The 1090883-nt window shown below is 41.0% G+C and overlaps 3 protein-coding genes, 1 long non-coding RNA gene and 1 other non-coding gene across 15 annotated transcripts; 2 read left to right on the plus strand and 3 right to left on the minus strand.

Annotated features, from left to right (window-relative positions):
• Positions 1–202882: 202882 nt before the first annotated feature.
• DLGAP1 (DLG associated protein 1) lies at positions 202883–963859 on the plus strand. Of its 11 annotated transcripts, none has more exons than XM_070452694.1 (14): positions 202883–202970; positions 311360–311501; positions 456154–456265; positions 670613–671641; positions 744529–744743; positions 815091–815268; positions 822791–823031; positions 873155–873184; positions 908051–908424; positions 914371–914462; positions 939385–939806; positions 953512–953603; positions 957584–957736; positions 960675–963859. In XM_070452694.1, exons 4-14 carry the CDS (start codon positions 670685–670687, stop codon positions 960882–960884), a joined length of 2964 nt encoding a protein of 987 aa, XP_070308795.1. In that variant the 5' UTR covers positions 202883–202970; positions 311360–311501; positions 456154–456265; positions 670613–670684; the 3' UTR covers positions 960885–963859. The 11 variants fall into 11 exon arrangements, with proteins under 11 accessions (XP_070308795.1, XP_070308797.1, XP_070308796.1 ...); XM_070452696.1 differs by having other exon boundaries at positions 908135–908424; XM_070452695.1 differs by lacking the exon at positions 873155–873184.
• Positions 790216–790345, minus strand: LOC139030503 (small nucleolar RNA SNORA70). Its single transcript, XR_011482867.1, has one exon. It is a non-coding gene; the product is annotated as a small nucleolar RNA SNORA70 (small nucleolar RNA).
• A 35574-nt stretch (positions 963860–999433) lies between the features above and the next one.
• On the minus strand, positions 999434–1007183 carry TGIF1 (TGFB induced factor homeobox 1). The gene is made up of 3 exons (XM_020888586.2): positions 1006811–1007183; positions 1001435–1001661; positions 999434–1000448 (listed from the first exon to the last, which is right to left on the minus strand). Exons 1-3 carry the CDS (start codon positions 1006824–1006826, stop codon positions 999873–999875), a joined length of 819 nt encoding a protein of 272 aa, XP_020744245.1. The 5' UTR covers positions 1006827–1007183; the 3' UTR covers positions 999434–999872.
• A 936-nt stretch (positions 1007184–1008119) lies between these two features.
• LOC139030415 (uncharacterized) lies at positions 1008120–1029046 on the minus strand. Its single transcript, XM_070453024.1, has 3 exons — positions 1028995–1029046; positions 1008724–1009513; positions 1008120–1008450 (listed from the first exon to the last, which is right to left on the minus strand). The coding sequence occupies exons 1-3, from the start codon at positions 1029044–1029046 to the stop codon at positions 1008375–1008377; spliced, it is 918 nt and encodes a 305-aa protein (XP_070309125.1). The 3' UTR covers positions 1008120–1008374.
• Positions 1029047–1030011: 965 nt separating this feature from the next.
• On the plus strand, positions 1030012–1060468 carry LOC110134226 (uncharacterized). The gene is made up of 2 exons (XR_002312987.2): positions 1030012–1030355; positions 1045206–1060468. It is a non-coding gene; the product is annotated as an uncharacterized lncRNA (long non-coding RNA).
• The last annotated feature ends 30415 nt before the right edge of the window (positions 1060469–1090883 follow it).

A 1090883-nucleotide genomic window follows, 5' to 3' on the forward strand; every position in this document is an offset into this window, starting at 1 on the left:
CCAGATAGTAATGTAAATATACACTACCATGCATAAAATAGACTGCGAGTGGGAAGCTGCGGTATCGCCTAGGGAGCTCAGCTTGGCACTCGGTGGTGACCTACAGGGGTGGGATGGAGGAGTGGGAGGGAGATGGAAAAGGAGGGGATATATGTATACATATGGCTGACTCACTTTGTCATACAGCAGAAGCCAACACAACATTGTAAAGCAATTATAGTCCAATAAAAAATATATGTTTGATTAAAAAGTCAGTAATAATACTGTTATCATTTACTGAGCCATTATCATGTATCTTGCTCTATGCTATATCTTTGCATGTGATCTCATTTAGTATCCTCAACTTTATAAAACACGTTTTAGTAACTTTATGTCACAGATGAACAAACCAAGGCTCAGAGAGTTCAGGATAAAGGGAGTTCAGTACCTGCCTGATGCCTCAAGCAGGTTTGAACCTGACTCCAAAGTCTAACCTCTTAAGCACTCTTTTAATTTGTCTACATCATGTTTGTACCCTAATTCTTTCCTCCCTATTCCTATTAAATAACTTATTAAAGTAGCTGGGCTTATGTTCATTCAAGAAAATAAAAGCTTCCACCTCCTTTTACTGAATTAAATGTGTGATCTAAAGGATATTTATGTTAATCCAGTCAGGAGAATGTAATGCAAGATCCACCACTAACCCATTCATCTCCTTGGCCTTGAGGTGAGGTATAGGCTATAGAGTCTTTAAGGTCTCTGTAGATGTGTTACTTTATTTTTCTGTTAACCTAAGGGTGAAAAGAGGAGGAATTCTGTCATTTTTGTCAACACAGGCGAAAATTGGAAAGAATGTCATTTCAAATCATGTATTAGACAAGAACCCATGAAACATTTCCATGCCCAAAATGAAACATCCGCATTCCACAAGTTTTCTGTTTTCAGCACCAGTGCTGCCCAGGTTTTAACATGCACCCAGATCACCCAAGGATCTTGCGAGACTGCAGGTTCTGATTCAGAAGTTCTGGGTCATGGGCTAAAAGTCCGCCTTCCCACAGAGCTCCAGATCAGGATCACTCCAGCAGTAATAATCACAGCACCATCTGTTGGGCACTTACTAGGTGCTAAGCATATTCTCTCTAATCTTCACGAGAATCTCATGAAATTATTATTATTATTCCAAGTCTTCAGATAAGGAAGCTTGAGACTGGGAACAAGTTCAGTAACTTACTGGTGGCCTTAAGGTAGTAAGTGGAAGGACTGAAATTCAAAGCCTTGTCTTCTGACTCCACATCCTTTTGGTGTTTACTCATTAACAGTGTATTACAACCCGCCATGGAGAAGGGAATGGCAACCCACTCCAGTATTCTTGCCTGGAGAATGCCACGGACAGAGGAGCCTGTTGAGCTATAGTCCATGGGGTTGCAAAGAATCGGACACGACTGAGCAAATAACACACACAACCAGCAAAGTTGTTAAAAGTAGGACATGAGGTGTGTGTCAGCAAGATCAGTACCTTAAGGTGTCAGAGTGGTGACTTTTATTAAATGCTTCGATACTTGGAAGTTAATCTGTTTTGGAGCGATTTGTGGAACATATTATTTAAATTTTGAACTCTTGCTTATACCTCGTCTACAAATATCACAACCATTTCAGAAGAGTTATGTAGTTCAGGTATTATAATTGAGCAGTTCATTAGAACAAAAACTGGGATGGAGATAAGGGGGTTATATATTTCTCTGTCAAACTTAAAAAAAAAGAAATGCAGTAGGGAATTGAATGTGAGCATTAGCTTGCAGTGCTAACTAAAGCGTAAATCCACATTAGCACCAGTGACTTTAAACAGCTTCATCATTCATGGGCGCACAGATTGAAGCCAGATTAAGGGCAAAAAAATTATTTTACCAGCAGCCCCCAAAGATTTCACCTATAGATGTAGATAATGAGCATTACCATGGATACAGGATAATTATATCACCTGAATAGAATCTAAGGGAATTGGAAAAACAAGAGACAAAGAAATAAGCTTAATTATTCATTTTTTGGAAAAATCTCTGCAGACAATTTAACAGTAAAGTGGGGTGACTAAGGAACACATACATTTCATGCCCATATGTCACAGTAATATCTAATTAGGCATAATGTGCCAGTGGTAGTTATAGAATGATCGTTGAAAGAAGGAAGGCTGAATAGAGAGTAGCTGGCATCTTGGTGGTCCTCTTGCTATGTTGAGTGTGCTGAATGTTGCAATGCACTGATTGGTTGTTTTCTTTTTCCTTTTTTTTTTTCATTTATTTTTATTAGTTGGAGGCTAATTACTTTACAATATTGTAGTGGTTTTTGCCATACATTGACATGAATCAGCCATGGAAAATTAGATTGTAATTGACTTAATTTTTTCCCCCAATAACTCCCTGGTTATAAATGAGGATGCTGAGGCCAGTGCAGCAGGTTAAGCCCTTAAAGACGGAAGAAAAGAGGAAAAATAACCTGACTTGGTAACTCTGACTCAGGGTGACTGATCCTCTGTATTTTCTTAGCTCAAGTGTAAGAACCCACATTCCCAGAAGTAAGGAGTGGTGTAAACAGTGGGGTCAATGGATACTCATAGCTTGAACATAAGCTCTACTCATCAACACACCTAACTTCAAATCTCTCCAAAAAATCAGGAAGATCCTCTGGAGATGGAAATGGCAAATCTCTCTACAAGGTTGCCTGAAATTCCTCCAGGAAATCATGTTAGCTTAATGAGAAAAACCTTGTCCTTGAAAAACAAGGTTATCAGAAGAAGCTGTAGTATTCTCACTATTGTTCTGGGTGGAATTAAATTGTAGTCTCTAACCTGGCTGAAAGAAATGAAACTCTTGCAAGAGTGAAGGGAGTGTGGAGGTAGAATTCTGATATGGTCTCCAAGATTCCCTGATCCCATGGTGTACATGCCCCGCTTAGTCTCCAGGACTATGAATACAGTGGATTTTACTCGTGGGATTAGGTTCCACTCCACGACACAGTGGATCTTAAGGAGATCATTCAGGAAGGTCTGACCTTATCTCAGAAGTCCCTTAAATCTGGGTTCAGAGGTCAGAGGTAGAAGAAATCACAGATGGAATGCCCAAGAAGGCTTTGATGGATCCTCGTTGGCCTGAAGGAGGAGGGGCCATGTGTCGAGGATGCAGTTCATCTCCAGGAGCTGAGAATGGCTGCTGAATGATAGGCACCCAGGCAGTGGTGACCTCAGTCCTCTAACCACAAGGATCTGAATTCTCCCAATGATAAGGGTACGCTTGGAAGTGGAGTCTTCCCGAGAACCTTCAGACGAGCAGTCAGCCAGGCTGACACCTTCATTTTGGCCTCATGATCCCTGAGCAGGGAACCCAGCCATGTTGCGCTGGACTTCTTTATTTTTTAAATTATTTCTAACATGATTTATTGAATCATTTTCCATTTTAATACATTCTTGTAATGACTTTAGCTTTCTTTTTTTTTCTGTGACAGTTATACATGTGGCAGCAATTATTTTCAGTTTATTATATATATGTAGTAAGGTATGTTGGATAGAGAAATGCTACAGCATTTACAAAGTTTAGTATACTCAGTTCTTTGTATTTTTTAGGCGATAGTTACTGTTACAATTACCATTTTTAAAATTTGTTTATGTCTAATTGTAGGGTAACTGCTTTACAATATTGTGTTAGTTTCTGCTATACATCAACATGAATCAGCCTTACGTATACATATGTCCCCTTGTGCTGGACTTCTGACCAACAGAACTGTGAACCAAAAAATCCGGTATTGTTCTAAGGCACCCAGTGTGTGGTAAATTGTTACACAGCATATACAAGAGTATGAAAGAGGGAGGGGCCGTAGGGACCTTTGAGCTGCAGACTGGGAGAGGACAGGTGGTTGAGCTGGTGAGCAGGGGAGGATGGAGAAGAGATGTGCAGGTCTGGTGGTGGAGGCAAGGGTCCCCAGGTAGGCAGTAAGTCCAGGAAGGTAGGTGCATACTAAGTCACTTCAGTCGTGTCCAACTCTTTGCAATCCCATGGATTGTAGCCTGCCAGGCTCCTCTGTCCATGGGATTCTCCAGGCAAGAATACTGGAGTGGGTTGCCATGTCCTCCTCCAGGAAATCTGGACCCAGGGATTGAACCTGGGTCCTAATATCTCCTGTATTGTCAGGCAAGTTCTTTACCATTAGGTCTATCTGGGAAGCCCAGGAAGGTGGGTGGAGGGCTCAAAATTTACAAGTTCCTTTGGATCTCTCACTTTTTGGAATTAGAGCCATAAATTGGGTTTTAGTTTGGATCTACCATTATTCATTCAGTGAGCCTAAAGCATCTGTCTAGTCCTCAGGTTTTTAATTTGTAAAATAAACAGATGAACTAATAAGGAACTCTTAAGTTCTTTTTAGCAGAAACATGCTTTAGTCAGAGACTACCATCATTGCCCTAAAGCTGACCTTCCTGCCTCTAATCTCTTTCAATTTATCCTACAGAGCTGATCACATCACCCTCTTATTGAAAAGCTTAAAGGTTTAAACTCTTTAGGATACCATCCAGAATCCTTTGTGAAGTGATATCCAGTGCAATCTTAGTATCACAGACCACTACTCAACCTCTAAGCACTCCAGGTTCTACACCATCTGAACATTTCCCTTGTCTCAAATGTGATTCCAGGCTTCCTTCTTTCCTGCTTCACTCATAGTTCTTTTGGGATGAAATATTTCTTTGTCTGAGTGTGATAATCAAGCTCAGCTAATTCATTAAGATGCAGATTAGGTTATATTTTGTGCTACTATTTTAGAGATTCCCCAGTTATCTTAATTCACAGGAATTTTATTTGGATTAATGTCAACTTTCAATTGTGGGTTTCCCAGGTGGCACAGTGGTAAAGAATTCTCCTGCCAATGCAGGAGACATGGGTTCAGTCCCTGGGTGGGGAAGATCCCCGGGAGTAGGAAATGGCAACCTGCTCCAGTATTCTTGCCTGGACAATTCCATGGACAGAGGAGCCTGGCAGGCTGCATTCTATGGGGCTTCAAAAGAGTCAGCCATGACTGAGCAACTGAGCAAGCATGCAGTTTCAGCTGTATGCAAAATCTTCCTATACTTTTTATCAGATTTTAAAATTAAAGTTTTGCTGATATTAGGGAATTCCCTGGAAGGGTCCAGTGGTTAGGACTCTGTGCTTTCATTGCCAAGGGCACAGGTGCAATTCCTAGTTGGGGAACTAAGATCCCCCTGCAGCATGGCCAAAAATAATAAAAGATGCAGTTTAAATGATACCTTTTCCAAGAAGCAGTTTCTCATCTCTCAAACTGGAAATAATTGCCAACTTCTCTGAATCATAGATGTAATGATGTAATAGATGTATGTAACCATAGATATAATGATGTAATAGATGTATGTAACAATAGATGTAATGATTCTCCAAATCATCTGACTTGGTTCATAACCTTTTTGTGTAGCATTCACCTTCTATATGTATTTACTAGTAAGTACATGTATGTGTTTATATATAATGCATGGTGGTTTAGTCACTAAGAGTGCCCGATTCTTGCGACCCCATGGACTATAGCCTGCCAGGTTCCTTTGTCCATGGGATTCTCCAGGCGAGAATACTGGAGTGGGTTGCTGTTTTCTTCTCCAGGGGATCTTCCCGACCCAGGAGTTGAACCTGGATATCCTGCATTGCAGGCAGATTCTTTAACAACTGAGCTACAAGACACGCCCACTATATATATTGCATAGGCATATATTTATATCTGATCATCTCTATTGTTTATAAATTACTCAAGGACTGGAAACTTGTTTACCTGATTATCTTTTCGGAAAGTGAGGAGGAACTAAAGAGACTCTTGATGAAAGTGAAAGAGGAGAGTGAAAAAGCTGGCTTAAAACTCAACACTGAAAAATCTAAGATCATGGCATCCAGTCCCATCACTCCATGGCAAATAGATGGAGAAACAATGGAAACAGTGACAGACTTTATTTTCTTGGGCTCCAAAATCACTGCAGATGGTGACTGCAGCCATGAAATTAAAAGACACTTGCTCCTTGGAAGTAAAGCTATGACCAACCTAGACATCCTGTGCTGTCTAGGCACAGGCAACAGGCCTGTTGCCTCTGGTCTGATATTCTGCCCGTTATAGTGAACTTGAAGGGCCTTTTGTGAAAGAACTTTTCCCCAAATGGCTTGGGTTTCTCTTCTCTAAAAAATAAATAAATAAAATCACATATATGTATACATGTATATATGTATACATATATATTAATATGGGCTTTGCAGGTGGCTCAGACCAGGGAAGAATCTGCCGGCAATGCAGGAGACCTAGTTTTGATCCCTGGTCTGGAAGATCCCCTGGAGAAGGGAATGGCTCCACACTCCAGTATTCTTGCCTGGAGAATTCCATAGACAGAGGAGCCTGGTGGGCTACAATCCTTTGGGTCACGAAGAATCACACATAACTGAGTGACTAACACTTTCACCTCACTTTCATATATTAATATATATGTATTATTTGGAATTAATTTTCTAGATTTTTTAAAAGATATTTTAGATGACAGAAATGTTAGCCTTATTACTATTATTCAAAGACAGACTATTTATTCTACATTTATCCATCCTTCTCTCCCACCTTAATTAGCAGGGCCCAGAATCCCAGAACCATTCTATCACATAGATCATTGTAATGGACATTTTAGTTGTCTCTCTGTCTCCACCACTGCACAGTCTTATTTTTAATTTTTAAAAGATTTTGGCCATGTCATCTGGCATGTGGGATCTTAGTTCCCTGATCAGGGACCAAACTTGTACCCCTTGTATTGGGAGTGTGGAGTCTTAGCCACTGGACCCCAGAAAAGTCCCTCCACCACTGCACACTTGCATGCAGACTTTCTCATTCTGCTCACAGGGTGAGGCTTCTTCCCACTTGACCATTTCTTTTTGCTTTTTCTATTTTTTTTCTAGTTCCATTTATAGCTTTCCTGAGAGTTAACACTGGTGTAATTTTTTTTTTTTACAGTGTAACTTGTTTAGTGAGAGACTTTATTTTTTGGGGCTCCCAAATCACTGCAGATGGTGACTGCAGCCATGAAATTAAAAGATGCTTGCTCCTTGGAAGAAAAGCTATGACAAACCTAGACAGCATATTGAAAAGCAGAGACATTACTTTTCTGACAAAGGTCCATCTAGTCAAAGCTATGGTTTTTCTGGTAATCATGTGTAATTGTGAGAGCTGGATTCTAAAGAAAGCTGAGCACTGAAGAATTGATGCTTTTGAACTGTGGTGTTGGAGAAGACTCTTGCAAGTCTCTTGGACTGCAAGGAGATCCAACCAGTCCATCCTAAAGGAAATCAGTCCTGAATATTCATTGGAAGGACTGATGCTGAAGCTGAAACTCCAATAATTTGGGCACCTGATGTGAAGAACTGACTCCTTGGAAAAGACCCTGATGCTGGGCAAGACTGAAGGCAGGAGGAGAAGGGGATGACAGAGGATGAAATGGTTGGGATGGCATCAACAATTCAATGGACATGAGCTTGAGCAAGCTCTGGGAGTTGGTGATGGACAGGGAAGCCTGGTGTGCTGCAGTACATGGGATCGCAAAGAGTTGGACATGACTGAGCGACTGAAATGAACTGAACTGAACTTGTTCACAATTATAAGTCTACCTTGTTGCCAGGGGCAAGCTGGAGTCATTCAGTAAGTGCTTGTTGGACATTCTGTAAGAATGACAAGACATTGAGAAAACACTTCAGAGAGAAATAAAAATGCCCAATTTTCAGGAGATCCAGTCCATGCGTCCATAACTTCTCTGTGTGGTACACCAATAAACAGCTTGAAAGCTGGCAACACAGCTGGCTGGAGTGGGTGCCAAGGAAACAGATGGTGATGATGCAGGAAGAATGCTCTCCATCGCTTGGCATTAGACTCTTTTGATATGTACCCAAAATGGAGATAGAATTGACAGGCACCAGGGTGACTAAAGCAGGCTGTATTGCCACCACTTGTCAGCTGGAATATTTTAAACACACATCGGTGATGAACTCTTTGGACTTACTTGACTTTCTCCCACATTCTCAAATGACTTTTCTAGAAAAATACTGCCCTAGTGATGGATGGAAAAACTGAGGTCTCAAAGTCAGTATTACTGAGGATGACTTCACTGGTAGCTCAGACAGTAAAGAATCTGCCTGCAATGTGGGAGACCTGGGTTCAATCCCTCAGTTGGGAAGATCCCCTGGGGAAGGGAACTGGCTATCCACTCCAGCATTCTTGCCTGAAGAATCCCATGGACAGAGGAGCCTGGTGGGCTACAGTCCGTGGGGTCACAAAGAGTCAGACATGACTGAGTGACTGACAGACGCACATATACATACATATAGCTTAAATATTGAATCATTTCTAAGATCAGGCCTCTAGCAGTTGAGGTTTCGGTGTCCTTCCTTTTTAAAACTTTCTTGAAGACAGTCACATCAGCAGGTTGTTGCAATAATGTGGTATATTCCCTCTGTATTTGGTATCAATTCTGTTTTTTCCTTTTAAGAGAGAAACTATACAGAAGGGTAAAGAGTAGACCTAACAGATGAGAGAGAGGCTTGTTGTTTAGGGTTTAAAAGCCTGCCAAACTATTTCAATGCATCTGAGCCAATCAGCTATCTCCTCAACTGGCTGAGTTGCAGAGGAAGCAGGTGATATACAAGAAGGAGAGTCCATAGTGAAATACCTGCTCGCAGCACTTGAGTTTTCTGCACCTCAGTACACCTCCTATGTGGGATGTCATGTGTGTATAAAATTGATCTTTGAGCCTTATGACTGGAGAACTGAGGGCAAAATGCACTTTCATTTTGATTGCTTTTGTATCTTATGGTTCATAATCTGTCATCACTCTATAATGATAATGAAAATAGCAGGGCTAAATTATTCCCAGTAATTCTGAAACAGTTTTAAGGAAGGAAGGAAGATTAGTGGGTGTGCTTATTTTTAATTTTTAATGTAATTTTTAAAAGCTACTTTCCATTTACAGTTATTGCAAAGTATTGGCTATGCTCTTCATGTTGTACAGTACATCCTTGAGCCCATCTTACACCTAATAGTTTGTACCTCGTACTCCCCACCCCTACATTGCCCCACCGCTCACTGGTGACCACTAGTTTGTTCTCTAGATCTGTGAGTCTGCTGCTGCTTTTTTTTCTTTTTTTAATATTCACTGGTTTGTTGTATTTTTTAGATTTCACATATAAGTGGTATAATAGAGGATTTGTCTTTCTCTGACTTATTTCACTTAGCATAATGCCCTCCAAGTCCATCCATGTTGCTACAGATGGCAAAATTTCATTATTTTTCATGGCCAAATAGTATTCCATTGTGTACACATATACCACAGCTTCTTTATCCATTCACCCATTGATGAACACATAGGTTGTTTTCATGGCTGGCAATTGTAAATAATGCTACTATGGACTTGGGGTGCACATATGTTTTCAAGTTACTGTTTTTGATTTTTGTCAGATATCTATCTATCTATCTATCTATCTATCTATCTATCTATCTATATACCCAGGAGTGGAATTGCTGGGTCACATGAGTTTGAGTAAACTCTGGAAGTTTGTGATGGATAGGGAGGCCTGGCGTGCCGTGATTCATGGGGTCACAAAGAGTCGGACATGACTGAGCGACTGAACTGAACTGAACTTAACTGAGGGTAGTTCTGTTTTCAGTTTTTTGAGAACCTCTGCTCTGTTTCCATGGAGGCTGAACCAATTTACATTCCTATCCAAGGTATTCAAGGATTCCCTCTTCTCTACTCCCTTTCCGACATTTACTGTAGAATGGGTGTGCTTGTTTACGCTGTTACCTCTTTTCACTGTTGTCATCTTCTCTTCTGTGTGATGCTGAGGTCGGACCTCTGCAAACTCTGTTTCCCAGACTTGCTTGCTGGTTGACTCAGATCTTGGCCAACAGAGGGGAAATTTGGAAGGTGGCAGGAATGGAGAATGGGTTTCCTTCCTGGTTTTTCTGGTGCCTTTTGGCATCACTCCAACAGTACCAGTTGACTCTGGCAGCCATTTGGTTTTGACACCACCAGAAACAGCTTCACTCATTCCCCTGAGAGGTGCTGGTACAACTTCTGACAGTCTCGTCTATGGTAAGCATGGAGCCTCTTCTCTGGGCTCCCGGGTTCATGAAACCTCACTTGCTGCTTATTATTCCAGCCCTCTTTAACATCATGGAACCAGTTGTTCAGTCGCTAAGTCATGTCTGACTCTCTAATCCCATAGACTGTACCATGCCAGGCTTCCCTGTCCTTCACCATCTCCTGGATTTTTCTCAAACTCATGTCCATTGACTCGATGATGCCATCCAATCATTTCATCCTCTGTCACCCCCTTTTCCTCCTGCCTTCAGCCTTTCCCAGCATCAGGGTCTTTTCCAATGAGCTGGCTCTTCATATCAGGTGGCCAGAGTATTGGAACTTCAGCATTAGTCTTTCCAATGAGTATTCAGTGTTGATTTCCTTTAGGATAGACTGGTTTCTCCTCTTTGAAGTCCAAGGAACTCTCAGGAGTCTTCTCCAACAGCACAATTCAAAAGCATCAATTCTACAGTGCTCAGCCTTCTTCATAGTCCTTCCCTCATATCCGCACATGACTACTGGAAAACTATAGCTTTGACTATATGAAGATTTGTCGGCAAAATGATGTCTCTGCTTTTTGTCTAGATTTATCATAACTTCCCTTCCAAGGAGCAAATGTTTTTTAATTTCATGGGTGCAGTCACCGTCCACAGTGATTTTGGAGCCCGAGAAGATAAAATCTGTCACTGCTTCCATTTTTTCCCCTTCCATTTGCCATGGACCCAACACTGTTAATGAAAGAGCCACATCCCTGCAGGAATCCTGACTCTGAGAGTGGCCAAAGGACAAGGTGATTTAGAGTGGAATTTCACAGGGATGTCTGTCAGGCTGATTTTGGCTCACTACAAGCGGGGCTTGACTTTCCAGCTGTGGGACTTGTCCCTTAATGGGTGGAAAGAGCTCTCTGTGGCTGGAGGCATCAGCAAGAACTAGATGACTTCTGTCAGAAGTGCTGTAGCAAAAACAGTTAGAGATGCTTTGCCTGTGAGACTGGCAAAGCCTTAAAATATTGGTAATTGCCACAGTGCAGAGATTCACACACACCCACTGCTGGGGTTTACATGGTGGAGCCTTCTTGAAGGGGAATCCAGCAAACTATGTTCAATCCCCATCTTATTTTATAAAAGGGGACAGGAAATAAACATGATATGAATACATTGTATGTCAGGGATATTAGTGACAAGAACTCATAAGAAAGTCAAGTGTGGATGGACCTAGAGACTGTCATACGAAATGAAGTCAGAAAGAGAAAAATATTGTATGTTAACATATGTATATTGAATCTAGAAAAATGGTTTAGATGATCTTATTTGCAAAGCATCTTTGACTCAATGGACATGAGTTTGAGAAAACTCCGTGAAACAGGCAAGACTTTGCAGGCAAGTCTATGAGGTCGAAAAGAGTCAGACACAAGTGAGCAACTGAACAACACCAAATTTGCAAATTTGAAATAGAGACAGACGTAGAGAACAAAGGTGGGTTAACAAGGGGGAAAGTGGGGAGTGGGATGAATTAGGAGATTTGGGATTGGCGTGTATACATTATTGATAGTATGTGTAAAATAGATAACTAATGAGAACCTACTGTTTAACACAGGGATCTTTATTCAGTGCTCTGTTGTGACCTAAAACAAAGAAAGTCAAAGTGAAGTCACTCAGTCATGTCCAACTCTTTGGGACCCCATGGGCTGTAGCCTACCAGGCTTCTCCATCCATTGGATTTTCCAGGGAACAGTACCAGAGTGGGTTGCCATTGCCTTCTCCAGGGGATCTTCCCAACCCAGGGATCGAACCCTCTCCCGCATTGCAGGCAGACGCTTTACCCTCCGAGCCACCAGGCAATACGCAGGAAATGTGACAAAGGGAGGGTATGTGTGTGCATATACTGGTTCACTTTGCTGTAGAGCAGAAACTACCAACATCGTAAAGCAACTATACTCCCACGAAATTAATTTCTGAAAAGTGTGGAGATGGCCCTGCAGCGTGGAGGTTGCCGTTTTAGGTGGGGTGGGCGAGCACGGCCGTTCTGGAGCAGCTGCTTTTGAGCGGAGGTGAATAGCCAGCCAGGCGGGATTCTGAGGGAAGAATTTTCCAAGGAGAGAAGAGGGCAGGAGTTCTGGGGAGGAAAGGGAGGACCTTCCTAAAGGAAGTTCAGGAAGTGAGGGAGAACAGGAGGAGGTGACGTCACAGAGGTGTCAGCGGCCAGGTGGTGTGGGGAATCATTGACAAGGATGAGAAAATTCTACTTTTTCTGAGTGATGTCGGCAGACACTGGACCATTATTTTTTTTTTTTTTAGCAGAGAAGAGCCATGATCTCACATAGGTTTCCTATTAAAGTCTTAAAGATACATTCAGCCTTTGACCTAAAAACTTCACTTTCAAGCATTTGCTTTAAAAAAATTATCAGAAAAAAATGTCTAAGGATGTATGTATCTACATGACTGTTCACTAAGAGCTGCTCACCTTTTAGAGCCCTTACTGGATACCAGACATTATTCCAAGCACTTTACATATATGAATTCATTTTGCCAGCATAGCTTTTCCATGAGAGAGATATGGTCTCTCTTTTATAGGTGGGGAAACTGAGGCACAGAGCAATGAAGTGTCTTGCCCAAGACACTGAATAGCAGAGACTGGGTTTTAATCCAGGAAGCCTGGCTCCAGAGTCCACACTTTGAATCATTTGGCTGTAAATGAAAATGGTTTCCCTAGTGGCTCACTGGTAAAGAACCTACCTGCCAATGCAGGTAGACCTAAGAGACGCAGGTTTGATCCCTGGGTTTCGAAGACCCCTGGAGAAGGAAATGGAAACCCACTTCAGTATTCTTGCCTGGGAAACCCCATGGACAGAGGAGCCTGGTGGGATACAGTCCACAGGTTTGCAGAAGAGTTGGATATGACTGAGCATGCACGCTTCTTATAAATGAAAATAGGTTCACATTGTAACACCCAGTGAAAAAAGTCAGGTTCTCCAACTGTGTGTAATACTTTTGTTTTATATATATATATATATATGGACATCTTTAGAATTACATACACTTGTAACAAAATGAGGATTCTGAGTATTTCTTCTTTTATTCCCCAAGATTCCCTTTTCCACTTGGGAACATACCCTGGGCTTCCCACCCCCGACTTTACCTTGCATCTCTAAGCGGGGCGGTGGGTAGGCACTGCAAACAGAACACCCCACTGGCACTCTTGATCCACCAACCCAGTGGTGGGTCTGTGACTCTGACCCTGCCCTTGTCCTCCAGGACTTTTTATCACTCTGCCTTCCCAGCCTGAGCTGATTCACCCAGGGAAGAGCATCTGGCTGTACCTGGCTGATCAAACTGTCTCTCCCCAAAACTGAAAGCCAGCCCGCAGCCCGGCAGTCACTGGAATTGAGTCACATTCACAGGGGCCCCTGGAGATTTTGAGTTCTCTGACTGCCAGGTCTTCTGTGTGGATTCCCGCTTCCCTGAAGCCTGGCAACTCAGCATTTCCTTTGATTCTCTGAGTGATCCCAGCACCCATCTATTAGGTCTGGGGTTTTGTTTATATCAGCAAGGATTGTGGCTGCTGCTACAAACAGAAGACCTTTATCTGATATTGTCTAGAGGGAAGCATGGCAAAATGCTAACAGCAGGTGAGAGAATTTTGCATGACTTTGCCTTTACAAATGACAAATACTCAAATGTGAGGTTAAAAATGCTTCAGTTGATTTTACTGCCTATTCATTCAAAGTGTGACATAAAGTTTCCTGAGGTTCACTCATAGCCGATAGCACCTAGAGCACCCATGGCCCAGGCCTAAGTACAGAGACTAGGGTAGATGGCATGAAAAGATATTGACGATGATGACATACAAGTCACAGAGACGTCTGACAGTGAGAGGAAAACTTGGGAAGTTTCAGACCAGAAGGTAGAACAGACAGTGGAGGCTGGAGGTGGGTGTAGGAAGGGGACTCATGACAAACCATATTTCAAAATCCCGGTGTTCTCATTTGCTGCTATGACTGCTGTAATAAGCTCTGAGGGAACTTTGTGATTTTCTCACCTAAAACGCGTTATTAAAACCAATTAGCTTTCATGATTTCTGTTGTTGGTAACACAGTGTACGTTACCCATGTTGGAACAACATTTTTCTCCAGGACGTCCAGATTCTAAAGGGTTTGCCTATCAACAAAACAGACAGACCTCTAATGTAAATGGGTTACGAATAAAAGAAATGCTAGCTTATGGAAATCAATGAGCAAAAAAATGTATTTCAGTCATTCCTAAGCAATGGCCTATCACAGTTAACTGCTTATTTAGTTAGGCCTTCAGCAATATCCTAAAATCTATTCATCGCCTTCATTCCTGCTAAGTTTCCCCAGCTTTCATGAATCAGTTCTGCAGTGTCTGAATGCTCACTCAATGTCAGGTGTGGCCCCAGGGAGAGGGAACGCAGACTGTGAATCACTTGGTTTCCACCCCAGAGGCAGCCCAATGGGGCAGGAAGGACATGGCCGGAAAACTTCAATGCATGCCTTAAATTTTTAAAAAACAATTATTTATCTGTTTTTGGCTGTGTGGGGTCTTTGTTGCTGCACAGGCTTTTCTCTAGTTGCAGCGAGTGGGGGTGACTCTCTAGTTGCAATGTGTGGGCTTCTCACTGTGGTGGCTTCTCGTTGCAAAGCACAGGCTCTAGGGTGAGTGGGTTTCAGTAGTTGCGGCTCCTGGGCTCTAGAGCACAGGTTCAGTAGTTGTGGTGCTCTGGTTTAGTTGCCCTGTGGTATGTGGGATCTTCCCGGATCAGGGATGGAACCCATGTCTTCTGCGTTGGCAGGCAGATTCTTCATCCCTGAGCCACCAGGGAAGCCCATGCCTTAAAATTTGAACACCCAAACATAGGACACTGTAGCAGTCATAAGTATATCTATTGATTTTTAAAATTTTTATTAAAATATAGTTGATTTACAATGTTGTGTTAGTTTCAGGTGTACAACAAAGTGAATCAGTTATATATATATATACACACACTTTTTTTCATTCTCTTCCATTACAGGTTATTACAAGATACTGAGTATAGTTCCCTGTGCTATACAATAGGTCCTTGTTGGTTATCTATTTTGCATATAGTAGAGTGTATATCTCAATCTCAAACCCCTAATTTATCCCTCTTCCTGTTTTGTATGACACTGGGACCCTGTACCTAATACTCCACACATTCACAATGATCTTTTGTAGTGATGCTGCTATTGCCTTCCTCATTTTACTGATAAGGAAATTGGGCCCAGAGAGTTAAGTAACTTGCCCAAGATTATAACATTCAGACATGGTGGACTCAGCCTTATACACGTGCACAGTGGAACTCTAGAACTGTGGCTTTAACCACTGCCTGTAATTCTTCCCAATGTACAGCTTGTTAAGAGGACATGAAGTCTGACTGAAGGTGTGGGAAGTCAGGATCTTCTATGGGCTGAGTATTTGTGTGCCCCACAAATTCCTGTGTTGAAGTTCTAACCCCTAGTGGGGTGGTGTTTGGAGATGAGAGCTTTGGGAGGCAGTTAGGTTGAGGTGACATCATGAAGGTGTGGCCATCATGATGGAGTCATGTCCTTTTAGGAGAACCATCAGACGGCTTACTGTGTCTACATGGTGGTTTAGTCGCTAAGTTGTGTCCAACTCTTTGAGACCCCATGGACTGTAGCCTGCCAGGCTCCTCTGTCCATGGGATTCTCCAGGCAAGAATACTGGAGTGGGTTGCCATTTCCTTCTCTGGGGATCTTTCCCAGCCAGGAAGGACACAATAAGAAAGTGGCCCACTGGCAAGCTTCTCACCAGAACCTGACTATTCTGGCTTCTTGGTTGAGGACTTCTAGCCCCTGGAACCTTGTTCAATCACCCAGTCTCAGTATTTTGTTATGGCAGCCTGAGCAGAGTAAAGTAGGATCACTTCCTGGGCAGAGATGCTAGAGCACAGATGTTCCCTCCTGGGCCTGGAGCCCTGGGCAGTTCTGGAGAACTGCCCACTCTCAAGGATGCATAGGCTTTATTGGGGGGGGGGGCGGTGTCCTTGCCATCATTATGGATAGGGGAGGCCAGGAAGCAGGACTAGGCAGAGGAAGAAAGCTAGGCTAAGATGTGGTTGCACCAAAGCTGTCAGTTGATCCTCTGCAGAGCTGCTGATGAGGTGAGGGAGGGAGGGGTTCTTTACACCCTGGAATAGGCCAATCCTTGGCAACTGCCCATGGGAAGGGCCATGATCTTGATGGAGGTAGCTCCTGTGGGCCAGTCCTGGAGGGATATCATCTTAAGTGCTACATATGTCCCAATATCAGTCCTAGAGCAGGTTTCAGATGCTTGTTTATCAAGATGGCCAGAAGCTGGAGGAATAAGGCTTGTATCTTAGAGGAGGATCTGGGTGGGATTTTCCCGTGATTTCAGATCCAAATATAACCTCAAGTGGTTATCTGTGTGTACTTTCATGAGTGATAGGAACACTCGAGTTTTAGAGTAAAATCCAAAGTAATCTCACTGAGTGTTTAAACCCTCACAGACACTAGTGCTGATTTTAATTTCATATTTTTACCATTGCTGCTTCAACTTCAACTTTCAGGAGGAAAAAGAAGATTGGATTCTCTGCACAGTCTTACATTGGCAGCCTACCACTATCATAGTAAGAACAATCTGTTACTTCCAAAATTCTGGTGAGCCTGATCCCTATAAACTCAAGGCAGAATTTTGGGACTTTATCTAATAAGTGGTGAATAAGTGGTGCTAATGTTCATTCATTTTCTACTACTGTACAAGCTACATCGCTGCCTTTTTGCTTTGTGATACTGTGATATGTCTTCCTGACATTTTGCATGGGAGAAACCTCCTGTGGCCAACTTTTCTGACATCATTGGAATTCATGCTGTTGATACTCGGAGAGAGGTTTTACAATCTCCTCCTCTGTTTTTTTTTGGACCAGAGTCATTCAAAAAACATCCATTCCTAGCACTGAGAAATGTGACATGCTTATTTTAGGTGCGGGATTAGAATTTAAATTCTGGAGCCTACTCTCAAAAGAAATGCACTTAAAAAAAAAACCACTGAAGAAAAAAATGAAAATCAAAGTTCAATAAGCTGTTTGATCACCTCATAGCAAGGCTGAAGTTTGAAGCAGTGGCAATACAGAGATAGACATCAGAATACCCAGGGAGTTCCTTCCAAAGGGATGCACCCATGTGGGGTTAGCATGTGGTCAGAGGAGGCACAGTCTATGCACATTATTTGACTGAGCTGTCAGGAAGTGGCCTAGAACTCACCTAAACTGAGTATCAGGGCTTCCCTGGTGCCTCAGTGGTAAAGAATCTGCCTGCAATGCAGCAGATGGAAGAGATGTGGGTTCCATCCTGGGGTTGAGAAGATCCCTTGAAGGAAGAAATGGCAACCCACTCTAGTATGCTTGCCTGAGAAATCCCATGGACAGAGGAGCCTGGCAGGCTACAGTCTATGGGGTTGCAAGAGTCAGACAGGACTTAGCGACTAAACCACTACTACATTGCATATCAATATACGTCTCCTGTTAAGACTTTATTGGGTCTTCTCTTGCTAGGGGCATTAGAGTTCAAGTTCACTTGTGAGTGTCTTGGTCATCATGGTTCAGAATCTGAAAATGGGAACATTCAGGTTTGTTTCTGATACAACTGGCCAGACTCACTCTATCAAAACATACAGAGTCTGGAATAGAAAGAAGCACCTCAATCTAATGAATTTAAAATGAGAAACAGTACTGCCAGGTACATTAGAAAGTATGCTTGACTCTTCCCTGCATGCTTCTCATTACAGGAGAATAGACCACTATAAACTAACATTGTTCTCAGCTGTGGGCTGATGTTAGAATCCAGTGTCATGGCCATCACCTTCTTAGGTTTAAACTTAACAAAGAGACTTGAAATCAAGATCATGTCAGCCATCAGTGTTGCTGGTGTCAAAGCACAAAGACTGGGTCTTGCTATTTGACTCATTTTGTTTAGTCTCCATTCAAAACACCCTTCTTTTTTCTAAATATTTTGCAAAATAGAAAGCACTTAATATAGCTATTGCCTCTTTTTGCTTTCTGAACTGTTGTTCTAAAACTGTGCCAAAAACCAAACAACACAAAAAGAGTCATCAAGAAATGCATTCAATCTATAGCATAATGGGTTATGTTTAACTATTGCTTTTTTGCCAGGAGAATAATAAGCGATGTGACTTTGGTACATTAGCTGTAGGAAGAAGTTTATTTGTTTGACATCTCTGTATCATTTAAAATAAAATGATAGCAAAAGAGTCCAAAATGGGCATTTGTGAATTTCTAAACCATAAAAGAAATGATAGCATAGCATCCTTATACAATAATTCTACAGTGATAATCATGGTAATTAGTAGAAAGTGATCTTAAAACAAGATAGGTAATGCTCTGTGTGTGTGTGTGTGTGTTAGTTGCTCAGTTGTGTCCAACTCTTTGTGACTCCGTGGACTGTAGCCCACAAGGCTCCCCTGTCCATGGAATTCTCCGGGCCAGAATACTGGAGCAGGTTTGCCATGCCCTCCTCCAGGAGATCTTCCTGATCCAGTGGTCAAACCTAGGTCTCTTGCATGGCGGGCAAATTCTTTACCACCTGAGCTACCAGGGAAGCCTTATAGGTAATGCTAGCATATAGTTATAGGAATGCTCATGGGGTGATTTTATGTGTTGTTTGACACATAATACTTGGCTATGTGCTAGGCTCAGATGCGGTGCTCACTAAATGTCCTAATGGACTAAGGGAATAAATTAGGAGACTATTGCTCAAGGCCACACATCGGTCCTACTGGGATTTTCAGTCCAGGATGGGAATGCCTTGGCTCACATCGTCCTCTTGGGGTCTGAGGATTTTCTTGGATTTTCATCTTTTCCTGCATCCAGGACTGTGTCAGGGGCTTGGAGTATCTGGGAAGGTAGACACAGTGAACTGCCCTTGGGATGAGGCATCTGACTAACATGCTGATCTGCCACATAGCTTCCGCCCAAGTGATGCTAGAAATATCTCAAGAACAGAAGGGCAAGTTCTGCCTGTTGCCAAGTTTATTTTGTATTTTCTGCATGTTAAAAAGGAAAACCCACGCAACCAAGAGCGCTCATTCTTTTGACAGGAAGTGATTAGGAAGGAAGGGGTTTGTGTCTGGGAATAAAGTTTAAGTCCTAAGGAGGGCCAAGATGGCTGCACATTTTAGCGTCATCCTCAGGCCTGGCACAAGAGGCACCTGCTTTGAACTCTAGCTATAGTGGACCCTGCTCTGGCTCATCATCAGGTACAACCCTCCTCATGGGGCAAGGAGTCCACAGGGTCAAGGCCTGCTTCTACCAATAGTCTTCACTCCCTCCCTTCTATACCACACTGTGGGTACCAGAAACCTTGTGTTTCCTGCTTGAACGGTCCCAAGCTCACTTCCCAGGTCTGAATAATATCTCCCTGGGATCCATCCTCTTCAGGAATTTTGCTCTGTTCTAGTGAGGTAGGAGATAGTGGGCCTCTGGGCTGGACACCTGGTATTTGTCAAGTGGAATAAAATTCAAGCTTTGTTCTCACCCAGATACTCCAAGGACAAAGCTAGTGGTAAAAGCAGAGCTCTGCTAGAGCAAAGAGATAAGGTGTCCACCCCTGAGGTCAAGGAAGATTTCTCTGTCTGCATGTGCTCAGGAAGGCCCCTTGGGAGTCAAAAAGGGGCCCCACCCCAGAGTAAGTATGGACATGCACCCATAGTCCTCTGGGGTGGGATCCATCTTAGAAAACTTTACGCACGCATCTTGGGGAGAGTCCGTGGACCAGTCAGGTGTGAAGAAAGAAACAAGATAATTGGCAAGCAGAACTGTCCTATACAGGTGATTTAGATCACTTCTCTACTGTGCTCCTCCTCATTCAGGACAGCCGCACTCCTCTCCAGGAGTATGTCTCTGCCGAGTTTCTGCCTGTTCTCCTCACTCAGGATGCCCATACCCTTTCTCTCTGGGTTTGGGGTGTGTAGTTCTGCCTTACTTCTGTCATAAATAAACTTTTTCTGTGTACTCTCCCATACATTGTGCTGTGTCTATAGTAATCAGCTCTGTACCCGTTTTTGCCTCCTGGACCCCTCTTGCTTTCAAAAAGGGGAGAGAACCAGTGCCACTTTGCTTCTATCTTCTAGCCCCCGGTGGTCTAGTGACTAAGACTCTTGGTTTTCATTCAGGTTCAGTCAGTCAGTTCAGTCTCTCAGTCTCATTCAGGTTTCCCAGGTTCAATTCCTCAGCAAGGAACTTAAGATCTCTCTTCAGGACTGCTCGCTGATCTCCCTCTATGGTCAATAGTAAGGACAGCAATCTCAGACAGGGAATGTGTCCTGTGAGCCTCTGGCAATTCTACCCACCCATCCAGGCCCATTTCAAACACTGCATAAGTCTTCCCCGAGGTACACTTGATTGTTCTCTCTCCCTCTCTAAATATCTGCAAGTATTTGCTTATCATTTCCCTTTTATTATTGAGTCCAAGCTCACATTGGTCACTGCACAACAGGTCAATAAATCAAGAGTTGAGGTTTGGGGCAAGCGATACCAATGTTTCTGGATGTAAGTCCATGTGCTGGACACACAGTGAAGGCAAACATTACCAAAACATCAGAGTTTGGAGCAGAGAAAGGTTATTGCAGAGCCATGCAAAGAGACAGGTGGCTTATGCCCAAGAAAAACTCCCAACTCCCTGAAGGCTTTCAGCAAAGCATTTTTCAAGGTAAGATGAGGGAAGAGCTGGTTAGTTGTTGCAAACTTCTTGGTGATGTATTCTTTGTTCTAGCAGCTGTCCATGTAGGTCAGGTCACAATGTTCCTGTAAACCTCCACAGAACAAATGTTATTCTCTGTTCTGCACCTTGTTATCTTCTTATGAATGGAAAAGTATTATACCTTTAAAGGTGAGAGCCTTGAGAATGGGCTATCCTAGATATTTCAGGCCATAGGCAACATTCTTTTACAAAAGGTGCAGACCCCAGGCTAGGTGAGGTCAGGCTGGGATCACAGGAATGGGCAGAGTCAGCATGACTGAGCACAGACAAAAAAGCACAAAGGTTAAAGGAAAAAGGAAAAGATCTAACATGGAGTCAGATTTGTTCTTTCCTACTATAGCAATGTTATTCAGAAAGCCAGGCTTCCGATAGCTCAGTTGGTAAAGAATCCACCTGCAATGCAGGAGACCCCGGTTCGATTCCTGGGTCAGGAAGATCCGCTGGAGAAGGGAAAGGCTACCCACTCCAGTATTCTGGCCTGGAGAATTCCAGGGACTGTATAGTCCATGGGGTCACAAAGAGTTGGACATGACTGAGCAACTTTCACTTCATTCATTCACTCATTCAGAAAGCCAGCAGGCCGAGAAGATGAGACTAGTGTCCCAGAGAGCCATATTACCAGAGTTAAAATCCAGGCTTCTTTTCTACTCAAAGGGGAGGAGTTGTGGCTGTTTATTACAGTCTTCTTGGTGCAGGAATCCTTTGTTCTTGCCGGGTTCCAGTATGTCCACAGGCCATGATGTGCCTTTAAACCTCAAACAAAGCATTATTCTCTGCTCTGCAGTTCTTATCTCTGTATAAATGGGAAAGTGTTGTACCATTAAAGATCGGAAACTTGAAGAATGGGATACTTTATATACTTCAGGCTATAGGTAACATTCTTGCTGCTGCTGCTGCTAAGTCACTTCAGTCGTGTCCGACTCTGTGCAGCCCCACAGATGGCAGCCCACCAGGCTCCCCCGTCCCTGGGATTCTCCAGGCAAGAACACTGGAGTGGGTTGCCATTTCCTTCTCCAATGCATGAACGTGAAAAGTGAAAGTGAAGTTGCTCAGTTGTGTCTGACTCTTGGCAACCCCATAGACTGCAGCCCACCAGGCTCCTCCGTCCATGGGATTTTCCAGGCATGAGTACTGGAGTGGGGTGCCATTGCCTTCTCCGAGGTAACATTCATAACTTTTAGCAAAAGCAATAGAGTGCAAAGGTTAAAGTAAAAGAAACATATCCAATATGGAGTCAGATTTTTTCTTCCCTAATATACTTTCCACATCCTGCCTTGGGTTTTAACAAACTTTGTTACTTTTATTTGATCACTTCTTAGGTCATAAGGGTTTTGTTGTCACAATTCATGTCTAATTCTTTTTAATTTCCTCAAAAGAACCTTGACCAAGAACATAGTTGGCTCAAAATGAAAACAAAAACAAAAACTCCTCTATTTGTTGCAAAAGAGAAGTAACAGATGAAGAAATAATGAGTTTTGCTCTGGGCTCTTTGTCAAAAGGACAGGTATTTGCACTAATCTGGGCTGAAATGAGAAATCATTTCAGTTTCATCACTTTTATATCTATGTTCCAAGGGCTGCTTAGCCTATTTTAGAAGGAATAAAAGAAGAGAAAACCACGAAGAGCATTGTCATTTCAGTGAAAATAGACTTGTGGCTTTCTCACGTCCACAGAACCACCAGGAGTGTTTATAAGGCGACGACAGTTTCTTGATAAATCTCAGGAAAGGAGAATTGCTGGGAAAGTATATTTTCACTGTTGTAAACTTAAAGCAGAGAACTGGGCTTACTTTTCCCTAAGCACTCAAAGAGTTTCTGACCTATTTTGAAAACAGTTAGGTGTAAATGCAAAAATTTTATAGATTGGGAAGCTAAATCACCAGGAGACAAAATACATAATTACGGAGCTATTTCCAAATCCAGGAATCAAATTCAGGCTCCCCATCTTCCCATGCAATTCACAGACTACAGTGAATAACATGATACAAATATTGCCTTAAAATTTTTGTTAGTTACAGCTCAACAGAGCCTAATACCTAATGTAGCCAAAATTTAATGTTTTATATCTATGCTTACACCATAATATAGTCTTTTGTCTAGTGGGAAGCCTTTTAAATCAAAAGACTTTAATTATTACTCCCCATGAAATAGTGTATCAGTCTCAGAGGTAAGTCTCTGCTGGTACTTGCTAAAACTTTGGTCTTGTGATGTGAAGAGCCAGCTCACTCGAAAAGACCCTGGTGCTGGGAAAGATGGAGGTGAAGAGGAGGAAGGGACAACAAGAGGAGATGGTTGGATGGCATCACCAACTCAATGGACATGAATTTGAGCAAACTCTGGGAGATAGTGAAGGACAGGGAAGCCTGGTGTGCTGCGGTTCATGGGGTCATAATGAGTTGGACACGACTTAGCAACTGAACAGCAACAACTTCATGTTAGTCTGAAAGCTGGATGTGTGGGTTTTTGGATGGAGGATCAAGCATGAATATTGAACTGGCAATTAAATGGATTTTTAAAAAAAATTCTTAGAGGTTCATCATTTGGATTCATTTGTCTTTAAAGTGGCATCTATTTCTGAAATATAATTTAAATTAACAGGAAAATATATTTTAAAATATATTCTAAAGTCAAATAGAAATGACTTTTCCCCTCTGAGAGCACAGATTTATTATTTCTGCTGATATTGGGGTTGGGTAGGAGATTTTTCAGGTACTGTATGATCTAGGATGGCCTAAGTCACATGTCCAGGGATTCAGAGATGGCGGGGAGGGAAAGGGGGACCAGAGTCTGGCCATGTGGTCTTTCATGCAGCGAGCCAGCACACGAGATCCCACCCATGACAAGGTCATGAGGAGAAGACCTGACAAGCAAGGCAGATCAGGACCTCAGGGATTTCAAAAAGCTGCCCCGGTGCTCACCTTAAAGATGATCTCTGTCTTTCTGATGCTTGCTATATTAGACTACTCCCTAATTCCTGTGACACGGGTAGAAGGCATTCCCGATCTCTTTCCAAACAGAATCAACTTAGAACTTTAATCAATATGTCCCCTGGACGGTGGTATCCTATAAGATTATCCAGGATGAAAGGAGTGCTTCAATTTAAACTCTTTTGCTGGCATTTTAGTTTGTTTGGCAAATGCGTTTATGCCCTCGGTACTAATATGCATGACTGCTCATAATACCCTAATCATAGAACAGCATTTATCACATAAAGGCCCTAATAGGCACAGAGTCCTTTGGGGGGTGAGGAAGCCCTATTAGAGAACATAAAAATATTATTCTAAAAGCAATTATAGTTAAAGATTTAGAAAAATAAGTGTTTAGAATTGTTAATTTTAACCAGGAATGCTAAACAGGGGCTGCCTCACCAGAGCTGTAGAGTCTTTGTGTGGTAAACCTTTTAGATAAATTTAACTGATAACTTCTGCAAAAGGACTGACCTTTGTGTTCATTAGAGAATAGATTATGGAAAACAGCTTTGCATTCACCTAGGTCATAAAATGTCAATAGGCCCCCTGGCCAGAAGATAATGTACAAGACTCTCACAAAGAAGTATGCAGAAAACACCCTGGTTTCATGAAGGATAAGCTGATGTAATATTAAACTATCTTCCCCTTAAAAATGTACTAACTTAGAATATAAAAGCTACGGTAAAAAAAATAAAGATTTGCCAGACTCTGCTGCACACCCCCAGTCTGGTCTCTCTCTGTCTCTGTCTCTGTCTCTGTCTCTCTCTCTCTTTCACTCTCCCTTTCTCGCTGACGCCGTTCATCCTGAGACTTGGCCCTATCAAGGCTGGTCTCACGTGTCTTCTCTCGCCGACACCATTCATCCTGAGGACACCCCCTGGGTCCTGCCGAGGCTGGACCCCGGCACTTTCATCCTCCAGGAATCTGTCTTGGGTTTCTTTCCATGTGGAATAAGGGATTCCAGTGACAAGAAAGGGAAAGCTCCAACATGCCGGTAATGTTTAGTTCTCTGCTATTGAGAGATATGGATCCTTAGAGGCAAGTGACATTTGGGGATATTAGGAGAGTTTGGGAGAAAGAATAGGGGGCCTGGACAAGAAGAATAATAAAGAGGAGGTGTAGGAGGAGAGAAATCAGAAGGATGCATGGGAGGAGACACACCCAGGTCTTGGAAGGCAACTGGAAGACAAGAAGGCAGGAGGGATATTCAATCGGAAAATGAGTTTAGCTTATTCTTTGAGTTTGTCAGCGGGCTCATTCACTTTGGCCAAACAAATCTTTTAGTGAAATAGGATTTCAGTGAGAATTACCTTTGGAGTCCTCTGCATGATATCAAGCTCACTCACTCACCGCATGAGAGGCCAGTGAATCTGAGAGATGAGGTGTTGAGGCAAGGAATACGACTATTCAGAAAGATAGCTGACTGAGAAGATGGCAGACTAACATCTCAAAATAACCATCTTGTCAATCTGGATGCCAGGTTCACTTATGGATCAGAGATGGGGGGAGGTGAGGAAACACAGTAAAAAGACCATTTAATTTTTGCAAATATCTCCTAGAATGGCAAGCCTCAGGGAGTGTATTAGTTTCATCTTTCTTATAGTCATTCACAGGTGGGCAGGGTCAGATTATCTCTCTGTGAGCTAAACAAAGATAATTTAGTTTAAAGTTTTGGGGGTTAGGGGGCAGGATTCTCTGAGACAAGTCATTATGTATGATTATAATAATAAAAGTGGCAAAATACACCAAGGGTAAAAGTAAAAGAAAGAGATCTAGCATACAAGAGTCATAACAGACTCTTCCCTGTTACATGCATACCTCTCAAAGTACCATTTGGTTTTCACATACCATTTGGCTTGTGAAATCTTAGGCATTTCTATCCTGTGGCACCTCTTAAATGAACAATTTTGTTCAAATCAAATCTTCCCAAGCTGATCATTGAAGACCCCCAATCAAAAGGAAGGTCCAGGTGTGCTCTCATCATGTAAGAGAGAACAACAAACCTCACTCCATGTTGGATCTATTCCTTTGGCTCTAACCTCTGTGCTCTGTTGCTTGAATTTAGTCATGGTAGTTCTGCACCTTTGGTAAAATAACATATTTCTCAAGATATTTTCCCATTCTCAAGTCTCTGACCTTTAAACATATAACACTTTCCCATTCATATAGAGATAAAAAGTTGCAGAACAGTGAATAACATTTGTTTGTTGGAGGTTTATAGGACATTATGACCAGACCTATATGTACAGCTGCAAAAACAAGGGATCCTGGCACCAAGAAGTTTGTGACAACCACCCACACCATCTCCTCTTTTAGAATAAAATAAGCCTGACTTCTAAATCAGGTAAGATGGTTCTTTGAGACATTACTCTACCATCTTGTCAATCTACTGTCTTTCTGAATAAAGTTTTGTCCAAATAACTCATCTCTCAATTTAGTGGCCTATTGTCCAGCAGCAGTGTGAACTTGGACTCAGTAACAATTGGAGGTTTTTGGTTGGGAAAGCTGTGCGTGTGCTCATTTGTATCTAGCTCTTTGCAGTTCCATAGACTGCAGTTTGCCAGACTCCTCTGTCCATGGAATTCTCCAGGCAAGAATACAAGAGTGGGTTTCCATTTCCTTCTTCCTTCCTGACCCAGGAATCGAGCCCACAGCTCCCGTGTCTCCTTCATTGGCAGGCAGATTGTTTACCACTAGCACCACCTGGGAAGCCCATGTGAGCTGAGGGTGCGCTAACTAGAAATGGGCCTCTTCTGAGATTGGTTTGAAGTGTGTAGTTGCCTCTTTCTGGTTTGTTCTGAGTTGGAAGCAGGGGCATAAAATAGGGAAGCTGTCAGTCTTTGATAAAGTCCTGATTGTCTGGGCTTGTTGCTACAGGTTGTGGGTCTGAGTTCTGTTGTCACGTGTGGTACAGTCACTGTCCATTTGTGTATTTAGTCTCTTACAGTTATGTACAGAATTCTGAATATCATTTTACTTTTCTCCTTATGCTGTTGAGGTACATTTTCAGGGTCATGATTAAAATGATGAATGCAATGATAAACTTATTTGCTTCACATAGATAACAAAGTATGTAAAACATTTCAGCTAAAAGTTTGCTCATTTAAAAAAATTAATACAACAAAACCTCACCCTGGTCAGAATGGCCATTATTAAAAAGTCCGCAAATATTAATAATAAATGCTGGAGAGGATATGGAGAGAAAAGAACCCCTCTACATTGCTGATGGGACTATAGATTGGTGAAGCCACTATGGAGAACAGTATGGAGGTTCCTCAAAAAACTAAAAATAGTGTTGTCATATGACCCAATGATTCTACTTCTGGGCATATATCCAGAAAAGACAGAAATTCTAACTCAAAAAGATACATGCCCCCCAATGTTCATAGCGGTACTATTTACAATAGCCAAGACATGGAAGCATTCTAAATGTCTGAAGAAAATCAGAGAAAGCCAAATATCATATGATGTCACTTATATGTAGAATCTTAAAAAATTATATAAATGAGCTTGTTTGCAAAACAGACTCAGACATTGAAAATGAATTTATGGTTACCAAAGGGAAAAATTACTGCAGATGGAGATTGCAGCCATGAAATTAAAAGATGCTTACTGTTTGGAAGGAAAGTTATGACCAATCTAGATAGCATATTAAAAAGCAGAGACCAAAAAAAAAAAAATCAGAGACATTACTTTGCCAACAAATGTCCATCTGGTCAAGGCTATGGTTTTTCCAGTGGTCATGTATGGATGTGAGTGTTGGATTGTGAAGAAAGCTGAGCACCAAAAAATTGATGCTTTTGAACTGTGGTGTTGGAGAAGACTCTTGAGAGCCCCTTAGACTGCAAGGAGATCCAACCAGTCCATCCTAAAGGAGATCAGTCCCGGGTGTTCATTGGAAGGACTGATGCTGAAGTTGAAGCTCCAATACTTTGGCCACCTGATGCGAAGAGTTGGCTCATTGGAAAAGACTCTAATGCTGGGAGGGATTGGGGGCAGGAGGAGAAGGGGACAACAGAGAATGAGATGGCTGGATGGCATCACTGACTCGATGGACATGAGTTTGAGTAAACTCCGGGAGTTGATGATAGGGAGGTCTGGCGTGCTGCAATTCATGGGGTCGCAGAGTCGGACACGACTGAGCGACTGAACTGAACTGAACTGAACTGAACCAAAAGGGGAAAAGGGGAGAGATAAATTAGAAGTATGGGGTTAACAGATACACACTATATAAAATAGATAAACAACAAGGTCATATTATATCGCAAAGTAAAGTAAAGTCAGTCGTGTCTGACTCTTTGTGACCCCATGGCCTGTAGCCCACCAGGCTCCTCTGTCCATGGGATTTTCCAGGCAAGAGTACTGGAGTGGGTTGCCATTTCCTTCTCCAAGGGATCTTACTGGCCCAGGGATTGAACCTGGGTCTCCAGCATTGCAGACAGATGCTTTACCATCTGAGCCACCAGGGAAACCTTATATTGCAATGGGAACTAATTATTCAATATCTTGTAATAACATATCATGGAAAGAAATCTGAAAAAGAAAGTATATATACATATACACATAACTGAATTACTTTGCTGTACATTTAAATTAACAGCATTGTACATCAATTCTATCTCAATCATTTTTTTTTAATTAAGGGAAAAAAATAATGCAATAAAAGAAACCCAAGGGACTTCACTGGCAGTCCAGTGATAGGACTCAGTGCTTCTACTGCATGGGGCCCGGGGTTCAATCCCTGGTCAGGGAACTAAAATCCTGTGTGCCACATGGTGCTTCCAAAAAGTAAAAAAAAAGAAAGAAAGAAAGAAAGAAAAGAAACCAAAACAAATATTTAGCCAAAAAATAATGATCTCAAAGAAGTTCTTAAAGGAAAACCCATTTTTATCTCTCTATTATATCCTAGGACATCTTCTCTTCAATGTCACGGCCATTTCTCCTTGAGGCTCTTTTAAAATAAGTAAGTAGTTTTTACCAGGTGTGACTACCTCTTCACAGAGAGGAGGGTGACCTATTTTAGACGTCTACACCCCTGACAAATGTTGTACTATGTGACTAAGAAGCGAGGAAACCTAGAAGGCTCAAAGTGGAAGAAACCTCTGAAACAGTCACTGCTTTCCTGTGGCCAGTAAATGGAATTTTTAAACTGCGTGAGATCTTAGCATCATCAATATTGTGGCTGACAGCGTGTGGCCTCTTCAGCTTATCCCCAGAAAAGCCTGCCTACTGAAGTGAGAACGCAAAGAGGAAGTCGCTGCACCACTTTAGCTGTTACCTTAGCGATCTCTGCCCTCCTTCCCCCACCTAGTGCCAAAGTCTTTCATACACACCTCCTCTAACACCTCCATTTTCATTTAAATTTCTCGAGGATAATGCAAATCAAGCTTTTTTTTCCTCCCCTGAGTTTGACATAGAAAAAGATCCTGCACCTTATCTGGTTCAGAGCCTACAATGACTTGACTACTAGATTTAGATTTAGGTTTCAAAGCCTTTGAATTATTCAGAACCCTTTGCATCATAAAAAAAAAAAAAAAGACTTCTCCCGTGAAAGTGCATTTTGAGCCCTAAGCAAGCACAAGGAATGATTAATTTTGGAATCACTTGAATTTTTTATTTGACTTGGAAAGATGCTTCTTACCAAAGAAATATGGGAGTTTGAAACCCAGGGAGAGCAATGTTGTCTTCATATCATTTTCACAGATGATTATACACCTTCAAAAATCCCTAACCACATGTAACTGGAAATATACTTGCCTCTTTACCAAAGAGAGGCCCCTCAGTTATTGCGCTCAGCTGCAGGTTTTAGGGCCTCTGTGTCTTAGGCTGAAGGCATGTAGCTTCTAATGTGGTTGCATGTGTACAATAAAAAGCTTATCACTGCAGGCAATTCAATATAATGGTAGACAGAGAAAGAAGAGCAGGAAGATCCCCTGGAGGAGACCATGGCAACCCACTCCAATAATCTCGCCTGGAGAATCCCATGGACAGAGGAGCCTGGCAGGCTATAGTCCATGGGTTCACAAAGAGTCTGACACGACTGAGCAACACACAGATGCAGTAGAAAAAGTTAGAAACTCCCACTTAATTTTTGCATGATGTAGTATGATCACCAGTATTGGCTTTAAAACGCTGCAGTGAAGAAAATGGGAGATCAGAGATAGGAAAAGATCGTCACAATGTTGGTTATTGTTGAGTAATTAACTATTCATTCATATGATTTCTTCTATTTTTGTATGTGTTTAAAATTTTCACAATGAAGATTAAAACAAATCCTCTCACACTGGTAAGGGAGAGTGTGGAAACAATACACTAACAACACATTGGACAAAGTTAGAAAGGACTTCTGGCCTTAAAGAAGGATGGAGACTTCATCTTTTGACTAGGCTCTTCTCGGTGTTGAAGTTGGGAGAATCTGTCTTGTCTATTACCCTCTATGATCACCTGAGATGAATGAGCTAGAAGATGACCTTTTTGGGAGCAGTATTTGAAGTGACTCACTTTGTGTTGACATGAGTTCAGAGTCTAGATATTGCTTTAGGGTGACAGGGAGCAAGACACGTGACACCAGAAGTTGTCACTTTGGCTTATGGATTATTTTGAGCAAAGTCAAAGTCCTATAGACTCAAGAAGTGGTTTTCACCTCCTTCTTACCTGCCTTTAAAATAATTTAGATGAAGGGCCTGTACCAGCAGAGAGCATACACCAAATTAACTTTTTATAACAGAAATTTCTCTGCACTGCCTGGCAAACATGCATCTACCAAACACTGGCTCTTATCTTTCCAGGTTTTAGCTTCCTTCCATTTGAGACCCCAGACCTGTAGCCCTTTCTCCTTTGCTCAGTTGAAGCTCATGGTGTATAAGCTTCAATTACCTGGCCACCAGGAGACTTTTGTGTGTTTCTGGGAATTTGGTGTGTATGAAATTAAATTTGTTTTTCTCCTATTAATCTTTTTTTTAAATTAATTTTTATTGGAGTGTAGCTGCTTTACAAAGTTGTATTACTTTTGCTGTACATCAAAGTGAATCAGTCACAAGTGTACACATCTTCCCTCTTTGTCACCACAGAGCACTGACTAGAGTTCTCTGAGCTGTACAGTTGTCATTGTTGTTAAGTTACTAAGTTGTGTCAGACTCTTTGCAACCCCATGGACTGCAGCACACCAGGCTTGCCTGTCCTTCACTGTCTCCAATAGTTTGCCCAAACTCATGTCCATTGAATCATTGATGCCATCCAACCATCTCATCCTCTATCACCTCCTTCTCCTCCTACCCTCAATCTTTCCCAGCATCAGGGTCTTTTCCAATGAGTCAGATCTCATCAGGTGGCCAATTTTGTTGGAGCTTCGGCATTAGTCCTTCCAATGCATATTTAGAGTTGATTTCCTTTATGATTAACTGGTTTGATCTCCTTGCAGTCCAAGGGATTTCCAAGAGTCTTCTCTAGCACCATAGTTCAAAAGCATTCATTCTTTGGCACTCAGCCTTCTTTATGGTCCAACTTTCACATCCCTACATGACTTCTGGAAAAAATCATAGGTTCTCATTAGTTATCTATTTTATACGTAGTATCAATAATGTGTATGTGTCAATCCCGATATACCAATTCATCTCACCCTATCCTTTCCCCCCTTGCTGGCCATACCTTTGTTCTCTGTGTCTGTCTTATGTCGATTTAATTATTAGATCCACCGAAGAACCTAGAAGAGAGGGAAGGAAAACTTTTTTTCCTCTACAAGAGATTTAGAAAACACATAGGATTGATGGCCAGGCTTGGGATCTCTTGGGCAGTATGCTTCCATTAAAAAATGAAGTATGTTTTAATCTGCTTCTGCTGTTGCACTCCACAAGCTGGTAATAAGGTACAATATCTTGTTAGGTGGCTCTTTGTCTCTGAGTCTGCAGTCCAGCCCAGGAAGAGTTCACTGGCTTCTCTTTCAAACTCTGCCTCAGGAAGTTCATCCAAAAAAATGGCCTGAAGTGAGAAGGCACATTTAAGCTGCTTCTTGTCATATTTCCCCATTTGTCCCCAGATGTCTCACATGTCCTCTCCTCAATGTGAAGGGAGAAGTTTTCTGTGATAATCCAGTATTGCTATGAAAGTGAGGTCATCTGAACCTACAGCAGGTGTAGGAGGTGACCTGGTTGATTTAGATTCTTATGCACACTCCCAGTCTTTTTTTTTTTTTCCATTTATTTTTATTAGTTGGAGGCTAATTTCTTTACAATATTGTAGTGGTTTTTGTCACACATTGACATGAATTAGCTATGGATTTACATGTATTCCCCATCCCGATCCCCCCTCCCACCTCCCTCTCTACTCGATCCCTCTGGGTCTTCCCAGTGCCCCAGGCCCGAACACTTGTCTCAAGCATCCAACCTGGGCTGGTGATCTGTTTCACCCTAGATAATATACATGTTTCAATGCTGTTCTCTTGAAACATCCCACCCTCGCCTTCTCCCACAGAGTCCAAAAGTCTGTTCTGTACATCTTTGTCTCTTTTTCTGTTTTGCATATAGGGTTATCATTAGCATCTTTCTAAATTCCATATATATGTGTTAGTATACTGTCTTTATCTTTCTGGCCTTCTTCACTCTGTATAATGGGCTCCAGTTTCATCCGTCTCATTAGAACTGATTCAAATGAATTCTTTTTAATGGCTGAGTAATATTCCATGGTGTATATGTACCACAGCTTCCTCATCCATTCATCTGCTGATGGGCATCTAGGTTGCTTCCATGTCCTGGCTATTATAAACAGTGCTGCGATGAACATTGGGGTGCACGTGTCTCTTTTAGATCTGGTTTCTTCGGTGTGTATGCCCAGAAGTGGGATTGCTGGGTCATATGGCAGTTCTGTTTCCAGCTTTTTAAGGAATCTCCACACTGTTCTCCATAGCGGCTGTACTAGTTTGCATTCCCACCAACAGTGTAAGAGGGTTCCCTTTTCTCCACACCCTCTCCAGCATTTATTGCTTGTAGACTTTTGGATAGCAGCCATCCTGACTGGCGTGTAATGGTACCTCATTGTGGTTTTGATTTGCATTTCTCTGATGATGAGTGATGTTGAGCATCTTTTCATGTGTTTTTTAGCCATCTGTATGTCTTTTTGGAGAAATGTCGCACACTCCCAGTCCTGTGGTCTGGTAACAAACAGGACCCCAGCGGCCTGTGGCCCACACTCTAGGGAACTCTGCTGTAGTGTGTCCCTTCACTTGCGGTGGAATGCTCCTCCTCCTCCTCATTGGCAGGCAGGTTCTTAACCAATAGCACCACCCGGGGAAGCCTTGCTCCTCACTCTGATTTTGGCTAATTGTTTCCACTTAGTGTCTTTTAACTTCTTTCTTTAGTATTTCCCATAACCTAGAAGTTGAGTGTGAGGCAGCATTCTCCAATAGAAATGTAACAAGAGCCTCAAGGGAGAACCACAGTTATGATTTTAAATTTCCTAGTTGCTGCACCAAGGTACAAAGTTAATTTTAATAATATGTTTTAGTTAACTGAATAGACCCCAAGTAGAATCACTTAAACATGCAATTGGTATAATAATTATTGATGAGCCATTTTACTTTTTATTTTTATGCTCTACTTGAACTCCGGTGTGTATTTTTTTAAGTGGGGTATAGTTGTTTACAATTTTGTCATAGTTTCTGCTGTACAGTGAAGTGAATCAGCTGTCTGTATGCACATATCTTCTCCCTCTTGGACCTCCCTCCTCACACCTACGCCTCCCACCCCACCTCTAGGTCACCACCGAGCACCTAGCTGGGCCCCCTGTTCTATGCAGCAGCTTCCTACTAGCTATCTATTTCACACGTGGTGGTGTATATTTGTCAATGCTACTCCCCCTATTCTCTCCCCCTTGCCCTCACCACCATGTCCACATGTCTCTTCTCATGTCTGCATCTCTGTTCCTGCCCTGCAAATAGGTTCCTCTGTACCATTTTTCTGAATTCCGTGTATTTTATGCTCATGCATCTCACTCTGGATGGGTCACACCTGAGAGCTCAGTGGATATGTGTAGCTGAAAGCTGCCTTCCTGGGCAGTGCGGGACTAAGGTCTCATTGCCTTCAGAGTCAACATTTTCAGAAACAACCATCCAGAGCTAGTTCTGGACATCTCACATCACATCAGATGGTGCAGAACATCAGCTTCATCACTGTCTAAATTAATAGAAAATAACATTTTCTTTACTTGTGAGAGAACTGCTTCCTTTCTAACTAACCTTTTAGATAAGACAGAATCATATGTGCCAACCAGAAATACACGGTTAGGAAAATAATTGTTTCCAACAGTCCAGTGGGGAAAGAGCAGAAATCCAAGAGGACTGTCTTAGATGATGCAGATTGCTCTCCAGGCATTAGTAAGTTTGAGGAACTTTAAAGTATGATGACTCAAGATAGAGGAATTCAAACACTCATGTCCCGTGATAGTCTCATTATAGGTGTCTGTTGTATACACTTGATGTAGAATAATGGGCTTCTATGTAGCAGGCAATCGTGTCCAGCCTAACAGTGTTACCAAGGTACAAAGTTCCAGTCGGAACAGATGCTAATTCTGTTCAATTTATATTGTAAAGACTGTAGCAGTTTCCTCGTGATCTGTATAAGAGAAAACACAAAACTTGTAATCTAATAGCTTGAAAGATTCTTCCAATAAAAGTAATGGATAAATTGCATATTACCTGTTTAAAATTTAAAAAAAAACAATTATTTTTGGCTTGCTGAGTCTTCGCTGCTGTGGGGGCTATTCTCCAGTGTGGTGCTTGGGCCTCTTATTGCGGTGGCTTTTCCGGCTGAGGAGCATGGGCTCTGGGGGACTCAGGCTTCCATAGTTGCGACACATTGGCTCAGTAGTTGCGTCTCGTGGGCTCCAGAGCACAGGCTCAGTAGTTGTGGCTCAAGGGCTTAGTTGCTTTGTGGCATGTGGGATCTTTCTATATCAGGGATTGAACCTGTGTCTTCTGCATTGGTAGGCAGATTCTTTACCCCTGAGCCCCGAGGGAGCCCTGCATATTGCCTTTTAAAATACATTTGACTCTTTTTTTTTTTTTCAATGTATACATTCATCATTTAATGGTATAATAAGCAGTTTCATAGCAGTTTTATTGGTGAATTCTGTATTAGACATTTATCATGGGGCCAGACCAGAGGTAATTGAGTTCCTGCATAGTACTGCTTCCCAGTAGATCTGATAAGGGGCTGAATGGAATGGAGCCCTTCCCGTTTCTTGAGCCTGTTCTGACCTGGGTTGGCTTATTGGGCTCCATCAGGGCTGCCTTTCTTCTGGGTGTCCATGCCCCTGGGTGGGATGTACAGAACATCTTCAGGGCCTCTGACTGGCTATTCCTCTGCAAAACTAGGAAGGAAGGTGAAGAAGCAGCACTGGGAAAAGGAGGTATTAGGGCTTCCCTGATAGCTCAGTTGGTAAAGAATCCGCCTGCAATGCAGAAGACCCCGGTTCAATTCCTGGGTGAGGAAGATCCCTTGGAGAAGGGATAGGCTACCCACTCCAGTATTCTGGCCTGGAGAATTCCGTGAACTGTATAGTCCATGCAGTCGCAAAGAGTAGGACACGACTGAACAAGTTTCACTTCAACACAACTTCAGTGCTCAGGTAGGCACCAGCTTGCTATATCATTTCTCCTGAACCTCTAGGGATCAGGCCATATTTGGGGGCTCTGAAAAAGATATTCATACATTCTCTTCACAAAATCAATGCATTTATTGGATTCACGTATGTCCCCTCTCTCAAACAGTCCAGCCATCAACATGCATCAGTTCTGGGCTTCCCTGATGGCGCAGATGGTAAAGGATCTGTGCCTGCAGTGTGGGAGACCAGGAGGTTTGATCCCTGGGTCAGGAGATCCCCTGGAGGAGGAAATGCCACCCCACTCCAGTCTTCTTCCCTGGGAAGTCCCGTGGATGGAGTAGCCTGGTGGGTCACGGTCCATGGAGTCGCAAGGAGCCAGACACTGACTGAGCACACAGCATACACTGTCTTTTCAGCTAGCTGAGCTCTCTGGGGGCAGCTGAGAAGTTTACCCAGAGCCTCAGAACCCAAAGGCAAGGAGCTGTCTGTCTTTGTTGAGTTCCCTATTTATAAAGTGGGAATTGAAACGGCCTTGTTAAAACATTTCACATTCCTCAGCTGCAATCACATACCTGATCATAAAATATGATCCAGTGTTTTTGAGAGTAGCTTCAGTCCAAGGGCGTAAATCACCACGGATGGGGTGAGGGAGTGAAGGCTGGGCTTGGATGAGTGTGTGACTTGGGTTTACGTCTTTTGCCGTAAAGCCTTACAAGGCTGTCTCTGCAGATCATTTTTCTTCTTCCCAGCATAGGGCAGCTGCTGCTAAGGCAATTGAAAATCAGTTGGAACCAAAAAGAAAAATGTAGTTGGGGTTTTCATTGTCCTATATCGTAAACGAGCTTATGACCGTATGAACATTGCTCTGAGCAATCGGGGAGGCCATTTATCTGTCCTTTAAATTAGCAGAATGCTTTTCCTAGAGGGGCTAAAATGCCTTGCATGTACAACCTGGCTTTATGTTACAGAACAGAGGGAGCAGAATTGCCCTCGGATGGGAACAGAACAGGCATGTCCCCTCTTTTTTCTGTTGAGGTTAGTGGCGTGAAGCACACACAGAGGCAGTGGGTTGCAGTGGAGGAGCGAAGACTTGGTCCAAAAGGCCCAGCTGACCCTCCACCCAGTCTGTGTAGTTGGGTGACAGGGTGTGCATAACCCTCAATGAATAATAGTTCCATCCTCTGTAAAACTGAGGTTTAAGAGAGCTTTTTCTGTATTATTAATATTTTGTAATAAAAATGTGAGGAGGAGTCAATGAAACAAGGTACTACTTCATCTCTCTCTACTCAACACCCTTTCAATGCACCTGCTCATCAATGCCTGGTTTGAGGTCAGTCCAAAAATCTGATCTCTCACTGCCTCCACCTCACTGAGGAGACCCCCTAGAGAAAACTTTGAAAGCTCATATTTTGGTGCCTCTCTCAGTTCATGCGTTCATGTGCTTCTACCAAAGCTGGGACTTTTGATCTTCCTGGCAAACCTTCTGTTTTTCTAATCCATTGTCTCCTTTATCTGTTCATGCTACTTTTTAATCTAATTTTTTTCAAGCCCACTCTGCTATGACTGAATCTCAACGCTCAGCAAATGGTTTTGACTCTTTATTGAGGGCTCTGTATTGAGGGCTTCCCTGGGGGCTCAGATGGAAAAGAATCCACCTGCAATGTGGGAGACCTGGGTTTGATCCCTGGGTTGGGATGATCCCTTGGAGGAGAGTATGGCAATCCACCAGTGTTCTTGCCTGGAGAATCCCCATGGACAGAGGAGCCTGGTGGGCTATAGTCCATGGGGTAGCAAAGAGCCAGACATGAGAGAGCCAGACATGACTGAAGCAACTTAGCACAAATATTGAGGAAGGAGAGAAAAAGGGAAGGGAACAGTACAATGTGGATTTTTAATAGCCGTCTGCTTAAGCTTGAGCTTCCCTTGTGGCTCAGCCTGCAATGTGGGAGACCTGGGTTCAATCCCTGGGTTGAGAAGATCCCCTGGAGAAGAAGGCTACCCATTCCAGTATTCTGGCCTGGAGAATTCCATGACCTACAGTCCATGGGATCATAAAGAGTCGGACACGACTGAGCGACTTTCCCTAAGCTTAAATTTATCAGCATTTCCATACATCCTTCCGCCTTTGTTTTCACTGTGAGATAATGACTCCCCACAACCCCTTCAAGCTTAATCCTCCTTTTTTTTGTTCTGAATCCCATCCACTTTCATGTCCTTAGTACTTGGACGTGGTACTTTAATGGTCCTTTAGTGGTCCATTAATAACCTATTCTCTACATTCTATATTATCATTTCACTTTTTATGGCATCTTTGTTGTGACATTTCCCCTTGGTATGATATTTCCCTCATAACAAAGCAACCCTACCTAGATCAGTGTTCTAGTGGACGTGACTGGCAGGCCATGTTCTTCCCTTCCCTTCACCATCAAGCTTATTAGAGGAATTCTGTTTCTTGCTTTACTTAAATTAACTCTTCAACCCACTGTCATCTGATAGCTGATCTACAGTCTTTATGGAAGCAATTTAAGATCATCTAAGATCTAAATTCAGTGGTCACTTCCAAGTATTTACTTTGTTAAACTTCTTTGAAACATATGTCTTCATAAGCAGTCCCTCCAATTTAAAGCACTGTCTCCCTCAGTGTTCAAGATTTCATATCCTCTTTGATGTCCCCCCCAACCCCATTTAAAGTTTTTAAATTATTCTGCATTACTTTATTGATCTATTCAAGGCACTTCATAATCTTGCCTCTGCTTCATTTTCTGGGTTAAAAAGTTTTTATTCCCTTATCCTAAAATTCTGTGATTCAGACAAACTGAGTGATGGAAAACCCTGTAAATGCATCAGACTGACTGGCACATACTTTAGTATTTACATCTTTCTTCCAGGAGCATCTTTCCCTTTTCCCTCTTAAGTTCATCTCACTAACTTTTACTCACTCACCAGATGTCAATTTCTATCGGAACTCTTCTAAGAAGTCTTCACTGACCCCTTCTCTCTCATCCCCACTGACTAGCTGTCCCCCGCGTGGCCTCTTAATAGTGTCTGTTATAAAATTGGTGTTCTATAATGGCTCAGTGGGTAAAGAATCTGCCTGCAATGCAGAAGACATAGGAGATGTAGTTTCCATTCCTACAGGAAGATCTGGAGAAGGGAATGGCTACCCCCCTCCAGTATTCTTGCCTAGAGAATCCTATGGAGGAGAGGAGCCTGGCAGGCTACACTCCATTATGTTGCGAACAGACACGACTGAAGCGACCGAGCACAATGGCTCTTATTATTATTATTGCTGATATTGTTATTATTACTATTATCATCATACCTAGACCTGCAACTTAAGGCTTTTGAATTTCAAGTCCAGTATTATTTTCATAACAGACTATATCATTGCTATGCTTACTTGTCCTCTTCTCATGAAAAGCCTAAGTTGATATGAATGATAATTATCAGCCTTATGAGGTCCCCGATTATGTAGATTTTTGAAATCCTCCAGGTCCTGAGCACTGATTTTAGTTCTGCAGGGAGAGCATGAAGACACTGCCTTTGCAATATGAACACTGACCAGAATGAGTTAATATCCACCTTAATGGTTGCTCCTTGGAGACTGAAGATGTGTGTTCTGCTGGTCCTAACAGTAGCATTGGTGTCATAATCTAGGGAGACCCCATGAGTGGAGGAAACTCCTCTTTAATGACTGCAAGGAATGCTATTTGAAGGGAAAGAGGGAAGCAAAACCTAAGTTAGAGACCACCCAAATAGAGCCTGCAAACTATTGGCATTGCTCTGGCTTCTTCTAAGACTTAATATTCATAAAAAATAAAGGATTCAACAAATTTGTGCTGTGAGTTGGCTCCCATATTCAGGTGTCCTTGATTTCTATGGAATTATTTTTTCTGTTTTTAAGGTCAAATGCTTGTGGATTCTAATTTTTACCTAAAAAGTGTATCCTTTGCTTGTGAGAAGAATGGAAAACTCTTCCTTTGATTAATGCTACATAATATTCTTTCCAAGTTGGCAGAACTGTAAATATTCAAATGAGAGAAGTCATTGTGCCTTAGTACCATGTACACCCTTTGTTCTGAATAATGAGCACAAATATAAAAGCCTAATTATCACTGCTATTTTACACTCTGTAAGAGTGTTGACAGTGTGTAAGACACCTTATAGACTGTAGGAAAAACACAGTCTCTGACCTGAATAGAGATGTATAGTCCACAAAAAGAATTGATTTTTAATTGATCACCGGTACATCCTTATATTTGCTAAACTTATCTTAAGTAATAATTCTTGGCATTATTTTTACTATTATTAGTAACGAAATAAATAGAATAGCTTGTATGATGTCAGATTAGTTGTAAATGTTAAAATATTTAAAAACATAGGTGCTATTTGTAAAGCATATTTTAATCATTTATTTTATACATAGATCTTGGTGACTGATTTGATGTTGGGAAATATGGTGTTTTCAACTGCTGCCGAAGTAGTGTTCCATCTGTCTCTATAAGATGCACTGGCGTGTCTGATCCTTTACTAGGATCTAGTGTTGCAGAAATAACTGTGGGTTGGTTTCTGTCCACCTCCTATCATAAGGTATGCAAGATATTCAGGTATAATAACAGAAGCATGGCGGAGGTCAGAAGAAGCTCTGACTTTGGGTGAGCAGCTTTCAGAGAATAGGTAGTCATAGTGAAACAAGTGATTTAGGATGAAAAGCTATCCACTAGTCAGACAGCCAAAAAGTGGGTGGAGACTAGATCATGAAGAACATCCTTAAGTTGCCTAATCATGTATTGTTCAAAGAGGGGAACTTTTGATATTGAAAGAGAGTTATTTAATAATGGTGCTGGGGCACTTCCCTGGTGGTCCAGTGGATAAGAATCCACCTGCAAGTGCAGGGAACATAGGTTTGATCCCTGGTCCAGGAAGATCCCACATGCCAGGAGGCAGCTAAGCCTGTGTGCCACAACCGTTGAGCCTGTGCTGTAAAAAGCTACCACTTCTGAGCCCATGAGTGGCAACTACTGAAGCTCACTGCTGTAGAGCCCATGCTCTGAAATAAGAGAAGCCACTGCAATGAGAGCCTGAGCATCGCAACGACAGAGTAGCCCCCACTTGCTGCAACTAGAGAAAGCCCACAGCAATGAAGACCCAGCACAGCCAAAACTAAGTAAATAAATAACGGATGTTGGAACAGGGGTCAACACCACACTGAACAAACAGGGTGAGATGGTCACCCTGCTTCTATACCAGGCTCATCGGATGGAGAATTGCTGAATGATTTTAAGATTGGACAGTGATATATACATACTTTCATTTTTAAAGGTCATTTTTGGTGTCAGTGTGGCAGATAATGAGGAAGGCAGAGAGATCCCTCAATTGACTAAAGCAGTCAGTTCCCCAGATGAGAGTTGCTAAGGACCTCATCTGAGGCAGGAACTACAAGAAAACAGAAGAAGCAATAAATTTGAAAACTGCTTAGAATTCAGAATCTTATGGACTGGTGACTAGTTTTGAGTATCAAGAGGAGAAAAGAGTTTAACTACAGAGTTTCTGGATTGGGTGACTGGTTAATGGTGACCAAATGAAAGAAAGATCATGGGAATATCTGTAAGTGCTGGTGGAGGGAAAGCAAAAGATCAGTGCTGGCCATGTGGGATAAAGCGTGATAGAAATGTCTCATGTCTGATGGGGAAGATGGACAGTTGTCCAAAGTCACCGGCTCTAGAGGAACACACGGAGCTATTGTAATTACAAAATGACTTGGCTTCAGTGGGATGTTTCTTGCTGTCTGTACTTGCTGGAATTCCTGGAAGGGCCTCTTTGGCTTTTCAAGATTAATTCTTTTAATGTTAATGTGTCTTCTAGAAATACAACTCTAATAATGCTTTCTATTGCATTCTTGTTTTGTAGCAAATATTTTCTCTATCTCTTTGGAGAGTATATCTTTGGCTGTTTTCGCATTTCTTTGGTTGTTTTCTATTTCAAAACATTTTGCACAAGTTGTTTCCCAAATATTCACCTATGAATTTGTGGGATGGTGGCAGCCAGACATTGAATAATGCCAGTTAGCAACAGGGTACCCTGCTGCCCACATCCCACAATCCGTCCTATTGTTTCATCTGTCATTGTCACTGAGGTGCATTTAGGAATATTATAATGAAACGATCCAGCTAGAAACACTATGATAAGTTCAAACAGATACTCATTCATCTACTGTTCAAGAAGTTATTAAGACCCTACTATATCCTAGGTGCTTTTAAAGGTGGGAAGTTTCAATAAGCAGATGGTCCCTCAAGCCTAAGTGTAACTGCAGTCACTGTATTCATTTTGATTGGGCTGATGTGAGGTTGTCCTGTATGACTCCAAGATTCTACCTCTGACTTCATTATGAACCCATTTTTCCATTTTTTCCTGGGTCACAGCCCTCCCCACTGTGAGTAGTATAAAGGTTGATTAGTGGGCAAAATCTTTAAGTATTAAATAATTTAATTATGTCTCCTTTTAGAACAAATTTTCTATCTCACTTTCCTATCCAGATTGAATATTTGGGAATAAAAGCAGTTGATACAGAAATCTGAAGCTGTTATAATGAGAACTTAGTCCATTTGCGTTTTCATACTCAAATATACCAACTTATGATTCCAAATCTATTTTTTCAAAGTTCCTAACATTCCAGAGCTTGTACCAGTCATTTTCCCATAAAGCTGGTAGCAGGATATGTCAGTTTTATTTTTAAAAATTATGTACTATAACTTTTATTGATTGTTTTATAGTTTTCAGAGTTAGAAATATACTTAGGGAAAATGTTTTAGTTAGATAATTCTACTTTTATGTGTCTTTAGTAGTGTACTATAATATAAAAGCAAAATATAAAGCATTATTAAATATTTATAATAGTTTTTAATTTTACCTACATTATAAATTTAAAGTGTGAGTTGGATATTTTTTAATTGAGTTGTTTAATAAGTGTAAGCATCTTGGAACATAATATTGATTTTTGAGCTATTTAAACTCAAACCGAGTATGATTTGAAAATAAATTGTGAAAAAATAGTTTAAAAAAAGAATTTATTTTGTAAAAAGTTTGTTTATGACATTATCCCACTTAGATTTTTTCAGTGACTCCCAGTGCCTTTAGGATAAAATCTAACATCTTCTGTGTGTCATATAGGGTCATTCACAATGTGTCGTGGACTCGTCTCTCCAACTTGATCATTCTCTTACACATCCTTCTGCCTGGTCACATGCCTGTCTTTACATGCATTATCCACAAATGATCCTTTTATCTCTCATTCCATGTTACACTTTTATTCTTTGTGCCTTCTTCCTAGTTCCCTTTTACCTGCTCCTTCCCTAGGTAATTCTTACTTGTCCTTCAAGATTCCTCCTAAGTATCACTTCCTCTGAGAAACATTCTTTGTTTCCCAAACAGAGTTAAGGGACCCTCCTCCATGCCCTGATAGCTGTCTGTGTATTTCTACTCCAGCACCTCCCATGCTCTATACTAAATATGTGGAATGAATCTGTCTCCTTACAGCAGAAACTTCCTTGAGGCTAGAGTCCATATTTTCATCTTTCTATTCCCAGCAGCTCACTTGACCCCTGGCACATGGTAATTGTTCAGGCAGTGTTTGTCGAGTGAATAGGTGAGTGGATGGGTGAAGGGATGCACAAGCTCCCTGTGACATCCTGTTTCCCAGCATTCCCCTGCTCCATCCTTCCCCGAGCTTTCTTCCCAAGGCCATGAACACTCACTCCCTCTGTCCTCTTAAAGCCACACACTTACTCAAGGGCAGAGCAGCTATGGGCTCCTATGACCATTTTTTCCATGCACTTGTCTTTGGACTATAAAATATTCTCTTAGGATTTCACTCTCCAGGGTTAGCCACACACAAGGAATCTCCCTGAGTAATATTTTCACACTTCCAGAGTTATGTATTTTCAATCAGTCAACCCAGAAACTGAAAAATGCACCTTGTTCATGTCTCAACTCTGCCAGGTTCCCCTATATAGTCCTGGAAAAACAGACATGTCCCTGTCACATGTGGATGGTATTCCACTTTTTTTTTTTTTTTACATAGGATCCACATTATTTCATTTTACTTTAGTTTTTCCTCACAGCACTCCCATTAAGTAGATTGGGCAAATTCCAGTGTTCCATATGTTAAAGATGGAAACAACAAGGCGGCAGGCAGGAAGGAACATAAAATGACGGCTGATAAAAAGCGGCTGACCCATAAACCCATGCCTTTGACTCTAGATTCGTTGACTCATCATTAAACCAGACTGACGGACGTCTTCCATATCCCAGTGTGGCCCAGTCATCCACACAGGGCAAAGTTTAAGAGATGCTTGTGAGCTTTGGCATTCGCCTCCCACCAGCTCACCTTTCTCTAAGTCCTTTGTAGAAGAAAATTCTTTATTTCATCACCATGTTCCAAACCAAGAAGAAAAAAGGGAGTTTCAGTTCTGATATGAATTTCTGCATTGTTTTCAGGTAATAGTAGAGTTAGACAACCTCCATCACCAGACATCTGCTAAAGCTTTCTCAGTCATAGATGACTTTGTCACTGGCCTAGCTTGCTGACAGTCACGTCTCCCAACAGATGAAGGAGACAACTAAGACATGATGACTTGGGGCATACTTTTGATCCCAAAAAGGAACTGGCTTGAGAAGGAGAAAGATAAGATGGAAACTAGCGGACTTCCCTGGTCGTCCAGTGGTTAAGAATCTGCCTGCCAGTTGAGGGGACATAGGTTAGATCCCTGATCTGGGCAGATCCCACATGCAACAAGGCCATTAAGCCCATGTACCACAACTACTGAAGCCTGTGCTCCATAACAAGAGAAGTCACTGCAATGAGAAGCCCATGCACTACAGTGAAGAGTAGCCTCCACTCTCCGCTACTAGAGAAAAAGACCAGCACAAGCAATAATAATAATAAATAAATTTCTTAAAAAGATGAAAACCTGAGGAAACATAGCCATTATCTTAGAGCAGTGAGGCTCCATCTTCAGGAGGTGAGAAGAGGCAATTTTGCAGAATGCACACTGCTGATTTACACCTCCCAGGGATCCCTGGGGTCTGAAGTGATGTCTCAGATTCTGCAACATGAAGCTCATGAGGCTGATGATTAGAAGGGTCCACTTTGACTTTGAGTATGTAAAATAAGGTGGCTTAGTGGTAAAGAATCCACCTGCAATGCATGAGACCCAAGAGACTCAGGTTAGATCCCCGGGTTGAGAAGATCCCCTGGAGAAGGAAATGGCAACCCACTCCGGTATTCTTGCCTGGAAAATTCCATGGACAGAGGAGGAGCCTGGTGGGCTACTGTCCATGGGGTTGCAAAAGAATTGGACATGACTGAGCGACTGAGCACATGTAGTATAAGAATCACTTGCTAGAGTCTGGAAGGGAGTGCAAAGAAGATGATATTTGGGGTTGGCTCTCTTGGGCTCATCAACCTCAGTTACTAGCTGCTGTTCTTTAGTTGCTAAACTGTGCTGCCTTGGAAATCATCCTTAACCCATAAGGGTTCTATTTCTTCATCTATAAATCAAAGACTTCTTCAGAAACATCCCCAGGATACTTAATCTTCCCACCTCATGGGATCATTTAGAGGCTCTAATTCTATTTTCAAAGGAGCTTTATAAAATGTGAAACTCAGCAAAGTGATCGCAGGCATTCTGATGCTCTATATTTTGGTTTGCCTTCACAACAACCCTATGTGATAGGTTTTTCAAAGTTTCAAAGGCTCCTTGAATTTATGCCACAAAATTCCCAAGGGAGAAGAGAGCTGAAGAGTCATCTTTCAGAAATGAAATTCTGCTTGTGTCACTGTTTTTGACTTCAACAAGGAAGAAAGCCCCAGGTCCTAAAGAATCTACCTGGCCTGGTGAAGCCAGGCAGTTCCCCAAGGAACACGATTTTTAAAATCATATGTATAATAGGAAAAAGGAAGCAAAATAACCCAAGACAGAACTTTCAAAAATTATGTCAGAAAGAATCTGTAGTAAAACAGTTAAGGTTTGCAAAGAAGTCCAGCTGAACTCAACACAAGTTGAGTTCAGCTCAGTTCAGTTGCTCAGTTGTGTCTGACTCTCTGCGATCCCATGAATCACAGCACTCCAGGCCTCCCTGTCTATCACCAACTCCCAGAGTTTACTCAAACTCATGCCCGTCAAGTCGGTGATGCCATCCAGCCATCTCATCCTCTGTCGCCCCCTTCTCCTCCTGCCCCCAACCCCTCCCAGCATCAGGGTCTTTTCCAATGAGTCAACTCTTCACATGAGATGGCCAAAGTACTGGAGTTTCAGCTTCAGCATCAGTCCTTCCAATGAACACCCAGGACTGATCTCCTTCAGGATGCACTGGTTGGATCTCCTTGCAGTCCAAGGGACTCTCAAGAGTCTTCTCCAACACCACAGTTCAAAAGCATCAATTTTTTGGTGCTCAGCTTTCTTCACAGTCCAACTCTCACATCCATACATGACCACTGGAAAAACCATAGCCTTGACTAGATGGACCTTTGTTGGCAAAGTAATGTCTCTGCTTTTTAATATGCTATCTAGGTTGATCATCACTTTCCTTCCAAGGAGTAAGCGTCTTTTAATTTCATGGCTGCTATCACCATCTGCAGTGATTTTGGAGCCGATAAAAATAAACTCTGCCACTATTTCCACTGTTTCTCCATCTATTTGCCATGAAGTGATGGGACCAGATGCCATGATCTTAGTTTTCTGAATGTTGAGTTTTAAGCCAACTTTTTCACTCTCCTCTTTCACTTTCATCAAGAGGCTTTTTAGTTCCTCTTCACTCTCTGCCATAAGGGTGGTGTCATCTGCATATCTGAGGTTATTGATATTTCTCCCAGGAATCTTGATTCCAGCTTGTGCTTCTTCCAGCCCAGCGTTTCTCATGACGTATTCTGCATATAAGTTAAATAAGCAGGGTGACAATATATAGCCTTGACATATTCCTTTTCCTATTTGGAACCAGTCTGTTGTTCCATGTCCAGTTCTAACTGTTGCTTCCTGACCTGTATACGGGTTTCTCAAGAGGCAGGTCAGGTGGTCTGGTATTCCCACCTCTTTCAGAATTTTCCACAGTTTATTGTGATCCACACAGTCAAAGGCTTTGGCGTAGTCAATAAAGCAGAAATAGATGTTTTTCTGGAACTCTCTTGCTTTTTTGATGATCCAGTGGATATTGGCAATTTGATCTCTGGTTCTTCTGCCTTTTCTAAAACAAGCTTGAACATCTGGAAGTTCTCGGTTCACATATTGCTGAAGCCTGACTTGGAGAATTTTGAGCATTACTTTCTAGCGTGTGAGATGAGTGCAATTGTGCGGTAGTTTTGAGCATTCTTTGGGACCGCCTTTCTTAGGGATTGGAATGAAAATGGACCTTTCCCAGTCCCATGGCCACTGCTGAGTTTTCCAAATTTGCTGGCATATTGAGTGCAGCACTTTCACAGCATCATTTTCAGGATTTGAAATACCTCAACTGGAATTCCATCACATCCACTAGCTTGTTCATAGTGATGCTTTCTTTTTTTTTTTTTTACACAACAGAAATTTATTTATTTATTTATTTTTTCCATTTATTTTTATTAGTTGGAGGCTAATTACTTTACAACATTGCAGTGGTTTTTGTCATACATTGAAATGAATTAGCCATGGATTTACATGTATTCCCCATCCCGGTCCCCCCTCCCACCTCCCTCTCCACCCGATCCCTCTGGGTCTTCCTAGTGCACCAGGCCCGAGCACTTGTCTCATGCATCCAACCTGGGCTGGTGATCTGTTTCACCCTAGATAATATACATGTTTCGATGCTGTTCTCTTGAAACATCCCACCCTCGCCTTCTCCCACAGAGTCCACAAGTCTGTTCTATATATCTGAGTCTCTTTTTCTGTTTTGCATATAGGGTTATCATTACCATCTTTCTAAATTCCATATATATATGTTAGTATACTGTAATGATCTTTATCTTTCTGGCTTACTTCGCTCTGTATAATGGGCTCCAGTTTCATCCATCTCATTAGAACTGATTCAAGTGAATTCTTTTTAATGGCTGGGTAATATTCCATGGTGTATATGTACCACAGCTTCCTCATCCATTCGTCTGCTGATGGGCATCTAGGTTGCTTCCATGTTCTGGCTATTATAAACAGTGCTGCGATGAACACTGGGGTGCACATGTCTCTTTCAGATCTGGTTTCCTCGGTGTGTATGCCCAGAAGTGGGATTGCTGGGTCATATGGCAGTTCTATTTCCAGTTTTTTAAGAAATCTCCACACTGTTCTCCATAGTGGCTGTACTAGTTTGCATTCCCACCAACAGTGTAAGAGGGTTCCCTTTTCTCCACACCCTCTCCAGCATTTATTGCTTGTGGACTTTTGGATAGCAGCCATCCTGACTGGCGTGTAATGGTACCTCATTGTGGTTTTGATTTGCATTTCTCTGATAATGAGTGATGTTGAGCATCTTTTCATGTGTTTTTGTGCCATCTGTATGTCTTCTTTGGAGAAATGTCTGTTTAGTTCTTTGGCCCATTTTTTGATTGGGTCATTTATTTTTCTGGAGTTGAGCTGGAGGAGTTGCTTGTATATTTTTGAGATTAATCCTTTGTCTGTTGCTTCATTTGCTATTATCTTCTCTCAATCTGAGGGCTGTCTTTTCACCTTGCTTATAGTTTCCTTTGTTGTGCAAAAGCTTTTAAGTTTCATTAGGTCCCATTTGTTTATTTTTGCTTTTGTTTCTAATATTCTGGGATGTGGGTCAAAGAGGATCCTGCTGTGATTTATGTCTGAGAGTGTTTTGCCTATGTTCTCCTCTAGGAGTTTTATAGTTTCTGGTCTTACATTTAGATCTTGAATCCATTTTGAGTTTATTTTTGTGTATGGTGTTAGAAAGTGTTCTAGTTTCATTCTTTTAGAAGTGCTTGACCAGTTTTCCCAGCACCACTTGTTAAAGAGGTTGTCTTTTTTCCATTGTATATCCTTGCCTCCTTTGTCGAAGATAAGGTGACCATAGGTTCGTGGATTTATCTCTGGGCTTTCTCTTCTGTTCCATTGATCTATATTTCTGTCTTTGTGCCAGTACCATACTGTCTTGATGACTGTGGCTTTGTAGTATAGTCTGAAGTCAGGCAGGTTAATTCCTCCAGTTCCAATCTTCTTTCTCAAGGTTACTTTGGCTACTCGAGGTTTTTTGTATTTCCATACAAATTGTGAAATTATTTGTTCTAGTTCTGTGAAAAATACCGTTGGTAGTTTGATAGGGATTGCATTGACTCTATAGATTGCTTTGGGTAGTATAGCCATTTTGACAATATTGATTCTTCCAATCCATGAACACGGTATATTTCTCCATCTGTTTGTGTCCTCTTTGATTTCTTTCATCAGTGTTTTATAGTTTTCTATGTATAGGTCTTTTGTTTCTTTAGGTAGATACACTCCTAAGTATTTTATTCTTTTTGTTGCAATGGTGAATGGTATTGTTTCCTTAATTTCTCTTTCTGTTTTCTCATTGTTAGTGTATAGGAATGCAAGAGATTTCTGTGTGTTAATTTTATATCCTGCAACTTGACTGTATTCGTTGATTAGCTCTAGTAATTTTCTGGTAGAGTCTTTAGGGTTTTCTATGTAGAGGATCATGTCATCTGCAAACAGAGAGAGTTTCACTTCTTCTTTTCCTATCTGGATTCCTTTTACTTCTTTTTCTGCTCTGATTGCTGTGGCCAACACTTCCAAAACTATGTTGAATAGTAGTGGTGAGAGTGGGCACCCTTGTCTTGTTCCTGATTTCAGGGGAAATGCTTTCAATTTTTCACCATTGAGGGTGATGCTTGCTGTGGATTTGTCATATATAGCTTTTATTATGTTAAGCTATGTTCCTTCTATTCCTGCTTTCTGGAGAGTTTTAATCATAAATGGATGTTGAATTTTGTCAAAGGCTTTCTCTGCATCTATTGAGATAATCATATGGTTTTTATCTTTGAATTTGTTAATGTGGTGTATAACATTGATTGATTTGTGGCTATTAAAGAATCCTTGCATTCCTGGGATAAAGCCTACTTGGTCATGGTGTATGATTTTTTAATATGTTGTTGGATTCTGTTTGCTAGAATTTTGTTAAGGATTTTTGCATCTATGTTCATCAGTGATATTGGCCTGTAGTTTTCCTTTTTTTGTGGCATCTTTGTCTGGTTTTGGAATTAGGGTGATGGTGGCCTCATAGAATGAGTTTGGAAGTTTACCTTCTTCTGCAATTTTCTGGAAGAGTTTGAGTAAGATAGGTGTTAGCTCTTCTCTAAATTTTTGGTAGAATTCAGCTGTGAAGCCATCTGGTCCTGGGCTTTTGTTTGCTGGAAGATTTCTGATTACAGTTTCGATTTCCTTGCTTGTGATGGGTTTGTTAAGATCTTCTATTTCTTCCTGGTTCAGTTTTGGAAAGTTATACTTCTCTAAGAACTTGTCCATTTCTTCCAAGTTGTCCTTTTTATTGGCATAGAGCTGCTGGTAGTAGTCTCTTATGATCCTTTTTATTTCAGTGTTGTCTGTTGTGATCTCTGCAATTTCGTTTCTAATTTTGCTAATTTGGTTCTTCTCCCTTTGTTTCTTAATGAGTCTTGCTAATGGTTTGTCAATTTTGTTTATTTTTTCAAAAAACCAGCTTTTAGCTTTGTTGATTTTTGCTATGGTCTCTTTAGTTTCTTTTGCATTTATTTCTGCCCTAATTTTAAAGATTTCTTTCCTTCTACGAACCCTGGGCTTCTTCATTTCTTCTTTCTCTAGTTTCTTTAGGTGTAGAGTTAGGTTATTTATTTGACTTTTTTCTTGTTTCTTGAGGTAGGTCTGTAATGCTATGAATCTTCCCCTTAGCACTGCTTTTACAGTGTCCGATAGGTTTTGGGTTGTTGTGTTTTCATTTTCATTCATTTCTATGCATATTTTGATTTCTTTTTTGATTTCTTCTATGATTTGTTGGTTATTCAGAAGCGTGTTGTTTAGCCTCCATATGTTTGAATTTTTAATAATTTTTTTCCTGTAATTGAGATCTAATCTTAGTGCACTGTGGTCAGAAAAGATGACTGGAATGATTTCAATTTTTTTGAATTTACCAAGACTAGATTTATGGCTCAGGATGTGATCTATTCTGGAGAAGGTTCCGTGTGCACTTGAGAAAAAGGTGAAGTTGATTGTTTTGGGGTGAAATGTCCTATAGATGTCAATTAGGTCTAGCTGGTCCATTGTGTCCTTAAAGTTTGTGTTTCCTTGTTCATTTTCTGTTTAGTGGATCTATCCATAGTTGTGAGTGGGGTATTAAAGTCTCCTACTATTATTGTGTTACTATTAATTTCCTTCAAGAGGCTTTTTAGTTCCTCTTCACTCTCTGCCATAAGGGTGGTGTCATCTGCATATCTGAGGTTATTGATATTTCTCCAGCAATCTTGATTCCAGCTTGTGCTTCTTCCAGCCCAGCGTTTCTCATGACGTACCCTGCATATAAGTTAAATAAGCAGGGTGACAATATACAGCCTTGACATACTCCTTTTCCTATTTGGAACCAGACTGCTGTTTCATGTCCAGTTCTAACTGTTGCTTCCTGACCTGTATACAGGTTTCTTAAGAGGCAGGTCAGGTGGTCTGGTATTCCCACCTCTTTCAGAATTTTCCACAGTTTATTGTGATCCACACAGTCAAAGGCTTTGGCGTAGTCAATAAAGCAGAAATAGATGTTTTTCTGGAACTCTCTTGCTTTTTTGATGATCCAGTGAATATTGGCAATTTGATCTCTGGTTCTTCTGCCTTTTCTAAAACAAGCTTGAACATCTGGAAGTTCTCGGTTCACATATTGCTGAAGCCTGGCTTGGGGAATTTTGAGCATTGCTTTACTAGCGTGTGAGATGAGTGCAATTGTGCGGTGTTTTGAGCATTCTTTGGGACTGCCTTTCTTAGGGATTGGAATGAAAATGGACCTTTTCCAGTCCCGTGGCCACTGCTGAGTTTTCCAAATTTGCTGGCATATTGAGTGCAGCACTTTCACAGCATCATCTTTCAGGATTTGAAATAGCTCAACTGGAATTCCATCACATCCACTAGCTTGTTCATAGTGATGCTTTCTAAGGCCCACTTGACTTTACATTCCAAGATGTCTGGCTCTAGGTGAGTGATCACACCATTGTGATTATCTGGGTCATGAAGATCTTTTTTGTACAGTTCTTCTGTGTATTCTTGCCACCTCTTCTTAATATCTTCTGCTTTTGTTAGGTCCATAGCATTTCTGTCCTTTATTGAACCCATTTTGCATGAAATGTTCCCTTGGTATCTCTAATTTTCTTGAAGAGATCTCTAGTCTTTCCCATTCTGTTGTTTTCCTCTATTTCTTTGCATTGATCCCTGAGGAAGGCTTTCTTATCTCTCCTGGCTATTCTCTGGAACTCTGCATTCAAAAGGGAATATCTTTCCTTTTTTCCTTTGCTTTTTGCTGCTCTTCTTTTCATAGCTATTTGTAAGGCCTCCTTAGACAACCATTTTGCCTTTTCACATTTATTTTCCATGGGGATGGTCTTGATCCCTGTCTCCTGTACAATGTCACGAACCTCCATCCATAGTTCATCAGGCTCTCTATCAGATCTAGTCCCTTAAATCTATTTCTCACTTCCACTGTATAGTCACAAGGGATTTGATTTAGGTCATACCTGAATGGTCTAGTGGTTTTCCCTACTTTCTTCAGTTTAAGTCTGAATTTGGCAATAAGGAGTTCATTATCTGAGCCACAGTCAGCTCCCGTATTCTTGTTTTTGCTGACTGTATAGAGCTTCTCCATCTTTGGCTGCAAAGAATATAATTAGTCTGATTTTGGTGTTGACCATCTGGTGATATCCATGTGTAGAGTCTTCTCTTGTGTTTTTGGAAGAGGGTGTTTGCTATGACCTGTGCATTCTCTTGGCAAAATTCTATTAACCTTTGCCTTGCTTCATTCCGTACTCCAAGGCCAAATTTGCCTGTTACTCCAGATGTTTCTTACCACAAAGGGCAATTTTGTGTTCATTGTACTTGTTTTCTACAATTACATAAAAATGTACTTCAAACCCTCATTTATTATCTCACAGTTTCCATGGGTTAGGGTCTTGGCATAGCCTAGCTGGGTCCTCCACTCAGTCTCACAAAGCTGAAATCAACATGTTGTCTGGGTTGTGATCTCATGTGAGGTTGGGGTTCTCTTTGAAACTCATGTGGTTGTTGGCAGAGTCTACTTCCTTGCAGCTGTGGACCCCATGATGACTTGTTTGTTCAGGGCCAGAGAAAAAGGGAGATAGAGGAAGGGAAGAGAGAGAGAGTCTGCTGTTTGAATGTCTGAGCTTAAGGAAGACCCTCTTATAAACCTTCTCATAAAGGACTCCATGGATTAGGTCACACCCTTCCTGAGTAATCTGTCTTTTGATTAACTCGAAGTCAACTGATTAGGGACCTTAATTACATCTGAAAAGTCCCTTATGTTTTGCCACAGGAGGTAACACATCACATGAGCAACACCCCATCATTTCTGCCATATTCTATTGGTTAGAAGTGGGTCACAGTTTCCACTGACTCTCAGGAGATGGGATTCCACAAGGATGTGACGTATTGGGGGGTCACCTGGGATGTGTTTGCCGTGGGGAGACAGAGACCTGGTTCTGTTTAGAGAGCATTTACCAAGCACTCAGGATGCTCCAGGTACAGTGTAGGACTCTCAGACGGGAAGGTCACTTTCCCTGTCCACGTCTAGGTGGCTTGCAGACTAGTGCCAGGGCTAGGCCAGAGGTTTGGAGCCAATGAAGAGAAACAGAAATCTCTCTCATTTTGTTTCTCTCCTTATGGAGACACTGTGAAGGGCAAAGATCTTCAAACTGCAATGGGGCAGACGTGGAGGGGGCAGTGGAGAACCCAGGTGGGTGAAGAAACAGCAGCTCTCACTTAACTATTCTGAACGCATCCATGACTATTTGCCTGACTAATATCATTGATGGTAGGAGAAAACTAATAAATAAGGATGCTGAAGTGATGTCAGAAATCTCTGAGCAATCAAGGAGAGAAGGGCTAGAACATGACATGGGAAAATATTCTAATGAAAGTGGGAGCAGTACTTAATGTTTGGAAGGACTCTATGTACAGACATTAGGCACACAGCTCTCTGATTTTCTTGGGGGCCCGGAAAAACCTGGGGCTTCCGTCTCAGACCAGCTTTGCAGACCTGGACAGCTGTGTAAGGGTTGATCCCATTGTCTCTCAGATGCCAGGGAGATGCAAACAGCACACAGAAGCAGAGGATTCTACTCTTTGCTGTTCAAAGCACAGAGCGTAATCCAGAATGAAGTTAGGCTCCAAAAAATCCGACTCCCTTAGTTCTAATAAAGTGGATGAACCTAGAGCCTGTTATAGAGAATGAACTAAGTCAGAAAGAGGAAAACAAATATCGTATATTAACACATATATATGGATAGAAAAGGAATGCTGATGAACCCTTGCAGGGAGGGAATGGAGGCTCAGATATAGAGATGGACTTGTGAATACAGTGGGATCAGGAGGGAATGGGACTAATGGAGAAAGTAGCATTGACATACATACACTACTATGTTTGAAACAGATAGCTGGAGAGAAATTGCTATATAGCACAGGGAGCCAGCCTGGTGCTCTGTGACGACCCAGAGGAGTGGGAAGCGTGGAGAGGAGGGAGACATGCTTAATCACTTAGTTGTGTCCAACGCTTTGCAATCCTGTGGACTGTAGCCCACCAGACTCCTCTGTCCATGGGCTTCTCCAGGCAAGAACACTGGAGTGTTTGTCATTCCCTTCTACAGGGGATCTTCCCAACCCAGGGATCAAACCTGAGTCTCCTGCATTGCAGGCAGATTCCTTCCCATCAGAGCTAATGGGGAAGCCCCTCAAGAGGGAGGGGATATGTATAATTACAGCTAATTTACATTGTTGTATGGCAGAAACCAACACAACATTGTAAAGAATTTTCCCACACTTCAAAATAATTTTTAAAAAATCCGACTCACTTTATTGAAGCTTATCATAATATGGAATGCACTTTTCTTCTTTCTCACCTCTTCCTTCCCCCTAGTTTTGATGCTAAGAAAGAAAAAGGTAGGGGAGGGGAGGAGAAGGAGAAAGAGAGACCTAAAAAGCCAAGGAGCTACTGTGCAGAACCAGTCTTTGGACTCCATCTGCCCCACCCCCACCCCCTTCCCGTCCTTATGAGTGAGGGTCGTATTCCGCTCCTAGGATGCAAACTTAGCTGTCCCCAAGAATAACCTAGCAGAGCACAGGATAATTCCTCAAAGGCCAAGGGCCTAAAATATCCACCGCGTGTTCTTCTGTCTCTGTTCCCCAAGCAATCAGGGATCATTCTCGGCGTCAGGAAGAGCGTTGGCTCTGTCACTGCTTTGTTGGCAATACAAGTGTTCACAGCTGTGTCCGTCCTCACGCGGCCTCGGCAAGGATGCTTCAAACTTCCTGCCTGGCAGACGGCTCCGCCCCACTGCTCTAGAGTCTGTTCCAGGGGGTGAAGTCTGAAGCAACGTGTCTCTTGAGTGTCCTTGTCCGGGATGATTTTTCTCCTCATATAGTCTTGCTGAGTCAAGTCTCTTTGGCCTTGAAACAGAAGATGCTTCCCTTAGAAGTGGGGGCCAGCAGGGAAGCTGTGTTAAGCCAGGTGTTGACCTCATGGGATTCAGAATATCCAGGTTCCATCCCAAGCTGTGCACCCCCTTCCCCATCAAAATCCATCATTTCAAGTAAAAAACAAACAAACAAAAAAATGGAAAAAGATCATGTTGCAGATTCCTCTTCCTCTGGATGGGTGCTGTTCCTTAGAAGGCAGAGGAGAACTCAGATAAAGTCTGAACTCTTTAACACAGCACACAGGACCCTGAGGGTTAAATCCTATTCTCTCTCAGCCTCATCTTCCGTTACCTCCTCCAACGGAGCTGGAGCTGCTTTGGACTCTCTGTCGACTCCAACAGATTCTGTGCTTTTAGGTTGGTGGAGCAGTTCTGGTTTTCTCAGGGGGGACCAGGTTTCCCAGACGATGTTAGTAGTAAAGAACCTACCTGCCAATGCAGGAGATGCAGGTTCCATCCCTGGGTTGGGAAGATCTCCTGGAGTAGCAAATGGCAACCCACTCCAGTATTCTTGCCTGGAAAATTCCATGGACAGAGAAGCCCAGCGGGGTACAGTCCATGGTGTCGCAAAGAGTTGGACACTACTTGAGCACAGGGGGACCATTTTTCTCCATCTGCTGTTTCTGTGCTTCTATTCTTATCCCCAAACTGACTTGGCCTTTTCCATGATTGGTGACCCCTTCCCTCCTCTTCTCAACTCCTCTGGACCTTGTTATACTCCAGCATTTATGTTGCATTGTAAGAACTTGCTTTCCTGTGTGTCTTTTCCACTCTATCTAAACAGAATGAGAAATGGAATCGTACTATTTTTAGACCCCAGTCTTGCAGCATGGTGCCTTTATAGAACAATAAATATTTATTATTTGATGAATGATGTTGACCCCGTTTAAAAAGACACAGTGGGGATGGGGATATGGGAGATGGCAAGTCCACAATCTTAGCACAAGATATTGTCTTTTATATTATAGCTACAATAAAGTGAGGGCTTCCCGCGTAGCTCAGCAGTAAAGAATCTGCCTGCCAATGCGGGAGATGTGGGCTCGATTCCTGGATCAAGAAGATCACCTGGAGAAGAAATGGCAACCTGCGCCAGTATTCTTGGCTGGGAAATCACATGAACAGAGGAGCCTGGTGGACTATAATCCATGGGGTCGAAAAGAGTCAGTCACAACTAAAGTTCAGTTCAGTTGCTTAGTCGTGTCTGACTCTTTGTGACCCCATGAACCACAGCACTCACTCCAGGCCTCCCTGTCCATCACCAACTCCCGGAGGTTACCCAGACTCATGTCCATTGAGTGACTAAATAACAACAACCTGTCTGTGGATGAATGAATGAATGAACAAAAGATGAAAGGGTGGAGGATCAAGTGGAGGAGGAAATGGTGAAAAATGATGCCAGTTTTGTTGCTCTTGGAGCTAATTTCTCTCTCCCATTTATAATAACACTGTACACTTGCATCTGTCATTCACATCTTTTCACAGCTACTCCATGGTAAATGAGATTTTCTTAGAGGCCATAAAGCAGTTCTAATCTGCAGTTTCATTAGGCATTCAACTTCCGCCATAAAACTTAATGACAACGCAGATGAACGTGGAGATGATTTTGTAAGAAGAAAGCACATTGGCCCATATATCGTAATTGCAAGGCTACTGTACAGCACAAGCAATTCAGACAAGCCAGCTGCTCCCAAAGAAACAAGGCTGCCTTCCTGGCAGGCTTCATCAGCGGAATTATGCTCAGAATTCTCTTTCAATGTGTACTTGATTTTGATTGGGATATTCTGAATATACCATGTGGTAAAATCACATGCCCTGAGTACCCTATCTTTGTAAAACCACTGTGCTTCTTGATTAGACCAATTATATATCTCCCCTTCCAACCACAAACTTGTCCCCATTTCACAGATGGAGAAACTGAGGCAAAGTTAGATTAAGTCATTTGACAAGTTGGCACCATAATTAGGATTATATCTAAGTAGCTCAGTTGCTCAGTCATGTCCAACTCTTTGAGACCCCATGGACTCTGCCTGCCAGGCTCCTCTGTCCATGGAATTCTCCAGGCAAGAATGCTGGAGTGAGTTGCCATTCTCTTCTCCAGGGGATCTTCCTGACCCAGGGATTGAACCTGGGTCTCCTGCATGGCAGGCAGATTCTTTACCATCTGAGTCACCAGGGAAGCCCATAACTAGGATTAAGTCTGGTAAAAAAAGTGTGTGTTTATATTAAGCTGCTAATTAAATTTATACACAGAGGTAATAGTTCTTGTAGCAGGTAATCACATAAACTGGCAGAAGGATGAATAGGTACAATCTTTCTGAAAAGTCCCTTGTCAACATCTATTGAGAGCAATGAAAGTGTTCTATACACTGACAGTGTAATTAGGCTCTATAGGAATTCATAGCAAGGTAAGAATATGGAATGTGCTGAAAGATTCAGGCACAAAGGCAGAGTTAATAGCAATGTTGGCTGGATGGTAAGTTCTCTACACTGTTCTATATAGCCTATGGTCCTCCCACATGAGAGAGGTCAGGTTCTCCCCATCATACAGATAAAGCTTCTGAGGCTTAAGAAGAGATGAAGTAATAAAAGTAAGAAGATGAGTAAATCCTTGGCCACCTGGCTCATAGAGAGAATTGAAGTCCAATATTATTTATTGTAGAAAATTTAGAAACTGTATAAATTCCCCAATTAAGAATAGACATGAGAATGCTAGACAGAAAAATTACACATTAAATGATTTTAGTGGTGTTTATTTGTGATTTATATCTAAAACAAAAGACCAATCATTGGATGGGCATTTTCAGATTCATATGTGAGTCTGGAGCTTAGGCACGAGTTCAGAATTAAAGATCAAATACATAGGAGCCATCAAAATGGTATATACATCCTGAGGCATTGAATACAGTGAAGTAGAGAGTGAGAAGGTTAAAGAAGAGGTTCAAAGCTGACCCCTGGGAACTTCAGTGTAAGGAAGCCAGGGTGATGATAGAAACCAGAAAGAGTCAGGGAAGTTGCAGCTGTGGAGGTGAGAGGTCAGAGTGGAGTCCAGGAAGTCAGGCGAAGAAAATATTTCAAGGAGGAGTGTGTGACCAACTGGTCAAATGTTGTTGAGAAGTTCAGTAAAATATGGATTAAGTCTTGAACTTGGTGATATGGAGGTCACTGTTGACCTTATAACTGAACTGATTCACTGAGAATGTTGATTACAAAACCTGCTTGGAGTGGTTTGGGGAAGTGAGACAGGCTGAAAAATTGGAGAAAACAAATTTAAATGACTCTCTGAGTTTCATTATAAGGGAGCACTGGGTGGAAGGTAATGATAAGTCAAATATGAGTTTTTGTCCATTTGTTAAAAAAAAAAAAAGACATTGTGGTACGTTCATTAATGGGATTGCTGTAGGGAGGCATTGATATTTTTAGAAAGAGAAGTTAATTGCAATAGTGATGTCCTTGAGTAGGTGAGAGGAGATGGGCATAGCCTAGGGGTTGACCTTAGATTGGGTCCTGGACAGTTAACCTATTATAACAGAAGGAAAGGTGCCCATATGCTTGGTAAATTTTATTATGGAAAAAGGGCATCTATTTCCTGTGATTGTTTCTCTTTCCTTCTGAGAAAAATAAGAAATGAGGTTGTCAAGCTTAGTGTCTGGAGAGGGAATTGGTGCTGTAGATTTGGGAAGAGGTGTTAAATAGGCATTTTGGAGAGTAGCAATGTACAGTGGCTTTCCTTGTGTTTGAAATGCAGGAGACCTGGGTTCTATCCCTGGGTTGGGAAGATTCCCTGGAGAAGGGAAATGCTACCCACTCCAGTTTTCTGGCCTGGAGAATTCCATGAACTGTATAGTCCATGGGTGCAAAGAGTTGGACATGACTGAGCGACTTTCACTTTCACTTTCAATGTACATTGACAGTTGAAGGACAGATGCAATGGCCAGGCACCATGCCGTTGTTGTTCAGATGCTCAGTCGTGTCCGACTATTTGTGACCCCATGGACTGCAGCACACCAGGCTTCCCTGTCCATCGCTATGTCCTGGAGTTTGCTCAAATTTATGTCCATTGAGTTGATGATGCAATCGAATTATCTCATTCTCTGTTGCCCCCTTCTCCTGCCCTCAATCTTTCCCAGACTATCAGGGTCTTTTCCAATGAGTTGGCTGGTTTGCATCAGGTAGCCAAAGTATTGGAGCTTCAACTTCAACATCAGTCCTTCCAATGAATATTCAGAGTTGAGTTCCTTTAGAATTGACTAGTTTGATCTTGCTATCCAAGGAACTCTCCAGAGTCTTCTCCAGAACCACAGTTTGAAAGCATCATTTTTTTTTTTTTTTTCTGCACCCAGCCTTCTTTATAGCACAGTTGGTGAAGAGTCCACCTGCAATGCAGGAGACCCTAGTTTGATTCTTGGGTCAGGAATATCTGCTAGAGAAGGGATAGGCTACCTACTCCAGTATTCTTGGACTTGCCTTGTGGCTCAGCCGGTAAAGAATCCTCCTGCAGTGTGGGAGACCTGGGTTCGATCCCTGGGTTGGGAAGTTCCCCTGGAGAAGGGAAAGGTTACCTACTCCAGGATTCTGGCCTGGAGAATTCCATGGACTGTACAGTCCATGGGGTCGCAAAGAGTTGGACATGACTGAGCAAATTTCACTTCACTTCACCTCTTCTTTATGACAGTATGTGGGGTCTCCTTGGTCAGTACGGAGGGGTGGAGGGCTAGGACTTATTGACCCAAGCCTCCAAGGAGATGGTATTTTCTTTTCAGAGAACAAAGAGGGGGAAATGGTCTAGATGTGACTATGAACCCAAACCCTGGGAACCCAGTACCATGTGGGATAGGGCAGGAAAAAAAGATAGCCCTGGTTTGAAAATGATGCCAGAAAAGTCAAGTCTTCAGATGTGAATGTAGGCTGAGTTAAAGCAGAAGATTTGGAGAATATCCAGAGAAGAGGAGTAGGAGGTGGAAAGATTTGGTGATATTAGACTATGAGTTCCAGAAGTGACTGGGAAGAGTTTCATGTTGGCTGGGAAAGTGTCCAGAAGTGAGGACTGGTCATCCTGCCTCCCAAGGGGCACAGGGCATGTGCTGGGATGCCCTGAGGCTTTCTCATAGAAAGGTACTATTCTATTTGTAGTCCGTTTCCTGGGCTGGATTGGTTTTAGTGAGTTGGAGAGTGTATATGGGGATTGGAGTCGTAATTTCACTAGAATTGTATGAGGCACTTAGAACACCTCCTTTCCATCCCTTTTACCAGTGTCTAGATGAAGAAAGTGTGGTTCATGGATAAAGGAAATACTTAGGAGATCATTAGTGATTCTTTTAATTCAATAGTAAATACAATAGCAGAAATAAAAATTGAATAAGAATGAATCATGTAAAATGCAAATAAGAACAGTTTCTTTTAGATGTGATATTGTGCTAATAATGCATGGTTTTTATTATTTTTTTCTGCAAAGAGTATGGATGTATTTAGAATATGTAAAATCATTCTCAATTTTCTGTGTATAATTGTACACCCATTTATTGTTCTTCTGATTATGGACTCATATACAAGCCTGTAAAAAAAGCAATGTAGACAAAAACAAAGCAGAATGAAAGGGAATAGACTGAGTATCATAAAAAGGAATAAAGGGTTAAAAATATCCCATTGTGTGGGTATGCAGTGCTTTGTTTATTCATTTCCTGAAAGACATTTGGATTGTTTCCAGTTTGGGGCTATTATAAATGAAACTGAGTAGTCATTTTCCAATCCTTGTGTGGACATATGTTTTTGTTACTCTGGCTAAGTATCTAAGAGTAGACTATCTGGGTCATTCGGTAGGAGTATGTTTAACTTTTTAGAAAACTGCCAAAGTCTTGAAAAATAGTTGTAACAATATACATCACAAATGGCAGAGTGTGATTCTGTTAGTTCAGTTCAGTTCAGTTCATTCGCTCAGTCGTGTCCGACTCTTTGCGACCCGATGAACCGCAGCACACCAGGCCTTCCTGTCCATCACCAGCTCCCGGAGTCCACCCAAACTCATGTCCATTGAGTCAGTGATGCCATCTAACTATCTCATCCTCTGTCGTCCCCTTCTCCTCCTGCCTTCAATCTTTCCCAGCATCAGGGTCTTTTCAAGTGAGTCAGCTCTTCGCATCAGGTGGCCAAAATATTGTTACTTCACTGTCTCACAAAACACTTGGTGTTTGGCTTTAGGCTTTTGACTGGATGTGTAGTGGTATCATATTATGGTTTTCATTTGCATTTCCCTAATGACTGCTGAGGTTGAATTTATATTTATGTGCCTATTGGCTATCTGTATCTCTTTTTTGATAAAGTGTTCTCATCTTTTGGCCGTTCTTGAGTTGTTTCTTATTATTGAGCTATGTTTTTTTTTACATATTCTAGACACAGTTCTTTGTTGAATGTTTTGTAAATACCTTCCTCCATCTGTGGTTTGCCTTTTCATTTCCTTAACAGTGCTTTTTTTTACACTCAATGAGATATAATTTACAGATTTTTTTTTCCTTTAGAGTTTATGTTTGTTGTATCTTATCTAAGAAATTTTGCTAAACCTAAGGTCACTAAGATGTTTTTCTATGTTTTCTTCTAATAGTTTTATAGTTTTATCCCTTACCTTCCTATCTATGATGTATTTTGATTTATTATTTGTATGTAGTGTTAGATGAGAGTCAAGGGGTTTCCTTGGTAGCTCAGACAGTAAAGAGACTGCCTGCAATGCACGAGACTGGGGTTTGATCCCTGGGATGGGAAGATCCCCTGGAGAAGGAAATGGCAACCCACTTCAGTATTCTTTAGTGAAGGACAGTGAAGCCTGTCATGCTATAGTTCATGGGGTCACAAAGAATTGGATGTGACTGAGCGACTGACACACACAAGGTTCACTTTTATCTTTATATGACCATCCAGTTGTTCCAGCACCATTTATTGAAAGATGATAATCTTTTTCTATTCAATTTCATTTACATCTTTGTCAAAATTCCAGTTGACTATGTCTGTGTTGGTCTGTTTCTAAACTGTTTTGTCCCATTGTCTTGATTACAATAGCTTTAGAGTAAGTCTTATAATAATATAGTATAAATCGTCTAACTTTATTCTTACATATCAATTTTTAGAACTAGATTGTCAATTTCTACCAAAAAATGACTGCTGGGATTATGTTTCCCTTAGGGTTTTAATATATCTATAGATCATGTGAGGGAGAAGTGACATCTTAAAAATACTATCTTCATCCATAAAGAGATATATGAGTATCTCTCTCTCCATTTATTTGGGTCTTCTTTCATTTCTCCCAGTAGTGTTTAACAGTTTTCAGTGTGTTAGAGTATTAGATTTGTCTCTAAGCATTTTGTATTTTTGATACTACTATAATTGACATTGTTTTAAAATATCCTCAGCCTTGTGGAAGTTCTGGAGTTTGTTCTCTCTAATCCTTTTGGGTGGATCCTTCCTTGATGTCGGGTGGTTTCCACACATGCTGCGATGATCAATGCTCAGTTGATGACTTCTGGAGACTCCGTAGGTCTCTGAGTTCTCTCTGTGTAGCTCTCTGCTTTCTGATAATCTTCTCTGTGATGTACGGTAGCCCTGGCTTCTCCATTTCCATCTCTTTTTCTTCCACTATGGAAGATTTCGACTTCTCCTTGAGCTACAACCTAGAATCTCTCTCAAAGGCACAAAGCTGAAGCAGTCTAAAGTTCATGCCATCTCCTTGCTCTGAGATCACTGCCCTGTGATGTCTGATATTCAGTGCCTGAAAGCAACATATTTTGTCTTTTGTTGTTGCTATTACCAAAAGGCTAAATTCAGTCTCTCCATCATGTTCAGAAGCAGAACTCCTTTTTATCCATTTTTCAGTACCTCAGTTGAGCATCATGCCTGTCTATGAAGCATACTTTGATAACCATTGCTGTAGGCAAAAGTAATGTCCCCCAACGATGACCATGCCCCACTTCTCAGAACCTGTAAATATGTTATTTTACATAGGAAAAGGGACTATGCCAATGTGACTAAGGTGAGGAATCTTGAAAAGAGGAGATTATTCTGGATACCTCGGGTGAGCTCAACCAAATCTTAAAAGTGAAGGACTTTCCTAGTGCAAAAATGAAAGAGATGGCTAAGTAAGAAGGAGTTGATCTTTAGTTTTTGGTTCTGGCTTTGTAAGTGAAAGAGGGGTGTTACCCATCAGAGAATCCATGTGGCCACTAGAAAAAAACACGGATATCAGTTCTCTTCTAGAAATACCAGAAATGAACCAGCCCGTGAGCCTAAGAGAACTGTAAGATGTCAAGCTTCTGTTGTGTTAAGGCTCTACATCTGGGCTCACGTGTCAGCAGCAATAGAGAAAGAACATAGCTGGAGAAAAATTTAAATTTTTAAATGGCTAAACTTTAAAATATATATATAATAAACAAGTTACATCTTTCTTTGTAATCTGTAGCTTGTACTGCCACAATTTCAGTATCCATTTTCTAACATATTCTCCAAAATATTTTTCCAATGGAGGCTTCATGAACTCTAGTTTCATGGTTGATGTTTTGTAGATAGTGTTCTAGTCTTATTAGCTTCTCAGCTATCTGTCATTTATTTGCTAGTCACTAGTCATCCTTTCCTCTGGGTGACAACTTCAGTATTTGATCTCACTCTATGCCTTCTACTTTATCTCATGATAATAGTTTTCATTTAGCGGGATAGCTTGTGTCAAGAAGATTGAGATGGATTTAAGAATCAGAATGTGAAGAGTACAGTCCAGGTTTTGTTCCTGTATCACTTTGGGCAGTTTCACTCTGTTAAATAGAATTCATGTTGACGTGTCTTAGGGGCAACTGCCTTTACTGTTGCACCGCAGCCCCATGGGAGGTGGAAGGAAGAAGAGAAAGGATTCAAAATCCTTTTGTGGTTGAATTTTATTTTCATTTGGAAAATGAAAAATTAATAGAGAGGATTGTACTCAGAGACTTAGAATTTTAATGTAAGTCAGCATACAAAGAAAGAATATGTGTACAAAGAATACTTTTTAAAAATTGAGGGAAATTTTATAAATAATGAAATGCCAGATTTCAATGTACATTGTTTTGAGTTTTATGGACATATGTGTAACTACCACTTGAATCAAGAAATAGGCCTGTTGTGAGCTGTGTCTATTTGGCCTGGATTTGTGTAGCTTGACTCCCCCCCCACACAAGTTCTACCAAGTGACCAATGCGTTTGCTTCCGAAGCCTGACTGTGATGGAGGCCTTGTTTCCTTTTGCTTGACTTTATATATGTGAATAAACATTGAAGAACTTCTCATAGACTGGCACTCAATCATCATTACTCCTTCTAATATGACAAAACTGTCTCATCATTTTTGTATAACAGCTTCTGTTCTTTGTCAAAATATGTTCACATTTTATATAAATAGTGCATATGTAATATTTGTTTGCTGATTTTTTAATTCACAATGTTACATACATTTTTCTTAAATACTGTATCAGCTTTACAGTGATCATTTTATACAACTACACAGTTAGTATTTCCAAAATACTTCTTTGGAGGGAGTATATTGTGCCAAGTACCATGGAAGCACCAGAGAAGCAAAGATTCATACAATTCATATGAAAATAAAATTGAACAAAGAGCGAGGGATAGAAATAGGAGAGGAAATAGGATCTATAGGAGTTATTTAAATTTTATTTTTTAATTCCAAGGAAAAAATACATTTGTTTGCTGATGAGAATGATGTAGTAGAAACAGGAACATGAGTGATGAGAGTGATGTCGGAGATAGATTTGCTGGAAGACGTCCCGGGGTAAACGAGATATAGAATTTAGTGTAGAGTGTATGGGACAGACTGGGAAGGTGAGAAGCTGTGGTGGTGAGAGAGTTGGGGAGACTTCCTCTGACTGCTTCAGTATGCTTAATAACTGTAAAAAAGTAAAAGGCAAGTGATCAGCAAAGAGTGGGGATGTTGCAGAAGGTGCTGAAGTTTTGAGAAAAGAGAAATACAAGATGGTGGCCCAGGCCAGTTGAGAGTTCAGATATTGATTGCTAGGAGGATGAAAGTCAAATGAGGGGTTTGTGGCCATTCCATGAAAAGTGATGCCAGTCAGTGTGGGTGTGGCCAACAAGGGAAGGAATGAAAGAATTCAGATTTATTTCTAGGATGTGTTGTATATCCCAAAATAGTTGTGAGTAGAGCAGAAAACTCTCTGCAGAGTGAAACTGTCAGTTTCTTTTAAACAGTAAATAATTAATTTGTCCTTAAGTTACTAAACATGTACACTAGAATTCTTTATCTTTAAATTAGTTAAACTTTCTATGCAGCTGGGTTCCTTTGACAAGTAAACCCCTAAGGAAATGATACTCCAAGGTTCCTTGAAATTTGGGGGCTTTAGAGCCTTCTTTGAGTTGGGTAAAATGGTGTTAAAAGAAAATATTTTGCAGCTTAAAAATGAAAAACTCCCAACTTAAACAGCACGTAGGCATTATTGGAGGGATTTCAAAAATATCTTGAGGTAGATTCCATTGGACTTGCTTATTAACAACAGCTGTGTGGTTAAAAAATGAAGAGTTGATGATCATTGGGTGATTCCTTAGAAGTGATTGCATTAACCAGGGTAGCTACCACTCCAAAAGGAGGAGATTCTCATTAACTCATACATCGTGTATGAGGTTCCTCCAGGCAAGGATCTGCCTAAGAGGTGATTAGAGACTGGGCTCTGGGGCTCAGGTGTAAGTTCAGATATAAGTAACGGAGTCATAAGCTAATTAAGGAGCTTCTCACGTGGTGCCGGTGGTAAGGAATCTGCCTGCCACGCAGGAGATATGAGAGACTCGGGTTCGATACCTGGGTGGGGAAGCTACCCCAGAGAAGGAAATAGCAGCCCACTCCACTATTCTTGCCTGTGAAATCCCATGGACAGAGGAGCCTGGCAGGCTGTGGTCCATGGGAACACAGAGTCGGATATGACTAGAGCAATTTAGCATATAAGCAAGGAGCATAAGTGTTGGATGGGCTTTGAGGCCAAGAAGGTAGATGAGGTCGTTGCATGGAAAGCAGAGACCAGAAAAACTGTGGTACAAACTGAAGGCCTTGAGTATTACCTGCATGAATTCTTCTGTCTTTCCAGTGTTTTATGATGGGTTTTTAAATTTAGTGTCAAATTTTATGACTTATTATTTCTGACCTCTCTGGGTAAATTACAGAGTCTGATGATACTGGACTACCATTCCCTCCGGGCCACCACAGCCCCGGGATGGTGCTGAGTGGCGCCCCCTGCAGACGGGCATGTGCAGTGCAGGCGAGCCCCTCCCATACCTCCAGGCTGAGCCCACTGTTCAGAGTTGGTTCTATACCTCCAGGCAGCTGAGTCTTCAGCCCCTGAGGGAGAAGGACATTAACAGTGGGGCCCCAGGACCCTGGCATTTATTGTGAAGTAAGAGCTAGCAAATGGGCTTGCTGGTGTTTGGATTTTTTTTTTTTTTTTACTTTATGTATTAATTAATTTTAAGTTATGAGCCCAACAGATCAACTAAAGTTACAAGTTAGAGAAGACAGTAGGGGTTCCTCAGCCTAATAAACCTGAATTAGAATGACTGTTTCTAAACCTTACTACCACCATCATAGAAAATGTAATATTGCATAATATAGTATGATATCATAAATTCTTAATACAGGGGTATAATATGACATATTATGATAAGTGTGCATGCATATGGGCACAGTTATGTCCAACTCTGCGACCCCGTGGACTGTAGCAGCCAGGTTCCTCCGTCCATGGGATTTCCCAGACAAGAATACTAGAGCTGGAGTGGGTTGCCTTTTCCTACTCCAGGGGCTCTTCCTGACTCAGAGATTGAACCCGCGTCTCTTACATCTCTTGCATTGGCAGGCAGATTCTTTACTACTGTATCACCTGGGAAGCCTATGTTATGGTATAACCTAGCCTCATCTAATTAAATGTATGTTCGATTTGGAGTCTGGTGGGCTGCAGTCCACGGGGTCGCGAAGAGTTGGACATGACTGAGAGACTTCACTTTCACTTTTCACTTTCATGCACTGGAGAGGGAAATGGCAACCCACTCCAGTGTTCTTGCCTGGAGAATCCCAGGGACGGGGGAGCCTGGTGGGCTGCCGTCTGGGGGGTCACACAGAGTCGGACACGACTGAAGCGACTTAGCAGCAGCAGCAGCAGATCAAGTTTAAAGTCAAGGTCAAGATTAAGGATATGGACTCTGAGGTCAGGCAGTCTGGGTTCAAATGGTCACTCTGCTGGTTACCACCTGTATGATCTTTCCATAACTGAATGTCCTCATCTGTAAAAGACAGTTGTGAAGATGAAATGTACCACCACAAGGAAGGCTCTTAAGACATCTTTGGTGCATCCTGAATAATTGGTAAAGGTCAACTGTTGCTGTGATTTTATCCAAAGTGGGTCATCCTTTCTCATCCACAGAGCAGGTAAATCTACTGAGGCTTTATAAATCCATAGCTAAGAGAGAGGAAACTAATGAGAAGTCAGTAGCTAACATGTAAACATGATCTATTGTTATCAAAGTCATCAATCTTCAGTCTCTATCGGAAATGGCTGGACACCTTGAGGGTTAAATGTCTGTTGTTCTGATCAGATAGACATTGACATATGTTTCTATTTTCTGAGATGAAGGGTTTTTTATTTCTGTTCAAGAGCTGGTAATGCATTCTCTAAAGAACTCATTCTTCTGAAAATTTGTAATTTTGTGTGATTAACTAAGGATGCAGCAATGCATCAGAATTTAAATGTCCAACTCCATCAAGATTTATAGTCAGAAAATCACATGGCACTTACAGGAAAAGGAATATTTGTAGAAAGGGTTTTCTCCTCCTTACAGAGTGCTAAGTGATTCCATTACACACTCCTGTAGATTTTTCCTTAGAAGCTGAATTGCTGTCCAGCTTTTTAAAAAATCAACCTCAAAATCCCAGAGTATAATTTTGGGGTCCAAACCTCATGCATATTTATCTTTAGGAAATTGATAGGGATGTTAGAAATTTGCAATGAGATAAATAATTGAGTTGAAAGGAGGCTTGGGATTAAAAATTTAAAGAGCTTGCTTAAAACCATTTGACCAGAGAGTCCTTGAACTTCTGAGAGCCTGAGTTTTGTTGAGATGAAATGAACCGAATCTGGGAGGCCTTTTGGGTCAAGTCTCTGCTCCAGATGGATGCTCGTAATTGAAGTCTCGCGGAGAACACATGAAATCTTGTTTCCCTGGTTTTCAATCTTTAATCACAAAAGTTTCTGTCTGAGCAATCCTCAAATTAGAATCATAGGCTTTTAGAGCTGGAAGGGGGCATCAAAATGATTTAGAGCAAGGCTTCATTATATGGAAACTGAGGCATGACATTTTGGTTAATGTAAGGCCAATCATTTTTTAAAATTTATTTATTTTTGGCAGCACTGGCCTTTGCTGCTGCGCTGGCTCTAGTTACGGTGCATGGGCTTCTCATTGCTGTGGCTTCTGTTGTTGCGGGACACGGACCCCAGAGTGCTTGGGCTTCAGGAGTTGTGGCTCGTGGACTCTAGAGCACAGACTCAGTAGTTGTGACACACAAGCTTAGTTGCTCTGCAGCATGTGGAATCTTCCTGGACCAGGGATCGAACCTGTGCCCTCTACATTGGCAGGCAGATTCCTATCCACCTGTACCACCAGGAAAGTCCAGGACAGTAGTTTGTATGTCATCAGTCATACATTTTATTTGACATTAGCTTCTCAAACAAAGCAAAGCATAGTATAGTATAGTTAGAATCTGCTAGAAAGACATACTTTGTATTGACCAGTTCTGTACAAATTGGCTATTCATTCAGATATTGGCCCTAAATCTTCAAACTGTTTGGCATGAAGGGGAAAGCTTTTAAGTAATAACACAATTTTTATATTCATTAAACAACCTGACGTCAATTTCATTGACCTAAACGGAGCTGGGCTGGGATGCTTGCATAGTGATGTGTGGGTGTGTCTATCCCCTCTTCCTTAACCAAAGGCATTCAGTAAAAATGCAAATAAGGAAAGAACACTTACATATCAGAAACATGAAAAATTATAACTAGAGAAATACAAGGTGGGGGGAAAACAAAGACTGGAAATAAGAGAAAGAACAGACAGTACCTCCATCCAACAGATGAGGACTTCAAATTACAAGGATACCGAGCAATTTGTCAGCCAGTAAGTGGTGGAGTCAGAAACCTAAGCCAATTTTCCAGATGCTTAGCCTGGGCACTGAGCTATGCCAGGCGTCTCAAACTTAAATGTGTCCATGTGTCTCAAGGCCCTTGTTAAAATGAAGGTTCTGATTCCATAGGTGTGAGGTAGGGCGGGGGATTCTCATTTCTGACAGCTGTGAAGGATGAGTGATGCTGTTGATGTGGGTCTTTTAGCCACAAGGCATCTATTTTAAATTCTTCTTGGGATCAAAACCAAAAATCAGAACAACATGTCTAGCAATTGATTTTGTTCTTTAGAATGCTCACCTGTGGCTCTCAGGAAAAGACAAGACCCCAATTTAGACAGTGTTCTGAGACAGGACAGGTTTAACCTCAGCGTCTTAAACTTCACTTTGTGTTTTGATTGACTTAAGGCTCTGCATGACACTGAGGGAGCCACTTCTGGGTTTGCTTTTTCTCTGCTAAGACCAAAGTCTTAGGAAAAATCAGAAATTATTTCATACTCACGAATGAATGCCGAAAGCCAACTGTGAATACTTTTCTTGGGCTATTTGAGTGTCATCAATACTCAAATTCCCTGGTTCTAGCACATTGTTTCTCAGTCAATCCAAGAGCCATGTCCATTCTGGATGCTGAGGGATGCTCTCTATCCACAGGTGACCTTGAAGTCCTATCACAGTGGGAGTATTTTACATGTTTAGCTTCCATGAGTTTCCTCCTGAGCATCATCACCCTCAACATCCATTTCCACTGAATTGCGGCTACATGCAATTTGTGGCTGCAGTCCTTGCAAGAGAGAATCTCTTTCCTGCTTTATCAGGCTCCATGTATTCCCAGTTGAGTGATGCCAGGATTTAACTCTAGTTATCAGCCTGCTTTCCTGGTGGCTCAGATGGTAGAGAATCTGCCTGCAACACGGGATACCTGGGTTTGATCCCTGGGTTGGGAAGATTGAGCGACTAAAACTTTCATCAACCTGGTACCTAGGAGAGGAAGTGGGAGCATCTCTTGAAGGAGGTAGGTACCTTTTTGGGGAGAGGACTCAGCAACACCTCCCAGCATGGAGGAAGTGCTGGCTTTGTAGCCAGCAAAGGTGGTCACATCCTGGAGTTCTAGGGGTCCAGGTCTACAGAGCCAAACTCCACTGGAACATCCATTCAGCTGTCCTATCTCATGCTTCAAGGTCTAATTTCCTCATCCAGGACTCCAGACTGTCCTGGCTGACTTCGGTTCCTCTGGAGCTCTGTGTTTCTTGTGAGTAAGTCTGTTCCTCTGCTGAGTCAGATCTCTGATGACAGGCAAGAGGGCCATTTTGAAAGCAACCAAAAAGCCTTCTGGTTCTTACTGTTATCTTTTTGCTGCTGTTGTTGTTCTGTTGCCAAGTTGTGTCCAACTCTTCGCAACCCCATGGACTGCAGCACACCAGGCTCCCCTGTCCTTCACTATGTCCTGGAGTTTGCCCAAATTCACGTCCATTGAGTGGCTGATGCCATCCAATCATCTCATCCTCCGTTGGCCCTCTTCTCCTTCTGCCTTCAGCCTTCCCAGCATCAGGTTTTTAACTACCATTGGATTTTTATTTACGTATTTTATTGAAGTATAGTTGATTTACAATGTTATGTAAGTTTCAGGTGATTCAGTTATACATATACATATTATTCTTCAGATTCTTTTCCCTTATGTGTGTGCGTGCTAAGTTGCTTCAGTTGTGTCTGACTCTATGAGACCCTATGGACCATAGCCCGCTAGGCTCCTCTGTTCATGGGATTTTCCAAGCAAGAATACTGGAGTGGGTTACCATGCCCTCTTCCAGGGGATCTTCCCAACCCAGAGATCAAACCCATCTCCAGCGTCTCATTGGCAGGCAGATTCTTACCACTGAGCTACCTGGGAAGCCTCTTTTCCCTTATAGGTTATTACAAAATATTGAATATAGTTCCCTGTGCTACCTCTAATTGTTTGTTCATGGCCCTCGGTTTCTCATTATGCTTCTGAGGCGTCTCAATGCAATTTAGCAATATCCAGCCAACTCTACTGTCCTTGCGGCAATTACTCCCTCCTATCTTTCCAGCGCCTGGATTGCTGCCCTTGGAGGGGCTTCCCCTATGCCAGGATGTCTTTCTAGGTCACCAGCAAAGAACTCTGCAGCAACTGGGTTACTGCTTACATCTGAGTCTAAGTGTGGCAGACACTGCTGAGGATGGTGTCCTCCTTGGCACCTGGGTGGTCAGTGAGGCAGCCTGGCCCTTGCTATTCTTCAGCCCGTCTCATTGAACCAAGCTTCTGCCATCTGTGTTAGTTGGAATCCTTCGGACAGAAAACACCAGGAAGGGATCAGACATGCGGGGCAGTGATGAAAAGAGTGCCCAGGGAGGATCACAGGAAGAATCATGAAAGACAGCGCGACGCTTGGCCTGGGATGTGTGGTGAAAGGAGACGGAAGCAGGGCTGGTAGAGGATGGAGCAGAAAGAGAATCAAACCTCAGAGCAGTGCTAGTGCCTGGAGCAGAATCCTGGTGGCAAAGTGGACTGAGAGAAAGTCCCCAGTCTAGAGGCATGGCCATGCCCCCCCCCCCCCAACTGCCCAGTCATTGGCTGGAAGCAGTCCCAGGGGAACTTGAGCCTTGGTATTCACATGGTGGGGTCCAAGGGGGCGGGGACTAGTCGTGGAGGTCAACTCTGCTTCCCATTGCCACCATCAAGGATTATAATTGTTTCCTCACTAATAGTGAACATTTCTTGAACATTTGTTATAAGCCAGGCAGAAAATTTTCAATTTATCATTCCCTTTCATCTTCTCAACAAGTACAAAGATTGTTCCCTGGTTTCAAAATTGAACTGAGACTTGTTCAGTTGCTCAGTTGTGTCTGACTTTGCAACCCCATGAACTGCAGCATGCCAGGCTTCCCTGTCCTTCACCATCTCCTGGAGCTTGCTCAGACTCTTCTTCATTGAGTTGGTGATGCCATCCATCTATCTCATCCTCTGTTGACCCCTCCTCCTCCTGCCTTCTATTTTTCCCAGCATCAGGGTCTTTTCCAAGGAGTTGGCTCTTCACTTCAGATGGTCAAATTGGAGCTTCATCATCAGTCCTTCCAATGAATATTCAGCGTTGATTTCCTTTAGGATTGATTGATTTGATCTCCTTGCAGTCCAAGGGACTCTCAGGAGACTTGTCCAACACCACACAGTTCAAAAGCATCAATTCTTTGGTGCTTAGCCTTCTTTATGGACCAACTCTCACATTCATACATGACTACTGGAAAAACCATAGCTTTGACTATAATGGAACTTTATCAACAAAATAATGTCTCTGCTTTTTAACATGCTGTCTAGGTGTGTCATAGCTTTTCTTCCAAGGAGAAAGCATCTTTTAATTTCATGGCTGAAGTCACCAACCACAGTGATTTTGGAGCCCAAGACAATAAAGTCTTTCACTGTGTCCATTGCTTCCCCATTTATATGCCATGAAGTGATGGGACCGGATGCCATTATCTTTGTTTTTCTTTTACATATCAAGAGAGACGTTAAAGTTCTTCCAAATCTTGCTCCATTGCAAACATACTTGCTGGTATTGTCCATAGTCACATTTGAACAGAGCCCTGGCCCTCCGTGGACATCCACTTCTCTCCCATGGCTGCAGCTGCAAAGCCTTCAGGCGGGGCCACCCAGCCAGGGGGCTGCCCTGCACCACTGAGACGAGTGCAGGCAATCAGTGGGAGCTTGATAGCTACCACTTTGACTGCAAGAAGCCCTGTTTGCCCCAGTGAACTAAAGAGACGTGATTAGTTACTATGTTCGCCCTCCTGGAAACTGTAGGGAACGTGACCCAACTCCCATTTTCTTCATAAGCTTCCCCTGGGAATTCTAGTTCATAGTGATGTACAATTTGACGATTAGTACTCCCATCATTTAATTTAGTAGTCTTTCAGCAGATTTTGTTGAAAGCCTACTATGTGCTGGGTGCTCTGAAGGAGTGAGGGAAAGACAAAGTCCTCACTTTATATTCCAGCAGTGATATATGTACTGTACCCATGAAATGAAATTCCTGTTGGCTTTGTTGCCTTTATGATAGTATAATCTTTTCTTTGAGAGTAGAGAATCTCTTTGTCAACAACCTCTTTGCATAATCCCTGACACCATCCTGAATACAGTTTAGATCATTTAGTCAAATGAATGTGTTGTCTCTCTCAGGGATATTTGCATTTGAAGTCTTAATTTTATATATAGGAAGAAAGATCTGGGAACAGCCATTGAAGAATTTTTAATGAAGGAGTGGGTGTAGATTTACTTGTTCCAAATAAGTGAGAAAGGGTAATTCTTTCTCCATACTTCTGAAATGAAAACTCAGTGAGTTTCAGCTCTGCCTTCTTTGAAGGAGAGTTCTAGATCTATTGCAAGTTTCCATCTATTCTTGTAACTTGGAAGAACGTTAAACATTTCACTGATTGCAGTAGGTAAAGCTGGCAGCTGTAAATTAAATGTCAGAGATTCAGTAGCTGTGTATAAGTTTATTTCTTACTGATGTCCAGTCCAGTACATGCTTGGTGGGTGGTCTATGTCATGGTCATTCCAGGACCAAGTTTTTAGGCTCTTTCCATTGAGTTGGCAGAGAAGAAGAGGTTCTAGAGCAAAGACACATCCCCTTCCTCACAACTTCCATCTGCAATTGATGTGTATCTTTCTACTCCCGTCCTATTGGTTAGAACTCAGTCACATGACCCCATGTGATACAAATACAGCTTTGCTCTGTGCCCACAAGGAAAAGGAAACAGGTTTCATCGAACATATAGCCATCTCAGCCTCAGAATTTGTACCCTGTTGTTCCAGAATAGCTCAGTAACCTTGGATATTTCTGACAAATGCTTATGAATAATTCACTTTGACACAGCTGAGCAATACCATATGCTGGTTCTATTTGTGCTTCCTTAAATTTTTTCATCCAGGCTACTTGTGTTGTTATAGTAAAAATAATAACAATTCACATTGATTCACATGACATGAAATAAAAATTTAATTTTACAGGTAATTAGTATGATCTTATGAAAAGTGAAAGTGTTGGTCACTCAGTGCTGTCAGACTCTTTGTGACCCCATGGACTGTAGCCTGCCAGGCTCCTCTATCCGAGGGATTCTCCAGGCAAGAATCCTGGAATGGGTTGCAATTCCTTCTCCAGGGGATCTTCCTGATCCAGGGATCAAACCCTGGTTTCCTGCACTACATTCCTACCATTTGAGACACCAGGGAAGCCCCAGTTATTTTGTAAAATGGGATTGTATGTACAAAGACAGTCTGGAGGGAAAATTATAAAAATGTTAATAGTTATCATAAGGTTTTCTCTTTGGAAAAAAGAAACATTTTCCACTCTCTTTTATGTACTCCTGTATTTTCTGGAAAATTTTGGAATAAGCATATGTAATTTTAAAGTTGGAAATATTAAACCATTCTATTTAAAATAATAGGGATCATATGGCATAGGTAATAGTATCAGTACTTCCGTGTGCTTTATTTTATGGTTCTTGGGGTCAGGAAGGCAGGTGTTAGAGTACGATGCCCATTTTGCAGATGAAGAAACTTAAACACAGGTTATGCAAGCAGTTTACCCAGGACACACAGCTAGAAGTAGCCAGTCTGGGACTTGAACACAGATCATGTCTTTTTAAATTCTGTGTTTTTCCCATAATGTCAAGAGCCTGGAAGTGGTTTCAGGGATCCAGAAGTGAAATATTGTGCTATTGAATGTTCAGGTTCTTAGTTATTAAAGAAGAAAAACACATAGAAATGTGTTTGAGGGATTCTTCCAGAGCAACTCTTAGAGAGAAGCCAGAGAATTTTCATTGTGACTTTCCCAATAACATGATGCAGAACTAGAAGGGAAGTGCCCAGTGCTTTTAGGTGTTTTTAGGGGAGGGCTTTTTGACAGGGAAATTAAAATGACCTGTCGCCTTTGTCACCTCCATCCACTTGGACAGAGTTTGTTATCTTGGCCCTGGGCAGCTCTTTTTATAACAGGGAACGGAAAAGTTTCCAGGCTATCTCATTTGTGCCACATCTGATCCAGATGGCTTTGCACACTCCAATTTTAGTTCCTATTTTGTTTTCACCTCTCAGGGTAAAAAAGAACAGCCTGTAACATTGCTGTGGAGAAATTTCTGGAGCACAAAGTGCCTGGTGAGTGCACAGGAAAGGCGATATTGCCGCTGCCGCTGCTCTGATGTGCTAATTGGCCTCTTATTATCACAGCCATCATAGTCCTCAGCCTGTGAGGGGAGAGGGGCGTCGTTTGGTCAGTGGTCTATTTTAGGGGCATCTGACGGGATCCAGAGAAGATGATTGGCATGCAGACATCTTAAAGATGCTCTATGAGGCTGGAAGTCTCGTTAAGAAAGCTTGTTCAAGACTCACAGACCTAGAGAACAGACTTGCCTTGCCGGGGGGAGGAGGAATGGGAGAGAGGATTGGAAGTTTGGGAGGAATAGATGCAAAACTATTATATATGGAATGGATAAAAAATAAGGTCTTACTGTATAGCATGGGGAACTATATTCAATACCCTGTGATAAACTATAATGGAAAAGAATATGAAATATATATACATTTTTAACTGTCACTTTTCTATACAGCAGAAATTAACACACAATGTTGCAAATCAATTATACTTCAATAAAATCAGTATTTAAAAAATAAAAGAAAGCTTGTTGATAGCTGAAGGGCAGAGAGAGAGAACCACTTCCTAGGAACCAGCATTTGGACTGGGCTAGAAACAGTCATCATGTGACCCAAAGGGCATGGTCCAGTGGAAGCTAATGACAAGTAAGGTTAGAGCTGAATCAGTCAGTCAGTCAGTCAGTCAGTTCAGTCCCTCAGTCATGTCCGACTCTTTGTGACCCCATGAATCGCAGCATGCAAGGCCTCCCTGTCCATCACCAGCTCCCGAAGTTTACTCAAACTCATGCCCATCGAGTCGGTGATGCCATCCAGCCATCTCATCCTCTGTCGTCCCCTTCTCCTCCTGCCCCCAATCCTTCCCAGCATCAGGGTCTTTTCCAATGAGTCAACTCTTCGCATGAGGTGGCCAAAGTACTGGAGTTTCAGCTTCAGCATCAGTCCTTCCAATGAACACCCAGGACTGATCTCCTTTAGGATGGACTGGTTGGATCTCCTTGCAGTCCAAGGGACTCTCAAGAGTCTTCTCCAACACCACAGTTCAAAAGCATCAATAAGTTAGTCCAAAGACATTCAGCTTTTATGTCACTTGCCCCAAACTCCCAGCGCCTCCCATTCTCTGCCTTTAACCATCCTCTTATCACTACTGCATAGGCTATGCTCTCCTCAGTCTTTCCAACAGTAAGGTTTTTTCCTGGTTGTGTTCCAATTATTCTTTATTTACTCCAATAAGCTTAAATCTAGATTAAGCCTCTCCTGGTCATAATTTGAGGATACTGGTCTAGAAGAAAAGCACTTGTGCAATTATTTGATTTGCAAGCTGAACTAAAAAAATTTTTTTCTTCCATGAAACACCATCATTACTTGAAAGAGTAACTGACAAACTATGATTATTCAGATTTGAATATTTGGCAGATATTTCCTCAAGAATGAACAAAACAAGCCTGTCATTCTGAGAAAATAAACTGGCCATCTTTGTTGCCAATGCTAACGTTAGAATTTTGTAGAATATGTATTCTACCCTATAAGCTGGATCACTTCCCAACACTTAAAAGACTTTGTTGATAAGACTGATGGTGATATTAATAAATGTGATTTTTTAATATTTTCTATAAAATGTGTCATTGTTAGGAAAATGTGCTGAACTTGATGTATCAATATTTTCCACATGACTTAAGTATGATATTACAAAAATGTGCATGGGCAGAAGTTCTATTCAAAGACAGGCCAATGAAGCAGGAAAGCTTCACTGATATGTTTTCAAACTCTACATTCCAACAGAGGAAATTTTAAATAACCATGGTGGTTGTGGTGGTGTCATGTTATTTTAGATGGTAGAATCATTTTGGCCATGAGAAGATTTTATCTACTATTTTGGAAGAGCCTCCTGAGAGCCAGGGCATAATGTACCCAAACTGAGGAAATCATACCTTGACTTTCATCTGCTCAAATGCCGTGGCCAAGTGGAGTCAAGGGGTAAATTCTCTGGTCATGGGGTGAGTTTCTGAGTATCACAAGGGGCAAGGAGGGTACATGTCAACTTCTCCAGATAAAATCTAGTATTTCTGACCCTATTCCTGAAACTTAGCTTGAAAACTGAGGACACTCCAAAAAACGTCTCCTGGCCAATCGATTGTCAAAAACTTGCAAGAATCATGATAGCGATGATTCTCCAAAGAGGCATGAAATGAAGCATACACATAAGTCAAGAATGTTTCAAGCTCTGTCACACTGGCCACTTGTCGTGGGAATTAATTTGGTTCTGTCATTTGTAGATCCATCGGGAAGCCAGAATTAAAGGGAGAGAGAAGCCGTGATGGGCTCTAATTTCTAGAAGAGAAATTTCAGGCAGATGTGTGTGCCAGATGTTACAGAACAGTGGCAGTTTCCAAGCATGTTTTTGTGAGACTTGAAGCTTTATTTTTACAAATCCTCTGTTTATGGAGTGAAGATGATGTGACCTGAGTGTGAGGGGAAAAAGTACATGTCAGGGAGAATTTGTGCTGGTGTGAGGAGGGAGGCAAGGCTTGACTGTGAGGAAATGGGAAGGAAAGAGTGTCCTTGATCCTGTTTCTGTGGGGGCATAGAGAAAATCTGAATTTTCCTAATCCAGTCCCACCCCTGGCAGTTAGTCAACATTTGTTAGAAGAGGGCACCCTGGTATGAATCAAATTTGTCAACTGGACATGGCAAGAAAGGGTAACACAGGAGCATAGAGAGTCCTTGGAAGACCAAGGGGGCTGTGTCTGCACAGCTGACGCATCCTGGACAGGCGTTCAGATGCCTGTGAGGTCTGCTTCCATAGCCTGAGGGCTGTGTGGCTCTGGGTTATCCTGCCCAGGCTCCATCTCTATGTTGCTGTTGTTTAGTCGCTCGGTTGTGTCTGACTCTTTGCGACCCCATGCACTGTGACTGTCAGGCTCCTCTGTCCTTGGGATTCTTCAGGCAAGAATACTGGAGTGGTTATTCTCCAGGCGATCTTCCTGACGTGGGGATCGAACCCGCGTCTCCTGCTTTGGCAGGGGGTTTCTTTACCACTGAGCCACTTGGGAAGCTTCTCCATCTCTGTACACTATGCAATGCACGTAGGGTAATGAAGCCTTATATGTTGTTATTAAATCTGAACTCCATACACATTAAATGCAACTTCCTAATTCAGGAAATAGTCAGTTATACTAAAAATACAGAGAAATCCCGTTAGAAACCTTCTAGATTTCTCCCGAGAAAGTACGGCATTCCCACATCTGTGAAAACAACTGCCACTTGGATAATAATTATACTATATTTAAGATAGATAACCAACAAGGACCTACTGTAGAGCACAAGAAACTCTACTGAATATTCTGGAACTACCTAAATGGGAAAAGAATTTGAAAATGAATAGATACATGTATACATATAACTGAATCATTTTGATGTACACCTGAAACTAACACATTGTTAATTAATGTTAGGTGAATTGTTAATCAACTCTTCGCCAATATAAAGCACAAATTAAAAAAAAAACAAAGAGTACTTATTTTGTAGAACTACTGTTAGGATATGAAATAGAACTATTAAAGTTTGCTTTATAAAATATACTGAAGACAAACAAAGAAACAAGGAAACAGAGCAAGTCAGAAATTCCAAGGAGATGGGTTACTAACACATACTCCCTGAAGAAGCATAGTTAGATACCAAAATGCTCGGGCTTGCCTTTGTTTGGCCTTATCACAGAGGGGCCCATGTGGCCTTACTTGAGAGCCTGTCAGTCTCACTCAACAGGACCTCATTTTATTTTTTTATGCTGATTTTCATGTTGTATAAATTGTCATCATTCAAGGTCATGCCCAAGCACTAGCACACATGTTTAACCTATAAGGTTAAATGCATGTGGCCTCTTAGGTACTCAGTCATCTGCTACTGCCCTCCAGTTATCCAGCTGCGATCCTGGGAGGGGAGCCAGGGAAAAGAAACCCCACAGAATTTTCCTGGGTGTCAGCAGGGTGCTCTGCAGAGAAGTAAACCAGCATGAAGACCTTGCAGATTGAAGAGAAGAGGAAAGAGGCAAACTGAGAAGGAAAGGGTCAGGGGAACTGTGGATTGAGAGGGAAAATTCAATGTATTTATTGAGTTAGCCAAAAAGCTCATTCAAACTGTTCCGTAAGATGTTATGGAAAAATCTGAATGAAATTTTGGCCCAATCCAACATTTCCCAGGAGCCTAGAGCTGTAGTAATCCATTAAGTTAATCTCTTTTTATTTATTCCAGTTCTCAAATAATTAGTGTTTTCTAATCATGCCTTAAGCTCTCCAGGCTGGCTTTGGTTTTTTTTTGACCTTGAATTGACCTCACCAATTTCCATGTACAACTTCTGTCTCACTCACGCTTGCCTTCAGAGAATTCACAGACACCCATTGGCCCTTGACTAACTCCTTATTACACTTTCACCTTCGCAATAACCTTCTTTTCAGATTGCCACGTCTTTTGTTTGTTTCCTCAGAAATCATTTACTATCTGGATGTAACTGAGATTACCACTATTTGTGTATCAGTTGGGAATATCATTAGCACTTGAAGATGTGCAAAGCTTCTCGGATTGAGAACCTTGGCTTTTTTGCCATGTCTAGACTGTTTCCTCCACTTTATTCTTTTCCTCAGTTTGGGAGAATTTACTGTAGGTCTTGAGATCCTCTTAAAGATTTCACTAATTTCTCCTGTACTTTAAGGCTTTCTTTGCTTCTCTCTGCTTCAGTTTAATTCTGCTGAAAGGGCTTTCCTTACAGAACTCTCTCCTGAGGCAGCAGGCAGAGCTGGGTAGCTTCTAGAAGGGACTCTTTCTGCTGCCTTAGAAAGCTGAATCAACCACCTACCCACCTTCCTCTGCCCCCATCTCCAGGCTCACCTACGAGGCTCTTCCCTCCCACTAAATTGTGTATTTAGTGTTCACCATGTGTCTGACACCGTTCTCAGTATTTTACATGAATTAAAGCCAGAAGACAACCTTGTGAAGTAGGTATAATTACAGGTACTACTTCCATTTTACAGATGAGGAAACTGAGGACCCAAAAGACATAATTAACTCCCCAGGGTCATAGAGCTCAGAGGTAGAAGAGTTGGGATAGGAACGCAAATGATGTGGTTCTTCTATCAGAACTTTTCACTGCTGCATTTTTAGGTCAATACATTTAAGTCTTCTGATTTTTTCTGTTGTCTGCAGAGTTGATCTCAGTTTGCATTTCAGGTTGATCTGGTCCTGCTACTTCATGAAAGCTTACTTTGACTCACTACAGAAACAAAATATTTTCCTAAGAGGAGAATACAGACAGGGGAAACACTGGGAAAATGAAACTAAAGAGCTACTTATTTTATGGGAGGCTTGACCTCTTGGAGGACAAACTTGACCTGTATAAAAAAGAGATGGTCTTGATTGTAATTGCTTGTAAAAGTACTAGAAAAACAGGTGATAAGAGTATTAGCAGATCAGTGACCAAAGTGCAAAGAAATCTAAGAGAGGAATATAGGCCCACTCATCTGAATTAGACTCCACTAGATTATTCACAAATTCTCTGCGCCAGGGGGAAACCAGACTAGGGAAAAGCAGTGAGCAAAATGAGCCCAAATCCCTGTCTTTAGTGAATTTACCTGCTCATGGGAATACAGATAAGATAAATAAGGTGAGTCAGTATAGCATGTAGTATGTCCGATGGCGATACATGTCATGGACGTGAAAGAGATAGGGAATGATGACGGGGTTGTGACTTAAAGATGGGGCGAAAGAGGCAGCCCTGGGAAGGTGACATTGAGGGAAGACCTAGAGGATGTGAGACACATGAGTAACCAGTGGAAGATTGTCTCGGGCAGGTGGACTCTGAAGTTCAAAAGCCTTGCGCGAGAAAAATGCCATCATGTTTGATGAATTACGAGGAGCCTGTGTGGCTGAAGCAGAGAGAGCAACGGGCGAATAATGAGATCTGGACATTATAAAATCTTCAGCCCATGATTAGGAGTTTGATGGAAAACAACTCTCCCAGAAGCATGGCAGATAATGAAAATTTATTGAGAGGTCCCTCCTTAAAGATGCAGAGAGTATATAATAAAAGCCTTTGTGGGAACTATCTTGTAAAAAATGGGATAGCTATGGACAGATGGGGAAAATCGGAACAGAGCACTTCAACCCTTATTAGGTGAGCAGCTTCCTTCATGTCAGAGTTGATTTTATCAGCTTGAACTAGAAAATAACAACTGTAAAATCCAAATAAAATATAAAAAGCAACTATCTGAGGCAATGAAGAATGGTCAGAAGAAGAAGAAATTGGAGGGGAATCCACCATTACAAGAAGGTCATTACACTGATTCTTATTTTATGCATCCCTGCCCCATGGGGCATTTCCCAGTTCTTGGGGGGCAATGCAGATCGAGTTCAAGTAGAAAACTGGGTCCTATTGGCCTGAGGAGTCAGAAGATGGGGACTGAGACTGCCAGAGTTACTGGAAGCTGATTGAGAAGAGGAGAGGAGTGATTCTAGGAAGCAGAACCATGGGAGAAGCTTCCAAATTTGTATGTTACCCCCCTTAAATCTTTGCTGACTCTTGGTCTGGATAAGGTTAAGATTACAAGGATCCAAGGGGAGGAAATAGCTGGAGAGTTAAAACAACTGAACGGGTATTTCAGCAACTGCCATCACAGGGTGTAGAGGCCTTTGAATCTTAGGAAGATAGAGAGACGTAGACAGTACCCTGGGTTCTTGTTCGGTCGCTCAGTCGTGTCTAACTTTATGACCCCATGGACTGCAGCATGCCAGGCTTCCCTGTCCTTCACCATCTCCCAGAGTTCACTCAGACTCATGTCCATTGAGTTGATGATGCCATCCAACCATCAAAACCCCAAAGGACTAGGCCATGGGAGTAAAGACCATATCTTTGGGTTAAAAAATTAATCCTAGGACAAGATGGAAACAGGGCTAACAAATTGCCAAGCCACAGCATTAAAACAGGAGGGAGCTTGGATTTTGAAGGACATGCTGGTGTGATTTGTAGAGTGAGTGGGTTGCAGAATGTCAGAAAATGAGCTCAGACAGAAGTGAAAGGACCAGATCATGTGGAGCCTCATAGGTATGGTGAAGATTCTGGATTTTATTACGATGTGATCACAGCTATGGGATGTCCTGAGGAAGGCAATGACATAGGCATATTTGGTAAAATCATCACTTAGCCTCCTCTGTGGAGACTGGGCTATAGGAGTGAAAGTGAAAGCTAGTTGTGATGCTAATTATGACTAGGATAGTGGAGAGGAGAGGTGGTGTTTGGTTCAAGCGTTGAAGATTGACAGAACATTTTAGGAGGGTTGGATATGGATGAGAGAGAGAGAGAGATCAAAGAGGATTACTTTCTTTAAAATTTTATTTATTTATTTATTTTGGCTGTGCTGGGTCTGTTGCTGCACGGGCTTTTCTCTAGCTGTGGCGTGCGGAGGCTGCTCTCTAGTTGCGGCACGTGGGCTTCTCACTGTGGTGCCTTCTCTTGTTGAGGAGCAAGGACTTTAGGGCGCTTGGGCTTCAGTAGTTGCAGCACATGGGCTCACTAGTTGTGACTCCTGGGCTCTTGAGCGCTGGTTCAATGGTTGTGGCGCAAGGGTTTAGCTGCCCTGGAGCATGTGGGATCTTCCTGGATCAGGGATCCACCCATGTGTCTTATACTGGCAGGCAGATTCTTTCCCACTGAGCCAGCAGGGAAGCCCTCTAGGATCATTCTTTACACGCCCGGGCTTGGAAATGTTTATGCCATCAGCTTAAGGGAGATGACAACAGGTAGGTGCACACAATCCATACTTCCCTAAGATGGAGACAGCACTGGAGGGTGGTTACATAAAACACAAACCTCCCCCACATTCTACGCTTCATCTTATGTTACAGCTGACCCTGCTGTTCAGTCAAATGCACATGAGAACTGTACCTTCTACACAAGGTGGGAGTGATCTCAATTGTTACTGATAACTATAACTAACAGCCAAATATAAATATTATCATGAAGAAAATAGAAACACTTGGTAGCATCTTTGTCAGAATGCTGGTTAAATAGCACCTTTAGGGCCAAGGCAACGTTTAAACCTAACAGGCAGCCAGGTGAAATGTTCCAAGAAGAAGTGAATAGTGGCATTAAAAATTTTATATCCTGGGAGCAGGAAGGTGGGGTTTGCTTTCCCAGCTCCCAGATTCTTCTTTTGGAGACTAGCATCTAAAGCATTCCTATAGGAAGTTTTAGAAATGCGTTTCACAGGCACCTCTAGCTCCTGTGACTGTCACCTACAGCCCAATGTGGCTTTTGGAATTTTACCTGTAAATGCTTGTTATTTCACTTAATATCTCACATTAGGACCAGTGCATCTAGTACTTCTGAGTTGAGTGAAAGGTGAGTGTTATCCAGAAGCTTGGCAAACAGATAACTTTCCTAATAAAATTCATTCTTTTACACTTTGGTTCTTTACTCTTGCATTGGGCACAGCCCAAGCATCCTTCTGTTTCCCGTCTTCCATACAAGCGACCTCACCCCGCTCCGTCTGTGGTTAGTACTGCTTCAGCTCAAGGTCAGTTCCTTGGGGAACCATTGCATCTTGTGTTTTCCCCCAAAACTTTGGCTTCTGCGTGACTTGGGCTTTGGAAATACATACTTTTCTGATAATGACATAAACAACCTGTTTGTCACTTCTATTTCCTAAAATAAAATGCTACCCATGGAGAGTCAACATAGAAGCAAGAACAAGACAGAAGGTAATTCTGGGGCATTAGGCAGTGTGCTGTTGCCTAACACAGAGCACCACCAAGCTAAGGGCTCACTTTCCTTGACCTGCCCATTGAGAAGTGAGTTTGAACTAGATAGGGAGAAGAACCTCCCCGGCTACCAGGAGATACAGTACTAATCCTGCTCCCTGGTGAGAGATGCATCCAGCTACTCACTGGTGCTCTTACCACAGAGCCCAACATGGTCCCAGAATGAACCCTCTGGAAAGTAATCAAGGCATTCTTCCAGGTCAAGAGCTTTGTTCTCCTCATAGTAGGCTTTTCCCGGGAGAAATAAGTGCCCATGAATGAGCAATATGAAAACAAATCCATCAGCAGCATTTTACTCAGAAGCCTAAGTGCTCCTGTTTTGATATGCTTGTCTTGAAATTGCTGTCCAGTCTTGCGGACTCCACTTTACCCAGGAGGGAGTCAGAGAACAACATAGGAGAAAGGACAACTCTACCAAAAGTAACAAAAAGAGACTTAAACCTGACAATCAAAATCCTAGTGGATTTGTTTTTTAGTTCTCCTTCACTCGAAATGAGAAATGTTAGCATGTGAATAAGTGTGATTCTAAGATAATCTTCTTTTCCATGAACTTCATTCACGTGTTCGTTTATACACTCAACAGTTGTAAGTCATTGCCGATGGGTCACTGGTAAAGGCTTTACCCCTGTACTCACGCGGCTTGTAATCCACTGCAGCAAATGTGCAAATGCCCTCTACCTGTTGAAGATGGTGAAGTAAGGCATCAGTAAGAAGAAACATAGGACCTTCTGGATGGTCTGCTTCCCTTGTGGCTCAGCTGGTAAAGAATCCACCTGCAATGCAGGAGACCTCGGTTCAATCTTTGGATTGGGAAGATCCCATGGAGAAGAGAAAGTCTACGCACTCCAGTGTTCTGGCCTGGAGAATTCCACTGGGGTCGCAAAGAGTCAGACATGACTGAGCGACTTTTACTTCACTTCCCTGGTGGTATAGTTGTTAAGAATCCGCCTTTCAGTGCAGGCAATGTGGGTTCAATCCCTGGCTGGAGAACTAAGATCCCACATGCCACAGGGCAGCTATTAACATAAGCCCTCAGGCTGCAACTACTGAGCCAACACTCTAGAGGCCATGCAACGCAACTAGAGAAGCCACGAGCCACAATAAAGACCCAGCCAGCCAGAGGAAGAGGATGATATAAGTATGAAGTGGCTGCTTAAGCACATCTATTTCCGTTCCAACACAGCCCTTATAGAAGGAAAATGGAAGAGAAGAAGGAAAGAGAGAATATGGGGGAAAAAAGCAGTATGAGTATAATGGAGGCAGGTGACTGCTAAGGGAGGCACCATTGGAAAGAGGCAGTTTCTTGTGGGATGAGGCCATGTCCTCTTTCACAATTCAGAGTTGCCTAATGTCTGCAGGGTGCTGAAAAGATATTCACTGTCTAGAATTGTAAGCTGTTGAATGCAGGACTCTTCTGTCTTCAGTGACCATTATAACCCTCAAGACAATGAACGTAGTATCTGTACAGTGTCATCCACGCGATAAGGTGTGAAGATTCACCATATATTTTGATTCCATTGGCTTCAAACAATAATGCTTTACTATAATTTAGGGCAATATTGGTAAGGGCAGCCCATTTTTACTGTTACAAAATTTCCATTAAAAGACATTATTTTTCAATTCTCTGGATTCTATTTTGGCCACCCTATGTTGTCAAAGACATTTTTTTAATTAGAACTAATACCCAATTTGTTTTCTGGAAACCTTTCTACCTTCTAGACTGCAGGTAATTGATGTTTTCCCATCCAGTGGAATTCTCTGTAGGTGGTTGTGAGTATGAGTTAGTTGATAGTTGTGTTCGTATAATCCCTAAAATTGGTTATCAATTATGGTAAGTGATAAGGAATTTTCCCTGTTTCTATAGCAACATAAACCCTGGAGATGTTTTCAGCAAGTCTATCTCCTAAATGATTCCCTGTTTGTGACTTAGGAAGCTAAAGAAGATCCATTGGTTCAATTAGTTTACTAAGAAGCTGTTTAGTGCACTGATGAAAAAAGATAACTGAAACACTGATACAGCATTCCCATGGCTAGAATTTAACAACAGTTTATTGAACAAATGGTATGTGAGAAATGCCGAACTAAACTCTTCGAGAAATGCAGATGAATTACATAAGAGACCTGTTCTTCTCAAGGAAACTACAGTTCAGTGGGAAATGCTGGAAGGAAATGAATGGAGGAAGGAGGAAACAGAAAGAAAATTTCAGGGAAAAAAAAGAAAAGATAAGTACATTCTGACACATAAATACCTAATGAACCTTTAGCAGAGAGAAGTAGTAATTTTTATTAACTTTAGAATCTTAAAAGTAATTTAAAAACAATTGACCTAGAATTCTATGCAGCAAAATATTCTTCAGCATAAGGGAAAATTTAGACATTCTCAGATGAAGGAAAACAAAGAGCATTTGTCACTGGGAGATCTATCCTAAAATAATGGCTAAAAGAAATTCGCTAAATAGGAAAGAAATGAACGTCACCAAAAAGAAGGAACAATGGAAAGAGCAAACGTAAGGCTAGAGTTTATTTTCTTTTCTTATTTTCTAAATTATGTTTGATTGTTGAAGCAAAAATTATAACACTGCCTGGTGTGGTTTTCAATGTTTGTAGCGAAAATATTTAAGACAATTATAAATTTCGTTGGAAGGACTGATGTTGAAGCTGAAACTCCAATACTTTGGCCACCTGATGAGAAGAGCTGACTCGTTTGAAAAGACCCTGATGCTGGGAAAGATTGAGGGCAGGAGAAGGGGACAACAGAGGATGAGATGGTCGGATGGCATCACTGACTCAATGGACATGGGTTTGGGTGAACTCCGGAGTTGGTGATGGACAGGGAGGCCTGGTGTGCTACGGTTCATGGAGTCACAAAGAGTCGGATACGACTGAGTGACTAAACTGAACTGAACTGAAGGTAAAAGGACATAAATGGAAGAAGTTCACTACACTTCATCAAACAAGTTATTGTGTTTTTTATTTCAAATTCCAGTTGTTCATTGCTGTATGTAGGAAAGCAATTGACTTGTGTATGTTAACCTTATGTTCTGCAATAATGCTATAATCACTTATTAGTTCCATGAGTTTTTGGTTGATTCTTCCAGAATTTCTGCATAAGTAATCATGTCATCAGTGAACAAAGACAATTTTATGCCTTACTTCCCAATATGTATACTTTTATTTCCTTTTCTTGTCACTTTTGCATTAGCTAGGAGTTACACTAGAATGCTGAAAAAATGGTGAGAGGGAACATCCTTGCCTTGTTTCTGGTATTAACAGGAAAGATTCTATTTTCTTCCCATTAAGTGTAGGTTTTTTGTAGATATTCTTTACCAAGTTGAGAAACCTTTTTTTTTTCCTTTTTTCCAATTTTAACGTGATTTATTACTACCACAAAACTACATATGAATTTATATACGTTTGATTTTGTTGTTGTTCAGTCTCTAAGTTATGTCTGACTCTTGAGGACCCTGTGGACTGCAGCACGCCAAGCTTTTCTGTCCCTCATCGTCTCCCCAAGATTGCTCAAACTCAGGTCCGTTGAATCGGTGATGCCATCCAAACATCTCAGCCTCTGTTGCCCTTTTCTCCTTCTGCCTTCAATCTTTCCCCAACATCAGGGTCTTTTCCAATGAGTCAACACTTCACATCAGGTGACCAAAGTATTCGAGCTTCAACTTCAGCATCAGTCCTTCCAATGAGTTTTCAGGGTTGATTTCCTTTAAGGCTGACTAGTTTGATCTTCTTGCTATCCAATATGTTTAATTATACCATTAATATTAATAAGTATAACACATTTCTTTTTAAAGTTTTGCATGTCATTGAAGTCATCACAGTGCAAATTTACTTAATATATTCATGATAATTTATATAATTCTGAATATCTATAACATTTTCTTTCTACCAATCTTTTCTTCTTGCCCAAAATATCACATATTTTAAATTTAAATTAATGTTCCTGCTTTTATTGTTTTAAGATATTTTCCCTGATAGTAGCCTTTCCTATTCCCATGGCTCCTTTATGAGACTTTTTTTTTTTAACTTCTTAAAATGCTCAGGTTCACAAATAATTTTAAGAGCCATGTTCATAGAGAATGGTATTAAAGGGTCATCATTTGTTTTTCATCTGTGCTTGGCACATAGGAAAAATAAAATCTAAGAAACATCATAATAATGGTTTTGACTTTTTGACAAGAGGAGCACTGAAATAATTTGTTTTATGTTTAAAAGTTATTTTTGAATGCTGCTTTAAGAGGGGGTGGATTTTTCCTCTGAAAATTTTCAATAGTCTTTCAAATTAACTGATGCTAACCAGCTATTTAAACCAAATAAAGAACCTCAAGAGGAGAGTTATTGAGGTTTTTAAAACATCTGTTTTTCATTATTTCATAAATAAGCAAGGCTTGGTATTTGTTAGAAAGAACTGACATTTTAGAGAGAGAGAGGTTAGAGAGAGCTATGTCTTCTTAGTAGTTTAAATGCATAAACACTTTAAGCAGTAATAATGAGCAATTAAGTAATTGCCTTACAGTGCCTAGACTCTAGTCTTTTTGTATAAGCTCCAGCAAAAATCTGGCTACAGGGGAAATGGCTTGGTGATCATTGTTCTCAGCCTAAACTCAGGTTCAAATCCCCTCAACAATCAGGGAGTGAGTTATGAGGAAATACATTCCTGGGTCTCTGGGAATGAGCCTAGACAGTGAGAGTTGATTATTGTTTCTCCTCCCAGATGTGAATTTGTTGGTGGTTAAAATGCATCAAGGCTTTCCTAGTAGCTCAGACAGTAAAGCATTCGCCTGCAATGTAGGAGACCTAGATTCAATCCCTGGGTTGGGAAGATTCCCTGGAGAAGGAAACGGCAACCCACTCTAGTATTCTTGCCTGGAGAATTTCATGGACAGAGGAGCCTGATGGGCTACAGTCCATGGGGTCACAAAGAATTGGACACAACTAAGCAACTAACACACACAAATTGCATCAAGAACCATTACAACCACACATACGTGTAACCCCCTTAAAAGAAAAAGCATATATTAGGAGTGTTTTGTCTTTCAGGATGGAAATGCAAAGCCTAGGCATAAATGTTCTGTTATGTGACCAGAGTTTGGTGATTTCCTGGTTCTGGCAGGTCTTCTCTTGTACTGAGAATGTTCCCTGCAATTTGTCCCGTTAGGGCAGAGGCATACTACTTGCATTCCTTCGTAGTCGTTCAGTCACGTCTGACTGTTTGTGACCCTTTGGGCTGCAGACCACCAGGCTCCTCTGTCCATGGGATATTTCAGGCAAGAATACTGAAGTGGGTTGCCATTTTCCTCCCCCAGGTGATCTTTCAGACCCAGGGATGAAACCCATGTCTTCTGTGTCTCCTGCATTGGCAGGAGGATTCTTTACCTGCTGAACCATCAGGGAAGCCCAAGCCATACTGAGACATATTAAATTAGCTCCTGTACTAAGGAAATAGCAACCCACTCCAGTCCCCTTGCCTGGAAAATCCCATGGACAGAGGAGCCTCCTGACTCCATGGACAGAGGCTGCAGTCCATGGGGTCACAAAGGGTCGGACATTACTGAGCGACTTCACTTAACTTCACTAGTACTAAGTAGTCCTATCTTTAAAATTCTGTAAGCTTGGCTAAATAAACCTGACAGTTTATAGAGAGATACTGTAAGTAACCTACCTGAAACCCAGCAGAAGCCAAAGTTCAAAATGGGATCCCCTGTCTCTATCGCCTTCCCATCTCTTCAGGCTGTTACTCAACAAGTGCATCATAACTGGAGACAGAAGTCAAAGTTGTAGCTGGTATACAGTTGTCCCAATCCCTCACATCTTATGCATGAGGAGTGCATTCCAAGACCTTTGGTGGATGCCAGAAACTGCAGATATAACTGGGTCCTATATGCACTATGATTTTTCCTATACATACATACCTATGATAAAGCTATAAATTAGGCACAGTAACAGTATCTGAATTGTCAGCATCACTACTCTTGAACTTTGGGGTCATTGTTAAGTAAAATAAGGGTCATTTGAACCCAAGCACCACCATACAGAGACAGTCTGTCTGATACCTAAAGAGTGGGTACCAAGCGACTAATGGGAAAGATGCTCTGGACAAATGAATGATTCATGCTCCTGGCCAGATGGAGCAGGGCAAGCAAAGATTTCATCAGGCTACTCAGAAGGGAATGCATTTTAAGCCTTATGAATTGTTTAATTCTGACATTTTTCATTTAATATTTACAGACTGTGGTTGACCACGAATAACAAACCGTGGACAGCGAAAACACAGTTGCAGGGGAAGGCTACTGTATTCCTAAACTGGTCACATGATCACATCCCTTCACTATGGTCTCCTGGGGTCATTATAATGGGACTGAAATGATTTGGCGTGATAGTATGTTCCATTTTGGAAATATATTTCTTCTTCAATCAAGAGAACTTGGCTGTAATGGATTTCATATCTATGAGGTAGGAAGCTATTTACAATGTAAGTTGCTGTTAATATATACAACTCTCTGTGGTTTCTAGGGGTTGAAGTTTTGCAATGGAAATTCTCAATGGTCTATTTGCATCAGAGTTTACAGCTATGTGTATTATAGTCTAAAGCCCAACATTTAATGAATAAAGAATATTAGAAAGGCTTCACCATGAGGGCTTTGATGGTTTCACAGATTCTTAGGCTTGAAGATATCTGGAGAAGTCAGTAGGGTGGAAAATGCCAGTGTGGACAGGCAGCAAAATGCCTCTGAGGAGCAGGAACTAGAGAGAACAGACACCTGAAAATGGCAAAAATCTAATCTGTGTGCATGACTGATGAGACAGGCTTTCCCCAAATGGATTCCTGCCAAAACACTGCAAATAAAATTCATTAACTAGTCAATGTATATAATATTAAGGTAAGCGCTCAGCTGAAGCAGCAAGAGGATTTTGAATAAAAAGTCAGGTATCTCAACATTTGTAATTGATCACTAAATGAACGCCATGAATGTCCAACTTTTTATCCATCTTTTTTGGGGAGGGATGTTAACTTTCACAGTTGTTATCATTTGGTTCTCGAAAGTGGGTTGTTGACTGTTAGATCAATCTCTTTATTAGACTTGTCCTTTTAAATAGGGTTGTAAATTGGATATTTTGCTAAACACAAGAAAATAGGACCATGTTAAAAAAAAAAACCTGTTTTCATAGAGGACTCAAAACACAGCAGTATCATAAAAGAAGCATGAAATATCCTTGAGGTATCCCAAAGTGTAAATTTTGTTTTGATATGCTTCTCTGTGTTATTGACACTTTCCCTGTATTTTATGGAATAAAACTGAGGAAAAATCGTCTAAAACCTGAGCCACTGAGGGAAACACCCATTAATGTGAATATGTGGTGAATGAAAATTATATAAGCTAAACTGTCTTGAAAAACTGGATTATATTTCAGTGACCGAAAAAGAATTCTCTTAACATGGTTCGCATCACTTACAATGTATTTCAAGGCATTAATTAGATGAGAATCTTTCTCCTTTACACAAATTTTAAGTATGATTTTATCATTCATCACAACAGAGTCTCTTAAGATAGAGAAAAGGAGAAGCCACCTTATTAATTTGTTAATGGAGGTTTATCATTCATTTCTTTTTAAAAAATATTTATTTATTTATTTTGGCTGTGCTGGGTCTTCATTGCTGCACGTGCTTTTCTCTAGTTGCAGCGAGTAGGGGCTACTCTCTAATGGTGTGTGGGCTTCTCATTGCGGTCGCTTCTCTCGTTTCAGAGCACAGGCTCTAGGTGCTTGGGTTTCAGGAGTTGCAGCCTGTGGGCTCAATAGTTGTGGCTCTTGGGCTGAGTTGCTCTGAGGCATATGGGATTTTCCCTTTTTCCCATTTTGATCAGGGATCAAACCCACGTCTCCTGCATTGGCAGGCGGATTCTTCGCCACTGAGCCACTAGTGTAGCCCTATCGTCACTTTCATGTTTTACCTTTGCTTAATGAGTTTTGGTGGCATCGTTTGTCTTGCATTCTTGTGATATTAAGGGTATCGAATGGAAGTAAAGTTCAGGGGGAGGGGGAGGCTGCATTCTGTGTCATGCACATCAAGTAACACAAGCTATTGTCATAATTAGTCAGGCCTTTTCTGCGTTGTCTTATTGGGGACCCAGCTCAAGCCTTACTACATCTAGAGACCCTTAGTGGAATTTATAATTATTCTTCTATTCCTATGGTGGTTACCCTCAAGTTTTTAAATTAAACATTTGGGAAGGAGAAATAATTCCAAATTTGTAAAGGTTACAAAAAGTAACACAGAAAACACCCACATATACTGTACTAGGTTTACCTGCTGTCTATTTACCTGTTTCCTTTATCATTTCTCATATGTTCTGTTCTCTTTCTGTTTTATTTTTTGGGGGAAGATTGTTGTTGTTTCTTCCCTACTCTCTCTCTCTACTTATGTCCATATATCTACCTATTTTATATATATATATATATGCATATATATTATATATACATATATATGTATATACATACTAGCATGATTATCTTCCTGAGAAATTTGAAAGTAAATTATGCACATTAAGATCTTTTACTCCTAAATGCTTCATTGAGTGGCGATATTCACTTACATAACCCAGTCCAATTCTCAACTTCATAAATTCATGTTGATAGGATATTTTTATCTGATCTTCTGTCCGGATTCCAGTCTTGTTGTTCACCTAACAAAGTCTCTTAGAGCCCAATGGTTCCCTCCGCAACAGAACCCAGTGTGGAGTCAGGTGCTGTTTTTTGCTATCATGATTTCTTAGTATGCTTTATTCAGAGACACCTCCACAGCCTTTTTTTTTTTTTCCTTTTGTAACATTGACATTTGGAAGAATACACTCCCAAATCTACCTTTTTATTAATAGAACATCCAGCAGTTTATTTTTATGATATTTCCTCATAACTAGGATGAGATTATACATTCTTGGCTAGAAAACTGCAGAAGTGATGCTGTGTCCTTCTCAAGGTATCACTTCTGAAGGTGAGCAATGTTCGTCTATGCCTCATGGGTGCTATAAGTTGGTGAAGGACTGGCCTGATTTCTCCACTGTATAAAAACAGTTTGCTTTTCTCTGTTACAATTAATAAGTGGTCTATGGAGAGACATTTTTCGATCACACAAATAACCTGCTCACCAGCACAATTTCCTCCTAGCTTTAACTTCTATGGATGGTCCTGAGCTGACCCCCTTCCTGTGATAGTTGCAAAGTGATCATTTTCCAACCCAGCAGCCCCTCTACAAGCTCTTAGCCTTATACTATAAACAAGAGCTTTTCTTTATTTGTTCATTATTGATATTGACTTAGAAAATTGATAACTCACTGTATATTTTAATACTATCAAAGAAAAGGGGTTTGAATATGTACTATTCTTAATTCTTTTTTCATCCACCACCAGCTGTTCCAATCTTTACCATTCATTTCAGTTCTCCATCCCTCCTCTCACCCCAGGGTTATCTGGTTTCCCACTTACTCAAGGAACTTGGGAACATCAGCCTTGGATGACTCCACCTCCCTTCTCTCACTTTGCGTATACAAATGTTTTCGCATACAAATCTCTTCTCATCCACTTTGGTCAAGTTACAGTAGGTGAAGCAGCCTTCCATATGATTAAAGGCAAATGCTTTATCTCTGGTTAATTTTCCTCTTCTTTTCTCTTTTATCTTATTAAAAGTGTGCTCTATAGAATTAATCAAATTCTTGGGTTGATGAAATACTCCGTGAATTGGTCCATGCCTGGTTTCTTTTTATCTTATCCTTTTGTCTGTATTATCTCTCTATGTCTTTTTCTTCTTCTCTTCCTTCCTTCCTTCCTTCCCTCCCTATTATCTATCTGTCTATTTTAATTAGTTATGTGCTCCTGTGAATTGATGACCTCTTATTATAAGATGGTGAGGGACAGGGAGGTGTGATGTGCTGCAGTCCATGGGGTTGCAAAGCGTGGGACATGACTGGGCAACTGAACAACAGCAACAACGACAACATTATAAGATGACCAACCATATTGAATTAGGGCCCCCACAGCGTCCTTGTGCATGCATGCTAAGTCATTTCAGTCATCTCAAGACTCTTCGAGATCCTATGGACCATAGCCTTCGAGGCTCCTTTGTCCATGGAATTCTCTAGGCAAGAATACTGGAGAAGGTCATTCCCTCCTCCAGGGATCTTCCCACTCCAGGGATCCAACCCTCATCCCTTTTGTCTCCTGCACTGGGAGGCAGATTCTTTACCACTAGTGCCAGCTGGGAAGCCCTCATTAAACCTTAATTCCCTCTTTAAACACCCTGTCTTCAAATCCTGTCACATCCCAAGGCGTTAGGAGCTAAGACTTCAACACATGAGCTTTGGGGTACAGAATTCTCATTCTCCTTAGTATCTCATATGAGCCTTTCAGCTGGTCTTTCTGTTGACAGTCCCAGAAGTCCACCAGCACCCTCAATGTTATCCAAATAAACAGACGAGGAACATTTGTATATCTTAAGTAGTCACCACTTTCTTCTCTTCCCACCTGATCAGCAGTATCACCGGGATTAGAACCGTCATCTTGGGAGAGCAAGAAAGTGCTATCAGAAGTGATGTCATCTGCACACATGTTGTGTGCCAAATCCCTTTTCAACTTTATAGTTGACTACTTTCTATTTTGATATGTGTTTGCTTTTGAGTCTTCTACTGATCACAGTACAGGGTCAACCTCAACCCAGCCTATAGATTACTTTTAATTTTTTTTTCTCATTCATGGATTAGTATGAGGGTATCTCACTGCACCAATATATGGTATATTCACATATCCTACACAGCTATATGAAAGTCCATGGAGTACTTGCAATATTCTTAACATCTGGCATTCAAAGATGAATAAGACATGGTTCCTGTCCTCTAGAAGTTAAAGTCTACATGTAATGCATATATGTGAGGAAATAACAGTTTGGTATGATGGAAGAAGACAATGGATTTTTCAGCTACTTTTCTGGTAAAGCAGATCGTTTAAAGAAAGACCTGGCATGTCTAATTATAAGATTTTTCCTTCACTATCTCCTTTTGAAACTGTCTTTACTTAAAACCTCTCCCATGTTACCAGTCATTTGTCATTTGTTTATTCTACTGTAAAACTTTCGGAAAAGCACCAAAGGACTGTGTCTTTTTGCTAAAAATTCCTGTACAAAAGGAGCAAGCATTTCTTTCATTTTTAAAAGATACTTCTTTCTTTTTTTTTTAATTAATTAATTTATTTCATCTGCAATAGTTGCAGCATGTGGGATCTATTTCCTTGACCAGTTATCAAACCTGGGCCCCCTGCACTGGGAGCATAGAGTCTTAGCCACTGGACCACCACAGAGGTCCCTGCTCACATTTCAGTATTGATGCTTTATGTTAGATTATGTGTCTTCTAGGCTTACCAGATGGAGCTAGTGGTAAAGAATCCACCTGCCGATGCTTGAGGCTCAGGAGATGCAAGTTCGATCCTCAGGTTGGGAAGATCTCCTGGAGGGGGAAATGGCAACCCACTCCAGTATTCTTGTCTGGATAATCCCACAGACAGAGAAGCCTTGTGGGCCACAGTCCATAGGATCACAAATAGGAACACAAAAAATGTGTTTTCTTGGTCTTGTCTTTGATATTTCATCTTTGACCTGTACCATTTTTTTCTTTATTTTTCCTTTAAAATAGTTCCAAAAATACATTTTAAAGTTAACCATTCTTTCTTTTGGAGTACTATCTTTTCTTTTTTAATTTATAATGCTTTCATTAATTTTCATGTGATTTTTAATCTTTTAAAAATTTCTTCACCTTTACTGTGTTGATGCCAAATTTTCTTTCTTCTGAGAAAGCAGGTCCACTTTTGAACAGTTTGATCACTTTTTTTTCACACTTTTATTAGCTCTTATAAATAAATCTTGACTGATATATGGGATCATTTTCTTATTCTCTTCTTAATATAATTTTTAGGCTGCAGTTTAACTAAGAATACTTTGAAATTTCTATTTAAATGTTTGTGTCTTAGTCACTCAGTTGTGTCTGATTTTTTGTGACCCTAGGGACTGTAGCCCACCAGCCTCTTCTGTCCATGGGATTCTCCAGGTAAGAATACTGGATTGGGTTGCCATTCCCTTCTCCAGGGGTTTAATTTCTTTAAATCGAGATTACTAATATTTATTCCCTCCAAGTTACAATGTACTGTACACATTCTGAGAATTTTATCTTTCAGATGCCCACTTTTTGGAGTGATAAACATAAAAATATATCCTTTTGTAGGGGACTTTTCCTTTGCTGACTAGTGTGGAAGTTCAATCATTGTATTTATCAACATTGTGTTTTTATATTATTTAGAAATAAATTTAGTCTGTCTTCACTTAAAAATATGCAGTTTTAAAAGTTGCAGTTTACAGTATAGCTTCCTGTTTTATATTGTGTCTCTTGCAACACATTTGTGTATTTTCATGGCATGTTCCCCAACGTGCTCTTTCCTCCAGTGACTTTTCTCATTACATTTGCCCTGTTCGGTTCCTGTGGTTATGGAGCACAATTTCTTCTGGGACTAGAGATTCTGTTCTCTTATGAATTCTCTGAACTCTTTCCCCACAATATTTGCTTTCTTTTCCTCTATGAATTTCAAGCAAAACTGACTCTTGTAAAGTTACTTTTACCCACAAGCTTTTCTTGTATAAGAACAATGTTCTCCCCAGTGATTTCTGGATCAGATTTAGCTTTGAGGGCTTCATTTTTTTCTTTTCCCTGCTTTCTCTCATCTTGTCAACTGTTGGATAAGAGACATCATATTTCTCTTTCCTGAAGATTTTGCCTGCTGTCATTGTCTTGTAGAATCAGGAGATTTATCTTCATCTAATTGATCAGATGCAGTCTGTAGAAGAAATAAAAACCTAGAATTTGGCAAGAGGCAGAACTAAACTTGAGACCCATATCCCCTGCTACATTGTGCTCAGTTGCTCAGTTGTGTCCAACTCTTTGTGACGCCATGGACTGTAACCTGTCAGATGCCTCTGCCCATGGAATTTTCCAGGCAAGAATACTGGAGTAGGGTTCCATTTCCGACTCCAGGGGACCTTCTCAACCCAGGGATCAAACCTGTGTCTCTTGCATTGGCAGGCAGATTCTTTACAACTAGTGGTCGCTGCATAAACCTGACAAAATTATAAAACCTCCCTAAGCCACAAATTCCTCATCTAGATAATGAGTACATGATGGTAGCACCAGTCCTTGTAAGAATTTTTAAAATGATAAGTAATAGAGTAAGACTTAGCATAATTCTTGGCAAATAATAAGCATTAAATACAGAGTAATATTGTTTTGTGATCACTTACCTAGAGCCAGACATCCTGGAATGTGAAGTCAAGTGGGCCTTAGGAAGCATCACTATGAACAAAGCTAGTGGATGTGATGAAATTCCAGTTGAGCTATTTCAAATCCTGAAAGATGATGCTGTGAAAGTGCTGCACTCAATATGCCAGCAAATTTGGAAAACTCAGCACTAGGCCACAGGACTGGAAAAGGTCCGTTTTCATTCTAATCCCTAAGAAAGGCAATCCCAAAGAATGCTCAAACTACCACACAATTGCACTCATCTCACATGCTAGTAAAGTAATGCTCAAAATTCTCCAAGCCAGGCTTCAGCAATACGTGAACCGTGAACTTCCAGATGTTCAAGCTGGTTTTAGAAAAGGCATAGGACCCAGAGATCAAATTGCCAATATATGGTGGATGATCAAAAAAGCAAGAGAGTTCCAGAAAATATCTATTTCTGCTTTATTGACTACGCCAAAGCCTTCGACTGTGTGGATCACAATAAACTGTAGGAAATTCTGAAAGAGATGGGAATATCAGGCCACCTGACCTGCCTCTTGAGAAACCTGTATGCAGGTCAGAGAGCAACAGTTAGACCTGGACATGGAACAACAGACTGGTTCCAAATAGGAAAAGGAGTATGTCAAGGCTGTATATTGTCACTGTGCTTATTTAACTTATATGCAGAGGACATCATGAAAAATACTGGGCTGGATGAAGCACAAGATTACTGGGAGAAATATCAATAACCTCAGATATGCAGATGACACCACCCTTATGGCAGAGAGTAAAGAGGAACTAAAAAGCCTCTTGATGAAAGTGAAAGAGGAGAGTGAAAAAAGTTGGCTTAAAACTCAACATTCAGAAAACTAAGATCATGGCATCTGGTCCCATCACCTCATGGGAAATAGATGGGGAAACAGTGGAAGCAGTGTCAGACTTTATTTTTTGGGGCTCCCAAATCACTGCAGATGGTGACTGCAGCCATGAAATTAAAAGACGCTTACTCCTTGGAAGGAAAGTGATGACAACCTAGATAGCATATTAAAAAGCAGAGACATTACTTTGCCAACAAAGGTCTGTCTGGTCAAGGCTATGGTTTTTCCAGTGGTCATGTATGGATGTGAGAGTTGGACTCTGAAGAAAGCTAAGTGCCGAAAAATTGATGTTTTTGAACTGTGTTGTTGGACAAGACTCTTGAGAGTCCCTTGGACTGCAAGGAGACCCAACCAGTGCATCCTGAAGGAGATCAGTCCTGGGTGTTCATTGGAAGGACTGATGCTGAAGCTGAAACTCCAATACTTTGGCCACCTCATGCGAAGAGTTGACTCATTGGAAAAGACCCTTATGCTGGGAGGGATTGGGGGCAGGAGGAGAAGGGGACGACAGAGGATGAGATGGCTGGATGGCATCACCGACTCGATGGGCATGAGTTTGTGTAAACTCTAGGAGCTGGTGATGGACAGGGTGGCCTGGCGTGCTGTGATTCATGGGGTCGCAAAGAGTCGGACATGACTGAGTGACTGAACTGAATTGAACTGAATATTATTTTAATTTCATATTCATTATCTTCCTTTTTTTTTATTCTGCACTTTCAAGACGTCTTTGCTGTACCCAGTAATGCTGTAATTTGCATTCTTACATGTTTGTGATGTTTAAAATGACAGTTTCTTTTTAAAATAGAGTGTCCATTTTCTCCACACTAATGTGCTTTTCATGTCTGGATCTTAACCAGAAGTGATTTCTTGAGCCATGTCTATAGTAGGTTTTTGACTGCTTGGTGAATTGCCATCTTTCTTTCAGCCTAGCTGAAGATGATTAGTATGTGGCAAAAAGCCAATACGTCCAGGGCTCTGGTTCTATTTAAACTTCTAGTAATCTGTCCAAACATCAAATCTATGTGCTAAATTTACTGGAACTGATAATCTGTCATGATGGAATTTATAGGAGGACACAGTGTTGCCTAAGGGCATCCCTGGCGGCTCAGGTGGTAAAGAATTTGCCTGCCAATGCTGGAGACCCGGGTTCAATCCCTGTGTCAGAAAGATACCCTGTAGTAGGGAATGGCAACCCACTCCAGTATTCTTGCCTGGAAAATCCCATGGAGAGAGGAGCCTGGTGGGCTACAGTCTATGGGGTCACAAAGAGTCGGACATGACTTAGCAACTAGCACTTTCACTTTTGATAGTATTGCCTACAGCCACTAGCTCAGTTTGCAGGCAACTTGGCAGCCCACTCCATTGTTCTTGCCTGGAGAATCCCAGGGACGGGGGAGCCTGATGGGCTGCCGTCTATGGGGTCGCACAGAGTCGGACACGACTGAAGTGATGCAGCAGCAGCAGCAGCAGCAGCAGCAGACAGAGTCTTTAATATTGGTCTATACTTGAAGTCAACACTGACATCTTCTAGTGGTCCTTTTTTACTTTTGGCAGAGAGCTTAATGTTCACTTAGTAAATAAATATTTCAGGCGTATATAATGTTGCTTCCAGAAATTACAGAATTCACAAAAGAAGTACCATAGAGGCTTCTCAAAGTATGCTCAGGGAAAAAATATTGAATTATGCCATCTCTCTCCCTTTAGCCTAGGGAAGCCTGGTGGGCTGTTGTCTATGGGGTCACATAGAGTCGAACAAGACTGAAGTGACTTAGCAGCAGCAGCAGCAGGCTACTTATATCAGGAATATGAAACAGTTCAAATTTTTCAAAAACATCACACAAATATCCCCTGAACTTGCCTGCAGACCTTAAATGCAATATATCCACAAAGTCGTCTAGTCTAATAACTATTCTCAAACTTGAATGGAACTTTCAAAGAGTCAGTGATAGTTCAGTTTTAAAGACCATAGTTAGTAGCAATGAGATGCCATTTTTTGTTGTTATTTGAAGCTTTGTGTTAAGATAGTCAGTCTTCAAATTTCCATGTGTATATAATGAATCGTTGACCCCCTTGACAACTGTTTTGCATCCTCTACAGTTGTTTTTGCAAGGTTGTTTTTTTTTCCTTCAAATTTTAAAATATATATTTTTTAGTTTAAAAATTCACCAGGAAATAGTTACAAGTCATTACAATATACAATATAACCAACCTATATATATATATATATATATATATATATATATATATAAATTTATTTATTTTAATTGGAGGCTAATTACTTTACAATATTTTGGTGGTTTTGCCATACATTGACATGAATCAGCCCCAGGTGTACATGTGTCCCTTCAGATTATCTACCTTATTCTAGAAAGAAAAATGACTAGAGAAAAATGAATGATGTTGAAAAAATAACACCGACAATATTATTGAAAAATATTAACAGTCACTAGATTTCATTGAAAAGGACTTCTGGATACTTGTGTATATATTTGATCTTACTTTCTTCAATCCCAAGTTATAACAATTTTTGATAGTTTTATACTGATATTTTAGTATTACCTAAAGAAAAATTAAAATCTACTTCTGTTACAGTAAATATTTTTGTTTTTATTTTGAAGTATTTTTAAGGAGTTTGAGAAGAAATAGATAAATCATTTGAGAACAAGACCTATGTTATCTTCACCCTTGAGATTTTTTTTTCAGTAAATATAAATTGTATAAAATACTTAGGAGTATATCTACCTCAAGAAACAAAAGACCTATACATAGAAAACTATAAAACACTGATGAAAGAAATCAAAGAGGACACAAACAGATGGAGAAATATACCTTGCTCATGGATTGGAAGAATCAACATTGTCAAAATGGCTATACTACCCAAAGCAATCTATAGATTCAATGAAATCCCTATCAAGCTACCAATGGTATTTTTCACAGAACTAGAACAAATAATTTCACAATTTGTATGGAAATACAAAAAACCTCAAATAGCCAAAGTAATCTTGAGAAAGAAGAATGGAACTGGAGGAATCAACCTGCCTGACTTCAGACTATACTACAAAGCCACAGTCATCAAGACAGTATGGTACTGGCACAAAGACAGAAATATAGATCAATGGAACAGAAGAGAAAGCCCAGAGATAAATCCACGAACCTATGGTCACCTTATCTTTGACAAAGGAGGCAAGGATATACAATGGAAAAAAGACAACCTCTTTAACAAGTGGTGCTGGGAAAACTGGTCAACCACCTGTAAAAGAATGAAACTAGAACGCTTTCTAACACCATACACAAAAATAAACTCAAAATGGATTAAAGATCTAAATGTAAGACCAGAAACTATAAAACTCCTAGAGGAGAACATAGGCAAAACACTCTCCGACATAAATCACAGCAGGATCCTCTATGACCCACATCCCAGAATATTGGAAATACAAGCAAAAAATAAACAAATGGGACCTAATGAAACGTAAAAGCTTTTGCACAACAAAGGAAACTATAAGCAAGGTGAAAAGACAGCCCTCAGATTGGGAGAAAATAATAGCAAACGAAGCAACAGACAAAGGATTAATCTCAAAAATATACAAGCAACTCCTGCAGTTCAATTCCAGAAAAATAAATGACCCAATCCAAAAATGGGCCAAAGAACTAATTATTTTTATTTTGATTACACTGGATCTTCATTGCTGCACGGGCCTTCTCTAGTTGCAGACAGCAGGGGCTACTCTTCATTGCAGTGTGCGGGCTTCTCATTGCCGTGGCTTCTCTTGTTGCAGAGCACAGACTGTAGAGTATAGGCTCAATAGTTGTGGTGCATGGGCTTAACTGCTGTGTGGCACGTGGAATCTTCCTGGACCAGGGATTGAACCTGTGTCCCCACATTGGCAGGCAGATTCCTATCCACTGTACCACCAGGGAAGTCTGAAAACACATTTTTAAATGACTGTAACCTTTAGAAAGCCTTTCTAAATGGTTCTGTGCATGGTGCCATATCCCCATTTATACAGAATCAAATAAAGTCATGGGAAGATATTAACAGAGCGAATCAGGGCAGAGGCTGGTGGAGGCCAAAAGACTCATATCTTCTGGGCAATAGAACAATTTTTCTTCTTAGGAGAGTGGAGGTAAAAATAGATGACCTCACCATCCTGAGATTTAATTGAATCAAACCAATCCCTTCCTACTTTCAACCTTTCTCCTCTAAGAGAAATTCTAATTGTATCTCAAAATAGTTTCTCTCTGTGTCATCTCTGTCCTTTCACTGCCATCTCCTTTACAAACTGATGCTCTCTCTCTCCCTGGTATACATGCCAACTAGAGAATCTCCAGACCAGACATTTGCAGTTGATAACAGAGAGGCTATTTGCAAATAGAGTTTATATCATTCATTCATTCTTTATTTGATTAACACTTCCTTAACGTCTACTATGTACCAGGGGCTATTTGGCAGATACACACGTGAACATGAAAGTTTCTGCTTTCACATATAAAATGCAGTATAAACAGGTACAGAAACATACAGGGGGGAGGAGAGACTGGATGAAGGAAAGGCAGCAGATACATACTCCACTGACCCAGCAATATCTACATGGAGATGTTCTGAGGGTCTAGGAACATGGTATGTGGTTCTGTATGGGGAGGGAGCGATTTATGAATTAAGAGCTATTTGCCATTTCTTTGGGATAGGCTATGTATTTTGCAATTGGTGTAAGAAAGGCACAGGTCCCCCTGGCCCAGGTAGGTACCAGAATAACAGCATGGCGCATGGCAAAGGCAGCAAGGAATTGATTTGGGATGTTCAGGTGGAGAAACAGAGTGATTGATACCTCTGCTTCTGCACTAAAAAGGAGACAAAGACCTGTCTTATGGGTAAAAGATTGTGAGCTTATTTCCTTGTTTATATTTGTAGAACTGCCATTTGTATGTTTAGATGTTAGAGGCAGAATTTACCTTGCATCTCAGTTTAAATGATCAACAAATAAGTGGTAAACCTGCTTCAAACTTGACAGTGTCCCCCTAGTCCCCCGTGCAGGCATACTCAGTCATGTCTGACTATTTGCAACCCTTTGGACCATGAGGCTCTTCTCTCCATGGGCTTCTCCAGGCAAGAATACTGGAGTGGGTTGACATTTCCTCCTCCAGCGGATCTTCCCAGCCTAGGGATCGAAACTGCATCTGCTGCAGGTTCTTTGCAGGTGAATTCTTTACCATCTGAGCCACCTGGGAAGCCCCCCTTAGTCCTCCAACTGTAATGAAACTTCCTGGGGTTTTAGTGGCCAGTGTGGGTCAGGTGATTAAAAAGTCTTTCAACCTGCAAGAGGAAGAGGTTGGATGGTCTCAGAGGAAAGGATGTAAGTGTTCTTAGAAGAGGCCACTGAATTCCTGCAGGAGCGGCCAGCTTTGAGGAAGAGCTATAAAAGCTGTAGTTGGAAGTCTGCAGGGACTAGAAAACAAGTGTTTGAAATGGTGAACTTCAGAATTTTAGTTCAAAACCAAATGTCCAGAGAAAAACAGGAATTATTTCACTTGTGGTTTCCTAGAGACTGTTATAGGGATCATCCAGTAAGATGTAGGGCAGTTTGGCTCATTGAATCAGTAATACCTGATTCCAGTTCAGTTCAGTTCAGTCACTCAATCATGTCCGACTCTATGTGACCCCATGGACTGTAGTACGCTAGGCTTCTCTGTCCATCACCAACTCCCGAAGCTTACTCAAACTCATGTCCATTGCGTCAATGATGCCATCCAACTATCTCATCCTCTGGCATTCCTTTCTCCTCACGCCTTCAATGATTCCCAGCATCAGGGTCTTTTCAAATGAGTCAGTTCTTCACGTCAGGTGGCCAAAGTATTAGAGTTTCAGCTTCATCATCAGTCCTTTCAATGAACATTTAGGGCTGATTTCCTTTAGGATGGACTTGGATCTCTTTGCTGTCCAAGGGATTCTCAAGAGTCTTCTCCAACACCACAGTTCAAAAGCATCAATTCTTCAGCACTCAGCTTTCTTTATAGTCCAACTCTCACATCCATACATGACAACTGGAAAAACCAAAGCTTTGACTAGACGGACCTTTGTTGGCAAAGTAGTGTCTCTGCTTTTTAATATGCTGTCTGCTGCTGCTGCTGCTGCTGCTGCTAAGTCGCTTTAGTTGTGTCCAACTCTGTGCGACCCCATAGACAGCAGCCCATCAGGCTCCTCCATCCATGGGATTTTCCAGGCAAGAGTAGTGGAGTAGGGTGCCATTGCCTTCTCTGAATATGCTGTCTAGGTTGGTCATAACTTCTCTTCCAAGGAGCAAGTGTCTTTTAATTTCATGGCTGCAGTCACCATCTGCAGTGATTTTGGAGCCCCCCCAAAAATAAAGTCTGTCACTGTTTCCATTGTTTCCCCATCTATTTGCCATGAAGTGATGAGACCAGATGCCATGATCTTAGTTTTCTGAAAGTTGAGTTTTAAGCCAACTTTTTCACTCTCCTCTTTCACTTTCATCAAGAGCCTCTGTAGTTCTTCTTCACTCTCTGCCATAAGGGTGGTACCATCTGCATATCTGAGGTTATCGATATTTCTCCTGACAATCTTGTGCTTCAACCAGCCCAGCGTTTCTCATGATGTCCTCTGCATGTATGTTAAATAAGCAGGGTGACAGTATACAGCCTTGACATACTCCTCTCCCAATTTGGAACCAGTCTGTTGTTCCATGTCCAGTTCTAACTGAATCTAGTTAGTGTTGAGCAGTTGATCATCAAGGGCTTCCCAGGTGACTCAGTGATATAGAGTCCGCCTGCCAGTGCAGGAGACCCAGGAGACTGTGGTTCAATCCCTGAGTTGGGAAGATCCCCTGGTGGAGAAAATGGCAACTCACTTCCCACTTGCCTGGGAAATCCCATGGACAGAGGAACCTGGTGGGCTACAGTCCATGATGTCACCAGGAGTTGAACATGACTGAGCATGGAAGCACAGGTGATAATCAAGCATTATTGAACAAATTTGAGTTCCACTATGAACTCCAGAGTGTTGAGCTTCTTGCTGGGGCAAGTGGAGCTACGGGAGTAAAGAAGAGAGTTGCAACCTTGGGGCAAACCAGAACTCAGAGAACAAGACTCAGAGTCAGGTCTTCCTTGAACCCTGGTGATCCAAGTGATTAGGACTCAGCTGTGGGGGCATGGGTTTGCTCCATGGTCTAAGAACTAAGATCCTGGGAGCTGCATGTCCTGGCCAACAGAAAACCCAAAAAGACTCAAAATTTCAGAAGGAACGTGAAGGGCTGGAAATGAGGAAAGTGGTCTTGACTTTCTGATGTCAGACATGAGTCAGCCTTGAAGCCAGTAAGAGGTGAGTGAAAACAGCCTTCATCAGCAAGCATAGCTTGACAATTTTTACCTGGAACTTGCATTATCTTTTCTTTGTGTGTTCTTTCATTTCTCATATATTTAGGCAAAGAGTTTCTTTGCTCATCCAAAGATCAGTTAAATATTATATATATATATGTATGTATGTATTTCAGTTAAATATGTATATTTCCAATTTTTCTTTTTTTGCATTTAACTCTTCATGTTAGAGTATAAGGGAGGTCTGGATTTGATGATTATTCTCCCCAAGGATCAGTTTCCCCCAAAACTCTTTTTAAATAGTGTAACACCAATGTTTTGTGATCGTCCTTTTTTTTTTTACATCCTATTATTGTCTGTAACATCCCACTACTAGGCTATGCTTCAGGATATTTATCCTGTCTCACCCTTGTGCAATATTTTAAACAAATTCCACACTATTTTATTTATAGTAATTTTATATGTTTTATGTTCCAAGCATAGTTGCTGTTACTATCCTAACATTTTTGTTTGAGACTTTTAAAGACTATTATTATACTTATTCTTCCCAATAAACTTTAGACTAATTTTGTCAAGTTCTCAGAAAAAAAAGCACAATAGAATTAAATCATTATATTAATTTGGGAAATGTTGACTTTTCAATACTATTTAACACTTCTGGGTTTAAAAAAATGTGTATCTTAATATATCTGATCTCTATTTGTATCTTCCAAATAAGTTATATAGCTTTTTTCCTTAGGAATTGCAAATGTGCTAATTCTAGATATTTCTTTTTTCTTTTTTCTTTGCTTTTGTGAATGAAAAATATTCCTTTTATTTTATCTTCTAATTTTTGACTCTTGATTTAGGAGATGCTAGTGACTACTTCATTATATATGACAACTTACTAGTTAGTTTTTAAAGTTTTAAAATAGTAAATTAAATTGCATTAAACTTTGGGCTGCATGTATCTTTTCAAATTAGCGTTTTCATTTTCCTTGAGTATATATCCAGGAATGGAATTGATGCGTCATATGGTATTTCAATTTTGAGAAAACTCCATACTGTTTTCCATGGTGGCTGCACCAATTTACATTCCTACCAACAACTATTCTCTTCTCCACATTCTTATAAACATTTGTAGATTCTAATGAGAACCATTCTTACAGGTGTGAGGTGTTAGCTAACTGTGGTTTTGATTTGCATTTCTCAGTTCTTCAAGAGGTGGGAATACCAGACCACCTGACCTGCCTCCTGAGAAATCTGTATGCAGGTCAAGAAGCAGCAGTTAGAACTGGACATGGAACAATAGACTTGTTCCAAATCAGGAAAGGAGTACGTCAAGGCTGTATACTGTCACCCTGCTTATTTAACTTATATGCAGAGGACATCATGAAAAATACTGGGCTGGATGAAGCACAAGATTGCCGGGAGAAATATCAATAACCTCAGATATGCAGATGACACCACCCTTACAGCAGAAAGTGAAGAGGAACTGAAAAGCCTTTTGATGAAAGTGAAAGAGGAGAGTGAAAAATTTGGCTTAAAACTCAGCATTCAGAAAACTAAGATCATGGCATCTGGTCCCATCACTTCATGGCAAATAGATGGGGAAACAATGGAAACAGTGACAGACTATTTTTTTTGACTCCAAAATCACCGCAGATGGTGACTGCAGCCATGAAATTAAAAGACACTTGCTCCTTGGAAGAGAAGTTATGACCAATCTAGATAGCATATTAAAAAGCAGAGACACTACTTTACCAACAAAGGTCCGTCTAGTCAAAACTTTAGTTTTTCCAGTAGTTATGTATGGATGTGAGTGCTGGACTATAAAGAAAGCTGAGCACCAAAGAATTGATGCTTTTGAACTGTGGTGTTGGAGAAGACTCTTGAGAATCCCTTGGGCAGCAAGGAGATCCAACAAGTCCATCCTAAAGGAAATCAGCCCTAAATGTTCGTTGGAAGGACTGATGCTGAAGCTGAAACTCCAATACTTTGGCCACCTGATGTGAAGAACTGACTCATTTGAAAAGACCCTGATGCTGGGAATGATTGAAGGCGGGAGGAGAAGGGGACGCCAGAGGATGAGAGGGTTGGATGGCATCACTGACTCAACGGTCATGAGTTTGAGTAAGCCTCTGAGAATTGGTGATGGACAGGGAAGCCTGACCTACAGCAGCGCATGGGGTCACAAAGAGTCGGACAGGGCTGAGTAACTGAACTGGACTGAACCGAGTGATTAGTAATGTCGAATGTTTTTCATGTACCTGTTGGCCACTGTATTTTTTTTAAATGCCTATTCAAATCTTTTGCCCATTTGTAATTGGATTTTTATGTTGATTTGTATGAGCTTTTTGTATAATTTAAATATTAATCTCACCAGTCATACCATTTGCAAAGATTTTCTCTCTTTCAGTAGGGTGTCCGTTTTATCGATGGTTTCTTTTGGTGTGGAAAAGCTTGTAAGTTTAATTAGGTCCCATTTGTTTATTTTTGCTTTCATTTCTTTTGCCTTAGGAGACAGATCCAATAAAACATTGCTGTGATTTATGTCAGAGTGTTCTGCTTATGTTTTCCTCTAGGAGTTTTACGAATTCAGGTCTTACATTTAGGCCTGTAATTCATTTTGAGTTTATTTCTTGTGATGTGAGGAAATGTTCTAATTTTTAAAATTTTAATGATACATAACCATATATTAAAAAATAGCTATCATTTATCTCCATATAATTAGTGAGAATTTTTGCATATTCTGGCATATTTAGCCAGTTTGCATTTTTAGTGTCCTGTGTTATGGCTAGAGTTTTATTACTGAAACTTACAGCTAGAAAGAAAATCATAAAACTGACAAACTAACAGACTATATTAGGTAGAAAATTTAAATACTAGTTGTATTTAGTTAGGCTTACTCTTTTAAAACCTGAATTTTGTTTCTTTTTCTTAATAGTATATTTTGGTGTCACTGGCACTCAGGATTTCTGTCCAAGAACCGATAAACACAATGGCTGTGATTTTTAGTGAATTTTTACCCATTATGATCAATAAAATTTCATTCAAATGAATCACTGAAAATTTTGCAAAGGAGATTTATAAAGGATAAATGGGTTTCCCTGGCGGATCAGTGGTAAAGAACTTCCCTGCCAATGCAGAAAACAATGCAGTTTTGACCCCTGTATTGAGAAGATCCACTGGAGAAGGAAATGGCAACCCACTCCAGTATTCTTGCCTGGAAAGTCCCATGGACAAAAGCCTTGGTGGGCTACAGTCCATGGGGTCACAAAGAGTTGGAGATAACTTAGTGACCAAGCAACAACAACTGTAGTAATAGTTCAGCTTGCAGCATAAGAAGTCAAAGCTGAAGGAAAATTTCAAGATGACTTTTAATTCTGAGTATTTAAGATGGGGCATTGCAGGATGAAGTCCTGGTTTTTAAAGGGTATTCCAAAAGTGGGTTCAGGCTTTGGTACAGATTAATGAAGAGGTCAGCCAGTCAATCATCAAACTTATAATAAGTGGCTATTCTGGGTTTAGAATCATCCTATATTCTGAGGAAATTACAGAAAATATTCTCCCCTTGTGCTCAGCCTATGGTGCTAAGGACTTCCACACTCCTGTGAAAGTTGTTTCCTTTGGTCATCTTTTAAGCATCAATTTTTCTACCAGTTTCTCTCTATAGGCAATACGTCCTATTGTTTCTGCTTCTCTTGAAAACCCTAATATAGGCTCTAATAATTACTTTCTTTTTTAAAAAAATTGATGTATTTGGTTGCACCTGGTCTTAGTTTTGGCATGTTGGATCTTTCATTTCATTGCAGCATACAGGGTCTTTAGTTGAGGCATGTGGGATGTAGTTCCCTGACCAGTGATCAAACCCCAGCCCCCTGCGTTGGGAGCACTGCGTCTGAGCTACTGGTCACCAGGGATGCTCCAGACCCTATAATTACTTTCATTTTCCTAAAGAAAGGACACGTGGAAGGTCTTCATCTAGATGAGACTTTAGTGGCTACACTTTGGCACTCCCCCCAAAAGAGAAAAGATAACAAGAGTGATAGAAAGTGCTTTGTTTCACATAGAGACACTATTCCCAAGAAATATCTTATTTTCTGTAATACTCGATGCCTTTATTTGATTTTATAACTTTTCTGAAAATGATACATTCTTTTAAAAAATAGCACTTATTCAGATGACTGGGTTTTACACTGTTGTATGGAGAAACTGTAGATTTCATGTTTCCGTCTTTGTGCTCATGCACTCACCGTTACAAAGATGTACCTCCTATTTCAGCTACAGTTTAAGTGTTTAAGAAAGCTGAATGGTGGGTGATGTGTCTCTTTTGCATCACAACTGGTGTAGGTAGCCCTTTACTGCTTTAATCATCACCAGTTGTGCATTCTAGATGCACTGCCTAAGATAAATATAGAATTTAAGGAACAACCCTATGGGTTTGCTCTTGGACTTCTTTAAAGAAAAAAAAAAAAACTCTATAAACTCTCATAAAGCCTTTGACTTCCTCTCCAGCTCATTCTTTTTAGGAGGTTCCAGCAGTGTTGCCTTTGATTAACTGTCTCTAACCACATTCTTTTAAAAACCATCCTCCACTTATGAAGTTACATTTCATTTTAGTTCTAGTTGTCATATTACAGTGGTTGCATAGCAACAGCATTGGCAAAAACATTATCTTTTTTTCCCTACACACAAACTGAGTTTCACAGTGCTGATCAAAACTCTTCCTTTGCTTCAAGACTGTAAAAAACGTTCATGAGTTCATTGGGTGAATTGAGCCTGGTAGAAGCTGCAGTTTTCAGCAACTGAGGCACCAAAGCCAATTGTATAAGAAGTAAATTGGTCAAAAGAAGAGGCAAAACTGTAAAACCATGCAGAAACTTGACAGGTATAAGGACAATTTAAACATTGGAATGTTATCATCAAAATTGTGTGAGCGAGATTATTTCTCTGGGCTTTGTGGGGTGATGGGATTGAAAGTCAGATCACAATATTGGTGGTGAGCAGGGCAACTTGGAACACCATTGCATGGTAAATTTATATTTAACTTTTGAAGAAATTTCCAAACTGTTTCCAAAGTAGCTGAATCATTTTACATTTCCACCACTGTTGTATCAAGGTTCCTGTTTCTCCACATCCTCATCCACCAATGTTATTGTCTATACTTTTTATAGCCTTTCTAGTCATTCTAATTTGCTTTTTCCTATTGATTAGTTATGTTGAGCATCTTTTCATGTTTATTAACCATTCATATATATTTGTTGGTAAAATGCCTATTCAAATATCTTGCCTATGTTTTGAGTTGTTTCTCATCTTATTGAAGCATATGATTTTGTATATTTTGGACACTGCTGCTGCTGCTAAGTCACTTCAGTCGTGTCTGACTCTGTGTGACCCCGTAGACGGCAGCCCACCAGGCTCCTCCACCCACAGGACTCTCCAGGCAAGAACACTGGAGTGGGTTGCCATTACCTTCTCCAATATTTTGGACACAGTCTTGTATAAATATGTTTTGCAAATATTTCTTTCTAGTCTGACTTATGTTTTCATTTTCTTATTGGTGTCTTCTAAATGGCAGAAGTTTTTATCTGTATGAGGCCTAATTTATCAATTTCACATCTTATAGATCATGCTTTTTGTATCATATAAAAAATTTGCCTAACCCAAGTTGTCAGATTTCTATCCTATATTATCTTCTAAAATTCTCAATTTTAAATTCTTACATTCAAATCTATAATCTATTTTGAGTTAGTTTTTGTGTTTGGTGTGAGACAATGTCATAAGTTCATTATCTTGCATGTCAATATTCAATTGTTCAACCACTATTTGTTAAAAAGGCTACCTGTTACTCATGAATTAAATAAATTATCACCTTTGTCAGAAATCAGTGACCATAAATATAAGGATTTATTTGTAGACTCTCAGTTCTATTTCATTGCCATATTCATCTGATTTTATGCCAGTGGAACATGTTGTCTTCATAATTGTACTTTAGAATAAATTTTGATTTGGGAGGTGAAAGTTTCCCAACTTTGCTCTTTCTAAAAATAGTTTCGGCTATTCTTAGTCTTCTGCAATTTCATGTAAATTTATGGCTCATTTTGTAAATTTCTTCAAGACGTCTGCAGAAATTTTGATAGGGATTGAATTGAATCTATAGCCAGATTTGAAGGAATTTTCATCTTCACAATGTGAACATTCAAGAACATGGGTTGTCTCTATTTAGCTGAATTAAAAAATTTTTTTTCTCATCAATATTTTAACTTTTCTAAATCTGATACTTCTTGTGTTAAATTGACAAGTATACACACAGTTCGGTTCAGTTCAGTTTAGTGGCTCAGTCATGTCTGAGGCTTTGCAACCCCATGGACTGCAGTACGCCAGGCCTCCCTGTCCATCACCAACTCCCGGAGTTTACTCAAACTCATGTCCATTGAGTCGGTGACATATACACACACAAACATATTAATATAAAATTGAAGTACACAAATTTGCCTGAGGGGGGGAATCAATATATTTTGGTTAGAAAATTATTTACATTATTCTAGCTGTTTTTATTTGAAGAGAAAAAAGTATATTTTTTCCAGTTGCTTGCATATAATGTTTTTCACAGCAGAGGAATTTTTGTACAGACTTTCACTTAAGAATTCAAACTTGGTAATTAATAATGATCAACAGAAGACTTTTGGCTTAAAAATTACTAGGAAATTATTTAACTTCTTTTTCTTTCCACCTCAAACCCTCCTAGTTGTATGGTATTTTTTATATTAAGTCCAATCCCATTCACTTTCGTGAAAAGAAATTTCTTTCCATCCAAATTGCCAAAACTATAGACCACAAACAAAATACATGACATACTTGATTATCTGAAATTTTAGCAGACTATATTATACACAGAGTTTTAAAGAAGGAAGATGAGGTAGTTAAGACCGCAGAGCATGGAGCTGGTGAGAAGCAGAGTCAGACATAGCTGTGCCCTGTGATCTTGTGTACATTACTCATTGGCGCTGAGGTCTTGTGCCATCAGTTTGCAGCTCTAAAACTCAGTTACCTCATCTATTAAGTTGGAGAGTCATACCTCACAGAGTAGTTGTTGATAAGTCAGAAAAAGGATTAAAATACTTGGGAAATTCATCGCACATACAACCTGAAAAACAGGTGCTATAGTAGCTTTGCCCTTGGATGCAGTTTCTAGGCTCTTAAAAATAAATGTGAGATCCATAAAGAAGGCTGATGATTTTTGAATTGATGCTTTTGAATTTTGATGCTGGAGAAGACTCTTGAGAGTCCCTTGAACTGCAAGGAGATCAAACCAATCACTCCTAAAGGAAATCAACCCTAAAAATTCATTGCATGAGTTGATGCTGAAGCTGAAGCTCTAATACTTGAGCACCTGATGCAAAGATCCAACTCGTTGGAAAAGACCCTGATGCTGGGAAAGATTGAGGGCAGGAGGAGAAGGGGGCAACAAGAGGATAAGATGATTGGATGGCATCACCGGCCCGATGGACATGAGTTTGAGCTAACTCTGGGAGATAGTGAAGGGCAGAGAATCCTGGAGTGCTGCAGTCCATGGGACTACAGAGTTGGACATGACTTAGCAACTGAAAAACAACAAAGAAAATGAACAGTTGTGGCCTGTGAGCTTTCCATACCAGCAGTCAGGAGAGGGTTGAAAGTAATAAGAAGTATAATCTGACAGGAGAAAGATTTGACTGCATTGTACCTGAAACCACATAGTTTAAGAACAAGTAGACTTTGTCCTCTCATTTTTTCATGATGATATCTTTTTATTAGCAAATAGCAGAGAATTATTTTTAGTGATGCCATTGGAAATAAAGTTTGAAATCTACAATCTCTCCTCATGAAGAACATATACTTCTTGAAGTTGGATATTTCTTCCATATCTCCAAAGTATCAATATATAGCAAGCACTCAAATAATATTTATTGAAGTGTCACTAAGTTATATGTTTTGAAAAATGATAATTAAAATTAGAGTGCAACTGAAAAACAGCCAAGACCCAGTAATGCTAGAAGTTTACATAGCAAGTCTCACTAGGAAAATAAAAGCTTTAGTTCCATTTTTTAAAAATTGTCCTGGCTCCAACTTATTTTAGCAGTGGGACCAAAACAACTCATTACTGTGATAAGTGTCAGAGGTTCATGCAAAACTGTACTGCATATGATGTAAAATACTTAAAAAAAAATAAAAGCATTATTAAACATGTCCCCCAGAAGTTAGAATCATAGTAAAAGATTACTCTGTGCAGAAAAGTGGATTTCAAATGTGTGCACCCCAAACCTCTATTACTTTTAATGTAATATTTTTCCCCAGTGTCTCATAACCACTCTTACACTGACTACTCTAAATTCACTGGGCAGCAACAATGAATAAGTTACAATCCCTGGCATTAAGTTCAATGGAATCTTTACCAAGAGGACCTATTGTGTTTTTTTTATGACATACCAGATGATTATTAATGACAATACTAATAATCTAAGTGATTAGTGAATTTTCTTTTCAGAAGCAAGTTTAAAAGTAGGTCTGAAAAATCATACTGTGAGGACATAATAACCTTTACTCATTAGAGGGACATTGAATATCCATTCCATTTATTTTGTAAAGAAAGCAGCTAAACAAAGGAGAGTCTGTGAGTGAAGACCATTCTTGGGACAAGCAGGAACTTGAACTGATAGTAATTATGGTGCCTTCTCTCTGCATATCTAGGTGTTTTTTCAAGCATTTTTCCTCTCTCCATGGAGGAGCTTTTTGAAAAGCCATTGAAAGTGTGATGAAAGTAAAGTACAGGAACTGACACTTTTCTATTCTCCACTTTTCAGTGCAGATATTTCAGAAAGCATCAAAACCCAACTTTCAAGAACTATGAAAGAAACTATCAGCTTTCCAATCACAGATGCTACAGAGGGGAACCCTAGGAGTGGTTTCAGGAAAAGCAGCCACACGTGGAAAGAAATGGCACTTAGGCTACTTAACTCCAGAAGAAATTTACAATGTATGTGGCAAAAATGTCTCATGAGTATACGCATGAATGTGCATATGAGTGTGTACATATGTGTAGATACATGCTGCTGCTGCTAAGTCGCTTCAGTCGTGTCTGACTCTGTGCAACCACATAGACAGAAGCCCACCAGGCTCCTCTGTCCCTGGGATTCTCCCAGCAAGAATACTGGAGTGGGTTGCCATTTCCTTCTCCATGTAGATACATAGATATGTTCAATCTCATCTGAACAGTGGAAATCCTTCTAACTATGCAAATCAGTCAGTCTGCTAAGAGGTATGGGAACTCTGTGAGAATATTACACCTTCTTCCCTGGAAATCAGACCCCAAAGAGATATTTAGTTTAGGAAGCAAACCAGCTACTGTGTTTCAGTCTCTGTTAATTTCCTGGCTCTAAATTGTTAACTTGCTGCTAAGCTTGACCTGAGTACAGCCTGCTCTCCACCTTAACTAGATTGTCTGCCTGTTTTATAAGCAGCTTTTGCCTTGTCTTGTCTTACCCATATGTGGCCTGATTTTCCTTGCCCGTTTGGTTTGCTTTTCCTTAGGCTTTGTCCCTGTGCATTTGGGCTCTGGCATTTTTACTGTAACAGAGGAACAATTTTGTATCTCTTTATGCCTTGATTACCATTTGTCAGTGAATAGATTCTTTGAATGATCTAGGTCATACTCATTAAGGTGAAAAGGCTGTAAGATTGAACTCTCCTGTGGAAATATATATATGTATATAGGTTTTATATAACATATATAATAAAATATATATTTATGTTTTTATAATTACATATATTATATTTTCTGTATAAGAAAATATTAAAGACAGAACAAGACTAGATACCATGTATTGAAATTCTACTATGTACAAAGTACTTTGTATGCTTTATTCCTTTCATCTTTACAGAACCACATCAGTTAGCTCTTCATTTTCATGTGATTTATAAGAAACCAAGGGTCACACAGAGTTTATAGCTAGTTAGTAATAGGGAAGAAATTCCAACTCATTTCCTTTTTACCTAGAGGTACTCTCTATAAAATTATGGGTCTAGAAAATGGCTACATACTGTGATATTTCAGTGGAGGACAACCCTTGTCAGTATAGGTAAAATGGAAAGTGAAAACCTCCATTTTTCAGGCCAAAAGTAGTCTTTTGTGAACATGGTTAGAAAAATGACTCTTCATAGTTAACTGTACTGTTTTATTTCCTAATGATCAGTCTAAGATTAACAGTCTGTGAAATCCATAAGTATTAAAGGAAGCAATTTCAGCTTTGTCTCTTGCTTCTTCTGTATCATCTACACTCTGGTGTGTATGTCCTCTTTTGACCACTTGATAAACTCCACTTGCCCTTGAAAGCAATTCCTCTTGATCGCCTTCATCTACACACACACACACACACAGAGGCGCAATTAGGTCCTCCACACTGTGGTCCTTTTGCATTGATTCCCTAATTCTATCATACTTACTGCATATAATTCCCCCTATTATTTGGTGACCTTGGAAGCAAGTGTATTCTTTTCATGTCTCCATCTCCAGTGCCTATGCTATAGCAGTAACCAGGCATAATGAATGAATGTAAGCATTGAAGTAAAGTAACACATCAGTTAATTGTCAAACTCAATGAAGTAATGGAAACCATTCAGATGAGATGAATTAACTTTTCCCTAAGTTCTAAACTTTAAAGCATGATTTCCACTCTTCCATCCCCAACTTCAGAAGGATTCACAGATAAAATTTGTAACACCAATATAATTTTAACAGCTTCTGGACTGTAGCCTGTGAGGTTCCAGTGAAATTCTCCATGGAATTCTCCAGGTAAGAATACTGGAATGGGTAGCCATTCCCTTCTCCAGGGGATCTTCCTGACCCAGGGATTGAACCCAGGTCTCCCGCATTGGAGAGAGATTCTTTACTATCTGAGCCACCAGAGAAGCTCTCTTTAACTGCTTTATTGAGACTTAATTCATAGACCATACCATTTCCTCATTTATATTAAAAACAGTTCATTGTTTTTAATATATTGACAGTTGTGCACCCATGAACACAGTCCAATTTTAGAACATGTTCATCACCAAAAAAACCAACAGTTACTGTCCATCACCTCCCCTCCACCCTGGCCTTAGACAATCATTAATATACCCTCTCTATACATAAATTTGACAATTCTGGGAATCAACTATAAATGTAATCATATAATATGTGGTCTTTTGTGACTGGCTTTTTTTACTGAGCATAATGTTTTCCAGGTTCAACCGTGTTCTGGCATGCATCAGTAATTCATTCCTTTTATTGGCTGAATAATATTCCATTGTATGGATGTACCACTGATTGTTTTCTTTTTTTGGCTGCTGTGAATAATGCTGCTGTAAACATCCACGTGTACACTTTTGTGTGGACGTGTGTTTTCGTTTCTCCTGGGTACACACCTAAGGGTGGAACTGGTTCGTCATATGGTGACTCTGTGTGTAACCCATTGGTGCATGGGTGCGTGCTCAGGAGCTTCAATCGTGTCCAACTCTCTGCAGCTCTATGGATTGTAGCCTCTGTCCATGGAATTTTCCAGGCAGGAAAACTGGAGTGGGTTGTCATGCCTCCTCCTTAACTCATTGGCGGAACCACTAAACTTTTCCTTGATGACTATGCTGTGTTACATTTTCACCAGCAATGTATGAGAATTCTACCTTCACATCCTTGCTAACACTTGACTGTATATGACATTTTGATTCTAGTCATCATAGTGGGTATAAATTTGTATTTCAGAATGTTTTTTGATTTGTTTTTGCATTTCCCTAATGGCTACTTATATTGAATACCTTTTCATGCACTTATTGGAAATTTGCATATCTTTTTGGAGCAATATCTACTCAGATTCTTTGCCATTTTAAAATTGGGTTATTTGCCTTTCTATTATGTAAGAGAATATGTTCTGAATACAAGTCACTTCTCAGATGTATGATTGGCAAATATTTTCCCTCATTTTGTGTTTTGTATTTTCACTTTCTTGATGGTGTCCTTTGAAGCACAAAAGTTTTTAATTTTGATGGAGTCCAACTTACTTGCTGATTTTTTTATTGGTCACTGTGTTTTGGTATTATTTCTCTGAGTATGTTTAGATTCCCTCATAGCTCGGTCAGTAAAGAATCTGTCTGCAATGCAGGAGACTTGGGTTTGATTCCTGGGTTTGAAAGATTCCCTGGAGAAGGAAATGGCAACCACTCCAGTACTCTTGCGTGAGAAATCCCATGGGCAGAGGAGCCTGGCGAGGTACAGCCCGTGGGGTCACAAGAGTCAGATACAATTGAGCGACTAAACCACCAATGTCAATATGGACTCATGGATATTTATTTTAATCTGTGGGTTTACAATGCAATAATATTATTGTTTATTTTATTGTTCAAATTGCTCCAGCTTTGGCTCTTAGAAGCTCCTTCAGGGTAATTTCTGTATCAGTTCTGCATGATCCATCAGTTGGTATTATTTCTAAGAAGATTTTGGCTAATTGAAGATCATGAAGATTTACTCTAAGAGTAAGATTGCTTTCTGTATTGATTCATTTGGAGTCAGTTTTGTTGATAGTACTAGGTATTGATTCAACTTCATTCTTTCACATGTGGATATCCAGCTGTTCTGGCACTTTTTTGTTGAAAAGAACTAAATTTCATTTCAATTGAATTGTCTTGGCACCTTAGCACCAATATGGTTTTAATAAAAGCAGAATATGTTCATTGAAGCCTGCAAGCAGTGACAACATCAAGCCCCTAAACCTTCTCCTTTTTCTGTCTTTGCCTCTATGAAACCAGAATGTGAGTTGGCTTACATTTTTGGAATAAAGCTATAAAGAACCAAAAACTTCACTGGCTTTTAAAATTTTCTCTGCTCTCAAATCCAAAATGTAACCGTCTCTCATTTAGCAGTTCAGTAGTCTGATGCATTAGCACTTAAGTGTTTGTATAATATTTCTGTAATTCAGTTCCATTATGTCCACATCAACTGAACACAGAATGAATGTAATAAATGGCTTCCCAGATATTCTGCTTTAACAAATGGAACTCCTTTCTCAACACCAGTCAATCTATAGTGACTTGATACAGTTCATATATTGTGTTCCATTTGTGACACCTGTACAACATCTATTTGCAAAGAGATTTACCCATAACTATGAGAAGCATCATGAACTATGGTAGATCAGTGTATCAGATTATTTTCTTCTAGCTCTTTTGGTCATCTTATATATAACTCTTCCCCTAATAAATGTATTTGTTGCTTTTGAAATTACTGTTGAGCTGAGTGAGTATCCTTCTCGGCATCACTAATGAAAGTAAGTGTTAGAGTAAGAATGAAAACTATACTGAGAATTTTTAATTCTTTGGATCAATAGGTAAAAGAAAACAATCTTTAAAAGCAAGCCAATTAAAAAATAGCTCAACTCTTGGAAGCAAACATAGGGTAAAAGTCTCATGACATTGGATATGCAACGATGTCTTGGAATATGACACCAATAACATGGGTAACAAAAGAAAAAAATAAATAAATTAGACTTTATCAAAAGTAAACACTTTTGTGCACCTAACAACACTATCGACAGATGCCATAGTCAAACATTTATTTACCTAAGAGTTTGTATTACATAGTAGTATGAAATAATTGTTCCTGATTTAATCTTTGGGTATTATTAAATGAAGCAGAATAAATGAGTTCATTAATCCCAGCCTTTGTGGAAGAGCAACACATATTTTTAAATTTTCAAATAATATGTGGACTCCTTAAACCCACCTTTGGCACAAAGGTTATGAGATGCTTTGGTCTGCTTTCACATTGATTTGCTGCTTAGAGACTAAGTAATATCCATTGTCTTTTAAATTTTCCACAAAATATGGATATAAAATATCCTTCTCTATTTCACTACCTTGTGAGTGGAAATGATTTCTGGTTTTGACAAGATTCAGATAGTTCTCTCTGGGAGCTAGAGCATTTTAGAGGGGCTACCGTCTAGTTCCACATGTGTCTCCAAGCTCGGAATATGTCAGTTACATCTGAGTGATGGGCACCTGGGTGAACAGAAGATATTTTCCTACTTTGCAATTTTATTTGTGTATGTGTGTGTATGTATGTGCCTAGCAAAAATCCTCTAGAACTATCGTTTATTCAGAACACTAAAAATATTTTCAAGGAGACTGAGTGAAAATTGTCACTGAGGAAACATTCCAGGTAGAAGATACCCAGAACTAATAATCTTGGGTAAAAATAAGATGCTAATTGAATTAGTCAAATCATCCTCATTTTATACCAAAGAAGAGAACCAGCCCCTGCTATGCTAAAATACTGAACCAGTTTATGAAATATTTTAATTATTGAACATCTCATCAAAATTTTTCTTTCTGGGCATAGTTATTGAGAATCAGTGAGTTTTCTCATCTTTTCCATCTAATAAAATGCCATTGCCATGACAGTTTGTGCTTTTCCACATACTGTGCTGACACTTAAAAGGCATCAACTACTCTTGAGTTTTACTGCATCCAACCATTAAAGCAGAGACTGCAGACCGGTGCTCGCAGCAGCATGTTCCGCGATCTGGTCAACATCACTGTCAACTATTCTTGTTAAGATGAACAAATAAGTTCTTTCATTTATAGAGTAATCTCTAGACGCCCTCGCAAATGAAGGGAAGCAAGAGAAAGAATAATTCAAAGGGCATCCTGAAGCTTTTGAAAAATGCCATAGTCATGGTTTCCGGAGGCAGGAATTCAACAGGAATAAGTGCAGGGACCTAGAAGAATAGTACTAAGGGAATTGGGAGGTATATGGAAAAATTTTTATTCTCAGCATGTACGCTTATTTTTTCCTGAACTTTAACCTATCTGAGAGGCGAAAGGTACTAATGATATTTTGTTTAAACCACTTCTTTGACCTCTTCTCCCACCTCTGATTTTTTTTTTAGCTGGGTAATTCTACCCACTATTTAAGTTATCTAATTGGAGGGGCTTCCTGATTTACAGAATCCTGTGTTATAATTCCTGTGTTATAATCCCCTAAATTAAGCCTCCTCATTTACAGTAATGACTTGCATAGTAATTCCTTTGAAGAAAGTCCATCTTCCCATCTGGATATGAAGTTCCATCACAACAAGGGGAGCAGTCACTGTGTGCTCAGCAGCATCCCAGGGCTGACACATAGTAGGTGATAGGGCCTATGTAGGGGCTCACTGCTAAAATGTCTCCTCATATTGACCTTGCAAACAAAGAATAAAATCACAGTGAGCCTTGAGACTGACCAAATTGCCCAAATTCTGTTTTCCCACTGGCGCCTACCTTCTCAAGGATATGAGATCGCCGGATTCCAGACCTCTGGCTATGTGACCATAGGACTCAGCTATGGGCTAAAAATTAACCACCCCTTCAGAGAATTTTTCATTGGTGGGATATAAGAAAGACTCCATCAGAAAGGGAGGATGCTGGTTCTCCTTAAGAGCTAGTCACCCTCTTGTTTCCCTCTGATAAATTTCCTTTTCTTTGCCTGACTGCCCAGCTAACTTTTTCTCTGCACTCACCTTACCATAGGTAGTTAACAAATACTCATTTAATGAATGAAAAAGTTATAATATCCCTGGGAAGCAAAACAACCTCTTGTTGTGAAACACTGCTTTAAGTCTGTATGATCCATATTTATGATTGACTCCTAGAGAACATAATTCTAAAATTAATACTTAAAGGAGCATTATTTTCTGGATCAAATTCATCATTGTTTCCCACAACTGAATATACAATAATTTTATAGATTTAGTATCAAAACATTTTCCTGGAACTACCCCTGGTTTTTGTTATATTTTACTTAAAACATTTTCCCAATTCCCAATACTTAAGGACTATCTTTTTCAGAAGCCAACGTCCTATTCTTATTGTGAATACACTGCATCCTGGGTAGTTTTTCATGGCTTCCTCAGAAATCTGTAAGAATTACCAAAGTTATTTTTAGTCCAAATAACTCTTAAAGGCATCCTTCATCTGTCTCAGTCATTCGAATTTGCCTTTATTTCAGAGTTCCCTTTTCATTAGTTCCACTCTGCTAGAATTTAGATGGACAAGGGCAAAGTTGCCTGGGCAGAGGTGAGGAAAAGTTAAAAGGATTGTCATTTAAATTGCTTTCCTTTACCTACTGTTTGAAGAAAAGTCCTTTTTCTTTGAGTACATTGCTATTATATACCATTTACATTTTAGTCAGGGACTGAAATAACCCAAATAGACATCCCAGAATAGCATGAGCCTATCTTGTCAAGTACCTTGGAGTGATTTTCATGTACCCTAGAAGGTGGTTTGCAGATATATTTGAAGTCTGAGATGACAGGAATCAGATAGAGATGGTTGCCTTTTAGATGTTGCAAAATCGATTTCTTTGCCTAGGGGAATGCCTGAGATGGTATCATTTTGATAGTAACCTTAGCGGGGTGCAGGGTTACCTGACCTCGGATATCCTGGTGAACTTGACTCTTCCTACAAAGACACTCTGCCAGCATCAGCTCAGCAGAACCAGAGATTCAGAGCATCCCAATGTGAAGTGGTGGTTTCTGTTGGTCATTCAGTTCTAGGACAGGGTGACAAGCACAGAACAAGCTGTATTTATTGCTGTTGGACCTAGTCCAAATCTCCAGGGCTAACTTATGTCTGTTCTAACATTCCTTACCAGGGGTCAGCAGCTGCAGAAGCAGAAGGTCAATTTGCTAGCCCTTGTTTTTCTATCACGATGGTGTAGATAAATGCCATGGGGTCTAAAATGAGCAGTGTGGAACTGCTCTTCTCAGAGCATATGCCAGTTGTCTTCATTTGACAAAGAAGCAGCTCTAGAAAAGATTATGTAGATGATACCACTCTAATGGCAGAAAGCAAAGAGGAACTAAAAAAAACCTCTTGATTAAGGTACAGGAGGAGAGTGGGAAAACTGGCTTAAAAATTCAACATTCAAAAAACTAAGATCATGGCATCTGGTCCCATCATTCCATGGCAAATGAATGGCGATAAAATGGAAACAATGAGAGGCTTAATTTTCTTGGGCTCCAAAATAACTGGATGGTGACTGCAGCCATGAAAATAAAAACACACTTGCTCCTTGGCAGGAAAGCTATGACAAACCTTGACACCGTATTAAAAAGCAGAGACATCACTTTGCCAAAAAAGTCCATCTACTCAAAGTTATAATTTTTCCAGTAGTCATGTTATGGATGTGACAGTTGGATCATAAGGAAGGCTGAGCTCCAAAGAACTGATGCTTTAGAATTGTGATCCTGGAGAAGACTCTTGAGAGTCCCTAGGACAGCAAGGAGATCAAACCCGTAAATCTTAAAGGAAATCAACCCCGAATATTCTTTGGAAGGACTGATGTTGAACCTGAAGCTCCAATTCTTTGGCAACCTGATGCCGAGAGCTGATTCATTGGAAAAGACCCTGATGCTGGGAAAGATTGAAGGTGAAAGGAGAAGGGGGCGGCAGAAGATGAGATGGTTAGATAGCATCACCAACTCAATGGGCATGAATTTGAGCAAGCTCCAGGAGATAGTAAAGGACAGGGAAGCCTGGCGTGCTACAGTCCATGGTGTCACAAAGGGTCAGACATCTGGGATGTTGAACAATCCCATCAGGGTGCTCCACCCTCATGATCTCGCCTAAACCTGACTACTTCCTAAAGGCTCCACTCCAGTTACTGTCACATTGCCAGTTAGGTATTCAGCATTTGAATATGGGAGGGAGGGGAAAGCTGTGGAGCATGGTCCTCTTTGGAAATGGACAGACCTGAGAAGAAGGCTCTTTGGATTCTTAAAAAGTGGCTTGAAATTGCTATTTAGGTCAGAGATTGCCAAGAGGTGGCAAAAAAGCCAAAGCAGCTTGAGCACATGTAGGCAGAATTCACAAGTTTATTTTGGACCTACTAGAAATCATTGCAACAATTAATAGGCAACATCATGCCATATGAGTTGTTAATGTTTATGCAGATGCTTGTCTTGACCATAACTTCTGAGCTGCATTTGAAGAGCAACTCTCTCCATCCTGCTAGGTCTTTCCATATTGTTTGAAGTGAAGTGTTAGTCACTCAGTCGTGCCCGACTCTTTGTGACCCCATGGACTACAGCCCACCAGGTTCCTCTGTCCATGGAATTTTCCAGGCAAGTGTACTGGAGTGGGTTGCCATTTCCTTCTCCAGGGGATCTTCCCAACCCAGGGATCAACCTGGGTCACCTGCACTGCAGGCAGATTCTTTACTGACTGAGCTATGAGGGAAGCCTTCCCATATTGTTTAGTGCTAATTAAATACTTTCTCTCTCTTACTTAATGACAACATCTCCATCTTATTTTGGTCACCTTTCTTTCAATTCAATACATATATGTACATATATATGGGATGCTTGCTTCTAGAGCTGTACAGAACTGGTACCCTCTGCTTTGGGAGAAGTTATACCAGCTAGAAAGGAACTCAGCAAGGCCGCTGGTGGCTACAGTACAATTAGCATCAGCTACATGTTCTTCTGGGGCTCCTCTCTGCCCTTTAATCCTTTTCTAGCTCTTGCCAGCAGCTTTTTGAAGTACGTCTTTGTTCTCTTTCCGTCCTAGTTCTTTTCTTTTTTTAAAGATTTTTTTTTTTATGTGGACCATTATAAAAGTCTTTTTTGAATTTGTTAAAATATTGCTTCTGTTTTATGTTTTGGTTCTTTGGCCACAAGGCATATGAGATCTTGGCTCCCCAACCAACAATTGAAACTGCACCCCCTGCATTAGAAGGCAAAGTCTTAACCACTGGACCCCCAGGGAAGACCCTGTCCTGGGTCCTTTCTTATACACTGTGGTAGATATAAGTACTGTCTTATATCTAGTATTTGATGCTGTCCCAAACCTTCAACTCTGGATTTGCAGTGGTGTTTGGGAGAAATATGGGCTTCCTTGATGGCTCAGAAAGTAAAGATCTGCCTGCAATGCAGGAAATCTGGGTTTGATCCCTGGGTCAGGAAGATCCCCTGGAGAAGGGAATGGCAGCCCACTCCATTATTTTTGCCTGGAGAATCCTATAAACAGAGGAGCCTGGAGGTCTACAGTCCATGGGTTGCAAAGAGTTGGACACAACTGAATGACTTTCAATTTGGGAGAAATACAATGATTTCAATACTCTTGTTTGTCCGATGTATATGTCGGGAACTTTTTAAAGATTATTTGCTACTCAATATACTTGTAGTTACTTGTAGGAAATATCACTGGTAGCACACTCTAAACTTGTGTGCTTTTGTGGTTTTTTGTAGCCTGTCTGTTATCATTTATAATTCAGTTAGGTAAGGTAGCAGGCTATTCTGTTAGCTCAAAATAGTTAAGAAAAAAAAATTGTCATCGGTTTTAAGTTGTCTTGACTAATTCCATATACTTTACTATAAACACTGGCTTACCAATTTGTTCTTTTTGTGTCAAGTCCTGTTCACTGACTCACCAGGAAATCCCCTCAAAATAGTTCAATGTGTGTTTCTTTTATGTTTCCTTTTTTAGTTAAATAACCGCCTAGGTCATTGCAAGTCTCTACTAATTATACTCAGGAGCATCTGTTCTTCAATCAGTCAAGGCTCTTCCCAATTTGGCAATTGACTGCTCTTCTGTCAGGCCACTGCTTTTGCGTAGAAAAAGTCAGTATATTCAAGGCATCATTACTGTTCCAACAGATAAGAATTGTCTGTGGTTGAACTCTTACTTGTGGGGTCCAAATAAATTGCTGAAATGAGAATAAACAGTCAATCAGGGAAGAACTAAGATAAAACTTGGGATTGGAAACCAAGTAAGATTCTGCCTGGAAAATGATCAGTGGAGACTCTACAGAATAGCAGACTGGTGTTCCATAAAAAGAAAATATTGTTAAGGTATACTTTTAAAGTAATACTGGCTATAGACATGGCAACATTTATTCATTTGATCAGTATTCCCTGAGTGGCCATTGTATGCCAGACACAGGGCTAGTCACTGGGATAGGCGCTGGGAGTAAAACTGAATAAACTAAAAAGAATCCCCCAAATAGCATATGAGATGTATCACTTGTAATGTTTGTGCTGAGTTTTCAGTATTTTTTCTATTCTTGAACTATAATTGCTTTACAGTGTTGTGTTAGCTTCTGCCGTATTGCTGTTGTTGTTTAGTCGCTTTGTCATGTCTGACTCTTTGCGACCTCATGGACTGTAGCCTGCCAGTCTCCTCCGTCCATGAGGTTTCCCAGGCAAGGATGCTGGAGTGGGCTGCCATTTCCTTCTCTGATGGTCTTCCTGACCCAGGGATCGAACCCATGTCTCCTGCGTTGGCAGGCAGATTCTTTACCACTAAGCCACCTGGAAAGCCCCAGTTTCTGCCATACACATACATATATCCCATCTCTCTAGAGCCTCCCTCCCACCCCTCGAGGTCGTCACGGAACATTGAGCTCCCTGTGCTACACGGCAGCTTCCCACTAGCTCGCTATTTTACACGTGGTAGTTTGTATATACTACCATGTTGGGGATGGACAGGGAGGCCTGGCGAGCTGCAGTCCACGAGGTCACCAAGAGTCGGATATGACTGAGCGACTGAACTGAACTGAAGTGAGTGTATATATGTCAATGCTACTCTCTCAGTTTGTCCTACCCACCTTTCCTCCCTCCCATAGCCTCATGTCTGTTTTCTAAGTTTGTGTCTCCATTCCTGTCCTGCAAATAGGTCCATTTTTCTAGATTCCATGTATATGTTTTCAGTGTTAATATGGTATTTGTGTTGGGATAGAGTCTAGGAAACTCAAAGGCAAAGTCGCAAGCATAGAGAAGCATAGGCTGCTTGATTTCAAGCTGCCTAGCACAGAGAGCTCAGCCCAGTGTAAAGAAATGATTTTTAGACAAAGCTATACAAAGTGTCTCAAGCAAAGAAGAGAAAAGTTCATTGTTGAGTTGGTGCTTTACAAATTATATATTTTTTAAAATATTTATTTATTTGGCTGCATCAGGTCTTAGCTGCGACATGTGGGATCTAGTTCCCTGACCATGGATTGAACCTGGGCACCCTGCATTGGGAGTGTGGTGTCTTAGCTACTGTACCACCAGGGAAGTCCTTATATTCTTTTCTGTTTTACCTTTGACTTTGGAACATAACTTGTTAAATTCAACTTAAGGTCATTTGTATCCACTTTTTCATAGCATCATGATGTATTTCTCAAATCATATGCATAGGAATTTCTGTAGTCACAGCAGTGTGTACAAACCAGTTGGTTCTAATGTACGGGTTTTGTGAGCTGGCAGCCTTGAAACTATCCACTTTTTTTTTCTAATTAAAACATTATTTACTAACAGATCTAGGTAGGACATTAAAGGAATCCATTAAACCTAGTCATTGAATCTTCATCTACTCCTGTGTTCACAGAAGAAAGGGTTTCTTCTTTCTTCGTAGCTGGGGAAATTAAGACACAGAAAAGTGAATTTTCTGTGAAATGAACCAGGAAAAGCAAAAATAAACCCATGAGAACTGTCTTCTCCATGTGCTAACTGTGCAGCCTCTTACAAGTCGCCCCTACATTCTGCTTTTGGCAGAAAACATGCAAAATTCATGGGTGAACATTTCTAAGAAAAAAGGATTATGTCTCTCTGTTTTGGAGACAAAGAAAATTAGTATAATGTAGTTCAGTTAGCATGTGGAACTCCAGCTTTTTTAGGTTGTAGTGTGATGATAGAGCTGATATTATGTCAGGTACACAGTGAGTGCCAGCAAACTGTCATTAAATTCAAGTGAATAAGGCATGCTACTGAATTTAAAAGATGAACAAAAAACATTTTTACTTCATTAAGAAGTAGTGAATAGCAAAGCAAGCTGTTCTGAGAGTCATGAGATTTTTTTAAACTCATTTAGGGATAGATATCTGGTGCACACACATACACACACAAATGGAAGAATATGCTGAGTCATAGCCACACATCTGTATAAAACAAAACCTTCCTAAATATTAAAGTGTGAGAATTCCGATAAGGAAAAATGAAAAGAAGTGGATGGATTAAATAGATTCTTCACTACTCGTCACTTCACAAGGCGTGGAAACATAAACACCAAAAACAAAAACAACAAAATCCCTAAGATGATGTATAGTCACTGTGACTACTGGTGTTTTGGCTGTCTTGCGTACGTTTCCTTTTCAACTCATCCTGTGTTTGCCTTGGGGAATCATCCTTCCCCACGTCATGTGTAGTTTTGAAGGGAGGCTCACTCCAGGTGCCCACTCCCCATAGTAGAGATGAGAGTACCACCAGGGTTGTCATATGACATCAGCTTAGCCAATCAGATTCTCTCTCCTGGGATGCTCAATCTGCAGTAGCCACTGTGTCATTAGTGGCTTGTTGTGTCTGCTGGCTTGTCATCCTTGTCTTTCCTGCTTCCTGGTACTTCTTGACCATTTATCCCTCTGCAACTTTAATTGCTGCCAGCTTTCTTCATTTTATTAACATCCATAGTACACATATTTTAAGTAGGCGCTGTACTGTGCTTAGTCGCTCAGCTGCGTCCAGCTCTTTGTGATCCCATGGACTGTAGCCCGCCCAGCTCCTCTATCGATGGAATTCTCCAGCAAGAACATTGGAGTGGGTTGCCATGCCCTCTTCCAGGGGGTTTTCCCAACCCAGGTATCAAACCCAGGTCTCCCACATTGCAGGCAGATTCTTTACCATCTGAGCCACCAGGGAAGCCCATTTTAAGTATACATTTTGGTACGCTTTAACATTTATAGACACACATGAAATCATCATCACAATCTGTATCCATCTTCCTCAAAGCTTCCTGTGCCCCTTGGTCATCCCTTCCTCCTTCTCCTCAGTACCCCCTGTTCCTCAGGCAACCACTGATCTTCTGCCACTTTTGATTAGCTTCATATCCTGACATTTTATATGGATAGAATCATTTCAAATGAGTATGTTTTTGGCTTCTTTCACTAAGCCTATTTGAGGTTCACCCATGTAGTAGCAAATATCAATAGTTTGTTCCTCTTTTATTGCTGAGTAGTATACCATTGTATAAGAGTTGGTTTATTCATCTGTTGATGGAAATTCGAATTACTTCAAGTTTCAAGGTATTAGAAGTGAAGTTGCTATGATTATTCATGGACTTTATTTTGTACAGACATATGCTTTCATTACTCTTGGATAAATACCTATGAATGGAATGCTTCCATCATGTGGGAAGTTTGTATTTTAAAAATAAAGAAATTCCAAGATGGTTATGCCATTTTATATTCTCATCAGAAGTGTAGGAGAGTTACAGGTTCTTCACTAACACTTGGTATGGTCAATCTTAGAAATTTTAGCTAGTTTACAAAATGTGTAGTGCCATTTCATAGGGGTTATAATTTGAATTTCCCTGATGACTAAAAATAATGAGTATTTCTCATGTACTTATTTTCAATACATATATCATCCACCATGAAATATCTGTTCAAATAATTTTTCCATGTACTTATTAGGTTATATTTTTATTACTGAGTTTTGGGAGTCGTGTATTTATTCTGGATATAAGCTGTTTGCTTTTTCATCAAGAGCACAGTATACAAACAATTTCTCACAGTCTGTGACTGTCTTTTTATTTTCTTAAGTGTTTTTCTAAAGCACAAATTTTTACTTTTGATGAATTCTTTTGGTATCATACCTAAAAAATTTTTTTGACAAAGCTTTGGGTTAGGAAAAGTTTCTTGATGAATTAACACCTCTGTAATTCTGGAATAGCTTGCTTTATCCATTGTAATATTCTTTGCTCTGAACTCTACTTTGTTTGACATTTATATAGCCACTTCAACTTTCTTTGAACTACTATTGGCATGTTATAGTTTTTCACCTTACTTTAAATCTTTATGTGTCTTTAAACTTAAATCACTTTATCTCTTTTATTCAGACTTGAAATCTCTTTTTTCTCTGTAAAGAACCAAAAAGTACATATTTTAGATTTTATGGACTATACATGATCTCTGTTGAGTATTCTTCATACTCTGTTTTCTTAAGACTCTTGACTAATGTTGAAAAAAATTTTAAACATTACTAACCAGCAGTCCACAAAAAATAGGTTATGAGCTGGCTTTGGTTCACAGGCCATAGTTTGTTGACACCTGCTTTTCAGTCCTACTTTTTTGAGTTGTTCAGCAAAACTGGAGCAGAACTTGGGCCAAAGCTTACTGTTCTTCAGCATTGAGGCAAAACCCTTCTATAGATCCTTCTCATAACATTTCAGTCAGAATTGGCACTGGTATTGTTATCTGTAACCATTTTTTCTTAAAAAGTTTTGGAGTGTAGTTGCTTTACAGTGTTGTGTTACTTTCTGCTTTATGGCAAAATGACTCAGCAGTATGCATATACAAAAGTGAAAATGTTGGCCACTCAGTTATATCTGACTCTTTGCAACCCCATGGAGAAGAACACATCAAGAAGTGTTAATTCATCAAGAAACTTTGCCCAACCCAAAGTTTTGTCAAAAAAATTTTAAGATAATTTTTGCAGCCCACCAGGCTACAATAAAGAAAAGAAAGAGGGGATATATGTACACGCATGTGCATATCATCTGTTTTGAATTTCCTTCCTGTTTAGATTGCGACCAAGTATTGAGTAGAGTTCCCTATGCTATACAACAGGTTCTCATTAGTTTTCTATTTTATACATAGAAATGAATATATGTCAGTCCTGATTTGATGGCCCTTTCCCCAGCCTTGGGTCATCTCTTCACAAGCATGATCTCACCAGTTTTTAGCTGAATGCTCAGAAGAACTCTCAGCAGATGTATGGGGTTCTCTCTCTGAGCAGTTCTCTGTTCTTTGGCACTTTCTTGCATGAACTCTAGTTACCTGTTCTCCCTGGAGTCTGAGCTCTGTCTCCTGAATCTGGGGAGTCTGCCTTGATGCTTCCCATTTGTGGCATCCTGGAAACATCTCCAGGTTGTGAGCTGGGACCCTCACAGGATTCACTTCATTTGTTTTCTCTCAGGAATCCCTGTCCTTATTCATCTAATATCCAGGGTCTTGAAAATCGTAGTTCCATTTGTATTTACCGTGTTGTGAGTATTTCTGGTGGGAGGGTAAATCTGGTCTCTATTCCATCTCGTTCAGAGGCAGAAATCTTTCTGGTTCTGCCATTCCTCTACCAATTCTGCAAGGCTGTGTGATTCCTTCAATAGATCTCCTTCTGCTAAACTGAATAGAGTGGTTTCTGTAGCTTGTAAACAAGACCTAAGCAGATACAATATATCAGCAGTATCTGATTAAGATAATTCTGTTGTACTCTACAGGGAAGAGAAAAATTGCCTTGGTCTCCTTTACTGCCCTGCAGATATTTGGGGTTTTGTTTTGGTTTGGGATTTCTTTTTCTTTTTTCTTTTTGCTTGTGAGAATACAAATTGTGCTTTTTAAATATCATTATATTAAGTTTTAATAAATTAAACATTGAAATTTACACAAATTTTATGCAAATTTATGTATATGAAAACACATAACTATCTCTAAATAGGCACCAAATATCATCTCTTGTCAATGAAGTGATAAAAATGTGCTAGCAGTTTTGTTGGTTCTCCTTGTGATGACTTAAAGAAAAAAAATCACAGAACTTCAAGGGTTGCAAAAACCTGAAGGACATGATTTCTGCACTGTCAAGGGCCACAGTCATTTAAGGAACCAAACTCTCAGCTCTGTAACAGACTAATCATTTTTTTTAAAGAGATAGCAACTGGAACCTGTTGTTTTTCATTATATTCACATATGCGAAATCAAACCAGTTGAAGTAAAAGCTTTAAGTTAGGATTTTTAAAAGGGGAATAGAAATTGTAATGCCCTTCTACTGTTGAAGACATCTGGCAGACGATGACAATAAGTGTCTGAAGTTAGAGAATTTAACAGACAAGGTCAAGTCTATAATTGTGCTTGTTAGTCACTCAGCCGTGTCTGACTCTTAGCAACCCCATGAACTGTAACCCGCCAGGTTCCTCTGTCCAGGGGATTTCTCAGGAAAGAATACTGGGCTGGGTTGCCATACCCTTCTCCAGGGGATTCAATATATACATAGGTAGCCACCTGTACCAGTATCTACTGGCAGTACCAGACTGTTTCCAGATGCCACATTAACCCTTTGTGGCTCTGTACTCTCTCGAGCCTGCTCCTGGGCAGCCTGTTGCTTCAAGGGCAGCAACATTCTTGGAGCATATGTTATTCAAGGTTGGAGCCAATGGAGGACCTGCTGGTGCAGCTCAGAGTGTCCTGTTGACTGCTTTCTGCTGTTACCAGGGGGCTTTGGGATGCTCAGAACTTCTGGTTCAGTTGCTGCTGGTTTTGCGTGACTTCTGCTTCATGAACAGGGCTCTGGAAGGGAGCTTCCATACCCCAAAATTTCACTTCTCAGACCCTGTGGTCACCTGCTGGCTTTGTGGATAACATGCATCATAGCATTTAGTTGCTGTGCTGCCTGCTCCTGTCTACGAGACAGTGTCTAACCCTAAGTGTGTAGCCAGGACCACTAGGGAAAAAACCTTCAAGTGCAGCCAAAGGTGTCTAGGAGGGAAGGATTGTGCCTCTTTGCACATGCAGCTGTCAGACCAGGGACATAGTGAGACTCAGACCCTGCTCTGCCTGCAGATTCTTGGCAGACAGCACTGGAGTCATGTGTTTATTGCCTATCTGACAGTTTCTCCTGCTTTCCTTTCAAATGATACTCTTCCTGTTGAGATGTGTCCATGTGTGCCCACCACCAACCCTCATCTCTTGGAGCAATAAAGCTTCCCTTATTCTTACCATAGAAAAATTAGAAAAGATTTTGTCAGGAAATAAACAAAAATTCCTGATAATTCCACCATTCGAAGGGAATAATTTTTAATAATTCTAACTTTGTACTCTGCCTTTTCCATATATATAGTCTATATGTATGCACTTAAATATCTATATATCTGTACGTATATACTTCTATATACACACACATACATATATACTATATATATATAGTATATATATGTGTACATAGAGATATATATCTATATATCTGTGTATGTATCTATATCTGTCCCATTTTTACAAATAAAATTAACTTTTTTCTAATTTTTGTGGTAAAATATGTATAACATAAAAATACCACCTTAACCATTTAAAATGTACAGTTCAATGGGATAAGTGCATTCATAATGTTGTACAACTACCCATTTCCCTAATTCTATCTTGCAGAACAGAAAATACCTATTAAATAATAGTTCCCACTTCCCCAAGCCCCTGATAACCACTTTACTCTCTGTTGTTATGATTTTGACTATCCTAAGTACTTCACTGAAGTGGAATTATGCAGCATTTGTGTTTTTCATTTAACATAATATAATCAAGGTTTATCCATGTTGCAGCATATGTCAGAATTGCCTTTCTTTGTGAGACTGAATAATAATCCATTGCAGTGTATGCCACACTTTGCTTATCCATCCATACAACCAGGGACACTTGGGTTGCTTCCATATTTTAGCTATTATGCATAATGCTGCTATGAACAAACACTGATGTATATAAGTATCTCAATAGTATCTTTTTGAGACCCTGTTTCCAATTCTTTTGGATGCATACCCCAAAGTGGAATTGTTGGATCCCATAGTAATTCTAGTTTTAATTTTTTGAGAAGCTTTGCCACAGCAGTTACTATATGCAGTTGCTTTTCAGTGTCTAGTCTTTGATGCCTAATTCCAAAAGGAGAAAAAGAGAAAAATAAATGGGAGGGGGAAGAGTGCTGGCCCTTTAGTTATGCTGAAAGCCATTTCGGGGCTTGTAAAAATGGGGAAAGACACAGCAATTGTGGCTACCTGCCTTTCAGCACCTCTGTGATCAGAGGCAGAATTCAGTGATCGCAATACAGATCCGTGATATTTGGGAGACACTATCCAGTCCATTTTGCCCATCCTGGCTCCTGCAAGTGGTGGGCAGGTTAATTTGGAATGTGTGCACAGCTGCCTGCCACATAGCTGGGGGTGGGGGATTGGGAGCCACTACTGCACTAAAAACTGAAATTGACTAAAATTAGCTGCATTAATTCACTGTCCAAGCTAACCTGGAAGTTACAAACCTTCAGTAGATGCTAGAGTTCCAAAAGACAGGTTCTGCTGTTGCAATTGTTATCTAGATGGAGAGAGAATACTGGGGATTCCTACTGGGCTTCTTCCCAGAATCCTTTTACTTGCTTTTAAAGCTTGATGTCAGTTCATCTGACATGTGTATGTCTTTACTGTCATGTCTGATCACTATATAGTACTCAATGTTCTAGATGTGGGGTTGGCAAATTTCTTCTGTAAAGGGTCAGGTAGCAAATATTTCAGGCTTTGTAGATCACTCGCTGTTCAGTTGCTAAGTTGTGTCTGACTGTTTGTGACCCTATGGACTACAGCATGTCAGGTTCTTTTGTCCTCCACTTTCTCCCAGAGTTTGCTCAAACCTATGTCCTTTGAGTCGGTGATGCCATTCAACCATCTCATCCTCTGTTGCCCCCTTCTCCTCCAACATTCAATCTTTCCCAGCATCAGGGACTTTTCCAATGAGTCAGCTGTTCATATCAGGTGGCCAAAGTTTTGGAGCTTCAGCCTCAGCATCAGTCCTTCCAATGAATATTCAGGGTTGATTACCTTGAAGATTCACTGGTTTGATCTCCTTGCTGACCACACATGGTCTCTATTGGTGGTGCTCTCACTGCTGCTGCATTTTCTTCCTTCCTTCCTTTTCTTATAAGACATAAGAAATGTAAAAGCTCTTAGCTCAAGGCCCATCATCTCCATACACTATAAATTATAGGCTGAATAACAAGATTTTCCCTCTTATTTGCTGCCATAAACATCACTATAATATGAAAGTAAAATAGGTAATAGCTAGAGAATATAAAAATTTATTTCGTCTTCTGCTGCCAGCCTTTATGTCATTTTACTGTTGATTAGAATTGCCTCACTAAGGCAGGAGGCTTGTTTTTCCGCTCAGTCTAAATTTTATTCACTTGATGCCAAAAAAAGTTACAGTGAACTCCTTTAGTTTTTAATTCAAGACACATTTACTTAGAGCCCATTCAATATACTACAATGTACTAATAATCAGGTTGATCAGTGGTTTCAGTAGTGTAAGCTCTCAATTCACAACAGAGGTTATTAGTAGCATCATTTAAGCTATCCTTTGTACTGCATTTTGTAGAACAATTTTTAAGTTGGGGTGGATCCTAGGATTTTGGCACTATAAACTTTTTGAGGAAATGTCCAAATGTTAGGAAATTTGAGGAAATTTAACATGTTGATTTCCTTAATAACTTGTGTGCCTTAAAGAAACTCCAGGCTACTTTCTGCTGTGAAAATTTCTCCATTTCTTCCTTCTACATTCATCTTAAATGGAATTTCTGTAGCACTTGGTTCACAGGATGAATTTTCAACAACAGTTCCATGCTGTTGAAAGAAAATGTTAAGTTAGACTTGCTGAATGGTTTTGGATATGGAAAAATTTATTTCATAAATATATTTTTAAGTATGTATATGCTGACTAAGCAGAGAAGGCAGTGGCTACCCACTCCAGTACTCTTGCCTGGAAAATCCCTTGGACGGAGGAGCCTGGTAGGCTGCAGTCCATGGGGTTGCTAAGAGTCGGGCACGACTGAGCAACTTCACTTTCACTTTTCACTTTCATGCATTGGAGAAGGAAATGGCAACACACTCCAGTGTTCTTGCCTGGAGAATCCCAGGGACAGAGGAGCCTGGTGGGCTGCCATCTCTGGGGTCACACAGAGTTGGACACGACTGAAGCAACCTAGCAGCAATAGCGGCATGCTGACCAAAAAGGGCCAAAGCTGATGAAATCCAAATATAATGACATTAGCAACATATAGTAAGAGGTAAAAACAATTGAAAATGGCAATAGAATGTTTATTTTCCATTTGACTAATGGATTATGTCTTACAGGATAACTTGATGGTGGAAGATGGACATGCAGGGTGCTTAATGTCTAGTATCTTCATCAGAGAATTGGCTAAGAGACAGTCTATCCACAAAGCCAATGCCACAGACAGAGGCTGTACACTGGAGTTTTGTGCTTCTAAAGGCATGTTTCATTGAACCGTTTTTTCATCGAACTTTTATATGCAAGTTAGGGTTTGTCTATCTCCGTTTTGTCATTAAAAAAAAAACCCAAGAAGTTATTTTTTTAAAGTTAGCAGGTCCCTCAGAAACAAAACTCTAAGAAAAATTGTGAAAATTGAGAATATAATAGCTTGTTTTCCTATGTCCTTAATTAATACCCATAGATCTAAAATATCTGGAAACTATTTAAGTGATCGATGTCAGGCACTGTTCTGGGTGCTGAGGATATCATAATGGACAAAAATGGGCAATACTGCCTGCTATTATAGACTTAAATTATAGTGGAGAAAAGCTACAAATTAAAAAAAATGAGTATTTAAATAGAACAGTGATAAGGTCTGTGTATGCTAAGTCACTTCAGTTGTGTCTGACCCTTTGTGACCCTATGGACTGTAGCCCACCAGGTTCCTCTGTCCTTGGGATTCTCCAGGCAAGAATACTGGAGTGGGTTGCCATTTCCTCCTCCAGGTGATCTTTCAAGCAGGGATAAAACCTGCATCTCTTACGTCTCCTGCATTGGCAAGGAGGTTCAAGTGGTTTCTTTACCACTAGCACCACTTGGGAAGACTGATAAGGTCTAAATGCCCCCCAAAAGTGAGAACATACATGGCTAAGTATCACTGCCAGAATCTTTGGCTTTACTCTTCAAGTAATATTTGTGCTTAGACCTAAAGGAAACATAGGAACTGAACCATTCAGATCCTAGGTGTGAGGGAGACTTTGAGGCCAAGGTCCAATCTGAGGGTTTGAGGATCAGCTTGGAGGAGGCTGGTGGCTAGAACATCATGAGTGAAGGAAAAAGATGAGTTGAGATTAGCATGTATCAGGCCCAACTTGGGAGTCTTGTGCGCTATGGAAGGGATGGGAATCACTGATGGGAACAAGAAGAACACGTGTCATCTGGTGGTTATATGGAGAAGAAGGAAAGAGTGGGATCAGTAGAAGCACTTAGCAGCCTTTGAAGGTAATGATGATTTGGTCCCTGATACTGTGCTTCCCTGGTGGGCTCAGATGGTAAAGAATTTGCCTGTAATGTAGGAGACCCAGGTTTGATCCCTCGGTCAGGAAGATCCCCTGGAGAAGGGAATGGCTATCCACTCCAGTATTCTTGCCTGGAGAATCCTATGGACAGAGGAGCCTGGCGGGCTACAGTCCATAGGATCACAAAGAGTCAGACACAATTGAAGTGACTTAGCATGCACATATAGACCTTATCACTACATTTTATTTATATACGTATAGACTGAGCCACTAATACTTTCAGTGTTTTCACTTTTACTTGTACCTGGAGATGGTAAGAGGCGCTGGAGGATAGGAATAGAGGGTATAAGAAATTGACCAGAGTCATGGGTAACTTTCTTATTGAATCATTTTTGCTGACTTTTTCACTGTATCCACAGAAAGTTTAAGGTAAGAATCTTGGCAGAAGACATAAAATATTTTCCCTTGAGGCTGATTTAAAAAAAGATGCCTCCCTTGTCCATTTCTGTACAGCATTATACTGGGGGGGTCTTGGCTAAGGCAGTAAGATAGGATAGAGTAATAAAGTTTCAAGTATTGAAAGAAGAAGTGAAAATATGTTCCTGTGCTTGTATATACCTAGGACAAAGAAAAGTGGCAAGCTGCAGTAAGAAACAGTGTAATTTTGTTTTTCAAAAACAGAGGATTTGATTCTTTTTTTTTTTTTAGGAACAACAATATGGTAACCACAGATGACACAGGTATAATGATACAGTCTCACTTTAGAGATGTGTGAAGTGCAGTGATCCTTGAGTAAATCACAAGATAATTTCCTTGCTTCACTGACAAATGTGTAAGAAAAAGAAGGAATGAAAAGACCGTATTAGCTCTACAGGGTATACTGTACCTATAACCATAAAGCATTAAGTGGAGACTTTCTCTTGAAAGACTAGAAGACTTCCGTGGTTACAGGAAATAATTTGTTATAAGAAAGTAGAAACAGTATTCAGTGAGGCTTTGTTTTCTGCATACTTCTACATCTAAGAAGGTGTGTCTACACAGAAAACAGCCTATTGATGGGAAGTAAAGTCAAGGAAATAGATCTAAAATCCAAGAAGTGATGGGGCATGGACACAACATTTATTGTTGTTGCTGTTGTTTTTGCTGCCTCAAGGAATAGCGCATGGCCCCTGCTTTTGACTGCCATATGCAGTAGCACAAGGATGCATAATGGCTGTGGGAATAAGTGGCACATTCAGGTACAACATCCTTCCTGGGGTGATTTTACAGTGATCAGAAATCTCTAGTCTCCTGTCAGGATTCTGTATCAATCATTCTGTCAAAGAGGATAGCCAATGACTTTGATGAAAATAGAGCTACATATCAAAATCATAGTTTATGCCAGGTTAGAAACAGTAGTAAATCAATTAAGTAGGGGATCAATATACAGAGTGAAGTTGACAGTCTAGAATTATGATCTGAAATTAATAATAAATTTTGTCAGGAATAAAAATTAAATGCCTTCACTAAAGTTGTGCAAATTAATGGCACAAAAGAGGGTTGGAAAGCCTGGTTTAGCTACAGTTTTAGAAGGGAAATGCCTTTTGTCTTGCCTCTTACTTCTATATGGAGAGACTTCGAATAGGGTGACATATCTGTTCTCTTATCCCATGACTTACCTTACTAGGAGGTCGCTATCATTAATTCTTGATTGGTGGTGGAGCTGACCTTCTATAGATGAGTCAATACGAAAAGGCATTCTTAGCTCTCCATCGCAGGGCATCAGAAAACAATGATTAAGGGCAAGTGCATCTACTCTGCAAAACCAGGTTCTTGATGATTACACTGTGCTAGCCCCCATGTTCACAGGAGCCAGGTATAAGTGGTAGTAAACTCATTCTGGGCTTCCCAGGTGGCTCATGGGTAAAGAAACACTGAGTCCCTAGGGTCACAAAGAGTCAGACCCTACTGAGCACTTCTCAGTTCAAGTATAGGAATGGGAAATAGAACAATGTTCCAGGCAGAAGAAACAGCTTGTTGCGAAGTCCAGAGAGGAGTAAAGATGTAAGGCCCTAGGACTTCATCCTAAGGATCATGAGAAATAGCTGAAAGCAGAAATATGCCAAAATTTTAAATTTAAAAATATTACCTTGCCCTGTAAAGCACAGAGGTCAACACAAGAAGTGGGATGATACAGATGGAGTTGGGGATGGGGATACAGAGAGACTGAGGGATATACTGAGCTTATGGGATGAGTGACATGTGAGGTGGTCAGCTCTTGTCACGTGAAAAGGTTGAGAAGATGCTGAACACCCATGCAATTATCGGAGGTATCCTATATAAGCTTCATTTTTTGACCAAGCATACAGTAACCTCCAAGGGCACTGCTGCCTGCAGACTCCTAGTGGAATGGAACTGGATGAAGGTCATTACTTACTGAAATTGGAGGTGTTCGCACATGTTCAGCCCAATGAAGCATCAACAGCTGTGTTTTCTCCATCTAACCACCCAAATACACAGTGATTTTCTGGTGTGGAGGTGGTGAGGTCTAAGCTCAGTGTGAGGGGGTGAATTTTTTGACATACCTCTTTTCAAAAAGACATCATTACTTGGAATTTAACATTCCCTAGTGAACATTTAGAGACTGGATTGGTGTTATCAGGGGCCATTAGAAATAAGTGTAAGCAATCTGCCTAAATTATGGCTGCTGGTTGATTTATAATCATATATATATATACACATATATATATATATTTGTTCTTTATATTTTAAACTCTTATCAAAGTAATATATACATATATTTTAACAAATCAGTTTAAACCAAAATATTAACCATGAAAAGCAGCTGTCTTTTTCTCAGCCTCCCCAAACCTCACACACTATTCCCTAAGGGCATTCACTTTTAACTTTTAAACCTATTTCTTCTGGCACTAACTTTTTCTATTATTTACCCTATTTCTTTACTTATCTCTTTTAGAAATTATCTGTTGACTTCAGTTACAATAGGTACACATTTAAACTCATTTTCTTCTTTCCAGCTTTAATTTCTTCTTCTGTAAAATATGAGACAACAGTAAGCATTCAACCACTAGATTGCTGTGTGCCTCAAAGTGGATCTCAGAGCTCGGTCACTGCCCTGAGTGAATGGAACCTCCCTTTGATCCACGGGAACGCCCTCCGTCCTCCACTCTTGTTATAGAAACTCGCTGCATCTTACCAGGAAACATGCCTGCCCAGGTTTCATTGCATCTGGGAGTGGCTGTGTGGCCGTTTCCACCCATGGAATATTAATAGGAATAATGAGAACCATTTCCTTACAAGGAATTGTCACTGTTCCCAGTCTTCTCTCCCATCCTTCCAATATGCTGGAAGGCAAATATTCAAGGTGTAAAATAACTTTGACTCCAAAACCAAAACTCCTTAAAATACAAGCAGCAAGATACAAGGACCCTTAGTCGCTGGATGAGTTCAGGAAGCGGAATGGTCCCCCACACCCTACATCAGCAGTTTGCCACCAATTTGGGTAGCTAATAGAGATGACACACCTTTATTATCCTGTGTTCCTATGTTGTTTAGTTACTAAGTCCTGTCTGATTCTTTTGTGAACCCATGGACTGTAGTTCACCAGGCTCCTCTGTCCATGGGATTTTCCAGGCAAGAATACCGGATTGGTTAGATATTTCCTTCCCCAGGGTATCTTCCCGACCCAGGGATCGAACCCACTTCCCCTCCATTGGCAAGCAGATTCTTTATCACTGAGCCATTGTATAAAAGAGAAATGTTTACCTCCCTTATTTGAACTGCTAGAATTTGAAGTATCTTTGTTGCGACACTTCTGCCTGTTAACTATTGCAAACATTTTGTAAACTATCAAGTTCTTATTCATGTTCAGTTGTTATAACTCAGCTCCTCTCTAAGAGTCATTGACAATAACTCTGCTCATTCACTCTGCCCTAGCAAGTTCCCATCCCTACTAAAAATTAGATCAAGTCAGCCATGTAAATTAGCACAAAACTAGCAGTTTACTAAATAGATCCCTGGTGGTTTTAAAGAGTTAATACAGCCTCTAAAATTAGCTTACCCAGCCTGCTCAAAGCTGAAGCCTCGGAAAGACCTGGCTCATTACAAATTGGTAGGTACTTCCAAGTTTTAAGGTTTTGATAGTAGTTTTATGACGTTAAGCTATTTGGGTGTGAACAACTGAGGTATTCAAAGACATTGGTTGTTCGATTTGGCATACATTAAATGACAACCCATTCCAGTATTCTTGCCTGGAGAATCCCATGGACAGAAGAGTCTGGAAGGCTACAGTCCATAGGGTCGCAAGAGTCAGACATGATTTAGTGACTAAACCACCACAATTGAATAACCAACATTTATATGGCACTGACTTGGTAGACTTCTCCTGCCTGGATGTGGAGGTGGTTATTTCCTGGGACTCGATTAGGAAATGACTTTTTGGCAACAGCTGGCAGCCAGAAGAAAAGAATGAAATAATGCCATTTACAGCAACATGGATGGACCTAGAGATTATCATATTAAGTGAAGTAAGTCAGACAGACAAAGACAAATATCATACGATTTCATTTATATGTAGAATCTAAAAAATGATACAAATGAACTCATTTACAAAACAGACTCATGGAGGAAAAAACAAATTTATGATTACCAAAGGGGAAGTGGTAGAGGGGGGATTTGGGATTATATATACACTGCTATATATAAAACAGGATCTACTGTATAGCACAGGGAATAATATTTGATATAGCATATAATGGAAAAGAACCTTAAAAGAATATGTATAATTGAATCATGTACATTTGAAACTACTGTGATATTGTAAATTAACCATATTTCAATTTTAAAATCATTGAAATTTTAAATGGATATAATATACCTGGGAGGTTTTGTGGAATACAGAGAATTATGGTACTTAAATCCACTGATGGCTCAGACAGGAAAGAATCCATCTACAATGCAAGAGACGGGGTTTCCATGCCTGGGTCAGGAAGATCCCCTGGAGGAGGAAATGGAAACCTATTCCAGTATTCTTGCCTGGAGAATCCCATGGACAGAGGAGCCTGGCAGGCTATGGTCCATGGGGTTGCAGAGTCAGACATGACTGAGCAACTAACACTTTCACTTTTGACGGCATTCAGACAGGTGTCTGGAATCATACTCTCTGATCACATCTTGAACCAAAGGGAATACTTAGGGGGAGACCTCCAGAGACCAGCTAGTGGGATTCCACTTTGGAGGAAGCCTTGTTTTGTCCTGCATAGCGATGGTAATTCAGTGCTGTAGAAGTAACAGCCCAGCATATGGTTTGTTTTTGTCCTTATGGCAGAGACCTCTAGTATACTTGATTGAACTTCTCAAAGAAATCTCAAAAATAACTGATTTGTGTTACTTTATTCATTTAATTCAATAATTTTGTGTCTATTTTAAAGCTAAGTTAGTGACCATTTGCATTTCTAGTTTCAGGCATTTCCTGTACACAAATAGAGCAATCATATTTTACAAGTGAAAAATCTGGACATGCTGCCTGATGGGTATCAGTATATGGGGGTAGTGAAATAAGTAATTTGAAATTGAGAAAAGCCCCCCAAAATCTGAATGTTTAGAGTGAAGACTAAGCACGCACACTCAGTGTCTGACTTGTGCTGATATCAAGCTGCTCATGCTCCGTTGCTTCAGCCATGTCCAACTCTTTGCAACCCATGGACTGCAGCCTACCTGGCTTCTCTGTCCATGGGATTCTCCAGGCAAGAATACTGAAGTGGGTTGCCATTTCCTCCTCCAGGGGATCTTCCTGACCCAGGGATCAAACCTGAGTTTCCTGCATCTCCTGCATTGCAGGCAGATTCTTTACCCACTGAGTCACCTGGGAAGGACTACTCTCTGCCCAAAACCTAAGTAAAAATAAGTTGTTCTGAAATTAGAATGAATAGATGGTTGTTTATCACCTTATTTTTAAATCTGGAGTTCAACCCCAAGGATATTTTGTAAAATCATATTTTATAAATGTAAGTGAAATAAAGTGTTAGTTGCTCAGTTGTGTCTGACTCTTTGCAACCCCATGGGCTGTAGCCCGCCAGGCTCCTCCATCTATGGGGTTTTCCAGACAAGAATACTGGAGTGGGTTGCCATTTCCTTCACCAGGGGATCTTCCTGATCCAGGGATTGAACTCAGGTCTCCCACATGGCAGGCAGATTCTTTACCATCTGAGCTACCAGGGAACATAAGTAGTTAAGTGCTTTAACAAGGGCTATCTTTTCTGCGAAACAGTATACAAGAAATGAAACAGTCTTTTAAATACTAGTATAACCCACATACTGTTTGACCTCCAGCTTCTGAGAAGGATATTTATTGTTGTGACAGAGGCACTGTATATTTCAGAAAAGCAAATTCTGCTGTACCTCAAAGTATTTACCTCTTTAAGGTGTTACAATAATATGATTTGAGTATCATTCTGCACCAGACCCTTATGGTTTTTGAATTCATAATAAAATCTGTACTAAACATAATCAGAGGTGGCAACCAGTTAAATGGGTAATAATTTACCTTCTCAAGGTTTTTTTTTTTTTAAAAAAAAGTGTTTAGAAATAACTCACCTACCCCATACAACTTATCCATTTAAAGCATACAATTCAGTGGACTTTAGTATATTCATGGATATGTACAATCATCACTACCATCATTTTTAGACCATTTTATCACCTCTAAAATAAACTCTGTACCTTTAGCTGTTTTTGTTCAGTCACGTTTGACTCTTTGTGACCCCAGGGACTGCAGCATACCAGGCTTCCCTGTCCATCACCAACTCCTGGACTTTGCTCAAACTCATGTCCATTGAGTTAGTGATTCTATCTAACCATCTCATCTTCTGCTGCCCTCTTCTCCTTTTGCCTTAAATCTTTCCCAGTCTCCGGGTCTTTTCCAATGAGTTGACTCTTCCCATCGGGGGCCGAAGTATTGGAGCTTCAGCTTCAGCATCAGTCTTCTCAGTGAGTATTCAGGACTAATTTCCTTTAGGATTGACTGGTTTGATCTCCTTGCTGTCCAAGGGACTGTTGGAGAAGACTGGAGAAGACTCTCCAGCACCACAGTTTAAAAGCTTTAATTCTTTGACGCTCAGATTTTTTTATGGTCCAACTCTCACATCTGTACATGACTACTGGAAAAAACCACAGCTTTCACTGCACAGACCTTTGTCGGCAAAATGTTGTACCTTTAGCTAGCACCCACCTAAATCCCCATCCTCTCTAGCACTGAGCAGTCACTAATCTTCATCCTGTTTTTATAGATTTCCCTAGTCAGGATATTTTATATAAATGGAATCATATAATATGCAGCTTTTGTGACTGTTTTTTTTCCAGTTAACCTAAAGTTTTCAAGATTCTTCTATGATTGTAGCATATGTCAGAACCTCATTTCTTATGGTGAAATACTATTCGATTATATGGATATACCACATTTTGTTTATCCATTGATCAGTTGATGTACCTTTGAGTTGTTTCCAGTTTTTGACTGTCATGAATAATGCTACTGTGAACATTGATGTTCAAGATGAGGTGTTGACATATGTTTTCATTTATCTTGTGTGTATACATAGGAGTGGAATTTTTGGTTCATAAGGTATTATGTTTCATCCTTTGAGCTACTACCAGAGTTTATTGAGTAACTATTAGAGAAGTTACACCATTTTACCTCCCCTCCAGCAGTGTATGAGGGTTCCAATTTTTCTATGTTCTTGCCAACACTTGCTGTTACCCATCATTTAATCTTGGCCATTCTAATGTGGTATGAAGTGGCACCTCATCCTTGTTCTGATTTGTATTTCCCTGGTGGCTAACAGTGTTTAAAATCTCTTCCTGTGCTTACTAGCTATTCAGATCTATTCATTTGAGAAATTTCTGTTCAGCTCCTTTGTCAGTTTTTAAATTGGGTTATGTTTCTTTTTATTCCCATAAGAATTCTTTAATTCCATCTGATTACATATTCCATGAATAGATATCATCTCATTCTCTTCACTAAATGTGTTGAGCTATTTCATTTTTCCAATGGCTAAAGACTTTTTATAACATTGGTTTCTGTGTGGTAAGCTTCTGCTTTTCTGGAGAGTATCAGAGATTTTTACTGCCTTCCTTAAGTCTTCATGACATGACTAAATAAACCAAACACTATTCTTTTCTGCACTAGTAGTTAGAGTTTTCCAACCAGAATAGCTTTTATTGATCCATAGGGTACCAGCTAACAGAGAATGACAGTGAGTTGGAGAGCTAGGTAAGCTTCTAAAGTGATTACAAAATTTTAGTATTTTCCTTTTACATGCTTCTAATTCCAGTGAGTTTTGCATGATGACTTTCAAATTTTGCTTTGTATATTGTAGGCCCAGACAAAAAGCAATTTATTCCTGAACCTTACAAAATTAATTTAATCATGGTTAAGCATTCATTCTGTTGTGATTTGTGTGCATTTGGCATTGTAATAAGAATTCTTCTTTGCAATATAGATATTTTTCATGAAAGACTTTATGTGGCAAATAAATTATATCAATATATATGAGGAAACAACAGTTCATTTGTATAATTCCCTGGTGACTCCATGGTAAAGAACCTGCCTGTTAAAGCAGGAGACTTGGGTTTGATCCCTGAAAGGGGAAGATCTGCTGGAGGAGGAACTGGAAACCCACCTGGGAAATCCCATGGACAGAGGAGCCTGATGGGCTACAGTCCATGGAGTTGCAAAGAGTTGGACATGACTGAGCATGCCCAGGCATGCCATGCAAGACAGAAAGCACACAGAAGCCACTGTGGCGGTTCCTAAGTCTCTCCTAGGTCAGGCGGACATTTCAGATAAATGGGTAGAAAAGGAAGACGAGAACCCGCCCCAACAAAGCTCTAACAACATCAAGCCATGAGCAGAATGCACCTCTCTTGTCCTGGGTGCTGACATCACAGTTTCTCACCCTGGGGGAGGGTGAGAGTACATTGTTGAAAGTGTTAGAGAAAATAATTGAAAAATCCATTCCCTTGTGTCAACATTATTCCCTTTTCTGAGATGACTGACACCTTTCTGTGTTTTTGAAATAAATTATAAGAACAGCCTCAGTAAACAAAACCAAACCAGAAAATCACAACAAGTAGAAAAGAGAAGGTTGTAAGTTATTTCTCTCAAATAACTTCTAAAGAGGCCTGGACCCTGTCAGATAGGGTAGGGCATGTGGTCTCTATCTCCGGGAGGCCGTGCACCCAGCTACCATGTGTGGTTCTGTTACAGGAAGCGAAGGGGAAGTGGACGCTGGAGGAAGCAACTATACCCTTTGCCTTACAAGGTGATCTTGAAATCCACAAGAACATGTGGCCTCTTATAATTGTACTCCTGCGCCCTCTTTGAGATTGATTTGGAAGGGTGAGTTGAGTAGGCATTATCGATGTACTTCCCAAGCATACGGGTGGTTTTTCACTAGCTCCTTTATTTTTTATAAATGTATTTGTTTTTAATTGGACGATAATTGCTTTACCATGTTGTTTTGGTCATACATCAAAATGAATCAGCCATAGGTATACATATGTCCCCTTCCTCCCACCTCCCATCCCACCCCACCCCGCTAGGTTGTCACAGAGGACTGGTTTGAGCTCCCTGGGTCATATAGCAAATTTCCACTGGCTATCTATTTTACATGTGGTAGAGTACATGTTTTTACTTTACTCTTTATTCGTCCCACCATCTCCTTCCCCCACTGTGTCCACAAGTCTGTTCTCTATGTCTGGGTCTCTGTTGCTGTCCTGCAGTTAGACTTTGCCAACTTAGCCACTTTTGTCACCTTTCCTTTATAATCATCTCAAGCTATTCTACCTAAAACTACAGACTTAGCTTTGAAATCCTTACAGTGGAAAGGGTTTCATGATCTAGGAGCAAGCTCTTGGGATCAGCATCAGATCAAATCACTTCTAGCAACTGGGTTTTTCTGTCTTGTCTCCAAGAGCAGTTCTCATTCTATATCCAGATTTAGTCAGTGAATTCATCTGTGTGTGTGTGTCTGTGTTTTTATGTTTCTCTCTCAATACAGCTTAAAGTCTGTGTTATAGAAGATGGTGGAGAGGACTGGTCTTGCCTTGTTTTGACCTTAGGGTTTAATGTTGCTTCTGATGATTCTGAAATTAATAAAAAAAATTTTTTTGCCAGCTTTAATTTTTAAAATTATTTAGAAGCCTGAATTGTATAGTATTTGCCTTCTTCCTTACTCTTCAGCTACTCAGGGTAAAATTTCCCTCTTTAAATATTGACATAAAATTATTACTGTTGGGTTCAATAAAGAAGGGTTAGATGCAAATCTAAGAATTGGGCTGTGTGGTGAGCAGCAGTGTTTTGAAGAGGACCGTAATTTCCTTTTACATTTTCAAACCTGCAAAGAAGGTGGAGGTAGAGAACAATATCCATTTCTATTTGTGAAAAGAAACGCCTCATTTGTTCATTACTGATGTCTTTGATTAATCTTGAAATGCGTTGACGGCGCAGTGATGAGGTTGAATACCTTTTGCTTATTGCAGTAATTTGTAATCATTTACAAGGTTGCTGAGTAATAATTTTATTATTGTTGTGAGTGGATGAGTCAATTAGGAAACAGCAATTGCCAACTGTTTATCCCTTATAGAATCATGTAAAGAAAATTATGATACCAAGGACAGTTTTCCTTCAAATGTCGGTCTTTAATCGGCAATAGCAGAGAACACTAACAGCTAGTGGAGGACTGCTTAAAGCTACATTTTTTCCCCCTGGATGGTCATAAAGGGACTGCTGTCTTCCTATAGCCGAAGTAGAATTCATTTTGTATTCTCTATGATTTTAAACATTTTTGTTTCCTCTTTGTGTTTTGCTTACTCCTTTTCCTGCATCACCTTTGGGAAAAAAAGCTATCAAACTGTCATATATTTAATTTTGCTAACTATATGTCAGCAAATCATACATGTTGATCACCTTTTGGGTTTGATGTTAAGACACTATTTCTCCCTTCATTTAAAAAGTAGATGAATAGTTTTAGCTTAGAAACATAAAGAACTGGAAAAAGATCAACACAACCACCCCCTACAGTAAGGAAAAAGCTGGATAAAGTGTAAATCAATGACTTTTCTTAAATCCATCAGAGAACTGAGGTTAACAGAGCTGAAGCCCAAATAATATATATTATATGATGCCATTTACATGACATACTGGAGAAAGCAAAGCCACAGAGATAAAGGACAGATCAGTGGTTGCCAAGGAGGTTTGGAGATGGGGTTGACTATGAAGGGACTGCAGGAGAGAAGTTTTAGGATGATAGAAGGGTGAGCAACTACTTGACTTAGTTTATGCATGTTCTGAATTTCTTAGTTTATGAATGTTCTGAATTTAAATTACACAACCTGCATGCCAGTTCCTCTTACTTCCAGGCAAACCAAGGTTGTTGGTGATCCTAGATGAAGTACCCTAAATGATACTAGCTTGATAGATACATGACTCTACCCCTGTCACAACCCACAGAATTGGACATTGCAACAGGTGAATTTTACTGTATGAAAAAAAAAAGTTTTAAGCTCAACTAATACGTCATGGATCCCAGGACATAAAGTAGGCTATGACAAATGAATCTTACTATGTTAGAAATTAAGAGAAGTTGACAAGGAATTAGAATCATGTGAGTAAAGATAAAGAGCAGATATGTGGAGTTTTTAGGTTCACATAATATTTTTAGGAATCTGCAAATATTCAAAGCATTATCATGAAAAAAAATGTGTTAAACCAGGAGCATGATGTAACTGATACCCTTAGGTTTGTGTAGAGCACACTCTGAACAACTGTGCTCTTTAGCCCTGTATAATTAGACTTAATCATTAAATATCCTGAGGTCTTATTTTCCTTATTCGCAAAATGGGAATGTTACAATGATGATGCCTTTTGCATTTATTTATTGAGCTATGGGCTCTGGAATTGATCATATCTGCATTCCAATACTGCTTCCAGAATTTTCTACTTCTGACTTTGGTTAAGGCATTCAACCTAACTGTGCTTTGGTTTTTCTTTCTTAAAACAGACATTATAATGGAACCTACCTCCATTGCTGGGATAAAGGGAAAATGAGATCGTATATATAACATAGCACAACGTCTGGCACATGGTAAAAATGGACACCATATATTCTCTATTCCAAGATGGCTAGCTTTCTCATTTGACATTTCTAGTTTTGGGATTTATGTAATACAGAAGAATATAAAAACTAAAATGCCAAAATAGACTTTTTTTTCCTGTTTTGAAAAAAAATAAAGTTGCAATTCTTGTAAATTTAACTTTGTCACCTACATACAAGAATGGAGTTGACAAGAACATAGAAGGGTGTTACAGGCAAGAAATAGTTACATAACAAAAAAAACAGGTACCAAGTACCTGAGCAGTTTGTATTTGTCTGACCTTGGGTTGGGCCCTTTTTACCACAGAGCTTAGACATGTCTCCTGTATTAAACATATGGCAGAATTAAGGCTTGGAGCACTTTATTCTAATCTACTGCTACAGATCTATAGGAGTCTACCACAGTTGTGCAATTAGTGACCTGTTAAAACAGTAAGCAGGGACTTCCAGTTTCCAGTTCCACATGTAAGGAGCTTAGAGATTGTTACTCCATCCTAACAATAAATAAAAGGCTACATATTCTGAAAAATCAACAATGATTCTTAGATCCATAAGAGGGGAGAGAATGCAATGATAAACCACTGCCCTCAAGATTAGAGAGACAGACAGGTGAATACAGGTCATCCAGACTTATCAGAGCAGACTCTCAAGCAAAGACCTTCGCAGGAACCAGTGTCAGGGTAGGAAAACCTGAAATGTATTGATGAGTTGCTAGAGGCTCAATGGAGACGATGCTCAGAGTTAAAAACTCCAGGGGAATTCAGCCATAGGAAGGACCCCACGAGGTTGTGAGGTTTACCTCCAGGAATTCTACCAGGTTCCCATAGTAAACACTGGGGAAAATCCCCTTGTGCTTCCAGCAGAGAGGAGGAAAAAGGAAATTCTGAAATATGCCAGAGTGCTCTGTTTACAAGGTCTACCATCAGGGGAAGGTACTGAACCAGAGCCTAACATGATAGGGCATTGTCAGAGTCTGTCTGACCTGGTGAAGGGAAATATCCAACTCAGGCCCACTCTGACCATCATGTCCCACCTGAGGTGGGAGAATGAAAACCTGAGAAATACTTGGGAAGTTCACAGTCCAGAGACAGAGGCTCATTAAAGGACTGAGTCCTAATCTTAGGACTATAGCATGCTTTTCCAACTCCACACATCACCACTACACTACTAAAGGTCTATTTACAGCTGTCCCTTTTACCTGATAGATCATATATCTATCACATATGTATGTGTGTGTGTGTGTGTGTGTGTGGGTGTGTATATTTGTACACTTATGTATGCTTATAAAGTGAAACATCCAACAAAGGCAGATTACACATTCTTCTCAAAACAGTCAACAGGAAAGGCCAGTCCTGTTGGCTTATTGCCAGTCATTGTCCATATATATATATGGACAATATATATATATATATTGCACTAAGTGGGGGCCATGCACAGTACTAGTTGTTATTTTAACAAGCCGTATCATTGAAGAGTTCCCAATTCAGCTGGAGAGAATGACAAGTGAATACATACTTAAGTGATAATAGAAGAATCCAAAGAGTCTCTTAGAGCAAAATGAAAAGACGATACACTTAAGATATTATGCACATATGTGTTTACTCTCACAACATTTTGTGATTGAGTTTGTGAACTCAGAAGCACCTGCATACTGAACTTACCCCAAATAAAATTATATATTTCAAACTGAAATATAGGATAAAACATCTTCTCTTTCTTCATAAAAATTGAAGAAAAACCCTGCATAAGCATGAAATCACACCATGAAGAGTTTTTATGTAAATGCATACAAACTGTGACCAACTTAGACAGCACGAAAAGCAGAGACATTACTTTGCCAACAAAGGTCCATCTAGTCAGAGCTACAAAGCTATGGTTTTTCCAGTAGTCATGTATGGATGTGAGAGTTGGACTATAAAGAAAGCTGAGCACCGAAGATTTGATGCTTTTGAACTGTGTGTTGGAGAAGACTTTTGAGAGTCCCTTGGACTACAAAGAGATCCAACCAGTCCATCCTAAAGGAAATCAGTCCTGAATATTCATTGGAAGGACTGATGCTGAAGCTGAAGCTCCAATACTTTGGCCATCTGATGTGAAGAACTGACTCATTTGAAAAGACCCTGATGCTGGGAAAGATTGAAGGCAGGAGGAGAAGGGGACAACAGAGGATGAGATGGTTGGATGGCATCACCGACTTGATGGATATGAGTTTGAGTAAGCTCTGGGGGTTGGCGATAGACAGAGAAGCCTGGCGTGCTACAGTCCATGGAGCCGCAAGGAGTCGGAACATGACTGAGTGACTGAACTGAACTGATACAGTGTACCTATGTTTTTACATGTTCACAATATAATTATACTATATTTTAATATGGTATATATTTTACACATGTATTTTAATTTATTAGTATGTATCAATATATTTGATATTTTGCTATATATGTATATATATTTCACATACCTATAAATTTAGTGAATGTGCATATTTATATAGGGGTACAAAATATTAATATTTTATATATAGTATATATATAAATATATATTTAAAAATAATATTATAAATATTGTTATAAAATTTTAATATTATCAATATTGTATAATATATTAATATATTATTGTGTTAATTCTATTAATATATAATATATTAATTATATTAATATTATAAATTATATTAATTTATAATATTATAAATTGTATTAATTTATAAATTTGTAAATAAATAATATTATAAATTATATTAATTATATTAATATTAATATTAAATATTATCAGAGCATACAATTATATATATATGATATAATATACACGTGGAAAAATATAGAAAATGAACCAGAAAATCTCTTGATATAAAATTGCCAAAGCACAATCAGGGAATATTAGAATTATAAGGAGACCTTAGTAGCCTCTAGTTCAAGTCTGTTTCAGAAATAGAAGTCCCATTTACTGTATGTCTGTTAGTTGATGACCCAATTATGCTTGAATATCTTCTTTATGAGAAACTCATTCCTTTATCAGGCTGCCTGTCCTAACACTGGCTGGCTATAATCTCTTGGAAAATTTATTCAAATTTTCTATCTTTGCAATGGCTCCAGGGTAACTTAGGTTTGCCTTTTGGAGCAGCAGAGAATAGGCCCATTCCATGATAAAATCTTACATATGTATCATTCTTTAATACCTTTCAAGATGTTTCGTATATATTACCTATTTCATTCTTACAGCTCCTGAAAGGCCTGCAGAAATATAATTTTCTGTTTTATGAATAAACAGCAGAGGCCTCTGTGATTAGGCTTCACAAGGGAAAAAAATGAATCCCAGGGAAGTGGAGAAATTGTATTTGTTTATGTTTGTTTTACAAAATGTTAGATAGCTCTCAGGGTCTTTGGCAACTCTGTAAGGACAGAGTTCACGTTACACAACCCCCAGAATCCCTGACGGCTCAGATGGTGAAGTATCTGCCTGAAATGCAGGAGGCCCCTGAGCCCTGGGCTGGAGGGGGGTGTGGCAACCCACCAGTGTTCTTGCCTGGAGGATCCCCGTAGACAGAGGAGCCTGGTGGGCTGCAGTTCATGGGATCCCAAAGAGTCAGATTAACACTTTCATTTTCCAAAATCACAGCTCAGAGCTGTCTGAGCCCAGATGGTGTGGCCTCCCCACTGGCACCCCCAAATCAATGCCTCCCCATCAGACAGCTCCAATCTGACCTGACTTACATGAGTGTATCCCAGGAGTGGAATATAAGTCACATGTCTGCACTTTAGTGACAAGGAAAACTAGGCAATATGGTTTTTGCTGAATTTTATATGAAGAAGGTAAGATGCACAATGTAAGAAAATAGCAACATGTAGAGAGCATGATTCAATTATTTTGAGCTGTCAGAAACACTGTGATGTCCTAATTTCATTTTTCTGATCCTGGGTTACCATCTAAACTTTTCTCTCTTGTTTCTATACCTATTTAAACCTGCACATGGGGTAAAGCTTTCAGTCACTGTTCCTTCCCATAATCTTGAGATACAGGTGTGAGTGAGATCCAGGTTGAGACAATCAGAACTATTTTCTCTTTTTATTTATTTATTTGGCTGTACAGGATCTTAGTTGCAGCACGTGGGATCTAGTTCCCTGACTGGGGATTGAACCTGAGCTCCCTGCCTTGGGAGCATGGAGTCAGCCACTGGACCACCCAGAATCACTTTCTGGAATTTATATGTGAATAGCCTGTCCTATGCTTAGAGCTGGATGCAGAATGAAGCTGCCACATGACAAGCAGAGCCGAGAGTTCCCGGTAACAGGAGAGCCTTGATGGAATCTTTGAGTGTTGGGTCCTGCTGTATATAAAGCCCAGACAGCCTTAGGCTTCTCTGTCTTTTAATCTGATAAATCCCATTTTTGTTTAATGTAGTTCGCGTTCCACTTGTGTCACTCACAACAGAAGGGACACTGAAAGGACACTAAAAATATTCTATCGTCAGTCTGACTTTTAGGCGTTTTCATGATTTTTTTTCCTCTTTTATCTTCAAAAGTATGTATAGGAAACACAAAGAGGTTTTGCCAGGGGCTCTTCCATTCTCTGTTTATAGAGAGGAATTAATCACATAATGGATGAGGTTAATAACAGCATGTTCAAGGTATAGGAGGAATATCAAGGAAAAATGATTAAATGCAACAAATCCACAAAACCCATCCCATGCCTTCCAGCCACCTCATCACCACCTTCCTCCCACGCCGGTGCCTTCGGCTTGATACTGTTTTTGTGTCAAACCCTTGATCAGTGCCCGAATCAAATCAACTTCAGTCTCCCTATTGACAGTATTCTAGGATCACTGACAAATTTATTGCTCTTCTCTTTATTTTTAGAATTTTTTAAATGTAGAGTACTTTTTTAGGTAGTTTTTATGTTGCCTTTTATGTAGTACTAGCCATCAAGGTTAACCTACAAGTTTATGTTCATTTCGTAAGTTGGCGATATATTTTTATGATCTTCACTTGATTTCCCTTTTGGATAGTTTTTTCTCCTCCATTGGTATTGGATTCGTAGATGTCACTGGATGGTTCATTTACCTTGGAATACTCAGAGGAAGCAAGGTGGGTAGAATTTAACCTTTGATGTAATGATTAGAAAACAGCTACTTGGTTTGGAAAACATCTTGACAGCATCAGCCCATTGGTTAATTGGCTCAAAGTCATACATTTTTGACCTTTAGAAAATGGCAGTGTTTCCTTCTGAGTCATCAGCCCGATTACTCTTTTGCTTTAAAAAAAACAGAGGTTTCTGTGTTTTACTCAACTTAGAGGAATTACACATGCAGAATTTAACACTCTCTGCTCTGACCTACCATTCTTGCCAATGGCTAAAATCTTCTAACATTTAGTAGAAGTTGCATTAAAAGACCGGCTCATGAGGTAATGACATTGATGAACTGATCTATTTGAAGATAATAGTTTAATTTGCTGTCCACAATTTATGACATGCAATGGGATCACCACTGTATCTTAGTGATAGTTTATCTCTCAAGTAACCAGCACAGTTTCTGGCGCATAATAAGAGCTAAATAAACAAACATCTTTAAATAAAATTTTATAGCTGTGTAAATAAGTGAATGGACAAATATACAATTGAAGACGAGTATACTGAGTAGTTTTCTACAAACTATGTGATGTGCTCTATGGCTTAAAGAAATTGTTATGTTGGGTAATTTTTTAGGTGAATCAGAATAAAAACTATTTCTAGAACCAATAGATCTTTTTTATTTTGTGTATAGTTCTCTTTTGCAATAGATGTTTTCAAATATATTAAATATACTTAGCCTTATTGCTGAAGTACCATTTTGCTGTGTTTCTGTTGATTCCAAATACAATAGCTGAAATATTGACACATCATTTCCTACAGTCTTAATAGGAAAAATGTTAAAGGCTATCGATATAATTATTAAAATTACTATAAGGCATTATGTGAAGTTGCTTTGCTATCTTAGAGAACAGAAAGATAAAGACATTCAAAGAAAGATAAAAGTACAACTCAATTCATAGAGCATCTTCAGAGAATTTGTCTTCTTGTGTGTAATTAAGATGGTATGAATCTTTCTCATCCCTTTTTTTAGAGAAGGAAATGGCAACCTGTTCCAGTATTCTTGTCTGGAGAACCCCATGGACAGAGGAACCTGGTAGACTATAGTCTATGGGGTTGCAAAGAGTTGGACACAACTGAACACACACACACACACACACAACACACACACACACACACACACACACACACACACGGGAGACCTGGGTTCGATCCCTGAGTTGGGAAGATCCCCTGGAGAAGGGAAAGGCTACCCACTCCAGTATGCTGGCCTGGAGAATTCCATGGTCTGTATGGTGCACGGGGTCGCAAAGAGTCAGACACGACTGAGCGGCTTTCACTTTGTCCCTTTTTAAAATCTACGTGAAGAATGAGAGTTATGTCATAACAGGACCTAGTAGGTGGTAGGCCAAGAAAAGATTCTTGTAAATGTGAGAAATAAAAATGTGTGTATATTTACGTACTTTGAAAAATTCCATCAGTTCACTCAAAATAGTGTTAATCATTTTGTAAAGTGATTGTATTTATTATTGTTCTTAAAACCTCTTTTGCATTCACTTTCATTTTAGAATGAAACTGTCCGCCTGTATGGGAAGCTCACAGCTTACAGCTGAGTCACATTGAGGTGCAAGTGTCTTTTTGAATTATAGTCTTGTCTGTATGCCCAGGAGTGGGATTTTTGGATCATATGGCAACTCTATCTTTAGGTTTTTAGGAACCTCCATACTGTTTTCTATAGCGGCAGCACCAATTTACATTCCCACCAACGGCGTAGGAGGGTTCCCTTTGAGCGATTATATTTAAAGTGCTTAGCATACTATCTGACACAGTGTAGGATTCATTATAAGAATAATATTTATTATTAACATGGTACATAGATAAAATCTTATAGGCTGTGAAATAGTGATAATATCTGTTTTCTGAGAATTTTTGCAAATAATTTGAATTAGTAATTTATGTTAACAAAATAAAAGACTTAATCCCATTTTCCCCAACTATTTTGAAAAATTTCACACACGCAGAAAACTTTCCAGAATATTACATTGACCACCATATATTTACAACAATTTGCCAATTGTTCACTTTTTTGACATTAACTGCATCTCTCCTTCTTCATATTTAAGTATATTTGCATAAATCTCCTACAAACAAGGGCATTCTGCCTCATGCCCTCAGTGTTAGGCTCACATTCAAGATGCCTGATGTTGATCTGTTACTATTATGTAACATACAGTTGATGTTCAAATTTTCCCAATTGCCAAAATAAAGTTCTTTACAGCTGGTTCATTTTTATTTTCGCCTTCATTTTATTTTGGTTTTAGTAATGTTCTTTATAACTTCTATTTTATTTCAATCTTTATAACTGTTTTCTTTTTATTTGTTGTTTTTTTTTTCTTTTGGCACTAATCAGGCATCATTGTTTGCATTTTATTGTCATGTTTCTTTTGTCTTTCTTATTCTAAAAATTCTCGGCATTTTTTTTCTCTTCTTTCATGATAGCTGATTTGAGGTCTATAGATCAGTTGTATCACAGATCATCCTTCAAGTTGACGGTCTGATTGTTTCTTGGGCCCCAGATTCAGGTTCTAATTCTTGGCTGGATGGTCTGAGTGTCGCATAACTGATGCTGCTTCCTTCTCAGTGCCTCAGGCAGGAGGTATACAATGTCTCACCCCTTGTGAGGTTCAGTTTGATGTCTGGGAGTATCCACTAGATTTCATCACCTAGGTTCCCCTGTCTCCCTCCTAATTAATGAGCAATCTCTGAAGGGACACTGAGAATTTGTATGTCCTTTTATCTGTCAACTGGTCACATTGTGGTTTTTTTTTTTTTACTACCAAATTGTGATTTTAGCCTGCATAATTTATTACAATAATGGTTGCAAAGTGGTGACTTTTCTGAGTGTACAATTCCTTTTGCTTTCATTAGTTGCCATTCTTCCATAAAGAAAAGCCCTGTCCCTCATTTTAGAATCACCGTGGATCCACAGATTTTCTAAATTGTGATTAAATGAGTTAAGAGTGCAATTAAAATGTATAATACAAGTGTGCCAAATATTTTTTAGGTCTAGAATATTAGAAGTGCGCATGGTCCCTGCTGTGGACCATCCTCAATTTCAAAGCTACAGTGACAACAACGAGCAGGTGTGTATTAGATTCTTCATAAGGATTTTTAAACTTGGTGTGATTTTTGAAGACAAAAATATGCATTGTTGTTGATAAACTGTTGGGATATTTGCAGTGCTACTACTCTTCATGTCAATAGTGCCCAAGTTAATTAGCATTTAACTATAAATCTCTATCAAATATAATATTGTTTAGGATGGAAAGCTATTTCTCTTATTTATGACAATGTAAAACATGAAGGCAAGAGACTAGTACCAGAGCTCAGAGGTTTCTGTTTCTTCATCCTAAACATAAAAAATGACCAAAAAATAACTTAAATAAAAAGTTATTATATGCTTCAGAATTCTGCCATGGAATGGTTATTTGTTCTGGTTAGGAAAAAAATAGGTTTTTGACCCAAGGGTAGAGATCTGTATTGAGTTTCTCTTTGCAGAACTCATGTTTTGATTTACTGTCCTAGAAAAACTCCCAGTTCTACTGGTTTCCCCAGCCTCATATTTTAGCATGAAGGGTTATTATTAAGTTTACTGTGTAACAAATCACTTTTTCTTTGTAACCAACCTGTTTCTTCCTATCCGATTACTTTTAAGATTTTCTGTTTGTTTTACTTTTCTAAAATTTTAGTACAGTATATCCAGTTATAAAATTATTTTACTTAACCTTGTATTTGAATATTGATTCTTTTCCTTCATCTATTCTTCTTCTGAAATTCTTTACATGGGATCATTCTATTTTATCCATGCATATGCATGATGAATAATGATGTTAAACACCTTTGATGTGCTTTTTGTCATTTATGTGTCTACCTTAGAAAAATGTCTGCTCAAATATTTTGCCCATTTTTAATTGGGTTGTTCATAATTTTTATTGGGATATAGAGTTCTTCATGTATTTTTTTTCCATTTGAATAAGAAAGGGATTAATTTTATTTTAAGGTCCGTGTTTGCATATTCAGACCATTTGGAACTCTCAAGAGTCTTCTCTAGCACCATAATTCAAAAGAATTGTGAATAGAAGACTCTTGAGAGTTCCTTGAATGGCATGGAGATCAAATCAGTCAATCCTAAAGGAATTCAACCCTGAATATTCACTGGAAGGACTAATCCTGAAGCTCCACTACTTTGGCCACCTGATAGGAAGAGTCAACCCTTTGGAAAAGACTCTGATGCAGGAGGAGAAGGGGACAACAGAGGATGAGACAGTTGGATGGCATCAGCAACTCCATGGACATAAATTTGAGCAAACTCTGGGAGATAGTAAAGGACAGAGAAGTCTGGTGCTGAAGTCCATGGGGTCACAAAGAGTTGGATATGACTTAGCGACTGAACAACAACAAAAGCTTCCTCTGGCAGAGCTGTTTTGGAAATTAGGGAAAAAAAGATGGAGATACATTAAGCATTGTGCTCAGAATACGGTGGGAATTCAACAAGATCTACCATATTTCCAGCTATTTAGATAGGTAAGAAATTCATATGTGACCACATGCATTCTTTTTAACTACTAACCAGAAACGATCAAAGCAGCTTGCGTTCCTTAAAATACACAACAATATATATTTATTGTCTTCCCCCAGTGAAATGTCTTTCCTCAGTGATTTGTGCTTTTTGTCCTGATACAGACTGAAGGGAACCAGGTTTTCTGGATGTTTTGCAGAACATCACATTTGTTCACTGTGTCAGTTGACCTGAGAGTAATAGAGGCGCCTGTAAATAAGACCATAAAATGTACATAAAAATGATATTGATTCATTTTAAAACATTAAAAATAAAAGACAAACAAATGACTGTGATTTTATTATCACAATTGTTTGATTTCAGAGAATAAGAGAGGAGAGATATGCCAAATCCTTAAAAGATTGGTTTGGTTCTGTTTCTTAAGTAGGATGGCTAGTATTTGGGTTTTTATATTATCATTATTTAAATTGTGTGATTGTATATTAAACTCATTTTATATATGATGTATTGCTCAAAAATATTTTATGAGCTGGAAGAGTTCTGATGAATGAAGATAAAACTAAATAATTACAAACATGAATAATGAATCAAAAACAATAAAAAGGATATTGACATCATTGGAAACAGAGATCTGAAGGATAGGTTTTAGATATTTAAGCAAAATGGAATAGAAAAGAACATAATGTTTAAAGAGATAAGTGGGAAAAAAAAGTGGCGCAATTGCCAAAATATAATCAATATCTGCTGTTATAAACACAATAGGACAAATGGAAAAATAAACATATTTTAAACACATAAAGGAAAACTTCCTTAATATAGAGAAAGAGAGAAAAAAAGATTCAAAGATACAGAATAGTAAGCACCAGTAGATAAATTAGTAAAATTACTGAACTTCAAGGATAAAGAAATAATCATATTGGGCTCTGGACAAAATATTTTATTGGTCTTCACTGCCATATTCAATGATGAGATAATAACTAAATGCAAAAAATTCTAATGAAAGACATTTTTACACAGAAAGTTGCCATTTAAGAAACCAAGAGACACAAATTCTCAAACATTAAATAATTAAGGACTTATAGCCTCTATGAATCTACTTCTTGAAAAATATTTGTTGAGAATAAACGCCAATCAACAAACAAGTTGACTGGCAAAGCTATGATTAAGAGTTAAGTTATTAGCATTTAATAATTTTCATATGAAACAAAGGCTAACAACTGTGAAACTATGATTAAAGATTAATATAATGATACAAATCTTTAATAATTTATATATATTATAAATATACTATAATAATGATTATAATATAACTTACTATGAGCCTGTACAGGATAGAAAAATGAGGGATATGTCATCATGTTTATTTTTTAATGGAATAATGTTCATATCTATGAGAACAGGTAAATGAAGATTAAAAATTTAGCCAGGGGTGGCTAGTCTTACATTTTACCAGGTGGGAAATAGTTTAGTCACACATTCTATATTTTATAAACATTCTTCAGTCAAGTATTCTGTTTTTCAGCCTGAATAAATTGGCATGTACATAGCTACTAATTATTTGTTATCCAAACTTTTTATTGAAATATATATAACCTACAGAAAAGACCAACTCATACAAGTTGATGAATTATAACAAAGTGAAAATATCAGTGAGACCATCAAGAAATACAGCAATACCAGAATCCTAGAAGTCTCTTTTTGTCCCCTTCCAACCACATCCACCAACCTCCTTCCCAACTGTAGCAGCTAAGCTGACTTCCAATATCACAAAGTTCTGGAAATTTATGTAAAAATAAAAATACGGCTTTATGGCTAGCTTCTTTTGCCCAAGGATGTGCTGGTGTTGTCAGTCATTTCCACTTACCTATTGTGGCTCAAATTATCAATTCCCTGATGATGCATGAAGTTTCTCAATTCTTTATGTCCATTGGCTGTTTGGATATCTTCTTTTGTGAATGACTATCCATGTCTTTTCCCATTTTTGATCATCTCTTTGTTATATAAAGAATTCTTTATATTTTCACGATACCAGTCTTTTGTGAATGTTACATATATTGACTATCTTCTCCCACTCAGTGTCTTGCCTTGTCATTTTCATGATGTTCTCTTTTGATGACACCTAATTTTAGAAATTTGAAAAATGCTGGACTGGATGAAGCACAAGCTGGAATCAAGATTGCCGGGAGAAATATCAATAACCTCAGATATGCAGATCACACTACACGTATGGCAGAAAGTGAAGAACTAAAGAGCCTCTTGATGAAAGTGAAAGAGGGGAGTGAAAAAGTTGGCTTAAAACTCAACATTCAGAAAACTAAGATCATGGCATCCAGTCCCATCATTTCATGGCAAATAGATGGGGAAACAGTGGAAACAGTGACAGACTTTATTTTGGGGGGCTCCAAAATCACTGCAGATGGTGATTTCAGCCATGAAATTAAAAGATGCTTGCTCCTTGGAAGAAAAGTTATGATTAACCCAGACAGCATATTAAAAAGCAGAGACACTACTTTGCCAACAACGGTCCATCTAGTCAAAGCTATGGTTTTTCCAGTAGTCATGTATGGATATAAGAGTTGGACTGTAAAGAAAGCTGAGCACTGAAGAATTGATGCTTTTGAACTATGGTGTTGGAGAAGACTCTTGAGGGTCCCTTGGACTGCAAGGAGATCCTACCAGTCCATCCTAAAGGAAATCAGTCCTGAATATTCATTGGAAGGACTGATGCTGAAGCTCCAACACTTTGGCCATCTGATGTGAAGAACTGACTCATTGGAAAAGACCCTGATGCTGGGAAAGATTGAAGGCAGGAGGAAAAGGCTATGACAGAGGATGAGATGGTTAGATGGCATCACCAACTCAATGGACATGAGTTTGAGTACGCTCCGGGAGTTGGTGATGGAGAGGGAAGCCTGGCGTGCTGCAGTCCATGGAGTCACAAGGAGTCAGACACGACTGAACAACTGAACTGAACTGAATTTTAGATCAGTGCTTTTATCATCCTCTACTCTTACAATCAGTGATTTTTGTGTCCTTTTGAAGAAAACTTTGACTATTCCATGATTGTAAAGATACTCTCCTATTTTCAAGAAGTTTTATTCTTTTGTCTTTCAGATACTCTAGTCACCTAGTTTGAATGAAGATTTGGGAAAGAGGTACTGAAGTAGGAGTTTGAAGGGGTAGCAACTGATTTTTTTCAAGAGTGTTATTGAGATATGAGCTGTATACAAAAACACACACACATATTTAAAGGAGCAATGTAATTAATTTGAACATATCAATATACTCATAATTCTATCAGCACAATCAAGGGAATAAATTCATCCATCGCCTCTACAAGCATGGGCTCTAGAGCACAGGCTCATTAGTTGTGGTGCACGGGCTGGGTTGCTTTGTGGCATGTGGAATCTTCCCAGCTCAGGGATCGAACCTGTGTCTCCTGCATTGCAGGCAAATTGTGGGGTTTTTTGTTTTTGTTTTTTTTAACAATGAGTCACCAGGGAAGCCCCAGTACTATGTTTTATAACGAATCCCTAGTACTTATCCATCTTGCTTAAATGAAATTTTATACCCATTGAAAGTTTCCCCATTTCCTCCTATCCCCATCCCCTGGAAGTCATCATTCTTTTCTCTGCTTATATGAATTGAACTATTTCAAATACCTCATGTAAATGGAGTCATACTGTGCTTTTCCTTCTAAGACTGGTTTGTTTTACTTCACATAACGTCTTCCAGGTTCACCCATGTTGTCACAAATGGGATTTCCTTCCTTTATAAAGCTGTATAATCCATTTTGTGTATAGGACACATTTTTCTTACCCGTTCTTCTGTCACTGGCCATTTGGTTTGTTTTTGTATCTTGGCTATTGTGAATACTGCTGCAATGAACCTGAATGTGCAGATCTCTCTTCAAGATACTATTTTAATTTCTTTGGATATATACCCAGAAGTGGGATTGCTTGATCACATGGTAATTCTATTTTACTTTCTTGAGGAACTTTCGTACTGTTTTCCATAATAGTGGCACCATTTTACATGTCCACCAATAATGTACAAGTGTTCTAATTTCTCCATGTTCTTGCCAACATTTGTTATCTTTTGCTTTTCTTTATCCACATATTTACTCTTTCCATTGCTCTTTCTTCCTCCTAACATCTCCATACTTTAATTGGGATAATTTTCCTTCTGCCTTAAAAAAAATTCCTCTATTATTCCCTTACAGTGGGTCTTCTGACTCACAATTTCAGTTTTCCTTTATGTCAAAATGTCTTTATTTTTTCTTCACTTTAAATGGTGATTTTACGGGTTGAATTTTAGGTTGGTAGGTTTTTTCATTCCTCTCAGCATTTGAAGATGCAGTTCAATTGTTTTCTGTTCTCATTGCTTTGTAGTTGATAATTCATTTAGGTATTGGTCTTATTTATGCTGCTTTGAAAGTAAGATTTTTTAATCTCTTGTTGCTTTTAAGACTTTTCTTTGTCTTAGATTTTCAACAATGTAACTATGTACCTAGCTGTAATTGTCATATTTTTATTATTCTTGAGATACATTTTAACTTTTAATACATGATTTGTTGCCTTTTATCAGTTTTGGAAAATGCTCATTAATTATTTGTTCAAAAACTGCTTTTATTCCACTCTTTCTGTATTCTTATGTGAAATCCAATTGCATGTATAATAGGACTCTTCACTGTGTTTCATATGTCTCATAAATACTATTTATATTTTCCTCTATAAACTCTGTCTGGATATGTTTTTCTAGCCTGTTTTCCATTCTACTAGTTCTTTCTTCAACTGTGTCTAATATGCTACTGAACGCACAAGTAGAATTTTTAAGTCCAGTTTTGTATTTTGAGTTTTAGAACTACCATTTGGTTCTTTTTTATAGTCTCTTAAATCTCCATCCTGTCTTCAAATTTCTAAGCATATTAATCATACTTTTTATACTTAACAGTCTATCTCTGCTAACTATGGAGAAGGAAATGGCAACCCACTCCAGTATTCTTGCCTGGAAAATCCCATGGACAGAGGAGCCTGGAGGGCTACGATCCATGGGGTCACAAAGAGTTGGACACGACTGAGTGACTAACACCCACTGTGCTAACTATAAGGTCTATTTCCCCCACTCTGCTGGTCATTTGATTTTATTTCTTAATATATCTGATAATATCTAAATGAATGCCACTCATTGAATACAAATAATTGTAGAGATAATTTTAGTTTTTGTTCAATGTTACCTTTGGATATGGGAATGGCACCCACTCCAGCATTCTTGCCTGGAGAATTCCATGGACAGAGGAGCCTGGCAGGCTACAGTCCATGGGATCGCAAAGGGTTAAACTTGATTAAGCAACTAACACAAACACACCCAGTGTTACCTTCTTCCAGAATGGATTTGCTATTACAGGCATACCTTGGGTATGTTATCAGCTCAGATCTAGACCACCAAAATAAAGCAAATATCACAGTAAAATGAGTCACATGAATTTTTTTGTTTTTCAGTATGTATAAAAATTGTTTACACTGTTCTTTAATCTATTAAGTGTGCAATAGCATTATATGTTAAAAAAAAAAAACCTGATGCACATACCTTAATTAAAAAGAAAATTCTTGCTAAAAGATACTGACCATAATCTGAAGCTTCAGCAAGCCATGATCTTTTTGCAGTAGTAACATCAAAGATAACGCACATCACCATAACAGAAATAATAATAATGAAAAGTTCAAAATATCGTGAAAATTACCAAAGTGTGACATAGAAACACAAAATGAGCAAATACTGATGGGAAAATGATGTTGATAGATTTGCCTGATGTAAAGTTGTCATAAACCTTCAATTTATGAAAAAAAAAGAAAATCAATATCTGCAAAACATGATTAAGGGAAACTCAACTGAAGGAGGCATGCCTTTATTTCTGGAAGGCAATTGTGCAGGGGCAGAGATTGAGTTAACTTTATGTATGCTTTAGGCTTTGTGGAAGTTGGACTTAGCTGTAATTCACTCCTGTTTCTGGAGTGTAGCCAACTTTCCAGTAATGTAATGAAAAACTTCCTTCTCTTCAACTTTTGAATGTCAAACTATTACGATTTTGAAATCAGGGTTTCCTTAGGAATTTGCAAATGGCTAGGTTAAAAGGTATGTCAAATGTAGGTTCATTCCTTCTCTCTGGGACCTTTACACATTAAGCACTTGCCTTTTGTTAGCTTTTTGATGGTAACACTTATGCTTTTCATTTCCAGCAATTAGGGTTCATCTCAGTGGGAGAATTTTTCAGCAGGAAGCTAGTCTGCCTTTTTTGGAAATGTAAACACTTCTAATTATATCTTAAAGACTATGTTTTTTAATACAAGGAAACATTTTTTCAGCAATTAGGAGTTTGGAGAGGGTCCTCTTACTCTTTGTTAATTGCAAAACCAGTACATTTTTTGTCCAAGTTGTTGAAGAAGGCACTTGGGCCGAAAGGGGGAAAAAGCAGTTGGTAGAGCTCTTAATCTTATATTTGTTTTGTTTTGACTTTATCTTGCTATCATGTCCCATGAATTGTCTCAGGCTTTAGTGTAGATTTATGCAGTCAAAGAAACATAAAATATTTGAGTTGAACTTAGGCTTCATTCTTAATATTTTATCTTATTAAATCATCTACTTCTACTTTTTCATTATATCCTATCATATTATCCTTTCCAGTGTTTTTAAAGTTTACTCTCTACTATCTTTATTTCCATCATCAACATCTTTATCATGTCAGGTATGAAACACACTTTATAACCCTGTATTTCCAAAGGAAGTAGTTTAAATTTTCTAGCTTTGTGTCTTGGAGAAGGAAACGGTGACCCACTCCAGTATTCTTGCCTGGAGAATCCCAGGGACAGAGGAGCCTGGTGGGCTGCCGTCTGTGGGGTCACACAGAGTCGGACACGACTGAAACGACTTAGCAGCAACCGTAGCTTTGTGTCTCAAGTAAAGAAGGAAATCAGAATTGTTACTTCATAGATATTTTCAAGAATAACACTAACCCACTCAAGACCAGGGTGTTGGTAAAAGACCAGGTGAAATATCTCAAGGAAACAATGAATCACAGATTACAGAGGCTGAAGACACAATTTATACCTGCTGTTCCCTATGTAAGAAATTTCTATTTATTTTCAGGGAGTTTAATGTAATTGAGGAAACTCATTTCCTTATAGTCTATACTTGAATTATTTTCCAGCTGATCTCACTTTTTTGAAATTCATCCTTTTGTTCCCTACTGAGCATAATATGAGCCTATTCATATATTATTGTATTAATGTCATATTGTATTTTAATATATTATCTGTTAATCTTCTTCTTCAAACTTTTCGATGTGTCCTTTTCACTTAAATGGCAAGTTCAGGTTCCTTGGGCTTTTTATGGTATGTCTCCTTCCTCCACCTCCCGTCTATCTAAATCTAAATCTTTCCACCTAACATGTGTATTTAGGCATTTTGGCTATAATACAGGTATTCATCAAATCTGTGTGATTACATGCATGTGATTACATTATATAGAGATTCAACACCCATCTTCTGAGGAGACACTTTCTCTTGCTGGCTTGATAAAGTAAGTGGCCCGGTTGGGGGATTTCATATAGTTAAGAACTGGGTAGATCCTTCAAAAGGGGAAGCCCACCTCCAGCACCTGGTGAATTCAGTGCTGAAGCAACAGATGGATGAATTCTGCCAACAACTGGCATGAGTTTGGAAGTGGATCTTTCCATAGTCAGGCTTCTAGGATGAATCTGCAGTGCTTGCTGACAGCTGGATTGCAAGGTGGAGACTCTGGAGCTAAGAACACAGGTTGACCATCCCCAGACTCCTATCCCACCCAAACCATGAGCTAATGAATACATGAGGTTTTACGGGGCTCAGTGTGTGATGATCCTTTTGTCCAGAGGTAGAATACTAGTTCTCTCCTCATGTTGCTTCTCACCTTCATATTTTGCACTTACAGTACCCTACCCATCTTTGTTCGGCCAACACATTACTATTTGTCACTGAGGACACAATTCATCACTTCGACAAAGCCTGTGAATTCTTGTCTAATTCTGCCTTTTGTGGAATACAGTCATTCATCTTGCTCCTTAACCTAATTAGTTTTCAACTTTGATTTTTGCACATTTCATGCTGTATTAGGTGGGATTATTTTCCATAGGCTAAACTTGAGGACAAAGACCATGTCATATTTATCCTTGTATCCACAGCATCTACCACTGTGCCGGCTGATAGGCCTCCAAACATTTCATGTTCCACCCTTTTCAAACCTATGACTTTTGCTCTGACTTTGCTCTTGTTAATCCCTTTCCTAGAATGCTGTTTCCTCCCCTTTATGTAAGTAGAAATCATTATTCAAGATCAACTGCAATCTTATCACCTCTTAACATCTTTGAATATGTATGCCTCACAGTCTAAAAATTCATAACAAAGACTAAATGTAGGTTTGATTGCCGAAGACAGGGAAGTTGCCTGCCTCACTGCTCAGAGCTACTTCCTATTCTCCATTCCATGCTAGATAGAAACTGCCTCTTACAATGAAACCAAAATAAATAACTGAAAATGTTAGTCGCTCAATCGTGTCTGACTCTTTGCAACCCCATAGCCTGTGTACCAATTAAAAATGAACTGATTTTGTGTCCTTAGGGTACTTTGGTCTAAAACTTTCTGTGTTTAATCATTCATATTTTTGAGAGGCATCAAAAATATGATTGTTTTAGTTTAATAGGATTTTGGGTGGGAAAGCTTGCAACAAGTGAGAAATAATTTATAGCAATACTCTTAAAAAAGTCCATACTTTGATAAGAAAATTTCAGAAATACTAATGAACAAAGTATGTAGTGAATTTACAGGAAAAATATTTTTGGCTCCTAATTATCATGCATTCTCTTTGTCTTGGTATAATATGAAAGTGTTTTATATACAGACACTATCTCATTGAAGCCTTTCAGCTGTCCTGTGGGGCAGCGTGGTACAAGGGCTAGCAACATAAATCATGATATAACAGGAATGCTGTTTTTGTATGGAGTTATGAAGATTACCTGAACTGATATAAAAGTGTTCTTAGAATAGTGCCTGACATTTCCTAAATGTTAGCTACTATTATTATATTGGAAAAAACAGGCTTAAAGAGGTTAAGTTACTAATCAGAGGGATACTATGAGTAGGGGAGCTCCTGAAGTTTAAACCCAATGTGTCTGACTCCAAATCTCATGATGTTAACCACTCGACTATACTATACAATGATGATTTTTAAAAGTGTAGTCTAGACAAAGAAGTATAAGTCAAAGCAATGCTATTTCACGTTCAAATTAGCAAAGATTAAAACAAATCGTGGAGGCCCATCTCAAAGTTACCAAGTAAAAGGAAAACCATTGAAATGATCAGTCTCATATACTGGTGGCAGGAATTTAATGGTTAGAGATTAAAAATGAACTCTTTAGTATTACTATTTAATAATCTATTCTTGTACTACTTCATAAAATAATATTTAATAATTCTCATAATTCCATCATTCTATGGCTCTATCCTAAGTGGGGAAAGCCAAACAAATAATTAGCTGCCAAGATCTTAATAAATGAATTATTTAGAGTACTCTTGACTGGCCAAGAATAGTACAATGGTTAAATAAATTATAATTTTATATTATTGACTATTTTATTTTTGTACATTAATAATTGAATATCAGATTTGAATTTTTAAATAATGCTATTATATTGTTCAGTTGCTAAGTCACTAGGTAAAATTATATTTTAAAATAGAATTATTTTTATCCATTTTTAACATATTTGCCTAAAAAAGAAATCTTATATAGTAAATAAAGTCTAAAGGGAAATAAATCATAAATGAAAATAGCTCTCATATATGAGTAGAATACATGAGTGACATTTTAATTTTCTGCTTGAACAGTTATTTACTATGTATACCTCTATAATGAACATGTGTCACATTTAAAATCAGGAAAAGAACAATAAGTTTGATTTTAAAACAAACTAACAGCCTACTTCTCTTTTATGGGTTATGGGAGAAATAAAAATAAAGGACTGTGAATAGGTTCAAAATTATTAAGTATTTGTAAATTCACAAAATCAGTATTTACCCTAGGTAACATACCAACTGATATAGTAATACTATGCTTTGCTGCCCATTTATGATTCTTTCCATCACAGAGGTATTTTAATTTGAAATGAACCTCCTACATATCCATTCATGTCATGATTCTGTGAACTGCCAGCCCAGAGGAAGAAAAGCACCCAGCCCCATCCACATCCCATACTCATGCCAGTTTCTTTCCATATTCTCATGGTGATGGACAGTAATCAGACATGGCCAAACGTATCCTTTTATAATTAGTCCAAGAGCCTCATAGCTGGTAAGCTCCTATCAGCAGGAAACCCCATTTATATTGTCTATGTTTAACATATCTCATAGTTGAGTCTTTTAATTTTAGCAGTGATGTTCCTCAGGAGAAAAGGAGATGCAGAATATTCCCGTCTTACCAAAATGTCAGTTATCAGCATGTACATATTGCATCTCCCTGATGACTTGGTTTAGTCAATGAGCAGAAAACACCGCCTGGTAACTGAAATAAGAAAACTATGAATCAAAGCTTGACCTTTTGTTCCCTCCACGGGAAGCCTGGCTGTGTGCCTCCTTTATGACAGCATTTAAACATATGTAAGTATCTCTAATTGTTAAGAAGAGGCTTTCTAGAACCAACATCCCCCTCAATTTCTCCTCCCCCTCACTGTCAAACTTCTTGAACCATTGTACTCTCCACTTTTCCATTTTTTCTTATCAGAGAAAAAAACAACTGAAGCTGGCTTCGATCCTTAACACTCTACTAAAAGACTATCTTCATTGTTATCAATAATCTTCATATTACTGTATCCCGTGGTTGACTTAAAGTTTCTATTTAACATGATCTTTTTTTCCAGTTTTATTATGAAGTAATTGACACACATCAGTATGTAAGTTTAAGATATATGGCATGATGATTTGATACATACAGGTTTTTTTAAAAATATATAGTTGATTTACAGTGTTGTGTTAGATTCTTGTGTACAGCAATAGTATATATGTTCTTTTTCAGATTATTTCCATTATAGGTTATTAAAAGATACTGAATATAGTTCCCTAAGCTATACAATAGGTCCTTTTTTATTTTCTATTTTGTATATAGTAGTGTGTATCTGTTAATCCCAAACTCCTAATTTATCCTCCCTGCCCCCCACCCTGCTTTCCCCTTTGGTAACCACAGGTATGATTTTTGGCTGTGAGTCTGTTTTGTAAATAAATTAATTTGTACCAATTTTTATATTCCATATATAAGTGATAGCATATGATATTTGTCTTTCTTTGTCTGGCTTACTTCACTAAGTATAATAATCTCTAGGTCCATTCATGTTGCTGCAAATGGCATTATTTCATTCTTTTATATGGCTGAGTAATATTCCATTGTATGTATATACCATATCTTCTTTATCCATTCATCTGTTGATGAACATTTAGGTTGCTTCCATGTCTTGGCTATTGTAAGTAGTGCTGCCATGAACATTGGGATGCAGATTTACATATGTCTTCAAATGACTGCCATAATAGGTTTAGTTAACATCCAACATCTCCTATGATTACAGTGAAAACAAAAGAAAAAATTCTCCTTGTGATGAGAACTCTTAGGATCTCCTCTCTAGACAACTTTCCTATACATCATGCTGCAGTGTTAACTATAGGCATTTGACACTGAAAACTTCCTTTTAAACTTCCTCTAAAAAAAATTTAAAAAAAATTTTTTTTTCTATTTTCCTGGCTTCTATGCCACACTGCTATTTCTTCTTTAATTCCTATTTATGGTTGTCTTTTCTGTCTTCTCTATGCTTTCTCTCTGTGTCTTTAGTCTCTGTGCATTTTCTTTTTATTTATTTATTTATAAAAAGATTCATCTTTTTTGATTGAAGTAGAGTTGACTTTCAGTGGTTCATTCATCTCTGCTCTACAGCGAAGTCTTTTTAATGGTTTCTTTTTAAAATTACTGATATGGAGTTGCTGTGAGCTGAACCCAGGGCCTCATGCATGCTGAGCATGTGTACTATCTCTGGGCTATACTGCTTCCCACATTTGTTACACTTGATTTGGGCCTTTTAGTGAAATTTTGCCTATTCCACCATGCTTTGCCATTCAGAATACATTTCTAAAATGTACCCTTTCAGTTGGTGAGGACTGCTGTTTCCAGACTGTGTCACATTTTCTTGCTGCCTATCATTTTTGTACACTATTTTCTTGCTTAGAATATTCTTTGCTATTCTTAAAGTCTTTTCTTTAAATTCTACCCTCCCTTCGTGTCATATGGCCTTCAGCAAGGCTCTGAAGTGCTCACTCTTGGCCTGGTTCCTCTCCTGTGTCCTGTCCCGCAGTTGCCCTTCTCACCCTGACACGCAATCACCTCATTCTTGCATGTGTCCTCATTAAGTTGTCAATCCTGTAAGGTGAGGGACCTTGACTGATAAACCACCATATGCCCAGAAGTTAGCAGAGTGCCTGCCTCTTCGGATGTATTTGGAATCACACATTTACTATTTTTAAATGTGCAAGTCAAGAATCAGTGATAAAAAAATCCTCTGCTTTCTTATGGAATGATTTTTTACTGTTGCCTATTTTCAGCAATTTTCTCTAGCCAATGCTAGTAAATGCTGTATTTGAAAATTGTTTCTAATGACATCTCTTTCAGTCATGCGCTTAGTGCACTCAGGAGGCTGTCAGCAAGGTCTTCCCTCACAACTAAAGGTCCTTTTTCTCATATGGGACCACTCTTATTATTTTGATATTGCTTTCTTTATTCAGTAATTTTTTTCCTCTTCCTAATTTCCTTTTAATTTTATTTCTTTATCATCTTGTCATCACTGAGGCATCTATTTTCCTAGTGCTGTTGTTTTCGGAGCAAAGAGAATGACCTTCTCATTATGACTTCTCTGATGCCCGACAGTAGAGTCACTGCTCCTAGTGGTTATGCTGATAGCCCTGGGTCAGTCATTATCAAATATGAAGATGATGAACTTTTAGGTGCAAGACTATGACAGTAGTTTATCACTTGAAAAACTGATGAATGTTTTTAGGCAATTAAAATGTCTGTTAGATCACCAGCCCAGGTTGGATGCATGAGACAAGTGCTCAGGCCTGGTGCACTGGGAAGACCCAGAGGGATCGGGTGGAGAGGGAGGTGGGAGGGGGGACCGGGATGGGGAATACATGTAAATCCATGGCTAATTCATTTCAATGTATGACAAAAACCACTGCAATGTTGTAAAGTAATTAGCCTCCAACTAATAAAAATAAATGAAAAAAAAAAGAAAAAAAATAATCTAATTTAACAACAATTAAAAAAAAAAAATAAAATGTTAATTTTCTGGAATCTTCTTGACATTTTTATAGTCATAATTATTTATCCAAAAGTTACTGCCATATAAAAGCATTTTATCATAATTTACAAAATCATCTTAAAATTCAATTTTATTCTCTGTTTTTACAAAGAAAAAATAATAAAATAGCTATAGAATCGTAAAAGTGTAAGAGGAAATACTAATCGACAAAAAGAAAAGATCAAACTAAGGTAGAATGAAATAGCTGTTAATATTACTTGTATCGATATCATTTTTTCTTCTTTTGCTTCTGCTTGAAGGAACTTTGACATTTAAAAAGATCAGAGAATGAAACAAAAAGAAGTCAGTAAGAAAGCCACAAGTAAGTAATTATCTTTCAGAAATGCATACTTTATGTAAAGATACTATTCTTGGTTCTCATCACTTTTTTTCTCCCACTCATGGTTTTCTGTTCTGTGGTGGTGTCCATTGTAAAATCCATAGTTAACGAGTGGATTTCCACTAATGTGCTGCAATTCATGGGGTTGCAAAGAGTCAGACATAACAGAGCGACTGAACTGAACTGAAAGTCCTATCACTGCCAACATCTATTTTCTTAAAGTCAATGCAAATTCTCTCTAATTTCAGTGGTTTTATTCATTCCATTTCTCCCTGGTAAACAGGAGTTGAATCTGTACCAGGAATGCATGACATCAACACATTATTATCTGCTGCCTTATCTGTTTTACTGCCTTGAAGAGCTTTAGCAAAATGATAACATGTACTCATAAACACTTGGACAGATTGAAACCCTCCCTGTTCTCCTTACATGACAAATATGAAAATAATAGATGAACATATGTTGAATTATTCATGGAAGACCCTGAGCCTTATAAACCATATTGACAATTGTAACTCAATATTTTTCTATTGAAAGACTGTTTATAATATTAAGAGCAACAGATAAGAATAAAACATAATTTAAGAGACTGCAGCCATGTTCATTTCCAGTGAAGTATGGACTCATTTTGGCCCCGTGGTAACAGTGTGAGAAAGGCAGGGAGGGCTAGAGTGGTGTTTTTCACACACATTACTTTCCGGATTGATTTATGAAATCAGTTTGGTTGGTCGTGGTCATCCCTCTTTTGTGACATCAAAGAAAGTGGAATGGAATAGAGTAAAAAGGACAGAAAAGGACAGAATACACAAGTCAGATTGTATAATGTATGGTAGAAGTTAATATTTTGTGAAATTTAATTTAAAATTAAATGTAAAGTATATTTCTCACCACTCTCATTGTCCCTTAAAAGAAAAATATCAAACTTTCTCTTGATTCTATGAGATTTTAAATTGAACTTTATAACTTGAGATTATAATCTGGGTACCAACTGGGTATTCATATGGTAGGCTTTGCTCTAATGGCCTCTATATTGAAATCTGTTTTTCTGAAGAGTTCTGATTTCATCATCATCATCAAACTCCCTGTATTAATTTCCTGAAAATGTTTTCTTTAACTATGTACATTCCTTTCTAAAAATGTATCTTCATCATCACTGAAACTGTGTTTTGAATGCTCTAACATGATTATTGTTTGAGATTCAGATTTTGGACCCACATACAGCAGTAAAACTGAAAATTTGACTGAACACAAACAGCCATTTGCAGAACACTATACCAGGTGCTTTCTTTCTGTAATTCTCATGAGGATGTAGATTTGCAGTCTTCACAGATAACTGTTTAGTCTATTGTTCCTTGAAGTGATATATGAACAGATTACTTATAATAACATTCAATACTCAAAACCATGATATAAACCAGGAATAATTAGCAAATTTGCATAAATTTTTTTTTTACCCACTTTTGTTTCTATCTGTTGACTTCTCTAAGCAGCCAAAGAGACTACTGATGATTTGGGTAGTATCTTTTTTAACCATCAACTTTCAAAATAATGAGAGAGTGTTCTCTAGTATGGAAGACTGTGCATGAGTGAAGGCTGATTAGGACTCAAATATAAAATGGTTATACTTTTTCTGAAATAAAATATATTTCATACTCAGACATAAGTTTTTACCAACTAAACTTTTCCAGTAAAGACTAGGCTTCGTCACTTACAAACTGTCCTGAGGATTCAAATACTCCAGTACCTAGAATTGTGGCTGGGTGATAGTGTGTTAAGGAGATGCTGACTCATTGAAAAAGACTCTGATGCTGGGAAAGATGGAGGGCAGGAAGAGAAGGGGGACGACAGAGGATGAGATGGTTAAATAGCATCACCAACTCAAAGGTCATGAGTTTGAACAAACTCTGGGAAATAGTGAAGGACAGGGAAGCCCAGCGTGCTGTCGTACATGGGGTTGTAAAGAGTTGGATTTATGACTGAACAACAACAGCAAATGCTCGTGAATGATGAAATAGAATTTGCATTATTTAAGCATGAGTGTAGATGAGGGTTGTGTGCTGCTGAATACTTGGGGAATTATCTGTTGAGTATGTCATTTTTTCTGATACTTGGTTAGTAAGTGTCTTATTTTAATAAATTAAGTATATATGAAGAGAATTTTCTGACAAGAAATAGGAAAACGTTTAACCAAGTTACAATTACTACAGACTATGACCATCAGTAACTTTGGTGTTAGTACTACAAGATACAAATTAGGTTCTAAAATGCTTTACTTCCTTGGGCATGAAAGGCATCCCAAAAGGAATTTTTGCCATTTAAGAGAAAAGGACTTTGTAAAATAGTTAAATTAAAAGTACTTAAACATTCAAATTATACAAAATTTTAAATAGTTACATAGGGAGTCATATGATGAATAATTTGATTTTAAGGAACAAAAACACTTGATAAAGTTAATAATTATATGTATCGTGTACCTTGAAATGTTGTTGCCAATATTGTCAATAATAAATCAACACAGGCATTATATTTTGCAACAGTAATAGCTTACTTGGCACCTCTATTTACAAAAAAAAAAGTTACTTTTGGTGAAAATTATGTGTTTTGAAGACATATTACAAATATTCCCTTTCAGCTACCTGACATATTTGTTGTCTTGTATAAAGCTTATTTTAAAATGGTGTTTTACTTCAAACAGCAGAATAAATGGGCTTCAGGCAATTTCATACCTATTTTGTAAAGCTGTATAAATAAGCATACTATGTTTTTATAAGTAAATTATTATCATACGTACTTTCTGCTGTTCTTAACCAATAGGTCTCACCAGCTTCTCTCTTCAGATTATTAAGTGTCTCCAAACTCTCTTAAAGAAGGCTTTGACAGTCTGTCTAAACCATTTTTAAAAATCACATTGCTTGAGGAAACTACTCTATTTTGACTAGAATATGAAGTGTCTGTTCCCATTAAGAAAAAAGGGAAAAGGCAGTTCATTAATAACTGTGAAATCTTTGAAAAAGATAGTTAAATAATTTCATGCTACATTGTATTATTTAAATTGCTCTAAAATGTTTATCATTGGTGTTGATGATTCTAGATAAATCTAGGACACAGAGTTAACACAGATAAACCAATGTTTCCCAAAAAGTAAATTGCCTGCCACTGGTGAAACAAAATATCATTTTAGGTAACACAGACACCAACATTGTCTAATTGTAACACATTTATAGTAACATGTATAATATGTATAATAGCCCATATAGTAACATGTATAATAGCCCATCCACAAAAACAGTCCCCAATGAACCACTAGTTTCTGTTTTCAAGCAAATTTTAGTTACCTGCCCTGTTGAATCTTGGTGAGTTGCTCTAACCCACAGGATGTGGCAGAAATGATGCTGTGCCACTTTCAGACCCAATCTTTAAGAAGACCTCACCCTTTTGACTTGTGATTTAGGAAGGTCTGAGCCACCAATTAAGAAGTCTGGTTTCTCTGCTAGAGAGACTGTGTGACAAGACCATGTAGAAAAGCCACGTGGAGGGGAGAAGACCTGGAATCACATGCAGAAAGAGAGAGAAGTCCAGCCGCCCCAGTGTCCCAGCTGAGCCCAGAGTTCCTTCTGTCTCCGGTAAGACACAGTCACATGACTGAAGACATCCTGGAGGCGTCAGGCTCAGCACCATCTGCATCGAACTGCAGCAGGGAAACAGACCCAGACCACGACTACTAAAGAACCACTCAGCTGAATTTTAGTCAGCTCTTGAATCATGCTGCTGCTGCTGCTGCTAAGTTGCCTCAATCGTGTCCGACTCTGTGTGACCCCCACAGATGGCAGCCCACCAGTCTCCCCCGTCCCTGGGATTCTCCAGGCAAGAATACTGGAGTGGGTTGCCATTCTTGAATCATGAGAAGTAGTAAAAATTTTTTTTTTAAGGGATACTAAGTTTTGGGGTGGTTTACTACACTGCAGCAGACAATCAAAATGGAAATTGATGTCAGAAGTAGGTACTGCCATAACCAAAAAATGTGGCATTGGTTTCGTTATTACATAGAAGGTAGAGAATGGAAGGGCCTGTCCTTGGTATTTTTGTTGGTTTTTGTTTCATACTTTATTGTTCGTTATCCCATTGTGGGCAAATAATTTAAAAGAAAAAATTTAAAACATAAAAACAAAGCGAGTAATAGAAATGTAATATTACTGGTAGCAAACAATATATGTCAACAAAGAGTTATGAAGAGTAAATAAGTAACTTAGTGTTTCAAAAATATAACCTATAAAAAAAACCTCTAAAATGTCATTAAATTGCATAAAATGTTGACTATGCCAAACTAAAAAACTTTTACACAGCAAGGGAAATCATTAGTAAAACGAAATGGCAACATATTAAATGGGAGAAAATATTTGCAAATCGTATACCCGATGAGGGGTTAATATCCAAAATATACATAGAATTTATATAACTCAATAGCAAAGAAAAAAAAATCTAATTAAAAATGGACAGAGGAAAAAAATGGACAGAGGAAAAAAGTGGACAGAGGATCTGAAGAAGACATACAAATGACTTGTAAGTACATGAAAAGATACTCAGCATCACTAATCATCAGGGAAATGCAAATCAAAAGCAAAGAGGTTTTACCTTATACCTGTTAGAATGGCTTTTATCAAAAAGACAAGAAATAACAAGTCTTAATGAGAAAGTAGAGAAAAAGAAACTCTTGCGCATTGTTGGTGGGAGTATAAATGGGCTCAGCCACTGTGGAAAACAGTTCAGGGATTCTTCAAAAAATTAAAAACTACCCTATGATCCAGCATTTCCACTTTGATATTTACCTGAAGAAAACAGAACTACTAATTTGAGAAGCTATATGCACATAGAAACAACCTACTGCTGCTGCTAAGTCGCTTCAGTTGTGTCCAACTCTGTGCGACCCCATAGACGGCAGCCCACCAGGCTCCCCCATTCCTGGGATTCTTCAGGCAAGAACACTGGAGTGGGTTGCCATTTCCTTCTCCAATGCATGAAAGTGAAAAGTGAAAGTGAAGTCGCTCAGTCCTGTCCAACTCTTAGCGACACCATGGACTGCAGCCTACCAGGCTCCTCCGTCCATGGGATTTTCCACGCAAGAGTATGGAGTGGGTTTAGAAACAACCTAAATGTCCATCAATAGATGAATGGATAAGAAGATGTGGCATATATATACAATGGAATACTATTTAGCCATAAAATTTTGTATTTGCCATTTGTGACAACATGGATGGAACTTGAGAGCATTATGCTAAGTGAAATAAGTCAGACAGAGACAAATACTATATGATCTCATTTATATTTAGAATTTAGAAGGCAAACAAAACAAGTCATAAATACTGATAGAAGAATGGTGGTTACCAGAAGCAGGGGGTAGAAGGTGGGTAAAATGGGTGAAGGGAGTCAAAATGTCCAGCCCTCAGTGAGAAAGTCAGTCTTAGAGATGTAATTTGCAGCATGGTGATTATAGTTAATAATATTGTATTGCATATCTGAGAGTTACTAAGAGAGTAGATTTGAAAAGACCTTGCCACAAAGAAAATATTTTTTTTATTTTATAACTACATGTAGTGACAGATGTTAACTAGTCTAATTGTGGTGATCACTTCACCATATATAGACATATTGAGTCATTATGTTGTACACTTGAAACTAATATAATGGTATATGTCAATTTTATCTCAGTAAATTTTTTTGTATAAAATGTATAGAAATAATTTTTTTTATGAACTAGCAGTAAAATTTATTCCATTCTGTATCATACATTTAGAGAACAAAATTAAACTAATCAAATTCAGCATAATTTTGAAGTACCCCCAAGATAGCAAGGGGAAATCTATCAAAATATTCAAAATTAAGTGTAAAGATATTCAAGTGGGTCGCAAAAATTAATGTCTATTGTGACAGGGGACAAGTGCAAAAGCTTTGGAATATTTGTATTCAGTGTTACATTTAAACACAAGAGTTGGAGATACTGAAGTTTTGGCAAGTTCTTTAGGAAATTTGCCATTAAGAAATGATGAAAATCATGTTTGGTTTTCATCCAACCAAATACAATATTGATAAAGTGCTTTCAGCAAAAAATAAAGTTTATATTAATATTGTAGATATGGAGGAGACCAAAGAAATGATTACTTTCTTTAAGTGTGGCCATGTACAATTCATTAACAACTGTTTTGCAAATATGAGTGAATAAAGAATTCCATAAGGACTTTTTTTCATTCAACCATTGAAAATAGTTTTGAAATGATTAGAGATTTATAAATAATTTGACAACCCCATCTCAACTAGAAACTTAGACTAAACGTGATATATTGAGTTAAGCACTGACACTAAAGATAGTGGCCTCCAGGGACGGGGGAGCCTGGTGGGCTGCAGTCTATGGGACTGCGAGTCTATGGACTCGCACAGAGTAGGACACGACTGAGGCGACTTAGCAGCAGTAGCGGTAGGCTAAGAAAACCTGTTTCAGGTATTTAAGTTGCTGCAACAGAAGCAAATTGTATTCTTTATTGAACACGTAAGGAATTTTTTGCTCTATTATTTATGCACAGGGCTTCCCAAGTGGCTCAGTGGTAAAGAATCTGCCTGCCAATGCAGGAGAGCGGGGTTCAATCCCTGGGTTGGGAAGAGTCCCTGAAGGAGGAAAATGGCCACCCACTCCAGTATTCTTGCCTGGTAAATTCCATCAGGATTTCCTGCTGAGCTGCTGAGGAAGCCTTGAAGAGATAGGAAATGTTTACAAGTGACTACTCTTTCAGACAGTAGGCGCTAGAGTGGCTCCATTAACCCCACCGTAGAGCCGCCAGAACTTACACAGGACTGGGGAAACAGACTCTTGGAGGGCACAAACAGAACCTTTGTGTCCACCAGAATCCAGGAGAAAGGAGCAGTGACTCCACAAAAGACTGACCCAGACTTGCCTATGAGTGTCCAGGAGTCTCCAGCAGAGGTGTGGGTTGGTTGGGGCCTGCTGCAGGGCTGGGGGCACTGAGTGAAGATGGGCATGCATGGGACCTTTTGAAGGAGGTCACCGTTATCTTCATTACCTCCACCTTGGTTTCAGTTCAGTTCAGTTCAGTCGCTCAGTCATGTCCGACTCTGTGACCCCATGGACTGTGGCATGCTAGGCCTCCCTGTCCATCACCAACTTTCGGAATTTACTCAAACTCACGTCCATCGAGTCAGTGATGCCATCCAACCATCTCATCCTCTGTTGTCCCCTTCTCCTCCCGCCTTCCATCTTTCCCAGCATCAGGGTCTTTTCCAATGAGTTGGTTCTTATTAGGTGGCCAAAGTATTGGAGTTTCAGCTTCAGCACCAGTCCTTCCAATGAATATTCAGGATTTATTTCTTTAGTTGGATCTCCTTGCAGTTCAGGGGATGGTTGGATGGAATCACCAACTCAATGGACATGAGTTTGAGTAAACCCCGGGAGTTGGTGATGGACAGGGAGGCCTGGCGTGATGCAGTCCACGGGGTCTCAAAGAGTCAGACAAAACTGAGCAACTGAACTGAACTGACTTTTTCAGACTGAGTCATTCACTCTTTTCAGTAGATGGAAACTCAGCTGGAAAGTGCAGATACAAGATAAACTACAGGAATATTAAGAGGGCGGATGGAGAAGGAACCACAGAGGAGACATGCATGACCTTCCTTGTGTGTAAGAGGAGACTGCCCAAGAGACAGACAACAGGAAAAAGCACGAATGAAGAACTCTTGGAAGCAATCCAAGTGACAAACTAGACCAGAAGAAAGAGGGCATCAATGCCTCTGGACAGAACAAGGAGCAGTAGGTAAGCGCTTGAAGTCAACCAGTGCTTCCAGGCTGGATTAGGAAAATCAAGTGTTATAAAAAGGTCCAGGAACTGAGTAGGCATGAGAGAGAAGTTAAGCAGAAATGCATAATATAAATGCTAAAGAGTGAAGCACATTACAATTAAGTATTGAGAAACATATTTGATTAATATTTAAAGTTTTTGGGGTTTTTTTGTTTTTGATTGGGACACATAAAGCTATTTATAGATAAAAAGTAGAAAATACAGCTATTGGTGCTTTTAAATTAATAAAGACACTTTTATGAAATCAAAAACAACTAATAAAATCATTGGCCATGCAAGATAAATCACAAACCAGCTGCAGGAAACAGCACTTACTTTAATGGTTCCATCAATTACATGAGGTGATCCTAACACACAGTTTGGCTAGTCAAGCTGTTAGAAAATAAAATTCAGCTGAATAAATTTGAAGATCCAACTGGCTTTATTGAATGATTCACAAATCCTGCAGCGTCTTTCCAGTCAATACAAGGGTGCTCCAAGGGACTGTATAAAATGGAAGACTTTTATAGGCAGAAGGACAGTGGTGCATGGAAGCTATTGGTAAAAGAAAGGATTGTTTTAAGCCAGCTCACCTTCTTTGAAGGGAAGGGTGAGTCTCTATAACCACACAGATGTCTCTGCTTCCTTTGAGGCTGATGGAGACAATCCATGTGACAGATCACCTCATTTGTACTGAGCAGAATATTCCACGCTGGCCAATTAAGATTACATTTCTGTGAAAGGTTGAAACTACAAAGAGGTAAGGTATTAAATCTAAGTTCAGTCTCATAGGCTTTAGCACAAGTGATGCCTTCTTAGGCCTGTGGTTTTCTTCTTAATCAGTCTTAAATAAACTTTGATAAATACTTCCATATAGGCACTGTGTGGCTCAAGGGCTTACCAAACAAAGAGAAAATAGCATATCTAAATTAAGAATTTAAGGTTTGGAGGTAATTGCAGTTTCCAAAATAATGATTAACAACAGTATACTCCCTGGCAATAACTGTTGCTAAGAAAACCCTGTATTGTTGCTGGTGGTCACAGTTTGAGTGGTCACTTAAAGGGGAGGAAGGACAAAGTGGAGGGAATCACTCTTTTAATAGTTTCCTTTCTTCTATTAATGAAGTAAAATTTAATAGCTGTTAGGGGGTGCTAGTGGTAAAGAACCCACCTGCCAATGCAGGAGGCATAAGAGATTCAGGGTTCAATTCCTGCATCTGGAAGATACCCTGGAAGAGAGAATAGCAACACACTCTGTTATTCTTGCTTGGAGAATTCCATGGACAGAGGAGACTGGCGGGCTATAGTCCATGGGGTCGAGACTGAGTGACTAACACTTTCACTATCATTGTAAACTTTGACTCACTTTGAAGTGTCCCAAACAAAGGAAATAATGTTTGAGGCATCACAAAAGAGTACATCTCAATTCAAGACAAGAAGTAAAATACCATTAGTATGTGAGTTCTATACGTGTGAAAAAGACCTCTTGGTCTTAGAGGAATGTAATCACTCTTGTATATACCTTTGTATTAACACAACACATTTAATCTTTCCATGAGCAATTACTGACAACTTCATTAGGAACTGAAAATACAAGATGAAGAAATTCTCTATTTTCAGGGCTAACTAGTTGCTGTGTTTTCAAATCTTTCTTATGTAGTATTCTAGTTTCTAGTAGGATTCTAGTTTCTACATCATCTGCTTGTCCTGCTCTGGTCATGTTCCATTTTTCTCATCAGTCAACTTGAAATATAGCCAGCAGATTGAAATTTTAACCTTTCAGCCATTGACTGAGATAAATTGTAAACACTAACAGGCTCCGTTCCCCAGGTCAAAGAACAATTATGTCTGCTAACGAAATTATATTGTACATTAAATTTTGAGGTTGACATACCTACTTTGGTTTCACACTGAGCTGCTTTTGAGCTTGTCATTTTAAAAAATAGTCAGTAAAATTTCCCCTCCTGCTTAATCAAGTGATCTTTTAAAATTTTAAGAAAAAAAAAAACATTCTAACAAGAGGCCTTAATATTTATGCTTCTTAAGTTTCATGCTGTTGTAAGTCATTGTCTGAGCACGCCAGGATTTTATGAGTAGTTCATTGGTCCTCTGATGTGGGGCCTATAGCCAGCTGAAGCACTGGAGAGTTAACCAGCTTGGCTTATTTATTCAATTCAGTGACAAAATCCAGTTGTAAAAAGGACATGGGAACACACTGTTTTATGCAGTTCTTGATTGTTCTGCCTGGAATCCTCAGTGACTAACACATTGCCTTCACCAGCACTTTCTGGGATAATACTGTTTAGTTAAATATGATTTCAACTAATTGGACTATAATACAATCCACAGTTCCACAGTCTGTGAGTGATATATAGAAGGGGAGCAGACTCTGCCACCCCAAAATAAGCCGTTTGGCATGCTGATTTTTTAAAAAGATTTCTTATTTATTTTTGGCTGCACTGGGTCTTCACTGCTGCACAGAGGCTTTCTCTAGTTGCAGGAGGGGCCACTCTCTGTTGCAGTCCGCAGGTTTCTCATTGCACTGGCTTCTCTCACTGCAGAGCACACGCCCTAGGGTGCACGGGCTTCGGTCGTTGTGGCATGCAAGCTCAGTAGTTGCGGCTATTGCCGCTATTTTCAATTTTTATTTTTAAAAATGTTATTGGATTATAGTTGATTAACTTTTAGGTGTACAGCTAAGTGATTAAGTTATACATATACTCATTCTTTTTCAGATTCTTTTCTCATGTAGGTTATTTCAGAACACTGAGTTCCTTGTGCTATACAGTAGGTCCTTGTTAGTTACCTATCTTATATATAATGGTATATATATGTTCATCCTAAGCTCCTGATTTATTCCTCCCACCACCATGTTTCCCCTTTGGTACCATAAGTTTGCTTTTCATATCTGTAGGTCTGTTTCTGTTTTATGAATAAGTCCATTTGTATCTTTTTTTAAAAATTAGATTCCACGTGTAAGTGAAATCATATGATATTTATCTTTCTCTGTGTGACTTACTTCACTTAGTATGATAATCTCTAGGTCCATCTATGTTGCTGCAAACGGTATTATTTAGCTTTTTTTTATTGCTGATTAGTATTCCATTGATTAATTTTATTTTTTTATTGAAGTATAGTTGATTTACAATGTTGTGCCAATCTCTGCTGTATAGCAAAGTGACTGTTATACACATATAGACATTTTTTTTTGAAAACATAGTACTTCTTTATATTTTCAGAACTGAATTAGAAGTTTCAAGCCTCATTCAATATTTTTTAAAAAATCACTAATAAGCTTCCTAGTCTTTTAGCAGTAATATTAGGTGCCAAAATACATGGAACTATATCAAAGTTCCATTGATTATTTTAAATTGAAGGTACTTAAGAAACAATCAGTGCAAGATAGACACTCTAACTTCATTTGACCTGGAGGCAGGAAATGAATCTCCCACATGAAAGATCTCCTCCTGGTACCATGAGGTAAAAAGCATCCTTCTCGCCAGAGAATTTAGGGCCAAGGAAGTTGTATAAAAACAGCTTGTTACTTCTTCACTAAGTTGCTACTCCAAGCCCAAACCCATTTTACTTGTCAATTCCTCACAGCTTTATTATTTCCTTGTCTAAAAGATATAAAAGCTGCATGCTTGTATAATACTGAGGCCATCTGTGGTCTTATTCCAATTTTTCTGTTTCCTTTATACTAAAATCATAATGATGGAGTCTCGATCATGCTTTCATAGATAGTCAGTTATGTGTTTCTCTCTTTCTTTTTTTTAAGATTTTTATTTAAATATAATTGATTTCTATATTGGTTTCAGGTATATGGCAAAGTGACTCAGTTGTGTGTCTATATGTATTCTTTCTTATATTCTTTTCCATTATAAGTTATTACAAGACACTGAGGATAGTATGGGCTTCCCAGGTAGCCCTAGTGGTAAAGAACCCACTTATCAGTGCAGGAGACATAAGAGATGTGGGTTTGATCCCTGGGTCAGGAAGATCCCCTTGAGAAGGCAGTGGCAGTCCACTCAAGTATTCTTGCCTGCAAAATCCCATGGACAGAGGAGCCTAGCGGGCTATAGTCCATATGGTTGCAAAGAGATGGACACGCTCACATACGAGGATAATATAGCTCCCTGTGCTAAGCAGTAGATACTCATTTTTTATCTGTTTTATATATAGTAGTCTGTGTATTTTAATCCCCAACTCCTAATTTACCCTTCCTCCCTTTTCCCTTCTGGTAACCCTAAGTTTGTTTTCTACGTCTGTGAGTGTCTTCACAATATTTAAAGTTATAATTTTCAAAATCTGAGCTCAACAGAATACCCCATTTGAAATTGATTTTGTTTTTTTTCCGAAGTTTTTCTCTGTCCGTTCAGAATAATTTGTGATTGTATTAATGTTAGAATGTTTCACTCCCATTGAGTGTTAATTTGTGAAGACCTCCTCATTATTAAAGCATATGTATTTTGGAAATGGAGTTATATTTGATTACAACTGTATTTCCTATCGTTATAATTACTCCTTCTGTCATTTTACTTCTAATTCATTCAAAAATTTCCTTGTTTTATATTTACAAAACTAACTCATTCACATGGTAAAGAAAAATAGCATTACATATTTTATATAGCATTTCATCTCATTCCCCAGCATTTCCAATTCTGCTACTGTCAAGCAAACATTTTTTGAAGTTCTTTCTTCTGGTGGTTACACCTCTATTAATATAAAAACATTTCTTAAAAAATTTATTGACTTATTAAACAAAATTTTGATTCTCCTACAAATGACTAAGAATTAGTTAATTTCAAATACCCCATCTAGATGACTCTTAATACTCTCAATTTTGTCAATTACATTATTGCAGGTATACCTCGTTTTATTGGGCTTTGCTTTGTTGCACTTCACATATACTGTGTTTTTTACAAATTGATGGTTGTGGAAGCACTCCTTGAGCAAGTCTACTGGTAGCATTTTTCCATCTGTATTTACCCACTTTGTGTCTATGTCACATTTTGGTAGTTTTCACAATATTTCAAATATTTGCATTGTTATATTTGTTGCAGTGAACTGTAATAATCAGTGACCTTTGATGTTACTATTACAAAGCTTATGACTCACTGAAGTCTCAGGTGCTGGTTAGCATTTTTAGCAATAAAGTATTTTTTAAGTAAGTTATATGCATTGATTTTTAGACATAGTGCTAATACACATAGACTACAGTATATTATAAACAAAACTTTTATATGCACTCAAAAAATTCATGTGACTCTCTTTATTGTGATATTTGCTTAATTGTTGTAGTTAATTTGAAATTGAACTACCTTATGTCCAAGATTTGCCTGTATTTTTGTTTGGTCATTACTTAATTTTGTAATCTTCATCTATTACTTTCTGACAGTCTCTCCTCCTGTTGAAGATACCAGCTCTTCAATTATACTTCTCATCTTCCTTACTTCCGCCTTCTAAATTCTGTCATGTATAGCTTTATCTTTACAATGGCAATACCAATGATATACATAATTATCTATTGTGTAAGTTGATTGTTTGAAACTCAATAAATAGCACTTACATAATGACAACTGTGTGACTACTGCCCAAGAAAGAACACTCTGATCTAGGATACCATTTTAATCTCTTCAAGTCCAATGTCACATACTCAGGAACATTTGAGAAGAATGTTTCTCAAATCCGCCCCCCCAAATGGACTTTTTATATACTTCTTAAGTTGCCTGAAATCCTGCCTTATTTAATTTTGTTTCATGAATTCACCATGAATTCTTAGCATAACCTTTTTTTTTTAAGAATTTTTCATTTTCCCTACTTTTTTTTGTGGCTGAGAGAATAAATACTTCTGGGGGCAAGAGGAGAAGGGGACAGCTGAGGATGAGATGGTTGGATGGCATCACTGACTCAGTGGACATGAGTGTGAGCAAACTCCAAGAGACAGTGAAGGACAGGGAAACATGGTCTGCTGCAAATCATGAGGTCGCAAAGAGTCAGACATGACTTAGTGACTGAACAGGAACAACAGTTCTTCAACATAACACGAGAATCTCCAGTTTCCTATTATTTCATTTATTGTTTGGAATGTAACCCTTTCTTTTAAAAGATATTCTTCTTGAAGGTCATTGTCTTAAGGACTTAATTTGATCAATTACTTTCTAGGATTATTAAAAGAAAGTCATTGCAATGTTTGTTTCACTGCATTCCCAACACAATTTCAGCGTTCCACTTCCTTGATTTTTACCCTTGTTTTACCTAAGGAGGAGAACCTCAGGAAATTTCCTCAGAATGAGGACATCAAAAATAAACAGAATGAAGATTCCTTAAAAAACTAGAGTCAACATATGATCCCAGAATTCCACCCCTGGGCATATAACGGAAGAAAACTATAATTTGAAAAGATACATGCCCCCCAGTGTTCATAGCAACACTATTTACAATAGCCAGGGCATGGAAACAAACTGTGTCCCTTGGCAGATGAATGCATAAAGAAGATGTGGTATGTATACATAGCAGAATATTATTCAGCCATAAAAGAGAATGAAATAATGCCATTTACAGCAACATGGATGGGCCTAGAGACTGCCATCCTGAGTGAAGTAGGTCAGACAGAGAAAGACATATACCATATGATATTGCTTGTATATGGAGTTTTATAAAAGGATACAAATGAGTTTATTTAGAAAACAAAAACAGATTCACACACATAGAAAACAAACTTATGGTTGTGAAGCGTGGAGGAGGGATAAATTAGGAGTTTGGGCCTAACAGATACCACATTATTATATATAAAATAAACAGTAAGGGCCTGCTATATATCACAAGGAAATATACTCAATATCTTATAATAGCATAATGGAAGAGAATTTAAAGAGAACATATATATATATATATATATATATATATATATATATATATATGAAAGTAAATCAGCTATGTTTCAATACAGTTCTTTTAAGCTGTCATTATGGCTTATGGGCTTCTCCTGTGGCTTAGTGGTAAAGAATCCACGTGCATTGCAGGAGACACGGGAGACATGAGTTCAATTTCTGGCTTGGAAGGAGGGTATGACAACCCACTCTAGTATTCTTGCCTGGAGAATCCTATGGACAGAGGAGTCTGGTGGGCTACAGTCCATGGGGTCGCAAAGAGTCACATTACAGCTGAGGCAACTGAGCATGCACATACACACATTATGGCATACTGTCTTTATTTTATACTCATGACAGATTGATCAGTAGAGAATTATATATTTTATAAATCTTCCATGAGTGGGATCCTAATGGCTTTTAAGTTTTATATTCTCTCTCTCTCTCTCTGTCTCTCTTAGACTTAAGTTTGTTTATTCTTAGTGTTATGAGAATGTACAGGAATGTATGTAGGTGTGGATTTCTTATGACCTATCTTTTTATGAATTCTATGGATCCTTAATATTTTATTTGTATTTTTTAACCAAATCCAATAGCTTATGTGTTTCTTGTCTTTCTCCTCACTGTTTTTGGTGTTATCATTTTAATTCTCACACAATATAATTGAATTTGGTGTACAGTTCTTTGAGTTTTGACAAAAACATAAACAAGGCAATTAAGATGCGAAATGGTTCTGATGGACTGAGTCAGTGCAGCAGTAGGGACCAACCATGCTTAGTGATCTTCAGCATCTTCAGAGACGGTGCAGCGTGACTGTGTGTCCATCTCTAGACTCATACATCTGCCCAGTGTGGGTACACAGTAGGAGGAAGGTGGAAGATTTGCCCAGTGTCATTACGTATATTAACTTATGACGTCTCACAGTCATCCATTGCCACCTTCTACTTAGATCTCATCACAAGACTTTCACTCTAATTCTTACCCAATCTTGAATTTAGGATTTCCCCAAAGCCAGTGATTTTCAAGCACAAAGACCTAGAACTCTCCGGAAATGAATAGCTCTCTCATTTGTTCATGCCTTTGGAACCCTTATCCCTCATCATGAAGCCCCTTCTAAAGAGAAAGGAAAAGTATACTGTAAGTAACCACTGCCTCCGAGGAGAGGATACTGACTAGACATTTGTTGGACCAGCCAATGGAAAACTCTTCAAAACCGTGTCTCCAGCCATGTTTGAAACACACCAGCAATGATACAGAGGAGCAAGGTCCTAGAGGAAGCCAGTTCCATTCCCATCCTGTCAAGGTACTAAGGTTGACAGACTGATTATTTGAGGAGGGACAAGGGGAAGCCTATGGCTCAAAGACAAGTGACCTTAGATAATTTAGTGGTGCCTGATTGTCATTAGAGGAATACTAAAAGCAGAAATAGCTGAGATGCTAGATGGTGTCCCAGGTTACATGGCCTCCTCTGTGCACTGGGGTGGACCAGTTGACCTATAATATATAGATGGCTAAACCCTTGACACTTGATTCTCTTTCTCAGCTTCTCTAATAAGACAATGGGCTGGAGCTGGTTTGCTAAATATTTGTCATTGGTCTGTGGGGAGATGAATACCAAAAATAAGAGTGAACATTCACAAAGTCTTCTAGAAATGTAACATTGCTGTGACCTTCAAGCACTTTTTATAAATGTATTGGCTCTTGAAAGAATAGAATTTTAAAAATTAAATCTGGTCTTTGTGAAGTTCTCCTCAGTGAAACATTATTTGTTTAAAAAATAGCACATTTCTCAGGCACATTGTAAAGGCGAAATCAGAAATCTTATATTCCCACTTTTACCTCCCCTCCCAAAAAAAGGCCAAAAAAAATTCTACCAAAATAACTTAAACTCATTAAAATGATCAAATCTGTTCCATTTTTCATTAGGCTAAGGTATGACTGTCAGAAATGGGCTTCCCTCTGATTGTCATGCTTCATGATCCTACCAAGATCATGTTAGGAACCAAAAGGTCATCAAAACACCCCCTTCTCTTCAGTTTATTCTTCCAGCTCTTCATTTTCTATTTCCCTGCATTTTCCTGTTACTGATTTCAAGAGCACGCAGGATGAATATTTTCCACGACTTTATTTGAGCACCAGCTCCATCACAGCTCACTACATCTCGCTCACGGAGGCTGAGTTGGTGGCCTTCCTTGCGCTGCACTGACTGTGTGTGAGTGTATAACAGAGCCAGCCAACACTTTCACAGCTTCAAAACTTGACCCTTTTGTTTCTCAAGGGTGTTGAAGAGTTGAGTACTGCCCTGCAAGCGAAGAGTCAAAGGTGTTATGCTGTAAAATAAAACCCGAAGAGCTGAGCTTTGAAACAGAAGATATTCACATTTCTACCTAAAATCTCTGTCTGAATGCCTGTGCAGTATCAGGAAGGCTAAGATGAGAACTGTGCTGAAGTCTAAATTCTCTGAGGTTCTTTTTCTGGCCACCTTGTTATTCTTCTGTTGGTGGTGGTGTAGTCGCTAAGTCATGTTCTACTCTTGCAACCCCATCGGCTGTAGCCCACCAGACTCCTCTGTCCATGGGATTTTCCAGGTAAGAATACTGGAGTGGGTTGCCATTAACTCCTACAGGGGATCTTCCCAACCCAGGGATAGAACCTGAGTCTCCTGCATTGGCAGGTGGATTCTTTACCACTGGCCAGACACTTTGGATTTTTGCATTCCTTTATTCATTGTACTGAGGCTTCCCAGGTGATGCTGGTGGTAAAGAACCCCCCTGCTGATGCAGAAGACAGATGTAGGTTTGATCTCTGGATCAGAAAGATCCCATGAAGAAGGGTATGGCAATCCACTTCAATATTCTTGCCTGGAGAATCTCATGGACAGAGGAGCCTGGCAGGCTACAGTCCATAGGGTCGCAAAGAGTCAGACATGACTGAAGTGATTTAGCATGCACACATTCATTGTATTGGATGCATTAACCCTAACTCTATAGCTGTTAAAGCCCCCAAATCTCAATAGCTAAGTGAAATGGAAATTTACTTATTGTTCATGTAATGTCCCATTGGTAGCAGAGAGTAGGTGGATCAGGGTAGCTTTTTGGGGTCTTTGACATACAGTAAAAGACACACCACAAGCATCGATATTCAGCTGAAAGTGAAAAGTGAAAGCTGCTCAGTTGTATCTGACTCTTTATGACCCCATGGACTCTACAGTCTATGGAATTATCCAGGCCAGAATACTGGAGTGAATAGCTGTTCCCTTCTCGAGGGGATCTTCCCAACCCAGGGATCAAACTCAGGTCTCCCGCATTGCAGGTGGATTCTTTATCAGCTGAGCTACCAGGGAAGCCCAAGAATACTGGAGTGGGTAGCCTATCCCTTCTCCAGCGGATCTTCCCAACCCAAGAAACAAACTGGGGTCTCCTGCACTGCAGGCAGATTGTTTATATGCAGAAAGAGTAAGTGCAAGATATTTTGATAGGTTTCTGTGGGCCAGGTTTTGAAGTAGCATATATCATTCACCAGGACACAGTCTTATGGCCATAGCCTAGAAAGAAGTGGAAACCAAATTTTGGTGAATAGCTAGCATGTTTCTGCCATATTCCCTGTGCATATCAATAATGAAAGTCTGAGAAATATTCAAACGAGCTCTAGGATATAGTCTTAGTAATACCCATTTGTTTTATAGAGCTTAGGTCAGGGTTATAGTTCAGAGTTAAGGTTACTGATATGTGAATTCTTCAGTGATTCATTATGACTCTAAATACTAATGCTTACAAAATTGTAATAGTCATCATCCCTGAGGATGTCATCAGCTGTAGCTGATGACAATTTCTTGAATACCAACTTTCCAACAAGCATCAAACTCTGCATTTTATCAATATTACTTCATTCATTTCTGTTTTAGGCTGAAGCATTCTTAAGGATGGGCTTCCCTGGTGGCTCAGTGGTAAGGAACTCACTTGCCAATGCAGGAGATGGGGATTCGATCCCTGGGTTGGGAAAATCCCTTGGAGAAGGAAATGGCAATCTGTTCCAGTATTCATGCTTGGAAAATCCCAAGAACAGAGGAGCCTGGCCATGGGATCACAAAAGAGGTGGACATGACTTAGGAACTCAAACAACAGATTCTTAAGGACAGAGGCCTACCTTTTTTTTTTTCCTTCAAGTATTCTGAAGTTGAGTATAGTAAAAACAGACTATGACTGATATTTTTTTGAAGGAATTAATATTAGACACAGACCCCTAGAGAAGGAAATGGCAGCCTACTTCAGTATTCTTGTTTGGAGAATCCCTTGGACAGAGGAGCCTGGCAGTCTACAGTCCATGGGGTCACAAAGAATTTGACACGACTGAGCGACTAACACTCCACACAGAAGCTTAACATCTAGGAAATCTACTTCAATTTTTGTAGCTTCCCAGAGATGAATGTATGCTCACCATATTTTAAAATGTGTCTTAAGATATTTTAAAATGGACATATCAATATTAATAATGACTGTCTGGGAGCTATGCTTCTGAAGATTCAGTAAATTTTATCCTATGACAAATTTGTATCTACAGAAACTGATTCTCGAGAGAATATGGCTTATTTACAGAATTTTTTGCGTGTAATTTATTCAGCTATCCACATGATCAGTAGGAATTTATTGCTGACTTTCCTTAAATTACACATTCTTTCACTAAAAACGGAAGATGTTTTGCTTTTGAACACAGCAATAAAAGCAAAACAATTCTGCAAAAGTGTGTATGCTCATTGCTGGTTTACATGCTGGTTATGCTAATTTGAGGTCATTTCAACTTTATAAATCATTCTTTAATCTAGATTCTCTGAAACAGAGATAATGTTTAAAATGACATTTTCCCTCCAGACATATCAAGTTCATATCTATCTTTATGTGAAAATTTTAAGTAAGAAATGGAGTTGAAAAAAAGCAGTCAAATTAAGTGTAATGCAAAAAAGAATTATTGAGACTGATAATGTAATGATGTATTCTTTCTGTTGACTGGATATTTTGCATGTAAAATTAAAGGTCAAATTCTGATCCTATTATTTGTTTTTAAACAATTTTACTTAATGTAGTATGTCAAGAGCATTTATGTCTCTGGAGAAATTAGAAGATACATAATTATAAGCAATATCTCGAAAGGGTAAACAGTCTTGTTCAATTAAAATACTTAAGGGAGAACTATTTTTTCAGCTTTATTGAGGTATAATTGGCAAATAAATGGTAAGATATTCAAAGTACACATCATGAGGACTTGACACAAATGTACATTGTGAAAGGATCCCTCACATTGGATTAATTAACACATCCATCACCTCACATATTATTCATTTTATTTATTTATTTGGTGAGAATATTTCAGTTCTACTTTCAGCAAATTTCAGTTATTATGCATAATAGTATCAACTAATGTGTGTCACCACAAAACATTGGGTTGGCCCTAAGGTTCATTTCGGTTATTTGTGATATCTTATGGAAAAACCCAAACAAATTTTTGGCCAATCCAATGCATTATCCTCAGATCTTATTCATTGTATAGATGAAAGTTTGTTCCCTTTTATCAGCTTCTCTCGATTTTTCCCACCTCACAGCTCCTGACAATCACTCTTCTACTCTGTTTCTATGAGTTTGACTTTTTTTTAAAGTGATTCCACATATAAGTGATACCATGAAATATTTTTTCATTCTCTCTCTGGCTTATTTCACTTAGTGCAAGCCCTGCAGTTTCATCCTTGGTGTGGCAAATGGCAGGATCTCCTTTTTAAAGGCTGCATGATGTTCCATGGTATATCTGTACCACACTTTATCCACCCTTCTGTGGATGACATTCAATTTGCTTCTATACCTCAGATATCGCTAACAGGGCTTCTATCAGCCTGGCACAATCCCAGAGCTGTCTCTCAAACTCTGGTGATTTCCAAGCCTCCTCCTTTGTTCTCAGTGGCCCCCAGTTGTCGGGGCTGTGCCAGGATCTATCTCTGTCCTAAAGGGGAGGCTGGCAGTCTGCACTCGATGCAGGTTGACTGGAAGCTGGACCCTTCGGCAGCAGCTGGGAAGACGGTAGTGTAAGTCCCTTCCAGGGAGAGACTGGGATGGGCCTTTTTGCCTGCTTCCTCTTTGCTGGGCTGAGGTCTAGAGCCGCGTGTGGGGAAGCTCTCAGGCTCATTAGGAACTGCTTCTTTGTTTGCTAGAACCCTAGGGGACCCGTGAATACAAGCCCCGTTGACTGTCAGGGCCAGGAAATCCAGGCCACCCCCTCGGGTGACAGCCACGAAAGCTGGAGTCACAGATACGTATCCTAACTCCTTCCTTGGAGACCCTGGCACCTTGCCAGTGTAACTGGAGCAGGTTGGAGGGAAGAAGCACAAGGGCTGTTCACTGGCTTCCCTGGCCTGCGAGGACCACAGCCAGCCCTTAGTAACTGCTGAATTAGAAGCCTGACCTCAGGCAGCAGTTTTTAAAGAGTGTAGATAACCTTCAAAGAGAAAGACTGGGAAATGGGTGATTCTCCTGCTTCCTCAGTGCTGAGCCCTCAGGGTGATAGGCCGGGTGCCTGTCAGGAATTTTCTTTGCTATCTTCTTGTGGGTCCCTGGACACAAGCCTGTTGGCTTTCAGAGCTAGGTGTTTTAGAGGCCTTCTTTCCCAGTGGTTGTCTTAAATGTTGGAGTGATATATACGTACATGTATAACTGAATCACTCTGTTGTACACCTGAAACTCACACAATATTCTAAATCACCTACACCCTAATATAAAATAAAAATTAAAAGTATACCTATGTATGTATAATTGGATCACTTCCCTGTACATTTGTAGAAATGAACACAACACTGTAAACCAACTATACATCAATCAAATAAATTTTTTTTTAAATGTTGGATTGATAGATGTGGGGTCCAAACCCTTTACTCCTCAAGATTGCTTTGGCTATTCAGGGGTTTTTGTGATTCCATATAAATTTTAGGGTTGGTTTTTCTATTTCTTTTTTTTAAATTTAATTTTTAGTTTCAGTACATTCAATTTATTCATAAAAACATTCTAAAAATGTACAATTTTTTCTTTTCAGCAAAGTATAATAAAACATAAAACCCCCTAAACAGAATACTTGACACTTACAATTCAAAATCAAATTAGCAGACTATTAAATACTTTAAAAACTGTATCTTTTAAAAATATTTATAAAGTTACAAGCAATTTTGTATAACTGACATAGAAGAATGGCTCAAAAATGGGAGAAATGCTGGAAATTCTCATTTCTGGAAAAAATGCTGTTGGAATTTTGATAGGGATTACATTGGATCAGTAGATTGTTTGGGCAGTGTGGACATTTTATTAACTTTTCCAATCTATGAACGTAGAAACTCTTTCCATTTATTGTGTTTTCTTCAATTTCTTTTCTCAATGTCTTAAAGTTTTCAGTGTAAGGTCTTTCATCTCTTTGGTTAAATTTTAGAGACTGGGATTGTTTTAAAGGGAACTCTTAAATATAGCATTTCTAAACAACAACAAAAAACTGTAGTGTCTTTTCTCAAAATGTATACCATAATATAGTAATTTTTTTGTTATCAAGATATTCTGATTCTTTCTCCTCCTTTTATTATATGATGATATGTAGTTTGCCTAGGGGCATCTTCTCTCTCTCTCTCTCTCTCTCTATATATATATATATACATATATACATATATATATACATATATATATATATATACACACACAGACATATTAGCAGTCTCTTGTATATATGGGTGAACCTATGTTCTTTTTTGCATTTATTGTTCTTGAATTCACTCATTTTCATTCTTAACTATAAATCTTAATTTCCAAACTGATCAAAATTTATTTTAATAAAGTTTTTAATCCAAAATGTGAAGAGCCACCCCACTCAAATCAATCAACTTGATAATTTAATGAAGAAAGAATCAGACTGTGAAGGTCTGACAAGGAGGATGTACTGAATAATTTCAAGCAATAGAGTAAGATGACTTACTGTTTTAGGAATTTGATAAATCTTGGTGACTAATTAGAGTCAGTCGATAAGCTGGGAGAAGGGGTATCTAAATGACTTCTAAATTTCTGGCTTTGGTATTTGTGTTTATGTAGAGGGGACCATCAGTGGGAAGACTGTGTGGGAAAAAGTTAATTCCGGATGGAAGATGGACTGTTTGGTTTGTATCTATCGAACTTGTGATGTCTGTATATTTCTTGCAGGTGGAGGTATTACATGTATAGATGTGCTGGTTTGAAATTTAGCACCAAAACCTATCTGCAAAGTGTTCTCCTTCTTTGATCTCTGTGGAACTGCCCATCTCATGGCACTGCTCTCCTGAGTCTCTTCCCACCTCTAATGTCGGGCTCTTCCTCCTTCACCAGTGGGCATGGCCACGACTCCCTGGGGTTCCAGCCAAGGTCCTTTGTCTTCAGTGATCTCACTCCCACCTGTGGCCTCAGCCACCATCTTGGGGGCACAATAATTACAGCTTGGGAGAGGTGGTAGGAAGATTTGGGAGCAGAGAACTAGAAGGAAAATCAGGAGATAGTAAAATAATGATCATTTCTAGCGGAAATTTTGAAAAATCAGGTAGCCACTGCATAAAATTCTAAGCAGCAGATCAAGAAAATGGGGAGCAACGACGGGTCTTCTTGTTGGGAAAACTGTATCGCCTTTACAGAACAAAGTCAGCTTGCAGTACACAGGGCTGACACCACATTGCAATGGGTGTGGGAGTAAAAGAGGGCGTTGGGGAGGCGACTGGAAGGGACCCAGTGTGTGTAGATTGATGTGTAAATCAGAACATGTACATGTGTGCTCAGTCGTGTCCAGCTCTTTGCTACTGCGTGGACTGTAGGTAGCCTGCTGAGCTCCCCTGTCCATGGGGTCTCCCAGGCAAGAATACTGCAGAGGGTTGCCATTTCCTTCTCCAGGTAAACAAGAATGATAAGGTACAAAAAGAAGACTTGGGACAGAAGCTAAATTAGTTGTTTTCCAGCTTGTATATCTTTAATAAAAAAAATATTGAATAAAACATAAATTAAGGCTTCCCAGATGACTCAGTGGTAGAGAACCCACCTGCCAACACAAAGGACACAGGTTCGATCCCTGGGTTGGGAAGATTCCATATAGCGTAGGGCAGCTAAGCCTACACTGAGCCCAGGTACCACACCTACTGAATCTTGGGCACCCTAGAACCTGCGCTCCGCAGCAAGAGAAGCCACCGCCATGAGAAGCCTTCATTCACCGCAACTGGAGAAGGTCTGCGCACAGCAACAAAAACCCAGCGCAGCCAAATATAAAGAAATAAATAAAGCAAAAATGTTCACTGAAAACCATTTGAGGATAACAAGGCCATTTCCCTTCACCAGTGAATGGCCTTTAAAATGAAAAACTAGACACAGTGTCTTCATACGTGTTTGCTCAATTTTTGTTTTTGGCATCCGTTTAGCAGGAAAATGAAAGCTTTCCATTTATTAAACCTGACAAGTGATGGGTTTTAAAATTTGGCTACAGGTTATTATTACATCACACATGGGCTCCTCTACCCTATATTAATATATATATATATATATATATATATATATATATATATATATATGGACATCACAAAATATTCTCAAAGCCGTTCAGGTTAATTCAGTCCCACAAATATACATTAACTTTCTATTGAGAGGCAATTGCTATGCTAGGTTGGGGATCCATATAGAAATAGCTCAGTCTCAAAATACAACCCAGATAACCTGAAAAACTTAATATAAAGTCATACAAACCAAGATGATAGTAGGTTCAATGAGCATGGGCAAGACTTAATCCAACCTGATGATTCAGGCATGAGGTCCCCTGAAGAAAGCCTTGAAGGAGAAATAAATACTAGCCAGTAAAAACAGACAGAGGGCATTCAAGACAGAAAGATTAGTATGAGAAAGCTACAGAAATATTCCAGAGCATGTTACATGAATGGCATTATAAGCTGCAATCTGGTTTACTGAAGCATAATGTATAAATCATAAGAGTGAAGGCCAAAGACAGAGATAAAAGCAAGTTTATAGAGAGCCCTGTATATCATTCCAAGGAACTGAACTTTATAGATTTATAAGGCACTAAACCATAGGTGTAACGTTGTCTGAGTTGTATTTTTATAAGATCATTTTGCTGAGATGAAAAGGAGGCAAGACTTGGAGAAAGGAGTTCAGTTCAGTTCAGTCGCTCAGTTGTGTGGGACTCTTTGTGATCCCATGGACTGCAGAGCACCAGGCCTTCCTGTCCATCACCAACTCCTGGAGTTTACTCAACTCATGTCCATTGAGTCGGTGATGCCATCCAACTATCTCATCCTCTGTCATCCCCTTCTCCTCCCCCTTCAATCTTTCCCAGCATCAGGGTCTTTTCAAATGAGTCAGTTTTTCGCATCAGGTGGCCAAAGTATTGGAGTTGCAGCTTTAACATCAATCCTTCCAATGAATATTCAGGACTGATTTTCTTTAGGATGGATTGGTTGGATCTCCTTGCAGTCCAAGGGACTCTCAAGAGTCTTCTCCACCACCACAGTTCAAAAGCATCAATTCTTCAGTGCTCAGCTTTCTTTATAGTCCAACTGTCACATCCATATATGACTACTGGAAAAACCAAAGCTTTCACTAAATGGACCTTTGTTGGCAAAGTAATGTCTCTGCTTATGCTGTCTAGCTTGGTCATAGACAACCTAGAGTAAGCATCTTTTAATTTCATGGCTCTAGTCACCATCTGCAGTGATTTTGGAGCTCAAAAAAATAAAGTCTGCCAGTGTTTCCACTGTTTCCCCATCTATTTGCCATGGGACCAGATGCCATGATCTATGTTTTCTGAATGTTGAGCATTAAGCCAACTTTTTCACTCTCCTCTTTCACTTTCATCAAGAGGCTCTTTAGTTCTTCACTTTCTGCCATAAGGGTGGTGTCATCTGCATAGGAGAGAAGAGGATAAAACCCAGGGTGAGATGACCAAGTCTTATAGAGATATATGATATACAAAGGGAGTATATAATAGAAGTGGAAATTTAGGAGGGATTCCAAGATGAGTTCAAATGATGGACTTCCCTGGTGGTTCAGTGGTTAAGAATCTACCTTGCAATGCAGGCGATGCGGACTTAATCTCTGATCAGGGAACTAAGATTCCATGTGCCGCAAGGCAAGCAAGGCCTGTGTACCACAGTTTACTGAGCCTGAGCACTCTGGAGCCTGAATGATGCAACAAAGATCATCTCTGCATGTTGCAACTAAGACCCAACATGAGCTAAGTTGTATCAGTCATGTCTGACTCTGCAGCCCTATGGACTGTAGCCCACCAGGCTCCTTCATCTGTGGGATTCTCCAGGCAAGAATACTGGAGTGGGTTGCCAGTTCTTCCTCCAGGGGATCTTCTCCACTCAGGGATTAAGCCTGAGTCTCTTGTGTCTTTTGCATTGGCAGATGTGATCTTTACCATGAGTGTCACCTGGGAAGCCTAACACAGTCAAATAAAAACTTTTTAAGAGACAGACATTTTTTTAAAAATAGAGATCAGTTCAGATGGTAGGAGAAGTTAATAGTGTTGGGTGATGAATTAGGTGATCGGTGCATGTGTAAGTTTACATTAACTCACAGATTTCTGGTGTTGATGACTTGGTATCAGATGCCATGAGTCCATAGAGTATAACAGGAAAAGGAATAAAAGTCTGGATAGAAAGAGCAGAGAGTGATGAGATTAATTTGGAACTGGGTGCCAGTGAAAGTTGCAAATGGATGTGTGTAGCAGGTCTTTGGATGGCCAAATATGAAACCCAGCTGAGAGGTCAAGGCTGAAGATACAGATATGGAATCACCATTTAAATATTACTTAAAATCATGAGAGCCAGAGAGAATGCTTTGTTACTGTAGAAGAAAACTTTACTATCTGAGCCACCAGGAAAGCCCTGTTAGTGTAGAAGAAAACTTGTATGTGTTTCACACTTACTGTTCATGTTGTCCTTTGAGTTTTTCTTCTTTTACTTTAATGGGATTTTACCTGTTTGACCATGTGGTGGTCTAGGGGGAGTGCCACCATATTGAGTTAACCATAGAAACGGAAGCTCCTGAATAGAAGCCTGTCTGTCTGTGGTTTCTCATCTCTTGCTTTTGCCAGCTTATTGCTGACTTGGCCTCCTTTGAGCTATCTTCTTCAGGAGTAGCTATACCTTTCTGGGTTTCTTCTACAGTAAATGCTCTCATGCCACCTGCTAACAACATCTGCTCTGGGAAGGATGTTCCCTGGGGTTGGATTAGTTGTTTCCTCCAGCTGCTGTTACAGAAACTTGATGGCTTAAAGCAACATGAATTTATTATCTTTCAGTCCTGGAAATCGGAAATCGATTTAGGATAAAATCAACATGTTAGCAGCCTGGCATGAGTTCTGGAGCCTCTAGGAGAGAATCTTTAACTTTTTTAGCTTCTGTATCCCTTTGCACATGACCTCCTTACTCTGTCTTCAAAACGCATTTCTCCAACCTCTGCTTCCATCATTCCACCTGTTTCTTCTGCCTTTGACTTTCTTGTTTTCCTCTTGTAAGAGCTTTTTTTGATTGTATTGTGCCCACTGAGGTAGTCTGGGATAAACTTCCCATCTCAAAACCCTTTACTTAATCACATCTGCAAATTTCCATGTAAGATAACATTCATTGGCTCCAGGGATTAGGACATGGACATCTTTCCAGGGCCACTATAATACAGCTACTATACTATCCTTGACAAGAAATGAACATAGCTGCTCACCATGGCTTCCAGTAGTAGTTCTTATAATAGGTACTATGCTTCAGACATTAAGGAATCTGCCTGCAATGGTTCGATCCCTGGGTGGAGAAGATTTCCTGAAGGAGGAAATGGCAATCCACTCCAGTATTCTTGCCTGGGAAATCCCATGGATGCAGAGCCTGGTGGGCTACAGTCCATGAGGTTGCAAAGAGTCAGACTTGCCTGGCAACGAAAACAACAACAACAATGAATGCTTATATTAAAAAGGTAACTGGCCATACATGAAATATTAAATAGCATTCTTTAACTGAAACAAACTTTCAGTTTTACTTGTATAGCATCATTGCTCATATCCAAATAACTAAGCATTACAGGGTAAACTTCACAGCCAGACAATGTAACAGACATTGATTTTTTTCAACCTCAGCATCAAATTCTCCTTCTTAAAAGTTCCCATAAATTGTTTTGAGGAATTACTACCTCCAATCATATGTAGTTTTGGAAACACAAAAAATCCAGGTACCTGCCTTTCATTCTGGAAATCAAAGAACCAAATGTTTCCTACCCCTCATTTGGACCAGTCAAGGAGTTGGTGCCTGATCAAAGTTTGACTAGTCAAATGCTCTGCTCTGTGACTTGAGTCTTGCTCCAGTAATGTGAGGTTCAAAATAGTAGTTGCATTTACTGACTGTAAACTGTAAATTTCATTGACTGCAACACTAAACAAAACTGCTCTTTCTAACTTCCTAGAGCTACAGTATTGCCTCAAACTCTGCCTGTTTCAAGACTGCAAAGTTTTCAATATCTTTCCGATAAATACTTTTCAGTTTGCCAAGTTAGGTTTCTGTCACTAACAATTAGTAAGCCCTAACAATAGCAGGGTTATATAAATATTGTTGTTGCCTGGTTGAATCTACCATAAGAATTTTGTAGGAAAATTGATTTTCTGCTCAAGCAAATTTATTCACTAAAGTCACCTAATTTGATTTAGGGCCTGACAGTTATAATGGTCTTCTTATTTATGTGACCACTTTAAAAATTCTGTGGATTAAATATACTTACAAATCTGGGAATGCAAGGTAGTTTGCTCTCTCTAGATTATGAAGGCTACTTTTCCTATGTCAGTATTTGGCCTTTTCATGCGTCTTGGTGATGGATAGGGAGGCCTGATGTGCTGGGTCCACGGGGTCGCAGAGAGTCGGACACGACTGAGCGACTGAACTGAACTGAACTGAATGGAGTCTTATTTGAAAAATAAATGCTCCTACATAGTGACTCTGGAATTGGCTGCCAATATCCTTTGGAGCTTTGTTAAAGCATTATAGTCATGGTACTATTATTCTGAGGATTTACCTCCATTTCTTTGAGTGTTAAGTGGTTTAAAGATTTTTTTCCCCCTCTTTAATGGAAAATCACTCAGTGAAATTGCGGAAAAGTGATTATTTATCTGAGTCATGTTTTTATGGAAGCTGTTTTTCACTTCTCTGCATTTTTAGAAGTGTTTTCTTTAAAAAGGATATTCTATTAATATTTATAATTAGATATCACACAAAGCAGATGCTAAATATTATGCTATAAGTTTATGGGTACAATTACATAAAGAAGATTATATACTCTCCGGCATAATGTTCTCTCTGGAAGCCGTAGAACAAAGGACAGACCTTCTCTGTGAAGTTGCCCATTCTTTATTGAGTAGAGGGAAAACGGAAGACGGTGATTAACCACTATTTTTTAACTTTTATCATCCAGAACCTAGTACTTAAGTGGGTTGAGCAGGAGCTCAATAAACACTTTATTGATTGACTCCGTTCTCTCTTTGACCCAAATCTCACCTATTCACAGAATATTTATTTCTGTTCTTACTTACAAGCCTTACGGATGTTTTTTACTTTCAGAGCTCATGGCCTTGTGCCTCAGCCTGTGCGAATGGGCGTGGCTCCCAAATGCAGTTGAGATGGAGAGCTGACCGTTTAGTGAGGTCAGAAGACAGGAAGAAAAGGGATTCATTTCCTTAATTACTTTTGGTTTTCTCTAAATACCTAGAGAAATCGGTGGAATATATATTGTGTAATCTAATCCACAATCCCCCCTCCCGCCCCCAAGAGCCTTCGTTGTACAGATGGGGAAACTGAGGCTCTGAGGAATAACTGTTTGGAAGTAAGGGCACGGGGTGTGAGCCGTCGGTCCTGGTGAGTCTAGACTAGGTCCACAACCCGGGCTCCTCCCTGGCGATTGCGTTTTCAAAAATTCTATTAGGGACCCCGAGGATGGAGAGAAAAGGGCAAACCCTTTACACGCCTACGTGATCTCCTGTGATAGAAAGTGTGGAGCGCTCCTGATAAGATTAGGGGACCAGAGCTGGCAGGTGAGGCGGGGCAGGTTCCATTCTCCGCGGATGCAGCGCCGGGGAACGCACGGGGCACGCCCACCAACGCGCGGCCGCCTCCCGGTTCCTTCGCGGGGATGCGGGGCTGGCCTCTGCGTCCCGTGTGAGCGCACTTGCCGCCCGGAGGCGGAGCGGGCATCACCCGCAGGACGCCGGGGCGCCTCCCCGCGGCCCGGGCGCACGTGCCGGGCCGGGGCCAGGGCTGGTGGCCGCACCGTAGTAGCCGGGGCGGGTGGGAGCGCGGGCTCCGGGCCTCGGCCGTCACTCGCCCGCCGGCTCCGGCGGTTGGGCGGAGGAAGCGCGGGACTCCTCCTCCCCACCGTATTAACATGCACCCAGGGGCGGGTGACCAGCCCAGCCTCGCCGCCCCAGCCCGCCGCGTCCCGCCACTGAGCCTCCGCGCCAGAGGCGAGCGCTGCGCTCCGGGAGCCGCAATCCCGAGGACCCGGCCTCTCCAACACCTCCGGCCCCGGGGAATCGGCGGCATCCGCAGCGGGAGCGGTCGCAGCCGCCTCGGCTCCTCTCTCGAGTCCTTCGCCTCGCGTCGCTGAGAGCCTGTCCCAGCCACGGGGACATATCTTTCGTCCTGCCTCCGAAGCTCGCGGGAACCGACGGGCGGCCGCGGCGAGCGAGGGCCGGACTGCGGGCAGCGGCAAGGTAACGCCGGGCTGCGCCGGGGGCTGGGGCGTGCGCTCGCGGCCGGGGCCACCGGAGCCCGGGCCGCCGCCACCGCCGAGTTCCCGGTGGCTTTTCCCCGCTGCGCGGTCGCCGCTGCTTTTGCCGGTGGAGGGACTCCGGCTGGGCTCCCCGGACCGCTAGCCGGCTTCTCCTTCCCCTTCCGCCGCCTGGGGCGCACTTCTGCGACCCCTGGAGAGCCGGGGGCCGGCGCGCCCCTCTCCGGGTGTGCGGTCCTCGCGGCGACTAACCGCCCCCCGCACCCCACCCCCGGGCCGGGGAGCGGACGGATTTCTAATTGCGATGGGGTCCCGGGGGCGGGGGGGGCGAACGGCAGTCCCCGGCACGTCCACCGGCAGCTTTCCCGCCCCCCGCCCCCCGCCCCCAACCCCGTGCACCTTGCCGGGGAGGAGGGGGCTGTTCGCTGCAGGGCCTTTCTCCACCGGCTCCGGAGTCGTGGGCGAAGCAAGTTGTTGCACTTGTTTTCTGGGTGACATTTTGGCTTTGGGAGTGGAGACAGCCCCCTCCCCTGTGTGAATGTGTGTGTCTGTGTGCGCGCGCGCGCAAGCAAGCAAGAAAGAGAGAGAAAGCCAGAGAAGCAGAGACACAAAGAGAGACAGAGGCACACAGGGAGACACAGAGATTCAAATAGACACGCGGAGAAACGCGGTCCTAGGGAGCGATCGCTGGAGAGTCGCCCCCTGCCCGCGGCCGAGGCCGAGGCCAATTCCTGGCCAGTCGCGGCGTGGCGGGTGTTCAGGGAACTGAACGAGCCTGGATGAGCCGGGACCAGGCAGGGACCCCTCCTCTGGGCCCGGAGGGATAATAATTGCGCTTTCCTGGAGGGGCCGCCGCAGCTGCGAGGGTTGGACCTCGGGGCTGGGGGGCGCGAAAATGGAAATTCAGCCCGCAGGGCTGAGAGGCTGCGCGCCTCGCCTGGTGCGGTGGCCACGGGAGGCGGTGGGAAGGGGCGGCTCAGGTGCCCAAGGCAGTGTCTGTGCCGGCGCTATTCCCGCCCCGCGCTGCCGGGCTCGCCTCCCCTCCTGGTCGGGAGGCTGCGGAATTTTCTGTCGGATAGGGGAGGGGGTTTGAGGCAGGGAGAAGGCCGGGACAGCCCCCCACCCACCCCCGCCCCTCGCCACCGAGAGTGAGAGGTTATCTCCTTTCTGGACTCTGGCGAGACTGTCCCCTCCTGACACGGTGAGCTGGTTCTGTTCTTGAGAGATCGCTGTTCTCTGTCTCCCCCCCCCCGCCCCCCTCCCCCAGCATAACGCGTGAAGTTATGGAATTACAGTGATGAAAGGTGTATAATAAAAGTAACAATTGAAGACAGAGCTTTAGCTTTTATAGTCTTCGCAGATGGCTTTGTAAAGTGATGATGGATCAGTCTGGTTTGTAGTCAGACCCTGGGATGAGGAATGTTCAGAGCCAGGAAAGCAATGTTAGGACCAAATGCAAACATTTTGCAAATTGTTATCTTTAAAAAAAACAAAAAAAAAAAAACAGGAAGGAGCTAACTGCCTTTTGTCTGTTATTTATAGCCGAATTTCGGCTTCAAGGAGCAACTTTCTATTGGCCTATGTAATTTTGCATGTATAGCGGCAATCTTTATCCCAACTTGAACGGAAATGACAGGAAGGCAAGAGATGTTACAAGTATCCTGATTTATCTAATGTCAAAGGATAAAGTTTTGCTTACCTTTGAAAAAAGGAAACCCAAAGTCGTAAAGAAATATCGAATATCTTGCAAAGCATATGAAGTTTAAACGATTAGTTGACAAAAGCTACCCTTGGTTCAGAAAATGCATATTCCAGCATGAAACAGGAAAATTCATACAAGTCTAGTATCAATGGCCTTGTTAATAATTTCCTTGGATGTATTAGTTCAGTTTAAAGTTGCTACTGTAAAGTCACTGCCTTGAAATATTCCTAGTTCTAGATCTAAAATTCCATGACTGTTAAATGACTCACTTAAGAGAAACTATTAGCTACTTTATATGAGAAGAGACTTGAGTGCCTTCAAATACAGGCTATTTCGAAAATTACATCTGTCTGTTTCCCTGTATATTTCTATCTAAGGCTAGTTTGCCAAATAAAATATTTGGTCTCAGAAATTATAGATGATATAAATACTGGCAAAATGAACTGGTAAACAGATTCTTTAAAAAATTATGGAGTCATTTTCTGACAACTCTTCAAATTACACACTAGCAATTGTGCTTTGAGGGGAATAATACTTGAGTATTCCTTGTGGGGAATTTTCTTGGTTTAGCATCTGTAATATTTCCTTCAGTATAAACTTTGTTCCGCCAGGACTAAAACCTTGATATGAGTGATTATTGAATTCAAGACCACCTTCTCAAAATATCATGTGGCCAATACAGAGACATAGACTGAACTGTAAGTTGTTCTACTTTCTAAATCTGTCTAAGCTTAAGTATTTTATTGAATCAGATTCGGAAATACAAATTGCATGCTCTTTGATGTAATTCTGTTAGGTATGTATGCCTTTGTTCCACATAGCCATCTAGATTGATTAATTTTTAAGTATAAATTCAAAATTGTGAAGGGAAATGGAGTTTTTCTAAGTACTCCTTTAGAGATTTGTAGCCTAGTAATAGTTCCTGCTACAACTCAATTGAGACAAGTGACATATTCTTTGAATAGCAAATTCTGAAAACAGGGTTCAATGTTCTGACTTTGATTTCATGTACTATTTCAGATTCAGAAAGAATAATAAAATGCCATCTAAATGTGTGTTTTCATAGTGAGTTTTCTATGACGGAGTCAAATTCACATGATGGTGTCTTCTGGATCATTCCCACAAATTGTTCTACCTTTAATCAGAGCAACTCTGCTCCATGCAGAAGAATCTGTCTCTTTTTAGGAGGCATTCCATTGGAAGAGTGTCATGAAGATTTCATCTCTATAGAAACCACGCTTGCCTCTCCTGGGTTAATTTAAGGAAATGATGGTAGTTGTAAGTTCTTTTGTTTCTTTTTCTCCTTTACCCAGTTAAAGGAGCATCATTAAAGGACTTTGGAAAAATCAAAACCCTTGTCTCCAATCCTTGACTCCCACACTTACAGTCTATGCCTTATGTCTATGAGATGCTGTTTTCTTTGTACATTTTTATCTTATAGAAACAATCACAAGAAGACCATTTTCTAGAATTTTAAAAATTTTGTGTTGCTGATATACTTGGAGGTTCAAAAGCACCCCATCATGTTTTGTGTTGTCTCTTATTTCCAGAAGATTCTTGGGGCTTGTAATTCTTCATTTTCAAAGAAAGGAATAATGTCTTCTTTGACCCTCTTCCTTTTTTTTTTTTTTAATCACAGGGCATGTGTAGCCTGCTTCCTGTTACTGCCCAATGAAGGTGACTTTCACTGTGTGGTCTCTCTGGAATTGTCAAAGATGGGGTTTCTAGGAAGGTCTAAACTGTTCTTCTAGCACAGGGGAGGATTTAGAACTGTCAGTCTTCCTCTTTATTAAACACCCACTGATAACTCATTGTTTGAGATACCAGCTGCCAGTTCCTTTTCTTCTAACACATACCTCTTTGGCTTAGGCAAAATGCATATTTGCTATATATAATATACCATTGATGCATAAAGCATATGTATGTGTGTGTGTGTGTGTGTGTACAGTCAGTTGCTTCAGTCATGTCCAACTCTTTGTGACCCTATGGACCATAGCCTGCCAGGCTCTTCTTTTCATGGAATGCTCCAGGCAAGAATACTGGAGTGGGTTGCCACTCCCTTCTCCAGGAGATCTTCCTAATCCAGGGATCAAACCCGTGTCTCTTGTGTCTCCTGCATTGGCAGGCAGACTCCTCACCACTGCACCACCTGGGAAGCCCTGATATATATATGTATGTCCAACTCTTGGCGACCCCATGGACTGCAGCAGACCAGGTTTCCCTGTCCTTTACTACCTCCCGGAGTTTGCTCAAACTCATGTCACATTGAGTTGGTGATGCCACCCAGCCATCTCGTCCTCTGTTGCCCCTTTCTCCTCCTGCCCTATATAATTGGCTAGTTCTTTTTTTCTTTTGGTAACCCTGAAAAAGAAAACATGTGGTGGAGGACAGAAAAAAATGGATTTTGGTTATAAGGTGGTTAAACATGGAGAGTGGCTTTTCTTTGAGGGCTTTTCTTCCCCTCTGTGATTGTGCAGAGATTGGTGTTGCATATGAAATACGCTGACCCAGAAATGTTACATCTTTCACTCTGGACTGTGGTAGGGCCAGACAGCTGGTGTACCAGTGAAAAGCTGGAGGTATTCTCTGCTTCTGTTGACCTAAGGTTTTTCCTGGATGGTGTTTATTGTTTTCTCCTTCTGTGGGAGGTAGTGATTACTGGGTAACGAGTGACAGCCCACGTGGGGGCCCAGCTCGCACCCAGGAAGCAGCAAGCCCTCTGGATTATGTAGCCACAGATTTTTGGCTCAGATTCTTGGGCCTTTTTCCCTCTTGGGTAGGTGAGCACTGTGTAGTGGGATCATCATTGTCCTGTTTGGGGTTTCTGTGAACTAGGTGTCGCTGCCCTGGATCTCCTGTGAAGATGCACACCATCCCTTCTCCTGGGATTTGCCCGAGACTGAGCTGTTCATTTTCACATTCACATATCATAGTTTGCTCCTCTGTCATCATGGACAATTTCTGTATCTTCTCCCAACGTTTCTTGTCGAATTTGTAGGCAGCAGCCTAAAAAGCAAGTGTGAAGAGTGTGGTTTGGCAGTGTATGAGCTGCGCGATCCTGAGTGGATATCCTAGCACTCAGCAGAGCAGTGGTCTCATTGGAGCCGTGGATGAGCAACTAGGAGAGAAGGATCCGTGCTGGGACCTATCTCTCCGCTCCCGCACCCCCATCTGCGCCGGGAGAGCTCGGAGTATTTCAGCGGCTCCATCAGGCAGCTTGTGGGAAGGTCTCTCCCTCTCCAGGCACATTTCCAGCTCTGCCGCTTCATTTTACTCCCTGACACGGTTTTGGCTAATTTGAAAACATCTGCTAGAGTAACTTCCCTTTTAATTCTACTACTGGAGAATGTTTATGCACATCTGATAGGAGGACTGGCATTAACCCTCACTGTAACCTGCAGATTACAACCCCTGCCTTGGGCATCCTTGCTTTTTGGGTTTCAATTTCAGTGGAAACTCAGTGTGATGTCTATTTCTGGACTAGAAATTTCCCTGGTAGATATCGCAGAGATTTCCTTGCAAAACACATGCTGCCATTGGAGGGGAAAATGGCATTTTGATCTTGTCTCAGACTTTACAAACAGCTCTTCTTTGATATGATTCATCAGACTACTCTAGCACGAAGGCAGGGCACAGTTACTCTGCTTGAAGCTCTTTTCGCAGATGTTGAGGCAGAAGCCAAGTCACCTTTTCAGTGTTCCAGACTAGGATGAGCTTTCCCATTTGGAGCTGGGAAGCCGCTGTAGTGGAACCTTGAAGCACTGATGCATTTAGAAGTGTTCTGTGTGAACTCCCAGGAATGTGTTTCTTCTTATTATCTCCTTTCTCTAGACTTCAGCTGAGAAGTCATTGACTCAATGAAGCCCTCCAGTTGCAGGCAATTTCAGTGCTTGATACTTTTTATCATGGTCCTTTTATTGTAAATATTGATGCCTTGTCTTTTGTGATTGTCTGATCGACTATCTTCCTCACTGAGCTGTGTATTTCATGAGAGCCAAGACAAGAATTGCTCATTCATGAAATATCACTGATGCCTGGCCCAGCACCTTGGAACTTAGTAAGTGGTCCGTAGACATTGGTTGAGTGAATAAATGAATGAATAAAGAGTGCATGTAAGTCTGTATTCCAATGGTGTAAGGACCGTAGCTCCAAGCGTAGTATTGCATGACTTTTGCGTGGCCCTGCTTGCAATCTCAAACTCTGCATTCTTTGGTCCTAAGTTTACTGTGATTATACCTGGTGTTCTGGTCACCAGAGGGAGTTTCCAAAATGAGATAAGGGTTAGAAAGACAAAGCAATACAAAACAACTCCTGCTCCGCACCCCATCCCACCGCCCAAAAAAACCCCTCCTCTCCTCCTCCTCTCTCCTCCTCCTTACTCGAAACAAAACATTTGAATAGCTTAACCACCCCAGTGCCTTTATTGAATTCCACCCCTGCCCTTTGATTCTAAGCACAAGGTCTTTTCCCTCCCCTTAGCCCACGGGATCAAACATTCCTTCTCTGTCTCCACTAAGTCAGATGCATATTTATGTTCCATTTTTCAGTTGATGTGCTTGTCAATCTCTGTGAGACCTTAAGATCAAGGGATAACAGGGCTAGCAGAGGGCTTGCCAGTGGAAAGGATGCAAATGTTCATTGAGGATTGATAAGTTGAATCAGATCACAGGGATGAGAGGTAGGAAGTGGGAAGGGGGCAGAAGTGGTTACAACTGACTTTCATGCTGATATCTGTGGAGGGACTGACTTAGTACCTGTGGGAGGAGGGTTCTTGATCACAGTGGATGTTGGAATCTACCTTTTTAAATTGTATGGGTTCACAGCCTTCTCGGTATTTTCATGACTTATACTAGTTTCTGGCCAGGCATGTAGTATATTTGATCTACACTTTAAGGTATTGGAATGATGGAGGGTGTGGATCAACAGCACAGATATGCTAACCTGCTCTTGGTACCCTGCTTTAGATGTTACACCACTGTTCAGCCTTAAAGATCTGTGAAGACATGTAAGACTCAGTAGGGACATGACCCATGGTTTTATAATATGCATCATCATTTTTCTAGATTTGCATTTACTTGATCGATAATTTAAAATATTCTTGATGGCAGATGTAGGATGTAGCCTTTCTAAGAACAGGCAAACGAGCAAATGAAATTCTATGATCTTCCATGTATTCATGAGGGTGGAGACTGTCAAAGTGCAAAATTTAGTTCAAATCCTTGGGCAGCTAAAAATCGATCCTAAAGGAGTAGGATTGTTTTAGAATGTTTCCTAAAGAGGAAAGTCTTAAGCTGGACGTTCCTAGATGGTAGGAGTTAAGTAGGAGGAAGGGATGAGGCAAAACTGTGACAAAGACGTGGAGATGCAAGCCAGCTTGGCAGATCCCTGGCTCAGGGAGATGGTCTGCTACGCCAGCTTCTCTAGTGTCTTTTACTGAGACCTCCAGGTGAATTTGATTGAAAAGAATAGAGATGCACTCTGTAGGGTGTTACTGACTATACAGGAATGTTTAGAGTTGATAGGAGCACTGAAGGATTCTGTATAGACAGTGACATGAAGAAGTGGCCTCTGGGATGGATGGAAATAGATCAGTTTGCCATCAGATTGGGACAGAGGGATGTGTTAGGGGGCTGTTGTGTTAATTCAGGCATAAATGACAAGCCCCAGGGAAGTCAGAAAGGAAGAAAAGAAGGCGTGAAAAATTGGAAAGTTTTCAAGTGATATTTGACTCTCTTCTTTATACCTGTGCCTCAAACTACTGTTCAGTTCTTTATTATTAGTTGACAATTATTGTGAAATATTTCAGCAACAACAGAATATTAAATATTACTATAAAGACTGATATCCCCAATCACTGTGGACACTGCTGATACTCTGAGTCTCTCCAAGCCTGTCTCCCCTCACTGGTACCCTGTACACTGAATTCTGTGTTTATCATTGCCACGCATTTCCTCATGCTTTGCTAGGTATGTGTGTACTTACAAGTACAGTCTTGTTTTGCTGTTTTATAACTCTGTCTGCAAAGAAACACCATGCTCCTGTGGCTTTGTGGTCTTTACTCAGCTTTAATTGATTAGTATTTTGTTGATATGTGTGCATAGCTGCATGTTAAGTTGCTTCAGTGAATGCCAACTCTTTGCAACCCTATGGGTGGTAGACCACCGGCCTCCTCTGTCCATGGGATTTCCCAGGCAAGAATACTGGAGTGGATTGCCATGCCCTCCTCCAGGGGATCTTCTCGACCCAGGGATCTAACCCATGTCTCTTGTGTCTCCTGCATGGGCAGATGGATTCTTTACTACTATGGCCACCTCGGAAGCCTACTGATATGAGTAGGTATTACTTACTCATTTTTTTTTTTTTTTTACCACCCTGTGGTGTTTCATTATGTAAAAAATAGTGAATAACATATCAGTCTTCTGTTGATGGACATTTTGGATATTTTCCAACAAGGCCACTATGCAGGATCATACACACATCTCCCTGTGCTAACACAGGAGCCTTTTCTTAGGGTATCTTCTTAGGAAAATTGCCAGAGAGTGGATTTGTACCATCCCATTTAGAAGATGATGCCAAATTACCAAAAAGGGTTTTGCCTGTTGAAAAACCCTATTAAAAAGGTTTTTATCCTCCCACCCAGCCGTCTATAAGGAGCTCCTTTTTTTTTTCCTATATCATTGTCAACACTTAATAATGTATGTTATTTTTGCCAGCCTTTAGGATGTGAAATTGTACCTCCTTGTAGTTTTAATGTGCAGTTACTGACTGTTTAATGACTGACTGCTAATAATGTTGACCATTTTTTCCGTGTCTTAACATTCAGATTTCTTTGCAATGCATAGGCATACATATTGTTCACTCTCCCACTGTTAAAAAAAATTCATAGACTTCTGGGAGTTAGTCACGTATTCTGGATACCAGTTTTTTTTTTTTTTTCTGTAATTTCATTCTAGAAATGAAAGGAAACTCGTTTCAATGGGCTTCTCTCAACTAGTGGCTTGTCTTTTCATTTTTAGAATGTGTTTGAGTGAAAAGATTCTTTTAAAAACTTAAACAATATGTGTTGATTGAAGATTGATTCTTCTCTTTATTTTATAGATACCTTGTTTAAGAAATCTTTTTGCCAATTCTAGGTGCTAAAGGTGTCACCCTTCTGTATCTCGTAGACTATTAAAGTTTTATTTTCACATTTAATTTTCAGGACTTTATTATCAAAGATTATTTTATAAAGGCCTTAATCACTTTCCAATTTGGGCACAGCATGTAACGTCTCTTGGTCTGAATTTCTCCCTCATGAAGTTAGGCTTTGAAGCACTGTGTGTGACTTCTGTCTGATTTCTGCTCCTGGTCCTCTGCTTCAAGACTTCCTGATGTTCTGTTGGGAGTGCTCAGAAGTCTCCTAATGGAACTTCTTGCCTAAGGGATCTCCTTCTTCTGATTCAACTTGCATATAGATTTACTTTTCTAAAGACCTATCGGAGTCATTGGAGGCTCCTCCAATTCTGACCTTGATTGAGACCTTGAGAGCAGCAACCATGACCTGCATCAGAGCACAGACCTGGATCATGGTTGGTTGGTCCTCAGATACGTGAGTGGGACAAATTCATGAAAGCACAGCTGGCTCCCTTCATGGCTCAGCTCCATTTCTTTTTCTTAATATTTTTATTGAAATGTAGTTGATTTTTTTTTATTAGAATATGTGTGCTCAGTCATGTCCAACTGTTTGCCACTCTGGGAACTGTAACCTGCCGGGCTCTTCTGTCCATGGAATTTCCCAGGCAAGAATCCTGGAGTGGGTTGCTATTTCTTATGCCAGGGGATCTTCCTGGCCCAGGGATCGAACCCATGTCTCTTGCATCTCCTGCATTGGTAGTTGGGTTCTTTACCACTGAACCACCTGGGAAGCCCAAGGTTGATTTAGAGTGTGTTAATTTCAGGCGTACAGCAAAGTGATTCAGTTCTATATGTGTGTGTATATATATACATATTATTTTTTAGATTCTTTTCTATTATAGGTTATTATAAGATATTGAGTATAGTTCCCTGTCCTGTACAGTAGGTCCTTGTTTATATGCTTTATATATAGTAGTGTGTATATGTTAATTCCTAACTCCTAATTTACAACCCCACCCTAACATTTTTAAGTTAGTCCCTTACATCAAACCTCTCCTCTACCATGACCACCGCTGCTTGTCAGGACTGTGCTATTTTGACCCCTCTCTCCTCTTCCTTTGTTTCTTTTTCCTTCCTGTATTTAATTTCTGTCGAGTTGACAGAATCAGCCTCAGCCTATTCTCCTAGAGCTGGGACAAGGGGACTCTGGGACCATCTCTTTGCTTCGTGTTCTGTACAGTTTGAGGGTTCTACCATGCGCAAGACTTTCTTGTAAAACCATGATTTCAAAGTTTCCTCTATCCTTCAAGGCCCAGGCTAATCTTACCTCTCTCGTGAAGTGTTTTATGACTACTCCAGCCCAGGGTAAACTCTCCTCTGAGTTCCAGTTGCATTTTTCTGGATCATTTACTTTATGATTAACATGTTAAACATTTTATGTGAATACTCCTAGATTTGCAGCTCCTTCAAGTAGTGAATTGGCTTCTGAGCTTTTGTCTCTCTCTCGGGCCTAAACCCAGGAGCCAGCAGAGTGTTGTTGATTTCGTTTTTTTGGTTTTTTTTAAGGGTAGCAGCTGCTTTCTTGATGATTGTAATTAGTTATTGGAGATGTCCTGGGCTGAGTGGAGATTTGCAGTTTAAAGACATTGAAAATAGTGATATAACTGGAATATGTAAGGATTGGGGATAGGGAGCTAAATTATAGTGACACAGATTTGAGCTCTGTTTTGATTATGTTGATTTTTCAGATGACATGACCCATCAGCAACTTGGAGAACATTAAAGCTGAGTTTTATGTAATGTAAAGATTTGAGGTGTTGATTAGGGTGTTCTCTGCTGGAAGGAGATTATTAGATTCAGGATAGGGGCAGCTGTGTCTATGTTCCAGGTGGGAATCTTACCCTCACCCCCCTAATCCTGATTCCACTGTTCTGATATTTAACTAAGTAGATGACTTTGGGCAAGTTAATTAATTTCTCGGAGTTCAGCTTCCTCATCTGAATAAGGAGGATACTTAAACTTACATATCAGAGTTTTCGAAAGGATTCAGTGAGCCAACCTTTGTAAAGTATCTAGTTCAATGGTGGGTTTATGGTGGGCAATGAATAAATGCTGTTATTGTTATTGCTTAGTCACTAAGTCATGGTCAACTCTTTTTTTTTACCCTGTGGACTTTAGCCCCATAGGCTGGATTTACAGGGAAAGAGGCCCACAACCCCTACAACTTAGCTCTGTCTGACATGGCACCATAGGATGTGAAGAGATGACAACAGAAATCAAAGGCATGTCTTTCTCCCCAATGAAGATTTAATTGTGAAACTAAGTATTTAAAGCAACATTCAAAGTGTACATTTTAATTTACTCTGGCCAGAATGCATATTTGTGAAGGCAAGATGGGATATGGAAGAAATTAAGAGACAGTTATGCTTGATTCTTACGGAGGAGCATCTCCTAATGGACACAGTGAAACCTTGTTCATTGTAGTTTGGCAGGTGGGGCACTCAGTTGCTGATCACATCCACCTTCTTCTCCTGTGTGGGGCTTATCTTCTGCTTCCGAGTCGTGTGTCTTCTTTCTCAGCTCACAGCTTCTCTCTGAGAAGGGGCTCAACAGATGAGAAACCAATACTAAATAGAATGAGAAGTTTACTGATTGATTAGATGGGGAAATTTTATTGTTTTCTCATTAAGGGAAATGTTTCTTGGCAGTTACAACTAGATTATTTGGGTTTTGTAGAATTTTTATGTTATAGCAGTATAATATTTCTTACCTTTGTGATTTAGGTTTAAAACCCCATAGTTGTTGCTGTTGTTTAGTCGCTAAGTCATGTCTGACTCTTTGTGACTCCGTGGACTGGAACCTGCCAGGCTTGTCTGTCCAAGGGATTTCCCAGGCAAGAATACTCAAGTGGGTTGCCATTTCCTTGACCAAGAGATCTTCCTAACTCAGGGATCGCTCTGCATTGCAGGCAGATTCCTTACCACTGAACCACCAGGGAAGCCCAAAGCCTCATAGACCCAAATGCAAAGTTGTTTTTCTCATGTCCTTAATTCTTTCACGGACTCCTCTTCAGTAGAAATGCTGACACACATAAACTGGCTTGATATGTTTCAAAGGGAGATGATAAACTCACGTTAAATGCAATTAAAATATTGGCAATACTATTATAGTTTACCAAGAGGTTATATTCTATAGGTATGCTTATAAACTGACTATTTTTGGACACCCAAAAGAATTTCCTGTAGAAATTGTGTATCAGATAGTAGCTGAAGTTAAAGTTACAGAGTCTTTTTTCATCCATTTTCTACAAGCAAACTAGTATTACTATAATGAAAACCATAGCTATCTAAAATTCAGGACCCTATATCTATGGGGGAAAAAAAGAATTCTAAGTTAGGACCATTCCACTCTTTTAGCCACAGATTTAGGAACACTTTGGCTCTGCCAAGGGTCAGCTACTGGACCATACCCAGCCAGCCACTGCTGCCAACACAGTGGTATGGTTTCCTCTTGATCCAGGATCAGATTTAGTGAGGGGATGAGGGAACTAAGAGTCTTACTGATGGGCACTAATAATTAAATAGCTTTATTTATATAAACAACTGCTCTTTATTTGAATACTTGAATGAAAGAAGAAAAGTCTTGTATAACTCAGTTACCTATACCATGTTCTTCACTGAGAACCAAGATGTGTGTAGATGATTTGTAAGTCAGATGTCAGTAAGTTAGGAGTGATAGGTGGAAATATATTCCTTTGTACCTAAGTCATCGTCCCCCAATTTTTTCCCTATGCAGAAGGGAAACATTTTTTTCCCTTTCAGATCCTGAAGATTCCCACGGTTGAATGATGGGAATTACTGATTCATTCATTTATTCAACTAAAAACAGTTTTTTATGTAAAGCCGGATTTTTCACTGCTCTGACAATGTTTTTAAAAATATTTGCTTATTTATTCATTTTTGCCTGTATCATGTCTTAGTTGTGACACTCACTGAGGTGCACAGGCTTCTCCAGTTGTGGCACATGGGCTCCAGAGCGCGTGTGCTCATGGTTGTAGCGAGGGGGCTTAGTTGCTCTGAGGCATGTGGGATCTTAGTTCCCTGACCAGGGCTCCAACCTGCATCCTCTGCATTGAAAGGTGAATTCTTAACCACTGGGCCACCAGCAAAGTCCCCTCAACTAACAACAATTTATCAAATAACTCGAACACGCCAGGCACAATTCTGGGTACTTTGAATTCCATCTCAAGCAACAGCCAGAACAGAAGACGAAAGGCGTGCCCTGTGAAGATTACATTAGAGTGCAAAGAAACAGCAAACAATAAACAGACTTCTTTTAGAAGGAATAACAGTTATGAAAAAAAAAAAAAAAAAGAACCAGATGAGCAGGATTCTTGAAGTACTGTTCTTTGATAGATTTCCAGTATAGAAAGAAATAAGCTTTTTTTTTTCTTTTAACACATTAAAAAAATTCAGACCTTCTCTTGGAAGGTTCTAGCTTTGGGATTTGACAAGGCTCTTGGAGAGGTGTGCAGTGATGTTCACCACTGTGTCCTTCTTTTATCCTTTCTGCCTGAATAACAGTCTGTGTACTTTTCAGCTAGAGTATCTACCATATTGCATTGTAGTTGCTTGTGGTTTTTAATCTCCTGCTAGATCATGAACTATAACAACATAAGGCGTGCTCCTTAAAAAATATGCCTGTAACAATATTGCTAGTAATAATCATAGTTATTATATATCTTGCTGAATGCTTATTATATGCTAAGCATATTATGCCACCCCTATGCAGAAAGTGATACCATGCTTTAGAGAATATATACTTATACCACAGAAGTATCATGGGTAGAGCTGACACTGAATCAAGTTCTGTTAGCACCAGGTTCTGTAGCCCTCCCTGGTGCCTAATGCAGTGCCTGGCATTTGGTTACCATTGAAGAAATACAGAGTGAAATCAAATAAGTGACAGTATTGTGAAACTGACAAATGTGCCTCAGAAATGTGTCTCCAGCTGCCTGCAAAATCTATTCCCTCTTGTTTTAAATTGTATTACTTGATGTCCTAGCTGGCCCAGCAGGTGGTTATTTGGAAATTCTTTTTTTTTTTTTAACCTTTAATTTTTTTTATTTTTTTTATAGAACAAATGAATTTTTTTTTCCATTTATTTTTATTAGTTGGAGGCTAATTACTTTACATTATTGTAGTGGTTTTTGCCATACATTGACATGAATCAGCCATGGATTTACATGTGTTCCCCATCCCAATCCCCCCTCCCACCTCCCTCTCCACCCGATCCCTCTTGGTCTTCCCAGTGAAGCAGCCCCGAGCACTTGTCTCATGCATCCAACCTGGGCTGGTGATCTGTTTCACCCTTGATAATATACATGTTTCGATGCTGTTCTCTTAAAACAGCCCACCCCCGCCTTCTCCCACAGAGTCCAAAAGTCTGTTCTATACATCTGTGTCTCTTTTTCTGTTTTGCATATAGGGTTATCGTTACCATCTTTCTAAATTCCATATATATGCATTAGTATACTGTATTGGTCTTTATCTTTCTGGCTTACTGCACTCTGTATGATGGGCTTCAGTTTCATCCATCTCATTAGAACTGATTCAAATGAGTTCTTTTTAATGGCTGGGTAATATTCCATGGTGTATATGTACCACAGCTTCCTTATCCATTCGTCTGCTGATGGGCATCTAGGTTGCTTCCATGTCCTGGCTATTATAAACAGTGCTGTGATGAACATTGGGGTGCACGTGTCTCTTTCAGATCTGGTTTCCTCAGTGTGTATGCCCAGAAGTGGGATTGCTGGGTCATATGGCAGTTCTATTTCCAGCTTTTTAAGAAATCTCCACACTGTTCTCCATAGCGGCTGTACTAGTTTGCATTCCCACCAACAGTGTAAGAGGGTTCCCTTTTCTCCACACCCTCTCCAGCATTTATTGCTTGTAGACTTTTGGATAGCAGCCATCCTGACTGGTGTGTAATGGTACCTCATTGTGGTTTTGATTTGCATTTCTCTGATAATGAGTGATGTTGAGCATCTTTTCATGTGTTTGTTAGCCATCTGTATGTCTTCTTTGGAGAAATGTCTGTTTAGTTCTTTGGCCCATTTTTTGATTGGGTCATTTATTTTTCTGGAATTGAGCAGCAGGAGTTGCTTGTAAATTTTTGAGATTAATCCTTTGTCCCTTGCTTCATTTGCTATTACTTTCTCCCAATCTGAGGGCTGTCTTTTCACCTTGCTTATAGTTTCCTTTGTTGTGCAAAAGCTTTTAAGTTTCATTAGGTCCCATTTGTTTATTTTTGCTTTTATTTCCAATATTCTGGGAGGTGGGTCATAGAGGATCCTGCTGTGATTTATGTCGGAGAGTGTTTTGCCTATGTTCTCCTCTAGGAGTTTTATAATTTCTGGTCTTAACATTTAGATCTTTAATCCATTTTGAGTTTATTTTTGTGTATGGTGTTAGAAAGTGTTCTAGTTTCATTCTTTTACAGGTGGTCGACCAGTCTTCCCAGCACCACTTGTTAAAGAGGTTGTCTTTTTTCCGTTGTATATTCTTGCCTCCTTTGTCGAAGATAAGGTGTCCATAGGTTCGTGGATTTATCTCTGGGCTTTCTCTTCTGTTCCATTGATCTATATTTCTGTCTTTGTGCCAGTACCATACTGTCTTGATGACTGTGGCTTTGTAGTATAGTCTGAAGTCAGGCAGGTTGATTCCTCCAAGAACAAATGATTTTTATTTTTTTAATATTTTTTTCCATTTATTTTTATTAGTTGGAGGCTAATTACTTTACAATACTGTAGTGGTTTTTGCCATACATTGACATGAATCAGCCGTGGATTTACATGTATTCCCCATCCTGATCCCCCCTCCCACCTCCCTCCCCACCCCATGGAGGATAATTGCTTTACAATGTTGTATTGGTTTCTATCGAACAACAACACGAATCAGTCATAAGTATACATAATATCCCCTCCCTCTTGAGACTTCCCTTCTACCCTTCACCCCATCCAACCCCCCCAGGTCATCACAGAGCACCCAGCTGGGCTTCCTGTGCTATACAGAAGCTGCCCACTAGCTGTCTGTTTTATACATGATACTGTATATGTGTCAGTGCTACTTTCTCAATTTATCACACCCCCTCCTTGCCCCACTGCATCCACATGTCCGTTCTCTACGTCTGCATCTCCATTTCTTGCCTGCAGGTGGGTTTATCAGTACCATTTTTCTAGACTCCATACATGTCTGTTGATACACGATAGTTGTTTTTCTGTTTCTGACTTACTTCACTCCATATAACAGGCTTCATGAAGTGCCTCTTGTTTTATATTTCTTGAATTCCTTCCTCTTGTTTCCACTCATCTCATTTGCAGAGAATGTAATAGGAATAGAATTACTTCTGCTAAAATCCTAACCCTCTAGTCTGAAGGTGAGGCTTTTTGTTCTGCAGTGTCTGTTATATGACGGTATCTCCATGGATTCTTTTTCTGAGTTTTGCCTCAATGGTGACTGGTGCCTGCTTGATGGGCTCTTCCAGGGTGCAGACATTTCAATGGCACCAGAAACCAAGGGCATCAATACATTGTGTTTGGCTCACTTTCCACTTTGGCTCACCACCTGCCTTTTCCTCATCAGGGAAATTTGTGTGACAGAGGTGAGTCTCTGTGGAGTCTTCCAAGGGTGGGACCATCTGTGCTTGCTCGGAAGAAAATCAGTCTTTTCTTTCCAGGAAGGGATCTGTCAGCAGCAGGAGAGACTTGAGCTTCTGCTTCCCATTGAGTAATCTATTTGGAAAGGACATTTAGAATATCCCTCCAAAAGGAAGCAGCACACACACGGGTGATGCCGGCAGGCAGCACAGAATTTAGGGAACACAGTGAATGAACCTGACACACCTATGGCAAGGTTCAGATAAGGACTTTAATGGAAAATCGGGGGGAAAAAAGATGTTAGCTTACCCTCCTATGAAGTCCCAGCAGGATAGAACTCATTGCCTCTTGGGATTCTTTGTGGTTGAGCCTGATAGAATTAAACACTTAAATCTATTCAAACAGACATTGATAAATCAACACCATTGTATCCTCAACTCAAGAGCAAGGTAATTCAAGTGGCATACAAACTACTACAAGCCTGCTATAGTTTCTTTTTTACTTTAATTTTTTAAGGAAAAGACAAGCTGACTATATAAGCACCTCTATCTCAAATAAATACTGGTATGGGATGTTTGGCTCATGTAAATCATCAGAAGTTGAAAAGAAGATGGATACATGTCAAAATAGAAGAGTGAGCACCCTTTATAAAGCTGCTGCTGGCATAATGTCAAAGAAAACAAATGCATTTTATAGGTGCAATGTCTTTGCCCTTTCTTCCCATGTTTCTATGTAGATTATTTCTAATGCTTTTGTTTGGAATTGCTTTACAGTCCTTATTACATGAAATACATTTGAGTGTTGAATTGACTAGGGTGTAAACTTAGTGGAAGTTCTAGACAGGCATTAGTAAAGGTAATGTATGAATAGTAATGCATTAAGTTTTTGAAGACAGGAAATAAATGGCCAAAGGCTTAACAATTTTTCAATCTACAAGGAGATTCAAATTCATTTTTTCAATATTAGACATGGTCTTAAAATTAACTTGTATACACATGTATGGAGTATGCATGAGTCAAAACATTTTATTAGAGATTGTATCATTGAAATTGAGTCACCCCATCACACAGTCATATGTTTAGGTATAATAATGGAAGGATAATTAATATTTTCTAAGATATTTTGTTCAATCTGCCTGGAATTTTTCTCCCTCCATCCTCCCACCTCATTTTCAGCTGACTTTTTGTTTTGTTCTCATTAATGCCACTCTTTTCCACCATTTGCCCAGGAGTTCAACCTGTCACCATATTCTCTTCTCAGAAGCCTGGTTGGCATAGAGGTTCTTAATAAATATTTGTCAAAGTTTGCTTCTTAATAAATCTTTATCCAAAGAATGAATGAGAATGACGTTCTCAATGAATTAAAACTTTTTTGTAATAACAAGACGTCTTTGAACCATTATTATTTTTTAAAGTAATTATTTACTTTTATTTATTTGTCTGCACCAGGTCTTAGGTGTGGCATGTGGGATCTAGTTTCCTAACCAGGTATTGAACCCAGGCCCCCTGCATTGGGAGCATGGAGTCTCAGTCACTGGGCCACCAGGAAGGTCCCATTATTTACTTCACATACCCCCTGAATAGAAATTAATAAACAAAATCAAGATCATACAGCATGATTTATTCCCATGCATGTGTGCATGCTGAGTCGCTTCAGTCATGTCTGACTCTGTGACCCTATAATGTAGTAGTCCAGGCTCCTCTGTCCATGGGACTCTCCAGGCAGGAATACTGGAGTGAGTTGCCATGCCTTCCTCCAAGGGATCTTCTCAACCCAGGGATCAAGCCCACGTCTTTTATGTCTCCTGCATTGGCAGGTGGGTTCTTTACCACTGGAACCACTTGGGAAGCCCAAAGTTCCATGAGGGCTGTTATATTTACAGTGGCTAGAACAACTTCTAGTATACTTTCAAAACTCAGATTAACAAACGGATTTGAGAATTTGTGTATGTTACTCCATCAGTCTGTGTACCCATTTCCTTTTAACCTCTTCAAAAACAAAGTGTTCCTGGTGGAACTTAATTTTAGAAGTTTGGGTTTGGTTCCTGAATTTTTTAAGCTATTTGAACACTTTTTTTGGTTAACAGTTGATTTGAATTGGGTAGAAAAGTTGTTCCCAAGAGGAAATCTAAATTAGGTATAATCAAACTCTGCTAGAATGGAAACTGTTTCTAGAGAGCTTTAATCCATTTCTGGTGCTTTATTACAGATGAATAGATTGAGGTCTAGAGAAGTTAAATGGTGTAACCACTGTACATGTAAACCAGTCATGGTAAATGTTGAAACCAAAATTAGGAGATGGCTTCTAATACACGGTCAGTGTTACGTCCATTGTACAAGGCTGCATGCCACTTTAATTTTCGAATCAGATCTTAGCTGAAACTGTAGGAGAAAAAAAACATCTCCATCTAGCTCTGTTAAATCCCCAGAGAGAAATTTAAATCCTCAGATGACAGAACTCAGGAGTTGCAGAGAAAGTTGACACTGTGTCTAGTTAAATAAGTTAGTGTTTAGAAAAGACACGTGTGGACATTGATTAAGTGCTTGTGAGCTTGCTTTTAGGAAACAAATTCAGGTAGACTGGACATTGCCTAAGGTAGAAGGTTTGAAGATTTATACAGTTATAAGAATGTTCTCTAGAAAATCCCCAAGAGATGATTACCTAAGGCATGTATTTTCAGATTGAAAGAAGAAGATCCTCAGAGTTTAAGTGACATGTGCAAGGTCACAAAACAGTGAGTGATTCCTTCAGAAGCAGAAAACCAGAACTCTTAATTTGAGAGAAGTGAATATTGGTTTTCAGTTGTAAAATGCATCACCTTGAAGGAAATCCTTGGGCTTAAGGTGATGCATTTTTTAAAAATTAATTTATTTTAATTGGAGGTTAATTACTTCACAATATTGTGGTGATTTTTGCCATACATTGACATGAATCAACCACTTTAGACATATTTTAGTTGTTAAATGTTTATTTATGATATGAAACTTAGCTCAACATATCCCATAAACATGACGTCCACTTCCAGGTAGAACCTCATCAGTTCAGTTCAGTTCAGTCGCTCAGTCATGTCCGACTCTGAGACCCCATGGACTGTAGCACGCCAGGCCTCCCTGTCCATCGCCAACTCCTGGAGCTTACTCAAGCTCATGTCCATTTTGGAGAAGGCGATGGCACCCCACTCCAGTACTCTTGCCTGGAAAATCCCATGGACGGAGGAGCCTGGTAGGCTGCAGTCCATGGGGTCGCTAAGAGTCAGACATGGCTGAGAAACTTCACTTTCACTTTACACTTTCATGCATTGGAGAAGGAATTGGCAACCCACTCCAGTTTCTTGCCTGGAGAATCCTGCAGATGAGGGAGCCTGGTGGACTGCCGTCTATAGGGTCGCACAGAGTCAGACACAAATGAAGCGACTTAGCAGCAGCAGCAGCATGTCCATTGAGTCGGTGATGCCATCCAGCCATCTCATCCTCTGTCGTCCTCTTCTCCTCCTGGCCTCAATCTTTCCCTGCATCAGGGTCTTTTCAAATGAGACAGTTTTTCACATCAGGTGGCCAAAGTATTGGAGTTTCTGCTTCAGTATCAGTCCTTCCAATGAATATTCAGGACTGATTTCCTTTAGGATAGACTGGTTGGATCTCCTTGCAGTCCAAGTGACTCTCAAGAGTCTTCTCCAACACCACAGTTCAAAAGCATCAAATCTTCGGCAGTCCGCTTTCTTTATAGTCCAACTCTCACATCCATACATGATTATTGGAAAAACCATAGCTTTGACTAGATGGACCTTTGTTGGCAAAGTAATGTCTCTGCTTTTTAATATGCTGTCTAGTTTGGTCATAACTTTTCTTCCAAGGAGCAAGCGTCTTTTAATTTCATGGCTGCAATCATCATCTGCAGTGATTTTGGACCTCATCACCAGCCACAAAATGCTTCCGGTGCTCAGTCCCCATCATCCATCCTCTACAGTGAGCTACTCTCTGGAGCTTTCCTTTCTGTCATTCTCTCTGTGTTCTTTAATCTTTGACCGTTATATACATTATTCCTAAAAATCTATTTTTAAAAAATTTTGCTTGCTTTTATACTTGAAAATGACAGCAAAATGTTTGTGTTCTTCTGTACCTTGGTTGTTTCATTGAATGGTATGCTTTTGTTTTGTTAATTCAGATTTTATTAGGTTCATTCCTTGTGTATATATTTTGTTTTGGTTTGTTGGCAGAATGACTGGTGTATTAAATAAGCAGAACTCAGGGCATAATCTAAAATGTATAATAATTATTATTTTGTCTCTCATTATTCCTTTAATATTTAATTACAGAAGCAATCTGCTTCCTCCCTTATATATACTCCAACAAATCCAACAGGTATGCTTTGAAGATCCATTCATGCTGATGGACATGGTCAGTCTGTTTTCAGTGTTGTGTGAACTCCATTTACTCATGGTTCATTCATCCATTCTCTCATCTTTGTGTATTTGGTTTGTTTGATGGTTACTTTTGTTTGTTTTTGCTCTTACCATCCAGGCTGCTACAGACGTTCTTAGGCATGTCTGGTGATAAATGTATGGAAGCAGCTGGGCTAGGCAGTGTCCCAACATTTCAAGATAATATGCAGCTGTTTTGCAAAGTGGCTGTGCCAATTTGAACTCCCACCAGTGGCATCTGAGAGTCCTTGATGTTCTAAATCATTGCCAACACTTAGTGTCACCAGCCTTCTTAATTTTAGCCAATCTAGTGTGTGGATATTAGCCTTCAAAGGTGATTTTTATTGTGATTCAGGATCTAATGTATTTGTGCAAGAAATATATGGGCCATATTACAAGGGGATGCCAAAATAAGGCAGAAAGTGAAGAAGAACTAACTAAAGAGCCTCTTGATGAAAGTGAAAGAGGAGAGTGAAAAAGTTGGCTTAAAGCTCAACATTCAGAAAACTAAGATTATGGCATCCAGTCCCATCACTTCATGGCAAATAGATGGGGAAACAGTGAAAACAGTGGCTGACTTTATTTTTTGGGGCTCCAAAATTGCTGCAAATGGTGATTGCAGCCATGAAATTAAAAGATGCTGACTTCTTGGAAGGAAAGTTATGACCAACCTTGATAGCACATTAAAAAGCAGAGGCATTACTTTGCCAACAAAGGTCCGTCTAGTCAAGGCTATGGTTTTTCCAGTGATCATGTATGGATGTGAGAATTGGACTGCAAAGAAAGCTGAGCACTGAAGAATTTATGCTTTTGAACTGTGGTGTTGGAGAAGACTCTTGAGAGTCCCTTGGACTGCAAGGAGATCCAACCAGTACATCCTAAAGGAGATCAGTCCTGGGTGTTCATCGGAATGACTGATGTTAAAACTGAAACTCCAGTACTTTGGCCACCTGACGAGAAGAGCTGGCTCATTTGAAAAGATGCTGATGCTGGGGAACACTGAGGGCAGGAGGAGAAGGGGACGCCAGAGGATGAGATGGTTGGATGGCATCACCGACTCAATGGACATGAGTTTGAGTAAACTCCGGGAGTTGGCAGTAGACAGGGAGGCCTGGAGTGTTGCGGTTCCTGAAGTCACAAAGAGTCAGACATGACTGAGTGAGTAAACTGAACTGATAAATATTCACTTTAGGCAAAATGATTAAGGAAAACATACAGCACAGTCACATGAAGAAAGTCTAAAATGTTAGAGGAGAGGTGGTTTTTCACGCAGTTAGAGTGATGGCTGTTGATACATTCAGCAATCATACTTTCATGTTCACTAATATTTAATGACAATCTTGAATTAATTAATGAAGTTCAATTATTCATAGTTATTCATTTTATACTAGGTTTTTAAGCTCATCTTGAAAGAGAATATAGTAAAGATGGGATTTATATTTACATATATGTGTATACATTACATTTGTAAATCCGTGGCTAATTCATGTCAATGTATGGCAAAAACCACTACATTTGTATATATGTGAGTCGTATATGTGAATGACTCGGGGTGAAATCTTATACTGACCTAAATAGGTTACATTGCAAGGTTTACAGAAGGATTAACACTAACTCTTTGGGCTGTTTTGAGATTTTCACAGTTTCGGTTTTTTAACCCTCCTGCATCCTTGGTTGAGAAGTCCCCTGCCTATGCTTATGTGACATCTAATGACCCCAGTGATGTGACACAGGGTCAGGTTACAGGTTGTTTTCTGCCCCAGGGGGGTCTGATGGGGCAGTGCGCATGCTCAGCCCTGTCTGACTCTATGCTCCCCGGTGGACTCTAGCCAGTCAGATTCCTCTGTCCATGGCGTTTCTCAGCAAGAGTGCTGGAGTGGGTTGCCATTTCCTCCTTCAGGGAACTTTCCTGACCCAAGGATGGAACCTGAGTCTCCTGTGTCTCCTGCATTGCAGGTGATTTCTTTACTGCTGAGCCATTGGGTAAGCCCAGTGGGGTAACACTCACTTCCTTTTTTAATGGAGTTGTAAAGTTTTGGAATCCTTGTTACCCACTGCCACCCTCTAGTGATCAAGTAAGAGCGATTTTGCTCTAATAACTTGTGACCGAAGATAGATGCTCAAACCCAGAGAAGTGGAACATCTTTTGGTGAAGATCCAGTAAATGCCTGAAGTTAAATGAGATTGAATACATGTCTCCATCTGTGATCACAGATCTGCACAGTGTATATTCAGCTTTGACAGAAAAGATGGTCTTTGTGTTGTAAAGTATTCACTAATGAGACACTGACTGTGGACACAGTGGGTCACTTCAGGTGTTACAGTTGCCTTAACAACTTGGGATGGTCACCCAGCAAGAATCAGAACGGACAGAGTTAGGAGACCAGATTTATTTTAGGACCCACTGGGAGCTCAGCGTTTAACCTGTGACCATCCCAGAGTTTCTAAAGCAGTTGGACTCTAGCAGCAGGTGGTTTTGCTGTCTGAAGTTAAATTGAACAGGTCTAGGCACTCATGGGAAATAGATGGGGAGACAGTGGAAACAGTGTCAGACTTCATTTTTTGGGGCTCCAAAATCACTGCGGATGGTGACTGTAGCCATGAAATTAAAAGATGCTGACTCCTTGGAAGGAAAGTTATGACCAACCTTGATAGCATATTAAAAAGCAGAGACATTACTTTGCCCACAAAGGTCCATCTGGTCAAGGCTATGGTTTTTCCAATAGTCATGTATGGATGTGAGAGTTGAAATGTGAAGAAAGCTGAGCACCAAAAACCTGATGCTTTTGAACTGTGGTGTTGGAGAAGACTCTTGAGAGTCCCTTGGACTGCAAGGAGATCCAACCAGTCCATCCTAAAGGAGATCAGTCCTGGGTGTTCATTGGAAGGACTGATGCTGAAGCTGAAACCCCAGTACTTTGGCCACCTCATGCAAAGAATTGACTCATTGGAAAAGACCCTGATGCTGGGAGGGATTGGGGGCAGGAGGAGAAGGGGATGACAGAGGATGAGATGGCTGGATGGCATCACTGCCTCGATGGGCATGAGTTTGAGTAAACTCCGGGAGTTGGTGATGGACAGGGAGGCCTGGCATGCTGCGATTCATGGGGTAGCAAAGAGTTGGACATGACTGAGCGACTGAACTGGCTAACTGAGGCACTCTAGATTCCCACCCACCCCTCCTACTTTCTCTGGGTGGGTCTCACCTGTTGATGGCAGCCGAGGACACAATCTTAATTTTGAGATGTGGAAATTGCCAGAAGCCATACAGCTGATGAAAGCCTCCAAAAGAATAAGTTCTCTGGATCCTCGATGCCTTTGTGGCATCATGAGGTTCCACAGAAAAGTGAGGGGGATGTGGATTCCCAAACACATGTTTTACCTATGGAACCAACTTCCAGAAGTTTTGGAGTTGACAATTGGAGGACAGCCAAGGGTGTCCCTTGGGGCTCTGTCCTTCATCAATTGCATAACTCCTTCCTAACTCCACAGCCAACCTTCACCCAAGGTGGACCTAACCCATCTGTTTGTTGTTCTGTCTTTGCTTCCTCTGCGTGTGACTTTGCTCCATATGGTATTGCGAGCCTGGGAAAGCCATCTCTCTGCTCCATTTGGTTAATTAGTCTCCGACTGTGTCTGTGGCTCACCTTGTTCTTACATTTACAAGATTATACAAACTAAAACTTTCCCTTCCTACTTTTCTTGCACTTCAGGTATAACACCAAATGAACTACAGTTTTCCAAATCCACTACATTAAGGCATTCTATTTCCACCAACTCAAAATCTACAATGATAGTTCTATAATCTACAGTAATGTTAATCAAGAGGCTTTTTGAAAAAGTTGGCTTAAAGCTCAACATTCAGAAAACCAAGATCATGGCATCTGGTCCCATCACTTCATGGCAAATAGATGGGGAAACAGTGAAAACAGTGGCTGACTTTATTTTTGCGGGCTCCAAAACCACTGCAAATGGTGATTGCAGCCATGAAATTAAAAGGTGCTTACTCCTTGGAAGGAAAGTTATGACCAACCTAGATAACATATTAAAAAGCAGAGGCATTACTTTGCCAACAAAGGTCCGTCTAGTCAAGGCTATGGTTTTTCCAGTGATCATGTATAGATGTGAGAGTTGGACTGTGAAGAAAGCTGAGCACCAAAGAATTTATGCTTTTGAACTGTGGTGTTGGAGAAGACTCTTGAGAGTCACTTGGACTGCAAGGAGATCCAACCAGTCCATCCTAAAGATCAGTCCTGGGTGTTCACTGGAAGGACTGATGCTGAAGCTGAAACTCCAATACTTTGGCCACCTAATGAGAAGAGTTGACTCATTGGAAAAGACCCTGATGCTGGGAGGGATTGGGGGCCGGAGAAGAAGGGGACAACGGAGGGTGAGCTGGCTGGATGGCATCACCGACTTGATGGACATGAATTTGAGTAAACTCCGGGAACTGGTGATGGACAGGGAGGACTGTCGTGCTGCGATTCATGGGGTCACAAAGAATCGGACACGACTGAGTGACTGAACTGAACTAGCTGAATGTTAATCATCTCATAATCATTTCTCAACAAATGATCTTCATAACCAAATACATTTTGTATACTTTTCATTGAACTTAGTATCTTTCCTTTTTCATTATAATACATTTCCCTTCTGATTGCTGCTACTTGATGTTCTGGAAAGTACCCAATCATATTTTATTGGTTTTACATGATTTCAGCTCTAATTGAAGAGATAATGCATGCAAAAGGGGAAAACATTGCAATTATAAAACACCTAGAAAATTCATTGAAATCTTATTTTGTCTGAGGGAGATGATAGTTTGCTGTGTGTGTGATGTGTATTTTTATTTAATTCTTACAGTTAATCATTGATGTAGTAATGTTCTTATCCTCATTTTATAGATAAGGAAACTGAGGTATGGATTTGTCCATGGTCACACAGGGAGTAACTCATGGAACCAGTGGAGTGAGGATGCAAATATGAGATGTCTGACCCTGTTCCAACATTCTTTATCTCTGGTCTCAACTTCTTTATCAATATGATATATATTTTATCATCTTTAAATCTTTTCTGAGCAAGACAGTTCTTTTAAATTTTAAAAAACTCTTAAAATCGAGCTATAGTTGATTTACAGTATTCTATTAGTGTCAGATGTACAGCAGAGTGGTTCAGTTTTATATATGTGTGTGTGCATGGATATTCTTTTTCACATCCTTTTCCATTAGAGGTTATTACAAGACATTGAGGAGTTCCTTAGGCCCGACAGTAGGTCTTTGTTGCCTCTCTGTTGTTTATATAGTAGTGTGTACCTGCTAATCTCATGCCCTAATATATCTCTCTCCCACTTTCCCCCTAAAGACAGGTCTTTTAAATAAATAAATCTGTTACTTGGTCTGAGAGAATGGGAAGAAATAGTATAAGAATTCAAAAGCATAAGCAATCACAGCCAGTATTTATACTTTAAAAGGGACTTTCTGGGCTCTTAATGCAAAGGCATGAGCAGGACAGGACATCTACATGCCTTTCTGAGACTGCTGGGGAAGATACATTGAAGGAGAGGATAGTAGAGTGTAGTCTTTCTCCTACAGTGGCCTCAGATCCAGCCATACTGATGTCCTACCTGTACTGGGGATGTGGAGCTGGGAGTGAGGGTAGTTGGGGGGACCAGAGAGGATCAGTGCGTTGTATGCACATAGAGTGTCAGTTGTGTGGTCACCTGGCCAACACAACCAGTATACAATCACCCTGCTCTATTGAGAACCTGGACCTTACCTGTGCTTCACTGGATTCTGAGTGCTCTTATTTCCTTTTGCTTTCACGTTTTCCTGGAAGCAAAATGATCTTATCCATTTTGCAGGGAAAGTGCTGGGTCAAGATGGACCGTTGGGCAATTGGGTGTTAGAGGAAGTCATACAAATTTCTATGAGGTCTGATTTCTGGCTGAAGGAGTTTACTATCATGTTAGAGAGAAAAGATCAAATTCACTAGAGAAAACCCCCCAAACAAACTTAACAGCTCTCAGTGTTAGCCGCTCAGTCATGTCTGACTCTTTGCTACTCCATGGACTGTAACCTGCCAGGCACCTCTGTCCATGGGATTTCCCAGGCAAGAATATTGGAGTGGGTTGCCGTTCCCTTCTCCAGGGGATCTTCCTGATCCAGGGTCAAACCCAGGTCTCCTGCATTGCAGGTGGATTCTTTACCGTCTGAGCCACCAGATAGTTATTGGGAAGCCCAATAACCTTCAAGCCATTATGAAATAATGGTTTTATGGCAGTAACTCTCCAACCATTGTAATATGGAGGTGTTAGGGGATTTGCAGATGGAGAGACATAAGGAGTAGCATGTCCCTTTTGTGTGCCCTGTTGTTTATATTCCAAGAAGGCAGTGTTCATGTCTGTCCTGGTCCCTGCAATGTCATCAGCGCCTGTCATAGTGCCTAGCCTGGAAAGAAGTTCATTAAATGTTTGAATGTATGAGTGAAAAGACATTCAGAGCTGAAAAATATAGGCAAATAGTTTTCTATATACCTGAAAGTCACATCCAGAGAACTAACTTTGTGTCTTTTTGCTGGCAGGTAATCATCCTTGGCTCAGGTTCAATTCTGTCCGCAGGTTGTGTTAGGTGTGTCCTGTCACAGAGGCTGGACCACTGAGCTGGTCCCTGGAAATCAGAACTGATGCCTTCCTTCATCTTAACCTCAGCAGTGGGACCATAAGAGCCTGAGCTCAAATCAGGCCGAAATAAGAGCGCGAGTGTGGTGGCGCAGTGGCCACCTTCGGTACTGGTGGCCAAATAGTAAAGTCAGTTTTACAACTGGATTCCAGGAATGATGTACAGTATATTATTTTGCTCAAATACAAATGAACTATTTTGTTAACTCTCTTGAGATTTGTGGAGCTATTTTTTAAAATTAATACTTTTGCTAGTTTTGCAATTGTTTTGAGATTAAAAAAAACAGCAGCGACAAAGAAAATGAACATCAATTTTTAGCCCACTGAAGAATATGTAGCTCTGTTTGATTCCCATGGATGCTTGCAAAGGATTTGGTGTTTACTAGGCATTACATACATGTTGGGATGAATGAGTAGATAGGCCTAACTGTACTTTAGGTTTAACAGAAGTTTCTTCCAGTAGAATAAACAATGGCAGTAAGTGTCAGATTCGTGCTGCTAACGCAGGCTTCCCTGATGGTAAAGAATCTGCCTGCAATGTGCGAGACCTGGGTTCAATGCCTCGGTTGGGAAGATGCCCCGGAGGAGCAATGGCAATCCACTCAGGGATTCTTACCTGGAAATCTCTATGGACAGAGAAGCCTGGCAGGCTTCAGTCCGTAGGGTCACAAAGAGTAGGACAAGGCTGAGCGACCAAGCACAGCAAGAAAATCTACCAGTGCATTGATTTTGGAAAGGTAAATGGAGAATGGGGTGCAGATTTAGTCATTAACGTCACCATCTCTTGTATTCACACTTTTCTTCCCCAAAGAGGAGAAAAAGATAAAAGCCATCTAAGAAATAAATACTTAAGCCGAGCTACTGCTTCTTTTTCTTTTTTCCGATTTGTGATGAATAACTCTGCACTTTCAGATATGCCATGAATTAAATCAGATTCCCACAGAGAACAGTATGCTCAATATTTGGTCACAGTTTGAAGGCATTCCCAGATGGTTTTAAAGAAAAACTAATTTTACAGGAATGCAGGATAAATGACTAATTTTATCCTTGAAATTACAAAGGTCCCTCTATCTTAATGGCTGTGATAACTTTGTATTATCCTAATATCAAGTGTGCATGAATTTAAATTTATATTTTAAAAATTGATAATGCTGAAACTGGGAAGATGGCATAACCACCAGAAACAGAAGAGCTGAATTCTAGCAAGTGTGTGTTAATTGTTTATGCTTCCTCTCAACTGGAGAGAGGAGCCTGGGGTCTTGAGATACAGAATACAGCATGTTATCAGCTCACTTTTATTTATCTGGAGTCATGGAAAACTATGGATTGGCTAACCTGATGGAGAGGAGGACAGGTTTGCCTAGGTTCGCTCTCCATCTACAAGGATCCTACTGTGTATTTTTAGGACTCCTTTCGTCTTCACGGAGAGCCTAGTAAATTCAAGTGGCATAAAATTCACTGCCCTCTATTCCCCCAGGCGGTAATAAGATCTTTTTTTCTTTCCATTTATTTTTATTAGTTGGAGGCTAATTACTTTACAATATTGTTGTGGTTTTTGCCATACAAGACATGAATCAGCCATAGATTTACATGTATTCCCCATCCCGATCCCCCCTCCCACTTCCCTCTCCACCCGATCCCTCTGGGTCTTCCCAGTGCACCAGCCCCGAGCACTTGTCTCATACATCCAACCTGGGCTGGTGATCTGTTTCACCCTTGATAATATACATGTTTCGATGCTGTTCTGACCACCTCCCAGTGACCTGTTGTCTCTTGCAGTCTGTCACCTTCCCAGGATATCTATAAATGTTGCTCTGGAATTTGTTGTTCAGTTGAGAAGTTGTGTCTGACTTTCTGCAACCCCATGGATTGCAGTATGCCAGATTCCTCTGTCCTCCACTTTCTCCCAGAATTTGCTGTAATTCATGTCTGTTGAGTTGGTGTTACTGTCTAATCATCTCATCCTCTGTTGCCCCCTTCTCCTTTTGCCTTCAGCCTTCCCCAGCATTAGGGTCTTTTCTAATGAGTCAGCTCTTTGCATCATGTGGCCAAAGTATTGGCGCTTCAGCTTCAGCTTCAGTCCTTCCAATGAATATTCAGGATTGATTTCCTTTAGGAATGACTGGTTTGATCTTGCAGTCCAAGGGATTCTCAGGAGTCTTCTCCAACACCACCTTTTAAGCATCTTTTGAATTTACAGAATTGAGGCAGCTTTTCCGTAATGAGTTTCCATATTAGAGGCTCATGTAGAAAGCCCTGAGTTCTCACCAAGAAAGACAGAGGTGTGGATGAACACATCTGCCATGTTTTCTAGCAAATTCTGTTGATAAAATATGAATTTGGAAGATTTTCTCATAGATTATTTGTGATGTGAACAAAGTTGAGTCATTTTACTACAATTTGTTGTCCAAGACTTAATGTTTCAACCTACAGTAACAATCTAGGAAAACCATTTCCATAGCTTGATGTGCAAGGCCTTGCACTTAGTAGGCAAACAGATAGTCACAGTGAGTTTAGAAAAAAAAATCAACTGCCTAATCACTGTCATAGTTAAATGAATTGTGAACTACTTCTCACCTTAATATTAATGCAGATGTTCTGCCAGTGAACAGGGCATAATTTTCATTATTCATTTTATGAAGAGCTACATAAAGTTCTCCATAAAAGCTCTAAGACATTTTTTGATTAATCCTTTTTCCAGATGAGGAAGCAAATAACCATAGAAGTGAATATTTATTGGTTTTAGAAGAATTGATGGGTCACATTTAATGATAGCAAAAGAGCAATTTCGTGATTTTTTTTTAAGTTTGAGCTATAAAGTATATTCTGTCCTAGTAATAAAAGAGATCATTCTTTTATGATTTAGTGATCAATCAAAATAAATCTCAAAAGATGCATTTTGTAGGCAGTGGCATCACTAATCATGATGCTTAATAAAATTAGAACCTCTTCCAGAAATAATTAAATTTTATAATTTATAAGTTTATAGATATAATTCATTCACAGTCTCATTTACCAAGCATGCATACACATTACTGGCTTTTAAAAATGGCTTGTAGAGTATATTTACAGCTATAGGCTATTTTTTAAAATAGTGAATGTTTATTACACTTATGATAAATGTTTTACTTTCATTTATCATGTAAATAGGTAATGCTATTATTATTTTTACTTATGTGCTCAAATATCTTTGATATTTGGACTTTGTTATATTCAGAAAACAGATACTTGTCTTTTTTCCCAAAATTCATTTGTATATATTTCTTTGTAGTTTTATTTTTTGTCTACTAAAAGATACCAAAGGATAGTTTATGGCTAAATTACAGTGAAATACCTGAAAATTGATGGAGGGTTATAACTATATTTTAAAGAAAAGTTAATATGTGTCTGATATATTAATTCACTTTTCAGTTATTTAAGAATATTTTAAGTAAACTCACTGAAGAAAAATTCAAAATTATAAGTAAAATTAATCAATAAAATCCTAGTGGTCCAGTTAATATTTGTATGATCAACTCATCGAGATTATTTTGGATGTACCTTTTTATTTACTAAAATATTATTATACATGTCATCTTATAAACTTTTTAAGGATATTGTGAATCCTTTTACATGTTATAAATGTGGAATTATGTTACCAATTTTTATGGCTTTTTACATATCATTGAATTCAATATATGTACATATACCCACAGATGAGTTCAATCCTGTTTAAGCCCCTAGTATTAAGCATTTTAGGCTATATCCAGGTTTTTTTTCAAATATTAAAAAGACTGTGGTGGGACTTCCCTGGCAGTCCAGTGGTTAGTATTTCACACTTCCAATGCGAGGGGTGCAGGTTCAATCCCTAGTCAAGGAGTAAAGATCCCACATGCCTTTTCATCTGCCCTGATTTTTTTGCTGTTGAAACCTGGATACCTCGTACAGTTCAACAGAGACTGAAGTAAACAGTTTTTATGCTTAGAAATGGGCATGACTTTCCTTTTTTCTAGTCCCTTAGTACAGGAGTTTGAGTAAATGTAGTTAGGACATGGATTAGGCTTCAAGTCTGTTGTTTGTATCATGAACCTCAGTGAACCATTGATTTAAGATTCCTCTAGTGGTTTCTTGTGTTCGGGATCGGGTTGGGTTGTCAGAAGCGTTTTGTTTTCCCTCATTGTCTTCTCCATTCTCAGCTTGAGGTTTCCTCTTTGCTTCACCTCAGATCAGGTCTCCTTCCACACTTCTATTCCTCACTGAGCCGTGTTTTCTATCACTTGTTATTTGAGCTCTGGCTTCTTAGATGTGGTAAAGAACCTGCCTGCCAATGCCCAAGACATAAGAGATGGAGGTTCAACCCCTGGGTTGGCAAGATCCCCTGGAGGAGGGCATGGCAACCCACTCCAGTATTCTTGCCTGGGAAATCCCATGGACATAGGATCCTGGTGGGCTACAGTCCATAGGGTTGCAATGAGTCAGACATGATGGAAGAGACTCAGCATGTGCAGAGGGAGTTTAGCATCCCTAAGAGCAGAGACTGTAACCCTGGGTGTTCAAGGTGTGGTCTCCTGAGATCTCTTGCCTCTTCCCCATCTGTGATTCTGAGCTCCTCCCTCAGGAGTAGGTCACTGGTGGTTCCCTTTTCATCTGCTTTCTTCCCTTGGCTGCAGTGGGTTTTCTCCAACACTCAAGGTTGCTGGGGTTTCTCTTCCTCTGGAAGATGAGTGCTTTAGTTCTGCAGGAGAGAGAGAGGGAAACCTTCCAGGTAGAGTTCTGTGCTCCTCCCGTGGAACTGGCTTTTCCCTTTCCCCAGGTATGCATTATAAGGCATGCTCTGCTTAGACGTTTTCTAAGCTTTTCTGTGAGCACTGGGTAGGGATTTGTGGAGAAATCATCCCGAAGATGGTTGGACTCCTTTAATTTCTGTGACTGCCAGGGACTTCTCAGTCTCTTGCCACTTCACCCCTAGCCCCCACCCCGACCGAAGTCTGCTTCTTGGCATCCAGGTGTATCTCTCATAAATAAACACATTATTTATGTGTTTACATTTTCTGTTCACATTCTCTCTCCAGGGACCTCCCTTCCAGAGTGAAGGGAGCATGGGTTTGATTCCTGGTCGGGGGGCCAAGATCCCACATGCCATGTGGAACAGCCAAGAAAATAAATAAATACAAAACAAAATAAAATGAGAATAGATTATCTCTCCCTGCAGTCAGCTCTCTCTCCTCAGATGTGGGGCCTGTTGTTTGCCTCACAACCTCAGCTCTCCTGTGGGTACAAAACAGTCATGGATTTTCTCTGTGTCCAGATTTTCATTGTAAGTGTGGGAGCAATCTTTTTCTTCCTTTCCATATCCCTGAGAGGCAATTGAAAGTCCCCAGAGCTCTTGTTTTCTTAATAAATCATTACACTAAGGCATCATTTACCATATCTTTTGGTCTCAGGACCTTGTTACATAAAATTTATTGAAAATCATACAGATCTTTTGTCTCTGTAGGTTATATAAGTAGATATTTCCTGTATTAGAAATTAAAGCTGATACTATTATTGTTATTCAGTTGCTAAACCATGTCTGATTCTTTGCAACCCATTGGACTGTTGCCCCTGACCTCCTTTATCTCCCGGAGTTTGCCCCACTTCATATCCATTGAGTTGGTGATGCTATCTGATCATCTCATCCTCTGCCACCCCTTCTTCTTTGACCTTCAATCTTTCTCAACTGATATATGTTTAAATAATTTATTAACTAGTTTAAAAATAAGAATAATAAACCCATAATATATTAACATAATTCTTTGGAAAATTAAACACATTTATAAAACAAAATATATTTAGTGATAAATATTTTACTGATTGTTTTTATAATGTCTCAAACCTCTTTGTTGTTTGTTTTAAGAGACAGTGCGGTTGGAGTCTTATCTTTCTTTTCTGCGTTCAGTGGGTTACTGTGTGGCATCATATAACCTCTGGATAATTCCACTGTTAACTCATGAGGAAATGAGAGTGAAAAGTAGGAATGGAGTTTTAGTATTATTATGAAAATAGGTTTGACTTTGCAGACCCTCTAAACAAAATGGATTGACCTCCTCCAACGGGAGGAAATGAAACTATACTCTTATCTTCTCACCCTCATTCTAAGGAATATTTATCAAGTCCCAGTGTATTAGAAAGTTTAGTTTTCTTGTAATATGCTACACTTTTGAGATCTTAGGAAAGGGAAAAATATAAAGGCAGACATGGATCTAGTAAGGGACTGAAGTCATGTTTGAGCCTAGGTTGACCCATCTCTAAGCCTAGGCTTTCTCTGGTGCCCTTCTGTCCTGGGTGGATTGGAAAACAGACATACCTAAGTGCACCCCACCATTGGCTCCTCTTTCCTATGGCATTTCTCACCTTGTATAGCTATCAATAATATTTGAAGATTGTTGAATCTTGTATAAAGCTAAGTCATGAGTATTACCTTTGGATATTTAGAATTATATTCACAATAAACTGTGGAAAATTCTGAAAGAGATGGGAATACCAGACCACCTGACCTGCCTCTTGAGAAACCTATATACAGGTCTGGAAGCAACAGTTAGAACTGGACATGGAACAACAGACTGGTTCCAAGTAGGAAAAGGAGTACATCAAGGCTGTATGTTGTCACCCTGCTTATTTAACTTATATGCAGAGTACATCATGAGAAGCGCTGGGCTGGAAGAAGCACAAGCTGGAATCAAAATTGCCGGGAGAAATATCAAGAACCTCAGATATGCAGATGATACCACCCTTATGGCAGAAAGTGAAGAGGAACTAAAAAGCCTCTTGATGAAAGTAAAAGAGGAGAGTGAAAAAGTTGGCTTAAAGCTCAACATTCAGAAAACCAAGATCATGGCATCTGGTCCCATCACTTCATGGCAAATAGATGGGGAAACAGTGGAAACAGTGTCAGACTTTATTTTTGGGGGCTCCAAAATCACTGCAGATGGAGATTGAAGCCATGAAATTAAAAGACGCTTACTCATTGGAAGGAGAGTTATGACCAACCTAGATAGCATATTAAAAAGCAGAGACATTACTTTGCCAACAAAGCTCCGTCTGGTCAAGGCTATGGTTTTTCCAGTAGTCATGTATGGATGTGAGAGTTGGAATGCGAAGAAAGCTGAGCACCAAAAAACTGATGCTTTTGAACTGTGGTGTTGGAGAAGACTCTTGAGAGTCCCTTGGACTGCAAGGAGATTCAGCCAGTCCATCCTAAAGGAGATCAGTCCTGGGTGTTCATTGGAAGGACTGATGCTGAAGCTGAAACCCCAGTACTTTGGCCACCTCATGCGAAGAGTTGACTCATTGGAAAAGACCCTGATGCTGGGAGGGATTGGGGGCAGGAGAAGAAGGGGACAACAGAGGATGAGCTGCCTGGATGGCATCACCGACTTGATGAACATGAGTTTGAGTAAACTCTGGGAGTTGGTGATGGACAGGGAGGCCTGGCGTGCTGCGATTCATGGGGTCGCAAAGAATCGGACACGACTGAGCGACTGAACTGAACTGAACTGAACTGATATGTGTCCAGGGGCTTCCCCAGTGGCTCAGAGGGTAAGGAATCTGCCTGCAATGCAGGAGACCCAGGTTCAATCCCTGGATTGGAAAGATCCCCTGGAGAAGGAAATGGCAACCCACTCCAGTATTGTTGCCTGGAGAATTCCATGGACAGGGAAGCCTGTTGGGGCTACAGTCTATGGTGTTGCAAACAGTTGGACATGACTTAGCAGCTGAACAATAACAACGTGTGTATACAGGCAATTTGTAGATTTCTTACTATTTCAGATATTAACCAAGCATGTTTAATACTTTTCAAAAGTTAACATTGTATGTTGTTCTACAAATAGGCTATGGTAAGATTTGTACTTGAACTGGAAAATGATTGTTTTCAACATATGACTCATTTTTTATGAGTAAAAGGAAGTTGAAGTATAGAATTTGTTATTAATAAAATATACCTATTTTGATATTCTCTTCTAATGTAGCATAACTCAGATTAGCTGCTGGTTAGCAGTCTAACCTCGGAACAGCTCATGTTGGAATTCGGAGTTATTGTAAATTATCCATGAAGCTTGCAGGTGTCAGGACCCCTGATGATAAATAGTGAGAGGATAGACATGATGGAGTCTGTGTATATGATGGAGTGTGTGTAAACATATGCTTTGTTCTTTCTTCAAGTCCACTGCATCTTTGTTGAATTTCATGATGTATTAATATGTCACTACACATTTAGGTCCTGAAGCATAAAATATATTCTAGCCAGAATGCTTGCCAAGATACTAGTGCCAGAATTGGAATGCTGGAATGTGTTTATTGAACAGCATAAACATAATGAATAGGGTTGCAGGTTTGTATTTTACTGCAAAACCTCAAAGTGATGAAAAGAGAAGGAAAGAGGGAAAGAGATCTGACAAGTTCTGTAAAAACTAAATCAATTCTGAGGCACACACCAATATCATTCATAATGCAAATGCCCATGATATGAATAGCCTGCTTTATGGAACTCATTATGTTAGACTCTTTCCTGAGATTGTTTCTGTGTTTCACAATTACCCTTGAGAGGGGGTTAATACTCCCATTTTACAGATGGAAAAACTGAGGTTCAGAGATGTAGGAGACTTAGCCCCAAACTCAAAGCTCATATTTGAGCCTGTATCAACCAAAATGCAAGATCTATATATGTCACTCATATTCCACCAAGCTTACTTTTGCAACAGTTGAGAAAAGGTAAGCCAAATTTATAGTTGAAATATTAATTCTTGTGCTTAGAAATTTGAGTTGTCAATTCTTTGTTAAAAGGCAATTCAGTATGCGGAATTATATCCTAAGGTTTGACAAATCAGTAACCTGACTTATTGCATACAAGTCTGATTAAAAAGTTTTAATTTACTAAGGTTTTTCAGGGAGTATCAGGGCATTTGATTTAAGAGCTCTTTGAAAATTATTCATTGACTAAGTATTGTTCCTCTAATATTAATAGCCATTATGTAAACACCATGTTCTTGGCCATCAGGAGGAGGAGGGGTAGGAGATTGTATTTCAGTGGACCTAGTGTTCAGTGTTGATTTATATAATATCACAAAATCCTGTAGAATGAGCACCATCTTTCCTTTAGAGATGAAGAACTATAGATTCAGAAGAGAACCAACTTGTACATATTGTGCAACTTGTAAATGGAAAAGTCAATATTTATATGAAAATATGAGTTGGCAAAATCATATTCATATGAAAGCATCACACATTCATTTGACAATATGAAGATGTTAGTGACCCTCACTGTGCTGAGAGAGACTATAGTCTCTATGTTACTTGTTACAGTCTTCGTAACAGAGTAAGCGTTTGTTGTAGTAACATTGATAACATATTTAGCATCATGTAAACATAACTCTTCCATGGACTCCAAATCAAAATAATTAGATAACATTATGTACTTTTTGGGCTTCCCAGGTGACGTCAGTGGTAAAGAATTCACCTGAGAATGTGGGAGACTTAAGAGATGCAGGTTTGATCCCTGGGTTGTTAAGATCCCCTGGAGCAAGAAATGGCAACCCACTCCAATATTCTTGTCTGGAGAATCCCATGGACAGAGGAGTCTGGCAGGCTACAGTCCATGGGGTCACAAAGAGTTGGACATGACTGAAGTGTCTTAGCACACAAGCATGTACTTTTTATGAGTCACACAAAAAGTTCAAAAGGCCATTCCATCCTCTCTTGGGCTAGTAGCTTTTTGGGGGGGTGACTTGTGATGGGACCAGTGGATCCTCATGGTTATGTGTCTACTTCCATCCGCTCTTTGGTGTAGGTGAACCTCGGGTCCAATGTGATGCTACCCAGCATTCTTTGCCTGCGGACTAAATACTCTGCAAGCCTGCGGACTGTGGTGCTGGCTGAGATCCTCTGGAATTAAAGCACGCTCATGCTTGGAGTAGGTATCAGTTCAGATTAGGATGAATCACTGCCTTTTCCAGAGTGTCAGGTTTCCAGGCTATTTCAGCTAGCCGGTGTGGTCCTCCCAGGGGGTTAGTGGCCTGTGAGGGTATCAGTGTTCGTTTCTGCCGCTGGTAGATTTGACAAGTGGCTGGGGCAGTCAGTGGCTCAGCATCCATGCGCACTACTGTGGCTTCCCCATTCATGCACCCATTGTGCTACGCCTTGGGTGGTCAAGGGGGTGCTGGCTGACGTCATTTGACCACGTCATCTATCTGGCCCTTGTATCTGCCTCTTTCGTGTTGGCTTCTCCCTGGAGGGCTCCAGCATAGGTTAACAAGTCCTTCTAGCTCTTCATACTTTGTGCTCACTCTCATGGCCCTTTAAAGACCCTCTCCCCAGACCTTTTTCCTCCCAATCTTTTTTTTTTTCTTTTAATTAATTTTTTTATTGAAAGATAATTGCTTTACAGAATTTTGTTGTTTTCTGTCAAACCTCAGCACCTCCCAATCTTTTTAAAAATTTTTATTGCTTTACAATGTTGTGTTAATTTCTGCTGTATAACAAAGTGACTCAGTTATATATTTAATCTATTATTATTCATATTCTTTCCCCTAATGGTTTATCATAGGAGGTTGAATATATGGTTCCTGGTGCTTTACCCTAGGACCTTGCTTCCTCCCAGCCTTCCGGTCATTCTCCTTCAGACCTCTGACCAGCCAGGCAAGTCATGCAGCAGCGCCTGGAATCTTGCTTCGTGGGTCCAACAGTCCTTGGCACCTCTGAGTACTCCCCTTTCCTAGTCTTTGAATACCTGAGCAAGTGACTGTAGACCCCTTTGCAGAAGGAAGTACCGGATGAATCATTAACGTACATACTTGCCATGGTTTCCGAGTCCTTCTTAGGAGCCCAGTTTTTCTGTTAGTTAATGGGCTTGGTGTCTAAAAACTGGCTCAGGTCCAGACATTAGGCAAAGGATCATGAATTTTATTGAGGCAGCCCTTCTCAACTTCCTGCTCATCCACCTTTGATTTGTTTTGATCATGTTATTGGACACTATCCTTGCTGCTGTCCGTCTATCTTTCCATAAAAATTGCTGAGTTTTATTAACCATCCCTGTTACCCTGAATAGGTCAACAGTTCCTGGCTGCTATTTCAGCTGCCGTTCTTGATGATAATTGTGCTCAGCCTTGCTGTCAGGAACATTGCTCTGTAATAGCATCTCCTATGATCAGCCCTGGGCTTGAAGGACAGCACCACCAACAATGACAGTGTTGTCTGTACCTATGTAACTGGTACATTTCTTCTTGCTTTGGTAAACTGTGTGTCTTCTGGGACCTCCTACAGCATGTGGTCACCTGGGAGGTTTTCTGGCCTTCGTATGTCCTAGAAAACATATGCTACCATATGTCTTTATCTTTTCATCCTTTCTTCTGTTGTCTGCTGTGGTGTGGACTGTTGCTTTCTCCAAATTTTAAAGAGTCCCCTTGGCAGTGTGTCCATACTGTCTTCTAGGTTCAGTTTTAGGGAGTTCCATCTTATATGGCGGATGACAGTTACTTCTGTATCAGTGACCTGTCCTTTATTAAATTGTACATTCCTCCCCACTAGGTCCGGGACTCTCAGCATCCCACCTGAACCCATTCTGTCAGCTCTGACCATGTGTGTAGATCTGTTCCCACAGCTCCTTCATTATCTAGACCTTCTCCTCCCCCAGCAGACCCAGCACGGGCACAGCCACGTTGTGACTTGACCTAGTAATTTTTCTGGAAGCTTACAGGGGAAGTGGACTGTATTGTGATGGTAATACTTCTTTTCTTGCCAGGCAGAGGCTTCAGCATCTTTGTACGTGGATTGGTGAAGCCTTAGAGAGGGGAGTGGGCCACTTGGTTAGGCCAACAAGTTGATGGAAGTTTTGTGAGGCAGTCTTTTCCAGTGTCTTGACTGAGATGCTCTTATCTGGAATCTCAGGGTCCCTCTCCTTCGCAGAAAGGCCATGACCTTGGCACAGCAGACTTGCTCAGGCTGGCTGAGAAGCCAAGTTTCCTCTTATATTTGAGCCTGAGGCCTCTTCATCAGCTTTTTCTTCTCTCTGACTGCAGGAGCTGGGAGTCTCCGTATATATTCCATGGAGGCTGTGTGGTTAGTTTCATGAGTTGAGAATACCCCTCCACCCATGCTGATTCTCCCCGCATGAGTGTGTGTAAGTGTGTCCCATCAAGAAATGGCGCTTATTTCTATTCTGCTTGAATCTGGGCTGAGGTTGTGACTTGCTATGACCAAACAGCATGGGGCTGAAGTGATGGTTGTATTGCTGAACTTCTGAGCCCATAGGAGGCCTGGCAGCTTTCTTATTCTGTTGGAACCCAGCCACCATGCAATGAGGAGCCCAAGCTCCATGGAGAGGTCAACACGAAGGACAATTGAGGTGCTCCAGTTGAAACGCTAAGCTGATGTCTTAGAGCCAGAGTCCAGTGCCAGCCATAGGAGTGAGCCATATTTCATGAGATGACTGCAGGGAACACCATGTGGAGGAGCAAAGCTGCCCAGTTGAGTGCAGTCAGCTCACAGATCACAGGAGAGAATAAAATGAGCATTATATTAAGCCACTAAGATTGTCAGTGCAGATCAGAGAGAGTCCCCTTAAACTTCACACTGTGCTGAACATTGGTGGCCTCTGTTCTGTTGTCTTTCTCTAGTGTATCCTCAGCAAGGAGCTGATCCTGATGCTGGGAAAGATTGAGGGTAGGAGGAACGGGCGGCAGAAGATAAGATAGTGGGATGGCATCACCGACTCAATGGACATGAGTTTGAGCAAACTCAGGGAGACAGTGAAGGACAGGGAAGCCTGGTGTGCTGCAGTCCATGGGATCGCAGAGTTGGATGTGACTTAGCAACTGAACAACAGCAGCTGCAAGAGCAAGCTGACCCCACTGCCCTTGTAATGATTACTTCACCCAGACCTTTCAGAGAGCATGATATTGTACAGCGTATTCCTATCCACTGGTGAAAGTTTTTATCACCACACCCTTATCAGATCCCAGGGGCTGTCAGTTCTCTGCTGGTGGTGGGTCCTCCTTGTTGCGTGATGGCTGTTTTTGCTGTATTTCTGGTACCAGCTTTCTTGAGTCCACCAGAAAACACTGAAACTCAAGAGGTTTGCATGAAGAAAGTTTACCTGAGCCCCTTTGGCAACAACATCTATAAGGGAATGAGAGAAGCAGTTTAGGCAGGGGGAGAATTGGAACTAAGATATGAAATATTGGAGTGGATAGCCATTCCCTTCTCCAGGGGATCATCCCGACCCAGGGATAGAACCTGGGTCTCCTGCATTGCAGGCAGATTCTTTATCACCTGAGCCACCAGGGAAGCCCACATGTATGTTTCTGTATTTGAGAGGATTATATACCTGGGAGCAAAATTTCTGGATCACAGTGTATATGTCTTTCCAGCTTTAGCAAATACAGTTTTCTAAGATGTTTTAACCAACTCATACTATCATCAGGAATGTATGAGAGTTTCATTATATATAGTTTCATATTTCCTTTTAATTGTTGGAAATGTGATACTTCATATAACATACATGTATGAGTATTTCTGATTATTCTCAATTAAATGATACATTATTTAGAAATCTTTGGAATTCACTAACATTTAAAAAGGTCAAAGTTAGCTTTATTTTGTTGTTTTAATATATGATATTAAACATTTATTGAATTTTTCTACCAGTTTAATTTTTATCTGCTTAAGTCTTTAGCGTATGTAATTGAAGGATTGGTTTTCCTTTCAACAATGTTAATTTTATGTCTCTGGATCCCTTTAAAAGGAGATAAATCTGTAGTTATTATGTTTTCTAGATTTGTGTATTCTTTGATAGAGGCTGAAGACCAAAATGGTACTATTGGGTTGGCCAAAAGTATCATTTGGATTTTTCCTTAAGATGTTACATAAAGAAACTGAATGAAGCTTTTAGCCAACCAATATTTCCCCACATGTTGTGTATCTATGATGGGGTCCAAGTTCATGGATACCTTGTTGTGGTTGACTGCCTTCAACACATGGGCTTTCCTGAAAATTTTAACCACCTTAGGAGGAAACAAAAAATTTAACCTTAGTCTAAGGTGTCATCTTTTTTCAGCATCATTTCTTTTAATGAACACTGTCAATATGCCAAAATCAGGTGCTTTTTCTCACCTAACATTTTGTTATGGTTATCCTCCTTGTCAAAAAAGAAAAAAAAAATCTGCATCATCATTTAATATATTCCATAGTTTAGATATACCAGAATTTATTTAAATAAATTACTGCCAAACATTTAGATTTATTTCTTGGGCCTTCTAAATAGTGCTAATTTTATATATCTATAAAATATTGCTTTTTGTGTTAGTGTGATTAATTAAGCTTAAATTCTGAAAGGCCTATTATATTGGGTTGAAGAATTTTTCTAGATATTGTCAAATTACCTCCAGAATCTTATTTGGTAGTGTCTTACCTTTGCTGTTGGGTATACATTTTCCTGCACTTTTATTGACACATTATTTGCAGTGTATCACTTTTGCCAGTCTTATACTATGAATAATATATGTTATTGCTTTAAATTTTATTCCTTGTTTCATAGTGAGGCTGAATATATTAGCAAATTTTCATTGGACATTTTGTTATTTCTCTTGCAAATTATCTTTCATCTGTTTTTAATTGGTTTATGCATCTTTTATCAATTACTACCAGCTGTAAACCCTTTGCTTTTCCATATGCCAATATGGCTCATGTCCCATAGTCTACATGTCAATGTCAAGTTTGTATCTTTCCTTTGTTTTTCAATTCTTACTGTAATTTTGACGAATTCATTTTTTGTTTATTGTTTATGAGTTATGATTTAGCCTTATGCTTTTAAGACCTTTCAAACCCCAAGGTTTTCCTCTAATTTAGATCTCAAATGAGTGTGTCAGCCAGAGTGAACTGCTTACTGTTCTAGTTCTGTGCTTTTTCATGGTATTTTCTATGCCTGGCAAAAGCATTCCACCTCCACACATACAAATACATATATATCACCATAATCACTACCAAGAATAAGCACCTGGTAAATATCAGCCCTTTTGTCAAGACTTCGATCAAAGATGACCTTCTCTTTGAGCCTTTGCTAAGCCTGTTTTCTTCCTCTTCTTGGTAGAGTTGACTGTTCTTTTCTGCTTGTTCCCTCTACCACCCCCAAAGAAGCTATTAGAACACCTCCAACACTTCAAGCCTGTAAATTGATTACAGGCTTGCATGCTCCTACTGAACTGTAAATTTTTTGGACAAAATTTGTATTATGTCCCTCTCCACCTACCCCTCCCCTCCCCCCAAGCCGAATGTAGGATAGTTGCACAACAGATGTCTGTTGAGTACTTGCAGATACACAATTGATGGAGATAATTTGCCCAGGCTTAGAGGGCTGCTGAGAAGCCTAGCCTATTTCCAAGACTGTGTTCTTTAAAAAATATATTTTATTGAAGTATATTATTGTGTAAATTTTAGGTATACAGCACAATGATTAGTTTTATATATAAGTGTGTGTTGCTCAGTCATATATGTATGTTACAGAAAGAAACCAAATGAACCTTTTGGCCAGCCAAGTGTTAGTTGCTCAGTCATGTCTGACTCTGAGACCCCATGGACTGTCGCCTGCCAGGCTCCTCTGTCCATGGAATTCTCCAGGCATTCTTGCTGGAGTGTTCTTACTGGAGTGAGTAGCCATTCCCTTCTTCAGAGGTTCTTCTCAACCCAGGGATCGAACCCACATCTCCCACATTGCAGGCAGACTCTTCAGACTCTGAGCCACCAGGGAAGACCGCCCCCTCCAACCCCAACACACACACATATATTTTTTTGGATTCTGTTTCCTTTACAGGTTATTATATAACATTGAGTATAGTTCCTTGCTGTGTAGTAGGTCCTTGTTGATTATTTTATACATAGTAGTGTGTGTATGTTAATCCCAGATTCCTAAGTTATCCTGCCCTCACCCCTTTCTCTTTTGGTAACCATAAGTTTGTTTTCCATGTCTGTGAGTCTCTTGTTTTGGAAATAAGATCATGTGTGTGTGTGTGTGTGTGTGTGTGTGTGTGTGTGTGTATCCCATTGCTGCTGTTTTGCTTGAGGTTGCAAGGACCAGGAATGGTTATTTTCTGCACAGATATTCAATTCAGAAAATTCACATCCAAATCCTCTCTTTTTCTTATCTAGCTTTCAGCCAGCTGGAACTCTCATGTACTTGTGTAAAGATGAGATCTCTTTCTCCTTAAAGGGAAAAACTGGAATAGCCAAATAATACTTTTAGGTGGTTTTATGGAAGACTTGTCTATTTTGTTTAGACCCAAAAGTCCTCCCACTCCCAGTTCTCTTGTTTCTTACTGAAAATGCTACTTTTTTCCTTTTAACTAAATTGTGTTTTGCCCATTATTTTTTCTGGTTGGTAAAATTTGTATTGCTAAAGTGGGATTAAGCTTAATGGTTATTGTTTTGTGGCTAGAATTGCATGGAATAAGCCACCTTCTTCCATAAAGTAAATGGATTGCATGGTTCAGCAACTAACACAAAACTCATTTAATGAGACAGGAGAGCATGGTTTTAAAAGTTAATATCCAAAAAAAAAAAAAGTTAATATCCAGGTGATCATAAAGTCATTGACTTCTTTTGAATTGGAAGTGACCATAGAAATTACTGTCTCTTCATATCACCAAAGTCAACATTGTAGAAATGTGTTTATTTAGCTTTTGACTAAATTGCCTCCACTTGTATCTTCTCATATCACCACTAATTTTATATAGTTCTAATTATTGTAAGGTTTCTTCCTATAACAAGTTCTATTGCTCCTCTATCTCTCCACTGAATGCCTGTTTGTTGGGAACCTACTAACCTAATGTACTCAGTTATATACTTGGACCATTGCAGTATTCTTAACTGGCCTCTTTTTCTTACCCAGTTCACTCTGTCCCACACCTTCTCCCAAGCCGTATCCATGTAGTTCTAATGAGCTTGGGATTGCAGAGCATCGGCTTACCACTGCCTCTCTTCCTACCTGGTGAAAGGACACCTGCCACTTCCTGCCAGTGTGACCTTGGACATTCACTGAACCTCTGCTGTTGTTAATCACTCGGTCATGTCTGATTCTTTGTGACTCAATGGACAATAGCCCACCAGGCTCCTCTGTCCATGGAATTCTCCAGGCAAGAATCCTGGAGTGGGTAGCCATTCCCTCCTCCAGGGGACCTTCCCGACCCAAGGATTGAACCCAGTTCTCCTGCATTGCAGGCAGATTCTTTACCATCTGAGCCACCAGGGAAGCCCTCTGTTACTCCTGATATTCTCAGCTATAAGGGATGATAGTATGTCTCCCACCTCACTAAGTGGTTTTACAGGTTAAATGGTGTGCACGGCAGCCCCTATAAGGACCTCACCAGAAAGACCTTGCGATCAGTGGGACAGTGTCCCAGAGCTGTATGTCTGTCCCATGGACCATTAGGGGGAAGGTCTAATCCCGTGTCAGCAAGCCTCCTGGATGCCAAGCCCCCACTGGATTGGCTGAGTTCTCTCCCTCATCAGCTCTCTCTTGGAGCAAAACACTTGCAACCTGTCCTTTGCGCCTGTTCATGTGCTGGTTATTGAAACTCTTATCTGTTCTTATTTCTTGTCTCTGAGACAAGGTGCATTTTGTTTGAGTTTCTCTTCTGTCCAGCTCCAGGAATGTGCCCTTCGTCGGGAAACTCAGGATGTGTGTGATGTCATTTACTCAACACACTGGCACCTTCCTTGGAGGCCAGTCAATCCCTTAAGCTGGTTTTGGTTCCCTGGGAGGGACACCATTGACCCTGGTGCTGACAGGAAGCCCCTGGACCCTGTCTGTCCAGACGAAAAGTCTTCTAAACATAAGCCGGTTAGATGAGACATGGTGAAAAAGCCATTTTGCATTAGATGTAAGAATGGAAGAGGTCAAAGGAGAGACTGCTGCTGCTCCTGCTAAGTCGCTTCAGTCGTGTCCGACTCTGTGTGACCCCATAGACGGCAGCCCACCAGGCTCCCCTGTCCCTGGGGTTCTCCAGGCAAGAACATTGGAGTGGGTTGCCATTTCTTTCTCCAATGCAGGAAAGTGAAAAGTGAAAGTGAAGTCGCTCAGTCATGCCCGACTCTTGACGACCCCATGGACTGCAGCCCACCAGGCTCCTTCGTCCATGGGATTTTCCAGGCAAGAGTACTGGAGTGGAGTGCCATTGCCTTCTCCGAAGGGAGAGACTAGGAAGCTGTTATAGCCCATCCCCACCATCCGTGCCTGTGGTTATAGTTTTTAAATTATTAGACAAAAACACATTTTTCTGAGACAAAGCTGGCACTTTGGTTTTTTTTTTTTCCATTTATTTTTATTAGTTGGAAGCTAATTACTTTACAACATTGCAGTGGTTTTTGTCATACATTGAAATGAATTTGAAAAATATTTATTTTCTTGTTTTTTGAGTGGTGCCTGGGGCAGTGCTGGCCTGAGAAAATATCGGACTCTTCCTCCTGTCTCTTCTCAATTAATGGCAGACCTTTCTATGTTGTGTTCAGATTACAGGAGGGACCCAGAGGAAACAAGGTAAATCCACTGTTCGTGTTGACCACCTTGGGAGATAGGCCAGGTGCTGTCCTGTGACTTGGGTCCCATCAGAGAATACCCGTGGCGTTGACATTCCTGCTTGACTGCAGGTTTTTGGGTAATGATGCAAATTCAGTTTCAAGTTGTATTATCCTTAATAATTGTGTAGAAAAACTCCCCTTCCTTTTTCACCCACTAACTGCACCAAACACTGAAATTCCACTTACGGACGTGAATGTTTTTCCAACTGTGTGGAACTGAGTGTATTTCATGTTAAGTAGATCTCTGTTATTCCTATTCTGTTTCTGGAGAGAGAAGGTACCTTTCTCCATCAGGGTTTTTCTCTATCTCAGCAATTTGCTCAAAGAACTGGGAGGATATTGTTGTTCCTATTTTTAGCTTTTATTTCAAGACCATAGGTAGGCATGGGGAGAAGATTTTTTTTGTTTTGTTTTTAAGTTGCTTACTTTCAAATTGTGGTCCTGGAGAAGACTTTTCAGAGTGCCTTGGATGACAAGGAGATCAAACCAGTCAATCCTAAATGAAACCAACCCTGAATATTCATTGGAAGGACTGATGCTGAAGCTTCAATTATTTATTACCTATGGTGTATATGTGTATATATATATACACATACATATATATACACACACACCCACATATATTTATTTATTTTATAAGCTTTTTTCTCATCTCTTCCTTCTACCTGCCACATTTTCTTACTATCTCACAGAGCAGTTGGCATGTGCTCACTAAATGCAAACTCATTTATATAATTAATAGGAAGGAAAACTGTCTTCATAGGAAAAAAATAAAAATGTATTTCAAACTAAACAGGAACTGACTTCTGTGTTACCTAATGCTATTACATGAGATTTCATTTGCTCACACTGATTGCTGCATATCATTAAGCTTTGCCTAGTCTTTCCTAGTAGAATGTCCTGGGACACTGGATAGACTGGTAGAAATAAAAAGTCATTGGTTGAAAAACATTTTCATCACCATCCCAGATGTCTGCCCCTTTCCTCCTCACAGAGTCCTATGACTCTGGTGTCTGTCAGGAAGCCTTCCTCGCTCCACACTGGCCATATCAGGTGTCTTTAGAGCCCCGAACCTGAGAGCCATGTAGCAGAGGAGCTTTTTGCTTTTTAATTAATTTATCTTTGGCCGTGCTGGGTCTTTGTTTCTGTATGCGGGCTTTCTCTAGTTGCTGTGAGTGGGGGCTACTCTCTAGCTGCAGTGCGCGGGTTTCTCATTGTGGTGGCTTCTCTTGTGATGCACAGGCTCTCGGGCGCTCAGGCTTCAGCAGCGCGTGGTTTCAGTGGCTGCAGCTCCCAGGCTCAGCAGTGTGGTGCACAAGCTTAGTTGCTCCTTGGCACGTGGGATCTTCCCAGAAGGGAAGGGATCGAAGCCGTGTGTCCTGCATTGGCAGACGGATTCTTTACCACTGGACCACCAGGGAAGCCCCCAGCGGAGGAGTTTTGACTGGAGCTGGGATGCTTAGAGGTTGATGACCAGATAGGTTGGGAAGATGTAGCCTGGACCGAGCAAGTGGAAAAAGGTTCTGCAGAAGAGAACTGAGAGAAGAAAGGAACATGAGATTCAGTTCTCTGTAATATTGTTGGACTTAATATATATGTATACACACACAAAAAATGTAATATATACATACATACAGAATTTTCTTTTTTTTTCATTTTTTTAACACCAAAAACATTTTGTATTGGGGTATAGCTGTTTAACAGTGTTGTGATAGTTTCAGGTGACCAGTGAAGGGACTCAGCCATCCATATACGTGTATCCATTCTCCCCCAAAGCCCCCTCCTACCCAGGCTCCCACATAACACTGAGCAGGGTTCCCTGAGCTGTAAGGTAGATCTTGGTTGGTGATCCATTACATGCAACATTTTCTTTGAGAATATCAAATTGACCCTACAAATCAGCCATGGACTCTCAACTAGAGTTCGGCAAAAAAGGAGGAAAGAAAGGCTATGTCCATTCTAAGAGATCACCTCAGCCTTTCTTCTCATTTTTTTCCCTTTAATTTTCATGAACATGAGAACAAGTTTCCTTATTTTAAAATGTAACAAAACATCGATTTGCATAATTGAAACATTTCTGAAAGTGTAATTTAGAATTTGGCAGGACGTAGACTTCACCAGGGCGAGTGGGGGGGGGTGCAACTTTATCATTGGAATTTTTATATCTTAAAGGCCGCATGGTGAAGTGTTGCCTGTCATTTTCAAAAACTGTTTTCTTAAGGAGAATTTTTAGCTAAAGACATTGCTTTTTTTTTTTCTTTTTTTTAAGACATGGGTAGCATTAAACATCATTATTTTATTACTGAATTTGAAAGATAAAAGAATTAAATAATTAGAACTGCCATTATCATAGTCAAATTATATTTTCTGAAGTTTAAAAATTCAACCTGTATGTTCTTGGTATATTCTAGTTGATCATAAGTGGGTGGCGTTTTTGGCAGAACTTCAGTACTTCATTTGTAGAACTTCTGTGCTTCGTTTATAGGTAAACATCACATTCTATTAATCTCCACCAGTGACTAACTCCTCACATCTGACAATGGAGACTTCTAAACAGCCATAGGGCTTGTATTATAAATTATCAGGTAAATTAAGTTATTTTGAAATTTGCTGATGTTTCCAAAGCAGGAGTGCTAATGCCTCATATCAAGTTTGTTTAGGAAATAAGCCTTCAGTTTGCACTATTATTCAGAAAAAAGAAAAATGGTAAGAATACTTTTTAATCTGATATTAGCCAGGGCTAGAGTTCTACCCTTGGAGAAGGCTATGCCATCCCACTCCAGTACTCTTGCCTGGAAAATCCCATGGATGGAGGAGCCTGGTAGGCTGCAGTCCATGGGATCGCTAAGAGTCGGACACGACTGAGCGACTTCACTTTCACTTTTCATTTTCATGCGTTGGAGAAGGAAATGGCAACCCACTCCAGTGTTCTTGCCTGGAGAATCCCACGGACCGGGGGGCCTGATGGGCTGCTGTCTGTGGGGTCACACAGAGTCGGACACGACTGAAGTGACTTAGCAGCCACAGTAGAGTTCTACCCTAACTGATAGATTGATTCATTATCTTTATTATCATTATTTTTCATGATACTAAGCAAGGATTCCAAAATATGCAATATTGTTGGGAGATAAAATATCTGTAAATCTGTATGTACTCTGCATGTTTGGAGAAGGAAATGGCAACTCATTCCAGTGTTCTTGCCTGAAGAATCCCAGGAATGGGGGAGCCTGGTGGGCTGCCATCTATGGGGTCGCATAGAGTGGCACGTGACTGACGCGACTTACCAGTAGCAGCAGCAGCAGCATTCCGACTCTTTGCCGCCTCATGGACTGTAGCCCGCCAGGCTTCTCTGTCTGTGGAATTTCCCTGGCAAGAATACTGGAGTGGGTGCCATTCCCTTCTCCAAGGGAGCTTCCCGACTCAGGGATCCAACTCACGTCTCCTGCATCTCCTGCATAGGCAGGTAGATTCTTTACCTCTGATCTACCTGGGGAGTAAATCTGTATAGTCTCCATCAAAGCTGGCCTGTAAGCATTCTCAATGATTACTTTGGGAGAGAAACAAATTTTGGTGGGAGTTGTGGGGAGAACAGTGGGCCAGACCCCACATTTGCTGGCTACAGGCTTCGTTATGGCCACCTACAGGTCTTTTGACTTTCTCTAATGTTGCCTGTGGAATTTTTCCCATGGTTTGCCTATGGAAAACCTCTTTGAAACTGAAATACTGACTAGAAAATGTGAGTAGGAGTAAAGTGAAAACAGTATAATTTACAGCATAAAAAAGTCCCACCTAAAAGGTATGCAAAATGGCAACATTGAATAGGAACTTCAAGTATTTGGGCATAAATCTTCCCTGTGCTGTGTGCTAAGTTGCTTCAGTTGGGTCTGAGTCTTTGTGATGCCATGGTCTATAGCCCGCCAGGCTCTTCTGTCCATGGAATTCTCTAGGCAAGCATACTGGAGTGGGTTGCCATGTGCTCTTCCACGCGGTGCTCCTGACCCAAGGATTGAACCCGAGTCTCTCATGTCTCCTGCATTGACAGGTTCTTTTTTTTTGTTTGTTTTTTTTTGTTTTGTTTCCATTTATTTTTATTAGTTGGAGGCTAATTACTTTACAACATTGCAGTGGTTTTTGTCATACATTGAAATGAATTAGCCATGGATTTACATGTATTCCCCATCCCGGTCCCCGTGACAGGTTCTTTACCACTAGCATTACCTGGGAAGCTCAGATGTTCCCTAGGCAAGTAGATAATTGAAAATAATCATAATTATTTTATTTGTTTTAGGTAGATTTATCCTTTTACAAAGAAACTTAAAAAAAAAAAAAAACCTATTTAGTGCTTTTTAGTAATAATGACAAAGCCATACTCTATAGTGGTAAAGTCTTAAAGTCAGAAAACATGGCTTTGCAATCTGATATTCATGGGCCAGGTGACTTTGGAAATGTAACTTTGATCCATCCACATCTTTCTTTCCTATAAAATAGAGTTAGCCATGCTTGCCCTGCCTGCCTCACCTAGTTTTCTTGAAAAGCAGATCAGGTAATAAATATCGTTATTTTGTTTTTGTTTTATATTGGTATAAATTTTATATAGTTGACATAGAACATTAAATTAGCTTCAGGTGTATATAGCATAATGATTCAGTATTTGTCTTTACTGCAAAATGATCACCACGATAAGCTTGGTTATCCATCATCATGCTATTTGCTATTTTGAAACAGCGGCTTTAAATGAGATTATTATGATTTTAGTTCCTAACATTCATAATATAAATGGAAGGATCTGTTTCTGATTAACCTCCTTCATTCATCAATATAAAATTAATTTCCTCACATTTAGTGGATTTAATAAAACATTTTAATAATATAGTTTATGAGTTCAGTTTTGACCCCTCATACATCTTAATGTCCTGAAGGAATTATAAACTTAATATTTGTTTTCACAGTTGGGTAATATAAAGTTATTGATTGCTGTTTAGGTACTTACTGGCCATTGAGTAGCTGATCTCAGCAATTGCTGTGTGTTAGTCTCTCAGTTGAGTCTGACTCTTTGTGACCCCTTGGGCAGTAGCCCACCAGGCTCCTCTGTCCATGAGATTTCCCAGGCAAGATTACTGGAGTGGGTAACCATTCCCTTCTCCAGGGGATTTTCCTGACCCAGGGATTGAACCCCGGTCTCCTGCATTGCAGGCAGATTCTTTACCTTCTGAACCACCAGTGGCTACCTGGCGTAATAAATTTTCCTGCTCTGGAAAACTACAATCAGTTGTCCCCTCTGTTGGGCTAAGTCCTGTCTTTTAGGGACCCTTGGATGCATTACTTTGTGCTTCTGTGATATTTAAGTCACACTTGTGAAAATACAGATTCTTGGCCATTTTGCCTATGTGACCTTGGGATTGTACTTGTCTAATAAGATCACCAGGTGCTACGATATATACTGATGATGTATACTAATGATTTCACATTACTATTTCTTGGCTGCTAAATTCTTAGTGTCTGACAAATAAGTGAGAATAATGAATTCTTCTATATTTTATATAAGGAAAACTCAAGGGAGTTGGACAGCAAGGAGATCAAGCCAGTCAATCCTAAAGGAAATCAATCCTGAATATTCATTGGAAGGACTGATGCTGAAGCTCCAATACTTTGGTTACCTGATGCCAACTCATTGGAAAAGACTTCAATGATGGGAAAGATTGAGAGCAGGAAGAGAATGGGGCAACAGAGGATGAGATGGTTGGATGGCATAACTGATTCAATGGACATGAGTTTGAGCAAACTCTGGAGACAGTGAAGGGCAGGGAAGCCTGGTGTGCTGCAGTCCATGGGTTTGGAAAGAGTCAGACACAACTTAGTGATTGAACAGCAAGAGGGGGGGAAACCTTTATCATGCCTAAGATAATGAGACGCACTTTCATTTTACATTTTATTTTTTTTGCCAACAGCTGTGACTAGCTTTTTGTTGTTGTTCTGTCTGGTAGGCAACATTGTTTTTGTGAAAAAAATTAATAAAACCTGGAGATGCAAAGATGAGTTTTAAAGATTTCAACTTCTTTCCTACCTTTCTTCCAACCAAGGCCTGTGAATGTCAGCTAAGAAATTTTAGTATCTGAGTGGCACAAGAGTGTTGTGTGGCCAACCGTAATGGACATTGGTTGGGCTCAACCTCTAGCTGAAAGAAATGGTTGAAATTTTTCATCCGACCATTGACCATTTGGGAGTGCTTTCACTGACATTAGTGACACTGTGTAACTTGATTTCCTGCTTTTTTACATGATTTATCCAACCTGTTAGTCTAGAGATCCTGATAATGTCTAGACTTCAGAGGAATTTGGAAGATTTGCTTTTTTTTTTTTCTTTTAGCTATCCAAAAGAAGAGTTAATGTATGATAGAATATTGGGGGAAAAGGACATCTATTGTTCTCAGAAATGACAACCTTTGGTAGGTACATGAGATCAAGGAAAGAAAATCTTCAAACCTTTGAAGCCAGAGTAGATTGTTCTACAGCTGTGTTTTTAATGTGTTTTCCAGCAGGATCAGGACACAGGGAGCTTATCAAAAATGCAGATTTTCAGGCCCCACCCCAGATGGACTGAATCAGAAACCCAGACGCACGTGGGTCCAGCAGTTTGTGCATTAACAGGCCCTCCAGATGGTTCGTATGGGTGCCAGAGATTGAGAACCACTGCTCTGAAGCATTGTTTGTGAGCCCCATCATGCAGGCCAAGTACGCATTCTTTCAACATTCCTAATGTAAAACCTGATGGTTTATTTCCATTGATCTAGATCAGTGCCTCTGGCCCAGCCTTTTTCAGTGCTTCCATTCGCCACCAGCAGATGCTGAAGCAGCAGGCTAGACAGCTGTGCCTGTCCTTTCTCTGTTCAGAACAGCAGCAAGAGAACTGTCCTTTATGATACACGTAGGGAAACTGGAATATTTTTATAGAATAATCCTGGTCAGCTTGTCTCTAGCTAAAATTCACCAGATCAACTACCTCTTAATATCTGTTAGAATCTTTAGTGGTTTCCTTAGAGCTAGGTAAGTGGTTCAGATGGTAAAGAATCTGCCTGCAATGCAGGAGACCTGGATTCGATCCCTAGGTTGGGAAGATCTCCTGGAAAAGGGAATGGGTTCTTGCCCTAGTATTCTTGCCTGGACAGATGAGCCTGGTAGGTTATAGTCCATGGGGATGCAAAGAGTCGGACACCACTGAGCAATTAACTTTCTCCTTTCTGCTCCTAATTGCCATACCTGCACTGTTCGTAGCTGCCTATGTATATGGGGCAGATCCTGGGTTTGCTGGCATTCCAGGGCCTTCTGTAGACAGGGCTGACTTTGACAGTGATGTTCTCAGAGCCATTCGGAGACTTGACTTAGAGCTTTTAGCTCACATCAAATTGCTACTTAGAATTGGTAATAACTAGGCTGTACTTACACACACAATTATGCACAGGAGAACAGACAGGTTTTGGGAAATCCAGGATGCTTACAGAATAGGAGCTGTGGCTCCACACACCTTCAAGGTTTCTTTACTTTAAAAAAAAAAAATTCCTCCAATAGCTGACTCTCTCTATGCTGACCTGCTTCTCCACCTGTTTCTCTTAACAGACCCCCCCCACACACCTGTAATTTGAAAAGTTAAGCTTCTCAGATTTTGGAGCTAATTATGCTGCCAGAGTGTTGGCTTTACTTTCAGCAGCCTCAACAAAGGATTTCAAGATGAGGAAAAAACTTCTCTAAACATCCTAGCATTTAGGGGAGAAAAAAAAAAAAAACCTCAAAACACTTAGCATCATTTCCCATGTTTACATTTTTGTTCCTCTACTCCTTAGGTGTTTCAGCTTGGCTCAATAGCTTTCTGACCCTTAGTTTCATCACCTTAAAGTGGGATCATAATACCTATTTTATGGGGTTATTTTATGTGCTAGATGTAATTAAACAGAATGTACATAAGTCAGTGTTTAAAAGATGGTAACTATCTTTTGTTATTCATTTTTTTTTAGACTTCATGTTGGGAGCAATGTATAAATGCTCAGAAAGTGGTTTTTAAAAATAGAAATATATCCTTTTAACAGTTTGACATTGAAGTGAATTATCAAAAAGATGTTTTGAAATCATCTTCCCTAAAGGTCTTTAAAATAGGTCACATTGGAGGCAGAAGAGGTCGGCTTGTCTTAGATGACTCAACTCTAAGAATTCTTCCCCATTTTGAAATTTAGTGACTTTATCCCTGGCCTGATGGGCACATAGAAAATTGATTTAAGTGACACAAATGAAAGCAAAGAGATAACAGTTGTTCTCCATTGACTGATTTCTAAGTGTTTGTGAAGAGGTTTCTGTAGTTTTCTTTTAGGAGCAGCAGTAATGCTTTTAACTTCCACTCCCATCATCATCTTCCATCAGTTTCAAAACATTTTCTGTAGTAGCTATTAAGTTAATAGACATTGCAGCCTGCTAGACTTCGAGTTGGTAAACAATTTGTCCAGAAGAGAGGGGACCAGGCCTGTGTAATTTCAAGTTAGTATATCCACTAAATGCACATGCAGTTTCCACTTTCACTGTGTTTGACTTCAACTTGTAATTGGGAAAATTGAAAAGTCATATTTCTAGTAATGAAAAAAATCGCTTTATTGAAATCTTTTTTTTCTCCTTTATTCCTGCAGAAAAGCAGAGGGAACTGTGATAATATATATTTGGAATTGGACTCCTTTACGATACTGAACTCCCCAAATCCTAAGAATTTCCTAAATGCAGAGAGCAACAAGGATGCCCTTTGTTAGGTTAATGAGGTGACTTTTGGAAAGCACCTGGGGATGTGCCAGGGGGGCCAACCACGTGATTAGAGGGTGGGACCTTCTAGTCCCACCCCCTGACTTCTGGGAGGAGACAGGGGCTGGAGATTGAGTTCAATTGCCAGTGGCCAATGGTATGTCAATCATTCCTCCCTGAGGAATCCTCCATAGAAACCCACTCGGGCAGTCTCCAGAGAACTTCCGGGATGGTGAGCCCCGGGAGGTGCTAGAAGAGTGATGCTGTCAGAGAGAGGGGGAAGCTTCTTGTCTTTTCCCCGTGTGCCTGGCCTTGAGCATCTCTCTTACCTGGCTGTTCCTGAGTTATAACCATTGTAAGAAACAGGCCAGCAGGTAAGTAAAATATTTATCTGAGTTTTGTGAGGTGCTTTAGCAAAATAATTGAACTCGAGGAAGGGGTCTGGGGAACCTCTGTTTAAGAGCTCATTTGCGGGAAACACAGGTGTGCTCACTTGCTCAGTCATGTCTGACTCTCCTGTGACCCCATGGACTGCAGCCCAGCAGGCTCCTCTGTCCACACAATTTTCCCGGTAAGAAAACTAGAGTGGGTAGCCATTTCCTACTCTTGGAGATTGTCCTAACCCAGGATTGAACCCCTGTTCTCCCCTGTGTCCTGAATTGGTAGGTAGATTCTTTACCTACCTTCCGATATGTGGGAAAACATGCATGGCATGGACCCTTCCATATAATGCCACATTAGTGAGATGTTGTTGGTCCCATGTATAATAATCATACAGAGGCCTTTTCAAATTTAAATCATGATGTAATTAAGGACATGTACTAAGCCAGAGTGATATTTTCAGTTGATAGTGTTTGTGTGGTAGTGAAATGTTTATTACGAGGGAGTCCATTGAGCTAGGAAAATATTCTTCAAACCATTGGTGAATGACAAATCTAAGAATTACCATTTGAGGGTGTATATCGAACTATCTTCTGCACTAGAGATCTCAGAGAAGAGAGGCGGTGACAGGTTGCCTTGGGAGGGTCATGACTTAATTAGAAGCATAGGTGACAACTTGGAATTGTTTGAAGCAGGGTGGTGGGGGGGGTGGGGTCTTGTGAGTTTGAACCTCTAACCATTGGCTCCTGACACTCATTTCAGGTGGGGTGTTATAATTGAGTTGATTGTAGGACAACCAGCTGGTATTGGCCAATTGCCTGGTGTGGGGAAAATCCTACATATGCACTGGAATTAAGTGCAGAATCTTAGGGACAAATCAAAATGTGCAGGAATTCACATTGAATGTTGCCTGTTGTTGAAAAACAACAAAATTCAACTGAATTTCAAAGATCTTGCAGACTTTATCCAACAATTTATGGATGGAGAAGCATCCAATTTGGTAGGTAAAATGGAGCTCCAAGGAGCTATTCAGTGTGAAAGGCTCAATAGGCCAAAGGGAGCAGGACTGAGGAAGTTATCCTGGGCAGAATGTGGGTTAGTTATTGTATTTCTCCTTTGGAAGAAGGCAGGGGTCTATCAGGATGATTTCCTAACAAGTGCTTATCAGGCTGCTGTTGAAGGACTGCTTAAAGATTCCATTTCTGGGAGAGCCAGGGACCATAATTAAGTCTCAGCTTGGTGATGTGGGACTTAGCATAAATGACTGCATTTTAGGCCTGAAAATTGGAAGTGTTAATTGCTCAGTCGTGTCTGACTCTGTGACCCCATGGACTGTAGCCCGCCAGGCTCCTCTGTTCTCTGGGCAAATATACTGGAGTGGGTTGCCATGCTCTCGTCCAGGGGATCTTCCTGACCCAGGGATTGAACTCAGGTCTCCTGCATTTCAGGTGGATTCTTTAACTGTTTTCTTGCTTTTAATACTTAAAATGTTAAACATAGGTTTAGCATGTTTAAAATGCTTAAACATAGGTGGTTCTTTTTGTTAGTGTTTGTTTCACATGAATGTGCCTTATCTCCCAGGATGATTTTATATGTCCTGTGGTTCTGAACACATAGTAAAGAGCTTGGAAATACTCACTGAATTTAAATTAGTACTAGATATACACTGACATTTCTAAAAAATGTATATGGCAGAAATCACATATACCTGAATACATATACCATTAACTGATATGGGCCATATGCCCCATTCTCTGTTTAGCTTTAGGAAGTCACTAAATCTTAAAAATAAAAAAATAAATTAGAGTAATGTATTGATGACTGATCTGTAAAACAGCTTTATTCACTCATAAACTCTGCTTAATAGCCAGATAAGTAGTCCTGAGAAAAAGAGTAGGATTAAGAACTCTACTTAGAGCTGGTTAATTTAAATTTTAAATACCACCAGTTCCTAAGATGTGTTAAGACTGAGCTTCAAAAGGTTTAGCCTCAGGTGTCTTAACGTTTTATTAACTAGAAATGTAATGATGAAATTGACCAATTTTGGCGCTAGTAATTCCAGATTTGTGGTGGTTTCACTGCACTAAAAATTGTAGGACTTCTTTGCTATTTATGAAAAAAGGACTTGTTACGCCTGTTAGTGTAATTAAGAACAAGGAATATATTTGAGGAAAAACATACTTGGACTTTAAAATATTTCCTTAAAATATATAGAAGGATGCTGATAATTTCAACTGGATGTTATCTGTTCAAAGATGAACATGTTTTCCAGGAAGTATTTTGATGTAAATAAAGGGTGGCTTCTAAGAACTTATTAAGTAATCAAATTTGAAATTGTCATGTAACATCAAGTGGCCTTTCTTAAGACTACTGCTAGCTCTGACTTTGACATCAATTACAGTTCACCAAAATCAGCCTTGTGGTGCCAAACTAAGGAAAGATGGCCTTTTAATGACTGAGTCATGGTTATAAAGAAAACTACTACTCATAATAATGATTACAAGGACTTGTTATACTTGTTATCTACTAGGTATTGTTCTAAGCACATTAAGGGATTTATTGTCTTCTCGAAATTAGCCTATGGCAAATGCTTTACCATACCCATTTTATAGGTAACAAGTGGCACAGAGGCTCAGAGAATTTCAGTAACCTGACTTGGTAATGTGGCGCATTAGGAGCCCTGGAATCAGACCCCAGGTGTGTCTGGCTCCAGAGCCCGTGGTGGTCCTGTTTGGTCTAATATAACCCAGCACCTTTCCCTCTTGTTTTCAGTTCTTCCCTTACTATGAGGTGTCACAGATGATACTCCAAATAGCTTTGAGAACAGCCAGTACAAGTTATGCAGCACAGGTTTCAGAAATACTGTGCAAAACCCAGCGAGGACCCCTTAATTCAGTGAACCTCCAGGCCATGGGCCCCTTTCACCTATCTAGAAAGTACTCCTTCTCTTCCTCCTGACTCATGTCACAAGGAAGATGTCAGAGTTTCTCTCTAGTTCCTGTTTTTTGACTACTCAGCTTTAGCGTGAGTTCCTCCCTTCCCAAATGAACCAGCCAGATCGGTCTTGAAAGGGAAGGGCATTGGGCTTTCTCTTGAGGACATCCAATACTAGGGCTACTGTCCACAGGGTTTGCTGTACAGAAAACTCTCGATCTTTTATTCCTGGTAAGGGTTCTTGCTGGGCTTCCTTGTTGGCTCAGCAGGTAAAGAATCCACCTGCAATGCAGGAGACCTGAGTTCGATCCCTGGGTCGGGAAGATCCCCTGGAGGAAGAAATGGCAACCCACTCCAGTGTTCTTGCCTGAAAAAAATCCCATGGACAGAGGATCCTGGTGGGCTACAGTCCATGGGGTCACAAAGGGTCGAACACGACTGAGCATGCATGCATGCAAGGATCTTCTTCACTCTCTCTGGGGCCTCAGAGTAATAGGAGAACATCATTAACTGAGAATAACACAATCTCCTTATTTGACTTTGCTGCTTTGGAGAAATTCTTCGTCTTCACCATCATGAAGTTCACTTGCTCTACAGAGGGGCTCTGATCCCTGCCCTTGGGATGGTGATGATATTCCCTGCTGGGTTTCCTGGTGGTCTTAGCTTTGAAGATAATGGACCATTCTTGGTATTTCTCTGTATCTTTGCAGAGCAAACTTTGGATGTAGAAGATTCCTCAGTTTGCTCTCTCCCTTTCTTTACTCGGTTTTCTAGGACTTGGAATCAAGTGTTAACTTTTTATTTCTTCTTACTGAGTAATAGAAGTAAAAATTGACCCTATGGACTATAAATAGCCCACCAGGCTCCTCTGTCCATGGGATTTTTAAAGCAAGAATACTGGAGTGAATTGTCATCTCCTTTTCCAGGGGATCTTCCCGACCCTGGGATTGAACCTGGGTCTCCTGAGTCCCCTGCATCACAGGCAGGTTCTTTACCTGCTATGCCATTGGGGAAGCCCAAAAATCACCTAGAAGAGACTAGTTCAGCATCGTTTGCATATTTATTTACAGGCAGCTCTTCAAGCTCGCTGCTTGCCTAAAACTCCTGGGGTGGAAACTTCCACTCGTGTATCTCAGTTAAGCTCAAGGTGGCTTCTCCATATGATACTGTCGCATGATGTGCGTTTCTTGGGTCAGAGAGATCCTGAATTGCCCTCAGTGAAAATGTTGATAGCTCAGTCGTGTCTGACTCTTCTGTGACCCCAAGAACCTTAGCCTGCCAGGCTCCTCTGTCCATGGGATTCTCCAAGCAAAAATACTGGAGTGGGTTGCCATTTCCTTCTCCAGGGGATCTTCCCAACCCAGGGATCTAACCCAAGTCTCCTGCATTACAGGCAGATTCTTTACCATCTGAACCACCAGCGACAGAGCCTGTTGCTTTTCCAGTGGTGTGGGGGTCAGAGAGCGCGCAATCGTGAATCTGTCTTTACCCCAGAGTTTAGAAATATTACCTAAATTGCAGCTCACACATTCAGTGTTAGCAGGGCAATTGACTCAAGTGTTTTTGTCTTCCTTTCTGGTGATATGAAGACACTGTACATGGTGCTTTCTTGTCTGTAAATTAGGAGTTTTTAAATTCAATGTGTATTGACTTCAGCAGTTTGTTATAAACTCTTCTAGTATTCACATCACTAGGTTGTAAAAAATGCTGTTTGGTCCTCAGAATACACACTGTATCTATCTGCATTTACCGCTATGTCTGTCTGATTTACCTTTTCATCTTTTCTGCATCTGTTTCCATCCCTACTCTTAATGACAGACATTTATAGAGACTCTGCTGTATGTCCAGTAGATTTTTTTCGGTTAAGAAGTCATCAATATCTGGCTGGAAGTGATACACATTGAGTTCTCTCACTGAGATAGATATTGCTATTTAAAAATAATGATTTTTAAACTGAAACCAAAATCTTTATTTTAAACTTGCAGCTTGATTCCGAATGAGTTTGTCTCAATTTCTTTGAACCCAAGAGGCTGCAATACTTACTGCCCTAATTTTTTTTAGAGATACTAACAGCAATATAAAAAGAAAAAAAGATTAAATAGAAGTAAGTACTCGTTTGGAATTTTGTCTTTTTCTTTTATACGCTGATAGGGAAAAATGTGAGCTCAGATAAGGAATGCCAAATGCAATATGCCATCTCTTTTACAAGTATTTTGCATTGGAACATTAAATTTTACATACTTCAGATGGAAGACTGAAAATCAGACTGGAAACTTAACATTGACACTTCTAAATAAATAGAACTCTTCCTTCTTCCATTTGATACTATTTAATAGTATTCCTTGACTATTTTGAGGAAGATTTAATTTCTGACTAATAGCTTATTTCAGCATGTGTGTGTGCATACTCATTTGCTTCAGTCATGTCTGACTCTTTGCAACTATCTATGGACTGTAGCCTGCCAGGCTCCTCTGTCCATTTGTTCTCCAGGCAAGAATCCTGAAGTGGATTGCCGTGCCCTTCCTCCATGGTTATTTCAGCATAGCTGGGCCTAATGAAGATATTCCCCATGTGTGTCTCATGTTCATTTCCTGGAACCAAACGCTCTTTATCCTCAGCATATGAAGACTGAAACCCACATAAAGCAATTTCTGAAATCTTTGAAGAGGAAAGACATCTTAAAATGTCACTGTTGACATCAGAGAACCTTGTTAATTTCTAAGATCATCAAAATCTTGATTTCTAAAAATATATTTGTTCCCACCTGCTGAAAATCATCTGACTCAGAGGAATTTGTATTTCAAAGGAATATTTTAACAATAAAGTTGAAATTTTTCATTTAAGAGCTGCATTTTTATGAATAACTAAGCTTATTCTTTCAAAAAGCAGTGCCCAGCCTGGTGCTCTGTGATGACCTAGAGGGGTAGGACTGGGAGGTCGGAGGGAGGGTCGGGGGGCTGGATATATGTACACATACGACTGACTTGCATTGTTTTACAGCAGAAACTGGCACAAGATTGTGAAGCAATTGTCCTTCAATTTAAAAATTAGAAAACATTTAAAGCCAGAGATGTGAGAGCTTTCCTTTGGGGGGAGTTTTTCTCTTCAGTTCTTCTCCAAGAGAATCTTTCCATTTACACATGCATTTTTCTGTGCTGTTGCTTGATTGCTTAGATGTTGTCTTATTTAGATGGAAGTCTGCTGCTGCTGCTGCTAGATCGTTTCAGTCGTGTCCGACTCTGTGCGACCCCATAGATGGCAGCCCACCAGGCTCCCCCGTCCCTGGGATTCTCCAGGCAAGAACACTGGAGTGGGTTGCCATTGCCTTCTCCGAGATGGAAGTCAGTTCTTTCCAAAATGTCAGTGAAGTAATGAGTGAAGAAAAAGGAAATGTTTAAATTCTTATCTCACACCTTCAATAGCTCATTGTTTCCTCTTCATTAAGAACAATAGACATCTGATGATGCTTGCTAAAATTTCAATAGTTTATGCCAACAGCAAAATCCATGACATCTATTAAAAGGATACCTTTTGAGGTTCACAGGAACCCTCATAGGCCTTGTGGTGGCTTCTTTTTTCTGATTTTTTTTTTACATATGTAGAAACTATCTTGTCTTATTACCATATTCAGCCACATAGCTATTTTTGTATTCATTTATTCAATAAACACTTACTGCATGCCTTCTATGTATTATTGGTTTAGGGCTTGGAGATTTAAGAGAGATTGAAACATCGTGTTTACCCTTAGTTGATAAGTTAGCAAGGAGAGACACACAGAAACAGACCCACACAGACAAATATGTAATTACAGACAGTGTCACTAAGTAAACAGACTGTGAATTCAGATAAAGAATAAGAGTCGGGAGAGGTTTAAATAGGTTGGCCTAGGAAGACCTTGTAGGAAATCCCATTTGAGATGGGAGTCTAGATGTTGAGAGTCAACCACATGTATAATTGGAGGCAGTGTGCTTTTCAGGTATGTGCAAAAGTCTTTGGGTGGAAAAGAAATCAGCATATTCAGGAAATGGGAGGGAAGACTCCTGTGGTTGAAGCAGAGAAAGATGTGGGGTAAGGTAAAAGTCTATAATTCTTCAAGAGAATCTTTCCATTTACAAAACTGCATTTTCATGGGCTGTTGCTTAATTGTTGAGATGTTGTCTTATGTAGATTAAAGCAAGTTCTTGTTGAAATGTCAGTGAAATAGGGAATAAACAAAAAGGAAATTTTTGAATTATTTCACACCTTTGATAGTTCCTTGTTTCCTCCTGATTAACAGTAGATAGTGATCTCTACAGAGGCAAATAAATAGGAGTCTAGGCATATTTTCCAAGGTCACAGGAAGAAATTAGGATTTTAAATGCAAAAGGAAATCACCAGAATTGATCAAGCATGTGATTGACAGAACCTAATTGCAGCCTTAAGATTTTTTTTCTGCTAGCTTTTAGAAACTCGACTGATAGGAGTTTGATTTGGCAGTCATCTTGGGGTCTAAGTGGTAAGAGGTGATGAAAATCTGGTTCAGGATGGTAGCAGAGGAAAGAGTAAAACCGTGCCTTCATGTTTAGAGCTTGAGTAGGCATGACTTGCTGATGGATTAGGGAGGGGGGATGAGGGCGGATGAGGAGGAAACAAGGGCAACTTTTATGTTTCTGGTCTCACGGTTCACTGCCAGTACTTCATCCTGAGAAGGAGAAATTTGGAGCTATAAGCAGGGAAGTCAGGATTCCAGTGTTTTATCTGGGTCAGTCTAAATTTGAAATGACCTTGAAATACCAATGTTAAGATGCCAGGTAGGCACTTGAAATGTGAGACTGGACCTCAGCCTTGAGACCTGTTCTGGGGGGAGGGAATATAAGTGTGGGAGTCCTAAAACATAAAGATGATACTTATCCATGCTGCTGCTGCTAAGTCACTTCAGTTGTGTCTGACTCTGTGCGACCCCATGTATTGAGGCACACCAGGCTTCCCTGTCCTTCACAGTTGAGGCGATAAATAATGTTGTTTATGATTGATGTGCTTGTTGGACAGCTTACAGTCCTGCACCAAGCTACTTTCTCTTGGGATGTGTGCGGAATAATGGGGCTGGCCCAGTGGTGAGCACTCCAGGTACAGGTCAGAGAAAAAAGAAAACGTGGGGGAACCATAAAAGAGGTCTAAGAGAAGAAGGGCTCAAAGGGAACAAACACACCCATACATGCATGTTTAGGGCAGTGTTAGTCGTAATTGCCAAAACTTGGAAGTAACCAAGGGCTCCTTTAGTAGGTGAATGGATAAATAAACTGTGGTACATTCAGATTATGGAATATTATTCTGTGCTATCAAACCATAAAAAGATATGGAAGATACTTGAATGTGTATTACTGTATAAAAGCTATTTTGAAAAGAAATCTACTGTATGATTCCAATTACACAACATTCTGGAAAAGGCATAAATGTGGAGACAGAAGATGAATGGTTACCAGGTGTTTAGGAGGGTGGAAGAGATGAGATGAATAGGTGGAACACAGGATTTTTAGGACAATGAAGTATTATTAATAGATATGATACAGTATGATATACAGTTCAGGAGTATTCAGTACTTTCAAATTTGTACACTCAATCCCCAAGAATTTTTCATCTTGCAAAACTGAAATTTGGTCCCTGTTGTTCAGTTGCTAAAATTGTGTCTGACTCTTTGCCACTCCATGGACTGCAGCATGCCAGGTTTCCCTGTTCTTCACTATCTCCTGGAGTTTTCTCAAGCTCATGTCCATTGAGTCAATGATTCCATCCAGCCATCTCATCCTCTGCCGTCCTCCTCTCCTCCTGGCCTCAGTGTTTCCAAGCATCAGGGTCTTTTCCAGTAAGTCAGTTCTTCACATCAGGTGGCCAAAGTATTGGAGCTTCAGTTTCAGCAGCAGTCCATCCAATGAATGTTCAGGGTTGATTTCCTTGAGGATTGGCTGGTTTGATCTCTCCTTGTCCAAGGGACTCTCAAGAGTCTTCTCCAGCAACAGCAAAAACATCAGTTCTTTAGCACTCAGCCTTCTTCATGGTCCAGCTCTCACATCATACATGACTGCTGGAACAACAGATCCACATTTCCCTGTCTCGTTAGCCCTTGGTAACCACCGCTCTGTCCTGTTTCTGTGAATTTGATCACACCAGGTACCTGTATCAGGGGAATCACACAATACTTGGCCTTTTGTGACTGGCTTATCTCACTTAGCATAATGGTCTCTAGGTGCATCCATGTTGTAGCATGTATAAGAGTTTTTAAGGCTACATCATATTCCATTGTGTGCTATATACCGTGTTTTGTTTATCCATTCATCTCTTGGTAGACACTTAGGTTTCTTCCACTATTTGACTGCTGTGAATAATGCAGCTATGAGTGTGGATGTACAAATAATCTCTTCAAGATCCAGCTTTCAGTTTTTCTGAGTATATACACCAAAGTGGAATTACTGTATATGGGCTTCTCAGGTGGCGCTAGTAGTAAGGAACCCACCTGCAATGCAGGAGACATAAGACATGTGAGTTTGATCCCTAGGTCAGGAAGATCTCCTGGAGGAGGAAATGGCAACCCGCTCCAGTATTCTTGCGTGGAGAATCCCATGGACAGAGGAGCCTAGTGGGCTATAGTCCATAGGGTCCCTAAGAGTCAGACACAACTGAGGCGACTTAGCACATACACATAGCACACATGATAATCGTTAATTTTTTGAAGAGCTGCAATACTGTTTGTCATATTACAGTGCATAAGGGTGATAATTTCTCTACTTTCTTGCCAATGCTTATTTTTAATAAACATTTTAAATAGTAAATATCCTGATGGGGTGAGGTGAAATCTCATAGAGATACATTTTTGAGGTAGTTTTGATATATGAAGTAATTTTCATTTTTTAAATTGAACTATAGTTGACTTATAATATTTCAGATGTATGGTGAAGTGATTCAACAATATATATATAAGTATATACATATTTTTTTATGTTCTCTTCCATTATCGGTCATCCCTGTGCTATACAGTAGGCCCGTGTAGGTTATCTATTTTATATAGAATGTATGTATATGTTAATCCCAAACTGCTAAATTCTTTAATGGTTAAAAATGTCTTTGGCTGTGGGTAACATGTAACTTCCTTTCAAATTCATTGAAACAGAAGTTTGAGTATTTTGAGGGAATCCCACATTACATTTTGGAGAATTTCTGCATTGAAAATCCCTTTTTGATGTATTATGCAGAGAATGGTCTATATTTCAGGGAATACACTTTAAGAGATGTTCCTGTGAGGGAGCAGAATGGATTGCTGAGTTAGGAACATCAGGTTTCAAATCCCAGTTTTATCTATTATAAGCTGATTGACCCTCAACTAAATGCACTGGCTGCATCAGACCATGAAATATTACTCAGCAAGAGGTAATTTACAGTTATCCAATGTTTTATCCAAAGATTTTCACCACTGTCGGTTATTTCTGGGATTAATATTTTCATCTCTGGGCTCTGATTCAGCCACCCTTCCTGTGATACTTGTTAACTGTCATTGGATAGCAGGCATCCTCTGTGAAACATTGTCATCTTCCTGTAAGTTTTTGATATTGTAATCATCATTGTGTTGTCTGCTGCTCACAGGAATGAGTAGTCTTGGCCCTGTTTGGGGATGTTTTGAGGGACCTCTCAGTTTTGTAGAATGCTGTTACTCCAGAGTGAGATGAGAATGAGGAAGAGATGAAATTGGGAAGGTTAATTAAGGAAACACTAGATACTAAAGTGTGTCTTATGCTAAGTTCAAGAGATTGGACCTTCTTCTATAGGGATGGAGTGGCTTAGCAGTAGGTATTGGGGCAAATGGCTTGGCGGATGGGTTGGAAATTAGTTACAAACATTAAGGTGAGTTTGTAGATCTTTGCAGTGTAGCAAGAGAGAAATGAGACTGGTTAGCAGAATAGCAGTGCTGCCATTACAAAATGGAACAGACAGGGTGAGGTGAAGCAGGTTAGGGAGAGAGAGAATTCTAGAATGAGTTATAGTGAAGCCAATAACAGAAGATTTTGAAGGAAAGAAAATGACTTTCATTTTGGATGTGAATGCCTGGAACAACCCTTTGGAAATGTATAGGAGGCAGGTGAGGGCATAGTTTTGGAACCTGGGAGTACTTCACTTGGAGATTGAGAGCTAGGAATCTTCTGTGAAGAGACGCTGACAGGAGCCATGGGGCAGGATGAGCTCGCCTAATGAGAGCTTGTAATTCAGGGACAGAGTCCTATGGTCAATAGCATCTCGGGCGTGGGCAAAGGCAGACGATGGAGAGAAATAAGGAGTGATGAAATACTGAAATTTTCTTAAAGTCTGTATTTACTTTATTTTAAAAAATTAAGTTCTTTTCATGTGGGCCATTTTAAAGTCTTTACTGAATTCATTACAGTATTGCTTCTGTTGTATGTTTTGGTTTCTTATTTGGCTGTGGGGCATGTGGGATCTTAGCTTCCTGACCAGGGACTGAACCCTCTGCATTGGAAGGTGAAGTCTTTTTTTTTTTTTCCATTTATTTTTATTAGTTGGAGGCTAATTACTTTACATCATTACAGTAGTTTTTGTTATACATTGAAATGAATTAGCCATGGATTTACATGTATTCCCCATCCCAGTCCCCCCTCCCACCTCCCTCTCCACCCGATCTCTCTGGGTCTTCCCAGTGCACCAGGCCCGAGCACTTGTCTCATATACCCAACCTGGGCTGGTTATCTGTTTCACCCTAGATAATATACATGTTTCAATGCTGTTGAAGTCTTAACCACTGGACCATTAGGGAAGTCCCTGCATTAACTTTAGATATCACGTTAGTAAAGAAAAAGATACTTTACCCAACATTTCTCAAGTGATGACTCAAAACTTGTATGAATTTGGCTCTCCCTATCTGGTTGTGATGAGAAATATTTATGATCTAACTTAAATCAGCCATCTTAAGGTAAGAGACAGAACTCACAAAAATTGACCTGGAAGAGTGATAGTGGCGGGTGGTGGAAATTGCTGGAGAGAGTTGGAGGTCTGGGTGTTAGTTCAGACTTTCTGTCATGGAATAGCCGTGTGATCTTGAACTTCCAATATAACTTATCAGGACTCAGTGTTATCATTTGAAAATTAAATATTCTCTCCATTTCCTTCTTGCAGTAAAGTTTTATTACTTTTAAAGCAAAGTTGTACAGTTTGCTCATTCAAGGTCAGAGAAGTCTTCCCTAGAATAAATGGTATAAGGTTCATTAAATTAAAAGAAAGTACATTTATTTCATTTATGAAATCAATTTCCATCTCAGTTACTTTCAATAACATTTTTAAATCATCATCCGGTCAGTGATACAGCCTTGTTTTAATCTTTAGCACAGAGATTTATAAAAATGACCTTGTGTTGTTTATCATCCTTCTCTCTCTTATTTCCCAGCTAGGCCATTAAATTATGTTTCACACCTCAAATCATAAGACAGAATGCCTTGTAGATGTGTTTGTAATCAAAGCTAGATAAATGTCTTTCAGTTGATTAATATCTACTTCTCTGCTCCACTTTGACCGATCATTTCTTAATTCTACCCTTTTCATCCATTCTTCCATCATTCCTTCTTTCATCCATTCATTCATCCATCCTATGGTTTTTTACTACTGAGTGGTTAGAAGACTGTGGGTGCTTAACAAACAATAAAACAGCTTACTTCCCATTTTAACTTAAATCTTGTTTCATTTACAAGACACGTTAGAATAAGTCATTTGACTCTTAATGTGTTCCTGAGCATTACAGAGGCATCTCTTTTCTTTTACCCCAAACACTCTTGCTCCACAGACTTTATACCCATGTTGTTATTGTTTAGTTGCTAAGTTGTATCTGACTCTTCTGAAACCCCATGGACTGTAGCCTGCCAAGTTCTTCTGTTCGTGGGAGTCTCTGGGCAATAATACTGGAGTGGGTTGCTGTTCCTTCTCCAGGGGATCTTCCCAGACCAGGAATCGAACCCATGTCTCCTGCATTGGTAGGCATTTTTACTGCTGAGCCACCTGGAAAGCCCTTTTATACCCTAATCTTATCTATTATGCAATTGTGGTGCTTCACTATTTTCTTTCTTTGCCTAATTTCCTTTGTTTTCACTGCCATCTCCTCCATTCTGAATGTAGCCCGGCCTCTGCCTGCTTCTTTTCATTCTTATATTTCTCAGTCTTATGTTGAGATCCCAGCTAATGATCTTATAATTGTCTCTAAAATAGTTGCTGCATGCTACTCTATTTCCTCCTAAACGCTGATCCTTCTCATTAATACAAGAATCTGAGAGGACTCTTGCCCATATGTTCTAATGACCACCTGCATTCTTTTAAAGTTTTTTTTTTATTTAATTGAAGTATAGTTGGTGGAAAACGTAAGTTACAGGTGTGCATACCTGTGTGAACTCTTAACCACCTCCTTGACCTCAGACAGGTGTGTTGGCCTACCCAGGTGTGGCTGACTTAGACATGGGTGGTACCTGGAATATTTGCCTCTACGTATTGCTGCTGCTGCTGCTGCTAAGTCGCTTCAGTCGTGTCCGACTCTCTGCAACCCCATAGACGGCAGCCCACCAGGCTCCCACGTCCCTGGGATTCTCCAGGCAAGAATACTGGAGTGGGTTGCCATTTCCTTCTTCAATGCATGAAAGTGAAAAGTGAAAGTGAAGTTGCTCAGTTGTGTCTAACTCTTAGTGATCCCATGGACTGCAGCCCACCAGGCTCCTCCGTCCATGGGATTTCCCAGGCAAGAGTACTGGGGTGGGTTGCCATTTCCTTCTCCAATGCATGAAAGTGAAAAGTGAAAGGGAAGTTGCTTAGTTGTATCCGACTCTTCAAGACCCCATGGACTTCAGCCTACCAGGCTCCTCTATCCATGGGGTTTTCCAGGCAAGAGTACTGGAGTGGGGTGCCATTGCCTTCTCCGCTACATATTGCTAAAGTAGCATTAATCATGATGAAATGTAATTATATTTGGTGATTTGCCATATGCAGTGGGCCATAAGCTCCTGAAGAGATGCTTAGCTGCCAAAGGAGGTCATAGCCATCATTACCTACCTGTAATTACCCTACAGCCCACCCACAGGCACAAATGTGCTTAAATATTTTCTAGAGTAAATGACCCTTAGACACTGTGTCAGCCCACATCAGTACATGTTTTAAATCTTCATGGCAGTTTTTTAAAGTCATGGTTTGTATTCTATTCATTCTTTGTGCTTGTAAAGCTTTTGTATAATTTCCTCTAAAAATCTACAAAAATTCCATATTCTCTACGAAAGTGACGTGAACAGTAGCATAACATTGTCAATTTAGGTGCATCTTTATCCTAACTCTTTTCTAACATTAATATGGGATTATTTATAACTGAAGTGACAAAAGGAAAATGTGAAAACTGTATTTTTCTTTATCATACGTATGTATAGTTGTATATTTTTTTATTGTGTATCTTGTTTTAAAAGTCTCAGCATGGCAAGAATCCTAAATATGTAAATTTCTTTGACTGGAATAGCTTGTCAATTGTATGATAGCCTGTGGTTTTTTGAGGTCCATATGCCAATTCCCATGGCTCTTCTTTGATTTATATGATGTGGTAAATTATTCCCTACAGCAAGAAGCAATCTGCATCTCTCAAATCAGATGTGATTAGCCGCAGAAGGGCTTTCTGCTAAGGTATGGACCAGTGACAACATGAATGTATGTCAGTATCTGACTGAGAAAAGATGAAAAGTCAGTATCCAATCTACTTAACACCAGCTTGACCCAGATTTTGGGGGGATCTGAGGAAGGCAGTTTAAGAGCTAACTAACATCCTGAATAAGGTGATTGCGGACCAGATGAAAATAATCTCAAGTAATCAGAGAACAAGCTTCAGTGTCTCACTGAGACTCTGGCATTCTCTTGATGCAAAATCTGCATGCTGCCTGACATCGTCTGGGAGTGCATAAATGACAGTGGAAAGAGGAGAGGGAAATCTAGTGGTCTGATGGCTCGATCAAGGGAGTCATTCCTGTCGAGAAGGCTGAGTTCTATTTGTGGCTCTCCCCTCCCCTTCCGGGCTTTGATACAGGCTGATGAAGCTTTCATTATTACTTATTTTATTGTATTGTTTTTTAAAGTGATTATTTCCATGGCAACAAGGCACCGTTTTAGGCATCAGGGAGGTGTGACAGCCACAGTGGAGTTGAGAATCAGCAAAGATAAAGGGAAAGGAGTGTGGGGGTATGTAGGACTCTGACAGCAAAGATGTAGGATGGATGTGGCAAAGCTCCAAAGGTAGTCAAATTTCAAATGTCCGATAATGGAAAATTCTGATTCATGTTGACTAAGGCAAGCCAATAAAGTAGCTCTATTTATTTTTCTAATAGTTAAAAAAAAGATAAAACAATGGAATACTCTTCTAAGAGGATACTGCTGATGAAATTTTACAAGATCTAACCGTGAGACAGCAATATAGTCTTTCTTGATCTGGCCATCAGTCTTACCTTTTATGGGTGTCCAGATGATCGATGGTGTTGGGATAATTTTAGCCATGTCAGAATGAGGGAATATAGAGAAAGTACTTGAGCTGGAGGCAGCCCTGATATTAAAAAATATGTTTTGCCACTGCTGGTGTTAAGGTTCCACTTGTATTCCAGAGATGAATGAATAAAATTATTTTGAACAAGATGTGGTATGTGAAAATAGATTAATTCTTCTGTTTTTGAAGTGAACTCCTATGGTTTTAGACAAAAACACAAATAGTAAACTGATCAGTAATATAATAATCCTAAGAATCTCAACTTTTTAAGTTCTTCATAAAATTCAGGCACTACTCTGATCAATTTCAGTATGCCAGTAACTTGTCTGACAAGGGAGATCTTTTGAAATCCTACTTAGTGTGGGCAGTTACCTTCATAATGCAAATTTAGGCCTTAAAAATGTCCTCACTGGACCCCAGGGAACCTCGATTAAGCTGATAATAGGTAGGTTAGGTAGGTAGCTCTCGTTGTTTGTCAGATACAGTATTGAAGCACACATTTTTCTCGTGTTAATACTTTACTTATGAGGAAACCCCTCAGTTCCTGTTGACCAAAGCTACCTCTGGGGATGCAAATTGCTTGTTGCTTCGGGGAGTAATTTGCCGTTTTATGGCTTAACCATAGTGTTTGGAAGCTTTATTGACTTTTGCTCATTTTATTGCCAGAGTGAAGGACATTTTGCACCGATCTTTTCAGATTATCACTGAGTTTCTGAGAACTGATCTTTTTTTTCTCATTGAATAGGTAGTGGCTGTCACTCAGTCGTGTCTGACTCTTTGCGACCCCATGGACTGTAGCCTACCAGGTTCCACCGTCCATGGGATTTTCCAGGCAAGAATACTGGAGTGGGTTGCCATTTCCTTCTCCAGGAGATCTTCCTGACCCAGGGATTGAACCCGGGTCTCCCACATTGTAGGCATTATAGACAGACGCTTTACCATCTGAGCTACCGTAAGATCCATTGAAATGATCTCAGTTAACTTTATTCTCAGTTGCAGATTATGTACAGTACAGGCTCTATGCATGCGTGCATGTTCAGTAGCTTCAGTCGTGTCCAGCTCTCTCTGACCCAGTGGACTCTAGCTCTCCAGTCTCCTCTGTTCAGGGGATTCTCCTGGCCAGAATACTGGAGTGAGTTGCCATTTCCTCCTCCAGAGGATCTTCCTGACCCAGGAATTGAACTCATGTCTCCTGCAGATTTTTTACCCACTGAGCCATGTGGGAAGTGCCACAGTACAGGTTACGTAGGTTCCAATGGATATGGAAGAATGTAGCTTTTTTTACTGGCATACACGGGTTTTCGCCATTTGGTTACTTAAGGCCACCTGATATATAATTATTATATATAATTATTATATTGATAATATAATAATCTACATGATATGGATTGAAAAGAAGGAAGGATAATAATCCATTTTATTTGAGTATTTTGTACTCTACATAACAGAGTCCCCAAACACTCCTGCTTGATCCTCATGAGTAAATATTCCTTTGGAGTATGTGTTTTCCTTATTTTATGTCTTGGAGTGCTTAGTTTTGTACAAATCCTTACTAAGTTTAGAACCCAGGTCTCTTAACTACCCACCGAGTGTTATTGCTGGCACATTCTCCTGTCATTAAACCAGAAAGAGATGCCTTACATTCTAATTTTATTATTTTTCAAACTCTAATTATATAAGAAAAAATACTAATGGAAACATGAAAATCTCCTTAGTATACTGAATATTTGGAGTTTAAGTACATAATATTTTATTCCGTAATAAACATGGCTAACTCGTTAGAAAAGACCCTGATGCTGGGAAAGACTGAAGCAAAAGGAGAAGGGGGCAGCAGAGGATGAGATGGTTAGATAGCATCACCGACTCAATGGACATGAGTTTGAGCAAACTCTGGGAGATAGTGAAGGACGGAGGACCCTGACTGGCTAGAGTCCGTGGAGTCTCAGAGAGTCAGACACAACTTAGTGACCAAATAACAAAAATGTGCTTGAATTTTCAAAGTTAAAATTCCAAAGATAATGACCTTTCAGTTGGATGAATATTAGAGTATCATTCCCCAGGTGATGTTTAGTTTGTGCTTTTGTGCTGTCTGGAAGATGATACCGTAGGTATCATGATGATTCCTAGGACATGGAGTCTTTAGTGAAGGTAATTAGCCTCTGATTTCTTTGCTAAACTCTGTTAGCTGGCCGGTGGATCCTGTGACCTCTGCTGGGCAAAAGACCTGGTCAGGAATCATCTGCTAATTCTAAATACTGTTACTGAAATACCCACTGGCTCTATCCATGTTTGGTTTCCGAGGTTTGTGGTTGCCCTGGCCTTAAAGTAATTCAGTGTTTTGCTGTTTAGCCCAGTAGTGCTAAAAATGTGTCAAATTCGTGTTTGATTTAAAGAACTTCTTTGGGATTAACATATACACACAACTATATTTAAAATAGATAACCAACAAGGACCTCTTCTGTGTAAGTACAGGGACCTCTACTTAATATTTTATAATAACCTAAATGGAAAGAATTTGAAAAAAAAATAGATACATGTATTTATTTCTCTGAATCACTTTGATGTACAACTGAAATTAACACAACATTATAAATCAATTACACCTCAATATAAAATAAAAATACAAAAAAAGAATTTCAGAAGAGCCATTTAACAATCTTTATTAAATTCTTGCTGTCTTAATTACTGTGCTTGATGTGAGAACTGTTTATATATGAAAGAACATAAAATATAAAACCAATGATACAGGAAAGCTTTCATTTTTTATATAGCCTTTTCCAAAAAATGGATTAGCATTCCAAATATTTTATTTAAAACTAAGAGTTAAAGACCAGAAATCTACAAAAGAGAGAATTTATTTTAAATTGGAAAGTAATTGATTTTTCTCCATAAAAGTGCTATACTTGCATTCATCATATAGAATGAAACTTTTCAAAAACAATTTCATATCAAGATATAATATTTCTATTAAAAAGAAAAACAATCCTTTGTTTTTATTATCCCCATAGTTCAATCTTATTTCTATGTTCTGAAATTTTGCTTACCAGGAAAATCTATTAATTCAGCTTGAGAAAAATAATGAAAATCATTCCTGTAATGCAAAATACAAATGATTTAAAATGGCTAAAACTTAATATTTCAAAAATGCCACAAGTCTGAGATGATTCCTGCAACTGTCCTTTTATAACATAAATAATTTTTAAACATTTTTGTTTTATATTGAAGTATAGTTGCAATGTTGTCTTAGTTTGATGTATACATTATTTACACATGTATCTATTCTTTTTCAAGTGCAAAGAAACGACTCATTGGAAAAGACCGTGATCTGGGAAAGATTGAGGGCATGAGGAGAAGGGGGCGACAGAGCATGAGATGATTGGGTGGCATCACTGAGTCCGTGGACATGAGTTTGAGCAAACTCCGGGAGATAGTGAAGAACAGGGAAGCCTGGCATGCTGCAGTCCATGGGGTCGCAAAGAGTCAGAAACGAGGACAAGAACGACAGTTTTTTTTTCAGGCTCTTTCCTCATAGGTATGACAGTATTTAGTAGAGTTCCAAGTGCTATGCAGTAGGTCCTTGTTGGTTACCTATAATATACATAATTATATATGTAAATAAAATTTATATAAAGTTTATTACATTTGTAACAATTGTAAGTCATATATATGAATTAAAGTTTAGTGAGCTGAGCTTGGAAGTGGAATTCAGGTGAATGAGTGCAGAGCTTGGACGGAGTCACTGTATCTGACCGTGTGAGGTAGGAACAATTAGAAAGATGGAAACAAGTGCTTGGTAGTGGAGAGTATAGGGAGAGATGCTCTCAGTATAAAGGAGTTGAGAAATATGTCACACAAACAGTGGTGCCTTAGTGTGACTTTGAGTGGTGAATTGGATTTGAGCACACACATGCTAGGGTTAAAAATAACATCAGAACAATTAAAATTTTAATTAAGAGTTTATTGTGCATAAAAAAACAGTTCATGAACTGGGAGCCTGCAAACTGAAAGGAGAATGAAGCCCAAAAGTGCACTATGACAGGTCAGTTTGTAAAGTGAGATTGCAGCAGCTGTTGAACCTTTACAGTGGCTGGTTCTGACATTGGAGGTCCACAGATGCAGGGGGTTGGTGAAAAGTGATTATCTAATACCATGTTAGGATAATGATTATAGTTTTGTTTATAATTACTGGAGGCATTTACAGAAGATAATGTAAATTTTGCTTGTGATGCAGAATAAGCTGGATTAAGGTTTTGCTTACAGGTTTTCTCAGTGTAGGAGATTCTCAGGCCAGGTCTCCATTTAATTTTAACCCTAGTGAATGGAGAGGCCTCCTTAATGGCTCAGTGGTAAAGAACCCTCCTGCCGATGCAAGGGGGGTTCGATCCCTGAGTCAGGAAGATTCCCTGGAGTAGGAAATGGCCCCTAATCCAGTATTCTTGCCTGGAGAATTCCATGGACAGAGGAGCCTGGCAGGCTACAGTTTGCGGGGCTCAAAGAGTCAGACACGACCGAGCAGCAGAGCAGTGAGTGGAAAGGTGAAATGCCAAAGGAATGGGACACTGGGGACTTCTGTCTAGCTCCTTCCTATCTGTTGGAACCTGAAATGAAAATCAAGACAGATAGTTAGAAAATGATGTAGGGGACCTTAAATATTGGGTTGGCCACAAAAGTTCAATTGGGTTTTTCCATGACATCTTACAGAAAAACCCAAAGGAACTTTTGTGGCCAGCTCAATATAAAGTAATAGGCACAATATGCCAACAAACCAGATCATTTCAGTTTGCTCCATGAAAGATGATTTTTGAAGATTTGGAGAGAAGAATCAGATTCATTGAATATGACCAGTGGACTGACTCTTGAAATGTGTACTCCCAAGGGTTTCTAGCAATTAGATAGCAATGTGATTATGTTTTACAGAATAAATGTGATTCTGGATATCAAATTAGTCTTTCATTTTTTATGTCTGTCTACCTACCCACCTCTGAAAATAATTGCAGGTCCATTCTAATAGATACAGTAATACCATACATGGTCTCAAAATTCTAGGCCTTAAGAGAGTAGAAGCTTGGTAATTTTAACATGAGAAAATTTTGCAGTAAGTCATGTGTCAACCATTCAAAGTTTATAGATATATAATATATTTTATAAATATGTATACAAAGTGTACACATATACTACTCAAAGATATACATATATCTACATGCACTAGTATATATACATATGCAATATGTATATCTTTGGATAGTATATGGATTTGTATACTATGTATATATATATGCATATATATGTGTGTATATACGTATGTCTTTGAGCAGTATTAACCACTTAAAAATGCTGCATGATAGACTGGTTGGAATAATGATTATAACGTTTGTGGGAAATTAATTGGCTCAGGCAATAAAGAATCCACCTGCAATGCAGGAGACCTGGGTTCTTGCCTGGAGAATTCCATGGACAGAGGAGCCTGGCAAGCTATACAGTCCATGGAGTCACAAAGAGTCGGAGATGACTGAGCAACTTAAACACACACACAATTAAAAGAAATAGTATCCTTGATGGTCTGCTAATACTCCTTAAATGTCAAGTGTGCCTCACACTTTAACTGTCTGCTTTGATCAGCTCAGCGGTAAGAGACATTATATGAATGTAGCAGGGAAGGACTGAACTGGTACCTGCATTGTTAAGTTACCTTCTGGAATATATCTGCATAGAGGCTGAGTCCTGATGCTCTGACAGTGGATCTAAGACAAAGACATCTCATTAGTGCTGTGCCTGAGCAGAGGAGATGAGATTGGTAAACTCATATAGTGAAGGGAGTTGAGATCATGGGAAACGTATTAATGATAAGACAAAGCTTGAGTGGGCCAGACAAAGTTAGAGGTTCATAAAGATGAAGAGATAGTTGGTGCTGAGTATCTGTTAGGTTAGATTCTACTCTGAACCTGTCCTTTAATGCTCACCTTCCATGCTTCTGCGAACAGGTCTGTTACCTGCACATAGATCATCTTTAGTCAATGGGAAGAGGGAGTGCTCTGGGAAAGAGAAAGATGAAGATGTGTTAATATATATCTTGTTTTCTTTCTTCTATGACTCCTTACCTCCCATTTTTATTCTATCAGTACTTTTCTCCAGCCACAGACAAGTGCTTATCCTATTCTGCTTGTTGAATTGGCAGATGTTTAAAGGTCACTGTAATTTCGAAGGGTTAGCTATTTTATTATGTTGTAGTGAAAATAAGAACAAGACTAATTTTGAAAATTGAAATATATTCCCTTCATTTTCTAGTGAATAACATTTAGGACGTTATTAAGAATTGTATGTTATGCCTTGTATTACCCATTAGACTCAACTCCTTTTAATAGTCATGAGTGTAATTTTGCTTAAGATTTTCATTGATCTCATTTATTCTATTCCCAGGAGAATATGTGTATATAAGGAATGCAGTACATCAACAATATTTTATTTGCCTTCTTTCTTTTTTCATGAGATTGCATCTGGGTTTTGAACATGAAATTGGTGCTTGTACGTGTACTTAAACTAACTAAATGTCTAAGCAGTGTAAATTGCTTTATTCATTTTTTGAAATTGACTCCCATTTTCTAGTAGATAGTGTCTCTTTAGAGACCTCTTCTTTAACTTAGATATTTTTACTAGATCTCAGTTGTAGAATACATGCCTTAATCACTAAAGTTGAATGAATTTTTGTATTAAAGCATAGGTACTCTTTTAAATTTTCATACAGCCTAGATGCCTTCCAAAGAGAAGGCAATGGCAACCCACTCTAGTACTCTTGCCTGGAAAATCCCATGGACAGAGGAGCCTGGTAGGCTGCAGTCCATGGGGTCGCAAAGTCAGACACGACTGAGCGACTTCACTTTCACTTTTCACCTTCATGCATTGGAGAAGGAAATGGCAACCCACTCCAGTGTTCTTGTCTGGAGAGTCCCATGGACGGAGGAGCCTGGTGGGCTGCCATCTATGGGGTTGCATGACTGAAGCGATTTAGCAGCAGCAGCAGCAGCAGCAGATGCCTTCCAAAAAGGCTGTGCTAACTTACACTCACACCAACAGTGTGTGAGATTACTTGTTTTCTATTCTCTCACCAGTTCTATAAATAATGTTTTCTTGGTATCCTTTCAAAGTGAATCATGATTGTGTTTATATTACTTCATCTTATAATAAATTTGTTAGTGATTGTGTATTGACTTAGATACTCCATAGAGAATGTCCCTTGGACTGTATATCACTATCAGTTTTAAATCCATCTTTCAAGTCCCAACCAAATTTTTTTCTTGAATCACATGAGAGGATAAAGATAATTCCAATTTATACCAATTATTCCTTCCCTGAAAACACCACATAGTACATGCCTCCTAATTTAAGCTTGGTTGGGAGTAATTTTCATCTGTGACACAATGACTTCGATAGGATGAGTAACTCAGTGGTGCTTCCTTTAATGCAGAGGTAATGTGCTTTGTTTCTTATTCTCACTATTCATCCTTTGGTTCTCATTTCTGCTTCTGATTGTCTGCAGTCTCTCTCTGTTTAGAAATTAGCGCAAGTAGCCCCAGGAGCTCCCACGCCTTCTGATCCTACATGATTTTCTCATCCCAAGAACACGTAGTAATTAATTTAGTCCTGGAGCCTATGACTAGCTTGGTGAAATTCCTAAGAAACAACCTAATCATCCAACTTGGACTAGGGGTAGGCAGTGGAGACAGAAAATCGCATGTTAGAAACATGTAAGTAAGGACCCAACCTCTCAAAGGAAGTGATAGGTGTGCAGTTATCTGAAGACTTTCAGAAAAGGGAGTGTTTGCTGGGAAGGCACCCCAAGTGCATCAAATGCAGAGGTACATAGGAAGACTGGCATGGTGTTGATGGAACTGAGAGACAACCAAGCTGTTAGAAGACAATATCTGTCTTTAGAAAAAGGAGGAAGTAAAAATGGATAAAATGGGTTCAGATTAAACAGGAAGCGAAAGTGTGCAAGAGAACATTATACTAATATGTACATAATGCGTACTATGTACCAGGCATTGTGGGTACTTACTTACTATGTTGGGTGCTTCCTCATCTTCTTTCTCCCCAGTCCACCAGCATGTGAGAAGGTGGTTTTGTCTTTTTATTTTTCTATTGTTTTTAATTATAATTCAGGCTGTAGATTCACAGAAAGTTAACTCTCGATTTTTTCTAAAAGTATCAGACTAACTTACCAATACTATAGAACTACTGCTCACTTGAATTTAGGTAGTAATTCCATTTCATCAGCATGTAATTGAGATGTTTAACTGTACTGCATGATTTTGTTACAGTGTATTGCATTGCTCTTGTTAACTTGCTTTTAAATATTGAATTGGAGAGTGATAAGTCTCTGTTTATTGTAAAACATTCAAGTAGTATGGAACTAAATGAGAAATCTAAGAAGTAAAACGTGAAAGTCCTTCTTCTCACCTGCTTCCTGGCTTCCCCATTTCCTCTTTCCCAACCTACTATATACACTGTAGATAACCATAGCTTATAGTACTTTTGGACTTGATGTGGGTGAGTGGATGTGTATATTAGAACAAACACGTGGATGGATGGATGGATAAATAAATAGTCTTAATTTTTACAAAAATGACATCATGCTGTATACATTACTGTTAAACTTGGCCTTTTATTTTTCTTTTAGCAGTATGTCTTTTCATGTTCCGTGCCTGTGTCTCTATGTCACTGTATTTAACTGCTGCATATTATTGCATAATATGGATTTAATTTAGGCATGCTCTAGGTTCATGCTCAATAAAAGTTAAGGAATTACTGTCAGTATTTATGCAATAAACTCTTATACATATTTTTGTGCACATATAATTATGCCTGATATGATAGATTACAAATTGTAGAAGTTTTGGATCTAAGCATAGCTACTCTTTAAATTTTCGTACAGCCAAGATGCCTTCCAAAACAGCTGTACTAACTTACACCCCCACCAACAGTGTGTGAGATTGCTTGTTTTCTATTCTCGTGCTCGTTCTATAAAGAATGTTTTCTTATCTTTCAAAGTGGGTCATGATTGTGTTTATATTACCGTAGTGGTATGGGTTACATATTTTATAAGAAAGTGAGGTAATGCACATGTCACAGTAGAAGGATGATGTAAGAGAATTTTTAAGTGTGATTGAAGATTAAGTTAATTTTAAAAGCCTAAGGACTATAATATCTTCAGTCAAACTTGTTTATCCTTTAAAAGGAAATGTTTATGACACCCAACTCATTGAGATCAAAATATGCTCCATATTTTCTTAAACAAGAAAAACATGGCCGATGACTAAAGGGTTTTAGAGCTTTTTATAAATACTTGACATTTTCAAGCAATGTCTTTGCTGGAAAAAATTAGCTCAGAGTCTGGGAATAATGAGGTTAGAGGAATATGCCAGTTCTTGTCTATTCTGAACTTGATTCTTCTTGAGCTGATTAGAATGGTAGTAAATGATCTCTCCAAATTGCTAAAGACAGAACACATCATTGACCTTTCCTTTGCTTCTTCTATAGTCATATTTGAAGGGAGTAATAGTTAACAAATGCAAGCATCATACCTGAACTCTGCATACACACACACACACTCATGGAGAAAGAATAACAAACATCCAGAATTGTGCTCCAAAATTCTTGAAATGCATGGGTTCCATGGAAAAAGTCCAGACCTTTGAAGGGTCCTTATGTTGGAGGCTTCCCAGGTGGCACAGTGGTAAAGAATCACCTGCTAATGAAAGAGACACATGAGACACAGGTTCGATCCCTGAGTCAGGAAGATTCACTGGAGTAGGAAATGGCAACTCACTCCAGTATTCTTGCTTGGAAAATCGCATGGACAGAGGAGACTGGAGGGTTGCAGTCCATGGGGTTGCAAAGAATCAGACGTGATTGAGCACATGTCTCCACACACACACAGTGTTAGGAAGGGAATAGTTCCTCCCAACAACTCACTGGATGGAGTCAAAATTTATGGAATCATAAAGCTCTATCAAACTTACACTCAGTTTGGGGATTCCCTGGTGGTCCAGTGTTTAGGACTTGGTGATTTCACTGCTAAGGGCCTGGGTTCAGTCTCTAGTTGAGTAACTAAGATCCATTAAGCCAAGTGGCACAGCCAAAAAAACAAACAAAAAAATTATGCTCACTTTAACCTAAGCAGTAAGAAATCTAAGTTAACTGTTATTGAAGAACTAATATTTTAAGCCCCCTGGATGGTTGTGGGTTCATCTTGTCAGTGCCCCGAAGCACATGCCAGGTTCCAAACACCTAAAAACCCAGGACAGTTCTTTGTGTCCAGTAAGCACTTGAGGAATCTGTTAAATAAAATTTATTTCATGTCCACCGAGGACTAAAGAAGAGAAGTATTGCTAACTAAGAGTAACTGGCCAAGTGCTCTGAATCTTCTGTCAGATAAACCCTGACTATGTTGTGAAACTCTCCCTTTGTTACTGAACCAAAACTTGGGTTGGCTCACCTGAAATAAAGCCAATCCACTGACTGGAGGAAAGCGCAGCGTTTATTGCAGGGTGCTATGCAAAGAGTTAGGGACAGCTAGTGCTCAAAAAGCCTGAACTCCTCTGTGGGATTCAGCAAAACATTTTTAAAGGTGAGGCAAGAGGGGGGCATCCAGGATATGTGATCAGCTCATGCACAATTCTCCGATTGGTTGGTGGTAAAGTGAAAAGGCTATGAGCTATTGCAAGTATTTCCTGGCTTGGTCAGACTTCAGAGGGGATGTGTTAATTTCTTCCATTTGGTGGGAGTTTTATTAATAGCATCTGCAAAACAATTCAGGAAATATGCATCAGATTTTGTTACCTGGGTACTTAAGAGAGGATGGGGAGTAGGACCTTCCCTGGAGAGGACCTGTGGTTACACTTTGCTTGGTTACACTTTGAAGATAAAAGACCATTTACTCTTCTGACTTGGAAAGTTTCCTGTTGATACTATCTTGGCTAAAACTAAGACTTCCTGAGTTGGTGAATATGCCTTCATAAGTGTTGACGAAGATCACACTCCTCAGATGGGAGGAGTTCCTATCGACTGAGGATGTAGAGTTCCTATCGACTGAGATTGTGGTAAGGATGTATCACTTTGGTGTCTACTGAAATTCAAGTAACCATTTCTAACAGGGTAAGTCTACACGAGGGAAAAGCAGAGGTAGAGAGACACAGAATTCAGCTCTTGATACTTGGATTCCAGTAAAGGAGTTATGGTTTTACACCATGAAAAATGCAATCAGGTTGAAAGCTCTTGAGATAGACAACAAGATATGGAACTCAAATGTGTGCCAACAGTTATTACTAGATATACTAAAAAATAAAGTTGCATAGGCGAGCTCAGTGATATTAACAGCTGGTTATTGCCTTGGACCACATACTCTTATTGAAATAATGCCATTATATATGCCAAGTGTTCTTTATGCTTGGGATGGTTTTATGTAGCTGTTTGATATTTTCTATGATCAAATATGATTCACTGTTTTTCATTTGTTTTCATACTCTTCTAGAAGGTTTTTCTTTAGAATCTACTGATTTCTCTTTATATTGAAATATTGTGTGTAAGTGTATTATAAATGAAAACTACCTATGTTTGCCAAATGTCTCTATATCAACATTTATAAATTGAATTCAGACTGATGAAGAGAAAATGTTGGTTTCATATAGTTAAAACCAGTAGGACTCATATATACTCATAAATATTAAATGGAAATAAGGGTTTGCTCTGTTTGAAAAAAGCCCTCATATGATAAATTTAACTTTCAAGTCATAATTTAAAGGATTTTATGCTGTTGCTTCTGCTTCAGCCTAGGACTTGGGGCCAATACATTCTGAGATCCTATTACATGCCAGGTGCTGTGCCTGGGGCGAGGCTGGGTGTGGAGAGTCAGAAGCCTTGTCCTCCTGTCGTTGAACACAAGTTTGGCTGCTCACCACTCACAAGCCAGTAACTCAAGAGCAAATGTCAGTAGGAAAAAAAGATGCTTTAGTAAGAAAAGCTTGCGATCTATGGAGAAGGTGGACTCATATCCACAGACCACCTCTGATGCTGCTCAGCCACGGCAGTTTTTAAAGGGAGAAATGGGACTAGGGAGGGGAGAATCTCAGTGGCTCATCCAGGTAGGAGGTTGGGTTCTGCATCCTTCTCCACTGAGTGCAGCAGACTGGTTGACTCTCTCTCCAGACGTTTTCTCACCTGTGTGATCTACCTGCAGAATGACTTAGCCGGCTGTTGGGGATAGCCATTTTTGAGCTGCTTAATCCTTTATTCTTACTAAATTTTATCTAGGCAAATAACCAACAGGACAGACAAGTCATGGTGTGCATTCAGGAGGGCATAAGTCAGGAGTGGGTTTCAGTTATTTCTATAATAACATTCTTTTAAGTTTAGTGTATATGCTTGGCCGCTCAGTCATGTCCAACTTTTTGCGACCCCATGGAGTGTAGTCTTCCAGGCTCCTCTGTTCATGGGATTTTCCAGGCAAGGTTAAGATGGGGATAGAAATGGGTAAACAGGAAAGGGACAAAAGAATTTCTTTCACTCACGGGATCTACAAGCTAGTATGACACAGTAAAGAGAATTACATTGCTCCATTGCTTTCTTTAAATGTAATATTGCATCAAATTGATCCTGGGGGCTCTTATAAATAAAACAGTGCTTAGAAAATAATTTGCTCTTAGAATGAAAAACTCAGCTTTTTGGTCTTGGGTTGTTTGATCTCACTCTGAAATACCTACATGTATAGATCACACAGGGGATGACTGAATTCTAGAATTGCATATTGCTATGAAAGGGTACTGAGCAAATGAGTATTTTGATATGTTTGGTTAACAGCTGACTGAATATAGGTAATGAAACTTTTTGTTGAAACTCAGATTGGCTGAAAAGTATCAATAGGATTTAAATTTGGGCACTAATACACTTACTCAAAATTCTGCTGTATGACCTTGGAATGTCATTCTGTAACTTCCTTTGGTTCCTTATTGGCATCCATTTATTGATATTTCTTTAAAGATATGTTTGAGATGCATAGATTGGTAGGAAATGTTATGGTAAACATTGGTATGTTATGATAAAATTATATCTGATAAAAGAAAGAGCTCATAATTATGAAGCACTTAAGCACAATTTAATTTCTGAATTTTCTCCCAGAATAATGATCAAATTTCTTCTCTGGAAATTATGCAGAAGTTGTTGGTTTGAAAAGTATTAAGCCCTCTGCATTACTAGAAGAAAAGTGCTATTTTAATTTTTTCTGATCAATTTTTATTAATAATCAAAAGTTATATATTTCCCATTCTTTATTTCCAATCAACTAGTTATATTGAAAATACACATTTACATTCTACCCATATTATCTCAAATAGTATTTTTATGCCATAATATGAATTGATATTAAAATCACTGTATTTTCTATTTCTTACATCTTAACTCTTTTTCTCGTTACTTGATTATGTTTCCTGACATTTACCTTTTTACTGGTAAATACACTGAAAGTCACGACGGTTTGATTTATCAGATGCAAATGACATATCCCTGAGCTCTAAAGGAAAGGAAATGAGAATCTTTAGGCTGCATCCCATTTTTAAACTTTCTCCGAACTTTGGCAGTAGTATTTTCAGTGTCTTCTGTAATCCTAATCTAATCCTACATTTGTTTTAGTCTCAGTTCTTCTTTTGAGTGGCTTCAATGCAGCCTGACAGTCCTCCACTGATTTGACAAGATGAACGTGTTAAGTCAGGTATTTACACTGACTTTTCTACTCCCCAGATGCCCAAGAAATGCTGATCTAGAGAGGTTCTATCCGTTCTTTGAATGGACAGGGTGATGGGAAAGAAACTGAAGAAAAGAGAAAAAGACTAATAAATCATGCTACATAGGAAAAGGATAAATTGAAAACTACAGAGTGTGTGTTAGACTTGAGGAAAAGGAGAAGATACACAAAAGAGGAATGGAGAGATTGATAACTGCTTGTGTGTATGTGCACGGGCACGCATGTGCATGCATGCTGATGCAGTGATCACAAGACTGGCCTGCAGGTGGCGCTGTGTGTCATCAGGGGAGGCATGCGATTCCTGGATCCACTTCACTCCTAGGTCCTTCCTTTTGCACCCAGATTAGAACACTGGGAAGCTACTTGGGTTCCTCCCATTTCTTCACCTTATTTTCTCACTCCTGTTGCCCCTGGAACATTAGCCCTGTTGTTGGCTGATTGTGCTTCTGGTCTGGCCTTTCCTGCCCACCATCACTGCTGGTCTTCAGTTCCTGCGTTTGTCTGTCCAGCCTGCGTCCTGCCCCCTTAGATTGTTACTGTAGCCATTGTATTTCCTTTTCCCCTTTAATAAATTTTATAGCCTTATTCTTAAGAGTGATTCTGCCAAAATGCAGCCGTCTCTTGATGAAGTTTTCCCAATAGCGCCCTGCTGTCTGTACTAAGCAGGTTGGAGCTGACCTCTTGAGCGTGGCGTGGGACCTGTCGGCAGGTTCTTTTCTGACTGACTACTATACGCTCTCTCTGCTCCAGCCAACCACAATCATGTGCATTCTGTTCCTATTTCATGTATGTATCTGCTCTTTCTTTGATCTGTACCTTTACAAATGATGTGTCCCACTGCCTTCCCCCGCCCAGTCCATTTCTTCACGGCTCAGCTTTAGCAGCACAGGGATCCCTGTCCCATTCAAGTCTGTTCTCTGTGTCTGTGAGTCTGTTTCTGTGTCTTAAATAAGTTCATTTGTGCCATATTTTAAATTCCATGTGTAAGTCATATCATATGGTATCTTTCTGACTGACTTTGCATAGTGTGATAATCCCTAGTCCATCCACATAGCTGCAAATGGAATTATTTCATTCTTTTTATTGGCTGAGTAATATTCCATTGTGTGTATGTACCACATCTTTATTCATCTTGTCAATGGACATTTTGCTTGTTTCCATGTCTTGGCTATCGTGAATAGTGCTGCTCTCTAAAGCGTGGAGACCCGTCGTGCTCACTTTTCTGCCCTGGCTTCTAAGACCCCCTCGAGAGGGTGTCTGGTGCCTTCGTGAGCGATGCAAGTCCTGTGTCAAAGACTTTATTGGTCCTCTGCGTAAACCAAGAGATATCAGCCTCTTTCTCTCTTTCACTTTCTATCATCGACTCCGTACCACCAGGTTCCAGTCCATTAAAAGACCCCAACAGCTTTGGACATAGGGAATGCATGTATGTTTTTGAATTAAAGGTTTGCCCAGATACATGACCGGGAGTGGGATGACTGGATCTTGTGGCAGTTGAGTACATTGTTGATGTCCAGCTGGTTAGAGGTGTGTGCTCTGGTGTGATTTAAAGGAAGAGATTATTTTCTGTACCTGAGAATAGCAACCTGGTCTTAAAAATCCTACCTTTAGAGACATGCATTATTTCAGGTTAAGAATTAACACCTGTTCATGTGTCTATCTTCATGTAGGACGTTAAAACAGGCGCACCTTAATGTGAGTTGGATGGTCAAGGTTCTTGCAGCAGCCCGAGGTCAAATACAGCTCCCTGTACATGAAGACTGCTCTCTCAAAGGACAGAGGAAGAGGAGGATTCAGAAACAGGGTTTTACTGGCTTTGCCATTTTGCCTCAGGTTAATCGCGGATAGCAAAATATTTGCTCTGTGTGAAAGCCTCATGCATTTGTAATCTTCTTGCGTTTTTCTGTTCCTAGCTGAAATAGATGTACAAAGCCTAGTTTTAACAGACAGTGATTAAAGACTGAATAATTAAAACTAGAAGTTACAAGGGTGATTAAAAACCCTTAGAGCAGTGGTGGAATAGAGCAAGAGATCATAATAACATTGGAGGTGAGATGTGGTTTGAGTCATCCCAGTCTTTGTGGGTTGAGAGTTGTCTGTTTAAATCACAAATGCAGGTGACATGATTTGCCTTACTAAATATTACATGGATAGGTGGGGAAATGCAAGCTCTTAAAGCCATGATGCTTAAATGCAAGCTTGTGCAGTGCAGGGCTTAGGCACTCAGTCACGTCCGACTCTGCGACCCTGTGGGCTGTAACCTGCCCGCTTTCTCCGTCCGTGGGGATTCCCCAGGCAAGAATGCTGGAGTGGGCTCCAGTGCCCTCCTCCAGGGGAATCTTCCCGACCCAGGGATTGGACTCGGGATCGAACCCAGGTCTCGTGCATTGCAGGCAGATTCTTTACCATCTAAGGCGTCAGGGAAGCCCAGATGCAAGCTGAGTGCCGGGCTTTTGTGCAGGAGAGGTCATGGAGTTTCTCACACTTGTCTCTCTGCCTGCCTCCGTGCTCCTGCCCGCGCTCAGCCATGTAAGTTGTACTTAACGGAGTCTGTTTGAGTTACTTTTTGTCTGTTTCCCTTGCTGGACTATAAACTCTTTAAGGACACTGAAGTATCTTATCCATACTTGTGTCTCTGTACCTAGCAGTGAACCTAATATAGCAAATTGTTCTTGAATGAATGTACATGACACTTGCTGATCCATCTTTGAAGGTAGGGTTCGTTTTGTTTTTAGTGAGTTTGAGTGTGTGTGTGTGTGCTGTGTTATGTTGTTGTTTGTGGCTAAAAAAGAACACTAGTTGACTATTGGGTAATGTATCATTAAATGGAATTAGTTGATTATCTCCTTCAGAAGATGGAAGGGGAGATGATAAGTGTTTTCTTTTTTTGGTATTTTTTCAGGTGGATATCACAAGCTTGTTTAGATTTGAGAGAGAGAAAAAAATATACACGCATATCGACACACAATAGAATTGGGGAATAGAGAAGCAGAGAATGGGGATAAGAAATAAAAAGCGTATCCTTAGAGTTATGTTTTTACCTTTCTTCTTTAGGCCCACTAGCAGTTCTACCATCCAGGTTTTTCTAGGGGAGATAAGAACTCCAGAAGTGAAGGACAGGGAAGCCTGACATGCTGCAGTCCATGGGATTGCAAAGAGTCAGACATGACTTAGCGACTGAATAGCAAAAACCCAAGCTTTGCTTCATTTTCCTGTCCAGAAACACAAAACTGGGATTATTTCTTGATGCCATTAAATTCTAAAGCAAGATTAGGTAGACGATGCTGATTAAAAAAGAAAAAAAGATGAGAAAAACTCAACAAGCCATTCCACTTACAAATGGTGCTTTGCCTGAGCTGTTTTATGAGTGACTATGAATTTAACTACTTGTGCACCATTGATTCTCAAATTACTATCTCGACTTCTTTTGTGAGCCTCCATCTTCAGTAAATGAATGAACATTTCCTTGTGAATATCCCATGAAAACTTTGTATTTATCATGCACTGTCTCCCTCCTCCATTCTCCTCTCTCCAAGACCTGTGTTTCATCTCCCTTCTCTAACCCAGCTCATATCTTCAGATCATGCTTCATGCCAAAATCTTTCTTCTTCACATTCAAAATATTCAGTAGATCCTGCTGATTTTGCCTCCTGGATAGTTGATCAGATCCACCCATTCCCTCTAGCCTTACTACCTGTTCCCTAAGACTTAAGTCTCTGTCTTTTTCACCTAAACTATAGTGCTGTCCTCTAAATTACAATCTGCCCTTGGTGCCTGTGGCTTCTGGATTTTGGTACCCTTGGGGCTTTCTGGAACCAATGTCCCATGAATTCCAAAGGACAACTGTGGTTTCCAGCCTCTAGTTTCCAGCCAACAGTGGTGCTCCTTGATTCTACTCCTGTAACAGCAATAGGTACATCAACGCATTCATATCTGTATCACTCCCCTACTGAAGGATGCTCCAGCTTGATCACCTGCCTAGTCATTTGTGTCTCTATCACTGAATTGTGTTAGTCCCATTTCTTTGAATACCATTCTCTCTCTCTCTTTTTTTTTTTTTATTACTGAGGCAAGAGTTGTACCAGATTTTCTTCCGTAAATCCATCTAACAATCCCCCAATTCCATCCGCATACTTCTTTCTATTCCCTTTTATTCTGGGCAAAATTCCTGTCCTGTCTAGTCTGCAAGAGCCTGGGCATGACTCTCTGTCCGACACTCACTGTGGCATCAAAGTGAAGCCTGTGATTTTACTTCTTGACATTTTGCCTGGCTGTTCATTTTGACTGTGGAAAGACTAAGGCAGGGTCCTTAGACAGCTGTCATAGTTCTAGGGGAAACAGACAATGTTAATATATTTGAAGTAAGGAAAAGGAAATAGAAGTTGTGGACAAGTAAGAAATTGCATAATGATTGTAGTTCTTGATGACAGTTTGCATTAGAATGTAAGGCTGGGTAGGTTCTTCTCAGCTAGAGACAAAGTAGAACAAGTATTTGTTCTCAGTGAAATACACACACACACATAAATGTACCAAAAACTTGGAGAAGGATTCCAACTGATGAGTACATCTCAGACACAGGAGGGGCATTTCTAGTTCTAGCTCTTCCATCAGATGATTTTGTGACCTTCCAGACTTGTCTTTGCTTATCTGAACCTGTTTCCTTCCACTGGAAAAGTAGCTAGCTCTCTCTATAGGGCAGAGGTCAGCTGCTTTGCTTAAAATTTTGTAGCAGTCTTTTACTTCACTCCACAGTTACTGCTGCATCTGTGTTTGCAATAGAGAAATAGAGGAAATGGAAGAAAGACCAGTTTTCTGCCTTCAGTTTTCCCTGTCCTCTTATCAACCAAGAGAAGTATGAATTATAATAACAGCTTTATTTCAAATGGCATTCCATGGAGGAGTTAATCATTTCTCTACTAAAGGCCTTTCAGTAATATTTTACCACTGTTAAAATTTAAAAAAGCATTATAAATCTGTAGTAGTCAGAATGCTCCAAAGAAATAGAACTTAAAGAATACTAAATGTATCTAGATATAATCTATGTATCCAGTGATTTATTTTAAGAACCTGGGGCTGGCAAGTCTACAGTCTGCCGGGCTGGCCAGAAGTCTGGAGACCCAGGAAAGAGTTAACACTGCAGTTGAAGTTTCAAGGCAGTCACTTGGCAGAATTCCCTCTTCCTTGGGGCAAGTCTTTTTCTAAAGTCCCTCAACTGATGGGAGGAGGCCTGTACACTTTATGGAGGAAAATCTGTTTTCTATGTTAATCTCATTGGAAAATACAGCAGCATCCAAGAATCCTGGAGTGTGTAGCCTATCCCTTCTCCGGTAGATCTTCCCGACCCAGGAATTGAACCGGAGTGTCCTGTATCGCAGGTGGATTCTTTACCAACTTAGTTATCAGGGAAGCCCAACATCCAGACACGTTTGACCAAAATACCTGGATACTGGGGCCTAGCCAAGGTGACACAAAATTAAACCTCACAATGTCTAAACCATAAAATTTAAGGATCATTGGCCCAATTGGGAGAGAATAGGAAGGAAAGATTAGTTAGAAAATGCTTCATACATCAGAATAAAACTGTAGCGATGGTGATGTGTCTGATTTTACCACCATTAGAGCTATGTCTTTGGTATTGTATTCAAATGGATTTTTTCCCCTGAGAATCATGAATTTACCCTAATGTAGTCATACCCATATGGGTATTGCTGTTTGTTTTAGAGTTTGCTAAAGATACATTGTATATTTATTGTTGTTCAGTTGCTAAATCATGTCCAACTCTGCAGCTCCATGGACTGCAGGTGCCAGGCTTCTGTATCCTTCACTATCTCTTGGAGTTGCTCAAACTCAGTCCATTAAGTTGGTGATGCCATCCAACCATCTCTTCCTCTGTCACCCCCTTCTCCTTCTGCCCTCAGTCTTTCCCAGTATCAGGGTCTTTTCCGATGAGTTGGCTCTTCAGATCAGGTGACTAAACTATTGGCGCTTTAGCATCAATTCCATTGATTATTCAGGGTTGATTTCCTTTAGGATTGACTGGTTTGATCTCCTTGCTGTCCAAGGGTCTCTCAACAGTCTTCTGTGGCACCACACCTCAAAAGCATCAATTCTTAGGTGCTCATTCTTCTTTATGGTCCAACTCTCACATCTGTACATGACTACTGGGAAAACCACAGCTTTGACTATTTGGACCTTTGTCAACAAAGTGATGCCTCTGCTTTTTAATATGCTGTCTAGGTTTGTTGTAGCTTTGCTTCCAAGGAGGAAACATCTTTTAATTTTATGGCTACAGTCACCATCCAGAGTGATTTTGGAGCCCAAGAAAATTGTATGTTGCTTATGTCCTTTGTACAAATAAATGTTGATAAAAAGGACTGACCAATTCTTTTTAGCATTTTGAACAAAACAGGTAACCAGCTAAATGCTAAAGTAGTACCTTAAAAAACAACAACTTAAGTTTCTTTAAGAAGCTAATTTACTATTTCTGAGTGTTCCCTCTGTCCCTGTAAATCATTTTAATTTTGTCTAACATTTGGTTGAATTGCTAAATTTCTTAAATAACTTGATTTCTTGGTGCTTCTGAGAGAAGTAGATACTTTGAATTTAATTAGAAAGTTTTCAGTTTTTTGTTGTAAAGGAAAACTTATTTGGTAAGATGAAGTGAAAGTAATTTAAAGAGGATAAAATTAGGAAAGTGATCATAAAGGATACATTTTTGAATCTAAAAATATTGACTCAAATCATTGACCAGGTGATTTTTCAAAGATTTCTGAAAGCCATGTGCCAGCTAATTTCTCTGAAATTAGACTTTGCCAGTTTGTCTGATGTGTCTACACTGCTCTTTCTGAATAACTAACTATATTATGTGTTAGACGTAATTGGTGTTTAAAATTAGTCTGCTTGATCGTCTTGAAGCAAGTGCTTTGTAATTTAGGTCAGCAAAGAAAATGCCAGTGTACTAGATTAGCACAGTTTTAGCTGTTTTTGTTCAGCAGCTGCAGAATAAGAAAACTTTGTCCCTCCCTCCCGGACTGACAGAGCAATATCCTAAATTGTTACATACCATTTACATATTACAAAAGTGAAGAGCAAAACATCAGTTTTTCTACAAGATTACTTTGCTGCCTGTCTATATGTTTGTCTAGTTTGTGTTTGATTCATGGCATGAAAGATCAGAAGCACTACTGACTTTGGATATTGCCTCTAGAAGTGTGCGTGGAAAGTGTTTGGCTATTGTTAATTGAGGTGGGAAGAGTTCACTTTTGAAAGGGTGACTGACAGTTTCTTAGTATAGTGAGAATCTTTAAGAATTAGGAGTCAGGGAAGAACCAAATAAATTTTTTGAAATCATTCGTTTAAGTTCATCTCCACTATTACAGCTTTTTTTCATCATTGTCCCACTCAGGACATTTACCCGTATATGGACATTTTTTTTTTCCTATCACTCCTTCATGAAACTTTAATACATGATTTAGACTCTGTTCCATTCACATTCTCTGGCCCTTGGAATAAAGTATCTAAGATTTTTCACTTCTTGCAAGAAACGGTCCTTTTATTAATACATGACTTTTTCTTTATTAGATTTTTTTCTATCAGACTTAGAAATGGATAGTTTTATATTAAAATCAGATTTTTTTCTCAGCACTTTAATTTTCCAAGAAAAATTCAGCTTCCCCAAATCCCTTTTAATGGTTCAGATTTTTCCATTTTTTGATGGTTTGATTTAACATAGATTTATTTACAACTAAAATAATCTTAAGAGATGATTATTTGGGATCTAAGTAGTCTGTTTTCAGGCTTCAGGATGACTTAGGTTTATTTTATGTTGGAAATTTGCTCAGTAGAATCCAGATCACAAGGCATTTTAATGCAGAATATATATGTTTGCACCATCTGACAATATCTAGATGTTTATAGATTTTTGGCCCAGATTGTCATAATTTGTTGCAATGTTAATGTTTTTCTACTTGAAAAAAAATCAGAGTATCTTGCTTAAGAGGAAAGACAAGATGTATTTATACTGACATTGAAAAAAAAAACTTTCAATAGTTAAGGCAAAAGACAACAGCCAAATAATGTAAGTATTTCATTTCTAATGGATAAAACTAGATGATATTTTATTGATTATAAAATTGTAAGGAAAGGATCAAGTGAATTTCTTTACTTTTAAGTCTGCCTATGATACCTCAATTTAGTAACACAGATTTTCATTTGTTTGTGCAATTCTCATGCTTATTTTTCCACTACCAATCAAATAATTTATATTTTAATAGCTTTATTGAGGCATACATTACATACAATTAAATTCATTAATTTAATTCAGTGATTTTAAGGTGCACCTATAGAGTTGCACAGTCATCATTCTGATCGAGTTTTAGGCTATTTTGTATCACATCAGAATGACCCTTTAGGCTGTTTGCAGTCAATTCTTGTTCCTGCCTTTATACCCCAGGAAGCCACTAAGCTGCTTTCTGTCTGTGTAAATTTGCCTTTTCTAAACTTTTCCAAGTAATGGAGTCTGCTTGCTTTGGGGTTAGATTGCTGTTCTGTTTCTAGTTTTTTTAAGAGGGAAACTTTGGTGCAATATGGCTACATTTCTTTCCATATCCTTGTGTTACTACTGTCATATTTTTATATCTCTGTTATAAATCCAACAATAGAGATGTGCATTACTTATTTTATACTGTTAGCTTTACTGCTGAAGAAAAAATTATATTTACACAGTTTTTATATATTATCCTATACATTTATCTTTTCTGGCACTGTATTTCTTCTTGTGGATTTAAGTTACCATCTGGTGTAATTTCCTTTCAGCCAAAAGACTTTCTTTAGAATTTCTTTTAGGGCAGGTCTGCTAGCAGTGAGTTATCTCAGCCCTTGCTTATCTGTGAGTATCTTTTCTACATCTTCATGTCTGAAGGGAAATCCTGCTGGAAAATCCTGCTGGATATAAGATTCTCCATTGGTTTTTTTTATCCCCAGCATTCTAAATACGTCATCCTTCTCCTGAGCTCTCTGTGATATGTCATTTCTTTTTTCTTTATCTTTATGTTGGCATTTCAGCCATTTGTCCATGATGTTCCTAGATGTAGCTCTTTTTGTTTATTGGAATCCGTGGATTAAGTTTGTCATCAAGTTTGGGAATTTTTTGGCCATTATTTCTTCAAAAATAGTCTCTTCCTTTTTCACTCTCATCTCCTTCTGGGACCCTGATTTGCACATCTGTTAGTGTTCTTGATGGTAGGCTCTAGGTGTCTGTTCATTCCCCGTTCTTTTATTTCTGTTTTTAATTTTGTAACATTTCTATTGATCCCCTGTTTAAATTTTTACTTTCTTATGCCAATTCAGACATGCTTTTGAGTTCTTTGTGACTTTTTGTTGCAGTTACTGTATTTTTTAACTCTACAACTTTTCATTTTCATTATAATTTCTCTTGTATTCTCTAGTTAAAATCTCATTGTCATCAAACTTTAATTCTTTTAATTTGGCTTCTTTAGTTCCTTGAATATATTTATAAGAGCTACTTTGCAGTCTCTTTGTTCTAAATTATACATCTAGACTCAGTTTCTGTTTTCTGTCCTTTTCCTGTCACTCAGTCTTGTTGAACTGCGAACCCAGGGACTGTGACCCGCCAGGCTCCTCTGTCCGTGGGGATTCTCCAGGCAGGAATACTGCAGTGGGTTGCCATGCCCTCCTCCAGGGGATCTTCCCAACTCAGGGATCGAACCCAGGTCTCCCACATCACAGGCAGATTCTTCTTCATGTGAGAAACCAGGGAAGCCCAAGAATACTGGGGTGGGTAGCCTATCCCTTCTCCAGGGGAACTTCCCTACCCAGAAATCGAACCGGGGGCTCCTGCATTGACAGGAAGATTCTTTACCAGCTGAGCTACCAGGGAAGCCCCTTTCCTGACTACAGATCGCAATTTACTGTTCTTTGCATGTCTCAAGGCTCTTGCTGAAAACTGGACAGTTTAGATAATATAGGGACCTCGGATTCTGCCCCCACATCCCGGTTTTACTGCTTTTCTCTTTGCTCACTTTGTGTCTCTGTGCCACATTTTGTCTCCCACAATTTCAGACCTTTTCATTGTTGTTACATTTGTTCTGATGATCTGTGATCACTGATCTCTGATGTTACTATTGCAAAAAAGATTTATAACTTGCTGAAGGTTCAGATGGTGATTAGCATTTTTTCACAATAAAGTATTTTTAATTGGACATGTACATTATTTTGCTAGGCACAGTGTTGTTGCTTGCTTCATACTCTACAATGTAGTATAAATGTAACTTTCATACATACCAGGAAATCAAAAAATGTGCATGACTTGCTCTGTTGGATTATTTGCCTTATTGCAGTGACCTGGAAGCAGGCCTGTTATATCTCTGCAATGTGTCTGTATAAATAAAGTATATTATACATATACAGTTTCAAGATTTCTACATTTTTAAGACACAGAATACTTTTCAGTCCGAAAATAATGCTTTCTCTAAGCCAAATTTGCTCATCATAAAAAAAGCAACCAAAAGCCAAAGGCCACAGAAAGCCTTACAACGAGCAGGGATAGCCTTGTGATGGGAGACAAGGACCTTGCTAATGTTGGTTGTTGCCTCTTGAGGCCCCGGAGGAGGCTGGGCTGAGTGGTTTGGTTTGTTGTGGCGCTCCCTTTTGGTGATGCTTATAATGACTTAATAGAACAGATGTGGACACTTCAGGTCATTTAAAATACATCAACTGGAGAAAGGTGGGGCACACAACCTTGTGATTTGCTGCCCTATGTTCTGTGGAAGCTTTCATTGATCCAGGGCAGACCTCAGGACCCAGAAAGAGCAAAAGAACAAGACAATATAAAGCAAGACAAAATAGGATAGAAGCAGCCCAGGGTTCTGAATGTCGTAAAAACCAGAGAGCTTCAGCGTGTGTCAGTTTGTATTTTAAATGCAGTAAATCCTTGACATCATTTAAAACAGGAGAGTTTTCTAAGAACCAGAATTGTTACCCAGATGCTTGCTTGCTTGGCCTTGGTCCCTGGACTTCATAGGTAGCCTTTTGGCCTGCATTTCTGCTTGGAAGACTCTTTGGCGTAAAGGAGCAGCTGTAATTCTGGGTTGATTGTCCTCATAATCACAGAGGACAGTAGTGTTTAATTGTGCTGAGGACTCAAAAAGTCAAAATTGATCTCTCTTCTCTAAGGATTTGCAATCACTCATGCAAAGGTAGTGGTGAGTCACACTCAGAATCATCGATGAAGAAGCATTAAATCAGATAAGAATTAAGGCTTGGACGTTTCCTGCAAAATACTGTCATCACTGTCTGTTTGAAGAGAAGAGCATGTACAGATTGAATGGTGGTGGTTGGTGGAGGGAATGCTGGCTTTTCTTCATTTGGATGGAAACACCTGTGGGAAAGACAGGGCTTACCAGGTGGCTCAGTGGTAAAGAATGCACCTGCCAGTGCAGGAGATGGCAGAGATGTGGGTTTGATCTCCTGGATCCCCTGGAGATTCTCCCCTTGGGAAGATTCCCTGGAGATGGCAACCCACTCCAATATTCTCTGGAAAATTCCACGGACAGAAAAGCCTAGTGGGCTACAGTCCATGGGGTCACAACGAGTCGGACATGATGGAGCAAACACGCGAGCGAGCAAGATGGGAAAGACAAGATGACAGGTGTGGGTAAGTGGATGAGAGATTTTTTTGGCTGGTAGGACCGGAAGGACATGTCAGGCATCCAGGGCTACCTTATAAAACAGCAATCAGAGGACATTCATCTTTGTTGAAGGAAAGCCATGCCATGGCCTGTGCGTTTCTGTGTCCTTAGAGCAGGTGGAACTGTGACTTCTGCTCAGCAGGTGCTGAGTAAATGTCATTAGCTTGATCAATAGAACTTTAAAAAGACAGAGGATGTCTTTCCAAGCCACGGCGAGAGAAAGTAGTGCTGTGAGACTGCTGGCTTTGCACAAACATGAGGAGCTGGGGAGAGACAGAGCTTTGGGAGCTTTTTTCTCCAAAGGCTGTAATTCTTGTCACGTATAATAAAATGGACCTGCCATGTGATGGATACGTTACCAAATGCATGTGTGTGCCCAGTACACAGTGAGGCCAAACACACTGAAACACCAAGGTTTGGGGCAAAGAAAGGTTCATTGCAAGGCCATACAAGGAGATGGGTGCCTCATACCCCAAACCCCAAACTCCTTGAAGTAGCAAAGCATTTTTAAAGGCCAAGAGGGGGAGAAGGTGTGGTTGGTTGGTGTAAACTTCTTGGTGTTGGAATCCTTTGTTCTTGCCCCTGCCCTCCTAGGTTAGGTCATGATGTGCCTGTAAACCTCCAGCCAGGCACATGTTATTCTCTATTCTGCAACTTTTTGTCTCTTCAGGAATGGAAAAGTGTTACACCTTTAAAGGTGAGAGTCTTGAGAATGGGCTATCTTGAATATTTCAAGCTATTAGACTACATTTTTTTTTGATTGGAGGATAATTGCTTTATAATTCTGTGCCGGTTTCTGCCAAATATCAGTGTGAATCAACAATATATATATGTCCCCTTGCTCTTGTACATCCTTCCCATCCCATCCCACCCCTCTAGGTTGTCACAGAGCATTGGATTTGAGCTCCCTATTACTTAAAAAGTGATAGAATATAAAGATTAAAGTAAAAGAAACAGATCCAGTGTGGAGTCAGTGTGTTTGTCCCTATTATAGATAGAATCTAGATGCCCGATACAGTTCCTTTCTTTGAGGTTGCATGAAAGAACAAAGTTGGGGAAGAAAGAAATTTAGCAAGAGATAGGGAGATATGTCCTTGTTTTGATGAAGTTGACAGATGCCTCTGAATGATTAAGTCTGTGGTTTTGCAGAAACTTTTCCAGAAACACTACTGTATTTTTCTTCAGTGAGGATCTTACTCTATGACTCATTTCAGTAACTCATAGTTTTATTCCACATTTGTAAATTAAGTTTGGTCAGGTAGCCTGTGTGATTCCTATGGTAGAACTACATGTCACCTATAACAGATGGAAAAATGCATCTAAATGCTGCAAATATGCAAAAACCTCCAACTAAAGAGGGATCATTAGTCTTACATTATAGCATGATTCAAATAATGTATGCAACAGAGTAAATTTAAGTATGCTTGAAATTCATGATTCTATCATATTTGTGCATCAAATCTAAGTTATTCATCATGAAATGCTAATATTTTGATAAGTGATTAGTTATAATACTTAGAGTTTATTCAGAAGGAGTCAGAATAAACTGAAGCAGAAATGTATCATTTTAGATATTGATTTTTTAATTTTCACATATACATAAGATATACATATATGTAAGTACAAAAGTATTTTCTTTTTCTGTGTGTGTGTTTATTTTAAAGTTAGAAATGAAAATCTGTTTGCCTTAGGGAGGGAACTAAGAACTTAGCACGTGTATTAAAATTGTTTATCCCAGCACAACCAAGAACTTACAAATGTGACCCTGGAATAAATAAGTATGGCTATTTTTCTAAGTTCTTACAAACCAGAAAAGTCCTCCCCCAAATATGTCAGGCTTAATTTTCTGCTCTGGGGAGCACAGCTAGTAGAATAGCAAAAGCCAGTGACATTTCCCACAGTGTGAGTTGCCAGCCACTAGGAGCCTGTGGCAGTGTTTAAATCTACAGCTAACAAGCTAACAATTGGTGGAGAGAGTATTATGTAATTCTTCTTTAATATTTCTTTTTGTAGCATTTGCATCACTCTCAGAATCCTAAAGGCAGAACTGGGAACTGTGTTTTAAGGTAGCTTTTCCTTATAGCCACAAGCCCACATCATCTTTATGCTGCTCTGCTGGTTTCTTGGGTTAGCCTCTTCATCTTTTCCTAAAGTCCTAATGAAATGGACTGTATTAGGGTGTGCAGCCTTACGGGTGTCAGGGCTATGATTTCACTAGTCCTTACGTGTGCAGAGTGGCCTATGTTCATTCCAGAGTCTCCTGGGGAGCATTAATTAGTAAGATAATAACATGTTGCTACCTGGGTTCTGATAAATGCTTTAGTAATTAGATTCAGCCTGCAAATTGAAACATTGGTAATGGCTTAGGAAGAATTGAACTCAGAGAAACTGAGAAACTCTATTTTGTGAAAAAGAGTAGAAAAGCAAAAGTGTTAGTTGCTCAGTTGTGTCTGACTCTTTGAGACCCCCATGGATTGTAGCCTGCAAGGCTCCTCTGTCCATGGAATTTTCCAAGCAGGAATACTGGAGTGGGTTGCCATTTCCTTCTCCATGTGAAAAGAGTAGATCAAAAGTCAAAAGAGGACCATTGAAATATAATGGACCAAAATATTTATATGTTATGAAACTCTATCAAAGTTCTAGGGGAAATAAGATTTCCCAAATGACCATAGGACCCTGTGTTTAAACTGGATTTAGAAAAGGCAGAGGAACCAAAGATCAAATTGCCAACATCCATTGGGTCATAGAAAAAGCAAGAGAATTCCAGATAAACATCTACTTCTCCTTCGTTGACTATGCTAAAGCCTTTGACTGTGTGGATCGCAACAAACTGTGGAAAATTCTTAAAGATATGGGAATACCAGACCACCTAACCTGTCTCCTGAGAAATCTGTATGCAAGACAAGAAACAACCAGAAATGAAACAACAGACTGTTTCCAAATTGGGAAAGGAGTACATCAAGGCTATAGATTGTCACCCTATTTATTTAACTTATATGTAGAGTACATCATGCGAGATCTGGAATCAAGATTCCCAGGAGAAATATCAATAACCTCAGATGCAGATGACACCATCCTTATGGCAGAAAGCAAAGAAGAACTAAAGAGCCTCTTGATGAAAGTGAAAGAGGAGAGTGAAAAAGTTGGCTTAAAACTCAGCATTCAGAAAACTAAGATCATGGCATCCAGTCCCAATGCTTCATGGCAAATAGATGGGGAAACAGTGAGAGGCTCTATTTTCTTGGGTTCCAAAATCATTGCAGATGGCGACTGCAGCCATGAAATTAAAAGATGCTTGTTTCTACTATAAAACACTGATGAAAGAAATCAAAGAGGACACAAATAGATGGAGAAATATACTGTGTTCATGGATTGGAAGAATCAATATTGTCAAAATGGCTATACTACCCAAAGCAATCTATAGATTCAATGCAATCCCTATCAAGCTACCAATGGTATTTTTCACAGAACTAGAACAAATAATTTCACAATTTGTATGGAAATACAAAAAACCTCTAATAGCCAAAGTAATCTTGAGAAAGAAGAATGGAACTGGAGGAATCAACCTGCCTGACTTCAGACTATACTACAAAGCCACAGTCATCAAGACAATATGGTACTGGCACAAAGATAGAAATATAGATCAATGGAACAGAATAGAAAGCCCAGAGATAAATCCACGAACCTATGGTCACCTTATCTTTGACAAAGGAGGCAAGGATATACAATGGAAAAAAGACTACCTCTTTAACAAGTGGTGCTGGGAAAACTGGTCAACCACCTGTAAAAGAATGAAACTAGAACACTTTCTAACACCATACACAAAAATAAACTCAAAATGGATTAAAGATCTAAATGTAAGACCAGAAACTATCAAACTCCTAGAGGAGAACATAGGCAAAACACTCTCCGACATAAATCACAGCAGGATCCTCTATGACCCACATCCCAGAATTTTAGAAACAAAAGCAAAAATAAACAAATGGGACCTAATGAAACTTAAAAGCTTTTGCACAACAAAGGAAACTATAAGCAAGGTGAAAAGACAGCCCTCAGATTGGGAGAAAATAATAGCAAATGAAGCAACAGACAAAGGATTAATCTCAAAAAATATAAAAGCAACTCCTCCAGCTCAACTCCAGAAAAATAAATGACCCAATCAAAAAATGGGCCAAAGAACTCAACAGACATTTCTCCAAGGAAGACATACAGATGGCAAAAAAAACACATGAAAAGATGCTCAACACCACTCATTATCAGAGAAATGCAAATCAAAACCACAATGAGGTACCATTACACGCCAGTCAGGATGGCTGCTATCCAAAAGTCTACAAGCAATAAATGCTGGAGAGGGTGTGGAGAAAAGGGAACCCTCTTACACTGTTGGTGGGAATGCAAATTAGTACAGCCACTATGGAAAACAGTGTGGAGATTTCTTAAAAAGCTGGAAATAGAACTGCCATATGACCCAGCAATCCCACTTCTGGGCATACACACCGAGGAAACCAGATCTGAAAGAGACACGTGCACCCCAATGTTCATCGCAGCACTGTTTATAATAGCCAGGACATGGAAGCAACCTAGATGCCCATCAGCAGACTAATGGATGAGGAAGCTGTGGTACATATACACCATGGAATATTACTCAGCCATTAAAAAGAATTCATTTGAATCAGTTCTAATGAGATGGATGAAACTGGAGCCCATTATACAGAGCGAAGTAAGCCAGAAAGATAAAGAACATGACAGTATACTAACACATATATATGGACTTTAGAAATATGGTAACGATAACCCTATATGCAAAACAGAAAAAGAGACTCAGATGTATAGAACAGACTTGTGGACTCTGTGGGAGAAGGCAAGGGTGGGATGTTTCAAGATAACAGCATCGAAACATGTATATTATCTAGGGTGAAACAGATCACCAGCCCAGATTGGATGCATGAGACAAGTGCTCGGGCCTGGTGCACAGGGAAGACCCAGAGGGATCGGGTGGAGAGGGAGGTGGGAGGGGGGAATGGGATGGGGAATACATGTAAATCCATGGCTAATTCATTTCAATGTATGACAAAAACCACTGCAATGTTGTAAAGTAATTAGCCTCCAACTAATAAAAAAAAAAAAAAAAGATGCTTGTTTCTTGGAAGAAAACCTATGACCAACCTGGGCAGCATATTAAGAAAGCAGAGACATTACTTTGCCGACAAAGGTCCATCTGATCAAAGCTATGGTTTTTCCAGTAGTCATGCATGGATGTGAGAGTTAGACCATACAGAAGGCTGAGCACCGAAGAATTGATGCTTTTAAACTGTGGTGTTAGAGAAGACTCTTGAGAGTCCCTTGGACTGTAAGGAGATCAAACCAGTCAATCCTAAAGGCAATCAACTGAATATTCATTGGAAGGACTGAAGCTGAAGCTCCAATACTTTGGCCACCTGATGTGAAGATAAGACCCTGATGCTGTGAAAGAGTGAAGGCAGAAGGAGAAGGGGATGACAGAGGATGAGATGGTTGGATGGCATCACTGACTTGATAGACATGAATTTGAGCAAGCTCTGGGAGTTGGTGATGGACATGGAAGCCTGGCCTGCTGAAGTCCATGGGTTGCAAAGAGTTGGACACAACAGGAACTGAACTGAAATGGTCCTATGACAGTTCCTTTTTTGTTCCTGGGTCTGGCAGTGACATTTTAGGAACAGACAGTAATACCTCACTTACATGGCAATGGTGTTGAACAGAAGGGTGATAAATAAGTAAAATTTCTAGATAATGGGAACATATCCCAACTGCCAGATTGGAGTTATTGTATTATTTTGCTTTTTATACTTGACTGTGTATGTGTTTCCCAGTTTTTTCTCTTCACAGAAGATATTGCTCGTAATTGAACTTTTGCTTTTTTGCCTTATGTGTTTCCCCTATGGAATTTAGAAAAAATATATATTGTTACCTGGCCATGTTCAAGACACTGTATTATAGGACCTATGAGTAGTATAGAGGCGAATGGAGACCTTGAACATTTTATATGCTCTTGGTAGATGTCAGTACCTCTGTGACTAGTCCCTGCCTTTCCTATGTCAAGTGTGTCTTTAGAAATATTGTAGCATTTTGTCTTCTGGGACAGAATATGAAATCTGGAAAGAAAAGAAATTTTATTATTTAGTTTATTAAAAGTTTATTATTCACTTTTTTAAAAGTATAACTTTCAGAGGAAAAAATCATGGAAGACTACAGTTTAAAGAGATTTCAAACAAATGTGAGTTGATGGAAATGGAAAATTCGAGAAATTTCACGATTATTTAGGGAAAATGTGATTACATTTTTTAATGTTAAGGAGAATTTAAATATGTTTTGCATTAGTAGCTTTATATAACTGGAAGTATTTATTTAGAAAAAATGTAATGCGTTACTTTATTATGCCTCATTTTAAGTTTATTTTTATCTCAAACAGTCAGATTTGATACACATAAAATATTTTTCCTAAGACATCCCAGAGTACTGAACTGTTCAGTATCCAATAACATTTCTCTCACTTTTTTTTGAAAAGAAATAAACACTTTGAACAGGTGGAATAGTCAGCATTTACTATAAGAGACAGGATATCTTCTCTCACTCTTAAGAGTAATGAACAGAGAGCTAAGCATCTATTTTCAGGAAAGGAGCTGAACAATAAAAAGCCATTCTTTTCCTTTTTTCTGTTACATGATGGAGAAATGGATTCTCAGCAATTAATACCTGGTTTTAATTGCATCCCTTGGAAAAAAGCTCTGTCTGATAGGTAAAATATTTAAACTATGAAAATGAAGACAAGAGGATTCATTCAAGAAAAAAAACCTTTCAATTTTTACTGATTTATTACTTACATACAATATGACACATGCATGTACATGAATGTTAAAATGTACAGCTTAATGAATACAAAGTGTTAACTACACCCGTATAACCCCTACTGATAGGAAGACAAAGAATCACCAGCTCAAAGAACTCCCTTGTTGATTTCTTAATACCTTCCAGAAGTAATCAGTATAATGCATTTTTTTACTATAAATTAGCATCATTGGTTTCTTGAGTTTATATCACTGAATGATAAACTATGTTCTTTTGAATTTTGTAATTATGTATTATGTCTGGTTGCTCTATGCAGTAGGCAACAGTTGTTCCTTATGGCTATAGAGCAGTCAATTTTATAAATGTGGTGTGATTTATTAAGTGACTCTGTTATTGATAGACATTTGCTTTGATGCTAAGTTTTGGCTTTTATGAATAAATCAGCTATCATGATTCTTCTGTCCAATTTACACGTGGACCAGTCATATAAGAATTCCACTTCCTTTATATCATTTTCAACACTTGGTTTTTGTAATTTTAGTCATTTTTCTAGAAGCTGTCTTGTTTTACCTCTCATGTTAGTCTACAGTCTATTTGGAATTATTTTTTCCATTTTGGATATTGTGTGGGGGAAGTAGTCATTTTTTTTTCATTTTCAGTCAAGTGCTATTTATTGGAAAAGTTGATTTGTTGTTTTCCATACTTAATGGGATGGCATCTTTGTCATAAACGAGACAGCCATATATGTGGTGAGTTCTTGACTTTGTTCTGTTTTTTATTTTTTTTTAATTTATTTTAATTGGAGAATAATTGCTTTACATTATTGCATTGGTTTCTGCCAAATATCGGCATAAATCAGCCACGAGGATACATATGTTCCCTCCCTGTTGAATCTCCCTCCCACCTTCCACCCCATCGCACTCCTCTAGGTTGTCACAAAGCCCAGATTGAGCTCCCTGTCTTCTATAGCAACTTCCCATTAACTATTATTCATACAGTAATGTATGTATGTGAATCCTGTTCTCTTAATTAGTTCCACACTCTCCTGCCCCTGCTGTGTGTAAGTCCATTCTCTGTGTCTGAGTCTCTATTGCTGCCCTCCAAGTAGGTTCATCAGTACCATTTGTCTAGATTCTGTATGTATGCATATGATATTTATTTTTCTCTATCTTACTTCACTCTCTGTAACAGGCTCTACGTTCATCCACCTCCCTAGAACTGACTCAAGTTTATTCCTTTTAATAGCTGAGTAACACTCCATTGTGTATATGTACCACAACTTCTTTATCCATTCATCTGTCAGTGGAAATAAGTTGCTTCCATGTCCTAGCTATTGTAAATAGTGCTTCAGTGAACATTGGGGTACATGTGTCTTTTTCGGTTATCATTTTCTCAGGGTGTATGTTCCATAGTGAGATTGTTGGGTCATATGGTAATTTTATTCCTGTTTTTTTTTTTCTAAAGAAGTCTTCATACTGTTCTCCACCAGTTCAGTCCAGTCGCTCAGTCATGTCCAACTCTTTGCGACCCCATGGACTGTAGCATGCCAGGCTTCCCTGTCCTTCACCAGCTCCCAAAGCTTGCTCAAACTCAAGTCCATCAAGTCAGTGATGCCATTCGACCATCTCATCCTCTGTCGTCCCCTTATCTTCCTGCCTTCAGCCTTTCCTAGCATCAGGCTCTTTTCTAATGAGTCAGTTCTTCACATCAGGTGGTCAAAGTATTGGAGTTTCAGCTTCAACATCAGTCCTTCCAATGAGTATTCAGGACTGATTTCCTGTAGGATTGACTGGGTGAATCTCCTTGCAGTCCAAGGGACTCTCAAGAGTCTTCTCCAACACCACAGTTCAAACGCATCAATTCTTTGGCGCTCAGCTTTCTTTATAGTCCCAACTGTCACATTGTTACATGACTACTGGAAAAACCATAGCTTTGACTAGATGGACCTTCTCTATAGTGGCTATATCAGTTTATATCCCCACCAACAGTGCAAGAGGGTTCCCTTTTCTCCACATCCTTTCCAGCTGTTCTGTTTTATAAGTTACTAATGGTAAAGCCATTTCTAACACCCTTTTATTTACTGTAGAGATGTGGTATTGCTCAATTTCATTGTCCTTCATTGTCTTATGAAGAGTTTAAAAACACAACTTTTGGCATAGTTGGGTTTTTTCATTATATATCTTACTTCTACTCAATTGTTTTCATATTCATTTTTACTCATTTCTTTCACCTATTATATTTGAATTTAGTTTGCTATTCATTTCCCAAGTACTTTTGAAATGTTTTTAAACTTTCATTTTGAAGTAAGTTGAGTTACAAAATGTTTGCAAAAGTAGGACAGAGAGATCATATAAACTCATCACCCAGCTTCACTACATGTTGACATCTTATGTAACTGTTGTACAATTAAAAAATCATGAAATTAATATTAGCTATAAAAATTGGTACTGTTTATAAGCCTTCTTTAAATTTTTCCAGTTGTGTCACAAATGTCTTTTTCCTATTTCAGGATCAAATCTAGGATGACATATTGTATTTAGCTGTCATGTCTCTCTATTCTTTGACTTGAGGAGCTTCTCTAGACTTTGTCTATCTTTGTGACCTTGACATTTCTGAATAGTGGTGCCCAGTTAATTTGAGGAATGTTCAATTTGGATTTGTCTGATGTTTCTTCATGATGAAATCTAGATTACTCATTTTTGGCAAGAATACCCCAGAAGAGATGGTGTGACCTCAGTGAGTCATATAAGGAGGTAAACGATGTTGACATGCCTTATTCCTAGTGGTAATAAGTTTGATCACTTAACTGAGGCGAAGTTTATCAGTTTTCTGCACTGTAAATTTACATTTTTCCCCCTTTGTAGTTTGTTAGTATCTTGTGGAGAGACAGTTTGAAATATACAGGTATCCTGTTTTCTCATATATCTTTGCCCACTAATTTTAGCCTCCATCACTGACTCATGGCTCTGTAACAGTTATTATGGTGGTGGTTGTGAGAGGTTGATTTTTCTATTGGCATCATTCCTTCTGTATTTATTAGTTTGAATTCTACTCTCAGAGTGAGCTATCTCATTCTTACTTATTTGTTCAATCACTTACGTGGAGTATGAACTCAAGGATATTTGCTATTCCTTAAGATAAAGTTCATTATTATTATCTGGCCATCAGGAGCACCTTCAGGCCGGCTCTTGCTTCCTTTTGACCTGCCGCCTGCTTCCTTTTGACCTGCCACCACAGTTTGAGCACCATGCTGACTTTCTGGCCCCATAGGATCTTGAGGACTAATCTTGTCCCATTCCCTTGTCATGCTCATCTCTGATGCGTTCCTGAGATCAGCCTTCCTCCCAGGATTTTGGGTTCCGTTTATTGAAGAAGGATACTTGGAAACCAAGTTCTGGGTTCTTGGTGTGTTCAATGAATTTTCACAACTGCTTCTAGGATTTCTCTCCCCTGACAGAAATAGGAGATAGTTGTATATATATAAATGCACATGTGTACATACACTTGTCTATATCTGTTTTATATATATTTGTGTGTATACACACGCATACACATAATGATGAGTTCATACTGATTCATCTGATTCTAGTCCATCATCACAGAGTTCATTCTAGACAATTTCTGTTTCTAGTAGCTCTTGTTTTTAACACCAAGAAACTTTGTGTTCATTATCATCAATGTAGTTATTAACTCAGTCTGGAAATGTACATAAAGTAGTTTCACAATTGCAATTTTATACCTCTGTGAAAATCCAAATCTTTAACTAGAGTGCAGTATGCGTACAGTTCTTTTTGTCTTCAGCTTTAATGTATACAATCAGAACACTGTTTCTGAAGTTTACTTAGGTTAGTTTTGTTGTTTCCTATCTTTTTCATTATGGTTATGTTACTTATTTATAATGCAGTGTCTATGGAAGGTGTTAATTTATGAATATTGTCATCTTCTGTTGCCTTACCAAATTCTTTTATTGTTTGAGGTACTCTTTATATTGATTCTTTAGTATTTTCCAGGTATCACATCAACTAGTAGAAATAGTATTACAGCTTATTATTCTTGATTTATTTCATCTGATTGCATTTGCTGATACTAATAATAAAGTGAAAAATAATAGAGCTATTGGACCTCCTCCAGAAAATATAAAATGTAAATACAAAATATTTACAAACTATTAAAACTTTGATTTATGTTCTATAAAGAAAATAAGATTTATAAGTATTGTTATATCTAGAAAAAAAGGAAACCATAGAAAAATAGTCTAGAAGAAAATGTACCATATTATTAGCAATGACTATGATGATGTAGTTAAATATTTTTATAAATATTTGTGTTAACTATCTTTTATTCTCTGCAGATCTGTAATGAAGATACTAATTTTATAATGAAAACATAATTTTTATCAATTTGACTTTAGTACACAGTCATCATTTTTCTATAAATATGACTGTAAGCAATTTGAAAAAGTTGCCTTTTATTTTTTCATGATGGTAAATTCCACCCTGAATCAGATCCTCCATGACAGAGAGGGAGAGAAATTTCTTTGAATGTTGTTTAAATGTGTTTGTTTCATGTGCTGAAACTTACTAATTTGTTTCTGAATCAGTCTATCTCTATAACTTAGTAAATTTGAGATGCATTTATAAAAATAGCATTTTATATTAAATAGTTGAATTTGCCATGTTGTTTGCTTTTCTGTGGAGAGCATCAAGCAAGCCCCTCCAATATGAAAGTGTTCAGATGCAACAAGAATGTTGAAGAGCATCACATCTGGTTTAAGTGCCAGTGCTATTACTTTGTTGTCTAACTTCAGCATATTGCTAATTCCCCAAATCTTAGTCTCCTTATTTATAAAATAAAAGGCATAACATCTATTCAGAGGATGAAACGATGTCATTTCTATAAAGCACCAACTGAGTGCTTTATATTATGTGCTCAGTAAATAGACGATAGTCTTCCTAACTTTTAACCAAGAACAGGAAAAAAAAGAGAGGAGGAATAAAATGACTGCTCTTCATGGGTCACTGTTAAAAGCATTTTATTTATATTAATTTCATTATTCTTTTTGTAGCCCTCTATGGAGGGCACACATAACTTCTTGAAAAGATAGCATGGGTGGCTGGTCTGTGACATGAAGTTTATTCCTCTGACCCGGAGACCATGCTCTTGATGTCTAGATGAGCCTGCCTCTGAGCTGTGCGTGTAAAGAGGACAGTAAGACTGCTATTCATGTGTGGTTAAGTAATATTGGAAACTCGGTTAACAGATTTGCATTTCTTGTGTTGCAGGTGAATGGTGCTCTTGAGCACCTTCTGTACCACTCACACCTGTTCCGGGGACACTTTCTCCAAAGGATCCGCAAGCATCCAGTTCAATTCCAGATTCATGGGGTTGCTGCAGACCAGATACTGCTTGTCACACTAAGACAAGGTAAGAGTTTAAATATTTACTTCCTCTTGAGGATGATTTTCGATGTCATGACCTCTTCTGAAATATTTCTGCCTTGATATCAGTCAGAAAGTTACAATAACTAAATAGACCCATGGCGGAGGGAAAAAATAGGCTACTATAAAAAGACTTTGGTATAATTGATTGCTATATTTATTAGGTAAGCGTGTGCTGATATGTTTGAAGATATTTTTTATTACTTAATGTAAAGTATAATGTGTTAACATTATTGCAAGGGGAATTTCATGACAAGCATTCTTCTTTTAAAATATAACTGCAGTTTGATTTTATGAAACCTGTAATTGCTACAAACTATGCTGTTTCTCCTGCTATAAAAACAGTGATGAAATTGGAGAGGCTATCTCTTGGAAATTGGTTGTGATGAAAATATACCTAATATGATTATCTTTATGCAGATCCTGCCCTGACTGTGAGCTTTCCTTACCCGTACTTCTAGTGCATGTAACTTTACTGATGCATACCTTTTTCTGAAAGGTTAAAACTTTCTGTTCCCAATGTACTAAATTGCCGGTCAGTCCATTTGGGGTTAATCATTGAAACAGAATTGAGGCTGGGAAAAGGTAGTAAAATCAAATTGAGTGGCAGTGTTGGAATAGTTACTGCTGGGATTGTTTGGGGAGATGAAGAGAAGAGCAAGATTGCTCTGTATCACTTAGAAAAATGAACCAGTGGCCAGTACCTGGGCAGAAAAGAAGGGATGGAATAGGTGTTTTGGTCATGACGTGAAGTTATCTTGGGTGGATGGATGTTGAGAAATAAAGGTTATTGAAACGTTTTCCTTCTCAAGTATATGACTTATTCTGCATCTTAGGTATCTGAGATTCAAGGTGAGTCAGTACTTCTGAAAATGAAATAGACATTTTCATGGACTAGACCTCATGGAATGCATATTCATGTAGTGTGTAACAGTTTTTCAAGTATTTCATATACAGTGTAGGGGAAGGGGTGTCATAAAGATAGCCTAGTGAGCATAGCCTGGGAGATGAAACTTAGGAAGCCTGAAAGTGTGAAAATGCCCCTGGTCACAGCATGGTGGCTGATTACCTGGGCCGTAGGGGAACAGACCAATTTTTCTGGCTTGCATCCTGATACTGCCACCTTTTGGCAACAACTCCCGAGGTAGTGCTGCTACTGCTTTAGATGTTCCCTGGAGCTCAGATGCAATGCAGGAGACTTGGGTCGATCGATCCCTGGATCAGGAAGATGCCCTGGAGAAGGAAATGGCAATCCACTCCAGTATTCTTGCTTGGAGAATCCCATGGATGGAGGAGCCTGGAAGGCTATACTTCGTGGGGTTGCAAAGAGTCGGATACAGCTGAGCGACTAACACTGCTGCTGATCTTATTATCATTTTCTCTGTGAGGACTTCAAGTTTCTCATCTGTAAACCTGCCTAGTGTGTTGATTTTTCCTTAATTTCACCTGGCCAGCCCAGTTGGAAAGACATTACTGTATTTTTCAAGAGGAGATGGTTGGCTGTCAAATATGGCGTGTATCATATTTCTCAAGATCATTGGTATTTTAAGTTTTATGATATCAAATATACTACTTTCTAGTATCTAATACAGGGTAAATTGTCTAAGTTTTCTAAATAGTCTTATCTTTGAAATGGGAACAGAATATCTATGACACTTTTAATAAATATGTAAGTTACAGTGCATGACACAGAAGTACTCAATACATGTGGTTACCATAGCTGTTACTACCCTTACTGTGCCTCTTCTTAATCACATACTTGTTTACTCCTGATGTGATTGTGATGTCAGTCTTTAATTTGTGGAACTTTAAGCAGAATATTCTGCAGTTTTTAATAAAATACTGATATATGCAAAGTCTTATACCACTTTTTCACTTTTGAAAACATGATTCGCCATCATTTTGTTCCATCGAATTATAGTATATTTCACTTGAACACCAATCTTATTTTCATGATGCTGTTATTTTCATGGTGATACTTAATACCAGAGTTTGCCTCTTTTACCCATCCAGTCTTTCTGACTGCACTCTGTTTTATCTCTATGCTTCTGAATGTTTAGAACTTGATTCCATAATCCAGCCTTACCTGACTCAGGTTTTGTTTGCCATAATGCAGTACTGGGTTTGAAATAACCAGTGAATTTTAGAAAAGTGAAAAAAGTGGCTTCTTTCATACTACGATCTGATATTGACCACGCAAAGGTGTGCTCCAGGGTTCGTGATAATGTTCACTATGAACTGTTGTAAACAGTAAAATCAATTAAAAATTTTTTTTCCCTCCATTTTATTTTCTTTTTCTGGTTTTATTTCCAAAATGTTTTTAAGTAAACTGTGTGAGCAAATAGGAATAAGACTGTATCAAATGTTTCAACAACATACATCTAAAGATATATGGCATATGTAGGATTAACCAATAAAGTAAATTTTCAGTAGAGCTAATTTACCTTTTTATGTAATCTGGGCCTAAACCAGATTTTTGACGAGAACAATGTAATGAAATTATTTCACTGAAGCTTTGACAAGTAAGTATATCATGAGATCTTTCAAAGTTGGCAACAAGGTAACATTAGGTCATCTGAATACCTTTTATAACTTTGTTCGCCACTTCAAGTATCTGTATAGAAAAAAGGACTTAAATTATATATAAAAGTTGGAAACTTTTTACTAAAAAGACAGCAAAATTTTAAAACCACTTTCTCTTTAGTAGTATAAAATATTTCCTTCCTAATGTTTAAAATTGAAGAACTTTATGAGTGTTTATCCAAACATTTAGTGTATTTTCTACATATCTTTCAGTATAATTTTTATAGTTCAAAAATAAGAAATTAGAAAAAATCTCATTGCCTGCCATTAAATTCCAAACATTATCACATGCAGGGTATTTGTTTTAGGTGATCTCATTGTTACTGAATAGAAACACTCAGTGTTTCTAGAAAGACTCCATTGCAAAATTAGGTGATCAGAGGAGATTGTCAGTTTTGGAGTGTGTTTCATCCCCAAGTGTTTAGTCTTGCCTTTCATTTTATCATGTTTTCTCCTTCACTGTTTTATCAGAGACTTTTTGAGGGTAAAATATCCTGTGAAGTAAGGTCAACAGTAATTTCTCTTGTGTTTGATGTCTCACAGAAATAAACAGTGTCAAGCATGTCACTACCACTTTCTTAACATTTCTGGACAATCCATCCTATTTTAGTTTCTGAGAACTCTTTTGATTGTTTTCTAGGAAAGGAGGAATGGAAATTGGGACTTTTTTGTAGAATGGGAAAGGTTTGTAAGGAGAAACTTGAGGTGTCTGACTGCATGCTTCTAGTCTATCCCAGGACAGTTCCTGAGAAGAAAAATCCTGTTACTTCTCCAGTGTTCTGAAGGAAACGAAATATTTGGTATTGGTATTGTGTGTGTGTGCTCAGTCGCTTCAGTAGTGTCCTACTCTTTGCGACCCTGAGGACTGTAACCGACCAGGTTCCTCTGTCCATGGGATTCTCCAGGCAAAAATACTGGAGAGGGTTGCCATTTTCTTTTCCAGGGAAACTTCCTGACCCAGGGATCGAACCTGTGTCTCCTGCACTGCAGGTGGATTCTTTAGCCATTGAGCCACCTGGGAAGCCCCTTGATATTGGTGGTTAACAAAAATTTAAGGCCAACTTTATATGCTGTGACCTCTCATTAAGTCATTACCTAATCACATTTATATTGTTTATTACAGTGTTTACTGATCACCCAGATGTTGTGTTTCATTAATTTGAATTGTATTGGGAAGTCTGCAGAGACAGCACTTCATACTTAAGACTTATTTTTTGAAGTGTATAATGTATTATTCGACTTAGTCCAAGTTCTTATTTATTTTTATTTCTACTTTATACTGAAAGTGAAAGTCGCTCAGTCCTGTCTGACTCTTTGCAACCCCATGGACTATACAGTTCATGGAATTCTCCAGGCCAGATAACTGGAGTGGGTAGCTATCCCTTCTCCAGAGGATCTTCCCAACCCAGGAATTAAACCGGGGTCTTCTGCATAACAGGCAGATTCTTTACCAGCTGAGCTACCAGGGAAGTCCTCATAGTTTAGTTGGTAAAGAATCCACCAGCAATGTAGGAGACCCTGGGTTGATTCCTGGGTCAGGAAGATCCCCTGGAGAAAAGAGGCTACCCACTCCAGTATATTCTTGGGCTTCCCTTGAGGCTCAGCTGGTAAAGAATCCGCCTGCAATGTGGGAGACATGGGTTTGACCTCTGGGTTGGGAAGATCCCCTGGAGAAGGGAAAGGCTACCAAGTCCAGTATTCTGGCCCGGAGAATTCCAAGGACTGTATAGTCCATGGGGTTGCAAAGAGTTGGACACAACTGAGCAACTGCGCGACTTTCACTACTTTATAAGAAAGCTGATACAGTTTTCCCTTTATCTACATCTTTCTTATTTTACTTTTATATTCTTATTCTGAAAGTATATAGATAATAGCAGTAACTCATAATTCTTGGTATGAATTGTCAGGAAAGAGCATAGAATTTCATACAGGCCTGGAATTAAATAAATTATATTTATGAAACATTTATATTCACCTTAGTTCTTAAATAGTATCAAAACTCCAATTGTTTTAACAATATAGAACTTTTTCTAGCAGAGTCATTTCATCTGTAGTCTCTAATTCAGGTTCACTTTTATAATATAATTTTAAGAAGATTGTGATCTGGTCAATTTTGCTTTTATATTCTTTCTAAAAGTTGATTTTATCTAGGAACAGCAAATGTTTCTTCGCATATTTACTCAAAGATCTATTCAGGTGTATTGAAAATCTGACCATATAATTAAGAAGTCAGGGTGATTGTCAAGCAGAGAATAAAGTGGGTCCACAAATATCTTCCAGCTTTTATGTTTGCCCTGAAACTAAGTCTGTGTGAAGGAAGGACTGAACTCTGAACATGAAATCAGAAGACTAGGTTGCTAACTCTGATTTTTGGCCACTCAGTTTCTTGGCCTCTTGAGATTTAGTTTATTTTTCCTCGACAAACACACTTTACTGGATTATTGTTAGAATTAAATGAGTTAATATTTGTGAAAGTGTGTTTGAACTTTAAGGCTCTTTGAAAATGGTGCATGTGCATATTGCAGTTACCAGCGGTGTAACATGGGAGCTTTTATTAGAGGAGTTTAGAGAGTCTAAAATTCTGTTAAATCTTTCAATTTAAAGAATTACAAAGATAAGCATTTTCAGTGGGTTTAATATCACACTTCCTCTTACATGTCTCCTTTCATCTAGCACGTGATGATTTCTGATTTTTGTGGATAGAACATGTATGTTCAGAGTAAATGGTAAATACTGACATCTAATGCTTTTTGTTAAATATTAAACCCTTGGTAGATTATTCAGAAGACTTGAGTTCCCTGTCACTGGTGTCAGAGAAATTTTAAGCAAGGAATAGTAAAGACTGTATAAATTTAGCAGTTCTGATGAGGTCAATTAAAATTATTTATGTTCCATAATATAAATTGGAAACTGGAGTGAAATGTAGGTCCTTTTATATCATATTGATATGTGATCATATTATATGTGATCAGGAAAGATAAGTAATTTATAAGAGGCATAAGTTTGCCTTGATGAACTCTGTTTCTATACACCAAGCAGATAGTTTTTCTGGTGTAGATAAAAACTTGGTCCTGACTTACTGAGTTAGATGACATGGAAATTCATGAGGTGGTATCAAAACCCAGTTTTGTCTGAGTCCATAGTCAAGGCTCATTAGCACCTTGCATACCTTCTTCATGTATATTATAAAGGAGATCATGATCTGCAGTGTGTTAGAAGACTCTTCTGTCTCCATCAGTTGGACACACAGTCTCAGCATGATGTAAATTGTAAAGTGCTTATAGTAAGTTGTTTTGAAGGAAATTTTTAATGCATGAACAAGAAAGATATTTTTAAAGCTCTGCTACTAATTTTAGACCTTTTACATCTAACAAATGACCCTTTTAATGTCTTGATTGGTACCTTGGTGACCTGTAGAATGATTCATGTATGACTACATAGGAGAAATAGTTTATTTGCATAATCTTATTTTAAAGAATAAGCAACTCCATGCTCTAAGTTCACTTAACATTTAATTTATTCAATGCATGTCCTACTTATTGTCTTGTCCTACAAAAGACTGCACACTTGACAGTGATCCTTTCGTCGTGAGCTCCTAGAGGGAATGGTCTGTGATCTGTTCATCTTGGTGTCCTTGCTTCCAGCTAGAGTTCCTGGCAAATTGTAGGCACTCAATAAATATTTAGGAAATGAAATCTGGATAAAAATAATCAAGTACAGGCCCAGGGTCATATAACAAGTCGGTGTTGTAACGATTGTGAAAGTCTTATTTTTTATTTCTCATCTACTGACACATTTTGTGACTCATTTATTAGATGTGTACTGTGTACCCAGTGCTTCCCTAGATACCAAGGATACATTAATAAGCAAAATTGATGAAAAGCCCAACCTTAATGGGCCTTGCATTCTAGCTAATAAAAGTACACCTGGTCAAACTTTTAAATCTTTTATGAAATTAAAATGTAATTTTTCAAGAAGTTATTTATGACTTTAGTTTCAAAAGCAATTGCCGTAACAGTGGAAAATAAATGTAAAGTTTCACAAAATACTTAGTGGTCCATGAGTTAAGACTGAGTTTTTAAGTGGTGTTAAACATAGTGATAAGATTAGATCACTGCTCAGCATTCATTATATTAAGTTCAGCAGAGTATATTTTATTTCATAGTTTTCAACTCTGTTTTTAAATATAGTGCTCTTTCAGATTCCACTAATAATTTAAAAAAATACATACAAAAGGAAGGAAATACTGAGATAGTGGATGGGGAGAAAGACTGGTGGCAAAGGATATTGAAAGGAATATTGTGAAATTCAGCATCTAAATAGATATTCATTTTAGCCATGAAAGGGTATGTTAAAAAACTAAAATTGCTTACATAAAAGAGTAGCAGATGGAGGCAAGTATTCCATTACTATCAGTGATGTTAATGAGATTACCAGTTAAGTATTGATTTAATTTTTGATTTGGACTGGCTGATAACTCTCCTTATTTCTTTCTTAATTGGCATTGGCAATCAGCTCCTAACATAAAGCCCTCAAATGTTAGTATAAAAATCAATCTAAAATAGAGTGGATGATAGTTTTTGAATTAGCCGTTGAGCCAACACCTTATATGAGCAAAGAGGAGATTAGATGTCAGAGGACCGTTTTGTTATAAGGAACAGAATTCCTTTCTAGCTAGCTTAGATAAGGGGGATTTACTGGGGTGACACAGGAGGAGCGTTTACTGTAGGTTTGCTCTAGGGGTTCAGCCTGGTGGACAGGCAGCCCTGCTTTGGGCTGATGGTCTTGGTGGAGTACATAGCCTCTCCTCTTTCGTACTTTGTTTAAATCTACCTCATTGTCATCTTTCTACCCTCAGAACTGCTCCTTCCATATTTACATGTGGCCAGTGCACTGGTCTCCAAAATGTATTTCAGACAGACTTTCCAGAATGACTGTCCAGAACTGACTCCAACTCTGTGGACCTCCTCTGTGGAGAAGGCAGTGGCACCCCACTCCAGTGCTCTTGCCTGGAAAATCCCATGGACGGAGGAGCCTGGTGGGCTGCAGTCCATGGGGTCGCTAAGAGTCAGACACGACTGAGCGACTTCACTTTCACTTTCCACTTTCATGTATTGGAGAAGGAAATGGCAACCCACTCCAGTGTTCTTGCCTGGAGAATCCCAGGGACGGAGGAGCCTGGTGGGCTGCCGTCTATGGGGTCGCACAGAGTTGGACATGACTGACTCGACTTAGCAGCAGCAGCAGCTGTGGGCCTGATTCTACTTCTTGTATGAGTGCGATTGATTCACCTTGATTATTATTCATTTAAACCCCGTAAGCAGTAGTTAGGAAAGTGGGGTTACATGGCACATATATAAGCTCCCTCTATACCACTGGGCAACACAGAGGCCCAAGAATGGAATGTGGGGACAGGTTGGCTACTGTATAGTAATAGATGAATCATAGTGTCTTAATATTTATAGGCAGATTGGCATTTATGGTTGATTTTTTGTGCTTCTTAGATGATAAATAGAAAGCATATATTTTGATACATCAATTTGTCCCCTAAATAGCAGAAACCAACCAATAGTCTTATATTTCTACATTATAAAAATGTCACAAGTGATTCATGGCATATATTTAATATGCATACTTTAAATACTTGAATGTGATAAATTGCTGGTATAATTTTTAATTTAAGAGTTGAATGACATTCATGCTTCCTCTAACACCATAGCATTTCAATTCTGTGACATGGCTGATTGCCTTCTTTGGATACATCTTGCACCAAAAATCTGGGATATTTGGTTCTTGATGACTTCAAACAGGATATGGGTCATTTTATGGGCTTCCCAAGGGTGCTAGTGGAAAAGAACCCGCCTGCCAATGCAGGAAACGGGAGTTTGATCCCTGGGACAGGAAGATTCCCTGGAGGAGGGCATGGCAACCCACTCCAGTATTCTTGCCTGGAGAATCCCTTGGACAGAGAAGCTCTGTGGGCTACAGTCCATAGGGTCACAAAGAGCTGGACTCAGCTGAAACAATTTAGCATGCACACATGCGCACACTCTTCTTAACATTCTCAAGCTTAGCTTGTATGCTTTGATGTCCAGACTTGGACACATTACTTAGAAAATGGACCTTATTTCCTGCTGAGTGTCTCCTTACCTTTTTTTTTTTTTTTTTAAACCACAACTATGTCAAACTCCAGCACGTTTCCTTTCAGTCCCAATCATCTGAATTTTCAACTACCATATAAACCTTAGAATCCAAGTGCAACTAAAACAAGCTTAAATTGCTGTTTAATGAGGTTTGATGAGGCTTCTTGAACTATTGAATTATGTATTCAGTTTTTATTACTTTTACTATGCAGAGCTCTTAAGTTCATTGCTGAGGCCCTAGTAGTGATTCTTGTTCTTTTTCCCCTCTGTGGATAGTGTTGTGGGAGAGAGTGAGGGGAGGGATAAGCAACAAGTTTCCTATTTACAGCATTTGCTATTTAGTTCGATATTCTTGCTTGTTCTTGGACATAACTTTAAAGGCATCCACATAAAGATGACTGCTTCAACTCTAGAAATTCACCCTTATTAGGATCATTGTTGATTGCCCAGCCAACTGTTTTTTGATTTTGAGGTGTTAACTTTTATCTGCATTATCATATCTTCTTGTGGCTGTTTGGTCTGCATTTCATAAAATGATTCTTAAATGAATTTACTTTTAATCATATTAAAGTCTTGATACATCTATTGCATTAAATGATATATAGATTTGCACACACTATTAATACTTGTTCAAAGTCAAATGTAGACACTCTTGAACTTTAGAAATTCCTCATAGCTTTCTTCATTAATTTTTTTTTTTGCCCCAAAGATTTGGAGTACCACTAGGATATATTGCTAATGTCATATTTTCTATAATTTAAAGTCAAAACTCAAAGGAATATATTGCTTTTATTTAAAAGCATTCCTAAGATAAAATCCAAACTAAGACAGAAGTGGATCTCAAAGTGAGATATGGTATTATTAATGGTTGACGTTGTAATTTTCAAGCCTCTTCTCTGTCTCCCTTAAGGAGACCGGAAACTTCTGTTCTCCTCTGTACCTACTATTTCTCCAGAATTGAGCCCTCTGTTAAATGAGGTTTGAATTTCACCTGTTTGATTTGATGCTGTGAAGACACATCTCTAAACTCAGGCTGGGACCTTTTTGTTTGTTTATTTTCTCTTGTTCTACAAACTCTTTTGCAAATGGAGGTCAAGAAGCTTCCAATCATCATTAGATCTGGAGAACTTAATTTGCTACATACACTGGTAGTGAGATACTTCTGGACAATCAAATCAGGCCAGGAAATCATTGTGAATTCTCAGGTTTCATGTTGGCCAATCAAGAAGTTGACTTACCTCATTTCTTTTGGTCATCTTATATACAAATGGCATTAAACATAGAAAATGTCAATTGATATGTAAATTGTAAAAGACTGTGAAATGAGCTGAAGTGGGGAACTTTCATCCATTTATTCATTCATTTTAAGTATTCAGTTGAAAATACGTGTGGAGAGCCTTTCATACATGAGTGGCCCAGATGTGGGGATTCAAAGGAAGAGCTTCTTGTTGCTCTTGTTTTAATCTAAGGATGGGGTCAGTTACAAAATGTCCATAATTTTTTCCCTCCTGGGGGTTGAGGGTGAAGTTATAAATGTTCCCATCCAAAAGTAGTTTGTTTTGGCCAATGGGACATAAGCAAAAATGATGCAAATAGAGGCTTGAAAGGTGCTTGCTTGGTGAAGCTCTCCCTTTTGATGATTCTGACCCTAGTATCCGTGAGAAGCAGCACTGGGCAGCTTGTTAGATGATGAGAAGCACGTGGCTCATCACTAGCCAATTGCCAAACCTGTGAGTGAGGACATGGTGACCCGGCAGGCTCAGTTGACCCCCCAGCTGATCTGAAATGTGTGACCTGAAATCAGTTGAACCTGACCCAGAACATTTATTTGAACTAAATGTGGGTGTGTTGTATTCACCCATTGAATTTGGAGGTGGTTTATTAAACAGCAAGGGTTAACTAACATAGTATGTGAGAGCAGTACTCCTTTAGAACAGTTCCATTGGAAGGCAGGTGAGACATACACTATCATCAAGCTTAGATTCCCAGAGTTTGCAGACAGAGAATTTTAGAAAGATGGCAAGTTGGGGAAGAAGAGTTTAGTTTTAAGGTTAACTGTAAAATCTGAGCAGAATTTGGGTATATATGAGAGCAGAAAGGACATGATAGATGACTTGACATAACTGGGAGGCAAGAAGGAAACATAGGACTTAAATGTAAAATCTTAACTTTTTAGTTAATTTGGTGGAACATATCCAGATGATCTCACACCTCCGTGAAAGTTCTAGCTTACTTCCAGCCCAGGCCATTTGAGGTGATAGCCCCAGAAATAAACCTGAAATATTCTAATGTTTCTGTCCCTTATATTCCCTCTGTTATGATTCTAGTTTTAAGTTCAGATCAAGAGTTTAATTGGGTTGTGAAATTTGGATGAGGCCTAAAAAAATGTGTGTTTGGAAAAGCAAGTGCTTGTGCTAATCTCTCCAGTCACGTAAAGAAGTTTTACTTCACTCGGTTTACAAGTTAGGAATGAGAAGTTAGTTAAGAAGCATTCTGTTTACTCTTTTCTTAGCTCTTCTGTCTTACTGTGCACAAAATACCATTCTTCTGAATTTGAAATGATTAACCCATACTTTTGCTTTTCAATATATGACAAGATTGTGCCAAATTGAGAGTTGTTGTAACTAATTGCTAATCAGGGTCTAATCAAAATTGTCATAATATATCTTGTTAACAGTACATGTATATGAGCTGAAATTCAATTAATACGCTTTTTATCTCTACTGAATTCACAATATGCTGTTTAACTCTACTTCTTCAGATCATGGTCAAAGAACCTCCTCAAAGAGGCCTTATTTACAAAACTATTTCAGTTTTATTAGGGGTTTCATTGAGCTGTGCTCACTTTCTTTATGGGACTTCTTTCAGAGTTTGTTTGCCAGTTCGCTGAATGAAATCTGTTGTCTTCATTGAATTGTAAGCTTTTTGAGAGCAGTGACCAAATATCTTTATATTTACTGTTTTGTTCTCAGCATGAAGCTCAGTGTCTGGCATCTACTAGGAACTAACAAATGTTTGGAGAAAAAAAGAGCTCTTCTGCTTCTATGGGGCCTTAATTTAAATGCTAACAGTGGAAAGGTGAGGTGAATTTATTCTGGTCAGAGGCACAGCTGAGGTCCTAAGTGGAAAGAGTTTAATACACTCAAGCAGCAGCAAGTCCAGGCAAAACCAAGGCTAGGTGATCCACAGGGGAAGATGGGTTCAGGGAGGGAGTGAGGACCACATGCATGTGGGGCTTTCCAGGTCATGGTGAGAGCTTGGCGTTTAAGTGCAGTGGGGGAGAGACTGCAGGATTTAAAACAGGGTGATGATGTCATGTGTACGGAGGTCACTCTTGCTCCTGTGCAGAGTGGGAGGGCTTAGGAGGTGGGTCAGAATCTTTAATATAGTGAGGGTTTTGGCCTCTTCTTGGTTCATGCTTAGAGTATGGAGAAAAGTAGATGAATTTGTGATGTTTTCTGAAGAATCATTGGGATGTGCTTGACAGATAAAGAGGAATTGGGATATTTCCCATGTTTCTGTCCTTAGTGATTGAGTGTCTGATGTTTCATTCACTGATGCTAGAAAACCTATGTGCGTGGTGCCAATACATTGGAGTAGGGGTGGAGAAACCACAATTCTGTGAGTGAAAAGATGGAAATCAGTGTACCACCCAGGCATTAATGGAAAGAAAGCTAAGATGGCTTTATTACTGTCAACAAGGAGATTTTAAAACAAGAAATACTACCCAGAGAAAAACAAGAATATTTCACAATGATAAAGAGGTCAATTCATCAATAGTCCTAAATGTGTCTGTATCTGAGAACAGAGCCTCCCATCACAAGAAGGTGAGTTTGATGGAAAGGAGAAATAGAGAAGTCCACAATCATAGTTGGATATTTCAATACTCTATTCCCTGTAACTGATGAAATAAGTGGAGGAGGTAGGTAAGGTGTAGAAGACTTGATCAACATTGCTGTCATACATGATCTGCTTGAATATTTCACATAGCAGCAGGGAACATTCTCCCAGGGAACATTCCCTGGGAGAGATCATATGCTGGGCAATAAAACAAATCTCAACAAACTAAAGAGAATTGAAGTCATGTTATGGATGGTCTCTGAGCACAAAAGAATTAAACTGGATCTTTGTAAGAGTATCTTAAAATTTGGTAAATGCTTGGAGACCAAACAACACATAAATAATCCATATTTCAAAGACAAAATCACAGGGGAAATGAGAAAATATTTTGAACTGACTGAGAATGAAATAATTTCAGATCAAAATGGGTAAGATGCAGCTAAGTAATAATTAGAGGGAAATTTTTTGTATTAAATGCTTATGTTAGAACAGAAGTATCAAATTAATGGGCTAAGCTACTGCTAATGAGACTATAGCAATATGAGAAAATTAAACCCAAAGTGAGCAGAAGGAAGGAAATAATAAGCATAAATCAATAACTCAGTGAAATAGAAACAGAAAAATAAAAAGGCAGGATTTTAAAAAATACTAATGAAATTGGGAAATCTTTAGCCAGACTGATCAGAGAAGAAAGGATAAACAAGTTACTATTAGGAAAGACAGATAACATGGAACAACTGGGTTACATTGCAAGGATGAGAGATTTATTTAACCTTCAGAAGTCAGTGTAATTCATCATTAACCCTGTAAAAATTATAACTCACACAATTATTTCAGTAAATGCAAAACAAAAATTAACAAAATCCATAGCAAGAACCTGGAGCAAATAGATGGGATACTCTTCAGCTTTATAAAGGATGCCATATTTAACAGTTATTTTTCATTGTTAAATCAGAAACAAGGCACTTTGTGCCTGGCTACCTCCTCATTTTATTACATAATACCCAGAATCAAGAAATGTCATAAGTGGTAAAACAGCATGTTCTTGCAATAGTTTCTACGTTGCCATTATTGTTTTCCTTTTTTAAAAAATTTTTATTTATTGATTGGAGGATAATTGCTTTACAGTGTTGTGTTGATTTTTGCCGTTTATCAGCATGAAGCAGCCACAGGTATACACATGTCGCTTCCCTCCTGAACCTCTCTCCCACTCCCACCCCGTCCCACCTCTTACAGTTGTCAGCCCGGGGCTGAGCTCCCTGCATGGGACAGCAGCTTCCCTTTAGCTATCTGTTTTACATATGGTAATTTATCCCACCCTGTCCTTCCCTTGATGTGTCCATAACTCTGTTCTCTATGTCTGAGTCTATTCCTGCCCTGAAAATAGCCTCATCAGTACCATTTTTCTAGATTCCATATATATGTGTTAATATATGATATTTGTTTTTCTCTTTCTGACTTGCTTCACTCTCTATAGGTTCATCCACCTCCTTACATGTATTTTTTTTTTATGGCTGAGTAACATTCCATTGCATATATGTACCACAACTTCTTTATCCATTCAGCTGTTAATGGACATCTAGGTTACTTCCGTATCCTGGCTAATGTAAATAGTGCTTCAGTGAACATTGGGGTACATGTGTTTTTTTTTTTTTTTTGGATTGTGGTTTTCTCAGGGTATAAGCACAGTAGTGGGATTGCTGGGTCATATTGTAGTTTTATTCCTAGTTTTTAAAATAAATCAGCATACTATTCTCCATAGTGGCTATATCAACTTACATTCCCACCAGCAGTGCAAAAGGATTCTTTTTTCCCCATGTCCTCTCCAGCACATTATTATTTTCAATCATCAAACTGAATTGGTTTAGTATTTTCCCCAGGTGATGTTCTGTTGATCTGCTCTGGCTTTTCTCTAGGTGTTCAATAGCTGTCTTCAGTGTCTATGTGGATAGACACTGATGAGGGATCATCAGTGATCTTAGAGGCAGATTTTAAAGACAGCATGGTCGGTGGGGTAGAGGCTACGTGGGTGTGGAGTTGGGTAGAGATAGATAAACTCTCAAGTACCATGCACAGTAGCTTGGCTATTTTCCACCATGACTAAAGGGTCAGTGACAAATCGTCCCCACCCCCAGGCTTGGAATTACTGAGTATTTTGCTATAGTGGCCTCTCCTTGGTGCTCCCCATGACGATGAAGCCCAGTAACTGGTAAAATGTTTAGGATTATTCATCATAATACTTATATTTACATTGTATTTGTATGGCCAACACAGATTGATCCTGTGTGCTGTATTTCTGGGCTTCTCTGGTAGCTCAGTGGTAAAGAATCCAAACCTGTGAAGACACAGGTTTGATCCCTGGGTCGGGGAGATTCCCTGGAGAAGGAAATGGCAACCAACTCCAGCTCCACTATTCATGCCTGGGAAATCCCATGGACCAAGGAGCCTGGCAGCTATAGTCCATGGGTTTGCAAGAGAGTTGGACACAACTTAGCAACTGAGCATGCTCATACACTGTATTTCTACCAACTCATTTTATCTTAATATTAATCTCATGTGTTTATAAACTTAGAGTGAATATAACTACTGACAACACTGAAGTATCTAGGTTTTTCATGTTGAAAATTATTTTCTGTATTTGACTGTAGAGTCCTTAAATTAAGATGAGAAAAAGTAGTGATACTCCTTTGTAAAGCTTTTTATTTTATGACCAATGACAAAATAACTTTTTTTCCAATTGTATATAGGGCTATTTATTCAAAACTACCTACATTTCCATCCTGAAACACTGAGAGTGAAAGTGTTAAAAGATTATTTTAGTGTTAGCGTCCAGAAAAGCTTCATTAAATGTCATAATGGATAACAGATATGGGGATGGCAAGTTTGGTAATTTTTCACTTCTTTTAAACAACATTTGAGAATCATGAGTTAGTCCTTTTCAATATTATGGGTTTGTATGTTTGCTGTGTGTGTGTGTGTGTAAAATTGTAACTGTGGTTTCCACCTCAAATTTATTTCAAGCCTGAAAAGGGCAACTTTAATCCATTATAAATGAGAGCAAGAATGAATTAAAATCATAGTTTTTGATTTTGCTTCCAGAAGAGAGAATAGGGGCCTGCGGCCTGTTGAGTGTACAGTCCCTCATTTGACAGCTTTCCTGTTGGTTTTGTATTTTTGCCTCCTACTCAAGTTTTGCTACTGCTTTGGCTAAGAAGAGAGTCAGAATGTACTGTGGGGGTGTGATCAAGAGAACAAGAGAATTACAACTCTTCAGACTGTGACAGAATATACCATTTCTTGAGCTAAAATTAAAAAATATATTTAATTCAAACAAACCTTTAAAATGTTCATTCAGTTTAGCTCTTAAGCTTGAATGCATCTAGAGAGAAAAACAGAGTTCATCAATCAGGTATCTTCTATATTTGGTGTTGTTATGATCACTTCCGCCAGCCCACCAGCTAAGATGACGCAAACAGCTGTAAAATCGTGGGAGGAACAAACAGTAGAAATATGAGCAATTATGCAGTATCTCTCTTTCTTTTAACTACTGCCTTTCAATAGCACGCTGTGTTTAGCAGGGGAAAGTGACCCTAGGGACCTTCTACTTTGTTTCCAGAATATCTTTGAAAGTGATTCTTCTGGAATGTAATTAAAACTTGATAATGAAATTTTAACCAAGAAGTATTAATGGCAAAGGTTGAAGGTGGAGGAGAGAAGAGACCAGTGTTGGGTCAAGTTCCCTTGGAGGGCTGAGTCCTGAGAAGGGTGGATGGAGGTGGCCACAGAACTGAAGATGGCAAGGATGGAAGTCAGGGAGTGAGAGTTCCTCTAAGTGCTGCGAAGTTCTGTGTCTGAAGTTCAGCTGGTACTTTCAACTCAGAAAATTTCAATGGCTACTGTCTGTAGTATATAGATCACATGGAGGATTAAGGACACAAATGGCCAATCAGCCTTCTCTTATTCCTCATTCTCACATTTATCCTGTCCCTTGAGATGCTGCATCCTTCATGTAAGCAGAAGATTTCAACCTTTTCAAGAATATCTTTCCCTACCTTGTGTTCCTATTGTACCCAGTTGAAATGTTTCTGCCTTTCATAATAGTCTATAACTCCCTGTAAGAGGTAAAGTTAATTTCTGTTCTGGAACCTTCCTTCTGGTTTGTTAATTCATGTATGATAGAGTTTGTCTCATTTACTAGGTTTATCTATTTTGGGCCCCACACTGGATTATGTACTGCATTTTCTCTTTGTCTTGTCTTCATTCTTAGCATTTATAATATAGTATGATTCAGTCAGTTCAGTCGCTCAGTCATGTCTGACTCTTTGCGACCCCATGAATCGCAGCACGCCAGGCCTCCCTGTGCATCACCAACTCCCGGAGTTTACTCAAACTCATGTCCATCGAGTTGGTGATGCCATCCAGCCATCTCATCCTCTGTCATCCCCTTCTCCTCCTGCCCCCAATCCCTTCCAGCATCAGGGTCTTTTCCAATGAGTCAACTCTTTGCATGAGGTGGCCAAAGTATTGGAGTTTCAGATTCAACATCAGTCCCTCCAATGAACACCCAGGACTGATCTCCTGCAGGATGGACTGGTTGGATCTCCTTGCAGTCCAAGGGACTCTCAAGAGTCTTCTCCAACACCACAGTTCAAAAGCATAAATTCTTCGGCACTCAGCTTTCTTCACAGTCCAACTCTCACATCCATACATGACCACTGGAAAAACCATAGCCTTGACTAGATGGACCTTTGTTGGCAAAGTAATGTTTCTGCTTTTTAATATGCTGTCTAGGTTGGTCATAACTTTCCTTCCAAGGAGTAAGCATCTTTTAATTTCATGGCTGCAGTCACCATCCGCAGTGATTTTGGAGCCCAAAAAAGTAAAGTGTGCCACTGTTTCCCCATCTATTTGCCATGAAGTGATGGGACCGGATGCCATGATCTTAGTTTTCTGAATGTTGAGCTTTAAGCCAACTTTTTCACTCTCCTCTTTCACTTTCATCAAGAGGCTCTTTAGTTCCTCTTCACTTTCTGCCACAAGGGTGGTGTCATCTGCATATCTGAGGTTATTGATATTTCTCCCAGCAATCTTGATTCCAGCTTGTGCTTCTTCCAGCCAGCCCATCGTTTCTCATGATGTACTCTGCATATAAGTTAAATAACCTGGGTGACAATATAGCATGATTAGATAACCACTAAATGTTTAATATTGAATATATAGAAGAAAATCATTTAAGATATGGTTGTCATGTTTAGAAAATCTCAAAAAGGAATTAAGGCTATGGAAGATAGTCTTACTATTCTTTGCTGTTCTTAAGATGGTACATTTATAACTTTTAAAATTTATATGACAGAGGCAAGTATTGGTAAGACAAGCAGAGCTTGTTTTCTTGTGGAGAAAACAAAACTCAGATATGTCTTGATGAAAAATTTTATATTAATCAGAAGTCCAGTGAAATATTTTAAATATTAATAACAAACCTAAGACATTTCAGGACTTGAATATGAAAGATTATCTTTAGGATAATGTTCTTATTTTTAGGCAGGTAAATACAGTTTTTAAAAACATTGAAGAATGGCGCCTGAAGTCACCATATAAGTTCTTAATGAACTTGCAAATTGAAAATGACATTTTTGAAAAATAAAGAGAAGAAACCTTGCTTTTCCCAGATTTTTTTTTTTTTTTTTTTTTTTTTTGCCTCAAGATGGAACTCTCCAGTACTTTCTCCAGAAAGACCTTTCTGAATTTATTCTCACAGTACTTTCCCCTGCCCTGTTCTCTACTTGGAAAGCAATTCCACATCGGGTTACTAAAAAGTTGCACTGAAAATTGGCTTAGTGTATTGTTTTGTTAGAGTTTGCCTGCACGTGAATTGGGCTTTGATTTTTAACATCATGTTAAAACGTTCAGATTTCCCACCATTTTTCAGGCCTTGCAGTTTTATGGTCCAACAGCTCACATCTTAAATAATTCTTAGAGAAGGAAATGGCAACCCACTCCAGTATTCTTGCCTGGAAAATCCCATGCACGGAGGAGCCTGGCTGGCTGCAGTCCGTGGGGTACATAAAAGGAGTCAAATACCACTGAGCAAAGAGTCAGACACGACTGAGAGACTTCACTTCACTTCATTCTTTATATAGATTTATAAATTTTGTTGTGTTAAGCAGTTGCAATGCACTACATTTTCCTTCCATTTATGAAGGTTGAAACCATAGGTGAAACGTTCTGGTTTTAATAATGTCTGAAAAAGAAAGAATCCTGGAAAGTGTGTGAACTATTTGTCATATCTGGATGCTATGCTGTGTTTCTTTATTTTTGGCTAGATCTTTCCTTTTTAATATCACTTCTTGGGAGTAGAATAATATCCCTATTAAAAAGAAAGTTTTAAATTTTGATGTATTTTAGTCACTTTTTTGTACATTCCCAGTTGCAACAGCTGCTAAAGTTTGTGTTAAATCATTTGGGGTATCAAATTCTAATTATTCTTCAGCTCTCTGTCTTTCTCTTCCATCCCAATCTGTATTTGAGATTCTGGAGGGATACAAAGATACTTAAATAGAAACAAAACCATGGATGAATAGTGAGTATGCAGCCCACTCGGGAGGTTGTTAACTTTCAGACTTTTTAATATCTGTGAATTCAGTAAGAATTATTCACAAAATAGTGACTCCAGTGCTCCAGAAAACTTTTCTTTACAATCCTTTACTCTTAATTTCAGAAGCAGAATATATAAAAAGAAATACACTCCTTTATTGTTAGAATATAGAGAAAACTACATTGAATAAATTTTCAAAGATAACTCCATTCCTTGATACCTGAAAAATTATACTACTAATTGAAAACAATTACTGTGTATCATGTTTATACATCATGTTGTGGTAGGTCATGGTCTGGCAAATGTTATTAGAGCAGATCAAACATAATAAATTGAGTCATGTGAGTGGACCATATAATTCAGAAAAGACAGTAACAGATTAGGAGTTGTGTGTTAACAGAAATCCAACAGCCAGTCATGAATAGGTGTCCCCACTGTGAGAGGGCAGAGTAGCTAGGAATCTGTGGTCTACAATGTAACTGACCATATCCACCTGCCAATGCAGGAGTGGCAAGAGACGCAGTTTCAATTCCTGGATTGGGATGATCCCCTGGAGTAGGAAATGGCAACCTGCTTCAGTATTCTTGCCAGAAAAATTCTGTGGTCAGAGGAGCCTGACTGGCTATAGTCCGTGGGGTCTCAACAGTCAGACGTGAGTGAGCGATTGAGTGCACATGACCATGTGCAGGGAATAGGCAAGCAGACAGAGTTCTCTTTACCCCCTCTGCCCTTCCCACTCTATGGCACAGGGAACTATATTCAATATCCTGTGATAAACCTGAATGGAAAAGAATATGAAAAAAGAATGCATGTGTAAACGGGTGGAGAAGGAGATGGCAACCCACGCCAGTGTTCTTTCCTGGGAAATTCCATGGACGGAGGAGCCCGGCAGGCTACAGCCCATGGAGTCACAGAGTCAGACGTGACTGAGTGACTAAACAATAGCAGCGTGTAAAACTGAGCCACTTTTCTGTACAGTGGAAATTAATACAACATTGTCAGTCAGCTGTATGGTAGTAAAATAACTTAAAAATAGTTTTCTTACATCAGTTCTTCCAAGCTTTTCCTTACATGTTTATACCAAGGAGCTCACAGAATGATTGGCATTTGTCACCTACTAAGCATGTTACCGAAGAGTTGACTCGTTGGAAAAGACCCTGATGCTGGGAGGGATTGGGGGCAGGAGGAGAAGGGGACGACAGAGGATGAGCTGGCTGGACGGCATCACCGACTCAATAGGCAGGAGTCTGAGCAAACTCCGGGAGTTTGTGATGGACAGGGAGGCCTGGCATGCTGCGATTCATGGGGTCACAAAGAGTCGGACACAACTGAGCAACTGAACTGAACTGAGGCATGTTACCCACAACTAACTGTTGAGCTCCTTGTGATGCCTGTGTGAGATTAGTATTACTTTCAGAGGATGCAATGCTATGGATTAATAATACACAGACAAACATTAGCCATCACATGTGAAATCTCTCAGGTCAAACCTTCATCCAGTCCGTCAGCTTTCATTGAGTGCTTTCTGTGTGCTAAATTTTGTGCTTCTAGACTCATTCCTGCTTCAGAGTAAGACAATTAATAAGATATATCATGCAGATATTAGAGATAATCTGAATATTATGAAGTATATTTAAAAGATTTGTGAGGTTATTTTTTCTTTAATAACTGGTACCTGAGCTGAATTAACTTTTATTAATTTAACTTTGAAAATTGCTTTCTTTTAAAATTAGTTGACCTTCAGTCTAATTTCAAAGATATAATTGCAGTGGACTTGGTAATTATAATAAATATAATTTTATCCATAATACTTAAAAGATTATAACTTTTCCATTGTCTAATTCTATGAAGAATTTGAGGTAATTTACTGTTTTAAAACTCCTGAAAATCAATATAATTAGAGACTGTTCAAAAGACTTGTGTGTGCTTAGTTGCTCAGTCGTGTCTGACTCTTTGTGACCCCATGGACTGTAGCCTGCCAGGTTCCTCTGTCCATGGAATTTTCCAGGCAAGAATCCTGGAGTGGGTTGCCATTTCCTCCTCCAGGAAATCTTCCCGACCCAGGGATCAAACCTGCATCTCTTGCATCGGCAGGTGTTTTCTTTACCACTGTGCCACCTTAGAAGCCCTGTCAAAAGCTAATTATTAATAACAGGAGAAAGAATTTCCAGGGATATTTTTATAGCAAATACAGATTTAATTCATTGCAAAATGTCTAAAAAGTAACATGGTAGCCTGTGCAGTCCACATTATTATCTAAAAGTATTTATTTAATAGCAATAATGTATACATCACTTGCCATATGGCAGGTACTAATGTAACCATGTTACATGTATAATTATGTTCTTACAACTCTAAGGTTCGGTTGATGGCTACTAATCCAATTTTGCAGATGAGGAACTTGAAATTAAGTTAGTTGCTCATCTACTCGGAGACGTAGCTGAGCACACCACCCTAACAGTTTGATCTTAGGGTTCCTGCTCACAAACCCTCCTTCAAATTAAGTTAATGCCTATATTGAGTTTTAGACATAGATAATACATTTTAATTTAATTCTTTAGATTTAATCTTGAGGGAAAATTGATATTGTTCTTCAGATAAATGTTTATATTGTCCCTCTGTAAACCATGAAAGTATAGCTGTTTTAGCTTGTTGAAATCACCACATTATTTTCATTTCCATAGACAGAAATGTCTACATTTCTGTATCTCATTGTCTCCTCTTGTCAAACCTCTTTGATTTCTTTTTTCTTTCTTTGTCATATGCCTGCACTCCATTCCACTGATATAAGTGGCTGCATGTTATGCCGTAATGTTCTGTTTTCTGGATGTCCTCATTCATTTATTTGAACACGTGTGTTTCATTTATCCAGACACTGGGCCAGGTGCTGGGGAAGCAGTGGGGAACAAGACCAGCAAACCTGATTCTTGCTGTTATGAAGTTTATATTTTAGAGGGAGAGTCATGCTATAAATCATTATTGTATGATCAGTTATTTAATTACAGTTATAGAAGTCCTATCACTGGAGAAGGAAATGGCAACCCACTCCAGTATTCTTGCCTGGAGGGCTGCAGTCCATGGGGCCACAGAGAGTCGGACACGACTGAGTGACTAACACAGCACCCATAGAAGTCCTATGAGATTCTGAAGACAGGCAACTTCAAGTAGTAGGGGATTTGTGAAGCCTTCTTAAAGGAAGTAATATTCGAAATGAGGAATAAATGAGAATAATAGCAATGAGACATTTGCAGTTTGGAAAATCACAGAGATTCATGAAATTGTGTTCAGTTCTGAGCTCAGCGCTTGGTTTCTCCTTCCAGATGTCCTTCTGCGGATCCCAGGCATTGTTATGTGGTGGGTGGTTTCTTCTGGGCGTAGTTTCTAGAATCGGAATCTGCTTGCCAGCTCTGAGTCAGTTTGATGTCAGCATTTGGCTATTGCTCAGGCATTTGAAAAATCAGCTTCCAGTGGTTGTCTAGACACAGATCTAGATTTGCTCCATTTCATCTGCAAGAGGACGATAGCTCTCTTTCTTCCCCCACAGAATCCTCATCTCTCTCTACTCTTGTGGGTAACTGCAGGTTTTGAAGCTGGTCTCTGAAGCTCTCTTATCTTTATACTTGGCCCTAGCCTTTAACTTCGGCCACCTGGTGTGAAGAGCCTACTCGTTGGAAAAGACCCTGACATTGAGAAAGATTGAGGGTGGGAGGAGAAGGGGACCACAGGATGAGGTGGTTGGATGTCACGACCAACTCAACGGACATGAGTTTGAGCAAACTCCAGGAGATAGTGGAGGATAGGGGAGCCTGGGTTGTTGCAGTCCATGGGGTTGCAAAGAGCTGGACATGACTTGGTAACTGAGTAACAGCCACCACCACTTTAGTGCCGTTCAGCTTCTTCGTTGTCGTCTTATATTTATTCCAGTAAGAGACGCCATCCTTTCAGAAGGCTGCTTGCTGGCAGTCTTCTTGCTCTCCCAGTTCTCCAGGTTGGCGACCCCTCTTTTTGTTCAGGTGAGAGCCTGTGAATTTTTCTTCTCTCAGAAATGCTAGTAAGCCAGGACCCACTTGTAAGGGAGAGATGATGCTTAGGCTGTTAGATGATCCATCTGGTTCTTTACAGCTCAAGTTTTCACTTTCAGTGAACTGCCAAAGTTTTCTCTTGTGCTCCTGCTCACATGAGTTAGTTTTTACAATCAGTTTTAAGTGAAAGAGAGATCCTCAACCCACCAGGACAAACTTCCCTTGTAGAGCTTCAGGGCTCAAACCTTCTCTTAGTCAAGTCTTTTCTTCAGATGTTTTCCATGACATCTACTCGGACCACCCTGTGTAAGGTCATGGCTACCTCCACTTCCATTCCCAGGCCCTTTCTGTTAACTAGCCCAGCACTGGTTTTTGTTTTTGTTTTTGTTTTAATTCCACAGCATATAGCACCTTCTAACCCACCATAAAGGTCCCTTACTAGTCGCAACAAATGTTTATTGTCTGTCTTTGGTGCTATGGTGTAAGTGCCATGTGGCAGATATTTTCTCTTGAGTTGGACATGATTGAGCAACTAACATTTTATTATACTTTAAAAGCATTTATATTTTAATAAACGCTAGACATAATAAAAGATTCTGTATGTTGGTGTAGAATTTAGTACATCATGAAATGCAGTATGAGATTAGATTAGTAATTATGATGACCCATTATGTTCAACTTCTTTTTCTTCAAAACTGGAGTTCTTCTTCACTCAGTGGAGTTCAAACTACGTGAAATGTGGTGGTAAAGATCGTGGACTCTGGAGTCAATCTGTGTTCAAATGTCAGACTGCATCATCTTAGCTGTAGGATACCGAACAGGTTTTTTAATATTTTTCAATTTTTTATATGTAAAGCACTTTAAAAAGTGCCTGACAAAGTGTTGGTACCAATAACACTCATTACTGAGCTATCCCTTAGAAAAAAATTTTAATGAAATTCTTGGCATTGGATCTAGAGGAAACCATATGTATGATACAAAAATAGAATTAAGTACCAGTAATGCACTGCTAAAAATGTTCAAGGATAAAAATTTCTGAATGATACACTAATGGCCTATAATTTCTTGTGTTCAAATCTATGTAGAAATCTCAAGAAGGAAGTAAACAGAACTTGACTTTAATATGGTGCCTGAATTGTTCAGAACTTATTACCGAAAGCTATTAAAACCTAGTATTATTATTTCACAAACGTTGTTCTCATATATTGTATTTGGTGATATAGATAGAAAGTGGAAAGGCATCCCTGGCCTTTGGGGCTTATTATCTAAATAAAGCAGACAGAAGTGAAACAACCACTATAATTATCCCAGTGGGCATTCTAAAAAAGTGAGGCTGAGGCATAAATTAGGAGGTTTTATGATTTAGAGGGTAAAAAGATTTTGTCTTTGTCAAAGTTTAGCTGATGCAATAAAATGCTGAATAGTTAGTGCCCAGGAGCCTAGATGCATATGGATTTTGCCCAGAGGGAGAGCACTTCCTTAATCAAATAGGATGCTTGTGCCTAATGCATTGCAATTTTACTTTGACTGATGCCTAGGCTTCCTTTGTTTATTGCTCCAGAGTTTTGGAGTTGTTTTTCTCTTTAGACCTAGACTTTAGAGAAAGAAATAAGTCAGCATTGTTTGCATGCAAGCATAGGGTAAAAGTGCATTTAATGGCCTAAGTAAAGAAGAGCTTGAAAGAATTAATCCAAGAGAGAATTGCTAAGATGGAGCATCAGGCATAGGATTGGAGAATTGCTGATATTTGTGAAGAGCCACGATAGGGAATCTTTTTTTTTTTTTTTTTTACATTTTTTCCTTCTTATAATAAGAACTTTTGATATCAACTCTTTTACCAACTTTCCAATATACAATACAGAATTAATAACTACAGTTACTAGGCTGTACATCACATCCCCAGGACTTATTTTATAACTGAAGTTTGTACCTTTTGGTTTCTTTCACCCATTTTGCTCCCCTTCACCCCGACCTCTGGAAACCATCCCCATTTTCCCCTTTTCTGCAGAGCAAAAGGAAAACACCCAAGTGGGAACAACTAACTCTGAAGCTGATGCAGAGTCAGGCTTCCATTCCACATTCACTGTGCAGCTGTTCCCTTTGGTTCCTCCCCTACTGTGTGGGGACAATTAGCTAAGTCATTCTGGAATTCTAAAAGAATTCTATTCCTTTCCTCCCAACCCCTCTTTTTTTGCCTTTTAAAAAATTAATTGATTTATTTTAGTTGGTGGCTATTTACTTTACGATATTGTAGTGGTTTTTGCCATACATCTATATGAATCAGCTACGAGTGCACATATGTCTTCCCCACCCCCACCCAGGATAGGGAATCTTATGTTCCAGAGTGACTTGGAGAAGCCTGGAAGCAACAATGAATGAACCCTTTCCCTTTGTGTATATAGAATAATATTTACTATTTAAATAGTAAAAGTGAAGATGACGTTTTTGTTGCTTTGAGATGAGTGTCTTGTGTTCTTACCTAGTGAGTGCCTGTTTACATGCCAGGGAACTTAACCCAGGATACAAAGAGGAATCAGTTGGTTCCTGTCCTCAAAGAACTCATAGCCTGGTATAGGGAAGACTATAAAAACAGATATGCTATGGGAAGGACAATGCTAAAGATATATTCATGGGATTATGAAATGAAAGAGACCTCTAATCAGATTGGAGGAGAGGAGTGGGTTCCAGGAACCTTCTTGAAGTAGTGACAGATGAGCTAATAGAGAATGAGATGGGAACCCAAGGGGAAAGGCAGGGGCTGTGGAGGGATAAATTAGGAGTTTGGAATTAATATATACACACACTACTATAAATAAAATAGATAACCAACAATGACCTACTGTATAGCACAGGGAACTATACTGAGTATTTAGTAGCAACCTATAATGGAAAAGAATCTGAAAAAGCATAGATAGATCCATTTATCCATGTTTCTATCTGTGTATAACTGAATTATTGTGTTATACACCTGAACCTAACGTGACCTTGAAAATCAACTATACTACAATTTAAAAGAAAATGAAATGGAGAGTTTCCTGGGGAAGACAACAGTTGAAACTTCATCATAAGAGTTATAACTTGAAAAACACCAAATTAACTGCACATACTTGTGTACAATCATTGTACACACACAAAAGCACACAGCAGTGCTAAAAAGAGGATGAAAACAGCGTGTAATTGAGTGCGGTTAAACGAAACTGGTGGCCAAGGAATTGAGAAGTATCTTCTGAATGAGTACTAGCATTTCCCACAGGAAGGATTCCAGGCAGACCAAACCCTGGTGTAGATTTTTATTGTCTCATAACCAAGGACAGAGTCCAGGGATTCTAATAAGGATGGCAAAATGCCTCATCTGAGGCTTTCCTTTTTCTCCTGTCATTTAACTAGATGATAAAATATGGATAGATCATCACATTTTTAGCTTTCCAAGTGTAGCTTAGAAGAAAGCAAAACTGATTTCATAGATCATTGCAGAAATCCGAGAAACCACTCATACTATTTCAGAGCAAACACTCTGGTCTTCCTTCTCTAGATTTTGAAAAGTGGTGTGAAGAGGAGAGAGAGACCTTATGTTAAGAATTTCCTTTTTCAAAACACTACAAATGAAGTCGTATTGCCCCCATCTTACAGAATAAAACTGAGGTTTAGAAATGCTAAATAACTTGGAGGTTGCGGAAGTAAAGGTTCTAGAGCGAAGGTTTGCCTTCATTCCTAAGCAGTCAACACTGTTGGCTTCTGTCACCTGCCATGTTGACTGTGCCATGTTACCTCCTTGACTTGCATAACTGCCTTCCCTTCTTGGTTTATCTTGAAGACTTTGGGCTAAGGAAGAAAGCGTGAGCTAAACGGAAGTTTCTTTACGTCTCTTTAGAGTTCAATTCTGATTAAAGTTTTGGAGAAGGCAGAGGCTACCATTTAGAAGGAAGTGCTTAGACCATGGTGACTGGCCTTTCAGAGCTGACCTCCTCGTCCACGCCTGCTCTGGTATCTTCAAATTCCCAGTCAGACTGCAGAACTCAGTGCAAATTCCCTTGTTCTCGCTTGCTTTTGACACCTAACTCAGCGTTTTAAAACTTGTCTTTTCTGACCTATAAAATTCAGCACTGGCTGAATGTTACGTTATTTCTCTGTGCACTGTTTTCATTTCCCATGTATTTCTGTGTGTACATTATTTCTGTGTGCATTATTTTCACTTCCCTATGTGGTTAAAGGCCCAGTGTGCACAAACGATGCTCTAACTTCTGACCCTGAAGCACAATGCTGATCACACATTTTCAATGAAAGCTCTAGTCAGAGAGGATGTCAGTAACCAAGTTCCGAATTGAAAATTGAAATTGTGTGTATTGTCATATTCTGGCTACCAGCATCTAACCTGATTATGTATAGGTCTGTAGTTTGTGGAATATCCCCCTATGCATTGTATCATTTGACACTGCATCAAAATAAATGTACTTATATGACTTCATTGTGATAATGATCAGAAGGTGTTTACTTTTCAACTCACTTGCTAATGAATGAAACTATCACACTTCTTCTTCTGGTTTCTTCATCATGAAGAGGCTTGGATTTCATGTGTCTTACTGTCTAGTAACTTATTTTAGCTTGGCTCGAGCGTTTAAAAGGTGAAGTTCATCTTACTTGGCAAAGCGTGTGATAGCACTTTCTTAGCTTGAGGCTCCCTGTTTTGTTAATTAGGTTTGCTGCCAGCTCTTCACATTGAAATTGAAGTTGTCCTTTAGCGTTTTCCTCCTTTTTTTGTTTCCTCATGGAAGGTTCAATAATAGATCTGTTACACTTGTACGAATTTAAATCTTTAATTTGTGAACACAGCCTGTTCTTTCTTTTGGAATTCTTTGTTGAGTAACCACAGGACAGTCTCTCTATTTTTATTGTTAATCTGATGGAAAGGTTTGATTTCCTTTCTTCTGGGGGGGAAAAATGATGTTTAAAGTTTTATATATATATATATATATATATATATATATAGTCCCAAAATAGTGAATTCTCTTCTTACTTAGGGTTTTCTCATTCGATTTATATCTTCCATAAATTGGAAACACTGCTTGAGGTAGCTATGACAGCCTCCAAGCTGTTAGAGACAGTAATTTTTACTACTATTTCATGTTTCTGGTATATTTAATAGCTGCTTTTTATATGTTGTGGTGTTGTGTGTTAGTCACTCAGTTGTGTCCAACTCTTTGTGACCCCATGGCCTGTTGCCTGCCAGCCTCCTCTGTCTATGGAATTCTCCAGGCAAGAATCCTGAAGTGGGTTGCCATGCCCTTCTTTTTATGTGGCGCGAAATAAATCTGCATTTACTAAGTGTTTAGTGGAAGTCAGCTCACGGCCATGGGGTGCCTGTATTTGGCTACAGATATTTAGGCAGCAAGCAGTTGAAGCACAGGGTGAAGGCAACAGCCCAGCAGGAAGAGGCTCAGACTCAGGATAGTGTGGGGGTCACATCTTGTGCCCACTTGGCCAGTGGTCAGGTACACAGTCTTCCTCGAGTTATATAGTCTAAGTAACCCTTGTTTTCCGCATGTGCATATGTGAGCAATGTGAATAACAAATGTTGCTGCCATATCAGTGAACAAAGGATGTCATAACCACCAAGCCATCACATCACAGCTGCCGTGCCCCATGGTGAGCCCTGAGGGAACTCAGGATGGAAAGAGGATGCGCGCCTTCAGGCCTCAGCCACTGTGACCCACCACCCTGCCCCACCCCACCCCGCCCACCCAAAGGCACACCATGAAGAGACTCAAGATGGGAAAACATAAGTTACTGCCCACCCCCCCCCACCCGATATTCTCTCTCCTTCTCTTTCTCTCATTCTCTTTTTATTCTCATATCCTTCTAATATGTTTTAGTGGTAGTCTCTCAGTTGTGTCCGACTCTCTGTGACCCCATGGACTGTAGCCCACCAGGCTCCTCTGTTGAAGGAATTCTCCAGACAAGAATACTGGAGTGGGTAGCTGTTCCCTTCTCCAGGTGATCTTCCCAACCCAGTTATCGAACCCAGGTCTGCTGCATCGCAGGCAGATTCCTCACCTTCTGAGCCACTTATGTTAAAATTTGTGGAGGGACAGTAGTCTGATTGTTTGAAGAAGGAAAACCAGCTGTTGTCTCCCTGCTTCCAATGCAGGTTTTCTATCAACCAGTCCTCATGCACCCTTGTGCTCACTTTCCTGAGAATCTGGGGGTCAGACGTGTGAATCTACTTGCCAGCAAGCTTCCTTCTCTTAGAGTCTAGGCGATGGCTTCCTGTAATCTGATTATGCCTTTATCAGTCATCTGTCACTTTCCAGATTCAAAATTGCCTTGCTCTCACCATGTCTTCTGTAATTCCCTCTATATGATATTTCAGAAGTGGGATCATTCATGAGACTGACATCACTGTACTCAGCAACTTCTCTGAAAACAGAACTCAAATTCCTCTGACAAGTGAACTGCTGTTATGCCAAGTTTCCCTGAAGTCTCTTCCTAGCTTCCACACAGTCTTCTTTCCATCGTAGGTTGTTTTAACATTGAACGTGATGAGTAATATAGTGCAGTGATTAAAACCATGGGCTTTGAACTCAGAAGGACAGAGATGGATACTTCAAATTACTGGCTTCAGATACTGAGAATGGTATCATCTCTTTCTGACCCTGACTTTATTGTTTGTAAAGTTGGAATAACTATGGTACTTCACTTAGAAAATTGTGGAGTCTTATCTGGGACAGCATATGTATTACACATGTGTCCTTATGGACGCTGTGTGACTTAATTGTTATGATTGTTTCTTCTTGTTACTGTTATTGTAACTGTGCTCACTGTCTTTTCTCCCTCCATTCCTATTCCCCTGTGCTAACCTCCTCATCTGGCCTTACATGGACACCCGGGCCAGGAACTTCTTGACCTAAGTGTTGTTGTTTCCTTCTGTATCCCCACTCCAGGGCTTGGCACATGATAGAAGAGAAATATTTATTGAATTAATGAATGCATTTATTTAATAGTGTTAAGACTGGATAGACTAAAACCTTTCTTCCTTCAGTTCAGAGAGAAAGAAATGAACCAAAGCCACTCAGCTAATCTACCGGTATTGGACTAACTGGACTCCATGCATTCCTTCATTGATTTTTTCCCCCCATGCCTCCTAAGAACCAGTCACTATTCTGGGAGATGGGAATCCAACACTCAACAGAAAAGATTCCAGCTCTTAAACTCTAGTGGGCAGAAACAAGTATAAACAAACACATAAATGAGATCATTTTTCTTAGTGGTAAGTGCTACTGAGAAAATTAAACACACGTGATCCAGTAAAGTGAGTATCTTTGGATTCAGTGGTCAGCAAAGAAAGTAGCCTTTGATCTGACAATTCAATGACCGAAAATTGCCTGCCTGTGAAATTCACTCCTGAGACGAGTGAGTACTTTTCCAAAGGGAACAGCTAGAAGACCCTAATGGGCTAGAATATATAAAGAATTCCTACAGATCAATAACCTCTATCATTCAAGGGGCAATGACAAAAAAAAAAAACCCACACAAAAACACACACACACACACACACTCACACACACAAACGTATTTCAATATGTTAGGAGTCAGATGTATTTTTGTTCAGTCACTAAGTTGTGTCCGACCGACCCTTTGCTACCCCCGTGGGCTGCAGTATGCTAGGCTTCCCTGACCTTCACCATCTCCCAGAGTTTGTTCAAACTCATGTCCATTGAGTCAGTGATGCCATCCAACCATCTCATCCTCTGTCTTCACTTCTCCTCCTACCCTCAATCTTACCCAATATCAGGGTCTTTTCCAATAAGTCAGCTCTTTGCATTAGGTGGCCAAAGTATTGGAGCTTCAGCTTCAACCTCAGTCCTTCCAATGAGTATTCAGGGTTGATTTCCTTTAGGATTGGCTGGTTTGATCTCCTTGCAGTCCAAGGGACTCTCAAGAGTCTTCTCCAGCACCTCAGTTCAGAATGTATAGCATCTCCATCTGTATCATGAATAAGACACTTGAACTGTTTTATTTGATCTGAATACTGTGAAGAGGTCATATTAGAACAAAAATAGTGGTGAACAGAAATAATATTAGTGCTCAGAGCCAGGTCTAGACTATTGTTTTTGTTAATACAGGTATGAGATTTAATGCAAATATTAAAAAAAGGATTCCTGGAGGGAAAATATAAAAATTTTTTGAACTGGAAAGTCTGAAAGAGCATGATGTGTATTTGTGAGTATGTTTTTATGCAGGATGATAAGAGCTATTGAGGAAAGCCTGAGGGAAACTCTGCTCAAATTCTTTTGTTTTTTTATTTGACTTTGATAGAGATCAAAGATTTAAAAAATTTATTGACCAGTGGTGGTAACTCAGATTGTAAAGAATCTGCCTGAAATGCAGGAGACCCGGTTGAGATTCAATTCCTGGGTTGCAGGAGATCCCTTGGAGAAGGAAATGACAACCAACCCTAGTATTCTTGCCTGGAGAATCCCATGGACAGAGGAGCCTGGTGGGCTACAGCCCATAGCGTTGCAAAGAGCTGGACACAGCTGAGCGTCCAATGCTTTTGCTTTCACTTTCATGGTAGAGTAGAGTTGGCAGGCATAATTTATAAGTGGTTAAGGATTTTTTAAAAACTAATATATTAGCAAAATGATGCCAAAGTGATATAATAACAATAATATTAACAAAGTCGTAAATAAGATGGAAGAGTAAGACCAGATATTTTTATTGCTGTTGCAGGTTAAATCCTCTGTTAAAAGACAAACTGTCTTAGAATGAATCAAAAAGCAATATATTTCTATGTATTTTGTATAAACAGCTTATCCAAAATGAAAGGTCTCACTTTTTTTGTTTTACAAATAAAGAAGTGAGCGAAGTTTTATCACACAAATGAGAAAGAAAATTTGCCATTTTGTTAGACTGTATTTCTTCTGAATGTTCTGAGAGGATTTGTTGGTATATGCGAAAGCTATTGATTGCTTGTAATGAAACATTTGCGTACAGTTTTAATAATTTTCTAATTGAACTTATCCTAAGGAATTACTCGTATCCCTGGGCAATATGTTTTACAATAGAAGTTTAAAAAATAGAAAAATTTCAGTGATACAGTAGAGGATGGATTGGTTATAGACAAATTACAGTTTAGAAGAATACTATACAGTCATTAAAACCTGATATCTGATATTATCCTTAGGTAATTCTTTTGGCAAAAACGTTCTAGCAGAATGTAGGACAGATGTTAATAATGTTTAGTTTCCCCCCCCCATTGTTTTTCATATACTCTGAGTTTTTATGATGAGTCATCACAATTTAAAAAATCAGTTATATTTTAAAAAGCAAGACATTTCTACTTAGAGACAGAATAACGGAAGGAGCTTTTTATTTTCATAGATGCTCATTACAGGCTCTTTTTGGCACAACTAAGTAATATGTTTAGAATTGAGGCAGCTCTTTGGTGCTAAATCATGGTCATGAAGTTAGCATTTGTACTACATCAGAGAGTTTTCAAATAACTTGAAACACATAGGAGTGATTTACACACAAGAGTTATTTCTTCCAAGAAATCCAAAATGTTTTAGAGATAGACCTGTTGGATGTTCTTTCAAAGTAAATTTATGTGAGCAGGGTGCTGTTAGATGGTATTATTATGACTAGAAATACATGAATATAGTATATTTCAGTGGTTCATAAGTTATATTGTGTATCAGAATTACTCAGATGGCTTATTGAAGAGGAAATTGCTAAACTTCAGTCCCAGAGTTACTGATTCAATAGGTCTGGGCTGAGGCCCAGTCATCTGCTAGTGACTCTTAGCAAGTCATTCTCTAACAAGTTTCCAAGCGACGTTCACACAGCTGGCCTAGGAATGCACTTTAAGAACCTCTGGTGTTAATTCTGATGCTGGGAAGGCTCTCAGAGCCTGCTTGTAAGCTAGCAGCTGAGCCTGTCACAGTTTCACGCACAAATACGCATAGAAGACGCTAGACCCTGGAAACACAGATGATTTATTACAGCGGAAGTCACAGCCCGAGAGCTGTCTTTCTTCTGGTTCCCTCCCCCCTCCCCCCAGTCCACCCTGTGCGGTGTTCAGTTCACTCAGGCATGTCTGACTCTCTGCCACCTCACGGACTGTAGCCCGCCAGGCTCCTCTGTCCATGGGATTCTCCAGGCAAGAATACTGGAGTGGGTTGCCATACCCTTCTCCAGGGGATCTTCCCAACTCAGGGATCAAACCCACATCTAGCACATCACAGGAGGATTCTTTACCATTTGAGCCACCAAGGAAGCCCAGAAATACTGGAGTGGGTAGCCTGTCCTATCTCCAGAGGATCTTCCCAGTCTAGGAATCGAACTGGCGTCTCATGAATTGCAGGATGGATTCTTTACCAGCTGAGCTACCAGGGAAGCCCAGCAATGCTATAAGAATGGTGTTCACCTGTGCTTACAGTAGGTTTGTATCCTAGAAGAGGAAGACCTCAGTTAGGAGACTCTGAGCTTTTGTTGGCTGCTGGCCCATCTGCCTGCCTGTATCACACAGAGAGAAAGATTGATTTTCCTTTATCCTGGAAGGTAAGCAGATCGCTCCCAGAGGCTCAGGAAAAAGGTCTTGTCTCCAGTGTTCTCTGTCCTAATGGAGATCCTATCGCTAGCTTCTCAGGCTGCCTGGGATGCAGAGATCCTTGCAGTACCCTTGGCTCAGAATCCCAGGATGCTATGAAAGTGTGAAAATAGCCCAGGACAATAAAATAACCAGAGACCAGTGTTCCCATAGTGGGTATAGTGGATAGGTGAGAGAGACAGTCATTGACAATTTATAATTAAGTATATTTTTAGTTCCTCTTCATTAATAAGTTTTAGTAAGGAGTTGCTCATTTTCTCATGTGTGTACTATGAAATGTGAAAAATGAAAGTTGCTTATTGGTGTCTGATTCTTTGGGACCCCATGGACTGTAGCCTGCCAGGCCCCTCTGTCCATGGAATTCTCCAGGCCAGAATATTGGAGTGGGTAACCTTTCCCTTCTCCCAGGGATCGAACTCAGGTCTCCTGTATTGCAAGTGATTCTTTACCATCTGAGCCGCCAGGGAAGGCCAAGAATACTGGAGCGGGTAGCTCCAGTATCCCTTCTCCAGGGGATCTTCTCGACCCAGGAATCGAACTGGGGTCTCCTGCATTGCAGGTGGATTCTTTACCAGCTGAGCCACCAGGGAAGGCCTATATGTGTTAGACTTCCATGTTACTTTGTCCATGATACAGTTTCTTAGGTGCTGTTCGGCAGAGGTGCATTTTCTCCAGGTCACAAGGCTGCGTGGTTGAAAGAGAGCATCTGTGGTCAGATTCACTGGCTTGAGAACTCCTTTGCCACATGCTCACCTCTTCTCTGGATTCTAAACTTTATGTAAGCTCTCCGAACCCCAGATTTATTCTTTGTAAAATCAGCATACCCTTCTTATTCTATTAGGCGATAAAAATAATATATACCTAGTGCTTTGTATGGACTTCCCAGGTGGCGCTCGTGGTAAAGAATCTGCCTGTCAATGCAGGAGACCACAAGAGATTCAGGTTCGATCCCTAGGTTGGGAAGATCCCCTGGAGACGGAAATGACAACCGGCTCCAGTATTCTTCCCTGGAAAATTCCATGGACAAAGGAGCCTGGTGGGCTACAGTCCATGGAGGTTACAAAGAGTCAGACAGGACTGAGTGGCTGAACACATGTGCGCGCGCGCGCACACACACACACACACACACACACACACAGAGCTTTGTATGACACCTACGACATAAAAGGTGTTGAATAATGATTGTGTGTGCCGTAGCCAGAGTCCCCAGCTATTCCAAACTAACATCAGACCTATTCCATGTCCAATTGATGTGAAATACGAGTGCCCTTACCTGGAATAACTCCACATGACTCACCACTTATGGAAAAGTGCTCTTTGATTAAAGATGTTGCAAGTTTAAATCCATTCATTGTCTGAGCAGGAACAGCTGCTTTGCCAGGGGACTTCCCAGGCAGATGCCACCTGTTCTACCTATTAGTCCACAGGTGATGCAAAGATGGGAAAATAAGGTTTCTAAGGACCATTGCCTGGCCTCACGAATGTGCTTCCAGGTAGTTAGTTACTCCCCTGAAGCTGAGGTTGCCAACATCTAGCTGTAAGAATTACTTTGGAACACAAAATGTTTTATCCAACAGAAAATGTACGTATTACAGAGCTATTCATCCAGGCAACCAAGCTGAAAGTGGTATTAACTGGAGGATTTAGGAGAGAAAGAAACTGGAATTAAACTATAAAGAGATTGAAGATTGAAAATAGGAGAACTAACTGAATTCTAGATTGTAGAAATTCAAGTTATTATAGCAGAGAATGTGTAACTGTGAGTGTGAGCGTGTGTTCCATTTGGGCAGTCTGATTTATTTGCTCATGGCCAGTGTGGTTCTGAGACTGGCCTAGCCTTCGGTCTGCTTTGCTTTTTCCCACCAAAGTAGAGCCAGTCTTTCCCCTTCTTTTGTGTTATATATGTGTGTTGTGTGCACATGTGTGCTCGCTTGTGTGTCCTCTGGTTTTGGGAAGGCTGTAAAGGTGAGTGACACAGTCTCTGTCCTGAATGAATTTACAGGTGATGAGATATGGAAAGGAAGGGAATGCATAAAATGATAATAAGGCAAAGTCTTAGCAACATCAAGACAAAGGGAGACTGGGCCATAGTGTGTGTCTATCTTTACAAAAGTTGGCTTGAGTGTTGAATATTTTCCAAGAGTTCAGATTTTGAAATGAAAATCTCAGATTGTACTCTTTGATCTTGATTAACCTTGAGTCTGTTGTTATCCTTTTAGCCTGTTTCCTCATGACTAAAATTGTATAATACAGTAAAGATAAATGAGATGATGGATGACTAGGCCATAGTAAGCATTCAGTAAACACTGGCTCAGCTGACTCTCTTACTTTAATCATTAGCATCTTTAAACACAATTAATAAAAGCCTTTTCTGAGTGTAGGAGAGGCCTCTCAAAAAACTATATGGTAACAGTTCAGTAGCTAGGTCGTGTCTGACTCTTTGCAACCCCATGGACTGCAGCATACCAGCTCTTCGCTGTCCTTTACTATCTCCCAGAGTTTGCTCAAATTCATGTCTTTTGAGTTGGTGATGTCTAGAAGGATAAGTGGTAAATATCCAGGAAGCACTTTAGCTGGAAATAGAACATAGCAAGTGTGGTCCATCTGGGGAGAATATATGGTTTGGCCTGATTAGAAAATAGAATATTTTCAGAAGGATGAGCAGGAAGTGAGGTAGGGAGAGTTATTTATACTCAATTTGATAAAAGGCTGTGAATGTCATGGCGCGGAGAGTGCTTGATTCACAAGTGAAAATCAAAGGCATGTCTCAAAAGATAAAAAACTGTGAGTATGAGATACTCCAACATTTGGCTCAATTTAAACCCTTGGAATTTGTGTCACTGATTTGTCTATAGTTTGGGATGGGAAAGAACTGGATGGAGACAAAGAAATAGAAAGTACAAAGTTTAAAAGACATACATTTTTGGCGTACCCCCAGGTTAAATCATTCTATAACGTGAGAGAAGGCTTCTTGCATCTGATTTGCTGACTTCAGACAGTTTGGTAGAACAAGGAGAAGGGAGTGGCAACCCACTGGGTATTCTTGCCTGGAAAATCCATGGACAGAGGAACTTAGCAGGTGACAGTCCATGGGGTTGTGGAGTCAGAAATGACTATGTGACTAACACTGTACTATGTTATAACACTATATAATTTTAAGTAAATTATGATTCATCTAGCCAGTATTCCTAAAGTGGATTAGGCCCTTAGTAAGTTGATGTATTTGATCTGTCCTTGTAGATATTAGCTTTACAGGTTCACCCACCGTAATGAAGTCATTACTTTTATGCACTAAATTTGAAGTCTGTTCTCCTCCTGAGTGAGAAGTCTCCTAAACGTGTATTAAATTAAGGAAGTGAAGTGGGCATGTAGTTTTTAATAGTGATCACCTTTTGCTTAAAACATTAAATCATCTCTTTGGTACAGTCTAGGGTTACAGGTACAGTGGATAGAAAATGGGCCACAGAAAACCATTGAAATGCTGCATTCATGATTTTCAGTGCTATAAGGGTGTTTCTGAGCTAAACCTTTTTGTCATAAAAATATTGATTCTGTATTCAGGAAAAAGAATGCGAACATAACATCTTTAACAAATGCCAAATGGTCTTATTCATATGTGGATAAAAATGAATCTTAATAATGACATGTAGTCTGGAGCCGGGCTTCCCAGATGGCTCAGTGGTAAAGAATCCACCTACCAATGCAGGAGATGCAGGTTTGATCCTTGGGGTTGAGAAGATCCCTTGGAAGAGGAAATGACAACCACTCCAGTGTTCTTGCCTGGGAAATTCCGTGGACAGAGGAGCCTGGCGGTCTAGAGTCCATGGTGTCTCAAAGAGTCAGACACGACTGAGCGTGCCCACATGCAGTGTCTAGAGAATTTGGTGTTCTGTGACCTAATGGTTTTGTCTTTGTGAATGGAAACCTCCAGGAGGGCACTGTGCTTTTAAATGAATCAGTATTGTTTGGGTCTGTTGTTTAATCTGATTTTGCATGAAATAGAATTCTTATTTTAATCATTGTAGCTATGATCTCTGTAACTATTATGATCTTTATTAACACACAGGCTGGATCTTACCTATCCTTTTTCCTAGAAATTAGGAGACTTGTTTCTGAGCCAAAGTTGACTGTCCATTCACTGACTCCATCACAGGCATTTTTGGAGGTATATTTGTAGGTAGTGTGTTCTCTGTTCCCAAGTGCATATATGTGATGACCATGCTTTCTTCTTGGAGTCAGTCCTTACTTTCCTGTTTTCTTCTATCATCTTTCTCTGAGCAAAGAAGGAGCACAAGGCGGCAACTTCCAGACATAGAATCATAATTACCTTTGTTCTTAAAGAGCTGCTTCACCCACCATAGATTCTGTCTCCTTTTTCCTGTCTTTTGTTTCCTGGTGGCTCAGATGGTTAAGAATCTGCCTGCAATGCGGGAGACCCAGGTCTGATCCCTGGGTTGGGAGGATTACCTGGAGAAGGGCATGGCAACCTACTCTAGCATTCTTGCCTGGAGAATTCCATAGAGAGAGGAGCCTGGTGGGCTACAGTCCATAGGGCCACAAAGAGTCAGACACAACTGAGTGACTATCACTGTCGCTTGGGGAATACTGTGTCTATTGTAAGTACAGCTTTATCCAACTGGGTAAGTGATAATATTCAAAATTCCAAAGCTGTCCCCTTGGTGGGATCCCATAAGTGGGCTCCAGAATCTCCTCTGCTCACTCAGGCTCTTGTTAGTCCCCAGGAGGATGGGGACAGACCTCAGGCATTGAAAGCAGTGTTCGGCCTCTGCTGTGGGATGTTTGGTCCCATCTCACAGTATACCTCACCATCTTTTTAACCTGTCTCTCTCTTTTTCCCTTTGGGGGAAAAACATCTTGAAATTTCTATCAGGTCTAATTTTTGCTTATAAGAAACTGTGATACAGGGGTGTGTGTGTGTGTGTGTGTGTATTTAACCCCAAAGCCCATTCCTAGAAAGATACTAATTTAAAAGATGTAGGGAGATACTTGCTGTTCAGGGCATAATCAAAGAACACTATAATATTTTTCTTCTAATTTTGTAAATAATGAGAAACTAGTGAACTGTTTTATTGTATGAACAAAGATAAATCATGAGACTATGAGACTGACAACATACAAAATGTTCATTTGTTACTAAATAAGCATCTCGCTAGAATAAGTCTACTGATCTGATTTAAAAACATATATTCAAGAAGCCAAAAATTAAATCAACTGTAATCCAATAAAAGTCTTTGTTGTTCAGTCACTCAGTTGTATCTGACTCTTTGTGACCCCATGGACTGCAGCATGCCAGGCTTCCCTGTCCTTCATCTCCTGAAGCTTGCTCAAACCCATGTCCATTGAGTTGGTGATGCCATCCAACATCTCATCCTCTGTTGTCTCCTTCTCCTCATGCCTTCAATCTTTCCCAGCATCAAGGTCTTTTCTAATGAGTTGACTCTTGGCATCAAGTGACCAATGTATTGGAATTTCAGCTTCAGCATCAGTCCTTCCAATTCAGGACTGATTCCTTTAGGATTGACAGGTTTGATCTCCTTGCTGTCCAAGGGATTCTCAAGAGTCTTCTCCAGCACCACAGTTCAAAAGCATCAATTCTTCAGTGCTCAACTTTCTTTATAGTCCAACTCTGACATCCATACATGACTACTGGAAAAACCATAGCTTTGACTAGACAGACCTTTGTTGGCAAAGTAATATCTCTGTTTCTTTAATATGCTGTCTAGGTTTGTCATAGCTTTTCTTCCAAGGAGCACGAGTCTTTTAATTTCATGGCTGCAGTCACCATCTGCAGTGATTTTAAGTGTATTTTAAGTGATTTTAAGAATACACTAAAATATTTTCATAGCAGTGGCAGTTACTGAACATTTTGATAATGAGTGATTAGGCTTTTTGCTTTTATTTCTGCTTTCCAAGACCAGTCATTTATTGTGTATGTAATTAAAAATTTAAACAATGAGAAAAAATAATTTCCATAACAAGGATGTTTTTCATGGTTGGGCCCGTTTTTATGGTTGCTATCTCTGCTTAATTAGGGCAATTTCATATTACTTATGCTATTCAGCTTTGAACATTGAGTTCATTAATGGCAGAAAATGGATTGAAAACACCTGTTTGTAATGTTTTAGATGAAAACCATTGAACAGTGATTTCAGTACATTGTGGGGATTTTGGCAGAAATATTTGTCACCTACTGAATCAGAGTCTGTGTGTAGGACTCTGACAAATGTATCTTAAACAGTGCCCCCAGCAGTTCTGACTTACAGCCCCAATTGGGATTAGCCTAGAGGCAGCTTTGACAAAATACTTTTGCTCTCTTAATTTTATTTTTTTGCAGTTTGAACTTTTTCTTCTTTTAGGATCAATGCTTCGTAATTTTTTCTTATGATTATCAGTATTCATTAAATTTCTAAATGTGTACAGAGCTAGTACCTTCTTCAGCTTCCTTTTGCCAGGAAAAAAATTCCAGCTATTGATAATTCTCTGGTAGTCCAGTGGTTAAGACGCCATGCTTCCATTGCTGGGGGCCTGGGTTTGATCACTGATCAGGGAACTAAGGGATCCCTCATAGCTCAATTGGTAAAGAATTGACCTGCAATGCAGGAGATCCTGGTTTGATTCCTGAGTTGGGAAGACTCCCTGGAGAAGGGATAGGCTACTCACTCTAGTATTCTTGGGCTTCCCTTGTGGCTCAGCTGGTCAAGCATTCATTCACCTGCAATGTGGAAGACCTGGGTTCAGTCCCTGCATTGGGAAGATCCCCTGGAGAAGGGAAGGACTACCCACTCCAGTATTCTGATCTGGAGAATTTCATGGACTGTGTAGTCGATGGGGTCACCAAGAGTCAGACACGACTGAGAAACTTTCATTTCACTTCATTTCAAGGAACTGAGATCTCACAAGCCTCATGGTGCAGCAATAAAGAAAAAGGAGATTTTAACTGTCAACTCAATGTGAGTTAATAGTGAGATACATAGCACTACATAGCACCATAGTTATGTTTCATCCAATAGCCACAGTTGTGCCTCCCTCACTAATTTCTGAGACCTATTGTTGGCATTAAATTTGTGTATATGGATATATGAGAAATAATCCAAAACATAATCTTTAAGGAATATACACCTATCAAACTTGGTTAACAGCTAGAATATAGAAAGCTACTTTTTAGTAGGTCCTTGGGTCATCCTTTTTATCTTGTTACTGCTTCTCACAAGGAACCAGCCTCTGATGTTCTAAATGTTTGTGACCCCATGGACTGCACCATGCCAGGCTTCTCTGTCCTTCACTATCTTCCATAGTTCGCTCAAATTCATGTCCATTGACTCAGTGATGCTATCTAACTATCTCATCCTTTGCTTCTGTCTTCCTCTTTTTCCTTCAATCTTTCCTAGCATCAGGGTCTTTTCTAATGAGTGGACTCGTCACATCAGATGGCCAAAATATTGGAGCTCAGTGTCAGTCCTTCCAATGAATAGTCAGGGTTGATTTCCTTTATGATTGACTGGTGTGATTTCCTGGCTGTCCAAGAAACTCTCAAGAGTCTTCTCCAGCACAATTCTAAAGCATCAGTTCTTTGGTGCTCAGCTTTCTTTATGGTCCAGCTCTCACACTGATGTGTTAATGTCATTGAATAAAATGTGTGCAGGTATGTGGCTGACTTCTTGGCAATGTCTGCTTACTAATTATGTCTTCATTATCATATTTAGTATGTTTCAAAAGATTCTTACCCCAGACTGCTTTATCTTTTGAAAACTTACTTTCCAAGCTTTATTCATGATGAAGTCTTTCATATTCTATTTAAAGTTGCACACAAGGATTCTTGAGGAAAAGGTGTGTAGAGAGAAATATAATGAAATTATTCTCATCAGAGTTGGCAATCCATCTTGGTTTTTGTTTTAATTCTCATATTGATTTTGTAGGGATCTTAACCCATACATAACAACTAATCTATTTAGGTGTTAGCACTGGCTTAGTAAGCCTAAATCTTCTTCTCATATCGTAGAAAATCTCTCTTAAAATATTTAAAGACAAATATTTTCTTAACTATTGCATTTTACAGAGTTTCAGGATCATTTATGTAATTTGGAAAGCCCTTGAAGTCATCAATGTTTGTGTTGAAAAATGACTCCCAGAAATTAGCACTATACACCAGATGGGGTCCAATTTGTGCAGTCCAGTGAGATAATCATGTTCTTACTGTGTTTATTACTTCAGTTCTGGAGCCAAATGCCTCATTAGCCTTTTTTGACAGCCATCTATACAGTAGACCAATATTGAGCCCTAAAACCATATCCTGTTGCTTATCTCACTCATTTTGTTATTTTTCACTTGACGCACTATCCAAACAAGTGTTCCCCATCCCATATGTGGCTAAGATTGAGCTTATAAACAAACTCATTACACTTTTTGACACTCAGTCATGTCCGACTCTTCGCGACCCCATGGGCTGTAGCCAGCCAGGCCCCTCTGTCCGTGGAATTCTCCAGGCCAGAATACTGGGGTAGGTAACCTTTCCTTTCTCCAGGGGATCTTCTCAACCTAGGGATCAAAACCGGATCTCCCACATTGCGGGTGTATTCTTTACCATCTGAGCTACCTAGGAAGCCCAAGAATACTGCAGATGGTAGCCTATCCCTTCTCCAGGGGATCTTCCTGACCCAGGAATCGAACCGGGGTCTCCTGTATTGCAGGCGGATTCTTCACCACATGAGCTACCAGAGAAGCCCTTATTTCTGAAAGTAAATATTATCAAAAGACATGACAGACAAAACAGTTAAGAGAATTTATTATAGTGTGGACTTGTTTATTACATATTTCCTGTAATTATTTTCCGTGATCACATCCATCTTCTGTACAATATAAATTAGAGTCAGCGGCCGTGGCAGAGCTGGAGAGAATGCTCTTGTCTTTCAGTGCTGGACCAGTGCCACAACCACAGATCATGTTGCTTCTACTTTATAAGTGCATAAATTTAGCAACCCTTTGGTTTTTCAACAAATATTGTTAAAGACTTGTTAATGCTTTAACGATGGCATTAGTGTCTTCCATGGCAAACCCCTTTTTTGAGGTCTGTAGCATTTTACTGTTTCTGAAATGCTGGCAAAGTTTAACATATATCAAATGTATTCCTTCAGTTAGATTGCAGAGAAGTTTGATGAGCTTAATTAAAGTTAATTTATGGCTGTGTACAACTATTTTCATTTCTACAAGGGACTGATTTATTGGAGTGGATGTTGTCTTTACTTGCTTGTGCCAACTCTATTCACGAATCATTTTGTCTCACCATCAGAAAAGTTATAATGTTTACGTTTGTAAAAACCATTATAGATATTTTTAGCAATTAGGAATACTGATCAGGTAGATTATTAATGAAAAGTTTTAGACATTTCTTAGTGATGTAAGTACTTTGATAAAGTAGGATGATTTTTTTTAAGTAGGATGATTTCTGAGTTCATTAAATTAACCACCATTCTTACAGGACTTTCACTCAAAAAAATCTGTGATACAAGACAAAATCACAGATATAGGAAGTATAAATATTTATATATATTCATGCATACATTTATCCATGTTTTTATTTCTGTGTAGCATGTGTGTATGTATTAACCTAAGGAATTTAAGAAGTGAGCTCAACTTTGTGTTTTCCAGAGAAACCCTGAATACTTACTTTTCTACTTACTGTAGAAAAATAGCTGTGATGTGGGAAATAATATAAAACAGAAGCTGACACATAGTAGTGAGTGAAAGCAAATTATGGTAAATATAACCAGCATCCATGCAAGCTTTGTAGATGTAATACATTTTCTATAATTTGAAAGCAAACAAACAAAAAAAAAACAAAATACTACCGTGTACTCTAACATTTCTCCAGTTTTTTTGTATCTCAGAAGCAGCTGCCTTCAGGCCATTGATATAGCATTGATATAAATTTTGATCATCTAACAGGTATCCCTTTTGGAGAGTTCCAATTATGAAAGCCAAAACTAGGATAAAGTTAGGTAGTTTATTTCAAAATTAATGTATTACTAATATAATTATTAATATATTAGCAAGAAGAATTAATATATTTCTTGTATGCTGTGTCACTATTTAACCAAAGGCAATTTTAGGATTAGAGGGAAATGGATATGACTGAAGTCATTAAAAACAGAAAATAGGCTTATTTTAGGAGAATCCTGTGGTTGGAATTAGTAATGATAGCTTAACATTTTCCTAATAATTCTGTGTCAGAAGGAATCCATCATTGAGTATGTCCTGTCAATTCTCTGTGCCCATTACTGTCAGATTCACCCAAGTATAAAATGGGGGTTCTTACTTATTTTATGATTGGCAAGATAAGACGCATGGAACCTTCTGTAGAAAGAAATCTAAAAAAGAATGCGTCATTGTATTGTTTTTATCAAACTGTAGAAGAGTGTACATCCACATATGGTAAATTAATGTTTAAACTTAGTACAAGCCAGTGAGGAGTTGGTGAGGCGGGAAGAGGGAGGAGCAGTGTGGAATTGTGGGAGTATCCCTAGCCTGGGAAAACACTTAAAAATAGACTATTCACATGCTTTTGAACAAGTAATTCATTCATGCTGGGCCTCAGTTTTCTCATCTGTCTTAAGTGAAGCCATGAATCAGAGATAAAACCTGTTTTGTTCATTGATGCAGTACAAGAACTAAGATGAGTGCCTGGCAAGATTGTTTTTGCATTAACATTTGTTGAACAGATGAAGGAACGAATGAATAATTGCCAGAGTAGGTAGGTGGATTCACATTCAGTTGTGTCTGACTCTCTGTGACCCCATGGACTGTAGACCTCCAGGCTCCTCTGTCCATGGGATGCTCCAGGCAAGAATACTGGAGTGGGGTGCTGTGCCCTCCTCCAGGGGATCTTCCTGACCTAAGGATCGAACCTGTGTCTTTTATGTCTAACCTGCATTGGCAGGTGGGTTCTTCACCATTAGCACCACCTGGGAAGCCTAGATTCACATTATATACTTTAATTAATTTTTGCCTTGACGGGTTGCCAGGACTTATGCATGCTTAAAAAATCTGAAAACTATCTTATACAGATATTAAGATTTCATTCAGTATTAGGAATGTGAAGTTCCTGTTGAAGTTAAATAGCAACCAAAAGCCAGTGTTCCTTATTTGATAAAATCAATTGAGAAGAATGTAAATGTCAGAAAACTGTTAGCAATATTTCAAGAAAATAAGAACTAAGAACAGTGCCTGGCAATTATAAAATGTCAACTTATTTTTATTCATTGTAATGAAAAATAAATTGGGCAAACTATTATATAATAACTGTTTTATGAATAAATCAGTTTTTTGGTTAAAAAGCAGTCACAGGTATACCTTGATAATTTTCGTTGTAGTACTATGAATTAGCATCAATAAAATTGTCTGAAATGGTTTAGTTGAATATATAAAATATAAAATTAATGAGAATCACAATATTGGCATTATATACTTAAGTTTTATCCATATTTGAACAGTTGAAAGTCATTTTTTATTATTTATAAATTTGATATAATAGGATTTACCTGCTTTGCAAAAAATATTTAATTAAGGAAATAGCTGATTTATTTATATTTTCTTAATGATATTTAGAATGTTAAACACATTTAAATCATTTTTAAAATAAAGATATAGGCATTCAAACATTTGGACTATGGGGAGACCAGATAATTTGTTTACCTACAATTATGTCTGAATTTTACTCATCATGCACTTTATCACTAAGACCAAGATTCAATCAACATTTTGTTTTTAAAGCCCATGAAATCTTTCCCACATCAAAAGGTCCTTTGGCTAGTACCTTATGCTTAGTCTAACTTAACAACCTCTTGTGATAACCAAAATTATGATAGGCACTTCACAGCGTCTACACATATCAGATTATCACCTTGTACACCTTAAACTTATACAGTGTTATGTGTCGACTGACCTCAAAGCCAGGTGAAAACAAACAAATGTTCACAGCCTCTTGCAATCACTGTAAAAAGACATTACTTGCATCTAAAATGCCCAAAATTGGGGATATTGGCCAAGAAAAAGAAGATGTGTTGATACCAGTGCCACTTTTGGATTTAACCTAGTATTATCAAAAGTCAAAACTTTAAGGATGTTTAAGGTTTTTCATTTCATAATCTATTGCACATATGTTACTCAGAGGACTCTGTGAAGTGTTATTACTTTTGTTTGATGAAAGAAGAGTCACAGAAAATTTAAGTGACTTAAATATAGTCACACAGCTACAAGGAACCATTAAGAACTGAAATCCAGCTTTGCTCCTACTTGCTTCCTGTCTATTCCCTGTGACACCACGGCCCCTACAAAGCATTGGCTTCACATATGGCAGCTTCTGGTAGGATTCTAGCTTGCCTGAGCAGTGACTAGACAGACCGTACTAGTGTTTACACCTGCATCCAAGGATAAGATGTATCCTGTATCCAAGGATAAGGATTTTATGCTTGTTTTGGAGAGAAGAGGTAAAGATTTGTGTTGTTCACTTACAAGAACCATGGCGCTCTTTCAGATCGTCATTCTGAGAGTGGAGATGCTGTTATCACAATGCAAAATAACCCTCCCGTGCATATTTATCTTACACAATGTGCCGTATTGTATAAACTATAGTTTGTAATGAGGACATTATCATCAATACAAACAACAGCTACAACAGACACAGATGTAGAGAATGGACATGTGGATCTGGGTTGGAGGAAAGGGGAGAGTGGGATGAATTGTTAGAGTAGCATTGACAGTATACACTATTTTGTGTGAAATAGATAACTAGTGGGAATCTTGTGTGGCACAGGGAGCTTGGCCTGGTTCTCTGTGATGACCTAGAGGACTGGGATTAGAGGGGAGGTTCCGGATGGAGGGGATACATGTATGTGGATGGCTGATTCACATTGCTATACAGTAGAAATATCACACTATAAAGCAATCATACTTCAATTAAAAATAATAACAAAGAACCAAAGGTAAGGAAGGCCTTTTATTATCATCTAAATCAATTTGCACATATGCAGAAGTCAGAAAATCAAAAGCTGTCTTCAGTGTCAGGTCCCTTAATTAAAAGGCTATTGGACAGTAGATTTGTAAGATAAAGAAGGTGAGGAAAAGGGTTTTAGAGGACTGGGCACGGAGTCAGGGCACACACTGTATTTCTAATGACTGAAACTCCATAAATAGAATTTGAAGCCAATGTTATTGCTATTTGGGCAAATAAAAATTCAGGCAGCCTAACTACATAAAGGGAAAGTAGCCAATAGCTTTGTGCTATCCTTCTGAGTTCTGACACCATAGTATCTCTAGAAACTCTCTGGGTTGCGGTAAGATGTGGTTAACAACCCACTACACATAATTAGCACTAAATAACCCCAGAAAAGATAGTTACAGCAGCCAGTGCAATTTAAAAAATGGCTTTTAAAATACAAGCCAGCTCTGAGCAGCTTTCTTTTAAGATGCAGAAAATAGTCTATGGTTCATGTACTAATCTACTAGACTTCCTTCATGGAGCACATGGTGTATATCTTCCCCCACACATGAAACCCATATAAACTGTTATTACTTTCAGAATACGAACATGCTTTGGGTTCAGAGTCAACATGACATCCAAAAATTATCAGTTAAACAGTGTACACTGGCTTACAAACATGTGTGAAGTTTGATTGTAAATAAAAATTGAAGAATTCCATAGGCAAGTTTTGTGCAATTCCATGTGTTTATTGGAATTGTTTGGTGGAAGAAGCAGTGTTATTGGATTAGGAGGGCCTCCATTCTCCACAGTCCCAGATCAAAGTCTGTCTGTTTTTCACAGTCTTCTGTGTCACCTACGTTCATAGTAAAATGATAAAAAAAAAAAAAAAAAAAAAACAACCCACTACACTGAGAGGGAGAGAAACCTCCCACAGTTTTGGTGACAACATTTCATTTCAACTTTTTCTCCTTTTTAAAAACCAGCATGAGCTAACTTGTTAAGAAAGTTTCTTATGGTTAGAGACTATTTTCCAAGTTTAACAAACAAGCAAAATAGGTAATGAAACTAAGACCATTATTTATGAATATTTAGTAAAGAAGATATTTCTTTAAATATTACTTACATATTTTATTTATAGATGTATAAAATGTTCTATGTATATGTATGCCTGTGTAATGTATGGGCTTCCCTGGTGGTTCAGATGATAAAGAATCTGCCTGGAATGCAGGAGACCCCAGTTTGCTCCCTGGACCAGGAAGATCCCCTGGAGAAGGAAATGGCTACCCACTCCAGTATTCTTGCCTGGAGAATTCCATGGACAGAGGAGCCTTGCTGGCAGACTACAGTTCATGAGGTAGCAACAAGTCAAACACGACTGAGTGACTAGCATTATATGTAATGTGTAGTATATATTTATATTTGTGCACAAATAAAAATGTGTATGAGTTCAGTTGAGTCGCTCAGTCATGTCTGACTCTTTGTGACCCCATGGACTGCAGCACACCAGGCTTCCCTGTCCATCACCAACTCCCAGAACTTACTCAAATTCATGATCATTGAGTTGGTGATTCCATCCAACCATCTCATCCTCTGCCATCCCCTTCTCCTCCTGCCTTCGATCTTTCCCAGCATCAGAGTCTTTTCCATTGAGTCAGTTCTTCACATCAGGTGGCCAAAGTATTGGAGTTTCAGCTTCAACATCAGTCCTTCCAATGAACACCCAGGACTGATCTCCTTTAGGATGGACTGGTTGGATCTCCTTGCAGTCCAAGGGACTCTCAAGAGTCTTCTCCAACACCACAGTTCAAAAGCATCAATTCTTTGGCACTCAGCTTTCTTTATAGTCCAACTGTCACATCCATACATGACCACTGGAAAAACCATAGCCTTGACTAGACGGACCTTTGTTGGCAAAGTAATGTCTCTGTTTTTTAATATACTGTCTAGGTTGGTCATAGCTTCTCTTCCAAGGAGCAAGTGTCATTTAATTTCACAGCTGCATTCACCATCTGCAGTGAATTTGGAGCCCCCCCCAAAATAACATCTGTCACTGTTTCCATTGTTTCACCATCTATTTGCCATGAAGTGCTGCGGACTAGAAGCCATGATCTTTGTTTTCTGAATGTCGAGTTTTAAGCCAACTTATTCACTCTCCTCTTTCACTTTCATCAAGAGGCTCTTTAGTTCTTCACTTTCTGCCATAAAGGTGGTGTCATCTGCATATCTGAGGTTATTGATATTTCTACTGGCAATAGATACATAGAAACTATATTCCTTTTTAAAGCATTAATTTTAGGTTAAAGGTGTCACATAGAATTTCGATGGTATATAGTCATTACATGATGTATGTATTATGTTTAGGTTTTTTTTTTTTGTCTTTTTTTTTTCATGGAAGACAGTTGTTCGGCAATATTGTGTTGACCTCTGCCACACATCAACATGAATCAGCCACAGGTATACATATGTCCCAGGTATACCTTGTGGGGTAGGGTGGGAGATGGGAAGGCAATTCAGGAAGAAGGAGAAATATGTTTAGTTTTTTAAGGAACCTCCATACTGTTATCTGTAGTAACAATTTACATTCCTACCAACAGCATAGGAGAGTTTCCTTTTCTCCACACCCTCCCCAGCGTTTGTGATCGTAGACTTTTTAATGATGGCCATCCTGGCTGGTGTGAGGTGGTACTTCATTGTGAACTACCACTATTTAAAAATACTGCATAATATTTTCCAGTCATCAAAACAAAAGCAAGAACAAAAGTTGTAGCATCTGGGAACATCTCAACAAGATGGGGGTTTGAGTTGTGCCCTTGGCGTTTGTGCCTTCTAGAATGAGTCAGGAGAGGAGAGTTGACCCTGAAATCCTGTATCAAGACTTTAAAAAGTAATCCACGGGGAAAGAAAGGTTCGCTTATGGAAACTGTTACTTCATAAACATTGGAATGACAGGATCAAACAATAAAAGGATGTGACAAATGAGGAATAATATTTATCACGAAAACTATTTAAGGTGTAAGTCAACATCTTAGAACAGAGTCTGAGACAGCCACACAAAATGAATGACTGTAGTTTGTAGAAAATTGTTCCTGGAACTTTACTTTTGGAAAGTAAGCTTGCAAAAGAGCATCTGATTACTGAATAAAGAAAACTAAATGTACTAGTAAAAGCCACAGAATGTTGGTTTGGAGGAATTAATTGGGAGAGAGGTGGGCAGGAAGAGTTGGGAGCTTCCATCTTCTAAATTTAATATATAATCTAAAAGCTATTATTAAGGAAAAATAGTGATACCATTTCTGTGGCGTGGGTTTTTTTTTTTAATGCCCTTTGTTTTCAGTAAGAGCTCCTGTTAAGAAAATCATTATTCCAAACATTTAAAAATTATTACTTTTGTGTGATGAAGCTACTAAAAGAGTAGTCCATTTGGTGGAATGTTAATTTATCACTAAATTATTATCATAAAAAACTCACTTCTGAGATTTTGAATGAAGACATCATCTGTCCTATACTGACCCCTTTGTTCTCCTCCGAAAGGGTGGGCGTTTGAATTACTGAGATGATCTCTTGCAAGAGGCCACAAGGCTGAAAGTTGTTCTTGAGAGCAGATGCCTCCATTGGTCTAGCAGCATGGGGCATGGCTTTGCACTGTACTTTCCATAGGCTGCAGCCTTGAAAAGGACAGAAAAATAAAATCAGTGTAAAGTGGTCTATATAAGAGGTGCCACATGTGAATGAATCTGCCTGGTATCAGTCACTCCCTAAAACTTGAAACAGTACAGCTGTGTGTTCCGTCCAGAAAACTGATGTTTTCAGAGTATGAGATTTGATGCCCCTAGTGAGAGCAACTTTGAGCATTTTGTCTGCAACTCACTGCTGAACGGAGCTTCTGAACAATTAGTGATAAAATTATGTTACTATAAAAGATGGAGGATTCTGTCATGAAGTTTGAAACAAGGTGCAACAGAGAAGCAATTTCTAAAGAAGAGTTAGAGAACATTAGAAACAATTTTATTTTATTTATTTTTTTTCCATTTATTTTTATTAGTTGGAGGCTAATTACTTTACAACATTGCAGTGGTTTTTGTCATACATTGAAATGAATTAGCCATGGATTTACATGTATTCCCCATCCTGGTCCCCCCTCCCACCTCCCTCTCCACCCGATCCCTCTGGGTCTTCCCAGTGCACCAGGCCCGAGCACTTGTCTCATGCACCCAACCTGGGCTGGTGATCTGTTTCACCCTAGATAATATACTTGACCTCCAAAATAATTTTATCCTGAGCTGCTGTCTATTTAAAATTGTTTTCTGTTGTTAGAGGTCAAGTATTATTTTGGAGGTCAAGTATCTGATGAGTTCTCATAGTTCAAACTTTCTAGATAACTGTATACATTTGTAGCATGTCTATGATGCTCATTAAGTAGACATTGACATTTTTCCTTCCTAGTTGTAGTAATAATTATAGGAGCTTCCAATTGCTCCTTTCCCATGGTTTTTATTTCTGAGTGAAAATAAAATAGTATTAGAAAATAATCGGCATTGCTATTTGTTTCCTAAGGGAAGTTATTTCTACTTACAAGAGAGAGTTAGAGTTAATATCATGTGAAATGAAATAAACATATTCAAAGGTCAAACTGGTAGTTCCTAGATACACTGATGATATTTTGCAGTAATTTGGCAGAAATTTAATAAATAGAAATAGATTTATCAAAAGGACTTCCTGATACCACAGCATAGTTAATATTCATTATGACTATCCTGATAGAGCAATTTTTAATAATTCATCATTCTGATATGTATAATTTTTTGTTGCTCAGTGTCTTAACCATGTCCGACTCTAAGCCAATGTCCGGCCATTGTGACCCTGTGGACTGTAGCCTGCCAGGCTACTCTGTCCGTGGCATTTCCCAGGCATAAATGCTGGATTGGGTTGCCATTCGCTTCTCCAGGGGATCTTCCCAACCCAGGGAGCGAACCTACATCTCCCGCTTTGGCAGGCAGATTCTTTACCACTGAGCTATCAGGGAAGCCCCAGCCTAACACCTACTTTACTATCAACTAAGCCTTTACTCCTCTGTCTACATTTGTATCTCCCTTTCTCCTTCATTTGTGATTTTTTTTTTTCCTTCTCTGGTATACTTTTTATTTAGTCATACTTTAGAGTAAAATTATTTGAAAATGCTGTGCTTATTCTCTTTCAAGAGTTACCAAAAGAGCAACCAAATTGAAACTCTAATTTTCCAATAATTTAAAAAGTCTATAATTATTAAAATCTAGTGAATTATGCTTGTTCTGTCCAACCAACTCTTATGAAGGTGGATTTGGGCTGTCTTCGATAGCTCAGTTGGTAAAGAATCTGCCTGCCATGCAGGAGACTCCAGTTCGATTCCTGGGTCAGGATGATCCCCTGGAGAAGGGAAAGGCTACCCACTCCAGTATTGTTGGGCTTCCCTTGTGACTCAGCTGGTAAAGAATCCACCTGCAATGCGGGAGACCTGGGTTCAATCCCTGGGTTGGAAAGATCCCCTGGAGAAGGCAATGGCTACCCACTCCAGTATTCTGGCCTGGAGAATTCTGTGAGCTGTGTAGTCCATGGGGTCGCAAAGAGTCAGACACGATTGAGCGACTTTCACGTCACTGAAGAGTTTGCCTTAGCTTGTCTGATGGTACAGAAGGGTAATGCACTGCCATCTGTGGTAGTGATCGTTCTTGTCAGAAACTGAACAAGCATCTGTGGTTGCCAGCAGCTTCCGTTGACCTGTGGTAGTCATACCTTTGTGTAGTCCTGTTCCAAATTTTAGTCATTATCTGTGACAGGTAGGACCCAACAGAAGTAATATTTTGTCACTTCCAAGATTAGGTTGTAAAAGCCACTGCTTTATCTATTGTGGTCAGTCGCTCTTGCTTTCTTGGTTCAGTGACTTTGAGGGAAGCTGGCTGCCATGTTTTCAGAAGCTCTATGAACGGATGTGTGTGGTGAGGAACAGTTGTAGGTGACAGACTGACGCCTTCACCAGCAGCCTCCTGAGTGAGCTGAGAAGCAGGTCTTCCTGCCCCAGTCTAGCATTCAAATGATGACACCCTGAGCTGATAGCTTAACTGCAACCCCCTGAGAGATCCTGAGCTAAGCCGCCACCACATTCTTTTGTTTTTTCCCCCATTTATTTTTATTAGTTGGAGGCTAATTACTTTACAACATTGCAGTGGTTTTTGTCATACATTGAAATAAATTAGCCATGGATTTACATGTATTCTTGAATCTCAGAAACTCTGTACCATAACAAATCTTGGCTGTTTTAGGCTGCTGAGTTTTGAACTTATTTGTTCTGTAGCTTTCAATAAGTAACATACCATCTGACAGAAATATTTCCTTCAGGTGCAGAATTGGATTTTACGGTTGCCAACATATCGTTCTTGTAGTGGTTTTTTAAAAACTGTAAGTGGGGAGAAGTTTCTCATTACACATGATAAGCAGACAATTGTAACATAGAATTTAGCTGAAGTAATTATATGGGTGATAAAATGTTTCTGAAAGGGGAAGATAAATACCAAGAAATCTTTATGGTTTCCTACTGATGGCCTATTCACCTCTGCTACAAATTAGAAATTCCAAAGATTAGGAGAGCTAGTGTGCAGACAGCCTCACATTAATCACAGTATTCAGACAGCTTTTGTTTGGAAAATTAGATATTTGTCTGAAATATATATTGTCCGATATATATATTATTGATAAATATGTATTTACCTTACATTACAGTGATCAGAACAAATATTGATCTCCTAACTATCTTGCTCGGATCTTTGTGTTTGTTTAAACCTGTTGTCATAAAAATATCCCAGATCAATATGTAAACATAAGAAAAATTCAAACAAAAGGGGAAAAATGGAGAATAGATGCAATAAAGTAAGGTTTGTTCAGTTAATTTACAGAGTGTGTGAGGGAGCACGTTAGTAAACTTAGGCTTGATGTAAGTCTCTGATATCAGACTTACCTAGGAAGACAGATTTATATAAAGTTTACTCTCAGATTTTTTTGTTTGTATTACCTAATACATGACTAAAGGTTGTACATACAGCCCACATGCTGATGTCAGAAGTCTTCGAGTAAGAATATCCCAGAGCCCTTTTCTTTTTTTTGCCTGGAAGGCGAAAGCCATCCTCGATGACTGCTGTTTCTATACATAGATAAGTGTAATCTTCCGAAATTCCCTTACAAATGTTTAGTTTGGTTTTAACTTTCTCCCTGCTTGGATCCCTGGAGGGATGAGAAAGCAATTGCAATAATTACCTTGACCCCTTCTTCTTCTTGCCATTTTTTGGAAAAACAAAAAAATTATTGGAGTATAGTTGCTTTACAATGTTGTGTTAGGTTTCTATTGTATAGCAAATTCAACCAGCTATATATGTATATGTATATATATCTTCTCTTTTTTAGATTTTCTTCCCATTTAAGTCACCACAGAGCACTGAGTAAGTGCTATACAGTAGATTCTCGTTAGTTATCCATTTCATATATAGTAGTATATATATATGTTAATGCCAATCTCCCAATTTGCCCCCCTGACTTGGGAGGATAGATTTGGATATTGTCCATACGGTTGTTCTCTGTGTCTGTCTGTCTTCCTGCCCTGCTGATAGGTTCATGTGTACCATTTTTCTAGATCCCACATATATGTGTTAGTATACAGTGTTGTTTTTTTGTTTCCTTTTTCTGATTTGTTTTATTCTGTATGACCGTTTCTAGGTCCTTTTTAACGGGCATGCCCATGAGCAGTGAAATAGGGATAAAGTGAGCAGACCAAAAGGAAGCCTGAACAGGTCTATGCTGATCATTTAACTAGTCAGACACACAGACACACTTAGACCCCTAGCAGTCCTCCAGTCCTTAAGGTGAGCATTTCTACCCTCATCGCCACTGTATGGATTTTCTGTGCTCCTGAAACACAGAAAATGGGTGGATATCATGGTTTTCTCGACCATCCAAGCAAGCAGTTAATGAAACCTCTGGATGCTTTATCTGTGGCAAACACAAATTCCCCTTCTTTCCTAAATAGAGATGTGTTTGTTCTAACAGTTAGGTGGAATGTAGAAGTACTTACCGAGAGAAGTGCTGGGAGTTTGTGCTGTGTTAGAATCAGTGTCATTTATTTTAGAAAGTCAGCTAAAAAAAAATTAGCTCTCTGGTCAAAATAATCTCTCATGTATTCTACAAATTTCATATTCCATTAAATCATTGAGATTAGTAATCACATTGTAGGAAGCAAAATATCATGAGAGAGTTCCTCATACAGAACAATTCAGTGTTAATTGCATTAATCCGCGTAAGACTTACCCAAAAATCTATCATTCTTTGAGAGGGAGGGTTTTAACTGATGCCCAGGAGAGAGGAGGAGGAATCTGTGTTCTAAGTAGGTGTTTATTGCACAGCCAGAGAAACATGAGGAAGCAAGTGAAAAACAAAAGGAAATTCACAGGTGAGAGTGGAAGTTTCCATAGATAAACTGCCTTCTCCATAGTTTTGCCTCGGGTCGTGGTAGCAGTTGGTGTACCTGGAGAAATCCCCACCATCTGCTGTCAGCCCCTGCTTCCAGTTTGCCTCTGTAGGAGGAAAACTTCCAGAAGCAATTGGAAAGGCTCACCATCTTAGGTTCTATCCCTTCATCTCAGAGTCCCCAAGGACTAACCTGGTTCATCTAGACTTACCAGAGTTGCTTGCATTTCCTTGTGTATTTTGATCCTTCACTGTGAAAAGTTAAAGAAAAAATCGAGTGAGATTAAGGAATAGTATCAGAATTTGGTCCAAGGCAGGGATGCTGAGAAGCTGGGTGGCAGGCAGCCTGAGCAGAAGTCCAGACGGGGGAGAGGCAGGGGTGAGGTGGAGGGGAATGCAGAGTTGAAGAGTAGATGTAGATAGAGAAAGAATTTGATGAACCAGTTAGGGATACAAGGGTATAATTTGTCCGTTTCCCCACCCACTTGGAACCTTAAGTTTATTTTTAAAAAAAGGAAATAATTTTTAAATAGTATTCCTGGCACTTTAAATGATGGTGGACAAACTTCTTCACTAGGTGTTCTGTTCCATTTTCAAGCAGATCTAGTTACTTAAAAGTTATTCCATCATTGAGAGGAGTTTCTACTCATGTTTTCTTTGTCTCTGGTATTAGCCAATGTATTCTTCACTAGGTGTTCTGTTCCATTTTCAAGCAGATCTAATTATTTAAAAGTTATTCCATTATTGAGATGAGTTTCTACTCACTTTTTCTTTTGTCTCTGGTGTTAGTCAACGTAGCCACTGCCTCACTGCTTGGCCCTTAATAAGAGTGCAATATACTCTGATGGTTGATGAAAGCTCATTCACCTTTTAACACAGTGCCTATTCAGCTCAATCCAGCTAATGGCTGTTCACAGTCACTAGAAGTTAGATTGAGTCTCTGCTTTCCAGTTTTGGGGCTTAAGAGACAGAATTATACAGGGATCATTGTAATTAAAGTAAATCTCCTACATACAAATGAGTTCAATTCCAAGAGCATGTTTGTAAGTCCAGTTTGTTCATAAGTCTAATGAAGTTAGCCTAGGTGCCCAATTAACACAGTAAGCTATATAGTACTGTATTGTAATAGGTTTAAATTACTTTTCACATAAATAATCCATAACAAACAAACTGCACCAAATTTTGTCTCCTGACAATATCAGGGTACCAAGAGATTGTGTCTTTCCTTTCCACTCTTGTTCCATGAACAGCATCTGTCTATGCTTCCTTTTTGATAAGTCATGTCATACTGTTAATGCATCTGAGTGGATGGCCAATTAAAATGTTCAGTCTTTCTCAAATGGCCTATTTTTAGCCAAGGCTTTCCAATCCTTTCTTAATGTTGTTTTATTTTGATTAATCTCTGTACTTTTCTTGATGATATTAGGTTTCACCCAGTTCACCATGCCTCATCTTGACTTCTTGATGAGATCATCAGAATTCAGAGTTTGTCTCTGATGAAATCTCAGATTTAACGTTTGCTATTTACCTATCTGATGATAGATATTGCATCTTGGGGCAAAGCAGCACAGATCTGTTTGCTTCTGAGAATTTGATGCTTTGTAAAAGAAATGAGAATTCTCACTGCTCTCCCCCATACAAACTCTATACCTAATATTTATCTCAAAATATGACTATTATATAACAAAAGCAACTTAACATATCAAACATTCATTTTTATTTAATATGTCAGCACATAACAAAATGAACTGGAACACATGTCCCTAAAGAAAGTGATGTCAGTTTGTTTTATTTTCTAGTTCAGACAAAGGTAAAGGCATTAAATATTTAATGACAAAATAAATATTCCTTTTTTTCCCCAATTTATATGATCCTGAAATTATACATTCTCTTTCCTTGGTTTAAGATCATGTCTTTGTTATTATGAGGACAAGAACTCCTTTGAAGATGAAAACAATTTTATATAATAACAAGGAAAGAAAGTGAAAGTCGCTCAGTCATGTCCCACTCTTTGCGACCTGGTGGACTATACAGTCCATGGAATTCTCCAGGCCAACTCTCACGTCCATACATGACTGCTGCAAAAACCGTAGCTTTGACTATATCAACCTTTGTCAGAAAAGTGAGCAATTGCTTAGTAAGGAAATAGAAAATGAAGTGGCCAATAAATACTTTTTAAAATAATTCCTTTCATGTTGAGAATCACATTAATTCCTAAGGGTTTACTCATTGCTGGGTTAGTTTATATTTTGGAAGATAGGAAGTCAGGGAGTAGCATAAAATCAGAAAATTCTGAAAGTAAAATTAATCAAGGAAGAGAAATAGAGCTTTAGGTCTTAAATCTGAGTTGGACCATAGACAAGGCTGAGCACTGAAGAACTGATGCTTTCAAACTGTGGTGCTGGAGAAGACTCTTGAGAGTCCCTTGAACAGCAAGGAGGTCAAACTAGTCAATCCTAAAGGAAATCAACCCTGAGTATTCAGTGGAAGGACTGATGCTGAAGCTGAAGCACCAGTACTTTGGCCACCTGATGCAAAGAGCCAAAGGATTAGAAAAGACCCTGATGCTGGGAAAGATTGAAGGCAAAAGGAGAAGGCAGTGGCAGAGGATGAGATGGTTAGATAGCATCACCGACTCAATGGACATGAATCTGAGCAAACTATGGGAGATAGTAAAGGACATGGGAGCCTGGCGTGCTGAAGTTCTGGGGTCACAGAGTTGTACAAGGCTTAGTGACTGAACAACAATATCAATAAATATTCTGGGAGACAGTTTATTGAGAGAAGTAAATGATTGCTACCTTTCTTTAATAATTATGACTTTATTATTTTTTTAATTGCATTTTTTGTACCCTGCAGCCTGCAGGATCTTAGTTCTCCAAACAGGAATAGGACCCATGCCTTCTGCAGTGGAAGTATGGAGTCCACGGGACTGTCAGAGAATTCCAATTATGCTTTTAAAAATAAGGTTTTGTTCAGAATTCTAAAATAGCACAATTTCCATATTAAATCCTAGGTGTTTAGCCAGATGCTGCCTAAGTCACATGGTATTTACATTAGTGTACATTATAAATGCTGAATTGTAGGTGTAACAACCTGGTAAGTTGGCATTGGGCTATCTTTTCCCTTCAGACCTATAGGACTTCAGCTGAGTGTCCTCCTCCTCCTCCAGCCCCTAAATCAGATAGTGGTCCATCTGGCCATGTTGATGCTTTAGGCATTGTTTATACCATGTGGACATTTTGTTCACCACTCCTCTCATCTCATTGTTACGGATCACCACACCTTTCTGCTTACCCTGACTTTTCAGTATCCTGTACTTTATAGGTTCTCAAAGTGTAAACATAAGTAATCTCTTTACTCTGCGCAGTTCTCCTCCCCTTAAAGGAGAATAAATACATCACTGTTATATAGTCCCTCAAAAGCATCAGCTCTCACATCCTTACGTGACTACTGGAGAAACCAGAGATTTGACTTGAACAGACCTCTGTCGGCAAAGTGATGTCTCTGTTTTTTTTCAGTATGCTGTCTAGTTTTGTCATAGCTTTTCTTCCAAGGAGCAAGTGTCTTTTAATTGATGCTTTCAAATTGTGGTGCTGGAGAAGACTCTTGAGAGTCTTGTCTTGTTGGACAGCAAGGAGATCAAAGCAGTCAATCCTAAAGGAAGTCAACACTGAATATTCACTGAAAGGATTAATGCTGAAGCTCCAATATTTTGTCCACCTGATGCCAAGAACCGACTCATTGGAAAAGCCCCCAATGCTGGGAAAAATTGAAGGCAGGAGGAGAAGGGGGCAACAAGAGGATGAGATGGTTGGATGGCGTCACTGACTCAATGGACATGAGTTTGAGCAAACTCTGGGAGACAGTAAAGGACAGGGAAACCTGATGTACTGCAGTCCACGGGGTCATGAAGAGTCAGACACAACTTAGCAACTGAACAACCACAATACAGTCCCTAGCAGTGTCTTATTTTTGCTCCTTCTCTTGGTCAGAACCAATGCCACAGCCTCATTGTGGGAGCTCTGACATTTGTTCTGTGCTGGGGAAAGGACCCAGACATCTTCTTCCCGGCCATCTTCACCCTTTCTCTTTATCATGGCACTTTTCCCGTGTGTCCTTGCGCTATTAAGAAGGCCTTGCATTCAAGACCAGAAATAGTCCAGTTGTCTTCATAGCTCTTTCTGCTTTTCAAGGAGGATACGTTTTCAGTGATTTATATAATTTCAGTACTTCAAGTTCTCTCAAGAGAGATTGTTAATACAACCCAGCATACTTTTTCAAAGCTTTAACATAAAATACATGTAAAATGTAAACCTTAGTCAGTCATGATGTATATGCCTCACACCCACTCATTCACTCACACTCTTCCCCTAAGAATTACAAGTTGAACAAGTCGGAGGAAATTTAGCAAAACATCCTGAAGTGAAATGAATTCTTTTGAAGTAGTAGAACTTGTGTACAAAAGTATGATTTTTATTTGCTAGGACTGTGTTTGAGGAGGTATTGCCACAGGGCTGGCCAGAGGGCAGAGCGCCCAGTGCTTTGCTTGGGTAATGTGGAGAGTCGGGTTCAGCTTGCATTAGTGTCTGCACACTTGTGCGTTGCCCTGAGTTGTCAGCATCCTGTTCTTTCCTGCAGTCCGTGTTCCTGCATGTGAACATAAGGTGAGTGATTGCGTGGCTCAGTAGTGTCTAATCTTTCATTCTTCTGCCAAAGAACCCAAATAAGAATTATTGATCTTGAGTTTCCTTAGGATTTGTTGAAATTTTCTAGATAAAAAGTTTACAGCATTTGACCTTAACCATCATGTCTTTGTAGTTTCTTTGGCAACAAAAATTGTTTATATTTAGTTTATTCGGGGAAAAGCTTAATTTATATCATCCCAACTGAGATTTAAGGAGTAACATCCCTCAGCCTTGATTTTAAATCAGTGTCATATGGAAGAGATGTATATAAAATGGTCCAGACTTCAGGGCTGGTCTAACAGTGGTAGGAGGATGCTGAGTTTTGGTGGTGATGCTGTTCTTTTCATGCTCAAATCTGGCACTTTGCAGGATGGGGAGAACAATGGTCACTAATGAATTTGCTTTGAAAAAGGAAAAAATATATATACTTAATATCTACATATTATTAGACTCAATCATGACCCATCCAAGACCCCACTCTTACCTCTAGTCAACTTTTCTGCATTTGGAAGCACATCCGGGGTCTAAAATAAGGCTTATTGTCAATCACATTATTTGGCAGAAGACTATGATACTACATTCTGAGGTCAGTAAGCAAGAAATCAATAAAATTTTAGCATACTTTTACATGAATGTGCACATCTTGGCCTGTTGCTATTTATGGAAATTAGAAACAGTTGAAGTTAAAAGCTTTTATATATAATATAAATAAGTAAAGTCAGTTTGAAAGAAAGTCAAAGCCAAGGATGAGAAAAATAATTTCTTTGACGAGATGGTGGAGAAGAAAACTTGTCTTTTAATAATGGCATGAGTTAAAAACTACAGATATCTGCATCTTAGATCTCAGTGAAAACAGGTTTTCATGTTCCTTTGTCAATTCCCTGGTTTCTACCTATGCTTCCCAAACAAGTTCAGTAAACTGTGGCAGAGGTCAGTCCTAAGGGGTAGATAGACCTGAACGTGTACCCTATTCCACAACATATTCAGTCTCAATCCCTGTGCTGGGGTTTTGGTCTGGCCTGCCTGGAACAAATTCCTGCCTTAATTTCCCACTCTGTCCCAGCACCTCTTCTCTGCTTTGATCAGCTTGGTTTGATTTCCTCACTGGTCGGTCCTGCTCATTTGGAGCCTTTATTTATTATGGTTTCTGCCTCTCCACCTTTTAAAGGCTCTGCCTGTCTTCCTAGAGTTTGTTCTATTGAACTGCTTTCTATTCCTGAAAGTGTAGCCCCTGATGGCAGACTGTCATGATTCATGCTTTTGTATGTTAATATCTTCCTGTGAGAGAGCTACTTTGGGTCAAGTCTTGTTCATTTGTGTTTCTACAGCTGTCAGTGAATCAACATTCCCTGATTCTAGGTATTTCTGTGAGAATTAGGAAATAGTCAGATGGGAAAAAATGTTTTTAACTTCAACTGTTACCAAATTTCCATAAGCCGGAGCAGGCCAATATGTGCATGTTGATGTAAAAATGTGCTAAAATTTTAATGATTTCTCGCTTTTGACCTCAGAATGTGATATCATTGTGTGTCTTCTGCAAAATATAAGCAATGAGATTGACAAGCATTATTTTAGATTCTGAATGTGCTCCCAAAACACAGGACAAGTTGACTAGAGGTAAGAGTGATGTCTTGGATGGGTCATGATTGAGTCTAGTAATATGTAGATATTAGATCTGACCCGATTACCAGCTGTTGAGTATCTCAGAATTAACATCTGTTCATAAGCTTGGTGATCACGGGCATGGTATTTACTGAGAAATGGAGTATTTCCTGCCTTGTCAGTAAGCAAGGATGTCACAGTCATCAGGGATTCCAGCTCCTCTGGGCACTCAGAAAGGATAACAGTACCTATGATCAGGCTGCAGCCACTTCCTAAGGTGAGCACTGAGGGACTTAGGACTTGAAAAACTCAGGGTACTGACCCTAGAGAGCTGAGATGCATATGAAAGGAATGATTTCAGTGAGCCCAGACTCTTGCATCTTTCCATACATAGAGAAGCACTAAATTCCTTGAGATATCTGGTCTACTTTAATTCACAAAAATACTTTTGATGTTCAGACTACCTGCCCTTGGTTGCACACTTCTATATAACAGGAGTCCTCCCCACTTCTCCTGGGAGCAATTCTCTCTGGGTTACTTGAGATGTTATCTCCTAGGCTTGAAGTCCTAAAAATTTCTACTGAATAAAACAAACGCTTACCTTTAGGTTGTGACTATTTTTTAAGCCGACATTACCTTCTCTGGTTATGAATGTTTTCAACTCCAACAGAGTTTGTACAAGTTTATCCATCTCTCATCAACCTTGCAGCTCCAAAGTTTTGGTTTTTATTTAATTGTTGATAACTGCAATCATCAATAGAAGTAACTTTTTGTGCAAAATAGGGTACCTGTGGATCATGACACTTAGAAGAATCATTTCTAGGAATTAGGATGCCAAATTTAGGTCTTGAGAAGAAGGAATCTCCTGGGTACCATTTGCCATGGATGAGTCTTCCCTCTCTCTGGTCAGCTGTCTCCTCCTTAACATAGCACAACATAGACACAATATATTTGTGCTGATCTTCAAAGCTGTTGTGGATCAAGGGGGAGAAAGAGGGGAGGCAGGATGAAATGTGAGACGTCACCTGTGCTATGTCGCTCAGTTGTGTCCGACTCTTTGGCACCCCGTGGACGTAGCCCTCCAGGCTCCTCTGTCCCTGGGATTCTCCAGGCAAGAACACTGGAGTGGGTTGCCATGCCCTCCTCCAAGGGATCTTCCTGACCCAGGGATCAAACCCGCATCTCTTATGTCTCTTGCATTGGCAGGCGAGTTCTTTACCACTAGTGCCACGGAGTCTTATTTTTGTCTTCTCTGAAGCATGTAAATGTTAGAGAGGTGATGGAAACAGGTAGGGACTGATCCAAAGGTGGTAGATAGAGTGTCAAACCTGAGAACGAAGGAAGGTAGAAACACACTTATATGTGAAATCCAAAATGAAGTTATTTATAAAACAGAAAAAGACCCACAGACATAGAAAACTAACTTGGGGTTACCAAAGGGAAATGAGGGGAGGAATAAATTAGGAGTTTGGGATTAACATATATACACTATTACCTATGGATTTCCCAGGTGGTGCTAGTGGTAAAGAACCTGCTTGCCAATGCAGGAGATGGGCTGGTCCCCTGGAGGAGGGCATGGCAACCCACTCCGGTATTCTTGCTGGGAGAATCCCATGGACAGAAGAGCCTGGCTGACTACAGTCCATAAGGTCACAAAGAGTTGGACATGACTGAAGCAACTTAGCACCACACACGTGACTATATATAAAATAGATAACCAACAAGGGCCCACTGTATAGCACAGGGAACTATATCAATATCTCGTACTAACTTAGAATGGAAAAGACTCTGAAAAAGAATACATTTATATATGTGTGTATATAGCTGAATCACTTTGCTGCATGCTGAAGCTAACACTATTGTAAATCAACTACATTTCAATTAAAAAGTAAAGACCCCAAAATTATTTTTAAAAGGTAGAAATGGTGTACTAAGTACAGACATGAAAGGAGGGAATTACTGACATTTAGTTGAATTCCAGAGGAAGTTAGTCTTGTCTTCAGCAAAATCAACCAGGGATTGGTTAAGTATTAGTGCTTATTCTGCTCCAAAGTTATTAGTATCTAGAACCTAATGGGGTCACCTTAGAAGCAGAGATAATGTCCTTTGATAAGAAGAGTTCTAAGAATTCTCTCTTTTGTCTGCTGTGTTTGAATGTTTCATGTTATTTTCCTTTTCTCACTGAAACTTTTCCTGTGTAACTCATTATAGCGTCCTGGATGAATGGAGTTGAATGGCCATAAAATCCTACCGCATAGATAACTGTATTTCCTAGGATTTTTCTTTTATGAGACTTTACAAGTCAATGAACAGTTCTTTGAAGAGCAAGTGGTTGAGTCTATGCTGATACATAACCATATAAGGTGCTTCCTGCTTCAATTGTCTGCCTTTATCCTCTTCTAGGGATTTCAAATGCTGGCACCAGCACTGGGCTTGTTGATAAAATCTTTAACTGCTCTGGTACTTTGAGTCTGAAGATCAGTCTCCAAGTGTCTTAGAAGCATCCAGCTTCAGAAATTCTCAAAAGTAAGAAAAATGAGACTTTATTTATGAAAAAAAAAAAAAAACACGATGGCTTATGATTAGGGGAGCAGCCATTGTGAGTTGTGAAATGGTTTCTGATATTCTCCAGCGATAAACATCTGGGACAGTGTTCTCTTGTCTCATCCACAGCAAATTTTTATCTTCAATGGTAACACTTGAATTCGGCAAATACTATTTGACTCTGAAGGTAAACCTGACTGCTTTGTTTAGTGTGGAATATTCAGCTTCTCCTTTCTGGGCTGCTGGTTTATAGGGAAAGCATAAGTGTTTCAAAAGCCCACTGCTGTAAGAGTGAGAAGTGTTCTTTTGTGTTTAACAAAGGAGTCTAGAATACAATGCTTTATGAGAATATTGCTGATTTTTTCCTTTTTTCTTTCTGACTTGCTTCCATGTAAATTATTTTCAGTGGATTCAGTGAAGCCGTGGCTAGCCCCAACTTCAGATCCTTTCCCAGATCCCCCTATCAGTACTAAAAAAAGGAGTTTTATTTATTTTCGTAAGAATATTACCCCCATCCCTAATTGCTCTTATATCAGGTTCCTATTTACAGTGGCCTAAATGAATAGATATGATTTGCACATTCACAGTTTCAGAATGAGACAGTGAATTTTTAGTCTTTTTAAACACTAAGCAAATTCTGTAGAGAGAGCATGTTAAGGCAGGTTTTCTGCAGCTTTGCTTACTGAGATCACAGAGGGTGGAGTTGGGGCCCCTCTGATTCCATCTGCTTGACCATGACTAATTCTTCTCCAGAGCCCTATGCTCCCATCTGTAAGGTCAAGTTCTTAGACTAAATGAACTTGACAGACTTTCCAGCTCTAGAAGTTATATAATTCCTTGCCTGGAAAACTTTCCTAAAAAGATAAACAATTTGTAGGATTTATGTCTATGAGGATTTTAGAGAGAAAGATAAACAGCCAACCCATCTCTCTCTTTCTTTCTCTGTGAGTGCATCTAAGTGCGTTTTGCTGGAGGCTGGATTCTCCCAGAATCCCCTTTACTCCTGTGTTTCTCGGAGTGTTTGGTGCTCTAACATTCCAGTTTGACTCGGTTTCCTGGGCCATGGTAGACTTTTTGTTTTGGGGTATTGAATGAATCAGATATGACACCTGAGTCAATTTATGTGGGTATATTCTTCCTAAATTCATACCTTAGGATTTTTTTTTCTCTTTTCAATATTACCTGCTTTTAAATAAATGACTTAGGCAATTAGACATTTTTTTAAAAATTCTTCCTTTATAGTCAGCTCTACATGGAGAGTCTGTAGGTGACATACTGTCACTCCATTCATAGTAGGAAGTCACATGGAACAGGCCTGAAGATTCAGCTTTTCTCCTTGAAGTGATATTTCCCAGTGAAAATCCTTCTTAAGAATGATGGTGACAGGCATGAGAAGAGGCAAGATCACTAATTCTAAACACAAAGTTATAAGAACAAATGTTCCTGAGCTGACAAATTAGCCCCTCAGTAATCTAATTGTCGTAAAGAATCCACTTGCCAATGCAGGAGACATGAGACATGGGTTTGATCTGAGTCAGGAAGATCCCCTGGAGGAGGAGGAAATGGCACCCCACTCCAGTATTCCTGCCTGGAGAATTCCATGGACAGAGGAGCCTGGTGTGCTACAGTCCATTGGGTTGCAAAAGAGGCAGACATAACTGGGCATACACACAATCTAATTAAACATAAACTATATAGCAGTAGCAAAATACATGTTCACAGTCATCTTCAAAGCTGTTGGGATGAGGACTTTCTCAGGTACAGAAAATGTGACACCAGAGCTGCTGAGTTAATTTTTTTTGTCCCTGTTAACTACTCAGGGAGGTGACAAGTGTGAATGTTGGGCCTAATAGCAAACACAAAAGTTAAAGTGTTAGTTGCTCAGTCGTGTCTGACTCTCTGCTATCCAATGGACTTCTCTGTCCATGGAATTCTCCAGACGAGAATACTGGAGTGGTGCTATTCCCTTCTCCAGGGGGTCTTGCCAACCCAAAGATCGAAGCTGGGTCTCCCACATTGCAGGCCAGTTCTTTGCTGTCTGAGCTGTCGGATAAGCCCCAGTAACAGACATGAGCTCACTACCAGTTATTATTGCCAAGGTGAATGGGATGATAACTTCTAGCTAAATAGTCCCCCTCTCAGATAACAGATAAGACCAGTGCAAACCAGTATACTGATGCAGCAGGCGTGATGGAGGGGGCTGAGTCCAGTAGGGCCCAGACATCAGATAGGACCTCGACCTGGATTGCACTGCGCTGACTTTAGCTTTATGCTCAGAGAGAAAGGGAGCCACTTCCTAGGTTTTGAGAAATGTGATATGACTTTTTTTTTTTTTGAGATATAATTGACATATAAGATATTCATTTTAGAAATGATTGACTTTTTAAGAGGCTCAGTCTGGCTACTGGGCTGAAAATAGATTGAAAGGGAGAAATGAGGTCTTTTGTAAGCTTGAGAAGTACTGTTAGAACAGACATCTGGGTGAAGATGGCAAGGGGCAGCTTGATGGATGAGCCTGGGTCCAGGGGTGCTTCCTCCTGATGTTCCCAGCTCTCTTTTTTTAATATATAATCATGGTGGTGTGTCTAACACATCTTCTCTCTGCCCCCTTGAATAATTAACCAGATTCAGCAGCTTCGGTAAGATAATGATATAAAAGGCAGTTAATTAAAGTAGAGAGCCATTTGTGAAGCTGATTTGCTGGGAAATAATGAGAAAGTTTGACTTCAGGAGAAAATAAATCCTTATGCAGTGAAATGTTCACAAGTGTTGTGGACTTGAAGGCATAAATAGCCTTAAGGAACTGAAGATATGGTTAGAGTTCCCGTCTTGTGTTCTTTATTTCACCGTGAAGGTCATTGTTAATTGTTTCCTTTGAGTTTTAAAGTCAACATCCATTCTTGCTTCTTAAAAGCTTTTTATTTTTCTCCCTACTAAGCTAATTAATGCCATAATATAGGAACCCCAGGACCGGCCTGCGGAAGCCAGCACAGGGCCTGCAGCCAGAGCTCCTGCGGGAAGGGCCAGGGAGCCAGGAGGCCATGTCTTACTCTGCCATTTGAGGGTGACTCTGAGCAAAATCAGCAAAGTTTTGTTCATCTCTGCATCCCCCAGGGCCATGTCAATACCCATGAGTGCGTGTGTGCTAAGTCACTTCAGTCGTGTCCGACTCTTTGAGACCCCATGGACTGTAGCCCACCGCACTCCTTGGTCCATGGGATTCTCCTAGGCAAGAATACTGGAGTGGGTTGCCATGCCCTCCTCCAGGGGCTTTTCCCGACCGAGGACCAAACCTGAATCTCTTACATCTCTTGCATCGGTGGAATTAAAATAATTTTGCTATGTCTGTCACTGGCGTATTGAATTTGAGATCTCAAGTACATATCAAGTTCTTAGAAGATAGGGATGTAATTATATAGCAGAAACAGAATGAAAACTTGGGTTCCATTCCCATCTCTCTCCTTTAGTGACTTTGGAGATGGTATTCAGTCATCTTGACTATAGTATCTTTATCTGTCAAACCTTTGCTGTGAAACACATACAGGATAACATTCATTGCTTTAAAAAAAGTTTTTTAAATTGGAGGATAATTGCTTTACAATGTTACATTAGTTTCTTCTGTACAACAGCATGAATCAGCTGTATGCATACATAGATCCCCTCTCTCTTAAACCTCTCTCCCACGCCCCTATCCCAGACCCTGGGTTGTCACAGACCACCAAGCTGGGCTCCCTGTGCTACACGGCAGCTTCCTGCCAGCTGTCTGTTTTACACAGGGTGGTGTGCTAATATATATGTCAGGGTTGCTCTCTCAGTTCATCCCACCTTCTCCTTCCCTTGCTGCGTCTACAACTCTGTTCTTGCCATCTGCGTCTCTATTCTTGCCCTGCAGATAGATTGATCAGTACCATTTTTCTTGATTCCATATGTATGGGTTAATATGTGGTATTTGTTTTTCTCTTTCTGACTTACTCCACTCTGTATCACAGGTTCTAGGTTCATCTACTTCACTAGAACTGACTCAGCTTCATTCCTTTTTATGGCTGAGTGATATACCTTTGTGTATATGTGCCACTGTATATATTCCATTGTTTTGTATGTACAACAACTTCTTTATCCATTCATCTGTCAATGGACATCTAGGTTAACATTTCTAAGGATGTTGTGGATTTTATTTTTTTTTCCAGCAATATGGCATAGAAACGAAGCAGCACACTGTAGTTGTTGAAACCGTGAAAGCTGAGGCTGAGCCGTGTGCGTTCAAATTATGGTTCTGTTCCTTACTAGCCAGGTGAACTCGGCCAAGTTTTTTAACCTCTGTTTTCAGTTTCCTCATCTGAAAAATGAGGACTGGGAGTATTCTGTCTACTATCCCAGACGATTCTGAAGGTGATACGCCTAATCCTAAAAAATACCAGTGCCAAACTCACGAGTTCCCGCAGCCGTGATTTACAGGAGGCATCCCTCCCGGGAGTGTGAGGATCAGTCCTGGTGCTCCTGGTCCCTTCTCTGCCTCCCCTGCCCCCACCCCAGCTGCTGCTGTCCATGAAATTCTAAACCTGCCCAAGCTGCTTCACTACAAACATCCTAAGACTTCAGTTTGAAATAAGAGACCTTACCTCGTGGGGCTTCACGGTTCTGAAATAAGATATTGTGATGAAAGAGTTAGTATCTCTCTCCCTCTTTTTTTTTTCCCCCCTGAATGGAGAAATAAAGGTAAAACGAGTGAACAAGTATTACAAAGAATTAGCAGCATCTGCCTGCAATGCGGGAGACCCGGGCTCAATCCCTGGGTCGGAAAGATCCCCTGGAGACGGAAATGGCAACTCGCTCTAGTACTCTTGCCTGGAAAATTCCATGGATGGAGGAGCCTGGTAGGCTACAGTCCACAGGGTCACAAGGAGTCAGACATGACTGAGGGACTTGACTTCACTTTCCGTAACTAAACTTGACGCCTTCTCACTCCATATCTGTGAAATCATGTGCAGTGATGTTCGTCTGTGGTGTAGACCAGGATTCTTAAACAACCTCTCTCATTTTTGTTACTCTTTTTCATCCCGTGATAAACTAGAAGAATCTGGTTTGCTGCTCTGAAGGATTGCCCTCAAGACTGAAGCCTTGGTAACCAAAGAGGTGTGGTGTAGGTAAATGGTGGGGGCGGAGGAGGTGCTGTGGGGATATATACTGTGGACCATTGAGGCACACCCTGGCCCTGGTAACAGGATGTTGTGGGATCGAACCTGTGTCTCCTGCGTGGGCAGGTGGATTCTTTACCACTGAACCACATGGGAAACCCCTTCTTATCAGCAAATAGAGCTAAAATTGACAGGTTTTCAGTGTTTATGTTTTAACATGCGCTTAAGGCATTAGGTTTTTACCAAAGGTTCCCCATTCCATAAAGATGACTTAAAGTGGAACCTTGGATACAGGAAAAAAAAAAAAAGATGGATCTGAACCGTGCCCCCAACCTCTTTGCTTTTTCTTCAGCATGTAGGTGTGATTATGTTGGGTGGATAAATAACATGTGTACATTTCATTGATATAAATGCTCTCAAGCTCTCTAGAAATAGCAGCAAAATCAAATCTGACTTGAAAAGGGAGCCTAATGCTTCTTTGCAAAGTGATACTGCCCAAGTGATTTCTGACGATACATCATTATTTCCTGCTGTAAGGGCAATGAATTGGTCTGGGAGTCTGTGTATTATCTCTGTGCCGCTGTTATCTGGAACTTACTGCTCCTTTTACATTGTGGGCCTATTGCTTATAAAGAAAGATAGCTTTGCTCGGGTTAGGACTTTTAAGAGATTGAATGTTTGTTTTATTGCTTTTTTTTTTTTTTTTAAGCAGAGCAGTAAACCTGCTAAAACAGCAAGCTTTGCTTTTTTCCCCCTGAAATGGCTTACTTTATTAAAGAAATGTGCTGAAAAATCTCTTTGTAACATAAGCTTTCGAATGTGAGCATATGTCTTTTGTGGATGCCAGGCCACATTTGTAACGCATCACAATATTTGTTGTTATGTAGTTGCTAAATCGTTTCTGACCTCCTTGTGAGTGCATGGACTATAGCCCACCAGTCTCCTCTGTCCTTGGGATTTCACAGGCGAGAATACTGGAGTGAGTTGCCACTTCCTTCTCCAGGGGATCTTGCTGCCCCAGGAATCGAACCTGCATCTCCTGCATTGGCAAGCAGGTTCTTTACCATGGAGCCACCAGGGAAGCTCCCATCAAAATATATATATTTGTAATACTGATGGAGGAAACCATATGCGTAAAATGTTAGAGCTCCAATGGTAGGTTAATATGGGAATATTTGGACTCTGTAGAATTACTAGACTGAGCCACAGTGCTCATGACTGGGCCTGGTGTTCTAAGCACATAGAGTATGTGTGTACTAAGTCACTTCAGTTCTGTCTGACTCTTTGTGACCTCATGGACTGTAGCCTGCCAGGTTCCTCTGTCAATAGGATTCTCCAGGCAAGAATACTGGAGTGGGTTGCCATTTCCTCCTCCAGGGGATCTTCCCGGCCCAGGGGTTGAACCCATATCTCTTACATCTCCTGCTTTGGCAGATGGGTTCTTGACCACCAGCACCACCGTTTGAATATCAGAGTAGTGTTCTGAGTAATAGCAGTAGTTGTTGGAAGAGTAGTAGCAGAATGTAGCTATCACAACTGCCAGGATGAACAATACAAAATTGCTAATGCTGGATCATGAATCTATAAAGTGGTAATTTCACAGGACTTAACATTACTACGATTATAAGAATAAAGATGGGCTGAAGGTTTATGGAATTTTATGAACTGTTCAGAAAATGTGCTACCAGACATTTGCTGCATGTCTATAAGAAAAGTTCCAAAAACTTGGTATACTGTCACAGTGTACTTGACTGAGACCCTCACAGTGACACTGGGCTATATCAGACATTATTGAACCGCATATAGCTGGAATTTATGTTATGCCCAATCACGTATGAACTAAAAGCAGTTTCATCCTATATTCTATAGCCTCGTAGTATCTTTGTGCTGTAGCTAGTGATATAATCCTTCCTGTTAGATAGTTGTAGACAACGATGCACAAACCCAGGAACTTATCTGTAGTCACAAGATAAGGCTTGGGAGAGGGATAGCCTTTGAAATAAAACCAGTGGAGAATGACCAATGATATTTATTTTCTTGTCATTGCCATTTCTCCTATCACTAACTTGGTGACCTATATAAATATGATTACTGTCGCATTTAAAGCAGTATTTACTGCATAGTAAGGTACTACATGATTCTGTGTAAATAAATCATCTGAATTAGATAACTTTTTCAAAAGATAAATTTAATATGGAGATGTTGAAAATCTAAAATCATCTCAGAATGATCTCTCTAAAATACACCCCCCACCCCTCCCTTCTGTGCACAAGCCTCACAAAGTGTTGCTCTTAAGGGCAGCTTCATCCACAAGATCAGCCTAGGGTGTGGGGCGGGGGAGGAGAGGTTAATAGATGTGTGTGCACTCTCCCGCTCTCTGTGGTATGCTGTCGCCACACTCGTGTGACCGGCACCAGCTGAGCCGCTCAGGGGACGTTGCACAACTGCAGCTCCAGCCCCAGGCAGGCAGCCCAGACTGCCTAATTCCTAGTCCTGCCTACCCCTCTCCCCTGGTCACCACCCTGGTGTCCTGGTTTTTAATTTTTATTTTTTAATTCTCTTTCGATGTGGACCATTTTAAAAATCTCTATTGAATTTGTTACAGTATTGCTTCTCTCTTAAAAATGTTTTGGTTTTTTGGCCACGAGGCATGTGGGATGCTAGCTCCCTGACCAGGAACTGAACCCATATCCCTACATTGGAAGGCCAAGTCATAACCACTGGACTGCCAGAGAAGTCTCCTCGTGTCCTGTTTCTGAAAAGAACTTTTCAACGTGCAAATTAGCAAAATCTCTTTGTTCCCTGCCACATCTTAAATGAAATTGTGACTCTTTCTAAGATAACAGATTTTTTTTTTCTAAGCTCGTGTTTACTTTCAAGGCCAGCTCTGTCCCCAGCTGTCCTTCACATCTGGCCACTCATGTTCTCCATCATTTCAGATTTGTCTCCTGGAATGCTGGGCATGCATGCTCACATACACTGGAGCAGTCAGCTAAGTGAACAGCTAGTGTCCTTGAAAAGGTGATCCACACAGACCAAGTTAATTCCCTGGATGTAAAAAAAAAAAAAAAAAAGTAGAATGCATAAAATAGTTCAAGATGAATCTTGGTAAAGTGATCATGTGGACAGTATTCCTTTGACCTCTAAAAAGACTGGGAGGAAACTATAAAATGGAATGAACTTTGTTGTTACGGAAAGCCACAGTCTGTTAAAAAAAAAAAAATTAAAATTATGCAAGAATCAATCAAATGCTAGAAGGATAAAGGGGAACCATTTTTGAGTAGCAGATGTATTGGTACCTCATGGTTTCCGTGAAGGAAGGCCTTTTTTTCTACGTAAGGGCAGGTGACCATCCCAGAGAACATCTCTGGCCTCTCAGCATGCTTACAGAATCCAAACTATTCAGGTACATACTGATGTGTAGCAGTATAATGGCTGTGCACAAAAGCCATGTTTTAAAAAGTTTGAATAAAGGGAGGAATGAGTTGATATCCTTTTTATTGCTGGTGTCACCCCCTCTCTTACAGCTGGGGCTTTGGGATTTTGCGTTTCTGTTAGTTTCAGATTGGCAGCAAATTATTTTCTTTTCCTCATTCATCCATTCAATAAAAATTTACCTGTTTGTAGGTGCTGTGTAACTTCTATTGTATACATTGTTTACATTTTATATGAAACGATTAAAAAATTTTTTTATTAATGCAAAGTTGATTTATAATAGTTTGGGTAAACAATGTGATTCAATATTTTTATAAATTATGCTTCATTTCTTTTTACTTATTTTTATTAGTGTATAATTTCTTTACAGTGTTGTGTTTATACTGTACAACAAAGTGAATCAACTGTATGTACACATATATTCTTTCCCTCTTTAAAGTTATAAAATATTGGCTGTATTTCCTGTGCTGTACAATATGTCCTGTATCTTATTTATTTTACATGGAGTAGTTTATGAACTTCCCTGATAGCTTAGCCAGAGGACAGGTATATGCCTCAGGGTAAGGAATCCACCTGCATTTCAGGAGACACAGGGGATGTGGGTTTGACCCCTGAGTTGGGAAGATCCCCCTGCAGGAGGAAATGGCAGCCCACCCCAGTATTCTTGCCTGGAGAATCCTATGGACAGAGGAGCCTGGTGATTATACAGTCCATGGGGTCACAAAGAATCGGGCACAACTGAGCACACACACTCACAGCAGTTTATACTTCTTAATTCCTACCCGTGTCTTGTCCTCCCCCCATCCCTCTCCTCACTGGTGGGCACTAGTTTGTTCTCTATGTCTGTGAATGTTTCTATTTCATTCTATTCATTCATTTGTTTTATTTTTTAGATTCCACGTATAAAGTGTTGGTCACTCAGTCGTGTCCGACTCTTTGCGACCCCATGAACTGTAGCACACCAGACTTCTCTATCCATGGGATTGTTCAGGCAAGAATAATGGAATGGGTTGTCATTTCCTTCTCCAGGGGATCTTTCTGACCCAGGGATTGAACCCAGGTCTCTTACATTGCAGGCAAAATCTTTACCATCTGTCTGATCTACCAGGGAAGCATAAATGATAACAGTATATATATGTGATATATATCCACATAAAACTGATAGCAGTATTTGTCTTTCTCTGTCTGACTTATTTCACTAAGCATAATATCCTCCAGCTCCATCCATGTGGCAAAATTTCCTTCTTCTATGGCTTAGTAATATCTGTGTGTGCATGTGTGTGTATTCCACATCTTCTTTATCCATTCATCTGATGATGGACACTTCAGTTATTTCCAGATCGTGGCTATTGTAAATAGTGCTGTGATAAACACTGAGATGATGCATGTATCTTTTGGGATTGGTGTTTTTATTTTCTTCAGATAGATTCTGCTCAAGAGTAGAATTGCTGGATCATATAGTAGTTCTAGTCTCAGTTTTTTGAGGAACCTTCATACTGTTTTCCTTAGTGGCTGCACCAATTCATATTTCCACCAACAGTGTAGTAGGGTTTAAATAAAACCATTTTTTCTAAGAGTTGTATTTTAAGCTGATGTGGTGTATTCTTGTCTTGTTTTATCTACAGACTCATGGTGAGATTTCATCGTAATAACTTAATGCAAATGCAAGGCACTCTAGGAAAATTCACAGATTGGCTTCACTCAGCGCTATAACCAGCGTGTGCTTCCCAGGCAGAAGCATCAGTGTCACCTGGAAATTTGTTGCTGTTCAGTAGCTCAGTCTTGTCCAACTCTTTGAGACCCCATGGACTGTAGCCCTCCAGGCAAGTCTGTCCATGGGGTTCTCCAGGCAAGAATACTGGCGTGGGTTGCCATCTCCTCCTCCTACATTGGCAAGCAGATTCTTTACCACTGAGCCACCACGGAGGTCTAGAAACTTGTTAGAAATGCAAATTTGGGGGCCTAACCTTAGACCCACAGATCAGGCATCAGAAATACAATATTTGAAGACCACCAAGTACTAGAGTCCCTTGGACGTTTGCTCAGTCACACAGACTGAGCCCCATCCCCAGAGAGCATAGTAGAAGCAGCCAGCAACATGGCAGATTTTGAACAGTGGTGGGAGACATGGCCCAGGGCCTGGTAATTTATTGCTTAGACTATGAGTAGAACAAAAGTGAATTTCTCAAGTTGACCAAGAAGAGGTGAAAAGGCTGCTTTTTTCTGCTCTAGCTGTCAGTGTCTCCATAAAATGGGAAGTAAGTGATAGTGATGACCATGTGAACAGTGAGCTCAGAGGCCATGTGCATCTTGTAGAATATTTGCTCTCCATCATCACTGAGCCAGAATGGTGGCCTGGAAACCACATGGTTCGTATAAGAATCCCATGAATTGTGGATCTTTCAGCATACCTTGAAATAGATGCCAAAATTTTGCCAATTGCCAATAAAATACTTTTTTACATTTCAGTACTCTGAGCAACTCAATTTACATCATAAAAGATAAAGTAATTTCTATGGATCATAACTAAATTTACCCAGAAGGATCCGATTATGATGTCATGCTAGAACACTTATGATTTTAACGTAATTGTCAAGGATAGGTAATCCTGGCGTGCTGCAATTCATGGGGTCACAAAGAATCAGACATGACTAATGACTGAACAACAACAATTGTTTATTATTAGTCTGATGTTATGATCTGATGTTATTAGTCTAATACTGATTTTCTAGAAACTTTTAAATTAATAGGTTGTTTTCTGAGGATCCTAAATCCTTTTCCTCTCAATTCTCAATTCTTCCCTAAGGTATATTTTTATAGTAACTTTTGTTCTGTAATAGTGTATTTAAATCTGATAATATTTAAGTTGGACTTCTCTGGTGTTTCAGTGGTGTAGAACCCACCTGCTGATATAGGAGACGTGGGTTCAATCCCGGAGTTGGGAAGATTCCTTGGAGAAGGAAATGGCAACCCACTTCAGTATTCTTGCTTGGGGAATTCCACCAGAGGAGCCAGGCAGTCTACAGTCTGTGGGGTCACAAAAGAGTCAGATATGACTCAGTGACTAAACAACAATATTGTTTTTTTTAAACAATAATATTTAAATCTAGTAATATTTAAATCCAGTAGCATATCTGCAATAGTATATAATAAAGTCATGGCTAACTTTTATCAGTTAGCTTATTCTAACTGATAAAATAGACCAACTTCATTTTGATGCATAAATACCTATGTGATAAAAGTACATTGCCAGGGGTATAAGAAAAAATATGCATTGTGATATATATATACCTATACAGCAGAGTACAGGGGAGCCTGGCAGGCTGCAGTCCATGGGGCTGCTAAAAGTCAGACATGACTAGCACACACACACATGCGTGTATATAAATACTGTGAAAACCAAAGAAACATTCACTGGCATTTCCTTACTATTAAAAACAACAACTTGAATCTGATAACTAGTACAGCATTTTTTGCCTACCCGAGAATTTCTCACAAAAGTAAATGACATGACAAAGTATCACTTTAGAAGGCAAACTTGACATGCTTGAAGAGCTAAGAAGATGAAAGAAGATATTTAGATAAACAGAGCATGGAAAAAGAGGATAAAAGATATGGGTAAGCCTATGTGCAAAACAGAAAAAGAGACTCAGATGTATAGAACAGACTTGTGGACTCTGTGGGAGAAGGCAAGGGTGGGATGTTTCAAGAGAACAGCATCGAAACGTGTATATCATCTAGGGTGAAACAGATCACCAGCCCAGGTTGGATGCATGAGACAAGTGCCCTGACCTGGTGCACTGGGAAGACCCAGAGGGATCCGGGTGGAGAGGGAGGTGGGAGGGGGGACCGGGATGGGGAATACATGTAAATCCATGGCTAATTCATTTCAATGTATGACAAAAACCACTGCAATGTTGTAAAGTAATTAGCCTCCAACTAATAAAAATAAATGGAAAAAAAAAAAAGATATGGGTAAGGAAATGCTATGAAAGGTCCGGGTGGACTCAGTGTTGATTTGTTGAACTACATCCAGACTGAACAACACACTTGAATTGGACCAAGTTGGATGACCTTCCAAGAGGAAGGGTCTCACTTTTTCCTTTCTGAAGCAATATTATTTTAGACTCTATTGTTGAAAATATCCGTGAACATACAGATAACCAAGAAGGCTTGTGTAGTTTGATTTTAAATTGAAGACACTTTGCTTAGCATGCAATTTGAGAAAAACAGGTGTGAGATGCTGCAATTCCGATTGTAGCTCTCAGACCTACTGACCCTGATTATCACTTCACTGCTGGCTAGTTTTTATAATGTGAGACTGTTGTTTAAACAAGCACATCAACTTTTTGTAGTATTTCCAAAAGAAGATATGTATTTTTAAAATAGTTTTCTTTTTCTTTTAATTTTCAGAGATCTTCTAAGTGTATACTAAGTAACTATAGACTCAAAACCAACCATGCCCATTAGCTAAAATTGCTTAACCAATACTTAAACAGTTTAAACTTTATAACAAAGTATTTTTATTTCTCTAGCTCCTTGTTGTAAAACCTAGGTTCCATCAAATGAATCTTCCAGACACTGTCAATATTTTATTTAACATATAGAGGGTAGATCACAGTGCAACCCTTCATACAGCCCATGCTTAATGACGTTCATCACTGAGGCTTTCTTGTTTAGTCACTGTCATGTTTGGCTCTTTTGCAGCCCCATGGGCTGTATCCCACTAGGCTAGTCAGTCCCTGGGATTTTGCAGGCAAGGTTACTGAAGTGGGTTGCCACTTCCTTCTCCACGTGGTCTTCCCTACCCAGGAATCGAACTCGAGTCTCCTTGTGTTTCTGGCATTGCAGGCAGATTCTTTACTCAGCAAGTCATCCAGGAAGATCAGATTTAGATGTTCGGGAAAATACACAGGTCATTTGTTATCAGTGTTCATTCTTGTTTCTATTTCTCAAGAAATTGTAATTTCATAAGTCAGAGGCTTGGGGGACATTTTACACATCCAATCTGCCAGAAAGTTACTCCAAGTAATTTAGACACGGGGGGTCTGTGGATTATTCTTGAAGATCTTTACGATGATTCATTTCGAATCATCTGAAAAGGAGCAGCTTCAGTTGCCAGTGCATTTGCTCTCAGTGGCCAATAGGGGCAGCTACATATTTCAATTAGAATTAATGATGCTACTATAATTGTATAATCCATTATATTGTATCATCATGTTCTTTTTTACTAAATAAATCTTCTCAGTAGTTACTGGATTTAATTTTTGAAGGAAGCAGACCAAAAATGAAGTGTGAGATGAGATGATTTCTCAAACTTCCACTGTATGTTTGAACAGTTGAAAAAAAAATTTTCAACACCAAAAAGATTTTGCTTAAAGATTCTACTTAATTAAAAGAGAACACAATCCATCAAAATGTTTTTCTGGAATTGTCAAATTGACTTAAAAGGCTAGCTTTTTTCTTTTTTAGAATCTAACTTCTGATGTCAGCTTCTTTTTTTCCACTTGACAAAGGTATAAATGTTAGGTTATCAATCGAAAATAGTTTGGAATTGCTGGTTAGGTTTGGGCCACAATTTATGGAGGGTCTGCTAAGAACTTCTATGGATATAATCTCATTTAATTCATGGTACTCTGAGGAAGGTGGCATTCTCCTACAAATGATGAAACAGACTGAGAGGCAGTCTGCCTTCTGCAAATAGAAGGATGATATACCTGAAATACTCTAAATAGTACATGTCATCTACAGATTGTTTTTGCAGGTAAGGAATCCTAATGCGTTTTTCATTTGGCATATATAATAATATTGCTCCATAATATTTTCATTATAGCTTTGCAACTCGTAACTCATTTCACGCTAGTCATGATCAGCGATAGGAAGTAATTACAAAGTGATTCATGTTAACATAACTTAGTTTAAGTTTCATCATTTATGCTGTCAGTGGAGCCATTTGCACATATTGAATTTCTTCTACTCAAAACTCAGGCAGCAATTGCTTTCCTTTTTTTGGTCCCCAAAGGGCATTGTTTAGGATTTCTTGCTACAAAGAGAAACTGATTCGAATGTAAGCACGTCAGGAATTCATTAGGAGGGTCTTGGGGAAAGTAATACCTCTGAAGGGAAGGCACAGAGTCAGTGTCAGAGAGGCAGGACCCGGATGCTCCAGAGCTCTTGGAGGCAGGGCCATCGTGACTGAAGCACCAAGTACCCGACTCTCCAGAGTCGAGGCGTTAATGCTCAGCATACCTCCATCTTAGGTTTCTCTGCTCCGTTCTGATTCCTGACAGACTTCCAGGGGCCCTTCTAGCTTCTAGGACTTACCATCTCCCTAAGACTAGACCCTTTGGAGGTGGGGCAATTACCCAAAAGGAACTAGAAGTACTGTTAAGAAGGCTAATGAATGTTAACTGATGAAGAAGAAGAAAGCAGATCTCTCCCAACAGAGGGAAAACAGTAATAAATAAACTCTTTGTTACTCTCCTGAGTTTCGTGCATATGTGTACACACACATTCATACATGCATACACAGACACATAAATGTATGTATGCGCATGCACACAACATGTACACACTTATGTGCATACACATTATGCACATTTGCATATAAACGTGTATACATGCATGCACATGCACACACTCACATATATACACTTGCATACACACAGACGCACAGATCAGAAGCAACAGTGTCACCTCTTTAAATCACAATAAAATGGACTGGAGAATGAGGTCCACTAGCCTCAGTGAGTGGAATCCACTCAGTGAGGATTGCAGCCAGTAGGCCTTACCAAACTCCCCTCTTAACCCACATGGACACTCATGAAGCTGTGAGTTCAGGCGCCCCTAGCAGAGGCCCCAATTGCAAGGCAGCGTGCAGACCAGCTGTGGCCTTCTCCCTGGCAGAAGAAACCAAAAGAAAGAAAGGGCAGAGGCTCTGTGAGCCTGCTTCCTTCCTTCTTTCACATTACCCACTAAAATTCATCCCTTTTGCTGTGGGGAGGCGTGTGGGGGAAGAAAACAGGTGAACCATTGTTCAAGGCCACTCACTGAACAATGTCCATTATAAGTTTAATATTTTTGTATCATAAAGATGATTCTTGCACAGTGTAAACTGCAAGTCAATAAAGAAAAGTACAAATAACAAAATGAAACTTTCTTATGATACTACCACTCCCTAAAGACATTGTTAACATTTTGATGGTCGTGCTCTTTTCATTTTAGACTTTTAGGTACATATGCATGCCTATCTGTTTTAACTTATACTTTAACACATGTCTTAACACATCATACACACACATAAGAACTATGTCTTAACTATACTTTGTGCGTGGATTTTTGGAACAACTTATAATAACATTTTACCATTTGTTGAGGATTGTGGGAGGACAAGGTCTCTAAAAGGAGAAGACAATAAGGTTTCTAAGGATGATTACAGAGATGCTCTAAGAGGTGATGCTTCTGTATGTAGAATTCTGAAAGGGGGACTGTGCAAATGGGCATAGCTCCCAGTGATAATGACTGTGCCTTGTGTTGGTTTCGTAGCATCAGCGCAATGACAGTGTTACCTGTCTTCTTAGCTAGAGACCATCTTATCCTGTCCTCAACTTTACAGATGAAGAAAGTAAGAATGAAAAAATGTTAGTGAGATGCATCTATGCCAGGTCCTATGCGTCCCACCCCCCATGACTTGTAACTTTACGAAGTCAAGGGGAAAAAAACACAAATGTTATAGGAGAATGATGATTTAATAGTTTGTATGATATGCTAGATGGTCCACCTATATTATGTAACTGAATCCTGCAACAATTTTTGCAACCACGATTACTGTGTTCATTCCTTAGATGATGATTGTGAGGGCCAGAGTTCCTCCAGTCTGGTTCTAAACTTTTTAAAAACATTATGTTAAATTGGAACTCTAACCATAGTATACATCTCTGAATACAAGAGAATAAAGGAGAAGAACCCTGATTCTTCACTTGTATGAGGAAAGGCTACCAAACTGCTCATAAGTCAAAAAAAACCGGTGGCCATTACTATGTTTTAACTATATGGTATTATTTCTCTCTATTACAGATTAACCATATAGAGGGTATAATTGGGAGCAAAAAGCTTAAGCAATTTCCTAGAGAGACACAGGAGAATGCAAGTATACTGGAGCCTGCCCACTTCACCACATGTCTACACTAGTGAAGCCATGATTCAAGGGAGTGATGGGAGTAAATTGTTACAATATGGATTGAAAAGGTTTCCAGTGAAGGAACTACACTGGATTACAAATGGGGAGGACCTTGGCTTAATTTGATAATTGGTGAGTTCGGGACTAATAACCAACCTGAGCATCCCCCTCCTGGGGGCTTCCTCCATCCTAAGCCTCAGCCACTCGGTAGCCGTTGACCACTTTCTTGTTGTTCAGCTGCTGAGTCGTGTCCAACCCTTTGTGACCCCACGGGCTGTAGCATGCCCGGCTCCTCTGTCCTCCACTGTCTCCCAGTGTTTGCTCACACTGATGTCCATTCAGTCGATGATGCTATCTAGTCCTCTTGTGCTCTGTCGCCCCCTGCTCCTCCTGCCCTCAATCTTTCCCAGCATCAAGTTCTTTTTCAATGAGTTGGCTCTTCGCAGCAGGTGACCGAAGTGTTAGAGCTTCAGCTTCAGCATCAGTCCTTCTAATGAGTATTCAGAGTTGATTTCCGTTAGGATTGACTGGTTTGATCTCCTTACAGTCCAGGGGACTCTCAGGAGTCTTATCCAGTCACAATTTAAAAGCATCAGCTCTTTGGCATTCAGTTCTTTCATCTTCTGGGAAATAGTGGAGTTATCATAGTCTTCTTTCCCCAAAGATTTAAAATTTTATTTTATTTTTGAGTGATAAATTCACATACTTCAAAAAGCAAAATGGATCAAAGGAATATCCACAGAGAATTTGTATTCCTCTCCATGTCTGCATCTGTCACAGGCATAATTCTAACATGGCGCTAGTAATTCTTACTGCCCTAGTAGCCACACTTCTGTGTAATCCCCTCTTGTTTGTAGGCAGACTTTGTGACTTACTTTTGTAACCATTTTTAAAAATTAAAGTATAGTTAATTCACAGTGTTGTTTCAAGAGTACAGCAAAGTGTTTGCATTTTTTATTTGTTTATACATATATGTATATTCTTTGTAGATTCTTTTCCATTAGAGGTTATTATAATATACTTCCCTGTGCTCTACAATAGGTCATTAGTTATCTATTCTGTACATAGTATCAATCGTGTGCATATGTCAATCTGTCAAACATTAACAGTTTTCATATGGGTCATCCGCCTTTAATACCCTGTTCTGTCCTGATGTCACCCCTGGGCTTCAGCTCACTTCCTCACATATGAGGGTGAAAGGAAAGGTACCAGGCTCATTTCCTCTGCAGTGGGTGATGAGTACAGGTGACAGGATCACATTTCCTTTCCCTGATTCCAGCTTTATTTCACCTGTACCTTATTTTACTAATTTCCCCATATTAGAACACCTTGAACCTTGCCATTACTCAACAACTCCATGTGTGAAATTTTTAATTGACAGCAAACTGTTCCGATATTATTCCTGTTTTTTATTCTTATTATTCCTTTTCTTTTTAAAATGTAACTGATATTGCCCCACCATCACTTCACTTCTTATTTTTCTGGACTCTCAGTCTCTCCTGGATAATTTTATTTCCTCCCCGACTAGTCATTCCATTAGGGTTTGCAACAGCTCCCTCAGTTCCTTTGCCCCATAGGCACTGGACTCGACATGTCCTCATCCTAATCTTAAATCCAACCTCAGTTTCCCTTCTGCTTCTCTTTTAAACAGCTAGAGAGTATCTACTATACTCAACTTCTGATATTTGGCAGGCAGATATTAAATATATGATTTATGAGTCAGAAAGTGCATGAAAAAGATACAACATCTCTCCTAACTGACTGTCACACATTTATGATTTCCAGTGTCAGATGGTTTATTAATACCCATTGACTAGCAACACCTATAATCCTTTTCAGTATCACACAGTGATTGGGAAACTGACATAGGAGGCAGTTCCTTGGGCCATGTAACATTTCTTAGCCTTAATTTCTACATCAGTGAAAGGGAATAATGATAGTACTCACTTTATGGGTCATTTTTTTTTCTTCTCTTATGGCACTTATTTTTCTTCATTAAATATGTGTGATTTTGAATTAAAAAAAAACACATGCTTTGGAGTTCCATTTAACACATATTTAATGGGTGTCTACTGCGTTTTGGACACCATGAGGGTACAAGATGAATGCACTGTGCCCTTTGGTTCCAAGAAACACTTCATCAAGTGGCAGAAGAAGATGTGCTTCCAGTGAGCTGGAAAATAGGCCTGAGGAGGACGTGTCTTAGAAGAGAAGAATGAAAACACCCTGGATGAGCTCAGCAAAGGGAACAGCACTGGCCTGGGCAGAAGTCAGGATACCGTTGGCAGATGAGGTATAGACTGAAATTTTCTTTTTCATCCTGTACCAAGAAAAGAGTTTAAACAATAAGTTCTAAGATCAGCCAGCTTTTCTGTTCTTTCTGCAGTAAACACCATAACTCTTCTTTTTAGATTCATTTTTATGATTCAGTAAGGAAAGAGAGAATGTCAAGATGTATTAGATCTCAATGAGGAGAGAGGGGTGTGTCATTTCTTGAGGGTAAGGCTGAAACTATTTCTCCCTCTTATATAATTGCTGGTTACCAGAGGAGCACTGCATTCATTTACTTATCATAGTTCTTCTAAAGGACTATATTTCTGCTAAAATATAATTCAAAGGAGTGCGTATATTTTGATAACTTGTAAAACAGAAGGACTGGGTGATCTAAAATGTTTTCTATTTGATATAGTCTTTGTAATCGAAGTTGAAAACTTACAGAAATGTTCCAAAGGAAATTGTTGTTCTCAGAAGGGAGAATGGAAGAGTTTGTGGTTTGGAAATTAAATTGACTGGGTGAATAAGTAAGAGCCAACTGAAGACTTAGAGGCCTTGAACTAGGTGGTATTGAGCGTTGGGTTGAATCATAAGTTTTTCTTGGTTACTGTCGAATGGAAATAGAAATTAAATTTAAGCAGAGCTTATTAAGAATTGTTAGTCTGAAGAGCGCTTCATCAGTTCTAAAGTATATATAAGTGTCATGGCTAATTAAAATTGAATTTTAATTAGCTGCTAATATAATTTTCTCTCTTAAGAACCTGCTGTCTGGGAACCTCTCCAGTACTTGGTCGAGATGTCCTGTTATTTGTATTCATTTGGGACCATTCTAGTTCTGTCTAGTTGACCTTCCATCCAAGAAACAAAAAACAAAGAAAAGAAGAAACTTTACATATCTTGAGTTTGGAGAACAGTTTCGTTTTTGGGTTTTTTGTAGGTGGTGGTGGTGTGATTATTTATAAACATGTTAAATACTTCTCACATTGAATTTGAGGTGAAAACTGAGATACATAGGCTTCAAAACCATGCTCATCAAAACATGACAATTTTTTGGGGGGGTATAGTGGAGTCATGACAGGAGGAAGATATAACTTAGGTGTACTGTGTTTTCTTGCATTAAAATAAGAATAGGAATAAAGAAATGGTGACAGGCTATGAGTAATCATAAAGAAGTAGAAATATTTTTCCCAGACGTCCTTTGGTGTTATCTCTTTCCTATGCAATTCTCTATCCCCATCAAAAACTATATTCTCTCTCCAGTCAAAAACGAATTCATCACTATTGTAGGTTTAACATATATGCACAAATTCCTTGGGAATACTCCCTCTGGGCAGGGATGCTTGACTTCTATCTCCTTGAGTGTGGTGGGGCTTAATGACATGTAGACTATGAAAAGGGAAAAACTGTAAGTAGAGTGCAGAGAATTGGTATACATCACCTTAACCAAGTTTAGATCAATGACTCATCCCACCAGTGATGTCATGTTGTCCTCAGGCACCCCAACACGATATGCAATTTCACCTTTCCCCAAATCCATGTCTCCAGTCTATTTGTGTGAAAAATACCAGAAAATTCCAAATGAAGGGACATGTCTACAATATATCGGATCATTACTTTCCAAATTTTTCAAGGTTTGGAAGGAGAAGGAAAGACCAAGGAACTCACGTGGAGTATAGCCGACAAAGGTGACAATACGACAAAATTCAAAGTGTTTTGTTTTTTTTTTTTTTTTTCCGGGCAGAGATCAAGGCCAGAAATGAACAGTAGTGGGAAAACTGTGGAAATCCAAGTAAAGTCCTTAGTTTAGGTCATAGTATTGTACCAACATTTCTTAGCTCTTGTTTGTTCTCTGGTTATGTAGGATAATGTCAGACAGACTAGGTGAAGATTATTAGAAACTTTTTGTAATAAGTCTTATAAATCTAAAATTATTTCAAGATAAAAAAAAAAGGGAGGGGGGACCGGGATGGGGAATACATGTAAATCCATGGCTAATTCATTTCAATGTATGACAAAAACCACTGCAATGATGGAAAGTAATTAGCCTCCAACTAATAAAAATAAATGGAAAAAAACAAACAAAAAAAAGTAAAAAAAAAAAAGATAAAAAAAAATTTTTAACATCTTTATTTTTAAAGATATTTGCAATTCATGAGATATATGCAATTCATGATATGTCATGGTTATCATAATTAGTTACCCTGGTAAACAAGTTCCAAGATGACTGTCTATATAATCTTTGCCTTCTGTATTCCCACACTTGTGCACATTCCTTTCTTGTTGAATCAGGACTGAGCTGTGTACCAGTATACTACAAAAAGGATGATTTGTGCTTTCCAAGGTTAGATCCTCAAAAGATGTTGTGGCTTTCATCTTGATCTCCCGGGTTACTTGCTCTAGGAGGAAGTTGGCCTCCAGGTATGTGAAGACTCTTTGCAAACCTGTGGGAAGTCCTGTGTAGAAAGGAGTAAGACCTCTGTCTAATAGGCAGCACCAACCTTGTAATTAAGCCTGTGTGTGAACCACCTAATAAATGATTTTCTAACTTCAGTTATGCTTTCATATATCCAGAGCCCAGCCAACATCTATCTTTAATCTCATGAGTAACTTTGCATCAAAAATACCAAAGTGATAATGACCACTGTTTTAAGCAGGGCTTCACTGATAGCTCAGTTGGTAAAGAATCCACCTGCAATGCAGGAACCCTAGTTTGATTCCTGGGTCAAGAATATCCCCTGGAGAGGGGATAGGCTACCCACTTCAGTAGTTTTGGGCTTCCCTTGTGGCTCAGCTGGTAAAGAATCTGCCTGCAATGGGGGAGACCTGGGTTCGATCCCTGAGTTAGGAAGATCCCCTGGAAAAGGAAAAGGCTACCCACTCCAGTATTCTGGCCTGGAGAATTCCATGGACAGTTCATGGGGTCGCAAAGAGTCGGACACGACTGAGCAACTTTCACTTTCACTTTATGGTTTTAAGCTATTAATCTTTGCACTATTTGGTTATGCATTAATGGATGATGAATACAATTACTTAAGGCTTCCTGGGTGGCTCAGATGGTAAAAAAAAAAATCTGCCTTCAATTCAGGCAATGCAGGAGATGCATGTTCGATCCCTGGGCATTGGAAGATGCCTTGGAGGAGGAAATGGCAGACCGATCAGTATTCTCACCTGGAAAATTCCATTGACAGAGAAGCCTGGAAGACTACAGTCCATGGTATCATGAAGAGTCGGACATGACTTAGAAGCTGAGCACTAATTGATGAGAAATACAGTTACTTAAGGGCTTCCCTGTGGCTCAGGCAGTGAAAAAAAAAAAAATCTTCCTGCAATACTGGAGAGTCAGGTTAGATCACTGGGTTGGGAAGATCCCCTGGAGAAGGGAATTGTTACCCACTCTAGTATTCTTCCTGGAGAATTCCATGGACCACCAGAGGAGCCTGGTGGGCTATAGTCCACAGGGTTGCACCTTAAGCCACATTAACCTTCAGTTGAGCTTCTTTCAAGTGTGAAGAATGTTTTTGAATGTGAGCAATCTATCAGTAGAGTAAGACATCAGATAAAATTTTATTGTAACTAATATTGCATTTTTTACCAATGGCATCTATTTATGTGTTAGGTGGCAGGAATTCTGGGGGCAGTTCTATACCCAATTGTTTTCTCTTTGTGAAACTAATACATAAAATTAATGAGTAAATTTAGCCTAAGTATAACTAAACAAAACATTGATTTTAGTAATACCTTATGCTAAAATTTTGAGCTATTTTGATACACTCCAAATATTTTTTAAAGTATTTACTGATATCTACTATTTATAATGGACACATGAATCAATCTTGGCTTACATGGAAAAGTAGACATATGTTTACATTCACAGTGCTTATGGCCTGTTCCCCACTAACTTGTATATTTTATGGACATTTAATGTTGACTTCTTACCTACTGATATTCTGCTTTCTCAATTGGGTATATTGATATTATTTGTGATTTAAACACTTTCTGTATTATTCATGGTCCTGGCAGGAAGTAATTTGCACTCAGGTGGTTTAAATGAAGAAACTTTTCAAAGTAAAAGTCTACTTGTGGAGTGGTTGGCTGGACTAAGGAAAGAAAAAATGTTGCAGTTCCCAGAGAATAGCAATGGTAGGAAGGAGGAAGTTACATCTGTTAAAAACTAAGAAACAGGGGGATGAGCCCAGAGAGGGCTAGAGCCTTAGAAGAGATCATTCTGCTGAAGCGATAGTCTTCAAAAGTTATAATTGTTTCTAAAAATATTGCCTGAGCAGTGAATATGCAAGGAAGGAATAGCTCAGTCCCTCTCACCCTACTTGCTGATCTGCTGTCCTGCAGATGCTTCTTACATACAATATCCAATCAGATGCTAACATAACAGTATGTACTAGAGATCAGCCACCCAGGTCTTCAAAGCAGAGCAGAGAAGTATGAAGAAGAGATCTTGGAAAGAGAACAATGGTGGACAGCTAGCTTTGTTTCATATGAAATTGCTTTATTGGTAGCAGGCATTCTGATCTTCTTAGGTCATACTGAAAATGTATGTAAGTAGAAGAAAAAATTGTAGTTGTTTGAGTTTTTTTTTCAAATATTAATATAAATTGAAATAATTACAGTATCCCTGAATATGGCATATACATTTCAGAAAATAAGTAATATAAAGTTAGTGATAAGTAATCTTGATGTAAGTGTTGACCATACAAAAAACAAACCCCAGTGGGTGGCCTCTTCAGGACCGTGGACAGAGCTCACACAGTTGCTCTGTGGTTTTTAACAGTATATTGTGCATTTCCTCTTTCTCTAGCTTAATTTCTCAAGTTATATTGAAATGATTGAAGCTGTTGTCTGACTGGTTTTATAAACATGTTATGAGATTACAGCTAAAAACTTAGTTAAAATGATCAGGCTCTTTGTTCTGTATGCTTTCTCTCTTATGGCAGGACCTGTGAGCATCTGCCATGGTGATCCTCTTAAGCCTAAATCTCTTCTGTATATAAATTGTGAAAGATGATGATTTGTGTTGCAGAACTGGGTGCTGGAAAAGTTTTTCACCACTACAGCTTCAAGAAAATTTGCATTTCTGGCACAATATTGTAATAATTTGGAGTAGCTTTTAGAACTATGGTAATGGCTTTAAATAGCAAGTGACCTTCAACTGTTGTTACATAATCTTGAGATTTATTAGGATCATTATAGATAATGCAATTCCAGATGACCTCACTAAGCACATTTTCCCAACTATATTGACTAGATCATTTCCTTTAAAACAAAATAATATAATACTGGGGTGTTTTGCATTTAGCCCATCTTGTCCACATACCAGCAAGACAGTAGGAGAGACAAAATCACATTTAGAATCAAACCCCATACCTGCCAGAGACGCTCAGAAGGCTCAAACAAACCTTGTGTGCACCAGGACCTAGAGACCCCACAGAGACTGAGACAGAACTGTGTTTGAGTGTCTCCTGCGGATGTACTGGTCAGCAGTGGCCTGCCGCAGGGACACGGGCTCTGGGTGCAGTAGACCTGGGTATGGCATAAGCCGTCTTGGAGGAGGTCTCCATTAACCCCACCATAGAGCCACCAGAACTTACAAAAGGCTGGGAAACAGACTCTTGGAGGCCACAAACAGAACCTTGTGCACCAGGACCCAGGAGAAAGGAGCAGTGACCCCACAAGAGGCTGCCCCAGACTTGCCCGTGAGTGTTCAGGAGTCCCTGCTGGAGGCGTGGGTTGGCGGTGGCCTGCTGCAGGGCTGGGGGCTCTGTGTGCGGCAGTGCGTGCGTGGGACCTTTTGAAGGAGGTCGGTATTCATTACCTCCACCATAGTTTGGCCTCAGGTCAAATAACAGGGAGGGAACACAGTCTCGCCTATCAACAGAAAATTGGGTTAAAGGTTTATTGAGCATGGCCCTGCCCATCAGAACAAGACCCACTTTCCCCCTCAGTCAGTGTCTCCCATCAGGAAGCTTCCATAAGCCTCTTGTCCTTCTCCATCAAAGGGCAGACAGAATGGAAATGACAATCACAAAAAACTAACCAATCTGATCACATGGACCACAGCCTTGTCTAACTCAATAAAACTATGAGCCATGCCATGTAGGGCCAAGCAAGACTCACGGATCATGGTGGAGAGTTCTGACAAAACGTGGTACACTGGAGAAGGGAATGGCAAACCACTTCAGTATTCTTGCCTTGAGAACCCCTTGAACAGTATGAAAAGGCAAATAGATAGGACACAGAAAGATGAACTCCCCAGGTTGGTAGGTGCCCAGTATGCTACTGGAGATCAGTGGAAAAATAACTCCAGAAAGAATGAAGAGATGGAGCCACAGCAAAAAGAACACCCAGTTCTGGATGTGACTGGTGATGGAAGTAAAGTCTGATGCTGTAAAGAGCACTATTGCATAGGAACCTGGAATGTTAGGTCCATGAATCAAGGCAAATTGGAAGTGGTCAAACAGGAGATGGCAAGAGTGAACATCAATATTTTAGGAATCAGCAAACTAAAATGGACTGGATTGGGTGAATTTAACTCAGATGACCGTTACATCTACTACTGTGGGCAAGAATCCCTTAGAAGAAATGGAGTACCCATCATAGTAAACAAGAGTCTGAAATGCAATACTTGAGTGCAATCTCAAAAGCAACAGAATGATCTCTGTTTGTTTCCAAGGCAAACCATTCAGTATCGCAGTAATCCAAGTCTATGCCCTGACCAGTAACGCTGAGCAAGTTGAAGTTGAACGGTTCTATGAAGACCTACAAGACCTTCTAAAACTAACCCCCAAAAAGATGTCCTTTCATTACAGGGGACTGGAGTGCAAAAGTAGGAGGTCAAGACATACCTGGAGTAACAGGCAAATTTGGCCTTGGAGTACAGAATGAAGCAGGGCAAAGGCTTAGCAGGGTTTTGCTGAGAGAACACACTGGTCATACCATGCGTGTGGTCAGACACCCTCCTCCAACAACACACAAGAAGACTCTACACATGGACATCACCAGATAATAACACCGAAATCAGGTTGATTAGGTGGAGAAGCTCTATACAGTCAGCAAAAACAAGACCGGGAGCTGACTGTGGCTCAGATCATGAACTCCTTATTGCCAAATTCAGACTGAAATTGAAGAAAGTGGGGAAAACCACTAGACTATTCAGGTATGATCTAAATCAAATCCCTTATGATTATACAGTGCAAGTGACAAATGGATTCAAGAGATGAGATCTGATAAACAGACTGCCTGAAGACCTATGGACAGAGGTTCATGACATTGTACAGGAGGCAGTGATCAAAACCATTCCCAAGAAAAAGAAATGCAAAAAGGCAAAATGGTTGTCCGAGGAGGCCTTACAAATAAATAGCTGTGAAAAAAAGAGAAGTGAAAGGCAAAGGAGAAAAGGAGCGATATACCCATTTGAATGCAGAGTTCCAAAGAATAGCAAGGAGAGATAAGAAAGTCTTCCTCAGTGATCAATGCAAAGAAATAGAGGAAAACAATAGAATGGGAAAGACTAGCGATCTCTTCAAGAAAATTAGAGATACCACGGGAACATTTCATGCAAGGATGGGCACAATAAAGGACAGAAATGGTAGGGACCTAACAGAAGCAGAAGATATTAAGAAGAGGTGGCAAGAATACACAGACGAACTGTACAGAAAGATCTTCTCAACCCAGATAATCATGATGGTGTAATCACTCACCTAGAGCCAGACATCCTGGAATGCAAAGTCAAGTGGGCCTTAGGAAGCATCACTACGAACAAAGCTAGTGGAGGTGATGGATTGCCAGTTGAGCTATTTCAGATCCTAAAAGATGATGCTGTGAAAGTGCTGCACTCAATATGCCAGCAAGTTTGGAAAACTCAGCAGTGGCCACAGGACTGGAAAAGGTCAGTTTTCATTCCAATCCCAAAGAAAGGCAATCCCAAAGAATGCTCAAACTACCGCACAATTGCTCTAATCTCACATGCTAGCAAAATAATGCTCAAAATTCTCCAAGCCAGGTTTCAACAGTATGTGAACTGTGAACTTCCAGATGTTCAAACTGGATTTAGAAAAGGCGGAGGAACCAGAGATCAAATTGCGAACATCCTTTGGATCATCGAAAAAGCAAGAGTTCCAGAAAAACATCTACTTCTGCTTTATTGACTATACCAAAGCCTTTGACTTTGAATTATGTCCTTTTATTTTGCCTCCTATATTTTAACTTCTCCAAGGTAGACATTATGGTTTTTTTCAGTAAATGTTTGTGTAGATTTACCCACATATTTGCCACTTTCCTATCCCACATTATTTTTACATCTCAGATTCCATCTGGTATAATTTTTCTTCTGCCTAAAATGTATCTTTTTAAATTACCTTTAGAGAGTAGCCACTGGCACTACATCCTCTTTAATTTTTAGTTCATATGAATAAGTACCTAATTCTGTTTTGTTCTTGAAAGATATTTTCACTGATTATATAACACTAGGTTGAGAGTGTGTTCTTTTAGCCCTTTAAATATATAATTCAACTAACTTTTGGCTCTCACTGTTATTTCTCAGCAATCAGCTGTTTATAGTTAATCCTCTAATGACAGACACCTTCTCTCTTCACTTTTCAACTTGTATCTTACTCTGCAGTTTCACCCTGTAATTTTTTTTTTTTTATCATGCTAGGAATTTTTGTACCTTCTCAAAGGTACTCACTATAAGAGTCAAAAACAGACATGGGCTCTGTGTCATGAAGCTTGTGAAGAAATGAGATAAAATGAAATAAATACTAGAAACAAAGCTGGTTTTGGGTATATTGAATATGATGCATCTTGAAAGTTTTTAAGTGGAGATACAAATGGATAATATATATATATATATATGTATGTGTGTGTGTATATATGTAAACTCAGAGAAATTTGGATGGAACATGCTAAGTTTGGACATCATATAGGTAAAGGAAATAAATAGTATAAAATCATTATGTAGAGTGAGAAGAGATGAAGTCTTAGGATAGATCTTGAGAAATTCCACTGTTCACTGGCCAAGGAAACGGGGAATGAAGACTGTGAGGAAGTAACAAGGAATTAGGGAGAAAACAGCAATGTCTGTGTTCGCAGATTATAGTACACTGTTTAAATAAGATAGCCCTGAAATCTGACCACAGTGGATTGAAGAGTAAGGGAGAGCGAGAAAATGGGAGGCATGATGTCTTATGCAAAGCAGTGTGGGCTAAAGTATGAGGCAATAAAAAGCAACCTTGAAATTTCGATGTGCACGAGATGGCAAAGGTTGATTTGCTGCTCAACTGTTAATCCACTGTGGGTTCACATCAACTCTGCTGATGTCTTGAATCATTTAGAACTAGTAGGAAGTGGCAGCTATTATCAGGGACATTGTTGGTCTCATAGTGGGGAAAATAAAGAAAGTGACAAGACCATGCAATTGTTGTAGAAGCTTCTTCTTGAAAGTGTCACCTATCACGTTCACATAAAAGTGAGAGGAAAATTGAAAGTGTTAGTCGCTCAGTTGTGTCCAACTCTTTGCGACCCCATGGACTATATATAACCTGCCAGACTCCTCCATCCATAGGATTTTCCAGGCAAGAATACTGGAGTGGATTGCCATTGCCTTCTCCAGGGGATCTTCCCAATCCACGGATCGAACCCAGGTCTCTTGCATTGCAGGCAGACTCTTTACCATCTAAGCCACCAGGGAAGCCCCATGTTCACATATAATTTCATTAACTAAAGAAAGTCACATGGCCAGACTTAATGTCAATGGGGAGAGAATATTTTAAGTAAATATGTAATCTAATATGGTTAAGATCTCACATGTATAGAAAATTTTTTCACTATTTTTATTGTAAATGAGGACAATGGGAAATGAGAGACCATATGATTGAGAGATTTTTTTATGAGAGATAATTATTGGTGCTTAATTGCCATGGGAATGAATCTAGCTCTAAGAGAATTATTGACTGTATTGGGAAAACAGGGTCTGGTTGGTATTTTGAGGTTTCTAAGAAATAGGATCCAATTTATGAAGGGTGGCCCTGGCCCTAGGTAGAAGTTTCTGCCTCACTAATGAAATAAAATTTTAAAAAGGGATAAGAACTCCTCTAAATATATTTGTAGGTTTTTTAGAGGGTGCTAGATAGAATTCCAATATATATGAGATTGTCTCTCTGCTTTGTGAAGTAGAATACAAGAAATATACCGGACAATGGGAGAAATTAAGGAAGATGTCGTACATCGAGGAAAGTGGAGAAGTTTTGAAATACTCACTGTGGAGAAGAGTAGAGGGAATGGAACAAAAGATATACTCAAATTGTTAAGCGGTCCTGAGAATAAATTTGATTTTTCTGATTATAAATTTACAGTGTCATCATCTACCCTCTGGTTTTTTTCTCTTGCTGTATTTGCTCAGGTGCAGGCAGAATAAAGCAGTTGAATTGTATTCATCCAGTTGGGGTCTTGCCAGATGGAAGTGAAGAAATAAGAAGGGCAAAGGATATTAAGTTCTTGGCAAGAGTGTAATTGAAATTATGACCCATGAAATCTAAGCTGAAAAGAGTGCAGCCAAGATACAAAAGATCTGATGCACTGAGATGAAGGCAGATCAAACTGGAGACTGATGATGAGGGAGCAGTAGATGTTATCCAACATATAAACTCAGAGAGGGGGAATAGGAAGTGAGTGGCTTACAGTCATTCATTTGGGGTTTGAGAAGTTTAGGGTGGTAGCAAGTTTTGGAAAGTGAGGAAGTGGGTGGATTAGGAGACTATGAAGTTGGATGGTTTACCCACTGTGTTCTGAAGACATCCATTGTCATAGGAAAGAGCCTCTGTGCTGGTGACAGCAGCTTTGATGAATAAAGAGTGATCTGGTTATCTTTAGCTTCTGGTGACAAGAAGAGAGACATACTGGCCTTCCAAAATATCATACTTTTCAATGAATAGTTCTTTTCTCCCAAGAAACTGGGAGGAGTAATTGTAGATAGAGAACAAAAAAATCTAATCTTCAGAAAAAGCACCTGACAAAATCCAACACCCATTCATGATAAAGAAAACTATCAGCAAGCTAGGAATATAGAGAAATTCTTCAACTTGGTAAAGAACCTCTACAGACTTCCCACAGCTAACATTATACTTAATGGTGAGAAACCAGAAGCTTTTATCCTTAAGACTGAGACCAAACCAGTAATCTCCACCACTCGTGTTCAACACTGTGCTGGAAGTCCCTGCTGATGAAATAAGACTAAAAAGGAAATAAAATTCATACAAATTGAGAAAGATGAAATAAAGCTGTCTCTTCACAGATGACATAATTGTCTATGTAGAAAACCACACAAAGAATTGACAAAAGCACTAGTGGAACTAATAAGCAATTATATCAAGGTTACAAGATATAATATTAATATACAAAAGTCATCTTTTTAATATACCAGGAACGAACAGTTGGAATTTGAAACTTAAAATACGGTAGCATTTAAATTAGCACCAGAAAACTTAAAATACTTAGATATAAATCCAAAAAGCATGCTCAGAATTTGTATGAGGAAAACTATAAACCCTGATGAAAGAAATCAAAGGTCTAAATAGATGGGTATCCCATGTCCATGGATAGGAAGAGTCTCTGTGGTTAAGATTCCATTCCTTCCTAGTTTGGTCAGGTGATTTAACAGAATCCGAATAAATTTCCCCAGCAAGTTTTTTGGGGGCCGTCTACCAACCGATTCTAAAGTATGCACGGAAAGACAAAAGGTCAAGAATAGCCAGTATGATACTAAAGAAAAAGAACAAAGCCAGAGAACTAACAAATTAACATTGCTTGACCTCAAAACTTAATATAAAGCTATAGTAAGTGAGATAGTATAGTGGTGGTAAAAGAATAGAAATAATACATCAATGGAATAAAATAGAGAGTCAAGAAATAGATTTATCCATTTATAATCAGCTGACATTTTACAAGCGAGAAAAGGCAATTCAGTGAAGGCAGAACTGACTTTTCAACAAGTGCTATCTTAACAATTAGACATGCATATACAAAAATAATGATCTATACAGACCTTACACTTTTCACACACATAAAAAAATGGATCATAGACAAAAATGTAAATCACAAAACTCTAACAGTTCTAGAAATTAACAAGAGAGTAAGCTGGATGACCTTGGGTTTGATGATGATTTTTTAGATGCAGTACCAAAAGCACCATCTATGAAAGAAAATATTAAGTTGGGATTTACTAAAATGAAAAACATCTGCTCTGTTGAAGACACTATCAAGAGACGAAAAGCCACAGACTGAGGGAAAATATTTGCAAAAGACGTATCTAATAAAGGACTGTTATATACAAAATATACAAAGAACTCTTAAAACCCACACAATCTGAATTAAAAAATGAGCAAACGACTCGAACAGATACTGCAGGAAAGAAGATACACAAATGGCAAATAATCATATAAAAAGATGCTCCATGTCTTGTATCATGCTTTGTTGTTATTTAGTCACTAAGTTGTGTCCAATTCTTTGTGACCCATAGACTGTAGCCCACCAGGCTCCTCTGTCCATGGAATTCTCCAGGCAAGAATATTGGAGTGAGTTGCCATTTCCTTCTCCATGGGATCTTCCCAGACTCAGGTATTGAATCCATATCTCCTGCATTTACAGGTGGGTTCTTCCACTGAGCCACTATGGAAACCCATCATCATCCCTTAGGGAAATGCAAATTAAAACAACAGTTACCACTACATCTTTGAATGGCCAAAATTCGGAACACAGGCAACACCAACTGCTGGTGAGGATATGGAATAATATGAACAACATTCATTGCTAGTAGGAATGCAAAATGGTATAGCCACCTTGAAAGGTGATTGGGCAGTTTTGAATAAAAAATACATATTTTTAGCATATGAACCAGTAATTGGGCTCCTTAGTATATACCCAAATGAGTAGAAAACCAACATCCATGCAAAAACGTGCCCACAGATGTTTATAGCAGCTTTGTTCACAATTGCCAAAACTTGGAAGCAACCAAGATATCCTTGAGTAGTGAATGCATAAATAAATGATAGAATATCCAGGCAATAAAATAATATTCACTATTGAAAATATGAGCTATTAAGCCATGAGAAGACATAGAGGAACATTAATTGCATATTATTCAGTAAAAGAAGCCAGTTTGAAAAGGTTACATATTATATAATTTCAATTATAGTTGGCCCTTGAACGAAGCAGGGGTTAAGGTTGCTGACCTTCTTTGCAGTCAAAAATCTGAGTATAACTTATAGTTAGTCCTTCATGTATATGATTCTTCCCCCTGAATCTGCAGTTCCACGTCCATGGATCCACCCAATAGCAGGTTGTGTAGTGGTGTAGTATTTACTTTTGAAAAAACATGGTTATTAGACAACCTGTGCAATTCAAGATTTGCTGTTGAAAAAAAGCAAGAGAGTTCTAGAAAATATCTGCTTCATTGACTACGCTAAAGCCTTTGACTGTGGATTACAACAAACTGTGGAAAATTCTTAAAGAGATGGGAATACCAGACCACCTTCCCTGCCTCCTGAGAAATCCATATGTATGTCAAGAAACAACAGTTAGAATCAGACATGGAACAATGGACTGGTTCCAAATTGGGAAGGGAGTACATCAAGGCTCTATATTGTCACCCTGCTTATTTAACTTATATGCAGAATACATCATGAGAAATGCCAAGCTGGATGAAACACAAGCTAGAATCAAGATTGCTGGGAGAAATATCAATAACCTCAGATATGCAGATGACACCACCCTTGTGGCAGAAAGCGAAGAGAAACTAGAGAGCCTCTTGATGAAAGTGAAAGAGGAGAGTAAAAAAGCTGGCTTAAAATTCAACATTCAGAAAATGAAGATCATGGCATCCGTCCCATCACCTCGTGGCAAATAGATGGGGAAACAATGGAAACAGTGACAGACTTTATTTTCTTGGGCTCCAGAATCACTGCAGATGGTGATTGCAGCCGTGAAATTAAACGATGCTTGCTCCTTGGAAGAAAAGTTATGACCAGCCTAGACAGCATATTAAAAAGCAGAGACATTACTTTGCCAACAAAGGTCCATCCAGTCAATTTATGGTTTTTCCAATAGTCATGTATGGATGTGATATTTGTACTATAAAGAAAGCTGGGCACTGAGAAGAATTGATGCTTTTGAACTGTGGTGTTTGAGAGTCCCTTGAACTGCCAGGAGATCCAGTCAGTCAATCCTAAAGGAAATCAGTCCTGAATATTCACTGGAAGGAGTGATGCTGAAGCTCCAATACTTTGGTCACCTGATGCGAAGAACTGACTCATTGGAAAAGCCCATGATGCTGGGAAAGATTGAGGGCAGGAAGAGAAGGGGATGACAGAGGCTGAGATGGTTGGATGGCATCACCGACTCAGACAGACATGAGTTTGAGCAAGCTCCAGGAGTTAGTGATGGACAGGAAAGCCTGGTGTGCTGCAGTTCATAGGATCGCGAAGAGTTGGACATGACTGAGCGACTGAACTAATACAGTTCAAACCCATGTGGTTCAAAGTCCAACTGTAAATGATGCTCTGAAGAAGGTAAAACTAGAGATAATAAAAAGATCACTGGTTCCCAGGAATTCCTGAAGAGTGAAGGAGGAATGAGTAAGACAGGGCACAGACAATATTTGGGGCACTGAAACTATTCTGCGTGATACTGTGATGGTGAATGCATGTCATTAGACATTTGTGAAAACCCATAGACTGTACAACATAAAGAATGAACCTTAATGCAAGCTATAGACGTTGGCGATTAATAACACGTCAGTGTTGGTTCATCAGTTGTAACAAATGGACCATACTAATGGGAGATGTTAATTGTAGGGGAAACCATGGAGGATGAGAAGGGGACTTTCTATACTTTCTGTTGAATTTTTCTATAAACCTTGAACTGCTCCAGCTATAGTCTATCAATATTAAAACTCAATACTCATCCAATTCCTTAACCCACCGTTTGGAAGAATCAGATAGCTATTACCTCCTCTTAAGTGTTTTGTACTTGTCTCAAAAACCAAATCTTCCAATGACAGAGGCAAGGTACACCAGCACACTCATTAATTTTATTCAGTGTATTTTAAGCTATGATACATTTCTTAGTGTTTAGCAAAATAATGTGAATGTGTCTAGAGATGTTTGTGTATGACATGCACATGGCTCTCCTAAGCATTTGAAATACTCTTTAAACAATTCGTGAATATGGATAAAAGATAATAAGGAAGAAAAGAGAAAGAGAGCACAGCTAACTTACCATCAGTTGGTAAGAGGCAGTGAATTTGCAGGAAGCAGCATGTTCTAAAGTTGCTCCAGGCATATTCCTTTTTGTCTGTCCTTCTTTGGTATAAACCTGACTCGGTCCAGTGAATTCCCAATGTCCTTCCTCCTTCCAAAACCAATTCCTACTCACATGCTTGGCGAAGAAAAGCTACACTGACCTGCAGAGAGGCTGCCCTGCCAGCAACGTGATGTTTTACCTTTGCTGTGGAAACTGCATTAGAACTTGTTTTAAAAACATATCAAGCCATTATTTGTGTGTTCAATACCTGCCAACATCCTTGGCAGAGAAATGATGCTCTAGATTAAAGCTGAGCCTCGTCACTTTTGGCCAGTAAGTGAGCCAATCTGTTTTAATGATGGGGCAGGGCAGGAAAATGTGCCTTTTACTTGCCACGTAGAACCAGAAATACTAACCAAAGCAGCAGAATGGTGGCTTTACTTCCAAGAGTATTTACTTTGCAGGCTTATTTGGTCAGTCAATTTAATAAAAGCACGCAGTGTAGCTGTTGGAAACCTGGATCTTATGAATGTATGAAGAATGAGACTCTGTGTATTTTGTTCACACTTTCTCTTGACAGTCCTAGAAGTTGTGTGAATTTTTCTTTCAATATTGACATAGGTCATTGTTAGCAGCACAAATGCTACATAAAATAGTGTTTTGTCCTACCTAGGCTTTATTTTAAGATATTTCATCACGATCTCTCTCAGTTGATATACATCTAGATAATATCCTTGTGTTTTCATAACATTTAAGTTTTTTAAAAATCAGGGGTGTTAATTAAATGTATACAACAAAAATAATTTTTATATATGGCATAATTTTAAAGTATTTTAGAAGATTTTATCATATTCTCTATTAGACATAATGGGATATGAATAGCACAGAATTATCTTGCATCTTACATAAATGGTGTGTGTGTGTTGAGTCACTCACTCATGTTACCTCAGTCTTTGTGACCTATGAACTGTAGCCTGCCAGGTTCCTCTCTCCATGGAATTTTGCAGGCAAGAACACTGGATTGGGTTGCCATTTCCTTCTCTAGAGGATCTTTCCAACCTAGGGATTGAACCCTCGTCTTCTGCATTGGCAGATGGTTTCTTTACTATTGCACCACCTGAGAAGTCTACATAAAATGTGGCTGGTGCAAAATACAGTGAAATAAAGATAATGAAAAGAATGCATCTGATATTAGAGTGAAATAAATCACAGCTTTCCTTATAAAGTAGCCTGAACTTTCTACTTCTCTTTCCTTAACTGTTTATAAGTCTAAAGTGTTTATTTTATTGTGCATTTTCTTATCAAAGGAAAGATACTATTGATAATTGCATTATAATCCTAACAATTAAAGTAAAAATTCTGGTGTGTGTTTTTATGTTTTGTTCTGTTGGGGTTCCTTCCCTGAATGAACCAGATAATTAATTATATTCTCCAGAGTGGAAAATTGGCCTGATTAGACCAAGGTCAAAATGCAGTTCACTGCTAAGGTTAATTAATTCCAGTCTCCTGGCTAAATTAATAACTAGCTTAGCCATCCAGTGGTCAACATTTATGAGATCATGATTTGCATTTGTATTAGAGTAGGTGGATTCAGGGGTAGGAAGGTATATAGGGCTTTTCTCTACTCATTGCATGCTATAAATCAATGCTGAATTTATCACAGATGGCATTGAAATTAGAAATGTGTGTTTGCATACTCTGCTTCCACCTGTTACTGAACCAAAGTCAGGTCTGCTCTCTCATGTGCAGTAAAGCCCGTCTACTGACATCTGGCTGTGGTGAAGGAAAATGCAGTGTTGATTGCAGGGCACCAAGCAAGGAGAAGGGGCAGTTCAGGTTGAAAAGACCCAGATTCTTAGATGACTTTCTGGGGAGAGGTTTTGAAGGCAATGTTAGGGAGGGGACTGCTGGGTGTGTGATCAGCTCGTGGACAATCTGGATTGATTGGCATCAAGATGAAGTTTCAAGATCATCAGCCTCTAGTTTCAACCAGTCTAGGGCCTGTGTTCTGTGGTCAGCAGTTTTCATCTGGTGGCAGTCTGCTTCCTGTAAAAAAGACTTAGGAATGTGTGTCAGCTCTTCATGGCTTTCAGGGAACTGGGAGCTTGGTGATTCTGCTGTGTGGCTGGTTTATAGACTAAATTATTACCAGCTTCCTAGCCAACAGCTGTTCTTTGTTTCTACATCTTCACATTTCCTAGTCATTGGTTGTTTTTTGAGTTTTTTATCTTTTAATTGGAATGTAATAGCCTTAGAATGTTGTGTTCCTCCCTGGTATACAATAGCATGAGTCAGCTCTGCATATATATATATGTATCTGCCCCCTTGTGAGCCTCCCTCCTCCCCTCTAGGTCATCACAGCACACTGCGCCTAGCCTCTGTGCTATATGGTAGCTTCCCACTAGCTAGCTATTTTACACATTGTAGTGAATATATGGGACTTTGCTGGAGGCTCAGTCCGTGAAGAATCTGCCTGCAGTGCAGAAGACTGGGTTCAATTCCTGGGTTGGGAAGATCCCCTGGAGAAAGAAATGGCAACCCTCTCTAGTACTCTTTCTTGGGAAATCCCATGGACAGAGAAACCTGGCAGGCTACAGTCCACCGAGTCGCAAAGAGTTTGGACATGACTGAGTGACCAAACCACCACCACAAGTGTATATATGTCAGCACTACTTTCTCAATTCACCCTACCCTCTCCTCCACTGTGTCCACGAGTCCATTCTCTACATCTCCCTCTATCACTGTCCTGAAAATAGGTTCGTCTATACCATTTTCCCAAATTCCATATATATGCTTAGATATGCAATATTTGTTTTTCTCTTTCTGACTTACTTGACTCTGTATAACAGGCTCTAGGGTCATCCATGTCACTGCAATTGACCCAATTTCATTCCTATTTATGGTTGAATAATATTCCATTGTGTATACATACCACATTTTCTTTACCTGTTCATCTGTAGATGGACGTTTACGTTGCTTCCATGTCCCGGCTATTGTAAGCAGTGCTGCTATGAGCTTTGGGGTACATGTATCTTCTTTGAGTTATGGTTTTCTCAGGGCATATGCCCAGTAGTGGGCTTGCTGGGTCATATGGTAGTTTTATGGAGGGGGCAGCTTTTTTTTTTTTTTCCTTTCCTCAGATTTTTGTCACCTGAGGAGAGTTGCTGTTCTTTACTTCTCTTCCCACTACTGGGCAACTTAATCACCGCCCACAACTGCTGTGTGGTCTGTGGGATCTTTCTCCTCTCTGCCTATGGTAACCACCATTTTACCTGCCACCCGAGGGGACGCCTGTTCTCACAACCCTCATCATCCCTCTCTCCCTTCTTCTCTCTCCCTCTGTCTTTCCCGCTTGTTTCTCTCTCTCTCTTTCTCTGTCTCCCACCCCCACCCAGTTGGTCCTCAGTTCCCAAGGGAACCATCTTTGTTATTTGGAATTTAAAGTTTGTGGCAATCAACACATCTTCTCTTATTGTCCCATTCCTCCTAAATGCCAGTACTGTATTATGTTACTGGTGTAATGGAAACGGGCCCAAATGTGCTCCCAGCTCCACCTGTGACTAAGACGCCAGCATTCAATTAGTCAAGCTGAGGAAACTGTTTTTGCATTGGTTCAAAATGTATTTCCATGAACGTAAAGGAAAACAAGCTATGATTCCATATGCTCTTTTCTATGAGTTCATGCAAATATACGGTATTTCAGGTACACCGTGTCTCAACTTTGCTTGTCTGAGTTGGCTTGGAGACTTAATTACAATTTGTAATGTTTTTCCATGAAAATTAGGTTGTCTGTTCCAAACACACAATTTATAAGTGAACTTCCTATCACAGCAGTGCAGGTGGAGACAGCCTATACAGGAAATCTTAGTGGCAGATATTGCTTGTTATAGGTCGTTGGGAAAGCAAGTCCACTGTAAAGGGCAAAGGGCGACATAGTACTTTTGAGACCTATTGGCCCAAACCCCCTAAGGTCCAGGCACCTACATCTCAATAGGTCGGAAAATTAACTCTCTTTACTCTCTAGCCTACTACGTTCCTCTGACATCTTCCTGTTGAGGCATCACCTTCCTCCCAGTCATCTTCACTAAAAACTCTGCACGGTCCTCTTGGCTCTGCCCCTCCAAATCTTCTGAAATAAGTGACTTCCCTCCACTTTCCCACAACTACAGTTGGAATTCAGTCATACACAACTTCCTTCTCTTGACCCTCTATGCTGATCTTTCACACTCTATGAGTTACCTTTTTTAATCAAGCAAAGTTTTAATCAGGTCAGTTTCTTGCTTTGAAATTAGCAGTTGGATGTGATTTCTCCCTTTCTGGGCTTCCCTGGTGGCTCTGACTGTAAAGAATCTCCCTGCAGTGGAGATTCTTGATCCCTAGGTTGGGGAAATCCCTTGGAGAAGGGGATGGCTACCCACTCCAGTATTCTGGCCTGGAGAATTCCATTGACAGCAGCTACAGTCCATGGGGGTTGCAAAGAGTCAGACACTGCTAAGCGACTAACACTTTCACTTTATCCTCTTCTAAGAAATCACTCATCTCTTTCAGAATATTCCAGTTTATTGTGATCCACACAGTCAAAGGCTATGGCATAGTCAATAAAGCAGAAATAGATGTTTTTCTGGAACTCTCTTGCTTTTTCGATGATCCAGTGGATGTTGGCAATTTGATCTCTTGTGCCTCTGCCTTTTCTAAAACCAGCTTGAACATGAAAGAGGTGGGAATACCAGACCACCTGACCTGCCTCTTGAGAAACCTGTATGCAGATCAGGTAGCAACAGTTAGAACTGGACATGGAACAACAGACTGGTTCCAAATAGGAAAACAGGTACATCAAGGCTGTATATTGTCACCCTGCTTTTTTAACTTACATACAGAATGCATCATGAGAAACGCTGGGCTGGAAGAAGCACAGGCTGGAATCAAGATTGCTGGGAGGAATATCAATTACCTCAGATATGCAGATGACACCACCCTTATGGCAGAAAGTGAAGAAAAACTAAAGGGCCTCTTGATGAAAGTAAAAGAGGAGAGTTGGCTTAAAGCTCAACACTCAGAAAACTAAGATCATGGCATCCAGTTCCATCACTTCATGGCAAATAGATGGGGAAACAGTGGCTGACTTTAGTTTTGGGGTCTCCAAAATCACTGCAGATGGTGCTTGCAGCCATGAAATTAAGACGCTTACTCCTTGGAAGGAAAATTATGACCAACAGACAGGATATTAAAAAGCAGAGACTACTTTGTCAACAAAGGTCCGTCTACTCAAGGCTATGGTTTTTCCAGTAGTCATGTCTGGGTGTGAGAGTTGGACTATAAAGAAAGCTGAGCACTTAAGAATTGATGCTTTTGAACTGTGTTCGAAAAAGACTCTTGAGAGTCCCGTGTACAGCAAGGAGATCCAATCAATCCATCCTAAAGGAGATCCATCCTGGGTGTTCATTAGAGGGACTGATGTTGAAGCTGAAACTCCAATACTTTGGCCACCTAATGCGAAGAACTGACTTATTTGAAAAGACCCTGATGCTGGGAAGGATTGAGGGCAGGAGGAGAAGGGGACGGCAGAGGATGAGATGGTTGGATGGCATCACTGACTAAATGGCCATGAGTCTGGGTAAACTCCGGGAGTTGGTGATGGATAGGGAGGCCTGGCATGCTGCGGTTCATGGGGTCACAAAGAGTCGGACAAGACTGAGCAACTGAACTGAAGACATCACTGTCCAATAGAACTTTCAGTGGTAAACCTTCTATATCCTTCTGTCTAATATGGTAGCCGCTAGTTACACATTGTGATTGAGCATTTGAAATGTGGCTTGGGCAACTGAGGAATTGAAATGTTGCTTGGGTTTATTTTAATTTTAATTTAAAGAGCCATAGGTAGACAGTGGCTGTCATATTGGAGAATGAAAGTTGAAGGGATAAACTCCAGAATTATTGGCATGGTGTGTAAGATCCTTCCTGGACTACCCACAGCTTTCCTCTATCTCACCCATTCGGTACATATGCTGTAGACTTGCACAGTTTCTTTTCTCCTCAAAGTTCCAAAAGGACCTCACGTTCTGACTTGTTCTGTGTGTGCCTTGATGTGTGTGTGTTTTTATCTGGTACATTCTTTCTCTTAACCTTCTGTGAGCACCTATAAATCCTGAAAGAATGCTTAAATGTGACTCCTGAAAAACCTTCTTCCATCTCCTCAGGCATCCATTGACTTCTTTTTTCAGGGCTCCCATTAAAATATGTATATCCCTTAATAAAGCATTCAACTACTGAACGGCAGTTATTTATTTCCTTAGCTGTTATCCAAATTTAATTTTCTGCTTAAGTAGTCAATTAGAAAGTCGGTTTCAAAATTATTACCTATGATAGATAACTATATTGCGAGGGAAAAAATATTCAAGCTAAATTTGAAATGAATTGTGAAAAGGAACAATGAAAATAAAGTGGGAAGTGCAGCACCCCAGTGATCACCACTGCCTACTCTGTGCATAGAAGTCTTTTGGAGGAATTTAAGGGAATGAGTTGACTTTGACCTTCATAAAACATCTAACATTTTCCTTTACAGTTCCAAACTGAATTATTTTGCTTCTTCCTTTGTCTGTATTTCAGATGTGTTCCTGCTTGATGTCAAATCTCTAAAAGCTAATTAAATGATAGATTTTTTTCATTGAGTACACCATATATCTTTCAAGGTTAAGCAAGAATAAAACACTTTGCCTGGATTTTCCGTTGTGAAATTGATGGGTGGGGGGAGGTGGGTAGTGGAGGGGAGGATATTTTTAAAGTGATGCACTGCAGTAGAAGAAAAAAAAATCCTGTCAATTAAAACTGCTAGATACAGCCAGTCTTATAAATGTTTTATAATCATTGTAAAAACTCAAAGTGAATTAATGATATTTTCAAAATTTCCTGGGAGAATGACTTCTTGCTCATTGAATTATCTTGGCAACATTACCACCTTTTGAGCTCACTGGAGGGTGAAGAGAATAGCATTCTTCTTGCCCTGATTTTATGGAAAGCAAAGCAATCTGCTGTGTTTCTGAGGATGCTGTTATTACCATTTAAAATAAATGATGATTTAAAAGACTCTGTTCGTTCCTTTGTACCTATTCAGGCTATTCTAGTTTCGTTGACACTATTTTGTACAGACAGTTAAGAATTATGGCTATTAAGCAGAGTTGAATATTATAGAAAATGAATACATAATGACTGGATTTCTGTTACTTCCTATTTTTATTGTGAAGAGTTCTATAGTCAACCAGATTTGAAATTAGGAACCATTTCTGGACTGAAGTCTGGAAATGTTAGTAATCTTAAGTCCCTTGATTTTGTGGGAATGGTATCAAGAATGAATGCTGAGGAAGAATTTAAATGTTAACCCAGCTTCCTCCTCTTTTATTCCTTTCTGACCTCCTCCGATTCTGTGAAAGCACCTTGCTTTCTGCTCCAAAGCACCCTGTGTAGACATGTGTGTATCACTGTACGTACCAGGATGTGTGGTAATTAGATGTGTATATTTCTGCATCCTCACTGGCCTGTGAACTTCCTTAAGAAGAGCATCATGCACAATTAGTCACCAGTGCATTCTCAAGAGCCTTACACACAGCCTTAATTTAGACAGAGACTCATATTTTGTGTTGGGGAGGAAGAACAGGAAGAAGAGAGGAAGGGATAGGGTTATTTTCTGGGCACTGTGAATGATGAGAATATTCTCATTAAATTACATGAGACCTGAGAGTTTTACGTGTGTCAAAGTAGAAGCCTTTAAAATCCGTGGCAAAACCAATGTATATTTTAGCAGATTAATTGGTAATCACTTCTACATTAAAGGTCTTAAAAAAGGAACTAGATTCTGCCTATTCCTAAAGTATTTCCCTAAGACAAATCTGAGCCCTTTGAAATGTTTGATATTTATGGAAAAATACTATAACAATTTGAATGAGAAAACTAACTCAAAACAGAGACAACTGATAAACAGAAAACCTGCGAAAGTTCTCAACGTTTAATTAAGAAATGAAGTTAGGCTTAATTTCTCATCCACTAAAAAAAAAGCTCACAATTAAAGTGAAACCAATCAACTTTGATAACTAGAGTCCATATAATATCTGCACTATTATAAATAGTACACAGATACAAGTATATTTGTTATACAAAAGTTAAAATGAGCACCCATTGACATCCTAAATCTTGTTTCTTAAATTCTGTTTAAATATTTCAAAATACATGAATGTTATATTGGGTTTCCCAAAGTTTGTTTGGGTTTTCTGATCTTACGGAAAAGCCCAAATGAACTTCCTGACTAATCCAATAGCTTCTAGAAAACGATAGGGAAAATTACATGTAAGGTACAGTATTCATTTAAGAAGCTATTGAGCAGCCCTTAAAGGTGACATTTAACAGTCTGCATACCACTAAGTAAATACTTGTAATCCAGTTTTAACTAAATAGACACAAGATAGAAAACTGTCTATACACAATGAAAAAAAAAAGTGAAAGTCGCATCCTACTCTTTGCAACCCCATGGACTATAGCCCGCCAGGCTCCTCTGTCCATGTTATTTCCCTGGCAAGAACACAATAGTTGGTTGCCATTCTCTTCTCCAGGGTATCTACCTGACCCAGGGATCAAACCCACATCTCTTATATCTCCTGCATTGGCGAGCGTGTTCTTGACTAGCACCACCCGGGAATTATCTTATTTTCTAATCTTATTAGAAAGTTTATAATATGTTATCTAATTATCTTAATTTACCACATCTTATTCTGGGTGTAAATCACACCGTAGATACCCTTTGACTCAGGGGGGAAAAAAAAGTTTATGTTTAAACTGTGACATGCCACTGGTTTTAAGAAGCGTCCTATTTCATAGACATTAAAGTGTTTCTAAAATGCATTAACATGGGTGAAAACAATGATTCTAACTTGCTGATAGTCACTCGTTCTTTACCCTACTCAGGAATAGATGTCTGAATGCTAGCAAAAGAAGCCAGAGATGTAAGCTGTTAGGGCAGGCAGGAGGCCAGATCTCCTTAAGGGGGAATCAGAGCTTCTGTGCTGTTCCCTGAGCAGTTTGTCCACAGGCTTGAATTGCTTTTGCATTGGTTTCCACTAATAAATACCCCATCACCATTTATTGCCAATAAGAACAGGGCAGGTGCAAAGTGGGGCCCCTTGTTCAGAGCTCTGCCCACGTGTGTTGGAAATGAGGAGCAAGTAGGGGTGGAGACAACCTCTTGGCAACCCCCTCCCTTTTAGTTTCCAGTTCCTCCTCTGACCACGATGCTTGCTTTTCTTGAGCCCCATCCAAGATACTGTGTTGTTTGCCTGTTACTCCATCACTCCAGTGAGGTAAGTGAGGATGCCTTTGTTCTGAGTATAACACTAAAAGTATCTCAATTGGTTTTAAGTATATCCTTGAGAAACTTCAGCGTGTAACAAAGCATTTGATATGTATAAGGAGTTCAGGGAGAAAGGTGAATTGTAGCTTGAGGCCAAACACGGTAAATATCCTGCCCTAAGTCAGGTGGTTCTGTTAAAGAGATTAATATTTTTTTATTACAAATTTGGAGCCTTTTACAAAAACATCGTCACTTCAGAGTCGAGCAGTTTGCTGACATCCCTAGCAATGAGTAAAACTCTTTTGTCCTATGATATTTGAGGCACTTCACTTTTGAGGTTAGAGTTTTTAAAGTACCATCAGTGACAATCCAAGTATGTTTTTAAAAGATTGGAAAGAGTGACATCTGTCTGATGTGTTATTTAAATATGCATTATTCATATACGTTCTTTGATCTCTACTGTAGTCTAGTGGGGCACACTAATTGTTTTAGTATTGGAAAAGAAGCAAACGTCAGGGCATTTATGGAGACAGAGGTTGATTGCTTTTATTGATAAAAGCCAGATTTGAGATGCTCTTGGGTTCTGGTTTTGTCTCCAGATGTGGGGTGTATCTCAGATAGATTGCAACCCTCTCTTAGGAATCCAAGAATCTGTGTCAGTGTCTTTCTCCACAAAACTTTTCAGTTTCCCACATAGTGAAGCAGCTGTGGGGCTCTGGGCAAGCAGCGCTATCTTCCTACCCATCTCAGTCAGTGTATTCTCCCTACTTCATCTCCAGTACTCAAGAGTTTCAGCTGACTCCTGAATGTAAATAGTTTTCAAGTCTTTGCATCCTAACTTCTAGAAATCCTGCTGCTGCTGCTGCTAAGTCGCTTCAGTCGTGTCCGACTCTGTGCGACCCCATAGACGGCAGCCCACCAGGCTCCCCCGTCCCTGGGACTCTCCAGGCAAGAACACTGGAGTGGGTTGCCGTTTCCTTCTCCAATGCAGGAAAGTGAAAAGTGAAAGTGAAGTCTCTCAGCTGTGTCCAACTCCTAGCGACCCCATGGACTGCAGCCTACCAGGCTCCTCTGTCCATGGGATTTTCCAGGCAAGAGTACTGGAGTGGGGTGCCATTGCCTTCTCCTCTAGAAATCCTGCTGCTGCTGCTAAGTCACTTCAGTCGTGTCTGACTCTGTGCAACCCCATAGACAGCAGCCCACCAGGCTCCCCCGTCCTTGGGATTCTCCAGGCAAGAACACTGGAGTGGTCCTGTATATATTCTGCTGACCTCTTGAACTCTGTATGAGTAGGGTCATCATCCCTCTTCTCCCTGCCCCTCCTCTGTTTTGTCTCTCATGTGAAACATTACTGTCATATCAATAATCCAGGCTGGAAACATTGGGATCTTCTGTAACTTCACACTCCCTCTTATTCTCCGTGTTTAATTAATTGCAAGTCCTATCAAGCGGATAGGGATTTTTATAATCTCTTATATTGTATGTCTTGTGAATCTTGAATGGAAATGGCTTAATGTAGTAGTCTTCAAGTGCCTTTGGACTGTCTGTGATAAAATTTTCTACTTTACTGTATTCTGTATTCCTGCTTTTCTGAAAATGTAGTCATTAGTGACAACAATTTCAATTATTTTTTTCCTTCAAATGAAGTTTGTGACTGTAAGTGACAAATCCTTATAAACTCTTAAATAATAGAAAGTATCCCTACATTTCAAAACTGACATACTAACATTTTTTAAAATATAAAGGCAGAATTAATAACTGTATAGGTAGAGTTCTTATTAGGTTTTGACTCAAAAATAATTTATAAATCTAGAAAATATTAAGTGAAACATTAGGGCACGTTTTAAATGCATACATATAATTGTTAACATAAAGTCTTTCTTGGTGTTCTAAACAATTGCAATGTATCTTTAGCCTTGAATTTATTATTAAAACTTGATGAGATTTTTCACCAGTAGCTAAGCTAGTGATTTAAAGCTTGAAGGATATATATGCATGTTAATCCTTTTATTGCTATATCTTTCAACAACCTTACAAACCATTTCAAAATTTCAACTTTGGTTTCAACATTAGAAAAAAAAAGAACAGCATCGAAACGTGTATATCTAGGGTGAAACAGATCACCAGCCCAGGTTGGATGCATGAGACAAGAAAAATCTTTAAAATAACAATTTCTGGAAATTAATCTTTTCTGTACTTAAGCTATTCAGTTAAACTTCCAGTTTTTCCCTTGAGCTTTAGAATCTGAGCCATTGACAGTCCTCTTTATTTCTGGGGGTATTTTTGAATTCATCTTGATTTCAAAAATATACTCAAAACAGAAAAGTCAAGGAGGGATTTCCCTGGTGTTTCAGGGGTTCAGACTTCACCTTTTAGTGCAGAGGGTGCATGTTCGATCCCTGGCTGGGGAGCTAAGATCCCACATGTTTTGTGCCCAAAAAGCCAAAAAACAAACAAACAAACAAAAAACCCACCATAAAATAGAAGTAACATTGTAACAAATTCAATAAAGATTTTTTTTTTAATGGTCCACATCCGAAAAAAAAAAAAATTTTAATATATTTGTTTTTTTTTAACTCAAGAAGCCAGTGTAGAGGAGAATATTCAAAGCTCTGGCTTTTGGCTTTATTTCTCTTAATTTTCTGTCTCACACTCATTCATTATTTGATTTAACCAATAGTTATAAAACACATAACAAGACACATGTTTTTTCTCTAAGTATCATCAAAACATCCATTTATAAAATCCTACAATATATAGTCATTGCTAAAATCATGTCTTTTTTTTAAATGAAAAACCACAAAGCTGCTTCATTTGATTTGTTGTTAAATTAATTTTTCATAGATTCCAGGATTAGACTGGTGTCAGTCCAAGGCCTGACTTTTTTTTTCCATAAAGCTGTGGGTTTGAGGCCATTTCACAAAGTCGTGATGTTGGCTCCACTTTAGTACAACTACAGGCCTTCCCTGAGCATTTAGATTGGCATCGGACAAATTGCAAAGGTGAATTGGTAAACTCTATTTAGCTGATGATTTCGTTTGACCTAGTTTCACTAATGTATGCATAATTTGGAAAATATAAAGAAAGCACATTAAAAAATGAGATCAAAACTGGATTCTTGCCACAGCACTGGCTGTTTCCCAGTTGTGAAATCCAAGCCAGGCCTGTGTCCAGCTCAGCCTTTTCGCTGCAGCCTGTTTCAGAAGAGCCACGTTGTCATCTCAGGGGGCATGGGGATAGTCAGCTCCTCATATCTCTCCTCTGAGGGTGTTTGTGATGGCCCTGGTTTCGGGTTCTGTTCCATGGCTGCCTGAGCAGCCTGCAAACAGGATACATTGCATCAGAAATGGAAAGGGAACATCCACAAGGAGAGACACGAAAATTTACCATCCTGTGTAGTTTTCCAGCACCCTTCCAGTGTGAGTGGAGTAAGATGTCTGGTCCTGGGATCTGGGCCATCAGTGCCTGCCTTTCTTCAATCAGCAGTTGTTTCCTCTCTTCACCTCCTTTCTCACCTGCAATTTGACAGCAATTCGTGTCAACTCTTTACCCAAAGTATAACCTGAGTTCCTCTTAAGCCTCTAAAAACGGTGACTTGATCTGCCCACAGCTTCCACGTTATCCCTCCATCTGCAGCAGCCACCCTGGTTGCCTTTGATTCCTACTATGTAATTTCCATTACCGAAACACTCACTCTTCCCTTTGCCTGGATTTTGCTTTCTCTGTGTTTTCTCTTGGCCCCCTCCTCTTGGCTTCAATGTTTCTTCTTCTCAGAGGAACATAATATTGTTACACATCAGAGAAATAGAAACAGATCAACAGATTCTACCTTCACCAAGTCTATTCCTGTTCCATCCTTCTAATAGGATGCCTGAAAGAGGGGTGCAGACAGCAGAGTTCAGACTAGTTGAGGTTTCAGGGTAAATATGTTCCCATGATAGCTTCTGCTTTTAAGAATTAGGTTACTTCCTTTTATTCCAATACCACTTCTAAGGAGTGGTTCTTCTGGGGAGAAGACTAAGTTACAGACATTATCAAATCACATGCTTCGAATGTCCCCATCCTTTGAAAGGTAGACTTACACAATCCATGATTGTTTTATTCACTCAGCTTTCTTTTACTCAGTCACTGGACTCATCATGCACTTTGGAATAGAATACACATTCACCCCAGAATTTTGGGGGGTATTTTTAATGTTTTTCTGAGGATCATGTTTGATTGTGACAAATTGAATCATGTTCCCTTACCCTTAGGAAATTTTATATAAAAGAGTTTTTTTGGTGATCAGGGAAAACATGGTGTCCTGAAGTAAATGTATTATTGATTCTTTCCCCATTTAGTTAATTATGTTATCTAAATTTGATAATCCCTGTCTTTCTATCATATCTTTACAGTGAATTCTTGTGTTACTTTTTGTTGCTCTTGATAAGTGAGTCATTCAAGAAATATGTTTGGACATATAGGTGCTGGGCCCTGGGCTGGATTTGAAGGATAAATGCACATCTTGTGCACCCATGGAACTTACTTTCCATTGGAAAAGATAAATTCTACATATCACTGCATCCTTACTTTTGGACAAGTGCTCCAGAGGAAGCCGAGACTATAAATGATATCCTAACCTCCTCTGGAATAGGGCTTCCCTGGTGGCCCAACAGTAAAGAATATGTCTGCAAAGCAGGAGCCACAGGACATTAGGGTTCAATCCCTGGATAGGGAAGATCCCCTGGAGAAGAGCATGGCAACCCACTCCAGTATTCTTGCCTGGAGAGTCCCATGGACAAAAGAGCCTGGTGGGCTATGATCCATAGGGTTGCCAAGAGTCGGATACAACTGAAGCAACTTAACCACACACAGGCACTGTGGTTTTCATCATGTAGCAGTCAGGCTTTATTTAGAGTAAAATTCATACAAAGATTTCTTTAGTATGAATTGTTGAATTGAAAATAAAACATGGAGAAATACGCTTGGTTTATCCTATCTCATAGAGTAATCAAAAATTCATGATGCAGTCCTAAAAGACAGAAATAAATGTAAGACTGTAGGAAAATGTCATCTGATCTGTCATTATGGAAATGTATTTTGATGTGCTAAATATAACAAACGGTTTTTTAAAGGAAAAAACATCAATTTTAAATACACCTTCATGAAGGAAAATTTGTAACGTGATAACTTTTGATGAGGATATATATAAAATACATACTTTCTAGATAATTTTTCTTTCTAAATTAGAGATTAATAAAAAAAGATTCATTTGTGTCATTAGTTTCTTATTTGATATATATCACACATATGAGGTTACTATACTTTGAAATATTTTAAATGAAAGTTGTTCACAAATAAAATTTCTCTATTCCAAGAATAATTGCATATTATTTCAGAAAACAGATTAACTCCACTTACCTGGTGGCTCCGAGGGCTTCTTTGTTGGCTCAGATTGTAAAGAACCCACCTGCCAATGCAGGAGACTTGAGTTCAGCCCCTGGGTGGGGAAGATCCCCTGGAGTAGGAAGTGGGTACCACTCCAGTATTCTTACCTGGAGAATCCCATGGACAGAGCAGCCTGGAGAGCTACAGTTCATAGAATCACAAAGAGTCAGATATGACTGAGTGACTAACACTTTCCTTTATTGAAAGAGAAGAAAATCTCAGCCCTTTGCACTTAGGTGAACTTACTTTCTTCTTACCTCCAAATCTGGAGGCAAGGTTTCACTGAAAATTCATTACATATGAAGCAGGAAACAGTATTTACTTTTTTATAGATTTTATTTTCTGGAAGCACTTTCACATTTACAGAAAAAAAAATAGAAAGTACAGAAAGTTCCCACATACCCTGCTTCCTTCTTCATATAGTTGATGTTATTATTAGCATCTTGTGTTAATATGTTACATTTTTTCACAATGGACAAGCCAATATTTACATATTAACTAAATTCCATAGTTCATGTTAGGGCTCACTTTTAGTATTGTACATCTTATGAGTTGTGACAAGTATAAAATATCATACATCCACCATTACAGTATCATACACTGTAGTTTCACTGCCCTAAAAATATATTTGTGTTTCTGTTTTTTACCTCCACCTCCTGACCCCTTGAGTCCTTGGCAACCGGGACTCATTCGATTATTTCCATAGTTTTCCCTTTTCCAGAATGGCAAATAATTAGAACCATAGTTGGTTCTGAAGACTGGCTTCTTTCACTCAGCAATAGGTAAGGTCCTCAATGTCTTTTTCTATAGCTTGATAGCTCATTTCTTACATTGCTGAGTGATATTCCATTACATAAATGCACCATAATTTGTTTATCCATTCATCTATTAAAAACATCTTGGTTGCTTCCAGTTTAGGCAGTTGTGAATAAAGCTGCTATAAATATTTGTGTGCAAGTTTTTATGAGGACATAAGTTTTCAACTACATTGAATAAATACCCGGGAGTGCCCTTGCTGGCTTGTATTCTAAGCTTATGTTAAGCTTTGTAAGAAATTTCTAGCTGGTGTTGCATAGCGGCTGTGGCCTTTTTGCATTCCTGTGATCAGTGATGAGAGTTCCTGTTACATTATAAGATCTAGTTTCCTTGTTTTTTCTTTTTCTTTTTTTTTTTTTTTTTTGCATGTTGATGTCCGGTTGTTCCAGTACCATTTGTTGCAAAGTCTGTCCTTTTTTCATTGACTTGCCTTTGCTCTTTGTCAAAGATCAGTTGACTGTTTTTGTGTTGATCTGTTTCTGGGTTCTCTAATCTGTTCTCTTGATCTAATCTTCACATATCCTGCACTGTTTTAATCACTATAGTTCCTTAGTAAATCCTAGAGTCAGGTAGACTCACTCTTTCAGTTTTGTTTTTCTCATCGAACATTGTGTTGGCTATTCTGGGTCTTAGCTTTTGCATATACACTTTAGAGCCAGTTTGTCAGTATCCATAAAATAAAGTTTTGGTTAAGATTCTGTTGAACCTATAGACCAAGTTAGGTGAAAATTGACACCTTGATAATACTGTTTTTTGTGCTTTATTTAGATCTTCTTTGATATCTTGTGTTAAAGTTTATAGTTTTCAGTGTTTATCTTGTAGGTGACCTGATATGGAAGTTAAAATTTTTCAACCTAAATATGATATCATTTTGTTAAAACTTGTAAACTACCACGATTTTTTTTAAGTTTATTGATGTATAGTTGATTTATAATGTTTTATTAATTTCTGCTGTACAGAAAAGTGGTTCAGTTATACTTACATATATATATATTATTTTTCATGTTCTTTCCATTATGGTTTATCACAAGATGTTGACTATATGCTGTACAGTAGGACCTTGTTGTTTATCTATTCTATATGTAATAGTTTGCATCTGCTAATCCCGGTCTCCCAGTCCATCCCTCTCCCCACCTGCCTGTTCCTTGGCAATCACAAGTCCACTCTCCATGTCTGTGAGTCTGTTTCTGTTCTGTGATACATTCATTTGTGTCATAGTTTAGATTCCACATGTAAGTAATATCATATGATATTTCTCTTTCTCTGTATGACTTCACTTGGTATGATAACCTCTATTTTCATCCCTGTTGCAACAAATGCCATTATTTCATTCCTTTTTTGTGACTAACATTCTACAGTGTGTGTGTGTGTGTGTGTGTGTGTGTACACACCACATCTTCTTTATCCATTTATTTGTCAATGGATATGTAGGTTGTTTCCATGTCTTGGCTAAAATAATGCTTCTGTGAACCTAGGGGTGCATATATCTTTTGAGTTATAGTTTTGTCTGTATATATGCCTAAGAGTGGTATTGTTGGATCATATGGGAACTGTTTTATTTTTTTTGAAACTTCATACTGTTTTCCATAGTGACTACACCAATTTACATTCCCACTAATAGCAGGAAGGTTTCCTTTTCTCAACAGCCTCTGAAACATTTACTAATTGTCAACTCTTTAATGAGGGCCATTCTGACCAGCGTGAGGTGGTACCTCATTTATTTTTTTATTTATTTATTTTTTGGTACCTCATTTATAAACCGCCATATTTTAAAATGCCAATAGTATTCTCTGGTCATCAAAACAAAAACATAAGTTGCAGCATCTGGGAAGGTCTTAATAAAATAAAAATAAGACCTATATCAGTAACAATTATGAATTGAAAGTGATAGTTGCTCAGGAATGTCTGACTCTTTGCAACCCTATGGCCTATCCATGGAATTCTCCAGGCAAGAATATTGGAGTGGGTTGCCATTCCCTTTTCCTGGGGATCTTTCCAACCCAGGGATTAAACCCAGGTCTCCTGCACTGCAGGCAGATTTCTTTACTGTCTGAGCCACCAAGGAATTCACCAATAATTATGTATTAGCAAGAAACAGTTTCTTTCATAATTTTTATAATAACATAGTCATTGATGACAAGGCCCTAGTTTCACAGCATTCATTGCACAGAGATGATAGTTTTTACTTCTGGTGTTGTGATTCTTGGATATTTATAATATTTGTTCCTCTACAAATTAGAAAGGAACTTGAAAAAAAGTCATAGTTCATAATTATTGAGTCTTTCCCTGAGACAGATGAACTTAATATGACTAAGTGTGAAATAATAAAACACTGGCAACATCATTCAAAAATAGGACCTGCAAAGATATTATTTCTGCAAAAGAATCTCAGCGATTAAAAGGTCTGTTTATTTGATTTAATGTGTCAGGGACTTTAAATGCCATTTTGCTCTGTTGCAAAGAGAATCTGAGGTAACTTAAGTGAACAAATCTACTTGGAAACTAATACTTAGAGAATAGTTGGTTTTCAGTACACATTTTGATACTGAATAAGTGACTGCATTTTAAAGTGAACAATAATAGGGACAGAAAGAAAGTACTGACCAGTTTTTCAGATGAAAACAATATAGGCAAGCAACAGAAAAATGCATTACACGATTAAAAAAGAAGATGTTTGTTTATTTATTTGGCTGCACACGAGATCTTTAGTTGCAACATGCAGGATATTAGTTGCATCATGCAGGGTCTAGTTCCCTGATCAGGGATCAAACTGGGTGCCCTGCTTTCGGAATGTGTAGTCTGAGCCACTGGACCACCAGGGAAGTCCCCATAACTTAAATTTTTGAAAAGTTACTAGAATTATCTGATCAATCAAAACAAAGAGGGAAAGATAGATACCACTGCTCTTTAGGTATAAATTCTAGTTATACAATTTATTTTAAAACAAACTCAGTTGAATTGCTGATTGAATTTTTAAAATAATGTATTTATTTCAAAAGATTAGTCTTTTGCAGTCATGCTTTTAGTAAAATAATTTTGTATAGGAATAGGCCAAATCTCACACCAATAATACAGAAAATGGATGATAATATTAACACTAAATGAATCATATGTCTCTGTGCATTCTGTGTATATGTATAATAAATTATATGTATGGTATGAGTATATATTATATGTGGTATAATATATGTGCAGTATTAATGTGCTAAGAATTCAAAAGTAGTTTTCTCAAAACTGGCTTTAGTTTTTAATACTTCATCATCTAAAATTTCCATCTAATATACCAAGTAAAATATTTTAAAGAGCAAATTAAGACTTTAAAAACAAATACTTGTTTGGTACATATCTTGGAAGTGCAGTTAGAGCTTGTGTCTTATATATTCATTAAACATTGAGATCACAGTATCTAAGGGGCGCTGTCCAGAGCCTGGGAATGAAAAGATGAAAAACGTGAGGATGACTAAGGAAGTACATAGTCTAATAGGAAGGCAGGAATCTGTGCAGATCATTCAAATAAACTGTATTAAGTGATCTGATGTACATTCCTTCCCAGAACATCAAAGGACCCACGTGGTTGCTGGGGGAAGGGAAGAATCTCTTGAGTCTGCGTGCTGGATACTGTGTCACGTATATTCAGTCCTCAAAATATAGATGGCTTTTGGAAGGTTCTTGGAAGAAAGCATTCCTCTATTAAAGCTGGATACACATGGCAGTTTGCATAAAAGCACAATGCGATTTATAATTATAGTTCTGTATTACAAGGAAGAAAAGCAATGCTTGCCAGGGGGAAGGGGGGGTGGGTGAAAGGGATAGGTAGGGAATTTGGGATGGGCATGTACACACTGCTATATTTAAAATGGATAACTAACAAGAATTTACTGTATAGCACGGGGAACTCTGCTCAATGTTATATGGCAGCCTAGATGGGAGGGGAGTTTGGGGGGAGAATGGATACATGTATATGTATGGCTAAATCCCTTCACTATTCACGTGAAACAACATTGTTAATCAGCTATACCCCAATATAAAGTAAGTTTAGGGGAAAAAAGCAATTTAAAAAGCACATGAAATTTCCCTTTTATATTAAAAAAAGAAAAGGTAGGGGGCTGTGGATAGCTAGAAATGCGACCAGTGAACAAAATCAGTGCGTCATGTGTAATTTCAGATTACACATTTGTGAGGGCCTTGTATAATTCCAGTTTATTGAATCAACTCAGAATAATGACCTTGCCTCCACACTGAGAGATTTGTCTTTTCTGGGTAAGGTAAAATTATGAGTGGCCAAAAGCCTGGTGAGAGAATTCTTGGCTTTGGAAACAGTACATTTTAATACAGCTTTAACCAGTAGTGGCCTAGTTATCTCGTCTCCTCCCAAATGATCTTTGTCTCTGTATTAGCGAGTGTAAACAATTGTTCTGCCATTTGGTACTACTAGGATGGCTGTGGATTTTCTTTCTCCAAGGCTTTGGCTCTGGTGCTTAATGCAGCTCTATAAACTTACTGCAGAAGCAAATTTAGATTGTGATCAATATGGGCCATTAGAAAGTTTTTGTAAAGTGGCTCAGCCTTCGAATTCATTTAATTATTTTAGATCCAATGTCAGAAAAGAAAAGATTACTTTTCTCTAAATGTTTATCCAGAATTATATCAAATATGTGAAGATCTTTTCTCGGTACAGATATGCTTTGCGTAAACTAGTTCTATTAGTCTAAAAATAGACTCTGCATAGAGTATTATTAACTTTCCTGTGTGGGCATTTATGCACATTTTGTTCTGTCACCGTCTGTAACAAGATGAGAAAATACCCTCAGGTCTCTCTTTTTGACTGAAAGTTTTCTGGAAAAATAAAATGGAAAACTACTAAGACCATATTTGATGTGAAGAACAAGTGTTTTGCAGATCTTAGTAGGAAACTAGGAGGCAGAATGCTTTGCATTGTTAAAGAAATGATTCTGTGTGCAACTCATGGGAATTATTCGATGGTCTTCATGGGAATTTACATGGACCTTAGTTCTTGGCTTTTAGAAGGAAGATTGAAATCCATGAATTTTACCTTTCTGAAGAAAAGAAGATAAGGGCCACAATGAAGCAGTCAGCATAATTTTTAAAGAATAATGAGATGAGAGTTTTGTTGATGTGACTTTATCATGAAATAATCTTTTCTTTCTCAACACTGCCTACTTTTGGTAAACATTATAATTTATATATATATGTGTGTGTAAATATATACACACAGTATACACAACACACAAATATTCTCTTTGATCTGTCTAGTCTCACATCATCTAAGAAATCCTGACATATCCCTCTTTCTAAATATTTATTTCCTCAATTTGTCTTTCACATTAAATCAATCAAGTCATTCTGTTTTGTGCTAGAATTAAACCTGGTCTATAATTTGCTCCATAGATACTAAGTTATGCACAAAAGGAACTGATAGCTTTCAGCATGCCTTGTGTATTCAACTTTCTTGCATAATCAGGGTGCCAAGAATTTTATTTAATGTACTTTTTATTTCTAAAGAGAATTTTTGGTTTGTAGTGCTCAGAATTGGGATACACATGTTGCTATTGATATGTCTTCTCTTGGAGCGAAACAGCCCCTGGATTTATTAGAACCACTGCTGCTGCTTTCTCAGTAAGATCTCCTATAATTTCTTTCCTTGGAGCAAACAGAACATTATCAACCCAAAGCGCCAGCTGTAGATTATTTGTTAGAACAAACCATACATCAGGCCCATGTGAGAAGTGGAAGTGCCAAATGCCAGACACTTTTAAAAAAGAGAGAGAAGAAATCCAAAGAGATTTTTAACAAGGGAGCAATAAAGTAAATGAAAGGTTGATTTTTTTTTTGTCTGGAGAGAGCAGTAAAAAAACACAAAGTGAATCCTTAAAGTTGTATTAGCAGATCAGATAGAGGAACTTCAGGTTTTGTTTTGGATTAAAATGTTCTCAATAGGATGCTAGCGTTTCTTCTCATTTGCTGATGTATATTCTCGTAGCACAGGTAGCCCTTATTGAATTTACTCCTTTATACTGTGACTGTATATTTTTCAATCAACTGTGAAATTAAGAAATTCTCCCTGAAGCAGTTGGATACACTGTGTTAGTTTGTATCTGATCAAAAACTGCTCAGTGCACCTCCGTGGCATTTCAGTGATAATTAAAAGCAGAGTTCCAGTGTTTCAGGAGTGATGAATATTTGCGGTTGTTATAGTTAACTCACCCCACGTCACTCTGCCAAGAAGCCAGTCCATCGCACAAAGTAACAGGGACCTAATTCTTTCCATGGTCCTTAACTTTGTCACTCCATTTCTCAACAGCCAAGGTGAGAAAATGGCTGTGGGAAATGGGTCTGTTTCTTAAAAGAAATGGGAAAAAGCTTAGATGAAGGTCATCTGTGTAAATCAGGTCAAACAGTCGAGGAGATGTGAGGCGTTATTATCTAAGTTGGGCAGAAAGAGAACACGATTTCATTTTCACTCCAACTCAGCAGTAGCTCCTGTCCGCCAGCAAAGGTTTCTGGGGCTGAAACTGCTGGGCTCCCTGCTGATTAAGCTCTCTGTTTCCAGAGTTTTTTTCTTGCTAGACCTCATACTAGACACCCTTGCGCTGTTATCTTTCTAAAGCAGAACTTGGAACTTTTAACCTCCCAATAAGTCTGCTTGTGGCCTGTTCCTTCTGGTTAGAAGTGATGTCTCCCGCCTCGGAATCTGCCTACCCTATGTTGTTGTGCTGGTTTAGTCTCTAAGTCCTGTCTGTCTCTCTGTGACCCCCTGGACTGCACCCCACCAGGCTTCTTCGTCCTCGGGACTCTCCAGGCAAGAATACTGGAGTGGGTTGCCATTTCCTTCTCCAGGGAGTCTTTGCAATGCAGGGATTGAGCTCAGGTGTCCTGCGTTGACAGGTGGATTCTTTACCATGAGCCACTAGACGACCACACTGTGGTACACATTTTTCAGACCTGAACTGGTCTAAAAAAATACTAGAAGACTATTACGTGTGACAGAGAGAACACACATGTTAGAGGGTAAAACGTATTAACATTTGTCTGGGGAATCTGGGTAAAAAGTCTAGGAATATTCTTTGTACAGTCTGCCTTCCATATCTGTATCTGTATGGTTTCTGTATCCATAGATTCAACCAACTGAGGATGAAAAATATTGGAGGGGGGAAGAATTCCAGGAAGTTTCAAAAAGGAAGACTTGAATTGGCTGCACTGGCAACCATTTACATTTTATTTACAGCCATTTAGGTAGCATTTACATTGTTTTAACAACTACAGTGGACTCTTACACGATGCCAAGGTTAGGGGCACTGACCTTCCTTGAAGTTGTAAATCTAAGTATAACTTTACCGTCAGCCCTGTATCCACCATTCTACATCTTCACCTTTAATCAGCCTAGGCGCGTGTGGTTCTATAGTACAGTGGTTAGTGAAAAGAAACTTTTTGTAAGCAGGCCCTTGAAGTTGTTATTAAAAGGGTCAACTGAATTTGCATATCATTTACATTTTATCACATACTTTAATCTAGAGATGATTCGAAGTACATGTAACATAGGTTATATGCAAATGCTGTGCCATGTGTATTTATATTAGGGACTTTATCCATGAATTTTGGTATCTGTGGTGGTCGTAGAATCAATTCCCATTGGATGCCAAAAGGTTACTGTACTATACTTATTCTGGCAACTTTTTTGTATTTAAATTTTATTTCCAAGCAAATGGTTAAAAGAAAAATACACTCAGTATCTGATCCCAATCAGACCAAGTAAGAAGGATCTGTAAGAGCCGCCTGCTCCAGTTAGCCCGGCGATTCACATGGTTGCCGTGTTGTGTTCGGACCAAGCCTTGTAAGGTCTGGCCTGCCTCATGAAGCAACACAGCGGAAAAGTCAAACATGGGGAGATTTTGGAAAGGGGAATGCTTCTGAGAGAGGGTGACCAACCCGCCCAGTTCCCATGGGGCAGAGGGGTTCACAGACAAGAGTTGCAGTGCTAGATGTAAGAAATCCCAGACAAATGGGGATGGATGAGTTGGTCACCTTATTTTAAGGGGACTCTGAACAAAGGGATATAGCTGATGCCAAAAGCCAGTGTCAGGAGAGCTGGGAGACAGGGCTTGAGCAGAACCATACATTCCCAGCAGAAGCATTTCAGCTTCATTCCCTGCTGAGTGGGAAAACCAGTAAACCTGAGCTACAGCGGGAGAGAGTTGTGTTGTAGGAAGTATAAGTTGTGTTAATGGAAAAGTAATCATTGATTCACATGATTGTTTAGAGAAGGAGACCAGGTCAAAGATCTGTGTTGCTCTGTTGTTCATAGATTCCCACTGCCTACTCAATGAATCCAGGCTCCTTGATGCAGAAGGAAAGACTTGTTCATAAGAACTGTCACGTGTCCAGGGCTATCTAACTGACTCTTCCTCACCACCAAGCCCCAAACTTAACTTTGTAAGGTTAGTATTAATATGCCCAGTTTGCAGACATGGAAACTGAAAGGTCAGAGAGATGAAGTGCCCACTCCCAAGGAAATCCAGCTGCTCTTGCAGAATTAGAAATCACGCCACTCTCTGCCTCCAGATTCTGGCTTTTCTGTTCCAGGTTTATGGGTTATAACTTTCCCATAGAAAGCCCTGTGCTCACCATATCTCTCACCACTTCCTAGTTGGGGTGCAGCCAGTCCCTGGGGGTGTGTCGTCCTCAGACTCCACCCACCAAAACCCACCCAGCCTGAAATCATGCTCCCTCCATGCGAATTCTGATACTAACGCAGCTAGAACTGATTTCTCTGCCTTCTGGTATATTTTATTTGTAACATTCGCATAGTCCTTCCCTTTTGGATAGTTAATTGAAAAACAGTATAATGGGTTAGAGAATATGGAGTGTGTTTCATCTAGGTTAAATTCAACAGCTCCTTGATCACAGGAGAGGTAGCCTGTGGCCTTGGTCTGAGAACCTGTGCTATTAGAGCTTCCAATTCCTTTTATCATACATAAAATTGATACAAATTTACATTATTTGTATGATTACATTATTTATTGAATTACTATAAAAAAATAACAAGATAAGTGTATAAAAGATGACTTAGCATGGTATTTGACCATTGCCACCAATGAAATGATAATGTTATGAAGAGCAAAAATCTGTCTTGTATTTTCCCCAGCTTTTAAGTCCAAGCCCTGTTTTGAACATGTGTTTGTTCATGAAAAGATGCTCAACATCACTCATTATCAGAGAAATGCAAATCAAAACCACAATGAGGTACCATTACACGCCAGTCAGGGTGGCTGCTATCCAAAAGTCTACAAGCAATAAATGCTGGAGAGGGTGTGGAGAAAAGGGAACCCTCTTACACTGTTGGTGGGAATGCAAATTAGTACAGCCACTATGGAAAACAGTGTGGAGATTTCTTAAAAAGCTGGAAATAGAACTGCCATATGACCCAGCAATCCCACTTCTGGGCATACACACCAAGGAAACCAGATCTGAAAGAGCCACATACACCCCAATGTTCATCGCAGCACTGTTTATAATAGCCAGGACATGGAAGCAACCCAGATGCCCATCAGCAGACGAATGGATGAGGAAGCTGTGGTACATATACACCATGGAATACTACTCAGCCATTAAAAAGAATTCATTTGAATCAGTTCTAATGAGATGGATGAAACTGGAGCCCATTATACAGAGCGAAGTAAGCCAGAAAGATAAAGACCATTACAGTATACTAACACATATATATGGAATTTAGAAAGATGGTAACGATAACCCTATATGCAAAACAGAAAAAGAGACTCAGATGTATGGAACAGACTTGTGGACTCTGGGAGAAGGAGAGGGCGGGATGTTTCAGGAGAACAGCATTGAAACATGTATATTATCTAGGGTGAAATGGATAACCAGCTCAGGTTGGGTACATGAGACAAGTGCTCGGGCCTGGTGCACAGGGAAGACCCAGAGGGATCGGGTGGAGAGGGAGGTGGGAGGGGGGACTGGGATGGGGAATACATGTAAATCCATGGCTAATTCATATCAATGTATAACAAAAACTACTGTAATGATGTAAAGTAATTAGCCTCCAACTAATAAAAATTAAAAAAAAAAAAAAGAACATGTGTTTGTTTAATAAATAAAATAAAGATTTATTATATACAGTCATTCACTGGAATAGAAGTGAAGAAAGATTTCAGGAATAAGTATGATTTAATAAATGGCTAGATACGTGTTTGGTGAGGCCCTGGGGAAAAAGATTTAAAATGCATGAAGATTTGAGTCAAAGATTCAGGTTCTGAATAGAGGTGGGACAGAGCTGTCATTAATTTTGATTTTATTAAAGATAAAATTATCAAGCTTCGGAAGCCACAGAGGCTAGAGTGAGGCTTCTAGAGGCCAGAGCTTGGGTGAGTGTGTCAATTGGGGTCAAAGTGCCAGCTCCACTAGCTGTGTGACCTTGAAGAAGTTACCTCCTATTTCATTTTCCATGACTTTTATGGAATGATAGTAATCCTTCCTGTAGTGAGGAGTGTAAAACATTCCATAGTATGTAGTGGGCAGTAGCCTTAACTCACTGAACACAATAATAGCAAGTAGTCAGAACTATTTTAATGTTAAGAGGAGATGATGTAGGAATTTTCACTGATGCAGAAACTAGCTGTATGCATTTGATGAACAGTGAGCATTACTGCCTATGGAGCATCCTCAGGCCTATTACTTCAGACAACTGTTCCAGCTGCTGATGTCATTTAGCAGAATACAGAGCACTCACAGATAATTCCCAGGAACAATGGCTATCTCACTTAACTCGTGATGACATTTTCATGTTCCATAATCCCTATCAGTTGGAAGGCTAAAAAGAAAAATAACAGATGTACCAAAGCTGATAAATTAAAATTTTACTTTTTTTAAGTTTGAAGGGGGGATTCCCTTTTAGTCCCTGCTCTGTTGACTGCTGATTGACTGTTAACAAAGATAAAATCAAAGGAGCTGCCTTTATACAGATGACACCTCAGATGCAAACGTTTTATAGTTTTAGTGGTAGGAACCAAGTTTCTAACATAATGTGATTTTCATATTAGACATAGTGTCTTTTATGTCAGTGTCAACTTGAACATGTGGCCAGAAGGAAAGTCAGGTAGTATGAGCTTCTGACCCAGGTTTACCTGGAGAAACAGGTTCTAGGTTTACCTGGAGAACCAAGGGATGGGTTAAATTAAAGAGTGAGTCCAGGCAATTCAGGGCAGCCTTCAGTCCCTGACATAACAAGTGGACTTCACGACACAGATGGAGAACCTCTTTCAGGGAAAAAGATAGGCTCCGGTATGGGCTAGGATATAATTAGGTTAAGATGGTTAGGAGTATTGTGGGTAGTTCAGGGCACCTAGGACTTGCAGCCTGCGGCATGCGTGTGCACTCAGCTGCCAAGTCATGTCCGACTCTTTGCAGTCTTAAGGACTCTAGCCCTTTGTCCATCGACCAGGCTCCTCTGTCCATGGAATTTTCCATGCAAAAATACTGGACCAGGTTTGCCATTTCCTCCTCCAGGTGATCTTTCCCACCAGGGATTAAACCCGAATGTTCTGCATTGGCAGGCAGATTCTTTACCACTGAGCCACAAGGGAAGCCTGCACAAAGAATCAGGTGTCTGGTTCATCCGAAGAGGTTAGGGGCAGAGGGTAGAGACTGGGTAATTCCTACTTCTAAAGGAATAATTTATTTCTCTCTTACAAAGTGGAGAGTGGGCGAAATGGAAGTCAGAGGTAGGGGTGCAGAAAGTGAAGTGGAATTTGTACAAATATTGACACAGGTTTTTCCTCTATGGATAAAGTCTAAAGAAACTAGAGATATCCTGGAAGCCAAGAGAAGCCCTGAGTGGATCCAGCTGGGTGCAGTCATGGGCGAAGGGAGGGAACGGACCATACATTTGAAATTGCCTTTTTGTCTGGGAGAGAACTCTGAGTAGCCGTTGCAGATCTCATGTTCCCACCAGCTTCTGTTCACTTCATTATCTTATCTCTCATCAGCTCCAGAGAAGGTTTCCCAGGTCGCAGTCTCACGGGCTTCACGTGTGCATTCTCTTCCTCCTTTTGGTTGAGACTTTGTGGTTGGAGTGGGCTGTGGGGTCATGTTTCATAGGAAGAGTATTTGAGGTACTCTTCAGACTTTAGGAAATAGAACTTAGGTTTACTAATTTTCAGATAGAAGAAAAGGAAAATTAATTGATTAAAATAATGAATGCTTGAAGTGGTTGGACATCTTCCCAGTCTACCCGTACACTGGAAGAGAGACATTCCATGGCCACCTCACCTCTCCTAGTGAGAAAGGACCTGATCCATTTTGGAGACAAGCTTGAAAGTCTGCCTTGACTCCCTATAATCATAGGGGCTTCTAGATAAAATCAGCATGGAATACCTACAGAAGGTCCTGAGACTGGGGCTCTGCACAAGACCTCGAGTCCCACACAGACTAGCTGACGTGATGGTCCATCCAAGAAGGTTAGACTGGTTCTGCTCTTGGCTCTTCTAGCTGTTCTCTCACCTTTGGATGCCCTGGATCCCTCAGGATGACATTTTCATCCAAACTCAGAAAAGAGCTGGTGTTCACAGGCATTGTTCCTTTCAAGATTGAGACTGTGTTATGGATGGTGCATTGGCCTTTGAGTCACAAGGGAAAGAATCAGAGTTGCCTGTGCTCTGGAAATGTCCAGTGATCAGATGTGAAATGTGGCTATAATAGGTGCAGATCCTCAGCTCATAGGCCTGTCAAGTCAAATTCTCTCTATTTTCATGTTAAGAAATTGTAGAATGTTGATTTTTAATCAATATATTTCATTTTAGATCTTAATATTACTCAGGTGCTGATGAAGTGGATTTGTAACTACAGTAATTTTTTTTCTTTGAAATGATTCCTTAAAAAATTATGGAAAACTTTTTATCTTAGCAAAATAGTTAAAAAGTTGTTCTCTAACTTTTCAAGACACATAACAGTTTGGCTGAGAACAGCCTAGGAAGTTTTTGCTTCAAAGCACTTGGTCTTGAGTGCTGCCATCAAAGTGGCTTTCACCCTGCACTGGAGCGTTAACAGTTGCTAAGGAATAGTATCGTTGAACATATGCACTCTCACTAGAGGTTTTTTTTTTTTAATTGTTGAAGAAAAATGTCATATTTGACTTTAACGTGGATTACGCTTTTTTCCAAGAATATTTCTTCTACTTTTTGTGTGATGAGGCAGCTGCCGTTGCTATGCCATCAGCTCTGTTGCTATGGGGGTTGCCTTGGGTGTTTGCCAGACTAGGATTGGTTATTTCAGCACCCTTATGTTCAGCAGTTGACATTTTTCTGTGTTGAATCATGCTGTTTTATCTTAATTCGATGGATAAGCTCAATAATGTTGATCAGCTTTGAAAGAACTGAAATGAGACACAAAGGAATCCACCTATTTCTCTCTTTAGAAAACTTATTAAGAATTCAAGTGGTCTGTGCAGGACACATGTACATAGACACACATGCAACACTAGATGGAGGTATATTTAGAAATGTGCCTGTATGCAGAACATGGGACTCTTCAGTCATGACACTCAGAGAGAAAAAGGAATGAATGTTGATATTTATACAGTTCTCATGAACAGAAAAGTTATTTCAAGTTGGAGGGGTCCATGTTCCATCAACTTCATTGGCAGCTGTGAAAACGAATATAATGACTGCTGTTTGGGATTTATTTGCCATAAAAACAATTCTCTGCTCTCCTCTCTGCCTTCAAGATAACATGTGTCTCTGGTAAATCTTCTCTACTATCAAACCAATATTCTAATGAGCTTTTCTTGTCTCCATGATATGGTGACATTAATTGAATATTTCAGACAAATGCCAAACTTTCAAATTGTCAAAATCTGAAACTCTTTCAAGAGAGAGAGAAAAAAAAAAAAACCAAATTCATTATGATGATGATCATGTCCCTTCTTGATCTTTCTTTCTTCCCCAAATGCCAGGAGAAACAACCTTTGGAAAACAAGATCTGGGAGCTTCTGTGCCCTGGTGACTTAGTCACTAGTCTGTTTATTTAAACAGGACAGGACCTGAATGTGTAATTTTTCTAAATATACATTCACAAGTAGGCTTATAAATGGGCCATAAGTAAATTGGCTTAATGTTGAGGAATATAGATATTACCTCTTAGAAGCATATAAGGACCATGGCTTGTCATTACTGTACTGGAAAATACATTTCTAAGTGATTTTGACATTTCCAAAGTAAAATTTATTTTAGCAAATACATTGAATCACTTCCTGAAAACATTGCTTCTCAGCTGCTGAGTGGATTTTTTTTTTTTTTATCTCAATAATCCCTACCCCCAAATTGCTTTCTGCCTTTAGCAATTAAAGAGGCTGAATGCATTTGGGTTGCTGAAAACACAATTGAACATTAATTTCAAGAAATTTTTTTATACATATAGGTCTTTTCAGACTAGTGAGATACACAGTGAAAGTGTTAGTCGCTCAGTAATGTCTGACTCTTTGTGACCCCATGGACTATAGCCCATCAGGCTCCTCTATCCATGGAATTCTCCAGGGAAGAATGCTGAAGTGGGTTGCCATGCCCTTCTCCAGGGGATCTTCCCAACCCAGGGCTCAAACCCAGGTCTCCTGCACTGTAGGCATTTTCTTTAACATCTGAGTGAGGTATATACATATATGTAAATACACATAAAAATTTTGCAATAAAAATATTGTATTCTTGAATAAAAGGTAAGATTTTTGCCTTCTAGATAGAAAATGATAACTGAAAAGAACTTCAAAACATGAATAGTTTCCATATCCAATTCATGATGGTATAATATATTTATTGCTCTGCATATTTAAGCCTTAAAATTATGGTATATTTAGAAGCAGAGCTCAGTGAAGGAATAAGAACGGAAACATATGTTGGGCTCAAGCTGTGTCCTCATCTCCCCCTTCCATCTACCCTCCCCACAAAAGCAGACAAAGAAATGTAAAGATCTGGACAAACACTAGTGTTCTGCTTCAAGATGTGTAAAATAACATGAATGATTCTTTCGGGAGGACAGTATTTGGGAGGGAGGGACATGGTGTTATTCTTACTTACTCCCGTAAGTACTTTCTAGATGGCCTGAAGTATGAGTTGTGTAACGTGACAGAACAACTCTTGTTGAGGACTTTTGCATTTATATTCATGAGAGAGATTGGTCTGAAGTTTTAGTATTTTGTGTTTTCTTTGGTTTTTATATTATAAAATAAGGTGGGACTTCTTCCTTGTGTTTCTGTTTTCTAGAGAAGATTGTGAAAATTGGCTGTGTCTTTAAATGTATGGTATGATTTTCCAGGGAATCTATCTGGGTTTGGTGATTTCTTTTTTAGTAGTTTGAAATTATGAAATGAGTTTCTTTGGTTATAGGGCTATTCATATTATTTGTCACCTCTTAGCTGTTTTGTAGGCTTATAGTCTTCGAGGAAATTGGTCCTTTTTTCCCCCAAGTTGCTGAATTTCTTAGAAAAGTTTTCATTGTATTCTTTTATTTTCTTTTTAACGGTTGCAGAATCTATGTTGTTATTTGTGTCATTTTTGAACTTTGTGATATGCATCCTTTACCTTTGTCAGTCTTGTTAAAACTATAAATTTTGTTGATTTCCTCCCCCCTCCCCCAAACAAGAAACTTTCTGTTTCACTGATATCTCTATTTCTGCTTTTCTGCTTTGGGTTTATTTGGCTCATCTTTTTCTAGTTTCTCACATGGGAATTTAGATTACTGATTTAAGACCTTTCCTCATGTCTAATGAGGGAATAGAAGTTTCACTCTGAGCATGGCTTTAACTGCATCCCATGTATTTTAAGTTTTTATTTTCATTCAGCCTGATATTTTAAAAAACTTCTTTGAAACTTGCTCTTTGACACATGGGTTATTTAGAAGTAGCTATTTTAATATTGGCACATTTAGAAATTTTGTTAGCCTTCTATTGCTAATTTCTGATTTGATTCCATAGATCAGAAAACACACTATGTGTGATTTCACTACTTTAAATTTTGTTGAATTTGGTTTTATGGCCAAGAGCTGGTCAGTCTTGGTAAAGATCCAGTGGGTGTTTCGAGAAAAAACTGTATACTCAGCTATTGTTGGGTGTAGTGTTCTCACATGTTAGCTTGGCTCAGTTAGTTGACTGTGTTGCTTAGATCTCTATATTTTTGCTGATTTTCTTAAAACCGTTTTATTGGTTTTAAGAGGAGGGTGTCGGAAGTCATCAACCATAATTCAGGTTTCTCTATTTTTCTTTAGAGTGACATCAGTTTCTCTGATATTCAGGGTCATGTTTGCATGCTCTGTTTGTTGAGTACACGTGTAGGAATAGGATATTATGTCTTCCTACCAGATTGGTGTTTGCATCATTTTGTTATTTCTCTCTTTTTCTCTAGTGATTGTCCTTGTTCTGATGACTACTTTATCCTGTATCAGTATAACCACACCTGTTTTTTAAAATTAATGTTCACATGCTATATTTTTTTCTATTGGAATCAAAGTGGGTTTCTTATAAATGGCATTTAGTTGGGTCATGTATTCATTCACTCTATAAATCTCCATCTTTTAGGTAGTGTATTTAGACCATGTGTAATTAAGATACTTGCTGAAATGGTAGTGTATAAATTGGCCATTTCTTTACTTGTTTTCTGTTTGTTTCCTCTTGTTCTTGTTCTCCTATTTGTCTTTTCTTGCCTTTATGTAGATTAATTAGTTTTGAATTTTTCTTGATTTATTTATATTGTTTTTATTGTGGTAAAATATGCATAATAGTCACCATTTTAACCACATTTAAGTATATCCAGTTCAGTGGCCTTAAATATATTCACGATCATCACTTTCTTCTCCAGAACTTTTTCATTATCCCAACCTGAAATTCTGTATCACTACACTCTCCATTTCTCTCACTATTCTTTCTCCCTGTGTGAATTTCTTTGTTCTAGAAACCTCATATAAGTGGAATCATGCAAGACGTGTCATTTTGCGCCTGGCTTATTTCATTTAACATAATATGTTCTAAGTGTACCATGCTGTAGCATGCATCAGCATTTCATAAGGCTGAATAATATTCCATTCTAGGAATACAGTTGTTTTTCATTTGTTAATGGGTGTGTGAGTTATTTTCACCTTTTGGCTTTTTCGAGTCATACTGAATATAAATATCTCTTTGAGTCCCTACTTTTGATTCTTTTGGGTATAGACTTAGAGGTGAATTATTGGATCGCATGCTAATTTACTATTTAGCTTTTTGAGGAACTACCATATTGTTTTTTTTGCAATGGCTTCAGCATTTTGTTATTTTATCTCCAGCTTTATTGAGACACACTTACATATTGTTGTTGTTTAGTCGCTTACGACTCTTAGTGACCCCATGGACTGTACCCACCAGGCTTCTCCGTCCATGGAATTTCCCGGGCAAGAATACTAGAGGGGGTGCCGTTCACTACTCCAGGGGATCTTCCCAGCCTAGGGATTGAACCCAGGTCTCCTACATTTCAGGTAAGTTCTTTACTGCTGAGCCAACCAGGGAAGCCCGTAATGACATGTAACATTATGTAAATGTAAGCTATACAAATGGTTGATTTGGTAAATTTACATATTACTGAATGGTTACCACCATCATGTTAATTGACACTTCTCTCATGTCACATGATTGCCTTTCCTTTTTTTGTGCTAAGAATTTTTAAGATCTATTCTCTTCCCAACTTTTGAATGTACAACACAGTACTATTGGCTTAATCATACTGTACATTAGATCCCCAGAACTTACTCATCCTGTAACTCAAGGTTTGTACTTGACCAACATCTCTCCATTTCCTACACCTCTCAGCCCTTGGCAAATACTAATCTACTCTCTATTTCTATGAGTTCAGTTATTTTAGACTCCACGAATCGTTTAAGTGATATCATGTAGTATTTTCTTTTTCTTGTCTGACTTATTTCACTTAGCACAGTGTCCTCAAGTTCCATCCATATTGTCACTAATGGGAAGATTTTCTTCTTTCTGATGACTGAATAATATTCCATTTGTGTGTGTATCCATTCATCCATTGATGGACAGTTGTTTATACATCTTGGCTATTGTTGATGATGCTGCAGTGAACATGGGAGTGCAGATACCTGTTTGCAATCTAGTTTTCATTTCTTTGAAATACCCAGAAGTGGGACTCCTGGATCATATGGAAGTTCTGTATTTAATATTTTCAAGAATCTCCAAATGTTTCCATACATTTTCCATCAACAGTGCACAAGTGTTCTTTTTTCTCCACATCCTCATGAACACTTATCTCTTATATTTTCATGATTGCCATTCTCACAGATTTGAGGTGCTATGTCATTGTGATTTTATTTGCATTCCATGATGATTAATGATGTTTAGCACTTTTTCCGTGTGCCTGTTGACCATCTGTATGTCTTCTTTGGAAAATGTATATTCAGTTCTTCTGCCCATTTTTAATCAGATTGCTTGGCTTTTCACTATTGAGTCTCATGAACCATGCACATCAGTTCCAATTTTTTCACATTTGTGAACACTTGTCATTTTCTGGGGCTTTGTTTTCTTTTGTTTATAATGGGCACTTGACAGTTAAAGCATTGTTATTGTTAGTCATTAAGTTGTGTCTGACTCTTTGCAACCCCATGGACTGCAGCTCACCAGGCTTCCCTGTCCTCCACTATCTCCTGGAGTTTACTCAAATTCATGTCCGTTCAGTCGGTGATGCTGTCTAACCATCTTATCCTCTGCCGCCCCCGCCTTTTGCCTGCAATTTTTCCCAGCATGCTTTCATACAGATTAGCTAGCCTTGCCATCTGAAATATGATTCCCTCACTGGGTTTTTGAAAGACACAGTGAAGAAAGTAGGAATGAATAATAAAAGTTCATTCAACCACATTTGCTAACCCTTTAGATGTTTCTCCAAAAGTTGCCATTCAGAACATTTTCTGAGTGTGAATTCTTGTATATTTACCCCCTCGGAAGGTTTCCCCTGATAGCTCGGTTGGTAAAGAACCTGCCTGCAATGCAGGAGACCCTGGTTCAATTCCTGGGTCAGGAAGATCTGCTGGAGAAGGGATAGGCTACCCACTCCAGTATTCATAGTCTTCTCTTGTGGCTCAGCTAGTGAAGAATCCACCTGCAATGTGGGAGACCTGGATTCGATCCCTGGGTTGGGAAGATCCCCTGGAGAAGGGAAAGGCTACCCACTCCAGGATTCTGGCCTGGAGAATTCCGTGAACTGTATAGTCCACGGGGTCGCAAAGAGTCGGACACGACTGAGTGACTTTCACTTCCAGAAGCAACAAATAAGGAATTCACGAGAGATGAAAACATATTGTGGATAGTACATCCTCTGTAGCTCTGGATGTATGCGGGTTCAAGAGTAAAGGCAGTTATGACCTGATAACAACATACACACTGGCTTCTGATGTGTCTCTGTTGCTGGGATTTAATCAGAATGTTTTAGTATTGACCCTCTGTTCAGAGACTTCAAGGGAACATGATATCAGCCCCATCTACTTGACATACTTAAGTGGGAGAGACGGACTGAAGCATTTAGTATCTTGGAAGACAACCAAAGCCTAGTTTGTGATCAAAACATAACTATATCATGTATTTTTTAATCCCTGGTTACTGCAGATAATGGTGTTACTGACGTTGCAAAATATTGTAATTAAAGAATAGGCTTAGTATAGTACCTTAAATCACACTGCTTTTTGTTTTCCATTATTGAAATAGCTTTAGAATGGCTGTTTCTTTTCAGACTAATAGCAAATATAGCCGCCTTTGTGACCAAGAGCTCAATTTTGTGACTTTGTTATAATAATTACTGGCAAGAGAAAGAGGTGGTATGTTGATTTCTAAGGGAATTTACATTTTACTGTTGTTATTTTTCTGCCACTGTTCAAGTTGACACAAAATAAGGTATGCATTGTTTTAAAAGACTTTAACTAGATCAGTTTCAGGAAATTTTAACTGGGGCTTCAGGATTTCAGGTGATTTGTCTGACTGTAGTAGCAATTAACAGCAGCTACATAGAATGAGTTTTAACTGTTGGAGAGTGAAAGATGATTTTTAAATGTTAAAGAATTTGCTTAAAGAGGTTTCATCTAAGGGGAAACCCTCTCCTCTAATCTAGGTGGCTCAGACTTCATCTTGAAACTCCTTGAGGGCAGGCACCTTATCTTCTCCATCTCTCTGTTGGTATCACGAAACCCACTACCACCCCTATCTATGTGTAATGACTGGGCTTCGAGTGTATGTACTAAGTCATAGATAGAACAGGTTCTTCCATCTGCGATGGCTTCCGTATTTCAAGCCAGTGCTTCTTAAATAACCACTTTTTAAAAAAAATAATGATTAAATTCAAACTAACCTAAATTGTACAACGTCATATTATTTTAAAATGCAGTCCATATATAATACTTGTTTTTCTCTTTCAGACTTACTTTATTCTGTATAACAGTCTTTAGGTCCATCCATTTCTCTGCAAATTGCATAATTATATGGCTGAGTAACATTCTGTGCGTGTGTGTATGTCACATCATCTTTAAGCTCTTGGAGTTGGTGATGGACACGGAAGCCTGGCATGCTGTAGTCCATGGGGTTGCAGGGAGTTGGACTGAACTCACTGACTGATATCACCTTTATCCATTCTTCTGTTGATGGACATTTAGGTTGCTGCCATGTCCTAAGCTATTGTAATTAGTGCTGCAAATATAATATATTAACACAAGTATGTGGAATCTAGAAAATGATAGCAACGAATTTGTTTGCAAGGCAGAAATAGAGACACAGATGTAGAGAACAAGCATATGGATACCAAGGAGGGCGGGGACGGAGGTGGGGTGACTTGGGAGACTGGGATTGATCTATGTACATTGCTGGGTCCAAAATAGATAGCTAGTGAGAACCCACTGTACGGCACAGAGAACTCGACACGGCGCTGTGCTGACCGACATGGGAAGGACGTCCAAACAGAGGGGCCATTCTCGTGTGGCTGATCCACTTTGCCGTACGGCAGAAACGAATACAGCATTGTAAAGCAGCTGTAATTTTTTTTAATACAGTTTATTGTGCCATTATGATGTGTGTGCCCACTCAGTCTTGTCCAGCTCTGCAACTCCATGGATTATAGCCTGCCAGGCTCCTCTGTCCATGGAATTTTCCAGGCAAGAAAACTGGAGTGGGTTGCCATTTCCTACTCCTGATGCCAGATTATAAAACTCCACCAGGAAAGGAATTTTTCTCTTTTATTTACTAGCCCATCCCCAGTACGTGGAACAGCACTTGGCCCATAGTAACCCCTAGATCTTTGTTGAATGTATGAATATATTTTTTAAGATGCTGTGAAAAATAGCTAATTACGCTGTCTTTGTATAGGATGAAGACTCCAGTTTTCATGTTAGGAAATCTTAGTGATTGTCTTGGCTCTGCTACTAATCTGCTGTGTGATCTCAAGTATGATAGTCAATCTCTCTGTGCCTTTCTTATCTCTGAAATGAAGAAATTAGATTTTATGAATGATAAAGCCCAGTCCATGTTTAAAAGTACATAACTCACTGATTGGTGATTGGCAGGATGGTTTTGGGAAGTGGCTGCTTAGAAACAAAATTAGAATTTGTGGCCCTGGAACCCATGTTGCCAACTGGCATGTCTGGGGTTTGGAACTAAGACTTGGGTCCCTGGCTACTAAAATTTTGGCTGTAACAGTTGAACTAATCATCAGCTGACTAAAAGAAAGGGGGAAAAAAAGAAAAAGCTTTTGTGTAGTCTGGCATGGAATAGTGATTTTTAAGAATGAGGAAAGCTGAATCTGACACCGGAGAGTGAAATATAGCTCAGTGATTAAAAAAAAATAAAAGAACTAGATTTAAATCTTTGTTCCAATATTTTCTGTGACCTTGGCCAAGTAATTTAATTTCTGTGCCTCCATTTTGCCAGAAATAAAATGGAATAATGGTGATATCTAAATGAAATCATTTATTGGTAGTTTTAGGGACATGGTAAACTTTTAAAGTCTTACAGCCAGGCTGATATAAAGGAATTAGGCAGGTGGATAGAAACGAATTGATGAAAGATAAATCTGTATATTTGGCTTGAGGCAACCACCAAGAGGTGAAATAATGGTTGAGTACATGGCTGAGATCAGACTGTCCAGGTCTGATATAAATTAGCTGATACCTTTACTCACTAACATTAATAATTTTGTCAGTTTCTAACCATCTCTGCATCTGAGTTTTCTCACAAACTGGAGCTAATAATAGCACCTCCCTCTTAGGGTTATTCTGAATGTTCAGTGGAACAATCCATGTAACGTGCTTAGAGCAATGTCTACTGGATAATCAGCACTCAATAAATGAAGTTATTCTTACTTTGTTCCATTAAGTTCACACAGAGGGAGGGGAAATTGAAAGGGACACAGAAGACTGCTAGCCTGGTGAATGAAGAGAAAGCAGTTCAGATCCAGTAGGACCAAGGAGATTATCACAGCCTCGGGGCTTGGGAGAGGGGGTTTGTCTGTTTGCAGTGTTTTAAAAACTACTTGTAAACCAACTGGAGAAAAGAAAGGCTGTGCACATCCAAGATGTTGGATCATTGATAATAAATATCAGAGTCCCTAGTTTATTCTTGGGTGGTGAAACTTCTTTTAAGAAAGCTGCCATAGGGAAAAGGTCCTTTCGTCTTCAGCTATGTGGGTTAAAAGATAAGGCTTAATCGTGCACTAACAGTTAGTTGTAAATAGATTATCAGTCTTTTTGTAATCGGGCAGTAGCTGTGATACCACAGTGAGTCATTACTTACCATGTGTTTACCGGTGAGCCCCAAATTATTCTGTGTAGAGAAGTGAGTTTGGAGCGGGGGGCTGCAATACCCGAACATCTCAGCACAGAGGGCCATTTAGCCACATTCTTCAAGCTGCAAAGCTGTCACAAAATAAGTTGAGATGTGAAGGCAGGATGGAAAGAACACAGGTCAAATAAAGAATAAAATAGAGGCTAAGTTTGCAGGTAGCACTTTAAAGTGTATTTCTTTGTAGTAAGCTTTAAAGAGACATGAAGAAAGCCTATGTGTTTCATGACTGAATCCTTTTCCAGTTGATTGGGAAATTTTGGCTATGTCTGAGCACACCTCATTTTTTAAAAAATTGTGTACAAAAACAACCCAATTAAAAAATGGGCAGAAGAAATGAATAGACGTTTTTCCAAAGAGGACATGCCGATGACCAACAGGCACATGAAAAGATGCTCAACATTGCTAATCATTAGGGAAATGTAAACCAAAACCACAATGAGATAACACCTCACTGATAGTACCCGTCAGAATGGCCATCATAAAAAAAAATGTTGGTGAGAATGTGGAGGAAGGGGAACTCTCATACACTATTGGTGAGGATATAAGTTGGAATAGGCACTGTGGAAACACTGTGGAGGTTTTTCAAAAAACTGAAAATGGAACTACTGTATGACCCAGCAATTCCATTCCTGGATATATATCCCCTCAAAACAGTAATTCAAAAAGATACATGCACTCCTGTGTTCATAGCAGCATTATTTGCAATAGCCAAGACATAGAAGCAACCTGAGTGTCCATCAGATGAATGGATAAAGAAAACGTAGTATATGTGTGTTTTTGTGTGTATTCACATATACACAGTGGAATACTATTCAGCCATTAAAAAGAATGAAATCTTGCCACTTATAGCTATTTGGATGGACTTGGAGGGCATTATGTTAGAGTAAATAGGTCAGAGAGAGACAAATACTGTATGATATCACATATATGGAATCTTGAAAATATAACAAAATAGTGAATATAACGAAGAGTGGATTCACAGACAAAGAGAAGAAACTAGTGGTTACCAGTGGGGAAAGGGAAGTGGAGAGGGGCAAGAGAGAGGTGAGGGATTAGGAAGTACAAACTAGCTATAAAATGATCTACAGGGATATATTTTACAACACATAGAAGATAACCAATTACAGTAACTGTCAACATAGTATAACCTTTAAAAGTTGTGAATCACTATGTCATACACCTGTAACTTACATAATAGTGTGCAGTAACTATACTTCAATAAAAAGAAAAACACGTACTTATTCAGAAATAGGTTGACTTATTATTCAAGTAGATTGGGGTAGAAGGGCCTTCTTAGCAGAGAGTAATAGAAAGTTTTCTCCCTTACAAGCATTATTTCTTACCCAGTACAATACATAAGTTCAGCTTTAAAATGTAAATATCCTTTGAAGGTGTCAGATGTCTTCATTGTTTACACTTCAAAGTAAATCACTTTCATTTTTTTTTTTACTTTTCTCTCTTCCCCAACTGAGGATTTGACCTTGAAGGCAATGGAGTTTCAAATGGAAGATTAAAATTAAATTAGAAATTAAAACTGAGGGACATCTAAGGTGAGTTGGCTTGCAGTAGAGAACTTTGATCAAATGTTCAAGGAGTCAACTGGTAAAGAAGACACTGGGACATTTGAGGAGAAGAGAGACTAGATTCATTTAATTCACATTTATTCCAGGATTTTCAGAAGCAGATGGGCGATTTCCAATCTTTATACAGTGCTTAAACCATAATTTAATAATGCTTGAAGCTCTTGTTAGAGTCTGTGCCAGCTCATTACAACAGGATGAATGTAAATGACTAAGTAATTAGCAGGGCCCAGGGCAAAATGAAAGGGCAGGACCCTTAGATTAAAAAAGCAGGACAGGGCATCCCTGGTGGCTCAGTGGTAAAGAATCTGCCGGCCAGTGCGGGAGACACAGGTTCAATCCCTGGTCCGGGAAGATCCCACATGCCTCGGAGCAACTAAGCCTGTGGTTCACAACTACTGAGCCTGTGCTCTAGAGTCTGGAAGCCACAACTGCTGAGCTCACAGGCCCTGGAGCCTGTGCTCCACAACAGGAGAAGCCACTGCAGTGAGAAACCCATGAACTGCAGCTGGAGAGTCGCACCGACTTAGCACAACTAGAGAAAAGCCTGTGCAGCGATGAAGATGCAGCACAGCCAAAAAAAAAAAAAAAAAAAAAAAGGCGAGGCAGAGAGTTGTTACATGTGCAAAAATCTAAAACCATTTCCTTTCTTCCACCATCTCTCTCTCAACTTTTCATAACATTGTTTTTATTGGCTAATGTAGTTCCAAGTATAAAGAAAAGCACAAGTTTAAATTATTAGCATGAAGTTAACCATTCATCTTGATACTGTGCAATGATAAGGCTATCTAACTTTCATGCAGAATCATGCAATTTGTATGTCATAGATCGTGCACACGTATGTCTTTCTCAGCGGAACAGTGGAAACACTGCACAGAACTTATTCTACCATTTTAATTTCATGTCTTGATACACACACAGTCTCCCTTAGGCTTACTGATGACTAAAAGAGAAAAAGAACTGTGGCTTGCCCTTTCTTTGTCTTTTTATGTATCATTTTCAGCATTAGCAGCTGGCTAATACAAGGGAGAAAATGCAATAAACAAAGGATACAGTAGAGTTTCTTGGTCATCTGTGTTTCTTTGAATAGTGTTGCCTTCTCAAAGTCAGATGCAGATTCTTGTTCCCATGAAAACCGTGGCTGGTGGATGGTCAGCTTCCTCACTTACTCAGCCATAGTCATACAAATCTCACTGACCTCCCAGGAGTCATGGGTCTACCAGAATTCAACTTCTTGCATGTTATATGTGGATGAGGCAGCAAGGTCTAGGAACCGGTATATTACTGTTCAGGTGTATTGATGCCCCTGTTCATGTGTATGCTCCATTATCCCATTGGACTGCACCCACAGAACACTGGTTCAAATATAAAAGCATTAAGCAGAGCATAGGGCTATTCTGAGCATGGAGCCCTGCGGAGCTGCCCAGGATGCAATTCCATGCGTCCAGCCCTGCTTAGAAGTTTCTTAAATACAGATGAGGACACAAGTAGCAAATGGGTTTGCAACTCGCTAGTCTTCCTCGTTCACTTTTTATTTGATCAGAGGCTGCCTCAGACATATGGGAGTCACAGAATAATTGCAGGCCTACTTCTGAAATTGATTCTTACTCTAAGATCTGCAAGGGTAAGAGGGCCTGGAGGCAGATGGCTAGTTTAACTTGGTCTTAAACAAACACCATGTTTTCTGGTCTATGCATTTGAGTAAAATTTTACAGTAAAACATGAGACTTCAAAAAATGAACTTGGATGGTTTTGAGTGTAATGTGTTCAGTTGAAGAGGCACTTATAAATCAAGAAATCTATGTTAAAGATACAGTAGTAGACTTTAAAGAATTGTTCCTCGAATTTCCAGAGCTTCCAGTTATTCTTCATCAGCTGTGCACTGGTTTCTATGCTCAGTGACCATATCTCTCCCACTTCCACCTCTTCTTATCCCAGAGGACGATTGAGTGTTGGCTAAAAATCAAGGAAGATTTGAAAGAAGTTGAGTGACTTTTTAGGATTTATTTAAGTTCTGCTTTTAATTTTACTTTAGAGCTTTCAGCTTGTGCCCCAACCACAATTTACCTTGCTCCCTGAAAGTTCTACTTTATGACTTATTGAGTACGTTATTAAGATTTCGTCAGATTTTTTTCTCCATATTTGAGGAAGGACTGCCACAATGTAGAACATGGTTTTTATTACATCTTGGGGAAAATTGACTTTTTTCACACAGAGATAGGCTTAATCTTATAGTCAATAGAGAAATAAATATTTGAAAGTAAAAGCTGGAAAAAGAGAATTAAAATGTGCTGAGTTCTGTTACGTACCAGTTACTGTTCTTTACATGTATTTTTGTGTTTAATATCCACATAGTCATTGTGGTAGGTGAAAATAAGAATACTGTCCATGTGAGGCCAGAAAGCCATCTGGAAGCTTCCATTCCAGTATTATATGTCCAACAGCCTACCTGAGAAGCCCACTTAGTGCTGATTTCTCAAAGTCAGTGTGGCCAAATTAAGCTCACCTTTTCCCCACAAAGCCTTCTCTAGTTGCTTTGTTTTTGTACAACTCTTTGCGACTCCATGGATTGTAGCCCACCAGGCTCCTCTGTCCATGGAATTCTCCAGGCAAGAGTACTGGAATGGGTTGCCATGTCCTCTCCAGGGGATCTTCCTGACTAAGGGACTGAACCCGTGTCTCTTGCATCTCCTGGATTGGCGGGCAGGTTCTTCGCCACTAACACCACATGGGAAGTCCCTTCTCTAGCCACAGCCTTTCTCATCTAAGTGATGGTACTGCCCTCTTCTGATTGTGCGGGCTAAAAGCCTTGAGGACAAACTTGCCACCCTCTTTCCTTATCTCCTCCACCCAGTCCATCAGGAGATCCTCTTGACTCTCCTTCAGAAGAAGCCCAGCCTGGACCTGAGCCCTCCTTAGCAGCACCCCCTGAGTCTGAGCCGACCTCTCTGTCCAAGAAGATGATCTTTCCACCTGCCTCCACCCTGGCGGCCAGCCCTGTGGTCTCTTCCCATGCAGCAGCTAGAATAAGGTTGTAGAAACAGAACTAATATCAATTCTGAGGTCAACCTCCTGCAGTGGCTCCCATTTCACTCTCAGAGTAAAAGCCAAAAAGCCTTGAGCTGCCTTTGATTTGCCCTCCCTCCACCTCTGCCTACACAGTAGTCCCCCTGCTACCCCTTCGTTCCTCTGCCTTTGATCCCCCCTTCCCAGTGACACTCCATTCCCACTGACCCTCTAGCAATTCCAGGAACAGCCCTGGGGACACTCCCACCTTCGGGCCTTAACCTTGGCTATTCCGTCTGCTGAAACACCCTTCTCTTGGGCATGACTAACCCCCTCACATCCTCCAAGGTCTTGGTTACATGGCACTTTCTTACTGAGGTCTCCTCACCACCCCACAGTCAACAAAGGTGAGGATTCAGTGACGCACAGTGGATAGTGGGCGCCTTTGAAGGTTGAGGAAAGTGGTAGGATGCTGGGCAGATCCTAGAGAAAGGGGCCAAGCAGATGGCCCAAGTAGTTGACTCTGTAACAACCCAGTGGAGTACTGAAGTTTGCTATTGAATCAAGCAACGTAAGGTCAAATTTCACTGTGTGTGTGTGTGTGTGTGTGTGTGTGTGTGTGTGTGTCAGAGTTTTGTTTACCTTTCCTTTGCTCTTGTTCTTTCTCAGATATAGAAACTAAATATTGCTACTCAGTGATACAAAAAAAAAAAAAAAAAAGCAGGAAGAAAAAATGAAAAACGGACTCTTGGAAAGGAAAAAAATACCAGAGAATCAGGAATTCTGCATTCTAATCTCAATTCTGTCACCAAAGTCCAATGCCTTGGGCAAGTCATTTCCTTGGTTTTAGTTTGTTCAGCTTTGGAATAAGGAGATTGGGCAAGAATCAGTAAGTTTCTCAACTTGATCAGGGGAATGAGCCAGGGAGCATTTGCAAAATTCACATTTCCCTAAATCTACCCATGAATAGACTGATTTAATCAAGCTTACATGAAATTCTGTAGTTTGTATTTTTTACCAGTTTTCCAGACAGTTGTGATGATCAGCCACTCTGGAATCACTAGATTTGATGACATTTGAGACAACCTCCCCCCTCCCATTGTTCCATTGTTTAAGATATTTGTTTACCTAAATATTATTCAAATCAGAAATTATTACACAATTGTAGTAAGATTGACTTTTATTGTGTATCTGGGTGTTTCTGTCAAAAATTGCATTATCTTTTAATTTTTTTCTACAGAAAATTAAGAACAATGTCTAGCACAAAATAGTTTCTCAATATTTATGAATGAATAAGTGATCAGTTCCAAATGTTTAAAAAATTGGTATTTTTAGTATCTCCTTGGGTAACCTATTTCTCATATGTAGGAAAAAAATTCAGAGTTCATCTGGTATCCTTCAACATTCAGAATATGTAACAGAATAACCATATATAAACCAAGACTCATAATGATAATTATACTTGAACATTTTTGATAATGGAGAACCATTTCTATCCTTTATAGTATAGATGAACGAGATGCATGTGAAAGTATACTATTCCCAAAGTGCTTTATGTGCTATGAAAATATGTGACATTTTTGTGCTCCTGTTGTTCTTGTTTTCAGCCACCCGTGGCATCCTAATTCGCAAACTGTCAACTTTGCCAGCCTCACAGTCTTGCTAGGACAACTTCTGCAGAGAATTGTATTAGCCCTGAACTTTTTGAATGACCACTGTGATTTGTGAAAACAAATACAGTCTCATGGGTTTCAAAAGGGATTGAACTTGGAGGCAGAAATTCTGAGATGTCATTCTGCCTTTGTGTCTCTTAATAAAATTAGTCAAGCCCTGTCACCTCTTGTGGCCTCTAGTTCCTCTTCTGTGAAGTGATTTCTCCATTTATTCAGACACTGTCATAGTGCCTCTGACGTTATTTGAATGTGCTACCACAGGCCACATAATCATATTGCTTAGAAGCAAACAGGAACAGAACTCTGTTGGTACCTTCATTTTTCAGTACCAGTCATTTGTGCCTGTAACACAAGTCCTTGCCTCCATGACTTTTCAGAAAGGAAAAACATAGGTCAGCATAAAGCATGTGATATGACCATAATAGGTACCCCCCTCCTTAAGTCTGGGCCCAATTAGAAGTTCCATTTTATTGCTTTCATGAGAAAATATTGTTACTAGTTGGAGCTAATGGTTTGGTTTAGGCCTCAGCCAGTATCTAGTAGGGGCTTCCCAGGTGACTCAGTGATAAAGAATCTGCCTGCCAAGGCAGGAGGTATGGTTCTGTCCTTGAGTCGGGAAGATCCCCTGCAGAAGGAAAGGACTACCCCCTCCAGTATTCTTGCCTGGAAAATTCCATGGACAGAGGAGCCTAGCAGGTTATGGTCCATGGGGTTGCAAAGAGTAAGATGTTACTGAGCGCACACACAGCACCTAGGTCTAGTAATACTCTTAGGAAGAGTCTGCCATGATTGGTGTCCTCTTGTGATATAAAAGGAATTACCCTGGAAAGAATACTTTTTAACCCTCCCTTTTTCTTTAGTTACAGTTATTTAGTTGCAGCATTGTTAAAACAAATATTGCACAGGAAGTGAACATAATTTTGTGTGTAATATATCTTACAAAATGACATGACCAATCCTTGCATTTTATTACTTTTTAAAGAGAATATAAGCATTAGTGATAGAAAGGTATTAATAGACTGTAGAGTAGCAAACCTATTTATTATGGTGACATTGTTCTGTATTTTTTAGGCTTGATTTTCTTTTGAAAAGCATGAAAGTAAAGTGTAGCATCATGCGATAACTCTGCCAGGAGGATTTTCTATGAAACGCTCTTCTCACATCATTGAATTTAACGGCTTCCAGAGTCATTGTGATCTTCTTAAGTAACTTTTTGTTTCAGGGTAGTTACTGTATCTGGGCTTCCCTGGTGGTTCAGACTGTAAAGAATCTGCCTGCAATGTGGGAGACCCAGGTTTGATCCCTGGGTTGGGAAGATGCCCTGGAGAAGGAAATGGCAACCCACTCCAGTATTCTTGCCTGGAGAATCCCATGGATGCAGGAGCCTGGCGGGCTGTAGTCCGTGGGGTTGCAAAGAGTTGGACATGACTGATTGACTAAGACCCACACACACACACTGCATCTAATTACTGCATTTTGTTATATTTCAGAACAGCTGAGCATCACACGCCAAAAGGCACATTGGGTTAAAAAACAAAAGCTGTAAAGTTTGGATCTTTTCCTGTGTTAGAAGCAAGAAAAATGGAAAATTGATCATCAAAGGTAAAACTATCTCCTTCTCCTTAAAATCATATATTCCTACAGCTTCCTCTTCAGCCACCGTGTGTGAAGCAATGTTTTCTTTTATGATTGTGTGGTGAAGTTTAACAAACATATTTCTGGCTTATAATTCGAGGTGTATTAATATGCTGCTGACATACTCTACTGTTGTTTTAACTCCTTAATTGCCTGTTCAGAATTTGGACCAGATGTGTTTTATATGTTTAATCTTCATTCTTGCTGTTAATCTAGAGTGGCAGAGCAGGGCGATGCATTTTTGTAAGTCTTTGGGCTGAAATGTTGCACTTTAGGTTAGGCATGGAATCATGGAAGTAAATGATGCAGTATTAGCTTCTTTTTTCTTGGGAGTGTTGGACAGATTTGAATTTATCACCCCAAACTGATCAACTTGATTTATGTGAGGTAAGGAAGACAATGGAAACACTTGAAGTAATGATATGGTCTCCACTCCTTTCATTTTATTGTGTAGTTTATGGAAAGAAAAAAGAATGGTCTTGACAATATGTGATATCAGATCTAAGGGGAATTGATATTGCCAAATATGTTAATAATTGATTGTTTTGATTGCTTGCCTGGGACAACTACTTGAGCATGACTATTTACTGGGGAGTTGATTCCAAGGATTGGGGAGAGTGAATGGGGAAAGAAACACAGACCAAAATAAGAGCAAATGAACGAGTTCTCCAGGATGGACGTGGGAACGTGGTTCCCCTGGGACTTCCAGGAGGGTGTGAGATCCCCCCTGGAATTTCCACCTGAAGCACGTATAGCCAAAGGTTCACTCATTGGCTTTTTCCCCGTGGTTGTGGGTTGCTCCTGGGTCATTAAACCCCCCCCCCCCCCAGTGCTGAGCAGTGGTGGCGCTGGTCATTGCGGTGGACACTGTAAAGGCAGAGAATCTGAGCTGGTTCAGAACTGTCCATCTGTGCAGCCATGGCTGAAATCAGAGGTGGACCAACAAGGTATGAAGCAGGGACCAGAAGTGTCTATTGTAGCTCTTTTTACTTTATTTTCAATAGTCAAATAAATCACATAATCCTCCTAAATCACATAAATCCTCCTAAATGAACTATTTCCAGGAAGAAAATGTCTTGTGTTTTAAAGACATTGATGAGTGATATCCAAATGGTATAGAACCGAAAGGAACTCTCTTTCAAAACTAACTTCTTACTCAGTAAATTGTCCGTGTTCAGAGGTGAAAAGTGCATCCTGGTCCATGTGTACTTTGGACATTATATAGTAAGATTTTGAAGTATGACCAAAATATTGGAAAAGAGATAATGGAATTAGATTTTATAGTGCCTATACATATTATTCACTGTATATTGATTTTGTACAGGAAGGTGTCTGAGGATGCACAAAAGTATAATTATTGTCTTTCCTATCTGGAACTAGGCCCAACAGCAGTGTCATTATTGGTGTGAAAAGCGTGACTGTAATTATGCATGTCCGAGCATAAAGTTACAAGGATGGTCAGCTGACAAAATAGATTTAACACATTAAAGTGAATCGGGGTTGGTTTGCTGGTTGGTTTTTGGCAGTGAGGACATTCAGCAGATGAAAATAAAGCCAGGTAAAGGCTGTGGTTTGTTGTGACCTAGAAGATCCTTTGTTCAGAGGAGAGATGTTACCAGGGAACTCTAAGGAGCAACTCTGCAATCACATGAATAAGCAACATTTCAACTGATAAAATGAACATGCAAATTCCTAATGAGGGAAGTGAAAATGGTGGAAGAAGGGGAAGGGTGGCCAGAAGAGGCAAGGCAGGGGGACCAAGAAAATAGTGGCAGGTGGCGAGACAGAAACCCCCAAGGTGGACAGAATGAAACTGCAGAAATAAGAGAATCCCACAGCAGTGGAGAGATACCTCTTAGTGCAGACCTCCTCTTGAGCCCAGGATGCAGACTGAGCAAATGGTCTCAGTTCAGCTGAGGCCTGATAAATTCCTGGGTCATCACAGGAAGCATCAGTTAATGCGTCTTCTCACCTAAATAGCACAGTTGTCTCCTTTGTCCTCCTTTGTGGTCTCATTAGATTCCAAGGCCTCCCGAATAAAAGCTCTGATCACATCTGCTCTGTGCTCAGAAAATATTCGCTTATTTACCAAGTCATCATTGTCCAAATTTCTTAATCAGATATTTAGAACCTGCCACTCTGTTTTCAGGCTTAACTTTCTTACTCCTTGATGCCACTCACCAGTGGTCTAGATCATTAGTACTGCAAATTCTGTGATGTATCTGGTCTTCCAAGTGGTTTGGGTGCATTTGGGTTCTCAAACATAGGTGAGTCTAGGACCGGATCCAATAATTTGCCTTGTTAAAATGTTCCCAGGCTATGTCACTATTGCTGGTCCAGGAACCTTACTTTGAGAATCACTCTGGAAAAAACAAATGATCCAGGCTGGCACTATGGTTTCTACATTGCAGTTTAAATCAAAGACTGATTGCAATAAAAGGGCTTGCTTGCCAGCAAAACCATTGTTGTTCTGTGTACTAGATTAAGAACAGGGTCTATCTCCTGGTTAAATACCTTCTTAGTGTCATAAAATCTCCCACATTAAGCTTCTTGATACATTTATATATCCCCTGCTGTGTTATAGACTTATAAATGTTTATTGGATAGATGGATGGATGGAAAGAGAGGAAGGGGAGGAGAGAGGAACAGACAGACAGGTTTGGCAAGCAAGCATTGATTTCAGCAAGAAACTTCATGCCTACAAAGAAATTGCCGTGGTAAATGCCATTAGGAAAAGACTAATTACCATCACACGAAAACCTTATTGTATAAGAACATACTCCTTATTTCAGATATTTGATTATGTGGAATAACAATGGAGTCAGAGCCTGAGCATCTGGGTATCAACAGTATTGTGCTCTATAATAAGCAGAGTCTTTCACAAAAGACTTTTCCTGTTTGATTGAGTTCAGCAGAGGAGAGATGTCATTTCTATCAAGACAAATTGTACATTTTACTTTATAAAAGAGCCACTGGCTATGTGCAAGCAGGAAATCACATCTATTTAATGAATTCCTTTGCAAATGTCTCTTCCTTGAGTTTAAATTTTGCAGCTGCAGCATCATTTGAATGTTTATTCACATTTCAGACAATTGTGCTTTCTGGTTTTTTGCTTTCTTGCGTTCAGATGTGTTCGTGTATCACTGTTGCAAATTCTTTCTCTACATCTTTTATCTGCGCACATCACCTCGTGATTGGTTTGTAAATTTATCCTACTTTACTTACTAAAATAACTGTTCCTGCTGTCTGCTTTCTGCCTGCTCTTTGATTTAGTCCTGAAATTGGGCTCAAGGCCTACTTTTAGAGCTCAGCATGAAATTTATTCTGTGTTTTTAAACCAGGTTCCTACTTGTTTCTTTCTGTTATAGGTTCTGTGTTGGCACCAGCTTCAAAATGCGCCTCTTATAATTATGTATCAGCATAAATAATAACAATGAATGAAAACAGGAATCTTGAAAATATATTTTAAAAATTGATTTCATCATTTACTTTAATGGTAGAAAATGTCACCTGCTGCTAGGGCATACCTGGTGTTAAGCTTCGAGGAAAGGACTAGTTCCAACCTTGTTACCTTGACGTGTGTCCCTGACTGAGTCCTCAGGCCTCAGCTACCTCCATTATAAAAAGAAGGATTTAGGATAAATGTCACTAAGAAGTTCATTCTAGTTCCTTATCTTGTAATGTCAAGATGCAGGTCATATGAAATGCTGCTTAAAATCAGGTATGAGAATATGAGTGAGTCAGTTCATCAACTGATATGGCAACCTTTTGGAGGTAAAATTGAAAGAACATGGTTTAGGGTGCAGAAGATCTGTGTTCAAAACTCAGGTCTTCCACATATTAACAGCATGAGCTTGGAGAATTGACTGTACCCTTTGGTGTGCCTCAGTTTCTCCATCTGTAAAATGGGGGCAGTGTTGTTATCATCTGCCAGGTTGCTTTAAAAATGGGATAATCTGAAGAATATCCAGCACTTACCAACTGAGCACAGTGAGCTCTAAGGATCTCTCCAGGCCTCTAAGCCAGCCAGAGCCCACACCATGGTTTTAGTGGTTAGTGGAAATTCCATTCTTCTTCTCCACTATAATTCTACAAGGCTAAGAAATGTATATCTGTGACTCTAAAAGATGAACTCAGTTTGGAAAATGTACCTGTAATTTAGTCGTCTGAGACCTGGCAAGACAAATAGGAAAATTGAGCAGTGGGTTTTCAGCTTGACAGGATATCTGGTCCCGTATATTGTGAGTAATTTATACAGAGCAAGCAAGGCCTTTTTCATCAAGACTGACTCCTTTGGTGTCAAAGCTTGAGGTTTGCAAATTGCATTCTGACTCTGACTTTGTTATGTGGCCACAGTTTGGGCAGAAATGAAAGCCTCTTTAAGACTTCAGTTTACCCTGAATAAATGTTGCTGTGCTCTTGATTTATATCTGATTCCAGTAAATTCAAAGGTACGCCTTACTTTTTTCTTTCTTGTCCTCTGAAAATTTAAGTTTATAGCCAATTTGTACCCAGATAAATTACATTTGGGGCAAAGATGATTTGTTTACTATAGGATCCATGCAACTATTGAATATTTTTCTGCTCTTTTCATTTATTAATTTTTTGAGGTTGAATTGTCACTTTGATACTGGTTAACCTCAGTCCTTTCTCAGCAGAAATTCAGAACTTCCTCCTTAATAGGAGTAGATCAATAAAGTTTTGGTGGACGATTTCATCAATCTTAGCAGAGGGTTTAGCCCTGTGGCCTTCTTTACTCTTTCAATATTTTATAAATCCTCTGCAAGTTAATGTCTTTTGAGATAAAGCTTACTATATTTTATTCCTCTATGCTTTTTCATGAGAAACGATTCAGAGCCAGGAACTGCTGGTGCTGTTTGAAGACATTGATTACTTTAGACACCTGTAAGATAACTAAAATCTAATTGTGGGCTGTCGTGTTTATTTGTCGTGTCTCTGAGACATATCACCGTGAAGATGAAAATCGTACTGATGAGGCTGTTCCAAGCTCTGGGAGATAGATACATATGTGTCAGCACACCACCTACTCCCTCAGTGTGTGGTGATGGTAGTGGCGGAGATGATGGTGTGGTGTTGTCTAGTTAGCAACCCAGTCATCCACAATAGTGTATTTAATTTCTACATAAATCAATTATTACCAAAATTGGCCTTTTCTATTAAAAGATCTATTAAGTACTGTCTGAAGGACACATGCTCTCCATTGTATGATAGAATCATTTCTTTGTAAAACAGAGTATAATAGAATTTATCACAGCTCACATTTTTTTTTAATATTTGTTGACATTTTTAAAATCCCCAAGGATAGCATTTACTCTGTAGTAAAAGGGTTGGACTGTAAAGAAGGCTGAGTGCAGAAGAATTGATGCTTTTGAATTGTGGTGCTGGAGAAAGACTCTTAAAAGTCCCCTGGATAGCAAGGAGATCAAACCAGTCACTCCTAAAGGAAATCAACCCTGAATATTCATTGGAAAAACTGATGCTGAAGCTCCAATACTTTGACCACCTGATGTGACGAGTTGCCTCATTGGAAAAGAAATTTCCTGTTGCTGGGAAAGATTGAAGGCAGGAGGAGAAGGGGGCGACAGAGGATGAGATAGTTGGATGGCATCACTGAGTAAATGGACCTAAACCTGAGCAAAGTCCAAGAGATGGTGGACAGGGAAGCCTGGCAGGCTATATAGTCCATGGGGTTTCAAAGAGTCAGACACAACTGAGCGACTGAACAACAAAAAGATGAGAATTATAGGGGGAAGAAAACAAAATGCATGTTGGCTAATTTTTTTTCATTCCTGCTATATTCTCATAATGTGCTAGAAATTTTCATATAAAATATTTACTTAAAGCTAAATTTAGGGAAAAGATGATCCCACTTAAAACAACCAGCAGGAGTGCAGGGATTTTTCTTGCCATTCCGATATGATCTGGGAATTATAAATCATGTAAAGTATGATTTTGACAAAATAGCTGCAGTGATACACAGTTTATTTCTCTCTGGCATGTCAAACATTTGAGGTCTTTGTATTTATTTATGATTAAAAATATAATAACAAACATATGTCAAATACTTAGATTTTTACCTGTACAGGGGGGACATAATTTTATATCTACCCTTTTAGAGTCTTTGACTTGTCCTGAGAATTAAGTTGATGTAAGTGAACAGAAAATTGCACAAATGAATTCAATATAAGCTTTATGTGACTTGATTGTCTTCATAAGAAAATAAAGATGAAAGGTAGCAGAATCTTAAGTGTTTATATACTAAGTTGAACAAAGAGAGAGAATTGTGGAAACATAACTAAAATATACAGGTGGCCTAAAGGAAGATAAGAGTTATTTTAATGAGGTATCTTTGTATAGAATTCTCTCATCCTCCATGCCCTGTCTCTCGGAATAATAATGTGTTCCCCCTGTACAGAGAGGGAATCTTTCATGTGGGAGTTTTATCTTCTGCTTTTAGGAAGTGAAGGGACCTCAGAACACAATGTTCTTCTTGTACCTACTGTTTTTCAAGTGCCTTTGACTCAATAATCCTTATGCCAAAGTGGCATATTTATCTTCCAGGCATTGTCTTGAACACTTTATCTGAGACCTCACTAAATCCTGACTCTAACCTATGAGAATATTTTATACAACTTCAGGGAAAAATTGACAAATCCACCATCATAGAAATAGATTTCAAACTGCTTTTCTTCTTGTTAGAGGAAACTCATAAAGATCTCACTGAAGACATAGAAGATATGAACACACACTAAGAAACTTCATTTAATGGTCATAAATGGATTTTTAAAATCAGCAATTAGAGAATACCAGTTCTTCTTCAGTTCTTATATAATATTTAAAAATTACTGAGCCATAAACCAAGACTGAGGCTCCCCAGGTGGTTCAGTGGTAAAGAATCTACCTGCAGGGCAGGAGATGTGGGTTCAATCTCTGGTTGGGAAAGATCCCCTGGAGAAGGGAATGGCAGCCCACTCCAGTGTTCTTGCCTGGAGCATTCCATAGGCAGAGGAGGCTGATGGGTTGTGGTCCACGGGTTGCAAGAGTTGGACCCGAGTTAGTGACTGCATAACAACGACAAACCAAGATGGAAATGTACTCTGCATTTCACAGATGAAGAAACTGAGGCATGAGGAAACTAAAGAACTTGCCAAAGAACACAGAACTAGTACGTGGCAGAGCACGATGCAGACCCATGGCAGTCAGAGCCACCTGACTCCTACATTATCTGTCCAGACTACTTTGTCCTACAGGTGAAGAGCAGAGAGCTGGTCTTGAAGAGATTATTTAAATTTATATACCAGGCCAAGAGGGCTAGGATTACCCCAGTTTTTTAGATTACATTTGAAATTAAGGATGTGCCCGATGTGAGGTAAACCAATCAGAGTGATAGTGACACTAGATTTAGGAGAAAATTCACACCATAAATTATTTGCACACACACATGCCTACATAGGCACAATGCCCTGGGTGTGTGTGTGTGCCCAGTCATGCCCACCTCTTTGTGACCCCATGGACTAGGCTGCCAGGCTCTTCTGTCCATGGGATTTCCCAGGCAAGAACACTAGAGTGGATTGCCATTTCCTTCTCCAGGGGATCTTCCCCACCCAGGGATGGAGGCTGTGTCTCATGTATCTCCGCATTGGCAGGCAGAGTCTTTACCAGTGGCGTGACCTGGGAAGCTGCTACCATAAATTAAAGTAGATTAGAGTTAAATAGTTGCTAAATGTTTAAATAGCAAAAGCAAAGCAAGAATAACATAGATTGAATTATTACTGTAAATTCATTCTCGTTAATAACCTGAAGTATTGGTCATGTCTAGATTCCTGTGTGTGAAATAGGAGGACATCCCACTGATGTTTCATGGTCACATCAAACTCATTACTTTCAATACTCAACCCATAAATGCCCCCTTCCCTCTGTTCCTCGCTCCTCTGCGGCTCTCTGTCCCCATCTATGTCACCGTGACCCACACACCCTCTTGCTTAAGCTGGACACTTGGGAGTCATCTGTGAAACCATTCCTCCCACCACTTTTGGAAAATGTAATCGAATTTGTTGAATGAAGTTCTATATTACCCATATAATATGTGAATGCCCAGCTGGTTGGGTGATTACAGTCAGAGTGTGGTGATGAGACGTTATGCTCTGGTGTTTTCTCGCGTGTTTGGGTTTCTGGCCACACTATTCCATCCCCATGTATGGTTTTATGTTTCTGCATTTTGTTAGTGATGGTGTGTTGTTGGTGTTTCATGTAATAAACACAGGGAACATCCACTGTGGAACAGCTGAGAGATTTTCTCCTCTCTGTGAAGGCATTGGATTTGTTGAAAGCTACCATGTATGGCCTTTGGCACAAACAGCTCTCAGCAGTATTGCCCTCTTTAATTATGTCCCCCAGGAAAAAATAATCACTTCCCTGGCAAGGCAGCTTTCCTAATCAGAGACTTCCTGGGTCTTAAGTAATAAGAAACTCAAAAGTTTCAAATGGAAACTTATAGTGGGGCTTAATTGGGCATGTATTTTAATCTGCTAGGAAGATCAAGAAACTCTAAATGTTACATATAAGAAAATATTTCATGAGGGATACATGTGTAGTTTCATATATTTTGATCTATTTTTATTTAAGAGAAGTTACTGGCAAAATAATGTGTGCATTAGTATTAAAAAGTTGGAGTAATATATCTTCCTTGACCTGTAAATTACTGCTTCTTTCTCAATCATTTTATTGTCATTATTTTTCACTTGAACCATTTTCTAGGTGTGAGAAATTTTGCTTAGTTAGCATATGAAGGAAGGTGTCTCAGGCAGGTAGACTGAAGACCTGACTCCCAATAGGATTTTAACAGTAAGAGGATACGTGCCCTACAATCTCCCAACTCAGGGAGACAGTTAACAGAAAAAAAGAGAAGAATTATAGATTGAACTCCAAGGGAAGGCCCTCATGTAGGGGGCAGGAGAAGGAATTAGCTGGGTAGTTAAAATTAGCTAGACAGTGGTTAAAGCAGTTAGAAAGGGATTTAATTCAGGACTATTGCAATAGGGCCAGACAGACCTCAGTAATGAATTGGTTTCAATTCCAAATAAATTATGGACAAGTAGGGACTTATACTTAAATAAATTATGGACAAGTATGGGTTTCCCTTTTGACTCAGCTGGTAAAGAATCCACTCGCAATGTGGGAGACCTGGGTTCGATCCCTGGGCTGGGAAGATCCTCTGGAGAAGGGAAAGGCTACCCACTCCAGTATTCTGTCCTGGAGAATTTACAGTCCATGGGGTTGCAAAGAGTCGGACACGACTGAGCGACGTTCACTTAACAAAAACAAGGGATTTATAAGTAAGAAGCAGGTGGAAGTCAGTGGATGGAAATTACTGACAGGAAACATCAGGAGCAAAGGAAGATTCTGGTTAAACAGGCCTGATAGGATTCTTGCTAAAGGCAGACCAGTGTGACCAGATATCAAAGGTGGAGGGTGAAGAATTTGATCAGATCACAAGGCAATCAGTTACGGAAGGTGGGGTGTTCTGTCTAAACTGACTTAGCAAAAATCTTGCTACAACTGGCTGATGCAAGCCCAACAAGGATGAGCCTAAGGGGAAGGCCTTGAGGCTTCAAGGAGATGGACTCCTTAGTCACAGAGAGAGTATTGGTCAGAGGAGGCAAAGAGAGCCAGGAGAACAGGGTTGTTCTTTGTCAGGAAAGTGAAAAAGAAAGTTTCAGGATTCAGCCTAGCAAACGTAATTAATGTGATCATGTCCTAATTCTGAATTCAGTTCCGTTCAGTCACTCAGTCGTGTCCGACTCTCTGTGACCCCATGAATCGCAGCATGCCAGGCCTCCCTCTCCATCAACAACTCCCGGAGTCTACCCAAACCCATGTCCATCAAGTCAGTGATGCCATCCAATCATCCTCTGTTGTCCCCTTCTCCTCCTGCCCTCAATCTTTCCCAGCATCAGGGTCTTTTCAAATGAGTCAGCTCTTCGCATCAGGTGGCCAAATTCTGAATAGAGTGATTTCTTTCAAATATACTGATATGTCTGCTTGTATTGATATGTTTTATTGCATGAAAAAAAAAGCGAACTCCTAGATAACAGGACTGATTTTTTCCCCCATTCATTTGCATCCCTCATAATACCTCATAATACAAAGTGTATTGCATTACATAAAAGTGAATAAAAGTACTTGATTTATTTAACAGGTCTTTAGTTTTTGTTGCAGGCAGACCTCAGGTATTACAGGTTTCATTCCAGACCACCACAATAAAGAAAATAGCGTAAAAAAGTGGGTCACAGGAGGTTCTTGGTATCCCAGTACACATAAAAGATACATGCACTGTATTGTACTCTAGTAAGTATACAATAGCATTATGTCTTAAAAAAAAAAAGTACCCACCTTAACAAAGATACACTTTATTGCTTAAAAAGGTTAATCATCATTTGAGCTATCAGCAAGTTGTAGCAGTGATATCAAAAATCACTGACCTCAGATCAACCTAACAAACAATAATAATGAAAATGTTAGAAATATTGTGAGAATTACCAGTGTGACACAGAGACCCCAAGTGAGCAAATGCTGTTGGAAAAACACCACCAGTAGACTTGGTCAACTCAGGTTGGCACAGACCTTCAATTTGTAAAGCAAATAAATAAATTCAGTATCTGGGAAGTGCTTTAAAGCCAAACACAGTAAAAAAACAAAAAGGTCTGCCTGTATTTATATCATTTTGAATGCGAGATACTTTAGAGTAAGAGTTTAAGGGAATACTTTTTGCCAGAAATTAGTATAATGCCAGACTCTCTAGGAAGGCCATTTTTGCCCTAGAATTATGTGATGTTTGTATGCTCGATCACTATCAGACCTGGTAGAATGAAAATAGAGGTGGAAATAATATTATCAGCTTTTATGGAAACTTGACCAGGTAGCAGGCTCTATGCCATTCACTTTATAGACTATATTATTTTATTCTCCTCATACCCTATGACGTGGGTATTGTTTTTGTTTTTTTTTTTGTGTGTGTGGGTATTGTTTTTAATACCATTTTGCTAATAAGCACAGAAGTCACAGAAAAGTTAATTATATTCCCCAAGGTCACACACCTAGTCAATGGCAGAGCTGTAATTTGAATGCTGCCACCATGATGCAGAGTCTATGCTCACTCCTTCAATTAAGAAGTATTTTTATGTTGATGTTTGGCAGAAACCAACAAAATTCTGTAAAGCAATTTTCCTTCAATTAAAAAATAAATAAATTTTTAGTTTCATCCATCTCATTAGAACTGATTCAAATGAATTCTTTTTAATGGCTGAGTAATATTCCATGGTGTATATGTACCACAGCCAACCCTATATGCAAAACAGAAAAAGAGACTCAGATGTATAGAACAGACTTGTGGACTCTGGGAGAAGGCGAGGGTGGGATGTTTCAAGAGAACAGCATTGAAACATGTATATTACCTAGGGTGAAACAGATCACCAGCCCAGGTTGGGTACACGAGACAAGTGCTCAGGCCTGGTGCACTGGGAAGACCCAGAGGGATCGGGTGGAGAGGGAGGTGGGAGGGGGGACTGGGATGGGGAATACATGTAAATCCATGGCTAATTCATTTCAATGTATGACAAAAACTACTGTAATGATGTAAAGTAATTAGCCTCCAACTAATAAAAATAAATGGAAAAATTAAAAAAAAAATAAAATAAATAAATAAATAAATTTTTAAAAACCAAAAAAAAAAAGCAAATTTAAAAAAAGAAAAAGAAGAAGTATTTTTATACCCTAGACCAGGATCCCCAACCTCTGGGATCAATATCTGATGATCTGAGGTGGAGTTGATGTAATAACATCATGTAGAAATAAAGTACACAGTAAACATAATGCACTTAAATCCTCCCAAAACCATCTCCCCACTCCAGTGCATGGAAAATCTGTCTTCCATGAAACCACTCCCGGGTGTCATAAACGTTGGGGATCGTTGCCCCCAACTATATCAGTGTTGATTTCAGGTTCTAATAGATGGCCAGTGAATGTGTTCTTATGATGGTGGGAGGTATGATTGAGGGTATTCACTAGCTGATGTATAAAAGTAGAACTATTACTTAGTGATGGTTGACTCATTTCGGTGAAAAAAAATGCATTGTCTAAAGTAATCATTTTTAGTTTTCAGATTTTACATGCTGTACTGATTCATCTGCAATTAAAAGAAGGCAATTGCAAAGTGACTAGAAAATAGTCAATTATCGTTCGAACTGCCAAGCTTCAGGAATTAGCATTCTAGAATTTGCACAAATGTTAAGCCAGGAAAAAGAAGTTATAAAACACCATTTCAACTGCTGTTTGAAATTCTGCCATATATTAGTAATTGTGTTATAATTTAAATTTTGGAATCATCAGATTTTAGAGCTGGCTCGGAGCATTGGGATCCTCTGTGCCAACTTTGTTTTTAATGCCAGAAATGTTCACACCCATTTAAAAAATAAGATGTTTGACAAGTATTCCTCTAACATTGATGGGGAGTCAATAGAAACAGTGGATTTTTTTTTATGCTATGACATAACTTTGTACATTTGACTAGTAAAATATTAGAATATTTAGCCAGTCCAGTCCAGCAGGATCGCTTTGTCATTCTTTCCTGGGACTTTCCCATGCCACCATCTGGTCTTTGGAGAAAAAAACTTGCCACCTTCTACCTAATTATTGCAGCTCTTTCTGTGTTTTATTCTTCAATCTCATTATTTCTTCTTTCATTTGTCATGTGAAATAAAATGATTGTGACAGAGTAAACAGTATAAACACAAAGACCCTGCATATGGTTCCCACAGTGTCTAGTAAGTAATTCTCTCATGCATGAGCACACACACACACTCTGAAGCTGGACACACACACACACACACACACACACACACACACAGGCATGCACTGAAGCTGGTAAACTGAGCACAATCTGAATGTTTCCAGTCGCCCTAAGATACAAAATGTTCTATAATGTATTTCTGAGAAGGATATAATAATGGCATCTATGATCATTTAAAAGCGTAATTTATTAGTAGCCCATATGTTTGTGACTATCATTTTTGCTAGAATCAGATGCAAATAGTCCCTTCTTCAGTAAATCCTTCCCCATATGGCCCCTGCTCTCTCGTCACCTTTTCTCCTGATCCCTGCCATTGGCTCCCTCCTCGTCAACCAAGGGGGGACAGTTTCTTCATAGGTTTTTCTGAAGGTCAGCTTCTTGCCACTTCTTCTGCCCAGATTCTCCCTTGTCCTTTTCCTGCTTCAGGTGACCTCCTTGAGGTCTTTGCTAAAATGTCATAGCCTCAGCATTCCCTAACCACCCTTTAATGTCTACGTCAGCTCCTGCTCTGTTGACATTTGTGACACTCATCACAATATGGGGTCTGCCTACTGTCCACATTTGTGGTGTGTGTTTGCACGTGTGTGCGTGTGAACAGGGGTCATACCTGTCTTTTCTACTGGAATATAAACTTCCTTAAGTCAGGGACAGAATCTGTCTTATTCACCACTGTTTTTCTAGTTTCTAATATAATAGGCGCTCAATCAAGAAATATCAAATAAATGAATGTCCTGAAATTAGAAGTGTTGAAATAGAGATATTAAGGCACATTCAAAGGTCATTGGGATCTTTACCCATTTTCGCTGTTGCCAATTATGTATTCACTTATTAATTGATCACTTTTCATTGAATAATCATTATTTTAGGTGCCATCTGTGTTCCCTTCCTTCAGGAGCAGTGATGTGGGTGTATTTGTATGTGTGATGCCTTTGGAATTTACTTACTCAAAAACTTCAGGAAATAAGAAATAATTGTCCCTGTAACTGAGAAAGGATTTTAGATGACGTGGAACTTTAAGAACAGCATGAAAGACCAACAGAGAGGAAAGGCATTTATTGTTCTTGTAATGAGATCAAATGGACTCCAATAGTTGAAATCCCAATGTTGAAGAATGTTTAGACATGACAGAAAGGCATGTGAATGACGATGTGATTAAACTTTGCCAAGCAAATATGATGAGACATCTGTTTAAAATGCTCTAGAGAGTGCCCAGAATGTCCTATTCAGTTATGTAATAAATAGTTCAGGATGGTACTGATCTTGTTGTATCATTAATTGTTGCAAATAATTGTTTACCTGGTGGTTTCTTTGAAACATGATTTTATAGATTATTATATCATCTCTTCCAATAACCATTTCAGAAAGAAATTATTTGCTTGAGGAATCATACCTATTCTGGAATTCCAATAGACTGAATCTCGTAATCCTAACATACTTCATTAAGCCAGTGTCAGAGTTGGCAGGGAGTAGAGTGGTCAGAGGCAACTTAAAATGATCCAAACCTTCCCACTGATCCATCTTCACTTCTTGTAAGCCACATGTCTCAGGGGAGGCTGCAGCATCCTGTAATCAGGAGACCTGAGCATTTGTAAGGTTACAGATTGACATGTGTGGGTGATGGACCAGGGTACCTGACACCTCTCATCCCAGGATGCACCAGTATTTCCTACTTTCTTCTTTCTGATTAGGGAAAAAAACAAGAGTCAACCAATGAGGCCTCATGAGATTCTTAATAGCACTTATAAGAGACTTCCCTGGTAGTTCAGACAGTAAACAATCTGCCTGCAGCGGGACATCTGGGTTTGATCTCTGGCTTGGGAAGAGCCCCGAGAGAAGGAAATGACAACCTACTCCAATATTCTTGCCTGGAGAATTCCATGGACATAGAAGCTTGATGGGCTACAGTCCATGGGGTCCCAAAGGGTCAGACATGACTGAATGACTAACACAAGAGACAGGCTGCTGAGATTTTATTTACTGCAAATAGTCTTCTTTTTGTCCACTGCATGCTTGCCCAGCCCATATATTCAGTAGCTCTAAAGGTTCTTCCTTTCTTCATGCCCTCATTTCACTGTCAGTTTTTCTTTCTATGGAACTTATCGAAAGCACATCTTCATTTCTTGTACTGTGTGCAATGAGTTGTGATCTAGCCATCACATTACAGCAGCCCTTCTATCTGGTTTTGCTAATTAGGTTTGGATAGCACAGTTGTGCTATGGAATGGCTTTGACAGCAAGTATCTCTCCATTCCCTTTCCCTACTGAGGCAGGAAACTTCTGATGCCTTAGGCTCTTGAATTATTCTGGATATAGCCTTCATTTATTCTGGAATATTGAGTATAACCTTTAAATGAAAAATTTGCAAGCATTTTGGGAAAACTCAGAAGACTTATTTACAGTGTTTACCACCACTTAGGCAGTTCTGTAGGTCATTGGTGCACCATCATCTTCCGTGGCCTGAAATGTCACATTGAAAGTCAACAGATCTTGCATTTGTTTCTGGCATCACCATTGACTGAGCTTGACCTCGGGCATATATTTTGCCCTCCATTTCAGTACATGGCCACAGAGCTTTGGGGAATTAACTTGGATTTTTGCTGATGTCACACTCTGTTTTCTTGCTTCTCAATGCAATATTATCTTTTAAGGATCTGCTTTTCTTTGTAAGTACTCAGCCTTGTCTCTGTTCCTATGCCTTTCTTCTCTGCTCATTTGAATAACATGAGACTGTGAAGCATTTAGAAAACAGAAAGTGACATAAATAGGAAGCTGTTATAGTCATTTTTCTCATGTGTGAAATCAGCATTTACAGGAGACACAATTGCCTCTAGTGACTGAGAATGCTGTGTTACAAGAACCCCACTGGTGGTTTTGGGGAAAATATTAGGTAGCTAACAAAGAAGACAAGTTCTCATTAAAGGTTTATCCCATACTCAACATGCTTTCTAAAAAACTCGATCTTGCTGTGAACTATTCTGTGATTTTTCTGGACACCTGAACTTATTTTACGCAGTCTTGAGCCATGTCAAATGCATTTTCCCATGTTTCACAAGAAGTAGATGATTTAAGGCAGTAAGCCACTAAATTACATATGAAGACTTTCTATAGCATACATGGGATTATAATCTTTAAAATCTTCTTAGGTTGTATTTTTTGAGGTCTTAATTTACTATTTTGTTAGAACAGAAATTAGCAACAAAATAGTATTTTAACATCTGTTTTTCTATTTTATAGCAAACACGTGGCCCTCACAGTTGTGCTCAATTATGTTTTTCAGATTTTTTTCCCCTGAAAAACCAAGTTAATTGCTAGTGAGTTACATGAACATAGTATTAAAATGGGACTTCCTCAGTGGCTCAGCAGTACAGAATCTGCCTGCAGTGCAGGAGACATAGGTTCGATCCCTGGGTCAGGAAGATCCCCTGGAGAAGGAAATGGCAACCCACCCCAGTATTCTTGCCTGGAGAATCCCCATGGGCAGAGGAGCCTGGCAGGCTACAGTCCATGGGGTGGCAAAGTGTTGGACGCAATTGAAGTGATTGAGCAGCAGCAGCAGTATTATAATGCCATGTTTGCTTCTTGACATCAGTTTTTTGTTTCGTCAATTAATCAACTAAATAAATGCTTCTGAATTCTTCCTCTGCTCTCATTTCTCTGAATCCGAGGTATCCCTCTTACCCACTTTTCCACCTCCTTCTTTTCCCTGATATGTTACTCTGGAATTTGACTAATGATGATAAGAAGGGGGTCAATCACCAACATCCTGGTAGGTTAGTAAGAGGAACTTAAATAATTTTTTTCCTGTTGGACAAATGCATATTCTTTTGAAAGTGTACTACTGGCTACAAAGCTAATAGGTTGTCCAAAAAGTTTGTTCCATTTCAAGTAAAAACAAGACCTAATTTTCATTTTCACAAAGAACTTTATTAAAGGAACATATTCCTTACCAAACAACCTTTTTGGCCAACCAAGTATTTTTCTCAGCTATCCAGTATCATACCCTACTTTGTACAGAGTGGATGTAGGTAGGAAGATGGCTTTTGAATAAACTTGAGGATGTATGGTGCTTCCCAGGTATCTCCGTGGGTAAAGGGAATCCGTCTGCAATGCAGGAAACTCGAGTTCGATCCTTGAGTCAGGAAGATCCCCTGGAGAAGGGCATGGCAACCCACTCCAGTGTTCTTGCCTGGAGAATCCCATGGACAGAGGAGCCGAGGGTTTACAGTCCATAGGATTACGGAGAGTCAGACACGACTGAAGCTACTGAGCTCGCACACACAAGGCTGTGTGGATGACCAAAATTTCCTTCTTTATACTTCAACTCACATGGTGGCTTCTAGATCCTTTCCTGAAACAATATAGTTGTTCCTAGAAACTTCAACTGATATTACAGGTCAAATGACTAGGAATGCAAAAATGTTATTATGCAAATTTTTGTCTTTAAAGTGCAGCCAGAGGCTACTGCTATAAATGCCCATAAAAATCAAGTGAAGAAAATTCATCCTCTGGACATACTATTAGACTAGCTTTGGATTTCTTGTAGGATGTTTCCGTTTTCCCTCAAGCAGGGAGGAAAAGGTTTCATTAATCTGGGACAGATATCTGTAGAGATTTTATCCTTTTTAGAGGCTGCCTTTGAAAAGTGGCTTTGAAACCTGTATATTTGGGTTTCTATGACTTAAAACTAAAAAGTTCAGCACCATATGTAACCACTGTTAAGAGTCATAGGGCTGCTACTGTGAGGTTGCACAAGAGACATATGGCAGATCAGGGGAAAAGCCATTTTGTGGTTTCAAGCAGCTTATATCTCCTTAAAAAGAACTTGCAAAAGGTAGACATTTCTGTTGTTGTTCAGTCGCTAAGTTATCTGACTCTTTGCAAACCCATAGACTGCAGCATGCCAGGCTTCCCTGTCCTTCACCGTCTCCCAGAGCTTGCTCAAACTCATGTCCATTGAGTTGGTGTTGCCTTCCAACCATCTCACCCTCTTTCATCCCCTGTTCCTCCTGCTTTCAGTCTTTCCCAGCATAAGGGTCTTTTCCAGTGATTGGTTCTTCTCATCAGGTGGTCAAAGTATTGGAATTTCAGCCTCAGCATCAGTCCCTCCACTGAATATTCAGGGTTGATTTCCTTTAGGACTGATTTGTTTTTAGAACTATAGATATGTAGATAAAATACATAGACACACATACATATTCTGTATATTTACACTATATGTATTTGTGTGTATCATATGAATATTTGAGCAATAATGGAGATAGTTAAAAATATGCTATTTCAGTCTCTTTATGTATTTGTGCATGGTATTTAACACATCCGGTCAAACCTGGGCTTTTAAATATGAGCTTTGTCTTGGGTTGGCTAAAAAGGTGGTATGAGTTTTCTCATAAGGTGTTACAGGAAAAACCTGAATACACTTTTTGGCTAACCCACTATTTTACCAGAGAGTTGTCCCTTTGTAATCCTAAGCAAATGAGGTTGTGCACAGCCTAGATGCCTGGTGCAGTCTTAAAGGCAGGGCAGGGTCTGCTCAGAGACAAAAGTGTTTGTTTAATAATGGCAGAGAGTGCCACAGCATCCATCTTTGCAGTCGGTTTTATTTTATTTTTTTTAACGCGCTCCCCCGCCCCTGCCCACGAGCAGGCTCACTTACACAAAGCTTCAGCTGCGCCGGGGCTCTGCGTGCACTGTCTTGGCCAGGTGCTTCTAATTGCAAGCTTCCGACAAGAAGCTGGAGCCCAGCTGTGTGGGGATCAATTCCTGCCACTGTGGGAAACCAGAGAGGAAGCCTGAACTAGGTCAGAAAACTGCCTCCCTCATCAAGTCTCTCTGACTCTGGCTGGTGCCCTCATTTCCAGCTTTGCAGCTGCCCTGTCCCTTAATCTCTGTGGTCCCTCGTGGTTCCGGTCACCCTGGACCTGCAGAAGGGGTAGCACCCACCTGTGGACCCAGCTCCGTGCACGGATTTTGAGGCAGATTGTTGGCCCCAGACCTAGATATGGCAAGCAGTAAATCTCCAGCCAAGAAGCAAGTCACTCTGAATCTCATCTCAATGACTTGGCAGCTTGAATCGAGTTTCTTTAGTGTCCCTCAGTTTTCCCTGTGATTGGAGTTCATAGCCTGGGATTATGAATTTTTTTGAGTCCCTGGCTGGCTCAGCCTTCTTGGGTTGACCGCATTTCCTGGCTCTGTCCATGGACCTTAGAGACCTTGCCCTTCAATCTGCATTATTCCAGCCCTATTTCTGCACAGCCAGATATAGGACCTGGGTTTTCGCTAATATTGCTTGGGTCTTTGCAATCCTCAGCAACACAATTTGAGACCAGCCTGTTGTCCCTAACGCCTGGAATTTTTTTTTTTTTTCAGTTTGATTAGTTGCTCTGCATCTGTTGTGGCTCAGCTTGAGTAGCGATTCATGGCCTCCCTCTGTGCTCAGCTTGAGTAGCGTTTCTGGCCTCCCTCTGTGCCCCACACCCACCCTGCCGGGCAGGGCTAGGAGCTCTCTCACTGTGCCCTCCTCATGGCCTATGCCTATTTCAAATACAGACGTGGACTTATATTATAATCATTTATTTATACGTTTTTCACTTCCCTGCCACACACTATGCTCTGAGTGTCTCCTGATGCGAGGTACAAGGATGGGATTTTTTATGTTTCTTGGGTGAATGAATAAACATTCAGGTGTGTGTTTGTGTGTGCTAATTCTCATAACTCACCCTTTGCCTCACTCCTTTATATTGACCCCAAGCTTCATCCAACTATCCCTCACCTTTGTTGGCCATCATCTGAGCTTAAGCTACGACACTTGACCACCAACCTAGAATACATGCTGTTTGCCTAGTGCCCTGGGATCCGACTTCCATGTGCCTCGTCTTGCCCATTCTTGCTAGTTGTGGATGGTTTCCATAATGTACATTGAAGTTTCTACATCTGTTGACAGTGGCTAAACACCTGGCACAGTTGCTTTCTCTGTCTCAGGCTGGAAAAAATATAATTCCTATCAAGATAATATGGTTCTTACAAACTCTAAATCCTTGAAAGAACATGCCAAGGTCTTCCTCTTTAATCAGAAAATAAAATGTGTTGAATAAATCATCTTTATCCCTTTAACGGTGATTATTGAGATAGCAAAATATTTTATGGCAGATAGATGCTGAAAATTTAGGACTGCTATTTCAAAGTGAGCAATGGTGTCAGCTAGAACCCAGGTTCTCTCTGGGGTCAGAAGCTGTTTTGGTTCTTGAGAGCCAGGGGACCTCCTCTATCATTGCTTCAGGATCTGGGACCCAAAATGCCAGAGATCTTCCTTTCTGGCTTCTCTGGTGGCTCAGACAGAAAAGAATCTGCCTGCAGTGTGGGAAATCCCAGTTTGATCCCTGGGTCGAGAAGATCCCCTGTAGAAGGAAATGACTACCCACTCCAGTATTCTTGCCTGGGAAATCCCTGGGACAGAGGAGCCTGGTGGGCTACAGTCCATGGGGTCACAAAGAGTCAGACATGGCTGAGCAACTAAACTAACACTTTAACACAAGCTCTTTATAGTTGGTCAGACTACTTTTAGAGACAGTAGTATTCAGACATTTTTCCCAGTAATACTCTACTTTTACTATTTTCTTTTTGGGGACAAAATCAACTCACACATTGTCATCAGGAATTTTCCTTGTACCCAGCATTCTGTTGGGATTTTGCCCAAAATCTCTGAAAAGTTGACTTAGATTAAGAGGAAGGGAAAGGATAAATTTCACTTTTATATTCATAGGGCAGTTCCAGAACCTCTTCAGTCATTAAGCTATCCAGTATCTCTAGTTATTTCTTCCAAGGTTCAAGGGCAGCATTGTCATTTCTAACTGTTCAGCCCACCTGGTCATCTAGGGTCACTTGGTGATACTACATTAAATATTACTTGAGATTCTCACTTTAATCTGTTCCTGCCAGAACAGTGTTTCTCTGCCACAGTCTGAGCTGATTGTAATAAAATGTATGCATTTTCCCTTTGGTGCCTTTCCAGATTTCTGCTCTTACTGTGTCCTCAGCCCGGAATGTTCTCACAGACCATTCCTTCTCACACTCAGGTCTGGGATGGGTGTCTCCAGGAAAGCTCTCCTGAATGGCCCACCCAGAGCGCTCCCAGCTGCACCTGTCTCACCCTGCTCTCCCCAGCCCTGCTTTAGACACATCAGCCATGTCAAGCTGCTAACTTCTTTCCTGACACCCACCTTAATGTGAAATCACCTTGTGTTTACTTGTTAAACTGTCCGCACCTCCTCCAAGCATCACTGTTACAATGTGAGTGTTGAGAAGGGGGAGAGTGCTTACCTTACGCGGTGTTGCCAGTTTCTACCAAAGTGTCCCGCTTACTGTCATCATTCAATACGTATGTATTGAATGAATAAAAGTAATGAAGGGAGTAGGGTAGGAGAAGGAGGGTGAGAGATAAAGGAAAAGGAAGAAGGAAGGAACCATGGTTGTTTTGTCAGCATGACTGATGAGTTTGTATTGGGTTGGTCCAAAAGTTCATTCACGTTTTTCCAGTAACAGGAAAACCCTGAACGAAATATTTTTGCCAGCCCAATATTTGGCAGAGAAAGAACCAGTAGAAATGGTGGCCAATCACTCTGCCATCTTTCAATGTCTTCTTTTGTCAGGAGGAATTTTCGGCTCTCCCCAGATGCTTACAACACAGCTCTCATTCTTACCTCTCCATCATTGCTCAGCTAACACTGCCTGTCTTAAAATTCCCAGTTATCTCTCAGTGCTTCACTTCAAGATTCACCTGTGGACAATGACTTTGAAGAGTAAGGAGGGGTGTGAAATTCACCTTTCCTATTGGATTTGTCACAACATGGTTACACGTGGAACCTATATTGTCTGATTGTTTCCTTTTTGATGAAGTCTATGCCTTCAGCTTTTCTACGAGTCAGTGATGCCTTTCGATGACCTGTAATTAATGGGGCATGCTGATAAATTTAGTAGCAGCTCACTGCTCTTTTTAAAAATTGCTAATATTGTCTGAACAACTTGAGGCTTAATTTTATGGGTGTTTTTCAAATAAGTAATGGCTTTTAAAGGTCTCTTAACAATAGTGTTATAATTAATCTTCATTAGTTTTTAGTCAAGATAAATATCCATTTTCAGGGTAGTGATTGTATTGAAGAAAATACTCCAGCTAAACATGAACTGTAATTCAGCACATTCTCTTAATTCAGCCAGCCCCCTCTGCCGTTAAAAAGTATTTCTTTTCATTTTCAATAGTCTTTTTTTAACATCAAAAAGATACTTAAAATTCAGTCATTGTATCAAATAAAGAACAGGTGTGGATGTCAAGTCATTTCATCAGTGAGAATATTTATATATCCAAATGATGTCTCATTTCATAGGAAATTGTATCAGAAGCCCAGGTTTCACCACATTGTTACTGAATTAAAATGTGGAAAGAGAAAATTTCCAGTTTAATAATGATCTAATCCTTGTGGGTAGATAAGTAGACAGAAAATAAACAGATTTTTCAAAGAGCATTTTTTTCTATTGAAAAGAACAAGAATTGGACGTCGGGGGACCCTGGATGCTAGTCTAGCTATGCCACCAGTCACTTGGCTGCCCTTAGCCAGTCATCCTCACTGTCTGTCCATATGGTAAGAACATTCCCACCACTCTCCAGGGAACAGGGGTGAGGGTCATGTAGGTTCTCTTCCCAAAAGCTGTCACTTAACTGTGTACAGTTATTTTTTTTTAATTAAACATTTAAACAGAATTGTCCTGGGACTTCTTCAATGGCCCAGAAGTTAAGACTCCATGTCTCCACTGCAGGGGACACAAGTTTGATCCCTGGTCGGGGAACTAAGATCCCACATGCTGCATGGCGTGGCCAAAAACAAACAAAATTGTCTTCGGGACATATAGCAAATAGAAAAGGAGAAAATCTACTCAGTCTCCTTTAAGGCAGGAGTCTGTGGCATTTGAACTCTGACCCCCTTCTCACACCCCGAGTTCAGATGCTCTAATCGAGGCAGGTGCAACCAAGAAGATGGAGCTCCCTCATTCCCCAGTTCCCAGTCTGGAGCCACACTTTAACCCAGGGAAGGACAGGCTGCTGGCTTTCTCCCTATTTTTCAAAAACTATTTTGCAGGCAGGTGTGACTAAGAGATCCAGGACTCCTTTCCTCCACTTAACCCCCACTTACAGGCAGAAACGCTCACCCAGGCATAGCAAACCAAGAATACAAGTGCCCGATGACCCTCACCCCAGCTCACTTATAAACTCAATGTTCCAGATGGGGAACAGTGAGCCAGAGGGCCTTCTCTGTCACCCCTCTGCTGGTCACTCTGGGAAAAGCAAGCCACTGTGTTCCGCCCAAACTCTTTGTGGTGGTATGGAGGCCTCACCAGGGGACGAGGTACGCTTCAGGAGCGAGGGACTCCACAGCTCTGCTGGAAGGAGTTGATTCTGCTGGGAAGAGAACACAGAAAACCCCATCCCTGAGGACAATGTCAAAAGCAGTGGGGACTTACCTGGTGATCCAGGGGTTAGAACTCTGTGCTTCTGCTGCAGGGGGCGCAGGTTCAATCCCTGGTCAAGAAACTTAGGATCCCACATGCTGCATGGTGCAACCCAAAATAAGTAAGTAAATAAGAGGAAAAAAAACAATGGACATCTTGTTAGAAAGCAATTAAGCAGGAGTTCATAGCTCCATGAGACAAGCAGCAACAAGCCCAATAGCAGAGCAATCAGAAGTTTAACAGAGAGGAACAGTGGAGAGAGCCGGCCTGAGGTCATGGTGGTCAGAGGGCTGTGCACTCATGTTGGGCTGCACTTAGGAGCAATCAGAGCTGGATGTGAACAGACCTAAAACCACCCCCAACCCATTCACAGATCAGTCAACAAAGGGCAAAGCCTCACAGGCACTAGTTGTTCAGTCACTCAGCCGTATCAGACTCTTTGCAACCTAATGGACTGCAGCACACCAGGCTACCCTGTCCTTCAACCATCTCTTGGAGTTTGCTCAGACTCACATCCATTGAGTCAGTGATGCCATCCAACCATCTCGTCCTCTATTACCCCCTTCTCCTGCCTTCAGTCTTTACCAGCATCGGGCTCTTTTCCAATGAGTCGGCTCTTCACTCAGCCTCACAGGCACCAGGGGTTTTACCAAAAACTGACTAAACGCCAATCTACCTTGACCCAGAGGCAGAACTCCTAGGAAGGCAGGCTTATGAACAATTCACAACTACCATTTGGCAATCTGTGTGCGCCTGAGGCTGCACCTGCTCTGCAGTGCTGGGAGAGGAGAAACCCAAGCTGGTATTCCCTCAGTAAGTGGAGAAGCAGCCGCATAAACCACTAAACTGTGATTGCAGCGTGCAAGCCACACACACATCCAGTGGTAAAGAGTGAAAATATAACTGGCTAACAGAGCTTCAGCACAGCCTTTGACCAATAAGTGGTTTGTGCTTTCCCAGGAGAAATTCCTAGGTAGTTAGGATAAAACATAAAACAAGCGTCTACACACAGTGGGGATGTAGATTTCAAGTCACTAAAGACTCTTTCCTGTCTGAGCTACCAGGGAAGCCCCAAGTATACAAGTAAAGGACCAAGAAAACAAAACAATAGTAGCCCATGGAGGAGATGGAGGAGGGGGGGAGATTGCCTATACACAACATTTTTTACATGATTTATTTTCCTAATTATGGTTTATTAGCCTTAATTCTACAATCAGATTCCCTCCCCTGGATACACTGGGGGGATTAAATGACTTGGAAGTAAACCCCATAGCCCAATGTATATGCTTTCTTTTTCTACACAGAAGACAAATCCTCTAAATATGTCATGCGTGTATTTATATATATATATACACATGTGTGTATATATATATATATACATGTGTGTGTCTATGTATATATGCATATTTGTGTATATACAGAGAGATTTTATCGTATATATTATATGTATCTTTGGGCTTCCCAGATGGCGCTAGTGGTAAAGAACACGCCTGCCAATGCAGGAGATGTAAGAGACACAGGTTCAGTCCTTGTGTTGGGAAGAGTCCCTGGAGGAGGGCATGGATAATATGATTCTTGCCTAGAGAATCTCATGGATAGAGGAGCCTGGCAGGCTACAGTCCTTGGGGTCGCAAAGAGTCAGACACAATTGAGCATCTGAGCAGAGATAAATATCTTTATATTTATTCAGCATCCAAGACTTAAATTGTCTCCCAAAAAACAAGCTAGGAAAGGAAAAAGAAATTAATAAAAGTTGATGGTTTAAGAAGAAAAATAATTCTAGGAATGGTCTGAGTTAGGATTAATGGTAATTAGATTTGTTAGCATTGGACTGGGATCCTCTCTGGACTTGACATAGGCTGCGGTCCAAGAGCAAAGATTCCGGGAGTTTGAGCCTTCTCCAGACATCACAGTAACCATGAACTGTTTTACCATGCCCTTCCTCAGACTGAGCATCTCTCTTTAATAAATGCTGCCTAAAATGACCTTAAAATCTTTTTCAATTGCATCATCTAAGGAACTTATGTTCATAAATCAGGAAATGATCCCCAACCTCGTTTTGCACATAGATGCATAACCAATGGCATTAGTTAATAAATAGGACTTTAACATGAAACAAATATAAGATGCTGTTGGATTCTCTTTGATTTTGTAATAGTTTTTCAAATCTTTGCTTGTAATGAAACAAGACAAAGTTGTAGTCAGACTAGATGCTTTAAAAGGGAAATCTAGAAAGAAAATCACACACACACACACACACAAAAACCACACATGGGAACCTAACAAAATGTAAAGGAAATAGAACCTAGTAGCCAAAGTATATTATTATGACTTTCATTTGTCTTTTAAAGATCTCTTTGGTGTGCATTGTTTTAAAAGTCTTTATTGAATTTCTTACAATATTCCTTCTGTTTTATGTCTTGGCTTTTCTGGCTATGGGGAATGTGGCATCTTAGCTCCCCATTCAGGGATCAAACCCGCACCCCCTGCATTGGAAGGTAAAGTCTTAACCACTGGACTGCCAACTTTAGCTCACTTCTCGTTTTAGCTGAAAAGCAGGAGAGGCAAAACATTGCTACCTAAATTCATTATTGAGTGAAATTCCTTTTTAAAACAGCTTTATTGAAAAATAACTCACATCATACAATTCTCCCACTTAGAATGTGTGCCTCAGTAGTTTTTAGTATATTCATTCACAGTGAGCCATCACCATGGTCTAATGTTAGAACATTTCATCCCCCAGAAAGATCCCCCCTTCCCCAGATCCCTTTCCCCATCATGGTGAGGCAGATGGCATTGTCATCCACTCAGAGTCAGGGGACCAAGTAATCTGGGAAGGGGGAAGGAAAATGAGAGCAGGAGATGAATAAAGGCACATCTATATTTTCTGAAGATCACCCTGGGCTCCCAAGCTTCTGTCAGAAGGCAGACCTCTTCACAACAGTTTTGCCTGGGAAACTGACTGAGCTTGTGGAAAATTCCTGCTGTGGTTCCATATAACCCTAGTGGGAGTATCAGGGCTTGAATAAAGGCTGCATTGTGAATTGCATCCCTCACCACTGCACCCGCCCTTTCCTTTCCAAGAGGTTCGGACTGAAGTAGAAGCTGAGCCCTGAGTTTTGCTTCAGCAAAGGGGCAGTTGTCATCCAGTGGTGCTGTTTTCATTAGGAAATTGAGAAACAAATACTTGTACTGGGGTGCTTTTCATAAGGCTATGTGATTTCCTTTCATTTTCTTCCTTTCTTTTTAAATTCTAGGGACCAGAGTGTAAAAGAAAATCTAGAAAATTTATTTTTAACTGACAAATAGAGTGCTCATTAAAGGCCAACAGCTATAACCAAATGTTAAGAGTCTTAGCTCCCTGAGAATTATAAACTCTGAATTGATCTAAGAATGATGGTAGCACTGGCTGTTTACCCTGTTTTACCTCATCTCAGCCCCAGGTTAGGTGTATCTGAACTTTTTTTACCTCAGAAACATCAAGAACTAAATTAGATATTGTTCTGCCTGATATGAGAAGCCCTGGTAAACAGACTTATGCAAAAATGCTGTTTTTCCCTGTGCTATTTTTCTAAGGCCAACAAGAGGAAACAGAGTTGTTGGTTATTCTGCCTGTGGAGATAAAGAGCATGTTACTAGGTGTCAGGAGTTCTGTTCCTCTGTTCCCTCTGCTGGTTGAGGAGAAGTATTGCTGGCACGCGTGGGTTTGGTTTTTGCATTTCCTCCTCTGCCACAATTTAAAGAGCTGAATAAAATGCAGTGGTCCATGTTAAAATTTCCAAAGGCCAAGGAAATTTCTCCCACCCTCTCTTCCTTCGCCCTCAGACCATGGAAGAATGACCCCCACCGGGCTTGGGGGATCTGACAGCTGAAAAGACAGCCGTGTGTCAGGCAGTAAGACAATCATGTGATGGGTGTGAAAAGAAGTTTCTTTCAGAATAGGAAGTCTTGTGTGTGGAGAGTTCTCAGGGAGGATCTAGGATTGTGCGTGACCAATAGTTACGTCAGTTACTTTACAATATTGTAAATATCTTGGCACTGAATGTGCCTGTTCTCTGAGTTCAGGACATGACAAACCTCTTTTTCTTGCATGTATTATCTTTAAACTAGAGATGGTAAACTGCTTCTGCTTTAAAAAATTATTTTTTCAACTTAAGTGGTTTTATGCTTAATTACTGCTTTTCAGTCCTCTTTTCTCTTAGATACTTGAATGTTGGGATTAAATAAGCAACGAACACTTTTAGAAGTCTATTGTACTGGAATTATTTTAAATAGCAGTGCATTTTCTGTCATCTATATGTTTTTATGGGTTAACCCAAAAGTTCAAAGCTGGATCAAAATCACTAGTTGAATTGAATATGTTTTGTGCACAAACTCAATGATAAATGAGTATACTGTGACTTCAGGTGGCATTTACTACAACAATTTAAAACTTGAGGTTTAGACCAGATTTACGGCTGAATTTCAAATGGCCCTTCTACCCCTGAAATCAGACCTCTTTTATTTTCTATAGTATATTCTTGGGTTTTATTGGTTCTCCTTTTCCCCAAGAAATGGTATCTAAAATTCACTTTCAGAGCTTACCAAGCCTCCCTTGCTGTGTCAGGTCAAAGGTGGAGGAAAGCTAAGTGTGGTGATGAGGTGAGGCTGTGTGTCTGAGCACCACCTCTGTGCCTGTTCTTTGTTTCATGTACCCATCAGTCACTTGGGACTGATGATATTTCCTGAACACCCATCCAGCTAGTCTCAGTTTTAGAACACTGAGCACTCTCGTTGTGTAATCTCACGATCACACACCTTGTGTGTCCTTGTCTCCCATGCCACTGGAGGGACTTTTACACAGTGATACTATTTTGTTTTCTGGTGTGTCGCCAGCACCCAGCATGGTGCCAGATTCACAGGATGTGTGTGCGTGTGTGTGTGTGTTTCAATAATTGTTCCAAAATCACTGCAGATGATGACTGCAGCCATGATTCAACATGCTTGCTCCTTGGAAGAAAACTTATGACCAACCTAGACAGCATATTAAAAAGCAGAGACATTACTTTGCCAACAAAGGTCCATCTAGTCAATGCTATGGTTTTTCCAGTAGTCACATGTGGATGTGAGAGTTGGACTATGAAGAAAGCTGAGTGCCAAAGAATTGATGCTTTTGAACTGTGGTGTTGGAGAAGACTCTTGAGAGTCCCTTGGACTGCAAGGAGATCCAACCAGTCCATCCTAAAGGAAATCAGTCCTGAATGTTCATTGGAAGGATTGATGTTGAAACTGAAACTCCAATACTTTGGCCACCTGATGGAAAGAGCTGTCTTATTTGAAGAGACCCTGATGCTGGGAAAGATTGAAGGCAGGATAAGGGGATGACAGGATGAGATGATTGGATGGCATCACCAACTCAATGGACATGAGTTTGAGTAAACTCCGGGAGTTAGTGATGAACCGGGAGGCCTGGCGTTCTGCAGTCCATGGGGTCGCAAAGAGTCGGACACAGTTGAGCGACTGAACTGAACTGAATGTAAAGGAAGGGAAGATTAGGTAAACCTAATAGGATTAAAGGAGTTGTAGAGTAGTTATAGGAAAACTTGTACTTTATGCTATTTTATTCAAAACAGAGAAGAAATATCCTTTGTTGAGTCACCAAAACCAATCTCTTATTATTAACATTCTTGTTTCCTAGTATATATTCTGGAATGAAGAAAAGAGAAAATATGTATAACATATGTAATCAGTAATCTAGAAACAGGATGTTACCAGAAAATCAGGATATTTGAAGACTGTTTAGAAATGAAGAGTGTACAAGACAATAATGATTGGAGAAGAAAAATAGAAAAGACTATAGAGTTAAATGATAAATCCACTTGGTTCCTAAAGTGACTGGTAAAATTGGCAAGTCTGTTGCAAGGCTGATCAAGGGTAAACAGGGAAACCGTAAAAATAAATGATGCTAGAAATAAGAACTGGGATGTAACTACAGATAAGATGGTGGCAGATTCAAGAAAGCATAAGAAATTACTTTATACACATTTGGATAGTCTAGATGCAATTATTTTCTAAGATAACATACGTTGGGAGGAATAGAAAATTTCAAGAAAGCAATAATCATAGAAGAAATTAAAGCAATCAAAAATCTGTCCCTAAAATAGGAATGAGATTCAAAAAACCTTTATAGGTAATTCCTACCAAACCTTAAATAAATAGATAATTTTTATATTATAAAAATGAGACTGATACATTATTTCTTACTCATTCTTAATAGTGTTGATAACATAGTATGTAATATTAAAATAATTATGATATACTTATGTAATGTGAATAGATAATTTTTAGATTAGAAATGATGTCTATAAAATAAAGAAACATAAAGCCATGTTCAGATAACAGAAAAATATTGGAAATATCTTGGCTAATTAGACAAAGCCAGGAAAACTCTGATACCAAACTAGATGAAAGGAGATACTTGTAAAAAGGAAAAACTATAGTCCAATCTCACTTGTAAATATTAAAGCAAAACTCCTAAATAAATTGAAATAACAATTCATCTAAAGAATTAAACATTTTGATGAAGTGTGGTTTATATTGACTGTGTGAAGGTAGATTAATTTAGAATATCCATGAATGTTATTCTCAGTGTTAAAGGGGGAAAAAGTATGGTTGCATGTTGAAGAAAATGTATAATAAAACATAAAACCCACTGCTGATTTCCAAAGAGAATAGCCAATAGACAGTAGAGAGTACTTCCTCTAACTTGCTATAGCAACCATCGTAATCAATACTAGGAAATAAACTGAATATCAGTAAAAGTATCTCAGCTGTTCAACAGGATAAAATTCCTGGTCAGTGCAGTTAATCCCAAAGCATAGTGAGATAGGAGCAGCAAACTTTCATTATTCAAAATATTATCGTCCATGTAGAAATCAAAGATAAACAGCTAGCTAAGTATTTGAGTTAGAAAAGATTTAGTCACGTTGGCAAGAATAGAAATCAATAAACAGTTTTCCTATATACCCCCACTTACTGGTTACAAAAATTTAAATTCCCTTAACCATAGTAATTAGTATTATAAAATATCTAACTGTACATTTTTTTGTCTTTCTTTGTTAACATAAGAGAATAACATTCATGGGTATTCTGAATCAAACTACTTTCCCATAATCAATATAAACCACAGTTAAGTACTGAATAGTTCTGAGGATGTGGTGTATAATGTGGTGACTATAGTTAATGTACTGTGTTGTACATTTAAACTGTGTTGTATATTTAAAAGTTTCTGAGAGTTCATTTTTAAAGTTCTCACCAGGGGAAAAAAAAAAAGGAATGATGTGAGGTAACGATGTATTAACTACCCTTATTGTCCTTATCGTGGTAATCATGTTGTGATATATACAGACATGAAACCATCACATACTACTACTCCCTGTGTGTGTGCTCAGTTACTTAGCCGTGTACGACTCTTTGCATCCCCATGGACCGTAGCCCGCCAGGCTCCTCTGTCCATGAAATTTCCCAGGGAAGAATACTGGAGCGGGTTGCCATCTCCTCCTCCAGGGGACCTCCCTGACCCAGGGATCAATCCCAAGTCTCTTGTGTCTCCTGCATTGGCAGGTGGGTGCTTTACCACTGAGCCACCCGGGAAACCCAGGGTACCCCTTAAACTTACACAATATTATGTCAATTACATCTCAAAGCTGGGTAGAAAAAATGCTACTCAACAACTCATAGGTCAAAGAAAATGTCATAATGGAAACATTAATTAGAACATTCTGAAAGGAGTGAAAATGAAAGCAGTACATATCAAAACTTGTGGGACACGTTTAAAACAGTAATTACAGAAGAATCAGTGCTTTTACTGATGGAAAGATTAAGTTATAGGTGAATTTAATTAAGTTAATTAGTAAGACTATAACTTTTATTTAGCACTTTAAAAAATTTCTTTTTAATTGAATGATAATTGCTTTACAGTATTGTGTTGACTTCTGCCAAACGTCAGCATCAACATGAATCAGCCACAGGTATACCTATTTAGCACTTTAAAGAGCAGTCTTATTCATGCTAATTTGGTCTTTGCTCTGAGGAGACCAAGACAAAATGATTAAATCCAAACCCAGATGTAGTGAAAGGCAGACAGCCTGTTCTTCAAAACCCTGTGGTCTCTGGAATGCCTTCTCAACTCTCTCTTTCTGCAGATTGATCCGGCAGCTTCCCCTGGTTCTTCTCTGGCTTCACCACCCACGTGGTATCACATGCTACCTGCTACACTGGCTCCCAGATCTAAACTTTCCCATAGCTTAGCTAGTCCCCACCAAGGAGAAGCAGAGCTGAGCAGTTGTGTAATCTCCACCTCTGAAATAACTGAAAGGTAATTATTTGTCACAAACAAACTTTTCTTCCAGTTTCTGCCCAGCTTAAGTTTCAAATTATTCAATCACACCAAGGTGATGGCAAAGTCAATAATCACTTTGAAAAGAAGTTCCCACCATGAGCAAAATGGAGATAATTGGGAATTCAAAAGAGACGGAAAATAAAAAGACCTTTGAAAAATGGAAGGAAGAAGGTGTCAGGTCAGAGAAATTTGCAGAACACAATTTCTGATCATTTGAGTGGACCAGGTAATTATATTCTGAATTATCTAAGGAGATCCCTCTGTGTTTAAAGTGGAGAAATACATTATGTGTTCTTCTGGGACAGGGACTGAGATCAGACAAGATGAGTTTGCCAGTACAAAGCCCTTTGATTTAAAAGCCGCATAAAAGGAACTCAACCTTATAAACTGACAGAAAGTTTTGCTCTCTATTGCCATATGTTATTAAATTGATGTGTAAAAATACTACACAACACTCTAGATCTACACTAAATACTAACTGGTAGTCTAGTGCTAAATGTGAAGGAAGTTTTTCCTGTGATAAAAAGAGGATAAAGGTTTCCTAAGTAGCAAACTTCTTTTTAAGCTGGTTTTGCTGAATTAACAAAGGAAGCAGATTCTTCAATGAAGATTAAAGCCTCTAATTAACATGTAAGTGAATCGGATGCTGATGCATATAATCACTGCTTGGGGGAAATAATCAAACCCCAAGACTGCCTATATTTTTTTTTTCTGCCTTGGTGAGTTGTCTGTGCAGTAAATAATTAGCTTCTTGATTTAAAGAGGTTGACATTTGGAAAGATTCTGCAAAGAATGTTTTCCCTCTCCCTTTTCATTTACCCATTTAATTCTACCATTCAGTTGCACCAAGACAGCCTGATCTGCCTCAGTAATTTTCTTTTGGTATATATAGAATGATATAGAATGATCTGTTCTAAATTTACAACATGTAAGTATAGAAAACCCTCTTGATTCATAGACTTGTAATCTGCATTGAGTATGTTGCATGCTCTCCATTAACCATCCAGAATGTAACTGATACCTGCCCCTTGCCTTCAGAGTCAACTATAAAAAAACAATATTTGAAAAGAAAGAGAGCAAATCTAATTTTTCACAATAGAGAAGTTGTTAAAAAGGTTCTTGTAAAGAGTCCTCTTTCACCATAAGGGAAATCCTTAGAATAAATTAAATGAAAAAAGAAAACCACAGGATTCAAATTCAAACCATAAATTTTGTGATTCCAGATAGATGATAGATCAAGCAGTCGGTTGATTGATCAATAGATGGCCATCAGTAAATGTAAAAATGTGTACCTAGACATCTATTAATGCCTAAGGAAAAACATGTAACAAAATATTTTCTCCACTTAGCTAACTGTAGGTAATTCTTTTTCTTCTTCATATTTTCCATAAGAAACATGCATTACTTTTATTATATCAAAAGGAGATACATTGTTTTTACAGAAGCAGAAAAATGAGCACCTCCTAGAAGTGCTTTGTCACTAATGTGCCCAGAAGAAGTTAAGAAATAAAAACAAAATTACAAATTTTGAAATTACAAAACAAAATAGAATTAAGTCATTTGACCAGAAACCTAAATAACAGAATTTATCATATCATTACCCTATTAGTGATAAATCCTCACCAACACTTAAGTGTAATATTCCAGACATTTTTACCCTGAGCAGTTTCATACTTTTCCCCTCATTATAGTGGGGATTGTGTGTACACTTACCCCTTCTTAGTAGAACTTGATCTGAATTTCTAGCTTCAAGTCTGAAATAAATTTGAGGATTCCAGCCTGAAGTAGGCCATGGAAATGAACTAAGCTACATAATCTGCAGGACTTTTCTGCAGAATGAAAATGTAGAGCCCCATGTTAACTTTTTTTTAAGAATTTCAAAGCAGCTACAGCAAAGCCTTAGAGCAAGCAGGGGCCCCTTCCGGGAATGGGGTCCTGGCAACCATACAAGTAGCCCGTAAAGCAAAGCCAGCCCCAAAGAGAGGATGTGCTCAGGAGGAAGGCAGGTCTCCGTTGGAATCTTAGTTCTGACACCAGCTGCCTGCCCCATTTCCCCGCTTCTGCAAAAATGGAAGTCATCTAAAGAGGTCTTCTATGTAAAAGACCAGGTACAGTGCCTCATGTCAAAGCCAGAGGCTAGTTAAAGTGGTAAAAACAGATTCTGTTCAGTCGTTCACTGTTGTATTAGGGACACGAATCCTGTGTGAGCTAAACTCTAACGCACTTTGTAGCAAGGTCACTTGAATGGGAGGATGCGGGAGTTGACTGCGGGGTAGGAATAGAGAGGAGCAAGCTGGACTTTGTAGAGCCAGAGAATTGAAAATTTATAAAAAAATATAGAGGGAAAGGTGGGGCCATGTGGTACCGTCTGGTCTGCTACCTAGTGCTTGTTGAAATTAAGCTTCCTTCCCTCGTACAGGGGCAAATAACCATCCTCTTCATATCCTTAATTTATCTCTGACTTTGGATAGCTCCAGTTATCAAAAATAAAGTATTTCATGAAGAGCAACAGTGGTGCAGTGAAATAGGATTTAGAATTAAATCCTGGTTCCTCAAAAGCAGTTAGTACAAAGGAAAGCACTACACTGTGTCTAATTTGGGGCATAAAGAAGCACTCTGAGTCAATTATTCCCTTACTTCACATTCTCGGTAAATAGGAATGTGCAGCTTTGAATAAATGTCAAAAGCGTTTTTAACAGAACAAACCCTAACTTGAAATTTTCTTTAAAGTTGGAAATTACCCAGCAAAGAGAAAAGAAATGGCTCCTAGGCAGTTTATAATACCAATTTTATTGTTGACTTACTTCTGAACATTCTTAACTGGGAAGAATTTGATGAACAAACACTACAATATCCTAAATTAAACTATGACAGAAATTTATTATAATAAGTACATCTGTTGGTTAATAGGTGGTTTGGGCCTCTGTTTTCTCCAAGAGTGTGTAAGGTTCACTAGAGAAAAACTGTTTAAATCACAGATTCCTGGCTTCACTCTGGATTTACCGAATCTGAGACTCTGGTGTTGAGTCTCAGATATCTTAATGTTAACAAGCTAGTGATTCTTATGCACAGTGCAGTTAGACAGACAGACTCAATTAACCTGATATTCATGTAGAAATAAAACAGTATTTTTGTCAGATTTTCAGTGTGTTAAGATCAAAGCACAGCTTTCTTCTTACTGGTTTTCTTTCTCATGGTCAAGAGATCTACCTCTTTTTCTATGACTCTGCTTTATGTGCAGGATATTTTATCCCCTGGACCAACTACCAGGTCCTGAATCTGGAAAAAAACAAAAAGACTGAAAGTGAACCCCTTGGTTCATATCTATGGAAAGCATTCCAACACACCCCCTCCCACCAGCTCTTTCTTACTTCCTTTCTCTCCACAAGCTGATGGAGGATGGATATGAGTGTATGCCTCATGGGGCACACAGCTCAATCCTGCCCCATTCACCTTCTGTTTGTGTTGAATTTACGTGGGAAGTTGATGCTTCTAATTGGCCCCTATCCATGTATGGGGGTCTTCTGGCAATAATGATGGTCTGTTAGTTCTCAAGCCACATTCCCATCACTTAAGCTTTATGAACTGGAGAACCTGTCTGTAATACAGTCAACATTTAGGGATATGATCTCTGACCATAAAAGAGAGAACTGCTAACTGGTCCACCTGGGGACTAAGTCACAGGGCATAAACCTGGGCTCAGCAAACTGTGTTACCTAAGAGTTCTCAGATTTTGGGGAAACTCGCATCTAATTCTGTGTTCATCTATATCTTCACCTTCTTCACTCAAACCCTCTATTCATCCAGCCAAGAAACAATACTGAGTAGTAGGTTTCCAGATTAGGTGAAGTTCAGTTCAGTTCAGTCACTCAGTCATGTCCGACTCTTTGCGACTCCATGAACCGCAGCATGCCAGGCCTCCCTGTCCATCACCAACTCCTGGAGTTTACTCAAACTCATGTCCTTAGAGTCGGTGATGCCATCCAGCCATCTCATCCTCTGTCATCCCCTTCTCCTCCTGCCCCGAATCCCTCCCAGCATCAGGGTCTTTTCCAATGAGTCAACTCTTCGCATGAGGTGGCCAAAGTACTGGAGTTTCAGCTTCAGCATCAGTCCTTCTAATGACCACCCAGGACTGATCTCCTTTAGGATGGACTGGTTGGATCTCCTTGCAGTCCAAGGGACTCTCAAGAGTCTTCTCCAACACCACATTTCAAAAGCATCAATTTTTCGGCGCTCAACTTCCTTTATAGTCCAACTCTCACATCCATACATGACCACTGGAAAAAACATGGCCTTGACTAGACGGACCTTTGTTGGCAAAGTAATGTCTCTGCTTTTTAATATGCTATCTAGGTTGGTCATAACTTTCCTTCCAAGGAGTAAGCGTCTTTTAATTTCATGACTGCAGTCACCATCTGCAGTGATTTTGGAGCCCAAAAAATAAAGTCTGACACTGTTTGCATTGTTTCCCCATCTATTTCCCTTGAAGTGACGGGACCAGATGCCATGATCTTAGTTTTCTGAATGTTGAGCTTTAAGCCAACTTTTTCACTCTCATCTTTCACGTTCATCAAGAGGCTTTTTAGTTCCTCTTCACTTTCTGCCATAAGGGTGGTGTCATCTGCATATCTGAACTTCTTGATATTTCTCCCGGCAATCTTGATTCCAGCTTGTGCTTCTTCCAGCCCAGTGTTTCTCATGATGTACTCTGCATATAAGTTAGATAAGCAGGGTGATGATACACAGCCTTGATGTACTCCTTTTCCTATTTGGAACCAGTCTGTTGTTCCAGTCCAGTTCTAACTGTTGCTTCCTGACCTGCATGCAGGTTTCTCAAGAGGTGGGTCAGGTGGTCTAGTATTCCCATCTCTTTCAGAATTTTCCAGTTTATTGTGATCCACACACACACTTCAAAGTAAATGAGAGAGACTAGTGACATTTTGTAACATTGTGGCTCTCATGTTACCATATACATTTATATAACCTCTTTGTGCACCATTTTTTTTTTCATCTGCAAGATGGAGACTTTGAGGATTTAATCCAATCCAGTGTCTGAAACATCTGGTACTTCACTCCATGTTCACGCTGTCAGCTACACTGGAGGTTGTCAACCCTGATCGCACAGGGGTCATCATGGGGAGCTGCGTCCCCCCCTGGAGATCCTGACTGTCCTTTATGACCACTTGTCTTAAACTGGGCCAGCTACTCAATGACTTCTTTCAAGTATAAGTGGGTAAAACTTTGAAAATGTGTCCTGCAGAGTTTTATGAGTCAAATCAGCTGATCTAATGCTGACCCTGTTTCCCTCTGTTTTTGATTGTAGGTACTTTAACCTTTCGATGTTTCAGGGTCAGTTTATTAGTTATATGTGATAGCCTTTCTAGAAACATATATATGATGATATTAAAAATTAGATTCCATTGTAATTCTATCAAGTCTACTAAGCTTTAAACAACTTACTTCCCTGAGGAAAGATCTAATTTACCTTAAATTTTGAAAACTAAAAAGGCATCTAGGAAAGTATCTGTTGTTTTCAATGAGTAGGAAAACTACTAACACTGAAAACTCCGTGACATTTTTCACAGCAGTCAGACCATTGAGCACAATGTCTAGTCCATATTCTACTGTGATCTTTGGCATTCTGCCTGTTTAAATGGATTGTTTAAGTTCCTACTAGATAAACTTGTCACTTCTGTGGTTCAGAGCTCTTGAGTACCAAATGCTTACCTTCATAGAACACCTAAATGCAAAAATGACCCAATAGGTAGTTTAAATTTACATATATCTTTGGCACCTTTAAGCTCCTAAATAGCTTACTTTTCTTAGCATCATCTTTAAGATTTGGGAAGGTAAATAAGTACCAGTGGGAATGTTCATTTCAAACATGACTTGTCTCTACTTAGAGCTGAATGCCTTTAAAATTAATGTCACACATGCCAAAGAAAATTTGGATGTTTAACCTATCTTATTCATTTTCTTAACATTTTTTGCATTAATCATGCATTTAAAAGATAATCAAAAGACAAAATCTGATTCTTTAACCCTGCATGACCCTTTGGATTTGTTGTTGCTCATTCGCTCAGTTGTGTCCAACTTTTTATGACCCCATGGACAGGAGCACAACAGGCCTCCCTGTCCTTCACAGTCTCCCAGAGCCTACTGAAATCATGTCCATTGATTCAGTGATGCCACCTAACCATCTCATCCTCTGTTGCCCTCTTCTCCTCCTGCCCTCAATCTTTTCCAGTGAGTTGGCTCTTTGCATCAGGTGGCCAAAGTATTGGCACTTCAGCTTCAGCATCATTCCTTCAAGTGAATCTTCAGGATTGATTTCCTTTAGGATTGACTGGCTTGATTTCCTTTCAGTCCAAAGGACTCTCAAGAGTCTTCTCAAACACCACAGTTCAAAAGCATCGATTCTTTGGTGCTCAGCCTTCTTTATGGTCCAACTCTCACATCCATACATGACCACTGGAAAAACCATAGCTTTGACTAGTTGGACCTTTGTCGGGAAAGTAATGTCTCTGCTTTGGATAGTATAGTGTGAAGGTGATCTATTCATAAATTGATTCAATCAGAATCTATTGGAGACCTGCTCTGAGCAGAATCATTTCCTACCCTTCTGGCTTCTTTCAGTCTGTAGAGGAAACAAACATGCAGCAAATAGGCATGTATTATATAATAACAAACAGTGGTACACACAGTGAAGAAAGAAAATAGGTGTGTGCACGAGAAAAAAAGGAGGAAAATTTAATAGATGTGCAGAGGGCATAATATTTTTATCAAGACTCAGACCTTAGTGATGATGCCTTCAGATACAGCCTGCAAACCTTCATTTTCCCAAAACTTAGCTCTTTTGCATTAGGGTTTTTTCTTTTTTTTTTTCTCTTTCATTGTGTTAATTCCCCATTTGGGGTCAAGCCCATGCATGAAAATATAGTTTCAGCACTTCACATGGACCTCAATCCTTGTATTCTTAGCGGAAAGAATTCATCAAAGAGACAGAGGTAGTGAAGTGGGTAGAGTGTTTATTAGAAATGCAGTACATGTGGAAGAAGATGCTGGTGGGCTTAAAGTGAGCTGCACGCTTTTAGGGTGGCTTGAGTTGCTTATATGGGGGCAATTTTCTGAGTATGGATAAGGTAGATAAGGCTCTTTCTCACTGGAGAGAATTTATGCCAGGTCCAACTTCTAAAAAGTAAAATATATGGTGTCGTTCTAGCAAGACAAGAAAAAACAGTATATTTGCAGTAAACCAAGCTTAGAACTAAAAAAGTGAAGCTCAGCTTCAAGTGCACTGGAGAGGAGAAAGTCATCAGAAAACAGAAGTCTCAGGAGGGCAGTATCATTGAGGGAGGGACAGGAGGACAAGGAAGGAGAAGAAAGAGATGAGATAACATGAGATATTGAGAGTTAACTTTGGAAGGAAGCACAGAGCTCTAGTGGGTCTAATCTTGGGGGGCCATGGGGTGCAGCAACCTAAAGCAGGATCTTAGTTCCCTGAGTGGGACTCGAATCCAGGCCATGGTAGTAAAGCACTGCATCCTAACCACTAGACTATGAGGGCAAGCAGGCTTGAAACAGGACCTCAATCCCTGTATTCTTAGAAGAAAGAATTCAGAAAAGAGATGGAGGTAGTGAAGTGGGTAGAGTGTTTATTAGAAATGCAGTACATGTGGGAAAAGATGCTGCTGGGCTTGAAGTGAGCTGCACGCTTTTCGGGTGGCTTAAGTTGCTTATATGGGGGCCATCTTCTGGGCTCCTTCTGGCCAATCATCTTGCTTGTTGCCCATATCTGATGTGACTCAGGGCCCTCCCTGATGTACACACACACCTTTCAGCCAATTTGGATTCCGTTGTGAAGCTTTTGGGGAGGTTGGCAAAATGTATTATGGGCTGGCAACCTCTCCCTTTCCTGACCTCCAGGGATCTCTTCTGTGCATGTGTGGTCTTGGAGGTCTCCTTGATCCCAAGAAAAATGTGGCCTCCTTATCTCTACTCAAGCAGAGGTCTTTATCTTGAAGTACCAACGGGAGACAAATTCCAGCTTCTCAGCATGGGGCCCATCTCTCTCCTTTCTCAGGTCCAGATCTAACAATAAGCTTCATTCTTAGATTACAGGCAATATATTTTGTTTTTCAAAAAATCTTTACACTCCTTTTTAGATAATCAATGTGTCTGGTAAGGCATTGCAAACTCATGTTGCATTTAGATCCAACTGAACAAAGTTGTGGTGCTAAGAGACAGTCCTTGGTTTATTGCTATTGGAAGGAAATAACATTGAATCTGTTACCACCTCACTTAATGGAGTCATTATTAGCTCCTGTAGCTCCTACTGTTAAAAATCTGCCTACAGTGCAGGAGAGCTGGGTTTCATCCCTGGGTCAGGAAGATCCTCTGGAGAAGAGAATGGCAAGCCACTCCATTATTCTTGCCTGGAGAATCCCATGGACAGAGGAGCCTGGTGGGCTACAGTCTATGGGGTCACAGACAGTCGGACACAACTAACTAGCTAACGCTACACTAATACTTATGTTTTATATCATCGAGTAGCATTCTGTGCTTGCTGTCATTTTCCAGGTCAGTCATGCTAGACAAAGAGTTGTCTTGGATTGTGTTCAATGAGATCCTTGCCACTCATCATTTACTGTCTATGTTTTGGGAAGAGTGTACCAGCAACTGAAGTAATCAAAGGAAATGGAAGCCCAGTTCCATTTTCCCATCTCAGGGTGGCCATAAAAAGTATGGATACATTCAAGTAGAGAGTAGTTGATAAAATGTTTTCTAGTGATTTGAGATTCAGGTCATTTTCTATTCCACTTGGTTGAATGGTTTTTAGTCTGTTATATTTGTTCAGAAAGGAAGGGAAAGAATGCATTTTCATTTCTTTCCTAGTTACTTCTTTTCACAATATAAAGAAAGGTTGACCCAGTAATACCTTAGAAGTCTAGGACTAGCAATAATATTAAAATGTTTGATGATTTCTTGCTATTAGTTGCCAGCACCCAATGGTGTTGCAGTATGGAAGCATATCTGGATAAATCATTGCCACTGGTTTTTTTTCTTTTAATGTAGTGAGACTGAGAAAGCTATTGAATGTCAAGTGGCTGCCCCCACAAAGTAAGCAAGAGGAACATTTCCATTGGTAAATTTTGGTAGTTCTGAAGTGGGAAAAGGTTTAAGTCATTTTACTGTCAAGATAAAGATTTGACCTTCAAGAAGCCTAATGGAGAAAAAGGAGGTGCATGTTGAGAGCAGAAAGCAAAGTTTCTTTAGCAATAGTTTTAATACTCTGCTCTGCCCTGTGTATGTCAGGTGGGAGGACTGATCTTCTTCAGGAAGTGTTTTCTTAAGTGCCCGCTATGCACCTACATGAGATGTACTCATTAAAAGATATGTTTACATTTACAGGACAAAAAAGAATAACACATTTGAGAACAAAATGGTCTTTATCTGAGATTTTTCAGGAAACTATTGTGTTTCTTCAGTTAGGAGTTTATGATATAAGTTAAGCTTGGTGAATGTAGATTAGCTATGGTTTGATACTTTAAATAAAATGTTAAAAAAAATCTCCTTGGATCTTGGATAGGAGACATTGGCATGATAATGTAAATGGCTGAATTATTTTAAAATCTTATAGTAATGTCTTTTATTTTTTGGCAATTGATTTGCCTTCCAAAATTAAGGCTGATATTAAAATGAGTTTCTGAAGGTCATGCTGAAATTGTAGAAAATTGACAACAATGAGATTTTAAAATATATTTATTTTTGTGAAGCAGATTCTCCTTCTCCCTAGCCGTTTTTATGAAAATTTAATTGAGAGAAGTTTGCTGAACCCCTCAAACCCCTAAGATACCAAATAATTAAACAGTATGTCTTTCTAGAGTATTAAAGTGGAAAGAACCTTAGACATAATATATCCATCTAAAAATCTGATCCAAAAAAGTCACTGATGCACAGAGAGGTGAATAAACTTAGCATAGTTTGGGCAGATAGTAGAACTGGATCTGGAATCCACATTTATTGGCTCCTAGTTCAAAGCTGTTTATTTGATATGAAGCATTCTCATACCTATAGAAGGGAGGAAAGTGGAAGCAGTGATAAATTTTCTGTTCTTGGGCTCTAAAATCACTGCAGATGGTGACTGCAGCCATGAAATTAGAAGACACTTGCTTCTTGGAAGGAAAGCTATGACAAACCTAGACAGTGCATTAAAAAGCAAAGACATCACTTTGCCCACAAAGGTCCATATAGTCAAAGCTATGGTTTTTCCAGTAGTCATGTACAGATGTGAGAGTTGGACCATAAAGAAGGCTGAGCACCGAAGAATTGATGCTTTTGAATTGTGGTGCTGGCGAAGACTCTTGAGAATCCCTTGGACAGCATGGAAATCAAACCAGTCAATCCTAAAGGAAATCAACCCTGAATACTCTTTGGAAGTTCTAATGCTGCAGCTAACGCTCCAATACTTTAGCCATCTTATGTGAAGAGCCAACTCACTGGAAAATACCTTGATGCTGGGAAAGACTGAGGGCAGGAGAAGAGGGCAGAGGGTGAGGTGGTTGGATGGCATCACTGATTCAATGGACATGAGTTTGAGCAAACTCCAAGAGATAATGAAGGACAGGGATGCCTGGCGTGCTGTAGTCCCTGGGGTTGCAAAGAGTCAGACACAACTTAACAATAACAATTCTTACACCTCCTGCAGGCATGTCTCTTTTTTTTTTTAATTGATGCATAGTTTATGTAAAATATTGTGTAAGTTTCAGGTATACAACAGTGATTCACAACTTTTATAAGTTATACTTCATTTATAGTTACTATAAAATATTGGCTATATTACCTGTGTTGTACAATATATTATTGTAGCTTAGTTGTTTTATATATAGTAGTTTGCACCTCTTAATCTCCTACCCCTCACCTTCCCTTTCCCCACTGATAACCACTAGTTTGTTATCTCTGAGTCTGTTCTTTTTTGTTATATTCACTAATTTGTTGTATTTTTTATTCCAAATATGTGTGATATCATACAGTATTTGTCTTTCTCTGTCTGACTTATTTCACTTAGCAAAATGCCCTCCAAGTCCATCCATGTTGTTGCAAATGGGAAGATTTTGTTCTTTTTCATGATTTAGTATTTCATTGTGTATATTATATTACCACAGCTTCTTTATCCATTCATAGACACTTAGGTTGCTTCCATATCTTGGCTCTTGTAAATAATGCTGCTTTGAACATTGGGCTGCATGTCTCTTTTTTAGTTAGCGTTTTCTTCAGACATACAGGTAAGTGGAATTTCTGGTAGTTCTATTTTTAGTTTTCCTGAGAAGTTTCCATAATGTTTTCCACAGTAGCTGTGCTAGTTACCTTCCCACCAGCAATGCACAAAGGTTACCTTTCCTCCACATTCTTGCCAGCGTTTGTTATTTGTGGACTTTTTGATGATAGCCCTTCTGACAGGTATGAAATAATATCTCAATGCCCTTTTGATTTGCATTTTCCTGGTGATTAACAATGTTGAGCAGCTTTTCATGTATCTGTTGGCCATTTGAATATCTTCTTTGGAAAAATTTCTGTTCAGATCTTCTGTCCAGTTTTTAATTGAGTTGTTTATTTTATTGCTGTCTGGGCTGTTTATGTATTCATATTATTTACAGATTTTTTTCTCCTATTTAGTAGGCTGTCCTTTCATTTTGTTGATGGCTTTGTTTGCTGTGCAAAAGCTTTTAAGTTTGATTACATCCCATTTGTTTCTACTTTGGTTTCCTTTGCATATCTCTTGATGAGTAAGTATTTTAAGCTTTATAAGTATTGGTTTTCGGGAAAAGATGAATTTCACTTATTTTCTTCAAAATAATCTATTCATATAAATAAGGTTATCAGCTTGTAAGTAAGTTAGAAAGAACTTATTTGTTTTTCAGTGCCTTCACCACTATCTTATACCTTTTGGTTGAAAACGTTTTTATTTCATTCTTTTTGTCTCTATTATAGCTCCAGAAAGTCTTACTGGGTTAGTTGTATGTGGTGTTTAAATTATCAGAATTTAAATTGTGAACTAAGAAAATCTTTGCTATAAATAATCTGACTTTCATTGACTTCTCTAAGGAGCTCCAAAATAGAATGATTGTTAGTGTCTAAATATCACTTCCTCTCAGTGTCAACAGAGGTTTTTCTTTCTTTTTTTTTTTTCTGTTTCTTATTGAGCAACTGATGTTGAAAGAAAATCATTCACAGTCAGTTACTAGAATTTCTGTCTACTTAGTTTGCCAAGTATGTAAAGAACCTCTTTGCTTATTTAGTTTGTTTCTAGCTAACATTAAAATAAAGGTCACTTTGAGTTGTGCATTAAAACACTCATTAGAAATTTTTAGATTTGCTTATTTCTTTTCTTTTGCCCTTCATTATCCTCAGATAGCACTGCCTGAAGGTGACTTTCCTGATTTGAAAGTGTGAAGTTGGAGGATTAAAATGAATTCATCTTCTTTTTGGGAAAATGTGCTTTATTAGTGATGACAGGCCATTTTAATATCTTCACTCTCTCCTTACCAAAGTGTGAACTCTTAATTCCATTTTCCCCTCAGATAAACAGCTATGTCTTCTAGGATTTGTGTAGATTTTTACCTTCAAATCTACTTTGCATCAGAAACTGGCATTTGCCAACCCTTTTATTTGTGTAATTTGGTTATGGGTTCAGAGCCAGGATACTTAAGACATTTGTGTGTGTGCGCGCGCGCATGCTTAGTCATCCAGTCATGGCTGACTCTCTGTGACCCTCTAGCCTGTAGCCCACCAGGCTCCTCTGTCCATGGGATTTTTCAGGCAAGAATACTGGAGAGGGTTGCCATTTCCTCCTCCAAGGGATCTTCCTGACCCAAGGAGCGAACCACATCCCCTGTGTCGCCTGCGGAGACTAAATAGAAAAAATGACTAGCAATGCAAGCCAGTGCCATCCCGTTGGCCCAGTCTTTCCTCTTCTTACAGTTCGTACTCTCCCTGTTCCCCAGCGCATCTTAATCCCCATCGTCCCTTTCTCTGCCCCACTTTTACAGATGGAACTTAGCTAAAGGGAAGTGAAGAAACCTTCCTCCAGCCACAGTTTATTGTACAGGAGCCAGAGTTTGAATTCAAGCAGACTCACTCCAGAGCCCAAGTTCTGACGCCAGCATTACTAATTCTGTGACCACATGCAACTTATTTAAATTCCCCTGCCTTTATCTCGTGTTGTGTCACCTCAAGGTGTAATAATAATACTCGCCTCTTGGAGTTGAGAGGATTAACTGAGTTAATTAACAGTTACATGTAATTCCTGGCAGTAAAAATAACTGTAAAGATAGTAGTGATGACAATGATGATGACAATGAAGATGAAGACTGTTGATTTCCAATACGACTGATACAGTAACTGTCTAGGACAGATCATGATAAAGAGAAGCCAGTCTCAATCTATGAAAAGAGAGAAGTTCCACCTTGCCAAAAATGAAGTCATATTTCAACTAAAAACGCAGCTTTCTGGGCTTTAAAGAATTGTTCTAAAGAAGTTGTCTGTGGAAAAACATAGATTTGGAGTCTTGGCTCCACAATAATGAATGTACACAATAATGTGTATGGAACCGATGTAACTTGTTTAATATTCATCATCCATTATACCAGGGCGTGTAGCACAGCCAGGCACACGATGTCCTCTGTTCTTATGAGGCAGCTGGAGGAGCCACGAGATAATTGAAATTGAGACACACATATGTGAGCACATTCTTTATCCTCTGTATAAAGAAATACTTTTCAGTGGGAGAAAGGATGTGACCTTAAGTCAGACTTATACTCTCTTCTTGCAGGCCCAGCTGTAGGGGCTGCAGTATACTTGAGCAACAATGGGAAGTTTGAATTACTGAGTTGACATTCTCTCTGTAACATGAATGGATATCTGAACAGAGTTAGAGAAATCATGACAGCCTGCAAGCCAGAAGGCTCTCATTGTCTCTTGCCCTTCTCCTTCAAGATAGCTCAGACAAGCATCTTTTGCTCACGTTACAATATCTCAGGAAAACTATTTCGCAGCTGGGATTTCAAAATAGTATAATTGTTACACTTTATGAAATAGGAATCACTAAAATACTAGGGCTGTTATTAGAGGTAATTCTACCATAGATAGATAACCATATCCTTTTCCTGAAAGGATGCTGACATGTAATTCTTGAGAGATACTGGAATGAGCAATGTACTGGGTGGTCTGAGAGTTGATTAGCTGGGCTTCACATCATTAAATTATACAGCATTTTAAAGAATAAATGGACAAATGACCAGGAGAAATGTAAACAATTATGACTTATCAGTTTAGCATTTTGATGTGTATATTATCTCCTTGTGAGAAAATGTTACTATTGAAATTGTCCCCAGGAAAGATTCACCTAGGGGCCAATAGAAGAGTCTTAATAATTTTGCTTTTTCAAGAAATACTGGGTTGGCCAAAACGTTTGTTCAGGTTTTTCCACAACATCTTAGGGAAAACCCTAATGAACTTTTGGGTAAACCCAATATTTTAATCAGATTTTTATATATAGATATATATTATTCAGATATAAAATATGCATGCCCAGGTGTATATATGTATATATTATGTTTACACTTTAGTTTTAAAATTAGTATTTCCCCCTTCCTAAATAGTCTAAGAAAATATGTCAAATATTGATGCTCACAATTATAGAATTAGATATAATAGTAAAATTTTGAATCATCTAAAATATCCCCAAATAAGCACATGATCAGTCTCCCACATTAACTTGAGTTAGCTCTGATAAAACACATTCTTCACAAACTATGAGGCGTTCCCAAAGAAGCATGTCTTGGTTGAGTAGAGATGAGAAGAAAGATAATGGCTCTGTAATAGCACCAGTCTTTTATGCAGGGCTAGTTTCTGAGGGTTCTCACGGTCACTAAAGTCTGAGAAATGGTACTTTGATCCTCACTTAAAAAGAAAAAAACCACCTGATAGATTTCTGAGGGGACATGTAGCAAAGTGTCCCAACATGATTTGACCGTTTTTGGTTTTTATTATTTTAGCTTTAGATATTTGAAAAACTATGGTTTCTATGTGTTTATAATTGTTATATCTTCTTTGTGGAATAAACCTTTTTATCTGTATGGAAATATCTCTTTCAGTCAGAATGAAGGAAAGAAAGAATCACAATTAATTCTCCTATAAATCATATAGTGTAAATATTAATCCCAAAAGTACATTAAAATTCAGAAAGTCTAAAAACTCAGAAAGTCTAAGTAACTTGCTTAAGGCCGTGCAGTTAAAATGCTAACATGAGTCTGTCTGACTCCAGAACTCACGTGTTTGCCCCTACCTAGCACTTCCTCCACATTCTGCTCTGCTGGTATCAAGACAGAGAACACGTCACTTCATGTCACTTCATTTCTCAGGTCCGTCTTGCTAACCTGTGCAGACAGAAGTTGGTTTGAATGGTGTACAGAGTCTTTCCCAGCTGTCAGGTATAGATATTAGACATGTTTGCTGCTGTGTCACCAACACCCAGCAGATGGCAGCACAGATCAAAGACCAGCTCATCTAAACCAATCCACCTGATCGTTGGTATTTCAAACATCTGAAAATCAGATTAAAGTTATAGCTTCAGAATGTAAACACACATAAAAATACATAACATCTCTCTATTATACATACAATATAGATGTGAAAGTGAAAGTTGCTCAGTCGTGTCAGGCTCTTTGCGACCCCATGGACTATACAGTCCATGGAATTCTCCAGGCCAGAATACTGGAGTGGGTAGCCTTTCCCTTCTCCAGAGGATCTTCCCAGCCCAGGGATCAAACCCAGGGCTCTTGCATTGCAGGCAGATTCTTTACCAGCTGAGCCACAAGGGAAGCCCAAGCATACTGGAGTGGGTAGCCTGTCCCTTCTCCAGAGGATCTTCCAGATCCAGGAGTTGAACCAGGGTCTCCTGCATTGCAGGCAGATTCTTTACCAACTGAGCTATCACTGCAGTGTAAACATATGCAACATTAATATATATAATTTAAAATTTATACCAAAATGCGAAGTGTATAATTCACTCATTCATTCATTCATTATTTACTCAACAGATAGTAAGTGAAACACAATTCTAAAGCTAGAGACCCAGCAGTAAACAGACAGACAACTAATTTTGCCCTTACTGAGCCTGTGTTACTTTGAGGAGGCAACAGATGGTTGAGTAAAAAGAGTATAATTATATATAGTATGTCAGAGAGTAATAAATGCAAGATAGAAAAATCAGAAGAGGAATGTTTATGTGGGGATGGAGGGTGGGCTTATATCTTATTTACAAAAAGATACATTAATACATGCCTTGTGTGTGTTGCTGTTGTTGTTCAGTTGCTAAGTTGTGTCCTACTCTTTGCGACCCCATGGACTGCAGCACAACAGGTTTCCTTGTCCTTCAGTATCTCCTGGAGTTTGCTCAAATTTATGTGCATTGAATTGGTGATGCTGTCCATCCATCTCCTTCTCTGCTGCCCTCTTCTCCTTTTGCCCTCAATCTTTCCCAGCCTCAGGGTCTTCTCCAGTGAGTTAGCTCTTCACTTCAGGTGGCCAAAGTATTGGAGCTTCAGCTTCAGCATCAGTCCTTATAATGAATCTTCAGAGTTGGTTTCCTTTAGGATTGACTGATCCTTTGCTGTCCAAGGGACTCTCAAGAGTCTTCTCCAACACCACAATCCGAAAGCATCAATTCTTTGGTGCTCAGTCTTCTTTATGGTCCAACTCTCACATCCGTACCTGACTACTGGGAAAACCATAGCTTTAACTATATGGACCTTTGTCAGCAACGTGATGTCTGTGCTTTTTAATATGCTATCTTGGTTTATCATAGCTTTCCTTCCAAGGGGCAAGTGTCTTTTAATTTCATGGTTGCAGTCACCATCTGCAGTGATTTTGGAGTCCAAGAAGAGAAAATTTGTGACTGCTTCCACTTTTTCCCCATCTATTTGCCATGAAGTGATGGGACTGGGTACTCTGATCTTAGTTTTTTGAGTGTTGAGTTTGTGTGTGTATATATGTGTGTGTCTGTATAATGTAAAAGCTGATTGAAAAGTGCAAGATACATAAGATACTATCCCTTTAAACCTGATGAAGATCAGTTAGTGAGAAAACCAAGATAGAACCTATGACTAGATTGTGGTGTAGAGAATCTGTAGAATATCAGTCCTACAGAATATTAGATCTAGAGCAATGGACTTTGGGATGCCAATGCTAGATCTTAAAAGACTGGATAGGTATTAGATCTGTAAGGGTGTTCCAGGTGGGTAAAATGAGAGGTGGTTTCCATGAGAAAAGGTTTGTATTTGAAAACAGACACAAAGTCCACTCTCTCTTCTGCATCTTATATGTTCAGGTAAGTAGAGGGGACGCCTCCTCTGCAGGATTGCCTTGGCTGAGTTTCTGCGCAGACAATAGAAGGATTCAGATTGCAGCCCCAGGTAACAACCGGTTTGGTTTCAGTGATGAATTATCATTCCTTAGCCTCTATAAAGTTCGCTTGTTAGTGCCCCAGTTGTTAGCTTCCTTTGGAACCGTACTGTCCAAGTAAGACTCGTGCTGATGCTGAAAATGATAAACCCTAAGCACCAAGTGTGGTAGCCTTAAAAACATACCACTCATGCTTACTGAATCCAGGTGGGTATTGCTCACTGCAGGACAGGCCAGTCAATCGAGAGGCGAGTTGCTGGGGCAAGGAATAGGGACGGAGAAGATGGAAGGCTTGTGTTCCAAAGAACCATCTTATCCGGATTAGAGTTCTGGGCGCTCAGTCTCTCAGTCGTGTCTGATTTTCTGTGACCCCATGGACTGTAGCCCACCAGGTTCCTCTGTCCATGGGCTTTCCCAGGCAAGAATACTGGAGTGGGTTGTTATTTCCTTCTCCAGGGGATCTTTCTGACCCAGGGATTGGATCCGTGTCTCCTGTATTGGCTGATGGATTCTTTACCACTGAGTCAACTGGGAAGCCCAGCAAACACTTAATAAAGATAAACCAATACACTGGAGTCTGAAGTACATTTTTGTTTGTCACTTTTCCAGAACAGGTCACACACAGGCCTATTCTGTGAGCCTTAACCTGTTTAAAAATGTAGACAGTAATACCTCAAACTGCCATTACTAAGGTTTTAGAAACTACCAGTTTCTATTGAATTACTCATAAAATGGATCACATTTCATATTAGGAATACTGGGCCTTGTTGCAGTGTCAGCTCTAAACTTTACCAAAGCTGTTTTAACTTCTGGGAACCTGAGTTTCTTTGCTATAAAATGAGGCTAAAATAATGCTTACCCTACCTGTACCTCACAGATAAGCTCTGAAGGTAAAGTAAGATCTGTAAATAAAAGAATTTGCATATTGTAAAATTCCCTGGAAATCCAAGGAGTTCTTATGTAAATATGCCTATGATATTAATGCCTGCTCTCCTGACTTGCAATGCTGTTTTCCCCTGAAGTTCTCAACCAGAGAACTGAAAATACTAGCCTATTTGGCCTCAGTAAGGTATGACTGTGCTCACACGACAACAAAGAGTATGTGAGAACTTGGCATTGAACCTACCTACTTAAGAAGATGGGTAGAGAACTGCTTATCATGTTGTATCACAATTGTTTAATTATCTATCTCTCCTGCTAGAGCAGAGATATATCTGTCTTAGGAAGCATTGTATCTTCAGTTCTAAACCTAGGGTCTGGCATAAAGTAAGCTCTAATGTGTAAGAATGAAAAGAAAAATGAATGAAAAGCTGGATAGGTGGGTGCGTGGGTGGATGGATGGATGGATAATCCTAGAAGCAGTTATCACTACCGTCAGGGGGAAAAGTCAAAACCTAGTCCAAATCCATGATTACAATAGTGCATGCTTAGTCACTCAGTTGTTTCCGACTCTGCAACCCCACAGACTGTACCTACCAGGCTCCTCTGTCCATGAGGTTTCCCAGGCAAGAATACTGGAGTAGGTAGCCATTCCCTTCTCCAGGGCATCTTCCCAATCAGGGATCAAACCTGTGTCTCCTGCATTGCAGGTGGATTGTTTACTGACTGAACCACCAGTGTAGCCCTTGTGATTTCAGTGGGGTATACTAAAAGAGAATACAAGGCTAGCACTCAATAATTTGGCCCACCCGACCAACCACATCTGGGGAGTCTGTTCTTGGGTAACATGCCAAGAGAGAGTCACAAGCGCCAGGCAGTCAGATCATAGATTAGCAGAAATCAAACTTAGAAATGGGCCTAAGGTAGATGTCTCAGCTCCCAGAATGGATATGGAATGCTTATCAATTTAAAAAAAAGGAAAAGGAAATTTCATAAGTGGACTGAGATAAAAACCTCAGACTTAGGAATTAAAGCCCAGGAGGAGGGTCAGGATTGGGCCAAGCAAGAGCATCATTTTAAGAACAGGGAAATGAGGGGAGGCTGGACCTGCAGAATCGTTTCAGGAGCATAGATGTGACAACCAGCATGAGTGCGTTGGCCAAATAGGAGGAGGAGACCCACAGTGACCCGGCCAAGACTGACTTTGGAATTGGGGCAGAACAGAGTTGGCATGGTGGCAACATGAGTGAGAAGGGCGACACTCAGCTCAATGGCGCCCAGCTGGTGGCTGCCGTCTGCGTGTCCCCATCATCTGTCCCCACGGGCGTCAAGTTTCTCACTCTGATATGAGATTCAGGGTCACATGCAGACTAGTGGCTTGCAGAGGATAAAGATAATTTACAAAACTATCAGACACACAGTTCCCAGGTTCTATGGCGCACCTAAAAAGCAGTGTGTGATTCTAGAGACAGAAATGTCAGCTCCTTTTCAATCCCACGGCAGCATTTTCCTGCTGCTTCTACCTTAGTAACAGATTTTCAGATTTTCTGTAATTCTTGGCACTTACAGTCAAAGTGGACCCCATGCTCTTGCCTGGTTTGGTGTAGGCTTGACCTAACAGAGACCACAGATTAGGTCATAATTTCCAGTTTCTTTCAGTGCCTCCACACTCTGGGATCTGTTTGACTGTTAAAGGAAAAAAGAAGAAAATTATTAATATTCCTCTTAAATCTAGTTTAGATGATCACACTGAATGGGTGAGTGGGCATGGCTTGACTGACAGGACTCATGACAAATGCCACTTGAACCAAAAAAGATTTGGCAAACCCCACACTTCATGCTTTGTCATGCTGTGAAAAACTCCACGTGACTTAGAATCAGTATGGTGCAAGATAAGTATAAAAGGCTAGACTTGAATCTCATTACTGGAAAATGTCAAGAATGGGCTTTGATGGCTTAGATTAGTGTTTCAATTCTTCCTCCTTAATCTGAGTAATTAATTGTATGTCTTCAAAAACTAACACATTTCTGAAAATGGCTGATGAGAGTCTGTACATACTCTGAAGTATGATACAATACACAATTTTTAAGTTTTACATTTTTTCTAATAATCTACTCAGATGAATTTGGGTGAACTCTGGGAGACAGCAGAAGACAGGGGAACCTGGCATGCTGCAGTCCATGGGGGGGGGTCGCAAAGAGTCAGACACAACTGAGCAACTGAACAACAGCAACAGCGATGCAAATGAACATGAGAGTTGGAGTGGACAGTCTCCTAATTCAAATAGAAGCTTTTTTGTTTTTCTAAATCTGGTCTTAGTTGTGGCATGTGGGATCTTTTGTGGCCAGCCCACAGACTCTCTAGTTGTGGCCTGCAGGCTCAGTAGTTGCAGCTTAGCTGTGACATGTGCGATTTAGTTCTGCTTCCAGGGATCAAACCCATGTCCCATGCATTGCAAGGCAGATTCTTAACCACTGGATTGCCTGATGTTGTTGTTCAGTTGCTAAGTTGTGTCCGACTGTTAGTGACCCCATGGACTGCAACACACCAGGCTCCCTGGTCCTCCACTGTCTCCCAGAGTTTGCTCAAATTCATATCCATTCAGTGGGTGATGCTGTCTAACCATCTCATCCTGTGCTGCCCTCTTCTCCTTTTGCCTTCAGTCTTTCCCAGCCAGCAGGGTCTTTTCCAATGAGCTCTTTGCGTCAGGTGGCTAAAGTACTGGAGCTTCAGCTTCAGAATCAGTCCTTCCAGTGAGTATGCAGGGTTGATTTCCTTTAGGATCGACTGGTTTGATCTCCTTGCAGTCCAAGGGACTCTCATGAGTCCTCTCCAGCACAATTCAAAAGCATCGATTCTTTGGTGCTCAGTCTTCTTTATGGTGCAACTCTCACATCCATACATGACTACTGGAAAAATCATAACTTTGGCTATACAGACCTTTGTCGGTAAAGGGAGGTGTCTGCTTTTTAATATGCTGTCTCGGTTTGTCATCGCTTTCCTTCCAAAGAGCAAGCATCTTTTAATTTCATGGCTACAGTCACTGTCTGCAATGATTTTGGAGCCCAAGAAGAGAAACTGTGACTGCTTTATCTATTTGCTATGAAGTGATGGGACTGGATACCATGATCTTCGTTTTTTGAATGTTGAGTTTTAAGCCAGCTTTTTCGCTCTCCTTTTTTACCCTCATCAAGAGGCTCTATAGTTCCTCTTCTCTTTCTGCCATTAGAGTGGTATCATCTGCATATCTGAGGTTGTTGATATTTCTCCCAGCAAGCTTGATTCCAGCCTGTGATTCATCCAACCTGGCATTTTGCATGATGTACTCTGCTTATAAGTTAAATAAGAAGAGTGACTATATACAGCCTTGTCATGCTCCTTTTCCAATTTTGAGTCAGTCAGTTGTTCTATGTCCAGTTCTAACTGTTACTTCTTGACCTGCATACAGGTTTTTCAGGAGACAGGTAAGATGATCTGGTACTCCCATCTCTTTAAGAATTTTCCACAGTTTGTTGTGATCCACACAGTCAAAGGCTTTAGCGCAGTCAATGAAGCAGATGTTTTTCTGGAATTCTCTAGCTTTCTCCATGATCCAGTGAATGTTGGCAATTTGATCTCAGATTCTTCTGCCTTTTCTAAACCCAACTTGTCTATCTGGAAGTTCTCGGTTCATATACTGCTGAAACCTAGCTTGAAGGCTTTTGAGCATATCCTTGCTAGCAGGTGAAATGAGCACAGTTATATGATGGTTTGAACAGTCTTTTGCATTGCTCTTCTTTGGGATTGGAATGAAAACCAACCTCTTCCAGTCCTGTTGCCAATGCTGAGTTTTCCAAGTTTACTGACATATTACATGCAGCACCTTAACAACATCCTCTTTTAAGATTTTAAATAGCTCAGCTGGAATTCTATCACCTCCAGTAGCTTTGTTCATAGTAATTCGTCTTTAGGCCCACTTGACTTCACACTTCAAGATGTCCAGCTCTAGGTGAGTGACCATACCATCGTGGTTATCCAGATCATCGAGACCCTTTTTGTATTGTTCTCTGTATTCTTGCCACTTCTACTTAATCTGCTTCTGTTAGGTCCTTACTGTCTCTTCCTTTATTATGCCCATCCTTGCATGAAATGTTCCCTTGGTATCTCCAGTTTTCTTGAAGAGATCTCTAGTCTTTCCCATTCTATTGTTTCCCTCTGCTTCTTTGCATTGTTCACTTTAAAAGGCTTCCTTATCCCTCCTTGCTCTTCTCTGGAACACCGCATTCAATGGCATCTTTCCCTTTCTTCCTTGCCTTTCGCATCTCTTATTTCCTTGGCTATTTGTAACACCTTCTCAGACAACCACCTTGCCTTCTTTTTCTTTTTCTTTGGAATGGTTCTGAAGTCTCCAAGTAGAAGCTTTTGTTCCCCCTCAGACCTAGGCAGTGTAATGGGAGAAGCCATTTAATGGCTGATAAGCCGAGAACTCAGTTCTTGATTTGGATGCAAGTCATTGACCCAGGTTTTCTCCTCAGGGTAGTATATGTCCTGTGAAAGTGAAAGTCACTCAGTCACGTCCGACTCTTTGCTACCCCATGGACTATACAGCCCGTGGAATTCTCCATGCCAGAATACTGGAGTGGGTAGCCTTTCTCTTCTCCAGGGGATCTTCCCGACCCAGGAATCGAACCGGGGTCTCCTGCATTGCAGGTGGATTCTTTACCAACTGAGCTATGAGGGAAGCCCCATGTCTTGAGATACCTGACACAGATGGAGTAAAAATGTTAGCAAACACAAGTCTGTGTGCTCGACACACAGTGAGGCCAGACAACACTGATATGTCCCCTTATATTAATTAAATGATAGAAGGGAAATGTGGTAATAAAGATTATGACAACAAAAATGCTTTTACACATTTTGTAGTCATTGCTACAATTTGATCTCTGCTTCCTAGAAACTCAAAGTGTGGATCATTCTAGACATTGAAAGCCCATGATCAGTAATTATTGAAAGAGTACAAAGAGTTATCAGTTCCTTTTTTCCCTTTATTTTGGATGCATCTGAAAGTTTTATATGTTTTCAAATGGAGGTAGGAAGTGATTAGAAGAGGGATCCATGGAATATAATTAAGAGGCTAAGACCTTGTAATAAGGAGAGACTGAGGGACCTGAGTGAGTGGAACAATTAAGTTAGTAAGAGATAACAGTGACCGGCCTTGGATCAGTCTTGCCCACAAGAACAGATCTGTCCCTTAGAAGGGATAAGCATGTAACATAGACTTGGGAAATCCACCTAGATCCATCATCATAACTTGTTTTGTTATTCACTTCCTGTGGACACAGTTATTTCATGTACATTTATGTTTGTTGCTGTGTGTTTTCTTTGTGGGGAAGGGAGGTGGTTCAGTTCAGTTCAGTCGCTCAGTCGTGTCCTTCTCTGTCCTTCACCAACTCCCGGAGCTTGCTCAAACTCATGTCCATCGAGTTGGTGATGCCATCCAACCATCTCATCCTTTGTCGTCCCCTTCTCCTCCTGTCTTCAGTCTTTCATAGCATCAGGGTCTTTTCCAATGAATCAGTTCTTCACATCAAGTGGCCAAAGTATTGGAATTTCATCTTCAGCTATCTGTAAGGCCTCCTCAGACAACCATTCTGCCTTTTTGCATTTCTTTTCCATGAGGATGGTGTTGATCACTGCCTCCTGTAGGTGGCACAAACTTCTGTCCATAGTTCTTCAAGCACTCTATCAGATTGAATCCCTTGAATCTATTTGTCACTTCCACTGTATATTCGTAAGGGATTTGATTTAGATCATACCTGAATGATCTCTAGTGGTTTTCCCTACTTTCTTCAATTTAAGTCTGAATTTTTCAATAAGGAGTTAATGATCTGAGCCACAGTTAGCTCTTGGTCTTGTTTTTGCTGACTGTATAGAGCTCCTCCATCTTTGGCTGAAAAGAATATAATCAATCTGATTTTGGTATTGACCATCTGGTGATGTCCATGTGTAGAGTTTTCTCTTGTGTTGTTGGAAGAGGGTGTTTGCTATGATAAGTGCATGCTCTTGGCAAAATTCTGTTAGCTTTTGCTCTGCTTCACTTTGTACTCCAAAGCCAAATTTGCCTGTTACTCCAGATATCTGTTGACTACCTACTTTTGCATTCCAGACCCCTGTAATGAAAAGGACATCTTTTTTCGGTGTTAGCTGTAGAAGGTCTTATAGGTCTTCAAAGAACCATTCAACTTCAGCTTCTTCAGGATTACTGGTTGGGGCATAGACTTGGATTACTGTGATATTGAACGGTTTGCCTTGGAAATGAACAGAGATCATTCTGTTGTTTTTGAGGTTGCACCCAAGTACTACATTTCGGGTTCTTTTGCTGACTATAAGGTCTATTCCATTTCTTCCAGGGATTTCTTGCCCACAGTAGTAGATACAAGGGTGGTCATCTGAGTTAAATTTTCCCATTCTAGTCCATTTTGGTTCACTGATTCCTAAAATGTCAATGTTCCCTCTTGCCTTCTGCTGTTTGACCACTTCCAGTTTGCCTTGATTCATGGACCTAATGTTCCAGGTTCGTATGCAATATTGTTCTTTACAGCACTGGACTTTATCTCCATCACCAGTCACATCAACACCTGAGTGTTGTTTTTGCTTTGGCTCCGTCTCTTCATTCTCTCTGGAATTATTTCTCCACTCTTTTCCAGTAGCATATTGGGCACCTGCCAATCTGGGGAGTTCATCTTTCTGTGTCATATCTTTTTGCCTTTTCATACTATTCATGGGGTTCTCAAGGCAAGAATACTGAAGTGGTTTGCCGTTCCCTTCTCCAGTGGACCACAGTTTGTCAGAACGCTCCACTCTCTAGGGAGGTGGTTAATATGCAGTATTTCTTGGGATCTTCCCTCCCAGTGGTCAGACTCAGCAAGTCCCTCATGCTCATGCAGATACCCAGAACTCCTTCCTGCAGACATGCTTCAGTTTACCCAAGGTCATGACTGGAGATTTTCTTGTTGATTCTCAACAGTGGCCCATCTGGGGAAATGTCTATTTAATTACGTGCTGATTACATGCCATCAAATGGGGATATGAAGAGATTTTCATGGCTCTTTTTGATGGGAAGTCATACCCTTTAACTGTGTAGCCCTGAACAGCATTCAGACAGAGTCCATTCATTCTGGGGTGGTCCAACCACGAATGGCCCCAAACCAGGCATTAGTGACTGACCTCTGTAAGAAAGAGAAACCACATTTTAATAGACCCTGGAAAATAAATATCACTTGTCCTTTGTACTTTGCCCTTGCCTCTTGTAAGAAATGTGGTGTCCTTGATTTAAATTTTTTTTGAAAGAATTCTGGTTTGCCAGAGTTGAACTTGGCATTTCTTCTCATTTTTTACTTGCTTATCCCAGTTTTCCATCCTGTCATTGATGTTGCCCATTTACTGCATTCAATACATAGTACAGAAGGTATCATCTACATTACTTAGCTTACAGTTAGTGCTGATTGTCAGTGCTTTTAAAATGTATGGTTGTGATTTAGCAGTCTTCATTATTCACTGTTAAGACACTGTTCAAAACTAGTATTGATTTCTCCCCACACGCACACACAGTTTTCAGTTACTAACACTTGAGATAAATCAGAGTCTCAGCATCAAGCGTCTGACTCAGCTGTTTCTTTCTCTCAGTTTTCCTGAGAGGTAGTAGTCCTGTTGCTCTGGTGTATCCTTGAAAGAGACACACAAAGGGAAAAACAGATTGCTCAGTGGATGTTATAAATCAGCGTATTGGTCCGTAAAGCTTTCTGTGCTTGGATAAAGTCTGGGACATTGACATGTAAAAAACAAAATGTGTCTGTCTTTCCCAGACCCTCTACAGAGGTGAAAGACAGAAGATGAGAGCTCGGTTACATCAAAACTGATTATCCTTTTGAAATCTTCCACACAGAGAACATTTTCTGCCTGGAGATTTTACAGTGGAGCCAAGTATAAGTCATGGTCTGTTGGAGGGTTTTAATATAAATAAGTGCGAGTTTCATCAGACTATAGACGGGAATCTGCTCAGGAACCATGGAATTAGATACGGTTATGACTCATACATCCCTGCTTTGATAAATTTCTGTTTTAATGTCAGTCAGTTGGTGATGAATTTCAGACTTGTCGTTTTCTGTATTTGCATAACGTCCAGCCAGAGCGACTATGCAAATACTTTCCTTTAATTAAATTTCACTGTATTGCCTATAGTGGTAAAGAAATGATATTGTAGTAAATATTTCCAGTAGAAATTAAATATGTGCAAATATTACTATAATAATGAAAAAAATCACACGAAAAGCTTTACTTATCCCTCTGCTTCCAAAGAAAAAGATCAAAAGAAGAAGTAAAGTCTACATTTTTGTTGGGTAGAGATATAAACATATTTTTAGTGGTTGGGATGTAAAATATTATATTTTGTGTCAACTTCATATGTTATAAATGAATCTTTTAGAAAGAGAAAAATCACCCTCTCTTCTACTGTTAACTATTAATCATATATAAGCTTTGAATATTTTAGGATTTTTATTTTAGCCAATAAGGACTATCTTTGGGGAAAATTGAGATGGTTTAGTTCACATACTAATAAAAATTAAAAGATGTTTTCTGCATTGATACTTTGAACTGTATTTTTTAAATAGATTAACTAATAATCACAGGGGTGTCAGAGTCTGTATTGGCATTCTGTAGCTGAACAAATTAACTCAAACTTAGTGGCTTAGAATAGCATTCAAGTATCTCCAAGTCCAGGCAGTTTGGCTGGGTTCTCTGCTTAGGGTACCACAAGATTGAAATCAAGGTGTCACCTGGCCTGGACTCTTACTTGGATTCACTGGGGAAGAATTTGCTTCCAGACTTATTTGGGTTATTGGCATAGCTTAGTTCCCTGCAGCTAACAGGACTGAGGTTTCTGCTTCCTTGCTAGCTGTTGGCCAGTAGTTTTCTCAGCCTCTGGAGGATAACTGCATTCCTTGGCTCTGGCCTCCTCCGTCTTCAAAAATAGCAATGGCATGTTGACTCCCTCTGTGCTTCTTGTCTGTCTGACTTCCTTTCTGCCTTTGAAAGGGTTTGTGTGATTAGATAAAGTCAAGATGATAATGTTCATAGTCTAAGGTCACCCTACTTGAGACTAACTGCTGCTGCTGCTAAGTCGCTTCAGTCATCTCCGACTCTGTGTGACCCCATAGACGGCAGCCCACCAGGCACCCCCATCCCTGGGATTCTCCAGGCAAGAACACTGGAGTGGGTTGCCATTTCCTTCTCCAATGCATGAAAGTGAAAAGTGAAAGTGAAGTCGCTCAGTCGTGTCTGACTCTTAGCGACCCCATGGACTGCAGCCTACAAGGCTCCTCCATCCATGGGGTTTTCCTGGCAAGAGTAGTGGAGTGGGTTGCCATTGCCTTCTCCATGAGACTAACTACAGCTGCCTAATTTTTTTTTTTTTTCTTTTTAAACGGGCTCAGTGGTAAAGAATCCTCCTGCCAAGCAGTAGATGAGGTTTCAATCCCTGGGTCAGGAAGATCCCCTGGAGAAGAAAATGGCAATTCACTTCATTACCTGGGAAATACTATGGGCAGAGGAACCTAATAGGCTACAGTTAATGGGGTGGTAAAAGAGTTGGACATGACTAAGCAACTCAACAACAACAATTATTTTTAAAGCGGCACCTAGATTGTTGGTTGATTGAATAACCATGGGGCCATTTTTAGATCTGCCTACCACAAAACTCTTGTAGTACAGCTTTCTGAAGGCTGTCTTCAGCTTGGGGAAAAATTAACTGCCTATAAATTCCAGTCTTGCAGATACAAACTTCATCATTTCAGCAGATACCATGCAGTACATTACTTAAGAGGAATTTGGAAAAGTTTGATTTTTTTTTTTAAACCACAAATGTGAAATAAGTTACACTTTATGGGGAATGAAGAAAAGAGTATTACTTATGTTAACTAGGACTTTAAAGACACTTGATTTTTGTAACCTTTCCAAGTGACTCGAATGATTATAATAATACATTATGAAGTTCACCAAAGCCAAAACTGTCCACTCTAGTATTATGGGAAGAATGGGAAATCTGTTTTTAAAAAAATTGGCACATCAATCTTTGGAACATTTATTTCTTCTATTGTTCCCCTTTTTAAAGGGACACATGGTTGTTAAAAATGTTGGTCTCATCAAAACATTTATGTAACACAATGGAATGAAAAGATTATTTTCTATAAAAATCAGCGTATTGCTTGTGCCATTCAGCACCTCTGCCCAAGGTTACAGTGAGAGCAACCTGGGATTTCCAGCATTTTCTTTTAAAAGAGATTCACAAAATAAGATTTTCTTTAAACCTTTATTGCTAACCTCTTTGTATCTTGCATTAATATGGTAAGAAATTTACTGTTGGATTCCCAAACAGAGATGCAGAGCAATTGGTCCGAATCCTTTGTAAATGGTGCCTAGTGGAGGAAGAAAATCTTTCCCTCAGTAGAATCTCTCAGCAGTGAGCCTAGTGGATTCACCTTTGCTCCATGTTTCTCTGTCCTGTAACAATTTGACCCCTGTAATAGTAGCTTAAGAGGGATATTTCCCACTTTTCTTGCTCCTCTGTGAAAGGTGTTCCAAGGACTAATACACACAGAGGGTTAGGAACTCAGCCGGCTGGTGGTGAATGTGTTGTTTGAACCCAGAGAGTCTGAACTCTTGATCACTGTGTTATAGCTGTTCTTAACAGCATATTAGTTTAAATGTCTTTAGAAAATTTAAATGCTCATTTGCCCCCATTGGGAGTCCTTAAATACAAAGCTCTTCTCCATGTCAATCGAAAGGAGCTAACATAAAGGGAGGCGTTTTTCTAAGTTTTATTATGTCCTCAATACATAAATTTATGGCTCTAGCTCAAAAGTTATATATCTTCAATAATTACAACTAATATTTGCAACATTATACAAAGAGATTTTGCATGTAATCCTCTTAATACTATGAGGATTGAAATATTAAATGCATGTAAAATAGCGTGCACATTAAAAATATTGCTTCTTACTGTTTTATCACTGCTGCTTTTGCATAGTATTTAACCATCTCAATAAATAAGTAAGTTGGTGTTATTACCATTTTACATTCTAAGGCTTATACTCTAGGAAGTTACACGACTCACTCATATTTACAGTATCTGGTAATGAGCCTCAATGGTGGGAGGGAAAAGGAGGGGAAAAATAACAAAAGGAAAAACCACCTATAAAGCACTTTGAAAATATTTTCTATGTTGAGTCTTGTTACTTAATCAATGTTAGTTACTGTTTATGGACTTCTAGACCCTTAACTTCTCTTTTTTTTGCTATTTTCAGACACAATTTTTGTCGATTTTACAGCTTATTAAAGAGAAAACGAAAAGCTTAAATAAGCCTACTTTATAAAACAGATTTGAAATGGAGGGAGATAAAAATTAGGACTGTCCGCAGGCTTTCTCATTCTTGTTCTTCTGTTACTGCTTTCTTTAGGGCTGTGCCATTGGCTGTGAATGCTTCATAAGTGCTGTAGAACGAAGGCCCACACATAAGCCTTTAAGGGTGTGTGTTTATGTGAACCTATATGAAAATAAGTCACTGAAAAATTTCCAACACTGACTGAAAGAATGGCTCAAAACCACTTGAGTGTCCAGAAGTCCAAGTGACAAACTAGTAGGTGTTTGGAACCAAATATATGTTAATATATTTGGAACCCAAGAACGGCAACTTGGTATCAAACCATAACCAGACTGTCCTCCAAAGGGAGGGTGGTGAGCCACCTCAGGAACTCAAAGATGCTGGAACAGGGACTTCCCTGGTGGTCCAGTGGTTAAGACTCCGTGTTTCCAATGCAGGGGGCTTGGGTTCGATTCCTGGTGGGGGAACTAAGATCCCACATGCTATGTGATGCAGATGGGGGAAAAAAATGAATGATGCTGGGACAGTCAAATAAAAATCAGATGACATTATCAGACAGAAAGTAGCAAGTCCTTGATAATAACTCCAGATACAACAAGCATACTGTGGTTTCCAAGCCTCAGCACCATGCATGAGGTGTGTTCATCAAAGCATGAAGCAACAACCAGAATCAACCGAATGCATCATAAGTTAGAGTTAATCCGTGTTTGAACCATTATTTAATATTGGCTGAAATGTATTACCAAGTCTTTTGCTCTGATGTAGGATCAATTTGCTTCTTTGTAATTCTGATATCCACAATGAGAAATCATTCTTTAGATCTATGGGAAATTATGCATGCATTGCTTAATCAGAATGAGCAAATCTGATAATGCTTATCAGAATGAGCAAATTTATCACTGAAAGACTATCAAAAGAAATTTACGGATATGATTAACCCTCTTTTCCCTCTTCAGTTCAGTTGCTCAGTCATATCCAACTCTCTGCGACCCCATGAACTGCAGCACACCAGCTCCCTGTCCATCACCAACTCTCAGAGTCCACCCAAACCCATGTCCACTGTGTTGGTGATGCCATCCAGCCATCTCATTCTCTGTCGTCCCTTTCTCCTCCTGCCCTCAATCTTTCCCAGCATCAGAGTCTTTCCAAATGAGTCAGCTCTCCACATCAGGTGGCCAAAGTATTGGAGTTTCAGCTTTAACATCAATCCCTCCAATGAACACCCAGGACTGATCTCCTTTAGGATGGACTGGTTGGATCTGCTTGCAGTCCAAGGGACTCTCAAGAGTCTTCTCCAACACCACAGTTCAAAAGCATCAATTCTTTGGCACTCAGCTTTCTTTATAGTCCAACTCTCACATCCATACATGACTACTGGAAAAACCATAGCCTTGACTAGATGGACCTTTGTTGGCAAAGTAATGTCTCTGCTTTTTAATATGCTGTCTAGGTTGGTCATAATGTTCCTTCCAAGGAGAAAGCATCTTTTAATTTCATGGCTGCAATCACCATCCACAGTGATTTTGGAACCCAGAAAGATAAAGTCAGCCACTCTTTCCCCATCTATTTGCCATGAAGTGATGGGACTAGATGCCATAATCTTAGTTTTCTAAATGTTGAGCTTTAAGCCAACTTTTTCACTCTCCTCTTTCACTTTCATCAGGAGGCTTTTTAGTTCCTCTTCACTTTCTGCCATAAGGGTGGTGTCATCTGCATATCTGAACTTCTTGATATTTCTCCCGGCAATCTTGATTCCAGCTTGTGCTTCCTCCAGCCCAGCATTTTTCATGATGTTCTCTGCATATAAGTTAAATAAGCAGGGTGACAATATACAGCCTTGACGTACTCCTTTTCCTATTTGGAACCAGTCTGTTGTTCCATGTCCTGTTCTAACTGTTGCTTCCTGACCTGCATATAGGTTTCTCAAGAAGGAGGTCAGGTGGTTTGGTATTCCCATCTCTTTCAGAATTTTCCACAGTTTATTGTGATCCACATAGTCAAAGGCTTTGGCATAGTCAATAAAGCAGAAATAGATGCTTTTCTGGAACTCTCTTGCTTTTTCAATGATCCAGCGGATGTTGGCAATTTGATCTCTGGTTCCTCTGCCTTTTCTAAAACCAGCTTGAACATGTGGAAGTTCAAATGTGTAAATTCACTCTGTGTTCTCTGCACTAAAAAGCTGTATCCAGGGACCAATTCTGTCTATCCTGGTGGTCCAGTGGTTAAGATTTCACCTTCCAATGCATGTGGTGAGGGTTCAGTCACTTTGCCTTCGAGTATTTCAGTGCCAGCCAATGATCAGTTCTCATAAATTGATAGGCAAAGAGAATTATTTGTTACCCTGTCCAACATGGAATCTCCTAGTCTGAAGTAATGGTAATTGGGTTCACAATTTACAGAATTCTCAAAGGAATTCTATCATGCCAAAGCAGTTTCACACTATTTTGCATTAACAAAGAAAATGTTACTAGAATTTGAAGGATAGAATATACTGAAGAGGAAACAAATGTTGTTTTTCTTTTACTGAATACTTCTGTTTAGCTTTCTATATTTTGGTGCTGAATTCTATTCTGAGAAATTTCAACTTCCCCTTTGTCACAAACTGAGGGGGAAAAAAAATTCAAATTACAGTGGATTGAATGGTACCCAGCTGAGGCTTAAAATGTGTAATCTGTACCGAGAGATCAAGAAAGCTAAACACAAGCTTTGTGTCAATGTGACCAGCTTTCCTTTCTCTTGAAATAGTACTTAGAAAAAAAAAAGAAATAGTACTTAGAACAAAGATGCACAGTGATGCAAATACTCAGGTGTGTTTTGGTAAAGAATCTACAAGGTGACATCCCTGTTCTCTTCTAAGGGGCCTCAGGAGAGAGATGCTTATGTGTGTGTTTATTTGCTCAGTCATGTCCAACTCTTCGCGACCCTGTGGACTGTAGCCCACCAGGCTTCTCTGTCCATGTTCCCAGGCAAGAATACTGGAACAGGTTGTCATTCCCCTTCTCCAGGGGATCTTCCCGACCCAGGGATAGAACCCGAGTCTCCTGTGTCTCTTGCACTGGCAGGCAGATTGTTTACCTGCGGAGCCATGAGAGAGATACTGGTAGGGAAATGAGGAACATTCTACTCAAGTAAACTGAGCTGTCAAGTCTGGGAGTGGGGCCACCACAGTCGGTGTTAACTCAGATTTCTTCATGCAGTACCCTGCCCAGATGCTACATTTCCAAATGCACTTTTCCAGCAAGACTCATTTTCAAGTTCTCCTCACACCTGCTATGGCTTTTAACACAGCTGCTTTTAAAAGACGCTGAAATTGGAGACCAGCTGTGCTCTTTCTAGCGCTCTGCCATGCTCGGGACTGGGTTTGTACAATCCTATCTAATCGGCTTAAGAAAAATCTTTCAAAACTGTCATAGAGAACTACTAGCTTTAAAGGTCTGTGGCCTGTTTTTCCATAACTGAAAAACAAATGACTAAACCTTAATCTTTCCCAAAGGATGTGTGAGTGATACCTTTGGGTTTTCCCCGCAACGTCTGTCCCAGAGATGGATGTGAACTGTAAATGCTGAATCCGTTGTCACTGAAATTGGATGGACAGTGTGCTTAAGGATTTTCACAACAGAACTGAGACCTGTATTTTAGAATCAAATTAGCCAGTGGGATGTGATTGATTTGGAAAGAGGTGATCTCTTGGTGATGAAGATAAAACCCTTAGCCTGAAACCATTAGCAACTGGTACAGTGTCAAGTGAGTAGGTGGCTGAGGCAGCACAGAAGCTTTTTAAAGGGCATGTAAGTGGCAATTTCCTATTGTTCTCAGCTCAACTGACTGATTTCAGGAAGAGTCCTATGACCCAGAGCCTAGTGAATTTATTATCTCCCCTCATCTAAAATAGTGTTTTCTGTGGAGCAAATGGTCAGTTTTTATGTCTTTCCATCCCTGGAAATTTAATTCATTTTTTTCATCAATGGCATAAATATGAAACACCCTTAGGACAAACCACCTGACTTACATTCTTTCACTAACTGCATTTCAGTATCTTGAACATGGACTCAGATACCTTTATAACCTGTAATTTAGTAGATATTCTTTTCTCTGTAGTTGTAAAGAAAGAAAATCTCACCTGATAGAGTAAGACAGCCAAGTGGAAACTTGTACAGAGAACAGAAACAGTCTTGTTCCAATTACATTTTGAAAACTATAGGTACAATGTTGACGGTTATATGGGATATTTCAGTACACTCAAAGCGAGTGAGGCAGGTATAATATGGAGATAAATAGGAAATAATGGTGTAGAAATACTGTCAATGAACATGAGTCTGAGCGAACTCTGGGAGATGGTGAAAGACAGGGAAGCCTGGCATGCTGCAGTCCGCGGGGACACAAAGAGTCAGATAGAACTTAGTGACTGAACAACAACAGGAAATACTGTAAATGGAAGTTGGAGTTAAAAACTGGTTTCTAAGAGTCAACATACTTCAAAATCTGAGGAGAGAAAATATTAAATGACCCTATAGTTAGTTACTAAAAAAAAATAATAGGTTTATGTTACTCACGTACATATTTCTATGATGATGCCAAAAATGCCTTGAGATAGAGTTAATAGACTCTTAAAAAAAAATGGACTCTAGAGTTACTAGAGACACGTACTGTTCCTTCTTGTGAATTTCATCTCAAATATATTAACTCTGTTTCTATCTGATCAGACTTATGCTTCTAATGCTTCTTCAAGCCACTGTTGGAAGCTTTGGTACATATACACCATGGAATATTACTCAGCCATTAAAAAGAATTCATTTGAATCAGTTCTAATGAGATGGATGAAACTGGAGCCCATTATACAGAGTGAAGTAAGCCAGAAAGATAAAGACCATTACAGTATACTAACACATATATACGGAATTTAGAAAGATGGTAATGATAACCCTATATGCAAAACAGAAAAAGAGACTCAGATGTATAGAACAGACTTGTGGACTCTGGGAGAAGGCGAGGGTGGGATGTTTCAAGAGAACAGCATTGAAACATGTACGGGTGCATGAGACAAGTGCTCGGGCCTGGTGCACTGGGAAGACCCAGAGGGATCGGGTGGAGAGGGAGGTGGGAGGGGGGACCGGGATGGGGAATACATGTAAATCCATGGCTAATTCATTTCAATGTATGACAAAAACCACTGTAATGATGTAAAGTAATTAGCCTCCAACTAATAAAAATAAATGGGAAAAAAAAAATAAATAAAACTGCTAAAAAAAATAAAATAAAAAGAAACAATTACAAGTCACAGTTTAATTTAAAAAAAAAAAGAGCTAATTAAGACTGTCCAGATTTTTTACAGATCCCTGTGAATACCTCCTGGAGGAGGAAATGGCAACCCGCTGCAGTATTCTTGCCTGGAGAATCCCATGGACAGAGGAGCCTACTTTCTACAGTCCATGGGATCATAGAGAGTCAGATAGGACTGAAGCGACTTAGCGCATGAATAATAAAAATAACGTACATTTCTTCAAGTGGATGCAAAGGCAGAGTTATCATTCAGTAAGGATGTCTGTGCCCCAGAGTGGACAGCGGTGCCTTGGCTCCAGCTGGTGGTTAAAGTGAAGGATTGATGGACTCACATTGTTGGTTCACCCAAGATTTCAGAAAATACATGAAATACTTGTCTGTGTGTGAAATCTCCTGACTGTTTTCAACTGTTGGAAAGCAAATCAAGGAAATGGAATTTCCCTCAGTCTAGATAAATCCCTTGTTTTGTTCAATAAAATGCCAAAGTTCAGAAAAATAATTGCAAGCACTGCCCTTTGTTGCATGGGTATTTAGGGTCAGAGCCCAGGTCTGAATGGAACCTCCAGATTCTCACATTGAGCTTTTTCACACTTGATTATGAAGTTCAGGGAGGTTGTTTAGAAGTTTAGAAGCTAGAAGGCTTTCAAGTTATATTATTCACGGCGCTAAAGTACACTATGTTGTTGTTTTGTTGTTTAGTTGCTTAAGTTTTGTCTGACTCTTTGCAACCCCATGGACTGTAGCCCGCCAGCCTCCTCTGTCCATGGGATTCTCCAGGCAAGAATAATACTGGAATGAGTTGCCATTTCCTTCTCCAGGAGATCTTCCCCACCCAGGGATCAAACCTGAGGCTCCTGCATTGGCAGGCAGATTCTTTACCGCTGAGTCACCAGGAAAGCCCCCAAAAAGTAAACTGTATTTCTTTTAAAATACCTCAAGTACTCAAATTTTCCTGAATCTGAAACGATCTCATTTATTTTCACCAAATCCATAAATAATGAGTAAAGTATATTGAAAATTATTTTCATGCTTAGCAATTTAAAAATTACTTTGACAGAACATAAACAGGAAGCAAAGTATTTGAAAGTCTATACACTGGGAATGGGAATTTGCATTCTTCTTAATAATGATCTTTTTAAAAATAAAAAGCAAACTCATTGTTTAAAATTACAGAATTGTTCAGGACAAATAAATTGTAGTTTGAAAAAATCAAGAACTGTTTCTCCTTTTGTAACAATTTTCTTACCTTAATAATCCCTGTTCCAAAAAATTATTAGTTCAAAAAATACCCAGCATTATACCATCTGATGACTATTCAGGATGTTGTGTATGTGTATTTAAAATATCTTAATACCTATAGGTGTCCATTTAATCTCTTACACCCAAGAACTGTCTACATTATTCAGTTTTGCATATAAAGAGATTTTTATGTGCCACTATGTTCAGATAATTCAATTGATAACTTTTTACACTTTGATCCTAATAATCTCTTGACTTGTGATTATAATTTTGCTACTTAACAGCACAGGACTATAGCCTTTTTTTTTTTTTTCCCCAACAACAGTAGAATTAGAGTTTAGGTGGAGAAAAGCAGTGAGAGAAAGAAGGTGGTTTCTAGCATTTGAAAGCTTTTTCTGTGCTGGAGTGGCTAAATCTGTTACAATTGTTGTCTATCTGTTCTCAATGTAACAAGTCTTGTGCTAGGCATAAAGGCTACAGAAGTAGACACATCATCTCTGTCCACAGTACAGTAACACAGGTGAGTGGAGGTTCACTTAGAAAGTGGAAGAAATGATGTTTTCTTGGAGTTAGAACTGTTTGTCCAGAAAGGTGACCAACTTTTCTGTAAGGTATTTAACCTTCCAGTGAGGAAGATTGTAAAACCCATGCTGGAGATCTTTCAGGATCACATGAATAGATAACTGTTTTTTGTGAATAGTTTAAAGGTTCAGTCTTGCTTACAATAAGGCAGTAAAGCTAGATAACTTACAGTGATGACATGGTTTTTGTATTTTTAACATGATCAAAAATATGTTAACTGAAAATAATATAGTGACAAATTCTATATAAAAACTTGCTAAACTTCAGCAGTTATCTGAGAAGTTCAAAATAAGATAGCATATTTCACTCAGATTATTATAAAAACATTTAATTTGATAAAAATATTTTGGTATAAGTATAGAAAATGCATGAGTTTTCCATTGCTGGCAGCAGTGTAATTTAATGAGCCATTTTGGGGGATGGCAATTCAGCAGTGTTTCAGTTTTTAAATTTATGATAAAACAATTTTGTTTCTCAATATCTGATCTAGAATACAAGATGTTCATCACTGCATTTCTTTTAATAGCAAGTCATGTTAACACCCTAAGTGTCTTTTCAGCAGGGAAAAATTCAGTAGCTTACGGCAACTATTTTATGGAATCCTCTTGCAGCCATTAAAAATGTCAGTAATCCATATTTCCTTAACTAGAAAGACCTCAAAGACAGTGATCTTCTGTGTCAAACCACTTGCATGATTTCCAGCATCATTATTGGTAGATGAGTTAGCTTAATCTGAAATGTCTGAATGTTTCACAATGTCATTTATTATAAAAAATAAATGCGAATTTTAACATAATCAGCAGAACAGAAATGAGGAAAGGGCTAAGCACTATTGAGGCTTCCCTGGTGGCTCAGATGGTAAAGAATCTGCCTGCAATTTAGAAGACCTGGGTTCGTTCCCTGGGTCGGGAAGATCCCCCGGAGAAGGAAATGGCAACTCACTCCAGAATCCTTGCCGGGAGAATTCCATGGATAGAGAGGCCTGGCAGGCTACAGCCATAGGGTGGAAAAAGAGTCTGAGTGGCTAACACTTTAACTAAGAACTATTATTCTAGTACTTTCCAATCTAATAGAAATACGGAATATTTATTAAGGACTATTAAAGAGCTACAGTTGGAAAAATGTGTTTATCTGATCCAGTATTTTACAGAGCACAAGAACACTCATTAACTCTTTCTGTTGTTAATTTCATTTATATTTATTCAACACCGTCTGAGTCCCAGCCACTATGGGTACAAAGGTGACCATAATGATTGATGTGATCTAGAAGCTTATGGGGCGGGGCGGGGTAGGGGGGAGATAAGGGAAGGAGAGAGGAAGGAAGGAGCTTACGACCTATTAAGAGCAATCCCAGGGAAAATGAATAATGCTGTCATTGTTGTGCATACAGAGTATATTGGAGTACATGGGTTCCAGAACCTTCCTTGTAGCTCCTAACTCTGTTTTATAATATGTAAGTCTTTGACTTCCCAGTGGCTCATCTCCCAACAGTGTGGCATGATCACCTGTCCCTGGAACTGACTCAGCCCTGCTATACAAGGTCTCTATGGATAGGTTTTTTATTTGGCTCCTCCTTTTTTCAGAGGGAAGTTTCCTCTTTGCCTCCCAACTCCAACAATTAAATTTAAGACTAATCTTTCTCAGAAACCCCCCTGCAAGGATAAAGTAACCTAGACCCAACTACCACTCAACTTGTTCTCTTTTCTTTTTTCTTCCCCCTTGATTTCTTCTGTGTTTTCTTATAGTTGAAGCTTCACTGGAGAAACACCAAGGCCGTTCTGTGCTTACTGTACTCTTCCCCAGTTGTGTTCTCCAAAACAGTGGTCCTTCTCGGGGTAGTCACAGGTAGACTAGGAAGGAAATGGCATTTGGTCAGATGATTGAGGGGGACGATAACGTGAAGCTGAATCATTTGTTTTACAACAGAGATTTTCAGAGCCTTTAATTAATATCATATCATGAATCTCCAGTAAGGGTAAAAATCTTATTTAAAGTCACATCCCTTTTTTAAAATTGAAGTATAGCTGATTTACCATGTTGTATTAATTTCTGCTGTACAGCCAAGTGATTCAATTATATATACATATTCCTTTTCACCTTCTTTTCCATTCTGGCTTATCACAGGATATTGAATATAGTTCCCTGTGCTATTCAGTAGGACCTTGTTGTTTATCCATTCTCTATATAGTAGTTTGCATCTACTAACCCCAAGCTCCGAATCCATCCCTTTCCCAACCTCCTCCCTCTGGGCAACCCCCAGTCTGTTCTCTATGCATTTGAGCCTTCTGCTTTGTAGATAAGTTCATTTGTCTCATGTCTCTTTTGTGTGTGGTTAGTACAGTATGGAAAATTCTGAGGAAACAGTTTGGAAAATCCCTTTCAAATGTCAGCCCAAAAATGTCAGTAACTTCCTTCTATATGAACCAATTTTTCCTTAGTTACCTTAGGAACTGCTATCATTTATGCTCCATAATCAATATGTTTCTATTATTCTATTAGTTATAATATAGCATATCAAATACTGTATATATATTATAATCTATTCTATATATAATACAACCTATATTATATAAAAAGCATAATAGAGAGTATCAAATCTGGAAAAATGGGGAAAAGAAATCATTTTGCTTCTTACTCATCATGTCACCTTCAAGTTTGTCCACATGCATGTTTTTACATGGCTGCAGTCACCACGTGTGGTTTCAAATATGTAAAGAATTTACTATTATTTTCTAAGTTGTTCTTTATAGTTACCATTTTAGTTGAAGCACCATTTTCCAGTCAACAATTTACTAATTTCCTTATTGCTATTGAGCTGAGTTCCTTGTAATCATCCCCTACAATGAAGCCACAAAGAACAGCTTAACATTTATTATATTTTTCATTATTTTCAAACAGATTTTTCAAAGACTCGTCCTCCTTTGACTCTCACTGCCGTAAAGCTCTTTTATGTCCCTTATTGAAGATCGCTCTTTAAACTACCTAGCAACCCGTAGGGTTTTTACAAATAGTTATTTGACAAACACTGTTGTTGATTTCCTATCAACTAACTTTAAAGTGGCCACATGAACTCCCTACAAACAAGAAAGGCCGTTTTGGGGGCAGACAGACCAAAACATTGTGTACCTACTGAGTACACTTACAGAGGATTTTCCTAAGTAGGTCATTATTTTATTTTTGTTGATGGCACAGGCATCATTGCTTTCAGTAGTTTGGTAAAAATATATTAGTAAATGCAGCATATGTTTTATTCTATTGTCTGAAAGCAAATTTTATGCTAAAGATCAGCCACCTAAAATTCAGCTTTACTTTTCTTTAACTGGAGGACTTTGCTTAACAAATAATTTGGGTTTTTGAACAAATAATTTCTTAACTTTCTTCACCAATGAGAGGTAATAACTCAGAAAGTCCTATATTACAAACATTATAACACCAGACTTATTCATACCAAATTTCTGTGACGTTTTAATCATTTAGATTAGTGATTTACTTAATAATTATTTAGTCAGCACCTCCTATTGGCCAGGCACTGTCCTAGCACTAGAATAGAGTTAAAAATAAAACCCACAAAAACCTTTTCTTCATGGAATTGTCATTCTGGTGGCTAAAGGAAATAAAGCAAAAAAAGGTAGATTGCATATATAGAAATTTAGAGTGTGACAAATGCTGTAGACAAAAAACAAATCTGGGGAAAGTGAAAATAATGCCAGAGAACAGAGAGAGGATTACAAATTTAAACAGAGCCATCAAGGAGGACCTTACTGAAAAGGTGACAATTGTGAACAAACCCTGCAGGAGATGAGAGAGTAAGGCATGTGTGAATCTAAGGGTAGAATGTGACAGGCAAGGGAAGAGGCACATAGCAAAGATCTAGTATAATTGGGATTTACTGTGTACAAGAAAAAACCCTGAAATTTGGAATTAGGAGACCCAGATTATAGGGTGAGGTCCTATAATATCTTCATGACTGTTAATTAGCAAGTCACTCAGCATTTGTGAAGTTCAAGTATAAAATATGGGGATGGGCTTGGGGAATGAAATCATTTCTGAGTTTTTTTCCCTACTCTAAAATTCTATTGCTATTTGCTCATGAATAACTTAGTCATTCAGAGGAGATTAGAGGGCCTTTATCAGCACATCAAATTCACAAAGCCGGGAAACCCAAGATGCATTTAAGGAAGCTCATCACAAATGCCTCCAGTGAAAGGATTCAGCGCTTCAAGGTTAAGCCTCAATAATGTGGAAATAATGATTACGCCAAATACCTCATTCCCCGAAACAGATCAATATGCTTGTACAGGAGTGATGAGGATAAAGCGATGAAAGGGAAACAGACTTCACCTGCTGGTACCACTGTTGGTCTCATGAATGCTCCTATTTAGTTTGATGTGACATATCATTTCAACCCATGGTGCAATCTGTTGTGCTGCCCAAGGTCTGCTGCCAGTTGAAGTGTACAAGCCAGTTAGGACACTGGTCTCCCATGGAAAATATCCAGGCAGTGCCATTCTCAACATGTTCATTTTATGGGTCATCACATGCTTTTATTTTTCTTTAAAACTACACTTTGCGTTTTTTCTTTAAAACTACACTTTGCATAGAGCCACAAAAGTGGGCCTTGCTTGGTGGCTCAGACGATAAAGAATCTGCCTGCAAAGCAGGAGACCTGGGTTCAGTCCCTGAGTTGGGAAGATTCCCTGGAGAAGGAAATGGCTACCCACTCCAGTATTCTTGTCTGGAGAATTCCACGGACAGAGGAGCCTGGTGGGCTACAGTCCATGGGATTGCAAAGAGTCAGATGGGACTAAGCGACTAACACACGCGCACTGAAAGTAATGGATAGCTAGGTAATGAATACCACACAGAGAGATGGGCCCTGTAGATTTACATGCTTTGGGTGACCTTTGGTGATTAAGAATTCATGTGCCTGAGACCGCCTTTGCACTAACAGCACCTCATCAGGGAAAGGACAAGTGGAATTTTTAGAATGTTCCCATCTGCTTCGCATTTATTTCTAGATTTTTCTATTTGGGTCGACTTTACAGCTGTTTCTAGGAAAGAAAACACACTTGATTCTTCTCCAACTTGGAATGCTTTTTTTTTTTTTCTTCTTTCTTATTGAAGTAGATGAGACTGAAACTGATTGGCTTTACCAAGGGCCGCTGAGGGAGGACATTGCCATCATGCGCTATTTAAGCAAAACCATCATGAAGGCCCCACAAAGAATGGTTTTAAATTTCAGCTCTTAGTGAAGTAAGTCAGATTCAAGGTCACTTATTCCTCAAGCTCTGCCCAGAGCTGTTGAGCTGGAGAGTCTTGACTCGAGTCGCCATAGACAGAGGTATGTTTGATCTTCTCTTTTGCTGCAGCCCTATTCGAAATTCATCTCAAATAAATGAACATTTTGTATAGCAAGTGGTTCTGTATGAACAAGAATTAGAGAACTTGTCTCCCTCTATGGAGACAGGAGGGAATGTGAGAGAATGAATGCTTTTTTGAATACTTACTATGCTCCAGATTCTGTACTATATAGTAAAATATGCCATTTCATTTAAGCTTAGTACAGTAGATTGTTATTCCTGTTTTTTAACAGGGAAACTGAGATTCAGGCAAATCTTACAGTCATTACATAGTAAAAAAAAAAAAAAAAATCTTCCAAAATCTCCGTACTTTTACCCCCAAAAAGCATGATGACTCCCATTAGCTAGCCACTGATGGATTGCGCAGGTCCAGGGTTCACCTGACACTGAATCTCAGAGATTGGGGTTCCAGGAAGCAGGAGTTGTCTGTTCCCGGGGGCATGGCCAAGGCAGCAGCTGATTCATGCATTATCACTGGGGCTGAGCCTCCACCCCTGGAATTCATTATCTTAGTAACGACAGTTACTTCTTAACTTTGGGAAGTACCAGAACCCTCAATCTGACTCTCGGGACTTGATGCCAACCGATGCATTTATTTTGTGAGATATTCCAGGACTAAGACAACCAGGGAACAGATTTTTGCATCTCCTTTCTGGTAGGTGGTTTGTCTGAGGAGCTTCTCTTGCAGCCCAGAGTCATTGTGGGAGCAAAGAATCAGAAGTAGGGACTTGGGTGCTACTGAACAGATGTGTGCTGCGCATTCTCCGTCACTCAGTCGTGTCCAGCTCTTTGCGACTGCCATGGACTGTATAGCCCACCAGGCTTCTCTGTCCGTAGAATTTCCCAGGCACGAATACCAGAGTGGGTTGTCATTCCTTATTCTAAGTGGGGATCTTCCCAGCCTAGGGATTGAACCTTGTCTCCTGCATCCCCTACATTGGCAGGCAGATTCCTTACCACTGCACCGCCAGCAGATAACTGTCTAGCTAATGAAGTGTTCAGATGGCCTTCTGGTGATTCTTCTAGTTTCCAAAACCAGAGATGACTGTGTAGAATCAGAGCCCTGCCTTCGAGAAGGTGGTGTAGACTTAGAAGTTCCTATTCTCTCAGCTGTTCTCTTCTGGTGCTTTTTTATCCTCTGGTAACACCCAACCCCCATGTATTTATGACCCAGTATATTTGGAGGTTTCAGTATTTTACCCTGAAAAATGCAAAAAGCATTCTAAACTAGAGAAGAAAACTTTGGCCTCATTATTTTCTGGAGGCAACACTTTCTACTCCTTTTTTCTTCTAGCTGTGTGACGATGTGTGAGACCAGGTATCTCACACTGCAAAAATGAGGGACATTTGTCTGACTCTGTTCGTCAAAAAACCACTAACACCTGGAATGGTTTACAGTGGCTCCGAAGCCTTTTCCTAGCACTTAAACTAAATTCAGCTTAGCCCAACGAGTATGTATGCATGTTTGATGGGGGCAGTGGGGGGTGGCAGTACAGAGATTAAGGGGAATCCACTTAAGAACCACCCTTGTCTTTTATACATGGAAGCACCGCTGTAGCTACAAGAACCTGACAGCACGTGTTTACATGATGTCGATGCAAAAGAAGAGGTGCTCTTTTGACCTTGAGGTGCTATTCTGACCTTTAGATTCATCTCCCACCATGAGGAAGCAGATTCAGATTCACTCATCTTGGGGTGTCTGTGTTGGGCTGTTTTCAAGATAAGACCACTTGTCTTATCTTGAGCAAGAGATTATTTCAAAGCAAAGTAACTTTTCTGTAACTACTTCTGATAGATCTGCCTAGCAATGTAAAATGTCAATTTGAGAAATTCCTTGAGGGTCATGGAAAGAATCCAAGGAATGTCCTGTGTCTGTGGTTAGATTAACAATTTTTTTTGTTTACATTTGTTATCACAGCAAATAGGACTCAGGTACGGAACGTTAATCTTAGAAAGTAAAGAGCTACTCAGAAAACTTTTCATTTAGTGTTTGTGTTCTACTGAAAATGGCAGCGTCACAGTCCAAAAGTAAAGTGAAAGGGGTTGTTGGAATCAAGAGACCCAAGTCTTGGGTCACTTGTGTGTTTAGGGGCCACTGGCTTTACCTAATGCCCTGGAGGACTGTCACCACATTAGTGGAATGGTTATGACAAGGATACCTCCTTGAGTTGTCACAGGTATCAAATGCAACATGTGCAAGAAATGCTCAGGCATATGGAGGGTACATGTACCAACCTTGGACAGGGTCAGTGCCATGTCCCTGCACACACTCCAGGCTCAGGGTCCTTTATAATTATTGTGCATCCTTCAGTCATCTCATTTCCTCCTCCATCCCCAGAATGCAGAATTGTCTTCTCACTTGGTCAGTGCTCAAGAGGTACTTAAAGAAGGCAGGTGGGCAGGCAGGTGGGTTTGTGCTCTTATCCTAATTGCCCAGCATCCCGATCTTCCTGCCTCCACCTGGTCCCTTCACACCACCTGATTTCTGTTTCACCTCTGGATTATCATCTCAGACATTGGCCAGCTGGGTCTCGGACACAACAGCTGAGATCAAGCCCCACCACTCTTCCAGGTCAAGTCCATGGGGAACTGTCCTGGCTCCCAGCAAACTTAACAGCCATATGTGACATGTCACCTCTGTTACATTTCCCCTTCCAGTGAGTGTATTTGCATTCCTGTATTTTCTTTGGACCCATTTTTATTACAATATTGTTATTAATATTTTTAAAAACATTTATCACCTAACTGAAAAGATATTTTGTAGGAGTCAAAAGTTTATTTTTTTCCCCAAGATAATCTGCTTATCTAAGGTTCATATTTTTGTGTCTTTTTAGTTTAAGTATAGTTAATTTACAATGTGGTGTTAGTTTCAAGCATACAGCAAAATGATTCACTTATAGCTATATGTATTCTTTTCTAAATTCTTTTCCATTATAGGTTATTACAAAATATTTAGTATAGTTCCCTGTGCTATATAGTAGGCCCTTGTTGTTTATTTTATGTATAGTAGTGTTCATATGGTCATATAAAACTCCTAATTTACCCCCCCATCCCTTTTGGTAACCATAAATTTGTTTTCATTATATGTAAGTCTGTTCCTGTTTTGTAAATATGGTCATTTATATCATTTTTTAGATTCCAAATATAAGTGGTATCATATGGTATTCATCTTTCTTTGACTTACTTCAATCAGTATGATCATCTCTAGGTCCATCCATGTTGCTGCAAATGGCATTATGTCATTCTTTTTATGGCTGAGTAGTATCTCACTGTGTACATGTACCACATCTCCTTCATCCGTTCATCTGTTAATGGACATTTAGTTTATGTCCATGTCTTCCCTTTTGCAGACAGTGCTGCTGTGAACGTTGGGGGTGCGTGTATCTTTTTGAATTAGAGTTTTCTCTGGATATATGCCCAGTAGCAGGATTGCAGAATCATATGGTAACTCCATTTTTATTTTTTTAACAATCCTCCATACTGTTCACCATAGTGGCTCCATTGACGTCCATATTTTTTTTTAAATTTCAAACTTTTGGAGTTGAGAAAAACAAAATAAGAACATGTGAAAAACAACCATAAAAGCACCAGCTCCGTTTGACAGCTTTTGTGGGAGCTGGGCTTCACTTAACACAGGGTTTGGAGGGCTAGTCATTCTCTCCTGGAAGAGGAAAGGCATTAAAAACATGTGGTGGTCACAGCAGGTAAGTGTGGGTACTGCATCTAGTTCATTTGAGGGTTCCCCCCAACTGGTGACTCAGACAGTAAAGACTCTGCCTGCAGTGCAGGAGACCTGGGTTCAATCCCTGGATTGGGAATATCCCCTGGAGGAGGGCATGGCAACCCACTCCAGTATTCTTGCCTGGAGAATCCCACGGACAGAGGAGCCTGGCGGGGTACAGTCCATGGGGTCGCAGAGACCCAGACATGACTGAGCAATGGAGCACACACCCTAGCAGGGGACCCGGCGTGTAACAGACATCCAAGTCTACAGAATGAATGAATTCGTGTTTTAAAAGCAAGTATTAATACACTAACAATGAGAAAACAGAAAGAGAAATTAAGGAAACAATACCATTCACCATTGCAACAAAAAGAATAAAATACTTAGGAGTATATCTACCTAAAGAAACAAAAGACCTATACATAGAAAACTATAAAACACTGATGAAAGAAATCAAAGAGGACACAAACAGATGGAGAAATATACCGTGTTCATGAATTGGAAGAATCAATATTGTCAAAATGGCTATACTACCCAAAGCAATCTATAGATTCAATGCAATTCCTATCAAACTACCAATGGTATTTTTCACAGAACTAGAACAAATAATTTCACAATTTGTATGGAAATACAAAAAACCTTGAATAGCCAAAGTAACCTTGAGAAAGAAGAATGGAATTGGAGGAATCAACCTGCCTGACTTCAGACTCTACTACAAAGCCACAGTCATCAAGACAGTATGGTACTGGCACAAAGACAGAAATATAGATCAATGGAACAGAATAGAAAGCCCAGAGATAAATCCACGAACCAATGGTCACCTTATCTTTGACAAAGGAGGCAAGGATATACAATGGAAAAAAGACAACCTCTTTAACAAGTGGTGCTGGGAAAACTGGTCAACCACCTGTAAAAGAATGAAACTAGAACACTTTCTAACACCATACACAAAAATAAACTCAAAATGGATTAAAGATCTAAATGTAAGACCAGAAACTATCAAACTCCTAGAGGAGAACATAGGCAAAACACTCTCCGACATAAATCACAGCAGGATCCTCTATGACCCACATCCCAGAATTTTAGAAACAAAAGCAAAAATAAACAAATGGGACCTAATGAAACTTAAAAGCTTTTGCACAACAAAGGAAACTATAAGCAAGGTGAAAAGACAGCCCTCAGATTGGGAGAAAATAATAGCAAACGAAGCAACAGACAGAGGATTAATCTCAAAAATATACAAGCAACTCCTCCAGCTCAACTCCAGAAAAATAAATGACCCAATCAAAAAATGGGCCAAAGAACTAAACAGACATTTCTCCAAGGAAGACATACAGATGGCAAAAAAAACACATGAAAAGATGCTCAACATCACTCATTATCAGAGAAATGCAAATCAAAACCACAATGAGGTACCATTACACGCCAGTCAGGATGGCTGCTATCCAAAAGTCTACAAGCAATAAATGCTGGAGAGGGTGTGGAGAAAAGGGAACCCTCTTACACTGTTGGTGGGAATGCAAATTAGTACAGCCACTATGGAAAACAGTGTGGAGATTTCTTAAAAAGCTGTAAATAGAACTGCCATATGACCCAGCAATCCCACTTCTGGGCATACACACCGAGGAAACCAGAACTGAAAGAGACACGTGCACCCCAATGTTCATCGCAGCACTGTTTATAATAGCCAGGACATGGAAGCGACCTAGATGCCCATCAGCAGACAAATGGATGAGGAAGCTGTGGTACATATACACCATGGAATATTACCCAGCCATTAAAAAGAATTCATTTGAATCAGTTCTAATGAGATGGATGAAACTGGAGCCTATCATACAGAGTGAAGTAAGCCAGAAAGATAAAGACCATTACAGTATACTAACACATATATATGGACTTTAGAAAGATGGGCACGATAACCCTATATGCAAAACAGAAAAAGAGACTCAGATGTATAGAACAGACTTGTGGACTCTGTGGGAGAAGGCGAGGGTGGGATGTTTCAAGAGAACAGCATGGAAACATGTATATTATCTAGGGTGAAACAGATCACCAGCCCAGGTTGGATGCATGAGACAAGTGCTCGGGCCTGGTGCACTGGGAAGACCCAGAGGGATCGGGTGGAGAGGGAGGTGGGAGGGGGGACCGGGATGGGGAATACATGTAAATCCATGGCTAATTCATTTCAATGTATGACAAAAACCACTGCAATGTTGTAAAGTAATTAGCCTCCAACTAATAAAAATAAATGGAAAAACAAGCAAACAAACAAACAAAAAAGCAAATATTATTCTTGTAGGGAAACCTCAGGGCAAATAAGGAAACAGGAGATAGGTGTTTCTAGTAAGTAAACAGGAATAGCTGTATCAGTTGAACTCCATCCTGAAAATGCGATTGAGACTCACCATGACATTCACTGCAAATAGAGACCAGTGCTGTTGTGTTGTTCCTGGATTTATATTACAGGCCAAGTTTTAAAAATAGGGATCCAGATTATTTTTCTTCCTTTAGACTAAAGCTGGATTAAAAGCATGGCTTAACCAAGCACTGACTTCATTTATGGCTGCAAGAAAGGGATGGTTCTACTTTAACATTTTATCATTCTCTCCCTTGAAAGTGAAGGTTAGTGACAACAGTAGAAAAAGAAAAACATCTACAAAATTGTTCATGAAGTCACAGTGACTATTGACTATTATCTTTTATTCATGGCTTAAAAAAATGTATACCTTAGTAGTGCCTGTCAGTAAATGAAAGGTTAGAGTTTTCATCATTGTTTTTTAATCTGATTTTTTTTTCAGTGCTGATGCATACGTCGGATATATATCTGGGCAAAATTTAGCAGTTCTTCCCTCTAACATAGCTAAAGAAATATTTCTGTACCTCTGTTTCATCATCTTACTGATAACCCTGTTTAGGGATATTTTAACAGGAAACCATGAGAAGGTCTAATCTTGATAGAAAGGGTATGTAATTTGCTGTTGGTAGAATTTCAAGCTTCAAGGGATACGCAGATGTACACATGGCAAGTGTGCATATGTGTCGCCTGTTGCAGATTCCATACACAGGCATAGGCTTGGTCTCAGCATATTGGTTAGTTCTGCAAGATAGAGGTATTCTTTAATAAGTCTTACTGTTAAGAGAAAAAATCCTGGCAAAGATCCAGTAATCTAAGCTGATAAAAGCTAATTTGTTTTGTTGTTCAGTTGTTCAGTCGTGTCCAACTCTTTGTGACCCCATGAACTGCAGCACGCCAGACTTCCCTGTCCTTCACTATCTCCCAGAGTTTGCTCAAACTCATGTCCATTGAGTTGGTGATGCCATCAAGCCATCTTGTCATGTCATCCCCTTCTCCTCCCTTCAGTCTTTCCCAGCATCCTGATCTTTTCTAATGAGTCAGCTCTTCACATCAGGTGGTCAAAGTGTTGGAGCTTCAGCTTCAGCATCAGTCCTTCCAATGAATATTCAAAGTTGATTTCCTTTAGGATTGACTGGTTTGATCTCCTTGCTGTCCAAGGGACTCTCAAGAGTCTTCTCCAACACCACAGTTCAAAAGCATCAATTCTTCAGTGCTCAGCCTTTTTTATGGTTCAACTCTCACATCCATATGACCACTAGAAAAACCATAACTTTGACTATATGGATCTTTGTTGGCAAAGTAATGTCTCTGCTTTTTAATATGCTGTCTAAGTTGGTCATAAGTTTTCTTCCAAGGAGTAACCCGTCTTTTAATTTCACGGCTGCAGTCACCATCTGCAGTGATTTTGGAGCCGAAGAAAATAAAGTCTCACTGTTTCCATTGTTTCCCCATCTATTTGCCATGAAGTGATGGAACTGGATGCCATGATCTTAGTTTTTTGAATGTTGAGTTTTTAAGCCATCTTTTTCACTCTCCTGTTTCATCCTTCATAAAGAGGCTCTTTAGTTCCTCTTCACTTTCTGGCATAAGGGTGGTGTCATCTGCATATCTGAGGTTACCAATACTTCTGTCCCAGCAAACTAATTCATCGGATGACCAAAGAGTTACGTTTGTATTAAGTAGACAGGCTATTATTCCCCACATACATTGAACTGAAGAGTCAAACAAGCTAGTCTGGAAAATACGTATTTATCTAGTAAAAACTAAAAGCATTTTAAGAAAAGACTGGCTCTTTGGCATAAAAAATAAATTATTTTAAATATACTTAATATTTAAGTGGTCATTTTTAAAATACTTGAGTCAGTTTCCTTGCTATATCAGGATTCTTTCAGTGTAACTAGAGATGGCAGATCATTTGGGATCGTACAAAAATGATTTCATCTTAACAGGAACAAATCAGCGAGTCACAGTAAAAACTTTATAGTTAACACATTGAATTTATGCTTTTGTGTTACAGTATCATGATAGTTTAAAGCTGTTTGATAACTTATCTTTGAAAGTCTTTAATCAGATAAATCTTGGAGAGCAGAAATGCTTATGGGCTAAGAAAGCCTAGTTTGAAGAAGAAGGTGAAGCTTCTTTGGAAACACCATAGAAGTCAAGGAATAAAACTGATTCATTGCAAGCACCTAATTTATATATCTTTTTTTAATGCGGATGTTGAGTAAAGGACATCATCTAATGCGGAATGCATAATGTCGGGAAAGTGTCTTTGTGATTAAATTGCTGGCTGCAAGGTGAGTAGGTCTAAACACTCAGAGGAAAAGGTGCTAGACCATTAGACTGAGCAGCATAGACTGTGCTCGGAAATGACCTTTGCAAAAAGCTTTAGATGATGGTTACGTTAGTTGAAGGGGCTCCAAGCAGGAAGAGTTGTTAATTCTGAAAGGAGTCAATCAGTGATGCTTTTCATTTCTCTCTGCTGCTTTCCACAAAACTAATTATTTCTTTTCTAAAGATATGATTTTTTTTTAATCAAATTCTTATGTAGTGGAATAATGCTGTTTTACTGTGAAAGGGGGTTGCCTTTACTTGTTAAAATGTGATTCCCTAAATCAGAGCCCCTTTTGGAACTTTTCTTTCTATCTTCTCCCCAGGCTTAATAAATTCAGAATCTGAATAATTTAATGATTCAATCAAATGACAAAGTACAAAGTGGATATCTGAGATGGAGCTTCTCCTGGTTCTGAGTGAATTGTGTATTTTCCTGTAGCCTCTTTTACATCCCTTCTGAAGAAGTTTAAAACCAGTGCTTATTATTCTTCCCTCATAATATCTACTCATTCATAAGTATGTATGAAATGTCCTGTAATGCAAAGTATGAGTCAATTATCTCTTAAATACACTGTGGTTTGTTTTTTTTTTTTAACTTCCAGTTGCGGCAGATGCTGTAATTTGCCATCCAGGTAACTCTTAAGGACCAAACTATTTATTGCACCCCTGCTGGGAGTGTTAGCAGCTGATGGCTCTCAACTGCATCCTTTCTGGGCATTGTCTTTGGTTAAATGGAGCTGCCTCACTCAAGGTTATGCTTCTCCACACCCTGGGCAGCCCACATCCAAGGCCCATTGCTCTAATGATCCATCTCAGGGTCTGTCTTCAGGGAACCCAAGCTAACCCATAAACCCTGGAACATGCCCTGTCTCCACCATTCTTCACAGTTACCTGTATTGTTTCCATCATCTCTGTTCATAGTCAGAGCAGCACTGTAATTTTGGTACCAAAATTCATGCATGCTAAGTTGCTTCAGTCATGTTTGACTCTTTGCCACCCCATGGACTGTAGCCTGCCAGGCTCCTCTGTCCATGGGATTCTCCAGGCAAGAATACTGGAGTGGGCTACCATCCATCCCTTCCTCCAGGGGATTTTCCTGACCCAGGGATTGAACCCAGTCTCTTAAATCTCTTGCATTGGCAGGTGAGTTCTTTACCCCTAGCACCACTTGGGAAGCTCAAATGGCTGTTGCTTATCAGATGCTAACCATCAAACAAGATATTTTGAGATTTTCCCTCTAAACTTTGCAATATAACTGGTGTCAAGTGAGGGATGCTCAGTGTCCAGATTATGCTTAAAGGGAGTGATAAGACTGGTTCTTGGTGTTAGTCTGTTTTTAAAAGCCAACTGAATCATTAACTCATCTGGGAGAATGTTCTCAGTTGACTCCTATTGACCTGATTTCTTGTGTAGCACATTATGCTTCAGGTAGACTTCATAGATTGTTCTGCCCATCAGAACAATGAGAGCAAACAGTAAGAACTAGTGAACTTAGGTCTCATTTATTGACTTTTGTTTTAATTTCCATTGCTCTAGAAGACAAATCCAAAAGATATTACTGCTTTTAATGCCAAAGAATGTTCTTCCTACAAGCTTTCTTACATTTCTTACCCATTCTTACATTTAGGCCTTTAGTCCATTGAGCTTATATTTGTGTATGGTGTTAGGAAGTGTTCTAATTTTATCCTTGTACATGTAACTGTTCGGTTTTCCCAGCATGACTTATTGAAAAGTCTGTCTTTTCTCCATTATATATTCTTGCCTCATTTGTGATAGATTAATTGACCATAGGTGAATGGATTAATTTCTAGGCTTTCTATCCTCTTCCACTGAGCTACACTTCTGTTTTTGATCTGTCAGTTCCATACGGTCTTGATGACTGTAGCATGGTAGTAGAGCCTGAAGTCAGGAAGCCTGATTCCTCCAGCTCTATTTTTCTTTCTCAAGCCTTTGACTATCTTGGTCTTTTGTGAAACTTACATGATATACTAAATCAACTATACTTCAATAAGAATTTTTAAATTACAATAAGTATGTTATAAAATAAAAATTTATAGGATCAGGCCTCAGCCATTGCGCCTTTTCCTTAAATTCAGGCCACATCAGAAGACAGCAGGGGCCTCATCATGGAAGAGGCATCGTGTTAGCAGGGCCCCTGTTCACTGGATTCATCACCTCTTACCCTGGGGCTCCTGAGCCAGCTCACAGTGTTTTCTGCACGTACTTGAGGAACATGAACAAGACAAACACCTTTTCTGTGGTGGAAAGACTTTCTTCTGTTTTCTGTTAGTCGTTAATTTCATCCCTGAGCTTTAAGGAAAACAGAATATCAAGTCCTACAGTGTTCCTGTTTTCTTTCTCACTATTCAGTTCGCTTTATCATATATTTATGAAGCACCAAATCCATCCAAGAGGACCCTGACCTTCACACTTGGGACACATCAGGGAACAGAACAAACACTGTCCCTACCCTGAGTTCCTTCTTTGTCCACTTTCTTTATCCCACCACCCATGATGGGCAGGGAGGGAGGAGCTAGGAAAGGAAGCAGCAATTTTGTGGAACACATCTGCAGAGTTTCTGTACACACAGACCTTCTTTTAATTATTCTGTTCTATTCTCAGATCATGTGGCTTAGTTATTTGCTTAGATTATATGGTTGCTTTTTAAATAAATTTTATTTTTGCAAAATTAACACACTGTAAATTATTCTTTGAAATGTGCTATACAGCAAAGTAATTCAGTTATAAATATATATTCTTTTTCATGTTCATGTTCTTTTCCGTTAGTTTATCACAGGATATTAAATATAATTCCCTGTGCTATATAGTAGGACCTTGTTGTTTATCCATTTTATATGTAATAGATTGCATCTCGGAGAAGGCAATGGCACCCCACTCCAGTACTCCTGCCTGGAAAATCCCATGGATGGAGGAGCCTGGTAGGCTGCAGTCCATGGGGTCGCTAAGAGTTGGACATGACTGAGCGACTTCATTTTCACTTTTCACTTTCATGCATTGGAGAAGGAAATGGCAACCCACTCCAGTGTTCTTGCCTGGAGAATCCCAGGGACAGGGGAGCTTGGTGGGCTGCCGTCTGTGGGGTTGCACAGAGTTGGACATGACTGAAGCGACTTAGCAGCAGCAGCAGGTTGCATCTGCTCATCTCAGACTCTCAATCTTTTCCTCCCCCACCCTCGCTCCACCTTGCCAACTACAAGTCTGCTCTCTATGCCTGTGAGTCTGTTTCATAGATCAGTTCATTTGTGTTATATTGTAGATTCCACATATGAGTGACATCATATGCTATTTGTCTTTCTCTGACTTACTTTACTTAGTATGAAAATCCCTAAGTTCATCCATGTTGCTGCAAATGGCATTATTTTGTTCATTTTTGTGGCTGAATTCTGTTCCACTGTATAAGCGCAAGATATATGGTCACTTTTGACTACTGAAATGTGATTTTTGGTGCACATAAGACAATGTTATCACCTTCCTCTGCGTCACTTGTAAATATTGCTGGAGGAATGAGGGGCTGGTGAAGGGAGGGAATATTTATTTAGTATTTAGTATACTACAGACTTCCCAGGTGGGACTAGTGGTAAGAATCCACCTGCCACTGCAGGAAATGAAACAGACGCAGGTTCAACCCCTAGGTTGGAAAGATCCCCTGGAGGAGGAGACGGCAGCCCACTCCAGTATTCTTGCCTGGGCAATCCCATGGACAGAGGAGCCTGGCGGGCTACAGTCCACGGGGTCACAAAGAGTTAGATACAACTGAGATAATGTCTATTCTACTATGTACTTTATGTAAGATATGGCATTTAGTCTGCACTGAGAGTTTGAGTTGGATGCTGTCTTTATCCCTATTTTATGTAAAGAAAGCTGAACCTTAGATACAGGCTATATAACATTCTGGAGAATGGAGAAGACACAAATGGTATCAGTCTGAGCCAGGTCTAGACCCAGGTCCCCCGCCTCTTCCCTGCTGTGCTAATTCTCCAGGTAGAAACAGCCCACTCTGGTCTCTCAGACTTACCATTGGACCCAGAGCTGGAGAAATCATTTCCCAAGCCAGTAAGCATTTTTTTTTCACATTTCAAAACAAATGTGCTTTAAAATGCATTTGAGTAATAGAGCCTCGTGGGTGGGAGAAGACATGCTGACAAAATGAGTGTGACATTGGAGGCATCCTTCATGATGGTGGCCAGAGACATGTAGTTCTGTTAAGAGTATGTTTTAAAGAGCCTTGAAGCCATACTCTTCAATCCTAAAGTTGTAAATTTAATGAATTGTGTGAGGCCAAATGAGGGCAGTTTGTGTCTCATGGAGGACTTGAAGTACTGACATGTGAAATATTATTGTTCGTTTCTATATATCCTGCTTTGTTTGGAGTGGCCATATTAGGATAGTTATCAGTGGATCAATAAATAAAAATTAGTGTCAATGTAGGCTGAATGTAAGATCCTGAACACTTACATTAAAGCTGACATTCTTAACTTACTGACTGGAGACATAATAATGTCTTTTGTTATTGCAATGTTATTGACTGGAGTGTTTCAGCATTCACTTACATAACAAATCACTGGCCATAGGCATTAGTTTCTGCAAAAATCCCCTGGTCAGTAATGTGTTAAAAGCTAAATCAAAAGAGAACACTGTATATTAGCTTGTAGGGAATCTGTCCACCTTAATCACCGGAAGAAGGATGTCAGAAACACAGCCCAGCACCTGGGTGGCACTTTCCTTCCCCCCACACAGTACGAACCACGTCATACGGCTCTTTTGTGCAAAGGCAAGATGGGGTTCATGTTCATTCAAAACAGTGCTCTTGGCTGGTGCTACCAATGGCTTAGAACTGGCAAAAATGGGAGCCTCTGTCATTATGAACGGGATTCTCTGGGGTCAGTATGTGTTTGAGAGAGTACTCAAGCCCCCGATGCAACACACCATTTGAAGTATATTTCTCTAAGTATGTTTTTCTAGGTAGAACTTCAGAGCTTTCAGTCCATGAAAGGGTCACAGTCAGGAAGGCATTGATCTCATGTCCTTTATACCCTCTTCAATGTTTCTGTCAAGGGCTTTCAATAACAGGTGAGCAGCGCACAGTTCAAAGGCCCACTTCTCTGGCAAGGGCCAGCGTTCTGTGCTGCTGATTAAAGCAGGGCCACATGCTCTGATGATCAAAGCCACCGTAGGTCACCGCTATCTTGGGAGAACTGAGGGCCCCACCGGGCTGGCTCGGACACCTGCCTGGCAGGGAAAGGTGAGGGAGAACCTCTGCACAGTCCATCAGATGATGCTTCTTGAGGGTCTTCTCTGTGCCAGAAAATGCGGACCCGGTGTTGAATTGGGTCCTGTCCAGATTAGGCTTATTTTCATGAGCATATAGTAATAAGTTACTACTTTTGTAATTATAATCATATGATCATATATCATAATGGCTCCACTGGTAAAGAATCTGCAATGCAGGAGACCCAGGCTCTATCCCTGGGTCAGGAAGAGCCCCTGGAGAACGTAGCCCCTGGCAGGCTACAGTCCATGCACTCACAAAAGACTTGGACATGACGGAGTGACAAACATCTTTCTTTTAGCTATTTGCTGTCAAGGACAGAAGGGTGGGAATTGTCCCTAAAATGAGTATCTCCCAGAATGAACTTGTCCCCAAAACTGTCGCCATACATAGAGAAGTATACAGAGTCTTTGGTAGATTTAAAATCATCATTTTACTTTAGGAATAAGGAAATATATGTTGTTTTATTAACCTCTAAATTCATCTTGCCAGTTCAGGACTATAGAAATGTATTGTTTGTAACTTTAGCCATTAAATAAATTTTATGGTGTTTAATTCAGAGACCAGGTTACTCAGGCAATAGCTATGACAAGATATGTTCAATTTATGTTTCAATATTTAATGCTCACCAGTAAGTAAAGCCAGAAAATTGAGCGCTTCTTAAGGAATTTAGTATTCCTTAACTCTACGATGATTAGAAGCGTCCTATAGAAATGGGCTGGAAATATGCAGTGGCTTCTGTCTGCTCCATGAGGTTGGGGGAAGCTGCCCAGGAGAGGGAGCAATGTCAGAGGTTTGAGGAGAACATACTAGAAATGAACGCTGTCATTTGTTTTGCTAAAAGCAAATAAGTCTGTCAGCTACCCAACTTAATGCTTCAGTTTTAACCATGAACAGATAACCGAAATGTACTACTCAGTACATACCATACGAATAAAATGTACTACTCATTTTATATACTCAGTATATACAATACGAATTTAGGGTCAGATTATCTTGATTTAGGCCCAGCGAGCTCAGCAGGTATGTGATGTGGGGCAAGTAACACTCTGTGCCGGTTTCCTCATTTGCATGATGGGGAAACACCAGGCCCCACCTTGACAAGTGTTGTAAATATGACTGCTACAGGTAAAGGCTTACCTCTATGTCAACAGTACCTGATACACAGAAAGCAAGTGTTAGCGATTGTTAGTTAAGGAAAAGCAACAGCACCAGAGACGAGCTAAAATGAAGGACCTCCCAAATAAAGGATTCTGGTGGTAAAAGAACTTGAAGAAAGCACTTTTTTAAATTAAATAAAAACAACTTTTAGAAATTAGAATTTTAAATTACTACTAATACAGAATATTGAGAAGCTATTGCAATCAAGAAACCGGAGCAGTTTTTTACCAAGATGCATGCATGCTCAGTCACTTTAGTTGTTTCTGACTCTTTGCGACTCCACAGACTGTAGCTCACCAGGCCCCTCTGTCCATGGGGATTCTCCAGGCAAGAATACTGGAGTGGGTTGCAGTTTTCTCCTCCAGGGGATCTTCCTGACCCAGGGATCAAACTCATGTCTCCTGCACTGGCACATAGGTTTTTTTTTACCACTAGTGGTACTTGGGAAGACTACTTAACAAGATAGATGACCAGGAGCTCCGCAGCAGACTCTTCAATAAAATTGGCTTTCTCTTCTTTCTGTGCCACAGCCAGACTGCATCTCCACCCTCCCCTGCAGTCTGGTGTGGTCGAAAGCAGGAGTTATGCCCCCTGAAACCTGAGAAGTGATGTGTCATTCCCGTGACCAGGGTCTTGCTTGTCTTTGGCCATGGCAGAGGGGAGACTGGCAAGTGGGCACAGTGACCTTAGAGGCTGCAGGATATCTACTGCAGTGTTGGTTTGCTGTAGACAGTATAATCAGCAGATGTGTACTTCCAAAACGCGACTCCTTTGGCGGGTGGGATGGACCAGGGGTGAAAGCTGACACTTAAGGAGCTGCCCAGGTGAAAGGGGAAAGCCTGATGGAGGCAGGGAGAGAGGGGAGACCAGTGAAATATTGGCAGGAACCAGCAGCAGTTTGTGTGGGGTGTGCTAATGAGGTGCCAGGGTAGGAAACCGAGGTAGACATAGATGTCACAGCTCTGGGGGTGTTGTGTCTCATAGCCTCTGTTAGGTCCAGAAAGTTACATCATTAGCAACCTCTCCACCATCACCTTCTGCAGTCTACCTCAAACTATTATCAGGCTGTTTCCTGTCTGGAATATATAACCTGCCCAGCCTGGATAATCTAGAAAGTTCCTGAACTGCCTTTTCCCCTGCATTGCCTCTTCTCTGAAGGCTTTGCTCACCTCCAGATGAGCCTGGCTGCTTATCCTTTGCCCCTTCTCTCGATGTTCTCTTCTCTCTTGTAGCACATGTGAAATGTGGTCAGGTCATTGTGCTCCCTGAGCATCTTTATCCTCCCAACGTTCTCCATCTAGTGGTAAAGATTTTTTCATCTTTATGACGAGCAGAGAACCTAGGATGTAATAGGTGAGCAGTAGCTGTTCGGACTAATTAATAAGAATAAGGAGACTGGAAAGGTATGAACCTTGAACTAGCACCAGCCCCCCTTCCATTCTTGTAAAGTCTACACAGTTGTATGATTCCGGTTCTTTTAGTTCCTTCAAAGTTAGCAGTTTTCTTATAAGGAAACTCTGCTTAGCAACATGTGAACCCACTTGCACTGAGAAAGGAAAGAGTAATTTCTTTTTTCTCTTCCCTAACAGCCAGTTTTCTATAATTGTACATACATAGCATACTCAAAGTAAACATACAATTCACACACTGAAATGGTTGGTGCTGAGACCCTGATGCTGGGAAAGACTGAGGGGAAGGGGACGACAGAGGACAAGATGGTTGGATGGCATCACCAACTCAATGGACATGAGTTTGAGCAAAGTCCAAGAAATGGTGAAGGACAGGGAAGCCCTGGCATACTGCAGTCCATGGGTTCGCAAAGAGTTGGACACGACTGAGTAACAACAACCTTTAACTCTTAGGACACACATAGCTTTTTGTGAGTTGTTTTACCTGATATATTCCTCTCTTTCTCATAGTATCAGAACCCCAGTTTTATTTGAAATAGCAATGTGAGTGGCTGAAAGACCACATTTCCCAACTTGCAGTGGACCAATATGTGGTCATGTAAATCAGTTCTGGCTAATGAGATGGTAGGTAAAAGGTAGTATGGACTACTGCTTATAGTAGCAGTAGTGACTTGTCATAAAGAACTGACTCACCTGGAAGATTTACCCCTTTAGACTCCCTTCTGATGGCTGGCACCCTAGCAGCTGTCTTGGAACAAGAGGTGACCTTAAATTTGGAGAGTAGTTCTAGAAAGGAAGAGCATTAAGATAGTAAGTATCTGGGTCTGGACTACCAAAGAACCAAATACAAACATAGGGTTTTCCACTATAGACAATCAAACCTAATACCATCTAGCAGGATTTAACTTTTGGTAATTAAGAGTCATGTCCGATTTCTTTGCAACCCCATGGAATTTTCCAGGCAAGAATACTGGAGTGGGTTGCCATTTCCTTCTCCAGGGGATCTTCCCGGCCCAGGGATTGAACCCAGGTCCTCCATATTGCAGGCAGACGCTTTACCATCTGAGCCATCAGGGAAGCCTCCCTAACTAACACAAGTGCCCTAATGATTCTTAAATTTATTTTGATTTCCATGTAGCTGTGTGTATGCTCAGCTGGTTACAAATTTTTGTCTCAGTGAAAAAATTAGAGAAATAATATGTGACACTGCAGTGTGTCCTGTAATGTCTGGAAGGGCCTGCAGGCAGAGCTTGTTATGAAAAACAGCACAGTCCTACTTTTTGTTGAGTACACAACACAGGGTACTAACCACTCTACTATCAAAGCTCCGTGTTGATTACAAATACACTCAAATTCTAGGATGTGGGGCAAATCATTTTTTGGCTTTTCTACATCTTTATTCTTTGAAACAGTCAGATATGGCAGCCCCAAAATCCTTTTGTCTCCTGGCATGGTTCTCTTCTTTTCCACTGCCCTGTTCTTTCCCCATAACCCAGCCTATCCCACTGCTACCTCTTGTGACCTGGTGAAAGGACTCATTCACCCAGTGGTTCCTGTTCCTGGAAGAGTAGGGATGGGTAGTGTCATTCCTACCCCTCCTGCTGTATTGAGATACAGTTAATATGTTGAAGGTATACAGCATCATGATTTGACACATGTATATATTGTAAAATGATAAGGATTAATTAACACATACATCACCTTGCATAGTTACTGTGTGGGGAGTTAGAACATTTAAGATTTACTCTTTTGACCACTGTTGAGTTTATAATACAGTATTATTACGTCTCGTCACCATGCTGTACATTACATCACCAGAACTTACTCATTTTATAAGTAAAAGTTTTATTCTCTTTGACCAGCATCTCCCAGTTTCCCACCATTCAATCTCTGTTTCTATGAGTTCAACTTTTCTTTTTAAGATTCTATACAAAGTCAAAGAAAGAAAAGTGTTATATAGTATTGGACATTCAGTTGTGTCCAATACTACATAATCTCACTTATTTCACCTAGCATAATGTTCTCAAGGTCCATCCATGCTGTTACAAAAGGTAGAGTTTCCTTGTTATGGCTGAATAATATTCCATTATGTATATACATTTATACCACATTGTCTTTATCCATTCATCTGTTTACAGACACTTAGGTTGTCTCTGTGTCTTGGCTACTATAAATAATGCTGCAGTGTACATGGTGGGGGGCGGTGCAGAAACTGCTTCACGAGATGGTTTCATTTCCTTCAGATGTATACCCAGAAGCTGGGTTGTTAGATCATGTAATAGTTCCATTTTTAATTATTCAAGGGACCACTGTACTGTTTTCCCTAATGGCTGAGCCAGTTTACTTTCCCACCAAGAGAGACAGTCTTTAACCACACCTATACTATAACTTTCATGTGTTATTATGCTAAGTATTTGCGAAAGAGACTTTCCTGGTGGCTCAGTGGTAAAGAATCTGCCTGCCATGCAGGATATGTGGGTTCCATCCCTAGGAAGGGAAGATCCCCTGGAAAAGGTCACAAGGGGAAGGGAGAACCCCATCCTGCCATGGCAAGTGATTGTCTCTTCTATTCTAACCCCAGACTTGTGCCTGGTACTCTCTATTTCTACAATTTTTTCATTAATTTGTCAAATGAGTGAATATGTGATGACTAGGCAAATATTTGATGCTGACATGGTGGATGTCCCAGCATCAGCTGAAACACAGAAATAATGATGGATCCCAATGAATGTTTGGTTAATACTGTTCACAGAGGATTACTAATGCCAGACAGTAAAGCAAAACCCCTGTCAACTGCATCTACTCAGTCAGGGAAAGGAGCAAAAGTCAAAAGAAAATTGGCCACTCTCACTCCCTTCCTATTTCATCAGTATTGTTCTTCTACTTCTGCCTTTGAATAACCATATTTCCCTTTCACGCACTGGTTCAAAGTCAGAAAAGTTAAATATAACCCCCCAAAGCAGCATAGTGAGCACTTGTGCCACTTGAATAAAAAGCCACGGTAATTGTATAGAAATAGAGATCATTATTTTTCCCCATAAGTGGTTTGGGTTTGTCTACCTTTCACAACATGAGAATAAAACACCTTCTGCATTGCTCTGTGAAATTTTGAAAATCATTTTTCATGCCCAGCATTTTCTTTTTTGGACAGAGGTGATAAGTCTTCAGAAGCTATTTCTATCCAATAGCTGTAACTGTTCTTGAAAAGCTTGACTCTTAAAAAACTTGTAGCATGATGAAAAGCTCTCCATCTTTCTGCATAGAGTCTTTGCTGCTTGCATTTAGATAAGAACTAAGAATGTGCAAATACCTTCTAATTATAGGGTTGTAATTAATAAGAAAACACCTAGTAATATAAATTTCACTGGTAAAGGTAAATAGTAAAATTTAGAATAATCTAACAATGTAAATGTGATGGGTTAACAATTTATAAACCTAATATGAAGGTTAAAAGGCAGAAATGGTAAGCACTTAGTCGCTCAGTTGTGTCTGACCCTTTGCGACCCCATGGACTGTAGCCCGCCAGGCTCCTCTGTCCGTGGGATTCTTCAGGTAAGAACACAGGAGTATGTAGCCATTCCCTTCTCCAGGGGTTCTTCCCAACCCAGGGCTCAAACCTGGGTCTCTTGCATTGCTGGCAGATTCTTACCATCTGAACCACCAGGGAAAGCCAGAAGAGATAAAAATAACTGTAATTACAATAGTTTATGAATACACAAGATTATATGGTGACATCAGAAACACAAAAAAATGGAGGAGCAAGGCAAAAACATAAAGCTTTAGAATGCATTCAAACTTAAGTTGTCAACAACTTAAAATAGACTGTTAGAAGTTGTTTTATGTAAGCCTTGTGGTAAACACCAAGCAAAGCTCTAAAGGCATCTAGGCATACCACTACAATCACCAGATCATAAAAAAGCAAGACAAGGAACAAAGGGATTACAGAAAACCAGAAAAAAAAATTTTAATGGCAATAAGTAAATAGCTATCAATCAAGAGGCAGAGTGGATTAAAAAAAAAACAAGATACATCTATATGGTGTGTAAAAGAGACTCAATTCAGATGTAAGGGCACATATAGAACACACACGAAGAGATGGAAAAACAATCCATGCAAATGAAAACCAAAAGAAAACTGACTCTAAGACTAAGACTGTACAAAGAAACAAAGAAGATCATTAAAAAGGGGTCAATCTACCAAGAGAATATAACACTTGTAAATATTTATGCACCAAATATTAACAGACATAAAGGGAGAAAAAGACAGCAATATGCAGGAGACCAGGGTTCAGTCCCTGGGTTGGGACGATCTCTGGAGAAGGAAATGGCAATCCACTCCAGTGTTCTGGCCTAGAGAATTCAATGACTGTATGGTCCATGGGGTCACAAAGAGTCAGACACAACTAAGTGAGTTTCACTTTCACTTCATGATCAGAGTAGTGATGTTAATCAATGGATAATCATCAGACAGCATCAGTACAGAAATATGAGACTTAAATGAAATTAGTTAAAGCAACAGAATACAGTCTTCAAGTGCACATGGAACATTCTTAAGGGTAGATCATGTATTAGGCCAAAAAACAAATCTTAATCAGTTTGTTTTCTAAGCCTGTGAGTCTGTTTCATAAACAAGTTCACTTGTATCATTTTATTAGATTCCACATATAAGTGATATCACATGATATTTATCTTGGTCTGACTTATCTCACTCAGTATAATAATCTCCAGGTGCATCCATTTTGCTGCAAATGGCATTTGCAGTATTTCCTTGTATTCCTAGTATTTCCTTGTCTATATGAACCAGGTTACCTTTATCCATTATCTACTTGTGTACTTTTAGGTTTAGCTGTCCAGTTACCCTGTAGTAACTTATAGTTACCAAAGAGGAAAGGTGAAGGGAGATAAATTAGATAACCAACAAGCACCTACCTCAGAGCACAGGAAACTCTACTCAATATTTTGTAATATTCTAAATGAGAAAAGAATTTGAAAAAGCATAGATGCATGTATAACTGAATCACTGTGCTGTACACCTAAAACTAATACAACATTGCTAATCAACTCTAAAAATTAAAAAGAAAAACTACTGAAGACTTAACATCTGAAGCATGAAGACTTAAATATTGGGGAGTGAGTGGGATGGACGCTGGGTCATGCATTTGTCCCTCTACTGTTCCAGATTCAATATTGGCTCTATGAAAGAAACTAACAACACAGACTAACAGGGGGAAAAGTATATAAATGCAGTAATTTTTAATTTACATCCATGGGGGTGTCACAGGCAAAAAAAAAAAAAAATGCGAATACCCAAAAGAGATTTGAGAATTCATATACCATCTTAATAGGTGACATGGAGGGAGAATGTAGGCCCCTTAGAGGAGAGTAAATGATTTTTAAGAATGATGATGGGCCCTTGGAAGAGCAGATAGAAGGCATGAAGGTCGTGACAGAGCTTGTCTGGCTGTGATAAGGACTTCCAATGTTCTCTTGTATAATAAGAGTCAGTCTTACCTGGTTGGTGAAATTACCAAAAGGGGATGGATGAAAGTTGAGTTCCTTTAGGAGGATCTCTCTTTTGGGGAATTCAGAGAAAGCCTCTCCTGTGTTTGCTGTATTTCAAGCTCTTTTAGCTCAAAATTACCCTTATGCCAAAGAAGCATATTTTAGGATGGCATATTCTGCCCATTCAATGACCAGTTCTTAATCCTTGGGAAAGTCAAAGATGCATACAGCATGGCATTTGCCATTAGGGCTTTGATAAGAGGAGGAACATTAGCTGCAGAGTGGAATGAGGACCCAGAGGCAGGGAGGGGTGTGTGTGACATTTTTGAAGAATGGTGATTTTAGATGTTTACCTGCACAAGGTGAAGGTTTAGGTAGGTGACAAAGAGAGACTAAGTCTTTTCCACATCTCTTCCATGGGGAACTTCACTGACTCACCTGCTTTTTCCAGGTGGTTCCTGGACATCCGTGTTGAAAACAAATGACCAAGTAAAATTACCAACAGAACTTGATGCATGACTAGGGTTGAGAACTGCTGGAACAAGTCAGATATTAGGAACTGGATTCTGGATGCTCTGAGTTTCAGAGACGACCGTGAACAATGAATTGCTGTGGATCAGGAGTGATGGAGGGGGTAGGGGGGGTCCCTGTCCAAGTGGCTAAGCAGGGATGACAAGCAAGAAGCGAGACACAAAGATACACTGATGGTGATGGAGGAGATTAGTCCACTGTATCAAAGTCCTGAGGACACACCAGTGTTCACTGCCCCACCCAGAGTGCCCAGTATCTCAACTAACAGAATAAGAACCAGGTAGGTATTTGTTGAAAAAATAACTGAATCAAGTAAATATACGGGGGGGGCAGGAACCAGGAAAACCTGGCAGGGGCTATGGAATACAATATCACTAAAACACCATAGGGAAATTCAGAAAAATGAATGGTTAGGGAAAAAACATGAATCCAGTTTTAAACTTACTAGGTTTAAGTAAACAGACATGACGACAGAGGTTCAGATGTTTGACAAGCCAGTGTATAGAAGGAAGTGGTGAGGCTCTTAAGTTTGTAAGTTTCCTTCACCCCCTGTTGTTTCATTTGTATTTGACCAGGGCACTGAAATATGCATGATGCTTCTAACAGGCTAAATATACTCTGAGATTCACTGAGTGCCGCTAGAGGGTCTGATTATCTGCTCCAGAGAAATCGTGATCGAATGACAAAGAGACTAAGAACAGTAAGTCAGGATGGAGAAGCAAGGTGGGAAGAATGGCGCTTGTGAACCACAAATAAAGTAGGGAAGGGTTAAGGTTATAAGGGATGTCTAATGTTTATTTCAAATCCAACTGCCTGCTTCCCACTACACCTCCCTAGTCCAGCACACTCCACCCAACAGTACACAGACACACTATTGCCTGGAGCAACTAGGGACCCAAAGAGTCTATTGAGTTAAATGCTTGACTTTTGAGTAACCCTAATAGAGAAAGAAATGCCTGAGGGCAAGGTTAATGCACAGTCAGAAATCACCACTGTCTTCTGTTTATCCAAGCTCAAACACTAACATTTTAACTGTAAAAATGTGCCCCAATACTTCCACCTTGATCTCTGCGTGATTTTATGTAGCGCTGAAAATGGTGACAGCTGAAAATCTTTCACATACTGGTTGTTATATACTGTGTAACCAAAATTGATAAATCAGAAACACCTTCATTTTAGTGACTCACTTTTTCCTTTTCTGACTTACATGGTTTTCCTTTTCATTGGCATTTTCACAGTATGCTTCAGTGAATATCCTAATAATCTAATTGATGTATAGTTCAGAACATAGAACGCTAACATTGGCCGAGGTTAGGATTGGAGAATGTTCACGTAACCTTCTGTGAAGAACGGGCTAAGAAGGCTCGAAGGGAAATGGGGGTTACCGAGGTGGAAGAGGAAGCCCTCGTAGCTCTTAAGTATTAGCCTACCTGCTCCATCCATCATACTCAGCAAACAAGACAGAAAGAGTACGGCATTAATATTTTTTTTAAAGAGGAAAACAGAGTTTCAATTACCTCACGTCCTAAGATCTTTCTTTAATGGTGGAAGAAACAGCATCTGAAATAGAAAATGTAAACAGAAATCTGCTTCTCTTTCTGAAGTCAACAAGTTTTGCTTAAAGAAAACAGGTCTATGTACTTGAACTACATATAAGAGTTATCTAATTCTGATAGAACCTTAAGCTAATCCCCTAGAATTTCTGTGGATCCCTCAGAATTCATCCTGAATATTTGGTGCTATTTAAACTCTTCATCCACTAGGACTCCAGTGAGTCTGTCAGTTATTTGAACTTCTCCACTTTGAGACCCCATGGACTGAGTCCGCCAGACTCCTCTGTCCATGGGATTCTCCAGGCAAGAATCCTGGGATGGGTAAGCATTCCCTTCTTCAGGGGATATTCCCAACCCAGAGAGCGAATCCAAGCCTCCTGCATTGGCAGGCAGATTCTTTAACGTCTGAGCCGCCGGGGAAGCCTATCACACACACATGGATTAGTAAGATCATACTTCGTTTAAGTTCCATATCAAGATACTAACAGAACTGCCTCAGAGCAAAGAAACACAAACCTTTCTAAATACAAAAAGATACGCAAGAGCGACAGAACAGGCAAATGCTATAGAACAGGCAAGCAGTCTTTTGTGTCCCCGACCCCAGACAATGGCAAACCGCTGTTTTATACAATATAAAATCACATGCTTGGACTTTATGCTAAGCATTTCTAAATGTTTTCTTTCACTTTCAGTACGCATATCATGGCTTAGTTTGTGGACCACCACGGGTATAAACCACACAGTGAAGGAATAGGAATGTAAAGCAGTAAGATTCAGTCAGGTTTAACTCTTTGCGACCCCACGGGCTGCATCACACCAGGCTTCCCTGTCCATCACCAACTCCTGGAGCTTGCTCAAACTCATGGCTGTTGAGTCAGTGATGCCATCCAACTATTTCTCTGTCATCCCCTTCATCTCCCACCTTCAATCTTTCCCAGCATCAGGGTCTTTTGCAATGAGTCAGCTCTTCACATCAGGTGGCCAAAGTATTGAAGTTTCAGCATCAGTCCTTCCAATGAGTATTCAGGACTGATCTCCGTCAGGATGGACTGGTTGGCTCTCCTTGCAGTCCAAGGGACTCTCAAGAATCTTCTCCAGCACCACAGTTCAAAAGCATCAGTTCTTCAGCACTCAGCTTTCTTTATAGTCCAACTCACATCCATAACATGACTACTGGAAAAACCAAAGCTTTCACTCGACGGACCTTTGTTGGCAAAGTAATGTCTCTGCTTTTTAATATGCTGTCTAGGTTGGTCATAACTTTCCTTCCAAGGTGCAAGTGTCTTTTAATTTCATGGCTGCAGTCACCACCTGCAGTGATTTTGGAGCCCCCAAAAATAAAGTCAACCACTGTTTCCCCATCTATTTGCCATGAAGTGATGGGACCGGATGCCATGATCTTAGTTTTCTGAATGTTGAGTTTTAAGCCAACTTTTCCCCTCTTTCACTTGGATCAAGAGGCTCTTTAGTTCTTCTTCACGTTCTGCCATAAGGGTGGTGTCATCTGCATATCTGAGGTTATTGATACTTCTCCTGGCAATCTTGATTCCAGCTTGTGCTTCATCCAGTCCAGCAGTAAGATTAGGGGTATGTAGAAATATACATAAAATGAATGACAAACGGATTCTGTTTGTTAAACAAGGAAACCATTATACTCATGCCCTGATGCCACAGAGCCCTGTGTAAGCAAAACCTCAGCCTGTGAATGCTTCCAACGTTACAAAGTTGGTACCTAAGTAGAACCCATCCCAAAGAGCCAGCTGGGCTTTAAGCTACAGCCTATTGGTAATATCCTTATTTTTTAATTTGCTTCCACCTTTTCTCTGTAACTTTCTCCCCAAGCTTCTATCGGTGGAGCTCCTAGCAGCTTCCAGTTTGGCACTATCTTTTTGAATCAATTTTTGCTCAAATAAAATCTTAAATTTTTTGAATATGTCTCTATTTTTTAATAGGTCAAAATTTAGATCCTATTAATAAATGTAAAATGGCTCTAATTCATGAATTTTTAGAAAGGGTTTTCAGGTTACTTAAAACAGAATTCAACAGTCCGTGTTAATATATTGATATATTATTATATATATTTTATATATGTATACTTTCCCCACCTGGAATAGTATATATAACTTTTTCAGACAGAAAATCTGAAAATTATGCTAACACATAATAAAGAGAAAGAGGATAAAATATATATATAACATAGGAACATGTAGAATTAATACATATATAAACAAATATTAGCATTAATGAAAGGCTAAATCAGAGCATATAAAATAGTAACCAAAAGGTAGAGGAAGGAGATAGTACATGGGGCTAAAAATAGAAACTATATTTTTTTATAAATTGACTTTAAAGTCTTATAAAAATTTATAGAAGTATAAAACAAATTTAATATAAAGCAATCTCTATATCAAAATGTGACAGTTGCACCTTTTGTCCAGCAGGTGGCATAACATCACCAGGCAGACTCTTCTAGTTTCTCAAACAAATGACTGAGAATCATTTGACTGTTGTCCTTAGTGGAAGGTTACTCACCATAAGGACAAAAACAACTGCAAAGGAGCATCAACTCATTTTTTGGTCATTTTCTTGATAGTTTCTTATTATTTGTTCTGATGCGATGTGTATATTATTGTATCATTGAAAATATGAATATTTGACATAAGGAAAAGACACATCAAAAAATAAAATTCTCTACTGCTGAATTTGCATAAGTAGTATTTTATGATATACATTATATTATTAAACTAAATGATCTTTAGCTTTGTCTTCTGGAAGGACTTAGAAACAAGGGCTAAATCCTGCATACTGAGATCATAGTCTCCACACACCATTTTCTAAACAGCTGATTACAGCTCTGTGGCAGGAAATGTACAAGATAATCCAAAAATAGCAAAGGCAGCTTTGATATTAGAATGCTGATATTAAGTTAAAAAGGCTCCCAGCAGCTGGTGATGAGAAAACTTGAACAATAGTAAAGCCAATAACTGCCATAAGTTGAAAGATATTAAGGGTGTTAAAGTTCATGTATTCCTAATGATACCATGAAAATAAAATACTATGGACCATCCTTGAAAATGTGGAGAAACCAAAATAATTACAAACTAGCAAAGAAAGGGGAGAGATCAGGGAAGATGGGGGTGAATGGGGTGGAAGTTAGGGGTTAGCAGATGCACACTATTAAATATAGGATGGATAAACAACAAGGTCCTAGTGTATAGCCCAGGGAATTATATTCAATATCCTTGACAAACCATAATAGAAAAGAATATGAAAAAGAATGTGTATTTGTGTGTGTACATATTACTGAATCATTTTCTGTACAAAAATGAACTTTGTAAATTACTTCAGTTAAGAAAAAATAAAGGGGAAAGATCATATATTCTGCTTTCTCTATACAAACTACTCCAAGTAACCACATAGGTGATGAGATGTTTCTTTTTATAGAAGTATTTCATCTAATAAGTGTTAGTTGCTCAGTCATGTCTGACTCTTTGCAACCCCATGGACTGTAGCCTGCCAGGCTCCTCTGTCCATGGAATTATCCAGGCAAGAATACTGGAATGGGTAGCCTTTCCCTTCTCCAGGGGATCGTCCCAAGCCAGGGATTGAACCAGGTCTCCTGAATTGCAGGCAGATCCTTTACTGTCTGTGCCACCAGGGAAGCCCCTCATCTAATAAACGAAGAGGGAATTTTAAAATTTCATTACCACCATTCTACAACCTTTAATCAATCATCAGATACTGACTGCCTATGTCACCCAAAAGCCGTGGGGCGTGTGCTTCCAGATGGAGATATACGTCACCACCTGGGGGGTATTTTTGCCAAACACTGAACCTTAATCTAGTGACATCCCTACTCAACACTGACTCCATGGAGGTATCAAGCATTCTGAATGTGGCCAGGCCAAGTGGAAATGTGCCTTAAATGTAAAATACACACCTGAGGGTAGAAACAGTATGAAAAAAAAGCATGTAAAATACCTTAATATTTAAAACTGACTACATGCTGAAATAATATTTGTATATATTAGATATTAAAATGATATCCTTAAAATTAATTAAAACTAATTCTTTTCCCTTTTAAAATGCCTTATTATAAAATTTAAGGGTATCTATGGTTAAAAAAAAAAGTGTGTAAATGGTCAAATAAAATTATGGTTAATATTATGTTTCTGTTTGGACAGCCCTGCTCCAGTTTTCACTACAACTTACAGGAAATACCTGGGACAGAGGAACATGTTACATGGCACCAGAAAAATGGAAATAACAAAATCCAGGATTTTTGGAATCACTGCAATTCATATTTCTAATCCATTTTAACTAGTCAAGTTTAACAAAAATGTATATGCCTGATCATTGTAATTCATCTAGAGGTAATCATGCATATTGATATCTATGAAATCAAGATTTCTCAATTATATTCTCACTGTTGCTCATAAAAATAAATGTATAACAATTAAAAACTATCTTTGCATTGCCAGAAGTAATTTATTACCAGTGGTATGTGAACTACACTGTGCAAACACTGATATGTATTTGTTTCTCCTGAAAAACTTTTAAACAGAAAACCTTATTATCTCAGCTTTACAGCTATATACAGGCATAATTATTATCTCTATACTATTAGAAAGCCTTGGTTTAAAATTTACTGTGTCCTTAAAGCTCCAAATAGCATTCCTATAGCTCATGAGAATGAACTTAATTTAAAATACTTTTGATTAAAATGTAACAAAGCCAAATTAGACATGTGAAATATTTTAATTCTGTCCATCCTCTCTTCCATCTTTACTGTGGTCCCCCAAATTAAACATCAAATGAATAAATTTACTATAAAAAGGCAGGATAGGTATTAACTTATGTATACTCATATTTCAATTTTAACATGACATTTTTTACATGCTTGACATAATAGGTAACCCTAAAATTAGGTAAATTGTCTTTCAGTTTAGTAAATCAAATTATTTAATGGTATCTAAACTTTTACTTTGATTGTTACTCATTTATGAAAAAATTTTGCGTGTTTAGCATGCCTTAATCTTTGACCAGGAGAGAGAACATAGGTCTTACCAACTCACAGATATCTTGAACAGTGGAATTTTTTTTCCTTTACTCACGCTGCACCACAGCAAGAGACCACTAGAGGGCAGTGTGCGGTTAGGGCAAAGACCTCTTTGGGGCTTGGAAAGACCAGCTCAGCTCAACTTACATACGACTAATGTGATAAATGGCAACAGAAGCGTGTGTTTGGTTCATCGTCCTTCTGTGAAGTTATATGGACCATATGCAAATTGACGACTACTTCTTGGAAGAGACGCTTTACTGAAATCCTGAACCCTTTAGCTTCATGACAGTCTTCTGGTGACATCCTCAATTCAGTTAAGATCAGTTGAATTCTAAGCAGCAAACACATAGGAAGTAATTAGCCCTACCATTTCTCAGCCTTTTGGCTAAGTTTAAAAGTACCATATGTAAAATAGATAGCCAGTGGGAGTTTGGTGTATGACGCGGGGAACCAAAGCCAGTGTTCTGTGACAAGCTAGAGGGGTGGGGTGGGAAGGGAGGTGGCGGAGCGGGGGGGGCCCTCAAGAGGGACGGGACATATGTATACCTAATGCCGATTCATGCTCATGTATGGCAAAAACCATCACAATATTGTAATATAACTATCTAATTAAAAACACACACAAAAGTAGTAATTACCCATTCTGCCTCTCACTACCTACAAAAAGCATAGGGTTAAAACTTAAAAATCGAAAACTATGGAAATCCTTTTATTGTTTCTAAAATTATATTTTTGTCTTTTTAGAGGGCATAACGTTCTTGTGAGCAGTTACTTAATAGTATATTGTGCAAAGAGTACTGGACATAATCTATAGATCCTTACTCTGTGATAATGAGATAGTCATTGACATGTCAGATGCAGAACAAGCAGACCGCTGAGTTCCAATGCCTTTTACTATGATGCTAAAGCAGGGCCTTGTGGGATCCTGGGCACAAGGTCTTTCTGTGTCCCACATTTCTTTGATTACAGGAAACAGGCTTCATTCAGCCTCCGTGACCTTCCCTGAGTTCCAATGGGCAGATTCAAGCAGTTGTTAATCAGGGAAGGGAGGTGATGCGAGACCAGGGAGAAATACACACAGTCAAGAGCAGCCTTGGGGCAAGTTCCCTTTTCTCCATCTTCGGATACCCACAACAATATCTTTGCGCTATTCTGCAGATACTGAAACCCTCTCCAGGTCTGATAAGTTAACGATTAATGATGGTAGGCTGCCCACAATCATGTTGACGCCAGACTAGTTGGACCTGCAGGTTGATGATGCTGACTCCTATTTATCTCACCACCAACCCATCAAAAGAATGTCCATGAGCTGATCACTCCCTCTTTGAACAATTACTGTAAAACTCACTAACCCCTCCAGGGTGGGACACACAGTTTTGAAGGCATTAGCCTGCTGTTGGCCCCCTTTGCCTAGGAAAGCAATAAAACTGTTCTTTTCTATTTCACCCAAACCTGTCTCCAAGGTTTAATTCGGCACCGGTGTACAGAGAAGCTGAGATTTTGGCATCAGACTTTCTAATATTCAAGTAACAAATCAGGTATTTTTCTTTTTCAATTAGGAGAGAAATGGCAGCCGCCTCCAGTATTCTTGCCTGGTGAAGCCCATGGACAGAGAAGCCTGGTGGGGAGTCCATGGGGTCACAAAGAGTCAGACACAACTTAGCAACTAAACAACAGCTTTATAAGTGATACTTTGAATTATTTTAATTATTCTAGAGAGTTCATCTTAGTTTTGAACAATTCTGGAAGTTTCTTTTGGAATATATATAATTTCACAGCAGGTGGTTCAGGTGACTATAAAAGTACATGATTAATATAATTAATCCTAGCTGATTTTGATTCATTTCTTCAGATCTTTTTTTGGCCTTGAAATTGTGCCTAGAACTCTGTAACCTATTTGTCCTGGGATTTTTTTATACACAATAAATGCTCGCCTCCATATGGTGGCCATCATCTGGCTTTTGGCAACTAGAAATTGCAGCTCGCCAGGGTTTCTTCAGATTGGAGGTATTTTTAGTCTCACCATATCGGTCAGTATCCCATTGCACAGAGACCTCCCTTCAAGGAGGGAGAATTTAAAGCAGCCGCTGTTTACAGGGAAGTGGACAGGATTAAGAGAAAGCAACCAGAGAGGCTGAATTACCCAGAAACTGGCACAGTGGGAAGTGGTCCCACCCTAGGCGTGAATGGATGGGAGAGTGAAAGAAAGACTATTTCCAGAGGCTGTGAGCACTGGAGCTGTGGACGAGCCGCCATTCTAGAGGGACCACTCCTGAACTCGGCTGCTGGGAGGATCCACGCCAGACAGACCCACCATCTGTCTGTCCTCCCACCCACTGCTCTCCGCCAGTGCCTCACTTGACCTTCCAGAGCTCAGCGAGGAAGGGTGGACCACTCAGTGGACTGGCTCAATACAGACTCGCTGCCGAAGCTGGCCTGTATGATCTCTCCCTTAGGTTTTTTTTTTTTTTGTAGTGCCCTGGTTTTTTTTTTAATATTTATTCATTTCTAATTGATTGATATTTGCTTTACAATATTGGTTTGACCTCCCTTAGCTTTTTACTTCACTCCCCACATTCTTGCAAACTAAAGCATAAATGGTATTTTAAGGAAATGCTTCGTTACTCACGCCAGGCTTCTAGATGGAATCTGTATCCCTTACCACATGTATCTTGTTCTTTGTGTGGTCCAAAAGGAAGCACTGCCTGTGCTAGAAAAGCCTAGAACTGTTTCTTTTCAATATCCCAACATGACAGGCTTTTAAGTGGATTCGATGAAATCACTGCTTCCTGAGTTTGGAAAGCTCAGTGATCCATTGAGAAAGGAGACTGGATTCATTCCCTCCTGTATGTGTAAGGACTTGCCAGGAAAGTCCCAGCTCAACTCAGCATCCCCAGCCTGGACCACTGGAATCTCACCTGCTTGTCTGGCTAATCTACAGCATTACCTTTCCTTATTATAATCTATTTGAAACTCCTGCAGGAAAAAAATCCAAATGTGAAAACCATGTTTGTCACTTTCATAAAATGTGACTCTCATCGTGTCCCCCCCACCCCCGCTTGCCTCACCCCACCCCCACTTCCTGATCTTTACTGAAAGGATGAAAGAAAAGGAAATCTTGATGATTTCATTCTAATTACACTATCATTAAATGATGATTTTGTCACAGAAGCACAGGCAAAACTGTGAGAAAGCAACTGATTAAAGCCGATGACTTTCTTTCAAAGTGCATTATTCTCAAATTGAATCAGTGAATAAAAATTTATTCTGTTATTTTTTTCCTCCCCCGAGAGTCCTCTGCATTATGCAGAGGAAGCCAGGTCTTATTTTTTCCAAACACTTTTTCTTTCTGTTTCTCCTGCACTGTTCGTTCCTATCTTATTCCCACTTACATCACTGCTACGCTGAGTGGGTCTCAGGTGTGTGGGCTTTGCCCAAGCAAGTTTTGTCTTGTCATCTACTTGCTTCTGAGGATAAATCGTTGGCAGAAAGGCAAAAAAATGGAGTGGGTCTGTACATTTCTGCCAGGGGTGAGCCCTTCCTATAGGCAACCCAATCACAAAACAGACTTGACTATCTTCTAACCGTTCAGAGCAGAATTAACAACTAGATTCTGCTACCTCTGCTGGAGTAGATTTAATATTGCTGGATTCTCCTGTGATTACATGGTGTGTACATTCTCTCACAGCTTTTCCAAATAGGTCTAAAGGGTCTTCCAGGGACCACTGTTAGCTAAATAATCTTGAGAGTTACTACAAAGATTTTAATTGATTTTTAAATATTGTACATTTACCGGTGCCAGTATTTATAGTTCAGTTTATTTGTACAGGTTGTACAAGTTACTAACAGATCTAACTAAAATAGGTTGCTTTTAGGTGAATTTTGTGGGGGAAAAAGATAAAAAGCTAGGCAATCTGTGTCTTAAAAAATATAGATCTTATTATTTCAGTTCAAAGGAACAAGGTGGGCCACCAGACTTCCCCAATTCACAAAAGAGCTGCTTGGCTAGGGGTGTTCCAAACACCCCTAAAAAAAGACATTTTTTTAATGCTTTATATCATTAAAAATAGAGGTAACAAATCTAAGAAGGTAAACCAACTAGGTAGGAAGTTTTAATGAATGTTTTTTAGGCGTATAGAGAGAAATTGCAGAGTAAGAGGATTTTTCTGCTTTGCACTGTCTTATTAGGCTAGATTTATCCTGCTTACTGTGGAACCACGTGACTGGATGGGCCATCGGGGGAGAGAATTCTGTGATACAGATGTGCAAGGTCCAGTTTCTCTTCGTAATTTTTAGAAATAATCACAAGTGCATTCTTCCATGGACTTCCATATAGAAAGTATGTCAAGGCAGGACAAATATTGTGATTTATGTTCCATTAAATAATCATTGTAGGGTTATTGTTATTTAGTCCCTAAGTCCTGGCTGACTCTTTTGCAACCCCATTTATTGTAGCCCGTCAGTCTCCTCTGTCCTTGGGATTTCCCAGGCAAGAATACTGGAGCAGGTTCCCATTTCCTTTTCCAGGGGATTTTCCTGACCCAGGGAATAAACCTGAGTCTCCTGCATTGGCAGGTGAATTCTTTACCACTGAGCCACATGGAAGCCCTGAATAAATTATGACCTTTGAATAAATTATGACCTCAACTTTATCTAAGGAAGTTATAAAAGTGAAAATAAATGTATCTGAATGTATTCTTCTTTAAATTTAATAGTTACAATGATAACTAAAAGACTAGCTCCTAGTGCTGATCTATCGATTGAGTCCAAATACATAAAACACTTGGAATAAGACCTGGCTGAGTAGGCCCATTATAAGTACTTACTCTTAGTATAGAGTTTTTAAAATAATTCTGGCTAAGATTGAATATTAGAATTTTAAAATAGGATGAAAGACTAGCATTCGAGTCAGTGGTTTTCAACTTCTTTTTAAGCAGCAAAATTTTTTTAAAAATCCTTTTTGCAAACAGAAAATGTCGAGTGGACTCCAGTGAGTAGATTAAGAGGAGCCTCTGCTTGAAATGGGGCTCATAGTCCTAGCATCAGGCAAATCCCCTGGGTAACTCTGGAACCCAGTATGAGAACTAAGCCAAGGTACCTCACCATCTCACAGATGAGGAAAACAAACCCTAGCGAGGGAAATGCCCCATTCCCAAAGCCAACACCTTTCTGATTGCGTCCTAGAAAATAACTAATACCAGTTCTACCTGAAAACAGATGCTTGCCAACCAAAATCTTTGTCTAGCTGTGGCCTCTCATAATCAGGTCTACTCACTAGTTACTGCATTACAAAGCATTTTTTGTGAGAGACGGATGTCACCATGGAAGGACTGAGGAACCAGGGGCTCCTTCAATACCAAAGTGATGAAACAACTTTAGTGTCAAAGTGGTTTCCTGTTGGTGGGAATGTAAACTGATGCAGCCACTATGGAAAACAGTATGGAGGTACCTCAGAAAACTTAAATAGAGTTGCCATATGATCCAGCAGTCCCACATCTGGGCATATACCGAGATAAAACTGTAATTTCAAAAGATACATGCACCCCTATGTTCATAGCAACACCATTTACTATAGCCAAGACCTGGAAACAACCTAAGCATCCATCAAAAGATGAACATATAAAGATGTGGTGCATATGTGCAATGGAATATTACTTGGGCATAAAGAGCAACAATGCCATTTGCAGCAACTTGGATCGACCTAGAGCTTATCAATGTAAGTGAAGTCAAAAAGAGAAAGACAAATATTATATGATAATACTTATGTTGATTTGTATCTTATTTTAGATTCCATATATATCTACAAAATAAAAATGAAAAAAAAAAATCACAGAGAACAGACTTATGGTTGCCAAGGAGATAGAGAAGAGAAGGAATAGGAGTTTGAGATTAGCAGAAACAAATTATTATATATAGGCTGGATAAGCAACAAGGTCCTACTGTATAGCACAGGGAACTATAGTCAGTATTCTATGACAAGCCATCATGGAAAAGAATGTAACACATTCACATATACATAACTGAGTCACAGAAGTAACATAATATTGTAAATCAACTATACTTCACTTTTTTAGGTATATAAAAAAAATGGGTGATTTCAACAGTGTATAGTTATACTGAATGCACACCAGATAAATGTCATCTCTGGATATCTGGGATGCCCTCTGCTGGAAAAAAAAAAAAAATCCACATAGGATTGGAATCCTGTTAAGAAAAGCTATTCTAGGCTAGAAACTCTAGAGAACAATGTCTATATCCTCTCATTTGATCTTTCTAGATATTAAAGGCCTACTCTCCTCTGGCCTCTTCCAAAAAATTTAGCATATTTCTTCCAAAAGAAAGAGCTACTAGTGATGATAACCATTTTTCAAGGTCAACAGTATAAATCACCTCTCTTAGATGAGATAAAGCAATGTGAACCAAATATTCATTGCGATAAGTGAATTTGTGATAAAGAACTATTGTAAAGTTAAAATTCTTAAACATGGGTCACTGCAGAAAGTTGAACAGTTGTGGTCTGGGATAGAAAGTGCAAGTGACTGCTTTGTATTCATCATTTAAAGTATAAGTTGAACAATCCAAATAGCTCAGAGCTGCTAATTGTAGAAGTGGATGCATCTTAATAGAATTTACAAAAATACGTGTCATTCTCTTGTACTTACTGAATAAATGACATTACCAGTGGTTCTTGACACAGACTAGTTACCTACATAATAGGCAGGTGATGGTGACAGGAGGAATAAAGAAGACCTGCAAGGAGCTTCAGATGGGAAAACTGGTAGGCTAGATTGAATGGGAGGGAGATGCTTGGGGAGAGGCAGGAACAGGAGACTATGTCAGAGGGACCAGCAAAGTGGGTTCAAATGACTGCTTAACTTGAGCTCAGATGGCTTCCTGTGGCTTCATGAAATTTAGACTGTCCCATATCAAAGGAAGACTGGGCCCTCTTTTATATTCCAGAAATATTACCTGTGCCTCACTTTTCTGGCTCCTTGGGGAAGGAGGGAGGCACAGGAGAAAACTGATTTAGATGTGTGACTTCAAGGGAAGAGCATTTGGCTAATGAGTAAGCAGCTGTTTGGTTAAGCAAATGACTCATCCTGGGATATTTATGGAGCACAACTATTTTTCAAGCCTGTAAAAATGTAAAGAAAAAAAAAAACGGCTCCCTAAGACCCCACAGCAGGTGTTTCTACATTTATGAACGAAGTATACTGAACGGTAAGCTCTTCTTCCAGATTCATCTGCAAAAACACACAAGACTTCCTAAGAGGTGCTCCATTTATTTCCAGAGAACAGAACAACTACTGATTACTTATTTGTGCCAAGCGTTGTATTATGCAAAATAAAAATATTAAGACAAAGGCCCAAGCCTTTAAGGAGTAAAGTATGATAAGAAAGATATATACCCCCAAAAACATAGCTAACAGTGAAACATCAACAACCTCAGATATGCAGATGATACCACCCTAGTGTCAGAAAGTGAAGAGGGACTAAAGAGCCTCTTGATGAAGGTGGGAGATGAGAATGAAAAAGCTGGCTTAAAACTCAACATTCAAAAAACGAAGATCATGGCATCCAGTCCCATCACTTAATGGCAAATAGATGGAGAAATAATGGTAACAGTGGCAGATTTTATATTCCTGGGCTCCAAAATCACTGTGGATGGTGACTGAAGCCATGAAATTAAAAGACACTTGGCTCCTTGGAAGAAAAGCTATGACAAACCTAGACAGCATATTGAAAAGCAGAGACATCACTTTGCTGACAAAAGTCTGTATAGTCAAAGCTGTGGTTTTCCAGTAGTCATGTATGGATGTGAGAGTTGGACTATGAACAAGCTGAGTGCTGAAGAATTGATGCTTTCAGACTGTGGTGCTGGAGAAGACTCTTGAGAGTCCCTTGGACAGCGAGGAGATCAAACCATCAATCCTAAAGGAAATCAACCCTGAATATCAATGGGAGCACCGATGCTGAAGTTCCAATACTTTGGCCACCTGATGTGAGGAGTCGACTTATTGGAAAAGGCTCTGCTGCTGGGAAAGATTGAGTGCAGGAGGAGAACGGAGCAACAGAGGATGACTTGGATGGATGGCAACACCAATTCAATGGACATGAGTTTTGAGCGTACTCTGAGAGATACTGAAGGACAGGAGAGCCTGGCATGCTGCAGTCCACAGGATTGCAAAGAGTCAGATACGACATAGCAACTGAACAACAACAGTAATGAAAAGTGATCTTTCTAATGACAACATGAGTGTCCAGGGCAGTAATTGGCATAACTTGTTTGCTCGTGTATGTGTGTGTTCAGTCACTTTGTTCATGTACAACTCTTTGCAGTCCCATGGACTGTAGCATGCCAGACTCCTCTTCTCATGGAGTTTTTCAGGCAAGAACACTGGAGTGGGTTGCCATTTCCTCCTCCAGGGAATCTTCCTGATCCAGGGATTGAACCCATGTCTCCTGAGTTGCAGGAAGATTCTTTACCTCTGAGCCACCAGGGAAGCCCTATTTGCTTAATAATTACATATTAGTTATATGTAACTATTATATAAAGCTATTGTGTTATATATTGATTATATTACTATGTATTATTAATGTAGACTCTATATTAAGATATATTAATATAGTGTTATTAACATTATAATTACTATATAATCATTAATAACTGTTGACCAAGGACATATTAATATATCTTTTGTTACCCAAATGTTATTGACTGGAATGTTTCAATATTCACTTATATAACAAATTGCCAGCTACAAGCTTTAGTTTCTGGAAAGTATCCCCTGGTCAATCATAGTTAATCGTTAACATAGTTAATCCTTGGTGCCTATTGAGACCTTACTATGATCCAGTCCTTGTGCATTTAAGGCCTCCTGTTAGAAAACTGTGTATTCTAAAGACAGTTTAAAATGGGACTAAAAGAAATAGCATCAACCACATTGAGAGGAGACGGGAGTGTGACGGTGACCTGAGACAAGAGGTGGCTGTCGGGGAGGATCACCGCAATGACCCAGAGGTACTTGCTAATCAAAAAAGAAAGGGAAACAGGATGTTACAGAAGCTCAAGGTGGCAGTTCCTCCTGCTGGTATCTTTGAATAAGGACTCACGCAGGAATTAGATCTGAAATTGCCTCTGAAGAATGGATAAGAGTCAGTCCGTGGCCAGGGTTTCTGAGCAGGGAAGTGGCTTGAGCAAAAAGAGCAAGGCAGATGCAGGATGGTCACAACTCATGGTCTAACTAGTCACGCTCCTCCGATCAGTAAATAAGCCCGTGCAATTAGAATGAAGGACACACCTGGGGAATAATGGAGACAGGCGTGGTCAGGAGTCAAAGGCTGCAGGGCAGGAAAAAGGGTCCAAGACTGAAATTGGTTAGCAGCAGGAATATTGTCATGGCCAGACTGCAGGGCTGGCAGCAGGCATCTGCTTAGGAGTTTGCTGTAGACCACCTGTTTAGGAGTTTGTTGCAGTCATGAAATTAAAAGACGCTTGCTCCTTGGAAGAAAAACTATGACCAACATAGACAGCATGTTAAAAAGCAGAGACATTACTTTGCCAACAAAGGTCCATCCAGTCAAAGCTATGGTTTTTTTCAGTAGTCATGTATGGATATGAGAGTTGGACTATAAAGAAAGCTGAGCACCAAAGAATTGATGCTTTTGAATGGTGGTGTTGGAGAAGACTCTTACAAGTCCTTTGACAGCAAGGAGATCAAACCAGTCAATCCTAAAGGAAATCAGTTCTGAATATTCACTGGAAGGACAGATGCTGAAGCTGAAACCAATACTTTGGTCACCTGATGTGAAGAACTGACTCATTAGAAAAGACCCTGATGCTGGGCAAGATTGAAGGTGGGAGGAGAAGGGGATGACAGAGGATGAGATGGTTGGATGGCATCATCAATTCAATGGACATGAATTTGAGCAAGCTCCAGGAGTTGGTGATGGACAGGGAAGCCTGGCGTGTTGCAGTCCATGGGGTCGCACAGAGTCAGACTTGACTGAGCAACTGAACTGAACTGATGTAGACCACCTAGGGGGAAATGAGACAGGACCTACCCAGCAGAGAGAAGGCCAAAGAAAGGGAAAGGGAGCAGCCACAGAGGAAGGGGAGAACTACTGAACTGTGAGAAGCGGCCAGAGGAAAAAACTAAAGATGGCTCTAGAGTCTGAGGCTGGGATGACCAGATGAAAGTGGTCAGAGGAAACCTGTCTCATTGGACAGGAAGTTATTTTAGACACAGCACTGAGCTTAAGGTGCTGGCTGAGCTCATGCTAGTGATGGACAGAAGAAACAAACCTCACCAACTTCTAAAACACGGTGAACTTACAGCCAGTACAGAGAGCAGTGTGGAGGCTCCTTAAAAAAATAAAAATAGAACTGCCATATTACATACACAACAGTTCCACTCCTGGCACATATCTGGAGAAAATCATAATTCAAAAAGATATAGGCACCTCAATGTTCACTGTAGCACTATTTACAATAGACAAGACTTGGAGGCACCCCGAATGTCCATCAACAGAGGAACAGATAAAGAAGATAGGGTACATATTATACAATGGAATATTACTCAGCCATAAAAAAGAATGAAACAGAGCCCCTTGCAGCTACATGGATGGACCTAGAGATTACCATACTAAGTGAAATAAGTCAGAGAAAAACAAATATATGACTCATACATGAAATCTAATTTTTAAAAAAAGAAACAAATGACCTTATTTATAAAACAGAGACTTATAGGTAATGAAAACAAACTTAGGTTTAGTAGTGGGGAAACATGGGGTGGGTCAGGGGAGGGAGACATAACTCAGGAGCTTGGGATGAACACACACACACTACTATATATAAGATAGATAACCAACAAGGACCTACTGTATAGCACAGGGAACTCTACTCAGTAGTTTGTGAATATTGAGAAAGAATCTACAAAAGAATGAATATAGATATATACATGCACATATATATATATTTATGTAACTGAATCACCTTGCTTTAACACAGCATTGTAAATCAAGTACACTCTAATGCAATTTAAAATAATTAATGTAACTTGGGGAACTGCAGCCAGGATCTATCAAGTTGAGACCTGCAATTTCCATTTCAGCAATCAGGAAAAGGGGACATTCAGGCTAACTGATTGATGAGATCTTGAGGAATGCTGAGAAAAAAGTGTCCAGACTAGAGTGGGGAACAGGTGGAGGTTACCTGCACTTAGGAGGCATGTTTGTTTGTTAGGATTGATGCAACGAAGGACCACAACCTGGGTGGTTCAATGGACAGAGATTTATTTTCCTACAGTTTTGGAGGCAGATCAAGGTGCTGGCCTCTCCTGGGGCCTCTCTCCTTGGCTTGCAGATGGCTGTCTTCTCCCTGTGTCCTCACACGGTCACCACTCTATATGTTTCTGTGTCCTAACCTCCTCTAATAAGGACATCAGTCAGACTGGATTTGGGGTCCCCAAGGACCTCAATTTAAACGTAATAATGTAGTTAAAGTCTTTGTTTCCAAATATAGCCATATTCTGAGATACTAGGGCTTAGAACTTCCACATAAGAAATCTGAAAGGACACAATTCAGCCCATAAAAGAAGGTGAGAAAACTCTTCAAAGGGAAAAAGGATGAGCATTATAGCATCAGCAGAAGCAAAGGACCAAGGAATTACACACTACTGTCTGAATTTGTGTGTTGTAAGTGTAGTGTTAGTTGCTGGGTCGTTTCCGACTTCTTGGAACCCTATGGACTGTAACCTGCCAGGCTCCTCTGTCCATGGGATTCTCCAGGCAAGAATACTGGAGTGGGTTGCCATTCCCTTCTCCAGGGGATCTTCCCCACCCAGAGATTGAACCCAGGTCTCCTGCACTGCAGTTTCTTTACTAGTGAAAGTAGTGGAACAGCTAGTGGAACTAAGCAAGTGAGAGATCCTTTGTGGGTCTGAACCACCTCATCTGCTAACAGCAGAGATTGAGACAGAAAAATGAGTTTTATTTTGAAAATATTGAGTTTAGGATTCTGTTAGAACATATAAGGGTCCTTGTCCTTCTGGACTGAGGTGAGATTAAATGAGTCCCTAGTATAACATTGGTTCAAGAAATGGCAGCTGTCAAGATTATGGTCATTAATCCAAGGTAGCTCTTGCCTTTTCCTGCTGAATATCCCCTAAACTCTTGCAAATGCAAGATTAGTGAGTAAGAAAGTCATGCTTTTAACTTTGCTCTGAAATTTCAAATAAGGCAAAATGAATCTAAGTAACAAATATTCTTTTCTATTTTTTGTGGGTATGAACACTTAACATGAGATCTACTCTCAACACATTGTTAACTGTACCATATAATACTGTTAACTATAGACATAATAATGTACAGCAGATCTCTTGAGCTTGATCACCTAGCATAATTGAAACTTTATACTCATTGAACAGAAACTCCCCATTTTTCCTGCACCCTGGCCCCAGCAACCACCATTCTAATTTCTGTTTCTGTGAGTTTGACTATTTTATTTCTCATGGCAGTAGAATCATGCTATGTTTATTCTTCTGTAACTGGCTTGTTTTATTTAACTTGATACCTTCCAGGTTCATCCATGGTATCACATAGAGTAGGATTTCCTTCTTAAAAGACATATCTATCTGCATTTCTTTGATTTCTCTTAACATTTTCTGTAAGTAAATTTTATAGGAACCTATGTTTCTGGTTCTCAGTCCTAAATATTCATTGGAAGGACTGGTGCTGAAGCTGAAACTTCAATACTTTGGTCGCCTGATGTGAAGAACTGACTCATTGGAAAAGACCCTGATGCTGGGAAAGACTGAAGGTGGGAGGAGAAGGGGACGACAGAGGATGAGAAGGTTGGATGTCTTCACCAACTCAATGGACATGAATTTGAGTAAGCTCCAGGAGTTGGTGATGGACAGGGAAGCCTGGCGTGTTGCAGTCCATGAGGTCACAAAGAGTCGGACACGACTGAGCAACTGAACTGATGTCTCTGGTGTGTGATTGTAACACTTGGATATAAATATGAGTGATTTGCCAGTCAGGATGGCTGCTATCCAAAAGTCTACAAGCAATAAATGCTGGAGAGGGTGTGGAGAAAAGGGAACCCTCTTACACTGTTGGTGGGAATGCAAATTAGTACAGCCACTATGGAAAACAGTGTGGAGATTTCTTAAAAAGCTGAAAATAGAACTGCCATATGACCCAGCAATCCCACTTCTGGGCATACACACCAAGGAAACCAGATCTGAGAGAAACACGTGCACCCCAGTGTTCATCACAGCACTGTTTATAATAGCCAGGACATGGAAGCAACCTAGATGCCCATCAGCAGACGAATGGATGAGGAAGCTGTGGTACATATACACCATGGAATATTACTCAGCCATTAAAAAGAATTCATTTGAATCAGTTCTAATGAGATGGATGAAACTGGAGCCCATTATACAGAGCGAAGTAAGCCAGAAAGATAAAGACCATTACAGTATACTAACACATATATATGGAATTTAGAAAGATGGTAACGGTAACCCTATATGCAAAACAGAAAAAGAGACTCAGATGTATAGAACAGACTTGTGGACTCTGGGAGAAGGCAAGGGTGGGATGTTTCAAGAGAACAGCATCGAAACATGTATATTATCTAGGGTGAAACAGATCACCAGCCCAGGTTGGATGCATGAGACAAGTGCTCGGGCCTGGTGCACTGGGAAGACCCAGAGGGATCGGGTGGAGAGGGTGGTAGGAGGGGGGACCGGGATGGGGAATACATGTAAATCCATGGCTAATTCATTTCAATGTATGACAAAAACCACTGCAATGATGTAAAGTAATTAGCCTCCAACTAATAAAAATAAATGAAAAAAAAAAACTGAAAAAAAAAAATGAGTGATTACATTTTACTCTTCAAAGTTATCATATGAAAGTTTAATAATTGTAGGAAACTACCCTTTTAAAAAAAATTTAACTTATCTCTCAAAATATAAGCAACGGAGGCTTGTTTTATCCTTTTTCCATCATATTCTCAGACCAAATTAATAAGTAATTATTTTTTATACTGTATGTTACATGTGAATTTTTTTTAATTAGAGGATAATTGTTTCACAATAGTGTTGGTTTCTGCCATACATTAACATGAATCAGCCAGAGGTATACATATGTGCCCTCCCTCTTGGACTGTCCTCCTATATCCCTCCCCATTCCACTTCTCTAGGTTATCACAGAGCACTGGGTTGAGCTCCCCATGTCACAAAGCAAATTCCCACTTGCTATCTATTTTACATATGGTAATGTATATGTTTCCATGCTGTTAATCACCTGAACTCTGTAAGGCTAAATTGCTGTAGAATATGCAAGTATAAAATCAGCTGTTTTTCCAGACAGCTGGGGAGAAAAGGCATAATGGTAAAGAGATGTATATGTCTGAAGGGCCTACTGTGTGACAGGCACATAAGTAGTAAGAACTACTATAGACTGTCTAGACTGTCACTGAAACCTCACCACATGCCCTAGCGGCGCCTGACCCATTGCTGTTCAGAGAAGGCAAACTGCCAGCCCTATATCACAGTTCTGTCCTCTCTAGATATTGTATTGATATTTTTTGTTGTTCATTGTTCAGTCGCTCAGTCATATTCAGCTCTTTGCAATCCCGTGAACTGAAGCACACCAGGCTTCCCTGTCGTTCACCATCTCCCATGTCCATTAAGTCAGTGATGCCATCCAACCATCTCATCCTCTGTCGCCCCCTTCTCCTCCTGCCCTCAGTCTTTCCCAGCATCAGGGTCTTTTCCAATGAGTCAGCTCTTCGCACCAGGTGGCCAAAGTATTAAGCATTGATATTTCCTACATTACAATTCCCATCATGAAAAGTTAAACAGTAACCAACAACATGCTAGTAATAAACAGTCAAGAGAGTTGTCACATGGTAACAGTGATGAAAACTATGTGTTTTAGGAGATCAGAGGAGACAAGGATGATTGAATTAAGATGAGCAAGGAAGGCTCTCCTGGTAGTCCAGTGGTGAAGAGTCCACCTTGCAATTCAAGGGACATCAGTTCAGTCCCTAGTCCGGGAAGACCCCACATGCCATGGAGCGCCTGAGTTGGTGCGCCACTACTATTAAGCCTGTGCTCTAGATCCCGTGCTCCCCAAGGAGCGAAACCACTGCAGTGAGAAGCTCATGCACTGCAACAAAGAGTAGCCCCCACTTGCCACAACTAGAGAAAGCCTGCACCCAGCAATGAAGACCGAACCCAGCTGGAAAAATAAAGACCAAGAAAATTCATACAGAGTATAAGCCAACACTATATCCTGTGTATCTATGTGGTCCAGTACCCCACGATTCTCCATTATCCAGTCCAATCCATCACAGGACAACCAGACAGTATTGATAAATACTCAGCCAATTCTTTATTTCAATTTCAAGCATGTGATTCCAACCTATGCAGAACTGAAGGGTACTGGAAATTCGCTATGACTTCTCGTGCCTTGCCAACTCTTCTCTGAGCTCTTTCCAGGTCCTTGCCCTCGGCTATTGGGACTTCTGGAGGAGGAGGAGCTACAACTTTGCAATGAGCACAGAACAGTCCCCCGGAACTCTTCTTTCCTCTCCTTCTGCTTTGGTCCCTAAATCTTTTCATTACCTTTTAACACCTCCACACCAAAGTCCTGCTTTCCTCTTTTATATGGCTGTTATCTCAGATATATCTGAGTTACACTGTGTCTGCCTCCTTGCTGAATTTGACTCATATCAGTAAAGGTGACAGAGGAGAAAGTGGGGAGGAAAACCAAGGCTTCTCCAAATCTGATTATGATCTAAGTCTTTTTAAAAGGTGTTTTTATTAAATAAATACATTTTTTTCCATAGGGAAAAATACTCTTCATTCTGCCTGTCCAGAAATATGGGCCTTTAGTAGGCAGGCATTTTTCATTTTTAATTCTCTTGTATTTTGAAGTTCTGGTGTTTCCAGTGCACTCTTTATTTGAGCATTCTTTAAAAATAGGAATCTATATAAAAATGAACTAAGATCTTGTCTATATAAAAATGACCTAAGATCTTGTCTTTAAAAAGTAACCTTTGAATATGGGCGGCAGTGAGCATATGGGTGTATTATCTGGACCCTAGAGGAAGAACAATGCAATGAAAGTTGAATGATTTTTTATTCTTTTCAGAGAGGAATAAGAAAGATATGCGGTGGTTAGACCTGCACATCTAATGCAAAACTTAATTATTTCTGCTAGAAATTAGGAAAATATCCTTTGAAAACACAATTTAAATCACAGTGAACAAAATTGCTGTTGGCAAGTATGGAAATTCTACCTCATTCTGGAAAGATTATTAGTAATCACATAAGTATTTCCTGCTTAGCAAGCACTGCTCTAAAGCCTGATATCTCAAATTTGGCAGAGTCTTTCTTACCTAGCTGATGCTTGTGGTAAAAGCTGGGTTACTGTTCCCAGGTTCTCCTATCCCCAGTTAGCCAAGACTCACTGAGGCAGGGTGGGCCACCTCTGAGTAGCCCATGTTGCATCAGATCAGATTCTTCTCCTTTCTTGCCATTTCTGCCTCTCATATCATCATGATCAGTGCAGCAACTTCACTCAGACAAGTGAGTTATTCTTATGCTTTCCACATACTCTTCATTTAATTCTATCTCTAAAATTCTGTTGTGCTGTTTCCCTAGTTTATATGCCCTCTACTACCTCACTGCCAGTCAAAATCTGTCCTATACGTGGCAGAAAATTCCAAGTGGAACAGGAGACTACAAAATCCAGCCATAGGCAAACTAGATTTTGAAAGAATGAAATGGTCTTTAGAAAGTTTTAGAATGAGAAGAACTTTTAAGCTTTGGAACAATAAACCATAAAAGTAAGAATCAATTGATAATATTGTATATAATAATATAACATGTTAATATTTAGATATGGCTTTAAATGTAAACCATTAACAAAAAGCTATCTAAAAGTATCTATAGATGTGTCAAGACAGTTTTAAAGAGAGAAAAGGTAACTGCTAAATCATCATAGAGATATGACTATAATTTAATGTCACTAGTAATTTTTTGAAATGCAAGTTTAAATTATGAAATACAAGATTTTTTCTATTGATGTTAAATTAATGTATTTTAATCTTTCATCAAAGATTAGGTCATGATGATAAGAGTGCTTTTATATTTTATTGTGTTACTTAATCTCTTGAAAAGCAATTTTGAGCATACATTAAATGCTAAGAATGGACTCATGCCTAGGCTTTGACTCAAAGATTCTATAACAAGCAATTATCTTAAGAAAACAATACACACAGAATCTTCTCCAGAATAGATCACATCCTGAGCCATAAATCTAGTCTTGGTAAATTCAAAAAAATTGAAATCATTCCAGTCATCTTTTCTGACCACAGTGCAGTAAGATTAGATCTCAATTACAGGAAAAAAATTATTAAAAATTCAAACATATGTAGGCTAAACAACACACTTCTGAATAGCCAACAAATCATAGAAGAAATCAAAAAATAAATCAAAATATGCATAGAAATGAATGAAAATGAAAACACAACAACCCAAAACCTATGGGACACTGTAAAAGCAGTGCTAAGGGGAAGATTCATAGCATTACAGGCCTACCTCAAGAAACAAGAAAAAAGTCAAATAAATAACCTAACTCTACACCTAAAGCAACTAGAGAAGGAAGAAATGAAGAACCCCAGGGCTAGTAGAAGGAAAGAAATCTTAAAAATTAGGGCAGAAATAAATGCAAAAGAAACTAAAGAGACCATAGCAAAAATCAACAAAGCTAAAAGCTGGTTTTTTGAAAAAATAAACAAAATTGACAAACCATTAGCAAGACTCATTAAGAAACAAAGGGAGAAGAACCAAATTAACAAAATTAGAAACGAAAATGGAGAGATAACAGACAACACTGAAATACTAAGGATCATAAGAGACTACTACCAGAAGCTCTATGCCAATAAAATGGACAACTTGGAAGAAATGGACAAGTTCTTAGAGAAGTATAACTTTCCAAAACTGAACCAGGAAGAAATAGAAGATCTTAACAAACCCATCACAAGCAAGGAAATCGAGACTGTAATCAGAAATCTTCCAGCAAACAAAAGCCCAGGACCAGATGGCTTCACAGCTGAATTCTACCAAAAATTTAGAGAAGAGCTAACACCTATCTTACTCAAACTCTTCCAGAAAATTGCAGAAGAAGGTAAACTTCCAAACTCATTCTATGAGGCCACCATCACCCTAATTCCAAAACCAGACAAAGATGCCACAAAAAAAGAAAACTACAGGCCAATATCACTGATGAACATAGATGCAAAAATCCTTAACAAAATTCTAGCAAACATAATCCAACAACATGTTAAAAAAAAATCATACACTATGACCAAGTGAGCTTTATCCCAGGAATGCAAGGATTCTTTAATATCCACAAATCAATCAATGTAATACACCACATTGACAAATTGAAAGATAAAAACCATATGATTATCTCAATAGATGCAGAAAAAGCCTTTGACAAAATTCAACATCCATTTATGATTAAAACTCTCCAGAAAGCAGGAATAGAAGGAACATACCTCAACATAATAAAAGCTATATATGACAAACCCACAGCAAGCATCACCCTCAATGGTGAAAAATTGAAAGCATTTCCCCTGAAATCAGAACAAGACAAGGGTGCCCACTCTCACCACTACTATTCAACATAGTTTTGGAAGTGTTGGCCACAGCAATCAGGGCAGAAAAAGAAGTAAAAGGAATCCAGATAGGAAAAGAAGAAGTGAAACTCTCGATGTTTGCAGATGACATGATCCTCTACATAGAAAACCCTAAAGACTCTACCAGAAAATTACTAGAGCTAATCAACAAATACAGTAAAGTTGCAGGATATAAAATTAACACACAGAAATCTCTTGCATTCCTATACACTGACAATGAGAAAACAGAAAGAGAAATTAAGGAAACAATACCATTCACCATTGCAACAAAAAGAATAAAATACTTAGGAGTATATCTACCTAAACAAACAAAAGACCTATACATAGAAAACTATAAAACACTGATGAAAGAAATCAAAGAGGACACAAACAGATGGAGAAATATACTGTGTTCATGGATTGGAAGAATCAATATTGTCAAAATGGCTATACTACCCAAAGCAATCTATAGATTCAATGCAATCCCTATCAAGCTACCAACGGTATTTTTCACAGAACTAGAACAAATAATTTCACAATTTGTATGGAAATACAAAAAACCTCGAATAGCCAAAGTAATCTTGAGAAAGAAGAATGGAACTGGAGGAATCAACCTGCCTGACTTCAGACTATACTACAAAGCCACAGTCATCAAGACAGTATGGTACTGGCACAAAGACAGAAATATAGATCAATGGAACAGAATAGAAAGCCCAGAGATAAATCCATGAACCTATGGTCACCTTATCTTTGACAAAGGAGGCAAGGATATACAATGGAAAAAAGACAACCTCTTTAACAAGTGGTGCTGGGAAAACTGGTCAACCACCTGTAAAATAATGAAACTAGAACACTTTCTAACACCATACACAAAAATAAACTAAAAATGGATTAAAGATCTAAATGTAAGACCAGAAACTATCAAACTCCTAGAGGAGAACATAGGCAAAACACTCTCTGACATAAATCACAGCAGGATCCTCTATGACCCACATCCCAGAATTTTAGAAACAAAAGCAAAAATAAACAAATGGGACCTAAGGAAACTTAAAAGCTTTTGCACAACAAAGGAAACTATAAGCAAGGTGAAAAGACAGCCCTCAGATTGGGAGAAAATAATAGCAAATGAAGCAACAGACAAAGGACTAATCTCAAAAATATACAAGCAACTCCTCCAGCTCAACTCCAGAAAAATAAATGACCCAATCAAAAAATGGGCCAAAGAACTAAACAGACATTTCTCCAAGGAAGACATACAGATGGCAAAGGCAGAAAAACACATGAAAAGATGCTCAACATCACTCATTATCAGAGAAATGCAAATCAAAACCACAATGAGGTACCATTACATGCCAGTCAGGATGGCTGCTATCCAAAAGTCTACAAGCAATAAATGCTGGAGAGGATGTGGAGAAAAGGGAACCCTCTTACACTGTTGGTGGGAATGCAAACTAGTACAGCCACTATGGAAAACAGTGTGGAGATTTCTTAAAAAGCTGGAAATAGAACTGCCATATGACCCAGCAATCCCACTTCTGGGCATACACACCGAGGAAATCAGATCTGAAAGAGACACGTGCACCCCAATGTTCATCACAGCACTGTTTATAATAGCCAGGACATGGAAGCAACCTAGATGCCCATCAGCAGACGAATGGATGAGGAAGCTGTGGTACATATACACCATGGAATATTACCCAGCCATTAAAAAGAATTCATTTGAATCAGTTCTAATGAGATGGATGAAACTGGAGCCTATTATACAGAGTGAAGTAAGCCAGAAAAATAAAGACCATTACAGTATACTAACACATATATATGGAATTTAGAAAGATGGTAATGATAACCCTATATGCAAAACAGAAAAAGAGACTCAGATGTATAGAACAGACTTGTGGACTCTGTGGGAGAAGGCGAGGGTGGGATGTTTCAAGAGAACAGCATCGAAACATGTATATTATCTAGGGTGAAACAGATCACCAGCCCAGGTTGGATGCATGAGACAAGTGCTCGGGCCTGGTGCACTGGGAAGACCCAGAGGGAACGGGTGGAGAAGGAGGTGGGAGGGGGGACCCGGATGGGGAATACATGTAAATCCATGGCTAATTCATGTCCATGTATGACAAAAACCACTGCAATGTTGTAAAGTAGCCTCCAACTAATAAAAATAAATGAAAAAAAAAAAGAAAACAATATAGTGTCTTCAGTAAATAGTGCTGGGAAAACTGGACAGCAACATGCAAAAGAATGAAACTGGACCACTGTTTAACATTATACACAAAATCAGCAAAGTGGGTTAAGGGCTTGAACCATAAAACCTGAACTCAAAGCCATAAAACATCTGGGGGAAAAATTTTATATATATATATATATATATGTATATATATATATATATATGGTAAGTTCTTTTGACATCACTCTTGGCAATGATTTTTTTGAATCTGATACCAAAAACAAATACAAAATAAAAAGTAATTGAGTGGAACTACATTCAACTAAACAGCTTTTGTACAGCAAAGGAAATCTTCAACAAAATGAAAAGACAACTTATGGAAAGGGAGAAAATGTTTGCGTTTCATTTATTTGAAGTATAAAATAAGCTAATATCAAAATATATAAAGAACTCGTACTACTCAATAGCAAAAAAAAATCCAATTAAAAAATGGGAAGAAGATCTAGATAAACATTTTTCTCAGGAAGACACAGATGGCCAATAGGTACATGAGAAGATGCTCAGTTTCACTAATCATCAGGGAAATGCAAATCAAAAGCACAATGAGATATTGCTTCACACCTGTTTGACTCTAACAAAAAAGACAAAAAATTTTAAGTGCTAAGGAGCACATGGAGAAAAGGGTATGCCTGTGTGCTGTTGGTGAGAATGAAGATTGGTGTAGCCATTAATAAGAACAACATGGAGGTGTCTCAAAAAATTAAAAATAGAAATACCATGTAATCAAGCAATCAATTTCCGAGTATATATCCAAAGCAAACAAAATTACTGTATCAAAAAATGTATCTATTCCTATGTTCACTGAAGCATTTTTTATAATAGCCAGACGTGAAAGAAACCTAGTGCTTATTAACAGATGAATGGATAAAGAAAATGTGGTATGCATATATATATATACACACACACAACTGAATATTATTCTTCCATACAAAAGAAGAAAATTCGGCTATTTGCAGCATTTATACACTAACAGTTTTACTATCAGAAAGAAAAATTAAGAAAGCATTTCATTTACAGTGTATCAAAAAGAATAAAATACCTAGGAATAAATTTAACTGAGATAGAAGACTGCAAAAAATTATCAGACATGGATGAAAGAAACTGAAGGTAAACATAAATGGAAAGATAGACTGTACTCATGGATTGGAAGAATATTGTAAAAATGTCCATGTTACCACAAGCAGTCTACAGATTCAAAACAATTTCCATCAAAATTCCAATGACATTTTCCACAGAAATAGAACAAGCAATTCTAGAATTTGTACAGAACCACCAAAGATCCCGAGTAACCAAAGCAAGAAATGCAAGAGCAAAGCTGGATATATCCTGTTCCCAGTTATCAAACAATATTACAAAGCTATAGTGATCAAAACAGTACAAGATTGAGTCTCCCAAGACGATAGAAATAAAAACAAAAATAAACAAGTGGGACCTAATTAAATTTAAAGGCTTTTGCAAGCAAAGAGAACCATAAAAAAAAATTGAAATGACAGCCTATAGAATGGGAGAAAATATTTGCAAATGATGCAACAAGGGCTTAATCTCCAAAATATACAAAACCACTCATAAAACTCAACAAAAAGCAAACAACCCAATCAAAAACTGGTCAGAGGACCTTAATAGACATTTCTCCAAAAAACACATACAGATGCCAGTGCGTGTGTGTCTGCTCAGTCATGTCTGATTCTTTGCGACTCCTATGGACTGTAGCCCACCAGGCTCCTCTGTCCATGGAATTCTCCAGGCAGGAACACTGGAGTGGGTTGCCATTACCTCTTCTAGAGGCTCTTCCCAACCCAAGATTGAACCCACATCTCCTATGTCTTCTGTATTAGCAAGCAGATTCTTTACCACTTCACCACCTTGGAAACCCCAGACCAGCCAGTAGACACATGAAAAGATGCTCAACATTACTAATTATCAGAGAAATGCACATCAGAACTCCAGTGAGTTATCACCTCACACTGATCAGAATATCCATGATTAAAAAGTCTACAAATAACAAGCTCTGGAGAGGCTATAGAGAAAGGGAACGCTCCTACACTGCTGGTGAGAATGTAAGTTGGTGCAGCCACCATGGAAAACAGTGTGGAGATGCCTCAGAAAACTGAGAATAGAGTTATCATATGCTCTATCAGTCCCATCCTTGAACATATACTGTATAAAACTATAACTCAAAAAGATGTTATGTTTTCCTCTGCTATGAACCCCTATGTTCATAGCAGCACTATTCATAATAGTCAAGTCATGTGAACAACCTGAACGTCCATAGACAGATGAGTGGATAAGGAAGATGTGGTACACATATACAGTGGTGTATTACTCAGCCATAAAGAGAATGAAATAATGCCATTTGCAGCAACATGAGTGCAACTAGAGATGATCATACTAAGTGAAGTCAGTCAGAAATAAAAAGACAAATACCATATAATATCACTTACATGTGGAATCTAAAATATGGCACACATGAACCTGTCTACAAATCAGAAACAGGCTCAGACCTAGAAAACAGGCTTGTGGTTGCCAAAGGGGAGGGGGATGATGCTTATTTAATTTTGTCTATTCTCCACATTTTCTACAATGCATTTTGTTTTCATTGCAATAAAATATACATAAATAGAAACACTATCATTTTAACCATTCGGTGTACAGTTCAACAGCATTAAGTACATTTCATCATTTCGTAAGAGACCTCCAGGACTTTATCATCTTGCAAAACAGAAAGTCCATACTCATTTAACACTAACTCCCCATTCTGCAACACTTAACCATTATTCTATGGGTGTGACTTTTTGAGTCACCTCAATCAGATACTAATTTGTCACTTTATGACCAGCTTATTTTACTTAGCATAATGCCCTCAAGTACATCCATGTTGTAGAATGTGACAGGAGTCCCCCCCCCCACCCCCGGCCCAGGGCTATATTCCATTGTATATATTGTATCGCTTTTATATTTTTTAGTTATAGATTTTAAAATCCTACCCTGCCTTATGAATCTCATGTGCAGGCCTAAAACCCCTTTTCTACAGTAGGCCTTTTGACATTGAATTTCTTCAGTGTCATGCTCTCATTTACTGGCTTCATAGTAAGTTCCTTATGTCTCACTTTTAAATGAAAGCAAGAGCTGTAGGACAGTTAGCCCCACAAAGAACAGCATTCAGTGGCCTTGCTGGGAGAGACAGACGCCTGATATATTCTGGGAGAGTCTGGCTTTTTCCTCTGCTCCTATACAGAGGTCTTTTTTGGCTGAAAGATATTGAAATCCAAAGCTCCCCTTAGAAAGTTAAAAAGTTCTTCAGAAAATATTTAAAAGTTCTAAATTGAAAGACCCTAATACATTATCTTCTCTCTTCTCCCATGAACTCCAGGATCTTCTTTGTAACTTTACAGCTTAGATTCAGCTCGTCAGTTTTCAGAAAGAACAAAATTATCTAAGATAGAGCAGGAAAACAACAACAACAACAATTTGGCAGGCAATTTGGCCAAAAAACCTAGAATTGAGTATTCATTGGAAGGACTAATGCTGAAGCTCCAATACTTTGGCCACCTGATGGGAAGAACAGACTCATTAGAAAAGACCACAATGCTGGGAAAGATTGAGGACAGGAGGAGAAAGAGGTGACAGAGGATGAGATGGTTGGATGGCATCACCGACTCAATGGACGTGAGCATGAGCAAACTGTGGGAGATAGTGAAGGACAGGGAAACCTAGCATGCTGCAGTCCATGGGGTCGCAAAGAGTCGGACACGACTGAAAAGCGACAACAACTCTATCAGCAGAAGTACATGCCATAAAACCAGAAGCATGTTCCCCAGGGGATGCTCACTCAGGAGGCCAAAGGCCAAGAAGGAAGCCAGTAGCTCCTGACACCTAAGCCAGGGCCACATAAACTCTTGCACTGTCACTCCCTCTTCCAAAAGAAGTATCAGTTCCCAACAGGCTATTTGGTCCCCACTAAAAGGGGCAGAAGATAACAGGGTTCTTCCTGAGGTGGTGGGAGGGGGTGGGGTGGGGGACAGTATCTGGTTATTGACTCTAGAAAAAATCTTATAGCCTCTTTAAAAACAAATTTATTGGCTTGTTTGCAAAGAGCAACCTAATAGTTAATTTGATGTCAGCTTGGCTAGGTGATGGTGTCTAAGTATTTAGCCAAACCTCAGCCTAAACAATGCTGCAAATGCATTTTTAGATGAGATTAAAATCTGAATCAGTAGATACTGAGTAAAGAAGATTATGCTCCATGATGTGGGTGGGCCTCATCTCATCAGTTGAAGTACTTCAGAGGAGAAAAAGATAGTGGTCCCCAGAAGATGAGGGATTCTACCCCCAGACTGCTTTCAAACTTGAGCTGTAATAGTCCCTAAGTCTGCAGCCTACTGGCCTGTTCTGCCAGTTTGGGAGTTGTCAGCCCCTAGAATCACAAGAGCCAATTCACTGGAAAACCCTGAATAATGCAGGCAAGAAAAACCAGATAATTTTCTATTTGCTCTGCCTAGTATCATTTACTGAAAGTTGTTTTTTTCTAATTAGAGGCAACTGAAAAGCTGGATCCAGTATTATGTTTCTCTGTATGCTTTATTGCATCTTGAAAAGTGTTTTGTAGATAGTAAATATTCAATAAATATTTGATCACTTAATTTGAATTAAGAGAGTCAGATGATGATAACTTAATACTGTCAAAATGAAGTCCTCCTGGGCAGGGATTTGTTGAGATTTTTAAAAATTAAAACTATTAAAGATAGCAAGCCTGCAACAGAAGACTGCTTTCTTCAGTTCGTGCTTTTTTCTGTTTTCCTTTCGGAGCACCAAGACTCATTAACGTAGAGGCCCAGATTCTGGTTCCTACCCTGGGTAGTGCTACAGACTGAAGTCTAGGTGGGCGAGACCTCAAGGTTGTGCTCTAGCTACTGAAAGAAGCAGGTGGGGATGGCAGTTCTTTGAGACAGACGGGGTGCAGAGATGGGGCAGCTGTGGAATCAGAGGCCAACACAGCTGTCTCAATGCTTGACTGGGCTTTAGGCCTGTATTCCAACATTCCTGGTTTCAGGAAATGAAATGTTCCACAGCAGAACTAGAAACTGGGCTGGAAGCAGACCCATAGGCCCCAGGTGTAGGCTTCTCTGGGATCCACAGAGCTTATGCTCACCTCTTAAATCCCACTTCATATTAAAGTGAATTTTAGTTACACTAGAGGGAAAAAACTTCCTTTTGCCTATCTTTAATGTTAATAGTAATACTAAGATACCTGCAGTGTAACTTAATATCCTTGGTTCTAATCGTAGTTTTGATTTGCATTTCTCTAATAATTAGCAGTATTGAGCATTTTTCATGTGCCTGTTGGCCACCTGTATTTCTTCTTTGGAGAAATGTCTCTTTAGATCTCCTGCCCATGTATTTTTTGGTTGGGTTGTTTGTTGTTTTGATATTGAGCTATATGAACTGTTCGTGTATTCTAATTGGAAATTAATCCCTTGTCAATCATACGGTTTGCAAATATTTTCTTCCAGTGTGTAGGTTCTAGATTTTGTTAACCTAGGGCTAATTAACTATGACTATTTTGCAGCCTCATTAGAGGTCAAGATGTTTATTTCTATCTTTAGTTTCACTTTTAAAAAAATTCTCTCCTCCAATTAGAAATAAATAAATTTTTATAAAGTAAATTTTAAAAATTCTCTAAAAGGTACATCACTTTTTTGGTTAGTCCAGCATTTCTTCCTCACCTCCCATATGTTTGCAGTACACATTTGCTATGATTTGTAGCAATGACATTTGTTGTAAGACAGCATTTAACAGTTGTATTGAGTACAAAGTATGTTCAGAACCAAGGGGCTCTTTCTTTGGAGAACTTTTTATTGTTGGAGCCAGTAGGATCAAGTTATGTAGTAACAAGAAAACTAGAATGGAATCTCCTTTTTAGTTACCCTATTTTCCTAGACCCCAGGGTTTGAAATGCAAACAAATCATCTCATATGTTCTCTAGGAGACTCAAAATGAAATCTCTGATCAGTTAGTGAAATCACATTTTTATATGAAATAAGGGAGGGACAAATTGTTTGAGTATAGTGGGATTCAACTCATCTTAAATTCATCAATTTCACTTTTGTGATATATTTGCTTCATCCTGCTCTGAAAAACTAAGTTCTGTTGCTCTACGTACAATGACAAACATTAATCAAACTTGCCAATATTATTAAGCACTGATTAAACGCCCACATGCTAACACAACAAATCTGCTAGCATCTCTGCCTGTGCCTCTGTCTTAACACAGACAAGATAGAAAGAGGGCCATTATTTTTTGGTCATACTGCATGGCATGTGTGTGTGTGTATGCTAAGCCGCTTCAGTCATGTCTGACTCTGTGACCCTATGGACTGTAGCCTGCCAGGCTCCTCTGTCCATGGGATTCTCCAGGAAAGTCATTACCGGATCTTTATTCCCTGACCAGGGATCGACCCTGTGCCCACTGCTGTGGAAGTGCAGAGTCTAACCACTGGACCTCCAGGGAATTCCCAACAAGAAGGGCCTTTTATCAAAGATATTTAATCCTAGAATCTTCCTGTACATAGTCTACACATAAGAGGCCCTTTAAATGAGACAAATTAAAACATTAAATAAACATCAGTTTTGAATACAGCCTCCTTAGTGGCAAGCTGACAGACACAGGAGAGTTGGCAGAAGGAAGCTGGCACTCTTATTATTAAGTAAGGGCAATAATTTTGATTTTTCATAGTTTTGTGGATATTCACAGCTCAAGTAAGAACCTGAAGGGCTGTATCTGTGAAATTTTTTTTTAAGAACAAACTGAAATTGCAAAACTTCTGTACTTATACTCTGGTTCTCCTTTTCTGTGAGAAAAGGTCTCTTTACTTGATTCCAGGTATCTTTTATAAATTAGGTCCAGGGCCACTCTCTTCTTTCTATATGTATATTTGGAGCGCATGCACCCTTCTATTATTTTCCTAAAGGAGTGTGTCAGTGGTGTAACGTGTAGAGTAGAATGCACAGGATATTTTGCAAAAACCAGTGGTTGCTATATAATGTGCTGTGCCTAGTCGCTCTGTCATGTCCAACTCTTTGTGACCCCCCTGGACTGTAGCCTGCAGGCCCCTCTGTCCATGGGGGTTCTCCAGGCAAGAATACTGGAGTGGGTTGCCATGCCCTTCTTTCAGGGGATCTTCCCAACGCAGGGATTGAACCCAGGTCCCCACATTGCAGGCGGATTCTTTACTGTCCAAGCTACCTGGGAAGCCCAAGAATACTGGAGCAGGGAGCCTGTCCCTTCTCCAAGGGATCTTCCTGACCCATGAATCGAACCAGGGTCTCCTGCATTGCAGGCAGGTTCCTTACTAGCTGAGCTACCAGGGAAGCCCTGCTATATAGTAAGAGACCTCATTGTGATTCTCTGCCAGTTAAAGAAGAAATGACTAAAGACTAATTTAAAGAATTATTGGATGTGTTAATTGACCAACTGATAATTAGTGAGATTCCTAATAGAGCTCCATAATATTGGGTTTCCCTGGTGGCTCAGGTAGTAGAGATTCTGCCTGTAATGCCTGAGACCTGGGTTCAATCCCTGTGTAGGGAAGATCATAATATTAGGGTACTCTAAAATTTGATATATGCAAATTCAAGTATTTTGACCTGGAGAGATAAACTACCTTAATCTTCAGGATTTTTCCTCTTTAACATTCTCAGAGCAACAAAATCCAGTCATTGTTTTCTTTGAATATTATTAGGGAAAATAATTTTCTATTTCATAATAGACCCTTGTCTTCTCAATGCTGTTCATTCATTAGTTACCTCTTTCTCCTTTTTTGTCCCATCAGCCTGTTAACACCTGAAACAGATGTCTTTAAGAAAAGTGGAGGAAGAATGCTCTTCCTCCAAAAATCAGTTGTTTTGTTTACCACTAGTTGTCTGTTGTTCTGATTATTCTCTCCATAAAATTGGGCAGAGAGAAGGAGAAATTTAAAACCTCCTTTCTAGGACTCACCTGGTGGTCCAGTGGTTAAGATTGTGGCTTCCAATGCAGGGGGTGAGAGTTCCATTCGTGCTCAGGGAGCTAAAATCTCACATGTCTTGTGGCCAAAAAAATCCATAACGTAAAACAGAAGCAATATTGTAACAAATTCAATAAAACTTGAAAAATGATCCACATCAAAAAAAATCAATAAACATTTAAAAAATTAAAACCTTGATGTCACTTATTAGATGTTCCAATAGAGGTTTGATCTAGTACAATGATTTAATGGTGTAAGAAAAGGTATTTCCTTTGAATTTCAATTATCTCTACTTTTTCTCAATAATATTTGCACAAACTACTGAAGAGCAGTTCTAAATCATTCTGCAGACATTACTGTGCTCTTTCTAAAACTGAATAAGACTATTATTTGTCTTTTGAAGTCCAAGAATATAATATGAAGATGCTAACTATTTAAAATGTCCATGATGGTTTTCTCTAGGTAAAGAGATAGTAAATGATATACATTTTTTTTAACTTTCTGTATTTTCAAGCTTTCTTTAAGATGTGCATTCAGCCATTGTATTCATCAAATGTGAGTTAACTGTCTGCCAAGAAACAAATGACAGGCCAGCTGAAGGGACTATAAAGAAAACAAGATGGACACATACTAGAAATTTTGCTGCACAAAATAAAAGATAGAGATCAATAGCTTGAAAGTGGTATGAAATTGAGGCAAGATTTAGCTTTTCCTTTTAAGATGAAAGAGCCTCTTAACCATGATTAAATGCTGATGGAAAGATACTCATCGAGAGTGAAGGGTTTAAGATACAAGAGAATAACAGGCAGAGATGAGGACCCAGTGAACTTATGCTTATGTTAGAGCAATTACAGCTCCCTCCTCTAAGCATCATCAAAGGAGGAAAGATATGACGGAGTTAGGTACCATGTTCCGGGTAAGTGTTAGAAATATTTTCCAATAAGTTATTTTACCAGTGAAGAGTAAGAGGTTAGGATGATTTGTTAGGAATGATTAACAAGTAGGCAGAAAGAATGTTCAAAACAGCTCCTAGGAGAACACGGGGGAGCGGTGACAAGGAGAACGTGGGCCTCCACTTGGCATCCGGTGTCCGGTGCAGCTGAGATTTATACATTTATACGGGGACCAATCTGTGCAGCTGGGTGATTTTCTCAGAAGCACTCGACAGTCTAACTTACATAATGGAAATAAATAAACCCCCAATTTTTAAATAGCTTCACGTTGTCTGAAGCCAAAAGTAGACTCAAAAATGACTTAAGCCAAAATAACCAAGGACAGGTTTCAAAAAATGGGAGAGAGAGTGACAAATACCACCATCACCTCTATGGAGTCATCATTCCTCGGTAACAAAGGAGGATTGAGTCCAGAACTCCAGTGGATACCAAAATCCACGGATGCTCAAGGCCCTTGTATAAAATGGCATGGTATTCGCACAGAACCTACGCACATTCTCTCAGACAGTAAAGAATCTGCCTGCAATGCAGGAGGCCAAGGTTTGATCCCTGGGTCAGGGAGATTCCCTGGAGAAGGGAGTGGCTACCCACTCCAGTATTCTTGCCTGAGAATTCCATAAACAGAGGGAGCCTGGCGGGCTACAGTCCATGGGGCCACAAAGAGTCAGACATGACTTAGTGGCTAAGACTATCACTTTATACACATCCTCTTGTATACTTTAAATCATCTCTAGATTACTTATAATACCTAATACAACATAAATTATATGAAGATAGTTGCCAGCATGTGGCAAATTCAAGTTTTGCTTTTGGAACTTTCTGGATTTTTTTAAAGAATATTTTTGATCTGTGGTTGGCTGAATCCACCAATGCAGAACCCCAGACATGGCAGGCTGACTGTATTTGATGTCTTCTGCTCAGATACTGTCAGTCTCAGATGGAGCTTAAGTGAATGAAGCTCCCGGGTGACAGCCTGCCTCCCTCCTTACCGGTGGTTCTCAAACTTAAGCATGCACTAGGATCATCTGCAACATGGACTGCTGATTCAGTTTCTGACTCAATAGGTCTGGGGTGGGGGCTGCAATTTACATGTCTAATAAGTTCCAGGGTGCTGCTGAGGCTGATGGTCAGACACCGCGTGTTGAGAACCACTGTTCTAAATCAGATATGTGTAGTGGTTAAAGCTGCCAGCGCTCCAGTGTTCAGGATCTACTTCTCATTCACTGCTGATTCTCTGCGTACCTACCTACCACAGTGCCTGGCATGTAAGTGACCCAGTAACTGCTCTGAGGAAGAGAGGCAAATCAGCATCATAAGAATGCCCTCCATGAGTGTGGCTGGCACATTGCTCTGTGAACGCAGAGAGGCACTTTCACATGCACAAAAGTATTAACTCATTGATACAGCTCTGACAAAAGAATAAAATGCCAAGTTACTGACACCCTAAGTTCCTAAACTAATAGCATTTATTTCGGAATCTGATCTTAGTGCCATATAAAGATAATAGAAGTCACAACTAACTACAGGTGTGAGTGAGCACTAGTTACTTAGTCCTGTCCAATTCTTGGAGACCCCATGGACTGTAGTCCACCAGGCTCATCTGTCCATGGAATTCTCCAGGCGAAAATACTGGAATGGGTTGCCATTCCCTTCTCCAGGGGATCTTCCTGACCCAGGGGTTGAATCCTGCATTGCAGGTGGATTTTTTATCATCTGAGCCACCAGAGAAGCCCCAACTTCAAATGTAGATCTTTCCAACTAGAAAATTTCACAAAATATAGTATTTGCTCCCTTACCCCTGTATGCAAGGCATCAGCTTTAGTACCTGGAGTAGGAAATGGCAACCCACTCCACTGTTTTTGCCTGAGAAATTCCATGGACAGAGGAGCCTGGCGAACTACAGTCCTTGGGGTTGCAAAGAGTCGGACACAATTGAACTCATATTTAGTACTATAGTCCCTACTTATGGAAAAATCTAAGGCAGCAGGTAGTTCTTGTCCTGACCATCTCACCCAGTCCCGGGGCTGTGGACAATGCTAGAATGCCAAGGTCAGCCTGGTCCGCATCTGCAGCCCACACTTCCCTCAAGGCTGCACACTCACTCATCCAGCTGCCAGCCTGGCATCTCCACTTGAATACCCAATGAGCATCTCAAACGTCAGAGGTTCAAAACAGAATCCTCATCTGGCTTTAAACCTACTTGTCCTCAGTCTTATTCCTTTTAGTAGATATCACCCCTGTGTATCAGTTATTCAAGCCAAAATTTTAGGCACCATCTTGGATTTGGTTGCCGTGCTGGCTTTCCACAAACCCCTTTGGTCAACTTTTGCTCCCACAGTTTTTCTGGACCAAATCCTTGGTACTGTCTCCCCTTTGGCAGCCACGGTGGAAACCACCTCCTCTCTTCCTTTAATCCATTTCAAGAGCTCCATAAGCTCACTTGGTCCATGCTCCACTAAGCAGCCGGAGTGATTTTGTCTTAATGTGAATCAGACTCTAACAGTCCTCTGATTGTAACCTGCCAAATGCTCCCCCACCACATACAAATGCAATAAAATCCAAGTCTCTTACCATGACTATAGGACACTACTTCCTTCCCCTCACCTTCCACCACTACCCTACCCAGCCAGCCAGTGGAATCTCAGCCACCCTGCCCTTCCTTCTCCTTCTTGAACATAACAAGCTTCTCCTACCTCCTGGCTTTCCCCTTTTACAGCTGCTGTTCCCTCTTGCCTGTGGTGTCTCCTTCCAACCCCCTTTCCTACCTATTCGCCAGAGTGGTTCTCCACCACCCCATTACTCTCTATCCTATTTTTATTTCTTTCCAAGCACTTACTTAAAATTATTTAAATCATTGTTTATTTAAATATGCATCTGTATCTGGCAACTGGAATGTCAGCTCCAAGCAGGCAGGGATTTTGTCTTTTTCATCCCAGGTCATTTAGAAGATTGTACACCACAAAAGCATGTTGAATTGATGAACTTTAAGTCTGTTTTTCTTCTACAACACCATCCTGATGCCTCTTAATGTATCGATATTATTTCATAATTTGATCATAGTCAACCCTAATATCCACAAGATGAGTTGTTCCCAACTCCACACAAACTCCTTCTGACTCGTATTTTTCAAATGTTACAAACGAGATCAGGTTTTTCATTCAGGTCCTCAAGACTATTCTAGATAGACTTCAACTTGAGAATTAATTGTAAGTTCCCACACTGACTATATGCCCTCGCTCAAAAATATTTGATGCTGATTACATGCTTCTTGGTGTCGTTCAGCATTTTATGCTCTGAATTTAGGCCACAGAAAAGAAAGAAAGATACCATGCCTCAAGTTGTGTACAGAATTTTTGGGGTTTTTGTTCTGATTCAGTTCTATTACTACAGCATTAAAAACAACAGGAATCTCCTTTTGTCTGGGTACTTGGGGTTTGAAATCTAAAGCAGAACTTGCGCTCTGTTTTAGATTTGGAATTAACCTAAATTTGGCTACATTTCCCACCACAGACAGTTAATTCTCTTAGTAGATTCTCTTAGTAGAATCTTTTTTTTTTTAAGTGGGATATAGTTGCTTTACAATTGTGCGGTAGTTGCTACTGTACAATGAAGTGAATCAGCTATGCATATACATATATCCCCTCCCTTTTGAGTCTCCCTCCCACCCATCACACCCGTCTAGGTCATCACAGAGCACCAAGCAAATATTGTATATTAACACAGATATGTGGAATCCAGAAAAATGGTAGAGATGAACCTGTTTGCAGAGACACAGAGAATGGACATGTGAACACAGGTGGGTGAGGAGAGGGTGAGATGAATTGGGGGACTAGGATTGACATATATACACACTACCATGTGTAAAATAAATAGCTAGTGGGAAGCGGCTGTATAGTGCAGGGAGCTCTTAGTGCCTATAAACCTGCAGGAATAGAAGATTCATTTATCCCAACTAGACTATACTAGTTGAGACTCCCTTATTTTCACACCAAACTCCCTTTGTCTACAGCTTTGTACTTTCTTCCTCTGTTTACATGCCACCTCTTAAAAACCCTTGCCTGATAAAAGCTTCCACTGGTTAAAGCAAACCTCACCCTCTAGTAACTCCTAAAACACTAAGTGTATTGAAAGCTGTGAGGCTTCCCTGATAACTCAGCTGGTAAAGAATCTGCCTACAAGGCAGGAGACCCTGGTTCAATTCCTGGGTCAGGAAGATCTCCTGGAGAAGGGATAGGCTTCCCTTGGTGGCTCAGACGGTAAAGAATCTGCCTGCAATGTGGGAGACCTGGCTCCGATCCCTGGGTTGGGAAGATCCCCTGGAGAAGGGAACAGCTACCCACTCCAGTATTCTTGCCTAGAGAATTCCATGGACAGAGGAGCCTGGCGGGCTACAGTCCATGGAGCCGCAGAGTCAGACACGACTGAGCGACTTGCACTTATTTACCCGAGTGTCCCCCTGAGGCCTGCCTTGTACCTTTGCTGCACTGGGTCTCAAGAGTATATAAACTGGTCATGGTTCCTTTTGCTAATAATCCCTTTTCCTTCAAGGCTCTTGCTTGTCAGCCTACTCTTCCACGGTGGTTTTCCCAAAGTCCAGCACTGAGGTGCATGCCCCAGGGGGACTCATATACCGCACTGAGGACCCCCATGTCTACCCCCAGGCCCCGTGCTCCTAGAGTTGCTCATGTTGTCATCTGCCTGTGGGGATGTGCGGGTGCCCAGAGACACCTCACACACCACAGATCCAAGGCCAAGCTCCTTATCTTCCTAACTGTACTGCCTGGTCTACTGTGACTCCTTTCTTCCTGTGTGACATCCCTGTTCACACGACGGACCGGTCTGTGAGCGGCCACAGAAAACACTGAATTGTTTCCTTAGCTTCTACCCATCATAAACTGATTCCTGAATGACATATATTCTACTAAAGATATGACACCTCTGGCCTGACCTCTCCTTTCCACCCACACCACCGCTTTTTCCTAAAGTAATTTATCTCACTCTATAGTGTCCTTTGGCAAGATTTGAGGATGGATGGCTATTCTACATCCATACATATTCGAGAGCCGTATCTTGACCTCCTCCTCCTAACTTCATCTAAGGAATGACTCCTATGGCAATGTAGGTAGCCTTGTTCGATGGAAATGTGAGCCACACACACACATGCAATTTTACATTGTCTAGTATCCACATTGTAAGAGTAAAAAGGAACCAGTGACATTAATTTTACAACTACATTCAATTTAAGCCAATGCATCTAAAATATTAAAACTTCAAACTATAAATTACATTAAAAATTTTTAATAGATCACAGTCCTTTTTCTTTGTTTGGAATCTTCAAAAGTCAAGTGCTCAATGGCCTCATGTGGCCAGCAGCTATTATATTTGATGACATTATTATAGGGGGTGAACTGGAGTGCGGCAGACACTTATAGGAATGCATATATTAATACCTATAGCATCAGTGAGTGATAGGCCATATATTAAGATACTGGCAATGAAAACAAAGAACCAATCTATAATCACGCTGAAAAATATGAAGGGAGCAATCAAGAAAGAACTTATAAAGCTGACAGAATCAAACTGAGGATAAGACGCAGCCCAGATTAGGAAAATGTTGGACAAAGGGGAAAACTTGCAATAGAAGGCAAATAGTTCCTGGAGATTGAACGCGCAGAATCACGATTATAGTCAAACATCCTATATTACATACCAGAATTACTCGAGACCAGATCTTAACTGTTCTCACCACAAAAAAAGAAATGATCATTATCTGATGTGATAGAGGCGTGAGCAAACACTAGAGTGGCAGTCATCTTGCTGTATATAAGTGGGTCAGATCAAACACATTGTATACCTTAAACTTACACAATGTTATGTGTCAGTCGTATCTCAAGTCAAAATAAAACAAAGCCTCAGAGCCTAAAATACATGCAAGAGAATGGACCTTCAAAAATAAAGTTAAAAAAAAAAAATCCCAAGACCTAGACACACTGTTCCAGGCACTAGACAGGGCAGGTGAGTCAGTAATTAAGACAGAGCCTTGGGAAGAGCAAGGTATGCAGAGCATCTCATCTTCATGCATCAGAGCATCTCTAAGCCCAAGCAGCTGTGAACCTCTCCTCCAAGCTAAACAGCTCAAGAACTGTTGTCTCAACTAAGTGAAAGCTTTTCTGCTGGTTTCTTTTTAAGAGAAACAGACTGGAACCCGGGGGAATTAAATGGGGCCAGTGAGGCTGGTGTCGGCCACAGGACAGGGCACTGAGGATGTATTTGCAGATGGGGACTCTTAACAGGAGGGGCCCCCAGGCTTTGCTGCAGGTAAGGACGGATCTCCCTCACCCACCTTGCCCTCCCCACAACGATGGAAGGACTGCTGAGATCAGAACTCACATTAATGGATAAAGTTAATAGGGTTTCTTATTTCAGCTCAGGAAACTCAGTCTTCAATCCTGTTCTTGAATATAAGTGTGAACAGAAAACCAAGAATCATCAAACTTTGAAAGAAAACCCTTCAAAGAGAAACATCGAATGCAACAAATTGAAGAACTCACTCCAAGGAAACAGCGTCAATAGAAAATGAAGACAACTTGAAAATATGAAAACAAGATAATCCTCCTCCTCAAATCTTCAATATTTAACAAAATTAGAGCAAGCTACTATTTTTTAAATTCCTGGGAATTAACTATATGGTCAAAAAACAAGTACACATTTTAAAGATTGGAGAGCAGAAATGAATGTTCTGGAAGGGATCTCTAAAATATCATGTAAACAAATGTCGGGATGGGTAGAAGGGGATGAGTCAGGACACGTAGGAATGGGAAATAGAACCAAATTCTTAGACATCTGTCTAATGGGAGTCTTAGAAGAGCAGACACTGGAGGAAAGAAAATACTGAGTGACTTTAAAGAAAACTTCCCTAGACGGAAGGACACAGCACGGTTCAGCTCCAGAATATTCAGATATAAATAAATATGCATATATAAAATCTTCAACGCAGAGGGAGGTGTGGACACAGATTAATTACAAGGGAGTGAGGAGCAGGTGGGCCAGACTTGTCATCAGTGACACAGCATCAGCACGCTTGGGGCTGGCCTTCCAAGCATGGAGGCGTTAATGAATAGTAGCTTGCATCTCATTCATACTCAAATTTAATGTGGGAAAACAGAGTGTACTGAATAAGCTTAACCAAATGAGATCCTTTCTTAAAAAAATAACTAGAGAATTTATTTCGGCAAATGAATCTGACGAGGAGGAAGGAATAAGGGCATTAGAAATAACACTAGAGGGAAAGTCTTACCACGAAGGTTTAAATGCCTGATTGTACATGATACAATAAAAAATAAAGTCTCATACTAAAATTCCCAGATCTTTTCACAAAATCAATATGGCTAGGGTATTATCTTGATTCCAAGGAGGATCAAAGTATTAGATGTCAGATGTCACTATCACCAGGAAAGCCTTTACTGTTTTTGTGACTCGGAGTCTAAGGATTTGCCCAATCACATCAGCAACTCTGATCCAGTTCTGACACCTGAGCAGCGGGGACCACTGGCCCGGGCGCCCTGCTTTAGAAGGTCCACCGGGGCCTTCCTCTGGCTATGCCCCCCCCACAGGAGCATGAGGAGTCTGTGGGTTCCCTGAAATCCACGCTTCCCATCACCCCACCTGTAAACCACACTCCACGTACCTGGGAAGCTACAGTTCCCAGCCAGACTGCCCTGAACCAACCTCCATGCCTGCCTAGCTCTTCCCCAGTTCGCACCCCACCCCTGCCCCGGCTGACCGGGCACCAGTGCCCACACCCCTCGAGGAAGGCTGGCCAGGGGATGCAGCTCGCCGGGAGCAGGGGCTTTCGGCAGAGCCCGGAGTCACATGCAGGTGCCCACGCACATCCCACTGACAGCACGGGACGCATCCAGATGTGGGAAGAGAGATGAGCGAGGACTCTCACTTGTGTCCCTGTTCTAAGCCCCCGTTGTGTCAGGGACTGGGCTCCCCTCTACTTCAGCAGAGCAAAAAAGGCAGGGAAGGGAGAGACAATTCAGTAGATGAAGCAGTGGGGTTAAGAGTGGTGTTCGAGAAAACACCAGCCTATTTGGCTATTGCAGAGGGAAGAGATGAAAGCGCTCAGAGGTGTCGGGAGGTTTCCTGCACGACGTTAAAAGTGGCCGAAACAACAGGTGTGCTCATTACTGCACACAGCAGGTGGGAGGCCCCACCCGGTTTCCTCCACTGGCTGCACGACCCCCTCCGCACCCTCCTCCCTGCCCCCCATCTCTTTTTCTGTGGTCAGTGCACAGCCTGGCCTCTTTGGCCGTTGCCCTCAGGGGCCCAGAAAGATGATGCTAGTCCTGAGGGATGTTCTTAGACAGTGATGTCCAGAAGCAGGAAAAAAGTCAGCCTGGCTTAGGGTCCCTTTTATAGAATCTGAAAGGTTCCTAGAAACTCCCCCATCCCCCAGGTCTCACCTGCCAGAACCCACCACTAGCCAGAGAAAGTGTCTTTCCCCTTGGCCAGCACTGACTCCAGCTAATACCAGGTGGCCCTGAAGCACAGGCCACTGGGACACTGAACCAAACCAAGGCTCTGTCGGCCAGGAGAAGGGGTGTGGCTCCTGGGGAAGAAGGCCAGAGGGCCAAGGACTGACATTTAGAGCGGGGGATCTGCAAGTGGGATCCCCAGACCCACAGCATCACCTAGAAACTGATTAGAAATACAAATTCTCCCACTTCACCCCAGACCTCTGAAATCTACCTCTGTGGGAGTGGGCCCAGCAATATGGTAACTGGGGTTCCCAGGCAATGAAATTTCTTCCATGCTTGCACTCAGGTTTAAGAATCATGGCCTGGGCCCCCCACCTCCCTCACTATCAGGATGAATCTGCAAAACAGCAGGAAGAGGGGAATGAGCATGTATCTGTGAAAGCCATCCAGGCAGGAAGTAGAGAGTTGTTGGCAGCATCTAAGACAGTGAAGAGGCCTGGGTTTTACAGAGAGAGCTTAGGAGGACAGGAAATTGATCAACTGAACCCAAAGCAGCGACACTGCAAGCAAAGGGCTTAAGGGGAGGCCTGTGCAGCTTAAAGGCAGAGAGAAAGAATCCAATGGAAAACTGAAGACACAGGAAATGAAGTAATCCTCAGGCAAGGACTTTCCTGGGGACAAGAAGGGAGACAAATTAGTGCCATGTGTTTCAACACCTGAATTGCTTGACAAGTGCGACTCTTGAGCGTTTGAGATGCGGCTCATCTGAATTGAAATCTGCCATCGACATAAAATGCCCTCTGTACCCAAGCCTCAGATAAAAAGAGAAAATGGATGATAACCCCTCAGTAATTTTATACTGATTACTTGTCAAAAGAATAATGCTTTTTGATAGATGGTTTTAAATGTAGTCTCAAAATTAATTGCCCCTCTTTTTCTTTTTTAATGAGTCTAGTGAAATTTTCACCTGCATTTGTGGCTCACATATTGTTTCTGATGGAGAAGTCTGGTCTAGAGTGAAAGAAAGTCTAATATGTTTGAAAAAAAAAGTGTAGAAATGTCAGGTCAACATAAGGATCTAAGGAAAACACCACGTGCAGTTGGTTCAAGATTCTCCTCACATTAAATTATGTCTTACAATATTGAGATAAAAAATATTTCTGCCCCTTAAAAAAAAAAAAAAGAAAAACCAAACCCTAAGGAGGTTATAAAGATACAGAAGTTAACCAATAAAAGACGGGCTACTTATTTAAATCTGTCAAGGAAGAGATGAGTTCATTGAATGAGGATATAATTTGTTGAAATTTCTTCCATGTTTGCAAGAAGTCTCCAACTAGTAGGTCGAGCTAAACTACTGGTGAATAAAGGAAGGAAAGAGACCAACCATCATCCCTGGCTTTTTTTGGTTCATGCTCAAGCAGAATGATAAAGGTGTAAGAATAAGATGTCCATGAGTCTTCTGTGTGATGTTATAGGTGAGTCTATCTCAGAAATACCTCAAATGTCTATGAGGACTTGGGAGTCCTTGGGGACCTAGGGAGGGTCTGGTACTAGTGACTAAGGCAAATGGGAGAACAGTGCTCACTGGGGGCTTTTTTTTAAAGGCAACTTATTGCCTTCTGCACACGTGTCACTCAAAACCTTCCTCTCAATGCTTAGAGGGCACACAGGACAGAGAAAAGATGCTGCAGAAATTAGGCTATTTATAACTCCATATACTCAAATTTCACACAACCTTCAAAAGCTTTTATCCTCAATAGGATTAAACTACAGCAACATGGATGGGCCTAGAGATTGTCCTGCTAAGTGAAGTGAGTCAAAGACGAGTATCACATGATATCATGATATCACTTAAATATCATGTGATATCACTACAAGAAAGACACTCATGAACTTATTTACAAAACGGAAGTAGACTCACAGACATAGGGAGAAAAAAAAAACAACTTACAGTTACCAAAGGAGAAGGCAGGGGGTTGAAGGGATAAATTGGGAATTTGAGATGAACGAATACACACTACTGTACATAAAATGGGCTTCCCAGGTGGTGCTAGTGGGAAAGAAACCACCTGCCACTGTAGGAGATGCAGGTAAGAGACGCAGGTTCGATTCCTGGGTTAGGAAGATCCTCTGGAGAAGGGAATGGCTACGCACTCCAGTATTCTTGCTGGAGAATCTCATGGACCATGGACAGAGGAGCCTGGCAAGCTGCAGTCCATAGGGTCACAAAGAGTCAGACACAACTGAAGTAACTTAGCACGCATGCACGTATATAAAATAGGTAAACAACTAGGACCCACTGTGTAGCACAGGGAACTATATTCAATATCTTGTAAAAGCCTATGATGGAAAGGAGTCTGAAAAACATATGTTTATATAGATATGTATAGATAAGTAATGAATCACTTTGCTGTACATGTGCCAAATTGTAAATCAACTATTCAAAGAAAAAAGAGGATTAAACTGTTATAAACTTTGTTTCTCAAATTGTGAACACTGTTTATCTCCTTTCTCTCAGTCTTCATGTGTTTTCTTGGTCGATCCCAAGTACTTGACTTGGCTAAGAAACTACTACTTGCTCATTCTGTAGTATTTTTTTTCCTTCTGCCATATTGTATTTTCTCTTATTTTCTTTTAATAAGAGCCTTGAAGTTTCCACTACAACACCAGACTGTACTTCTCCTCTTTGGTACTCTGTCCCGAGAGCTCCATCTGCCTTGGTCTCCTTGGACTTGTCTGGAGACAAGTCACTACAAGGCATCTGACTACAGTGTTCTTGCCTGGAAAATCCCATGGACAGAGGAGCCTGGTTAATCCATGGGGTTGCAAAGAGTCGGACAAGACTAAGCGACTAACAGACACACATGTGCGCACACACACACTAGCAATTTATAGACGCTCTGAGAATTTCCTAATCTCATATTTATCATTATCTTAAAAAGTTCCTTCACAGGTTTCTCAAAGACAATTCTGAGACTTTCCATTTACTTAAACACAATGCTGTGGAACTAGAGAGATAAGTCAAATAACTTTTTGCTTTAAAATCATTAAGTGTGACTGGAATTTTCTAGTGTGAAATAGTTTTCTTATTTTACTTATTAAAATATTGTTCAACTTGCATTGAAGTACATTCACTGTTTGATGTTTCACTCATCCTATTAATCATCTTCTAGTATGTCAGTTAAAATAAAATCTGTTCACACCACTTAACATCAAATACCATGTTTTGACAGTTTGGTATCAGAGGCTTCTGAACAGGGACTGTGCCCTGCGGGGCCCCGAGTGGCATCATATAAACATGATTGTAATTTATGATGAGAAAGAACATGTTTTTAAGATAATATCTTTTTAGAAACACAGCTTAATTCTAAAATATGTTTGATCTTTCAGTTCTCTTCAGTTTTTATCTTTTCAACATTTGGCCATTTCCTTCCTTAAAGTAAAATACCCATGTATTCGCAAATGATAAACCACTGCCTATAACCTTCATACACTGAGAAAAAATATATATATTTACCTAAAGTTGAGGGCAAGAGATGAAGTGTCTTCTCAAAATAATAATGTTGAAAAGTGTTTTCTTTCTTCAGTACAGTCTGACAGAGATAAAAAGGCCCAAGCAAAAAGTCTTGGATGAAAGAATTTCATCTAAGCCATGGAGTCCAGTCCCTTCAGCCATTTCTTTCCATCTAACTAGAGCCTCGTTCTAGATGCTGGGGGCTGTGCCTGGCCTGACTCAGCAGTGGAAGCAGCAGGCCAGCCATGGTTCCATGGTGTAATGATAAGCGCTCTTCACTGTGAATCCAGCGATCCAAGTTCGAGACTCAGGGAGCCTAGTTAGATGCATCACCAACTCAATGGACATGAGTTTGAGCAAATTCTAGGAGGTGATGGGGGACAGGGAAGCCTGGCATGCTGCAGTCCACAGGGTCACGAAGAGTTGGACATGACTTAGTGACTGAACAACAACAAGAGCCTGAGTTCAGTTCAATCACGTCCAACTCTTTGTGACCCCAGGGACTGCAGCACACCAGGCTTCCCTGTCCATCACCAACTCCTGGAGTTTACGCAAACTCATGTCCATTGAGTCGGTGATGCCATCCAACCATCTCATCCTGGGTCATCCCCTTCTCCTCCCACCTTCAATCTTTCCCAGCATCAGGGCAAGCTATGAAGGGAAGGCACAGAGCTTCCATGCCCCCTCCAGGCATGTGTTTTCCAGCCCAGAAGCTCTCCAAACCCTTGTCTTTTGGGGGTTATATGAGTGCTTTGTTACATAGGCACAGTTGATCAAAATATTGTCCACTGGTGACTGAACTCAACCTCTAGCCTTCTCCCCTCCCCAGAGGTCAAGGAGGTGGGAGTGAAGGTTCCAACCCTACAAGGTCATGGTTGGTTTTCCTGCCAGCCAGCCCCCATCCTCAGTTGTGGTCCAAAAGGCACCTTATTAACATAACAAAAGATATGTTAGCTCTCTTCTCTTAGGAAATTCCAAGAGCTTTGAAAGCTCTGTGCCAGAAAAAGGGATGAAATATATATTTCAAATATACTTTTCTCATTTCTCTAAAAGCTTAGTGTGTGTGTGTGTGTGTGTGTTATACTGATTGAAATATCAGACATTATCATCATTTAAGCATCAGTATCTCAATGGTTGGAGAAAGAAATGGCAACCCACTCCAGTATCCTTGCCTGGAAAATCCTGTGGACAGAGGAGTCTGGCAGGCTACAGTCCACGGGGTCGCAAGAGTCGGACACGACTTAGCGACTAAACCATCACCACCACCTCAACGGTTGAAATATTTCCATTTGGAAAATTTAGAGTAGAACCCTGGTGAGAGAGTCAGTTTCTTGGTAGGTTGATAATAAGTCCAGGATCCCCGAGGAGGAGAGAGAGGGTAAGGAGTTCTCAAGGAAGAGAAAAGGACAAACTGTTTTTATCTACATTGCTCTTTGTCTTAGTCAATATAACAAAGTATCCTGCTTGAGAACATGTTTTTCCTTGAGAACCTTCTGACTAATCTTAACATGTATATTATGGGAGTGGGTCTAGTAGATCTTTCTATTGTTAGTTCTAATTGTGTTATCTTAAAATGTATATTGTGGGAGTGGGTCTCCTAAGACCTTTAGAACCTTGAGACATTCTTTTGATTTACTATAATAACCAATTGAAAAAGTATATAACTCCCTTGATGAGGCACTCTCCATCCCCCCTTCTGGTGTCTATGTCAGAAGCTTTTCCTGTCCTTTTTTCACATTAATAAAACTTTGCTACACAAAAGCTCTTGAGTGATCAAGCCTGGTCCCTGATCACAAATCTAACATCATTCACTGTAAGCTATCACTGGGACATACCATTGCAGGAGCTGCTGCTAAGTCCCTTCAGTCGTGTCCGACTCTGTGTGACCCCATAGACGGCAGCCCACCAGGCTCCCCCGTCCCTGGGATTCTCCAGGCAAGAACACTGGAGTGGGTTGCCATTTCCTTCTCCAGTGCATGAAAGTGAAAAGTGAAAGTGAAGTCGCTCAGTTGTGTCCGACTTTTAGCGACCCCATGGACTGCAGCCTACCAGGCTCCTCCGTCCATGGGATTTTCCAGGCAAGAGCACTGGAGTGGGTTGCTATTTCCCTCTCCCATTGCAAGAGCTAAGGAAGTCTAAGTGATTGTTTACTCAAAAATCTGAACTAAAGCAGTTTCTGAAGACTTTTAATTTTCTAAAGAATTAGCTTATTTTCTAGGCTGTTTGATTTATAACTAATCTACCTGGAGAGCACCTTCGGTCTCCTAAGAGCTGAACATAGAACCTAACCTAACATAGAACTGGTAGAAACTCAGTTCCCTGGTGGCTCAGTGGTAAAGAATCTGCCTGCCAGTGCAGAGACGTAGAGGTGAGGGTTCTATCCCTGGGTTGGAAAGATCCCCCAGAGAAGGAAATGGCAACCCACCCCAGTACTCTTGCCTGGAGAATCCCACGGACAGAGGAGCCTAGCGGGCTACAGTCCATGAAGTCACAGAGGTTCAGACATGGCTTAGTGACTAAACAACAACAAAATACATAGATGAATTCTTCCATCATTAAGTAGGCAAAGAACCCCAGACATTAATAGAGGAACATGTCACAATCTGTCTTGGATGGTTTAGAGAGATTCCAGTGCTTATTTACTTATCATAAACTCTCTCTCACCTGTAATTTTATTTCATTGCTTATGATTCTGTGGCAATGAAGATAAATTGCTCTGCATCCTCCAACATTGTTCGTATACTTAAAGATAACATTATTCACTTGATAACCATCTTTCTTTATGTAAGACAGTCTCACTAAAGTTTGATAAATGAATATATGTTTAGTTAAGTGATCACTATTAATTTAGCCTCTTCTCTGAACATTTGCCATGGTTCTGTTTCAAATCTCAGCACATTCTTTTGCATCACCTCTCGCCGGACTCAGTCAGTTGAAGCACAAGGCTTTTGGGACCAAGGCTGCAGGTTGAAGGTCAGCCAGTTCACTCTGGGAAAACCAACCCCTTGCAATGGTCAGAAGCCACCCAGATATTTCCATTTAGGTAACTGGTTAATGATTATCACAAGGGGAACTAGTCAGCAGTGTGATGTTAACTCAGAACAGCCTTTTCACCAAAGAAAAACCTCCGAGGCTGTGTGTAGGCCTGATCACATTAACAGAAAACTATGATTTGAGGTATGGTAAAGAGCCAGGTCATATCAAGGCTGTGGTTTTTCCAGTGGTCATGTATGGATGTGAGAGGTGGACTGTGAAGAAAGCTGAGCACCGAAAAATTGATGCTTTTGAACTGTGGTGTTGGAGAAGACTCTTGAGAGTCCCTTGAACTGCAAGGAGATCCAACCCAGTCAATCCTAAAGGAGATCAGTCCTGGGTGTTCATTGGAAGGATTGATGCTGAAGCTGAAACTCCAGTACTTTGGCCACCTCATGCGAAGAGTTGACTCATTGGAAAAGACCCTGATGCTGGGAGGGATCTGGGGCAGGAGGAGAAGCGAACGACAGAGTATGAGATGGCTGGATGGTCTCACCAACTCGATGGACATGAGTTTGAGTAAACACCGGGAGTTGGTGATGGACAGGGAGGCCTGGTGTGCTGCGATTCATGGGGTCGCAAAGAGTCAGACACGACTGAGCGACTGAACTGAACTGAAAGAGCCAGGTGGTACTAGTGATAAAGAACCCACCTACCAATTCAGGAGACTTAAGAGATGAGGGTTTGATCCCTGGGTCAGGAAGATCCCCGGGAGGAGGGCATGGCTACCCACTCCAGTATTCTTGCCTAGAGAATTCCACGGACGGAGAAGCCTGGAGGGCTGCAGTCCCTGGTGTTGCAAAGACTCAGACATGACTGAAGTGACTCAGCACACATGTTAAAGAGCCAGGGGGTTTAAAGGAAATTTCAATGATATTTTTTCATCTAGGATTTAAAAAATAAAAGCAGTAAAAATCATCCCTGAAAGGGGAAATGCTTTTTTTCCTCCCAAGAAGTTCTGATCTGAGTTGAAGGTTAGTTGACTTTTTTGGTCAAATGCTCCACAGATAGGGCATCTTGAAAGCCAGCTAATCACTAGCAAGAATGTATCAATAATATGCCAGTGGGAACTGCCTCCCTCTAGTATAGCAATTTCTACTGTTCTGCATTTCCCATAAAATATCTGGATAATTCTGATAACCTGAGTCTTCAAGAAAATTAACATTCAGTTAATCAGTCAACTTTTCTCCTTTGAAAACCAAAGAGATTTTGGAATTACAAAAGATTTTAGTGGATGGATTTAAAATTAAGGTCAGAGCACTTCCGTGGTGGCACTATGGGTATAAGAATCCACCTGCCAATGCAGGAGACAATGGTTCGATCCCTGATCCAGGAAGATCCCACTTGCCATGAGCAACTAAGCCTGTGTGCCATAACTATTGAGCCTGCACACCTACAGCCCAGGAGCTGCAACTACTGAAGCCTGGATGCCCTAGAGCCAGGGCTCCACAATGAGAAACCACCAAATGAGCCCACAGCAGCTAGAGAAGCCTCTGCTTGCCACAACTAAAGAAAATCCCGCTCAAAGCAGTGAAGACCCAGCACAGCCAAAAATAAGTACATAAAATTTTTTTTAAAGTCAGAGACTTAGATCAAACAGTAAATCAGTAAACAGCAGAAAAATGAAGATAAAGAACCAGCATACCAGTTTCAACATACTTTGACAGCTACTTTCCAAAAGTTCCCTAATATACTCATCAAAAGACGCCCTTCACAGAAAAATTTTAAAGTCAACATTTGAGAATTATATCAACTAACGTGTATCAGATGTCTGTTTCTACTATATTACAGTGATGTCCTCCTCCAGAAATATTATGTATGTATGCCTGTGCGTGCATTTGACGTTTTTGAGTGCTGAAATTAAAAACTACTTTGACAAGACTACTGTTCATCACATTCTAATTCACTTATTTTGTTCTAGAGTATTAATACTTGAATGAGCTCCAGACAAATGACATCAGGCCTGAAGCATGAGGCAAACATGTAGAAACAAGATCACCTTTCTTCAGTTGTTGCCTATGGTCTGCTGACCCAAAACTGCTTGATTTTTTTTTTGTTTTTTTTTGGGGGGGAGCAATTTAAATTTTATTTGGGACAAAATAAGGACTGCAGCCTAGGTTACAGCACCCTTGTTTTGTTTTTTTTTTTTATGAAGGGCAGATAAGGTAACTCTTACTTGAGTGGCTGGCCTTCTTGTACTGTTATTTAAGGAATGGTTTCTCACTTTGTCTTCCCTGCCCCCACGTTTGGATTCCCCTCCAGTCTGTCCATTCCTTGAGTGTGGATTGCTGTCATCACACGTAGTAATTCACCTTGATCTATCTATGCTTTTCTTTTAAAATGCTGACCTATCAAAATCCTCCACTTTATTATAATACTACAATTAGAAAAACACCATGAACAAACAGCCCCTTTTGAGGACTGGTAGGGATGACATCACTGGCTGGGTGAATTTGCCTCAGACTAGGACAAATGCAAGCAGAGGTCAGAAGAATCGCTTTAAGCAGAAGTTGGGGCCAGTTCCTTTGCTGTAACTAGTTCCTAAATTTGGAAACTTCTGAGCCTTTCTATTCTCATTCACTCCTTCAGTTGTCTTCTATTAAGTACTCATGCTTACCCACTAAGAAAATAAAAACAAACAATAGCAGAAACGGTTCCTGCCTTCACAGGGCTTTCCATGCAGTGGGGGAGAGAGAGAGATCCCTTCTAACAATTCAGCCAGCTGGAATGGACTTAAGTGTGTATGCAGCTGAGGGTAGGCAGGGTCTCTGTAACTTGACTGTAACAGAAAGTATTTGGTTCCATGAGGAGGTGCCAACTGACCCCCTGTTTGAAGGATGAGAGGAGTTAACTGGGCAGGCAAGAGAATATCATTGAATAATGAAATATTGACTTCTGCCTCTTTTTTGCAGTTCCTGTCCTGTTAGGTTTATTAACTAGTCCTGTAAGATTATGAGGGCTGCTCAAGCAATTGTACGCTGAGTCATAGGCAAAGAGCCCTGATCAGCTTGTTCTTGCACATGGAGATATTTAATTGGTAGCTTGAAAAATCTTTGCATAACGTGAACTTCTCACTCTGACTTTGGATCTCTGGTATTTTAAACCTGCATCCCTTCTAATGTTTCTTCTAGCATATATTAATACCATCTGTGTGTTAGGAGTTAAATTATTTTGTTTTTCTTAAAGAAAACAAAATATCATGTGGACTACAAAATGTGTAGACAGGTGCTCCTCAATAAGATACATTTTTTCCAATGTGATTTATGCTACTGTTTAGTCTAATTATTACTAACACCTCACCCATCCTTTAAATGATCTTCTTAGGGAGAAAATAATAGATTTCTTTTTGAGAACAAAGAATAAACTAGTATTTATGCCAAAAGTTTTATCTATGTGATATTCAATGCAACCAATTATGTATTACATTGCATCAGCCACATGCAGTCAGTTCAGCATGACATAACTCAGATAATGCTATTGTATAAAGGAAATCAACCCTGAATATTCATTGGAAGGACTGATTCTGAAGCTCCAATACTTTGACCCTCTCATGTGAAGAGCTGACTCGTTGGAAAAGACCCTGGTGCTGGGAAAGACTGAAGGCAAAAGGAGAAGCGGGCAGCAGAGGATGAGATGGTTGGATGGCATCACCGACTCAATGGGCATGAGTTTGAACAAACTCCAGGGGATGGTGAAGGGCAGGGGAGCCTGGCATGCTGCCATCCACGTGGTCACAAAGAGTCAAACACAACTTAGTGACTGAAGAACAACAATGTAAGGAAAAAAGCATTGTTTAATAAAGAAAAAATACTCTGGCCATAGAGTAAGATGATGGAGCTGTAACAGCTAGAGTCCTGTGATGAAAGCAGAACCCATGCCACATGTTTCAATAGAGGTCAGTTAATATAGGGAATTGGTTACAAAGATGGTGGCAAGAGCTGAAAAATACAATAACAGCAGGAAACCTCCACCACCCTGGAGCTGGGGATGGAGACACAGAAGAAAGGTGTGTAACCAGAACCCAAAGCCAGAGCTGCATCGCTACTACAATAACCGAGGTCACAGCTGCAGAAACAGGGAGAAATACCCTGACTTCGCCCTTCAGTGTCTAGCCAAGTTTCCCACCAACCCGACTTAACTCAAAACCAGTTGCAGGGAAGGCTGGGCATAGAGTTTGCCACTAGCCTCGTGATGCAGAGCCGGGGAAGGACAGACAGATGACTGGCTCAGAGCTAGGAGGTGATGCTGATGGTCCCCTGCCTAAGGATTCCAAGCACTAGGACCGTGAGTACTTCATTTTCTTAACCTTTTCTCTGAAACTGTCTTTTCTCAGAGCCGCTTTTATCTGTTCCTTACCGAATGTGTTATTTTTTCCTTCTATACTTTCACCAATGTAGGCGTCAGTGCTTGACTAGTCCCATGTTTAAAAAAAAAACAAAACACCAAACCAACTAGATTTACTCATCTGCAGTGCTTGAAAAGCCAGGCTGGAGACATAGCCAGGCAATATAGAAGTGCAAAGTACAAAGAAGGAATTCTATGAAACCCTAACAGCAGCGGGGGACTGGGCAACTAGTCTATGTGTGTGTGTGTGTGTGTGTACACTTAGTCGCTCAGTCATGTCCAACTCTTTGCAACCCCATGGACTGTAGCCCACAAGGCTCCTCTGTCCATGGGGATTCTCCAGGCAAGAATACTGGAGTGGGTTGCCATGCCCTCCTCCCATCCAAAGTGTATATACTGGAATGTAGTGGTTATGATGGGGAAAATGGTGGGTTTAGGGATTGTGGGGGGGGGGGGTGGCGTGTGGAGCATTGCAGGCCAGCCCTCCCACCCACCAGCCTGCCTTCTCTATTGTTGCGATCCGTTCAAGGAATCGAACACAGAGCTTTATCCCATTCATCATGTAAGGCTGCCCCCTAACAATATCAAGAACTTAGTGGAAAATCTTATAAATACATCTTCAAATTAAGGCAGGAAGTTCCAAAAGCATCATGTCAGGGTTTAAATGAAATGAGACAAATGTGATTAATTGTTTCATTGAATCAAAACTTGGTGTTAATTTTAGCAGTGACTCAGATCATTTCTGGCATCCTCTATTAGCAGCAAGTCAGAACCTTTAATTATGAGTCACTTTAGTCCACAGAGAAAACGATAGGACTTTTCCAAAAAGGTTTTCGTCAGTTAGAGGCCAAAATTAATTTTAACACTTGATAATTTTCTTCAGAGGAACTACTTTTTTAAGATTTAGTGTTGTTGATGTGTTTGTTTCAGATTTGGGAAATTCCCAGAAAAAAAATCTTCTTACTGATATGATAATGTAGACAATCTGATCAAGTAATAAAATATAATTATATTTGGTCAAATCTGTTTTGAATTGGCTTGGGAGACAACAATTTCTTAATGTTTGACTTTATAGGGGAGATGTAGTTTTTTAATTTAATTTTTATGTTGGAGTCTAGTTGATTTACAATGTTGTTTCAGGTGTACAACAAAGTAATTCAGTTATACATATGTCCATTGTTTTTCTTATTCTTTTCCCCTATAGGTTATTACAGAATCTTGAGTGGAGTTTCCTATACCATACAAATGTTGATTTTTTTTAAATTGACACCTGTAGCTATGGAAACCATACCACTGACACATGAGTCAAGGCCCTAGAGTGATCCGGTTTAACAAACAATATGAAGCACAGAAAACAAATGCACCAAACCATAGACTTCTTGCCTCCTAACTCCCTCCCATATTGTCAAATTGAGTAAAACCACTGTTGCCCTGCCATCTGAGACAGCAGTGGAGAATAAGGAGGTTTTTATGGGAGAAACTCATCATTTTTTATCCTTTTAAAATTGTCTATGCTAATAAAAGATTTAAGAAATGAATGGGGAATAAGGTAATCTAAGCTATGAAGCCCCTAACCAGACAAATGGTGATAGTAAGTTCACCTGCTGTAGCTTTCTGCCAGCATCAAAACCATCATTGGGCATCCTTAAGATCACAGTTTGGGGATGCAGTTTCCGAGAAGATGAGGTGGCCAAGGGCATCATCCCCAGTCTCGGCTTCTCTAATAATTTTCATCCACAGTGATTCTCAATGTGTCATCTAAAATGATCTTGGGCATCTATTCCTGGAACTGTACATTAATACTTTCATTATATTGGAAAGAAACCTCATTACTTGAAACTATTGCTTTACAGAAAATATGAACCCTCTAAATCCCATAAGATGATGCTCTTATGTTTCTTTTATATGAAACGTACTCAGCAAGTATATTTAAGAATTCTTGATGGTAGGTCTTTTCTCTTTGAAAAAAACTTACTTTGACCTTCACTTTCACCTTTTATACTTTAAAGTTAGAACTAACTGTACTGCTCAGGGTACTTCCAAGCCCTACATCCTGCCCCCAATTACACTATCTTTTAAGTATTATTCTATGTTCCCAAACTATGAGGCATGGAGAGTGGTATATGTCTGTTGCTTCCGGATTCTTCTGTCTTATCAGGTGGTTCATACTTTGGCTGGCAAGTCCTACTTTCTTCCTCAATCACATTATTAGGTACAGTGGTAAAGAACCTGCCTGCAGACTTAAGAGATGTGGATTCGACCGCTGGGTAGGGAAGATCCCCTGGAGAAGGAAATGGCAACCTGCTCCAGTATCCTTGCCTGGGAAATCCCATAGAAAGAGGTGCCTGGAGGGCTACCGTCCACGGGGTCGCGGAAGAGTGGGACACGACTTGAAGCAACTTAGCACAGCACTCCACACAGACATACTCTAATAGATAATGTTACTGAGCTCACATACCAGGCACTGTGAAAGATTTTACATGTATCCATGTTAACTCCCTTAATCTTCATGTCAGTCTGATGATGTGAATATTCTTACTGTTCCCATCTTAGAGACAGGGAAACGGAGAAGCACACAGAAGTTAGTCAAGGGTAGCTGAGCTTCAGACCCAGGCTCTCTGGCCTCAGAGTCTGGCTCTGAGACTCTTACCTCAGATGTCAAGAATTGGAAGGGTTTTTGAGAAGAAAACTAATATGATAAAAGGCTACCCCGTTGTTTGTTAAAAGCAACCAAACTCAATTGTTAGGAAGTCACTTTCACTCTTTCCTTTGGAATACCGTAGACAGGTTCCAGGCCCTCTGTGCCTCTGCACAGACTGGATGGGTCCCTCTGTCCACTCCAAAGGTAAAAACACACCAGGGACCCTCTTGATGAAAATGTGATTCTTCCAGATGGCCCACAGGCACACAGAACGATGCTCAACGTTACTGTTAGAGAAATACACATCAAAGCGACAATGAGCTACCACCTCACGCCGGTCAGAAGGGCCATTAAAAAGTCTTCAAATAATAAGTTCTCTGATGATACCAAAATCAAAATAGTGTCTCATCATTAAGTGAACCCAAACCTGGCACTCTATGAAGTCAGACTTTTCAATACCCAAGTAAAGTTTGTTTTTCCTTTTCTCCTTCCTTCCTCCTGAAATATATATTTCTCGATTTAACCTCTTTGATTCTTGGGAAATGACAGAAGAGCAGATTCAGAAGTCGAGGAAGACTATAGGACACAGTGAAATTAAGATAGAAGATTGATCCCAGAAAACTAAACAACCAGAAAAGAGATGTGAAATAGGAAGTTGAATGGAAAACAGGAAAAACAATGGAAACCAATTTTCTTTGAAAGTGAACGGTAAAGAAAGCTGAAAATGAAACCACTTCATTTTTATTTTTAATAGCTGCATCAAGAGATGGTTTTCATAGGGGGTGAAAAAAAAACTTTTAAATGTTACTAGTTCTGATTCTCATCCTTTAGACTGAATCTTCCTCACCAGGTGCCCCATTTCCCAAATTCTATCCAAACCACCACCCCCCAAATTTAGTCCCTAGAGCGTGTATTAGGTGCAGAAAAAATTAATTTTCTTCATGGTTTGGACAAACCAAAGAATTTTTCATAAGAATTTTTTAAACAAATGATTTCAGTTTAAGAAACATTAAGGATAGATTATGTGTTAGGATTAGCTCAAATGGTAGAGCGCTCGCTTGGCATGTGAGAAGTAGTGAGGTCAGTGACCACATCCTCCATTAGGCTTTGGGCTTCCCTGGCGGCTCGGATGGTAAAGAATCTGCCTGCAATGCAGACCAGGGTTCAATCCCTGGATCAAGAAGATCCCCTGGAGAAGGAAATGGCAACTCACTCTAGTATCCTTGTCTGGAGAATTCCATGGACGGAGTTGCTGTTCAGGCTACAGTCCATGGGGGTCACAGAAGAGTCAGATATGACTTAGTGGCTGACACTTTCACTTTCATGGGTTAGGTACTATACAAAATAAATTTCTGCCCTTGAGGGGGAAAACAAGCCCAGAACGGATAAAGGTTTCTGGTTGTGACTCTGGCTGCAGACTGACCCACGGAGGGGCGCCTACAGCCCATCACATTTTGCTCCCTTCCTCCTGTTCAGGATGCATGTGAGACTAGGATACAAAGGGACAAAGACAAGCCCTCTCTAAGGCAAATGCAGTTGTTACAGATTCGTATCTAATAGATGTGCTCATCCTTGTAAGAACTCGCTTCCAAATCTGAATGTGATTTCCCCAGGTCATCTCTTCTGTCTTGGGACCTGCGGTACACCTCTGCAGCCTTGCCCTCCCAGTGAGGAGGTCATCTCAAGGAGAGATGGAGAGCTCGGGCCACAGTCAGATGCCTGCCTCCTGACACCAGCTCCTTTAGCTCTGAGGCCTCGGGCAAGTGATGTAACCTCTCTTTTGGCCTCAGTTTCATCATTCAGGAAAGATAAAGTCACTGAGGATCGTTAAGACTGTGTGTACAAATAGCTGGCACTGGACCTGGCATGGAGTGAAGGCTCTCAGTAAGGATTTGCTTCTCTTAGTGGTCACCAGATGGGTGACACTGAGTGACCCTCCTCTTACATAAAGAAGATATTTCTCTTTCTCTCTGAATCCCAAGCATCTCCCGGCTTCTGATCATACAGTTTTCCCCTCTGCCTTTTCTGGAATTCTCTGTCTCCATATGCTGGGAATGAACCTTTTATCTCCGCCTTTTATTTTCCATCTGGCCTGTTCTGTGTGTCATATAGTTGTTAAGACCCCTTCCTCCTTTGCTCAGTCTTGGCTGCCCCAAAGCTCTTGCCAGCATCTCAGTTGAGGCTGAGTGGCGCCATGAGAGAAGTGACACATCCCCGAGTTCACGCAGGAGGCCAGGACACGTTTCTCTCCTGTCTGAACTGGTTTCCACGTCCATTTTGAGCCTGGTATCCTGTACCATAAGGTTTCCCAGATGGCTCAGTGGTAAAGAATCCACCTGCCAAGGCAGGAGACTCTGGTTCAGTCCCTGGGTGGGGAAGATCCCCTGGAGAAGGGAATGGCAACCCACTCCAGTATTCTTGCCTGGGAGACCCCATGGACAGAGGAGCCTGGCAGGGCTACAGTCCATATGGTGGCAAAGAGTCAGTCACGACTGAGCAACTGAACAACAGGAAACAGTCTCTGCACTGTGTCCCTCATCTGGCAAGTGAGAACCCTAGGTCACGGGCCAGTTCTGAATTCCATCAAAGGCAAGTTCCATTCACTCTCTGGTCTTCTGATTTACTAGAATTTAATCATTATGTTTGGAGAAGGGAATGGCCACCCACTCCAGCCAAAATGATTGTTCAGGCATCAAGTATGTTGTTCAATCAAGTTCTTAGCGAAAATGAAGACGATATCTTCTAGTTTTACTTACAACCAAACTTTTTGGCCAACCCAGTATTTTTGTGTTCACTGCATATTTAAAGTATGGTGGCAACTAGCAGACATTGCCTCCAACAAGGGAAAAAATGCTCCGCAGCTTCATCTTGACTTTCTCCTCCATGATGCACTAAGGTGTTCACTTGCTCCTGCCAAGCTCCTTAGACTAAAGGATCTTTTACATGCCATTCTCTGTGCCCCACTCGCCTCCCTTCTGTGGGAAGTTTAAGCCCTTACTAAAAGTCAGGAAATACAAGCCATCTCACTCATCTCAGCTCCTCTGTTTGTATGTGGACTGCACATCTGTCTTGTAAAACTCTGTAAAGAGAACAAACAGAAGAGGTTTCCAAGCAAGCTGATGCTTTTTCAGAAGTCTGGATGAAGAAGAAGAAGATCTGTTTAAAGACCTAGGCCTGACTACAGTGCCAGTGCTTGATCTTGTTGTTGTTCAGCAGCTCAGTCGTCTCTGACTCTATGCGACCCCAGGGACTGCAGCACACTGGCTTTCTCTGTCCTTCGCCATCTCTTGGAGCTTGCTCAAACTCGTGTCCATCGAGTCGGTGATGCCATCCAACCATCTCGTCCTCTGTCATCCCCTTCTCCTCCTGACTGCAATCTTCCCCAGTGTCACAGGACTTGAGTTTACCTGAACTAGGCAGTTACCTGTCTAAAGTCCCAAGCCAGAAAATGCTGTTACTCCCCAGCACTCCTTAGTAAGGCAGTGCTGGGAGAGAGTTCAAAGTACTGACTTAAATGAGGTCCACTGAATCTATTGTAGCATTACAAATTACCCCAAAACTTAGCAACAACAATAACCATTTACTATTCACCCAGTTTCTGTGAGCCAGGAATTTTGGGAGTGGTTTACAGTTGACCATCAAACAACACTGGGGGTGGGGGTGGGGTGTTTAGTGGCACAGACCCTCTGCCCCCAGTTGAAAATCCACTGTAACTTATAGTCAGCCCTCCGCATCCCAGGACTTCTGTATCCATGGTTCCACATCCTCAGATCCAACCATCCGCAGATTGTGCAGCACTGTCACATGTACTATTGAAATAAACCCATTTAGAAGTGGATGCACGCAATTTAAACCTGTGTTGGTTGAGAGTCAACTGTATTTACATGTTCTGGCTCTGGCTATCATGAGGTTGGGTTGACAGTGTGGCCAGGGGTCTAGGTCTCCCTCACACTTCACAGGGGCTGGAGGATTTGGTTCTGAGATGCTTCATTCAAGTGCTGGGTGAGTGAATCAAGGTCCCTATGGTTGTTGGCAGGAGGCCTCGGGTCCCAGCCATGTGGACCTCTCCACGGAGCTGCTTCCCCCAGAGCAGGTGACTGAGACCAAAGCACCAGCAAAAATGGCATTGACGTCCCAGCCTCAAAGTCCAGAGAACGGGAGGTGGTGGTTTAGTTGCTAAGTCATGTCCGACTCTTGTGACCACATGGACACATGCCAGGCTCTTCTGTCCATGGGATTTTCCAGGTAAGAAGACTGGAGTGAGTTGCCATTTCCTTCTCCAGGGGATCTTCCCAACCCATGATCCGAACCCAGGTGTCCTGCATTGCAGGCAGATTCCTTACTGACTGAGCTATGAGGGAAGCTCCAGATAACAGGGCACAAGCCAAAACAACATTGATGACCCAGCCTTAAAGTCCCACATGGTCAAGGAATTTCTGTAACATCCCCACCGGTTCACAAGTCAAACCCTGTTTCACGTGAGAAAGAACTAAACAAGTGAATCTCAGGAATCAGTGGTGGTTAAGGACCATCATGGAGACTAGGGACCACAACAGTAAAAAGATTTTTATAAACTACATGCGTTTATCAAAGAATTGGATTATTTTTGTTGAGCCTCAGGGGTCAAGACCCTTTACTCTCGAGTTCAGCATGTTTGATTCACGGCATGGTACCACCACTGGGTTGGCACAGACTCTCTCATTATTATTCCGTGTTTTGTAAAATGGAGAATTTCTATTTATTTCCTTCCAGTAAGCCTTAATGTCTATTCTTGGATATACATGTATGTACGTATATATGCCTGTAAGCTACATGAGGTTTGAAAGCTATTTTTTAAATGATACAGATGATCTTACTTGCAAAGCAGAATAGACACAGAGGTAGTGACAAATATATGGATACTAAGGAGGAGATGGGGCATGGTGGAAGGAATTGGGAGTTTGGGATTGACACAATTGGTACTGTGTATAAAATAGATAACTAATGTGTAGCGTAGGGAACTCTCCTTAATGCACTGTGGTGATCTGAATGGGGAGGACTTCCAGAAGGGAGGGTATATGTGCATATTTGGGCTTCCCCGGTGGCACTGTGGTGAAGAATTCACCTGCAATGCAAGAAACACAGGTTCTCTCCCTGGGTCAGGAAGATCCCCTGGAGAAGCAAATGGCAACCCACTCCAGTATTCTTGCCTGGGAAATCCCATGGACAGAGGAGCCTGGCAGGCTACAGTCCACGGGGTCAAAGAATCAGAGATGACTTAGTGACTAAACAGCAAATATGTGTATATATATATATGACATTCCTTCTGCTGCACAGTACAAACTAACACAACATTATAAAGAAGGTATACGCCAATAAAATTTTTTTAAATATAGATAAATGGGATTGTGCCATAGGTGTTTGTCTTTCTGAAGTGTACGCTTCGTACCACGTTTTAGATGTCTATTCCAGTCCCTAATTGTAAGTTAAGTTCGTTGCTGAACAATTCTCAGTCATACACAAAGGTCCCATTTTACCTGTCTCCTCCCTTCATGTTGGTTACCTTGTCCTCCAGTCCCCTCTCCCTCGGGCTACACGGTCGTGAACACGGTGTACCCCAGAACGTGGCCACGGACCACTGTCTGCTTTCACTGAGCTCCAGTCCATCACCTCCTGCCTGCCACCCGTAATTCCCAAGCTATCCGCCATAATCTAGTCTCACCCAGCAGCCAGCAATGATGCTTTTAAAGACTGAGTCATCTCATGTCATCCACTCGCTCCAAGCCCCGAGGGACCTCCCATCCATCTCTGTGACATCTGACTGCCCGCCCCTGGGCCGCAGGGCCTGGCGTGTTCTAGACCCTGCGCTCCTGCTGAACCCTCCCTCCAGCCTTCTTGCTTCCAACAGTCCAGTTGCATAGATCTCCCTTCTTTGATTCTTCATTCCAGCACATTAATTGAACAACCACTATCTGCCCAGCATCCTTCTAGGTACCTGGAATACAGCAGTGGGCAAAATAGGCCTTCATTCTGATGTCAGACACCCACCAAGCACCCAGGCTCCTGGCCTGGCCCCTGCTGTTCCCTCCGCACCTGCAATGCTTCTCCCCACATTTCTATATGATCGCCCCCTCTCAGCATGTGGGTCTCAGCCCAGGCTCCTCCCCAGAGAGGTTCCCTCTGACCTCATCATTTTCTCTACCCACAGGCTGCATTATTTTCCCTCAAATCCCCACCATAACTGACATTATAGGTTCAGCTCTTCGTATCAGCTCCCCGGCCAGACTGAAAGATGCAGGAGGGCAGGGCATTTTTTATTGTTTCCAGTGACTGGGTCCATAGCCCCAAAGTGCCGCCCATTTTATATTTATGTTTGTGTTCTGATGCCTGTGTTACTGCCAGGAGCTCAGATGACACAGCTCTCAGCACACTGGCCTCAGCCACACCAGCTCATCTGCTGCTTCTTATCCACTCCAAGCTTGGAAACTAGACAACCACATCTCATAATAGCAGCCAGTGACTGCCCAGCGCCTTCATCCTCATGACAATCCTATCAGTTGCAGTCTATTATTATCCCCACTGTTCAGTTTAGGAAACTGAGGTTTGAAGAATATAAATACTGCATTTCTGGTGACTCAGCTAATAAATGTCAGAGCCAAATTAGAACAGGCACAGCCTGGCTCCACAGCCCTCATGCTTAACCATAGTCATACAAGCTTATCCCTTTCTAGAAGTGCACATAAAGAAAGAAAAATTGACTCAGTGTTTTGGGGAGGGCCATCAATCAGGAAGGGGCATCAACTTTGATACGGGCCCATTTTGGTTACTTCAGCACTGCATCTCAGGGAGATCACAGTATCATATGTGTGTGTGCTCAGTCATGCCTGAGTCTTTCTGACCCCGTGGACTTAGCCCATCAGGCTCCTCTGTCCATCGGATTCTCCAGGCAAAAATACTAGAATGGGTTGCTATTCCCTTCTCCAGGGGATCTTCCTGACCTAGGGATTGAGCCCACATCTCCTGTGTCTCTTGCATTGGCCGGCGGATTCTTTACCACTGCCTCACCTGGGAAGCCCTGCAAAGCATCCCCAGGCTATTCAAAACATAACTAACAAGGACCCACTGTGTAGCACAGGGAGCTATGCTCAATATTTTGTAATAACCTATAAGGGAAAAGAATCTGTAAACAAGTTACAATTATCATTATATTAATATCACTATTAGGTCAAACTCATTTGTATCTTTTTTTAAGAAGCTAGAGTAAAATGAAGGAAATATATGTGAAGAAACCATTTTTTCATATAATTAGCAATCAGTCCTTAGACGTTTGAACCTGGAGAAAGTGAAGAACAAGGTCAATGGCCACTTCAAAGAATAATTCACAGATTTAGAGTCTGGGTGAGCCTACAGTGCTTTTAAGTTTCCTCCTCGGCATAATGAGAGGAAAATTCTGCCATGCAATCAGTGACAGTGCAGGTCAATATTGTTTGTAAATTAAGCTATAACTATTAAGAAAAACTAGCAAATAAGAAATGAAGAGTTTATAATAAATCTTTTTCTGCTTTAAAAAAAGAATCTGAAAAAAATATATATATATATATATGGAGGAGGGCATGGCAACCCACTCCAGTATTCTTGCCTGAAGAATCCCCCATGGACAGAGTAACCTGGTGGGCTACAGTGCATGGGGTCGCAAAGAGTTGGACATGACTGAGCAACTAAACACAGCACAGCACTATGTATGTATAACTGAACCACTTTGCTGTACACCGGAAACTAATGTAACATTGTAATCAGTGATTGTTGTTGAGTCATAAGTTGTGTCCAACTCTTTTGGGACCCCAGGACTATAGCCTGCCAGATTCCTCTGTCTTCAGTTTAAAAAATAGAAAAGAAACACAAAGCATCAGGGGCTACATTCTAAATGTGTAAGCTATATTCTCTAAGCAGCAGAGTTGCAATACATGCAAGAGAGTACCTTGAAAGCATGTGTAAAGTCACATGATCTAGAGCATCCCCTCCACCTCCTCCATGTTTCCAAAGCTGACTTCTCCTGGGGGTACCCACGTTTAGCCTCCATTCACAGCTCATTCTTTCCCTGTTCATGAGCCCTCCATGTGCTCCCTCTATGAGTCTCCTGCAAATTGACTTTTAATAAGAGTTGAGGCAGGTAGCTTATGTGTCAGAGCTGACTTGAAACACCCACACAAGCTGAGTGTCTCTCTCTCTGTCAATATCCATCAGCTTTCAACAGGAGGATCAGAACTTCTCAGTGGTGGGTCTTCACTCCTGATTCTTTGCTCTTGGAGAAGCTGACAGTTTTCATGTTACCCCATATAGATCTCCAAGCTGAATAGTTCTGTGACTATTGGAGGGTTGGAACCTTTCTAGAATGCTCCTCAACAGTATTGTGTCCATTCATTAACTCATTCATTCAAACATCATATTTAGCTTCTTACTATAGACCAGAAATCCTGCAAATGTGATCAGACAGACCCTTGGGCCTTCACTCAAGCCATTCACTGTCTAATAGACAAGACTATACCCAAATGATTGTGATACTGTGTTGCTAGGGAAATCATGGAAGAATGCATATGGACTTATGCAGGCACTTGGTGAGGGTGAGGGAATACCTGTCTGGGAACAAAGGGGGAATCTCTTCCTTTTAAAATGCAAGACCTATTATGGGGAGCTGGGCATGTGAAAAGTCTAAGATACAGGAAAGGGGAAGACTCATCTCCTGCTGGGAATGACATGATCTGTAGGGAGAACCTAGAATTGACATGTCTCTAGAGTGGCGAAGGGTGGGGGACACAGAATAAGGAGGAAACAGGAGTAGAGCTGAGAGAGGCAGGGTCGTGCCAGCCTCAGTGATGGTGAAGGTTCGGGAATTGATTCATGTCAGGATGAGATCACAGCTTCAACAGACCGACGTGTGTGTGGAGACTGGACTGGCAAGGGGAGAGCAGGGGGAACCCAGTGAGTCTGAGGGGGTTCAGACTGTATCCCCATAGCAAGGCAGGACTCTTAAGATGATGGCTTGACCTCTAGAAGATGACCCCAAGATGGCTGCAAGGAGAGAACTGTGTATTATGGGCTAAGTGTTTTTTATTAGAAGCAATTAGTGAAGTTAAAATTGGGGGTATGGGATTTATATGAACACAACATTTTCTTTTCCTTGGTAAAAGACAGCGTCTCCAACCCTGAAGGCAAAGTGGAACAAGCTTGGACTTTGGAAGGAGAGCAGGTTCAAATCTATATTCTAGCACTAGCTGTATGACCCTTGACAAGTTACCAAACCTCTCTGATCATAACAGCCCTCACCGGCAATGTTTTACTATCTACACACAGCTCTGATCCACTGTTGGGACTCAGACCCCAGGAACTGTGAGCCATTTACATTGCTGTTCTCATCGGCATCATTGCTTTGCAAAGAAGAGGTAGACAGAACAGCAGATGGACCAGTAAACCTTTCTTGTTGGTGCTGAAACTGGGACAAATTGTGTCCTCAGCCCATCTTTGGGCATAGCTTACAGTTCACCTGACGCTCCTGTGTGAAAGCAGAAGTGTTAGTCACTCAGTCGTGTCCAGCTCTTTGCAACCCCATGGACTACAGCCTGCCAGCCTCCTCTCTCCGTGGAATTCTTCAAGCAAGAATAATGGAGTGGGTAGCCACTTTAGATCCATTCAGTTTGTTGCAAATGACAAACTTTCATTTTTTAAATAGCTGAGTAATATTCCATTGCGTGTGTGTGTGTGTGTATACTTCCCACACACACACGCCACATCCTCTTCATCCATTCTCCTACAGATGGTCACTTTGGTCACTTGCACATCTCGGCTATTGTAAATAAGGCTGCATAGATCTTTTGCATTAGTGTTTTTGTTTTCATGGGATAAATACCCAGAAGTGGAATTGCTAGATCGTATGGTTGTTCTATTTTTAATTTTTTGAGGAACCTCCATACTGCTTTTCATAGTGGCTACACCAGTTTACATTCCCATCAACAAGGTATGAGGCTAGGTCCACCAGACATTTTAACACTTTCTGAAAAGCCTTGTCCTTGTCTGTGACCCCCAGGGGCCTCCTCTTTCCTGGAGCCTCCTGGCTTATTTACTGTTTACAGACCTTGAAAGCATTCCCTTCAGGCCCAGCACCCTTAGGGAAATTCATTTGACTGCAGCCTCCTCTTCCAGTGTCTCGTGTACAGTCAGTAATCAAGATGAATGAAAAAACCACACTAGAAATACCTGTACTTTGTCAGTACATTTTCTCAGTAAATGCAGTTTCGTTTTTAGTGACTAGGCAGAGTGACTAAATAAAAGTAACAGTTAGCAGATCTACCCGGAGAAACTGTTTCCGCAGTGCTTCCTGCCTGGGGCAACTCAAAGATCCATAGTTGCGAGTTTAAGAGCTAGCTCACTTGACTGCTTTTAAAGACTCTGAATGACAACAGCAGGCTGTTGTCTTCAGACCAGTGTGTCTATGGCAGACTACTGTGGAATATTGCACAGAAAGATACATCCCTTTTGAAAAGAATGTCAATTCAAGAAGAGTCTCTTGGACTGCAAGGAGAATCAAACCAGTCAATCCTAAAGGAAATCAACTCAGAATATTCACTGGAAAGATTGATGCTGAAGCTCCAATACTTTAGCCATCCAATGCAAAGAGCCAACTCATTGGAAAAGACCCTGATGCTGGGAAAGATTGAGGGCAGGAGGAGAAGGGGGTGGCAAAAGCTGAGATGGTTGGATGGCATCACCAACTCAATGGACATGAATTTGAGTAAACTCCAGGAGATAGTGAAGGGCAGGGGAGGCTGGCATGCCATAGTCCATGGGGTGGAAAAGAGTCAGACACAAGTTAGTGACAGAGTGTCATCACCAATTTAAGGAGCCTGCCAGCTTTTCTAGACAATCGTGGCCACTGGGAGGCACTATCCCAGTCCTCTTCTGTTAGCCCAAGGTCCTCTCCCTGTCCCTCAATTCTGTCTGAACAGATCAGGTCCCAAACCAGTCAGGGTGTGAGGGGGGAGTGTCCACACCAAGAGGGGACTGGGCACAAGGCAAGCAGGCTGTGGTCAAGGCTGGTGGCCGATGACCTGGAGGGCCAGGCTTTCAGGAAGAGAACAAGCAGCGGGAGCAGCAGCCCCCTGCCCAGGGCTGTGCCTCGTGCTCCTTTTTGCTGCTTTCTCTGTTCCTGTATATAAACGTAGAGAGGAAGATCAACCCCGGACAACGGAGGAGACCCAATCATGGAGCTGAAATTCTGAATCAGTCAAGCCTGCTTTCTAAATTGACCGTGAAATTACCCAAAAAAGTATGAACAAGACTCCTTCAGGTTCTTTGCAGACATGGGGTCTAGAGAACAGATAGAGTTCAGATACAGAACAGAGAACATTCTGTCTCCGACCCCAGAGTTTTGACTGTAGGTTCTGACCCAAAGCATATACTTATTTGGTCATTGATTCATGTCTGTCTGCCTCGCCAGACAGGAAGCTACACGAAGGGAGAGGCCATCTGTTTTTTCCTCGCATTTCATACAGATCTGAAAACTACTACCAGACTACTGTCTGGTCCTGACCCTCGCCTCCAGTCCCCGAGGAAGGCAGGTGCCCAGAGAGGAAACCAATAACATCTGGTTCCCAGGCCCAGATCCAAGGCGGTAGGGGTGAGAGGCAGAGCAGGACAGCCTGGAGTGCCCCTTGCCCAAGTCCATCAGCCTAAAGGGCCGGAGCCAAAGTCATCGGAAAGACCACTTTGCCCTATTCCGTCCCCAGCTCCCAAGCCTGAAGCTTGCATCTCACCTCTCCATGCAGGGGAAGTGAGGGCGACCAGGCAGAAGCTGGTCAGAGGCTGAAGGGAGCACAGGTGAGCGTGTATTTGCTGCCAAGCAGACAGGGGGAGTGGGGAACACTCAGAGGGGTGCCCCCCTTCAGGTGGGCACAGCCTCTGCACCCAGAAGGATGCTATGCCCCTCAGGCCTTGTTAGGGAAGAGAAGGGGCAGACAGAGAGAACGGTGGCCCCGCTCAGAAGCTACCTTGAAAGTGAGAGTATTAGTCGCTCAATTGTATCCTACTCTTCTGTGACCCTGTGGACTGCAGCCCTCCACGCTCCTCTGTCCATGGGATTCTCAGGCAAGAATAGTGAAGTGGGTTGCCATTTCCTTCTCCAGGGGATCTTTCCAACCCAGGAATCGAACCCAGGCCTCCTGCATTGCAAGCAGATTCTTTACTGTCTCAGCCAGCGGGAGAAGCTACCTTAGGACCATTTTAGACCGGCTTCCACGTAACAATGACAACAGGGTAAACAGTGCCCAAATGCATAAGAGGGATGCGTCTGTTTCAGGATGTTTCAAGAGCCAGTGGGTCATTGGTCTTCTTCCTTGGTCGTGACCCTGGGTGGTTTCCTACGGGTGCTTGGATCAATGTCCAGGAGCTCTCCAGGCTGTTCTGACCCCATATTTCAGTGTCACTGGACAGTGGTGTCGTTGTCACCTTGTCACACCTACTCTCATGGTTCTGCCTCTTAGGAACTGGTGCAGAGAGGGAGCAGGGGGCACAGAGGGGACCCCACTGAGTCCTGGGGACCACACTCTGAGGTTACCACCCAGAGTCCCAGGCCAGAGCATTTAGGGTAGCGACCCCGTGGACACCCCATCAGGGTGGGGCCTTTCTGATGATGAATGGGCTCAGAGCTGCACAGACTCAAGGGCAACCTACACAGACTCTGAGCCTCTGTCCCCCACTCAAGATGCTACATGCTAAATATGAACTAATGCAGACTTCTAAAACAGACCACTCCAAAAGCCACCTCGAGAAATAGGAGCGATGGCTTCAGTAGGAAAGTATTTTAAAATGCAAACCGCCTGGGGAAATATTTGCTGGGTATTCGGTATCGGTGGGCTCAGCCCAGCACCAGACACAGTAACTGCGTGATAAGTTGTAACTGTCACTGTCATTAAAACAGAGTTTCCTACTAGTTGATAGAAAAATAAGAAAGAGCCCACAGCAGACAGTTCACAAAAGGTGAGGTTCAGACAGCCCACAAAGTGCATAAAATCTCTTCCTTGTTAAAAATCAAATAATAAAACAACTCTTCCCCATACACTGAATTTACAAAATTTGCTTTTCTGTTTGTTGTATTTTAAGATAATGCCCAGTTCATTGCAGTTCAACACTCATAACCTTTCCGAAAAGTGACCTGCCAATTCATCTTACAAGATTACAGACTTTGGAAATATTTGTATGTACTTTGATACAGTAATTCTATATGTAGGGAATTCATTCTAAGAACATGCACAAATACTTATCTACAGAATGTTCCTCATACATTTATTAATGCAAAAAGCTAGGACTTAATATTTAACAAAAGATGTTTAGCTAAAGAGATCACCATACAATGTAAAGATATTCAGAGGCACAAATGCTGTTACAGACTGTCTTTGTTATCATGCAAAGATGGTCAGGACAGCCAATACCGCAAGTCCCCTACATATGAGTGAGTTCCATTCCAAGAGATATTTGTAAATCGAATTTGTGAGTCCAACAAAGTTAGCCTAGGTACCCAACTAATACAATCAGCTATATAGTACTGTATTGTAACATGTTGTAATACTTTTCAGGCAAATAATACATTAAAAAACACAGAAAATAAACATTTTTACCCTTACAGTACGGTAACTTGATGAGATGGTTAGATAGCATCAGCGACTCAATGGACATGAATTTGCGCAAACTCTGGGGAACAGTGACAGACAGAGGAGCCTGGCATGCTGTAGTCCGTGGGGTCGCCAAGAGTTGGACATGCCTTGGCAACTGAACAGCAACAACAGTAACTTGAGAAATACAGTAGTACAGTACAGCACTGGCATTCCAGGGGCTGACATCGAGTGAACAGGCAAGAAGAGTGACTGCCTGGGGCAGGGAGAGGAGGCGGGAGGTGGTGGAGCTAAAGGGTCATCAGCACTAGGAGACAGGTGAAGCTGCCAGTTCACTCATGCCTGATGCTGATGGCACAGGTTGTGGTTCCTTGCTGAATTCAATTCTATTTACCCTCTTGAGAAAAAGATGCAGTGATGTCTAGGTAGGTCTGTGCCAGCTACATCACCGCTGCTTTTACGCTTGCTTCTGGACATCCTGGGCTTGAAATAAAGATACTGCACTACCGTACTCAAAAGTAGTACTGTACAATAAAGTACGTTAAAGCACAACCACTTGTGGAGGATGCAGGCACATGACGATGTACACCGGACACATGGATTAACTTACATGATCGGACATACAAATGCATGCTCACATATTCAGAAGTTTGCAACTTATAGTTTCATAGGTAGAGAATTTACTGTATTGGGAAAGGGAGCTTGCAAAACTTAAATTAAGGTGAGAAAAATACAATGTGTGCTAACAGTGACTGCCTGTGTGTGGTGGAATTATAAATGTATTGTTTTGTTCTGCTTCACAGCATTTTCTAATTTTTCTGTAGTGCCTAAACATTGCTTCTATATTAAGAAAAGCAATAAACAATCTTGACTTTTATGACTTCCAGGACATTGTCCAAGACTTAAATGCATGTCTAATCTGGGATCCCTTATCATCTGGCTAATATTTATAGAGAACTTATATATGCCAGACCCTGCTGGTGCTGGAAAGACAAACGTATGTGTTAGCTGTTAACTATCGGCAAGTACTTGTTTTACTATTAACACGATTATTAGCACCGGTACTAATCTCCAGATCAGTATTAGTAGGGGAGTGAGTGTAGAAGTGTAAACAAGTCATTGCAGGATGGTACTGATATGTTCCAGCACAGAGAAATATAGGAGGGATCGCTAACCAAGACTTCAGGAGCCAAAGAAAAGAGGGCTTCCTGAAGGAAGGGGTAATTACCATTTAAGCCAAGGGGGCTGCTAAGGAAAAGAAAGGGGCTGTGTTGCTGGCAGAAGGAACAGCCCCAGCAGAGAAATTCACTCAAGAGTCTCAACGCAAAGACCCGGAGGCTGTAGGCTGGGGTTAGGTGGGGAGGGAGCGGGAGGGGACAGAGTTAGAAGCAGGAAGCATTGTAAGCTGTGCTGAGGACCCCGAACTTGACTCAGCTCCTGGATGAGATTTGCTCTGTGCTAATGTTCCTTGCTCTGTGGGGAAGAGGCCCAGGGTCAGCAGGACTGGAGTTGAGGAGCTGATCCCCCTCCATGATTTGGTGGGTCACATACTCTGTTTCTCAGCTGCCAGTATTTGATCCTTGATAGATGTGTGTTTCTATCAAGTCAAGAGACTGCTGTGTGCGTGCATGCTCAATCATGTCTAACTCTTTGTGACTCCATGGACTGTAGCCCTCCAGGCTTCCTTGTCCATGGGATTTCCCAGGCAAGAATACTGGAGTCAGTTGTCATTTCCTACCCCAGGGAATCTTCCTGACCCAGGGATCGAACCCGAGTCTCCTCCATTGGCAGGTGGGTTCTCTGTCACTGAGCCACCTGGGAAGCCCTCTGATAACTGCTGCCAGTCTTCAGTTATCCTTCTAACTTCCAGAAGATTCAGGGTTTTGGCTAAACAGGTATTCCCCCAACCCTCCTCCCATTCAATATGATCACCCTCAAACTCTTTCTGGGGAGAACTCTTGTTGCTACTCAGCCTCTGTAAAGTCTTCTAATTCATTAGAAGCTGCGTGGTCTGTTGCATGATCTATGCACCCTCTGGTCTATATCCTGTCTCCTGGGCTCACTAGTTTGTTTCTTCAGCAGTTTTAAAAGAACTTGACACCCCAGGCCCCAGCTGAGGCCTTCCTTACCCACCAAACACCTGCCCTCCACAGAAAACTTTGACAGACAGTAAGGCAGCTTTGCTAGAAGGAGACAACAAAAACCCATAGCAGAAAATTTAAAGTTCAGTAGGAGATATAAATCTAGTCCACATTATGGCTGCTTCTGTGAAAATACACATATCATAGAGTTAGACACTGTTTTAGTGGATTTATCTGCCCCCATGGAGCAATCAGTGAACTCATTTCTCAGCACACACCAGAGCCCAGACAGTTCTGGAGGGGGCCTCCAAGTGGCATGCAGCAGGGTCCCTCTTGGCCTCTGAATGTTATCACTGGATGAGAAGCAGTTAGGAGAGCATGACTGCTTGCACTTAAGCAGAAAACCACAGGTGGGTGGACCTGGAGATTATCATACAAGTGAAGTGAGCCATGCAGAGAAAGACAAATGTCATAATATACGTGAAATCTAAAAAAACAACCATGATGCAAATGAACTTATTTACAAAGCAGAAATAGACTCACAGACACAGAAAACAAATTTATGGTTACCAAAGGGTAAAGGGGAGGATGGGAAGGATAAATGGGAAGTTTGGAATTAACATATACACACTACTATAAATACAATGATAACCAGTAAAGACGGACTATGTATCACAGTGAACTGTACTCATTACTTTGTAGTAACCTAAATGGGAAAAGAATCTGAAAAAGAATAATATGCATAACTGAATCACTTTACTGTACAGCTGAAACTAACACAACATTGTAAATCAACTATGCTTCAATAAAAAATAAAAAACATGAAGTGGGCAGATTAAAAAAAGGATTCCTTATGTAATTATCATATTAATGTTTATCTCAAAAATAGAATACATATAAATGTGTAAAATGAATTATTAATGGTAACAATTTTTAAACATTTTTAAATGAATCATCCAAAAAGGCAAGCAAACTGTATATGGAAATCATAAGGCAAAAGTGGGGCAGAGTAGGGGGGAGGAGATGAGGGCCCACACTCTGGTACCAGACCCTTGTATTTAGCCCTGTTCCCAAGATTTACCAGCCTTTCTTATGTTGAAAAAATTATTCAACCTTTTCATCTCTTCATCTTGAAAGCAGGAAGGATCACTGTACCTGCTTCACACTATTGTTATCAAGTGCCAGTGAGCTAATGTATCTAAAGGACTTGGAACCATGCTTGGCACACAGTAAGGTCAATATACAAGCCAATTATCATCATCATCACAATTATTATTAGTGTATTCATTTTTTTTCTATGGGGCTTCCCTGGTGACTTAGGAGGTAAAGAATCCCCCTGCAATGCAGGAGACCCAGGTTCAATTCCTGAGTCGGGAAGATCTCCTGGAGAAGGGAATGGCAACCCACTCCAGTATTCTTCCCTGAGAAATCCCACGGACAGAGAAGCCTGGTGGGCTACAGTCCATGGGGTTACAAAGAGCTGACATAACTGAGCAATTGACACTTTCACTTTTACTTCTATATTCATTTTGGTCAAAAGTAACAAATTAGAGCACTTAATTCCAACCTCCTTCCCTACCTCTTTAAGAATATTTTTAAGGAGCACAATGAACTTTTAGCCTATGACTGATGTGAGCAATATGCCTCTGTGTTCAAATGCTCCACCAAGAAGAAATGCTCAAGCTTAACAACTGCCCAAGGGAATGTCAAGAGGTCTCATTCCAAAACCTGGATACCTAGCTTCTTAGTAATGAAAAACTTCACTTTGTCCTTATAATCAGTTAACCTCAGCAAACTTTTGGGGAGCCAGATGCTGTGCCGGAAACAAGTAGAAGGTGGTACAGACAGATGCCTGAAGAAGCAGGGAAATAGTGATGTGGATGGGGAGGGAAGGAAGGAGGAAGGACCACAGATGTCATGCAGAGGACCATGAGCTGCTCGGTGAGGATGTTAAGGAGACACTGTCAATGATGGGGAAGGCCGTGGAGGAGTGGAAAAGCCTTAAGCAGGTCTGTCTTCAAGTTTGTCTTCTGTATGTCACTGGTTTACAAGTCAGATTGTCTCAGCTTTGTGAAAACATCCCCATGGGGAGAAACTTTTTTATTGATGTGCAAGTACAAACCTACATGATCCTGACATTACATTTTTTAACTGTATACATACTGCTTAATGGCCTAGTGTACCATGTACATTTTACAATTTGCCTTCCTTAAATTCACCTGCTGGTACCCCTATCAGTTTACTCCCATGGACTTCATATTAAAAGACAAGACATGAATAGCTTCATTTATCTGGTCTTGTGGGATTTTACCTTGCCCCTTTGGCTGCAAAGGAACTCTGCTTAATGCACTGTGATGACCTGAATGAAGGAAATCCAAAGGGGAGGGGACATGTCTATGAATGGCCGATTCATTTTGCTGTGCAGTAGAAACATAACATCGTAGAGCAACTATACTCCAATACAGATTTTTTTAAAAAGAAACAGAAATAGATTAAGACACTCCAACATACTATCGTATGAACTCCATAAAGAAAATAAAGTCAATTTTCAAATATGAAAAAAATAAAAGATAATATAAAAGAACAATTCAGTCTTGTCTTCCTTATTCCATAGGAATGTTTTTTTTCCAGCATCAAAACACTGAATCATATGCATAGCTGAAGCCTAACATTTAAAACTTCTCTCATGATGTAATAAACATCTGTTTAGGCTAAGGCAATTGCAACTGACTGCTATCCTCATATGTCACGATGGCACATTTCCGATTCTTAGACCAATGCAACAGCTGTTTATCATGCTTAGTGAGGATGCATCCATCATTCATTCAACAAATATTTATTTTTCCAGGCATTGATGCCGATTAGTATAATTATATATGCTCATTTGAATATGGGATGTACCATAATATAGATTTCTTTCAATAAAGGCATTTAAACAAGAATAACATGCCCTTCAATCAAGCCATTGACTTTCCAAAAATTTTAAGATGTAAACATACTGTTAGTCATCCACTCTCACCCCGTGGTTTTAGCACCTGTTAGTTATTCTTGCCTGAATCAATTATTAACCAGCCTATGTTTTCTCCTAATGATAGAATCACCATCATTTCTAGGTTCACTGATTGACATTCTACAATAAAAAAAACTCTAGTATTGACTATTATATTCTTATTTTGTTCAATTCTATTTATGTTGCTGCTAAAATTTTCTGAATCTTTTGCCCCATATTTGGTCAGAGGGAGTACCTTCAGGCAAACCCTTATGTCATTTTGATATTTCCCAGTGTTTCTTAAGTTTTTCCTTACTTTATGACATAACAAGAAGTTCCAGGATCATCTTATATTTTCCAGGCCCCAGTATCAGATTTAATAGAGAAGCCACTTCCCCAAGGAACTCTGCTTCCTTTTAGTCAAGAATGGTAGCTAGAACCCAAGACCTGGGTGATGAATGTACTCATAGCTATGACACTCATTGCTTCCAGCTCCCCTCAATAGAACTAGGAAATATATGTATGTATGTGCTCATGCACACACACGCACACACACATATCTTTATCTATACCTATTAAAAATCATTTGCTTAGACCAGTGGTTCTCCACCAGGGAGATTTTGTCCCCAACAGACATTTGGTGATGTCTACAGATATATTAAAAAGCAGAGATGTTACTTTGTCAACAAAGGTCCATCTAGTCAAGGCTATGGTTTTTCCAGTAGTCATGTATGGATGTGAGAGGTGGACTATAAAGAAAGCTGAGTGCAGAAGAATTGATGCTTTTGAACTGTGGTGTTAGAGAAGACTCTTGAGAGTCCCTTGGACAACCAGGAGATCCAACCAGTCCATCCTAAAGGAAATCAGTCCTTGGTGTTCATTGGAAGGACTGATGTTGAAGCTGAAACTTCAATACTTTGGCCACCTGATGTGAAGAGCTGACTCATTTGAAAAGACCCTGATGTTGGGAAAGATTAAAGGTGGGAGGAAAGGGGACGACAGAGGATGAGATGGTCAGATAGCATCACCAACTCAATGAACATGAGTTTGGGTAAACTCCAGGAGTTGGTGATGGACAGGGAGACCTGGCGTGCTGCGGTTCATAGGGTCCAGTCGGACGTGACTGAGCGACTGAACTGAACTGAACAGACAGTTCTGGTTGTTAGTGCTGGGGGGTTGGGGGACAGATCTGGTTACCTCTCCCATTTACTAAATAGAAGCCAGAGATGCGAAACATCCTACAAAGTACAGGACAAGCCCCCACGATGAAGGATTATTGAATCCAAAATGTCAGTAGTGCTGAGGTTGAGAAGTCCCGACTATAAGGTTATCTTGAATCTCAATCCAGCACCAGTGGTGGTTCCTGCATTTCCTGTAACAGTGAGAAACAGAAACACCTCCAGCCACAGTGTGCTTCCTTATGGGATCAATCTTCGAATACACAGAAAGTATATTTCTGACATGTTATCCCATCTTTCTGCAGAAAAACAAACCTATGTACTGAAATAGGATTTGTCTAGATGGGATTTCTTTTATATTGAGGGTTTTTTTTTTTGCTATTTTTTTTTTTTTTTTTTTTTTTTTTTGGTCTTGGGGCTTTCCTGGTGGTGCAGATGGTGAAGAGTCTGCCTGCAGTGCAAGAGGCCGTGGGTTCCATCCTTGGGTCAGAAAGATCCCCTGGAGAAATGGCCCCCTGCCCCAGTATTCTTGCCTGAAGAATCCCATGGACAGAGGGGCCTGGTGGGCTACAGCCCCTGGGGTCGCAGAGAGTCAGACACGACTGAGCAACTAAGCATAAACAGCCTGAAGAGAGTCAAAGTACCGTATTCTCAACTTACTTGGGTTGTTTTTTTCCTGAATCTATTTAATGCAGGAGAACTACCCAAGCTTTATTGGTTTGCTCTTCTTTACACTTGTAGCTCTGAAAATAAACTATCTTTTACTTAGGTCCATACGTCCTGGCATATGAAAGTCTTTAAATGTATTCACCCTATTGGCCTGTGTGATTTTCTGGCTCAATTTCTTATACCAAAAGAGGTTATTTTCAGAATATTGTTTTTTTCATTACACATTATCCTTAAAAGAACAGGTTAAAATTTGAATTATGACAACATGGGGATGCCAGGGCTGTGGCAGGAGGGATCAGGGCCTGAAAACAATTTGCTCAGGGTTAAAAAAACAGTGCTCAGCTTTCATATCTAAGTTAGAGATAGATGGGTCCATCTCAGCATAAATGCACTACTGTTAGCAGCTGCAATAGAGGTAGTGCAAACTAAAATTTCTGCATTTGGAAATGACACATTCTTTGGAATCTTTAAAAAAAAAAGTCCCATGAGGCTGTTACTAAATGGAAATAAAACAAAAACAGGTTTATGTAAAGTAATGCTACTAGGCCACTTTATTCAAGAATGATCAGTTTGAACTCCCATTTACAACTTGAGAGCAGATTTTTAGAATGATATTATAGAATGTAATCAAAAGGCAATTAAAATAAAGCCAAAACCAGTCATATGGAGTCTATTTCCAAATCTAGATCTCTCAACAGAGCATTCTTCTGAGGTCCAGAACCTCGAGTCCAGCTCTTTTCTGGGTATCTACTTCCTATGGCCCCATAGTCACCTACTGTATCAAGTCTAAAGTAGATTTTATTACACCTAACTCTACTTACTGCTGGAAGATGAGCTACTTTGATGCTGACCAGTGACCTGGAACTGCTCATCTCTGTAGCAGAACTGAGAAATTAGGTAAGGAAGCAGTCACCTCCAATCTATTTACTAGCAGCATGTCCTTATGACCCTTAAGAAAGGTGTCCATGAGCTGTTCTATTTATCCAGACATCTACATATTACTTTACAGTTTACAATGTGGTCTGATCAACATTTTTATTCAATCATCTTGATAGCCCTATCCTACTATTCTCCTGCCTTTTTTTAAAAGCAAGAAATTTAACTCTTATTACATTCTTAAATGCACATTCATAGGCATGGATGGGGCCAAGCTTCAAACTTGTATCTTCTGACTCAAAAGTGTATTCTTTCTACCAGTTCCTGCTTTGCTCAATTGTGTAGGAACTGCAGACACTATGTAAGTTTCTCTGCCAGAGATGTTTTCATTCTACACAGAGAAACATGTGCACACACATATTCATACTTTTTCCCTCAAACTCTTATGTTACTTTGAAGTAGTCTTCCCATAATAATATGTAATAATATAATAATTGGGGAAACTGTGGCTGAGTATATTGAATGATCTTGCCCAATATTACCCAGATTGCAAATAGCAAAACTGCAGATGTCAGAGTTCCTAATTTTCTTTACATTTGTGGATCATAAAAGAATGCTTCCCTGAAAAGTGCTTTCTACTCCTGTTGAGCTACAGAATCAACCCAAATTGCATCAGTATATTAGGAAATTAAATAATCCCTTTACTACATAGTGATTGTAAGTGTAGCAGAACTACAGTTTGATAAACGTACAAGTTGAATTTTTAATGGCTAGGACTGTTGTTGCAAAGGCAAAAGATTAATCATCCTTTCTGGCAGTTATCAGCACTGAAAGTTTCACTTTTGCCAGAAGAACACAGAAAACTGGCATAAAATTACTTGTGTGAATCAGAATGTAGCGCTTGACCGTTCAGGAAAACTATTGGGGAAGGGACACAATTGACAAGAAGTGATCTCGTCCTTGAAAGAAGGCGTGACTATTGATTTTTTGCTGTCTGGTCAACAAGACCTTGTACATCAATAGACATTGCTTCATGGATACCTTGCCATTTATCTTTGGGTGGGGTGGAGTAGGATGGGAGAGCAAGCTGTGCTCTGGCTCCCAGTCCTGTGCAATCCAACACAACAACACAGACATTCACCTCATAGCTATCAGGGAAAAACTGAAGGCAGTAAGCAATATATTCTGGAAAAGAAATGAGGCATAGACTGGTCATACCAGCTGGGACCAGAGGGAAGGTAGGGAGCTTAGAAGTGATGCACTACTATCTTGGTGAACTCGGTGGCATCCTGGCTTAGAACCAACCCATTAGAGGAATGGTGAGAGCGACCACCATGGCAGATCGACCCCATCCTACTAGTTCTGCCTTCAAGCATTTGTAAACTCTTTCTTACGTTCAAAGTGATTGACGTAAAAAAGCAGCTTTCTTTTCCCAGGCTCATAACATCTGCAGAAAATCATCAGGCAGTGACTCTCCCCTCCCAGGCAGCTTTGTCTAACCACATGGCCTCCATTTCACAGTGTGTCTTGCACCAGGTCTTAGTTACTGGTGTCATTCTCTTCCTTTACTGGTTCAGAGCAGAGGTTTGAAATCAGGTGGATCTCTGTTGAAGTCTTTGTCACTTACTAGCTGTGTGGCCTTGGGCAAGAGCCCTGAGTTCTTTGAGCTTCTATGTACTCATCAATAAATGAGTGATACCACTGCAACATCCTGTAAGGACTGAGATTATACAGCTCAAGCACTTTATTCAGCACAGTGGCCACTACAGTTGTATTGCCCTACACCTAGTACATTTCAGCAGGTTCATATTTGATAGCTTGACTCAAGAATCCTATTTTGATGGATCCATTTTTCCACTGCCACCATATTAATTTGGTAAACCAGAATGATCGTGGTGGTACTCTCATGTGCAAAGACCATCATTAGCTCCTTCTTGTCAACCCAGCAAACTAAAAAACAAAGTCTTCCACAATCTAGCCTCAACCTAACTTTTCTGCCTTATCTCCCAGTTAAGCCCATCGGGGATCTTCATGGTCTCCTCCTGATGCATGATAGTGAGCTACCCTTGCAAGTGAAGACCTGGTAACATCAGTGAATGATACCAAGGTCCTTTAACTCCCAGGGAAGGGACACAGAATCTCCAACAGGAAACTTCCCACAAAGCTAAGGATGGGAGATGTGGGGATTACAGGTCTTCCCCAAGTGCCTACCAAGGAGGTTAAAATTACTCAAGATGCCTATGAAACGGAGTGCCTGAGAAGGGGGCAAATCCTTCACCAAGCTTTCTAGTGGATCAACTGTGTCCACATTCAGGAATCTCTGACACAGCAGGTGTGTTATCTTGGCCAAGCTCTCGCGGACTGTGCATGTCTTAGATTATCTGAATGTTCCCTCCATCCCTTTGCAGAGCTTCACGGGGGCTGTGCTTCACTCTTGGGAAGCCGTGGGCACCTGCACTGGAGAGCTGGGACCCCCAGTGCTGCTGGTCAGCACAGGTCCTCTCCTGAGCGCTGCTGCTTCTGCAGCTCAGCTTCTCCATTTTCTTTCCACCTGCCCCTCCCTTACCAGTCCTCCATCACTGGATCCCCAGCTCAGGGTCCCATCACTGCTCCTTCCATTTCAATCACCCCCCCCCAGTTCTCCTCTTTCTGCATTCTATGACTGCCACTGCCCCCCACCCCACCCCCACTCAGGAGACAGTCCCCAGAGCAACACATAATGCTGTAGAAATCACACTTTCAGCAGAGAAAACATGTGCAGAAAGGCTCCAGAAACAAGACTTACTGGCCTAAGAGGCTGCACCTCTAGTTCCTGAATCAAAATGTCTGAGCTTCAGTCCCCTGAACGTCACCTGATTGCTTCTCCCCCCTTTAGTGCCCTGTTAGATTCAGTTGTTAGTTAGCTGTTTGTCACTTTCCACCGACTCTTAAGTGGCTAAAGAGAGCCTGGAAAACATCAAACAGGGCGTTTCTTATTTCACAGAAACTGAGACTCAGAAAAGTGAAGTGACTGCTCTGGCGTAGGTGCATTAAAAGCGAGAAATGTTCTGCGTGGCTATGTCTCCTGTAGTCAGCATGTTTATGTCAAACCTTTGGCAGGAGTGCTTCGTTTTCATAGTAACAGACACGATACTTTAGCAACAACAACAACAAGGCACACAGCCGGTGCACGAGTTGGGTAATAACAGGTAGGGCGAGTTTCAGAGCTCAGCTTGAATCGAGATGATTGTAAGGAACGAGGACAACACAGACGCGCCCCCAGATCTCCATCCTTCAGGATGTTAACATCCCAGCACTTCCTTGTCTACCAGACCCTCTCCCCCCTTTCAGAGGCAAGGAAACCTGGAGAAGTCTTCCCTTTCTTTTTTCTTTAATGCAAATTAACAGAGGGGGTAGGGAAAGTGAGCTCCTTGAACCGGATTCACTTTTGTTTTTTAACCTCCTTCCTAAAATCCACCCTACCACCACCACACCACATCCTCAGTCTGAGGGAAGGTGTGTTTTTTGTTCCTTGTGATCTTGTTATCTGACATCTTCCCTTTTCCTCCAGGTACCGACTTTCCCATATATAGTTTTCACAAAGTAATCTTAGTATGATTATTATTTACTCTAGCAAGAGGATTCGCTCTATATCTTACAGAATGCTGCATTAAGAACCACACAAAATGGGATGATTTCAGAGAACAGCATTGAAACATGCATTGCCATATGTAAAATAGATGACCAGTGCCAGTCCCATGCATGAAGCATGGCACCCAAAGCCAGTGCTCTGGGACAACCCAGAGGGACGGGGTGGGGAGGGGGGTGGGAGCCCCGGGGCGGGTGGGAAGGACACATGTGTACCCGTGGCCAGTTCATGTTGATGTATGGCAAAAAGCCATCACAATATTGTAAAATAATTATCCAATTAAAATAATTAATTGAAAACAATTATTTTTAAAAATATTGGGGTTTCATTTAAGTTTTCATATTGGTATTTTTTTTCATTTTGCTGATTTTAAATAAAAACTTGGAAACTGAAAAAAAAAATACCCACCCAAAATATGCTCAATGATTGTCAAAGCCCAAGTCTTCTCTTATGCTATTTACTTAGTAACAAATGACGGATGAATGGAGCAGACTCTTAAGGTTGGCCACATGTCTAATGACTTGACAGACTCCACATTTATCAATACTAGTATCACTCGTTTCTGACTCATTGGAAAAGATTCTGGTGCTGGAAAGGATTGAAGGCAGAAGGAGAAGAGGGCAGCATAGGATGAGATGTTTAGACAGCATCACTGACTCAATGGACAGGACTTTGAGCAAATTCCAGGAGATAGTGAAGGCGGGGAAGCCTGGAGTGCTATAGTCCATGGGAGAGTGTCCACAGAGAGTCGGACACAGCAGAGGACTGAACAGGTGTCACTTGTTACTCTATTATATGATGTAAAATATATTTGAGGACATAAAGTTAACAAAACTGATGGAGAAAAACACTAAGCTCCTTGGGGCTTTCCTAACGGCTCAGTGGTAAAGAATCCACCCACCAACGCAAGAGAGATGCGTTTGATCCCTGGTCTGGGAAGATCCCACATGCTGCAGGGCAGCTAAGCCGTGTGCCACAACTATTGAGCCTGTGCTCTCAAGCCTGGGAGCCGCAACTAGAGCCGCTGGAGCCCACTGTCCACAACAAGAGAGCCACCTCAACGACAAGTCCGCACACCGCAACAAAGAGTAGCTCCAAAACTGCAGAAAGCCCACACAAAGCAGTGAAGATCCAGCATAGTCAAAAACATGTATCTTTAAAAGAAAGAAAGATACGAAGTTCCTTGAACCACAGTCATCACTCTTACACTGACCGCTGGCATCGGCCCTTAGATTAGATGGGAGGCAGTGATGCCTAATGGTTACAGACAGACCCCAGGGCCAGCTCTTCACTGGCCTCCTGGCTCCCACCATGCCCCCGACTGTAGCACTGGGGGTAGGTGATCCTGTTTCTTGGTGCCACACCTGTCTCATGTATAAAAGGGAGGCTTTAACAGTACCTGTACTGTAGAGTTCTTAATAGGATTTGATGAGCTGGAATATACAAAGAACAGGGCATCTGAAACTGATGTTTAGTCTTTGGGTATATCCTGCTCAATAAGCAAACTGCTGGCAGACAGGTTGGAGGAATAACTCAGGAGATTCATAGTGGTAAGTCAGGACAAGCTTTGAAAAGAAACCTTGTTTGGTAACCTTGTTGAGCCATTCATTTCCTTACATAGAGGAGTCATATTAACTATGGCTTGTATTGTTTCATCTTATACATGTTGGTCCAAGTTAGAAGGAAGGGTGAGATTTTCAGGGTGATAAAAGAGGATGCTAGAAAAATCAGAATTTCAGGTTTTTATTAAAATTAATTCCCACTGTCATTTTCCTACTTCCTGGTTAGGAGCACAGGTTGAAATGGAAGAGAGTAGTATCCAGGTCTCAGTTTCATGGATGAAGGTCTAATACGTTCTTAGAGGTTAAAGGGAAGAGTTTCTGAGCAGCAGTTACTATTATTTGCAATGATGATGATGATGATATTCTATAGCATATGAATGAACAAGCTCAGGACACACTAGACAAGGATAAGGATTCTCTCCCCCCAAATCTTGGGGTGTATCTGGGGGAATAACCAAGCTCTTTCTGCTGAGTGGCTTCTCCTGGTCCCCATTTTTATCCAAAGGCAGCAGACCTCTCGCTATGCAAATGATCATCTCCCAAGCCTGGGTGCCGACTGGGGATGCATGTGCAGGCCTGCCCACTCTCGACAGATGGCAGTGAGCCCGAACCTTCCATATGCCATTCTGTTCTCCAGGAAGGCACGGGCACGCTTGCAGATTTGGCTGGTGCAGCCATGCCCGTGGGTGTCTCTCTAGAAGCATCCCTGTCCTCGGGCTATTTAGCACTACACGGGTCTCCAGCAAGTTGAACATATTCCATTGCCAGTCAGGCTCTCAGATGTTGGGCTGTAAGTCCTGTAAGTCTATGGAGGTATCTGGGGTTTCCAATCAACTCGGTTGAACAGGGGTGACACTGTTTGGCATAGCATCATTTCTACAGGCTGTTGGGCATCTGGCTAGCCGGAGAGAGCAGAGAATCTTCTGTTTTCAGTGACTTTTATTCTCATGAAAGGTCTCAGACTTGTCAGAGTTCACTCATCTTTAAGGCAGTAACATTCTCCCAATGGAATCTGTGCATTCTATATCCTAGTGCAACCGGTATTTCAGAAATAACCTGTTTTGGGCTGGGTACACTGTTTTCCTTATCTTTTTCCCCCTTGTGATCATTTTTAAAAATCAAAAGCTTAATTGATTTGAAACTTGTTTACAGAAGGATTCCCAGGAACTGATTAATTACATCTTCTGTTTGAGATTTGGTTCTACAATGCCCTTGTTAGGACAACTAGCAGTTGCCATCTTTCTTTTCCTTTAAAGCTTTCTTTTTTTGGGGGGGGGGGTAGTATAATACTTTACAGTGCTGTTAGTCTCGGCTGTACAACGTGAACCACCCATATGTATACTTATACCCCCTCCCTCTTGATCCTCCCTCCCATCCCACCCCTCTAGACCTTCACAGAGCACCAAGCAGGGCTCCTGTGTTAGACAGCAGCTTTCCACTAGTCATCTGTCCCACCCTCCCCTTCCTGCCCTGTATCCATGTGCATTTTCTATGTCTTCATCTGTATTCCTGCCCTGCAAATAGGTTCCTCTGTACATCTTTCTAGATTCCACATATATGCATTAATATACAGTGTTTGTTTTTCAGTCTGTATAACAGATTCTAGGTCCATCCACATCTCTACAAATGGCCTCATTTTGTTCCTTTTTGTGGCTGAGTAATATTCCACTGTATTTATGTACCATATCTTTATGCATTCATCTGCCAGTTCCTTTTTAATCTTAACCACCACCTTAGGTCCTAATGGGGCTTTACTCCTTCCCTGAGCTCTGGTGCATCAAGTTGGCACCTTTCTACTGGGTCACCCACCACCTTAAATCTCTATGAGATTCACTTCCAAGAACCCTGACTGTGGCTCATTCCATGTGCTCTATGTATTCTCACTTCCTCTTGTGCACAGTTGTCACAGCTGAGCTTATTAAACTCAGCTCACAATAAAACTGTTAAAATTCATTTTAAAGGAAGCCATGGTGACCGTTGAAGTGCTTTTAATTAAGGCTGAATTGGTACATTGCTCTGAAAGTAAAACAGAATAGTTTTCCAACCCAAACTAGCTATGGGGTTCCCATTTGTCACTGATTTGAGTACTATTCTCTTGGTTTCTGCTTGGGGGAAAAAAAAAGTCATCTTTATTGTAATGTTTTAAGTAAGTGAGACATATGGCAGTGAATTAAGGAGGGAACATGATTTCAGACACTGATTATTCATGAATAGACTCACTGAAGAGGGGAATTTAAGTTTAAGGAGCAAAAATAATGAGAACCTGAAGTCTTGGAGATTTTTATTCTTTCCGTTGAGATTTTGATCTCTTTTGAAATTTTGGTCCAAGTCCAAAAGGGTCTATATTTCAGTTTTGCCACAGAAAATGTTCTCTGTTCTCAGATCAGGATAGATAAACAGAAAAGAGAATTATATTCCTCTTAAGGAAAATGTGGGAATTCACTATTTTTATATCCCACTGAGTAACAAATAGGAGCTGTGTTTGACAGGAATATTATTTTACCTCATAGTGCCAGAACAATTCCCCCCAAATAGTTCAAGTTCTCTCTTCCTACCGATGAATCCTTCCAGAACCTTACAGAGAAGTAGAGACCACTGACCTGCAGAGCTGAAACAAGGCTGACATCATCGAGTCCAGGGATTGTTTTTTAATTTAGCCATGAAACTTTTTCTAAACAAAAATTTACACAGGGGCCTGACAAACAGACACAAGTTGCTGTTCTGGTTGAAGCAGAAAAGACACAGACTTTCCCCAACTTGGTTTCTCCCAACCTTCCAAGTCAGCAAGGGGCCTTTCTCAATCCCAGTTCTAGCCCCACCTCCAACTCTTCTAGAAGCAAGGACACAGGGGCACAGAAAGGGGACTCACCTTGGCTTAGCCGGGCTCACCTGCCTCCCACAACACAACCCGTTTCTGTTTGAGTTCAACTTCTGTCCCCTCCCGGGCTCCTCTCCAGGGCAATTATATGATGCTGTGTATTTACTTTATGTGTTTGTGTATTTAAATAGATTCAAGTATATGTATAACTGAATCACTTTGCTATAAACTTGAAAGTAACAACATTGTAAATCAACTGAGTGCTCAGTTGTGTCAGACTCTGGGACCTATGGACTGTAGCTCTCAGGCTCCTCTGTCCATGGGATTTCCCAGGCAAGAATACTGGATTGGGTTGCCATTTCCATCTCCAGGGGATCTTCCTGAGCCAGGAATTAAACCCACATCTCTGCATTAGCAGACGGATTCTTTACCACTGAGCCACCTGGGAAATCAACTATACTCCAATATAAAATAAAAATTAAAAGATGAATACCCCCACTCAATTGTAAGACCCTGGAAGGAAAAAGGTTGTCTTATTCCTTCACACTTCTCCCCCACCCCCCCGCCCAACACACACACACTGTACTTTATATGATGCAGGCGCTTGGACCATGAACAGTGACTGGTATGAACTAAAGTTGCCCCTCCCCACCCCTAGAATGGTGGCCCACATTAGGTAAAGCACTGGAGTTGTTAGGAATACAAGAAATTTGATTTTGGTTTGTTGAAGTTCAGAAATTCAGGTTTATCTGTAATCTCATTTTCCAAATCAAGCAGACCTAAGAATAACCCTTAATTGTTTAGAGTTAAATATCAGAGATCAGGGGTTTCAGAACATCAGCCAGTGTTGGAACCACCCGAAACACTTGTTTAAACAGCTTCAGTCACTGGGCCTGTGGTCCAACAATCTGCATTTTAAACAAGGTCCCAGGTAATATGGATACTGCAGGTCCAGGGACCTACTTTGAGAAAGACCCATCACTGACCTTACATGGAGATGCTAATTTGGCATTAAGTTTTCAGCCCCTGGCACAGGCTGAGCATGGAGCAGCTAATAGACATTATCAATTAACCTCTCCTTTTGTAGCTGGGCTGCCAGAAAGGTGAGGGAAGGGCTATGATTCAGTAAAAGGAATCAGGATTTATTTCAATTCCAGCTAAATATGTCACAGAGGAGCCACCACTCAGATCATTAGGAAACCGTCTTAGACTGCCACATTGTAGGGTTGAAAACTGATGTCATTTCCTTGCCAGGTGACTCAGTGAGCTGTCACATGTCCAGATACCTCCCTATGAGCAGTCCTCTGGTTACTAGACTTCTTGAAAGTGAGCAACTTCCTAATTAAGAGTTCAGATCCAACTACTGACAGTATGGGGAATACATTTCTCCTGATAACCACAGAAAATGAAGGGACCTTCAGAAATAATGCCATATGCAGCAACATGGATGGACCTAGAGATTACCATACTAAGCAAGTCAGAAAAGATGGATAGCAGATGGTATCACTTACCTGTAGAATCTAAACTACAAATGAACCTATCTGTGAAACAGAAAAAACTCAGACACAGAGAACTGACATGGTTGTTGGTGGTTGCCAAGGGCAGAAGGGGCTTGGGGAAGGGAAGCATGGAGAGTTGGAATTAGCAGATGCTAACTATTGCACATGGGATAGGTAAACTACAAGGTCCTGTTGTATAGCACAGGGAAATATATTCAATATCCTGTGATAAACCATAATGGAAAAGAATATGAAAAAGTATGTGTATGATTACTGTACAGCAGACATTAACATGTTATGAATCAACTGTGTATGTGTGTTAGTCACTGAGTCATGTCCAACTCTCTGCAACCCCGTGGACTCTAGCCCTCCTGGCCTCTCTGCCCATGGGATTCTCCAGGCAAGATTACTAGAGTAGGTTGCCATTTCCTCCTCCAGGGAATCTTCCTGACCCAGGGATAAAATTCAGGTCTCCCACATTAGAGGCAGACTCTTTACCATCTGAGCCAACAGGGAAGCCCATGAATCAACTATACATCAATAAAAGTTTAGAAAATAGCAAAAATGAAAGGAAATTCAGTCCCATGATGAGGAAAGAAAAGAACCCCTTCATTTTCGTAAGGATCTACTCTTGACTTTCTTTGCATAATTATTACCATCATCCCCCTTCACCTAACATCAGAAAAAATATTTTCCCTTAATTTGTATGAAATAATTTATGCAAAATCAATTCAGAAGAGCCCACTCATTGAAAAAGTCCCTGATGCTAGGAAAGATTGAGGGCCAGAGAAGAAGGGGGCAACAGAAGATGAGATGGTTGGATGGCATCACTGACTCAATGAACATGAGTTTGAGCAAAGTCAAGAAGATAGTGAAGGACAGGAAAGCCTAGACTACTGCAGTTCATTGGGTCGCAAAGAGTTGGACATGACTTAGCAACTAAACAACAATTCAACAAACACCGAGGACTGCTAAGCCAACCACTGTGCTGAGAAAAGTCAAATATATGTAAGATCCAGCCTTCATCCTAGAGATCTGCATAGCTAACGCAAAACAAGGAATATGTCCCCAAAACAGATTCAAACTAGGTGTCCAGCAAATTTTGCCTTCAAAGAGAAAGCCACTTGACCTGGTAGAAATTTACCATCCAAAACTTTCTAGTAGGACTTATGTATTTGTTCTGTTTGTACTCACCTAATTAAGCCAGGGCTTTCTCAACTCCCGGCTGGAGAAATTAAATTCTGGAGGGTTTCAGTGCCTTATCCTAGAGCAATTCGTGGGCCAAAACCAGGATTAGAACTATGACTCCTTCTAAGTCCCAGCAAGCAATCATCCTCTCAGATTTTGTAGAAATTCTCCCGCCTCCGCCCAGCCTTTTGTTAGCATTCGTGGTTTTTAGACACTCCTGATGACATCAGAAAGATTCCTATTCTCGTTTTCTTCAATATTTTCATATATTTAGAAAACGAGGTATCCCTTCTCAATCCTTTAATTCTATCCAGGGGAGGAGGTGAGTCACTTCACTGAGGCTGGCAGTGCATCCTGCCTCGTCACTGACGGCCCCCGGATGCTACCAGGGCGGCAGGCGCTCCCAGGTGGCAGTGGTTTCTAATCACCAATTTAGCCTTATTCTAAGCAGTCATCTGTAGCGTTTTCACCGCTCTAGAGTGCACTAAGAAGACAGCAAAAACCTTAGCCCCACCCGCGGTCACTTACCCAAAGGCTGTGTTTGTTCTAAGTTATTATTCAATTTGAATTTGGCTGATAGGAAACAGTAGGTTGTAATGGATGGAATTTTTGTTCTGGAACTACTTGACTTTTTTTTTTTTTTTTTTTTAAGCCAAACCTAATTCTGCCTGCCTTGTTTTAAATCAATTTACACTCATTCTGCTGTGGGTCATACCCACATAGAAACTGCTAGCAAATATATTACATTTTCACTTCTTCGCAAATGAGGGTATGGGGGAGAAAGTGGTTCTGCAGATGATAACATTTTCCAACTACTGCTTTGGGGACGCTACTATTTGAATAACATAAAACATTTTCCCAATAATATTAATTATTCCTTAATATTAGCTAGAATCTAGATAGCAGGCATTCACTTTTATAGTTCAACTACTAACCTTTAAAAGTTTCTAACCATGAAAGAATAGCAAATGATGCCTTTCTGTTCCTAGGCCACCAGAAGAGCATTTGCAGGAACCCCTTATTAAACCATCAGAAATAATGCTAGATCAAGAAAGCTGAAGTTTATCTATATAACCCTTAAACTTCAGTTCAGTCGGTCAGTCGTGTCCGACTCTTTGTGACCCCATGAATCACAGCACGCCAGGCCTCCCTGTCCATCACCAACTCCTGGAGTCCACTCAAACCCATGTCCATCGAGTCGGTGATGCCATCCAACCATCTCATCCTCTGTTGTCCCCTTCTCCTCCTGCCCCCAGTCCCTCCCAGCATCAGAGTCTTTCCCTTAAACTTAAGTTGACTTAAAAATAGGAGGAGAAAGTATTTCTTCTAGAAAGCTCAAAATTGGTCAAACATACCATAGTTTGAGATCTAGGCAAGAGAAAATCTTGTATTGAGTATCTACTTCTTACAGTTTTCCAGCATTCTAGGAAAACAAAAAAGTGAACTCACATAGAAGATGTCTGTTAAAGCAGACAGTCAATAACTGAACACCTTCTGTGTGCAGTCAACCAGAGAAATGCTAAAAATGGAAATGTATGGTCCCTGCCGTTCAAGGAATTTACTCATGATTAATGTGGTTTATTTAGAAGAATGAAGGGAAAGAAAAGCCCATAAAGTTTAATAGTTCCAAGTGTTTTTTTTTTTTTTTTTTTTTTTTAGTCAACCACTCAGTGAAATAGAAGGAATTACCACTAATAAATCAAAAGCAAGAAAAGATCCATGGTCAGTAATAGCAAGCTAGCATCCAGGGTTCTCAGGTGTCACCTCTAGACCAGCTGGACCCTTTTAAAACTCAGCCTGAGAATACTAAAAGTTGCAGTCAATAGTCCATTAAGGTGCTGTAATCCATGACATTAATTTAATAAAGTACAGATGAACTTTATGACTAGTTAAGGACTAACACATCAGCTTTCATCCAGCCATTTGGTTTATGGGATGTCAGGTCTTGAATGAGAAAACTTAGGTGCTAAAAACCTGGACACTATGACTCCAAAAGTCTTTCTTGGCTACAGTGGAAATTTTCAGTCACAAAATGGATGAACCTTGAGGACCTAATACTAAGTGAAATAAGCAGGCCATAAAAGGACAAATACATGTAAATGATTCACTTCTCTGTACAGCAGAAACTAACAACATTGTAAAGCAGCTACACCCCAATGGGGGAAAAAAAAAAAGGACAAACACCATGAATCCACTTATGCAAGGCATCTAAAGTAGTTGAATTCATCGATAAAGAAGGTAGAATGGCGGCTGCCAGGGGCTGGAGGAGAGGGCAAAGCGAGCTGCTTAATTGGTATAGAGTTTCAGTTTTTACCAGATGAAAAGGTTCTGGAGATCTTTTTCACAACAATGTAAATATACCAAAAAGCATCGCTGATCTGTGTTCTTAAAAATGGTCAAGATAGTAAATTTTATGATATGTGTTTTCTATCGTAATAAAAACAAATTTTAATAACATGGGGAAAAAAAAGAAAACCTCACTTAGCAAAGATCTTCAGCAATTGCTTTCAACTGTTTAAGCCAGAACTTTTCACCACTGCCTTCTGCAGCAAAAGGCTATCGTAGCAATAAGCAAACACCCAGGTAGTCTTGAGCATAGAATCATCACTGTTAGATTTTTCAAAGCAGACAAAAGTTCATTTCTAAGTTAAAAGCCCATTCTAATCAACCACCACCAATGGTTTTTAGCTAGTATGATTTGCATTACTGGTTTTAGCAATTCAAGCTAGAATTTCCTCAACAAACACACCCTGCCACCAGAACCATGAAAAACAAAATCAGTGAGGCTCCAATGACTGTGGATCGAGCATCTTAAAAACCAAAACACATCGGTCTTTGCCTCAGAACAATATTCAGCATTCAAGATTTAGGAATAGGCTGTCCTAGCAAGATACTTCAAACATAGTTTTGTGAGTTTCTTTTCACAAAGTTGATTAACAGTGTATCCTAATTAATGCAGAATTGGATGCTACATGATATTATGTTTAAGGGTATTTTCTCACTGAGAAAGCATATTTGTAAATAACCTAAATGATTCCTCCTCTCTTACACATGCTACATAAAAGAATAATCAGGAACAAACAGAGAATCTCTTAAAAACACACACACACACACACCTAACTTTCTACAGCAGCAGCCACCAGCAGAGTCAGCAAGGGGACATTCTGAACACACAGACACCCACGCCACACCCCAGGTTTTCATGAGTGGGGAGCCAGAATCTTTTCTCAGAGGTGCTGACGATGATCCTGAACCACAGCCAGGCAGAGTTAAGAGCAAAATTCGATAATCATACACTCTTTTTGAGATATTTAATCAACGACTTAGGAGCGCACAGCTTTCATCCCATGTAAGTTACCTCTAAACAACACGTCAGGCGATTTTTTTATTCATGCTTCCTAAATATACCACATTCATAACAGTGCATCAGTCCCGTTTCCCACCACACTGTATCTTTGTGTACTGTGCTCTTCTCATTTTGCCAATGAGCCAACCTAACAGGGATTCATGTCTGACTCAGTGTTCAGAACAGTGTCTAGAACATTGGCACTAAGTGTTAAAAAAAAAAAAACCCAGCGGGAACTGTGTGCTGCTTCATACACCCAATATTTGTTCATGCAGGTGTATCAGGTTTAAAGTCTGCAGTTACAAATCACACATGTAGGAATGTAACTTTTTCTCATCTTCTACAAGTAAATGAAGCTTACCTCTTGAGATCCTGACTCCAGTCCAGACGGACAACTTGGGATCCTGGCGCCATGAAAGTTGCAGTCTCTGCGTGAGGTTCTCTCTTTGAGAAAGATCTGGTCAGACTAGATCTTCTTCCTTCATGCTAGGAGACTTACCCAGCATCCCACACGAGGCTGCCTCCTCCCCCTCCTCCACGGCGTCTTCAAGCAGCAGCTCCACCTGCCCGGTCCCTGCCCCATGCCGCCAAGTGTCGCTAACACCTGTGGTCCCCACCACAGCCGCTGGTCATCAAGTGGGTGCACCTGTGTCCTCTCCGCCCCTCCCTCGGCCTCAGATGGCTCACCACTTCTGCAGCTACTCAGAACTCTCCTTCCTCCCCTAGCCAGGGAGTGAGGGGCTCTCTGAGGTCACCTGTCCACCAGATCAGCCCCAGGCCCTCGACAGTTCTCGTGTGAACCAAGCCTGAATGTGACGCTTCCCTGATTAGCTTGCCATCTTTCCAAGCTTGAGATTCAGGCAGGGATCTGGGATGCTCCCAGGCCTGTCTCACCTGAGCCTACACCAAGTTTCAATCCTAGCAGTTGACAGGATGAGAAATGAGCCTTCTTTTAAAATTTGTCTAGAAACACAAAAGACCCTGAAGAGCCAAAACAATCTTGAGAAAGAAGAAGACAGCCAGGGGCACCACACTGCCTGACTTCACACCAGTCATTATTTACACACTGTTTTCTGAACTGTAGGTCAGGAAATAATTGTGTTTGTAACCAGAATTTTTAAATTAAGTGAGATCCAATAGGACAGGGTCATCTAGAAGAAAACATCTTGCTGTATTCTTTATTTAAATACAGGATCAAGAATTAAACTGTATTTCTAGTGTACTTTTAGTCAAAAAAAGATCAGAAACTCTGTTTTCTCATCCTGTCCCTTTTTAAACTCTCCAATCCATCAATCAGAGCTTTTATCTCTGCCATCTCTGGCTTTCCCAGTAAACAAACAAACCAACCAACCAAAAAAAACACTCCTATAGAATCACCCTTTAAGCTCTCTCCTCTTGGATTTATTTCGTAATCTATACTCTGATCCTTGCAGACTTTCCTACGTCTGGCTTTTCTGTCTCCTCTGTCTGGTCCTCCCAATGTCAAGTCAGGACATTCATAACAACCACTTCTGAGGATGTTTTCATTCCTGTCTTCTTTGTTCCCCTGTGTCCTTCCTATCCCGAGGCCCATTAGCTTCACCTTCCAGCCTAGTATTAATAGTCAGAGGACCCAGGGAATCAGAGAAGTAAGATACAACACAGAGCAATTCAAAAGTTTAACCTGCCACACAGGGATGTGGCAGTTTGCTAGCACTTTGAACAAGTTATTTTTTTTTAATGTTTAGACATATAATAACAACACTCTAAACTGTTCAATTTGTTTATACTGGTAGTCACCAATTTTAAAAGGCTAGATAAAGCATGCAGTCATTTAAAAGCACTGTCCTGAAACATTTAGTTTTAACTTAAAATATGTACATGTTTATTCATTCACGAACCTTTTCATGAAGCATCAAGGCCTTACTTTGAAGTGAGTCTATTGATGGAAGTTCCAAGTCATCTTTCTTACATGAAGCACATTAATGACGTGTTGTCTGTAGATTTTGGTTTTAGGTTTCTTTAGGCTGGGATGTGCAAAACTGAATGCAGACTCCTTCTAAATTGTCGGTATTTTTTCTCTTGATTTACACTTGTCTCACCCACAACTACTCTGGCAGCAATTTTTAACAACTCTTTGTCTATTCAATCTTTGCAGAGCTTTCTAAATTGAAAGACAAACAGTTTCTTTAAACTCTTTATTAAAGGGATTTTAAAGAAATAGCTCTTCTGCATTCATATTCCAACACTCTATAATATTTAATTTAATTACATAATTGTAACACCAAGTTAGACTAACATAAATAGGTTTGAGGAAGTAGCTTGATAGAGTGAGCGTTTCTTGCACTGTGGGCAGCCTGGCTATTTTCCCAGAGAGGATGAAGAGGGTCCATTCAGCTGGGAAGTAGGTTGGGTGTTTTGTGAAAAAGGTTTCTGCTGCATTAAAAAAAAAAAAAAAAAGATTCAACCCGAGATAAAGCAAAATGTGTGCTCAGTCACTCAGTCGTGTCTGACTCTTTGTGACTCCATGGACTGCAGCCCACCAGGCTCCTCTGTCCATGGAATTTTTCAGACAAGAATACTGAGGCGGGTAGCCATTTTCTTCTCCCGGGGACTTCCGGACCCAAGGAGACAATCCTGTGTCTCTTGTGTCTCCTTTACCCCTGTGCCATGCAAACTATAATAATTTCAGAAAAATGTCCTCCTATAGCAGAAAGAGCACTTTTTGATGGGGAAGGAGAAAGCAGAAAGGAGGAAATTCTAGATTTTAGACAGATACTGCTTAATTTGTGACACTGAGTAAATCAAGTAAAATTCCTAGAGTTCAGTGGGGTTTTTTGTTTTTGTTTTTTTATGAAGCTAGATTAAGTTCTCTTCAGCTTCAAATCCTGTTATCCAGACTTACCCGAGGTTCTCGTGGGTCAGCGTGAGTTAGGTGGAAAGAAGTTGAGCTCTGCTCAGTTTTCTCCTCTGTGAAATGGGGAATCTGGCCTCACTCGTGATCCCTCTGGTCTGTTCAGCAGTTTGATCATTCTGAAAAAAAAGATGAGATAGTCTTCAAAAGATTCAGTGACCAGACAGTTTTACAAAATGCTGGGGTAGAAATGTTTAACTTTACTACAAAACTTCACAGCTTTTAATAAGCCGAAGGGTTTGTGAATCTCTTTAAAGAGGAGGTAATAGACAACTTCTCCCAAATATATTGTGCCAAATATCTTTTTTTTTCCCATAGAATCTCTCTCAGGACTAAAGATCCACAGAACACTCTGGAGGAATTCTGGCCCAGCTCTCTCTGCAGTCCTTTCTAGCTCCGAATTCCCTAGCCTATGTCATTGACTCATCGAGACTTTTAACAAACAAGGCATTGGAAATGGCCAGAGATTCAGTGGGGATCATTTGTAAAAGACAAAAGCTTGAGCAAAGTCAGGAAGGGGATGGAAATTTACCAGCACCTTCTTCTGATCTTTTCCTTGACACCAAGTAAGCCGCCGATAGATTAGAATAATGGGGGGGGGGGGGGGGGGGGAATGTGTACAGCAGTTTGAATGGATTCTTTTAATTATCATTAAAAACCCAGAAAACACAGCCCCAAGGATGCTGTGGTCAATACTGTTATGGTCTGACCCTGTAGACTGAGGTTTGGAGGACCAGGTGAAACCCATGGACCCTATTTTGGCAATAGCATCCTCAGAGCCCCAGCCTACCCTTGGCTTTACCTCAGGCTTGAGGACTCCAGAAGAATAAGTAAAATTCCTAAAATTAAATTTCCTTAAAGGTTGAGGTCATTCTGAAGTCAAGTCAGCACTGCTGCAATGTTTGTGGACTTCACCCAGGCAAGTGCCACATACTGAACATAGCACCCCACTCCAGTACTCTTGCCTGGAAAATCCCATGGACAGAGGAGCCTGATAGGCTACAGTCCATAGGGTCACAGAGGGTCGGACACGACTAAATGACTTCACCTCACTTCTTCAGTGCCTCCTACGGGACCAGATTGCCACTGTTGAACATAGAGCAACCCAAACCTGTTCTAGACCCTCCCCTGCAAGGCTTGGCCCCATGGGCTACAGACCAAGATGGCTGTTAAGCATCTGTCTGGGTAACACCCTGCAAAAGGATTCTGATCTCACATGTCATCCTTCCCAGCCTTTGGTTACCGAGAGAATTTGTCCACATGTAACCTAAATGCCATGTCTGAGAATGGATCTCCTCAATTCTGTTGGTATAACATGGAATGTGCTAGTCCTTCAGTCTTGGCGACCCTTTTGTGACCCATGGACTATAGCCCACCAGGCTCCTCTGTCCATGGGATTTCCAAAACAGGAATACTGGAGTGGGTAGCCATTCCCTTCTCCAGGGGATCTTCCCGACCAAGAGATTGAACCCGCGTCTCCTGCATTTCAGGTATAAAATGGAGTGAAAGGGAATTCTCACCAGGTAAGGGTCAGGAAGGAAAACATTTCCTCCAGCCCAGAGTTTTAAGTGTGATTACTGGTGTTTCTTTAAAAAAAGGGACCCATCTCTCTGGCATATCACGCCAATAAAATTTCACTGAGTCCAAAAGTAAGTCACAAGATAACCTCTTCTGTTTTTGTCTTATGTGTTTTTTTGCTGAATAGTTCTTGACCTGTGAATGTTACTTAATGATACTGCCATTTCAGTATCAATATTTTTCTAATGAGGCATCCGATGTGAAACAAAGCAACATTAGAGGTCAGAGGCAGCTACTGTAGAGGGTCTTCTTTGAAATGTGTTCCATGGTAATATCACTCCACCTGGAAGGGATGGTAAGCATAAGAAGGCAGAGAAAGCTTGCTCCTCTGTTCTTATAAAGACCCAAAAATATCAGAGCCGGCGGAGCAGACCTCATAGCACAATTATGGCTCTTACTGCTCATGGCTCTTTCTAGGTGGAGGAAATTTTAAAGGGTGTGATTTCCTCAGATTTGAAACACAGTCTGCAAAGAACCAATAGGCCATTTTTACCATATTTGTAGTGTGAACATTGGGCTAGTCACAAATAAGTTTATCTATGTCCAGACATAATGTTCACGGTATTATCTCAATATGTTGGCCTCTAAAATGGAAGGGTTCGGACTAGATTATCAACAATATTGGGACTTCCCTGGGGCTCAGATGGTAAACAATCCACCTGTAATGCAGGAGGCGCAAGAGACTCGGGTTCAGTCCCTGGGTTGGGAAGATCCCCTGGAGAGGGAATGGCAACCTACTCTAGTATTCCTGCCTGGAGAATTCCATGGACAGAGGAGCCTGGTGGGCCACAGTCCAGGGGGTAGCAAAGAGTCAGACATGACTGAGCAACTATCACTTTGACATAAACAACATTCACTGGAAAAAAATTTTTTACTACTATTATATATCATTTCAAAAATGTGTTATACATATCATTTTTTAAAGGAGGTAATTTCGACAAATTGGCTGAATCACCACATCCCAATCCCTAGAGAGCTTTTCTTTCTGCTGAGTTTCATGTACTCAGTGGAGGAAGCATTTGTAAGCAGTGTGTTGATTTTCTGCTTTTCCTTCCTTCGGCATACTCCCAAACATCCCCATTTGTTTTTTAATTCAGTCAGTAAGGTATTTAGTTAACAAAATTAGGGTAGGGTAGAAAGATGTCCAGTACCTTGGTCACCTGAGGCAAAGAGCCAACTCATTGGAAAAGACCCTGAAGCTGGGAAAGATTGAGGGCAGGAGAAGAAGGGGATGACAAAGGATGAGATGGTTGGATGGCATCACCGCTTCAATGGACATCAGTTTGCGCAAAGTGCAGGAGATAGTGAAGGACAGAGAAGCCTGGTGTCCTGCAGCCCATGGGGTTGCAAAGAGTCAGACACCATTGAGAAACTGATAACAATAGCAAGAAAGATGTATGGGCTTCCCAGGTGGCTCAGTGGTAAAGAATCCACCTGCCAATGCAGGAGACATGGGTTTGACCACTGGATAGGGAAGATCCCCTGGAGGAAGGAATGGCAACCCGCTCCAGTATTCTTGCCTGAGAAATCCCATGGACAGAGGAGCCTGGTGGGCTACTGTCCACGGGGTCGAGAGTCAGCCGTGACTGAGCACACACACAAAAACAGGTATAAGAATTAGTTCTTGCCTTCTGAGAAACTGCAATCTAAAAGTGGAAAGAGGGCACTTAGGAAAACACTGAAGGAACACATTAAATATAAGGTATACATGCTATCAATATTTCCCCACAGGCAAAATGCTGTCAGAGCTTCAAGGAGAGGCAGACCACCCCCAGATGGGATGAACAAAGAAGGCTTCACAGAGGGAGGAGGGTTTGATGGATCTTAAAAGATGAGTAAGAATCTGAGGGGTTTCCACTTAAAGTCTTTGGGTCAAGAAGATACAAGGCATATTCTTGGAGTCATAAATATCCACAGGGTTTATGTAGAAGAGCTTGGGCTAATGTGTTTGGAAAATAGATCTGAGCGGGGTTATCAAGGACCTTGAAAGTCTGAAGTTAGGACTTTATTGCTAAGCAAGAGGGAACCATGGGATGTTAGTAGGTCAGGCTCTCGCATTGGGGCGGGGAGGTGGTGTGGGCAGAAGGTGGAAGGAGGAAGACAGCTCAGAATAGGAGATAAATGCAGTCATCAAACTAGAGACAGAGCCAGATCTGGCATGGAAGTTAGAGACACCAAAAGAAGAGGGGAGGTGTGAGAGAGATCCATTAATCCATTAAATTAGCAAGTATCAAGTGCCAGCTATATGACTCTGTCTTCCGAGCATCCATCATTTATATACCACTGTCATAATTTTTGCCATATCCACTTCTACTGTTATTATTATTATTCAGCCGTACTGCGTGGCATGTGGGATCTTAATTACCACCAGGGATGGAACCCACAACCCCTGCAGTTGAAAGTGTGGAGTCCTAAGCGCTGGACCACCAGGAAAGTCCCTGGTATTATTTTTTTCACTTAATATTTTTCTGCAAAAGGCTCATTTTCAGTTTTTAAAAACATCATCTTTTTCAAAGAAGTTAGATTTCACTTGCACTTGCCTTGCCTCCAGTAGAAGCTAACAATAAAAATAAGAACAAGCCAAACAAAATAAGTTAATCACTGAGGGAGAGGTTGTGTCCACCGAAGCCTGCTTAAAAGGGAGGAAAAGTGAAAAGAGATGTTAAAAATATACCAGCAACAAGCAGAGATTTTTCTTCTTTGACTAAACTCAATGGGTGGAAACTCAATGAAATGGAAATGGCTTTCTCATTATGTGTGGGTACTGGGGTGCTGTGCTCCGAGCCAGCTCCAGCACTGGGTCCTGGGGATGCAGAGATGAACATCACCCTCTGTTTTCAGAGAGCTTGGCTGAGCAGGATAATAGGAAGCCCACAAATGAATCCCAATAGGGCAAGGAGAAAGCCCATGGTGTGTGGTGGACACCCCAAGACACTGCTGGGATCTAGGGTGTTCCTCTTAGATTCTTCCTCAGCTCTTAATTACGTGAAAATTGAATCCTAGTTCTAGCGTTTAATTCCTACTTCACATATGTGGGCTGCTTCCATCTAGTTGCTAAGAACAAGCATAACAACCTGCCTTTATTTTCTGAGAAAACAAAGGGGGAGATTTCTTAGGCTGAGCAGAAATGTTAAAACAGAGTGGGGAGTCACCCCAAGTAGGTGGTAAAATACTTCCATGTAAGAAGCGGTCAGATCCTTTGCCCCAAGTCAGAGCTACATGTAAGAAGAACAGACCTCTTAGACCAGCCCGAGATTGACGCTCAGAACAGACCTCTTAGACCAGCCCGAGATTGACGCTCTGAGAACTGGGGGCACGGAGCCTGCTGTCCCTTGGCAACCAGCTCCCCAAGTTCCTCCATGTGGTTCAGCTTTTATATTTTTAGGAGCTTATAAAGCTTATTGTTATGAGCTTCCCTGGTGGCTCCGATGGTAAAGAATCTGCCTGTAATGCAGGCGACCTGGGTTCAATCCCTGGATGGGGAAGATCCCCTGGGGAAAGGAGATGGCTACCCACTCCAGTATTCTTGCCTGGAGAATCCCGTGGACAGAGGAGCCTGGCGGGCTGCAGTCCATGGGGCCGCAAGGAGTTGGACACACCTGAGTAACTAACACTCACACAGAGCTCACTATTGGGAGTTCTCTGGTGGTCCAGGGGTTAAGAATTCGCCTTGCAATGCAGGGAATCCAGGTTTGATCCCTGCTTGGGGGACTAAAATTCCACATGCCATATAACTAAGCCCACAGATCAGCATGCCACAACTAGGGAGCCTATGTGCCACAACTAAGACCTGATGCAGTCAAATAAATAAATATTTAAAAAATAAAGTTCATTGCTGAGAAGCAATGGACTGGGTGTAAATTAGAGAGTGTATTGGTTGTAAGAGCAACAGAGGCCACCCCACAGTGAGAGAGGAGGTCACTGGAAAGAAAGATGGGTGCAGGGGGGTTGGGGAAACAATGGCAGAACCTTATCCATGTGATGCTGGGAGTGGTGAAAATAATGGTGGGGCTGGGAAGCAGTTGCCTTTTGAAAGATGAATAGGAATCACTAGGTAGTGAAGGGCACTCCCAAAGTGGAGAACGTAAGCGCCACACAAAAGACATAAAGAACAGAACAAGGGACTTCCCTGGTGGTCTGGTGGTTAAGACTTCACCTTCCAACGTAGGGGGTGCAGGTTCAACCCCTGGTTAGTGAGTTAAGATTCCCACACGCCTCTCAACCAAATAAATAAATAAATAAAACAAAAGCAATATGGTAACAAATTCAATAAGGGCTTTAAAAATTGTCCACATCAAAAAAAATCTTTTAAAAAAAGAACAGGAGAGCAGGATGGATAAGGAAAATAGCGGGTGGTGTGGGGGTTGTAGCCTGGGGCCTGGGGGATGAGGGAGTAGAGGTGAGGCTGGCGGGTATTCACATGCATGGCCACAAGGGGCTTGCAGGCTATTCCAGGGGTCAGGTTTTCTGTTGATGGGAATGGAGATAATTTTGCTCAGGGAAGAAACGTGATTAGATGAGGAGTTGAGAAGGTTGTTCTGGAAGAATATGGAAGAGGAGGTGAATGAAAGAGGCAGTGAGACTTGAAAATCATTTTTCCCATTTCTAAATCTCTGTCTCCTTGGCCCATTTTCCTGTTCTCAGTACCCACAAACCAAAAAAGGGATGTCTATGGCAGGATTCCATTATAACGAAACCCCACATTGGAGAAAATAGCTTTCCAAAGTCAGATTTCTTTTTTGTTCTAATCCGTCATTGAATCTAACATGTGTGGTTCCTCCTGCTTCCCCAAGGCGTCCTGTTCCTCTTTCACATGTCTCAGCGTATTGGCTCAAATGCATTTATGGGACATGCAACTTTGCTGGCAAACTGATGAGATTTTCCCCTCCTTTTGTTTTATTCATTCAGCACTTATTGAGTGCTTACTCCATGCTTGGCAGTGGGTAGGTGCTGAGCAGTCAGACCCATTTGAGGCAGGAGACAGATGGGCCTAAACTGAGCCACTGGAGTTTGTCCCCAGTGGGCAGACACTCCAAGATGAAGATTATATAAGAATGAGAGAGGAGCTGAGCCCTGCCCAGATAAGAGATCAGGAAGGTCTCCCTGACCATTCTTGAGGTCAAGACCATTCTCGAGGTCAAGGAGACCTTCCTGACTACAAATGCTAAAAGCTCCTTGGAGGTCAAAAGGGAGGGGGCACCACCCCATAGTAAGTGATGTCAACCTACCCATAGCCCTCTTCACTAGAATCCTTCTTGGCTAAAGATGCATGCACACACAGGCAAGGACCCCGAACTAAACCAAATACAGACTCAGAACCAGGCCAAGCAAGGTGATTGGCCAGAGGAAACATGGAAGAAATGCCCCATCAGTTCCGTTCAGTTCAATCTCTCAGTCATGTCCAACTCAATGCGACCCCGTGGACTGCAGCACACCAGGCTTCCCTGTCCATCACCAGCTCCTGGAGCTTGCTCAAACTCATGTCCATTGAGTTGGTGATGCCATTCAACCATCTTAACCTCTGTTGTCCCCTTCTCCTCCTGCCTTCAATCTTTCCCAGCATCAGGGTCTTTTCCAAAGAGTCAGTTCTTCCCATCAGGTGGCCAAAGTATTGGAGTTCCAGCTTCAGCATCAATCCCTCCAATGAACATTCAGGACTGATTTCCTGGCTTGATCTCCTTGCAATCCAAGGGACTCTCAAGCGTCTTCTCCAACATCACAGTTCAAAAGCATCAGTTCTTCAGTGCTCAGCTTCTTTATAGTCCAACTCTCACATCCATACATGACTACTGGAAAAACCACAGCTTTGACTAGATGGACCTTTGTCGGCAAAGTAATGTCCCTGCTTTTTAATATGCTGTCTAGGTTGGTCATAGCTTTTCTTCCAAGGAACAAGCATCTTTTAATTTCATGGCTGCAGTCACCATTTGCAGTGATTTTGGAGCCCAAATGCCCTATCAGTTCAGTTCATATGCCCAGTATGTTTCAGTTCCAAATGCTCTATAAAAGTGATTAACACCACCACAAGGGTGCAATGCTCTCTGAGTCCACCCAGGCATCTATCTATATGTACCCTTCTTCCTCCTTAAAGTGCCATAAATGCCTTCCTTATGAAACTTGGGTAAGTAAAGCACAAGATATTGCCATTCTTCATTGGCACCTGTGGGCTCCCAGGGACCTCCCCACCCCTCCTCCCTCCACCTCTGAGTCCTGGACCCTGGCATCTCACAGCCCTTTGGAAAGAACACTTGTCTCACTGCTTTCTGTGTCTTTGTAAGAATTCATTTCTACAAAGTCAAAGGGCCAGGGTCTTGTCACTGGCCACTGGGTCTAGTGGCCAGGACTCAGCATTGTCATTGCCACGGCCTGACCTCAATCTCTATCTGGGAACTGAAATCCTGCCTCAAGTCGAGGCCACCTGAGATCACCTTGAGGAGTTCACGTTAGGGGAGTAGACAAAATAATGACTACTCTTATGAGGTAAATGCTTAGAAAGCACTAAAATGTGGCTCTTTCCAAAGGGGAATTGTCCAGGCAAGAACTACTTGAGTAGGGGAGTGCGTTGCCATTTCCTTCTCCAGGGCATCTTCCCAACCCACTAAGCCGCATGTTGCTAATGCCACTCAAGCAAAGAGTGAGCTAGTAAGAGAAGATGCCCTGTTTCTAGTTAAACATGCTATGTGCTCGAAACTTGAGACAACGGCAAGGATGTTTGCTGAAATGTGACTCACCCTGGGCATCTTGGGTCCAGGGAATAAGGAGTAGGGAAGAAACATCCCGGTCTTGAATCTCATTTCATCCAAAAGTTTTCTTGGAGTCTAAAATGACCTCTCTTCCCACAAGCAGCACCCTTTTAACATTCCTACTCCCATTTGAAGCCACTTTTCTTCCGACCTACACAGTTGGGTCTCACCACCCTTTGCTCATGCTCAGATCTGCTTGGCTGGAATTTTCAGCTGCTTGTTTACTTGGCTGGAAAATGAAACTTACAAGCCTCCTTCAGTGGAATTTTGTCTTGACACAGATCCAGGTAGAGGAAACAATACCGCTCTGTGATAAGAAGGAAAGCTGCTGTGGGCAGCAGTTACAACAGGGACCACTCATGAGATGCTGGTCCACTGAAGTGTTGACAGGGGCTTCTCTCCCCCCTCTGATTTTCTTCATTTGTCTTACAGGTCTTGGGTCTTTCCTTATCGCTGTAGCGTAGGCTGGCTCCCTGAACCATGTGAATTACCGCCCCCTGCCCCAAGTCAGCATCAGCAGATGGTGAGGATAAGCAGCCATGCAGAAATTGACATTTTCCAGGTTAAGCTTAGAGATGTGCAGAGAAAAAAGGCATCTTTTATGAACTGGAAGTTTATAAATTCTAGTTTCTCATATTTTTCCCTTTCAATGGCCTGTCTAAAAGTATCACATATATGTTAAGTTGGAGAAGGAACTGGCAACCCTCTCCAGTATGCTTGCCTGGGAAATCCCACGGACAGAGGAGCCTGGTGGTCTACAGTCCATGGAGTCGCAAAAGTCAGACACGACCTAGCAACTAATCCACCACCACGGAGGTTAAGTACATGTCTGTGCCTCTGAAATCTGTACGTAATTTCCATGGTTTCAATTATTGTCTTCTTAGGTAATAACAAAAGCAGATGAATAACCCTACTTCTAGCTGATGTTGGAAAGAATGATTTTTCTCCAGGGCCCTCTTTTAAATTATGCTTATGTGACTGGTATTTAAATAAAAGTACATCAGTGATAGCCAAGCACAGAGCCGCCACCGCCCAGGACGTCCGCTCCTCCCAGCAGGTGTGCTGCACACAGTGTGTGTGACCATGTGCTGCAGTCTTGGTGCGATCCCATCACTGTGGTGGAATGACAAAGACAGACCTTGTCACTCATCATTAGGGGTACACAGTGCGAGCACTGGGGTCCAGCTTCCTGGATTAGCTCAGAGTAAGTGAATTAAACTCTCTGGGTCTCATTTTCCTCCTCTGGGAAATGGAGACAATAAGAGTGCCTACCTGCTAGGGCTGCAGTCATAATTAAGTGTGATGATGCCTATAAAGTGCCCAGGGCAGGGTCTGGCACATAGACCTATCAGTCTAATGCTTGCTGAAATATACCAACAAGTGTACACTTACCTGAACCACCTCATTAATGCATGCTGCTTGCTCAGTCGCTCAGTCATTCTGACTCTTTGTGACCCCATGGACTGTAGCCGGCCAGACTCCTCTGTCCATGGGATTCTCCAGGCAAGAATACTGGAGTGGGTTGCCATTTCCTCCTCCAGGGGATCTTTCCGACCCAGGGATCAAACCCGCATTCTCTGAATTGGCAGGCAGGTTCCTTACTGAGCCACCAGGGAAGCCCCCATGAGACTCTACACACACACTAATTAGTACAGTGCTCACACAGAGACACACTATTCCTGGGACAAAGATAGTCATATTATTTATAAATTACTACCTTTTTTACATAAAAATATCATATCTAAATTAGGAGGCTGGGATTAACATATATATACTACTATGTTAAAAAAAAATAGATAACCAACAAGGACCTATTGTATAGCACAGGGAACTATCTATAAGGGAAAATAATCCAAAACAGAATGTGTGTGTGTGTGTGTGTGTGTGTGTGTGTGTGTGTGTGTGAGTGAGTGAGTGAGTCTGTGTGTCTAACTGAATCACTGTGCTATACACCTGAAACTTTCATGATATTGTAAATCCACTATGCTAAGTCACTTCAGTCATGACTCTTTGTGACCCCATGGACTGTAGCCTGCCTGGCTCTTTTCCACATGGGGATTCTCCAGGCAAGAATACTAGAGTGGGTTGCCATACCCTCCTCCAGGGGATCTTTCTACATCAATTAAAAATTTTTTAAATATAATGTGTTTTTCAAAATTTAAAAAAAAATGTGTTTTCCAAACAGGAGACCTCCCATTCATGTATTTAGTCAGCCAACATTTATTGAGCACATCCTGTGATCCAGGGACTTTTGCAGGGAATGGTTATACGAAAATGAAGGAAACCCTTATGGCCACCAGAATCTCATGGTCCCCTGGGAGAAAGCTACATAAAAGGCCATAAAGGACCACAGACATATCCAGTACCTGGTAGCTCTCTGGATGATGTGCGTGAGAAAACACATGATGTGGGGCTGTCAGTTCTGCCCCTCTTGGTTCAGCAAAGGCATCACCAAAGGACAGGGCTGGGACTTAAAAAAGGTGTTTGAGTTTAGTCTAATGGAGGGAAGGACTATGTACATCCCAGGAAGAATCACAGATGTAAGAAACAGGGTCTGGTTCAGTGGTTCAGACTGTGATTCCTGAATCAGCACAAGCATCACCAGAGAATTTGTTAGAAATGTAAAATCTTGGGAACAGCCCCCAAAACTCTGAGGACTAGGCCCAGCAATCTGTCTCTTAATAAGCCCTGAGCTGATTTCCTGCACAGTCAACTCTGAGAACCATTGTTACAGTCAGCTGATGGTATCAAGGGAAGAAGAAAATGTATTAGCCAAATATTTGTATTTTACATAGTACAGAACTTTCTGGATACAAATTTGTCATCAAACAAAAGATGGAAGCAGGCTACATGATTACATGTATTATTCAAAGGGACAAGGTGCACAGCCAGAGAAAACAAATATAAAGAATAAAAGTAGAAAAGCAATAACCATTACTATTTTATGCTAAATTTCCCAATAAACTTCCCAGTATTCAAATATAGATGGAAGCGCAGTCACCTGATGAGAGTAACTGCCTGCACGATGAATGGGCAGTTGTTAAACACACAGTTTTGCTAGTACTAAGACCTGAGAGGGATTTCCTCATCACACTTCATTCATGAGACACTTTTTGCAGAGGTGGATGACATCCTGACAGTAAAAACCACACGAGTATAAACGTCAGCATCCTATAATTCCCTGACATGGGCTTATTATCAGAGAGACTTCAATGAAAGGAGTCCAGTGAGAGGCCTTAACAATGAAGTCAGGTTTGTAGCTTTCACTCAGACCATCTGACTCACATCTGGACCGTATCCTCAGAAATGAAAGAGAGGTAGACATGGAAGCACTAAAAATAAAAAGCCAGAGGTGGGACTTCCCTGATTGTCCAGTGGTTAAGAATCCAGCTTGCAATGCAGGGGACACAGGTTTGATCCCTGGTCGGGAAACTCAGATCCCAGAGGCCACAGAGCAACTAAGCCCGTGCTGTCACTCTCTGGGAGCTGTGTGCCACAACTATAGAGTCCTACCACCACCACAAAAGACCCACATAATCAGTGAAGATTCCATGTGCCACCACTAGGCCCGATGCAGCCAAGTAAATAAATAAATGTGAAAAAGAAGCTGGAGGAGAGGATGGGATGGTTCGAACTGAACAGAACACCAAACATGTTTTGCATGTCATCCTAAGAGCATCAGCTTTGAACACTGTGCTGCTCTGGACTCAACCTCCTAAACTGAGATGTCTCTGTATCCCTTAACCTTTGCATCTTCTAGACTTTTTTTTTTTTTTCAAAAACTTTTTACCTGATGCATTACATCTGCAACACAGATCACACAATCTAGAGCTTGATTAGATTCCAGCTTGTATTATTCCTGATTATTTTACATTTATGTGGTTTATTTCTTAACTGGACCATAAATTAGATAAATCCTCTCATTTCCATGTGTCCTTTGGCACAGGGAATATTTGAGAGGAGGCTTTATTTGTTTATATTTTACTGAAGGATATTTGATTTACAATGTTTTAGTTTCTGCTGTACAACAAAGTGATTCAGTTATATATTTATATATATTCTTTTTCATATGCTTTTCCATTATGGTTTCTCACAAGATATTGAATATAGTTCCCTGTGCTATCCAGTAGGACCTTATTTTTTATCCATTCTGTATATACTAGTTTGTATCTGCTAACCCCAAATTCCCAATCCTTCCCTCCCCCACCCTCGCTCCCCCTCGCAAGCACAAATCTGCTATGTCTGTAAATCTGTTTCTGTTTCATAGATAAGTTCATTTGTGTCATATTTTAGGTTCTACATAAGTGATATCATGTTATATTTGTCTTTTTCTGACTGACTTCACTGAGTAAGATAATCCCTAGGTCCATCCCTGTTGCTACAAATGGCATTCTTTTTTATGCCTGAGTAATAGCCCATTGTATATATGTACCACATCTTCTTTATCCATTCCTCTGTTGATGGGCATTTAGGTTATTTCCGTGTCTGCTATTGTGAGTAGTGCTGCTATGAACATAGGGGTGCATGTATCTTTTTGAATTATAGTTTTCTCCAGATGTATGCCCAGGAGTGAGACCACTGGATCATTTGGTAGCTTTTAGTTTCTGGAGGAACCTCCATACTGTTTTCCATAGTGGCTGCACCAATTTACTTTCCCACCAACAGTCCAGGAGGGCTCTGTTTTCTCCCAGGCGGTGATTCTAACATGCTTGCAGCTGCCCAGCTGGGCGGGAGGGTAAACTTTACTCAGATGAGGAGGCTTTAGTGGGTCTCCCATGGTTCTGCCACAGACAGTACAGGGTCTCAGCTGCTGGGGGCAGGAAGCCGGGCCTGAGCAGACCTGAAGGTTGTCCGGCAGCCTCTGTTTCTCTCCCGGGCTGCTGGACTCTGCGTCTGTTTTTCCCTGTAAGTTGCTCCTCTCTCCTCACATGCTTCCCCTGCAGGGCCCTTGTTTCTGCTGCCCCACAGTTTGAAACAGCACATGACTCCGGCTCCCAGTGATGCCAGCATCAGCCCTCCTGTACTTGACCTTGCAGATAAGCTCACCAGTGTTCAGTGTGACTCTAGGAACGTTCTCATTTACATTTCTAGGAGCCAGCATCTGATTAACCCAGTTGAGCCTCTGCATAGATGCCCCTGAGTTAGGACTTCAAACCAGGTTCAATCAACTCAGAGGTATGGTGACCACCGTGATATTCCTGGCCAGGACAGCGTCAGTGGATGCTGTGGTCAGGGGACAAAATTTCCCAACGCAGGTGTCAGCTGAACAGCTACCACAACCAGGGGCACTGTTGGTGATTTCTGGGCCTTGGCACTTCTTAATACAACAAGCTTGGTAAGAAAAGCAACAGCATTTAAAAGAAAAGAATTTATGAGAGGAAACTTTTGATTCCAGTAGATAGAGAGATAGATAGGTGATAGTCTAGCTGTGAAGCAAATTGTCCAGAATGCGCCAGAACACGTTCACAGAACTATTCAGCTGGTCATGAGAGCTGCAGACAAAAGCAACTCCATTTTCATCAGAGGCTATTTTCATTGCTTCTTTTCAAGTTGCATTGTGTCTGTATCAATTGTCATAGTTTTGTATATTTCCATTTTCCATCATGGTTTTCTTTATTTTCCATTAAACGGTTTCACTCTATCATCATTTCTGCTTCTCCTAGATTAGTCAATGACTTGCGTATTTTTGTCAGCTTTTTTTTTTTTTTGGAGTGGACCAAAAAAGTGGTGGTTTGTGTTGTTCTCTGTGAAGATTATGTTTTACCTCCATAATGTGCGGTGGCCTCTGCCCACAGCACCCCCTGAAGAGCTGTTGGCCACTGCTGGTCAAGGTGACCACATTCTCTTAGCAACTCCCAGGGAAATCCATCTGCAGGCTTAGCTGAGATAATCACACCCTCATCTGTGTGCATGCATGCTCAGTCACGTCCAACTCTTTGTGGCCCCATGGACTGTAGCCCTCCAGGCTCCTTTGTCCATGGGATTTCCCAGGCAAGAATACTGGAGTGAGTTGCCGTCTCCTCCTCCAGGGGGTCGTCCCAACCCAGGGATTGAACCCGCGTCTCCTGCATTGCAGGCGGATTCTTTACCACCGAACCACCTGGGAAACATACACCCTCTTCTAGAATGATCCAAATGAGGGTAATCCCGTGGGGAGCACATGTCCAAAGTCACATAGAGTCAGGACAGTTACCTTCCTACTCGGGTTGATGCAGAATAATGTTCGGATGTTTTATAATGTCCTGCTTCAATCATCTCCACATAAAAGTCCTCTCCTAAGTCCCATGGCATTTTACCAACCAGCAGTAAGTGTAAGACCAATATTAATGACGACTTACTAACCATTTCTCAAGGAACACTACCCTCCACCTTTTTATTCTCAAAAACCATCATGAAGCCACATCTGAAAGCTTTGTGTGAAAGACAAAGGTAATTTTAGTTGTGTTGCCTACTGTGACCAAATTGGAGGAGATCTGGGTTGTTGTTTTGTTTTTTATATAATACCATATCTTTTGAAAGGGAAATGTTTCAAAGGCATTTATTTGTAGGAGCAGACTGATGGAAGGAGGTATTCACAAACAAAATCAAGCTACAGATGATTAGGATAGCAATTAAGTTCATGAAAAGCCAAAATACATTCTGCGTATATAAAACGGCTTAGCATTGTGCTTTGAGTAAAAGAACTGGTGTATTTCAGCCTGTGCTTATTCAAAGGTGTTCTAATGGCATTTGCACGATTTTAAGTACATAGTACATGAAAGTCTGTGAGTGGGGAAGCCTGAAAAAATGAAAGAAAATGGCATTCAGTTATCTTTTGCAGCTACAAATTCGGAAGGGCAGAAACTATCCCCAAAGTGGACCTTTGGGCAAAATTAATTCATGTGAGTTTTCTATTTACTTTTACCCTAAAATGGCATGGCTTCATGTGTTAGTAGCATATTAATGAGAATCAGTCACTTATTTTAAAAAAATATTTAAAATTATAAGCCTGCTAAACATTCATATTGCTCTTCATTCTCAATCTCTATAGAATTGGGATTATTAGTAGAGGAAAAAATTACTAATAAAAAGTCTGCATCAATGTTGCATAGAATTTTGTTCTGCCTGGAAGAAGCTCCCTGTGTGTTTAGACTGTAGTGGAAACACACGAGTGGGCAGAAGGGCAGAAGTGGGAGGCATCCCTCCACCACCCAGGACATTCTTCCTCTTTGGAGGGTTACTCTTTATCCCCTTTTAGTCTTCTATCATGAACTTCCCAAGAAAGAAAGAATTGCTGCTTTCAGATTTTCTTGCTTCTGATCCCTAAATCTATTCCCTAACTCTCATGCTTAATTGCTCATTCATGTCCAACTCTTTGTGACCCCATGGACTGTAGCCTGCCAGGTTCCTCTGTCCATGGAATTTTTCAGGCAAGAATACTGGAGTGGGTTGCTATTTCCTCCTTCAGGGGATCTTCCCAACCCAGGGATCGAACCTGTGTCTCTTGTGTCTCCTGCATTGGCAGGTGGTTGCTTTACCACTGAGCCATCTGAGAAGCATTCTCTAACTACAGCCAGAGAAATCTCTAGTATACGTGTGGCTGTATCACTGCCTGATTTAAATTGCTCTCATGGATGACCACCACCAGCAGAGTCAAGTCTTTCATATTATAGCAGATCTGACAAAAATTCTCCAGGAGTCAGCCCTATCCACCCTTGTCACTTAGGACTTGGTCCAGATGCAAGGGTCAGAAAACACATCACAGTGGTGTAGACAAAGATACAGGGCCATTCCTTCCTGCATAAACAAGATGCAGAGGTACTTGTCCAGGCTGATAGACACTCTATTCTGGCTGGGCCCATTATCTTGGGCTGCTCCCATCCTCAGACTGTCACTTCCACCTCATGGACCAAGATCACTCCTTAGCCAAGCCTGAAGTCTGAATTCCAGCCAGGGAAGGGGGTAAAGAAGGTATGTCCTTCACTTAAGAGTCATTTTCCAGAAACTGCACCTGCCATTTTCAATTATACTCCATTAGCCAGAATTAGTCACTTGTGTGCATCTAGAGAGACTGGGAAGCAAGTCACTAGTCTGGGACAGGTTTTACTCTCAGTAAGAGAATTTCTTCTTTCTCTTCCATTGAGTGTTATAACCTGGCATGGGCAGGTCACTGGTAAAATGGGGAGAGGCAAAAAAGTGACTCAACCCTGAGATAATTCATGGAGGTTTTGTCTTACCAGCATCTCCCCAAACTAGAACACAGTGCTCCCTCTTCTCCTGGGCAGGGTCCCCCACGCTGTCCTTTCTAAGGCAAGTTGCAAGTTGTGATTGCCCAGCTATCAGTCCTCATTGAAAGAGAGAGTAGACATCCTTCAGGCGGATCCTCTCTCTGTATGTAAAGAAAAGCCAAGCACAGCAGCTCTAAATAAAGACAAGCACAGAAACCAAAGTAAGGACTTGCCAGCTTCACAAGACTATTTTCCATCCAGTCAGCATCTTCTAACATGTGGTTTGTTTGTTTTTCCCTTGGTGCTGATAAATTACCTGCCTTGAGAACTTACTTTACCTGTGCTGGATCGTTCCTGCTTTAGTCATCATCTGGACAGCAGTGCTTCTGCCCCAGGTGTGGGAACTCTTTAAAAACCACTGTCTCTCACACCCAGAGCTCATCTCACGGTAGCCAATACAGTCAACACATTTTCCAAGCCAACGATGAGGGCCTGTCATCTGATGGTAAAATTGCACTTAGGAGGACAACAAAACATCACTTTGAAGTCATAGTGAACAAGGCAAAAATGAGGGATGATCACCGTCGTCATAGAAACCCTTACAGAGGCACGTTGACTCACATTCTCCATCCTGGCTCAGAGAGGAAGGCACGAAAGACAATTTCCCTTTCTATTTTCAGAAATCTTTTACGGCCCCTTAAAACTTAATTCTGGGGCTAATTTTTCCAAGAATGCAGAGGGTAATGAGCATTGCTATTTATCTTTTTTCATGACTAGGTCACATCTCTCTCAGCATTAGAGATTTGCTGGTTGCATTTGGTCATCTGAGGCAGCAAAGACTGAGCCCTGCGTGGGAAGGATGCTCGGTTAATTCTTCCCGGGGATGGTGTTAGGCACACATGGGCTGGAGCAAGTCAAGTCCAGGTTGCCACTTACGAACATGAATTAGGAGAGAGAGAGAAAGAAGTGGCAGAAAGAAGTAGGCTGGAAATAGAATTCATGAGTAAGAAGAGAAGACAAAGAATGAGGGGAGGAAGAGCAGGACCCCCGTGGTAGGTATCACAACCATTATTTAGCCATTGAGGGTTTTAGGTCATCTCCCTCACTCCTCAAGAAGTCACTGAATGTGTTGCTGTAATTTATAATCACTAATTAATCTGTTTTCCTTTTTAAAAGACAAAAGACTAAAAGAGACTGTAAGATTTTTCCCTTAGAAAGGCTAGGGTATTAAGTCATTTTATCTGGTCTTAACCAGAAAGATAAATGGAGCATTTAGAAATGTTTATGAGCATTTATTACCATATTTCATACGGCACAGAGGAAAAGGATCAAGATCTCAGTATCTTTTTACAGATATGTAGAAGAATGAAAGTTAACTTATTTTCCTTGAGTCAATGTTTTACTCTCTATGAAAATATAAGTGCTTGTCACTAGGCTGAAAATAGCCCACTTAAACTTTAGTAAAAAATCACACTGTGCATGTTTAACTTACCAAAATAATCATCCGTTACATCATTGAACAAATTCATCATTAATGGCCTTAAAAAGGCTCTTTGGTTGCTCTGTGTGTCCTCAGGCAACATCATCTCACATGAAATGCCATTCACAAATTAAAGATAATTACATAAATATTGAACACATGATTTCAAATAATCTCCATTTTGGAGTGAATATGTATAATTCATGTTTTTGGCTCTTGCCAGATTCACATTTTATTTAGCAAAAAATATCCACCCAAGACCCAGCTGCTTCAGAAGGAAAGATTGAAGCATTATTTCATATTATTTCATATATTGAGTTATATTATGTGGAATCATAAGACTTATGTGACCATAACCCAACCGGCTTCCTATTTTTGTCTTTTATTTTTAAGTCTATATTTAAAAGACAAAAATGTCTTCGATGAGACCTGTTTTATATAGAGAAACTTCCTCATACAGTGGATTTTTCAACCTAAATTAGTTTGTGCCACAGTTTTGCTAAAAATGTGTATTTAATCTTCTGTATCCCTCCTTGCCACAGCCAACTCTTGGGATCATAACTTTGTACAAAGTAGTCCCTAGGTATTTTATGCTAAAATGTCCCTTATATTAGCTCCTCAGTGGGCAAGTTTTGCTTTACAGGCTCTTCCTGAACCAGTCTGTCTTTCCCTTTTTGTCTCTTCAGGTGTCATTTGCTTTCTCTTCTTTAAACAGATTGTCTTCTGTCTAGACATTCTGTAGTCAGCAGACCAGGTAAACTCCCAGATTTTAAGCTCAAAGCAGGGAGAACTTTAAGAGGTGAGATATTCATTGATGGGACATGGAGAGGCAGAAGTTGAAGGCAAACAAACAAGCAGCATAAGAAACATTCATCCACATGCCTCTTGCCTCACCTGGAAAATCACTGGTCTCTAAAATACCCATAAGATGGTGCCTTCCTTCCTTCCTTGGCCGTTTCCTTTTCAAACACAATAGATGTGATTTGAACTACAGGATGGACCACCCTGGGAAATTTTTCACTGATGCATTACTTCACTAACTAAATACTTTACTGAGTTCCCACCATCAGCCAAGCACTCTGCTGACCACTGAATGCATAAAACATAGTCTCATCCTCAAGAAGCTCCTAATTTGATAGACTGACCAATTTCAAAAGACTCCAGTGATTAAAACCTCTCATCAACTTCCTTCAATTAATCCAGAAACAGAGAGACTAGGAGGAGAAAAGGAGTTTCATAAAGCACGGTTAGAAATTTTCAACAGTTGGGCTCCCACATACAGCATATCCCACGGAACTGACAAGTCCTGATCCCTCAAGACTCCATGTTTTTCTTCATTAGGCTACACATGGGTGTTCTGTTTTGTTTTACAGGCTTTTTTTTTTTTAACAATTAAACCAATTATCTCTCCCTGTCAATCTAAAATTACATTTGTGATTTTGTGGAAAGTCACATTGGCTTTTCTGGACAACTTTCCATATGATAATTTTTGTATTGTAGAAAGCTTTATTTAAAAAACAAACAAACAAGACTGTCAGGAGGAACGCATTCAGCTACTGATGAACTCACTCTATTAGAGTCCAAAGGAAGTACTCTGCCCAGAAAAACAGCAGCTTCTGGTCTTGGAGGATGGGGAAGGCTTGGGGTGACCGTGTTTTGCTCAGCTGCATCTGTAGGAGTTATTTCTCTCCCAGGCACACCCGACCCTTGGGTTCAGGCCCTTCATGTTTCCTCAGGAATGTTCAAGAGTCTTTCCTTTGTCCATCTTGCCATAGCTTGTAAATATTTACCATAAACTCTTAAACCAGCAAAAGGAGATGCCCTGATAGTCAAATGAGCTGATTCAAGCTTATTTATTCTTCATCTGCTCTCAGATTGTAGACAAGAAACTCTTAATTCTCTGATGACAGAAATACATGGGCAGGTTTTCTCTACAGCTCTGATGTATTTGCCCTACCATTAGTTTTTCCAACTCTTAATTACCATGGGAAAGCGGGGATTGTTTGTCGTAATTGTCACCATGGCATTCTAATGGGAAAGTATGTGAAAGAAGATGCAGAAATATATCCTAAAGTTATAAGGTGCCAGTAGCCTCTTTTATTTATGTTTTCCGCTCACATATATGGAGTGCTTGTGTGTCTCTATGGCCCAACTGGTATGAGGTGAAGTGAAAGTAAAAGTGCTAGTTGCTCAGTTGTATGAGACCCCATGGACTGGAGCCCAACAGGCTCCTCTATCCATGGAATTCTCCAGGCAAGAATACTGGAGTGGGTAGCCATTCCCTTCTCCAGGGGATCTTCCCAACCCAGGGGATGAACCCAGGTCTCCTTCAGTGCAGGTGGATTCTTTACCACTGAGCCACCAGGGAAGCCCCTGGTATGAGGTAGGGAGATGTACAGGTGACTAAGAAGTAAACTAACCTCAGGGAGCTTGAGCGAGTGGGGAAAACATGGGACAAAGCATTCCAGAGCTGGAGAGTGTGCAGCAGATGCTCTGCAAGCACAGGAATAATTCTCTCTGTAAGGGGGATCAGCAACAGCCTCCCAGAGAAACTGAGCCCTGTGGCCTGCTAGCCTGATGACTAACATACAGTTAAGAATAAAACCAGAGCAGCAGGGGAAATATACAGTTATTAGAATCCTGGAGGGAGGGGGAGTTTTTCTCCCAAATCACTTCAAAATAATTTAACATTTTTATAGTTTCTTTTTTGGGTTAACTAGCTTTCACCCTGTCTCTCCTGTGTGATTGGAGGGGTCTTTGCCAAGATATAGAGGTAATAGGGCTTTTCCATCAATGCATTAATGCTCCTTTTAGGGAGAGTCAATGAGGCTCAGGTGGTAAAGAATCTGCCTGCAATGCAGGAGACGCAGGTTCAATCCTTGGGGCAGGAAGATTCCCTGGAGGAGGAAATGGCAACCCACTCCAGTATTCTTGCCCGGGAAATCCCGTGGACAGAGGAGCCTGGCGGGCTATAGTCCACTGGGTTGCAAAGAATCCAACTGGACTGAGGGATTACACTTTGACTTTTCATGAGTTCTTCTGCCAGAAAACCAATTCAGTAGCTGATACACAGGGAAAGAGCACTATCTATTTACCAAGGGAAGGGTTAACCACTGTCCCCGTCTCTTTCATTCCCCCAGGTCCTTGCGGGAGACGGGTCTGGAGCCACACCCCCAGGTGTCCATGACCCCCGTGGCTGCGCCCTGTCAGCGATGAAAGGGTTATCGGGCAGCCGCAGCCATCATCACGGAGTCACCTGCGATTCAGCCTGTGACTCGCTGTCGCACCACGCGGACCGCAAGCCATACCTGCTGAGCCCAGTGGAGCACCACCCGGCCGACCACCCCTACTACACTCAGCGGACCTCCTTCCAGGCCGAGTGTGTGGGCCCCTTCAGCGACCCGCTGGCCAGCAGCACCTTCCCGCGGCGGCACTACACCTCGCAGCAGGAGCTGAAGGACGAGTGTGCCCTAGTGCCCCGCACCCTGGCCACCAAGGCCAACCGCATCCCCGCCAACCTCCTGGACCAGTTTGAGAGGCAGCTGCCTCTCAGCCGGGATGGCTACCACACTTTGCAATACAAGCGCACGGCCGTGGAGCACCGCAGCGACAGTCCCGGCCGCATCCGCCACCTGGTCCACTCGGTCCAGAAGCTCTTCACCAAATCGCACTCCCTGGAGGGGCCATCCAAGGGCAGCGTCAACGGGGGCAAGGCCAGCCCGGACGAGTCGCAGACCGTGAGGTACGGCAAGCGCAGCAAAAGCAAGGAGCGGCGTCCGGAGCCCAAGCCGCGCAACAACACATCCCCGGGCTGGTGGAGTTCTGACGACAACCTCGACGGCGACATGTGCATCTACCACTCCCCCTCGGGTGTGATGACCATGGGCAGGTGCCCCGACCGCTCAGCCTCTCAGTACTTCATGGAGGCCTACAACACCATCAGCGAGCAGGCAGTGAAGGCCTCCCGGAGTAACAACGATGTCAAGTGCTCCACCTGCGCCAACCTGCCCGTCACCCTAGACGCACCGCTGCTCAAGAAGAGTGCCTGGTCCTCCACACTGACCGTGAGTCGAGCCCGAGAGGTTTACCAGAAAGCCTCGGTCAACATGGACCAGGCCATGGTGAAGTCAGAGTCGTGTCAACAAGAACGTTCCTGCCAGTACCTTCAGGTACCATTTATATGGAGGGATGGGTGCTTAGAAGTTGTACCTGCTGATTGCATGGTATTTTCTCCTGGGCCCTAGTGTTGGCTCTACTATGAATTCTCTATGTGAACCTGAGCAAATTATTTAACATTTTGTGGGCTGAGGACTCCTATCAGGAAACAGGCCTGCTAGCAACCTCATCCAGTTATCTTGAGGTACTGGATATAAAAGTGCTTTGAAAAGCACGCCTACAAAAAGGCAAGGAGTTACTAATGTTTTGTGTTCCTCTTTTGTCTGAGCGATTGTAGGACAAGGAGGGGAGAAAAGGGGAGTTTACACAGAATTTTAAAATAAAGCCACCTTTTTTACAAAAGTCAACAATGATCTTTGGAATTCTGGAAAGAGTTTAATTAGTTCTATTCAGGGTTTTTTGTTATTATTATTTAAGATTCTGCCCCAAGCTATTAGTTTGGAAAAATTGATCAACATCTTCACCATTGCAATTTTCACACCACAACGAACCTAATCACACCCCCACCTAAGTCCTCATCCCCCAGAGCACAGGGAGTTGGGGTGATGCCCTGCACCCTGAGGAGGTGGAGATGGAACCAGTTTGGGGACCTGACAAGTACAGCTGCAGAGACTCAGGACAACAGAGAAGAGGAGGAAAAGAAGGGGAAGCATCTGCACAATAAAATACAATTAGTGTCAGTATGTAAATCCCACATGCACAGACCCAAGGCCGCTCCTCCCCTTCTGCAGACTCCTATTTTTCCTACTGCCCTCCAATCCACTGAAACCAGATTTCACCTGGATAAAAATATCAGGGGAAGAGTCTCTTTTTTTCCCTACTGCCTCCCTTTAGAATTGTCATTTTTACTGAGACACAACGTTTCGAAAGAGGGATCCTCACATTTTTCCTTTTCAAAGTGTGCGTTTTCTCTTCCTAGCCCTCCCTTCCTAGCCTTGTCTGTTTTAAAAAAGGTTTTACTGGAATATAAAATCATGACATAATCATTTCCCACTCTTAAGAATAAATGCAAGTAAAAGTCTTCCACCAAGACATTCATCTTTTTTGCTCTCTTTGGATCTCTTCTGGCAAAGCTGACTCCCTTGGGATTGCTGCTACCAAGTTCTGAAGATATTCCAGGCTGGCAGTCACTGGGTAGGGACAGTGCCAGACCCATCCCCAGACTTCAGAAGAGGCCACCATTGTGTGGATAGTTTTCACAAACAACATAATATTTCCTACTGAAGGTGGCAGCATTTAATTTACTGTAAGGTTGTCCTCAGTCGCTTAGTCGTGCCCACCCTTTGCGACCCCATGGACTAGAGCCCACCCGGCTCCTATGTCCATGGCACTTTCCAGGCAAGAATACTGGAATGAGTTACCATTTCCTACTCCCGGGATCTTCCCAACCCAAGGATCAAACCCATGTTTGGCAGGCATATTCTTTACCACTGCACCACCTAGGAAGCCCTATAAGGTTGTTATATGTGTTAATTAAGTTATCAAGAATCACTAACAGAAGTTTAAAGCTAAAGGGATCATCTAACCAAACCTCTTCATTTAGAATACAAAAAACTAGACTCAAAGAAAAGTAAAGGCCTTATAAGTCACACTGTTAATATATGGCAGAGGTAAGACCAGAACTCAAGACTCTTAGCTCATAGATAAGACCATTATAAATATTACAACTGAAAGCCTTAGAAATTCTTTAACCACATAAATCTCATCCACTACTGAAAATAAAATATTTTGATAAGGTATCTGTCTTGAAGAAAGGATGTGTAATGAGACAGAAAACCTAGAATTCATTTTTGTCTATGAAGGTTCTGTGACTAGTGGCAAAAACAAAATTTAATTTTAAAAATTGAACCATAATCAGTAGTGATAAGATCAGATAAGAAATATCAAATTAAAGCATTTCCCTGGTGGCTCAGCAGAAAGAATTCACCTGCCAATGCAGGAGTTGTGGGTTCAATCCCTGGGTCAGTAAGATCCCCTGGAGAAGGAAATGGCAACCCACTCCAGTATTCTTGCTTGGGAAATCCCATGGACATTGAAGCCTGGTTGGCTACAGTCTGTGGGGTCACAAAGAAGTGGACATGACTGAGTCAGCACAGCATTCTGCACAAGACTTTCAAACTGAAAAAAAATTTTTTTTATATATCAGTGTGGGGATATAGTAAATGCAGTTACTCCCCCCAACCAGTATGCTGAGATGAGGAGTTCCTCTAAAGAAAAGGAAGAAGCTGGACATTCACATGGAGGAGGAGGAAATGGGACACTCCTAAGAACTGGAATCCTCTCTAGCTCTCTTCTTGCTTTACAGGGAAAGGAGAATCTATGTCCTGCAGAAGTTCCTCTTAGGAAGATAGGTTTAGCCAGCACCTGTCAGCTCCCATAGAATAATTTCACTTGTAAACTCATTCTTAGAAGCAAATTTGGGAACATAGAGGGGTTTGTTTTCTAGTCATATTGCTTTGTGAAAAAGTGAAAGTGCTAGTTGCTCAGTCATGTCTGACTCTTTGAGACCCCATGGACTGTAGCCCACCAGGCTCCCTGTCCATGGGATTCTCCAGACAAGAATACTGGAGTGAGTTGCCATTTCCTTCTGCAGGGGATCTTCCCAACGCAGGGATCGAACAGGATCTCCTGAATTGCAGGCAGATTCTCTGAGCCACCAGGAAAGCCCCAATTACCAACTAATATTGAAACTGGATGTACAGATGTGTTTGATTTCAGTGTCAGAAAGTTTAACGGACAAAGCATTGAACTTTAAATAAGAGGGTTTATGTTTTAGTCCCTGTTGGCCACTAACTAGTTGGTGATCACTAACTAGTGATGCGGCTTAGAACCATCATTTCAGCTCTCCAAAGTCTCTTTCTTCTACTATAAAGTGAGGCACTTGGTTGAGAAGGCTGGGATCCCAGTCCACATCTTCAGATGCCTCAGTTACACATGCAAAGCACTAATTAGAGCCGTTTTCAAGAGTTGTAAAGGCCTGGAGCTACCATTAAATGCTTGAAGTAGATGCTTTTCCAATGATACCTAATTTGCTCTCGGAAACTCTAGAAAGTATTTTACAGTTAAAGGAACTGCGATTTAGTAAATTAGATTAAGTCACTTGCCCAAGGACACACAGCTAGTACATGGCAACATGGAGGATCTAACCTGATTCATCGGCCTTCAAACCTGGATTTCTCCATTAATCGTGTCTGATCTCTGCCCAGACCATATATAAAACAGAGGGAAGAAGCAGCATATACCCTCTGCCTGTTATGTACCAGAAATCATAGAGTATCCATTTAGTACCAAAAAAACCTTTGTAAAATTAGTATTAATATTACTATTTACTCCAGTTTTATAGATGACAAAACTGAGGCACAAAAGATGAAATTCCGTCTTCAGGAACTCATGGGTAGTAACTGAGAGAGCTAAGACTTGACTGCAGATCTGTCTGGGTCTATAAAGTGCTTCAGAAATAGAAACAAATGCATTTTTCTCATTTTAATATTAGTTCTGTTCTGCAGCAAAGGTATGCATTCACTTGACCTCCTCTGTTTGCACACGGTTAAGAATGCATGTCCATGAAATGTGACCCATCTCAGATGAATGGCTTAAATGTTCCTAATTTGATTCCAGACTGAACACAGGTTAATATTCACCAATAATAGAATTCTAAATACTAAAAAGTTCTGTTTCTTTCTATATTGAATTGTCACTTAGAAATTATTTAACTTCGGTCATTGCCACGATTATATAGAAAATGAGAGGTCTGTAGGTGTCTAGCCTCCGTCTGACATTGATTTAGAAAGAAAATACTGTAGCTTGAAATTATTTCAAGTTCCAGTTAATATAGTCAGTTGCTTAGATGTGCTGCCTCACAAGCTGTCTGTGGTTGATTTAAAAAAGACTCCCTTTTTTCCCCCAATATTGTTATTTTTAAATGTCAAGAATCAGATGTCTGCTGTTTAGAACTATTGTACGGCTGCCAGTGACTGTCTGTATCAGAATTTGGAGCAGGGACATGGATCTGAAGACATTAAAACTGTTTAATTCTCAGTTGAGATGTGGTTGGCTTTTGTACATTTGGAATAGAGCATTTATGGCACATCTCAGGGTAAGTGCTAATCGTTAAGTCAAGAAAATAGGAAGGGGGTCAGAGGAGTAGAGGGAGTTTTGGTTGTTGATTTGTTTTTGCTTTAAGAAAACAGAATTCTTGATTCTGTAAATGCATTTTTATGTAAAACGTTGCATGTTGAATGACTGGCATAATAAGCTATTCAGGAGAGCAAGATTTTAGATTTCCAACTGTTAGCCTTAAAAAAAAAAAAAAAACCCTTCAAATTGTGTATTTTTGCATTCATCCAGCAGCAGAAACAGGAAAAAGGAAACAAAACGCTCTCCGGTAAAAGTAGAGAGAGAGAGACACAGGGGGAGAGAGAGAGGGAGAGAACGCACACGAGACAGACAAGAAAGCCAGCACGCTCAGAGATGAAATTCTAGGAGAGCAAAATGATCGACCTTTTTAAGGCTGAGTGGGTTTCTTCAGTTTGTGTGCAAGTTTCAAGAAATGGAAGGATTGACCAGGTTTGAGTACAACTCTTTTATTACTATGTATTTGGTGATAGTGTGTTGTTGGTTTAAGTGGTTTTTTTCTTCCTTTTTTTTTTTTTTGGTGGTGGTGGGGAGTAGTTTTTGTTATTATTTTATTTGTTCTCTAAACAATAGCTAGTCCAACTGAAAGGGCTAAGTACTGATGTGTGTACAGATGGTAAGAAAGCAGGTAGAGACATCAGATACCCACACATCTGTGTCTCCAGGAGGCTTCATAAAATCTTTAATTGACAGATGATCGCAGGTGCTAGGTGCCATGAGAGGATGTTGTGTGTCTAGTGGTTGAAATGTGATCTGTGGTTTTCTTTAACAAGAATGGTGAATGCTTAACTGTTCCTTTGCAAAATTAAAATTTCTGGATGGTTGGGGGTTTTGTGGATTTTCTTGCGACTTTTTTTTCCCTGTTGGTTAAATAAGACTCCACAAAAGATCACTGAAGAGTCATTCATAACAGACATGAACCCAGGACTATTTTTTTCAATGCAGGTACAACTATTTTTCAAAATGCTGTTCAAGATTATGTCAGTCTCTGCCCAGTGGGGTTTTCTTTCCCGTCTGAGGTTTTCCTTCCTCTTGTTTTAAAACAATTCAAATTATGTGAAGTCAGTTTTTAAAAACTACTTTACATGAAATGTGTGACTGTGCTGAGCAATTCTACTAGTGGCTTTGGTTACTGCAATGTTTCCTTGCTGCCTTAAAAAAAAAATGAACCAGATTGATGATTTTCTTTATTTTCATTTTAAATTGCCTCAATAATCCAGCAAAAAAAGGGGGGAGGGTTCAAGATTCTTGACTGTATTTCCTATTTGGCTTGTACAGTCTTCTCCCTATTTTACCCTGGTCTTAGTAGAGATGTCCCTGTTTCTTGATATAATAGAAAAACGAGGTTACTTCTGCCTGATCGTAACTTTGCACGTAGAATCGGTGGTAGTTCTTTCTCCTATTCTCTATAATTCTTGATGTTGCCCACATCCTAGTTTTGGGGGTGGGGGTGTGGACAATTGACAAAACACTGGGAGAAAGCAGAGGTTCAGAGTCAGTGGTAGTAAAAGAAAGATCGAAAAGAGATAGGAAATCCTTCTTGAAAGTTGTTAAACTTCACTATTCTTGGTCTGCAATTTGCATGATTCTAAAGACATTTTCAGCAGCACCAAAAGTCCTTAGTTAGCCACAGTTAAAGGTCTTCCCACACAGGCTTTCACATCCCTCAGAATCCAGTCTACTCATGGAAGGTCTAGCATTGGTTAGCAGAGTAAAAGACAACAACTGGCCTGGATCTCTTAGTGGCCAGGGGATTTATCTGCTCCTTCTCCTTTCTGCTTAGAGCACAGTTTGATCAGTTGCAAATTAAATTCAGGAGCCAGTGTAAACATTTACCATTCAGTAAAGAAAGACTCATCCATAATCTCTGGTCCATTTGAGATCATGCCTTTACACAAACCAACACAAACAATGACTTACGAATTGTAGAACACATTGGTTTTTTTTGCTTGGGTGTTATTTTGTTGTATTGTCATTTTAGTTGTGTCTGACTCTTTTGTGACCCCATGAACTGTAGCCCCCCAGGCTCCTCTTTCCATGGGTTTTCCCAGGCAAGAATACTGGAGTGGGTTGCTATTTCCTTCTCCAGGGGATTTTCCCAACCCAGGGATTGAACCCAGGTCTCCTGAATTGACAGGATTCTTTACCACTGAGGTACCAGGGAAGCCTCTGAGGCATTACAGGGGCCACTAAACATATATGCAGTATTGCCAGGCTGGCTTTGACTTGGTGACTAGATTATGGTTTTTACCACTTTGGTTTTAGGCTCAAAAAACAACAACCTCTGTGTTGTAGATTACTGTGTTCATTGATGTGAGCTGAACCATGAAGAAATTCCAGCTTTATTGTTCTAAACAGTTGAAATCAGAAACTTCATGTGGTTCAAACTACAATACCTCTGAACAGTCAGATTTTTTTTTTTCTGTCACTTGCCAGGATAGCTTCATAGAGAAATAAAACTTGACCTTTTCAGGTCAAATCAGGTTACTATTACTGTGATACAATAGAAGTTATATGACCTTACTATGATTATGTTACTCATTTGAAATTTTGAACCCGTAACTTTTCCTGTTGGATAAAAATAACATGCATGTCGGACTTCACATCAAGTGTTCATTTATCTGCTTCTCAAACCATCTTGCCTCCTCCCCCACCTGCAGGCTGTGTTCCTATTAACTGCCATTTGAAACACGTTAGGACATAGGAAAAATCATGTTACTCTATTTTTATAAGTGCATATTAATAAACTCTTAGACCAAAACCATGGGAAGGGAGTGCTTTAATTTTTTTCAGTAAATGATTTATTCTCCTTCAACCCAGTCCAGTTTGCAGCTAAAAGGTAAAGATAAAGAGCTAATTACTGTTTACTGTCCCACAAACAGTGTAAGAAGGTTCCCTTTTCTCCATACTCTCTCCAACATTTATTGTTTGTAGCCTTTTGGTGATGGCCATTCTGACCTGTGTGAGGTGGTACTTCATTGTAGCATTTCTCTAATAATTAGTGGTGTTGAGCATCGCCCAGCATCACCCATTGGATGGCATCGCCCAGTCAATGGACATGAGTTTTAGCAAACTCCAGGAGAATCTGAAGGACAGGGAAGCCTGGCGTGCTGCAGTCCATGGAGTCACAAAGAGTCAGACATGACTTAGGGACTGAACATCAACAATGAAAACCTACTGTATAGCACACAGAACTCTCCTCAATGCTTTGTGGCAACCTCAATGGGAAGGAAATCCAAAATGGAGAGGATATAGGTATACACCTAGTTGGATCACTTTGCTGTACACCAGAAACTACCACAACATTGCAAGGCAACTATACTCCAATAAAAGAAAAAGAGCTAATTACTTTTAAATAATTCGCAAAGGAAAAGGAGGGATCAGAGTGTAAGGAGACACTCATCAGCTCACTGCTTCGTTGACCGTGGCCAATTTCTTATTTATACTGTTTTTTTAACACTTTGATTTCTTGGAAAACACTAACGTGACCAAGGAAAGACCTCTTCTGATGCTGTGATCTTTTTCATTTAAGACTATATACAACTATCTTTTTTAAATTGGGGTGTTTTTTTTTGTTGTTTTTACTATTTGTTAGTATTTAGCAAAATGCCCTGCCTTGTTTCCATTTCTAAAATAAAAAGACTTCTAATTACATTCACAAAATGTCTTCTAGATAAGGATATCTTTTCTTTTATGTACCTTAAAGTCACTCTTCTCTGTCCATTGAAGCTTTACTCTTTGTTCTCCCAGAATTTAAAACTTCCTACAAAATTCACGCTTGGACTGTCACAGAGCCTTCCAGGAAGCAGAGCTCTGTGGAGTCTAGGGTTACTATATGCTGTATGCATGTGTCTAGGTCCATATAGACACGTTATATCTGCATAGGCATTCCTGTAGCCATACTTCTAAAACATGCACTCACGCCTATGCTTTCTTCCATCTCTGATTCATGACATAAGATCTGTTTCAAGTGTACCATTTCACAAGAGCAGAATGACTTTAAAGTGGGGAAACAAACTTTTCATGCATCCCACTAGAAAACTCCTTACCTCCCTTTTACAGGGAGTACGTTAAATCTCAGACCATCAGTATAAACAAGTTCAAGGTATCCTGCTTCCCTGGGGTAAGGATAAATACCTTTCATACAGAGAGTCATCCAATAACAATGAAAGGAAATGACTTCTGTTCCTCTCATGTTTTTTATCCACTGTTATTTACATACTTTCAGGATTGTCTAACTCCTCCCTGATTTTACTCTCCAGGTCTCTAAAATATGAAGGTGTATAATGAGAGACCTAGAAGGTTTTATTTATTTATTTATTTTTCAGAAAAATGACAGTTTTACAATAGCATTCCCAAATCTCCTCAGTGGAAGGCCATCTGTTATTCCTTCTCATTCACAAAATCCTCCCTGTAAGGTGGGCATAGCATCTTTCTACCTCCCTGTTTCTCATCTAGTAATCCCCTTATGGAAGAATTATTTGCAATTACTTAGTCCAACCCACTCCTTCTAAAAGTGGGGGAGATAAACCCTAAGGAGATACCTTGACTAACACATATTAGTCACCTCATGAGCAGCAGACTCACTGCCCTGCTACTGCCCATTAAGTCTTTCACATCTATGTAAACCTTTAAGGTGCTTTTCAGAGGCCAGCTTATCCTTTCTTACTCCATCCATTTAAGGCAGTGAGGTCAAGGAACAGAAGGGCAAAGACCTAATCTGAAAGTTAGATTTGAAGCATGGCTGTTTCTTAAAAAGTTCACAAGTGATAAAGACAGTTGTTGACTAAATAATTACCTGCAGTCTGTAACTCTGTGGTTACACATGGCAGGGTAGGGTTTTTAATGTCTAAATAAAAGAAATGGGTATTTTTCTTCCTGTTATCCCTGCTCATCTCTCCTGCATCCTGATGGTTTCATTAGGAGGAAATCCTGTACCAACAGAGGACAAAGGGAACAGAACTGCTCCAAGTTTGGATGTGTGATCTGTAGGCATTACACTCAGAGCCCTGGGACTGGGCTGTAAGCGCAACACACTTCTCTCTGGCATCTCCCACTGTCTTAGCAGCCAGTCCTCCTACCTCTCACCTCACTTTCCTAGAATAAAGATTGTAAACGTAGCTGAAACTGTATTTTCCAAAGTAAAGTGTGTCTGTGTAATATGTGACACATAGCAGAGAATATATTGGACAACGGGGCCAAGTATATTAAATCAGAGTGACTCTAGAAAATGTGAAAGAAATAATGCATAGGAGACATCAAAGGCTACAGGTTGATCTCTTGGTCATTGCTTTTGATAGTCAAAAGCAAGCCAATGGAAAGATCTAGCTCTGAAGTTGGAAATGCTGTGTGGAGCATTACCTAGAGGCGTTCATATAGGTAAACGGTAGCACAATGATGCCACATTCGCCTACATGTGCAGAGTCATATACATGTGTGGCCACTTACTCTGTCATTGAATATTTAGGACAACTGTTCCTTAAGTTTGTGTGCACAAGTATCACCTTGAGGATGTCTGTAAAATGAGGATTTGTGGTATCAATCCAAGAGATTATGATTCTGTAAATCTGGGAAGAATCCAGGGCAGAGATCCATCTAAGAACCACCCTTCTACCGGATGCTCTAGAACTAGCAGACTAGATTCATCTTTGTATTTACTGAAGGGGGCAGTAGAGTCTAACAAATGAAAACATTGACTTTAATGTTGCCGCGGACTTGCCACAGGACTCTGGGCCCCCTCTACTTAGTACCTCCATTTTTAGATCTGCAAAATGGGCATAATGATGACTCTTGTGTTTGCTGAGGTCATAGAAAAATACTTCAGGTTTGGGGAAAAAGTGAAAAATACAGTGTGAAATGTTTCGAGTTTTCAAATCCTCAGCAGTTTCAAAAACAGCTTCTTCACCTGTTTCATGTATCACTTTTTCTTTTACATGTTGCTTGACTGAAATTTCATTAAACCAAGGTTAGCATGAACACATCTGATTCTCTGGGAAAGAAAAGCAGTTTCCCAAAGTCGGATGACAAGTCCATCACTGGGTAGATTTAAGGCTTCCTGCCGCAAATGCCAGCTAAACACATAAAGCTTTTGTTTGCAGATGAAAAGATCACAAGGTGTACATCTTTTGACAGCTCAGCTTCTGTCAGTCAGGTTTCCCCATGGCTCCATGTTTGCTGATAGAACACAATTTTTCTGTTGTTCTATCTCCTCAAGCTTTCATGTATGTTTAAACAAAACCTACTTTTGTTTTCAGATCTTAAGTCTGTCAAGACCCTGCTGCCTCACTGCAGGCAGCTTTGGTTAGTCCACAGGGCAGGTTTACTTAACATCAACAAAGGATGAGATAGTTGGATGATATCACCAAGTCAATGGACATGAGTTTGAGCAAACTCTGAAAGATAGTGCAGGACAGGGTGCTACAGTCCAAGGGGTTGCAAAGAGCTGTACATTACTCAACAGCAACAGCTCTGGGGCTTGTCTAAAGGGGACTTAATCCACTCACCTCCTTTCTTGGTTCTCTGATGAGTCTACCAGGGCAGCTTCGATGAGTGGAGTTCTTCCACTATTGCTGGCAGATGACAATAGGTCCTTGTCGATCACTATTTTGACTCACGTCCGAAATCCCTGATCACTCCCCTCCATTCTCAGAAGCCAGCTCCGTCACAGGCCACCTACTGGCCCCATTAAAGTCCCTTAAAAGATCCCAAGGACTTGTAATCCTTAGATAATTCATGTTCTCCTGCCCACTTCTCCTCTCCTAACTAATACAAGTTCAGCTAGCTTTTCGGTAACTCAGGGGGTGTCAGTGCAAGTAACTGTCATTTGTTTGCAAATGAACTTGAGCTTTCTGAAAATTCTTCTCCCCATCACACTCCTCCAGGCTTCTCGGTGATTTGAGATCGTTTCCTGTGCTCCCACCTCTTGGAAGTATTTCATGGCACGCTGAGCAGACACTTTTAGTCAAAAATGCCTATAAATAGCTGATTTTCCCGCTTGCTGCCTTCTCTGTAAGGCTTTCACGAAGGAGGTGAAACAAATCCACCAGAAACAAGAGCTCTCTGTGAGGGCTGCGCAGTGACGCTTATGAAAAACCCGATCCGTAGGCTGACAATTGATCTGTAGGCTGATGACTGTCCTGTGGGTCGCTTTGCCATATTCGACTTATCTAATCACTGCCCAGAAAAAGAAACATTTTATTTCATGCCAGCCGATCTCATGAATTGAAAAATCAATCAAAAATGTCTTATACAAGCTTTCATTGTATTTTGACTGTCACGCTGCGTTTTTTTCTTTTTTTTTTAATCCCAAAGCCAACTGTTATTTCTTTTCCATTGGTAAATCCAGATCACCAATTCCTATAGCTATTACGGGATAGGAAATTTGAAACTACTTTGCGTTTCTCCTCCAAACTGTCGTTCACAGAGAGCATTTACCGTCTAGCCTGTCTACTCAATTCCCTATGCTACCCCAACAACACCCTTAAATCTCCCAGGGTGATGTCATGGAACCTCCTGGAAGACTGCACCCAGCTAGGCCAGGACCATAACACCAGCCTTCACCGACCTCACCGAAATGACCCTTAAACATCAGACACATGATGCTAATTATGCTCCTTCCCTTCCTCCACACTCTACTGAGCAAAGGAGAACTGGGTTTAGCTGTTTTATTGTATAATTTGCAATGGGAAATTGTCCCCAGACCATGCTTACAGGTGAGGAACCTGAGGCTCAGAGAGATTAACTAGCGTTCCCCAGTCTCCTCCATTGTAGAGAGGGTGGGGTTTCTTCCTCACTTCCTTTTACTGCCCCCTCCCTGCCCCCATTAGTGTTCCTCAATCATGGAGCACATGACAGTTGTCGGTCTTGCTGTTCTGTCTACTCCAGAAACACTGAGAGAGTGGCACTGACATGTAAACACTGCCATGTGTAAAACAGATAGCTAGTGGGAAGCTGTTGTGTAGCACAGGGAGCCCAGCGCAGTGTTCGTGATGACCTAGAGGGCTGCGATGTGGCATGGGCATGGGGTGGGGAGGTGGAGCAGGAGGGAAGCTCAAGAGGGAGGGGACATATGTTTATACAGATCTGATTCACATTGTTGGACAGCAGAAACAAACAATGTTGTAAAGCAATTATTTGTTTAGTCGCTAAGTCGTGTCTCCGACTCTTTTGCGACCCCTTGGACTGTAGCCCACCAGGATCCTCTGTCCATGGGATTTCCCAAGCAAGAATAATGGAGTGAGTTGCCATTTTCTTCTCTAAGGGATCTTCCCAACCCAGGGATCGAACCCATGTCTCCTGCATTTGCAGGAGGGTTCTTTACTATGGAGCCACCAGGGAAGCCCAAAGCAATTATACTCCTTTTTTTTTTTTTTAATTGAAAAAAAGAAAATTTCTGCCACGAGCCCCACTCTCTGATTTTTCCATTCTAGGCACTGGGCCTAATGTGGTTATGGTTTAGTCTATTGCTAAGGTTTCTAGAAAGTGTATCTTGTTAGGGCTTTCCTCTTTGTGAACTGAACATGCACAGTTAACACAAATATGAGGAAGAACTGCAAATGACAGTGAGCCCAGTGCCTCTGACATTTTTAACCATGGAGTTCTTTGTTCATATAAAGCAGAAACTATAAAACCCAGAGCAGTCCCCACTCTGTATCCGTGGGTTCCAAGAATGGAAAATATTAGAAAAATAATAAATTTCAAAAAGTTCCAAAATGGAAACTTGAATTTGCCAGCAACTATTTCCATAGCATTTCCATTGTATTTACATCTATTTGTGAAGCATTTACATCATATGAGGTATTATAAGTAATCGAGAGATGATTTGAAGCACATGAAGATGTGCATAGTTTCCATACAAATACCACACCATTTCATATAAGGGACTTGAGCCTCCCTGGATACCAGGAGGTGACTGTAGTACTCACATTGAAACGACTTTGCTGCTGTTGTTTAGTCTCTAAGTCGTGTCTGACTCTTTTGCAACCCCACGGTCTATAACCCCGCAGGTTCCTCTGTCTATGGGATTTCCCAGGCAAGAATACTGGAGTGGGTTACCATTTCCTTCTCCAGGGGATCTTCCTGACCCAGGGATTGAATTTGTGTCTCCTGCATTGCAGGTGGAACCTGGAAAACAAGAATAGGAGAATTCAAACCTAAATCCCCTCTCCTGCCACCCACTGCCCTGCATCCAAGTTCCCCTCAGGGGCAGGGGGTGGGGAGCTTCCAAAGCAGGGCTTGAAACCTGTTACCCATTCCTTTCCCTTTAAGCAGGCCCTAAGCTAAGGACTTCCCAGGGGCTCGGAGAGTAGAGAATCTGCCTGCAGTGCAGGAGACCTGGGTTCGATCCCTGGGGTGGGAAGATCCCCTGGAGAAGGCAATGGCAACCCACTCCAGTATTCTTGCCTGGAGAATCCCATGGACAGAGGAGCCTGGTGGGCTACAGTCACTGTTTCAAGCTAAGGCAGAGCTTAATGATCAGGTTGGGGGAGGGGTAGAGACACAGGAATGAGAGGGCCCAGGATGGAGCAGAGGAGGGGAGTGTATATCCACTCTTGATAGATCAGATATATCAGAAAAGCCTGATAAAGCCCGAAAATGTTAGTAGTTAGCTGTCTCAAGCTTGGTAACGTAATTGGCAGCTCTCCCAGGCCCTGACTTTCCTGCAAACAACAAGTGATGATGGGTGCCAGGGGGTCCTGACTGGCTCACAGTATAAATGCACTTCTTGACTTGAACAGACAAGTTCACTTTCATTCCTTTTCCTCAGCTGTGACCCAGAGAGAGGAACTGACTTCTCTAAGAACAGGCAAGCCTTTCAGTCCCAGGCCAGCGCTCTGCCCAGACACAGACTGGACATTTCCTCATCTTCATCCCATGCTCAAGGCTCTTCCGTGGGATAATGAATGATGGCTAGGATAATAAGCTGATGATGAAGGAGAAGGAGAAGAAAAGGGAGAAAAAGAAGGACTGACATTTACTGAGAAAGTTCAATAGGTCTATGCTTAACATATATTGTCCTTACTTCTGAAAGTTACTAGGGTGTAGCTATTCATACCCTCATTTTATAGTAGAGGTAATTAATTTGCCCAAGATTGTGTTGCTGATGAATGACAGAATGGAGATTTAAACCCTGGTCTGATTCCACTATCTTGGTAAATATTCCACTTGGTAAATATATCCACTGCTTGGTAAATATTCCTCTGATCTTTTCCTGAAGAATTGTTTCTCGATGAGAATTTGATGACAATTATTTAAATTGTTAAATTTAAATGTTAAATTTTTTAAATGGTTAACTGATGAAAAAATAGATTGCACCTCTATGATTAGGTATAAAAATAAATCTAGTTTGAAAAGTGGTCATGTTAGAAAGAAATAACACATGAGGTTCATTTGCAAAGTCAGATGTATAATGCATTTGGAATAGAATATTATTTCATATAACTGGAAAATTATATATCAGCCAATGGAAAAAAACCATCACGCAAGGCCGTGCTTTTTTTTTTTTTTTTTCCAGTGAGAAACAATACTGTTTATCCCTTGAGACTGCCAGCCTGACTGTAGTCATAACATTGTTAAAACACTAAAAGTTTATGTCCCAATTAGGACTATCTGCCCATTTAATATCCTTTGCTTGTATTAATTCAGGGGTGTTTTCTTCTATAAAAATTAATGGCACTGAAATGATGAGGAAGGAAGCTAGGAATCCCCAAACCAAATTTCCCTCTAAGGCAGTGTGACTTTCTATTTTTGTCTTTTGGGGAGACCAGAAAGTTATCTCAAAGGCATATTTTGATCCAGAATTCTGCTGGGGACATGAGCTCCACACATCCCAGATGGTTAACTAAATATTTGGGAAGTTCACGAATTTTACTATTTGTTAAATTACCACAGGTCCAAAGGAAAAAAATATGTCTGTTTAATGGTCAACCTTTAGAATGCTTGTTAATCATTTATATAAGTGAATTAAGTGGGCCATTTGTCAGTTATTAATATATCTGACAAATAGTACTATTAGGGAATATCATCAGGGTTTAAACTAAATTCCTGTAGCAGATAACAAGACAGGATGGTCAGGCTTCTGAACCACATCAGGATAAAAAGTGCCATACTCCGTGAGGAGCATGGAAGTTGCGGAGTCTTTAGGATCTTGCTTCTCAACTCCTTTTGGACTCTTCTTCATGTACATGTGTCTCGTCACAGAGAATTCATTGTTCTAACAAGCCCTGATTTCATGCCCTCTCCCTTTATTTAAGCCCAGATGAATTTCATTTAAATTTATATCACAGTCTTAATGTTTCAACAGCTCCCACTTTCTCTTGATCCAATATTTTATCAAATATCCCCATGCATAAGAAGGAAATGTTAGTTATTCACTTCACAGGGACATGTAAGTAACTAAGAAATGAAAGAATTCACTAAAATTAAATCATGCCAATTTAATTCTCATTGATATTTGTAAACATTATATTTCTTAGATTCAACCAGTGATGATTTCACCCAGCTATCATAATCTACAGTCCCTTTTTGTAGTCTCGATTGTGAGTAGATCATGTTAAATGTTATATATTTAAATGTTAAACAATACAAGGACAACCATTCTCAACATCTTTCATTCAACCAAGATTTATTTAGCAACTGTTTGACCCACACTGAACTCTGGGAGAGGTGACTAGACTAACGTGGGAAAGGGAGAGACGAGCATGGGACAGGAACAAACAGATGGGGCGATGACCCCCAGCTGGTGAGAGGAAGTAAACGGAGGCCATGACTTGAGTCTCTAGTTGACTAGGTGATATGGAATTTTCCCATAAGTTTCCCCAAAATGGAGGATACAGTCTAGCCTGGAGGCCAAGCCCAAGCAATTTAACTCTCTGGGCAGCATCTCAGGACAAGCAATGGTGTGAGATGAGGAAGAGCAGGGTCAGATGCCCCAGAAGGTGCATGAGAGGCCTCAGACCACAACCAGGCTGAACCAGGCTTCTGGCCCCAGAGATGGTGGGGCTGCCCAGGCCCTGGAGAAGAAATCTGGACAGACAGCGAGTACCACTGGGGGAAGAGCATCCTCACATTCACACATCATCCTGAGCTCAGCTCAGCAGTCAGCCAGCAGGATGGATTCGCCTGGATTCTGTGGGTGGCAACACCACACTGCACCCCCACTGAGAGGCAGCTGGGCCTGCCCTGGGAGACCGAAAAGTCCACGGGCGTGAGGAGAGCAGAGGAGGAGCAGGTCAGAAGATAACCCAGGGAATAATGAATGGCTTTATCATACAACAACGCAAACACTGTATCCCCAGCTCATACACCTGAGGAGGCAGCTGTTAGACTGGAAAGATGTTTTCCCAACAAAAGCATCAGATCCCAAGCAAGGTGAAAAAGAGCTTCTTGTTATTAAAAACATGTAACAAGAGGCTAGCTAAACATGTCAGGGAGAGAGCAAGGAAACTTCCCTACTAGGGAAATGAGGGCAGGCAGCCCCCAGGGTTCCTTTCAAATCAAGTAGCCTCGTTCTGTGTTGTTCAGTATGGTAGCCACCAGCCACATGTAGCTATTTCAGTTTACAGTAATTAAAGTTAAAGAAAAGGAAAAATTCAGCCCCTTGGTCCCCGTAGCCACATTTCTAGCGCTCAGTCCTCTCATGTGGTTGGTGTTTACCATATTGGACAACACAGATATAAACATGCCCAGCACTGCAGAAAGCTCTGTTCGACAACATGGTTCTACTTGTTTCTTGTCTATTTTAATATATTGAGTGCTACTAGATCTGGGCTTTGCCCGGAGAAGGCAACATCCTGTTGTGATGCCCCAGTGCTCAGAGGTGTCAGAACTTGCCAGAACTCTCCTGTGTGCCACATGAGAGTGAGGGTTGCCTGGGGGAACACCTGTTCCTCCACCTAGTCATGACGTGACATCAAATAACCCACTTTGCTACTCACATCTTCTAGTTCTTCAATGTTCTGATGGATGGGTGCCAATGAGTTGTCACACCATTCTGGGTTGTGAAAAGAATCACCTGTTTAGAAAACAGGCAGTAATCTCGTGGAATAATAACCAGCATGGACTTTGTAATCTTCTGTTTTCAGGGAAATGGTGTCACCAAAAACATGCTGTCTGGCCACATTTATTTACTCACCAAACTGCAAAAGTTGTATTTTCTCACATGGTTCCCTGAAACCAAGTGTTCTTTGGCCAATGTTGAGGGCTGGAAAGAGATCTATTCAGTCCTGCAAGCCAAAAAATGCCGTTGTTGGCAAGCCAGTTGGAAAGCTTGCTTTCCAGAAAACGCCTTTATAGAAAAACTAAAAGGGCAGGAGTCCATAATGCAGACCCTCAGAGGAAGAGGGTTTCCAGGCCCAGGGGCATCCCAGGAAGATTAGTTACAGCACCAGGACTGCCCAGAAGTGGAAGTGATGAGCCTGCACATCTAACTGACTTTGGAAGTGATCCTACCTTGAGAAGACCATTTGGTGGGCTGGAGAATGGGGTGGGGTTTGAGGAGAACTTAGGTGCAGGAAGGCAGGGCACACCCATCCACCTAATTCAAGTGCTCTTAGTCTGCGACTGTGGACAGGGTGTGAAGGAATGGACTTTAGGGGGTCGTGAACTCTTGAACTTAAAACATTAAGGAGGGGGTTGTTTGTGTTCACCCTGCTCTGGAGAAAAGTCCTTAGCTTTTAGCATGTCCCCAAAAGAGAATAAGGGCCACTAACAAATTTAAGTTATGATATCATTTAAATTAGGTAGATTTTTCCCCATATGATCTCGCAGTCCCACTCCTGGGTGCCTATCCAGAGAAAGACATAATTTGAAAAGATGAATCTCTGTGTTCACTGCAGCACTATTTACAATAGCCAAGCTATGGAAGCTAACTAAATGCCCATTGATAGATGCATAGGTAAAGAAGATTGGTACATATGTACAATGAACTACTACTCAGCCATAAAAAAGAATGAAATAATGCCATTTGCAGCAATATGGATGGACCTAGAGATTATCATACTAAGTGAAGTAAGCCAGATAGATAAAGATATGATATTGCTTATATGTGAAATCTAAAAGAAAAGGATACAAATGAACTTGTTTACTAAACAGAAACAGACCCACAGACATAGAAAACAAACTTATGGTTACCAAAAGTTGGGAAGGGATAAATTAGGAGTTTAGGATTAAAATATACACATTACAGTATATAAAATAGATAACCAACAAGGACCTACAATAATAAACATCTTGTAATAACATATAATGTAATAATAGACATCTTGTAATAACATATAATGTAAGAGAATGTTAAAAAATATATATATATATAACTGAATCACTTTACATCTGAAACTAACACAACACTGTAAATCAACTATATTTCAACAAAATATTTTTAAACACTAAGTAGCTTTTTCCTTGAAAACTTAAAATTGATGACTTTCCTTCTTCCTTATAACATCTTATTAGAAAAGCCTTTTGGGTTACAACCTTAGAATTCTCTGAGGAATGTGTAGTTTTTAAAGAACTGTCATTGTGGGTGCCTGTTACCTGCAAGAGATAGATCCGTGTTGGAACTTGGAGAGTCTACTCCAAAGTAAAGCGTGTAATAGGATTTATCGTGAAGAAGCTTTTCCTGAGCGACCAAGTAACAAAAAGTGAGGATCTGCTGTGTTCGAGGGTTGAAGCTGAGAGGAGATTGGAAACCAAAGATTTGTAAAACAGCTCCTGCTTTCAGGGAGTTTATAGTCTAGTGAAACACTGGGTGGTTAGAGAAACAGAATACAAGGAGAAGTAAGAAGCTGCATAAAGATACCTGAACAAAGAATATGAAGATTTATAGGAAGAACTCCAACTTGGGGCTTAGGAAAGGGTAGACAGCGGAGAAGAAAGCTTTCCCCATTTGAAATGCTATATCACTGAAACTTTGGTACCACTTCTGTGAAAGCATACTGGCAGAGATTCCTCTTAGCTTCTTCCCATTTTTACTAATCACTCAGTAATTTAGCTCTGTATATCCCATGCCTAACTTAGTGCCTAACAGACACCATTTAGGTGTAGAAGGATGGATAAGGGAATGGATGGATGAATGACAGGCAGAAGAGAAGGAAGGCACAGAGAGAGGGAGGGTGGGAGAGAAAAAGAAAACAGAGTTCACAACATCAGCAGCCACCTCAGTTCAGAGTCTTATGGTAAAAGAGTTTAGAAACGTGGACATTTCTGTGGGTCCCAAGTCTGGGCACAGCCTGGCTCCGCTAACAGGTGCACTCAAGGCCTTCCAAGGCTAAAAAAAGATACCCACTGGGCTTGGTTCTTATCTGTAGGCTCTGCAGAAGATTCTGCTTCCAGACAAATTCAGGCAGATGGCAAAGTTCAATTCCTTGCAGCTGTACAACTGAGGTCCTTGATCTGCAAGCTGAGTCACATCGAATCTTTGATCATGCTTTGAATTTCTGCCACCCATCTCTCTGACTTTTTCTTCTGCCCTCAGCCAAGAGAAAAGAAAACTATTTTTTAAATTTTATTTTATTATGATAACATAAACATAACATAAAGCTCTTCTTTTAAGGGCCTCATGAGATAACATTGGGTCCATCCAAATCAGGGGTTTACTTGGTGGCTCGGTGGTAAAGAATCTGCCTGCCAATGCAGGAGACATGGGTTTGATCTCTGGGTCAGGAAGATCCCCTGGAGAAGGCAATGGCAACCCCCTCCAGTATTCTTGCCTGGAAAATCTCACAGACAGAGGAGCTTGGCGGGCTATAGACCACAGGGTCACAAAAAGTCAGACATAACTTAGTGAGTAAACAACAACCAGCACCACCAGATTCAGTTCAGTTCAGTTGCTCAGTTGTGTCCGACTCTTTGCGACCCCATGAACCGCAGCACGCCAGGCCTCCCTGTCCATCACGAACTCCCGGAGTCCGCCCAAGCCCATGTCCATTGAGTTGGTGATACCATCCAACCATCTCATCCTCTGTCGGCCCCTTCTCCTCCTGCCCTCAATCTTTCCCAGCATCAGGGTCTTTTCCAATGAGTCAGCTCTTCTCATCAGGTGGCCAAAATATTGGAGTTTCAGCTTCAACATCAGTCCTTCCAATGAACACTCAGGACTGATCTCCTTTAGGATGGACTGGTTGGATCTCCTTGCAGTCCAAGGGACTCTCAAGAGTCTTCTCCAACACCACAGCTCAAAAGCATCAATTATTCGGTGCTCAGCTTTCTTTATAGTCCAACTGTCACATCTATACATGACCACTGGAAAAACCATAGCCTTGACTAGATGGACCTTTGTTGGCAAAGTAATGTCTCTGCTTTTTAATATGTTGCCTAGGTTGGTCATAACTTTCCTTCCAAAGAATATGCGTCTTTTAATTTCATAGCTGCAATCTCCATCTGCAGTGATTTTGGAGCCCAGCCACCACCAGATTAATCCAGCATAATCTAACTATTTTAAGATCACCAATTAGTAACCTTACTGATATCTGCAAAGTCCTTTTTTGCCATGAAACAGTGGATAAAGATCACCATAGCCAAAATTCTGCCTACCATAATAGTTAACAGCAGAATCCATACACATAGTAAATTGGTGAGGAGGGCACCTTTATTAACAACCATGCCATTGAAAGTTCTTCTTCCAGGAAGAACTAATGCAACTTTGGGGCCAGAGAGCTGTGTTCAAACCCTGTGTTTTACTGTTTAAGCAAGTCTGAGTGAGTTATTTAACCTCTCTCTGCCATGGTCTCCTCCTTTGTAATATGGAATTAATAACAATCATTATGTAGGGATCTAGAGAGGATTAAATGGATGAATCTCGTGCAAAAGATGTAGAACCATGCTTGGAAAGGGACATTATATATTACCTCAAATGTTATTATTATTATTATTATTATGCCTGAAAACATTGTGGTACCCAGATGAACCAAAACAAAGCAGCAAATTTAAGAAGCATTACAGAAGTTACTGTTAGAAAACACAATTTCATTTAGTTAGGATTTTGATGAAATGAAATTCTACAGCATATGTACTCATTTCCTATTGGTGCTATAAGAAGTTACCACAAATATAGTGGTTTAAAACACAAATGTATTACCATACACTTCTAGGGATCAGAAGTCTGAAAATGGGTCTCACTGAGCTAAAATCACAATATCCACAGGACTTCACCCCTTCTGGAGGCTCTAGAATCCACTTTCTTGCCAATTTCCCAGCTTTGAGAAGTTCCCTGTTTTCCTTGACTCTGGGCTCCTCGTGTCATCTTCAAAGCTGGCAGTCTCATCTCTGATCTCTGCTTCTGTGGTCACATCTTCTTTCCTGACTTTCCTGCTTCCCTCTTTCACCTACAACATGCTGCGTGCTAAGTCGATTCAGTCGTGTCTAACTCTTTGCAACCCCATGGACTGTAGCCCTCCTGGTTCTTCTGTCCATGGGATTCCCCAGGCAAGAATATTGGAGTGGGTTGCCATTTCCTACTTCAGGGGATCTTCCCGACCCAGGGATTGAACTTGCATCTCTTCTGGCTCCTGCGTTGGCAAGCAGGTTCTTTACCACTACAGCCACCTGGGGAGCCCTTATTATTCACTTAATCTTACACTAAAAATGCCAATTCTTATATCACCTGAAGATAACCCAATATCTGTAAATGTAAATATGTACATTTTACACACTTGCAATTAATATGCTTCATATATTTTTTACCTTTTGTTGTACATTATATAATTTTTAGTTCAAACACTTGTAAGCACTAACTACATGTCAAGCAGTCTGTTAAAGGCTGGACATACTAAACTGAGGGAGTTCCAAGGCAGTCCAGTGGTTAAGAGTTCGCCTTTCAATGCAGGGGTGTGGGTTCAGTCCCTGGTCGAGAAGCTACAATCTCACATGCCTCGTGGCCAAACAACCAACATAAAACAGAAGCAATATTGGAGTAAACTCAATAAAGACTTTAAAAATGGTCCACATAAAAAAAAATCTTCAAAGAAATTAAGAAACACAACTCCTGTCCTCAAGTATTTCTCACCATAGTGGAAGGGGGGAGGGATACTGATGGTAAAAGTTGTTTTTTTTTTTTTAATGTTTAAAATGTATAGAATTGCCTAGACTTAGAGACTGAATGACTTGGTCATCAGGGAAGAGAAGAATAGAAATGAAGACCAGTTTATGGTTTGAAAAACTGGGTACATGTCAGTACTTCCAACTGAGGTAAGTAATATGAGAGAAAATTTAAGTTTGAATAAAGAAGATGAGTTAGTTCCAGACATCTTGAATCTAATGTGCTTATAGAATATCCAGTTGAAGGTGTCCCAGTGCCAAGCCTTCACTTATCCAAATACTATTTAGGAGCATATTACAATAATTCAGACAAGAGATGATTATGGTTCAGACTAGGTGAGAAGCAATAAAGATGGAAAGAAGAAAAGGCATGTTTCTAGTGTATCTTAAAGGTGCCAGGTTGGTCAAAAGTCCTCTGGTGAGGAAGACAGAGAAGTGAAGGCAGCTGAATTTGTGAGTCTGGAGTTTTGGAAGCTGTCAAGGCTGAAGAAAGGTTAGCTGGGAGCTATCACATAGAAGGTAGACGAAAGTTGGAGAGTGAATGAGATGACATTGGGGCATAAGTAAGTTAGAAGATAAGGCAGCACAGACCAGTTTCCTGGGCTACATAGACACTAAAGAACAGACAGGTAGTGAAAGAAAACAATGCTAGAATGAAAGACAGCAAGACGGAAAGGAAATCAAAACAGCATAGAAGTAAAGGAAGAACAAATCTCAAAAAATAGAAAAAGTTGAATGAGGTCAACTACCAAAGAGGGCTTGAGTTGGAACCCTCAATAGACATGGAATGAAAAGTCTATCAATGAATCTGGCAATTAGGAAGTAACAATTAAATTTACCAGTAGTTTCATAATTATCATAATATATCCTTTTGTATACATTGTTTGTATTTATATGCTTATCATTTTAATATGTGCTTATTATTTTTCATGTCTATCCTTTTAATAAAAAGACTGTAGCTACTAAAGTATGTTAACACACCATGGTTAGAATATTCATTTCTCAGTTATTTGCATTTTAATTTTTTTACATTTTTCACCATTATGAATAATGTCATAAAAGTCTTTTTCAAGAAAATGTGCAAATTTTTTTTTCTGGTTTTTATTCCCAAACATTATGCACTCTTATTCAATAAAAAAAAAAAAAAAAAGACATTCAAGAAATCTTAGTATCTTCAAATAATTTAAATATTCTGATTTTAAATAATTATTCTGCAGAGACCTGTTTGCCATTTAGATCACAAACATTTGGACTATTGTCTAACGCAGAATACACACTTCCAAACCCAGCGTTTGCTTAGTATATTACATCCTGAAGCCCTCTATTAATGCAGCATCGTAGTGACTGATAACCTGTACAGGAATCTGTTTCCTTTCTCTACATTACGAACCATTTAACATCCATTAGTAATAGATTTCTTCACTTGCAAATGACTAAAGTAATTTCCCATCTATTAGCTATTTTTGTTGACCTCACTTCACTAGAGATCCTCAATCTAAGTTTTATTTTAGCAATCACAATTCTCTCATCTAATTAACGAAAAAATTGGGCCACTGCCTCAGTGGCCTGCATTCAACCCTATTTTGACTGGTGCTTTTCTAATAATATCTCATGCTCCTTTCCAGCCCTGTACTTAGAATAGTAGTTTCTGTTCCATTGCCCCCATTTTGCTTTGTTTTTTACCCCACATTTCTTTTTTCTTTTCATTTACTTAGTAACCTACCCAAATCTTTCACTGTTACAAATACCTCAAGAAACATCCAGTTATTTATTCAGTAGAAATTCCTGGGCTTGCTGGGCCAATGAGGATGCCAAATGGTAAGATTTTTTGCACATTACCAAATGACCCCTAGAAAGGATTCCTGAACTTTCACTCTAGAAGCAGTTTCCATTCTTGACACCCTTTATAGAAGATTCTTCTCTATTGTGAATACAAGCCCACCTCTCTTTAATTTAGATATAGAGTTGTGTGAAATAAATCAATTTTTTCTTCTATAAGGCAGTCTCTCAAATGTTTGATGAAAACTATTGTTTGTCCCTGAGTCATCTTTGTTCTGTCTTCAAAAGACCTAGTTCCTTCAGCAATTCTCTGAGAACAGGACGTCAAGCCATTCTAGCTAACAACAGACAAATTGTATTTTGTTCCAAGAAAAGCAGTATCTCTCTTAACTTTCAGTATTCCTGTGTGAGCAGTATTTCTGCTGAATTTGGACTTCATAGCATCCACTGAAAATCTTTGGATAGGAACACCCTCTTTCTGTCAAGGTACTAGCTTGTCTGGCAAGTATGCTAACCTGTCTCACGTTCAGATAAAATTTTTGAGCCATTCATTCATAGGAAATCGTTCTGACATGTTTCACTTACTTTGTATTGTGCACTTAGATGGTTTAACGTGATGTGGAATATTATGTTTATTTTTATTAAATGTCATCTTATAAATACAAGTATGTCTTTCTAGCCGAGGGTCACTCTTTACGATTGTGCACTAGGGAACATCACTTATATAAGTAGTTATCTATTTATTACCATAATTTTACAGCAAATGACAGTAGAGGCTTGAGGAAGGAACAGCTTCTTTCTGATTCACCCACCTAAAAGTGCCATTTGGACTACCAAAAAGAATGCTTCTGCTGTCAAAACTGGAGAAATAGTAAATCTGAAATCCAATATTTTAAATATTTCCCAAGATGTATTATGTATTCAACAGTACATAAACTGGGGACTTCCAGATGTACAAGCTGGATTTAGAAAAGGCAGAAGAACCAGAGATTCAATCGCCAACATGGGTTAAATCATGGAAAAAGCAAAGGAATTCCAAAACACATCTACTTCTGCTTCCTTGACTATGCTAAAGCCTTTGTGTAGATCACAAAAAACTGTGGAAAATTCTTAAAGAGATGGGAATACCAGACCACCTTACCTGTCTACTGAGAAACCTGTATGCAGGACAAAAAGCAACAGTTAGAACCGGACATGATTCAAAATCACAAAAGGAGTACATTAAGGCTGTATATTGTCACCCTGCTTATTTAATTTATATGCATAGTACATCATGTGAAATGTTGGGCTGGATGACTCACAAGCTGGTATCAAGATTGCTGGGAGAAATATCAAAAACCTCAGATATGCAGATGATACCACTCAAAAGGCAGAAAGCAAAAAGGAACTATCTAAGAGCCTCTTGATGAAGGTGAAAGAGGAGAGTAAAAAAGCTGGCTTAAAACTCAACATTCAGAAAACAGAGATCATGGCATCCAGTTCCATCACTTCACAGCAAATAGAAGAGGGTAAAATTGGAAGCAGTGACAGATTTTATTTTCTTGGGCTCCAAAATCACAGCAAACAGTGACTGCAGTCATGAAATTAAAAGATGCTTGTTCCTTGAAAGGAAAGCTATGACCAACCTAGACAGCATATTAAAAAGCAGAGACGTCACTCTGCTGACAGAGGTCCATATAGTCAAAGCTATGGTTTTTCCAGTAGTCATGTATGGATGTGAGAGTTGGACCATACAGAAAGCTGAGCGCCAAAGAATTGATGTTTTCAAACTGTGCTGCTGGAGAAGACTTTTAAGAGTCCCTTGGACTGCAAGGAGATCAAACCAGTCAATCCTAAAGGAAATCAACCCTGAATATTCATTGGAAGGACTGATACTAAAGCTGAAGCTCCAATACTTTGGCGACTTGATTCAAAGAGCCAACTCTTTGGGAAAGACTCTAATGCTGGGAAAGATTGAGGGCAGGAGAAGGGGGCAATAAAGGATGGGAGGGTTGGATGGCATCACTGACTCAATGGACATGAGTTTGAGCATATTCTGAGAAATAGTAAAGGACAAGGAAGCCTGGCGTGCTGCAGTTCATGGGATCACAAAGAGATGGACACGACTGAGCAACTGAACAACAAGAACAAGATGCATTATATTGTAAATCTCATAACAGTACCTATTATATCATTATTGAAGTTGATGATGAAAAAAATGTTCAGAATAGGGTCAAAAAGAAAGACAACACATACTTGTTGCTGCTGTTCAGTCATGTTTAACTCTTTTGCTATGCTATGGTCTGTAGCCCTCCAGGCTCCTCTGTCCATAGGACTCCCCAGGCAAGAATACTGGAATGGGTTGCCATTTCCTTCTCCAGGGGATCTTCCTGACCCACTTACAACTCTTGCATTGGCTGGCAGGTTGTTTACCACTGATCTACCTGGGAAGCCCCTTATGCATACTACTGGAGAGCTATAGTTTTTCATGAATTTTTTTATATACCATCTAGGGGAAGCCATTCAACCAGTTGTCAAGGTCCTATTTAGTCCACTTTTGAAATTTTGTTCAAAAGTGTATCACTTTATTACAGGTGTTATTGGGGAGGTTCATAAAATTAATATACATTTATTGGGGAATTTTTGTAAAATACATAAGAAAATAAAGAAGATGATTGAACTCACCCAGAGATAATTACTGAAAGATTTTTGTGTTGTTGCTGTTCTTTGAAAATACTGATATCAATAAACCTCTGAATAAGCTCACCAAAAAGAAAAAGAAGATATAAACACTGTTAGGAATTAAGAAAGGAACAGGGATAAATTTACAGGAGCTATTAAATCTATCATAGGAATAGAGCGGAAATAAATTTTATTTCAATATATTGAAAACTTAAGTGGATAATTTCTTAGAAAAATAAACTCATCAAAAACTCAGTGAAAATAAGCACCTTGGATATATCCATAACAATGTAAGAAATTGACACATTAGTTTAACATTTATTCCAGGGGAAAAAAGTTGGGGGGCTTCCCTGGTGGCTCAGATGGTAAAGAATCTTCCTGCAATGCGGGAGACTTAGGTTCGATCCCTGGGTTAGGAAGATACCCTGCAGAAGGGCATAGCAACCCACTCCAGTATTCTTGCTTGGAGAATCCCATGGACTGAGGGGCCTGACGGGCTCTGGTTCATGGGGTCACAAAGAGTCAGACATGACTGAGTGACTAAGCACCGAACAGCACAGGAAAAAAGGGACCAGACCCAAACAGTTTCATGAAGCCTGCGAGAAGAAGGCAATCCTTGTCATACAAAAGTTCTTCTAGAAATCTGAGCAAAAGAAAAGCTGTCCAATTCATTTAAGGATTTTATAGGACTTCCTTAGTAGCTCAGCGGTAAAGAATCCGCCTGCCAATGCAAGAGACACAGGCTCAATCCCTGCATTGGGAAGATCCCCTGGAGAAGGAAATGGCAACCCACTCCAATATTCTTGCCTGGGAAATCCCATGGACAGAGGATCCTGGCAGGCTACAGTCCATGGTGTCACAGAGTTGAATATGACTGAGTGACTAAACAACAATAGTCTAAACAAACGAGGGCAATTTGAGAAAAGAAAATTGTAATGCAATTTCTCATGAACCTCATGCAAAAATTCTTAATAAATATTACTATTTCAATAAAATTAAATAATTATAAATAATGTGAAATAACATGATCTGATGGGATTTATTTGCTGATGAAAGGAAGCATTAGCATTAGATAAATATTCATGTAACTCACAGCACTAGGAGATTAAAAGAGAAAGCACATAATACTATCTCAATATATACATAATTTTGTAATATTCAACAGCCATTAATGATTTAGTAAAAAAGGATAAAAAACTAGAAGTAGAAAAATCTTCTTAAAGTATACATATTAATATATATAGATACAGAAACTTCATTGCAATATGATGCAATAATGCATCATAAAAATATTCCATTTATATCCATGAAAATGATATACCTCTTCTAAAATGTCCTGAGCTAGGTTTTGACCACTGGTTATTTTTTAATGATTATTGAGGTATAACTGGCATATAACATTATATGTTCTACACATGCTACATAATAATTCAATGTTTATATATATTGCAAAATGATCACCACAGTAAATCTAGTTAACATCTGTTAGCATACACAGTTAAAACTTTTTATCTTGTGATAACTTTTAAGATATTCTCTCTTAGCAACTTTGAAATATGCAATACAGTATTATTACTATTATCACCATGCCGTACATTATTTTATAGCTGGATGTTTGTACCTTTTTACCCCATTCACCCATTTTACCTAACCACCACCCCCTGTCTCTGGCAACCATCAATCTGTTCTCTATATCTATGAGCTCAGTTATTTTTTCAATTCCTCATACCAGTGAGATCATACAGTATTTCTCTTCCTCTCTTAATTTCACTTAACAAACGTCCTCAAGGGCTTCCTAGGTAGCGCTAGTGATAAGGAGTCCTTCTGCCAATGCAGGAAATGTCTGTTCGATCCCTGAGTCAGGAAGATCTCCTAGAGGAGGAAATGGCAACTCACTCCAGTATTCTTGCTGGGAAAATCTCATGGACAGAAGAGCCTAACGGGCTGCAGTCCATGGAGTGGCAAAGAGTCGGACACAGCTTAGCAACTAAAGCACCACCAAGGCCCTAAAGGTCCACCCATGTTGTCACAAATGGCAATATTTCATTATTTCTTAAATATACGTTCATTTCAGTTCAGCCACTCAGTCATGTCTGACTCTTTGCGACCCTATGAATCGCAGCACACCAGCACACCCAGCACACCAGCACATCCCTGTCCATCACCAACTCCCAGAGTCCACCCAAGCCCATGTCCATCGAGTCAGTGATGCCATCCAACCATCTCATCCTCTGTCGGCCCCTTCTCCTCCTGCCCTCAATCTTTCCCAGCATCAGGGTCTTTTCCAATGAGTCAGCTCTTCTCATCAGGTGGCCAAAATATTGGACTTTCAGCTTCAACATCAGTCATTCCAATGCACACCCAGGACTGATCCCCTTTAGGATGGATTAGTTGGATCTCCTTGCAGTCCAAGGGACTCTCAAGAGTCTTCTCCAACACCATGGTTCAAAAGCATCAATTCTTTGGTGCTCAGCCTTCTTTATAGTCCAACTCTCATATCCATACATGACCACTGGAAAAACCATAGCCTTGACTAGATGGACTTTTGTTGGCAAAGTAATGTCTCTGCTTTTTAATATGCTGTCTGGGTTGGTCATAACTTTCCTTCCAAGGAGTAAGCGTCTTTTGATTTCATGGCTGCAGTCTCCATCTGCAGTGATTTTGGAATCCAGAAAAATAAAGTCAGGCACTGTGTCCACTGTTTCCCCATCTATTTGCCATGAAGTGATGGGACTGGATGCCATTATCTTAGTTTTCTGAATATTGAGCTTTAAGCCAACTTTTTCACTCTCCTCTTTCACTTTCATCAAGAGGCTCTTTAGTTCCTCTTCACTTTCTGCCATAAGGGTGGTGACATCTGCATATCTGAGGTTGTTGGTATTTCTCCCGGCAACCTTGATTCCAGCTTGTGCTTCATCCAGCCCAGTGTTTCTCATGATGTACTCTGCATGTAAGTTAAATAAGCAGGGTGACAATATATAGCCTTGACGTACTCCTTTTCCTATTTGGAACCAGTCTGTTGTTCCATGTCCAAGTTCTAACTGTTGCTTCCTGACCTGCATACAGGTTTCTCAAGAGGCAGGTCAGGTGGTCTGGTATTCCCATCTCTGGAAGAATTTTCCACAGTTTATTGTGATCCACACAGTCAAAGGCTTTGGCATAGTCAATAAAGCAGAAATAGATGTTTTCTGGAACTCTCTTGCTTTTTCAATGATCCAGCAGATGTTGGCCAATTTGATCTCTGATTTCTCTGCCTTTTCTAAAACGGGTTGGCCAGAAAGTTCATTTGGGTATTTTTGTACCATGTTATGAACATCCTGTGAGATATATATATATATATATATATATATATATATACATATATATATATATATAAAACATCTTCTTTATATCCATCCATCCATTGATGAACACTTAGGTTGCATCCATGTCTTGACTGTTGGCAATACAGCTGCAATAAACATGGAGCTGTTGGTCACAGGTTCTTTGATAATATTTTTCTGAAAATACCCAAATCCTGGCATGTCCAAAGCTCTTTTTCTTGAGTCTTCACATTGGAAGGAGAACTTAACTAGATAGAAAATCACTGATTCCTGCTTTCTTGGCTTGATATCTTCCCAATGCTACAGGTAAGCATGGCCTCAACCTCCTTTTCTCTCCCTAATCTCATTTTATCTTTTTGCCCAGCTGCCAAAGGGATTCTTTTCAAAACTTTTTCTGAGGTATTTCTTTACATTGACCATTCTAAATGACTTCTCACTGATAAAATGTTTACCTTTTATTCAATAGGCTGAAATCTTTTATTTCAGAAAAGCTCTCTTGCATTATATTTTAAGATAATTATTCTATTTCATTGCTTTGACTTTTTTTCAGAATCACAGTTACGCATGTGTGTGTGTGGGTAGTCAGTCGCTCAATCGTGTCTGACTCTTTGTGACCCCATGGACCGTAGCCCATCAGGCTCTTCTGTCTGTGGGATTCTCCAGGCAAGAATACTGGAGTGGGTTGCCATTTCCTTCTCCAGGGGATCTTCCTGACCCCGGGATTGAACCCACGTCTCTTGTGTCTCCTGCTTTGGAAGGTGAATTCTTAACCACTAACGCCACCTTGGGAAGGCCGGCTATATTGCACTAGCTATATTGCCTTGTTTCTCTAATCTGTCTTTATCTTTTTATCCCTGTACCATTTCTTTGCTCTTTTTATTTAGTTTTTTATGTCTCTTTATTTACCTTCCTTTCCTTCAATTAGGCAGTTCAGTTCCTGTCTCACATCCTCTAAGTGTCTACCAGCAGCCTTCGTTTTCTCACTTTTTTGCCCAAGTTTATAATTCTGCTCTGTGGTCTTCCTTTACAGCCGCTGTAACTGCTTCATGAATTACTGTCTTGATTTGGGGTTATGCTTTCAATCTTCCTTGTGGCAACATATTTTCCCAGTGCATTTTTATTATTTACAAGAAATTTGTGGCTGCTGTTTTCCATACCCCCTATAGGACCTGCACGCATATTCCTTTTATGTCACTCTTATTTCAGTGAGTTTTTTAAGAGACTCAGAAGAAGTCAGGCATTCATTTTCCAAGTATTCGTGAATCAAGGGCTTCCTTTGCTGTTGCTCCAGTTACAAATTGCTTCTTTTTAAAAAAGTGTGTTTGAGTGTGGTAAAAGTCACATAATATAAAACATACTATTTTAACCGTATTCAACTGCACAGTTCAGTGGCACCAGGTACCTTCACATTGTTGTGCAACTCTCACCATCATCCATCTCCCGAATGTTTCACCTTCGTAAACTGAAACTCTGTCCCCGCTGAACACTAATGCCCCATTCTCCCTCCCCCCACACTGCGCCCTGGCATCCATCAATGTGCTTCCTGGCTCTATGAATTTGACTATTCTGTGAAAATGTTAGTTGCTCAGTCGTGTCCAACTCTGCAACCCCATGAACTGTAGCCCACCAGACTCCTCTGTCCATAGGATTCTCCAGGCAAAAATACCAGAGTGGGTTGCCATTTCCTTCTCCAGGGGATCTTCCCAACTCAGGGATCAAACCCGGGCCCCTGCATTGCAGGCAGATTCTTAACCATCTGAGCCACCAGGAAGTCCTTTCATACAAGTGGAATCAAACAGCATTTGTCTGCACCTAATGTCTATTGGGATGCATTTTTAAAGTTAACTTAATGTTTATGTCCGACAAATGGACTGTACCTTCTTTCTTTCCCCTGTGCTATCCAGTAGGTTCTCATCAGTTATCTTTTTTAATACTTAGTAGTGTATATATGTCAATCCCAATCTCCCAATTTATCTCACCCTTCCCTTTCTCGCCTTGGTGTCCATACATTTGTTTTCTTTGTCTGTGTCTCTATATAATATGATGCATCTGTGGACTCACACATCCTCTGACTCTCAGACAAACCTCAGTTTGTTTCTCCCTCAGTCACTTCATGGATGACTTCACAGGTTGCCAGTCACATGGGGACAGAAACGATAGTCATTTTTAGAAAGAATTTTTCTGGCCTTTAGTGAGATTTGCCCATTCACCCTCCACCACCTCTATTAGTTGCAGCCTTTCCACAGTGCATTACTCTTAAACCGAAGTCCTCACTTCAGGGGACTGTGTATATGACAGAGCTTTCTGAGCTCTACTACGGCTGGGGCCCCTTCACACCTCCTATTTACCAGCCACGTGACTATCCCTTCTCTCCTTGGCTCTCTGCCTGATGCAACCTTGGGAGTTTGTGGATGTTCTGCTGGTTTTGCTGAAAATGTGCTTTGTGGGTATTTCCCTTTATTTCATTGTGTTATTGTTTTTGTTGTTTGGAATGGATTCCAGGACTAGAAGTGAGAAAACTCAGTGGAAACTAGTCCTCTTAACATTTAAAAATATTTCCCTCCTTTTTTTTTTCTCTCTTCCACTTTTGTAGCTGATCGTTTTCTGGGGGTTTTCTTGTTGTCATTTAGTTTTTTTACTTGGAGGATAATTGCTTTACAATGTCGTGTTAGTTTCTGCTGTAAAGCAAAATGAATCAGTTATATGCATATAGGGGTCACCCTCCTCTTGAGCCTCTCTCCTGCCAGCCCCCCACCCCACCCCTCTAACTCATCACAGAGCACCAAGCTGAGCTCCCGGTGATGTACACCAGCTTCCCACTGGTTATCTGTTTTATACATGACAGTGTGTGTGTGTCGGTGCTCCTATCCCAATTCCTCTTGTTTGTTTGTTTTTTAATACAGATAACTTTGCAGAAGGAAGCTCAGGGTGTGTGTTTACCTATCAACCAAGTTAATCTTCAAAAATAAAATGAAGTCAGCTTAGCCTACTGCTCCTTCATAAACCCAGGCTGCTTCTTTTCCTGCTCAAACATCTAATAGCCTCTTCTAGATGCTGCTGCTTTGTCAACTCAAGACCATCAAGCTGTTTTCTTTTGGAAGATTCAGAAGACTTGTCCATCTTCATCTTTCTCTGGGAATTCCCCATAGTGAGTTTAAAACTAAAAGACAACCTAAGCAGATGTCTTTAAAGATGCCAAGAGTGTAGTAGCCCAAGCAGCTTCCGAACAAACCCTCTGCTCATAAGTAAAAGCCTATTCCAAGTGATCACTTTGCTCAGTACCTACAAAGGAGGCTATGATACTGTGATAGCAGATTTACTTAAGAAATATGGAGACACATACCCTAGGAAGCAGTGGGTTTGGACCTGAAGGAAGACTTAGCCAATTAGACAATGAACCAGGGGAATCAGGCAAAGACAGGAAGAAACAAAAGGGTCAAAAATAAATCTAGTCTGGTTAGGTCACCCAGATGGTACAAAATGAGTCTGGGAAGTCATGTAGGACTCTTCTAGTTGGGGTCCTAGAGGTTGTGTTTAAAATTTGAATCTTTACATCCTTGCTTGTGTCTGTAGGAGGGCAGGTGTAGGCACAGATGGTATCCACTTTGCCTTCTGAAAACATCTCTTTAGAGGAAATGAAAAGATAAATAAAGTTATCTTCATTTATCTTTTCAATGAGAAGAAAAGATAAAGAAAAGAAAGAGAACCAGTTAAAAACTAAGTATAACATTTCAGGTGAAAGAAACTAGTGACTGGGACTAGGATGGTGACAGCGATATTGAGGGAGGTGGATAGTTTCTCCATCTGACTTACGTCACTTAGTATAATAATCTCTAGGTCCATCCATGTTGCTTTTAATGGTGTTATTTCATTCTTTTTAATGGCTAAGTAATAGTCCCTTGTATGGGTTGGCCAAAAAGTTCCTTCAGGTCTGTCTATAACATCTTACAGATGATTTAAATGAACTTTTTGGCCAACCCAATATATATATATATATATATATATATACACCACATCTTCTTTATCCATTCCTCTGTCATCAGACATTTAGGTTGCTTCTGTGTCTTGGCTATTGTAAATACTGCTGCAATGAACACTGCAGTGCCTGTATCTTCTTGAATTATAGTTTTCTCTGGATATATGCTCAGGAGTGGGATTGTGGGATCATATGGTAACTATATTTTTAGTTTTGAAAATATAAATGTATGAGTCATCTGCATACAAGAGGTTTTCCTGGAATTCAGATTTCTCTTCATCGTGCTTCTTCTGCTAACCTTTCCAGTTTGAAGATCCTTTTCTCTGATAGAGAAAATGGTAAAGTTTGAGAGTCTGATGTTCAGCCCTCCTCCTCCTCCTCCTCCCCTCTGCTCCTCTCCCCTTCCTCCTCCTTCATCATCATCTGCTCACATTACACCATCTGGACCAAGTCTTGGGATTGTCCTTATTCTTCTATTTGTTCCAATTCATATGCTTTTTTTTTTTAATATGCTTTTTAAAAGGGCTTTTTTTTTTTTTTTTACTGTCCCTGGCTTTTTTATTCTTTCTATTATTTAATTCAAACTTCATTTCATTCTGGGCTTCAGCACTCTTGATACAGTTCTTGTGGAGGCTCATCACTTATCTATATTCTCCCTTGATTGCGAACCCATCTCTCATTCTAGAAACAAGTTCCTTTCATCTGAGCACTTCAAAACCCTCCTTGTTCAATTCTTTTGGTCTCTTTTAAAGGCTTTCTTCTTTTGTTCTCATCTTGATCTTGTGCTGTTATATCATCAGAATTAAGGTTTGCTGATCCTAGTTTCCTTCTTAAATCATCTGCCCTTTCTCATTATCTAATCAAAACAAGTCCCTCCTTCCTCTTTCTCCCCATCTTCCTCCTCTATCCCTCTCTTCTTCTTCCTCTTGCTCTCACTGAGATTTGGGATTTTTTTTTTCTTATTGAAAATTAGCCTTGATGAAACACCAGCACACAAGGTTCTTTAGATAGGTGTATATCCCATGAGTCCTCATGGATTTCCAAGTTTGAGGTTATCTTTACATTTTCCCCATCTTTGTTATATATGATAAATTCCATACAATAGAATGTTGTCTATTATATATAACAGAATTTATTATGTATAACAAATTCTTGTAATTGTCATAACTAATAATTGTATTATTTTGTTGTTGTTTAGTCACTAAGTTGTGTCCAACTCTTTGTGACCCCATGGATTGCAGCATGCCAGGCTCCCCTGTCCTTCACTATCTCCTGGAGTTTGCCCAAATTCATGCCCATTGAGTTAGTGATGCTATCTAACCATCTCATCTTCTGCCACCCTCATTTCCTCCTGCCTTCAATCTTTCCCGGCATCAAGGTCTTTTCCAATGAGTCGGCTCCTCACATCAGGTGACCAAAGTATTGGAGATCCAGCTTTTGCATCAGGGGGAGACTTGTTTTTTATTAGATAATGAGAAAGAGTGATGAATGAATAGTCATCCAATGAATATTCAGAGTTGATTTCCTTTAGGATTGACTGGCTTGATCTCCTTGCTGTCCTGTCCAGTTCAATTCAGTTGCTCCGTCCCGTCCAGTTCTTTGTGACCCCATAGACTGCAGCACACCAGGCTTCCCTGTACTTCAACTCCTGGAGCTTGCTCAAACTCATGTCCATCGAGTCAGTGATGCCATTCAACCATCTCATCGTCTGTCATCCCCTTCCCCTGCCTTCCATCTTTCCCAGCATCAGGGTCTTTTCAAATGAGTCAGTTCTTTGCAACAGGTGGCCAAAGAACTGGAACTTCAGCTTCAGCATCAGTTATTCCAATGAATATTCAGGACTCATTTCCTTTAGGATTGACTGGTTTGATCTCCTTTTAGTCCAAGGGACTCTTAAGAGTCTTCTCCAACACCACAGTTCAAAAGCATCAATTATTTGGTGCTCAGCTTTCTTTACGGTCCAACTCTTACATCCATCCATGACTACTGGAAAAACCATAGCTTTGACTAGATGGACCTTTGTTGGCAAAGTAATGTCTCTGCTTTTTAATATGCTGTCTAGGTTGGTCATAGCTTTTCTTCCAAGGAGCAAGCATCTTTTAATTTTATGGCTGCAGTCACCATCTGCAGTGATTTTGGAGCCCAAAAAAATAAAGTCTGTCACTGTTTCCATTGTTTCCCCATTTATTTGCCATGAAGTGATGGGACCAGATGCCATGATCTTTGTTTTTTGAATGTTGAGTTTTAAGCCAGCTTTTTCACTCTCCTCTTTCACTTTCATCAAGAGGCTCTTTAGTTCCTTTTTGTTTTCTGCCATAAGTGTGGTGTCATCTGCATATCTGAGGTTATTGGTATTTCCCTGGCACTTTCTTCCAAGGGACTCTCAAGAGTCTTCTCCAGCACCACAATTTGAAAGCATCAATTCTTTGGCACTCAGCATATATGTTGAGATAGCATTTGCAAACCTAAATAGTTTGAGATAGTATATGCAAAAATAAAATACACCTATTTAAAATATACAACTGAGTGGCTCTAGTATATTCACGGAGTTGTGTAAACATCACCACCACCTAATAGAAGAACATTTTCAGCACTCCAGTAAGAGACCTGGTACCCATTTGTATCCCCTTGCTAGTATACTGCCCCCAAGCTCAGGGCAACCACTGAGCTACTTTCTGTCTATAAATTCTGCCTCTTCTGGAAATTTCTTATAAATGGGATCATACACTATGTGATCTTCTGTGACTGGCTTCTTTGAATCAGCAAACTGTTTTCAGGATTCATCCATGTTACAGCATGTGCCAATACTTGATTTTTAATACCAAATAACATTCCACTGTATGGCTCTATCACATTTTTATATCTATTCATCAACTGATGGATTAAAACTGTTTCCGTTTTGAGGCTCTTGTCAGCAGTGATGCTGTGAGCATCTGTGTACAACTTTCTGGGTGAACACGTGTTTTCATTTCTCTCAAGTATACACCTAAGAGCAGAATTGCTGAGTCATTCAGTAACTCTCTGTTTAACATTTTGCAAATCTGTCATTATTGCTTTTTCTTTACCATCTCTCATTAGAAGCAGCCATGCTCTCATTTATTCAGGAGAGGAGAATGGGGGCTTGATTTTGTGTGGTGACGAAGTCAAGAAAGGTCTAAAAAGTCTTTAAGGCTGACATTGCTTTGCTCAGTAACGCTCTCCTTATCTACTGATTACCCAGGACTTGTCTTACTGTTGTGGTTGCACGTTTTACTTGGTAAAGCTGGATTTTAATAGATGAGACTGCTCAAGTTCTGTGAAGCAAAACACTTGAAAGGGGAAGCTGCAACAGCTCCTTTGCCCAGCTGGAAATGTAACACTTTTACTAAATAAGGTTCTTCTGGGATGATTTCTACAGAAGTCATTTTTTAGAAAATCAAAAGTATTTGCCCAACGCTTTCTAAAAGATGTTTAATTCATTTGAAGAGAATTAATGAATTGTTAAGGAATATGACTTTTCCCTAAAAGAGAATTTTATGTCCTAAGGACAGATGTCTATTGATGGTTTACTCCTGGACCCCTAATATCTCTGTCATTGCATCCAACACAATGTTGTGTGTATCTGTACACCTAATGTCAAAATTGTGAAATGCATCTATATTTCCATCATGGGTCAGACAAGCAAGTTTTGTTTTGTTTTGTTTTAAAGAAAATTGCAGAGATCAGTCCCCCACATAGATTTCTCCTTGACAAAAAATATATATAATCCACTGACGTGCTGCAAAGTGAATCAATAGCCCCAGATTCCACCAAGCTAAAGATGGACAGCGAGGTAATTTTGTTGGGACAGTGAACAGGCAGGTCATGATAACTGCAACTGCTCTGCCAAAGTGCATGGGCTTAAAAAAACATCTCCTCTAAGAAGTCACTTCAGTGTTCTTCTCTGGTGATAAGATCTGATTTCATTAAGTATCTTCATATGAATGAAAATGCAAAGTTTTGAGTCTGGAGTTGTGAGCCATCCACTCCCCACCTCCCAAGTTCTGTGTTTACTGCCTTACTCACCCACTTTGCATCGGCAAATCACAGGGAGAAGCTAAATGTTCTCTGCTGCTTTAGACCTAATCAAAGCTGAGATGAATAATGAACTTGCTTTTCCATAAAGACATTCTGTTTGGCATTTCAGCTAATAAGGTAAGCTAAGGGCAATTCTGGGCTATGGAAAACAAGATAAATAGTCTCTGTGTTTGCTTCCCGTGCTAATCCATAATTTTTCTTTTAACGTGCTGGAGTTACTTTCATGTTTCACAATGTCTGTGAATTTGGGATGAACAGTTTAATACAGAGTACCCTCCAGTGTACCCTTTTCCTTTGATTTGGTTGCTTATGGTACTGGAGGGGCTGAGGGAGAAATCCAGCTTTTTAGTAAGAACAGCATCTGTATAATAATAGTGTTATCATCTGTAGTGAAAAGTGAATTTAGCTAAAGAGCCACGTAGGTAGATACAGCAAAGACAGATAAAATGATTGAAGCCCTGGTGACTGAATGTATTTAGCGTGATGTGTTGTAAATTAACGTTGAATATGCTCTAAGGAAAGCAGAATACATACATCATGTTGGTTTATGAGTCATTTCATTTCTAAGTACATGTTATCCTAGAGAAGGTAGTAATTTTCAATTGCTAAAATTATTCCACAGCTCCGGTTTAGGTGGGTTTTATTTGGTGAGATTGTGTTTTTAAAACAGCAGCCTGCCGGTAATGTGCATTTTCCTTATTACTTTCTTGATTTACCGGAGCTGCAAGGATTTCTGTTTGTGTGGAAAATGTACTTGTTTGTCCCATGAAGTTCGGGGGATAAAAAACCATCAGATCCCTGTGAGATTTTCATGGCTACCTTAGCTACTCTATCTTAAAAACTAAAAGTGATAAAACAATTACTAGGTTGGGTTTTCTTTTTTGTGATCTAGCTTCTCAGGGTTTAACACAAGGATTTTTATTTTAGGCAGATCGGAGCACAAATCCCTGAGACTAGCAAAAGCTTAGCAAGATGGGGAAGAAATTACCATCTTTTCTTTTCTCTTAAGAACGACAAAAATGAAAAATGTGATTTCTGTTTTCTGGGCTCACTGCTGTGTCACCTGAAAACCAGAGTCTCTATTCTCTCAAAGTAGGTGACCTCAAAAGATATTTCAGAAGATCTATTCAAAACAGCCAAGTATGTGGGAAATTTTGGAGACATGGAAAGGAAATGGTTCTCTTCTTCCTACCTGACCTTCCCATTTTGTTTTTCTGCGTGGGAAACGAGCTGTGCCACCAGATATTTTTGTTTCGCGGAAATCTTTAAACATTGCAATCAGGCTCTTATAGAAAAGCAAGAATTTTTCTTCTCCCCATCCTCTAGATTGTTCGCAGTATCTGTTTTTCCTAGAAGTGTAAATGGGTGCTAAGTATACAGACAAGGACCAGCCACTACTAAAGACTGAGTTCCCTTTACATGTCCCCCTTGTTCCACCTACAAATTTTAGACATTTCTCTGGGGAAAAACCTCTACTTTAGTAAACCTATGAGAAGTAGGAGTGTAGCATTTGAGTCTATCACAGCTCATTTTTAAGAACATATGTTACCTAGTCATACTTCAAGGTTTTAAAATATGTTCAATTTCACGGCTCTTCTCTGCGTGTGGGACTCGGTTGGAAGGTCAAATATGGCGGGCTCTTTGGGGTTTGGGAGGTGTTCATTTTCTTTCCCTCTTTCCCCAATTTCTCTCTCATACCTCATCACTCCAGACCATCCTTGACTGTCCCCTGCACTTTTATTGTTTCTTTATTTCTGGTGTTTCCCCCCTGATATTTCCCTTCTCCCCAGCATCATCGGTCCAGAGCCTATGAGTTGCATTGTGTCCTTTGGAAAGTTGGAAGAAACAAACTAGAAAACTTTGATAACCTCAAAGTTGCTGTCTATTTTCTGTCATTTGTACAGTAAGAAAACTTTGATACCAGCGTGACTTTTTATCCACTACTGCTACCTAAAGCCAACCTGATGATTTCAAATGCAAAGTTTTTGACCAGCGTCCTCTTCATGATTCTTTGTGTCTACAATGTTTACCACTCACCCTTCAACGTGAGATGCAAAGTTCCTAGTCCTTTCAGGCACTCTGAGTGATGCCAGATGAAGGCGGGTGTTACCTACAGACTCACACATTAACTCCCTGGGTTAGTTAATTAATGGAGAAAATCTAGAGAACGCAGCAACTGTGCCTTCGCTCCCCACCCCCCACCCCCCACCACACACACAGCACAGACCACAGCGCAGCCATCCACTGAAGACAGTGGTTAACTGAGGCAGCAGCACGGTCACAGATGGCCCACCATCCTAACAAGTTCCTGGCACATGGCAAGGAGGCTTGAGCAGAAGGCGGCAGACAGATTTGTTCCCAAATACACGTGAAGCCCATTCTTGGAGACAATCAGAATTAAGTGGAGGAGGAGCAAAGATGAGAGAGGACTGGAATAACGCTAGACTTGGTTAATATCATTAAGGTTACCTCATTGATGCACACAGGCTGGCAGACTGTCTGCATTACGAAAGTAAGGTGTGTGCCTATGTGCATGATCAGTCATGTCCAGCTCTTTGTGATCCTGTGGACTGTAGCCCACCAGGCTCCTCTGTCCATGGCATTCTCCAGGACTGGAATGGGTGGCCATTTCCTGCTCCAGGGATGTCCTCAACCCAGGGATAGAACCTGCGTCTCCTGCATTGACAGGCAGATTCTTTACCATTGAGCCACCTGGGAAGAAGCCACAAAGGTAAGCTCAAAAGAGCATCTCTAAAACTGGCCTCCTTAACCTGCATTTCCTACTCTTATAAATAGGACAACTGTCTACCCCTTTTTTCCAACCCAGAAACAGAGGGGAAAACCTTCACTTTCCCCTCTACCTCCCCTCATATCACTTAAGGTAGACTCCTATGAGTTAGTCAGATGGATGAATGAAGGGGTGGGAATGTCACCAAGTCTAATAGACTCTATTTCTATTCACTTCTCTTCGTCCCTTCATCAGCTGCTGCCCCATTGAATCGCCATAGTTTCTCTCCTAGATTAGTATAAATAACTCCTATGTGGTCTTCGAGCCTCTAGGTTTCCTTTAATCCAATTCATTCTATGTACTAGAGTCCAAATGACATTTCTAAAATACAAATAGAATCAGTAAATCTTTTACTTACTAAATCCTTCAGTGGGTCCTCCATACTCCCAATGGTGGAGTTCAAGACTTCTTACCATGATTTACAGGGTGTGACATAATGGGGAACCTTTTTCCTCCACAGCCTAACTTCTCAACACTCCCTGTGTCCACTCTGCATTTCAGACACACTGATGTACTTTTCATTTTCTCCTGGGTTCTGTTCTCTCCTTCTCAGGGCCTTTTCATGAGCTTCTTCCTCTCTTATCTCTTGTATCCACTCTCCCCAAACTCCTCTCTTCTCTACTTACCCCTTTTCAGCCTTTTAGTCTTGGCTGAGATGTCTCTTCCTCCAGGAAGTCCTCTGTGACTGGCCATAGTTGAGTCCAATATCTCTCCATAATTCTCACCTATCTGTTATTTCCTTTTCATGTCTTACATAGAGTTGACTATTCCACTAGCCGATCAATTCCATGATGGTAGATATCTGGTCTCTTATTCACAGTCGTGGCCACAAACAAGCCCAAAGGAAATTCTGTCCGAACGCATGAATGGAAACTTGGCCTCTTAAATGACTTCATTAACTTTTGTTCTGATGAGGTTACAGAAACTGAAAGCAAGGATTCTCTGTTACTCATTCCTGCAAAGTATTCTGCCAGTGCCTTTCATATGCATTCTTTAATCTCCACGTTCTTATTCCCATTTTGTAAACAGGAGAACTGAGGCTCAAGTTGCCCTGAGTAACACTGATGCTAATGAATGGACCCCTCCAGTCTGTTTGACTCCTGGAGCCAGCTCTTTCTATCCACCACGTGGCCCCTTGCTGCCTTAGAGTAGGGGAAAATAAATTTAATCTTAAAAATGAATAGCTACCTGGAGAAGGAAATGGCAAACCATTCCAATATTCTTGCCCAGAAAATCCCACGGACAGAGGAGACTGGTGGGCTACAGTCCATGGGGTTGAAAAAGAATCAGATAAACTGAGCAACTAAACCACAACAAGAGAAGACATTAGCACTTAAGTAAGGATTCAGAGAATATATCACTCACAGAGCATATTTGAGGAAAATCCTCAAAAAAGTTGCCCATCAAATAAGCTAATCATAACAATAGGGAAAGATAAAGAATAAACAGTGGTAAGCAAAAAGCCGTACAACAATTGTAATTAAGCTGTAATGGATGATGATGACGTGACTGGGAATCTGTGACTTAAGTGATAGGTAAAGATTCTTGAAATAAAGGAGTCACATTTTCAGAGAAAATCTAATAAATGTCCAGAAACAGAAAATGAATGGCGAATGGTAGAAAAACCCTTGCTTTTTCACTGCCTGCCTGTTCATTTGCTTCCTAACCTCCCCTGGTCCATCCCGAGTGTATTTTTCCATCATTGTTAACCTGAAAGTACCTTCCTTTGTGCTGTATTCTTTCTTCTCCAGCTTTAGAGCTGGCTGGAGTTTTCTGCCTTTCTTGCTCTCTCCATGGTGAGAGTCACTGGGTCTCACATTTCTGCTGCATTTCCATTGTCCTTTTCAACACAGATTTTTCTCCTGGTCCTGCTCTGTGATTACTCTTTCCACAGCGCTTTTGCCTGAGCCCAGTTAGATCTCCACGTTCATCAGTCATGGCTTGACGTCAGACTACTTAGGGGGCTTCCACTGGCCTTTCAAGGGGCAGCAGACTGCTGCTTTTACCACCCACCCACTTCATCAGCGCTGCTCTCTGCGGGAGAAGTCGCTAGAAGTACAACTCGAGAAGGGGCGTATACAACTTCTGGGCAATGATCCATTTTGTGTCTGCCGTGATTGTCTTCAGGGTCCTGGGAATCCAAACCACCATACAGACACACATGGTCCCAAAAATGAAGGGACAATAATACATTGTCGTGTGAGGGGCAGAGGCTTTCAAGAGTGATGGAGCTCAGTTTGAAGGCTCTTTCTACTATTTCTCTATCTATGAGGACTTGAGATGTCATTTGACTTTTCTGTGCTTCAGTTTCCTCATCTGTTATATAGATAATAATGGTGCCCAGCTCATAAAATGTCTTCCTGGCACAGAGTAAGTCCTCTTCCACGTTGGTCATGTCGGTGGTTAGGGCAGGATGGAGGGTGTATATGGAAAAATGGCCCTGAATATGGCCCACCCTCACCCTAGAAAATTGTGAATGTGACTGTTGATGGCAAATGTGACTTCTCAGGTGCGACTATGCTAAGGATCTTGGGATGGGAAGATTATCCTGGAATAATGGATAATAATGCATGATAATAATGAGAGGACTCCATTCCCCTCAAGGGAACTACAAGGGTCCTTGTAAGAGGGAAACAGATAGAGACTTGACCGCAGGGGAAGGCCACGTGACCACTGAAACAGAGATTTGAAGATGCTGGGCTGTTGGTTTTGAAGTGGAGAGAAGGTGGGTGAGACAAGGACATGGACCCTCCACCTAGGACTTCCAGAGGGAGTTCAGGGTTGCTGATAGCTTGATTTTAGCCAAGTTAATCAGTGTGGACTTCTGACCTCCGGAAGTGTCAGAGAAGAAATGTGAGCTGTTTGAAGCCACTGAGTGTGTGTCATTTGATATGGCAGCCTCAGGAAACTAATACAGTGGTGATACTTCGAGAAATGAAAGGTGATTCCAGTAAAGAAAGGGGGTATTACAGAGGCTGCTGCATGCTGAGGGAGGTGGGGAGACCCTCTGCGTATTAGCTGTGCGCCTGAAATGTGGCCGGAGATGCTGCAGTGCCTGTGTTAAAGGAGGGCCAGGAGAAGAAGGTGGAAGGGTGTCGCCCGGGTGGGGTTTTAGGCATAACCAGAAGAGAGGTCTTGTGGAGATGGAGGTGCTGAGTGGTGGGCGAGGGTGGGATGTGGTGGGCGGGGAGGGTGCGGAGCAGAGGGCGGAAGGCCAGGCTCAGCAAGGAGTGTTCTATTCAGAAGAAAGCACGGATGGTTGCGGGAGTTCCCTGAGAAGGGGAAGAAATGTGGACTTGGAACAGATCCACAGAAACAAAAGGACCCATTTTCTGTTGTTCTCAGTGCCCTTTACTAATACTAAACGGCAGTCCAAAAAAGGCATTTTGAAAAAGACCTGCTGCGCTTTAAACCAAGTCGAGAGCAGTAGCAGGAGATCCGGTGCCTCCAGTTACATCTCCAGAGGGGCCCCACCCAGAGAGGCTCGGTCTGCAGTGAAGTTCTCAATTCTCCATGTATTGTCCCTAATCTGGTGCTTCCGGTAGAACACACTGCCTTTCCTCAAGGCCATGCGTCCACTTATGCTGTTTCCTCTCCCGTAACACCCTCTTCTCCCCGTGCCCAGCTGGCAGTCTGGACCACCATCCAAGTGTCAGGTCAAGGATGACCTCCTTGAAGCAGCTTTTGTGGTCATTGTACTGTCTAGTATGTATTTTACAGCAATGCCTTCACTTCATTGCAACCACACTTGAGTGCTTCTTGCTTCCCTCCCCCGACTAATTCCACCTTTCTCTCCAATAAAGATTGAGATCCCTGGGGGCAAGTAAGTCTATTAATACTTGCATCTTCTGCTCCCATAGTGCCTAGCATATAGGAAGCCCTCAATAAATATGAATGGTTGCTAAGAGGGTAGATTTTAAACATTCTCAGTGCAAAAATTTTTTTAAAAAATGGTGTTTAAGTGATGTGATAAGCTTTCACCATACTGAAAGCTATGCTGGTCACCATTTTACAGTATGTAAGTGCATAAAATCAATAGGTTATACTCCTTAAATGATCACAGTGTGATACATCAGTTTTAGCTCAGTAAAGCTGAAAACAGCATACACACAGAAAAGTATATGAGGGGGCTTTAAGAACAAAAAAATAAATGTGAATGGATGAGTGGGTGGATTTGTTCATTGTATCCAGTGGGCAGGTATCATGGAGTAATGAAAATCATAAAGTTCATGAATTCTAGGATCAGCATCTAGAGAAAGTAAGGTTTTTCTACCCTATTCTTTCAAAAGCAAGAAATTATAAGAAGAAGTAACACCAGAACTGTATGAAAGAGATATTAATTAATCCCCTTGCTGTCTGTTGTATGGTTCACACAACTCAAAATCTGAGCTAGAATTCAGAACAAGTTTTCTTGACTTCCAGATCCAATTTGCCTTTCTCCTACAGTAATGTTTTTAACCGCAGTAGGCTATCCAAAGAGAACAACAAAATACCATGTTAAATGTACACTGATTTATTTTCAAGTATAATAAAAACCACTAGTAGATTTTTACCTACTTGCTATATTTCAGATTTGAGGAAAAATTGTTTAAAATTCACAACTTTTTTAAAAAGATAAATGTGTTCAATGCATGATTTTAATACTATTGTTTATTATTGCTGCTACTATCTTTTTAATAAAAATGAAAAGTAAGAGCAGTAGTCAAAATGTCATATTCATATTTTGAGTAAAATAAACATACATGAATAGACTCACAGATATAGAAATAAAGCTTGTGGTTACCAAAGGGAAGAGAGAAGGAGGGAGGGATAAATTAGAGGTATAGGATTAACAGATACAAACTACTATATGTAAAATAGATAAACAACAAGGATATGCTGTATAGAACAGGGAATTACACCCATTGCTTATAATAATGGAAATGGAGCATAATCTGCAAAAATACTGAATCACTATGCTCTACACCTGAAACTAACACAATATTGTAACTCAACTATGTTGTTGTTGTTTAGTCGCTAAGTCATGTCAGACTCTTTTGCACCCTCCATGGACTATAGCCTTATTAGTCTCCTCTGTCCATGGGAGTGACTTGCCGTTTCCTTTGATCTTCCAGACCCAGGGATCAAACCCTGCATTAGCAGGCAGATTCTTAACTACCAAGCCACCAGGGGAGCCAGCTCAACTGTACTTCAATTATATCAGTTATATTCAGTTATCTTATAGGAATTAAATACATTACTAATAAATTATCAAGTGATTAAATATCTACAGCATCTACCCACAGCAAGCAATTCAAAAGGCCCAAGTAGTATGTCCAAGCCTCAAGTTTAAATTAGAAACTACTTTATCCTTATTCTACATCTTTTGAAAGGATTTTGTAAACTTTAAATTGCATAGTTAGTAAGCTCTAAGAGTTTACTCACTAGTGTGAACAGGAAAGGTGCTTCCCAGGTGACGATGGTGCTAAAGAACACACCTGCCAATGTAGGAGACACAAGAGACGCAGGTTCAATCCCTGGGTCGGGGCGATCCCCTGAAGGAGGGCATGGCAACCCACCCCAGTATTCTTGCCTGGAGAATCCCATGGACAGAGGAGCCAGACGGACTGCAGTCCATGGGGTCACACAGAGTCAGACACAGCTGACGTGACTGAGCATGCACACATGCATGTGAACAGGAAAAACTTGCAGCTTGCTACCAGATTGGGTGATGGTGGGGAGAAGTAAAATTCTGTCCTTCCCTCATGCATCAAACATGTAAAATGTAAACACTTTTGTACAAGGCAATCGTGGGCGATTGTATCGTAGGCGATACAAGCTTGTGTACCAACCATGCCCAGTTCTGTGCTTTACAACTGCTGAATATTTCTAGTCTTTTTTGTTTATAAACCACACAATGGACTGATTCTTAACATCTCAAAGACCCTGGCCAGCATGATTAAAACTGATGAACTGCTTTAAAACAATTGCCTTGAAAAAAGACCAACTAACATTTTAGTATTTCTTCAAGTTAATATTGAAGTTAATATTTAAGTTATTGACTTAAATTAACTTCAAGTTAATATTGAAGTTAATATTTAATATTTCTTAAATATTTCTTCAATGACTTCAAGTAAACCAGTAATATTTTTACTCTCTCTTGCTACTCTGGAAAACTAATTGTTTTACCCACTTGCTGAAACTTTATCACAAACGGTTGGCTATTATTCTAACATGGTTCCTACCTTCTCTCTCTCCTCTCTGTAGTTTTAACTCAATGGCTTCATCCCAATCTATATTATTTTAAAGTTACTAAGAAATTAGATGTCATCAACTAGTAATGTACTGGTCTTTTTTTTTAATTGTCTCTTCTAAACTATCAAGTAATCTAGAGAGAGGAAGAAATGTATTATATTTGCACATGACTTTTATAAGCTGGGATATTTTGCTTTCTCAAAACAGAATTCTAAATCAAGCCTTAAGATTTTGTAAAAATTTGAAATTTTTGAAAGTTTTGTTTATGAAGAGGATGAAAGTGAAAGTGTTAGTCACTCAGTCATTTCTGACTCTTTGAGAATCCATGGTCTGTCCATGGAATTCTCCAGGCAAGAATACTATAGTGGGTTGCCATTCCCTTCTCCAGGGGACCTTCCCAACCCAGGGATAGAACCCAGGTCTTCTGAATTGCAGGCAGATTCTTTACCATTTGAGCTAAGAGGGAAGCCCTGTTGTATGAAATATAATATTAATAGTAGTCATTGCTTGGCCAAATTAATGTATTCACACAGAGTCAAAAATCACATACAAATCGAGTTGAAGGGACCGTAAGAGGAAATAGACTTAAATATCATCTATGTCTAAGTGCTTCATTTCTACAGAAAAGAAATAAACACTCTAAGTTACTGAGAAGGGAGAGCTAATTCATTATAGCAGAGGTTTAAACATAAAAGAGAAAGGAGAAAGACAATAACATATGTTTGGATTTCGAAATCCTATTATATCATAACACCCCAAATTGGGAAGATGGAAAACACATCTTGAAAACCTAGTCCACACACACATGCCTCTCCCCTCAAAAATCCCAGTGCTGTTTTATTAACACACTTTTTCACATGGAGCAGTTGGATCTAATGAGAGGCTAAATCTTGCTTTTGTGTTCAAAATTGACTTATTTTTCCCCTCATTCTGAGTTCTGTAGCCAGCCTCAGGACCGCGAGAGCCTGAGAGCCTGCTTGGTTGTTCATCATTAGTATTTATCACTTTTCTCAAATGCCACAGGGTGCTCAGAACCATACCTTGCTATTCAGAATAAAATACAAAATCCCTGTACTTGGTGGGGAGGGTGACCCAGACCATTAAAAGCATTCACAGAATCTAAGAAAAGGAAACTACAGGAGTGATGAAACAGTGTATCTGGCAGGCTGGCTCTGAGAGGTGGATTCCCACGGGCCAGGGATGAATGGGTGGCTGAGAATCCTCTCTCCTTCTTAACCTGACCACCCACCGTGATGGCTCTGGCGGCAGGCTGCCCGGGAGCGGCAGCCAGCGGCAGGCCAGCAATGGAGTGAGCCAGGTATTCAAGTCGCAGAGCAGGAGGCAGGAGGAAGTGACTTTCCTCCCCTGCGGGCAGATACTATTCACCTGCTGTCTGTGTCACAGCACCCAGGGTCAGGGAATGCTTGACAAAGAAAGAAAGAGAATCTAATCCCATTACTTGTATGAGAATTCAGAGCAAGCTTCCATAAAAACCGAGGATAAGAATGTGGCCTGGTGATGTCATACACCCCCACCTTCACACGGACCTGATTTCCTCTTTCACATTACCCAATAGATGCAGTTTCCCAAAGTACATTTTTTAGATAAATAAGGTTGGTAGGATTTTAACATAGGTATATTTTTCTGGGTAGGAAAAGGATGCATTTGGTTTCATTTCCTCCCAGTGTCCTAATCCTTAGCTACATCAGCAATGCTACCAAGATTGGAACACTGATTTTAATATTTCATACTTTAATTGACTAGAGTTCTCCTGTATATCTACTCAGTTTGAAATTTGGGGTGACAATATATTTTCAGCTCAGCCTATTTTAATGCTTATCCTAGACTCCGTGGAATCGTATGACAGCAGGTTTAAGGTAACAACAACCACTTCTTATTTTTGGCAGGTTGGTATACACAATTATTAAATTGGTCTATAAGATCAAGTGAAATGCACTCAAAATCATCTTTATGTTCATTTTTGTAACCACAGTGCCTGTCACATAGCAGGTGCTCAAAACTAGCAGATAAAAGAATGATGGGAGAGCACATAATTAGAAGGATGAAAAAAAGAAATCTCCATATGCAATCAGAAGAAACTCTTTCTAATCATATTTAAGGTTTCCATTAAATTAATTTCAGTCACTAAAACATAAAATTCAGGTGAGATGCCCTTATACATCCAATGATTGTTACTTGTTCTAAAAGTATACGGGTGAGGAAGAAGAATAAGTTACAGGAAGTCCTCGTAACAAAAAAAATGTGCCTTTCTTATGTAATGGAAATGGTAAAAGTGGCATTAGAGTTCTGCTTCTTTCTCCAAAGGATATTTTTTAAAAGCACCCACAAATGTCATCCCATCTATTTTTAAGCAAAGTGCTGCTGGATAAACAGCTGATTCGTCTAAACTCAATGGGGAAATTCAACTTTAAGTAAGCTGTTTTATCTCATTGAAAATAAGTGGCACAGAGTGATACAGAACATACGGGTCTTTGCATATGATTATATGTGCATTTTCTTAGCTTTAAGTATAAAATTCTAACCCAAGCTGAAAAAATAGGAAAGCAAAATATCTTTAATAATAGTTCTTAAAATATTCTAACTTATGATCTCCTACTCAGTTTTCATCAATTTCCAGTTAAAACGTGTTCCTGAGATTATCTTTGCCAGTGATGGAATAGAACCTATAGATTGAGATCATGTAAAGATGACAGAAATTCTAAAAAGCAAACTTGAATGCTTATAAATGTGTGGTCTTTCCACAGATTTTATTTCTTTAAAGAAAAGTGGGTTTGGAGTTTTCCCCACAGAATTCATATTTTAATAAGATTAATACAGGTTAATGCTGGAAAAATACAAACAGTACAGAATGGTACAGAGTTAAAAGTCAGCCCCTGTTTCCCTGTTTTCAGCGCCTGTTCTCCCACCACTACTTCCTAAAGATGACCACCACTACTATCATTTAACATTTTCCTTCTCATATTTCTCACAGATATTCAAGCTCAAAAATATATGCATATATGTGTGTGTATACACTATAAATACTATTCAGCATGTGGCCATTCTACTTCATAAAATATACAGTTGACCCTTGGACAGCGTGGGGGTTGGGGCACCAACCTCCACGAAGAAGAAAATTCGCATATAATTTAGTCAGCTCTCCCCTAGGTGGGCCCTCCATATCTGAGGCTCCAGATCTTTGGATCTGGCTTCCCTGGTGGCTCAGTGGTAAATAATCCGCCTGCCAGTGCGGGAGATGTGGGTTCAATCCCTGGGTCAGGAAGATCCCCTGGAGAAGGAAATGGCAACCACTCCAGTATTCTTGCCTGGGAAATCCCATGGATAGAGGAGCCTGGCAGGCTATAGTCTGTGGGGCTGCAAAAGAGTTGGACACGACTTAGCAACTAAACACCAAATCACAATCATGTAGTTCTCTAACATTTACTATTGAAAAGAATCCACATATAAGTGGATCCATGCAGTTCAAACCCACCTTGCTCAAAGGTCCAACCATGTGGGTCTTGTCTCTGTTAGTACTGAGATCCACCCTGTTTTTTTGTTAGGAGCTATGAGATGCTTCATTACATAGACGTGTTCATTTATTTAGCAAATGTTTAATGCTCATATACCGTATGCTGGACACACTTCCAGACATTGAGAATACAGAATTGGACAAAACAAAATCCCTGCCTTCAAGAAGATCAAATTCTACATGTTGAGGAGCTAGCATATTTACATACATAGATTAATTCCTTAATCTGTCTCCAGAATATACAAACAGCTCATTGTCAAAAACACTAACAACCCGAGTGAAAAGTGGGCAGAAGGTCTAGACTTTTCTCCAAAGAAGACACATGGGCAGAAAGCACATGAAAAGATGCTCCACGTCACTCATTCTTAGAGAAATGCAAATCAAGACTACAATGAGGTTATTATCTCACACCTGTCAGAAGGGCCATCAACAAAAAGTCTACAAACAATAAATGCTAGAGAGGGTGTGGAGAAAAGGGAATCTTATATTGTTTGTGAGAATGTAAATTGGTACACCACTATGGAGAACAGTATGGAGGTTCCTTAAAAAAACCACAAACAGATCTACCATATGACCTAGTAATCCTACTCCTGGGCATATATATCCAGAGAAAGCCATAATTCTAAAAGATACATGTACCCCAATGTTCATTACAGTGCTATTTACAATAGCTAAGACACAGAAGCAACCTGAATGTCTATCGACAGAGGAACAGATAAAGAAGATGTGGTACACATACAATGGCATATTACTCAGCCATTAAAAAAAAATGAGTGAAATAATGCCATTTTCAGTCATGTGAATGGACCTAGAGATTGTCATATAAAGTGAAGTAAGTCACACAGAGAAAGCCAAGTATCATATGATACCATTTATGTGTAGAATCTAAATAAATGATACAAAGGAACTTATTACAAAACAGAAATAGACTCACAGACTTCGAAAATAAACTTATGATTACCAAAAGGAAAAGGAGAAAAGAGAAAAATTAGGAGTTTGGGATTAACATAAACACACTTATCATATATAAAATAGATCATCAACAAGGACCTTCTATAACAGCACAGGGAACTCTGCCCAGTATTCTATATTAACCAAATGGGAAATAAATCTGAAAAAGAATGGATATATGTATGTGTATAACAGAATCACTTTGTATACCTAAAACTAACACAACATTGTAAATCAACTATCCTCCAATAAAAAATAAAAATTAAATTAAAAAATACGTGGAAAGAAACATCATTATCACCCTTTTAACTTTTTACAAATGCTGCCATAATGAATTGCCCATTAATCTTTACGCTAATTCATCAGTTGAAGATATTGCAGATATTATTTTTATACATTCAGTCTTTCAGTCAGTGCTTTCTTTATGTCATCAACCAAGAAAAGGGCTGTCAATTTTTCATTGTGAGTTAAAGTAATACAATTATAGAATTTTTCCAAATTCTCTTTCATAAATCCACATCCTCAAGTACCTTGTGCTCAGTCGCTAAGTCATGTGTGACCCTATGTGATTCCATGGACTGTAGCCCGCCAGGCTCCTCTGTCCAAAGGATTTCCCAGGCAAGAATACTGGAGTGGGTTTCCATTCCCTTCTTCATCAAGTACCTTGAAAGATAGTAAAATTTTATCTGAATTGAATCCTCCTGGATTAGCCTAGGTTAATGCTTCAAAGGGGAAGCAGGTTAGAGATTCTAGTTTCTCTCTACTATGATTGATTCCACATACTAGAAAGTTCTGATTTAAACATTTCATGATACCCAAATGCCTCCCAGACATAATTTTTATGTCTCCTTTTTGTTTCCATAATATAAGAACAAAAGAGGGATGTTTTGTAGATAAAAACAAATAAGTGTATTTCTCTATAGAAAATTCAAGAAAAGTATACCTCCTGCAAAATTGAGCAGAAAATCAGTTGTTACTTTTGTGATTCTTGTTCAAAGAGCCATCCCTAAAACACCCAATGGGGAAAACTACTTCTGGGTTTCTATTGCCTCTGTGCCCTGTATTATGTATTACAACTGAAATCAGGTCAAAATTTATATCTAGAGCACTTTGAACCAAAGAAGAAAAGAAATATTCCCTTTTCTGCCTCTTCCTACCCCACAAGGTCCTACCAAGCCCCCCAAAATATTCTCTTGTTAGGGACTTCTTCCAGTGATATTGGAATATTTGACTAGTTTGGGTAGAAAATAGGAAGCCACTTAATTTTCTTTCTTATTTAAGAACTATGTCTTCTTAAAAAAAAAAAATTCTCTGTGGACACCCTGACACAAAAGAGTTTATTTTGTTTTGTTTTCTGGAAGTTGTCCAAGTCTGTCTCAAGGGGAAAAATAAAATAATTACTTTTTGCCAAATGGAATATCATAAGTAGAGCTTAATTTAATACTTTTCTATTAATTCAAAAATTTTTCCTCTGCACAAACAATTGCAAACTTGAGTGGGAGGTGAAGTGCCACTCATAGAGTGGCAATGAGGTGTACATGAATTACAGAGAGCCAGCATTGTTACTAGCAGAAAGCTTGACTATCTGAAGAACCCAAATCAGGTCAGTTTGACTCATTACCCAGAAGGTAAAGATCGGGAATAAAAGACCCCCCTCAAAAAAAACAGTCTTTCTCAAATGAAACATATCTGCATTTTTACTGTCTATAGGAGTTCACAACTTCTGTATTGGAAAAACACCATTGTTGAATATGAAATGTGGGTCTGTGTCCATGTATGTACATGAGACAATTCTAAAGACTGAATTCCAGTCAATATTTAGGGATAGAAGGAATCATGGAATGTGCCATTAGCAAAGAGTTTTCTACAAAGATAAATCATTCATTATCTTGAGTAAGATTCTTACTCATGGTAGTTTTTATCATAAAAGGTTGCCATGGTCTAGGCTCGTGATTCAATGCATGACATGTGACATGTACCTATTATAAGCCAATGCCACTTTCATGTCTCTATTTGCTGTATTTTGTTTGCAAAGATTCCTCTGAATGAAACAAATCATGGCATAAGCTTTACAAAAAGTATAAGTTCCCAAAGACTGCATTTTGTTGTGATTTTTCCCATCTACACACAGAAGCTACCTTCCATTTTTGTCCTTTGCATATCCATAGAGGAAGATCAAAACAGTTTTGCAAATTGTGAAAAGAACTCATGAAGATGAATCATTTTCTCATTTTGTTGAGTTCAGAGGATAAATAGTTGCAGTATCACGAGGCTGAAACCACACAGGTCCAAGAGAAGAGATCTGAATTCTAGCCCAGTTCTGCCACTTATTAGCTGTATAAACTATAATTTACATTTTGGGTTTCAGTTTCTTCATTTGTAAATGATGACATTTATCAAAAGCATGATGTAAATAGATGTTTGTCTGAAGAGAAAGAATTGAATTTGACAAAGCAAGTAATATACTCAGGTTTTCCTATCAGCAAACATTCTGCAATCTTCTGGGCTTCCCAGTTGGTGCAAGTGGTAAAGAATCCATCTGCAATGCATAAGACGTGGGTTCAGTTCTTGGGTTGGGAAGATCCCCTGGAGTAGGAAGTGGCAACCCACTTCCTACAGTCTGTAGGTGGACTACAGTCAATGGGACCACAAAGGGACAACTGAATGACTGAGCACACTGCAATCTTTAAGATGCTAATATGAATGGCAACTCTAAGAAAACTGGAAAGTAGAGAGCACCTCCCAAACCTCCTCCATTCTTGGAACCCCCTTCCATAGAGCATTTCTAAGGATGAGTGATCCACAGAATGTGTTTTGCAATATACCAGGAGAAACAACAGTTTTAGGGTGAGTCCTTTTGGCTGGTCCTGCCATGGTTGGGTGATGAAGCTCTTTGGTCTACAGTATTCCATTCACCCTGCTATGGTTGCAGTTCCCTGAAGACCACAGAAACAGCCAACTGCCGCTCCCTGGAGGCCACCAAAGACTGTCTCCTGGATGCTAGTTATAAATTCAATCCCCCAAACCCACCACCGTGATACTACACCCCCCACCAGCTCCTGCATGCATAGCGCCCCCCAACTCCAAACATCAGATGGCAGACTGCTTCCCTGCCATTTGTAGAGGAGAATCCAGGAATGAAGGTTCCCACACTTACATTCCAACTGATCCAAAACCCAGGTGTAACTCAGGTGATATAATCAAAGATTTCATGAGCACTTTTATCTTGTCTCCTTTTATTTTATTTTTATTTTATTGGGTAGTCTGCTTGGAACTGGGAATGTAGGCATGAATAAGAGTCTCTGCAGAGGAGTGACATCTTCCCTCCTCTCTAGCTGCTTACAAATGGGTGGGTGAGACAGATTTGTAAATGAGTGAGTTTAAAATATAGCGATGGTGTTACATTAGTAGTATGTGCGTGTTGTTAAGGTAAATTGTTTTTTTAGGTGAGCTCTACATTTGTTTTATGAAGGCAGGTCATTATAGAATTCTTGAGTTTGGTTTTTTTTTTTTTTTTTTTTGGCCGCCCTACTAGGCATGTGGGATCTTAGCTCCCCGACCAGGGATCGAACCCATGCCCCCTCTTTGGGGGCTCAGAGTCTTAACCTCTGAACAGCCAGGGAAGTCCCATTGGTCTTTCAGAATGCAGAAGTCTCTGAGATGCCTTTTTATTCCGTGTGGTGTGATGTGTAGCTTTTCCTCTACATTTATCAACAAGAAGCAAATATATCACAAATGACCCCCTTGCCCTTAAAAAGCTTGTTAAGTAAATTCATGTGACTGGCAGGCGCTCCGCTAAGCACTGGGTGCAAAGTCCACACAGTCGAAGCTCCCTCTGCTTCGACCACCTCTGTGGGACTCCTGAGCAGCTGGTCAAGGAGCTGATACTTACCTGTAGGTTTTGACCCAAACTAACTCCTAGAGAATGAACAGAGCATATACAGCTCACGACTAAAGACAGCCTGCCTATCAACCAGTGGTGTGGGGCCCTGTCTGCCCCTGGAATCTCACACCCGTTGCCCCAGAAGCCGTCACTCAAGTTCCCACCTGTGATGCTTGGTTCTGAGTGTCCACCTGGCTGGGCTGGGGCCCCAGTTATTTAGTCAAATGCTAATCAAGGTGTCACTGGGAAGGAATTATGTGAATTAATATCTGCAATCAGTCGACTAAGGACAGAAGCTTACCCCTGAAAGTGCAGGTGGGCCTCATCTAATCAGGTGAAAGGCATAAGAGAGAAATTCTTTTCAGGAGCAGAAGAAACTCTGCCTGCAGACAGCAATGTCAGATCTGGCATGAAGTTTCCAGCCCGCCAACCTGCCCATCAGATCTCACCCTTGGTCATGTGCAGGCTATCCACAAGGCCATGTGCCAGTTCCTTCAAAGAAATCTCGAGTGATTCTGTTCTGCTCTGAGAAGGTTGACTGAGCTATCATCCCTTACACACAGGTCTCTTGAGAGCCCCCAAGTGCACTGACCATCCCACCCCAAAGCCCTCCCACCCTCAGGCTAAAAGATCCTTGGAACTATCCCACAGTCCATCACGGTTCAACCCTATCATGAATTAAATAAGCTGTAGGGATTGGCCCCCCATGGGAACTTAACCATCACTTACCACATGATTTCCATATGAAAATACCTTCTGAATTCCAAAGGATAAGTTTTTACTTAATAGACATTATCTCTATTATATATGTGTGTGTATGTGTATATATATATAAGTTCATATAATCTTTATTCTTACTGTAAGTCCCTGAGTACGTGTTCCTATCCTCATATTATGTTTGAGAATTGTTCAGTTGCTAAGTCATGTCTGATGCTTTTCAGGGAGCATACAAGGCTTCCCTGACCTTCACTGTCTCCCGGAGTTTGGTCAAATTCATGTCCATTGAGTCAGTGATGCTATCTAACCATCTCATCTTCTGCCACCCTCTTCTTCTTTTGCTTGAATCATGAACCTAACATTCCAGGTTCCTATGCAATATTGTTCTTTACAGCATCAGACTTTCACCACCAGACACATCCACAACTGAGCATCATTTCTGCTTTGGCCCAACCGCTTCATTCTTTCTGAAGCTATTCGTAATTGCCCTCCACTCTTCCCCAGTAGCATACTGGACACCTTCTGACCTGGGGAGCCCATCTTCCAGTGTCCTATCTTTGTGCCTTTTCATACTATTCGTGGGGTTCTCACAGCAAGAATACCGAAGTGATTTGCACTCCCTCCTCCAATGGACCACGTTTTGTCAGAACTCTTCTCCATGACCTGTTGGTCTTGGATATCCCCACATGGCATGACTCATAGCTTTATTGAGCCACACAAGCCCCGTTGCCACAGCAAAACTGTGATCCACGAAGGGTGTGTTTGAGAATATTGGGGTTAAAAGAGACTAAGGTCACTGGGCCAAAATCACACTTGCTAAGTAGTATAGTCACATTTGAACCCATGTTTACCTGATTCCAGACTCCGTACTACATTCATTGTACTATGATTCTTCCCTATAAGTGAAAAACTATCTAGTGGCAAAATATTCTGCATGGTGGCAAAATATTCCATTTTCTTCTGTGCCACGTTTGTAGGTGTGCTGGGTGGAGAAGGATTTAGACATTACCTAATATTTATTCAGAGCTTACTATGTGCCAGGAGCTTATTTTAAAGATTCCTTTGGGAATTCCCTGGTTGTCTAGTGGTTAGGACTCTGCACTTTCACTGCAGGGGGCATGGGTTCAATTCCTGGTCAGGGAACTAAGGTCACAAAAGGTGTGCAGCATGGCCAAAATAATTGTTTTAATCTTAAACATAAAGATAGATCCTGGAGAAGGGATAGGCTACACACTCCAGTATTCTCGCCTGGAGAATCCCCATGGACAGATGTGCCTGGCGGGCTACAGTCCATGGCGTTGCAAAGAGTCAGACACAACTGAATGACTAAGCACAACACAGCAGATAGATAGATAGATAGATTCCTTTAATGAAACATTTAGGTTGAATTATATATCATTTCTATATTTGGACACTTCAAGATTCTAAAACATGTCATTCCTAATGATTTTTTGCCCCAGCCCATCTATTTTGGTCATAGATATTTAATGAGTTATTCTCTCTTGTTCTTAAATGACAGCGGTTTCACACTGACATCAAGCACCATATCAATTAAAACTAAAAGACAGGATTGTTGTAAGGCGAATGAAAGTGTTTCAATTTATTTATTTTAGTTTTTAAAAAATGTTTTGAATCACACAGCCTCTGGTCCTCCGAGGTTGATATAGAATAACATGCAAATGCCTTTTCATCTTGTTAATGGTTTTCTTCACCATGCAAAACTTTTAAGTTTGACTAGATCCCATTTGCCTGCTTTTGGTTTTGTTTCCCTTTCTTGAGGAAACAGATCCACAATAATTATTGCTAACACAGTGTCAGAGCATACTGCCTGTGTTTTCTTCTAGGAGTTTTGTGTATTACATTTCAAGGTGCAAACTACTAGGTATAAAATACCTACGTGTACAAGGGTGTAACATACAGCTTAGGGAATATAGCCAATATTTTATAACTTTACATGAAGTACAGTCTATAAAACTATGGAATCGCTATTTGTACATCTGCAACTAATATAACATAAGTCAAGTATATGTCAATTTTTTAAAAAAGAACATGCAAATACATTCAAGCATCAGGCTGCCTACTCTCATTCTGCACATATTGTACCAACCCAGCTGATGGCCTGACCTTCTAATTAAGCATCTCCAACCCTGCTCACTGTGTCCTCTGACTCTCAGCTATAGGGGCCCAATCAGAAAGACACTTCTGTTTGTCCTTTTTCTAAAGTTAGAGAGCCACTGAAAAATATTCTTCTATGGAAACACAATCAGTAAATGGAAATGTAACTAAGAGTCGAGTGCTTGATTCAAGAAGTCTTACTTTAGGGTCTCATAGCTGTCTATCCAACAAGCAAGCACATCTTAAGCATTTACTTTATAGAAGGTGCTTTGGGAGAAACAAAGGTGGATCACCTTGTCTCTGATGAATAATGAGCGTGGTGGGTCGAAAAAAGCAGTGTTTTTCAAACCAGTGGCCTCAACCAATTAGTGATTGGTGAAATCAATCCAGTGGGTCACAAACAACATTATTTTTAATTAAATAGAATACAGTAGAAGAAAGTAGGAAAGGAGAGAGAGTACGTGGCACGCAGAGAGGTTAAGTAGTTCTTTCTTTCAGTGGTGTATGTGCTTGTACTGGTTTCCAAAGTAAGATGTACTTCTTGCTGTGAAACATAGTCAAAAACTGTTTAAAAGCTCCTGCTTTAAAGAGAGAGAGAGAAGAAAACAAAAGCCTTGGGCTCAAGAAGCTTGCAGCTTGCTGGGAAGATAAAGCTCATTAATGAACACAGAACTCTTTGGATAAAGGAGCTCATGACTCAGGGCTAAAATGAAACTAGCTGATTTCGCATCCCCCATGGGATTCTTACTGTGTTAGTGTTAGTTGCTCAGTCGTGTCTGACTCTTTGCGGCCCCACAGACTGTAGCAGGCTAGGCTCCTCCATCCATCGGATTTTCCAGGCAAGAATACTGGGGTGGGTTGCCATTTCCTTCTCCAGGGGATCTTCCCAACCCAGGGATCAAACCCAGATCTCCCACATTGCAGGCAGATTCTTTACCATCTGAGCCACCCATGGGATTATGACGAGGAGAAAAATCACCATGACTGTTGATTACTCCTACATCCTCTGGAAAAAAATCACTGTGACTTCTCATTACTCCTACGTCCTCCTCGAACTCTGGGCCCTCAGACTCCTGGACCACACACCTTGGGGACCCGTCTCAGATGTCCTGCTTGTTTCTCTCTGGTTCCCGAGGTTTCATCAGTGCCCAATGGGCACAGCTCTTGGGTACTTCTCTATTCTGCATGGCTCACCTTACCATTCTCAGAGCTTTAAATACCATGGGAATGTCCATATGTGGTTTTCCAGCCACACTGTCTGAACTCCCAGGCTTGCATACCCAGGTCCCCATTCAGCCTCTCCACTGAGATATCTCCTGGAAGACATCTGAATATTCCAACTGAATACATCCCCAGACGAACTCCTAAAACTGAATACATCCCCAGATGAACTCCTAATCTTTGTTCCCCATGTGCATCTCCCTTAGGCCTCTTCATCTCAGCCAATGGGAATTCAATCCATCCACGGATGAGGCCAAAACCCTTGGAGTATGCATAACTCACCTTCTCGATGAGACCTTCTGTGACCGTGCACACCCTTCAATACCGCATAGCCCGCCAGGCTCCCTCTTCCACAGGCACCCTCTGGTCCCCTGCCCTGCTTCCTGTTTCTCCATAGCACACATTCATAATTCTTCCTACCCTCAATCCCATATCCAAACCATCATTAAGAAACCTACTGGTAGGCCTCCCTGTTGCTCAGTGGTAAAGAATCTGGCTGCCAATGCAAGAGACACAGGTTCAGTCCCTTTTCCAGGAAGATCCCACATGCCACGGAGCAACAGCTGTTGAGCCTGTGCTCTAGAGCCTGTGAACTGTAACTGCTGAAGCCCCACATGCCCTATAGCCCGTGCTCAGCAACAAGAGAAGCCACCACAATGAGAAGCCAATGCACTGCAACAAAGAGCCCCCTCTGACCGCAACTAGAGAGAAACCTGCACAGCAACGAAGACCCGGCACAGCCATGAAGAAGTAAAAGTATTTTAAAAAAATAAAAATAAACCACCACCAGCCCTATCTTATCTTCTCCCTATCACCGCATCCGCCCTTACCTCCACTGTAGTCTGGATCAATGCATGAATCCCACACACTGTCCCTCTGACCCCATCGGCCCATACCCTCCTCCAGCTATTCTCAACCAGCACCTGAAGTGGTCCTTTTAAGCCAGAGTGTGTCCCTCTCTCATCAAAGCCTCCAGTCTCTTCCCGTCTCACCCTGAGTCAAAGCCACAGCCGTCACTGTGGCCTGCAGAACCCACATGAGCCGCACCCTTCTCCTGCCTGTCGGTCCTCACGCACACCTGTGCTCACCTTCCGTCTCCTCTCCCTCCACTCCACACACCTGGCCCCCCCTCAGGCCCTTCACTCTTGTTTCATGCTCAAGCACTCATCCTGCAGACCTCAGGGCTAATCCCCCACTCCTACCTGATCTTTACCCTGAGGTCACCTTCTCGGTGAGACCTTCCATGACCATGCCCACCCTTCAATACTGCATATCCTGCCAGCTCCCTCCTCCATAGGCACCCTCTGGTCCCCTCCCCAGCTTCCTGTTTCTCCATAGCACACTCCATCTAACGTACATTTTATCTTATCAATGTCCATTTTCCTAGTTCCCCACGAAGGCAGATTATTTTTCTGTTTATACATTGCCATGTCCCGAGTGGATAAACAGCACCTATTTCACAGTAATGTGCACTGAATAATAAATATGCATTGGATAAGTGAATGAATACTTTTACAGCATTTTGAAAAAAAGTCACAGAAGAAATGTTTACCTCCAGCTTAACCACTAAGCACAGGAAAAGAGCACCATCATAAAGCTTGCTTTAAGAAACCTTACCTCAAACCCTGCAATGAGTACTCCAGGTGAACATGCCCTTTCAGTGGACCTTGAACTAGCTTGGTCCTGGTTGAGGTAGCTGTTGGATGGATGTATTTATCACTCTTATCTGTGCACAGGCCTTAGTGACAACTCCTGTTAGTTCTAGATATCTTGCTGCCTGGAGGACGTGGGTTGAAATACAGGCTTAAAAAGCAGATCCTCAGGAGACCATTTTCCCATCCAGTGATGATGGAAGTGGAATACTCTGTGTTACACTTGTGCAAAGGACACTTAGAATATTCAATTCTTTCTAGATTCACATAATTTGAAAGATGATGGTATCGTTATAAAGGAAACATTCTATTTTGGCCCATTTGAATGCATTACACTTTGAGGTGTTGTAACTGTAACTTGGAATAAAAAGTCCAAACAGCACCAAGATGGAGTAGTAATCAGATAATAGTGATAAAAAGCAAAAAATTTCTACTTGGGTCTCTTCTTAAAACTATTGAGCTTTCTTAAAAATAGATGTCAAATAGCTAAGTGAATGATTCACAAGTGTAATCATTTATAGCCTCATCTGAGAAACTTAGTGTCTTCAGCACAAAGAAAAATATTTGCTGAAATTCAATTCAAAACTCATAATTTTGAGGTTAAGTATTAATACTGGAAATGATGGACTGGATATTCCATAGACTCTAAATGAGCTGTAACATTTGTTCCCAAGAAGATTATCAGACTTTAAGTTCTAAGGGTGTGGATGTGAGAGTTGAACTATAAAGAAAGCTGAGCACTGAAAAATTGATGCTTTTGAACTGTGGTGTTGGAGAAGACTCTTGAGAGTCCCTTGAACAGCAAGGAGATCCAGACACAGAATTCTTGTTTACCTCAGAGGATTCAACTTATGGAACTATATAGCGCAGACACCTACACACTAGTGACTGCAAAAATATTGGAAGAAGATGATGGCTCAACTAGCCATGCCAACCAACAGACATGCCTCCATCCTAAAGGAAATCAGTCCTGAATATTCATTGGAAGGACTGATGCTGAAGCTGAAACTCCAAAACTTTGGCCACATGATGTGAAGAACTGACTCATTTGAAAAGACCCTGATGCTGGGAAAGATTGAAGGCAGGAAGAAAAGGGGATGACGGAGGATGAGATGGTTGGATGGCATCACCAACTTGATGGACATGAGTTTGAGTAAACTCCGGGAGTTGGTGATGGACAGGGAGGCCTGGCATGCCAGAGTCCATGGGGTCACAAAGAGTCAGACACGACTGAGAGACTGAACTGAACTGAAGTTCTAAGGGAAAAGATCCATGCTCATAGCATTTGACAAGGTCTGGGTTCTCCATGGGCTTCCCAGGTGGTGCTAGTGGTAAAGAACCTGCCTGACAGTGCAGAAGACTTAAGAGACATGGGTTCAATCCTTAGGTTGGGAGGATACCTTGGAGGAGGGCATGCCACCCACTCCAGTACTCTTGCCTGGAGAATCTCCATGGACAGAGGAGCCTGGCGGGCTACAGTCCATTGGGTCGCATACAGTTGGACATGACTGAAGTGACTTAGAAAGCATGCACAGGGTCTCCATACACGCTGGGAGATTTATAAAATTTTAGCCAACACTAAAGTTCAGTTTTGATGGATGGTTTTTCTACACCCGGGCTTCTATTGACCCCAGGAGGAAGATTACCAACCTTCTACCCATATCTCTGCTTCTGAACAACAGACACAGAATTCTTGTTTACCTCAGAGGATTCAACTTATGGAACTATATAGCACAGACACCTACACACTAGTGACTGCAAAAATATTGGAAGTAGATGATGGCTCAACTAGCCATGCCAACCAACAGACATGTCTCCAGTATGTCAGAAAGACATGTTAGCAGTGAATAGTTGCTTTAAAAACTGAGACAGGGCTCTAAATTAGCTTATCTTCTATATAGTCAGTGAAACTAAATATAACATATTTATTATAGACCTAAACCCTCTGTTGTTTTTATCTTGCTATCTATTAAAATGTCTGTGTTCTTGCTCATATTTCACTAAAACTTGTAGCCAGCTATTACTGCTGAGTGACGGGTGTTCTGTGAACATTACTTTTGAAAGTCTTTTGGTTCTTTCAAGCAACTGTCACCATCGGTCACGGGTTTCGAAATGTCATAGCACTGGGGACTTCTCTGGTGGCCCAGTGGTTGAGCCTCCACACTTCCACTGCAGGGGACACAGGTTTAATCCCTAGACAAGGAACTAAGACTCCGCATATGCTGATTTGCTTCAGTTACGTCTGACTCTTTGCGCCCCTATGGACTGCGACCCCGCAGGCTCCTCCATCCATGGCAGCAATACTGCAGTGGGTTGCCATGCTCTCCTCCAGGGGAGCATCGTTACCCAGGGACTGAACCTGAATCTCTGATGTCTCCTGTATTGGGAGGCGAGTTCTTTACCTCTGAATGCCACTTAGCCAAAAAAAAAAAAGGTTACAGCATTGTATCCCCTAGCAACTTAATGCTTGAGTTTTATGTTTAATGGAAAATTACTAAGTTTTGAAATTGCAGTCAGCAGAATGATATGATGAAAAGAGCATAGAAATTTGAATGAGACAAACGTGGCTTTCAGTTCTATGATTTACTAGCTGTAAAATTTAGAGTATGTTATTTAATAGCAGTAAGTCTCAATTTTATCATCTTTTCAGTGTAATGAATAACAACACTGGGGTTTTGTATAATATTACATGAGAGAAGGTTTGTGTAGCAGGGATTATAAAATGGCTACCAGCAGGTCCTGAGGCTCATTGCTCCCCTACAGAGGCACTGAAGGAGAGGAAATATCTTGTCTCAGATCCCAAGCCAACGTCCAGAGGTGCTTGCTGATTGAACAGGCTGAGGCCACACACTCAGCCCTGAGACAAGCCGCAGGGCTGGAGGACATGATAAGCCAGCTCTTCTGCTACTCCTGAAACACATGGACACGTGGAGGGAGCAAGGTTCCCCCCAAGCAAGACCATGGGGATGTGACAACAAAAATCAGAGGTAGCAAACCCTGGGCAGCAAAACCCACAAATGTTCACTACAATCAAAATACAGGGTGGGCAATGAATAAAAATTCATTGTCCTCCCCTGTCCTCATATCATACCAGTATATACTGTATCATAGTCACTTTCTTGTTGTGGTATCACAAGGATATCTTCCCAGATCCTACCTGCCTTGACATCAACATCCCCTTGGTAATATTTTCTACCAACTCCCAAAGAGCAGTGGCTCCTTCCCCTCTTTGAGGGCTCACAGACCTTGCCCCTCCGTATTTCTCCTGCAGACCCATTTCCCAGTGGCATGTACTTTGCACAGATCCATTCAACTCCAAAGGTACAGTTTTACCACCAAGAAGAGGATTGATATGAACTATTGAATACAAGCCCAGTAGGTAACCCAGAGGCACTAAAATGTAATACTCAATCCAACTTGATTTGTTTTAAAGCTGTTTTTACTCTTTTTCCTTCATCCATCCCCAGATTTGTCTGATCCACTTAAAACTTGTCAGCCCCTTTGAGACCAGACTGTGTTTTGTAAAATGTTTTTGGTGTATCTCCCTGGCACCTGCCCTGGTGCGTGGTACCCTGTAAACGTTCACGGGTGAGACAGCTCTATAGGGTAACAGTGAGTGAATTAGCATCGAAGAGCACTATTACAAAGCTCTATTCAAGGGCATCTGTGTTGTTGTATGGCAGAAGGCAACACAACACTGTAGAAATTTTTTTTAATTTTAAAAAGTAACTATAAAAAATGTTATTTGGAAAAAGATGTGGCAATGGGTATTAACCCTGTATGTGGAGTCTAAAAAGAAATGATACAAATGAATTTACTTGCAAAACAGAAAAGAGACTCACAGACGTAGATAATGAACTTATGATTGCTGCAAGGGAAGGATGAGTGGAAGGGATAGTTAGGGAGTTTGGGATGGACATGTACACACTGCTGTATTTTTAATGGATAACCAACAGCACAGGGGACTCTGCTTAATGTTATGTGATAGCCTGTATGGGATAAGGAGTTTGGGGGAGAATGGATACATGTATATGTGTGGCTGAGTCCCTTTGCTGTCCACTTGAAACTATCACAACACTGTTAATCGGCTATTCCCCAATACAAAATAAAAAGTTTTTTAAAAAAAGAATTTTACCCAGGGGAAAAAAAAGAGGTAGGTATTTACTCCTGTCCTTAAAAGGTAATTTTTTAGGCAATCTGGAAGCAAATTAAGTTTTACACCAGCTTCGGGCTTCAAGGGGAGTTGGAAAGGGCGGTTGCCAGGGAAATCTGCTTGTAAAACACCAATCAGGCCTTGGGATCTACACATCGTGTAATTGTAATTTTCCTATTCTTGCTCTTTTTTTTTTTTTTTCCTGCTTTTGCTCTGAGAAGAGCAAGCTAAAAAGGCTACAGGGACATTTATGCCAAGTCGCATTTGTCAAGTTGAAAGCTGTGTGGAGCAGGAAGGCAGTTCTCCCAGCTGCAAAGAAGATGCAAAGGAGCAGAGTGAGTAGGGAATCTGAGAGCTCACTAAAAGTGCTTAGAAGGCCAGTGCATCCCAGCCATTTCCGTACAGAGTACAGAGCAAGGCTGGACCCTGAAGCCCAGGGCGAAGTCTTCTTACAAACGCTGAAAAGCTACCGGAGTGCTTGGAGGCCCCCATAGCACTCTTGGGAGTGTGGCTGTCCTGCAAGTGTTCTGATTCCCCGAAAACTGCCCATGTATTTCAAGCAAAAATTGATAACGATCATTGGTAAGGGCACCACAAAATGGTGAAGAAGCAACGCTGCTTTATCTCATAATTATGTTCCACATTTATTATTTTATTATTATTTTAAAACTTTTATCTGTGCTAGCCAGTTAGGGATTAGATAATATGTATGCTTATTTTTTTAAGATTTTTTTCTTGATGTGGACCATTTTTTGAACTCTTAATTGAATTTTTTTACAATATAGCTTGTTTTATCTTTTGGCCACAAGGCATGTGGGATCTTGGTTCCCAATGCAGGGATCGACCCTCCTCCCCCTTCACTGAAAGGTGAAGCCCCAACCACTGGACCACCAGGGAAGTCCCTGCATGCTTATTTTAATAGTGACTTTTTTTTGGGGGGGTACATTTTTGAAAAGTAGAGTGTGGGAGCACGAACTCCATTTTTTTAAGTTTATCTGTTCACGCACTCAATCAACATGCCTTCCTCAGAGGCGGGGTGATACACTCAAAGCCTTGGCATCAGAGAGATGCAGATTCCTATTCGTGATGATGACCTTGGGCAGGTCAGTCCAGCTTTTTGAGTCTCAGTTTTGCAGCAGTAAAGTAGAAATGGGAGCGTCTGTTTCACAGGATAGCTAGAGGGATTCAAATAGAATCACAAGGTATCCCCTCCAGCCCTTTGGGATTACTCTAGAAATGCAAGGTTATTCCATAAATATCAGGTCCTCAGCTCTCCTTTCCTCAGTACAGGGTCTTCTCATGTTTACCTTTCCTCACCAGGCTCAGGAAAGGTCAAACAGGTTGACCCCCCTCAGCCGTAGCCACATGCCCTTATTTACCTCTTTACTTTAATTGAAATACTCAATTGTTTAAGAAATCAACAACCGCTAAAGGGTAGCCTTGCAAAGATAAGCTTATTACTGACACCCACCATTTGAATCACAGCTCTTCCTTGCTATATCGTCTTTATTTCTACCTAATGAACCAAATGCCAGGGTTATCTATTCCAGCTTCTTTGGTCCCTAATGAAACAGAAACCTGCTTTAAATTCACCTCTGGCTTAGGTTTATGCGTTTTCCTCCCCAAATCTCTACAGTCCAGAACTGCTCACAGAATGGCCCCAGCCTCCCCTGGTATATTTCAGGATACATGCTCCATTTCAGCTGTCCCGGCTTTCTAAGTGTCTGCATTCCTTTTGTGGCTCTCAGATTTCCCCAAATCTCACGCATTTCCATCACCCCAAACCACACCATCCAACTTCCCATCCTGAGATAATCCGCTCTCGAGGAGTCACCTGCACATGGCTTCATCTCCCAGCCATCGTTTTCCAGCCCATCGCTGGCACAGAATGTCTGACTCTGTCTACATTGAGTTAGATTCTATGACAGCAGCTCAGCCAAACCCCATGCACATTGGAAGGGCCTGTTAAAGTAAGCCTTTCCATGTCTACAACAGTATTTCTTATAGCTTTAATTTCAAGGCATGTAAGTCTTTGTTTATGAATTTTCCTCCAGAGAGAGTTTAAAACTCTCAGAAGTTGTTGTCTTATCTGAAATGTGTTGTTTAGATGATCATAAAATGACAACTGGGGGCCTTCCAGGTGGCTCAGTGGTAAAGAATTGCAGGAGATGTGGGTTCGGTCCCTGGGTGAGGATCCCCCAGAGGAGGAAATGGCAACCCCTTCCAGTATTTTTGCCTGGAAAATCCCATGGACAGAGGAGCCTGGTGGGCTACAGTCCATGGGGTCACAAAGAGTCGGACACGACTGAAGCACACAGGCACACAGAATGACAATTGTTCGTCCAAAAACAGCCAAGATATAAATATAGAGGGAAAAAAATCTCTGGACTGTGTACAGCAGACCCCTGCTTGGGCACGGTGTCTCTCTGAACGAACTACAACCCCTCTGGACTTCAGTTTATTTCATAAGCTGAGATTATAATACTTACTTACTCTCCTTGTCCTTCAAGGCAGTTGTAATGGTCATGAGACTGTGTAAACTTAAGTTTTTTTGCAAAAGCATGATATAAATGAATGCTAATTGTTATTAATCTGATCACTAAGAAATATGAATATTACATCCTATCATCACTATCCCAGAATACACCCATTCTTATCCTTATTTTTGTACATATTCTTTAAAGGGCTGTTGGATTGCTTTCTGAGCTCCATATTTTTTCACATTTTAGCATCTTTGATATTGGAATGTATCATGTAATCTACAGAGTGTCAGAGTTTAATTGGTGGTATTTCTTTCTTTCTTAGTGATACAAAAAATATTGAGGAGCTTGCACTGGTATCTTGCATTCAGTAAACCTGGGCATTTGGAGCTTAGGGGCAAGTGGAGGAAGGGTAAAAGTGGAAGTACCTTGTCTATTCAGAATGGAGATTCTATTAACCAAGGCAGGATAAGATAACTGCTCCCCCCCCCCACCAAAAAAAAAAAAAGTCAGCCAAGAGTTTGAGACATTCAGAAAGAAGAAATTACCTTAAATGATACCACTTAGTGGGAGGAGATTTTTTTAAGGACCCCCAGGTTATTATACTTTAGTTCACAGGTCTCCTGGAACTAGTATGACACTATTTCAACTGAGATTTGGGAAGGCTAAAAAAAAAAAAAAAATTGGCAGTATCACAGAAATAGTCCACTTCCAAAGATCTTAGAAGAGAGATAAATACATTTCTGAGATGGTAGGCCAATTTAGGAGAGACAGTTTTTACTATAGGACATATATATATATAACACAATGCTATATTTTATAATTTTCATACATATGAGATTTTTAAAATAATTTTCTCTTGTTGCATTACAAGGGCCCATCATTCAGTGCCCATGACACTATTTCAACTACGAAAGCATCTTTATCCTGTACTGAGAGGCTGACAGCAGCTAGGTGTGGTCATTCCTTATCAGAGAGAGGTCTTCTGTCCTCCTGAACCATGACATATGGTTTAAGGTGTAGTCTGGCTATCTCTGGGCCCTGGTGGCTCAGACGGTAAAGCGTCTGTCTGCAATGCTGGAGACCCGGGTTCGACCCCTGGGTCGGGAAGATCCCCTAGAGAAGGAAATGGCAACCCACTCCAGTACTCATGCCTGGAAAATCCCATGGACGAGGAACCTGGTGGGCTACAGTCCATGGGGTCGCAAAGAGTCAGACATGATGGAAGCAACTTAGCATGCATGCATGCAACATTTATTGCAATTTCTTTTAACATTTGCATCTAACTGCCCCCACCGAGCTCCTGCAGGCAATCAGGACGCCTGGCTTGCCTGTCATCAACAAGTGTCCAGGCCACTCCTCTGTCTGCTCCAGCTTCCCTTTGTTATTAATACAAAGACTTCCATTTTGTAAACCACGAGGACCAGTAATAGGAAGACCTTCTCAGACAGCTGCAAGGTTAATTTTTTTTTCTGTGGATTTACCGGAAGCTTTTCTCTCTGTGCAAGTGAGGCAGAAGGACACAGCAGCTTGACTAGATCACAGTGTAGCTGCAGCACCTGATAGTTCATGCTCAGGGCCCAGGGACAAACTAGCCTGCTTTCTTTGAAAACACTGTGACCAACCACTGCCTCTCTTTTGCTTCTGAGTTTAAGAGACTCATAATGCAAACAGTGGCTCAACGGTAGCAATTTTACTGGCCCTGATTGTTCAGCAGCAGTATTTCTCTTCTCCAAAGTCTTGATGTTCAGATTTCCTTACATTTTTCCTGGAGCCAGTTTCTGTATTAGTTTACATGTATTGTAATAATTGTAAAATTGTAATAAATTACTGTAGGTTTTCTCTCAGTGTATGAATAATGTATGATTTTTAAAATCCATTCCTTGCAGATCACTTCCATAAACTTCTTCAGGTACTCTCATTTGAAAAATATGTTTAATTGAAACATACACATTAAATACTTCCCAGCTGGTTCTCTTAGCAACAATTGTAGCCTGTTTCTAGTATAAGACCAAGTTTCTACCATAAACTAACTTTGGGGAAAAAAATCACCTAAAGAAAAATTTGCCATGTTTTGTTTCATAAGCAATATGAGCTAATAAGGTGTCATTGGTCTCTAACAAAGCTGTGTCTCAGTGCTGAGAAACTGCAAGTGTTGGCTGCAACCTCTATGACCCTCAGCTGTACCAACTTAATTTATAAAATGTAATTACTGAGCCAATTGTGAGGTACTGAATATGATCGTATCTCTGCAGTGACTCACCTGCCAATGGAAGGAAAACAAGACTGTTCTCAACATTTATAATTTCCCTAAGAAGTCTTCCTGTTGCCATGGTGATGTTGATGCTTTTTAGCTCAAAAAGCAAGAACTCTACATTGTTACTACCATAATTGATAAATGGCAAATGGATCAGGCATGATGGATGATGAAGGTGTCATGGGACTATAGTTGTTCAGTTCTGTAGGTACCATGAGATCAGAGACAGAAAGACAGCATCAGATATGGTCTCGGCAAGACATAGGAGCTGTTGGGCTGGAACTCTTCCCCTTTGTAGCTGAGATTTGGGGCAAGTTACCCAACCTCACTTTCCTCATTTGTAAAATGGGGATAATAATAATACTCTCAGTTGTATGGATCAAATGAGTTAACACTTATAAAGCATTTAGAACAGAGCCTGCACACAGGACGCATCATTTGAGTTTGTTAAAATAAGCTGCATAGTGAAGCTTAACCAAACTTCACTGGTAGTTTTCAGCATTAGAACCTACAAATCACTGTTTTCAGGTCCAGGAATAGTAGAATCTCTTCAGTCTGATGTTTCTAGATATTGCAAGCTTTCAAAATAGTTAAATGTATGAGTTAAGGAAGAAAGTGGTTTTTTTTTTCCCAGTGGAATATCTATTCTCAGTTCCTAGAAACTATGACTTAGAAATCTATGTCTACTCTGTACATGCGTATCATTGTAGACAATTTTGTTAACACATTGTAGACAATTTTATTAATTTTAATAACACAAAATTATTAACACAATTTTATTAGATTTAAAATTCATGTTATTAATCATAAATTTTAGATTAAGTAAACTCCGATCTTTGAATTAAACCAAAAATGCTTTGAATTCCAGTGCTGCCATTTCTTAGCTATGTGTTCTCGGGCAGATTTCTTAAGTCCTCTGAGCTTCTGCTTCTCATTTGAGAAATTAAAAAAAATAGAGTTGTTGTGTTGATCAAATAAGATCCTATAAGCAAACTGAATAGCATACTTAAATGTTAATAATGAAACATGGCATTATTTAATGGATAATCAGTAAATATTGGGTTGGTCAATAAGTTCATTTGTTAAGATATTACGGAAAACACCAGATGAACTTTTGGCCAATCCAGCAGTTAGCATGAAAATGTTAAATACTTTTTTACCTTCTCATTGCCAACGTGGCCACTTCTAGGAGCCCTTCCTGGATCCTCCTTCTCCATCACCATTACATAACTCCTGTTTCCAGTGTCTCCTTAGCTCATACTCCATTTACGGGACCACATCTGAGGCTTGGTAACACCCTGACTTGGAACTATTCCCAAACTTTTGTCTGCTTTGTCTTCATATCTCCATTATCAGCATTTTGAGGGCAAGAGGCAGACTCCTTGTTTTCTGGTCTCTTTTAATTAAGCCCTGTGCCCTGTTCTGTGCACAGTTCATAGGTTGGTCATTATATCTTAATGGATAAAAAGAGTGGCCATTGTTATGTATTTTTTTATTTAACAAATGGAGGAGGAATGAGATCCGAGTGTGGATCCACACTGAACTGTGCTGTGCTGTGCTTAGTCACTCAGTCGTGTCCGACTCTTTGCGATCCCATGGACTGTAGCCTGCCAGGCTCCTCTGCCCATGGAATTCTGCAGGCAAGAATACTGGAGTGGGTAGCCATTCCCTTCTCCAGGGGATCTTCCCAACCCAGGAATCAAGCACGAGTCTCCTGCATTACAGATGGATTCTTTTACCCATCTGATCCACTAGAGAAGCCCTAAGAACTAAAAACAAGGTCAGAAACAAGCCTTTCTGACATAGGATGGTGCCCTGATGAACTCAAAGGAAATGATTGCTTTGGGTGGGCCAAAAAGTTCATTTGGTTTTAAGTAAAAATAAAAAGATATATTTTTCATTTTCACCCAGAACTTTATTGAACAACATATTCACTAACTGAAGAAACTCTTCTGGCCAACCCAATAGAAAGACAAATGAGTCATGTACTGAGAGCATTATCTTGTGGGTTCCTCACAATTAGGGACTTGGAGCAGGATCCAACAAAACAACAGGAAAAGAACAGCTAAGTAGTGGCTCAATCGGGTAAGTAGGGTAACCAGAAAGCCAGAAGGGGAGAAAAACTTTAAGATGTGGTATGTGTTTGGGTACATGGGTGTGTGTGTGCATAGAGGCGAAGAAAAATTAAAATTAAGAAAATGCCACTAGTTTTCATGAGATCATTGGAAACCTTCAAAGAGTGTGTCAAGCAACCTATAGAGGCTAAATACAAATTAAGAGGATTCAGAAAGAATCGGTGGTTGGGAAGTGAACATAGCTGGTGTAGACCAGTGGTTTGGGAGGAAGCAAGATTGGATACAAGATGCTAAAGATGGAAGATGCAGGAAAGATGTCAACAAAACAGAAACATTCTTGAATTTCCAATGACAATTGAAAACAAATCATTGCAAAGCTCAAATAAAATCACTCTCTAGTGGCATCTGTATATGCCTATTACTTCCAGCATGAGAAAACTGAGAAGTATAAGTGAATCTGATGGTTCTAATTTTCCCTAGTACACAGGTTCTTTCAAAGATTGAGACATGGATTAGCATGTATTGAAAATATTTTCAGGCTAATTATGGTAAACTATTATTGTTGAAAGTTAATGTCTAAAGTTTTCAATAATTACTGGCATTACCCATATTCAGGGTCAGGAAAGAAGAAGATAAACTATTTTTTAATATTTATGTGTATTTATTTATTTGGCTGCACTGGGTCTTAGTTGTGGCATGGAGGATCTGTAGCTGTGGCATGTGGGATCTAGTTCCCTGACCAGGGATCAAACCCAGGCCCCCTACATTTGGGAGCAAGCAGTCTTAGCCACCGCACCACCAGGGAAGTCCCGAAGGTAGACTTTTATACAGAATGAACTCTCTGTTTTGTATCTGCATAGGTCCCTCAGGATGAATGGACAGGGTACACCCCTCGAGGTAAAGATGATGAAATCCCCTGCCGAAGAATGCGGAGCGGCAGCTACATCAAGGCCATGGGAGATGAAGACAGCGGTGACTCGGACACCAGCCCCAAGCCTTCTCCCAAAGTGGCTGCGCGAAGGGAAAGCTATCTCAAGGCGACTCAGCCATCCCTCACAGAACTCACCACTCTCAAGTGAGTGTTTCCAATACTCTACTTCCCATCCCTCACTTCCTGTTTTATCCCTTATGATCCGATCGCACAGCTTCTAGAGTAAGTGTGGCAAACAGCATCCCACAGGTGGAGCAGCATGATATATTGAAGAGTCTATTGGTTTTGACCTTGGGTCTGACATACATCCCAGTGCCTTCAAAGACATGGTATCCAGGTGTGTTTTGCATAGAGCATAAGCTGAACCACCAACCTCCAAAAAGAGTTTGCAACAATCCAGAATGGCTTCTAAAGAGAATTAGGAGTTCTCATCAATGAGGGTGTCTGTGTATTCCCACTCTTGGTTGTTTGTTTAGCCATCAAATCCACAGGGCAATGCTTCCTTAAAAAACTCTTGAATTTTTCAGATGACTGAGTGATAAAATAGTGTAGATCAGTGGTCCCTAGTGGTTTATCTGTATTGTTTAAAGTCAATGCTGAGTTCCTTCTGAGGCCACTGGGAGAATCAAATGAGAGATACTGAAAGCACTTGGTAAACTGTTGTTCACAATTACTTACCTTGTAAAAAAGGCTTGAAAACAAATGAATATATTCCTAGTGATCGGGATGGATGATCAAATATACTTCCTATTCATTGATCCTTTGGGCTCACAGATAAGTTTGAAAGCATGCGAAGCAGTTAACACGATCACTGAAAAGAACACTTATCCAGTTCTGAAGGGAATAGTTAGTGCTAATTTGTTACAGCCACTCCCCTCCTCCCCATAGAAGTAGAAAGAACGGGATTCCCCAGATGAACAGAGGGAAACACGTTCATATTGAGAGTGGATGACAGTACAAGGCATGGCTTCATTGGTACTTTTAACCTGCCAATATGTACCTGCCAGACCGAGTTCCCAGCCTCCAGGTGGGCTAGCGATGCTCAGTGGAATTAAGAAGGAACAGGGGGCTTTTAGAGAACCATGGCTTCAGAGGCTAGGCTGGAAGGGGGAGGGTGAGAGTCTGAGCCAGCACACATGCAGCCAAAGTCGGGGGGGGGGTGGACAGGTGTGAGATGACAATTCAACTCAACAACTACAGGTAAAGCTACTCCAGGAAGCTACTGATCAAGGTGCTGTAGCATATAGGGATTGTGTAATGGTGAGGTAGCACTGCTTGCATCTCCTTGGGGTTGTGACAATACTCCCAAGGGCTTCACAATCATCTTTATTTTATATTTGGTCATCCTGCATGGCATGTGGGATCTTAATTTCCCAACCAGGAATGGAACCCATGCCTCCTGTAGTACATGCCCAGAGCTTAAGCACCACCAGGGAAGTCCCCACAATCATGTTTAGCTAACATTTGAACCCCCTTGGACATGGTGTACAGAGATAATAGGAAAGTGTGTGAGAAGGTTGTAATGACCTTGAGAAAGGTTTCAACAGAGTGCTGCCAGAGTTCTTGGGAAGAAGAAATAACAGCCAACAGGGAGAGGTTAAATTTGAGAGGAAGACTGAAAACAACGGAAACTTTCTTCTACTCTTCTACTTAGATTGTAAGTTCTGTCCTACTAGAAACCCTGACTACTGATATATCCCAATGCTTAGCACATAGGAAGTGGCCAGCAATCATAATAATGATGTAATAACTAGTGAATATGAATGGGCTTCCCAGGTGGCACTAGTGGTAAAGAATCCACCTGCCAATGCAGGAGACAAAAGAGACACAAATTTGATCAGTGGGTGGGGAAGATCCCCTGGAGTAGGAAATGACACCCCACTGCAGTATTCTTGCCTGGAAACTCCCATGGACAGAGGAGCCTGGTGGGCTACAGTCCATGGGGCCACAATGAGTTGGACATGACTGAACAACTGAGTGTGTGCGCACACACACACACACACACACACACACACACACAGAGCTAACATGAAAAGGGCACTGATCATTGCGAGGCACTCTTCTAAGTGTTTCACATACACTATCTTTTCCAGTCTTCACAATTACTCTTGAGGTAGGATATATAACCATACATGTAAAGCTGACAACAAAATTGAGACACAGAACAGTGAAATAACTTTCCCACAGTAGACCTTCTAGAAGCGACAGAGCTATAGTTTTGAACCCAGATCATCTCCCCTCAGAGCCTGTGCTCTGGAGCAACATGCTGTCGTAAGTCTTTTTTGAAAGAACAGATGAAAAAGGAGATGGAATTCCTGGGGTATATCGTGGGGAATGGCTTCGAGGTACCATTATTTTTACTGTTCACTATGTATACGCAGCTCTCCTTTTCTCGGCACGTGGCAATGTTGCACTTCTCTGCCTCTTTGAAATCAGTGTGGTCATGTATGTGGCTTTAGCGATGAAATTTGAACAGAAGTGTTGTGTATCACTTCCAGGAAGTGCAGCCCTACTCCCTGGGTCCACTTTTCTGATTTGAGGACCATGGGAACACCGATTGAGATATACCTTCTGTCTTTCTGGGTATCTGAGTGAATGCAATGAACAGAGCCTCCTGCCAGCTCATGATATGGACACAAGAAACATGTCCAAGAAATGAAGTTGTGAGCAAGAAATAAAGTTGGGTGATTTGCAGTTGTTTATCAACAGAGCCAAATTTGTCCTATCCTAACTTATACGTAAATTGATACTAGGAATGGAGTACTCATGTAACAACAAAATAAACTAAAACATATAACTGATTATAGGATTTGGTAGCAGAAAGCAAGGTAATTATCAGAGGCTGGTACATACTGATCCATGTTATGCAGTGGTGAGTCATTTGGTAAATTGTTGTCTAGAACATGGACGGTAGATGAGGTAACAAATGAACTCTAACTCTAGGGAAAGTACTTGCAAAACATATTGTTAACAGAATGCGTCGGTTGCTCTTGGCAGCCTTCAACACCGTGTTCCATGATTTGAAATAGACTCAGAAAAGAATTGGTTATAATACAAGCAGTAATGAAAGGGAATAAGAAGAGTCTAGACATTTGTGGACTTGTGTGACTGGAAGAAGCAATTTATCTCAATCCAGTTTGTAAAAGGTTAATCTGAGAAAGCACTTGAATGAAGAAGATAGGATGAAAACTGTCCCGTGTGGCAATGTTCAAATCAAGAACATGGCCCCGGACTTCCCTGGTGGTCGAGTGGTTAAGAATCCACCTGCCAATGCAAGGGACATGGGTCCAGGAAGATTCCACATTCCCTGGCACAACTAAGCCCGTGCACCACTGATCCCGAGTTCTTGAGCCCATGAGCCACAAGAGAAGCCACTGCAATGAGAAGCCCACACACTGCATTTATTTAGAGAGTAACCCCCATGAACCACAACTCAAGAAAGCCCAGGCGCAGTGACGAAGACCCAGTCCAACGACAAGTAAATAAATAAATATTTTTTAAGTTAAAAATCAAAAAGGACATGACTCCCTTGCTCCATTATTCATGCTTTGAGTGGAATCGGATGATTTAGAATGAAGATGCAATTAAGTAAATATTTTTAACTAGATTAAAATGCTTCAGAGAAGAGCAGTGGATAGGTTGGTAAGCTGAGAGTACATGAGATAGAGAGGCATGATGGTAGGAAGGCAAACAAATAAGACAGAGATGGTCATGGCATCTCCAAGGGGTCTATGAGTATGATGCCTGCTACATGGAACTCACTGGAGCCAGTAGGTTAAGAAGCTGACTGTGTGGCTTCCCTAGTAGTTCAGTGGTAAAGAATCCACCTGCCAGTGCAAGAGACAGAGTTTCTACCCCTGATATGGGAAGATCCCACATGCCACGGAGCAACGAGGCCTGTGCACCACAACTAGTGAGCCTACATGCACAACTGCTGAAGCCTGTGGCCTGTAGCAAGAGAAGCGACCGCAATGAGAAACCGCACACCACACCTAGAGAGTAGCCCCCGCTTGCTGCAGCTAGGAAAAAAAAGCCCATGTGGCAACAAAGACCCAGAACAGCCAAAAAATAAATACAAATAAATTTTTTAATTTTTTTTTTTTAAAGAAGTTGACTACGATGATCTTGAGAGGACCTACTTCCCAAAGAATCACAATGAAAAGACACAGCAAAGAGAGACATCCTAAAATGTCTACTGGCTCCAAGGAGCCAATATTTCCTAATGTGTACTTTGGATATTTTGGATGTGGTCATACAGGACAACAGAAATGGAGGACTCTCCCATGGAGCTGAACAACATGGACACGGACCAGGGAAGTTGTTCCAGGGAGTAGAACCCAGGCTCCACCCCAGGACTCATATCAGCCAGAAAGAAAGTCAAAGTTGCTCAGTCATGTCCGACTCTGTGACCCCATGGACTGTACAGTCCATGGAATTCTCCAGGCCAGAATACTCAAGTGGTAGCCATTCCCTTTCTCCAGGGGATCTTCCCAACCCAAGAATCGAACCGGGGTGTGCTGCATTGAAGGCAGATTCTGTACCAACTGAGCTTTCAGGAAACATCAAACAATGCCTACTTAACTCTGAATCTCCTCAATCCTTTGGTCATTCGGTCCTTCCTCTTTTCACCCCAGGCCAAGCCTGAGTCAAGATATTCTCACGGCCCTTCCTGTTTCAGCTGCACTTCCTGCTTGCACTTCCAGGTCAGAACCCACTTCACTGCAGCCTCTGGCATCTCCCTCAATCTGCTCTGCATTCTCCCAGTATGCTTTGAGTGGCTCCTTTTCCTAGGCACCCAGTTGGTTTTCCTTTTCTCCTCCATTTGGACCCACTGTCGTATCTTTTGCTCACCTCAGCAGTTTTGGTGAGTCCATTATTCCAACCAGCTCTTTATTCTTTCTGCTTTCAACTCTGGGCCTCACATCTTCGCTGTGACAGCTAGTTGCTGGGTAACCATGGACGAGTTATTGAATCTTCCTAAGACAGAGATTCCTCATTTGTTAAGTGGGGACAGCCTCATGTATAGAGTTATAGCGATAAAACAAAGTTAATGTGAGCCCTGAATACTTGATAGGGCACTTAGAACCTAATTAAAACTGAAATCTCTCTCCTGTGTTTTAAACTTTCCATTCCTTCTCTCTAAAAAGCATCTAAATTCCCTTTCATTCCTTCAGCTCCCTCAAAGATACATCGTTCTTTCCTCTCTGAGGCTGTGATCATTGCAGGGACAGTGCAGGATCCAAACAGCCTTTTCTAAAGAGCAATTCTATAGCAAGAGATGAGGACAGGGTACAGACTACAAGAGTCACACGCCCATCTCATTTGGAGGAGGGTATTCACACCCCAAATACAAACCTATTTTTTTTTAAACTGGGCGTGATGACAGGGGCTAAATATAATAGACAATTTCTTGTACTAGTTTTGTCTATATTTTTAGATGCTCATTGATGTTTATTGTAGCAGTATTGTAATAGTGAAAAGTTGGAAACAAATACATACCAGCAGGGGAAGGGATAAATAACTGTGGTAGATTCATAAAATGCGTTATCAAATGGTGCCAGCGGTGGTGCTGGTGGTAAAGAACCTGCCTGCCAGTGCAAGAGATGTAACAGACCAGTGTTCGATCCCTGGGTTGGGAAGATCCCCTGGCGAAGGAAATGGCAACCCTCTCCAGTATTCTTGCCTGGGAAATCCCATGGACAGAGGAGCATGGAGGGCTATACAGTCCATAGGATCACAAAGAATCAGACACAACTGAAGCAACTTAGCACGCACGTACACCAATATGGGTAAATACCAAATGCAGAATGAAAGACATATACTTTTTAAAAGTTAAAAGCACACAAAATAATACTAGGTACTATTTGTCTTTTAACCGAGCTTTGTTTCTTTTCTTGAAGAAGGTTGGAAAGTATTTAAATAATTTGTCTATGAGTAAATGAATGAGTTTCTCTGTTTTAAACTTTTTCCACTTCTTACTTTTTAGGTAGTTGCAGGTAGTTGATATGATAAAAGGCAAAAGAAGACAGTGTCATGGTCAGGGAGAGATGGGAAAGTATCCTGAGTTTGTCAATGAGGATGTAAACGCACAAGTTTGTAGCGTTAGGTGATACTAGGCTGTTCACCCTCCCATTGGAAGAAGCATGTGCTGTTATATGTTAGTTACTGAGGGACTGGAGAGGGATATCAAAGCATTTGGGCAAAATAGACAGCAAAGGAAAACAGAGGCATTTCCCTCCACTTAGGACTAAGAAGGGAAGATGTACATGGCTGTGTTCTTCAATGTGGTTCACATCCACAGGTAAAAAAAAATCGTCCTGCTCCCCTCTTCGTGGCCTGTGCCCCTCCTTTTTCTGGGAAGAGGAGGAACACGAGGAGCTGCAGGTGGGCAGCAGGGCATGTGGAATGTGAAGACACAGCTGAGGACACAGTCTGGCTAGAGGGGGGCAAAGAGAGAAAGGAAACTTCTACAAAAGAGAAGCCAAACAACAGACTCCAGCGAGAGGCCACAGGCTGGGGTTCCTGATGCAGAATGGATTTAAGTCCCCAGAATTAAAGCTGGAGGAGAACAACCCCTTTGTCTCTTCTCATATTGTTTACCAGCACGACCTTCTTTTGTCTTTAAACCGTGAACTGCCAGCGCTTTGTGCTTCATCCTAACAATACATATACATCAGCGCTGAAAGCTTCCTTAAGACCAAGGAGAGGAGGGACAGCACCTTGGGTGATGGCAGTCACTGAGAAGTGTGGCTGAAGCTCTGTTGAGGAGGATTCTGAGGCCCAGAACCCTGTACTTATCTGGAAGGGAGATGGGATCTTTTGGATCCATCTTCTGCAATGCAGGAGACCCAGTTTCGATCCCTGGGTCAGAAAGATCCCCTGGAGAAGGGACCCACTCCAGTATTCTTGCCTGGAGAATTCTATGGACAGAAGAACCTGGTGGGCTACAGCCCATGGGGTCACAAAGAGTCGGACACGACTGAGCAACTAACACTAACACAGCTGGGATCCATTAACGCTGGGATCTGCTAATGCTGTTTGCAAGGGCCTGGGGTGGGTCTGAGAGAGAGCCATCTAAGTGGACCATCCAAGTTAAGAGCACGAGACTCTCATTTAATTTGGGGGTGGGAGGTGGGGATGGGGCTCAGAGACATGAAACCATTGCCAAAAGCCACAGAGCTATTTATATTTTTTTTAAGTTTCATGATTAGAAAAAGAATGATGATTTCAGGGATTAACCATCCTGAAAATGAAAACTTATCTGCCCTCAAGGCATTTAGAATTGAAAATAAATCTTCCTGAAGTCTTTTGTTACTTTATCAATATTGCAGGAAGCTCTGGCTGGTCCTTTCCTGAGCCAGTCAAGCACAGACACCTGGGGCCCTTCTCAATGATTCTGGAAGAGTTTCAAAGTCTATAACATTAGAGACTGATTATTTTTCCAGGAGAAAATTTTTCTTAGTGCTTGGATGAAGGGATAAAGAACTATGAAGAGATTTTAAAGTGTTATTTGCTGAGGATTAATGGACATTAATTTGAATTTAACTTGAGAATCTTCTAAATGACAGCTCACTTAACATTTTTTTTTAATGTTCTTCTTACAGTCTATTGAATAAAAGTCCAAGTTGGGATTTGGACATGGCTTTGACTAATCATGGAGCAGACAGTTGTCTCCTTTCCAGAATAAATAGCATATTCTAGCCAATCCAAGTAAAAGACTTAAATCCTTCATCAGAGCCAAGCTGAGGTGACCTGCTTTGAGGGAACTCAGGCCTCCAAACCTCTGTCCTCCTTGCCTGAGAACTTACTCTTAAACATTCAGAAGACCTTTTCGAAAGTACTAATGTTCTTGGGTGATGTGTTATTTCAAATCATTGTTAGTTAATAATGAAGAACATTGTAGCATCGACACATATACACTACTATGTGTAAAACAGCGAGCTGGTGGGAAACTGCTCTATAACACAGGGAGCCCAGCCTGGTGCTCTGGGGTGACCTAGAGGGGCGGGATGGGGGAGGGGACGGAGGCGCAAGAGGGAGGAGACACATGTATAACTATGCCCGCTTTACGTTGCCGTGCTGCAGAAACCAACACAACATTGTAAAGCAATTTTCCTCCAATTAAAAAATAAATTTAAAAAATAGTGAAGAAAGAAGGACAATCTAGCAGCAAGGGGAAAGGATTTTTTTTACCATCTGTGGGAGAAGAGAAGGGAGTGAGAGAGGTGATGGTCCCCAGAGTGTAGCAACGAAATTAAAGAGTAATGAGAGAGACTTCTCCAGGAGCTTTGCAGGCTGAAGATGAAGCTCATTGTCTCAGGACTCCTTCTGACTCCAGAACATTCCACTGACCTTAGGTCTTACCTATCGGAAGACACAATCACTGACATTAAGTAGCTGATGAAAACCAGCCTCAGAAATAAGCCGTCAAGATGCCTCTGGAAAACAGAAAATGGAAAGGAAGAAAGAAAAACCATGTACAAGAGTGTGGGAGTGCCTCCTCTCCAACATTCCTGAGAGAAGATGGGAGCTGAAAACCTCAAACAAAATGTTTGCCCCATCTCACTTGGCTAATTTTAGTTATCTTGGTTCATGGCTATGATTCATCCCTAAAGCTGTGAATTGCTGGGGAGGAAGGAAGGGGGGGGAAATGGACTTAAATGTCAAAGAAGTAGGAACAAAAATATAGTTTTCTTTTTTGGGGAACTAGAATTCCAGGATATGGGGATCTTTTTTTTCTCATGAGGGATGGAATGCTTCAAACTTCTAGAAAAATAATGAGCTCCAGTCAAAACATCGTCAAGAAATAAAAGAGTAGATTATGGGTTGTGTCATGTAGGAATGTTTGCTTTCCTAATGTACTCCCCTGTTTTTCTTTGTGTGCCTCTTTAAATCCCATTAAACTAGACATCGCTAAGACTCCTATGTAGCTGAGTATGATGGAAGCTTAAGACATGGACTGTAACAAGAAATGGAGCTCCAGGGGCGGACGAGGGAGGGATAACGGAGACAGACTCTGAGAAATAAGTCTGGGGGATACAATGGTAGCACAGAGAAGAAGCTCCAATACTTTGGCCACCTGATGCGAAGAGCCGACTCATTGGAAAAGACCGATCCTGGAGAAGATGAAGGCAAAAGGAGGAGGGAGCAGCAGAGGATGAGATGGTTAGATAGCATCACCGACTCAACGGATGTGAATCTGAGCAAACTCGGGAGACGGTGGAAGACAGAGGAGCCTGGGGCGCTGCAGTCCGTGGGGTGGCGAAAAGTTGGGCACGACTTAGTGACTGAACAGCAACAAAAAATGACGGTGAGCTGTTGTCTTGCCTGTTGAAGAATAGAGGGTGACAGAGATGGTTGCTCAAACTCCATCCTTGGAAGAGAAAAACGTTTTTCAGTGTAGTGGGTGTCCCCTAGTAAACTGGGTACCGTGTGGAATTTTCATAGGTTTGGAGGAAGAGAAGAGCAGTAACTGGTCTGATGCTCAGGTACCCTATCTTTCTACCATCAGTTTAGCCACTATTCCTGTGTTCACCTCTCTCTGCTCGTAAGACTTCTAAGCAGTAAAAAAAAAAAAAAAAAAAAAATACATAGGATGAATTGAGAGAGTAGCGTTGACATATATACACTACCATATGTAAAATACATAGCTGGTGGGAAGCTGCTGTGGAACACGGGAAGCTCAACTCCATGCTCTGTGATGACCTAGAGGGGAAGGATGGGGAGCCGGAGGGAGGCTCAAGAGGGTGGAGATGTATGTATACATCAGCTGATTCATGCTGCTGTACAACAGAAACCAACACAACATTGTAAAACAATTATCTTCCAATTAAAAATAAATTTGGGAGGACAATGGGTACATGAGTGTGGGCGGCTGGGTCCCTTAGCTGTGCGCCTGAAACTATCACAACATTGCTTACCAGCTCTGCATGGGTGGGCAGTCGCTTGCCCATGGGTGGGCAAGAACACAGTAATGAGCTAAGAGTTTAAAAGTAATTTTAATAAACGTGAAGCCCTAGGATCTCAAAACTCTTTGAGATGAATGCCCAGTCGCTTCAGTCATGTCTGACCCTCTGCGACCCCAGGCTTCCCTGTCCTTCACTATTTCCTGGAGTTTGTTCAAACTCATGTCCATTGAGTTGGTGATGCTATCCAACTGTCTCATCCTCTGTCACCCCCTTCTCCTCCTACCCTCAATCTTTCCCAGCATCAGGGTCTTTTCCAGTGAGTCAGATCTTTGCATCAGGTGACCAAAGTATTGGAGCTTCAATTTAAGCATTAGTCCTTCCAATGAATATTCACGGGTGATTTCTTTTAGGATTGACTAGTTAAATAAAAATACCAAAAATCAAAAGTCCACCAGGAGATGAGTGGGTCATTTTCCTTTTTATTGCTATTTTCTATTGTTTGTTGTGATGATACCCTACACCACAACAAATGCCATGCCTACACACCTCTCCTTTCTGCTTAGGAATGACGGAGAGGTTTCCTTCTTTATTACGGTATTATAGAAAGAATACTTGGGATTTCCCCGACAGCCCAGTAGCTAAGACTCCACTCTCCCAATGCAGGGGGCCCGGGTTTGATCCCTGGTCAGGGAATTAGATCCCATATGTGGCAACTAAAGATCCTGCATGCCACAATGAAGATCAAAGAGCCCTCACATCACAGTGTAGACCCAGTGCAGCCAAATAAATAAATAAATATTTTTTTTAAATACTTGTAAAAATTCTAACAGCACCAAAGTGTGCTTGAATAGTATGTAAAAGTCTTCCTCCCCTCTCCAATCCCTGTTTTACCCCTCGTTAGAGACAAGAATTGGAACCATTTCTTGTGTATCCTTACAGAAATGTTCTATGCATATCTTACACACACATCTACATTTTCCTTATGCATGCTATTCTACAATTTGTTCTTTTCAATTAAAATTCTTAAACATCATTTTACATAAATGCACATAGATTAACTTTTCTTTAAAAATTCTTAACAACTGCAAAGCATCCCATTGTATGTGTGAACAATAATTTAGGTAACCTCTTCTCTCTTTGATGGGGAATATTCTTTATGCAAAACTATAGAAGGTAAAAAGGACTTGCTATAAGAAAAGAGCTATTTCTCTTTGGTTAAGAGATTCTAAATCGTGGGCAAGAACACAGTAATGAGCTAAGACTTTAAAAGTAATTTTAATAAACATGAAGGCTTAGGATCTCAAAGCTTTTGATCATTTGAAGAGAATGAAAAGGAAGCAAAAAGCATGATATAAAGTGAAATATGTCCCCAGCCACCAAAATCCAAAGCTATAATCATAAAGGCTGCCTTTTCAATTCCCTGCATGCAGGACTGGGTTCTAAGACAATGCCACGCAGGGGCTGGAAAACAACCAACCTACTACTGGAAAAACAATCCACTGGCCATTGTAAAAAGAAGTGGATTTTTTGGTTTGCGGTTTCTAACTGACAGTCGTGGTGATCTTTTGATCAACAGCTAGAAATTTCCAACTTCTTCTCGTTTCTGACTATACTCAGGTCCCTTGAACTGCTTAGTTCAGTTCAGTTCAGTCACTCAGTCATGTCCAACTCTTTGCGATCCCATGAACCACAGCATGCCAGGCCTCCCTGTCCATCACCAACTCCCGGAGTCTGCCCAAACCCATGTCCATCAAGTTGGTGATACCATCCAGCCATCTCATCCTCTGTCGTCCTCTTTTCCTCCTGCCCTCAATCTTTCCCAGCATCAGGGTCTTTTCAAATGAGTCAGCTCTTCGAATCAGGTGGCCAAAGTATCGGAGTTTCAGCTTCAATATCAGTCCTTCCGATGAACACCCAGAACTGATCTCCTTTAGGATGGACTGCTTAGAGAACAGGTTAAGATCCTCCCACTCCTCCGGCCCTGGCTGTCTTGAAAAAACAACTATCATCTTACGTGGAGGAAATTCTTAGTATTAGCAGGAGGGAGAAGTGATCTTTAGGGGGAAAAAATCTTACGTTGTTTTGTCTTGTTTTCCTAAAATAAGGTAAATCTATTAAGTTCCTGTGCTATTTAACCCCCGGACCTTCCCTGAGTTTGGTTAAGTAGTTGCACATAGCAACCACCCACCCTGGAAGAAGCTGAGCTGAGCAGTATGGAAAACAGCGTGGTGAGCCTCCATCCACCTTCTCTCATCCCTTCCTGTGTTCTGGAGGTGACTGCGTTAAGTCTCAACTTCGTCAGAAGGAGTGTTATGACTGGGAAACCTTTCTCAAGTGCAGTGGTTATGAGAGTTATTTCATTTTTATGCAGCTTTCACATTTGTAAAAGTTTGCCCTCATAACTCATGTGATCTTTAAACAGCCCCTCTTTCTCTGCAAGAAAATCTGCTCCACCTGTTACAGGTTAGGAGCAGAACTGGAGCTCAGGTCAGGTCTCCTTATTCTTCAGCCAGAATGTTCTTCAAGATACTAATTGCCAGTGCAGAATGGGTAAAGGACACCATTTCTTTTTTTTTTTTTTTTTCCATTTATTTTTATTAGTTGGAGGCTAATTACATCATTACAGTAGTTTTTGTTATACATTGAAATGAATTAGCCATGGATTTACATGTATTCCCCATCCCAGTCCCCCCTCCCACCTCCCTCTCCACCCGAACACCATTTCTTTTTAACTAAGATTTCTTAAAAATTTATTTTATTGAAGTATAGTTGATTTACATGCTGTGTTAATTTCTGCTGTATAGCAGAATGATTTGGTTATACATATATGTTTTTTCATATTCTTTTCCACTATGGTTTAATCCCAGGATATTGAATATAGTTCTTTGTTCTGTAGAGTAGGACCTTGCTGTTTATCTGTTCTATATATAATAGTTTGCACCTGCTAATTCCAAACTCCCAATCTATCCCTCTCCTGGCCCCCTTGGCAAGCACAAGTCTGTTCTCTATATGTGAGTCTGTTTCTCTTTTGTAAATCAGTTCATTTGGGTCATATTTTAGATTTCACATACAAGTGATATCATATGGTATTTGTCTTTCTCTTTCTGACTTAGTTCATTTAGTATGATAATCTCAGTCCATTCATGTTGCTGCAAATGGCATTATTCCATTCTTTTTTATGACTGAGTAATACTTCAGTGTGTATGTGTTATTCACTCAGTTGTGTCTGACACTTTTGAGACCCCATGAACTGTAGCCAGCCAGGTTCCTCTGTCCATGGAATTCTCCAGGCAAGAATACTGAAGTGGGTTGCCATTTTCTTCTGCAGGGGATCTTCCCAACCCAGAGATTAAACCCACATCTCTTGCATTGCAGGCAGATTCTTTCCATTTGAGCCACACACACACACATACCCCTCGGTCCCACATATATATATACGTGTGTGTATACGTATACACACACACACACACACATACATACATGCCACATCTTCTTTATCCATTCCTCTGTCAATAGACATTTAGATTGTTTCCATGTCTTGGCTACTGAGTCTAGAGTCTTGAGTCTATAGAGTTCTAAGTGCTGTGCCTGTCTTAATCACAAATGAATTTCTCTGTCTACACTGGAACCCAGGACAGATGTCCAGCACAAAGGACAGTGGGCAGCCTGAGGTTTCTGAGAAAAACCACCCAATGGGAGGTGTTGATTCTCATTTCCTTAATCATGTTCACCCTTATCAAGCGATGCCATCTCCTCTCTCTCTGATAAACCAAGACCTATATAGTTTTGCTGACTCCACTACTCAGCCTTTTAGCTTTGCTGGATCTCTCATACAATAAGAGGATAATCAATTTTGTTGTGGGTTTGGGGTAGTATGGACCAGCAGAACATTTGTGTTTTATGTGAATGATTTGCACTCAACAACCCATGCAACTCTATGAAAACTGGTAACAATAATAGAAAAAATATTTTTAATGAGTATCTAGCTTAGCCTCCAATAAGAAAAGCCCTTTGTCTATTGCAAGGGATCTGGGGACCTCTTCCTGGCTTCTCATGACATCCAGAGACCCTGTTGTTACGAAACCCAGTAGGAGGCTCTGTGATCCTCCTGATCCTGGTCAGTTACAAATGTCCAGGGCATCAGGGTCAGGCCAATTTGAAAATAAGTGGTCAATTTATTTTCCCAACTAGGAAAGTTACTTTCTTCCATAACAATAAGTAAGTTTTCACCGGATCGATCTATGATCTTGAAGATATTCTGTCTCCTGTAAAATACCAATTCCACTGCACAGGGATGCATACCCGGGGCATCACAGTGGGAGCTGAGGAGACAACAGCTTGCAGAAGTCAGCTGTGGGGGGAGAGGAAACCGGTGACGCACTTTGTCTCCACCATATGTTAATCAAATTAGCCAGATCCTGTGTTGGGAGAACTGGCAGAGCTCCATCTGCTGCTGGGTGGCTTGGACAATGGCTCACAGCCACGCAGCCACCTTGATAACTAGTGGAGTCCCTGCCAGCTTCTGCAACCTACCCTGGAGGAGGCAGCTGGCCAGGCCAAGCCTTTGGGGCAGGGTGTGAACCCACTGGTGCTTCAACCCCATTGTATAGTGTCAGCCTTTCCCATCACCCCCACCCCACCCCAAAGTCCCCAAGTGGGAGCGGCTCGCTCCACAGAGGGGAACCTTCTGTGTTCAGCATAATGTAAGCGCCAAACAAGGATGCTAGGTGGCTTATTCCCGGGTTGTCCTCAGGCTTCACTTCCCATTGCCCCAGTCAGGTTCAACTAGGAGTTAGGAGCAAGTAACACGGAGGATTCTGAAGTCAGAAAAGGAAAAAAAGAAAATGAACAGCTGCCTGTAATTGAGATGCACTTCAAATGTGTATCACAGTAATGCATGTCGGCGATTACACAGAGTCTTATTTATATATCAGGTCCCAGCTGACTAGCTTCCTGTCTTATTGCCTGGCCACGTTGTCATGGTTAAGGAAGGATTAAAGAAGGAGGTGCCGCCAGATGGGGGTGTAAGGGCAGGCGGTACTAACAGACCACCTGGGACCAGACCGGCTACGCCTTACCCTTCAGAGGAGAAAGGGAGAGATGTGTACATTTAGACGCAAAACATGGACATGCAAGTGACAGCCTTGCTTGTTCAGTCATCCATCTATTCAACAGGTACTTAACACTCGCTGTGTACAGAGCATCTATTCCAGGAGCACCACAGTGAACAAGACAGACAGCAGTCCCCCCTCCACCTTCTGGAGAGCTTGCAATCCAGCAGAGGAGACAAAAATAAGCGGGATGGGTGAATGAAGAAGAGTATGACAGATTTGGATCAAGTGTCAGGAGGAGACCACGGGGCTTCAGATGGAGATCAAGTGCCGGGAAGGAAAACGTGAAGCAGGGGAAGGCGTCCATGGGCGAAGGCCTGAAGAAGGTGCAGGTGGGAGGCCTGCAGTGGTCAGAGGGGAGAGACTTCAGGTAGGGACCCGTCGGTGCAAAGTCCCTGAGGTCGCCTGGCCTGTCTGAGGCTCAGCCTGAGGGCCTGTGTGGCAGAGCAGGGTGGGCGAGGGGAGAGCGGTGGAGGAAGGGTCCTGGAGGGAGCAGAGCAGATTGACTCTGGGCCTGCGGGCTGGGTGAGGACTGGACTTCACCGAGTGAGGTGGGAAGATATTAGCAAGCTTTCAGGCAAAGAAGTAGCATTGTAAGAGAACTGGTCAGGCTGCTTTTTTAGAGGAGAAATTAAAAGGGGAACAGGATGGAGTTGGGGAGGATGCGATGGCAGCATTCCCGGGGAGCGACTGTGCAGCCTGGCTGCATGGCAGTGCTGGGGTGGGGGCTGAGCCCGGGGGTGTGTGCAGCATCAGATGCGGTTTGCGAAGGCAAGGGTTAGGCACGGGTTTGGGCTGGAGAAGGACTCGGGGGGGACTGTGAGAGGAGCAGTTTTGGGGAGAAAGGACAGAGGTCCTTTCTGCCTCTTTTAGTGTGCAAAAACAGTCAGAAATCCAAAAAGAAGTTTTCCTTGTTAAAAGGCCCTGTACCTTCACTGTGACTTTCTAACAATTGCTCTCCTGTCAAGACTTCTGAGTGTTTAGGCTCATTTCTTTCATATCAGGTAGATTTTAAACATTTTTTATTAGGCCAAGGATTAATTCTTTAAGTACTTTTTAAAGATCTTTTTGGTGTGGACCATTTTTAAATCTTTATTGAATTTGTTACAGTATTACTTCTGTTTTATATTTTTTGGTTTTTTGACCGAGAGGTATGTAGGATCTTAGCTCTGAGACCAGGGATTGAACCCGCACCCCCTGCCCTGGAAGGCGAAGTCTTAACCATTGGACTTAGGGACAAGGGAAGTCTCTTAAGTATCTACTTACTTAAGTCACATGCCCTTTTGAAGAGCCAGTGTAAGCTATAAGCATGCTCCCCAAACAGCACCCCCACACACACACTGTATCTTGCTCACAGCCTCAGGAAATCCATGAGCCCCGAGCCCACATGATGTATGTTGAGGCACAGAGCAGGGGTGGTCCCCATAGGACGTTTCGATGGCGTTTATTTCACAAAATTGCCCTTGTAACAAGAACAATGCTGCAATCTTTAAAAATGTGAATTGGTAAATATTTAAGAAAGAATCAATGCTGTAAGCATGTCTTCACAGAATCGATCCTCCTGCAAAATCAAGCCTGTGCATCACTGCTCCTTACTATCTTGCCAAGCATGGTCACCAGCCCAAGGTTGAGCTTCTCTACAAGCCTGTCACTAAGTCACCATTCCTACCAGAGAGAACCTGTTCTGTTTGGGGCTGCTAGAAATTATAACTAATAAGCCAAAACCTCTTCTTCTGGTTCCAGGCCCCAGAACACATGGCCATAGCATACAGTTACCAAAATATCCAAGAGTCCACCCATTTTTTGCCATAACCTGCTTGACTGCAGGAGTGACACAGGCTTGAACTTCAACCACAGACCAGAAGGGACCAGAAAAGTGATGAGTGGGTGGCGTGGAGCCTAGGGTGGCTGGCGTATGAGTGGACCCTCCTTCTGCCAGGGCATCTTGCCATCCAGGTCATGATGTCTGTTCCAACCCAGCTCCCCAGAAATGGTACCATAGGTAGAGTCTCCATGCTCTTCCTCAAAGGGAAGGAGAAGATGGGGCAGGTGATATGAGGCTGGGAAGAAGGCAGAGTGGATGCAAGACAGGACATTACCAGGCAGGTCAGGACTTTGCAGGAAAACAGAGCTGGTTATTTGGCTACATGGGATGTCTCCAAGGAGACTAGGGGCTTCCCAGGTGGCACTAGTGGTAAAGAACCCGCTTGCTGATGCAGGAGACATAAGAGACTAGGCTTCAATCCCTGGGTGGGGAAGATCTCTTGGAGAAGGAAATGGCAACCCACTCCAGTATTCTTGCCTGGAGAATCCCACGGAAAGAGGAACCTGGTGTAACCACAGTCCACAGGGTCACAGAGTTGGACATGACTGAAGCAACTTGGCACACACTAGTGAGACTATATGGAAACACTGTATCCTGTCTGGAACATTCCATCAGAGAGCAAAAGGGCAAGCAGTTTCTCTACCGATTCCTCCTGGCTTCCTGTCTCTCCTTGGTCAAAACTTGCTCCCATGGGGTATTGATTGGGGGTTCCTCCAGTGACCCAGTAAAGAAGCCTGAGGCTCCACAGAGCCAGCAGCTTCCTGGGGGCTGAGGCCAAGGGGTCAGCAGAACCAGAAGGACCTGGCAGGTGTGTAAACTGCATCCAGTACATTCTGTGGGCAGTTCAGCCAACACAGGCTCCATCTGGACTGACACCAATGCCTGAGGAAGGCAGGCTGCGGGCTGAGGAGTGGCGAGGGCAGCTGCAGATGGTGGTCACACACGCTGTCAGGTCAGAGAATCACCTGGCTCCTGCCTGGTCTGCAGCAGACGCTGCCCCAGCAGGCGGGACACAGGGCCCAGCGTCCCACCTCCAGGTGGACAGGCTGAGAGGCGGAAGGTGAGAGGTCGGGGTCTCCATCAGAGATGTCAGCATGACACAAAGCAGGATGTTCCATCGTAACATCTGGAGCAGCCCCAGCTCCACAGAGGGCAGGAGGCCACTGCCGGGCAGACAAGTGAGGATCCGAGGACCGAGCAGCCATGCGGCTGGGGCTCCTGGGATAAGACACAGGTGGATACAGAGCGGGTTATGTCAGGGCCCCCAATTTCTAGGATCTAGTGCCTGTGATCTGAGGTGGAGCTGATGTAATAATAAGAGAAGTAAAGGGCACAATAAATTTAATGCACTTGAATCATCCTGAAACCATCTCCCCCTCCTCCATCCATGGAAAAACTGTCGTCCACAAAAACTGGTCCCTGGTGCCAAAACGTTGGGACCACTGGGTTAGGGCTCAAGACAGCCAACTGTAGGTAGAGGATCCACCACATAGAGGTGGGAGCAAAGGGGGGCTGACACATGACTTTGCCATTAGAAATGAAGGTCTGCCTATTTGCCTGTTTTAATTGTACTCCATTTCAGTTGCCTGCCCTGAGCATCTGACTTTAAAATGCTGAGATTGTTACACTTTTAGTAAAATGTATTTTAATTCACATGCAGTACATGGGTATCTATGTATGTTATGTGTGCTTAGTTGAATCCAACTCTGTAACCCTGTAGCCCACCAGATTCCTCTCTCCATAGGATTTTCTGGCAAGAATGCTGGAGTGGGTTGCCATTTCCCCCTCCAGGGGATCTTCCCGACTCAGGGATCAAACCCATGTCTCCAGCATCTCCTACACTGCAGGTGGATTCTTCACTGCTGAGCCACATCTATGTGTAATACCATCACCAAATGATGACTATTGACATCTAGGTAAATATTGTGTTTCTGTCTCAATAAGCACACACAGCACTTTGCTTTAATAAACAGCATGATGCAACCCACGCTAGATTTGACAACTCTCGATTCGAGCCAGCTTTATGAATCCAGGGCCCATTGTTCTTAGGAGGCACTTTGAGTTTTCTGACCCCACTGTAGTAACAAACATGTATGAAATTACAAGGGGGGAGAAAAAACACTGTGTTTTTACAGCTTTCCCATCTCTGCTGATTTCCGGTGAACACTGCCATGCTAAATTGAGCCAACTGTGATTAGTAATTATCATCGTGCCTTGCAGAGTCACTAGAAGACAGGATGCCTGTCAAGTATCATGACAATGTACCTGCTCTTCCGAGGGGCATCATTTCCTTTAGCCCGAGGAGCTGCCACCTCTTCCCCACCTGTTCCCCAGAAACAGCATCCTGGTTGACAGGTCGTTACTGCCTCAGCCCAGAAGTCCTGCCCAGGGCACCCCATTGAGGTGAACCTGCACCAATTGATTCCATCATTTCTAGGAGGCAGAAACCACCTCTGTGGGAACCTGGTGGGTGGGTCTTTTTGTTTTAATGAAGCAAAAGTAGCCTCCATGTTTGTCTGCACCTGGCTGCAGAGAGACAGTGATTTATCTCGGGCTGAAAGCAAGTTCAGGACCCTCCCGAGGAATCATGTAAGTCTCCCAACCTCTTTGTGATGGATGCTGTCACCCCACCAAATATCCTTACAGTGACTCTCTCAGAGGGACCTGTGCCGTTTCCCAAAGTCAAAACCCCGTAGTATTCACAGCTCTAAAAGCCTTGAGCTCTCCCCTTCTCCTCTGATTCTGTCATGGACACGTCATATGGGAAAGAAATACAGGCAAGTACTCTTTCTTCACTTAAATCTAGGGTCTGTTCCCTGCTTTTCTGGAATAAACTGGATACTGAAAATCACAATTTAATCCCACTTCCTCAATTGAGAGATTAGAGAAACAAAGACTCAGGGAGACTCTGAAATTGTCCATACAAAGAAATGTTGGGTTCATTAAAAAGTTCGTTTGACCTAGACTGGAGGGGGCTTTGGGGAGAATGGGTACACATATATATATATAGCTGAACCCCTTTGCTGTCCACCCGAAACTATCACAACGTTGTTAATCCGCTATACGCCAATACAAAATAAAAAGTTACCCTTTTTTGGTAGTTATGATAGTAGTGTGAAAGTGAAAGTGTTAGTCACTAAGTCACTCTTTGTGATCCCATGGACTATAACCTACCAGGTTCCTCTGTCCATGAGTTCTCCAGGCAAGAATACTGGAGTGGGTTGTCATTTGCTTCTCCAAGGGATCTTCCCGATCCAGGGATGGAAACTGGGTCTCCTGTACTGCGGGCGGATGAGCCAGCTCTTTACTGTCTGAGCCGCCAGGGAAGCCTTAGTTATGATAATAATGGACTTATAATTCCGTGTTCTGCTTTTTCCCACTTAAGCATTGATTTGCAGCCATCCATTCCTCCATGTGCTTATGTAGGCTTTATAGTTCTCCTTGGTCATGGCTACATTATATGACAAAAGTAATCCCAGAATAAGAGTGAGGGATTACCAAGCCAGCCCTGGGAGGATTGCAACTGATACACAGCGCCGAGTGCCAGAGGAGCCTGCCAACATGTGATAACTTTGGAAACCTCTTTAACTCAAAGCCCAAATTTTCCCATTTGCCAAATAACCCTAATCATAGTTGTTTGTCATCCTCAGAGAAACAGTGTGGAGAAGTAGAAATTACTTTTAGTATCTTATAGGTTTGAAATATGTTTGTAGACTAGAAACAACTCACTCTCCTTTGTCTCCCCCTTTGAAGGCAGAGCAGACTAATAAACTACCTTCCCAAAGCAGTAAGCACTGAAGAAAGTAAGTGAGGAGGCCAGGCAGAAGCATTTTGGTTCCTTGGTTGTTTTGGAGTCACCTATTTGTAAATGAAACCATTTTGGAGTCAACTTTTGGTAAATGAGATCATTGAAAAACTTCATAAGCGCAATTGCTTTGTTTTATACAACATGTGCATTGCTTAAAAGTAATTTACAGATAAAAATTGTACTAATCACCCATCCTGTCCGTTAACTTAGCTTATTTTTGAGGTTCACTCAACAGGTTTGGTCTTTGCTCAGTGAGAACCTCGGGCTCTCAGGTGTGATGGCAGATTGCCCAAATGCTGAGACTTTCTTATTAGAATCAAGGACTGTTAGAGTCTGAGGAGTCTCTGTTACCATCAGCACATTTAGTCCAATCATTTGCTTACATTTCTCTAGTTTAAGGGTACACATACCACTGATGGGGCTTGTTGGGCTTCCCTGGTAAAGAATCCACCTGCCAATGCAGAAGATGCAGGTTCTATTCCTGGGTCAGGAAGATCCCTGGAGAAGGAAATGGCAACCCACTCCAGTATTCTTGCCTGGAGAATCCCATGGACAGAGGAGGCTGGTGGGCTACAATCTATAGCGTCATGAAGAGTCTGGAATGACTGAGCAACTAAGCAACAGCACAGCACCTTTTCCACTGATGACAACTCTCTTCATCGGAAAGATACTTATTCATTGAACTCGCATCTACTTCTTTGCTACTTTTACTCATTTATTCTCATTAGATGTTTTAACATAGCTGCACCAAAAAAAATAATTCTAAAATCTTTCAGAAAATGAGTTACTTCCAAGCTCTGCTTTTCCAGAAATTCAAGGTAAAGGAAACATTTCAGACATCAATAATACAGGCCTCTCACTCTTCCCATAAAATCTATCAGACAAGTATAAATGATAGAAATTCATCCTCCTACATCTGAGAATCCACATTGAGGTTTCTTCCTGAGATTTCTTCTGGGCGTGTTTCTCTTACCTGTACTGATAGCTCAACTGGCAAAGAATCTGCCTGCAATGCAGGAGACCCCGGTTCAATTCCTGGGTCGGGAAGATCTCCTGGAGAAGGGCATGGCAACCCACTCCAGTATTCATGTGCAGTGAATCCCCACGGACAGAGGAGCCTGGTGGGCTACAGTCCATGGAGTCACAAAGAGTCGGACACGACTGAGTGACTAAGCACAGCACAGCACTTTATCTCTTCTGACCCTAAATAGGGGACTATCTAGTTATCATCATAAAAGGCAAGTGGAAGCATCTGGCCTAAAATAATGCATTGGAACTATGTGAGTCATTAATCTCTATGGAAAGTAGAAAAATGATTCCCCCACCCAAAAAATGACCATGTGCTAATCCCCAGAACCTGTGCCTATGTTACCTTCCATACCAGAGGAACTTTGCAAATGTGACTAAGGATCTTGAGATGGAAATATAGTCACAAGATATTCTATCAAAGGGTAGGAGGGTCAGAGTCAGAGAAGGAGATGATGACAGATGCAGAGGACAGGGAGGAGAGACGAGATAATGCTACTCTCCTGGCTTTAAAGATGAAGGAAAGGGCCAGAAGCCAAGGAATGAGGGCTGCCTCTAGAGGAGAAAAGACAAGGGGACATAATTTTTTTTTTTTTTCCGGCTGCTCCAGGTCTTAGTTGTGACACACAGGATCTTTGATCTTCGTTACAACATGCAGGATCTTTTTTTGTGGCATGTGGGATCTAGTTCCCTGACCAGGGATCAAACCCGGGCCCCCTGCACTGGTAACATAGAGTCCTAGCCACTGGACCACCAGGGAAGTTCCTATTTTTTATCCCTGGAGCCTCCATAGGCAATTCAGCCCCTGCTGACTCTGACTATGGCCAGTAAGACCCATTTTGGACTTCCTACCCCCAGAACTGTAAGATAAATTTGTGGGGATTTTTTTTAGATCATTTACATTTAATACAATTATGACTATGACTGGACATCAGTTTAAAATGTTAGTGTCATTTTCTGTTTTCCTCCATGATTTTTGTTCCTCTGTGTCCTCACTCCAGTCTTCTTTTGATTATTCTAGTAGCACTCATATTTCATTTTAATTTTTGTATTGACTCTGTGACTATCTCTTTGTATACATCTTTGAATGGTTATTTTCATGATTACTTACTATATTCTTAACTTTCCACATTCTACTTAGAGTTAGTATTTCCACCAACGATATAAGACCATCTTCTTTTCTCCCCTTTTGTTATAATCCTCATTTTTATTAATTTTCACATATCAAAAATTCCATTAAATGATGTTCTACATTTGCTTTCCATAACAAACATATTTTACAGAACTTGAAAGGTGAAAAATAGTCTCATTAGCTATATATCTACCTTTTTCGTTGTTTTTCTTGAATTCTTCATTTTCTAATTTTCACTCTGGTATCATTATCTTTCCATCTGAGAACCTGCCTCTAGCATTGTTTTGTCAAAAAGCAGATCTACAGGGGTGGAAGTGTTAGTCACTAAGTCAGGTCTGACTATTTTCAACCCCACGGACTGTAACCCACCAGGCTCCTCTGTCCATGGAATTCTCCAGGCAAGAATACTGGAGTGGGTTGCCATGGCCTTCTCCAGGGGATCTTCCTGACCCAGGGATCAAACTCAGGTCTCCTGCATTGAAGGCAGATTCTTTACCATCTGAGCCACCAGGGAAGCCAGATCCCTGGCTTAGGGGTAGATTCTAAATCTGTGTGTTTTAAGCCACTTCAGTTCAGTTCAGTTCAGTCTTTCAGTCCTGTCCGACTCTTTGCTACCCCATGGATTGCAGCATGCCAGGCCTCCCTATCCATCACCAACTCCCGGTGTTTATTCAAACTCATGTCCATTGAGTCGGTGATGCCATCCAACCATCTCATCCTCTGTCGGCCCCTCCTCCTCCCATCTTCAATCTTTCCCAGCATCCGGGTCTTTTCAAATGAAACAGTTCTTCGAATCAGGTAGCCAAAGTATTGGAGTTTCAGCTTCAACATCAGTCCTTCCAATGAATATTCAGGACTGATTTCCTTTAGTTGGACTGGTTGGATCTCCTTGCAGTCCAAGGGACTCTCAAGAGTCTTCTCCAACACCACAGTTCAAAAGCATCAATTCTTCGGCGCTCAGCTTTCTTTATAGTCCAACTCCCACATCCACACATGACTACTGGAAAAACCATAGCCTTGAGTAGATGAACTTTTGTTGGCAAAGTAATGTCTCTGCTTTTTAATATAATGTCTAGCTTGGTCATAACTTTTCTTCCAAGGAGTAAGCATCTTTTAATTTCATGGCTGCGGTCACCATCTGCAGTGATTTTGGAGCCCAAAAAAATAAAGTCTGCCACTGTTTCTCCATCTATTTGCCATGAAGTGATGGGACCAGATGCCGTGATTTTCATTTTTTTAATTTTCTGAGCTTTAAGCCAACTTTTTCACTCTCCTCTTTCACTTTCATCAACAGGTTCTTTAGTTCTTCTTCGCTTTCTGCCATAAGGGTGGTGTCATCTGCATATCTGAGGTTATTGATATTTCTCCCGGCAATCTTGATTCCAGCTTGTGTTTTATCCAGCCCAGCGTTTTTCATTATGTATTCTGCATATAAGTTAAACAAGCACAGTGACAGTACACAGCCTTGACATACTCCTTTTCCTATTTGGAACCAGTCTGTTGTTCCATGTCCAGTTCTAACTGTTGCTTCCTAACCTGCATACAGGTTTCTCAAGAGGCAGGTCAGGTGGTCTGGTATTCCCATCTCTTTCAGAATTTTCCACAGTTTATTGTGATCCACACAGTCAAAGGCTTTGGCATAGTCAATAAAGCAGATGTTTTTCTGGAACTCTTTTACTTTTTTGATGATCCAGCGGATGTTGGCAATTTGATCTCTGGTTCCTCTGCCTTTTCTAAAACCAGCTTGAACATCTGGAAGTTCATGGTTCACGTATTGCTGAAGCCTGGCTTGGAGAATTTTGAGCATTACTTTACTAGCATGTGAGATGAATGCAATTCTGCAGTAGTTTGAGCATTCTTTGGCATTGCCTTCCTTTGGGATTAGAATGAAAACTGACCTTTTCCAGTCCTGCGGCGACTGCTGAATTTTCCAAATTTGCTGACTTATTGAGTGCAGCACTTTCACAGCATTATCTTTTAGGATTTGAAATAGCTCAAATTTCAAATGGACTGGAATTCCATCACCTCCACTAGCTTTGTTCATAGTGATGCTTTCTAAGGCCCACTTGACTTCACATTCCAGGATGTCTGGTTCCAGGTGAGTGATCACACGACTGTGGTTATCTGGGTCATTAAGTTCTTTTTTGTATATTTCTTCTGTGTATTCTTCCCACTTCTTCTTAATATCTTCTGCTTCTGTTAGATCCACACAGTTTCTGTCATTTATTGTGACCAAGTTTATTGTTCCCTTGGTATCTCTAATTTTCTTGAAGAGATCTCTAGTCTTTCCATTCTACTGTTTTCCTCTCTTTCTTTGCACTGATCACTGAGGAAAGCTTTCTTATCTCTCATTGCTTCTCTTCTTTCCACAGCTATTTGTAAGGCCTCCTCAGACAGCCATTTTGCTTTTTTTGCATTTCTTTTTCTTGGGGATGGTCTTGATCCCTGTCTCCTGTACAATGTCACAAACCTCCGTCCATAGCTCATCAGGCACTCTGTCTTCAGATCTAGTCCCTTAAATCTATTTCTCACTTCCACTGTATAATTGTAAGGGATTTGATTTAGGTCATACCTGAATGGTCTAGTGGTTTTCCCTGCTTTCTTCAATTTAAGTCTGAATTTGGCAAGAAGGAGTTCATGATCTCAGCCACAGTCAGCTCCCGGTCTTATTCTTGCTGACTGTATAGAGCTTCTCCATCTTTGGCTGCAAAGAATATAATCAGTCTGATTTTGGTGTTGACCATCTGGTGATGTCCATGTGTAGAGTCTTCTCTTGTGTTGTTGGAAGAGGGTGTTTGCTATGACCAGTGCATTCTCTTGGCAAAACTCTATTAGCCTTTGCCCTGCTTCATTCCGTATTCCAAGGTCAAATTTGCCTGTTACTCCAGGTTTTCTTGACTTTGTACTTTTGCATTCCAGTCTCCTATAATGAAAAGGACATCTTTTTGGGGTGTTAGTTCTAGAAGGTATTACAGGTCTTCACAGAACTGTTCAGCTTCTTCAGCATTACTGGTCGGGGCACAGACTTGTATTACCATGATACTGAATGGTTTGCCTTGGAAATGAACAGAGATCATTCTGTCGTTTGTGAGATTGCATCCAAGTACTGCATTTCAGACTCTTTTGTTTGCTATGATGGCTACTCCATCTCTTCTAAGGGATTCCTGCCCACAGTAGTAGATATAATGGTCATCTGAGTTAAATTCACCCATTTCAGTCCATTTTAGTTAGCTGATTCCTAGAATGTTGACATTCACTCTTGCCATCTCCCATTTGACCACTTCCAATTTTCCTTGATTCATGGACCTAACATTCCAGGTTCCTGTGCAGTACTGCTCTTTACAGCATCAGACCTTGCTTCTAAATTACCAGTCACAACCACAACTGGGTGTCATTTTTGCTTTGGCTCTGTCTCTTCCTTCTTTCCGGAGTTATTTCTCCACTGATCTCCAGTAGCATGCTGGGCACCTACCAACCTGGGGAGTTCATCTTTCAGTGTCCTATCTTTTTGCCTTTTCATACTGTTCATGGGGTTCTCAAGGCAAGAATACTGAAGTGGTTTGCTATTCCCTTCGCCAGTGGACCACATTTTGTCAGAACTCTCCACCATGACCCCACCCATCTTGGGTGGCCCTACCTGGCACTTAGTTCAGGGTAATATGTTACAGCAGCAAATAGGAAAATAATACACCTTGCCTTCCAAAATCCTCCCATCAATGACAGGATATTTACAGACACAAGTAAAATGAACACATCACAGCTGCACAAACTACTAAAAACCATGAGAACCGAAGTGGATGTTACTTTCTCAGTCCATAATGTGAGCTGGATATCTAAAAGGTGGGTCTTGGGTGTCATTTTACAAATCTAGAAAAAGCCTCGAGGCAGGAATATGCTTGTCAGAGAGAAGCAGCAGCAGGAAGGCGGTTGAGTGGCAAGGAGTGGGCGAGGGGCTGGAGGCAGAAGATACGGCCAAGGAGGTGGCAGAGCCCTGGCCTGTAAGGTTTACAGGTTTCACTCAAAACTCTGAACTTGAGAGTACTTCCAGAGCTCATTTTTGTCTCCTGGATTTCATCTTTAGTGAGACAGGCTTTCCAGAATGCCCCTTCCCCCGGCTCTGGCTGCAGACCTGGCCCGGTGCACATTTTCCTTGTGGCAGCAGCTGGAGCGGGCGTGCTGAAGAGCAGCCCGGGGCAGGAGGGGACCGCGGTTATTAAGGAGCCTAATCACGGAGCACAGTGACACTGTGGGCGGGCTGCTGCTTATGGGAGAAGGTATCTTCACCACTTGGGCACCTGAACAGGGGAGTAAAAATAGAACCCCCAGGATTTAAAAAAAAAAAATAATAAGACACACACACACACACACACAGGAAGCAGATCCAAATCTTTTCTGAGACTAGAGCAGCTTGAGAGGGGGAAAGAAGAAGAAAATGGAGCAGCTACTCTGACACAATAGAGAACTGGGGAAGAGGATAGTGAACAATTCCATGAAGCCCAGGTTGCTAGGGCCCAGAGACCCAGTGCCCGGGAGCTGGAGGAGGAAGCAGCTCAGGTCAGGCATCTCGTTCTAGTGCCTGAAACCCTGGACCCAGCCGCCTCTAGGAACCCCTTGCCCTGGCGACCAGGGATGCACTATAGCTTAGAAAGTTGTGCTTCTCCCTTCATCCACCTCTCCCCTTACACGCGTGTGTGCAGCCACACACACAAACACTGTCTCTTTCCACTCTAGTCTTCCGAATGACCACTCTGCTGTGGATTAAAGACCACATACTCAATATTTTGAAATTACGGGGTTTTGAACACTCAAAATCTGCTAGGGAAAGAAATGAAGCCTATCAGGCAGTCTCCTGAGCAGAAATAACCTTGTGTGCATGCTCACTTGCTAAGTTGTGTCCAACTCTATAGCCGGCCAGGCTCCTCTGTCCATGGGATTTCCCAGGCAAGAATACTGGAGTGTGTTGCCATTTCCTTCTCCAGGTGATCTTCCCAAACCAGGGATCAAACCTGCATCTGCTGCATTGGCAGGAGGGTTCTTTACCACCGAATCATCAGGGTAGCCCCAGAAATAATCTTAACTCAGTGCTTAACCAAGTGACTTTATTTATTTTTTTTAATTGGAGTATAGTTGCTTTACAGTGTTGCGTTAGTTTCTGCTATACAACAAAGTGAATCAGCTATACATATACGTATATCCCCTCTTTTTTGGATTTCCTTCCCATGTAAGTCACTAGAGAACAGTGAACAGTTTCCTGTGCTATAAAAAAGGTTCTCACTAGTTATCTGTTTTATACATAGTGTCAATAGCATATGTCTGTCAACCCTCATCTCCCAATTCATCCCGCCACTCCCTTCCCCTCTTTGGCATCCATGCATTTCTTCTCCATGTCTATAGTGACTTTACATATGAGGACACACAGAATTCCCACCAGCATCACCACCCCTTCCAGAAATCGCTTCAGGATCCACAGTAAGGGAAAATCTTACTTATATTCATAACTAAGAAACTTCTAAAGGATATTACTTTCTTCATATTACAGTCTTATTGAGATAAAATGTACATACCATGTATTTCACCTGTTTACTGTGGTCAGTAAAATGGCTGTTAGCATCTTCACAGTCAAGCAAACACCACCACAATCAATTTTAACACATTTTTATCACCTCCAAAACTCCTATGTCTCTTTTCCTGTTTCCCCTCACCCCCTCCTCCAGCCCTAGACAACCCTCAATCTACTTTCTGTCTCTATGGACTCATCTCTTCTGGATATTCATTTCATAAATGTGGTCCTTTGTGGTTGACTTATCATCTTTCCAAGGCTAATCCATGTTGTAGCATGTTTGACCACTTCATTTCCTTTTAGGTCTTAATAATATTCTGTTGTATGAATGTACCATGTTGTATTTATCCATTCATCAGCTGATGGACATTTGGATTGCTCCCAGGTGTTGACTATGATGAATAATGCTGCCATGAACTATGTGGCGTGTTTTCATTTCTCCTGAGTACAGACCTAGGAGTGGTCCTGCTAGGTCATATGACAACTTAATCTTTAACCTTTTGAGGAACTGCCAGACCGTTTTCCAAAGTGGTTGCACCATTTTACATTCCCACCACACGTGGTGGATTCCAGTTTCTCCACGCCTTGGCCAAGCCTTGTTATTACCTATATTATTGATTATAGCCATCCTAGTGGATGTAAAGTGATATTTCATTGTGGTTTTGATTTGATTTTATGATAGCTAATCATATTGAGCATCTTTTCCAGGGCTTATTGGTCACTTGTATATCTTCTTTGGAGAACTACCTATTCAGAACCTTAACTCATTTTTAAGTGGGTTATTTGTCTTTTTATTATTGAGTTGGTTGTAGGAGTTCTTATAGAGGTAAGTTCCTCATCAGAAATATGCAAAATGTTTAGCCCGTTCTGTGAGTTTTCCTTTCATTTTCATGATGGTGTTCTTAGAATTGCAAATGTTTTTAATGTTGATGAAGTCCAATTTATCTGTGTTTTCTTTAGTTTCTATCTTCATTACTGCAGCTTTTGTAAGTTTTGAAACTGAGAAATGTGAGTCCTCCAATTTTGTTCTTTTTAAAGATGATTTTGGTTATTCTGTGTCCCCTGAATTTCCATGGGAATTTTAGGATCAGCTTGTGAATTTCTGCAAAGAAGTCAGCCTGGATTCTGATAGGGATTGCACTGCATCTGTAGATTAGTTTGAAGAGTACTGTCATCTTAAAATATTAAGTCTCCCAATAAGTAATCATTTACTTAGGTCTGTCCATTTATTTAGGTCTTCTTTAATTTGCTTCATTGACTTTGTAGTTTTGTGGTTTTCAGAGTATAAGTTTTGCACATCTTTTGTCAAATATAGACCTAAGGATTTTATTCTTTTTGATGCTACTGTAAATAGAGTTGTTTCTGTAATTTAATTTTCACTCTGTTCACAGCTAGGATGTAGAAATCAAATTGATTTTTATATATTGATCTTATACCCTGCAATCTTTCTGAACAAAACAAACTGGGATTAAAATACACAATTTTAAAAAACAACATGGGTTACAATACAAGAGGTCAAGAACATTTTAAAGGAAATTATTCAATTATAAGTTTGAAAAGAAGGGAAGTCCTGTTCCTGTTTAGGGGAATAAAGGAAAACAGGACACTCGAGGTCTGTAAAGAAGTTGGAGAGTTTGTCAGAGGGGTAAAGCAGTGGTTTTGTTAGTTGAGATTTTAACTTTCAGAATATTTAAAATAAAGCTCTCTTGGCTTGGAAAGGGCTCATTTCCTTGTCACCTCAACACCCACACTTTGCATAAGCCAAGCTTGCAGACAGACTTGGCAGCGTCTTTGGGGCTTTGGGGCTTCCCTGGTGGCTCCGGTGGTACAGAATCTACCTGCAGTGCAGAAGGCCTGGCTCAATCCCTGGGTCAGGAAGTCTCCCTGGAGAAGGAAATGGCAGCTGACTCCAGCATCCTTGCCTGGGAAATCCTACGGAGAGAGGAGCCTAGCAGACTACAGTCCATAGGGTCGCAAAGAGTCAGACACAATTGAGCTACGAACACTCTCACTTTCATTTAGCATCCTTGGGAAGAGGCCACCTTTCAGAGGTACAGTCACATAAGTAATGTAATGACCCCAAGAAAGGCAAGGTTGGGTGGGCCTTCGTGAGTCACTGCCAGTGTTTTCTTCTTTCCCAAAACCAAGCTAGGCCATGAAAGGGATTCTGGGTCTTTGCCACCTTCTCCCCAGGTTGTCTAACATAGGGGCCATAAACACTAGCAAAGTCCCTTTTTGCATGACTTGTTTGGTCCAGTTAGGTTTGTACCTAACATTTCATAATAAATTCTCAAAGCAAAAGTGAATTTTAATGACCCTAAGGCATCCTTTTCACTTCCCAACCAAGATGGTTATTGAGAACAGTTTGGGATACAGAAATTCTATCCAGAAATCTCCTGTACAGGTTTTTAAAAAATAAATAAGCAACAGTAACAACAACAATAGCTTTATTTTAATAAAATCAAGTCATGTGGTTTCATACTGTGCACACAGATGAGTGGCAGGTGAATCAATCAACTAGTCAAAAAAAAAAGATGTAAACTTAGTGAATTTTTAAGAATTTGGACAATAAATAATCTTATATTTAAAATTTTCTACACTACTTAATGATACGTAATCAGCAAACATGGTTTAAAACTTTAAATAAAAATTTTAAATGCCCTTTGAAAATATACATATGTCTTTGCTCCCAGTGGGTCCACTTACAGACATGTGTGCTGTAGTCAGTCTTGTCTAAGATCACAGATATATACGATCAAGGGTGAAAAATGTTAACGCTGCCTAAACATCCATTAATAGTAATAAACTATGGGATACTGCATTATTAACAGTGATAGCTTCCAAAAGAACTGACCCCAAAAAACTATACAAGATAAATTATTCATTGAGAAAAGCAAAATATATAATATCATATATATATATAGTATCTCACGCTTTTAAAAATCACATATTAAAAAAATAAATGTCTTTATAACAATATTGATATGTGAATATAAAAGAGAAAAATACATGGAAGGATCCTGTGATAAGCAGAATACCAGCCCTCAAAGATGTCCACACCCTAATCCCAGAGCCTGTGAATATGCTATGCTATTTGGCAAGAGAGAGGGTAGGTTGCAGATGAAATTAAGGTTATTAACCAACTGACTTTAAAATAAGGAGATTAAAAATAATTTATTTAAAAAGAGAAGTCCCTGATGGTCCAGTAGCTAAGACTCTGTTCTTCCACTGCAGAAGGCATAGTTTTGCACCCTGGTCAGGGAGCCAAGTTCCCATATGTTGTTCTTCAGTCACCAAGTTGTGTCCAACTTTGCACTGGTGTGGATTGTAGCACTCCAAGCTTCCCTGTCCCTCACTATCTCCTGGAGTTTGCTCAAATTCATAACCATTGAGTCAGTGATGACATCCAACCATCTCATTCTCTGCTGCCCTCTTCTTCTTTGGCCCTCAATCTTTCCCAGCATCAGATTCTTTTCCAGTGAGTCAGCTATTCGCATCAGATGATCAAAGTATTAGAGCTTCAGCATCAGTCCTTCCAGTGAATATTCACTGTTGATTTCCTTTAGAATTGACTGGTTTGATCTTGCAGTCCAAGGGACTCTCAAGAGTCTTCTCCAGCATAATTCAAAAGCATCAATTCTTCAGCGCTTAGCCTTCTTTATGGTCCAACTGTCACATCCGTACATGGCTACTGGGAAAACCATAGCTTTGACTAGATGGACCTTTGTCAGCAAAGTGATGACTTTGCTTTCACCATGTGGCCAAAGAAAAGAAGAACGAAAGAAAGTGTGCACTGACTATTATAAGGATGTTGAGGAGGAATAGATAGCTTCCATCTGTTTGCAGGAGAGCAAGGTTCCTGGAGGAGGTGCATTTTAAACTGGATCTTAAATAAATGGAATATTGACAAGCACAGAGAGAGGAGGGGATCTCCTGCATCGAGGGCAGATTCTTTACCAGCTGAGCTATCAGGGAAGCCCCAAATAAATAGATTATTGAAAAGCAAAGAGAGAGGAGGCGATCAAAATGAAGGGGCTACATTTAGAACACAGGGATGGTCCGAGTACAGGGAAAGACCCTTGAGCTTAATTTGCATGATATTCAATAGAACAGTTGGCCTCACCATCCACGAGAGCATTAATACCTGATCCCAGAGGCTTGGATGGATTCTTGTGGGTTTGGGCTAGGTGATGGAAACCTATGAAGGTTTTGGCACTATGGAAAAAACTGATTGTGTTACTTTTTCAGATTAGGGAGACAGACAGGAAGACCCCACCATGGCTAAGGCTCTGAGATTAGAACAGCAGTGAAGAGGGCAATGCAGAGAGAAATTTGGGAGCTGCTATAGAAGGCAGGGCAGGAAGACTTCATCACTCTGCAGCTGTGGGCTGGCAGGAGGAGGAAGCAGAGTAGCAAGAAATGTGGGGGTGAGGGTGAGTTGGGATAAACTGAGTTTTAGATGCCAGTGGATTCTCTTGGCTTTTTGGGGTGGGGGCAAGGGGGTACACTGCATGGCATGTGGGATCTTAGTTCCCTGACCAGGGATCAAACCCATGCCCCCTGCATTGGAAGCATGGAGTCTTAACCTCTGGACCGCCTGGGAAGTCCTCAAAGGAGTCTCCTGGGCAGGTGCTGGGTGGCTTGTAAGGCTCCAGGCCTGGGAGGTGCCATGGAGAGTGGGCTCAGGGCCATAGCCAGAACCTGCGCAGCTCAGCACCATCCGCGTCCCCACGGCAGGATCCACCTTTCTGTGACATCCTCATCCTTTCTCTCCACCTAGCCACCTGCCCTCCCAGGGGACTTTCATCCCCAGCTCAGTGATCATTTGTTCTTTCCCAGAGCCACATTTAGCCTTTCTAGTCACCAACATAACGGTTCAGCTCCAGAAATCTTGCACTCTGCGTATTCTTAGGGGTGTATGTGTGTCTTCAGGTTCTGCCACTGCACTCGGGCCTCTCTCTGTTAAGATTCTGGTGAGAGATTCCCCAGGAGCCCTGAGAAACCTGGGCCCGCAGCCCACACTGTCAAGAAACCTGCCTTTACAGATGACTTAGATGCTTCCATCAGAAAGGTTCATCTTCCTGACATCTGCTAAAGTAAGAGGCATGACCTGGTTTTTACGTGCATCATAAGAGGTAATTAGTTCAAAACCCCAATACGCACAATTAAATTTTTCTTTTATAGATACTAGGTCTTTCATCAGAAATTCTTCTCGAGTGGGTCTCATTGGCAAACATGCAAAGTGAGGAGCTGACAAAAAGCAAAAACAAAAGAATGGGCCACTTGCTTTGGGAGGATTTGTTCTGCTTGGGTTCTACAGACTCACACACATATAGTCATTTCCCTGATCTCAGAAGATGATGTCCCCATCCCACAAATCCTACATTAGATCTGAAGAATTCACCTCTCATCAACTTTTTCCTCTTTCATACCCAGGGGGAGTCAAAGGACCAACTATTGTTGGCTTAATTGTTCTATCCTATTGAAAAAAACAGTATTTAACATCAAATGCAACGCAGTTTTCTGACCTGATCTTGTGGATCCACTCAAATGCAGCACAGACTTGAAATACCTTTCAGAATCAAAACAGAAGGCTCTACCCCAGACACTCTTGAGATGACATTTACATCTCTCTCTTTGTTTTTTGTTGTTGTTGTTCTTTTTTTTTCCCAAGACTAGATGATCGTAACAATATTGTATAAATAATACCAAGTACAAATGCTGAAAATTGCTTTCTTTCCCTTACTTTCGGTAAGAAACAATAACCAGCAGGACTCGAGGGGATTTATTTTACGATACAAGCATGTATACCCCTGTTCACTCCTCTTCCAGCCACGCATGCAGATTTTCCACCACCTCCATTTTTGTGAAATTACCTACTTTTTTTTCTTCATCATATTCCCTTTAGTTTATTTCCTGAAATGATCACTTTGGAGCACAGAAGTTGATATTAAAATCCCCCCTACGACCCTGTGAGAGGGCTTCTCAGGTAGCACTAGTGGTAAAGAATCCACCTGCCAATGCAGGAGACGCAAGAGATGCAGGTTCAATCCCTGGGTCAGAAAGATCCCCTAGAGAAAGGAATGGCTACCCACTCTGGTATTCTTGCCTGGAGAATCCCACGGACAGAGGAGCCTGGTGGGCTACAGTCCATGGAGCCACAAAGAGCTGGACGCGACTGCGAGGCTGAGCATGTTATTTGGTGAGAAGCTCCCAGTTGCTGGGGAATATTTCAGAATTTCCCACTGAACGTCCACCTTAAATCCCTACTCCCACTCTGCCAATACCCAGTCCCATATATGGATGGACATTTAAAGAGAAACTTTGAACCATCATTGAAATACAGGTTTTTAAAATGTAGAAAGTGATTTTATAAACATGCATTTAAAATAATTTTCCCAAGTATCTCTTTGAATTGGCTTCTGAAAATGGCAACTAAGCAAATGTTACATAATTTCTCCCTTTATCATATTCAGGGTTAGAGAAATAGTGTGATGTCACGGAAGAAACATGCTGGCAGTGAGGCAGGGGAGGGGGGCGGTAAGTTAGAAAAGCACTTTCACTTTTAGGTTATGATGGAGAGTCAGCTTAGCCCCAAGAGTGGCCAAGGTCCCGAAGCAAAGAAGCCAAGAATTGGGTGGGTGTGAAGTTAATCATATGTCTGCTCCTCAGGGAGGGCAGGCTGAGGCCACTATAGCACAGTGAGACCAAAAACCATGAGACCGGTGAATTTCTGAGCATTCATTTCCTCTGGGCTCTGCTAACACAGACACATGACTATGCACCCCTCCTGACCTTCTAGAACTGAGTTCCCTGGAGACAGAGAGCTCCAGATGGTGGTGATGAGAGGGAGAACCTTCAAAAGCAAAATTAACTTTTCCTTTAAAATTAGCCACACACACTCTTCTCAATTTCCAGGGATTTACATTCCCCTGTGAATGTAATTTTATTAATATATTCAGGGAACGATCTGTTATCCAGAGGCTGATGATCTGGTACAGGAATGAGACAAACTTTCCATTCTCCTCCCTCTCTTTTTGGGTTTCTCAGGTGGTATTAGTGAAAAAGAACCTGCTTGCTAATATGCAAGAGAAGCAGGTTCGATTCCAGGGCTGGGAAGATCCCCTGGAGGAGGGCACGGCAACCCACTCCAGTATTCTTGTTTGGAGAATCCTATCAACAGAGAAGCCTGGTGGACTATAGTCCATGAGGTCACAAGGAGTCAGACATGACTGAAGCAACTTAGCACAGATGCCTCTATTTTCACTCTGCCTGATCATTGGTCATTAAATTGTGCACTAGTAGGAAAGACAAGGAGAAGGCAATAGCACCCCACTCCAGTACTCTTGCCTGGAAAATCCCATGGACGAAGGAGCCTGGTGGGCTGCAGTCCATGGGGTCGCTAAGAGTCGGACACAACTGAGCAACTTCACTTTCACTTTTCACTTTCATGCATTGGAGAAGGAAATGGCAACCCACTCCAGTGTTCTTGCCTGGAGAGTCCCAGGGACTGGGGAGCCTGGTGGGCTGCCGTCTATGGGGTTGCACAGAGTCTGACACGACTGAAGCGACTTAGCAGCAGCAGAAGCAGCAGGATAAACAAACAGGGTGAGTTGTTGGAGGTTTGAGGTCAGCAAAATGGGTGGTGAACTGAGCACCAGTTCTGGATTCTGAGAATGTGGGTTCATGTACATGCCAGATCTAGACCAGGAATGTGAGGGCCAGAGGTCAGGCTCACCCTGGACTGAAACCTTGAAACCTCAGCTCTGCCAACAATTGTTTGTGTGGCTGTGGACGTGTGAATTCACTTCACTGCATGTCGATTCATTGAGCTGGTCACTGGGAATGACTGTAATACCTATGTTGGAGCACTGTTATGAATGACTCAGATATAAAGCACCCAACACAGGGGCTGATAGGCAATAGGTAACTCGTTTATACGTGATGGTTACTGTTGTGATCATAGTTGCATAAAACCATCTGTGTCCCTTAACCTTCTGTCTTCAGTGCCCTAATCTGTAAAATAATTCTGACCTCACAGAGCTGTCAGAATTATCCTATTTGATAATATGAAAGTATCACACGTACAATCATCAGTAAAATAGTGATAGAAAAGTCTTAAAAATTTGGGTCAACTATATACAATAGCCAAGACACAGAAGCAATCCAAATAACCACTGACAGATGAATGGATAAAGAAGATGTGGTATATATACACAATGTAATATTACTCAATCATAAAAAAGAATAAAATAATGCCATTTGCAGCAACATGGATGGACCTAGAGATTATCCTACTAAATGAAGTCAGAAAGAGAAACACCATATGATATCACTTAGATATGGAATCTAAAAAATGATACAAATAAACTTATTTAAAAACTGAAATAGATTCACAGACGTAGAAAACAAACTTAATGGTTACCAAAAGGAATAGTGAGGGGGAAGGGAGATATGAATTCAGAGTTTGGGATTAACATATACACACTATTATATATAAAACAGGTAAACAAGGACCTACTCAATATCTTCTAATAACCTGTAATGGAAAATAATCTGAATTTTACACTCACACACACACACATAGTTGGTCAGGAAGATCCCCTGGAGGAGGACATGGCAACCCACTCCTGTATTCTTGCCTGGAGAATCCCATGGACAGAGGAGCCTAGCAGGCTACAGCTCACAGGGTCGCAAAGAGTTGGACACGACTGAATTAGTACACATGCACACACATACATATAGTTAGATATAAATATCCAAATCACTTTGTTGTACACTTGAAAGTAACACAATACTGTAAATTAACTATACTTCAGTTTAAAAAAAAAAAAAAACAGGGTCAGAAGAACAAGAAATCTCACACACTTTGGGAAATGATTAGCATCACCCCTGATGAGCTCTATCAGGCAAGAACCCCAGCCTCATAGACAAGCGAGGGATAATAAGACCCCAAAGGAGAAGCCTGGGTGACGAGCAGAGCAGGGCTGCCACACCCCACAGTAGCCAGAAGTGGTCTCTGAGATGTGATAAATCAGAGCAACGCAGTTTATTACCCGCAGCACAGCAACCAGCAGGAACGCCAAATGGTCATGCTGGCTCCCGTGCCTCCCGAGCCCACTGGGCGACATGGTGGGTCCAGATGAAAGCCAGTCACTCGGCAGGTTGCTCTGCAGTTGAGGGACGTAGGACCTGGGGCTCAGCACCTTTGGAAGGAAGCAGCGAACAAGCCAGTCCCGTTTCCCCTGAGGAGCAAGCAGTAACCACACCATGCTCACCTGGACCTGCCTCATCTGTGTGAACTGCTACGGGAACTGCTCAGTATCAGGGATATTGTGGCTTGACGTCTGCACCCTTGGGAAAGCCATGCAGGGGTTCTTGGGGCCCAGGGTGGACTGTCCCTTCCCCTAAAAGGCAAAGCTTGTGAGCCAGTCATTACGGTAATTATTCCAACCCAGTGTATAATGTATATACACAACCAAAATGCAAGCCCATGCCACCAAAAGACAGACAAGTAATTCATAGCAGTATACTTTTAACAGTCCCAAAGTGCAAATGTCCGTCGACAACAGAACAGATAAATAAATGAGAAGACAGGCAAACAATGGACAGTTACACCAGTTAAGTAAACAACAGCTGCGCCAAACAACCAGGACTAATCTCATATACATCGTGTTGAGTAAAGGACCCAGACACACAAAAGGACACACCCTTTATGATCCCACTTATCTGAGTTAAAAGCAAGCTGAACAAATCCAGGGTGTGAGATGCAAGGAGGGCAGGAACCTTTGGGGAAGAGAGGAGATGGGGACTGGCAGCAAGCCTCTGGGACACTCATCATGTTCTCTTCCTTTATGGGGGTAGGGTGGGGGAGCCTCCTTGGGACAAGGCACTGCAGTATTCTTGCCTGGAAAATCCCATAGACAGAGGAGCCTGGCGGGCTACAGCCCATGGGGTCACGAAGAGTCGGGACATGACTGAGAGTACACAGCAACCAGTTGTAAACTTATATGCTTTATTGCACATATATTGTATTTCAATAGAAAAAATTTTTAATGAATATTTCTTTTTTATATTTCTTTGGTTTTTAAATTAATTTTTACTTGGAGGATAATAGCTTTACAATGTTGCATGAGTTTCTGCCATACAATAACGTGAGTCAGCTATATGTATAGATATATCCCCTTCCTCTTGAACCTCCCTCCCACCCCCCACCCCATCCAACCCCTCTAGGTCATCACAGAGCCCTGGATTGAGCTCCCTGTGGTATACAGCCGCTTCCCACTAGCTGTTTTATATATGGTAACATATATGTTTCAATGCTAATCTCTCAGTTGATTCCAAAAACAATTTAAGAAGTTGGGCCAAGTAGAAAGAATGGAAAGATTGGGCCCACGGCCACCATCCCTTTAATGATGAGCGTTCCTGCCAGCAGCGAGAGGAAAAGCGGCAGTTGGCAGGCCTGCTTTTCTAACAGTGGACAGCATCGCAGATAGGGGCGCCTAAGTGAGCCTCAAACAGGCGACATCACCAACATTCCATGACATTCCAGATAATAAGGAGACCACAAATGACTTCTCAGAACTCTTGCTTCTAAGAACCTGCAATTACCGCAAGTCCTGTCACTGACCCTTGCATATTCTTCCTGATCAGTTACCTTGTCACTAGGAAGAAAAGGAAGATGAGGCTTTGGGTGCCTGGCAGGTTGAGCCTGGCCCTGGTTTTCATTAAGGTTCACATGGGAGATCTGAGCTGCTTGTACCTGATCACATGCCCATAGGAAGATACTGGCACCGAGTTACAAGAACAGTGTACGGACGCAAATGAAGCCCGAAATTTGGCAATGACTGCAGAACTTTCCTCAGACAGCTGCTGAAAATTATTTCTGATAGTAGGAGGGTGGAGGTGGGGGTACCAGCTGCTGGGAGATAGGGTTGGGGGGTGGGAGGTAAGCAGCCCTAATTTGGGAGTAGAAAGAAGTCTTCTTTCTCAGCTTGGATTCCCAATAACAGAAAAATGTATTTTGGTTCTTTTTGTTACTTTTTAACTTGGCAATTTATAGCTTCTAACATCTGACTGTCAAGCTACACAGAACTATTAGCAGAGTGTGAATCTATGTTCCTCTTTAATTTGCTTGCATTAATGTAGAACCAGTCTCTGGTATTCCCAGAACAGAGTGGAATGTATTTACTAATATATAGCATATAATATCAGTTAAAAACAGAAAATATTTAGCAGTCAATTGAAATGAATTTGGCTAGATATTTTTATCAGTAGGAGAAGAAGTTATTCAAGAGAACTTCAGTTAGTTATATAAGAACGTGGACCATCAGATCTGACTTTCACCTCTAATCTTCTAATCTGAAAGTAAACAGGAGAGCTGGAATCATCGATCCAAATTGTCAGTACATAATTGTACTAGAAACCCAGCTTAATAATTTCTGGTAGAAATCTTTATCGTGATATTTATCATCCAAGATTTTTTTTAAATAGAAGTTTCCCTGATGGCTCAGAGAGTAAAGAATCCACCAGCAATGCAGGAGCCACAGGAGACTCGGGTTCAATCCCTGAGTCAGGAAGATCCCCTGGAGGAGGAAATGACAACCCACTCCAGTACTCTTGCCTGGGAAATCCCACGGACAGAGGATCCTGGCGGGCTACAGTCCATGGGGTCACAAAGAGTCAGACACGACTGAGCGATGGAATCTTACCATGCATGTGTGTGTGTGTTTGCTGCACAACACCGCACACAGGATCTTAGCTCCCCAACTTCCACACCCGCTGCAGTGGAAGAACAATGTATTCGTCATGTGACCACCACGGAAGTCCCTATCATCCAAGACTTTTATTGTCCAGCTACTTGTCTGTTTCCACTGATGGCTATGGGCTTCCTCGGGCCAGTGACTTCTTTGTATATCACAGGCTCAAGCATAGTACCTGGCACACAGCCAGAAGGCAACGCATTTTGTTGAGTGAACAAATAAACTTGCATGATTGGTGAAGTGGAGAGAGAACAGAAGTGCTTATTGATCAATTCGGCCCACCTGCCCAAGGTTCTCTCCTCAGCTAGTTTGACCATCAGTGATCTTTTCCAGGGCTTAGAACACAATGATCTCATTTCCAGGCTTTCTCACCCTTTTTGTTTTTCAAAGTAGATTTTATCTTTTGAGAGTCATTTTATATTTACAGCAAAATTGAGTGGAAAGTAGAGATTTCCATTACACTCCCTGCTTCCACATGCACAGACTCCCCCAGTATCAACATCCCCCACCAAAGAGGTACCTTTGTGACAACTGATAAACCTACACTGACACACGAGTATCACCCAGAGCCCATAATTTACATCACAATTCACTCCTTTGCACATTCTATGATTTGTGACAAAATTACAGTAATCCACCTCTGTCATGTCAGACAGAACAGCTTCTGAGCCCCAGAAATCCTCTGTGCTCTGCCCCTTCATCCCTCCCTCCCCTCAAACCCTGGTCACCATGGATCTTCTCACTGTCTCCATAGTTTTGCCTTTTCCAGAATGTCATAGAGTTGGAATCATACAGTATGTAGCCTTTTCCAGTTGGCTTCCTTCACTTTGTAATATGTATTTAAGGTTCCTTCTAGCTTTTCATGGCTTTATTGGTTTGGTTTTAATGCTTTTTTTTTTTTTTTTTTTGGCTACAGCAGCAATATGTGAGATCTTAGTTCACCGACCAGGGATCAAACCCGTGCCCCTAGCATTGGAAGCTCAGCGTCTTAACCACTGGACCTCCGGGGAAGTCCCTTAAGATGACACTTGTGATGATCTGAATTAGTTCTCCTTATTTCTGGGAGAGAACCCACAAATTCATTGTTTCAGTTCTGACTGCAATTAAACTTAATCAGGGGAGATCATGTCATATCTGGCATTATCATTTTTTTTTTTTTTCTTTTTTGACCTCTGTCAGCTTCTTGCTTCATTAACAGGGCAGATGACTTAAGATGGACTATTCTGGTTTTTTTATGCTATGACTATTTCATAATCTAGCTCCAGACTCAGAGCACTCTTCCCTATAAAGTTGGGTCTCCGCCTTAAAATAGTCTAGAACTGTGACACTATAGTTCTATGGCGTAAGGGCTTCCCTTGTGGCTAAGATGGTAAAGAATCCGCCTGGAATGCAGGAGACCCAGGTTCAGTCTCTGGGTTGGGAAGATCCCCTAGAGAAAGGAATGGCAACCCACTCCAGTATTCTTCCCTGGAGAATCCCATGGACAGAGGAGCCTGGCAGGCTACAGTCCATGGGGTTGCAGAGTCAGACACGACTGAGTAACTAACACTTTCACTTTCATGACACCATAAAACTCCTAGAAGAGAACATAGGCAAAACATTATCTGACATAAATTTGTACCAGTGTTTTTTCAGGTCAGTCTCCCAAGGCAATAGAAATAAAAGCAAAAATAAGATAATAGCATTGAAAGATGTATATTACCATATGTAAAATGAAAGACCCGTGCAAACTAGATGCATGAAGCAGGGCGCCCAAAGTTGGTGCTCTGGGACAACCCAGAGGGATGGGGTGGGGAGCGAGGTGGGAGGGGGGGTTCAGGATGGTGGGACACATGTACACCTGTGGCTGATTCATGTTGATGGATGCCAAAAACCACCACAATATTGTAAAGTAATTAGCCTCCAATTAAAATGAATAAATTTTTAAAAAATGGGACCTAATCACACTTATAAGCTTTTGCACAGTAAAGGAAACCATAAAAAAAAAATGAAAAGACAATCTACAAATGAGAGAAAATATTTGCAAATGATGTAACCAACAATGGCTTAATTTCCAAACAGCTCACACAACCCAGTAACAACAAAAAGACCTAGTCAAAAAAATGGGCAGAGGATCTAAAGAGACTTTTCTCCAAAGAAGACATACAGACGGCCAACAGGCACATGAAAAGATGCTCAGCATCGCTAATTATTAGAGAAATGCAAATCAAAATTACATGAGGCACGACCTCACACTGGTCAGAATGACTCTCATCAAAAAGTCTACAAGCAACAAATGCTGGATAAGATGTGGAAATAAAGGGAACCTCCTACACTGATGATAGGATTGTAAATTGGTGCAGCCACTATGGAGAACAGTATGGAGATACCTCCAAAAAAGAAGACACTGTGGAAGTGGAAAGTCATCACCCTGAGTACCCCCCAGGATGGATAAACACGCAGTGAACCTCAGATTTGTATGAAGAGAAATCACATAAATGTTACTTTTAAATGTGAGTGCCATTTAAACTGTGCAGACTTTTTGATGATGGCCATTGTGACCACTGTGAAGTTGTACCTCATTGTAGATTTGTTCTGACTAGTGTGAGGTGGTACCTCATTGTAGTTTTGATTTGATTCTCTAATAATTAGCAACATTGAGCATCTTTTCATGTGCCCATTGGTCATCTGTATGTCTTCTTTGGAGAAATGTCTTCTGCTCAGTTTTCAAATGTCTATTTAGGTCTTCTGCCATTCTGCTTTCCTCATTAAGGACTCCTGGCACTTCTGCACTACATACAAAATAAGCAATGAATAACTCAGAAATGGAATCGAAGTCTAGTTTCACATAAGCAAGTCCGACAGCCTCTCAGGACACCTCGGCAGCCCTTCGCCCTCCTGCCAATTCTCAGCCAAGTGTCAATGTTGAGCAAGGTTTACTCAGCCAGGTTTTCTGCTGGGATGACTGCCAACAGGCAGAAAGAAATCATATTGGGGCAAAGATTAATATCTGACCCCCATTACTTTTAGGTAATGAATCAGCATGATTTCTTTGAAATCAGCAGAAATATGAGAGGGAACATCATTTGCCATGAAAAACAGGGGAATTAGGAAAGTGACCTTTGGGTAAACTACTTAAACCATCAGCTTCCATGTTACCATTTTTTAGAGCAAAGGCATGTTTATTTTAAATACCAACACTTTGCCCATGACCTTACCCCCAGTGGGTCACTGGAAGCTTTAAGAGGTGTGATGACCTGAAATTCTCCAGCCTGGACTCCTCTCCCGGAACACACACACACACACACACACACACACCCATCTCCTCTCTGATGCCCTCTCCTGTGAGTCTCCTCTGTTTCTGCCCCTTGGGCCACACTTCCCTCCCTGCTGCAGAGGGAGGCACACCCACACCAGGACACTCGCACCTGCCCTTCACTCCAGCTCGGTGCTCTTTCCATGGTCATCACTCTATCCGGTCACTCAAGCCAGGAATCCACAGACTCTCCATCTATTTTCTGTCTCAGCCTTCACTTATATCCTTTATGCTAAGTTGCTTCAGTCATGTCTGACTCTGCAACCCTATGGACCACAGCCTGCCAGGCTCCTCTGTCTGGGAGTCTCCAGGACACTGTGCACCGTATCTTTTATCGTACATGTCATGGGGACTTTTATTAGACTTCTCCCCTTGTTGGTTTGTTCTGTGCTCCGGCTTGTGCTCCCCCCAGGTCCCTAAATTATAAGCACCTTGAGGGTGAGAATTAGATAACTTATTCCCTGTTATCCTAGCACCTAGCGTGGTACCTGATACCTAACAGGTACTCGATACATAATTGCTGAGTAGGTAAATGAATTTGGATAAATGACCTACTCGATCGGCCCACTGATTATGAGCGGGATGATACAGCTTCTCCGTCACGTTGTGGTCGTGACAACAGGGAGGGATGAGCACGTGGCACCTGTTACTAGGCAACAAGGCAAAGGGAGAGACATAGCATCTGGCGCCCAAGGTGGTACCTGGAATCTGCAGGGAGGCGCCGAAGAGGACCAGTCAGGTGGGGCTTCTTCTGGAGCCTGAGCCTTAACAGCCAGGTGGCCCTCTGTTGCCTTTTCAAAAGTTAGATCTTTCAGGGCCATCCGCAGAAGCCGTTCTCCACCTGGAAGAGAATCTTTGTGTTTCAAGGCGACTCCATGGGCCTGATAAGGTTTTTTTCATTGTCAGTATCATTCGACAGGAAAATACCCTTTCCTGATAAAGACAGAGACTTAGAAATCTGAATGCTTTGACAATTTTAAGCCTGTGTTAAATTGAACAACTAATGTCTTTTGCAATTCCAGCTCAAAACTTTATTTTTTTTCCCATTTATTTTTATTAGTTGGAGGCTAATTTCTTTACAATATTGTAGTGGTTTTTTCATACATTAACTTGAGACAAGTGCTCGGGCCTGGTGCACTGGGAAGACCCAGAGGGATCGGGTAGAGAGGGAGGTGGGAGGGGGGATCGGGATGGGGAATACATGTAACTCCATGGCTGATTCATGTCAATGTATGACAAAACTTTAGAACAAATGGACAGTCCCTCAGTCGTGTCCGACTTTTTGCGACCCCATGGACTGCAGCATGCCGGTATTCCCTGTCCATCACCAACTCCCGGAGCTTGCTCATACTCATGTCCATCAAGTCGGTGATGCCATCCAACCATCTCATCCTCTATTGTCCCCTTCTCCTGCCTTCAGTCTTTCCCAGAATCAGGGTCTTTTCCAATGCGTAAGTTCTTTGCATCAGGTGGCCAAAGTATTGGAGCTTCTGCTTCAGCATCAGTCCTTCCAATGAATATTTAGGACTGATTCCCTTTAGGATTGACTGGTTTGTTCTTCTTGCAGTCCAAGGGACAAACTAAATGGACAGATAATTTTTAACAGATGACACACAAAAGCCTCCACAAAGAGAGGTGTGTATATATGTCTTCTTTCCAGCATTTATAATTATTATACATTTATGAACAATGGGTTACATTAACCTTAACACATTCACAGAGCAAGGACAGCAGCTTTTTTGTTTGTTTACAAAAAACAGTTTTTGTACTTATAGTGAAAGTAGAATTGATTGGTGGGCGTGACTAAGGAGAGAACAGCACCGAGGCTCTCATGAGTGCAGGGCCGTCATTTGTCCAGGGACCATCACTAGGGATTATTTGACCTCACAGTCATCAGGGATGAGCCGCTTTTCTGCCACCGTGTTTTTTTCAAATTCATCCACATGAAACTTAGTAAATCCCCACTTCTTGGAGATGTGGATCTTCTGGTGGCCAGGGAACTTGAGCCTGTCCCTGCGGAGGGCCCCAGTCACATGCTCCTTGTTCTGCAGGTCGGTGCATATAGACATAAAGACTTGGCCGGTGTGGACACTGGCCACTTCACCTTGGGGCCTTCCAAAGGCAACACACATACCTGTCTGGAGCCTAGACTGGGTCCAGCATGCCAGTCATGAATGTCCATTGGAAAGGGCTGTCTCCAAGGTCCCTTAGGGCAACCTGTACAGACAACAGGCCACATACACTACCAAGGAGACTGCTGTCTGCAGCCACTGCCCACTGGGTTCCCAGGGGGAGAAGAGTACAGGGCTGGAAAAGCAGTTATGTTTATAAAACCCTCCCAGATCAAGCCATTTTGATGGAAATTTCATATACCACTCAAAGATGTTGCACTTTTGCCTGTTGAGATATTCTATATTTTTTCAGCTTTTTGACTTAGTATCTGGAGATGTCAACTCATTTATGTCCTCATTTATGGTATCAGGTATGTGCCCAGTCCCTCCTATGGCAATTTTCCTACCTTAATGGAGAAATGCTAGTCCTGATCAAAGTCAAATTTGGGTTGATTGAGAGGACAGTCTCACCATTTTCTCATGTGACTTTTGTGTCTGGAATGACTAATAAGCTAATGCCTAATAAGCTAATATTGAAGACCTGTAAGGCAAGAGTCTACACAGAGAAATATCTTCAAACAGGCTGCTCTGTTTAAACTCACCTTTGGCTGAACTTTCTATTCACATTTTTTTCTTCATTGATCTTCATCGTAAAAATGTTTCTAACTCAACATTAAAATAATCATTATGGAAGATCTTAATTAATAGTGAAATGTCATCATCATTGCAGATATTATCTGTGGTACCATATCACTCCTGAGTTTAATATGAACATTGAAAATGTTTTTCATTCAGTGTGGAATCTTAGAAAATAATACAAACCAACTCATTTACAAAACAGACACAGATTCACAGACATAGAAAACAAACACGGTTACCAAAGGGGAAAGGGGAGGGAGAGGGATAAATTAGGGGTAGGGGATTTATAGATACACACCAATATATATAAAATAGATAACCAACAAGGATTTACTATATAGCACAAAAACTATATTCAATATCTTATAATAACTTATACTGGAAAATAATCTGAAAAGGAATACATATATACATATACATATAACTGAATCACTTAAAACTAACACAATATTGTAAGTCAACTATAGTTCATATTAAAAAATAGGACTTCCCTGGTGCTGCAGTGGATAAGAATCCACCTGCCAATACAGGACAATGGTTCGGTCCCTGGTCTGGGACGATTCCATTGCCTTGGGGCAGCTAAGCCTGTGCAGAACTACTGAGCCCATGCTCCAGAGTCGCAGTCGAAACTCTAGCGCTGCAAGTGCTGAAGCCGCACACCTAAAGCTCGTGCTCCACAAGAGAGGTCACCCCAGTGAGAAGCCCTCACACCACAACCAGAGAGTAGCCCCCACTTGCCACAATTAAAGAAAGCCCTCGCGCAGCAGCAAAGACACAGTGCAGCCAAAAATAAAGATAAAAATAAAAGAAAATAAACTGTCATTCATCCAGAGCTGTATTGTCCGTCTCTCTCGAATTCACAACAGGGTACAGTGGACCTTGCTTCCATCACTGCCCACAAGCAGCCTGAATAGATGGGCACTGGTGACCCACACCTGGCCTCTGAGGTATGCCCTCCGGCCGATGGCGCCGGCCGCCTAGGCTCCCTCCCCCACAGAACCAGACCTCCCAAAGGAGGGGCCTGGCAGTGGCTGCCTGCCAGGGGAACCGGCCAGTGAGGATGTGACTGGTTCTGGAAAACCCCAATCTACTCTGTGGGAGCTTCTTCTCCAGCACTCAAACTCCAAGACTTGAAGTCATGTGTTAAACCACCCTTCTAAAGTGCATTCTTTTAAGCACTCCAACATTTACATCATAAATTTTCTAGACACAGAAAATAAACAAACCAGCATGAGTTTAATTCCACAAATTCCAAAATGCTTGAGCCTGACAGCACCATAATGCAGTAACTCATTTGTCTCCCAAATTGATAACTCCCTGGAGATATGTGAAGAAGCAAATGGATATGTGATTTTACCTGTAGAATAGGGACATCAGAAAAACTCATCTAAATATGCCTTTCAACCTACATCCTTGCACTAACTAGCAGCCCGACATCAGTTATTTTAACTAATTAGGAAAACATTTTGATCCAACAGTATTTTATGCATAGTGGTGGGGGGAGAGGGGGACTCAGTAAATATTTATCTAGTGTTATAGCTGGCAAGGATAGTTAGGCACGTGTTGGATACAGAACACAATTCTAGACTTGGTGGTGGGAAGAAACAAAAATGATGAGAAGCTACGATCTGTGCAAGCACAGGTTCATCACCACGTGTCCTTCTGTCTGGGGAGCTAACAGGGTTTATGAGACTGTTCAGACCCAACTCATTAGGAGTGAGTCAGGTACTGGGACTAGAGTCGGCCAAGAAACTGGTTTATTAGCTTCCATGAGTTGCATATGAAGACTTTTAAACCTTTCTTATATGGTTATCAACACAGTGACCTTCCACGTAAAATAAAGTCCCATTAAGGAATCTACAGGACTGCATCACAAACTCCACTCCATTACTCTTCCTGCCTCATTTTAAAGCACAAGTGATGCTCTTCTTTTAAACGGAAGATGCTGATGCTCATTCTTGGCAGGAACACCCAGGTTAAGGACTAGGAGCCCAGGTCAGCCTAAGGAGCAATGAAGTAGGGGCTCTGCGAGGTAGTATTGGAGTGATACAGTTGTTCTCTCCAGGATGTAGTGCACCTAAGAACTGCCTGGGAATCCTGCTGACACACGGATGCAATAAACCTCAGGGGGGCCTGGAACTCTGCATTTGTAACAAGCTCCCAAGTGATGCTGGTCCTAGAACCACATTTTGAGCAGCTTGCTTTCGAAAATACCCTGGGAAACTAAATTAACTGCTCTGCCCTGGAGCTCAGAAAGAGAAGAGCGGATGAAAATAATACCAGAACTCCCAAATGATCTCATAAATGTGTCATTCACCAGAAAAGACTCCTTGTTTCAATATATGTAAATAAAACAGGCGGTACAGCTAGATTTTTAAAAAGCAAGAAACAGCCACCACCTAGCTTATTAACTGTTTTTACCATCAGAGCCTACGGCTGTTATAACATAGACGGATAGTGCAATGTATTCATAATCCTATCTTATTTCAAATTAGTGCCTATTTCCCCCCTAATAAGCTTCACCACTTTCAGCTTAACTCCTAGAAATGATAACTCAGAAGTGGAGAGTGTTCTTTTTACTTTAGATATTTATCTTGTAAATAAATACAGACGGGGCCGCCTGGAATCTCTTAAAGGGTCCAGGCTGTTAGTCAACCTCAGTTCTTGCATCAGCAGTGCTACTAACTAGCTGGTTAGACCACAGACCTCCTCTGAGCCTCAACTGCACATTTGTGCAGTGAGAGCCTTAGAAAAGATGAGCCCCCACCCCGCCATCAATCCAGGCCCCTGACCTCCTTTGATTCTTTGAGGTCACCAATGGCAAACATTTAACAACTTGATTTGAGCGGATTACCTTGGATTTTCTAGAAGGCCCCCTTTCTTGCATATTGGTCTCCCAGGCTTGTCCTGCAGCAGGCCCGGGACCCCCAGGGCAGCCAGCGCCGTCTGTTCATTCCACGATGTCGACCGCCCCCTGCAGGCGCTCCGCGGGACTGACTCTCCTGGTGGTCTGCGAAGGTCTCCTTGGAAATACAGACTCACTCTTTCCTCCAAGTGGACACTGGGCACAGGAAAGAGCAGAACAGAAAATAAGTGTCTTTTTCATAAGAGGAGCGACAAAGGCCAACTAACAAAGACCCAGAGGGGAGGAAGGGCCCTCAGGGGTTGGAAAAGGGAAGGACAGGAGGCAAGTCTTAGCTGTCCCAACAGCGGCATCTGTAAAGGGAGCTTTGTTTACGTACTGTCTAATCCTCTAGCTTTTTGCTTCCTACACAATGCTTATCAGAATCTTGGGATTTTCCAAGGCAGAATATGCATATCTATTATGTTACTACCATAACAGAGTACATTTTGGCCAGAAAGCTTTATATCCCTCATTATATGTAGGTAAATGATTGTTCAGTGCTTGTCTATAAGAAAAGTTAAACCATCCTCAGTAAGCTGAATATTATCTTCCCATTTCCCCTCACTCAAAGCATAAGAAATTACTATAATTTACCGCAGCACAAAGGTAATAAAAGTGGGTGGAAGTCGTCTTTTCAACATCTAAGCACATTTCTGGGAGAGCTTTTGACTGCCAACAGCCCTAATTATTACCATCTTTGTACCTAATTGATTTAGTCACAGTCCATGTGGTCATTTGAGTACTATTTGATTCTGATGATAAAGGATTAATGGGCCATGTCTCCATTTTGCTCACAAATGCTTTAGAGTGTGTTTCTGCCTTGTATTGTAGGCAATTATGCTTTCTGTGCAGAATCTGTGAAGTTAATGATTCTTCACATTTCCTGAAAAACGTTTTTTTTTTTTCTCCTTTTTGTTCAGATGAGTGGGTAGTTACTTTCTCCCTAAATATGAGTTTCAGAATCATTGTATTTCTACAGCTAAAGCAGATGTAAAGCATAGCCGATGAATGTGCATTCCTGTGTGTCTCATGAGACATCGAAATTGTGATTTAAGGACTTCCCTGGCACTCCAGTGATTAAGACTGTGCACTTTCAGTGCCAGGGGTATGGGTTCCAGCCTTGACTGGGGAAATAATATCCCACATGCCACTCTTGACAGGGCAAAATTTAAAAATAAAAATATTTTTTAAAAAATATTATATTTCAAGTGCTTTTCCTGTGGTTCCCTCATCTTTTTCATGTCTTAATTAAGGCATCAGTGTGGCTATAATGGTAGTGGCCACTGAAGTGTTAGAATGTCAGGGGGCAGAGAAACAGAATCCAGTTACTAGAAACTACCTGCATCTTCCAGAGAATAGAGAAAGAGGACAGTCCCACTGTCCCTCGACTCCTGCCTACCTCCCTTTCCCGACCACAGCGCTGAGCCACTCCGCAGGGAGATGGAATATTCGAGAAGCCTCAGACAATGGTGCCTAATCAGCCCTCAAGCCCACACCCATGAGTACATTCTTGGTATTTATATGCATTACAAGTTGGTCACCATGCTGAAGTCTAGTAACCATCCCTCAGTGCACAAAATACAAAGTTATTACAATATTATTGACCGTATTCCATATGTAGGGGCTTCCCTCATAGCTCAGTTGGTAAAGAATCTGCCTGCAGTTCAGGAGACCTGGATTCAGTTCCTGGGTAGGGAAGATCCTCTTGAGAAGGAAATGGCAACCCACTCCAGTTTTTTCGCCTGGAGAATCCCATAGACAGAGGAGCCTGGCAGGCTAGTCTGTACTCTTAATTCCCTTCACTTTTGTCACCCAACCCTCCACTCCCCTCCCCTCTGACAAACACCCATTTATTCTCTGTATCTATGCATCTGTCTCTGTTTTGATTTGTTTGTTTCCTTTGTTTTTTAAGACTCCACATATAAATGAAATCAGATGGTATTTGTCTTTCCCTGTGTAACATTTCATTAGCATAGTACCCTCTAGATCCATCCATTTTCGTGGCAATTGGCAGGATTTCATTCCTTTTTCTGGCTGAGTAGTATTCCATTGTGTATATGTATATATACATATATATGTGTGTGTATATATATATATATATATAAATATAAAACACATCTTTATCCATTCATCTGTTGATGGGCACTTAGGTTGGTATTGTACATAATGCTGCAGTGAACATAGTGTGCATATGTCTTTTCAAATTAGTGTTTTCATTTTCTTTGGATAAATACCCAGAAATGGACTTCCTGTATCACAGGTACATGCCTAAGGCGTGCATTACTCATTGCCACAGACACAGACGCTGCTTTGTCATGGCAGAAGTTTAAAAATATGGAGATTAACTTGGTTGTCCTTATTCTCAGGTGTGAACATAGTTCCAACATTCAGCTTAGGACGAGGTGAGAAATCACGTTATTAGTTTCTTCTATGTTCTAACCCATTCATTGTCTGAGGGTAGAATTATTTTTTAATTAAATTTTTACCTTGGCATAGTGTAGATTCTCATATAGTAATAAAAATAATACAGGGAGATCCCCTGTCCCCTTTACACAGTTTCCTCTGATGAAAACCATCTTGCAGAACTGTAGTACAATATCACAGCCAGGATAGTCAAAATACAAAACCTTTCACCATGCTCTGAGGATTCCTCCAGGCTGTGCCGAGTGATCTTGCGTGATAAGGGTGTACCACAGTTTGTTTAGTCATTCAACTGTTGAAGGACATCTGGGCTGTTCCCAATTTATTATGGATAAAGCTGTGATAACATTCCTGTGGAGGCTTTTCAGTGAATATAGGCTTCATTTCTCTAAGATAAATTCCCAGGAATACAATGGTTAGTCATATAATAGTTGCATGTTTCATTTTTGAAGGAGCTGTCATACTATTGTTTAGAGTGTCTACACCATTTTATATTCCCACAAGCCATCCATGAGTGATTCTGTTTCTTTAAATCCTCATCAGTACTTGTGGTCATTATTTTTTCTTATATTAGTCATTCTGATTGGTGTGTAGGGCTTTCTCATGGATTTCATTTGCGTTTCCTCAGTGGCTTCTGATGTTGACTTTTTTGTTGGGCTTATTTGTGAAATGTCTCTTTCCATCTTTTGCCCATTTGCTGGTTGGGCTTTTTGGGTGGGTTTTAAAGGTATTTTTTAAATCAAACTATAAGTTCTTTGTCTTATGTGTGATGTTCAAATACCTTCTCATGTCTAGCTTTGTTTTTTTACTTTAATAGTCTTTCACAGAAGAAAAGCTTTTGATGAAGGTGAATTTATCAAGTTTCCCTTTTATGGATCATTCTTTGTGCCAAATCTAAGAACCTAGTCTAGAACCCCAAAGATTTTCTTTAATGTCTTTTTCCCCCTAAAAGTCTACTTTACATTGAAGTCCAGGATCCATTTTTAGTTTATTCTTGTGTAAGCTGTGAGACTTAAAGTTCAAAGTAAATATCTATGGATGTTTACTCCAACACTATTTATGAAAAGGCTATATTTCCTCCTTGAATTGCTCTTGCACTTTTGTCAATAATCAGTTGGACATATTTCTTTCGGTTTATTTCTAGATTCTCCATTCTGTTCCATTGATCTGTGTGTCAAACTCCCCACAGAAAGAGTAGAGTAAATCTCACTTTACTCTTAAAAATTATTTTAGCTATTCTAGTTCCTTTAACTTTCCATGTAAATTTTAGAACAGTCTTGTCTATATCTATAAAAGTATGTGATGTTGATAGGAAATGCATTAAACCTGCATGTCAATTTGGGGGAAATTGACATCTTGACTATGTTGAGTATTTAAATTCATAAATGTGGTATGCATCTGCATTTATCTAGATCTTCTTTGATTTCTTTCATCAGTGTTGCTTAGTTTCCAGTATGCAAGTCCTGCACATGTTTTGTTTACAACATGTGGTCAGACTACACCTAAGTATTTTAAAGTGATTGTAAATGGTGTTGCATATCTACTTTCAATGTCCATATGTTCAGGCTGGTATTTAGAAATACAGTTGATTTTTTAGCATCTTATATCCTGTGACTTTGCTAAATTTACTTACTAGTTCAGGAATTTTTGGCAGATTCCTTGGGATTTTCTATGTTGGCAATCATGTCACCTACAATAGGGACGGTTTTATTTCTTCTTTCCTAATGTGTATGCTTTTTGTTTCCTTACTGCACTGGCTAGGACTTCCAGCATAATGTTGAGTAAGAATGGTGAGAATGGACATCCTTGCCTTGTTGCTAGCTGTAGGTTTTTTGTAGATAATCTTTGTCAAATTGAGGACGTTCCCTTTTATTTCTATTTTTCTGAGAGGTTTTATAACAAATGAGTTGTTGTCAAATGCATTTTCTGCATCAGTTGGTAAGACTGTGTAATTTTCCCCCTTTAGCTTATTAATAAGGTGGATTACATTGACTGATTTTCAAATTTTAAACTAGTCTTGCATCTGTGCAAGTGGAATACCCCATCTAAGTAAAATAAACTTGACCTGCTCTTGGTATATAATTCTTTATATATGTTGCTGAATTCTATTTGCCAGTGTTTTATTAAGGACACTTCTGTCTTTATTCACGAGATCTGTGGTTTTCTTTTTCTGCTTTTGGTATCAGGGTAATGCTAGCTCCATAAAATGAGTCAGGAAACATTAACTTCCCTTCTGTTTTCTAGAAAAGATTTTGTATAATTGGCTTTAATTTGGTTTTAAATTTTGGTAGAATTCTCCTGTGAAAACACCTGGGCCAGATCTTTTTTTCGGGTGAGTTTTTAATTAAAAACTTGATATATTTATGAGTTACAGTTCTGTTGACTGTTTAATATTGGGTGAATTTGGTCCTTTGTGTTTTTCAAAGAATTGGTCCATTTCATAAATTGTCGAATTTATCTGTGTACAGTCATTCATAGTATCCCTTTGTTATCACTTTTATGTCTGTAGTGATGTACTTTGTCTCATTCCTCATAATGGTGATTTCTTTTTTTTTTTTTCCCATGTTTTTCATAATGGTGATTTCTGTCTTCTTTTATTCATTGTTAGGCAAGAGTTTGTCGAGTTTATTGATCTTTTCAAAGAATCAGCTGTTTCACTGATTTTCCATATTGTTTTTCTCTCTTCAATTTCATTGATTTTTGCCTTTATCTCTATAATTTTATTCCTTTTTTAAGAATTATTTGACATAGACCATTTTTAGTCTTTATTGAATTTGTTACAATATTGATTCCGGTTATATTTTTTTCATGTTTTGGTTTTCTGGCCATGAGGCACGTGGGATCTTAGCTCCCTGATCAGGATTGAACCTGCACGCCCTGCATTGGAAGGTAATGTCCTAACCACTGGACCACCAGGGAAGTCCCTCATCCTTTTTTCAAGTTTATTTTGCTCTTTTCAAGATTCAGGAGGTAAAACTTACTGGTTTGAGACTTTTCTTCTTGTCTAACTTATGCATTTAGTGCCATCGATTTTCCTCTCTGCATTGCTCCAGCTATGCCTCCACAAAATTTGATATGTTGTATTTCAATTTTCATTCAGTCCAGCATATTTTTAGATTTCCACTGAGGCTTCCTTAGATCTACAAGTTATTTCACTTTGAGTGTTTAGCTTCCATGTGTTTAGAGATATTCTTGTTATCTTTCTGTTTTTCAATTCTCATGCAGCTCCACTGGGATCAGAGGGCATGCTGTATATGATATCAATTTTTTTAAATTGGCTTAAGCTTCATTTTATGGCCCAGAATATGGTCTACATGTGTATATGTCCCATGAATACTTGGAAAGAATGTGTAGTGTGCTGTTCTTGGATGAAGGGTTTTCTAAATGTCAGTTTGACTCTTGATTGATAGAGTTGAGTTCTTCTATTAATATTAATATATCCTTGATGATTTTGTCAAGTTGCTCTATCAATTGATGAAAAGTGGTTGTTGACGTCTCTAACTATAATGATGGATTTTTCCATCACTCAGTTCTATCAGTTTTTTCTTCACTTATTTTGCAGTTCTGTCATTTAATTCATACATATTGGGGATTGTCTTCTTGATGGATCAACTCTTTAACCACTGTGTAATATTCCTCTCTGCCTCTGGTCATTTTCTTTACCACAAGCTTTAATGGTAAAATTTCTTTATCTGATATTAATAGAGTCACTGTTGTTTTCCTTTGATTAATGTTTGCATGGTACAACTTTTTCTCTTTTTGCTTTCATTTTATATCTTTATATTTTAAGTATGTTCCTTCTTTTTGTTGTTGTTCAGTTCTCAGTCATGTCTGACTCTTCACGACCCCATGGACTGCAGCACGCCAGGCTTCTCTGCCCTTCACTATCTCCTAGAGTTTTCTCAAACTCACATCCATCGAGTCAGTGATGCCATTCAACCATTTACCTTCTGCTGCTCCCTTTCCCTCCTGCCCTCAATCTTTCCCAGCATCAGGGTCTTTTCCAATGAGTCAGCTCTTCACATCAGGTGGCCAAATTATTGGAGCTTCAGCTTCAGTATCAGTCCTTCCAATGAATATTCAAGGTTGATTTCCTTTAGGATTGACTGGTTTGATCTCCTTGCTGTCCAAGGGACTCGCAGGAGTCTTCTCCAACACTACAGTTCAAACGCATCAATTCTTCAGTGCTCAGCTTTCTTTATGGTCTAACTCTCACATCCATACATGACTACTGGAAAAACCATAGCTTTGACCATAGGAAACTTTGTCAGCAAAGTTATGTCTCTGCTTTTTAATATGCTGTCTAGGTTCATCATTAGACAGCTTATAGTTGGGTCATGTTTTTTAATCCTGCCTGCAACTCTTTTAATTCGTGCATTCAATTAGTTGCATTTAATTTAATTACTATCTTAGGATTTAAGGCTTCCATTTGATTTTCTTAATTTTCTGATTTTCTGGTTAGTTTTTACTTTTTTGTTTCCCTGGGTTTTTTCCTGATTTGTTAGGGGAAACTTGAATATTTTTTAGAATTCCATTTTGATTTATCTACAGTGTTTTTTAGTGTATCTTCTTGTATAGCTTTTTTAGTGGAAGTTTTAGGAATTACAGCTTATCACAGTGTATTGGAATCATCATTCTTACCAGTCTGAGTGAAGTGTGGAAACCATGCCTCCAATCTCAGCAGTCATTGTCTAAAATAGTTCTGTCTTATGTGAGATTGGGTCAAAATGTGAGCATTTGTATCATGCAGCTAGAGCCAAAGAGCTACGTTAGGATGGAATCTACCATAAATTATTCAGGCTACACCATAATATAATTATCTAAGCACTTTTTTATTTGAGAAAGGGGCATCTTTTTCTAATTTGTACAGAAGTATGGCATAGGTGAGAAGCAGCCCTAAATGTCTAGGAACCATGTTTATATTTGGTTACAATATACTTCCCCAAGACATAATAGCTTTCTGAGATAAAACTTAATTGAACTGGGCATACAAAAAGAATATGGCCTACTACCTAAGCCCAACTTAGAACAAAAGTAGGTAACTGCCACAAATAAGAAGCAAATACATAAAGCCAAGAAAATTTAATTTCCATCTAAAGGAATGCAGATGTAATTGTAGAATCAATATTGGTAATATTTTGGCAACCATAGGGAAAGTGCCAGAAAAGAAGTAAATATTATCTCAGTTTTCTAAAGAGAGGATTCTAAAAATTTCAAATAGTTAATCTAATGTAAATCCCTGGGGCAACTTCAGAATGGACTTCTAAACGGATGGTTTATGATGATTTAGAAAAGAAGGAGCCAGCATAGACTGACTAAAAAGAAACATATAGGACTGCCTATATTTTTCCTCTCTGAACTGGTTGGGACATATCAGAGGAATGGAACTGCATTTAAAACAATTAAACAGTAGATCCCCGTAGGCTTGCAGGAAAAAACTGACATCAGAGAGGCATGGGCTGGGTCACAGAGGTACATGATAAAGAGCCTAACAAAGACTATGCTGTTAATGGACTGAGCCAACTCCAAAGACAATGGATTTGCCCAATCCTAGTCAATAATTTTACAGGTGATGGGGTAAGAAAATACGTGGCATGCTTATGGGGAAGCCACAAGGTAGTTAAGATGACAGAACTTAGATAGGCCAAGCTTCCAATTCTAAGTTTACAAACTCATCAGCCTCAGTTTCCTCATCTATAAAATAGGAATAAAAATGCTTCATAACTGTTAGAATGATTCATAACTGTTAGAATGACTCATAATATTGGTGTGCTAACTGAATAAGACATTGTAGGTAAAGCATAGAACTTTGTAACACTCACTGACTTGGGATTTTATTAAACTTGCTTCTGTTATCACATTTGCTGATGACACAACTAGCAAGAATAGCTGATATGGACTTCCCTGGTGGCACAGTGGATGGGAATCCACCTGCCAATGTGGATTTGATCCCTGTTCTGGGACAATTCCACATGCTGTGGAACACCTAAGCCCTCGATCTGCGACTACTGAGCTCGTGTGCTGCAACTTCTGAAACCCACGCACCCTGGATCCTGTGCTCCACAACAAGAGAAGCCACCGCAATGAGAAGCCTGCTCACCGCAACCAAGAGTAGCCTCCACTCGCTGCAACCAGAGAAAGCCCACTCACAGCAATGACGACCCAGTGCAACCAAAAAGAAAAAAGGAATAGAGAGCATATATTGCATATATTGTATGGGGTTGACAGGATAAACCTTGGTGTCAACTTCACAGGAAGAAAAGGGTCAAAAATCGTAATGAGTTAACATCCTTTGAGGTGAAGATCTAAAAGTTGTCCGAAGGCATGTACACACTGCTACATTTAAAATGGATAACCAAGGTCCCTACTGTATAGCACATGGAACTCTATTCAATGCTATGTGGCAGCCTGGATGAGAAGGGAGTTTGGGGGACTCATATATATGTATGGCTGCGTCCCTTTGTTATCTACCTGAAACTGTCACAACACTGTTAATCAGCTATACTCCAATACAAAATAATAAGTTTAAAAAATAATAAATAAATAAAAGTTGTCCAAAGGAAGCTTACCAGAAGCCAACAGGGTGACTCTAAGCCAAACAATAAGTCCAAAGCTTTTTAGACTTCACCCCAAGATGATTTTCTACAGAACAGAAAGCAATAGCCATTCTGTATTCCACTCTTGTCAACCCATGTTTGAAAGGTTGAGTTTGGTTCCAGGTACTCAGCTGTCAAAGAAAAAATAACAAGTAGAACCTACTTTAGAGATGAGTTATGAAGGCAGTGAAGCGCCTACAAATCTCGACGTACAGGACCAGAGGAAGGAGGACGTGTCACCAGGAGAAGGGAGGCTTAGCTAGGGCTTGACACCTGTGTTCTAAACAACTGAAGACTGACACATGGATGGGAGGGAGGTCTTCTTTGAGACCTTTTGAGACGCTAGAAGTGAGTGTAGACACAGAGCATCCAACCAGGGGGATTAGAAGAAAGCCAACACTAGAAGAATTATTTAAGACCGTCTTTAGTTGCATTTCTCTCTTCCTCAAGTTAAGTCAGAAAATGAAGCACTTTATGAAAAAAATCCATCAAAAGACTTTCACACAGGCTTTAATAACCCCGATTTGTCAATGTCAGCTTACATCTGTGAAAGTACACCTCTTCTACCCTGACACTTTTTAAATTGAAAGAAACACTCTCCCTTCAGCTCAAAGCAGCATTTACACCCCTCCTAAGAATTACGGCTCTTTACTAACTAGTACATTTGAATTGTCATCCCGTCTTCCTTAGTGATGACGTCATTTCTTTACTTAACCGGTTCATAGACTGTCACTCCTGTCAACAGTCTTTCTGTAATCTCTAACTGCTTGTAGAATTATTTTCCTGGATGTCTTAATCATGGCAATGCAACTTAGTCTCAATGTTATTGTATCAAGTTTTAATTACATTACTGTTTTGCAATCACTAGAGCAGTAAAATTATACTCAGATTTATTGCTATACTTTTCACCAAACAATAGAAGTATTTTTGTTTTCAGCCATAGCAATAATAGTTCCTGAAATACTACCTTATTGTGTGTCCCTAAAACTTACCTTAAATGATCAATAGAGTATCTTTTTGGAGTAAAAAAAAAATGGCAGTTTGTTTTTATTATATTGGTCCCCTTAGCTTAATTGCTAAGAAATGAAATAGAAAATTAAGTATTTCTGTTAAAGTAAGATTTCTACTTTCAAGTATATACTCAAAAGAATTGAAAGCAGGGACTCAAACAGATATTTGTACACTTAAGATTATAGCAGTGTTATTCACAATAGTTAACAAGTAGAAGCAATCCAGGTGTCTGTTGATGGATGAATAGATAAACAGTATGTGGTGTATAGAATTATGGAATATTATTAAGTAATATTAAAGCAAGGAAATTCACATGCTGCAACATGGATGAACTTTGAAGACATTATGCTAAGCAAAACAAGCCAGACAAACACTATGATTCCACTTATGTGAGGTACTTAAGAGTCGTCGAACTCATAGAGACAGAAAATAAGATGGTCAGGGAAGGAAGGATGGGGAGTTAGTGTTTAATGGGTCGCGTTCAGTTTAAGATGATGAAAAGGTTTTGTGGTTAGATGATGGTGACAGTTGTACAACACCATAAAAGTTCTTAATGTTACCCAACTGTACACTTAAAAATGGACGATGGAATATTTACTCAGCTATAAAAAAAAGAACACATGTGAGTCAGTGCCAATGAGGCAGATGAACCCAGAGCCTAGGGTACGGAGTGAAGTAAGTCAGAAAGAGAAAGACAAACGCTGTATATTAACACGTGTTTGGAATCTAGAAAGATGGTACTGATGAACCTATTTGCAGGGCAGCAATGGAGACGCAGACATAGGGAACAGACTTGTGGACACAGCGGGGGAAGGAGAGGGTGGGACGGATTGAGAGAGGAGCATGGATACATACACATGACCATATGTAAAATAGATACCCAGTGGGAATTTGCTCTGTGATGCAGGGAGTTCAGCCAGTGCTCTGTGACAACCTAGAGGGGTGGGATAGGGTGGGATGTGGGAAGGAAGTTCAAGAGGGAGTGGACATATGTATCCCTGTGGCTGATTCATGTTGATGTATGGCAGGAACAAACACAATATTATAAAGCAATTCTCCTCCAATTAGAATCAAAAAACAAAAAAAAGTGGTTGAAAGGGTGGGTTTTATGTTATTTATATTTGCCACAATGAGAGAGAGATGCTAATTATCCAGTAAATTCTCACAGCTCTAAGGGACTTTCCTTAGTTAAGGTGGTTAAGTCCAGCGGTTTAGACTCTGCCTTCCAATGCAGGAGCTGAGGGTTTCATCCCTGGGTGGGGAATTAAGATCCCATATACCATGCGGTGGACTTCCTAAGTGGCGCTAGTGATAAAGAACCTGCCTGCCAATGCAGGAGACATAAGAGGCATGAGTTCGATCCCTGGATTGGGAAGACTCCCTGGAAGACGGCATAGCAACCCACTCTAGTGTTCTTGCCTGGAGAATCCCGTGGACAGAGGAGCCTGGCGGGCTACAGTCCATGGGGTCACAAAGAGTCAGACACGGCTGAAGGGACTTAGCACGAACACAGGCATGCCATGTGGTGCTGCCAAGAGAAAGAAAAATGCTCACAGCTCTACAAGGCGGTGCTGTTCTCTATTTTAAACAAGGGGGAAGCATGGCTTCCCAGCACCAAGGAGCCAACTGAGATTTGAAGCCAGCTTGTTGCAACATGGAGCCAAGTTCAGCAGAGCAAGTTCCCTGCTGTGAAACCACTTGATCGGATTCTTTACCGCCACCAGGGAAGTCCACTAAGGGCAACTGCCACTCCCCAGATCGCATTTCTCTCTGAATTATTGTAATCAATTTAGTGATCATTTTGGTCTTAAGCTAAAGGGAAGAGAACTGTAGGGATCATTTTGAGGTAATACATAAGACTTGTTTTTATAAAACTGGCCACCCGGAGCCGAAGAAAGCAAAAGAGCTCAGTGCTGCACCTGCTGTTCAGCTCTAGGCAGGATCTGCCTTCATGGACATGTGCTGTGTACTCACACAGGCCTCCTCGGATGCTAAAAGCATACCAGAGCTCCCAAATTCCTGCATGCAGGTCTTGGAAGCAATTCTTTGTGTATGAAGCACTGTATCCTCAGTCAGCCATCAACAAAACTCTGCTGGGCACATCTGAATATTAAGAAAGGTTCTTTCCTTACTGCTCCCAAAGAAAGAAATCAATTCCCGTGGGTCTGACTAGAGTCTACACAACATGATGAGAGGAGTTACCGTCCTGCTTGGGGCTCCCCTGGGGGCTCAGATGGTAAAGAATCTGCCTGCAATGCAGGAGACCTGGGTTTGATCCCTGAGTGGGGAAGATCCCCTGGAGAAGGGAATGGCAACCCATTCCAGTATTCTTGCCTGGATAATTCCATGGACAGAGGAGCCTGACAGGCTACAGTCCATGGGGTCGCAAAGAGTAGGACATGACTGAGTGACTAACACTTTCCGTCACTGAGGAAGAGATCTCCAAAGGGACCTCAAGTCTTGAGGTCTGTCCTCTCAAGTCCTCTGTCCCCTCAAGTCTTCACCTTCCATAGTGCCTTGATTTTCTTCAGGTCCTCATCAGGGTCTTAGTGGGTTTCTTGTCACAATGCCTTGATGGACTTCAGACTCTCCACATTCCCCCACACACACACTTATTCAACAAATTTTTAAGGAGATCTAATAATATGATGCAAAGAGCAGACTTATTGGAAAAGACCCTGATGCTGGGAAAGATTGAGGGCAGGAGGAGAAGGGGATGACAGAGGATGAGATAGTTAGATGGCATCACTGACTCAATGGACATGAATCTGAGCAAATTCCAGGAGATAGTGAAGGACAGGGAAGCCTGGTGTGCTGCAGTCCATGGGGTTGCAAAGAGTTGGACATGACTGAGTGACTGAACAACAACAATGTATGCCAGCCACTGTGCTAAGCTTTGGGAACACAGTGATGACTCCATGTAATCCCATGACCCCAGATGTGGTCGCTACCTTCCAGAACCCACAGTTTTATGGGGGAGACTGGCCAGCAGGCAGTTACAACTGCAGTAAGCCTCTGATGAAAGCAGGCCCAGCTCTGTACATATCAGCTTCCTGGGCACTGTTCTCTGCCCTGAGCCTCCAAGTTTTTGCTCCCTGGGTCTGGAATGACTTCTGTCTGGCTCGCTCTTACCTAGTGACCGTCTATCAGGGTCTGAGAGGACTCCAAGCTGTCCTTTCTCCAAAGCTTTTCCTAATACCTCTACTCCAAATGAGTCTCTTCTTTGCTACCTTCTTCTTGCTTCTTTCTTGAACACTTATTGTAAGTACATGTGTGTGTACTAAGTTGCTTCAATTGTATCCAGCTCTGTGGCCCCATGAGCTGTAGCCTGCCAGGCTCCTCTGTTCATGGCCTTCTCCAGGCAAGAATACTGGCATTGCCATGCCTTCCTCCAAGGGATCTTCCCAACCCAGGGATCAAACCCGCATCTCATATGTCTCCTGCATTGGCAGGTGGGTTCTTTTTTTTTTTTTTTTTCGTTTATTTTTATTAGTTGGAGGCTAATTACTTCACAACATTTCAGTGAGTTTTGTCATACATTGACATGAATCAGCCATGGAGTTACATGTATTCCCCATCCCGCTCCCCCCTCCCACCTCCCTCTCCACCCTGATCCCTCTGGGTCTTCCCAGTGCACCAGGCCCGAGCACTTGTCTCATGCATCCCACCTGGGCTGGTGATCTGTTTCATCCTAGATAATATACATGCTGTTCTTTCGAAACATCCCACCCTTGCCTTCTTCCACAGAGTCCAAAAGTCTGTTCTGTACATCTGTGTCTCTTTTTCTGTTTTGCATATAGGGTTATCGTTACCATCTTTCTAAATTCCATATACATGTGTTAGTATGCTGTAATGTTCTTTATCTTTCTGGCTTACTTCACTCTGTATAATGGGCTCCAGTTTCATCCATCTCATTAGAACTGATTCAAATGAATTCTTTTTGACGGCTGAGTAATACTCCACGGTATATATGTACCACAGCTTCCTTATCCATTCATCTGCTGACAGGCATCTAGGTTGCTTCCATGTCCTGGCTATTATAAACAGTGCTGAGGTGAACATTGGGGTGCACGTGTCTCTTTCAGATCTGGTTTCCTCAGTGTGTATGCCCAGAAGTGGGATTGCTGGGTCATATGGCAGTTCTATTTCCAGTTTTTTAAGGAATCTCCACACTGTTCTCCATAGTGGCTGTACTAGTTTGCATTCCCACCAACAGTGTAAGAGGGTTCCCTTTTCTCCACACCCTCTCCAGCATTTATTGCTTGTAGACTTTTGGATAGCAGCCATCCTGACTGGCGTGTAATGGTACCTCACTGTGGTTTCGATTTGCATTTTTCTGATAATGAGTGATGTTGAGCATCTTTTCATGTGTTTGTTAGCCATCTGTATGTCTTCTTTGGAGAAATGTCTGTTTAGTTCTTTGGCCCATTTTTTGATTGGGTCATTTATTTTTCTGGAATTGAGCTTCAGGAGTTGCTTGTATATTTTTGAGATTAATCCTTTGTCTGTTGCTTCATTTGCTATTATTTTCTCCCAATCTGAGGGCTGTCTTTTCACCTTACTTATAGTTTCCTTTGTTGTGCAAAAGCTTTTAAGTTTCATTAGGTCCCATTTGTTTATTTTTGCTTTTATTTCCAATATTCTGGGAGGTGGGTCACAGAGGATCCTGCTGTGATTTATGTCGGAGAGTGTTTTGGCAGGTGGGTGGTGGGTTCTTTACCACTAACGCCAACTGGGAAGCCCTGTTATAAGCACAACATAGATTATCTTCAAGTTCATTTGGCATATTTGTCTCTGTCTGGAAACTGATGTTATCAAAGGCAGGAATCACGTGTTCTCTGCAGCATCTAGCACAAGCATTATGAATCGTTGGCATCTGATTTGTATTGTTTTAAATCTAATGTTGCACAATCTAGAGAATCTATAGGAAAGAATGTTTGAATTCCAAGTATCTTTCTTGGAATTCTGTGCCCTCCTCCAGGGGACTGCACGGTTCCAAGAATTTCTGTGCCCTTCTCTAGGGGCTCTTCCTGACCCAGGGATCAAACCCGAGTCTCTTGCATCTCCTGCATTGAGTTATTCTCATGTGAGTTCTTTACCACTAGCACCACCTGGGAAGTCCTTCCAAGTGTCAAGAAGAGCCTAAATATGATGGATAAACATATTTGGCACCCTGTAAGAACTGCATTTTATGTTGAAAGTTGCTAGGGTTGATGAATTATTGTCAGAAGAACTGCACCTTTATTTTGGACAAGATCCACTTTATAACTAAAATGCATTATCCCAGCTTCTAGCATATGGCTTTGCAGATACTCAGCCTGTGGCTCTTTGATAATCTTCCCAGTAGAACAGTCAACAAATCCCCACCCATGTCAGTTTTTTTCTCTACAGAGTGAAGCTAATGGAGCAAAGGAAAAAAATCCCCAAGATGATTTCCTCATCTTCCTTTTACCCCACCCTGGACTTCTAAGAGATAGCAAGGTCTACAACACTTGGCCGTGTCATGTCTCCCAGAAATAGTGCTGACATTCATTCCCCACGTCATGCATTTATGGAGGAAGAGCAACAAAGAACATAACAAGGGGCCTAGGGGAGTTTGGTCCTTCGGTCTGAATCAAAATGTACAAGTTGCTCCTGTGTCTAAGCTGTGCTGTTCTGATGGGGCTAATCAGTTGGTGAAATGGATCCCTTTATGAAGTTAAAGTTCTAAGAAACAGAAGGAAAATGAAGCGTTTAAGGAACAATATGGTGTTGTAAAAGAAGTTTGAAAAAAAGACTCTAGGTGGCTGGCAATGAATCTCTCAGTCTGTTTCTGGGAATGTCTTAACTTCTTTTTTGAAAAACAGTTTTTCTGTATATAGACTTCTTTGTTGGCAATCTTTTTCATTCAGTACTTGGAATATTTCATCTCAATGCTTCTAGCATCCTTGATTTATGATGAGAAGTCAGCTTTTAATCTTATTGATGATTCCCTGTAGTAAGTGATGAGTCATTTCTGCTTTCAAGATTTTCTCAGTGTCTTTGCCTTTTGACACTTCTACAAGGATTAGGTGTGGATCTCACTGAGTTTATAGTATTTTGAGTTTTTTTAAGCTTCTTAGATATATGAGTTTTCATCAGATATGGGATGTTTTTGGCCACTAATTCTTCAAATGTATTTTCTACCTCTCCTTCTGGAACTCCAATTACATGTATGTTGGTGTGTTTGATGGTGTCCCACCATCTTTGAAGCTCTGCTTATTCTTCCTTATTCTTTCCTTTTAATTTTTCAGCCTGCATAATCTCTCTTTAGGTTTATTCTTCTTCATGGGGCTTGCTCTGAGCCCCTTGAGTAAGTTTTCCATTTTATTTGTTATCATGTAGTTATTGGTGACTCAGTGGTAAAGAATCTGCCTGCAATGCAGGAGACCTGGGTTCGATCCCTGGGTTGGGAAGATCCCCTGGAGGAGGGCATGGCAACCCACTCCAGTGTTCTTGCCTGGATAATCCCATGGCCAGAGGAGCCTGGCGGGATACAGTCCACGGGGTCGCAAAGAGTCGGACGTGACTGAGTGACAGGACACATGCACTGTGCTGTACATTAGATCCCTGGAGCTTATTCATCTTGTGGCGTTACAATTTTAGTGATATATTACAGGATTAATCATTTTCTCTTTGGGAACCCTGATTTAAAATTTGTGTTCTCAGACAGAGAGAACAGACTTGTGGTTGCCAAAGTTAAAGGGGGGCAGGGGGAGGGATGGATTGGAAGTTTGAAATTAACAGAGGTAAACTATTATATAGAGAATGCATAAATAACAAGGTCCTACTATATAGTACAGGGAACTATATTCAATATCCTGTGATAAACCATAATGGAAAAGAATATGAAAAAAATGGATTATATATATGTGTGTGCATGTGTGTGTGTGTATGAATCATTTTACTGTACAGCAGAAATTAACACAACATTGTAAATCAACTTACTTCATATAGGTTATCACAGAATATGCAGTGTAGTTGATTTACAATATTGTGTTAATTTCTGCTGTGCAGCAAAGTGATTCATGTATATATATGTGTGTATATATATATATACACATACACACATGCATTCTTTTTCATATTCTTTCCCATTATGGTAAATTAACTATACTCCAATAAAATTAAAATATCTTTTAAAATAAACACAATTAAAATTAATAAAACTATATTCAAAAAATAAAATGTATTAAATGTTGCTTTCCAAGTATTATTGCTTTTTTTCTCTTTGCAATGGAAACCTTACTGATTCACTGGCCAAACTTGTTTGTCTAGCTGTCTCACTGCCATCTAAGGGCATCCCATCTTTGGGTGCAGTTAAAGGACACGATAACGAATGGGGCTCAACCAGGCCAAAATCTCAATTCCATTGGGATAAGCCATGAAAGGTTAACTTAGCATAAGCAATTTAGGGAGAAAGTGAAATATGATGGCTGTCATTTGAATAGGTTAACATCGATCATTAATATAAGAGCTAATGTTTCTGAATATGCACATTCCTTTTCTTCTTAGCAACTTCCTCTAGAGTTGATAATCAACTCATTCTCTTTTGGTGTTTCTTTCATGAGTGTTTCATCATCAGGAGCACACATATATACTGTACCCTTTATAATGAGAGCTGTGGGCTCTGCTCTCTAAGTGGACAAGGTCAAAAAGCTCATTTCCTTATATTTCATGTATCATTAAAGTATGTGTTGTTTCATCAGATGAAACAACATGTGAGGTGGTGAGGAATGTGTGGTGAGGAATGATTCACCAAAGTAGAACTATTTGATCTCTTCTGAATGATTTTCCAGTTTGGAATTATGCTTTATTTCATAACGAGTGGCCGGAGTTTCTCCATCTCAGCCAACAGACACACACTCATTTTTCAAAACACTGAGCTTTTCACTTTTTAATTTGAATGTAGACCATTTATGAAACAGCTGCCCCCATTGCTGCCCTGATAACTGTTTGGAAACGCAGCATCATTTATATTGGCAATACCCTTGCTCTGGGTCATGCTACAAAATAGACAAAGAAACACATTTGTCTTTTCTCAAGTTCTAGTGGAAGTGAACTTTAGGCTGTAAATGCTTCTAGCGAAGGCTCTCTTTCCCTAAAAGAGATCTCAATGGGAAAATTTACTCTTCAGTGTATTTGTTTTCTGACAGGGATTTTTGGCACAAGCATTTATAAAGTGGTCCATGGTGACTCTCCATAATGGCACATAATGCATGCAAAACACTTGCCTGATCTGGCAGAGGTATTTTTATGTTTGGCAGCTACTTTTAGGATCCATAGGGAACATTGCTAGAACAGTTTCTCTTTTGTATTAGTAAAATACACAAGAGGTTTCCTTTTGATGCTAAATTCCAGATCTATTCTAATTTGGCCCCTCCTTCAGTGTAGTCTTCCCTGGTGACTCAGAGGGTAAAGCGTCTGCCTGCAATGCAGGAAACCTGGGTTCGATCCCTGGGTCGGGAAGATCTCCTGGAAAAGGAAATGGCAACCCACTCCAGTATTCTTGCCTGGAAAATCTCATGGACAGAAGAGCCCGGTAGGCTTCAGTCCATGGGGTTGCAAAGAGTCGGACATGACTGAGCAACTTCACTTCACTTCATTGTAGTTGCAAAAAGTGGCCATTAATCAAATCCTCAGCTTTTAGTATCAAATGTACCGGGGGCTTCCCTGGTGCTCAGGTGGTCAAGAATCTGCCTGCAATGGAGGAGACCTTGGTTGGATCCCTGGGTCAGGAATGGACATGAGTCTGAGCAAACTCCTCAAGACAGAACAGAGGAGCCTGGTGTGCTGCAGTTCATGGGGTCACAAAGAGTTGGACACCACTTAGCGACTGAACAAATATTAAATTTATAGATTAATTTAGGAAGTTTAAAATTTTTTACAATATTGAGTTTAACATCCAGGAAAATTGTTTTTATTTATGACTTATTACCTTGCATAAAATTTTATTACTTTTTCAAAAACTTCTGGTGCACCTCTTTTTCATAGCTTCTACTTATTACGTTTATCATTTTGAATGGATTTTTAAATTAAAATTTCTATTTTGGAGAAGGTCATGGCAACCCACTCCAGTATTCTTGCCTGGAGAATCCCACAGACAGAGGAGCCTGGCAGGCTACAGTCCATTGGGTTGCAAAGAGTCAGACATGACTTAAGTGACTGAGCACAGCACATGCAAAAAAGAGAATCTAAATTCAAAAGGCAAATAATGAAAATGGTACCAGCAAAGCACTCTCTTCTGACAGTGTTACCACAGTCCAACTGCACAATTTATTACCTCTATACAACACTAGAGAAAGATCTAGAAACTCTATTATACTATTCAGCAGGATTTTTTTTAATGACATGAATATCTACAAAAAACAGAGAAAAATCAATATTGCTTTAATAGACTGAGAAACAATTTATAGGACGTTCTCAGCTTAAGAATGTGTTGTGTTTTAAAAGCTTGTGTGTAAGCCAGATATTTGAAAACATATCTTCCATAAAAGTGGCATTATGTAGGCTAGTTAAACTGACAGTCTTCACACACACAAATAATTAATTAATTAATTAAATTTCTATTTGGTTGTGGCAGTATATAGAAAAACTATTGATTTCTCTATTTTTACTCTGTATGTAACTATTTGGGGAATCACTCTTATTAGTTCTAAAAGTTTTCAGTTGATTTTATCTTTTAGCTAATTAATTGTATAATCTGTAAATACTCGAAGTTTCTCTCTTTCTTCATAATATTTATATTCTCTACTTCTTTTTTTGTTTCTAATTTCATTGGCTACAATCTCCAGAAAAATTATAAATAATAGAAGCTTATTGGGCCTACATCTTTTTCCTTATCAACTTTTTAAATTGCAAACAATATTATAGCAAATTTTTTTTAATAATGAAAGAAACAAAATCTCCCTGAATCCCACACAAAAACAAACTTCAAAAATTACTTATAAAACACAGACACAGAAAACAAACTTATGGTTACCATAAGGGAAAGGGGGGAGGAAGGATAAATTAGGAGTTTAGGATTAAAATATACAAACTGCTATATATAAAATAGATTAAATAAAACAAACCAAGGTCCTACTGTATAGCATAAGGAACTATATTCAATATCTTATAATAGTGTCTAAAGAAAAAGAATATATAACTAAACCACTTTGCTGTACACCAGAAACTAACACATTATAAATCAGCTATATTTCAATAAAAATTTTTTAATTACTAAAACAATTGTTTTTATGTGTACAGAAAGGGCAAGGAAGGCTATACAGCAAGTTGCTATGGGTAGCTCTTTCAGGAGAGTGGAATTCTGGAGCAGGAACAAGGGGACGGTGAGACCCACTTTCTGCTCTGTGCACTTCTGGATAGGTTGGCTTTTTGCAAAGTGCAGTTTCTGCTTTTATAATTTTAAAATGCATCTTGGGAAATAGTCTTACGAGTATAATGTATGTAAGATTTGTCTTTGGATATCAAGATTTAGAGATGTGTACATGTTAACGTCTAAAATTTAAGGTTTGTTCACTGTTAAATCTCAACTAAATGAGAAAAGATTAAACGGATGGTAGAAAGATGGATCGAGAGAAAGATAGTGATAGAGTTACAGACAGACACCCATCTGCCATTAATAGAAAATCCAAAAAGACAATCTTGTTTGTAGGACATATATTAAGCTAACCTTAAAAGTGCATTCCAATATACAGTAGGTGCAAATACTGTTTAATTCCACCTATGTGAGATACCTAGAATAGTCAAATTCATAGAGTCAGAAAGTAGATTGGTAGATGCCAGGGGCTTCGGGTGTAAAGGGGGGGAGGGTCAGGGGATGGGGAGTTAGTGTTTACTGGGGACAGAGCTTCAGTTTAGGAAGGTGAAACATTCGGGAGATGGATGATGGTGAGAGTTGCACAACAATGTTAATATACTTAGTGCCACGGAACTCAACAGTTAAGTACAGTTGAAGAGTGCATTTTATATATTATGTGACTTTTAGCACAATAAAAAAATAAAATAGAAGATGGCATAGAAAAGAAATGAGTACAAAGGGAAAGCTCACAAATTACAACCGGGAAGAATTCTAGGGCAGGCATGGCAGCTACACGATGCCCTCTAGGCTATCTAGGAAAATGGGATTGAGGACATTATTTCATGGGCTGAAGGAATTATAATTGCTCTCAATGATTTCCCATCCAAAGCTTTCTTTCCAGACCCCACGGGGGAATGTAACGACCACGGGAGGGCATCTGTGTTACTCGCTACTCGCGCTAGTATGTAGGGTGGCCACGGCAGTCGGAACTTGCCCTGTCTTAATCCCGCCTCCTCCGTGGAACAGGACTCGACGCACACTCTCCGTTGTTCTCCTCCAGGATTTCCAATGAGCACTCCCCCAAACTCCAGATCCGGAGTCACAGTTACCTGAGGGCGGTCAGTGAGGTCTCCATCAACCGAAGCCTCGACAGCCTTGACCCTGCGGGGCTGCTCACGTCCCCGAAGTTCCGCTCCAGGAACGAGAGCTACATGCGCGCCATGAGCACCATCAGCCAGGTGAGCCCCGCGGCCATGCGCAGTGAACTGCACGGGGGGCGGGGAAACCCAGGGGGTGTGATGCGAGGAGGCTGACATCCCCCGAGTGATGCTGGTGGGTCAGGCAGAGGCCTTAGGCTGAATGCTGCCTGTGATTGGCCACAGCCGGCTCTGGGGACCAACAGCCCTACCAGCAGCAGGGGGTCCTTGGGCAGATGGGGTAAAGCACGTGGGGGGAGTCCTTGAGGAAACTCTTCAGCAGTCAGCCTGCACCAGCACATTTGTCATTAAGAAGTTGATGGATGAGGCTTCAGTTGCAAAGACATTTGAAGGATAGAAGGACAGGGTGGACATCATTGGCAAAACCTAGGCAGTGTCTAATCCTAAAAGTATTAAGCAAGTCGTCAAAACAGGGACAAAGGCTGGGAAATGAGATCTGTTTATTCCAGCTGGGTCCTAGGTGAATATTGTGTCTTGGTTGTTAAGACACAAGTCTACTTCTAAGAACTGGTACCCAGAATTAGGGATGGAGACTCAGTAAAGTTGATATAATACTGCATCTGAAATACTCAGCTAAAGCTTCTCAGTGCCTTCCACTGATGGTCTCAGAGAATATGAGAGGGGGTGAGGCTGCCTCAACCCAAGGGAGGGTCAAACCTAGGACTCCTAAAGGGCGGACACTGCAGCTTTCAGGGGCCACCAGAGGACCAAGAGGTACTTCTTCTGCAAGGACAAAAAAAGGGTATTTTTTTCTGAAATAATGTTTAGGAGTTCTGAATTTTAATTTTTATCAGTATTTAAAAATAAGCACCATACTTGGGACTTCCTTGGTGGTCCAGGGTTAAGAATCCACCTGCCAATGCAGGGGACACGGGTTTGATCCCTGGTTGAAGGGCAGCTAAGCCCATGTGCCCAGACTGCTGAGCCTGAGAGCCACAACTGCGGAAACTCAAGCCCCTAGAGTCTGTGCTCCACAGCAAGAGAAGCCACCACAATGAGAAGCCGAAGCACTGCAACTAGAGAGTAGCCCCCACTTGCCAAAACTAGAGAAAACCCATGCACAGCAAAGAAGACCCAGAGCAGACAAAAATTAATTAATTATTTTAAAAAGCACTATACTGTTAACTCAGCTAATATTATTGAGCAAAACACTGGGCTAGATTTTGCAAGTTACTCAGTGGTGAATAATGCCTCATTCCTGCTGCCCCAAAATTTACAGTTTAATGGAGGTCATACCAAAAAATAAAGTAAATAACAAACGTTATTCACTTGAACACCAGAAAAACACTGAGGTAGGTGGGACAAGAATTAGCCATAAGAGCCAACTTTACTGGGTCAGGCACCGTGCCAACTGCTTTACCGGTTCATAATATTAATCCTTATAAACACTCTGTAAGATATGTAAGTAACCAAAAGTTAAATGGGACTTTGTGGACATGAAACTGTCAATGAGATCCCCAAGAGAATAAAAAAATAAAAAGTGCTCAGTGCCCAGGATTCTAAAGAGAGAGCTTCTAGGCATAGGGGTCTAGGAATGTACATTTTAACAGATATTCCAGGTGATTCTAATAAGTAATGTATTAATAAAGAACTATTTATTAAAGTAGTATATATCTGAACTTTGAAAAATGCTGGCCTAAAGCAGTTACCGCTAGCACCACATTGGAAGCCCCAAAGCACATGCAAGCAATAGCGTGTGGTTGGAATTCAGAATACTTGTAGCCGCAGCAATGGGCAGTCTGTTCTGAATTTTATCTTGGAGGCATCTTTCATGCACCGCTTTCCATGCAGGGCCCAGGGGACTGGATCTTATTCATTAGGAGAGGGACTGATTGAAGATTAATTAAAACTTCAGCTTTTATGCCGGCAAAACAGATGATCAGAACTTTGATGAAGGATAGTTAATCCAGCCTCCCAAAAAAAAATTAATTGTAGGAAAATTGGAGAGAATGAGAAAGAGCCTGAAGAGACAGAGGCTAGTTTGAAAGACTTTGTGATCCTCAAGGTGAGAATTAATATTACTGGTGGTGGTGGTGCTCGTGCTGTTGATAGTGGCGATAGTGTTGATGGAGATGGTGCTGGTAATGGTGGTGAGGAGTGTGATCAGGGTGGTGGTCATGATGGTGGTGGTAAAGATGATGCTAATGATGCTGGTAGTGGTGAAGATGGTAAAGGTGGTGGTGTTGAATAGTAGGCTAAGCCCTGAAGCATATCTGATCTATCAGAGTAAGACCCTGAAATAGGACCACTCCTCCCATTTTGTCCCGACCACAGCAAGGCTCCAATATCAGGGTAGGGTGGAAGTCAGGAAAAGTTGGCGTATTGGATTCCAATGTTTGCCCACTGTACATTTCCTTAAAGAAATCTCCAAGAGTACACATATCTATTTGTGCCAGCTACTGCTGTCCAGAGAGGCTCACTATCCCAACTCTTAGGTAAATATTTGGTGTCTCATTTGGTGAAATTTGAACTTTGCTTTGTTCTTACTTTTTTCAATATAAACAATATAATTTTTAAAACTTCTTCAAACTTATCTTTATTCTGGACAGGCTCATGGTCACGTAGCCTTCCAGAATTGTAAAATAGTCTATAAATCTCAGGTGTCACACCTGAAGAATACATCCACGGGTTTAGAATATTTTGCTGAAAATGTTTATACACACCCACTGCTTTCATAATTTCACATAGTTAAAACAGGAGAGCTTCTCTATCAGGACGCACACTTATGCAGCTGCCTGCTTTTAGTCTCTGCGCCACAGATCTGACCTTCCTTGAGACAGTGTCACTTTCTGGTGACAATTTAGTACAATGTCGACAAATCACTAAAGAGGCACATGTGGGCCCTGATCTGGGGGGGTCAAGTCTGCGATTCAATGGTGTGATCATTTCACCTTAAGTAAAATACAGGAAGCAGAGCCATCCTAAATGGATTCCTAATGACACACCATTTTTCTAGTATCATATTCATTTTTCAAGGAACAGAATATCAGGAAGGATGATTTCAAATTTTCTGTCACTGTCCCAGAATTGTCATTATTCAAAGAGAATTGATTTCTTCTTCTAAGTAACCCTACTATATATATTCTAGGCTTTTCAAAAAGTAGTTGGTTGTTGTGATGTTGGAGATATCTCTTACAGATCTTCAGTAGCAGCTCTACTAGTATAGAATTTAAGTGCATTATATCCTATTCCTTCTTAAAACCTGATATATTATTCATCAAAGGCTCCTATAAAGATCAAAGTAAAATGCTATAAGTTAAGAAGTTGGTATAGAATAACTAAATTGTTTCCGCCATTCATACCTTATAGAAATAAAATATCCATAAAAACAGATTGTGCTTGGATTATAAGGAAAACCAAACATCTTTTTATATGTTTATTCCCTTTCTATTTTTTTTCCCTATATACACATCTAAAAAATGGGGGCTTTTAAAGGAAGACTTGAGAAGAATTTGAGGTCACATTTTTAAAAATATTTGGCATAATAACTCTCATTTCCAAATTAGCTTAATTTACTTCTCAATTTATTTCAAGTCCAAATCAAACATCTTCACCTAGAATGATAAACTAGAAGCCCACAGATATATTTTGTCCAGTGATGTTTGGGTTTGTACACCATTTTAAAAATGTAAATGTAATAGGGCAGTTATTGTACTCGATGGTAATACTAGCAGGTTAGTGGTGACTTTTGACCTAAACCATCCCCTCCTTGTATATGTACCAGAAATGTAAACTGAGATGAATTAAGCATCTATGAGCACACAGCTAGTCAGTGACAGAACCTAGAACACCTAGGTGTCCTGACTCCTAACTCATAAGTTTCTTCATTATCTGCTGGAATTGAGTTATTAGTGGGAATAATATTGCCAATAATAGCAGTAGTGATAATGGAAATGAGAACAGTGAAATAGTTACTATATATCACTTACCTGACATATGCTATAAGCTTTGCATATTATCTCATTAATTTCATATCAACTGTAAGAAAGATTGGCTTCCTAGGTAGCTCAGTCGTAAAGAATGTGCCTGCCAATGCAGAAGACATGGGTTCGATCCATAGGTCTGGAAGATCCCCTGGAGAAGGAAATGGCAACCCACTCCAATATTCTTGCCTGGAAAATCCCATGACAGAGGAGCCTGGCAGACTACAGACATGTACATGCGCATAAGAAAGACCATTTTTTAATTTATGAACTTCAGAGAATTAGAGTAATTTTTCTCATTCTTCCCACCACACTCTCATAAAATAATATCTAGTACTTGTGGAATGCCTACTATGTGCCTAGTAAGGTTCACTTGTATATTTTATTTTTCTCCTTAAAAGCATCCCTGTGAGGTAGGTATTACTGTACCCATTTTACAGATGAGAAAAGTGAGGCTCAGAGAATTCAAGTGAATTGCCCATGATATAGTAGAAACAGCATTGTTGTTGTTCAATTGCTAAGTCATGTCCAATTCTTTGCAACCCCATGAACTGCAGCATGCCAAGCTTCCCTGTCCTTCACTATCTCCTGGAGTTCGCTCAGACTCATGTCCATTGAGTCAGTAATGCCATCCAACCACCTCATCCTCCATCGTTCCCTTCTCCTCCTGCCTTCAATCATTCCCAGCATCAGGTTCTTTTCCAGTGAGTCAGCTCTTTGCATCAGGTCGCCAAAGGATTGGAGCTTCAGCTTCAGCACCAGTCCTTCCAATGAATATTCAGGGTTGATTTCCTTTGGGATTGACTGGTTTGATCTCCTTACTGTCCAAGGGACTCTCAAGAGTCTTATCAAACATCACAGTTTGAAAGCATCAATTCTTCAGCGCTCAGCCTTCTCTATAGTCCCACTCATGGCATTAAACCAGATAAAAAAATAAATCCAAATGAATTTAAAATCTGACCAGTGAAACAGAAGGAAGGCAATTACTAATGAAATGATGGTCCCAGAAATGGTCCCAGAACTGAAAGATATGAATCTGCAGGTTGAGAGGGCCCACCCAGTACCTAGTATAATGAATGGAGAAAGATCCCTACAGGGAATGCCATGGTGAAACATTAGATCACTCAGGACCAAAAAAAAAAAAAACAAAAACAAAACAAAACCCTAAAAAGCTTCCAGAAGGGATGGGGCAAACCAGCGCACACAGAAATGCTCAGAGATGAGAAAAACATCCGTTTTCTCAGTCTCTAGCACATACGGAGGCTAAGAGACAAGGAGAGAAGCCCAGAAATACTTGAAAGAAGGAGGGATGCAGATAAAACTCTAAATGCAAGCATGCTGTCCCTTAACGGTGGAGGTGGTACAGACATTTCCAACGATGTGAAGGGGGCCGCCTTCCCAAGAAAGCACTGTGCTCCACTGAAAAGAGGGAATAAAACAGGGGAAGGGGAACTGGGGCACCACCACCAGTTAGATGATGAAAGGCACCCCCAGAATGATGGGGAAGGGAGAGCCCAGCACAACAGTGGACTTAGCAGCCATAGATTGTGGTAGGAGGCACCCAGACAGACGTTACAAGGGCAGGAAGGAAACCAAGAGGTTATCAGAGGTCTCTGAACATATCAGGAGACTCACATAATCATGTGTCTGGCAATATGGATGCAAATACCGTAAGATTCACCTGGAAGAATTGAAAATGGTTCTTCTGGGGAGGAAGAATTGGGGGAGGGTTGGGGGCTCGCTCTTTGTCTTTATAAGCCATCTAGAGCTACTTGACCTATATGTGTGTCTAGGCTGGATAAAGAATCACCTTTTTGTATGAAAAAAGTAGTGAGAAACATTAACTATATAGTCATTTGTAAAACTAGGACTAATGAGAGCTACAGTGGGAAAGAACATGTACGTGATGTGCTCTGATAATATCAAAATAGCACAACAATTTTTTCTTTTGCCTTTAAATTTTTTTAATACAAAAATACTCATACACAATCTTGCACACACAACTTCCAACTTTAAATGCTATTTCCCCCCAACCAGTAATTCTCAAATCTACATTTCAGATTACTCCCCCAGAAGTGAAGTTCAAGTTTTTAAGGTTGTCAGAACTGGCAGTAGCACCTGGTACTGCAAAGGTGGAGCCTGGCCTCATTCTATAGCACAACTATTTTTAAATGAGGAACGAACAGAGAGAGCACATGCAAAAGGAAGGAACTGTGAACTGTTTTTAATAGTGGTATGTGCAGAAGTGGTATTAGTTTGCCATTCTGAGGCTGTTGTGTATATACTGTGGAAGAAACCAAATGAATCATTGTTGAATATCCCAATTCTATCATCTTCTGTGTCCTTGAAAACCAAGATATTTAGTATGGAATAAAGATATACAAATAAATATAATATGGGGCTTCTCAGGTGGTGCTAGTGGTAAAGAATCCAACTGCCAAAGCAGGAGATGTAAGAGACACAGTTTGATCCCCTGGAGACAATGACAGCCCACTCCAGTGTTCTTGCCTGGGAAATCCAATGGGCAGAGAAGCCTGGAGGCCTGCAGTCTGTGGGGTGGCAAGAAGAGTTGGACACAACTGAGCGATTAAACAACCTGGTCTGGCTTTTTTTTTTAATGTGGTGTTCAAATCCAGTGTAAGTTATATACAGAGGAATATAAGTAAATAAACACTGATTCCTCAAAAAGGAGAATTTATTTGGAAGATTTTAAAAATTTGTGGACCATATCAGCTTTTTATAGAGAAGAATGAACCTTTTTTTAGATAGTATGTATATAGTTTGAAAATCTCAATAATAGTGTCTTTCAAGACTGACATATCTGGGTTGACCTATTTTTGTGCAGAATGTATATATCTTGCCAGAAAATATAGGGCCTGTTTCTAGACTTTGCACTAAATTACACTCCAATTGACACAAATTATTTGACACTAACTTCCAAGGCACAATAAAAATACTAGCTTCTAAAACATTTGTGCCAAAAACTGCCCCATTGAACTCTGACCATGGGCAGTAACATTGGCCCCTAGGTTTGCATTTATATCTGCTGGAGAAGGGATAAAGGAAAATTAGCATCTCAGCGTGAGCTGGAGGAATGATTTGGAACACCACACTTCCTTGCATTCTAAAAACAAAGTTCTCTTTCTTTAGAGTTTAATTGACTATAAGCCAGATACCACCCCATTAGTCTGTAAGGAGACTGCTGTTCAGTGGCTCAGGTGTGTCTCTTTGTGACCCCATGGACTGCAGCACGTCAGGCTTCCCTGTCCATCACCAACTCCCGGAACTTACTCAAAGTCCATGGAGTCAGTGATGCCATCCAACCATCTCATCCTCTGCCGTCCCCTTCACCTCCTGCCCACAGTCTTTCCCAGCATCAGTCTTTTCCAGTGAGTCAGCTCTTCGCATCAGGCGGCCAAGTATGGGAGCTTCGTCACAGCCAGGGTTAATTTCCTTTAGGGTTGACTGGTCTGATTTTTTTGCTGAGGAGCTAAAATGCGTTCGAATTCAATGCTATCTGATGGGGCGTTCCTCTGGGGGATGCGGTTTGGAGATGCTCGGAGGGCGAGTTGGCTTCTCCCCAGGAAGAGCGCTGGCTAACGTCCCATCTGGCCCCGCAGGTAAGCGAGATGGAGGTGAACGGGCAGTTCGAGTCGGTGTGCGAGTCGGTGTTCAGCGAGCTGGAGTCGCAGGCGGTGGAGGCCCTGGACCTGCCGATGCCTGGCTGCTTCCGCATGCGGAGCCACAGCTACGTGCGCGCCATCGAGAAGGGCTGTTCCCAGGACGACGAGTGCGTGTCGCTGCGGTCCTCCTCCCCGCCGCGCACCACCACCACCGTGAGGACCATCCAGAGCAGCACGGGTGAGTGTGCAGAGCCGGCCCCGCGCACCCCTCCCCCGCGGGCGGCGCCTCCCCGTCCCCAGACGCTGCCCATGGTCCTCTCGCGGGTGTCACACGGTCTCCGGTCACCAAACCCCACCCACTTCCCGCGAGGCATCCCAGCCTCCGGCCACAGTCAGGCACCCCCTTCTTCCTCCATCTGCGTCTCTGGTATCACCAGAGGAAACTGCTACTCGGGACAGCACAGGGGGGAGATGTTCCCAAGATGCCCAAACAGCATCCTAGGACCAGCACTCTCATCCCACCCAACTCCTGCTCTCCATCAACAAACCTTCCCGTTCAGGGCTATGACCCTCTCCACGAATCAGACACCCTGATTGTTGAGCATCGCAGAGCTGGAAAGCTTTTAAAATCCCAAGATACACACAAAATGACTCTCCCAAAAGACCTGAACTATCACTGTGAGAAAATAAGAAATGGATGTTGCAGTAACACTGACTGCACAACTAATGTTTTCTTTCATTATAACCAAAGGCAGATTTATTTCATTTTATTTTACACCTCCTGACTATATGCACCCAGCACCTCCTTTTCACTCTAAACTGAGTTTAGATTTATGCCACTACACTGTCTTTTGATCAGATTTTTGTCAGAGAGGCACAGAAGAGCTTAGCTGGTTTCCATGACACTAGACCTATGTAGGAATATAGCCATGGATTGTGTGTGACAGTGTATGTATTGTTTTGGAGGGTTTCAGGGTGCTTTTTTTAAAATAACATTTGGGTCCAAGAAGAAAATCCTCTCCATCATAACTAGTCTTAACTTTGGTAGAATTCAGCATTATTCCAATAAAGACTAGTTTGATAAAAAAGATCATCACATTGAGTCAAGATAAATGATGAATTAACCAGAAGGAAAAATCTATGCTAAACTATTCAGTTTTCATTCTAGGTGCCTCAAACGTCAGCAATTATCATTCAGCTTAGAACTTTTGCTGGCTTGAGAACTAATAGGTTCTCATCTTACTTGCAAGAAAGCCATTAGAGGTTAAACAACAGGTGTTCCTTCTGGACCAAGGCAAATTAGGATCTCAGTATTAGGGAAGAGATGCTTCTAGCAGCACCGTGGCTCAGCTGACCCACTGTATCCCAGCACCTCTGGCCCTGGGTGGCTGATTCCCACCAGAGACAGCAGGTGTGCGTTCTTGCTCACTAGGAGATTCTGCACAAACAGCCACAGACAAGGTTAATAAGTTAAATAAAGTTGGTTCAGGAAATGAACACATTTTTAAATTCATTCACGGGCATATTTGTGCACGTTTACATCTGTGCAATAAGTGTAGCTTGAAGGTGTGACTGCGTCTCTAGCTTCGTCTTTGGTGTTTCCCTGTTTCCCCGCCCCCTCCCCAACCATCTCCCCAGAGACCTGTCTGATCTGTTCTCTGTACAGTAGATTCATCACTTGCCAGCTACTCTTCTGTGCTGCATTTGCTCCTTAAATATGCAAAATTCAGATCCTTGCCCAGAAGGGTGGAGGGAAGGAAAAGGGAACACCCCCCCCCACCCAGGAGCAGTGTTGTGGGTAACGTGACAAGGTCTCCAGGAATGACTGTTTTCAGATGAACTAAGAGGATTTTGTGTCTTGTCCTTTAATAGACAATGTATTTACTCTTTGTGTCGTGTGTCTCACCCCAAATACCCTATCCTGACCTTCCTAAGACCCTTCACAGGTACGCTAGGGGTTCCCAGAGTTCAGATAATAAGGTCACCAGGTAAAATCCAAGTTGCCAGTTACATGTGAATTTCAAATCAATAGTGAATCATTTTGTAGTGTCAGTATATCCCAAATCTTTCATGGGATCTACTTACACTACAGAATTATCTGTGACATCTGTAGTGTTTGCCAAATCTGACTAGCCTATCAGAGAAGGAAGTGAAGGGGGCCTGGGGTGGGGGTGTCTTGTGTTGTTCCATTTAGAATTGGAGAGGCTTTAGCCAGAGGCCCTGTGTGGGAGAACAGCCAAAAACAGGAAGCAGTCAATGAAAACCCCACAGAGCTGACATCATCTGCTCCACCTTGGGCTCTAGGAGCCTTGTCCTAAGTCCTGAGCCCTGTCTGGGTGGTAAGACTCCAGGCTTGGCTGCTGCTGCAGGGGGTTAGGGGCAGGAAGATGGAACTTGTCATGGGGAGTGGTGAAAAGCATAAAATACCAGATTTGTGTACAGGACAGCTGGTGATGTCACCCTTCATCATCCAAGTCAACATTATGATATATTGTCCTTACAGTCATAGAAAAATAAGCAAACAGTTTAAGAACTAAATGTTGTCATAGATTCTAAGTAAAGCCTTTAGAACTCTAATATCACTTTTCAAAGTTTGTCTATATCGTGGATTTGTTCTTTTAAAAAAAAGTCATTTTAGCACATAATAAGATTCTATGCCCTTAATTCTACTTCTGTCATACTTTCCGTATTTCCTTCTTACCCCTCTTCTCTGTCTCACACACACACATAAACACAGAGTTTTCCTTTTCTCTGTCATGATGATGTCAGTGCTATTATTAATATATTTTCTTCTACTGGTTTCCTTCCATAGAAAATCTGCCTTCTCATAGGACCTACTAGTTTTTGAAAGCATGCACTCATCTATGTTAATCAGGAAATGGCTCTGCTCTAATTTTAACCATTTCCCTTGTGCACACAGGTCAGATTTACATCTGTGTTCAGTAGGATGTGTCATAGATTTCGCCTTTGCTCATTATTTTGGACATTCACAATAGATTTTAAATTTCCTAAACTTTCCTTTGTCTGAAAAACAATTCTTCATTTTTGTCAACTGCAGTTAATAGCTATTAACTTCCCCCCACAACAGTCCACATTCTGTCTTTGATTTTTGTCAGCCCATTTTAAATGGTTCAGATGTTTAGTAAACTAGACTACTAATCTTTTCTCCTCCATATCTTGCCCATTCCTCATATGAGCAAAAAGAAACCACTGAGAAAGGTCCACAGAAATGTCTACTGCCATGTGGGAGAGTCAGGAAGATGGGCTCAGCTCCAAGGGGCCCTAGGGAGCCCCTGGTGATATGACCAAGGATTAGTGGAGACTAAGAGCCAAGTAGGAACTGAGTTGGGGAGTGATGTATAGTTGTGCTTCTCTTTGTTAATTGACATTTTGGTTTATCTAACTATGATACAGCCCTATATTATCTCCCTTTATTATCTGCTTCAAGCACTCAGATATCTCTCCACCTAATAGATTCAACTAAGTTTCTATATAATCATTGCACCATTGGACTATTTGGTGAGGATTAGAGTTACTGTTCCTTGGTGGCTTAGATGATAAAGAATCTGCCTGAAATGTGGGAGACCTGGGTTCTATCCCTGGGTCAGGAAGATCCTCTGGAGAAGGGAATGACTACCCACTCCAGTATTCTTGCCTGGAGAATCCCATGGATAGTGGAGCACAGTGGGCTATAGTCCATGGGGTCTAAAAGAATCAGACACGCCTGAGCAACTAACACTAGAAAGTAAAATTTTTAAGTGGTCAGTTGCCTCATGACTGTGGGAAAACAAGCACCGTTGCCTCAATTGTCTAAATATTTTAGGTAAAAGTAGAACTTGGTGCTAGAAATAGACCCAAACCTCCACTTAAGAGAACTGGATTCAGCTGGCCGCCTGTGAAATATACAAATGCAATTTTATGTGTTTAAGGATGAGATTTCTTTTTACTTCCTATGCTAAGCATCCAAGATCTCTTGAAAGCATTGCCACATTGCAGCTAGACAGACTTCAATCTGGTGACACAAAAGCCTGGATAAGCATAAACAGTGCATCATCATCAATGGACATGCTCATGCAGATACACACACACACACACACACACACACACACACACACACGTGGTCAGGAAGGACACAAAATATGTCATTTGCAGTGGTGACCCAGCACATAGAAGCCAGAGGGTCAGTGGGTATGGACAGAGGGAGATGTTTTAAATAAACACTTACTGCTTTTTATGATTTGAAAGCCAATATAATATTTGAGCTAAAATAATACTCTTTCACAGAAATAGGCAAGCTATCATGATACGTGATTCTCTCTGGTCTTTTAAGATATTTCCTCTCCTACATTACAAGAGTTTCAAGGCAGACTTATGTAACAATAATGTGACTTTATGAAGAGTAAGCATGTGCCACACTGTTGCTCCTGATATTTGGCTGGTGTGCTATATTCTTTTCATTAGGGGAAGCTTCCTGGGGAAGCTCTGCCCCAGGAAGGGCAGCAAGGGTCCAGGACAGAGCATCCCCCTGGGCGACCAGCCAGGGTCGTCAAGCAGGGAGTTCAACACAGTCTGCCCTGTGAGTGTGGCTTGGGGCCACATGATCACAACATGTATTTCCAGTTTGATTTTTCCAACAAGAGCAGTCACATTCTGCTTTAAACAGAGACATGCTTTTCCATAATCTTAACCTCACACACTCTCCCTTTAGAGCAGTTACCCTTTAGAGCACCTGAGGTTGGGGCTAACGTCTGGGAGTTCTCACAGCTTTGGGTCATCACACCTGGTCAGCCATTCCATACAGAAAACCACACTGAGCGTACCTTCCCTCATCCCACCCTCTGTACAGCCTGCTCCCCACGCACCCACCCCCAGCAACAAACCCTGAACACACCAGATCTTGAGCAAATGACATTAAGGTAGTAATTTATAATACACATGGTAGGCACTCAGTAATGGAGAGAGAAAAGTAAGAGAAGATGCAGAAAAATACTTGTTTTACTCTGGTATCACTGACATATTACATTGTTTAAGTTTAAGAAACTGTGATTTAAAAACTCCCAACAAACAAAAGTCCAGAACCAGATGACTTCACAGGCGAGTTCTAGCAAACGTTTAAGGAAGAGTTAACACCTAGCCTTCTGAAACTGTTTTTAAAAACTGCAGAGGAAGGAACACTCCCAAACTCATTCTATGAGGTTACCATCACCCTGATACCAAAACCAGACAAAGATACCACATTGTGTACATTTAGGGTGTAGGATGAGTTGATTTCATACATGAATGTATCACTACATGGTGACCACCATAGTTCTAGCTAACATCTCCATCACTTCACATAATTATCATTTCTTTTTGGTGGTGAGAACATTTAAGGTCTATTCTCTTAGCAACTTTGAATACAACACAGTGTTGCATGATTATAGTGTCATGCAACACTATAATCATGATGGTGTACATTAATCTCCAGAACTTATTCATCTTCTAATTGGCAGTTTGTTCCTTAGATCACCATCTCCGCCTTCCCCCCACCCTCCAGCCCCCAGGAACCACCAATGTATTCTCTGCCTCAGCTTTTCTAGATTCCATATATGTGTGAGATAATGCAGTATTTGCCTTTCTCTAACTTATTTCATTTAACATAATACCCTCAAGGTCTACCCATATTGTCACAAATGGCAGTATTTCTTCCTTTTCATGACTGATTAATATTCCATTGTGTATCAAATGGACTTACAAAGCAGAAACAGACTTACAGACTGAGACGATGAATTTATGGTTGCTGAGGGGAAGGATAGAGGGAAGGGTGGGGAGAAGGGATAGTTAGGGAATTTGGGAAGGTTATGTACACACTGCCCTGTTTAAAATGGATCACCAGCAAGGACCTACTATATAGCAGAGGGAAGTCTGCTCAATGTTATGTGGCATCCCGGATGCGGGTTGGAGGGGTTGGGGCAAAATGGATACATGTGTGTATATGACTGAGTCGCTATGCTGTGCCCCTGAAACTATCACAGCATTGTTAATCAGCTATACTACAATATAAAAGAAAAAGGTTTTTTTAATTTAAAAAGTTAAAATTAAAAAATATTTTATTGTGTACCTGTATACTATATCTTCATCCATCCATCCCTCCATGGACACTTAGATTGTTTCCATATTTGGTCATTGTGAATAATGCTGCAATGAGTATGAGTGATAGTCACTCAGTCTTGTCTGACTCTTTGCAACCCCATGAACTGTAGCCCGCCAGGCTCCTTTGTCCATGGAATCCTCCAGGCAAGAATACTGGAGTGGGTTGCCATTTCCTTCTCGAGGAATGCTGCAGTAACCAGCAGAAAAATACTCAAGTACCTCACAAACTCCATATTCAACAGATGTTTGCATAATTAAGGTGACTTTTCCAGGGAAATGTGTGTGTTAGTTGCTCAGTCATGTCCGACTCTTTGCGACCCCATGGACTGTAGCCCGCCTGGCTTCTTTGTCCATGGGATTCTCCAGGCAAGACTACTGGAGTGGGTTGCCATTTCCTTCTCTGGGAAATAGTATTGCTATTAAAACAGATTGAATCATAAAATATTAGCAATAGAAGAAAATTCTACATCATCCAGTCCACAGGTCTGCAAACCACAACCTAGGGTCCAAATCTAACCTGCTTCCTATTTTTATAAATAAAGTTTTATGAACACAAAGTCACACTCATTTGTTTACATATTATCTGTGCCTGCTTTTACACTTTCACAGCAGAACTCAGTAGTTGCTGCAGATTGTATGGTCCAGAAAGTCAAAAACATTTGCTCTCTGGCCTTTTACTGAAAAAAGTTATCATCACTGATCTCATCCACAGAACTCATTTTAAGGTAGGAAAACTAAGACCCAAAGTGGTGGGCCTCTAGCAGAAAGCAAAGTCAGAATAAACCCCAGGTCAGCCAGCCACCGCCCTTTGCTTGTTTGAGCCCCAGCTCTACAAATTCACCGAGAATCCTTCGAGTTCAGAGGAAGTTCACTTCTTTCTAACAGGCATGAAGTTAATTAACAGGTTGTTTTTATAAAGCAATGAGGGAAAGGTTCAGAAGTCCAAAGGACAGATATCGGCCAGTTTTTTTTAAACAAAGAACCTTTCTTTTCTACTCAAGATAAGATCAAGCAATAAATTTCAGATCTTGCCTGGACTGGTTTCTTGTCCCTCTGCTTATGAGGCTCCCTTCCTTGAATTTCTCCAAATATCCATGTAGGACTGGAGACGTCCACTTCCTCCCATCTTTGGAGGCTTGGACCAGAAAAAAAAAAAAAAAACAAGATTTGTAGTAAAAACTATGCCTTTTTGTAAGGCAACTTCTCTGTTTTTTAATATCTGAGAAAACTGCCAGTGACGATTCTGGAAAGAATTTGGTTATAACATTTCTTCTTTGGGGCCCTCAAGGTGGCATTCTTCTGTACTCTAAATAGAAATATTATGAAGTCATAAAATACAGAAGTCCTATCAACACTGAAGAAGATAGAGGGTCTAGTCTCCTCCAGCAGTTTTGTCACATATAAATCACCTCTCAGGGGTATGAAGAGAAGGGAACCTTCTTACACTGTTGGTGGGCATGTAAACTGGTACAGCCACTATGGAGAACAGCATACAAGTTCCTCAGAAACTAAAGATAGATCTACCATATGATCCTGCAATCCCACTCCTGGGCATATATCTGGAGAAAACTATGATTCAAAAGCTTACACGCACCCCTGTGTTCATAGCAGCACTACTCACAATATCCAAAACATGGAAGCAACTTAAATACCCATCAACAGATGAAAGGATAAAGAAGATGTAGTATATATACACACATCATAGAATACTACTCAGCCATAAAAAAAAGAATGAAATAATGCCATTTGCAGCAACATGGATGAACTTTTTCTCTCGGAAAGAGAAAGACAAACACCATATGATATCATTTATATGTGGAATCTAAACTATGACACAAATCAATTTATCTACAAACCAGAAACAGACTCACAGACATAGAGAACAAACTTTGGTTGCCAAGGGGGAGAGGGTAGGAAAGGGATCCAGGAGTTTGGGGTTAGCAGATGCCAACTATTATATAGAGAATGGATAAACAACAAGGTCCTACTGTATAGCACAGGGAACTATATTCACATCCTGTGATAAGCCAGAATGGAAAAGAATATGAAAAAGAATGTGTATATACATATATATATATATAAATGAATCTCTTTGTTATACACAACATTGTAACTAACACAGCATTGTAAATCAACTATATTTCAATAAAATAATATTTTTTTTTTAAATCACCTCTCAAGACCAGAGTGCCAGCCTGGAGGTATCATGCTCCATAAACAGCCTGCAAATCTGCCTTTGCCCACCTGAGGGGTTGTCACAGAGCTAGTAGTGATGGAGTCCCAGTGTCTTCCAACCTTGAGGGTTGTTGTGAGTTTCAAACAATACCGTTAATAAGGAAGCACTGTGTACAATACACATAATGTCTCTCTGTTGACTTTGATTTTAAATCTCTCAATATGCTTTAGTTTAACAATGATGATAATGGCTAATCTTGGAGCATTTACTCCTTGGCAAGCACTATGAACCAGCTGTGGAGATTATCTCGTGTAATCCTCACGAGTAGTCTATGACATGTACAGGATATGATATCATTGTTTTCACAATACAGGAAAAAATATTAAGGCTTATTAGCAAGTTTAAACAGCTTGACCAAGTTAGTAAGTGACAGAGCAGGCTCTTAAATTCTCTTTATTTTTTTAAAGATACAGTAGAATGACGAAGAACTTGAAATTTATTTATTTATTGACCACAGTGCACGGCATATGGGATCTTAGTTCCCTGACCAAGGATTAAACCCTTTCCCCCTGCATTGAAAGCACAGAGTCTTAACCAGTGGACCACCAGGGAAGTCCACATTTAAATTCTCTTTACTCATCAATAAGTGCTTGGTAAAGTATATTATACCCTGAACTAATTTAATACAAATTTGTCTACAGAATGAGATGCCCAAAAATTCTTTTATTTCATTTTTCTCCCCACAAATATTCATTTAGTTCCTGCCATGTTTGAAACCTGTGTTTTTCATAAAATTTTCTGAAAATCCCTCTTTAAAAGAAATGCTTTGACCATATATTAGCACCACCATGTTTCATGCTGGTTTGTCTAACCCTGCAATATCTAAAGTGAAATTAAAGATGTTAAAAAAAAAAAGAGAGAGAGAGAAATGACAATGAATAGAGACAAAACCTCAAAAACTAAAATATACTCCTTGGGTTTAAAATTTCATATTACACTTTGTCATTTTGACATTTTGATGTATTTAAAAGATCAAATATCCAACCCCTTAATCTAGTTATAGAGCTGTCAGAAAGCACTGAATGGAAAAGGGAATCTTTACCTACTCATGTGTAAAGTAAGCAGGTGGTAGATTTTATGTTGTGGCTGATGAAGTCATCATTGGTCTCTGCCTTGGACTAAATAAAAAAAAATACTACAATGATTTACTCCTGATCTGACTGGTCTCTTGGCTGGGTTGAGTATTCACAACCCAGTTACCAAGATCAATCAGAAAACACACATTAGAAAATCACACTCTTTTCCTGTGAATATTTGTTATATGGGAAATTTCTCCCCAAAAATTAATGACAACACGGAACCTGAAAATTCACTTTTTAATCTTTCTGATACCTCCATAGACACTGTTTTATAATGGAATAAACAGACATTCTTAAAACTCTCCAAAGTTCAACATTGTCTGATCCCATTCATATTGAACTTTAACAAATACAGCAAACTAGCAGCAACTGAAAACGTGTGATTAATGCTGGCACTTGGACATCCCTTCACAGCTCCAGCCAAGGGTTAGTGTCTCTGTCTATTCCTCTTGCAATTGACTTTCTGTCAAGCATTCAGGATGACTCTTTACTGTTGCCAAGTGTCCTTATTTAAAAAGAGAAGACCAAGATGAATAGTACCATGATTTTACTACATTAGCAAGTATATATGAAATAGTCTTACATTTATTGTAATGAGAAATCAGTGGCCATGTCACTATTAACACTGAAAGTTTTCTTTGCCATCTGCTGGTATCCTACTAACAGGTAAATTCCACCAGCATACAAAAGATAACTTTTCTCTTTTACCCATTTTTTGGCCATTTTTTGTTGAACTATAATTTACAATGTTAATTCTGCTATACAGTAAAGTGACTTGATTATACACATATATACATTGTTTTTTACAGTCTTTTTCATTGTAGTTTATCCCAGGAGATTGGATATAGTTGCTTGTGCTATACAGTAGGACTTCATTGTTTATCCATTCTATATGTAATAGTTTGCATCCACTAACCCTAAACCCTCAGTCCACCCCCTCCCCCATCCCCACTATCCCCCTTGTCAACAGCACGTCTCTTCTCTGTGAGTCTGTTTCTGTTTTGTAGATAAGTTCATTTGTGCCATATTTTAGATTCCACGTGTAAGGGAAACATGGTATTTGTCTTTCTTTTTCTTACTTCACTTAGTATGATAATCTCTAGGTCAATTCATGCTGCTGCTCTTTTTTTCCCTTTTCTATCAATTATCAGTATTATTAAGACTACTAATTCTAATAATAACTTCTACTTTAACTTACAGAAGAAAATAACTAGTCTAAATTATTGCTAAAATATATGACACCCTGTCAAAATTTAATTACTTTTTAATCCCGACAGTATTTTTTTCAGCTTTATGGTCTCAAGGGGATATATGATATTATTAAAATAAACTTTGCTTAACCCATTTTATACCTTAGAAGTGTATCCCTGACGAGGTATATCAGATGATGAAGCCAGAAGCTCACCTGGAATTTCTGAGAAGGGTTGCCATCCTTTCGCTCTCAAAATCCAATCTTGAACTTGTTTTTCATCTAATATTCTTTTGTTGTTGTTGTTGAGGGTTTTTTTTATTTTTCATCTAATATTCTTATCCTACTATATTTCCCCTCTGTAAGTTTTATAATTTAAGAAAATTAGTGAGTCCATATTACCCACTGCTTTGCCTCTGAAGTACTCTTCTCTCCCAAAATGATTATGGCCAGAAAGGCATGAGATATTAAATGTTTACTTTTATCATTTTCACAGAACTTCTTTCCATCATCTTTTAATTTTTTTTTAGAAATAATTATATAACTATAGGAAATTGCAACGATTGTACAGCAATTACTTATACCCAGTCACCCAGTCTCCCCCAATGGTTGCATTGTAGATAACCATACGATATCAAAACCAGGAAATTGACATTGGTACAATGTATATGGGTAATTATCCAAGTGCAGAGTCTTATAACCACCACCATAATCAAGATACAGAACCACTGTGTGTGTTAGTCGCTCAGTCATGTCCAACTCTTTGCAACCCCATGCACTGTAGCCCGCCAGGCACCTCTGTCCATGGGGATTCTCCAGGCAAGAACACTGCAGTGGGTTACCATGCCCTCCTCCAGGGGGTCTCCATCAGGACAAAGATCTATCTTGCCCACATTTAACCAGGTTGAATGAGGTATAGAAACCAAACCTGCCTTCAGGTCCCTTTGCCTTCTCCCATTTATAATCTAATCATATTAAATATTTTCTCCACATTGAGAAGCACATCACACGTTATACTTTTTACTTCAAATGTCATACATAATGCAGAAAATTTCAGAGGAGAAAGTCTATTGTAGTTACCCTTTTGGTTTTTTTTTTTGCCATATTGCCAAGTTTGGGAGATTTTCAGCTGTAATTTCTGTAATCACTTTTTCATCCTTACCCTCCCTCTTCTACTTCTCCTACCCTTCTGGGATTCCAGGGACCCAGTAGCCAATGACTTCTTCAATAGGTGGTTTGAACAGGGTTTCCTTTGAAGAGGACATGCATGGGTGGGCAGGCCTTGTTTTCATCTCTATTGTGTAACTCCCTCTGCCCATCAAACATTGCAAACATGCTTTCCACACATAGATATGCCCCACCTAACATGACCCAATTTTCACTCATGGGTGCCACACAAAATTATATTTTGCTCTACACCCTGTACTCAATGCCTCCTATCACTGTCAGTCCCTTATCCTCCTTCCCAATCCTGTCCAAGTATTTTTTTTCTCACCACTCTGCAACCTATAAGCTAAATTATACACTCTTTAAAAATCTTCAACTGCTCAAAACCACGGAGAAGGCAATGGTAACCCACTCCAGTACTCTTGCCTGGAAAATCCCATGGACGGAGGAGCCTTGTAGGCTACAGTCCATGGGGTCGCGAAGAGTCGGACGTGACTGAGCAACTTCACTTTCACTTTTCACTTTCATACATTGGAGAAGGAAATGGCAACCCACTCCAGTGTTCTTGCCTGGAGAATCCCAGGGACTGCAGAGCCTGGTGGGCTGCCGTCTGTGGGGTCGCACAGAGTCGGACACGACTGAAGCGATTTAGCAGCAGCAGCCGCAGCTCAAAACCAAAACTCAACAACTGTGATTGAGAAAAAAGTGAAGACAAAGAATTCTCAAGGACAGCAGTATCCATTGTCTTTCAAGTCATCGAAGATGACTTTAGTGGCATATCAACCAGAGTGGAATTTTAATAAAGCACAACTTGTCTTAAAAAGTAATGCAAGCACCAGATATTGTTTGCTTAGCTTTTGAAATTGCCATGTGTTTGTTCAGTTCAGATGGCAACTACATCAGTATCTTTTCCAGATTTACAGCACATTTACTGCATCCCATTAAATTAAAAGAATGCTTAAAGAAACTCTTTTCACTTAAAAATTAGTTACCTGGTGATTTCCCTGGTGGCGCAGTGGATAAGAATCTGCCTGCCAATGCAGGGAATACAGTTCGATCCCTGGTCCAGAAAGATTCCACAAGCCATGGAGCAGTTAAGCCCTTGTGATACAACTACTGAGCCCACACACCACAACTGAAACTCACACACCTAGAGTATATGCTCTATAATGAAGAGAAGGCCCTGCTCACAACACTAGAGAAAGCCCACATGCAGCAATAAAGATGCAGTGCAGCCAAAAATAGATAAATAAAAAAATTTTTTAATTATCTGATACAAACACTATGGAAAACAGTATGAAGGGTTTTCAAAAAATTAAAAATATAGGTACCATATGATCCAGCAATTCTACTTCTGGATATTTTTCCAAAGGAAAAAAAAAACACAAATCCAAAAAAAAAAGATATATGTATACCTATGTTCACTGCAGCATTATTTACAGTAGCCAATATATGGAAACCAACTAAGTGTCCATCAGCAGATAAATGGATAAAGAGAATGTTTTCTACACACTTACACAGTGTAACATTACTTAGCCACGAAAAAGAATGAGATTTGCAACATGGACAGAACTAGAGGGTATCATACTTAATGAAATAATGAAAAAGAAAGACAAATATCGTATGATTTCACTTACATGTGGAATCTAAAAAGCAAATTAACAAACAGAAAAAGACTACTGGACTCAGAAAACAAACAAATGGTTGCTACAGGGAAGTGGAATGAGGGAATAAGAGAAATAGGTGAAGGAGATTAAGGCACAGCCTTCCAGTTATAGCATAGTCACAGCATATAATGTACAGCATAGGAAATATAATCAGTAATATTGTAGTAACTTTACATAGTGGCAGTTGGTAACTAGACAATGGTGATGATCATTTTGTAATGTGTGGAAATATCAAATCACTGTGTTATACACTTGAAACTAGTCAATTATACTTTAATTTTTCCTTCTTTCATAACTAAAGTAATAAAAAGAAGTTCAAAATTTAAACAATAAAAAAATTAGTTACCTAAAATATGAATAGCTATCCATCAGGAAAAAAAGAAAGCCACATTCCACAAGTCCTCAACGCTTCTTTAATTGCTTTAATCAAAAGAATGCAAGCTCTTAACTTTGGCCTTGATCAGTCTAACTCCACTAGTCTTACATGGTTTAAGGTCTCAGTTAGTACCTTGTGACCAAACTATGTGGCACTAGTGGTAAAGAATCCTCCTGCCAAATCATGAGACTGAGATAGAGCTTCCATCCCTGGGTGGGGAAGATCCCCTGGAGGAGGAAATGGCAACCTACTTCAGCATTCTGGCCTGGAGAATTCCACCGACCAAGGAGCTTGGAGGACTTTAGTCCATGGGGTCCCAAAGAGTCAGACAGGACTGAAGTGACTAAGCACACATGCCTGACCCAAACTATAAGTTAAACACTTTAAACACCACTTAATGTATCACTTTGCAGCTGTTGCACATTAGCCTTCAAAACACAAAGCTACAGTTCTCACATACAAAATTTGGCCAGGAACATTGGTTGATAGTTGATTGATAGGTGAAAATGTAAGAGTTCCTTAGGAAATTTTCTACTTCACTGAATTCCCTAAGTTTCTAGGATGACTCCAACATCTATACAGAAGCAGAAAGTTCTCTACTTTTTTTCTCAAGCACCTGAAAATAAACCATTTCATTTTAGAAAGAGTGGGATGGTCACATGTCTCCCCCACACCATCTTGAGAAACAAAGTTTCAATCATTTTTTATTTGGGGAATGGACTTCCCAAAATGGGTAAAATGGTGAGACTCAAGGAGACTGGTAAATGTTAACTTCTGCAAATAAAGGCTTCCGTTTATTCTTAGACTCTTAATTCTACTTTATGTTCTTTCTCCCCACTTCTCCTAGTCACAAAGTCCCAGGGAGGTTACACCTCCTTTTCCCTTTCTTATCTGTGAATTTAAAAGATATCCTAATATTAGCAGCTTTAATCCTGACTTGGTCTCAAATCTATGTTTAACCTATGAATATCTGAATAAGGAGGACTTTATGGATTGCTGAGCCCATCCGTGGAATGAATATTAAACTATGAGAAAATCTATAAAGCATTTGTATAGACACTGATTCTATTTTTTCCCAACTTTCTCTTAAAATGCATCATATTATTCATCCTCCAAATTCTAGAGTACCACGAAAGGCCAGAAAAAAAAATACTGATAATCTCTAAAGGTGCTGAGAACATGTAACTTCCTCTCTATTTTTAATTTTTTTTTTTTTTTTTAAAGCAGCAAAACTGTCACTCTTTCACCTATCCAAGCCATAAGATACAACCCAAGCCAGGTGTTGAAATCTCTAAAAACTTTTGGGTATTCATTGTTTTTTACCTCTGTTTTCCTTCTATGAAACTGTTCTGCAGAAACGATCTGAGAGATATTTTGTAAAAATGTTCACCACAGTATTTATGATGGTGAAAAACACCTTTGATGATAAGTGAAAATTTGTCTGCCAGTAGGGAAATGTTGTTCATGGGGTTCTTATGGCAAGAATACTGAAGTAGGTTGCCATTCCCCAGACCCTGATACTGGGAAAGATTGAAGGGAAAAAGAGAAGGCGGCAGTAGAGAATGAGATGGTTAGCATCACTAACTCAGTGGATATGAATTTGAGCAAACTCTGGGAGATAATGAAGGACAGAGGAAACTGGTGGGCTACAATCCATGGGGTCACAAAGAGTCAGACACCGCTTAGCTACTGAAAAATACCACAAGGGAACCGTTAGGCAAATTATGAAACATTCACTTCAATGAACTATTATGCCAGCCACTAAAATTACATTTAGAAAGAACTTATGGTAATATTGAGTGGAAGAACTTCTTAGATCAAGCCAAATTTCTACAGTACAGTGAAGCACTGTCCAAAATTGCATGTTTGTGTATGTGTTGTATACACACAAATATGCATACATAATGCAGAAGTATGTTAAGAAACTGCACACAGGAAAAAAAAAACTGGGCAGAAATAAATGCACTAAAATGTTAAACAGTAATTACCTTTGCTATTGGAGCCAAAGACGATTTGGGTATTTCTTTATACTTTATTTCTGCAGTGGGCATGTTTTACTTTCATAATACATAAAATGAATTTTATTTTTAAAACAGAAATATTAATAGATTACATTTCAGGGTTAAGTTTCCATTTAGAAACAATACTACATCTCATATCCTTCAATTTCACCTTTCTTCTTGGTTAAATGAAGTCTCCTGCGTTCAGTGGTTACACTAGATAAATGAAGATAATCGTGAGAAAGATGCTGCTTAGTGATGCTTGTTATTTGTCTAAGCATATAGTAACTCCTTCTAGGAAAGAATTCTTTAAAATTACATTTTCTAAGGAGCCTTTGCTTTGCCATCCCTGCCTGTCATAAGGGTCGCAGGTGAGCTTTTTGTAGATTTTGCCTTTTTTTTTTTTTTGCCTTCAGATGTCAGAGGCGGTTCATTTGCAAACGGCAATTGCAGGTGGTTTTTGAAGAGAAGGGCATTTAGGACAAAGCGTAAAGCTACATAAAACCAGCTTAAGGGATCTTTGAAACATAAATCCATGCCTTTGTAGTTCTTAGGCTGACAAAGCTGAACCCTCAGAGGCATGCTGTCGGCTAGTACCTGTGTTCCAGCCAGAAAAGCTCCCCAAGCAATTACGGAGAAAGAAAGGGTTTCTGTCACCAATACAATCTAATACAATAGAGGAGGCCACCTGTGTTTTTAGAAAGGCGAGGACTGAAAAAGTGGAAAAAGGAAAATGCTGGATGGGACTGTGCCGAGTCCTGGAAGATATTCACCATCATAATTCATTAAAATGATTCTGACAAATTTACACCGAAAAAGGATGAAGACTCTTGCTTCAGGAGAAGCGTCAAAGCCACAAAACAAAGGCTAGTGCTTTAGGGGGCTACCTGTGGCCCTCAGCACAGCACTCTGCTGGCTCTGGAATCGAACGCCACCATGTTCTTTGGTGACTCTCATTACCACATCTACCTTTTCCTAACTCTGTCTTTGCCTACTCTTTTCATTATTCTCTTCCAGAGAGAACTCAAAAGCCCTTGGCCTTTTCTTACTCATTCCAGCAACTCAAAGGGAAACTTCAGGAAAGGTGACAGCTACCACGCTAACCAGTTCTCTTTTCTCACCTGTGTTCTCCTAAAGCTGTTTGAGGCAACATGGCATGAATGGGGCTCAGAAACAGGCAGTTGAGTTCCTTTCATTCACATGGTCACACGGCCTTGGACAAAACTACTGTGAGCTGGCTTTTCCCAACCATGATCACATAGGATGTGTTAGTTGTATCAGGAGCATTGTGGAGCCTTCATCTAGGAGTGAAAGAGATACCTCTGCTATGTTGTCTACTGAATTTCAAAACCTACATATGTTAATTTGTACATTTCAATCTGGTGGTAGATCTACAGCATGCAAGCTGAATGTATGCAACGAGAGGATATTTTAACCAGATGCTGAGTGGATTGAGGCTTACTTCCTGGCAGAGTTTTACAGGTCTGCCATGATCACTGTATGTGTTCCTTTGGAGTCTTCCTTCTGGGCCTCTATCTCCATCCACTCATTCTCAACCTCTGGTTCTGTCTGAAAATCAATTGACTCTTTGAACCTGTATGTCATTTGTAATGGACCTTTCCAAATACACTCCTCTTGGTTTCAACTACATAATAGGCAAGTCCTAAACATCTTAGAAAATCACTCATGGTTTTGTTTTCCTTCCAAAGAAAGTCTTAATAGGATTATATTAACTGAGCAGGACACCCACACTCCTCTCCCCTCAAATTGGTTCTAAATCAAAATTATGTTGGTTTTGTTTTGTTTTTTCTTTTTAAAATGAGTGGGGTGGAGATGAAGAAACCTGTGGCCCTTGGATAAAGTTCTTTCTTAAGGAGCTATTTCTGATGTTAAAACACCTCCAGAAGCATTTGGAAGATTCAGAATAGGGCAGAATCATCAAAGTGTCCCCGCCTGCCTGCCTGTGTTTTTCTATGTTAACTCAAAATGGTAAATCATCCTCAAAACCTTTTATTTTTGGATTCCCCATATGTCCATTTTCTCTCTTCCGAAACAGGCTGATGAAAAGGCAGAGGCAAATAGCTGAAGCCTTAATGAAATAGGCATATTGATCAATTCTGCTTTTTGGGCACTTCCTCAGAGTGTGCCAGAGCACACATGGACACGCAGGTGCCCATCAGACATCTCCAGGATGTCAGGCTTCCAAACATGCATGCAGTTTCACAGACAGCTGTTTTCACATTGCACACATCACACTGCTTGTCAGAGGAAGAACCACCAAATACTTATGATGTACTGAAGTTTGTGATCAAGTGGAAGACTATAAGCAAACGTTGAGTTTTGAGAACAGAAACATAAGCAAAAACGTAATTATCAATTTGCTGCTCAATCCTTCCTTCTCGGAAACTGCTTCTTTCCCATCCCGGATGCCTTCCTCTTATCCCCAAAGGCAATTTGCGCATCCTCTTTACTCCTAACTCCTGACAAGCTACTAGAAAATTTACTCATCTCGTCTTTTCAACTAAAGCCTCCTCCAGCTTGACAAATCTTGCCAATTACTGCGTAAGCCTCGACTGAGTTATGTGTCCGCAGGCTCCAAGCCCATCCATCTTGGAATTATCCTTCAGCCTTATCGCTCCGTCCTCCTCATCTTTTCCCGCGCATGGTTAATATCAGCTGTTATCAGTTTCAGTGCCTAGTAAATATTCTGGAGGTGATTGGAGGTTCAATCAGTTGCAGCTGCACCAAACTCTGCTGATAATGCAGTGGATGGTGGGGGAGAAGCCGGGAGGGGGAGAATTGGTAGAATTACCCTGATTCAGAATTAACCCTGATTGTACTTGGTTGTTTAGGTTCTGCCCTGTACATACAGAGTCCCCAGAATCCAGTGTCTGATTTTATACCAAGACACCATCTTATGAGGAGTCATTGATAACAATAGCAGCTGTAAGTGGTGATAATGGATTTTGCACAAATATTCCCCATACCCTCTGCCAGCCACCCACCACACCCCCATCAATCTGAGCACATCTGAAGGATAATTCTGGAAAGAAAAGAATAGCAATAGGACTGCTTCACTATCCTATGTTTGGTTTTCAAACTTATGTTTGGCTTTCAATTTACCTTATGTTGAGCTGATGGAGAGAGGATTGGTTCAATCGAGATAGAGTTGCTACTATGTTTGCTATGCAAAGGTGGAGCTCTGGAAGCTGCAAAGTGGCCATTTGGCATTTCAACTAAAATATCATCTCTCTTGCCTGCCCCTTTTCTCTGCTCCAGGCCCCCACGGCTTGAGCTGCAGTGGGCAGGGAATTACCAGAATAGCAGGTCGGTGACAAGTCCTTGCCAACAATTAGCTCCGACCTACCTGCCATTGGACACCCCAACTTTAGTTCCCTTCAGTGGGCCTGCTCCACATCACAGCCTAGTGGTGGTCTCTGGTGGTCCGGTGGTTAAGACTCCGCACTCCCAGTGCAGGGGGCTCAGGCTCATTCCCAGGTCAGGGAACTAAGATCCCACATGCCCAACGATGCAGCCAAAAAATAAAATCACAGCCTATTTGTTACTCAAAGGATATAACACCCCGAGCAGTTATCAGCTCTTAGTAACTGAGATTTAATAAGGTGGTCAGGTATTTCCCGAAGGAGAGGCCCAGGATAAGATGGTCCAGTGGGAACTCAGTAAACAGAAGACTAAAGGTCTTCTCCATGTGAAACAGATGCCAAAGGAGAGTCGGCCCCACCCTCCAAGTCCACATACCCAACCCTGCCCCTGCCCCCCAAGTCCAACCTGGCGCAGAGGCCCCCCTCTGAGCCCCGCTATAGCGCACATTGTCACCACACACTAGGACAGTCAAGAGATGGGGGATGCACTTCTCTAGAGGGACCAAAAAGGCAGTAAGTACGGTAAGATTCTCCATTTCCTAAGTGTTCATTTTGGGGTTGCAACCTCAGGCTTTAGGACAAAGCAAAATGAAAACCAAAAACTTCAAGCCATTAACCAGGCAGTCACTCCTTGCAACAGCCGCCCACCCCTCCCCCACAAAAAAAACCTACCCCGGAGGATTCCCAGTGTTGACTCACCAAGAGGACCTCTTCCCTGGACTCAGGCACCATCCCTTAGGGCGCTGCAGTGCACATCCCACGTCCTTCTCCTTCTCCGGCCTCAGCCCCACCGCCTGCCCCTCAGGCATCTCAAACCGACCAGGTGGACTTAGGTCTGACTCTCAATGCATCAGCACAGCTGACTGTCTGCGTGGACTGCATGCACCACTCTTCAGGGCTAGACTATCTCACCTGGATGGCTCTTTCTCTCTTTTTTCATTCCATTTGTGTTCTAGTAGACCAATTGAGCATAAACATTTCCCTTTTTTTAAACATTTTAAACACTTTTAAATGTTAAAATTAAAATTTTTAAAGGGAATTTTAAACATTTCCCTTTTTAAAGAAGAGTTAAACTCTTGTTTAACTCTGTGTTTATACTCCATTGCGATATGATCTCATTCACTTTTAGGATGAAAGAGGTGATCACCTGACCACCTTATTAAATCTCAGCCCAAGTGGATCCTTGGACTGTGGCATGGATCCACTCCCGCTGTGGATTCTTATCAGATGTCAGGGCCTGAAACCAAATGAGATATGCTGGCTGAGTTTTTACTTCCTTCTGTGTTAGCCTTAGATGGTGGCTCAGTCGGAAAAGACTCCACCTCCAGTGCAGGAGACCAGGGTATGATCCCTGGGTTGGGAAGATCCCCTGGAGAAGGAAATGACAACCCACTCCAGTATTCTTGCCTGGAGAATTCCATGGACAGAGGAGCCTGGGGGCTGCAATCCATAGGGACATGACTTAAGGACTGAATCACCACATGTTACCCTCTTAAAACCAAGGGCTGAGACCCATGTACTTGTCCTGTGTGGCCCCTCCCACCTCTTGGCCCTTTTCTGTTCCAGACACATGGCCTTCTTGTTGCCTCCGGCCTGAGCACTCTGCCTTCTCCGGACATCTGAGACCTATTAGCTGCTCAGGGGACACGAGATGGGGAGCTCTGGTCTTCTGCACCTCCGAGAGCTCCTTCCTGCCTTATGTGCTTTTTCCTGGACTCCTCCACCCCCCTCCCTCACACTCACCCCCACCCCACCCCTGGGTCCTCATCCCTTGGCTGTCTCTCAGGACCACCTCCCTCCCCTCCCGCCCCCGTGGTACTCTTCTGTCTCTTGCTATGCTTTCTTTTTCATGACACTTACTGCTAAATGTTGTGAAATTCAATACCTAGGTATCTGTCATTTAATTCTAGACAGAATTTCTTTGCCTTCTTCACTACTGTGTTCCCAGCTCTTAAAAGAGTGATATCTTCAATGGATGCCTGAAAATATCTGCAGGATGGTATCCCTGGAGGCCGGATGGTTAAGGATTGTGCTTCCACTGCAGGGGGCACCAGTTCAAGAGTCCTGGTCGGGGAACTAAGATCCTACATGCATGCAGCAAAAAAATATAAATTTTTTAAAAATATCTGTGGAATGAATATGTGAGAGAGAGCTGACGTCTCTCCCCATAGATGTGAAAAAAACCCTCATGGGAGTTTTTCTGGAAACAGTGTGAACCCATCAGACCAGAGTCTTCAGCCTTTTGAACCCATGCCCCCTTTTGATAAAGGAAAAAAATCCCAGGTCCCCCTGAAGAGCCTAGAGCTAGGGATGCAATGGGGTAGTGTTGGGGGAGGTTGTTGAGAGTTTTCAGATTACCAAAAAGAAGCATGAGCCACAAACCTTTCCAATCGCCTTTCCTAAATATACCTTCTCTCAACCAAGGATTTGGTGAGGGTAGGAAAGATACAGTTTGAAGCAGTCTTGGTTTAGGGTAGGTGGTCTCTCCTAGTGTAAAATGAAGGACCATAGGATATTCTTGGAGAGAACCCAGTGCATGGAGAAGCATAGATCCATCCACACCCAAAGCTGTTTGTCTTAAACTATCTAAAATGCCTCGGCTAGACTCATAACAGTGATTCACCGTCAGTGTACCTAAGCTTTAGTTTCTGTGCTGATCTACAAAGAGAGCCAGATTCAGGTCTATCCTGGGAAGATGCCCTTGGATCTCAGAGTCAGGACAGCATTCTGCTGTTCCCGTACCACCTCCCTCTAATTTCTGTACCAGAGAAACATGGCAGTAATGGAAATGGGGAGAAAAGAGGACTATCTGGTATCATCTAATCCTTCAGCCCCAAAGACACTTATTTCTCTGCACCAAACCCAAGTTGAGGGCCAGGAACATCAACCTGATAAGAAAGCATCCCCGTGCAGGGTGTTCCCAGTCCATCACTGAAACCAGCATTTTTCATTTCGCTGCCATTTTGAGGAAGTAGCGATGACACATATACACCACTTTAATGTGTAAAATAGTGAGTTAGGGGTACACCGCTCTATCACACAGGGAGCTCAGCTTGGTGCTCTGTGATGACCTAGAGGAACGGAACAGGACGTGGGGAGGTTCAAGAGGGAAGGAATATATGCAGCATACAGCCGATTCACGCTGTTGTACAGCAGAAACTAACATAACATTGTAAAGCGATTATACTCCAATGTAGAGAAATGTTTGAAAATAAAATAGTATTAGAACGTTAAAAAGTTTTTTAAATAAACCTAAGTGTTTCACTCCTTTGCAATTATTTTTTTAAAAAGGCAAAATGCCTGATTTTTGTACTGCTTTTACAGTAGCAGAATTTTCTAGGATCTGGTGCAAATAGACATGTTCTCTGCAGGTTGAAAAGAGGCTGAAAACCCTGGTGTAATCTGTCTCCCTGAATTATTACAGGATTTTAGATGGTTGACAAGTGCAATAACTTTGAACTCCTCAAGCATCTCGATGGAAATTCAGTTCCGGCTTGAAAGTGCTAACTGTACAGCTTTCATTCAAATGGAGCTTCTCAGATCAGAGGAGCTGGTTCGATACTGCTCTTGATTTATCCATGTACAGGGAAGGATTCCGAAAATTCATCCTTTGGAGTCGAGGATTTCTAAAGGAGTGTCTTTCGGTGACTGGCCGGAGGTTGAATGGACCAGCCCAGAGTGAAGGAAGGAATACAGTGGGGGTTGACTGTATTCAGACAGGAGAAATCACGTGGGTATATGAGATCGGCAGACAGATACTAGATCTCAGCTTACTAACTCATTAGGCTTTTAGCAACTGGTTTCTCCATTTCAGTCCTACAGAGCTAACCCACATCATCATCCATAATGCCTGGTGATATTCATTTCTCCCTTTCTGAATTCGAGTCTTCTCTTAAATTTCGTATCAAAATCCATTTTTCCCCCCAAGCCCTAAGCTCAAAGTTTCCAACATCATCTACTAGATCCTTCTCTATCAAGTTCTCATTGGGGAACTTTTTCTCCCAGGATATATGACTCTAGTGCTTCATTGCTCCCGACTTTCTTGCTTCCTTGTCCCTGGAAGTTCACATCCTCCGAGGATGGGAGTACAGGCTCTGTCTGATCAGTATCACATCATTTTGTCAGCTCCCCTTTCTCTCTGCATTCAGATGATGATGTCACTCAGGTGAACCAGGTGAATGCTTACCCAGTCTTGTCCAACTCTTTTGCGACCCCATGGAGTGTAGCTCTCCAGGCTTCTCTGTCCATGGGATTTCCCAGGGAAGAATACTGGAGTAGGTTGCCTTTACTTCCTCCAGGGGATCTTCCCAACCCAGGGATCGAACGTGTGTCTCTTGTGTCTCCTACATTGCAGGCGGATTCTTTACTGCTTGAGCCACTGAGGAAGCCCTCAGCCAATCACCAATGTCACAGATACATGTCTGCAGTGGGCCTTGTCTTCAATGCTCAGAATCAACATTTACATCTTCAGAGTACAATTATGTCCTCATGCCTGCCAGTACTTTGAGCAAGAGAATCTGTATCATGTTTCCCATTATCTGCCCTTGCCCTGAAGCTGTTGCTGTGTGAACTCTGCAGGGAGGACCAAGGGAAGGGACCCAGCCAATGTGCACTGAGCCGCCAGTCTTTACCTGAGTGTAGAGATGGAACATCCCGCCTCTGCTCAGCACCCACCTGCTGTGGGACAGGTATTAAATGTACGGGCAAAATTGAGTCCCTTTGGAGAGTGAAAAGGATACCATTAATAATTACACTGAGATATACACTTGCTCCTTGGAAGGAAAGCTATGACAAACCTAGACAGAGTATTAAAAAGCAGAGACATCACTTTGCTGACAAAGGTCCACATAGTCAAAGCTATGGGTTTTTTAGTAGTCATATATGGATGTGAGAGTTGGACCATAAAGAAGGCTGAGCATCAAAGAACTGTTGAACTGTGGTGCTGGAGAAGACTCTTGAGAGTCCCTTGGACTGCAAGGAGTTCAAACCAGTCAATCCTAAAGGAAATCAACCCTAATATTCATTGGAAGGACTGATGCTAAAGCTGAAGCCCCAGTACTTTGGCCACCTGATGCAAAGAATTGACTCATTGGAGAAGATCCTGATGCTTGGGAAGATTGAGAAGAGGGCAGCAGAGGATGAAATGGTTAGATAACATCACTGACTCAGTGGACATGAATCTGAGCAAACTCCAGGAGAGAGTGGACAGGGGAGCCTGGCGTGCTGCAGTCCATGGAGTTACAAAGAGCAGACACAACTGAGTGACTCAGCAATAAACTGAAATGGCATTTTGAGTCTGGAACTGTGTCTAAGCCCAGGGCCCTAGATGAAGCTGTGTCCTAACGCTCTTTTGCTGATGGTTTGGTAGAGCAGCCTCGTATAAAGAATGTCACTGTGATCACTGAAGAGTGATCCGTCTGAGAGGCAAACACAGATCTTTCATTCCAGCTGCAATATTTATACAAGTACAACACTGATTGACCAGGAGGTGAATAAAGCACAACAAAGCTGCATTTCCACTCCACCCGCTGAAGTTTCCTGAGAAGTAGTCTGAGAAGTTTAAAATATTTTTTCCAAAAAACAAACCGAAATAACCCCTTCTTTTATTTTAGATTCCTTTCAGATAGCCTTGCAGATGGTTTGCTGAAATCGTCAGACCAACAAAATCTGTTTGGCTCAAAAAATTAAAATAACCCTACCCAATTATGTGTTTCTTTATAATAAAAAAAACACTGAATTTCTAAAACAAAAACTAAATTTCTTATTTCTATTAAACTTACCCTCACTCTGCATTTTGTGAACCAAACTACAGAAATAATTCCTTAAAGATCCACACATTTTCCCCTGTAGTGCCAAATTCTAGAACCCCAAAATAGAATGATATGCTGAGTTCTTCTGTTTGCTTTTCTATCAATACATATTCATGTCTTTTCTCTTCACACAAGCCTCCTATCAAAACATCCAAAAGACAGTAAATACTGATACATCCAGGAGGTGTTCTTTCTTCCTGTAATTGCCTGCATCAAGCCAGTTTCCATGACATCAGCTCAGGAACAAACACATAAAACTCAAGTTAAAAATACTTCCTCCGGGAAAAATAAGTATGACCCACTGGGCCAGTTGGTGGGGCAGCGAGGGGGAAGAGGGCTTCCCTAGTAGCTCAGGGGTAGAGGACCCACCTGTTAACGTAGGAGACACAGGTTCGATCCCTGGGTGGGGCAGATTCCCTGAAGAACAAAATGGCAGCCCACTCCAGCATTCTTGCCTGGGAAATCCCATGGACAGAGGAGCCTGGTGGGCTACAGTCCATGGGGCCACAATAAAGGTAGACATGACCTAGCAACTAAACAAAAGACTAGAGTCCCCCGTTCTCACAGAGGTTTCAGTTCAAAGCTGTTTTGAGAAGATTTGAAGAAATAATCGCCTCCTGCCCACCCAGGGTCTCGGTGCAAAGCCACGAGTGCCAGCCCTGGGGTCCCTGATGCCCAGCACACAGCCCCGGCGGGAGGCTGCGCACAACTTCCCCTCGTCAACAGGACGTGAGGAGTGCTGTGCGCTGACTCAGCTTCCAAGATCCTAACCGCTGCCACTGCAGGCTTGTTTTTACCTTTTTCAAAAAGAATCTGTTCCTGGGTGCTTTATGGCTCTACAAAGCCATCTTAATGTTCCCAGTAGTGTAACTGCCCCCGTGTAGCCATGCCTGCTGCTCTGGAAACCGTCAGGATTAGCGTCTCCGCATGGGAAAGCGACTTCGGGGAGGAATTTGTCTGATTTAGGGCATTTTCGTCGCCACGGAGATTCTCCATTGAGCGCTGCTGGGTGACGTCTCCCCCTGGCGGCTGCTGACATGCGTGCAGGAGACAGACTTGCCGGCAGCTGAGAGGCCTTCCAGGAAGTTGCGGGCCAAAAGATGTCAAGACAGCAGAGAATTTATCCACATCGAGGGAACTTTCTTTCTTTTGAGGGGATGAGGGGTGGGGCGCGGCTTGTGGGATCTTAGTTCCCCGACCAGGGATTGAACCCGGGTCTCCTGCATCTTCTGCATTGCAGGCAGATTCTTTACCACTGAGCCACCAGGAAAGCCGCCTGGAAACCCATAGATAAAAGATAATATGAATACATGCATCTCAACATAGAGCCGGCATCTTGACACAGGTTGAATATCTGAAACCAACACTTGCAGGAACTCTCTCTCACCCCAGGACTTCTCTGTGATTCTTGATTTCATTATATTGCATTATCTCTCTCTCCATCCACCTGTCAGATGCTGGCTGAATTATCTCCATTTATCCTACTGAGAAAGATCTCTTTCTCCTCTGGGCTGGAAATAGACCAACACGGATTCAGAAGGAATCTTTTCTGCTCCTAGCCTCACCCCTACACCTTCTCTGCATCAGCCTCTTCTCCCCTCCAGCTCCACCGGCCAACCCCACCCCAGGTTCTTCACAACTCCCAGCCCCTCGGGATCCCCAGCTTAACTCACTTGCGCAAAATTCATCACATAAATGTGTTTAGAATACTCCTTCTTCCTTGCCCTGATATTTTCTTTGACTCTGCAGTGTTTATTCTCCTAATCCCCTAGTATGATTTTAATCTTTTTTAACAACAGAGTCCTCACCGACTCATTTGGAGGGAGGGCTTGTTTCATTCAGAGTCCCCAACACAGGCCCTGCCCTAACTTCTCACCGTCAACCAGAATGTCACATGCTGCTGTGGCAGGATGGAGAATAACTCCAGAATGCCTTCATCCTGAAGACTCCTGAGGACAGTGGTTATTTCTCCTTGCTTCATGTACTCTTTCCCTCCCCCCATGAGATGAGACCATTTGTACATGACTAAAAAGTCATGAAAATGAATTGTTGTTCAGTTGCTAAGTTGTGTCCGACTCTCTGCGACCCTATTGAACCGCAGCATGCCAGCCTCCCCTGTCCTTCAGTATCTCCCGGAATTTGCTCAGATTCATGTCCATTGAGTCAGTGATGCCATCCAACCATCTCATCCTCTGTCATCCCCTTCTCCTGCCCTCAATCTTTCCCAGCATCATGGTCTTTTCCAATGAATCGGCTCTTCTCATCAGGTGGCCAAAGTATTGGAGCTTCAACATCAGTCCTTCCAATGAATATTCAGGCTTGATTTCCTTTAGGATTGACTGGTTTGATCCCCTTGCTGTCCAAGGGACTCCCAAGAATCATCTTCTTTATGGTCCAGCTCTCACATCCATACATGCACGTAAATAAATGTAATTTTTACATAGCACAAAAAAAATGAAATAGAATAAAATAAAAAGCTCTTACATCAGCAAATGCAGGCAGTACCAACACTAAACACCAATCAGGAAAAATGCAAAGACAAAATGCACCCCCAGCATCTTTCTCAACCAATGGATGCTCCCTTTTGTCCTTCCCAAATAAGCATATTTTCAGCAGAGGAAGAAACTTCCATTTTAAATGTATCAGGACCCTCTGACACAGAGGGTTCATGGCACTGTGGATAATTACAAACCAAGTTGTACTGAGTCGATTAGCCCGAGTTTCCCTTTTCTCTCTGTCTAATCCTACTGAGTAAGGAGATAGCCCACTGATCTGACTGATGGGCATCTGTGCTGTGATGATCTCCATATTAGAATAGGTTTTTTCTGACAAGTTTCTGCCTGGCTGTCATATAATTAAATATTTTGCATTTCTTCAACATGCAGATCACCATAGGTGGACAAGAAAAAATCAAGGATTAAGAGTAGAATTTGCATTGTTTGCCTCCTTGAGCTCAACAGTGCAAAGAAATGAGACTTTTATAGTTAGAAACCCCAAATGCCTGAAGGAAAGCATTGGGCTTTAATGGAGACCTGGGCGCTGCTTTCCTGATAGTCAGGCTACTGATTTTCTTCAGACTGAGCAAGGCCAGGCTGGAAAGATTGAAGGCAAAAGGAGAAGGGGCCAGCAGAAGATGAGATGCTTAGATAGCATCACCGACTCAATGGACACGAATTTGAGCAAACTCTAGGAGACAGTGGAGGACAGGGGAGCCTGGCGTGCTGCACAACATGGGATCGTGACGAGGCGTACACAACTTAGCGACTGAACAACGACAAGGATTAGTAACCTAGATTCCATCTCCACAGTGCCGGCAAGCCCGCCTCTTTTCGCTTCTTCTGGAACAGAGAGAAGCGAGTTGAATTTCCAGGGACAGAGCTTAATTTCCTAATGGAAAAGTTCACAAAGAAGGTGGTTGATGAGAGTAACTCAGAGCTAATGTCCATTTCCCCATGAGTGCACCAGGAGACTTCATCACAGAAGAGCACTTGGAAGCTCTAAGTGCTGAGTAATTAGCAGACAGCTGCCTAAGCAGATCTCCGCTGGATCATCTGGCCCTGGCTTGTAGAAACAAGGTTGACTTCCCAGGGCCTGAATCACTGCCAACATAAACACATGGGGGCAGGTACTGAGCGACCTTGGAGAGCTAATACTCCTTTCCACTGTCAGTTGGGAGTGAGGGTGGGCTGTAGCAGACTCTGATGCCTGGTAAAAGAATAAATTGCTAATTAAAATGATAAAATTGCTTTTGAACTCTGGAGATCAGGAGAACTTTATAATTGACTCTTGTGTGTTTTTGGATGCCTAAACACAACTACTAATGATTTGGAGTTGGGAAGGATGGGGGAGGGGAGAGAGTCCATTGCATTTCATTTTAACAATAAAAATACTCTGAAAAAATGCATAAAATAGAAAGGATTACTTCTCTGGTAAGAGGCACTTAACCTTTGATCTTGAACTAAATTCCATTACCAAAGGTAGCTTATAAAGCAGCCAGGAATTTGTTTCCCTTGATATAGTTTTGATGATATGTTAAAATAATTACTAAATTGCTCAGAGTTCTCCTAAGGATAACTCCTTCTGCATTGACATGAAGTAAAGAAAACATCAACTTGAGCAAATACAGAGAAAAATATGGGCCACTGTTTTGTCATTTTAGGCATTTTTCCCTTGTCTTATGTAAAATATTAAACTAATTCAACTCTTTTTAAAAATAGTATTGTATGGTAGAATTATGGAATTACTTAGGCCCGTATTTTATTGTTGTAATCATATATGTAAATACAGACCAATAAACTTAAAGATTTTTTAAAAGTTTACTTGCTAAAGCCATACTCACAATACTATAACCGTTCAGTAAATTTTGTTCATCCGACTCATGTTTTTTCAAAGTAGCCAATTAACTATGGAAGTTGTATGCCGAAATACAATAGGGTGCTTCCTTTATCAGGAGTGGTCTTTATATGGGTGCTCTTGTTGCGGGTGCTCTTGAGGGTATTAAACCAAACCCTCACATGTGCCTTTGGTCTCTGCCAAACCCTGCTCTGCGTGGCGAGCCAATTATGTCCCATTTTTCCTGTTATATTTGCTTCTCCCTGACATCATTAGAAACCAGAGCCACCCTGAGCACCTCTGAACCTTAAGCCTTGGTCTCAGAGAATAGTCACATGAGGTTCAGAGTCTAATTCTGATGTTGGTGGTTAAAAAAACCAACCAAACTGATAGGAAACTTGAAGGGAAAAAAATCAAAACTAAAAAACAGACATTATAAGAAAATTTCCTTAAAAAGATATAATTGAGGAAGAAATGGAAAAACCAAAATACCAATCACTTGCTTCTTAAAACTCTCCTCTTGGGACTTCCCTGGTGGACCAGTGGTTAAGGCTCCAGGCTCCCCACTGCAAGGGGTATGGGTTCAAACCCTGGTGGGGAAACTAAGATCCTGCAAGCCACTTGGCCAAAAGATAAGCAAATTTTTAAAATAATTTTTTTTAAACTATAAATTCCTTTATCTAATGTGCTTCTATCATTCTTCCCTTCCTCTGAGCACGTGGCTACTTCATCCCAGAACCCACTCTCAAAGATCCTGGGACTAAAGCAACTATATGCCAATAAAGATTAATTTAAAAGAAAAAAAAAAAAAATCCTGGGAAAAGCAGTCCATTCTAAGCCATTCAAAAGTCATGGTGCTTCAGAATCAAGAGCTCCAGGTCATCTTGGAATCCCCAGAAATTTCACCAAGGCCAAGTAAATCTCTCCTTCCTTGGTATTGCCCACCCAAGTCCTGATGCCTCCCCCAGGATACCACCAATAATCCTAGATGCTTAGGAATTCCACCAAAGGGAGGGGGGTCAAGGGAGGCTTGTTGGCATTTCTCAAACTGTATTCCAGGATTTCATGAGGTGTTAGAAAAAAAGAATTAGCTAAAAAGTCTATAGATCACTTATGGGGATATGTTTGAATATGTAGCAAATCTTTTAGGAAGTCACTGCTTGTTTCCATATTGAGAACTCTAAGAAACCCTATAGTAAAGCACCTCTTCAATTCTAATCGATCCAGAACTGTACAAATTGCTTTCATCACAAAATCTTTTTTCCCCCCTCTAAATCTACTTGTATATGTCTCATAACTGGTCTTCCAAGGCTTACATTTGGGAAATATTTGAACAACAACTATGCTATGTTGACTTTCTGTGTTTGGGTATATTTGTGTGGGTCCAAGCCCTAGACACAGGAAAATGTACCATTATATCCATCACCCGTGTTTTGGTTTGCTGAGGTAGGTAGCAAGTCTCAACATATATCAGCTTCCTCTTGAAATGGTTGATAACCTTTTCTTTTTAATGATGATGCGAAGAGGTGGAAAATGATAGGGCCACTGAAAAAGGACACGATGCATTTTGTCTGATACACAGCACTTCGATGATTTTTCAGACAGTTCAGAACATCACCAAAATGAGAGCAACCTGACCCTGACTGATGGGGACTCTAAAATTACATTTCTGAAATCCATCAAAGGTCTAATGGAAAATAGAGCTTTATTTGGCAGCCAGGTTTTCCACTTTGTTGATCTAGTTGATGAAAGGTTTGAGGAGCTCAATTATAGTTTGACGTTTGGGAGAAGTTTGAAGCATTTAACCTGAACAGGGAAATAAATGAACTTAAATTCTGCGAGAAACCACTAATCCTGCTTTGCAAATAATACAATCGAGCAATAATAATACAAAGACTCTTCTTCAAAGATTCTTTAGTAGCCTCTTCAGTGCAATAATCTGCAAAAATACTGTGCTGAGAAGAGACAGAATCTGGGGGTCGGACCTTAAATTTTTCTCAAGAGTTATTATGTTATTTATGTGCGCATAAATAGTAGGGAATGTGTGAAACCTGGGGCAAAATAGGGAACTGCTAAAGGTGTTCTGGGGGCTTCCCAGGTGAAGCTAGTGGTGAAGAACTCACCTGCCAATGCAGGCGACAGAAGAGACACAGGTTCGATCCCTGAGTTGGGAAGATCCCCTGGAAGAGGGCATGGCAACCCGCTCCAGTATTCTTGCCTGGAGAATCCCATGGACAGAGGAGCCGGGCAGGCTACAGTTCATAGGGTAGCACAGAGTTGGACATGACTGAAGCGACTTAGCATGCATGCAAAGATGTGCTGGGTGTAAATGAACTGAACCCACAACTTAAAACTGCAACATTTCTGTAATGTTTCTCATAATTACTTCCTTGCACTGGAGTCAATAGTGTAGGGCCTCAGAGAATCTAGAGACCAGAAAGGAAGCTGGATAAGAGAAACCACAGGCTCACATGTCAGTGAAGTCTGTGCAAACATGTAAAGAATCCACAAGTGGTGGGGCACGGGGGCAGTGAGGGCAGTGGGAGTGCAGACACTCTCAGATTTGCAAACCATCCCAGGCTACCCCTTAACCCATTCCTTAACTCAGCCTGTTTGTCATCTTTAGGTGGAACACATTTCTGTTTCTTTTTGTTTTGTCTTTTTTGATACATATACCTAGAATAAAATGTCTTAAACCTAATAGGAGAAAGGCAAATATTACCAACAGCAACATTCTAAAATTTGTTCTAAGATATTGAAGTAGCTTTACAGGAAGAGGTATTTCACATTTTTCTTTTTTGCTTATGACTTTTCAGAATTACTTCCATCTTTCTCTTAGGTCACCAGGATGCCCCATAGAGTTGCATCTGTTCCATTTCCGACCATTACCTCCCTCTGCTTCTCTTCCCAGTGTTGAATTTCTACTTTGTAGTTTATGCCCCTGTGAACTATGAATCAAGAAATGGAGAGTTGATAACTATGAACCACATACATTTTGGATGGACAATAATTGTGTCCTGTAATGTGATTAAATTTTAAGTCCATCTTTAAGGTTTGGAATCATTGTACTCCTTAGGAGAGAGCTGCTATTTGTTTAGAATTTCTCTTTTCATATGATAGGTTGGCCATTTGTCTTCTCTGGCCATCTTTATCATCACCTGACATATTTTTGCTTATGGTAATAACATTTGCTCTGCTTTTGTGTTTTGGCATTAAGTTTCCAGTTTTTTCTTATGAAAATATTATATATGGTTCTACAAGTCATTTTTTAATTCCTACCTGCACCTTCAATACTTTCAGTATTTCTAAAAGCACCTTTCCATCATAGTGACTTCACATCACTAGTTAATATTCTCAAAGCTTGATATATTTAGAACTCTGCTTTTTTTTTTTTTTTTTTGGAGGCCATAACACACAGTTTGCGGGATCTTAATTCCCCCACCAGAGATTGAACCTACTCCCCACCTCCCCACCCCACCCCACCCCCGCCAACCATTGGGCGGCCAGGGAATTCTCTCAGCTCCTCATTTTAAAAAGCAGATGTTAAAAAAAAAAGCAGATGTTCTTCATTCTTCTTGATAATTCTAAATTTGGGAGCCAATTTCTTAACAACTCTGATAAGATCATCACCCTGTTTGTTTAATATGTGAAGTATTTAACAATGATTAACGAAGTACTATAGCAAAGCAAGTCAACCTTTCTATTATAGTATTTTCTATGCTCACATGATTAGTATTATCCTTAATTTTTTAAACCATCTTTCCATTTTATGAAATGAAAACGCGGTAATATAATCAGAAAATCCTCCTAGTTGGGCACCCATCAGCTGAGGCACCCAAAGGTACCCTCAGTGTGAAGACTTGAGAGAGGGTGCCTGTGTCAGTTTCCTATAGCTGCTGTAGTAAATTATGAGAAACTGGTGACTCAGCTCAAATGCATTACCTCTGAGAGGCTAGAAGTATGAACGGGGGTTCACTGAGCTAAAATCAAGATGGCAGGCAGGGATACTGAGTACCCTCTGGGGTCTCTGTGGAAGCATCCATTTCCTGCCTTTTTCATCCCTTAGAAGCCACCCATATTCCTTGGCTGGTGGCTCCTTCCTCCATCTTCAGAGGCACCAATGCCAGCCAAATCCTCACTCTGCATCACTCGGCCTCTGACCCTCCTGCATTCCTCTTTTACTTACAAGGACCTTATAATTGCATTCCCCCTGACACACATCAATAAGGGCTTCTCAAGTGGGGCCATTAGTGGTAAAGAACCCACTTGCCAATGCACAAGAGATAAGAGACTCGGGTTCAGTCCTAGTCGGGGAGAACCTCTGGATGGGGGTATGGCAACCCATCCCAGTTCTTGCCTGGAGAATCCCAAGGACAAAGGAGACTTGTGGGCTACAACCCATGGGGTCACAAAGTGTCAGACATGACTGTAGCAACTTAGCACACAAGCACGCACAGCCATGAAGCAGGAAAGCATGGATTACCAGTTGAAGAGTAGCTAGGATTTATAATTGCTTTTCATGTTTATCAAGCATCTATTGAGCACCTACTGTGTGCCACACACTGGGCTGCTCCTGAGGACACAGCAATATCACAGACTCAGGCTCTGCCCCAATTTCAAGGAGCAGATAATCTGAGATTTGGGTGGGGGGAGGGGGTGATAATGTTTATGTACATAATTGTTTACCGCAGTTACAAGGTGCTATAAAAACAGAAATAAAGGTGTTAAGATTCTAGATCAACTGTGAAGTGTGTGGTCAGGGAAAATTCACTGCCCTTTCCTCAAGGAAGTCTTCCTTGAATTCCAGGTGAGGGAACAGCAAAGGGCATAGGCCAGCAATAAGAAGAAAAAGTTAACTATTAATGAAAAAGCCAGTGTCACTGGAAGACAGAGATTAGTAGTGGGGAGAGAAAGGATGAAGATGCTCGTGGTCTAAGATAAAGGAAGAAGTAGTGAGAGCCAAATAACCCAGAATGTCATTCACCATCTGAAAGATTTTGAAAATTCTGTGATAGAAGGTAAGGAAATGGTTTCAAACAAGAGTCAAGCAGCTTAGCTGTCTCAGACATTGTTTTTTTGCAGTATGATTGACAGCTAACATTATGTTAGTTTCAGATATACAGCGTAGGAATTCAATGTTTGTTTATATTGTAGATTTATCACCTCAGTAAGTCTAGTTAAATTTTGTCACCATACATATTCTTTTTTTTAACTTTTTATTTTGTATTGGGTATAGCCGATTAACAATGTTGTGGTAGATTCAGGTGGATAGTGAAGGGACTCAGGCATACATATATACATACATAGATAGTCTTGATTAAAAATAATAATAACATAAAACTAATAGACTGACCTGATCTCAATGTGCTTAGTTATGGACAATTAATGTTAGGTGATTTATAGACCAATAAGCTTTATTCTTGCCTGGAAAATTCCATGGACAGAGGAACTTGGTGGGCTACAGTCCATGGGGTCAAAAAAGAGACACAGCTGAGAGAGCATGCACGTGCACGCACACACACACATGCTTACTTGACAGTTGTCAATTATTAATTTAGGATATGGTTAATATAGGGTGTCCCAGGTGGTGCTAATGGTAAAGAACCCACCGGCTAATGCGGGTTTGATCCCTGGGTCGGGAATATCCCCTGGAGGAGAGCATGGCAACCCACTCCAGTATTCTTGCCTGGAGAATTCCATGGATAGAAGAGCCTGGCGGGCTATAGTCCATAGGGTCACAAAGAGTCGGACACGATTGAAGCAACTTAGCAGGCACAAATAGTTAATTTAAGCAGAATTGTTCTATACATTTGGAGAGAGTGAAATAGAAATGACTTAGAAATATCTCCTAAACCTAACACAATGTTATGCATGATTGCATTTGTAGAAACTATACCCTTGCATTTTCACTGTAGGCTTTGAGAATGACAGTCAGAATTTTTGCATATCATTTGCCAGATGAAAATGAAAACCTCTAAGACAAATTTGTTTCCGCAGAGTGGCTGTTACATTCACATAAAGATTTAGCTGACAACTAACAAAAAGAATTGGGGGAATAGATGGGAGAAACAGCTGTCCAGGAAGCTATCAGTTGCTAGGTTTGCTTGGAATGCTCTGGAATTCCCCAGAAGCCCCATTTTGCTCACTGATGATCATCTGCCTTTAGAAATCACATTAGAGATCCAGTTTTCTAAGTCTCATCTCCTCCTGAAAAAGAATATACACTTCCAGGCTCCCCCAGGATGCATAATTTTGCACCACTGTTAGTGGTTATTACCACCATTTATCTCTCCAGTAATCCCCCTGGTCCCTTTTGTATAAGTCTGAATATGCCTTGCACACGTTTACAAATGACATTCTCAGTTACACTTGAGAAGAGAGACGGGTTAGCTAAAATGAACTCACAATGATTATCTTATTCCAACAATTTAAAAGTTTTAGCTTTCTTAACAGTATTCACTGTTTACATCATCATATGTGCAAGGTTATAAAGAGGCAGTGCAAGACAAAATAGGTATCTAGCAGGCTTGGAATCCTAGAACTAGTCTGCATGACTTTGTCTTAAAGATTAGGATTGTACGATGAAGTTAATATTTTTATCTATTAATAACAAACACTTATATAGAACTTGTATTTGTCAGCCATTGTTCAAAGGTGCTCTACAAATACTAACACATCAAATATTACATGGGGCATTCTACTGCTCATTTATGGTGGACTTAAGTTTGCCACAGCTCCTTAAACTGAGGATATTCTGAAGCAAGGTGCCAAGCTAGTTCTGAGGCACCTCTTAGAGATTTAGCATAGTACAGTACAATATTTGGCCAAAGTCATATAGGAATGTGTTGGGGAGAAAATATTTCCCCTCTACCCTCTTATGCTCTGTTCTTGGAGGCCTGCAAATTAAACTGACCAAAGACAGATTAGCTGAGAGGAAAAACACAATTTTAATTCAGGTGCCTGTGGAAATTCACAGGAAAATATCATTCAAGGAGGTACTAGTTAGAATTTGAGGCTTATATACCCTCTTACTGGGCTTCCCTGGTGGCTCAGATGATAAAGAATCCACCTGCAATGCAGGACACCAGGGTTCAATTCCTGGACTGGGAAGATCCCCCGGAGAAGGGAATGGCACTCCACTTCAGTATTCTTGCCTGGAGAATTCCATGGACAGAGGAGCCTGGCGGGCTCCATGGAGTCACAAAGAGCAACTAATACTCACTTTCATGGTCAGGTAACAATGTTTCTGTAAACCTCCACCAAACAAATGTTATTCTCTGTTATGACAAGAAAGGACGTGGTCTCCAGGCATAACTTTACCCTTCTGAGGTCCAGTCCTGGCTGAGAGGAGGCAGAGGTCAGCTGGTGGCTTCCTCAGGGCTGGGTCCCCAGAGTCTGCCCAGCCACTGTCACTGAGGGAGCCAGAAGCCCAGGACCCAACTGGCCCTCAGGCTCCTCAGGCCGCCTGCACAGCGGGGCAGGTCCCTCAGACTGTGATCTATACAGCCACTGCCACTAGGTCACAGAGGCAGGGCTGGGGGAGAGATTCACCACTACCTCAAGGCCTGGGCTTGGCAAGTGGGTGACCCTTGTGAGGGCTCTGGAGCCCTGCAGGACCCAGCCCCCTGTTCCCTGGGCCCCCAGCTCACCCATTGGCCCAAGGCCAGGTGAATTGGTGGGCCCCCAGGCAGAAGGAGAGGATCTCCCTCTTACCTGATTCTCCACTTGACAGCCACTGCTCCACCAACCTCTGGCTGCATGGGCCACTAACGGTCATCTATTGACAGTTGCTTGTTTGTGGGCGGGGCCAACTGCAGCACTGACCAATGGCTGAGCAGGGCCACTAACGGCCGCTCACCGACATTTGGTCACTTGGGGGAGGGGCCCACTGCGGCGCTGACCAATGGCTCAGCCACTAACCGGTACCTGTTTGCCTGGTAACAGAGTCGGTGGCGCAGAGCAACTACCTTGAGGCCCTTAGCTGTTACAATTCTGTTACCTAACATATTCCTTTGTATTGGGGGGTTTTAATGATGTCTCAGGGGCTTCCCTGGTGCCTCATATGGTTAAGAATCTGCCTGCGATGCAGGAGACCTGGGACCGATCCCTGGGTCAGGAAGATCCTCTGGAGAAAGAAGTGACTACCCACTCCAGTATTCATTCTTGTCTGGAGAATTCCATGGAGAGAGGAGCCTGGTGGGCTAGAGTCCACAGGGTCGCAAAGAGTAGGACATGAATGATGTCTCATAGAATGGATTTCTTCAACAGTAAGAAATTTTGTTTTTTAATCTCCCCTTAGCTGCTCATAATGGGAAGCTCACGTGGTCCTCCTCAGCAGTAAACACTAGAGATGTTTACCAGCACCAGCCTCGTTTTGATCGTTGAGGAAACTGAGACATAGAAAAGTTTGGAGACTTTTCCCAGGTCAAGTGACTGGTCAGTGACCCAGTCAATAATTGTACCTATTCAGTTTGACTCCAAAATTCAAGCTCTTGGGAATTCCCTGGCAGTCCAGTGGAAAGGACTCCACGTTTCCACTGGGTGGGGGAGCTGGGTTCCATCCCTGGTTAGGGGATCCTGCAAGCTTCGGAGTGAGTCCAAAAGCAATAAAAAGTAAAGTCACTAGCATGTAGTAATTAAAAATATATATATATCAAGCTTTTAACAACCATGAATTGTGCCTCTGTTACGAGGGCCTCCTTCCTTGAATTTTTTTTATTTTAACTAGATAAAAGTATAATAAATGACTTCAAGGAGCCTTTATGGATTAGTATTAATATGACAATATTATAACCTAAAAAGCAGTCTTGCTAATAGTATCACCCTCCCCACCCATCCTAATATAATGGAATCTTCAGATCTGATCATTTCTGTGCCCTAAGGTGACATCTATGTATACATCATACTCAAGTAGAGGCACCCTTGATTCACAGTTCCTAGTCCTTTAAAGAGACTGCCCCTCAATACTCAAAACCTGCCCTAGACCCCAGATCTGTTCATTGTCACTCAGCTCAGGAACAGACAATGGCCTCAGTCAACATGCCTCCACATCTTCAAGGACATCATTCAGAAACTTTACACTTACTCCTAGAAATGTCTGCCCCAAAGAAACTTGTTATTAAATTGGTGACAGTGAATATGCTCATGATCTTTCTAGAGCAGAGGTTCTCAGGGGAAGAAACAGAAGTTTAAATGATTTTTTTATAGAATATTAGAGGTAGAGATATTCTAATCTTAGGTTATTCTAACCATTCTCCTCCTTAATTGGACACTGTGCCTGTGCAGTTTCAGGGTACTTAAGGACCCCCCATGTCCCATACAAGGACCCCTCTCCTTCCTCCAACTCTGTGGACATAGTGATATTCAGTTGCTGTTGATTAGGAAGTGTAGTTGATCCTTTTGTGAGCAGCACTGTTACATGCAACCAACAAACAACACACTTTTTGTTGACATATACTGTCTGCCAGGCACCTTGCTAGTCACGGTGAATACAGATAGAAATCAGGTGTAATCCTCCATTTCAAGTTTCTATCAGAGAAAGAAACATGAAGGCAGAGAAAGGTGGGACAGTTCAGGTTTGTACAAAACAGGGAGCAGATTCCAGGAAAGCTTTTACAACACAGGAGATATTTGAGTTCGTTCTGAAAAAAAAATGGGTGTGAAACAGTCACTCACATGAAAACTTATATACAAAAAAAAAAAGTGGCAGATTATCATCTGATAAATTTCTTTCAAGAGCCACTTGAAAATCTCAGAAATGCTGCAGAGGGTACAGAAGAAAAGAATCTGAATTTTATTTTTTAATTTAGCTATTTATTTGGCTGCGCTGGTCTTAATTACAGCATGTGGGATCTAGTTCCCTGACCAAACCCCGGCCTCCTGCAATGGGAGCACAGAATCTTAGCCATTGGACCACCATGGAAGTCCTAAGAATCTTCATTTTAAATTTTCATTCCTTGTCTTGTCAAACCACGTCTATGTTCTCAGACCGCGGATAAGACTGGAAGCAGCCTTCTTAAACGACCTGATTGGCATTCTCTGGGCTTTCAGTGCGATGCTGTAGAACAGCACGCAAACGCCAGGGGGCAATGCGATTTCACCAAAGATCACAGGAAATGCTCCAGATCCTGTTTTGGCTAAGAGCCTTCACAGCATCCTGTTGCAAAGGTGAAATCCCTAATAAAGAGAGTTTCGCTAAGGGAAAAAAAAAGTTGAAAAACATCCTTTCTTTGAAAGCTTCCTGAATTGCGATCAAAATTGCCTTTCAACAATTGCGCACAGCTGAACGTTTTGCAATACTATTTGCAAAAGAATGACTTCAATTTTTTGCTCAATGCAGCTGCCTGCCTGATCTTCCCAATCCTCAACCTAAGGAATGTAAGCAGCCCCCAGCTAGCCGGATTTCACCTCGCTAGGGCTCTAGCGTCCTCAGCCCAACACAGGCCCTCCCCTCCTCGCGCCCACGCGGCGCGTCCAGCTGCCCCCTCCGCGGAGCTGCGCGGCTCCCTTGAAGGTAATTCCAATCCCGCCTGTGTTTTGTTTCCGGCTCAGCAGCCGCCAGGTGTCTGCCCTCCCTTAACCCCCAAGGATGAGAGATCAAAGGTGTTTCTGCATCTGCCTCCTGCCCAGCTCTTTAATCTGTTACATGTTCAAAAGGGACAAGCACAGTACTGTGCGCGCAGGATGGGGATAGAAATCAGAGCCGTGGACATGGGCGACGTCCCAGAGTTTGTGGACGCACTCAGATGATGAGGAATATGTCAGTCTACATAGTAGCCCTGCCATTTAGGGAGTGTTTTCTTTTAAATTATACTATGAATAGAAAATCAAATGGAAATTTGATTCAGTTTTCAGTTCAGTCCCTCAGTTGTGTCTGACTCTTTGGGACCCCATGGACTGCAGCATGCCAGGCTTCTCTGTCCATCACCAACTCCGAGAGCTTAGGCAAGGAGTCCGTGATACCATCCAACCATCTCATCCTCTGTCACCCCCTTCTCCTCCTGCCTTCAATCTTTCCCAGCATCAGGGTCTTTCCCAGTGAGTCAGTTCTTCACATCAGGTGGCCAAAGTATTGAAGCTTCAGCTTCAGCATCAGTCCTTCCAATGAATATTAGGGTTGATTTCCTTTTGGATTGACTAGTTGGATCTCCTTGCAATCCAAAGGACTCTCAAGAATCTTCTCCAACATGACAATTCAAAAGCATCAATTGTTCGGCGCTCAGCTTTCTTTATAGTCCAACTCTCACATCCATACATGACTACTGGAGAAACCATAGCTTTGACTAGATGGACCTTTGTTGGCAAAATAATGTCTGCTTTTTAATACACTGTCTAGGTTGGTCATAACTTCTCTTCCAAGGAGCAAACGTCTTTTAATTTCACGGCTGAAGTCACCATCTGCAGTGATTTTGGAGCCCAAAAAATAAAGTCTGTCACTGTTTCCATTGTTTCCCCATCTATTTGCCATGAAGTGATGGGACCAGATGCCATGATCTTAGTTTTCTGAGTGTCGAGCTTTAAGCCAACTTTTTCACTCTTCTCTTTCACTTTCATCAAGAGGCTATTTTAGTTCTTCTTCACTTTCTACCCTAAGTGTAGTGTCATCTGCATATCTGAGGTTATTGATATTTCTCCTGGCAATATTGATTCCAGCTTGTGCTTCATCCAGTCCAGCATTTTTCATGATGTACTCTGCTTATAAGTTAAATAAGCAGGGTGGCAATATACAGCTTTGACATACTCCTTTCCCGACTTGGAACCAGTCTGTTGTTCCATGTCCAGTTCTAACTGTTGCTTCTTGACCTGCATACAGATTTCTCAGGAGGTGGGTCAGGTGGTCTAACCCATCTCTTTAAGAATTTTCCAGTTTGTTGTGATCCATACAGTCAAAGGCTTTGGCATTGTCAATAAAACAGAAGTAGATGTTTTTCTGGAATTCTCCGGCTTTTCTGATGATCCAACGGATGTTAGCAATTTATTGGAGCTCTACTAAACCCTCGTTAAAAATATATATATATTGTAGGTATGCAGCATAGGGAACTCTGCTCAATGTTATGTGGCAGCCTGGATAGGAGGGGAGTTTGGGAGAGAATGGATGCATGTATATGTATGGCTGAGTCTGTTTGCTATCCACCTGAAACTATGACATCATTGTTAATTGGCTATCTTTTGGAGTACTCAGTCCTGTCCAACTCTTTGAGACCCTTTGAACTATAGCCCGCCAGGTTCCTCTGTCCAGGGGCTTCTTCAGGCAAGAATACTAGAGTGGACTGCCCTTTCCTCTTCCAGAGGATTCTCCCCACTCAGGAATGGAACTTACATCTCCTGCATTACCAGTGCACTCTTTACCAGCTGAACCATTGGGGAACTCCGATATGAAATAAAAAGAGACATTGAAGGGAATTCCCTGGCAATCCAGTGGTTAAGACTCGGGCTTTCACTACTGTGGACCCAGTTTGATCCCTGGTCCTGGAACAAAGATCCCACAAGCTGTGCAGTTCAGCCAACATTAAACAATAAAAAATAAAACCAAAAAAATACATGGTACACCAGCCCATTTGAGGACTGCTGTTAAGAGAGCTGTACAAGGCAAAGGAAAATCTTTTAAAATTATGAAATAGACATTTTAAGGACATTTATAGGGACCTTATTTCACATACAGCAAAAATGACAAAGGACTTAAGGAAACAGCAGAAGATTTTTAAGAAAGACAGTTTCCAATGAATCCATCTATTTCCCACATGCGCAAGACTCAATAAGTAGGGAAATACATTAAAAAAAAAAAAGTAGACTGCAAACTAGATATTCAGAAAATAGTCTTGCAAGCAGAGGTAATAGAAGATATAGAATCTTTCACCCAGACATCAGCCATCCCGTTGTTTTTCTGGCCACAGTTTTGGATGAAAGGGTAAAGCAGAGAAGAGCTCACCAATCCAGTAAGAAATTATTTCAAAACTTAAATTTAGAAATCATTTAGAAAGTTGAGTTAACATCCTTTCTATTCTCAGGAGAGCTCCCCAATTTCCAGCAAAGACATAAATGTGAGAACACTGGTTGTTTGTTTTCTTTTCCTCTGCTCTCCTATGCCCACACACGCCAGAAGCAATCTTCAACTTCCTTTTCTTTGCACAGAGATGACCAAAAGGAACTTCAGCAACTTCATTTGTGCTGAGCGGCTGTCACAGACAGATATTAAGTCACACTGGGCTGCCCAGGTGGCACTAGTGGTAAAGAACCTACCTGCCAACTCAGGAGACATGAGATGTGGGTTAGATCCTGGGTTGGGAAGATCCCCTAGAGGAAGGCATGGCAACCCACCCCAGTATTCCTGCCTAGAGAATGCCTATGGACAGAAGAGCCAGACGGGTCCATAGGGTCGAGAAGGGCTGGACACGACTAAAGTGACTTAGCTTTCCCCAGTTACAATGACTTTGAATCCAAAAGTCCACAATGTGTGAGAAAGGATAGTGACATAGTTATTAAAGGCGCTGGTGAGGAGGGAGTCCTTATCAGCTGCATCAAATAAGTCTGTTCATCTGCTTAAATATTTATTCAGTGCTTATGTGTAGACACACTACTGGACTCTGAAAATCAGTGATGATCAAAGAGGCTTGCTCACAGTCTAGAAGTGGAGGCTGGCATTTATGAAATAATCACAGAGATAACTGCTCCAAAAGGAACACAGTTCTTACAGGAGAATCTGCTGTAACAAAGGAACTAATTTTACAGGGTCAGAGTGAACCTCCCTGAGAAAATCCTCATAAGCTAAGAGCTGAAAGATCAAGAAGAGTGAGGGAATGCACATGTTAATATTCAAAGAACTGGAAGGGTGGTGTGACCAGAGTACAGATTATTAGGGGCTGAGATGCCAGGTAAGGTCAGAGAATTGGAACTCAAGTTCAGTTACCTGTTGCTGTGACTGCAAAGTGTAGCAAAGGAGCTGATAAACGACCCCTTTATTTTTATCCTACAATCTTATGGGACATGAACTTACATGGGGTTCACCTGGGTGATTCTTCTGTTTCACATTCAACTGGAGGTTAGGCTGTCTAGGAGATCCAGGGTGGAATTATTCTTCTTCAGGATCTTCCTTGTAGCTCAGGTGGTAAAGAATCTGCCTGCAATGCAGGAGACCTGGGTTTGATCCCTGGGTCAGGAAGATCCTCTGGAGAAGGGGATGGCATTCCACTGGAGGATTCTTCGCTGGAGAATGCCAGGGATAGAGGAGCCTGGAGGGCTACAGTTCATGGGGTCGCAAAGAGTCAGACACAACTGAGCGACTAACACTGCTACCTTGGTTTCAATGTCTGGAAGAGTGTGCTCAGCTGAGGCTGTTGAGCACCCGTAAGTGGCCCCTGCAATACTGCAGCTTCAAGGCGTCTGACGTGGCAGTTCAGGGCTCCCAGAGAGAGTGCCCGGGAGACAGGAGGTATTAAGATCCAGCCAGATAGCATCACTTCCAAGGTATTGTATTGGCCAGAACAGTCACAGGACCTACCTGGGTCAAGGAAAACAACTGTTCTCAACATGAACCCTTTCGAATAATTTGTGGTCATCATTAGTCAGCCATGGTTCACCATCAGACAGAAACTATTTACATTCCCCTGTAGGCCAAATATCCTCATTCCTAAAGCTGTCCAGAAATGGCATCTCCTTAGGGCATGAAGTTCAAGTTTGAGGTCCAGATTCTGACCATGTAAATAATGATCAAGGGACTTCCCTTGTAGTCCAGTGATTAAAACTCTGTGCTTTCAATGCAGGTGTCTTGAGTTCAATCCCGGGTCAAGGAACTAAGATCCCACACGCCTTAGGGTATGGCCAGTAAATAAATACATAAATAAGTTTAAAAAATAAAATAAAATAAGTAAGGGTCAAGTGCTAATAAGGCACCTTTGATGTAGTTCTCTGATACAGTTGCTCTCAATATAAAGACTTGGGAACTGAAATGAAATGTATATCATAGCCCCACCCACACACACACACACACACACACACACAAACACAGCATATACTGATAACACAGGGATGAGATCAATGCACTGAGCATGTTCAAAGAGTGGGGAAACAAGAGGCACAGAGCTATCACCGGCATCCAGCAGTTCTGAAATCCATATATTGCTGGTTCCTTAACTTGGGGTGCCCAGTCCTGCTCTCAGAACTCTCAGCGGTTCTGGCCACCACCCTGAAAATGCTTGGTTTCACCTAAGTTATAAATCTTATTAGACTTCCTTCCTATGAACCTTGTTAGACTTCACTCTGTTAGACAAAACATACATCCTCAATTCTCCTGAAGACAATCCCTGCTTTGGCCTGGGCTCAGTCAGGGTGCTGTGGGGATCACACCCTGAGGATTCTTAGAAGCATTTGTGTCTCTTTTAGAAGCTTTGTGAGGCATATACTTAAGTCTTTCTGAAGTTATAAAAAAGGTTCTTCTGGCCACCCCCTTGAGATGTTCTCCAATATCAATCAATTTCTAGGTTGAGAGCCTTTTGCCTTTGAAAAGATTAGGAATGTAAAACCCTTTCATCTTTTTTAAACCAACAAGTACTAGCTCTATTTTTTTTCTAAATTTTGCTTGAAAACTGAACAGGTCCTTAAAAAAAAAAAAAAAACCTCATCTTTCTCTGTATTTTATCATATGCAACATTTTAAAGAACCAACTGGCACTTTAAGCATCCTATGGGGAAATCTCCGTACTAAAATCTATCAGTTCATCAGGGATATGTTTAGTTTCCATGTCACTACAGGTGACAGTGTTGCCAGGCGTTCCATCTCTCCATCAGAAGAGTCGTCCTTCCTCCAGCCTCCCAGTCTGGGAGGGGCAGCGACCACTTTCCCCTGTCCTCCGAGCTTTCACCAGCAGTCTTCTCAGGCCTTCTAGCTTCTTCCCTCAGCGGATGTTGTTTGCCAGAATGTCTCCACCTGGCCTTTCCATCATGGCAGTCCAAGGGCTTCCAACCTGGTATGTCAGGGTCTCCAGAGGGAGGGCTCCAAGAGACAGAAAAAAAGAGGCTGCCTGTTACATAAAGCCTGGGCACAGACATGAGGAGGGCATCACTGACACCATGCTTCAATGGTCAGAGCAGTCTCAGAGCTGCCCTAATTCAAGAAAAGGGGACATAACCCACATCTCCCTACGGCAAGTGTACGAAGGATTTGTGGCCATTTTTATTCCACTCTGGGTGACATCATACAGGGCTTTGCAAGTCATGTTAAGGCTTTCAAATAAAGGCTTTCATCTTAAAAATAATGAAGCGCCATTGAAGACTTTTAAAAAGTAAAGGATATCATATAATTGGACTTGCCTTTTGAAAAGATTGTTCCAGCTGCAGTATAAGAATGCGTTGGAAGGAGGTTATTAAAAACTGAATGGTTCTTTCTTAGGTCCTCTTTCTTTATATATACCTTATCATACAGATTTATGTGAACATTACTATGACAATTTGGCCCAGGGTTGGACTGCCCTGGTGGTTCATATGATAAAGAATCCGCCTGCAATGCAGAAGACCTGGGTTCAGTCCCTGGGTTGGGAAGCTCCCGTGGAGAAGGGAAAGGTTACCCATTCCAGTATTCTTGCCTGGAGAATCCCCACTGACAGAGGAGCCTGACGGGCTACAGTCCATGGGGTCTCAAAGAGTCAGACACGACTGAGCAACTGAGCACAATGACAGTAAAGGCAAGAAGCTACAGATTCTACAGATATCTGGATATAAAATCAATAAGCTAATATTCCTTGAAGTCCACTTAGGCCATAATCTTTTTTTCCAGCCCTAGCCCTAACATTGATAAACTTACTTCTTTGGGACTTTTTTACATTATAATCCTGAAGCCCAAATCTCTACTGTATCTTATGTATATTCACGTCACACATCAGTGTTCACTAACCTCCATGAAGACCAGTCTCTGTATAGAAATAGTCATTGGTCAAAATAATAAAATGTAGGATTCTGGTTAGTGATATCCACTATTGAATTATACTTGCTAGGACAGATCAAATTTTCTTTTCTGACATCTAGAAACACTTAGGAATGATTGCTTATTCATTTGACAAATATTTTAAGTAATTACTATATGCCTGGGACTGTTCTAGTTAAGGGAGTTATAGCAGCAAGCAAGAAAGACCAGATTCCTGCTCTCTTTCTGCTGGTGTTGAAATGAGGAAGACACCCCAGAACAAAGAACCAAGTAATAAACCAAAAAGATAATTTTAAGTAGTAATGTTGTCATTGTTGTCCAGTCGCTAAGTTGGGTCCAACTCTTTGCAACACCATGGGCTGTAACACGCCAGACTTCCCTGTCCTCCACTATCTCTCAGAGCTTGCTCAAATTTCTGTCCATTGAGTCAGTGATGCCATCCTCCATCTCATCCTCTGTCATCCCCTTCTCCTCCAGCCTTCAATCTTTCCCAGCATCAGGGTCTTTTCTAATAAGTCGGCTCTTCACATCAGGTGGCCATAGTATTGGAGCTTCAGCTCAGCAACAGTGTTTCCAATGAATGTTCAGGGTTGATTTCCTTTAGAAGTCAATAAAAGGAGTTTGATGTCCTTGGTGTCCAGTTTCTGGTACTGGAGTCTTCTCCAGCACCACAGTTCGAAAGCCATCAATTCTTTGGCACTCAGCCTTCTTTATGGTCCAACTTTCACATCCATACATGACTACTGGAAAAACATAGCTCTGACTAGACGGGCCTTTGTCAGCAAAGTGATGTCTCTGAAGAAGAGAGAGAGAGAAATGGGCCCAGGAGTTCTTATTGGGGCTGCTCTAAGTACAGTAATCAAGCAAGGACTCTTCGAGAAAGTGGCATTTGAAGTCACAGCAGAATGAAGAGAAAGTTAGCTGTGGGGAGAGCCAGTGGTTTGGGAGGGAGGGAGCAGCAAGTGTGGGGGTTTAGAGCAGAGGCAAAAAGGAATTAGCTCTGCAAAGCACAGAGAGAAAATCAAAGTGGTTAAAGCATTTGAGTGAGTGAGGAAGTCATCTGAAATGAATTAAAAGAAATAAGAAAATAAGCAGGAATACATCCTATATGGCCTCGATGGCCAGGGCTACAAATTCTATTAGTATTTCAAAAACAATGAGATGTCATTGGAGGGTTTTAGTGAGCCCCAGTCATTCACACTTTAGCATGAATTATTTTAACCTGACACTTTCTCCTAAGAATTACTTTAGGTCAATTGAAGTGAGTCATTAGGTGGAAAAAGCATTTCAGAAGACTATGAAGAATTAAATGCGGAGGAGGAGAGGAGGGTCCATGTGTGTATATATATTTATGTATGTGTTATGGCTTACCCTAAATTCCAGGCAATGTCAACGTCAGCCAGTCACCAGATAATGTCTGTTGTGTGTCCTAGAAGTCAGCAATACTATATGTAGCTTTTCAGCACCAACATCACTCATTCTTTAAATATTCATATTTTTAAAAATATTTATATTTTAAGATAAAGGAAATATCTTTTCATTCTGTAAGTTTTCGTATAATGTTAATATTAGCACTCTAACCATATTTAGCCAATTCTAGATTTTCACTATAGCATAGTTACCTTGCAGTATGAAAGCCTGTCTTGCTATAGGGGAAACCTGGATTTAGGGTTTGAAAAATATAAGAGAAATTCACATGGAGGAACAAATAACTGTCTATTTAAAATTTTGTTTATAACTAGAGTTCTAAAGTCAGTCTTCTGTTTTTTAATAGATCTTTTTCCCTTCCCTCTATAAATACATCCCTGAGCACTCATCCACCACCACCCACATCTCCCATAAGAAATTCTTTAGACTTCCTTGCTTTCTTTACATCAAGTCTGTTTCCACACACTGATTAGGTCACACTGATGTCCTTTTTTCACTTGAGTGACAGTTGCTGACACCCATGGTTATGCACAAAAATAAGCATGGATAAAAAATAAATCAATACTCTGATGGTTTCCTGCATAAAGCTTCTACAGTTCATCAGTTACTATGCCAATGACTCATACCTCTTGGAATGGTTGCCTGACCAAAAGAATGCCAAGTCCATTTAGCGTGTGCTCCTAGCTGATGCTCAATGACTGTTATTTCCAAGGTGATCTATATAGAGTATATTTTTGTGTATGACAGGTTTAAGAGGATGTGAAATTATGAGCAAAATCATGGTCAATGCTCAGCTTATTCATATTTGGCTTGTTCAGTTAAATTATAACTCCTTTTGTGAATAACTCAAAGTATTCTGAAGGTCAAGATTCTCTTCTCCCAGGCATGAGTAAAAAGAAACATCAGTTATGGTCATGGTGTGTCAGACCTGGTTCATACCAGGTTGCAAGAGCCAACTGTTACATTTTGGGGAATTTTGTAAGTCCACTATTAAACACACCCGTGATTACAAATTAAATTAGACAAACTTGCAATTATAATTATGTTAAAAACAAAGGTGATAAATACCTTAAAATCTTTACTTCCTGATTGTTTGACTACATTTTACTATCCATGCTTTTGGGGTTCTTTACCTCTTCTATACTTGTGTGGTGAAATATTTACTCCATGATGGTTTTGCTATCATTCATCTCTTCCCAAAGCCATGTCCAGTGACATCAAAGCTGGAAGCTTGAAATAGGCTACAGTGGGAGTGTTTTCATAATGTTGACATCGAAAGAGTTTTAATCAAAATAATTTCTACAAAAGTTGAACAGTTTAATAGTTCAAGAGATCACATAAAAGATATAATGAATTTACTGGGAAAAGAACAAATTGGGATGCAATTCAGAGCATTATTTTTGTCAAATCATGATTGATTTGCTGGCTGTGAATCCTATGGTTCGGTCCAAATCAGCAAAAGTCTTCTGTGAGAATTTGTTGGCTACATGGAACCTGCAATAAAGAAGACTGCATATTTTATTATTATGTGTAGATTGTATACTACACATCACTTATATTGGTAAAACCCATAATATACACACATAATACAGGCATATTTTTCCCCTTGTTAAACATTGACCAGACATGACTGGTTCCACCCAAAAGATGAAATTCAACTGGTAACTTAAAAGAAGGTTGTTTGTTTTTTTTTTTCAGAAAGTTATAAAAGAGAGCAAGTTTGTCTCTTTGTGAATAGAATCTGTTAACAATCAGTGGGTGGTCATGCTGATAACCAGTTTGGTTTACCAGTATTGAAAAGCATTTTGTTTCCATTTTTCATTTGAGACTCCTCCGGTTTGAAAGAGAACCAGACTTTCTACCCAATGAAACTGCAGACTTTTTTTTTCAGCCTAAGGTATCGTGGCTATCACACAGAGTTTGAGAAATATTGTTTATACTTATGACTTACAAGGAAGAAAATGAACTTTCAAAATCAAATGATTGGACCAGGTCTAATTTATTTTAGTTTAGTATTTTAACCTTTCAGGTCATCAAAAAGTCACGTGGACATCCAGTCAAGAGTAGTGTCTGTTTGCTTCATGAACAATTTGACGAGTTCAGCCCCTCCACTGATCTGCAGAGAATGGGAACACTGAACACAGGATACCAGAAATGGCCTCTGATCCAACCACCCCATATAAGGAAGTTGCCAGATCACGCCATGGTTTCTAACCACTTGTTACATATTTCAACAGAAACCTTGTCCCAACACCTATCAGATGATCCCTATGTGCAGCTTAACTAGGAAATACTAGGCCCTGATGTCCTTCTGAGTGAAGTTTTATCAATCCTTCATCCACTATGACTTAGCTACAGAAATAGCCGGTCAGACTATCGAGACTTGGCCTTTGTTTCATCCCAAAACATGGCCGATCCTTTATTTAGTGAAAAATGCTTCCAAGTGATATTAGTGAGAGAAGAAGACACTCATGAAGGTTAATCAATGACTGAAAATCACTTCGTTTTTGACGTTGACGTTTGTTTAAATTTTCAAAAAGCCAACAACAACAACAAAAATCCAGATTTGAAGCATGTGTGTAATGTGCGAAGCCTGGCAAAGTAATTTGGGTCCGTTCTATAACTAAGACTTTTTGTTTTTATTCAAGGTGTCATAAAACTGAGTTCTGCAGTTGAAGGTACGTTTTTACAACCACAAAATCAATAACGTTTTGCTTCAAGATTGCACCGCGTGGCTTTGTAGCTAGATCGCTTCTGTGGCCGTGGTGTCTGAAGCCATGTTCTAATCGCCAGCTACCGCCTTTCCATCTGTGTTTCTCCTTGTCCTGGTTCTCTTATGCCACACGTCTCTCAGCTCCCCAGTGAGTGGCCTTAACACTGATCCCCTGAGACAGCATTGATGAGTGCGAGCAGGGGTGGTTCTGCCCCTGATGGGATGGCCTCAGAACCACTGCTCCTTAGAGAGCATCCTTATCCTCTACGGCATCCTTATCTGAGGCTGGACCTTGAGTCTTGTCAGGAACTCTGCCGCCTGCCCCTCCACCCCCCTGCCGCCCCATCTTTCAGTAGGACCTTTTCTAGAGGGTTTTTGTTTCCTCATCCCAATATAGCAGACATGTTTGCCCAGGAAATATGCAGGCATGGAGTCATTAAAACTTCCTGATGGCTAGTCTCAAGTCACGAGGTGCCACCCAGAGGGTATTGCAAGAACCAGCTTCCTTGAGTGTCATCCATGTCACTCACACCAGGTGGTTCCTTGGAATTGTGCATCCAAGACGCTGAGAAGAAAAGGAAGAGAGATTTAAAGAAAGAGGAGGGTTGGTGGGGGAGAGAACACACAGCTGTGTTTCACTGAGTGACCCCCAAGAATGTTAAAAACACCTCATTTTTTTAAATGATTCATTGGTTGTTGGTATAAAATTGACCACCTTGCCCTAAGAGGAGCATGTATCTTGTAAGTAGGGAATATGTCATGCTCTCTCTTTGTGAGTGTCTGTGTTTATTGTGGGGCGTGTGTGTGTGTGTGTGTGTGTGTGTGTTCTCGTTTATTGGGAGTTTGTCATGCTTTGGAGGGTTCTTCATCCCCATTTTATCAGGAGAGTCTCCTTGGAAGAGGTGGTGGGCTTTAAGGTGAATTTTCAAATGTAAGGAGAGATGTGGCTTCGTGAATGGGCAATGCATGGAGGTGGGAGCTGGAAAGCGCGAGGAGGAGGGGCTCTAGTGGTGAGACCACCTACTTGACTCAAGCAAAAGGAGTGGGTGGGCTGGAGTGTGCAGGCTGGGAGATGGGAGAAGGACTCAGAAATGTCCCCACAGGGTTGGCACATCCAGAGAGGTGGACTCCGCTCCTTTAGTAGATTTAATGCCATCACATTTAGAAAAGCACATTAAAAAGGCACTAATTCTGACATTCATGGCAGAAAGTGCACTGCTATCTCAAATAAGGAAGGGGCCGGGAAACAATACAGGCTTTGGCGGTTCAGAGACAAGAGAGGAATCAAAGGATGGACCTATAGGAACAAGGGAGGACACCTTGCATGTGGCAGGTCCTTGTGAGGCCAAGCAGGGATTCAAGGTCCTCTGCCTGAAAACACAGAATTTTATTGAGAGAAGATCCAAACCGCCCCCTGACTTAGAAACACAGAAGACACAGCTACCAAAGCAAGTGGGACCATGAGAATGACTCTGCCTGTGGGAACTCCCAGGGGCAAGTCACCCCAGGTTTCAGTTAATTATCTGTGGATAACAGTCGGTCCACCCTGGGCTGTTCAGATGTGTTATCAACAACTGGCTTTAAAGTCAGAGCTTTCTGTTGCCTGCTTGGCTTAAGCACAGTAGTCCACTTACAACAAAAGGATGGAAAACATTTTTTAAAAAGCCAGAAAGCCAAGAGGACATTAGATAATTTTAAAAATTATTATTCTGCTAGAACAATGTCCCCATCATCATTTTGCTCATTGCTATGGTTACTTCTGGTAGCGTGGCTTATCTGAACCCTCCCCAAAGAGGTTTATGGTCTTCAGAGAAAAAGAAGAGTGAGGGAAAGTGAGGGCAGGAAGCTGAATGGCTGTCTGGGGCTTTTTCAGCAGCCTCATCATCACAGGGTCTCCTCCGAGTTCCCAGGGCTCACAGGGAGTGGTCATGGGTACCAGAGGTCAGGACTATTTGGACTGCTGCTTGAGCATCTTTTTGGCAGTTTCTTGGCTGGGGGCTGTAGCAGCTTGAAGGCTTGGTAGCATGCTGAGTTGTAAATGTGTTAGAACCTGTGTGTGCCCAGGGGCTCCCCAGGACACAGTTGTTGTGTGTGTGTTCGGGGTGGGGGAGGTTGTTATTCCACGCATGCGTTCTCATGCATCTGGAAGGGGAGAGCTTGATGGGCATGCTCTGTGGGATGTGTGTTGGACTCTCTTGTCTCTATGGGAAGTCAAACCTCAGATGGTGGTCCTTATGAATGCTTAGCTCTTTTCTTGCTGTTTTCCATCTGCCGAATGAACTCAAGGCAGCTTCTACAGCTTATCATGGCAAGAAATACGCAAATCAGTGGAGGGGATCCACTGCCAGAATGGAACCTATTTCCTTTTCTTTAAAAATGACTCTGTTCCGGATTTATCCTAGAACTCTGAAAATGACATTAATGTTGTAGGTAGGTTATCCTTTTCTTTTTTTCTCTTCTTTTTAAGGAAAAACAATGGTTACAGTCATAAGAGAAAATCAACAGGGACTCCATGGGCTACTTCCTGCTGAGCATTTTTGTTATGGGGGTTGGTCCGTTCTTTTTCTCTGAAGCACGGTGCCTCCTTCAGCATTTTGCAGCTTTGTGTAAGCTTTTTAAATCATCAAAAAGAAAAAAAGCTATATCACACCAACAGTAAGGTTAAAAGTGAACAGTCCTTTCATGTTTTAAAGACCTTACATTGAAACAGAAACTCTCGTCAATATTTTGTGATGAAAAAATATTTGAACAGGAAAAAAATTTGTTTGAAAGAAATAATTGCAAAGCTTTGTTGATAACACTGATGGGTTCTGGACTCTAATTTTAGATTCATAACCCCAAATTCAGAAAATTAGGGGAAATTCCTTGGTGACCCAGCACTTAGGACTCCATGCTTTCACTGCTGAGGGCCTGGGTTTGATCCCTGGTCAGGGAACTAAGATCCCACAAGCGTGGCCCCCAAAAATGAAAAGAAAATTGGGGTAAGAGAGAAACATCCAGACATCAAACTGGGGAGAAGGAGAGATAGTTGGGGTAATGGCAAGAATTCCATGACAGAATCTTCTAAATATTCCTCGTAAAAGGGATTTTCCCTCTTGAAATTGGAGCAGGAAGAGGTACATATTTCCACAAAGAAGACAAGCCTACCAGCCTATCCAAGCAAAACGGGAAGGGAGGTCATGGAAGAACTGAGTCATGACTGGGTTGGAATGGCCCTGACATCCTACCCGGGGAGGGAGGGTCTGGCTCCAGAGAGAAGATCTTCATCTGACTCACTTGGTTTGTTCAGTGGACAGGAGGGACCTTGGGGCTGGGAGGCTGCTGGATGCTGAGGACAAGCCTTTGCGACTGATAACCCAGCACACTCTGTGAGGAGACTTGCCTCAAAGGCAACTTGTTCATCCCCTGTAGGTGGGGAGGCAATCCAAAATCTCAAAATGATGACAAATTCTTTTGATAGCCTCTTTGGCCTCTTTGGAAAAGTTCCGCATCTTTAAAAATGGGAATAGATGCGCCTCTAGGAAGAAATCTAAGAGGCAAGGTGGTGACACAAGCTCCCACCCACTTTGGATGTCACCCACTTTGGATGCACCTTTAGGAGGGATGCTGCGGTTTCAGTTCACATGGGATGTGATGCTTTGATCATAGATCTGGTGTGCTTTGATTTCATAAACAAAAGCTCTCCTGGCCTTGTGGAGCTTTTGTTCTCCTTTTTTTCCTTCTTGTCACTTCCTTTTATTTAGATAAATTTTTCCTTCCAGTTGTATTGAGATATAATTGACACACAGTACTGTATAAGCCTGGTGGCACTAGTGGTAAAGAACCCCCCTGCCAGTTCAGAAGACCTAAGAAACGCAGGTTCGATCCCTGGGTTGGGAAGATCCCCTGCAGGAGGAAATGGCAATCCACTCCAGTATTCTTGCCTGGAGAATCCAATGGACAGAGGAGCCTGACAGGCTACATTCCATAGGGTCACGAAAAGTCAGACATGACTGAAGCGACTTAGCATGCATGCAATGAGTGTAGAAAGCTCTATTAGGAAATGGAAGGTTAGGTGTTTGAGTTTTTGTGGGCTTATCACGGAAGATGGTTAGATGAAATAGATTAAACAAAATGAGACTTATTATACAACCATCAAGGCCTGTCTAATATCCACTTTGATACCATAAACTGATATGACAAACTTTAGGATATTGGTGAAGTTTATACTACAAACAAGCTTATTTTCCAGATAAAATAGGACTTAAAGACTGATGGTATCAAGGACTGATGGAGTCAAATATTTCTGTTAAGAACAGCAAATACACAATGCCTTGTTTTTATTCTTTAAGGGTTCCCACTCTTAAAAATGTAAGATTAACAGACTACTCACTATGATCTTTATAAAGTATAAAATTATTCCATTAACAGTATGACATTCAAAGCAGTGAGATACACATTAATGCAACTGAGAGAAGAAAATAAAAGGATGAGATCATGAGATGAAAGAGAAAAAAAGAAAAACAGCTTCCCAGCAGAAAAACAAACAAATCCCCAGAATTCATAGTGAAACACAGTTGATTTATGAATGGAAAATATTTAAAGTGCTAGCTAGCATGAAGGAAGAGTCAAGTAGTAGTCTTTCCAACTTATTTGGAGCTGGTCCTTACCAAACCTCTATTATATTTATATATTTTTTAAGAAGTAGAAAAGCATTTTTTAAAAAGTAATCAGAATCAGGACTTCCCTGGTGGTCCATTGGTTAAGACTCTCTGCTGCCAATGTAAGGGGTGCAAGTTCAAGACTTGGTCAGGGAACTAAGTTCCCCTACACCACGTGGTATGGCCAAAGCATATAAAAAAGGAAGGAAAATAAAAAGAATATTAAAAGCACAGAGAGAGAAGGGAGACCTTTAACAAAATATTCTATTACAAGGCAAACTATGCTTCTTCAATTTGCAAAAAAAAAAAAAGAATCAGTGGGATGACCTTAAGGCTCAAAAGTATAGAACGAAGACCATAGAGACAGAGGATGAGGAATGACACGAGCTCCAGTAGCACCTTCCACCTCATGGGTCTGTTCGGAGGGGAGGAGTGTAGGGGAACTCAAGTTTGGGTTCCTCTGCCTCTACTGCCTCGGGGCTCCTGGCAGCAATTCCTAGCAGGCTTAACCTCCTCCTTCATGGGAACCTTTATATTACCTGCCTAATGATTTTGTGATGGCCACATCCTACAACAATGCAGAGCTTATGTAAGGATTTGGGCACATGCCATCTACTAGCTTTGGTGGCCAAGACCTATGAGCAAGACCTTTCGGTCATCACACCCTGTTTGAGCTTGCATGTGTGTTTTGGGGTGTATGGGGTGATGGGAATATCCCTGCTGAGGTCCAGTGAGCAACCCACTCTCCACACACACACACACACACACACACACACACACACACACAGCTGGAGGCCCAGGCTATGTGGACACACACACACACACACACACAGGTGGAGGCCCAGGCTATGTGGACACACACACACACACAGCTGGAGGCCCAGGCTATGTGGACACACACACACACACACAGGTGGAGGCCCAGGCTATGTGGACACACACACACACACAGCTGGAGGCCCAGGCTATGTGGACACACACACACACACACACAGGTGGAGGCCCAGGCTATGTGGACACACACACACACACAGCTGGAGGCCCAGGCTATGTGGACACACACATACACACACAGGTGGAGGCCCAGGCTATGTGGACACACACACACACACACACACAGAGCTGGAGGCCCAGGCTATGTGGAAAATTTCCATTACTGGGAAGCTAGGAGAAATGCACTCAAGTTATAAAAGGGAAAACTTTTCCTTTTCACAGAGCCTTGAGGAATCTCAGGGAGAGATGTTGTTAGCAGAACTTGAAATAGACTGAATCCCTTACGTAGGTGAACTTGTGTATTGGATCCATTATACGTGAGAAGCCTGGAAATAGGAGATTCCAGGGCTGGTGTAAACAATTGCTGTTAATTGCAATTTATAACATTAACTACAATCAGTTACAATTCACCACAGTAGTGAATTTCAGCATTTACTTTGTTCCAGGGCCCTGCACTGGGACCTTCCCCTGTATTATCTCACTTAACCTCTCAACGATCTCTCAGAGAAGTACTATCTACATGCCCACTTCACTGACAAGGACTCATAGATCACCCAGCTAAACCCAAGGCTGACCCAGGACTGAAAGCCCTGTCTGTGTGATTGCATAACTGTAAGCTCCGGCAGGAAGGGATGGCCACACTCACGGTTTCAAACTGAATATCTTTCCAACTAGCCAGGTTGGGATTGCCTTGGGTGACTCAGAAAAGTTTCCCCTTCGGCATGCCCAGGATGGAGGAGCAGGGGTAGTGTGCAGGATCTCGCGAGATCTTGTGAGATCTTGCGTGGGTTCTGTAACCACGATCCAGCCTTACTCTCGATTTAGCGCCACATAGGTTGTGAAGAGGGTGGGAACCCATAGACACAGGGAGGCTGAATTTTAGCCCTCTCCCCCACCACGTTTCCCCTTCAGAGCCCATCTTGGAGCCTAGATTGTGCCCATCACTTCCAGATCCCAAGCCAACATAAACCACGACATAACTAGTTTAATTGTAAGTTCACTAGGAACACACACACACACATCCAAGGAAACACAGTGCCCTTCATCGCTGAAGAGCTAGCCAAGGTCACTCATTTTGTAGGTGAACCTCGGCCTGCACCAGAATCACCCGAAGGGCTTTTTAAAACACAGATTGCCAGCCCGCTCTCCCAAAGCTTCTGAATCCTGGGTCTGGGTGAGGCCTGGGAACTTGACCCACAGGTTCCTGGTGCTGCAGACTCTGCTGTTTGGGGGACCACCTTTGAAAACCACTGTTTTAAGGGATGGAAACTTTAGCTTTGTGATTACATTTCTGAGCACCTGTCTCTGCCTGTTTAATTGCGATAGCAGCTGTTCATCCTTACCACCTGTATTGGTTTCTTATTGCTGTTGTAACATTATTACCACACATTTAGGGACTTAAGACAACACTAGTCATCTTACAGTTTTGGAAATTAGAAGTCTAAAAGGGGTCCGCAAGGGCCTCTCCATTATAGAGCTTCCAGGGGAGAATCCAACTTCTTGCCTCTTCCAGCTTCCAGAGGTTGCCTGCACTCCTTGGCTTGTCACCCCTTCCTCCTGGGTCCTCAAAAACAGCAGTGGAGTAGCATCTTCAAACCTCTCTTAAACACACACACACACACACACACACACACCCCTCTCTGCTTCTGGAACCAACTCTTCTTCTCTGAGTCTGACCCTCCTGCCTCCCTCCTAGAAGTCCTTGTGACTTCACTGACCTACCCCAATAATCCTACCTTGACAATCCAAAGTAATCATTCCATTTTAAGACCCTTAAGTCAACTCACTCTGGTGGTCGTTCCTGGAGAATCCCATGGATAGCAGAGCCTGGCAGGCTATAGTCCACGGGGTCACAAAGAGTCGGACATGACTGAGCGACTGACACTTTCACAACTCAATCACACACGAAAGTCCCCTTTGCCAAGGAAGGGAGCATACACAGATTTTGAAGATTAGGACGTGGGCATCTTCAGAGGCCTTCTTTCTGTCCAGCACCCTAGCCACCCGACAACTGCTTACCTTCCTAAAGCACAGCACCCTTCCCACCAAAGAAGCACCGAAACTAAAACTGAGTCAGGATTTGCATGATGCAACCCTGCCTTCAGACACTCCTGATAATCAAGCCATCTTGCAGAGATAGAGAAAGGGGGAGTCGGGGGGGCGGGAGGGGGATGTGGAGAGGAAGGCAGGAGCCCCAAGGGAGTTAGCAAAGTGCCTCTAGACCAGGCCCCAAACACCCGTAAATCTCTCCCCACATCTGCCAGACCTTCTAGAACCTAGAGCCAGGGTGCTCCCTTGCGCTGGGAGCCTCCAGGGTCCTTGCTGGGCCTCACCCCAGCCTCAGCCTCCAGCACTACCTCCCAAACCTTCCAGCAAGCACTTGTGAGAGACGGAGAAAGAGGAACTGTACTAAAAGTTTTCCTGCCTTTTGAGTTTCCCAGGATGACCTGCAGAGTTTTTCTGGGCTGAAGTCCCAGCCTCCAGGCTGTGAACTTTCTGTCGGTGTATTCACTTGCTCGGGCTGCTGTAAAACTACCAGACTGGCCAGCTCAGACAACAGAAATACAGAAATACACTTTTTCACAGTGCTGGGGCCTGGAAGTCTGAGGGCAGGGCGTGAGCAGGCTGTGTGTCCTGGAGCCCCTCTTGTCGGCTTGCAGACGTCTGTCTTCTCCTTCGTCCTCAGGTGGCCCTTCCTCTGTGAGCACGCTCCCCTGGCACCTCTCACTTATTATTAGGACCCAATCCTATGGATTCCAGCTCACCTTCATTTGGCCTCGTTTTGACTTAATCACCTCTTTAAAGGCCTTTTTTTTTTTAAAGTCTTTATTGAATTTGTTACAATATTGTTTGTTTTATTTGCCCAGGAAGCATGTGGGATCTTAGTTCCCTGACCAGGGATGGAGTCCACATTCCTTCATTGGAAGGCTAAGTCCTATCTAGTGGACCACCAGGGAAGTTCCTCTTTAAAGGCCATATCTCCAAACACAGTTGCCTTCTGAGGTCCTAAGAGTGAGGACTTCAACAGCTGAATTTGGGGGAGCACACCCTCAGCTCAGAACCGTGGGCTGCGGCCCTGAGAGACTCATAAAGTTCACTTGCGTCCGCTCTGTCGGTGTAACAGGTGGGCTTGATGCAATTAAGGCAGGTGTGGGGAGGGGAAGGTCAAGCTGGGATGCTCACAGTGTGCACCTCAGCCTAGGTCTGCCTCTTGGTCCTTGGACAGGGATGGGAGGAAGGGAGAGGAGGTCAAAAGAGCCCCCGCAGGCTGGGTCTTAGTCTCTATAACCAAGAAGCAGCATTTTAAGTCTCACCCTCCCAAGAGCTGGGATACACAATTTACAGCAAGTCACAGGCACTCCATCAAGTCAATACACACCCTGGACTCAGAGGAAATAAAGAAGCAGACAGTAAGGGCTTGTGTTTGACGGCCTTCTGCAAGGTCTGTGTGGTAGAAAATGATTTCATCCTCAAGGCATGGCTCTGAGAAGGAAGTCAAACAGCCCACAAGTTGAAACAAACCAAACAGCCTTATCTTATTCTTGATTCATGGGTTCCTCTTTCTTCAAAGGAAGCCTTTAGAGGCAGGACCTATGAACTGTCATTATCAGAGTAACTGCTGGTGCAAAGTTCCTCCTGGGACCTGGCATCTGTGACTTATAACACCTGGGATCTCTGACATTTTTCCCTGACAGATCTTTGCTACTCACTGGTCAGACTCACTACTCAACATGAGCTTAAAAAAATAAATATACATAAGTGCTTAAGTGCAACCCATGTGCATGCTCAGTCACATCTGACTCTTTGTGATCCCGTGGACTGCAGACCACCAGGCTCTTCTGTCCGTGGAGTTTTCCAGGCAAGAATACTGCAGTGGGTTGCCATCTCCTCCTCTAGGGGATCTTCCTGACCCAGGAATCGAACCCACGTCTCCTGTGTCTCCTACACTGGCAGGTGGGTTCTTTACCACTAGCGCCAACTGGGAAGCCCCTATATATATATAAATATATCTTTATACAAAGTGAAACATGCCCATCACAAAAAGAACAAACACTATATGATCCCACCTACATGAGAGGCCTAGTCGTTAAATTCAGAGACAGAGAGAAGAAGGGTGATTGCCAGGGCTGGGGAGGGGGAAGGGGAAGTTCTCATTTAATGTAAAGAGTTTCAGTTTTGCAAGATGAAAAGGGCCTGGAGATTGGTTGCACAACAGTGTGAATGTACTTACTTAACTGTACACTTAAAAATGGAACACGGTACATTTTATGTTATGTGTATCTTAGCACCATATTTTCAAAAGGCTGCTGTTGGCAATCATGTAGTAGAACAGACTCGTGGCTGGGGTCAAGCAAACCTAAGTTTAAATCTCATATCTGCCGCTCACTAGTTTTGGGACAATGTTCTGAGTTTTTTTGTTTAGTGCCTTCTGAGTTTTACTATTAATATTTCTCCGTTTCTAGTGGGCAGGAATTTGTAAAGAGCTTCATTTGGGTCGTTCTGGCCCAAGGTCTCTCCCCAGCTTGCAGCTGGGTGGGTGGAGGGCTGGAACACTGGAGGCTGGCCAAGAATCTCCCCCTCTTCTTAGAGTCTCAAGGCTTCTTCACGCGGCTGACTTGGGCTTCCTTTCAGCATGGCGGCCTCAGGACGGTGGAATGCTCCTGCGGTGGCTCAGGGCTCCAAGCAGGCAGGTGTCCCAGAGACAAAGGGAGAAGCAGCATCACCTTCTCTGATGCAGCCTCGGAAGCATGCACTCTCAGTTCCTTCATACTGTCTTGGTCACAAGCAAATCACACACTTCCCCAAGTTCAAGGGGAGGGGTATTAGACTCCACCTCAGGATGGGAAGTGGCAGAGTTCTAGAGTTGAGTTGGCAAATTTTGACCATTGGACCAAACCAGGCTCACCTCTCCAAGGCAGCCATGTCCATGTGTTTATATCTTGTCTGTGGCTTTGCCACAAAGTCAAAGTTGAGTGTTTGGGACAGATACTATGTGGTCTGCAAAGCCAAAAATATTTACTGTACAGCTCTTTATAGAAAAGTGTCCTGACCCTGTTCTAGAAGACCTTGTTAGATGGACAAGATTGTTTTAGCCACCTCTGGGGTATGATATTGGCTGCAGGCAGGTTACCAGCCTCTCTGAAGTTTACCAGGGTTTCCAAACCTATAAAAAGTAATGGTGTGGGTGTGTGTGTGTGTGTGTGTGTGTTCAGTTGTGTTTGACTCTTTGCGACCCCATGGACTGTAGCCCGCCAGGCTCCTCTGTCCATGGGATTTCTGAGGCAAGAATACTGGAGTGGGTTGCCATTTCCTGCTTCAGGGGCTCTTCCTGACCGAAAGATCAAACCCGTCTCTTGCGTCTCCTGCAATGGCAGGTGAATTCTTTCCCACTGCGTTACCTGGAAAGCCCATAAAAAAGGAATGATGATCGTATGTAAAATGTACTTAGCACAATTCTATGCCTATAACAGTTCTACTCCTTCCAGGCTTAGTTATGATTTGAGAGTCACTGAAAGGGGTTTACTGCTGGTGTAGGTCTATTAGCTGTCAAAAATTCCCAATTTAGACCTTGGAATTTAGGCAGACTTTACAGACGCCCTCTATTTAAACACATATTTATTACTCTGGAGGAAGGATCTGTTTGCAAGAATTCTTTTAAAAATGCAGTCCTTCCCATCCTCCAGTGGATTATTTTATTGGACTCACTAGATTTTTATCTTCCAAGGAGCAAATACCTAAGGGACTGGGGCAACCTGGTAAATTTGGAATTGAGTGAGCGGGGGAACAGCATGGCAGTGGCAGGTCTCCGGTGGCCTCAGGAGAGCAAAGAACATGAAATTTGACCTGCTTCACGGTTGAGCTCAGGGCTGCCTCTGCCCCAGACAAAGCAATGAAAAATATTTTCTTGCCCTCCCCTTGCCCGTTGCCTCCCTTTCCAAGTGCCCAGACTTGTTATCTCTGCCCCAAGCTCCTCCACTGGCCCAAATCTCCCTCGGATGTTTTCTCTCCTCCCCTGGATATTTCCAAGGCCAATTCTCCAGAAGATGATCTGCCTGTGACTCTGCTTTCTTCCTTGCTCCACATTTGAACCAGGTCCTTCGAGAGCCTGGTTATTCAAAGCTTCTGAACTCTCTCTCTAGAGGAAAGCTTCTAGCCTCAGAAAACAGAGACCCTAAACAGGCCCTTTCAGGGGTAACATTAGACTGACCAGTCCCAACTATCCTACTCACGGACCCAAAACCCACTGAAATTAACAACTGTATGTGTGCATCTTTTTAAAAAATTATATTCTATCTCCTCTCCAAGATATGTTTGACTCCAATCACTCTTAAAAATCTACTTGGCTTCACCCTGAGCTGTGTTGGAAGAATTGTTCCTTTTTATTGTACCTATTTGTTGCTGTGTTATTTTTACATAAAATATTATGAGTGTTTGGGGGGCAGTGGAGAGGGGACATTTGTGACTAAGTGATTAGAGACCATTCCCTTTGGCCCTATTAATTTTTACAGCATTTTCCCCATCTTACTTTGCTGAGACTTGCAATTTTGTGCAAATTTTATAGAACACCTTCTGGTATCTGCAGAATCCCAACTCAGTTTCAGTCAAAGGCCAGTTGAGTTTATGCTGCTCCAGGAAGAATTATGGTTTTAGAAACATTACTCAGGGGGCTGCCAAAAAAGTAACAACTGTTACTACTATAACCTGTGCTCCTCCTACTGTAACCTTGGCCCAGAACCTTTGCAGTTACCAAAGGGCTTTTACAAGCTCCGCCTCCTCAGTATTCACTCTAACAGTCATTTTATAGTTATTATCCCGTTCTACAGATTTGTTGTATACTGCCCTAGATCACAGACCTACTCATTGATGGACCTGGAATTCCAAGGACTTTGGCTCCATTCATACTTCGGCTTAAATTCATACTTCATTAATTCATTTCCTAAGTGTACCAGGCACTGGGCCCTTTCAGCCAACACTGCTTCCATTACTCCTTTCTGCAGAATGCTTTTGTTCATTTTATATCCAGTATAACTTACAAAGTGATCACTTACAAAGTGCTGCCAACCATTCTCTTCCAACCATTTCAACCCCTGGTGGCAGTGGTCAAGAATCCACCTGCACATAATGCAGGAGACATGGATTCAATTCCTAGGTGGGAAAGATCCCCTGGAGAAGAAAATGGCAACCCACTCCAGTATTCTTGCCCGGAGAATGTCGTGGACAGAGGAGCCTGGCGGGCTGCAGTCGATGGGGTGGAAAAGAGTTGGACATGACTGAGCCACTAAGCATGAGCAACCATTCTCTTAAGCTCAAAAAAACTTTTTTGACAACATACTTCCTAATCCCTCTTAGGTTAGCAATAGGAAAATGGACTAAAATGAGTGCCTTTGAGACACATTTAGTAGAAAAGCTTTGGTTGGTTCGCTTATTTTTAGCTCAAGTAAACATCTGGGGAGTAACTAAAAATAAAAATGCATCTGATGTGGTCAGTGTTTGTACCTTTCTGACTAAAACTGTGAATGTAAAGGTCACATGAAATCAGAATTTTTGTGTGTATCTGTAATAGGAGCAACAGCTGGTGGATGTACTGGACAACAGAGTTTTAGCCTGAGATTCAGTTTGTTTCGTCACCTACCACCTACCTGGTACCAGACAACAACTGAGACATCTGGTTGCCAATGAGATGAGATGGCATCATTGAACCACATCTGCGTACAAGTATAGCTTCAGAGTTTTGCAGGCCTTCTGCACAGGAGCAGGGGTACTGCCAGCTTACTAGCTGCTAGACAAAACAGATTTCCGTTTTGAGATAGTTGATGTTGTTGTTGTTTAGTCAATAAGTCATGTCCAACTCTTTGGGGCCCCATGGACTATATATAGCCTGCCTGGCTCCTCTGTCCATGGGATTTCCCAGACAAGCATACTGGAGAGGGTTGCCATTTCTTACTCCAAGGGATCTTCCCATCCCAGCGATAGAACCCACATCTCCTGCGTTGCAGGCAGATTCTTTGCCACTGAGCCAGCTAGGAAGCCCTATACTATTAATTGAGCACTTACTGTGTGTCAGGTACTATTCTTAGCATTTCTCAGATAGTGCTTCATTTCATCCTCCCAACAACCCTGCAAGGGTTACTATCCTCACTTCACATAGTTAAAATAACAACTGATTATTAAACAGATTAAAGAGCCTTCCTTAGGCCTGCCTCCAAAACTTATATTCTGAGACATCATGCACAATTGCCTCTTGAAAACAGATATAAAGTTATTGTTGTCTGTTTGATAAGTTTTTAGTAATTTAAGTGGATCATATTGAACTAGTATCCTACCTAATTACTATGGCAAACTAGGGAAATTTAGTTGACTGGCCTTAAGTAGAGCTTGGAGAGGGTCTGTGCTTTTAAATTCTCAAGTACTTGAACTTAAACAGAGCGAGCTAGTCCCATGCACATCCTGCTTTCCAGTCCTCTCTAGCTGGAAGTCAATCATATTGACCGTGAGTGCAAAGGAAAACATACTTGAAAATGTCTTTGGTTTGTCTGTTTTTGTCTTTTATGAACTGAATGGTAATATAGAAAGTAGGAAAAAAGTTTTAATCACTGATGGGGATCCATCCTGCAAGACCTCAGAAATTCATTGCAATGTCTGCATTTTCCAAGGTCCAAGACAACAGAGGCCGGGGCCAGTCATCCATGTGATTTCAGGAGGTGGAAGCTTCAGAGGGTGGAAATGGGGCGTGTGTGTCTGTGTGCGCGCGCGCTCAGTTGTGTCTGACTCTTTGCGACCCCATGGACTGTAGCATGCAAGTCTCCTCTGTCCATGGAATTCTCCAGGCAAGAATACTGGAGTGGATTGCCTTTTCCTTCTCCAGGCGATCTTCCCGACCCAAGGATCAAACCTGAGTCCTTTGCATCTCCTGCATTGGTCATTGGCAGGTGGGTTCTCTACCACTGCACCACCTGGAAAGCCCACTTGGGGATGGGGCGCAGTGGGGCAAAGCTGATAAAAATGGACCAGGCAAGCCACAAACCCCCACCAGAGGGGAGGGCTCGAGCTTAGCAAAGGTGCAAGACTTTCACAGGCCATTTTATTTTCTCTCTGCATCTCCTCCTCTCAGTGGATGGCTCCAGGGCTGGGAGGGAGAGTACGGGGCTGCTTGAAGCTGAGTGGTAAAGGAAGGCCTCTCTAAAGAGAGGATTTATGAGCTGAGACCAGAGGGATGAGAAGAAAGTTTAACAGTGAGCACTAGGGACAGCCGTCTGGAAGTGTGCTATCTCGCACATGGGACGTGCACATGGGACGTCCACGTAGGACTCTTTATGCTGGAGAAACCGCAACGTCTGAAAAGGACAGGATCTCCCTGCTCCAGTAAAACCTCCTCAGGGAGGTTTCAAGATGGTTTTTGTAATACTGGAATTTTGTTGTATCAAATAACATAGAAGGAAAGAAGAAAGAGCCTCCTTCCTGTTTGTGGGGCTTCCCTGCTGGCTTAGAAATAAAACATCTGCCTGCAGTGGAGGAGATCCAGGTTTGATTCTGGGTTGAAATGGCTACCCACTCCAGTATTCTTGCCGGGAAAATTCCATGGATGGAGGAGCCTGGCGGGTTACAGTCCACTGGGTTGAAAGAGTCGGACACGACTGAGCGACTATCACTTTTCCTGTGTCTGAGACGTTAGTGCCACACCAAATCCTCTTTCATGATATCAACTATATTATTGGGACTTCCCTGGTGGTCCAGTGGGTTAGACTCCCTGTTCTTTAATGCAGGGGTGCTGGGTTCAATCGCTGGTCAGGGAACTAGATTGTGCTTGCTGCAACTAAGACCTGGTGCCCCCAAATAAATGAAAAAAAGAAAAAACCTACATTATCTGTCTTGTGACACTGTGAGGTCATCGATGCCATCACCCTAACTCAATGGATAAGGAAATAGGGTGAGAGTTGAGTTATCTGAAGTCCCTCCCGTAACTGGCAAGTCAGGATTGAACCAGCTCTGGTCACCTTTAAGGCACCACTGGAGGAAGCTGGGCCACCACAGCCGAGCACATCTCTGAAATAGAGATGACCTGGTTTGGTGATCTCTTGTGTTATCGCATTTGCCAAACAAAATCATTTAAGCCAACATTCGAGTAGAGCAGGAAACAAAGACCTACTTTATCACTAATTTCTCTCTGCTCTCATCCCAAAAGCATCAGCACAGGACCGGAATAAGCAGAACGTGACAAGTGCTACAGGAAAGATAGGTAGGAGGCGCTCACGGAACACAAAGGAAATGAATCCTGAAGCATGAAGTTTCCCAAGCCAGGAAGGAGGCTTAGCATCTGTAAAGTCACTGCCTAAGTGCCAGGCCAAACAGATCAATTAGTAAATCAATAAAAGGTTTAAGAGTAAAATTAAGAGTGACTCAGATGTTAAAGGCATTCATTTTCTCCAATCACAGAAAGTCTAGAGGCAGGGCAGCCAATGAATATACAAAACCGGCTTCTTGTCATCTTCTGTCTTCTGGGGTAGAGGCTCCTTGTGGTCCCCAGATGGCAGCCACAGTTCAAGGTGTCTCTCACTGATGACAATGTCCAGCAGAAGAAAAGGGATGTCCCTGACTTGTGTCACTGTAAAAAAAAAAAAGGAGGCTAACTTTCAACAAAGCACTTGCAAGAGAATTTTCTTCTCATCCTTTATCTTGCAGAACGGTGAAGATGGAGCCTTCACATCTAGGGAGGGGCTACCGCCCTGAAAAGTCATGCATGCCCAAAGTTGTTAGCTGTGAAAATGTCGGGAGAGGCTCAAATTATATACTGCATGCGTATGTGCTTCAGTCAAGTCCGACTCTTTGTGACCCATGGGCTGTAGCCTGCCAGGTTCCTCTGTCAATGGAAATATTCCATGCCCTCCTCCAGGGGATCTTACCCACCCAGAGATCAAAACCCAGGTCCCTTTCATCTCCTGCACTGGCAGACGGGTTCTTTACAACAATCGCCAGCTGGAAAGCCTGATAGACACTGCAGTCAGGTGGAAAAGGGATTATATGCCAGTGTTTGGCTGTCTCACAGGTACATGTTCCTTACGTTTAAAATATCAGTAAAAAAATAAAAAATAAAAATAAATAAATAAAAAAAAGAAAAAGAAAAAAAATCAGTAAAATAACAATGTTAAGAGGTTTTCATTATTTTTTTAATGTGGCAATTGTATGAAATTTCCTTCAAAAACAAATGATTTAAAAAAAGACAAAATGGACAAAACCATATATAGTAAAACTATTTAATCAGGCCTCAGCAGTGAAGAAATATTAGTGTACCTAATTTTTATTCAGACATTTGTACTTTTTTGTGATTATAGTAGTAATACATGTTCAGTTTTTAATTGGAAAATTCCGAGAAGCCCAAAGAATAAAGTAAAAATCACCCACAGACCACCACTTGGTTATCACGACTCAGTGCCGAGTGTGTTTATCTAGAGTTGCAGTCGAAAGTGACTTCAAATTTTCTGTCAAATGAAGGCAAGCTACTACCAGTCCGTTTAGAGGGGGGAAAGCAACAAATAAATACACAGGTTGAGTTACAGAGTGAAATATGGCACATAACATGGGCAGAGGGGAAGAATTATCATTATTACTTTTTTTCCCTAAAGGGGTGTATTTTTGGTTTGTTGACTTTCTGTTTTACAGAGCAGGTCTAACCCCGCCAGCTCTGTAACTGAGGAAAGAACACAAGTATATCCTTGAGAACCAGGTCTGCGGGGCAGTTCTGGTTGGGAGGAACAGGGAACCAGGTACGGGAAGCGAGGCCAAGTCTCAACCTGGTGAGTTACAGCCTTGGTTTACGGCCGTGGTCCTCAGAGTTACATCAGGCCAGGGCACCGCGGCCTCAGCTCTAGAAAAGCCACTAGAATGCTCACGTTGGCACGTTCAGAAAGGCTTTGTCTGTCTGTCCTCTTCGAAGCAGCCCCTGCAAGGGGGCAGGGTGAGCAAGAGTTTAATTTTGCATTTCCACTTTTTTAATATATATTTGGCTACACTGGGTCTCAGTCCTGGCTTGTGGGATCTAGTTCTCTGACCAAGGGTCAAACCCAGGCCCCCTGCATTGGGAGCACAGTCTTAGCCACTGGGTCACCAGGGAAGCCCCTGCACTTTCAATTCCTAAAAGGAAATCTGAACATCTCTGCATCTAACAGCAAACAACAGCAAGGCTGCTTTTAGAAATGCTGGAACCTGCCTGGGCAGGAATCTGTTATGAATGTTGTTGACTTTTGTTTTTTTTAAGCCCTCTTTATTTTATGATTCTCTTTTAGGCACACTTGTTAGTGGCACTGCTGGTTTCTGGGTAAATGGTTTGCTTGCTGCATGCTGTTAAAAATCTACTGAAAGACAAACAGTATCCTTCCACCAGAGAGCCGTATGACTTTGGGAAAGTTACTTAACCTCTCTGGTCCTCAGAAAGTTCAAGGCAGAGGTTCAGAGTGGCAGCTTGGAAGAGATCTTAGAGATCACGGAGCTCTGCTCCTCCTTATGATCTGGGACTCGGAGAGGGTGAGTGACCAGCCAAAAGTCCAACAGCTTCCCCGATGTTTTATTAACATTTTGATTTTTAAAAGGAGTCCAGTGAATTTAGAAATTAATTGGGTTGTGTTTCAAGAGCAAATGAACAAGAGACTTCAGTGTCAAAGAATGAAAACTAAGGCCTTGAAAAATAGATATGATACTTTATAATAACTATCCAAATGGGTTTGTAGGAAAGAAATGTGAACTAAGATGTGACACATTCTATGCACAATATTTACCCCCCTTCAAATATTTATGGGATACCCCCTTGGAACTTAAAATCCAGTAAAGAACTGAAGATTAAAAAAAAAAAGGAACTGAAGATAATCATGATGTAGTAAGTGCTCTGTCAGATAAAAAGTGAGGTGTTCTCATGAGAACTAAGAGAAGGCATTTAGGAGGACTTCTGGAAGCCTTCCTGGAAGAGGTGACATCCCAGCTGGTACACGAAGGAGAAAGAGAGCAGAAAGTTCCTGCAGGGAAATTCCATCTGCAGAGGCCAGGGAGCTCAATGGCTCAAACATCTAAAGGTAAAAGCTGTCAAGAGGATATGAAGTTCTGAGACCTTAAAGATGGGAAACTAAGTAATTCGGAATCTCCAAAGCCCTGGACGCTGGTCTTTATCCCGAGGGCAGAACTGTCAGCTGGATCCATTCAGAATCTCCCGCTGCTGTTCAGAGAATGTACAATAGTTTGGAGGCGAGGACCAGACAGACTCAGTGAGACTGATTAGAAAAAATATTTCTCAAGCTCTTTGGACAAACAAGATACATTTTACGTGCTAAGCCAGGATGTACCCAGACCTGGGGACACACACTGAAACAAGCGTCACAAAACTGAACTGACTGCCTTTGTTTGATGGACTCTTAAATTTTCTAATCCACTCCTTTTTTTTTTTTTTTTTTTTCTTTTTTTAATGGTGAAACTGTGGGACCCAGTCAATTGACTCATGACCCATTAATAAGTCACACCTGGTAGTCTGAGGCACCTGGAGGTAGGAATTTTGGCTGTCATCCTCCAGAGAGGAGATAACAGGATCCAGGAAAGCAGAAAGGAGGATTGTAGGAGATGAAAAGATTCCAGGATTTAAGAGGAGGGTTAGGGCCTAAAGGAATTAAGAGGTTGTGGCTTGAACTCATATGAGAACTAGTCTTTGGCTAAGATGGGGTATGTTAACTTGAAGAATCTACCTGGAGGGTAAAGATACTGGGTGTTTGAAAAAAAAAAATCCCATTTTGTTTGGTCAATACAAGTGTAGCCCTTCATTTGAGGTCTACCTAAAGAAAATCATTTGAGGTCTATCTGAAGAAAAACTAAAGATTAAATTATGTAACTCCAGAAAATGGTCAAGTTTTACTAAAAGAGGGAGCAGAATGGTGGCACTGAAATGGAAGAAATCATTCCTGGGGAGGCTCTGCAGAGAGCCTCAAAATCCTACTTAGAAAGAACAGGAAATAACCCAGAACAAAGTCTCACCTGGTTCTTTGCTGTGGCTGCCACTAGCTTTTCTAAGACTGAGAACAGGGTAAGTATAGCCTTTGACTTTTCACATAGCAAACCGTTGGCAGGAGCTAACTGCTTTACAAAGTTGGCACCGCTTTTAGAACCCCTGATCGCTAGTTCAGGAAGGGAGCAGGCGTTGCTTACGCACTTCTTGTAAAAAAATGAAAATCCATTAACTTTATTCTTCACGCACGCTCTCCGACAGCATCAGGTCAAAGGGGCTTTTTTCCCTTCCTCTTTTCAGAGCTTTCCAGAGTCCCAATCTGGCTCCTTCTAAATCTTTTCTTTTACAAAACAATAGAGAGGGGTGGTAGCCTGTGGCTAGTTGAAGATTTTGAACAATAGGTGTTTCTGAGCCGGGTTTATTGAAATGGTCCTGTCGGTGTCCTGGGGGGGATTGTAAATGAGATGTCGACAGGAGCTCTTTTGTGTGTACGGCATTCGGCCTCAAGGAGAGGAATTTCCTTTCTGTGCTAGTATTTAAAGTAGATTTGTTGCTGCTTTCCCTGGAACTTTTTATCCAACTGCCGGAGCTAACAGCACTGGATGAGTCACTCACTGTGGCTGAGACTTCCTCCCCTCCCTGGCAGGGCTCTGACTCTCAGGCATTTACATTTAGAAAGGACGGCTCCTAAGAAGATTGCTCGGATTTTCATCAGCTTGAGCCTCTTTTTCAGATCGTCACGGGGAGCCATCCTGACCCCCCAGGAGCCGGCAGCCACGCCGGGCTGTTTTTCTTACTCCCTGGAAGACTTCTGGCTGTTTTTCCCTTTCTTTTTTAAAATCCAGGGAGGGAGAGACAAACATCTCCTCCGTCTTAGGCCTTTCCCTCCCCCTTTTTTGTAAATGACAGGCAATTTCAGTTTACTGTAATTACTTCGGGCTGAGGTTAGACTAACCCCACCCTTCGAAGATAAGGTAACCGTTTTATTACCTCTCAGCCAGGTGCCTGGGGGTGACAAGGCTGCCTTTTATCTGGAGACGTGACAAGGTTGTCAGCAACTGAAAGGGGCTGAACCTTTGAGCAGTGGCCATTAAGATGCTTTCCCTTCACTGGGATCAATTTCCTAATTCATTATTGGTAGTTAATTTTGATCCAAAGACCAGCGCTGGTGGTTTCCTCCAGTGTTTCCGCATTCCTGCACTTCAGCCCTGTACAGATGAATGGTATAAATTGCAACTGCCAGCCAATCCCGTAACAGGAGCTTGACATTCTAACCACGGCCCCAAACAACCAATTCTGTAAAACCCACAGAATAGTTTAAAACTCTCATTTGGTAGCTTTGCAGTGGGCATAGTTGCTTTTTTTCAAAGAATTGATTAATAAAACCCTTCCCCTATGACAGTAGAAATCCAAAAGAATCAAACTCTATCACCTTTACTAGCCAGTTACATCAGGAGGCAGTTCAGGGCTTCTTTTACTTTTTTAAAATAAAAAAAAACTTTTTATTTCGTATCGGAGGATGGCCAATTAACAAAGTGTTGTGATAGTTTCAGGTGAAGAGTGAACGGACTGCTATACATGTACATGTTTCCTTGTTTTAGATTTTTTTAAGAATTCGTGCTTGATGTATTTCTGTTTGCAGTTCACCGACACACATTGGTTTATTCTTAAATCAAGCTTGTTTTACATGGATTCTCTGGGTTATCTCTTGGATTGGAAATGTGGGATTAAGAACTTCTGTTTTGAAAACCATTTTCCAGCTGTGTCCTGGGTAGAGCTTTAGTGAATGAGGAATGCTCTTGCAGATAAACTTCTAGGCAGATGTCCTGAGCCGTGCTGTGCTATGCCTAGTCGTTCAGTTGTGGACTCCTGAGTTTTATCAAGTGAGCACTGCACCCAGCCTGGACTTAGCTCAGAACCACCCTCCTGTCAGGACACATGAGGGTGGGTCAAGGAGAAGAATGTTACTTTTATGTCTTTTGCCCTGAAGTCAGATCACAGCTGAGGGTAGGGGGTGAGAATGGGGAAGAGAACGATGGAAGGAATGACTCAAAACACATACAGAACACACACAACCTTGCAGATATGAAGTGTTTATCTCCAAGGACACATCAGACTACTGCATTCTGTAATTTATGAAGATAACATTCCACACTGTAGAAAGATGCCAGTTAAAAGCCACTATTAGTACCCCTTCCCAAGTGGTGCTAGTGGTAAAGAACTCACCTGCCAATGCAGGAGACAAAAGATGGGGGTTCGATTCCTCGGTGGGGAAGATCCCCTGGAGGAGGGAATGGCAACCCACTCCAGTATTCTTGCCTGGAGAATCTCGTGGACAAAGAAGCCCCGCAGGTACAGTCCATGGGGTCACAAAGAATGGGACAGGACTGAAACGACTTAGCATCTATTACCATTATTTAAAAAAAAAAAAAAATGTTTCCAAGGACAGCATGTGAAAACATACACAGTGACAAACCAACAAACATCCAGAACTCCACAGGTCAAGGAAGGAGAGAAGTTGCTAAAAGTATTATTGAATTTGATCAATTCCTCTTTTCCTTTAAACCTTTTCTTAGAAACGTTGCCTGCCCACCAGGGCAAGCCCACCACCACCCAGTCACTACCCATCCACCACCCTCCTCCTGGGCTGGGCTGGGACAGAGTTCTAGCCAGGACCAGACAAGCCTGGGAGAAGGAGGCTCTGATGCCCGAGGCACCTGAAGTTGTGGCCACCATCCTTCAGTGACTCTGCAACCCCATGGGCTATAGCCCGCCAGGCTTCTCTGTTAATGGAATTCTCCATTTCCTTCTCCAGGGCATCTTTCTGACCCAGGGATCAAACCTGAGTCTCCTGTGTCTCTTGCATTGACAGGTGGATTCTTTACTACTGAGCCACTAGACGCCTCCAGAGGTTCTGAAAACCAGAGACCAAAACCTGACCTGGCAGCTACTTGCAGCATGACCATTTCACCTCTTCCAGCAGACAGACACCTTAGCGTCCGCATGCTCCCGGGGTGTGTCACGCATATCAGTTTTCTACAATCCAAGAAGTTACAAGTCCCAAGCACGTTTGACTGAGAGATTCAGAAAAGGGCTTTTGGACACTGTTCTCATGAGGGTTCAACGGAAATTCTTAAGGACCCAAGTATAGGATAGCTCTTTAACAGAAGAAAAAGGAGGCTTAGATGGGAAGAACCCAGGTTCCAATCCGACCCCAAGGTGGAGAATGTGTGTATCCCCACCATATTTCCCCTTTAGTAATCCTAAATTTGCTTTCGATATCTGTAAGTCTGTTTCTGTTTTGTAAACAAGTTCATTTGTGTCATTTTTTAAAAACTAGATGCCACAGGGAACTCTCTGGCAGTTCAGTGGTTAAGACTCTGTACTTTCAATGCAGATGAGCCCAGGTTCCATCCTTGGTCAGGGAACTAAGATCCCACAAGCTGCATGGCATGGCCAAAAAAAAAAAAAAGAAATTAGATTCCACATATAAGCTATATATCATGTGATAGTCTCTTTCCCTGACTTACTTCACTTACTATGATAATATCTAGGTCCATCCATGTTGCTGCAAATGGCATTATTTTGTTCTTTTTCATGGCTGAGTAATAGCCCATTGTATATATACATACACACACACACACACACACACATATATATACACCACATCTTCTTATCTAGCCCTTCTGTCAGTGGCATTTAGGTTGCTTCCATATCTTGGCTGTTTTAAATAGTGCTGCAAGGAATAATGGGGTGCAAGAATCTTTTTTTTTTTTTTTCTTTTTTTTTTTTTGCAAGAATCGTTTTTAATGGCTTTCCCGGGATATATGGCCAGGAGTGATTGCAGGATCAAATGGCAGTTCTATTTTTAGCTTTGTAAGGAACTTCCATACTGTTCTTCATAGTGGCTGTACCAATTTGCATTCCCACCAACAGTGTGGGAGGGTTCCTTGGATATTATTCAATGGTGGCAATGACCAAAACCCCACTGAAGAGTGGAAATGGAAATGCAGTCTGTAAATGGCCCTTTACACCCCCACTGTAAAGGCTGATGGTGTTTGCTGTGTGGTGCGGAGAGAGAGATGGGTGGTGGGTTGGGAGGTTGGGGGCTGGCCAAATTCTCTGGACCTGTGTCCTCATCTGTCAGTGACACAGCTGGATAATGAGGTGTCGTTTGAAGGCTGATCCTGTCATCTGGGACTCAGTAAGGGGCCGCTGGCGTTCGGTCTGGGCCCAGTGAGCTGGTAGATGGTATTCCACAACTTAACGCACAGAGTCTTTCCTGGTTTTCCTTTGAGGAGAGGGGTTCCAGGGAGGAAGGAGGAAAGGAACCGGATGAATAATTAGCTGCCTCACTGCACAGACCAGGCCCTCACATGCCCTGCTCTGCAGACACAAGTAATCATTCCTCCTCATCGCGCTCCAGCCCGCAAGAAGGCGAGCTGGAGGCAGCTTCTTGCTCCTTTGCTTCCTCATACATCCTGCCTGTCTTGCCAGGTTTGTCTGGAGCAAAAGCTTCTGCTCCAGGCCGAGCCCTTCCACCAGACGCTGTGTCCACAGGGCAGCAGCATCACAAGTTCTAACTTCTCTCCAGAGTCCAGAGGGTTGACCAGTGAGCAGAGGTTCCTGACCAATTCAGCCACAAGTTTCACTCAGCCTGACAGACACTCCTGGCCTCGCTTGGTTTGGACACAGGTCACTCACTCTGCATGGCCAGCTCACTGTTTCAAGGGAGACCAGTGGGCAGTGTATGCCCGAGACCCGACTCCCAGCTAGTGGCCATCAGTCACTCTCTCCAGGCGGGGGTTGGCATTCCTGAGGTCTGCTGTATGGCCCAGACACAGCCCCATGGAAAAGAGTCCTGCTGGGCTGTGTTTGTATGGTGGGTGTCTTTTGCTTTTCAGGTCCCATGGTGCATGTGACACTAGTTCTCATGAAATGAGACCAGGAATAATGAGGAGCCAAAGAATAAACTGTGGTGTTGGAGAAGACTCTTGAGAGTCCCTTGGACTGCAAGGAGATCAAACCAGTCAATCCTAAAGGAAATCAACCCTGAATGTTCATTGATGCTGAAGCTCCAATACTTGGGCCACCTGATGCGAAGAGCTGATTCATTGGAAAAGACCCTGATGCTGGGAAAGACTGAGGGCAGGAGGAGAAGGGGACGACAGAGGATGAGATGTTTGGATAGCAGGCTCAATGGACATGAGTTTGAGCAGATTCCGGGAGATAGTGAAGGACAGGGAAGGCCGGCGTGCTGCAGTCCATAGGGTCGCAGAGTGAGACAGGACTTAGGAACAACAACAAAGAGTGAAAGGAGTGGAAAGAGCTGAGGAGGAAGGGCAGCTGCCTGGGGCAAGGGCAGTGAGCACATGGCACCTCCCAGAGCTGGCTACTTGTGCCCCAGGGTAAAAGCCTACAGAGAGGGTGGAGGAAGTTCAGAAGATAATCCACAAGACTCATTGCTTCCAGCTGATAGAGGTGGGCCATTCACAGTCTAACTCCATGTCAAAAGTCAGCCAGTCACAGCTGGACTTGGCCAGCACTCAAGCAAGGCCAAAAACGGGTATCGGTGACAGGAGGTTGTGTCACAACATCCAAGGTCACAGACTGGCTTTGCTGAGTATTCATTTTTCTTTCTACCCTGGTGACCTTGCTTTCCTGATTATTAGTCCCTTTTTCTTCTCCAGGAAGTCCCTTCTCATCCCTGTTCCTTCCTTCAGGTAACAAGTATTTACCACCATTCCACTATGTGCCATGCATGATCCAAGTACTGCAGTCGTCATGAACACAATGGACAACAATGCCTGACCTTGTGATCCTTACATCCTTAACTAATTACTCTGTCTCAGTCTGAGGGGGGGCGGAGAGGGGTGGAAATTCAGCTAACAGAGAATATAGGCAAGTGTTGCTGAGAAGTGACATCTCACAAGAATGGAAAGCTGGCTGATGAGAAGCTTAATAGAAAAATGTCCTTCCCCACTCCTGACACCATCCTCACTACAGGCTTCCCAGGCTTGTCTTACAAGACTCAAGTCTGCTGAAGCCTGAGGAAATAGGGGACCAGCTGCCCAAACAGGAAACTTTACTTCATTCTGTAACCCTGACCTTGAGCCTCAAACCTTCCCCTCCTGTCAACAGTCCATTCAACCCAGGAAGACTTGCTGACCTGGCAGGGACAAATTTTGAAAACTGCACAAAATGTTACAGACATTAAAAAAGGAAAAAAAAAAATCCCTAGGCCCTAGAGGAAGTGGTATATCTGATTCAGTGGTTAGAAATCGCTTCATAAAGTCATGGAACAAATGGAAGTCTAATCCTAACAGATGACAGTGCCGGGGCAGTTACTTGTGTGTGTGGATGACTCAGTAGCACCTGTTGGAGAAGCTGGGAAAATGAGCCATGAAATCCTGAAGGCATTCCCTGCTAGAAGCAACGGCCCCACCTGGCAAATTAGTAAACTGGGCGTTCTCAACATCCTGCCTGGAACCTTTGTGCCCAGTTCTATGAAGGCTGTGACTCACCTGAGTCACCGGTCAAATGATTCTTACTCAGAGCTCTCTGTTTTTAACCTTTAATATTAAATGATCGAGGCAACCGCTAGCCAAATGTCCATCTACTTTCAAGATATTCCTTTGAAATGATTGATTTTAGGCAACAACTGGTTTTACAAAGGGCAACCCTCAATTTCTCTAGTGTTTAACAGGTTGCCAAGCTTCATTAAAGGTCCACATTAGAGGCTTTCGACCTCAGTCCCTGGACCTGGGCCTTCTAAAATGACTTTCCTCCAAACATCATTTAACTTCCTTTAATCTACTTAATTAATGGAATTTTCTGAAGGGAACAGTTACTTTGATCTGAACCTCTTTCTTAGTTGCTGGTTTACATTTCCAGAGCAAGACAAGAGTGGGGTGAGGGGCGGGAGCTACCAGCAGCTCACAACTGCAGTTCTTCCTCCAAATCAGAGACCTGGGAGGGCGGGAGGAGCCTGAGAGGAAGAAGGTGATCGAAAATACTGCCCTTGGCATTTTCGTGGGTGTTTGCCCCACACACAGATAAAAGGGTTGGGGGGGGGTGACGATGTGCTGCAAAGCAAATTCTCTGGAAGCTGGGCCTGCATCTTGGAAATCTTCAGTCATCCTTGCAAATCAACAAACCGGAAACCAGCGATGGGAATTAGAAATGCTTCTACCCTGAAAGTCTGCAAACTAACGACAAATTCAGACAGAAATGGAAAATGCAAGTCCCACCCAGCAGGAATCCTCAGTTTCCCGGCTATTCATCCTCACAGCCATCCACCTAACCAAAAGGGCACAGCAGTTTTTGCTTTGCAACTTGCCAAGGAAGCAAACACTGCTGCCCCAGGTGCTGGTTAGGGGGGGAAAAGAACAGCAACCTCAACCCACAGATCTTACCTTTCAGTAAGGGGAAATTTTTTGTTGAGTTAAAAAGCAAGACATTCTGAGTCGTGACTTCTACTCTGCGTTTTTTGAGAAGACCAACGCAGCCCCTGTTGTTTAGCCCAGTAGTCGCCGGGCTACTCTTTTGGGAACCCATAGACTGCAGTTCGCCAGGCTCTTCTGTCCATGGGCTTTTCCAGGCAAGAATACTGGAATGGGTTTGCCATATCTTTCGCCAGGGGATCTTTCCGACCCAGGGATCGAACCCGCGTCTCCCGCATTGGCAGGCGGATTCTTTCACCGCCGAGCCACCAGGAAGATCCGTCCCCTTCCCCAGCGTGGCTTACCTGGGAGCCCAGCCTCGGGGTTCAAGGTATATCAATGATGTTCCGAGCTCTGGCCACCAGGGGGCGCGCGCGAGCAGAGCTGCCCGGAGCGATACTTCTGTTTTCTGACTTTGAGTTGGGAGGCGGGGGAAGGGCAAGGGGCGGAGGGAAGGGTGGGGGTGGCGAGGGAGATGCAGCTGGCTTTCAAAAAAAAAAAATCCTTTTGTTCTCTGTAATCTTGCCGCTTGCCAGTTTAGAAGGCCAAGGCTGCCACGTTACCTGTCGCCAGGGTCTTGCGAGTGCCTGGAGAAAATGCGGGCGACAGAGGTAACGCGCTCAGTCCTCGGGCTCGGTGGCTCTGCAGCCTTTGCCCCGGCTGGGCGCTGACATTTGGAAAGCAGCTGCTGCGATCGCCGAGCAGTTTGGTTGTAGTTGTAACGGAGGAGTGGCTGCGTCTTACATCATTTCCAGGCATGAAGTGCCCGGGGCTTTTTTTTTTAATAACTAATTTTCGGATCCCTGCCTCCTTGGAGTTTGGGACAGTACATGCACTGTGCACGACAGCCTCACCTCAGGAAGCCCAAGTTTTGTAGCAGCTTGTTAAAACAACTTGGGTGCCTCTTTAAAAAAAAAAAAAAAAAAAGCTGTGACTCTGAAACAAACCTTTCCATTCTTCCTTCTGAAAACAATGTTGCGTTTGATTAGCCGCGGAGGCTCGCTGGAAGTCGGCTTTCCCCGGTGGAGCCCGGCTGCTATCGGTTGAATAGATCTCGAAGCCAGACAAGCTGGGGCTTGGGGCATTTGTCTGGCATTAGGAAGTGTCTGGAACACTGGTAACCACCAACTGGCCAGTCCTATGACTACAAGAGTTATGACACCGCCCCGCCCTCTGTCCACATCCCTCTCCGCCCCCCTCCACCGCACACAAGCCTGCTTCTCTCTACTTAACAAGGAGGAAAAGTTTAACTCCTTTCTGTGGTTTACGTGGAGGGTGGCTCTAGTGGAAATCGGTCTCCTGGCCACAGCCCTTGAGCCAAAACTAACCAGAACAGAGGCCAGCAGAAGCCCTGCCCCCACCCCAGGAGCCCTGCGCCCCGTCCCCCGCAGCCCTCTGATCACCGCCTCCTCACCGTGGGGCCGGTGCGACCGCTGACCACCACACTCTGGGTGGCCTGGAAACGTTAAGCTGTAAATATTTTGAAACAAGGGAGCGATTTTTCCATGTGTATTTTGTTTTCGTGCAGTTTCTCTCCTTTTGCAGCGTTTTAAGGTCGCACCTGGGCACCCCTTGGGGCACCCTTGCTGACCACTCCAAATGTAGTCATCCTTCAGACCTTAGACCCAGACAACTGAGTTAGAAGCAGTTTCCTGGAGGTCCTCTCGGAGAGCATTGTCTTCTACTGGACACGGTGTTTCAGGGAAGGTTTACTAGGCGGATGAACACAGGTGGTTTGGCTGAACGAGAAGAGATGGGATTTGAGGCCCTGTGAGCATCTGGGAGTGGCATGATTCAGCGAAGTTAGTTACCTGCCCTGAACCTCAGTCTTACTATCAAACAAATGGGTTCAGTGAGATCCGTATTCCTGGGTCATGAGACCATGTCTATTGAATTCTTTTTTTTTTTTTTTTTTGAATTCTTTTTTAATGGCAATGAAGAAATAGCATCTAGGTCCTTTTATGATTTTTTAATATTTATTCGGCTGCTTCAGGTCTTTGTTGCTGCAGGAGGCATCTTCACCCTTCGTTGTCTCATGGGATCTTTGGTTGTGGTATGTGAATGCTTAGTTTTGACATGTAGGATCTAGTTCCCTGATGAAGAATCGAACCCCGGGCCCCCTGCATTGGGGGTACAAAGTCTTAACCACTGGACTACCAGGGGAAAAGTGTGAAAGTGAAAAAAGTGTTAGTTGTTCAGTCCTGTCCAACTCTTTGGGAATCCATGGACAGCAGCCTGCCAGGCTTCTCTGTCCATGGGATCCTCCAGGCAAGACTTCTGGAGTGGGCTGACATTTCTTTCTCCAGGGGATCTTCCCAACCCAGGAATCAAACCAGGTCTCCTGCCTTGGCAGGCAGATTCTTCACCACTGAGCCACCAGGGGAGCCAGACGAAAGCAAGCAGCCATAATGATTAAATCTACAGCGTCGCTTCTTTTTCAAGTTCCACTGGAACAGAAGGGCCGCGTGCATTTTTTTAATCAGTCTTTTTGAGAATGTTCCTCTTAAACAAATGAAGTGTTTCCCTTACTGCATGTAAGCCCCTCACTTTCCGTTTCTGTCTTGACGAGCTTTATCAAGTTCCCCATCCTTGGGCCTCACCACTCCTAGAGCTCAGACCTCAGTGGATCCTTTTTTTTTTTTTTTTGACAGAAGGCTTTATTTACTTATTTGTTCTGGGCTGCACTGGATCTTCGTTGCCACGTATGGACTTTCTCTAATTTCGGGGAGTGTGGGCTACTCTTTGTTGGGGCACTCAGGCTTCTCATTGCAGTGGCTTCCCGTGTTGGCGAGCACAGGCTCTAGGGCATGTAGGCTCAGTAGTTGTGGCGCATGGGCTTAGTTGTCCCACGGGATGTGGAATCTTCCAGAACAGGGATGAAACCCGTGTCCCCTGGATTGGCAAGCAGATTCTTAACCACCGAACCACCAGGGATGCCCCCCTCAGTGGATTCTAAATCATTCGTGGTGCTGAATTGTGAAACTAGAATTTATAAGAAGAGGGAAAAAAAAAAAAAAAGAGAGAAGAGAGTGTTTAGTTTGCAAAATGAAGAAAGAGTGATGCTGGGGAAAATTGGGGGATGTAGTTGTCTGAGTTTTGTCCTCAAAGTACAGTCTGAGAGATCTGAATTTATTTTAACTTCCTATTTGATGACCGACAGGTGGTACTTCTTTGACTCCAATAACCCTTGCAGAATCGTAGCAGGCTCTACACACCAGTAAAAATCTCATAGTAAAACCCCTGGAAGAACAGCTATGACAAACTTAGCATATTAAAAAACACAGACATCATTTTGCTAACAAAGGTCCATATTTTCAAAGCTATGGTTTTTCCAGTAGCATATACAGATGTGAGAGGTGGACCATAAACAAAGCCAAGTGCCAAAGAATTTATGCTTTTGAATTGTGGTGCTGGAGAAGACTCTTGAGAGTCCCTTAGACTGCAAGGAAATCAAACCAGTCAATCCTAAAGGAAATCAACCCTGAATATTCATTGGAAGGACTGAGGCTGAAGCTGAAGCTCCAATACTATGGCCACCTCACGCAAAGAGTTGACTCATTGAAAAAGACCCTGATGCTGGGAAAGATTGAGGGCAGAAGGGGTGACAGAGGATGAGATGACTGGATGGCATCACTGACTCAATGGACATGAGTTTGAGCAAACTCTGGGAGATGGTGAAAGACAAGGAAGCCTGGTGTGCTGCAGTGCGTGGGGTCATAAAGAGTCGAGGGACTGAACAATGATGACAACACCGAAGCCCCTGGGATGCCACCCCATGGTGGATGGTTCCCTGTTTCAGAGGCAGCCAGTCACAAATTCTTACCTCCTTTGGGCACTGGGGCTTGACCAACCCGTTGGGGAAGCAATGTCCCAGGGTTTCTTTCTGTCCAGTCTGAGCCTAATAGATGCCTGATATCCCTGCCCTGAGAGTCCCTGTTGATCCAAGCCTCCAGTTCAGTTCAGTTCAGTCGCTCAGTCATGTCCGACTCCTTGCGACCCCATGGACTGCAGCACACCAGACTTCCATGTGCATAACCAACTCCCAGAGCTTACTCAAACTCATGTCCATCGAGTTGATGATGTCATCCAACCGTCTCATCCTCTGTCATCCCCCTTCTTCTCCTGCCTTCAATCTTTCCCAGCATCAGGGTCTTTTCCAATGAGTCAGTTCTTCACATCAGGTGGCCAAAGTACTGGAGTTTCACCTTCAGCATCATTCTTCCAATGAATATTCAGGACTGATTTCCTTTAGGATGGACTGGTTTGATCTCCTTACAGTCCAAGGGACTCTCAAGAGTCTTCTCCAACACCACAGTTCAAAAGCACAATTCTTCGGCACTCAGTTTTCTTTATAGTCCAATTCTCACATCCATACATGACTACTGGAAAAACCATAGCTTTGACTAGACGGACCTTTGTTGGTAAAGTAATGTCTCTTCTTTTTAATATGCTGTCTAGGTTGGTCATAACTTTTCTTCCAAGGAGCAAGTGTCTTTTAATTTCATGGCTGAAGTCACCATCTGCAGTGATTTTGGAGCCCAAAAAAATAAAGTCTGTCACTGTTTCCATTGTTTCCCCATCTATTTGCCATGAAGTGATAGGTCCAAATGCCATGATCTTAGTTTTCTGAATGTTGAGTTTTAAGCCAACTTTTTCACTCTCCTCTTTCACTTTCATCAAGAGGCTCTTTAGTTCTTCTTCACTTTCTGCCCTAAGTGTAGTGTCATCTGCATATCTGAGGTCATTGCTATTTTTCCTGGCAATCTTGATTCCAGTTTGTACTTCATCCAGCTTGGCATTTCTCATGATGTACTCTGCATATAAGTTAAATAAGCAGGGTGATAATATGCAGCCTTGATGTACTCCTTTTTCCCAATTTGGAACCAGTCTGTTGTTCCATGTCCAGTTCTAACTGTCTCTTCTTGACCTGCATACAGATTTCTCAGGAGGCAGGTCAGGTGGTCAGCCTTCAGAATCATTGACATGATTCCTATTAACATGGAAGAGGAGATGATAAGGGTCACTAGATGGCGCCAAGTTGCATTTGGCCCTATGGGGCGTGTAGCCAACCCCATCATCACTCTAGGAATAATGTGACACTCTCCAACCTCCAAATCACAGGTATCACATTGTGGCAGGATTTTTACTGTAAATCACAGCAAATGATATGATACTGTGTTTGGCTGTATTATCCTGTTTTGATTATCCATGCTGAAAGGAAACTGGGGCTAGCTGACAAGCAATCAAAAGATTATTCAGAATATCAGGCATCTGATGTTGGAAGGTGGCATTTCATTTTGTTGGTGTATCAGTGAGCCGAATGTGTGGAGAGCCCATTTTGAACAAAATAATGAGTTCACACTGTAGAAATCCCAAGATAATCTAGTTTCCTAGATCAGATGGTGACTCAGGCGGTAAAAAATCCACCTGCAATGCGGGAGACACTGGTTCGATCCCTGGGTCTGGAAGATCCCCTGGAGAAGGAAATGGCAACCCACCCCAGTATTCTTGCCTGGAGAATCTCATGAACAGAGGAACCTGGCAAGTTAATAGTCCACGGGGTTTCAAAGAGTCAGACACAACTGAGTAACACACACGCCCTAATGATGGCCACTCCCTGTCCCACCCACTGTGGTCTGCAGATGAGTAAGTGACACTGAGCGTTGTCCCCTCCAAACTTCCTGCGAGTCGGAAGGTAGCTCCCTTGTGGTTACAGTGCAGGAAACTCAGTCGAGTAAGGGGAGCCATCAACCATGCACCTGTCTGCATCCCTTCGTTTCCCTGTGCTCGCGGGGAACCTGAGCCCAGCCTAGCCCTGCTCCAGCTCTGCCTCCACTGGCCACCGTGAGCCTCTGCTGGCCCTGCTATCTCTCAGGCATCTTAGCTAAAAACTGCCGAGGATGGAGTGCAGACTGCTGAGCTGTGTTCAAATGTAAAGATGTGTGAGTCACGCAGAGCTGGGATGGAAGGTTCTCCCGGGGGAGCCTCTGCCAGCCCCAGGTAACTAATCAGTGGCCACATGTCTGTTATTCTCATTGCCCCCGCTCTCAGAGCACACGTGATACTGAACTGTGACATCTGTGCTTTCCTCTTCCTTCAATTCTCAGACAACCCCTAGGAGGTAGTCAAGCATCTCTGTCCCTGTCTTTTATGGGTTAGGAAATTACGCCAAATCTCAGGGCAGCAGGACAGAGAAAATCAATCTTCCTGTTCACTGTTCATCACAGGACATTTTTTTTAGTGACCTCAAGAGACACCCTGAATATTGAAGCAAGTATTTCATTCAACTAGATGGCCCAAGTGGCAGCTAGAACCATGGGTAACTAGCTGGCATTTGCTGTGAGTGTTAACGACAGTCCCAAAGGGAAAGGCTGGGGGTGGGGCTGGGGATGAGGTGGGGGAGAAAGCGATGGAAACACAGTAGTCTGAACCATTTTTAAGGGGTCTATGGAAAGCTGTTTAAGGACTCGTTCTTTACCAAGGGGCTAGTTCCCACTTCCAAACTTCCTTCATTTCTGTGTTTTCCTCCATCATGCTCCATACATGCAAGGCTGAGAACAGTGTATCCAGCTTCCTCAAGACCAAGGGGTCACCCTCAGATGCTTGCAGGGAAGGACTGGCGGCTGCACAGACTCAGGCACCCGTGCTGATCACACCCACTGAGGGACAGCGCTTCAGGGAGTGCGCTCCTATAGGCTGCCAGAGGGCTGATCTCCCACTAAGTGAAAGTGAGATTTAAGTCGCTCAGTCATGTCCAACTCTTTGCGACCCCATGTACTATAGCCTACGGGCTCCTCCATCCATGGATTGTCCAGGCAGGACTACTACGGTGGGTTGCCATTTCCTTCTCCAGGGAATCTTCCTGACCTAGGGATCGAGCCCGAGTCTCCTGCATCTCAGGCAGACACTTGACCACTATGGAAGCCTGATCTCCCACTAGCGGGTGCACTTTTACAATATTTTACATATTTTCTAATAGGAGATGGATGTGCAGCGTCATCCCTCTCAGAAACACCACCACAACTCAGAACAAAAGTTTATATAGTGAGCACATACCCAGAAAAGGGAAGGAAGGAAAGGAGGAGGGAGGGAGGGAAGACAAAGGAAAAGAAAGGCAGGAAGAAAGGGAGGAGGAACTGAGTGCAGCTGAACACAAGTTGCAGGAGGTTATGACAGTGTGCTCAGCTCACCCCCTCCCCAGCCCTCTCTCCTTTCCCGTCCAAACCCCCCTCCACCAGCACTTTGCCCTGTTCTCAGGGTTAGAACACACAGGCTTACAACCTCTTTGCTTTCTTCTTTTTTCCAATGTTCTTTTTTTTTTTTTTTTCCAATGTTCTTTATGAACCACCAGAATCTTCTCCATGAGCTACTTTGTTCAGCGTTAGCTGCGGTTAATATTTTCCCGAGAAGGCAGACTGCCCCTGGCCTCATCCGTGTTACTCATTATTTCTCAGGGTTCCCTGTTGCCTGGGAAGATTTCTACAGATGGCCAGTCCTGTCTGTTTTATGTCGGTTCATATTAATCTCCATTTCAGAAACTTCCATCTCAGAGATCGGTGTTTTTCAGTCTCTTTCTCCTTCAGTCTTGCGGGGGGTGTCACCTTGGAGGAGGCCCACATCTGCCCCCTAAGCAGGGACCTTAGTCTATCGACAGACCTGCTTTCACGTTCAATGTCTTGATGTGTTTCGTGGGCCCTGATATCCAATGGGTGTCAGTTACAGTATCAGCAGTTAAAACCCATGCAGAAATCAGTGTCTTTGTTTTCGCTGTCTTCCAGTGTCATCTTGCATTACAACATATAAGAAGACACCACCTCCAGTCCCACCCAGAACTACCACGAAACCTTTCATTTCTATCACAGCCCAGAGTAGCACAGAGTCAGCCCAGGACGCCTACATGGACGGACAGGGCCAGCGAGGGGATATTATCAGCCAGTCTGGACTGAGCAACTCCACGGAGAGCCTGGACAGTATGAAGGCTCTGACAGCCGCCATCGAAGCCGCCAATGCCCAGATCCACGGCCCTGCGAGTCAACACATGGGCAACAACGCTGCCACCGTCACCACCACCACAGCCTTGGCCACCGTCACTGCAGAAGACAGGAAGAAGGACCACTTCAAGAAAAACCGATGCCTGTCCATTGGGATCCAGGTAACAGCCTCCCTTTCTTAAAAAAAATTAATTAATTAGTTATATTTGGGGGAGTTTCCCTGGTGGCTCAGCTGGTAAAGAATCTGCCTGCAATGAGGGAGACTTGGGTTCGATCCCTGGGTTGGGAAGATCCCCTGGGGAAGGAACAGCTATCCACTCCAGTATTCTGGCCTGGAGAACTCCATGGACTGTAATAGTCCATGGGGTTGCGAAGAGTCGGGCATGACTTAGCAAGTTATTTTTGGCTGCCCTGGTCTTTGTTGCTGCGCACAGGCTTTCTCTAGCTGCAGTGAGCAGGGACTACTCTCCATTTGCCGCGTGAGGGCTTCTCATTGCGGTAGCCTCTCTTGTTGGGAATCATGGGCTCAGTTGTGTATGGGCTTAGTTGCTCCATAGCATGTGGAATCTTCCCGGACCAGGGATCCAACCCATGTTCCCTGCATTGGCAGGCAGATTCTTAACCACTGGACCACAAGGGAAGTCCCAACAACTTCACTTTCTGTCCTTTGAAATAGGAACCCAAAATCAAGAAATGTAAACTTTTTGTTTTCCCAGAAGATCTGCTCTCTTGCCATTTTGGATGATGTAGCTATTGTAGAACCAGACTCTCAAATTATTGGCTCTGGACTCCCCTAAGTTAAATGTAATTTTAGGGAGTTCCCTGGTGGTCCAGTGGTTAGGACTCCACGATTTCACTGCCACGGGTGCAGGTTCAAACCTTGGTCAGAGAACTAAGATTTTGTAAGCCACGTGGCCAAAAAAAAAAAAAGTGATTTAAAAAAATTATGAAAGTGTTTGTCTATAGACATTATTAGCAATTTTTCCCCCAAAATATTCCATTTTTTTAAAAATTGAAGAATAGTTGGTTAGCTGTTTTTATTTTTGTTCTTCAAATTGAATGTTGTGAGACAAGGGGATGATAATTAAACAAACATGGACGCAATATCAAACATGAAGTGCCCTCAATTCCTGAGGCACATTTTAAGTCTCAAAAAAAGAGTGGGCATCCAAGAAAAACCTGGGTTGCTGGGTGGTGTTACGGTGTGTTTGATACTACTGAGTAACCACATGAGAACAAAAATGTGAACTACTTCGCACAGACGTGGGAGTGATGACCAGTGAAACCAAAAGGAATGGACGGCATGGAAAGCAATAACTCACATCACAGCATCATGAGAGAAGAATGTGCACCAGGGTCAGTGTGATTGTGGGTTACTTAATCATGCGTGTCATTAAAAAGGTGGATACTCTGGCAGGCTTCTCAGTTCAGGTCACTGTTTTCTGTTGCCAGGTGATAAGATCGGACTGATTCTTGGTTGGTAGATTGGTTCAGCTTGGCTTACTCTGCTGGAAGGTTCCTTCCATCCATGTAGAGGAGTCATTCTTTCCCCTGTTTTTGTTGTGCTGTACCATTATGCAGGTGCCCTTTGAATAATAACTTCCTGACATGGCAGCCAATAAATCTGTCCATGCTAAACCAACTCTAGGGCACATCTGAGAGCAGGCATGGGGTACGTTTTCACAGCGATGATGGATGTTCACCATCCACTCTGCAGCGTCCACTTTGAAAGGGCAATTAGACTTTCTCTGGTAGCAACGAGTCAAATGCTTTTATGTAACCTACAGGTTACCATGGCACGAGCTGTCGCTTCCTAAAAGAACTTGTAGCGCGGGTGGCTTGGGACCAGATGACCTAGCAGGAGACCGGGTCTGGAGCCAGCCTCCACCCACCCTCGCCCCAACCACATCCCAGGAGCTGATTCCCTCTCACCGCCCAGAGGATTCTGAGGAGTGGGGAAGAGCAGAGGTCCCTCCTCCGTGTTGTCCCAGGCAAATTATTTCATCTTCCGGGGTCTGTTTTCTAATATAGCCCACCTAGGGTTATTTGGAGGGCTGAGTTTACAGAATGCAGCTTTCTGTGAGGTTTTCAGTTAGGGATGATGAAAAAAGATTCTGGGGATGGATAATGCTGCTGGTAGTGCAACAATGTGGATGTACCTAATGCCACTGGAAATGGACACTTAAAACAGGTTAATATGGAGAATTTTATATTATGTCCATTTTGCTGTTGTTGTTCGTTTAGTTGCTAAGTCGTGTCCAACTGTTTGCGACCCCATGGACTGTAGCCAGCCAGGTTCCTCTGTCCAGGGGATTTCCCAGGCCAGAATATTGGACTGGGTTGCCATTTCCTTCTCCAGGGGAGAAGGAATAACCAGTCAGTTCTCCTTTCTGGAGAGAATTAATATTACCAATATTTGCATCTCCCTGCAGGGTTATTTTGCACACGTGCTTAGTCACTCAGTCATGTCTGACTCTTTGTGACCCTGTGGACTATAGCCCACCAGATTCCTCTGTCCATGGGGATTCTCCAGGCAAGAATACTGGAGTGGGTTGCCATGCCCTACTCCAGGGGATCCTCCTAACCCAGGGATTGAACCCAGGTCTCAGGCACTGCAGGCAGATTCTTTACGTCTGAGCCACCAGGGAAGCCCCAGAATACTGAAGTGGGCAGCCCATCCCTTCCTCCAGGCGATCTTCCCGACCCAGGAATCGAACTGGGGCCTCTGCATTGCAGGCAGATTCTTTACCAGCTGAGCTACCAGGGAATCCCTATTTTGCGCATAGTCAACCACATATATGTTTTATTTATACCCTTTTTTTTAACCCAAATATTAGCAGCATATACATCTCACTAGTCTATATCTTGCCTTTTTTACTTAACAATATAATTTAAAGGTAACTATTTATCAGTCTTATTGTTCACTTTATTTAAAAGCTTCTATCTTTATCACCTCCCAGGTCCACTGGTTGGTTAGGTAACTCTCCAAATAATAAAGCATCCATGCACTACATGACATCCAACTTGTATTATTATTATTAGCCAGTAAGATGGAACTACTCTGAAATTCACAAAAAATATTGAGAACAAAGACTTTATTTCAGAGATTGCACTGCTTCTTGAATATCTGGATATTTTAGTGAGCCAAAGAATTGTTCTTGCTCTTCTGCAAATCTTTGTTCACAGCTACAGAAATTATATGAGAGGGCTGCACACTTTATATAGTTGTCTCATCCAGCCCCTACATGTGCCAGCAGCCTTCTGGTATATGTGGTATGATCACCAATTCCCCAGAAATGAGAACCCAAGGTCACACATCTTGTGTTGACAGAGCCTAGATTGTACCTTCACATTTATTTTTAATTAATTAATTTTTTTTTTTTTAATCTTTTGGCTATGCCACATGGCATGAAGGATCTTACTTCCCCAACCAGGGATCAAACCCAGGCCCCTTCATTGACAGCTTGAAGTCTAAACCACTGGACCATCAGGAAGATCTCTACGCCTTCACATTTAATGTGACCATGTGATGCAGCTTCTTTGATGAAGAATAATAATAGAAGGCAAAAGGAAAAGAGGGTGGCAGAGGATGAGATAGATAGCATCACTGACTCAATGGACATGAACAAACTCCAGAAGATTGTGGAATACAGGGAAGCCTAGTGTGCTGCAGTCCATGGGGTTGCAAAGAATCGGACATGACTTAGCGACTGAACAACAACAAGTAAATTACAATTTAGGCTACAAAATAGTCACCAAATTTCATTACACTGCAATCCAACTTAAATCTGAATCCCTCAAATATGTGAGATTATTACTAGGTCCTCGGACTCCTCACAGTTTTACCTTTTTAGGGTCAGAATTCTCAAATCTTTTCCAACATTTTAAATTTAATCTATATCTAATAGTTAACATTATAATCATTTATTTCACAACCTGTATGAACTTAGGCCAATTACTTAATAGTTTCCTCATCTGGAAAATAAGAATAATAATAGTTGCTGTTGCATTGGTACTTTATAGGTTATAATATAAACTGATGGGTACAATATATGTAAAGTTCAAAGCATAGTGCCTGGCATACTAAGGGCTCAATAAATATTGGGCTTAATTGTTATTATTAGTATTATCCTCCTTTAAGTATTAGTCACTCAGTCATGTCTGACTCTTTGCCACCCCAAGGACTGTAGCCTGCCAGGCTCCTCTGTCCATGAGATTTCCCAAGCAAAATACTGGACTGGGTTGCCATTTCCTCCTCCAGGGGATCTTCCCAACCCAGGGATCGACCCCACGTCCCCTGCATTGCAGGCAGATTCTTTACCATTTGAGCCACCAGGGAATGGGCAAGAAACTTAACAGTGATAATAACTTGAAGTGAAGTGAAAGCCACTCAGCCGTGTCTGACCCTTTGTGACCCCATGGACTATACAGTTTATGGAATTCTCCAGGCCAGAATACTGGAGTGGGTAGCCGTTCCCTTCTCCAGGGGATCTTCCCAACCCAGGGATTAAACCCAGGTCTCTTGCATTTCGGGTGGATTCTTTACCAGCTGAGCCACCAGGGAAGCCCATCCTCCTTTAAGATGATGATTATCCAAACAATGCTAAAATTGTATCATCTGCCATGGCTTTCTTAGTTTTTTTCAGGACAGAGATTTAATTAATCCTGCAACATATTTCAAAATTTTAAGTGTTTCTTCAAAAGTTTAAATAGATTACCCCACACACTATATGAGAGAGGTGACGTTTGTCAATATTTGGATCTAAGGGGATTAAAGTCAGAGATAAATTTACTGGCAATGACTAAAGCTTGAGAAGATGACAACACTTTGATGCAAATAAGCTATGCGTCTGGATGTGGGGGCGAGCTTAGGACAGGAAACAGCAGCTTCCTCTCCCATCCTCGGACCCCTGCTTCCTTTCTTTCTCCTTTTCTCAGGGCGTGGCTCATCCTGGTTCTTTTTTTTTTTTTTTATGGTTGTACTGGGTCATTGTTGCTCCTTGTGGGCTTTCTCTAGTTGCAATGTGTGGGCTTCTCCTTGCAGTGGCTTCTCTTGTTGCAGAGCACAGACTTTAGGCACATGGACTTCACTAGTTGTGGCTCTCAGACTCAGTAGTTGTGTTTTAGTTTTATAAGACTTACATTAAATTGTTTTTATATTTAGAAAAGAAATAATTTATTAAGAAAAAAGATGAATAAAACTAATTGCTCTGAATAGTAGCAAAATTTGTTTCAAATGTGGGTTAAACTATCAGTTATATTTAGATACATTTTCTACATGAATTATAACATACCATAGCTATTTAGAAGCTATGGAATGATATCCAAAGCTAATTCCTTAGTTTAAGGGGGAAAAAAATGAAGTACTCTACAGTTTATCTTAATAAGTTTATAGCTGAATATCCCAGTATCAACAATTCTAACTACAATAAGTGAAATTTCTTCCTTCTTTTGTATTTTGTTATGTGCAAATTCAAAACTTTAAAAAGCACAATCCCATGAGGTGAAAGTGAAAGTCGCTCAGTCATGTCCGACTCTTTGTGACCCCATGGACTGTAGTCCATGGAATTCTCCAGGCCAGAATACTGGAGTGGGTAGCCTTTCCCTTCTCCAGGGGATCTTCCCAACCCAGGATCAAGCCCAGGTCTCCCTCATTACAGGTAGATTCTTTACTAGTTGAGCCACAAGGGAAGCCCAAGCATACTGGGTAGCCTATCCCTTCTCCAGAGGATCTTCCCAACCCAGGGACTAAACCAGGGTCTCCTGCATTACAGGTGGATTCTTTACCATCTGAGCTATCAGGGAAGGCCATCCCATGAGGTACTTCCTCCTAATATAGTGCTCACAAGTAAGTACATCCTAACAAATCTCTGCAGGAATCAGACATTTATTGGGCAACTTAGGAGTGAACAAAACTGCATTTTACTAAGATCAGCAGAGTCAAAGTACACGCTAATTATGTAGTGATGTGGTTCATCAAATACACAAATATTGAACATATCACCAAACATTCCAGTAATACTACAGATGTTTCTAATGAAATGAGACTTTGTTTTTCAAGCAAGATGACTAAAATAGAGCACCTCTACTTGTGGCTATTTCTTCAGGTGGATGATGCTGAAGAACCTGACAAGACAGGGGGAAATAAAGCACCCAGTAAGTTCCAGTCCGTAGGAGTGCAAGTAGAAGAAGAGAAATGGTGAGTGTACCATTCATCCTCTTTCATCTTGATGTTGGCAAGTACAAAAATACAAGTATTTTTCTCCATGATAAACCTTCAATATTCAGTGATAATTCCCATTAGCTTCTGGGAGCATTAGAGGGTAAGCCTAAGTCAGTATTAGCTGTTCCTTTCTCTGCTTTATTACTAGAGACCATTTTATTTACATTTTAGCTAGAATAGTAGTGCATGCTAAGTTGCTTCCGTCGTGCCCCACTCTTTGCAACACTATGGGCTATAGCCAGCCAGGCTCCTCTGTCCATGGGATTCTCCAGGCAAGAATACTGGAGTGGGTTGCCATGCCCTCCTCCAGGGGATCTTCCTGACCCAGGTATTGAACCTGAATCTCTTAAGTCTCCTGCACTGGAAAGTGGGTTCCTTACCACTAGTGCTACCTGGGAAGTCCCAGAATAGTAGCATTGGGGCCCAAAATAGGCCTCAATAGCATGATGATTAGTTTGAATTAAAATTACTTAAGGAACAGTCAATGCAAAGAATGATACCTTTACCCTTTCTAGAATCCCTGAAAGCAGGAAATAAATCCTCCACATGAAAGATGCCCTTCTTGTATTGGGAGCTGGAAAGATATTGTTATCACCAGAGACAGGATTCAGGGCTGAGAAGCCTGCGCGTTTGTTGTTTCTTCATTAAATCACTACCCAAGTCCAAACTCTGCTTAAATTCCTTACTAATTAAACACCCAAACCTGTTCCTTTGTCCTGTCAGTCCCTCTCAAATTTATTGCTTCTTTGTCTACAAAGTAAAAGGCTATTTGCTTTGGCCACTTCTTAGGTTCCATTTCTCTGCGACCTCTGTGCACACAAATTAAATTTTTCTTTTTCTCCTGTAAATCTGTCTCGTGTCAATGTTATGATTGGTCCAGCCTCAGGAACTCGGAGAGGAGCAAAGGGGAGCCTCTCCCCTCCCTGACAGCAGAACAAGCACATCCCGTTCACACATACGTACAAGCACTGTGTGAAGTTCTGCTGTGTTCCCAAACTACTCCTCTTCAGAAAGCTTTCCCATCTTAGAGGATAAGACGTTTTAGGAGAAGACGACTTTCTCTTTTTTTTCTTTCTTATTTATAGAACTAAATAGTGGCTCATGTTTAGCATGTGCTCAAAGAATGATGACTGAAAGAACAAATGAGGAGTAGGAAGAAGACTTCCTGTCATTACACAGAATCACTAGTTTCTTTAGGTTGCTCTTTAAAAAAAAAAAAAAAAAAGCTAGATTTTTAAAATATTTTGATTTACTTATTTATTTTTGGCTGCACTGGGTCTTCCTTGCTGCACACAGGCTGTCTCTAGCTGCGGGACGAGGGCTTCTCATTGTGGCGGCTGCTTGCTTCAGAGCACAAGTTCTGAGGCGCACAGGCTTCCGAAGGAGCTCAGCAGTTGTGGAAAACACAGGTTTAGTTGCCCTGCCACATGTGCAATCTTCCCGGACCAGGGCTAGAACCCGTGTCCCCTGCTTTGGCAAGTGGACTCTCAACCACTGGACCACCAAGAAAGTCCTTTTAGATTGCTCTTCAAAATATGCTTAAAGAGTCTTAGTATCCAGAAGTAAGAAATTTAGTCTGAGAAGATCACTGAATCCAGAAGCTGAAGGGAACTTCTGAGGTCAGCATCTTCATTTTATAATGAGGATTTGTTCTGGAGAGGTAGGTGAGTTTCCCAGTCAAACTGTGAGGACCATGATGGATGGGACTATGTTTACTGATAACACAGAACCCTCAGCTTCCAGACCATGCTTTTCATATACTAAGTTTACAGTAACTGCTGACTGGATGGGGTAACAATGAAGTTATTGTAGGTGAAAGAACTCTATATCCTAAGTCAGAAAATCATTTCAACTTTGTCACTAACTTTTTAAGTGTTAATTAGGAGAAATCACTTGGATGTCATTCATCCATCCACTCATCATCTATCCAATCAATAAATATCTATAGGGACTTCCCTGGCAGTCCAGTGGTTAAGACTTCAGCTTCTAAAAGAGTGGGTGTGGGTTTGATCCCTGGTCAGGGAGTTAAGATCCCACATGCCTCAAGGCCAAAAAACCAAAACATAAAATGGAAGCAATATTGAAACAACTTCAATAAAGACTTTAAAAATGGTCCACATCCAAAAAAAAAAATTCTATGGAATGTCTCCTATATGCAAGGCCCCATGTAACATAAACTTAAATCTGAGAATAAGCCATGTTTCAGTTCATGGAAGGAGTCTTATTTTACAGTCTCTTAGTTTGACACTACCCTTGCATCTAAAAGATTTTCCATATATGTACATATAACCTTTTATATTATTATATTTGATATAATTATACAATGCTGGAAGCCCAGATAATTGGTACAGTCCCTCTAGAAATTAATATGACAAAAATTGGTGATAATTATACATCTATCCAGATACATTGACCCAGTAATTCCTCTCATGAGGCTATCCTGAATGAAATCACTCAGTGAAAGGGAAACAACTGTGGAACATTATCTATTATTGTAAAAAAATATATATCAGTTATCAAATGTCAAGCAAAACAAGAATGCTTTTGTAAATTATAGCACATCGCCAAGACAGGCTATTATACAGCTATTAAATATGATTTGTAAAGAAGATATGGAAACATGGGAGAAATTCCCATGGTACAATGTTAAGTGAAAAAGAGGACATAATACCCACATATAATATTCACAAAGATGGACAAGGACTGAAATGTAATCTGTAAAAATTGTAGATTTAGGAGTGAATTTTTCCCCCCTTTACTCTAAAATGTTTAATTATTACATCTACTTCAAGTTACAGTAATCATCATTTTCAAACCAACCCTTCTGGCACATGTTCCTTTCACAGTTTTAGAAAATGTTTTGAAAAAAAGGTAATGACTTTGCTGGTGGTATTAGTGGTTAAGACTTTGAGCTCCCAACACAGGGGACATGGGTTCAATCCCTGATCTGGGAACTAGATGGCATGCCACAAGCCATGGCCAAAAAAAAAAAAAAAAAATTCAAAAGAAAATGTAAACTTAGGAGATATAAAAGATCTCATGGTAAGAAAACACATTCTCCTTCCCCCACTGGCGCAACTTGCTTGTTCTCCTCAATGATGGTTAAGGGCACAGATTCCTGGGCTAAAGCACCGAGATTCGAATCCTGGCACTACCACATACTAGCTGGGAGGCTTTGATCAAATTATTAAACTTCTTTGTGCCTTGGTTTCTTTATATGTAAAAAGAAGATAACAGGCAGTTTCTGGTCCAGCAGGTAAAGAGCTTAGAAGTCATCACTCTGTCTTAACAAGTAAAAAATTTTCAAACTGAAAAATCAACAATTCTTCTTAAACCAGGCAGAGATGTGAAGCCACAGGGCAAATTACTGCTCTAAGAACCAAAGAGACAGACAGACACACAGAGAATCACAACTTAGTGGAGTTCAGTTCAGTCACTCAGTCGTGTCCGACTCTTTGCAACCCCATGAACGACAGCACGCCAGGCCTCCCTGTCCATCACCAACTCCCAGAGTTTACTCAAACTCATGTCCATTGAGTCGGTGATGCCATCCAACCATCTCATGCTCTGTCATCCCCTTCTCCTCCTGCCCTCAATCTTTCCCAGCATTGGGGTCTTTTCCAGTGAGTCAGCTCTTTGCATCAGGTGGCCGAAGTGTTGGAGTTTCAGCTTTAGCATCAGTCCTTCCAATGAATATTCAGGACTGATTTTCTTTAGGATTGAATGGCTTGATATTCTTGTAGTCCAAGGGACTCTCAAGAATCTTCTCCAACATGTTTCAAAAGCATCAACTTCTTCAGCGCTCAGCTTTCTTTATAATCCAACTCTCACATCCCCACATGACTACTGGAAAAACCATAGCCTTGACTAGAAGGACCTTTGTTGACAAAGTAATGTCTCTGCTTTTTATTATGCTATCTAGGTTGGTCATATGTTCCTTCCAAGGAGTAAGTGTCTTTTAATTTCATGGCAGAAGTCACTGCAATCACCATAGTGATTTTGGGGCCCAAAAAAGTAAAGTCAGCCACTGTTTCCACGGTTTCCCCATCTATTTGCCATGAAGTGATAGGAACGGATGCCATGCTCTTAGTTTTCTGAATGTTGAGTTTTAAGCCAACTTTTTCACTCTCCTCTTTCACTTTCATCAAGAGGCTCTTTAATTCTTCTTCAGTTTCTGCCATAAGGGTGGTGTCATCTGCATGCTCTGAGGTTATTGATGTTTCTCCCGGCAATCTTGATTCCAGTTTGTGCTTCATCCAGCCCAGCATTTCTCATGATGTACTCTGCATATAAGTTAAATAAGCAGGGTGACAATATACAGCCTTGACGTACTCCTTTCCCGATTTGGAACCATTCTGTTGTTCCATGTCCAGTTCTAACTGTTGCTTCCTAACCTGCATACAGGTTTCTCAAGAGGCAGGTCAGGTGGTCTGGTATTCCCATCTCTTTCAGAATTTTCCACAGTTTATTGTGATCCACACAGTCAAAGGCTTTGGCATAGTCAATAAAGCAGAAATAGATGTTTTTCTGGAACTCTCTTGCTTTTTCAATGATCCACTGGATGTTGGCAGTTTGATCTCTGGTTCCTCTGCCTTTTCTAAAACCAGCTTGAAAAATAAATAAATAAATAAAACCAGCTTGAACATCTGGAAGTTCATGGTTCACATATTGTTGAAGCCTGGCTTGGAGAATTTTGAGCATTACTTTACTAGCGTGTGAGATGAGTGAAATTGTGTGGTAGTTTGAGCATTCTTTGGCATTGCCTTTCTTTGGGATTGGAATGAAAACTGACCTTTTCCAGTCCTGTGGCCACTGCTGAGTTTTCCAAATTTGTTGGCATATTGAGCACAGCACTTTCACAGCATCATCTTTTAGGATTTGAAATAGCTCAGCTGGAATTCCATCACCTCCACTAGCTTTGTTCATAGCAATGCTTCCTAAGGCCCACTTGACTTCACATTCCAGTATGTCTGGCTCTAGGTGAGTGTTCACACCACTGTGATTACCTGGGTCATGAAGATCTTTTTTATATAGTTCTTCTATGTTATTATTGCCACCTCTGCTTAGTATCTTCTGCTTCTGTTAGGTCCATATCATTTCTGTCTTTATTGAGTCCATCTTTGCATGATATGTTCCCTTGGTATCTCTATAATTTTCTTGAAGAGATCTCTAGTCTTTCCTATTCTATTGTTTTCCTCTATTTCTTTGCATTGATCGCTGAAGAAGGCTTTCTTAGCTCTCCTTGCTATTCTTTGGAACTCTGCATTCAAATGGGTATAATCTTTCCTTTTCTCCTTTGCTTTTCGCTTCTCTTCTTCTCAGAGCTATTTGTAAGGCCTCCTCAGACACCCATTTTGCTTTTTTGCATTCCTTTTTCTTGGGGATGGTCTTAATCCCTGTCTCCTGTACAATGGCATGAACTTCCGTCCATAGTTCATCGGGCACTCTGTCTATCAGATCTAGTCCCTTAAATCTATTTCTCACTTCCACTGTATAATCATAAGGGATTTGATTTAGGTCATACCTGAATGGTCTCGTGGTTTTCCCCACTTTCTTCAATTTAAGTCTGAATTTGGCAATAAGGAGTTCATGGTCTGAGCCATGTCACCTCCCGGTCTTGTTTTTGCTGGAGTAGAAACCCACAAAAGAAAGCCCCACGGGAACCAGTGCCAGGACAGGAAAACCTGAACAGTGATTTATGAACTGCTGGCAGCTCAGTGAGGACAAGTTTGAGAGTTAAAAACTTAATGGGGACCCAGTTACGGGGGAGCTTCCATAGTTCATGAGTTTTACCTGCAGAAGCTCTACCAAGTCCTCACAGTAAAAAGCAGAGAAGAGCCCCATCCCCACCCTGTGCTTCTGGAAGAAAGAGGGGGAAAGGAACCATTCTGAAATATACCAGAGCGTTCTGTTCCTAAAAAGCTCTGCCTGCGCGAGAAACTAACTTACCAGAGCCTAATCTTGTTGTTGCTCAGTTGCTCAGTTGGGTTCAACTCTTTGGGACCCCACAGACTGCAGCCCACCAGGATCCTCTGTCCATAAGATTCTCCAGGCAAGAATACTGGAGTGGGTTGCCATTTCCTTCTCCAGGGGATCTTCCTAACCTAGGGATCAAACCCATGTCTCCTGAATTGGCAGGCAGGCAGACTCATTACCGCTAAGCCACCCGGGAAGCCCAGAGCCTAATCTATTGGGTTTCTAATGAGAAGAGAGAAGGGAAATGCCTAACCTCAGCCCCCTCTTGCAAACTTGTACCACAGTGGGGAGGGGAAGAGGATGAGAAATACTGCTGAAATTCACTGTCCAAGGGCACAGGCTCATTGACTGACCTAATCATAGGGCTAGAAAATGCTTCCCCTCACCACTCACCTTACCATTGCATTTACTAAACACCTATTACTCACCATGGGCTTCCCTGATAGCTCAGCTGGTAGAGAATCCACCTGCAATGTAGGAGACCCCCGGTTCAATTCCTGGGTCAGGAAGATCCGCTGGAGAAGGGATAGGCTACCCACTCCAGTATGCTTGGGCTTTCCTTGTGGCTCAACTAGTAAAGAATCTGCCTGCAATGTGGGAAACCTAGGTTTGATCCCTGGGTTGGGAAGATCCCCTGGTAAAGGGAAAGTCTACCCACTCCAGTATTCTGGCCTGGAGAATTCCATGGACTGTATAGTCCATGGGGTCACAAAGAGTCAGACACAACTAAGCAACTTTCACTTCACTTCACTTATTATGCACCACAGTTCCTTTTAGCCACTACATCATGTCCATCTTTCAACAATGATTTACAAGGCATAGTAAATTTACAAGTCATTCCCTTCTCCAGGGGATCTTCCCAACCTAGGGATCAAACCCAGGTCTCCCACATTGCAGGCAGATTCTTCACCAGCTAAGCCACCAGGGAAACCCTAACAAGGTATACTAAAAGGTAAAAATACAACTTGTTAAGATTGAACAAGCATTAACCCAGAGGCACCTATAACAATGTTGGACATATCAGACCAGGTATTTTTTAAACCATAATTAAAACGTTAAGGACCATAATGGAAAGAGTAGACAGCATATAAAAATAAATGAACAATGTTAGCAGAGAGATGGAAACTCTAAGAAAGAATAAAAAACAAATGCTAGGGATCAGAAACACTACCAGAAATGAAGAATGCTTTTGATGGGCTTATTAGCTACAGATGAGCTACAGATGAGGAAAGAACCTCTGAGCTTGAGGATGCAACAACAGAAACTCCCCAAACTGGAAGCAAAGAGGGAAAAAAACAACCCTGAAAAAAAAATCACAACAAAATATCCAAGAATAATGAGGCAATTATATAAGGTTTAACGTACATAATGAGAACACCAGAAGGAAAAGAGAAAAAGGAACAGAAGCGATATTTGAACCAACAGTGACTGAGAACGGCCCCAAATTAGTGTCAGACACCAAACCACAGATCCAGGAAGCTCACAGAAGGCCAAGCAGGATAAATGCCCAATTCATCACAGCTAGGCATGCTATATTCAAAGAAAACCAATGGAAAAAATCCTGAAAAAAGCCAGAAGGAAGACATTTTTCTTATGGAAGAGCAAAATAAGGATTGTGTGTGACTTTTCCTCAAAAACCATACTAGTAAGAAGCAAATAGAGTGAAATATTTAATATTGAAAGATAAAAACACCAACCTAGAATCCTGTATGCTGTGAAACTATCCTTCAAAAGACAAGAAAAGATAAAAACTTTCTCAGACAAACAAAAATTGAGGAAATTTGTAAATGTGTAGATCCAACTTGTAAGAAATGTTAAAAGTTCTTCAGAGAGAAAGAAAATTATATAAGCCAGAAACTCAGATCTCCATGAAGAAAGGAAGAGCATCAGAGAATAAATGAAAGTAAAATAAAAACTTCTTTGTCTTATTCTTAATGGATCTAACAGGTAATACTTTGTTCAAAATAATAATAGGAACAATATATATGAATATTTTATACTCTTTAGTAGAAGTAAATTGAATGACAGCAATAATACAAAGGATGAGAAGTAAGATTAGGGCTACTTAATTATTATAAAGTATGTTCAACACTCTTGAAGCGATATAGTATTATTTGAAAATGAACTTGGACCAGTTGTAAATCTACTAAGGCAACCACTAAAAAGAGTAAAAACAAGAAAGTATAACATATATGCTAAGAGGGAAATATGCAGAAGACAAAAATAGGAACAGAGGACAAGGAAACGGAAATCTCGTAAATACTAATCCAACTATATCAATAATCATTTTGTCGGTGGTCTAAATACATCAATTAGAAGAGAGAGGTTGTCAGAATGCATAAAAAATAATACCCAACTTTGTGTTTTCTATAAGAAATCCATGTTAAATATAAAGACAGTTTAAAAGTAAGGTGATAGAGAAAAATATACTGCATTCAGTTCAGTTCAGTTCAGTCACTCAATTGTGTCCGACCTTTGAGACCCCATGGACTGCCGCACACCGGGCTTTCCTATCCATCACCAACTCTTGGAGCTTGCTCAAGCTCATGTCCGTCGACTCAGTGATGCCATTCAACCATCTCATCCTCTGTTGTCCCCTTCTCCTCCTGTCTTCAGTCTTTCCCAGCATCAGGGTCTTTTCCAATGAGTCAGTTCTTCACATCAGGTGGCCAAATTATTAAGTTTCAGCTTCAGCATCAGTCTTCCAATGAATATTCAGGATTGCTTTAGGATTAACCGGTTTGATCTCCTTAAAGTCCAAGGGACTCTCAAGAGTCTTCTCCAACACCACAGTTCAAAAGCATCAATTCTTTGGCATTCAGCTTTCTTGATGGTCCAACTCTCACATCCATACATGACTACTGGAAAAACTATAGCTTTGACTAGACGGACCTCTGTTGGTAAAGTAACATCTCTGCTTTTTAATATGCCATCTAGGTTGGTCATAGCTTTTCTTCCAAGGAGCAAGCATCTTTTAGTATCATGGCTGCAGTCACCATCTGCAGTGATTTTGGAGCCCAAAAAATAAAGTCTGTCACTGTTTCCATTGTTTCCCCATCTGTTTGCCATGAAGTGATGGGACCAGATGCCATGATCTTAGTTTTCTGAATGTTGAGTTGTAAGCCAGCTTTTTCACTCTCCTCTTTCACTTTCATCAAGAGGCTCTTTAGTTCTTCGCTTTCTGCCATAAGGGTGGTGTCATCTGCATATCTGAGGTTACTGATATTTCTCCTGGCAATCTTAATTCCAGTTTGTGCTTCATCCAGCCGGCATTTCACATGATGTACTCTGCATATAAGTTGAATAAGCAGAGTGACAATATACAGTCTTGACATACTCCTTTCCCAATTTGGAACCAGTCTGTTGGTCCATGTCCAGTTCTAACTATTCCTTCTTGACCTGCACACAGAGTTCTCAAGAGGCATGTAAGGTGGTTTGGTATTCCCATCTCTTTAAGAATTTTCCACAATGTGTTGTGATTCACACAGTCAAAGGCTTTAGCATAATCAATAAAGCAGAAATAGATACTTTTCTGGAACTCTCATTTTTTTGATGATCCAATGGATGTTGCCAATTTGATCTCTGGTTCCTCTGCCTTTTCTAAGTCCAGCTTGAATATATGGAAGTTCATGGTTCATGTACTGTTGAAGCCTGGCTTGGTGAATTTTGAGCATTACTTTGCTAGTGTTGAGAGATGAATGCAATTGTGTGGTAGCTTGAGCATTCTTTGTCATTGCCTTTCTTTGGGATTGGAATGAAAACTGACCTTTTCCAGTCCTGTGGCCACTGCCGAGTTTTCCAAATTTGTTGGCATATTGAGCACAGCACTTTCACAGCATCACCTTTTAGGATTTGAAATAGCTCAGTTGGAATTCTATCACCTCCACTAGCTTTGTTTGTAATGATGCTTCCTAAGGCCCACTTGACTTCACATTCCAATATGTCTGGCTCTAGGTGAGTGATCACATCATCGTGGTTATCTGGGTCATGAAGATCCTTTTTGTATAGTTCTTCTGTGTATTATTGCCACCTCTTTTTAATATCTTCTGCTTCTATTAGGTCCATACTGTATTAATACTAGTCAAAAGAAAGCAGGAGTGAACTTCTCTGGTGGTCCAGTGGTTAAGAATCTGCCTACCAATGCAGAGGACACAGGTTCAATTCCTGGTCTAGGAAGATCCCACACTGCCACGGAACAACTAAGTCCGTGCACCACAACTACTGAAGCCTGCATGCCTAGAGCCCATGCTCCACAACAAGAGAAGCCACAATGAAAAGCCTGTGCACCGCAACTAGAGAGTAGCCTCTGCTTGAAGCAACTAGAGAGAAGCCCTCAAGCAGCAATGAAGACCCAGCGCAGCCAAAAATAAAGTTTAAAAAAAAAAGCAAAAACAAAACAAAAAAAAAGCAGGAGCTGCTATATTAATTTCAGACAGAGGAGCCTTCGGAGTAAGAAAAATTATCAGAGATAAGGAAGGATATTACATTATATTATATATAACATGAATCAATCTCTCTAAAGAGTAAAGTCTCAAGAAAGCAATTATACCATCTTTTCTTTAAAGATAAGAGAAAATCATCCTAATTTTTTAAATGTACTTCAAACATTTCCCCTGCAGTTAGCAATTCTATATGATCGAATTCATGCCCTGATGCTTGTCCATTTCTGTAGGAATGTTAAACATTATATGCCTAATAGCAACCCCCAAACTTCAAATGAGCTATTTTTATCATGTTATTAAAAAGTTGAACATTTAATAAATTATTGCTGTTCCTCAGTAAACTGAGTAATTTCTTTTAAATACATCCCCCCAAAAAGCTGGCAGCCCCAATTTTGGTGGTGCTTAAACTTCCAAACCATACCCATTCTCGAAGGTCACTATGTAGTTAACTGCTGTGAAATAAATAAGCATTAAAAATTGATGTTAATGACTGTTTTCAACCTTGACATAAGAAATTTACTGTCAAACAAGCAGAGATTACTTGTTTCTTCTGTCTCTAATTTTAATTCTTTTTATAATTTTGCTGGTAGTCATTCATTTAGATAGGATCTTAAAATACAAAACTGGGTAGATGAGATTTCTTAAAGACAGCTGGGGTTTTTTTTTATATTTTAAATTATTTTTTAATTATCTAATGATAAAAGATAAGACTGTTGATTTTCACATTGAATGGCTATTACAATCCATCTCTCACTTTCCCAAATAAACAGACTGATTTTAAATGACACTAGCCTAACAGAAAGTGAAAAAAGAAAGAAAATATAGCAAGAGAAACAAAGAGATAGTGCAAAGAGAGGAAGATTAAAAGACTTTGTAAAATGGGCTTCCTGGTGGCAGTGGATAAGAACCTGCCAGCCAATGCATGGGTTCCATCCCTGGTCTGGGAAAATCCCACATGCCTTGGAGTAAATAAGCCCATGTACCATAACTACTGAGCCTGTGCTCTAGAGCCATCAAGCCACCAACTACCGAACCCCATGCACCCTAGAGCCCAAGCTCAGAAGCAAGAGAAGCCACCGGGATGAGAAGCCCACCTACCTCAATGAAGAGGAGCCCCCGCTTGCTGCAACTAGAGAAAGCCCACACAGCACAACGAGACCCAGTGCAGCCAAAAATAAAAGTAAATTAATTTTAAAAAAGACTTTGTAAGAGGCTGAGACTCAACATCACTTTTTGAAACCATCACAATTTAGGAACTAAATCTAACAGCAGAGCCCATCTGGCTGATTCATCTAATAAAAGGTAGACTTGTAAATTCAGGGTGTTATTCAGTGCTCCCTATTGAAACAAAAGAAAAAGTTAGTAACTCATTACTAAAAAGATGAGATCACTGATAACTCATCTACTTCAAGAAAAGGAATCCAAACTGTTATGCCCGATGTCCGAATCCCCGAGCGGGAAGAGAGAAAGCTACCAAGAGACAATGCAAAACGCAAGAAGGGAGTTTATTGCTAGCTCGAGCTAGGGCCCCCGCTGTGTCCAACGCAGTGGCGCACAGGCTGAGAGCCCCGAGCCCGGTTTTCTACCCATATTTATAGAACATCCAATTTCAAACATAAGCAGGGGTCATTTAGCGAAGCGGATTGGTTACATGTTCGCGGGGGTCTTTTCATTGGTCAGACATTCGCGCGCGCGGGATCTTTCCGTAAACAAGTTCTGATTGGCTGTATCTGGGTGGCCTGATAGTCTCTGACTGGTTGTGTCTTGGTGACCTGATAGTCGCCTTAGTTGCCAGGGTGACGGCCTGGTCTTCCTGCTTTTGCCTCGTATCATGGCGTTATTTGCTCTTCCTACATTCCGTTTGGTCTTCCTACACAAACGGAGGATTACGTATCTTCCTCACTTGCAGGCAGGGACCATGCAGCACCAAGCCAGGGTCGATGAATGCATGGGGTTTTGAAGCAAGACTTCAAAACTTCCTTCAGGCTAATAAAGCGATGTCTCCTTTCCATCCAACATTAGCCGTGTGCTTTATGTGCTCAGTCACTCAGCCGTGTCTGATTCTTTGCAGCCTCATGGACTATAGCCCGCCAGGCTCCTCTGACCATGGTATTCTCCAGGCAAGAATACTGGAGTGGGTTGCCATTTCCTCCTCCAGGAAATCTTTCCAACCCAGGGATGGAATCCTTGTCTCCTGTATCTCCTGCACTGGCAGGCAGATTCTTCACCACTAGCACCACCTGGGAAGCCCCCAACATTAGCTGTCTGTCCCCAGTTCCTGTTTCAAGGGTCAGCCAGTAGGATTATTCGACAGGATCTACATGGCATTATTTTTGCTGCTCTGCAGGAATGATCCTAAGCAAAGTGGGTCAAGCCCTCCCCTAGGAACGCTCCCCTCAGCCATGCTCTATGCTCTGTCCCAGGCCCTCCAAGCATCCTGCCTCCATCCTCTCCATTCCCTGGACTGGTCCCCAGGAGTTCTCATGAGGTCTTCCTGTCTTCCAAGCTGATAATTAGCAAATCTAGTAAACCAATCCTTTCCACTGACTAAGATGAGAAAGCTAAAAGGCTCCCAGGGGTCTCCCCTTTCTTTCCAAGTAACAACTGTATTTCAACAATAGTTCAAACTAGACTTTATTACCTTAGCCCATGACTGACTCCAAGACTCTTAACAGTGGATACAGAGGAAGAATATTATTATTTTTATTATAAAAATAGCATGCAGATTTACTGAGAGGAAAACATACAGCCGCATGTTAACAGTTTATAACTCTCCATTGAACTTTGGAGCAACTGAAAAACCTGTGATTATATGCATGGATAGACAGATATCTTTTTAAGTATTATATGACTTAGCGACTAAGCAACAACAATACTTTTTCTATAATAATTGTGAATCGTTAAGTAATCTAATTAATGACAAGAAAAGATAATATTTATATACTATGAAAATTTATAAATTGCAGAAATAAAAATTTCCATAATCCTACTCATTAACCATGAACTAATAGAGGGGTATATTTTTACCTATGCTTTCTCCATGAACATTTTGAAAGTTGTTGAAATCTTTTGTAAAAAATTCAGTAATATTTTAAAAATCAACTAATATTACAACAAAAGTGTTCTCATTATTAAAAATTCATGACAAATACTTCTTTTAATAGTTACACAATATTTAAGAATATGAGTTAAATTTCTCTCCCTGTTGAATATGTGCATTATTGCTAGACTGACTTTTGATTAAAGGTGGTGAAAAAAATATACACACATCAATCTTTGAGGCCTTCTGAAACTAAATAACAGTAAAAGGATTTTGTGTTTGTTTTGACACAAGTTGTGGAGGATGAGAACAAGAGAGGAAAAAATCCAGCAGCAGGAGCTGGAAGGCAGACACATGATAATTGGCTTAGGTGACCAGAGAAAGCTGAATCTAAAGCTAGCCATGCAGAAATCTAAGATATAATTCAACTTAAGTTTCAGAACCTACAAAAGGCGTGGGCATTGACGGCACTGGACATAGGGCTGGGGTGGAGCTAAAACTGCCTGAATCTGCAGTCAGGTGACAGATGGCTCTTCCCTACTCTGGCAGGAAGCTGGAGGCTTCCCTTCAGAGGCCAAAACAAATGGTCCTGGGTCTGGAAGACAGGCAGACAGTTGAGGGTAGGGTTGCTGTACTGAAAATAGGAGGACAAATGAAAATTCACAAACAGAATGTCGAGGCACCTGCCCTAAGTGTTCTATGCTCTCTCGGCGCCCAGGATCCCGGCAGCCAGACACATTCCCTCTATGTAGGTGTATGAACAGCCTGCAGTGGAGGAATGGGCCAGTCTGAGCCCAAAGAACCAAAGAAACTGTCATCAGGGATTCAGCAGTTAGATCACCCAACGCTGAGGATCACAATGAATGAGCCTGTCTCCAAAGCACAGACTTCTCAGGAGGCTTTTTCTATGACTTTCAAGGAGGAGCAGACAGCTAAGAATCAGCAAACTCACAGAGACCAGAGAAAAGCCATGAAATGAGAACCAAACATTTTCAGGAAAATCCAGAATATTTTAAAGTTTGTTTGTTTGTTTGTTTGTTTTAGAGAAAAGAGAGGAAGGTTAGGCAAGAAGTCCCTGTCAAGGAAGTGGAAACTGATGCAGTCCCTTACAGAGCATCTTCCTGTATACCTGGTGGGGAGTGGAGAGGTGGGATGGAAAGAAAAGGGCTCTTAAAAATTAAAAAACTTAACAGAGAACTGGAAAACCCAACAAGAAGAGTTGAAAGATAAAACTGAAGACATTTCTAGAAAAAAAGTACAAAAAGGAAAAAAGCAAAGAAAGAAGTAAATATACAGGGACTTCCCTGGTGGTCCAGTGGCTAAGACTCTGCATTCCCAATGCAAGGGACCTGGGTTCGATCCTTGGACAGGGAGCTAGATCCCACATGCTACAACATGTGGGACCTGATGTAGCCAAAATAAATAAATATTTTTTTAAAAAGAAGTAAATATGGAATCCAGGAAACAGGTGATCCAGCACAAGAAAGGGGAAAGGAAAGTCTCAGGATGATGGAGAGGAATCTCCTGATAACGGTGGTGAGGCAAGTCTGTTAAAGATTTCTTCAGGAAGACTGGTGGAATTCCTAATCTGATCCAATGCATGGAGAAGATGCTTATACACCTGGGGGAATTTTGAGGATTAAGTGTTTAGTACATAAAACTTTTGTTCATAAAACTTCTCTGGTGCCTCAGATGGTAAAGAATCCACCTGCAATGTGGAAGACTGGGTTCAATCCCTGGATTGGGAAGATTCCCTGGAGCAGCTAAGCACAAGTACACATAAACATTAAGCACATTTTTAAAAAGAAAAAAAAAATGTGCAGGAAGTAGAACTTCACACTGCATGTGTGCTCAGTCATGTCCAGCTCTTTGCAACCCCATGGACTGTAGCCCACCAGGCTCCTCTGGCCATTGGATTCTCCAGGCAAGAATATTGGAGTGGGTTGCCATTCCCTTCTCCAGAGGATCTTCCCGACCTAGGGATCAAACTTGGGTCTCCAGCACTGTAGGCAGATTCTTTACCGCTGAGCCTTCAGAGAAGCCCAGAGAACACATCCATCACTCCCCAAAGCCTCCTCCTGTCCCTGGATTGTGCGCTCAGTGTCATAGCTAAGAAATCTTTAGCTAATTCAAGGTAACAAGGTTTTTCTATGTTTTCTTCCAGAATGTCATTTTAGATTTTATGGTCTAGGGCCTATATTTCAAGTAATTTTTATACATGGTGTGAGGTATGGATCAAAGCTTAATTTTTGCATATGAATATCCTTTTAACCATCTATCAAATATTTATTGATATAAAGAGATAGATATAATTTTGCCTTCCCTGTGTTGTTCCATTTATCTAATTATCCATCTTCACACCGATGCAACACTGTCTTGACTATTGTAGCTTTATAGTAAGTCTTGAAATCAGGTAATCTAAGTCCACCAACTTCCTTCTTTTTCAAAGCGCTTTTTAAAATTTTTACAGCTATTTTAGGTCCTGCACATATTTTGTCAGTTTACCCACTAATATTTCGTAATTTTCTTGCTGTTGTAAATTTACTTTTATTTCCATTTCCAATTGTCCATTGTTAGGCCATGTAAATACAATTTATTTGTGTGTATGTAAGTCTTTTACAGTTGTTTCAGAGAGATCTGTAAATCAATTCAGTCATTCTTACTCTATTCTTGGCCAGAAGCAGAAGTCATCAATGTAGGTTTTATTTGGCCTGTGGATGGGGTAAGCCCAGTTATCAGCACTACTCTCTGGTTGGAAAGTCATGGAATATACTGGAATGTATGGAATCACAGGGAGAAAAAGAGCATTCCAAACAAAGAGATCCAAGTTAAAAGTAACTTTACCTTTCCATATCTAAAGTTTTTGAGTTGGATATAGTGAACACCTATACCTTTTTTAGGTGTATGTTCTCTGATTCAACATTCCAGCAGTGTTCCCTCAATTTTGAAAGAGCATTACACACAGATGGAAACTTTTTTTTTAAATTATTTAGCTGCTCTGGGTCTTAATTAAGGCACACAGGATTCTTTAGTTCCCTGGGGAACTAGTTCCCTGGGATCTAGTTCCCTGACCAGGAATCAAACACAGGCCCCCTGCACTGGGAGCTCAGAGTCTTAGCCACTGGACCACCAGGGAAATCCCAAGATGAAGACTCTTAGTTGACGTCTAGACCCAACCTCCTGGGTCTTGCCTTTCTGTTTATTCCTACATTTCCCAGGTCACTATATTGCCCTCATAATGTCTAGTTCAGAAACAAGAGACAAGTGTGGATAAGCATTCAGTACAGGTTCCAGTCTCCTATCCCCATCCCAACTCAACTAAATTTTATAAGGTTAGATATGTGTGATGTATTTTTGAACAATTTATAAAGCAATCATCTTTGGTCTTTGCAACTGAAAGAGTTAAGGGGAGCTGAAAGCTTCAAAATGGTGTGCTTTGGGGTTATTTATTAACATTGTCAAAATGACAAATGGACATGCACAGAGAAAAGCTACTGGTCTCACAGCAATTTTCTGCCAAGAAAACTCCAGAATGTTATTTTCCTAGCATATGTGTACTTAGTATTTCCTCCTATGTCTTATAAACTACTTCTTAACTGACTGGCCTCTTTATCTGGAGATCGTCCAAGTGAGAGATAGTTACTGAAAAGACTATTTACTTTCAGAGCTGAGGGAACTAGAAGAGAAAACTTATCCCAGAATAAATGGATAGTAAGTCATTTTGTGGCCTTTTCCTCCTTCATCAACTCCCCAATCCCCACCATTTCCTTGTTACATAGGTGACGCTAGATGACAGTGAATGTCCAGGGCAGTCAGTCAGTCAGTCAGTTCAGTCACTCAGTCGTGTCCTACTCTTTGTGACCCCATGGACTGCAGCACACCAGGCTTCCCTGTCCATCACCAACTCCCAGAGCTTGCTCAAACTCATGTCCATCGAGTTGGTGATGCCATCCAACCATCTCATCCTCTGTCGTCCCCTTGTCCTCCTGCCTTCAATCTTGCCCAGCGTCAGGGTCTTTTCCAGTGAGTCAGTTCTTCGCATCAGGTGGCCAAAGTATTGAAATTTCAGCTTCAGCATCAGCCTTCCAATGAATATTCAGGACTGATTTCCTTTAGGATTGACGGGTTAGATCCCCTTGCAGCCCAAGGGACTCTCAAGAGTCTTCTCCAACACCACAGTTTGAAATCATCAGCTGTTTGGCACTCAGCTTTCTTTGTGGTCCAACTCTCACATCCATACATGACTACTGGAAAAACCATAGCTTTGACTAGACGGACCTTTGTTGACAAAAGTAACGTCTCTGCTTTTTAATATGCTGTCTGGTTCAGGGCAGGATGTGCATATTTGGAGGTGTGTGTATGCAAAGGAAAACAAGATCTTTCATCTATATTTCATTTATGGTAAGGGAATGGGAGCAGATGGATTTGTATAATAGCCTCTGGCCTTTCTTATCCCCACTTGGTGGAACCATCTCCTTCTTTACTTGTAACACAGAGACCCTCCAGGACACACTTAATGTTTAAGGGAGGAAATGGTGACATTAAAATGTGCTTGTGGGGAATTCCCTAGCAGTCCAGTGGATAGGACTCATTGCTTTCACTGCCAGGGCCCTGGGTTCCATCCCTGTTGGGGGAACTTAGATCCTGCAAGCCATGCTGAGCAGCAAGAAAAAAAAAAAGTGCTTGTGAATGACACCTGCCATTTCAGCAGGTTTGTGAACGCACAGATTGAACACAAGTGTGGAAGGAAAGCTTGAGCGCCCATTATGGGACTTGTTTCCTATTTCTAGAAACCAATACCTGCTTTTGTTCCTTCACCAAAATTACCTCTATTCCTGTACAGTTCTGAGTTTTTACTATCTCCCTTGCTTCACATGTTAAAGCTTCACATGGTTAAAGGCTCAAACTGAGGGGAACAACCCTGTGGGAAAGGAGCATTGTTCTCTCTTTTAACACTGTGTCAACTGCTACAAAAGACCTCTTTTGATCGTGACTGACTTAAATATGTAAACATTTGGGCTTGCAGCGATTTGTGCCTTTTTGACTAAGCAGGATGTTAAAAACAAAAAGCCAAAATCGAGGCAGCATCTTCTGACAGCCTGTTCAGGGACCAGAGACTTGGCAAGACCTTTGGCAGTCAGAAACATCCAGCATCTGCCAACCCAGAGGCTTTGGATCAATCCAACCGCTCTCAGCTTCCCTGGAGCGCAGCACAGACGAGCACCCACCCTCCCTATTATACTCGACAAACAATCTCTTTTCTTTGCCAAGTTAACAATACTGTGGCCTAGCCAAATAGTTCCTTCTGGTACACCTGAGTTTTAAAGGCGTGGCATTCATGCATTTCAGATTTCAAAAGCCTGGAAACTGGCATAATTCCTTATATGCCTCATACATTTTCTTTCTTCCTTTCTTTTCTTTTTTGTTCTTTCCTTCCTGCCCATCCTCCTCCTCCTACTTCCCTCCATCTTTCTCTTGCTTCCTTTTTACATGCTTTCCAAGATAATTTACTTTGCAAAAAGAAAAATTACCATCTGACTCACAAGTCAGTGGCCCCCATTTGACCCCAAAACAGGACTCAATGAAAGACAACTGTAACTGAAACTTCTCAGGCTTTTGTTTGTTACCTGGGGTCAGGAGCCAATAAATGACCTAATGTTCTTGTTGCGGAGGGAAGTCGTTCCTTCTGGGGCACAGTCAGCTCAAGGATGTTTTGTTGAGGCTCCCAACCAAGGTTCCCATGGTGACAGCCCATCAAGGATACAGAACCTGCCCAGCTGGCACTAACAGGAAAATGGCAACAAGCCGGGCCCTCACAGACACTATCAGCTAATACCAAGCCCACTCTCATCATTACCATTCCCTCCCTTTTACTTGACCAATGCATTACAATTATTTGGCCTAGAGTGAGTCTTCATGTAGAAAACTTATTCCAACTTTCTTTGCTTATAGAGAGCTTTGGGCAAAAGGATGATGAATGTGGAGGGTTTTAAATGACCAATGGATGCTTGTGTTGAGTAGTTCTAAAATCTGTCAATAGGACCATGCTAAGCACATTCAAATGGGGAGCAGGACACTTCCGCTGAATTTGTGAACAAGGGCTGCATTACCCATAGGTTCCTCTGTGCTCCATTCTAACTGGGAAGCTGGTCTGACAAGAAAGAGTAAATCTCTTTGTTAGGGTATCTTAATTCTTGATCTCAATCTCATCACCTCCCTCACCATCCTTTCCACCTGTCTTTTATATAATGAGACATCTTGGATTTTTACATCAGTTAAGTACCATTTCCCCAAACACCAAGATACTGAACTTTTGAAGGACAGTGTGTATTCCATGTGTATTCCAAATTCCATGTGTATTCAGCCTTTGACAGGAGGTACAAGAAAAAATGTGTAAAGAAGAAAGAACAGCATAGGACTCGGCGTTTCTCTCTTTGAAACTAGATTTAGTCCTGAAAGGCAGCTTTTATGTGGTTAGGACCCATGGAGTACAGGATTCTGTTAACAGGTGTGACTGAGTTTCCCTAAGATAAGTTTATGACTTGTTATTCAGTCGCTCAGTCATGTCCAACTCTTTTTGACCACATGGACTGCAGCACACCAGTCTCCTCTGTCCTCCACTATCTCCTGGAGTTTGCTCAAATTCTTGTCCATTGAGTCAGTGATACCATGCAACCATCTCATCCTCTGCCACCCTCTTCTCCTTTTGCCTTCAATCCTTCCCAGCATCAGGGTCTTTTCCAATGAGTCGGCTCTTCACATCAGGTGGCCAAAGTATTGGAGCTTCAGCTTCAGCATCAGTCCTTCCAGTGAATATTCAGGGTTGATTTCCTTTAGGGTTGACTGATTTGATCTCCTTGCTGTCCAAAGGACTCTCAAGAGTCTTTTCTAGAACCACAATTCAAATGCATAAATGCTTCTGTGATCAGCCTTCTTTATGGACCAACTCTCACATCCATATATGACTACTGGGAAAACCATAGCTTTAATACAGACCTTTGTCGGCAAAGTGGTATCCCGGCTTTTTAATACGCTGTCGAGGTTTGTCATAGCTTTTCTTCCAAGGAGCAAGGGTCTTTATGATTTGCGTCTCAGATAACTTAACTTGCAGAAACAAAGCATGTGTGTTCTAAAGATACAGACTCTGCTTAGTTTTTGTTCATGACTCATTTTGTTCAAATACACCTTCACCTGACAAGGGAGATGAGCATAAGCCTCCAAGATTTCCCATCTATTTCTTGATTTGTAATCTGCTGAACAGAAAAGTGGTGGGAGAGGGACGGAAAATCCTCTCATCAGAAACATAAACTTGTTTCAGAGAAAGAGCACAAAGACAGCAGAGGTGAGTGCTCACAAGTGTCCTTCCTCCTGCCTTTAGAACAGACACAGTATCCTGTCCCATACTGGTTGGTTCAGTCTTTGGTTTCATGGTTTTTCAATCCCTTGGGCAGAATATCAGCCAGTTCATTTCAGAATTTGTAATTATTACATATTTTGCCTTTAGGGCATGAAGGACCAAGGAAGTTTCAAGACTGGAAACTCTCTTGAAGCCACTGGTTTTAGCTTTTAGGTTTGTACCATCCGCCAGCAACTGATCCATTCTTTTCAAAAACACAAAAATAAATCCAGTGACTCCTTCTGTGTTCCTATCAAACTTTTAAACAACAACTTGATCACACCCTTTGCTCAGAGGACACTCAGCACATGAAAGACATAAAGTGTTTCACAGAGCAGAACATTCTTTGAAAACTCCGGGCAGAATAAAGCGCTCGTTTAAGGAACTTAATTGAGAGAAGCAGTGCAACCCGGAGAGGGCTGCCTGAGTTCAAAGGCACCGCTTTTAATCCCAAACCATTTTACCTTTCTTTCTTTCTGGGTGACTAACCTGCAGACGTCCACTCATCTCCTGCCAAGTCATTTTTCTTAAGAAGGTGGATACTTTACAAGATTCATAGCCAGGAGCCCTCTATCAGGAATGCTGGTGGTACGGATTTGGGTAGATAAAAACAGAGGCATGAAGAAAGTGAGTCTCTGTGATTTGCGTGCGCGGCAGACTCTGTCTCTGGCAAGTTTGCTCCAGTTGGAAACAATAAGGCGCTGGGCCTTCCTTGAGTCTGGAAATGTTATGCCTCTGGCAGCCCATGATCTTGGAGAGTGGAGCCAAGTATTTTCATAGTCAGGATTTTGTGTCAGTGGAACAGGCAGAATGTCAACTGTTGGGAGGAAAGTCATCCAATTCACACACGTGCAGCTGGAGAGACAGCTCAGCTTCAGATGTCATTTAACATGTTGGCGGGTGAGCAAGAAGGCGGCAGAAGTGGCCTCCTAAAGCCAAGAAACCGCTGACTTTTGGGAGAATCACGGTGGCAGAATCGTTCTTGTTTTCACAGAGAGTACCAGAAAGGACATTCTTTCAGACTTTCACACTGGGCAGTTTTTCCTGTGACCCATCTCAGAGTTAAGTGTGAGCTGCTCAGTCGTGTCTGACTCCCTGCGATCTCATGGGCTATAGCCCACCAGGCTCCTCTGTTCGAGGGATTCTCTGGGCAAGAATACTGGAGTGGGTTGCCATTCTCTTCTCCAGAGGCTCTTCACAATCCAAGAATTAAACCTAGGTCTCCTGCATTGCAGGCAGACTTTTTACCAACTGAGCCACCTATAAAATCACCATGCCTGATACCTTACACAGAAGTAACTTTTTTTTAACTTTTTATCTTGTTTTAGGGTATAGTCGATAAACAATATTGTGACAGTTTCTAGTTTCAGGTAAACACCAGAGGGACTCAGCCATGTATGTGTGTGTGAGTTGTTCAGTCATGTCCAACTCTTTGCCACCCCATAGACTGTAGCCCATCAGGCTCCTCTGTCCATGGAATTCTCCAGGCAAGGCTACTGGAGTGGGTTGCCAGTTCCTTTCAGGTGGACAGCAAAGGGACTCAGCCATACACATACATGTATCCATTCTCTCCCAAATTTCCTTCCCATCCAGGCTGCCACATAACATTGAGCAGAGTTATTCAGACCTACTGAATAGCAGGTCCTTGTAGGTGATTCATTTTATATGTAGCAGTGTGTACATATTGATTCCAAACTCCCTAACTATCCCTCCCTCCCATCCTTCCCCACTGGCAACCACAAGTTCATTCTCTTAAGTCTGTAAGTCTGTTTCTGTCTTGTAAATAAGTTCATCTGATTCATTTCTTTTTAGATCCTACATATAAAGCATGTCACACGATATTTCTTCTTCTCTGACTGCAGAAGTAATTTCTTGAAAACAGCAAACAGTGAGATGGACCAGCCTTTTTTGGCTGGCCTATCCTCATAAAATGAATGGCGAGCATCACAACATTTTTTTTTATTATTGTGGTCATCCTAATAATTAATACATATCAATTGTGCAGTCATTATTTTCTTGGTATTTGTTCTCTAGGGGGGGAAATGGACTGATTGAGATGATTATACCTTTTCCTTTTTGTTCCAGTCTGTTCATTCTTTATTTTTGAGGGACTAGAATACTGGTGCTCACTGGCTCTTACAGAGTTTCCAGAAGAGTTAAGAAAAAACATATTATCTCGTTTATTAAATGTTGTATGGACCTTCGTACACTCTCCTTTAAGGCTGGCGCTATTGAATGTTAATTGAAAATCAACTGGCAAATAAACCATCATAACATGGCATAATCATGAACCAGCCAAGAAAATCCACCACTTCATACCCATTAGAACAGCTACTATAGAAAAAGTCAGAAAATCAGCGTTGGCAAGGATGTGGAGAAATTAAAAACTTTGTGCATTTTTGGTTGTAATATAAAATGGTATGGCTGCTTGCGAAAACAGAATTACCACATAATTCAACAATTCTGCTTCCGGCTATGTACCCAGAACAAATGAAAGCAGAATCTCAAAGATGTATTTGTATACCCATGTTCATAGAAGAATTATTCACAATAGCCACAAAGTGGAACAAAGTCAAGTGTTTATCAATGGATTAAAAAATAAACACAATGTGGTATATACATATAATGGGATATTATTCAGCCTTAAATGGGAAGGGAATTCTGACACATGCTACAATATGGATGAACTTTGAAGACATCATGCTAAGTAAAATCAGCCAGCGACAAAAAGACAAATACTGTATAATTCTACTTACATGAGGGACTGAAAGTAATCAAATTTAGAGAGAAAAAACGTGCAATCGTGGCTGCTAGAGGCTGGAGGGAAGGGAGGTGGAGTGGGGAGTTGTTTAATGGGTACAGAGTTTCAGCTGAGAAAGATGAAAAAGCTCTGGAGGGGGATGGTGGTGATGGCTGCCCAACCATGGAAACGAACTTAATGCCACTGAATCATACACTTGAAAGTTGTTAGTCAATTTTATGTTATGTATTATTTCTTCAGAATAAAAAAATATTATATCAGGAAGTTACCTTAAAAAAATAAGTATCAAGTGGGGTAACAGACACCTGATGCTGCCTTCTATAGACTTATAAACTCATATCTTGTTAAATCGTCATTTCCTGTCTGCTCTTGAAGCCAGGGAAACTTTGCAGAGTGTGTTTTAAATTACTTTAGACCCACGCCTTCCCCTGCCCCTTGTCTGAGAAAGAACTCGCTGCTCCCCTGTCCTTCCCCACCCCTCTCACCTTTCCATAAGTCCTCACCTTCGCTGTAGGTGTCTCGAGCCATTTGGCTGAGAAACACCGATTGCACTGATGTCCATACAAAATGCTGTTATCAAGTTGTCTTGTATTTTATCTCGGGAGAAGGATGTGGAGGGGGCATTAAAGGTACAGGGAAAGACGATACTGGAGAACTCTAGATCTGAGCTAATTTTGCCCCAAAGGCTTTGTACCAAATTATCACTATGACCAGGTGATCTAGAGAAGAATTACCAGGGAAAGGAGCTTTAATTTTAAGAGGACCTTAATGGCATTTTAGTTTGTCTTCAGGTAAGAGCTGTCCCTGGGAAATGTGGTTATGCAGGATTCAAGATAGTCTTGGTCCACAGTTGGGTTGGGTTCCCTCCCCCCCCTCACCCCTTGTTTCAAAGAAAATTACAGCAAAGCAAGATGTAACTGAATTGTTTTCCTTACCCCTCACCAAGTTTACTGATCACTGTATGTAAGGATCCAAGCCATGGCAGACTGGGGCAGAAGGTGGACCCTGGACATCGATCTGGCTTTGAGAGCTGGTGCCTGTTGGTCCACTTCTAAACTTTCTCCAAATACGATTTCACATTCCGTCCGTACTGACCAGAGAGGAGGGATCGTGTTCTTTACACTAGCGCTATGCCAACTGATGCGCTGGCCTCCAGGGGCTACCTCCACAGATGGAGAGGATGGGACTGCCCGCCCCCTCCTGGCACACCCATGAAGAGAAGCAGAATGAGGTTTTGCTTCAAGAAACATCCTTAACTATTCGTCTCTCTCTATCCCTCCAAGCTTCCGCAGGTTCACTCGCTCCAACAGTGTGACGACGGCCGTGCAGGCCGACCTGGACTTCCACGACAACCTGGAAAATTCCCTGGAGTCGATAGAGGACAATTCGTGCCCCGGCCCGGTGGCCAGACAGTTCTCCCGGGATGCCAGCACCTCCACCGTCAGCATCCAGGGCTCAGGAAACCATTACCACGCCTGTGCCGTCGACGAGGACTTCGACGCGGACTTCGATCCTTCCATTCTGCCGCCCCCGGACCCCTGGATTGATTCAATCACCGAAGACCCCCTGGAGGCCGTGCAGAGATCAGTGTGCCACCGGGACGGCCACTGGTTTCTGAAGCTTCTCCAGGCGGAGCGGGACCGCATGGAAGGCTGGTGCCAGCAGATGGAGAGAGAAGAGCGGGAGAACAGCCTTCCTGAGGAGAGTAAGTGCGTCGCTGCGTATGCGCACGCGCAAACGCCTGGTGTTCTGGGCGGGGCATCTGGTGCGGGGCATCCGGGATGGGGCGGGGCGGGGCATCCGGGATGGGGCGGGGCGGGGCGGGGACACTTCCTTCCTTCCGGTTGCGCAGAGCTGCTCATGTAGTTGTCACACTTTCTGTAGCTCTGCGTCCGGGACTTTCGGCTCTGGACCGTGGTGGGGTGCGCTGAGGCTTCTGAATGGCTCCTCTTCCCGAAGACGCTCCCCCATTGGTGTTACTCTTCAGGGAAGGAGCAGTAATTCTAACTAGTTTCAAGATCCCCAGCTAGGCATCCTTTGGATATTTATGATCTTCCAAACGTACTACTTTCACTAACATACAAGATTAAAACGAGGCTGGTCGTGTCTAGGCCGGTAGACGCCACGCTTATTGACATTCTTAGCCTTGCTTAGCCTGCACTTTCCTTCTTAGGTTTAAGCAAATCTTCAGCCGCTAAAACAAGTAACACATTTTAATAGATTAAATAAATGATAAAGGGTGGATAAGTTAAATAAATAATGGAGGCCCCACACACCGTTCTTTTCAAACTTGGCCTTTTTAACAACAATCCTTGTTAACAGTCGACAAAGAAGTTACCAGATGTCCACAGTCCTGAGACATGTTTTGTGCATTGCCAAAAACTGAAATTTTTGGAAAATAGTTTATAATCAGTGTGTATATCAATGTTGCGTGTTTATTTGCCTGTGAAAAACGATTATTGAATGAACAGTGGATCTTCCTGCTGATAATATATTTGAATCAGGGAAAATCAGTGGTAGGCATCTAAGCCTGCCTTCATTTTGGGGTGGGAACCACCTGGAAGAGTATTGTCATGATGTGGCTTTTTAGACTTGTCTTTTAAGTCATCATTTAACTTTTTATCATGAAAATCTTAGAACACGTACAAAAGTAGAGCATTTATTATAATAAATCCCCATGTACCTATCACCCAGTTCAATGAGTGCCCAGTCTCAACTTCCCCCATGTTGTCATCATTTTTGCCAGAGGATCTTAAGGAAAATCTAAGACATCTCATCGCTTCACTGTGCATCTCTGATAAGGATTTTTTTTTTAAATAACCAATCATGTATTATCATCCCTAACAAAAACAATAATTTCTTAATAATGAGATCTAGGGCTTTCTATAAATCATGTTCAGTTAACTTACTAAGTAAACCTAGCTAACTGTGTCAGGGAGCAGTGAACTTTCCATAATGGAAGTATTTTTATGAGAATGGAGACTGGAAAATAACAGTTCACATGTTGCAGGATTTCTGCTCTGGATCTTGCTTGAAGCTCTTCTCTGCTCTTTCCTCCTCCAGACCCCTATCCACCCACTGACTAGCTTATTTGTTCCCTTTCAGAGCAGGTTAGAAAACCCATCAGTATATTTCTGTAATGTTCCTTTTGTTCTTTAATGATGAGTGCAAACAACTTAGCAGTGGAAAAGCAAATCTCCTTGACACTTGCCCCAACGGTCCATGCCACTGCATGCTCACCTGGGTGTGGATCCACAGAGAATATGCTCTGTGACCTGGTGACAGGGTTATGAAGCAACACCTAATAGCGGTGGGTGGGAGCAGGTTTCAATAAGAAAGTCTTCTATGTGTATATATATGCATGCATGCTCAGTCGTGTCTGACTCTTTTCAACCCTTTGGATTGTAGCCCGCCAGGCTCCTCTGTCCATGGGATTCTCCTGGCAAGAATACTGTAGTGGGTTGCCATTTCCTCCTTCAGGGAACTTCCGGATCCAGAGATTGAACCCATGTCTCCTACATCTCCTACACTAGTAGGCAGGTTCTTTACCAACTGAGCCACTGGGAAGCCAAGAAAGTCTTAGCAGTTGCATTTTCTTATTCTCCTTTCCCCTTATGAGCAAACCCAAAACCCAGTAAACTTTACTGGAATGTGGTAAACTTGCCCACGTCTAAGGAGCAGTGGCCTCGGGTGCCCTGCTCAACAGGGCAAGCTGTTTTGCAGATTTCAGGTCATTCATTGTATTGATTCAAACTTGTTCTAGCTTCCCCCAGTTAACGTCCAGTATGACCTGGGAAGCTGTTCATGTGGTGTTTTCTTTTAATCTTTTCTTTTCTTCCCATCTGAGACTAGATCTATTTCTCTCAACCCAGCTTTGTAATGATGCATGAGGATAGCCAATATATAAAGATTTAGGAGAATATTCCTTGACACTTACATAGCTGGTAAACGTAAGTTATGAAAACAAGTCAATGTATTTTGATACAAGCATATATATTTGAAAGGTGAAAATCATGCCAGAAAATCAGATTCTCATCCTGTGTTTGGGATGAAAGCGAAGTATATTTGTATCTTGAATATGAAGGAACTGCTCATTCATTCACTGTTCCAGAATGTTTACTTCAGATGTTATTTAAACTATTAATTTATTAAAAAATAAAATAAAATATTGATTTATAAATAGGACTTATAAACCTATTCCATATGAAAATATTTTGTTATAACTAGATTGTTCTAACAATAATTTGCTGTTTGTACACAAAGGTACTGCTTGTCTTACTATTAAGAAGCCATATATCTTAAGGACATTTTCTTTAGAGTAGTGATTTTTTTTAGCTCTACCTCTATTTTACAAGGTTGCTGCCTGGGGATGGCGTGGGGGAGGTGTGAGGGTCATGGCTGCAGAACAAGCAAAGATAACTAAGCGTGGGAGTGTTTTTGGTGCTTTGCTTTAAAGCAGTCAGCTGAGTAATCTTAGATGGCAAGTATGCAATGAGACCTGTTTCACTGGGGAGTGAGTTTCCCTTTGTAGTTTGAAATATATTTCAATATCAGAGCCCCCTTTTCCTAGTTAAAAAAAAAAAAAATACACCCAACACCAATAAAATAATAGGAAAAACAGTGAAGCTCTTTTTTTTTCTTTTTTGAAGCTCTTTGATAAGGGCTCAGAGTTCTGTCGTCGTCTCAGTCCCTGGAACAATATCCCTCCCTACCAACCAAAAAGTTCCTCAGATTTCTCGAGTTCAGTTGGAAAACCAATCGTCTATAGTGAAAAGTCCAAATTACTAATTTTTCAAAATATTGTTTTAGAACTTTAGATCAAACAGCTAACACAAAGTTCAGAGGTAAATGCCTTTATTATATGATTTTTTAAATGTATCAAAGTGATTCAAATTAGAAATGTCTAACGTCTGTTCATTTAAGCCCATCTAGCCTACAAAAAAGGGTCCTCCTTCAGCTTGAGCCTCACCTTCTAGAAGTCTTTGCAGAATGCACTACCTTGGGCTGAACTGGGTGCTTCTGTAATAGCCATACATTTGTCTGCCAGGTATTTCCAACATTTTTTGATGATAATCTATGTATCTCTCTCCTCGACTGAAAAGTGAGGTCTGAGGACAGAAATTGTTCTTGTCTCATTCATCTTCATATCTCCCGTCCCTCTGACAGTTCTTGACATATAGCAGGGAATTGGTGAATACGTATTGAATCCTGAAACTATTTTGGAAATTCTGTTTTACAGAAGTGTTTTCTTTAGCCAAACCTTTGTTCCTAAGTAGCTTACAAAATATTCAACAAGTGACTCGCTGCTATTGTCGCCCAAAGTTGGGAGGGGCAATGCCTGGCAAAGTGGAGAGCGGGATCCGGTAGAGATATGAACACCTACCACCAAAAGGCTGGAAAGGACTCGCATGTCTGTCAGTTGCCTGGGCTAGATGAACCTGCATGTCCCTTCTAGCTCTTGGGATGAGATTCCACTCACAAGCACTTGAAAACTTTCTCTGTCTTTCATGCCCTGGGACGTATGAAACGGAAGCTCCCACCCACTAGCGTTCCAGAATTCTAAACAGCACAGAGGAGCATGCACATGCGCAGTCAGAGTCGCCAATTTCAAATGAGGCTAATGGAAATCAGTGAGGATCTGACCAGAGAACAGGGAGAAATAGAGAATAGGAGCTCATGAAAGACTATCCATCTTGTCCTCACAGTCCCCGGGCCGTGGGCTACAGGCCTTGACAGGTGTTGTTTTATTTGCCCTCAAAACAGCTCTCTGGCAGTCTCTTGTCCAAGGTCACAGAACACAGAAGCGCCTGGTGGAATAGATACAACATGAATAACATCTGACAAGACAATAACACTTTGTGTATTCCTGAGTGCCTCCTCCAAAGCTCTCCATACGTATCTGCCCCTGCCTCCTTGGCAACCTCACTTCTGTTCTGATAAGTGGGCCTGGGTTTGCAGAGGGCCTTTGTTTTAGTAAGTCTCTAATTTAACCTTTGCTTGTTTTTTTTTTTTTTAATAAGGGGGAGGGTAGTAAGGAAGGGGAGCCAGTTCTGTTTGGCAGGCATAGCAATGTCTAAGTAACCGGCTTTTGAGAAAGAAAAAAAAAAATCTGTGTACACAGAAAAAGGGCTTTGATAGATGGGTCAAGCACAGATCTATGTGTCTGCTCGTCAAACCACCTTTTGTGTTGAGTCCCAGACAGGAGGGTCATTCTTTAGGGTACGTGACAATGGTGGCTCCATGAGTGATCCCTCCCAGGAGAGCTGATCTTCACCATCAGCAAGGAAAGATAAGCAGGATTGGGTGGGAGAAAGGACGATTCTAATCACACCTGCTTAATTTATCTTGTGGGGCCCAAGAATTATTCCATATTTTAAATATTTTTAAATGTTTAGTGACTGTGCTTAATGTCTCTGAATGGCCCACTTAAAAATGGCTGAAATGGTAGATCTTATGTATATCTCACCACACACACACACACACACACAAATATCCCGCCTCCCCAAAAAATACTGTGCAGCAGCTGAAGGTACGTGAGTCAGACTTGCTATCATCACATCCATACTTATTCATCATGCTTATAGGAATGTAAGTTAAGTATCTTCCTAAATATCTTCCTAAATCAAAACACAGCATGTCTGAGGGGGAAAAAAAAGAAGTTAGGAGCAGCACCCGTCTGCTCTGGGACCCCCCTGGAGGTCCAGTGATTAAGACTGTGCTTCCAGTGCAGAGGAGTGGGTTTGATACCTGGTTGGGGAACTAAGATCCCACAGACCGCATGGCATAGCCTCCCTCCCCGGTAAAGAACTGACTGCTTAATGGGAACCTGAGATTCAGATCTGGGGCCTGGGTTGGTTGCAATCACCCATCTTTATAAGAGAGTTGAAGTAACAAAGTGATAGCTGCTCAATCATGTCCAACTTTTTGTGACCCCGAGAACTGTAGCCCTCCAGGCTCCACAGTCCATGGGATTTCCCAGGCAAGAATACTGGAGCGAGTAGCCGTTTCCTTCTCCAGGGGATCTTCCTGATCCAGGGATCAAACCTGGGTCTCCTGTATTGCAGGAGGACTCTTTACCATCAGAGCCACCAGGGAAGCCCTGAAGAAAAAAAAAAAAAAAGAGTCATCCAATTTGCAGTAATTATTCAGTGATCAGTTATTTCACGTTGCTATCATCCTAATTCTGACTGCTGCTTCCTAGGGATCTTGTTTGTGGCCTTCCAGGACTGGAAAACACTGCTTTCCCCAAAACTGGACAAATGTACTTAAGGAAGTCCAGAAAGAAAATAAACACTTACAATCACGGCTCTCCAAAAGTCAAGCTATAAATTTTTCAGGTGTGGGGAGCTATCCTTTTTCCTGATAAAATGAAAGCAGTGTGAAGACGTTGGTTCTTGGGTTAAACCTTCCTCCGTAACAGTTGATGGTAGGTTTCTGGCTCACTAACAAACTAAGAGAAATCTGCAGTGAGCAAGGGAGCCGTAGCAGCTGACAGAATGTTCCTGCAGCTCTCAAAGTAAACCGACCCGAGCTTGTCTCAGACAATGGGCCCTTGTGTGAAACAGCTGTCCCAGGGAGATGGTCCCTCACGATGTTGGAGAGGGCCTGCATGTTACAGGGACCCGTCTGGTTTTATCTGACCAGGACGAAACGCCCAGATGGAGCGCAGGGCTCCCACCAGGAATGCAGTCCAGCACCACTGGCTCCAAACATGGGCTCTGGTTTCAGTGGCCCCAGGGTGAAATATACTGGTTGATTGTGCTTGGAAATCTAGCTTTGCCTCCTGAACTGTGGACAATTTCTATGTGGAATTTTCAGGCTTTATCTGAAAGGAACGGATAAACCCAAAGCGTGTGTGGGAGGGAGGCAGATTAGTAACACTTTCATTTTGCCTGGTAATAGCATCCCCCCGTTAGTGAAACTTGGCCTTGAGTCCCCCAGAAGACCTGGGAGCCTTGGCAGCGGACATCCGGCTGGTAATGAAACCTGAAATGGGGTTTGCCAGGTTTCAGGTTGAGTTACAGTGGGGAAGCTGTGCACAGTCATCGCCTCGACGGTTGATGGGTGCCATCCCAAGCTTGCTCTGCCCGGGGTGCCTGTGGCCTCTCTGCAGCCTGAAGACTGGTGGGTGGCAGGCACAGGAGCATGCTGTGATTTCTGCAGCTCAGCTGCCTCAAGCCTTGAGTGCTTCTAAGCAGGTAAGGTGGGTGCATCCTAGCTCCTTCCGGTTCTAGTCACATCTTTCCTTTGAATTGACCTTCAAAAGGTCCCTCCCCACCTCCATGCCCCAACACACACACACACACATGCACATACACACACAGGCATACATGTTTTTTAAGGTCTGACCAACCTGAAATTAGTGACCACAAAGGAAGTGGCAGAAAAGAAAACTGGGTGCAATGTGTCTTATGTTTAACCTTCCAGAATGCTGGGTGCATTTTGCTCTGCACAGTGCTGGGCACAAAGAGGAAGGTGTTGGTGCTGGTCTGGGCATCCTTTTGCAGGTGTGTTTTACTGGAAGTGATCTGAGGCTGAGAGGCTCAGAGGCATGAAGGCCGGGAAAGGTAGAGATGGACAGAGGGAAGCAGGACCATGACTGGAAGCAGCTCTCCTGTTTCCTGGGCCAGCGCTGTTCTCAATATTCCAGACATCTCTATTCAACAGAGAGGCAGAGATTGGAGAGAGAGGGCTTGCCTCATGGAGCACGATTCCCCATTGCTTTCTCTAACCATAACTATTTCTGTGGAAGATCATGGGAATGGACTTCAAATGCAGTCTTTAGTCCTTCCCAATTCCCAAGGGAAATGCTAACTCATTTAATCTCATTCCAGTTTCAAAGGCTCAAAAACTGTATCTGTCTATGTGATGTAGATGCTGTTTCTAGTTCATGGCTGATGTAAATGGAGACATGGATGGGAACATAAGCATCTTTTACAAGTAAGACTCCTGGAGTAAGAGTTGGGGAAAAATAAAATTAGCTGAGTGTTTGAAAAGTTGCTCTTTACAAACAAAATAATATTTCCCCCAGGGCTTAGCCCCATGGAAGCTCTGGTTTTAGTCCATGAGATCATTTCTACTTGAGAATTCTATTCTTTGTTCATTAACCTTTAATAAATTCATCATTCTTTATTCATTTAAGTTTTGGCTCCTTTAAGAAAAAAAAAGTGCTCATGTTACATTCAGAGCAGCCGTTGTCAGCCAGGAATGAAACAGATCCATGTTTTCTGTGGAGACCTTTTATTGACAGCAGCTCTGGATCACAAATGTATTTGAGAAACAGCTGGGCAGTTGGTTGGCAAAATTCTTTTCCACGTAAATAAAACCGTCTCTGCGTGGATAATCTGACTTGAAATCACACAGATTTTGGTCTGACAAATCCACATGACTTTGGAGTGAGTGGGTGGATCCACTCTTTTAAAACTTCATTTTTCCTCCTTACCCCTAAAGTCTAAAACATGGTGGCGGAAAAATAAAAAATTTAAAAAAAAAATAAAAATAAAACATGGTGGTGGGGGCCAAGTGAGTAAAAAGAAGTCAAAAGTTGATGATAAGGAGATTTAATTCATCCAGAGACATGTTCAACTTTATCCCAAATGGCCTGGCTCTTCCAGCCAGAGTCAGCACAACTAGTGTGATAAACAGAAAACCAAGAGGAACAATCTTGCCTAGAAAATCCCATGGACAGAGGAGCCTGGTGGGCTACTATCCATAGGGTTGCAAAGAGTCAGACATGACCGAAGCTTCTGAGCATACAAGAGGAACAATAACCCAACCAAGACTGTATTAGCTAATTAATTAATCAAGATTGTAATGAAAAAGTGGTGCTGGACACAGTAAAATCTTAAAGAAGTGGAATGCTTAAGGCCTGGAATCTTGCCATTAATTTTTCAGGTTAACATAAAGTTTACAGATGAGTCAGTTCACTTTGAAACTTACTCCTTCTACAGGATATCAGGAGTTACGTCGGCTCAGTCTATGCCATCAAGGGGCTCCTGGTCTGGTTAGAAAGCCAGACAAATGGATGATGCTGCAAAGAATCTGGAGAGGGCAGAGACAGATCTGTGCAGGGGAATTTGAGGTGCAAAGACAGGGAGAGGTTAAAGGGGTGGGGCCAGCAAGGAGCGGGGGGCCAGTGGGTGGGGTCAGTGTGGGCCCAAGGCAGGAGGCACCCTCAGTTCAGTGTTTAGCCTGAGCAAATGCACTGTGGAGAGACCAGCTTTGGGAGATTGGGAGCCTAGGGCATAATAGGAGTGGGCAGAGGTGAGGCTAAACATGTGGCCCATAAAAGGAGTTTCTCGCTTATCTTAGGGATGGTAGAGGAGCACAGAACAGTTTTATTAAGCATGAGAATTGTATGAGATAAGAATCTCTCCAGCTCCCTTTACAAAGCCAAACCTCCAAATTGGCACGGGAAGGGTGATGGAGCTTTGTAGCCCTCACTGTAAGCAACTAGGATCGTCTGAAGGGAATGTGGATTTGGGGACACAAATCCAAAGAGGTGTCGACCAGGTGCTCAAACATGCTACACCAGGGGCTGGTATAACCCCAGTTACAAATCAGAGCAAAATAAACCTCTTTTACAGAATAGCTGAACCCAGGAGCATGGATGAGATCACTCGCAGGAGTCAAGGGAAGTAGACTTAGGACTGAGTTTTGTGTTCAACATTCAGGAGGCAGAGGGAAGAGGGAAGCCAGGTCAGGACCAGAGAGCACTGTGAGTGCCCGGGGGGCTGAAATTCCCTTGTGCCAAATGCAGAGGTCCAGAAGTGGGGGCGGGCAGGGAGAGCCAGACTGCAGGGAGGCAGGACCACTGGGAGCTGAGGATGAAGACAGCAAAGGAGTCTGCCCTTTGGAGAATCCAGCATCTAACAGGATGTATTCATATGCTCTGGCTGCCGTGACAAAATACCACCCGGTGGCCTGACCAGCAGAAATTTCTTTTGTCACAGTTTTGTCGGCTAGAAGGCTGAGATCAAGGAGCTGGTTTCTCCCGAGGCCTCTCCCGGTGGTTTGGTCTTCCCTCTGTGTGTATTTACGTCCTAACTCCACTGTCTTATAAAAACACCAGTTATGTTGGATGAGGGCTCACCTTAATGACCTTCCTTTAACTACAGATTTGAAGGCCATCTCCAAATACAGTCCCGATCAGAGGTTCTGGAGGTTAGAATTTGAACAGATGACTTTGGGGAGGACAGAAGTCGGCCCATAACAGGGGAGGAGAGGGATTTTATGTTAGCTAGAGGGGATCACAAGATGGGGGAGGACTTTCCCCTTAGGATGGGAGAGACTTGAGGTGGCTCCCAGGCCTCTCAGGTAAAGCTGTCAAGAGGGGCTGAGACGGAAGAGCAACCAGGAGGGAGTGGGACCAAGGATACAGGGAGATGGGAAGGGTGGATGTGGAGAGCTGTTTAGCGCAGGGGTGCCTGTCAATCTTGGGCTGATTCCATCAAGAATGAATGGCAGTACTTCGCGCACCTGACATCTCTGATGCTGGCCGCACCACTGCTCCTCCATCATGCAAAACCTCCCCTCTTTAGAGTTTTAGGGGACCATGGGTGGGGGGGAGGTGGCAAGTGTCAGGAGAGGCAGAACACTGAGAATATTCATGCCTGATTCCCTGTTTTCTTCATCTCGTAGCAGACAAGGTTTTTGCTAAAGCCAAGGGAGCAGGGATTCAGTTGCCAGTGAATGAGAGTCAGAAAAGGAGGGTCAGGGAGGGAGCAGACCAAGACCATCTCCAAGGACTAAAGTTCAGCAGCAAGAGACGCACTGAGTTTGGAGCCCGCTGATTTGAATGGCTCTAAATCATGTGGCGAAACACAGTTCTGAGAGAAGGGAGGGCCCTGCACCCTGCAGGCCAGCAGGGCGTATCTGGTCTGCTCTGCACCTGAAGATGGGCCTTGTTTGCCTGGAGCAACTGTGGCTCCCAGGAGAATCTGATCTTTGATTTTGCAAGTCTCTTTTCTGCACAGGCTCCAACAGGGTGGTCTAGGCGTCCTTGGTTAAGGTCCTGTCTCCTCTGTGTGTCTCTGTCAGTCAGTTAACCACTGTTCTAGCTCTGATAGGTGGGGAGCTAGGCCAGACTCTACAGATAAGGATGAAAATCTGGGGCCCTGAAGAAGTGTTATGGATTCCTTATATACACAAAGACATGATTAAAGACATGATTCACCCACTCCTTGACACTTGTCTAGGTCTGCCTGCATGGCAACGATCAAAAAAGAGGACATTCAATCAATCCACACTGTTGGGAAGAGAGTTTGGAGTGTGAAGATTTGCAGGAGAAATAATCCCCTGTTTGGGAATATGTCACCTTTTGTTTCCCTGGTAAATGACCAAGAATGTCGAAAGTATATAGGAGTTATAATTCCTGCTACACCCTAAGGATTTTCACACATGATTTCATCAAATCTACAGTCTACACTCCTAGGAAGATAGTATTATGATCACTCGGCAGATGAAGAGAGCAGAGTACTGAGTACAATAAATTTTCCCAGGATCCGTAGCTGATAAATGGCATTTCAGACTCCAGCGCCTGTGCTTTTTCTGGTATGTTACATAGAAGAAGTTAGACAGGCAAGGAAGCAGAACAGGTGAATTAGGTGTAAGCAGCTGGGTCTGGGAAGTATTCACCTAGCCTACCCACTGTAGAACCTTCACCACTGGTGGGACAGCCAGATTGACTCCTTTGAATTGATACGTAGTGTCCAGGTTGAAGATATACAAAATATGTCTGTTCCGCTCTCTCTCTTTTTCTTAGAGCTGTGAGTTCCATTTAATTTTTTATGTATTTATTTTTGGCTGCTCTGGATCTCTGCTGCGCTGTGCAGGTTTTCTCTAGTGGCGAGCAGAGGCTCCTCTTCATGGCGGTGTTTGGGCGTCTCATTGCCGTGGCTTCTCTTGTTGTGGAGCATAGGTTCTAGGGTGTGTGGGCCTCGGTAGCTGCAGCACACGGGCTCAGCAGTGTGATGCACACAAACTTAGCTGCCCTGCTGCGTGTGGAGTTTTCCCAGACCAGAGATGGAACCTATGTCCCCTTCTTTGGCAGGTGGATTCTTATCCACTGCACCACCGGGGAAGCCCTCTGCTCTATTTCTGAGTTCTGACATGCTCATGGGGGAGCTGGCATAGTCAGGAAGCACTGGGTGTTTGATTGCTTCCAGTCCCAGTATTTCTAAGTGAATGAATGAGTTCCCAGACTCCCCATGGACTGTCCCTGCAGCAGCGTTTATAGAGATGCCACATGTCTTTTCAGCCTCCTCTGGGGCTGTTTTGGCCTTGGCGTTGAGGGCCAGCCCAGTCCCTGCAAAGTTAATTGCCATCACATACAGTAAAAAAAAAAAGGGGGGGGGGGCTTCCTCAGTAGCTCAGGTGGTAAAGAACCCACCTGCAATACAGGAGACCTGGGTTCGATCCCATTTTACATATAAGAAAACAGAGATTAGGTGACCTGTCCAGAGCAATGGATGCCAAGTTTTCCAGAGAGGACCCTCAGCCAGCTCAGAGCCTGACCCTTTAGCTTCTATGGTACCCTGTTTCCCCATGTCCTTTTTGCTTTGGGGTGCTGAGAGATGGAGGGAGGTGACACTATGTATAAGATAGATAACTGATGAGAACCTATTGCATAGCACAGGGAACCCTACTCAATGCTCTTTGGTGACCTGAAATGGGAAGGAAATCTACAAAGGGGGGTATATGTATGTGTTTGGCTGATTCACTTTGCTGTACAGTAGAAACTAACACAATATTTTAAAGCAACTTTACTCCAATAAATTTTTTTAATTAAAAAAGAAAAGGGAGGAAGGCCTCACAGACATGATGGATGAATTAAAGAGGAAAATGCAACCATCCCCAAATATTTTAAAAGCAGATAGATTGAAAAAATCCAACGTTTAGGCCTGAAGAATTGTGCCAGATGCTCTCAAGGAGGACCCCAGCTCTCCCTAGGGAGGTGGTCTCTGCACTTCAGCCTCCTGGTGTGACTGGTGACTTCCCAAGTCCAGAGATGCCCTGGTGACGTGTGTGTGCGTGCTCAGTCACTTCAGTTGTGTCTCTTTGTGACTCTACGGACTGTAGTCCGCCTGGCTCCTCTGTCCATGGGGATTCTCCAGGCAGGAATACTGCAGTGGGTTGCCGTGCCCTCTTCCAGAGGATCTTCCTGACCCAGAAACGTGTCTGAAGTGTTTGGGTAGAGACCAGTGGTGGCCCGTCGGAACCATTATCCAGCCTGGCAGCCTTAAACTAACAGAGAAGCTATTGACCAGGAAACCCTGAGCCAAACGATATTGCTTGTCCTTCTGTTGTCTTCTCAGTCTTTGTGGGGAATGGGGTCAAGAAAAGGAGATATAATTCCACTCTGAGTCTTAGGCACAGTAAAGTCAGAACAAAACTACAGCAGCAAAAATGTTGCTGCAGTGCCATAAAATCCCGCGCCCCCCACCCCCCACCGGGCCCAGTGAAGAAATTCAAGGGGGCAAGTGCCCCCGGGAGGTCCCCCTGCTCTGTGTTTCTCTGCGGCCGCCGTCTCCCCTTCCTTCCTGCCCGGTGGCGGTGATGGGTGGCCAGGCTCCGGCCACGCAGTCCCCACCAGGCAGAGCGAGCACCTCTGGGATAATCCGGAGCTTGGGATGCTCAGAGATGCTCAGGGATGCTCAGCTGGCCCACTGCTGGAAGGTTCTCCCCTTCGACTTCACTCAAGGCAGGAAGTAGCTTGCAAAGGGGAGGATTTTCAGCACAGACCACAGGGAATTAAACCTCTCTGAACAATAATGTTGATCCGTGGAGTGTAAAAGCTGGGACAGTGCTGGTGTTCCCTAGGCAACGGGCTGAAAATGTTCGCTCCTTACAAAATCTTTCAGTTGGCCAGGCTCGCTCTTTCCTGACAGTCCCAGTGGCTGAGCTTCGGGAAAATAAGGAAGGCTGTGGATGGGATTTGGTGAGTGCCATGAGATCCCTACCCGCCTGCAAGTCAGGGCTGCTTTCCTTGTGTTTGGTTTCGGATTAGAAAAACAAGCTAGCAGACCATGACTGCTGACACAAATAAATCCCTAACTGGACTGGTAAACACTGGAAATTCATCCTTGCAGTAAAAGGGAAAAAACAAAGCAGAAGTATTTGCCTCCTCTCCTGGTAACATCCAGGGCTGTGATGGAAAACTCCGTTATCCCTAAGAAAGATGCCTGGTGAGCATGTGGGTTTTTCCAAGCTGGTTTTCCACTTTTAACTCAGGAGTCTCTGTTGCATAGACGTGCAGAGCGATGGCACGATCTGGCTGTGTGCGTGTGCGCGCGTGCGGTCTGCGTGCGGTCTTCTCTAATTTACTACAGCGCAACTTCCTCTTTGCTTTAGCCAGACTAAGTCTCAACAATGAGACATGTGTAAACTTCTTGTCTGTTTGCTTTTTTCAGTTCTAGGGAAAATCCGAACCGCAGTGGGCAGTGCCCAACTTCTTATGGCCCAGAAATTCTACCAGTTCAGAGAACTGTGTGAAGAAAACCTGGTAAGTATCTTTCCCTGTCAATACTAGTTTTCCCTGCTCCTCCCCGTGAGAACATGTGGTCAAGACCAGTTCAACTGAAGCAGAACCAAGCCAGGGCTCATTGGACTCTCTTAACCTGAAAGAGAGAATTTTCCAATGAATCATATATTTCCTGCTTTTCTTAAAATTAAAAATATTTATCTTTTAAAATAATAAAAAAATATTAAATTATCTTCAAAGAATCCAATCAAGTTATCAAGTTAAAACTCCATTTCCTTTTTTTTTTTTCTGGTTGCTGAATATTTTCTATTTTCTTGGCCTCCTTATTTTATTATTCTTACCCAATTGGAGCAGCCTGCTATTTCAAAAATAATATTTCAGAAAAAAATCATTTTGGATAATGAGTTTCTTTCTGAAGTAGCCATTGGGTCCTTTTTCCTTATCAGAGTGCTCTGTTTTAATTCAAGAACTGGAGGTGGAATGTGTCAGAAAGTGTAGATTTGATCTCCATGAGAACAATGAATCATTCATCTTTCTTGGATACACAGAAATGAAATAAAGCAGAACAGACAAAACCTGTATTAGCAGCAACAACATTTTAAAAAAACTGTCAGCAAAATGCAAGGCCAAGAGCTTCCTCACATTTTTTTTTTAATTCTGCCATCTCCACAAGTGTCATTCCACAAAAATAGCTTTTATTGGCCATTAATGATCAAGCTGCATCTGTGTGCTCAGTCGCTCAGTCGCGTCCAACTCTTTGTGACCCTATAGACTGTAGCCTACCAGGCTCCTCTGGCCATGAAATTCTCCAGGCAAGAATACGGGAGTGGATAGCCATCTCCTCCTCCAGAGGATACCCCCGACCCACGGGTGGAAACTGCATCTAAAATAAAGAAAATGAAAAGCAATTCTTTTAATCTTCTGGAAAGTTCAAAACACAATCATTTGTGATCTGATTGACCCAAACGATGATTTTTTCTTTTTTTTTTTTAGCGTTCTAACCACATCTTGTTAACAAGGACAAATACAGACTGAATGGGATTTGTCTAGACAAGACTCAACCAAGAGCAGATATAAAGTCTGCACAAGTCAGTGCTCTTGTGCCCCTTCACCAGGCTTTTCTTTCTGAAACCTCTCTTTCCTGCCTCCTCACCCCCAACCCCCACACCTATAGTTTGCTTTCCCCTTCCTCAGCAAAAATGACCTGGCCCTTCTTTCAACTTCTCAGAAATTATATTCTGAATTATGAGATAATATATACTAGTAAATGTATTGATCAGTGATTTAACAAATATTTTATTGAGCTTCACTATGTGTCAGGTACAGAATTCCTTCTAATTTGTAAACTTGCTCACGTATCTCAGATCTTAATTCGTATGATTCTTTAACTCCTTAAAAAGTTCATATAAAGCCATATTTTTCAAACTGGCCCTCCTTATCTTTCTCATCCTCTATCACCTCTGACCTCCAAGTGACCTGATTCAGACTGAGGCAGGTTTCACAACTACTTCTTGTGCTGGGTGTCACAGGAGTCACTGATTAAGAGACTGGCTGAGCACCCAGACTCTTTCTTTCTGCTTCCCCATTCACCCCTTGGATGATGAGGGGGCAAAGAGATTCTTGGTGGGGAAGGAACAAATTTCCCATGTTACTAAAGAGTTAAATGCTATCATTCTATCTATTAATGCACTAACACAGTTTAACAACAGGGCTTGTGACCTAAAAGGCTTTAGTGAACTTCAAGGTATGAGCAACTTAGCTTTTAATTACAAATAAGATAAGGTAATATATTGTGAGATCATAAAACTCCAGTTGACAAGTACTTTGTCAGTTATTATCTGTCTATTCTGAACCTAGATATTAAGAAACATTCTAGTTTACTATATCAAAATGCTACAGAGAAGCCCTCTTGTTAATTCAGGTGTCACTGGAATAGAGTTTAACAGTGAACCAAATGCTTACAAATTTTAGAATTTATTTATTCCAATGAACTATGGGTAGTTTTAAAAGTATAAGTTTATAAATACATTCTTGTATTTATTTTGAAGTCAGACCAATAATACTCATCCATCAAAAGGCTTAAAAGCATTTTTTCCAGTCTACTTACTTTGATGGTCACTGACCCTGTGCTTTCTGAAATTCTGATGATGTCATTTCTTTAGGGTTGTTTTAAAAGTAAGAACGGGCCTCAAGTTATTATACGGCATGAGATTTCACAGTCTTTCCAATTGCTTGGGATACCCAGAGGTAACCAAATGGAACCTCAATAGAAACCTCTGATAAGTATGAGCCCTAGCTATCTGCCCATGAATACCTTTAGCGATTGTTGCCAGTAGTAATACCTTGAGTCTCTTAGTTATGGTTTTTCTGTCTCAGATCATATAAATTAGTGGTTCCTACTCGCTAGTGTTTGTCACGGATATGTGAATGAGGGCAAAGAAAGTCAATCCAGACATCAAAGAATGTTTAATATTATCTAGCAAATGCACAGAAATCGATGTGTATGTATAGCCAAGTGTTCTCACATTTGCCGTATTATGTTATGGTCAATTTAAAACCAATTCATTTCCAAATGATTATGTCCAAGTACTTATATGATAAAATGTCTTCCTATTAGAAATATCTTAATTGTTAAACACACAATACTTTGAAAATATAATTCTTTTATTACTTGTCACTTGTTTGCCCTATTATTTCACTCAACGTAAGTATTAAAATGAATCTTACTTTAGATTCCTTATCTGTTCTCTGAGTATGTTGGATGCCATGGAGTCAAATACTGACTCTAATAACAATGGAGTGTATTTTTTGGTAATATGGTATTTTCATTTAAATATAGTTTTAAATGCATTTTGGCATACATCACACATTCTGGTTTTTTTCCAAATGTTTAGATGCCCTACCATACCATACTGATAGATGCTGTATTACAAAAGAATTTTACCTTGACATTGAGAATAAGTGACTCAAATGTGTCTAAAATGATTATATAAAATTATCATTTGTAGTGGAATCTTTTTTCCTTTTTTAAAAGCCAAATTCATAGAGAGAGTATAAAAGTGTTTGCCAAGGGCTCAGGGGTAGGGGAAATGGAGGGGGCGTTGGTAAAATGATACAGATTTTCAGCTATAAAATGAATGAGGTCTGAGGACCTAATTAGAACATGGTGACTATGGTTGATAACACTGTATTGTCTAACTGAGCTTTGCTAAGAAAGAGTAGAAGATAAATGTTCTCACACACACAAAAAACGATAAAGATGTGAGGTAATAATGTGCTGCTTAACTCGATGGGGAAGTCCTTACGCAGGGTGTGTCTATATCAAATCATCACATGGTACATCCTAAATATCTTATAATCTTATTTGTCAATTAGTCCTTAATAAAGGTGAATATATGGAGATATATATATATATATATATATAAAAATATAATGTATGCACATATGCTCAGTCACTCAGTCGTGTCCGACTCTTTCAGACCCAATGCACTGTAGCCTGCCAAGTATCTCTGTCCATGGGATTCTCCAAGCAAGAATACTGGAGTGCGTTATCATGCCCTCCTCCAGGAGATCTTCCCCATCCAGAGATCGAACCCTTGTCTCTTATGTGTCCTGCCGAGGCAGGTGGGTTCTTTACCGCTAGTGCCACCTGGGAAGCCCCATAAAACATATATACATAAGTATATAAAATAAACAAATAAAAGTATCATCAGTGAGGAGGGCATGGCAACCCACTTCAGTATTCTTGCCCGGAGAATCCCCATGGACAGAGGAGTCTGGCAGGCTACAATCCATGGTGTCGCAAAGAGTCGGACACGACTAAGTGACTAAGCACAGCACAGCACAGTACCATCACTAACTTCACTTTTCTCTCCTATCTGAAAACTAAAAGGAACTCATCCTCCTTTTGTTATTTGAAGTATTTGAAAATGCCACGTTGATGCTGGGCTTGTCACAAACATCGCTTCTAAAGCGTGACTGTTTTTCTCTCTCTTGCGCAGAATCCCAATGCTCATCCAAGGCCCACCTCTCAGGATCTGGCGGGGTTCTGGGACATGCTGCAGTTGTCCATAGAAAACATTAGTATGAAATTTGATGAACTTCATCAGTTAAAGGCCAATAATTGGAAACAGATGGATCCTCTTGACAAGAAGGTAGAACAATGTAGATTTTGTATGGTTCATTTAAAAACCTGCACAAACCCTGGACAGTCTAAATAGGCTTCTGCTCTCAGTCTTGCTGTTTACAATGTGAAATGGAGCTGAAATCATATTAATTTCATTGTAATGACAATGTTTACATAGTAATCATTTGGGATATTATCTGTAATATGTTTCAGGCATATTTTTAAAGAAAAACCTGTCTGTGAATTGGAAAATGGGAATGTGGCTTTTTTTTTTTGTTAATTAAACTTTAAGTTAAACCATTTTAGTCACTGGAAGGAACTGCCTCCATTTTGCTTTTTAAACTAAAATAAATGACATCTTCAGTGCATGATTACATAGAGCAAGAGTTCAACTTCCTTACACCCCTAGAACGTGTTTCCGAGAAAATAGGAAGCCCTGCAAACTAACCGACTTTGATAATCATTTCATAAATATAGTAATAAAGAAACCACTGTTGTTCAAGTCTAAAAATATACACACCGTATAGTTTCACAGTAATCATAAATGCTGGGATCTTTTTTTAAAAAAAAAAAGGTTTTACCTTTGGTTGATTTGCCTTGGGGAGTATTGCTCACTGGGTTCCTCATGCAAGAGCTTAGAAATAAAGAATCAAATTCTTTTACTTGAATTAATAAACTGCAGTTTTCACATTTGATTACGATGGCTCCACCAGGCTTGCCCAGGTATCCAATGTCCACCCTCTTAGGCTGACCGGAGATGCATGACGTTTTTAACCCTTTGCTTTCCTACAGCCTGAGGTCAAATGATTCTGAGAGGTCGAACTTCTGGAGTCAGGCACAGCCATTTCTGTGATGCCTTTTCCTGATCCTTTCATCTATCAGTCCAGTCCATTCTGCTGCTGCCCATCATAATATCAGAGTTCTTGGAGTCCCTGGGCTCCCAGGAGAAATCTAGTGCTAAGGGCCGGTGCATAATTGAAGGGGCCACCACGCTCATCACTGTCCCTCATCTCTAATTCGGTCACCATCCACCTGGCGGGTTTTGGTATGAAACATCAAAGTACCATTGATGCCTGTGTGGCCTCTGACTGGGGTAGCCAAACATTTGCATTCATTCTAGTTCTCTTTAATCTGGGTTTAAAACTGTCTGCTAAACAAGTTTTTAAATTGGTCTGGTTTTAAGAAAACATTACAGATGTACACACATACTGGTAACTGATTTTCTAGAGCTGATCCATCTAATTTCTCATTCACCAATTTTTTTAAATTGTTGTTAAAAAAATAAACTATGCAAGGAAAGGAAAATATGACTAAAAAGTTTTCAACAATCGCACTTTCTAAAGTATCTACTGAGTGACCCAATCATGAAGAATTTAAATGTCCAAAAGGAGTGAAGCTAAGAATTGATATATGGTACCTAGTGACAGTTATACGGTAAATCATTATTAACTTGATTTCTAAATCTTCATGCATGGTATCTGTGATCAGAGCTTTGCATCACCCCATGAACTGGAGGGGAAACAATGAACAAATGCAATCAGAGTTGGTGGAATACAGTTTGCACTCTGTGCTTCCTTTTTTTTAATCCACTCGAGACTCCACCTTAAACAACCGGCGGGCAACTCCACTGCAGTAAGGGTAACTAGGCACTTCACGAAGGCCAGCAAAAGAGGGACACAGAGAGTGCCCTTTGGAGAATCATGGAATCCATATTTTAAGATACTTGTCACTTTTAGGTTTATGAGAATTTAAGGCATTTTATTAAAAGATGAAATCATCAGATTCACATGGACCTTTTTGCAGCCTGAAAACTCACTATCTTTTTCCTAAAAATCCTTTGTGATGTAGATTCCCTTTCCCACTGTATTTTCTTTTTTCCAGTGATGAATGATTTTTGTTTTTGCAGTGGCATTTAAAAATAGCCCACCGTTTTCTAGTTTGCTGCTGCTGGGGGTTGTGGGGGTGTGGGGGAGGGGAGCGGGGATGAACTCTTTCAGTCTTGTGTTCAGATGTCATGGCACAGTGTCTGTCCCTATGATGAAATAGCCTTCAGGGCCACCAAGGTCACCCAGAGGCCCTTAATTCGTGATGGTCCAGCAGGATGTTTTAGGAGCTGACTCCACACCCCCAAGGGTAGGAACTGTCCAAGTCCTCCCTCAGGGTGACCCTGCCGAGTACATCTCTGTGTGTCTGTGTGTGATGTGTAAATGGGTGTAAGTCACCGGGACACCAGCAAAGCTAAACGAACACAGTTTTAACAATCGCTTCTTCCTCGTTTGGCTGTTTAGGTTTGGGTGGGCTCCGGGGAGAGGGCAGGGATGTTTTTAAACTCTGAACCCAGCTGGTACCCACACGCTGCCGCCCTGCTTAGAGGGGGTGCAGAATCTAAGAGGCGACCACTGCCCCCTCCTTCCCATCTCTGGCATCCGGAAGAGTCTGGCGTCTCCAGAGAAAAACCACAGTAAATATGCTGGAAGCTGCAGCCTTTAGGTGACGTGAGGGGCAGGGGGCGGGGGCTGGTTAGATTTTAAATACCCATATCCTTCCCTTGGAGAGACTAGTTCTGCCCTCCAGCTTGACCCTTGGCCTTAAACTTCCCAGTATTTTTTTACCCTCATGCATCTTTTTGAAAACCCAAGCCAGAATACTAAAGAAAAAAATATATACATTTTATGTGCTCAGTCGTTCAGTCGTGTCTGACTCTTTGAGACCCCATGGACTGTGGCCCGCCAGGCTCCTCTGTCCATGAGATTCTCCGGGCAAGAATACTGGAGTGGGTTGCCATTTCCTTCTCCAATACATATATATATATATGTAAATATGTATACGGTGTGCAGATCAGAACTAACTTAACCACCCTTAGGCTTAAAAAGAAAGAAATGTGTGCTAACTACTGACCTATCCCAGTTTCCCCCAAGCTTGTCCTGAGAAGCTGTGTAATGTCATGAACCTTCTGCTTTGATCAGGAGCGAAGGGCCCCTCCTCCAGTGCCCAAGAAGCCGGCGAAGGGCCCCGCGCCGCTGATCCGGGAGCGCTCGCTGGAGAGCTCGCAGCGCCAGGAGGCCCGCAAGCGCCTGATGGCCGCCAAGCGCGCCGCGTCCGTCCGTCAGAACTCGGCCACCGAGAGCGCCGAGAGCATCGAGATCTACATCCCCGAGGCGCAGACCCGGCTTTGAGGCCCCGGCCGCCGCGCCCCCGCCGCCGCCGCCGCCGCCGCCGCCGCCTCCTCCCCGGCGCCTGCCCACCCGCGTAGACGCGGCCCCTCTCTAGGTCACCCGCCATCCATCCTCCGTCCTCCTCGAGCTAGTCCGTCCCTAGATTCCAGCAATATCCAACCGTAGGGTATCTCAGACATCCAGGATCCCGCCCTGGGGGGGGCGGTCCCTAGGGACCTCGCCGTCTTCCACGCGAAAGAAACTAGGGCTCCGATCCCCTTGATTTCCCCGACACGCTTCCTATTTTGGGCGAGCAGACTGGAGCGCTTGATGTCCAGCCTCAGACATCACACCCTGTCACCAGAGAGGGGCTGGGCGCGGGGGGGACCAGGATGTGTGGCGGGTGGGTGGGGAAGAGAAGCAAAGTCTGCAGGTGCCGGGGGGAGAGGTGGGGTGCGGGTACCTGCGTCGCTCACAGCTGCACAAACTGCCTCACTGTTGTGTCATCAGTCACTGCTTCAAATGTCTCACTCAGCAGAAGATTGTCAATTTGATCTTTCAGGGACATCCATCTATTCCGAAAGGCAATAAAATGAAGACAGGAAAGGCAAGACCAAGGAAGCACTGCTAGCTTAAGAGACTACATAAGGGATTTTTTTCTTTTGTCCTATTCTTAAGACAATTTAGACCTGAAGTGTTTTCTCAACTTTTCTTGTACTATGTATATTATATTGTTGTTGTGGTGGTGGGCGGGGGGAGGTCTTTAAAGGGGAAAGTGTTGGTTCCATTACTTTGTTAGTGTCCATCTAGGGGAGGGGGGGAGCCTACCTAATTACACAGATAGAAGTACATCTCTGCTTACCAAGTGCTGTAAATGGCAGCCGGCCTGCTTTCTGAGAAGAGTCGGGATTTTCCCATCATCCCCTTCGAACGCTACACATTTGGTCTCTTTTAACCCAGTAGTTCATAGGGCAGACATTTGTCTCCATCAGTCTTTCCTCACTGCTCCAGAGTCCTATCACACCCCCGTATCAGGATTTTGTCCTGTGTCAAACCCATCAAATAAGCTTTCTGTCCCAGTAGACGTGCTGTCTCATTTCAAAGAGCAGCCACTCATCTTGAGGTCCCAAGCAGAGAGAAAAGAAATTTGACCTGCAAGGTTCAGCAGCCATGTGGAGGGGGATAGCATCGCGGTTCCTAAACATTGAAGAGACCCAGGGATTTGGCAGAGAAGGTTGATTTTTGTTTTTAGTCATGATGGATGGCATATGACCTTTGCGGCCAGCTGAAGTTATCTTTAAATGCCCTTACTCCTAGCAGTTTAAACACTTAGAATGAGGTGATCTTACATGATCACTGGCATTTTATCCAGCTCCCTAAAGTGTTAGATATTACCATTGAAAAATGAAAGACTTTTAAAAAGATATATCAGATACACTTGCACCAGAGACGCTTTAAAAAAAAAAAAAACTCTCATAGCCAGGTGCTAATTTTATTTTAAAAATTAAGAGAAGTGATGGGTTCTGGCAACAACTATTTTCATGGACATATTCTAAAACCACTAGAGAATTCGCTACCTCTCAGAGCCGTTGATGCTTTGAGCTATCTTTATAAACAGGGCACAAATGTTTACTGCTGTGGTTTACAAGAAAAGGGCTACTAACTTATTTAAAAACAAACCAACTTTTAACTAGAGTGGACAAAGCACCTTTCGGTACTTTTAAAATTGGAGCAGATAGAGAATTTAAGCTTCAAGTATTTTCTGGTTTTAAAAGAATACACGTTTTCTTTACTCTGTAGCAGCCGGGGAAGGTCACACAAAGTTTGCGTCAGGTAAGGCCAACTGCCACCTTGGGTAGCCTATGGTCATGTTCAGCCATGACAGTGACTCAGAACTCACAGACTAACCTGAAGGAAACAGCATCCATTTGAAGACCCATGTTCCCATCCACAGCTCTGTGCCCTGAGGGAGAGATAAGATTTGGATGGAGAAATAGATTTCTAAAGATCATCCTACAATATTTTCCTTGGAAACTGGTTTAGCCCAGGATATTTTAAGAGAGACAAGAGGTGGCCTATTTATCTTGTCTACATGAATGGTATTTGTATATTCATAAGCTATTTTTGGTAAGAATTTTAAATCTTTTAGCAGAATGCCTACAGGCATCATGACCTTTGCCTTCCTTGAAAACACCAATTGTACAAACACTTTATAAAAAGCTAATTATTGATGTTAAGACATGACCCCACATAAAACTGCTTGTTGATCACTTGCCCTGTTAAGCCTGACATCCGTGAGCATAACCCTTGTTACATTGTTCTTTTTGATGTAATTTGTAGAAATGTTTTTTAGTTACACAATGGAAAATGTATGTACCCTGAAAAATTACTTATTTTGTTTAACTTTGGTACAAAGGTGTTTGGGTATTTTCTTGGGGAGGGGGGAATTACAAAAGAAGTTTGTCTCCCACATCAAAAAAACGTTCAAAGAAATTAAGTATTTATTATATTTTTTGCAGATGTTTCCATACAACTCACATAACCTTTTTGTAAAGAGAGATGAAGAAATGGATTAAAGATTTTTAATATTTGAAATGGTAAATAGAACTAATTTATTTGTACTATATTTCTGTTATTTATAGATGTTTCCTTAATGTTTTACTGTGCATTACCACTTTAATTTAAGCCTTATCCTTGTGAATTTACCATTTCTTTTTTAAAACATGTCTAGATGCATATTTTAAATAACTGGAATGTAAATCACTAGCATATCTGAATTCCCAAATGTAATTTTTAAAAATTATTTTGGTTTGGAAAAAAAAAAAGATTCATTTGAAAGCTTTCAGATGGAGGGGTGGGGAACATTTTTATGGCTTTATGAATTGGAATTTCATAGGCTTATATACCTAGATTGTGTGCGGACAAAAAAATAATTGTAAATAGATGAATGTTTCCCATGATGTAAAAAGAAATTAATAAAATAATTAATGCACTGCTTTCAGGTCTCTCTGTTTTCACTACAGAGTCCTGCTTCTTCCGGAAGAGAAGTAATTGTCTTTGGGGGAGTAATTAAGCAGTGCAGAAGCATAGCATTCTGATTTTCATTGTAACAGCACATATTCTAGTACCTGTGAGCTTGTGCGTAGACCTTGTCCCTTATGGAAGGGATTTAAATACAGAAAACTAAAAGTCCTTTTACTGTGATGATCATACACTTCTGAAAGGTTCAGGTCAGGGACTGTATGTTTTATCAAAGGAGTTATATCAGCTTCTCAAACAGGTGCAAATCTGTATAGATTTTAACCCACGTGCGTATCTTGCCAAACATGTCAGTTTTGTTTCCTACATAGTTCTCCAGGGTAGGGGAAATCAGAATAATGCATTGTGGGTTTCATTTCACCCTTGCACTAATGAAAAACTACTCCCTGAGCTTTGGTAACTCGCCCAGTATGACACAATTATTAAGTCAGCAATTTAAGCCCCAAATCCAAACTTCCATTTAGCTTTGTCTTCTGTGATGTCTTTATCTTTCTTCCCACATTTAAAATTGGTAACTGCCACTGTTGATCTCCCCTGGTTTTCATCTACGTCATATCTGTAAACCTTACTTTATACACAAAAACAAAGTAAATTAGAACACTTTATAAAGTGGACTTGCAATGATCTGAAAATGCCACAACTCTGAATCCTGTGTCCACAGTACTCCCTCCCACCAGGTTCTTGGGCAGAGCCACCAAACTATATGCAACAGACTTGGACATTGTTAAGCAAATAAGCCATTTTGTCCAATTTTTATACATAAGCAAGAATCTGTGCTAGTCACCAAAATGACACAATGTACTTTTGAAAATGCTTCAAAAGAGTAGAGATCAAGTGGCTGTACACAGGCGAGGTTGCAAAGATCTCACTACCTTGGCTCACGCCCTGACCACATAGTCTGAACCGTGGTTATACTTCTTGACTTTTAACAGCTGACCACGTAGTCTGAACCGTGATTATACTTCTTGACTTTTAATAAATTCTGATATTTCATCAGGGCTCCTTGAGCATTTCAGCCAACCCAAAAATGAAATTAGGTTTTGCATGCAAAAATTTGAATTTCAATGAAGAAATTTCCTATGTTACAGGGTCCACTCCTCCCACAAAATGTAATTTTGTTTTTTATAGATAGGTATTGAACAAAATGGTTTGAATTTCTTTTTATGGCTTTGAATTCCAGCCCCTTGAAAATATAAATTGATTTTGATTTAAATAAACGACATATGAAAAATCCTAGTGTCTGACTGTGTTCATTCTTGAATGCCACTGTCACCAAAGGGTGTTGAAATCTACTTGGGGTTTGTTCGATAGGCTATTTGTCTTTCAGCTGCTAAACTAAAATCAGATCAACTCCTTTTGCAAACAGAAACCAGTGGCCCAGCCTGAAAACCTCTCTGGTCCTAACTCATCTCTACTGGTGTAAGTTTACAATTTTTTAGTCATTAAGTCATGTCCAACTCTTTTCAACCCGATGGACAGTAGCACTCCAGGCTTCCCTGTCCTTCAATATCTCCTGGAGTTTGCTCAAACTCATGTCCATTAGGTTGGTGATGCCATCCAACCATCTCATCCTCTGTTGTTCCCTTCTCCTCCTGCCCTCAATCTTTCCCAGCATCAGGGTCTTTTCCAATGAGTCAACTCAGTTTCCCTCATAGCTCAGCTGGTAAAGAATCTGCCTGCACTGCAGGAGACTCCAATTCAATTCCTGGATCGGGAAGATCTGCTGGAGAAAGGATGGGCTACCCAGTCCCATATTCTTGGGCTTCCCTTGTGGCTCAGCCGGTAAAGAATCCGCCTGCAATGTGGGAGACCTGGGTTTGATCCCTGGATTGGGAAGATCCCCTGGAGAAGGGAATGGCTACCCACTCCAGTATTCTGGCCTGGAGAATTCCATGGCCTGTATAGTCCATGCGGTCTCAAAGAGTCAGACATGACAGTAACTTTTACTTTCACTTCACAACTCAGTTTACAGAATACATCTTAAATTTCTCTGCAAATCCCTTATTTCCCCTGAAGCAGAAAGAGGAAACAATATGCTCTTCCTGGTTGGGCTTCCTCCTGATCCAGGGAGGCATCATTGGAAAATCACAGGGACGGGAAGCCCCAGTGCAGTAGTCAATGGATTAGTTTGATATGACCTGTATGCAAATAAGCACAAGCCTGAATTTAGAGAACATGGCTGAAAGCAAGAAAACATTTTAATAAATATCAAAAGTCATACTCTGCCATGTAGCTGATTGAACTGTTGCTATTCACCAAATGTTTTCACTAGAACAGATAAAAAATGCCAATTCTTCACTTCACGCTTCTAGTCTGGCTTTGGGAGATGTAGATATTAATGTCCTCTTTCCAGATTACCTGATAGGTAAATCAGTGTCACAGAGAACTTGATAAAGAGATTCTTCTAGGGATTCCCTTGGTATTCCAGTGGCTAAGACCCCACACCCCAATGCTGGGGGCCAGGGTTTGAACCCTGGTCAGGGAATTAGAACCCATATGCCACAACTAAAAAAAAAAAATCCTGCATGCCACAACTAAGATCCAGTGCAGCCAAATAAATAAAAAATTAAAAGAGAGATTCATTTAAAAAAAAAACAAAAAAACAAAACCTCTCCTTTCACTTTAAAATATATATATATATATATATATATATATATATTTTTATCGATTGATTTGACTGTACCAGGTCTTAACTGCAGCACTTGGGATCTTCAGTCTTCACTGAAGCATGCAGGATTTTTAGTTGATCTTTCTTTAGTTGCGGCATGTGAGATCTAGTTCCCTAACCAGGGATCAAAACCAGGCCCCCTGCATTGGGAGAGCAGAGTCTTAGCCACAGGGCCACCAGGAAAGTCCCTCCTTTCCACTTTGTAAAGGAGGATGTTTTCTGTTTAGTCACTGAGTCGTGTCTAACTCTTTCATGATCCCATAGACTGCAGCCCACCAGGCTCCTTTGTCCATGAGATTTCCCAGGCAAAAATACTGGAGTGAGTTGCCATTTCCTTCTCCAGGGGATCTTCCTGACCCAGGGGTTGAAACCACATCTTCTGCATTGATAGGTAAATTCTTTACCACTGAGCTATCAGGGAAACCCTTACATATGTATACACACACACACACACACACACATATACATATATATATAAATACACTCATGCACAGAGTGGACAAATTGATTTGAGATGTATTTCACCCTGGATTTCAAATCTTTACCATAATAAAAGAAAAGAAATGTAGAAAACTTTTAGAAGGGGCAAGACAGCAATGGACTTCTTCTTCAAATTCCATTTTTATCTACTACTCTCTATTATAGAGCTATCAGACAGCCTCAATAAATGCTTCTCTTGAGAAGAATGTGTTTCTACCAATCAGAGGAGGTAAGGAGGTTAAGGATAGGAGGCAGCCAAATTGACTGAGTAATCAGCTAAAATTGAGGATATTTAATCCACAAATCTACAGGGTTTCCTGTACAATTATTCCTAATACAGAACCCACTAATATCTTGCTTTCCAGTTTCTTTTCCTATGGCATAAAAAAAGAATTCAAACCCTATTATCCTAAGAGTGAGTCTGAAACACCTTACCTCAAAACATAGCATTTTCTTAAAAAATAATGAAATGTTTGTCTCATAAATCCATATGAAGTATTCATCAAGTCTAGCCCTATTATCTTGTTATTTTATTAAACAAATATATTCTTACCTGCAATTGGAATATCACTATGCACTTGCTTCCAAGTCATTTACAATCATGTTAAATAGGAACCATTTCAGGTAGCAAAACTGAAAATAGCATTATTTACAATTCTGTCCAGAAAAAAAAATCCCTTTATAACTATTATTTTCTTTTTCTTGTCTTAAAAGTCATCACCCAGTCATCACATAATGTACCTTCACCTTTCAACCGGACACTGATTGGATTCTTTTCAAAGATTTTTAGAAAATGTAAATGACTAACATTCACTTGTTTTCCTGTTCCTGTATTATTAACCAGTTCAAAAGTTACATCTAAATTAAGCATAGTTTCCTCTTTAATGCTACTCTCCCAACCCAAAAATGTTAACTCTAAGTGTTCAATGATCTGTCTTAATAGGGAATCCACCTACTCTAAGAATGCACTAAAGCTAAACAACTAGCTAGACACTAAACAGGAAAACTAGAAGGTTGGATTCAGAATAGCAGTGTGACATATAATGAAAGTGATCAATACTAAATTTTAAACTTCAAATCCCAGCTCAGCAAAGATCAACCACAAAAGAAATATGAAGTTGAAATTAATCACAAAAGGATTATACCATAAAAAAAAAATTATACTTACATTTCAATGGAACTGTGTAAAGGACTGAATCATGTAGAATCGCTACATGTACACTATAGGAGTGTTGATAATGAGAGACATTAAGACGTTGACCTTGAGGAGGGCGGGGGACACAAATAGTCTTAGTTTTCTCTTCTATTACAGAGAGGGAAAATTCATTCTTCCTACTGACTCTAGTACAAGGAGGTTATAAAGAAAAATTATAAGCTCTATAATCTTAAATTCTGGTGCTTTCATTGCTTCTGAAGACCAGTGCTCTGGAAATAAAAAACATTCCTGCACAGTTAGCCTTCGGAGATCTACACGAGTAATGATCAGTTGAAGACCCCTTCCTTCTTTCTAGGGCATTCAAATGCAATGCCTACCAGCAACTTCTATTATGAAAAATGAAGAGGAACATCTAGGGAATTAGATAATACTATGGATGTCCCCATAAAGTACACTGGAGGAAACATGTCTGCAGATTACAATTAAAATATTCTATTCACTGTAAAGGGGTGACATTTTCGAGGCGTTTTGGTCTTAGGGAATAACCTCTTGCTATAGAAAATATTTATTTCTATAAGTGACGTTTTTTAAAACACCAGCAGCTTTGGGGAATTCCCTAGAGATCCAATAGTTATGACTCCATGCTTCCACTGGAGAGGGCACAGGTTCGACCCCTGGTGGGGAAAACTAGGATCCCACAAGCAGCACGTTGCTAGAAAAAGCACCAGCTTCATCAAGTCATTTCCTTTCTAGAATAAAACCTAATGTACTTTGCTACCTCAGCCAATACAATGTCTGTCTGTAATTTGAAATTTCCAAGTGTGAGAAGAGGCAGATCTTTTTTTTTTTTTTTGAAGAGGCAGATCTTAAACAAAGGTAAGAAGGAGGTGAGTTAAATAATTTACTCTTAGATTCCCTTCAAGGGAAGAGAGACTGGGCCTTCACTGCCTTTGCTGGCAGGACTTGACAGGTTTCTTCTCTACAGCCTGGCCCCTTGGCAAGAGCAGGACCAGGAAGATCAGGGGCAGCCAGGTACTGCCAAGATTGAACTTGACAAACTTCAAAGAGCAGCTCAAGTCTCCCGACTTGCTTCTTGAGGTAGTCGAGCAAGGTAAGGAGTCTGGAAGGGCTGAAAGGCGATCCTTTCCAAGGAGCTGGTGTCTGTTTCCGTCTCAAGTCAGCGCCCCAAAGATCCCTTGACTAGCAGGTTGTTCAAAATGAAATCTGAAAGAAATCTTACAGAGAGAGTAAATAATTGATCAATAGTTTGGAAAGTTGGAACACAGGAAAGATGATGACACAGCACAAAACAGTGATTTCAGAACTGAACGCACATGCCTGTGAAGCACTTTGGGAATAGTAGTGACGTGAGGAATGGGTATTCAGATAATTCTGAGTAATTCTGGACACAAAGAAAGAAAAATACCTTACTCTTGGGGATCTAAGAATGTCAGGGTCTGTCAGTGGCTGAGTTCATCATGTCATCATTGTCAAGGGCACTTCTTTTAAAGACAGATTATGAGGAAGCCAAAGACCAGCTATTCTTCCAGCAAAAATAGCACATTACAGTTGGATTAAATATTTAACAGAGAATTTGGGTTAAATATTAAGGAAATACTTGCCTAAAGAAACACGAGGTCTTGACCACTCTGAGAGAGCTGGTATACTGTCCCCAGAGATGGTCATCCTGACAAAACTGTCACCTCAATGATCCTCTTGAAGGAGGGCAGGTCCTCTGTGGCTCTTAGTGCTCAAATGTGTTCGTTAGATATAAGAAAAGACCGGTCCCCCCACCCTTCCACACCCCAGGGTCCCTGTTGGCTTCGTCTTACAGTCAAGATTTCCCAGCAGGGCTCCTGTCAGTGACTCCAGATACACACACAGATAGGACCCAGCTGGGAGAAAACAGAGACGGAGGGAAAAGTACCCACGCAACGCCAGCAGAAACACCCCTGCCGTGTCATTCTGATTGTAACATTCTGACGTGAGGTTGGTAGGAAAGCACTGCCAAATGCTTTTACAAATAGTTTACAAATAGCCTCAGCCTTTCTCTTAGAAACTGAACTGATCCTCTCATCAGCCTCATGCTGCCCTGAGTAGACCTGTCTGCCCAGTAGGGACAGGGCCATTGGGTAAGCAGGGAAAAACGCAGGCTACAGAACCAGACTGCCTCGGTTCAAATCTCCAGCTCATTGTGTCTTTTCGGCCAAGTTGCTTAGCCTTTCTGTGCCTCAATTTCCCCATCTGTACAATTAGGATGAAAATAGTACCTGTTTCCCAATAAGGACTGCTGTATAGCACAGGGAACTTGGCTCAATATTCTGTAATAACCTACATTGGAAAAAAATTTGAAATAGTTATACGTGTATGCCTCTCTGAGTCACTTTTTTGTACACCTGAAACTAACACAACGCTGTTAATCAACTATACTCTGATATAAAATAGAAATTAAAACAAGAAAATAGTACTTGTCTCATAGGGTTGGTCTAAGGCTTAAATGAATTAATATATGTGTGTATGCTCAGTTGCATTCAACTCTTTGCAATCCCATGGACTGTAGCCCACAAGGCTCTCTGTCCATGGGATTTTCCAAGGAAGAACACTGCAGCGGGTTGTCATCTGCTGTTCCAGGGGATCTTACTGACCCAGGGATTGAACCCAAGTCTCTTGCATCTCCTACATTAACAGGGGGATTCTGTATCATGTGCCACCTGAGAAGCCCCGAATTAATATAGGCAAAGCTCTTAATACAGTGCCTGATACATGGTATGCATTCAATAAATGTTCACTATAACATCACTACACATTTACTGAGAAAGCACTATTTGATATGCATCCTGTAATTTATCATCACAGCAGCCCCATGAAATAGATACTACAAATAAATTAGGGAGACCTCAAGGTCACAGGTAAATGACAGAGCTTGTATTTGAATCCAATCTAACTCTAGATCCTTTGTATGTGGGAGATTTTTATGCAAGACAAAAAGACAAAGCAATGTATCAGGGTGTTTTCATTTGTTTTTTTCAGGTGAAAAACGCACACATACGAAAATTTCAAAAAGAACGAGGGCATATAATGAATATAAGCCTATTTTTCACTCCAGTTCTTTGCTGCAGTATTCAACATATTTGAACACTTGGTTGTACATCCTTTCAAAATTTTTCAATGCACATTCAAGTGTATATTTTTTTTTCTTTCCCCACAGGCTGGAAGCATACTAGACACATGCTTCTACTATTTGCTTTTTCATTTAGTAACGAATACTCCATTTTAGAACATTCTGACTCAGCCATTCTCTTTAATGTTTCCATAGCATTCCACATCATGAACGAACCATAGTACACTCAATGATGGACATTTAGGCTATTTCCACCATTTGCTATGACAAAAAAAAAAAAAGAAAAAACCTGCAATGAAAATTGTTTTACAGTGGATCTTTAGGACATGTGGAAGTGTATCTTAGGGTTATATTTCCAGACAAATCAATGCATACTTTTGTTTTTAAATATTGCCAATTGGCCTTCCAAAAAGACTGCTTTGATGTCTACTTCACCAAGCACATATAAGTTTCAGCACCTACCTTTGCAAACAAGGAAACAAAGCTTTCATAAAGTAAATTCAGAGGTGTGCTTAAAACAGCAACCACAAAACCGGCATCTTCCAGCTGAATTTCAAAAAGGAAGGAAAAAAGTCTCTAGAAATGTGGGGAGGTAGATGTAGGTAACGTCAACCCCGGGGGATGAACTCCTCCCGGAACTGGGTCTGATTGCACACCCCTTAGATGGCAGCCTGGCTACCCAACTCCAGTATCCTTGTCTGGACGAGATATTCCACGGACAGAGGAGCCTGGTGGGCTACATTCCATGGCTTAGCAGAGTTGGACACGACTGAGTGAATAACACTTTCACTTTTCCCTAGACAGCAGCCTTTTCATACTGTCCATGGGGTTCTCAAGGCAAGAATACTGACGTCGTTTGCAATTCCTTTCTCCAGTGGACCATGTTTTGTCAGAACTCTCCATCATGACCTGTCGGTCTTGAGTGGCCCTACACAGCATGGCTCATAGCTTCATTGAGTTAGACAAGGCTGTGGTCCATGTGATCAGATTGGTTAGTTTTCTGTGATTGTGGTTTTCATTCTGTCTGCCCTCTGATGGAGAAGGATAAGAGACTTATGGAAGCTTCCTGATGGGAGAGAGTGACTGAGGGAGAAACCGGGTCTTGTTCTGATGGGCGGGGCCATGCTCAGTAAATCTTTAATCCAATTTTCTGTTGAAGGGCTGGGCTGTGTTCCCTCCCTGTTGTTTGACCTGAGGCCAAACTATGGTGGAGGTAATGAAGATAATGGCGACTTCCTTCAAAAGGTCCCACGCACGCACTGCCGCACTCAGTGCCCCCAGTCCTGCAGCAGGCCACCGCCGACCCACGCCTCTGCCGGAGACTCCTGGACACTCACGGGCAAGTCTGGGTGGGGGCAGTCTCTTGTGGGGTCACTGCTCCTTTCTCCTGGGTCCTGGCTCACACAAGGTTTAGTTTGTGCCCTGCAAGACTCTATTTCCCAGTCCTCTGTAAGTTCTGGTGGCTCTATGGTGGATCATTGAAAAAGCAAGAGAGTTCCAGAAAAACATCTATTTCTGCTTTATTGACTACGCCAAAACCTTTGACTGTGTGGATCACAACAAACTGGAAAATTCTGAAAGAGAAGGGAATACCAGACCACCTGACCTGCCTCTTGAGAAATCTGTATGCAGGTCAGGAAGAAACAGTTAGAACTGGACATGGAACAACAGACTGGTTTCAAATAGGGAAAGGAGTACGTCAAGGCTGTATATTGTCACCCTGCTTATTTAACTTATATGCAGAGTACATCATGAGAAATGCCAGGCCGGATGAAGCATAAGCTGTAATTGAGATTGCTGGGAGAAATGCAGATGACACCACCCTTATGGCAGAAAGTGATGAAGAACTAAAGAGCCTCTTGATGAAAGTGAAAGAAGAGAGGGAAAAAGTTGGCTTAAAGCTCAACATTCAGAAAACTTAAGAACATGGTATCCAATCCCATCACTTGATGGCAAATAGATGGGAAAACAATGGAAACAGTGACAGACTTTATTTTGGGGGGCTCCAAAATTACTGCAGATGGTGACTGCAACCATGAAATTAAAAGACGCTTGCTCCTTGGAAGAAAAGTTATGACCAACCTAGACAGCGTATTAAAAAGCAGAGACATTACTTTGCCAACAAAGGCCCATGTAGTCAAAGCTATGGTTTTTCCAGTAGTCATGTATGGATGTGAGAGCTGGACTATAAAGAAAGCTGAATGCCGAAGAATTGATGCTTTTCAACCGTGGTATTGGAGAAGACTCTTGAGAGTCCCTTGGACTGCAAGGAGATCAAACCAGTCCATCCTAAAGGAAATCAGTCCTGGATATTCACTGGAAGGACTGATGCTGAAGCTGAAACTTCAATACTTTGGCCACCTGATACAAAGAGCCGACTCATTGAAAAAGACCCCGATGCTGGGAAAGATTGAGGGCAGCGGAGAAGGGGACGACAGAGGATGAGCTGGTTGGATGGCATCACCGACTCGACGGACATGAGTTTGGGTAAGCTGCAGGAGTTGGTGATGGACAGGGAAGCCTGGCATGCTGCAGTTCATGGGGTCACAAAGAGTTGGAACGACTGAGTGACTGAACTGAACTGAACTGAGACGGCAGCTTAAGATCCCCACTGGCTTCTACAGCAAGGTCTAGGCTAACCCCCGGGCTAGAGCCAGGGCAGGAGCAGAGTGGATGCACTTGAATGGTGAGTAGGTTTATACCAGGACACCAACACCTATGCATGGTTGTTCTTGTTTTATTAGTTTTTTTTTTTTAAGTGAAACTTCACTTCTAAAAAGTCTTTAAGATGATTTACAGAATGAAAATATAAAACTGAAAAATTTTTTAAATTAAAAAGAAATAAAAAAGGAAATTGGGAGGAATTTTCTGGTGGTTTAGTGATTAGGTCTTGGTGCTTTCACTGCCAGGGCCCAGGTTCAATCCCGGTGGGGGAATAAGACCCTGCAAGCCGCAGTGTTAGTTGTTCAGTCTTGTCTGACTCTTTGGGACGCCATGGACTGAAGCCAGTCGGGCTCCTCTGTACCTGGGATTTTCCAGGCAAGAGTACTGGAGTGGGTAGCCATTCCCTTCTTTAGGGGATCTTTCCAACCCAGGGATCACACCTGGGTCTCCTGCATTACAGACGGATTCTTTACCATCTGCACCACAAGGCAAGCAGCTGGGTGTGGCCAAAAAAAAAAAAAAAAAAAAGGAAAAAAGAAAGAAAATTGCTAGATAAATAACTTCACCAAGTTGCCAGAGTAACCCCCTGTAAATCCTAAATTTCTTTCTAGGCTTCCTGGCAGTCAGGGCAAAGCAGTCAGTGTTCTTTACAGTTTTCTTCACTGAGTTTGGAGACACCAAAACTTTAAAAATCCCCCTTCGATGTTTAAAGAGCTACCAAACTGAGCAGACACTGCAAACTTAAGGTGTGAGCACAACTGCCTCTCAAATCACAAGCGACCACGAAGAATGGAGTCTGACGACTGTGTCTTTAAAACCAACCCTCATTTAAGCGATCTGAGTGATATTTTTCAGTCTTGGCAAACAAATAACCCTCGAGTTAACTGACATCTTTGTTGGGCCTGACATCCTTTGAGTTCAGTCCAAGAATGTGTCCTTCCCTGTAGGAAGTAAGCGATATTTCAGTGACTTTTTTTTTTTTCTTTTCTAGCAGACCTCCTGACAAATAAGAAGTCCTCCTTTTCCTGTTCAGACAGGCACATATCAGAGCGTGTGACTGTCGAGACCGATTGGTCTATGAGCAGGAACTCTCGTTTCCCAAACACATCTCTGTCACGCTAAAGGCTGTAGCCCTTTCAGCCCAGCTGTCTCAGCGGAAAGACTCTGTTGTCCCTTGGGGCTGTCACCCTATACTGGCGTCTGTGCTGTGACCCAGAGGGCAAACTGCTCTGTGCCTTTTAACACACATTAGGACAGAAGAAGGACTTCCTTGGCAGACCAATGATTAAGACTCGGAGTTTCCACTACATGGGACTTGGGTTTGATCCCTAACTGGGGAACTAAGATCCCACATGCTGTGTGGCACAGGCAAAATTTTTTTTTAATTAAAGAAAAAACAAAACAAACCAGAAGAGTTTTCCTCCACGTGGGGACACACACAGAGGACTTCACACAGCACTTAGGATCCTAAGGTCTGCTTAACATTTCAGCTCCAGACCTGAAAAGATGCCTTTGGAGCTGAATTTGTTTAGCCCTCTCTCATCACACACATGGAGAAGGAAATGGCAGCCCACTCCAGTATTCTCGCCTAGAGAATCCTGCGGACGGAGGAGGCTGGTGGGTTGCTGTCCATAGGGTCACACAGAGTCGGACACGACTGAAGTGACTTAGCATGCATGCGTGCATTGGAGAAGGAAATGGCAACCCACTCCAGTATTCTTGCCTGGAGAATCCCAGGGACAGAGGAACCTGATGGGCTGCTGTCTATGGGGTCACACGGGGTCGGACATGACTGAAATGACTTAGCGGCAGCAGCAGCAACACACACAAGCAGATTCTAACTCAGTACGTTTGCTCTGAGAGACAATCTGTGTTTCTAACAAATTCACCAGGGGAGTCCTACCATTTGAGTCCACAGGCAGGTCCACTAGCAGTGTTAGACCTGGGAAGCTTTAAGAAATCAGCGTGGCAAATCAGTTACATCAGAATGAGGGAGGCAGGAAGGACTGACTATGCTTCTGAACTTGGGTGCAGCGGAGGCAGAGAACCCCTCACTGTAGAGGCATCTCAAGCAAGAGGAATGGGTTGAACAGAGGCACAGAGAAGAGACAAAGTAGAGATGTCTGAAGAGTCCAACATCTAAGCACATAGGTGTGGCTAGAATGAAGATGCATTGTGGAAGCTGTACTTTAACTCATATGCCAGAACAAGGACAAATAAGAACCAGTGTGCTATACACAGGACAAAAATTCTATTGTTACCTAAATCATTACTAGGAATCTTATGACCCACTTGCTTGTGGAGCACAATGTCTCCATTTTTATCTAAGGGAAGCCTGTCTGGGGCATAAGTAAGTCCATCAAGAGTGAGGTTTCCCATTGAGGTTAAACATCTCTGTCAGTCTGGCTCTCATTCTGAGAATTAGAAGCCAGAAGGTAGAATGTGCAACATCATACAGTGTATTTCTATGAAGTGACTAGCTTGTATCAGCTTATTTTCCAAAATATCCTTTGCAATAAAATATGAATCAATTACTATGTGCCTGAGACTATTCTGCAGTCACCTGGTAAAGAGAATCACATATTATAAAGAGTCAGTTTAAAATGACAGTTTTCTTGTCTATCACTGTTTTAGTCCATTTGGGCTATTATAACAAAAATACCATAGACTAGGTGGCTTAAGCAACAAACATTTACTTCTTACAATTCTGGATGCTGGGAAGTTGAAGATCAAGGCACCAGTAGATACAGTGTTTGGTGAGGGTCCACTCCCTAGATAGCTAAGGGAGCTCTCTGGGGTCTCTTTCATAAGGACACTAATCCCATACATGAGGGCCCCACCCTCACAATCTAATCACCCCAAAGACTCCACCTCCACATACACTGAGAATTAGGCTTCAGCATAAGAATCTGTGGCCAACACAAATATTGCCTATAGCAGAAACTTTCCTATTTTTGAATAATCCTAGAATCTTGAGAATATTGGTCCTGTGCACTCAATTATTTGGGGCTTACCTGGTGGCTCAGCAGTAAAGAATCCTCCTGCAATGTAGGAGACTCAGGTTTGATCCCTGAGTTGGGAAGATCCCCTGGAGAAGGAAATGGCAACCCACTCCAGAAGTCTTGCCTGGACAATCCCATGGACAAAGGAGTCTGGTGGGTTACAGCCCATGGGGTCACAAGGAGTCAGACACGACTGAAGTGACTCAGCACAAACGCATGCACAAAGAGCTACTCTCCCACCAGGGCTTCAAGTCTGACAGCTCATATCTCACACAGCAAAAAGACAGTGCCAAATTTGTGGCACAGCCCGATCCTAAAACTTTGGTCTGTAAACAGATTATGTTAATCAACCTACACTACAATGAATCTCCTGTAAGTCATATTTGGTATTTTCTCTGGCTATTTTATATAACAATGAGTTCTGAACTTTAAGGGTGAAACCACAGATCCTGAATTTTCCGGGACAATTTAGATGTGAGAGATTTTGTCTCTAGATGTTAATATCGATGGATATACAAATCAGAACAAAAGAAAAAGTTCTTTGTCAGACCAAACACCCCAAACTTGGTTCCAAAGGAAACTGCTCTACCCCTCATCAAATCGCTGCCACTCGTCCTTCCTCACCCAGAAGTCGATGCAGATTTTTCTACAAATGGTAATTTGCAGATCTCATTGACTTCCAGAGTCATCCTCCCTGCTTTTAAAAGAGCTCTCAAACCTGTTGGTCACATGGATATATGTGTATGTAAATATCAGAAATTGCATGGGCTTTCCACGGCCCCGGAAATTCAATTATTTTGAGCTATCCTTTCTGTTTCCCCCCTCCCCATTCCAACCCCTACCTGTGAAAGTCCAAAGTAACTGGATTTCTACTAATTCTCAGGTTGGAACTTAAAGTCTGTGGTCTTTTTAGGTCTTTGGAATCCTGCTACACGATGTTTAGTAATATTCTGTATCATGTTGAATTGGCCTCAAACTCAGTCCCTCTTTCCATTTCTATACAGACACATGCACATACACACACAATCCAAAAGGCTTCATAAATTCAGGATATGGGGTGCAAGAAGACAGAGTGACTGTCAAAAGCATCATACACATAATATACACAAATCCATGCAGCATTTAGATCCAGCAGGATTCTGAGTACGTCTTTCAGCCACAGAAGTCTGGGACCAGTTTCACTGCACTGACTTTCTGCAGCTCCCCATCTTGCTCATCCTCCTCTCTCTGGCCACAAATGGAACAACTTGAGCATCAACTGCAATGGATTGAAATGCATTAAATGCATAAAATCCAAAAGTTCATCATGATACTCGACACTTCATGCTCTAGACCCAGGACACATAGAGCCTCTGCAGTGACGGAGCATCTTTGAGCTGAAATCTTCCAAAAGACTCCCACAGCACCAGTTACTCTGTCCTCCCAGGTCTCCTCCTAAGTGGGTCCTTTCCTATCACCCCGTTTAAAATCACATACTCCCATGCCCACCCTACCTGCAGGCACCCCTCTCTCCACCTCTTCTCACCATCTAACCTAAAACAGACAATCAACAAAACGCATGAGTAAAATTTCTTCTTCCCATCTCCCAACTAAGAGGGTATGGGATTCCTTTGTTCTTGTCTGTTTTATTCCTTTTGATATTTCCAGACCCAGAAATATCTAGAAATATCTAGTCTATAGAAGGCACTCAGTCAACTATTAGTTGAGTGGATGAATGAAAACTGAAGCTATTTCTCCCCTCTTCTGTAATAATCTCTCACTATTCTCATTCCTTTGCTAAAAAGTTGCTGCAGTTGCTTGTTTTCCTGTTAGATTAGCTACAGAGGGAATTGAAGTCAAAAGGGCCTGGGGTCACTTTGGATGGAAAGAGGATATTTCCCGCAAGACTCGAGGTGGCAATAGGGTAAAATCTTTAATTTAGGGACTCCCCTCGTGGTTCAGTGGCTAAGACTCCATGCTCCCAATGCTGGGGACCTGGGTTCAACCCTGGTCAGGGAATTAGATCCCACATGCTACAACTAAGAGTTTACATGCTGCAACCAAGACCCGGTACAGCGAAATAAAAGATATTTTTAAAAAGTTCTCCAATTCAGACTAAAAGATGGTGAATGAGAATGCTAACCAGTCCCCTGAAACTCTCAGAAATATGGGGGATTGTGTGGATACTAAACTCCACCCAGCGGATAAGATGGGGGCTGTCGTGCTTTTAGACAAATTTTGTTTTAAGATGACTGAACACAGGAAGCAGGAAGATTTGGAATTTGAGGTTACACAAAGAGAACGACACACCCCAGTAATCCAGAGCTGATTCACTGAGCATTCGCAGGATGACAGGAAAGGCATGAAGGCACAAGGTGGAAAGCGAACTTGTCCATGTGTCCAGAGCGTTACTAAGTGCTTTGTGGAGGAATCCATCTGAAATCTGCCTCCGTTTACACATGAAGACTCTGAGGGGCAGAATCGCGGGTCTTGAGCAAGTTCATAGCCAAGCCCAGGACACACGGCTGAACTGGGTACACACCATAGCTTTGGACCCCATCAAGGGTCTGCTCAGAGGCTATTCAGGGTCGGCTCATGTACTGTGTGTGTATAACCCATACTTTCCTGTCCAGTTTATGACTAAGTGTCAATAAGATTGAAGCAAAAGGTGGAGCAGAGTTCAATACCGGCAAAGAGCTGTCTTGTCCGGGAGATCATTCAGCCCAGAACTCAAATCCCAGTCTGTCAGGGCTCAGCTCCACGGCCTTGGAGAAGCTCATCCAGCCCCAGTTTTCTTGTCTGTCAAAGGCGGAGGACGATACCTATGCTCCGTAGGCTGCTGCAGGGATGACATTTCAGAGAAAACTTTCAGCAGAGTCCTGGAACACAGTAAGTCCTTGATAATGGTACCTTCACATTTTTGCAATAGCAGAAGTTTTGAATTTTTGTTTTCTTGCACAAAGGCTTAAAATAGTTTGGTTACAACATCTTAGATTAGCTATTAAATCTAACAACTTTTTAACCAGTTGGACAGGTTACTTCGTGTTGTTCATTTTTTATGCATTAGTCATGAAGACTGGAGGCCAAAGCACTCGTTGTTTTCCCCAACATTTCTCAAAGTAAAATTGCAAACTTGCAGCCAAATCGGAAGACTTGGACGGTGATCACCCCCACATTACCCACAGCCCAGCTCCTACTGTTAACTTCCTCCTGGACTTACTTTATCATCAATTTACTCACTATCCAACCCTCGCCCAGGCCGACCCAGCCATCTCCTTTTTATGCATTTCAAAGTAAGTTGCAGCCATTCACGTTTGGATACTTCAGCATACCTATCTCAGATTAGGGTTTAATGCTTGTTTACATGTCTTAATCCCTGAATTTTGACCTAAAAGGTACATTGGAGATCATTCAATCTTATTCCCTTCATTCCATAAATATGGAAATTGAGCCAGTTCATGTGTTTTCTGGAAACAGCATTAGCTCTGAGAGGGGTGATCCCCCAACAATATTCAGAGGCAAGTTTTAGCATTTTCTCCATTTCATTTTTCAGATGTTTGTGCTTTTTTCAAGACTAATTTTTATCAGAGCATGTCTTACTATAAAATAGATGAACCAGTTGCCTTAGCCAAGTCCTGAGCCAGGTGACCACACTTTTCCCTAAATCCTGTAGTTCCCTTGAACGGACCCAACAAAGGGAACCACTATGGAGCTTCCAGAGCAGTGCACCTAAGCCCTTCGAGTGACGGACTTGAGGTGTGTGGAGAGCGAGGGGTGGGGGGCTTCTGAGGTTCCCAGGCAGGCCCTCCAGCCTTGAGATGCCACATACATAGTACAAATGTGACCACTTTCCACGTCTGCCATGTTGAGAAAGGATTGGGAAGTAGGTCCCCACCCAGTAATTTGACAGTCTTTCCTGATAGCTCAACTCGTAAAGAATCTGCCTGCAATGCAGGAGACCCCAGTTTGTATTCTTGGGTCAGGAAGATCTGCTGGAGAAGTGATAAGCTACCCACTCCACTACTCCACCTATTCCAGCCTGGAGAATTCCATGGACTGTATAGTCCATGGGGTCACAAAGAGTTGGATACAACTGAGTGACTTTCACTTTCACTCCATGAAAGCACCATATCAACCATTAACAGATTCCAGTTACCTCCTCTTGACTGTACTACTTTTGTGAGCAACAATCTTAAATCTCCAGAGAAGGCTGTGAAAAACTAGTTCGTATGCCACCTAGTCTACACTGGGGTCTTCTTAATTTTGTCTGTGCTGGGTCTTTGTTGCTATAAGGGCTGTTCTCTAGTTGCAGTGCATGGGCTTCTCATTGCAGCGGCTTCTCTTGTTGCAGAGTGTCGGCTTGATGGCACGAGCGCTCAGGAGTTGCCACTCCCAGGCTCCAGAGCCCAGGCTTTGTGGTTGGCGTGAACGGGCTTAATTGCTGCACCACATGTGGGATCTTTCCAAATCAGGGATCAAACCGGTGTCTCCTGAACTAGCGGGTGGATTCTTTACCACTGAGCCACCAGGGAAGCCCCTACATTGGGGTTTAAACAGAGGGTAAGTTACACACCAGCCTTGATTGCAGGGAGAGCCCAAGTGTTCTTTGCCAAACTTCTGGGAGTGGGAGGTGGGAGGTTAGGATTGATACAGTTTGGGTTTTTTCGGGGGTGTGTGGGGGGCTGTTTGTTTTTTGCTTTTGGTCACACTGCATGGCTCCTGGGATCGCAGTTCCCCAAACAGGGGTGGAACCCAGGCCTGGCAGTGCCAGGGAATTCCAGAACTGATACAGCTAGGTGGATTGTAGATGACACTGTACTGCTAGCCCCTCACCCCTCCCCGAGAACACAGGTTTCTATCTGGGGCCTGACAGGAGTCCCTGGCCTCAGCCTGGCAGAGCTGAAGGTCAAGCTCAGGATGAGGGGAAGGACATATCCTTCTCCAAAGCCACGGGCTGGGGGGTAGGGGTGGGGGCAGGGAGCGGCCGTCTCGGTCCAGTTCTGAAAATCACACAGTGTGGGCCTCGTTAGGAGTTTCTCCCGCACTGGCCTGCAGCAGCTTCGCGTGTGAACACGTCAGTGTCCATTGGCAGTGACGACAGGGACAAAGAAGCAACCCAGAGTTCCTTTTCCTTCTGTCTTCAACCCAACCTTCAGCAACACCGATGGGGCCTGGCTCCTCCTCCCTCTCCCTTACCTGGCCTTCATTTCAGAGGCCGGAGGCTTGGAACCGGGATCACGTACCAGCAAGAAGGTAAGTCTGGGGTGGGGAGTACCGATGCAGAGCCAGGGCGGTTCGGGGGTGGATAACGTGAGGTCCCCAGGGCTCCACGCTTTGGAGGGTCCTATGCTGGGTGTAACACTCTGCTAGCACCCTCTTACAAGTCTTAATCATTGTACCCTCGAATATGTGCTTTGTAAGTGAAGTCCGAGGGTGGACTTGCATTGAGCGGAGCAGGGACGCGCATCATGTGTGTATGCATGTGTGTGTGTCTGCGGCGATTTCTGGCAGCCTCATCCTCGGGTTGCGGTACCCACGCCCATGAACACAGGGCTCCAGTGGACTCGTGATACCTGGGGCATCAGTGAAGCTCAAATTGGGCGCCAGGTAAGCTGCTAGACCTACAACCAAGTCATCAAAGGAGCTGATGGTGCCAAGAAGCTATGCTTTCCTAGAGAAAGAAAGCAGTGACACACACAAAGGATCCCATCACGTTTATTCCCGCCTTCATGACTTCCCTGCGTTACCAACTACTTATGCCAACAAGGACGACAGAAACAGAAAGAGGGCAGCCATGGGTCCTCCTCCCTTCCAACCCTACCTGCTCAACTGAGGATGGAAAATGCTGGTAGGATGTGAGCATATTGAGTGAAAAAAATTAAGTTTACTTTCACGTACTGTTCCCACTGTTCTAGGAAGAACACATACATATATGTTGTTATGTGCAGGTACAAGCTTTGAAATAGAAACTGTGTCCTTGGGGTGATTTTGTATGTGTTACATGCCACTGTATTTTAAACTGGCATTGCACAATATAAAGATGGATGGTAAAAATTCAGGCTGTTAATTCAAAATGATAGCCTTTCCTAAAAATTATAATAGAAAACATCATGACAAGTAGACAGAAAGGAAAAAGCTTTACATCTTTTACATCTTTGTACCTCTAATGACATTTTTTTCTTGTTTTTTTGAAGTGGCCTCATGCTGTGTATTCTGTACCAAGCCCTGCAAATTACAGAGCCAGCCCAGAATTTGAATTATGGAGCCTAGACATCTGTATTTGAAAGCCTCCTGCTGGAAGATTCTGATGTGGCCAGAATCTAGATGCTGGGTTCTATTTCAAAAGCTTCCCAGGGTTCTCTTCCTCCATCCACCCTGCCCCTCTCCCCTTGGGCCAGTAAAATCCTGAACACAAGATTCTCCAAGCATGAAAATTATCTCCTTGCATAGCTGCGGGTCTCTCAAAAAGGACTTAAACTATTCTTCAGGTGTCCTCAATGTTAAGCATACGGTTGCCCAGCTAATCTGTAAAGGCTGCTCAGTCTTAAATGCACTCCATCCTGACTTCAGAGGCTACACATCTTTCTTCCTTGGAGTCAGAATGTTCTTTCCTATCGGGTTTCCAGATGCCCCTCTGATTTCTACATTTACAATTACAGTCATTTTCCTAATCAACTCCTAATCAGCTCCAGGCTTTCCTGGAGGCCTGTTTGTTCTCCAGAAATCCCAGAGGGCCCTGAGCTGCTCCCCTGTTCTGTCTCGAGTGAAGACCACCACACCTGGTCTTGGCAGGACCGACTGGCACTATGCAGCCACGAGGCCTCAGGGCACCCCCTCCCACCTCCATCTCCATCTTGTGGAACCACCTCATCTTCCCCTCTTCTTCCTTCCCCCTGCCCTGTATCCCCCTCATCAATCCCCATTACTTCTTGAAGTGAAACACCGTGGGACTCTCCGATTTAATATATTTCAACATACACTCCTCTCTTGTCTGGACTGAAGTATCATGTAGTCACCCTCTTGATACTTTTGCCCAAAGAAAGGGATCATTTCATCATTTTGAGATCCGTATATTTTTAAAACTTTATGTTAGTCAAATATAGTTGCTTTACAATGCTGTGTTTGTTTCTACCGTAGAGCAAAATGAGTCAGCTATACCTATACATATATCCCCTGTTTTTTTTGTATTTCCTTCTCATTTAGGTCACCACAGAGCCCTGAGTAGAGGTCCCTATACTATACCATAGGTTCTCATTAGTTATGTACTTTATACATGTGCTCAGTAGCTCACTTGTCTCAGACTCTTTGTGACCCCGTAGACTGTAGGCTGCTAGGCTCCTCTGTCCATGGGATTCTCCAGGCAAGAATACTGGAGTCGGTTGCCATTTCCTACTCCAGGGGATCTTCCCACCCTAGGGAATCAAACCCACGTCTCTTAAGTCTCCTGCATTGGCAGGCACATTCTTTACTGCCTGGGAAGTCCTGTTTTATACATAGTAGTGTATCTATGTCAATCCCAACCTCCCAGTTCATCCCCCCTCTGGAGAACCCCTATATTTTAAACATTTCACTTGGATTCTGTCACACAGTAGACTTTTTACTTAGACTTACGATAACCCGTATTTGGGGGGACTTTCGAGCAACCTACACTGTTATCAGATCTGTATGTAACAGTACTCATGTCCTTAGAAAGTTAGAGCTTTCAGAGGTGAAGAGAAAAATCATCTAGCCCAACCTTTTAGCTTTACTGGTGAGAAAACCATCACAGAGAAGTCGGTGTCATACTGGCCTAGTATCACTCTTAGTTCTTCTAAAGTACAGCTCAACGCTTTTCCTTCTGCACCAGGCGGCAGCTTCAGTTGTAAAGTTGTTACCTAACTAGCTTTCTTTTCCCCAACGCCCAGCGAGCCAAATACTGAAACCCCAAGCTCTGCAGCAGAGATGAGGTTTATGTGCAAGGCAGCCTAAGGTAGAAATGAGAGGAGAAAGACTCAGATGCACCTCCCGTAAGGAAGGGGTTGAGGTCTTTATGGGATGAGCTGGCGTCCCCAGGCACGGGTACGTGGGGCTCTCGGAGAAAGGTGATGAGAAAGAGGGGTGACCTCTTTGCTCTGCACAGGCGCAGCTCAGCTGCAGCCTCTGCAAGCTCAAAAAAAGAAGCACTTGGCAAGGTCTGAGGGTGGAGTTGTCAGCCCTCTAACTGTCAAAAGGTCACTCAGTGACACTCACACAAGCCCAGGTGGAGGGTGGGTAGTCCTTCCCGGTCTTAACCAGCTCAGCTCCAGCTAGACACAGCTGATCCGGGTTCCTGGAGAACATCTTGTTATTTAGACTCCATGCTGCTTAGAGGACAAGCAGGCTTTTTGCAGCAACAATTGAAACGATCTTGATTAGCGAAGGCAGGTTACAGGTGAAATGGATAAAGCCATTGGTTACCCATAGTTTCTCAGTCAGCCCCTCTGTGTCCTTAGGAGATTGGTTTCAGGGTCTGTGGATGCACAAGTCTCTTGTATAAAGCGGCCCCTTAATACACTGAATACACTGTCTGGTGTCCTGGGGTTCGCACCTGCAGATTCAGAGGGCCAACTGTGTATCCATTCCACAGAAGGCAGAAAGTTCCTGGGTTCATGGACACATCCACAAGCAAGGAGGGTGAAGCATCCAGTTCCTTGGAGACAGAAGCTCCTATACAGGGAACCCTTCTGGACCTTGCCCAACGTACGTCCTTATCTGGCTGCTGTATCTTTTAAGTCTCCTTTATAACAAACTGGTAAAGGCATTTTTTAAAAGGTAAAGAAAGACCAGAAAAAAGGGCAAAGAATGAAGGAAGGGAAGAGTTGAAGGAGAGAAAGTGTTCTTCAGTAACAAGGGAAGGAAATAAGGCAAACCATCCAAGAACAGACAAGGGAGATTGTCTTCAACCAGTTCTTATTTCTGGTAAAAATTCTCTTATGTGATAAATATTCTCTGGAGTGTAAAACTGAGAGATGAAGAAACTGAGGCTTGGAGAAGTAAATAACTTGAAAATGTTAAGAGACAAATTCAGTTTTCTTATCTCATCTAAATGATCCCCCAAAGTCCTTCTACCTCCAAGAAGAAATGAAAAAATTTCCAGTCATAATAAATTTAACATCTTTCAGAAGAACAGGGGGGAAAAAAAATCACCAAAGGGACTTCCCTGGTAGTCCAGTGGTCTAGACTCCACGCTTCAGATGTAGGGAGTGTGGGTTCGATCTCTGGTTGGAGAACTATGATCCCATGCCAAGTGGAGTGGCTGAAAACTAAAAAATATTTTTAATTAAAAAAATATATCACCAGAGGCACATATGGATGTGAGAGTTGAACCATAAAGAAGGTTGAGTGCCAAAGAAGTGATGCTTTCAAACTGTGGTGCAGGAGAAGACTCTTGAGACTCCCTTGAGGAGATCAAACCAGTCCACCCTAAGGGAAATCAACCCTGACTGTTCCTTGGAAGGACTGATGCTGAAGCTGAAGCAGCTCCAATACTTCAGCCACCGGATGCAGAGAGCTAACTCACTGAAAAAGACCCTGGTGCTGGGAAAGATTGAGGGCAGGAGAAGGGGGCAACAAAGGACAAGATGGTTGGATAGCATCACCGACTCAATGGATGTGAGTTTGAGCAAACTCCAGGAGATAGTGAAGAACAGGAGGCCTGGCGAGTTACAGTCCGTGGGGTTGCAGAGTCAGACACGATTGAGCATCTGAACAAAAGGCAAAATGAGACCTCTCCAGAGGAGTCCAGAACATGGAAGTGAGAGCAAGTCAGAGGCTCTGGATGATCAACCTTTTAATAACTAAAGTGTCAGTTGTTCAGTCATGTCCCAACTCTTTGCGACCCCATGGACTGTGCCCACCAGGCTCCATGTCCAGGGGATTTTCCCGGCAAGAATATTAGAGTGGGTTGTCATTCCCTTCTCCAGGGGATCTTCCCAATCCAAGGATAGAACCCACGTCTCCTGCATTGCAGGTGGATACTTTACCATCTGAGCTACCAGGGAAGCCTTTAGTAACTAATAAGCAATGTTATTTTGAACTTTGCAGGAATGATGCCAGTGGTAAAAACTGAAATAGCTAGTTTGAGAAAGATGGTGATTACCTAGTCTTCAGCATAAGCCACTACCGTCTCCAACCTACTACCCGTTTCTGAAGTCCTCATAACTGCTTTTTTTTAGTAGACAGTCTTCAGAGAAAAAGCAGTGGACATAGCAGTAGGGCAGGGAGGGCGGGTGTGGCGGTGGGGGTGGGGGACACCTGAACCGCTGCTGTCAGTGAAGACAGGCTGGAGGCGGGAAGAACAGGCAAGGCCAGGCCTGGCAGGAGGAGATCAAAGGCTGAAACTGCATTTGGAACATTTACCTGCCAGGTGGCTCTGTCAGGCAGGACTCTGCACCTGGCCAGGTAGTGGTGGGTGTGTGGAGCTAGATTTATTCTATCTAAGGCGCAACATTTGTAGATCAATCTGCTTTGCTCTAAAACTTGCAAGGTGTTTTTCCCTTCATTATTTCATTTAATCCTCTCAGAACTTTGAGATTTAGGGTTCATTTTTACCAAATTTAGAGAAGCAGCAGCCAGGCTGAGAGAGGACAAATAGCTTGCTTGAGGCTATATAAATTCAGATCTCTTTCACCTGTGCCCCCAGCTCTAAAATACCTCCCAGAGCAATATAAAAAATAAAGCCTTTTTTTTTTTTTTTTTTGGTTGTGCCGTTCACCTTGTGGGATCTCAGACTTACAGGATCTCAGTTCCCTGACCAGGGATTGAACTCAGGGCAGCAGCACTGAAAGCTCAGAATCCTTACCACTAAGCCACCAGGGAAGCCCCTAAATCATTTTTTTTTCATTATATGGATGATATCTTATTAGCATACTTTGATAAGAAAATTCTTCAACAAATATTTTTAGCAACCCAAAAGATTTTAGAATTATACGGATTAGTTATTGCAGCAGATAAAGTTCAAACTAAAGCTTCTTATCAATATCTGGGATATATATTAAATATAAACTTAATATCTCCACAAAAAACACAGATTCAAACTGATCAATTAAAAACTTTAAATGATTTTCAAAAATTATTAGGTGATATTAACAGGCTTTGTCCAGTATTAGGGATTCCTAATTATGCCTTAAAAAATCTATTTAATATATTACAAGGAGAATTAAACAGTCCTCACTCTTTAACCCCCGAAGCCAAAAAAGAAATACAACAAATTAATCAGGCAATTCAAAACCAACAATTGACTAAGGTAGAATTAAGTTAGCCCATAACAGCCTTAATTATGCCCACTCCATATTCTCCTACAGGAATAATTTGGCAAACAGAGGCTATAAATGAATGAGTCTTTTTGCCTCATAAACAAACTAAGTTATTGACTACTTATGTGGATATGGTTAGCAAGTTAATATTTAAGATGATAACTCGTATTCAACAACTGTCTGGTTACAATCCAAAGACTACAATAGTACCATTTTCAAAAACACAAATTGAACATTTGTATTCAAAATACCGAATGGCAAATAGCCCTTTCTGATTTTATTGGCAACATTGATTGCCATTACCCTTCTTCTAAGTTGATCAACTTTCTTAAAAAACATGCTTTGATTCTCCCCAAAATAACAAAAATAGAGCCTACTCACCATGGTGTCACTTATTTTACTGACGCAAACAAGGACCTCAAAACAGGTTACTTTGGTCCTACTGAAAAGATTTGGCAATCTAAATACTCTTCTGTGCTGCTACTAGGTCGCTTCAGTCGTATCCGACTCTGAGCGACCCTACAGACGGCAGACCACCAGGGTTCACCGTCCCTGGGATTCTCCAGGCAGGAACACTGAAGTGGATTGCCATTTCCTTCTCCCCTAAAGCATTTTTTAAAATCCAAATACAGATGCATGAAATCCTGGAAGCCAACATTGGATGAACCTTGATAGAGAAAAAATAAAACTCAAGGACTAGTACTGACTTGTAATTAACTGTAGAATTTAATTAAAATTTTTTAAAAAGACTCAATGTCATCTAACCTATCACCCTTAAATATAACTGCATCCTGGCTCTGGAAAAAATGAATAAGAAATTGGTTATAATGATTTTCTCAAGGAAAGGGAACTGAGTGGTTGAGGAATAGGGGAGAGGGGGTTTCCCTGGTGGTTCAGATGGTAAAGAATCATCCTGCAATGCAGGAAAACTGGGTTTGATTCCTGGAAGATCCTTTGGAGAAGGGAATGGCTACCAACTCCAGTATTCTTGCCTGGAGAATTCCATGGACAGAGGAGCTTGGCAGGCTACAATAGACACGACCAACACTTTCACACTTTGCATAGTCTTAGTAACTCATTTGTCCTTTTTGCTTTTTGTTCCAGGAGCATTTAGATCCTTTAGGAAATATTAAATGAAATTAAAGCATTGACAGAAAATGCTGGAAAAAGTATAACTGTATCTTGATAAGGAACATTGCTATATGTTTGTAACTCAGAATTTCTAATCCACTGCCAGAGTCCCAGTTAACTCACCCACACTTGTTATCTGAGGGCTGTCATGATGGATATAATATACTGTGCTTAGCAGCTACAGTACTGCTAAGAGTTCCCCTAAACTGAAGTTTCTCCGGTCTACAGAGCATCAGGCCAGCATACATTAATTTACATACCTGCATGCATGTCCTTGCAAGTGGGCTTAAGAGCCCTGATCCTCCACTGGCAGAGATTTGAGTTACAAAGAGGGACACCCCCAACTCCATTCACCCATCTGTTTGACATTGTGACACCAAGTATTATTGTGGAAAACGTCGTCCCGTTGAAGAAAACGTGCTGTTGCGTGAACACAGTGGGCAGACGGGGAAACAGGAAGGCTGAGATTAGAGTCTGCTTTATGGTTCTTCTGATGTTTTCTGAGCCAACTGTGGAAGCCAGCGAGGCTCTGGGCGAGCGATCAAAGGTGCCTCTGCAGGTCCAGGTTAACAGGGAGCTGGCGAATCAGGACTGCACCTGCCTCCGAACAGCAACACATCCCACCAAGGAAAGCTCATCTTTTAGTCAAACTTGAAGGTGGCGGTCCTTTTAGAAAATGTACACAGGCTAAATTTATTCTTGCTGTGTCTTAGGCCTCTGAAGGGAAAATAATGCTCTGCTTTATATTCTTCCTGTAGAAGTATTTATTTATTTCAAAGCTGATCTTTGCCACATGGTGTATACCACTTAAAACCTCTGACTCTAACAACTACACAGCCTGGTTTCACAAAAGGTAGATGTTTGGGGATTTGGAAGAGAGGGGTGGAGAGGCACTGTCATAAATCTCTACCTGCTTTTTAAAACTTCAACTGTAGGAGTTCCCTGGAGGTCCAGTGGTTAAGACTCGGAGCTTTCACTCCTGAGGAACAGGGTTCGATCCCTGGTGTAGGAACTAAGATGCCACAAGCTGTGCAGTGTGGCCAAAAAGGAAAAAAAGAAAAGAAAAAACTGTGTTATTTGATGAAGCTATAGCTTTGTCCCAGAGCAGTTACTTCATCTTTATTTGGGGAAATACAGCTTAAAAGACACTTTTTTTTTTTTTTTTTTTTTACAGAGGAAATTGAAAATAGTGCAGAGTAACTGAAGCCACTAGAATAAGTCAAGATTCTCACAGTCAAAATAAAAAGCAGAAATGTACTAAACAAGGTAGTAAGCCAAGGTCACAGGCTCAGAAAGCTGATACTTAGAAAGGGGAAAAAAAACGCATTGGATAGAAGATTAAGTGTTAAGACTCACACAGAGAAACTACAAAACAGATTTCTTGGCCTTGGAGAGTTCATTATTTCAGGCCCTGGCTCGTCATACAGTTTAGGAAATCAGGAGGATGTGTCAAATCCTGCAAGTCTCCCAGAGAAGCAGATGCAGCCAAGAGGAAATGGAGTGGGGAGGGGAGGAGGTGTTGGAGAGCAGAAACATAAGTGCAGGTACTTGAAAGAGAAAACTTGTATATGATTGTCTGCCAAAGCCACAGTCAAATCTTTATTGAACAGCCTGATAAAAGTAGGACGGTTCCAAGTTTTTCATTTTAGGCATATTGTGTGGAAAGTGTGAACTTGGGACTTCCCTGGTGGTCCAGTGGCTTAGAATCTATGCTCCCAATGCAGGGGGCCTGAGTTCAATCCCTGGTCAGGGAACTAGATCCCACATGCCGCAAAGGAGACTGAAGATCCTGCGTGCCACAGGTGAGACCTGGTGCAGCCAAATAAGTAAATACATATTTTTTTTTTAAGTGTGAACTTGCAGAATCTCCTAGAGAACATGGTTTTATTATGGCTGGTATCCACACACAAACTGAACTCAGATGAGTCTAGTTCCTCACCTACACAGTAGGAATAATATCTCTCATCTGGGCTATGAGGGCTAAATGAGATATACACCCAAAGTGTTCAAGAGCTATTGTAATAATAATATAACAAAGAGTTCAATAAATATTATATCTTTTCTTTTCCAAATCAGTCTAACAGTTTTCATTTCAATACTAGATTTACAGATGCTACCAAGAAAACCATGTTACTGTTGAAAGGACTTTTGATTCAAGAATGTAAAATATGTGATGGTCCAGGTTGAGGAGACTGACTGTACAAATAGGCTAGGGGAAAAGAAAAGTTAACTAACAAAATATATATATATATACACTGGCTTTTCACAAACTCATATGAATAAATCAAACTTCAAAACAAAAATCAGGTACTTCCCTGGTAGTCCAGTGGTTAGGACTCCATACTCCCAGTGCAGAGGACCTGGGTGATTCAATCTCTGGTCTGGGAACTAGATCCCACATGCCACAACTAAGACCCTTAATATAATGAGACAAAAGTTAACACAAATTTATTTTGTGTTATTTATTTTGTCTCATTAGGTAATGAGACAAAAGTTAACATAAATTTATTTAAAGTTTACATTAAAAGTTAAAAGACTATCTTTTACTGTATTTCAATCTACTTCTAGTCTCTAAAAGCCCTATCCTATGAAAATTTATAAGAATACATGCCTTTAAAGTATTAAATATATATATTAGCAATAATTACCAATAATTTGAGACAAGATAGAAAAGCTGAATTTGTCCTAAGATCATAAATTTGAGGGGCTTCCCTTGTAACTCAGTTGGTAAAGAATCTGCCTACAATGCAAGAGACCCAGGTTTGATTCCTAGGTCGGGAAGATCCCCTGGAGAAGGAAATGGCAACCCACTCCAGTATTCTTGCCTGGAGATTCCCATGGACAGAGGAGCCCGGCAGGTAACAGTCCATGGGCTTGCAAGAGTCAGACACGACTTAGCAACTAAACCACCATAAATTTGAGTGGTTCAATCAAATGTGACCATGTTCAAGTTTCAGTCATTTTAATTATAAAGACAAGTTTGGAATATTAACCAACAAAACCTAAACTGGCAAGGCTTCCTAGGATAACAATTTACCTTCTAGTTTCCTCTATGGCTTCATTTTTCTTGTCTATATAGGAATATTAAATGCGTGTTCAAGTCTGAGTAAATTCCTATCATGGGCTTTTATCCCATTTGTAAGTCATTGACCCGGTGCTTCAAAGGTTGTATATTCAGTGTCTATGAAACATTTCATTCAAAAACTGTTTCTTTGAAATTTGGTGAAATCTTCATAGCACTTACTGTGGGCTGCATATTTTGATCTTGTTTGTCATCTGTCCAATTGTGACCGTCAACTTTAAGTTACTTCTTTTCATCAGCCACAGGCATCCATTGAATATTCTGTTTTCAATCTCAGAATCAAACTCATCTCAGATGAGAGTCTGTTTTTTTTTCAGTGAGACCATTTAAAACTTGATCTCTGAACATTGCTTTTTATTCTCTGGCTGGGTTCCAGAGGTAAACTTTATTTTTTGGTTTGATCCAAATGCATGTTTACCTTCCTGCAGTGTTAGGTCTATCGGTTAGTGTCCTGGTTTTACATATTTTATGGGCTATACAATATGTATACCATAATATATACAATATGTGAGATGAAGTTGCTCAGTCGTGTCCGACTCTTTGCGACCCCATGGACTGTAGCCTACCAGGATCCTCAGTCCATGGGATTTTCCAGGCAAGAAAACTGGAGTGGGTTGCCATTTCCTTCTCCAGGGGATCTTCCCAACTCAGGGATCGAACCCGGGTCTCCCGCATTGTAGACAGACACTATAGTATACAAAATATGTATACCATAGTATGAGCCCAAATGGAACTCTCATTGACTAAGTTGACCTGGGTGATAATTTTACAGTAAATTGTTTTTTGTTTTAACAACAACAAAAGCACACACATTTTTTTCTAGGTACGTCTGGAAAAAAAAATAAACTGTCAGTTCCCAGTGTTCTACTTAACGAAGAGAAACAATGGCTAAAAAATAGGGCAATTGTTCCCAAATTTGTCTATACATTAGAATCACCAAGGGATCTTTAAAAAATTCCCAAACCCAAATCACAGTTGTTTTTAAACCTTTCTAGGTGTTTCCTATGTGCAGATAAATTTGAGAACTCTTAATTTAGAGTTTAAAAGTAACTAAAGGATCAGTTACTTTCAAAAGAAAGGAACTTCAAGGAGGTAAGATGCGCAAGTGCATACCTGGTTTCCTTAGGGCACACCTCACTCTTCAGAAGACTAAGAGTGGCAGAGAGCTGCAGCCTTATTGACCTGAGATGTCAAGGACAGAACTGGGGTTGGTGGAGCAGATGGAAAGTTAGGAGAGAAATCCTGCAAAGGAAGGAGCTGCAGAAGGAGCAGACCTCAAACTCTGAACCTAAACTCCGTCCAAATCCTCAGTCAGCTTGTTCAGGGAGATCCCAGTGAGGCCACTGGACGGCAGCAGCTGGAAGCTGAAAGAACTGCTCAGAGATCTGAGCTACTATCTACTCCAGGGCAGAAGGAGACTGAGGCTTCAGTCCAGCCAAATAAACTGGCTGCCGGAACAAAAATTAACACTCTTCATACGAATGTAGCAGAATCCAGAGTCCTTATTAATATGTCATCCATAATGTCTACTGTATAATAAAATGTCATCAGACAAGCTAAACAGCATCAATATTTGACTCGTACTGAGGCAAAATGACAACAAATACTTTAACAAAGCTATAGTAAATAACTTATAAGGAAACATACTCATAATTAATAAACTGATGGGGAATTTAGGCAGAGAAATAGCAATGATAAAAAAAGGACTAATTGGGAATTCTGCATGTGAAAAATAGAATAACTAATACTAAAATTCACTGGATGGCCTTAACAGCACATTAGAGACAGTAGGAGAGTTAGTGAATTAAAAATTAATACAAACTATCCAATCTGAAGAATGAAGAGAAACGAGATGAAAGAAAAACAGAATCTAAGACAATAATGTAATATAAATCTACTGAAGTTTGAGGAGAGAAGAGAAAAAAATTTTTTTAAGAAATAATGGCCAGTATTTCCTAAATTTGTTAAAAAACAAAATAAACTTACAGATTCAAGCTCAACAATTTCAAGCAGGATAATTTCAAGTATACCTTTTGTTGTTCAGTCGTGTCCAACTCTTTGTAACTCCATGGACTGCAGCACGCCAGGCTTCCCTGTCCTTCACTATCTCCCAGAGTTTGCTCAAACTCATGTCCATCAAGTTGGTGATGCTATCCAACCATCTCATTCTCTGTCGCCCCCTTCCCTTCCTGCCCTCAATCTTTCCCAGCATCAGGGTTTTTTCAAATTATACGTAGGCCCATCATCAGTTCAGTTCAGTTGCTCAGTCATGTCCGACTCTTTGTGACCCCATGAACCACAGCACGCCGGGCCTCCCTGTCCATCACCAACTCCTGGAATTTACCCAAACTCCTGTCCATTGAGTCAGTGATGCCATCCAACCATCTCATCCTCTGTCGTCCCCTTCTCCTCCTGCCCTCAATCTTTCCCAGCATCAGGGTCTTTTCAAATGAGTCAGCTCTTTGCATCAGGTGGCCAAAGTATTGGAGTTGCAGCTTCAACATCAGTCCTTCCAATGAACACCCAGGACTGATCTTCTTTAGGATGGACTGGTTGGATCTCCTTGCAGTTCAAGGGACTCTCAAGAGTCTTCTCCAACACCACAGTTCAAAAGCATCAATTCTTTGGCGCTCAGCTTTCTTTATAGTCCAACTCTCACATCCATACATGACTACTGGAAAAACCATAGCCTTGACTAGATGGACTTTTGTTGACAAAGTAATGTCTCTGCTTTTTAATATGCTGTCAAGGTTGGTCATAACTTTCCTTCCAAGGTGTAAGCGTCTTTTAATTTCATGGCTGCAGTCACCATCTGCAGTGATTTTGGAGCCCCCAAAAATAAAGTCAGCCAGTTTCCCCATCCATTTGCCATCAAGTGATGGGACCGGATGCCATGATCTTAGTTTTCTGAATGTTGAGCTTTAAGCCAACTTTTTCACTCTCTTCTTTCACTTTCATCAAGAGGCTCTTTAGTTCTTCTTCACTTTCTGCTATATGGGTGGTGTCATCTGCATATCTGAGGTTATTGATATTTCTCCCGGCAATCTTGATTCCAGCTTGTGCTTCTTCCAGCCCAGTGTTTCTCATGATGTACTCTGCATATAAGTTAAATAAGCAGAGTGACAATATACAGCTTTGACATACTCCTTTTCCTATTTGGAACCAGTCTGTTGTTCCATGTCCAGTTCTAACTGTTGCTTCCTGACCTGCATACAGGTTTCTCAAGAGGCAAGTCAGGTGGTCTGGTATTCCCATCTCTTTCAGAACTTCCCACATCATAGCCAAACTGCAGAAATGCAAAGATGAAAGAGCCAGAGAAAGACATTAGATACAAAAGAACAATAATACAAGTGAAAACTGATGGCTCTTTAGAAACCATGGAAACCAGACAATAAATGCCTTTCAAATGATGGAAGAAACAACCCAGCATTCTATCTTTAGTGAAACTATCCTTCGAAGATGAAAGTAAGAGTCATTTTCAATGAAAAAAACAAAAAACAAAAAAAAACGATTAGTCACCAGCAGCCCTGCACAATTCTTGAGAAAATTCAATCTGAAGTGTCACTTGGACTCGCAAGGAATGAAGAATATCAGAAATGGCTCAGATGTTTAGATGACACCACCCTTATAGCAGAAAGCAAAGAAGAACTAAAGAGCCTTTTGATGAAAGTGAGAGTGAAAACGTTGGCTTAAAACTCAACATTCAGAAAACTAAGATCATGGCATCCAGTCCCATCACTTCATGGCAAATAGATGGGAACAGTGACAGACTTTATTTTGGGGGGCTCCAAAATCATTGCAGATGATGACTACAGCCATGAAATTAAAAGATGCTTGCTCCTTGAAAGAAAAGCTATGAGCAACCTAGACAGCATATTAAAAAAGAGACATTACTTTGCCAACAAAGGTCCATCTAGTCAAAGTTACAGTTTATTCAGTAGTCATGCATGCATGTGTGAGCTGGACTATAAAGAAAGCTGAGCGCCGAAGAATTGATGCTTTTGAACTGTGGTGTTGGAGAATTCTTGAGTCCCTTGGCCACCTGATGTGAAGAACTGACTCACTGGAAAAGACCCTGATGCTGGCAAAGATTGAAGGCAGAAGGGGACAACAAAGGATGAGATGGTTGGATGGCATCACCATCACTCTACGGATATGAGTTTGAATAAGTGCCAGGAGTTGGTGATGGACAGGGAAGCCTGGCGTGCTGCAGTCCATGGGGTTGCAAAGAGTCGGACACGACTGAGTGACTGAACTGAACTGAAATATTAAAAAAAATACTATATACAGGCATAGCTTGTTTTTATTGCACTTTGCTTCATTGTGCTTTGCAGATGTTGTATTTTTTATGTCAAATCTATCAATGCCACAGCACTTGTTCACTTCATGTCTCTGTGCTACCTTTTGTTAATTCTCACAGTAATTCAAATTATTTCACTTGTATCATATTTGTTATAGTGACCTGTAATCATTGATCTTTTTTATTCCTGCCTTTGGCTGCACCTCTGCAGCTTATGGGATTTTTGTTCCCCAGCCAGGGATCAAATCCATGCCCTTGGCAGCAAAAGCAGAGTCCTAACCACTGGACTTACCAGGGAATTTCCTCAGTGATCTTTGATGTTATTAAGTGTTGTAAAATGATTATGACTCGCTGAAAGCTGAGATGATGGTTAGTTACTTCTTAGCAAATAAATGTATTTTTAAATTAAGTTAGATACTTTTTCATTGGATTAATGATTCTGTACACTTTATAGAATACAGTATAAACATAACTTCTATATGGATTGGGAAACCGAAAAATTTGTGTGACTCACTTTGTGCTATTCCTATCATTGTGGAGGTCTGGAACCAAACCCACAATATCTCCAAGGTATGCCTGTATACAATCTCTTTTTATTGTTTTGAAAAAAAAAAACAAAACAAAACAAAACATAGTCCTGTTTCAAACAAAAATTATGACATACTGTTGGATTTATCAGTTATAGCTAAAATATATATTAAAAAACAACAAAAGAGAGTAAATGGAACTATACTGTTACAAGTTTCTATATTTTGTATGAGGTTGTATAATATTAATTCTAAGTTGGTTGTGATAAATCAAAGATTATATATTGCAATCCCATAAGAACCATTAAAAACAATATAGTTTGAAAGAGAATAGGAAACTTAACAACAAAGTATGTAAAATATTCAACTAACCCCAAAAAAGGCAGGAAAAGAGGAACAGGGAGAGGGGAAAAAAAAATCCAAATGGTAAACTGAACCCAAACATATCAATAATCGTATTAAATATAAATCAACCAAACACACAAAGTAAAAGGCAGAGATTGTTAGGCTAAATTAAAAAGGAAGACCCAAATGCATTCTATTCTTAAAGAGATGAGCTTTAAACACAAATTAAATGAGAAAAGATATACCATTTAGATACTAAGCATAAAAATTATTTCTATTTGTCTCCAACTTAAATAAATACTTTATTACATGTACTTTCCCAGTTATGTTTATTATATACCAGTTATTTATCCACCTGGCTCTATTTGGGGTGATTTTTCTTTTTTTAATGTTTGGGTTTCATTTGACCCTTGACATTTATTTTTCTTCTAAATCACTCATATGACTGCTTCCTCCTGCTCCCCCCACTGTATGATTAATGAAATGTCTTATCAAGGGAAGCCTTTCAGGATTTGCTGGCCTCCCTTATCTGCGCTCAAAGAATTCCAGCCTTTGATCTAGCTATTAAAGCCAGTAATGATTCTTAATTGCCTGCAGTTTATTTCATTTTTGTTTACTTTGTTCCTTTTATATTTTATTTCATTTTTGGTTTTGTCTATTTCTACGACTCTGAGGTGGGCCTAGGCCAGACTGACGTGCCCCCCCTTCATTATTGCCTCCCTCTCAGACTAGAGCATCTGCCTTCTCCCTCGTTTTTCTTTCAACTCTTAGTTGTCCTCATCAGTTTTTCTCTTCCACTTAGAAAGAGTTTATAGCTCTTTTTACTGTAGAGACCTTCTAAACAGAATTTCAAAATTAGACAAACTTGAGTTTGCAAGAATTTTTCTACATTCTTTAAACAATACTGAAGCTCTAACGCTCCCTCAAACTTGGACAATTCATAGCTGGGGCAGGGCTGGAAAGAACATGACTATAATAACAAAGAAACTTCATACTAAGCATGACTACAAAGAATGGTTTTGTGGCATGTGACAAACCCACTCAACCATGTAAGTGAAAGGAACACCACCAATCCCCTTCTAGCCATCCTGGCTTCATAAAGAATTGCCTGTTCCAACAAACTCCACTTGTGTCAGGCACCACTTTTCCCAAACCATGACCTTAGAAAAGAAACCTAATAAATTAACAATTATTTGGCAACCTAATAAATTAACAGAGTTGTGGGAGACACAACTCTGCTGTTTTAACCATTTTAGACAGTGCTTTGAAAAATGATTTTAAATGTGAAGGCCTTACCTAACTAGACCACTGAACAAAAGTTATTTTAGAAGGTAACATGACAGAGGCAATACTAAGAACTGCTTGGGTTGTTGTTTACTTCTGAAAACTTAGGCCACATTCCGGTGCTTTGAGACTTTCCTTTTCAACATGGGTCACAGCTTAAAATATGCAGTCTAGACCACCAAGGGATTTTTGGTTAGCTAAACACTGATGGAAATGATTCATTTCAATTTGTCATGCAGTTTTAAGAAAAGATTTAAGGGCCTGCTATGCCTCCTATCAAGAGTAAATATCACACATCCTGTTTATACAGACTGGCTTGTCCACAGTTGTTCAAAGAGTTAGTGACACCCCCCAACTCACACTCCACCCTACCCCCAACTTCCTGCTCACTGGGGTGCTATATTCCTACTCATTTTTAAGAAGTGCCTCCCTCAAAAAAATACTCTGTATTACAGGAATTTTTAAAGAAAATACTTTATTATGTCATGAAAAAAATGCATCAATCAACTAGATTCATACTTGTTTGAAAAAACAATTGAAAATTTATTAATTAGACAGTATGTGGGCATCCTGTTCCACATGGGAATGAGAAGATGCTATAGGTTCTCTAAGTATTGCACAGTCTGAAAAAAACACCAACAAAAAAAAAAGGGAAGGGAAGGGGGAAAAAAAAAAAAATCACATGATCTTGGGAACCATCTCACATTATGAATAATCTACCAAGAAACATTAAAAAAAGAAAACCCTTTGTTTCTACAGTAGCTCTGAGTTTATAGTTCTTGGAATGACTGTATTCCATTGATGACATTTCAGTAACAGGAAGCTTCATTTTTAGCAATCCCATGTGCAAATATTAATAAAAAAATATATAAAATAATGCAAATTCATCTTTTGCTATCATCCCAGCAATCATAACATTTGTTTTTGAGAACTCTTTTGCTTGGGGAAAAAAAAGGGGTTAAGCCATAAGTTTTGCCTGAAGCTCCATCTCTGCAGCCTGTTTGAGTGCAACATCTACCAGAAGCTGAAATCCACTGAAATCTTGGTTGAGGTCCGGTGGAGTGGGGGGAGGAGTGTTGAAAAGGCCACTCTGTGTGTTTGCGCTTGGTCCAGACTTACAGGAGTCCTCTGCGTACATGAGGGAGGTGTCTGTAAAGCTGCTGTTTGCCATCTGCTGTGTATCTGTGTTTTGTCCCACACCAACTGACTGGCAGAGAGAGAAAGGCACATCTTTCAATGCAGTCACCGTGGTATGACAGATCACTGATGGACGAGCCAAAATGGATCCCGGGGAGGACGGCTTAGGAGACAGTGGCCTCCCCAGGCCTGGGTTGGGCCCAGCTGTACAAGAGTGAAACGGGCTCTCCTCTAGAGCTGGCATGAGGTTCCTAATGCTCACTGCTGACTCCACAGAGCTGGCTTCAGTCATCTTGGCCCCACGGCGGGAAATTGTGAACCGATTTGGATCTTTGCCATCCTTTCTCAGCATGTCGGGGAGAAGCCTGCGCCGGGCGTTGATAAACCAGTTACAGACCTGAAATTGTACGGGGATGTTTTAGACATGTTAACACTCTGCCAACACGCCTGAGAACCTCCTTCATCTTGTTGCTGAATCACTCAGTAGTGTCCAACTCTCTGCAACCCCATACACTGTGGCCTACCAGGCTCCTCTGTCATGGAATTCTCCTGGAATGGGTTGCCATTTCCTCCTCCAGGGGATTTTCCCAGTCCAGGGATCAAACCCGAGTCACCTGCATTGGCAGGCAGATTCTTTAACCCAGAACTTTCTTGGAGGATGCCTAACTGGTCTCTCTGCATTAAAGAAGGCACGAAAAAGCTTATAGGAACCTACACATTTATTTCAAGGTACTTCGAGCCCAGCCAAGAAAGGAGAGGTGCTTTCTGTCATAAACCTCCTCTTTTCTAATACAAATTCCTTTTGGCTTCTCATCATCCTTAAATCCTTTCAGGACAGAAAAAAAAAAAAAAAAGTATATGTTCTCAAATATCTGAAAATGATTTTAGAGAGGGAAGTTTACCTTTTAACTCTCCCCATATTAACCTATTATCTACTGCCCAGCATTGAAGTTAATCAACTACAGGAAAACCTTCCTGTATGAAAAGAGCCACTCCTCCCAGTTACTGATTTTTTTCCCAGTTCAAATGACTATGTCAACAGACAGGACATGAATTACTTCACTTAAGTCTGTCCTTGTTTAAATATCAAACCAGTTTCCTGGGCAATAGAGTAAGATTTAACCTCCTTTTTATGTTCGGTGCATAAAGGAAGGCTCTTTTAGGCATTAAAGGAAATGCTCTTTGACAGATGACTGTCAAGTGTTTCTGTTTCTCTAGATAGCTAACAGTTATTAGCTGTTAGCACTATAAACTTTACAAGAAAAAGATATGCCCCCCCCACACCTTTGAGTGAGGAGGCAGTTTATTACTTGCTATATAGGAATGCTGTAAAGTGATTCTGGGGGGGGGATCCCACCACCCCTGGGAATGCCTTCTCCTCACCTGTAGTGTAGATAAGTGTGTTTGCTGGGACAGTAACGCTTTTTCTTGCTCTGAGGGGTAGGCGTTGTATCGGTGTTCATACAGCCAATCGCGGAGAATCTGAACGGACTCCTTGGGCAGGTTGCCCCGCCGCCTTCTCTTGCCTGAGCCGGCAGAAGAGGAGAGGTCGAGGGGACTGTCCATGCTGTCATCATCTTCAGTCTCACTGCCCGACGCGGCCACAACACCTAGGACAGGACAGAGGCCAGCTATCAGCTGCTTCTATCAGCAGACCACCTACTGCAAAGCTCACCTCTTTTAGACACTCAGCACAACCGCATTTTCTCAACTTCCGAGAGCCCAGGGAAGCACCGGTGTTTCTTTGTCCTCAAACACCAGAGCGAAATCTGCAGGGTAATTCGACTCGCAGCGTATTCCAGATCCCCAGCCCACGGTCAGGTTCCCTTTTGCACCCACTTTCCTACAGGACTCAACGACTCACATTCTTTTTGAGTGAAGCTCAGAAAAGTCTAATCCAACAAACGAGACAAAGCTGCACCCAAGGCGAATAGCGTGCCACGTGTGAAACAGGAAAGGTGGCACAGCAGACGGGATGTGTCTGACAACCTCCTCGGTGAGGTCATTGCTAACTGGGAAAAACAAGCCAGCCAGTATCTTAATGCATGTTTCAAGCGCTGTTCTTCCTCCCTCTTCCACTGCAGGTTTTGAAATAAAATGGAAGATTTTTTTCCCACTGATACAAGAAAGGAAAATTACACTTTTAACCCAGTTAGTATTCGAAAGATAAAATGCATGCCAGAATCTTCTGCCAGTTCCTTTTCCTTCTCACTGCTACTTCCTTTTATTCAAAACTAGACACCTACTTTTAATGGACAGCACTAGTCACTTTTTACTAAATACAAACAACCACTGATGCTTTCAGTTTCATTGCATAAAAAGCTTTTTCTACTTCTAGTACTTATGTAAGACCTCAAAAGATGCCTAATACTGAGTAAATTTTTAAATTTCTATAAATTGCAATTGCCAGCTTAATCTGAACCTAGAATTCTACATATCAATAAGTAGGATTCCGCTTTAAATCATTACATGACAAAGAAAACTTGAATATGCAACTCCCAAAGGAAACTCTTTTGTTTACAGGCACTTTAATCCTACCAGAAATTTTAAAAATTCACACACCATAGAGAATATTTAAATCACACTTAGACTGGGTTCCACAAAAATTCAAACTTGGCCCTTTCAGACATTTAAAGATAAATTTGACTTTTTTTTTTCCTGGCTCTGCCTCGAGGCATATGGGGTCTTAGTTCCCCCAACCAGGAACAGAACCTGAACCCCCTGCATTGGAAGCTTGGAGTCTTAACCAAGAAACTGCCCCCAAATTTTGAACTTTAACTTTCCCCCTTTCAAAACTACAAAAGGCTACTCTGACTAAAGAAAATGAATTCTTGTTTTTGAAGCATATGCTCTAAAAACCAGTATTTCTATGTAAAAGAAATTAAAGTAGCATGAAATGTAAAGGTAGGCATTCTCATTAAAGTTGTTGACAGAACCTCAAGTAGTTTACCTTGGTAGGAAATAAAAACAGAATATTCCTCAGAGTGATAAACCATTCAATGGCTTTTAAACGAATTTTTCCAAAACCCCTTCCTTTTAAAGCATTGGATGCATCACGAGTTAACTGAATCTAACTCTACTTGCTGACACATTTTCAGCTTTGGACAGCAGGGGGCAGAAGGTGCCGGAGGGAGTGTCCGCAGAAAACGCAGAAACTTCCAAAGACAAAGTAAAGCAAGTTCTAACAAAAGAGGAGGATGATCTTGCAAATTCATTTCAGCTCAAGGCTTCATGAACAAACAGCCATCAGTAAAAGGCCCCAGAATCCTAAATTTTAACCGCTGCCACATACCTGATGTCTCTTTCCCCAGAAGATTTCATTAAACTGCTTAAAAAAAAAAGTTTCAAAAAAAGGAGGCAAAATTAAAACTGAAAGTGCTTTTCACTGTTGAGCAGATGAAAACCTTTAAAAACCCATGTTAAAATTTGGGTGAAGAAGTATTGACCAAAAAATCCTTAAGAAATTAAAATCTGCACACTGAACAGTGAATTCCCAACTGTAAACTGATAATCACAAATAGTTTGAAACAAACAAAAAACCCCTAAAGTGTGTCCTTTGATCTGCTTACTTAGTTTGACAATAAGCCGTCACTCTCAAAACAGGCGAGTGACAGAAGGTAGATACCAGTTAAGCAATACTCTGCTCTCCGTTCACTAGAATCAATGAGTGCCAGGCCTCCGGACGTCTTAACAAAGCTGAAGGAACAGGAAGTTAAGACTTCAGTCCCTTGGCTGCCCCAGCTGGTATTTCACTACAGCAAACCACGTTTGCTGCTGTCAGGGCTGTTTCCACTAAAACTCTCCCTCCGGACTGTGGCTCTACTTGGAATAACAAAAAGACTCTTCCACGTTACTCATTTCCTATTGTCAAAGGGCTTTTGAACGCTCTCCCGGTTACGACTTGTTTCCAAACGTCTTACTCTGCTCACGCTTTAAAAAATGTGGTGATGGGGGGTGGGGGGAGCTGGGCGGGAAGCGGGGATCACAAGCCTCTTACTCCATCCACATACAAGGAAATGTTGTTTAGACAGCCACAAGATGGCCTATGGATCCCACAACCCTGAAAAGCACTCCCCGCCCCGAATAGGAACAGAGGAGCGGCAGAGCACTGGGAAGGGGCAGAGATAGTGGTTGTTAAGTTGGACTTTAAAAAATAAAATCTGAAAGAGGCTAGAAAGGGATCTCGGAATAAGAATAACCGAAGGGAACTTATAAGTGTACTATTAGGAAAAAGGAAACCTAACAAGTTTCCGGATCTTAACATCTCGGGAGAAGTGACAGGAACCCTACTTAACACCCCAGACACTAGATCCAAGGAGCCCACCCCGTCAGGAGCCGGGAGCAATGACACTTGGGGGATTTTCCTCAACGAGTCTTCTGCTCGTTTGAGAGTCACTTGGGGATATCTTTTTGGCATCCTCAGTTTTCTAAGGCGGGACACCTATTATCACTAACCACTCTTACAACCCCCGGCTCCACGATTGACTTTTTTAAAAAGTGCTTTTATTTTCAACAAAACTTGAAAAGAGTTTCACAGACTTTCGTAAGACAGGCAGACAATAGTCGGACTCGGCGAGCTCGGCGGGGCCAGGTCTCTTCCGGAGCCCCGGCGGAGGCCGCTGGGCGCGGGGCCCCCAGGTGGCCGGAGGCCGGGGCGGGGGCAGGCAGGGCCGGGCGGAACGAGCCGAGGGAGGAGCCCGGCCCCCGCCGGCCCGCAGGCTTTTGTTCCGCCAGTTCTTCGGCCCCCGCCGGAGTCGCCCCTCCGAGCTCACGAGCGAGAGAGCTCGCCCAGGCCTCGGAGTTTCAGATTACAAGAAGAAACTAGAAACCGGGCCGTGAATCTCAACGTCCGGAGGGGCCTGCCCACCCGCGGAGGATTTGCCAGGAAAACCTAAAAAGGGAAAGAAACCCGGGCCACCTCGGCAGCCTCTGCTCCCCCGCACGGGCTCTGAACCAGTCGGCGAAGTTTCCCCTCCAACACGTCACCTTTCATTGTTTCCATGAGTCGGCGCGCGGCGGCAGGACCGCGCGCCCCGGGGCAGCGCTCCCCGGAGATTCCCCAGGGACCGGCGGGTTCCAGCCGGGCCCCGGCTGGGGGAGGGGGACTTCGAGGGAAGCGGAACGGGAGGCACGGTGGGGAGGGGATACCCCAGAGCCCGGGGGTGGTCGGGGAGGATCATCCCTGCCGCCCGCGCCAGAACCCAAACAATGGGGCAAGCCAAGCCCTGCTCTTGCACCCCTAGGGGCACCCATCAGAAACACCCTCCCCCCCAAATTATCCCCGGCAGTTCACCACGAGGGAGGGAACGCCTCCCTCCCGGGGACGGTCTGAACCTGTCAGTCCTCTCCAAACTGACACGACACCCCCTCCCCCGACGACCCTGTGCGCTTCCCGCGCGTGTTTTCTCTCCCAGTCCAGTTAAACATCCAAACTTCTGAGCCCCCCAGGTCCCCGGCGAGGGGACGCGGGGAGTTGGTCCAATCTCAACTACCAACGCCCCCCCCCCCCGGGGGGGGGGGCGGAGGGGACGTTGAGTTTGACTCCCGCCCGCAAAGCGGGCGGTGCGGGGCTCCGCGTGTTTGAGTCACCGGCCCGGGGTCAATCGAAAGTAAGTCCAAAGTGAAAACGTGGCCGAGGACACACGCTCTCTCTCGGTCCGGGGCTGCCCCGCTCTAACTTGAGTCTGTGAACCGTATTCGCCGCACGAGTCTGGAAGAACGTGGAGCAGGGGCCAGTCTGGGCATGCGCAGCACACCCGCCACCGCACCCCCCCGCCCCCCCGCCACCCCCGGCGCTGGCTTCCCCCAGCGATTAACTTCTGTTTTGAACCACTCGACATAAATCACAACAGAAAAGCCAGCTCCGGCCCACGACGGAACGTTCAGGGTGCCTCCCTGCCCGGGACTCAAAAGTTAACTTCAAAAGGGAGTTAACATTCTTTGACCTTTCGTGGTGGTGGTGGTGTTTTTTTTTTTTTTTTCTTTCTGTATATTTTGTTTTTAAACCAGACTGACGGCAAGTTTCAGTTGTAAAGCTTCCAGAAGGCCTGGTGGAAACAATGACAGACTCGCTCTTTGCATGTCACACTTGGATTCGTTCTCACTGCACGCCCTCAGTCCTAACTCTTCCTCTTGCCCCAAATTCATCGTGGGAAAACTTTTGTGACGCTAGGAATTCTGGAAAATCTTAACTTTCCAAAGAGACCGACCCCCCGGGGGCGATCTGGGGTCCAGAGTCGCGTTCCTCCGAGCGTGAAAACGCCCCATCCCGGGAAAAGTCGTGCCCGGACCCTGCCGGGAGCGAGTAGAGAGCCCCGGAGTCCAACTTTCAGACAAAGCGCCGCGACCCCGCGGGCCGGGCCACCCCGGGTCCCGACGGAGAAAAGCGGGGCGGGGGTACCCCCCGACTCGGGACCCCAGTCCCCCGCCCGCGAGAAGCCACGCGGCGGCTCGGCGGAGCGTGGGGTGTCGGTTTGGAGACAATGAAACTTGGAGGCGCACAAACAAGGCGCGGAGCGTGCTTCTTGACAACGTGCCAGCAGCGTGGAGAGGCCCGTCTCCCCACAACAGCCCCTCGTGTTGTGTCTGGAAGGAAAACAGCAACGGCCGTTCCAGACGCAGCTTCCACAAAGAGGACTGCCGCGGCTCAGGCCTGCGAGCCCCCCCGGGGCGGAAAAGTCCACCGAGTCACCCGCGCCGCCCGGCGAGCACGTTGCCCCGGGACCCGCGCCCAGGGTGCGCGCCGCCCGCGAGCCTTACCTTTCTTGCTTTTCATTCTGGAGTTTCCCGGCCAACGCCAGGCGAGAGCGGGGTCTCGAGGGGCCAGGAGCGGGGACGGAGGGGCCGAGCGGTCGTCCTCCTTCCCGGCCGACTCTCCCGTAACTTGGAGGACGCGCTCCAGCCGTTATTGCTAAACCCGGCGGCGCTCGAATCCCAGGCGCCCGCTCCTCGGGCGGAATTCAAGTGACACTCGGGCTTCCTCCCGCCGGGATCTTCTGGCAGCGGGCCGGGGACGCTCCCTCGCCCAACCCGCTCCCCTCCCCACTCCACTCCTTTGTTCGCGGCTCCTGCTCGGCGCACCTCGGCGCTGTCAGAGTGAGCGAGGCAAGGAGGGAAGGTACCGGAGGTCCTGCCTCCGCCCCCAGCCGCCCGCCCCGTCCCCCGCCCGCCCCGCCCCTCCGCCCCTCCCCCGCACCTTCCAGCAGCCGAGGACCGCTCTGAGCGCCCGGGCCGCGCCGCCTCACCCCGCGCCCCCGGGGCGGCTGTCACCGGTCCCTCGTGGGGACGGCCGAGCCCAGGAACGCGATCCCTTGTCCCCGCCGCGCGCCCGCCGCCCGCATCCCCGGCTTGGCGGCGGCGACACCAGCCCTGAGTTGCTCCCTTGGGCCTTTCTTCCCGGGTCTGGCGAGGGTGCGTTTGGTTAGGAAATTGCAACAGATGGGGGGGGGGGGGGGGGGAACCACGCCGTTCCCTCCTCCACCCCAGGGAAGGAAAAAACCTCCCCTTTCGATTTTGACAGCTGCCCCAACTCCACCGACCCGACTCGGGCCGCAGAAGTAGACAGCCGCTGCTGATTCAAGGGGCGGGGCTGCGCAGGAAAAGTATTCGGGAAAAGAACCAACTTCTTCCAGGACGCGCGGCTGCCACTGACACGCGCGGGCGCGGAGCGACGCACCCTTCTCTCGGGGCTCTTCTTCCCAAAGCAACAGTAGGGGGCGGGCGGGGGGATGGGGGAAGGATGAGACACAGACACCCTAGGCGAAAGTCTGTTCCCCCCGGCTAAAGCTGCGAGTTCCGGCCTGGATTGCAAGGCAGTTTCGAAATCTGACATGTTGCGGACAGACACTTGTCATGCTCACATGCTCTTTAAAAGTCGCTGCCTGGGGATGGCCCGGACGCGCGCCCGCCCCGCCTGAGACTCGGCCTGACACCCCACCCCCGGACCCCTGGGGCCGCTCGTCTGTTTCGGTAAACAGTCTACTTTTAGGACTTAACATCCTGCTAGGGGACCCCTTTCCCCCCACCCCACTCCCGGTATTTCAAACAGAAACTAACCATTAAGTAAACATATGTTCCTGTTGGTTTATTTTGGTTGAGAGTTAGTCGGGCTCCAGCGGGAGTTCCTGGACGAAATTACCCATTTAAAAAAGTCCAGATACTTTAGGCTGATTTCAAGAAATGCAGCCCCCTCCCCGCCCTCTCCTCTGGGTGTAGTTTCTGAGTGTCTGTCCCGTTGTTTTGAAGTCAGCGAACTGTCACATGCCACACTAAGACTTTCCCCATCATTTAAAAAAACCAAACGTAAATAAGCCCGGTCGAGACGTCAGCGCCCAAGTCTGCCTCCAGCTTGTGCTCTGCACTCTTTGTTTTGTAACCTCGATGAAGAACCGGCAGAAGTTCTGTGGAAATAAGGTTCAACCCAAGAAGAAATAAGGCGGCCAAACCATAACTAAAACTTTGGAGCCTCTGTTGTCGGATTACACTGAAAATTAAAGCCAGCCTCCCACCCACTCACCCTCCCAAAAAAAGGCATCCACCCACTCCACCCCACCCCCCGAGTGACTTAAGGCCAGAGTTTACAAAGCTTGCATGTGTTTGCTCCCCCCCCCCCCCATTACAGGACTTAAGATGAATAAACAAGGAAAACAGCGTCACTGTAAAACGGCAGAAACCTTTCGATTTTTTTCCCCCTCTGCGGTGTGCCGACGGCTCGGCACCTAAGAGAACACGCGTCTGAAACGGCCGAGAGGGGATCCGAGGCCTGGGGGGGAACCACCAGCCCAGAGGCTCCCCTGCCCCTTGCGGGTTCTTCCCGGCCCGCCTGGAGACGAATCAGCGGCTGCGCCCGCGCACCACCGACGCGAGGCGTGTAGGGGGCCGCCCGTTCCGGGGCCGCGGCGCTCCAGGCGTTTGAAGGGCGGCCCGTCGCCAGGATTGGCGGCTCGCGGCCGTTGGGACCGGGAGCTGGGCGTGGGAGGAGGGCCGCGGAAGGAGGAGCCGGGCGCCTGCGCTGCGCCTCCGCCTCCTGAGTGGCTGGAGCCTCCCCCAGAGCCGGGCGGTTACTGCGGAGACGCTTTGTTTGCTGACTTCGAAAGCCGCTCCGTCTGCCTCGGTCGCTTTCGAAGCGGCTCCACGAAACACGCTGCCTCCGGTGGGCCTCGCCCTCCCCCGGCCGCCGGCCCCGGCGCGCGCCCGAAACGTCTCCTCCTTCTGCGTGGCTCCGCTCGGCCACGCGGGGGCTCTCCTTCTGTGCACAAAGGTGTTCTTTTCTCCAAGTCAGCTTGGCTCCTGACGGCGATTCGAAGGCAACCGAGATGGGAACGGAGTTTACAGCTAGAAAACCAACTTTGCAGAGGAAGAGGGGAGCGGCGCAGAGGATTAACAGTCTCTTTGAAACTGCGAGGAGGAGGAAAAAGTCAAATTTTCCTCTCTCGCTGGAAGTCCGGCTTGATCCGGGCAATGCTCACCTTTTTGCTCGAGCGAATCACATCGAAGCAGGCAAGACGCCCCCGAGAGGAACCCAGGCACCCTTCTGGGTGATGCACGCCCCCTCCCCCCCCCACCAGAGCCTGTCCCAAACTTGTCTGAAGATTTGCAATTTCGGTGCATTTTGGGAAGAAAGTGCCTCGAGTCTGTGTGACAGGCCAGGAAGACAGCCCCACAGAGTGGGCTTGAAGAACCAGCAATTGCTTAGGATATTTTTGTTTATTTGCGTCTCTCAAGGTGGAAAAACAAGTTTCAGTTATGGCTCTGTGAGTCCCTTCATGTACCAGGCAGGGCCTCTCTTTAAAACGGATCCAGTGACTTTTAAAGATTCTTTACCATGTTTCGGGGGGTGGGGGCGGAGAATGTGGATTCACATTGACTACATATTATTTGCTGACTTCATATGAATATTAACTATATTGGAAAGTTGCCTGAGAAGGGAGAGGAGGTACTTGATCACGTTTTACACCATTTTTTTTTTTTTTTCCCTCCAAGCACACATAGTTCCATGTGGTATCTTACCTTCCCAGGCTGTTTAAGGTCAAGAAAAGACACAGACTTAAGTTACTTTTCATAGCTGCAAACTCTTCAAAGGCAAAAACTCAAAAATGAAACTTGGAAAGGCAAATAATCCAGGAAAGTGCATCAATACATTCTGTGCTATTGTTTTGATACTTGGTCCATCAAGTGACTGGATAATAAAGCCTGATTCCACCCAGCACTGTCTTAGGTGGAAGAAGGATGACTCACTGTAACTGGATCCCTTTTGAATCTCCTCACTAAGGGACAGATTTTTTTTTTTTTTTTTTAAGTAAAATACGCAGACTGCTGGGCTCCACAGAAGGGTTCTATAATCATCTCTTCACAGGTCAGAGGGTCTTGGGCTGCTCAAGGAGAAGCCACCCATTGTCTTTTCAAGGACTCAACCCATCAGTGTGGTGATTATATCAGTCTTATCAGGATAACTCTCCTCCCCTCAGTTACCTGAATACTTAACTTGTAATGCTACTACTATTTGTAATCTCTTTTCTCCTAGCCTGCGTTTCCCTTCCCAGCCCCCTCCCCCTCTTTTTCCCTCTGTAGCCACAGGCCTCCTTTTTCTTTACCTAGAGGGCATTTGAATTCATCAGGACAATGAAAAAAAGATCGTTGTTGAGCACAGCCTTGAACCTCTCTGTTCTCCTTTTCTTCTTTTTTCTTTTTAACCTCTCTATTCTCAACATCGTGTTTCTATGTTGTGCTTTCAGTTCAGTTCAGCCGCTCAGTCCTGTCCGACTCTGTGACCCCATCGCTTTTCTGCCCTTTTGGCTAAGACCAAGTGTAGTATTGTGCTTTACAATTTAAGAAACAGTTTAAATGACCTCATTTAACATTCATTTAATAAGGTAGGTAATTATGATTTTTCCCCTAAAGTCAAGATAACCCATCCAAATATAACAAAGCTAAAAGGTATAAAACCAAGTACTGGACTTAAATTGTTGTTTAGTTGCTAAGTGGTGTCCAACCTCATAAACTGTGGCCAGCCGGGCTCCTCTGACCATGGGATTTTCCAGGCAAGAATACTGGAGTGGGTTGCTATTTCCTTCTCTCCAGGGGATCTTCCCCACCCAGGGATCGAACTAGTGTCTCCTGCATTGCAGGCATATAGTTTATCACTCAGTTACCAGGAAAGCCCAGACTTTAAACCAAGTGTTCTCAGGCATGTCTGGTGGATAAAGAAGGCAGTATAGGGCAGAAACTGACCATAGATTATAACACAAGGGCCATCTGAACACGGGGAGGCTACTCTAAAACCTGCCTCTTCTCCGAAATCTACGTGGAGTTTTACCAGAAGCTCGCTTCCAATCTACCTGCATTTTGTCCTTTTTTTAAACCACTCATTTTTTCTTTACAAAAACAAAAAGAGGAGGAAGCTTGTTTTCAAAACTACAAGCAGGAAAGTATACAAAGTGAAATAGGAAAGACCTCTTAATTGACTATTTCACTCTCCATATATGCATATGTATACTACATACAAATGTAAGGGGGTTTTTCATTGTTATTAGTTGTTTTCAAGTCCACTCTGCCTGGGATAGCCGCACAGGACTGGCAGCATATCTGTTTCTCATCAAAGGGTGGCCTGCATGTGCGTAAGTCGTGGGATTCCTCTGTCCCGCCAGTCTCCTCTGTCCATGGGGATTCTCCAGGCAAGAATACTGAAGTGGGTTGCCATGCCCAGGGGATCTTCCCCACTCATCTCTAGGTCTGCTGCATTGACAGGGATTCTTTACCACTAGCGCCACCTGGGAAGCCCAAAGTTTGGCCTAAATCATCTTCGCAGAGGAGTCTTCTGTAACCACTTCACCTAAATGTAGTTACCCTTGCTGCCACTGTCTAGCTCAGGGGTTCTCAACTGCTGTTTAGGGCTGGATAACTCTTGGTTGTAGGGAGCTTCCCTGGCAGTTAGTTCCGTAGAGGCAAAACTGTGATTTTTCCAGTAATCATGTGGTGATGCTGAAGCTCCAATACTTTGCCACCTGATGCGAAGAGCCAACTCACTGGAAAAGACCCTGATGCTGGGAAAGATTGAGGGCAGAAGGAGATGGGAGTGACAGGATGAGGTGGTAGGATGGCATCACCGACTCAGTGGACATGAGTTTGAGCAAACTCCTGAAGATGGTGAAGGACAGGGAAGCTTGGTGTGCTGCTGACCATGGGGTTGGAGAGTCGGACACAACTTAGCAACTGAACAACAAAAACTCTTGGTTGTAGGGGGTTTCCCTGATGGCTAACCAATCCGGCCGGTAACACCTTGCCCCTAGGTTGTGAGAAAACAAACAAGCAAACAAAAAACTCCAGACATTCCCAATGTCCTCCAGAGGGGACAGAAATTGGGGTGGGCGGGAAGACCCCTGGTTGAGAACCACAGGTCTAACTCAATCCTTTCTTTCTTCCACAACACCACATTTTTTAACTATTTTGCTTATTTGACTGTTGATGTGCTTGTCCTTTGACACCACCCACCCGGGACCCTCCCTGGTAGCTCAGATGGTAAAGCAGCTGCCTGCAATGCAGAACACACAGGTTCAATCCCTGGGTCAGGAAGATCCCTGGAAAAGGGAATGGCAATCGACTCCAGTGAATTCTCTGTCCTGGAGAATCCCATGGACAGACCATGGGGTCGCAAAGATGTGGCCATGACTGAGCGACTAGCACTTTCTTCTTTCACTCTTCCCCTACTAAAATGTGCACGCATTACTAAATCTTTGTGCAGTTGGTACAGGACCTCCCACATCATAGGGACCCAATAAATATTTATCAAACAAAATGATGCATGAAAATGAAATGGTAAGAATCATTCATAAGAATACAATCCATTATTGTAAATAGCATGCCAGGCAGTGTTAAATACTTCACATATTTTATCTTTATTCCTGACAACATTCTAAGAAGCACACCTTATCATCATCCCTAGCTGCCAGGTGAAGAATGGCAGGTCAATCTTTCGTCCCCTCCATCCCCACCCCGTTCTGACCCCTGGTTCCTGATCCAAACAATAATGATATTCTGCAATTTGCTTTTTTCATTTACGTAACAGTAGCTTTAGTGCTAAGCATTAAAAGTGTCTAGTGTCTAGTTTGTAACTAAGCACTAAGAGATAGTCCAATTATGTTTAAAATATTTAACAACTGATGGAGCGCAGACACCAACCAATCCCAAGAGCTCCTTCGGATTGTAAAATGAACCAGAATACCTGAGCAGGATGTCAGCTTGTATGCAGGTCTTCAGGGGCTTGTGAGAGTATATTTGTAGGAGTCCCTAGCTAAGTCAAAGGTCTGTGCATTCAGAATTTTCACAGATGTTGCCGAATTGCCCACCCAATCTTCTTAGGTATTTGAAAACCTCTTTATCTACACCCTAACTAACGCTGCATATCACCAATTTCAAAGGACTTCCCTGGCAGCCCAGTGGTCGAGGCTCTACCCTGCCAATCCAGGAAGCTAAGACCCAAATGCGGTGCAGCAGCTGAAAGATACATAAATGAACTTCATATTTGCCAATCTCTTAGGCAAATAAATGACAGCTCTTTTTTTTTAAGGTTCCCATGTCTTGGTTTGAGAGGGTGAGCATGTTTTTGTGTATTTATTTCTTCTATTCACTTATTTGTAACTTTTGTCAAGTTTTCTATTTTGTTGGGTTTTTTTCCTTCTTTCTCTCTTCTTTTTTGCCTGTGCTGCTGGTGGGGATCTTAGCTCTCTGACCAGGGACTGAAGCGGGGCCCTCATCAGTGAAAGCGTGAAGTCCTGACCACTGGACCGCCAGGGAATTCCCTTTCTTCTCTTTTTAAAATGGTAAGAACCAACCTGTTTTTGTATAAGCCTAAAAGCATTTGACCGAGAACTAAAGGGACAGGGTTAGATGAACCAATAGTGAATACAGGGGGAAGATGCATCCCGATTAAAAAAAGAAAAAAATACATACATGTTGTTTGGGGTAAGTATCAAATTTATGAGGTCAAAGTAAGACTTTCAGAATACTGTACCTGTTAACTTAGTCCCTTTCTCCTCTTTCCATCAAAGGGTTAATCCACTCACACATTTCCATTTATCACCATTACCTCTTCTGAAAGCTATAGAGGACCCATTTATAACAGCAATAGAATGATGAAATATCTAGGAATAAAATTAACAAGAAATAAGTGCAAATTTTATGAAGAAAACTTTAAAACCCTACTGAGGGACATAAAGGAAGACTTAAGTAAAATAAAAGACATAATTTATCCCTTCCAGCAAGATTCAATAACAAAAGCATAAAGATGTTTATCCTCCCTGAACTGATCTTTAAATTCAAAGCAATTTCTATTAAAATACCAACAGGATTTTTTTTTTCTTTAATTGCTACACTTCATCAAAATTAAGCATCTGGAGAAAGCCAGGGAAATTCTGAAAGATGAGTTAGGGATGGGAGGAGGGCAGCAGAAGCCCCTTCAAATATTACAGTGTATTTTGAAGTTAATAATGAGATTAAATAATGAGGGCACAAAGAACAATTTGACAGTTTAGAATATGATATGGACATTTCAATTTTGGTTAAGGTGACTTTTCAGAGATAAATTGAATTGGGACAGTGAACTACTTTTAGTTAAAAATCAAACTGGTGGGAGAGTGGGAGGGAGATTCAAGAGGGAAGGGACATGTATGCTTATGGCTGATTCATGTGGTTGTATGACAGAAACCAACACAACACTGTAAAGCAAGTATCCTCCAATTAAAAATAAAATTAAAAAAAAAACAAAAAATCAAGCTGGCTATGTTACTCTAACAAAAATAAAACGCATCTGAATCAAGATTGAAATGTGAGAGTAATTAATAATGCACCTCTGTATGTTCTAGAACAGTGGTTCTCCCGGTGGAATACATGTGGCATCTTTGCCTCCCAGGGGACATTTGAGACGTCTGGAGACATTGCCAGTGGTCACAGTTGGAGGGGAGGAAATGCTTCTGGCCTCTGGCGGATGGAGACCAGGGTGTTGCCATTTCACCGCACACAGGCTAGACCTCCAGGGAAAGATCATCCTGTCTGAAAGTCAGAGACAACTTGTCCTGGAAGGAGGCGTGAGTACAATCAGGGAGTGGGGAAGGCCTTTCTAACCAGGACAGAAAATCCAAGACACACATGTGTGTCATAAAAGATACATATGTGTATAAGTATTTTGGTGTTTTTTTTTTTTAACTTGTGAGGGAAAATTCATAAAATTTTCAAAAGCAAAACAACTGGGAAAAAATACTGTCAGCACATGTCAGGCAGAAGATCAATTTACCGAACTTATGCAGAACTCATTTAAGTCAGAGGAAAAAAGAATCCTGTTTTTAAAAAGTTGGGCAAAGTCTATAGATAAGCAGTTCACATTAAAAAAAAAAAAAAAGAATCCAAATAAACAGAAACATGAAAAAAAAATGAAAAGGTTAGTGTGCAGTCATTGTAACAGCAAAGTAAATTAGACTGCGCTGAAAGAGAAAAGTTGATAATATATATAAGTTGTTTTTAAGCAAAGTACAGAACATTGTAGCACTATTCCTTTTGTGTACAATTTTTTCTGTGCAGTTTTTTGGAATGATCCTCAGGGAAATATTAACAAAGTCTACCTTTGGAGGAAGAGGGGAAGAGAATGAGATGCATAAAGAGGGTCTGTTTTTCATCTTATACTTTTTTGTACAAACCTGATATATGAGAGACAGAGACAAAGTGTACGAGATGAAGTTGGAGAAGGCAGGTGCCCAGTCTAGACTGGTCATTATCATTTGATTTTACCTTACCTTATTCCTTCTTCCGAGCTCTTCCTTTCTTTATGGAGATCTGAGTTTCTGACTTATTTTCCTTCTTTAAATAATTTCTTTTAGAAATTCCCTGGTGGACAGTGGTTAAGACTCTGCATTTCCACTGCAGGGGATGGAGGTTCGAGTCCTGGTTGGAAAACTAAGATCCCACATGCTACATGGCCCCCCAAAATAAAAAATTTCTTTTAACATTTTTTTACAAGGTGGATCTATCATTTTTGATGACTAAATAATAGTCCATTGTAACTATGGATATAATTTATGTACCAAACCCCATTTATTGGACACAGGTTTTGTCCTGGTTTGAGCTGGAGGGGGATTTTTGAAGATCTTCTATGAAAACCTAAGCGAGGGTCTAAAATAGGATGAGATGTATTAGGGGCCTTGAAAGTCTGATTCTGCAGTCCAAGAACCAGGGACAGTTAATCATTAGCAAGTGTAAATAACCCCCAGTGACACCCTGGGATTTCATTATTTGCTGCTATTTCCAAGAAGTATCAAAGGGTGTCAAACCATTTACCCTGCTGAATTGGATGGCCAGATCTGCAAAACTGGAAAGGTTAATCCTGATGCAGGCACATTTTACAGAAAATTTGGCCAACATTAGAATATATAAGAAGAGAGCAATATGCTTTTCTCAAAATGAATGAGTAAAAGTTGTGGGTGTAGGGCTGGAGTCCACATACCTGGTAAACGGCATGGATCGCTCAAGTAAAGGCTTTCTCTTCTAATGGTGGGTGTGTTGGTACAGGGGACAAGCTGTTTCCTAAACTGTTTCATCAGCTTTCCACGGGATGTCATGCAAAAGCCAAAATGATTATTCTGTATTCTCTTAAAAGGGAGAAAAACACATTTACTGCCAAGCTACTTGGATCCACTTTTAAAACTTACATACATTTTGTTTTATTTTTCCAGTCCATCTTGGAAGCTCAGGAGAGCAACCCACTTCAACAGGGTCGATTAGCAGAGGGAAATGAATGTCTAAATCAGTCCCTGTTTGTCTCTCCCACTCTGCTTGCACTTGGCAACAAATGCATACATATGTCTGCCAGTCTCCAATGCTTTTTTGTTTGTTTGTTTCACCATGTGGCTTGTGAGATCTTAGTTCCCTGACGAGGGATTGAATCCGAGTCCCTGCATTGGAAGTGTGGCGTCTTAACCACTGGACTGCTAAGGAAGTCCTGAATACATTTTATTAAAAAAAAAAAAAATCTTAAAAATAGCCAGGTGATCTCAAAAACAAGGGTTTTGTCCTGCCTAGAATATCTTTTTTTTTTAATAATGTAAAAATGTAAATGTAATAGTGGAGTAATAAATCCCCAAATTCTAATCACCCAACTTCAACAATTATCAACCCATGGCCACTCTTGCTTCATCTATACCCTCACCAACCTCCTTCTCTCCTATATTATATTGCAGCCAATTCCAGACACCCAGGCACTTCTGGATAAGATTAGAGTTAATTCTCTGCTTGCCTCAGCAGTAACACCTTCTCTGGGCTAAATGGTTTGTTTACTGAAAGGGCTAAGAAGTCTCAGAATTATGCCCAATTATATTTTACTTTCTAGCTATTTCTGCTCTTATGGTTAAACATTTTCTTTTTACCAGAGAGAAGAATTACATTTTATGTTTGTGTGTGTGCTGAGTCGTTCAGTTGTGCCTGACTCTTTGTGACCCCATGGGCTGTAGCCCACCAGGCTCCTCTGTCAATGGGCAAGAATACTGGACTGGGTTGCCATGCCCTCCTCCAGGAGTTTTTCCTGACCCAGGGATCGAACCTGCGTCTCTTGTGTCTCCTGCATTAGCAGGCAGATTCTTCACCACAAGGGCCACCTGGGAAGCCCCACATTTATGCTTAGATGGGGCTTTAAAGCTTTTAGTTCTGCTAGCCCCTGTTACAGCAGTAACTGTGGTACATTTTCTCTTTTGGACAGTCCTACCCTCAAACATTTCTATCAGTTTCTTCAATATGAACTTGTCGGACAATGTGCGCTGATTTTTATTTTCCCTTGGTTCAGAGAGCATATTCACCAAATCAGTATCTCTCTTTGAGGTCTATAGGAATGTTGTTTTACTTTACTGACTATAAAGAAAAACATGACTTTAAAAAAAGTCATGGCTACAATGGACTTTAAGGCAAATTATTTCCTTCTCCTGTGTGTGTGTGAAGAGAGAGAGACAGAGAGAACTGAATAGGAAGATGAGGGAATAAAGTCTAGAAAGATTTGTTTCTAGTTTGGTTTCCAGTATCCAGTTTTTTCCAACCAGAACAGTCAGATGTAACATTAAACCACAAACAGGCCTTATTCCAAAGTTTTAAAACATAATATTCTGACCATTGGATTTGAAAAAAAGTAGAATCCTCATAGCTTCTCTGATGACTTTTCCCTCCCTTCCCCCTCCCTCTCTCCCTTCCTTCCTTCCCCCCAACCCCTCATAATCCTTAGACACATTATCCCTCATTGGAAATCACAGAACAATAATTAGTCCTAAATATTTTATACTTCACAAGAATCCCATTTAGTTTTTTAAACTAAACAAACCAATTAAAAACGGGGTTTAGATTTTTTAAGTTAGGAACGCTTTGCCTTCATGTGAGAAAACATGTTCCTCCTACCAGTTTTTTAATGGGAAAGAATAAAGCGAAACCTCCACAAGCTTCTATTTGATTAGTCATTTGTCACTTATCTGTCTGCTCACAAAGTACATTTACCAAAGGGATTAATGCTTCTGTAACCACAATGGTTTGCCTTCTGTCACTTTGTTGAGCCTCCAAAAAAATTGACGGAAGGGAGGGGTTCTTGGGACACCTCCTTCCCAGTCTGAAATACAAGCCCCTCCATGGAGCTCTGAAATCCAGTTCACAAAATAGCCTACCCATTTTTCATACTAAAGATGGTGTTTAGGCCAAGTTTCATCTCTAAAGTGACTTACACATACACCTGCTCCTCCCATTTCTCCCTCACCCATCCAGAAAATAGTTCTCTTACTGTTTTGCAAAGGGCCACAGTCCAATTATTTTTGCTCAGTAAATGCAAAAATCAACTTTAGTCCAGGAAAAAGTAATGTAAATTGTGTTTGCTGGACTTTAAGTTGTGTTAAGAAGATTTGAGTAAGTTACTGTTAAGGAATCTTTATCTGGTAACAGGTGGGCTAAGCTGGAAAAAAACAAACTGAAAATCCTGGAAGGGGAAGTTTACACTCACTCCTCCTTGATTAGCTGTGGGATTAGAATGCCTCACCTCCACCCCTCTCACAGAGCAGATGTCCCAGTTATCAACTGTCCTCCAGAAGGAAAGCTAAGAAGGTTTGTAGGTCATGCAAGAGGAGTTTATACTCTTACTCCCAGGATTTTACCTTGAGGGTCTCCAGATCTACTCTCTAACCTACACCCATTCCAGACCTTACCTGAACGTCCATAGAAACAAAACTAAACTAAAATTATATACCTCTTTTTCAGGATTCAGCTTCATCTACTGCAAAATTTGACAATTTGTCACCTTAAGTATCAATGCCTGTGCCTGAGTTGGTGGCATTATGCCTACCCATTCTCTTTGCAAGTTTTCTGCAATGAGCTTGGATTCTCTTACTTTTAATCATCATAAAAATTGATGTTTCTCTTTTAATTTTTTTTTAATCTGCCTATTCTTAACACCACAGTACAGACACAATTACAGGTGGCTCTAAAGTGAACTGAAAGAGTGATTCATTTGACAAAGATTGACAGCTATTCTTGTGTGCTCACTAGGTGTCAAGTTTTTAAGCTGGTTGGTGTGAAAATAAATAAGAACAAAAGGTGAATGTGTCCAGGAGGAGAAAGGATGAGAAAAGATAAGTTGTTCAGGGCATCTCAAAAATTGGAGGAATTGAAGGAATTTAAGAATCTGCCTCACAATGCAAGGGTTTGATCCTGGGTTGGGGAACAAAGATCCCACATGCCTTGGGGCAGCTAAGAACTTGTACCAAAACTACTGAAGCCACACAGCACAACAAAAGGTTCCCACATGATGCAATAAAGACCCAACACAGCCAGATACGTAAATAAATATTAAAAGAAAACAAACTGGAGGAAGTAGAGTTGGCAGAGATTTGAGGAAAAGGGGGCCTGTTTAAAGCCAGTGACAGAGCTTCCCTGGGTGGCTCAATGGTAAAGAATCCATCTGCCAGTGCAGGAGATGCGGGTTCAATCCCAGGTCCAGGAAGATCCCACATGCCGTGGGAGCAACTAAGCCCATGCAACTACTGAGCCTGTGCTATAGAACCCAGAAGCCACAACTACTGAGCCTGTGTGCCTCAACTATTAAAACCCACGCGTCCTAGAGCCTGTGCCCCACAACTAGAGAAGCTGCTGCAGTGAGAAACCCACGCACTGCAACTACAGAAAAACTCACCCAGCACAGCCCAAAGTAAAATAAATAAATTTAAAAATAATAAAATCTTTTAAAAAATAAATAAAGCCAGTGACAGCCACTCAGCAAAGTACAGATGTACTAGAAAGGGGTGTACCCTTGGGTCCAGCCCCTACACTTAGGGGGGCTTATTCTGAGGTTTGGTGGTCTGATTTGGCAAATACAGAGGGAATAATAGAAAGTAATGGAAAGCACAGAAGACCTAACACAGCCAAATAAGTAAATAAACATTAAAAGAAAAAATTGGAGGAAGTAGAGTTGGCAGGAATTTGAGGCATGGCAACTCACTTCAGTATTCTTGCCTGGAGAATCCCTTGGACAGAGGAGCCTGGAGGGTGATTGTCCATAGGGCTGCAAAGAGTCGGGCACGAATGAAACAACTTAGCACGCACACACAGACCTGTTGTTTAAAGCCAGTGACAGGGCTTCCCTGGTGGCTCAGATGCCAAAGAATCCACCTGCCAATGCAGAAGACCCAAGTTTGATCCCTAGGTTGGGAAGATTCCCTGGAAAAGGGAGTGGCAACCCACTGCAGTATTCTTGCCTGGAGAATCCCAGGGACAGAGGAGCCTGGCAGGCTACAGTTCATGGGATTGCAAAGAGTCAAGAGTTGGACACGACTAAAGTGAGCACACATGAGCCTGAGGTGGGGTCAGGCCTTATTCTGCAGAAAATGATGACATTTGGCTGTACTTTAGGGAGATGAAGTTTGCTGTTTTCTCTGTAACAAGTTTGAGGCAAAGCGCCTGGTGAATAGGGCTTTAAAAGATTAAAGGCCTGAAATTTCATTGTGCCTATGAAAATGGGAATTTTTTTTTGCTTGGTGCTTTAAGTTTCTAAAAATAAGATTTACTGAGCCTATTTGAGCCTGTACACGCAATTATTACAAACACTTAAAATACAGAAAACACTTTACCATTGTTTAGACTATAAAAAAATAATGAGTAACTAGATGAGAATGGGAACCCCTTCAGGCCAGGATAGAGCCAGCTTTCAGGCAGGAGTCACAATTCAGAATGCATAAGTCAGCTGTTTTACACGACTTTATTTTTCCTGTTCACACTGCAGAGGTCAAAGGGTGTGAAAGGCTTGGAAAAGGCTGGCTTTCTCCAAACATCCCTGGGAGGTGTCAGCCTGCAAACAGGCTGTTGGCTATGACTGTGGTGATTAAGCCTGCCTCCCGGGGCCTACTCATAACTTTTACTTAAATAGGCTGTTTCTCACCTTGATTGGCAAGATGTTCTCTGATGGGAAGGAGTCAGTTCCTTAACTGTTTTTGCAGAATGAAACCTCCGTTTGAAGCTGGGGTTGCCAACCCTCTTTTTTGTTTGTTTGTGTGGTAAAATATACACAGCATGACATTTACCATTTTAACCATTTTTAAGTGCATGGTTCACTGACATTAAGTATATTTGCATTGCTGTGCAACCTTTCACCACCATCCATCTCCCTGACTTTTTTCATCTTCCCAAACTGAAACTCTGTCCCCATTAAACACCCTCTCCTCTCTCCTCAACCACTGGTAACTTATTCTACTCCCTGTCTCTATTAATCTGATCATCCTAGATCCCTCATTTAAGTCCAATGCTAAGGAATTTGTCCCTTTGAGTATGGCTGATTTTACTCAGCATGATGTCTTCATGGTCCCGGCCTCATAACATGTGTCAGAATTTTGTTACTTTCTCATTTACCTTTATTTTGGAACTTTTAATTTTATTATTTTTTTATTTTTTTAAAAACTTTCAGTATTTTATTCATTTTCATAGTTTTACAGTATTAGTAAAAATAATGGCCATTATAAATAAGTATAAAATGGAAGTTGATGAAAAAAGAACCCCAAGTCTTCCTTAACTCCCACCCTCCCACCAAAAAACTAGCTAGTATATGGCAAATATCCTTTTCACACATTATCTTTAGGCATATATTCACTTTGTAGTGGTGGATGGTTTAGTCGCTAAGTTGTGTCTGACTCTTGTGATCCCAAGGACTGTAGCCTGCCAGGCTCCTCTGTCCATGGGGTTTTCCAGGCAAGATTACTGGAGTGGGTTGCCATTTCCTTCTCCATATTTTTTAAGTATTTATTTTTCTTTATTCATTTGGCTGCATCTGGTCTCACTGGGGCTTCCCAGGTGATCCCATGGACTGTAGCCTGTCAGGCTTCTCTGTCCATGAAATTCTCCAGTCAAGAATACTGGTAGCCATTCCCTTCTCCAGGGGATCTTCCTGATCCAGGGCTTGAACCTGCATCTCCTGCATTGCAGGCGGATTCTTTACTGTCTGAGTCACCGGGGAAGCCCAGAGTATGTGCAAAAGAGATATGAAAGTTGTATAGTATTTATCTTTCCAACATTTTTCACATTTATTAATTGTAGCCTCTCAAAAATCCCTCCAGTGAAGTTCAAGTATATTGAAATACTTATATAAATAAATTAGAGAGGGTGCTTTTGAGATACTATTACTCCATCATTCTTTGAGGACTTTCTTATTTTCTGGTACAACTTTTTGTTCCAGGTTGATATTGGCTTTCCTGGCCCAACCCTAGAATCTACCATTTCTGCAAGAAGCCCTGGTCCTTTTCAGTAGAAAAGGATGTATAGACACTGAGATCTGGGCTCTAAATGTGCGAAGTGCATGTTACTACTAGATTGTCATTGCTTCTAGGTCCTCTCAATAGATAGAGGAAGAACACACAGACACAGACACAGACACACACAGACACACACACACACACACATACACTCTGCATCCAGTTGAAAACCATGAATTCATACTGATAGCTCCAATTTCAATTCATTGCCACAGACTCTTTTCAGTCTTCTTGCTTTTCACGGTTGTAACTCTTCTCTGACAGTGAGGAACCTGTTTCTCATTACCCTCAAGATAATGACTACTTGTTCAATCCGAGAATATACCAACCCTGCCTCTACAAAGAACAAACTGACTATTATAATTCAATATTCCTTTGTTTCTTCTCGAGTGTGTAAGGTCAAAATACCATGTTCAGAGGTTACTTGAGTCAGCTCTTCCTTCCATATGACTGTTAGTGTTTTGAAATATGTTTAGGTTCATTTTTTATTCTTTCTTTCTTTTGGTTCATTTATTAAATTTATATTCCTTTCTCTTGTTTGATTTTATCATGATGATGATGATAATGACCTTTTTGGTATGCAGAACAGCATGATTCCAAAATCAAAACTAAATGGCAGGTTTGCTTCCTGCTGATCCCTCCCAACTTATAGGTAGTCTCTGTTAATACCCACAATCATTGGTTTCTTTCTTTTTTGGCCTCGGAGAGAGGCACTCAGGATCTTAGTTCCCAACTAGGGTTTGAACCTGTGATACTTGCAGTGGAAACACTAAGTCCTAATCACTGGACTGCCAGAGAATTCCTGCAGGATCATTAGTTTCTAGTCTTTACTTCCTGTATCTATTTTACCAAAAAAGAAAAAAAGCAGATAGATGTATGTTTCTTTGTTATACAATAGGTGGTACACTATGGATCAGCAATTCTCAAACTTTTTAGTCTCAGGGCTTCTTCACACAATTAAAAACTATTGAAAAGTGAAAGAGCTCTTGTGTATGTGGGTTTTCTCTGTTATATTTACTGCATTAGAAATTAAAACTGAGGGACTTCCCCAGTGGTCCAGTGGTTAAAACTCCAAGCTTCCGATGCAAGGGACACAAGTTCAATCCCTGGTCAGAGAATTAAGATCCCACATGCCTCATGGCTCAGCCAAACAAACAAAAAACCCTGATAAGTTGTCAAGAGTACATATTTATTATTTTTATTAAAATGAACAGTAATAAGCTCCTGAAATATAAATATATTTTTATGAAAAATAACTCCATTTTCTCAAACAAAAAGAATAGAAAGAAAGAAGGCATTGTTTTACAATGTCTGACTTAATGAAGTGCAGCTAAATTCTCTGCTTCATGAAATCTCTTGGAGTGTATTATTTTCATTGAAGCATATAAAGAGTCCTGGCCTCAAACCGATATGTAGTTAGAAAAGGGAGGAGTATTTTAACAGTCTTTTCAGAAAATTGTGTATGTTCTTTGATACTACCCTAAAACTCTGTAGTAGTAGTTTCTTAAAAGGTAGTTGCAGTGTGGACTCTGAAAGCATATAAATAAACTTTTAAAAGTTCTGTTACATTATAATCCATTGATCTTTCTTATACTTTGGTTGTAGCTTTAGCCATGCAGGATTTTGTACATTTGGAAAATGATGATTAATTGAGGTATGAAGGTCTTCCTAATGTGGACACATTTCATCATACAGTATCAAAAAATTACTTGATATATTTTCATGTCTGAGGACTTCCTTGGTGGTCCAGTAGCTAAGACTACTCCGACCTCCCAACATGGGGGCCCCAAGTTTGATTCCTGGTGGGGAACTAGATCCCACATGCTGCAATGAAGATAGAGATCCTGTGCTACAACTAAGACCCAGTGCAACCAAATAAATAAAATTACATTAAAATATATTAAAAATATATCATTTCTGACACCAACAGAAAAGTCTTCAAGTATCAGGAACCCAAGGAGCCTACAGTGGTGGATAGAAATTTCCCAAAATTCCCATTCTGATTCGAAAGTTTTGAGTCTTACCATTGGCAGCATATACTATCAATTGTTTCCTTGAAGAGAGAGGCTCACCTGACTTATATTTGAGAAAAATAAAAACAATTCTCAAATACCCATGTGCAAATAACAAGTTTGTCTGGCAGGTATTCTTTCAGGTAAAAATGGGGTTCCATGAGAAAATGGCCAGCTCAGCTTGTGACTCAAACAATACCAGAAATCATTTTCCTTGAGGTAACTATTGTACTGGGTGTGTCAGAAGTGCTTCATGGGTATTTTCCATTGAGTCAAACAGACTAGTAATTCATTTATTTTGTCTTTGGCTGTGCTGGGTCTTTGCTGCTGCACACAGGCTTTCTCTGGCTGTGGTGGGTGAGGTCTACTCTTCACTGCAGTGTGTGGGCTTCTGATTGTAGTTGATTCTCCTGTTACAAAGCACAGGCTCTGGGTACTCGGGCTTCAGTAGTTGCTGCACGTGGGCTCAGTAGTTGTCCTGCATTGGCTTAGTTGCTCTGAGGCATGTGAGACCAGGACATCAAACCTGGACCAGGAATCAAACCTGTGTCCCCTGCAGTGACAGGGGCTTCTTATCCACTGCACCACCAGGGAAGTCCAGTTACACAGATTATTAAAAAGACATGACCTCAAGTCAAGTCTGATAACATTACTAATTTTTACTGCTTCATCTGAATATTCTTAAGGGAAATTGTCTTTTTTTTTTTTAACCAAGAGAGTGTGCTCGTAGAGAGTATATGGCACAGCCTTGATTTGTGATAGTCCCTGTGGTTTTACCCTATTGCTTTTGCACAATCAGTGTAAATGTCACCTCTGAAAAAAGGCAGATGGTGGCTTCATATTATTAGGAAAATAGTTTTGATCTCATGGGCTACCTGCAAATGTCTCAGGGACCCCAAGGTGTGTATGGACTACATTTTGAGAATGGCTACCACAGGTAGATTTTCCTTTTTTCACTTAATATATTCTGGCAATTATACTATGACAGTTTATAGACAGAATATTAAAAAGCAGAGACATTACTTTGCCAACAAAGGTCTGTCTAGTCAAGGTTATGGTTTTTCCAGTAGTCATGTATGGATGTGAGAGTGGGACTGTAAAGAAAGCTGAGCACCGAAGAATTGATGCTTTTGAATTGTGGTGTTGGAAAAGACTCTTGAGAGTCCCTTGGACTGCAAGGAAATGTAACCAGTTCATCCTAAAGGAGATCGATCAGTCCTGAGTGTTCATTGGAAGGACTGATGTTGAAGCTGAAACTTCAATACTTTGGCCACCTGATGCAAAGAGCTGACTCATTTGAAAAGAACCTGATGCTGGGAAAGATTGAGGGCAGGAGGAGAAGGGGACGACAGAGGATGAGACGGTTGGATGGCATCACCAACTCAATGGACATGAGTTTGGGTAGGCTCCAGGAGTTGGTGATGAACAAGGAGGCCTGGCGTGATGCAGTTCATGGGGTCACAAAGAGTCGGACATGACTGAGCGACTGAACTGAACTGAGTTTATAGAGATCGTTCTTATTATTGTTATTTTATAGTTCTATCATATTTTACTGTATGAATAATATCATACTTCAATTACTTTCTTATGTTTGGACATTTAGAATGCAATTATTAATACAAATAATATTGCAGTGAACAATCTTGGGCTAAAGTATTTTCATATAATTGAAGGTGTTTCCTGGGACAGCTTCCTAGAAGGGCAAGTATTGTGTCAAAAACAAACACATGTGTGGTTTTTTAAGATGTTGCCAAACTCCACTTCACAATGGTTGTACCAATTTGCATATCTACCAGCAATGAATAGGAGTTCCTGTTTCTCCACAGCCTTAGCAACTAAAGATAACACACAGGATAGACATATAAATTCATCATACATTAAATGACCCCTAGGTTAAATAGCAAGCCACTTCAGTATTCTTGCCTGGAAAATCCCATGGACAGAAGATCCTGGTGGGTGCTACAGTCCATGGTTTCGCAGAGTCAGACACGATTGAAGTGACTTAGCATGTAGCAGGTTATCTGTAAGGGTGACATCAGCCTTTTCTAAGAACTTTTCCCTTCAATATCAGTAGGTGAAGAACTGATGCTTTCGAACTGCAGTGTTGGAGAAGACTCTTGAGAGTCCCTTGGACAGCAAGGAGTTCAAATCAGTCAATCCTAAACAAAGTCAACTCTGAATATTCATTGGAAGGACTGATGCTAAGGTTTCAATACTTTGGCCACCTGAATCAAAGAGCCAACTCATTGGGAAAGACCCTGCTACAGGGAAAGACTGAGGGCAGGAGGAGAAGGGGATGACAGAAGAGATGATTGGATGGCATCACCAACTCAATGGACATGAGTATGAGCAAACTCTGGGAGATGCTGAAGGACAGGGAAGCCTGGCATGCTGCAGTCCATGGGGTCACAAAGAGTCAGACACAACTTAGCAACTGAACAACCACAGCAAATGAGGAACAGGATCATAAAAAAGCTCTTCCAGAAAAGGAAAGAAAGGGAGGGAAACAGTAATCACGGGACCACTGCAATGATGTAACACCCACTGAGACTCTCTGCTCCAGCAATAAAGTGAGAGACCCTGGCTCTGCCAATGAATTTCCTTGTTCATTATCATCTGTGGCCTTTGGTTTTGCCTCTGGAAGGTTCTTCCATCAATTATCCTCCTTGAGACTACACCGGAAGTGGTATTGAAGAGTACGCTTTCATGTAGGTTGAGTTTTGAGGACCCTGAGGTTTGCTTTAGGGGGTTAAAGAATTACAGATTCCTGAAGGACTCAACATGTTTCTGGTGTTTTTCCTTCTATTCAGTTCCTTGGTCCAAAGGTTCCTTTGTAACCATAGCCATACATCTTGTCAGGGAAAAGTTCTTAAGCCAGAGGAATCTCTGCTTTGATTCACTGGCTGGCACATGGCACAAACCCACATTTGAAGTATCATGATGGATACCCTGAGGCCATGTGAAGCAATAGGCTTGGGTTGGAAAGGAACCAAACTTTATTAATCTGTCTGGCTCCCATTGTCTGGTAAAGAGCGCTCAAGAAGACTTTCCAAAACCTCCTTAGTGGAAATGTATTCCATTCCACTTTACTTTCCAACTGGCTAGCTTTTGCCTGGACTTATCTCTCTCACAGACCTTAGCTAAAGGCAGAAAAAAGCAGCCAACATACATAAACATTCACACTTTCCTCAAACACTTCTCCTAGAGCTATGGACCTGATTGGCATGTCCCATATATACCATATATTGATTTGATTATATTCCAAGGTATTGCAGGAGATGATTTGCCTAAGTGAATTTAGCTAGTGCAGTTTTCTTTTGATCAGTGTAGCATGGTTTATCTGTCTCCATCACTTTACTTTTGATCTGAGTCTTTATTTATTTTAAAAAAAAAAAATTTTTTTAATATTTGTTTGCCTGGGCATGGGTCTTAATTGTGGCAAGGGGAATCTTTAGTTGCAGCATGTGAACCCTTAATTGAGCCATGAGAAACCTTAAGTTTCAGCAAGTGGGATCTAGTTCTCTGACCAGGGATCAAACCTGGGCCCCCTGCATTGGGAGCACAAGGTCTTAGCTACTGGACCACCAGGGAAATTGCTGTGTCTTTGTAATTAAATTGGATTTCTTATAGACAACATATAGCTTGGTCATAGCCTCTGTTTCTTAATTGGCATATTAGGACCATTCACATAAAGTGATTGCTGATATGGCTGTATTAGTATCAATCATATATAACCATATACATAACTGTTTTTGCTCATTGTTGTCATTCTTTGTTTCTTTTTTGTTGTCTACTCTTCCTGCCTTCTCTAGTTTTCATTAAGCATTCTGTATGACTCAGTTTTCTTTCTTTGTATATCAATATACCTCCTTAAAATTTTTTTAGTCATTGCCCTACAGTTTGCAATATAGTTTTATAGCTAATCTAAGTCTCCTTTCAAATGACATTATACCATTTCAAGGCAGTGCAAGTACTGTGTAATGAACAGTTCTAATATCTCCCTGCCATCTCTTATAACACTGCTGTCAGGCACTTCATTTACCCATAAGCTATAATCATCCAATGCATTGTTGCTGTTATTCCTTTGAACTAATGGTTTAATCTGTTAAGAATAAGAAAAATAGGAACTTACCTGGCAATCCAGTGGTTAAAGACTCCTTGCGTCTAGGGATCCCACATGCCATTTAGCATGGCTAAAAAAAAAAGCAAAGAAAATATAAGAAAAATAAAAGATTTTATCTTTATTTCTCAAACTCACTTTTGTTATGTAGATCTGAGTTTTTGAACCATAGCATTTTCCTTCTCTCTGAAGAACATCTTTCAACAATTTCTTATAAGGCAAGTCTACTGGAGACAAATTCCCTCAATTTCTGCTTTTTTAAAAAAGTCTTTATTTCTCCTTTGCTTTTGAAGGATAATTTTGCTAGACCCAGAATTCTAGGTTGCTGATTTTCTTTCAGCGCTATAAATATTTCACTCCTTTCTCCTTTTGCTTGCATGGTCACTTTCTCCAGTCTTTCTGACATTGAGTATTGTAAGGTTTTAATTAACAAAAATGCTTCCCAATTCCTCATTTTCTTTGTTTTCAAATATATTTTAAAGGAAAACTGAGGGAGACTTCAGTGGAGAGTGTTGGTAAAGGGAAACCATGTGCTTAAATAGGATGGGGTCCTGAGGCCTGAGCGGACTCAGAGATGAGGCACCTCTTTTTAAAATTTCACTGGTAGAGAGGCCATTAGAGGAAGCTGTCGTAAGGAAGAACCAGGTAAGCTCCAGGGTAAACAGAAATCTATACTCCCCACTACATTTCTGAGCTCACCAAGAGAGATACAGTACATTTTCTTTTTCACTCTGGAAGAATCCTTGTGAAGTAGGTTTTATTCGTTATCAGCTCTACTTTATTGAGGGAAAAACTGAGACTCAAGCAAGGAAGCTTGACAAGGGCAAAGAATGAGTCATTGGCAAAGGCCAGGATAAGTTCAGTCGGCTCGAAAACCGTGTTCTGAGAACCTGAGCCGGACACCCGCCGGACGGGCTGAGCTCGGGGGTGAGGGTGGGGGTGGGGGAGCCGGCGACGCAGAGAAGGCAGGACGAGGCCCCGCCCCTCCCGTGCCTGGGGCCTCCCTGCGCGGGGCTCCTCCCACCTGCATACAAGGGCCTTGGGAGCCCGGGGCTGAAACCTGGACCTTGGCTTCCCCGTGAAGGCTGGTCTCTTCCGCCAGGCCCTGGCCTTTCCCAGCTGAGGCAGTCGTTGTTCTAGAGACTTCTTTCCCCTTTGTAACAGATAAGATGTTTTTGAATGATGCCTGGCTGTGTTTCCTTACGATAAGCTGGTTTCTATTTCCTGAACCCTTTCTACCCCAGGACAAGGGCAGGAGTCACCTCTGGAAGAAAGAGGATGTGATGAAGGGGGATGGTCTTCAGGGCAGGAAGAGGAGGGGAAAAGCCTGCCTTCTTCCTAAGGCCACTGCGGAGAGGCCTGTGGAGCCCGAGGTAAGGGACTGGGTGATTGGATGGATTTGTTTCTCTCTCTGGCCTGGGATGAGGTTGCACGCTGGGGTCGGGGTGGAGGAGAGTGGATGGCTCCCAGGAAGCATCCCACCAGACTGAAGCTCCCACAGGCGGCTCTCATGGATCCCGGAAGATACAGAGGTGGTTGGCTTGAGAACCTCAGGGCCTTGTGGGACAAAGGGGACAGGGACTGGAAGAGTGAGAGCAGAGTCTTGGGTGGGCAAGAGCCTGGGGGTGTGTGTGGCATAGACTCGGGGTGACTGCAGGAGCCCATTGGGCGCTGGCCAGCCATTCCTCCAACAAGTAGCCACTTCACCCAGCAGATGAGGGATACCGCCCTGAGGCCAGAGCAGGCCTGGACAGTGGACCCTCCAAGCTCCTTTGATCTCAGAGGCATCAAGAGGATGAGAAAGACCACTCAAGTAGATGAAGTATTTTAATCAGCCCTGAAGAGAAGTTCACCTTTGGATGAACCGAATGACTCTTTGTGACCCCATGGATTGTAGCACACGAGGCTCCTCCATCCTTGGGATTCTTCAGGCAAGAATACTGGAGCAGGTTGCCATTCCTTCCTTCTCCAGATGATCTTCCCGACCCCGGGATCAAACCCAGGCCTCGTGAATTGCAGGCCAGTTGTTAACGACTGAGCCTCTAAAGGGACTAAATCGCTGCTCTCCGGATACTTGAGCTTCCCTGGCAGCTCAGACAGTAAAGAATCCACCTGCCAATGCAGGAGATTTGGTTTGGTCCCTGGGTTGGGAAGATCCCCTGGAGAAGGGAATGGCCACCCACTCCAGTGTTCTTGCCTGGAAAATCCCATGGACAGAGGAGCCTGGCGGGCTACAGTCCATGGGGTAGAGTCAGACATGAGTCAGACATGACTAAATGACTAGCACTCTCTAGATAGCTGAGAAGTGAAGAAGGGCAGAGATGGGAGAGGGTGGTCAATGAGCCCTGGGAGGGAAGGGAGTTCCTCCTCTGTGTGGCCATAAATTTCCAGAGGAGGCTAGCTTCACCTTCAGCCAGAAAGAGTGGATCTAGCATGGTAGCCGGGCTCAGCTTCTTGAGAATGTCTTGGGTCCCAGGTTCCTTCTACCTGTTGTTGTCACCCCCAGAGGAATTACCCACGTCTTCGTGTTGAAGCTGACTGTGCATGACCAAATCTTCATGGTAATGCTACTGGAAGGGGGATCCCTTCCAGGGCTTGAGAGTGGGCTCATGTCTCACACTCGGAAATGAATTGTCCAAGGAGACACATGAGCTGACAAAGCAAGAGACTGTCTTGGAAAGGGGCGCCCGGGCAGAAAGCAGGAGCATAAGGGCACCCAGAAGGACTGCTGTGCCACGTGGCTCGAAGGCTCAGGTTCTACAGTGATGGGATTACTTTCTGGGTTTTCTCTGGCCCATCACTCTAACTCAGGGTCCTTCCTGGTGGTGCACACATTGCTCCGCCAAGATAGATGCCAGTGAGAAGGATGCTGGGAGGCTGGCTGGACACATGGTGTCTCCTTTAGACCTTTTCTGAACTCTTCTGGTTGGTGGTGGCTCGTTAGTTCTGTGTTCCTTACTGGGATCTCCTGTCGTAAACTAACTCATGCAAATGGTTACTATGGTGCCTGACCAGGGTGGGCAGTTCAGTCAGTGTGTTTCCCCTAACAGTAGCAGAGGGGAGGACCTGAGATGGCAGAGAGCACACTTCTTTTTAAGGAATAATGCAGGAATGACCCACATCATCCCCTGTCACATCCTAATGGCCAGAACTTAGGCGCACAGCTACACGGGGATGCAAGGAAGCTGGGGAAGGTGGCTTCTTGTTTCCAGATGAAATTTCCGGGAGTTCTCCATAGAAAGGAAGAAAGAAGAGCATATCTGGGGACAATGAACGATCTCTGGTTGCATTCTTCTTTTCAACAATGATTTAGAGGTGCATATGGCACAGTTTTAGCCAGTGAGGAGGGGGTGTCTACAGCGGGTTGATGGGAGGGTTTTCCTTTCTCCAGGGAGACATAGTGTCCTCTTCAGGATTGTGTCCTGTTTGGTGTGAACCCTGAAGGAGCAGGGGACATTTTGCTGCTGGGAGGGGAGCCAGCCTTCAGACAAAGCTTACAAAGTGAAGATGGCAGAGAGAAAGAGGGCAAGAACTCATATGCTTGATGAAGACCCAGAACCATGGGATGAAATCCACCCTGTAGCTTCCCTGCTTGGAGACCCCTTGTTATGTCAGATAACACATTTCTTATTCTTTAGGCCACAGCGAGTAGGTTGTTTCTGTTCGTAGCCAAATCATTCCTAATGAATAATATGGCTTTTAAAATCAGCTTTCTTTCTTTTTCACTTTTGCATTGCTGGCCTCTTTGTATTATCCTAAAATCTCAAAGTTAGTGTGAGATTTAAGAATACATAACCCTGGGACTTCCCTGGAGGTCCAGTGGCTAAAACTCCGAACTCCGTTCTGGAGGCTAGTCTAGCCAGGGAGAACACAAAGTGTGGGCAGGACCATGTACTCAAAGCTTTGGGGGAGAACCTGCCACATGCCTTTTATTTGGCTCCTGGTTTCACAAATAAGCCCTAGGCTCCTTGGGTTGCATTGCATCACTGCAGTCTATTTGTGGTCACATGGCATTCAGTGTGTGTGTGCACGCACACAGCATCACATGGCTGTCTTCTTATAAGGATATCAGTCATAATGGATTAGGGGCTCCCCTGCACAGTATGACCTCATGTTAACTAATTACATTTTCAATGACCCTATGTCCAATTAAGGTTGCTTTCCAAGGCCCCGGGAGTTAAGACTTAGACATGTCTTTCTGGGGCAACACAGTTCAAGTCACAGCACCATCTTCACTGCGTTTCCCTCTCTGCAAGGGCTCTGTTTCAACCACTTCCTGATGAATAAAGGTATTGATGGCAAAAAATTCTCTCAATTAGCTTACACAAATACCTATGCAGTATCCTAAAAACACGTTAAGAGTCCTGTCAAAGGAAACCTGATTTTTTAAATCTTGAATTTATTTTAGAATCATATTACTGAAATTATATCACTGAAATCAAATTACTTCAATGGATGATTTTTATTTGTATTGAATTTTTTCACACATTAAAATATTCCCAGGAGTTATCATCACATTAGAAGTAACAGAATTACAGTCATTCCTCCAAAAGCAATTTCAGGGTATTAAAAAATAATGCACTGTGATGAAAACTAGGTCTTTTTAGAATGCAAAGATTACCTTCAGAGGACTGCCCTTTTTGTGACTAAATGACTAGAATAAATATGGGGCTTATCTTAATGCCAGGTCTCATTATTGTCACTTAAATATTTACATCATTATTATTTCATTGCTGATGGTTCTTCCAGAAACATCTAGATGCTCATTAAGACTAGATGTACTACGTACTAATGTTCCTTTTAATAGACAGGAGGGTATATCAAAGGTATTTGTCTTTCAGTCCCTAAGTCATGTCCAACTCTTTGCAATTCCATGGACTGCAGCACCCAAGGCTTCTCTGTCCTTCCCTATCTCCCAGAGCTTGCTTAAACTCACGTGCATTGAGTCGGTGATGCCAGCCAACCATCTCATCCTCTGTCGTCCCCTTTTCCTGCTTCCCCTAATCTTTCCCAGCACCAGAGTCTTTTCCAGTGAGTCGGCTCTTCACATTAGGTGGTGAAAGTTTTGGAGCTTCAGCTTCAGCATCAGTCTTTCCAATGAATATTCAGAGTTGATTTCCTGTAGGATTAACTGGTTTGATCTTGCTATCCAAGGGATATCAAAGGTATAAACAGGACTATTTCACAAATGCAAGTAATGAAAGGCTGTTTGGGGTGACTAAGAGCCCTACTGTATTTTTTATAAAAATGTATGTTGACAGAGTCTAAATTCCAGCTGGACGGTGATCTGTCTAGGCTGTGTAGCACAGGGCCCCTTTCAAGTGCCTGAAATCGTCAAGAGGGACAAAATCATATTTGCAAAACGGCCCACATTTATATGTGCCTTGCATAAATCACTTTTCTCGTGGTTGCAGTTCTGTCACTCGTGTGGTTTCATTTCCCGTAACTCACTATGGGCCCCCGGCCCCCCATCTTCCACAGTGACACTTTTAGTGTGAGGCTGTATCGTTTTATGGTTTTCCACGTTAGTCTGCTAAATTTCAGGACATATGGAAGTTCATTCATTCGACGAAAGTCACCTGACTTTTCTCCAGGTCCTCTAGCTTGCCAGTGTGTGTGTGTGTGTGTGTGTGTGTGTATGCGTGAGTACATTTAGGCATTCATGTGACGGTGAAGGAACACTTCCACTTAAACCTACACAAGATGGGACTCCCCCAGTGGTCCAGTGGTTGCGACTCTGTGCTCCCAATGCAGGGGGCAAGATTCCATCCCGGGGAGGGGAGCTAAGATCCCACATGCTGTAGGACATGGCAAAAAAACCAAACCTACACAAGCTCCTGTAGCTCCCACTCTGCTAGGCAGCATGCTCGAGCTCCTCCCCAACGATTGCTGGGGAGCCCTGAGAAAGGGAGGGGCTGCTTGTCCAGTCCTCACTTCCCTCCTGGGAGTCAGGTCTCACCTCTCTCCCCCCATGTCGCCCCCCGCTCCTGTCATTCACCGCTGGCTGTTTTATAACCACTTCATGCAGCTGCCCGCTCTCCTGTCTTACGCCACGTAATGAGAGCCTCTTCTCTTATTTTCCTAAGGATGTAGGCAAGCCTGCCATGTTTAACACCCTTGCCCAAGGTCTGAAGCTCACACACACAAAGGAACTGTTCTGCAGAAGAGGCTGCATCATCTACCATCACTGGTAGTGGCATCCGCTGGCCACACCCCTTCAGCTGAGGTCCCCTGGGGCCATCTGTCCTCTGCCCCCACCCGACTGCAGTCTTGTGGGGGCTCACTTCCTCCTTTTCTACTGCCTCACCTCCGCCACTTTCAGGTAAAGGAAGCAGAAATCCCCCAAGCATGATTAAAAAAAAACACAGCTCTCTCTGCTTGACACAAAGACCCTCCACTGTTCTGTTATTATTGAAAGGTGCATTAATACCCGCATTACGGTATTAAACAGCACCTGGTTTGAAAACACGTGCTTGTGAGTGACTCAACTGCTAAGCTTCCCAGAGAACAAGGGACAGAAAGGACTCAGAAAAGGTCCCTCCAGGAACAAATGAAAGGCCCCATTCGAGCTGCTCTGCTGAATGCAGACACTGCTCTGTTTTTTTTTTTTAATTAATTTAGTTTTTAATTGAAGGATAATTGCTTTACAGAATTTTGTTGTTTTCTGTCAAACCTCAGCATGAATCAGCCATAGACTGCTTTGGTTTTATACAAGCACTTTACAATCCTTCCTGCTACCAAAATCTGTCCACACTGTCTACTGAAGACCTATTATGGTTATGAATTGCCACGTTAGTGATGGGAGATCTCCAAAGAACCCTGGTTTCCAGAGGCTTGATCCTGTGGGGGACCCTGTGAACATGGCTTCTCGTCTGGTTGTTATATGTTAGCTATGTTCCTTGCGTAAGTCACCTGAACTCTCAGAACCTTACTTATCTCACCTCGGGGACGGGGAGAATGGTACTAGCATTGACATTTCAGGATTTGCAAGAGGCAAAAATATCTGTAAAAAAGTCCTTACTACAAAATTGTATACAAATGCACATTGTTCTAAATCTTAATAATCTATTTTAAGAGATTCTTGTGGTGAGCAGACATAACTATGGAAAGTATTTCTTATGGATTCTGAGATGTTTCTAGAAGCTGGAAGGCAGGAATGCTTGAATACAGAGTCATTTATAATATTCAAAGTTATTATGCCAAGTCTATGCCATACCACCCTGAACGTGCCTGTTCTTGTCAAAGTGATGCCAAGCTCCTGGGTAGTTGGAGATATTATTATCATCATTTTGGCTGCCCTGGGTCTTTGTTGCAGTGCGCAGGTTTCTCACTGCGGTGGCGTCTCTTGTTGTGGTACAGTAGTTGTGGCTTCAATAGTTGTGGTGTGTGGAGTCAATAGTTGTGGCTCCCAGGCTCTTAAAACACAGGCTCAGTAGATGTGGTCCAGGGCTTAGTTGCTCTGTGGCATGTGGGATCTTCCCAGACCAGGGATGGAACCTGTATCTTCTGCATTAGCAGGCGAATTCTTTACCACTGAGCCACCAGGGAAGTCCTAGAGTTATTATTAGTTTTTATTTATTTTTAATTGCAGAACAACTGCTTTACAGTATTGTGTTGGTTTCTGCATACATCAACATGACCAGAGGTATTATAAACTCAAAGAGGGGAGGCCAAGGTGTGAGCTCTAGAGATGAGTCCACGGTGGGAAAATTGGAGCCCCAGTCTCCTGGGCAACACTCAGGTTTCCTGAACTCACAGCCTTGCACTGACACTTAGTAGCAGCAAGACCTTGGCCAAGGTGCTTAACCTTTCTGTGTCCTCAGTCTTCTCATCTGTAACATGAGGATGTAAGAGCTCCCAGTTCAAAGTATTTCTGTGATGATGAAGTAGCTGCTAATGTCCAGCCCTTAGAAGGATACATAGGAAATGGCATAGCACAACAGAGATGAACCTCTGTTACATGGATCATCCACTGATGGAGTGTATCTCAGATCTGAAGAGACTATTCTCATCTCCTTAAGTTCAGAATGCTTAACTGAAACAGTGGTTTTAGATGACTGCACTGCTGCTTCTGCCAATGCATAGTGTGAACTAATCCCCACAGTCCTTCCCTTCTCACTCTTCCTCACTATCTCTGTAAACATCAGCCCTTGTGTGTTTATTAATGACTGCTACACTTCAATAAAACATCTTTGCTGTTATTCACTCTCTCATAATAGTGTGAACTAAGGAAACAGTGAGAGACTTTATTTTTGGGGGGCTCCAAAATCACTGCAGATGGTGACTGCAGCCATGAAATTAAAGGATGCCTGCTCCTTGGAAAAAAAGTTATGACCAACCTAGGTAGCATATTAAAAAGCAGAGACATTATTTTACCAACAAAGGCCCATCTAGTCAAACTATGGTTTTTCCAGTATTCATGTATGGATGTGAGAGTTGGACTATAAAGAAAGCTGAGCGCCGAAGAATTGATGCTTTTGAACTGTGGTGTTGGAGAAGACTCTTGATAATCCCTTGTACTGCAAGGAGATCAAGCCCGTCAATCTTAAAGGAAACAGTCCTGAATATTCTTTGGACGGGCTGGTGCTGAAGCTGAAACTCCAATACTTTGGCCACCTGATGCGAAAAATCAACTCATTGGAAAAGACCCTGATGCTGGAAAAGATTGAAGGTGGGAGGAAAAGAAAGGGGACGACAGAGGATGAGATGGTTGGATGGCATCACTGACTCTATGGACATGGGTTTGAGTAAACTCCAGGAGTTGGTGATAGACAGGGAAACCTGGCATGCTGCATTCCATGGGGTCACAAAGAGTCGGACACAACTAAGCGACTGAACAGAACTGAACCCCCATAATCCTTCCCTTCTCACTCTTCCTCACTATTTTTGTAAGCGTCAGCCCTTGTGTGTCTTAGTTACTGCTGCACTTTAATAAAACATCTTTGCTGTTATTCACTCTCTCATCTGTTTTCCAGATTTCATGCTGTCATCGTGGTTCTCTTTACAACAGTATTGCATTTGTGTCTTCACTAGAGGGGACCCAGGGAAACAGGTAGAATTGTCTTAAAACAATGCTTTCATTGAATGTTCTCAAATGGTGTGTGTGTGTGTGTGTGTGTGTGTGTTGTTGCTTTGTTGACTCATATCCAGCTTGTGGTCTGCCTTTTTGCCTGGTTGCAACTAACCAGTGGTTTCCCAGTTTCTGTTTATGGAATTTATTCTTTCCTTAGCCTCCAGTGTACGTGGGTGTGCCTGCCTGGGACAGACTGTCTGAGGCAAGGCGTGCTGTATGTGATCCCAGGACCTGAGCGTTTGTGCCTGCATGCTAAGTCTCTTCCGTTGTTTGCGACCCCATGCACTGTAGCCCGCCAGGCTCCTCTGTCCGTGGGATTCTCCAGGCAAGAATATTGGAGTGGGTTGCCATGCCCTCCTCTCCAGGGGATCTTCCTAACCCCGGGATCGAACGTCGAGGGTCTTACTTCTCGACGTGAGCCTTTACTTTGGGCCAAGTGTCAGTTACATTTGGTTTACTTTGGGCCAGATGTCAGTTACAAAGCTGGTCCCTGAGTAGAACAATCTCAGAACTCCCTGGGGTGAGGAAATGGGAAAGGTAGGTGGGCAGTTTCAGGTTGAACCTGTTTGGTTTGTTTTGCTGCCGCCAGGCGATTGCATTCAGGGATTGCTTTCTGTATTCTGAAGCTGCAGAGTTTCCCTGCTGCACTTGGAGGTGAATGAGGTGACTGTCTCACTTTGTTCAGACAGGAGCTGCTTTGTAACCCAGACAGCAGCCCAGTATTCCAGCAAGACGCCAGGGGGTGGGGGTGGGGGAGCAGGGAGGGGCGTGGGGGAGGAGGTTGGGGGTGGTGCTCGGAGACCATCACCTTCACTCTGCTGACGCTTCCAACCCTAGGTCAGCCTTGTAGGATCCCGGCAAGGGGAGCTTATTCTATTATCCAATGTTTTTACCAAAATCTAAGAACCTATGATGCCTCTGTCAGCTCTGGGATCTACTACCCTCTGGTCTGAAACCCTCTTCCCCAACATAGATGCAGAGAAGCTTTTTTTTCCCCTTTCTTGTTTCTGGAACTCTCTGGATCGGCACTTTCCAGGACAACACTGAACAGCTTTTCTCCCTCTCTATAGTTACTTATTTTTGGCTGCTCTGGATCTTTGTTCCTGTTCATGGGCTTTCTCTAGTTGCAGTGCTTGGGCTACTCTTGTCGTGGAGCACGGGCTCTAGGCGATTGGGCTTCAATAACTGTGGCACGTGGGCTCAGTAGTTGTGGCGCACAGGCTTCGTTGCTCTGCGGCATGTGGGACCTTCCGGGACCAGGGATCAAACAAGCGTCCCCTGTGTTGACAGCTGGATTCTTAACCACTGGACTCCAGGAAAATCCTGCTCTTCAGTTTTAACTTTGCATTTCCTTCTCATCATTAAAAAATGCACATTATGTTCCTTTAATACATGATGTGTTTAGAATTTTTAGCCTGCTTTTTTTTTTTTCCACTTAGTATATTTGAGGCATTTCCCCATGTTATTAAAGTTTTTTGAAAATGTAATTATTGGTGATTATGTAACATTACAACCTATGTATTACAGTTGCTTAACCATTCTTTTTGTTTTTTTTACATTTGGGGTGTTATTTTTCAATACTGCATCTAATTCAGATCTTGGCTACCCCTCTCATCTGTGTGGGATAACTCTGGGCAACTCCATGCCAACAACTTTGACAAAAATTCAATAAGGTCATATTTGTTAATACATCAGTAAAAGCATGCCATTCAGGCGTGTCACCTGGAAGGGAAGAAAAGAAATGTTTTCTTCTATCCATCTTGGGGCCTGCAAACCACACCAACAAGACATGAACAGGAGACAAACAGAAGCTTTTTAATGCGTGCACCATACATATATGGGGGATAACCCACTAATGAGTAACTCAAAGCTGGTGGTTGGAACTTGGGCTTATATAGCATCATAACAAAAGATTGATAACTTTGTAGAAAAGCGACAAGACAAAGGGAAACAACTGAGCTTCTAGGGGACCTGCGGGGAGGCAAATATATGGGGAAAGTGAAAAGGACAAGGGGTTTCTCTGGTGGCTAGTGGTAAAGAATCCCCTGCCAGTGCAGGAGATGCAGGTTCAATCCCTGGGTCGGGAAGATCCCCTGGAGAAGGAAATGGCAACCCACTCCAGTCTTATTGCCTGGGAGGTCCCTTGGAGAGAGGAGCCTGGTGGGTTATAGTCCATGGGGTCGCAAAAGAATCAGACACGACTTAGTGACTAAACAACAAAGGACTAGTTGGCAGTTAGTTTGTCATGTGGATTCCTCTAGTGCCACCTCCAGGCTGACAGTCTAGAGTCATCCCTGGTGATTCATTTCTATCCTTCCTTCTACAAGGAAGGGGGACACCTTTAAAAGGTTATGACCTACTTTTGGCTAATGTGGGAGGACAGAGGGTTTTCCTTTTTTCTTTTTAAAATTTATTTATTTATTTGGCTGCATTGGGTCTTAGTTATGGCATGTGGGATCTAGTTCCCTGACCAGGTGATTGAGCTCAGATCCCCTGTATTAATAGGGGGCTTGGAGTCTTAGCCGCTGGATCACCAGGGAATTCCCTAATTTTTTTTTTTAAACAATTTTTAAATTTATTTGGCTACATCTGGTCTTAACTGCAGCACTCAGGATGTTTCTTTGTGGCACACGGACTCAGTAGTTGTGGCAGGTTCAGGTTTCGTTGCCCCCGGGCATGTGGGATCTTAGTTCCCCGACCAGGGATCCAACTTGTGTCCCCTGCATTGGAAGGCAGATTCTTAACCACTGGACCACCAGGGAAGTCCCCCTAAAAGTATTTTTTAAACAAAGGAAATCAATACAGTAAAATCATCTAAAATCTTCACTTACAAATGAAGGAAGTAAAGATTTATATGACACAAAAGCTAGATTTTAAGGTCTTAAGACATAGTCTGTTTGATCACCCATGTTTATACTCAATACTTAGCCCGGTTCAGTTCAGTCACTCAGTTGTGTCTGATTCTTTGTGACCCCATGAATCGCAGCATGCCAAGCCTCCCTGTCTGTCACCAACTCCCAGAGTTTACTCAAACTCTTGTCCATCGAGTCGGTAATGCCATCCAGCCATCTCATCCTCTGTCATCCCCTTCTCCTCCTGCCCCCAATCCTTCCCAGCATCAGGGTCTTTTCCAGTGAGTCAACTTTTCACATGAGGTGGCCAAAGTATTGGAGTTTCAGCTTCAGCATCAGCCCTTCCAGTGAACACCCAGGACTGATCTCCTTTAGGATGGACTGGTTGGATCTCCTTGCAGTCCAAGGGACTCTCAAGAGTCTTCTCCAACACCACAGTTCAAAAGCATCAATTCTTCGGTGCTCAGCTTTCTTTATAGTCCAATTCTCACATCCACACACGACCACTGGAAAAACCATAGCCTTGACTAGATGGACCTTTGTTAGCAAAGTAATGTCTCTGCTTTTTAATATGTGATCTAGGTTGGTTATAACTTTCCTTCCAAGGAGTAAGCGTCTTTTAATTTCATGGCTGCAATCACCATCTGCAGTGATTTTGGAGCCCAAAAAAATAAAGTCTGACACTGTTTCCACTGTTTCCCCGTCTATTTCCCATGAAGTGATGGGACCAGATGCCATGATCTTAGTTTTCTGAATGTTGAACTTTAAGCCAGCTTTTTCACTCTCCTCTTTCACTTTCATCAAGAGTCATTTTAGTTCCTCTTCACTTTGTGCCACAAGGGTGGTGTCATCTGCATATATGAGGTTATTGATATTTCTCCCGGCAATCTTGATTCCAGCTTGTGCTTCTTCCAGCCCAGTGTTTCTCATGATGTACTCTGCATATAAGTTAATAAGCAGGGTGACAATATACAGCCTTGACGTACTCCTTTTCCTATTTGGAACCATTCTGTTGTTCCATGTCCAGTTCTAACTGTTGCTTCCTGACCTGCATATAGGTTTCTCAGGAGACAGGTCAGGTGGTCTGGTATTCCTATCTCTTTCAGAATTTTCCACAGTTTATTGTGATGCACACAGTCAAAGGCTTTGGCATAGTCAATAAAGCAGAAATAGATGTTTTTCTGGAATTCTCTTGCTTTTTCAATGATCCAGCGGATACTGGCAATTTGATCTCTGGTTCCTCTGCCTTTTCTAAATCCAGCTTGAACATCTGGAAGTTCACGGTTCATGTATTGCTGAAGCCTGGCTTGGAGAATTTTGAGCATGACTTTACTAGCCCAGTGCCTGACAAATGTTAATGCTCAATAAATGTGAATTGTTTTCAATAAATAGCTCCAGAACTGACTCACTGGAAAAGACCCTGATGCTGGGAAATATTGTAGGCAGGAGGAGAAGGGGATGTCAGAGGGTAAGATGGTTGGATGGCATCACCAACTTAATGGACATGAGCTTGAGCAAGCTCCCGGAATTGGTGATAGACAGAGAAGCCTGGCGTGCTGCAGTCCATGAGGTCGCAAAGAGTCGGACATGACTGAGCAACTGAACTGAAATAGCTCCAGAGCAGGACTTTTCTTCAATTCTAGCAGCACTCAGACACCTGTTGATAGTTGCTGCAGCATTTTCACCAACAGAAGTGCCTTGTTATGACTCAACCTCCGTCTAACTCTCTGAGCCAGCTGTGTGGAACCACCGCGGGCAACAACTTCACTTTGAAAGGGTGGAATTGGTGAGGCCATTTTTCTGCATATTTTCCCACTTTCTTATTCTCATTTGCTCTTCATTGTCTACATTTGACAGGGCACATTTCAGTACCAAAGGGTATGAGGTGTGGAGGACATCTGTCATTTTTTGTTTTTTGTCTCCTCAAAACAACACTCATCTTTACACAGGGGAATCATCTTGTGAGCCCAGAGGATTCCCAAGGGACTGGCTGCTGGGCTGGGTACACCGTCCACACTATCCAATCATGACACCCCAGCCAAGTCTCCACAGCCTAACTGGGTCCTGCCCCAAGCAAGTCCAATCATATTTCTTTCCAAGAGATCTGATACATAGAATATAGGGAAAGAGAGAGTGTCTCATTTTTATACCATGAGTTTGAGGGTTATCCGTAGGACTAGGGCTACCAGTAGCCATATTTCCTGCCATATACAATGAGCATAGTTGTATAAGAAGAGAATTGGGCCACATACAAAAAAGAAAAAAAAGCAGAGACAAACATAACCTGAGAGGCAGAGTGGGAAACATGATCTTGGTGACATCATTTGAACACGTGAATGCACCTGTGACTAAGGCCTTTGTTCGGCTGAACAGACTGTAAGTGTAGAAAATGAACGATAATGTCCCCATCCCAACACACTTCCAGCCCCAGGCTTGGTAAGTTGGTGAGAGGGTTTTCGGGAAAGGGGGGAGTTACTGTGCAAAAAGACAGGGGAAGAATTTGGTCCTGGGGCAGCCGTCAGGATGGACAGAATGAGGAGCAGAAGAGGGAGGAGGTGTAGAGAGAGAAGAAAGGAGATGACGGGCGACACCCCCATGGCCCTCCTGCCGTCCAGCCCCCTGTGATTCAACCCTTCTCCATATCTTTTCAAGTCTTAAGTAAATTCAACTAGAAATCACTGTTGATATCAGTTGATTTCTTGGGAAAACCAGTTTTTTTAAACAAGGTATGGTAGTTTTGTATGCTCATTGTTTCACATCTCTGAGCATATGGAGAGAAACAGAGACACAGGGTTTGCTTGATAGCTATTGTGAGGCCTTTGGTCTCATAGTTCCTGGAATTGGCTGGGGACTAGATCTTAAAGGGCTAAGAGGCCTTAGCTAACATCTGAGTTATAGATGTGAAAAGAAATAAGGGAGTGCAAATACATACATAAAAGGTGATCATAGAGAAGAGAATATTCAGGGAAAAGAAAGGAACTAATAAAGGGACAATTTTCTGGAAAGAAAAGCTCTGAATCTTCAGGTTCAAAGATCTCATCAAAAAAAAGAAAAAATGATTAGGGGACTTCGCTGGTAAGACTCTGAGCTTCCACTGCAAGAGGCATGGGTTCAGTCCCTGATTGGGGATCTAAGATCCCACATGCCACAGTGCCACAAAACAATTTTTGAAAAGAATTTTTAAAAAATACAGTAATTTTCTTAGAGAAAAAAGTGATGAGTTCTACCAAGATTAAGACATATCCTGACAAAGTAAATGAATTTCAAGGATGAGAAAAATTTTACAAGCATCTAGGCAAATGAGACTTGTCACCTTTAAAGGAAAATAATATATATCAGGCAGGTCTTAAACTTCTATCCACAACACGGAAAAGGTAATGCTGCAACGTTGAGAAGAAAGGATATGACACAATTCTTTCAATAGCCAAGATATCTTTCAAATGTAAAGGCCCGAGAAATATATTCTTAAATATTTAAGAACCTTGTGATTTTAGCATTAATGACATCTTCCTGAAAAATCTACTTGAAGGAATAACCTGGTGTCTGAAAGAAGAATCACATTTAGAAACTATAAGTGGAGAAGTTGTGATAGTGATAAGTTAGCCATAAACATTGTCTTCTGCTAAACAAAGTGAGTCATTATCACCATAATTCCTATTGCTTTTGAAGAGCTTCCCAGGTGGCAATAGTGGTAAAGAACCTGCCTGCCAATGCAGGAGACATAAGAGATGCAGGTTTGATCCCTGGGTCAGGAAGTTCCCTGGAGGAAGGCATAGCAACCCACTCCAGTATTCTTGCCTGGAGAATCCCATGGACAGAGGAATCTAGTGAGCCATGGCCCATAGGGCCACAAAGACTGGGACACAGCTGAAGTGACTTAGGACACACGATTTACTTTTGATAATGTGATTACTTTGGCTCCAGAAAAGTATTTTTATCATTTTACACAACGAAAAATAATAATAATTTGACAGTAATAGATTTTTAAAAACCTCAGTTCAGTTCAGTCACTCAGTTGTGTCCAACTCTTTGCAACCCCAGGAATTGCAGCACACCAGGCCTCCCTGTCCATCACCAACTCCTGGAGCTTACTCCGACTCCTGTCTCTTGAGTCAGTGATGCCATGCAACAATCTCATCCTCTGCCGTCCCCTTCTCCTCCCGCCTTCAATCTTTCCCAGCATCAGGTCTTTTCAAATGAGTCAGTTCTTTGCATCAGGAACATGCTAAAAACAAAAGATTTGGAGCTGCTTGAAGATGGTTGACCTAAAAGATATGCCCCTCTTCCCTGCTCCCCAGGTCCCATGGATAAAATTGAAAAAGAATCAAAAAGACAATCAAATGGCAGGAGTGCCAAAAAGCAACGGAAGAGCGTGGCCCACAGTTTGAAGTCATCATGGAAGACGGTGGAAGAGTTTGCAGGGACAGGAGAAGGGTTAATTCCACAGCCCAGAATGTCAGATGGAGGAGATTTTTGAGATTTTTCTCTGGAAGCTCCAGGGAAGCTCTTAGCTCAGAGTCAACAAAAAGGAATGATGTCATGGCAGTTCGAGTCTCACCTCTGAGAGGACTGGTGACTTTTGAGTTCTTCCCCCGGAAATTCTTGGAACCCAACTGCCTTTCAGGACCCAGTGGCCACTCTTTGAGAAGCACAGGCTGCTGGGAAAGGCCGAGCGAAGGTGCTGCAGCCAGCAGCCTGCAGGAGCATCAGCTGCCGTTGGATAACTCAGCTCAGCCCACTTCTCTCCTAGAGAGGAAGACCCACCCAGCAGAGCCCACTCAGCCCGCAGAGGCCCTGGGGATTATAGAGTCGTATGTAAATATTTAGATACCGATTGTGCAGAGGATTACCATAGTTTAAAATGCTGAGAGCTGAAGAGGGAAGGGGATGTGAGAGGCAAAGTATAAAGCCTTAACACAGCGACAGAATTTAAAGTGCTAATTTGTAACAGAAAAACAAACACAGAACATCTTATTATATATTTCTGGAAAGTGGAACTAAGGGTAGGAATAATTCACAAGGGAACTTACATTATCATTTTATAGTTTTCATCAAATTTTTACTTTTTCATTGTTGTTCAGTCACTAAGTCAAGTCCACTCTTGTGATCCCATGGACTACATGTAGCCCACCAGGCGCCTCTCTCCATGGGATTTTCCAGGCAAGACTGCTGTCGTGGGTTGCCATTTCCTTCGCCAGGGGATCTTCCCAACCTGGGGATCAAACCCTAATCTGCATTCGCAGGCGGATTCTTTACTAGTGAGCCATCTGGGAAGCCCTTCAATATACAAGCATATATCGAACCCACATCTCCTGGGTCTCCTGCATTGGCAGGCGGATTCTATACCACTAGCGCCATCTGTTTAAAGCATGGCACTTAGATGATTCCTTTTCCAATACATTTTACTGAAAAGATGATCTTCAGGTAGGAAAAATCTAACTGTATTAGTTATCTGTCTCATGTGGTCCAAAATAACTAATGTTTAAAGTACTAGGAAATATGTAATGAGCCTGAATACAGGCTCCTACGAGACTAGATAATAACAAGCAAAAACACAAATAAACAAAAGGATGGTAAGGACCCTTTTATTGGAGTTTTGTTAATGCAGTTTTCCCCCAAACTTTTTATTTGGAAAAATCTACAGAAATGTCAAAAGAACAGCACAAAGAACTTCCCAAATCCCTAACATTTGGCCACTTTTACTTCCTTTCTATTGCCCTCCCTCTGAATCATTTTCTCTGAATCATTTGAAAGTGACTTGCAGACACCATTACACTGTATTCCTAACTACTTAATCACTAACTCCTAAGCAAGAAACTTTTTTTACATAGCCACAATACCACGATCATATTCAGGAAATCTGGCATTGCTATATTATCTAATATTCACTTATTATCAAAATATTGAAAATAAGAGCTATGAGTTAGCTCTTTGGCCACCTGATGAGAAGAGCTGACTGACTAATTGGAAAAGACCCTGATGCTGGGAAGGATTGAAGGCAGTAGGAGAAGGGGACAACAGAGGACTAGCTGGTTGGATGGCATCACCGACTCAGAGGATGTGAGTCTGAGCAAGCTCTGGGAGATGGTGAGAGACAGGGAAGCCTGGCATGCTGCAGTCCATGGGGTTGCAGAGAGACATGACTGAGCAACTGAACAATAGGGGAGGGAAAAAATCTTTTCCACTACACATCTTAGGTTCTCCAGCTGGGGGAGACTGGCCTGTAATTAGATTGGCCAAAGACAGAGCAACAAGAGAAAAACAAACAAGTTTATTAACGTGTATCAGGCATATACACATGGCAGCACCCAGCCATGAGTAATCCAAAGACATGTTGAGAACTTGGTTTTGTGTATTACCTCAGGCTAAACAAAGGAAAAGGGCTTTCGACTTTTGGGCAGGGGAGGCAAGTTATGAGAAGGTGACCAGGAACAGTGTGGTAAATTTGGATTGTTTTGTGTGGTTTACTATGCGGATTTAAGTTAAGTGCCTTCTCCTTGGATAACAATTAGAAGAGACTTCCTCTTTCTCATGCTGGGGAGCAAAACATCCTCACAAATGGAATTTCTGTTTCCTTTTCAAAATGAAAACTCTTGCTCCTTTCTTTTTATTTTTTAAAGAGCTTTACATGCATCTCCCATTAGCTCAAAATAACCCATATGCCAAAACAGCGCATTTGGGATGCATATTCTGGTGTCCTTTACAGCCAAAAATCAAATTCTCCCCATTATCCCAAAACACTGTTCATATTTTTTCTTTCTTTTTGGCCACATCATGCAGCATCTTAGTTTCCTGGCCAAGGATCAAACCCACACCCCCTGCAGTGGAAGCATGGAATCCTAACCACCGGACCACCAGACAAGTCCCTTCTTTTTTTTTAATCCAGGATCCAGTCTAGGATTGTCTATTAATTGTCATGTGGCTTTAGTCTCCTTTAATCTCTGTTTACTGCCTTTTTTGTTTTTTGTTTTCCTTTTAAGATACATTTAAAACAACAGGCTAGACTGTTTACATGTATCTGAATAAAATTCATGTTAATTACTTAGGCCTGAGCATCATTGTGTCCTTCTTAGCACACCCTATTGGCAGGTGTGTGACTTAGTTGGTCCTCACATCAGAACGTCATGTTTGACCATCTGGCTAAGGGGTATCAGATACTATATCTCCATTTCCTCTTTGCAGTTAAACAGTCTGGGGTAGTGATCCTTGGATATCGTGTAAATCTTCTGTTTCCCAGCAGTTTTCACCTGTGGTTTTAGCATTCTTTGTTTATACCTGTTTGAGTCAGTCATTAAATTGTTGAAGTGATGATGATTTTTAAATCAATCACTCCTTTTATATTTCAGAGCTGGGATTCTTCTGTAAATAAAAGGCTGTCCCACTACCACTTTTTGTTGGAGGGTCCTGGACGCCTAGATTCTGTTTGAATTCAATTTGATTTAATCTGTGGCCATGATTGTTTTTTAGCTGCTCAAACTATTCCAATTTCGGAGAAGATAATGGCACCCCACTCCAGTACTCTTGCCTGGGAAATCCCATGGACGGAGGAGCCTGGTGGGCTGCAGTCCATGGGGTCACTAAGAGTTAGACACGACTGAGCGACTTCACTTTCACTTTTCACTTTCACGCATTGGAGAAGGAAATGGCAACCCACTCCAGTGTTCTTGCCTGGAGAATCCCAGGGACTGGGGAGCCTGGTGGGCTGCCGTCTATGGGGTCGCATAGAGTCAGACACGACTGAAGCAACTTAGCTGCAGCAGCAAACTATTCCAGTTTAGCCAGTAGAAGCCTCTTTTAGAAGGTGCCTTTTTTTTTTTCTTTTAATATTATTTATTTTGCTGTGCTGGGTCTTAGTTCTGACATCTGGGATCTTTAGTTGCAGCATTTGAACTCTTAGTTGTGGCATATGAGATCTAGTTCCCTCACCAGGGGTTGAACCAAGGTCGCCTGCATTGGAAGAGTAGAGTCTTAGCCACTGGACCATCAGGGAAGTCCCTAAAAGATCCCATTAGTTTTTCACTTTTCCTTCTAAAACCAAGTTCCCATGCTGAGTTTATGATTAACCTTTCTATCCAAAACTTTATTACCTTTCTTGTTCAGCACCTACTCCCCTCAGGATTGAGAAGTATCAAAGAAAAGGCAGGACTGAAACCAAGCATGGCCCTGTGGGCCTTCCCAGGTACAAAAGCCCTCCCTCATTTCTTGTGGAGAGAATCTTTAGTCTCTGAGGCTTCCTGAGTTCCAAAGAGCAGACTCAACCTGTTACTCACTAGGGAAGTGAGAGAATGCAGAAACTAAGGAAAAGAAGCTGAACAAGAGAAGCCATGACAATAGTTGAGCAATAAAACAGAGTCCTGATTCCTCCTCAAGGGACATACATAAGAATCTAACACACATCTTTATGTTCTTTGGTGGGAACTGTCGACTTAAAAAAAATGCACAGTGTGAGAGCTGTGAGTTAAGTTTTATTTGGGGCAAAATGAAAACTGCGGCCCGGGAGAAAGCCCCTCAGATAGCTCTGAGAAACTCTTCCAAAGAGGTCGGGGGAAAGGACAGTAGAGATGTGATTTTTGTGTACATGCAATCAAGCACAAATTTTTTAGTAGAAAGTTTCTGCTGGTCTTGTGAAGCTTCTGCTGATTACGAGGAACAGTCATCACCAGGAAGGATTTTAGTGCTTTTCTAGATATGAGGAGATACAAGAATTGGGTTCGTAAAATCAGTTCCTGAGAATATCTGAAGACCTGTCCTGCCAGTTTCCCAGAGCACAGAGTGCCTTATTTCTGCTCTCCACCCTGAATTCCTTCAAAGAGGGTTGAAGGCCAGCAGCTGCAGTAGCACGTGATTTAATCCTTGTAGAGGCAGATGGCAAGCATCCATGGCAAGTGCCAGTTTGTGGTAGACAGAACTAACACTCCCCACCCCCCTGCCCAGGTGGAGGATGGTGCCTACAAGCTGAAGGCAAGCACGGCGCAGTTGGAACCAGAAGGTTGATGATAAAGGTTCCTGAAAGAGCACCCTATTATCTCACCACTAACCAATCAGAAGGAAGACATGCCCCCTGCAACCCTCATCCTAAGCATTGCCTTTAAAAACCCTTCTCTGAAAAGCATCAGGGAGTTCAGGTCTAATCAGCACAAGGTACCCTGCAAACAAACACTGTGCTTTCCTTCCCTGGTGGTCCAGAGGTTAAGAATTTGCCTGCCAATGCTGGAAACACAGGTTCTAGAAGCACCACAACCTGGTGTCAGTAAACTGGCTTTGCTGGACAGTGGAGAAGGCCACCCAAGTTCGTTTCAGTTACACCCATGCATCAGGGACCCCTGTTTCCTTTTACTGAGAATAGTATTTAAATACTGTGTTTTAATATACAGCATTTTCATTAAAATTTTTTTAAATATTATATTTATTTTTGACTGTGCTGGGTCTTTGTTGCTGTACACAGGCTTGTCTCTACTTGCAATAAGTGGGCTTCTCCTTGTGGCGGCTTCTGTTGTTGCAGATCACGGGCAATAGAGGTTCGGTGCTTCTAGTAATGCCTCGGGCTTCAGTACTTGCCGCACATGGGTTCAGTAGTTGTGGCACATGGACTTAGTTGCTGTGCAGGAATCTTCAAGGATCAGAGAGTTGAACCTGTGTTTCCAGCATTGGCAGGCAAATTCTTAACCTCTGGACCACCAGGGAAGTCCCATTGTTTTTACATTAAAAAAAAAAAAAGTACTCCCGGATAGTTTGGAGAATTCTGATAATTTATCCCATGATCTACTTTTCCCATCTAATATAGTTTAGAGTTGCTAATTACAGAAACAATTTCTAACAATTGATATTATATTTTTATTTATTTTGGCTGTGCCACATAGCCCATGGGATCTTAGTTCCCTAGCCAGGGATTGAACCCATGCCCGCTGCAACGGAAGCTCAGAGTCTTAACCACTAGGCCAACATGGAAGATTATCATCAGTCACCTTAAATTAATAAAACAAGGAAGCCATTGGCTTAAGTTGTCTTTAATGCCTCAGGAGCCCAGTAAGCAAACTAAAACCTAAGCTGGCTATGCCTCAAGGTTAAAAAATGAAAACCCAAGGACAGCCAATCACAAACAGACAACAAGGCTTTCTCAAATAAGGCAACCTAAGGCTGTAGCAAGCCAGTGGATCCTTCCTTTGCTTCCCATCTTCTCTATAACAGTCTTCCCACTCCGCCACCCCTCCCGACCTCCTGTCCCTGGAGTGCTCCTAACACTTCTGGCTTGATTTGTGGATTTTTGCTCAAATAGACCTTTAAAGTTTTTTAATTTGCTTCAGGTTACCTTTTAACAGCCATCTGTTGTATATGTATAATTTATAAAATACTGGTCCACAGGTTTAAAATAGATGATCGAAAGTGATGAGATACAGTGGAAGTGTTAAAAAAATAATTTGTATTCCAAATGAATAATCTTAATGTATGATCTTAAAGTTTTCTTCTAAGTCAGTATTATATGATTTTGCAATAATGGCAGTGACCACTATGGGATTGGTCATGTAACTGTTGACTTAACTGAATGATTAATTGACTGACACATGAGACAATTATTTCTGTTACATTATGTTGTCTGTCTAACCTAGTAACTGAGCTGTAGGCAATGCATGAGAAATTCGTAAGTCCTGAGTCATGAGAGCAATTGTACAAACTTGTAATTGTTTTAATAGCCTGAATATTTAAACATTTAATAATAAATTTCGGAAAATTGCCCATGTACCCATTTTTACATTTGTCTCTTCAAGGGATTGGGGAAATATTGATTTCCTGATGCATGGAAATTAATTTTCTCGTGTTCCAAAATCACTGTAGATGGTGACTGCAACCATGAAATTAAAAGATGTTTGCTCCTTGGAAAAAAAACTATGACAAACCTAGACAGTGTATTAAAAAGCGGAGACATGACTTTGCCAACAAAGGTCCGTCTAGTCAAAGTTCTGGTTTTTCCAGTAGTCATGTATGGATGTGAGATTTGGACCATAAAGAAGGCTGAGTGCTGAAGAATTGATGCTTTTGAACTGTGGCACAGGAGAAGACTCTTGAGGGTCTCTTGAACAGCAAGGAGGTCAAACTAGTCAATCCTAAAGGAAGTCAACCCTGAATATTCATTGGAAGGACTGATGCTGAAGCTGAATCTCCAATACTTTGGTCACCAGATGCAAAGAGCCAACTCATTGGAAAAGACCTGATTCTGGGAAAAATTGAGGGCAAAAGGAGAAGAGGGCAACAGAGGATGAGATGGTTAGATAGCATCACCGACTCAACGGACATGAGTTTGAGCAAACTCCAGGAGACAGTGAAGGACTGGGAAGCCTGGCATGCTGCCTCCAATGGGGTCACAAAGAGTCTGACGTGACTTAGCGCCTGAACAAACGAACAATCAATGGATGTTTAGACTGCAGGGAAATCATTGCATATTCTCTCCATAGAATATCCTGAATTTAGCTGGTATCTACTTCATGACATTTTGCAGTATAAAGGATATTTGTGAATAAAATTTGGTACTGACAGAACCAAAAAGACAGAAGAGAAAAAAGATCAATGTAAGTGCAGTGTGTATAATAAAACCGCACAGATGATAATGCTTTGGTCCTCTCAAGCAGAACGATCTTCAAACCAAGACAGAGGCAAAAGGAACACCCAGCTGCTCCCAACGTGGGCAGGACTGTTGGCTTAGATAAATGACACCCCAGGGTCCTGGAAGGACTTGCAGATGCAATCACAGGATGATCCAAAGGGGAGGAGTCAGGGGAAAAGAGAGCCTGCAAAGACCAGAGATGTTCAAATGAGTTCCAGATTTTCCAGTGCAACAGGAAAGTTTAAAGCAGAGCCTCAGCAGAGCCCCACAATGGATGATTAAAGGGGCTTCATGCATGTTTATTGAAGAAAGTGGTGACCGCCAGGCCCTCCTCTCTGTTCACTGAAATCTGAGCTCGCTCCTGCCAACCTTGTTTCTATTTTGCAGTGCTTGACTAGAGGAACAGGAAGAACTCGTAGTCAAAAGTGCTATTTTAGTAAAACATTTGCCAGAAGTCTCTCCTGACATCCTTGGGGACCACGGAGAAATGTGAACTAGTGATTCCAGGGTCCTTGGAGTGTCAGCATTCACTCCATGAAACCTCAGTGAAAAGGTTCAAGGGAAGGAAAAGGACCATAATGGAAAAACTTAATGAACTTTTTAAAACTTAATGAACTTTATTTTTCAAAAGTTGGATTTTTTTTTTTAGTATAATGTATTTTAATGGCAAACTTACAGGAACAGCATAGAAGATAGACAACATTAAAAATATGTACTTGCGTGTAGGACAACTCAGAAAAATAGAGTGAATGGATGGAATCTACTGTATGATAAAAATTCTACAACCACTATTTAAAACCTAATGACTTTTTAATATAAGATAATCATAGTCAGATATCCCTCCTCATCTGTGGAAGTTTTCTAAGTCTCCTATAACAAAAGACCACAAACTGAATGTTTTGGCAAATACATAAACCTGAGTTATAGAATATAGATTCAGAATACATGTCATCTTCTGCTCCTTCCCACTCAATCCTTGCCTCCAACCACCACAGAAAGCTACTGTTTTTTTTTCCCACCAAACATTAGTTTTGCCTGCTCCAGAATTTCATATAAGCTTAATCATACATGAACTCTTGTGCAAGACTTCCTTCACTCTGCACTATTAATTTGTTTAACCCATATCGTTGTTCAGTTGCTAAATGTGTCCGACTCTTTGTGACCCCATGGACAGCAGCACTTCCCTGTCCTTCACCATCTCCTGGAGTTTGCACAAACTTATGTCCATTGAGCTGGTGATGCCATCCAACCATCTCATTCTCTGTTATCCTCTTCTCCTCCTTTCCCAGCATTAGGGTGTTTTCATATTGTTGAGTGTATCCATAATTCGTTTCTTTTTACTGCTTAGTAAAATTGCACTGAATGATTATACCAGAATTTAGCCAGCCCCATCCTAGTATTTGTTTCTTTCTGGCTGCGTTGGGTCTTAGTGGTGGCTTGCAGGCTCAGTGGTTGTGATGCCTGGGCTTAGTTGGGATCTTAGTGCCTTGACTTACGAAGTCCCTGCAGTCTTTGAAAGGCCATTGAGGACACTGAGGAATGAATTGTCAGGTCAAAGAGTTCTAGAACAGAGTGAGACCTCGAAGGTCTTCATTCCAACTTTGCATGCCACACCTGAAGGATCTGACATTTGGAAAAATCCTGCCGCTAACGAGAGGTAGAGTGAGGCTGACTCCCATTTCACTCAGCTCTCTTCAGCGGCAGATGTATATAACTTTCATTTTTAATAAAAACAGCAGGTGCTTATATTATGGCTATAATAGCTAAACTATCTGATTATTTTATTACATTAATGTGCACTTTAAAATATTAAGCTATAGTTTGTTCCTGACCTGCAAGTCACACAAATGTACATGAACCTCCCCATCTCTGCTCCTCTTCAAGTCCAGGGTCTGAGTTCAGAGGGGAAGGAAAGAAACCGTGGCTGGAGGGGAGGACCCCTAAAGCCCTGGTTCTCTCCATTCCCAGACCTGTAGTTTTGCATCCTTTTTTCCCCCACTAGGAAAGAATACAGATGGTAATAAAATCCACTTCACACCCCTTTTATCCTGATTTGATTTATATCAGATATGTGTTTAAATTTCCCACATCGTTTCATGTACAATTTCCCTCTTTAGTGAAAGAAGTTTAGTTCTTTGGGATGTACTGAGGCAGGAAGACATACATCTAGGGGAGCTTATACCATGCACACTTTTTTTTTTTTTTACTGTTGGAAGTAGTGTTGCCAGAAACAATACAGAAAGCCCAGCTAAATGTAAATGGATAAACAACAAGGATGGACTCATAAAAGACATTATTCATTGTTTACCCTACATGCAAATCTCCCTGGACCTCCTGTGTCTATTGGCTGACTTCGCAGCCCCCGGTGGGCGGTACCCAACTGAACGGCTCTCCCTAGAGCCTGGCTCGCTCAGGCTTCTGGCAGCAGAATAATTGCCTGGCGTGCTTTAGGAGTTAGTTTGAAGTTATTCAGATTTGATGACCTCTTTTTCTCCTTTGTGCAGGAATTCACTTACCAAGACAACTAGAGGAAATGGTAACCAGATCCTGCTTTCTAGAAACTCTATTTAATAAGCAGCAGCAGTTTATTTTCTTTTTCTCCACCTTTCTGCATCCTTGGGGATGAGATCATCAGGATAAAAGTCATTCTATCTCCTTATTTTAAAATTCCGTTTTCAGGCCCTTTAGTGATGTTTAGTGATGTTTAAAAGCCCCATTATTTAGTTCTATTAAACACTTATTTTCTGTTTTCCTTCTGAGACTCTGGAGCAGGAGGTGAAGGGCTGTCTATTTCTCTCTCTCATGTAGCAGCTGGGATTCAGTGCATTTCTGCCGACAGAGGTGGGGCTCTTCCAGCTGTCTCCCGGGTATTTCCAGCTGGGCACCCAGTATTCCCAGCTGGGCACTGGGTATTACCACCCATGGGCTCCAGCATCTGACCACCCTGCCGCCTGCTGCTCGTGTGTCCAAGTGCAGTGACTGACAACCTCTCCATGCCCCGCGTTCACATCTGTAAAATAAAGTTGATGCTAAATTGTGAGATCACAGTCAATGCTGGCAAAGCCCTCAGAACAGACCTAATTATGTGTGTATGTGCTCAGTCGCGTCCAACTCTTTTGTGACCCTATGGACTATAGCCCACCAGGCTCCTCTGTTCCTGGGATAGAGGGAATACTGGAGAGGTTTTCCATTTCCTCCTCCAGGGGATCTTCCTGACCCAGAGATTGAACCTGAGTCTCCTGCATTGCAGGCGGATTCTTTACCACTGCACCATCTGGGAAACCTCTGTTAAACAAATCAGTAGATCAGCCTTCCATCCTGGGCAATTTCCTCTTATCTTGAGATGCCATCTGTTAAGTGGTTATAAGCGTTCCATCTAACCTACAAGATTTCTGAAGGAATGAATGAATGACCCTCCTGGAGTGCAGGTTTTAGAGAACATGGTGATTCCATATGGGAAAATTGTTGTTATCATCAGGGATGGATGCTTTCAAAAACCTGAAAACTTTTCCAAGTCACAAGAAGGACAGAGAGGAGATGGAATTTCCCTTTGCATTCCTGGGTGACACAGGGAAATAGGTGACTCCAGAGCATGGCAGCCCCAAGCTTCTCTGAGCAAGTGGTCCAGGGCGGTTCCTCCCAGGCAGGCTCTGGCATTTACCCTGTTTCTCCCGCACAGCTGGTCATACCTTCCCTTCTCACCTCCATGATATTATCACCTAAGAGAGGATTTGACAAATAAATCTGAGAGTTGGTCATAAAGAAGGCTGATCGCCGAAGAATTAATGCTTTCAAATTGTGGTCTAGAGGACTTTTGAGAGTCCCTTGAACTGCAAGGAGATCAAGCCAGTCAATCCTAAAGGAAATCAATCACTGAAAGGAATGATGCTGAAGCTGCAGCTCCAATATTTTGGCCACCTGATGCGAAGAGCTGGCTCATTGGAAAGACCCTGATGCTTGGAAAGACTGAGGGCAGGCGGAGAACAGGGCAGCAGAGGATGAGATGGTTGGATGGCATCACTGACTCAGTGGACATGAATTTGAGGGAACTCCTGAAGACAGTGAGAGACAAGGAAGCCTGGTGTGCTACAGTCCATGGAGTGCAAAAAGTCAGACACGACTTAGTGACTAAACAACAACAACAAGTCTGAGAACTGAACAACTACAGCACTAATATGAAAGACTGGCGTGTTTTGTGCCAGCAGGTGTGGAGAGATGGGAGCAGCCAGTTTCTTTATCAGGATAAATGAAACATAGACAATGGTGAGAAGTATCAAGAATGCAGAAACACTAAATGAAGGAGCTTCACAGTCACACTTGGTGTGAATGGTGAATGTCTGCTTTGAGCAACAGGAGGCATTGCTCTCAGGCCCTTAGAAGGGTGGTGGGCGTCCAGCAGGAGTCGAGTCTAAGCCTAGGCAGTTTTAAAAGCTCTAGGGGTAGACTTCCTTGGTGGCGCAGGGGATAAGAATCTGCCCGCCAATGGAGGGGACACTGGTTCAATCCCTGGATCGGGAAGATTCCACATGCCACAGGGCAGCTAAGCCCATGTGCTACAACGATTGAACCTGTGTTCTAGAACCCATGTGCTGCAGCTACTGAAGCCCTCGCGCTCTGAAGCCTGTGCTCTGCAGTGAGAAGCCCCCACACCGTAACTGGAGAGTAGCCCCCACTCTCTGAAACTAGAGAAAAGCCCACACAACAACAAAGACCCAGCATGGCCATAAATAAGTAAAATTATACATATATATATATATATATAAAGAAGATGATACAAATGCCTGTCCTGTTTTACTTTGGGGCAAGGCTCAGAGGTGGCTGAGAGAGCTCGGGCTAGAGAGAGGCCGAGAGCTGCCAGGCAGGAAACAGGTGGGCCGGGTCCCAGGCAGTAGGAAGGAAGGTGTCCTACAAAATCTTCACCAGAGATGTTGATGAACCACTTCAGACCTACCCTTGGAGCAGCTGTAAACACAGGTGGAGAATTAGGGACATAAGGAAATGATTTTTCAAGGGTCGATTATAAGACATTGTGATGTAATAGAGAAAAGATATATTGGTCTCTGTCCCCAACCTCTGGCCCAGAGCTCCTAAAACCCTAATAGCTAAAAGATGCAAGCAGCACTAGGTTGTCTTTTGTCCTGTTGTTTGGTCTTTGATTGGGTTTCTGACACACAGCTTCTAAATCCCTTGGAATTTCCTGGGTGAGAGAAGTGGCTTGTGTCCTAATGAGACAACTCTTTTCTTTCTTTCTCCTCCATACCACACCCTCCTTACCCGCCAACTGTGCGCACAGCATGTGGGATCTTAGTTCACTGACCAGGGATTGAACTAACACCCCCTGCACTGGAATTGTGGGGCCTGAACCACTGGACTGCCAGCAAAGTCCTAATGAGGCAACTCTTAACTGGCTCCTGGATAATGTCAAGATGAAGGTTGGTCACCAGAAAGACCGAGTCAAGATTAGAAGTTTGGAACTTTCAGCCCCACCTCTCAACTTCCTGGAAGGGAAAGGAGCAGGAGATTGTTTCTGATGGGTCATGCTTACATGATAAAGCCGACATAAAAATCCCCAAAATGTGAGGTTGAGAGAGCTTCCAGGTCATGAATACATCTTCCACCCCTGGAGGGTGATACACCCCAACTCCAATGGAATAGGAGCTCATGGGCGCAGAGCCCTTCTGGAGCTCACCCTATGTACCTCTCCATCTGTCTCTTCCTTTGTAACTTTCGAAATGTGCTTTATCATAAATCAGCTGTAGTAAGTAAACTGTTTTCCTGGGTTCTGTGAGCTACTGTAGCAATTATTGAGCTAGAGGAGAGGATCATGGGAATCTCCTATTTATAGCCAAATCAGAGCCTGAACAGAAGTTGTGAGGAGCTGGAGATCCATCCTTTTCAATTGGCATTTGAAGTGGGGCAGTCTTCTACAAAACTCTTTAGATCAAATAGCTCGCTGTAACTGTGAGAGCCAAGAGAATAGTTTCGGGAGTGGGAGGATGTAAGCAGCTCATCTGACATTCTGCTGAGTTGGTAGATTTCTTTCTTCCCACGTGGACCACAGAAAATGGGCATTAGGAACGATGGGTTGGCTTAGGAGCAGGTCTGCAGAGCGTTGGGACAAATTAGCCAGCATGCTGGGTATTGTAAATGGTGGGAACCCTTGACAAGACCACCGTATTCAAGTTTAATATGACACCTTAGAGAGTTAACACGTTAGTAGGAAGGACGTGTGTGTGCATGCGGTTGTGTGTGTGCATGCGGTTGTGTGTGTGCATGCACGTGCGTTCAGTTGTATCTGACTCTTCACAGTCCCATGGGCTATAGCCCATCAGGCTCCTCTGTCCATGGGATTTCCCAGGCAAGAATACTGGAGTGGGTTGCCATTTTCTTCTCCAGGGGATCTTCCCGACCTAGGGATCAAACCCGAGTCTCTTGCATTGCAGGCAGATTCTTTACTGTCTAAGCCACCAGGGAAGTCCCAGTGATTACTTTCTAAACAAATTGTATAAATGTTGCTTCTACTGAGACCCTATCTTTTATTTAATAAACACTGGTTGAGTGCTTCCTCTGTACTGACAACTCTTCTCAAAGATACTGCAGAAAGAAGGAATCTGGAAGAGATAAACGCAGACAACAGGCAGATAACAATGCCCTTTTCCTTGTCACAGTGCATCTGATGACACAGTCACACTTCACGCAGATACAGCTTTAGTACAGGTGCTGCTGAAGCCAGCACCAGGTTCAGCTTTGGGACTCATCTGGTTCCTCTGCCCTGGAATGACGCCAAGTCTTAGAGCTGGCCTGTTCCTGACATGTCATCTCTTAGATGCATCCTTTGCACAGACACCTGCTTCCAGCCACTGCTTGTCCAGTTTTCCCCTTCTGTCTCTTTCAGCTCCTCATAGTGTCTGTTACCCACCCACATTCTTCAAATAGCCCTGTGATATTTTTATTCTCTAGTGAAATATCTCAAGATAACTAGGCAAAACATCACACAAGTGTAAAGTCAAATGGCCTGAATGAAGGAAACTACTGAATATGATAGATGGAAAAAATCCTGGGAGTTACTTTACTATCTTGAACTCCCTTATGTATTTTTAAATTATATTTATTTATTTATTTGGCTGTACTGGACCTTAGTTGAGGTGCCTGGGATCTTCCATCTTCATTGCAGCATGTGGGATCTTTAGTGAATTCTTAGTTATGGCATGTGAGATCTAGTTTCCTGATCAGGGGTCAAACCTGGGCCCCCTACATTGGGAGCATGGACCCTTAGCCACTGGGCCACCAGGGAAGTCCGTGAACTCCCTTGTTTTTAGGTGAGGAAGCTTATGTCCAAGAAAGCTGTGACTTGTTCAAGGTCAAAGTCCTTCAGTAACAGATCTGGCACTAAAAACCTGGGTCTTCAGATGCTGTGTCCAGTGCTCTGTGACTCTGCCGTGCAGCCTGTTATGGATTGAGTGCTTCTGCCTCACCCCCACCTAATCCATATGTTGAAGCCTTACTGCCTAACTCTGGTATTTGGAGGTGAGGACTTGGGGAGGTAATTAGAGTTGGATTAAGTCATGAGGATGGGATGCTCATGATGGGGTTAGCAGCCTTTTAGGAAGAAAAATGGATCTTTCTTTCTCTCCACATGCATGCACTGGAGAAAGACCGGAGAAGGCGGTTGTCTGCAAGCTGAAAGAGAGCTCTCATTAGGCACTGAATAAGCCAGCACCTTAATCTTGGACTTCCAGCCTCCGAAACTGAGAAAAAAACTTCTCTTGTTTAAGACACCTGTCTGTGGTATTTGTGATGGCAGCCTGTGCAGATTAAAACACTGTCCAAAAGAAAATCTGACTGCAGAGAACACGGAGAACACTTCTTCTCCAGTTGTTAGATGCATCATCACTTTGTTAGTCCATGGTTCCATGAAATAACAGGCATGGGGAAATTGATTAAAACATTTTCATGATGAAAGATTGTGTGTGTGTTAGTCATTTCAGTCGTGTTCAACTCTTTGCAACCTCATGGACCGGAGCCTGCCAGACTCTTCTGTCCATGGAATTCTCCAGGCAAGAACAGTGGTGAGGGTTGTCATTCCCTTCTCAAGGGAATCTTCCTTAGCCAGGGATCAAACCCGGGTCTCCTGTATTGTAGGCAGAGTCTTTACTGACTGAGCCACCAGGGAAGATGAGACTGAAGGAGCTCTATAATTCACTGGGAAAACATTTTTAAAGCATCATTTCATGCATAGGCTCAAGTTTCCAATCTAATCCAATTCGTTTCATTCGTTCATGCATTTAACAAATAATGAACCAGGCAGCATTCTAAGTGCTGGTAATGTATCGGTGATTATTAGAGGCTAAGTCCCTGCCCTAATGCAGCTTCATTAAAATGGGGGTGGAGGGAGGGGTGTTAGGCACCAAGATGCTCCCCTGAGATTCCACTTTAAGGAGGAGCTTGTTGTCCAGCTGTGGGGAGTGGGGCATGTCCAGCAGCAGTCTCTGGCTGTCAGCTCCTTCACGGTCAGTTTCAGCTGCTGTTTTGCCCGTATCCAACGGCCAAGTACAATAGGGGCATAAAGACCTGCTCATTTCAGACCAATACCAGGAGAATCCTGATGGGCAATACTTGCTCTAGAGTTTCTTGCCAAATTCGTCAATCCTTCTGCGTGCCGGGGTCACAATTCAACTTCTCCCTCTGGCCAATTTTGCTTTTCCCAGATCTTTCTTTCACGTTGTTGTTGTTCAGTCGATAAGTTGTGTCTGACTCTTTGCAACCCTATGGACTGCAGCACGCCAGGCTTCCTTGTCCTTCACTATCTCCCAGAGTTTACTCAAATTCATGTCCACTGAGTTGGTGAGGCTATCTAACCATCTCATCTTCTGCCAACCTCTTCTCCTTTTGCTTTCAATCTTTCCCAGGGATTTCAGTCTTCAAATTCCTTTTAACTGCTGATCCCTAATAAACATCATGCATCCTAACTTCTGTCTCAGGGTCTGCCTCCAGGAAACCCAACTTGCCAGGGACTATTTTATATAAGATTGTCGATGAGGACTTTTTTGAAAGCTAAGGTGACATTTGAGCATTTGAGTGAAGACCTGGAGAATGTCAGGGAGAAAGTCCCAGAGAGATCTGAGGAAAGTGAGCGAGTCAGAAGTCAGCGCAGAGGGAATGTGACCTAGCAGGACTCTGTGGGGTGGGGTGAGGGGGGCAGCTACAATAGTCCTTCCTTGCCAACCCCCATCCTGTCACTTCTTGTTTGTAGGAAAGATTTTAGTCCCCTAGGCCTTCCCTGAGCTCCAAAGAGCAGATTCAAGCAGTTAGTAATCAGAGAAATGAGGGAATGTAGAAACAAAGGAGAAGCAGTCAAGAAGAAATAGTTAAGTCATAAAACAGAGTCCTAATTCCGCCTCAAGGCATACATATAACAGTCTGACACATATCTTTGAGTTATTCTGCAAGAAGGAAGGGGCTTCCCAGGTGGTGCTAGTGGTAAAGAACTCGCTTGCCAATGCAGGAGATGTAAGAGACACAAGTTCGATCCCTGGGTCGAGAAGATCCCCTGGAGCAGGCCTTCAGGCCCACACCCAGATGGAGGATGGTGACTATGTGCTGAGATCCCAGACTGCACAGAACCAGAGGCTGATGACTGAAATTCCTGAACGTCACCCTGTTACCTCAGGGCTTCCCTGGTGACTAAGGTGGTTAAAGAATCTGCCTGCAATTTGGGAGACCTGAGTTCTATCCCTGGATCAGAAAGATCCCCTGGAGAAGGGAATGGCTACCCACTCCAATATTCTTCCTGGAAAATCCCATGGACAGAGTAGCCTGGTGGGCTACAGTCCACGGGGTCCCAAAGAGTTGGCACGACTGAGTGACTGACACTGACTTTTTGACCCTGTTCAGGTCAGTTCAGTTGCTCAGACATGTCTGACTCTTTGCTACCCCATGGACTGCAGCATGCCAGGTTTCCCTATCCATCACCAACTTCCAGAGCTTGCTCAAACTCGTGTCTGTTGAGTCGGTAACCCTGTTACCTCACCATTAACGAATCAGAAGACAAGCATGCCCCTCTGCAGGTCTTACCCCGAACATTGCCTTTAAAAACCCTTCCCTGAAAACCATCAGGCAGTTCAAGTCTTTTGAGCACAAGTTGCCAGTTGTCCTTGCTCAGCCCTGGATTAACCCTTTGTCTGCTCTAAACTCTGACGTTTAGGTTCATTTGGCCTCATTGTGGTTCAGACACATGGACTTGGGTTTGAAACCAGGAACGGCTGATGCAAAGGCCCTGAGTCAAGGGTGTGCCTGGCAGGTTCCAGGAATAGCAAAGGAGCCAAATGGAGCAAACAGGGGAGAAGGGTGCCAGGAAATTAGATGCAAAAGGCATGAAGAGCTGGGTGGCTAGGTAGGGGGTGATACTGTCCCATTGTATAGGGATATCTCACAAAAAGGAGCTGATTTGACTGCTGTGGAGAAACACTCTGGTTAAAAGTTGTGAGGTAATGGACCTGCAAAGGGAAAGAATACAGATTACAAAAAAAAGAAGAGGAAAAAAAAAAGCTAAACACACTGCTCCATATTTTTGTTGCAGGAAGGGGGACCCCCTCCAGGGCTTGAGATCAGGCTTTTATTTGAGGAGACATGTGCTGACAAGGCATGAGACTTGGAAAAGGGCACCTGGGCGGAGAGCAAGAGGGTAAGGGAGCCCAGGAGGGATGCTCTGCCGCATAAAACCCACAGTCTCGGGTTTTATGGTAATGGGTTTAGTTTCCAGGTTGTCTCTGGCCAATCACTGTGACTCAGGGTCCTTCCTGGTGGTGCACACATCGTCCAGTGAAGATGGAGTCCAGCAAGAAGGATTCTGGGAGGTTGGTAGGACACATGGACTGGTGTCTCCTCTCTGCTTTTGCCCTATCCCAAATTCTTCCAGTTGATGGTAGCTTGTTAGTTCCACATTCCTTACCAGGTCCTCCTGTTTAGGATAGTTCCTACAAGCGGTTTCTAGGGTGCCTGGCTAGGATGAGAGGTTTCAGTCAGTGGATCCCCTAACACAACGGCAGTTTCTGAATTCTGGAGGGAATCAGGCTGAGAGGAAGACAAATGTTTCATTTCTGTTTACAGAAGTATAATCTGTTAAATTGTTAGAGTTACAGATAATTTAAGAGAAAAGAGAAAGGAGTTCCTTGAATCCAGGATACAGAACACTAGAGAAACAGCAAGGTTACAAACAAAGGCCATAATTATCCTTCATCAGTTCATCCAGTCCCATGTAATTATTTCTTGTTCTGCTTGATCTTGGTTGGTGGTTTTATGAACTCATCTGCTTCTCTACTGTAGTTCTGGCAATCTTTATTCAGTCCAGTGGTTTGATCTCAAACTTATTTAAGCAACATTATCAGAAGCATTGTAGAGACCCTGGAGCATCTTGTACAGTCCTTTTCAGAGATCTCCAACAGTCCCTGATGGAGAGCAGAATATGCCACCCCAAAATACATCTCTTTGGTATATTAAGCTGGTTACTTACTTTCGTTCTTTCTTTTTATGTCTTTTTTTATTTTTTATTTTTATTTTTTTTCAATTACCAGGGGGTTATTTTTACTGAAATATGTAATGTTATTCAGAGCTGATATTTACAATGGTAGAATGTTATTAGCACAGGAATTTGCTTAAACAATCATTAGGCCAAATTCTTTTTAATTCTGAAAATAACAGTTTTAACAATGGCTTAACAAATTATTTTCAAAGTAACACCCAACTTAAAAAGATATACTTTGAGTCACTATAAAATCTGACTATATGTCATCTATTTAAATCATAAATATGTCTATTGAACACTAGATAACATTCCAACAGTAGATTGTTTTTTATGTCTTTTTAAAAAAAAATCTTTTTATTTTGTATTGGGGTATAACCAATTAACAATGTTGTGATAGTTTCAAGTGAATAGCAAAGGAACTCAGCCATTCGTATACATGTGTCCATCCTTCCCCAAACTCCCCTCCCATCCAGATTGCCCCATAACATTGAGCAGAGTTCCCTGCGCTTTACAGAGGGGTCCTTGCTGGTGATCCATTTTACATATAGCAGAGTACACATGTTCAGGCTTCCCAAGTGGTGCTAGTGGTAAAGAAACCACCTGCCAATGCGGGAGACATGAGACAGAGGTTTGATCCTGGGTCAGGAAGATCCCCTGGAGGAGGACATGGCCACCCACTCCAGTATTCTTGCCTGGAGATTCCATGGATAGAGGAGCCTGGCAGGCTACAATCCATGGTGTCGCAAAAGAGTTGGACACAACTTAGCAACTAAACAGCAACAACAACCTATGGGCATATGAGTTAAATTGTTATACAGACTCTTCTTAAAATCTACATAAATCAACTATATTTTATCGAGTTAAATAAAATACGTTGCACTCTGTGGTATAAAAATCAAAGGTTTTATTAGTAGTCCTAATAATTTCCTAAAATAGTCAATACTCTTTGATTAAAGAAGTGCTTAAAGCCATTTAATTGATTTTAAATCTTTTATTTAGTAAAAAAAAAAAACCATAGATCTCTGTAATTCACAAAATCTTAAGGCATTTTCTAACTTTTTGTTTGTTTCTTTGTTTTGTTTTTAATACTGGAAGGGAGCAGGACCCTATGGTCCTTCCCCACCATGTCCTCTGCCTGCCTTTGGTTTGTGGAGAACCCGAGCCAAAGAATAAGTTTAATCAGAGAAGTGAGAAAATGCAGAAACAAAGAAAAACAGTCAAAGGAGACCACATACCACATAATAACAGTTTAGTCATTAAACATAGTCAAAAACATTTAGTTCCTCCTCAAGAGCTGTAGACAATATTCTGAGCTATATCCTGTGAGCTGTCTTGTAGATACTGAAACCCCCACCAGGTGGAAGAAATTAACTCCATGATATCCTGTATCATGTAGCCATGTAGTAGCCATGACGTGTGTATAGTGTGGTAAGTCGCTTCAGTGTGTCTGATTCTTTGTGACCCCTTGGACCCCCCGCCAGGCTCCTCTGTCCATGGGGATTCTCATGGAGATCTTCCCAACCCAGAGGATCTTCCCAACCCAGGGGATCTTCCCGACCCAGGGATCAAACCCACATCTCTCACGTCTCTGGCATTGGCAGGCAGGTTCTTTGCCACTGGTGCCACCTGGGAAGCCAGCCGTGACATAAGCTGCCAAAATTTTGAAACTTGACCTCAAGGAAATGGGACAAACCACCCCTGGAACAGAAGACTAACTGTACCTAATACCATCAAGATGATGCTGCTCAGACCACTGCATGACCAGTTTCAAGACGACTGTCAGAGCTGGCTGTGCTCTGCGTGGAGCCCCCTTCCTCTGTGTATAACAGCTCCTGCCCACTGATTGTCCATGGGAGGGAGCAGGCCAACCTGGCCTCTTTACCGGCTTTTGAGAGGTGAGTAGCTGGACCCCACTTTCAGTTACTACTACTCAGTTCATCCAAAAAGAAAAGTATTTTCAAAATATAATCTGTAAACCTAGTGGGAAAATCTCTCCCGATTAAGTAGCAGATGGATAAATCTGTGTAATCAGAAATAGTCTTTGGAAAGGAGTAAGTTCAAGAGAGAAGTGAAATGTATTCTAAACACATGTTCTTTGCATTTCCAACTTTATATACTACACTATTTTCTAATTTCAGCTTAATAGGAAATTAGCTTGTAAAATATTAGCAACCAATACCTATTCATTTTCATGTTTCTGTTTCCTAATATATTTATTTGATGTTTATCTGTATGTGAGTGGTCTTTCATTTATTCATTCATTTATTCTTCCTTTTTGTTTTCGCTGTGCCGACCAGGGATCAACCAGGGATCAGACCCATGCCCCCTGCGTTAGGAGCATGGAATCTTAACCTCTGGATCACCAGGGAAGTCTCTATCCTTCCATTCAGCCATTGAAGGTTTTCTTGCTTTCCAGGACAATAAAACATATGATCAAGTTGTAGTCCTGTCTTGGCTCACCACATTATTTATCAGGGAAGACAGATATGTAAATAGATAATGATAGGGCAATATGGTAAGAACTATAGAAAAGGTATTTTCAAAGAATTACTAAATTCCTGGGAAAGAGTGGTTGGCAGTTAAAAGTCAGTGTCCTTGGGTTCTTCTAGAGGATATCATGTTAGGGTCCGTCTTTGAAGGAGGAGGCCCTACTTCTTGGGCAGGTCCCACACTCTTACATATGCTGAAATGTCTTTCAAACCTCTGTCCTCAGGCCAGATCTCTTCCCTGGGCTTCAGGTTTGTTAGTATAAATAAATGCCTACTTGATCATGACACAGATGTTTCACAGGCACCTCAAAATCCAGAACTAAACTTATTTCCCCAATCCAAACCTACCTATTTTCCAACAATGGGAAGTGATTATTAAAATGATATGGCACTTCCCTGGTGGTCCACTGGTTAGGACTTCACCTTCCAATGCAGGGGGTGTGGCTTTGATCCCTGGTGGAAGAGCTAAGATCCCACATGCCTCAGGGCCAAAAAAAAAGAAAAGAAAAAAACCAAAACACAAAACAGAAACAATATTGTAACAAATTCAATAAAAACTTAAAAAAAAAAAGTTCACATAAAAAGAAAAAAAACTTGAAAAAAAAAGAAAGAAAACTCAAGTTCCAGTGATGCAGAAATGTGTCTGAAACTGTATCCACAATGGTTGCTTAGCTCTATTTGGTATGCCTGAACCATAGTAACTCCATTTTGATTTTTAAAAACATTCTTTTCTTTAACGGTTAAAGCAGATGTACAATGCGTGTTTGACAGACCATAAGACAGGTTATTCTAATGAGCATAAAGTTTAAGCCAAATCTAGTATAAGCCAGAATGACTTTCACATATCTCAATATGTGAACATTTCTTCCTCCATGACCTAAGAGAACCTCCTAAATTAATACTTGTGACCTTGCATAACTGGAGAAGTATGTTAGGCTAGACCAACACAAATGTGAAGATAATTCTACCCTTTCACCCTTGACCCTTGGCTGAACTTGTCCTCTTCAGCTGCACCCTCACCAATGTTCTTTTCCTTCCTTCTTTCTCTGCCTCTTCTCTCTTCCTTTGTCTCTTCTCTCCCAGGTTTCACTGTGGTTGTTTAAAAACCAGGCCTGTGGCAAATATACTCTCAGATACTTTTTAGAGGGCTTAAATGAAAAAAAAAAAAAAAAAAAAGGGCGGGGGGACTTCCCTGATGGTCAGACAGTAAAGAATCTGTCTGCAATACAGCAGACCTGGGTTCAATTCCCTGGGTTGGGAAGATCCCCTGGAGGAGGATATAGCAACCCACTCCAGTATTTTTGCCTGGAGAATCTTCATGGACAGAGGAACCTGGCAGGCTATAGGGGATGGAGTCACGAAGAGTCGGACACAACTGAATGACTAAGACAGCACAAATGACAGACAGCATTTATCAGTGAACTCTGGAGGTTTGTTCATAGTGGATAGATGCTTATTTTTGTAGCTTAGAGGAAAAGTTGTAAAAACTTCTAGAGATTATTTGAATTTTCTTGTGGGAGCAGTGAAAGTAAGTGGTGTGTGATAACTTTCAAAGCACTGAAGGTCATCAAGTGTGAAACTGTATTTCAGTTGTGCCCCAAAGTAAGGCCTCTGATTTTATCGCTTATTGTTGCTGTGTGTCATTTTTTTCCCTTTCTGTAACCAGACATGTTCCTACCAACTGTGTTACAGAAGTCTGGGAAGCTTTGATATTCAACAATTATATTTCTGCCTAAAGTGGTATTGAGATGAAGTATTGCATTCTGCCCTTCTTGAAGGATTAGTAAGAATGAATTCTACTAGGTCAGGGAAAAACTCCACAATGAGTCAACCTGAAAACATGGTACATGTTCTACAAAGCATAATCTGTTTTTCCTTTTAACCTGGGTTTTCTGGGAACTGCCCTATCACACCCTGTTCAAGTCTCAGGACACAGTGTAGCTAGTGAGATATTCATTGTGTCTTCATCTATACTGGTTAAATTGCAGAAGATGTACCCATTAGGGAAAATTTTCTGAAATTAAATGAGGGCCTGAAATCCAGTACCAATGGAAGGTGGATCTTGATGGTCCTTAGTAGCATAAGTAAATCTGGTTAATTGTTAAACTTCCAAGGTTATCATAGAATTCAATCAACAGGCTGATAGATACAAAACATCAAACACTTAAAGATGAAAGGAAACTTTCTGTTGAACCAAATACAAGGAAATGCATTAAGATCAATAATCTTCCATCATTTAATTCTGACCTTCAAATCTACCCCTCACTTTATTTTTATGTATTAATACAACTGACAAAGACGTAAAAGATTGGTAATGTCCAGTGTTGGCAAGGGTAGGAGGAAGTAAGCACGCGAATGCAGTGTTGGTTGAAAGATAAATTAGTAAACCTTTAGGAAGAGTAATTTCAGAGTCTACCAAAATTTAAAATGCACTTATCATTTGATCTGATAATTCTACTACTGGAAATTTACCTTATGGGATATATTTGCAAAAGTCCGCTTCTTTGTATGCATAAAGAGATGCTCATTGCAGCATAAATTGTCATGATAAAAAAACTGTAATTACAAAATTCTGGCAATAACCCAGAAATGTATAAGTAGGAGACTGATTAAATAAATCATGATGCACAGTGAAATATGGGGCTTCATTGGAAGAGACCCTGATGCTGGGAAGGATTAAAGGCAAAAGAAGAAGAGGGCAGCAGAGGATGAGATGATTAGATAGCATCACCAACTCAATGGACATGAATTTGAGTAAACTCAAAGATAATGAAGGACGGGCAAGCCTGGCATGCTGCAGTCCGTGGGGTTGGAAAGAGTCAGACACGACTTAGCAACTCAACAACAACAATGAAATAATATGCAGCTATTAAAAGGAAAGAGGTAAATTTGTATGTTTCATGTTAAAGATCTGCAAGATATATTATTAAGTGGGAAACAAGAGCAAAATATAGACAGTAATTAGAATGCCATTTGTGTAAATATTTTAAGATCTACATATACATACATTGATATTTGCACAAAAGGTCTTGGAGGATAGGTAATTATACTGTATTATGTATATTATAGTTGGTGAATATTATCTGGGGGACTGGAAGTTGGTAGACAGGGAGATTTTATATCTTTCTGTGCTGTTTAAAGTTTTCTTTTTTTTTAACCATGTCTTTTTTTTTGAAAATTGAGGGCCAGAAACTGAGAGTTCAGGTGACAGTGATCGAGCAAGCTGGTGACAGCACCAGGAGAAGTCAAGTTCCCTGGTCAAGTGACTGACCACGGCACTTTGCTACTTTGATGTCTCCAGGAAATTGCTCCAAATGCACCCTGAAAATTCAGTTAATCTAGACTTCATTGTAAAATAATGACTTCCTGAAAAACATGTGTGTGGAATGCTGTGAGTGAGTGAAAGTCACTCAATCATGTCCAACTCTTTGCGACCCCACTGACGATAGAGTCCATGGACTTCTCCAGGCCAAAATACTGGAGTGGGTAGCCTTTCCTTTTTCCAGGGGATCTTCCCAACCCAGGGATTGAACCCAGGTTTCCTGCATTGCAGACGGATTCTTTACCAGCTGAACCACCAGGGAATCCCAAGAATACTGGAGTGGGCAGCCTATCCCTTCTCTGGCGGATCTTCCTGACCCGGGAATCAAACCGGGGGCTCCTGCATTGTAGGCAGATTCTTTACCAGAAAAACATCATACTTCACATATATGAATTAATGACCTCATAGTTATTAAATGCTTTTCACTTAGTCATTTGGAAGTGGCCTAAGTGCATTGAAACAATCCCCTCCAAAGTGAGGTCACTGCTGATAGCTAGACACCCACCTGATTCTCTGGCACCTGGATATTCCTGCAATGTGCAATTAGGGTGTGGGTCCCTGTCTTGCCCACCAAACACACTTGTGAATCGTCAGGCAGGACAGTGCCTTATACAGAGGGGCTAGAAACAGTCCTCGGACCTATTTATAATTTAGGTTAGGTCAAATTATCACAGATTTTTAAATTATTTTTTATGGAGGTGCAACGTACATTTAGTAATGGGCTCAAGTCATAAATGCTCGGCTTGATGAATTTTCATACACACACATACCCTGTAGGCACCATCCAGCTCAAGCACCCAGCAGGTTCCCTTGTGCAAACTCCATCAATATTCCACAAAGATAATTATCCTGGCCTCTAATACTGAAGATTAGTTTTCAAGTCTTCATTATTAAAAAAAAAAGGCAGCTGATGATATGGGGGGATGGGCTGGATAAGAATGAGGGGTCAAGAGTGCTCTAAACTATTCCGTTTTTTAAAAATCCCCTTATTATCTTTTAATTTATCTTCCTTGTTCACTGTGTTCTTTTAAAAATTACCGTGTGAAAGAGCTTTCATTTAATACATGTCTTCTAAAAGAATTTTTCTCAGCTTCTCTTTTTGTAGTTTATTTGTGTTTGAACTTTCAGCATGCTCTAGAGATCAGAGAAAACTACATGGAAGGAGGAAAAGCATTACAGAGGGACATTGATTTTTTTTTTTAAGTCTTAAGGTCTACTTTCCAAGCCTGCTGTTATTTCTCACTGCTTTTACTTGAAATCAATACCTACTTGGGCATCAATACCAAATACCAAATCAATACCAAAATGGGCATATAGCGTGTACATGCATGCCAAGTCGCTTCAGTTGTGTCCAGCTCTTTGCGACCCCACGGACTATAGCCCGTCAGGCTCCTCTGTCCGTGGGATTCTCCAGGCAAGAATACGGGAGTGGGTTGCCAAGCCCTCCTCCAGGGGATCTTCCCCACCCAGGGATCGAACCTGTGTCTCTTATGTCTCCTGCACTGGCAGGCAGGTCCTTTATCACTAGCGCCACCTGGGAAGCCCACCTATAGCATGTACCATCTAAGAACACACATATTGAAACATTACTTTTCTTAACACTAAAGAATAAATGCAGTATGATTGTAGAGTTTAGGGAGTTAGGGGAAAAGGAGCTCTTGAAATGGACTTTGTTTGAAGTATGGGGGTAATTATTCTGGAACCCCAAAGCACCAACTTAAAGCATGTTGGAAATGAACTGTATTCCAAAGGAAATGCTTGGTATGGGATTCTAATGCACTGGGGTTGGGGAGCTCTCAGTAGGGTACAGCTGGGTCCAGAGTTTTGATGCTGTTTTCAGTTGGCCATCAGCAGACCTCATGTGATTCAGCCTACTTGGAGTAGATCCTTCCTTGGGGTGCAGGGCTGTGGGCATGGAGAAAGCTCTAACTTGCTGAAGGGAGTTGATGGTAGTGGAGACAGTTGTGCCTCCCTCGGACAGTGACCCTGTCCCCAGCCACTTAGGGTCAGAGAGCTGGGACTTGAATAGGAAAGCTAAAGAAACAATTGAATATAAACTTCCTGCAGTCTTGAAGTGAATGGTAACTATCAAGTTCACCACTGATCTGGTGTAACACTGTAATACCAAAAGTATATAAGGTTGAAGCAACAATGACAGTTGATATTTATTTAAAATCTATAATTTCCCTACTGCACTACACCCTTTAAACTACTCTTTACAAATAATTTTTTTGACATTGCCTAACAAGAAATACAAGCACTCCAGGAGTGGTGAAAGAAAATCAGAATACTCAAATTAGAGAGAAAACCTCAGGCTGACACAAAATGATGTTTTGCTCTAGAAATGAGTATTAGGAGTAACAGGCAAACGCTGAAAGTCGCGTTTTCATAGTGAGTCCCCAAGGCGCCACGGCTGGCTTGCAACGGGAAGCAGTCACCCTGCTGTTTCTGTTCTCACAGGGTATGATGTCTCCCCAGATAAAGATTGCCCATTTCAAGGCTCGAGCTAATTCTAGCTCTTCTTGCTTGATTTCTGATTCAAATTCAGTTTGCTCGATTTCTGACTCTATTCAATTTCCAAAGCTCAAAATTGGGATTTCTGAGCTTGAGACAAAAGGAAGACCTCAACTCATCTCTTATGATTGGGATGAGTATTCAGATGAAAATCAGAATCACCAGTGGGTAAAGAATCTGCCTTCAGTGCAGGAGACGCAGGAGACTCGGGTTCGATCCCTGGGTCGGGAAGGTCCCTGGAGGAGGGAACGGCACCCCCCAGTAGTCTCGCCTGGAGAACCCTGTGGCCAGAGGACCCTGGAGGGCTCCAGTCCATGGCGGTTGCAAAGAGTCGGACATGACTGAGAGTCTAGCACTTTCCCTGAATTTACATTCTCTAGAAAAAGAGGGGGATGAAAGGAAAGGAAAAGCTCTTCCTATCTCTACCCATCCAAAAGATGGATATAAAGTGACAGCCCCGCTCATACCCTCAGAAAGCAAAGCTACCGAATTATGTTCATGAAAAATCAAATCGCCACAGTCCCCAACCACACCTGAGTGACTGACCCAAAGCATAGTGGAGGCAAGAGAAACAAAGATACAACAGAAGCTACAGTTCTGTGAATCTCTCAGGATTGTGGGCAAGAAAGTGAGGACACAATATATGACTACTCTTTGGACACTGAGGCCGGTATTATAATTTATGGCAGGGGTCTCCAAACTCTGGGACCTAATACCTGTGGATCTGAGGTAGCACTGATGCAATAATAATAGAGATAAAGACAAGACAAACAAAGACAAATAGAAATAGAGTGCCCAATAAACATAATAAGCTTGATTCAACCCAAAACCTTACCCCCTGCCCTGCCATCCACGGAAAAATCGTCTTCCACGAAACCAGTCCCTGGTGCCCAGAAGGTTGGGGACCATTGATATAGGGAGTGGAATGTGTGTCCCATTAAAAACAGGAGCGCAAAGGAAGGAAATTTTCATGCTAAAGTAGAGTCGTCTAATTTTGAAATAAATAACTCTAGTTCCAGCACTAAGCGGTGTTTAAGCAAGGGGTTATTATTAGTTAGGGCTCAATAAACATTAGTTATAATTATTATATGTACCAGTATTCATCACTCTAATCGGGCCTTTGAAATGAACCAGACTATCATTACAAGCCAGTCTGATTTTTTAGGAGATGGCTGTCTAAGGAGGAAAATATAAGAGATGAGTATCATGCATTAAAATCCATCAGCAAGATACTTTCTAAAGCATCCCTGAAGGTCTATTTTAAAGTATCATAAATGTCTTCATTTATTGAGTTAAAATACTTATGGATCACCATAACTGACAGAGTTAGGAGCTGAAAAACAGCCAACAGCATGAGGTAGAGGGTGTTATTACATGTGGTAAAATTTTAATTTTATAAATGATCCAGTAATTGCTTTCCTAAGAAAAATATAATCGTATATCTTCAGACAAGTAAGGGTCATGACAGGTCTACCTGGATGGCCAGGGCTTCCAGGAGGGGGACATGGGAGCCAGAAAGAAATAGGTTTTTCTTATTTTGATAAATTTATCCATCCAATTTGCAATGACATATTTTGTCTTCATCTAGGGATATTTGAGGGACTTCCGGGGTGTCTCAGATGGTAAAGAATGTGCCTGCAGTGCAGGAGACCCTGGTTGGATCCCTGGGTCAGGAAGATCCCCTGGAGAAGGGAATAACTACCCACTCCAGCATTCTTGCCTGGGAAATCCTATGGACAGTGGAGCCTGGAGGGCTACAGTCCATGGGGTCGCAAAGAGTCGGACACGACTGAGTGACTAACAGGATACAATGGAAAACTTGTGAAGCTAGATCCCAGAATCACCCCTCAAATTAAACGAAGTGAACGAAAAAAGAAGAAAGACATTGAAGCTGTATTTGAAGCCCCATCTTCGCCCCTGCAGGTTTTCCCTACCCATGGGTTTCACTTATCTTTTAGTTCCTGCGTGAGTAGGGGTGAGATGTGGCCGCCAGGGAGAGGTGATGGGCAGATGCAGTAGAGAGGAAGAGAGGCAAACACATGTCTCCATTTTCCCTGGGTCAGAAGCAAAGGCTTCATGGCTCTACTCTTACTTGGAGAGCAGCTAGAATCCAAAAGTAAATGTACTCTGCCAGTAAAGCCTGATGAACTTTGGTGCAGGAGTTGTTAACCCAAGAGCCAACCCCAGTGATACCAACCTGAATCCGAGGCCCCAGGTGAAGCTCCTCTGAACCCCCACCACTACACCTCCCCCTAAAAATATAAAGTATTTTGAGATGATAAAAATCAAGACTGGGGCAAGTGATTATTCAATAAATGCTGCTGATTCAACTGACTAGGGGGAAAAAAAGTTTTGATTTTTGCCTTATTCCAAAATAAATTCATGACAGAATTTCATATAGAATATAAAACAATAAAAACACTAGAATAAAGCATATGAGAATTATAAATATATAATTTTGAAGTTGGACTTCTTTCTGAGCAGAGCACAGGAGCACAAGCCAAAACCAAAAAAGATACGCATTTAATTTGATAAAAATATAATGTTTCTGTGTGGCTAAGAATCACATAAAATAGGTTTTAAAAAAACAAGCAACAAAATTAAGGAACTATTTGCCACACACATTACTGAAAAGGTGATGCAGTTGGTAAAGAATCCACCTGCCAATCTAGGAGACATGTGTTCAGTCTCTAGATCGGGAAGAACTCCAGGAGAAGGAAATGGCAACCCACTCCAGTATTCTTGCCTGGGAAATCTCATGGACAGGGGAGCCTGGTGGGCTACAGCCCATGGGGTCACAAAAGAGTTGTCCACACATGTACAGGTGTGAGCAGTGAAGGAGTGAACATCATCAACAGATATAAAATCTTTGCTTTTATTTATTTTTATTTTTAATTAATAAAAATTTCATTTATTTTGTGTCTCTGTAATTTCTCCCCTCCTTATTCTTCCTTCTCATTCCCAATCCCCAGGCCACCAGCATTCTGTTTTTTATTCCTATAAGTTAGTTTGCATATTTATAATTTTATATAAATGGAGTTATACATTATTGTAGATACCCTTGGTTGTCTGGCTTCTTTAATTCAACATGAATATTTTGAGATTTATCTATGTTGTTTGTATCAAGAGTTCATTCTTTTTTAAATTGTTGATTTGTATTCCATTGTACAAACGCTATACACGTCATTTAGCCATTTACCTGTTGCTAGTAACTGGATGGTGTTTCCAGCTAGCTACTGCAAGTGAAGCTGTGAAAGTCGGTGTTCAAGTCTGATGTGGACACAGGACTTATCTCTCTTGGATAAATGCCTCTGAATGGTATATTCTGATATGGAGGGATAGCCAAGATATATGACTCACTAAAAAATAAATATAATATTAATACTTTGGTCTCATTCATGTACCTTTAAAAAATGCACATGATTCTATATATGCTTCAACACCAAGTTCATAATTTGGCTGAATTCCAAAACTGGCAGTTAAAAATCAATAGTCAGTTAAAACTGAGACTGGAACAGATTATATCATCCTAGAATGAAATTCATTCCAGACTTATTCTTAACTTCCAATATTGTTACAAATGTGCTAGTCACATCTTTAAAGACTACCATCATGGTGCAGGAACTGGTTCCACAGCAGGGTTGGCGGGTGAGCAGATCTGTCCTGGTATCACACATTTTCAACAGGAAAATAATGCTTTCAATTAGTGTGGCTTTTTTTTGACTGTGTGGCTGTGGCATCTTAGTTCCCTGACTAGGGATTGAACCCAGGCCCTCAGCATTGAGTACTCAGAATCCTAACCTCTGGACCACCAGGGAATTCCCATTGGCATCTTTAATAACATCTTTTTTCCCTTCCTTTCATCTTTCCTTCCTTTCTTCCTCCCTCCATCTCTCCTTATATATATATATATATATATATCTATATCTGTCTATCAGATTTAATCCCTTGAATCTATTTGTCACTTCCATTGTATAATGGTAAGGGATTTGATTTAGGTCATGCCTGAATGTTCTAGTGGTTTTCCATATTTTTTTCAATTTAAGCCTAAATTTGGCAATAAGGAGTTCATGATCTGAGCCACAGTCCCCTCTGGTCTTGTTTTTGCTGACTGTATAAAGCTTCTCCATCTTTGGCTGCAAAGAATATAATCAATCTGATTTCAGTATTGACCATCTGGTGATGTCCACGCGTAGAGTCTTCTCTTGTGTTGTTGGAAGAGGGTGTTTGCTATGACCAGTGTGTTCTCTTGGCAACACTCTGTTAGCCTTTGCCCTGCTTCATTCTGTACTCTAAGGCCAAATTCGCCTATTACTCCAGGTATCCCTTGACTTCCTACTTTTGCATTCCAGTCCCCTATAATGAAAAGGACATCTGTTTGGGGTGTTAGTTCTAGAAGGTCTTGAAGGTCTTCATAGAACCATTCAACTTCAGCTTCTTCAGCATTACTGATTGGGGCATAGCCTTGGATTACTGTGATACTGAATGGTTTGCCTTGGAAGCAAACAGAGATCATTCTGCCGTTTGTGAGATTGCACCCAATAACTGCAGTTTGGACTCTTTTGTTGACTGTTGAGGGCTACTCCATTTCTTCTAAGGGATTCTTGCCCATAGTAGTAGATTCAATGGTCATCTGAGTTAAATTTGCCCATTCCATTCCATTTTAGTTCACTGTTTCCTAAAATGTTATTCACTCTTGCCATCTCCCGTTTGATAATTTCCAAATAGATGGTAGATGTCACCACCCTTATGGCAGAAAGCGAAGAAGAACTAAAGAGCCTCTTGATGAAAGTGAAAGAGGAGAGTTTTGGCTTAAAATTCAACATTCAGCAAACTAAGATCATGGCATCTGGTCCCATCACTTCATGGCAAATAGATGGGGAAACAATGGAAACAGTGAGAGATTTTGTTTTGGGGGGCTCCAAAAATCACTGCAGATGGTGACTGCAGCCATGAAATTAAAAGACACTTGCTCCTGGAAAGAAAAGCTATGACAAACCTAGATAGCATATTAAAAAGCAGAGGTATTACTTTGCCAACAAAGGTCCATCTAGTCAAAGCTATGGTTTTCCCAGTAGTCATGTAAGGATGTGAGAGTTGGACTACAAAGAAAACTGAGCGCCAAAGAATTGATGCTTTTGTTTTTGTTTTTGAATTGATGCTTTTGAACTGTGGTGTTGGAGAAGACTCTTGAGAGTCTCTTGAACTGCAAGGAGATCAAACCAGTCAATCTTAAAGGAAATCAGTCCTGAATATTCATTGGAAGGACTGATGTTGAAGCTGAAGCACTAATACTTTGGTCACCTGATGCAAAGAACTGACTCATTGGAAAAGACCCTGATGCTGGGAAAGATCGAAGGCAAGAGGAGAAGGGGATGACAGAGGATGAGATGGTTGGATGGCATCACCAACTCTATGGACATGAGTTTGGACAAGCTCCGGGAGTTGGTGATGGACAGGGAAGCCTGATGTGCTGCAGTCCATGGGGTCGTAAAGAGTTGGACACGACTGAGCGACTGAACTGAACTGAACTGATATGTGTGTTTCTCTCTCTATATATATATAGATATAGATATAGACATAAGAGAGTGTGTAGAAATACAGAGGAAAAGGAGGGGCCCCAAGTTTTGTTCTCATTCTGCTAACTCCTTTCCTCCCTCCTTCCCTTCCTTCCTTTCTTTCATTGGAGCAGAATACAATTTAGGAAGTCATTTTTCAGCAACATGTTTTCTAGAAGGAACTTTGTACCTGGGATTTATAGATTGGCCAACTCTCCAAAATCTTTTTATTTCAGTTATTGAAAATGGTTGGCAATGAATAGGAATTATTTCAAAAATCTCAGTTTAAGTTTTCAAATGCAGTAGACTCAGAGCTATACAGGATTGTCTTTTCAGAGTAGTCTCATAGGATCTTTATAAAATGGTAGTAAAATACACATAACATAAACTTTACTAGCTTAGCCATTTGTGTAAGTATACAGTTCAGTGGCCTTAAGTACATTCATATGGTTGTGCAACCTTCACCCCCATCCATCTCCAGAACTTTTATCATCTTGTAAAACTGAAATTCTGTACCCATTAAACACTGACATCCCAATCCTCTTTCCCCACAGCTCCTGGCAACCACCATTCTCCTTCCCATTTGTATGAATTTGTCTACTCTAGGGACTTCATATAAATGAAACACTACAGTATTGGTCCTTTTATGGCTGGCTTACTTCTCTGAGCATAATGGTCTCGGGTTTCATACATGGAGCCTGCCCTTTTGAAGTCAGAAGAATGAGAACAAAGTTTGTGGCAGCTCCTTTTTCTCTGTACGCCTATACACTGTATTTCTGTACACTAAAAGTGTGCTTCTATACACTCTTTCTTATGTGTATATATATATTGTTATATGTGATTTGGGAGTTTTTCTTCTTTTAAAAATTGTTTTATTTATTTATAGCTGCACTGGGTCTTCACTGCTGCACTTAAGCTTCCTCTAGTTGTGGCGAGAGGGGGCTACTCTTCACTGTGGTGTGTGGGCTTCTTCCCGTGGTGGTTTCTTTTGTTTCGGCACAGGCCCTAGAGCTCTCAAACTTCAGTATTCAGTGGTGCACCAGCTTAGTTGCCCCACAGCAAGCGGGATGTTCCCAGACCAGGGATGGAACTGTGTCCGCTGCACTGGCCAGCAGATTCTCAACCACTGGATCCCCAGGGAAGCCCTGGAGTTTTCCTTCTCTGGAAAGTCTAAACTGATAACAAAGTTGACATTCTGCATTTGATTCATGTTGAGATGTGAAGGAATCCCTAAACAATTTTTTTTTCCTTGAAATGATCATGGCCCAGTTGGAATTAAATGACAAATAATTAAAATCCTTAAGGGATATTTTGCTCATTCACTTCAAACAACTCTACCTGTGTTAGTGTGTTAGTTGCTCGGTCATGTCCAACTTTTTGCAACCCCACGGACTATAGCCCGCCAGGCTCCTCTGTCTATGGGATCCTCCAGGCAAGAATACTGGAGTGGATTGCCATTCTCTTTTCCAGAGGATCTTCCTGACCCAGGGATTAAATCCTGGTCTCCCTCGTTGCAGGCAGATTCTTTACCGTTTGAGCTACATGGAAGTCTCTTTACCATTTGAGCTATAGGAAACAACTTTACAGATCCTAGAATTTTAATTCTCTCTAATCTCCATTGCTGTCCTTGTATTAATACTTAGTTTTTAAATAAACATCTGTTGACTTCAAAAAGGACTTTTTAATCTTTCCTAAAGTTATCAAACTCGGTCTTAATATTTGCACTGATGATCTATTGCTCCATTTACTTAACTATTTGAAATTCTAAATGATGGCTTTTATTCACAATCCTAACAGCTTTTACACAAGTTATTTCAACATTTTTCTTTTGCAATGATAATATAAACTTTAACTGAAAGAATTTCCACATAAAACACTTGGGGTGATAGTTCTCTCTAAATTATATCCAAAAAAAAAAAGAAAAGAAACAAGCAAACAAAAATAATAAATTACATCTAAGATGACTCCTATGTTTAAAAGTGATTGTTCATATGATGACAATCAATGACTTGTGTTGAGGGGCTTCCCTGGTGGTCCAGTGGCTAAGACTCTGAGCAACCGATGCAAGGGGCCCAGGTTTAATCCCTGGTCAGGGAACTAGATCCCACATGCTCCAACTAACAGTTCACATGCCACAGCTAAGACTTGGCACAGCAAAGTTACTCAATTAATTAATTAGTTTAAAAAAAAAGACTCACCTTGTGTGGATAGATGGTCTTATGCTGAGTAGCTATGGTGATAGTTGAATCAGAGATGGCAAACATTTTCCATAAAAGGCCAGACAGGAAGTATTTTAGGCTTCTCAGACCAATTTCGATTTCAACTATACAACTATGCCTCCTAGTTTGACAGTAGCTATAGATAATTACCTGAACAGACGGGTGTCATGGGTTGCAATAAAACTTTATTTACAAAAACAGAAAAGAAGCTAGGTTTGGCTTCAAGGTGGGAAATTGCAGACCCCCTGATGTAGCTTATAATTGTGCAAGCACAGACTAAGCATACCAGGGTTGACAGTAAGTTGGCATTTTGCTCTTCCATCTTCCACAGGCCAAAGATAAAGCCAAACAGCAGAATTTGGCAGAACACTGAGGCTGAGCTGAACTACAGAGCTTCCGGAATATATACCAGAATACAAGTTACAAAACATTTTCAGAAAGATAAACAATTGTCAGCCTAATTCCCTCTGGGAGTGGAAAGGAGGCGGGCGGGAGTAGGGGAATTTTCCTTCTGCTTTTACATCCTTATTTACTCTGAATCTTTTATCATGTGCATTTTATTAAAGTTAAAAATCCTTTAAAGTTATTAAACTTTAATGTTATTAAAGTTTCCTCACTGAATGATTTGGTATACATAGGATCAGAGTTTGATGTTTTGTATCAAACAAATACTTGCTGTTGTGACATCTTTTTTAAAGTAGAAGATTAAAATTAGCAGACCTTACGAAATTCCTTTGTCATGATCATAGGTGGCAACTTTTGTCAGGATAATTATGACTTAGTCTGTTTTTTGGCACTGGGCAGTCACTGCAAGATCAATCTATGATGGCAACCTATGTTCAAAAGGCTATGAATCATAAACAAGGAACATATTGGACTAAATTATATTAAAAGTCACGAATAGTTTAATTCAGTTCATTGATTCTGTCTTTAGTCTTCTCTTATCAGAGTGATCATATTCATAACAACACATTTTTACCAAAAGTTCCTTTATAATTCACGACAGTTTTGTGTTATGAGGCAGAATATTTATCAACAAAACTTGGAGAAATATTAGTGACTGAAGTGTCTTGAGTACTTATCATGAGCCAGACACTGTGTTAGGTGCTTACCATGGATTATAATAATCAGTGATCACAACACCCCTATGAAGTCAGTACTAATATTATCCCCATTTTACAGAGGATAAAAATGAGGCTTAAAGAGGTTTACAAGTTTGTCGAAAATGGTACAGTAGTGGTTTTTAAGAGTCAAGCCTAGCCCAAGGAGTCTGATTTGAATCCTTCCCCTCACTCCGGATATGTGACCCAACGAGAAAGGATGGAGTGAATAATTCAAAAACATTTCAAATTGGCAACAGAATGTACTCTATGATTTCCCAGTGCGTAAGGAAGTGGGAAGATGAATAACTTACAAGTGGCACCAAACTCACCCCCTTAGCATATTGACCAAAGCTGGTGTTCCATTTCTGACCAAATGTCATTTAGGCCCAAGGAGGAAACAGTACTTTTCAGAGCATCTGTAAAACTTGTTCAGCTTTTAAAATTCACTGGTGTTACTGGACCCGTGAACTGAAGAGTAACTGTATTGAAAAAAATCAACATCCTCAATTCAATTCCTCCTGTAACCTCAAGGTTCTAATGCAGTAGAAACACTACACCGTTTCTGGAAATGCTTGGGAATGCCAAGAAACATATGATCAGAAGCAGGCTGAACTAGAATGAGGGACAGATGTGATAAAAGGAAAGAAACAAGTAGGATCTGGAGGAAGTGCTGAATGTCCAGGCCAAAGAAAGAGGAATAGGAATCTTAGCGGCAGAAGATGAAGCAGGGTGTGTGGTTGGGTATGTACAGATGAAAAGAGGAAATAATGGGAACATTCTAACAAGGCAGTTCCCTCGGATCCTTGAAAGTCCACGTTTGCCCTCTGAATGACTTAGCCCATATAAGGACAGCGTTGACAACCAAGCCAAGTTACTGCCAACTAGAGTTTCACTAGACAGTTAGTTGGACCAAGGAGACAGGAAGGTCAAACTCACAGGTCATGATGGCCCAGCAAGCTTTCGCCATTGTGCCTGAAGTTTCCTCTGTCTTTACTTTTTCCTCTTTTGGTGAGGTCTGGCTGAAAACAGAGTAGTGAAACTTGTAAATAACCATCAAGTTTTATTTCCATTTTTCTTGTCCAAGGTCCAACTCCTTGGGAGCCTGGCAACTCTGTGGTCATCTAATTAATCTGAAAATCCAACATTATTGGTATGTGAACGGTGTCACCACACTCTTCCCCAGAGGTTAAATTCGTCCAAGTGCTTCACTACTGGGCTTTAATATCTCAGACATTAAATGAAATAGCACATATCCAGATGACCACATGCCCACCAAGAATGAAAGTACTAGGTGATATTCTATCCTGGGCTACCTAGCAGTCAGTTGATGAGCACTTGGTGGCAAGAAAGATGGTTAAGGGACTTCCCTGGTGGTACGGTAGATAAGAAGCTGCCTGCCAATTCAGGGGACATGGGTTTGATCCCTGGTCTGGGATGCCACAGAGCAACTAAGCCCGTATGCCACAACTGCTGAACCCAAGTAGTGCAGCTACTGAAGCCTCTGTGCCTAGAGTCTGTGCTCTGAACAACAGAAGCCCGAGAACCACAAAGGAGAGTAACCCCCACTCACTGCAACTAGAGAAAGCCCATATGCACCAATGAAGACCCAGGGCAGTCAAAATAAATTTTAAAAAGTTTAAATAGTTAAGAAAGAAAGATGGTTAAAAAAATACGTCCAGTGTATTATCCGATATAGTTCAGTGGTTTCTAGACTCTTCTACATCAGAGTCTCCAGAGGTGCCTGGCAAGCATATTCCAAGGCTCTTTCTCCAGGGATTCTGATTAGATGAGTCAGAATGGGAAAATATTTTTAGCAAGGTCCTGTGTGCTTCTGGGATTTTGGACTGGCTTTTGAGAATGGCTATGTGCAATTGATCTTCACAACGTCTCGCCCCACTTTTATCACCCAGCCTCCCCTCACCTCATTCCCCTGTGCAAGGGCCCTTTCTTTTACCCAAGTAAGTCTTGTAGCTGCTTTTCTTCTCTTCTGCCTAATCTAAGCCATCTTCCATGTCATGTTGGTATGTCCTAGAACTTTACAACTACTGGATCTATTCCCTCCTTTCCCTAAAACGTATTTTTCCTTGAGTGCCATTAGTGGTTCAGTGGTAAAGAACCCACCTGCCAATGCAGGAGACACAGTTTTGATCCCTAGGTCGGGAAGATACCTGGAGGAGGAAATAGGTACCCATTCCAGTATTCTTGCCTGGGAAATGCAATGCACAGAGAAGCCTGGTGGGGTACAGTCCACAGAGTAGCAAAGAGGAGGACATGACTTATTAACTAAACAACAACAACAATAAATTGGAATATATTGGGCCTAAACTTTAAATGGGAGCTACTGTCACTTTATAACGTGATTGTGCCATATTATTTGAGAATTTTCAATTCTTCTGAAAATAACTAGTGATACAAACAAGCAGAATAACAGATGAAACTTGTAAAACATGTTGAGGAAAGATAGCAAATGTGCTAAGTCAGAAATCTGTTAAGTTAAACAGAGCATATGTTTGATGAAGTGAAATTGAAAGTGTTAGTCGCTTCAGTTGGGTCCGATTCTTTGTGACACCATGGACTGTAGCCCACCAGGCTCCTCTGTCCATGGGATTCTCCAGGCAAGAATACTGGAGTGGGTTGCCATTCCCTTCTCCAGGGGATCTTCCAGACCCAGGGATCGAACTCAGGTCTCCTTTATTGAAGACAGATTTTTTACTTTCTGAGCCACCAGGGAAGCCACATATGTCTGATAAACATAGATAAAAAGAATGGAACAAACCAGAGTGCTACTTGTGGACATGAAAGAATGGAAGACCCAGTCAAACCTACAATATGATTACAGCACAGATCATATATCATCTTTATGCTGTGTGACCTCTGCCGAACTCACAGATAAATCATAGCTCCCCAGCAAGTTATTGGTGAGTTTCAGGTGTACCAAGATACTCAGTCTTTCATCTCTTGGAAAGAGTAAGCATGTGCTGGCTCCAGATAACTTCAGCCTGCTGAGTCCCCTTGTCGTTGTTTAGTGGTTAAGTCGTGTCCAACTCTTCTGCAACCCTGTGGACAGTAGCCCACCAGGCTCCTCTGTCCATGAGATTTCCCAGGCAAGAATGCCGGAATGGGTTGCCATTTCCTTCTCCAGAGGCTAAGTGCCCTTGTTCACCCTCAGCTCTGGACGTTATGATCATACCGGCAGCAGGAAATGAAGATGAGAGAGAGACAGAGAGAAAATGAGCTGTGGCTCTTTCACCCAACTTTCAGCCTATCCTCATGGTGACAGCATCCTTCATCAATATTTATTTATTTATTTTGGCCACATCAGGTCTTAGCTGCAGTATGTGGGATCTTGGTTCCCTGACCAGGGATTGAACCCGGGTGCCTGAATTGGGAGAGTGAAATCTTAACCACTGGACCACTAGGGAAGTCTGTCTTACCCTGTGTTTATTCCTGTGTGTTTTAAATTTATTCAGGGACTTCCCTGGTGGTCCAGTGGCTAATGGACCACCCAATGCAGGGGTTCCTGGGTTTGATCCCTGGTCCAGGAAGTAGATCCCACATGCTACAACTAAGATCCAGCACAGACAAATAAATAAATACTTTAAACATATAAATTTATTCAATAAACCTTGTGATTCAAGCATTTTAATTTTATCTCAGCTTATTTCATGAACTCTACGGGAATCTTTCTGATAGTGGGCTTGAAGGCAGTGTGACCAATCTGTTCTGTTTGCCCAAGGACTTTCCCAGTCTTAGCAGGGCAGCTAAGCAAATGGTTGTGGTCAGTGTCTCATTCACTAGTCAGGAGGTAACCTGTTTTGTTGCCTGCTTCCTGTTTAGCCCTGATGCACAGAAAGTAGGGCACTGGCTTTGTATTTTCTAAATCAAACATTCTTTTCAAATAAAAATGTGCCACAGAGGAGTTTCAAAATTGAGGTCTGTTTTGAAATATTCAAGCAAGGCAGCAAATTGTTGAAGGTGACAGGCATCTGGAACAAAGGGGTAAAAATGAAGAAAATCACAACAAAAACCATACACATAAAAAGACAAATCTACACTGAAGAGAAAAGATGAGAAAGAACACTAACTGTTCAATCCCCATGATTGTGGAGGGTGTAGAGATGCTTATTTTTCATGTGTTTAAAGCAACCTTGACTGTTTCTTCTTTGTAATAATTTGATTGCATCCATGTACCTTCCATTTCACTGTATTCACTCAGTTCTCAGCCAATCTCGTTGGCTTGAAGAACCAGCTTGAATGTGTATATCTTCCCATCGTGACCATGGTGGGCTGGCAATGGACTTGCCTTCCTCCCCTCCCTGAGGAGTACATAATGGATTTGCTTCGGATCAGCTCGTCAACAGCTGTTCATGGACTGCCTGCTCTGCATAACTAGCCTGTTAGTTAAAGGAAGGTTCCTGCTCTAGTTGGGTTGATGTTCTATAAAGAGGTTGGGGCTGTAGACTCTTTTTGTCTTTTGACTATTTGCCCAGGGAATATAGCTGGGCTCACAAAGTAGGGAAAAAAAGTTGCACAAATATGATATAGTTCAAGAAAGAGACTGCTGCAAACACTTAGAATTGGAACTAAGACCTGAAATGAGGGGGGATTTCCTTGGTGGTTCAGTGGCTAAGAATCCATGCTTCCACTGCAGTCAGTGCAAGTTCCATCCCTAGTCAGGGAACTAAGATGCTGCATGCCTCTTGGCACGGCTAAAAAATAAATAAATAAAAATTAAAATGTAACATTAAAAAAAAAAAAAAAAAAGACCTGAAATGAAGGTAGAGCAAGAGTGAGACACAAATCTATCTTGCTTGGGAAGTTTCTCAGAGTCAGATTGAAATTTGCCACTGTGATTGTAGCTTGAGACTGATTTTTTTTTTCTTTTTAAAATATTTATTTATTTCTTTGGCTGTGTCATGTCTCATTTGCAGCACATGGAGTCTTTCCTTGGTGCGGCATGCAGGCTGAAGTGCTCCAAGGCATGTGGAAGCTTCCAGGACCAGGGATCGAACTCATGTCCCCTGCACTGGCAGGCAGATTCTTATCCACTGTACCACCAGGGAAGCCCTGGAAATCTTGTGTATTTTCAAAACAACTTTTAAAATCGAGGGGGTTTTTTGTTTGTTGTGTCATGTGTTTGCTTGAGTTCTTAGCTACCTGATTGGCTGGCAGGAAGGCAAGCAATGAGACCCGAGTGTCATTGTCAGAGCAGGCAGTTTCTAGAAACCACCTTTAACGTCCTCAGCGAGCTATTAGATAATCAGCTGCCGTAGCACCAGCACAGACAGACAGCACAGCTGTGTGTGGGACTCCAGTAAAGGGAGAAACCCAACCTTTAATACTTGCGTCCAAAGGGCTGGTCAGTATAACACTTTGTGTGAACAGAATCAGAATCTCTGTATCACTCGTATGTAACACCCACTTCCATAAAGAAGAACTGAATAAACAGATCACATGCAAAAAGGTAACTTGAGCACAGTACAATGAAAGCAACTTCCTAAATAAGCCATCGTCATTTATACTTCTATTATTACAAAATGTGAAGTATTCGGATTTTTTTTTTGTTGTGCTGGTTAGCAACATCCGGGAGGAAATAAGCATTGTCATTATGTTCATTCAGAATGAGCATCTGAAAGGAAGTACCGTGCGCTGGGAGCAAAACCAACTGCAGAAGTGGGGCTGGTAAGAGATGAGGTGGGCTTCCTGCAAGATGCATTGAAACAACATTTTATATATAAACACACCCATTCTTATACACCCCACACATAATTTCAGCATCCTTCTGCCAAAACATTTCGGATCTGTCTGCTTCATTTTGATTCTGATGATGTTTCCAAGACATATGTTGAGGCAGGGAACAGATACACTAAGAAACTGTCTCATGGTCACTTGTGATGAGGCAGATCTTAATACACATTTATTGTATGGTTTATTGTATTGTATACTGAAGCTGAAGCTCTAATATTTTGGCCACCTGATGCGAATAACTGACTCATTGATGCTGGGAAAGACTGAAGGAGGGAGGAGAAAGGAATGAGAGAAGATGAGATGGTTGGATGGCATCACCAACTCAATGGACATGAGTTTCAGTAAACTCCGGGAGTTGGTGATGGACAGGGAAGCCTGGTATGCTGCAGTCCATGGGGTCGCAAAGAGTCGGAGTCGACTGAACTGAACTTAATATTCTATTATGTAAATGTTACTACTACTAGATATAGTTCTTGATATTCTTGGGGTAGTAATAGTATTCATACACAGAGCATGGTTGTACGAAGTATTTTCATACAGTCACTGTTTCTGCGCTTTAGTCTTCTCATCTTAAAATTAGGAATGATAATAATAGTAATTTACTTTTACTCAAGATGACCTGGGCTTTCCTGGTGGCTCAGATGGTAAAGTGCCTGTCTGCAGTGAGTTTGATCCCCTGGGTTGGGAAGATCCCCTGGAGAAGGAAATGTTAACCCAGTCCAGTACTCTTGCCTGGAAAATCCCATGGACAGAGGAGACAGGTAAGCTAGAGTCCATGGTGTTGCAAAGAGTCGGACACAACTGAGAGACTTCACTTTCACTTTCACTCAAGATGACCCAGTAAGTAGAGGAGTCAGCTCTTACTAGTGCAAAGTCCACGATGTTACTTTCAACAAGTCATTACTTCAGTGTGAAAATAACCAGAACTTCACTGAGATCCTGTCACTTTCTAAACACTCAATAAATATTTGTAAGTGAATGAATGAATGAAGGAATGCGGCTTTGTAAAAAAGGACTCCCCGAGATTGCTCCCTGAATTTTGGGGTTCATGAAACAGTACGAATTGCAGTAGATTTTGTCATCAATTCTTTCCCTTTGAGAAACAATTTTGACAAAGTTATAGCATTATTGGGACTAATGCTCTCTACGTATTTTATTCATGTTTTGTCACTCTCAAGTTCATGAAAGAACAGGTTATTACAGCACTAAGAATACTAGTGCCATCTAGCGACCCTTCTGGTTATTGTCCCTAAAAGTGCATGTGACAATATTGCCTGCTCTAAAAAAGATTCACCTGAGATTATAATGTACAACGATCAATATGTGCAATTTGTAGTCTTTGATGTTTTTCTGTCCAAGAAATCTTTTCTCAAAATTTCAGTATGTGATAAACCTTTTTTATCCTCATTCATAGTTTCCAGATGACATACTATTCACACTGGATTTTTCAGTAGTCATAGATTTATATTCCAAAAAATGTGCTTTTTTATCTTTTATGCGTGCTTGCTAAATCGCTTCAGTCATGTCTGACTCTTTGTGACCCTATGGACTGTAGACCGCCAGGCTCCTCTGTCCATGGGATTCCCAGGCAAGAATACTAGAGTGGGTTGCCATTTCCTCCTTCAGGGGATCTTCCTGACCCAGGAATCAAACCCATGTATTCTGCATCTCCTTCACTGCAGGTGGATGCTTTATCACTGAGCCGCCGGGGAAGCCCCATTAAAGGTATAATTACACATAATTTCAATTTTATAAATAAAATGACTTCCATGTATATGATATATAGTATATACTTATTTACAAATGAGAAAAAGATGTTGATTAGGCTACAGGTATTAATTATTGAATTAGGAAATTATAGGTTTGATGAGAAGCACCCTGCCTTACTCAAAAAGCTTAAAAGTTAGTCATTGCTCAGATGCTACTTACATAAAGTTGAGCAAGTGGGGTAACTTCTCTAACTCAGTGTGCTCACCTGTAAAATGCCTACCTTATCCACCTCCTAGAGTTTTGAGGATCAAATGCAATAATGAAAGCTCTTAAAACTCCTCTACGATGGTTAAGAATCTAGTGGTGTTAACTCCAATTATTTTCCTGAAGGGCAGATTCTGGGGCTAGATTGACTGGACTCAAATTATGGTCTCAGTGCTTCCCACTTGTGTAACCTTGGGAAGCTACTTCTCTGCACCTCGGTGTTTTATCTGTAGAATACCAGAATATTGGAGTGTTTGGTCATTCCCTTCTCCAGGAGATCTTTCCAACCCAGGGACTGAATCCGAGTCTTTTGCATTGCAGGCAGATTCTTTACAGTCTGAGTCACCAGGGAAGCCCAGAATAAGGATAATAATAATATTTTAAAAACCTGCCTCAAAGGCCAGTAGTCTAACATGCCTGTTACAGGGCATTCAGTATCATTTGAACTACCTGATTACAAACACACAATCATTCCAACTGTGATGGCCAAGGCATCAACTGTCAATTGCAGAGATCATTACTGAGTTGTTCTCAAAAACAGGAAAGATATTATAAGAGAGTTTTCACTATCATCACTAATATTTCTTGAACCAGAGAGGAACAAGGTCCTAGCTTTGGTGCCTTATAGAACGTGCTAGATTCCACTACTCATAAAGAGTCTTTATAACCACTATGGATGAAACAGAATGGGATATGTCAGGTCAACATAAGGCACTCAGGAAATAGTTTTTGTTGTTTTTAATCTTGAAAACTTTTTTCAATCTCCCAGTCTTCTCAAATCTGCCTTTAAGTAGAGCAAAAGAATAAATGTGGTTAAAACGATGCCAGAGAGCTGGTGACAAGGCAGGGCTGGAGTGGAGTAAAGAGGTCAGAGGAGAGCCACCTCCTCGACCATCTGCGGAGTTGGAGCCACCCTCTTGTCTTGCCTGGACCATCGTTGACAGCCTCCTAACTGGATGCCTTCCTTCTGCTCCTCTTGCCCTCCATTCTACACACAGAAGCCAGGCTGTTTTTCAAACATAATTCACATTTCTTCCCTGCCCAAAGCCCTGTGATTCTGCACTTAGATGCCGCAGCAAATACCATCTGTATGTCCTTCCTTGAGTTCTCCCAGTATTCCCGCCTTGGAGGGAGCATCCTCTGTGGTTGGTCAGCTCTGCCCTGATCTCCACGTGGGCACCCCCTTCTTGTCTTTCCAGTAACCCATAGGTACCATCTCAGAGGTCCTCAGTTCTGCTTCCCACAGGATGTAGACATGCCTTCCTGATCTCGCCTCTCACAAGAGAACTAAGGCACAGGAGGGCAGCATTCTTTTTTTAATACACATACATAGGTTTAAAATTTTTACTTTTGGTTGCGCTGGCTCTTCATTGCTTTGCATGGGCTTTCTCTAGTTGTGGTGAGAGGGGGATAGTTTCCTTGCAGTGGGATGGCTTCTCCTTGCGGTGGCTCCTCTTGTTGAGGGGCATAGGCCCTAGGCTCTCCAGCTTGTCATTGCAGCACGCAGGCTCAGAAGTTTTGACTCCAGGGCTTAAGCTGCTCTGCCACATGTGGGATCTTCCCAGACCAGGAATTGAACCTGGGTCCCCTGCATTGGAAGGCGGATTCTTATCCACTGTACGACCAGTGAAGTCCAAGCACAGTGTCCTTGTCTGTCCCTCCCTCCTAGTTGTCCCCAATTTAGAAGTGCCTGGCACATACCAGTGACTGGTTAAGTATTGGTTTATTGACAATCAAAATGATCCCAGTATTTCCCCCACATGGTGACTCTGGTTTTGACACTGCATGTGACGTTGAACTTAGAAGTAGAAAAAGGAGCCAGCTGTGGATTCTTGCTCTTGTGTGGGACCTTGGACTGTTGCTTCGGCTTTCCTGAACTTTAGCTCTCATAAAAAAGCAGGAATCTTATTTGCCCTGCTTACCTCA

Source organism: Odocoileus virginianus, chromosome 22 (genome assembly GCF_023699985.2).
Source record: "Odocoileus virginianus isolate 20LAN1187 ecotype Illinois chromosome 22, Ovbor_1.2, whole genome shotgun sequence".
Lineage (NCBI taxonomy): Eukaryota > Metazoa > Chordata > Mammalia > Artiodactyla > Cervidae > Odocoileus > Odocoileus virginianus.

Excerpts from the sequence above, each read along its gene's own strand:
- TGIF1 (XM_020888586.2), bottom strand. Across the intron at positions 1,000,449-1,001,434 it reads CACACTTATCTACACTACAG|GTCTGTAACTGGTTTATCAA; the intron begins GTGAGGAGAAGG and ends GTACAATTTCAG.
- LOC139030415 (XM_070453024.1), bottom strand. The coding sequence starts at position 1,029,046 with ATGGCATGTGGGATCCCTAGACGCAAGGAGTCTTTAACCACTGGATTG. Across the intron at positions 1,009,514-1,028,994 it reads TTTAACCACTGGATTGCCAG|CATTGCCCGGATCAAGCCGG; the intron begins GTAAGTTCCTAT and ends CAAAAAGGTGAG. Across the intron at positions 1,008,451-1,008,723 it reads AGGGGGAAAAAAATCGAAAG|AACTTCTGCCGGTTCTTCAT; the intron begins GTTTCTGCCGTT and ends TTATTTCCACAG.
- DLGAP1 (XM_070452694.1), top strand. The coding sequence starts at position 670,685 with ATGAAAGGGTTATCGGGCAGCCGCAGCCATCATCACGGAGTCACCTGC. Across the intron at positions 671,642-744,528 it reads GTTCCTGCCAGTACCTTCAG|GTCCCTCAGGATGAATGGAC; the intron begins GTACCATTTATA and ends GTATCTGCATAG. Across the intron at positions 953,604-957,583 it reads AACTGTGTGAAGAAAACCTG|AATCCCAATGCTCATCCAAG; the intron begins GTAAGTATCTTT and ends TCTCTTGCGCAG.